General features: G+C 46.6%; 1 protein-coding gene across 2 annotated transcripts; it reads left to right on the top strand.

Annotated features, from left to right (window-relative positions):
* Positions 1-298,256: 298,256 nt before the first annotated feature.
* NR1H3 (nuclear receptor subfamily 1 group H member 3) lies at positions 298,257-906,344 on the top strand. 2 transcript variants are annotated; one of them, XM_069623157.1, is made up of 11 exons: positions 298,257-298,611; positions 413,308-413,543; positions 556,490-556,572; positions 561,721-561,948; positions 620,520-620,786; positions 676,619-676,836; positions 677,714-677,893; positions 741,857-741,956; positions 743,226-743,339; positions 876,844-876,938; positions 905,790-906,344. In XM_069623157.1, exons 3-11 carry the CDS (start codon positions 556,530-556,532, stop codon positions 905,934-905,936), a joined length of 1,392 nt encoding a protein of 463 aa, XP_069479258.1. In that variant the 5' UTR covers positions 298,257-298,611; positions 413,308-413,543; positions 556,490-556,529; the 3' UTR covers positions 905,937-906,344. The 2 variants fall into 2 exon arrangements, with proteins under 2 accessions (XP_069479258.1, XP_069479259.1); XM_069623158.1 differs by lacking the exon at positions 413,308-413,543 and having other exon boundaries at positions 298,518-298,611.
* Positions 906,345-1,153,433: the final 247,089 nt, after the last annotated feature.

The raw sequence follows: 1,153,433 nt of genomic DNA, 5'->3' as shown, positions 1-1,153,433 counted from the left end.
GTGCACAGTTTGATGGAAAAGGCTTGATTAAAGTGGGCTCAATAAGTTCCAATGAGGAGGCGTTTTGGGCACTGAATGGGTGGTGTGGCGGATCAGAAGAAGGACACAGACTCTTATAAGCCATTCCACTTTTAGGTTTATTAAAGAAAAGGAAAAAGGCTTAACTGCCCTATTCTAGAAGTGAACCCTACCTAGCACAACTAGCTAAGGTGCTCATCATCACCCTACCACTATAATAGCAAGTAAAGACAGGAGAATGACTACCTTCTCCTGTTATATGTTTTGCTTCTTGCAAACATTTATTTCAATATGTAATCTTCAGCTAGTCTGTGGTCAGAGTTTTTATTAGTCCATACCGTTCATATATGACTTGGCTTTCCTTCACCCTTCTTCAATGATTATCCTTTTGGGTTCTATTACTTGCTCCCCCTCTGCCTCCTCTTCTTCTCTCATCCCTGACTGTCCTCAGTCCAGGAATGGTGCGCCGCCAATGATCTCTGCCTGAATGCCAGTAAGACAGAGATCCTCCTCACGGCACACCAGCACCTCCCTTTCCCGCCACGCTCTGGCCTGCCTCCCTTGGCCCTTTTCCTTCTCCCACCTGTGAGGTTAAGAACCTCTGGGTCATCTTCGACTCCACACTCTCCTTCTCTCCTCACATTTCCGACATCTCTTAGAAGTCAAACTACCAACTGGACCTCCTCAGAGGTATTCTTTCCTCTCCTTCCCCCCAGAAGCTCAGTGTCTCCAGAGCTCTGGTTCTCGCTAGGCTGGACTACTGTAACAGTCTCTTTTTAAATCCACCCTCCTCTACTCTCCGTCCTCTGCAACTCATCCAGAACAGGACTGCGAGACTTGTGCTTGGCTTCAAGACCAGGGATTGTATCTCTCCAGCACTGAAATATTCCCAGTGGCTGTAAGTATCAAATTCAAGAATCTTTACATTGCCCACAAGGACCTCTCGGTATGGGACCAAAATACCTTCAGCTTTCTCTTCAGAAGTATCTTCCTTCTCAAGCTCTTGGTTCTTCCACCTCCAACTTCCCCAGGGTCAGCCGCTTTTCTAAGCAACGAGTTGGGGCAGATCTCTCTCTTTGGCCGGCGCCTCCCTCTGGAACAACCTCTCTGAAACATGAGCAGAACTATCTCCGGTTCCAGAAGCAGCTCAAAACTTTCCTCTTTGCTTCTGCCTTCTTCCTTCCACTTCTCCTGCTGATCTCCTGTCTGAGAATGCACTGGTTACCTGGCTACCCTTTGAATCACGGACCCAGGTCCTTGCCGTCTCAGCTGCACACCTGCACTGCCCCCTGGTAACCCTGCACTTGAGGGCTGTATCTGCATCCTTACAGTCCCCGTACTTGCACTTGTCCATCATTTTTGTTTGCACTTAACCCCTGCACTGCTACCTGTTGGCCGCACTCTTTTTCCTTTGTCGTTATCCTATGTCTTGCACTTCTCCTCCTCCACTCAATCTCAATGTCACTTGGCTTAGTAAGATCGTTGTCTTCTCCTCCCTGCCCCCCCCCCCCTTGCCTCGTCGCACCTTGAAACACTTGTGTATAGGCGCGCTATAAATAAAATATATATCATATCATATTACTCTCCTCCTAATTCTTTCTACAGAGATGTATTCTTCTCTCTTCCTGAGATGAATTATCACACCGTTTAGAAGTCTTTTCTTCTATTTTACTTTCTCAGGCATTATTCATAAAAGACTGAATATCCCAGTCTTGATTCTTATTCACTTCTTGAGGTTCCACTATTTGGATTTTTTTTATCTTGCCGGAGATGAGTAATTGGTCTCATAATGATTTCCATGCACTTATCTGTGTTTAGGTATTAGTCTCTTTATTCTGACTGGGACCGTTATGATCGGTCTCATAATGATTCTGACTCACTCCTCTTGGTTTAAGTATCACAGTATCTTCATTTTGACTGGGATGAGTATGAGCAATCCCATAACAATTATTATTCAACCTTCTTGGTTCAAGGATCAGTCTCTTCACTTGGACTGGGATGAGCAGTATTAGTCCCGTAACGATTCTTCCTTCCCCACTGGGGCTCCCTTTCTCCTTGTTACCTGGGACTTCTAGGCACAACGTCACAGAGACGTTGTGTGGCTCGGGGTTGATGCTCTGTACTGTCAGGTTTCTCATTTAAGACTTTCTTTCTCATGCCGTTGAGGATGGTCAGATGGTACTTCCCGTACCGTTCTGTTCCATGCTTTTGCCTGCAAGGTTGTTTCAGCGTTGATTTAGGATTCCTGGTCAACCACAAGTCTTTCGTGGTCACCCCCACCATCTTCACCCTCTCTCTGTCTGGGCTCAAGGATGCTGCACATCTGTCTGCTTCCCTGGCTTTCGTCCAGGTAAGAAACTGCACATCAGATTCTTCTTCTCTCTTCCTGGTAAGACTTGTTGATTCTACCTCTCTCTCCCAAGTAAGATGCTGTGCATCTGCTTCTTCCTCTCTCTTCCAAGGAGGACCCAGTGCGTCAGCTTCTTCCTCTCTCTTCCAAGTGGGGGCTGTGCTGCCGCTTCTCTCCCGGTAACTGGCAACAGACCTGTTTTGTAACTCGCATGCTTTTTCATTTGCCAGTCTCCTTCCTCGTTATATGTGACATATGCTTGGGAATTCACCGGCGTACATCCGGGTCTTTCTCTATCCCTCTTGCTTAGCTTCCTCATCCCAATGGAATGGGATATTGCTTTTAAAGCTATATTTATGGCTTCTGAATGGCAATAGGAGGTGCTGGTTTCTTCCTCATACTTGCTTCCACAATAAATGTTCTCAGAGGTATTATTGAGAGGGTTTTTAGGGTGTTCCTATGAAGAGGGTTTTTAGGGTGTTACTTATCAGAACAGGAGTCCTTGTCCCCCAAAGAGGGAGTCTCTCCTGGTGAGGTCCTACTTGCCTCTACCCCTAGGGAGGGTATTGCGGAGCAGGCTCACCTCCCTTGCCTCAAAGGGGGGGTCCCCCTTGGGGATAAGGGACAAATTCCTGCAATTTGTCACAGTGGGCAAATAACCAAACAGCACCTAGAAGCTTTGTGTCCCTCTCATATGCCATGTCTCCCTATCTGTACTCTAATGCAATAGCTACATCTTCAAGGTGGCGCTAGCACAAACTAAAAATGGCAAGGGACGCTGCTAAACAACAACAAAGATGGCAGCATAACTCTGGAGTTCGACCAAAATCCTGATCTAAAATAATTATTCACAGGAATCTTCTCCAGCATGGGGTCTGGCATGGATTCACATGCTCATGAATATTCCCCGTCGTCAGGCTGGGAATCCTCGGTAAAGAAAAAATCAGTATCAGTTTCGTTTCTGATCTGTCTTTCTTAGTAGTAACCAATCACTGGTCTCTGGGTCATACTGCCCCCAGCCAATGACTGCCCTCTCCCTAAGCCCCACCTCTGGTAGCCATCTTCAGATTTTTACCACACGCTCAAGTTTCGGGAGTCCTCGTGTTTAGCTCAAGCTTTTTGCTGCATTTTCACGCTTTTTCATAGAGATTTTCTCATTTTTCGGTTAAATAGAGCCGCAAGCTCCACCGTTTTTACATCCGATCAACGGGGACCCGTTTCGGATTTTTCTACGCCCCTCAAGGGTGAAGTTTTCGTCGAGTTACGCTTCTTGGACGAGTCCAGAAGTTTCTGTGGTCTGCCCCGGACATGGCCCAGGAGAAAGGAAGCTCGACGCCCGGAAAGCTCTTCAGGGTTTGCCCTGGATGCCAGCTGCAGAATGTGTTCAAAGAGGACGAGCATTCGAAGTGCCTCTACTGCCTTCATGAGGACAAAACGCACGTGGAGAAGGACTGTGCGTTTTGCGGGAACATGTCGGAATGGACCATCAAGGATCGACATCTTCGTCTCTCCAACTGGCTGGAAGGAAAGAGCCTGTTGGGTGAGAAGAAGAAGAAAAAGTCTGAGTGGTCTTCTAAGTCCTGTGAGGGTGCCCTGGCGACGGGGGCCCAACAGAAGGCAAAGCACCGCAAGTCTGCTGGCACCAGGAGTGCCGAACAGTCGGGCTCCTCGGCTGCCAGGCAGGGCGCATCCTCTCCAGCACCATGAACCACGAGCCAACGCTCTGGCTCAGGGAAGAGGAAAGCTGAGAACCCGGCAAAGCTTCTGGAGAGGCCCCGGTCGGTCTCGAAGGATCCAGCCGAGGGGGACCGAGGCGGTGATCCTCCCCCCAAGGTGAAGGCCACATGCCCGCAGAAGGTGGTGAAGGCCTTGATTCACCCGGCTAAGGCCTCTATCGAGGAAGTCGCGGGAGCCCTGGCGCAGCCTGGGGAAGCTACACCAGTGGAGGCGACCTCGGGGCCCAGAGTTTCTCTGCCACCGCGGAGGGAAGCCTCTTTCAGGCCCATCGAGAAGACCCCCGTGAAGACCCCAGTGGAAAAAGAGGGGGGAGCCGGTGGGCATTGTGGACACGGACACAGCCTCCGAGGAGGAACTGGTTGAAGTCTTGGAGGGCCTCAACGAGGGTGTCGAAGAGGCCCGGTCCCACGGGAGGGATCCCGACGAAGGGTACGACGAGAGCGACGGCGGCGCTGGTGAGGCTCCTAGTCAGCCGTTGCACCAGTCGCTTCCGGAGCCGCAGGACAACTCGGTGGCCATTTTGTTGGCAATACAATTCCTTATGTTTGGAGATAAGGACGAGATTGCCGCTGCCACCGAGTGAGGAGCTGTAACCAGGCCCGACGGAGGAGCCAGAGCCATCCAGCCCTGCCTTTTTCAGCCCTCGCGGCCTGCTCAACCTTTGCCCACGTCCCCCGTACCTGGGGATGACACGGGAACGGACACGGCCATGACGGGTACGGGTGACGACGGGACAGAGCTCCCATCGCCTCCAGCCCGGGCCTCCCCACCCAACGAGATTGGGTCTTTCCACGCTATGATCGCCAGGGCATCTGAGCTTTTTCAGCTCTGCCCCAAAGAGAAGAAGAAGGAAGGTTTCCTTTACCAACGGCACGAAGCCAAGAGGAAGACAGTCCTCGCCATGCCTCTGTTGGATGACATCTGGGACGAGGGTCTCAACCTTCTCAAGAACCGGTCTACAAAGCCTTCCAAGAGGGATCGTTGCGAGAAGAAGTACCAGGTCCCCGACGCTGCCCCTTTGTGCCTTAGGGCGCAACCGACACCTGACTCGGTCGTCTCAGCGGTGGCCAAGAAGAAAGCGGAGGGGGGCATGGGCCTCAACGTCAACATGCCCGCCGGACGGCGAAGGAAAGAAGCTGGATGCAAAGGGACGACGAGTTATCTCGTCGGCGGCAACAACGATTAAGGCGGCCAACGCCCTCGCGATCGTGGCCCGCTATGACAGGGAGTTACGCCCCCCTGTTGGACTTCCTACCGGACTACAAGAGGGCTGAGGCCCTGGAGATCTTGCAGGAAGGTGAGGTGGCATCGGACCATGCCATAACGGTGGCAACGGACATTGCCGACAGCGGTTTCTGCCAGCTAGGCAACAGCGTTTGCCTCAGACGACGAGGGTGGCTCAAGGTGACGGATTTACACCAGGACGTACAAGCCAAGGTTTTGGACATGCCGTTCGACGGGAACAACCTGTTTGGGTAAACAGTGGATGAGTCCCTCCAAGCCATCAAGGCGGACACAGAGACAGCTAAGTTCTCCAGCAATGAAGGCCGTCCTTTCTGAGCTCCGGAGGCAAGCAGGGTGCCTCCAAGGGATTCGGCGGTGGCTCCTCTACGTACCGCCAAGCGGCCCGCTACTTGTCGCAGGAAGCCTATAGAGGACGAGGCAAGTCCTGATGATCCCGTCGTCGTCGGAGGCCAAGGCGGCAAGGAGTCCTCCAAGCAAGATTGAACCGACCGTGGCGTCGGGCCCCCACCGAACCGCCCTGGTGGGAGGCCGGGTGGGAAAGTTCGTCAGCGTGTGGGAGTCCATCTCCACCGACCGTTGGGTGCTCGACGCCCAGGGGCACGCCCTCGAATTTCTAAAAAAGTGCCCCCGCATTCCTCCCATGGCCAGGAAGGAAAACCACGTCCCTCAACTACTGTTGGAGGTAAGGGCGATGCTCAAGAAAGGTGCCATTGAGCTCGTCCCAAAGAGGCTCCAGGGCTCCGGAGTATACTCAAGGTACTTCCTCGTGAAAAAGAAGACAGGAGGGTGGCGACCCATCCTGGACCTGCGACAACTGAACAAGTACATCAAGGCACAGAAGTTCCGGATGGTTACCCTCCAGCACGTGCTGGGACAGCTGGAGAAGGGCGATTTCCTGTCGTCGTTGGATATGGAAGATGCATACTTTCACATTCCCATTCTAAAAGGAGACCGGAAGTTCCTCAGGTTCGTGGTCCAAGGGCGGCACTACCAGTTCAAGGCCCTCCCGTTCGGATTGAAGTCGGCACCCAGGGTTTTCACCAAGTGCCTCGCTCCAGTGGCGGCGCGGCTGCGCCTGCAGGGGATCCACATCTACCCCTGCCTGGACGATTGGCTCATCCGCGCAAGGACAAGGGAGCTCGCTGTAGAACACACAGCGAAGACCGTCCAGCTGCTCACGGACCTGGGGTTCTCCATCAACTTCCCCAAGTCCCACCTGGTCCCCTCTCAAGTCGCACTGTTTCTGTGAGCCAAGCTCGACACAGTGGCGCGTCTGGCCTCGCCGTCGGAGGAAAGGACAAAGGCCATCCTAGGCAAGGTGCAGCATCTGATGGCCACGGACGTGGCCAGGGTGAGGTCCATCAAGTCCCTCCTCAGGATGATGTCCTCTTACATTTATCTTGTGCGCCTGTGCAGGCTGCGGATGCGCCCTCTACAGGAGTTCCTCGATGCCCGCTGGACTCAAGCGACGGGCAACTTCGAGGACACGATCGAAGTTGGTGGGGCACCCGCGCTCATCTAGCAGCAGGGACAGACTTTCAGACCCCGGCCCACCAGGCGACGGTGACGACGAATGCCACCCTGGAGGGGTGGGGAGCGCACACCGGAGATCTTCATGCGAGAGGCCTTTGGCTCCCGGAGGAGAAGCCGCTCCACATCAACATCCTGGAGCTCTGGGCAGTGTTCTGGGCCCTCGGGTCCTTTCTCCCGTCCCTCAAGGGCAAGGTGGTGAGGATCTTCACCGACAACACCACCACGATGTTCTACATCTGGAAGCAGGGCGGAACCAGATCCTCAGCCCTATCCAAGGAAGCTCAGGATCTGTGGCATTGGGCCGTTGCCCAAGGGATGTTTCTGGTGCCGTTTCATCTGGCAGGGATAAAAAACACCATTGCCGACTCACTCAGCAGAGAGCTGCGCTCGTGCCACGAGTGGGAACTATGCCAGGATCAAGTTGACCGACTCTTTCAGCGATGGGGCAAACCCCAGATCGACCTGTTTGCGATGGCGACAAACTCAAGTGCCAGAGGTTCGCCAGCAGGTTTCCCCAACCGAGGAGCATAGGCGATGCTTTCTTGTTCCCCTGGGATGGCCTGTTCCTATATGCGTTCCCTCCGTTGCCGTTGCTGCTCTGACTCCTCAACCGGCTCAAGAGGTCCCGGTGCAGGATGATCCTCTTCGCACCGGCGTGGCCGATGCAGATCTGGTTCCCGGACCTTCTGGACTTGTCGGCGTCCCTACCGGTCAAGCTGCCGACGGACGCAGATCTTCTTTCCAGAGAAGGAGACGCCATCCTTCATCACAACCCGGAGTCGCTGAACTTGCAGGCCTGGCTCCTACAGCACTAGAGTTTGGAGGGTACAATATCCCGGCTGACTGCAGAGAGGTTCTTGCAAAGGCCAGGGCGTCCTCAACCCTAAAGTGCTATGGACATAAGTGGAAGAGGTTCTCTGTCTGGTGCTATGCACAGAAGATTAACCCTCTGTGGATTACGGCCCCTCAAGTACTGCCGTACCTACTGTCTCTGGCCAAGGCTGGACTAGCTCACGTTTCCATCAAGATACGTCAGGCTGTGATCTCCCGATACACCAGAACTACGGGACGGGCATCCTTGTGGTCTCATCGCCTGGTGAAGGAATTTATGAAGGGACTGTTCCGATTGTTCCCGTCGGTGAAGGCTCCTGCCCCGGTGTGGGAACTCAACGTGGTGCTTTCTATGCTCATGGGGGTGCCATTCGAGCCTCTGCGTTCGGCGCCGTTGAAGTTCCTGTCGTGGAAGACCGCTTTCCTTGTGGCCATCACCTCCACACGACAAGTGGGAGAGATCCAGGCCCTATCCTGCAAGCCTCCATACTTGACTTTTCACGACACGAGGGTGGTGCTGAGGACGCACCCCTCCTTTATGCCCAAGGTGCCGTCGGACTTCCACCTCAATGAGCCCTTGGTGTTACCAGTTTTCTTCCCGTCGCCTTCCTCACCGGCCGAGAGGACTTTGCAGTCGCTGGATGTGGCTAGAGCGCTGAAGTTCTACGTGGACCGCACGAAGAGTTTTCGGAAGACGTCACAGCTGTTTGTGAACTTTGGACCTGTGAACCAAGGGAAGGCTCTCTTGAAGGCTTCCACTTCCAGATGGCTCTCCGGCTGCATCATGCACTGTCACCGTTTGGCAAACCGACCGTTGCCTGGGCATCCGAGAGCCCATTCGACCAGAGCGATCGCTGCTACCACGGCATTCTTGTCTGGTGTGCCCCTGCTGGACATCTGCAGGGCTGCTACGTGGAGGTCGACGCACACCTTCACAAGATTCTACTGCGTTGACCGGGATTCCAGGGAGGAGTCCAGAGTCGGCCAAGCAGTGCTGCGCAACCTGTTCGCCTGAAGCTGGGCCTGGTGGGGAGGTAAGAGTTGCTTAATGTTGAGTTTATGTAATGCTTAATGTTGAGCCTTTTGCCACCTCCCGTGGTTGTGCATGTGTGTACTGCTATGTATTATTATATTCATGAGCATGTGAATCCATGCCAGACTGCTGGAGAAGGAATAAGTTACTTACCTGTAACTGCAAACCTTCCCTCCTACCCCTCTGCGGCTCTTCACTTGGTCATACTGCCACTTTACGTGCTACCAAATTTGAAGATGGCTGCCAGAGGCGGGGCTTAGGGAGAGGGCAGTCATTGGCTGGGGGCAGTATGACCCAGAGACCAGTGATTGGTTACTACAAGGAAAGACAGATGAGAAACGAAACTGATACTGATTTTTTCTTTACCGAGGATTCCCAGCCTGACGACGGGGAATATTCATGAGCATGTGAATCCATGCCGAGGAAGATTACTAATCGGACACGAGTGTATCTTGAGTATCCTTGGGGGGGATCTCCACAGGGTGAAAACAGATTGCCATCTAGCCCAAGGAGGTGCATCAAGCCGTTGCTGACTGTTCCATCCCTCAGCTAATGCCCAGGGACATGTCATTGGAGATCCTCACGACTCTGCACACACTGGTATCAGTGATACAGCAGAGGTTGCCTGATAGGGCTATGTCAGCTACAGCTCACAGTCACAATAGGCCTCCAAGGAGCCTGTCCAAGCAAAAAAGGAAGTCTAAGGACACGTCTGGCCTGAGCCGTCACCCAACACCCCCACCGCTTGCACATCAGGACTTGACCGCTTTAGGTGGGATTCCCCACACACAGGCACAGGTATGGCTACAAACACAACAGCGACTCATTCAGATGAGTCTGATGACTATGTACCAGCATACAGAGAGCCATTGGATGCTGACAAGCCCGCCAGAGCTTCACCGCCACATGAGGTAAACTGCTTTCACACCATGCTGTCAAGGGCCTCTACCCTCTTCAACTTGGTGCCAGAGTAGATGAAGAAAGAGGGGTTCCTCTTACAATGCAGAGTGTCCCGGGGGAAGACCACCATGTCCACCCGTCTGCTGGATTATGTCTGGGAGGAAGGTTTGGCCTTAATGAAGATGCTGAGTACTGTACTTCGCAAGTAGGATAGGCTGGAAAAAGTACAGGGTTCCGGACTCAGCCCACAGGTGCTTGAGGTCGCAGCCTTTTCCTGCCTCTGTGGACTCTGCCGCCGCCAGGAAGAGCTTGGCGAATCCATCATCTTTGGCTAAGGTGTCCCCTGACCAGGAGGGGAAGAAACTGGATATGACAGGCAAACGCATCATTTATGCTGCAGCCTCCACCATCAAGGCCGCTAATGCCCTGGCCATCTGATCCCGCTACGACAGGCTGTTGTATAAACTGGGACCAATTTTGGGCTTCCTGCCAGAGGACAAGAAGGTCGAGGCCTGGCCCTTTTTCCAGGAGGCTAAGGTGGCATCCGAACACACCATCACAGTGGCTTTGGACATTGCGGACACTGGGCTCTGCCAGATGGGCAATGGGGTGTTCCTTAGATGACAGGGATGACTGAAGGACACCAACTTCAGGGCGGATGTCCAGTCCACCGTGGTGGACATGCCCTTTGATAGGCACAACCTTTTCGCCAAGACCGTGGATGAGTCTCTGCAGACGATCAAGACGGACACGGAGACGACACACTCGCTGGTAACATTGCAACGTCGACGGTCGTCGTCCTTTTGATCCTTGAGATGGAAGTTGGGCAGAACCTCCAAGAGGTATAACACCCTGTATCGTCAACCCTCCCGTTCCACGACCCAGGAGGCCTACAGAGGCCGCTTGCAGGCTTCTGGCAGCAGAGGACAGTGTTGTCATCACCCATAGGCCACGGTGCAGACGCCCAAGCAGGTCTGAACCTGCTGTGGCCCCGGGACCCCACTTGCACATCCCAGTGTGAAGCTGACTATTAATTTGTGTCCGCGAGTGGAAGACCAACTTCTAGACTTAAGACGCCAAAACAAATACTTGAAATCCCAGAAGTTCAGGATGGTAACGTTGCAGCATGTGCTCGGCCAACTGGAGGAAGGGGACTTCCTGGCAACACTGGACCTGGAAGACGCCTACTTTCACGTCCCTATCGACAGGAAAAATTGGACGTTCCTGCCGTTCGTTGTCCCGGGGCAGCACTATCAGTTCATGGCTCTGCCCTTCGGCCTGAATCAGCCCCAAGGGTGTTCACAAAGTGCTTGGCTCCGGTGGCGGTGCACCTTTGTCTCCAGGGCATCCACGTCTACCCTTATCTGGACAACAGGCTCATCCACTCTCGTTCTCGCACACTGGCGAACCGGCATTCGGCAGAGACCATTCGTCTACTGACAGATCTCATATTTTCCATCATCTATCCGAAGTCCTGCATGGAGCCATTGCAAAAGGCTGTGTTTCTGGGCACCTGTCTCAACACGATCACCTGCCTGGCGACTCCCTTGGAGGAGAGGGTGACAGCCATCCTGGGGAAGGTACAGCACCTGGCATCAGTGCAATCCACAAAAGTGCAAGCCATCAAGTAACTTTTGGACATGATGTCCTCCTGCATCCATCTCGTCCCTCTTTGCAGGCATCAGATGAGGCCCCTCCAGGAGTTTCTGGATACACAGTGGCTGCAGATCTCAGGCTCTTTGACATACAAGATTATCCTCAATGAATTCCGGCAAGCTCTGCGATGGTGGGGAGTGCTCCCACATCTCACCCAAAGAGCTCCATTTCAGGTCCCACCGTACCAGGAGACCGTCACCATAGATGCCTCTCTGGAGGGGTGGGAAGCCCACAACGGGCAATTGCACACCAGAGGCTTCTTGCTTATGGAGGAAACCTTCCCATCAACGTCCTCGAGCTTTGGGCAGTCTTCTGGGCCCTCGAATCATTCCTGCCACTGCTGAAGGGGAGGTAGTGGGAATTTTTACGGACTACATCACCACCTGCGTTCTACATCTGGAAACAGGGCCGGGCACGCTCCCTGGTACTCTCCCGGAAGCCCAGGCCCTATGTTCCTCGTCCCGTTTCACCGGGCGGCGTTCTTGCCACAAATGGGAACTTCGCCAGGATCTAGTGTCTCTTCTCTTTCATGAGTGGGGCCAACCCCAGATCAAGCTCTTCGCAGCGGCGGCCAACTCCAAGTGCCGGAGATTCGCCAGCAGGATCCTGGGCCTGGGGGATGCTTTCTCGTTAGTGTGGGAGGAACTCTTTGTGTACGCTTTCCCCCTGTCCCCTCTCATGCTACGAGTGATCAACACATTCGGACAGTGTCACTGGAGGATGATACTCGTCGCTCCAGCGTTGCGGCAACAGATCTGGTAACTGGACATGCTCCGTCCATCCGACTGCCTCCACTTTCTGATCTTCTCGCCAGAGAACAGGGGTGATTCTGCACCACGACGGAGCTTCGCTAAGCCTCATGGCCTGGCTCCTGCAACCCTCTGTTCAGGCATTATCCCTGCCGCTGGAATGTAGGAAGATCCCAGCCAAGGCCAGAGCTTCGTCGACGTTGGCATGCTACGGACACAAATGGAAACGCTTTTCAATATGGTGCAGTGCTCAGATGATTACGCCTCTGCTTGTCACAGCCCTGCAGCTTCTTCCGTGCCTGCTTTCGTAGCCCAAGGCTCGCGCCTCTATCAAGGTGCACCTGGCTGGCATATCCCTTTACACCAGGCCGCTGGGTAAGCCATCCCTGTTTTCGCACAGGCTCGTCAAGGAATTTCTCAAAGGCCTCTTCAAGACTTTTCCACCAGTGAAGGCCCCTGCACCAGCTTGGGAGCTCAACGTGGCCTTGATGAAGCTCATGGAGCCCCCATTTGAACCGATGCATCAGACCCCACTGAAGTTTCTGTCATGGAAGACGGCATTCCGCATGGCGATCCCCTCTGCCAGGCAGGTCGGGGAAATCCAGGCCCTCTCAAGCAGCCATAATTGTCCTTCCACGCTACGAGAGTGGTGCTGCGGACCCACCCCACCGTAATGCTGAAGGTTCCGTCAGAATTCCACCTCAATGAGCCTTTGGTGTTTCCAGTCTTCTTCCCAAAACCTTCTACTTCAGCAGAGAGAATGTTGCATTCTCTGGACGTTGCTTCTGCCTTGAGGTTTTATTTGGCACACACATGGGATTTTCGGAAGACTTCACAATTTTTTGTCAGTTCTGGACCTGTGAACCATGGGAAGGCCTTGTCGAAGGCTTCTATCTCCAGGTGGCTCTCCGGCTGCATCATGCACTGTCATCGTCTGGCTAACTGACCTCTTCCAGGCCAGCCAAGAGCCCATTGCACCAGAGTGAGTGCAGAAACTACAGCGTTTCTCTCTGGTGTGCCACTGCTCAACATCTGCAGGGCTGCTACGTGGAGGTCCACACACACCTTCACGAGGTTCTACTGCGTCGAAAGGGATTCCAGGTAGGAGTCCTGGGTCGGCCAGATGGTGCTACGCAACCTGTTCACTTGAGGTTAGTCTGTTCCAGGGGTGAGTGTTTTACTTCTATTGAGCCTTGCCTCTTCCCGTGGTTGTGTGTTTGTACTGCTATGTAATCTTTATTCATGAGCATGTGAATCCATGCCAGACCACATGCTGGAGAAGGAACAAGTTACGTACCTGTAACTCCTGTTCTCCAGCATAAGTCTGGCATGGATTCACATGCGAACCCTCCCTCCTTACCTCTGTGGCTCTTCTTGGTTCATACTGCCACTTTATGTGTTTCCGAAATCTGAAGATGGCCACTAGGGATGGAGCTTAGGGAGACGACTGTCATTGGATGGGTGCAGTATGACAGAATGGACAGTGATTGGTTTAGAGGAGAAAGGCAGTTTCAGGCCAAAGCGAAACTGACGACGGGCAAGTTCATGAGCATGTGAATCCATGCCAGACTCATGCTGGAGAACAGAAGCTACAGGGAAGCCATTTCTTCCTTACTAACAACTTGATTTTGCAAAATGATTTCTGTGTTTGTTTTTCTTGCTAAGCTTCTTCAAACCCTCTGACACTACTAAAGTTTTATTGCGACTATTTACACATTTTACTTGACTTCAGTTGAATTCTCTCCGTTATTCTTACACAAGGAATGTTGTTGTTGCAGTGGTCTAGTCGTTTTAGGCCCTCGACATATTGCCCCAAGTTAATCGCACACGCACAGATACCCAAAACGATGCTAGCGGCGGACTGACCTTCAACGTGACGCCATCCGCACTGAGAGCTACCCAAGAGCCTTGCGAAAAGGCCTCGACTCATTGCGCGCATACACTGAAACTCTTCACACACTACTCCTGATAGCACGTGTAAGGAACTCATGGTGCCAACAGTAAAGACAGACACAAGTGATCACACTTCAAGGGTGTTTATTAAACTGATTTTGCAGGTTCGAAAGAAGCTTAATCTAAACCTAAAGCTACGATGGGAGCAAGGTACAACCATCAAATGAAAATAAGGCACTCCTAGTGGTGTTGTGTCAAATAAAAGGGCCTATAATAAGAAAAATCATGGTGCCGGACTCCTCTGTTGCTGGTTTTCCCCCTCTGGCAGCAACAACTCTTTCACAGTTCAACTAGCCTCTTGCTGTTTTTCATTCAGCACAGTTCGGTTTCTTATGGGCTCTCCCCTCTGCTCAGCGGTTGTGATGAACTGCTTGGCTTTCCTTTTCTTTGGAGTCAAGGTTGGTACCACAGAGAGAGGCGTCTCCCCCCGGCTTGGTTATCAGCGGAGGTGGGTATTGTGTACCATTGGCATCTGCTGGAACACACACTGGCTATTGTTTGCGGACTTACGATTCCTTCTGCAGAGGGTTGACAGGCCTTGGTCAGAAAGGACAAGGTCGCTTCTCTCCTCGTCACCCTCTCAGTATGCACCGTCTTTCTCCTATTGAACTGCTGTGCTGAGTTAGCTCTCACGTCGTGCGGTCTGTCTTGCTCATACTGTGCTCTTGTGCTCCACTTTTTATCCCTGTGGGGAAGGGAAAGGACCGTCAGGTATGTGCGATTCTGGCCAATTGCCTGACTTTGCCTGACCCTTGTATTTTGGACATGCCAGGTAAACGGCTCTGGTGTTAGTCCGTTGTCTTTCGTGTTGTGCGAAAGTGTTCGTGACGGAAAAGGGGTGGCAGTGTTTTTGAATGTCCTACGTGGTATGATGGGGAAAAGGTATTGAAAGAAGCGGGAAACTGCGTCTCATCCATCGGTGTCCCACTCCCCAAGGACCCCCATCCAGGTGATCCTCCCTCACTGGTCCACTCCAAGGAACTGGATCCAGTAGCAAAGGCTTCGTCCTGGCCACCTGGATGACAGATCCCTGGGGACTACCTAGGGAGACACTTTCAGGTTTCTCACACACAGCGCTCCCGCCGATCGAGCGCATTCATTTTGCTCCCCTCTGCTACTGTCGCCCTCAGCCAACAAACACTTCACGGAAAACAAAACAATCCAGTCACTCTTAACAGGTGCAATGATTTATAAATGTTTATACAAGCGTTTGCGTGCTTTAGATGTTTTGAATATGTCAATGCGGTCTAGTTTTCTCAGTTTCTTTCAATATTTAACTATATACTGTGAGACAGGCATGGTATTAAGAGATGACACAGACAAAAGTAGTAACATTCAATATCTAAAATCTGTACTAAGGATCAGGATGGTGTAACACCTAACTTGCCCTATAACTGTGGTGGGAATGTCCCTTCCTAAAGAAAACTAAGGGAAGTATGTGTCTGTAAGTCCAAATCAAAAGTTTGCGTCAAAACCTATACTTGCCTTCACATCTAGAAATAAACATGGTGTGGGGTTCTTCTTAGCCAACGGAATGGAGTTCAAAAGTTAAGTCTCAGCTGTTTTCAGCTGAAGTTCTTTCACAAGTTCAATACGGTTCCAATAGTTGCTTGTTTTACCAATGTTCTGCCAAGTCTTGCGGTTCCCTTCCCCAAGTTCAATCTAGCACAGTTCACACAAAAGAGGCTGTCTTAAGGTTCCCTTGCACAAGACAGCGTTTCTCAGTTATTCATGTTCTCAGGATTCCCTTCCCTAAGATTGCACTGTAGTACTCATATGACTTGCATTTGCATAATGTTCCTTGAAGGAAAATAGTAGGCCCACTTGACCTGCCTGCTAGCTTGCTTTAGCATTCAATTCCCACTTATATGTGGTTCCTTCACAGTGTCTATTGCTTGTCACCATTTATGGCTCCCTGGTCTAGTCACAGTTGTCAGACCACTGAGACCACTCATCACAGGTCACACAAACCAGGAGCCCTGTGCTTCTCTGTGACTTGATTTGCAACGACTGTGAACTTTAGAGTGGGGAACTCCCAGGTCTAGGTGCAGTTGTCAGACCACACGGTCCATCCATCACAAGTCGTGCAACCCTAAGTTCCCCCTTGGCCTTGTTTAACTCCTTCACAGCCTCTTCTGCGTCAGGCTTCAGAGTTTTCACACTTATATTCTCTTTAATTGTTGCAACACTCTTGTACATCAGTCTTTTGCTTTTTCCATAAACTTACAAGTCTTATCCACAGTGGTTTATCAACCTATTTGCTTTTGTTCTGTTCACAGTGCTGCTTTCACCCAGTCTGACATTCCTTGTCAGTTTATTTTCCAATGTTTGTTTGGTATTTCATATGCCTTGGTTTTAATTCAAACAGTACTTTCCATTCCGTTTGACATTCAATATTGCGTATTTTCATTCAAACAGTACTTCTCATTCAGTTCGGTAATCAATATTGCGTAATTTCATTCAAGCAGTGTTTTCTGTTCAGTTCGGTATTCAATATTGCTCATATCTACTCAGTTTTCGTGAACAGCTACTTGCTTGCAGTTCCCTGGAGCGCTCCAGTGCTTCCGTGTCCTCTGACCCTCAGTGGCTCCCGCTCAGCCAGGATGCAGACCGCCTTGACTCCACTTCCTCGCCTGGTACTTCTCTGCAACCGCCATTGATTGGACCGGCGGCGACTTACAGCTGTTCTGGTTTTCAGTTGTTCGGCAGCCCCAGCTGTCCTTCAATGTCACAGGCTCCTGGTCCTGCGCCCACCACCCGACTCGCACGCTCCGGTTCCTGCATGTCATCTGGGATCGTTGCCAGTCTCCCAACCTCCTAGTCTCGTTGCACCAAGGCAGCTCTCTCTCCTCAGCGTTGATTTGGGCTCCCTCTTTTATACACCTGAGCCTTGTTAAGGGGCCTCAGTTGTGTGTTGTTGGCTGGTATTGCCTGACCATAACAAACCCAATTACTGGGACATCAGTAGTGGATGCCTGCATCCCCCTCTCCTTCGTCACAGTACTATAGTGGTGTTTCACATAAGAAGTGTGCATTACTCCTAGTCTCCGCTTCTTCGTCTCAGTATCAGGTAGGAGTGGGTGGGGAAGAATGGGTTGGAATTGTACATGACCCATAAAGGCAGAGGAAGGGTAGGGTAGGTCAGTTTTAGGAAAGGGGGATACCATGTCTCGGCCTCGGGCATTCGCTCCCCAATCCCCATGGACCTTCTACCCAGCCAATCCTCCCTCGCTTGTCTGCCCCAGGGTCCAAAAGCGATGGCCCTTCCCTGGCCATTTGAATAGACGATACCTGGGGAGTGGTTTTGAGAGTACCTTCAGGTTTCTCACAATACACTATTGCAACTCCAAGTCAAGTTTTTTCTTTGCTAGTTCTTTACTCTAAACCTAAACGCTGCACCCCTGCCAGTCTTGTTCATGTCCTTTCTTGTATTTGATTGAAGTCTGCTACTCTGGATTGACTTCTGGTTTTCAAGTAGGGTCCAATTGGTAGAGCCCACAAAACAGGTCCTATTCACTCAAAAGATATGTTATGTTATGCAACGTTATTTTGAAAGGCAGTTTATAATTCTCTACCCATTCCAACCTTCTCTTCCAAGATTCTATTTCAGACGACACCTAATGTGTGCTTCCATCTTGGCTTGGTCTAAAACATATTCCTCCATCTTGATTTGGGGAAATACCTGGATTCTGAAGAACCTAATTTAGGAATAACTACCACACTCTTCTGTGCTAACTTTCCCCAGACATTCCTTAAATGAATGAATGACAACCAAACATCTGTTGACCCCGACACACATTATTGTGACATACTTGGTAAGATTAATTGGAATTATTAAAATTTCACATAAATAGCAGAAAGATAAACATATTATATCAATACACCAATAGGTGCCCGTAAGTATGGTGAGGACGACAGTCCAGGTAGATCATTAGCTCGTACAATCAGAGCAGAAAATAGCAGACAAACCATCGCTGGGATTGCATCACCTGAAGGCAGCTTTGTCCCAGACAATATATCTATGAAGGACTCCTTTAGATATTATTATAGTGCTTTATATTGCAGTAGTGACACACACCCTACAATAGATGTCAGTATCTGTCAAGAATCAAACTCCTAACTATATTAGCTGAAGGAGTATTGGCTGTGGATGCTCTGCACACTATAGAAGAAATCCTTCAACCGATATCTGCCTGGTCTTCTAGAAAAGCAGCTTGTTCAATAAGCTAGTTCCTGAATTTAATAAGGAGTACAAACATCTCCTTGCGCCCTACATTACAAGAATCTGTATATTGCCCCCCTACACTCAGGGAAGCAATAATAATGGTATTGCTCAAACCGAACAAACCACCTGAAAAAGTGGGTTCATACTGCCCACTATCATTAATGTGGATGTCAAGGTTTTCACTAAGATACTCGTTTATGTGAGGGGACAGAAATGAAAGCCGGACACAAATCTGTCATGGTATCAGTCAAAAGACATTTATTATTAAATAGTAGGTTGGAAAAATGCCTCTCTGAACCTGTTCTAAAGAGGAACTTCTCTACCTAAAACCAAAAACTAAGGATCTATGTCAGCATGTCAATAACTGAAAAGCCATCCTTGTGTCCTAAACGTCCTTTCCTGAGCCTCACACTACAAACAAAAACAATACAATGTGCTGTGAAGGCATCATGAACCAAGACACAGACAACAGATTCAAAGTTCAAACAAAAAGACTTTATTAACTCAAATGTCAGGATGGTGTAAGGCCTAACTTGCCTTATACTAAGGTGGGATTTCCTTACCTAAATAAACTAAAGATAGTCGCAGTCAGTAAGTTCAACATAAAAGTCTGTCTGTGTACAATAAATATATGTGTCCTCACAACTAAAGCTAAACAAGGTGTAGGAATGTCAGTAATCAAAGAAACAGTGTTCAGATTAAAGTTCTGAGCTTCTACCAGTGCCTGGCCTGCTCTTGGCACCCCAAGTTCAAGACAGTTCCAACAAAAAGGCCTTGGGGTTCCTTTCCCCAAGTTCAGCAAAGTTCCACACGAAAAGGTATGGGGGTTTCCTTCTCCAAGTTAACTGTTCTTCAGGATTCGACTTCACAGTCTCAGGCTACAAATTCAGTTAAATCAACTTGTTTTGTAGCCTTTTCTCTCCACCACTTGAATAACTTTAGGCCAACCGGCTTCAGCCTCTTGGCTTCTCTTGGTTTCCTCGGTCTAGGCGCAGTTGTCGGACCACACGGTACACCCAACAGATAACCCTTGGCACTTTATAACAGTTCACTCTTTCTCATAGGACTTCCTTGACAACACAGGTTTCCTTTCTGTATCTGTGTTCTGTATCTGTGTTTTTACTTTACTGGCTTCTTGCTTTTATCAACATGTGATACCCACAAACTTTCCTTTGTGGTATTTCTCCAGATTACCCCCTTGCTTCCACACTATTCAACAATGCTTTACTTTTCACTGTTTTCACTTTGTTTGCAAATGCATTTTCTTTAAATTCATCTTGTTCATAAATGCACATCACTTTCCTTTTTATTCATGCAATATTCTCATATTCTTTTCTTTCGGTTTAGCATTCAAACTTAAGTGCTTGTCAACTTGTTTGGTATTCAATAAAGTATATTTGGTCATCCGACCTATTTATCAGTGTTGAAAAACGTATTACTTGCTTGGCAATTTATTCGGTATGAAAAAAGGATGGGCGAACCCTCTTTTTTGGGGGGCCTGACTCGAGAGGGTTAAGAAGTGCAGAGATACGAGGGGGTTGAGTCAAAGGCTTCCCAAGCCAATAGCTTGACAGGAGGTCGCTAAGGCCTTGCAAAAGAGCTAGATTGCTGCTGGCTCAGAACAAAAAATCACAGTGGAGGAACAAAACAATATACATTTATTTAACAGGAAGACGTTTTTGAGTTTTTTTGTGCCATTGTGTGGCATACATGCATACAATAAATCTGCATTATAGTGGATTAGTGTACAGTAGTGACAGTATATTTTATGTGTTGTTAACTCTCACAACACATTAACGATGTCCAACACTTGAGTTTGTGTTTCTGGTTCGGTGATTAGATGACATGAGGCAGTGGCTGATGGAAATGGAGCAGCGCTGCACTGAGGATACCGAACTGTCTTCAGGACTAGGGGGTCGAGTTCAGACTTGGTGAATGAGTAAGGCGTCGTCCTATAGTAAAAGAGGCTATGTTAAAACCAGTGAGAATAAAGCATGTCCACTGATGGTGAGAAGAGCAAGGCGAAGGACCTACCATGTCGACGTTGATAAGCGCCATGGCTGTGGTCTGAGTAAAAGAGCAGCTACAGGAATTTCGGCTGAGGGGGTCAGTCTGCAGATGTCAGAGGCCCCAGTCTAAGTCAAAAGGAAGTCGAAATGACTGGTGAGAATTAATCTGTGCAAAGGCCGTGACTATGCAAAAGACTTAATCAAGCATTGTGTCAAGTGGGCGGCCGAGACTAAGAGTTTGAGGTGAAGAATACTAATGGTTGGTCTCAAAGGTACAAAGTGGGTGAGAGTTATGGGCAAGCCTTGTAGTGATTCAAAAACACACTAAGTTCTAGTCCATTATTTGGTGGTGCTTAAATATGAGGATTAAGATGCACGAAAACAATTAATGTGCAGATTGTATTATTGCCAGTGCAGGGCGCGAGTGATGGAGGGTTCTGGACATCAACAAGGGTAAATATGAATTAAGCGAAGCCATCTGTGATGCGAGGGTTACGTTACAAACAGATGGGCTGGTGCATGCAATACGGGGGAGAGCTGTGGCGGTGCCGTGAAACTTACCCGTGCCGGAGTCAGGAAAACGAGCTGTGTCACTGCTGTCGGTTGCGCTTGACTGGCTGCGCATGTCAGTACTTGAAACGAGGCCGTAGTGACTGCAGGGACTGCGCATGCGTCCGGGGATAGTGTAAGTGGTGGGCGCGGTCGTACTGATCAAAAAGGTAGTCCTAAAACACTGGGACAAGCTGCAGACAGAATCTTTTAAACCAGAAAAACCAAGATTTGCCTTTAAATGTAGCCGTAATCTAAAAGACCGACTTGTACACACATACACAGAAGTGGATGCTCCTAACAGTACTCAAACCACATTGTGGAACCTCCCGCCTGTGATAGGCCATTTTAAATGCGGCAATTGCTCCGTCTGCAACCTCACGGCCAACCTCAAGACCATTGATCTGAAAGGAAACCAGTGGACCTTCAACTCGTTCACCAACTGTAAAACAAAATGGTCCGTATACATCATCAAATGCCCCTGTGACCTCATTTACATAGGCAAATCAAAGAGAGAAATTCAACAACGGATTTGTGAACACCGTTCCTGCGTACTAAACCAAATAGAAGACAAACCACTAGTGGCACACTTCAAGATGATGAATCACACCCACAACGACATCTTCTGGGCAATATTGCAAACAGTAAGCAACCCTTCCCGCGGAGGTAACAGGGACCTTGCCCTTCGCAAACTAGAGCAAAAATGGATTTATCGTCTGGATTCTGTGAGACAGGGTCTTAACATTTCCATCGAATGGAACCTGTTCTTTTAATAAGTGAAGTTATGTCCAATTGCTCCCTTCACTGAGCCACGACCCAGTCACGGTCACCCATGCACCCACATGTCTCCTCTAACAAGTAGAGCACGCCCCCTTCAGCTTCCAGCTGCCCTTTATTCATAGTCCACTCTATTTGACAAACTCAGCATAAGACCCCCCTGTGTACTATTATTTTTCACCCGTGTACACAGATAAGATTCAGCCATTGAGTACTGCTCATACCTGCAACATTTCTTAGGTACTATGGCATAGAGCGCAAAAAGATCACGCTTTTCCAATTTTTGATTCATTAGTTTTTGTCAATTGTTTGTGATCAACTGCAACACATGACTCTTTTTGGAAACCCCGGTTTATCAACTGGGAGTATTACTGTAATGTATTAATGTTCATTATCTGTCTGTACAGAAAAGATACAACAATTGCAAACTGATCACATTTGTAATATCTCATAGGCACTATGTTAAAGAGTGCCCCTATGTTTCTCTGTACTACTCTGTAACACACGACTCCAAATGAAAACCTGCACTGTTGGCATGCAACACTACAAGGACCTAGTGACTCGCATCTTTTCAACTGTATCTCCTTATTGATGTTTCAAGGAGAAATAATGCCTATGTATTTCCAATGGGCGCTATTTTCAGTAATGTTAATTGTCACACATGATCAACAAGCAATGCGCGAACCGATGTACATAGTACGACCGCGCCCACCACTTACACTACCTCCAGACGCATGCACCATCACACATGACCAACAAGACTTGCGTGAACCGACGCACTCAGTACGACCGCGCCCACCACTTACACTATCCCCGGACGCATGCGCAGTCTCTGCAGTCACTACGGCCTCGTTTCAAGTACTGACATGCGCAGCCAGTCAAGCGCAACCGACAGCAGTGACACAGCTCTTTTTCCTGACTCCGGCACGGGTAAGTTTCACGGCACCGCCACAGCTCTCCCCCGTATTGCATGCACCAGCCCATCTGTTTGTAACGTAACCCTCGCATCACAGATGGCTTCGCTTAATTCATATTTACCCTTGTTGATGTCCAGAACCCTCCATCATTCGCGCCCTGCACTGGCAATAATACAGTCTGCACATTAATTGTTTTGTGCATCTTAATCCTCATATTTAAGCACCACCAAATAATGGACTAGAACTTAGTGCGTTTTTGAATCAGTACAAGGCTTGCCCGTAACTCTCACCCACTTTGTACCTTTGAGACCAACCATTAGTATTCTTCACCTCAAACTCTTAGTCTCTGCCGCCCACTTGACACAATGCTTGATTAAGTCTTTTGCATAGTCACGGCCTTTGCACAGATTAATTCTCACCAGTCATTTCGACTTCCTTTTGACTTAGACTGGGGCCTCTGACATCTGCAGACTGAGCCCCTCAGCCGAAATTCCTGTAGCTGCTCTTTTACTCAGACCACAGCCATGGCGCTTATCAACGTCGACATGGTAGGTCCTTCGCCTTGCTCTTCTCACCATCAGTGGACATGCTTTATTCTCACTGGTTTTAACATAGCCTCTTTTACTATAGGACGACGCCTTACTCATTCACCAAGTCTGAACTCGACCCCCTAGTCCTGAAGACAGTTCGGTATCCTCAGTGCAGCGCTGCTCCATTTCCATCAGCCACTGCCTCATGTCATCTAATCACCGAACCAGAAACACAAACTCAAGTGTCGGACATCGTTAATGTGTTGTGAGAGTTAACAACACATAAAATATACTGTCACTACTGTATACTAATCCACTATAATGCAGATTTATTGTATGCATGTATGCCACACAATGGCACAGAAAAACTCAAAAACGTCTTCCTGTTAAATAAATGTATATTGTTTTGTTCCTCCACTGTGATTTTTTGTTCTGAGCCAGCAGCAATCTAGCTCTTTTGCAAGGCCTTAGCGACCTCCTGTCAAGCTATTGGCTTGGGAAGCCTTTGACTCAACCCCCTCGTATCTCTGCAATTTATTCGGTATTCAATAGTTCATTGTTGGTCTCCAGATCCCTTTTCCATGCATTCTTGCGTGATCGGCATTCGCCGTGACCCATACCATGCCCCTGGAGCACCCCGGCTTGAGTGAACCTTCCCTGTCACTCACCGGTTTGCGGCTGCTCCTCCAGGTGCCCTAATTTCGTTCCTGTGCTCCCACTCGCTCTTCTCTTGCTCCCAAGGAGCTCTGCCGAGCAGTGCTCGCTCTCTCCAGTTCTCTCAGGAGCGGTCAGCAGCGTCTCTGTGCTCATCACTTCCATCAGGGAACACTAGACAATGGGCTATGCACAGCTCCAGACCCTCTCGTGGCCCGCAAAGGCCTTGTCGTGTTCCTGGCTTCTCCGCTGTCGTTGTCCTTTTCACCGGCCTATATTCTGCCCGCTCCGACTCGGGTGGCCACGTGCTCCGGCCCAACTGGTTCTCTGCTTTGCTGCTTCTGACTCCCTTTATACACCTGCAATCACTTAACAGGTTGCAGGTGTGAACATGTATTTTCAATTGCTTGACCATAGTTATTAGGACATGCCTGATCCACACAATAGTTCTCAGGCCTCTTCCTCGTCTCAGTACTAGAGTGGTCAAATGACATTTCAGTGTGTACTACTTTTAGTTGCCTCTTCCTCGTCCCAGTACTATAATGGTCTGAATGAGGAAAAACGAGGGGAGATAGTTTGCAACAGCCTATAAAGGCAGGGGGGGTAAGGTTGGTTCTCACCAGAAAAGGTGGGATACTGTGTCTCGCCTGCGGATATCCTCTCCCCAATCCCCAAGGACCCTCCACAAAGGTGTTCCTCCCTCGCTTCACCACCCCCTGGGTCAGGATCCAAAAGCGATGGCCTTTCCCTGGCCTCCTGAGAAGAGGATCCAAGGGGAACATGTATGAGGATACCCTCAGGTTTCTCACAGTGCAAGGAAATGTCTTAAACTTGATATCGGCAAAAAAAATGTTTATACCTGAGGATAAGAATATCTCCAATGAAAATGTTTTCCAAGGTGTAAGTCCTTGGATCCAGAGGGTGGACCCCTTCCCCTGGATTCGTAAGTAGGACGACAATGTTCTCTTTTACTAACAGTTCTATTGTGTCTATCCTTGATCCACAAGATTCCTGTTTAAGCAACAAGTTATTTAACAGTCTTTCTTTAACACACATTTATCCTTGGTTTAGAAAACACTGTCTTTCTTTAAGATCAATTTCTCCTTGGTTTAGAAAACACTGTCTCTCTTTAGCTTTTCTGGAAGCTTTGCAAATTGTCTCACATACTCCCCTGACAGGACCTCTTATATAATTTATTTGCCTGGTTTCTTTCCCTTGCCAGGACTACTCATGCGTTTCAATTGTCTGGTGTCTTGCCTTGCCAGGACTTCTCATCTGTTTCACAGTTTCTCTGCATCACTAATACTGTATGTATTGATCTAAGCTTGGTATTTATGTTGGCGGTAATGTTTGTTTGCCCCACACTTACATTTCATGGATCCATAGCTCGTTGGGGATTGTACTTTGCCTTATCTGCATTCAAACAATCTTCTTGTAGTTTTAACAATGGTATCACATTCAAATTGTCATTGGCGATGTCGCCGGAGCACTCTGGAGACCCCACTAACTTCGGGTAGACTCACCGGTTTTCTCCAGTGTCTCTGGTCCGGTTTGCACTTTTGCAGCGTGCTGCTTTCACCCGCTTCCCACACTGGTGTGTGCGGCTGTCTTTCTGACTTCCTTCACGGCTCTGCGATCACACGCCTGCTTCCCTTCAGGTCCCGGAATGGATAACGCTATCTCGTTGGGTTGCCAAGCGCCCAGGACCTCCCTGGTGGCTCACAGCATCTCCACGGCACCTCTGCCTCTCGCACAGCGTCTCTCCTTCTGACCTGGTGGCCCTCTCTCCTCCGCCAGACCAGTATGTCATTTCCACTTTTGGGAACCTCTGCAAAGGAGCTAACTTCTTCTCCTGCACTTCCACCCTCAATAGTGCCAGGTTTAAATATCCAGCGCACAGGTGATTTGGAAAAACAACTAGACTGCATTATTATTGCTTCCCTTGTACAAACTCCATCATCCTCCTCGTCTCAGTACTTGGATGATTCTGGGAGTTGAAGTTCATAGATGTCATTGGACACATGGTGTTTAAATAGTTCTTCTCAGTGATTTTCAGAGGCAAAAGGTGCTGTGTTGTAGGGTTGTGTGTTTATGTTGTAGGTGGGTGGATAACCAGAAAAATATGAAGAAGAGGTTTCTCTAATTCTTCTTCAACAAGGGGGAACAAGCATCTCACAATAGGCCATTAGGGTCTTGGGTACCAGAGCGTCTTCATCATGGAAAAAGGTCTTGGGTATTAGAGTGTCTTCCTCATGGGAAAGGGGAGATACTGCGTCTCATCCAATGAAGTCATGTCATCTCCCTAGTAGTTGTCTCATCCCATGTGATCCACCCTCCTAAAGCCCCCTCCAGTGTCAGAATCAGGTAGCAGCTTCCGTCCCCTGGCCACATGGGAGGAGGTCACCGCTGGGAAATCCATGATAACTATATTGGATTAATCACACTGCTGGCTACTAGCACACATGGCTCACCTAGAACACCCTGACCAAGCAGGTTTAATTCCTTCTGTATCAACCAGTTTATATTTAAGGCAACCATTTTGCATTATCTCGCAGATCACTCCTCAGGCCAAAGATATTGCTGCCAGCATGGATGCAGAAAAGCAGTAGCAGCAGATGAATTTTTTAACTGGAGGGGTGTAAATATTTATCCCAGATAGGCCACAGTGACCGAGTGTACCGAGGGAGGCCGCACCAATCAAGGGTGGTTCGGCTGGGTTCTCCCCCAACGAATGATTTTTAAATAATGGGTTCAAATTGTGCATTTTAGAGCACACTTTTTAGAAAAATTTGGTCAAAAGCCAGTTTGCGATTGGTTTTGTAGGATAACTCATGAAAAACCCATTAGTTGCAGTTCACCAACAGTGCACAGGAGCTTTTCTCCAACACATTTTCATGATGCCTTTTCCCACAATATGTGCCAGTAAAAAACATTTTCACACTGGCTGTGCCCATAAATTTCCATGCTGACTGCACCATAATACCCTAGTATTCCCCTATAAGAACATACTAATCTTTGCGTCGCGCATAATGGCAGTAATTATGTTATAAGAAAACCTGTCAATGGGCCTCATTACGACCCAGGCGGTAATCTGCCGTCATTACCGCCATGGCGTAATGAGCGTTTACGCCATGGGCCGATGGCGTAAAGAGCGCCACATTAAGACCCATCGCGCACGAGCATTACACCATGGCGGTAATGCAATTAACGCCATGGCGGAAAAGGCCCCTACCGGCATCGTAGGGCGAGCAAGGTGCACTTCCGCCACCGTAAGTAGCGGCCACCGTAATTAGCGGCCACCGTAATTAGCGGTGGCTGCAATTAGCGGTCACTGTAAAAAGCAGAACCGGAAATAGCGTCATTGCGGCGGAACGGGAAACAGCACGTCGGCCATCTTTAAAAACACAATCCATTGCCATCCTACCGAACAACACCAGATCCAACCCTGACACCTGTCCCAACCAATCACCCACCCATCCAACTACCCAAAAATGCCTAAAGTTGTTAAGAAGGCATGTGACTGCCAGCGCCAGGAAAGATTTAGCCGGGAGGAACTCTGCATGCTTGCGGAGACCCTGCAAGACAACGCAGCTGTCGTTTTCTCGCCGGAAATGACCAGGCCAGCGATAGCAAAAAAGAAGGCCATCTGGGCCCTGGTGGCCGAGCGCGTCAGCGCGGTGGGGACCGTATCCCGCACCCCACAGCAGTGCAGGAAGCGCTGGGATGACCTTCGCATACGGGTCAGAGCCGTCATCTCTGCGAACCGCAACCTTGCCCTGGGTACCGGTGGAGGTTCGGAATCCCCACTAAAACTCCAACCGTGGGAGGAGATTTGTGCAACCACGATTGGCATGGAAGGCATTGAAGGCGTCGGAGGGATGGAAAGGGGAGTTCCGACATCAGGCGATGAAGGTAGGTGCCTCAAAAAAGACATGCCATAGTCACTGCAGTCCATTCATGTGTAGCACAAGGTTGCCCTAGAGTGTAAATGCAACACATTAGCTCCACACTGCCCATAGCCACATGCGAGCACCACCCTGTATACACTGCTGGCACCCACATACCTGCATCCACATTCCACACAAAAAGGAGACAACCTGCATGGCCCTGCCTGAAATCTGCCTCATCTACTGACCAGAATCATGTCAATCATTGTCATTCTAAAGTCCGCAGACCCATCAATAACGCCCTCCCTCCTTTGCTCCACCACAGGCACAGATTCACACCCCGAGGACCAGGACACCCCTGCGACGAAGAGAGCCAAGAAGGCCAATAATACCATCCCCGCACCCTCAACCTCAGCTGCAGTGAGGCAGACCCCACAACAAGCAGAATCCACTGCAAGCAAACCGGACGGCCCACCGGCAAGCACCCCTGTAGGCAGCAGGCCAGCAGCAGCAGCTCCACGTGTACCAACATTGCCTGCCACAGAAGGCACCAGGTCTGCGGCCAGCAGCAACATGGGTGAAACAGCTGCAATTGCTGCATGTTCAGACTCTGACATTGAGGAGCACGAAGTCAGAAGCCCCACTGACCTTCTACATTCCCCCTGTTTGTCAAACGCCAGCCCCCATGAGGATCACACACAGGGGCACACAGAGGAAGAGGAGTGGCCTTCTACCCCATGCCCAGTCCTCAGTCCACAGGAGGGGAGCAGCCCCTCCATCACACCACCAGCACTGGGCACGGCCCAGCAGGGGCAGCAGTCCCTCAAGGACATCATAGAACGGCAGCAACAACTGTCCATGATGCTGACTGAGCATGCCGCGGAATGTGTGGGGGCTAGGGCAACCATTGAACAGGCCACGGAGACCCTAAGGGCCGAAGTAGCGCAGAGCACTGCCACCCTGAGGGATGTCATGCAGGCCATGTCTAGGGACATCTGTGGTGAACTTGCCGGGTTGTGTTGTGCGCTCACTGAGCTCACCCACACCCTACAGGACGTGCATGCACGGGGGCAGGCAGGGACATCCTCCGCTGCCAGTTCTGCACAGAGCAGCCCCGTCCGACGTTCCTGACGTAACCTGCGCTCCACAGCCAGGGGTGCCCCGGGGGCCGGGAGAGGGGGCTTGTAACAGCCTGTGGCCACTGTCACAGGCATCTGTTGACACTTACATGGGGTGTGTTGGGGTGTGCAGGGGGGAGGTGGGAGGGGGTGTGTTGGGGTTTGCAGGGGGTAGGTGGGAGGGGGTGTGTTGGGGTGTGCAGGGGGGAGGTGGGAGGGGGTGTGTTGGGGTGTGCAGGGGGGAGGGGGGAGTGGTTGTGTCACGACGTTTTATGATTAAAATACACTTTTTGCTTTCCCGAAATGAAATGTGTGGAAATTTTCATTGCATATGTATGCTTTATTGGTGTACAGTCCACAGTGTGCATGTCCCAGAGACACACACTGCCCCAAGTGCAGTCTCCATGTGATACACACCAGCCGTGTGTGCTAGAAGCAGTGGTCGATGATAGTTTGGCGCATTGCACGCCCCTCCTGTGCATCGCCTCCTCCATGGGGTGCCGCCCCATCTGCACCCTCCTCATCCTCATCGTCAGGTGGTTGCAGTTCTGCGTCAGGGGGCAGGGGCACATTCCGTCTGACGCACATATTGTGTAGCATGACACATGCCATGACGATCTTTGCCACCTTCTCATGGCGGTACAGGAGTGCCCCACCAGACCTGCTGAGGCATCGGAACCGTGCCTTCAATAGGCCGAATGTCTGCTCTATGACCACACGGGTACGTGTATGTGCACGGTTGAAGTCCTCCTCGTGCTGGTTCTGCAAGGGATAGCCTGCATCATCTGTATGTAGGCGAGAATGTATGTGTCAGTCATGTCGTCTGATCAAGAACATGATGTGCCACCATGGCTTGCATCCAACTTTTACTTTGGCTCACTTCTACATGCACTAATTGATTCACGCAATGCAACCAGTATATGCTCATGGCTCCCATGGCCTGTTTTGCATGCCATCACCCAATGTATGCAGAGGAGTTGAGTGCATTGTGAGTGCCCATCCACTGTGTCCGTTCATGCCGTTTGGTTAGTTGGCCTGGCACATGTCCTGTGATGGCAATGCGCACATCATTGCAACATTGCTGTGGGCCTCATCATGACCCCAGCAATGCTGATGTAGACAGGGACATTTTGGGGGCCCTGCTGTCTGTGTAATGGTGTGTTGATGTTTCTGTCCGTCATGTGCCTCCTTCGTGGGCAGTTATGGGGGACAGGCTTATCGGTTGATGGTGTTTGGTGACGTGCATGTAGGTGCTTTTCATTGTTGACAATGTGGTCTGATTTGGTAGAATGCACTTGCAGATGGTTGTGTCATGGTTGGGACACAACCTCATTCACATGGTAGGGCTGCATACATTGGCTATTGGCTTTACTGGTGTTGGGTGGAGTATGGGTTGCTTCAGGGTATCCTCTGTCTCCGTTCTCTCTGCTACTCACAGCCAGGTGGAGTATGCATCATTCCCCCCCCCTTTCAGCCAGGTGGAGTATGCATCATCCCCCCCCCTTTCAGCCAGGTGGAGTATGCATCATTCCCCCCCCCTTTCAGCCAGGTGGAGTATGCATCATCCCCCCCCCTTTCAGCCAGGTGGAGTATGCATCATTCCCCCCCCCTTTCAGCCAGGTGGAGTATGCATCGGTACGTCATTCACCTGCCCACTTCCATGACATTGGACTCACCGAGTAGCCAGGATCTTGGGCCTGCATGTCGCTCCATGTAGCGTGGTATTGTGGAGTTCCTCAGGACCATAGAATCATGGGTTGATCCGGGGAATCGGGTACAACAATGTGTGATGATCTTGTTGGAGTCACAGACCATTTGCACGTTGATTGAGTGGAACTGTTTCCGGTTGCGGTACGGTACCTCCATGGCACGTGGAACCACCAATTCCACATGGGTGCAGTCGATGGCACCAATGCAACCGGGTATGCCGGCTAGTGCATGGAAACCCACTTTGGTGTTTGCAATCTCCTGGGCAGTCCGTGGTAATGAGATGTGGTCGTCTGTGTGCTTGAGGAGGGCATCGAGCACTTGGATGAGTGTTCGGGAGAATAATGGTTGTGAAATGCAATGCAAGTGCCCCACTGTGTGCTGGTAGGTGCCTGTGGCCAGGAAGTGGAGTACAGACACTACCTTTAGTAGGGGTGGGATGGCGGTTGGAGTTTCTATCATGCTGACGATGTCGTTGTGTGTCATGTCTACGATGGCGGTGATGGTGTCCCGGTCCAAACGGTACAGGGTGTGGATCTGCTCAGCAGTGAGGTTGAATGGATTGGCTCTGATGCGTGGGATTGGGGGCTGCCTGCGTGGTGGCACTGGCTGTGCTGGTGGGGCTTGCTGGGCCTGCCTTGCCCTCCTTCTCCTCCTGCGTCTCCTCTGTGCTGCCTGTTGTTGTTGTTGCTGTTGTAGCACTTGCATTGCTATCAGGTCCTCCAGCCCCAACATTGCTAGTCGTATTGGTATCATTGTGGAGTGTGACTGGGTGTGGGAAGGAGTGGGGTGTGCTCTTTTTGTACTTCCTGAGTCTGTATTGCCTTCACCTGTGCTGTTTCTGTGCACCTGTGGCAGCTGCATTCACTTTACATGGCCCTTTACGGTTGGTTCGCGATGGCGTAATTAGCACCATGGCGGTAAGGTACTTAACGGGCTGGGTGATGGAGTAAGGTGCATGTCCGTTTGGGTCGGCATTCGCGTACCTTTCCGCCATGGCGCTAAGTACAGTGTGGGAGGTTGCGTGCGCGCGCCCTTGGCGCAGTTAGCGGCAGCCTTAACTACGATGCCGCTAATGGCATCGTAGTTAACGGTTACGGGTCATGATCGGACCTGGCGGAAAACGATGGCGGTAACCATTTACCGCCATCGTTTTTCACTTAGCGCCAGGGTCGTATTGAGGCCCAATGTGGGGGGCGTGGCTTGGAGCCATGTGAGATATATGTGTTTGCTTGGAGCTCCTGATGATCCGGTGGTGAGAAGCTTCGTATCTGCACTTAAATAAGTTTAAAACGAAAGAAAAGCAAGAACCAGCAACAGTAACCGCAGGGGAGGCTGTGAGCTCGTAGGAGAGCCCGAAAAATCCTTGTGCACTGAGGTACACCGTGCTGTGTTAACGCGGCTGTGAGTGGACAGGAAAAACGATATTGGTGAAGGAGTTTGGAGAGAGAGGAGCTGAGAAACTGTGGAACCGGAGATCGCTCACAGCAAGTTACCAGTATAACAGCTGCTGCCCAGAAACTCCAACCGAAGCAAGTGGTGTGTGCCGGCAGATGAGGGAGCTCGGAAACTGCTACGGGGAATAAAGACAGAAGTGCAACGAACATTGCGCAGAGCTAACAAACAAAGGAAACTGAGGAACAGCAACGAAAAGGGACCGGCAGTGCTTGCAGCACTGTGGAGAACGTGGCAGGACGGTGAAAACATAGTGGTACACCGCATCAAAACCTGCAAGCAAGAAGATACAGCTGGGAAGCGGTTGGCGGCAAGCGGATCACTGTCAGCCGCCAGGAAGGAGAAGGCAAGGCGGTGTCAAAGCATGTGAACTCCCCCTCGGGAGGCAGTCGCGGTGGTGGCGGGCTCTGCGGAGGCTTGACTGGGACTGACAGAGATGTCCAATAGCGTTGGAAAAGGCAGTAAGGAGAAAGGGGGTGGGTGACCCAGCGCTAGAGCTGTGTTGTAATATCAGCTGGGAAGAGGGAACCCCCTGCTGTCCCTGTGGCACAGCGGCAGATATAACAAGAGGCCGCCGGAGCTTGCAACGTTGTCTGCAGGCGAGGACGGAGCTTCTCTCCTGAGGGACACTTGAGGCACAGAGGCTGGGGAGATGAGACTGCGAGCCCCGGACATAGTGTCCACTAACAAGAGGTACTAGTGTGCACTCTAGCGAAAAGCTCCAGAAAAGACAACTCCTGTCAGGGAGAAAGAGTCCCCCACCCCTCCACTACTACTAACAGGGCCTCGGAATTTGGAGTGCAAACCCACAGTCATGGGATTGGATCCCTGTGGATGGTGCCATCATGGGAGTGGCTGGTGAGCTGAGCGCATCTAAAGGCCTCCATTTAAGACGACAGACACTGTCCTGGGAATAACGTGCAATATGGCCACATCAAGGGGGAAGTGCGCCAGAACCCCTGAGAGTGATATGAGGGGCAGTTCAGATTAAAGGTGGCCGACAGGGCTGAAGAGGCAGGGGAGCTGGGTTGGACAAGCCTTGGACTTCCTCCCACTGTCCCGACCTAAAGCACTTGCAAGGGCTATATTGAATGCTAGACACTGGAGGGCGCCACCACCATCCAGAGCCAATATAGTGGCAGGCAATTACAGGACCGGACGGTCCACATTGAAAGTAGCCGAGTGACCAGAGAAGAGTGAGTCGTAGTACCCTGATGCATTTGGTAACACAGCGCACATTGTGGTATTCGCCTGAAAAGTGGAGGGTTGAACAGATGTAGCCTAGCCCAGCGGGCAACGGTGCATCCTGTGACTGGGGCCGCCCTGTAAAGAGTAGCAAAACGGAGAGACCAACTCACCAACCTGAGGTGCACTGGGATAGAGTGGACAAACTCAGTGACCGAGCAAGCAGTGACTGCATCCTATGGGGGAGTCGATAAACGCTGGTGAGACGGAGACAGTAGGGCGCACTGCAACTGGGGCCCCCGCCAGAGCATGCAGGACCTCCTTGGAACAAGCGAGAACAGGGGGCTCCACAGCATCTACGTAGCACAATGACGACCAAGGGCGGTAAATCCAAACACAAGCAGACCACACTGGAAACATTTCCGAAAGAACAACCCCATCATTCAGAAAAAGACAAAGAGACCACAGACAAGGGACAGGCATCGCCACCTGAAAACATGGTGGAAATGGGGCCGCAACAGATCCTGGAGGCAATTGTGGCACTCCAAGCAACTTTAGAGGCCAAGATCGATGCAGTTGCCATAGATGTGGCACTGTTGTGGCAAGACGTCCGACCTATAGCAGAACGCACCAGAAAACTGGAGGAGCAGGTCAGAGAATACAGAGGTGAGGGTGCAAACGACGAAGGACGTTGACATTCTCCAGCGAAAGTCAAATTACTAGAAGATAGGGCTGAGGAAGTGGAAGTTTGGGCACGCAGAAACAACATCAGGATCGTGGGGTTGCCTGAGGGAGTGGAAGGGTCTGACCCCACCACGTACATTGAGAACATGCTGATCCAGGAAATAGGGGTGGAAGAACTCACGCAGGGGTTTATGATGGAGAGAGCACATCGTTCACTCATCAGAAGACCACCGCCAGGTGCCCCCTCGAGGCATGTGATAGCTAAGGTACTAAACTATAAGGACCGTGAAAAAATCCTGGCCTTTTCCAGGGCAGAAGGGGTGATGCAGAGGGCATCTGCGAAGATTTCAGTGTACCCCGATTACATGTTTCAGGTCCAAAAGAGAAGAGCCCAGTACATCACGACTAAGGTGAGGCTCAGGAAGACTGGCCTCAAGTATATGTTGCTCTATCCCACAAAGTTAAAGGTGATATGCAATGGCAAAGTTATTTTCTTTGAGACGCCGATCGAAGTGCAGGACTGGATGGACAGTGCCCAAATTCCAGATATGTTGGACCAGAGCCAGTGTACCTAGGCGAGGAGCGCGGAGCCCTGTACAGCCTGCCATAATAGAACACATAACGTACATATGATGTGTGGAACTGGGCGCAAGCATGTTTATGCTACGTAGTAATTAAAATCCACATGTAACATTGAAGCGATAAGATTAATTAAAAAAGTAACAGGAGCAATACAATGGGCACAGAATCTTGGTAGAGGGAACGCCAATATCAGACTCACTACTCCCTGAGTAGTAGTTTTAGGGCCTCAGTATAGAGCCAGCCAGTAGGGCACCAGGAGCCTGGTCTAGCGGCTAGGCTGAATGGAGCGGAAACGGGGAAGTCCCAGCATGTTTTGCATAGCTGGACAAGTTAAGTCTGGTTTGGAAGGGGGGATGGAAAAGAGAAGCCTGACATACGTGGTCAAACACTGCATCGAACTCCTACTGAGGCGGGCAACATGTTGGTGGCCTCATTGATACCCCGGTCTTGGTAGTATAATGGCTGACAAGGTCAAAATCATGACGTGGAATGTCCGAGGGCTTAATAATTATGTGAAATGTAGAAGAGTGAGCATGTATATCAAGAGGAATCGGGTAGGGATAGCACTATTACAAGAAATGCACATGGATGCACAAAAGCAGCAAAAACTGGCGTGGGGAGGGGTGATGGTGGGCTCCGCTTACTCGACATATGCAAGAGGAGTTTTCATCTGGGTGGACCCTGCTGTCCCATTCAAAGTGTTGACCACAAAGACAGATAATGAGGGCAGGATGGCAATGGTACAGGGTATGTTGGAGAACCAGGAGATATGTATTGTTAACTCCTATGCCACCATCCATGATGCCACAGTGTTTTTTAGATCATTGTATACGAGGTTAGGACCCTACAGGAGGGGGACCCTGATTTGGGGAGGGGATTTTAATTGCACATTGGACCCAACAGTGGATAGATCGGATGAGAAACACAAACGGCCATCTCCCCCGGCCAAGGTACCTGCTGAAGCAATTTCGGCTACGAGATCTATAGAAGGCACAACATGGAGATGGCAGGTAATTTTTTCATTATTCTGCTATGCATAAGGTATACACAAGAATCAACTATGTGTTCGCAAGTGGGGAAAACAAAGCTGAATTCTCGGAGGCAGAATATCCTATCCTATCTATCCTGTCAGACCACTCCCCGCTAGTAGTGAGATGGCGAGTGTCTGCCCTGAGACCACCCATACCCACATGGAAGCTGGGAAGTGATTCATTGCTAGACAAAGCATTTGCTGAGCACATTTGTAAGAGGACAATTGAGCACATTGAAGTGAATGAGGGCAGTGTACAGAAGATGGGCACGGTATGGGAGGCGTACAAGGTGGTTATCAGAGGGGAAATTATAGCAGAGTCAGGGGGTTTACAAAAAGTCATTATCAATGAACTACAGAACATGGAAGAGAAGCTGAAGGTATTGGAAAGGGAGGCAAAGGTAAATGAGGAGCACATAGGAGAAGTAATAGAACTGAAACAGGCATGTCTAAAGCAATGGGATAGATTGGGGAAGTTTAACTATGTGAAATACTTGGAAAGGAGCCATGCTCAAGGGGACAAACCTGGGAGAATGCTAGCCTGGTTGTGCAGGCAGAGCAACACCGGATCCCCTATATGGTCCATCCAGAATGTGGACCGGGAGGTGATAAACACGCAGGTGGGTATTAATGAGGTTTTCTCTGAATACTACAAAGCGCTGTACGCAGAACCCCTAGTAAGCGAGGAAAGGGACCTGCTAGATGTACTTGACCTCATCACCCTGCCATCACTAGATGCACTACAGGCGGAGTCACTGGAGGCACCCATAACATCAGAGGAGGTGGTAGCTACCATTAGGACACTGTCTACGGGTAAAGCACCAGGCACAGATGGACTCCCAGGTGAATTTTATAAGACCTATGGAGATACACTAGCGTCGCTGATTGCGAAGATGTATAATGAGGCATATGCAGACCATATACTCTCCGACAGTCTTAGAGAAGCCCTGATAGTGCCATTACTAAAACCAGATAAGATGAGTACAGATTGCAGATCCTATAGGCCACTGTCACTGTTGAATCAGGACAGCAAGATCCTTACAGCGATCTTGGCAAATAGGCTCTGCAAGGTGATACAGGTGCTGATCCATCCGGATCAGACCGGGTATGTACCGGGGAGGAACATTACAGACAACCTCAGGAGACTGCACCACATGATCTACAATACAGAGGATCACAAGGGCTAAGGCATTTGACTCGGTGCACTGGAATTGGCTGTACGCCACAATGACAAAGATGGGGCTAGGGCCCCAGTACATGAAATGGGTACAGTTGATATATACTGAACCGATGGCCAGAATTTGAACCGGGAGCGTATATTCAGACAAGTGGCAGCTATACAGGGGTACGAGAACGGGCTGCCCATTGTCTCCAATGTTGTATATCATAGCGGCAGAGCCCATGGCGGCGTATCTGAGGCAGGAATATGGAGATGCGGGTATAGAGACGGGAGGGGTGAAGCATGTAGTGTCCATGTATGCGGACAATATGTTGCTATACCTGAGTAATACGGGAGTGAATTTGCCATACATCCTCGAGGTGTAAGATAATTCTAGTGCACTGATGGGAATCAAAATTAATAAAAGTAATTCATGCCTATTCCCACTAGCCGAGATGGCAATGGTGGCAGAGGGGGACTTACCGATCCTACAGTTGCCTTGGAGCAAGAATTCATTCAGGTACTTGGGTATCAACATCCATCGGGACCCGGCACAGGCACATTAACTTAATACAATAAGGGCCAAAAATGGGTTGCTGAAATCCATAGAGTTCTGGAGTAAGTTACCCCTGTCAGTGATGGGCAGAGCAGCGCTGCTGAAGATGGTGATGCTGCCGAGGCTCATGCATTGTTTTTGGAAGGTCCCGTATAACATTCCCAGGAAGTTCTTCAGAGATTTAGAAAAGATATGCAGGGGGATCCTGTGGCGGAGGGGAGGTGGGGAGGAAAAGGATGGCCCTGAGCACACTGCAAAGACCGTACGAACATGGAGGGTTAAAAATACCAAATTTCGAACTATACTTCTTGGCATGCCAGCTACAGCATGTGGTGCAGTGGATGGCCGATGATCCCACGACAGAAACGGCACTGTTACAGCCGGCTATCAAGATGAGCGACCTAAGAGGCCTGCTTTGGATTCCCCCCAGGAAACAAACCAATTATCGTTATCTCGTAGCATTAGGCATCCAAATTTGGAAAAGGGCTTGCGGGATCATGGGACGGGTGGACCCGCTCTCGCCACAGGCACCGATAGCAACAATTCTGGAGGGTAGTCCGGGCAGTATGGTGATGGTGCAGACAAGATGGGAGGAGTGTGGTATAGCTACAGTGGGGGACCTGCGGAATGAATAGAGGCTGATGACGTTTGCGAAGTTGCAAGAAGCCACGGGTATACATGGAGGCAAGTTACTGCTACATAACATGGTGGTGAAGGTACTGCGAGATAGATGGCCGAATAGCAATGACGAGACAATAGAGAGTGAAGACATTGAGACAAACAGAATTGAAATGCAAGGAGAGATGGGAACTGGAATAGGGGAAGAGGTTTGAGGATAACGAGTGGAAAGAGGTGGTGTTGTATCATGAAAAAGTCTCTAGGACTACAATTAATACAATTATGCATTACACAAAGAGCATATTTTACGCCTGCCATTATCGCAACTTTTAAGGGCGTGAAAAGGCAAGAATGCCCACATCTAGGTTGGAAAATGCTGCAATAGTACACACGTTTTGGGAATGCTCGATAGTACAAGTGTTCTGGAGGGATGCAGCACACAAGGCATCCCAAGGTGGCATAGAACTTGATATCCAGACCCCAGAAGCTTGCATGCTGCTCAGCCATAAGAGAAATGCAAAAGATAAACCACTAAATAAAATTAAAGATCTGGTGTACATATTAGCTAAACGTAATATAGCCATGAAGTGGAAAGATGCTAGAGAGCTGAGCGTGACTGGTTGGTGGAGGGAGATATAAAAGTGGGTCTCCGCAGAAACTGGAGCATGGGAAAGAGCCCTGAATGAACAAAAAGCTGAACTGGTAATGGACATTCAACAATTGATATAGTTAACTGTGACTTCGTTTGCATGCAATGGTGAGAAAGAGGCCACACAGACCGCAACAGAGGAAGTAGATGCAGAGTGATTAAAAGCATATACCTGGAAGGGTTATGTACAGGCTGAGCTGGGGGTGTTATAGTAGAATTAGTTAAGATAGAAGACAGATACGATGAAAATGTGCTATATAACATTAAATGTTTTGTTGGTGTTTGTTGTGAAAATGCAATCATAAACATTTTTTTTTTTTTTTAAGAAAACATGTAAAATGGCAGTATCCCCACATACGCACATACTCCAGTTGGCTTTACCATTAAAAATGAAATGCATACCAAAGTATGAAAACGGGTGCGCTAAAATGCCAGTCGAGCTACATAACACTTATCATTTTTGGTTTATCAAAGATGCCCAATACAAAATGGCATACCACAATACAAAATGGCTAGACTAGTTGCATAAAAGTGGCATTTTTGCGCAGCAGGTTTGGACCTGTTTTCATACTTTGGTATGCATAACACTTATCATGCTTGCTTTACCAAATATGCCCAATGCGAAATGTCATACCACATTAGGAAATGACTAGACTGGCTGAATTGACATGCCAGTCCAGCTACATAATAACACTCATCCTTGCTTTATCAAAGATGCCCAATACAAAATGTAATGCCACAGAAAGCAATGTCTAGACTGGCAACAATAAGATAGCAGTCTAGCTACATAATAGCACCTATCATGCTTGCTTTATCAACCATGGTCAGTCAAAAATGCCATGCCTGCTCCTAGGTGCGCCAGCGCCTTGCACTCAGGCATAATCACATTAATGATGAATGTGATTATGTGTGATTGCGAGGCGCTGGGGGGCACAGGAGGAAGATGCATGTCAGGAGCTGGGGTCTTAGGGTAGAGGTATGGCAATTTTTACTCTGCATAGGTGCCAAGTAAAAACTGCCATGCCCGCCTCCTGAGGCCCGAGCGCCTCACAGGCGCACATTGTGTGCGTGCGAGGTGCTGGGGGGCCCAGTCATGGTATTTTTTACTAGCCATCTATCGGGTGCCCATTAATAATTGGCATTCCTTCCCTCATTGCCCTCCAGCGCCTCACATGCACAGATAATCAATTATGTGTACATGCAAGGCGCTGGGGGGCTTAGGGGTCAGGCATGCCTTTGCATGTGAGGTGCTAGGAATGCCTGCAGACTGGACTGGCATTCTTTACTGGGCATACCCAGTAGAAAATGCCATGTCTGCCCCCTTGAGCCCCATGCCTCACACGCACACAATGAATGTGATTGTGTGTATGCGAGGCGCTGGGGGGCACAGGAGTAGGGCATGGTATTTTTTGCTGGACAACTATCATAGTTGCCCAGTAGAAAAAATGACATGCCTGTCTCCTTTGTCCCCAGCTCCTCACACACGGACACACTCAATGTGGTTATGTGTGTATGTCAGGCACTGGGGGTCCAAGGGGCGGCATAGTATTTGTTACTGGAGATCTATCTACCACAGCACCTAACACATGCACACAATCACATGATTGTGTGTATGCGGGGTGCTGGGATGCTCAGGGTGCAGGCATGGTATTTGTGAGAAACCTGACGGTATTCTCCCACCTACTCCCCCCGGATCTTCTATTCAGGAGGCCTGGGAAGGGCGATCACTTTTGGATACCTACCCAGGGGGTGGACAAGCTAGGGAGGATCACCTCAGTGGAGGGTCATGATAGATTGGGAGGAGAATGCCCAAGGGCGAGACATGGTATTCCCTCTCTCCCCATTTCCCATCAGAAACCCCTTCCTCAGCCTTCATTGGATAATCCCATTTCCGACTAATACTGGGAAGAAGAAGAAGAAGAAGAAGCAACGGAGAGAAGTGAGGATTACCTATGAGAAACAGAGGTTAGACTGCCACCTACTACCATTAGGTTGTCCCATTAACAGAGTCCGGCAGGGTCAGGCATTTAACACTCACCACTCACACCTGACTCTACTCGACTCTTTTCAGGACTGATGGACAGGCATGTCCTGTTCATTGGAATATTGGAGTTCAGGCAAACCTATCCCTGACCACACACCTGCAGCCCATTGGTACAACACATGTGTATAAAAGGCTACTGCTGAGAGGGAAGCGATAGCAGCGGTTGGGAGAGCAGAAGGGAGGCTGTGTGGCTGAGTCCAGCAGGACCCCTTATCAGTCCCAGTCCAATTTTTGTCAGAAGGAGAGAGCGAGCTGGGGATACTGTCTGGACCAGAGAAGCCAAGGAGTAGCTGAAGGCTGTAGAACAGCGTGCCGATATGCTGGCCCGTTGTCTGTGAGGGGCTGCAGCATGGCAACGGAGCGTGCTTCCAAGGAGCCAAAATGAGGCTGCCTGCATCCTGCTGGCAGCGTTCAGTGGAAGGCTTGTTCCCATGGGACCGGTGCCGGCCTCAAGGGCATCTGAAGGGCAGGTGCTGAGACCCTGACCTCAACCCCATGTATCCTGAAGGGACTGCCTGTCAACGCGACGCTGCCCGGTGAGTTTCGATTAAGTCAATGAGAGAGAAACTCAGCAGCATGTGTGTGACTGCAGCGGAGCGGGAGAGGCACAAACTGTAAAGCGGCACGGAATGAAAAGCAAGTGACAGATTGCAAAGAGGCACGAAACAGAAAGCTAGTGAAAAGAGTGTAAAGCGACACGAAGTAGGAAAGCGAGAGAAAGTAATCCTTTTGTGAACTTGAAGTCCACGGTTACATGTCTTTATAACAAATCATTTTATAACAAATGCACATATAACGAAAATGATATAGCGACAAAACATAACACATTTTTTTTCCTTTTTTGGGGGGGCCCAAAACCCTGTTTTCCCAGCTAAAAGCCCACCCCAACCATTTGCCCACAAGATATAACCCTTTACCCCACCCCACATACATTTTTGTAATTTTTTTCATTATATCATTTTCGTTATATATTCATTCTTTATGACATTTTCATTATAAAGACTGTATACCAAAGTACACCATTGTTAATAGGAAGGGGGGAATTGTGGGACTTGTAGTGAAGAGCCATATTATATGAAAAAGCCAAAAGGGGTCTGGGACTCACATATATGAGAAAGTTAAAGGGGTCTGGCACCCATGTAATAAAGAAGAAGAAATACTTGAAACACAAGCATTGTCTCTGCCAAAAGGAAGCCAGTAGTGCTTTCCAGGAAAGGCATAAAGGTGAATAGAAGGATGCAAGTGACCAAAAAGTACAGGAAAGGTGCAAAAACCCCAAACCCTGTTTCCTCAGCTAAAAACCCACCCCAACCATTTCCCCACAAGAAATAACCCTTTACCCCACCCCACATACATTTTTGTAATTTTTTTCATTATATAATTTTCGTTATATATTCATTCTTTATGACATTTTCATTATAAAGACTGTATACCAAAGTCCACTGTTGTTAATAGGAAGGTGGGCATTGTGGGACTTGTAGTGAAGAGCCATATTATATGGAAAAGCCAAAGGGGTCTGGGACCCACATATATGAGAAAGTTGAAGGGGTCTGGCACCCACGTAATAAAGAAGAAGAAATACTTGAAACACAAGCATTGCCTCTGCCAAAAGGAAGCGAGTAGTGTTTTCCAGGAAAGGCATAAAGGTGAATAGAAGGGTGCAAGTGACCCAAAAGTAAAGGAAAGGTGCAAGAGCGAAATAAGTGTGCATGAAGCACAATAAGGAAAAGGACAGGTGCAGGGGTGCACAAAAGTAAAGTGAATCATAGGAAGGTGTCAGGGGCACAACAAGGTGATAGAAGAAAAAGACAAAGAAGTTGCCAGTGGGCACAGTGAAGTGAAGGATAACAAAGGGGTGCAGGAAGCACCTGAAACTGAACGGATAGAAGAAAAGCAAGTACAGGAAATACAGAGAGGGGCCAAAGATCAGAGTGGTCATGGTTAGGAGGAGCAAAGGAACCTGGCATTTACGAAAGTCTCTGATTCTAAACCATGAGAAAGTTATTTGAGAAAGGAACTGTATATAGAGGAAAAGGTACATCCTGACAAGTTGAATTTTGTGTTTGAAACTGCAGCAGTCTAAGCTTGGGGAAGGGAACCCTGAGAGGCCTAAGAGAAACTGTGTTGTTAAACTGAATTTGTGTTTGAAAATGATGGGGCCTGAGTTTAGGGAAGGCCTCACCAAACTGAACTTGTGTTTGAAACGGAAGGGGCCTGAACTTGGGGAAGGGAACCCTAAGAGGTCTAAAAGAGGTGAACTTTTATTTGGTGAAACAAGAAGGCATACGCTTGGTGAAGGGAACCCTGAGAGGTCTGGAAGAAACAGTGGTATAGTTTTGTTTGATTTGAAACTTGGAAGGAGTGGAGCTTGGGGAAGGGAATCCCCAGGAACTAAAGACATTGGGAATGATTGAACAGAGTATAGGAACTTTGTGGAGAAGAGCTGATGAACAACTTATTTTTGATTGTGCCAAACATTGATGATACTACCAAGCCAAACCTGGTGAGAAGACCACCTGAAACCAGCCTTGGTATATATTTCTTTTTGAATCACTATTTTTTCTTTAAAGAAACTTCCTGCCAGATTTTCATTAGCAAGTGAAGGCAAGTATAGGTTTAGACACAGACGGATTTTGGTTTTGGACTTTCAGACATCCACTGCCCTTAAAAACATCAGTTGAGGGAACCATCCCTTTAGAGTTAGGGCCAGTTAGATATTACACCAACCCCAGTTTCATAGTAAATAAAGATTCTGAAACTATAACACTTGAGTCTGTGTCTCTCTTGATACTATGCCCATCTCACAACATCTATGATAGATGTCCAGTAAACAAATGCCAGCCCTGTCCCCTTGGCCCCACAGCGCCAGACACACGTACACAATCAAAGTGATTATGTGTGTATACAAGGCATTGGGGGGCATAGAGGGGGAAGGGATGGTATTTGTTACTAGACATTTATCATAAATGTCAAATAAAAAAAGGACCATGCCTGTCCCCTGGGCTCCACAGCGCCTAACACACGCTCAACGTGATTACGTGTGTATGCGAGGAACTTGGGTGACCAGGGGGCAGGCATGGTATTTTCTACTAGACATCTATGATAGATGTCCAGTAAAGAAATGCCATCCCTGTCCTCCACAGTGCCAAACATGCGCACAATAAAAGTGATTATGTTTGTATGCAAGGCGCTGGGGGGGCAGAAGGGCAGGGATGGTATTTTTTACTAGACATCTATCATAGATGTCCAGTAAAAAAAATATCATCTCTGTCCCCTGGGCCGCACAACACCTCGGAAGGAGAAATGATTTTGGCCAGTGGGATGGGGGGTTGTGCAACAAAGGCATTTTTAAAATGCCTTTGTTGTACAAACCTCCTCCTCCTCACTCGCCAAAATCAGCTCCACAGACCAGCACAAACATACACACATTAACACAACATTCACACGGCAAGCGCTCTCTCATTCACACAAGAACCCATCATCATGCACTCACTCATAACACAAGCATACACACATCCATACACATACTTAAATAATAAATGAGCATACAAATACACACATTTACAAAACATACACACAGCAAGCACTCTCTCATTCACACCAACATCCATCAACATCCATCATCATACATACAGAGAGCTCTCTTAACTGAAAAAAACACTTGAGGGGGTGCTCAGTGTTTCACTGGGCTGGCTCCTGCATAATGGGCGAGAGGGGTCCAAGACCCGGTGTATCAACGCCATCTTGCTCATTATGGACGATTTGCCCCTGCGTGCGATTCGGTGTCATAGAATTGTTTTAGTATTGCAGTAATTTTGTATTGGTCCTTATTTTGTTAGATGTATTCAGTTGTTATATATGACCGCCTTTGCTAAAGTTGGCCCTAATGGCTTTCTATATTCAAATATAACACTGGGCAAGGGCATGTTGCAAGGGTGTCCCCTATAACCGTTGCTTTTTGATCTCTTTATCGAGCCATTAGCGGCACACATACGCATGAAACATAGTCACCATGGTCTATGCATCTCCGCCCTCCCGAGATCATATCTTTGTATGCAGACGATACAATATTACATATACGGAATTCTGACACCAATTTTAAACCCATCCTAGATGAGATCCAACTGTTTGCGCAGTAAGTTAATCGGTCTAAGTTGAATTATTTCCATTGACTGATGCTACTCCTCCCCTTAGATTAGCTTATACATACCTAGGTATACTTAGTTGCGCCTAGAAACACTTGTGTACAGGCGCGTTATAAATGAAATATCATATCATACCTAGAACTCTTAAATCTCTTTTTGCAGACAATCTAGCGACCCATCTACTACTTCTTGCTGCCAAATTAGAGGCATCGCTGAAACTCCCCATATCACTACATCACTGTCTATTACTACCAAAACGATAGTTCTCCTACAGCTTCTATGCTATTTTACGAATTTACCAATCTGGCCTGGCAGAACTTTCTTTAACACACCTCGAACAATTGCAACCGGATTCCTATGGGTCTCGGGCACTGCTTGATTGAGATAGGATAAACTTGTGAGACCCTTCAAACAAGGAGGCCCCCGATTTCGAATTATATTATTTGGTTGCACAGGCGCATTTTACTGTGTACTGGTACACCTGAACCCCAAACCTCCGACATGTTTAAACCGAGAGATACAGCGCCATCCCATATAACTTACAGTCCATCATATTCAATGATAAATACAATGACGCCTGTACTTTCTATACTGTTCGAATGACTTTGCATGGGGCAGACCATTTTAGCGTTTAGAAATACATAGGCTGTACAGACACCATATACCTTTGTGGAACTTCTCTGACTTAGCACCATCATTAGACAAGGGTATCCAGACTAGATGGGACAAAGATAAGTTACTTGTACTTAGGGGTATGTTCCCTAAAGGGAAGTTTGTATCAATGGACAAGTTCACTAATAAATTGGGAAACAACCCATATTTTAATTTTGCAATATTTTCACATGAGAGCAACATTCTGGTCAAAATGATAATTTTCTAATGAACATGAAAAGCATCCTTGTGTCGAATTCATTATGGTAAAATTGGGCCATCGTAGACGAGTGTTGGGACTCTATGGCTTGGTCCAACAAAATGTGTACCTTCACAGTCGGATGCGTTGCCAGAGGGAGTAAGATCTTGGTCATGAATTCACCAATGAATCCTGGAGGAGATGCTCCCTTTTAACTAAGGAACTCTCCTTCAATGCCAGGTATCGCCTTATCCAACTTAAAATCCTCAACAGGCTAGATTGCGTGCTAGCTAACACTGCAAAGTTCTCGTCCAGCACCAGCGGGGCTTGCCCCAAATGTCATGGAACACCCAATGATAATTGTGCACATGTTCTGGACATGCCCACATACAGATCTGTTCTGGGTGAATATAGCTAAGGCCTTGGCAGAGATCACAGCCATACCATCCTCATTAGAACCGACCAAACACCTGCTTGGTGATATATTCAAGGTGTCCACTATTAGGCGTAGGTTCTTTAATCTAGCATGTCTGATTGCTAAGAAATGCATTCTATGGTCCTGGAAAACCAGTAAGCCCCCTCCGGCACGCATAGTGGTTAAAATAACTTAACTACACAAGCGATAGTGAGGAGACTTCTATTTCTACTCTATCAACTACCTGTTAACCCAAGGATAAATGGGGAGAATTTCATATTGATTCAAGATAGCATTATGGGAGATACAAACGCTGATATGCAATAACAATTGTTAGAGAAACCATATATTACAATTGTTTATGTGTTACTTTATTTTAAGTTCTGCTTGATATGCATATATAATGCTATACTTATTGTCCGTTTCAGTTATGCTATAAAATTCTTGATCAAGTGCCATGTACTATGCTGATGTTTAAATAAAGTTGATAAAAAAGGGTGGCCACAGCATAAAGGACACCAATAACAGGTGAGCTGTTTTATGTCTTGTGATAACTGCATCCGAATCTAATATGACCCCCCCCAACCCACATCCTCCCCCTACCCTCTCTGTTGGTCAACAAATGAAATCAGAGAGTTTAAAGCAAAGGAGTAGAATTTTGTTGTAGAAACACAGGTGCGCATGTTGTGTAAACATTGACGAACATGAGCGACAAAAGAAGATAAATGTTCTAATAAAACATCTTTGAGAGGCAGTGAAACACATATGGGGGATTATTGTAGGAAATAATCCTAAAAAAATATAATTAAAGAGGATGAACCAAGTTTATGGGAACCATGCCACATTTAGGTGAATACATTTCTGATTAGCTAATAGAACAGATCAATTAAACTCATTCTTCTAATGAATTGTGTCCTCCCATGGATTCCTCATCTTAGATATGTTTGTATACGGATTTGCAATCTCGGGGAAAAAGGTTCAACAGCAGGGAGCACTGTGCAGCATCAGCGTCAATGTCCCTTGACTGTTACCTTTCCCACATCCCGACATGACGTTGATGTTGGTATAAATAGCACACGCCGCACCCTGTTGCCTCACATCTGTTTTTAAGCATGAACAGCCCTCTCTCGCAACGGTTTCACTGGCCTCTGCGATTTGCTTCAACAAATGTTGCCCCAATTTGAAATTTCAGTGACTTTGTGACAATGTCTACCCTGAAAATGGACTTCAAGAGGTGTGCGGACTGTGATTCGAAGATGTCAATCACTGATCTGCACAGGATTGGTCTCTGTTGCCTAGGTGAAAACCACAAAGTCATATGGCCAGTAAGGCCTTGAAAGAGAGAAGATCGAAGCTCGCCGCTAGGTAAGTTAGTTTTAAAATCTACGTTCTCCACCCCATCAAAAAGAAAATCCTCCAAAGGTAAGAGTTCCACCATAGACAAATCTCCGAAAAGGACCAGGAAATGGTCTAGGAGATCCAGATCTAGGAGTGATTGGCATCAATCTTCCTCTTCATCTTCAAAAAGAAGAGTAAAACATGGCGCCATCGTTCTTCATCCTTGGCTTGCTCGCTCAACAGACATCAGGTACATTTCCCCAAGAAGGCCCCTTATTAGGCCAAATGGGAACATTTTTGAGAAATAATGTTGCAGGTATTTTCGAAGGCGGCTCCTCCTGGCCCCTCCAAAGAGCCACAGAAGGCTGTCGAACCCATTGCGTCTTCCAAGACCAGCAGAGAATAGGTTCTGGCTTAGACCCGTATGCCTAAAAGCTTGAGTCGAAAGACCTCTGGGATGTCTACTCGAGTGGCGTCGACTGTCGAGTCAGCATAGAAGCAAAAACATTCAATGGAATCCTATCCAAAAGAGTTGAAGTTTAAGGGACCTTCAACGTCGACCTCGCAGTCAACATTAAAGTATAAACCACAATCGAAGATGGATTTCTTTAAATCATTCTGTTCCATTTTTCAAAAAAGAAGAAGAGGTGCTGTCATTCAGTTAGGGTATGGTATGATATGATATGGCATTTATAACGCATCTATACACAAGTCTTAGAAGGCGCAAAACATTTCGGGGTACTAAATGTCCCAGAAGGAATCACGGCTGAAGACCTAGTATTGTGCCTGAAAGACTCCAGTGGCCTAGATACTTCCCCTGAAATTGAGTTTACACACTATAGGTGCATTTTCATCCAGATACAGCCTATAGGACTGTAATGAACAGTGTCATGGAGTATTTGGGATAGGGTTGCCCTGCGAAGGACATTTCCCAAGATGACCTAACGCACATCTTAGATAAGGGCCCTCCTAAGGAGCATATAACAACAGATGTTATATGTTCTATGTTCCCATGTCATGCCGTTCCACCTAGAACGGAGAATGCTTTGTCTCCTCGTTCCACACGGAACGCAACGGCCATTCTCTCCCTGACTGCCCCAGCCTCCGGGGGCCGTAAAATAAAGCTCCCACTTACTTATTCTGGTGTCGCAGTTTATTACAATTGGCGACGAGCTTCCTCTTCCTCTTGACACCCCGGCCCCCGGAGCTCCACTGCCTGTACTCCAGCCTTCCTCCGGCGACAGTGACGGCCCGGCGGCTCCCCCCCCCTCTTGCCGCCGCCTCCACCGCCCCCCCCAGCCTTGCCATCTGTGGGGAAGGGGCCGTCCGACAGGCCACCCGGCAGGCACCAGGTACCAGATCAACATAAAAGAGGTACAATTTTATAATTACTATCTTACAAATCAACATGTGCTGCCAGCGTCGTAGTGCATTTTTTGAGCACTATCCAATGGCCGTTCGAGGAAAGGACCTCGTAACGTGCCCTGCGTGCGGCCATTTTGTCTGGGCCAGTCTTCGTTCTTCGCTGTCCCCAGCGACCGCCACAAGGCCGCGCACCAGGTTGCAGGGGGCAGAGAACAAAAACAGCTCTGAAGCATATCAGCTGTTCTCAGCCACAGCCATAAGGCCGCGTCACACAGCGCCCACAAAGCTGCAAGGGGCAGAGAACTCTGGGCATAGAACACAAAAAAAAAATGTGAAGCACATAAGCTGTTCTCGGCGACCACAACAAGGCCGCGCACCTCAACGCCCCCTAAACTTCAAGAAGCAGGAATCTCATACACAACGACACAAGCTCCCCTAAAAAAAAATAAAAAAACTCTGAGACTACAAATTGTGCCAACCATCCTCCCAGTGCACACATCACTATCAGCCTACCCAGGAATTTGGCCCTAGAGCACAAACACACCAGCCAACAACGGAGAAGGTTACCAGCCGCTCAGTGATGCCATGACCTAAACCATCGGTGACCATAGCACACATCACATCGCTGCCTCCCCAACTTTTCTCCACTAGCCTCATCATCCTCAACCATGCAGCCCATGAAGGACACCTGGGAAGGAGTCTGACAAAGAACAGGATAAGGAGCAACTACTGGTGGCCCAACATGTGGAAAGAGGCGGAAGAGACAGTAAAAAACTGCAGCGCCTGCGCTTCCAGCGACAAATCGAAAATCTCAAGAAAAACACCACTTCAGCTGACAGAAGCCCCCAAACACGTATGGTCAAAGCTGGCCATAGACATCATGGGCCCTTTTGAAAATCTGGAAGCAGAAAAAATATTCATCATCGTGATCGTGGACTACACTTCCAAATGGACCGAATGGGGTGTGGTAGAAACCAGCACAACCACGAAAAAGGTCATTGACTTCCTAACAGAAATATTCAACAGGGAAGGTGACCCCAGAGACATAGTGTCAGACAACGGGTCCCAGTTCAACTCGTTGGAATTCCGTGAATTCCTTGCAAAGAAATCCATCAACCACATCACCACATCACTCTACCACCCAATGTCCAACGGATTGGTGGAAAGAATGAATAGACTAATAAAAAGTGTCATCCAACTAGCCACAGCCAATGTTATGCCATGGAGAAAAACCCTCAAGGAGGCCCTGCTCGCATATAGAACAACGCCGCATTCTACCACCAACTCAGAACCCTTCACCTTGATGCGAGGAAGAATAGCAACCAACCAACTGAGACCAGCATGGATTTTCTTGGATACTGGCGAAGCAAGAATAAACACAGAACGGAAGGTGGACATGGAACAAATCCACAGAAATATAAAAGAGAAACAAAAGAAGTACAAAAATTACTATGACCAGAAGAATGGAACAAGACAATTGACACTACAGGAAGGTGACTGGGTCTGTGTCAGAGAACCCAAGAAGAAACTCAAGGGCGAATCGAAATTTAGATCCCCACAAAAAGTCACGCGCTGCCACGGAAAGTCCGTCACTTTAGAGGATGGAAAGAGATGGTCCCACGACGATCTCATGAAAATAACGAATGACAACTACAGACCGAGCACTTCTAAAACAACCACATTGGTACCCGGTCAAGAGAAGATGTGAAGAGAACAAGCACCGACACCCACAGACCCAGTACTTCCACAGACTCACATGTTGGCACAAACTGGCACAGCGAACACCGTCCCAACGATGAAGAATCCTCTGCCAGAAGTCTGTGGAGAAGGAATCGCACGATCATCCGGAATTACAAGAATGATTTTGTTTATTACTGATCAGCAACTGTTCACCCCGTCCTACCCTGCACTTTTCCCCCCCTGCCTCTCCTCGTTCCTCCTTCCTTGTTTTTTTTTTTTTCCCCATAGATAAGGAGATGTTATATGTTCTGTGTTCCCATGTCATGCCGTTCCACCTAGAACGGAGAATGCTTTGTCTCCTCGTTCCACACGGAACGCAACGGCCATTCTCTCCCTGACTGCCCCAGCCTCCGGGGGCCGTAAAATAAAGCTCCCACTTACTTATTCTGGTGTTGCAGTTTATTACAGGGGGTAAGACTGACTCAGTATCTGCATGAATGGCTCTCCATTACTTCAGAAGTATGGACACTACACACAGTGGCCCAAGGTTACTGCTTCCCATTTCTGAATGGACCTCCTAACAGTCCCCCGAGAAAAAGTATCTTCGGCATCCAGATCTGTTCTTACAGGAGATTCTCTCCCTGTTGGAGAAAGGTACAGTGGAAAATGTACCTGTAGCAGAACGGAACCAAGTTTTGTACTCCACCTTTTTCCTAATTCCCAGGAAAGACGGTGGCCTGTGACCAATCCTGGACCTGAGGCACTTGAACAAGTTTCACCGGAAAGAGAAATTCAAGATGGTTACATTTTTGCAGATTTTACAGACCCCTCAGCTCCAGGACAGAATGGTGTCACTCGATCTTCAGGATGCTTACTTCCATGTCCATATACATCCCAGACACAGAAAGTACCTGAGGTTTGCCATTGGCAGTTTTCACCATCAATTTCAAGTTCTACCTTTCCGCCCCAAGGGGGTTCCCGAAGTTGATGGTGGTGGTAGCAGTGAATCTAAGGAGGGGAATAGATTCACATCTTCCCCTGCCTAGAAGACTGAGTGATCAGAGCTCTCTCTCCAGAGGAGGCTCTGGAACATCTCAACAGCACCTGCCACTCCCTCCATGAAGTGCACTTCTCCTTCAACTTCAACACGTCCAAGGTGAAACCCTCTGAAATGCTTAAATTTATTGGAGTGTCCTGGACTCTTCCTCACCAAAGGCTTGGCCTCCCGAGCTCAGGGCTTATCGTATCTTGCAGATGGTAATGAGATTTCAAAACACCCAATATCTACCGGCATTCGACTTTTTGAGATTGCTGGGCCTCATAGCTTCCTGCATTTTCCTGGTGCCAGAGGCCCGCCTGAGGATGAGGTAATTCCTGTGTGTCATCAGATTCCAATAGTTACAGTTCTCAGGGAGAATGATGGACCTTCTGCAGGTCCCGAGCAAGGTAGCACAGGATCTCCTGTGGTGGGCCTGCAAGGAGAATGTGATGATAGGTGGAGCACTTTTGGCAACCCTGGCTGAAGATAACTGTAGTCATGGATGCCTCCCTCATGGAATGGGGAGCACACATTAGCTATCTGATGTTGAGCGGGCTTTGATCCCCTGCAGAATCAAGACTACACATATATATGATAGAACTGAGGGTGATCAGACTAGCGCTGATGTCCTTTTTTGCCTTCCATCCGGGGAAAGAACGACAGACAACACAGTGGTCATGCATTACCTCAACAAATGAGGAGGTGTAGCGTCACTACCATTGTGCAAAGAGCCAATGCAGCTCTGGTTTTGGGCTCTACAAAATGGGATATCTCTGTCGGATGTTCATCTAGGCGGGGAAAAGAATACAATAGCGGACACTCTTAGCAGGCAGAGCATGATTTGCCATGAGTGAGAAGTTGCACAGGAAGTCCTTCTGGTGATCTTCTCCTCAAGTCGATCTGTTTGTGTCCAGTATCAACAGGAAGTACGACCTCTTATGCTCCAGGGAATTTCCCAGAGAGAAGCTCTGTGAGATGTGTTCCTAGTGTACTGGGAATTTCCACTCCTGTACGTGTTCCTACCAGTCTCCGTCATCCTTCATGTCATCAGGATGTTGAGAAAGTTCAGGAAATCCATGATCCTGATTGTCCCGGAGTGGACGTGCCCATCTTCCCCAGAGGGTGGATCTACTCTTGCAGGAGCAAGGCCATTTTCTTCAACCAGAACCCTCAAACTTCACACCTTGTTCCTGAGAGGCTAATATATAAAGATTGGGACCTCCCAGAAGATGTTATGGAGGTTTTGCTTTCAACCACAAGACCAGAAACTAAAGCCCCATACTGCTGCTGTTGGAACAAGTTTTGCAGCTCATGTAGAGCTAAAGATATAGGTCCTTTTTCTTTCAATACACCTGCAGTGCTTTCCTTTTTACTGTACCAGACCCATCAGGGACTGCAGGTGGCTACTGTTAAGGGATACTTGGTGGCATTATCTATATTTAAACGCTCACAGCAACAAGGCTCTTATTTTAAGATGTCTATTGTGATAAAATTCTTGAAAGGACTGACCAACACATTCCCTCCGGTCCCTTTTCTGGTTCTATCCTGCGATATGAACTTGGCACTTATATTTTTTATGGGAGTGCCTTTTGAGCCACTTCATTTCTGTCCTCTCAGGTTACTAACGTGGAAAACCATCTTTTTAATGGCCATCATCTCTGCTCGCAGGTTTTGTGAGCTACAAGCCCTATCATGCAAACCACCATTTACAGTATTCTCTAAGGAGAACGTACTTCTGAGGGTTTGTCCTGCCTTTCTTTCCAAGGGGCTGTCTGAATTTCATTTAACACAAAAGATTACTTTGCCAGCTTTTTATGCCCCTCGTTACCCTTCTAAGGATAAAGAGGTTACACAGGCTTAACCCGAAAAAGGGCTCTTATTTGACATGCTTGAAATGGAACAGCAATCGTACAACTACTCATTGGATACGCTGGTTACACATTAGGTCAAACCCATACCAAGTAAACACTATAACGATGGATTATTTCATGCATTTCAAAAAAGACCCAGTTTTGAACGTGGGAGACGCAACTACTACGGCTCTACAAAGAGGTGTACCAGTGCAGGACATTTGCAATCTTATGTTATGTTATGTTGATTTATACCACATACCGCTACCACCTTGGGGCAGTCTCCAGGCGCTCACACGGCTCTGGTAGAAAAGAGGGTGGGGAGGTAGTGAGGATAGGATGAGAGGAAAGGTTAAGAACCAGGAGGAACTGGCATCAATGAGTGTTGTTTGCATGTGGAAGTTGGTACCGGAGGCCCTGTGCGTTGTAACCATAAGGATGAGACTCAGTGCCTCCGGTGTGTCCTAGTGTTTGTGTTGGTGTTGCAGGTTGTGTTGTGTGGGGTTGCAGGTTGTGGTTGTGCGTACTGGTTAGGTAGTGTCCATAAGGGATTCAGAGTCACGGGTGGCCGTAGCTGTGCGACTATGTAGAGTCTTAGTGTGTACTTGCGTGTTGTCATTTTGTGGGCTATGTTGGTGGTTCTCTCTAGATGTGCTTCCAATATATCAGAGTTGGTGGGTGTGAACATATCATTGATTCCAAGTTGTTTGTGTAGTGTGGATAGCCCAAAGTCTGGAGTAAAGGTGTTGGTTATGTCAGAGGAGCAGGAAGGGGGGCAGGATTAGTAGTCCTCTTAGTTTGTTGGAGCTTCTGGTGAAACTATTCAGTTGCTGCCTGGTGGTATGTATCTGCCCAGGTTCTCGGTTGTGGTTCATTGGCCCATCTCGCTTCCACTCTAGTTTGTCTGTGATGTTATTGCTGCTGGTTTTCCTTTGCAGCTGTCATCGTCTGTTGAAAACCAGATTTTGAGTAGTTGCCTGAAGGTGATGTGGTCTTCTGTGGTTCTAGTTTCTTTGGGCATGGTGTTCCAGAGGTTAGCAATTAGACAGGAGAACGCTGTTCTGCCGAATTTCCTTTTATGTTTTGCCTCTGTTCGTAGGTCGTTGCTGGATCTTAGGCCCCTTCTTTGGCAGTACCGACTAATCTTGTCTTGGAGGAATTCAGCTCACTGTCTGTGCAGGGCTTTGTGGGTGATGCAGAGTGCTTTGAATTTAATGCGTTTTTTACTGGTAACCAGTGTAGACTTTTCAGTGCTGGCGTGATGTGGTCTCGTAGCTGCTGTATTTTGCACCCTTTGGACTTTCTTAGTGTGTCTTTCTGGCATTCCTAAGTAGAAGCTGTTTGCGTAGTCAATTCTTGTGATTATCAGGGATATGATAGTAAGGGTTCTGTGAGAGAAGGAGAGGCAGGGGAGTAATCCTCTGAGTAGTCTTAAGAGGAAGAATCATTTGTTGGTGGTTGCGTTGACTTGCAGTTCCAGGGATAGTCAGTTAGTCAGGGATAGTACTCCTAGGTTATTTACTACATCAGTAGTCTCTGGTTGTGTTCCCATGCCAGCTGGCCAGTCCAGTTGTGGGTTCACTCTGTCGAATCCTGCGGGTGAGAGCGTTATTTCTGTTTTTGGTAGGTTCAATTTGGAGGTGTTCATTGTCATCTAGTTGTAAATGTCTGTGAGGCAGTTGTTGAGGTAGTTATTTTTTTTCCTGGGTTCTGATTGTTTCCACGATCAGTTGTGCGTCGTCTGCGTAGGTGTAGGCGGCAAGTCCGTGGGTACAAATTATTTTTATCAGTGGGTACATGTAGATATTAAAAAGCAGAGGAGAGAGGCTGGATCCCTGGGGGACTCTGCAGGTTATATTTGTGGTGTTTGAGGTGAAGGGCGGTTGGTAGGTTCTTTCGGTTCGATTTGTTAGGAATGACGTAAGCCACTTTAGAGCGGATTCCTCTATGCCACATTCAATTAGTCTTATTATTAGTGTTGCGTGGCTGATTGTGTCAGATTCTGCTGATATGTGTCATGCCTGCGCCATGGGCGCATCCATTTACGCTCAATTGTGACCATATGTTTATCATTTATTTACAACAGACTCTTGGATCTATCTATATTTACTTTGGAAACTTTATTTCCCATTTGCAAGACTTTGCTTCTTAATTATTATTTCCAACAAACTACGCATACCATAATGCACCTGGCTACAAGCATTGATTCCTGGCTGTTCCTATTGGTTATCAATGGAACTACACCCCCCAGAAGCCCTAGAGACTTGCCCTGCTTCCACCAGCCCAGGAACAGAAAGGGAGGTGGCCGATTGCCTGCAGGTGTGTTTAGCCAGGTGCAACCAATTAGCCTGCCTCTGTGCTCGGCTAGGCAGTATAAAGGCTGCTGCCTGCAGTGGCTCAGCCTCTTGCATCTGAGAGTCCTTTCTCCACCTTTTGCATCTTCCTACGGATCTTGTATGCTGCTTACCTTCACTCCTGCTTGGACCCTGCCTTGTTGCTTGCTCCACCCTGCTGCCTCCAGCCATAGCCTTCCAGGCTCCCTGCCTCACAGCCCTGCTCCTCTGGGCTCTCCACACTGCAGCTGATCACGCTCTGCTGCCTTCCAGTCTCCGCCCTTGCCCTGCCAGGCTCTCCACATTGCAGCGGATCACGCTCTGCTGCCTTCCAGCCTTCGCCCTTGCCCTGCCGGGCTCTCCACACTGTAGCGGATCACACTCTGCTGCCTTCCAGCCTTCGCCCTTGCCCTGCCAGGCTCTCCACATTACAGCGGATCACGCTCTGCTGTCTTCCAGTCTCCGCCCTTGCCCTGCCGGGCTCTCCACATTACTGCGGATCACGCTCTGCTGCCTTCCAGCCTTCGCCCTTGCCCTGCCGGGCTCTCCACATTACAGCGGATCACGCTCTGCTGTCTTCCAGTCTCCGCCCTTGCCCTGCCGGGCTCTCCACATTACTGCGGATCACGCTCTGCTGCCTTCCAGCCTTCGCCCTTGCCCTGCCAGGCTCTCCACATTGCAGCCGATCACGCTCTGCTGCCTTCCAGCCTCCGCCCTTGCCCTGCCGGGCTCTCCACATTGCAGCCGATCACGCTCTGCTGCCTTCCAGCCTCCGCCCTTGCCCTGCGTACCCTCTACATTGCAGCTGATCACGCTCTGCTGCTTTCCTGCCTCAGCCCTTGTCCTCTGGGCTCCCTGCCCTGCAGCCTGCCTCACTCCGGCTGCCTTCAGCCCTTGTCCTCTGGGGCTCCCTGCTCTGCAGCCTACCTCTCTCTGGCTACCTACAGCCCTTGTCCTCTGGGCCTTCCTACTTTGCAGCTTATCCCGCTTCGCTGCCTACTACCCACCTTTTCCGCTGGGTTCTCGGCCTAGCAGCTCTCTACAGTCCTCTGCTACCTTCTACGTTCATCGGCCCTGTCCCTCAGGGTTCACTCCTTACTGCCCAGCCCTTACGGGATCCTTACCGTGCAGTCTGCTTTACTCTGCTGCCCTAAGACCTTTTCCTCTGGGCGTTCTACCTTACAGTCCTACCCCTGTGGGCTTACTCATTGCTTTCCTGCTCCTCTGAGCTCTCAACCTTGTTCCTTACTGTCCTCTGCTATCCTATCCTGTTACACGACTTTCCTTTCATTTCCTTCTGCTAGTTTGCTATCACCTCATTTACTGGATTTGTCTGTAGTATCTTCTCTTGTACTGTTTGTAGACCCTTTTGTACAGAGCTTGTCTGTTGGTTCCCATCAGTCAACCTCTGCCCCTTCCCTTGTCCTGTTTCTACATTACAGACACCCAGAGCTGCTGTTCCAAGTCATGAGCAAACAGCGTGGGCCTCTGTTATAGCAAACTGTGCAGAAGGCTAGAGTATTTCCAAGGTTCGTGGAATACTCTTTTCCTATATCTGCATACACCCCAAGAGGGTATTCATTCTGTTTCTTTTCCCTTGCTACTCTTGCCTACTCTTCGTTCTCTTTCCTTTCCGCTGTGTGTGTTCTTGTCTGTCCACTTTATTTGGCACAACCACCCAAACCCTTTCTGGGTGTCCTGTGCCACTCTTAATAGAGTGCCATCCCTGACAGAATGCAAGAGCCAAAAATGTCTTGTTCCATAGGCCGGAAAGGCACACACAGAACAAAGATGCTTTCCTTTCGGGTTAAGAAACCTTTGCATAAACCTATGGTTTCCCTAAAGACAGCAAACAAGAACCTTAGTCTAAAGGACAGTCTCGCCTCAGTAAACAAAGATTTACAAGCACGGTACTATACTCACTGGCTAGCTGACCCTTCTTCCATGTACAATTATTATGACATTTGCGACTATGACCCGCAGTCCTTATCTGTTGCAGAGCTACAGCAAGATAATGAATTCTTACAGATCTTGTTAAACCAAACAGTGAAAAACACTCCTGCATCTTCTGACAAGCCTTCTAACACCGCAACAGCCAAGGATATAGCACTCATTGTGGGAGACTCTAAACCAGAATACGCTGTTGCCAGAGTGATATGCGCAAGATCGGCTTGGCAAGCTCCCCAGAATGCTGGAAACCCTTATTTGACAGGACAAGGCAGTCATTATACTGAGGTTTGTGCATCTGGTCCTGGGTACAAAAGACCTATACTAACCATCGGTTGTCTTAATGCTTTCACTGTATCTACTAACCACAATAACCCTAAGGTCAGTCTTCCCATTGCTACAACCGATTTCTCTGCCACACCAGCTTCTGAAGCTTTAGATCAAACTAATGATACTTACCTGCTACAGGAACAACTCCTACGCCTTAAAAGAAAGACCGAAGACCTCTATGATGACTTTGTTTATTTGTATTATAAGAATCTTATGAAGGGACACAAGTCACCAGACCATCTGACACTATGTCCAACACCTGACATCTTATCTTTAGAGATCGACATGATAAGGCCTGGAATTGCCATACAGAAAAGTATACAGACTTATACCAAGCAGATGGAAGACCTAAATTTAGCATATGTATCCCTTCTAAAGACTGACACAGCTCTTTCACCTTCCAGCCACAGAAACGCAGGTTGTTGTACTGACAGAAAAGAATTAACTCCTCCGGTGGGTCAAATCACGCACACAGCCATTACACCACAAAACAAGGGTGGTCTTCTGATTGGAAATCCCTCTGAGTCAAAGGATTTTTCCGCCCTCACCCTTGCCTATTGTCCAGTACTCACACTTACAACCTCTTCTGAAATGACAATGGCAGCTGAAGAGACTGGCGCAGTTCACACCGAGCATGCTGAAGTGGCAAGCGGGGCTTGCCAAAGTGTGGCTGTGCTATCAGACAACACTCTTGAGCAATCAACATCTTCAGTTTCTTCGATACCCCCTGAATCGCCAGTGGTTGTGGTACCCGATCTGCCAGTAGTTGCAACACCTGAACTGTCTGTAGCTGCTACAGCACCCAAACTTCCAACTGCAATCCATGATCTTCCTGCTGCTGTGGTTCCTAAACTCCCTGCCACATTTGAGACTCCTCAAGTCTCTGTTGCAAATCTTGAGGTTGCTATAGCTACTGTGATTCCTGAAGCTACTGCTAATTCTGATGCTCCCGATGCCCAGATTTCTACTTCCTTCGCAGCTGTGCTCGCTGCAGCAGAATCCTCTGCTACACAACCTGATCCCTCAGCACCTTCTCTTCCTGATCCTACATCCGCCATGCTAACTGTTGCAGGGTCAGCGAAGGGTTTTCCTGTTAAGACTACTGCTCCAGTTGTTTCTGCTGGTGTATCTATAGCACTAAGACTGCCAGACTCTACTCTACCAGTCTCAGGTGCGTTCCAGCCCGCTGGCTCTCTCATGACACCCACACACCCAGTTGCTACCGCCTTGATACTCTCTACAGCCATTCAAGACTCTCACCTTGCAACCCGTTTCTGGTGCTTCATGTTTTGCCTTTTTGGAGTAAGACTCTTGTACGGTGTGACAGACATTCTTCCTATAGGTCGGTCTACAGGGAACCTGGAGAGGGGCCTGGAGAGGGGCATACTGTCATGCCTGCGCCATGGGCGCATCCATTTACGCTCAATTTTGACTATATGTTTATCATTTATTTACAACAGACTCTTGGATCTATCTATATTTACTTTGGAAACTTTATTTCCCATTTGCAAGACTTTGCTTCTTAATTATTATTTCCAACAAACTACGCATACCATAATGCACCTGGCTACAAGCATTGATTCCTGGCTGTTCCTATTGGTTATCAATGGAACTACACCCCCCAGAAGCCCTAGAGACTTGCCCTGCTTCCACCAGCCCAGGAACAGAAAGGGAGGTGGCCGATTGCCTGCAGATGTGTTTAGCCAGGTGCAACCAATTAGCCTGCCTCTGTGCTGGGCTAGGCAGTATAAAGGCTGCTGCCTGCAGTGGCTCAGCCTCTTGCATCTGAGAGTCCTTCCTCCACCTTTTGCATCTTCCTACGGATCTTGTATGCTGCTTACCTTCACTCCTGCTTGGACCCTGCCTTGTTGCTTGCTCCACCCTGCTGCCTCCAGCCATAGCCTTCCAGGCTCCATGCCTCACAGCCCTGCTCCTCTGGGCTCTCCACACTGCAGCTGATCAGGCTCTGCTGCCTTCCAGTCTCCGCCCTTGCCCTGCCGGGCTCTCCACATTGCAGCGGATCACGCTCTGCTGCCTTCCAGCCTTCGCCCTTGCCCTGCCGGGCTCTCCACACTGCAGCGGATCACACTCTGCTGCCTTCCAGCCTTCGCCCTTGCCCTGCCGGGCTCTCCACATTACAGCGGATCACGCTCTGCTGTCTTCCAGTCTCCGCCCTTGCCCTGCCGGGCTCTCCACATTACTGCGGATCACGCTCTGCTGCCTTCCAGCCTTCGCCCTTGCCCTGCCAGGCTCTCCACATTACAGCGGATCAAGCTCTGCTGTCTTCCAGTCTCCGCCCTTGCCCTGCCGGGCTCTCCACATTACTGCGGATCACGCTCTGCTGCCTTCCAGCCTTCGCCCTTGCCCTGCCGGGCTCTCCACATTGCAGCCGATCACGCTCTGCTGCCTTCCAGCCTCCGCCCTTGCCCTGCCGGGCTCTCCACATTACAGCCGATCACGCTCTGCTGCCTTCCAGCCTCCGCCCTTGCCCTGCGTACCCTCTACATTGCAGCTGATCACGCTCTGCTGCTTTCCTGCCTCAGCCCTTGTCCTCTGGGCTCCCTGCCCTGCAGCCTGCCTCACTCCGGCTACCTACAGCCCTTGTCCTCTGGGGCTCCCTGCTCTGCAGCTTATCCCGCTTCGCTGCCTACTACCTACCTTTTCCGCTGGGTTCTCGGCCTAGCAGCTCTCTACAGTCCTCTGCTACCTTCTACGTTCATCGGCCCTGTCCCTCAGGGTTCACTCCTTACTGCCCAGCCCTTACGGGATCCTTACCGTGCAGTCTGCTTTACTCTGCTGCCCTAAGCCCTTTTCCTCTGGGCGTTCTACCTTACAGTCCTACCCCTGTGGGCTTACTCATTGCTTTCCTGCTCCTCTGAGCTCTCAACCTTGTTCCTTACTGTCCTCTGCTATCCTATCCTGTTACACGACTTTCCTTTCATTTCCTTCTGCTAGTTTGCTATCACCTCATTTACTGGATTTGTCTGTAGTATCTTCTCTTGTACTGTTTGTAGACCCTTTTGTACAGAGCTTGTCTGTTGGTTCCCATCAGTCAACCTCTGCCCCTTCCCTTGTCCTGTTTCTACATTACAGACACCCAGAGCTGCTGTTCCAAGTCATGAGCAAACAGCGTGGGCCTCTGTTATAGCAAACTGTGCAGAAGGCTAGAGTATTTCCAAGGTTCGTGGAATACTCTTTTCTTATATCTGCATACACCCCAAGAGGGTATTCATTCTGTTTCTTTTCCCTTGCTACTCTTGCCTACTCTTCGTTCTCTTTCCTTTCCGCTGTGTGTGTTCTTGTCTGTCCACTTTATTTGGCACAACCACCCAAACCCTTTCTGGGTGTCCTGTGCCACTCTTAATAGAGTGCCATCCCTGACAATATGTCACATAGTATGAGGGCCGGTTGGGCAGAGTCTGTGTTTATTTTCAGGTCGTCCCATATTCATAGGAGTGCAGATTCTCTTCCTCTCATTGGTGTGAAGCCAACTTATGACCGGTCGAGTATTCCATTTGTTTTGACGTATTTAAGTAGGGTCTTGTATACATGGTTCTCGAGGATCTTTGTCGGGTAGGGCATATTGGATATCGGTCTGTAGTTGCTCAGGGCTTCTGTACCTTCTGATTCCTTTTTTATTAGTGGTTTGATGTATGCTGATTTGAAGGCAGACAATACTATTCCTTTTTTGAGTGATTGATTCATTAGGTTCTGAGAATGAGTTACCAGAGTTCTGTGGTTGAGGATTCCTTTGAAGATGTCAGGGGGTCAGGGGGCCGTTGGCGATCCTGCAAGGTTGGTGTCCTTGATTAGTATGGAAAAGGTTTCTTCTGTGATTGGTTCTATGCAGGTGAGTTTTACACAGTCTGCGTTTCACCCAGTGTCTGTAGTCTAGCAATTGTGGTTGTATTTGCCCGGGCTGTGTTGATGGTCCCCTGGATTGTGTCTATTTTTGATCTCAGGTGGTTTGTGATGTTGTCACAAAGTGCTTGTGTCGGGATGCTGGAATTCTTGCAAGATTTATTTATTTTTTTATCTGATGGTTTTGAAGAGTTCTTTCTGCGGATTGTTTCCTGATTCTATTCTTGCGGCGTAATAGTATGTTTTTTTATTTATTTTTTATTGTTTAATCAAAGATAAGATTTTTACAATAATGTTTGAACGTTCACATTTTTCACCATCTCCTTGTGTTGTACGTTTTGTCATGCACAAGTTTGTTACTGTTTGTACGCGTCTTAATACTTGTGATCATAAGTGGACGTTAAGTAAATTGTTGTCGATATGTTCCAAGATTTTAGCTGTGGTCATTGCCAGGATGTTCGATCACCGCCGATGAGCCTGCACCACCATGTGTCTTCCTCTTGTGAGATGTTGAATCCTGCCATGAGGGGCAGATATTGCTGTCTGATTGCCCTGGTTGCTGGACATACCATCAATAGATGTCGTACTGTTTCCTTTAATGGCGGTATGGTTTCGTGGCAGAATTGACAGTTGGCCGATTGTGCAAGGCCTCTGATATGTAATATTTCATTTGTTTTTAGTAGATTTAGACGCGCGCGTAGAATTAGATTACGAGCTTGTCTGTTCGGAAATTGCTTTATTAGATGTTGCAACTCGTTGAGTTTCAGTGTGTTGCTTGGCAAATGTGAAGTGAGCTTTAAATTGGGTGCAGTATCTATTGTCTTTGCCCAATCTGCGTCTTTGATTTTGCGTAGGACTCTTCATGGATTATGGATGAGTTCTTCTTCATCAGATGAAATTGTGCTGAGCAAGGCTTGATTTTCTCTTTGCCAATCTATCAGCATGTCGGGTTTTCGCTTGTCCATCTCATCCTGCATATTTTGTTGCTGTCTTCCATTCTGCACTTCCTGAACAGCATAATGGTGTTACAGCTCACCGTACATTCTAGGGACTGGAGGCTTAGTTCTCGTCTAATTGCCACTCCTGATGTTGAGTTGGGCAACTTGAGCGCCTGTCGCCAAAACGAGGCTTCCAGTTTGGACCATAATGGCTTGGTAGGCGTTGCTTCAACGCCGTATGTGGCAGCGGGCACAACCTTCATTTTATAGAAGTTGATAGTTGGAATAAGGGAATGTTTGTTTTTGCTTTGAGGACCATTGGTTTGTATAGTTTGAGAAGTCTTTGGTATTTTATTTTGTCTTGTCATTTGTATTGTTCATTTAATTTATTTTCCATTTTGCGGTTTCTTTTTTGAGTTCTTTCAGTTCTTTTGTTAACCATTTTGCTGCCAGTTTTTTGGTGTTGCTTTGAATGTTTTTGCTGGTACCAACTGGTCTAGGGCCTTAGTGATCCACCTGTTGAGTGTGTTTTCTGCAGCGTCTGTGGTTGTTTCAGTGGGTTCTATTCTGCTTGAGGGTCGAGCCTAGAAGGTTTGTTAGGGCTTCTAGGTCTATGTTATTCCAGTTTCTTTTCTTGCTGGCATTGAGTATATCCTTTCCAGTCAGTAGGTGAGTGTTGGATGTGATGTAGAATGTTAGTAGTAGTGGTCGCTGCATACCATCGATGTAGTTGGTGCAGATGCACATAGACCTCTGCATAAAATTGCATCCAGGGGATGTCTGGCATTGTGGGTGGATCCATTTCCTATTTGCTTGAAATGCAAAGTTTCCAGGAGTGCACAGAGTGAGTTTGCTGTGGATTCATTTTCTCTTTTGTAACCAGATGCTGAAGTCGTATGACTGTCGTGGTAAATTGATAAAATGGCGGCCGCATCTGCTAGTTTTGTTGCGAAGGTGCGGTTGTAAAATGGTGGTCTGTAGATCAGGAGGAATACATTACCAGAACATGGGCCTCCCTCCATACATTCTCAAAGCATTATTGCTTAGACACCCTGTCGAACCAGGGCTTTCGGTTTGAAAGATCGGTTTTGCACACTATTATGTGCTAATATAAAACTTCAAAACAATTAGCTTGTCCCAACTGCTATGGGACTCTATCTAAGCCGAGGAATCTGTGGGAGGACTAAATCCATAAGAAGACCAAGTTACTTACCCCAGGTAATGTTCTTTCTGATGGATGTTCCTTGCACAGATTACTCAACGCCCTCCCAGCCTACCCCTCTGATTTAGAGCATTTTATTTTAATTTCTTCTCTCTTTCAACGCTCATTCACCTTACATAACTCCGCAAGATGGCTGAGCGGGAAGAGAGGGAAAACTAGGAACTGGGGTAACTGGGTGCAATGTGTGCTATTTATACTATCATTGCAGCGCCCCCTGCTGTCAACATTTTTTCAGAGACGGCAAAGCGGAATATGAATATATCTAATGTAAGGAATCCGTGGGCGAAACATCTATCAGAAAGAACATTACCAGGGGTAAGACTTAGTTCTATATTTTCTTTCATAACCTTGACTCTAAGCATAACCTTACCTTTAATCATAGCATTAACTTCAACGCACACATGTTAACTTTAAACACAACTTTAAACGTCTAGCCTGGGACAGAGTCACATGAGCTGTGCTGACCTGAACTGCACCCCAGCTATGAAAATCTGTCCAAAACCCATAGCACCACAGTCCCGGTGAAACCCGTCAAAGAACGGAGGATAGCACAGGGCCAGTGCGCTGGTCTTCGAAGCAAGACCGCTCTGAGCAACAATGATTCGAATCCCGGATCCACGCTTAGAAACCAAATTCAGGTTCGATATTTAAATTAACCACTAGTACAATCTGCTTCTGACAAAACCAGGGAACCACACATGATAAAAAGGGCAGCTGGTAACATGACCAGCCCCCCCAACGTCATCCAGGCAACTCAATATGGCAAGGCAGCCTCCTGTTCGAAGATGAATAAAGTAGACGGTGTTCATTCCAACCCATCTGTTGTATTCAACATATGTGGAAGCAAAGTTTCCTGGCAGTCACGAGTTGAGTACCGCTTGCTCTGGGAGCTCACCCCTCACATTGGCTAATATAAAACATACCGGATAAGTTAACTAAGCATGAAGGGTGATATGGTATGATATGATATGGCATTTATAATGCGCCTATACACAAGTGTTTCAAGGCGCGACGAGGCGAGGGAGGGGAACAAAGGAAGGACAGACAACGATCCTACTAGGCCAGGTGTCATTCAGATCGCGCAAGTCTGAGGGAGGGGGGCATGGGACAGTGCAGCACATGAGAACAGTTAACAATAAGTAAGTAACGGCCAGCAAGTGGCAAGTGCAAGGGTAAGTGCAGACATCAGGTGTCATGGCAAGTGCATGGGTAAGTGCAGACATCAGGTGTCACAACAGGTGTCAAGGGCTGTTAGGGGACTGTAGGGATACAGAACAGTCACCAGGTGCAGGGATTGCCAGGCGTGCAGTGCAGGTGTGTGATGCTGGCAGAGGATGGACCTGGGCCCGAGATCAAAGGGTGTCCAGGAAGCCTAGTGCAGTTCCGGTTACAGCCAGGAGGTCAGCAGAAGAGAGGAGGCAAAAAAGCAGAAGCAAAGAGAAAGGTTTTGAGGTGCTTCCGGAACTGGAGATGTTCTTCTCGAGTTTAAGAGAGGCAGGGAGGCTGTTCCAGAGGGAGGCACCAGCTGAAGAAAGAGATCTACCACCAACTCGTTGCTTGGAGAAGCGACTGACTCTGAGGGAGTTGGAGGCGGATGAGCGAAGAGCTCGAGAAGGAAGATATTTAGGAAGAGAGAGTTGCAGGTATTGTGGCCCCAGGCCTCAGAAGGCCTTATGGACGATGCAGAGGGTTTTGAACTTATTCCTCGCAGCAACTGGGAGCCAGTGCAGAGATTTTAGTCCTGGAGAGATACGATCCCTGGGCTTGAGGCCAAGGACAAGTCCTGCAGTCCTGTTCTGGATGAGTTGCAGAGGGCGGAGAGTAGATGCAGGCAGATTTAGAAAGGGGCTGTTGCAATAGTCCAGTTTAGAGAGAAACAGAGCTCTGGAGACAGTGAGCTTCTGGGGAAGTACTAGTGACTTCATAGAAATGTCAGAGATGTGAGGCGAGAAGGAGAGTGTGGAGTCGAAGATGACCCCAAGGTTTTTAGCCTTGTAGGTGGGAGCAGGAAGAGGGCCAAGAGAGACCGGCCAGAGAGCTGCAGGAAAGGAGGGATCAGGTGTGCCGATGAGGAGAATCTCAGTCTTACTGGCATTAAGGCAGAGGTGATTGGCGGCACACCACTCATGGATAGCAGACAGACGGTCAGAGATGAGGGAAGGTGAGAAGGAGGCAGAGGGTAGCCTGAAAATGAGCTGCGTGTCATCCGCATAGCACTGAAAGTTGGGGCAGAGAGCAGCGATGCAGTGAGCAAGGAGTGCCAGGTATTAGTTGAACAGCCAGGGAGAGAGGTTAGACCCCTGGGGGACACCACAGGTAGAGAAAAAGTTAGCAGAGAGGAAGGACCCAAGTTGGACCTGGGAGGGTCGGTCAGAGAGGAAAGAAGTCAGCCATGCCAGAGCCTGACCAGTGATACCCAGGTTATCACAGATACGGTTGAGCAGGATGGCATGGTTGACAGTGTTAAAGGCAGAAGAGAGAGCAAACAGGATGAGGACACAAGGGGTGTTGGAGTCAAGGTTGGAGAGCAGGTCTTCACGGATGTTCAGGAGAGCAGTTTCCGTGCTTCTGGCAGCTCTGAAGCCAGACCGATGGTCATGAAGACAACCAACAGATTCAGTGTGGAGATTAAGCTGGGAAATGGCTAGTTTCTTCAGGAGCTTTCCCAGGAAGGCGGTGGTAGAGATTGGGCGATAGTTAGATGGGCAGGAGGGGTCAGCAGAGGGTTTCTTAAGAAGGGTGAGTCAAAATGCACTGTCAAGGCCGCCAAATCTCAAGGCTCGACCACACGGTAGAAGACTGGTTGGTATTTCTCCTCTCCTGTTCTGCTGTACTGGGCGGGCGGCAAGGAGTTGGTTAGGAATGCTGCACAATGGGACAGAGGCAATAGGAATGAACAGACTGCATGACAGTAACTTAATGATGTAATGCACTGACAGTAGTGCTTCAGCACTGAAACTACACAACTAAGAACTCTGTCAGTCTGCTTCAGAAAAAAGGAATGTGCAATGCCCCATTTCACTCACAGCCGTAAACCAAGGGTGCAAAGAAACCTAAATTTAGGGGAGGGCTAACCCTGCAAATGTTGCAAGAGGCACTAACTTTAGAGACGGTGGGGTAGGGGTAAACATATTTTTGTGGGGGCATCTAACTTCTTTACGCATTCTAATAAGACTATTCTAGTGCAGCGTCAATGTTACACACAGTTAACTTTCTCATTTAAGTCCGAAAGCACCCACTTATGGCTGCTGTGAGAATGAGTGGTCTCCTGTCCCCTCTCTACCCTTCCAATCACTCCCCTGGCATGTAAGAACTAACACCACATCACAATTTCAATTGCCTAAAAATATATGCATATGAATGCGGGTGCTAACTGTGAAATGCTTTACATTAGTAATTTTGGGGTCTTTGTTAACAGCAAGGCCCAGATGCCATTTAACATCTGCCTCCTGTTCTGTTCCGCCACAGCTCTGTAGGTCAGCTAGGTCGAGTCAACATAGCCCAAAATACCAGGATCGTGGGTGGGGTGGTAGGCTGAAGCCCGGTCAGCTCAATGGTGTTGCGGCACTGCTGTGAACAGTGCGTAAGTTGAACATACAAGCATACGTTTCGCAATTAATCAAAAGTAAACTTCCTGATGCTGACTAATCAGTGCACCCTGCTGTGCACACAAGTGTTGGACCCGAGACTGCGTTTTCCGGCCTTAGTAGTACCAAGGAATCAGGCGTCACAGAATCTAAGACGTCCATCACCTGCATCATTCCATGACTTGGAGCGCTGCACCACATGGTGCATACCTGCCTAACCTCTGGGTTTAGCCTGGAGACTCTGGGTTTTTACGCTGTTCTCTGTGTCTCCGGGGAAGAGCGTGGAGTCTCAGGGTTTTGAAACTGAAATGATACCTCTCACACAGGTTGGTTGTGATCATCATTTATTTGTACAATCTTCAGATCTAATGTATGCCCCACCGGCCTTGTCCACAGCTTCTTCCAACTGACTGGGACTCCTACCACATTCCCATTCCATCCTTGCACGTTCTACATTCTATACATACCTATACAGCATTACAAGGATGCTACACATCTCCTTTTTTCCATAAAACAAAACTGTGAAATGGATTAAAACAAAACAGTTAAATGGAACACACAAATGAGAGAACACATACATAAACGTACTGAATTTTAGCAAAAGAAAACAATCTGAGAAACATCTAATGCAGCTGGGTAGCTGTAATATATCACTGACAAAACATAAATGTCAAATGAAACCGATGAGTAAAACAAAACCTGTACCTTAAAATGAACATACCCACCTAGGTAAGAGAATTAAAGTTAAAGTCTGTTACTCAAGGTAATCATTCAAATAGGAAGGTCTCCCACACTTTCTACCTGGAATTTCCCTTCTACTGGAACATTCAATTTTGTCCCTTTTGTGCATCATACAAGGTTGCTTACTCTTTACTGAATCCTTAACCATTTTACTCTCCTGCACATCCCTAAGATTCTTATTGAGCTTACATACCCTATTCATGTTCCACATTCGCCCATCTGACACCTTCACAGGGCTGTGTAATTTCTTGATAACCCTCATGGGCACCGACCATCTCAAACCTCCTTCGACTCTATTATCAGGAAGTTTTATGCGCACCCACTCACCTTCTTTAACTACACATTGTTTAGTTGCTTTCCTCAGATCAAATTTCGATTTGTTGCTTAATTGTCTAACAGTTATCCTCTCCTTGACATTATCCAAATCAATATTCCTCTGACATGTCCTGCCCAACCAACCTGGGCAAACTCTTGTGTTAGGCTTCCTTCCTCTTTACATTTCAAAAGCATAAATACCCATTGTCAGATGATGAGTGCATCTGTACGCTACTTTTGTGTCCTCTGCAGCCTGCTTCCAATCACCACCTTATGATATGATATGATATGGCATTTGTAACGCGCCTATACACAAGTGTTTCAAGGCGCGACGAGGCAGCGAGGGGGGAACAAGGGGAAGACAGACAACGATCCTACTAGGCCAGGTGTCATTCAGACCGCGCAAGTGCAGGGGTAGGGGGAAGGGAAAAAGTGCAAGGGGAAGGGGGAAGGGGGGAAGTGCAGTACAAATAAGTAGAATAGAAATAAAATAATAAATAAATAGGGCCAGCTGGTGGCAAGTGCAAGGTAAGTGCAGACAAGTGCTGGGGGGGGGCTGTAGGGATACAGAGACAGTCCCGCAGTGCAGGGGTTGCCAGGGAGGCAGTGCAAGTGAAGAGTGACTGGGCCAAGGACCGAGGTCGGTGAGAGTGGCCCAGTTGCAGAATCAGTGCAGTTTAGGTGAAGAATTTAGCAGGGGAGAGGGAGAGAGAACGCAGAAGTGAAGAGGAAGGTTTTGAGGTGCTTCCGGAACCGGAGATGGTTCTCCTCAAGTTTCAGGGAGGCAGGAAGGCTGTTCCAGAGGGAGGCCCCTGCTGCGGAGAGAGATCTACCCCCAGCTCGTTGCTTCGAGAAGCGGCTGACCCTGAGGGAGTTGGAGACGGATGAGCGTAGGGCTCGGGAAGGAAGATATTTAGGAAGAGAGAGTTGAAGGTATTTAGGCCCCAGGCCCCAGAAGGCCTTGTGGACAATGCAGAGGGTTTTGAACTTAATCCTCGCAGCCACTGGGAGCCAGTGTAGAGATTTCAGTCCTGGAGAGATACGGTCCCTGGGCTTGAGGCCAAGGACAAGTCTCGCAGTTCTGTTCTGGATGAGTTGCAGAGGGCGGAGAGTGGAGGCAGGCAGATTAAGATAGAGGCTGTTACAGTAGTCCAGCTTCGAGAGAACCAGGGCTCGGGAGACAGTGAGCTTCTGGGGGAAGGAGAGGAAGGGAAGAATCACCTTCCCTTCCTTCTATTCAACTTTTCGACTATCCCATTGGTTTCAGGGTGGTAAATGGAACTAGTCTCATGCTCAATGCCATTGATCATGAGATACTCTTTCATCTCATCTGCTACAAACTGTACTCCATTATCAGTGATAATAGATGTGGGACAACCTTCCCTCCTAAAGATTCCATCCAAGAATGTAATCGCATCCTTGGCACACACATTTCGAACCCACGACAATTCCACTGAATGAAACAGCATGTCAACCAGCACTATACCATATCTATTGGCTCCCTAAGACTTCACTGGACCAACTATGTCCAACCTACTCTTTCCCAGTGAAGAGATGGAATAGACATAAGGGTCATTGGTTCAACTCTGGAAACACACCCTTTGGCCGCTCCTTCACAGACCGCACACTCCGTGATAATCCTTTCTATCTGCATGTCCATCACTGGCGACCAATAGTCCTGTCTAACCAATTGTTTTGTTTCAGTCATTGTTTCAGTCATTCCCTGATGCCCTTTGTGTGCCACTTCAAGGATTTTCTTCCTAACACCTGTTGGAGGCAGTATTTTATCACCCCTTAAAATCAAATCTCCTTTCATGCATAGTTCATCGAAAATATGCTTAAAGGGATCAGGAACCACCCCCTTTCTTATCTCAGAGCCTTTCATACCACACTCCAATCTTTCTTTATCATTGATGACCAAATCAGCCAAAATTGCTTCACACCATTCCTTGTGTGTCACCACTGCCTGCTCTATAATAAAAATGTGTTCATCTTTGTTCTCATCATCTTTCTCATCCTCCACCACATTTGCCAGTCTAGATAAGCAATCTGCTGCCTTATTCCTAACACCAGGTAGGTACTCAATCTCCCAATTAAAATCTAGCTACCCACTTGCGGATCCTGGATGACACCTTATCCAGTCCCTTTGATGTGAGAATTTCTCTCAAGGGTTCATGATCTGATCCAATGACAAACCTTGTTCCCCACAGAAAAGGGTGACATTTCTCTATTGCCCATTTTATGGCTAATAGTTCCTTCTTTATCGTGGAGTAATTTTTTCTCAGACGCTCTCAAACACCCTAGATGCTAATGCAATGGTGTATTCCTCTTTCTCGCCCTTTGTGGCAAGACGGTACCCTGACCATGGTTACTGACATTGGTGGTGACTATGGTACCCCTTCTAGGATCAAAGTTCTTCAATGTGGGTGCCTTTGTGAGAGCAAACTTAATCTCCTGTAATTCCCTTTCACACTGTTCAGATCATTGGCACCCTGCCCCGTTTTTTACTAAATCCCTCATTTGAGTGGATTTACTCAGACCTGGCACAAATTTGGAATAATATTCTGCCATGCCTAAAAAAGATACTATTTTCTCCTTGTCAGAAGGACTGAGAAAATTCACAATGTTGTGCACTAACTCAGCCTACGGCTCAATACCTCGGTCAGATAAAGTGTGCCCCAAATATTGGATAGATGTTTTGCTAAACGTACATTTATCCTTACTCAAGGTCAATCCTGCTTCCATAGAAATATTTAATACTTCCTTTAACATCTCATCATGTTCCTTCTCATATACCAACACATCGTCCTAGAAGCACAAAACACCCTCCATGTCATGAAATAACTGGTAGACAATACGTTGGAAAACAGAGGCAGCTGAAATTAATCCAGATGGCATTTGTTTGCATTGAAATAAAATTTCCAGTGTAATGAATGCTGTCATATTCCCGGAGGATGGATGCAGTAAACTCTGGTAATAATCTTTGCCGCTTTAATGGTACCCAGGATTTCTGAGATGTTGGGTAAGGGATGTCTATCTGGAATCATATAACAATTTATGGACCTTGAATCAATGCACAATCTCAGTTTGCCATTAGGCGTATGTACCACCACCAAAGGAGAAACCCATTGAGCTGCCTCTATTCTTTCAATAACTTCATTCTTCTCTATATTTTTTTTAAACAATTTTTATTGATTTTCACAACAATCAACATTCAACAAACCAGCAGTGTTCATCATAAGTCTGCAACATCTTATACATAACATTTAGGCTCTGCTGTTTACCTTTAGCCCTCTGCCCCAACTCGAGCCTACTCCACTTCACATTTTGCTGTTCCTCCATCCTGGAGCATTTCTGCATCCTCATCCTCAGCAGATTCCTTATCGCTTAAGCCATCCTGGGTGGTCTCATGCAGTGTAGCTACTAGATGTTTCCAGGCCATCAGGGATCCTGCCTCCTCCCCCCACCCCCTGTTGCTCGCTTCTTGCCACACTCTTGTTTCAGCTTCGGTCCATTTCTGGAGGTCCCTCCACCAGGCCTCTACTCTCTGTCTATTGCTTGATTTACATCCCATCGCAATTCTCTGCTTGATAAGTATGTATGCCAGGTCCTTAAGTTTGCTCACACGTTTCAATTGATGCGGTCTAGGGAACCCCCCTACCATGCATGCCCATACTGATTCAACATTTATCTTTATCCCTTTCTCATTTAGCTGGTGGGCCACTTCTCCCCAAAACGTTACAATTTCTGGACATGCCCAAAACATATGTGTCATCCCTGCGTTTACTTCCCCACATTTGGGGCATGTTTGTCGTTCAGCGTTCTTAAATCTAGCTATCCTTTGGGGGGTCATGTATGCCCTGAGGGTTACATATAGCTGTATTTGCTGTAGCCTCGCATTTCTGGACACCTTTTTATGGTACCCTTGGGCCCTTTTTCATAGTCCGTCACTCATAGGCACCCCAACCTCTTCTTCCCATTCTAGTCTTAATTGGGTCACTTCTCTCCCAATTCTGGACATTAAAAGCTCATAGATTCTGGAGATCTCATGCCCTCCATCTGCCATGTCATACATCATTTCTAGACAAACAAGAAATCCAAGAGCTGTAATGCAGTAAATTCTTCAATTATAGTCTGAGTTTCATGCTTAATAGGCTTGGTATCAAAGATATCCACATTTTTTTGCCCTTGAAAACCAAATAGTAATCTAAAGAAGTGAAGGAAGATAAAACTAGTGTTGAAAATAATTACTATTATTTATTAGAAAAAAGACTTGAATTTGTCGGAATTATATTAATTAGAAATTGGTAATAAAAATGCATGTGATGAATTGAAGCACAGAAGTTTAACAATTCATAAAACACAAAAAAAGGTTAAATAATGAATAAATACATTAATTCAGGAAAATATGAATTAACAGAGCTACCAATCAATCTTAGTGAAAAAATACATATAGAGGATTTGGAGCACAGAGATTGAACAATTAATGAAACACAAACAAGATGTACATTAATAAATAAATACATATTTGCAAACGTGTGAATTGACAGGTCTGCCTACGTAAACTCTTCACATTTACTGATGTCAAAAAACGGTCTTGAAATGCTGTTACTTCAAGGAAGTTCAAGTTCCATCAAAGAAAGACCTGATTACGTTTCGGCGGGCCACCTGTGTGGCCGTTGATGTCAAAAAAATCGCCTTCCCTGGGGCAAAGTAAGAGATAATAATCCCTGCAGAGAAGCAGACAAAGTAAAAATGAAAATGCTATAGAGAAATTGTAAAAAAGGGGCTTCCTATACACTTCTATATAGACTCTCTTCAGTTAACAGGGTGAATAAGCATATTCTTAAAGGAGTCAACATGACTACTAATTAGAGTTGTTCAGAAAAAGAACCTTACCCAAATCAATGTGGGGGGGATTTTCTGGACAAGGTTTTCTGATGCAAACCCACTTAGTGTTGATCAGGCGCACAAAAGCCCGCTGAGCGATCAGGGCCAGTACTCATCTGTGAATCAAAATATTTTTGTTTTTATTTGGTCCCAACATTAACTCTTAGAACTACTGCTTGCAATTGATGAGTGAGTAATTAAGGAAAAGGTACAGGCCGGTGCCTACCTGTTTGGCAACGCTGCCGTAATACCCATTAAATGGTGAAGTCCTAAGGTAGTGGGCTCGCCATCAGGAACCAGCTGGGGGCCGTTACTTAACAGTATTCGATCTGGTGGAAGTTAAATATTATGGTATTAATTCTTTAGTTGCACAATCTAGAATATTAAATAATCTAGTATTAGTTATTTGCAATCTAAGGTACCAAAAATTGCCGAAATGAGGGAACAACGTAATATTGCTTACTTGTCCGGAGTATCTTGGTAAGTAAGATCAATCACAATAGATGTCTTCCAGGTATTTTATAGAATGTTAATGGACTTTAGCAAGTTTCATGTCTGGCTTGGAAAACTGCAGGGAAAGAAAATGGAGTCCCTTCAAATTCGTAGCTGGTTGTGGTTGAAAAATTCTATTCACGCATTAGAGAACTGGCGCACGCAAGGGGCGAGAGAGGGTCTATAAGACTTTGTTCTAACATAAAAACTGGTGATTGAGTGCTATGCAGTTAGTGGTTGTACAGAGTGGAACCAGGACACTTACCCTTGGCATTGAATGAAAATGCTACGTGAAGGGTTGCTGTAGCCGGAAAGAACTGGTCGGCTGAAATGCTGTACACAGTATGTCCTCTAGAGTGGATTGTGCAAGCCTGATTGGTTGGAGGCGGCAGACCCACCCTACGAACTTGTATGTACCTCAGAGCTGTGACACTTATTCCATGACGTGGCAGAGCCTGATAGGTCACAGGCGGCACACCCTTCCTTGGGCTAAAAACCACAATTTTAGTGTGCTGTTCAGGGAAGCGCGATGCGTTATAAACCACGTGTTAAAAAGTACGCGAAACGTAATGTGAATTAAAAACTGCACGCTCGCAAAGGGGCTGTTTAATGAGCCTTCATGAGCAAAAGAAATTACGAAAAAATGCCGTGTGAATGTCAGGTAGCATGTACCGGACACGATTGGTCCAAAAATGACACACCCTCCTTTGCGTGTGTCAGCATAGTGCCTAATTGGGGTCGGCCCACAAATGTTAGGCGGCAAACCTAGTGAAAAGCCTTGATGCCTAAAGCCAAATGAATGTTCTAGTGGGCATGCATCAGATGGAATGTGGCCAAGATATTACAGGGTTCATCCAGAACCGTACAATAATAATACCAATCTGAGTAAAGCAATGTAAGAAATGCGGTGATGTGGCAAAAGTATTGCATGAATCATCCAGGAAGTTCAATAATGGTGCCAATCTATATTGAACAATGTTAAAAATGTAGTGGTGCAAGACAACCAAATGTAGTTGCAAATATGGGTGACCATACATTTTTATTATTTGATAGTACTACAATGGTAGAATGAATTCTTCATTTAATCCATGTGTATGGGTTCCAAATCGGAAAATCCAACGGGCTTCTTTCTCCAGTAGACTTTTGGATGTGTTGGTGGAATCCTTTGTTTCCAATATCCACCACAGGATATCGGTTGGTGAAGGTTTCAATACCATGTAATGGTTTACAATGGGTGCCGTAGTTGTTTTGCATCTAATGCGGGAGCAGTGTTCTGATATTCTGATGTGTGCCGCTCTGCTGGTTTTTCCAACATACCTTAATCCGCAAGGACATTCAATGCAATATATCACGTTTTTTGTTTTGCAATTAATAAGATAGGGTAAAGTCCATACCGATCTCCAATTTTGAAATCTTTTATCTTTTTGGTAAAGGTGCATGCTGTGCATGAACCACAGGGGTAATGCCCTTTGGCAGATCGCAGATCCCACAGTCCAGTTTTTGGTAACTGTTTTTGAAAGCTCGAGTGTACCAGTTTGTCTCGAATGTTCGAAGCTCTTTTGAGAGCAAAAAAGGTAAAGGTTCCTCGGGTAGATCTAGTTTAACAATATCCCAGTGTTTGAGAATTATTTTTTTAATTTGAAAAACTTTTGTGCCATGAGTCAAAACACAGGTCATTTTGCTGTCATTTTGCTGTTGTTGAGTTGCTGGATTTTTGTAGTCAATAAAGAATCGCGATCCATGAAGCGTGAGCGTTTACGTGACCAGCTGATTAATTTCTTTGGGTAACCTCTTTCTTTCAATCTAGTATCCAACTCGTCTGCTTTCTCATAGATGTATGTCAGTGCAGTTTCTCCTTATGCGCAAATATTGCCCATAAGGAAGATTATCCCTGAGGTGACGAGGGTTATCACTAGTGTAATGCAGTAATGTATTCCTGGCGCTTGCTTTGCGGTGGAGACAACATTTAAGTCTTCCATCATCATGTTTAATAATAAGGTCCAAAAATACGACGTGATTGTTTGAATGTTCAAGTGTAAATTGAATGTTGGTATCGATCTGGTTCAACCATGTAAGGAAGGCTAGTAGTTCAACTTCCAGTCCTTCCCAAATAAAAATAATGTTGTCTATGTAATGCTTCGAGTTCAAAATGGATTTAAAGAAGGGATTCGATTCACAAAGAATATGTTCTGTCTCAAACTTGGCCATTAATAGAATGACCAGGCTGGGCGCAAAAGCGGCACCCATCGCGGTGCCCTTGGTCTGGAGAAAAAAGGTTCCATTGAACTCAAAATAGTTCTTGCATAGTGCTAATTCCATCAATTCCATAATTAAATGTATTGGTACCCTCTGTTGGCAGTCAAATTCAGTCAGGTATTCCCGCATGCAATCAAGTGCTTGTGCCTAGGGAATGCTCGTATAAAGGGAGGTTATATCCATTGTCACTAGAATTTGTTTTGTCGGATCAATCTTTAGATGTTCAAAAATTTGAATGGTATTCATAGTGTCCCTCAGATAAGTGTATGTTTGAATGCTTAATGGTTTGAGAAAAGTATCAGTACATTTGCAAAGTGGTTCTAACATAGTGCCACAACTCGAGACTATTGGTCTACCGGGCGGGTTGGTTGGATTTTTATGAACCTTGGGTAGCGCATAGAGAGTGGGGGTGTGCCCCTGACTGGTTGTCATGAATTTGCATTCATTACCAGACACCCAATTGCGGTCAAATGCATATTTGACTGTCTGATAAATCTCTGCTTTGATTTCTTTGGTTGGATCCCTTTTCAATTTTTTGTAGCTCAAGGAATCTGCTAACAAGTTGTTTACCATCTCGAAATATTGGGTGTTAGTCATCACGACTATTCCTCCCCCTTATCCGCTGGTTTTATAACTATGGCTGCGTTAGAGGCCAGTTCTTTGAGAGCTTTATTTTCATCGGTAGTAAGATTGTGTTTAGTAAAGTGTCTGGTATTTTTAGTTTTTAGGTTATGCAAGTCCCTAAGGACACTCTTCTCAAATGTCAAAATTTCTTTGGACACCTGGTTGTCCTGTGGAGTAAATGTAGATGGACAACAAAGTCCAGAATCCTGTTCCGGTATTCTATCCGGAGCGTCTTGAAAAAATGATTTCAGTTTCACAGTTCGTAAAAATCTGCAAACGTGCACTTCTGTGGAGAACCAGTCAATCCCCGTAGTTGGGACAAAAGACAGGCCTTTTGATAAAACAGATATCTGTGATGGATTCATGTTCAAATTTGCTAAATTGAAAATGGGAATTTGTGGTGCTGCCTGATTTAACGAGTGCAGCATCTCCTCCTCCAGGGTCTCTGCATTGGTACAAACGGTTGGAACCACAGAGGACCCCATTGTGGTATTCCAAAACCTCCTCTACCTAAAAAAGGGATATTCTGTTGGAAGTTGCCGAATGATTGTTGCTGGTTCTGTATTGACTGATCATCTGATCCACTACTACTTGTGCTTGAAAAGGAAACACCTCTATTTTTGTTGCCCTGTTCACGTTTAGATGCAGATTGTTATTAATTGCTTCCACAAATGCATCTGTTGTATAAGGGAACACTTTTCCCACTTTAAACTTGCGAATATCCTATGCAAGTTTCGTTTTTTTGCCAGTCGTTGTGGCTTTGAATTCCTCCAAGAGTTTGTTGATGAAATCTAATTGATCTTTAGCATCAGAAATGACTGTGCTAGATAGACATTTTTCTTCTTCTAACTAAAGAGTTTTTTAAGTTTCTAAGCAAATTTTTTGAGACGTGGTAATTGTTAATACCATAAAGTCCCGACTGCATTTGATAGCAATTTGGCTAAAGGTAGTTGTATACTGTTTGTCCGACAAAAAGAGGCATGGCTCGTTACATACAATCAGGCCAACAGGAATATTGTTAGATTTTAAATATTCTCGCAAGAAGTGGCCATGTAATTCAGTCTGGAAATTTTTCTTTTTGAGTTTTAATAAGTCTTCACTACCCGTAGAATGAGGTATATTACGATTAGTACCAGCTGGATCAAAAATGGAGGGACCACTCATCACTTCTGAGATTTGTTCCTCAGTGTAACTAAAAGTTTGGTTCTCAGCCATGCTGAGTTTTAAAGAAAGAATACTGGTCGATGGCCCGCACCGACTACGTACACCAGATCAAACAAGAGATGGGGATAGCATCAACAAGTAGTAATTAGAATAAAAAGTATATGCGAAAAGTGGATAACAAATGGACTTAATCCTTCCAAAATTTCGTTATTTACCACTCCTCCAGCAACAAGGTTGCCAATTAAACAAATACAGAATCAGGGGATTGCCACAAATGTGGTACAGCTATGTTGGGGGTCTATAATATACAAACAAGAAATCCAAGAGCTGTAATGCAGTAAATTCTTCAACTATAATCTGAGTTTCATGCTTAATAGGCTTGGTATCAAAGATATCCAAATTATTGTTGCTGTTGTAACGTTTTCATTCAATGCCGCGGGTAAGTGTCCTGGTTCCACTCTGTGCAACCACTAACTATGCAGCAATAAATCGCCATTTTCGCAGCGTTTATGTTAGAACAAAGTCTTATACACCCTCTCTCGCCCCTTGCGTGAGCCAGTTCTCTAATGCGTAAATAGAATTTTTCAACCACAACCAGCTACGAATTTGAAGGGACTCCAATTTCTTTACCTGCAGGTTTCCAAGCCAGACATGAAACTTGCTAAAGTCCATTAACATTCTAGAAGATACCTGGCCGACATCTATTGTGATTGATCTTACTTACCAAGATACTCCTGAAAAGTAAGCAATATTACGTTGTTCCCTCATTTCGGCAATTTTTGGGACCTTAGACTGCGAATAACTAATACTAGATTATTTAATATTCTAGATCGTGCAACTAAAGAATTAATACCAGATTATTTAATTTCCACCAGATCGAATACTGTTAAGTAACAGCCCCCAGCTGGATCCTGATGGCGAGCCCACTACCTTAGGACTTCACCATTTAATGGGTATTACGACAGTGTTGCCAAACAGGTAGGCACTGGCCTGTACCTTTTCCTTAATTACTCACGCATCAATTGCAACCAGTGGTTCTAAGAGTTAGTGTTGGGACCAAATAAAAACAAAAATATTTTGATTCACAGATGAGTACTGGCCCTGATCGCTGACCGGGCTTTTGTGACCCTGATCAACACTGAGTGGGTTTGCGTCAGAAAACCTTGTCCAGAAAATCCCCCCCACATTGATTTGGGAAAGGTTCAACTCTAATTAGTAGTCATGTTGACGCCTTTAAGAATATGTTTATTCACCCTGTTAACCGAAGAGAGTCTATATAGAAGTGTATAGGAAGCCCCTTTTTTTACATTTTCGCCATAGAATTTTCAGTACTTTGTTTGTCTGCTCCCCCGCAGGGATTATTATCTCTTACTTTGTCTCAAGGAAGGCGATTTTTTTACATCAACGGCCTCACAGATGGCCCGCCGAAACGTAATCAGGTCTTTCTTTGATGGAACTTGAACCTCCTTGAAGTAACAGCATTTCAAGACCGTTTTTTGACATCAGTAAATGTGAAGAATTTACGTAGGCAGACCTGTCAATTCACACTTTTGCAGATATGTATTTATTTATTACATCTTGTTTGTGTTTCATTAATTGTTCAAACTCTGTGCTCCAAGCCTGTATATGTATTTTTTCACTAAGATTGGTAGCTCTGTTAATTAATATTTTCCAGAATTAATGTATTTATTCATTATTTTGCATTTTTTCTGTGTTTTATGAATTGTTAAACTTCTGTGCTTCAATTCATCACATGCATTTTTATTACCAATTTCTAATTAATACGATTTCGACAAATTCAAGTCTTTTTACTAAATAAATAATAGTCATTATTTTCAACACTAGTTTTATCTTCCTCCACTTCTTTAGATTACTATTTGGTTTTCAAGGGCAACAAAAATGTGGATATCTTTGATACCAAGCCTATTAAGCAAGACTATAGTTGAAGAATTTACTGCATGACAGCTCTTGGATTTCTTGTTTGTATATTTTATACATAATTTCTATGGCTTCATCAGGTTGTTCTTCTAGTGTTATTTCCGATCATGTCTCCCTGATCCGCCATACCATTCTAGTATAAGTGATGTATTGCCCCACCTGTAGACCTGTTTCCTCCACCAGCACCCCAAATTCCTTTATCTCCCCCTCCTGCCATATGTCTCCCACTGTTGCAATCCCCACTGATTCCCATCGCCTACGAATCACTCTCCTCAATTGATCGTCCCCTTCGGTCAGTACCACTAGCAATACTTGCGGTCGAACATTGGGTCGGGTTCTCCATGACCTGACATGCTTTACGCCATAGCTTCCATTCCAACTCCAATATCCCCGGATGCCTTTTCAACTCTGATTTCGGGAGCCATATCACTTCTTTCAGGAAATACGGGGCGCACTCCACACTCAACAGTCTGGACTGTGACATTGGGTGTTCCGATAACCATTTGGCCACATGTTTCAATTAACATGCTAAGTAATAGATCTCAAAATTCAGCAGCCTTATACCTCCTCTATCATACTTGTTCTGCAACTTGCACAGGGCAATTCTATTCCTAGTTCCATGCCAGAGGAATCCCCTACATATACTCTGAAGTTTGACAAAAAGTCGCTTCGGTGTCATATATGGTTTGTTCACAAAATAGTGTAGTAATCTGGGTAATACAACCATCTTCAACAGCGCTCCTCTTCCCATCATAGCCAAGGGGAGCTTGGTCCAGAACTTCATGCTATTTACTATGCTCGCTATCGCTTTCTCAGTGTTGTGTTTGTATTCTGCTTCCACTGTGTGATAAATGTCCATCCCCAGGTATCTGAATGTGTTGGTCTCCCATGGTATTTGTAAGACTGGCAATTGTTCCTTCGGAACTCCTACATACCTCCCTAGGGGAAATATACACGATTTCTTGGGGTCAACAGCGATGCCCGATAGCGACGCAAATCGCTCCATTATTTCCAGTATGTATTGGAGGTTTTCCTCAGGGTATCTCAAGTACAGCAGCATGTCGTCTGCGTATAACGAAATTAGGTGTGGTCCCCCTTTTGTGTGGATCCCGATTATCTCGTATTGCTGTCTCAGGTATATCGCCAGGGGTACCAGCGCTAGAATATACAGCATCAGCGAACACGGACATCCCTGTCTGGTACCCCTGCGGAGTTGCCACCTCTCTCCATTTTAACTCTGGCTCGCGGTGCGCTGTACAATAATTTCACCCATCTAAGATACCCTGGTCCCATCCCATATTTACTCAGAGCTGCCATCAGCCAGGGCCACTTGACGGAGTCAAAGTCTTTTATTGCATCAAGTGATACAATTGCGATCTCGCTCAGGTCTCCTTTCATGTGCTCCATGACCCGATGGAGCCGTCTAAGGTTGTCTGATATGCTTCTGCATGGGAGATATCCTGTTTGATCGGAATGTATTAAGTTTCCTATGACTCGCCCCATTCTGTTGGCCAAAACCGCAGTAAGTATTTTGCTGTCTTGGTTCAGCATCGACAGCGGTCGGTACGATCTGCACTCCATGCCTGGTTTATTGGGTTTAGGGAGTGGGATAATAATCGTTTCCCTCAAGGATTGTGGTAGCGTTCCTATTTTGAATGCCTCATTCAACATTGCCAGCAGTGGGGGGAGCACCTCATTCTTATACCTTTTGTAGAATTCGCTTGGGAGGGTATCAGCTCCCGGAGTCTTGCCGGTGGGCAATTGCACCACCACCTCTTCCAATTCTTCTATTGTGATTCGGCTTCTAGGCCCTCCCATTCTTCAGCATTTATTTTTGGCAAACCAATGTCCTCCAGCATCTCCACTATCACTGCACTGTCACCCCCTCCCTCATCCCCGTACAATCGCTTATAAAATTCAAGGAACTCTCCGTTGACCCCCTCCTGAGTGTCCACTATGTGCCCACTCTCCCCCACTACTGCGATGATCACTGGTCTGGTAAACTCATTTTTGTACAACCATGCTAGCATTCTCCCCGGTTTGTCTCCACCCGCATGCTGCCTCTCTATATATTTCTTGTAGCTTAGATTACACAACCTCTCCCAGTGTCGTGCATATTCCTGCTGTAGTTGACTTATGGTTTCAGCTGCCTCCTCTGAGTCCCCCCCTTCGCCCATCACGTTCTCCAGTTTTGTCTCTGCTTCCTGTAATTCCTTCAGTATACCTCCTTGTAGCCCTATCGATTTAGCTATTGCTGCTCCTCTCATCACCACCTTAAACGCTTCCCATAGAGTGCCTGCGAATCTACACTCCCAGTGTTGTTTTCAAAGTAATCTATAATTTCTTCTCTCCGATCGTCTCTGAACTCTGTATCTTTTAATGCCTCAGCTCTGAGCCGCCATGTTGGAATCCTAGCCCTCGGAGGCAAATATTGCTACGTTAGAACCAATGGCGAGTGGTCTGATAGGACCCTCGCCTTGTATTCTGTTTGCACTATTTCTGCCATCATTTCCTGTGCTGCAAACATGTAGTCTAGCCTCATGTACATATTCTGTGGGGCCGAGTAATGTGAGTGCTGTCTATCATGGGGGTGGTGTACCCTCCACACATCCTCCAGCCGGAGCTCTGTCAACAGTCTCTTCAGGGCTTTGGCCACAGGGGCAGGTTTATCTAATTTCTTGTCTGATCTGTCTACCCTTGGGTCCAGTGTACAATTAAAGTCCCCTCCCCATATCATCGCCCCCTCAGGTATGGATTGACTTTGTTTTATAGGGTCCTGATATACGCCACTGTGTCCTGATTCAGGGCATATGTATTTATAATAATACATATTTCTCTGTTTTCTACCAGCCCCCGTATTGACACCATCCTCCCATCTGCATCTATTGTGGTCTTTAGCAATTGAAATGGGACATGCAGAGCTACCCAAGTGATCACCCCTCTGGCATAAGCCGAGTACGGCGCACCAATGACAGTCCCCTTCCATTTCTTCTGAATCACCTCCTGTTTCTCTATCGTGAGAAGCATTTCCTGTATTAGGGCAATATCTATTTTCTTCCTTTTTAGGTACATCATCATTTTATTTCTTTTATAATTAACTATTGAGCCCCCTGACATTCCATGTGATTACTTTAAGGTCGCCCATATTTCAACCTTATCCAATTCCTCCATCGTCACTCTCCCTCTTCTGCCTGAGGCGCAGGTGCGCAAGTGTGTGAGCTTGTTTCCCCCTATATAAACTACTCCAAACAAATAACACCCGAACTCCCCCAACACCCTCCCCGCCCCACCCTTCCTTTCCCCAACAGTTGCCCAGCTCCATCCCTGGATCTCAGGCTGAAAGGGGCCCCTAGGGGTCCCTTATGTCTTTGGAAACAAGGCAAGTCACCACACACGATAGATACGCCAAACACGAGGTTGTATTCCCAAAGCTAGGGTTTATTGCAAAGCAAATAGTCTCAGTTGGCCAACTCGGTTTCACGCCCCGCGATGTGCATCTCTAGACCTCGAGGGACGCCAGAGAGTGAATTACGTACATCAGTTACATAAATACAAAATGCACATTATACAATCAGCTGTGACATGTTTAACACCCCCCTTTATTGGGTTTCTTTGAACTCGGTGTGATAATGGACACTTTCGACAATTATGACACCTTCCAATATCTATTCTAGTAACAATGTGCAATTTTGCAAGTGCGGAGGCATCTTTTAGTTGTTGAACAGAACACAGTGCTTCTGTTCTTGGAAGCGAGCTACACACGGGGGAAGAGTCACATTCCAGACCTTACTATCTATGAGGTGCTATTTGTGTCCTGGGAGCCGACACGCTCTACAGGGCTCGGTAAAGGGGGGCCGTAAGAAGAGCACAATTCAAGCCTTTAGCTGCTTTATTCCAACATATTCTACCATATAACGAGACTGGCTGGCAGCTGTGAAATGATTAAATGCCCTGCGGCTCTGCTTCAAGGCTACATTCGGGAGGAAGCCGGGCATTCCTTCCCGACGCTGCCTACGTTGTGTTGCAACAAACTCTTATTAGCCTCGAGGCCCTGCGACCTTGTCCTTTCACGTTCAGACAACAATATTAACAGTCGAGCAGTGTAAGCAGAAAATGTGCTGCGAAGCAATAAGAACAGAAAGCAATGAGCAATTGTTAGAAAACAAAAAGGCGATCCTTGTTACATCAAAATGGCCGTTTATTGGTAAACTCGGAAACCTGTACTTCTATCGTATCGTGCCTGAGACGGTTGGCCCACGGCCACCAGAATATGTTTGCCGCCAATCATGAGAGGTATCCATTTTTCTAGACTGACAAACCCTCCTTTGGCCGAATGCCAAACGTCTCATTCATTTATTGTATCCTCCTCTGATGACGATAAGTCTAAAGCACTTATGTCTGAGTTTTGCATACTACTATAAGCATCATCATCTTCATTAATATCTATAGCCATTAATTCTTTCACTGTTTTCATTTCATTTGTGTCTCTGTCATCCCGGCCATGAGTTGGTTTTCTTCTTGTTATCATATGCATACATCCCTTCGTACATCCCTCAGTTACCTCAGTGCAAACTAACGGTAGGCAGTGTATGCAACAACAGCACGTTATGAATATTCCAAACACCACTACTAATATTGAGATCAACTTCCATCCCCAAGAACGCAATAGTCCCCAAAACCAGGACTCTATTCCCCAGCCCTCTTCTCCAGTAGGAAGTTCGGAGCTTAGGACATGCATTTTCATTATTGCTTCAAAAATCATAGGGGAATAGTCATCTACAAATACACAGCACGCTGATCCCACAATCTTGCAAATTCCCCCACGATCAACCAGGATCACATCGAGAGCCATTCTATTTTGCCATGTCATTAACCTAATACCTTTTTCTTCGAAAGTCATTTTAAATAGTATATCTGTCGTTGTGTTTATGGTATCTTTTAGTATTCTGGACAGCTGCCTTATGTTATAGGAGTTCACTATCTGGGACAAGAATGGAATGAATGATTTTGCTACGTCAGTCGCTCTCAAAACACCTTTGCTACTCCTTTTGGTTCTAGATCTGGATAGTCTGGCCATGTCTGCTGTTTCTAAGAGGAACACTCCTGGGAACAGTAGACCTAGGTAACATGTACCTCCCCAGTTTCTGGGCAACCAAGGATATGCCTTCTCTCATATAAAATAAACTGGATCTCCCACATATACTGGTTCTATTTCCCATTTTAATACCACTGTATTCATGCATCCAGTAAATGTTCCGACTGAATAGGAGCCTTTCTTTTTTAGACAAAAAGGGACAGTTCTCGGGTTATAATTCACTGTGTAAGAAGGGGGAACTGCATCTTTGTTCTCGTCTGTTCTTACACGAAACGTCATCACAGATGTTTTAAGTGGTGGGGACAATCTATCTTGTCTATTTTGTCATGTTATTTTTCGCATACTTTTCCTCGTAGGTTCTGGAGTCATCACTTGTGCTTTATGGAATATGGAACAACCCACAGGCCTCATAATTATTTCCTCAAACTCATTCATGTTTGTTCTGTCTAATTGACCCGTACCACTCTTATTCCATTTCCCATAGAACATTGCACCTAAAGATGCTCAAAGTCAGCCTGTGGCGCTACTGTAGGTGCTGGTGTGCGCCGCGCCAGTGATGCAGATTCGGTCTTTGGTGTGCTGGCAAGTGCTGGTGGGCGCCAAAGGGGTACACGTTTAGTGTCTGCCGGTATTTGCAATGCAGATTTTGTGTCAGCCAACAGTGATGTAGATTCTGTTGGGCAACGTTGGGGCACTCTTTGCCCTTCCCCCTTTTTGGCAATTCTTTCAGGCTTTGTTTCGAGTTTCACTTCTCGCTCGGGCAGATTTGGTGGCAGCTTACTGGCAACAGTTTCTTTCGTTTCTGGGACCGCTGTCTCTTTCCGGTCGTCTGGGTCAGGCAAGTCTTTCAGCGAAGTTGGGATCTTTTTGGCATGGGTGGCATGGATCCACGACTTCCATCCATCCACCCGTATCGCCGTCTACTTTGCCAAGAGTACTTCATAGGGGCCGCTCCACATGGGTGCTAACGATGATTTTCTTTCAAAAATGTTTAGCAGAACCCAGTCGCCTGGCTCCAGCGCGTGCCCCGGACCAGTGTATCTCACTGGTAGAGCCTCCTGCACCTGCTGATGAATCAAACATAATTTCTGCATTAAAAGGCCACAATAAGTACTAAGCACAGGATGTTCTACCTCGCTAAGTCGTTTTGGCTGAGGTGCGCACCAAATATTTGCCGGCCCCCCCATTACGATTTCGTACGGGGAGAGCCCAGTTCTAGCCTGTACAGACATACGCATGCATAATAGTGCTATTGGTAATGCATCCACCCAAATCAACTTGCTTCCTGCACATATCTTGCTTATTTTTGACTTGAGGATCCCGTTGTGCCTCTCCACAAGACCGGCCGAACTCGGATGCCTTGAACTATGAAATCTCTTATCAATCTGAAGACCCGCACATCACCACTGCGCCCACAAAATGTGGACCATTATCTGACCATAGGACACGGGGCAAGCCAAAACGGGAAAAATATTCTTTAAGCATTACTTTTGCTGTGCTTATTGCTGTGCAATCTTTTAAGGGATATGCCTCCACCCACTTGCTGAATGCACAGATCACCACTAAGACATATTTCATGTTTTGGCATCTCTATGAAATCAAAATGGATTACCTCAAAAGGCATAGAGGGCGGGCCAAAACTGCCTATTGAAGTCACTGTTCCCTTACTTACATTGTGTTGTAAACACGTGATGCAGTTCCGCACCAACCTCTCTGCATTATTCTTTATGTTTACACTCTGCCATACTGTAGATAGGTGCTGTATTATCTTTTTCGCACAGATGTGAGTAGGGCTGTGGGCCATTGTGACCATTGCAGTCACATAAGAATTTGGCAACATCCAGTTTCTAGTTCCCTTGTCCACCCAACAACCCTCCAGATCTAACTCAGCAGAGCCCTCTGCCCACCCTTGTATTACATCGGCCATGGCTTCGGCCTGCATTTCTTTGACAGTGACAATTCCATTTTCTATCATACAGGGTACTTCCTCGGTCTGGACTGTCATCATCTTAGTATTTAAATCAGTGGCAGTTTGTTTCGCAATTCTGTCTGCAAACGCGTTTCCCTCTCCTACTTTGCATGTTACCTTTTCATGTGCCTCGCATTTCACTATTGCTAGGCGCTTTGGAAACGTGAGTGCAGATAGTAATCGTACAATCAAAGGGCCATGTTGAATTCTGGTACCATGTGATGTCAAGAAACCTCTCTCGGCCCAAAGTCGACCAAAGTTATGAACCACCCCAAAAGCATACTGACTATCAGTATATATATTCACATTCAAATCTTCAGAAATCTCGCAGGCTCTGGTCAATGCTATTATATCTGCGGCTTGTGCCGAATTGTAGGGGATTCTTTTGCTTTCTACAACGCTCTCTAGGGTAGTGATAGCGTAGGCGGCAGTTGTCGTGCCATCAGATAATTCAAAACAAGAGCCGTCACAAAATAACTCTCCATCTGGCTCTTTCTGTGGGGTTTCACTTAAATCAACTCTCCCCTTCGTTTCTTCCTCAGTGAGCAATCATGGGGGGGGGGGAGGGTGATTTGTTGTCACCATTTTCTTTTATGGGCAGTGGCATTAATTCTGCAGGATTCAAAGCGCTACATCTCATAATTTGGATATGGGGCGCGAACAAGATAATCTCATATCTTGTCAATCTAGCAGAGGTGAGGTGTTGCGTCTGTGTCCTATTTAATAGAACGTCTATGGCATATGGCACCATCAGAATTAAAGTATGCCCCAATACCATCCCTTCCGTTTGTTTCACCGACGCATCAGCCGCCGCAACAGATTGCAAACATCGCAGTAGTGCGCGCGCTAAAGGGTCCAGCGCGGAAGAGAAATAGCTGCACGGCCTATTTCTTCCACCTTGTTCCTGTGTCAAAACCGCCAATGCACATCCTTCACTTTCACACACAAACAGTCTAAAAACCTTTTCATAATTTGGTGTGCCCAAAACTGGAGCAGAACATAATGCAGTTTTCAATTGATCAAACGCTCTCTGACATTCCTCATCCCACTGTAAAGGCATACCCGCATCCTTTCTAGTCAAATTCACCACCGGTTTCACAATTAACGCAAAATTACCGATCCATTGTCGGCAATACAAAGCCATGCCTGTTATGGCTCTGACTCCTTTCTGTGTCTTTGGAATAGGCATACAAGAAATACTTTCTATGCGTTCTGGAGTTAGCCTTCTCCGCTCTTTCGAAAGTAGGTAGCCCAAATAAGCTACCTCCTTTCGATTATATTGAAACTTCTTCAAACTAGCTTCATGGCCATGTGCCGCCAGGTGTGACAGTAGTAATACAGTGCTTTCTTTTACAAATCTCTTCTGTGTCAGCAGCTAACAACAGATCATCTATGTTTTGCAAGAGTACGCAACCCACTGGTAATTCTAGCATGTCTAGCTGTTCTTTTAATGCTCTACTGTAAATACTCAGACTTTCCGTGTACCCTTGCGGAATCCGCGTAAATGTAAATGATCGTCCTCCTAATGTGAACGCGAACAAATATCTACTGTCCTTGTCCACCGGAATGCTAAAGAACGCATTTTTCAGATCAACTACACTAAAGTATGCTGCTGAGACAGGTATCATTGTCAATATTGTAGTGACATCTGGGAGTAAAGGAAATTGTGGATCTACTACTTTGTTTAGCGCGCGCAAATCAATTATGAAACAATATGGTACTTCATTGCCTCCTTTTTTATAAACTGGAAGAATCGGGCTGTTGCATGTACTGCCTGCAATTTCTTTTATCACCCCTAATTTCACCAAATCTGTAACAATACTCTTCAATCCTTTCTCACCTTCAGCCGAAATTCTGTATTGGGGAATTCGCGGTAGTGTAACACTCTCTTTCAAAAGGATCTTTACTGGCTCTATTTTCAAGCATCCTACATCGTTGTCATGCATTGCCCATATACAGGTTGGCACTTTACTTAGCTCTCCTGGTAAAGTTTCAGACATGAATTCTGACACAGGGGCATTTTGTGGCCAAATCGTCAGGAACACCCCGTCTGCCGTGCAATGTATAACGGCACCTAACATTTTCAACAAATTTAATCCCAACAGGTTCTCCCCACAATTTTCTGTTAAAAGGAAAGGACAATGTTCGGTGAATGGTCCTATGGTAACTGGGACTGGTTGGGACACTGAGTCTTTGACTGGTGTACCTGCGAACCCTACGGAAACATTCTGTTGCCCTGACAGTGGTATATCCGGAACTAAGTGATGGTCTATTGAACACTTTTGCGCTCCTGTATCTACAAGGAAGCGGTGCTCCTCATTCCCGACTCTCATTTCTACGTAAGGTCCTCTCTGATTCACGGGAATAGACACTGGTTCCGACCCATGTCCTGGGCTGTCCTATTGGGGAAATAACACATCGTCCGATGTGTAATCATTACTATTACTGTAATACATATTTGGCTGTGTATCGAAAACGTTCCCACTCTTCCCTCTATTTCCCCCACTCTGATTTCCATACTGTTGGTTTTGTTGACCCTGACTCTGGTTAGGAGCACTTTGGTTTTGGGCTTGGTTTTGATTAACTCCATTATTGTGGTGCTGCTGCATACTATTCCTATTTGGTCCATTCGCTCCTTGGTGCCCTCTGTGCTGTCTTCTCTGACCAGACCCATTTCTATTCTGCAGATGTGGACATTGCGCTCGCCAGTGTCCTTCCTCCTTACAGTACGCACACTGATTTGGTCCCAATGGCTCCCCATGCATATTCGAATTACTCCTTCCTTGTGCATTCCCTCTCTCTCTATTATGTCCTGCTACTTGCTGCAGTAGCACCCGTGTCTTCAGATTTACCCTATCCTTCTCTTTTTCTTTCTCCGCAGTCACTCTGTTCTCATAATATTGGGCCATGTGTAATACTTTGCCCACTGTTTTTGCTTGCCATACACTCTCTGATGTCATTATTAGGTTCTGGATTGGACGTTTTAACCCCCTCACATATTTGTCAACAAATAACAACTTTCCCGCTTCCGAGTTCACATCCTGCCCACTGAAGTCTGTAAATACTTCTTCAAACCTATTAAAATAATCTGTAGCTAACTCATCCTTGCCTTGTACACATGCAGTCAATTTATCCCATTGAATTATTTTCTTTGGGACAATTTCTTTTAATTTCTGTACTATGCGTGCTGGTAATGCTACCAGGTTCGCTCCCGGTGTTCCTCCAACCGCTTTATTCCTGTCTTCTATTACCAAATCCGCCCATGTGGTACCAAAGGTCGTTACGTCATCCACCTTTCTTATTTGCTTCCATATGTCTGTTGGCAGAATCACTGGGAATATTAGGTCTATGTCACCCATGGTAAGCACGGATGATTGTAGGCAGGACTCTACTTCCTTGTAAAACCCTGCAGGATTCTATCTTATATCGGGAATCGTCTGCTTTATGTTGTTCACCTCCTGTCTGGAAAAGGGGACATGCACATATTGGGCAGTATAATAGGCTGGTGTTACCTGCGCCGCTACGTTTCCCGTTGCGGGAACCTCTACTTTGGGCACAGGTAGGTAGGTGGGACCTCTCTCATAGGAAATGCCGCACTTACTATCCCTCCCCCTTTTCTCATGTGCAATAATATTCCCAGATCAAGCAATAGGGCTGTTTCTCCTGTCCCTCGCTCTAGTGCTCTCTTATATACTGCCATTATTTCGGGGGGGGGGCTGGCCTTGTCGTTTTTTATATCTTTGTCTAGTAAATGTTCAGCCATCAACTGCAGTGCTTTTCTTTTCATGGGCATGGAATATTCATCAAATATCTCATGTATCTGCATTGTGGGAATACTGGGATCCGACATCCATATGAACGCTTCTCGTATACATACTTTCAATTTGTCGCCCCTCTGTACTGGCGACATTGAATGTCGTTGTTGTATATATGGCTCTACCGCTTCCTTCCTATGTCTCCCGATATCCTTACCCCTGTACCCAGGTGCAGTAAACATTTCAGCATAATCATTATCTAATTCATTTTTAAGTTCAAAAAGTCCATATACATGTTCTCTCACTTCTTCATCCCTCTCTCTACAGCGTGCTAATGCATTCAAATCTAACAATCGCTGCGGTGGTAATTTTCCAATTAACTGTTTCCATATGTCCACCAAATATTCACCCATACATTCCAACACTACCTGTCTTTCATTTCTTCTTCGGAAGTCATACATCGAAGCCAGTTCTGCCGTCCCACCTTCCTTTCTTTGCTGATCGCACTGCGAGTTACCCTCGTGAATCTACTTCATTCTGTTCCGCCTCTCGCCCCTGTGGTTTCTATTTCACCCCCGGGAGGGACAGACGGTACCGAGTCTGTATCTAAGGTGGGAGGTGCAGATGGGACAACAGAAGCGGGGAGTGTCTGATGTGGGCCTGGTTGGCTAATAGGAAGTGTTACGTGTGCGGTCTGTGGCTGTGGGAGGGCTTGAGCTACGGGCGGGGTTTGGGCAATAGTTACTGACGTGTTTGGCCTCGCTTCTGATCTTGGGCCTCGTTTTGTATGGATCAATATGTTTTCTATCAATTCATCTGCTGTTTGCAATTCTCGTTGTGGGTATATTTTTTCTATATTCAACTGGTCACGTCTACCTGACCTCCTTAGACTCTCAGTCCACTCCTCCTCCTCTTTTTCCTCCGCTACTTCACCTTTCCATTTATACCTGCGCGCATGCTTCGCTCTACTTCTAAGTCGGAGCATTTCTTCCCTTCTCCAGTCCTTAACAATATCAAATGCTGCAGGACGCGCTTTCTTTCTTATCAACACCCTTTCCAGGTTATCTATTCTCGCTATCTCAAAACTACCATTAATCAGCCACTGATGGTCTTGTTGCTTTCTGGTTTGCCTATGCCAAGTCTCACAGAATATTATTGCACCCATTCCATACTTCACATACATCTCATATGCTGGCGTTCCCCCAGGTGGTGCAATTTGGCCATCTTCCAAAGACTGTCTACCTCAGCGGAAAAACCCTGCTAGGGTGGACAATACCCCAGGCATGTTTCAACCTTCCCCCTGGTTAATCAACCTTACCTAGGGCGTTTGATTTTGCAAAGTCAACTCTCAACCAATATCAGGATTACTTTGAATCGGGGAATGACTCACCTGATAAATCAATTTGTCCTTCAGGACACAAGTCGTCTGTATACTGACACAACCAATGACGTTGTGTCTGTGTTTCTTGGCTTCTGCCTCGTTTTGGGACCCTCGCCTCCTTGTTCTCTAGCCGGGTACGTCGATCAGGGATCAGATGTGTGAAGATCTGCAAAGGAATCTCTCATCTCTTCTACAGGGCGCCACAAACACCTCTTGATCCCGGCTTGATCGTCCCGTCCGCACCGTTCTCCGCCTTTACTCAATTACAACGTATACGATGGAAAAAGTGGGGGAGGGTCCCTATTTGGGCGCCATCTTGAAAGAGGCCCCTAGGGGTCCCTTACGTCTATGGAAACAAGGCAAGTCACCACACACGAAAGATACGCCAGACATGAGGTTGTATTCCCAAAGCTAGGGTTTATTGCAAAGCAAATAGTCTCAGTTGGCAAACTCGGTCTCACGCCCCGCGATGTGTATCTCTAGACCTCGAGGGACGCCAGAGAGGAATTACGAACATCAGTTACATATATACAAAATGCATAACATACAATCAGCTGTGACATGTTTAACACCCCCCTTTATTGGGTTTCTTTGAACTCGGTGTGATGATGGACACTTTCGACAATTATGACACCTTCAAGTATCTATTCTAGTAACAATATGCAATTTTGCAAGTGCAGAGGCATCTTTTAGTTGTTGAACAGAACAGAGTGCTTCTGTTCTTGGAAGCGAGCTACACACGGGGGAAGAGTCACAGTCCAGACCTTGCTATCTATGAGGTGCTATTCGTGTCCTGGGAGCCGACAAGCTCTACAGGGTTCGGTAAAGGGGGGCCGTAAGAAGAGCATAATTCAAGCCTTTAGCTGCTTTATTCCAACATATTCTACCATATAACGAGACTGGCTGGCAGCTGTGAAATGATTAAATGCCCTGCGGCTCTGCTTCAAGGCTACATTCGAGAGGGAGCCGGGCATTCCTTCCCGGCGCTGCCTACGTTGTTTCAACAAACTCTTATTAGCCTCGCGGCCCTGCGGCCTTGTCCTTTCACGTTCAGACAACAATATTAACAGTCGAGCAGTGTAAGCAGAAAATGTGCTGCGAAGCAATAAGAACAGAAAGCAATGAGCAATTGTTAGAAAACAAAATGGTGATACTTGTTACATCAAAATGGCCATTCATTGGTAAACTCGGAAACCTGTATTTCTATCGTATCGTGCATGAGACGGTTGGCCCACGGCCACCAGAATACGTTTGCCGTCAATCATGAGAGGTATCCATTTTTCTAGACTGACAAGGCGATCACATATTTAGTTCTGTCCCAGGTTGCCGGTACTAGGGACACAGTAGGCGTCCACCACACTATCGGTAGCCTATCTAACCTAACTTCTGGGGTGTGAGAGTGTGACCATTGTACCTCCCGTACATTTGCTACATTACGTTACATGCGCTAAAATTCTTTTATCCAAAACCTAGCCAATTCCAGTCTATGTGCGCTATATTATATTCTAGTCCCAATGTCATAGTCATACAGCACCTCTGCCTCCGGGGCTACCATGTCACTTCTCTGTACCATCTTCCTTCTGTGTCTCTGCCCCTGAGGGGGAGTTCTGCGCATCTAGCCACTACTTCGCATCCTCCGGGGTGTCGAAAAACAAGGCCCTATTCCTGGGGAACACTTTCAGCCTCGCTGGATACATCAGCATATACTTGAGACCTGTCGCTCGTAACCTCTTCTTCACAGTTCTGTAGTTCAAACTCTTTCTTTGCACCATGAGAGTGTAAACTGGGTATGCTGTAATTGTTACGCTCACCTGGACCCCAAAGGGGTGTCGATCGGACCCGGACAGCTGCGGTCTCCTTCAGCGTGATGCATAGTGCAGAGATGACTGTCTGGACTGGCCCGCCTGGTCTTGTCTGCTGGACCCGAAGAAGTATTTTCCTGCAAGTGGAGACAGGGATTAACCACCTGTGGGTTTTAGTGATGGCCTCCCAACTGTTCTCGCTCTCCCCCACTAATCGCCTCGGATATCCTCTTAGTAACCTCACCTTATGTTCGTAAAAGATGAGCTCTCCATCCTGCGTGTCTTGCAGGGGCGCGTAGATACCAGTTACTTCACTGGTTTGAAGGCGTTGGGAGAGTTCTGTTAAGTATTGACTCTGAAGTCCCTGGCGGGATTGGTAAGTATCAAGTTCAAAGAGTTCAATGTGCCCGATGTTCACTCTTGTCCCCTTCCTTCCTTAAGTTGCAACTGAGTTTGTGAGAAGAAGGTCTCGTAGCTGCTGCTGGCGTTCAGGTAAGAGTTTGTGTTACCCAACGCTGTCCGGTAACTATTGCATGCGTTAACATGTTGTTTTTCTCCCTCTTTACAGATGCGGCATATGAAAATGTGGAGAGTTATGGAATAATACCGCCGGTGGTAAATCAGGTAAGTCTATGGTGGTAAGAGGTTGTATTTGTTGATTCCCTTGCCTTGTTTTTTCTTGTGTCCCCTAGGTGCCGGATTACGGCGAAGAAATGATGGAGACAGTGCCGGATCGAAAGATGCAGTGAGAACTGGTGAGTATGGCGCCGTGCTGGAGCTGGCGAAGTGACGCGTGCAGGACTGATGTACTTTCCAGGTCCGGAGATTAAATGGTTCCGGAATTAGGTGAGGAATTTGAAATAAGTTAGTTTTCTAACCTTGTCCTTTTCCTCTTCTTTATTCTAGGAGCTCTGAATTTGAGGCGGGCGTGGCAGAAGACTGGATGCTGGCTGCAGGCACGCGGGCGTGGCAGAAGACTGGATGCTGGCTGCAGGCACGGTGAGCATCACGCTGCTGGATGCAGAATAACGCAAAGCATGTGCTGCTGTTCGGGTGTGGTTTAAATAGCCTCCAAAGTAGTTCCAGGTAAGAAGTTCCCTAGAGCCACGCTCGAGTAAAAAATAGTCCCTGTAACAAAATAGTCCCATCCAGGCCTCATGTAGGCTTGGACTCTTTTGCAGAATGGTCTGGATCAGGTAAGTAAAGTCTATGAGCCTGGCGCCTATGGCGCCAGGACTGATTTCTATGATGAGCCTGGCGCCTAAGGCGCCAGGACTGAACCCAGACAGCCCCTAGCCGGGGCTGCTGAGGTTTAAACAAATGTCTGGATGCCTGCTCCCAGAGCTGAGGGCCTTGGTCCTGATGCCCGGGGGTGGGCATCATGACAGTAATAGGAGCGGATGCCCTGTGTATCGTGCCTTCTTTGCGGGAGAACTCCAGGATCTTCTCCCTATCTCGATAATTCAGGATTTTTGCTATTATCAGCCTCGGGGGGGGCTCTCCATGTGGGGGCTTCCTCGTCAGTGCCCTGTGCGCCCTCTCCACCGCAAATCCCTGGGTGAGTGCCCTCTTTACTATTTCCTGCAATAGCATGGTCTCAATATATTCTGTGGGATTGAGTACTTCTTCTCCTTCAGGGAGCCCCACTATGCGTATATTGTTCCTTCGGGCTCGCCCTTCCGCTCTGTTTTCTCCAAATTACTCACTTGTTGTCGTAGTATGTGGATCTCCGATTTGTGTGACGCAAAGGCAGCTGTATTTGTCGTTGATTCCTTCTCCAGTTTGCCTGTGCGTTCCGCTATTTTCTTCACGTCTTGTCGCAATAGGTTGACATCCTCTTGTACCACTCCTATTTTAAGGTCCAATGATGCTCTGCTTTCGTTCATGGCTGCATCCAGTTTAGTTTCACATGCAATTTTCACATCCGCGATCGCATATAATATTTGTCGATCATCTCGCACTGGTGTTGCTTCCGCTTGCGGATTCCTGTCTTTGTTTCTGATTCCATCAGATGGTTGGGGCATTTTTGTAAATTCTTCCATTGTCTGTTGTTTCCCTTGTTTTGGGTAACTTGGATGCCATCCCGGTGCCACTCAGTATCTGCTCGCCGTTACCCGGGCTAGTTTCTCAGCTTCTCTTTCCTACCCCAGCCCATATGGTGCTTAAGTTTTGTTGGAGACCATTACCATCGCCTACCGGTTGCAGGATGTGTGCTCAAATGATGATGTTGCTGTGGTTGCCCACCTTAAGCCGGGTTACTTCGCTTAAGCTCTGATAGCTATGGCTTATTTGCTTTCCTCTCAGTGTTCCCCAACCTTCTGCGCAGTTATTTGGCACTAGGCCGTGCTCATTGTGTTAGTCTCACATGCTTTGTTGTGGGCATGGCGAGCTCATCCCACCCCAGGGAGATGCCTCAAATATTGTCCCCAGTCCTGTACGTGTTCCGCTGCTTCTTGCCTCCCAGTAGCCTTGTTACTCCTCAGGGTTACCCTTCCATGGGAAGACAGCCGACCTTATAGCGAGTTCCCTGGCTGTACATCTGGCCCAGAGTCTGCCGGGTGCAGGATGCGTGATCAAGTGAGAATACTGCGGTGGTTGCCTCTCATTGCTCCAGGTTGGTTCTCTTGAGCTCAGTTGGCTATGTCTTGTTTGCTAATTTCTGGTGTTTTCCCCACTTTATGTGCAGTTGCTTGGCACTGGGCCACGCTCATTGGGTCAGTTTCACATCCTTTTCCGTGGGTATGGCAAGCTCATCCCGCCCCAAGGGGACTCAACAAATATCGGCCCTAGTCACGTGCGGCTTGCGCTGCTTTCCACTTCAAGCAGCCTTATTGCTCTTTCGGGTTCACCTTCGCATCAGAGTTACCTCTGGCCTCATTGTGTGTTCCTGGCTGTACAGTGAACCGCATGCGTTAGGTATGAAATGCTCCTGCATGTATGAGGCCAGTCCGCGCCTCGGGTCCCGGCTCGCTCCATTCCACCGCAGCCTGATGCAGTCTGTGCACGCTTCCTTCTGCAACTGGGCCCCCCTCCCTCAGCCGCTTCACCTCCAGCTGCCACAATGGATACAATGTATCGAGTACTGTCAGTGCTCCTTCCAGCTTGCATCGAGTGTGCCACAGTCAATCTGTTCATGTCAGCCCCGGAGTGGGAGCCACAATGTATCTTGCCGCAGACAACTTCTCTTTCTCATAGGCGCCGGCTTTTCGTTTCCTTATATTCCGCGAGGATGTTTGATCCTCCTGGCCGCATCCGAATTATGCTCCGTTCCACCATACAGTATGTTTGTTCTCCGCTGCATGCACGGTCTGAGGTAGTGCGTGATCAGGGGTCTGGTGCTGCACAGGTTGCAGGATGACTATGCGAGGTAACCCCCAAGGCTTCTGTATCCGCGGCAAGTCCTTTGTGTGCTAGTCGGCGGCCATCTTCTTTTGTTCGGCCACGGGCATCTCAGCAACTTCTTCTGGGTGCTATCAGTCACTCGCTTTGCAGACCAAGTTCGCCTTGCATCTCCTTGTTCCCAGAGGCTTCCCACGCTCAATCCTATATTCTATTGGCAATTACTTCAGTTTTGCACAGTATTTCTCAGGATAACGATAGGATCAGCAGGACCCCAATGGAAGTCACGTCTTCTCACATGGCTCCTTGGCCATGCCCCTCTTCTCTATAGTTAATAATTCCTCCTTAACTGCATCCCTGATGGGTAATGGAACACTCCTAAGTTTATGCACAACAGGAACAGAGTCTGGTTTTAATCTTATTTTGGGCATAAAACCTTTGAGACTGCCTAACTCATCACAAAACACTGCATGGTGGGCCAATCTGTAATGGCCTTCTACGGCAAAAAACAGTTTCTTCAGCATTAGTATCTAACTTTATCTTGAGCCGTTTCTGATGCTACCAACTTAATAATGGATTACTACCTTTCTTGTACACATACACTGTGCATTTTTCTGACCTGTCTTTGAATTTCAACAACGCCCAAAACCAACCCTCCAAATCTATTCTCTTTCCACCATATTCAAATGGACTTATATTGACTACATTGAGAGATATAGAACTTTGTAACGCCTTTTCAAACAAATGTTTGGGGAGCAAAGTTTACTTCGCCCCTGAATCTATCACCATATCCAGTTTCATTGCTTCAAGAATGATGGAGGCCATGGGCATTTCAGTGTCAGCATCATCATCCTGAACCATAGTAACATCCTCTGAGGTAAAATCAATGAGGCAACTGCAGTCTTCCATATCTTCACATAGTTCATCCAGAAGAGCAATATTCTCACTTTCTGTCCTGCAACATGAGGTAAAATGCCCACGCCTGTTTGCATCTTTTGCACATAGCTTTAATTGTTGGGCATTTGTCACTGTTTGAAAAATGAGAAGGACTATCACAATGAAAACATCTTTCCTTGTCGGATTCATCCTTTCTACCTTTGCTCTTTATATTTCTCCTTTTTCCATTACCCTTCCTAACATTTTGTTTCTTGTTGTCGTATTTCTTTGTCTGGACACTGGTTACTTCCATAACTTGGTCCTCTACTGGTTTCTCGTCATCTCTTTCGATCCTGTTCTCCAACTCCTTGACACATCTGTGGGTATGCTCCACTTCCTTCGCTACCCTTATGACTTCATCAATGGTAGGATTGCTCTTAGCCCATAATGCTTCTCTGACCTTTTCATTGCAACATTCAAGCATGATCACGTAGCCTTTCATTCAATGTGTTACCAAATTTGCATGACGCAGCAAAGCCTCTCAGAGCTGTGATATATTGTTCCACTGACTCATCCTTTACCTGTTTCCTTTTTCCAAAGTGATATCTTTCTAATATAATGCTTGTGCATTCTTGATAGTGTTTGTCCAACATCTTGATGCATTTCTCATATTCTGATAGACCATCAGATTCTTCTTCCGATAGGGAAGGTAGGTTTTCGTATTGCTCTTGGCCATAATTCCCAAGACAGTGTATAAGGAGACATTTCTTCATCTCCCCAGCAAAGTTTACTCCGTGCATAGCTAGAACATAATGGTCGAATCTCTTCTTCCACCTCTTCCAAGGTATGCTTGGTTCTCCTTGTATATCCAGAAAGTTATTTGGAGGTAGTACTCCTTGTTTAGCCATCCTTGGAGTTTGGTGTGTTGAGGTAACACTCGATCTGATAAGATTGATTTTAATTGAAGCGAGAAGCCTTTGTTGGGTATTGAGAAAACAAATACAATTGTAGAGTTGGGTATTTGCAGTACAGTGATACTGTATTGGTTGAGGTGACACTAACTATTTTGATTCAGTGGTTCTGTTTTACTGCTGAACTGTCTGGCACTGGCGTTGTAACCAAAGTTCAGCTGCACTGCCATGACACTGTGCTGGTAGTAGTAGGACTGACTACTGAGTTGTGGTAGAATAGTTTTACTGCTGTGTTGGTTTGTGCAGGAATGGAGTGATTACCTTTTATTCAGCAGATTGCTTATATATCTTTGTGTGTGGATAGCACAAATGTCATTTGCAGAGCTAATTGCATTGCATCATATGCACTTTGGAATCCAGTTGGGGAGCGTTGTAGCGTTTATGGTGATAAATGTTCTTTGACATGTGCATGTTTATTTATGTCTGGCATAACAGTCTCTGCAGTGTTGCTTGGGCTTCTTATATCCTGTGGTTAATTCGCTCTGATAAAGAAACCGTTGGCAATTACTTGCACTAAACGTTCTTTTATGTGTGCTTGTTGGTGTCTGAATGAACAGACTGTGTGGCTTTACTTAAGCTTTAGAATGCACTGTGTTGTTTCCCCGTGCTTTGGATACCGCTGGCTGAATAATTGTTGTAGTTGCCTTGGTAACCCAAAATGGAGTCAAGTAAACCAACGCCGCTAGGTCCTTTCCTCTAGTGTGTTGGTCAAAGGAAGACTTTAGGAACACGTCCTTGTATTTCCTTGAAGTGTGCGGTTGCTAAGTAACAAAGGCACATGCGCAAAGTGACCTTAATCAGATACTCAATGTTCAAAGGCTAGCACTTCCTGTATTTCCTCGAAAAGTGCGGTCGCCAAGCAAATCAAGCGCATACTTTTAAGTGACGTTAATTGGAGGCCCAATGTTCAAAAGCTCGCGCTTGGCTTTGCATTGCCTGTTCCGCTCCCAAAAGTGATATTTCTCCACACGAACGAAAGGGGAAAATGCAATGTGCGCTCTGACCTGTGATGTGATGTTGGCCCGCTCGTCTCGCTCAGCTGACAGTGCACCTTCAGTTCGGTTCGCCATCGCAGTTACTCGATGGGACCACTGTGACACGAAATCCTCGTCGCAAGTGAAATGATACCTCTCACACAGGTTGGTTGTGATGATCATTTATTTGTACAAGCTTCAGATCTAATGTATGCCCCACCTGCCTTGTCCACAGCTTCTTCCTACTGACTGGGACTCCTACCACATTCCCATTCCATTCGTGCACGTTCTACATTCTATACATACCTATACAGCATTACAAGGATGCTACAGAAACCTTTATCCAGGTCTGTGATAGTTTGATCGTCAAAGAGGCTTTCTAAAGTAAAGAAAAGTAAGATGGAATCGCTACCTTGTGGCTATAATAGTAAATCAAATATGCAGAAACGTCCAAGAAATAACCTTTCTTTTAAAATAGAAGAAACACAGACATTTACAGGCCGATTCATGGAATAATTAGCGCGGCGCAAGTGGGCAAAAACGTGCGAATCGCAGTGGAATAGCGAAAATCGCAGTGGAATAGCGAAAATCGCAGTGCAATTGCGAAAATCGCACGAAAAGCAGCGCACGTCGATTCATGGAAGGCCGTGCGCGAGAAAACCAGCGGATGTGCGATAAAAAAGTGCGCGGCGCACGTTGGCGCACAGGCCATCTAACAGCGTGCGCCAGGTCACAGCGAAAATCGCACAGGCCACAGCGAAATTCGCACATAGCGCGGCGCACGCAACAAAAGTAGGCGGAACACGGGCGTAACACTCGGAATGGGGAACAACTTGCCAAAACGTGGGCGTCACGGGGGAAGTACAGGGCACAAGTGCGCGGAACGCCCACACGCTCGCCTACAACACGTATTCATGGAATAGAATAGGGCAAAAAAGCGCACGCTCAAACCAGCGCACAGGCACAAACACGACCGCCACAAGAAAGCAGGCGGTAGCGTCTCTGCGGCTGTAAGAAATGTGCGCCAAAAGGTGCGCCAACAAATAGCACCTATATACTGCCATGATGAATGTCCCATACTGTGGCCCTCCAGGAAAAATGACGTGCAAAGGGGTACCCACAAACACGGACACCCGCTGACAAAAAATACGTGTGCGTGTATACCGGGGTGCACGGGAAGTCTCACACGCGATTTGCAGGGTACGTGCATCACAGGGGTTCGCGTGAAGTTAATCACGCGATCGGGCCTGGGGGAGCGGGCTACGTGTATTTCAGGGGTTCGCGTGAAATTTCTCACGCGATCGGGCCTGGGGGAGCGTGCTACGTGTATTTCAGGGGTTCGCGTGAAGTTTCACACGCGATCGGGCCTGGGGGAGCGGGCTACGTGTATCACAGGGGTTCGCGTGAAGTTCTTCACGCGATCGGGCCTGGGGGAGCGTGCTACGTGTATTTCAGGGGTTCGCGTGAAGTTCCTCATGCGCTCAGGCCTGGGGGAGCGGGCTACGTGTATTACAGGGGTTCGCGTGAAGTTCCTCACGCGATCGGGCCTGGGGGAGCGGGCTACGTGTATTCCAGGGGTGCGCGGGAAGTTCCACACGCGAATAGCCTGGGCGCGTGTATTTGAGGGGTGCGCGGGAAGTTCCACACGCGAATAGCCTGGGCGCGTGTATTTGAGGGGTGCGCGGGAAGTTCCACACGCGAATAGCCTGGGCGCGTGTATTTGAGGGGTGCGCGGGAAGTTCCACACGCGAATAGCCTGGGCGCGTGTATTTCAGGGGTGGGCGGGAAGTTCCACACGCGAATAGCCTGGGCGCGTGTATTTCAGGGGTGCGCGGGAAGTTCCACACGCGAATAGCCTGGGCGCGTGTATTTGAGGGGTGCGCGGGAAGTTCCACACGCGAATAGCCTGGGCGCGTGTATTTGAGGGGTGCGCGGGAAGTTCCACACGCGAATAGCCTGGGCGCGTGTATTTCAGGGGTGCGCGGGAAGTTCCACACGCGAATAGCCTGGGCGCGTGTATTTCAGGGGTGGGCGGGAAGTTCCACACGCGAATAGCCTGGGCGCGTGTATTTCAGGGGTGCGCGGGAAGTTCCACACGCGAATAGCCTGGGCGCGTGTATTTCAGGGGTGCGCGGGAAGTTCCACACGCGAATAGCCTGGGCGCGTGTATTTCAGGGGTGCGCGGGAAGTTCCACACGCGAATAGCCTGGGCGCGTGTATTTCAGGGGTGCGCGGGAAGTCCCACACGCGAATAGCCTGGGCGCGTGTATTTCAGGGGTGCGCGGGAAGTTCCACACGCGAATAGCCTGGGCGCGTGTATTTCAGGGGTGCGCGGGAAGTTCCACACGCGAATAGCCTGGGCGCGTGTATTTCAGGGGTGCGCGGGAAGTTCCACACGCGAATAGCCTGGGCGCGTGTATTTCAGGGGTGCGCGGGAAGTTCCACACGCGAATAGCCTGGGCGCGTGTATTTCAGGGGTGCGCGGGGAGTTCCACACGCGAATAGCCTGGGCGCGTGTATTTCAGGGGTGCGCGGGAAGTTCCACACGCGAATAGCCTGGATGCGTGTATTTCAGGGGTGCGCGGGAAGTTCCACACGCGAATAGCCTGGGCGCGTGTATTTCAGGGGTGCGCGGGAAGTTTTACACGGGATTTCTGCACGGTACGTGTATTTCAGGGGTGCCGGGGAGTCCCACATGTGATTTGACAGTGTGGGTCCTCCCAGGTGTACCCTGTACACCCTCCACGGCCCCTGCAGGCAGCCCACACCACAGGGGACTACCCTGCATCCCTGGTCATGTCCCGCAGGCAGCCCACACAACATGGGCATGCCCCCCAGCAAAGGCACATGTCTCCTTGAACTAATGAACACCAACTCATGTCCCCTTGCACCCCCACCCCCCAGCACTGTGGGGCACCTGCCAGCAGGCCCCCACCCATGTCCAACTCATGTCCCCCACCACCCCCACCCCCCAGCACTGTGGGGCACCTGCCAGCAGGCCCCCACCCATGTCCAACTCATGTCTCCCACCACCCCCACCCCCCAGCCACCAGGGGCACCCTCCACCAGGCCCCCACTCATGTCTCCCACCACCCCCATACCCCAGCAGTGCAGGGGCACCCTCCACCAGGCCCCCACTCATGTCTACCACCACCCCCACCCCCCCAGCCACCAGGGGCAGCCTCCACCAGGCCCCCACTCATGTCTCCCACCACCCCCACACCCCAGCTACCAGGGGCACCCTCCACCAGGCCCCCACTCATGTCTCCCACCACCCCCACACCCCAGCCACCAGGGGCACCCTCCACCAGGCCCCCACTCATGTCTCCCACCACCCCCACACCCCAGCTACCAGGGGCACCCTCCACCAGGCCCCCACTCATGTCTCCCACCACCCCCACACCCCAGCAGTGCAGGGGCACCCTCCACCAGGCCCCCACTCATGTCTCCCTCCACCCCCACCACCCAGCCACCAGGGGCACCCTCCACCAGGCCCCTACTCATGTCTCCCACCACCCCCACACCCCAGCCACCAGGGGCACCCTCCACCAGGCCCCCACTCATGTCACCCACCACCCCCACACCCCAGCAGTGCAGGGGCAGCCTCCACCAGGCCCCCACTCATGTCTCCCACCACCCCCACCCCCCAGCACTGTGGGGCACCTGCCAGCAGGCCCCCACCCATGTCCAACTCATGTCTCCCACCACCCCCACCCCCCAGCCACCAGGGGCACCCTCCACCAGGCCCCCACTCATGTCTCCCACCACCCCCACCCCCCCAGCACTGTGGGGCACCTGCCAGCAGGCCCCCACCCATGTCCAACTCATGTCTCCCACCACCCCCACCCCCCAGCCACCAGGGGCACCCTCCACCAGGCCCCCACTCATGTCTCCCACCACCCCCACACCCCAGCTACCAGGGGCACCCTCCACCAGGCCCCCACTCATGTCTCCCACCACCCCCACACCCCAGCAGTGCAGGGGCACCCTCCACCAGGCCCCCACTCATGTCTCCCACCACCCCCACCCCCCAGCCACCAGGGGCACCCTCCACCAGGCCCCCACTCATGTCTCCCACCACCCCCACACCCCAGCCACCAGGGGCACCCTCCACCAGGCCCCCACTCATGTCACCCACCACCCCCACACCCCAGCAGTGCAGGGGCAGCCTCCACCAGGCCCCCACTCATGTCTCCCACCACCCACACCCCCCAGCACTGTGGGGCACCTGCCAGCAGGCCCCCACCCATGTCCAACTCATGTCTCCCACCACCCCCACCCCCCAGCCACCAGGGGCACCCTCCACCAGGCCCCCACTCATGTCTCCCACCACCCACACCCCCCAGCACTGTGGGGCACCTGCCAGCAGGCCCCCACCCATGTCCAACTCATGTCTCCCACCACCCCCACCCCCCAGCCACCAGGGGCACCCTCCACCAGGCCCCCACTCATGTCTCCCACCACCCCCACCCCCCCCAGCACTGTGGGGCACCTGCCAGCAGGCCCCCACCCATGTCCAACTCATGTCTCCCACCACCCCCACCCCCCAGCCACCAGGGGCACCCTCCACCAGGCCCCCACTCATGTCTCCCACCACCCCCACACCCCAGCCACCAGGGGCACCCTCCACCAGGCCCCCACTCATGTCTCCCACCACCCCCACCCCCCAGCCACCAGGGGCACCCTCCACCAGGCCCCCACTCATGTCTCCCACCACCCCCACCCCCCCAGCCACCAGGGGCACCCTCCACCAGGCCCCCACTCATGTCTCCCACCACCCCCACACCCCAGCCACCAGGGGCACCCTCCACCAGGCCCCCACTCATGTCACCCACTACCCCCACACCCCAGCAGTGCAGGGGCAGCCTCCACCAGGCCCCCACTCATGTCTCCCACCACCCCCACCCCCCAGCACTGTGGGGCACCTGCCAGCAGGCCCCCACCCATGTCCAACTCATGTCTCCCTCCACCCCCACCCCCCAGCCACCAGGGGCACCCTCCACCAGGCCCCCACTCATGTCTCCCAGCACCCCCACCCCCCCAGCACTGTGGGGCACCTGCCAGCAGGCCCCCACCCATGTCCAACTCATGTCTCCCACCACCCCCACCCCCCAGCCACCAGGGGCACCCTCCACCAGGCCCCCACTCATGTCTCCCACCACCCCCACCCCCCCAGCACTGTGGGGCACCTGCCAGCAGGCCCCCACCCATGTCCAATCCATGCCCCCCTGCACCTGGGTCCCAACATTCCCCAATCATGTCCGTAATGCCCATCCTCCCCTGCCAAAAGGCCCAACCAACTATCACACCCACCCACATATCAAAGGCAATTACATGTTACACCCCCAATTTAAATAATGCAATTGAACACATGTCTGTCACACACAATGGCTGCAAGTGAATGACAAAACACCCAACATGACATGCCTGAAAGCAATGAGATGATACGACACATTGAAGAATAAAAAAAATTATGTATTGAACAGCAAGTAGAATGTAAATGAAATAAGAAAAAACACAAAGCAAATCAAACAAAACAAGATGAATGTCCAAGAAAATAATCTGAAAAATAAAAATAAGCCAACGAAGAACCATGAAGAAGATCATCCTGGGTCCATGAGCCCAACCAAATTAATCCTAACTATGACTACTAACTAAAAACTGAACTATATACAAAAAAGTGGTGCATTGTCCAATCGCTACCAAAAAAAATCAAAAAAACAAAGGAAACCTAACCCTAACTATACAACTATATACAAAGGCAGCGGGCTATTCGGACGGCTCACTGGTTGTTGTCATGGGCCAGGGCATCATCGAACTCCTGGTCAATGGCTTGGAGGCGGGCATGTTCCCTGGCCCCGAGGTCCCGCAGGGATAACGCAGTGTCAAGCTCAAACTCCCTGCGAAGACCCTCGAGGCACTCAGCCCGCCTCAGCGCCCTCCGCATGGAGTCCTCCGCCCTGACCATCGTGAGCCGTTCCTCCTCTGCCTGCTGCCGCTCCGCACCTATCCGCTGGCACAACCGCTCCCACACGGAAGCCACTCCCATTCCAGGGTTCTCCTGCCCTCCGGCCGATGCCTGCACCCCTGATGTTGATGGCCCCGAGCCATGATGCCTCCCACGTTGAGCCTGCTGCTGCCTCCGACGCAACTGCCTGTGCCAGCACGACGGCATCCAGGCTGATGGAAACCACCGACGCCGTCGTGCACGTGCCCTGCCCGATGATGCCGTCACATCCTCCATCTGCTGAGGTCCAGTTGCTCTGGTGTCCACCCCTGCTGGATCTCTGACTCCCGACTGTGGCAGGGATGGGATCCCCACCGAGCTGGCTGCATTGGTCGGGGCAGGTCCACAGGGGGCCCTGGTGGCATCTGGGCTGGAAGACGGCAAGGAGAACGACTGGTGGATAGCCTGCACAGAGGAGGAGAGGGCCGCCACATTGGCCAACACATGCAGGAAACCCCCGAACATGGCCGATCCCAATTGGGCCACGTCGGCACGGTGCACTTCGTGATGCCGTGCGTGCTCCTCCCGGGAAGCACGCACGGCATCACGAATCACAGCCGTGCGCATCGCGACCCCAATCAGGACCTTCTCCGCACGGCCAGGGGTTCCCACGTCCGCAGGTGGAGGGGAGTCAGGTGACATGGACATCCCCTCTACCTGCGGACAGGCCTGGGACGGGGCATCCCTGCTGGTGCATGGTGGTGCACTCACAGGGTCAGGGACAGCGACATGCACAGGCCCCTCCACGGTGACCTGTGCTGCCTCCTGCCCCTGGCCCTGGACTGCACCACTTGCACCAGCAGGGATGCCCCCACCAGGCCCCATGTGTGCCCCAGTGGCGGCCTCCTCCTCCTCTGTGCAAACCACCAACCTGGATGGCTCCTCACCGTCTCCCACCGTAGCAGGCCCCTGTGGGGGCTCACCCGCCCCTTCCGCTGCAGCCGTGGGGGCATCCCCGCCGCCTTGCTCCACAGCACCGTCTCCGCCCTCCTCTTCACTAGCCGCTGCGTAGAGGGAGACAAAGAACACAAGCATCAGGGCACTGTACAATGGTCCCCTAGACAGGAAGCAATAGCAGATGAGCACCACTGTCAAAGTACACTTCCATCATGTCCCTCCACAACACATGGGTCAGTCCAGGCAAAACACACACAGTAACAGGCATGGTGCATGCCATGGACATTTCCATGCATGTCCAATGGACTCTTGAAACATTCAATGATATGTAACTCACATGCATCATGGCTCATGCCTATCACATGCACACACTTCACCTCAGTCACATCCATCTGGCCCCAAACACACCAAACACAGCGGATACAAGGGTAATTTGGCTGCTTTACTGAATCTGTGCATTGTCACACACATGTGTCATGCATCCATGGCATGCACAAGTCACAGACACGCAGGTCAGGCAGACAGACATGGCTACCATATATGTACCTGGCATCAGCACCCATCCCTCACCCCCACCCATGTCCAGGTACAGAGACTGGCATGCTCTCATGTTCAAAATCTGCATAGGGCTCCCCATGCGGCATTTCAACACATGCAACAACCATGTGGGTCACACATCACTGGTCGCACATGCATTACCATGATGTCCCTGCACACATACATGCATACATGGCCTATGGCACACATACAGGCAAGTATCATAGAACCAGCACACCGCAACATGCCCTGTCTCACACAGTAATGCATGGACACTTACCGCTCAACTCCAGACGGGCCTCCCTCTCAAGGATCTGGGCGTGGAGCGCTGGGCGTACGCGTTCCAGGACCCTCATCTGGATGGAACTCATGCGGCCCCGGCCCCCCTCCACGAGGCGCCGGGCCTTCACAAGGGTCCTGGACCTCAAGTCCTCCCAGCGCTTCTTGATCTTCAGGACGTCGCGGGTTGCCACCCCCTCCGCGTTGATGGCAACCACACAGTCGGCCCAGATCCTCTGCCGTCCTTCCTTGCTGGCGCGGGACGATCCAAAGAGGGCATCATACTGCCCCAGGACATGCTCCACCAGGACACCAACTTCGGTGACAGTGAAGCTGGTGCCCCTCTGCCCCTCTGGCCTGGGGTTGCCACTGGTGCCAGATGTGGAAGTGCCCGACATGGCAACCCCAGAGGCAGGTGTGGGTGGGCAACTGGGTCCTGGGGCTGGGCTGTGGAGCGATGTAATCCCAGTCGGGAGTCTTCAGTTCCAGCAGGGGTGGACACAGCAACTGGACCCCTGCAGATGGCTGATGTGCAGGCACCAAATGGCAGGGCACGGTGGCAGCAGGCAGGCAGGCAGGCAGCAGCAGATGGCACGTGGGAGGCTGCTCGGGGCACGGGGGGCAGTAACTCGGCCTTCTGGGCAGGAGCGTGGTCTTCCATGTGTTTTCGCGTGGCCAGCTTGATACGGAGTGATTTGGCACGTGAAAATCCTGCACGTCAGCGTGAAATCCGAGGAAAGGCCCTTAGCGCGTAAGCGCGTCAGCACGCATACGCGATTCTATTGGACCAGAGTCCCTAAGCGCGTCTGTGACGTGACCCGCACGGGTGTTCCCCACTCAGCACGTGATGACGGGGCACACGTGGAGATACTGCACGTCAGAGTGTCATCGCGTGTAATTGGACAAAAGTGCGCGTACACGCGATTGGCCTATGTACGTGTATTTAATGGGTGCGCGGGCACTTACACACGCAAGTACGTCAGCGAACCTGTATCCCGTGGTGCGTGTGAATTTCCACACGCTATTGGACTGGGAACTGGATTCCAGGGGTGCGCGGGTCACACGCTGTATCCCGTGGTGCGTGTGAATTTCCACACGCTATTGGACTGGGAACTGGATCCCAGGGGTGCGCGGGTCACACGCTGTATCCCGTGGTGCGTGTGAATTTCCACACGCTATTGGACTGGGAACTGGATTCCAGGGGTGCGCGGGTCACACGCTCGCCTAGAACACGCGCAAAGCATACATTTGCGGACTTTAACAATAACAAGCTCAGACGCCAGGATGAACATACCGTTCCTAGCAGCAGTGGCAGTGGGCTACCAAAGGAGGAGGAGGAGGATAGTCAGGGCCAGAATATTCACACCCAGAACCAGCCTTTTCGGGATGCCTGATGACCAGGTGTATGGGAGGTACAGGTTTCCACCACACATTATACTGGACCTGGTGAGTGAGTGGGAGGATGACCTCACATCACCCACCCTGTGCTCCCAAGCACTCAGCCCCCTGGAGAAGGTCCTCAATGTACTGCACTTCTTAGCCACTGGATCATTTCAGCGGACAAGTGCCATAGTGGGTGGGGTGTCACAGGCCACCCAGTCACGCTGCCTACACCAGGTCTTGAACATCATCACTGCACGGCCATCAGTCCGCAGGCACATATACCTGCCCAGAACCCCTGCAGAAAGGCATGCTGCCGCCCTGGATTTTTACGCTGTGGCACGATTCCCCAAAGTGCTAGGTGCCATCGACTGCACCCATGTGGCTCTACGTCCCCCCAGGGCATCTGAGCACATCTATAGGAACCGCAAGCACTGGCATTCCATCAACGTGCAGGTAGCATGTAATGCCAAGGGAATCATCACCTCAGTATATGCCAACTATCCCGGCTCCACCCACGACAGCTTCATTTACCGAATGTCCACCCTAAGCCGGGACCTAGAAGCTGGGCGGCATGGCGATACATGGCTGCTTGGTGAGTATGTATGCCACTGCACATGCATGCATGTTGGATACTGAGCAAGGTCACAACCCCACCAATGATACCAATCACCACCTCCACAGGGGACAGTGCCTACCCTCTCAGCCCCCACATGATGACGCCAATTCGGAACCCCACCACGCCACCCCAGGTAAGATATAACACAGCCCACATTACAACCAGGGGCATAGTGGAGCGCACATTCGGAGTGCTAAAGTCACGCTTTCGCTCCCTTGACCGTTCTGGCGGGCAGCTGTTATACGCTCCCCCAGTAGTGTGCAGGATCATAGTGGCAGCATGTGTCCTGCACAACGTTGCAACACGCCGGGGCCTGGCCGTGGACATGGTGGTGGCCCCACATCCCCAACTACATGCACAGCCGCTGCGCATGGGAGGGGAAAGGGCACGGGGGGAGGCAGCCCGTACACAGCTAGTGGCTAATTACTTCACATAGAAATCACACCCCTGTGGAGTGCACACTGCCCTGGCACATTCCATCTGACAATCAATGATGACTCAACCTGACACTGATCCTGAATGTCTGGAGAATGAACCGTCAAAACCATATCAGCCTGAGATTGTTCACCTGGAAGTGTCACAATGTGTGCATCCCTACCCACACAGACACGACCAATGCAGTTTTGTGAAGTTACACATTGAAGCAGCTAAAATGAATACCCACTTGCAAAATGCAACAAGAGGACAGTGCCATGTCAGCCAACCCAACCCCAGCACCGCCACATGACACACCGTGCCATGTCATGCTAATTGCAGGTAAACAAAGTAATCCCCACAACATGACATCAGTCTCACTATGTACAGTGGCACTATTAGAAACCTGCAACACCTGAAATGCTCACAGCAATGCCGGACCAACAACATACTTGAGCACGTAGTACCATTAACATGACATCACAAATGTTACATATTAGTAGTCTCACCACCTGGAAATGCCTGCACTCCCACCACTACCAACTGTGCAGTGTTGTCGCCATGTAGAGTTGTAGGTGCACTGCTGCCAACATGGACCCGATCTCCAGACTAGAGGTCCTTGTGTGGACATGAGGAAGGGACCTGCAAATTGGGAGGTAGACACAGAAGAAGAGTTACACATCAATGCAACATGCAGTGTACAACACAACAGCAATATGCACTAGGAATGTATACACAGTATTGACTACAGACTGCCCACACAGCTCATGGGAGTCCAACGTCACTGTGTAATTCACTGTCACTTGGGCACACCCTTTACAAGCCCATGGAAACGGGAAGCAGGAGGGGTGTGTGTGACTCAAACCCAAGCATCTGAACCAAATACATTACAAGCCTGCATGTGCCCAGCCACAATGCAGCGTATGCCCACAGGAACCACGGAAGCCAACAGATCGTCCCAAAAAAATTGGGAATAAAAGAAATCAAAATAAAAATAAAAATAAGAAACAATCAAAAATGGCCATTGATGGGCCCGGGGGGGTTGGGGAGGCCACCCAGGAGGTCCGAGGACAGGATGCACACCAGAACCCACCTGCGTGGATCCTGGGAAGATAAAACACCTCCATGGGCTCATGGCCCACACGGCTACCCTATTGTGGGAGTATCACTGCTGTCGCTATTATCACCCTGTGCAGCTGCATCCGGAGGTGGTTGCACTATGGGAGGCAGCCCACGCAAGGCCCTAGTCTGCTCCTCCATGGCTGCAAGCATGCGGGTGTGGTAGGTCTGGTTCTGGAGGATGAGTGTGCGGAGGTCCCCATGCAACAACTCACGGGATGCCCGGACCTCCGCCCTCGTTGCCTGCATCTCAGCTGAGAGCGTACGGGTGAGACGCTCCAGCTGCTGTTCTGTCCTTTGGTGTGTTGAAGCCTCAAGCTCAACAAGAGTCGTCCTAAGGTGAAGGAGCTCCTGCCTCAGGGCTTCCCTGTGGCCCTGGGACTCAATGGAGATGGCCTCCTGCAGAGTCGCCAGTGCCGCCCGCCTGTCCCTGTTGGACCCCAACATGTCCTCCCTGTGTGACTGGCAGATGGAGTCGGTTGCCTGCTCTAGTCGCTCCATCAGCCTTTCTGAGGGGACAATGGAAGTGGCCACCCTATCCATGGCCTGAGCCATCATCTCGGATGATGCAGCCTGTTGGGTTGCCATACCGTAAATGGATTGCTCCCATGCGGTATTGCCGGGTGGCGTACGGCCACCACGTCGGCGGGCACCACACCTGTCTGGGGCAAGGCGAACTGCGCCTTGCTGTGCCGGCACTGCCTAAGGCTGCAGGACTGCATTCCCCCTCTGATCTGCTGGCCCAGGAACAGGATCAGATGTCGCAGAGTGTGACCCTGCATCCGTAACCACCGAAGGCGTAGCTGCCAACACTGACATCCCCATGGAGGGTTCTGACCCTGGTGCAGGTGGGTGAGACAGAACAGAATCCCTCCCTGGAACACTCACCTGCGACGGCACGTAGGTCTCATCCGAATCAACACCTGAGTACAGCTCGGGGGAGGTGCAGCCAGAGACACCCCTTGAGAGCACGACCTGCAGCACTTGTGGGTTCTCCCCCACCACCACACCACGTCCCTCACTGGTGGTTGGTCTGCCCTCGGACCCCTCCTGGGTCTGCACCATCTCCACAACCCCAGCAGTATCAGGTGCGTCTTCCCCTGCAAAGACATGAAAACAAAGAAATGGAAACAGGCATTAGCACCATGGCACACATTGAGGGCTGAGAAGCAAGAGAACCAGTACTTGATTGACACATGTCCCACATGACTAAAACCCTCCCATGCATGCACCCTCACTGCGTATGAAGTCCAGGCAAATGGCACACACTGATGACACCAAGATGGAAGATTAACACATTTTCTGCATGCTGCCTGGCAGTGGCATCACACATTGGCCTGTGATTGGCAGGTGAAACACACATGCCATCACACAGATGGCATGTACCATTGCTATTGAGTGAAGATGGAGAGGAGGGCAGCACCTATTCATTCAGTCCAGTTCCCGCATGTAATAGCTTTTCTAATTCTAACAGGTCAGATTTTTCACCTGGAGCTGCCAGTCTGAAATGGTCCAATTGCACAGGGACATGTGTGTACAAATGATATCCAGGTAACAACGTCACTCCACTTTACCATACCCATGTCAGACATGTGACTAGTGGACAGCGACATGCCTAGTGAAAGTGGTGGAATGCAAACAAACTGACTGAATGAACAGTGAAAGAGAAGCAAATATGTTGTGGCAAGGTGACACTTCAAGGGCAACTGGCGTGCAGTTGGGCTAGATGTCTACTGTTGGCAGAAGGGATACTGCTATGGCCAAATGCAGCTGCGCAGGAAGGATTGCATGAAGCACATGGCTGACCCATACGACTCAGGCGCACACACTCTCACCTGGCACCCGAACAGAAGCCCTCACACACACACCATGCACATGGATGACACACACATGCATGGGCACTCACCGGACAATGCCTCGTAATCAGCCAGATCTCCCACGCCTTGGATCTGTTCCTCCGTGACGTAGGTCCCAGCGACTGACTCATGTGGAGTGAGTTCCATGTCTACTACTGGAGACCCACCTCCAGTCACTAGAGTTGCGGCATGACTTGAGGCCAGCTTACTCTTTGCCCTGCGCTTTAGGTCATTCCAGCGCTTATAGCAATCATTGGCTGTGCGCCTCACAATTCCAAGGGCACTTACGATGTCCGCAACGGTCTGCCAGTGTGCTTGGCGTTGTGCAGGTGTGGTCTTGGATCCTGCAACAATGACCATCTCGTTGTCATGTCCGGACACATACTCGACAAGTGCATTCAGTTCGTCATCCGTGAAGCTGGGCTTCCTGGACGGGCCGGACTGTGTAGCCGTGTCTGGGGCATCAGCCTGTGCCGGACGAGCACTCTTCCTCTTCCGCTTGGAAGGTGGTGGTGATCCTGAGTGTCCTGCGCCGCTCTGGACACTAGGGGCAGGAGCCCTGGTGGACTCTGTATCAGGAGTGTGGGATTGCACACTCAGCATGGGAGTTGGTGCAGGCATTAGCTCTAGTGTGATGGTGTCAGGGGGAATGTCAGCAGCATGGACTAGGACCGACACTGTCCTGGCTGGGTGTGTGAGGGCTGGGGTGGATGGAGCCGCAGCTGCCCCTGCAGCCTCTCCGCCCTGCCTCCTTGGTGCAGCAGATGACCTTGCTGCCCCAGATCCACGTGGCATGATGGCATCAACGTGCACCAGCGCACGTGTCGTAGCCCTGCTGACCTGGAAGTCAGCCATGGAGTCAGCCAGGTCTGGTGCCACAATGGGCTGGTCCAACAAGGGCTGAGCATGGATGGTGTCAGCCACATCAGCCTCAATGGGAGGGGGGGGGGATTATGGGTGCCCGTGACTGGTCCTCCACACATGGGGGGACAGGCTCACCCTGCAAGTTACGACCACGTCCCCTACCGGATCCACCACGGCCACCACTTGTGGCTCTTCCACCTTTGCCACCCTTACGGAATCCTCGCCTCCCAGCCATGGCACTGATGTTAATGTGCGTATGGGAGTGGATGTAGACTATTGTCCTGGGCAATTGGAGGTCAAAGGGGTTGGGTACCAGATGGTAATTGTACCCTAGTGCTCTAGCAAGGCTGAATGTAACCCCTGGGGAAAGATGACGGGTCACGCAACGCACAGGAGGCCCAAAAAAGGGAGATGACGTGCACGCAACCCCTCCTAGACCACGTGTGCAGAAAGAAAAACCTGCACTACGCTGTGGCACCCAGAAACACAAGAATGAACGTATGCGTGTCACACGCAGCCTAGAATGACCTCTGAAGGGGTAGGCTACACACGGGGCTAGCACAGATGTTAGATACGTGCGTGACTCACCGTCTGCCAGGTAAACGAGCGTGTAAAAGGAGCACGTTTGGTTGGCAACACCCCCGCCAAAAGAAGATTTGTCCGCTGTCTGAGGAGACAGGACAACAGTAGAAGGGAACACTGTTTGAGGGAACAGGCCCAGGTAAACCAGTAAAAGAGAAAAAAGAGCAAAAGCTGTCAGAGGTAACAGGGAATACGAACTAGAAACGCCGTGAAGTAAATCGCGTGTGAAAAGACAAGAAGTACAGAATTCACCCACTCGCTCTCCACGAAAAGCACGTACAAGGAAAACGTGTTCTACACATACCTTTTATACAGGCCCACACGCCCAGCGTCACTTACGCGGCGTGTACGCGCTAGGGCCATTTCCACCTATTACATGCTGTCACTTCTGCGTGTAGGGCCATTTCCACCAATTACACGCTTTGTCACTTCTGCGTGTAGGGCCATTTCCACCAATCACACGCTTTGTCACTTCTGCGTGTAGGGCCATTTCCACCAATCACACGCGATTACACTCTGACGTGCAGTCTTTCCACGTGTGCTCTGTCATCACGTGCTGTGTGGGAAACACCTGTGCGGGTCACGTCACAGACGCGCTTACGCGCTGAGGGCCTTTCCTCAGTTTTCACGCTGACGTGCAGGATTTTCACGTGCAAAATCACTCCGTACCAAGCTGGCCACGCGTACGCACACGGAATACCACGCTCCTGCCCGGAAGGCCGAACTACTGCCCCCCAGAGCCCGAGCACGCTCCCACCTGCTGCTGCCTGACTGCCTGCTGCCCCTGCACTGCTGGGGGGTGGGGGTGATAGGGGACATGAGTGGGGGCCTGGTGGAGGCTGCCCCTGGTGGCTGGGGGGCGGGGGAGGTGGTAGACATGGGTGGGGGCCTGGTGGAGGCTGCCCCTGGTGGCTGGGGGGTGGGGGTGCAGGGGGACATGAGTGGGGGCCTGGTGGAGGCTGCCCCTGCACTGCTGGGGGGTGGGGGTGGGGTGGTAGACATGGGTGGGGGCCTGGTGGAGGCTGCCCCTGGTGGCTGGGGGGTGGAGGTGCAGGGGGACATGAGCAGGTGTGCAGGGTAGTCCCCTGTTTTGTGGGCTGCCTGCAGGGGCCGTGGAGGGTGTACAGGGAACACCTGTGAGGACCCACCCAGCCTAATCGCGTGTGTAACTTCCCACGCACCCCTGTAATACACGTACCCTGCTGAAGTCGCGTGTAAAACTTCCCTCGCACCCCTGAAATGCATGCGCCCAGGCTATTCGCGTGTGGAACTTCCCGCGCACCCCTGAAATACACGCGCCCAGGCTATTCGCGAGTGGGACTTCCCGCGCACCCCTGTAATACACGTAGCACGCTGGGAGACATGAGTGGGGGCCTGGTGGAGGCTGCCCCTGGTGGCTGGGGGGTGGGGGTGCAGGGGGACATGAGTGGGGGCCTGGTGGAGGGTGCCCCTGGTGGCTGGGGGGTGGGGGTGGTGGGAGACATGAGTTGGACATGGGTGGGGGCCTGCTGGCAGGTGCCCCACAGTGCTGGGGTGTGGTGTAGGGGTGGTGGGTGACATGAGTGGGGGCCTGGTGGAGGCTGCCCCTGGTGGCTGGGGGGCGGGGGAGGTGGTAGACATGGGTGGGGGCCTGGTGGAGGCTTCCCCTGGTGGCTGGGGGGTGGGGGTGGGGTGGTAGACATGGGTGGGGGCCTGGTGGAGGCTGCCCCTGGTGGCTGGGGGGTGGGGGTGGTGGTAGACATGGGTGGGGGCCTGGTGGAGGCTGTCCCTGGTGGCTGGGGGGTGGAGGTGCAGGGGGACATGAGCAGGTGTGCAGGGTAGTCCCCTGTTTTGTGGGCTGTCTGCAGGGGCCGTGGAGGGTGTACAGGGAACACCTGTGAGGACCCACCCAGCCTAATCGCGTGTGTAACTTCCCACGCACCCCTGTAATACACGTACCCAGCCAAATCGCGTGTGATAATTCCCGCGCACCCCTGTAATACACGTACCCAGCCAAATCGCGTGTAAAACTTCCCGTGTACCCCTGTAATACACGTACCCAGCCAAATCGCGTGTGATTATTCCCGCGTACCCCTGTAATACACGTGCCCTGGCTAATCGCGTGTAAAACTTCACGCGTACCCCTCTAATACACGTACCCTGGCCAATCGCGTGTTAAACTTCCCGCGTACCCCTGTAATACACGTGCCCTGGCTAATCGCGTGTAAAACTTCACGCGTACCCCTCTAATACACGTACCCTGGCCAATCGCGTGTTAAACTTCCCGGGTACCCCTGTAATACACGTGCCCTGGCTAATCGCGTGTAAAACTTCACGCGTACCCCTCTAATACACGTACCCTGGCCAATCGCGTCTTAAACTTCCCGCGTACCCCTGTAATACACGTACCCTGGCTAATCGCGTGTACAACTTCCCGCGTACCCCTGATACGTACGTTACCCGCTTTGCGTTCCTTGTTTGGCAGCCCTGTAAACTGGTCCAGGGTTAGCGCAGCCCTTTGCGATGATTTAGCGATTTTGATGGCTTTTCCTTGCGCGAGGGCGTTCTTGGGGGCGTTACTGCGCTGCTGCAGGGTCGCTGCGATACTCTGCGCCACGGCTGGTTTGGGAGCCTAAAATCCATGAATACGCTGTGCGCGGAAATCGGTTTTAGCGCACGTGCCTGGCGCAGACAATCGCACGCGGACACTCTGCGCCAGCCGCTTGCGACACTTTTCTGCGAAATTCTATGAATTACCCTCTAAATGGGCTTCATTATGAGTATGCCAATCCGTAAAAAGGTGCTGGTAAGCATGTGTACCGGCACACTTTCCGGACTGGCATATTCCGAGTCTGCTTGTAGGGGCAGTAAACTACCAGCAGGCCTGACCTGCCGGTAGTTCAGGCCCCTATCGGCAGATAATTCATTGACGCACTGGCACCGTTAACAACTATGGGACTTCATGCGAATGGGAACTTACTTTTCCTCTGCTGCCTGTAATATTCCCTAATACTGGGCGGTGGAAACAGTAAACCAAGATTGCTGGTAAGCCGCCGGCCCTACCGGTGGTTTACCGGCAATCTCATAATGAAGCCCATTGTAGATTTCTGTGTTTTGTGTAGTGCACAGGTATCATTGGTATGACTTTGGAGAATATAGAGGATTCTTTTTCCTGTTATAAAACACTCTAACATAATTAATCAAAGCAATGTATAAATCCCAGCTTCAACATAAAGACGCTGGAAGGCCATCTCCGAACGGAATGATGTGTGGCACTGTAAACATGGTAAATGTGGTTTTGAAGGGCACAGTTTCATATGGTGCAGTGTTGTGCACAAAGCCGATCATGCAATCAATATCGTTTAAGGAACTGGAGGAATGAATTTAGTGCAACATAAGCAAATAACTTTCTTTAGGGGAGGCAGCTGTGTGATACATAGATAATAATAGAAATAGGTTTTTAATAAAAATCACATTTGTTGCATTCCATTGTAAAGTACAAACTGCAAATGTTTTTCTAATGGCAGCTTCAGCAGCTGAGTTGACCTTTTGGAAATGTGGGTGGAGCATTGTGCAATTGGGCAGAGTCTTGTGAGGCTATGGGCGGGGCATACATCTCTGATTTTCAAAGGGAGGCAGCGATGACAGGTGTGTCCTTTCGCACTGGTAGAGAGTATAAAAAAGAGGCAAATGCCATAATGAGAACTGTCCCTTCATTATGCCGGAAACATGAACTTTGATGAATCGTACAGTGAATGTTGTGCACAGGGTGTACCAATGACAATGCTATGAGTGACAAAGAACCTACTGCATACAATGCAAGGTTTTGTGTTGCCCAACTAAGGTTGCCACCATTGTTTGTAGCAAAAATCGGACTTGAAGCCCTGCCCACAATTCTAGAAGCCACACTCCCTTGTCACACCCCTTTTATTGATTTGAAATCGGTAGTACAAGAGCAAGGGGAGAGGTTTTTTTCAACGTTCCATATTCGCTCTTTTCAAAAGCAATCTGCATTATTCAAATAAAAAATTATTATGTAAGGCTGAAATGACATTTCACAAAATTATATAACATACATTTCTTGATCATGGAGCAATTAAAAGCTGAGCTGGTTCTAACAAAATTCGAATCAGTGACTGTCAACATGTGAATTAACCAACTTGGCCTGAACATTTTATTATTTTTGAAAACAGCTGTAAAACGTCGTAGAAGATTTATTTTAAGATTTGAATGCTAGTGAATCCTTGGGCAAGCTCAGTGAATTAAGAACCTGCAGCACAGATCTAGATGCAGACTGTACATAAATCATCGCAGCAGGCACATTAACCCACCAAGCAAACATTCAAAAATAAAGTCACCTCGCTAAAAGCTGAGAGTGTTTCTCTGACCATTTTGTAAAGTGCATATTAATAACACAATGGTGTGTTGCAATTTTTGGAGGCATAGACTGACTTGTGCCTGATTTTTTTTCCACGTTCCTCCTAGCCTTTTGCAGAAACGGGCCTGTTTTTTAATATCCCCATTCAATCTTTGATTTTGCAATTGTTAGGCATATCATAGAGCAAGATAATAGACAATTCACTCCTTTACACAACAATGAACTGCAGATCCACAAGTAGCAGGCTTGAAGTTTGATATGGGCATAGAGGCCGTGAATGCTAGTAAGATAGGTCAGTGGTTTGAGCACTCGCTGCTGTAATTGACCTGTGTGTGATCTGCAGGTTTTAGGTTCGAAAGCTGGCAAGGACAACCCAGGTTTTCATCCTCACTTCAGTTGGGGGATATTGAATGTAAATATGTTCTACGTAAAGCGCTTTGGTGAAAGTAAATCATTTTGCTAGATAGCGACAAATACACTGTCAATCTGTGAATAACAATGGTGTAACTCTCACTTGAAGTTGATTAGCTTTATAGATCTGCAGAGAGTGTACTACATTTCAAGAAAGCCTAAAGCATTGAGAAGTAGTCCCAGAAGTGGTCCCATAACATGGCCGACACCTCTGATCCAGCACTGGCTGCTCATTCTACAGCAGCTTGCATTCTGGGACTTATAGTTTAGCTTTTCTTAAATGTACCATCAATCAAATACAAATTGGTATTGGCTTAAAAGCAAACAATGACCACTTGTCAGCTTCTTTCCCTCCACTATCTCCTCACTCTATATGGTGGTTGTGAAGCAGAGATGAATATTAATAAAGATTGATTGCTTTTTTCATTATTGAAAACAGTTGTCCAGCATATTGTCTCACATATCTGTAAATAAAATGTGCAGTTCTGAAAAAGAGTTTTGTTTGCTTTCAAACAACCAGGCAGCTTTCTTTAAATATAAAGTGAACCTTTTCTTTCACAAATGAAACAAATAGCTTGGGAGACCTATTGTCTGGGCTTGCCTTTAAAATGCATATGGTCTATCAAAAATAACAGCGCTACGTTACCGCTTTGCATAGAGACTTGGAGCTTTGCACATGAAAGGGTATCTTAAGGTGAACTTGCCCAATAAGTCAGCATTAGGGCAAATTCAGTGTTAGATTTAGTGCACAACAATAGTTATGATGATCTCAATCCAAAGGGAAACATAATTATCGAATTATTACAAATGTTTGTGTGCACTTATCCCAGGTTTCTCTTGCACACTTAGTATTGAAAGAGCTCAGGCACTATCTGTACAAAATGTCAACACCAATCATAGAAAGTGAATCACATCCCAATGGTAAATGCATGGAGTGACGAATCGCGAGAGATCGCAGCTGCTTTTGTTGGGGGGGGGGCTCCTTTCCACGAGGATGGGGAGGTGAGAATGCTACCTGAGCATTCCCCTGCGGGTGGTACTCAGACGGAGAATGTCATGTTGAGGAAAAATCCCATTAAGAGTAGTGACGATCCTGGGAGAACGCTGTACCCCTTTCACCCTTCCATCTCTGCTTATGAACCTTCCCCTAGAACCGAATTGGGTACCCCCCATGTATGGTTGCTATCCATCCCAAGTAGGGACCACTGGGAAGGAAAAGATCCATAAGGTGCGTGATAACAATACTAGGACAAGCAAGGAAGATCAATCATGTGAACCAAGGCACACGCTCTAGTCTCTCAAGCAGTCCGGTTGGCCAGCAGTCGTTCAAAACGAGTGGGGAAAGAAAACAAAGGCGTCTTCATCTCGGCACGGACCGAGAACTCGGCAGACTACATGCAGAAGGTCAGACCAGAGAAGCAGACAGTGTCGGGGAGAGAAGTGTGTACGTGAGAACCCCGTGAAGCAGGAAGCTTACCGAAGAGAAGGAAATACTGTTGCCGGTAACCGGGGCGCCGCAGGGCAAAGAAACCAATGTAGCACTGCAGGAGCGACTTGCAGGTGATCGGAAAAGGCTCCGGGGAGCCTGAGAAGCCAACGAAGACCCTGGGAGACCTGCAAACAACCAGAGGGCAACAGCCAAGACCCTGCATGTACTAGGATAGCTAAACCCAGGTTTGTGGAGACCCACAGGGTGCAAGAAACATTGAGAAAAGTAAGGACTGACCTACATGAATATTCACCAAGACAAAGTAACATGACAAAGGGGGTATGGGACCCACAATGGGGAAATACGTCCCGAACAGATCTTAAAAGGAATACGAACATTGTATATGAGAGTTAGACACACAGACCTTGGCAGGAAAGTAAACCAAGGCTGTGGGTCGGTGTGAAAGCTGATAAAGCCAGCTATGAAAAAAGTATTGAGTACCCCATTTGGCAGGAGATTGGACCAAGTGGGTACAGAAAGGAGGGTCTGGGACCCGTTGTAAAATAGGAGGAAAATCCAAATCCCTTCCTCCTCGTCACATTACTGGAAAGCCGGGTATGCTCACAAGGGTCTGGGACTCTCAATACAGCTTGGGAAAGGCATCCAGGCTGTTCTTTTTCGTAGCAGTACCTGGAAGCCAGGTCTGCTCACAAGGGACTGGGACCCTAAACACAGCTTGGGGAAAGACATCCAGGTTGTTCTTCTTCATCGCAGTACCTGGAAGCTGGGTCTGCTCACAAGGGTCTGGGACCCTCAACACATCTTGGGAAAGGCACCCAGGCCTTTTCTTCGCCGCAGGACCAGGATGCCAGGTCTGCTCACAATGGTCTGGGACCATCAACACAGCTTGGGAAAGGCATCCAGGCTGTTCTTCCTTGCCACAGTACCTGGAAGCCAGGTCTGCTCACAAGGGTCTGGGACCCTCAACACAGTTTGGGAAAGGCATCCAGGTTGTTTTTCTTCGTTGCAGTAACTGGAAGCTGTGGAACTTCATTTGTTTGCAGCACCTTTTTCTTTTTTTGTTTTTGTTTACTTTACTGGAGAACTACAGAGCAGGGCTGCAGGTGGCCAGCCTAGAGATATTGCCCCTTTTCATCTTATGTTAAGTTTATTTTGTGAGGGATAGGTTACGATTTGGACTCAAGATGGCATACTTTACTTTGGACATTCTGACACAGACAGTTTCATTAGCTACTTTTATTGAGCAGGGAAACTCCTCCTAGAGATAGGGCTAGCTAGAATTTCTCCAAAACCCAATTTATGTTATTAATAAAAGTCTTTTCAATTGAAATACCACTCGTGTCCATATCTTACTCCTACACCCTTACAATAAGCACAAGGGTTCCAGCTGATTTTTGAACATTTATTTAGCTTATCCGGGACTTGTGAAAACTGCACACTGATTAATTAAAGAAAATAGGAGCACAAGTCCAGGCGCTAAACTGGGCTGTGCACATAATGGTGTACAGGCACACTCTTTCCAGGTGCCATGGGCATTCTAGGTATAGGGTAGCATGCAGTGCACACCTCGGGTGTGAAAAGACACTGGATATTAAAAGCGCCTTTCATCTGGGTGCCACTAGCACACCGAGTATTTAAAAGCACTAAAGCACATTTAATCAAAGGGGGTAATTCATGGAATCCAGCGCACAAGTGGCGCACGCGGCTGGCGCACAGTGTGCGCGTGCGACAGTCTGCGCCAGCTGCGTGCGCCAAAGTCTTTTTCCACGCACAGCGTATTCATGGATTTTAACATCCATTACCAGCAGTGGCGCAGAGACCCTGCAGCAGCGCCAGTTACGCCCCCAACCCCTCCCTGTGCACCATGCACAGCGCACAAATCCCGTACACGGCGCACAGGCCAGTGGACCAGCATACAGGCCCCCAACCACGAAAACGCCTGTAAAACTCCCCGCCCACCCCTCCGAATACACGTACACCCCTGCACGGGGAGAATCACACGCGATTGGGCCTGTGCGAGCGGGGTACGTGTATTACTGGGGTGCGCGGGGAGTTCCACACGTGATTGGCCCTGTGCGAGCGGGGTACGTGTATTACTGGGGTATGCGGGGAGTTTCACACGCGATTGGGCCTGTGCGAGCGGGGTACATGTATTACTGGGGTGCATGGGGAGTTCCACACGCGATTGGCCTTGTGTGAGCAGGGTATGTGTATTACTGGGGTGCGCGGGGAGTTTCAGACGTGATTGGGCCTGTGCTAGCAGGGTACGTGTATTACTGGGGTGCGCGGGGAGTTCCACACGCGATTGGCCCTATGCATGCGGGGTACGTGTATTACTGGGGTGCGCGGGGAGATCCACATGCGATTGGGCCTGTGCGAGCGGGGTACGTGTATTTCGGGGGTGCGCGGGAAGTTTCACACGCGATTGGCCCTGTGCGAGCGGGGTACGTGTATTACTGGGGTGCGCGGGGAGTTCCACACGCGATTGGCCCTGTGCGAGCGGGGTATGTGTATTTCGAGGGTGCAGGGGAAGTTTCACACGCGATTGGCCCTGTGCGAGCGGGGTACGTGTATTTCGGGGGTACGCGGAAGAGTCAAATGCGATTGGGCCTGTGCGAGCAGGGTACGTGTATTTCGAGGGTGCAGGGGAAGTTTCACACGCGATTGGCCCTGTGCGAGCGGGGTACGTGTATTACTGGGGTGCGCGGGAAGATTCACATGCGATTGGGCATGTGCGAGCGGGGTACGTGTATTTCGGGGGTGCGTGGGAAGTTTCCCACACAATTTCGCTGTCAGAGCGGGGTACGTGTATCTAGTGGGGTGCGCGGGGAGTCCCACACGTTAATTGGCAGTGTGGGTCCTCCCAGGTGTGTCCTCTACCCCCTCCACGGCCCCTGCAGGCAACCCACACCACAGGGGACTACCCTGCACCCTTGTTCATGTCCCGCAGGCAGCCCATCCACTATGGGCATGCCCCCCAGCCAGTCCACATATCACCTTGCACTAGTGATCACCAACTCATGTCCCCCTGCACCCCCAACCACCCAGCATTGACGGGCACCTGCCAGCAGGCCCCGACTCATGTCCCCCAGCACCCCCACCCACCCAGCATTGACGGGCACCTGCCAGCAGGCCCCGCCTCATGTCCCCCAGCACCCCCACCCACCCAGCATTGATGTGCTCCTGCCAGCAGGCCCGACTCATGTCCCCCAGCACCCCCACTCCCCAGCAGTGAGGGGCACCTGCCAGCAGGCCCTGACTCATGTCCCCCAGCACCCCCACCCACCCAGCATTGACGGGCACCGGCCAGCAGGCCCCGACTCATGTCCCCCAGCAGTGAGGGGCATCTGCCAGTAGGCCCTGACTCATGTCCCCCAGCACCCCCACCCACCCAGCATTGACCGGCACCTGCCAGCAGGCCCCGACTCATGTCCCCCAGCACCCCCACCCACCCAGCATTGACGTGCACCTGCCAGCAGGCCCCGACTCATGTCCCCCAGCCCCCACGTCATGACGATCCTCAATCATGGGCCTTATGGCCACCCACATCACACCCCACGCCACCCCAGTCCAAACACGCAACCAGGTATCACATCCACCCCACAATGTAATCCCTATCACATGACACATCACAAATGGCAAGTATGCACATCAACACAGTTCTGTTACACCCACACAATGCGTGCATGAGATTGAGAAAACACACATCCTGACATGCATGCAACCAAAGAGAGAATACCACACATTGAAGTAGGAAATGAAAATGTATTAAGAACAAAAGCAAGGGAATGAAATGAAACACACAAGAATGGAAATGATGAAGAAAAAGCTGCATGTCCAAAATATAAAAAGAAAATGAGTGAACGCAGAATCGAAATCAATCCAAATGCACATGGGTTCAAAGTGACTGTCCGGCAAAACAAATCCAAAGTGATAAATCAAGACAAAACCATTGATCCATGGGAAAAAAAAAATAAAAATAAAAAGTGAAATCCAGTGTTGAACTATTTACAAAGTACAAATCCAGGGTCCATGAGCCCAACCTTCCTCTGAAAACTAGAAAAAACCCTACCTAATGAAGAACTATATACAAAAATGTGAGGCATTGTCCAAGCGCCCCAAAATAAATAACAGAAAGGAAACCTAACACTATCTAACTATATACAATGGCGGCGGGCAAGTCCTGCGGCTCACTCTGTGATGTCCCGGGCCAGGGCATCATCAAACTCCATGTCGAGGTCTCGCAGGGATGCACTCATGGCCTGTTCAGACTCCCTGCAAGTTGCCTCGAGGCACTCTGCCGCCTCAACGCCCGACGCATGGAGAACTCCGCCCTGACCATGCTGAACCACGCCTCTTCCGCCCGCCACTGCTCTGCATCTATACGCTGGCCCAACCGCAGCCACACGGAAGACACACCCATTCCAGGGTCCTCCTGCCCTCTGGCCGATGCCTGCCCCTCTGATGTCGATAGCCCCGAGCCATCATTGCTCCCACCTAGAGCCTGCTGCTGTTGCTGCTGTCCATGTGCCCTGTCCGATGAAGCCTGCACATCCTCCATCTGCTGGTCTCCAGTTGTTGGGGTGTCCACCCCTGCTGGACCGCCGACTCCCGACTGTGGCAGGGATGGAATCTCCACCAAGCTGGCTGTGTTGGTCAGACCAGGTACACAAGGGGCCCTGTTGGAATCTGGGCCGGAAGACGGCAGGGAGAACGACTGGCACATAGTCTCCACAGAGGAGGAGAGGTCTGCCAGAGTGTGCGACACATGTAGGAACCCACCGACCAAGGCCCCTCCCAACAGTGCCACGTTGCGACACTGCTGTTCGTGATGGCGTGCGTGCTCCGCCCAAGAAGCACACATGTCATCACGAATGTCATCCCTGCTGGTGCATGGTGGTGCAGTCACAGGGTCAATGACAGCGACATGCACAGGCCCCTCCGCGGTGACCTGTGCTGCCTCCTGACCCTGGCCCTGGACTGCACCACTTGCACCAGTGGTACTACCCCCACCAGGCCCCATGTGCGGCTCAGTAGCGGGCTCCTCCTCCTCTGTGGAGACCACCAACCTGGATGTCTCCGCACCATCATCTGCCATTGCAAGCCCCTGTGGGGGCTCACCCGGCCCTTGCGCTACAGCTGTAGTGGCAGACGCGGCACCTGTCCCCTCGCTGCCGGATGATGGCAATTCCTGGGAGGGTGGCTGGGCCTTGCGTCGCGGCCCGGTGGAGGCATCCCCGCTGCTTGGCTCCACAGCACTGTCTCCACCCTCTTCTTCACTTGACGCTGCGTAGAGGGAGACATAGAACACAAGCATCAGGGTACAGTACAATATTCCCCTAGACAGGAAGCAATAAGACATGAGTGGCACTGTCAAATGTCACTTCCATCCTGTCCCTCCACAATACATGGGTGAATGCATGCAACACACATGCACAAACAGGCACGGTGCCTGCAATCAACATCAGCATCCATATACAAGGGCCCCTTTTAACCAGAAAGTTGCCTTCAAACTCACATGCATCATGGCTCACACTGATCCCATGCACACACATCACCGGAGGGTCATGCATCATGGCTTGTACACCACAGACACAGTGGATACAACGGTGACGGCACTGCATGAGTGAATCTACACATCATCACGGACATGTCATTCATCCATGGCGTTTCAAAGTCACACACACACTTCTCAGACACACACACATGTGCACCATACATGTACATGAGAGCAGCACCCATCCCTCACCACCGCTCCATGTCCAAGAACAGAGACTGGCATGCATTCATGTGTGCATTCCGCATACAGCTCCCCATGTTGCATTGGAACACATGCACCATCCATGTGGTTCACACATTACTGGTCTCACATGCATGACCATGATTTCCCTGCACACACACATCCATACATGGCCTATGTCACACATACAGCAAGTATAAGACTACCAGCACACTGCAACATGCCCTGTCTCATACAGCAATGCTTGACCACTTACCGCTCAACTCCAGACGGGACTGCCTCCGAAGGATCTGGGCGTGGAGTGCTGGGCCTACGCGTTCCAGGACCCTCATCTGGATGTTGCTCATGCTGACCCGGCCCCCGTCCGCGAGGCGCCGGGCCTTGTAGAGGGTCCTGGACCTGAAGTCCTCCCAGCGCTTCCGGACGTGCTTGATGTCGCGGGTTGCCACCCCCTCCGCGTTGATGGCAACCACTGCATCCTCCCAGATCCTCTCCCGTCCTTCCTTGTTGGCACGTGATGTTCCAAAGAGGGCATCATAATGCCCCAGGACATGCTCCACCAGGACACCAACTTCATTCTCACTGAAGCTGGTGGCCCTCTGCGTCTATGGCTGGGGGTCGCCAGTGGTCTCAGATGGTGTTTGCCCCGACATGGCGACTCCCGAGGCAGGTGTGGGTGGGCAACTGGGTCCTGGGGCTGGGCTGTGGAGCGATGGTATCCCAGTAGGGAGTCTTCTGTTCCAGCAGGGGTGGACACAGCAACTGGACCCTGCAGATGGCTGACGTGAAAGCACCAAATAGCAGGGCACGTGGGCGGCAGGCAGCAGCAGATGGCTGGTGGGAGCGTGCTCGGGGCGCTTAGGGGCAGGAAAATGGCCTTCTGGGCAGGAGCATGGTCTTCCGTGTGTTTTCGCGTGGCCAGCATAATACGGAGTGATTTGGCACATGAAAAAATTGCATGTCAGCGTGTAATTCGAGGAAAGTCTGTGACGTAGCGTGCACGGGCGTTTCCCTCGTGACGTGTGCATAGTGGTTCAGCGCACGTGTGAAAAATTGCACGTCCGCGTGTGAATGCGTGTAATCCGAGGAAAGGGGCTACGCGCGTAAGTGACGCGACGCGCGCAGGCGTTTCCCTCAGCACGGGTTAAAGGTGAGCGGGGCCAGCAGTTCGCTATCTGTGCCTTTCGTGGAGACCGATGTGTATTGCTACTTCATGTTGTTTCGCAAGCCATCACAACTTCACAGCGGATCAAGGATGTATCTCTTCTTTTGGCGGGGGTATTGACTACGCGTATTTTTCATTATCACGCTAGTCAGACGGTGAGTCGCGCACGCTATTTTTCCCACTGCGGGTGCCCCTGTGTATCGCACCTGTTTTCGAGGTCATAGTAGCCTGCGTGTCCCACGTGTATGCGTTTTTCGTGTTACTGGGTGCCACCGCGTACTGCGGGAGGTTAATTCCACGCACGTAGGCTGCAGGGTTGCGTGCACGGTTTTACTGCAGTTTTGGGGTGTCTGAGCATTGCGTGACCCGTCACTACATCACCGGGGTCATATACAGCCTTGCAGGTGCAGGGGGGCTGTTAACATCTTGCATCCCACCCCCTTCACCCCAATTGCCCAGGACAATTGTGGTGTACACCTCCCATTGGCACTCCTCCATCTGTGCCAGAACTACTCCATCTGTGCCATGGTTGGGAGGCCACCAAAGGTGAGGGGCGCCTCAGCTGGGCGTCCTCCTCGTGGCGGGCGTGGTCAGGGACGTGGCTGGGGTGACCAGGGAGTAGGGGGACTCCAGGGTGACCGCAGAGGGGGAAGAGGCAGGGGTGCGCAACTTGAGCATGATGTGGTGCCATGTGTCGGTGCAGTCATGCCACCAACCCCTGTGGTTCCGGGAGATGCAGCTTCTGCATCTGGCACTGGCGCCCGTGTGACCCGGCAGTCCATTTCATCGACTGCCACAGGCCCAAGGGTAGTGGTAGCTGCAGGTGCAGCTGTGGACACCACCACCCAGGATCAGGGTCTGCCAGCGCAGGCTGCGTTGGCACTTGAAGAGTCCTTGGAAGATTTACAACAGGCCAGGAGGGAAACCGTAGGTGCACGCAGGGCTGCCCTGACCAAGACACGTGTCCCTGGGGCAGTAATGTCATCTGCTGCCCCGAACAGCCGGGTGTTGGCAAGTGCAGGGGCAGATGCAGCCAACAACCCCGGTTGTGAGTCTGCCAACCAGGACAGTTGCGGTCAATGACCCAGCCACAGCGGATGTTGCTGCGCAGGGTCCATTAGAGGGCACCCAGCTGCCACTGACGCAAGTCAGGCCTTTGGTCATCCCTCCACGTGCCACTCCCTTGGCTCAATCCACCGGTGCCACTGGCCATACTGATCAGAGCGGCATTTGCCAGCCAGGGTCTGCGCCACAATCCAAGAGGAGGAATATTGCACCTGTAGCACAGGCTGGGACCCCACACACAGCCACAACCTCCTGCATGTCGAGGAAGAAGCCTTGACATGCTAGTGGGTCCTAATTGTCAGACTACGGCTGCCCACCGTGATACCCACTGGAAGCAAGTTGCGGAATATGTGAGTGCATTCGGCCATGAGGTGCGCACGGCGCAAGAGTGCAAAAAGCGTTGGAATTACCTCAAACGCAGCGCTAAGGCTATGCGTGCCTCAAATTACAACTTGACTCTGGTGACTGGCAGTGGGCCTGCACCTGAGGAGGAAGACCTCACTCCGCATGAGTCATTCGTTGTGGAGTTCATACCATATGAATCAGTCGAAGGAGTGGGAGAGATGCCGGACTTTGATGCCCAGTCCAGTGAGTGTTGCTGCGTGTTTGTTGAGGACATGTGTGTTTTACTTGTGTGATGTGTTGTGCATGACTACCACTACATGTCACGTGTACATGGTTCTGATGTGCAAGTAATGCAATGCTTCCCTGATGCATGGCTGCTCTGCTGGATGGTGGACATGTGGAGCGGACGGGGACTGTCCGCATCACCACTATTGCACCCTACTCACATACTGCTTACCAGGATGCCCCTCGAGTCCATGTTCCAGCTCAATGGCCCTTCTGCATGTAGCGTGGGATGACCTTCCTCTCAGCCCAGGGACTATGTCATAGCATGACTGACGTGCATGTGTCATCTGCCTGCATGCAGGTACTCCATGTAGGCATGCCCCCTTGTCCCTCCACCCCCCGCCCTGCACCCCAATTCCACCTTTGCACTGGTCTGCTTCAATTTTGCCATTGAGTACTTCCCTGTTCATGCGTCCTGTGTACATGCTAACTTCCAGCGGCCAATCTGCCAGACATATGCTGTGTGGTACATCCTTTGTACTTGATGCAGTGTGTCTCACTTGGACTGTGCAGAGGTCAGATGCCCCGCAGGGACATGAGTGACCATTCATGCACCATGTGTATTCCACGCATTCCCCTATGTGTCCTTGACTGGATGATCATTGTAGTACAAGTCCAGGGTGACCTACATTGCATGGCATTTCATCAGCCTTCCCATGTCCACTGTGGCTCAGTCCTGCGTCGCACACATGTTTAGGGTGTGACAGTCTGTGGGTCACAGGTCTCACCCTGTTTACTGGCCAATGACTCTGTCCAACTGGTGTAGTGTCTTCTTCACACATGGGTGTACTCCAGAGGTTTCATCATGTGTCCTGCTTACTGTCCCATCATCATTTGCTGTGTTGTCACTTGACTCACATGATGCAGTTGATGCTAGTCAACATTGTCTGTCAATACACAGTTCTATGGTCAGCCTTTTGATACCATGCTAGGCATCCCTGCATTTGCCCTTGGGGGGGAGGGGTGGTTTGCTTGTAGCCATGCTACCCATTGAATGCACATTGCACATGATGCCTGAAGTTGACCTTGCACTGCCTTCACATTTTCTAACACACATCATGAAGTACTTGTACATGTAGATATTGAGTAAGGTACACATTTGCTGCACTGCATCGACCCACTTCTGTGCAAACTGACACCATTCTACATGCCTAATCACAGAAGCAATGTCAAGTTGACCCAGCCTGCATAGCAGGTTCTATTTTGTGTGTGACATGTCTGCTTGATGTGTGTGATGTCTGTGTGTGTGTGTGTTGTGTGCTTCTAACATGTGTAGTGACCTTTTTTCTCTCTACTTTTCAGATGATGATGCAATGGAGCCAGAGGATGGTGTTGTCATGCCAGGCACAGGGTTGTTATCACTGTAGCAACCCGGCACAAGTGGGGGTCGTGGGGTGGTAGGCCACGAAAACCCACATGTGCTACAGTCCATCTTGTCTCTGGCTGGCAATGAGTCCAGCCCTGATGAACACTCTGACGTCCATGTCGAGTTGGATGTGCATCAGGTCCATATGTCGGGGGTGAGTGATTCTGATGTGGGCACTCCTCTGTCCACTACACCTGCACTGAGGGGTCAGACAGTGTTGGAACCTCCGCCTGTGGTGGATCAGGACACAGGGTCACCCTCCACACCAGTCACTGATGTGCCTGGGCCATCACGTCGACGGGAGCATGTAGTCGTGCAGCCGCGGGTGGTGCCAACACAACGAGGACACCCGGTCCTTGGGTCCCGCAGGGGTCAAGCCCAGCAACGCGGTCGCTGCGCGCAACCGCAGTATACTGAGTGGGAGCAAGACATGACTGCCAATTCTGAACGGCAGTGGGCAGCAATGGAGAATATCGCTGAGAGCATGGAGCATGTGGCCCAATCCGTGCTCCCCCCTGCTAGGCAGGTGCTTCTCCAGCAGCAGGCGGCACGGTCCACGGCCCGCTTGCTCAGGCTAGGCATGGCGGCCTCAGACAGGGCACGCCAGGCTGAAAATGTTGTCTCTGTGTTAAGCAATTGCTGCTCACGCAGAGGCACACATGGAGGCCCTGAGGCAGGAGTATGCTTCCCTCAGATCCACTCTGGGTGTCCTTCTGAGAGGGAGCGGGCAGAGGAGAGGTTTTGCGCAGCTTGAGTGTACCATCTCGGCTGAGCTACATGCTTGCCAGGAGGTGCAGCAGTTGTCCAGCCAGGCCTTGCAGGAGGAACTCCGTGTTACACATGCTACCTTGCAAGAGGAAGCACATGTATGTTTGTTTGTTTCTTTGTTTATTTGGTATAGCGCAAAACCAAACCCAAAGGGTAGCTGAGCGCAGACAATACAAGGATACTTGAGAACTTGGTTACAGGAAAATACAGTTATACAGTTCAAATTAGAAACAAGGTGCATGTACAAGCAGGTGCGAAAATACAGTTAAAGCTAGTAGACCAGAAACCAATTAATCTAGTTACAATCATCGGGGGTCTCTAGAGCAAGTGGTAGTGGGGAGGTCGAGCTGAGGGTCATTGGAACGTATCCAGGTGAGGACTTTCCGCCTGAAGCTAGGGTAGGGTTGGTCCATTCTGAGATCCAGAGGGAGTCTGTTCCACGTTTGCGCAGCTATCACCAGAAAACTGGAGCCGCCAGCTGTACTCTTTTTGTATCTGGGCACCATTAAGGTATAGGCATTGGTCGTTCTAGTGGGACGGTTTGAGATTCTCTTGTTGACTCTGTTTACCTGGTAGGGGGGAGCTATGTTGTTAAGACATTTAGAGGTGAGGGAGAGGGTTTTGAGGGCAATCCTGTCTTTGATTTTTAGCCAATGGATATTTTTTTCTAGAGGTGGAGAAATGAGCTCTATTAGGAATATTTAAAGCTACTCTAATAGTGTTATTTTGGAGAGTTTGGAGTTTATCAAGGATATATTTATTAGATCCTGCATATAGAGCATTACATTAATCCAGCTTGGATATGATGAGTGCATTAGCTAGTGTAATGCAGCTAGTCTCAGTTAGAAATGGTCTACATGCTCGGATCAATTTACAAGTATATGCAGTGGAAGATGCTAGTGAGTTAGTTTGTTTCTTGTTTTCTTGACCGCTGAGTCGACCCCAAGGGTTTTGACTGCAGGCATCACTTTGATGACATTATTGTCGATGTTAAATGAAGCATAGTTCGGGTCAAGTTTTTTGATGGCCAACTCTGAGCCGAGGATCAGTAACTCAGTTTTGTCGTCATTGAGGCAGAGGCCATGAGATGCCATCCATGCCTGAATGAGGAGATATATCTTGTTTACTAAGGCCGTGTCTTCCAAGAAGTTGCCCGAAAGGGGGATAAGGATCTGAGTGTCATCTGCGTAATTAGTGTAGATGACACCCAGTCTGTCCAACTTGTCAAACAAAGGTTTAGTAAAGATGTTGTACATCGTCGGAGATACACATGATCCCTGAGGGACACCGCATGAAACTTGTGTGGGATCAGCGGCTGCTAGGGGGGAGAAGACTCTCATTGTCCGGTTTGCAAGGAAGGATTGTACCCAGGTTATGGCATCACTTGAAAAATGAGTGGCAGAACTGAGGTGATTGCATAAGACTGCGTGATCTACCAAGTCGAAGGCCGCAGATAGGTCAAGGAGGAGTAGCATAGCTGATTTGCTATTGTCCTTCAACTCGTCAATTTGGGTCTTAAGGTCAATCAGGGCTGTTTCAGTACCATGAAGGGGACGGAAGCCAGATTGACGTGAGCCTAGTTAATTGTTAGTTTCTAAGTAGTCCTGAATTTGCAGGTAAGCTACTCTGTCAATGATTTTAAGCAGAAATGGGACGGTGGTGATGGGTCTGTAATTTGTCGGTATTGCGGGGTCAAGTGTTTGTTTTTTTAGCCAGGGAAGCACCCAAGATTGTTTTAGGTTATTAGGCACTAGGTCAGACTTAAAGGATGCATTGATGAGTTTAGAGATGAAGGGGGCTAGGTCTCTAGCTGCATCTTTTAAAATTTGGGCAGGGCAATTATCTCCTTTGCAGTTGGATGGCTTTAGAGATAGTATGATTTTTTTCTGTCTCTAATATAGTTATTTGTCTGAAGCTAAAGGGGGGAGGGGTGTTAGGCTGGTTTAGAGGAAGCAGTGACTGAGGTGTAGGCTCCGTTGGCAGGAGCAGGGAAGCTTTTTTATTGGCAATTTTGGTTTGGAGCAAGCTAATTTTGCCTGCCAGGGCATTTTGTATATTAGTGCACCAGAGCTTTTTTTAGGAATGTTATCAGTCGGGGGTATGGGTGATTCCATTTCTCGGAGGATGGAGAATAGCTCCTTGGTATCTGATTTAGCCTTAGATATTCTATCATTAAAGGTATTCCTTTTAGTGCTTATGATTTCCTTTTTATACTGTTTGGCGAGAGTGGCTAATTTAATTTTGTTCTCCTCAGTGGGTGAGTGTTGCCAAATTGACTGCAGCTTTGTTTTTTGAATTCTGAGGTCTTTCAACTGTGGTGTGAACCAGTTGTTTAGGTGACAAAGTTGTTTGCTTTTACGTATTTTGGTGGGGGCAATCAAGTCAAGTGCCTTAATCATTGCGCTGTTGTAGGCTTCCACAAGCGATGTGGGGTCTGTGATGTTATCTAGATTATCACGGGAGGTTCTGCATGCAGACCTACGTGTGATCGCCACACAGAACCAGGCTCACCCGTCCGGCAGGCTTGCTGCCGACGAGGGGCAAGCTGCGGCTAGGCGTGGTCAGGCTCCTGTTTCCAGGAAGAGCCAGACTGGGACGACAAAGTATCTCCCACATAGGTCGGGCTGTGCAGGCGTTGAGCCCATGGAGGTTTTTGTTTCCTCAACATCATCGCATGTGGGTGTTGAGCAGCACCCTGTACCTCCCCCCTCATGGATGCCTCCCCCCAGGTCGTATGTGACCATTTTTGATTTTTCTTTTAGTTTAGTTAGTTTAGTTTCATTTTGATAGTTAGTTTAATTAGGTAATGTAGGTTTTTCATAGTTAGTGTAATTAGTTAATATAGTTTAAAATTGCTTGTCTATTGTGCTTTCATGTGACGGTGTGGTGCTTTGTGGCTTTTGAAAGCATCCACTGTCTGTTACTGCTGGGCCCTTAAAGCTTGTCTTGTGTATGTGTTTGCAGGTTCGTGTCTTTGAATCACATATGCCACTCCTGCTTCGCTTATCCATGGGCTCTCAAGGATGGTTCAGTGTAACAGCCTATTACACAAGGGCTTTGGACTGTCCTATCTGTGGCATGGCTTCTGCTGTCCAACTTGTGTTAACACCCCTAGTGGGGATGATAGGGGCGTTATTGACCACTGTTCTTCTTTCGCTAGATGGGGGGTTTCATGATTCATGTGTACATTAATTGCTATGCATTGTGTGGAATGTTTCTTATCTTTACTGTACATGTGCTTGTTGCAATTCATGCCGTAGATAGTGTGTTCCACACTTTGCCTGTGAAAGACGCACTGATGGTGTGATTTCTGATGTACGTCTCTGACATGGTCCAGTCATGAAATGCCTGAAGAGAGACACACAGATGATTTTAAAGCATTAATCATGTGTTTCATGCCCTTTCTGCAGGGGGATGAGCCTCCAGACTACCTTTGCCAGCAGACATGGGCCATTGGACGTCTGGAAGCTGGACACATTTGGTGGTGCTGACATGCGCATGTGTGCGCAAGCAGAGGCACAGGGATTGCGCTCATACATCCAAAAACAGCTGACGTGTTTCAAGGGACTCCAGGCAAGGTGAGCAGCACAGGGGGGCCACAACGCAGCAAACCTTTCAACAGGCCAGTTGCACATGCATGTTTAGTAGCAGCACTGACGGTGAACTTGGACAAATATTGGTGTTGAAGCGCACAATACAGCTGAGATGCGTTGGTGGACTAATGGCTAGTTGATGGGAAAGTTGTCTGGGGCACCTGGAGGGGCAGTGGCACATACCCTCTGATCCACCATGGTCCATTGAGGCACTTGTATTAGCCATGTAGCATTCTAAGACATGGAAAGAAGCAGCTCACAGGGACAGACTCGTGTGCAGTGCATTTCATTCCAATGTAGAATTTGACACATGCACTACCTTCTTTATTTCGGTCATGGTGGAACACGACTTGTTCTGAAGTCATACCTTGCTATATGCGTCTGGCTGCTTACCCAGGGAACATTGCATGTTGTGTGAATCGTGACACATTGGTCTTCCATTTGCCACGCACCCACCGGCGCCTGACTTACTGCATTGACTGTGTATGAACCATCACAGGGGTAATGTTACGTATGGGTACCAAGCATCCACACCAGATTGTTTGTTTGTAGAGTAGTTTGTTACTTTGGGGCATATGTGGTGGTGTGTTTGTGTGTTATGGGCATGCACAGATTAGTAACTGTGGCTCTCTTTGCAGCATTGAACTACTCCTGTTACCGGACCTGAGAGTGCGCAGGCAGGAGGCCAGCACTCACCCCAGAGATAAGTTTCTCTTTGTCTTCCATTTGAGTAATTTGTTACTATGTGCATGATGATCAAGTTTGGTGTACTTGTGTATGTGTTAATGTGAGTAGTACTGTTTTGTGCATTTCCGACTTTCCCGTGTCAATCCTACTCCCCTCTTCTGCCCCTCATTCCGGTTATCCAGTATTGCAATGCCTGTCCCAAATGCATATCCCTGACCCTCCTTCCCCACCAGGGTCTCAGAGGCCTGTGTGAGTTTGACCTTGCAGGCACCCAGACCACAGTGGGGGTGGTTGGTTCGTGCCACTCCTGCGCCTGTACACGGGAGCTGTGACAGTACACATCAGTTCGTGGTGCATCATTCTGTGTTATGCACCACACATGGTACACATCATGTTGTGACATTGTTTTACTGTGGTACCTTGGTTGTTACGTCATTGTGGTAGTACTTGGGCTTTGTGACGTACTGCTACTTCAAGTCATCTACTGGAGGCTCTTCTGGTTTGTTTTGCTGCCTGCAGGCTTTTTGCTTGGCTTCTGTGTTGGCCTGCTTTGAGTTCTCTTTGATTTGTTGTTTTTGTAAGTCAAGGTGGCCTCTGAGGGTGCTGGACACTTTTTACACACAAGGTGGGAGATGGTGACAAAGGGGAAGGGTGATCCTGTGGCCATGTGAACTTCAAGGTTGAAGGCTTCATAACACAGGTGCAGTTCTTCAGTGGGTCATGGTGATTTGTGAGGGAGGGGGGGTGTTTTGTTGTTGACAGTTGCCTTGCCCTACAGTGTGATGCGCACCCTGACATTGTAATTGCGGTATCCTATGTACATGATGTATTCTGCTGATCAATGCCTGATCATGTGTTGTGTTTACCTTTCAGGTGTGAGGGAATAGTTGTGGCTTGACATGCTGGGGTGTACACATGGTCAATGTTCACATGTGATGTGTAGAGGAAACTGATGGTCACTTGATTGCACATGCATATTTTGAGTGCATGTCCCTACTGACCCACACACTCGCGCTATGATCCACTACATGTACAACCACCCTTCCATGTCCACATGTACACTCTGTTTGCCTTCTGGTGCCCACTGTGTCCCTGCAGCACATGATCTATGACCAATTGTGGATCCTGTACATGCGTAATTTGCTTTTTGATGTAGTTTGTCGCTTAGATGTGATGCTCAGGGTGTGCGTCACACACAATGGCTCTTCACTATACTGTGCGCTGAGCAGTGTGTTGCAGGAGGTGGACACGGCACACAGAAGCTGCAGTGTTGATTTTGCAATGCACAATGTGCATGTAGACAGGCATTCATTGTTATGTTACAACTACAACTTTTGTAATGCATTTGGGTATGACTTATTTTGCGTGGGACGTTGTTGGTCAGTCATTTCATCTGATTCCATGTCAGGCATCATTGTGTGATGCCACTTTACATTTTTCACATGTCAATGTGTACCTTATTGGTACTGTGTTGGTGTATAGCTATTCATGTCATGTTTCGGTTTGGGTGACATATCAGTGATAGTCATGGCCTGTTTTGCAAGTCTGTGTGATTCACAAGTTGCATTTGTGCCTTTTGGTCACACAGGATTGCTTATGTTTAAGTAGCTAGGGATGCACACAATGTGGCACTTCCATGGCAACATTCTCAGGGTGGTAAGGTTGTGACAGTTGACTGTCTCTTTGTCATCATCGATTGTCACCTGGTATGTGCCAGGCCTGTGTGCACTCCGCAGGGTGGGAGTTTAGGTGAAAAATGTGGCCACAAGCTGGGTCCGGGCTTCCTCGCCACTTGCCCTATCCCCTCCCATGGGCAGCGCCTGTGCCTGTGGTTGGGGTTGTGGGGGCACCACCATGTCCACCGGTATGCCCTGCCGTGTTGCAACATTGTGCAGAACACATGCTGCCACAATGATCCTGCACACTACTGGGGGTGCATAGAGTAGCTGCCCGCCAGAGCGGTCAAGGGAGCGGAAGCGTGACTTGAGCACTCCGAATGTGCACTCCACTATGGCTCTGGTTGCAATATGGGCCGCGTTGTATCTTACCTGGGGTGGTGTGGTGGGGTGGGGTTCTGGATTGGCGTCATCTTGTGGTTTCTCAGAGGGTAGGCACTGTCCCCTGGAGAGGTGATGATGGTTGTGATTATTGGGGTTGGTGTATTTCTGTGTGTGTGACATGCATGCATGTGCACGGGCATTTGTACTCACCTAGGAGCCATGTGTCACCATGCTGCCCAGCTTCCAGGGCCCGGCTCAGGGCAGACATTCTGTATATGAAACTGTCATGGGTGGAGCCAGGGTAGTTTGCATAGATAGAGGTGATGATTCCCTTTGCATCGCATACCACCTGCATGTTGATGGAATGCCAGTGCTTGCGGTTCCGGTAGATGTGCTCAGTGGCCCTAGGTGGATGTAGGGCCACATGGGTGCAATCTATGGCACCAAGCACTTTGGGGAAGTGTGCCACCCTGTAAAATTCCTGGACAACGGCCTGCCTTTCTGCGGGTGTTCGGGGCATGTATATGTGCCTGCGGACTGAGGGGCACGCTGTCATGATTGCCAAGACCTGGTGTAGGCAGCGTGACTGCATGGCCTGTGAGACCCCCCCACTATGGCAGTAGTCCACTGAAGTGACCCAGTGGCCAAAAATGCAGGACATTGAGCACCTTCTCCAAGGGGCTCAATGCTTGGGAGCAGAGGGTGGGGGATGTAAGATCATCTTCCCACTCCCTGACCAGGTCTAGGAAGATACGAGGTGGAAACCTAATCCTGCCGTAGACCTGGTTGTCAGGCATCCCAAAAAGACTTGTCCGGGGTGAAAAAATGCGGGCCCTGGCTATTCTCCTCCTCCTGTGTTGTCCCACGATCAGTGCTGCGACAAATGGGGCATTCATCGTAGCTGTATATACGTGTTTGTTGTTTGCGCGCACTTTTATACTGTGCGAGGGGACGCTTCCGCCTGTCTTCGTGTGGCGGACGCGTTGACGCATATGCGCATCTTTTGCCGTGTGCGGGTTTCCCGTATTCGAATCCATGAATACGGGTTGTTCGCGTGCATGTGGGTGTTCTGTGTAGTTCCCTGCAGTACTTCCCAAGTTACGCCTTCTTTTTCACGCGTTGTCCCCCATTCCGCATGTTAAGCCCCGTGTCCTGCCCCCTTTTTGGTGTGTGCGCAGACGTTGTGAGCTTTCCCTCTGCGCTTCACGCACAGCGTTCGGGATGTTGCAATGACGTGTGCGCCACGCACGGGTTTGGCGCACATTTCGGGAAAAACACGCGCAGGAGCTGCGCTTCATTTTTCACGCTTGTGCCAGCTTGCGCCAAGATTTTCGGCGCACATTTGTTCCATGAATCGGCCCCGAAGTGTCATAAGCATACCAGGAGTAATCTGGGCATGATGGTGCCAAAAACATGCTTGCAATGCTTCTCTTTCAGGTGTTGTAGGCACACAGTTTATTGGATGATATAAATAGAAAATCCCAGAAGTTAAAATTCACTGAGCAGAAATGAAGATTGCAGGGGTGCATCTGTGTATGACTGAACCTTTTATGAAAAACCGTGTGGGACAAACAGGGTGGTTCCATCACAGAAGATTGCTATTATGTGGGAAGCTGCAGAACTTTCATTCTGCCTTTCTTACCTTCACACAGTCATCTTCATACTACTTTCCTTGATACTTTTCCCTGAGAATCTTCTGCTAATCCTTGCTGCACTTTCATCTTCCTTCTCATGCCTGGGGCTTGAATGCTGGCTTTTGTGTTGTTGGTTGTGTGAGGGAAGAGCAGTGTTATATCCTGCATCATGTAGCTAGCTGGGGCTGGCAGGACTGCTAAAAGAGTCTTGTCTAGGCCATCAATGGCAAGTGTGACGGGGTTGGCCGCCACAAATAACCATGCTGACTGTGGAGTAAAAGTTCAAGGGGGTTTATTAAAATAAATTGTCAGAATGATGCTCCTGTTTTCCTTAATTCTCTGGGGCCCATAGGTCGTGGAATGATTGGCGCTAGGGCCGTCCCTCTCCTCTTTTGATTAACCTGGGCCTGGAATTCACCTCCCAGCCCCAGATGTCCCTACCGGGCTGTGAGTCATCTACCGATCGGTAACCCCTATCTATCTCTCTTCGACAATTGGTGTTCTCCCTAAGTTGTTAGATATCTGACTCCCTAGGGAACTTCTAACTTTCCCTCTCCTATTGTTGGTTAGTTGCTGGGAAATAGGGAATGGTGCCTTTTTCACCCAGCGTCAAGTACACTCCTTCCACAACCTCTCACTCCTAGCCCTTAACTAATCTAACATTGTACAGTAATCTCTTCTCACCACGTCACTGTCCCTTTCAATCTCTCACTCCGCTTTTCCACCTCTACCCTTATCTTAATTTCTTTCTCCCTCCTAATCCTTCCTCTAATATCTCCCTCTGTTCTTGCTTCTCCCTCCTTCCTCTCACTCCGCTTCTCAACCTCCTACTATTCCTCTAATCCTAACTCCTGCTCGACTCTGTACCAATAGCTACCCCTATTCTTCCACTTACTGTCACTCTTCCTGCTACTACCTCGAATACTGTTCCCACTCCGCTACTACCACTACCTCTCTCTACCTCCATCCAGATTAGTCAGGGATATGGTGCCCTGCACACCTCTCTCACTATTACAAATCTCTAGGGATATGGTGCCCTGCTCACCTTCTGTACTAGCACCTGTTTAACCCTCAGGGACTCCCAGGGATATGGTGCCCTGATTCTCCTACTAACTCCCACTCTACCACTACTGCTCACACTCCTTTCTCTCCCAAACACTCTACAGACACCCTCCTTAACAATATACTCCTCACTCCAAAACGCTCTCGCCTTCACTGTTCCCTTGGACGTCTTCTGCCTACTCCAGTCCTCACTCAACTAACCCACACTTGCTCATTCACACAAACTTCCTTGAATACCCCAACCCCTCCCAGGATTGGCCACTTACCTCAACCAATAGCTTACCTGGCTCCAGGGGGTGTGACAGAGAAAGGCCAAGGTAGGGCTTAAAAAGGCTAGTAAGCCTCACCCTTTTCCAACAAGGACCCTGCTGGGGTCCCGGGATGCTGGAACAATGAAGAGCTGCAAGCACTTTAAAAATAGTATGGTCCCTGGTGACATAACAGGTCAGGCCTTCATGGGGCCTTTGATTTATTTATTAAGCTTGACATTGCGATTTCGAAAAACGAGCAACATAAGATCAATCAGTAAGCACACAATCCATATACATAGTGTGGTGGGAAGAACTGAAGGGTACAGTCGGAAGCGCAGTTACCAATAACATAGGTAATACTGTAATAATTAAAGTAGGCAAAAAGCTGTGGGGAAACTTTTTAATGGACACTCTTAACAGAGGACCTCAGCGCCCTTGGTATAGATAGTGATTGTCGCATGGATTGTGCAACAACGGAGAAAAATATGATTCCTCTACTCCGTTTTAAAAGCTAAAAATGAAGAAGGTAGTTGCACTTATTCCATCATGCGCCAGTTTCAGTTAAATGAAAAAAAGAAGAGACTCCACTCAATTGGAATGTAATAATTGTGAATTTGTATTATTTGGAACGAGTGCCCTTTGTGATAACACATGTTTCAACGGTCTGCGCCGTCTTTCTCAAATCTGGGCTAATTTTTAATACAAGAATGCAAACAAAAATCAATGTTTAAATTCTACAGAAAAATAGTGACCAGTTGTAGCACAGACAAATTATGTCAAATGTAACACCGACAGAAAAAAGAGAGGGAGGTTTGTTAAGAAGGATCATTCAGGCAAAACAGTGAGTCATTAAGTATCAAAATAAATTAAAAAACATCCATTATTGCATCAAATGTCCACATGAAAACATTTTGAAAATAAACAGAACAGGGTGGAGGACAGGGAGGGGAGAATAGAGACAAGAGAAAAAAAAGGGGGGAAAAAGAGAAAAAAAAAGACATCATGAGTTCAGTTATCTCTTAGCGTTCAGTTGACAAAGTTGTTTATAAAAAATGAGCTAATTATGTCTTACCCAATGGTATTGGTTGTAAATATTGATTGTGGCTTGACAGCATAGCAAAAATGTAAATTCACGGGTTAAATCCCAGCCTGTTAAATAAAATGATATGTATAATATTCTAAAAGTACATTTATTTTTAAGTTTATAGTGGAGCGGCATTTGTAAATGAATTGATACTAAACGTTCGTGAATTGACAGAAGCACTTAGGGGATAACACCCTCTAGTTATAATACATGTGCCGTGAAAAGAGGCTGCCCGATGAGTCCTGATCCCTATCTTATTATCTTATAATGTATCGTGGTCAAATTTGAGCGGGTTCACTTCACATGCGCTACAGATAAAAGCTTGCTTAAATCCGTGTCTCACCCCTGCAGTAAAAAATACGAGCTCTGTACAATTCCGTCCGCGTTCACAGGAAAAGCCAAAATGGTGGCTTTAAGTAGTTGTTTCTGAGGTTGTCTAGGCAACCAAAGAGGTCCTTTTTCTATTTCTAATATGAGCACCATCTTTTGGGCTCCGAAAGAAAACAGTGTCCTCATGGTTGCGTGAGCCCATACATAAGTAAATGTCCAGTATCTACAATTTCGTTCTAGCGGAATTGGATGTTGTGAAAATGAATCTCCCCGGGAGGGGCAAGAAAAACAGTTATGGTTCGCCAACTACTATATGGCTACGGTCAAGAGACAAATACATACATAAATGATGTACGTGATTGAAGTCAGATAATTAAAAGGTTAATAATCGGTTATGTTAATATTAAGTTCTGTATCACATAACAAATAATGTATAAAGATATTTGCCATGTTAACTCCCAAGCCTTCACTCTTATAAATATGTTAATTACCAAAACACTAAATGTTAAGTAGCTATTAATAGCTGAGTAAACCTGGAAACCACCCATTCTTATAATTATTGGTTATGTTCTAAAAGCACATCTGGGTATTTTTTGAGCTGTTCAGTAACATGCAGGGTAAGTAAATTTTATACTGAATTTACAGTTCAATACAGGCACCACATCTTTGACATAACCTAATTTAAGTACTTCATAAAAAGGAGGACATCTCATTATCAGAGTTCAAGCCCCTTTCTACTGTTCGGAAATGGCATATTAGTTTCGCTTCTTCTTGTCTCAGTTTCCTCTCTAGGTCTGCACCTCTTGGTCCAAGTGTAACTCTTTTTAGACCCAAATATGTGATGTCTTTTTTATTGCTAAATTGGTGTTTTTGCCAGTGGGATGCCAATGGTAAATTCACGTTCTGGCTTCCAATGCTGGAGATATGTTCCCTGATTCTGGTTCTCATTTCTCTAATAGTACTTCCAATGTACATCTTTTTACATTCGTTTTGCAATTTATAAAGTCAGTAATTTTGAACTTGGTGCCAAAAGAGTCTTCAAAAATCTCTGTGTTACCCATTGCATATTGGCACATGGTGCATGAGCTACATTTGCGAAAGCCTGCAGGTTTTTGGGGTAACCATGAGGTTGTCACTGTACATTTTTCTTCTGGTAAAAGTGAAGGGCTAAGAATGTTTTTCAGCGTTCTTACTCTTTTAAATGTTACTGAAGGACTTTCTTCAATGTAATTCTGAATATGTGGATCCAATTTTAAAAGTTCCCAATTTTTTTTAAGGATCTTCCTTATTACATCATTGTTGGCACAGAAGGTTGTGATAAATCTAATTCTTTCTGGCTGACTTTGAGTTGGCTTTCTGGAAGTCAGTGTGTTCTCTCTTTTAAGTTTCCTTGCTTGAGCTCTTGCTTCTGTCGGTGTTACATTTGACATAATTTGTCCGTGCTACAACTGGTCACTATTTTTCTGTTGAATTTAAACATTGATTTTTGTTTGCATTCTTGTATTAAAAATTAGCCCTGATTTGAGAAAGACGGCGCAGACCGTTGAAACACGTATCACAAAGGGCACTCGTTCTAAATAATACAAATACACAATTATTACATTCCAATTGAGTGGAGTCTCTTCTTTTTTTCATTTAACTGAAACTGGCGCATGATGGAATAAGTGCAACTACCTTCTTCATGTAATAATTAAAGCTCATAGCTTAACCAGAGTTGGGGACCAGGGACATCCGGTCACTGGAGCCATCATTGCTATCGCTGGACAAGGAGGACAAATAGAGGAGCGTAAAGGGGCCCAAATGTTCCTAAGTCTAGACACTACTTGCTGTAGGCCAGCCCAGTGCTCCTCATTGACCGAGGCCCAGGTGACAGCCCGCAGCCACTGAGTATGAGTGGGGGCTCCAGGGCGAAGCCAAAGCAACAGGATACATCGGGTCGATAGTAGTAAACCAAGTCCAGCCAATTTCCTGGAATTGCAGCAGAGACAGGGGAGTTCGTGAAAGAGGCAGGTCAATGGGGAAGGGGTGACAGTGCAACCCAGGATATAGTGGTACATACCTCCTTCCAGAACGGAGAGAGGCGCGGACAGGACCAAAGCATATTTATATAGTCTGTGTCATCTGTTCCACATCTCGGGCACTTGGGGGGATGATCACTTGACATATGATGTAGCCTAATAGGGTTATAGTGGAATCTATGGAGTATCTTGAATTTAATCAATTTAAATTTAGAATGAAATGAGATTTCATGGGTGTATACTCACATGTGGTCCCAACGTTGATCTGTTATTTCAATCCCCAGCTCCTCACTCCAAGTGTCCCTGAGCTTGACGAATGAGGGGGTAGCCCTACTCTGGAGGAGGTCATACAATCTGGAGATTTTCCCTTTGGGGGCTGTGGTGTTCAAGATTTCCGATAATATTGAGTCATTGGGAGGGATTGCAGGGAAGTCTGGGCATCTGTCCTTGAGAGAGCGGCATAGACCGGCATACCAGAGTCAGTGGGAGGGTCTGCCTCGCAGGTGTTTGGGTAATTCAGGCCATTCAATAAAGGTTCCCAGAGCGAACGCATCTCGAACAGTACCGAGGCCTGTATTGGACCAAAGATGCATTGTTGCCGCGTCCACTCGAGGAGATTCAGGGAGGAAGTTCCAGAGGGGAAAGTCACCATGGAAGGGGTGTGGGGTGTTAGCCTGTTTCCACAGTTTATTGAAAGCTAATATAGTGGATCCCGTGGGGTCAAGGGGTTCAAGTTTGATGTTCTGGGAGAGGAGAACCAGAGAGTGGATATTGCGTCCATCTACGGGCCACCGTTCGAATTTAACATGGGGGAGAGGGTTGTCAGATTCAAACCAGTGTGAAGCAAAGTGGGCCTGGGCAGCTATCCAGTACCTCTCGAAGTTAGGGGCGCCAAACCCACCCTTTGAAGTTGGAGTGGTTAACGTTTCCAGTTTTAGGCGGACCGCACCAGAGTGCCATAAGAAGGTGTTATTGGTTTGGCTCAGTGCTTTAAAGAAATCGCGGCCTGGCCAGAGGGGGACATTCAGGAATTTGTATGAGAGTTGTGGTAGCACTATCATCTTAAGGATAGCAATCCTGCTGGCCAGTGTGATCGGCAGCTTAGCCTAGTCTGTGGATATTCGGAGACGGGTGGATAGATATTTCCCGAAATTAGCTTCGTATAAGGAGGTCTGATGGCGTGTGACTACTATCCCAAGGTATGTAATCTCCGTTTGTGACCAGGTGAATCCCTGGAGATTTGTCGGGTAGGGAGGGGGGGTGGAGTCGGTTAACGGAAACAGTACCGATTTGGTGCAATTTACTTTGAGACCAGATATTTCACCGAAGAGTATGATGTCATCTAAGATTGGGGCTAAATTAGGTTCAGGAGAGCGGATGAACAGGACAGCGTCATCTGCATACAGTGAGATAATCTCTGGGGACCCAGACAGCCCAATGCCTCTATGTGCATGCCGTTGACGAATCCTGTCTGCCAGAGGTTGAATGGCTATAGAAAATATTAATGGTGAAAAGGGACAACCCTGCCTCGTGCCACTGGCTATTCGGAATTGAGTAGAGCACCGGTCCTCGGTACGGACCCTGGCAACAGGAGAGGAATACAAAAGTTTCACCCAGGACCGAAAACAGGGACACGTTACTTTTTCCAAGCACCAGCCACAGGTAATTCCAAGAGACCGAGTCGAATGCTTTTTGCATATCCAAAGTGGCTGCAACTGTCTGTGTACCCAGGTTGATTCGAGTGAGTATGTTGAACAGCGGGCGCAAGTTAAGAGAAGTGGAACGCCCCAGGATGAAGCCCGACTGATCAAGGTGAATAATGAATGACATATATGGTGCCAGCCTAATGGCCAGTACTTTGGCATACATTTTAACATCGCAATTAATAAGGGAAAAGGGCCAGTATGAGGCACATTGTGTGGGGGCTTTGCCCGGTTTAAGTATTACCGAGATTACTGCCTCTCAAAGAGAGGGGGGGAGTTCACCAACTCTACAGGCCTCATCCCATAGGGCTGCCAATTGGGAGACGAGGTGTGTCTTATAGCACTTATATAATTCAATTGGGAGTCCATTCACTCCAGGGCCCTTTCCAGAGGATAGTGCCTCTATGGCCTTGGATATCTCTTCGGGTAAAATCAGGATGTCCAGGGCATCCCCGGTTTCCAGGGAAAGACTAGAGAGCGGGAGACTATCTAGGAATATTGCCATGTCAGTTATGGGGGCATTATTTGTATTGGAGTGAAGTGTTTCGAAAAAGAAGCAGAATTTGTCATTGATATCCTGCGATGAGAGAGCCATGGTACCCTCGGCCCTATCGATAGCCGGGATATGGGGTGCTCGATTTTCTTGGTGGATCAGTCTAGCTAGGACTCGACCAGGGCACTCTCCCTCCCCATATCTGCGGGCAGACTGGGGTAATCGAGGAACTTACGTTTGCGCTCAGCATGGGTACGGAATGTGTCTAATGCTGTGCCTATTTTGGCAAGTGTGATGGACAATTGGGAGGAGGCACATTGGGTTTCAAGTAGGGCGAGTCTGGATTCACTCTCTGCAATGGTCCTCCGAATTGCTTTAAGGTTCCCTGCCTCTTTGGCTATTGCGATACCCCTGATATAAATTTTGAACGTCTCCCAGAGAGTGGCTTGTGATTGGACAAATCCAGTGTTCAGTGAAAAAAAGTCGTCAATACAAGTCCCCAGTTCCGACTCAAATACATTATCTAGTAAAGCATGCAGCTTCAGTTTCCATGAGTCTGTCCCCTTGTCATCTGTGTTCCACTTCAGGGAGACTGTCACTGGGGAATGATCTGACAATGTTCTGGGGAGAATAGACATGTGGGTGACAGTTCTGACAGGTATATCAGAGATGAGCCATCTGTCAATACATGAGTGTGAGTCATGTACTGAGGAATAAAAAGAGAAAGCTCGGGAACCAGGGTGAATTAGTCACCATGCGTCAGTCACATTTAGTTGAGACTGTACCTCAATCATGGTTTTGGCTGCCTTAGAGAGCTGTCGTGCTTTGGAGCCTGATCTGTTGAGGTTAACGTCCAAAATAGTGTTGAAATCCCCACCCTAGAGAACAGGGATGAAGGGAAACCCAGCCAGCTGGGAGGAGAGGTGTATATAGAAGTCGGGATCATTGATGTTAGGACCATATATATTGAGTAGTACAACCTCTCTCCCCAGCAGGGACCCATATAGTATAGTAACTCGTAGCATCCCAAGGGACTTTGTGCCATTCAACATATAGCTGCACTTTGTGCATTTTAGTATGGTTACCCAGCCCCTGAATATTCCAGCTCTTACATACAATACAATCATCCGCCATTGAGACGGTAAAGCAGTGTCAATAGGGAAATGTCCAAGCTGGGGCGTGAATCATAGGGTTCGGACCAGACGTAGGGGGGATACAGTCTGATAACGCCAACCTGGGCACAATTAGGCACTCGGATTCTCAGTCGCGTATCAAGCATTTCTTTAACTAATTGCTGTTCCCAACCCACCCCCTTCACCACCCCTCCCCCAATCAGAGAGGTGACAACCCAATAAACCATTAACCCAACAACTAGAGGCGGCAGCATCACCTGGGGGGCTGTGCATTGGCCAAGAGTGGCTGTAAATCCGAAGTGGGGTGTTAACAAGGCATTGTGCGGTGCACAGTGTACAAACGGTACATAGGGAGCAAAGAGAGTGACGGTTACGCTCACCTGGATTCCACAGTGGCACCGAACGAAACTGGACTGCAACGGTCTCCACCAGCATGACTCGTAGTGAAGTGACGAGCGACTGCACCTGCCCTCTGAGTTTTGTCTGTCTGGCATGAAGGAGGATTTTCCTAGAATAGGACAATGGTGAGTTAGCTAACCAATAGGAGAAGATCTAACTACTGCTTCTGTTTCTGTACCCCTCTTATGTTCCCCTTACTGCGTCTCACCTGATTGTTAAGAAGGATGAGCTCTCCATTATGCGTCTGCATGCAGGGGTGCGTTGAAACTTGGGTACTCGGTTAGCTTCACTGATCCCGTGGCTGAATTCCTGACAATAAGGACTCCAAGGTAAGTCTTATGTCTTGCTTTTAAATTCTAATTGTCTTTAGTTCACTTTTGCACTATTGTCTTCATAGTGTGTTTTTCCCTTTTGCAGAATTGCCGCAGGCAGGTGTCTCTTTCTCCGAGAGAGCGATGTAAATGCCAAGATAAGTTTCCGTATTACGAAGAAAGAATAATGTCTTAAAATGCGTTATTGTTCATTCGCTCTTTTCACCTATTGGTCTCTTTCTTGTCTGCAGGTGCGGCACTTTCAGAAACAAAGCTTGTGTGAGGGTGATTAGCAAGACCGCAAATTAATATAGCTTTGGGTAAGTATCTTGCGGCGCCGGACTGAATGTCTTATAGCGAGAAGTAACTCACTGATTGTCTTTTTTTGTCTTTCACAGATGCGGCTGTTCCGGGCGGTGATTACTCTAGAGTGCCTCGCTGGATCACCTGGATGAACGGAGCATCGGTGAGTAATTCGCTGCGCTATGCTAATTGTTCTTGAAATGTTTCCTTGAATAGCGCGGTCGCTGGTGTTCCTTCCCTTGCAGGTACAAACTCCCGAATGCTTGCGGGGGCGAATCCATGTAAGGTCCACCTGTTCTCTGTTCTTCCTTTGCAGATGCAGAACGAGTAGACAGATCGGGCGTGACTGAAGACTGGACCGGAGCTGCAGGCACGGTGAGCGTTACTCTGCTGGAGTGCAGAATAACGCGAAGCGTGTTCTGTTCTCCAGGCGTGGTTTAAATAGCCTCCCAAAAGTAGTTCCCAGGTAAAGTAGTCCCAGTACCACACCCAATGAAATAGTCCCTTGAATAAAGTAGTCCCTTCAAGCAGCCTCATGGTGGGCTGTACCTAGCTTTACCACTTGGTAATTTGACTTGCCTGAAAAAGGCCATATGAGCCTGGCGCCAATGGCGCCAGGACTGAGTCCAGGAAGCCCTTAGGCAATCTTTTGGGGCCTTATAGGTCCCCATGGGTGCCAGGATTTTGGGTTGACTGGTCTGCTTCAGATGTCTGAGGGCAGGCATCGTGACAATGATACATGCGGAATGGAGCTGGATGCCAGTTGATTCAGTGAGACTTGATTAGTAGATGTATTAATCATCCAGTCCCAGATTTGCACAGGATTTTGTCGAGCAATCTTCAAAAGAGAAAACGGGAGTGTCCGCAGTAGCAGTGTCGGCTGTTGGTTAGCCCGGGAAACGTTTGTCAATGAATTTGGAGGCCTCCGCAGGGATAGTGAAGAAGAAGACACGGTCTGAGTGTTCAATCCTGAGTTTAGCAGGGTATAGCATGGAGTATTTCATGCCCAGGTCGCATAGCCTTTTCTTGGTGGCAATGAAAGTTTTCCGTTCCTGCCTGATAGCCACAGAGAAATCCGGGGAAAGGTGAACTCTGGAGGAGCTGAGAAAAAGTTTGCCTTTGGCTCTCGCCACTCGCAGTAGGGTATCCCTATCACGGTAGTTCAGCACTCTTGCTGTGATGGGGTGGGGAGGATCCCCCGGTTTGGGTTTAGCTGCCAGGGATCAGTGGGCTCGTTCTATGGCGAACTGTGGAGACAATTTCGGGGAATCCAGAAGTGAAAGCAGAATGTGCTCGACATATTCCTCCATGGGGTCGTCAACATTATCTTCTGGAACTTCAATGAGATGTAGGTTATTGCGCCTGGAGCACGATTCCAGGTCTTCCTTTTTCTTGCTGACATCCTGAACCTACCTGGACAGGGGGCCACCTCCGACCGAAGAGCACCAATATCATCCTCCGCTACCCCGACCCTAGATTCCACGTCCGTCACCTGGGTGTCAGTTTTTTCCATACGAGCTTTGATCGAGCATATTGTCCTACTCATGTCATCCAGTTTTGAATGAAGGGCAATGAATCCCTCCCGCATGTAATCCATCATTTTCTGTAATTCAGTGGCCTTGGGGAACACTGACAGGGGTGTCTCCGTCTCTGGTAGGGGTTCATTCGGCTTCGGGGTCACAATTGCATACATGTTGATCGAGATTTGCTTTTTGTTTGATCCTTTGGTCATGTTTGCGCAAACCGCGTGGGGAGCAGAATAGTGTAGCCCCAAGGAGTTGGGGGAGGGAAGTAGGGGCCGTAGTATGCAGCCCAGTATCCAGTGATGGATTTCAAGATTTTACCGAGTAATTCTCAGTTGAATCATGGGGCGCATGGTATCGTGTCTCAGGGTATTTGTGAGGACAGGTAGGTGTGACGCAGAGGCACAGTGATGGTAGCAGGCGGGGCAGCTATACAGAGCAAGCCCAACCCGGGCCTAATCTGAGTGTATGCTGGGGAAATTAGTTGTACCGTGGCCCTTCGATGTGTTCAGATCAGGAAGTTAGGAGTGGGTTCAGCCATAGCTACAGGATGTAAATCAACCATGTCTCTGGTCCTCAGTTCAAAAAACCCTATTGAGCACTATGGGAAGATAGTACACAACAGGCCGAGGGAGAGCCAGTGACTGAGGAAGTGGGGGTTATGAGGCGTATACACCTCAGCCAGAAGCAGTGTCAAAGAGATCCAGTAGACTAAACTGCAATGCAATACTCTTTACGCCGTATCCCGGCAGATCCCGCAAGGTGCTTGTTATCAATACCAGAGAAGAGGGCCGCTTCATTGAGTAGTATTCAGCTGGGGGCTCGGGTCTCAAGAGCCAGTAACTGAGTTTCAGAGGCAACGTTGAGTGAAGCTGGATCCCTTAGAATGCAGAGAGAAGGTGCGGGAGTCGTGTTGTGTCTACATTGCTTCCCGGGGGTCTGTAGTACTATTTAGGGGTTATATTTGCAGTTACACCAATCTGTTGTGTGGCAGTAAATCCCGGGGGGTCCCATACCTTAGGTTCGGATGAGGAAGCAGCACAATGCACCTCCGGGTCGTCATGATGCTGGCTCACGAGCCAGTTACAGCAGTCTGCAGAGTGATGCTGGTGCCGCCTGGGGAGGGCCCGGTCTGCCTGGGAGGGACCAGTCCAAAGAGGAGTCCTCCAAGATTACAGCTCGGGGACTGGAGGGTCAGAACTACAGAGCGTGGACCCCACCGGACACAGGAGTCCTATTCGGGTGCGGTGACCCCGGCAAGAAGTTGTTTGCAGGAGGGGGTCGGCGCAGAGGACACAGTCGGGTGTCGGTGCAGCAGGGGGCTGTGGACACTTCTGCGCTGTTCGCGACCGCACTGAGAGACCCAGGCAAGGTGCACTGCTCGGCGGATGCTCCCTTCCTCACCAGGCCCCAAAGACCCGCCTCTCGCATTGTCAGGGGTCTGCACTCTGTGGAAACGCAGCACGGGGCAACGTTATGGATGCGGGCGGTCTCCCAGAGGTTGTTTTCTCCTCAGCAGTTTCCCTCTGAGCTGTGCCAGCCAGACAGGCCCGGCAGCTAGTCTTCGGGAACCGATTAGAGGAGTTACGAGGTTTAACGCGGCACCAGTAGGGCAGGATGGGCAAAAGTAATTTTCCCCGTTACGGAGCAGCACATTCAAGCGGCCATACTGATTAAGCACAACAGCGCCGCCCGCAGCCTTTAATTTGAATAATTAACGCCTGGTGGGTTAGTGGTAGTGTTTTCTCCTTGTGAGCTCCAGCTGATGCTATCAGCTGGAGCTGCACTCCTTGACTGGTGGTGTGGGTTACCGCAGCACCACTTTGGTGCCATGCTTCCCACTTTGACGTTCCCTGTCGGTAGCCCATGGCAGGGACTCCGCTGCCGCTGCTGCAGTGCTATATGCGGCCTGGAGGCCGCCTTGACTGCAGGTAAGGAGGGGTGGCGAGGGGGACTGCCTGCATTCTGGCATTCTGGCACTTGGTCTGAGCAGGTGTGGGCTCCCCACCCCCTAACAGGGCCACAACGCTGACCATGTCACATACCCCCACCTTTGCTTTGTAGTTGGCTTCTCAGAATTTCTGTCCCTGCTTCGGATCTATTTTGCTAGGCTTCAGTTTTTTAAATAGGGTCTTAGTGTTGCCTTTTGGGACTTGGACTTCCTCTTCTTGGAACTCTGATTTTTCTAAAGAACTGGACCTCTTCTGGATCTAGCAATGCCTTGGGCTACGACTTCAAATAGGTACCTCTGAGTCACCTTCCTTATTTTATTTTTAAATGGGTTTATCATCATGAACAAGCAGCATGTGATTACAACAGTCATCAAGAAAAGAGTAAATGGCATCACATGAGTAAGCATATGACCGAGTGTAAACAGAATAAAAATAAAAATGAAAAAACAAAAACAATAAAAGAAATTAACTCTCCGGGCATGTTAACTACGCTCTAATGCAAAATAATTACAATGGCGGCAGTGCATCGTCCTGGTTTCTGCAGGGTCGGAAAATTGGGTGACAATAGAATTGGCTGGAATCAGGCACATGGGGGAAGGGTGTGTTTCCAAGACTCATAGTAGCCCCCAAGGGTTTTCTCCAAACAATGTAATGATCTAGCCCACACTCCTGTCTCAGCGTCACTCCAGATTTCAAATTCACGGTACCAATGTTTGTATTGTGGGGCCCCCGCTGACTTCCAGGACATGCAATGCGATGTTTAGCAAGAATGCAAGCTAGATCAATAAATCTAATGATATGTCTACATTTGCCGTTCCTGGAGTATGCGCCGAGGAGGCATTCCGTTGAGCCCCAATTGTATCTAATAACACCTGCCACTTTGCAAGCCTGTTTAATGTGAGACCAAAAACCTTGCACTTTTACACATTTCCAAAATATGTGGATTAGATCTGCGTCATTTTGATAACACCAGGGGTAGGGCGAGTGTTTGTGCTTGTTGAATTTAACGACTCTGCTAGGGGTCATGTATGTACAATGGAGCACATTTATTTTAATCAGTATGAAACGAGCATTCTGGGACACATTTTTAGGGAAACTGAGCATCTGTTCCACAATTACAGTTCCCAGGTCAGATTCCCAACGTAACTTCAATTTTGGACCCAGAGGGCTGGGCCAGTTCAGCAAGCTACCATATAATCTGGACACTGGCCTCCAACCGTCCGCTAGGGCATACATTAGTGCCAGTAGCTCGGTCTCTTCGGCTCAACAGGCCACCCGCATCACCTACGTCTAGCCACAACCACCACTTTCATGTACCATAGGAATTGCCCCTTGGGCAGGCCAGTTTGTTGGGCTAGGCTATCCAAGTTACTAAAGCTACCGTTTTCATAGATATCTTCACACGTGGAAATACCCCATTCCTCCCAGCGCCTTGAAACCCTATCATCCCTATTTTTGCACACATCAGCCACTATTGGGACATTGGGCGAGTAGGGACAGGATATTCAAAGTAGCTTTAACGCCCTGGACCATATCTTCCTGCCCAGTTCCACTAGTAGCGGTAAGATGTTCATACAGTTGATCGGGAGCCAAAGCATGTCATTTAGGTGGGCAGGGGCCACCAAGTTTTTGAGTAGCAGCGTTTCAGAAAGGATGTCATCGGATAACCATTTTGCTACAAAGCTTAGCTGGGCTGCCAGGTAATAAGATTCCAACTTGGGTAGTTGCATACCGCCTTCTTTGTAAGGCAAGCATAGTACTGTCAGAGCAAGCTTGTGTCAGGCTGGGCCCCATAGAAACCCTCTAATCAGTGTGTCTAATAGGTGACAAAAGGGGGCTTTGATATAATAATGAACATTTGTGAAGTAATACAGAAATCTAGGGAGGACAATTATTTTGATAATTGCTATTCTACCCATGAGTGAAAGCAGTAATCGGGGCCAAAAGGTCATAGACCCTTCACCACCCCAAGAGTGTTGCGGGTGTGCATGTCTTTTGCTGTATGCATGACTTGAACACCCAAATATTTAAAGGAGCTCACCTCTCACGGGAGCCCTAGGTCTGGTAAGGCGGTTTCACTCACCCCTCGAAGGCCATCCAGAGGAAAGAGACAGAACTTCTTTCTATTAAAGGAAATCCCGGAAAGTGTTGTGAAGTTGTCCAATATGCCCAGAACTATTGGTCGGTTGTGTTGTGGTTCACACAAATAGAGCAAAACATCATCAACATATAGTGGCACAAGGTGTCTAGAAGCACCAACCTTAATGCTCGCATCCAAGTATTCTTGGCGCAGGTAGCCAGGGGCTCCAGAGCAGGTATGTATAGCATGGAAGATAACGGACAACCTTGGTGTGTCCCCCGTTGGATATTCCACACTCTAGATATTTGTCTACCAGACTTCACCCTAGCAGTAGGCGAGGAATACAACAGCGTGACCCAGCGAATAAAGCACTTGCCTATCCCGAAGCTACGCAACACAGCAAAAACCATTCCCAATAGAGGGAATCAAAAGCCGTGATTGCATCTAGTGATGCCACTACACAATACTCCGCACAGGGATTGGTCTTCTTAATAACATGTTTTAGCCTACGGAGGTTCAGGGGTTACCACGGCCTGGGACAAACCCAGTTTGGTAGGTATGTATCAGATCCGTAATGACTTTGTGAAGCCGCCCTGCTAGCCGCTCTGCTAGCACTATGGTAATTATTTTCACATCATAATTTAACATAGTCAGGGGGGCACATATGAGTCACGTCCTTTGGACCCAATGCGGCATTCTGGGCGCTATTACAACAGCACTATTAGCTCTGCAGTAATAGTGTCGAAAACAGGCAGTAAATTGTAAGATTTACCTCCAGCAGTAGTGCAGGGGTAATAGCATTACCGCCACATTTTTACTGCTCTGCCCAACCCGTGATGGGGCCTGTGCAGAAAAACATAAAATAATTGAGGAACCCCTACTACCTGAGTTTTGGTGTATCCCATTCTCACTTGCAGGCAGTATATACCCAGAGTTTCACAAATGAATCCCTCTTCCGTACAGGTAATCGTCTTATTTAGTTTTCGCAACAGATCTCTACCCAGTAAGTTCACTGGCGACTGAGGAGCATACAATAAGGGAGCTTGAACCGACTTATCACCTAAAGCTACTTCTAGTGGTTATGTGAAAGGTATCGAGTGGATAGCCCTGGAGAATCCTTGTATAACCATTACACTAGAAGACAGTGGAAACTCACCCTCTCTCACACAGGAGCGAGTGGCCCTCATGTCTGCTAAAAATTGAAGCATTTGCCCATTCACTGAAAGTTGAACTATTGGTTATTTTTTCAGATCCAGGGGAGTCGCCATTACCGGAAACTGTGGCCTGTCCTATGGCATCTGAGAAAATGGCATACCGCCTCTCATAGAAGGCAATCACTGCTCTCATACTCCCTCAAGTGATCGTGTAGGTAGTGGCCCTGACAATTCTCATTCTGTGTCTAAGTCCTGGAGTATCATAGGGAACCTGCTCCCCTTGACTCATATGTGCTAGTCGAGTAGGACACTCTTAGCAAAATGACCGTCTTTGTGACAATACCAACATTCTGAGGGCGGTCTGGGCATGCCCCTTTCCCACCGATCCATCTGCGGTTGCTGATGTGGTATGACAACATCAAGCATTACAATGTTCCGAAAAACAATATGTTTTCTCCAAAACTAACAGACTTTATAACACAATGTGTACTTTTATCTTATGATACTGTGAGAAAAAGAGGGAGAAATGACAGAGACAAACCTAGGAAAATAAATGAAAACAGTTAGTTGAAACAAATCATTGTATAAGCGGTAACCACAAACACCTCTTGTGATTACTTACAGCATTAATCAACCTTATTCACAGGCTTAGTGAAGCAACCATATTCCACAACCCAAAGTCACAAAAATTATTTTAGCATGTCTTGGTTACTATTGGATAGTTTCAATTTAGCACTCATGCGTTCCCAAATGTGAGCAGAGTGATTCCCTCATTAATGTTGATTGCCGTGCAAAATCTAACTTGCCTTGATTTATGTGGTTAGAATTGGTTGAAGGAGGAACTCTCCACAGGGCTCTCTTAGTCCTAGTGCTAATGCCTGTGTTTTATGTCATGTGCCACTTAGTGAGATTAGTATTTAATGAATTAAACACTGACACAGTGTTCTCATATTCCTTGTTTCAGAGTAGTGAGGCCTAGAGGTGGCCATGTAACAGACTTGAAGCTCTGGAATCACATGAAAATTCAATTGTTTATGTTAACTGTCATTGTTAATGACAATTCAATTCCATCCCTGCACATTAGGGTTTTCATATAATATTTCTATACTGTTTATATTTAATTGGATGCGACATGTCCCAAAAATTATTTCGTCATCTCATCACATTTATTGACTTGCACTACCATGTGTATTTTTACACCTTTTGCCATGCTATGGTGCTTAATTGTGTTATATACAAAGTGTCCCTCTAATCACCCCATCGAAAACTCACCTGAAGAAATCAAGGATGTCCTGTAAGGATTCATCCGCTGTGTCTGGCGTCCCTCGTGTTATCTCTCACAAGCGCCATTTTGTTTTGCTTATTTAAATAAGTATGGGTGATGTCACGCGTATGTAGCATGTGACATCACTTCCTCCCATTGGGAAACATAACATTGTAGTACGGACACAATGCAAATTGCTACAAAATGGGCTCTGCTGCTATCCTTGATATGGATTTAGTGGCCCAGCTCTTAAATAGCATATAAAAACATTCTACATTTTAATGTTCATCCTTTTGATCAACAGTAATATTTTGACCTGAATGAATATTACACGTGTTATGAATGGTCTCAATTACTTGTTGGCCTAAGTTGGAACTCTGGAGCTTCATTATCCTGCTTGACAGTCCTACCGCTCCTTATTGGAGATTGTGAGAAACTTGAGGGCGTCCTCACTTACTTTTCCCCAACATCTTCTGCTGAGGTGGCCAGGGAAGGGCCATCACGCTTGGATCTCGACCCTGGGGGTGGAGATGCGAGGGAGGATAACCCCATTTCCATTCCATAATGAATCCTCAGTCCCAACTGCTCCTTTATGGGATATGGTTACTCTTTTCCCTTTTTTCAGGATAATCCTAGAAATTAACACAAATATATGGGTGAAGAAGAGGATGCCCTCAGACGAGATACTGCATCATCCTTTTACTTGTGAGAACCAACCTCCTCCTCCCCCTGCCTTTATAGAATGTTGTAAATCATTTTCCCTCATTTCCCCTTATTCATACCACTATAATACTGGGGCGAGGAAGAGGCGATGAGGAGTAGTGCACACTAACATGTAATTTCACCACTTTAGTACTGAAACAAGGCCTGCAGACTGGTTTAAGGGTCAGGCATGTCCTGAGAACTCCACTAACTAAGGTAAGGGCATTGGGCCTGAGGACTCACAACTGCAATATGTTTAATGGTTGCAGGTGCAGAAAAGATGGGGCCGACATGAGGAGAGGGGGAGACCAGCCGGAGAGAAGTCGAACCGAACGTTGTGGGCCTGAGGGAAGACACATTTTGTGGAGAAGGAGGCTGCCGAGGAGGGTCCTGCCGGGAAGCCAGGACGCTGGCAAGAACCCATAAGAAACTGTGGCGCTGAGGCCCCGGCAGGCTGTGAGAGGGTCACAGTGATGGGAGCCTCACTGGTCGGGTGCCCTCTGCAGGAGCTACGGGACACAGAAGAAATCCGATTGCTGCAAGCTACCGGTAGCATCCGAGAGATGGGAGTGTAGCTGTCAGCAACTCACAGAAAGAAGACCGGAATGCGAGCGGGGCTCACAAAACAATGAAAACATGTATGTGGAGCATGAGAAGAAAAAAGCAACCGTCTGGAGGAACTGCCAGGGACTGGTCAGTGAAGGGAACACCCGTTCCTGGGCGCTCAAGGGAACTGTTAAAGGGCAAAAGCAGTTGCCGAACGAGCGAAATGAGATGTGCAAGATGAAATGAATCTAAAGTGATGTTGTAATGATCAAAATGAACAAGATGAACTGTGAGTGAAAGAATAAGAATTATGAACTATTGAATACCAAACTAAAGGAAAGCCTTTGATAAGCATATGCATGTAAGGCAAGCTTGTGGGAAGCACACATGATATATAGTCAAAAGAAAAAGAACAAATCTGCGAAATACAATGAACAGCAAGTAATGAATATTACAGAAGTGTGTGAAATCAATGTGGTGAAGGCAAGAGAGCACTACAGAGTGAACTGTATGCAAGAGCACATTGTGGCAAAGTCAGGAAACTGGCAAAGAGGAAAACACATTGTGGCAAAGCCAAAAGGCTGGTGAGGAGAAAGCCAAGTGAATGTGAATCAGAACACAGGTGCAGTGACAGAAGAACCTGTGTTGGCAAGAAAGCCTAGGGTTACCGGTTGCGTGACCTCCAATCGGTGGACTGTGTGGTCTGACAACTGCGCCTAGACCGGGGATACTCTATCTGTGAAAGTCAAGGAAACATACAGAAAGCCAATCCAAGTGTATGAACGAGATTGCTAAAGTGAAGAAGAAGGAACCAATCTCTATGAATTGTCTCGAAACCAGGAGGAGTGTAAAAGTGATCTGAAACTGGTTTTGAATATTGAGAGACTGAAAATGAAAATAAGTGGGCATGCTGATGTCTTGGAGAAGAAAAACCCAAGACTTTGCAAATGTTGGTGGCATCCTAGGAAAGGAAAAACCTAAGACCATTGTGGAATTCTATTGCCTGCTCGGGGAAAGAAACCCTGAGAACCTTGTGGAATTGTATTGTCTTAAACGGGGAAAGGAACCCTGAACTCTTGTTGAAACGTGTTGTCTTCTTGGGGGGAAGGAATCCCTAGACTGTGTGAACCTTGTTGTTGCCTTGGGAAAGGGAAACACAAGACTTTGTGGAACTGTTTTGGACTTGGGGAAGGGAACCCCGAGACTTGTGCAACTGTTTTGAACTTGGTCAAGGGGAGCTGGAATGTAAGCCAAGAGTTGGAAGCACAGAACTTCATTTGGAACACTACTTATTTTATTGCTGACATCCCTACACATTGTTTAGCTTTAGTTGTTAAGGCAAGTATAGATTTTGGACACAGACAGAAGTTGAACTTACTGGTTCGGACCACCCTTAGTTTCTTTAGGTACGGAAAGCCTACCTTAGAATAAGGCAAGTTAGACCTTCAACAATCCTGACATTTAAAGGAATAGTGCGCTCAAAAATATTATTGCCCGAGGGTTCTTTTTAAGCATACGTTGATCGATCGTACAAACATTTCCTATGTACCTTACCGTAGTTTTCCTCTTTTTTTACACTTGGGAAATCAGCCATCTTGTGCTAATCTTATCCGTTGCTGCATCGCCCAAGGTCGACTGCCCTGGCGGCACTAAATCATATCTCCCACCCCTGAGGCTGAGATCACTAGGCGCGTACCGCCCATTTTACAATGCGCTTCAGCTAATGACGTGTATCCATGGAAATGGCAGGACGCCTCTTTCCTCAATAAGTATAACAGACCGCCTCTCATCAGACAACATCAGATTTGCTTTCGAATCGTTTCACTGTCTTTTTTTGAGCATTCTGTGCCTTGTGTCTGTGCTCTGCTCAGCTACCTTCGTTGCTCGTAGCCCGTGCAAACAGATACCCCCATAATGGCAACAATACAGCCCTACCAGTACGAGCCGGAGTATTCCGAGGCGGAATTACTCAAAAGAGAAAGATGCGCAAACGCTGGGGCTTCGGACGACAGTTGGGAGGACGATTGAATAGATCAAGAGCCTGAGCCTAGTCGCATGGATGACGTTTCCACCTGGTGTACCTGCAATCGGTGCGCGGTAATGACAACCGAGGAGGAGAGCTGCTGCTGCAGAGAAAACTCTGGATACTTGTCCTACATATCGGAAGGCGAGACACGGCTGCAATGCGTTACCGAGCTGCATGACTTCAGGGCAGCCTGCCTCACACGGTCCGTGTTGAGGATTATGATGTTGCTTATGCACGAACTTCACGCAACAGTTTGCCTTTGCAGTCCAAGTAACGAGTAAGTGTACCCTAGATGTGATGTAATTTAGGCCACTAACATTTCATGTTTGTCTCCTATATTGTCACTTTGTTCTATCACTGCAAATGATTGTAGTCTTGCAATTCTATTCATCACTCGAAATTTGTAGAAATCAGAGTGCTCTCCTTATGTTTATTTCATGTACAACCATGAAGCAATATTTATATGTGTCCTAAATGTAATGGAAGGCATAGTCATTCAATAGTGTCTAAGTAACATTTGTACTGGCAACAATTCGATTGGATACAAGATTGCATTTTCAACTAAGGTTTAATACACTTATCTTGTTCATTTAAAAACAGTTTGTATCTTTCTCTTTCACAGGTGGGACAGGCTGGTGGCTTTGTGGGATGCTTGGACACCGCGTTCGATGAGTAATACCCACCTGTGTCGTTGGTGCCATTAGAGAAACTTTCCCCAGTGACAGCAGTCAGTACAGGCGTTTTTCCCCGCCTGTGCTGCAACCCGAAGTTTATAATGTGTAGTACATTTGTGCCATGAAAATCAGTAACAAAATAAAACACAACTGAACTTTTATCAATGGTTGTTTCAATTTTTCAGTGAATCAAGTGTGTCTCTCCCTTCAGTGCTGTTCCGGGCCTTGTCTGCACGCCTCATGCCCATCCATCCACCCTCCATTATCAGTGGATGTGCGCTGCCAAAGGGGGCTGGCAGGGGTGGGAACGGCCAAGGTGCCAAACACTATGCACACTTCAAAGGTATCTTACGCCCAGGGGCCATTGTACACATGCCCTCCTCAGACCCAGTGTCTCCAGGCAGGCTCCCCTGAAGCAGACCGCGCCCCTGCTATCCACATAAGACCACACGTTATTAATGTCACTCATTCACATACACACACACGTTTCTATTTTTTTATAACCCACTTGATATTTATCATGAGAACATCTGTGAGCACTGAAAGTCAACTTGTGAACGTGCTACCTGAGAACCTCTGTGACCACTGCGAGTCAGTTCGTCATCGTGCTACCTGTAAACATCTCCCTGTTCTCCTGCTACTAACTACTCTGCTTGCTGAATCTAACTGTTTGTTGGTCAAGGTAAGGGCAGGTCACCTAATTATATCTCCTTGATCTTTACATTTCTATCTATTTTAACTAAACGTACCCAGTAGTCTAATGTTCATTCATCTCATTGCCATTACCATTGACTTGAGATAAATTTGTTATGTTATCGATATAGAGCAATTGTCAACAATGTCAATTGGGATAGAATTGCATCCTTCGCGGACCGTGTCTATAAGAATTGTTTCCTTTGGATGCATGATAGTACATTAAAGGGATGAGTAACATGTTACAATTTGCGTCAAATCGATGAATTGTGTGTGAAAAAGTTATCCTATAATACAGCCGGCTATGCTACACAGGCTTTGCTTCGGTGGCCAAAACATAGATTGCATAGAAAAATGTATGATATAATTCCCTCTTTCTCACACTTTTATGCAAAGTGATTCTCTAATGATGTTGACCTTTTTTTTAACATAATTTCCCACAATGCCTGCATGTACGATTTACGGTTGCCGTTCTAAGACCCATGACAAACCTAAAGGCACTACAATGCATGTACTCCGGAGGAATATAGATCTAATAAGAGAATGGGTCAGATATTGCTGATTTGCGCCGGAAGAGCTTGAAAGTAGAGCCCATGAAGTCTTGGGGGACTCGAGGGGTGATCGATTCCGCATCTGCAGCCTGCACTTTGCCACTAATATGTACGACCAATCGAAGTACACAAAGAAGCATTTACTCAGAATGTCTCGTAAATTGCTTCCAAATGCAATTCCGACTCTATTCATGCACACGCTGCCTCAGGTGAGTCACGGTTCCTGATTTAGCTGTAGGCCTTGGGGTAGTGAACAGGTAACTACATGGACGGATTGGTGTTTTAGGTGTAAATGTTCCTCATCATACTTTTCATATTTACAAGATTGTATTGCTTTATAACTAAACCCCATTTTGCTAAACATCTGTCCTTGGTTTTAGGAGCATCATAGAAAATGATTTATGGGCACAGATAACTATGCTATAGTGCCCTTTCAAATAAGCATAATCTTTTCGTAATCTGTCGCTTTACATGTCAATTTTTAAGATTAAGATTTCTAAATCAAATCAAATTTTCCCTTTACAACTCCATGACTATGCACTGAATATGAAGGAGCAAGATTCTGCATCCATGTCTTGCCTGGAGTCCACAACAACTTCGAACACTTATCAGGTAGTTTTATTTAGCTATTCAGTTTGGAAATGTTTTATCCATGGAATTTGAGATATGATCAAATTTATATATCCTGTCGTTTGTTTACACAATGTTTCATTTATGTTTTTTTATTGATATGTACCATTGTCTGCATCACATAGTGTGTGTTCAGTTTCACTCTTTTCATCCATTCTAAAAGAAGTACTGTGTTACAGGGAGATGCTGGTACTTCGACTACAATTACATCATCCTTCGGAGTTGATCCAGAGACAGAGTTATGCATACTGACAGTTCCCTCGAATTAAAGAAAGTAGGTCCTAGATCTGATACTATTAGACAGTGACATTACTATAAACGAGCAGCTTTTGCAAATAGCTTGAGTGCAACATTTCAATCAGTGTGTTTTGCACAGTCATCTTTGATCGAGTAAACTAGCCATCAATTAGGTGAAATTCAAAATGTATCTTTTGACTAAATGAAGTACGAGGTGTACGAAGGTATCTGTGTAAGCCATGTGTGATATGTAATAATTTGATTTCAAATACAAATGACTTATTTTTAATGAATACTTTTTTCTAGGGATATATACAAGAGAGTATATAGAAGAGGAGGCACGTGGATCAGAATCGGTGGACCAGCTTGCTGGTGCAGTTGTTACAGTAAAGAAGAAGAAGGTTTCACAGAAAAGCAAGAACGCTATGGTAATTTCCAAACAATTTCTTTTTCAAACAGTGTTTTGTGCTGGTGCCTTCATAACATGCTTTTAAAAAAATCTAAAGTGCCATATATTGTATGTTTAATTTACATTGAACATGTTTTTCCAACTTGTCTTCTAGTTGCCCGATGGTGTACGAACTATGCAGACACAGACAGCTACAGAAATTAGAGATGCTGCTTGCCAAACTGATTTCACCATGGAGCAACTATTATTTGAGGCGCAGAGTGTTCAAATGAATAAGCAGACTTGAGATGCTTTTGCCCAATGGCCAGAAAATTAATTGAATGTGACTGGCGAAGCCTGCAAAGTGTTGGTGAACCATTGCTACAATGCGAGTGCTCCACCAGATGAAGATGAAACTGAATGTAATGAAGATGCTTTTGAATTAGTCGCAGACCACTTGACACAATCGACACCCGCCAAAAAAGGGCCACCCAAAAAACTATAGACATTGATGTTTTCTCCGATTCATATTCAAGTACCAGAAGCTGAAATAACAGAGACTGAAGCATCAACACAATTGACTGAGGAACTAGCCAAAGATCTTGACTACAGTTTGTCCAAAGTTGAGTCAGAAACAACATGCATGCAGGATGATAGTTTAATAAAGGAGCCCAAATACATTGTATTCAACAGCTGCTTGATGGAGATTATAATGATGCTGAAATGTGTGCATCCATTGAGAGGGGAAGTATGGGGGAAGCCATTGGTGAATGTGACTTGCATATCACATGGGCGTAACCTCAAAATACAAGCCACCTGTGAAATGCTCCATGCAAAGTTTTCATGGTCCGTTCACCCGATCCTGGGGAAACTGCCAGCTGGGAATCTACTAAGTGCAGATGCTTTACTTTTCAGTGGCTCTAGTTTCAGTTAGTTGTCCAGTTTCTGTCCATTTGTGGGACTCCATTTCCTTTCTAAAACGCAGTACTACAAATATCAACGTCAATCTCTATTCCCTGCTATTAGTGAAGCTTGAAAAATTGAACAAATGTCTATTCAAACCACATTCTCAGAAAAATGGTTCAGGCTAGCTGGCGATGGAGTATGACAGCCCTGGATTTTCAGAAAAGTACTGCACATACCACTTTCAGGACATGGAAACTAAAATAATTGTGAGTTCGGTGGTCGTGCAGCTGTCCGAATGTAAATCCTCAGTGGCCATGGAGAAACTTGGTTTTATAAAATCCCTAGAAGATCTCCAATTGTGGGGAATGCAAATCGACCTCATAGCCACAGACAGACATGTTTCAATAGCCAAGACAATGAGAGAGCAGTTTCCAAATATTCACCATCAATTTGATGTATGGCACGTTGCCAAATCAATCAATAAAAAAATCTCAACTGCAGGAAAAAAAAAGGTTCTGAAAATATTTTACAGTGGTCTCCCAGTCTTTCATCAACTATCTTTGGTTGAACTCCAAAACTTGTGATGGGTCTGTGGAAATTCTATTAGAAAAATGGTAGTCACTAATGCACCACTGTTCCAAAGTTCACTTTTGGACAGAAAACCAACATTTCCACCAATGTGCACATGGCCCTTTGTCACCGGAGCAGGCACGCAAGAAGAAGTGGTTGATTCCATCTTCACCTCCACACAAAGCTCTTGAGAAGATCATGTTTGATAAAACTCTATCAAGAGATCTGAAGGGACTCACAGAATTCTGTCACACAGGAGATTTGAAGGTGTTCCACAATATGTGCCTAAAGTACAGGCCCAAGAGATTGCATTTCGGCATAGACTGGATGCAATATAGGACATTACTAGCGGTATTAGCGCATAACGAGAATGAAGGGCGTGAACAATCAAGGACTGGGGGAAGCTTTGGGATGCTTCTCTACACAATGGCATTTACGGAAAGAAGCAGATAATGGGTGTTCAAGCCAATATACGAGGAAATGGAATTTGATTTTGTGAAAGATCTTATTATGACTGTCTTGGACATACATACTCATGGAATCGTGCACGATTAGGTTCCGAGGACACATACATTGCCACAAAACATTGCAAACGTGCCCTATCCACCAGATACAAATGATTACCATCTGTTTCTTTGATCAACAATGTTTATATAAAGTGTCCAAATAAAGCATCCAATTTGTCTTTTGAAATATATCCTCTTTGTCAATTTTATTTTCGACAAGTACCATTTCTATGAATACCAAACAATGTAACACTGTGCTTTCACACTTCCCAGTTTCGTTGAGCTACTGTGGGACCTTCACTGATCGTGGGAGGGCCAGATGGATAACAGCATGCAAGCAACTTTGGGGTTCTGCGGTTGCCTTACCAAACAGTTGCCCAAATAGCTGAATAACTACTCATCCCACAAAAGGGATGAGACCTAGGCTAGATAAGATACTCGGCATGCAAGAACTACTGACTGTGAGCAAAACAGCCCATCTAAGTGGGTTGTTAGTGAGAAATAGCTACACTCTGACCAATATATTCATGGGGGCATGTGTCGGGGGTCGTTGCTAATGTAAGGAAGGAGTGGGTTGGTTGAGCCCCCAGCCCCCATACACTATATGCGAAAGTGACACCCTGCACTTCCACTTGTGGGGGACGCCTCCTTTGCCCTTCTGCAGCCATGGGGAAGAAGGCCCTGACATAAGCAGAGGTGGGGCTATTGCTAGACACACTTGGATGCCATTTTGTGTACCCTCGACTCCAACTTTGGCCTAGGCCGCATTCTGGCATTTGTGAAGTTTCACCTCCCCCTCAGCAGCGCAGTGCACAGCAAGCACTGACATCCCCCACCTTTTTCCTCCTGCGCCTGTGTCTCCCAAGTTCCCTTTCTCATGGATGCGCCGAGACAAGATGTTGCGAACAAATAATGTATTATTTGAATTCTTCCTCTGAGATCACTGTCCTGTGTGTGTCAGGGCCAAACCATGACTTGTAGTTGTTCATCCATCTCAACAAATGTTCTTCTGCACATCTCACACCCGCTGCTGGAAAATTACTGCTTGTTCAACTATGTGCCCCTCCAAAGCTATTCTTTTCATGTACCAGAAGTGTGACCCTTCCTTGCTGACCACACCAGAGTGCCTCCCAATAAAACAAGACCCCAGTCACAGTATATTCTGTCCTAAACTAACATGTGTCACTCCACCCCCTTTCTAGCTCTGATGTGCCAGACCTGTCAGCTATCAATCCCGACCACTGCAGGTTACCTCAGGGGCAAGTCCCCCAGACCCTTCACCTCGCTAGTGACCCCAAGTTGGATAGTACAAATGCACATGTGTAATTTATAGGCCTCTAATATATACTTAAAAGATATAGTGATGATCATTATTTAATGCATGTCTAGGATAAGTGTGTAGATCAGTGTGGGGAGTGATATGATATGGCATTTGTAATGCGCCTATACACAGGTGTTTCAAGGCGCGAGCACCTTCACTATAGAATGTCTTATCACAGGGGCCGATCTTTGATTTGCAGCTCTCTGAGTCTTACAATTTCAAACGCAATGGGGGTAGGTGTCAGCGTTACCAGAATATATGACCAATACAGAATAGGTATATGCGGGGTGAGGTTGTGGTGGTGCAGGTTTAGATGCATTCAAGGAGAACTGCGGTCATGGGTGCAGGGGATCGCGGCCTGGCAGGAGGGGGTTGCAGCAGGGCTTGCTCGGACATTCTCGTACAAGCACATCTTGTCAGGGCTTGACACTTGCTCCTTGCGAAAAATGCTTACGTGATTTGCCATTCTAATGCCAAGGGCTATTCGCTCCCATTCTGAGTGAAGGTCATTTTTTTTCAATTTTTGCTTGCGAGCTGAGCAAACCCACGCATCGTACACAGCATAAGGTTCAATTGTTTTTCGATCTTGAGAGAAAGGGAGGATTCCGAAAGGAATGAATGACAGGTGTAATACCGTCAAATATGATAAGGTTGACCGTTCGAAAACTGGACAAAGGAACATGTAATTTAATTTAATGAAAATTTGTTGATCTGAACAGAGTCTCTGCGTTACGCTGAGAGAATGGCAATGCCGAATATTATGTACGTTTTACTTTCGACGATTTTATAGCCAACGAGTCAACGTATCATTAGCCCACCGTTATTGCTGGCTTACATTGTACTGGGTTGTTCTTTGTGGCATATTGCAATGAAACGCAAATACAACCTGTGTGTTTACTTTTCTTTTTCCTGGGCACATGGGCAGTCCAGCATCAAGATGCATGTAGTCCACCACTGGGTTCCCCCAGGTTCCACAAATGCCAAATTCCATGCTAATATTTAATTAAAATGGCGTCTATGTGTTCTTCGAATTGTAGCGTCAGCTTCCGCATCCCATTTCGAGCTGAACATACTCCATAGCAGTAAGCTCTGAAGCAAATTGTAGACTACTTTCCACGTTGTTTTCTCTGTGTTCCCATTGTTTCACATCTGTGTTCATCAATACATTTAACACAGGGCCGAATTAATAGGTAAAATGATAAATTGTAATAAAGATCGGCTACTGAGACACATTTCCGTTATGTTTTTCAAACAGCTACATCCTGCCTTTCTGCGATTGTCATCGATTCCAGATACCAACTGACAGGTTTTTTTTAACAGACAGCTACAGATACACTTGAATGGCTGGATCACAATGATGCTTTTTTGGGACGATCGCCACAGGCCGATATGCCCTTACGCGGTACCAGCGATAAGGAGCAACCTGACATCGTTTACGGTGGCCTAGCGCCAAGCTGATGCCCAAGACTTGCGATTCACAGTGTGTCCAATGCGCTTCTTATACCCAAAAGGAACTCGCGTGACTCACGATAAACATGTGTGGATCGACAACAAAGAAAAAAATTACCCATTTGCTTGAATATGGCAATCGCCGGATGTTCCCGGAGCGTTTATTGTGAAATAAAAGTACTTAACAAATTGTACAGTTTTGCTATTTCCTTTAAAAGTATAGTTTTATATTCAAAATTGGGACACGCTGTGTTGTGAGATGATGGCACTCATTACGACCCTGGCGTTGGACCATGGTGCTATTAGCACCATGGTCCATGCCGGTCTCCGGCATGGTGGATGGCGGAATTACTGCCCCCATCACAAGGTTGGCGGGGGCGGTAATTCCCCATTCACCATTTGCCCTTTCCCATTCCCATTTTGCCCCATAGGGCATAATGGGGATGGGGAAGGCGCTAATTACGGCACCGTAAATTACGGTTGCCGTAATTATCGCCAAGGTCCCTTTGCCGCACCCACTTTAACGGCTGGTCTACACCAGCCGTTAAGTACGGGTCCCGCAAAGGGACCTTGTAATCAGGCGGTAATGGTTTAATGGCGGCGCCGCCTTTTACGGCGCGGTTAAACCATTACCGCCTGGGTCGTAATGAGGGCCGATGTGTGTTGATGTTCCGGGTTCTGCGTCAACCTATGTTAACACGTAGGTGATGACTGGGCACGTTTGGCTACGCTCCCCAGTAACTTCATGGAGATAGGCAGAGAATATCACTAGGCTTGATGATGTCAGCCTCAGGGGCGGGGGATATGATTTAGTGCCGCCAGGGCAATCCACCTTGGGCGATGCGGCAACGGATAAGATTAGCACAAGATGGCTGCGCTCTGCTGCCTGATTTCGCATGTGTAAAAAAGAGGAAAACTACGGTAAAGTACATAGGAAATGTTTGTACGATCGATCAACGTATGCTTAAAAACACATGCCCGAACCCTCGGGGGGAAAAAATATTTTTGAGCGCACTATTCCTTTAAGTTAGTAAACGATTTATGTTTGAACTTAGAATATGTTGTCTGTGTCTTGCTTCATGATGCCTTCACAAGATGTAACTAATACATGAACATGGCATAACACAGTACATTATGTTGTCCTACTGTAACTAAAAATAGTTCAGAATTGGCATGATTTACAAATGTTTTTTCTGGAAAATGGCACCAATGTTTTATAATGATGTATTATAGCAAAATCTAAATCCTGTCTTTATTTAAAATGAAGAATCACATATCTGTGATACGTTAATGTGTACTTTACGTCGCTCAAAGTAATCTTTCATTTCCTATACATGTCTATAAGTGTGTTTTAACCACATACGAACTTTATGAACAGGTTGGCAAAACAACAATAGACATTCCCTTTAATCCATACATTGTTTTCAGTGTGCAACATCTATACATCAAAGTTTTATTTATGTATGCAACATAAGCCTCTTACAAGTAGAGCTCTACAATGTTGATACCTTACAATATGGTCTCCTGTTATCTTTTAAGTACAGAAATTGCAGTTAAGACACATTATAATTCCATAAGCATATTGTCTAGTCACAGAGAACATTCCTTTAATACCAACATTGTCATTGGTCTATTCCATCTGTACATCATAATGTTGTTCAGTTCGCCTCGTATAGGAACACATTAATTTTGTGTTCCGTGTTCAAACCATCAATAGTACTCTGTAGTTTTCAAATAGATCTTGCTTCCAATTCTCTAACCAACAGTCTCTGATCCCCAGCCCGTTTGCCATACCTTGCTTTCTGTAAGCCAATACATCTAATTTTGCTTTAGTCTTCCATTTGGTGGTTCTCCAGCCAATGGTTGGCATGGGGTAGTCTTGGGTCAGGGTTGTTCAAACTCTATAAGTGCTATAAGTGTTCCCGATTGTGTATTCTAAGTTGGCGTATTGTATACCATATGTATTTCTTTTGGCAGATGCACACTATTGCATGTATTACGTACAGTTGATAAAGGCTTTAATACATATTCCAATACCTTGTTTACACGCACATCTATCACAATCTGGATGTGCATATCTGCAGAGGCCAATTTGTGAAAATATTGCATTATTCTCAACCAGTCACTACCACTTTCTACTTGTTTGAGCTCTAGTGTAGATGAACTTCGATTTATTCTCAATAAATTGTTTCAGGTCATTATCCATCTCCAAAAGGTGCCAATGTATTTGTACAATTTTGTATAATTTCTGAGTATCTTTAGAAAACTTCATAATAATGTCAATATTGGGCCTCTGTTCCGGTCTCACTTTGGCTACAGATTCCACCATTGTAGACCGATCCATATTTTTTATCTTGTTGTGAGCACGTTGAATGCATGTTTGTGAATACCCCCTAGCACGAAATCTCTCTGTAAGTAAATTACACTCTTGTTCAAATATTAGATTGTCACTACAGTTCCTCCTTGCTCGGTAGAACTCTCTTAAAGGTATGTTGTTAATAGTTGTGCACCTGTGGCAGGTGCTCGCAAATAGTGTTGAGTTAACTTCCGTTGCCTTTCGGAAAGTTCTAGTTTGCCATTTGCAACATATATATGTAGATCTAAGAAATCTATGGCTATATCGTCAATGTGTCCTGTTAATTCAATGCCAAACTTATTGGTGTTCAGGTATCTGACATAATCTTCAGTTAGCTGTTTGGTACTATTCGTCAATGAATCTCCTCCATATAATGTTTGTAAAGTCATTATTGATAAGTGCATATGTTTTTTTAAAGTGTCACATGAACAGGTTCATGAGGGAAGGAGCATATTTTATTTTATAACTTTATCTTTGACGGTTACAGCATACTGATATTTGTGATATAAACAACATCTCAGCTTAAAATGCACTTAGAAGGCGTTTACAAACAATTAGCATTATTTCAACTCCTGTAGCAACCTGGTTTTCCCAAGTGACTGGGGACCATGCTACTATTTGACAAATAGCTATGGAATGGGGCCCATATGTCTTTGGGTCTGCTGAGGGGCTCCACCGTCCTAAAATAGCCCTCTTCGCATTTGTTGACCTATGGCAGATCTTTAATCCATGCCTGTATGGTTGGGGACATTTTTTCGCTTTCCAGTTCCTGAGTATATTACGCTTAGCGACTGCCACCCCACTATGAACAGTCTGCGGGCCCTGATGGGTATCTTTCCAATGTCCCCTAGTAGATATTTTAATGGAGTTAGGTTTATGGGGATAGCCAGTATATTGCTTACTGTGTCAGCCACATCCACCCAAAACTGGTGAATAGGTGGGCAGCTCCAGTACGTATCAAACGAGTTGGCTTCGGACAACACATTTTGGACAACAGGCTGATGTACTATGGCTAAATTTCGCTAGTTTTTGGTGGTAATGTGAAGATGATTTAGGATTTTAAATTGGATCAGTCTTAAGTTTGCATTGAGGGAAACCATACATGTGAGTCGACAATAACGTGCCCATTGTGTATCTTCCAGTGTCACCCCCATGTCTCTCTCCCATTTCGCTTTCATTACATTCTGTGAGGGGGAGTGGGTCTGTCTCAGTCTGTAGCTCGTGGAGATGCCACCCTGCACACCTTCCTGGCCCGTGATAACCGCCAAGAATGGATGAGTCTCGGGCTCAGTGGGGAAGGAGAGCCACCTCTGTCTAAACACCACTTTCATGCAATGATATTGCAAGGTGGTGATGGAACGATGCCCTATTTTATGCTGCAGGAAGGAGCATATTTTACCACAAGTGCCACCCCTTTCGTCTGTAGTTAGTAAACATCATTGAACAAGAAAACATTGTGGTTCAGAGTAAATCTCATAAAGTCTTTTATCATTTCAATGTGTAATAAGTGAGAGGCAGAACATTCCCTGTAGGTATAGTCAATTTTTTAAATTCCAAGTCCATGATCTATAGACATATATAACACCTTAACATCAAGTGTAGCCAGCGAGTATCCTGGCTGCCATTCAATTCCTTGCAAGAACTGCAGGACTTGTGTGCTATCCTTAATATACAATGGTAATGCTAAAACCTATCCTTTAGTAGCATTATCAATGTATTTAGAGAGACCCTCCGTACTCCAACCGATACCACTCATGATTGGGTGTACCTCATGTTGTGTCTCATATACATGCACTTGCATGATCTGAATGACACCTGGCCTAGTAGGATCGTTGTCTGCCCTTCCCCCCTTGCCTCGCCGCGCCTTGAAACACTTGTGTATAGGCGCGTTATAAATGCCATATCATATCATATCATATTCTTTATGGATCTTTGCTAGAACATATATACTCTGCATGGTTGGCTCAGCTACATTGAGAACAGGTTTTTCATCATCAGTAAGAAGCCCCCTTCCATGCCACTTCAGTATAATATCTTGTAGATCTTGATCTACTTTTCTAGTAGGGTTTGATGTAAGTTTCTTATAGTATCCTAGTTACTGAAGGTGGAGTTGACCTATGCTGATGTGATATTCACAATTGAGTATCACCACATTCCCACCCTTGTCAGCTTCTTTTCTGACTATTGTGACACAGCATGGTATCAAAAGAGAGAGACTCAAAAAGGTTTGTTTGAAAACCTTTATTTTCTAAGGTTCCTAGGTTGGTGTAATGCTTGACTGGTCCTAACTCTAAAGGAGGCCCCTAACTCGAATTCCCTTAACGGATGTTTCTAATGACCGTCGTCTATTAGTCTAGAATAAAAGTCTGTCTGTGTCTAAACGTACGTTTGCCCTCACTCTGTACAAAAATGTGTTAGGAAGTCTTTTCAAAACAATAATATAGTGGTTCAACAAAAAGTGGAAACCAAGGTTGGTTTCAGGTGGTCTTCTCACCAGGTGCTGCTTGGTCAATGTCCCACAAATGAGTTCACTCAACAGGGCTGTTCATAAGACCTTCTCCACAGGCCCCTTGCCGTTATTCCAACTACCTTCATTGTCTTTAAGTTCCTTGGGGGTTCCCTTCCCCAAGCTTCAGCTGTTAAAGTTTCAAAACACCATGGAATAATTATAACACAGTTCCTTTCGTAAGCTTCTCAGGGTTCCCTTCCCTACACTTCAATCCTTTCAACAGATCAACAAAAGCGAACAAGTCTCCAACTCGGTTGGGCCTCTTAGGGTTTCATTCCCCAAGCTCAGGCCCTTTCCAACCTTTAAACACAAAGGGGGTCATTATGACCCTGGCGTTAGCCGTGCCGGTAAATACATACAGTCATGAATTTTACGGCGCCCGGGAATGGGCCATTACCAGGGCATTACAGCCTCGGCGGACCCAGTAATTGCCCATTACCGGGCGCTGGAAAATATTACTCTCCAGTCCCATTTGAGTCCCATTGGACTCAATAGGAATGGGGAGGACGGATGCACGGGCACCATTCATGAATGGTGCCGGTGCATCCATCGAGTTCTGTGAGCGGCTGCCGTTCTGTCAGCCAGGTCAGACCTGGCGGGCTGAAAGGTATCTGGTCATTCCATTGAATGGCAAACCATCTAACACCAAACCATCGAATTTTATCCATCGAAATACCATTCCATAGAATGGCCATTTTGTTGCATAAAATTCGATGGATCCATAAAAATTAATGGGGTTAGGGTTGGGCTAGGGTTAGATTAGGGTTAGGGGCGCGTTAGGGTTAGGGTTGGGGCTGGGGTGGGTTAGATTAAGGGTTACATTAGGATTAGGGTTGGGAGTTAATGTTAGTGTTATATTAAGGGTTACATTAGGGTTAGGATTGGGGCTGGGGTAGATTAAGGGTTAGATATGGGTTAAGGTTGGGGCTAGGGTTAGATTGAGGGTTACATTAGGGTTAGGGTTGGGGCTAGGGTTAGATTAAGGGTTATATTAGGGTTGGGGCTGGGGCTATGGTTGGGGCTAGGGCTAGATTAAGGGTTGCATTAGGGTGAGGGTTGTTGCTAGGGTTAGATTAAGGGCTACATTAGGTTTAGGGTTGGGGGGAACCTCCAAAACCCCAATATGTAAAAATAAATTTAAACGTTACGAAATTTCAGCACTGGACAGCTCCATGTAACGTTTTAAACTTACAAAAAAAGCATTGAAATGCTATCTTTTACATGTAAAAGTGCATTTCCATTGAAGCCAGTCCATTTATATTTTCGATGGACTGGTTTAGATGGAAAGGCACTTTTCCATGTTAATGATAGACTGTCGATGCTTTGGCATTTTTTTAGATGCTTTGGTATGTCGTTCCTTTTTTTCGACGGAATGACTATAAACCGAGCTGAAAGGCTACCGCTCGCAGAACTCGTACTTTGCCGGTCCGGAAACAATGCTATCGGCAAGCTTACCGGTACCATTGTTTCCGGACTGGCAAACTTATAATGAGGCCCAAAGTCACTGTTATCAGGATGCTTTCTTTGATAGCCCTCTCAGGGTTCCTTTCCCCAAGCTTTAGGCCTCTTCCAGCTTTCAAATACACAACATAACATGCCACAGTTCTTTCGTGATTTTACAGGGTGCCCTTCCCCAGATTTAGGCCCATTTAATTCAAAACACAAATTCCACTGTATAGGATGTCCCTTTTCCTTATTGGCAACCTTTTCCATATACCGTCCTTTCATGTGGTAGAATCAGAGGCTTTCAAAAACACCAGGCTGTTTGCTTTTCCAAGGCACGAACACTCTGACCCTTTTGCCCCTCTCTTTTTGCTCTTGCTGTTTCTTTTCCTGATACCTTTTTGTTTCTTTTCAGATGCTTCCTGCACCCCTTTACTTTTTCCTTCCTTTCCGTGCACACTTGTACTGTTTACTCTTACTTTTCTTATCGTGCCCCCGGCACTTGTCCTTTATTCTTTCTGTGCTGGCTTGCACCCCCTTTTCTGCTTTTGTCCTATTTTGCCCTTGGAACCTTTACTTACCTCTTCTCATGCTCCTGTCTTTTCCTGTTACGGGCCACTCGCACCCATGTGTTTCTTTCCACTTCTCTCACTTTCTTTTTCAATCAGTCTTTTGCTTGCTTTCCACTTCTATCTGCTTTTCTTACTTTCTGCTTTACTTGTGCTTGCAGCTATGCCTTTGGCCTTCATACTTTCTGCATTTATGCTTTTGCTTTCAGCTATGCTTTCCGCTTTGCTCTCAGCCTTTCCACTTCGCTCTCAGCCTTTCCGTTTTCTGCTTCACTCTAGCCTTCAGCTGCACTTCCTGCTTTAATAATTTCCTTTCTTTGTAATTCTGTGCCGCTTTTACTGTTCGTGCCTTTCTCCTGCTCCGCTCTCTTCCAAACGAACGCTCCAGAGTTTCTCTGACATTCTCCATGAAACCCACTGGGCAGCGTTCAGTTGAGATGAGATGCGGTTCTTCCTGGCAGTGCAGGGCTGTGGTCAGGGTCTCACCACCTGCCCTTCAGGCACACTGGGGGTCAGCACTGGCCCCAAGGGAACGAGCACTCTCCTGGACCTGGCCCACACACCCCGGGCACGCGTCTCTGCACGCTGTCATCCTCCAGCCTGCAGCACCTGCTTCTCTCTGCTCCTAGGCTCCACCAGTACGGACTGCATCCCCAGCTTGCTTTCATATATGTGAAAGACCACACCTTTTATAGTGAACCAATTTGTCAAGTGGAGTCAGGTGTGAGTAGTTACTATTGAGTTCCTGACCCTGCCAGACTTTATTAGTGGGATAACCTGAGTTCTTTGTAGGGTAGGTTTCCCTTACGTTCCCCATGTTATTCCTATGGGTAATCTTTACTGATCTTAGTTGCTTCCTTCTTGTCTCAGTATTTGTTGGAAATGGGGAGGGGGAGATGAGGTGAGATTGTAAACACCACATAAAAGCTAAGGGAGAGTAGGTTAGGGTGTTTTCAGGATTGGGAGAATACCATGTCTCGCCCTTGGGTATCCTCCTCCCAATCCCTGTGACGCTCCACTCAGGTGATCCTCCCTCGCTTGTCCACCTAGAGGGTCGGGATCCAAAAGCGATGGCCCTTTCCTGGCCACCTGAATGGAAGATCCAGAGGGAGTGGGTGGGCGAATACCATCCGGTTTCTATCACTATACTAGCGTTGTTGGAGAGTGATTCTAAAGCTAATTTCTCATAAATAATCAAATCTGGCCACACTTTATTGGAGCTATTGTACTTCTTATCCATCTGTTGGTGAATACCTAGTGCCACAGCGCTATGAAAGGTTTCTAATACACTTTCTGTAGTTGTCTGAGGTGTGAATTTCGATTTGGCTTGTGTATCTCTAGATTTCTTGGGTGCACTCCCAATTCTTCACAGACTTGTTCCTGACTAAAGCTTGTGTCATGTTCGAGAGACATCAGTAGGTGGGTATTTTCAATTTCTGAGATGGTAAATTGACTAAGTGGCCTCAGTGGTTCCTGAGGTACATATGTCCTAACTTTGTGTACAAAACCTTTAAGTTGCAGTTTTCTTACAAACTTAAATAGATCTATTAATCCCTATTGTCGGTGCGGATATGAGTCCTTTATTAAGTACCGACTTTTCAGATAAAATAAGTTGTCTGATAAATTAATCACAAGATTTGTCTCTGTCTCTTTGCCAGCTGCTTCTTGGAACTCGATCTCGTCAATCTTTTTGTCTGATCTTGATCCTCGTTTGACTCTTCTCCCCCCTCCTCTCTTTCCCCTGATAGTATTCTTCGTGTTAAGATACCTTGCTCTAATGGGACATGGAATCTGACATGTTTGGTGATTATTCTTTGATTTCCTCTTCTGTACCTCTGAATCTATTCTAAAAAACCTTTTCTCAGACCAATTACACTTTGTGTAGTTGTGATGGACTGGGCTCCAGATGCCTGAATAGGATCCCCCTCTGAATCAATGTCCAAGCTGCCAGATGAGGCGTTTGGTGTGATCTCTCTTGAAGTGGATTTTCCTCAAATTTGGTTTGAAGAGTGTATACTCGATCATCTCGATAGTCTCAGTCATCTTTGAAATGTTTGCAGGATTTTCTTAATTTTACTTTATCTGGTAGTTTTTCACAGTGTCATACATTTTGGTGATTTATTTCTGTTTGGTGCTTTCTCTTCTACTTCTTAAGTTTGTCAATCTGTATTTGGATTCTACAATGTTCCCTGGTAGCTGGGAGGGGTCAGAAATGTGAGGATGACAACTTTTGTATGATTTTTCAACATAGGTTATTTTTATTAAATCATAAATGTTATCAAACACCTCACTATCCCTACTCTGATAAGGATTTCCCTGACTGTCAAAAATAAAGGAGAACACTCTAACGCAGGCTATCTGGCCCTCACACTTAAACATCAAATACATAAAGAAATATATGGCAGTTCATAGTAACATAAACAATGATATTCACAGTCTCTCTTGGTAACATGGGTGAATTCCCCTTCCCCAGGTTTCAAGGTGAATTCAACTCCAATGTTCAACAAAAAGAAATAAGGAAATCTGAGTTTCTAATACAGCCTCAATTCAGTTCTTGGCTCCTTCAATGTCATAGTAAATTTCTGACAACCAAAGTTGCAACAGCAGAAAAGCTTCTCTTCTTGGTGAAATAAAGATCTTCTGCTTCATCAAAATAGCATCAATGCCATTTCCAGCCACAATGCTTAGCCATAACTTCCAGTTGTCCAAGAAGAAACACCACAGTTCTTTGTTTGGTTAAAGTAAACACAACTTCTGAAAGTAAATAAAACGTCTGCAAATGTTAGTGAAACATAGTTCTTGGTTAACACTTAATACGTCTTTCTCTATACGATTAGAAATAATGGTAGATATCTTTATTGGGATGATTTCACAGCACTTCTACTTCCACTTCAGCTACTTTCAACTCTGAGCAACTTCTACAAGAGTTCCCCATGAGGGTCTACTCCTCTGCCTAGAGCATTCCAACTTCAATTGTGCTACTGAAGTCTCAGATCTACTGACAACCAAATACACAACCACAGATTCAGTGCTTTATGACTTAAACATTGTTCTGGTACTTCTACCCCTTTAGGTAAGCAAGACACACTTCCTCTGAATATTCCTTTTCCAGAGGGGCATCCTCTTTGCCTCTCTTGTCTGTCTGCCACAACAACAACCCAGTATTGCCTTTAGGACACGCCTCTTTCCTATTGACTTTGGCAATGTAGGTTGGATCAACTTCAAAGGTACAATCACAAGTAGCAAGCTTCCCTTCCCCAACCTTGCCTACATCCCTCTGCCTACTGTTAGCCACAATAATTACCCAGAATTTTTGTCGCCACTCTCTTGGCTTCAGGTAATGCTTGTACACTCTTATCTTCAGCAATGCTGATATTCTATTTGGTGCACAGTAACATTCAGACTGTTCTTTGGCTTTGGGAAAGGTTGATTTCAGTCTTAATTGGGGAAATGCCTTGTTCACTCTTGGCTTTGGCAATGCCTGCTCTTTCCGACTTGTAATAACAATGTTTAAACACCTGGCTCCTCTTGTCATTAATTGTTAACTGATTTAATAAAGATTCAGCGGTCAATCTTCCTTTTAGAATCTTGTATTAGGCACATGCCACTTCTTTGTGTTCTTTGCAAGGTTTTAAGTTCAACAATGTAGTTTTGCCATGTTTTCTCTTCACACAAGTGAAAAGGAGAATGCTTGGTCACACGCGAGTGCTACAATTCAAGTGTTCCATCGTCAAATACTTTATCAACTTTGCATCACTTCTAACCATACGCAAGTGAATATTTAGTTGGATACTGTTGCCGGCAGTGTTCGGGCAAAGAATCAGAATGCCTGCTTCAACTCACTGGCTTCAGTGTTCCCTTCTCCATGTGCTGCACACACAACTTCTACGACTTCTGGATTCACTTGGAACCCACACCCTTCCTTGCTGAAGGTGTCTCCGGTCTTGCCACTCAATTAAGGAGCCCCTCTTGCTTCTGAGACTCACGGCTTCACAGCAACATCTCCCCACAGTCTCAGACACACTTCTCTGCAATTAGGTACACATGCAGAAAAAGGACATTTTCCTTCACACCTTCTGCTGCACAACTTCTGCACATCAGAGTCTGGGGTAACAGGACCCTCACAGTACAAGCAAGTGAAATCTGCTGCATCAGAGTTCCGTTGTCCCTTCAGTTCCCCCACGTCTGTCTGGATTGCCAAGACTGTGCCTTCTTCCTTCTGCTTCTGCTGTATTTATTTTATTTTTTTATTTAATTTAATATGGCTGAGAGAAAAACAGCCTTTCAAATATTGTCGGAAATAAAAACATATACTTCGGTGCTTATACATGATACATAAAGAACAAATACAGTACAGGTGATAACTTAAAATCATAAATTAGGCGGATAAAATTATTTTTCAATCTATAATCTTTCCATTCTGTCATATGTGTTCATTATTGATTTTCAATAATAGGTTTTGTCAAACGATATGAGGTATCATGAGATAAAATGTCTTGCTAGAGGCATGAAAAAGTGGCAATTATTCATGCTATTCAGGCACCAAATATATTCACTTATTCAAATGGAAGCTTGAGCAATCATTCGGATACATAGATCAGGTTCATCTAGTTTCTGATTGGGTTTTGTACTCCAGTAAATTCAAAGATTTCAGGAATTTTACTATATTTATCCTAGATCTTTGACACGCAAATAAGAAACTCCACAACATTTCTGAGTTCATAGATCGATGTTCCTGAAAAAGTGAAGACAATATTTGACTCTTAATTCGGACAGCATGGGACCTTCAGTGATAAGGCACCTTAATGTCTCAGATTTAGAGGGGCGAGTGCAGAATCTGCATCTGTTATTTTTGGTAAGTTTTCGATTGTATAGAACATCATTTGTAAACCAAAGATTCAATCTCAATCTCATATACAGGTTCCTATAGTTCAGATCAGGAAAACGTGACCTATAAGCCTCAATGGTGTAAAGTTTTTTGGGTCTAGGTGGCTGTAATATGAATTGATGTAAGGAGGCACATTTATCCATAGTTCTTATCCAATCACTGAGCCACAGTTTTTTCTTAGCTCTATCGGGATCAGATACTAGCATGCTAGGTTCAATCTCCACACTTTGCAAGATTCCCTGAATTTTAGATCTCCAGCATTGTATATTTTTATTCTTTGTCGTTAGCACAAATTTTGATACAGTACTTAAAATGCCATGCAGCGTGTCTGACATCACATACTTTCTGTACAAAGATAGCAGTTTCCATACATAAATTGCATGCATGGAGACCATTCCCAGTACGTATCGATTAATGCATATAGAAGTTGACTGCAGCAGAAATAAGATAGATCTCCAAAAAGCACTCTCTAGCCTTTGCCAATTTAACTCAGATAACCATCTTCTTGTCTCAGCTCCACAAGTGAGAATAGGAGCAACCTTCTGTTTAAAGAAGGTTATGGCAGGGCAGACCGAAAATGTTCTGTATCACGTCGGGATGATCTTAGCTTGAGAGGTTGTGTTTTTTTAGTTTCCGCTGCAAATCAGTATGGTAAGGCTTATCAGAAATCTGATTGCTGATGAGGAGGCCCAGATATTTATGCTCTTGTACTACTTCCAGCTTAATATCTGCCAGGCATGGTTTTTAGCCTTTTTCCTTTTACTCATGCCCTTAATCATGATTTTGCATTTATTCTGATTGATCATCAAGAGATTTGTCATTACATATTTGCTCAATATGAGCAGGAGGGCACGCAGTCCCCCGGGTGTCTTCGCCAGTAGCACAAGGTCGTCGGCAAAGAGCAACCAGAGGATCGCCCGACCCTCCAGCTTAGGGGAATCAGAGATAACACCAGCAAAGTCGTGACGAATATCTGCTATAAAAAAATTAAAAAGTGTGGATACTAACAAGCACCCTTGTTTAAGGCCTCTACAGTTTTTAATTGGTTCCAAGAGATTGCCATTTAAGGATAATCTTATTTGTATCAATGTATCTGAATGAAGTTGGTCAATCTAAAAGATTACAAGTTACGGGGCAAGTTACTTTAGCCAATTTTTGCATGAGGCAGTGTCGGCAAACACAGTCAATTGCAGACTGAAAATCAATAAAGGCCTTTTAAAATGCCTGGTTTTGTTGTTGTTGTTCCTGTCATTTAATTGCATGTAAGGTATGGAGATTAATTGCAGTCCCCAGACCAGGCATGAATCCTGTCTGATTGGGATCTCTTATATTAGAGGAATCAAGCCATCGGTCAAATTCTCTCAGAATAAGTTTGGAGAAATGTTTGCCCAGTACATCTAATAGAGTACTGGCCTATAGTTGGCAGGGTTTGCACGGTCCCCCTTCTTATAGATGGGTATGATGATGGCACTTTTCCAAGAAGATCGAACTTGTTCAAAATGGATGGCCTGTCTGAAAATGGACATTAAAATTAAGGCCCAGGCTGATGGATATTGTTTCTAGCACAGAATTAGACAGACCATCAGGGCCGGGGGCTCCAGAGTTACTCAATTTGGAAATGTGGAAGACAATGTCATCTATATCAAACTGAAGTTGACGTGTGTGAGTTTCTTGGTCTTGGTAATTAATTGGGACAGATGTATTAAAGGTGGGGGCAAATAATGATTTATAGAATCTCCCCCAAACTTCCTCAGGAATGATGTTAATTTGGATAGTTGGATGCGAAGGAGTAAGTGCTTGATTCAGGAGGCCCCATTTAGCAGCCGAATTTTTAGAAGCCAATGAATTCATCATATGTTCGGCATCATGCTGGAAAATTAATGCTTTCCTATCCTTAAGCCAGTTTTGTAAGAGCATTTTAACGCTTTTTGTCAGGATATTTTCATAGGAGAGGGTAAGAAGACGAACCGTCTTTTCTCAGCTCGGAAAGAAGCTTTTCTCTCGGCCACTTCCGGGTCATAACTATGTAACGTGGCTTGCCTTATTTTCTGCCTAGAGGATATTTTAGTTTTTAAAATGTGCATAACCGCAAGGTAAGATTGATCTTCTGAATTGAGGGCAATGCACCATTTAGATAAGTGACTGAGCTTTGTGTCAAAGGCGTGAAGGGAAGCAGGAGTCTAGTGGAATCTATTTTTGCCGTTATTTAGTATCATATCGTGAGCAGCAGAGGAAAGTAAGTTGTTCTGGGGAATATGCCGGCGCCCCGTGATCTCAAGGATATCGTGGTCGCTGGCCTTTTGGGCTTTAACCTGGAATGTGGATATGCATTCAAACATGGTTTTATTAGTAAAGGCATAGTCGATTAATGCTCTTTGGCTGCCTCTGTGCCATCTATTGGCTAGTGGGATGTCACCACATATGCAGCTGTTTAGCATGAACAGTTGGAGTTTCTTCCTGATGGAAATCCATCATAAGGCTAGGGGGGAGAGGGCCTGTGATGTTCTTTTAATGCATTTGATATTATAATCTCCAACCAGAATAGTGCGATTGCAATTGCGGTTAGCAGCTATTAAATCCAGGAGGGATTCTAAATCTGTAATTAATGATTAACGCAATGGAATCAGTGTCAGATTTAAGTTTGACCAATTGAAGAAAAGGATTGGGGCAGGCCCAAGGCTCTAACGTAAGATACACTGTGGTTTTAATGGCAACTAATAGTCCGGCCATAGGCCGTCCACGCAACAGAGTGATGGCTGGTACCAAGGATATAACATGTTGGTCCCATACGGTAGAAGTAGAGAGCCAAACCTCTTGGAGAGCTACAATGTCATATTTCAACAGAGGATTGGATTTTGAAGATGTTAAATGTTTAAATCCTCTTGTATTCCAAGAGCCAAGATTATAAAACTGAGTGCTAACAGATTGCTAGGATGAATTATTAAACTTTCTTGTAATTGTTGCTGGATCACAGTTAGATCTGCTCTGAGTGTTATTTTTTAATATCCTTGATTGGATCTGATTAGTCCCTATTGAATTCCATCTGATTTCGGTCTAAATTAGAAATTTGCTGGGGATCAGGGGTCGATTGATTAATCAAGAGAAAGCCCAAGTCGTACAGTTCAATACAAGTTTGCCATAAGGCGTTTCTCACCAGACCTGACTTCATCCATAATTTGACGACCGATAGGTCATGGTGATGTAAACATTCGACCTGATCAATGTCATTTGATGATATTTCCTCCAGTGCAGAGATGTCGCTGAGTATGTTCATAATAGAATACCTATTTAGGTGATAAATTGGAAAGGGGTGTGCTCGGCATTGAAGGTTGAGTTGGAATAGGTTTGTATTATCAGATAAAGATCTTGGCTGCGGTTTTGCATGATTATCAGAGAGAATAGGAAGGGGTTGGAGAGCTTGTTTTCTTTGCATCAGATGTTCGATCGGGTCTCTCCTATTTCTGAGATCATTATTTCTGGGCAGCAATTTAGCAATTTAGCTTGCTTCGGCTGAGAAAAATGGATTTGTAAAGATTGAGCAATTTTCTCTCGTCTGTCTTCAAGCGTCATGAATTGAGCTGGTTCAAAGCTCAAATGCTCACCTAGAGTAGCTTTTTTTATTTGAGGTATGAGATTGGAGGTCATTATATTACTCGCCACAGGAATGCTGGTGTCTGAGTTATATTTATTTTTTACTATGTTTACGGATTGTTGGTATCTTTGTAATTCGCTCAGGTTAACCATGGCATCAAGGATGGTCATGTTGATCATTCACCTTTTCGGATGAAAATGTCTATACCGCTGCTTTCTTGTATTTCTTTACAATGCCTTGCCTCGACACTGTCTTGGGTAGTGACAGGTTTTGAATAAAAAGTCGTGAGCCACTTGGTTTATCGGCTGCACCAGTTTTAATATCCTTTGTTTTTTTGTTGTTGCAATGGCAGCTTTAATACTGCTTTTATTTTAAAATATGTTATAGGTTGTAGCTGCAACCACAGCAGTCCCTGTGGGGGTCACATGGAGCTTCGCCATAGTTAAGTTGTCCTCTTTCATAAGAACCGGAGTCATAATATTTTTGGTTTTAGCCTTCCTTTTTTTATACAAGGTTTATCAGGTACACAAACAGAATCTGTTGGGTTGTTATCAAGGACAGCTGTCGATTTTGGTATTTTCTCCTTGCTGCATGTAAGGGGTATAGATTCTAGCACATTTTCTTGTTTAGATTTAGGTGAAGGTAATTTATGAGAAGCAACACAGTTTTTCAATGTTATATCAATCGCTCGCTTATGAGCAATAGGAGCATTGCATGTAAGGCCAGAGCAGGTTGAGTCCTGCTGAAGACTTCGGTTAGGGTGGTCATAGATGATGTTATTAGTTTGTCAATTACGAAGATCAAGTAAAATTTTGTATTGTGCATTAAGTTTGGCATCTAGAGTCTCATAATGTTTATTCACGGAGAAAAGTGACATGTTCATTGACCGTAATGATGTATCTAGGTTTGTCGAGTGATTCACGTCAGCTGGGGCCGATCTCGTACTAGGCGATTTGAGCTTGGTGTAGGATGATTGAAAGAAATGGATAGCGTTGAAGAGTTCTGATCTGGAGTTGAAAACATTGCAGGAGATTGTGATAAATCTCTTGTAGGACACTCTAAGGTCTGTGTATCTAAAGTGACATGTTTGCTCTCATGTAAGTCACGAGCCAAGGCCTCCTGAAAGCCGTGTATCAGTCTTTCTTCACTGATTTCGATCATCATAGTATCAGTTGTGGCGCCGCTGGCTCATGCTTGACTGTCATTGCCCAAAGGAGCGTCTGTGCCTATCTGTATGTCAGAACAAGTTATTTGTCCCACAATGACATTTGGTCTATTTTCAGAATATAAGGTGGGAATCAGTAAAGCGCCCGTGAGCACTAAAGAATCGGAAGGCGTATCGGTTAAATCAACGCAGGCTTCCGTTTCATTTTTTGAATGAGATTGCTCAGTGTTGCATCTGACACTAGAAGCAAACAAGCAGCACCCTTCACAGCTGCTGATTTTTAGTCCACCGCACAAACATTTCTGAATGTCATACGTAAGGGGACGAACACGAGCATTCAGAGCCAGAGTTTTAGTGCGCAAGAGATGAATGATGCGAGATGTATATTTCGGTGTAGCGATAGCATTAGTTGTAAGAGCAGCCATTTCTGGCCCTGAAGGCATATTAATTTTCAATGAGTACGGTCTCTGCATACGTACACAGTAATATGAAGACTCTCTGGCTTGTACACAGATGAAAAAATCGAGTCAGCTATATGGCGAAATAAGACACACCCACAATCTGATACAACACAAAATATACAATCAAACAACCTCCGCTGAACTCACTAGAGTATTAATGCTTGGTCCCGATCCCCGTTTCCCGCTGCCAGCCGACAACACGTCCCAAAGCACTTACTCCAAATGCGGGCGTGCCAAATGCACGCGGCCGTTGATTATATTGGATTCTAGGAAGGGGGCAGAGCCAAAGTGAAATATATCTAAAATAAAGGCAAAGATAAAGTATTATAACGTGTTGTATGGTAGTATGGTGCAAGGTGAGTTCATAAGTTTTTAATAGTCTATTAAGGGTCCATACCAATGAATATTGGAATTCTTAAGTAGATGAAGCAGGAAACCCGCTCAAAGCCTCTACCGCCCACAGCACTTCCCAAAGCACTTACTCCAAATGCGCTGCTGTATACCATGCAGCCAGAATTACAGCTCTTCCAATTGCCTGACAATTAGGTGGACTTTTAAGCCTCACTCAGGTTTGGGCTATCACGCTAAATTGCGTGACTACTACTACAACATGCCTCTTCAGCCCTCTTCCTCATGTCAGTACTTATGGGATTATGAGACTTTTAGTGTCTTCCAGCAAAAGTAGACTTTCGAACGTCTTCTGCTTGGGAAACAGCCATTAAGAGTGTGGGGTTATGGGAAAAGTTAAACAGGTGGGTTTCCCAGTCTTCCTGGCCTGTTCTCTTCCCATGTGATCCCCCATGTGATCCATCTGCAGATCACCACCCGCAGAGTCAGGATCAGGAAGCGTCTGTCCTTCCTTGGTCACATGAGAAGGGCACCAAGCGAGGTTTCTAGGGGGAATCATTACTGATTCATCACATGTGTTATTGCCCATTTGAAGGAAAGGGCTTCCAACTCTATAGTGGCATAGTTATTTTCCCGATCAAATAGTGTTCGTTATATAGAGGATGCGATGTTCTATACCATCATGGAGCTGAGATAACACTGCTCCTAAACCAACATGCGATGCAACGGTTTACAAAATATTGGTTGAAATCTGCCACTTCTTGTGTTTGGTCTTAGTATTGGTTTGGGTGGGCTTAGATAGGTCTGTGCAGTTGTTGGAGGGGATAGCCATGATGTAAGGCTGGGGCCAATTTCATGGTTTGGTATGGGTAGTATCCCTAGATTGGAATTTCTAGCAGAGAGGTTGCACGGTGTAGAGAGGTACATGGTGGGGGGTGAGGTGGTAACCATGCTAGTTGGGCCCGCGGGGGGGGGGGCTGAGATGACTAGATGCGTGGATAAGGTGGAGGATGACTCTCAGCAGTACTGAATATATACCCGGTAGGTACATTTTGGTGGAAGGAGGTGAGAACAGTGGACATGTGTCTAGTATCAGTTGGTTCCTGTGTTGTTAGGTTCCTGGGCAGTAGGGCTGGGCAGTAGACTTCCGAATCACAAGGGCGTCAGGAATCACCTTGGATTGCATACATTAGGTGTGGCGGGGCTTCAAATAAGTATGAGAGTCATAAGGTATCTAATGTCACACTGGATTGTATTGACTAAGTGGGGCAGAGATTCACCTAAATTCAAAAATCAGGTAGACAGTTGAAACACACTAAATTGCATTGACTAAGTGGGGCAGAGATTCACCTAAATTCAAAAATCAGGTAGACAGCTGAAACACACCAAATTACATTGACTAAGTGTGGCAGAGATTCACCTAAATTCAGACATCAGGTAGACAGTTGAAACACACTAAATTGCATTGACTAAGTGGGGCAGAGATTCACCTAAATTCAAAAATCAGGTAGACAGCTGAAACACACCAAATTACATTGACTAAGTGGGGCACACTTAGTCAATGTAATTTGGTGTGTTTCAGCTGTCTACCTGATTTTTGAATTTAGGTGAATCTCTGCCCCACTTAGTCAATGCAATTTAGTGTGTTTCAACTGTCTACCTGATTTTTGAATTTAGGTGAATCTCTGCCCCACTTAGTCAATGTAATTTGGTGTGTTTCAGCTGTCTACCTGATTTTTGAATTTAGGTGAATCTCTGCCCCACTTAGTCAATGCAATTTAGTGTGTTTCAACTGTCTACCTGATGTCTGAATTTAGGTGAATCTCTGCCACACTTAGTCAATGCAATTTAGTGTGACATTAGATACCTTATGACTCTCATACTTATTTGAAGCCCCGCCACACCTAATGTATGCAATCCAAGGTGATTCCTGACGCCCTTGTGATTCGGAAGTCTACTGCCCAGCCCTACTGCCCAGGAACCTAACAACACAGGAACCAACTGATACTAGACACATGTCCACTGTTCTCACCTCCTTCCACCAAAATGTACCTACCGGGTATATATTCAGTACTGCTGAGAGTCATCCTCCACCTTATCCACGCATCTAGTCATCTCAGCCCCCCCCCCCGCGGGCCCAACTAGCATGGTTACCACCTCACCCCCCACCATGTACCTCTCTACACCGTGCAACCTCTCTGCTAGAAATTCCAATCTAGGGATACTACCCATACCAAACCATGAAATTGGCCCCAGCCTTACATCATGGCTATCCCCTCCAACAACTGCACAGACCTATCTAAGCCCACCCAAACCAATACTAAGACCAAACACAAGACTCGATCATCAACCCCCACTCATACTACTAGTAAACTTGCCACTACACCTTTAAGAGGTGCTCTAATAAATGCGAGATCTGTAGTAGCCCACGCGACAGACATAGCAGATCTCATCTTCTTAATGGAAGAAGTAGACTTCTTAGCCATCTCTGAGACCTGGCTTCATGCAGCAGCTGGCCCAGCCCTTTCGCTAGCCATCCCTGAGAATTTCCCCATCCTCCGAGCAGACAGAACAGATTCCAGAGGCGGTGGCCTTGCTATAATCGCCAAAACCCACCTCAACCTTAAACCTGACACCACTGATCACTACTCATCATGTGAATTTCTCACAGCCAAACTCCCCACCACTAACTCCCAAACCATCACCATCCACCTACTATACAGACCCCCGGGACCCCTAGGCTCCTTCGAGGAAGACCTCAATTCCATCCTCTCTAACAACCTACAAAATACCTCCCAGTGCCTTCTCTTAGGAGACTTTAACCTTGGCTACAATGACTCTGAAGACACCCAAGCCTCCGCCATTAATAACTCACTGTCAGAACTAGGATTCACCCAAAGAGTGTCTACCCCCACCCATAACAAAGGGAGAACCATTGACTGGATAGCTGACCACAACTGCATGATTTCCATCACTGCCATCACGCCGCAACCTTGGTCAGACCACCACCTCCTCTCCTTCACACTTGGAGCGTCCAGCCCAATCGCTAACAATTCCCTAGCCACATCCATCCCGACTAGAAGCAAGAAAAATATAACTGCGGAAAAACTCATCCCTCTCATTCTACCTACATTGAACCAACTCCCAGCCAACTTAAACCCCAACCATCTTGTTGAAAGCTACAACAATAGCATGCGCCTAGCCTTAGATGCTATTGCACCACTAAAGCTGAGAAAACCCAAGCTGATAAAACATTTGAATACCTGGTTCACGGCCCATCTAAAAGCCCTTAGATTAGAGAAACGCAAAAAGGAACAAATTTGGAGACAAGCTCCCACAGACAGCAACAAGCTGATACTCAACAAAATAGTTCCTACCTACAAAAAAGAAATCCTCCTTGCCAAACAAGAATCTTACAACCTGAGAATACTGCATGTAAAATCCAGCACTAAAGAATTGTTCACCATATTAAAAGAGCTACAGGCACCCATCCCGGCCCCAAACACCTGTAAGAAAGACAAACAATGGTGCACCAGCATCCAAAATTCTCTTTCCAACAAAGTTGCAGGCCTCCAAATCAAAATTAACAACAAGAAAGAGACCTTATCCAACTCCAAACCTAACAACACCCCCACACGCACCGGCCTTCAACACCCTCCCCAAGCCCCCTCACTCGCTTTAGCTTCTCCAAGGTTTCCACGCTAGAAGTGGAAAAAATCATACTCGGCCTCAAACCTTCCAACTGCCAAGGTGACCTATGCCCACCTCAAATCATCAAAGACGCAGCCAGAGACCTATCTCCATTCATTACCAAACTCATCAACGCCTCCTTCTCTTCAGGTACTATCCCCAATAACCTCAAAGAATCCTGGGTCCTCCCCCTACTAAAAAAACCCTCACTCGACCCAGCTGTACCCACTAACTACAGACCCATCACCACCGTCCCCTTCCTACTAGAAATCCTCGACAGGACAGCCTATCTGAAAATTCAAAAATTCCTTGAACAAAACCACCTCCTAGGAGTCCGGCAATCAGGATTTAGACCCCAACACGGCACAGAAACCACACTCATTGACCTCAAGGCCCAAATCGACACTCTGAGAGATAATGGGAAAACTGCCTTATTGCTCCTCTTAGACCTCTTGGCAGCTTTTGATCTTGTTGATCATAAATTCCTATGTAGCCAATTAGACTCGGCTGCCCACTTTCCCCAAGAAGCTATTGGCTGGATCAAATCATTCCTGAGCAAAAGATCCATGCACGTCTTTTCCACCAAGGCTTCCGCTGACCCCATCCCCATCACATGTGGGGTACCTCAGGGGTCATGTGTCTCCCCCACACTGTACAACGTGTTCACTAAGCCCCTATTTGATGATCTCGGTGCTCTGGGTATCACCTTCACTAACTATGCTGATGATACCCAGATCCTCATCCCGCTGACGGGAGATTACAACAAGGATTTGGCCTTGGTGAACAAGGTGTACCTCATCATTCAGGCATGGATGGCCTCCCATAGCCTATGCCTGAATGATGACAAAACCGAACTCATCATCCTGGGATCAGCCACGAACCTAAACAAACTGGACCTCAACTACTCCAGCTTCACCATAGACGGCATCTCCATAAAGGTAGCTAAGGAAATGAAAACCCTCGGCATCTCCCTCGATTCCACCCTCTCCTTCCATAAACAGGTCAGCTCCATGGCCTCCACCACAGCCTACACATGCAAGCTTATACGCTCAGCCAAACCCTTCCACTCCACCCAAAGCTGCATTACTCTAGCCAGAGCCCTCATACTTTCAAAACTGGACTATTGTAACTCCCTCTATGTAGGTGCTAAGAAACAGGTTACCCATAAAATCCAAATCCTACAGAACAATGCTCTCAGAGCAGCGCTTAGCTTCCCTAAAAGAGAACACAACTCGAATATTAGGAGAACTCATAACTGGCTCACCACCTCGGACAAAATCCTGCTTAAGGTAGCCTCCCCCACCCACAAATGCCTTAACATTGCAGCTCCCCGTTATCTAACCGACAGAATAACCGGATACACTCCCAACAGACACACCAGAAATAGCAATGCTAACCTGCTCACTGTTCCCAGATTCAAGCTAACGAAAATGGGCGGTGATAGCTTCCAGGTGAAAGCAGCCCAACACTGGAACACACTACCACCCTCTGTTAGAGCACCACAAACCTACCACCAATTTAGGTGTAACTACATCCAGTGGCTAAAGAACAAAGACCAACAACCAACACCTTTGTAGCTATTGCAAATGTTCTTTTCAATTTGTAACTCTTTTGTAATTGTACTCCACTGCCTCCTTGTAACTGCATCTCCTCACTGCGTCCTTTGTATAAAAATGTAAATAATGTACAGCACTGTAACTAAGTTGAGAATATACTTGTAATGTTTGCGCCCTCATACCTTCTGGTCCGGTGTGCCATATAAATAAATAAACAAACAAACAAACTGCCTCCGTGAAAACCTGGGTATCACTGATCAGGCTCTGGCTTGGCTGACCTCTTTACTCTCAGATCGACCCTCCCAGGTCCAACTTGGGTCCTTCATTTCATCTATCTTCCTCTCTACCTGTGGTGTTCCCCAGGGGTCTAACCTCTCGCCCTGGCTTTTCAACCAATATCTGACAACTCTCGCCCACTGCATTGCCATTTTCTGCTCAAATTTCCAGTGCTTTGCTGACGACATTCAACTCAACTCATTTTCAGGCTGCCCTCTGCCACCTCCTCTCCCTCTCTCATCTCTGATTGCCTAACTGCCATTCAAGATTGGTGTGCCGCCAATGATCTTTGTCTGAATGCCAGCAGGACGGAGATCCTCCTCATCGGCATATCTTCACCATCCTTTCCCCTCACTCTCTGGCCGGCGTCCCTTGGCCCTCCTCCAACCCCCACCTGCGAGGCTAAGAACCTCGGGGTCATCTTTGACTCCACCCTTTCCTTTTATGCCCACATCTCTGAGGTCTCTAAAAAGTCACATTTTTGACTGCACCTCCTCAGAGGTAATCTGCCTTTCCTCTCCTTCCCCCAGAAGCTCATGGTATCTCAAGCTCTGGTTCTCTCTAGCTTGGACTATTGTAACAGCCTCTATCTAAATCTACCTGCCTGTACTCTCCGCCCTCTGCAACTAATCCAGAACAGGACTGTGAGACTTGTCCTTCGCCTCAAGCCCTGGGATCGTATCTCTCCAGCTCTGAAATCTCTCCACTGGCTCCCAGTGGATGCAATGATTAAATTCAAAACCCTCTGCATTGTCCACAAGGCTTTCTGGGGCCTGGGTCCAAAATACCTTCTGCTATCCCTCCACAAATACCTCCCCTCTCAAGCTCTTTGCTCCTCTACCTCCAACTCACTCAGGGTCAGTCGTTTTTCTAAGAAACAAGCTGGGGGCAGATCTCTGTCTTCGGCTGGGGCCTCCCTCTGGAACAGCCTCCCTGCCACTCTAAAACTTAGGAGAACCATCTCTGGTGCTGGAAGCACCTCAAGACCTTCCTCTTTTCTTCTGCCTTCGCTCCCGCTCTCCCCTGCTGATCTGTTCCCCCTTGCACTGTGCACTTGGCCACCCTCTGTCTTTTGGGCCCAGATACCTGCTTATCCTGCCACCCTCCCGCACTGCCTCCGGGCCACCCATTGCACTGGGGTCTGTATCTGTACCCATACAGCCCCTCCTTTTTCTTCCTGCACTTATCAGACCTACCTTGTCTGCTGCCTTAAACCTAGCACTTGCAAATTGCTGGCTGCATTAGCACTGTTTGTTGCCTTTATTATTTATTTATTGTTATTTATATGTTTCTCCTCTGCTTCGCACTTTCTACCTCTCCCCCCTTCCATGCACTTTTCCCCTCCCCCCTCTCCCATGCACTTGCGCGTTCTCAATGTCACTGGGCCTAGTCAGATCGCTGTTTTGTTCTCCCCTGTTCCCCTCCCTTGCCTTGTCGCGCTCTGAAACACTTGTGTACGAGCGTGATAGAAATAAAATATCAATCAATCAATCTCTGGAAAGTAGCATGGGCCCCTATAATCCAAAAGGTAGTACCTTAAATTGAAACAACCCAAGGGGAGTAGAAAAATAAGTATTGGGTTAGTCAGCTGTATTAGCAGGTACTTGCCAATAGCCTTTAGTTAGGTGAATAGTCGAAAGGTACGTGGCATCGCTTAATTTATCAATCAGGTAATCGATTATGGGCATGGGATGGCTATCAAACTGGGATGATATGATATGCCATTCATAATGTGCCTGTGCACAAGTGTTTCGATGCGCGACAAGACAAGGAGGGGGAACAGAGGGAGGACAATACAACGATCTTACTATGCGTTGTGTCATTCAGATCGTGCAAGTGCAGGGAAGGAATGGGGAGAAGTGCCAGAATCTCTAGGAGTTATCTAGTTTGGCAGCTACGACAATTGGGGAGGACCAAGGACTTTGGGATGGTTCAAAAATATCTGCCTTCAACATAGTTTCTACTTCTTCCTGAATGATTTTTTTTTTTAATTGTTTTAATTGGTATACAATTTTTACAAAAAGTTTAAGAAATGTCCTTGTATTCCTTGATGGACAGCAAGAAAGTCCATTGAAGTCATTCTTGTATTTAAACCTTTAGTCTCCGTTATTTGGGAGGATTTTGGTCATGAACTTGACCACTGCTATCACAATGAAGTTTTTTCCCCACACATTAAGGCAGCCCACCAGTCCTCTGTGTCAAACGATGGGAGTTTCAGCAGATGCTGTCCGGATGATTTAGTTTGTTTCTTGGTTAAGCCTGGGCAGTGGAGCAAAAGATGCTTCAAATTTTCAACAATGTCTTCCCCTTTACAGAATAGACATTTATTCAGATCAGTTTTGGTTCGTATTGCATTGATCTCGTTTGTGGGCAAAAGGTTCAGATGTGTAGAATACGAATTCTAAGGGACAGTGTGGTATGTGATACAATTCCGCCTTTAATTATGTTGTTAAAGCTGCCGCAATTGAGCCAGGGAAAGGTTCACTTTTTGCTGTTCTTTGGTACGTGTCGTCTCTCTTCTCTTGTATTCATCAACAGATCCCGCACGTTGCTAGTTATTTGCTATGCGAAAACTGTTTTTTCTGAAAAGAGTTCCTTTCTTCTGCTAGGGCTGGTCAATATTTGCCAGTGTTTGTTGATGCATCGCTTCATTTTTTAGCTTTGAGTGGAGAACTTGGAGACGTACACCACTGTGGGTGCTTCTGGCTTAGGTTTGGTTTGCAAGAGGCTTTCCCTTGATCTCATAGTCACTTTGTCAGTTGCCTTCTGTAAATCTTCCTCTGGATATCCTCTGTCCTGAAGTTTTTTTTGTAGTTTATCCAATTCAGATTTACATTCTTCTGGGTCGCTGATTATTCTTTTTAGTCATAACATCTGTCCATATAGTAGGTTCCTTAAAGTTTTCTGTGGGTGGAAGCTCATTCTGTGCAGTAGGTTGTTCCGATCCATTGGCTTAGTGAATAAAGATGTTGTGATCTGCACATTGAAGACTTTGACGTCAAGATAGTGAATGTCTGGATCCCCTACTTCTGCTGTGAATTGGATTCTCCAATCTATGTTGTTAATGTATATCAAAAAATGCATTAAGGTTTCCTTGGTGCCATGCCATACACCGAAAATGTCGTCTATGAAAATATCAGTCTAAGACAGTTTGCTACATGTAACACTGAGAACACAGTGTACTGCATAAGATGCCCATGCAGCATTTACTATGTGGGCGAAACAGGCAGGATATGTATGAATGAGCATAAATCCTGTGTCAGAAATAAGAATGTGAATTCATCAGTAGCAGGGCACTTTATGGAAAAGAACCACAGTGTGGCACAATTGAATTTCAGGTGGTAGAAGTGATTGAAAGACAAGATCACCAAGAAGACATAAAGAAGAGGAGGCAATAACGAGAGGCATATTGGATTGACCGCTTAGATACAGTTGTGCCAAATGGAATGACTGAGGAGTGGGACCTTAATCGTTTCTTATAATTAGGAGGCATCAGGGATGTCCATTACAAGATGACATACGAGGAAACCGGAGTATTCCTCCTTGGAACACAGTCATAAGAGAACCAGTAAACTAATGAATGGACTTAAGAACCATGGACTATCCAACACTCTTTATATATTTTCCATGTTTAAGTGAGAACAGTATTGCTCCTATTGGTGGACAACAAGGATATCTGATCATAATGAACACAATAATGCGACCAAAGGACATGTTATGTATATACATTGATGTAACAGTCAAAGATTTCACGTTTGAGATGTCAAGTTAACATTTCACATGAACCCTACCGAGCAGATACAAGTCACCAGTAGGAGCCAGTCTAAATCCCCATGATCAATGCTTAGCATAACCACTTTTGATTACCTCTCACCATTTTTTAGTTAACATTTTCAGGTTCACATAATAGATTTCATCCAGGAGGGGTATGTCCCCACATACCACACTGTCCCTTAGAATTCATATAGGATTAATTGTTCCTAGAAGAGTGTGATATATAACATACTTGTAGCAGTATTCAGGAACACATTTCCGAGTGTACGGTATTGCTATGGTTCATGATTTATGGGAGTATGCCAACATATTTTTATACGAGTTCCATATTATTATTGGTTCAGATCAGCATAGTTTTTTTTACAATTGTACGTTAGTACTATAGTGTGAGACACTAGCACCCAAGTGGATCAGAACTTATACCCACGGGATAGAAATTTAAAGTATACAACTACCATCATGATTCCTACACGGAGAGTGACCTTACATTAATCGATATTAAGCGGTAATGGAATACGGTTAGTTATTTTTACTTTAACTGAGTATGACACACACTACATAATCTCAACATAATATGGAAACCCTATGGTTCCCAGTATGACTGACTCGAGATGGACATCCATGTCACATTTGGACAGCCATCTTGTCAGGCACTGCTACCTCACGATCAACTTGACAACGTAATGTAACATATCTAGTAGGCCCCACAATCAGGTTTGACTGCTGCCGCGTGCTCTGCTGTGAAGACTCTTGGAAACACACTAAAGGTAAGTGATCTGTACAATGAGAAGCTTCATGAGCACGAGTACGTTTTGTGAAATGACTTCAGAAGTTGCACTCGATCTTTCTTAACAGAGCGCAAGATCGGAGGCAGCATCGTGAACAACATTCGCTTTGCTTTTCTGCAGGTCAGATCCAATGTACATAATCACCCTGAGTGGATATGTTATCTACAACATGATTATCATGGGGATACAAGGGGGATAACTATATAACATTAACTAAGCAGCCATGATTATTTTAGATTCTCATTACGGGTACACATGTGGTTGCATAATGAATACACACCGGTAATCGGCCCCATCACTGGTACACACAATGCATAAAAATTAGAGTTCACATACAAAGCACGAGGGTGAATGGACCACAGGTTTTTTTCTGTGCGTGCCGTGTATGAATTAACTTGTATCTTTTTGGCTCGGCTAACATACAGTTTAGTCTGCTTGACTTATGTTGCTTTACTTTTCTCTTTTTTTGTTAAATGTGAATGTATGTCCTATGGGTATCCTGTATATATTTGCAAGTTACCAAGAAACCAATCCTGTTGAATTTGTCAATAGATGGAAATCACCTAGATGAAGTGGTACCATTTAAATGCATAGGCATTACAATAAACCAGTCAAGGAGTGAAAAACAATGGATTACTAACCTAGAGGGCAAAATGCAAGCCTTTGCTAGACAAGGGTGTGCTTCACCGCAAATTTGGCAAATGTTCATTTAAGCCAATACTCTCGTTCTACAGACAGAAGGTGTTTCCAGCAATAACATATGGAAGCGAGGCAATGCTTCATGTGCATACTTCAATCTGAACAAGACTGGAAGCCCTATTCTCGCGCAAGATCATGAGACTACCCCCCTCTTTTCCTATGGTCAGAATACGCCATGAACTAGCCATGCAGTCAATTATGTCTATAGTCCAATGTAAACAACTAGACACCTTCCGCAAAATACGAACTGATGAGAAAACATTAACAATGCAAATACTAAGAGATCAGCCAACTACAATGAACAACACTGTCTTAGAAGCATGGAAAAAAGATTTACTACAAATATTGGCAAAAGAAGAAATCTCAGAAGAAATGCTCACACAAAGACCACAGCATGCCAAAAATAAAACTGATGGAAAACGACTGGATAACGACATGCAACTCGAAAGCAATGTATTGCAGGAATTTACAATATCATTCCGACACACGAGCAATTAACGAGCTACCAAAATATCTGACAAGATTCCCAGATGCTGCAATCCTTGCAATTTACATGAAAATGCGACTGAAAACTCTGCTGACTAGAGAGAATCTAGCCATGCCACAGTTAATACCTTCCTCAGAACAACACTGTTGATTCTGTAAAGAACAAGAGACACCGGAAACGCTATACCATATTCTAATGGTTTGTCCCGAACTCTCCCAAAAGAGACTCCTTTTTGGTACCTACTTTAATATATCTGCACAGCATATAGATGCTGAAACACGATGGACAATGATGATGAATGGACAAGAAAACAAGCTCATCTTTACAGTTGTGAAATTTCTGCAGAATGTGTTAGAACTGGAGAATAGAACATAATGCAGAACCTCAGTAGAGATCTGCCATGCCATACACCAGATGAAAACATTGTCAATACAGGCATCTATAATGACAGATAGTATTAGAGAAAGTACTGTGTAACTATTAAAACTTCAAAAACGAAAAGTTGGTTACAAACTATACCATGTTAATAAAATAAAAAAATATATATATTTGCACGTTATTTTTGTGACTTGTGACATACATGTATGCAAATTGTGTGTAGTTCTGGCTTATGATGCAATTTCCATCTACGGTTGTATATACATTTGAAGGGCTCTTTCTCTGAATGACATCTCATGTTAGCTTGACGAATACTAATGTTGGTATTTATACGGACAATGTCAATCAGGCGACAGCTAAAGGCCCTGAGGAAGGACTCTATGTCCGAAATGCATAGGCCAAAGATGTGCATTTGCAGAAAATTGCATTTGCTAAAGAATAAAACCTAATTTTCTCTTTTTTGAAGAACATGTTTTTTCAAGAAATATTACAAACAAGCTTACTATATTTCTAAGACTAACAGAATAAACCCCTGGTGGTTAAGAGGGTGCGCGGCCCACACCAAAGACTAACTAGCCTTGGTCGTTCTTCTGCATGTATACACAGTGCCTCACACAATGGCACGAATTGGTGGGCTGCACCCCACGCACAACCTGAAAAGCAAAACCTTTAACCACAAAGAAGATTGGTACGAACTGGATAAACAAAGAAGCAATGCCCACTCACCCACTCATCATTGAAGGGGAGGTTATTCCCATAGAGCTTTACAGCGGTAAATCAAGAAAGGGTAGTTGTTCATGGGACAGATGATGAGGGAAGAGCAAGGAGAACAGTAATAGCCAGTAAGAAAGGGTATAGACTGACAGATTTGACAGACTTGTTCAGAGATGAATAATCAGACGATGAATTTGTATTTTTCATAAGTCTCACTTATTGGATGAAAATCCCACAGAGAATGCCATTGGTAAAAAATAAACCGTCATTCTTTCAGGAAGACTTAGAGAAGGTGCCAAGCATCTTATGGACCAACAGTCCAGGAGCAGTAAAGATCAAGCTTAAACCAGGAGTAATGTTGCCACATGGAAAACAGTATCACATGTCCAGAGAGGCAGATGAAGGCATATGGGACTCAATGGGAATAGGGACTAACAATTTACCAGTGCCTGACTTCCCGGAAGCCAGAGTCGTAATCCCCCAGTGTTTCCAGCAAGCCAGGCGCCGGTAAATATTGCAAGTCCGGCGGCAGCCCGCCGGACTTGTAATGAGGCCCATTCCCCTCTTTAATAAAGCAGGGAAAATTAGTGCCATCAGAGACCTCATGTAACATGGCAGTGAAGAAATCAACTGGGGGTCGTGGAGATTCTTTCAGGATCTCTGTCCCCTAAATAATATTGTTGAAGCAGAGTTTCCTCTGGTTCCGAACCCCGCTACAATATTATGTAACATCCCAGCTACAGTCAAATACTTTACAGTTATAGATTTAAAGAATGCCTTTTTTTCAATTCCCCTTCATGAAGACTCACAGGATTTGACTTCCTTTTCATACAGAAATCAGTCACTGAAACACTCAAGACTGCCTCAGGGGTACTCCGAGTCCCCATCAATCTTTAATAGAGTCCTTAAGATGGATTTGGGCAATGTACAACTTGAGAGCACGATATTTCAGAATGTAGATGATATATTAGTGGGCAGTGAGATAGAGGAAAGATTCAGGGAAGACTCAGTTCGACTAATGACAATACAAGCAGAGAAGGGATATAAAGTAGACAAAGAAAAGCTGCAATATTGTCAGGAAGAGGTCTTGTACATAGGACAGCTTATCTCTCAAGAATGGAGAAAAGTGACACCCGAAAGAGCAGAAGAAGTCGTGAGACCTCCAAAACCTGAGAGAGTAAAGGAAATACAGCGGTTTCTAGGTCTATGTAATTATTGTAGAGCCTTGGTTTTTGACTACAGTACATATATTTGAGCACTTTTAAAAGGACTTGAGGAAGCACAGAAAAGCAAATGTAAGATAACATGGGCAGATGACATGACTGAATGATTAGAATAACTAAAAAAGGTGATTTGTACAGCCCCAGTGTTAGGAATAACAGACTATAATGAAGAGTTTTACTTATTCTCACATTCAAATGGAGAAGTGATGACAGCAGTACTTACAGAGAAGACGGCATTAGGACATGGACATCAACCATTAGCCTATTGTAGTGGGTTTTTAGACCCAGAAATGAAAGGAAATTATACTTGCGAACAAGCGCTAGCGGCTGCTGCTTTCGCAATTGAGAAGGCTGCCAGTATTACAATGGGCTGCTCAATAACATTATTTGTCGAGAACTCCCTATTTGCCATACTGGAGAAACCTAAAAGTACACTGACTGCACAAAGAGCGTCTGGATACAAAGTGATTATTTCGAAGCCAGCAATCAAAATTGTTAGATGTAGAATAGTGAACTCAGCGACATTTATAGCAGAACCAATAGGAAAGGATGGCTATGTTCACAACTGCACAATGTATACTGAATTCTATTATGACATTCCCCATGTTAGAGAAATGGCTCTTGGAGGGGGAAGAGTTCTTTAAAAAATTACCAAATGACTGGTGAAAGGCATGCTGGGACGGCAGTAGTAAAATTAAAAAATAATGGTGAATTTGAAGTAGTAACGAGTGCGAGAATGCCTTCCTATTGTTCAGTGCAGGCTGCAGAATTAGTGGCGCTCATCGCCACGCTTCAGAGATTTGAAGGTGAGGAAGTGACGTTATATTCAGACTCTGCCTACGTGACAAAAACCATGCCAGCAGGGATGTCACGTTGGAAAAGGAGGGGTCTTCTCTGCGTAGATGGCACTCTAGTGCAACATGCATCCCTACTGAGCAAACTCATTTAAGCACTAAAGCTCCCATCGGCTATTGCCATGGTGAAATATGCAGCCCATACTAAAGGGGCAGACCTGATCTCTCACATAAACGAAGCCGCAGAGGTAGAGGCAAAAAGCAGCATGATGCTGATGCAGGCTAAATGTAATATGTTATCCATTGTACAGTTAATCGAGCTGCAAGGTTGAGCTCAACAAGAAGAGCAGGATCTATGGAGAAGATGGGGTGGTCTTTATCCCCCACTGAGGCTGTATGGAGACAATGGGGGTCATTACGAGATTGGAGGTAAGGGGTTAATGGCACCGGTAAAGGTGCCGTTAACCCGTTACCGCCGCATTACAAGGTCCTCTAGCGGGTCCCGCTATGGGCGGCTGGTTTTACCAGGCGCCCTTAGTGGGAGCCGCTAAAGGACCAGCATGCTAACAGTTAGCATGGTCCCCATTCCCATTGAGCTCTATGGGGGCTCGAATGGAAATGGGAATGGGTTCCCTGAATGGGGAAATACGGGTCCTCCAAGGTTGGAATGGCCTGGTAATTCCCCATTCAGGGAACCCAGATCCGGTATGCGGTAAGGGGGTAGCCATGGCGCCAAGAGCGCCATGGCTACCTCCAACCTCGTAATGACCCCCAATATAGCACTGGAAAGTCAGTTATGCATCTAGCATTGTTGAAGGTGGAGCTGGAGCAGCTTCACTACCCTGCACACACCACCAGAGAGCGAGTCTTGCTGCAACAATCAAAGAAGACTGGTTTACACCAAATTTATTAGAACATGTAGCTCAGTTTATTGTAAATTTCATTGTGTGTCAAATATTTACAGCAGGGCACACTTTGCGAACAGTGAGAGGAGCAATCCCTAGGTCCAATGGTCCATTTCAGCATCTACATATAGATTATGTGGATATGCTACATGTATGTAACAGATATAGGTACATGCTTGTAGTAGTATGTCCCTTTTCAGATGGATCAAGGCAGGTCCATGCACGCAACCCGATGCCACATGCACTGCTAAATTTCCTGTGTGTGTGGTGTTTCCTATATGGGGCGTGTGCGAAGTCCTGTGGTATAATAATGGTCTGCATTTTGTAAACAAATTGTTTGAACAGATAGTTCTTCTATTACGCATAAAATACCTGTTTTCCTCAGCTTAACACCCACAGGCGAATGGTGTCTGTGAGAGGTTAAGCAGGCTCCACAAATAAATAATAGCCAAAATTAAACACTACTCTGAAGAAATGATGGTTAAATTGCCTACCACTTGCTCTATTTGCCATGAGAAACCATGCTGGCTCAGATCACCACCTAACTCCTTGGTGACTGGACGCTACATGAGAGTACCCCTTGCTCCTCCCACTCAAGTAAAAACTGATGCCCACAGTGTAGCAAAAACATTAGGTGATGAGATGCATGATTATTTAAAACGTATGACTGCTAGTGTTTCTTTTATTTCTCAACAGATCAACAATCGAAAGGAAGGGTCCAAGAAGATTGAGGACGACAACCAACCGACTGATTTTATTGACAGACATAGGCAGTCTAGTTTGTACCCAGGGAACCAAGTACTTATTAAATTTTTTGTTTGTACTTGGAACAATCCCGTTTTGAGGGACCATACCTAGTTTAGGATGCCCTCCCACCACTGCTGTAAAATTACAAGGAAGGAGAGCCTGGCTGCACTTGAGCGACGTGAAGCTCTACAAAGGTGAGACCTCGACCCCTCCGGCACCCGATAATAGTGAAGCAAGAGAAGAAGTTCTGCGCATGCTGACCATATCGGCTACCGCGAGCAAGGATAAAGAATCAATGAATTTAAAAAAACACTCTGGAACAAATTGAAATTTCCTAAGACTAATAGGGAACAAATGGACTTGTCTCAGTTGAACTAAAAGTAGACTGAACATTGGAAAATACGACACATAAATTGCACAACACATTCTATGTTGCCTGATACCTTGCACACATTTTTTGCACGCTGTTTTTGTTTACATACTCAGGACATATGCAGCCCTTGCGGGACACAACGTGGATGTTGTTGTATTTTTTGGACATCCTAAAAACAGTTCTATTATTCGCAGAGTTATTATAACTATAATAATCCAGTCTCTGTTATAAAAAGTGCACATTTTGAAAAATAACTAAAGGTGAACACAGTAAATTAAAAATGGGAATTTTCCATTATATAAAGCACACACTGTCAACAAGAAGACCAGCTACTCCAAAAGAGATCATGTAGCATTTGAATAGCATGGAAATACTTCTTACAATTACATTTTGCCTTATGTGTTGTCTTTATTTTACCATGCTCTTCACATTTCGTGAGATATTGTTTTACAATTCAAATGAAATACGTGACAATGAGACGTCCCTTTCTATCCCTGCCATTTTGATATTTCAGAACAAATTCCTCGACCTAAAAGGGATGTTGGGGAAGACAATGAAGGCATAAATTCATATCTTGACAATTCGGTTCATTTAGAGAATAACATGTGGTATCAACACATGAGAGAGATGGGGAGGAGAACGTCAGATGAAAGCCCTTATGTATGTTCCCTTATCCCTTATGCCATGAACGCACCCAGAACATTCATTGCAAGAGAAATACCCACACATGATGCAAAGTATCTCAGCCATCTAGCAGTGTGCACAACAAGAGGGCAATTCGAAGGAAGATCGGCAACCCTACCATGGTGATCGAAGAAATCGTATCCATATGAAGATGCTTACATAAAAACGCCGAAGATGGAGAAAGACATAGGTTAGTTGAGTTGAATGCTCATATATTCATCCCTGACTGGAGAACAAATAAGAATTGGCTGAACAAAAGAGTTTGAATTGTGCAGATCTATGTGAAATGTTCATTCCTATTAGCCAGGAGCACACCTTTGAATTCATTAAAGTGGTATTCTTATTTAGGCAAGTATTAGGGTGTGGGGGAGAAAAAACAACCCTGATACTAGGTTGTGGTACCAATAAGAAAAACAAAAAGGTGTCCCCTGCACACCAAAATGAATAGAAACTTACAACTTTAATTAATAGCCTAGATGGTCTCAAATGTTGAATGGATCACAACACAAAGACATTATTTTACTCTATAGTTTTTATATCCACAATCTCGATTGTTTTTATAGAATGTTTTTGTAAACACAATATATTGTACACAATTGTGTTTTCAACAAAAATATTTTCAACAATACAATGATCAAGATTCTTAAATCAACAATCCATGAATCATGTGCTCGATGTGTGGAATTCTATTCCCTTCCTCGGGAGCTATTCTTATTGTTTACTTGCCTCAGATGCACACTGATCTATAAAACCTAGAAGATAAAGAGTATACCTATTTAGTAAGATAGTCTATGTAAAGCCATTCTTAATATTAACATCATGAATTAATGTCTATCATGTTATTTTTCCTTAATATTCACCTGGTGTCAGTCTGATAATCACAGTCCAAGCTGTGTACTGTTTTCAGAAACACTGAAGCTTTAGGTTGTACTCCATGAGTTAAGCTCTGCCTGATAATTTAAAACCGAAGTATATCAAATATATAAACCTAATGCTGCCTTCTATAACTCCACGTGTCTGTATCATATTCTGTTCTCACCTTCTATGGAGAATTGTAGGTTTGACTGCTGTATCTAAAAGCCTCCTGCAAAGAAGTGTCATGAACCGCTGTTTGCGTCCCTTCTGGACTTCGTGGTCCCTGACCCATAGGGGACTGAATTCAGTAGTCCTCCCAACATGGCCACTGAACGCGGAACGCTGTTTGCCAGTCTCTGCGTTACACACTCTACATTCTACAAAGCAGACACGCCCCGCGGCTCTGCACGTCTCAACGCTACCGCTTGCAGTAGTCGGACGTGTGTTGCCGGAGCTCGTTCAGCGCTTACCTTTGATTCCTGGTTCCCTGAATTCCTGTTCTTCCTTCCTTCCCCTTATCCTTACCTTTGCATATCCTGGATTTCTATCGCATTTGGGTCTCCAAGTGCGAACCTCGTTATTTCCTGGTCTCCGACATCTGAACATATCCAGGAGTTGGGTTACGAACCACACACTGGAATCCGAGGACCCACGCACAGGGTTATATTAATCCCGAACTGTGCGAAAGAAGACATCTACGAAGATCACGAGTAAACAATACAGACAGGTGAGAAGGGGAGAGACTTGTGACAAGAGGATGTCTGCCTCAAAGGATGTTTATCCAGGTGGGTTGATAAATCTGTATGATAATAACAGTATGATCTAGTATCTGCCAGGTCTAAAAGTAGAATATAAAAGTCAAAACATTCCATAATATGTATTAGTGGTATAGTAAAAAACATACCCTTTTGGCGGCACAAAAATTGCTTTGCATATGGATTTTAGTGATGTAGTCTCCATCCCCAATTTGTTTTTTTAGAGATCAGGATGATTTCTATCTCCAAGAGAAACATGTTACTCCAGTGGACCTGTAAGTATAAGTACACATGTGGTGCTTAGTATGGTGCCTGAATAATATTCAGCTACAAAGATATAGTTAGTCTAGCATAATTTCAGCTATGGCTAATTGCTGTATCTTACCTGCACCGTGTGGCAGGATGCATGCGTTTCCTTTGCAGACTGAATAAAGGTCTTTTCAAAATGGCTGTTGTTTATATCATGACATCATCACTTCGTAACGTGATGACATTGTGTTTATTTACCCGCACAGTTTGCGAAAAACTTCAAGGGATAACTAAACTTGCTTATATATTTTGATGGCTGCAAAATATTGGAAAACATCAAAGATGTCAAAAATGGATAATTCAATGCCCAAATTGGGGTAGAACTAGTGATATATCAAAAAATATATATATATTTCATTTGGTAACGAACGCTAACTATTGTACAAGAATCTTAAATGTTCATCCTGTTAAGAAATACAGACTTGATCATAAGATGATTATAGCTGGGTTAGTTTGTTTACTGCCCTTCTATTACAGATAATCGTGTTGTGGCTCATCAAATTGTCATTAGACTGGTTTTGGTCCACATCGTTCTAATAACAATTTATATTTTATAATTCCACCCTGATCTGGAGTGCTGGACTATATCGTAGAGGACAGGAACTATATCGGCTCTAAAGATTATCCAAAGGTGGATATGTAAGATAAATAGACTTCTCCCGGTATAATACTGATGAAAAACTCATGCTTACTTTCTGATATAGTTTAGCTTTCAGCCCACTGTCCCCATAGTCTATTGTTTACACATACCTTTTCTTATGGTCAAAGTACTGTAAATCAACTCTTTGAGACCCCATTTTGTGTGTAATGCTAATTGATTACAACTCTGTGCATCTTAGTACCTGGTGTTGCTAGTGTTCATATGATGTATTGTTTTAGTGTAGTCCCACATTTTCGTCATTTAGAAGGGAAACAAAACAGAACTATAGGAGTTCTTAAATTATTAGTTTGGAGTGAAAAACTAGGTAGCATGACCCCAGACAGGATGCATGAGGACTTCTACTTGGGAGCCTTTCTCCCAATGGAGGAAAATTGAATTAAATAGCACTAAATAAAAGGGGAAATGGGAAAAACATGGTCTCTTCACACGTGGTGTAAGACCAGAAAACAAGGCCTATTCATGAGCTTCTGGCAAAGATAATGATGTACCTTAACTCCCCTTAACGTTCCAGAGAAGAGAAAATCCTGCAAGTTAAAGTACAAAGGAGAAGCCTTGGCTGAAGGCCCGGCTGATGAGAGATGATCGACTAATTGGGCAAGTGGGAAATAGTCTGACGTTGTACCTGGGTTTCGTTTTGCTTACGTGCTGCTAACGAGCCGAGTGTCCAAGGTTGGCAGAGAATGCCAACCAATCAAAGGGCCTATCCAATGGTGAGCATGCATTGGTGTAGAAGCCAATACACTGCTGTTATGCTGCTATAATCTGTATTATATGTAGTTAGAGGGAAGTTCAAGGCATGCCTACCAGATGTGGGGCAGCCAATAATGTTGCTAACACTTATAGGGACAATAAGTAGATATGTTCCCCTCTTACATACCGGCATAGGACGGATTCTCTGCGGAGTACGTGTCACTCGCAGGCTCCCTTGTGGAGCCGATACAGGTTGCCATGGTGCCTGTACACACGCCAGAGGAGCCTGTTTCAGCTGATACGTCTCGTACGTGGAGGACGTGGAAGGAAGCCACGCCCCCATAAGGTTTAAACTTGGCATCTTCCTAGTGGCTCATTGCTGTTAATTAGTGTTGCCCCCGGTTACGTCCGTTATTTCGTGAACTCCTGTTACGAAGTCCTGATTGACCTACTGGTTTCCGACCCACGCTTGTCTCCTGGATCGAATCGTCTACTCCCTTTTGCCTTGTCTAAGTCTGTTAAGGTGCTGACCCGGACCGCCCCTGGACTGCCTGCTCTCTCCCTGGTTACCTTCAGTTACTCCCTGGTCTCGATGCGGAACGATTATCGGTTTGCTTATATCCGTTCTCACTGCCTCATTGCAGTTATCCCGGAACGCCTCCGCTGCGCTACCCCTTGTTTGAGCTTGCTCTAATGTTGCGTGTTTCAAGGTAATTAAAGCTTGCACATTATTGGGAAAATCTATCAGCGCTACTCCAATTTATTGATTTAAGCCATACCTATAGTCCCTGTTGGGAATCTAACTCTTTCTTCTTCCTGTTGGACACGGATGGGACATTTATTGGAATCTAACACTTTCTTCTTCCTGTTGGACACTGATGGGACATTTATTGGAAATACAACAATCTTTTTGAACAAGTATTCAAGTGCATAAATTGACGCTCTCCTGTGCATGCACCAACCCGTCTCTAGTGCGACCCTCGTGCCACCCAGGTTAATTTCCTGTACTAACTTGCCTGTTTGTTATTTTATCCGGTCGTTTCTCCAAACTCGATATCCTTAACTCTTGAGAGTCCCTCATTTCAGGTCGGTTGTTTTGGTTATGGTTATCTACCTATAGGAACAATCTATTAGCTAACACTCATATTGACGGTACTGGGTTATTTTTCTTTGTAGATCCATCAACGGTGAACTCCACCCCTATTCTTGCCTAGGTATTTCCGTCAATTACAGTTGCTTGATTGCATTGCTTCCTCCTCATAGCACTTCTAATCCTCTTTGTATTTCTTTGCAGCGTTGGTTTGGCGGTGCATGATTTCCCCGCTCTTTTATTCAATTGACACCTCTGCCTGTCCAGATCAAAACATCAGAGAGGTACATTGTAGAGAAGAGCCCCTCTTTCTGAGGAAGACTGAGTCTTGAATTCAGGGGAGCCGGAATATTGGAGGCTTAATATTGACGCCTGTATCACTATCGTCTCCAAGGTCACCTAATCCCGATTTCCCGACCTACTTACGGAGCGGTGAGTAACATCCCCTAACCAATCTCTCCATCCGATAGGTTTTATTATTTGCCACATAGGATGACATCATTGCTGACGTAAATCAAGGTATAAAGCCTGTGTGTACCTAAAATGTAACTGAGAGTGTGTGGACTGCAATTCGTCGTTCGCCAGATTTCATTACTTTATTGAGCTGATAATAAAGTAGTAGTTTGACATATTCTTTGACTCTGTCCGGTTATTTGGGTCCAATATTATTTGTTATGGTAATTCCATTCTGCACATAGACATTCCCAAAAAGTGATATTGCACAATATACTCCTTTCACTCTCTGTGGCTCAGGCCTAAACACATCAAGAAAGTGTTGTAACAGGTCCAATAGATTGTGTTTTTGATTTTGTACTGACTCAGGGGAGATTAACTGGTTATTCTCGTTCTCTTTTGACAAGAGACTGGTTAGCATGATAGAGGTGTCTTTCTCTATAGGTTCTTTCCACTCTTTTAGTGAATTGATATGATAGATATGGGTTTTAATTTTCCGATCGGGTTGTGATATTTGTAATTATAGTGTCCCATCAGTTCAAGCACTTCATATGGCCCATGCCATCTAGATAGCATCTTATTAGCAGATGAGGAAAGAAGGACCAACACTCTCTGCCCTATGGAGAAGGATCTCATCAATGCCTTCCTGTCATGACATTCTATCTGTTCCTGAGGTTTAACCATATTAAGGTGAACTATTTTCCTAACTGCTGCCATCTTTTCCTTCAACCTTTGGGTTGTTTGGGATAGTGGAATAGTGGGTCTCTGCCTCTCTTCCCAGGTGTCCGTAACATGTCTAACACATTTCGGGGTTCTCTTCCATACAACAACTCAAAGGGAGATACTCCAGTAGATGACTGGGGAGTTTTTCTAATGGCGAACAGGGCCCAAGTTATCATAACATCCCAGTTCTTCCTGTCTGCCTGCACTAATTTCTTTAGAATGTGTAGATGTCTCTAATGGTCCTACTTTGTCATCCCTGTTTGGGGAAAAGAAACATCAATAACGGGCGTCCATGGATAGGCTGCCAACGTTTCCATGACAACCCCCAGGGTTCCCGGAACAAAACGCAGCACGTACCTGTATGCGAAGGAATACCACGCTGAGCCCTCAAAGCCACCTGAGATCTCAACACAAAATTAGAGTTACAGAGTGAACACCTGTGTTGTAATGGTGTACTGTGCGCACGAGGTGTATTCCTGACAGACTGATGGATTAGTTGAAAGGTTCACCAAAACTTTAAAACACATTATAAAGAAATGAGTTCCCCTTTCCCCCCTTGAGTTCCCCTTTCCAGTTTGTTCACAATTCTTAACTTCGTCAGGCTTTGGGAACATAGCACTTTCCATTATACTGTGTGCTATCCATTCCACAGCTTTCATTTGGTGGTCCTTCTTTCCATTATTTTCCATTAACACTTTAACATCTCCTATATAGTCCAGGTCAATCAACCCTGCCAATACGCTTAGACCATACCTCCAGGCTAGGCCGGACATAGAGGTAAGGCGGACATAAGTACCTTTAGAGGGAATGAGAATCAAATCTGTGGGCATCAAAGCTCTTTCCCCTGGTTGAATCAACTCTCCCCTAATGCTATAGATATCAAACCCAATAGAATGTTCAGTAGCTATAGTGGCGGTAGAAACTCTTTTGCTACGTTTTTCAAACTAGAGGGTTCCCTAATTTATATCACTTGACCCAGATCCCACAGCTAACACCATATGTGAGGGATCAGAAATGCGATGCAGACACATTTTGTATGATTTTTTAACGCACACCATTTTATTAAATCAAAAATGTTATCAAACACCTCACTATACCTACTCTGACAAGGATTTCCCTGCCTATCAAAACTAAAGAAAAACACTCTTAACACAGAATATCTGAACTTCACACGTGAACATCAAATACATAAAGAAATATATGGCAGTTCATAGTAACATCAACAATAATATTCACAGTCTCTCTGTGTAACCTAGGTGAATTCCCCTTTCCCTGGTTTCAAGGCGAATTCAGCTCCAATGTTCAACAAAAAGTGACAAGGAAATCTGAGTTTGTAATACAGTCTTACAATAAGTAACCTAAGGAAGGATAGCCCTATCCCTTCCCACTCCACCAGCCTTACATCAAAGGTGCTCTAATAAACGCTAGATCCATAGTTGCCCATGCTACAGACCTAGCCACCCTAATCAATATTGGAGAACTAGATTTCCTGGCTATATCCGAGACATGGCTCCATGCCGCAGCCGGTCATTCTCTCCTATTGGCCATACCGGACTCATACACTATTGTAAGAGCTGATCGAGCAATGGCAAAAGGAGTCGGCATTGCCTTCATCGCTAAGTTGAGTCTACCGCTCAGAGTAGCCACCTCTCCCATTGTCAAGTCTTGTGAATTACTCACAGTTAAATTATCCACATCCAAATCAAGTACATTAACCATCCACCTAATTTACAGACCTGTTGGTCCCATTGGCTCCTTCGAGGAAGACGTCACGACCATACTCTCAGCCAACACTAAATCGTCCTCAAAAATATTACTGTTAGGTGATTTTAACCTGGGCTACCATGACCCTAACGAGCTATCAGCTAAGGCACTTGCTGATTCTCTCACCAAACTAGGTCTTACGCAAACAGTCAACCAACCTACCCACAAGAAAGGCAGAATACTAGATTGGGTAGCTGGCCTCAATTGCGAGACATCAATCATATCCATTGAACCACAGACTTGGACTGACCACTATCTAGTATCCTTCACTACTTTTACCAAGCGAGTAGTCAGCAAGCCAAACTTGATAGCTCAGCCTCTCCTTACCGGGAACAAACGGAACATTCCTACTGATAATCTTTTGCCTCTCCTGTCCCTACCCTGAACTCTTTGTCTAACTCACTAGACCCAGCTGAACTAGTAGACCTTTATAATACTACTATTACCCAAGCTTTAGACTCCATTGCCCCACTCAAATTGCAGAAAAGCAAACCTAAAGCCCACCTTAACACATGGTTTACCCCCAATTAAAAGCTCTGAGGTCAGAGAAAAGAAAATTGGAAGCCTTGTGGAAAAATTTGCTATCTATAGAAAATAAACACAATGTGAATGAAATGTCTACCAAATACAAAACTGAAATACTACGAACTAAACGTGAAACATATAATGATAGGATTCATAAAGCCAGTTCCAGTACGAAGGAACTCTTTGTGATCCTGAGGGAAATTGAATCTCCTATTCCCCGCCGAAGATTCTTGCCTAAAAGATAAAGTATGGTGCATAAACATCCAAAATGCTCTATCTAACAAAATTGTCACTCTCCAAAACAAAATAACAGTAAAAAGACTTAACCTCTCTAAATCAGACAACTACCAGAGATCTCAAAAACACTCTCTTAATCTGCCCCAGGAATTTAAATTCGCTCATGTTACTACCTTAGAGGTTGAAAAGATCATCACATCGCTTAAACCATCAAGATGCCAGGGCGATATTTGCCCTGCCCAAATAAACAAAAAAGCTGCCAGAGACCTGGCCCCATTTATCACCCAACTAATAAATGCCTCATTTCGTACCTGTAATGTACCCACAAAACTAAAGGATTCGTGGGTTCTGCCACTGCAAAAGAAATCGACATTGGACCCATCTATTCCAACCAACTATAGGCCTATTACTACAGTCCCGTTCCTACTTAAAATAAAAGATAAAGCTGCATACCTACAGATTCAGCAATATCTTGAGACTAATAATCTCCTAGGACTAAGACAATCTGGTTTAAGACCACTTCATGGCATAGAAACTGCCTTGATAGATCTGACAATGCAAATTGACCAACTCAAAGATAACAGGCAATGGGCCTCATTACGACCCAGGCGGTAAGGGGTTTACGGCGGCGTAAACAGCGCCGACCCTTACCGCCTGATTCCGAGGTCCCTTAGCGCCATGGAGGATTTAACACCTGCTTTTAGCAGGTGTTAAAATCCATGGCGCTAAGGGACCTTGTTGTTAATTACTCCACCGTAATTTACGGTGGCGTAATTAACGCCTTCCCCACTCCCATTATGCCCTATGGGGCAAAAATGGGAATGGGGAAGGGTAAATGGGGATTGGGGACTTACCGCCCCGCCAACCTCGGAAGGGGGCGTTAAGTCCGCCAACCACCATGGCGTAAACATAGTTTACGCCATGGTGGTAAAGGTACGACCCAGGCGGTAACTTACCGCCTGGGTCGTAATGAGGCCCAATGTGCCTTACTACTACTACTAGACATATCAGCCGCTTTCAATTTGGTGGACCACAAAATCCTGTGTAAACTCCTGTCTTCTGCGGCTAACTTCTCCCAAGAAGCCTCTGACTAGATCCAATCCTTTCTCAGCAATAGGTCAATGAGAGTCTTTTTCCCATTGGCTGTGGCTGATCCGTCTCCTATTACATGTGGAGTACTCAGGGCTCCTGTGTCTCACCGACCATGTATAATATATTTAAGAAGCCTCTGTTTGACGACCTGGATCATTTGGGTGTCATCTACACTAACTATGCAGATGACACCCAGATACTCCTACCTCTCTCTGGCAACTATGACACTGACCTTGCCCTAGTCAACAAAATGGGCCTCATTACGACCCTGGCGCTAAGTGAAAAACGATGGCGGTAAATGGTTACCGCCATCGTTTTCCACCAGGTCCGATCATGACTTGTGACCGTTAACTACGATGCCATTAGCGGCATCGTAGTTAACGCTGCCGCTAACTGCGCTAAGGGTGCGCGCACGCGACCGCCCACACCGTACTTAGCGCCATGGCGGAAAGGTACGCAAATGCCGACCCAAGCGGACATGCACCTAACGCCATCACCCAGCCCGTTAAGTACCTTACCGCCATGGCGCTAATAACGCCATCGCGAACCAACCGTAAAGGGCCATGTTAAGTGAATGCAGCTGCCACAGGTGCACAGAAACAGCACAGGTGAAGGCAATACAGACTCAGGAAGTACAAAAAGAGCACACCCCACCCCTTCCCACACCCAGTCACACTCCACAATGATACCAATACGACTAGCAATGTTGGGGCTGGAGGACCTGATAGCAATGCATGTGCTACAACAGCAACAACAACAACAGGCAGCACAGAGGAGACGCAGGAGGAGAAGGAGGGCAAGGCAGGCCCAGCAAGCCCCACCAGCACAGCCAGTGCCACCACGCAGGCAGCCCCCAATCCCACGCATCAGAGCCAATCCATTCAACCTCACTGCTGAGCAGATCCACACCCTGTACCGTTTGGACCGGGACACCATCACCGCCATCGTAGACATGACACACAACGACATTGTCAGCATGATAGAAAGTCCAACCGCCATCCCCCCCCTACTGAAGGTAGTGTCTGTACTCCACTTCCTGGCCACAGGCACCTACCAGCACACAGTGGGGCACCTGCATGGCATTTCACAACCATTATTCTCACGAACACTCATCCAAGTGCTCGATGCCCTCCTCAAGCACACAGACGACCACATCTCACCACGGACTGCCCAGGAGATTGCAAACACCAAAGTGGGTTTCCATGCACTAGCCGGCATACCCGGTTGCATTGGTGCCATCCACTGCACCCATGTGGAATTGGTGGTTCCACGTGCCATGGAGGTACCGTACCGCAACCGGAAACAGTTCCACTCAATCAACGTGCAAATGGTCTGTGACTCCAACAAGATCATCACACATTGTTGTGCCCGATTCCCCGGATCAACCCATGATTCTATGGTCCTGAGGAACTCCACAATACCACGCTACATGGAGCGACATGCAGGGCCAAGATCCTGGCTACTCGGTGAGTCCAATGTCATGGAAGTGGGCAGGTGAATGACATACTGATGCATACTCCACCTGGCAGAAAGGGGGGGGGATGATGCATACTCCACCTGACAGAAAGGGGGGGGATGATGCATACTCCACCTGGCAGAAAGGGGGGGGGGGGATGATGCATACTCCACCTGGCAGAAAGGGGGGGGGGGGTGATGCATACTCCACCTGGCAGAAAGGGGGGGGGTGATACATACTCCACCTGGCTGTGAGTAACACAGAGAACGGAGACAGAGGATGGGCACTCACAATGCACACAACCCCTCTGCATACATTGGGTGATGGCATGCAAAACAGGCCATGGGAGCCATGAGCATATACTGGTTGCATTGTGTGAATCAATCAGTGCATGTAGAAGTGAGCCAAAGTAACAGTTGGATGCGAGCTATGGTGGAACATCATGTTCCTGATCAGACGACATGACTGACACATACATTCTCGCCTACATACAGGTGATGCAGGCTATCCCCTGAAGAGGTGGCTCCTTACACCAGTCTGGAACCCGCAGAACCAGCACGAGGAGGACTTCAACCGTGCACATACACGTACTCGTGTGGTCATAGAGCAGACATTCGGCCTATTGAAGGCACGGTTCTGAAGCCTCAGCAGGTCTGGTGGGGCACTCCTGTATGGCCATGAGAAGGTGGCAAAGATCGTCATGGCATGTGTCATGCTACACAATATGTGCGTCAGACGGAATGTGCCCCTGCCCCCTGACGCAGAACTGCAACCACCTGACGATGAGGATGAGAAGGGTGCAGATGGGGCGGCACCCCATGGAGGAGGCGATGCACAGGAGGGGCTTGCAATGCGCCAAAGTATCATCGACCACTGCTTCTAGCACACACGGCTGGTGTTTATCACATGGAGACTGCACTTGGGGCACTGTGTGTCTCTGGGACATGCACACTGTGGACTGTACACCAATAAAGCACACATACGCAATGAAAATGTCCACACATTACTTTTTTTGAAAGAAAAAAGTGTATTGAAACTATGAAATGTCGTGTCACACCCCCTCCCACCTCCCCCCTGCACACCCCAACACAGCCCCTCCCACCTCCCCCTGCACACCCCAACACACCCCCTCCCACCTCCCCCCTGCACACCCCAACACACCCCCTCTAGGTGTCAACAGATGCCTGTGACAGTGGCCACAGGCTGTCACAAGCCCCCTCTCCCGGCCCCCGGGGCACCCCTGGCTGTGGAGCGCAGGTTACGTCCGGAACGTCGCACGGGGCTGCTCTGTGCAGAACTGGCAGTGGAGGATGTCCCAGGCTGCCCCTGTGCATGCACGTCCTGTAGGGTGTGGGTGTGCTCAGTGAGCGCACGACGCAAGGCGGCAAGTTCAGCACAGATGTCCCTGGACATGGCCTGCATGGCATCCCTCAGGGTGGCAGTGCTCTGTGCTACTTCGGCCCTTAGGGTCTCCGTGGCCTGTTCAATGGTAGACCTAGCCCTCACACATTCCGCGGCATGCTCATTCAGCATCGTGGACAGTTGATGCTGCCGTTCTGTGATGTCCTCGAGGGACTGCTGGCCCTGATGGCCCATGGCCAGTGCTGGTGGAGTGATGGAGGGGCTGCTCCCCTCCTGTGGAGTGTGGACAGGGCATGGGGTGGAAGGCCACTCCTCTACCTCTGTGTGTGATCCTCATGGGGGCTGGCGTCTGAGAAACAGGGGGAATGTAGTAGGTCAGTGGGGCTTCTGACCTCGTGCTCCATGTCTGAGTCTGAACATGCAGCTGTTGCAGCTGTCTCACCGATGTTGCTGCTGGCCGCTGACCCCGTGCCTTCTGTGGCAGGCAATGTCGGTGGAGGTGGAGCAGCTGCTGCTGGCCTGCTGCCTACTCGGGTGCTTGCCGGTGGGACGTCCGGTGTGCTTGCAGTGGGACCTGCTTGTAGTGGGGTCTGCCTCACTGCAGCTGAGGTTGAGGGTGCAGGGACGTTATTGATGGCCTTCTTGGCTCTCTTCGGCGCAGGGGTGTTCTGGTCCTCTGGGTGTGAATCTGTGCCTGTGGTGGAGCAAAGGAGGGAGGGCATTATTGATGGGTCTGCGGACTTTGGAATGACAATATTGACATTATTCTGGTCAGTAGATGAGGCAGATTTCAGGCAGTGCCATGCAGGTTGTCTCCTTTCAGTGTGGAATGTGGATGCAGGTATGCAGGTGCCAGCAGTGTATACAGGGTGGTGCTTGCATGTGGCTATGGGCAGTGTTGATATGTGTTGCATTTACACTCTAGGGCAACCTTGTGCTACACATGATTGGACTGCAGTGACTATGGCATGTCTTGTTTGAGGCACCTACCTTCTTCACCTGATGTCGGAGCTCCCCTTTCGATCCCTCTGACGCCTTCAATGGATTCCATGCCAATCGTGGTTGCACAGATCTCCTCCCACAGTTGGAGTTTTAGGGGGGATTCCGACCCTCCACCGGTACCCAGGGCAAGGTTGCGGTTTGCTGAGATGACGGCTCTGACCCGTATGCGTAGGTCATCCCAGCGCTTCCTGCACTGCTGTGGGGTGCGGGGTACGGTCCCCACCGCGCTGACGAGCTCAGCCACCAGGGCCCAGATGGCCTTCTTCTTCCCTATCGCTGTCCTGGCCATTTCCTGGGAGAAAACGACACCTGCGTTGTCTTGCAGGGTCTCCGCAAGCATGCAGAGTTCCTCCCGGCTGAATCTCTCCTGGTGCTGGCGGTCACATGCCTTTTTCACAGATTTAGGCATTTTCGGGTACTTGGATGGGTGGGTGATAGGTTGGGACAGGTGTCAGGGTTGGGTCTGGTGTTGTTCGGTAGGATGGCAATGGATTGTGTTTTTAAAGATGGCCGATGGGCTGTTTCCCGTTCCGGCGCGATGACGCTATTTCCGGTTCTGCTTTTTACGGCCGCCGCAAATTACGGTGGCCGCTACTTACGGTGGCCGCTACTTACGGTGGCGGAAGTGCACCTTGCTCGCTTTACGATGCCGGTAGGGGCCTTTTCCGCCATGGCGTTAATTGCATTACCGCCATGGCGTAATGCTCGTGCGCGATGGGTCGTAATGTGGCGCTCTTTACGCCATCGGCCCACGGCGTAAACGCTCATTACGCCATGGCGGTAATGACGGACGATTAGCGCCTGGGTCGTAATGAGGCCCAATGTATCTAATCATTCAGGCATGGATGGCAGTCCATGGCCTCTGCCTGAATGATGATAAGACGGAGATCCTGATCCTAGGAGCCCTGGCTAACCTCAATAAACTTGGCGATCAATACTCATCATTCAACATTGATGGTATTTTCATCAACGTTGCTAAAGAAACCAAAATGTTAGGATTCTATTTAGATTCTACCCTGAACATGGGCAAACAAGCTGATTCAAGCTTGCAAACCGTATTTATCCACTAAGGGTTGTATCACACTATCGAGAGCTTTAATCCTCTCTAAACTCGATTATTGCAATGCCCTCTATGCAGGAGCCAGCAAACATATCACGAACAAACTCCAAATATTACAAAATAATGCTCTCAGAACAGCACTAAGCATACCGAGGAGAGAACATATTTCGGAGGCTATAAGAAAGCACAAACAGCTTTCCATTAAGGATAGGATTCAATTCAAAATAATTTCCATTACACATAAATGTCTTAACAATGCTGCCCCTCAGTATTTAAGAGAAGAAATTATTTCAAAAACCACATTAAGTCCTACAAGGACTGCTAATTCCTACTGTATCATAGCCCCCAGAATCAACTTGAAAAGGGCTGGCGGTAACAGCTTCCCTGTTCAGGCCACCCAATTCTGTAATGCCCTACCCCTGCATCTGCGAACTGATGAGACCTTCCAAAGCTTTAGGAAAAACACAAAAACTGGTTAGTTATGAATGATTTCTAACCTGCTGTGCCTCATACTATTCTGATGCTATACATGTTGTGTCCTTGTAATGCACTTGTTTCCTAGCATGCAGAACATGATACCATACTTGCCCTGACTCTGTAATGTAACTGATTCTGTTCTGTAGAAATGTTATTGTATTGTTTTATGACCTGCAATGTATTTATGTAGGTAACTGTAACTAATAAAATTATGTGCAATGCGCCCAGATACCCTAGGATGTGGTGCGCTTTATAAATCAATAAACAAACAAACCACAGTTCTTTGATAGGTTAAAGTAAATACATTTTCTGCAAATGTTAGTGAAACACAGTTATTGGTTAACACTTAGTACGTTTTTCTCTATAAGATTAGAAATTACGGTATGTATCTTTGTCAGGATGACTTCAAAGCACTTCAACTTCAACTTCAGCAACTTTCAACTCTGAGCAACTTCTACAAGAGTCTCAGATCTGCTGATAACCAAATACACCACCACAGCTTCAGTGCTTTATGTCTTAAACAGGGTTAAGGTATGACAAGATTCACTTTCTGGTACTTCTACACCTTCAAGTAAGCAAGGCACTCTTCCTCTAAATATTCCATTTCCAGAGGGGCTGCCGCTTGGTCTCTCTTGTCTGTCTGCCACAAAGACAACCCAGAATTGCCATTAGGACACACCTCTTTCCTATTGGCTTTGGCAATGTAGGTTGGATCAACTTAACAAGGAACAATCGCAAGTAGCAAGTATGCCTTCCCCAACCTTGCCTTTATCCCTCTGCCTACTGTTAGCCCCAATAATTACCCAGAATATTTGTTGCCACTCTCTTGGCTTCAGGTAATGCTTGCAAACGCTCATTTTAGGCAATGCTGATGTTCTATTTGGCTCACAGTAACATTCAGACTTTGGCTTTAGAAAACACTGATAACAGTCTTAATTGGGGGAAGTACCTTGTTCACTCTTCGTTTGGGCAATGCTTTCTCTCTGACTTGTAATAATGTTTGAACACTTGGGTTCTCTTGTTATGAATTGCTAACTACTTTAATAAAGATTCAGAGGTCCCTCTTCCTCTTAGAATCTTTTATTAGGCCCACGCGACCTCTTTTTTGTGTTCTTTGCAAGGGTTTCAATGCATCACTTCCACTCATACACACATGATTATTTAGCTGGATACTGTTGTCGGCAGTGTTCATGCAAGGAATCAGAATGCCTGGTTCAACTCACCGACTTCTGTGTTGCTGCATGCTGCACAACTTCTATGACTTCTGGCTTCACTTGGGACCCACACCCTTCCTCGATGAAGGTGTCTCTGGTCCTGGCCACTAAATTAAGGAGCCATTTCGCTCCTGAGACTCACAGATTCACAGCAACTTCTCACCACGGTCTCTGACACAATTCCTGCTGCACGATCTCTGTAATTAGGCTCACATGTGGAAAGGCAATCTTCCTTCACGCCTTCCGCTGCGCAGCTTCTGCACATCAGAGTGTGGGGGAACAGGACCCTCACATGACAAGTAGGTGAAATCTGCTGCATCAGGGTCTTGACGGCCCTTTGGTTCTCCCACTTCTGCCTGGATTGCCAACACCATGCCTTCTTCCTTCTGCTGCATACACTCCAGCCACAGTTTCAGCTCCTTTCGATTGCCTGCACCTGAGCAGGCCTTTTAAGCCTCCCAGCTTCCCTCAGGTGTGGGCTATCAGGCTTAATTGCCTGACATCTACTACAACATTCCTCTTGTAGTTTCTTCCATCAAAATTAGACTTTCTAACTTCTTCTACTTGGCAAACAGCCATTAAGAGTGTGGGGTTACTGGGGAAAGTTAAACAGGGGGGTTTCCCTATCTTCCTGGCCAGTTTTCCTCCCCCATGTCATCCTCCCGCAGAACACCACCCTTGAATCTCAGTCCAAGGTTTCATCTCTAACCTAATCACCATTTCTAAATCTGACTGAACCGGCCCTTTTTATAGTGTGAAAGTACAAAGCTGGAAATCCCTGTCTGATCCCATGCTTGTCCTACTTCAGCTCACCGCCGTTCTTGCACACTGGTTATATAATCTGCTGGGTCGTCTCCTGGATTCATACTACAGCTAAGCAATACCCCTATTCCTGGTTTGTCTGGATATTTAGCCCGAAGCACTGCCCAGATCCGAGTGCGGAACTGATTAAATGCAACACCTTCATAGGTATCATCAGTAATTGTAACTGTGTACAATCCCGCTTGATCCATTAACTGATTTGTTTTTTTCCCCCAATAACCACTGAAAGTAGGCTCTTGATGTCCCCTAACACCAGGGATACACCAGCCATCCTTTTACCAACCCCATCTGATAGTGGTGGCAAGTCCTTTCTTAGATTTTCCCTGTCCATTTGTGGCCATGTGACATATTTCAAAATATTTCCTGAAAGCTGGACAAGCGGAAACTGCATTTTGGCTGGTCCTAGCTTTTCTTTAGCTTCCCTTCCCAGTGGCTCACTGTCTCCAGAGCCCTTGTTCTCTCTAGGCTGGATTACTGCAACAGCCTCTTTCTAAATCTTCCTGCCTCTACTCTCAGCCCTCTGCAACTCATCCAGAACAGGACTGCAAGACTTCTCCTTGGCCTCAAGCCCAGGGATCGTATCTCTCCAGGACTGAAATCTCTGCACTGTCTCCCAGTGGCTGTGAGAATTAAGTTCAAACCCCTATGCATTGTCCACAAGGCCTTCTGGGGAACAGGGCCTCAATACCTTCAACTCTCTCTTCCTAAATATCTTCCTTTTCGAGCCCTTCGTTCATCCGCCTCCCTCAGGGTCAGTCGCTTCTCCAAGCAACAAGTTAGTGGTAGATCGCTCTCTTCAGCTGGGGCCTCCCTCTGGAACAGCCTCCCTGCCTCCCTTCAACTTGAGGAGAACCATCTCCGGTTCCGGAAGCACCTCAAAACCTTTCTCTTTGCTTCTGCTTTTTCTCCTCCTCTCCCCTGCTGACCATCTGGCTGTAACCAGAACTGAGCTGGTTACCTGGACACCCTCTGAATTTAGGCCCAGGTCCCCCCCACCAGTCACACACACTTGCACTGGGGACAGTCTCTTTATCCCTTCAGTCCCCCTACCAGCACTTGACACCTGATGTCAGCACTTACCCTTGCACTTGCCGCCTGCTGGCCATTACTGTTACTTATTATACTGTTACTTATTGTACTTATTGTTACTATCTATTCCCATGTATTGCACTATCCCTTCCCCCCTTCCCTTGCACTTGCGCAATCTGAATGATACCTGGCCTAGTAGGATCGTTGTCTGTCCTTCCTTTGTTCCCACCCCCTTACCTTATCTTACCTTACCTCTTCGCGGCTTGAAACACTTGTGTATAGGCGCGTTATAAATGCCATATCATATCATATATGTTTCCTATATTATTAATGCTACTTTCATATAATCAAAATCCCATTCAAGATCTCCCTTCCCTTCTCAAATGCATAATCTTGCTGTGTACATATATCTATATTGAAAAGACCCTTCTCTGGGCCATGGTATCACTTGGGATTTTAATCCCTCTGTCCATCCCGAGACTGAGCACATGATATTTGATATTTTATTTATTCATGTGCTTGCTGACGTCATTTGGCCATAAGAAAACATCAAAGTGGAGTGTGAATATTGTACATGGCCAGAGGAAAGACATTTAGGCTACCAGTCCAGACCCACGTCTGTGTAATAGAGAAGTGAATTTGCTGTTAGAAGTACTGTTAGTCATGTATATAATATATTTGTTATTAGCAATTTAAGCCACTTTTACTAATTCCTTCATACATTTTGTGTGAAAGAAATGGCCACCAAGAGTGGATGTGAGACTGTTATTTTGTTTTATTTAGACATTTTAACCACTTTTATATGATAAAAACATGTATTTTTGTACTTTAAAGCACAGAAACGTTCTTGCAGGAAAAGTATGTGTTGAATGGCGTGTGACTGTGTAAGACTGATGACAATAGGAGAATGGTCAGAGTCACGATAATCACACGTGTCTCCTATCAGTGTTATATTTTTCTAGATTTTCATCCCGCTTACATCCAGCAGAAAGATTGTCCATAGAAACCCATAGCATCTTTCTCTAATCGTTGCACTGGTGTTACTTCCCCCAAAGTAAAATATGTTTCTAATGGATTGTGCCGTCCCACGTATACCTCAACTTTAATATATCCAAGTCTGCTTGCAGCTTGCTTCCGAATTTCTTTTCATAGGGTCGAGCGTCATGCAGCGTCGAATCATGGCCCTCGATGGCCTGTGTACTGGCCTCGGCCGTGAAGTCGACCCTGGTATATGAAGCACATGCGGCAACGGTTACTTCAGTTCTGTTTTTTCCGCATGCTAGTGTGCTTTGGAGTGACATCCCCTCAGCAAATTTTTGAAAAAATGTATTACTTCAGAAGTCGAATTTTTGTCATCTATTCGACATGTCCACAATACCGAAGACCGGGTTTAAGCGGTGTGCTGACTGCAGGACAAAATTGTCCATCACAGACCCACACTGTGTTTTTCTATGGTGTCTCGGAGTCGGCCACAATGTCAATGATTGTGGCTCGTGCAAGTCCATAACTGTCAAGGCTTTGCAGGAAAGGAAGGGGAAGATTGAGGCAGGTAAGCCCTTCCCCAAATCCCCCTCCAATAACCCATCTAAAAAAAATCTTCCTCTGATTCGAGGGACGTATCCCCAGAGAAAAAGTGCTCTAGGCACCATCCTCCGACAAATAAAGTAAGAAACAAAGCCATAGGTCTTCATTGACTTCTTCCTCCTCTCCCGACAGTGTCCCCTTTCCTAAAAAGTAATTGACTCCCAGGGAATGGGAAGATTTCCACTCAAAAATGCTCAACATTTTTAAGAGTGCGGCGCGTCCGAGTGCCCCTCTCAAGGAGTCAAAGAAAGCTAGCCACCCCTCTGTGTCTCGAGAGACCAGCATGAAGTTGGATGTGTCTCTTCCCACACGCCTAAGAGCCTGGGAAAAGAGGCTCCTCGACACAAGTCAAAGGGTCCTTCTTCAGTGCACAAGATGAAGTCTTCATCTTGCTCCTCAAGGAGAAAAGATTCAGGGGCTTCAACTAAAGTCTCAAGGTTTTTCCCAAAGCTATCGAAGCATTTGAGATACTCACCCGATTTGTCAAGACGTGTAATAAAATGAAAGCCATCAAGGCCCTCAGCGCCTTTGATGCCATCTGCGCATTCAGTGCCTCAAAATCCTGCAAAGAGTTTGACAGATTCGGCAAAAATCATACAAACCTCTTCCTAAATCAAATTTCTTTAGATCTATGGAGATCTATCTTCAAGGAATAGGAAGAGGAGGACCAAGCTCCATTTAGTTATGAATTTGGGATACCAAATGTTCCAGAATAACTCATTTCTCAAGAGTCCAAACTGCAGAATCTTGTTCAGACACTTAAGGAAACTAGTAGCTGGGAGACTTCCCCAGAAACTGATTTTGGAAACCGAGAGATGGCTAGATATTCTGATCCATCTTACAGGTCTGTGACCAATAAGTTCTCAGAACATCATGGATGGTCAAAACCAGCTGCATTAATTGAGAAAGATTATTTGACTGATATATTAGACAGTGGTCCAGTAAAGGAAGCAGTATTACCATTTCACACCGCTTTGAGAGTGAGGGTGATGGAGAATTGTGAAGGCATGACCTCTGAACACGTGTCCCAATAATCATGCACCCCGTCAGGGAATAAGACCAAAAGATATTTTCCAAGGATGACAAAATGTATGTAATATTATATATGCAAGCAAAGCACTCTGCTGCCCGAGAGCGCTCTGACAAAAATTACACGGGCAGCACATTAAAAAGGGTAAACACATCATCAATGACGATATTACATGGGGTACAAAATCATGTCGCCGGTTGGTGGGGAACATATAGCTGGGCCTGCTCCATAGGGGATGCCAGGCACTAATTGGCCGCTGCTTACCAGTCCATCTGGTGCACGTGGGTCAGCTGGGCTCATTTCGGCACTGAAGGTCTAGTCATGCAGATGATACATTCTAACTAAGCTAAGCTAAACAGTGCTGGGGCCTGGGTCAGGAGTATGCTGGCAGTTTAGTGGAGACAGATTGACACAGTGCTGGGGCTTGGTACTGTCACACGCTCTTCGCAGAGCGTATTCCTGACAACCGATAATAAGAATTTGCAACATTGAATGGGCAGGGAACGGATGGATTTCTGTGGCTTGTGCGGAGCTGGCCTGGTGTGGTGATGGCTTGGTCCCTTTGTGTGAGAGACTGGAAATGCAAGTGCTGCAGCCTCACGGAGTGGTGGTTTTTGTGCCTAGTAAAAAATGGTGTCTAGGCCTTGTACACAATGGAGTCTTAGTGCTGAGACGTGGGCAATGTCATTGATCTAATTTTCAATGTTATAGGGCTCTTTACACGTACTGTGGAGGTGGGGGTTTCTCTCCTCTTGGTTTCGATAGAGTTTACTCATGTTGGCTATAGCTAAGGGGGTGGTATAGGACCATTTCCTTCCCAACAATTGGCTGAAGCCAGATTTAATTCCACCAGTTAATAAACGTTTGACAAAGAAATATAGAATGGCTTCCATAGATCCTCCCTTCCTTAACAGGCATTCAATGCCAGAAAGCCTAGTGGTTCAGGCTGCAACAGCATCCTCTAGAGTGTTAGCTTATCCTTCAACTACTGTTGACAGGAACGATAGGAATGTGGATGCTATACAGAAGAGAATGTTTAGTGCAGGCCGTATGGCACTGAAATCTGCCAATACCACTAGTGCCCTGGTGAAAAATACACACACCATTGGGGAGTGGCTGCCCTTACAACAGATCATATTCTGGAAGGCGATGAGAGGGACAGATTCCTAAACCTAATTCAGGATGGAAAAGATGCCATGAGGCAATCATTTGTATTTGTATTTTTTTATTATTTATATCGCGCACCGAACCCTGAGGTAACTGGGCACTGGAAAATCTTAGTTACATACATGGAGAAGAGCAAACACGTGATAACAGTAGGAAGACCGTAGGTTACAGTTGGGGCTAGCATATATACAGTAAAATAACGAGATAACAGTTTAGAAGACCTGGTGGCTACAGATAGGACTGGCAAATTTTACAGGTAGGTCTGACATTTGTACAATAACATAAGAGCAAGTGCATTAGGCAGGTATAGAATTGTGATTAGGTGGTGGTCAGAAAACTGGCCAAGGGTTCTCATGGGAGTGGCCTCTTGGTCAGCCATTTTTAAAATCCAGATTTGAATTTTAGGAAGGAGGGTTCTTGTCTGTATGGAGGGGGACTGGAGTTCCAAAGTTTGGCTGCTTGGACTGGGAAGCTGGCTCCTCCCGCAATTTTTAGGTTGAACCTGGGTACTGTGAGGCAATGAGAAAGGGCAGATCTGGTGGTGCGAGAGGGATGGTGCTTGCAAAATTTGTCAGACAGGTATTTGGGGGCTGTGTTAGCGAGGCACTTGTGAGTGATTACCAATGTACGGAGCGTCGGGAACTGACAGCCAGTTGGCGTCACGTCTAAGTGTTGAGATCTGGCTGGATCTGGGTAGGTTGAGTGCTGCTCTCAAAGTGTTGTTTTGAAGGAACTGAAGCCTGTTTAGATTGAGTTCAGAGGAGCCTAGAAAGAGTGTGTTGCAATAGTCAAATGTTGATAGTGCTAATGCTCTGTCTAATGTTAGGCTAGTGGACAGGTAGGATTTTCAACTGTAGATTTTTTTTTTTTATTTGTATATAGTTCAATGAACCTTTACAAAATAGCACATTATTACAATCAAAAAAAAAAAAAAAATTCAAATAACCAGACAAAATACAAAACATCTCAATAAAACTGATAAAAGTAGAACAAAGCTTTAGCACAATTTTCAAAAGAAAACAACCCAATAACGCACAAATTTAACACTGAAATAACAAAATCCCTTTCTCAATTACTTTCAAAAACTCTACTAAGGCAAAGATTAATGATCTCTCATTTCCCTGCATCAGTCGAGTCCAAAGAGATATCATACAATCTGCGTAGTTCACATTTATGAATCGTAGAAAAAGCTTACTCCGTACATCTCTAAAATATGGGCATTCTAAAATCAAATGTTTTAACGTTTCCTTCTGTTCACTACACCTCAAAAAGCGACACTTCGTGGCGCCTAGATTAGTTCCTGCAATTCCCCAGAATTTTGTTTGTTCGAGAGTATGATATTGATTTAATCTAAATCTCATGTAATACATTCTGGTTTTATTACACGGAAATAACGCTATATAATCACAACAGCCATCTCTTTTGTGTAGGAATTTTGCATATTCCTTATAGGTACTCAAATTTGATATTTCATCTAGAGTTTTACACCAGTCGTACGCAAATAATTTATGTTTAACATAGTTAGGACGTATAAGCAAATCATCACGATCAGTACCCAAATTATTTAAAATTTTAGCCATGGTTTCAAGGTAGCTAGTGAACGAACTGGATGAGCAACCCTTAGTAAATTCAAAAAGATCCTGATATAAAGAATTATCAGGATAATTAAGTATTTTGGAATAGTTTGAGAGAGCCCGCCAGGTAAACCTAGTAGATAAAGAAATCAATCCCAACTCATGTCTAATAACACAGTTCGGGATTGATATGGATAAACATAAAGCTCTCTTCACTAAAGTACCCTGTATGAAATCAAGTTGCTTATGCAAATTACCAACACAAATATCCATAGCATATAAAAGAATAGGCTCAACCTTCAATGTAAGAAACTCTAATAACGGAGTCATTGAAAACTTGCACAACTTATAAAAGATAAATTTCATCTGACTTAAGAGTGGTCTGGCTTTCAGCTTTAGATATTCCACCCATGACTTTATACTATTCGCATTGCTCAAACAATATCCTAAGTAAATGGATTCTTGTAATTCACACAGACGAGTCCCCCCCATATTCCAGTTGAACTTCTTAAGTTTCTTATTTGATTTAAAAATCATTATGCATGTCTTGGATGAATTAGGTTGAAGATTATGTTCATACGCAAAATTTGTGAATGTATTTATCTTAGCTTGAAGACCAGCAGGAGTTAAATCAAAAAAGATAAGGTCATCTGCAAAGGCTAGCCAGTGTATTCTTAGTGAGCATAGCCTTGCTGGTAACGTCAGAGTGGATTCCCAAAGTTTATCTATATCAGAAAGATAAAGGTTGAACAGCAGGGCAGCAAAATTGCAGCCCTGTTTTAAACCAAGATGAAGTTGCACAGGTTCAGTTAGCAAACCACCCTGAGTTAAACGAATTCTACAAGATGTATTGGTATGAAATTTCTTGATCCAATAAATCAAATATTCCGGAATTCCCAACTTACGCATTTTGATCCATAATACATTGCGCACAACAGTGTCAAACGCAGAAGACATGTCAATGGATGCAATGTAAATTGTGCTCAATTCATTATTATTCACTCCGGCAATCAGATGTTTCATTATAGTGGCATTTAGTGTTGTTCCCATTTGACGTCTAAATCCCACTTGGTATTTCGAATAGGTCTTATAAGTTGCTAGATGTTTATCAAGCTCATAGATAACTAAAATAGCGAACACCTTTGCCGCCGCATCTGTTAACGATATCAGTCTATAGTTCTCGGGCAATCTGGGATCACCTTTTTTATACAATGGGATAAGAATGGAAGTAACCCATGAAGACGGGATAGTGCCACTCACTAAAATACTGTCAAACTTAATTTTTAAGATCATACTCCAAAAAATCGGATCGGACCGATATACGCACGATGGGATCCCATCGGGGCCAGGGGCACGAGAATTAGATAATTTTTTGATAGCCCACATAATATCAGCGGTAGTCCATACAAATTTTATGTCAGTGGTTGATAGCTCTACATCATCTTGGTTTTTAACAAAGCGATCTGGTAATTCATATTTTTGCTTAACATAAGTTGTCCAAGTTTCCGCGTTAATTATAGTTCCATTACGGATATCCACCGTATCCCCTTTTTTAAGGGCAGCCCAAATATCGCGGGAATTTCTACTACAAATAGCTTTAATCGTATCACAATTTACTTTGTTATATTGCTCTATGTGTACTCCCTTTACTTTAAATTTGTATTCTAAGACCATACTCTTCTTTTTTAGTGAATAAAGTTTATCAGGAAGTTTCGCTAATTCAAGCTTTCGTATATCGCGGTTTCTAGTTCTTTTCAGTATTTTAATCTTATAATTAAATCTATGTTTGTGATTTGTCACAAAAGAAGCTTGTTTTATTCCAAATTTATTAAGAGCTTTTTTGATACAATCATTGATCATCTGATTTAAATATTCTATAGAGTATAATTCCGGCATTAGAAAATTGACCCCATGTTTTAGATGATTTAATACATTCTCTACTAGTTTCTTGCATAAGGTAGGATTCCATCTAAGAGATATATTTTCTCTTTTAATCTCAATGGCCTGCATACACTGATTAGCATGCCATTGATTCGTAACAATAGAGGTGTGAAGGGTAATGGGAGCATGATCGCTATAAATAATGTCCCCAATTGTAACAGCATCAATGCATGATAGCAACAAATCAGATACACAAAAAAAATCAATCATTGAAGTAGTATTGCCCTTTTCCAAGTATATTTGTTGGAATCCATGTCAAACTTCACAAATGACATACCCCAGTCATCGAAATAATCCCGAAATATAGTTCCTCTCTTAAAGCTATTTGAATTTGCCTGTTTATGGTCTTTATAATACACTGGTGTTCCAATACATTGTGAATTAAAATCACCACCGATAATAGTGTCATATTTGGAGTAAAATGTTGACGCTTGGTCAAAGCAACAATCTATGTCATCAAGTATATCCAATAATTTGTATTTCAAATGATTGCAATATACATTCATGACTAGAATAATCCTTGTGGCAAATTTGTTTAAGTTCAAGAAGACCGCTAGAACATGTATAGATGAATATACCAGAGTTATAGTACAGGCAATGGAATTGTCGACAGAAATTGTTAGCCCACCAAAAGGTCTTCCTTCAACCCCTTTACTGGCAGGAGAACAATATGATCGATAGTCAGGGATAACAAGTGGTTCAATTTTCATTGTTTCTTGGAACATGAAAATGGATGGCAATTTAACAAGAGTGGAAAGCCAAGTCTCAATATTTTTAAAGCCACATGAGTTCCATGACAGTACTGTAAGTACTGTCTTATCCTTTACTTATGAAGTAAATAAGTTAGGACTTGCTGCAAATATCGTTTTTAATAGTGGTTCAATCCACGCCATTTCACTATTGGTGCGAGCAGTCGTTAATAGTTGGGAAATACACATTTTTTGATGTCCTACGCTCGTCGTCGAGTCTCCATTTGTATTTTGCTCAGAGGATACGGATTTTTGGTTATCAAATAAAAATTCTCCTGCCAACTTTTCATCATTGAATGTGAATAACGAGAAACCCATTTCATGTAATTCCCTTCTAAAGGACCAAATAAGTTTCAACAAATGTTCAGAAAATAAATGACATGTCATACGGTAATTATTAGTTGGAGCCAAAGAAATACAATCAATATCACTAGACGCAATTATTCTCAATGATGGAATTGTATATAGAAGATCCAAAAAAAATCTTCTATTAATACGTGCATCACCTAGAATTTCTTGCTTACCTTCCAGGCCCAACATATTAATGCATTTCTTACTATTTACCGTAGTGTGACAGGGCAGATGTCCGGTATTTTTACCTTGTTCAAATTGCAAGTTATCCCCATTAGCATTTGCTAAACCGTTTGACCTTACCATATGTTCATCTAAATTCAACACACTTTTCAAATTGTTTAGGGTTTCGTTATGATGCCTATCTGCAAGTTCAGATGAGTTAAGTTCTCTGCATATGGGGATGCTTACAAGTGATTGACAAGTCAGCTTAGGCTGGGCAATGTTTTCATCACCACATTTTTGCGCTCTTAAAAACTGATTAATTATTTCAAGTGGTGGAATACCAGCTTTTAAAGCATTATGCATAAAATCATGCGCATTCATTACATCAATATTTATACAAGGCAAGATTTGCTTAACTTTTTCATTGATATCGCCACTCATCACAGATGTTCCACCTTTTTGAATATTTATCATAGAATCATATTCTTTCAATACATCGTTATTTATGCCTAGCATTGGTTGATTATCTTTTTCATGCATATCATAAATGGCACTGCTACCATCACCCAAATTCTGATGAGGAAAACTCCCAATATGCAACTGATTAGGAATAGTGGTAAGCTTTCCTCCACCGTTTTGGATAACTGGTACATTACCTATCGTAGTAGTTGGATCAATGACAGGTTTTTTTAAAATTTCAGAGTACAAAGACGGAACCATTTTAGGTGATACAATAGAAGATGATATAATGCCTTTGTTCAATGCAATAGGAGGATTGTGAGATAGTCCAGATCTATTTGAGGTCTGTTTCCTACCTACACTTTTAAAGTAGGTCGGCAGTATTTTTTGAATTGTCTGTACTTCTACTTCATCTTCAATTGTTTTAACGGAATCAATTGGAATATCAGGTATAGTTAGCGAATTTGCACAAGTTGAATGTACTTCAACACTAACCATTTTAACATGATTATTCGAAATTGATGGCAGTGTTGTATCTATTGACTCTTTCTCCTTTCTAATCTTTGCTCCAAGATGTGATTGGCATTCTACAGAAAGCTGTTCCACATCAATCACATCTTCACCACCATTTTCGGAGATCACAGAGATTTCTTTTTTTGATTTTTTCATTTTTTCATTCGCAGATCTCCGTTTTTTTTTGGCACGTTTAACACACCGTTTTTGATTTTTACGAAATCTTCTAGAAGAATAGCCTACATAGTCAATTTCGCTATCGGCAGTACCTGCATTTTGTTTTTGTTCCTCTATGAGTTTAATTAAGGCATATGGGCTATCCGCAGTATTCCCACTTAACTCTGGTAATATATTAGGGGTTGAAGGTTCAAGTTTATTTTTAAGTTCAACTAATGTAGAGCTGATAATACCTAATTCGCATAGGAGCAAGTCAAATCCTTTAGAAGGTTGATTAGCAAAACCTTGTTGGTCGAAAGAGTCAGTGACTTCAGTTTGTGTACTTTGTTCATGACGAATGTTAACTTTGGCCTTGTTGGGATTTTTTACCCCTCTATTGAGCCCTTCCAATGCAAGAATAAATCCTTCCATCCTATTGACTTTGGACATAATCTCACTCATAGAGTATTTTAAATCCCTTAATTCTAAGTGAGTGACATCATGACCTTTGTCCAACAAGTCCAATATCTGTATTATCACTGGGAAAGTGAATGGTTCTTGTTCTTTAGAAGTAGGGGATGAATTAGGTTCACTCCCAATATTTTGTGAATATGGAATATGGAGATCAGGGCTTATAGGAAGTTCCGAGTGAGAGGCATTATCTAAAGCTATAACATTAGCAGGTGACAATGGCAGATGTAAATTTGATGGTAAATATACATCAGAATTATCTGCATTCGTATGCGAATCACGATTTCTAGGTATTAGTGGAGTCAGTAAACCGATGGATAACCTAATGCGGGAGTCCAAATCAGCCAGGATTGCAAGATCTAAATTGCTGTTATGAGGCTGCAATTCATTAGTAGAGCCTGGATACAAGTCAACAGGCTCTTTTGATTCTATGTTCAAGTCAACCGGATGTCTTGTAATATCCATATAAACAATACTTATAGAAGATGCCTCATTATTAATTTGGTCGGTAGGATTAAGAGGAACCGCCATTTCAGAGCACTTTCTACTTCTCAGACCACTGGCCATCATCTATGATAACTAAATAAATGCCCAATAAAATGACTCCCGCTTTTTTATTTATTTATTTATTTTTTAAATTTATTTTTTTTTTATTTTAAGTTCCCAAAATAACTAAAGATTTTTATTAGCAAAATCCTACCTTAGAAAACAGTAGAGGACTCTGCGAGTAAGCACTTGCACCAACACAAAAGGGAAAAAGACCTATACTTAATCCATGCGTATTCAAGAACGCCCACCCGCTCACCCGAACAGCCAAACAGCCTGAAGCACTTCCATGCACTTACGGTGCGCGCGCGGTGCGCGTGCACAGACGTTTTCAAATGGTGCACACCAATCCCGCTGCTCGGGGGCGGAGCTACCTGCACCCCTTTGAATTGTGGCTGTAAGAAAGAGGAGGGTAGTGACTAACGTTGTAGAGACACAAGCGCTACAACAGGAGCACAAACACAAACACTAAACCTAAATCCCAGAAGAAACGCTATAACAAGATTCGAGTAAACTATTTACTTCGGGTAGTCCAAGTAGCAGCACGTTGCGAGACGCTGGAACTTCCTCTTGCCGACGGCTCTCGCTCATGCATGCAGTCACAAGGTCCGAGCTGAGTCCGGCAGGATCCACAGCCAAACAGCCTGAAGCACTTCCATGCACTTACGGTGCGCGCGCGGTGCGCGTGCACAGACGTTTTCAAATGGTGCACACCAATCCCGCTGCTCGGGGGCAGAGCTACCTGCACCCCTTTGAATTGTGGTTCGGGTAGTCCAAGTAGCAGCACGTTGCGAGACGCTGGCACTTCCTCTTGCCGACGGCTCTCGCTCATGCATGCAGTCACAAGGTCCGAGTTGAGTCCGGCAGGATCCACAGCCAAACAGCCTGAAGCACTTCCATGCACTTACGGTAGATTAGCTTATTGGTGTAGGCTGTGGAGGATGCCACAGAGCTGACTTGCTTCTTGAGGGATAGTGTTGAATCAAGATAGACCCCCAGAGTTTTTATTTCTTTGGAGACCTTTATTGTGTTGCCGTCGATACTGAAGGATGTATACCTATGATCAAGCTTATTCAGAGTGCCGACAATTAGGAGCTTGGTCTTATTATTGAGGCATAGGCTATTGGTAGCCATCCATGCCTGGATTTCTAAGTAGACATCGTTCAGTATTTTAGAGTCTTGGTCATAGCAACCAGAGAGTGGGATGAGGACTTGGGTGTCATCTGCGTAATTGGTGTAGACGACGCCCAAGTTGTCCAGTCGTTCGAATAGGAGGTTTGTAAATATGTTGTAGAGCGTGGGTGACACACACGAGCCTTGAGGGACTCCGCAGAGCATGGGGCTCGGGTCTGCTGAGGCTGATGGAGAAAAAACCCTTGTGGTCCGATTTGAGAGAAAGGAGTTGATCCAGTCAGAAGCATTGATGGAAAAGGCTGCAGCCGTGGTGAGGTGGCCGGTTAAGATTTGCTGGTCAACGACGTCGAAGGCTGCTGACAAGTCTAGGAGCAGGAGGATCGCTAGCTTGCCTTTGTCCTTGCCTCGTCTATCTGGATCTTCAGGTCTAGGAGAGCAGTCTTTGTTCCATGTCTTGGTCTGAATCCAGACTGTCTGAGGCCTAATAGGTTGTTTTCTTCTAGGTGCTTCTGAATTTGCAGATATGCGACACGGTCTAGGATTTTTAGAAGGAAGGGAACAGTCTTAATGGGCCTGTAGTTAGTTGGAGTGTTGGAGTCAAGGTTGTTTTTCTTTAGGAGAGGCATAACCCAGGCTTCCTTGAGATTGTTAGGGACTTGGTTGGATTTGAAGGAGGAATTTATCAGAGTGGCGATGAAGGGGGCCAGATCTTTGGCTCCTTCCTTAACGATAGAGGCTGGACAGACATCACTCTGACAGTGGGAGGGTTTCAGCGTTTTGATGATTTCTTCCACTTCCTTCTGCGTTACTTGGGTGAATGCGAAAGGTGTGCATTGTGGATGACTATTCTCAGACGCAGGTTTAAGGCGGTGGCAACTTGAGAGGCTGTTTTTTTTTTAGATTCGATGTTGCTTTGTAGTAGGGTGATTTTGTCAGCTAGTGCTTGTTGGATGTTTGTGCACCAGGCCGCATCCTTGGTACAGTCCTGGGATGGCGGTGCTGGAGATTCGAGCTCCTTAAGGATGCTAAAGAGCTCTTTGGTACTTGATTTGGCATTGTGGATTCCTGTATTGTATGCTTCTTTTTTGTTGGCAAGGATAGCTGCTTTGTAGGTTGCAGCTGCTGAGGTGAATGAGATTTTATTCTGGCTGGTGGGTGATTTGCGCCAAGTGGATTCCGCTGTCCTTTTGCAGTTTCTTAAGATTTTTTATTCAAGTGCAAACCACTTGTTGAGATGGGCAATGGGTTTAGCTTTTCTTAGTTTAAGGGGTGCAGTGGTGTCTAGTGCTGATTTGAGTGTGGCATTATATAGATCGAACATCTTGTTCGAGTCAAAGTCCTTAAACTTGGATGCATCAAGGATATAGTTGATAGGCAGACAAAGACTATTGATTGAGATGTTACGGCAGTTTCTGGAGAGTGAGGGTGGGGCTGAGGTGGCGTTGGGGGGGGATGTTTCCTTGGATGGAAAAAGAGATGTAGTGATGGTCCGACCAGGCCACTGGTTCATTTTGGAGAATCATGACGGAGCAGTTAAGGTCGGACACCCAATCCAAAATTTGACTGTCAAGTCTGGATACGGTTGACTCTGTAAGTAGAACAATGGCTGCCAGTGCAGTATTAAGACGCCTGGCAAGGCTCGGGAGATCAGGGTTTATGCCAGATGTCCATGCACTTTTGCTGGACATGCCCCTCGATGGGACTCAATTGTTTAGTTAAAAAGCTGACAGCTACTTAGAGAAATTGCAAGCTTCAAGAGCAGCAGCTAAATCTCTAGGTGCGGCAATAAGGCAACCTGTATAACCCTCAGGACAAGGGTGTAGAGGGAAGGGCGTCCTTTTCGCTTCTACTTATCTATCTCAAGAGGAAGAGGTCAGTTCTTTCAAAGGGGTCAGAGAAGGCTACCTCATGGAGCCAGAGGCAGAGGGGGTAGAACTCCCCCGCATAACACCCGCTAAATTGTCCTCAGCTGCAACTCGAGCAGCAACATGTCTCCCACACCCACAAATCAGTGGTAGGAGGCAGAATGTATCAACATCTCCAGAGTTGGCGAGGCATAACTTCGGATGCATGGGTGCTACAAACAGTGGCCTACGGTTACTACCTCCCATTCTTAAAGAAACCCCAGGATTGGCCCCCAAGAGTCTGATCTTCATTGGTTCCATATCCGCTCCTCTAACAGGAGATTCTCATCCTGTTGGAGAAAGGTGCAATAGAGCTAGTTCCTGCACCAGAGAGAAACCAGGGTTGGCACTCTCCCTATTGCCTAATCCCCAAGAAGGACAGAGGAGTGCGACCCATCTTAGACTTGAGATGCTTGAACAAGTTCCTCAGGAAGGACAAGTTCAACGATTGGTTTGTGTAATTGGACCTTATGGATGCTTACTTTTATTTGCCCATTGTGAGAAATCAGAAGGTATCTCACCCACTAGTCCCCGGGGATCTGACATCCGGGTGGCCAGGACACGTGCATTTCTTTTGGATCCAGTTCCTGGGGGTGGACCAGTGCCGGAGGATCACCTGGGCGAGGGGTTTAGGGGAGTGGGACACCGGATGGTGAGACGTGGTATCCCCTTCCCTGTAGCACCTTTACCCAATCCTCTCAGGTAGGATACTTAGGAACTCTTCCCCCCACCCCTTTTACAACACAAACACTTTCACACGGGCAGCCCGATATGCAGAGTCAGACTGGGATAAGAAATAGGCCCGGACACTCAAAAAAAAAGTGGCCCGCCCCTCGTCTCAAAAATGTGGCCCTCAAACCATCATCCGTCAATCACGTCAATTCACGACTTTACAGAAAATGCTACTTATGGAGGGTTCATGTGCCTGTTGCATGTTATGTTTTGTGTAAATGCTTGAGAAAGTGATAACATTCCTTTTGTTCTTTTTTTAAAAAAAACATCATCACCACATAGCTTAATACTTATTTTGCAGAACCAGACTCAATGTTTGTCATGTAATGGAAAGCATGGGATGTTCAGACTGCAGCGTGTGGAATGCCCGCATAACCGAACACGCTTCCTGGTCATGGCATTGGCAGGTGCTATATGAATATCACATACAATAATGTAACATTACATAACATAACAAATCAGGTATGTCATTTGTGTTGTCATATACAGTGTCATGACTAGTGCATGGTATTGGCCGCATAATCCTTGCATCGGGATAAGAGTGCCGAGGTGTGGTTAGTTTAAGAACCATAACTGGTGAAAGTTTACAATTCTGTTGCTCTGCACACCACATAAAGGGTCCTTCCACCAAGTGTTTTCACTGAATTGTCGATGTTTTTCATGACATGCTTTATCATGCGTACAATAGCTACTATTGTTCCAGTGGCTATGCTCAGTGCCCACCTTACAATATGCATGTCCCTTAGCTAGGCCCAAGAGCCCCAAAACCTCTCCATGTGGCTACTGGGTATATCTCGTTGTCATGATCAGTGACCAGTTTGCCTCTAGCCATGCACTGGAACAAATAAACCACCTAGTGTGGCCACTGGGTAGGGTCTGTGTCCACAGCAGGAACATAGGCCTGGTGGATCCCCCAGACACCCACACGTCTGCTGCTCTGCCCACTAGGCATTGCCTCGGCCATGTTCAGTAGGCACCATGCCCCAGGCACCCCTAAATCATCCCTGGTGGCCAAGGGGCAGGGCTGAAGTATATTGCCAGTTGTCATTTTGCCTAGGGCATGGACATTCAGCAAAGCCTCATCTCCATGAATGAGTCGCAACGCCAAGTGAAATCTATCGATCTGGCGCAGCCTAATTTCCACCGGTGCGTATCACCCCGCTCAGGCCCAATCTCTTTCGCTGCAACAAAATGTCTGTTCCCATCCAGATAGAATTGGGCGGCCATGCTTTTCCCGCCCCTAACCCACATGGCATGGTGAAACCCTGGACCGGGCTGGATGCAACTTGCGGCCAGCAGCTACAGCGTTGCTTTCTTCCCTTCGCATTCTGGTTATTGTAGTCTTGCAGGGTCGACCGCAAGACTTGTAACTGTGGTTGCGAGGCCCGGATCCGAAATACCCCTGTGCTGCCTACAGTCCACCCAACTTTCACTGCTCGAACCTTGCCAGTGGAGCCCCAAATGCCCCAAAACATGCTGCAGTGGAGTCACACACCCCACCCTACCAGATACAACCTGCAAGCATGAAACAAAAACTATTAAAGCTGCTTGCGATTTATAGATTTATACGGACAGAGTACTATACCTTGACCTGAACCTATGTTGGAGCATCGGCCAAAAAAATAGAGTTGGCGGGCCCAAGTTCTTTAGCAGCAACACACTACAATAAAACTCCAATTTACTATGCGCCCATTGTGAACACCTCAAATCGTCAAACTGCTAGCGTGCAATGCCCCATCATTCAAACTTACTGCAATTAATGCCACCACCAACAACACTGTAAGGGCCCACTGCCAGAACCAATCAACCAACTCACTTTGCTTCTTTCTCAGCTTTGTACTTGACGATCAAGTTTGAAAATCCTTTCTACCCAGCCCCGGTCCTGATCATGTGCGGCTTGCCTCTCAGTCTCTCTGTGACGTGCGTGCCCGTGGCCAGAATCATGGCCAGAGTCAGGGAGGCCCAAGCAAATATCCTCTCTCTCAGAGAGTCACGTGGTGTGAGGTGTCGACCTGGTGGTGGCGGCACAGAGTCTGTGTCGGCGGCTGCAGCTGCATTTTCATTGGCCCGCCTGCTGTTGTATCCCGGCGGCCCCCCAGCCCCAGGCACGAGTTGCTTTCAACTTTGCAGGAAGTAACAACAACAAAGTTAAATGTGAGCCAATGTGCGCTGTGTGTGCTGAGGGCCCAGCTCAGCCCTGCAGGCAGGCAGCCTCCAGCCTGCCCCACAGCCAGGTGTCAACTACTAGTTTTATTATATTAGCACTTTGACTCAGACTCAGACCAAGCCGGGCCCGAGGCCGAGCACCATCGGTGGCCCCTCTGGAGTGAGTGCAGCATGGCCGCAGCATGGCCGCCGGCCTGGCGGCAGCCCCTCTACATTGATGCATGCACCATAATTTATGATGCATCATGATTCATGCATGCAAATCATCTAAGCAAGTTAACAACGTGTGTTACCTTGCTTTGTGAATTATACTGCCCAGCCCCTCCCCCTGCCATTTCTGCCATCCGCCACTGCTGCTGGCGAAGGCAAGCTGCTCAGGCCGCGGGCGACACCAGCGGCACACTGACACTGTTGGGCAGCAGCCAATAGTCATTGATCAATAAACATTTACATTTTCTTAAACGGCCCATTCGGGTTGGAGCACCAGCGGCACTGTCACTGTTTGCCTGCTGCGGCAGGCAGCCATACATTGAGTCAAACAAACAATTTAATAAAAACGGTCCAGGGTTGGCTGATGAAAAACTGGCCCCTGGGTCGATAGGCCAGTCCCACCCTACCGCCATGGGCGAAAACAGACTAACACCCTAGCAGTTTACCTGACGTGCCCCAATCCAATGGTAAGGCGATGTCAGGCAATTACTGAACATCACACACCCTGACTTCCATTTAGCTACCTCACACGGATAAAAGGCGAAGCACGAGAGCACACTTGCGAGGTGAAGCACCCGAGGAAACAGCAGTTTCGAGGCAGCAGTTGAAAAAGAAAGAAGAAAGATAGCAGAACAGGAGGGGATTGCAAGAAGGGAAATTACCTTGGCCTTTGGGACAAGAAACTGTTACTTTCAAGAGCCCTCAAGATTAGAAAGCATAAGACCAGTTAAACAGGCTGAGGAATCCTGCATTGTGTGTCGGAAATACCTGCATCCCTCCTGCATCAATAATCAAGGCAGGAAGAAGCAGTAGCCGAGAGAAGATAGGTCTGTGTTGAGCCAAGGTTGCAAGCAGCAACATTGTATAGCGAGCGCTGGAATGAACATTGTTAAAACACGTGTGATAAAAGACACAAGTAAATTTGAACTGCTGATGAGTGTTTGAACTTTGAAAAACAAGATATGATACCTTTGACAGAGTGGTCCGGCACCGCGTGGGTGCTCAATTGGAGGTCTCTGTAAGGTATCCAGCTAAGAAGTGAAAGTTGAAAGGGTTATATTGGAACAAGAAGAAAGAATTGTGAATTGAACTGGTCCTGTGACAGGCCAAGCAAAATCCCACGCACAGTAGAATGTTTTCGATTTTGATATAGTAAAGAAAGTTTGGAAAATGTGATAAGTTTGGCCCGATCCCGGCAGAGGGAGACCAATTGAAGGTTTTGTGTTAAAGTAGGTCTGAGCCCAGCGGAGGGGGACCCAAGGTGAACACTAAATCACCAGAAAAGTTGTGCATATGAAAATCCTTAGGAGAAAGGAACTTTGAATGTTTGTTTGTCGCATCCAGCCCTCTGAAGTAAGAGACTTTGAATGGTAAAGAGACTTTGGCACAGAAGGTCCTGATGATGAGATTTTTAAGTGAATCTTCGTGCTTGAAAAGCCAGAGTATGTGCTAAGCTTGAGAGTGCCGCCTTGTTCCGTGCTCAACTATCCTGACATATGATTTCTTGAACACTTTTCTTTTGTATAACATTGTTTCCCACACCATTTGTATTTCGAAGTAAGGATTAGCAATAGGTTTATTAGTTTAGGCCCTTTTATTTTGGCAAGACACCACTAGGACTGCGTTATTATTATTTGATGGCCGTAGCTTGCTCCCATCTTTAGATTTGGGATTAGATAGGCATTCTTCAAACCCAGTTGAAGTTCATTAAACACCCTTGAACTGTGATCCCTTGTGTCTGTCGTGACTGTTGATACCATGGCTTCCTTACACCATCCATCAGAAGCACAGAAAGTACCTGAGGTTCGCAGTTCTCATTATCAGTTCTGGGTTCTGCCATTCGGGCTCACCTCTGCCCCGAGGGTCTTCACCAAGCTTATGGCAGTGGTGGCAGCAAGTCTAAGGAGGGTGGGGATTCACATCTATCTCGACCTGGATGACTGGTTGATCAGGGCTTGTTCTCCGGAACAGTCTCAGAGTCACCTTTGTCGAACTTGCCACTTCCTCCACGTGTTGGGCTTTTCCCTGAACTCCAAGAAGTCCAACTTGACACCCTCACAGAAGCTTCAATTTATTGGAGGAGTCCTGGATTCAGCCTCCAGAAAAGCTTTGCCACCCGAGTTAAGGGTTCAACATCTCTCGCAGATGGTCCATACATTACAGATTGCCTAACGCCTCCCGGTCTACGACTTCATAAGGTTGCTCGGCCTCATGGCATCATGCATTTTTCTGGTGCCAGAAGCCCATCTAAGAATGAGGTTCGTTCAGTGAACTCTCAGATCCCAGTGGTCTCAATTCTCCGGCAGAATGACAGGCCTTCTCCAGGCACCGACAAAGGGCACCCAGGATCTCCTCTGGTGGGCCTGCTGAGAGAGATACCATGGCCAGAGATAACAGTTGTGATGGATGCCTCCCTCACAGGATGGGGAGCGCACATGAGGGATCTTTCAGTCAGAGTCAAGACTACATATCAACCTTTTAGAGCTGAGGGCAATCAAATTAGCTCTAATGGCCTTCCTGCCCTCAATACGGGGGAAAGGTGTCATGCTAATGATGGACAATACAGTGGCCAAGCACTACCTCAACAAGAAAGGGGCATAGGATCACTGCCCGTGTGCAGAGAGGCAATGCAGTGGCAATGCAGCTGTGGTTCTGGGCACTGAGAGAAGGCACAGCACGATCTCCCAAGAGCGGGAGTTAACTCAGGAAGTTCTTCTGGAGATCTTTGCCCTTTGGGGAACCCCTCAAGTGGATCGGTTTGCGGCCAGTGTCAACAAGAAATTCAAGCAGTTCTGCTCCAGGGAGTTTCCCCTAAGAGGAGCTCTAGGGGACACGTTTGTGGTGGACTTGGAGTTCCTGTGAGCTATGTATTGAATATTGTAGGCTTTGGAAGCCGGTGTTGACATACGTTCTCTGAAACAGAAAACTGCAAACATATCTTGCTTTAGAACGCCTGAGCTTGCAATTTAAGTGAATGCCTGGATTCGGCTCTTCACTTGTGCTTACAGAGCAAGTTTTAGTATGTTGTATAGCCTAGGAACAGCTGCGAGAGAGTAAGTTGATGCCCTGGCCTGAGTGCAAATTTAGCTAGGGTCAAAGACCTTTTGTAAGACTACACAGGCTGTAATATGTATAAAAGCTCTTATTTGAATGGTGTAGAGCAGACACAGATAGATAATGAGAGGGCAGGTGGCTCCCATGGCAAGATTGTACACCCATGTGGAAATAGCTGCAGCTATATAATAAAAGCTGTATCTCTGAGAGTAAAACAAATTCTGTTCTAGTTGTTTCATTTATTTTCTGCGAACAAGTGGGAATACAAATAAGTATCTTCCCACATTCCCACTGCTGTACGCATTTCCTCCAGTCCCCATCATTCATCACATGATCAAGAGGTTGAGGAAGTTCGGGAAAACCATGATCCTCATTGCTCCGGATTGGGCCAAGAGAATGTGGCTCCCGGACCTTCTGGAAATGGCCATCTGCCCTCCAATTCGTCTTCCCCAGAGAGGACCTGCTCTTGCAAGAGGAAGGCTGCATTCCTGACCCAGAGGTCAGTACTCTCAATCTTCACACCTGATGTCTGATATAAGGATTGGGACCTTCCGGAAGACGTGAGGGAGGTGTTGGCTTCGGCTGTAAGGCCAGCAACTAAATCCCTATACCGCTGCCATTAGAACAAGTTTCGCAGCTGGTGCAGGGAAAAAAAGTTGATCCTTTCACATGCACACTTCCCACTGTTCTTTCTTTTTGCTCCGCTTGACCCATTCAGGGTTACAAGTGGCTACACCAAGGCTATTTAGTGGCACTCTCAATTTAAAGTACCGATTGTCATACAGTTTCTAAATGGACTATCAAATTTGTTTCCACCGACTCCTTTTAATCACACCAACATGGGACTTGAACTTAGTGTTAAAGTGCCTCGTGAGGGCTCCTTTTGAGCCATTACACTCGTGTCCTTTGAGGATTCTAACACTTAAGACTGCCTTCTTGTTAGCTGTCACATCTGCCCGCAGCGTAAGCGAACTGCAGGCCCTATCTTCAAAACCACCCTTAACGTCCTTTTTTAAGGATAAGGTAGTGTTAAGTGTCAGTTCTTCTTTTCTTCAGAAAGCTGTGTCAGAATTTCACTTAAAGGAATGGATAGCCTTACCAACATTTTACACACTGTTTCATCCATCAAAAGAAGAAGGGAGGCTTCACAGGCTAGACCCTGGAAGGGTGCTAAGTTACTACATTTCACAAACAGCTAATGTTCACCAGGATGACCAACTCTTGTAGGTTATGCAGGACAAAGACTAGGTTTGGTGGTAACAAAACAAACCATTTTACAATAGATAGTTATGTGCATTACCGAATGCTACTCGCTACCAGGTAAAGACTCGCCCAAAGGTTTGAGGGCGCTTTCCACTAGAGCAGTGGTGGCTTCTTCGGCTCTGGAAAGGGGTAGTGCCGGTGCAGGACATCTGCAGAGCAGCAACCTGGTCATCCCTCCATACATTCAGCCCATTTAGATTCTACGTCAGGCGAGGAGGCCAAATTCAGCAAAGCTGTTCTTCATAACATTAGCAAATAGAAATTCTTGTCACCCACCACTGAAGACAAACTGCTATGGGAGTGTATCAAAGATGAGGAATACGTAAGAGGGCACAATCCATTCAAAGAACAAGTTACTTACCCGTGGTAATGTTCTTTAGACTGGATGTTTCTCCCACATATTCCTCATCGCCCTCCCATCCAACCCCTCTTGCTTGCCAAAGATTTCCGTGTTTTACACCTTCCTTTCTAGCAACATCGAGTGCGTCACCATCTGTGGGAAGGCATGCAGATCAAAGGAGAAAAAACCTGAACTGAGCTAACCGTCACCACGCATTCTTCATATACCAGTGTTGACATCACGGCCGAGGACAGTACGAAAATCCAATCGAAAGATCGTTACCACAGGTAAGTCATTTGTTCTGTTTCCCCTTCACTCTTCGCTTTTCTACTGCTTTGGCTACTCCTTGTAGGGTTCCAGATGCCCCCTCAAACTCTTCCTCACACAACATTCCTTTTTTTTTTGCTCCTGGTTCGCTGTGCAAGACCTTCCTCATCCACTTCTTCCTCCCCCTCTTTGCTAACGATCCCTTAACCTTCTTTACTAACATTCTCTTTGCCTTCTTCTCCAACCTCCTCTACCTCCATTTGCACTAACTTGGCCATTTTCCACAGGGTCCCCATCAAATTCTTAAATGGTCTCTTTCCCGCACCCATGTTAATAACCGCTCAAAATTATGCTCATTCAGACTCTTCTTTTTTGGTGGGCTTAGAGCAGAGCTCCAATGTCAGCACCCACAGTTCATCCTGTCGTATCTTTCCATGAACATGAGGTCCCATCCAGGACTTGCATTATGTGTGCTCCCCAGGAGAGTGACTGCCAAGCAAAGGGCTTGCATTCCCTATGGTTTTGCTGTGGCTGGAGTTGATATCAGTGATGCAGCGAGCACCTCGATTATTTCCAGAGATGTGTGGTTTGATGGCATTCAACTTCCTTGAGCTACCTGCAAATAATTTCACTTCCTTCTAAAAAAAGGGCATACATGCACGATTAAGGCATGGCTCTGGCCAGCGACACAGAATAAGAAAAAACGAATTTTACTGTTCTACCTATTGCACTTCATGAATGTATCTACTGCTATAAGGAGCAACATTACTAAACCCTTGTACAATATTTAACAATGAAGCAAGAAAGGGAAACAATCATCGTTGCTATTAATTAAAGATTGGATAACATTGCATATCCAAACAAACATTAGGACTACCTCCACATGAAGAATAACACCAGGAAGGCTGTAATGGTAGAATCTATGTCACTGTAAATAGTGACAGGACCAACGAAAATGAGACCTTTACAAATAAAATATGTAATCATACAAATTCATTTAGTGCTAGTCTGTTCCCTCCAATATAACACCCCTGTAGTTAAAATGGCTATAGAAATAATTACCTATCAAACTATTTTATACATTAAAAACCTATATATTGCTAGCTTATCCCCATTCACAGTGTAATAACGCCGCAAAACAGGGGGGTGGATAGGCTTTGAATATTTTCATTTGCTGCTTACAGTACTGCTGGAAATAGCAGGCTGTTATAAATTAACAAGTCTCATCCCAAGCATTGTCTGAAACTGCAAACGCGTATCCGCCGCGTGCAGACCAGGAATATACAAAAGTGGTCATAAAGGACTCACCTGGGCTATGCTGAAGCCTCAGGGCTAGTGCAAGCATTTTTGCCACCCCAGGCGAATTGTCGGATTGGCACCTATCCACCCCCCCCACTCCAGTTCCTAACCGTTCTCAACCAGCTTACACCATGCCTCTGTCCTACACAATGAAAAAACAGCAAACATAGAAGAACAATGTGTCCGGCCACTATCCCCAGGGTTAGGATTGATTTCTGTGTTGGTATACTGCCCCCATGTTGCCAGTCGGCATTCTTGTAAAACAGCAATATAGTCCCTTCTCTTTTTTTTTTTATTTGAATTCAGCTGAGTAAACTCAACTTTTTCAAAAACAATTTTAAATTACATACTGAAAGTCTGCAAGTTTACAAAGTTACAAAAGACAGGATCAAGGAACATATGAAAATTTGTGAGAGGAAAAAAGAAAATATATAAGCCTGGCGAGGGAAAAAGGGCGGCGACATAAACCTGTTTTGACCCTGTTTTGGAGCTGTGAGGAGTGGAGGATCTGCTCTTGATGATAGTACATGACTGAAAGAGCAGACCGAAAAAGCGGCCTGGAACGTGCATCCGGTGTTGCGCTCACCTGGTATCCACGGGGACGCCACCCAGCCAGTTGGTCGTTGGTGCCCTTCCCAATGATTCCCTTGTGTGGTCTCGGTGTCGATGGGATTCCGCCTGGAAATGAAGACTATATTAGGACTGGGCGACCAAGGTAAGTTTTCCCCCACCTCCCTTGTGTTTCCAGCCCCTCCAGGTTCTCTTCTCACCTGGTTGTCGGAATCAGTGTGCTCTCCGTCCTGCTCTCTGGGCAGGGGCGCGTTGTCTTTTGTGGGCGCGGGTGGTCCAGTTACTTCACTGACTTCTGCCCTTCTAGTGTCTTTCAGGTAGGTCTTATTGCGATTGATGGCGTCGTAATTCTTGCATGCCTTTTCTCTGTTCTAAATGTCTCTCTTTTTATCTCCTTAGGAGCGCGGAGTGTCCGCTTGGAGAACTGGATATGCTGGTTCACACCGGGAGATGATGGCGTGCTATAGCGCTATTATTCGGTAAGGAGGTGCTTTGCGTAGCGCAGTAATGTCTTGTCCTCACTGACCTGTGCTTTTCTCTTTTCGTAGGTCGCGGTGAGTTCCCAGTGCAGATGGAGTTCCGGAGCTATGGCGGCCGAAAAGCAACCAACCAGGTAAGTCTTTAAGCGCTTTGTGGTTGTAATATTTCCACTACCTCCTTTAATGATGTCTTTCTCCTTTTCTCAGGTCCTTCGATCCGGGCGGTGAACTCCACCAACAGAGCTGCCCAGGAGCTGCAAGCAGTGAAGGATGATAAATGCAGGTAAGATTCTGCTGCTAACGATGTTCTTGGTTTTTCTGCAGGTCCGGAATTCACCAGGCTCGTGAGAAAGTTGGACACGGTGAGCGTCACGTTGCTAGAAGCGAAGCGTGTTGTCTTGTTCAGGTGTGGTTTAAATAGCCACTGTAAAGTAGTCCAGGTAAAGTAGTCCCTAGGCCACCACACCCAAAACACTAGACCGCGTAGCTTGGTTCTAGAAATCAAGCTATGTGGATGCCTCCATGCTGGCTGAAAGCCTAAATAAAGTCGCTCCTCAAGCAGATGTCTTTCCTTACTGATGAGCCTGGTGCCAAAGGCGCCAGGACTGGCCTCAAGAGGGCCTGAGAAGTGGATGCCAGGCCTTATTAGTGATCCGAGCCCTGATTCCACCTGGCCAATGGGCTTGCCAGTGGGGATCAGGGCTGAGGGTCGTGACAGCCGGCCCCTTACTGAGGAGTTCTACTCTATGGTGCCCCGGTCAGCTGACGGCCCCGATCCACACTCCAGCAATGCTTAGAGGCAGACTCCCAGTGCTTTACCCTCTTACCTCCGCTATACCAGGTAAGCGAGCACATTCTATTTCGTGCACGAACATGCTAATATTCAACACACCTCCTATAACCCAAGACTGTATGCTTGACCTAGAGGGGAATGCTGATGACAGCATGATATTGAACCTGCCCTCGGGAGGGTTGGGATCTGCCTGTACACCCCCAAATCAGCCTCCTGAGCCCGGAGCAAAACAAACTACTAACGAACTCCCTGAAGCTCAGGTACCCAGTAAGTCCACCCCGTTCCACCTGAAAGAGACCTGCTGCCCTCTGAGGGCCTGCCGCCTCACACGGACGAACAGAAAGTGAGCCTGATTCCTGCAAACAAATTGACACTGCAGGTGGAGGTCCATGGTCTCCCACGGACAGTTGATGCCCAGAGACAATATCTCCACCTCGCCTACAGTTCCTTCTGGTGAACTCATTGACCATGTGTACGAAGAGCCAGTGGACTCTATGACATTGCAAGATACATATATAATGGTCCGAGGGATCATAAACAAAACAATTGACAAACTGCTCCTGGATTGATACGAAACTGAATCATCAGACTCGTCTGACTCGGACTCTGAGCATAAAAAGCCTTCAGGAAATAATCTCATTTAAACTTCAAGAGAAACAAGTTCTCCCAACAAAAAAATGATATGTAAACAAGATGGGAAAATCAACAACACTCAGAAAAAGGCGCGTTCTGAAAAGGGCGTGTCGACATTTACCCTGAAAGGAGGAAAAAATATCTTGCAAATCAGTCCTCAATTATTTCAAGAAAAGAGGCCAACCATCGAGAGAGATCTCAGACGCCGAAATACTGGAAGGGCTAGGCGATTCTGCTGCCATATTGGAACCACCAAAATCAGTCAAGGAGCCCTTAAATGAATTTCGGGACCCTATGACATCAACATCTAAAACTACATTAAGCCAAGCTTTTAGATGGCACTATGGCAGTCAGAGGCCACCACCAAAGACAGTGGAATGTCAACCAAGCAACCAAACCGAGTCACCGTTTGCGGATTTTACATCCCTGCAGCAAGAAGACAGGAACTTGGATGAACCCCCCCATTCCTCCAAGTCTTAAATCTATCAATGAGATTGTCTTTCCAGGACCGACTGACACTATATGTAACAACTCTCCTGAACTCACGGGAAGTTATGCCCAGTTATGCCCGGAATCCATGTTGGCCCCCTGATCCAAAGGTGGCTTGTTGGATATTCTCCAAATCTCACCAGGTGAATTTCAAAATGAAAGCAGATTACGGTCACGAGAAATGAGGGAGAATTCAAAAGCTAACGCCTATGAAGCGACTCCAAGAAGAGACCGCACATCTCTCAGCTCTCCCCAAAAGAGAAAACGATCTGACCTTCAAACCCCTAAGTTTACGACTCTCCAGGAAAAAAGCCTGACCTACTAACGATTATGTCCGCAATTACTATCGCAATGGCCCCCTTCTGCAATTGTATGAGGGAATAGCAGAAACTTTGAAGGACCATACAAATATCACTGCTGCAATGACCTCAAAACTTTCTCTTTTGGAAGGCTTTATACTGGCAAAGAACATAGAAGTATCAAACACAAAGAATCAGACAAACAAAATCTCCCGCAAAGACCCTCATCATTCACCCCACAAAATTAACCAAAAAATTGACAACTATGTAGGGGAGAATTGCTGTTCTTAGTAGGGAACTCAAACGAATGAATGTCCAAATGAACCTGTCATCTTAATCCCGGAATGCGGAAAATGGTCTTATTGACCTGACTGTGGGAGCTGGAATTCAAACAATGCAAACAGCAGAAAAGACCGCAGAAACTGCAGATTTACTGCCCTTAGGGCCAGGAAGCAAATCAAATAGTGCAACAAAGAACTAATTTAAGGGAGGAACAACAATAAATGGATGCATATCTCAGAATAACATCTGCGAGATAAGCTCAGAACCAACCACAGATAGACTCCTTTGAGCAGATAGCAAGTTGAAGAAACAGTTGGACGAAGTGGCATCTTTTGGAATATTCTCAAAAAAGGTTCCAACAATCACCGATTTTGTGTGGACTTCCGATTCAAAGTCAAATGCAAGTACAGATAAACATCCACCGGAGAAACCATCAAAAACAAACAATCGGCGAGTGGTGCTGCTGAATATACAAAAACCAAATTCTCTACCCAAGGGACAGCTCAAGGCTTCAACATCTAAGACAAAAAGTGCTCAGCACTCATCAGATAATAAAGCCCTTGACAACTCCCTGGATTTATTGAACATGAGTGTACATCTTGAAGATCACACGGAATTGAATTACACGCAGTCAGAAGGTAGAAAAAGGAAAGCAGTGACGGGATCAAGTGATGATAGAGAGCTACCATCACAGGAAAAAAAGAAAATAACGAAAGACTCTTTGGCTCCGATGTTCCTGACTCCTGAAGAAAAATGAAAAATTCAAACAAATAAAATACTGAAAGAAAGCCACAAGATCGCAGAACTTGCATCTACAACAGTTTCTTCTAACAACTACAGATTCAAAGATAGGAATGAAAATGGAAATAAAAAAAGTCTACTGGAAAAAAGATTCCATCAATATCACTGAATCTCTCAAAAAGTCGAATCACAGGTATGTGGCGCTAGATGACCACAGAGCAAGAAGATCGCCACAACACACAAACCCATTCTCATCAACAAAACACATGAAAGTTTCAGACCGAAACCTTAATCAAACAATGCTGCAGGAGAAAAAGATACGTTTTGAAAAATCCTTCAAAATTCAAAGAGTAGCTAACAAAAGGGATAATCTGATACTAAACAGAAGAACCCAGATGGACATATTCTCAAAAATACCAAATTTAAAACGATTAAGATCAAGTGACTTGAAAATCATGGAGCCAGGAATAGACGGGCGTAATGATTCAGCTTTCTTCATTGAATCCTCGGTAAAAGACTGGATGAGACAAGCAGCGGATGACTTATACGATTGGAGTTACGCACTTGACGACCTGAAGCAGAAGACCCACAAACGATCCTCCGCTCACGGTCACCCGGACAGATCAACTCACAGATCGCATCGACCATCCAAGGAATTATGGCTAGGAGATAGAAGACGCTTGCTTTCTAGCGAATCCAGTTCCCATCTAACTATCAGGAGTAACCCGGAAAGCGAAATGACAAATAGAACACTAAGGAAAATCGCTAATCTGTCGAAAATACAAACTCACGGGGAAAGATCACAACATAAATCCCCTAGAATGGGAGAATCTCAAGGATTCGATGACTTGTTTCCCAGTGATTGCGATTCATCGCATGACCTTAAAGTCCCTGACCGATTTCCAAAGGGCCCAATTCCAACAATGAAAATCACCTTCGACCAAAAATTGACATTGAACGAAACCAAGAGCTCAACCCATCTTGAAGCAAACAGAGGTAAGAGCGTAGAGAAATGGTCTTGGATCGCGCCAGCTCTAAACAACAAAAACGTTTAGCAATAACCAAAACCTACAAGAGCACATCGACCATGCAAACCCTCTAAAGAAAACCCAACGGAAAATCTAATCATCATTTCGTGGAATACTAGAGGCTTTGCCATTGACCAAAGAAAGTGATATAAACCTAGGACAACATGACCTAATAATGCTTCAAGAAACGTGGCTGCTAAACAAACCTTCTCTGGACGGCTTTGAAATCCACTTCACCCCTGCATACAGAGGTACTAAAGACCGCCCAATGTCTTCTGGCCTATTAACAGCCTTCCGTTCGAGCAGCGGATTCCACTTGATTTCAGCACTGACCAACAAATTTCATACATGCATCACTAGTTCTATGGAACTGTCACACTGCAAAGTCAGTAGTAATAAAAAGGAAGATGATTTTTATAAACACTTACTGGAACCCAAATGCAATTACTAATAACGAGTTCCTAAACGACCTGGAAAACGCTATTGAAACAACGTCTGAGAATCACAACATTGATCATATTTTGATTGGCGGTGATTTAAATATAACTTGCGAAGGGGTTGGCGACCAAAAAGCTACTAACCAACAACACACGGATTTATCAAGAAGGGCCCGATTATGGGAGTCACTCATGAAAATCAATGACCTACACAATCTCCATCTGTTGTTTGAAACAACAACGGAAAGGATTCCAACCTGGGAAAGAGAAAACCAAACAGGAAAATTAGATCACATCTACGTCTCGTGCAATCTGCTTGCAGAAATAAAATCTTTCAACGTAGTAAGAACTACCCATAGTGATCATAACATGCTCCAGATGACTTGGACTTCTCCTAAAACACCAACTGAGACAATCCAACATGAACTACAGGCTGACAGTAGTGCAGTGCGCCTCAAGATAACAGAAGCAGGGATTGCACAACTAACCAATCGATATTCTAATATTGGCATGGCCAACAAATCAATAGACTATTGCCCACTCCTCATGGCCTTCAAGAAACCGGATGGAAAATTATCAATTTGGGTAAAATCTGAAACCCACACATATGATCAAGAATTAGTCGTAAAGCGCAGACTGATGCGCAAATTAAAGAGAGAAGCAAAAAAAACATCACCCAGCACAAGGGCGGATGCCATTAAAGCAGAAAAAGTATATAAAGCCTGTGTGAAAAACCACAGAAAGAAAATGTACCAGTCTGATTCTGAAGAGATGCTGAGGGCCATCTGCGGGAGAAAAACAAGCACCTTCTGGACTCTAGTAAAAACTACTACAAGATCATCCAATGAGACACTACAGAACAGCGTGGGAGAAGCAAAGTGGATCAAACACTTCAAACAGCTGTCCCAAGCAAGAAACACCTGTCTCGAGCAAATGCCGGAAGAGCCTCCTGAGCCATGGGTCATTCTGCACAATCCAGACCAAATACTAGCCAAAATAAGAAAATTAAATCACTCCAGAGCCCCAGGCCCTGATGGGGTGACCAACTTCGACCTGAATAAACAGGCGGATGCCTGGTCGATATTCATTTCCAAAGTATTGGCAAAATGTCAGAGGACCAGATAAATCCCACTGTCATGGAAATGCGCAAACATCGTCCCAATATTCAAGAAGGGAGCAAGGGATAATCCGAAGCACTACCGCCCAATCGCACTACTTGACACAATCGGAAAGATCTTTGCCTCTTTCATACTGGATCAATTTCAAACTTGGACCAAAAATAACAAAATCAATTATCCTTTGCAGTCCGGATTTGTCAAAGCTACAGGAACAACAGCAAACATCCTTCTGCTGAGCACACTCAAGAACAAAGTCTTGGAAGGCAAACCAAGAGTATTTATGGGGTTCATAGACCTCGTGCAGGCATTTGACCAGGTCAACCGGTCCAAACTTTGGAACAAACTTATTTCTTGGAAATGCCCACCACAACTATTGGTGCAAATCAGAGCATTATACTCCAAAACAACAATCCAAGTACGCCTCAGCAGAGCGGGTCAATTAACAGAACCTATTGAAACGGCCTAAGGGGTCAAGCAAGGCTGCCCCCCTGGCCCTGGTGTTATATAATGCATATATTGCCGACTACAAGGATAGTGAATCCGCAGTCCCAGCTTTCTCTCCAACTTTTGGAGGTGAACCCCTACCACGATTAATTCACACAGATGACATTATCATCATTGACCAAACTCAAATAGGCCTCCAAAGAAAATTGAACAACTTGGCCTCGTTCATTAAAGCTAACGATTTGGAAATAACGCTAAAACTAAGATAATGTCCTTCGAACTCGTAAAGAAGAAAAATGAAAACCCAAAACAGTTTATTGAAGGGAAAAAGCTAGACACAGTCACCAGTTTCAAATATTTAGGCGTGACCCTCATCTCAAATAGAAGGAATTTACCAATCCAAGATGCCCTCCAAGAAAAACTGAAATCCCTGATCGAACAGACTAAAGCTGTAAATAGGAAATACAGAAGATTTTTCAATACCGGTCCTGAATTTCTATAAGGCCAAGATCATACCAAGCCTGACATATGGCGTAGAAGCAATGCCAAATCTCCCTGAAGCCCTAAGGGATACATTAGAAGGAAAGTTTTGGTGGAGGGTCTTGTCACTTCCACAATCAACACCAATAGCATCGATTCGGAGGGAGTTAAGCCTTCAATCCATCTCATCGATAGTTGCCCGCAACAGAATCATGCTTTATAGGAAGACAATCGACACTGCAAGCCCTCACATATTTGGCCTAATTAACAAAGAACTTCAGGAAAACAGCACTAAGATCATGTCTAGATAGGTCACGAATATCCAAGTGAGACTTGGCCAAATCGGCTGCACAGAGAAGGATCTCCTGAAAAATCCAACTAAAATTTAAAAAAAGCTACTTATTCAGGATTGGGTATTAACACAAGATCAGGCTTACAGAAACAAACTGACAAAGAATATCCCCTTGATAATAAATAAAATCAATCAACCTCCAAATTACATCCAAAAATGTCCCAACAAAAATCTAAGGGAACATTTTATGAGAATAAGATTGAACCTACTAATGACTAAAGAGGTAGTAGCCATAAGGAGCAGACAAAGCGAAAAATCCTGTCGGTTTTGTCAAAACAAGGATTCAATCGAAAACCTTAGACACCTATTACTAAATTGTCAAGCCCTTGAGCAGCAATGAAAGATTTATTTTAGCCATATTCTCTTCGATCTCCATTCCTAAAATGAAAAGGAATGGTGGTCACGCCTTATGAGTGGCGAACGAACCACGGGGCTGATCGCAGTCACCACATTTTTTAAGAGTTTGAAATTAGACATTATGAGATCAGACTGAAAGTTAAGATGAAAGGCTGCACAAAGTATCGGGGGTGGAGGAACTTTTGAACTGATCAGCAGTATTCTCACTTGAAAAACAAAAAAAGAACTACATGGGGCTTAGAGTTACAGAGCCTATCAACTAGTTATGTGTTACATCGTATGCTTACATTGTCATCCCTATTCAACTACCTGCCCCCCTCCTGAGGACCTGACTTTCTTTTAAAGTTTCACCAGACCACAGAAAACGAGAAATTGTCAACTCTTGTAAAAATTGATTTTCAATTAAAATAGGTCCCGATTTTGTGAGATGTCTTTCTCTCCTTAGTTACTTTGGGTATGGTTTTGGTGGGGAGGGGGATGGGTGAGGGGGGGTGAGGTGGGGTCGGATTTGGAGCTTTCTTGTTTTTTTTCCTATTAATGTTCCTGTACGGAGCTTTGTTTGTTGAAAATTATAAATGCTCAATAAAAATTCATGTGAAAAAAAAACAAGTATTAATAATAATAAATAATTAAGAAATCGAATGATTAAATACCACAAAACATAAACAGTGAAAGCTTAAAAACAATACAAATAATTATAAAGAACAAAAGACACCAAAATTACATTACTAACGTAAAAACATTTAAATAAATGAACTTAATAAACCAAGACCTGTGTTACCATTCGACTGAGGGAAGTGTAAAGAATGAATTTAGCCAAAAAGGGCAACAACCACTCCTTAAAATCTATAGTATTCAGCAATAACAATCCTCTAAATCATTATTCAAACTCTGAATCATTGATCCTGTCCAGATTCAATACATTTAAGAAATTAAAAGTTGCAATTCGAATACTTATCACTTTGGTTTCCAAAATTATTGGCCATCGATTTTCAGGAGACATAAGCCGAAAGTAAGCCAAATGCAGATTGAAAGAACTTCTTCGCAAGTCTGTATGACCAGGGCAGTCCACAATAATGTGTTTCATCGTTTATTTTACATTTACATCACCACAAAATCTGCAACAGTTCTCTTTAGAATCAATGAGTCTTCTTCTAGCAAGAATGTCCCGTGTTGAATATAGATTAAAGCAAAGCCTCAGAATCACAGTTCTAAGTTGCAGAGACGGTGCTCGGCACAGATACGCTTCCACTACATTAAGACTTTTCGGATGGAAACCATGGGACTTAAAATCCTTGTATGTGAGGCATTTTGTTCTAGTTTCAATCCAGTCCCACTTGTAAACTTTATCTTTTGCTCTATCCGAATTATTCACCAAGGTGTTAATTGTCACATCAGCCTTAGCCAGCACTTCATGAACACTTGCAGTCCATGTTCGTACAAACACATGGGAAGAGGAATGCATATATTTTGAGAGACATGCTAGAATGGTATCATTTTCAATATTCATTATACATTTCCGATACAAGGCACATAGGCACCACTGATACACAGAGAGCAGAGAAGACCCAGCTCATGATGCAGCCACGGCCCGGGAACACATTGTGGAATACAAATTTTGCCTCCAATTTATTCAGAAAGGATGCTGGTATAATATTTTTGGTCTCTAAACCATATAGTATGGTAGGCATAACTTTCTGCCGCCGATTTGTTACTGCAGGGCAGACGGAAAGTTTGCCAAATTTAAATAGAATGAGCCGTGTTTGCGATATGGCTGTGTCAAGCTTGTGTGCAATGATTTTCAACTGAGAGTCAATATAAGGTTGACCATCAAAAACAAGACCTAAATATAAATAGCTTGGAACAATCTCAACCGTCACATTTTTAATTTTCCAGTCCATTTTCGATCTACGGGTAAGCCTGGGCACGTAAATCACAATTTGTGTCTTTTTTAAATTGACTAGTTCATTCTCGTCCAAATAGGCGCTTAAAACTGAAAGTAAAGTTTGAAGACCTATGGGGGTTTATGAAACCAGAACAAGATCGTCAGCATACCACAGTGCTCTGACAACCAAACCATTTAATTTTGGTGAGTTGGAGCAGGTCGTTGAGAAGGCAAGCATCACATCGTGAATTAAAAAATTAAAGAGGGCAGAAGCAAGGATACATCCCTGCTTCAGCCCTCTGAACGTTGTGTTAGCTGCCGACAACAAGCCTGCCAATGCAAGTCTAATCTTTATACTAGTGTCCGAGTGTACGGCATGAATAATATCACACAAGGTAGCAGGACAACTGGCTTTCAACAATTTCGACATGAGCTTCACTCTCGACACTGAGTCGAAAGCTGAATGCAAGTCGATGAAGGCAAAGTACATTGGCTGTTTAGTAGTTTGTGCATGATCTTTCAAAGCATTCAAGGTTAGAATGTTAACTACCGTCCCAAGTCCCGCTACAAAGCCTGTTTGGTTAGGGTCTCGATGTTCACATGATTCAGTCCACAAAGAAAAATCTCTCAGGACAAGCCTGGTGAATATCTTACCCGGGGCGTCCATTAATGCAATCGGGCGATAGCTATTAGGGGCCCCCGATCGCCTTTTTAAAAAATCGGCACTATCAAGGAAGTACGCCATGAGTCCGGCAACTGTCTAGACAGAAGTATTTGATGGAAAACCATTATTTACAATGCAGGCCCATTTTTTGGCATTTTCCTTAAACATAAAATTAGAGAGAATGTCGGGACCTGCTGCACAAGAGGCTGAGGATTTGCATGCAAGTTCCTCAATCAATTCTGTTGAGCACTCTAACTGCCACCCTGTCACAGACTGTCTTTTGTATCTATATTCTCTGAAGCTTCCATTGGCATATAAATGGGCAAAATGGGCCATCCATTGTGCTTTTCACACTCCATTCAGTTGACTACTTGCTTGCATGTGAATTGATACATTACCAAGCAAGGCCCATAGCTGCGCCGAATTTTTATTCTGGGTCACATTAATAAAAATCTCACTTTCTAATTGAAATAATTGCGCTTTCCTTGCACGTGTCCAATTCCTATATTTACACTTCAAGGCTCTACGGGCTGTGTGACGTTGTGTTTGAGGTAATTTCAATGTGCTGGGCGACGTTGTGTTTGAGGTAATTTCAATATCCTTCTCAATTCTTTCCTGTACGCTATTTTTGTTTGATGTAACAACAAATCAAACCATGAGTAGGAGCGGACCGGTGCATGCCTTTGTCAATGTAGATGTTTTAAAAAAATGACAGCACCTCTACATAGGATCCTTGACTAACTTCCCTATGATAATCCATAATAGCCTTATTAAGAGCCACTAATGAGTAATCGGACCACCTGAAGGGGGTCTTGGCATTGTTAATGATCTATGTTTGCTTGTGCCATTGTGATTTATTCTCCGCAGGCAACTTTATCCCAGAACCAATTTAAGGAAAGAATATGGTGATTTCTAGCTGTCCTTAAAATGATTTCCAATGTTGTGGCTTTTTGGAAAAGGGAGTTAAACATGTAGATTTAATCTATTGTAGATTTCGATGTTCCCCTTTGCCATGTGTGATGTGGAGGAATGTCCCCCCTCAATGCACCATTTGCCATATGTAGGTTGCAATCTTCAACAAATTTAGTCCACCTCTCCTTGTCTTGTGATCGAGAAGATCTGCACACCTCAAGGCTATCCAAATTGATGTCTCCTGCCAAAATTATACCCAATAAATTCGGTGCTTGTATAGCTAATTCCACAGCAGTAGATACACCTCAGTAAAACATATCATCCGAGATGCCCATCGGGTTACGATACACATTGATCACTGCTATGAAGTCACTAGAGTTTGAGACTTTAACCATTTGTATGACGTTATTAGGGGTGGCCCACTTAGTTAACCTCAATCCTTGACTAATTTTGACTGCCACCATAAGACCCGATGTCGGTCGTCCTCTTAGGGCAGCTAAAGCTGGTAACAACAATACCTTGTGATCATCCCACACTGGAGCCACTAACATCCAAGTCTCTTGAAGAATTACAATATCAAATTTATTTATAGGATGATTTGGGCCCCATTGCAAGTGAGAATGACCTCTCGTATTCCAACTAGCCAAAGAGATGTTCTTCGATGGAATTTCTGTTAATGGTTATGCCTCCAAAAGCTGGCCTGTCTCACGGTTCTGTGCCACTGATGGGCTTACAATATGGACAGAAACAGATCTTAGAAGCTAACACCATTTGTTGTGTGATGTCTTTACTCACAGATAGAGTCTTATTATCTTGGATCAAGCGTTCTGGGTCTTGTGCGAGTCCCTTCTCAATTTTCACTCTGGGGGGGTTAAAATGTGTGCTTTGCAGCGCTCCCAATACAAGCTGTTCTTCCTGGAGCCCTTCCAGCGGTTCCTTCCCATAGGATGCACAGATGTGTTATCAATTCATTGCCTTCTAACACTGGTTCCTCCAGATCAGCCATTTGCTGACAAAGAAGGGTTCATAGCTCTTCACTGGGCGTTTAGTGTTTAAGCTCCATGATGGGGGGTTGATCTCGCCATTATCTGCGGCTATTAAATGTATCCTTGTCGCCATTGCAATGTATTGATAACACAAATAATCAAGATGCGAGATCCTCACAAAAATCCACAGTTTTTGGACATATTTATTTCAATCTCAAAAACCAGTGTCTTTTATTATTACAAACATTTGCTAAGCATGAAAGCGATACCGGACAGATTTCAATAAAAACATAGGGAAGTGCAGTTGTGCACCCTCATCGGGATGTAGAGGATGAGTACCCTAGTGACAAGCACATATGAGTGTACGAAGTAGGTGACACAAGTAACTCAGATCGGTGCTACCCGAGGCTGTTCTTCAACCCGGGTGTGGTTTTTGAACAAAAACTGTGTACACAACACGAAATTAGAAACATACAACAAAGGGTATTTTCACAGTTGTGCCACAAATGATCGACACAGTTGTGTTTCGGCCACAATGGCTTAGTGGAAGCTTGTAGTTGTGGTGGCCTTCATCAGGAGAGACTAGTTGAGGAGTCTGTCGGTGGGTAAGATATGTGGGAGGGAGGAGAACTATGAGGATCTCAAAAAGTACATAATGAATTAAGGGTTAGTAAATAACAGCTCATTGGTGCTAGAGAAATACACCAGTGGTGTATTGGAGAGCGCAGTTTACCGTCCGACCGGAGTGAGGCGGTATCCTGTCAAAAAACCTGGGTGAAATCCTAGGTCTGGTGGTGTGAAAAGATACACCAATGGGTCTAGATCGGCCGTGCGGGGGAGACCGGATTCAAACGGCGCTGGGCTTATGATTGGCCATTGATCTAGAGAGAGGGAGACACAACAGTATGCCCCTGTCAGAGCACTATGGTGGCGAGAAGTCCAGTTGGTGAAACAAGACGTGTCAAAAGTGCAACAGTCTTGTAAAGTACAGGAGTGATGGGGCTCTGGAGCCAGCTGGGGCTTGGCTTACCTGATATACATTCTTTTAGTTCTTGCTGGGTTCACAGCGGCGATGGAAATGGCTGCCTGCGTGAATCAGCAGATATGACTGGGGGGTTGGACACGCCCCCCATGTGCTGGGCCAATCCCAGTGAGGGTGTGTGGAGGACTCGTGAAGGTGTCGTGAACACCCTATGATAGGCTTCTTGATGCTGTCACTCAACGGGAGCCATCCCCTGTCTGGGGTGTATGCATCCAGTGTGGAATGGAGTGAAGGAACTACACTGGGATGTATCGTGGGAAAGGTAGTCTCTGGGAGTGCATAGGTGAGAGGTGAGAGAGGCGAGCGAGTCCGCTAGTAAGGGGCTCGTGTGAATCAACATGACCCTGTGTTCACGTGTGGTGGGAGGAAAGTGATGCCACAAGCAATAACTATAAGTTTTCTCTATACATATCCATATATGAGAGAGAAAAACCAGAGCAAACTAAACATGCACGTGTATGATTTTACCACATGTGTATTCACGTACATATTTTGCAGAGAAAGTCAAACAGTGCAACACCACAGATTCTTGCTGGCAATGTGTATGAACCATTCGGGCGCATAAAATCATTTTTGTTTATTGCATATTTTTGAATCTGTGACAACATCTCTAACCTATTGTTGGCACGCAACCAAAGTGGTGTGGTTGGTAAAGGGTCCCACACAAGGGGTACTAGTCATGATTCAAGGGGACTAGTCCCAGAGGTGTTTCCATTCTACTGTAATATTGAGTCCATTCTTTACAGTGTCAAGTCTGTGGACCCATTTCTGCTCCAATCTGGTGAGAGCGGGATTGATATCTCCTCCTCGTTTCTGCGGGTTAGTTGCTGGAGGACGGTCCATGTAAACTGTTCATGTGTGTCCCCTTTTTTGGAAATAGCTCAACCAGAGATTTGTCTTGAACTGAGTTTTTGACGCAGGATCTGTGCTCATTGATCCTTTGTTTCACGGGCCTTATTGTTTTGCCTATGTATATGAGATACATGGGCATCTGATGACCTAGATGACGTACTTGCTCTCGCAGTTCGTGTGACTCCTCATTGTCCATTCAAAGTCTTTGTGGCTGAAGGTTTTGCTGGTCTTGGTGTATCTACAGGCTACGCAGTGGCCGGAGCTGTAATGTCCAGTGACCGGTGGTAGGTTCCAAAGCCACCCTTTGTTCTGTTTTAGCTGGTTCAAGGAAGGTGTGCACCAAGGTGTCCCTGAGGTTTTTATTTTTCTTGAAGGCGAACAGAGGTTTTTTGGAGAGGCTCCCTTCATTCTTGATAAGATGCCAGTGTTTGTTTGGGGAAACGAAAACCGACAAATCGGTCGCTGGCCTCCGGCTCCTGGGGCCTGTGTGCTCAGTCTCCTGGAGTTTCTTGGGTGTTTGAGTCGGCCCCGCCAGCTCCTGGGGCCCAGGGCTCTCAGTCTTAGCCTCTCATCGGCTCGACGGACTGTCACCGTGAACAGAAATGATGCCCTCTGTGTGAGGGTCCTGCAACCGGGGCGTGCTGCCGTTGATGTTGCAGAAGGCCTTGCTACGCTGTCCCGCAGCAACCGGTGCAGCCACAGCCATTGATCAGAGCATGAGGGCCGAGGTACCCGAGCCCCAGAGTCACGAGGGGTAAAGTTGGCGCGTGTGGTGCTCGCTCGGCCTGCTCAGGTGCCAGGACAGCGCTGAGCACCGCCACGCCCATGCCCAGTCGTGACCTGTCCCTGACCCAACCAACCTCGGGGCCTGCCTGCAGGTGCGGCACCGTGGTGCAGCCAGGTGGACACTGTCAGATGCAGCCTCAGATGCGGACGAGAGAGAATACATTTATATCTGTACTTTGGGGGTTAAGCCTTCCCCAGCATTTGCCAATGCCCAAATTGCCGCCCTAAGTTTTGTGCATTATATGCAAGTGCCTTACCTTGCCTAGCAGAGGCATTGCTAGGGGGTGGCTAAGGGGGCTATAGCCCATGGTCTTTTGGTTGTAGCCCGGATAGAATCTCAGGAGCGACAACCAAAAGGCTAGCTAGCCCCCAGTCCTGATAGTTCCAACATTAGCATAGCCCTGGGTCTTTTCCAGACCTAGCAACACCCCTGTTGCCTAGTGATAGCACCGGCCCTGTGAAGCCTGCGCTGGTACACCGCCCATAGTCCTATCTATTCCATGCTGCAAACTTAATACACAGCACGGTCAATCTGTTTGAGTGTTCACCCCACTAATTCTGAGCAAGCATTGTATTGGTCTAACCTGATAAGCACCTGTGTTTTGCTAATTTCACTCTTTGTCACTCGTCTTCTGCCACCCTGTTTAACCTTCAAGGCAGGGTTTATTTGGAATAAGTTAACTGAGCCCGCGCGTAATCTGGCCACTGTTTGTTTCATCCTATGTAGTTCCTTATCTGCTCTGTGTAATATTTCTAAGGTGGTCTCCACATTTTCTCCTTTCCAATCCATCAATGAGGAATCGCTTTTCTTCTGCATTTTTCCCTTCCTTATCTTTATGCTACAAACTTAACCTTTGCCTTTTTTCTGTTGCCCTCTGTCTCCGAATCTGTGTCTGTATCTACACATATATCCCCAGACACAATATTGGGGCATTGCATTTTCTCTATCTCCTTCCCCTGGGGTTCCCAGAGTGGCAGTATTTTATATCCTGTGGCTACCTTTTCAGTGGCAGGATACATAGAACCTGGAGATTTATTTTCCCGTTTCATATGGAGGCAGAGCAGTGGGTTTCACAGTGGCATGCAGTTCAGATACTTGAGCATGGCATTTTGTCTCATCTCAATTTTCCCTCCATAAATTTAAAATATGTAACCTTTTTTGCCTTTTCTTTTCTTGTCATAGTTGCCTGTACTATAGTATACATGTGTTCCAGTACTCGAGGACAAAATGACCCTCCCTCTGACCATGACACAGTATACTTCTTAGTAGCTCGTGCCCACTCTGTACCATTGTAATTTTTTGATCCGTACCTCGCTGGACAAACAATTCCTACGGATCCCTTATTTCATCACCTGAGCAAAAAAAGTGCTAGGTGGGTCCCTTTGCAAATGATACATTCAGCACCCAAGCAAGGACTGCTTGGTGGATTCCTTTACACATTACAAAATTCATCACCTAAGTAAGAACTGCTTGGTGGATCCCTTTAAACAAATTCATTCCCTTTGTGCCTATGCGTCTATCTTTTCAACTATGTGAAAATCCAGGTTTCTCTACCCTGTGCCGCTAACGCACCCCCCTTCCCCCACCCCTGGTATCCTAACCTCTGGGAACACCCAGAACATTAGCAAAGCTCAGTGTCTGGCTTACATCCTCTTATCTGAGCATACACTCTGAGGGCGAGGCACCGGTGGACGGCGTCTGGGAAGCGGAGAAGGACACATAAGGCCAGCAGACTTCTGGGCTCCTACCCTGGCTCACCATATGTTCTGGGATTTAACGGAAAACAAAATATTATGAGTCAGTGGTACGAAGGAAGGTCCCTTATTTATTAACCACGGCCAGGAGTTCAACTTTGCAGGGCTGCAACAAATGTCTTTCTTCAACTTGTAACCTGTACATCTGTACCCTCCATGATGCTTTTACGAGAATAAACAGCCTTACATGAAATATGCTGCTTACGAATCTTCTCTGGGTGCTACATAATATTTGAACACTGGTCAGCCAACACGATTGATAGAAGCATCCCAACTGAAATATAAATACCAGATATGATATTTTTCCATATTGGTGTTGGGCCACACATCCTCTCAACTTTAGTCCAGATTTAATATGTGTACGCCTTTAAACACAATTTAAAGTTACCCTATGTTTACTGTGAACAGTATGCATCATGAAATGTCAGAGAATTGACTGCCAGGCACCAGCCAACAAAAGGTCTAGAAGTTATTATTGCACTGATACTCATTATGCATGCCACCTTCTCATGTAATCTCTGATTAGGAAAATCAATGTATACCATTATTCGTACTTGCAATTATTCTTTTCTTCTCCTCGTATAGACTGTTAAGGTTCTGAATGTTGTACTGATCTGTTACTTGCATCCTAATTATGCTATGTTTTTGTTATACCAATACAAACTTCTAATTGCCAAAAGGCCCAGTGGTGTCCCGAAATAAAGGTAAGTTAAGGGTCATGAAGTCCCTTCTGTGGCACAGCATTTCTCCCACATACCTCAAACAAGAATTGACAATGACAACAGTTTGGGCTTTTGTGAAGGGATGGGAAAGGCACTTGCCTGGAACTGCTGCAGTGGTATTAACTGCCCATTGATGGTAGCAGCTGAAAAATGGTGCAGGTATCTGGGTATCTAATAGCAGTGCCTGACAAATGCCTAATAGTTATACAGAGGCCAACATTGCTGGTTTTGGCAATGCGTGTTTTCAAGAGGCCTTCAGTGAAGGATACTCACAGTGCTTATAGATGAAGTGGCTACCCGATTAAGACATTTTTATTGCACCGGTTGCGTTTTTAGAGCTCCAATTAAACCATTAACTCTCTGAAGACTGCTTTAAAAAAAACACACGCAGGCACTTCTAATGCAAGTTTGATGGTAAGTCTTGAATAAAGCAAGCTCAAAAAGTTCCCATGAGGAGGTGCTTTGGGTGGGAAAGGGCAGGAACTGAGTGGGAATGGCCATAGGGATTAGCATGGTAATGCATTGTATCAAGAAATAACTCTGTGACTCTGCGCCAAATTTCTTTTCCAAAAGTTATCTGATTTTTATTGACTCAAAACATTTTTTAGTTTTGTCAAAACGCCCTCTATAGGGTCAAAAACATAAAGTCAAAAGCGCCCTGTATGACACGTGTTTCGGCTCAATGGAGCCTTTCTCAAATCTGGACTACTCAGGTGTATTGTAAGAATATTCATCACATGATATATCATTGGATAATTGATTCAAAAATTCAAATACAAACAGATTTATGTATAATCACAACATTCCCCCAATAATAGTCCACCCCCAAATTATGTTAAAGATACCAATTTGAAGACAGAGATTAAGGATTGGTAACGGGGAGGATTGTATGGGTTATAAGACAAAACAGGCATTTATGCAAATAGATTATACATAGAACAAGGGAGAGAAAAAGTCGGTAAACAGGGAACCAAACAAACAGAAACAAGAATGATTTGATTCCATCAATTGTACAATGTAGAAACAAAATAAATAAATTATGGATTATACTCATCTTAAAAATCAAAACAAAAATGTATTCAACTCAATGATAATACATAGCTTATGCCGAGCCCATAGAGTAGACATAAAGAAAGGAAATACGCCGCATCGTCAAGGAAACCGCTTTAAAAAGGGATTCCAAGATGGCGACGGCGTTCCCAACAACGCCACCGCGGGTGAATTAGCCGTTAGAAGGTAAGCAACCTCTGCTTTCAGGCAATAAGTTTAAGATTTTGGGCAATATGAAATTAGGAACGTTCAATTACCAAGCATCTGATAATTGTATGGAATTAGATGAGTTTTTTGATCACGGAAAGCGAACGCATGACTCACAACGTTATTCAGAGATTGTGAGAAAAACATACAATTGAGTGTTGGAACGTTACTCAGCCACCTTTCAAGGTTGTAATATAGATGATTATAGATTATAGATTAGTTAAATACATGAATGACTATAGTCAATATCTCAGTAATACTAGGTAGTTTCAGTAAACAATATATATTCAGTAAACAATATATATTTCACTTCTCTCAATTGGAAGAAGTAGATTAAATGTATCTAATTATATGTAATTGGCAATAAAGGAGCATGGGATTAAACCCAATATAATTCCAAACCAGCGCAACACTATCAGTGGATATTTCATGTACCTCAGGGTAAGTCACTATTAGCTTGAATATACCGACAACTCCGAGTAATTGCGACATCATGAGAAAAGTATAATATTTGAAATTCTGAATTAAGAAGTGTAATATCAAAAAGGAATACTAAGGAGTCGCCCTCAAGACCAGCTGTAAACAGCAAAAGCCAAACACATATTTCATACATAGTTTAACCACAGTCTGGCAAATTGGCTGTCCCCGTATCCAGGAGGATTATTAATAATATGGCAATGTATCACAAGAACCGTGAAGAAGAAACAAAAAATGTATTCACGAAAAAGGGAGACATGACACATGCCTTTTCTAAGTTAGGCAAGAGACAGGAGGATTTGCGTACTAAATTCATACGACTTGAAAGAATGTCGAAAAAAGAGATTGATAAGTATTGGGAGATGGTCTCTTTGGAAAACTATGTTGCAAATGATCAAGTCCCACGTGGCCTATGCATCTTAATTTTTCCTAACTTTAATAGTGATGAGGACAAAGACCTAGCGGAAGCATGGGAAGCAAATCTCAGTAACTGTTCAATGAAAATGTTGGATTTACTTATTGAACACTCTACACGAGAACATAAGAGAGCAGTGGAAGGAATAGAACTGATTAAAAAGGAAATTTCAGAGATGAAATCAAGTGAAGCATCGAAACAAAAAAATTATGAAAAAATGTATGATATATTACAGACCTATCAGGATGAAGTTAAAATAAGGAAATTAAGAAAAAGTTATCAAGATGATCAAGATTATAAGGAAGATAGAGTCTATACCTTCCAAGCTAAATATGATACGTATACCAAACCATTATCAAGGAATACATCATCAGCTAGTTCTGATGTAGAATCCGATCCAGACACTCAAGATGTGTTAAATCCCAAAACCAATGGGGATAAAGGTTATTTGAACCAAATTAAAAGGTACAAGAAAGGAAACAGAGGGAACATGCAAAAAATGGTCCGTTTTCAACTACCAGGGGACAATATTACACCGAAAGCAGTACAAGGAGGAGAGGAAGGAGGGGGGGGGACAACAGGAGCCAAGAAGTCACAACAGATGGAAAAAGACATACTCGGGCCAGTTTAAAGGAAGCCAACAAGAACAAGTAGAAGAGGACCTAGTATTAAACCTATCCAAGAGGAAAATTACAGAAGATGAACGGACATTACTTAATGAAGGTCTTTCCTTTGCACTGACTAAGCAACTGCAACCAATCGAGATACATATTGACCTTTATAAATTTGTAAGGAAAATTAAACTAAAAAAGTTCTTTGCCACCCAAGCCCCGGGGCATTATGTACCTAAAGAGAAATCTATTGAAAGAAGTGAACTCTCAGTACAGGATATAGAGGATACATATGTTTTGCGATCCTTAATTGAAGATCAAGACTATGAGATGAGGAACTTACTTTCAGAATTACAAATACAACCGGACAGTTTAACAACAAGTGAACTGAAAAACAAATCTAAATTCGTTCCACAGTTACCAGTAGACAACATAATAGATACTTTTTATCAGGCAGTAACTAAAGAATTTCATCGGATTTCTAAAAATTGCAATAAAAATATGGCAAACTCGTAGTACAATAAAGATAATTTAACACTCGGACAAAAAAGAGAATTAAAAGAATTATCAATGGATACATCGATTGTCATCAAAGAGGCTGATAAAGGGGGAAATATTGTGATCATGAACAGGGAAGATTACTTGAGTATGGCAAACAACCATTTGAATACCCCTGGATGTTATGTCAGTCTCAGCTCAACTGCAAAACAAAATATTGTCACACAAAACAGAGAATCCGTAATAATGTGGCATAGAAGTGGATTGATTTCCGATGATGAAAAAGCATTCCTACTCATTAATGATCCCGTAACACCTACAATGTATTTTTTGCCCCAAATTCACAAATGCTTTGATACAATACCGGAAGGACGCCCGATCCTCAGTGGAATAGGGTGGATTACAGAGAATTTATCAGAATATTTGGATGTAATACTCAAACCAAGGGCCAACTTGTTACCATCTTATTTACAAGATTCCACTTCAGTGATACGTCTATTACAAACATTCAAATGGCAAGATTCTTTTACTCTGGCCACATTGGACGTCAAAGCAGTATATACGTCAATACAGCATAAATGGGCAATTGCAACAATAGACCACACTTTTTGAAACAACTCTGCTTCATTCTTTCAACAAATACAAATGCTAAAAGAAATGTTACAATTAGCATTAGATTCCTGTATATTCACGTTTGATAACAAGACATACCAACAAAAGAAAGGTGTCGCTATGGGGACTAAATTTGCACCCGCATTAGCAAACGTATTTATGGGTATGTTGGAAGAAGACGTAATTTATCAAGACCCAGACTACGGCACCAGAATTAAATTGTGGAAAAGATACATAGATGACATTTTGCTTATTTGGGATGGACCAGAGGATCGATTTTTAGAGTTCACTAATAGACTGAACAAAAATCACTTTGAAATTGAATTCACAGGAGCTTGTGACACTAGAGAAATACATTTCCTAGATCTCACAATAAGTGTGACCCATCATCAGCTTACAAAACGGACATTTAGGAAACCAACAGAGGTTAACTCTTTACTACATGCGACAAGTTGACATAAGAAATCAACCATCATGAACATACTATTGGGTGAATACATACGAGCAAGACGTAATTGTCAAGATGGAAACAGTTTTGAACAGGAATGCAAATTATTGCAAACACGTTTTTTGAATAGAGGATATCCAGGGTCAAGTGTCAAGAAGGCTTATGAAAAAATGAAAACCCTCAAACGAGAGGACACTTTGATGAAGAAAAGCAAACCTACAAATCCAGAACCAGATGAAGTCAGGTTTATTACCCAATTCAATAAAGATTATAAAAAAATTCTGAAAGCTTTGAATAAACATTGGTATCTACTGAAGTTAGACGAACACATAAGAAAATGTGTGGGGGATAAACCGACATTGATCTATAAAAGAGCGAATACTCTCAAATCTTTAATCAGCCCATCCTTACTGCCAGACATTAAAGAATCCAAGACGCATACTTGGCTCACGAAAGAAGACATAGGATTCAGAAAATGTGGATACTGCACCATGTGTAAATTTGCAAGTGAAGCAACATTAGAATTCAAGGATCAGAATGGGAAATCCGTGAAAATCAAGCAAGCAATAAATTGTAGAACTAAGTACGTTGTGTACAGTATTTGCTGTGTTTGCAATAAAATGTATATAGGCAGCACAAAAAGAGAACTTAGAATGAGAATTCGAGAGCATCTGAGTAAAATTGGGAGCCAAGATCCGACCTTGCCATTGGCAGTGCACTGGCAGAACTCACACCAAATGGACGATAAAAAATGATCAAATTTGTTGAACTACAACAAGTCACCATGTCTAAAAGAGGTGGGGATAGACTAAGAGCATTACGACAAGCAGAAGCCAGACTCATTTGTCACTTTGACTCTACAGTAACAGGCCTAAACAAAGACACTGAAATGGCGTCGTTTCTATGAGTGTGCAATATGCATATAGATCTAACAAGATGTTGATGTGAAAATGATGGAATATGATGAATGTACTTGGTCAATTGGGAAGTTAATAAAACTTTAGTACCGTATACAAATCATGTGATGGTAAATGTGCAACAAAACGTATATCTGTTGGTATGACTATGATGTCACCATGGATAATTATTCTAATATCATTTTAAGTTGAGCGGTAGAATGGGGAATATATATTTGAATATCATAACCAGATTGTCTGACCCAGTACCAGATAACAAGTTCTTTGGAGGATTGCAGGGGAAATCGGGAATACATACCATGGTACCCAGTACTCATGTAGTTACAATAATACGGGATATTTCATCTCAAATTATGTACATATACTCATATTCATAATATCATCATTATTTTTAAATATGCACTCGTTTAGGTTAAGTAAACATTTTCTAAATATTAACGCGGTCTTAATTTAGTACTGAAATCTTATTTTAAATAGCAAATTAACTGAAGGGTGGATAAGACGCCTTGTTATTATCGAAACCTCCGTACACCAGATTTTCCAAGATGGCCATCATGGTCCAAACAATTTCACATACTTACGAGGAATTTTTATTTATCCAATCTTATAATGATCACAATCTTTATTAACTGCCGTGACTTGGATTATACTCAGTTTAAAAATCAAAACAAAAATGTATTCAAATCAATGATAATACATAGCTTATGCCGAGCCCATAGAGTAGACATAAAGAAAGGAAATACGCCGCGTCGTCAAGGAAACCCCTTTAAAAAGGGATTCCAAGATGGCGACGGCGTTCCCAACAACGCCGAATTAGCCGTTAGAAGGTAAGCAACCTCTGCTTTCAGGCAATACGTTTAAGATTTTGGGCAATATGAAATTAGGAACGTTATATTACCAAGCATCTGATAATTGTATGGAATTAGATGAGTTTTTTGATCACGGAAAGCGAACGCATGACTCACAACGTTATTCAGAGATTGTGAGATAAACATACAATTGAGTGTTGGAACGTTACTCAGCCAACTTTGCAGGTTGTAATATAGATGTTTATATATTAGTTGAATGCATGAGTGACTATAGTCAATATCTCAGCAATACTAGGTAGTTTCAGTAAACAATATATATTTCACTTCTCTCAATTAGAAGAAGTAGATTAAACTTATCTAATTATATGTAATTGGCAGAAAAGGAGCATGGGATTAAACCCAATATAATTCCAAACCAGCGCAACACTATCAGTGGATATTTCATGTACCTCAGGGTAAGTCACTATTTGGTTGAGTATACAACAGAGACAACTTCAATTGAATAATATCATGCAATCATTGCTAATAATTTTGTATTTTTCTCTATTTTTCTCCAATTCATGTATTTATTTATTTTGTTTCTACATTGTACAATTGATGGAATCAAATCATTCTTGTTTCTGTTTGTTTGGTTCCCTGTTTACCGACTTTTTCTCTCCCTTGTTCTATGTATAATCTATTTGCATAAATGCCTGTTTTGTCTTATGACCCATACAATCCTCCCCGTTACCAATCCTTAATCTCTGTCTTGAAATTGGTATCTTTAACATAATTTGGGGGTGAACTGTTATTGGGGGAATGTTGTGATTATACATAAATCTGTTTGTATTTGAATTTTTGAATCAATTATCCAATGATATATCATGTGATGAATATTCTTAGAATACACCTGAGTAGCCCAGATTTGAGAAAGGCTCCATTGAGCCGAAACACGTGTCATAGAGGGCGCTTTTGACTTTGTTTTTGACCCTATAGAGGGCATTTTGACAAAACTAAAACATTTTTTGAGTCAATAAAAATGAGATAACTTTTGGAAAAGAAATTCTGCGCAGAGTCACGGAGTTATTTCTTGATACAATGCAATTTTACGGTATAGGCTTTATACCGACAACTCCGAGTAATTGCGACATCATGAGAAAAGTATAATATTTGAAATTCTGAATTAAGAAGTGTAATATCAAAAAGGAATACTAAGGAGTCGCCCACAAGACCAGCTGTAAACAGCAAAAGCCAAACACATATTTCATACTTACTTAGCATGGTAATGGCAGTCAATGGGTGGGTTGATAATCAAACACCACCTAGAAGCTTTGTGTCCCCTTCTCATATGCTATTTCTCCCTATATCAATGAAGGCGCTGAGCAAAGTGTTCCTGCTCAGCACCTTAATTGTCCTGGCACAGTGCATTACAATAAGCCATTAGACATTGATGGGGGTGGGGAGGGAGGTACTGGGTCAGTAATGCGAGGCGGATAACTGCTTGTGCTTTTCTTAGTATTAGAGATTTTATTAACAAAAAATGCAAATAAATCCTCACTAAACCGACTTTATCAGGGAGTTCCCTACCTAGTCTAAGGTCCAAAGGGTTTACTACTAACATAAACAAAACGGTCCCTCACGCTAAACAAAAAAGCATTCAAAGTGAAACAAAAACGACATGAACAAATGAATAACCATCAACCAGTGATTTGGATGACCTTCACCTCTCCTGGGTAGATCCCTTCCCCAGGAATATTGAAAGCTATTTGTTCCAAATGTTCAAAAAGAAAAACAGTCTTGAACCAGATCTTGTAAGTTCCAAATGAAATAAAAGTTCACCAAACAAAAACATCCACTGGTAACAGTTCTTCAGCTTTCTGTTGAAAGGTTCCCCTTCCATTTCCAGCCAAGAAAACAGCACCAATGGTAATTCTGGAGTTTCCCTTTCCAAGATTGTTTTACCACAGTTCAAGAAATAAATTAACAACTTCTGCTGCAACAACTATCCATGTACCTCTGCAGTGTCTTTGGTATAATTGTCAGGATGCTTCTTAGGGAGTTGCTTTCCATTTGACAACCACCCTTCTACTACTGATACCCTGGGAACAGGCTCCTTTGTTCCATAGTATGACACTAGTTCAGCTACCTTAAGTGTAACATTCACTGACAGTATTATACATAACCACAGTTGTGGTCATTCTGCTTCAACTTGGTACTTTTTAATTGTTAGGCATTTAAGACAAGAATCTTCGAGTAGGCAATGCACTCTTCTTTCCTATACTGCAAGAAAGGGCAGCCTCTATGCCTCTTCTGTCTTACTGCTGCCAGTATAACCGGCTTCTGCTTCCAGACCGCCTTTCTGTCAACGTCATTAGTCTCAGCATAACAGAATGTTGACTTAATCTTCTTACAAGCACCCAGCTCCCTTCCCCAGCTTCATTCGCACCTTCTTGGTTCCAGTAGTTATCCTGAAGCTGTATTGCCACTCTTCCAGCTTTGGATAACAAGGTCACACTTGCATCAGAGGACACTGGACCTTTAGCAACCTCATAACGTAGGTGGATAGATTTTAATAGGGCTGGTTTCACTAGAAAGGATTTGACTACTGCCTTGGATAATACTTGTTCTCTTCAATTTGACAACTTCTACATTTATGGAATACTTGTTCTGAATGGTACAATATTCAACCTTCAAAAGACATTCAATTGTTGGCACAGTCAACCACTCTTTAAGGAAAATCTTTGGCTTTAAAGAGCTGTAAATAATTGTATTCCCCTTATTAACACAGAGTTATACTCTGTCCCCGGCCAGGAACTACAATTCTTCACACGTGACCACTCTTTGATGTGATAAGTCTTATAACAGTTTGTAAAAGTCAGCTTTAGGGGTTCTGAGTGGTTTACAAAGCGGTCCCCTTTCTAATTAAGACACGCAATCACTCCAGTAACATTATATAGTTCACAATGGAAAAGGAAAGCTTTTCTTTATACGTGAGCACTCTGGCTTGTGTTAGAATTGCACGTGATACATTTCCGTCGTCAGCCAAGCTCTTCACAATGACTAACAGCTTCTACTCGCTCCTACTCTTATGCAAGTAAGTTTAGAGCTTGTACCAGTTACCAGAAAAGCTTTTAAAGTGAACCTGAACGCAGAGCTTCACTCACCAGCTCCAGGAACACTGCGGCTGTGGGCTGCTTCCACTTCCCGGCTTCTTCTCCTCTGCTACCACGTTAGTCACTCTTGGCACCCACACCCCTCTGCAGCACAGGCAGTCTCCTTCTCTCCTCTGTCCCATGGCTTGCTTCTGCACACAGGCCTCGGGTTGCAGCACTACCACGGCTCTGTAATTACAACCTCTAGGCGCACCTGGGAAGACCTTCAATCTCGGCACGTCTCTCTCAGTGCACCCAAAGCAAGACATGGTTTGTGAATACAGGACTCTCTCAGAACTTGCAGGTGAAATCTGCTGTCCCGGCGTCCCTGAGTGAACACACTTCCTTACGAACTGCCAGCCTCGTGCTCTTCTCCTTCTGCTACTACTACCAGCATTTCTGCTCCTGCTCCATCTATCTTCCCCCTCCTGCTGCAGCCTTGTATGCCTCTTACGTGGGGCAATTGATTTCAAGTGCAGGCCCTTAATGTTAATTTCCTGACCTTGACAAAGGCTGCTAGGCCTATTTGCCTGTCCTTTGCTTCTACATTCTTCTTCAGCCCTCTTATTCATTTCAGTCCCCGTGGGATATGTCGCTTATTTGTGGAAAGTTCGTTTTTTCTACTTCTTTAATTTGGCAAAGAGCCATCAAAAGGGAGGGATTATGGGGAAAGTTAAAAAGGGGTTCCTCCCATTCTTCCTGGTCTGATCCTCCCTCAGTACACCACCCCCAGGGTCCGGATCAGAAAGTGCATGCCTTTCCATAGCCACATGAAAGGGGCCCTTCACCAGGGGCCTGGGGAGAATCCCATCAGATTCTTAACCGGGGCTATTAGCAGGGACTTGTGTCTCTTAGGAAATGTAAATGGGGGTGATCAGAAGTGGGAAGGATGCATAATTATGCATGCTTTATGAAATAATGACTACGACTTTAAAACCCCAGGGGGGTTTGTTAGGCTGACATTAATCTGCATGATGCCATTGTGACTTTGGATGCAGGATGGGGAAAATAAAACTAAAGCCAAAATCTTATTGCTCAACATATTTCTATGACGATGTAGATAGTGTATAGTTAGTTGATTATGAAAGGGTAGTTTATTATGTAATCTGTTTTGCTTCCAATCCATTGCTATGAATAAAGTATTATTTAAGCACATGAAATGCAACGCAAAACCTTAATAAATATCTATGTCTAAATATCTATGTCAACTAAACCTGGGAAGATGGGTTCAGTTGCTTAAATTGTCCACACCCTGGTTTCACCAGTTTACCAAAGTGTGTGATCCTGGGCAAATCATTTAATCGCAGCTCTGTAAGTGATTCACTTTATAGCGTGTATTAATATAATAATAAATACTTTATTGTGGTACAATCCAGAAATTGGATTTTACACAACTCATATATTTATACACAACTCAAAACACAGACAAACAAATCATACATATCAACTCAATTAAATTCTATATAGCAAATACATACAATATATACAATCACATAACAGCAACCTAAGTAATAAATAGAATTGCACAGCCATGGGAGTACCCTATAGAGAATAGAGGATAAGAATAGTATAGCACAAACAAACAACAAACAATATGATGGTGTAGCATTATCAATCATTCATCCGTTCTATCATAAGATTCACTTTCCCTAGGGTATCACTTTATTTCTGAAGTGGAAGAGTGGAGAAAGGGCTTTATTTGATTCCATACCCTAAAAAGAGCTAGCTGTAGGCTTAGGGCAACTGAGTTCAGGCATCCATATCAGAAAACGTAATCTTTTATCGCCTCATAATTATGGACCCATTTTTCGTATGCGTTCATATATATCGAACCAAGTTTTGGGAAAGTGTTAAAACGTGCTGAGTAGTTTCAAATACTCGAGTTACCTGACAGATTCTACAGGTCCTGGACTCTTGGGGAATTTTTAACCTTGGCCCAATGATGGTGAGAACCGGTAGCTGGTTCGTTCTCAATTGCAGGAGGAATCGTCTAACTTCAGCCGCTGGGGATAACAGTAGGTACACTTGGGGTCTTAGATATCGATGAGTGACATGGGAGACTGCCTCATAACCTTTAAGTGTAGCTAGGTGATCTGTATTCATACACCAGTCCCACTTATTTAGCTTATCTTGAAAAGCTCTTTTAAATGGTAGATGTTTTAGATTTTCATGAGGCCAGTCAATCTCCACGAACAATGATTCATTCAAATCTTTATATGACCCGCCCTAGGGTGTTTTTCTAGGTCATAGCTTTGTCCTGCTAACTTGAGCAATTTACATCGAGGATTTGCTAAGGCTTTCAGATAGAATGAACCCCGCGCACGCAGTGCCATCCCTCTCAGGGAAATTAGACCCAGTTCCAATCTCAGATATTGTACTGAGCAAGAAGGTCCCAGGCCAAAGACACTGCGCCAATAGTGTCCCTCTAGTGTATTCAACCATGTCAAGTCTTGCATTGCTAAGGCCTCCAAGCCATATAGCACTGCGGGAACAAAGCACTGCTGGTACAGCTTCATAATACCAGCCATACTAAAGCCTGCAGTCCCCTTAGCAAATCTGCAGGCCTGGAGGGTGAGCAGTTTAGCTCTCCTATTTTTGTTTCTAATAATGGCTTCGTAATCTAATAGCGCCATTGAAATCCAGCCCCAGATATGGGTATTGCTCCACCACAGCAATAGTTCCCAGGTTGGTATCGATGCCAGATCGTCTTGGCCCTTTTCTTGCGATAGCCATTATTTTAGTTTTTCCAGGTTTATGACCAATCCCAATTGTGCTGAATAGACCTGAAGTTCATTAAGTAGGTTCTTGATACCAGATAGAGTACGATCAAATAGGATTGGATCATCTGCGTATAACATTCCCGAAATAGGTGTTTCCTTCAATGTCGGTGGGCAATTTGATTTCGATGCCATACTGTCTAGCAGGTCTGCTATATACAGATTATATAGCATGGGTGCTGTTACGCAACCCTGCTTGACTCCTATATTAATACAGATCTCCTCTGATACCGCCCCCTGGTCGTTAAGGCGAACCCTTGTAGTGGTGTTACTCTGCAGCGCTATCAAGATGTTTAATATCCAGCTAGGGCACTCCATTTCTTTTAGCTTAAGCCACAATATGTCCCGCCCCACCAGGTCAAAGGCACTGGTGAAGTCTACAAAGGCAATATAGAGTGTGGCATCCTTACAGCTCATGGTGTTAATAATCAGCTGATCTAGGACCCTGATGTTATGGATAGTGCCTGCCCCTGGCCTAAAGCCTGTTTGTGCGTAGTGCAGGATTTGTCTTTCCGTAACCCAATTTTCAATCTCTTTAAGGACCAAGATGTTAAAGATTTTGATACTAACATCGAGCATAGAGAGTTGGCGATAGTTGGCAGGTAGAGTTCTGTCCCCCTTTTTATAGGCTGGTATTAATACAGACTTCTTCCAAGAGGAAGGAATTTGGCAGGATCTGCAGATCCTAGAATATAATGTAAGTAGTATCTGCGCCCAATTATGTGGGACCTGCTTCAATACCGCATTGGCCAGGCCATTTGGTCCTGGGGCATTTGAAGATTTTAGATTCAAAATCGTCTGTTTTATGCATCTATAACTAAGGGGGAGTGGCTAGCTAAAAACCCCCATACTGCTTTGTGTGTGGGTCGTATACTCTCTACGGAATTTATTAGAGATATATTCAACCCATTTTTCACCCGAAATAGGATTCAGGACCTTCAGCTTCTGTCCCCCCCCCGCCCGTGTCAGTATTTGCCAAATCTTACGGCTATTTTTGCTACATAGGGCTTCAGCAAACTTTTGCCATTGGCTTCTCTTTTGGGACTGGCGGTACCTTTTTAGCCAACTGCGATACTTGCGTTTTATCTCTAATGCCTCAAGATTAAATGTGTCCACCACACTATTGATAGTTTTATGTGCTCCTATTACTCTTAAGGCTCGTCGCATGAGGCGTTTCTGGTCTCTAATGTTTGCATCGAATGTTTGCGTACCACCACTTTTCCAGCTCATACCCGGGGTAGGGTTAGCTTTGAAGAGTGAGTGTGTTAAGTGAGTGATCCAGCTTTCAATTTCCTCTGGGCTCTTGTCCTGCATTAGTTGCTTAATGGTCTTATCACTAGGGAATGTAATGGTAATCATTTTTTCAATGGATCTTTTGGTCCATCTAATCTTGTTGCCCGCTTGGTTAGTTGCCCACTCTCTGCAGGAGTCCACCTTAATGCTATCCCCCCCACCCTCCATACATAATGTGAGGGTACCATGGTTGCTAAAATCATTCAACTTGATATTTAGTTGCATATCATGTGGGAGCATACACTCTGATACGACCATGTAGTCATGGACTGTACGTTTTTTCCCCACTGACCATGAATCTTTCCCTGCTATGTCCCCCCTTACACGACCATTTAGTATAGTCAGGTTCCATTCTCTAAGGATATCGAGCCAGAGTCTCCCTTTGTTATTGCTCTTGGGCTGGGACATATCACATATATTCTACATATCTGTACGTCCCACACCCTTCCAGATCAAGACATTTCGCATTCAAGTCTCCACGGAGTATGGTGGCTGACTTATTATCCCCAGTGCACCAAGCGGTCAACAAAGTATCCAATCTATCCCCAATAGGTTCTGTATTCTGCTCACCCCGGGGATCATAAACATTAATTATCAAAACCTCATTGAAGCCTGCCCAACCACCCAGCGGGTTTATTTGAATCGCCAACACATTTCCTCCAGGGCTGTCTTGGTAGATCATTTTAGGGTTATATGAGGACTTGACACAAGTTAACAGACCCCCATTAGGTCTTCCCCTATCTCCTTTTACTGCCATACACTGAAAGGTGACATAGCCATCAAGTTCTATAGCAAAGGTTACCCAGGATTCTTGCAATACGAATATGTCGGCAGATAATAGGGCATAGCGAGACAATCCCTCGCTTAGCCAGTGGCTATGTCCCCTTGTGTTCCAACTAATAATAGTAGAGGTTCATTCTCTTTTCTTCTGGGCAAGCATTCCTTGTAACCACATCCACCCTTGTTCATCACTAAATTTTTGTGCTGCTTTTGTTGTCGTTGATACAGCAACGCTAGAGGTACAGGCGCAGGAGCATTTTTGGCACTTATCTACCATTGAGGCAGATGGTGTAGGTACGTACGTCTAATTCGTATCCCAAGTATTCCAAAGACGGCCGATTTGCCCTTATCATAGCGGCTGTCTCAGGTAAGCAACAATGAACTGTTGTAACTTTTACTCCCTTTAAGCGCGAAGGTTCAACAAAATCGACCCCACTGGTGTTCAGTATTCTTAGTGATGGTATTTTTGCAAAGAGGGCGAAGAGTGAGCGTCTATTTAATTGAATACCCGTTTTTTCCTCCCTCAATGGGCGCTATGGTCACATTTTTGATATCCAGTTTATCAGGCCTCGAAGGTCCCCCACCACCCAGGCAGGGAGTTTTGGGAGGAATATGTTTGGGGGCCTCAGGTTCCTGCCTGGGTAAGGATACTGAGTTTTGCATAGAAGTGTCTGTTTCAGAACAATTTGACAACTGGGCTTCCGAGTGCTGGCTGGGTTGCCCCGGTTGTTCATCCATTAGCCAGCTGGTTAAAGTGCCCACTGTTTGGGCTGATCTTCTTTTCCTTCTGGCAGCCCGTTTACGTTGTTTTTTAGATAGATTTTTAGCTGGTGGTCGAGGGGTAGAATTTCGTGCGGGGGGATTAGCGGGTTTTCCCTCGCTTCTCTTTGCCTGTCTTCTCTGTTTTCCCAGAGGGTTGGGCTCTGTTTTCCGGCGCACCCTCGCCTGTGAGAGAGGGTCTATATTCCTCTTCGATCGAGGTTTCCTTATCTAAGGATGGTGCTGGAGTTGCCCTGTCCCGTCCTTTTTCTGGGATGGCAGTGGGCGGGATTTCCCTCAGATCAATACAGGGAATATGAGATATTTTAGTAGATGCGCTCAGTAATTTATAGAGCGCAAGGACCACTCTCCCCTGTGCTTTTTGATCTTCGTGAATCGTACCACAGAGTTTTAACAATATTTTGATGGCAAAGTTGAGGGTAGCATTTCCAGTTTGTGATGTATCATGGGTACTGTGGACTGGCTGTGCCTGATCATGTGACGAATTTCTGGATTCAAAGGCCATATTTGGGCTGGCCGATAGTCGCGGTGCCTTTGGGGAAGGTGTAGGGTTCATGTTTGATAGGGAGGGGGGGGTCTGTTTGAGAGGCCGAGGACACGAGGATAGGCTGATCCTCGTCCCCTAAAGAGGTTTTTACAGATTCCTCCAATGTCGGGATCGTAGGCCCTTTTTCCTCAAGGGTATCGGGTATGATGTCGCCCTTTTGGGGTGCCATCGCTTTTCCTCCTGGGGCATTGTTTTCCCCGTTTTCTCCCGTGGGGTTTTTGTCCATATCTACTGAGGTTCCTTTGTTTGACCGTAACCCATATGGTTTCCTCCCCCTTGCAGTTGCCGTTTTATTTCGGCTAATTGCCTTTCCTGGCATCTTCATGTTTTATCTGATTTGTCCAAGCTGAGAAAAGGGGGGAATGTGGGAGGATAAAGGAAGGAGAGGATGGAGGGAGGGGACAGAGAAGAATTGATCAAGTTATAGCTCTTATCTTTTGCTCCACTTGAAGCCACCGAAGGACAGCAGATAAAATGCCGCTCTTGAATAGCGCTGCTACCTAGGGCTATGACAGTATTATTGCCACACTCCTAAAGGGTTGCCAGAATATCCGGCAGTTGACAGCAAGCTGTTGTTTGTACAGGGCTCACAAAACGATAATGCACAGTGGGGAGAATGATTTGGAAGAGACTTGCAGTGTTTAGCTTTTGAAATATAGTACCTGTGCCTTTCCATGTGCAGTCAGCTGAATCGGGGCTTTCTCCTTACTCGCTTCCCTGAGTAGCACGAATATCACACTGCGCTCCTCCAGCGCCGAACAGTCGCTCAACAGTCACTGCACTGGGCTTGACTCCTGACGGGCTTAACGCTGGAAGGGTGGTAGGCTGTGACCTTTAGGGAAGCCCAGAGTCACGTGATCGGATCACGAGGTAAACGAAGCCCCGCCTCCTCCAGGAAGCGTTGGGTCAGCGTTGCCGGCAAGAGCCAGGGAGAGCTCGCAATGCCGGGAAGAAAACGCAGCTCCAGCTGCTGACAAAGGTTTGTTTTCAAGAATGCACAATACACAGTGCGGGCGGCAGGCTCTGACCTTTAGGGAAGCCCAGAGTCACAAGATCGGATCACGAGGTAAATGAAGCCCCGCCTCCTCCAGGAAGCGTTGGGTCAGCGTTGCCGGCAAGAGCCAGGGAGAGCTCGCAATGCTGGGAAGAAAAAGCAGCTCCAGCTGCTGACAAAGGTTCGTTTTCAAGAGTGCATTAATACATCATGCTGTTATATGAAAAAGCCTTATGACTATAGAGTTGATCCATATATAATAATATTGCAATTTGGGTATTTTGCACCACAAAGTTATTTGCCACTTGGCTTAATTATGGCAACGTATTCTAAAATCACTTGCATTGTGCCTCCAAGTATCAAAGACTGATGATGCTCCTTGTAATGTCCTTTTCTGAGATGACACTTAGATTGGTTGAATCCATATGCAAATTTGGAGCTTTATTTATTATTTATGTTTATTGTAATTTGTATAGAGTACCACTCGCCCGTTGGCCTCAGGGTGCACAGAGAAACAGAGACAAAACAGAATGCATGTAGTTTGCCACCACAGAGCCTGGCCAAAGCTTTAATAGATGAGTTTTCTGCATATGTAATGGTCCAGTTTTTCTTATGTTTATGCGTTAAAATGCCATCTGCCACTAACTTTACCAAAAAAGTTAACTGGAGCGGGCAGAGGGGGGTTGGGCACGAATGACACCATATAGAATTGTGCGCCTTCTGTTTGGGTGAAAAGTAGCAGGACTTTTTCGGTGGCTTATGCCCCCTTTCCCCCCAGTATTGCAATGCTGGATACTCCCCTGACTCTAATGCAATAGTTTTGGCTAAAAGTGCAACCTAATAGCCCAAACTAAAAGGGCCCCTGCCTCCGCCTTTTCCCCTACATTCCCAACTGCAATATCCTTTGAAGTGATCCAGCAAAGAATGATCTGAAGCATAATAAGGGTAAAGGTCAGGAGCTCATAGATTCCATGTTGCAAGCCATCGGTATGATTTGAGAGTCTTCCCTAAGATAGTTTGTACCAAGAAAGTGTCATCAAAAATCATCATTTCAATTTCGAGCGTGGTTGATAGTTCCTTGATCCCAATGAGCATATATGCAAAACACATTCTACCCGTATACATAATCTAAGGAAAGCTAAAACAAATCACGGCAATTGCAAAACTTGGCATTTTAAATCCTCAAGTTTCTTTCAATCTTCCTGTTTTACACAAAGGCCTCATGATTCTGCCCCCATTGCATTCCGGGGCACACCTCCCTCCCGCCAAGAATATGGAGGTTGTTTTGTTGTAAAGTTTAAAAAGGCCTTGTTCCATCGGTCGACTGCAGATCTGTGCACCCACTCTCCCCAACCTGCTCTGAGCATCCTCTTGGGCACAATACTTGAACTGACCTGTACAGAGACCACATGATTGGGTTGAAGAGGCCGGCCAAGACCTTCATGCCAGCAAGTTGATGCAGGATGCCCGCACCGCCACTGCACCCAATCCAGGAAGAAGCCTGCCCTCTGCACCCAGCAGCTGATGTTGAAAGTTGGGTTTGCTGGTACATTATCTGCCTCTTGACACAGTCCTGTGCCTTTGACTGCAGCACTGAAATTCTCCCGTAGCATTGTGAATGCTAAGCCCAGCCCCACACACTATCTGCACAGCCCGGCTTCTCAGGAGGAAGAGACATACTGAAGGAAAGTGTGCGCAGAAGGTGAGCAGCCGACATGAACTAGACATACAGCACTCCCTCTTTATTGAACTGTGGTCTTCTCTTCAATTGTTACTAATGTAAGACTTGTTTGATTGGTTTACATGCATAGTCTGAATCAACATGTCATCTAGCACTCCCACTCTTTTGAACTGTGCTTTTTTGTCCAGTTTTTACCAATGCAAAAATTGACTGAACGGTACCTATACACAGTTCGAATTAGTTTTCCACAAACACACTTGTGAACACCAGTCCTCCCAAGTGATACCCTTCACTCGAGTTCAGCGTTCTGTCTTCCCAACTGTTTATGTGGAGCGGGGACCCCATTGTTAGGTCACCCCCAAGGCTCTAGTAGTATCTTGAGCCTACATGTTTTCCATTACATATTGGAAAGATTGAGTGGGTTTCATGGGCTATTATAAAGGTAGGTCCATTTTGACCCCACATTTCTTCTAGTATATTGGACAGTCTGAGTGTGCATTATAAGCTATCACAAATGTAGCACGTTGATTTCTATGTACAGTATTTTATTGAGTAAGACCCAATATGCATTACGGGTCACAACAGATTTAATATGTTTTTTTTATCAATTTACTTATGAAATAAAATTGTGTATTTTACAAATGCTTCTTAAGATTTGGGTCTAATTGTGCTCTTCCCCCGTGCGTGCCATGGAGGACAGTCAAGCAGAAACGTGTTGATTTAAGGTTAATTCCGCCTGACAGGACCATTGTTGTATAAATGTTACAGCCGACAGGAACTGACATAGCTACAGCCCTCCTGTCCTGGTGGACTCCGGGGCTACATTTCAGTCTTTTATTAGTAGGGTATTTATTGAGCACAGAACTAGCTTCAGGAAGCAACTGAGCGCTTTACAATCATAGGTGGAAGAACATGTTGAGGGGAGCTGGGAAACAAGGGAGTGAGGAGCTAACAGGGGAGGGGGAGAGCAGCCAATTGGACAGCAATGGATCTAGAAGCAACCAGGAGAGGAAACGGTGGGGGATCAGATCATCCAGTGTCAGATAGGACGGGGAGTGGAGGGTGTGTGTGGACCTAGGCCTTATGTGTTATCCTTAAGCTGTAGTACATTGCCTCATTCATCCTTGCTCTGTGTATTTACTTGGACACTGAGATATAACTCCACATTGGCACCAAGCCGCAAAAAAAACTCCACCCTCCACTCACTGGCACAATACTTGCCAGCCACCACTGTTCCTCCTGGAACCGTGTGAACCGGGGGTACCACGGAAACAATGTTGGCCACTATTTGAAACACGCTTAGAAGGCATTGGAGATACGGATTTAGCCCCTAAGCTGAAGAAAGCAATGTTTTTGGAATGCCACAGGGTTGAAGGGCAGCAAAGGTTTGCAGGGTGAGAGCTAAACCTCTGCCAGAAGCAGCAGATGAGGACACAGAATACACTGAGGCAGTTAGAGGGCTTGGCACTCATTTTGTGAACAAAGAAAAAAGTTATCTTACACAAAATTAAGTATTACTCAAGAACACTGGCCATGAGCGAATAAGTAAACTGTGTGGTCAAAATGAGAGAACCCACTACTTTGGTAATAGCTTACATGATATAATATCTGCTCCTCGTACACACCTACAACAAGAAGACACAGCAAAGGGTGTATCCGAGAGAAAGCCTTGACACAGGACAGAGCTTTACAAATAGCCAGGTCACTTGAAGGAACACTGTCCAGGAGAAAGGACACAACCGCATTGTTTCACACCTCAGAGATGCAAGCAATAGCACACTTAGCAACCCACGATTTCATGCTGCACGTTATATCATCCTGATGAAGGGTGCAAAAACGAAAGGCAACCACAAATTCCAGACAGTGAAACAACAGTTTCCACGGTGTGGCAGCAAACCTCGCTTAGTCAATGGACGTGTGTGCCTGGCAAGAAAAAGTCTCTGCAGCATGTGGGTCATCCGCCATTTTGCAAAGGTATGCCGACTGACATCCAAGAAAATGGTTGCAACAAAGAAGATATCACAATACTGGCCCTAGGTTCACCCACAAGAAGAGAACAAAGCTGTAGGCCGGATGGATTACTCAGGTTTAACAGTTATTAGGGTAAAGATGTATAAAGAAAGGACTGTGAAAGAGCTCATAGTTGTAAAAAAGGGGCCTACTGTAATTCCAAACATGCCAGTTAGAATTCAAAGGATGCCCGGCCATCAAAGAGGTGCACTTTTCTGGAGACAGACCAGCTAGATATAATTCTTGACTCTAACAGCAAAGACCAGGTACCAAAAGGACCAGGATTTGTTTTAACACTACAGATTGGGGACGTAGAGTTAATCAATGATATGATATAACATGGTAGTTTATTTATATAGCGCCTATACACAATGTGTTTCAAAGCGCTTCAAGGCAAGGAAGGGAACAAGGGAAAATACAATGACATTCTTACAGGCCATGAACAGTAAGGATGTGAAATTAACTATCGTACTCGGCTTAACTGCATTTCAGAAAGTGCAATAAAGAAGAGAGGGGGGAGAGTGAGAAGTAAATGGAAACAGACAGGCGACTACCATAATAGGCCTGGCAACATTTCTGGTAGAGCCAGAGAAAAATTAATGGTGAGGGAGAGGGGTGCAGAAAGGGAGGGGAGGAACAAAACAAGCGACTATTGTACTAGGCCTGACAACATTTCAGATAGTGCTGGAGGGGTGGTGGGGAGGAAAAAACAGTAATGGGAGGGTGGAGGAAACAGAGGAGGTTGCTATCATATTAGGTCCAGGGACAATTCTGATAGAGTAAGTGCATAGAAGGTAAGGGGAGGAGATAGGAAAAGGGAGAAGGGAAAGGAGGAGAGAACAGAGAGTAAGCAGTCAAAAAGAGTGGCAAAGCAAGAGTGGAGAGTGAATACAATTGCAGAAGTCAGTAGTAACACATAATGTTGCAAGCCAGGATAAAGATGAAGATGGGAACAGCATGATTCAGGGCCACCATGAGTACAAGATGCAAAGGAAGTCCAGCACGAGAGTTGAGAAAGAGTGACACACTGTGAATGAATGAAGTCCATAAAAGTCAAATCCAGCATTGGCCACAAGACGGTGATGGTGAAACCAGAATGTATCAGGAGAGACTCCTGCAGAAGTAGGCTGCAAAGGCTTGTTCAGTAGCAAATTTGGAGCAGAACAGAAACAGTCCAAGAGCATTGCCAAACAAATATGAAGTTTGCCCGGTACCAGCAACCGCAAGACAAGCACCAGACGAACTCTTAAAGACACTGCAAGAAGTCCGAACCAATTGAAACCTCTGAAGAGTGGATCCCAGTATTGCTCATAAAAACCCCCAGCTAAACAAACTCCACCAGTGTGTAGATGTACAAAGCCTCAACCAAGAAGTCACCACAGATAATTACGGACAGGCCAGCATTTATTGATGCATCGGGACACCTGCATATTCACAAAAATTATAAGAGAGACACAAACCACAACATAAGGCTTCAATGAGGACTCCAAGTCAATTACATTCCTCTTTCGTTTGGCACATATAGATACACACACATACCGTTTGGACTTTCATCTGCAAGATCTGACTTCCTGCAGATGATGGCCTCGCTGCAATAAACTGATACATGGCGAAGCGTGTTCTGCCCCCAATGATACTATAGATACATCACGAGAGAGGCTGCAAGCAGCAGACATGTGCCTGTGTAAAGGCAAACGCATGTTTCACACAGAATCGGCCGAGAACCTGGATATACCCAATCTGCAGAAGGCATCAACTCAAGCTGAACCTTGACATCCATAGTCGAGCTCCTGTACATGTAACAAAGGATGCATTGAAATCATCCCTAGGACTAAGGAAGTGTTAAGCCTAATGCATACTGGAATTTTCCGGGAAAAAAGAACTTCTTCATTCAATTATAGAAAAGAAGCAGAATTTGATTGGTCGGATATGCAACAAAAGGGCTTCAAGCTATTGAAGTCACACATCCTGAATGCTCCCTGCCTTCTGGCCAAAAGCTGGAAACCAGCATCACGGTGGACACCCATCCCTACATATGAGTTAGAGGTCACTCTCACACAGAAGAGACTCAACCTGGAACACATAGTAGCATTTGCCTCAAAGTCTCGCTCCCAAACCTCAGAGAATTACTCTGATAGAGAAAGAAGTGCTGGCCCACACATGGGCTATAGAATATGTCTGAACAGACATATGGTCAAACAAGTTCAAGTTACTTACCGAATCCGAGCCCCTAGTTCCCTTAGTAAGTCTTGGTGGCACCAATTGATCTACGGCCAGGTTGGCTGCCAAGACTCCACCAAACTCCCAGAGTACATGTTTAATATAGAACGGGTACCTGGCTGGAAAATCAAGCAAGATGACTGCATGCGGAGCATGCTGAAGAAAGCATTGGCTGCAGCAACATTTCTGCAAGATGAATGTGGTGTAGCCCCCTGTCATATGTATGCATTCAAAGTCCACCAGCTACCAAAGAAGATGAGTACAGAGTGTCCACGGCAGCACACTATATAGTGAACAGCTGACCGTAAAAATGACTACTGCCCCCCCTCGCTACAGTCATTTCCACATATAAACCCAGAACTCAAACTATTTTCATGGACAAAGAGGCATTCCTGCCATTTAAGGTCGGAGGATGCCCACCAAAAGATGCATCCACAAGGCTTATTGGTGTACGCAAATGGATGCAGACGTGGTTAGTGACGTGGAATTATGTGGTGAATGTAGGAATATCACCAAGAGGCTGAACCCAAGCCAAGCCTCCCCTGCAGAACGTAGAGACGCCAGAGAAAGCTTGATGGGCTATTGTCTTTGCCTTCAGGAATAGGAACACAAGTACAGCATAGTACTATTGTATTACTTGCTGAGCTCCAATGTCACAAAAACACTCAGAAATGTAATCGAGAGGGAGGGGCTGCCAACACATTTGGTTGCAGACAGTGGCTCCCAACTGGAATCAGGACAGATACAGTGTTTTCTCGAGAAAACAATCATTACTCAGCATAAAGCGGCACTTTATCTGCCCTAAAGGAATGGCCAGGTGGAAAGACTGAATCGCTTCATAAGAGAGTCTGCGACTGGCTCAGGCTCCAGACAGGGACCCATACAGCAGTGTCATGGAAGCTGTAGCAGCTCACAAATTTACACTCAACACCATCACATGGGTTTCCCTGTTCCAAATCTTGTGAGGCTGCAGGGCAAATTCATCATTGATACCATGTTGGTCTGTGCAGGCCAGAATCCATTGCGCAAGTACCCCAGGAGACACAAAAGCATGATACATGTTTCATTGGTGTTCAAAGTTCCCAGGACTTTGAAAATGGGAGCTGGTATAAGAACTGCTGGGAAATGGTGTGAAAGGGGGAAGAAAAGCAATACTGCATACTGAGGTGTCATATTTAAGATCATTTAACAAGACCCAACTCTCGGACAAACCTACACACACTATGGTGGTGATTTGCCACAAAAAGAAGCCAAAAATGGCATTATCTGTATGTATGGGAATGATAAAAAATCAAACCTTCCTGAAAAGCAAAGGAAGGCAATAGATGGGCGACTCATCCATGGGGCTACAGGTAGGGTGTGAGGGAGGGTATTAGGGGAGCTGGAATGATTAGGTGGAGCAGAAGAGGAGGGAGCGCTGGAGGAGCAGCAGGGTTGAGTAGAGAAATCAGCTATTGAGGATATATACTTTGGAGAGTAGGGTCTTCTCAAGTGTAAGATGGAGGGGGCCATCTAACCGGTTCCAAGGCAGGGTGCATAGCAGGAAAAGGTCAATTTCCAATTTATTTTTCTCCCATTTTCTGTTCTTTGTTTCCATTCTGGCGATGCTGAGGTTTCTGGTTGTGGGTTGGGGAGTTTCTCAGACAGGGTATTTGGCGTTTTGGTCGTGACTGCTTTGTAGGTGATGCTGGCTGTCTTGAATATGATGCATGCTTGAAATGATAGCCAGCGAAGCTCCTTGAAAATGAGGTTGTTGAGGTTGTGATGCAGCATGGTCGACAGCTTTCAGAGGGGTCTGGGTGGATTCTGAGATTCCTGTTACCAGGGAATTGCCATATCTCATCAAAAAGTATCTGTTGAATTATATTCGTTGTAGTCACAGTTTCATGCAGTAAAGTGTTTCACTATGGGTTACTTTCCCCACTGTTTGTGTTTACCTTCGCATCCAACGAAAGAGGGGTGCCACACACTCAGGACGAAAGAATACAACATACCTTCTGAAGGGGATTCTACATCACTTATAGTGTTTGTATTTCATTTCACATGCAACTCCTTATGTGTTAAATTTCGTTTATTGCCATGTATGTTATAATTATATAAAAGGAAAAATGATATTGTTTGCACATTGCACGCAGGAGGATTCTGGTGTTTTATCCTTTTTTGCCTCCAAGTGGAGGCACCATCACGTTACAGACGTTTTACACACATGGCAAGTACCTTGTCCCCATTGGTACAGGGCCCACTGGGCCTCTTAATTGGCCCAAGAACCCAGTACGCTCATGTGGGCAGTGTCCTTCTGCCCTAGCCCGTGTTCATGCAGGTTGTTTACTTTACAGTAGTCCCCTTTTCGCCAGAAGTTCCCCATCATACCTGAGGCAATCAGCACCCACCTAGCGCATTATGAAGTAAAGAAACATAAAAGGAAATAGTGGGTTGCACATGTCTCTGGGGTAATATACCCCTTTATGGGACCTCAGGACAAGGAAGAGGGAAGAAGTGGTAATGCTTTGCACCTTTTAAGGACATTTCCAAAATGTTGTGCCACATTTTCAATGACACATTTTGCATTTATTGCATGCTCTACTGTAAATCGAAAATGGCCGAATGGGTCTCCTTAATTATGAAGCAACTGATCATACAGTGATGTGAATGTAATTCATATTCTCTGGAACTGGTCACCATCTTTTCAGGCAAACAAGCATTTGAGCCAGTGACGGCACCACACAATTAGGCCTTCTAGACAGAGGGAGTAGCCATGATTGTGGTATAATGAACCTCCATCAAGTTATTCCCCAAGCTGAAGCCGAGGATTACAAATTGGAACAGGGTCGATATGCCAATCGATCATGGCCATTAAGGCTACTAGCTTATGGAGGTGTGCAACTGAAAAGAAAGTTGAATGATTTTAGGCTTTTATCATAAACCCTCCTGGACTGCTTCATTCGCAGATATAGATTGAGCAATTCTGGTTCTTTTGGAAACATCTTTTAATATTCATTCAATAAAATCTTAATCATCCTTCAATTTGACAAGATGGTATCAACTGGAATATACAGAACGACCACAAACCGATCTGTACATTTTTTAAAATACATTTTAAAATCCAATATAAAGTGCAATGTGCCTAAAATGTGTCACCGTGCTCAGTGCTACCGATTCTAAGGACCTCTACTAGTGCAAATATTGCAATTATTTTAGATCCTGTTAGGGATTTAGTATCTGTTTAATAGCCCAGATGGATTGTAATCCCCAGAGCCAATGCATTACGAAATGCTGTGGTATGCACATTGAAGAAAGAACTGCTGATAAGATAGCTCAGCTAGTTAAGTGCTAACTGCTGGAATGTTTGTATGATCTGCAAGTCAGAGGTTTAAATCATAGCAAGCTCTACACAACCTTTTATCCTTCCTAGGTTGACAAATGAGTATGAATTTTGGTTGCTGGGTAATAATAATTTTATGAGTGTTTTATGTAAAGTGCTTTGGTTAAAGCGCAATGTAAGTAATGGTGTTAGGTTTAGTAATTTACTCACCTTAGGTATCAGGCGAAATCTTAGGGATGAGAGTAGGTCAATCCCTGTTCCTGTCAGACCTCTGAATAAAAATAGAGGGTCTTGCAGGAATGGGGAAAAAACCCAATTGAAGGGAAAAAAACTCGGAGTGGCGTGGTTCCTCTCCGGTCGGATGATTAGTCCAGACCGTCTTCTGACGGACAAGGTGGTGGTTGCTCCGTAGTCCAGTAGAGGAGGAAGATCAGATGTCTACCAGTGATGCGAGGAAGTGAGGGCCAGGATGAAGACAATGGAATTAATACAAGGAAGAAAGGAGGCAACCGCGACTGCCACCAGTTGCAGAGCAATGTGGGCATGGAATTATGCCTAAAAGAAGAAATACATGGAGCGCTGGTCAGCGTGTATTAATAAGGAAAAGGGTTCACTGATGTACGGCAGAGCAGATTATTGGTAGCAAGTTAGCGCATGTGAGCACAGTAGTGAAAGTAATACAGGTTGCAATGAACGGCAGAGCCGCGGAGAACGTTTGCGCATGGAATGCGCTTCCAAAGGCAGAGAGAAGGAAATAGATGAACGGTGCAACCGATGGGCTGTTAGAACTTTCACGCTTAGAAAGAGCAAGCAGCAAGGCAATAATAGAGGGAAAGGAATTGTCAGAGCCGAAGGGTAGCGGGAAAAGGAATGGATGGGTAGAGTAGGAAAGCACAAGAGGTGCAAGGGATAGAAGCCATGAGAGGGCCGGCAAGCGAAATAAAAGCAGGAAAGAGGTTACTGGGTTCGGGAAGGCTGGGTTCACGGTCGCTCAAGTAACAGCTTGCGGAAGTTCCAGGAAGCATGCTATGTAAGTTTCAATGCAGTGAGCAATGGCTTGGCATCATTTTATGTTGCTGCTCCTCCTGCTGGAGGAAGGTGGAATTCCTCTAGACTGATAATGTCCAGTGGAATATATGGTTCTGGGCGGCGGCCATCTTAGAAGAGGTGAATGCTATCAATACAGCCTCCTAGTGTGCCAAAGCTTCCAGGTTCTGCCATTCCTGACAAATGGATTATTATAAATGCCTAAATGTTAGCATCAAACAATCCAAGCACAAGCTATGAATATTGCCATCATTTTAAACTAGTGGAGCTTTAAGTAGGGCTTCTCTGACTCGACTTCTTGCATGCCTGTACAAAAATCATATCCAAGTGTTTCTTTGCTTCCTTAAGATATGTGTGAATCATATTCTATAGGGGCATATCTCAAGCAGAACGAGAAAGGGTAATACATGCATTGGCAGTGACATGATGGTGCCATCACACAGCTTGCTTGGAAAAAAGAATCAGGATGATACCAATATTTGGTTTGTTAATGTGAGCAGAACCTGTAATCTCCTTGCCCCAAATATAACTCCTGGACATGCTACTGTCCTGCCCCTCAACCCACCTGGTAGCCATACAACTCATGATACATACCTACAAGCCCCCTTGGGCACACTTCCTATTGAAAACTGGATACATCAGTTTGGAGTTTTTGGGGTCAAATACAGGAATAAGGCCAGAGATCATGGAGGAAACAGGCCTTCCAAGTTGTCAAGCAAGCTACAGGTGGCAGGGAGGTGATCTGTGTGTGCAAAACAATACATAGAAAAGTGCAAAATGATAGTCACAGTTAGGTTCCTTTTAAAAACACAAGGGACTCTTAGCCAGATTCTTTAGCTCACCATCTTTCACAGAGGAGAAATATCCATAATATATCAGTCTTTGTCCTGCTCTGGGGCAGTCCAGCACCAAAATGATAGGTAATCCTCCTCTGAACAAGAGTACTGACAGCAACCCCAGACACTGTTTCGGCCTGGTTGGGCCTCATCAGTAGGGTGGTGACTGTATCTCTCTAAGAGCAGTGAGCAAGGGGTCCACGTCTGGATAACCCTAGTAACTCAATGTGGGTTACTTTAATTATGCAAACACAAGGGGGGTTCTGGGAGTCCCTTAGCTCACTATCTTTCACTTTTCTTAGAGAGGCACATCTCTTCCTCACTGATGAGGCCCATCCAGGCCAAAACACGTGTCTGGGGTCGCTGTTGGTACTTTTGTTCAGAAGAGAATTGCGTGCCATTTTGGTGCTGGACTGCCCTAGGGCAGGACAAAGACTGATATGTAGTGGAGATTTCTCTTCTGTGAAAGGATGGTGAGCTAAAGACTCTGGTTGAGACTCTAACCCGGGATATAGGCCGGTACAAAGATACTCCCAGGAATCCGCTTGTTTATGCATATTAAGTATCTTTGGGTTTTCACTCCAAGTTACTAAGGTAATCTAGACGTGGAACCCTTGCTCACTGTTCTTCGAGAGGCACAGCTCCACCTCACTGACAAAGCCCAACCAGGCCGAAACATGTGTCTGGGTTGCTGTTGGTACTTTTTGTTTATAAATACTGGGAATTGCCTGGAATTTTGGTGCTGGACTGCCTTAGAGCAGAACAAAGACTGATATGTAGTGGAAATGTCTCTTCTGTGAAAGGATAGTGAGCTTAAAACTCTGGTTGAGACTCTAACACGGGATACAGGCCGGTAGAGAGACACTCCCAGGACCCCCCCCCCCTTGTTTCTGCATATTAAGTAACTTTGGGTTTTCAACCTAAATTACTAGGGTAATCCAAACGTGGAACCCTTGCTCACTGTTCTTAGAGAGGCACAGCTCCACCTCACTGACAATGCCCAAACAGGCCGAAACACGTGTCTGGGGTTGCTGTTGGTACTTTTGTTCAGAAGGGAATTGCCTGGCATTTTGGTGCTGGACTGCCCTAGGGCAGAACAAAGACAGATATGTAGTGGAAATGTCTCTTCTGTGAAAGGATGGTGAGCTAAAGACTCTGGTTGAGACTCTAACCCGGGGATATAGGCCGGTAGAGAGACACTACCAAGACCCACCCTTGTTTGTGCATATTAAGTAGCTTTGGGTTTTCACCCTAAATTACTAGGGTAATCCAGACATGGAAAAAAAAAACACAGGTTTGGCAGAAAAAGTAACAAAACCACAGCGCTTGTATGAATAAACATTAAGAGTGCACATAGGCTGCAGGTGCCTGAGAGGTGTAGGAGTACTGCCAAGTACAACCCACTGCTTCCTTTCACATCACTTTGGCTTTTCCTGCTGTGCTGAAATTACCGCAATTGCGAAGCTGTGAGAGAGTTTTCTGGCACTGTCCTTCAATTTATCTTAGGTCCTATCTCCCATTTACAGCCTCGGATGAAGAGTCAGTTTAGACTCGAAACACGTGTCAGGCTACTTTGCAAATAAATCCATCGGACTTATAACCGCAACTCTCTTCAATTACTTGCAACACATCCCTATATTGCACTCTTGGGCGCAGTGCGACTGGGAATTGCCAGTGCTCTAATTGTTTCCTAATCCAGACATGGAACCCTTGCTCGCTGTTCATAGAGAGCACAGCTCCACCTTACTGACGAGGCCCAACCAGGCCGAAACACATGTCTGGAGTTGCTGATGGTACTTTTGTTGAGAAGGGAATTGCCTGGAATTTTGGTGCTGGACTGCCCTAGAGCAGAACAAAGAGAGATAGGTAGTGGAAATGTCTCTTCTGTGAAAGGATAATGAGCTAAAGACTCTGGTTGAGACTCTAACCCAGGATATAGGCCGGTAGAGAGATACTCCCAGGACCCCCATTGTTTGTGCATATTAAGTATCTTTGGGTTTTCACCCCAAGTTACTAGGGTAATCCAGACGTGGAACCCTTGCTCACTGTTCTTAGAGAGGCACAGCTCCACCTCACTGACAAGGCCCAACCAGGCCGAAACACATGCCTGGAGTTGCTGATGGTACTTTTGTTCAGAAGGGAATTGCCTGGCATTTTGGTGCTGGACTGCCCTAGGGCAGAACAAAGACAGATATGTAGTGAAAATGTCTCTTCTGTGAAAGGATGGTGAGCTTGAGACTCTAACCCGGGATATAGGCCAGTAGAGAGACACTCCCAGGACCCCACCCCTTGTTTGTGCATATTAAGTAGCTTTGGGTTTTCACCCCAAGTGAAAACTCTGGTTGAGACTCTAACCCGGGATATAGGCCGGTAGAGAGATACTCCCAGCACCCCCCCCGCCCCCTTGTTTGTGCAGGTTCCTTTTGAAGCCAGCCTGCCTCCTGCCATGTCCCTGATGGAGGGTGATAAGAGGTGTTAAAGCAAAGGGGGTGAACAGTAGCAGATGGCAGCAAGCTAACACCTACCATTGAATGTATCCCAGCTGAAGCAATGATACATTCAGAGAGAGCTGTTAACAAATGTGGTCTATCAGAAAGTGGGTGAGAGGGAGCCCTGGGGCAGTTTGTCCCCACTGCCCGCTCTCGTGGTGGCCCTTCCTAAATGGAACTCTACATGTACTAGAATGCAAACTGTCCGCCTAGACAATCCCATGGTTTGAGCTGTACTCTCAAGACTTAGAAACATACCAACAAATCTGTGCGAAATTGTCAACTACTTGTAGTCATTCTTTTACACAGACCTGGAGCTGGTTATTGTGCAAAATATCTAGTGGGATTAAATACTAGGGTAGCTGTCCTTAGTCTTTCAGCAGGCACAAGTGCTAGCAAGGGGCATCACTCACATGTCCTGGATGGTGGGTGATTGAGGACAAAAACTAAAGGGTTGTGCGGCAGGTGGAAATCCTCATGCCCTAGACTGGTGTGATCACCCTCCAACTTATTTACAAACTAGGTTGTATATGGAAACCCTCTGCCATAGCACATATTCCTGGTGGAGGATGAGGGAGAGTAAAAGAAAATGTCCTGGCAGAATCCTTATACGACGGTAAAGGAATATGCCAGAGCAAAACCCCCTTGCCCACCCAACACTGTAATACATCATAGGTGACAAAGCAATGAGCAAGTTAAGAAATATTTCAGAATGTGGTGTACACATCATAAATTATCAATATGTCTATTATCTTCGGAGCAAACATTGTAGTTCATACATATATAATATAAAGTGTGTGCATCTTTATATAGCACACATTTAGCAAAATCACTTCTAAGTGATTCCAATTGTTTAAGCCAAATGAAATATGACCCATTTAAGTACCGTGATTTGTCCGGGATTGCATGGATTGGCCGTGTGAGGAGCCAGGTTTTCTTGTTCCACATTTTACAATTTTGCATGTTTCAGACCACACATGCTCTTACTTTATCGTTAGTTTTACGCCAAGAAGCCGTTCCTGGCAAGAAAGCGATTTCTGCAAGTAGATGATTATATGCAGTTCTTTTAACTGTCACTGGGTGGCGTGTCAGCTTAATTTATTCTTTGAATGTAATTGTGATGCTTGGCTCGAGCTGTGGTCTTCTTTCACAAGGGCATTCTAGCCGAGCCAGGCATTTGGCTCTAACTAGGCTTGGGTTGGCCCTGGCTCCCTACCTCTAATGATCTGCAACCGACCAACAGCACAGGACATCCACATGGGGTCCCAAAATACCTCCACAAACCCTACTTTGATCAGCATTTGGTGGCCTCCACAAGGAGCAGATCAGATTCAGGGCTTCGAGCATGTTGGAAATAAAGTGCCCATGGCCAGATTGGGGGTCTTCACAAGGCCTGGGGACAACAGCAAGACCCAGTTGGAGGGACAGGAGGAAGGTGTCCAATCTTGTTCATAATCTATGTACCTTGGGAGAGAGAGAGGGGGGGCTAAGCAAATGTTTCCAACTGCCTTATAAATAAGGCGCTCCGTTTTCCGTGTTTACTGATTTGTACACACAAATACAGATGGAAATCAAGCCGCTTTCTGTCTGTATTTATTCATAAAAACGGTGGTGAAAAAAATGGAAAAACAGGTCTTTCTACTTGGTTTGCCAGGCGGTCAATGAAACGGCATGCCAACGACATTGCAGATGGGTAGGAAGAAGGAGAGTGTAAAAATTGTGTACAAATTATTTTGAATTTCTTAATATTTGCTGACAATATGTACCTCAGGTCAGGAGCACTCACTTGCTGTTATGATAATAATGCAGGGGACATTGATGAGGAATAATTAAGTTCATTTGTGTCGTTTATGTCTGCGTCTGTACTTTAATGCATTTTTTTTCATTCAAATAAATGCAGAAAAATACTGGTTGAAAGCCGTCTTTTTATATGCCAAATAATCAATGTGAATAAATACAGACCAAAATGATGGAAAAATAAATATCATAAAACCGGGAGTCTTACTTATATACCCAACTGATCTTTCATTGGACTTCCAAAGACACCCGCCTATTTGGTTTCATAATTCTTCCCTGTGTCGTAGTACCAGATGGCTAGGATGTGGTTGTGCAATGTGCAGGAAGTGCCCCACTCACCTTATGCAAGGAACCATGGCGTTTTTTGATCCAAGCCTGGCGTCAGAGATTGTGGTGGATGCGAGCCCATTTGGTTTGGGTGCAGTGCTGACGCAACATGATTCAAGTGGCAACGTAAGACCGGTGGCATTTGCAAGCAGAGCCCTGTCTGAGACAGAACAACAGTACTCTCAAATAGAAAGAGAGGCTCTGGCCATCCTTTGGGGTGCTGGCACTTCAGATTATACATTTTGGGGAGATCGGTAACTGTGGTCACTGACCACAAGCCCCTCATACCGATCATGGCTGGATCGTCATCAAGACCACCTGCCCGGATTGAGCGTTGGATGCTTGCCCTGTGGAAGTATGGAGTGTGCTTGGTCTATCGCCCTGGGTCTAATAATTCTGCAGAGTATCTCCCGAGGAATCCAGGGAGGAAAGACAGTTGGCCAGAGACAGGTTAACCCCAGGCAGAGGAGTTTGTATAGTTAGTAGTTGAGTCAGCGACTCCAAACTCCATGTCAGTGCAGGAGTTGGCTCGCTCATCAGGCAATGACGAGTGTTTCCACCTCATCTGTGAAGCATTGCACAAGGGAGAGTGGAAAGGGATCCTTATGAGATTGAATAAACGGACCCAGGAGGCCTGTGTGATTCTCAAACATCTGTGGAGGGTCAGGGACGAACTATCCTTCACCGAGTCGGGATTACTACTGATATGATATGGCACTTGTAACGCGCCTATACACAAGTGTTTCAAGGCGCGACGAGGCGGGGGGGACAAGGGGAGACAGACAACGATCCTACTAGGCCAGGTGTCATTCAGATCGCGCAAGTGCAAGGGTAGAGGGGACTGGGAAAAGTGCAAGGGGAAGGGGAGAGGGGGAAAAGTGCTGTACATGGTTAGTAGAATACAAGATAAATAATAGGGCCAGCTTGTGGCAAGTGCAAGGAAAGTGCAGTACATGGTTAGTAGAATACAAGATAAATAATAGGGCCAGCTGGTGGCAAGTGAAAGGTAAGTGCCGGGAGAAGGGGCTGTAGGATACACAGACAGTCCCGTAGTGCAGGTAGGCAGTGCAGGGAAGAGTGGCTGGGCCAAGGACCGAGATCGGTGAGTGGCCCAGTAGCAGATTCAGTGCAGGTTCAGTGATTTTAGCAGGGGAGAGAGGGAGAGAAAGCAGAGGCAAAGAGGAAGGTTTTGAGGTGCTTCCGGAACCGGAGATGGGTCTCCTCAAGTTTCAGGGAGGCAGGAAGGCTGTTCCAGAGGGAGGCCCCTGCTGCGGAGAGAGATCTACCCCCAGCTCGTTGCTTGGAGAAGCGGCTGACCCTGAGGTAGTTGGAGGTGGATGAGCGAAGAGCTCGAGAAGGAAGATATTTCGGAAGAGAGAGTTGAAGGTATTTTGGCCCAAGGCCCCAGAAGGCCTTGTGGACAATGCAGAGGGTTTTGAACTTAATCCTCGCAGCCACTGGGAGCCAGTGTAGTGATTTCAGTCCTGGAGAGATACGGTCCCTGGGCTTGAGGCCAAGGACAAGTCTCGCAGTCCTGTTCTGGATGAGTTGCAAAGGGTGGAGAGTAGAGGCAGGAAGATTTAGATAGAGGCTGTTACAGTAGTCCAGCTTCGAGAGAACCAGGGCTCTGGAGACAGTGAGCTTCTGGGGGAAGGAGAGGAAAGGAAGGATACCTCTGAGGAGGTGTAGCTGGTAGTGTGACTTCTTAGAGACGTCAGATATGTGAGGAGAGAAAGAGAGTGTGGAGTCGAAGATGACCCCAAGGTTTTTTGCCTTGCAGGTAGGCACAGGAAGAGGGCCAAGGGAGGCCGGCCAGAGAGCTGCAGGGAAGCAGGGAGTGGGTGTGCTGATAAGTAGAATCTCAGTCTTACTGGCATTAAGGCAGAGGTCGTTGGCGGCACACCATTCCTGGATAGCAGAGAGACAGTCAGAGATGAGGGAAGGGGAAGAGGAGGCCGAGGGTAGCCTGAAAATGAGCTGGGTATCATCCGCGTAACACTGAAAGTTGGGACAGAGAGCTGCGATGCGGTGAGCAAGAAGAGCTAGATACTGGTTGAACAGCCAGGGGGAGAGGTTAGATCCCTGGGGGACACCACAGGTAGAGAAAAAGATGTCAGAGAGTAAGGAACCCAGTTGGACCTGGGAGGGTCGATTGGAGAGGAAGGAGGTCAGCCACGCCAGAGCCTGACCAGTGATACCCAGGTTATCATGGAGATGGTTGAGCAGGATGGTGTGGTTGACAGTGTCAAAGGCAGAAGAGAGGTTGAGCAAAATGAGAACACAAGGGGTGTTAGAGTCAAGGTTAGAGAGCAGGTCCTCACAGATGTTCAGGAGAGCAGTTTCCGTGCTTCTGGCAGCTGTGAAGTCAGACTGATGGTCATGAAGACTACCAACAGATTCAGCATGGAGATTAAGCTGGGAGATGGCCAGTTTCTCCAGGAGCTTGCCCAGGAAGGGAGTGATAGAGATTGGGCGATAGTTAGCTGGGCAGGAGGGGTCGGAAGAGGGTTTCTTAAGAAGGGGGTGCACAAGGGAGTGCTTGAGGGGGGATGGGAAGACTCGAGAGGCGAAGGAGTGATTGCAGAAGTCAGCCAGGGCAGGGGCCAGGGAGTCGATGTGGTCCTTGATAGTTTTGGAGGAACAGGAGTGGACCTGTTTTGACGAGACTTTCATAGATCGGACTTGTCTCGAAACCTCGTCAGCAGAAAAAAGGGGAAAGGCAGAGAAGGAGGGAGGAGGGGTGGCTGCAGAAGGGCCAGCGGCAGAGCAGGGAATAGAGGGGGGAGGTGATAGGAAGAGAGTGAGGACAGGATGTCCTGAGTTTTTGAAATTAAGTGAGAGGCCAGTGCCGTGCAGAGGGCCTGGGAGGGGACAGTAGAGGTGCAGACTGCAGCAGGGTTGGCCAGTTCCTTGCAGATTTTAAAGAGTTCGGCCGAATTGTTAGATGCCGCAGAGATGGGGGCTTGGATAAGGGCTCTCTTCTTAGTGAGAACGGAGAGCCGGTATTGCCTTTGGGGCAGGCGGCAGGCCAGTTTGTCAGAGGATGAACATGAAGCACGCCATTTCCTCTCTGCCACCCTGCACTTGCGTTTAAGGGCAGAAAATGGTGGTTCCATCACTCAGGATTCTGAAGGTAATTGAACTAGCGCATCAGGGCCACCAGGATGCTGCCAAAACCAAGGTGCGCCTGAGACTTAAGGTGTGGTTCTCAGACCTGGAAAGCTGTGTTGACGAATTTGTGAAGAGCTGTGTGTGGTGCCAAGCGGTGGCCCCTGTTCAACAAGAACCGTGGATTGAGTCCATGCCAAGAAATTGTTGCCCCTGGGAGACGGTACACATGGATTTCGGGTCCACAGGACGGCACACGCATTTTCGGGTGTTCATGGATCAGTGGACAACATATCTGGAAGTGGAATTTGTGGAGTCCACGTTGTTTGCACACATAGTGCCAATAATGGAGAAGGTATTTGCCTCACATGGTTTCCCGAAGGAACTTTGTTTGGATAATGGATCACCGTTCCAAGGGGACAGTTTCTCACGATTCATGTTGGAGTGTGGAATACACCACAGGAAGATTTCTCCGGTGTGGCCAAGGGCAAAGGGCGAGGCTGAATGGTTTATGCAGACTCTAAAGAAGGTGTTTCACATTACCGATGGCCTGGGCCAATCCCTGAAAAGGGCGCTATACCAGTTCTTGAGGGACTACAAAGAGACTCCCTACTGCTCAACTGGAGTTGCCCGTGTGGAGGCACTGTTCAGGACATGCCCTCATGGGTTTTAGAGATGACATAACCTGCTGAGATTGATGATGAGAGTGGCGGAAGAGAGGAGATCCAGGAATAAAAGCGAGAATATCGATCAGGGTTTGCAGCCTCATCATCTGTCACCTGGAGACAAGGTGTTGGTGAGGAATCGACTCCCTGAAGGAAAGCTTTTGTTGACCTATGAGCCCCGGCCCATGGACGTGGTGTGGGTGAAGTGGTCCATGGTCACTGCGTCCGAAGGCAAGGCGACAGTAACCAGGAAATCGAGCTTGTTTAAAAAAGTATGAGAGTTATCAAGCCGGACCCAGCCTGATGAGTGGGAACGAAGAAGAGGCTGGGGGAGCTGAGGATGAATGGATCCCTCAAAAGCCTGTCGATCCAAGGCAGGCAGAGGATGGAAGGTCAAGATGTGGTGCGGGGGGGCAGGAGGTACCCTCAGCGAGCGATAAGAAGCAGGCCATCCCATTTGAAGGATTATGTGCTAGAAGGTGCCATTTCTAACAGTTCACTTATTATAACATATGTGTTTAAGTGTTCAAATGGGGGGTCGAATTGTTTGGGTGTAATCTGTTCTGTTTGTTGTTATGAAAAAGGAGTAGTATGGTGGTGCCTCTTTAAGAGTGTTAATGTTAAAGGACATTTGTACCGTGCACTATCACCACCGGAGTGGTCCACTGGCGGCTCTGAAAGAGGGAGGGAGGGCAAGTTAGTGGGAGGAGGCTGGAAAAAGCAAGGGTGCAGTGATGTGCTGTTGGCGGCCTCAGCCCAGTGGGTCCGTTGGCTGAGCCTGGGGTGTTTGCGGCCGGTAGTCGTCGTGTACTGTTGTGCGAGTCTATGTGTTTTTTTGTTTTGTTGTTGCGGTGTAGTGAAGTTTGTGCAGTTTGTGCAGTTTGTTGTGCTGTAGATTTGTGGTTGTGTCTGGTTTGGAGTTTGAGAGGTGTAAGCAGAGGACATTGTTAGTGGTTAGTTAGTTAGCATCTCTATCCTGATGTGACAAATTGAGCTTGCGTAATCTCTCCAGATGGGCTGCAGGGCACTCTGTGCCTCTGGTTAGGTCTGGGTCTGTCTTGCATTCCAGGTCCCTTTCACGTCTTGCTGCCACCTCCACTAGCCTCTCTAACCAGCCCACATGTTCCTCCCCCCCACCTACATGGCAAGTGCAACTGCCAGTGTCCACAACTCAGTGTGGTGATTGGTAGTATCTCGACAGTGACGTGATGGAGTGACATAACTATGATGCGTTAATAAATGGGGTGTTACTACATGTTGAAAACGAGGCACCCGCGTAGCCCGGACCAGCTCTCTGTGTCTTCTGTGAGAGTTCCGGGGCTACTGTACTCAGAGGCCTGGGGGAAGGGGTTACAACAAGGAGCAGGTTAATAACCACTTGAATAAAATTGAACAGTGGGGTATACATACTTAAATGAACATTCCGATAGGCGTCAGAGTTAATTAAAAGCTAATGTCAGAAACTCCACACTGTGATTTAAACCAGCTTAAGACTGTAAATAAGAAGCTAGTTCATTAGATGCCAACTTCGCATTCAAGAAGTTGGCAAATAACTAACTGCAATCTCGTGAATCACACTCCTGCCTGCAGTTATATATCTGCTCGTTTAGCATGCCCTTCGGTCCCGCGGTGCCCAACCCTAGAGATCTGGAGGTAAGCCTCTCTACTCTCGCCCCCTGCCCGCCGGCAGCGCTCTGCCTTAATTCCTTGGGTTTGCTACTGCAGTGAGATATCACACGTATCCCTGCCCTTTCTTCATGCCCAGTGTTCTACTTCCTGCTCCCCGTGAGATTCTGAGAGCTGCCTCTCTCTCTCCGAGGAAAGAGCCTGTGCTCCACTCCCCTCCGTCCCTGCAGCTGGACGTCCCCTCACCACTCCCTCCCTCCCTCCCTTCTGCTGGGGGCTGGCTCTGTTTGTGTTGTCAGGAAGGCCATGCTGCCAGGAAGCAGGGTCAGGAGGAGGGCTGATAGGGAGGAGCAGGGACAGTCTGGGCATGTGACTCTGCTGCTCGCGTTACACGCACTAACTTTACAACTCGGGCAACGGAAGGCTGTGAAGGCTGACAGTAAAGACCGGGGCTGTGCAGGTAATGACCGAAGCCGCGGAATCGAAGGGTCAAGGTGAAAAATGCTCACACAAACACGGAGATGGATACGGGGGCTAGAGTAGTTAATAAGTTGTGGTCATAAACAGTGGGGTTCTCGTGCTAAACAGTGGCGCTTTTGGGCCAGACGGTTGTGTATCTATTGGCGAAGGAACAGCCTACAAACTTTAGCTCCGCCTCTTCTGTTTTACCTCGCTCTCCTTTCGCAAGTGCTCCGCTAACCTGGGGTTCTCACCCCCTCCTCTGGGGGTTCCACTACGCTAGGGGGTCTGCACTTCACCCCGCTCCCCCAGAAGTCATTATCGCACCTCCAATAAGCGGCGGGGTTGTACTTCCATTTTTTAGGTTCAAAGCATATGTATTGAACTCTCTCTCTCTCTCTCCATGGGGGAAGGGCGCATAATCTACCAGTGGCTTTATGCTCTACCTTCTTAAGCGATCTGCACTATTCATCCCCCCCAAGTCGTGGGGGGGGGGGCTGCTTTACCGTCCTGTGGCGCCACAAGTGGCCCTAACTATTCCACCTCACAGGGCTCTATTATTATTATACCTCCTCAGGTGCAGGTGGTTTAGAGGACAGACACCTGCTTCATAGTAGGTATGTCTTGCCATTTGGAGAAGGGACTGCATTTAAGGGATCGATGGGTTCTGTTCTCCGCCCAGAGCGTCAGTACTCATCTTAACCAGGCGGGTCTTTGCTCTTCCTGCCCAGTCTGCCCACTCAAAGGATCTGCACTGTGCTCCCTTTCAGGGTCTTCACTGTGTCTTCTTGGATGGTCCTGGCTGTGCGACTGGGCTGTAACCCACGACGGATATTGGATGGACTAGACCTGTGGACAGTGATGATTTTGCAAGGTGTGTTGAGCCCAGAATATAAAGCGTGCACCATCTAGCTGGCAAAGTATTAGGCTCACGAGGCGTCCACAACCCCCCCCCTTCTTCGTCATTGAAGGTTGTGGCATTTTTCCCAACATTCGTCCACTCATTTTGTGACATGTTTCTGTGGTGGGCCTGGTGCCAGAAATGTGGCTTGAGGTTTTTCGGTTCCGGAGGCCGCAAGAGGTGGGGGACATGAATGGAAGCACAAGAACCTCCTCTTTTCCTAACTGGCTCCTGTACCTTGACACAGTGCAGATTTTTCATTCCCACCCTCCATTTCATGAGTCTTTACTGGGGTCCTGAATGGGACTGGATCTTATGATTCGTAGAGGTGTCATTGCCTTTGAGCATAGTATGGAGTTGTATTAGTGAAATGATGTTAGGCATGAACAGTGCTCATGTTTAGGGTGAGGCTCTGGGCACTGTCTACTCACAGTGTGAGATGGGCATGATGTTTGTGTGGCCTGAGTTAAATAAATGTATTGTAATTTAAAGTGGTCGCATATAACGGCCTTCCACTTTTTTGATGCCTAAATGTATGTGGCCCTGTAAGAAAGTGCGATGAAGGGGATTGTTAGTGAGATACACAGAGGGGTACATGCCATGCTTGTGGTGTTGATGCGTGTAGGTCAGTAGTACCTAAATCCTAAGGGCTGGTCTCGTTCTATGAGTTTATCCAGAGGTAAGAGACCAAGATCTGAAAGTTGCAGTGCATAGTCTGTATTTATGTTAAAGGATATTTGTACCGCACACTGTCACCACCGGAGTCTGTAGTCGTCGTGTGCTGTTGTGCAAGTCTATGTGCGGTTTGTTTTGTTGTTGCAGTGTAGTGAAGTTTGTGCGATTTGCTGCGTTTAAGGCTTGTGGTTGTGTTTGGTTCGAGTTTGAGAGGTGTCTGCAGGGGGGTGAAATTGCAGGGGGGTGAAATTGTTAGAGGGTTGGTTATTGATTCATGATTGCACGTTTGGTCCAGGCTTGGCAGGAGAGTCGTATATCAATCATTGAATTACATTTCTATCTAGATGCGACGCAGGCTAGGTTGAGGATTCCAACTAGGTGTGGCACATGCTAACATTCACAATTTTATCTAGATGTGGCCCATGCTAATGATTATTACACCTGTCTAAGGTGACATAGGTGACCCTGACCGTTCTCTATAGGTTAGTTAACATTGGCTTTGCGGACCTACCCATGACATACAAAAAGCTATCCAAATGCCAGGTAGCATAATCTTAATAGCATGTTAGTGTACGGTGCAGTACAACATTTATAGTCCAGCCAGGAATGTTTTTCGGTTGGTTTTCACTAATCTCTTTAGCATGCATGTTGTAATTCTATGGCATTCCACATTATGGAGAGGCAAGGTAGAGTGGCAAGGGCTTTCTATAGTAGAGTGATTGCTCTACCCCCTCACCCATGCCCATGTGGGAAGATGTGATACACATAAAGAATAGAGCTTTATCAGAGCGTAATTACTGTTGATGTGGTAACTGATAACACTGAATTAGTCAGCTGGGCGGTATTTGTTTGTGTAGTGTGTATGGATGGGCCCCTAATCAGCATAACCCAATCAGGCCCACCACTTACGAATTGAGTGCCCAATTGTACGTAAAGCAAGTTTATTGTACACTCATCTGGGGTTGAGCTAGATGATGCTGCAGAGTCTCGCCAAACCACATAAATTGGCACATTATATACATTTTTGCTACAGTTAAAACACTCGCACATATGATAGGATTTCTTTGTATAGGTTTTGTCCAATCTTTCTCCAATTCTTCCTTTCTCATTGGTTATCAATATCTTAACTACCATCTTCAGATCGTATTCATAGCACACCCCTTCGTGGGATTCGTTTGTGGTAGGTCATGAAATGAGCACATGGTTACACGTTCATATACAAACCTAATTCCTTAAAGGCCAGAACTGGCCTGAATCCTCTTAACCCTAAATGTAATTGCACATGGTTCACATGGATACTTCAAATGACATGAGGAAAGCAGAATACATGGTTAATAAATGGGTTCCATTTGAACTGGCGTTGACTAACTCATCCACCCCAACTTTACTGGCATCCCGGAACACTAATTTAAATAACTACCATTTCAGCATGCATTGCACATCCTGAGAATACAATCGAAACCCCTGGGTATCGGTCACTCTGGCCTCGAGCATTACTTCACCCCATGTTAATTGCTTGCCAAAAAAATAGCCGAACCCTTCTGCAAGCTCCTGTACACTAAGAGATTGCATCTGCTTTCGCAATATTGACAGGCCATAAAGACCCTGGCTGGTTTGTTAGCTAGGCTGATCATCTGCAAACATCGTAGTTACGGTGTTACACTACCTCTGGCCTCTGAAACTCTGCAAAATCCATTTCACTTAAAATTCATGTCACAAATCCCTAACTGCCTAGTTTAAGTCAATTTATAAAAAAGCTCACTACATGTAGATTTATAAAGCCCCCTGTGTATTGTGAGACAGACATGGTTTCAAGAGACAACCCAGACAACAAACGTAACAGTTTTCAAAACCTTTATTAAAATATCAGGATGGGTGTAACTGCCAACTTGCCCTAGTAATATGGTGGGGATTGCCCTATGGATCATCAATGTCCATACAAAAGTCTGTCTGTATCAAAACCTATGCTTGCCCTCACATTTAATACCTTAATGTAGTGCAGGGATATTCTAACTCAAAATGAGTAAGTAAAAGTCTGGAGCAGTCCCTAGCTCCCCTTTCCAAGTTCGGGAAACAGTTTCAAAGGACAATGTTCTCAAGATGCTTGGGCTCATATTCCCCAAGCTTCAAGCATTAAGTCTCAACACCATGATCCAACAGAGCTCGGGGCTTTTTCCCCCTCTCCCAGATTTGGTGGTCTGGACTACTGAAAGCGGGGAGAGTAAGGAGGATTGTCCTGCATATTGGGGTTTTGAGGGTACCTAGGGAAGAAACTTCAACCAGAATTTGGGAGATTGCTGCCCTCCTGAGGGAAGTTAGGAGGGAAGTTCCCTGGGGCCGTACACACCTGATTGGATCCCCCCATGGGCCGGGGGAGTGCAGACTCCACAGTGTTTTGCGCCTTGAAACACTTGTGTATAGGCACGTTACAAATGCCATATCATATCATATATCACGTACCCCAAGATGGGTCTGTTGCCCTTATATCTAGGGCTGATGTAAATTGCAGTGTTAGGTGGCACATTTGTGTGGTACCCTACCTGACTACCACCTGCTTGTGATTGATCAGAGGGCCTTCTTTGCCTCTGATTTGGTTGGTTTTGGGAAGGCAGATTTTTAACCCCCCTCCTATTTCTAGGTCCAAAATGGGGGCAACCTTCACCTCCGCCACCTTGGCAGCAGCAGGGGTGTTGGTTGGTTTGGGGTTTTTGGTTGGATTTTTGTTTTCTACAGGATTTTGGACCTCGTAGATCCGGGTAGCTTGCTCTATTACCCAGTCCAGGGTCCTGTCATCATGAAAATCTCTTACCAGCTGTGTCATGATATATTTTGGGAGTGCATGAAAATAGGTATTTATACATTCCCTACTATTCGTGCGCACCCACCTAGTAGTTTGCGCAAATGCGCGCTTTATCTCCTAACAAATTCTCTTGGGGCCTGATCCTCTCCACACTGCAGGTCGCCTTGCAGGCCTCCTGGGGGTTTCTGTGTGTGGGGAAGTGCTTCAAGATGGCAGCCTTGTAGGTGGACCACCTTGAATGGTTCTGGGTTTCCAGCCCAACAAAGAAGCTGGAGTACTCGAGAGAAAATGTACATTTTGCGGATTCTATACAATTCTGATTAGTTTTAATTTCAAAAGATGTCATCATCTGTTCATATAGCTCCAGATGCTCCCAGACAGAATATTTGGCATTTCTGTGGTACAAGGTCATGAAACTTCTAATAGCTTTAATCTGTTTAATAGGGTCTTTCACCAGAGCTCTCTTTTGCTGGTTAGCCTTCTTTTGCCGCTGCACCTGAGTCCATTCGTCCTCAGACTCGAGAGATGCTGCTATTTGAGGTCCCCTCGTTATCCTCTAGGCGCTCCCTAATTCTTTGAGCTTGTGAGTTTCTCCCAGAATGATGGGGCCTAGTCTCATCCTCCCTTTGTTGTTCCTTGGGCTCTCTGGGTCACTCCCCTTGCACTTCCTTTTACGCACAGGAGAGTTATCTTCTGACTACTCCCTGCTTCGCGGGTTGGTGGAGAGCTCCCCCCCTCCACTTCCCTGATTGGGTGGAGGTTTTCAGAATACTCCTTTGGGGCCTCAATTCAGACTCCCTTTTCTCTGCAAAGCGAATTAACTGGTTCCTTTGTAATCTGAACATGTACGCCAGCCCATCAGTCTCTGATGGATGCTAACCTGCTAGCTCAATCATGCTAGGCCTATTTAAGTCTAGCTGCCTCATGGTTTCCGGTTCATGTGAACCTGTGGACATCAAGTCAGCAGTGCCTTGTGCATACGAGGTGGTAAATGGTTTTGAGGCCCTTGGTACAGAGTGCATCACACTGTGATTAAGGGTTGCCCTGCCACTCTCCACCTGTTCGGGGTACCTCAAGTTTTGATTCAACCAAGCAAATTCTTTTTCTAACTTCCCAAGTTTCTTTTTCTCAGCCCCTACCTTTGACATGGTTAACCACACTATCCTTTAAGAGAGACTGAGGATGGTGGGGAAGGTTTCTGAACATGCCTTTCGATGGTTTAGATCCTTCTTAGAGAAACGTCGTCAACAACGTGTCAGATTGGGACATCGTTGTCGTCACTCCTTTTTAACTTATATCTTCGACTGGTCATGGAATTTCTGAGACGCCATGTAATAGGCTTCCAATCTTATGCTGACGACACTCAGATTTTCATCACGTTTGACAAGGACGAACAAAACCTTTACCAAGATTAGTGATTGCCTTCAGGAGATTAGTGAATGGATTGCCTCTAACCAACTGCAACTGAATGAAGACAAGACAGAGTTTATCCTGTTTGGTCCTGAGCACCTCACCACCACTCTAAAGAATCAGCCACTTCCCAAGTTATTGGGAGTAGAACTTAGGTTTTCTAATAAAGTTAAAAACCTTGGCTGCATCTGGCAGGATAACCTGGGCTGTGAAAGCCAAGGTGAAAGCCATTTTTTACTCCCTGAGACTTCTTCGGCAAACTCTACCCTATATCCCAGAGGTAGATCACTCTCTGGTGGTGGGAGCACTCACAAACGCCCCCTTTGACTATTGTAATAGTCAATTGGTAGTCATCCCAAAAAAGCAACTCAGTAGACTGCAGAGGGCACTGAATGCAGCGGTTAGGCTTGTTTGTGGACTAAATAAAACCTCACCTTCACAACGCTCACTTCATTGGCTCTCTGTTGACGATCGCATCAAATTCAAGATAGTGTGTCTGATATTTAATATTTAAGTGTATGAACAATCTAGCACCGGATTGTCTGAAGGAAAAACTTAAACAGTATTTACTGTCCAGATCTCTACGCTCAAGGGACCAAGTGCTGTTAGTTATTCCCTCATCAACATTTGTGTCTAGACGGGATAGAAGATTCTCGGTGTTTGGACCTCGACTCTGGAATAGTTTAGCCAGGGAAATCAGGATTCTGGACTCCCTGTGTCAGTTCCTTAAAGCCTTGAAAACATTTTTGTTTAAATAAAGTTTTTAGCTGTTCCTGGACCATTGTGATGTTTTTTGTTTTTGCTCTCCTGGTTGGATTGTTGGTCTACTTTAATTCTGGATATCCGCCTTTAGCTAAAGTCATCTGCGCCATTATACGGGTTGGTCTGTTTCGAGCGCAATACAAATTCATCAAATCAAATAGTAGGCAAAGGCCTGAGCCTTTTGCTCTGCTATCAGGGATTGACTTGCCTCTATTACCTTCCCTTGGGCTGCTACCTGGTTCTGGGGTCCCCTGTTCTCATCACAGAGGGCCTCATTGTCTTTTTGTGCTTCTTGCATTGCCTGGGAACACTCATTTTTGTTGCAGGAGATGCATCTCCTGTCTCTGCACATTTTTGGCTTGGGTGATCTCTTCTAGAGCACCTTCTACTTGTCTCATGCACCCCAATACATTTTCATATTCAGTTTTTAGGTCAGTCAGTTCACGGAGATCTGACTCTTTTTCCTTTTTTAATGTGTACACTTCCTGGTATAGGGCATCTTTTTCCTGATACAGGGTGCCAACCTGTTCAGTCAGTTCATCTCTTTGTTGTCTTATAGCGCTTAACTTCTGGCGCTCTTGGTCAAAATCTGTTTGGTAAATAACTTTTTCAATTATTAATTTATTATTCTCCTTGTCCAATTTCTCATCAGCCTCATTATATGTTATTTGTTGCTTTAATTTGTGTTGACTCTCTTTCAGGAAATCTACCTTTTCCTGACACTTTTCTTTCAATGTAGCTAATTGGGCCTCTTGTTCTTAGTTGCTTTGTTGCGGTACTGCCAACTTCTCTTTTAACTGTTTGGTATGGTTTTCAAATTCTACCTCAGCATTTTGGCTCTTTTGCAATTTTTCTTCTACCTGTTTTAATTCACTCTGGATTTGGTTTAAGATCTCAGACTGGTTTTGCGCAAGGGTTATACTTTCTTGATATTTTTTCTCCATAATCACCATGTGGAGATATATGTAGGCAGTGAGTCGGACCATTTTACGCTGCTCCTCTTTAATATTCAGAGTCATATACAACTCAGTCAAGGCTTGATGTAACGGGCCACTGTCTTGCCACACATCCATGTTCAAGGAGGTGACCTGTTGCATCATGCTGGATAGCCAGGCTTCCTGCTCCCGCTATGCCCATTCCCCTCTAACAAATAGTTTGTACGGAAGGTGCTGCCTAGCTATATTAATCTCTACGGTGCTCATTATGAAGAGTGTAATTCCTTTATTTATCTATGCAAGAACAAATCTGTACTCTGCTTTTATCTAGTTTAGGGTTAAGTTTACTTTATTTTTACACACAGGCCTGATACCTAGGGTATACGTTTTGGGATGGCGCTTTTACAGTGTAACAGTTTTCTAACCACCAAAGGTATTCCTACCTTCGCTGAGTTAGCCTGCTGTGTTAAACTGTGACAGGTGGAAACACTTCAATCATGGCAGAAGCCCCCAACGTGTAACGGATTTTATGACACGGCACACCCCAGCCAGGGACTTCTTCCACTGACACTGGCACACAATAAAAACGACTTTTAATTTTATTTGAACCCTGGGTTCTTTTTTGAGAAGGCACCCAACCCGTCTCACACCCACCTTAACAAACAACCTGTGTCGCAATGGACCATGAACCAGGCCGGTGTGTAACAATGAAATATTTATTTATTCTTAGAATTCAAATGAAAAATCAGAGTAAGACGAAATTTAGGGCAGCAGCCACCACGGTGTGGCAATACAATAATACAGTTAATTCAACTTTCAATATAAGATACCTACACCTATAATAGAAATGGAAACAAAATCACTTTTCTTCACAATCACAGATGACACATAGGTTATGCACTCACCCTGCAACACTTTCCCCAAACACCTACTGACTAAATTCTGTGTGGATGGAAAGCAGTGGCAAGGAGTCAGAAAGAAGGGGGAAAAATCGGATTTAAGATTAAGCCCACCACTCCAGAATGTGAAAAAAACCTTCAAAATTAGCAAAATAGCATACTCGGATTTCACTTGTTTCTTGTAGATCAGTTTACACTTGCGATAGGATAGCTAGGACAGGAATTCGTGTGGCTGCACTACAGAGACAAGGAAGCTTACAGGCTACTGAGCGGGGCACTAAAGCAACGTGAACACAGGTGAGAACATCAATTTTGGGAGGAAAACAATGCAACGGAAATCACACGCGGCAGAATTGCAATTTCTTATTTAACACAGGCTTTAAAATGACAAACAGCTAAGAAAATGGGCTTAGCAGTCAAAATAGGAAATCGTTTCTTTGGTATGGGAAACAAAGGCACAGATCAGATAGGATACTGAGCGGAAGGGATGACTCTTTATATGATGATAGAATGGGTTTTTCTATAGGAAAAACCATCAGATTGTTTTTTTTAGAAAAGCAAAATACACTGGCAGATTTGGTTTATGTTAACACAATGACAGGTTCTACTGATGCTATGTTTTAATGGCTATATTCTTAAGGAAATACACTGGGCAAGGGGGTACATACCTCCTTATATCAGAATTAATTAATCTCAAGATGATACTTAGGGCTTACACAGATAACTGAAATTATTTTAAAAGGAATGCACTAACAGATATGGACTAACAGGTTCTTCTAGGGAAAGGGTGAACAGAGGATACTGGCAATTTGGGATATCAGTGGGATTTTAATGGGATTGTTATAGAATTTGAATAGGATGCAAGGTAATAGAGCGGGATATGCAGTTTTTTGGTTCTGGGTGATGTGATACAAGATACACTTGAGTTTGGTAATTTGGACAGCCAGCAGGGTCTCTGGACAGCAGGGCCAAGGATCTGGTCACTGGGCTGCAGGGTCAAGAGATCTGGTTACTGGGTTAGCTGGCTCTCCTAGATGGGAACAGCTGGGCAAAGTCTGGTCACTGTGGACAGCGGGATGGGTGAGCTGGGCAAATGGTCTGGCACTGAATTCTCCCAAAGGGGATCAGCGGCCTCTCCTCTTTTCTCCCTGGAATTTTGGGTATGCCTGGATCTGGATAGGTGATTCTGCCAGGATCTAGATGGTCCAGCCTGGATGGACTCAGCTGCATCTGGATCTGGTTTTCAGTTGCTTGTCCCTAGTGTTTCCCTGTCTCCTACTTATATAGGCATAGTGATATCGGAGAATTTTACAATCTGGGCGGAAGTACTATGGACTTGCCCCTCTACCGGGATAGGCCAGGCTACTGGTGTCCGGGCTGATTGGTTCAGAGGAACTGACATCATTTTGTGTGTGTGATTTTATGACTTCCTTTGGCTCCCAAAAGTTACTTCTTACAAGAATAAGTTATGAAGAAACACTTCAAATCCATCCTAGTCACCACCATAAGAAACATATATGCAGATTCCATATTTCACAGGGAATCAGATAGTCCGATCGCCAACTCTGTGTGGTGATGCATCGCTTTTTGGCACAATTTTGCCATTTTTAGGAGAAACCTAACATGTAAATTCTGCAAATGGCTACACGTATGCATACTAGTATTTGGCATATTTCCCCCAAGTTAATGTCTGTGCCATTAATACTTCACACAGAAAAATACATTTTTTTTTCTGTCATTCCAGTTCACCATGGGCTAAAAAGATGCACATAGTCTCTTTCTGTGCGTCTAAAAATCACATGATAACTGTCATAATATCACATTACTGCTTATTCAGGATATTGAGAGAAATGTCTTAAGGAAGTTCTTTAAAGTCCATGTAGGGCATTTGTCACTGTGTGGGCGGTCCTCCCCACCCACACAGCCAAATTGTCTGCTCTTGGCTTCAGCTTACACAAAGGATCTTATGGGAGAGGGTGCTTAAAGGAAATCACACCTTTATGTCAAACACAGGGCTTCACTCCCCTTCTTTGTATTTGATGGCAGTCCTGCCGACCAGTCTGGTAAAGCCAGTAATTATAACACCCTCAGCCCACTAAGAATAGAGCACATGTCCTGGCAGCATCAGTTCACTGGTAGGTGCGAAAAAGTGGGAGGCAAGCTTTCCTGCCAAACTGGTTTGACCGCAATTCCTGGGCCTCAGCCAGGCTGCTTGAAGTCTTTGTGGGGGGAAAAAGCATAATGTACATGGCTTTGCAGATCCCCAGCCCTGAAGTACAATAATATTACTTATGCGAGCAACAGTGAAGTATTTGACATTTAACTTTAAATGACATTTTTTCTGATTTTTAGAAGGGCAACTTCACACGTGTGTTTATTTCAGTTCATTTTGATATTTCCAATGTGGTTTCTGCAGCACACAGTCTTTTGTTAATTAACTTTCTGGAGTGCTTTTACAGATATGGTCAGTTTCTGGACACAAAGAGTGATACTGCCAAGCATTGCTTTGAAATTGACATGAGAAAAAGAAATACAGCATTATTTCTTTCATTTACTGCAGTTTGTGCAAGATAGTTTACAGAAAAAGAAAACACAGCCGTGGAAAACTACATTATTTGCTTTTCAAGTAATTTCCCAGTACATCAGCTGTCCTGGAAATGTTTTGCCTCAATTCTTAGTACTCAGCAGAAGTAAAGCATGACAGGGTGGGTTTCCATGAAGGGCACAACTTTGTGACGTTTTAAATTGAAATCAAGAGCAAACTACCAAGCTGTCTTGGATGCCGTGTGTGTGTGGCTTTAGTATTCAGAAAACAGAACAGCAAATGTGGTGCCATCCTGCATGCAGGTCATTTTCAGATGATTTCAAATGGAGGTAAAACCAGGCAGAGCACTTCTTTCTGTGGCATTCTTGTGTTTAATGCTCGCCATATATGTGTGCGCCATCGAAAGAAAAGCAATGCCTTTTTTCAGCATTATTTCCATGTGGTTTTTAGTTTGAAGGGGATTTCATCAAGGCCTTACATGTACCCCACAACGTTGTATCAAGTAATGTCTGTATACAGGGTTCAGGAGTCCCACCTCAAGGACAGGTGGGAAATTGATGTGGGCCCCTTGGAGCCTGAGGAATGGGTGGAGGCATTGATGTTTTCTCAGGAGATTGGTATGTCCACCAGGCTCCGCCTCATACAGTATAAAACTCTGCATCGGGTCTACCATTCCCGCACCAAGCTGTGTGGGTGGGTATGGGCTGACAATGATTGTTGCTTACGGTGCTGGCTGCCTGGGAGCACGTTTTATCACACCCTATGGGCATGTCATCAGACTCCATTACTGTGGGGGAAATGAATATGTAAGTTGTCAAATGTATTGAATGTGGAAGTCCCGAGGGGCCCGAAATGTGTGTAATTTGGGATTTAGGGGGAGGAGGGGCTTTCTAAGTATGAGAAGAAATTTCTGGCTGTTGCCTTGGGACTTATAAAGAAAGCTATTGCCTGGACCAGCCCTCCGATGGCTCGCTGGTTGGCAGATGGACATATTTGGCCCTGGAAAGATGTGTATGTAATGATAGGGGGTGTCCTGCAAAGTTTATGAAGGTTTGGGGTGAATGGGAGGAGTGGTAAGCGGTTAAGGGGTGTTCACTGGGCAGGTAGTGGTGCCAGAACTGTTGACTGATGTTCTCGCTGGACTTCTGCAGTATGCCCAGCAATTTATTTTCTGTCAGTGTGTCTATACTGCTGTGTCAAGCAATCATGGTTATGTTTGTGTTTTTTTTTTTTTTCTTTCTTGTTTTTTTGATGAAAACAATAAAAAAAAGGTTGCATAAAAAAAGAGCCTAGCAGAGATGGGAGTGGGGAGATCAATAGCACGAGTAGGGAAAGAGAAGATGACTTCTGTTTAAATAGCAAAAGAGGTCGTAGGAGAATTCAAAGGAGGAGTCCAAGGGAGGAGGTGTAGAGAGTGCGAAGTAAGAGGCCCAGGATGTAGCCCCAGGGGACACTGTAACAGGTAGGGAGGTATGATCAGAGGTGACCGTGTTCCATGAGATTGGGAAGAATTGATGTACAAGGTCAGAGCTTACCCAGTGAATGGGGGCTCCTGGATTTCAAGGTCTGCTAGAGTCCCAAGAGAGGAGTTGTCCACTGTGTCAAAGGTGGATGAGAGGTTCAGGAGATTAAGGATGGTGGATAATTTGCAGCTGAGAGCCATGGTCAAAGTTGGAAAAATAGGTGAGGGCAGATTCCATATAATGTGCACTGAGCAATCCAGAGTGGAGAGAGGCATTAGTGTCATCGGTGACCAGGTAGGGGGAGATGCTGTCATTCAAGGCTTTTAGAATAGAGAGGAAAGAGAAGTTGCAGGCTGATAGCTGGCACGATTGTAGGGTCCATCACGGTCTTCTTAAGGATGTGTATGATAGCTACTACCTTTTAAGCAAGCTGCAAATATCACAAGGGAAAGCGAGAGGTTGAAGAGGGTAGAGACGTGGCAGCAGGCTAGAGGTGCACATTCCTTTACTGACTGTATTTGGAATAAATGTGCCAGCAGGGGTACATATGGGGTCTACCGTTCTAAGGCTTTGTGCCAATTCTGAGGGAGCAGTTGGGAGAAAGGAGCATAGAATGGAGGTTATACCGATGGGTGAAGGGAAGAAAGAAACTATGAGAGGGAACAGGAGTGTTTTACATATTTTAGTCATCTTAGATGAGAAGTGTAGGGCAAAGTCGTTGGCAAATAGGAAAAACCAGATTGTGCAAGGGCAAGGAGGAGCCAGCATGGTTGTAGTGTGGAGAAGAGGTTATGTGGTTCTGAACGAGGAGAAGTAACTGAGTTGGTTAAGTCAGATGATTTGGCATGCTGTGGTGAAGGATAGGAGGGCATTCTTGCAGGTGAGGAGAAGAGTGGAGGTGCGTCATTTTTTGTGCCACTTGTGAGGGAGGCATGCCATGTCTGTTTCCAGGAGGCAGATCTGAGGGGTGACAGAGGGTGGTGGGCGAGGTTTGAGGGGGTGAATGCATGAGAAGAATAGTAGTTATCATAGAGAGATCCCACGTCAACAACCAATACGTTTCAACTTGTATTCTTTAACTGGGTACACAAAGCAATTAAGGGTGATCCCTATAATTTTCTCTTAACCTTTAATGTAGTTCCGACTTCTCTAACCAGGTTCCCGGTTCCACCACTGCTTGCTCCTAGATCGGCTGCCAAAAGCCAGGATATCCCTACTGTTGAATTCTCTCCCTTGCCTTAGGGGAGGCTTAACGGCCATAGCCTTATCTACCTGACTCCCTCATGGGTTTCCTGCGGGACCTAGCAGTGGAGACTGGTTGTCCTGGCACCCTTCTCGTGATGGCTGTCTCTGAGCCGTCTTACCCGTCTCCTTTCTTCTCCCCATCCTCCCCTGTCTCTGTCTCACTTTATCCACATGCCGTTGACTTGTTTTACCAGCCTTCCTCTTGCCTCCTGCCTCTATGCATCAACGCCCTTCTGACCTCCCAATTCCCCCACTCCCAACACCACCCCTGCCTCTACTCTTATGTACCCTCTTGCATCTCACTTTCCTTTCTCTCTTAGCCACCTTTTACACTTTCCCTTCAAAACTCGTGTCAGTCTTTCACTCATGTACAATCAAATTGGTACCACCCTCTCACTCCAAAAACCTTACCTTCACTCTCTCAAAGCACTCCAACACTCCTCCACCTGCTACACCCTGCTTGTTATTCTCTTGGACCACCTCCTCCTCTTCCAACCTCACCCAAATACCTTTCACTATCAACTGAATCTGCTGACATTTTATAGCCCTCCCTTTCCTGCTTAGGAGCTCCCGCTCTGTGCTGTGACGAATCAAGGGTATTTGTTCCTTCTTCTCAAGGGGGAGCCTCCCCCTTTGAGGCTAGGGAGGTGAGCCCGCTCTGCAACACTGTCCCGAGAGGTCTGAGCAAATGGGACATCACAGGGAGAGAACCCCCCCACCCCCCTTAGGGCACAAGGACTCCTGTTCCTGTGATGAGCTCCCTAGACCATCCACCATATCAGCATATATGGGACTACCTGCTATGAAGAATATTCTGACATCTGGCTGTTTGGCTGAGGACAATGTTGAAACAAACTGTTTTGTAAAAGGAAAATAACTTGTCTCTTTTAAGTAAAGACACATATTTAACTGGGATGAGTAGAGTGCCAAAGGCGAGAAGAGTGAGAGAGAACTGTAAGCAGGGGAAGCCCCCTGACAGGACGAGAGTGAGAGAGTGAGTGAGAGTGAGGAAACAAAAACACACCATAAGCAGGGGAAGCCCCTCACATCGTGACTACTTAGAGTGGCGAAGTGGAGGAAAGCGGTGGATCCCGCGACTTTCAAGCAAGCACAGGACACTCGTCTTAAACGTGGAGGCCTGGCATTGACAAGGAGGGAGAAGCCGTTGGGAACCCGGGGAGGTAATCCCACATCCGGTGGTGACGTGACCATGACGACTTCGTGGTGGGCAGTACGGCCAGCGAATGCAGAAACGATCCCACAGGTGAGTGTACAAAGCTCCCTAATAACCGCACCTGTACGTGGCAGCCAGCAGAGAGCAGGCCAAGAAAGGGAAGCCATCAATAGTGAGAAACACAAACCCAAAGCAGGAGAAGAGGACCCGAGTGAGAGTGGCGGCCAGGGCATCGTTATGAAACGTAAATAACTCATCCCAGTGAAACAAGCGAGATATTGAATATGAAACTGTTGAACTGGAAGTGTGAGAATATGATAAGGAGAATAACCCTGAGATAGAAAAAATTAAAGACTGGGCGGTACCCCTTGGCTTACACAGTGGAGAAAGCTAGAGAAAAAAAATCAAACAATAACATACGGGAAATCAGAATATCGTTTGCAGGGTTAAAGTAATTGTGGGGAGTTTTCCATATTGGTGATGTCCATGGCCGCGAGAGGAGGGTTGCGAGAATCAAGTGATCAGTGACCATATGTAGAAGTGATGGGAGGACGGGGGCGAGGGGGCGGGCGGGGATAAGTACTGCGGCAGAGGCAAGAGGAACAGATGAGATTAGAGTATGTATGACAGCATAAGTATTTAATGGGTGGGGTCAAGGGCACAAAAGAAAAAGGGGGAGAATGGGGAAGAAAAGAGGGGGATAGTCAAAGGGGAATCAGTATGAAGTGAATAGTACCAGTAGGAGGAAGTGATGCATTGTGGGAAAGCGAGTAACGGGTGTAGTGTGGTGGGTGAGTAGAGTCGATGAGACGGGGAGGAGGGATCACAGAGTGGAGTATAGGCAAAACAGGAGTATGAGTATCCAAACAAAAAGGTACAGAAGGTCCCTACAAACCCAGATGTCTTAATATAGATTTGGTTGGGCCATAGGTGACCAGGGTGCAGGCGATCAATTAACACAAGGCCATAGACCACTAAAATATAGATAAATAAGTGGTCGTTATGGAGAAGTGTACGTAAAGGTGTGAGAGCAGAAAATAACATGAGTGGAGGCACTCGCTCTGAACACGGCCAAACAGAAGCTGGCCTAAACAGGGAAGCACATTGCTGGGACGTCAGATTTTGGAAAACCTGTGAGATGGAATTGATTAGTGGAACTGCCCCAGCCAAAAGCAGCACAACCTTGCCATGTAATGGCGGCGACTGTAGACACGATCAGGCAGGCGCAGGGCACTAAGATTATTGGCTCCGATAGGCCACTAGCTCCTCCCAGGAGCAAGGCAGGGCCAGTCTGAGGGGCCGCTTGATGCACAAGTCATCCCACTGACAGCTGTGTGTTATGCAAAACTGGCCTGCCCTTGCTTTCCAGCAGTTCACAAGAACATATCGGCTTCTCTCTGTTGAAATGTAGTCTCCATACATGTTAGTTCTTGTTCACTGGTTTCTTGCACAGTTTGTGAGGCAGATGGATCTCAATTTCACGTCCAGAATGAACATTTATGGCTCTTTACCAGAGTGAACTTGTTTGCAGAACCCCCTCAGCACCGTGTACACCAATAGATCACTACCCGTTCTTGCTATAAATTGTTATCCTACTGTCCTGACCGGGGCTCCGTCACCCTCTCCCAATGATTTTTTTAACTGTTGGTTCTTCAGTTCTTACCCTGTAGGCTGGCATGCAAGTTTAGTTCAGGGATAGTAACTCTTCCATCTCATGGTCTTTCCTCTATGTCCTCTACCGCCCCCTCATTCGCCCGCTCAGTCATCCCCTGATTCAGCTGTGATTCACAGCTTGAGCCAGGGCAGTCCCAAACTTTAACAGCTTGGTTTTTTAATCCCACCTTTTTTAACATTGTCCGTACTTCAAAGGTCCGGTTTGACATCTCTTGCACAACCTTCGTCTTTCCCTTGCACATTAGTGAAGTACGTGGACCTGCCTAAAACACTGACTAACTACAGGCTCGCTGATATATTATAGTTTATTGAAGACATCATTCCATGCAACCAGTGCTTGAAACTGAAAGAAGTGCAGGTACTCACCATCTTGCTGTAAGTGGGCGGGAGCTCAGCAACGGCAGGGTGGCTCTCGTGCAGCGGGTGCTACCGTCCCCATTGCTATTAATCTCACTCTGGGTCCTGTTCTTTTTGCGCGGTTCTCACTTTCTATCTATGCCTCACTCTTTCTGTCTCGCTCATCAGAACCCTCACTGTGTCCCTTTCTTTTTCTTTCCCGCCTCCAAATGTTGTCACTCTTTGTGTAACGCCTACTTTTCCCCCCAAGCCTGGCCTTTAGGAGCATGGCACAATGAAACATCTCATTTATGGTATATGAAGCAAGGAGTAGATGGGTGGTCACCTGACCAGCTGCTCTACACATTTTCATTCAGAGAAGGTCTTCTAAGTAAGTGTTTTTGCATGCAGCGCTGGCTGAAGTTGAGCAGACGCCCATATTAAAAAGATGCATTGGGTCCCCCTGACTATTCCCAAGATTAGGTCTTATGATACCCACCCCAGATTTACTTCACCCTTGTCTGTGTTGATCCCCTTCTTGCTGACCTTATGGTTACTCTTGCTCATTGTCCTTGAACCAAACAAAAGATAACTTTGTTTTAGTCTACAGAGTTCTTTAGTATTACGCTTCACCTTTTTCTGCTCCTTCTGATCACTGCCTGAGTATTCCTCCCAAGATATCCTGCCAGACTTTCACGATGCTATAACAAGGGGGATGTCCTACCCTCTATGAATCAAAAGGATGCAAACAGTAATTCAAGTGCAGACTAGTTTTTAGACCCTAATGGGTGCCCATACAACTGGGGCAACCATTGTTGGAAACAACATGCTTGCTGCTGATAAACACATATCTCTTAGTCATATGAACATTTCAGCTTTTTATTATTTGGCTGATGCATTTTCTTTTGCAAAATATTTTAAGTTTTTCCATATACACAACAGTACATGATGGCCATTGTAGTGAACAAACACATGGTTATATTAGAAATCCAATGTAACATGTTTACAGATGTCGTAAGATGTAACCCATCCACTTATACATTAACAGACAACTTGTTCATAAGTGAAATGTCCCAAGTGATTGTGATTAGGTACATAAAACACAGGATGAAGTGTTGATGGAGGAGATATTGATTGTAGGTCTCCTATGCCCGGCTAAAGTCTGACCTCATATTTGGTGAGATGCTGCGCTCCTGCACAAGTTCTGAATTCCTAGCGCACAAGCTGAAAATATGCCGAAAACGCCACTCATGTTGAAATCAAGCCCAATGCTGAAAATGTGGCCCATGTTGAAAATCTAGCCTATCCTGTAGATGTCCAAATGCTGAAAATGTTCTTTCTAAAAAATGCTCATGTTCTGAACAACCCCTCAGTTGAAACGGCCCTTGTTATTCTATTTGAAATTCTGCTCTCCGTTTTTTGCCTAAGATTTTGTTTGCCGAGTCCATCCTATCGCTTGACTTTCCTGCATCCTTGCCTGAACTTCCCCTGGTTATTTGTCAGTATAACTTGACCTTTTCTGTCATCAAGCTGAATAGACACCTCCAAATTTCAGTGAAGTATTGTGATGAGCAAGCTGAGTCTATGGAATCCTTTAGTGCCTTGCATAGGAATGCTCATGCCCCAATCTCCCACTCAAGGAGCTGGTCCAACTTCCTGTTAATGTGATTTCCAAAATTCTGTGCCAATTTGTTATGAATTTCAAAGGCCCCTGTAAAAAAACGGCCCCATATTCTCTTTTCTTGATGCCAAAGGCTATCTGCTGAAGTGTCTGCAGAGGATATAAATTGGTTGTATGCTTGCACATGGGCTGATGCCTTGGACATGGGTGTTGAAAGCAGATTGTAGCCATATTTCAGAGTGCATGCACTGGTATAAAGCACTGGTAGGTTTGGTGCTGTCCAGATCTGGCACACACCATTTGTCATGGTCTACTGCTTTATCTAGATTTGTAGAGGCACCAGAGACCAGGGGGAAGTAGTCTGTGTTCCGCTTAGTACTAGTGACTGCTCCACTGATCCGAATCGCCCTATGAAACAGTTCTGCCTTTGTGAACCCTGTCCGTTTGAGGATCCAGGAAGGATCATGACAGTTGCTCCTGTCTAATGGAAACCCATAGTATGAGCCAGTGCTCCAGATAAGATTTTGAAGTGGGAGTAGTTTACTCCCTATTTTTTAAAGTTGGGAGTAAAACATTTTTTAAGAAGTATAAATGTTAGTCCAAATCCCAATGAATTGGAAAACGGGAATGTTTTTGTAATATTTATTTCTTTGCACCTAGTTATTCAGACACATTAAAAAATACAGGTTTACTTCTTCCGATCAGGCAGTAGTAATAATAGTGTCTTCCTGTGGCACTACGTGCAGTACGGATTCAAACATATCCATGGATGTGTGTGGGTAAAAGGGGGAACAAGGGATTTTTTTGTTGGGTGTCTTTTTACTCCCTATTTTTTTCTGGCAGTATTTGCCTATTTCTAGGGAGTAAAAGTGGCTGATACACCCCTTATCTGTAGGGCTGGTATGAACCCATGGTGAGCAGTATGCCCTGCCCTTACATCCTTGTTCAATGAGTTATAAAGCCACAACCTAACAAATATTTATTAACCAGAGTGGCAGCTCATTCCATACAACTTGTTTGCACAGCACTAGATTTGCACACCTGGCAGTGGGCAAAAACCATTGCAAATTGCCAATCGATGCGTAATGACAGCATTAGGTCAGGATTGGTAACAATGATGAGGTCATTGGTGATGTGCTGAAAAATGATGTAATGAAGGCGGGCAGATGTACTCATGGATGCAGCACGTTGGAGGCGGTACATGAGACATGATGTTCAGACAGCACAGTGATACCTCAAGCACTCCTGTTGTAATACTGCCTGACCATACCTCTTAAGGCGCATCGGATTAGCACGCCAGCTTTCTTAGTAGAGCTGCTGCGGTCCAGCATGACGCAGCCGCCAGGAGACGAGGTTGCCTGTGGGAAACTCCATCCTTATGAAAGCATTGCATCTGCTGCACTGCTTTGGCGCGTGAGTAAATGAGGCACTTCCACTTCTGGGCTTCCATCACCGCACTCTAGTTTCAATGGAAGGCATGGTTTTAGTCTGAAACAGGATATGCATTTCCTTTACCACATGCACTGTGAAATAGCTTGTAACCATCAGCATATCCACAAAGACCAGAAAGAGACCTACTCGGGGCCAATCACTTGTGCTTAAAACAGTCGTGCAACTTCTGTTTAGGGAGTGATGCGATCATGGTAGAGGAATAACTGGCAGAGGAGTGTCGGAAATATATGCATTTCATCATTAAAATGAGGCCACACTTATTGTAATAGGGAGATCAAAACATTCACCCATTTTTTTTTTTAATTCAGTGGTTGTTTAAAAGGCATCCATTCACAAAATAATGAGTAATTTTGGAAAGGGGCTGCCTCTGGCTACGCGTGGAAGATCTGTTACACTGGACTGCCTCGGCAGTTGCTATTTGCAGCTTTTTTGACGCAGATTATCCATCGAGAGACCAGAGTGTCAAAGAAGAGGCAAGAAGGATAGAGGCATGGCAGGAGGTCCGCGCAGGGGTCCTCCTGATAGATGGCGCGAGGGAGGACCTGCTTTAATGGCCTGGCTGTGGCTGCACGGAGTCCTGGTGGGATGGGATACAAAGGGTGGATGTGAGAGGAGGCGGGAGCCAGCACAGCTTCACAGCAAAGGCTGTGGGAGCTATTGCGTTATGGTTTATGAAATGCTTTCGGTTTTCACTCACCATGTACTCGAGTACTGGTACTCTCCTTCAGCTTGGAGTACTTCGTATTGGACTGAAATAGGAGTGCCGGCCCTCAGAACTGGCTCGGACTGGTCAATTTAAAGCACTGCATACAACTAAAAAACACTCATCACACTATACCTCAAACATAACCGTATGTAAAATAGGGAATAATGATCACAGAGAATACATAAATGGTCCCTAAATGTAACCATTATCCTCTTGTTTACTCGCCAGCACCCCAGCCTGAATCCTATAGCTTGAGAGCCACAAGCATCACTTACCTCAGTGTCTTCCATTTAGGCTAAATGATCCTTCTTCACCCCTTCCCATTTCCCTTTTCAGCTTCACGGGCCCAGGTCTGGTTACTCCAGTCATAGGCATTGTGCATTTTCTGTACAAACCTTAACTCCAGCACAACACTGCAGTGGCACAGCATGCATTACTATTAAGTTACATTCCAGTAAAACAAGGTGAAAAGGCTGGAACATGCAGATAGACCCAAGAAGAACCCAGCCATAGTCCAGGATGGATCCACCCCCCCCCACAACTGTACATACGCCCACTGAAGCTCCCAGCAGGCATCAGGAACTTCATGCACACTGGTCCCAGGCTTTTCTCCCAGAAAAGCCACGGTTCAAATCCTACCCTCATTAAAGAATGCATGCAGTTTCATTCAGCCTTTCTGCCTAGACAATCGGGCCATCCATGGCTTAGAGACTGAGTGGAAGGCAATGGACTCTTCCTCCTGCTGGGCATTGTTTCAAAACACCCACTTTGACAACCTAATGTCAGACTGCCTGTAAGCCAGACCATCCTTTAGCCAGACACATACTTGCATCATGAAACTTTACAATGGAGGGAAGTAGCCCAGCTGCTACGATCTGGGGAGACTTTTCCTGAGGGCAACCCACCGTGGGCAAAATTACCCTCGTCTCTGTGACATCAATCGGCGCAAAGAAGCCATAGATTTGATGCATTTTGCGCTTTAAAATACAACTTAATAGAACGTGGTGGCTGCAGGTACGCTACATCATCGTGTCATGCCAAGCGAGATACCACATGATGCAGACAGGTCATTTCTGTACCAGGCTCTCAGAGAAACATAGTTGTCCTTCACTTGCCTGCAGGGAGACAAGCTAAGGGCTTTACTCTGTCCATACCAATACATTGGGTGGGGGGCATGAGGATGTTCCTCCACCAACGTAGATACTGGGGCTATCCTTCAATTAGGCAGATTGCAGTTCTGTATCCATCTGGGATGGTGGCGTGGGTTGAATGGGCGCTGTCTGCTACCTAGCTGGGGGCGAGGATGCCAAGGACAGTTCTTAACCTTGGTAAAGGTAGCCGTGTCCTTTATGCTGTTTGAGGGAGGGTGGGGCTCTCACCAGTCACTGAGAATATCTCTGTCCAACGGGGCAATCTCCGTCCGCTAGCTCCACCCCTTTTATAGGGATGGAGGGTATGGTGTTGTCAATGTCGGTTAGTTCCTTGCAAGAACACGACACTCGCTGGCACTGTAGTGCCATCCTCATTCATATGAGGCACCTACATTGCAGTGTTCGCTGGTAGTGAGGCGGAGCCTCAGCTGCACTGTCGGTCGATGTAGGCAAGGGGAAAGGGAAGATATAACGCCATTCTCTTCTTGTTCCAAATGACGAATGTCAAAAAAGTGAAGCCTCTTTGTTCTTGAGCTGCAGGATTCTTGCATGCCTGCCCTGTACTCACTCTGTTGTTCTGTGCAGATGGGTGGTGTCCTTTTCCTTTTCTTGATGTATCTATCGTTTCATCTTGAGCACACTGTCCTTAAGTGGCCAGGGTTGTTTCTAAACAAATAACAAATTGACTCCTGTGGCAGACACTTTAAATGCTCCGCCCCCCAGCACTCTTATTTTGGGACAAATCTTTTCATCTCAGCCTCTTGCCCCATTTGAAGCCCCCGCTCTCTGGGGGCGTCTCTAGAAATCAATATTGGGAGGTAAAGCGAGGCAAAACAAGGGGGCACAAACGGAACTCGGAGGGCACAAACAGGTAAGGGACAACTGGACGAGCTAGTTTAAGTAAACCTATGTTTTACCAAGCTCTTTGCATCTATGAAAAAAGGTGACATTATGCAAGTTCATAGTGGGTTTGAAACAATAAACGACTTGCATAAAGTTAATATGCACCGTGAAAGGATAATTTATATTCAACGGTTGCAAAAAGGAAAAAAAAACACCCAAAGGCATTTGGTGTTATAAGTGTTTTCATGTGTGTTTTTTCGTTTAACATATGTTATAATTATATTTTGCAGTAGCTTAAAATCACTCTTCCCCGTCATCATGCACCTTCATGGTCCAACCCACAGCACCCTGAATTACACCTCATTCAAACATATATATATATATATATTGCAACTTCAACATGACAGTTCAGCGGTCTTCCATAAAGTGCCCACTCTGTGCTTTAAACGGGTAACACAAAATAATGTTCATCTAACCCATTTCCATTATTTGAAGGTTAACAATTATAGTAACATCACGTTTTTATCTTGAGCTTCATGGTGGAGAACCTCCCTCATCAGAGTAGTTTAACAACTACACAATTTAATGGTAATGTAATGTTAATTGGTCTTGTATAGCATATCTCTGAAATTTGGGGTGGCCTTGCGGCATATGGTATTACCATTAAAAAAGGGGGGGTGATCATAAGGAAGAGGCAGGTGCGGAACATGTGGCGTTGATGAGTGTGGGCAGAAGTCGTCATGATTCTATGTTGTTTGTAGCATTGACCCATGGCTAAAATTCGAGATTTAGTAGATCCTAATGCTGGAACACTGGGAGAGTTCCTGGACAGGACGGAGTCTGTGATGGAGCCAACGATGTAGCGGGCTGTGTGAGGAGCTCTGTACTGCTCCAACCAAGTTCCTGTGGTGCTAGGACATACATTGTCTGTGTGTGTTGTGGTCTGTATGTAGTGTAATGGTGCTATTAGAAAGGTGAACGAGTCATTGGGAGAGGGGGTGGTGGTTTGGGGCACCTCAGGAGTTCTACTAGTAGAATTTTAGGGTTTGACTGAAGCAGTAGAGTTCAACTTGTGTTGTTATCCATCAAGATGAGTTGTTATTGTTCTGGGTTCCCTTTCATAATGATTGTGGTGTGGCGTCAAATTCTAATGTCTGATGGGGAGAAAAGGTTTGGAGAGACTAACCCGATTGGGTTCCAATCTTCCAGGTGCTCTTGATTTAAATGTTTTGCAGTCATATTGCAGAAGCCAGTGGGGCTGACCCGTCTCTATTTCGTCCTTAGTTGCAAAGCTGGTGCTCTGATCTTTATTTGAAAACTGAGGTGTAGTGACTAATGTGGTGGTTCATTCCTTGGGAGGTGCAGGACCATGGTTCATCTGAGTGGTTCTCGTGAGTCTTACATTCCCAGCCTGGCATGGCTGGAAGTTCTTCTTGGTCCTGTCTTTAGAGGGGGTCCTGCTAGTTTGTTGTGGTCTAGTGAACAGCCAGGATTTGAGAGATTCTTTGAAGACTTGATGATCATGCTCTTTGCAGAGTCACCTGGGCATTAACATTCCAGTGTTGGGTTGATGGGAAGGAGAATGAAGAACTTCAAGGTACTCTGCTTTGAAGGATGAAAGGCCAAGTTAACCCTGCCAGAATTCAAATGTGTGACTGCTGGCTGCACACAAATGCCAGATGGAAGCGCTTAATTAGTCAGAACTCATGCAGCCAGACCTCCTTAGTTTGAGCAAATCTGCCCACACTACTCGTGCACTGCAGACCCTTTTCTGGCTTCCAATAAATAATGAATCATCATCTTTCAAACTTAGGGCTTGGCTAACTTAGTAAATACTAGGTACAGGGTCCACATACCTCTGGAAACTACAACCTGCTTCAGAATCTGAGATTTGCCTTGAAGCAAAAAGTGGGGTTGGGTTAGCTGAATGAAAATAAATGCCAAAACATTGAAACTATAATAAAGGCGAGATCAGAGAAGGGGAAGGTGTAGGTTTGGGTGTAGCTTACATTTTCTGTACCTATTATCCAAGGTGAAAAATGTGCACTCGCCACTAGCCATTGCTAGTTATAATTGACTCTTGGTGAGTCAGAAATGGTGTGCTATGTGCATGTGTGGGATTTAGTTTTTGAGTGACTTTTTGTGGCTGCCTAGTAGCTTGCAAATTGAAATATTTTGCCCTGTATTCTCTATTAGAGACACTTCCATTCCTGCTGTCTATGCACTCCTTTGCTGAACTACCTCCAACCCCAATAAAATTATGTTGACTATTACAACCTTTTGGATACTGATCCCCCCCCCCCCCACCATTGGTCCGGATCGATGGATACCCACTTTTTTCCCCTCGAGAGGTGACTGAAAATGAGGTGCAGGATGTTATAACTAAATTGAAACCTACTTCCTGCAAAGGAAAGATTTTCCCTGCTGCCCGCTTTCAGGATTTTCAGAGCTCCCTTCTTCCGTTGGTCACTACATTTGTAAATCGCTCCTTTGCAGAAGGTGAAGTTCTAAATGGCATTAAAGAAGCGTGGATCTCACTGTTACTAAAAAAGGAAAATGTGGATGTTCATGATCCCGGGAATTTCCGGCCATTTACAAGTGTTCCGTTTCTTTTAAACATTTTAGACAAACGGCCAACAAACCAATACCAGAGCTATGTGCAGGAGAATACAAGTCTCGATACTTCTCAATCTGGTTTTCGAGTTGGCCATAGTACTGCGACTGCTCTCTTAGATCTGAAGTCTAACATCATTGAGATAATTGATAGAGGTGGGCAGGCTTTCTTGCTTCTTTAAGATCTGTCAGCCGCTTTTGATCTTGTTGATCACACCATCCTGGCCGACATATTAATACAAGTGGGTGGCTGTTCCATTTCTGCAGCCAACTGGTTTACATCCTTCCTTGGCCCCTGTAATGTCTATGTAGCCAAGGATAATGTGCATTCTTCTAAAGAAACATCTACCTGTGGAGTTCCACAGGGATCTTGCCTGTCACCTTTACTCTTTAATGTGTACATAAAACCTCTGTGTGACCTCCTGTCCTCTCTGGGTGTTTGTTTTGCTAGCGACGCAGATGACACTCAGATAGTGATTGTACTCTCAGGTCAGTACAAAAAAGACAGTGAAATGATCAACATAATTTTCAATAACTTTCAATCTTGGATGGCCAGAAACTCTTTAGCATTAAATAATTAAAAAAAACAGAGCTACTAATACTTGGTACACAAATGAAACTTAAAAAGTTGGATTCATCCTACAGTAGTTTCGGATCACGTGAAAACCTTGGGGATCTATTTCGACCCTCACTTCTCCTTTGCAAAACATGTGCAGTACCTCAAATCCTCTTGTTCCAATTATATTCACCTGCTATGGCAACTCTGTCCATTTCTTTCAGAAGCAAATAGAGCTACAATTGCAACCGCCATTGTCAATACTAAACTTGACTACTGTAACAGCTTATTGGTTGGCGTTTCCCAGGAAAGTATTAAAAGTCTTCAAGTCATTCAGAATGGAGCAGTGCGAGCGGTTTGTGGTATTGGCTGACGCACCCACATCTCCAGCGCCCACAGCAAACTGCTCTGGTTCTCAGTTAATCAGCGAATCCGATTCAAAGGCATCATGATTACTCATAACTGTTTAGCAGGGAAGGCACCTCACTGTCACTCAACAAGAGTTTCTAAAATGCCTATATGTCGGACGGACAGGTCAAATAAAGACTACTACAACAACCTCTTGTCCTGCTGAAAAAACTTGGCAATACAAGCTCCAATGCCTGGGGCCCTTCTTGTTGGAACCAATTGCCATCAGCTTTGAAAAGCACCGAGTCTACTGCTCAATTTAAAAAAAAAATTGAAGACACAGCTGTTCGACCTAGAAGTCTCTAATTCTCCAACCTTTCAGTCTTCTACTTAATGACTGACCCCTGCTTGTCTTTGTTTTTCTTTTTGTCTTGTGAGCGCTATGAGGCACAAGGGTGTAAGGCGCTATATAAAAAAGCAAGTAGATAAAGTACTTGCAATGATCCTGCCTATGCAGCTGTAAACTTTAGATTCTGTGAACCGTGCCTCCCATCCCTAGACTAACTTAAAGGTTTTATCTTGCTTTTTATGTGCACATTGATTGTAGTAACATAATTGCCGTAGTATGCTTGCAGGCGGAGGGCAGTGTGAGAGCGATCGACCAGTGTCACCAGATAAATGCTTCCCAATGACACCTCTTTTCCAGCTGCTTTTTAATCCTGGAAATACCCCAACATTCAAGAGCAGTGGTGGGCAATTTGTGACACGTCAGGTGTTTAGGCTTACGATTTCGTTGAACACTTACCATTGTCTGTACTGGATATGGATGATGGGCGTTGTAGGCCAACACGTCTGGAGGGATGCGGGTATCCCACCGCTTTTCCGGAAGACTGGCTATGGGCAAAGGAATGACCTACTGTTGCTTACGTAACTATGCTTCAATAAAATGCATTAACAAAACTTGTGAGTTGTGTCCTGTAACGGCTAAGATCTTCAACCCCTTTCATTCAGGTCCCTTTTTTCCAGTATTCTCGTACAGTAGTTGTAGTTTTTTTTCAGACTACACAGCAGGGTTTGTAAGTGCCAGAATGCAATGTGATGATAAAAACTAGTTTAGCATCTGAGCTGAAATGGGCTAATTTGTGATGTCTTTAATCTTCCCACTGGGTTATACATGTGTGATAGTCACATGCTCTTAGTTGTTGTTTGGTGCAGTCATGAAGTTTGTTGGTATGCATGATGTGCATACAAGCAAGAGGCAGCATACCTTTAACAAGATGACATCACTCAATGTCTACCCACCAATAGTGTTCACAAGCAAAAGACAGTATGTTACAACAGATATCACTCATAGCTCATCTCCAAATATGTGCTAAAAAAGAGTCGACTTAACTGAATAGATATCACCCACAGGTGCCAAGTATAGAGGGATAAGTGGGCAACTGAGCCCTTGGCTCTTTAGCAACGGGAGCAGGAACCTCACTTTGCTCCCATAGGTATTTTTACAGTTACCAGTATCTGACTGCGCATCCTAAATGAGACTGCGCGCAGTCAGTGTGGCTGGAGACAAAACCTTGTTGTCTTTAAATGTGCATGAACTGCACTGTTGGTAATATGTGTCAGTACAATTGGGAACGTTGAAATGCTTGAAAGTAGAGTGATTTGTCCTAAAGCAGAAGGCTACTAAGGGGTCAGTAGCTCAGCGGGCAGAGTGACTATGCTGAGGTGTTGTATGTTTAAAGCAGCTGGCTGTACACCTCCTGGCTTTTGCAATTTCTTCAAAACTGTGTGTTCTAAAAGGCACCATTCAACCAGGGCTGGGGTTGGACTGGTCGTTTGGTCATATTCAGGGCTGGGGTAAGGGAATTTATACCCACTTAGTGAAACTCAACAGTTGGCAGCCATGAACCCACAGTTTAGATTCCTAATAACTTGTGAGCACAACGAAACAATCTATTTTTAGATTGAGCAGTTTGACAAGCTTATACCATCTTTAGAAGTATACCCTGCAATAAAACGGTCAAACGAAGGGTTCCAAAACTGGCAGGGTTTTTGTGGTTTTATTCCCACAAAAAACTGAATACAGATCAAAGAAATCGTGGCAGTCTTTCTACAGCGTGTCAAAGCTGAAGGTCTACTGTGTGGGTGCTGTTGAATATCCCTATGCCTCCGGGAGATGCAAGTCCAATACAAGAATTACAGGCTTTTTTTCTTTGCTGCGGTCACTGTGTCATCCTATCTTACCTTCCATGCTCGCTACCACTGATACTTCCTTCCTCCCTTCCTCCTTAGTTTTGCTTCGCTCAAATAGTAACGGCCCTGTTCGTGGCCAAATCAAGCAACTTTATTGGGGAAAAATTCCTTCGAAGCACAGTTTAAATAGACCTGGTTTGTGTTACGGCGTGCGCTGCCACTGTGTCAGATGGGCGCATCACAGTGTTAATAAAGGGGGGGGGGTCTTCCCGCTTTGCGGGCAGACACTGCCAGTAACCATTAATAAGGCTTGCGTCTTCATTTCGTGGCCCCGGTGTACATCTATAACAACAGGCGACGAGGTGGTCACGAGCTCCAGCATGCTGCGCTGCACTCCCAGCCATGCCCACCTAGTTCGGCGTCCCAACAGCAGATCTTTCCCCGCAGCTGCTGCGCTCCATGGGGGAGGCCTGCGCAATGCGGGCAAGCCCACTGGTGCGGCGGTACTGGATAGCCCGCTGCCTTCCCCTCTTGGGAGGCTCCCACTGCGTACATCATTTAAGAAAAAAAAAGATATATAACAGCTGGTGGCAAGGTGGACATTCTGTGGAGTAGAGGAGGAAGGATCCTCTTCGGGGCTGACTCCCAGACAGCAGTATAGGTGTTGCGAGGTGTATACGCAGTTACCACGCATGCACGAGCGGGACGAGGCTCGCGTATGTGCAGTTGTTAATAAAGACGGTCACCCGGCAGTTGGAGCCGGGGATCCGAGCGGGCCACACGCATCCCGTGTGGTTCCTTGTATGCGTGGGCGCAGCTGCGTATGAATGCCGGTGGGGGCCCTGGCATAGCCCCCACCACTTAACACTGGCGACGAGGACGACTCTTGAGCAGTATATCTCTGCGCTGAAGGCGTCAGAGATGGAACATCTTGCTCCGTGTCGGCACGAACTCGCATGCAGGGCCGGCGGCCATTTTCTTCATACGCGGATTGCAGCGTTTGTGGCCCAGGAGGGTGCTTGTGCACCGACTGTGATCCCCAGTATATATTCGTCAATTTTTGGAACTTTCCACAGCCCTAGCATGCTGCAGGGCTGTGGCATCATTGAAATAGAAGAAGGGAAGAACTGTTGGGGGGCTAAAGACTTTCCCACGCCTGGACCCACTGGGTTGGGTTCCAGAATTATTTATCTGAGGACTGCATCATCTCTTCACCTGTAAAGGCCAACAACCTGTGAGTACTTTACCCTGACACTACCATGGGTGAGGAAGGAGACGAGGAAGGTGTCCCTGCCCCAGTCCCACGCAGGAGGCACAGCACTTTGGCCCCCATGCCTGAATTTGACACCACGGGCCCACCATCCAAACTGGGGCAGAAAATGGTTCCTGTGGGTTAGAAACTAGAAATGTTTTTCAGGGCCTCTGGGGAGGTGGATGATGAAGCGAAAGCTGCCATTATGGTGTACTCTGCAGGGACGGAAGTCCACAGAATCTATGACTCTCTCAACATCCCAGTGGTCACGTACGACGCCATGAAACGGGCCTTTCGAGACCACTTTCTTCCCATGGTGAACGTGGATTTTGACAGATTTGTCAGTTGTGCTGAGAAGCAGCTAGAAGAGGAGTCGCTGGACCAGTTCTGTGCGCGACTGAGACACCTGGCCAGCTCCTGCAGGTGGGTGAATGAGGAGGAGATGGTCCGCAATCAGCTGCTGAAAGGATGCGGTTCGGGGAAACTGAGGAGGCAAGTGCTGAGGGAGCCTGGTTTGACCCTGCAGCAGATTTCGGACACTGGGAGAGCTTACGAACTGGCGGAGGCTAGGGGGGCGAAGATGGATGCAGCCACGCACCCAGGCAAAGGCAAAGAGGCATTTGCCATTGGACGCTCTACTCCTGGGAGGGCGAGATGGTCACCAAAGAGAGGGGATGGCCCTCCGGCGCCTGGCAATGCTCAGTCGTGTCCCTACTGCGGGTATGACCTGCCGCACATGGGGGAGTGCCCAGCAAAGACGAGGGTCTGCGGCCGGTGTGGCACACCAGGACATTATGCGAGAGTGTGCAGGGCATCAACCCCGATAGCAGCCTCGAGAGGACCAGCGAGAATTGGTGGGAGCAATACCCGGAGGGTGAGGGGTGTGTCAGCGGTCGAGCAAGGCTTGCAGGACCTGAACATTGCAGAGGAGGAAGAAAAGGAAGCGGAAATCGTTTTCATTTCAAGCATTGCCAGAGTCCAGAGGAAGCCGACAACCGACGTGCATGGTAGACATCAGAGAGGTTCCCACCCCGGTCCTCATAGATACAGGGGCGTCAGTCTGTGTGCTAGCGACTGAACATTATGAAGCACTCCCATGCCCTCCGGAGTTGACAGAATCCAAGGCGCAGATATATGCCTTCCGGGGAGACGCGCCACTTCCCATCCAAGGAGTGTTCGTAGTGCCAGTATCCCATGAACCGAGCAAGATAAAAGCAAGGTTCTTCATAACAAGCATGAGCCTGCACTCCCTCCTAAGTTGTGCCGCCTCCGAAGCACTAAACCTTGTACACTTCACGTTTGCTGTCTATCGCACGGACCTAGAAAGCCTCTTGAAGCATTTTGACATGATCTTCCAAGGGATAGGGAAACTAGAAGGTGACCCCATACGGCTCCACATTGATGAATCGGTGAGACCAACAGCACTCGAGCACCGCCGCATCCCGTTCCACCTGAGGGCACAGGTGGAGAAGGAGTTACAGACCATGGTCGACCTAGACATTGAGAGGGTGGAAGGCCCAACCCCTTGGGTTTCTCCGATTGTTGTTGCCCCTAAGCCCAAACAGCCAGGTGCAGTCCGCATCTGCATGGACATGAGGTTGCCGAACACGGTGATCAAAAGGGAACGTCGCCTCATGCCCACCCTAGATGACATTGTCGGCGAGCGACAAGGGGCGAGAGTCTTTTCTAAACTGTATTTGAGGTCTGACTATCACCAACTGGAGCTGCACCCTGAGTCAAGATACATTCCCACCTTTACGACTCATGAGGGGCTATACCAGTTAGCTTCGGGGTCTCGTCAGCAGTGGAAGTTTTCCAGAATGCCATCAGGGGTGCCCTGTTGGGGTTCAAAGGGGTAATCAACATGTTTGCAAGGTCGGAAGTTGAGTACCTGAAGCACCTGGAGAGCACCCTGGAAAGACTCCGCGCCCTAGGACTGACCCTGCACAGAAATAAGCGTGAATTTTTGAAAGACCGGATAGAATTCTTCGGGTTCGTGTTCCACGCCGGGGGCATCTCTCCGGACCCGGAGAAGGTGAAGGACATACAGGAGGCCGCCCCACCGGAGTCGCCCGGGCAGATCAGGAGCTTCCTGGGGATGGTCAATTACTGTGGACGATTTATTTGCGACTTGGCCTCCCTATCGGAACCCTTGCGGGCACTGACTAGAAACAATGTGGCCTGGTCCTGGACCGGGAAGGAGCAGAGGGCATTCACGGCCATCAAAAACGCCCTGTCGGGGCAAGAGACTATGGCCTGCTTCAATCCGGACCGGGAGTCGGAGATTGTGGTAGATGCCAGCCCGGTGGATTTGGGTGCGGTCCTCATGTAGGCAGACCCACAGGGGACCATGTGGCCCGTTGCTTACGCCAACAAGGCTCTCACCGAGACGGAGAAGCGATATTCACAAATTGAGCGTGAAGCCTTGGCTATCTTGTGGGGCTGTAAGCATTTTCGGATTTACATCCTGGGAAAGCCCGTAGTGGTGGTGACGGACCACAAGCCCCTGATCCGATCATGTCCGGGGCGTCATCCAAGCCACCGCCTCGTATCGAGAGTTGGATGCTCTCGCTCATGGAGTACGGTGTGAAGTTGCTGTATCGTCCTGGCATGCACAACCCAGTGGACTATCTGTCCCGGCATCCGGGGTCTGGGAGACCCTGAGACTCACCAGAGGTGGTGGACTGTGTGGAGGCGGTGCACCTGGTGGTGGAATCGGTGCTACCTGTCGCCCTGGCGCACCAGGAAATCGCAGATGAATCAAACGCAGATGAGGTATTCCTGAGAATCAAGGAGGCTGTGGCCACCAGGGAGTGGCGCGACATGCTCACGAACAGTGCTAGAAGGGACGATGGTGCATCAAAGGACCTGCAGGCCCTCTGTAGGGCTCGCCAGGAGCTGTCGGTAGCGGAGGATGGTTTGCTGCTGAGAGGGCACCAAATTGTCATCCCACGAGCACTAGTAGGAAAGGTGCTGCAGCTCGCACACCAGGGTCACCAAGGAATGGCGAAGACAACGGCACGCCTCAGGTTGAAAGTATGGTTCCCAGATCTGGAGAGCAGGGTAGACGAGTTTGTGAGGGCATGCATTCCGTGCCAAGCGGCAAGTCGAGTGGAGCGAGGGCCGCCCATCCAGGCCATGGAAAGGAGTGAACGTCCGTGGGGGACGTTGCATGCAGATTTCGTGTCCACGGGCCCGGGGACGTACTTCTTGGCAGTAATAGACCAGTGGTCGCGCTATCCTGAGGTGGAGCTGGTTGAATCCACGGCCAGTGATCACACCATCATGGCCCTGGAGAAGATGTTTGCCACCCATGGCTTCCCCGTGGAGATATGTTCGGACAACGGAGCGCCATTCCAGGGCCAGCAGTTCGCAAGATATTGTGAAGAAAGAGGAATCCAGCATCGGAAGGTCACCCCACTCTGGCCCAGGGCAAATGGAGAGGTGGAACACTTCATGCGGACGCTAAATAAAGTGTTCCGAATATAGCTGGATGGAGGGGAAGACCTCTGGCAAAATCTGGTCGACTTCCTGCGCGAATACCGCACAACCCCGCATCAGTCGACTGGGGTCGCGCCAGCGGAAGCCCTTTTCAAGCAGGCCCCCGGGGGCTGTTGCCCGAAGTAGAAGGCAGCAGACCGGGGGAGATTGATAACAGGGTACAAGCGGAAAGGGCTGCCCAGAACGAGCAGGAGAGTGTCCGGAGGAAGTTACCCGAGAGGGTGATTGCAGTGGGGAACACAGTGCTGGTTCAGAATTGGAGGCCGGAAGGGAAGTTATCTCTACCTTACGAAAAGCAGTTAGGAGTGACCCACGTCAAGGGGTCCATGGTCACTGCAGCCAATGCCCGAGGAACAGTCACGAGTAATGCATCATTCTTCAAGCGAATAGCAGCTACGCCAAACCCGGAGGTGAGCGACCCGCATGGGGCCCGAGTTTGACGATGGATATTCACCAAGGGACGATGGACCGGCAGAGGCCCCAGGGACACCAAAGGCGCCCTCAGAAGAGGCACGCAGGTACCCGAGCCGGGCGGGGCGCAAGCCGCCACAGAAGTTCCAAGACTTCATTATGGACCCTGCCTCGTAACAGGTGGAAGACTGTCAGTCTAAGTTTGAGCTGTTACTGTTGAATGCATTCTGTTATGTGTCTTGTTTGGGGGAAAAGGAGGGATGTTGCGTAGTGTATACGCAGTTACCAAGCATGCGTGAGCGGGATCGAGGCTCGCGCATGCACAGTTGTTAATAAAGACGGTCACCCGGCAGTTGGAGCCGGGGACCCGAGCAGTCCACACGCGTCCCGTGTGGTTCCTTGTATGCGTGGGCATGGCTGCGTATGAATGCCGGTGGGGGCCCTGGCATAGCCCCCACCACTTAACAATAGGGAGGTGGTGGTCCTACACCCCTCTCTGTGCCCCCCAGTGGGACAGACGGTCTGGCTAGGTACCAGTCACACTGGATGGTGCATGCAGTCACTGGTGAGTGCACCAGGCCTCACTGGAGGTGGTGGGTGGTGGTAACACTGCAAACTGCCCTGCCATCAGGGTGCTCGTGCTGCGGGTGAGACATTGGTATCCCTGAAGCTGTCGCCCGAGATCACCTGATCTGCATACTCAGCTAGCAGCCACGGCTGGACTTCCAGGGGTGCTCATGCCTCTGAGGGGGACTCCTGTTGCGTGCCACGACCGTGCCTGCTGAGGACCCTCATTCCAGAGAGTGCACAGAGGCAGAGGAACCCCGCCACCAACCCCGCTGTCGGCATCCAGGAGTGAGGGATGCAGGAGCAGTGGCCCACCGTGAGAGGCCCCCAAGAGCTTCACTGGCTGCCCAAATCCCGAATTTGATGTCACTGGGCACCCCCTATTCTCGCCCCAAGGTGGGACATTTGGGTAGAGAGACTAGGAATGTACTTTGCCACCACCAAGGAGACTGACGACACGGCTTTGAGTGCATGCTCCTCTTCTATGCGAGCAGCGAGGTACACCAAATCCTTAAGAGTCAGAGACCCAGAGACAATTCATACAATGCTGCCAAAGAAACCCTACAGGAGTACTTCTGCCCGTTAGTTAACAGGGATTACGAGCGCTTTCACTTGAGGCAGGCCCACCAATAGCTGTCAGTCTCTGGACGCATACCACGTGCGACTATGCTGGATGACAAGGACATGCCGATTGGTGGATGAAACAGATTAAGTAAAAGCCAAGATTATTCAGCACTGCTCGTCGGCAGCGCTGCACCGACAAATACTAAAGGAACCGGAAGTACCCCTACACATGATACTGGAGCTGGGGAGAACACAGGAACTGTCAGCATCCAGGGCAGCGCAGATGGAGGAAGCGCCGAAAGGGGGCAGACCCTAAATCGTGTATGTTGTGACAACAAGAGGAGTGCATAGGTCCCGCAGAAGGTACGGGAAGCCAAACAAACAGGGCAGCTCGAAGCAGCAAGAGGAATGGCTGAAACATGTGATGCCTGTGTAGGGGCGGCACGTCAGAATCCAGCCTTCCCAACGATGGGAGCTACTTGCGGGCAGTGAGGCAAGGTTAACCACAATGTACGGATGTGCAGAGCCCCATGGCAGACAGTGCAAGCATCCCGCACAACGCCGATGAGGCCCAGTTATCAGCAAGTAGCAGCAGTGGATGAGGTTCCGAGGTCAGGTAGCCCTACCCTGTCAAGGGTGGAGGGGGCCATTGATATAGAAGATGCATATTTCATCTTGGCCATCTGCCTAGATACCACGCGGTCACACAGGAAGCCTTGCTTTTCCAATTCGATCCTGAATAAGGAGATGTCAATTCTAGTTGGCACTGGGGCATCCGTCAATGATGCCCCCGAGTTAGTTCAGAAAGCTGTCGCCTATGGTGGAACATCGCCTTTACCCCTGGATGGGGTCTTTGCTGCCACTGTGTGCCACGAAAAGGACGCAGTCCATACCATGTCCTACGCCACACCTGTAGCTAAGTAAACTCTTCTCAGCTGCTCGACGGCGGAATACTTGGGCCTAGTGCAATTTCCTTTCCAGATATACCGCCAGGACATTGGAGACCTGCTGGGCCCAACCATCCAGCCGTCGCACTGCACCACTGGCGCATACCCCTTCAAGCTGGAAGAAGCAGGTAGAATGGAGGGGGGTCTAGGTGGGTGTCACCCATTGTTGTGGTGGCAAAGCCAAAATGCTCGGTCGAGGTGTGCATCTGCGTTGATATGAGGCTGCCCAGCCTGCACCATCAGAATGGAGAGACACTCCACGCCAACATTGGACGATGTCTTGTCGGATCTGCGGGGTGGCTCAGCTGTTTTCAACTCTGGACCTAAGGCTGGCTATCACCAGATTCCGCTACACGTGGGCTCCAGAGCCATCACGACATACTCATCACACATTGGTTTGTTCAGGTACAAGCGCCTGAGATTCTGGGCAGAGGTGTTCCAGCACACCATAAGTGGTGTGCTGGCAGGGCTCCCAGGCGTCTGCCACGTGAATAACGACATGCTGATTTATCAGAGATACCCCAAAGAAAACATGGCTCGGGTCACAGCAGTGTTGGAGATGCTCTCCGAACAGCGTTTGACATTACACCCGAGGAAATGCAAGTTCATGGAATCCGAAGTAGACTTATTCAGTTTTGTCTTCCATGATGGGGGGGGCTCTCCCCCGATCTGAAGAAAGTAGGAGACCTCAAGTTGGCGCCAGCGGCAACTTTGCCGTCAGAGGTCCGCAGCTATCTGGGGATGGTCAATTTCTGCGAGAGATTCATCCGGAACCTCGCCACCCTTACAGAGCCTTTACACATCCAGACAAAAAAAGACAAGGACAGGCGGTGGGAAACGAGGAGCAGAAGGCATTTGATACTACCAAAGCGGCCCTCACCGCTGACACCACAATGGCCTACTTCGTCCCTGCGAGGGAATCTGAGGGGATGGTTGATGCAAACCCGGCAGGGCTAGGAGCCTTGTTGGTGCAAGTATACAAATCCGGTTAGAGAAATCCGTTGGCTTTCATAAGCAAGGCGCTCGCCCCAACCCAACGCAGCTACTCGTAGATTGGGAGGGAGGCACAAGCAGTCCTGTAGGGGTGCAAGCACTTCCACATCTACATTTACGGGCACCCGGTCACAGTGATCACCGATCACAAGCCCCTTGTTCCGATCCTAGAAGGATAAGCATGCAGACCACTGGTTCAGCTCGAACGCTGGTTCCTTCAATTGCATGGTGTTACGCTAATGTTCAGAGCAGGCAAGGACAACCTTGCGGACTACTTGTCACGCCATCCAAGGATGCAGGCTCTCAAGGACCAAATGGACGTAGATGACACTGAAAACATAATGGCCATGATGACGGAGGCCGCTGTTCCGAAATCCATGTCGATGGCTGACATTGCAAGAGCTACCAGCCTGGACACGGGCATTCAAGAGTTGGTCTAGCAACTGAGGCCGGGGCAGTGGAAAGGGTTCCTAAGCATTACACAGCATTGCATGCCGGAAGCTCAGGCATTCATCTAAGGCCTGTGGAATGTAAGGAGTGAACATATGCTGGTCTCTGAACAAGTACTCCTGCCGGGAACGCAACTGGTGATCCCCATGTCGTTACAGGAGGAGGTGATCAAGCTTGCGCATGCCGCCCGCCAAAGGATGACCAAGACAATCGCATGCCTAGCTGAAAAAGTGTGGTTCCCAGAGCTAGAATGGAAGGTGGAAGATGCCATTGCCACGTGCAAGTGGTGCCAAGCGGCGAGACCGCTGGCCAAGGGCCCGCCCATTGCATCCCTGGTCCGAGCCAACACACTGTGGAGTGCCCTGAGTGTGGATTTTGGTACTGTTCTACATTCAGAGCACTTTCTAGTGGTGTTGGACGAATGCTTGCCGTTTCCAGTGATTCAGTTTGTCGAGTCCCCCGGTGTGAGATCAGTTATCCGGGTGCTGAAATGCGTATTTGCACATTTTGGACTCCCTGACTCAGTGAGGTCGGATAACAGACCCCCTTCCAGAGTGAGGAGCTGGCCACGTTCCAAGCATCGAATGGGATGGTGCATTGTCTGATCACGCCATGTTGCCCCATGCCAACTAGGATGTCGAGAGATTTATGCAGACTCTCAATAAAGCCTTCTACATCGCCCTGGTGAAGGGGCGGCCGCTGGAACACGCCCTCACAGAATTTCTGCTAGCATACCGCCCAACTCCACCATGAGTGTTCCCCATTGGAAGCAGTCTTTGGCCGGAAAGTCAAGTTGACCATCCCAGAACATTGAATCCAAGTCCAGACACAGCACAAGCAATCCAATGCCAAAGAATCAGTGCACCATGGGCTGGTGGAACAACCCCTTTAGATTGGGGACCAAGTGCTGACCCGGAGGAGAAGTCCTATACACAAGCTGTGCCTACCCCACAACCCCGTGCCCTGGAGGATCACGTGCATCAAGGGACAATGGTCACTGTGACTCAAGGAAGAGAGCCACTCACCCGCAACTGCAGCAGGTTTCACGGTATCAGGGAGTCTCTGAGAATTGAGGATGCCATAGATACCGGTCACAGCAACTTCCAAGATCATGGTGACAGGGATGACCCCGCCGATGGAAGAGTTTGACCAGAGTGATGATGGCCAAGAGCCTCGGGGTGCCCGAACCCAAACACCGGGTCCAGCCAGCTATCCCCAGCGTTTCAGTCACCGGCCTCCCGAGAGACGCAGAGACTATGTACTGGTGTGAGCAACAGCGGTCTGCAAGTATCTGACATAGTGTTGCTCCCTAATGATGTTATGTGTTATTGCTCATGTTATGACAGAGGTTGGAGGGGATGTTATTCTGACAAATCAACTTCCGGAGCACCAGTGGTCCAGGGATGAATATCGGTTTCTAAACCATCAATCAACCCCACACCTCTAGTACATGAGAAGGGATCCGAACAGATTGGAATACAAGTGAATTTTAAGACCTCCTTGTCCAATTTTGGTAACATGGACGAAACAGCAGGCTTATCTCTGCAAGGTCGTGGATCATTTTTTAGTTGCAACACAGCGAAAATACTAATTGACCAATGATAAAAGGGACTGTCCAGTCAAGGTTGTATACAAATATCTCCTTTATTACTACAACAGACAGTTCTAGCACACTACAGTTACAACCCACACTGTAAACTAAGTCAGAGGACAGACAGTTTCACAAAGGAAAGCAATGCACTCTGGATACTGACAGGAGGATAGTTGGTAAAGCAATCAGTCCTCATCTTCAAGGTTATTTGGTTTCAATACCAAAGGGGCAAAGGGTCATAACTGTCTCTAGGGGCCTTCAGAGAGGACCAGAGGGGCAGAACCACAATGTACCTGGTGCTGAAGAAGTTCTTGGTGCTCGACAGCATCGAGGCGGTTCCAGGGCACTTCACAGCCCGTGAGACAGAGTTAGCGGTGGGAAACAGCTGCGGGTACCAGGCGGCAGACAGTTCGGCAAGTGAGGCTGGACGGACGTCTGCAGGCTGTCCGGCGTGGCGGCTCGGGCCATGAATCTTTGTCTCTGTGGTGGTTGGCGGATCTGGAATGCTGGTCGAGGCGTCTCAGAAGGCTCTGGTGACTGCATCGTGACAACAGTCAGGGGGGCAGCTGGAAGCAGTTAGAGTACTCGACTATCTCGAAATTGTCCATAAAAAGATGGACACTGGATGATGCTTGTGTGGCACTCCTCCTAGCTTCTTCACAGGGCTTGTGTCCTTTCAAGGCAGACAGCCCAAAGCCCAGGAGGATGTTAGCAGGCAACAGCCTTTTCCTATGTCCAGAGACTCTTTGGCACTTCCCACCTAGGAAGCTTGCTGTCAGAACCTAGCAGGGCACACTGTGTGCTGACTGGGTACCAGTTCTGGAGCTGCTGGACGGGTTCTTTTGAGTCCAGTATCTCCCTCTGTTCCCTGTGAGATGTTTAGGGGAAGGATTGGTTCCCTCTTGGAACTCCTGGCCTTCCTTCACTGGCGGAAGATGTAAGGTAGACTGTACCTTCAGCTCGGGTCCAAATGAGTCCTCCTTACTCCTTTCGAAGTCTTCATATGATTGATCAGTGAAGGGCTCAGCCCTCTTTTAAAGCCAAACTGGGCCCAGGGATTGGTGTAGGCCAAGCCTAACTTAAGTGAGACAATCCTGGTTTCCCATCAACAATCTTCAGTGATGCTTCAGGTCAGAATCAGAGCACTTGGCAACAGACAGGGGAAGGATGATAACGTATACTTTTAAGTCCCACCCTTCTTCCTGTCTGCTGTACATCAGCGTTTCTCCATAATTAACTGAGCCCTATGCAGCGCTTGACCACAACATGGGCTTCCTTTGAAGCAGGGGGTTGCAGGCAGACTTTCGTCTCCTACAATTCATATACTTCCCTGCTCTGAAAGGAGTGGTTCCAGACAGGACATTCACTGCTCTTTCATACCAAGGAGGCGTGTTTGTACCAAGTTGACGCATTGCATTACAAAGAGGTGTTGCCGTCTGGTCTCCATTGTCACTTCCTGCACCCAGGCCTTCCCTGAGGCCTGCTAATTAACATTATTCAGTATTCGCTGCCATCAGCAAGGTTTGACAATTGAGATGCAAATCCATGGGGCCTTGAAATTCTAATCAGGCTGACCACGGCCAAAGGCTTTTGATGTACCCACGGCTGTCAAATGTCGTCAACACATGGCAGGGGAGTACGGCGCTGGTAAACTGTGTCCTCCCAGTGTACATGACTATTTTTCTGCTGTGCAGTGAGCATGGAAAATATGTGCTGGAATGGCCCCACGTATTTTCAGAGGTTGATCACCCATCATTCATTCTTTTAAAAATACAAAAAAGCCCAGGCGAGCGCACTCTTCCCATGCGGATGGTCATATCCCTCACAGTTATGGCACGCACTGCCACCGTATCAGGTGACGGGCACGTCACAGTGTAAATAAAAGCGGAGGCCTTCCTGCCTCGCGGACAGACCCTCCCAGTAATCACTAAGACGGCTTGAGTTTTTATTGTGGGGCCCCAGTGCCCCGGGGTATACATATAACGGTTTGTTCAATTTAAATGTCATCGTTATACAGAAAAAGGAACACTTTGCTAAACATGTTATAATAATTATAAACGTGACCAAACTATAAAAAGGCATATAAATACACATTGCAACACATTTACTGAATTCAAAATCTCCAATTTGTATACGTTAGTATGTTCTATGTTATATAATTCTTAGGGAATACACTTCTATAATGCCCATAGCATTCTTATGTCATGTGATTTATTATTCAATGCATCTCATCTTTAGCTGCTCCCATTAGAGTTTGCGTTGGGACTTTGCTGCTGCTTGACTTCGCCCTTTCCTGTATGGCTTGCGGCTGAGGTGCCTGCCAGCTTTGGCGCTGCATGTTTCTTTTGCTGCCTTGATGAAGCGCCGTGTTTGGGAGCCATGTCTTTGGTTTCGTTGTAAATTGTCACTTTCAAGCCTCCCCTTAATGTGTATGGAGGTGTTTGTGGCATGCCTTTTGAGAAATGCTTTTTGTTTGTGATGTGTGCGTTTACGTTTGCCTTTCAGGGAAGATCTGGTTGCATTGGTCCTGTCTGGCGTCTAGGCTGGAGTGAGCATTGTTAAACCCTTGGACGTTACAAGTCACCTGCCTACTGCTTACGTTTGTTAGCTGCAAATTGTGTGTGTTTCTCTCGACTCGTGCAGTCCCAGGTGTGATGTGGGAAGGCTCGGAGCCGGTTGTACTGTAGCGTAATCTGCTGTAAGTCTTTGTCTCAGGGAAGCTGCTCTGTCCGGTTTTCCGATGCAGCTTCTTTAAAGTAAAGGGAAATATCACTCTGAGAGGAACGCATCTGTAGTGGACGAAATTGCGATCACCCTCATGAGTTTTCTTCTGCAGCTGCTTGAAGTTGTAGGCAGTTTGCACAGTGGATGCTTTTGTTCTGTGGGCAGTAGTTTGAAAGCCTGATGCAGTCGCCAGCCATCTTCTGGCACACCTTGGTAACTTGTGATGCATGGGAGGTCTCATGTTCTCCTGGTTCTCGTCGCTTTTATTACAGATCATGTGCATTTCAACCTGGAGCTCCACCTCCCTTTTCATAGCTGGTCACCTACTTTGTTCTCATGGCCCCGGGTGATGAGTGCACCTCTGCCCTAACTCCTCTGCCACCCATGCCTGCCTCTTGCTTGTAACCCCCTAGGTGTGTTTATTTGTGCAACACTCTGTTGCTTCCCAACTAGATTTGCACTTTACAAATCCTATACGCCCAGCCATACATGAATAATGGATTAGGACGCCTGATTCAGTGGCTATTTTATGCACCACTTTCGGGCAATTCTGCAGGTCCTGCTGGCGGTTTTTTTTTCTCGAGGGGGACACTTTTGGCTAGCAGGGCGCTACCCCTTGGCTGTGTCACTGGCTGTGCTTTGAAGCCAGATCTCTTCACTAATACTAACCTTCATGATCCAGGCTGGCGGTGCATCACACTGCATTAATGTTGGTCCCAATTACAGATGGTGCCCTGCAGTTGAAAGACACCATAGGCAGTCCCCCCCCTTTGCCACACTGATGTGTCAAAAGTAAAGTGCTTAAGCTTGGCTACCAGTCTGGCCAGACAGGAGGTCACTTTCTTCATATCTCCTCTGAGGAGAATGTGGATTAATGGCTTGTGGTTAAAACGGAAGTGCAGCCTCTGCTTAACTGGAAGTGCAAACATGTTTGCTCACACTCCTGTTCAATAGCTGAGTAGCTGTTCTCAGGATCACGCCAGCATTTTGACGTAAATGCTTTCACATCCTCGGATATAGCATCCGATGAAGCACCAGCAGCCAACTGAGGCCAAAGGCCCACCCTAGGCTGGGAATGCTGCTACGAGTTAAGGCTTCTTCCGGAAGCTTTTTTGTAAGGTAGAACCCATTGGACACATCCGATCACCATCCGCTGCAAAACTCCAAATGTAATCAGGAAAACGATGATTAGCTACAGTGTGTGGAAGGAATGGATTCACACTGAAGCACACATTGATGTCCGCATATATTTCTGAAAGTTCAGTCTTTAAATGACAATGGGGAATTAGTGCAAATCTAAGATCCGTGGACGTTGGAGTGACCACTGAATGTTCTCCATTCCACTAATTGCCATTACTCCTGTGTGCCACAAGTAAAGTTGCCGCTTGGTACTTTCATAGCCCAAACCCCAAAGATGTCTGAGCAGGTTTTAAAAATGTGGGTGTGCTACAATATGAGGGTGCATGTGGGCCCACGCCAACGAAAGAGGGGTGAGAGTGTTCCTTCCTTGAGGAACTTAAACGGAGACACCCCCACGTCTCTTGCCAGTGAAGTACATAGCCTGTATGCTAGGGTGACGCTTCGCTACAGCACATATGAGTGGTGGAGGACTCTTGTAGAAGGAGAAAAAATGAAAACGACATTAGCACTCATAAAATTAGTGATTTTAATCCTTAAGAAACCAGAGGAGATCAACAACTTAACCCAGGACTAATAAGATGCTACCAAGCACTGCTACTAAGATACTGTATACCAAACGAAGAATCATGATGAAAGAACGGACATGCTCAGGTTAAAGGTTTCAAATAAGGAAACCACACAATCTGTTTAAATAAAATAAAAAAATAAAAACAACATATGAGCTAATATCAGTGATCAATCAAGCTTTTTGACCACTTGCCAGCTGTTCCATATATGGCACCACCAGCAGTGAAGGTCCACTGAAAACACACTCTTCCATGTTGGGCTATTTGGAGACCTATTAGGGAAGTATTTGCGAACCATTCAGAACATTTTAAAAAGAACTTGGGTGTCGAAAAGACGCTCGTGCAGCTTCCTTCAGGGATGCAATACGTTTTGTGATGTTCAACGGCATAGATATGAAAGATCATAATATTGACATTTTAATGGCTTGGCATGTTTTTATAGAAGGGTTTATGAATTGTAATTGTTTATAATAACAGGTCTTTTTTTAAATGTTATTATGCACCGAGTATTCTTAAAGTGAATCAATTGCACTGTTTTATTTTCGGTATTTGAGTGCAATCCCAATTTTGGGAAGGACCAGGGCAATGTACATCATTGTCCTGGCATACATTAGATGGTTATAGAAGAACAGTCCTTACAAAAAGCACAAATAGCTGTCCTATCTTTAGGAAAGCAGTGAATAGCTAACGTTTCAGCTAGTGAGGGTCCTGTAACAGTACTGAAACCAGGGGGAGGGCTTTAGAGGGTGGTCTTTAAATTGGACATGTGCTGGATGGGCTTGGGTGGGATTATTATACAGGGTGTGGAGAAGGCACGCTTTCAGGAGGATGGTCCTGAATATGGGAGCGAGTTGGGCGATGGTGGGTATTGGGATCCTTGCTCTCTGGCGGTAGACTGAGAATGCTTGTATCCTGTTGTTGTTTCTGCCATTCTGCTGCTCCGGTCTGACAGTCCTGACTTCCACTGATGCACTGACTTTCGGAGATGGTTCTTGTGTATGCCAAGTAGGAGCAAGCAAGCATGATGACTACTTAATATATGATGTAACTGGTTTTGAAGGTGATGTGTTTTTGTAGGCCTGGCCAGTGAATTTTGATGAGTGTGGGCATAAGGTGGCCATCTTTGCAGGGACGTTTGAAGAGCTAGGTTGTAACATTGAGGACACTCCTCATAGGTGTTCAGATGGTAGTAGTTAGGCAAGCCTCGAATTTGAGGCAAAATGTAAGTGACCAGGGTTGCCAACTTGGTAATAATACACTGGCCATGTCCTAGCTTAAAGTGGCAACTTTTTTTAAAATGTCTTTTTTTTTTTAAAGACACTTTTTAAACACCACTAACGTATGAGATTCTTAGTTTTAAAGACTATGCTTGCACTGATCACATTTCCATTTTTATCGTCTCATGATGTTAAATCTGGTGGTAATGATGAGAGGTTATCAGATGTCACCAGCAGTCCTTTAGCATTGTCCTTACTGTTAAAATGCATAACGCTGTTCATAATCGGAAAGTAAACCTGCATGACCATAGCCAGACATTCTAACTGGTTGATAAAAAAGTAAATTGCTAGTAGCCAACAGCAGCAAAGACAAAATGCGTAGTATCTCGGTGCTGAAGTGTGGGATTTCGATGTTGATGATATTACTTCCGATTGCCTTTACTAACCCGAGGTAGTACCCAGCATGTTTGGTATTCATTTTTGGATATCCCTAACTGTCTACATCTGGCTGGTTTTTATGGGCTTTTCCAATTTTGGAAGATAAAGGAGCAGTGATATTAAGAAAAAAATATTTGCCCTCTATCACACTATTTGGCCACGTGGAAAAGCCGGGAGACTATGCACATACAATGATTTGCCAAACAACACAATTTGTAGTAAGTGTTGAAAGATATCCATAGTGAGTAACTGACCTGTGACCTACAGTTAAAGAGAGATTCTCTGCAGAAGCTACCTTGCTGGCAATGGGACCTATGACCTAAGGTTACAGCATGCTATACACACACCAATAAGTGATAGCTGGAAATCTTGAATTAATAATAGGCACTGGAAATTCCACTAGGGACATTTGAATTTCAATGTATTTTCTTCCCTTAACGAAAGGGACCAGCCATAAGAAAATCTGTCATGGCCCTGCTCCCAAATGAAGCAGGTCAGGCGACGTCCTTCTGCACATGAGGACAAAAAGTCTTAAATTGGGCCCAATGAGCAAGCAACACCAGACCTATTTGGGGAAGGAGTATACCCAGATGTGGGTCCCATGCTCGCTCTGCCTAGGAAGTCAAGCAACTACTTGACGTGGGCCCAGCAGGCTAATACCATCGCTGATATTGCTAGGGCTTCCATGCAGAGGGAACATGCCCATCTCAGAAGCCTGGCGGAGCATGTGAGTGGGAGATCTAGCTCCTAAAGGACCTTGTGTTCATCCTATCCCTCCTCCCCTTCTTCGACATCAGCCCCTGCTGCCTCTTCTGGCATCCGTTACCTGTTCTCAGCCCTGGCTCTGGCCCTGTCCCAAACCTGAAATCAGCAATTTCCTGATCCAGCCCTTGGTCTCCCTCCCTCGAGACACTGTTTGCCATTTAGGATGCATAAACTGTGTAATTCCCCACTGAAGTGGGGGAACAAAATCAAGACGAAGCGGACCAAACCAAAGGATTTTATGCTTTGTCATATGTTGATCAGTAGAGGTGGTGAGAAATTGCTGTGCTTTCTCTCTCTAGAAGATAGACCTAAACATATGCAGTGTTTGCTCTGGATATACCAACAGGAGTAGTAAATAGAACAGCCTGCCATGGCAGGACACTGGCCCAGTCATCTTCTTGAAAAAGCCTGGCCAAAAAACATTTTTCAAGGCTAGTAACTACCTTGCAGTGTCATTTACCAATTTGTTTTATTGTTGTCCGTAGTTTGGCAGCTTTTTCTTTCATCCAAAGTTAAACCTATATGCATATTAATACCAAAGTTATGTGCCATTAGCAGTTTGTTTGACTCCCAGGTGCTTAAACAGCATGGAAGAGGAACTATTGTGCGCCGCCGAGTAGTGGTAATTTGTGGTGTTGGGGTTGATGGTGAGGCAATAATGGCAGAGAAAGGGGCTCCCAAAACCATGCCCTGTGATTTTGGCAGACCTGTGCAGCAATGCAAGTGACATCCATAGCACACACGTTCTCGGCCCCAACAGTTTATAGCTTCTAGAAATAGAACTGCCACCAATTTCTCAAACTAGCTATTTATAATTTTCTACTTGCAAGTAGCTACTTGCCAACCTTAAATTCAAGCCTGGTATCTATGCCAGTGAGCATGACATGTTGTTTGTCTAGGTGAGATAGGATGGGGACCTTTATGCTGGATTTGAAGCTGGTGTATAGAAGGAATGGCTTGATTTCCCACAAGAGTGATATTTGGTACCATTACATTTTCTTAGTGGAGTGTCTTTTGTTGGTGAGGCGTTGTCTATGTGACATCTCAGAGATTTGGTTATCTAACATTTACATGCAGCGTCTTCTGATCCTCATCCGCTCCTTCGGCTTCCGATGCTATGCCTATGCTGGGGACACCCAGATCCCGGTCCGCCTAGATCTTGACTAGGCTGACGTGTGGTCACGTCTTAGTCTCTACCTGGCGGCCGTTGGGAATTGGATGAATCAGAATTGGCTAAAGCACAGTGGCAACAAGACGGAGGTTCTTGTGGTTGCCGACCCCCTCTCCTTTACTTTGGACTCCGGCCTTCTGGCCCCCGGCAGTAGGTGCCTTTACGGTACCAGTGACGACTGTCCGGAACCTGAGTGTTATCTTCTCTGTCACACTTTCTATAAGTGCTCAGGTGGTGACGGTCTGCAAAGCTGGACACTAGCATCTGAGGATTCTCAGCAAGGTCCTTCCTCTGCTCCCCCCGGAGTTTCGACCGCCGGTGGTCGCCACTCTGGTATTAAGTTGTATTGACTATTGTAGTGTGCTATATCTTGCTCACCCTAAGAGCCTGATCCATCAGCTTCAGCTATTGCAGAACTTGGCCGCTAAGGTAGCCACGAACATCCTTTATGGGAATCGTATAATGCCGGTTCTTCGCTCCCTGCACTGGCTCCCGGTGGCAAAGCAAATTGAATTCAAGTTTCTTTGCCTGGTGCATCGGGCCTTCCATGGTCTTGGTGCTAGTCACTTCAGGACAAATTTCTCCATTACCGGCCCACTCGTGCTCTTCGCTCCTGCTCTGCCTGCCTGCTCACTGTTAATTCCTCAAGATGCGTTAGGATCGGAGATCGTGCTTTCTCAGTGGCAGCAGCAAAATTATGGAATACGCTGCCTCCTTCTCTAAAATGCAACTTTAACCATTTGGAATTTAGACACCTCTTGAAAACCTTCCTGTTTTAATTAGGATAAGTGGAGGTAAGAAGGAGGAAACTATCGCATTGATACCCCTGGGTGACAGTGCGCTCTACAAATTTTGTTAACATAACATAACATGGTTGTCTTCTGTGGGGAGAAGCCCCTGAGTTCATGGCTGAAAGTTAAGTGGATGTGGAGTTTGGTGGTGTTGGTAAAGAATTAGAAATTCTGTCTTGGTGCAGTTCAGTTTGAGGCAGGCACTGAATACGAGTTATTTCAGACAGTCTCATAAAAGCATCTTGTTTTCTAGGATCAATTAATTTGTTGGTCTCTGACAGGCTTATTAACAGGTTTCTTTGCATGGACATTAGGGAATGCAGGATCTCGGATCATGCGTTGATGCATTTATGGTTAGGTCTGGTGAGTGAGAGCATGAATTTTTATCAGGTGGAGGCTTCAGGTATTTGACGTGATTTGGACGTGGTCTCTGGTCTTGAGCCTTTCATTGATGTCTTCTTTAAGTAGAATGGGGGCTCAGCAGATATCTTGATGGTTTGGGACTGCTTTAAGGCTGTGCTATGAGGAGAGGTGATTAATCAGACATCTTACTCTATGAAGACCGGTTGGCAGAGCTGAAGTTGTTGGAGGTGGAACTTGCTCGCCTACAACGGATGTTATGAGTTGACCAAAAATGTTGCTGACATGTTGAAGATGAATCGGGTACGGGAGAGTTTGAGCAGTAAAATCAATGGACAGGCAGAGAAAGGACTGTTTTTATGTGAGGCAAAAATATTGGGAATGTGATAAGAGCAGTAGGTTATTGGCTAGTAGCTTGAAGGGGATGGTTGAGTGGTCATATGTTCAGGGTGTGGAAGATGTGGATGTTCATGTGGTTGTGAGGAATGCTGACATTTGTGAGAACGGTCCCTCATTATTTTTTTTTAAATTTCTTTTTATTAAAATTGAACATATATAACCAGTCAACTTCACAAATCACATCAACTCCCATGTCCCTCGTCCCCCTTCCCCCTCCCCCAATTGTAGCACCCTAAAAGTCCACTGTTCTCGGTACCTCCTTGTACGTCCTTCAACCAAAAAGGTCCAACAGCTTTAGTCTCTGTGGGCACCATTGTTCCCGAAACTCCCCCCTCAGATAGCCCAATGTCTCACCCCACTCAGCAGCAAAGCTCTCCAGCTTCCCCTCCACTGCGTATGTTACCCATTCCAGTGAAACAATATCCCACATTTTCCTTAACCAGTCCTGCTCCGTGGGGATTGTTGGGCTCTTCCAATTGTGCGTGATTAAGCTCATTGCTACTAGGGTGAATACTGTTATGCTTTACCCCTCCCTATCATACCCCCTTCCCCTCCCGCCCCCCTCATTCCCAACAAAATTTCCCTAGGGTCTTGACTGCCCTCCTGCCCTATGATCTGGGAGAGAGCCCCAGCAACCTCACGCCAGAAGGGTCTGATATGCGGGCAGTCCCACCATATATGAGCGGCCGAGCCCCGTTACCCACAACCCCTCCAACAGTCCCCTGAGATAGCTGGATACATCGCATGTAGCTTGGCCGGGGTATAATGCCAGCCGAAGATATACTTATACCAAGCTTCTTGTAGCTGGGTTGCCTTGACCACTTTGGGGATTGCCTTCCACAATCTTTCCCAATCCTCTTTCCCTCCCCGCCCCCATCCTCTGTTCCCACGTTCTCATATATGGCCATACAATTACCGAGCTTGCGCTTTCAAGAAGCTTATATAGATCCGATATCAGACCGTTGGAGCCATCGTGGGACAGGTGGAATCGTTCAAAAGGTGTCAGGTCCCGTGTGGCAGCCCTCCTCACCTCCACCGACAGCACCCAATGCCTGATTTGAAAATATCTATGCCTCTCCACCTCCCCTACCCCGAATTCCTGCTTACATTCTTTGAAGGTTTTGATCTTACAATTGCTGAACATATCCCTCAGCGTTCTGCATCCGCCGCTCTCCCAAGCCCGAAATGCCCCTTTCTCCAGGCCCGGCGTGAAGTCCCCATTGTTGAAAATGGGCGTGAAAGGGGATGGGAATGACGATATCTTTCGTCTGTCCACTACCCTGTCCCAAGTCGACACCATCCCCTTTGTAATGTCACTCAGATAGACATGTTTCCGCGGTAGCCACAATATTTCAACCAAATGGTGTCGAGCGACTGCCCTGTCCATTCGTACCCAGTGTTTTACATATTCGGCTGCTAACCACTCCCTAAGCACCCGGAGGAGTGCCGCTTCGTGATCACGCCTAAAGTCGGGCACCCCAAGGCCTCCACGTCCCCTTGAAACTGTCAGAAGACGCCATGATAGACGCGTCCGTTTACCTCCCCAAATAAATCCTTTATCCACCAGGTCAGGTTCTTTAAAGAAGCGTGCCGGAACAGACAGCGGGATTGCCTAGAAGACTGTCACTCATTTATGAGTTGCTGTATACTGAGGATAGCTTTCCTTTGAGGTCCGACTTCGTTGAGTTTTCTTTTTGTAATGATTGAGATTTCTGTTATGACTTCTGAGAATAGTACTGCACTGGATGCTCATATTGGGATGGAGGAGATTATGGCGGCGATAGATCAACTAAATGTTAAAAAATCTCTGGGGTTGGATGGTTTGCCAGTGCAGTTCATTTGGGGCTGATTTGGCTCCTTTTTATGTGAATCATATAATCGTTTTGTGCAGGATGGTGTTCTATTTCCTACTATGCAGGAGGCTTGGATTACGTTGATTCCTAAACTGGACAGAGATCATATAAAATGTGGGAACTATCAGCCAATTTTGTTGCTCAATGTAGATAAGTTTGTTTTCTAAGGTTTTGGCGAATAGGTTGCACAAGTCTTATAGGAGGTCTGATTCAAACTTCACAGGTTGGTTTTATGAGGTACAGATTTGGCTATGATAACATCAGGACTATAATTATATAATGGGACTACTGCAAGATGTTATTTCTGATGCAGTCCTATGCAGTTTATGGATGCATTTGATATGGTCAACTGGGAGTCCCTACAGTATACTATGCAGAAAAGGGAATTTGGTGTTCAGTTTCTGAGTGCAGCGAGTTGTCTGCACTCCGCAGTGACGGCAAAGATCTGGGTGAACATTGAACTTTCTGACTCTTTTCCTCTTACGAGGGGTGCAAGACAGGGGTGTCCTCTGTTGCCCTTTTTATTTAACATTGCTCTGGAGCCACTGGCGGCTTATATTCGTCGGGAGCAGGGGATTTGTGGCTTCAATTCTGGTATTAAGGAGATCAAGGTGCTATCTTATGCAGATGATAAGGCTGTGGCTCTCTCTAATCCAAGTGAGTGTAGTGTGTTATTGAGGGTTGCTTTGGAGAGGGTGTGTAGGATTTCGGGTCCTAAGCTCAATTGGGACAAAACAGAGGGATTTTCCACTCTGTGTTATCTTACGATATGTTGATGTGTAGCACGCACCAATACCACCCAAGGGCAGCCTTGAGGCGCTCACGTGGCTCTGCAAGAAAGAGGATGGGGTTGGTTAGTGAGGGAAGAATGATAGGATAGGTTAAGAACCAGGAGAAACTGATGTCTGTGTGTGTTGGCTTGCAGATGGTAGGTTGTGTGCACTGGCTTGTATCCGTACGGGTAATGTCCCATGCCCGGGGTGTTTTCTGTGTGGCTGTTTGTTGTGTTGGGGTGTGTCTGTGTGCTTTATGTGTAGATTGGCATGTGTTAAACGTTGTGCACACTGCTTGTTGTGTCCGTACGGCTAAGGTCCATTGTCCAGGATTATTTGTTGTAAATGTATGTGTGTGTTCAGGTATAGGTTGGCTAGCCCAGTGGGCGTGTATAGTGTTTGGGTGGTGTGTTTGCGGAAGTAGAAGCAGTGTTTTAGAAGAATTTAGCGAGTAGCCAAAGCACTATGTGGCTTATCAACACTTCCTATCTGTTGTGCCAAATGACTAATCTCCATAATTCTATCTAAGTGTGACGCATGGTTAATCTTCACATTTCACTCTAAGTGTGACTTGTGACCTGTCAGGGCAGGGACATTTTGCAACATGGAACTGTAAGTGGTCAGATTCTCATGTAAAGTATTTAGGGGTTTACCTAATTCTGGATTGGAAGAGAATTGCTGAGTAAATTGGTTGAGGAGTTGTTGAGGGATATGAGCAAATGGGGGAAAAAACTGACCTTGGGTATTTGGCCTAAAAACCATGCGATTAAAATGTCCCTTATGATAAAAGCCATCTGTCATTCAGTCGCTCCCCTTGCGATTCCTGAAGAAATTTCTGAGGTCTTTCAAGACTTTATGGGGTGAGAAGAAAAAAACGAAGATCCCGAGATTCATACTGATGCGTAGTGTTCGGTAGGGTGGCTTTGGTTACCCAGACCTTGTTAATTATCGTGAGGGATTTTTATTAAAAAAGGCGGCTCACTACTTGACATCCGAGGGGACCCTGGAGCCACTTTGGATGACGATAAGGAAGGATAGATTCTCTCCTTTGTTGCTGGATAATATTTATTCTATGGGGAAAATGCCATTATAATTGATAGATTACCTTTGACTGATGCTGACTGATGCGACGTGAGAGGCTCCTGCTTCGTGTTTGGCTGACATGATCAGAATTTGTGGTTGCACTGTGGAGACTAGATTTGGCACAATCCACTACTTCAGATTGGGAATGAAACACAGTGTTGGAGAAGCTTTATCTCAAGGGGGGTGCTGAAGATAGGTGATGTGTTGCAGGAGGGGCGGATGGTGCCTCTTGCGGATCTTTGCCAGGTGCATCTGCTATATTCGCATCATCACCCGTATGGTATCCACATTCCTTAATACAATGCCTATGAATCTGTTGTATGTTGAACCCTGGGCTAAGTTGCGACAGACTTGAAAGGGCGAATTTGGGTGTGACATTTCATTTAAGGAATGGGGATGGGTGCAAAAGGCTGTTTTTAGGAGTACATTGTACCTATCAGAAGATTTTAAGATGTCTTTATTGGACAACCATGCAAATGCATAGTTGGAGTTAGTTGGATAATGATGCGTGCTGGGGTTGTGGTAAGGGGCGCACATGTTGTGGGGTTGCCCCAGGGTACGTAGTGTCATGATCTCTGCTTCCAAAAGGTCAGGGTTTTCCCAACTCCCTTGGAAGCAGATCCATAACCCAGGTTCCGAGTGCCAACCAGTCCCAATTGGGACCTTTTGGACCCAGTCCTGGCGCCAGTGGCACCAGGCTCATAAATATGCCCAGTCCCAGCGCTGGAAGCGCCGGGCTCATAATGCTTGGGTGGACTTACCTGCAGCAGACCATGCTGCTTACTTGCCTGCCAGTTGAGCCTCTGATCCCCTTCTGTTTGGAACTACTTTTCCTGTTGGGTGGGGCTGGAGCCACTCCCTAGATTCAGAACACTGGAACTCTTCTGGAAAGCAGGAACTCTTTTCTTACCTAGGCGTGGCTGTGGAAGGAGATACCGAAGCACTACAGGAGGCTATTTAAACCACACCCGGTGGATGAATCTTGCTTTGCGTTATTCTGCAACCTCTGCAGCAGAACGCTCATCGTGTCTTCTGCATCCGGTCCTGGGCCTAAGGAAAAAGGCTTACCATCCTGAATGCAGTCTTCAGCAACACCTATAAAGACAAGAAAGAACAGGTTAGCATTCCGGCATCTGAAAGGCAAAGGCTTACCATCCTGAATCCAGTCTTCAGCAACACCTATAAAGACAAGGAAGAACAGGTTAGCATTCCGGCATCTGAAAGGCAAAGGCTTACCTACTCTTTGTGCGCTCCGGAGGTCTTCACACTGCATTCCGGCATCTGAAAGACAAAAGCTTACCAACTCTTCGCACGCTCCGGAGGCCTTCGGCGCTGCATCCCGCATCTGAAAGACAAAACAAGGTGCGTTTAAGACATTGGGGAACTTTAATACTCACGTGCCATTACTCCTTTCCACATCTAATCCAGTGGGTATTCCGGCACCCTGCAGCCGCTCCGAACTCGTACCTGCAAAATAAAAAGACAGTTAGAGCGCATCGTGAAGCAGGCAACAAGCGCTTACTTACGTGCTTCCAGGCGCTTCTATTCATCACACGGGCTCCATCTTCAACTCACTTCAGCCCGTCATCCGCCATCGCCGGAACCCTGCAAAACAAGAGACATCATTACTAAAGACTTTACAGACATTTGAATGACTCGAAACTTACCGTTCGTGCAGTAAACGACGGACAGCAGGCCTCTGAAGTCAAGAGGCCTGCGCTACCTATCCAGTGAAGAAACTGGTTACAGCACCCTGCCCCGATGCAGATGGAGAGCTCGGCATTCACTTACCTAAGACATCTTACTCTACACGTCAGGCATACAGTGCACAGAGGTCCAGCCAAAAGAGCCAACCGGGTGCTACACATCACCTTTGAAGATACAGTAGTCGCCCAGTCAAGACCGGCGCCTCTGCGAGAATCAGGTGAGTGTTACACGTAGGTTTTGGGAGGGTGTGTTAGACGGGATGGTCACGATTCCATGTAGAGGTTTTCCTAGGACGCCTTTGCAAATTCTTTTGTTGTCTGGAAGAGGGGGTTTCGAGTTTGCTAGACAGTAGGGGCAGTGGATAGGCAAAGCCTTGGTGGTGGCGGAAAAGCAGATTTTGAAGGTGTGGAAAAACAGAAAATAGCCACAGGTGGAGAGTTTGTTGATTTGAATATTTTGTCTGACTTTGAGCGAGTTTTGTTTTTCCATAGGCAGGATCGGGAACTCAGGGCATCTTTTAACAATTTGTATGTGGTTAGTATGCTTTGTATTGTGCTGTGTTTCGGGTGAGTGGTGGGGGGGGCTTGGGTTTGGGGGGGGGGGGGGGGGAGGAGAAAGGTGTGTGTGTGTGTGTGTGTGTGTGTGTGTGTGTGTGTGTGTGTGTGTGTGTGTGTGTGTGTGTGTGTGTGTGTGTGTGTGTGTGTGTGTGTGTGTGTGTGTGTGTGTGTGTGTGTGTGTGTGTGTGTGTGTGTGTGTGTGTGTGTGTGTGTGTGTGTGTGTGTGTGTGTGTGTGTGTGTGTTCGTGTGTGTGTGTTCGTGTGTGTGTGTTCGTGTGTGTGTGTGTGTGTGTGTGTGTGTGTTCGTGTGATACGTTTGGTTATTTTCATTTTTGGGGAGGATATGTTTCGGAGTGGCTTACAGTTTTCTTTTTTCTGTTAGCCTACGTTTTCTCTATACTTTAGGGGATGTTCTATACATTGGCAGGATATTCTGCTACTGCCGGTAGTGTGTTATCCCTGATTGTATTCCATTCGCTTTGCTTTGTTTGGTTTTCTTTATGTGAAAACAGTGTAAAATCTGTAAATAAAGAGGATAAAAAAGTACAAACATATACATTACACAAGACTGCCTAATGATGTTTGTTGAATGAAGCATACAGTTCCACAAATTGTTTCTATATTTTGTCCAATGAAACATCAATTGTCTCTTGTGTGGCTGCAAGAATGATCATTTTTAGAAACCTCTGCAAAACTGGAAGCTAAACGTGCTAAGAAATTGGATATTTTTTTAATTAAAGAATAACATTGAGAGATGAAAGGTGAGAATGCTTAACTGGTAGAAAGAAAGTGATTTGAAAATATTCCCAGCTTAATGTCTGCATTTTGCATTTTTAGGGGCTGTATGTTTTAAACGTGAATAAACCATACATCAACTTAAAAATGTACAAATGTACAGTCATTTTAACTTTAAAACTTAGAAATGTTTTAAAAAAATATTGTAGTTATTTAAAGTATTACAAATAATTTTACTTCTTTCTGACAATCCTGTTGTATTAAGACTATTAATTAAATGTTCCTAAAATTGTTCTACACTTCAGATAAATGATCACCATGCACCACTAAACAAACTGGTCTAACTACCTAAATCAATCTACTCTGTAACAAAATAACAATTAAGAGAGCCCTACTTACTGCCAAACATACGCACCAGTCCATCATAATGCCACCCAATTCTAGCCTCCCACCTCCCCTCCGGAGCCAATCCCTAGCTTCTCCTTTCAACCTGTATCCCATTCATCTGTTCTGAATACCATCCATGCCCTCAAACTGCTAAGGAGATACCTGCCCTGCCAACATCATAAAGCTCTGTGCCCCCAGCCTTTCCTCCATGGTCAGATTTCGTTGACTCCTCATTTAATTCATGTGAAATACCCACTACTATGAAAGCAGCCTGTGTCACCCCCCTACTAAAAACCTCCCGACCCAACAGTACCTCCTAACTACAGGCCCATTACCTCAGTACCTTTCCTGCTCAAAATCCTAGACTGCATTGCTTACTTACAATGGCAGCAATCCCTAGAACAACACTCTCTCCTTGGCGTCAGACAATCTGTTTTCCGACCAATACACAGTACTGAAACGGCCCTTATCGATCGAAAAATGCAACTTGACAGCATTAGAGATTCTGGCAATGCTGCCATCCTACTCTTCCTAGACCTCTCTGCTGGATTCGATCTTGTGGACCACGACCTACTCAGCCAAAACCTTTCCAGAATCTTCCACATCTCACCTGAGGCAATCCGATGGATCAAATCCTTCCCAAGTGACCTCTACCTCCAGAGTCTTTAATGACAAGCACTCAGCCGACCCATCCCTGTCCGTCTTGGTGTCCCACAAGGCTCTTGCCTTTCCACAACCCTCTAAAACACCTACACTAAACCCCTCTTTTCTTTAATATACTTGACACCTTAGGCATCACCTACACCAACTTTGCGGGCAACACGCAAATCCTCCTCCCCCTTTCCGGCAAATACACTAATGACTCTAACACCATCATTCAGTCTTGGATGGCTACCCATAACCTTTACCTCAATGATGAGAAGACTGAGTTACTTTTTGTAGGCTCACACGCTCCCCTCAATGTCCTCGGCCCCTATTACGCCTCCTTCACCATTGACGGCTCTACCATTCCTGTCCTCAGACATGACAAAACTTTGGGGGTCTACCTTGATGCAGAATTAACCATGACGAGGCATGCAAATGCTCTGGCATCTTCAACCTCCCACATCGCCAAACTTATCTCATTGGGCAGACAATTCCTGAGCCCCAACAAGTGCCTCACTCTCTCCAGAACCTTTAACCTGAGCAAACTAGACTACTGTAATGCCCTATTCAAGGGCACATAGGTGTCCAATCTAGCTAAGCTACATCTGCTTCAAAACAAAGCCCTGCGGGTGGCTCCGGGCATCTGCAAATCGGATCATATTTCTGCAACTCCACGAGAAGTCCATTCGCTACCAATAAAAGCATGGATTGACTTCAAAATATTGACTATAGCGCATTATTGCTTCTACAATGAAGCCCCCATATACTTGAACCATTGCATCACAAAGAAACAGCACTGTCACTCACTCCGCTCCCCTGACCAGCTTTAACTAGCTGTTCCACTCTTTAAACTAGCCAGAGCAGGAGGGGTTTGTTCCAGCACCACAGCCCCCTCCCATGGAATTCTTTACCTCTACACTTAAGAAATGAGCCCTCTTACCTAGCATTCAAGCGACTGTTGAAAACCTGGTTATTCATTAAGTATGACTAGCACTTTAAGCAGGAACTGTCCCCTACTTTGCCCGTACTACTTCTTACTAACTCAATGATCTGTAAAGTTTTTACTCTGTTATTACCCTGTACAAACACTGTGATACCTGTGGGTCTGGGCGTTACACATGTTTAAATAGATAAATAACATATGGCTGGCAAAGTGGACAAAGAAAGGAGAGGGTAAGAGCTAAACAATGATGATCACAGTCTCTTTAAATATATTGGACTTTATATGTATCTTTGTAGATATATTAGCTGTACCCTGCTTATCATATGCTGATGGGGCACACACTCCCTGTCTGTCTCTCTGTGTCTTGTTGTCTCTCCCGCAAGACATGAACCATACAAAACAAGACACAGGAGGGTCCAATTTCCACAGTTGTAGAAACGCCAACAGACCATATGGGCCAATCACTTTCATCACACAGACTCCATCAATGTATCCTCAATCACATTAAACGAGGTCCACATTCCTGATGAGCCACTCTGTGTGGCTTCCTCGTGAAGAATCCTGTCATAGCTCGACAGTACCTGTAAAGCCAAAATCTAATCCTCCACCTAGGGTTAATCCTGGTTTACCACACCTTAAACATCAGCTTCTTTGCCACAACTAAAGCCCTAGACAACCAGTGCTTCATACTGTCATTAGGTCCCCTACTTTTGCTAAAGAGAGCACATTTAAAATCCGTACCCAGTCCACAATCACCAGCTAGATACTATGAGGGGGTCAGAAATGAGAGACAGACAGGTTGTTATTTTCTGAAGTAAAGGCATTTTCATTAAATAAAAATCGGTTGGAAAACACCTCTCTAGCCCTATTCTAAAGAGGAACTTCCTTACCTAGAAATTAAAACTAAGGATTCTGTCTGTCAGGATGTCAGTAACTGAAGAGCCATCCTTGTGTCCAAAACAACCTATCCTGACCCTCACACTTCTAAACGAACAACAAAAGGTGCAACAAAATTCCTTTAACTTCTTTGGGTTTTTACCTCCGGGATAGTTTTTCTTGTTTCACAAAAAGGCACACCAAGAACAAAAGGTGTTATGTGTGAGTTATCAGTGTTTGGGTGGTGAAAGACGGGGGCTTGACTTGAATGACAATAGGCTATTAGTAACTCTGGGATCAGAGGGTCTTCCTCATGTGGAAGAGGGGAACATTGTGACTCCTCCAATGAAGTCATGATATCTCCCCGGCAGTTATCTCCTCCAATGTTATCCTCCCTCATAAAACCACCCCCAGGGTCAGGATCTGATAGAGGCTGTCATCTCCTGGCCACATGGGAGGTCATCACCGGTGGGGAATCGGTGATGGTTCTATTGGACTCATCACAAAATGTTCTATCAAACACTCAGATCAGAAATCCTTTACTCGTTCACAGTCCCATTACATGTGGCTTAAGCTAGCTCTTTCCTTCAGAACCCCAACAGTTGTCTTGACTCCAACAAATCTGACCTGCACATCTCTTCAAGTGTCTAATAAAGGCGGCAGAGTACTGTTGTTGCGCAAGGTTAATTCACATCCACCCTGCTCCGGTTCAGAGTGGAACTCCACGTTGCCCACAGTTCATGGAATATCTCATATCCTAAGTCCGTGGGTCGACCTTTCCCAAAGTTTTCACAATTATTCTGATATTTACTGTCCTCTGGTATTAAGGCCAAGAATGTGGAGACCCCTCGAGGCGGGTACTTGTAAATCGTACAAAGATCTTGCTCAGCGCTGAAGTCCTAGGACATCATGGCCAACCACATCAGCAAAACTGATAGTGTGCCTCCCAAATTCGCACATACCAACCCAAAATATGTCCTGCAAATTCTCACGATTGTAGGGTCAAATAGCACATCAATCACTACACCCTTGTTCATCCGTTTCCTCAGATTCAACACCCTATTGCTTGTCTGTAAGGCAGGTTTATACCATATTGAAACTTTCCAGGTTAGCCAAACCATTTACCCATTCTCTGACATGCATGAGCCCAGAATTTCCCTAGAACGAATGACAGCAGGGACATGAAGGCAAGTGGTATCAAAGAACGGGCAGAAGCAAATGAAAGGTTTTACACTTTTATTAGGGGTATCTTGTAGAGGAAAACCTTATTAATTCCGCCAAGGCCAAGAAGGTGCACAAAATAACTTTATCTGTGTTGCGATAGTTGTGCAAAATGAAGGGGTCCGTTTTTGGGGCAAACTCAACATTTATGGTCTATTTGTGGGCGTGGGGTACAAAAGTGTTCACAGTAATGGTTTTGCAGTTTTTGTTTCCTCCCGGTGCTGGTCATTTGTGGTGGTTTAACACAAAACTGATGTTGTCAATAGGTGCAAGTTCATCCAAGCAAAACTTATAAAGAATTCCACATAAACGTTTCTCACAGTTTCTCAGAGTCCCTCCTTCTCAGTCTGTCTTTCTGTGAAGTCTCTGTCTGTAGTGTTCAAGCTTCCTTTACCATGTTCTTGTGCTGCTAGGCGGGGAGGGGGTGCGGAGGCCCCCTTCCCTGGTGTCCAGTCTGATCTGGGCCATGATGGTTGTTCTGCAGTTGGTGCCGCCTTGGCGCCGGCCTAAAACCAAGGACCGGTGCTATAGACTTGTGACCACCCTAGACTATATTTTGGGTTTTTCTTAACACTTTCGCAGCTTCCCACTTTCAGGGTCCTAAGTACAATGCTATCCAACCCAAGCTACCTCTCCACCCTGGCATCTTACCCTGAGCCAGTACATAGCGATCCCTTTCATAGCCTCTCCTTTTTCCTTAAGCTATTCTGAGTGCTGTACTACCTCCTCACTGTTCGGACACTTGCTCATTCTCTATCCTTCCTGCTCACACCCCTTGTACTCGGGTGTCATAAGGATCATGTGGCTCCCTCACTCCCCTTCTCACCAACTTATTTTTCCCACCTGCTTCTGCCTAGCTCTTCTATTCACCTGCCCACCTCCTCCTAAAACACATCTTTATTGAACACCTCAAATGTCTGCTTCTTCGCCACTTCTTGGTTGGCTCCCCTTGCCACCACCTTCTTAGCTTCTCTTACTACCTTCTCTGGCACTCATCTTGTCTTCTCCAACATAGCCTCTCTCACAACACCCTTCTCTGGTACTCCTTTTGTCCCCTCCTCAGCCTCCCACCACCTCCTTCTTAATTCCTCTCACCACCTTCAATAGAACTTCTATCCTCCTCCTTAACCTCCCCCACTTTCTCCTGCTTGGCTCCTCTCACCACCTGCTGCTTAGGTCTGCTTACCTCTTTCTTCTTAGGCTCCTCCATGTCCAGTACCACCTTCACTGCCTAGCCTCCTTAGCTGCTCGTTCCCTAGCGGGACACTCTGTAACCTGGTCCCATATTATAATTATTCTGTATTTACTCCTGTCATTTGTAATGTTGTGCAGGTTTAACCTTCTGTTGCAGCTCTACACTGCCATCTTACAACATTTGCGCTACCCACCGACTCGGACCGTTCTGTAACCCAGTCCCATACTGTATTTATTCTGTAGCTACCCCTGTCACTTGTAATATTTTAACATTGTTGTATGCCTAACCTCTCTGCCTTAGCTCCACAGTGTAACCGATGTGGTTGCTACAAGTCTAATGCGCCCAGTTACCCCAGGGTTTGGTTGCGCCTTACAAATAAATAAACTAAACTAAATAAACTAGCTTCCTGGCTCTTTCTTTTTTTTTATTTGTCCTTGGTTCAAATACAAAAGTAGAACCAAAAAAGCAAAAAATAAATGAAACCTTTTAACAACATATTTCATATAAAAACTTTCATCTCAATTTAACAAATTTCATAATACAGAGCATTTCAGTGCAATGGATGAGACTATTAAAAATCATGCAGAAACATCTTTTAACAAGACTTCCCAACCCGACAAATTTTGGTCTTACTGTAAATTCCAACAGCAAAACCAATGCATTCTGTTTATATTATATAATGGTGATTCCTGTTTCATATATTTGGAGAAAGAAAGTTGAGATTCTGTTTTTTCCCCAATCTAAAAATATAAACTGCCTTTTCAGTTTCAATAAAGCCAGAAAGCCAGAAATAAAACATACAATAATGAATTTCATAATAACAAAGTATCTCATTTGTTGGATTCATGCATTAAAAACATATATCGTACTAAAATTTCTGAAAGCACAGACAAGTATTCAGTTTGTATCATGTATCACAAGTTCTTTTTCTATGTATTTACAAAAGGATACTAGGGCATATGTTAACGGTTTGTTAAAGGTTTGTGGTTACCCTGCATCATTCCTGCCCACAAAAACTGCAGGCAGTCCTCGTAATCTATGTTTACAAATTTCATCAGTAAGATTGTTTCCTTATTCTTAAAATAAGGACAATAAAGAATCAGATGTTTCATGGTCTCATTTGGTTCAGTACAGAACGGAAGAACGACATTTACCACTGTTTGTTATTTCTTTTGTATCATTCCAATATTTTGTCCTTTCTCCTGTGTAATATAAATTAAACTTGAATCATAAGAACACTCTTCTGAAATGATTGCAAGGGAAGAAATTGATATAATCATATCTAGGGGTGCGTTTTTTAGTGTGCCCAAAGTATTCCTTATACATTTTATATTTTGCTATTTGCTCCAGGGTTATGCACCAGTCTTTCTCAAATAACTTTTTCTTAGCATAGCCTGGGCAAAAATGCACATCATCCACCGTAAGATTCACATCATTAAGTATTGCCTGCATATTAGAGTGATATTGAGTAATTGAAGAAGAACGGGTTAGATCAAGACGGTTTTTCATATCAGCATATAGGGAATTAGTAGGCGGAAAGTGTATTCTTGCATAGTTTAACTGTCTCCATTTCATATGTCCAGATAAAGCCACAAGTCCCAGTTGATGCCTTATTACAGAGTTAGGTACAGACATTGGAAAATGCATAGCGGATTTTAGCAAAGTACCTTGCAGGCGATCTAAGATTATATTCAAATAACCTAAACAGATATCAAGTGAGTATAATAATACACTTTCAATCTTCAGTGTCATAAATTCAATCATTAGGACTAACGAAAATGTGCACTATTTTGCATGTATCATTTTCAATTGGGATAGTGGAGGTCTACTCTTACGCTGTAATAAATCGGTCCATGCCTTGATTGAATTTTGTTCTGAAAGATAATAACCCAAATAGATTGTGTTTGAAATGAGAGGTATCGAGATCTTCGTAAGCTGCCATTGGTAACCTCTGTGCTTTTGTTTAGGCCCAAATTTCATAATGGCCGTTTTTGCAGGGTTTGGAAATAAATTATGTGCGCTAGCAAATTCCTGAAAGAGCTGTAATTTTGTTTGGAGCCCTGCTGGGGTAGGATCAAAGATGATATCATCAGCAAATGCAATCCACTTAAGAGGTAGGGTGCCTACCTTCACTGAAAATAGTCAGTTGTTTTCTAGATCAGACAGATACAAGTTGAAAAATGTAGCTGCTAAATTGCATCCTTGGTTTAGACCCAAGTAAGTGCTAATGGGCATAGTAGTTCTCCCTTCAGCTGATATTTTTATTTTATACGAGTTATTGGTGTGCAGTTTGATAAACCAATAAAGCAAGACAAGCGGAATTTCCATGTTTAGCATTTTCCTCCAAAGAAGGTTGCGAACTACATTGTCAAATGCTGATGTCATATCAATTAGGGCAATGTACGCAGGATATGAATTTGTAGGTTTCGCCCCCGCTATTACATGTGCCATAATTGTAGCATTTGCGGAATCCAGTTTGATATTTCGAATATACACCTTTGTTTTCGATGAATTTATCAAGATCATACAAAAGCAGGATCGCAAACAGTTTTGTTTCCATGTCAATTAGCGAGACCGGCCGATAGTTCATTGGAAAAGCAGGGTCCCCTTTTTTAAATATTGGTACTATGTTAGAAGTTAACCAAGAGCAGGCAATAGTTCCCGATCTAGTAATGGACTAAAATTTGGCTTTTAAGATTAACGCCCACAGGTCCGGATCAGTTTTATACAGACATGGGCGAAGTCCATCAGGCCCTGCTGATTTTGAGTAGGTTAATTTAGATATGGGCCATTTGATATCTTCTAATGACCAATCTAATCGACGCAGCTCGCTATAGCGTTAAGCAACTCGCGGTCCATTCCTAAATTTCAGCGGAAGCTGGAATTTGCATGCAATATAATCCCGCCATATATGTTCTGCAATGCAATTTGGAATTGCAAGTGTTACACGATTGGCATCACTTTTAATTGTACGCCAGATGGTTCTCGTATCATGTGACGCTATTGCTCTTATTAATGTACAATTCATTTTGTTATACATCAAGATATAAGCATGTTTGAGATTCTGCTTATATCTGAACAATATTAGTTTGTGTAAGGTTTGATAATTCTCTGCTTTTACAGTTTTATTTCTCAATTGCCTCAACGCTTTATTTTTTTCTTGTTTCAAAAGCTTACAACTAGGGTGAAAGGGATGTAGGTGAGTCTTATTTCGATATTTAGCGCTAAATGTTCTAAGGCAGTTATTGTTACTTCTGAACATAGGCGAGCTATTTCCATTATTGGTTTCCTTTTCTCATATTTCATCCACTCTACCTGCCCTGTAACATATTCAACAAACTGTTTACAAAGGCCGTGGCTCCATCTAATCGAAAGTTGGTGGCGATTTACTTCTGGAAAGCCTAGGGAAGCATCCATCTCGAGTAATCGACATTCAAATTTTAATGAGGTGGATATTTGAGCATGATCTCCATATAATATCTGGCTGATCATTAATGAAGTGGTATGTACTAAAATGTTGTGAGTTACAAATATAAAGTCTATAATTGAGCTATTAGAGCCGCGCTTCCATGTGACTTTTAGCTTCGTGCCATTGGTCTCTACCATATCCATGTCCCAATCTCTCAGGAACTCTCTCCACTGGGCTCCTCTAGTGCGGGACGGCGTGTTGCATTTCATTACCCCTAGTTCAATTTTGTTTCTACAATCAGAATTGAAGTCCCCACCAATTATTATTTCCAAAGCTTGATATTTCGTTTGATAAAGTTTCTAAGCAGTTGTCGATTTCATCAAATATAGCATCAATTCGTGTAATGGCAGGGTTCCAATATAGAGTAATTATGAGTATGGAAGGGTATTTGGTCGTATTTATTGTCAACAGTATACCCAAAAGGCTAACAGACTCCCATACCAGCTTAGCGTGCACTTTTAAGGAGTTATTAACTGCGATCGCTAGTCCTCAGCTGTACATCAACAGAGTCTGGTGAGTATGACAAGTGTGCAGGTGGAGATTCCTTATTTATATCCAAGACTGTATCTTTGTTAGCTTCATAAAAGTGCATATGGGTACTCGGAGATCGAGGTGTTAATGGAATTTTCCTTTTAACTGAGCCAAAGGCGTTAACATATCAATAGAGCGGCCTACCTGCTCATCAAGAGCCGCCATATTCCTCATTGAAATGTTAAACTGTTCCTTGGCACGTAAACAGGCAGCCGGTGATTCCGAGCAACTACTAAATACTTCACCAGGCCTCCTGTCTTCTGGACTCAAAATATTCCTGCGTGTAAAGGATTCTGAGAGTACAGAGACAGAGGTACCGGTAGGTTCTGAGGCATGTATCAGTACTGCATGAGTTGAAAGGCTAGTGTGATTCATAGTGCTTTTAGAAGTACTAGAAACTAGCGCCTCTGACATAGCCGGTTCAACATAAGATGTCCTGCCAGGACATATAAGTGAGTCAATACTTTTAGATGTTAGAGCGGCCGGCGTTAAATCATTACAACGGCCGCTACGCAGCTCACTCTCCATATTCTTGACAACGTGGGCGGCGGTGTATCTAAAGCTAATGAATGTCAGATGCCATTGAATATCGAGGTTTTTAAAAAAGGTAGGTGCAGCTAACACAACGCTCGCTTAGGGCCAGCTGGAATATTTATCTGCTCTTTGTCCGCTATCCATAAAAGGACCAGTAAGCAACAGCTTGATCTCAGGCCACCCTATAAGAATACACTAGTATCCAACAGCTCTGCCCACACCAAAATAGAATTATATTAGTGGCCAGAAAGTAGTTGATAACGCTGCTGACAGCTTGCAAGCCAGCGAACAGCAAACAGCGCTACTTAGAGCGCGTACTTGATGCGCGCACACAGATGAGCACGCCACACTAATTGTGAGGGATTCTGGGTAGAAAGGGGCGGAGCCACCATAGAAGTCCAAAGGTCCAATGAAAGAGAAGTGGTAGTTCCCCCTCCTTTTCCTTCCTTTTTTCCTCCCCCTCTTTCCTTTCCCTTCATTTTTCCCTCCCCTTCTTTCCTTTCCGTTCCCCCTGCTTTTCCCGTTCCTCCTTTCCTTTCCCTATTTACTATGTCTTCTTTTCCTCCTGCCTCTTTTTCCCCCCCTCCCTTCTGAGAATGCCTCCAGATTTGCCCATTTTCCTCTATTGAAAGTCATTTGAAACCAAGGGTATTGTAGGTACACACTACTTCAACACATTCATCATATTATCTTTTAATAACTAGAAAGGCAAACCCTCAGTTCGTGCACTTTTTGTAAAGATGTCACATGGCACCCTATGCACTTTGCCCAACCCCCACACACATTTCTTGAAGGTCCCATCCTAAATAGTTTCTTGATCAAATCCACTGCATGCTTATTCAGCATGGTGCCTTTCAGAGCGTATGTCTTCTGAGAACTCCTAATATCTTCTCCAGCCTACAACTGACCTACTTGGGCCATGACTCTCAAACGCCCACACTACAGGCACGAGGCTGCCCCTCGGGGCACAATGTTTTTGATGCCTCATACGTTTCACACCTTGAAAGCCTACTAGTATGCAGAGCTCTGGGTATGTCTGATCTGCAACCTCAGCATAAAAACACTACAACATTCCCGTTCCTTCTCCTCCAAACTAACAAACCTATCCACACTCTTCCAGATCTGCCTGGGTGCATGTAGACCATGCAAATAGCAGCGGTGTGCAGTACAAATCCTAATAACATAGCAAGCAACTTCAAATGTGAACCCTGCAACAGAGGTTGTCCAGCATCGTCCCTCACTTACGGGGACTGTTGAGTTCTTTTGTATGTTATGTTGTAAATGTAAGTGGGCTAGCCATCATCCACATGAATAGATTAACTGATACTACTTAATTGCTTCCACATCCCACACAAACATGAAAACACAATGAGTCATACCAAAACATGCATAGGATCTATATACAGCCACTCAATCCATCAACCATTGAGGGTGCATCAGCGCTGAAAAACACACACACACACACACACACACACACACACACACACACACACACACACACACACACACACACACACACACACACACACACACACACACACACACACACACACACACACACACACACACACACACACACACACACACACACACACACACACACACACACACACACACACACACACACACACACACACACACACACACACACACACACACACACACACACACACACACACACACACACACACACACACACACACACACACACACACACACACACACACACACACACACACACACACACACACACACACACACACACACACACACACACACACACACACACACACACACACACACACACACACACACACACCACCCCCCCCCCCTGTTGCTATGTGGGTGTTCCCTGCCTATGTAAGTAAGGTGCTCGTCACTCATCAGAAAGTCGTAAAGGAAAGAGTCTGTGTTAGGAAAGATTTCCATTTTGTGGGTAATTTTCCGTCCAGTTGTGTACCCCCCAACTTGTTTCTGATTTTGCACACCATCTGACTTTGCCAGAGGAGCACAGCCTTCTCCTGCACTCCTCTGGGCTTTTCACTCACTTCTTAGGGGGGAACTGACATGCCCTTAAGACAGTCAGTACTGGGAGACTTTGTTTCCCTTAGTCCTTTCCAATGTTGCAACCTTTCTGCAACATGTAACAAGTGTACAATGTACCTTCCAGTACAGGACACTTGGGTCTATTTGTCATTTTCAAAGGCCCTAGATCCTCTCTAAGGATTCTTTTAGGAGATGTGTCACGGACAGGGCTTTTGGCAGCTTATCTTTTCTTGTATTTATAACCCTTTCCTGCCAGGAAAACCGCGATTTACTGTGTTCGGCACAAATAGGTGGCCTGGCTCCAAAATGGCAATGCCACGAGGTTCTTTGTCCTGTCCTTTGGCCATCTTGCCCCTTCCCCAGGTCGAGCCGACCCGGGTCAGTCCTTATTTGGGCATGCATTTTCCCACGAAACACCATGCTTTCGTGGGCTTCTGCATGCCTTGTGTGTGTGCCTCCAGGATGTGGGCTGGAACGTCTGGTTTCTAATACACATCCTGGGTGCCAGAGAGTCTGGAGTGCTGTGAATGCCTGGGACCACCTTGGTCCGTGATTGGTCCACGTATGGTATGCCTGTATGTGAGCAGATCTCCTATTGGGTCCTCTTCGTTTTGGCGCGAAGGAGATTCTGGATAAGAGAAGGCCCCAAACATCCATACCATGTCGATCTCTGGAGTTCTCACTGAACGAAGGATAGGATCCAAGTATCCTGAAACTAAGCAGCCAATTCGAGGAACCGCTGGTGACCCGCTGGAAGGTTTGGCACCCTGAGCCCATTAGAATAGTGGGACCAACTATTCTCTGCACCTTCATCAATACCTGCAAGTAAGCCTTCTCAGAAGTGTCCCTGGGCCAACCAGTGGGCTGACCAGCTTACACAGGACCTTTGCTCTGTCTCCCTGCTGAGGAGGCCCTCGAAACTTGGTACATCGCTAGCTCTGTGTTCACGTCACCATCGCGCCGAATTTCATACACTTGGCGTTCCCAGGTCTGAAGTGAGATGAGTGTGCCAGAACCGGATCATACGCAGTTACCATGTCACCCAGCCGTGGTGACGACCTTTGCAGGTGTGCTGAATTTGTGACCCTCTTGCCCCTGAAGCCTGCTGCAGTGAAACTGGCCTGATCCATCCACCAGGAGTGGAGAAATCGCCACTTTCCCGTTTGGGAATCATCGCTGTATCTTCATTGCTGAAAGCCTCAGAGCCGTCAAATTGCCGCACTTGAACCTGCAACCAAAGTGGACTCAACTGCCGAAGTTTGGTCCAGAGTGCGCCGGGGTCGGTGAGTAAACGCAACTCTAGCCGGTAGCCCCTAGCATCTCCTTTCCACTGCTAGTGCGAACTAGCAAACTATTCCCAGCGCTTGGAATCGATTCTGCCCTCAAGTGGAGGCCCTCCTCGAATAGTGGGAACTTATTCTTCATTGCCTTGCCCACCTTCCTGAGCTCCTACAGCCCCTACAGAAGAACCTACTTTGCCCATTTGAACTACCTTGTGTAAAGCTTGCAAGTACATCTGAGCATTAGGCTCCTCTCATTTTAGGGACTGTACTCCCTTTCAGTTAGATGAGTATTTGATGCAGAAGGGTCTGAAGAATATTTTTCTGCCTGTTTCCTTCCCTGTCTAGGTTGTGGACCCATTGGTGCAATTCATCCATCAGACCCCATTGGTCTTGTATATATTTGGATTGATAGGATTGTGTTGGTTTGATAGTATTGCTGTGATTTTTCTACTGTCTGTTGAAGTTACAAAGGCCTTGTAATAAATGTGTTTTATTTTTGATATATACACCTGCCTGGGAGTAATTTGTAAGTGTCCTTTGCTCTGTGTGCTCATTGAGGTCTTTCAGTCGCCCTCATCCCTCCTGAGATCTAGTCTTGACCGCCATCATAGCTACCTTGATTGGTCTGGCTTGTCCAGAAGGTTACCCTGTTCCAAGAAACTAGGCTGGCCTTCTGAACCTCTGCCCATCAGGTCAACGTTCAGAAATCCATCTCAACAGTCTGCCTTCCTAAAAACTTAATTCTAACTGACCCTACCACTATTCTAACAATATAAAGTCAGGAGAATATCTCTCTTCTCCTGATTGTTTTTTCCCGTAATGTTTTCTGTTGCTCAAACGTCTTGTTAGTACACTAATTTTAAATAGTCTCTTGTCACTTCCTGTACAATTTCTTGTAACTCTTTGACAAGTTCTTTGGGTTTTAGGGATTATTCTCCAGGAGTCCCTTTCAACTGTGTCTTATCCTCTGTTCCCCGCTAATATGGCTTTTTGTACTTTTGTAGCATATACTTTCTAGATTGGGATATACTTTCTTGGCAGTTAATGTTCCCTGTCTCCTGGGGTGGCTTGTTTTTCTTCTTTGGGCTTTGCTTGCCCTTACTTCATAGACTTCTCTTTCTGGTTTGTTGCAGTCTCTGTCTCTTAACGTACTGTTATTTGTATTTTGTCATTTTATTTATTGGTTAGTTATATGTTGCTTATACAACAAGACAGTGTTTCAAAGCGCCACAAGGCAAAAGGGAAGGGAGCAAGGGAACAAATAAACAGTGGAAAAGACTACAAATAAATAATAAAACAAACAGCGGTCCTAATAGGTCTTGTGACATTTGAAGCATGCAAGTACAGAGAAAGAGAAGGCAGGAGGTGGCTGAGGGGGTAAGTGCTAAAAGGGTCCCCTAGTGGGGTGGAGTGCCAGAGGTGCCTTTTGGGGAGGCAACAGGTAAGTGCATTGGGCATAGACATCACAAGCCAAAGAGGGAGGTTAGCGCCCATCAGGTAAGTGCAGGGCTGAGACAAACTACCCAACTGGCAGGTGTAGGCTCAGAGGGTAGTGCAGGGGGGTGGAGCTGGTGGCAGATGGCCAGGACCCCAATTAACTGTTGAGGGACCAGGCCACCAATCTCAGTAGCTCTGGGGATGGTTAGCACAGGAGGGAGAGGGGAGGAGGAGGAGGAGAAGAGAAAGGTTTATGGAACTTGAGGTGAATTGCTTCAAGACGGAGAGAGAGAGAGAGAGAAGGTGACTGTTCCAGAGGAGGGAGCCAGCCGAGGGGCGAGATCTGCCCATAGCTCTCTGCTTGGAGAAGCGTTTGACCAGATTTTGATCCTTGCAGCGACCGGGAGCCAGTGAAGAGATTTTAGGGCTGGAGAGATATGGTCCCCTGGGCTTGAGGCTGTCACGATCCATGCTCCTGACCCCCTCAGGTATAACAGCCCCCTGGCAGCAGTGGGGCGAAAGCCCTTCACACTGGCCCTAAGGGCCTTACAACTCCATCAGAAACATACATGGAGTCAGTCCTGGCACCTCTGGCGCCAGGCTTATTATCAGGAATAAAGCAATACCAGTTTTGGACCTTAATCCAAGATGGAGGCCTAGTACACAGCTCAGTTCTTTAGAACCAAGCCATGCGGTCTAATGTTTTTGGTGTGCCTGGGCCTGGAACTACTTGGCCTGGGCTATTTAAACCACACCCAAACAGCAGAACACGATTTGCGTTATTCTGCACTCCTGCAGCGTAACGCTCACCGTGTCCAGCTCCTGCTAATCTGCTTCTCTAGTGGTCCGATCCTGAAGCCCTAGATCCGGATTCCATTAAAAACCTGGAAGAACAAGAACAGCATTAGCGAGCAAGAACACTTACCTATGAAGTAACCGGTCTTGAATCCATCCTGCGCTTCGCTTACCTCGCCCTTCTCCGGTGTTCGCTAACCTGCAAAGGTAAAGAAACAAGGACAGTATTAATAACAATTCTTACCTGGGCAAGCAGCGAGTCCTGGCACCACTCTGCACTTCTCTTACCTCGCCCATCTCCGGGTTTCACCTCAACCTGCAAGGAAGAACGAACAAGGTCAGCATTAAAAAGCACTTACCTGGGCAAGCAGCGCTTCGATCGTTCATCACTCTGGAACATCACTGCAACCTGTACAAAGAGAAGAGAACACAGGTTAGCAATTAACACCAATAAACAGCGCAGCGCTCTGCACATCAGTAACTCACCGTGGTCTTCGCCATCGGCACGGCAACTCCGAGATCGCAACCATCCCTGTGAAAACAAAAATATACATTGTTAGGGAACAGCGTAGTGGAGCAAGACGCCGAGAAGACAGAGAAAATGGAGGGAAAGAAAGAGACAGAATAAAGACGGAAAATACATTATAACTCACATGGAAGACAGCAAGCAGAGTCAGAGTCACAGCCGGTTTGGACCTGACATAAAGGCATGCGGACCAGTGAACCAACTAGGTCCACGGAACGCCCGCACCAACCACACGCCCCTGCACAGAGATGCAGGACGGAGAGTTCAACGCACAAAAACCTAAGGTGAGCAATAACCCCAATGGAGGGGATTTGGACCAGAGGGAGGTGGGAGTCCACCCATCACAGAACCAGTATCTTAACCCTCCATTCTCCTGTTATAGGCACTACCCAACGTCTGGCACATAACCAAGCAGAGAGGGGTCCGGGATAGCGCTTAGACCTCCCTCCAGTATTGTGTGGCACCCTCATGGATACCAGGTGAGCGTAACAGAGGCCAAGGATAAGTCTTGCACCCCTATTCTGGATTATTTGAAGAGGCCAGAGGGAAGAAAGAGGTAGGTTGAGAAAGAGGTTGTTGCAGTAGTCCAGCCTAGAGAGAACCAGAGCTCTAGAGGAATTGAGCTTTTGGGGGAAGGTGAGGAAAGGGAGAGTGCCTCTAATGAGGTGAAGTTGAAAGTGGGCTTTTTTTTGGCAAGGTCCAAGACATGAGGAATGAAGGATGGAGTGGGTCGAAGATGATCCCAAGGTTTCTAGCTTCAGTGGAAGGAGAAGGAGAAGGAGAGCCCATAGTGTAGGAGGGAATCTTGGAGCAGGTGTCCCAATAGGAAGAATCTCAGTATTATTGGCATTAAGACATATCATTGAAGGTCTGGATAGCAGACAGGCAGTCCGGGATGATAGAGGAGGAAGATGATGAGGAGGAGGAGGAGAGCTTGAAGAAGAGTTGTGTGTTGTCTGCGTAGCACTGGAAATGAGGAGAGAAGGTGGAGATCTGGTGAGCAAGTGGTGCAAGGTAGATTTTGAAAAGCCAGGGCGAGAGGATAGATCTGGGGAACACTGCATGTAGAGAGGGAGTGGTGGTGGCGGAGGAGGAGGAGCCCAGTAGCAACTGGCTGGGGCGGTCAGTGAGGAAGGAGGTAAACCAATCTAGTGCCCAGTCTGAGATACCAAGAGTATCCTGGAGCCGCTTTGAGGATAGAATGGTGACCGTGTCAAAGACGGAAGAAAGGTCCAGGAGAATGAGAACAGTGGGAGAGTTAAGAGTCAGGATTTGCAAGAAGTTCTTCACTGGTGTTCAGGAGAGCAGTTTCCGTGTCCTGGAGGCTCGAAATCTCGATTGATGGTCGTGTATACAACCAACAAGCTCAGTGTGTTGGGTCAGTTGGGAGAATTCCAACTTCTCTAGGAGTTTCCCAAGGAAAGGTGAAGTAGAGATAGGGCGGGAGTTGGCTGGACAGAATTGGTCAGCAGAGGGCTTTTATAGGAGGGGGTGCAGATGGGAGTGCTTGCGAGAGAAGGGGAAAGAGCCAGAAGCTAAGGAGTGGTTGCAGAAGTCAGCAAGAGCCGGTGCAAAGGAGGAGATGTTGTCCTTGAAGGTTCTGGAAGAACAGGGAGACACCTGTTTGGAAGAGACCTTCATGGAGCGGACTAATCTAGAGATCTCATCCGTTATGATAGGTGAGAAGGAGGAGAGAGTAGGTGGGATGGTGGGGAAACCAAGGGAGGCAGGCGAACAGGGAGAGGAGTAAAGGAGGGACAAGAAGAGAGCGATCAGAATATTCTGAGTTTTTGAAGAGAAATGGGTGGCCAGTGCAGTACAGAGGGCCTCAGAAGGAAGAGGTGAAGTAGAGACTGCAGGTGCTTTGGATAGTTCCTTGCAGATTTTGAAGAGCTCAGCCATGTTGTTCGTACCTTCAGAGATATGGGCCTGAATGTGGGCCCGCTTCTTATAGCAGTTGGAGAGACTGTATTGCCTTTGGAGCAGGTGACAGGCCAGTTTGTCCGAGGATGAGCCAGAGGTCTGCCACTTCCGTTCAGCTGTTCTGCACTTGTGTTTCAGAGCTGATAGATAGGAGTCGTACCAGCTGTTAGGCCTGGAGTCAGGATTCAGGCAGATCATCATGACCGGTGCAAGAATGTCAAGAGTGTTAGTAATAGCAAGGTGAAGATTGGCAGGTGCAGAGTCCTTAGGAGAGTCAAAAGGGGGAAGGAGACGGGGTGAAGCTGGAGGCAAACACAGCGACCGACACTAGTTTTAATCAGACGGATGACCGCAAAGGATGCTGGAAGTGCTGGAGGGCTCGGTCAGGGGGCTGAGAGGTCCCAAGTGAGAAGAGAGGAGGGAGCGGTCTGACGAAGAGAGTGGAGTAGTGAGAGGAAGATCCAGGTGGATGAAGGCATCAAAAGTGTGTCTGGCAGAGTGGGTAGGGCTGAAAGGGAGAAAAGCGAGGGAGAGAGAGGTACAGAGATCACAGAAGAGTGTGGAGGCAGGGGCAATGGAGTCAAGGTGGATGAAGTCCCCAAGGAGGAGGAATGTAGAGGAAGAGGTCAGAAGAGAAGAGGTAAAGTCAGCCCATTCCGAGTGGAAGAGAGGGACCGGGCCAGGGGGCCTGTAGATAGTGGCAAGGGTGTGAGAGAGAGTAGGAGAGACACCCAGCTTGCAGACAAGGTTTTCAAAGGAGGAATAGGGCAGAGTGGGTATGATGGAGGCAGTACCCACTCTGGGAAGATCAGGGCTACTCCACCACCAGGTTGGCTGGGACTTAGAGAGTATCTTGTAGCCATCAGACAGAAGGGAGTCAAAAGCAGTGACAGAGCTGGCATTGAACCACATCTCAGTGAGAGCGAGGACGTCGAGATCAGAGTCTTCGAGAAGGAGGCAGATATCAGAAGAGTGTTTGACAGCAGATCGAGCATTAAGAGTGGTTAAGTGTAACCAGGCACCACCTTTGACGGATTCTGGCGAGGGTTACAGAGCGGTGGTAAATCAATCAGAGGTGGTGAAGGAGGGGCAGGGATAGAGGGAGGAGAAGTAGCAGGAGAAAGTAGGAAGTTGATGAGGGCCGGCAGGCAGCGGTCAAAGAGAACAAGATCAGGTTGAGGACCCTGGGTCATGACAGTGCCATTGATAGACGTTAATAATGTACCTAGAGGAAGAGAAGTGCGTCAAGAGTACTTCCCATCTACTGCCACCATTAATGGGTGAGGAGGAAAAAGGGGAGAGGGTAGAAATCGGATGGGAAGTCCATAGGTCTGGAGAGGGGATAGAGAAGAGGATATCGATGATAGTCTGGCTGGAAGTAGCACTAACACTTGTCAGCAATAGGTAGGCCAGGATTAGAGGTCAAGAGGTCTTTTTTAAGTTCTTTTCTTCCAGACTTCAAGTGAGAGAGAGGAGGGATAGGTGATAGAGTAACAGTTAGAATAGATGGGAGAGATTGAGCGTGCCATTGAGGTGGAGGAAAGAGGGAGAGGTTGGAGAGACTGCACAATGCACAGGTAAACTGCCTAGCAGCCAAGGGAGGCAGGCGGATGCACAGATGTAAAGCACACCTAAATTCGAATTTTCAAAGAAGCATTAACCGCAGCACAAAATGGAAGATGATAGATGTAGGCACACTTAAACTATGGGTGATACCAGTGTACCTTTGTTCACACACACATTTCTAAAACACTTATATATTTGTTATAAAACCAGTCTTAAGTGCAATGTGCAATATAAAATGTCTGTGTTAAAGTGCTTCTTATTCTATTCACCTCTCTTAGTGCAAATCTTACATTTAAATCTCAGATCTATTTTATAAATCTGATATCAATAATAAAATAGCCCGAGATGTTAAATTCCACAATCTAGGGAACTTCTTCAGTGGCTTGGTACTTGCTTCTACTAACCTGTGATAGACATTGCTTCCAAAGAAAGTAACCCCATCTCGTAATGAATACTACAATTAGGAACTCCCATGGGCAAATGTAAAACCTGCTTCCAAAAAGCACCTTTAAGGCGAGACCATGAAAACAATGCCAAAGTTAACATAGTTTCTGCCCCATAAGTAAGTACAAGGGCAACTTTTGCTTTATAAAATTTTAACACAGGTAAAAAAGTAACCATATTTAGCATTGATAATAGAGGCTTGTGAGGCCAGATTCACCACTTTTAGCCTCAGTGTTTTACAGGTTTTCAATATTAGACCCGTCAAACACATGGACCCCAAATATGTAAAACAAGAGACCCTTTCCAGGTCGACATTGAGACGCCATTTAAAATTCTCATAGGGTGACTTACTCCCAGGTTTTAATATATAATGTGTAGGTTTTTTTAAATCCAGGAAAATCAGTTATATCAGCATATTTCTCAAATGCAGATAATTGTCGCTGAAGAGCAATAGGGATCCGATCTAGCCAGGTTAAGTCATTGGCATATAAGAGCCAGTTGATTTCAACAGACCCAAATCGAGAAGGAAAAAAACACGCTTTCAGTAACATTTCCCCAATGTTGGAGAAAAAAAGATTGAATAATTCGGGGGCTAAAACACATGCTTGCTTTAGCCCCCTATTAGTTATATGTTAGGCTAGGAGCCACTGCTTATTCAATCTTCATAATGTCTCTTTCAGGTTTAATAGTGCGTTTCTAGGTCACATTAGCGTATTCTGTCTCTCCTTTAGTTCGTTCCACTCTTCACTTCTTAAAATGTGTGGTACTTTCCCCTCTTCTCAGGGTAGTTGTGCACTAATCTTAATACACTTCTTAACATATTTGGTACTTTCCCCTCTTCTCAGGGTATTTGTTCCCCAGTCTTAATGCACTTCTTAACTTATGTCGTACTTTACTTTCTACCTACAGTATTTGTGCCCAACTCTTAATGACCTCTTTTCTAGCTTTAATAATGGTTCTCTTTCTCACATTATTACAGTTGCATTCCATCAAATCTTTATATTCAACTTCTCGTAAATTTCACTGGGACGAGTTTCTCTTGTTGCCTAACGATTCCCCGGTGGCCTCCCGGTTCTCCCATTCGCCCTGTTACCTTGGAATCGATGGGGAGGAAAGGTCTCTGGGGCCTGCACTGGCTCTGGTTCTCTTTGTTGCTCCACTTCTTCGCCTTCTTGTTTCCTCTGGCATCCAGCTCTCGGTCCTCTCTTTGCACTTGGGTAACGCTGCGATTAACCAGAAAGGTTTGCAGACTTCTCAGCACAGTGGTGTCGGCGTCGTTGAAAGGCGCTCTGCCCACAACAAAGTCATTGTGGTCACGCCAGCTTAGGTTCCCGTTTCCTCTGGTTCTCTCCTCTAGGTCTCCAGCATTTTATTCTCTCTAAAACTAGTTCTGAAAGTCACGGTCTCCGCGGCTCTCCTTGACTCCACCTCTCTAAGGTGTTATGCTGTCATAGGGCCTCCCCTGCCTCCGTAGGCGTCTGTTTCGCCTCGCTTCGGTGTGTGCTCCTTTGGTAGTCTCCTCATCTCAGTTAAATGGAGTTCTATGTTTAACGAGACAGATCCTCTTTCTTGTTCATAACCGTACATGTTAATTTCAACTTTAGCCCAGTCTCTGGATTTTATACTGTTCTTCACATCTGATGGTCCCATGTATGTCACCATGGAAAATGACTTTGGGAGTTCCTCACAGGAACGGGAGTCCTTGTCCCCTAAGACAAGTCTTTTCCAGTGAGGTCTCACTTGCCCAGACCCCTAGGGAGGGTCTTGCGAAGCAGGCTCACTTCCCTAGTCTCAAAGGGGGAGAAGGGACAAATTCCCACATGAAAAACACACAAGTAAAACGTCAAGCTTTTGAGCATCGTGAGAGTTGAACAGTACAACCCACCCCTCATTGAAAGCAAATATATACGAAACAAACAATATATATCTATACTACTCACAACAGGAACATCCCCCATCACCCACAACCAACCCCCTCAATATATAGTTCTGGAGATAACAGTCCCAGTACACAATATGCTATTGGAATGTATCCAGCCTGCAAGAAGGTGTGTGTGTGTGTCTTCCACAGAGTGATGTCCTGGGAGAATTGTGGAGGGATTATCTCTAGAAGAGGATGGCAGTTGGAGTATCCTGGAGAAGGATTTCTGCTGATCGTAGAATTACTTATTACTTAAAATTAAACCACAGAAACTGTTACGTGTGTGTTTCCCAAACTTCATAACACATACACAGAATAAGGTCACAGATCAAAGCAAAAAAACTTTGCTTTGACCTGATGTCTCAAGCCATTTTTTATTTTGTGGGTTCTGTCTCGCTCACCTCTCCTCCTATGTATTCATTACCTTTACCACTTTCACCTTTGTGTATTGTTCCTGGGTACGATCCACTCTTAACTGCACACTTCCATGGATCCAACCTTCCCATGCCAGTGTCAAGTGGCAGGTGAAGAAGTAAACCAGCAAGCAAAGGTATAGAGACCACGTTCAGCGGGATAAATATGTGCCCCTCATGTCATAAAATCTTGTTGGCGGCGTCATCGCATAAGAGCACTCTCAGCCCCAGAAAGCATGTCAGCCTTTTTTCCACAGATTAATTTGATCAAACTACTCTATTCAAGCTCACCTTGCTCTACTTGCACTTCTCTGCACTGTGCTACTGTTTTGCTCACTTCAGAGGGCCCCTAGAGTGAAGGGAATCCACGCACCAGGCTTCTTACGTGATTGCGCCAGGTCTTGCATCCCAGTCATCGCCTAGTGTACAAATGGTGTCACCATGCTTCAAATGCCTGCAAGTCCTTTATTCTTGCATAGCGTTCACCACAATCTTAGTGAGCCATGGTCATCTTCGTGAGTATGGCGAGAGCAGCTGGCAGGGTTTCCATCCATGCCAGTGAGTCCCCTCATCTGAAACACTTTATGGTCTCACGCTCCATCCTGTACCACTGGACAAAAGGAAATGTAAGTGCACCATGCAGTCTCTGCCATTATCGCCCACCTCCCAGTGTTGGACAGCTGAACACGGGATAGCTCCCCAGCCTGGGAACTCTTGGCTACAGGGGCATTTGAACCCCCTGACTAAACTGCATCGGATCACATGTTAAACTAACACCTCTCCATTAATTGGGGGAAGAAATTAAAGTATGTTAACATACACGAGCCGTTCATTTTGAAAGCATAAGCATACCAAATACTAATTTTTATTTATTGATGTGTTTTAGTTAATGACAACTTTTCACATTATAAAACAAAACAAAATATCCCTACTACGTTAAATACAAGTACCTAGATTTCAGGTTGTTGCCCTGCGTTGGCATTAGGTAGTTTCATCAAGGCTCTCTGGACACTGCAGTGGTTTCCCTTTTTCATCATTTACTGGGTTTCCTAAAACACAAATATTATTGATCCGTGAATCATTTTGTTATTATGATAGTTTTGGGGCCCTTTCCCTTTCTCAGCACTTGGAGTTCCCTTATCTCTTCTTACATTGCAGAAATCTATCATCCACAGAGGATGCCCTGCCCTCTAGGGAGACCACTTTATCTGAGAACGAAAGCTTTTATCATCACTGATGAAATGTTTGTTTGGTATTGTAAGGGTGCAGAAGTAAGGCTCGGACATAAAGGTCGCATGATATTCGTTATAAACTTTTATTAACCAGGAAAAGGGTTGGGAAAATGGCCTCTCTGTCCCTAAAGCTAGGAGGGGTTTCCCTGCCTCAAAGAAAACAAAAGAGAATGTCAGATAAAGAGTTTCACTGTCATGTACCAAAAACCTACTTCTGACCCTAACACTAATAACTTAAATCTAATGTGCAAGGGTATTCTCTTCCAAACTAAAGTGTAAATGACAGTTCTTGCCAACATAAAAGTTCCCAATTTCTTGGGTGGTCAAAATGACAAAAGAAAAATTTTGCCAATCTATCTTTCCAAGGATTTTGTGGTTTGCTCCTTCCCCTGGATTCCTTCTGGTTTATCCTCTTGGATTAAATTCACTGTGTTCTTAGATTCTCATATGGGTGTGAGCCCCAGACTCATGCTTTGTTATGCCAGCCCGGTGTACTCTCCTGCCAAGCACAGGTTTTCTTCTGATCCATTTCTTTTGCTTTAAGTGATCCAGCCCCTCTTATTCTCAAATTCTCATGTGGGTGTGGGTCCAAAAATGCAAAGCATGGTTGCAATAACTTGGTTTACCTCTCCTGCCAGGTGTATGCCTTGTTTTGTACTGTCTCTGTTTCTCTCAGGGTCCCACTTTGGCTCTCATATGGGTGCAGGTCCCGGACATGGAATACACTGCTTCAGTAGCCTGGTTTACTCTCCTGCCAGACATATGCTTCTTTCTGCAATATCTCTGTTTCTCTCAGGGTCCTTCTATACTTTGGCTCTCATATGGGTGCACATCCCAGACCATCTTATCTTATCTTGTGTTCTGCCGCTGTTCCACGCTTTCTCCCGGACCTCCAGCACCTCTTGATCTGCCCGTGCACCTGTTTCTGTGGTCCATGTCTTCTGAACACCATTGCTTCCTTATGAGGCTCTGGCAGTTTTCAGGTGTTCTCTGTGGTCGGTTGCGTTCGGCCAGTCAATTTGCCTTTGTGTTCCTCTTCCCGTTGACAGTCACTGCAACAACCTCTGCTCCCTTCTTGGAATGGGGTATCACTCTCCAGCGGCTTGTTGGCTTTAGGAGCACTCAGAGGTTTGATTGGGTAGTGAGCAAAGAAGCTCATTTCCTTTGGACTACCTTTTGGTCTCTCGTTCATCTCTGTGCACAGCGTTCTCTGGGAATGGTCGCCTTAATCCCATAAGGTGCTTTCTCTCCCATGTGATCCTCCCCTGGTGCACCACCCCCAGGGGCTTGCTGTACGGTGGACGCAATGCCCTGGCCCCATGGGAAAGGTCTCCCTGTAGGTTAGAAGGGACGATATAAAAACAGGCAGTGATATATCATCCCCAAGAGAGGTTGCTCTGTGGAAATCAACCATTCATCGAGGTTGGGGTGCGCAAGGGTGGGAAAGGGGTGTGACGTGGGTGGTATGTGTCGGGAGGCAGCATATACGAGGGAACAAACACAAAGTGAGGAATTGAGAGCGAGGAAAGTAAATGGTAGGGTGAAGGTGGCAAGATGGGGTGTTGAAGAGCGGACTCCCCCTTGGAAGGGAAAGGCCAGAATAGCATTGTGGGGAAAGCCTGGGAGAGTGTTGTTTCCCCTGCCGCATTGCCTCGCAGAAAGACACAAGGTAGCAAGGGAACAGGCAGTGTGCCAAAGGGCTTGCAGCAAAGGACTTCGTAGTAAACCACTGCATGGGTAGAACATGGATTTGAACAGTCACTCTGGTAAGCATTTCCAAAACCCTCTATTACATGGATTGTGGCTCCTCCCCTCCATCATCATCACCCTTCTGTCTCTTGGCTTGTTGTGAGGCCTGGAGACAGTGTCTGATTAGCAATCTCCCACTCTTTTTCGGGGTTCCCTGCTTGGTAATCCACAGGCATACTTACTAAATGTATGGCTGTAGGAGAAGGAATCATCTCACAACCGTTTGGTTGGTCTCTTTTAACCTAGCCAACCATGTCTGGGGGTTGTGGTCTGAACTTGCATTCGGTTGAGAAATACTTGAGGGTCTCTTCAACCCACTAGATGGCTAAAAGCTCAATGGTGGCATTGCCCTTTTCCCTAGGTTGGAGCTTCTAACTAGTGAAATGTACGAGTTGTTCTGGGAATGGAAGATTTTGCCGCAGCATTTTACGTCAAAGTAGATTTCATGGAGTTTTTTCCAATGCATTTTGCTGAAAATGTATGTGGGTGGTGAGTTTAGGTTAATAACATATGTAGGGGGGATAAAGGGGAAAGGGGCTGGAGAGCTGCGGGGGGGCCTCGAATATATGTGGGTGGTGAGTTTAGGTTAATAACAAATGTAGGGGTGATACAGGGGAAAGGGGTGGGAGACCTTCTGGGGAGGAGGGGGGTCCCTCGCATATATTGTCAGCAAAATCAGCAATTAAAAAAAGAAATTAGATAAAGTCTGCTTCGACAAAAAATCCTCAACAAATTCACATAGAACCGTTGTTACTCTATTCCCAACTTGCTAAAGTACTTTACCCCGCCCCACTTTTTGACGCATCTGTTTGTAGGATGAAAGGATCTGAAAAGTTGTGCATGATCAGGAAGGGGGATGACAAGAGTCTAAACTCTTCATCAGTACTCTTGCTCCACTAGACTTGATTGAATATTTAGCCCTTGAGTTGAGCCATTAGTAGTCAAGAGTTAGCTGTGTAAGAATTAACGTAGCTGAAGAGGCCCAGGAGGCTTGAAGTTCCCTCTTAGATGTATTTTTTGGATACTAAGGATGCTTTCATCTGAGCCTCCTGGGGTTGCACTGACTTTCTCATTGGGAAACACAAGGTATGTTATGGATGACAGGGCTAGGTGGCACTTGCTAGACTAGTTATGAGGCTGGCCTTTGAAGACTTTGGGCTACCAGATATAGGTCTTGCATATGGTCGAACCACATAGCACTATTAACCCCAAACTCTATACAATACTCACGTGAAGGCTTGATTGTGTTGCAAGATCACCTCTGGAAAATAGTGTGATCCCCATGGAAGCCAAAGAGAAACACAGTGAACTAGCAGAAGCACATTGGAGCAACAAACACATTTTTTCTTTGTCTTCATGTACTAGTGGAATCAGCCAAGAGCCTTTAGTTGATCAAGAGTAGAATTGTATTTGGCAGAGCCAATTAATTTCACTTATTTTGTTAATTTGCTGTAGTGAATAGGTTACGAATTGGGACATTTCATTTGCTTTGAGGAAGTCTATACAGTAACAGCAACTTTTATCCTTGTTGGATATGAAGACGATGGATGATGACCAACGTCTTGGAGAGGGTGCAGAGTGCTAGCATTTTCTAGATCTCTTCCTCTACAGTTTTCTGGCAGGCTTTGGGTTGACGATAGGGTTGAAGTTTGACAGATTTGGCTATTGGGTTTCAATGTGGTGTATGAAATCCTGGGTTTACCCTGGTCGATCGTTGGAGAGATGAGAGAGTTGTTACAGATCTTGTTTTCGCTCTGGATTAAGATGTTTTGGGACTAAGTCGGCCCGGGTCGTTCTTGAGTTTGTCTTCTACGACCAGGAGAGGAGCCATTAGAGGTTGGTTCTGCTGGTTTCCAAAACACTCGTAGCCACGTCACATGATATACCTGGCTTTACGGCGGTCATCCATTTGCACTTTGCAGTTGTGGTCACTCAGTACACGTGTGATTTTGTAGAAAACATGTCATTTTGCTTTCTGCTTGTTCTCCGAGACGGGAAGCAGAACCATAACCAGATCTCCCACCTTGAGCCTCCTTAGTTATGCTCCCTGATGATATAGCCTCTCCTGCTTGTCTTGGCTGCCCTAGGGCTTTTGCCAGGCATGGTGGTGGATCATTCATAGTTGCTCCAGAGTTTGTCAGCACAACATCTCTGGTTATAACTTTGGATGTGCTACTTCCCACCTCGTCTTCCTTTTGAATGTCATAAGGCTCTCTCTCCGTAAATCATCTCCAAAGGGGAAAAGTCCAACATGCCACAGGGTTCTCTCCTTTTGGTTAAATTAAATGCTGAGATTGATTTAGGGCAAGGCCAGTTCTTAAAATCTCTTGAATTCACAGCACTGTGGGAGCCAAACAAAAACACTGAGAAAGCGACCTCTGTGCGCAATAGCGTGAGGCCCCCCCTCAGATCAACCAACGTTTATACCTTTTTTGTTCTTATGGGTTTGAATTCAAGAGAATGGAATATTATCTCATGGGGAGGATCGATCCCATGTACGTTGTAGCCGCTAATACAGGCCCAGGTATCTCAAGGTCGAAAGCTCAGACAGATTTAAATAAACACGCAGCACAAATTAGGCTTAGAAACGTGTTCTTACAAGGTTAGCAGAGGAGGAATTGTGCACCATCTAGTTCTGTTGGGGTACTTTATTCACTCATTTGCATGTTGGCTTTTCTGAAATTAGACCCACGACACCGAGATTACACAAACGACACAAAGCACTTTACAGAATTTGGCATTGAAAGCATTTCTAAATAATAGGCTTTCGCAAGGGCCACAGCACTATCCACAACAACTGTATCATTCAGTGCCTCTTGGCAAAGCAAGAGACTTTCATGTGCTTTGTTGATTTTTCCAGGGCTTTCGATACAGCATGTCGTGATAGGCTCTGGCATAAACTCTCTCAGTGGGGCCTAGAACCTGTCCTTCTGCATTTCATTAAGGAACTATACACTGACACCCAGGTTTGCATCCGCCTATCACAGGAGGGGGTCTTGTTCCATGCCATCAGAACCAACATCGGCCTAAAACATGGATGTGCATTAGCACCAACATTCTATGACCTGTACATGTCAGACTTTGACCATGCCATGCAAGGTAGTCGATAATTTCCGCCTAGGATGGGTGGGCTGGCTCTACCTTGGCTAATTTATGTGGATGATACCATCCTGATCGACCGCACACAGATCGGCCTCCAACAAGCAATCAGTGCATTAGGGAACTATGCAAGGGTAAACGACCTGATAATAAATCCATCCAAGACAAAGGTTGTGTTCCTGGGCAGAAGGCCAAAGCAGCGGTGCCCCTTTGCATGGTGGCTCAATGGCACCAAGTTTGTAGACTAGAGGGATACGAATCCTACAAAGGGCTTCTTTAGTGAGTCTGTCACTTGCCCTATCCTGAAGAAATGGATACTAGTTAAATGGTTTGCTTCCAGCTCTGGTGGCAGCAATGTGGAGGCTCTGATTAAGATCTATCGGACAAGTATTGTTCCTGCTCTGACTTGTTGCTTGGATATCCATGCCGAGGTACACGTGGCCTGGTTGGAAAAACTGGAGGGTAATTTGCTAAGGTCTATCCTATCGGTCCCTAAAACCACTCCGGTCGAAGCACTAAGACTAGAATTGGGGGTCCTGTCGCTGAGGGCATTGGCTCCTTAAACAGTGTAAGCTATATTGCGCCCTGCGATTTATGTCCCTTGGACGACCACAAGCTCTTGAGTCTGGTTGCTCGTGGCCTTGGAGAGACCTGCAAAAACCCCTTCCTGGTAGCATTGACTAAAACGACTGAGCTACATTGCGAAAAGATATCTTTCCAGCTTTCTAATCTAGTCGTTTTCCCACATTATCTGACCTTATCGAAGAGGAAAACTTGGGTCTGGGACCGTACAAATTCTCTTAACAAACTTGCAGTGAAGAGGCGGTATACAGTGTTCACACAGCAGGCCTTCAAAATTGACGGCCCATGCACCTACCGCACCCGTCGAGACTTCATTATATATTTACGTTTAAACATTTTACCAATTTAAGAATATATTGGGAGCTGGTTCGGTTCTGGAGAAGCGGTTGTGCCGGCTCTGTGGTAAACAAATTGAACCTAGCCATCACATATTGACCCAATGCACCACTCTCGTCCATATATATTGCAGTGCATATTTGAGCTTGGTCCACAATTGCGATGACTTCCAAGGTGACCAATTCTGGTTGATGCTGTATGGGGCAAATTCCCTGATGATCTCAGAGCAGCCTATTACGTCTGAAAAGAAGTGGTAAGGTGCCTGGTGGCCGCTACACGATGTGCTCTAATCCTGGGTCCCAAAATAAGCTATAGCTAATGTGCTGGGTATAATGTATGTGCTTAAACTTTAAATATGTTTTATTATGTAACTAGTTGAATAGATCTATGATTTTAGTATGTTACTATGTGCTATTGTAAACGTTCTCTTTAATTTGTGGTTAGGTTATTTTGTTTAACCGAAACGCACAGTAAAAAAAAACAACATTTTGTTGGCATAGCAAAATATAACCGTGGAAATCAGTACAAAAACATTTTTGTTTCTCATCTTTTAACTAGCTTTCTCAATGTTAAACGTGCACCATCCAAGATGGTTCCCATTTCAGCCCATGGTGGACCTGGTATCCCAAATCAACAAATCTTCTTATTCAGAAGAACTTTGCAATATGCTTTTACATTCAATTTTTCCCTAATACTCCATAAACCATCTCGAAGAGGAATAAGCTGAACGAGACATGATGGGTCTTCTGAGCAGCAAATAACTCTCAAGACAGCATGTCTTGGAAGTTCCTCGCCTTTTCTGATTTCCTGAGGAAGTTCTTTAGTTTCTGATTACAATGCTCCAGAGAATCTCAAATTTCAACACTTGGTTAGTGTCTGATTACTCAGAGTAAAAAAGGAGAAGTCACACCAAGTGTAAGGAAGCGGGAGTTGAGCCTTAAAGTTGCCAGAATTGCCACTGGTTGTTTAAAAACCATGCCAGCTTTCTAGGTTATTCCCCCTCCTCCAGTAGTTGCCTAGTACCATGAGACCACTGTGGTGGTGAACACACACGTTATAAAACCCAATACAATGCATTTCCTACAGTCATCCTTGTATTGAATGCAATGCGATCAGAGGGAAGGGGGAGGCAGGAAGGGAGGAGAGGATGCTGTGTTTTTCATGGTTAAAACTAGAATGAGAGGACCACCTGTGAGGAAAGCCTCCAAATAATGGACATGCAAACAGATCAAACAGATATGAGATCCGGCAGGTTGAAAGGGGATCAGCACAAAAGGCCAAGAGGATGGGAGGAGGTGCGTCAAAAGAAGAAATCAACAGGAAGGGGGAAAGCGGAGTAACCCCATAGGGATCTGGAAAATAGACACAACAAAATATGGCGGCTAGTCCGTCAGAGGGACAAAAAGAAAGTTGAAGTTAAAGTTACCCTCGGAATACCAGGTAGCTAGTGGCCCGGCAAGGAACCGGGAAAATCAACGCGGTGGTCTGAGGATGGCGCGGGGTTTAGGACTCCCCGTACAGTTAATCCAGAGACATGAGAGGGCAGGGAGCGCAGGGCGGAACGCCCAGGCATCCATAGGGACCCTGGCCCTCCTCAGGATAAAAGTTGAATTTTGGTTTATTGTTGGGGGGGGGGGGAGTTGATTGGTTGGGGGGGAATGGGAGTGGGACTCTCCGGAAGAGGGAAGAGGTCACAACAAACGGGAACGAGAGCTAAAGCAATAGATTAGACGGGATGGGGGTGCTCAGAATCTACTCACAAAACGTAAGGGGGTCGAACTCACCTGTGAAAAGGAGAAAGGTGGAGACCTTGGTGAGAAGGGAAAAGGCGGATATTCTCCTCCTTCAGGAGACACATATTAAATCCGCGGACAGAAAGAAGGTACTCCTCAGAGGATTTACCATCTGGGCACAGGCGAATGCGGGGGGAAAAAGAGCTGGGGTAATGATAGCAGCAAGAGCGGGTCTAGTGGCAAACCTCTTAGATACTCGAGTGGACAAGGAAGGGAGGTACGCCTTTGCAAATGTTTCAATAGATGGTCGTAAGTTTACCCTAGTGGCAATCTACTCCCCGAACACGGGGCAAGATGGATTTCTTAGAGACACCCTGGGGAGACTGGAGGAATTTGCAAAAGGGGAGATAATTCTGGGTGGAGACCTGAACATGGCTTGGCAACCCAATTTGGACAGGAGTGCGGGGGGTTCGCAGGGGTATGGGTCCCCCTCTAAACAACTTAGACAGAGGATGGAACAAATGGCATTGCGGGATGCCTGGAGAGAACTGAAGGGACAGGACAGCGGGTTCACATACTTCTTGCACGTGCATAATACGATGTCAAGGATTGACTATATATGGGTATCAATAGGTCTGGTGGAAAAGATAGAGGGAATGGAAAAGGGCTCGATAGCGCTATCAGATCATGCACCGCTATGGCTGGACATACGGACTCCTAGAAGGGGGGGAGGCCTCTGGAGATGGAGAATGCCTTCCGACATCTTAACGGACCAAGTATTGGGGGAAGAGTTAAAAAGGGGTCAAAATTGAGGAATACTTTGAGTTAAATGACAATGGAGAAGTCCCGCTGGGATCAGTATGGGAGGCCTTCAAGGCAGTAACCAGGGGTAATACCAGGGCGCTAAAAGCCACCAAAGACAAACAACATCAGGAGTGGGAAAGAACACTTGAGAAGAAACTGGAAGAAATACAAAGGGAGCTCATAATACGTCCCACAAGGACCCTCAAGAAGGTAATGAAACATGTTCAGGTACAATTAGAGATGCTCCGCAACAAAAAAGCTGAGAAATCACTCCTCCATTTAAAACAACGGTACTACATCAGGGCCAACAAGGCAGACAAATTCCTTGCGAGACAGCTCAGGGAAAAGCAGAAAACAAAGACGATACTGAATATCAAAGACGCACAAGGAATACCCCACACGAACACTAAAGACATAGGGGAGGTGTTTAAAGCATTCTATCACAAGCGTTATACAACAGAACACCCAAATGAAGAGCTTCAATACAGGTTTTTACATTCCATCCCCATCCCGACTAAAACAGAGGGGGACAGGCTGGCCCTGGAATCAAGGATCACAGAAGAGGAGGTCAGCAAGGCAATAAAGGGCCTCCCAATCTCAAAGGCACCCGGCCCGGACGGCTTCACGGCCCAATTTTATAAAAAATATGCAGATATCCTGGTTCCGGTCCTGACCAGGCTTCTTAACACATTTAAAGACAATGGTAACGCAACTCCCTCCATGAATGAAGCGAAAGTTCTTGTGTTCCACAAACCAGGTAAAGACCCGACTCTCCCGGGCTCATATCGCCCAATTGCCCTAATAAATCTGGATGAAAAAATGTACACGAAGGTACTGGCGACCAGGTTATCACCCCTCCTCACGACCCTAATAAACACTGATCAATCGGGCTTTATCCCCGGTAGGCAAACACACGACAACATAAGAAGAGTAACCCATCTGATAGAAAAAATAGGCATTACTCAAACATCGGCAGTACTACTCTCCTTGGACGCCGAGAAGGCATTTGACCGAGTAGAGTGGTCTATCCTCTTCAAAACGCTGAAGCATATGGGGTTTGGGGAACAGTTTGTTAATATGATAAGGGCTAATTATAACACTCCAGAGATTAGAATTGCCATAAATGGGGAAGTCACAGATAGGGTGCGGATCTCTAGGGGTACGAAGCAGGGCTGCCCCCTCCCGCCTCTGCTCTATGCCATATTCCTGGAACCCATTCTAATCAATATAAGGGAACTCAAGGAGGTGAGAGGTATAGAAATGGCGGGCAGGCAACATAAAGTTATAGCGTATGCTGACGATATGTTGCTAGCACTAGAGGACCCAGGGAACTCATTACCCAGGGCCATGGAGGCACTCGAGGACTTTGGGGGGATCTCAGGCTTGAAGATCAATAGGAAAAAATCAGAGATTATGCTCCTAGCCGGAAGCAAGGAATCATTAGAAACACCGGCGGGCCAGCTCAATCTAAAAACAGTAGAGGAGGGCATCAAATATCTAGGGGTGACACTCACAAACAGGGTGGACAAGATGTATAAGAGTAATTACACCCCTCTACTGGCTAGAGTCAAAAAGGACCTTAAAAGATGGTGCCCACTTAGGGTCTCGTGGTGGGGAAGAATCCAATCTGTTAAAATGAACATACTCCCCAGGGTACTTTACTATTTCCACGCCCTTCCAATTTCAGTCCCCGACCCCTTTTTCAAAGCTCTCACCAAGGCCATCTCACGATTTGTGTGGAACAAGAAACCCCCGAGGGTTGCGAGGGCAGTTCTCACGGCCCCAACTAAGGCAGGTGGAATGTCCCTTCCCCACTTTAAGAAATACTATCAAGCTGCCCAACTATGGGTCCTGAAGGAGTGATTGGGGGAGAATCAACAGACAATCTGGGTAAATAGGGCGGTTGCTAGGACCCCTCTTGAGGACCTACTGTGGAAGAATAAACAACATAGACACCAGAACCTTCGAGTAAGCGAAGTTATGAGAACTACGCTAAATGCCTGGGATGTCCAAACCAGAAAGGGGATCATGACCACCTCACAGGCTCCCTTCACGCCCATTTGTAGGAATCCGCAGTTCCCTCCAGGACAAGAACCCAGCGGCTTTGAGAAGTGGGAAGAAGCAGGATGTAGGAAGATAGGGGAACTGATCCATGACAACGAAATACGATCTTTCAAGGAATGCAAAACAATGTGGAAGTTAACCGAAACTGACAGATACAAATACGAACAGATAAAACATTGGCTGAGTACACCTGAGGTTTATCAGGCGGCTACAAGGGACCTCACACCATTCGAGACGTACTTAATAACCAACCCAGGCGACAAAAAGTTCGTGTCCACACTTTATAGCTTTATATGCACACCAGAAGAGGAAATCAAATGGACTTATATGAGAAGATGGGAAGTCACACTAGGGGAAGAAATTACCAGACAGCAATGGGAGGAACTGTGGGCAGGCGTCCCCAGACTCACCAGGGCTGTCCAAACCAGGGAAATGTGACTGAAAATTATCACCCAATGGCACTACACCCTAGAGAGGCTTGGATCGATGTATCTGGATGCGTCAAACCAATGTTGGAGGGGGTGCCAGGCTGAGGGAACCTGGAGGCACATCTGGTGGGAATGCCAGGGAGTGAAGAGCTTCTGGAAGGAAGTGCAAATGGAAATGACAAAAATATTTCCCGAAGCGGGCCAAATGGGGGAAGGTGTGGCTGTGCGGATTCAAAGACCCCGTTGCCAAGAAACTTCGCAAAGCACAATGGAGGAGCTTCATGGGCCTGGTTATAGCGGCATGGGCAACGATAGCCCAAAATTGGAAAAAACGAGACCCACCACTGACGTACACTTGGCTGCAAAAGGTGTGGTCCCAAATGACCATGGAAAAAATCACGAATCGGCTCCAGGCCCAACATAACTCCTTCACGAGGGAATGGGGAACGGTGTTGGAATACCTGAAATCAGACTACATGGATCAATGGTGCCCACACAACATAATAATTTCGGACATATATAGCATGTAAAGTTCCCGAAAACAGGATCTGATCTCTTCCGGGGGTGGCGGGATGGGGGGTGGGAGGAATGTTGGGGAGTACACATGTGATGATGTATATTGCTAAGTTAAAAAAACAATAAAAATATGTTTAAAAAAAAAAAACTAGAATGAGAGTAGCAGTAACAGAGGAATTGGGCCGGGGAACCGTCCTAATATTTGGAGAACTACGTGTCATTATGTGTGTTCTGCAGCAATATTGTCTTCGCTTTGAGGGAGCTTTGTCCATATGGGGGAAGGTGAGGGGACACGGGTGGGCTTTGCGGTACAGCTTGGGTTGCGACTGACCTTGTAAGGGGCAAGAGGACCAGACTTCAGGGTATACAACTGCGTTTGTTAGTTTCTATATTTTGCAAATTAATAGAGTTTTTGCTTACTGTAACATATCTGAGGTTTCAGCAGCACCATCAACCAAGTGACCAGCATGGCAGTTTCAACATTGCCTTTGTGCTCAAAGAAGACACAGATCACTGGTATGTGAGCACAACCCTTTCGAGGAGGGAACGACAAAACGGTGCATATTGTCGGCAAAAGAAGCCATTTAAAACAATTTATTTCTTTAATTATACTAACACTGTAAACTCGCTCTTTTTAAAATTTTACAATCTTACCCTCAAATGATCACTTCCACTATATATTGTGGCCAAAATAAGATGGTTACACTTGCCTTACTAAGCAAAGTTCATAGTGGAAAACCGAGAATAACCATATACAATATTTTCTGATAGGCCATTTTTCTAAGATGGACAGACTGGTGCACTCTTATTGTACTTTTTCGAGAAAAAAATCCCATATGAGAAGGGGGCAATTGTAGCAAAGATGGTTCTTGCATTCTTTACATACATTGCAAGGGCGTGTAAAGAAAGACCACAGATCTTCATATTTGACCAATATATCAGTGAATATATCAGTGACGTAAGCCAACAACCCTTGTTTCACAAAGTAGATAATGCACACTCAGCTCAGTGCTTATTTCCTTTTTCAGAACAGCCTAATAGTAAAGTGTTTGTAAACATAAACCATGTTGTATTTGGATGTGAGGTGCACTCTGTCACTCTGAGCACTGTCTTTCTTTTTGTTTCCTCTGCCATTGATAGGGAAAAGCACGGACATCCTTAGAAAATTGTATATAAGGGATCCCTCAGCAGTCTTTCTTAGAAATTCTAAGTCCATGGTCTTTCTCCCTCAAGCTGTACTCCGTTTTTAACTCAGTAAACATTTTAATCTCGCACTGTTTACCAGGTGTTAACATTTCTCTATCTTTATAGCTGTGTACAGTGATTGCTTCTGTGCCCTTTTTATGGCTAAACTGGAATTCTATGAACTGAGACAAGTGTGCTCAGTCTCTATCAGCCTGACCCATCTTTCATACATCTCTAGGTTGTTGCCAGAGCTTTTCTTGGTCATTATGAATCTGTTTGACATGAAGTTGTTTCCAGAAAATCAGACCGCTCACCAAAGAAGTGTACCAATCGCTGAAGTGGGTGAAGTTTAGCAGTATGATGTTTTTCGAGTGATAACATGTCTTAAACATTCCTGCCCACAAAACAGTTCTCTAAAATGTAATAAATTCCATATGTCCTATCGCAAGTTACTATGTAATGGCAGGGTTAGGTGAATTACAGTAGCTCTCGCTGTTTCCAGATAAACAAGACAAAGCTAAGTGCTGCACGAAAGAAAAAGAGGGTATCTTATTGAACAGCTTCAATAAGCAGGTGTGCAAGCTTACTCCAGAGGTGTTGATTCCAAAGAAGGTTAGGTGATTGAGTTCATAGTGGTGAATGATAAATGAATGTGCCCAGGAGAGGGTTGTGTAAGGGTAGAACGACTAGACCCCACACCCCCTGTCCCCACTACTGAAGAAGCCTAAACTCGACACAGAATTTGACAAACAACCGACTTGTCACATACATTTACTTCATCAGAAACGTCATTGAAAAAGCAGTTGCTTGAAAAGATCACCAAACACAACCTCCTACAGAGCTATCCATTCGGATTCTGACCAAGGTTTAACACTGAAACTGCCAGCCCCCAGATCATCAACAATGGCATAATGGGCACCCCTGTCAACTGTTTCTACTCGACTTGTCCAATGTCTTCATTACTCTTAACCACAAAGCTCTTCTCAATCTAATTACCATTTGCATGGAGTTCGCCGACACACTTAGATGATGGTTCCTCTCCTACCTCATAGACTAATCCCAACACTACCCAATAACCTGCAGAGGCACCCAAGGATCCACCTAATCCCCAGTGACCTTCAACATATGCATGGGAAAGCTGAGGGAACTCCTTGCTAATCTTGGCATTGAAATACACCAATATGGCAGTGAAACCCAGCTCTACCTAGCGGTCCGTTCTGTCAATGATAACCATGTCACAATTGTACCTGAAACCAAACCCAATGAAGACAGAAGACACTATATTTGTTCAATTCCAGAACAGGCTGAAATCAAATAAAAAATAATTCTTCTCGCAGTCCACATCCGTTGCTAAAGCCCCTAATCTTATCATCAACTCGCTGGGGTACCTGCCGTTGCCCATGTCCTGTTCGAGTGGTGTCTCATGTGCCCTGGAGGATGTTGTTCTTGTCCTCCTGTCAGCCAATCTTGCTTCAGATTGCTCTGGCATCTCATTTGCTGTGGAGGATGTTGCTCTTGTCCGCTGGTCGACAAGTCGTGCTGCTGTTTGTTGTGTTTCAGAAGCTCTTGATATTGACTTTCGCTTTGTATCAGATGGAGCTTTTCCAAGTGATGTTCGTTTTTTGTGCTGCATGTTTCAGTTACTGGCTTCAGCACATTTGAGAAAATGTCCAAGAAAGATTGATTGATTGCGCTCTTTTCTCGTAAATTAAGTTAACTGTAACCTTGCCATTTCCCATATTTGGGATAAAAAAAAAATTGAATTCCCTTTAGAAATGCTTTGATAAACACTTTAGAACTGTATGCAGTAGTAATACATTTCAAAGTCATAACCAACACATTGAACATTTTGCTTCAAACACTTTTCCAATTTTGCAGCCTCCTAGTACCTACTATGGTGAATCAGGGTAAGCATCAGTAAATGAGGGTGTCTACGGAGTACATGTTTTGCATCCAAACATACAATCTTGCCCCAGACAAAAGGGAAATCCATGCAAAATTTGGTAGACGTGGGTTCAACGGTGTGGATTTGTATAGCCGGACAATTGTACACACATACTGCCTTATATGTAAAGACTGCAACATTTTCTTCAAGACACATTGACACGAAAATCCAGACGGCCTTGTGCCAGCCCTCTTTCTTTCCGAGAATCAAGCCTTGCATCCCGATCACAGACTTCAGAACCGTTGTCTAGGCTCTGATCCTTTTCTTCTTATACAGGGTCAACACTCACCTTACGGGGTCCTTACCTCCTCCCTATCCCCATTGAAAAGCTGTCTAGAAAGCCACTGCCCGTCTCATCACAGGACTGAAAATATAAAGCTACATCCGTCTGACAGCTATGCTGGTTATCCATACCAGCCTGCTTCATCAAAACAACCTGCAATCACATACATACTAATACAAGCAATGTTCACTCATACCTAGCTGAAAAACACTCCCTCTGGATGCCTCGGTAGCCCCAGGAGCCACAACATCGCATGAGTAAAATTAAGAGGTGTACGTAAGAAAGAACCTAAAATCAGGCCTTATTTTGCTTGGAACCTGAACTCTTAAATAAGTCGCCAACACACATCAAATTGCGCCTTTTCCTGCACTTTAGGAAGGAGCTGTGGATTCTGCTCATCAAGGGTCATCTCGTTGTCCGTTTCTCTCCTGATAGCACCAGGCATGCATTCAAACAATGTGAACACCAGCCGTAATAGTAATCCATGGTGTGGAGAAGAGGAAGCTTTTTTCAAATACCGCTCAGTGACCCCTCCCAGCCCAGGGATATCCTCATGGCCCTGGAACTTTAGGTATCCATGATGCGGTGGAGGTGTCGTCCTATGTGGAGCAAGATTGTACATGCACCAAATGTGGCTGGAGAACTGGGTGCTGGCTGGAAAAAGTGATTACTGTGGTTAAGATGTTGAGCAGAACAGTAAAGTGCTGGATTACCCATGGTGGATATGATTCACATCGTCTGACGTACTACCACCCTGTGCTTCTTGTGGCAGACGAGTTTTATCACTGCGTCTGAAATGTTGCAATGTACTGATTAGGCACTATGTTCTGCTGTAGATATCAGACTGCAACACTCTCGATTTACAACCAGTACATTCAGTGTAGGCAAGTCAAACAGTGTTCCGCTGGCTACAGGCTTCAGGAACAGGTGAAGTGCGTTGAGTTGATGTTGTGGGTGAATGGATGTACACAGGAGCGTGAGAAAAGATTGGGCAGGAGGACTACCTCTCACTTCTTCGGGCCTCATAATTGAATAAGAGCTCTATCGGGGGTCCCATCCTTTCCTCAGAATTGTGCCAAAACTGAACATCCTTCTCGCATGCCTTTGTCAGATTGAGATCTACTCAAGGGAGTCTGTTCTGAGGCCAACAAACCATGTGGGTGCTTTTTCAAATAATAGTAGGCGTAGTACCATTCTTCTCTATGTAATCACACGTTCTGAGGAAAAATATATCTATGCTTGGGCTAGGCCAACGCTGGGCTGCTTTGCTGTTAGCTGACAAATGCCGAACATAGACAGGCTGTCATCGTCCACCCCAACAGGGACAAGAGATTTGCTGGTGCTTGTAATATTTATGTAAATCGCCCTTTGTTCATGCCCTCCTGCCCTCTTAAGGCTTACAGTTTCTTGCGGTTCATTTCAACGCATTAAATGCTCAGAATTGAACCAAACACAACATTGTTTAAGAGAGACCAGGAGAAATTCACTAAACCCTAAAACATCTGCCCCATGTGATGAGCCCCAATCAAAAGAACGGTTACAATGAGCTGGGCTAGTCTATCCGCACCGTCCGTCACCTATTATGACCTAGTGGTTGTTAGTACCCAAGCCCTGTGTCAACTCCACTCTACCCCAAGAGTCAGGCTGGTGATGTTGTCAGTTATCAGAACTATAGGGGATGATCTCTGATTTGTGGAGTGGGCTTCTGTCTGGTTGCCTATGGTTTAGGTTTAAGGAATTTCCTTTATTTCCTATGTCATTATGACTAGTTGGAGGAATGCCTTTTTGGGATAGGCAAACAGCACAAGAGTGGGTTCTAAGGTCTCGGTGAGTGAGAAGCAGGTAAATGAAGCTCCCTGAGGGACTAGTTGAAAATGACCCAATCTCCCGCGTCCAGTTCCTATTTTAATTATCAATCTTATTAGCACGTCTAGGAAGGTGTTCAGCAAGTTACTCGCAATTGCAGGGAATTTAAGGGAGTATAAACGGGCAAAAAGTGGAGGGTTTAGTTTTTGAGCGAGTCCTTGGGCTTCCAATGAGCCTCTCTACTACCAGCCTAAGATTTGACCTGGGCTTGAGGTCGTTAAGAGCCCTCGCAGATGGAGATTGGATTCTCTCTTCCGTCTAATCATCACTGCTAAGGAACACACACACTTTATGCAGATAGCAAGGCCCACCTGGAACATTCAAAATAAAAAATGCTGTCAATTCTAGAAATAAAGGTTAAGGAATCCCTCGACAGGGCAGATACTGATCTTGAGACACTAATCATCAACCCTTTAAAAGCAAAAAAGGCTCTGGAACTGATGGACTGGATTACAACAACCAAACATTTGAGGCCCTCAACCATCGATAACTCATTCTTGAAAGTTGACAAGAAATTGGGGTCTCTCCCGAGATATCTCGTGACGTTTCCAGACTGTAAAGTTAGGAAAAAATGTCTCTGAATTCGTCTAAGTCTGGTTCACACTGAAGAAAGCCCTAGCCAAAAGGGGAGAATGGGAGGGGTATCGCCTGTAAAAAAAAAAAAAAAAAAAAAAAAAAAAAAAAAAAAAAAGAAAAAAAGAAAATCAGGCAAATCGATCCCTAAAACATTTGTTGATGGAGTGTGAGGGCACTTGGCCGGTAAGATCAGCCCTGTTTATCAGATTTGTGGCTAGAGTAGAGGGAATTCTGTCAGATATGTTCTGGGATAGAGTGATCTTGGGATATGACACAGCATTAACAACCTTTGTGGCACAGATCTTGGAAAGAAGTAATATTATATTCTGAAAATACCGCCTTTATAAGTGCGGGCTGGGATTGGTTTGCCTTTTTCTCATGCTTGAAAGAGGCAAACACATGTCTGCTTTTGTTTGGTTCATGACTCGACAGCCTTGTTTCTTATCTTTTCCTTTTTCCTTTCTTTTTATATGAATTCACAGTTCTAATGCTTCTAAATTTCTACTTTAAATCGCTACTTTTAAATTTTGAATGGGATATGTTAGTTAGCTTGTTATTTTGTCTGTATTTCTTATTTCTCGTTCCTATTTTCTTTTCCTTGTATGACCTTTGTTTCTTTATCTGTTTGTAAAAAGTTGTGTGACCATATACAAATAAAAACGTTTTTTTTTTTAAAAAAGTGACACTTTGTTTTTGTCTTTGCCTTTGTCTTGGATCTTGCCTTTGCCTGCCTTTACCTTTGTGTTTTGCCCACCAAGCCTCTCCTTACACAGCCACTTGGCTCCTGGGAAAAGTGGTGGCCTTGACACTTATACCAGGGCAAGCCCTGCAATGCGCCCCTTTTGCCCTAGTGGTTCCTGTCTTGATTTGGGTAGGAATTCTCTCCCCTACATTGGGTACTTTCAGTTAGGATTTTGCCCACTTACCAGGCTTCTCAAAGGTTTTCACAATTTTAGTTGGGCTGCTGGTCTTGCAGCGATCAACAATATCTGGGTTAGCACCCTAAATTCGTAGTTCTCTGGGTACTCTTTCAAGGGCTACCTATTCCCATCCTATGTGCCCAGATTCTTAGCAGGCTCTTGAGTCTACCTACCCTCTCCCTTCAACCTGCATGTGGCCAAATTGGCTTAGCCATCTCTGGTTCAGTCTACTAGTAACTAGTCTGACTATGTTCCTTGGCCAACAAAGGTTCAACTTCTCTGAATCTTCTTCACGGTCTCCTCTCTCTCCAACACCCTCCCCCCACCCTCCCGTCTCTGGAACACTGCCCAACACCCTCAACAGCAGGTGTGCGCCTTCATTTATAGGTGTGTTCTAAGATTTCTTGTCCCAATGAGTACGTTGATTCGTGGGTACATTTTTCACATTAGTTTCTGAAGCGTCATTGGCCCTTGCTTGTACTGGGAAGGGGAGAAAAGACTCTGCTCATGATCTGTTTCATCAAAGTTACATCATCGCAGTACCTTACAGCAGGCAGGATAGCTCAGCCGCAACCTGCTTGTCTTGGAAATGAGACTGAGAAGCATGGGATTAATATCATTTTTTTTATGTTGTGTATCAGTAGAGGTTATTCCCATGTTAAGGTCTCAGAATGCTAAGCAGTACTGGTGAAGGTTACTGTAATACGTAGGGCAGCAGCAGTGTGGTTATTCGATGAGGGCCCTGCTCACAGATCCTCCTTAAATGACAAACTGTCACAAGTCAAAATGGAAGCTACTGAATGGATATTACCAAAGCATAGTAACTACTTTGCTTCATTCACAAGAATTAAAATGTGTTCTCTTTGGCTGGACATTCCTCTGTAGATAAAGGTTGCATCTCTTTATAATTTTTCAAGGGCATTTACACAGATCCTCCAGTGAATCACATAATGGAAAATCCAAGTAATGTAATTTGTGGGTAAACAATTACAAGCAAACAGAGTACTTAGTTAAAGAGGTTACTGAAAGGGGAAGGATAAAAAGAAAATCTATAATGTGAGTCCATTGCCGAGATACATAGGCTGTGGCTTAATTCCTTGAGTGGGAGAGGAACAGAAGTAAAAGGCCTCTTAAAATTGGCTACCTCCTTAACCGATCATGTGCGTTTCCACAGCAATCCTCTCTGGTGCAAGGTTGAATTTTGAGAATAGCTTCCTAACAATGAGGTTCGCTGGGGATGCCATTCCTTCCATCTGTGAATTTCTTTTAGACATCCACATTTGCACACAGCTACGTTTTGGGTCTCGATCCTTAGTAGTTGGTCTTGGGGCAATGGTAGGGAGAGCAAAGATAAAAAGAGGGAACAATGAACAGGTAAAGCTGATGGAGCAACAGTCAGCTATGTGCACACATCTCAGTAAGTGGTGGTTTGTTAAACTGGACTGCTGTCTGAAGTTTCTCATGGTAAAAAGACATCACAATTCCCACCAGAATGCGTAGGTGGTTGGGGATATAATGCTTGGCCAATGTAGTGGTGGATAGGACTTAAGCTCCTTATTGAAGACTCCAAATTTCGAAGTACAGTTTCACAAATTCTCCACGCTTACCTGTAACTCAAGACCTTATTGGAGGTTATGATTCAACTACATAGCCAATAGAATTGCTAAACTTACCTGACAAAAAATCAAATGATGTTTTAGTGGACTAATTGGAAATCATACGTTGGCATTTTACAGTGCATTACCTTTGAACTTTCCTTAGACGTCTTCATCATGTGATAACCACAGAATGAAATGAGTAACACAAAATGTGTGGGGCATTTGGTTCATATTTAAAAATAAGAATCTACAGTTTAAACTCTTTGGTTGGACGATGAATATGCAGTCCTGTGATGGCCATTTTCTCTTCAGAGAAATATGTTAGAGGCCAGGGTAAGCACAAAATGGTGCTCATTGAAAGAAAAATATGTTTCTGGTGGTTTTGAGAATGATAACTTAAGAAAGCATTGTACCATTTAGCATATTCTTTTTGTTAGTCCAATAAATGGGATCAAAACCTGCAATAATTGGTGTTTTGATATGGGGACTAAAACAGCGTTAAACTTTTCCTTTGATCTTTACCCCAGGAAAAGATGATAATCCCATTTACTCAAACCAGTGATAATCTCATGCAAAACTTCATGTGATGTTTCTATCTCTGCCATTAAATGCATATGCCTCTTTGTTTGGTGTGTAGGTGTTGGAGGGAAGGATTATGATTAGGTCAGCTCTCTGTCTTCATCGCTGAAGCATATTGAGGTGGTCCGGACTAGGAACATAGACCTAGGAGGGTCATTGTACCAGTAACGTAAAACTAAGATCTGGGAATCCAAGAGAATGACTCTGGCATTTTATCTTTAGCCCCCACTGCATATGGCATTATCCGGAGGACCCCACGCTTACTCAGACGTCTAAAACATCTGCTGGAGCCCATGAGTTGGAAGTGATGGGCATAACTGGGAGCAGCGAGATACTCAAACAAAGCACGTGAACAAACAGCTGGCCATTATATCCCAGTAAGGCATTGTGGGAGCTGCATAGTGAGCTAGGTGCTATATCCCTGGAAAGCAAGGTGCAGAGCACGCTGGGCTAGATCTCATCGAAACCACTGAGCGAACTGCATAGCAAGCTGGACTCTCCCTGCTGGGTGCCATCGCTATATTATATCTCTGAAAGGTGCTGTAAGAGGTGAATACTGAGTTGGGAGCTATATCCCTGGAAGACCCAGTGAGAAGTACATAGAAGACTGGCTGCCATTTCACTGGAAGCGAATGAGAGCTGCTTATAGGGGTCGAAATGAAGACTTGATGAACAGGAGCTAAAAGCAGCTCCTTGGTACCCAGCATTGACCAGTGACCAGGAGCTACCACTGGGGAACCAGGAGCCAGTGCCAGAACATTGCGTTCGCAAATCCAGCTTCCACAGAAGATGCAAACATATCAGTGTGCCCATTATTTATTAACAGTTATGCTTTACATGGTTTATACATGTATTTTCATGTTTATTTATAGATTGTCCTAAACACACACAAAGCAAGCTGGGTTATATATCCGTGAGCGCAGAGCATGCTCAGCGCTTTGTCCCATGAAGCATCTTGGTATGGCTGAAGACCTAGCAATTGGGGTGTTCTACCCCTGGAAGTACAGAGTTACAAGTGTGATGGGTGCTATAATCTGCGATGGAGTCCGGGTCTTTACCCCGTCCCAGTGGACTGACTCCCACGGTCAGAACATGGGGGTCTTTAAAGATAGAAAACTATATAGTCTGAAAATCCTCATGCATTTCAATCAGACCAGCTTCCCTGTTCCTGAGAGACAGGACACCCCAGGAGATAGTCAGAAACCCGGAGAGCCACATCCTTAGAACCCCCTCATTCACTTGAAGTCACTCTCCCTCACTCAAATAGGAAACCATGTTTGAGAAATACCCGCACCCCCTTTCCTAATAACCAGCAGGGCTTGCATACACAAAAGAAAACGTACACAATAGAAATCCAAGTTCACGCACATAAACGTCTCTTACTATGAAAAAGCCGCAGCAGACCGGGGAGGGAGAACAGGCTGCCCGCTCGCCAAGCACTCGAACCACATGGTCTGATTGCAAAATGACCACCAAGATTTTTGAAGACATGCCCTCGCAGCTTGGTACTACAAAGCCTTATGGCCAATAATATAGCGGCAGAGAAACACATAACTGCCCCAGTTAACCAGGGAGTTGTTCCTGGAACGGGGCCTATATAAAAGCTTGTTCCCAGAGCATCGGGGAAGAGGGACGTGGGCTTAAAGACGGTTGCAGAGTGAGCTGCAAAAGAAGCAGCAGAGGAACTGGAAGAGGAACCCGGCCTGAGAAAGCACAAAACCCTGGGGGCGCTGCGAAGCATGGGGGCGCTCAGATGCCTGGCGGCCTGGACAGGGGATGATCTGTAGCTTATGAGCATATCACTAAAAAGGGGAATCCCTTATTGGTTTGTGCGATACACCAATGTCACGTTATTTTATGCTAATTAATATTTACACTGAGCCTATCACCACTGTGGTGGTCTGACTGCTCCTGACCTTGTTTGAGACGTGGCATATTGTGACTATGTCCAAAAGATAGTTTTTTTGAAGCCCTCCCGTCTATAAGAATATTTGTAGAAGAACTTTGTTGTTATGTAGTTGTGCTTATCGCCACAAGGGTTAAAGTAAAGGCTGCTGGTGGGCAGTGGGCTACACTGCCTCACTGGGGAGGGGCAGCGTCCCGATTCTGTAGTAGGGGAGAAGGCTGTTGTGCTCCCTTGGTGTCAGCAAGCCTGCATTTTGTTCACTGTTTGAGGGGGAGGGGACAGTGAAGAATTCACCCACAAAGGCAGGCAAGGAATCATGACACCAAAAGAGCAGAATTCTTGACCGTACAGTAAAGGTTTACCCTAGCGATCCACAGGCAGTGGACCGGAGAAGTAGTTGGAGAAGTGGGAGCGAGGTGGCAGCAACCCACCTGACCGGTAGGGCGTCGAGAGAACCTCTGGGTGCCCAGTCTCCTATGCTGCGAGGCGGCCGCAGCGTGTCCAGACCCCACAGGACACCCGAAGAAAGGGGAAGGGGTTGAACACTGGGAAAACCCAGTAACACTGAAAAGCAGCAGAGTCCCGGTCTGTGACCCATTTGAAAGCCAGGAAGACCTGGTAACTCTAGAAAGCAGCAGAGACAAGTCCTGAGCCCCACCTGGACCCCAGGAACGCCCAATTAGCCCAGACAAGCAGCAAAACCACGGTCTGGGACCCACCTGAAGAGCGGGAAGGCCCGATATTATGGAGAAAAAGTAACAGGGTCTCTGGTCCATGCGAATATAGGACACCTAAGAAACTAGAGCAAGCTGAGAAGCAGGGTCTGGGACCCTCGCCCCGGTGCAGACACCACAAACAAATACGCAGGAGCACTTAAGGCTCTACTTTCAGGGAAAGACAGTAGTCAAGTCTGTTTCCCCCACCAGCGGGTCTGGCAGGTTAGTGAACTAGGCCTGCGATATAAAGACGTAGAATAAACTAGGGGGTGGGGGGGATCATCCCCTCTGGTGTGGTGGAAATACTGTGGAAAATCTAGGAGGATGGAGTCACCCGCTTGGGTGCCATTATTCATGTAAAAGGAACCAAGTGGAAGGAGGTATCCCCTTTTTGATTGTTGGAAACTTGAAGAAAACTAGCTGAAGGGAGATGCCTCATTTTGGATAACTTTCAAGGAACTGTGATAACCCTCTGTCTGGAAGGAGGGAGTCATACTTGCGGATTCCGCAGAGACATTTTCTTTAGTTACTTAATAGTGTTGGGGATAGAAGTAGGATTTGACACGCCAGTGGACATTTTTATGTTTGGACATTCGGACAGACCATTATTTTGAGGCAGGAAAACCCCTCTTAGCGTTAGGGATAGATAGGTTTTCCCTTTTCTTCTGGAAATATAGTAAAAGTTTATAGCAAACATTACGTCACCACTGTGTCCGTCTCTTACTTCTGCACCCTTACACAGTGTTTGACTAAAGAGGTTAGTAAATGGAGGGTCCTTTGCCCACATGTCTGTGAATGGTTATTCCTCATCCCAAGGGTCAGTTAATATGTATTAATTACCCCTATGGGTTGAAGAATTGCCCTTGTAACCCCCCAATGGTTAGTAAATGTTTACTCCTAACTACAGGTTTAGTGCATGGTTATATTTAATCAGGGGTTCATGAATGGCTCTTTTAACCCAATGAAGTCAGTAAGTAGTTAACCTTGCACAAGGGGCGCTATATGGTTATCCTTGCCCCATGCGGGGATGGTGGTTTGTTAGCCACGTGACACAGTCAATGGCTATGCTAATCCTTCGGTGAGGTGGGTGACTATTTACTTCCACCCACTTCCCTTCATTACATTGTTTTCCCGTTTACCTTGGAGTAAATGAATAGTTTCTCCTTTCCCCTTGGGTCAGTGAATGATTTCCCCTTGCCCCTGGGGTCAGTGAAGGGTTGTCCTTTTTTGCCATGGGGCCATTCAATAGTTCCCCTTTTCCCTTGGGGTAACTGATTTGCATTTCTTCACTGCAATCAGTGAATGGTTTCCTTCACATGTTGGTGAACAGTTTGACCTTTCCCCAGATTTCTGTGAAAGGTTGGCAAATCAAAACTAAGATTTTGGGGACAGTTTCGCTTTCGTGTTTTCACTTGATTGGGATGTTGCGTGGCTGTTCCTTTTTTTCCAATGTGTTGTGTCGCCCGCTGTTCCTTTTCTTGCTCTGGGGCTGTTTAGGTGATTGGGTTGCTGTGTTGGCTGCTAGTCGCCTTTTTTCACTCCACATATAGCCCGGTAGGATGATGGTGGGTGGTTGTCACTGGTTTTGCCTTCCCCTTGGAGTGCGTTTATAATCCGCCGGTGGCAGCTGATGGGAAGGGGTGTGGTTGCAGCTGCCACTGCACATTATTAGTCACAAAGCCCCTGCGCAGGTTAAAGTCAAGAAGATTGCTCTATCTTCTCCAGAGGTGTCATTGGGGTGGCTTGGTTTTATCCTAGTGAGGTGCAAAGGTTGGTGGTGATATGTGAGTCAGGAACGAGAGTTTGCTTCGCTGCTGGGGTTACTATAGTTCATGTTCGATTCTTGCCCCATTCCCGAACAGAGTACAGCTCAGAGACTGGTCTGCTCGCAAGCAGTCCGATCCTCAAATTCAATTTTTTCTCTTCAGGATTTGCCTTTTATGTGTAGGAAAATATACGCACAGACACTTAAAGTTATGCTCAACAGAAGTCTTATGTACTGCGTTGTACCCATGCCCTTTCAGAGGAAGTTGAGGGGACAGACATTAATGCCTCCCCAAAGCTGGAGTGTGATGGATAGAAAACCACCTTTGGATTAATCATAACCACTAGCAATTTCTCTGGGCGGTCTTCCCTTCTGTCGTTATTCAGCCTTATGTGTCATTACAAAAAATGACCATCTCCAATCTCTTTTTATCAGGCTGCTGTGATGAAATTGTACTTCATCCCAAGGCCTGGAGGGGTCACTGCAGGTCAGAAATATGTGCCAAACAGGGCAGCCTATCTAGAGCCGTGAACTACCTGTAGGCGGTACAGTGTGGGAGCATAAGCAATATCCTCCAAGAATAGGCCCATAAGTGACATGGTCTCAGACTGCAAAGAGGGTTCACTAGCCAATGCCCCATCCAAAGTGCTTGTGTGCACATTCAAGCAAGCACAGACGACCACCAAAGAGCAATGGGCTTTGGCAATTGTGGTGCTACAGCACCCTGAGGGGTCAATCTCATATTAAATCCTATTGGAGACTAAAGATAAGAGCCCCCTGGACCGCAGATGCTAGAGCAGCCTTGCGCATTGGTAAAGCAAATCGGCACCTGCTCTATTTAGGCCCTGTTCAAAGGAGGGGAGCTGTGGTGCATACAAGCAGGCCCCTTCTCGTGAGCGGGGAAGCACAAGCAAACCTACCAAGAGGACCGACACCTGCAGAGAAGTTCACGGGCCGAGATCTTCAAAAGTGCACAGGGCTTAGGGAGCCTAGTCTAGTGCTCGCATCACGTCCATGCAGAGCCGATGAATAGGATGGGCTTCTGCATGACACAAAGATCGCCACCAGATCTATTATTTCTTAAGAGTACCATGAAACAAGCACAAAGGGGAGGAAACGAGAAGTCCTGACCAAACTAACAGCCCAAGACATACCAACATCATGGTGGTTCAGTAAGCAAGTGGAATCAGACAAATAGCCTTTAGGTATGGCTATTATAAAGCCATATGAGCATGTAATTTAGTGGTGCGAGTAGCAAGAATGGTGAGAGCATAACATGAGAGCAGAGGCAGCGTGGAGAAAGCCATGGTGGAGAAAACACCAGGAACATCCAGAGAAATCCCAGGAGGAGGAGGAGGAGAAGTGGCCTTGTACCTTCAAGGCCAGGAGAGCCTTCGAGGAGACCTGCAAACTGTCATGGGGTGGCTAGAGTCAAAGACCAGATTGCTGTGGTGCAAGTTCAGGCACGGTTCCAGGAGGTGGGCCCCCTTGTAGATCCTCAAGGGTTACAATGATTATCTGTGGGGGAGGAGGTTTTAACACGCTTGCTTGTAAAGGGAAGGGTGCCATATCCCTTTGTGGTTACATAGGTCCTATAACTCATGAATAGAAACGGGACACAATAACCGGGATCAGGAAGAAGTCAACCAAGCTCTGTCCTCCTTATGTGGATTACAAATTTCGAGCTTGCCGCTATATCCCTGTGAACTGAAGAGGATCTCCACTAAAGAAACAGCTTGAGTGCTATATCCCTGTGACGCTAAGCTGAGCTAAGAAGGTGGCTGGGTGCTGTATTCCACATCCCTTGCGACCCTTCGGTATCAACATGCTGTAAAAATAAACCACAAATCAAGGCATAAAGGAAACAACAAAATGGGGTATTCAATCTAGATAATGGAACATTTCTAAAATAAATGTAAAACAGTTTTTGTGTAATGGGACAAGATGTGGGGGTATTGGGTACTGCAATCCACTGGAAAGCTGGAACTGCTGCGTGTGCACAAGGAATAGTGGCTATGCCCTTTTGCCACTAAAGTAATACGCTAGAGGAATGCGCTGTGTTGCACAAGTTCCCTGTTGAATTTGAATAGTTGTGATATTTTCTTCTACCTAATTCTTATGAATAGGGTTAATATGGAAGGTCAATTTACTGAGCTCCACAGCAAATATTTCAAGTATGTTTTTTTTCAACATCAGAAGTCGACACGTGTTTTGACCAATGTGGTCTTTATCAAGGCCAAATAACCCTGGACATGATGAGCAGCGAAGACTCATAAACTAGTTCCAAGTGAACTAGGGGTTCTTATACCTTCCTGGTTAGTGCATTCCTTCAATAATGTTACCAGCAGCCTGAAAAGGACTCAAAATGAAGGGGGAAGAAATACTAATTCCGGAGAACCAGGAGAAGGTTTCTAGGCAGTACTAGTAGCATTGGGTCTGAAGATGGATCTTCAGAGAACCGAGAAGGCTCCAAAGTCTACTGAGCGACCTGCAGAGAGGTGCACAGTGAAAACGTTGCCTTCAAAAATGGATACGGGTTAGAGTTGGAGCAAATATGTTGGTTAGAGTTGGTTGTGGAAGTCTGGTTGTGTTGAGGTTTGCTAGTGGTTAGGCTAGAATAAATGTTAAGGTAGGTGTTATGGTACGGCTAGTGCTAACAAAGTAATGGTTTGAGAAAATGTTAAGAAAGGGATAGGGTGATTGGAGCGGGCAGGGGATGTTGCCATAGTATAGGGGTTAGGATAAACCTAGGGATTAGGGTAGAGAAAGCATTAGGATAAGTGTTGGAGTTGTGGTTAGGATAAGAGCAAGGGTTTGGGGTAGGGCAAGGTCTATGGTAGCTGCTGATGGCTTTGGAGTTATGTTCATTTTCGATTCATTTGGTGTTTTGTATCAAGTCGCATACAAATAAAATGCTTTAGTTAGTGTTAGCAAAGGTCCAGTGTAGAATAAGGGTTGTAATTAGAGTTCAGGTAACAGTTAGGAATAAAGTTAGGATGATTATGGCGGTTTTACAGCCTTGTACCTTTGTTTGCAAAAATAGCTTTTTTAGCGGCCTTATTACTGCCAACATGTTCACATTGCTTGTATAGAATGACTACATTTTTTGGGAACTACTTTTCGCTGGCTACGTTTTCACGTGGCTATATTTTACTGGTGGCATTTTCACATAGACCTTCCATAGAAAGAGGAAAATTCCAAGGTTTGAAGGACAATCTCTAAAGAATCATGAGGACTGGATCTGAACTACAAGTGCCTTAGCTGGGCGACACTTAAGGGAGATACTATATACAAGATCTGAACTTTTGTGTTAGCTGGAACCTGAACTTTTGTGTTTCTAGACGAGAGTTTGCCAAGGGGGTTAGTAGACCTGTGAAGAATAGGGTTTAGTATTTGGTTGGCCATTGTTTAGGAACTTTTGTGTTTAGAGTAGGGTGTCCGGAAAAGGACCAAGACTTATTAGGAATGGGGAAAAGACTATTATTTTCCTGGGAACTGGGTTACCCCATCCAACGTTTGTGGTTGGCCCTTCTGGACACTTTTCACAAAAACACCTTTTGTTTGTAAGGGCTTCCTCTAGTTCCTGTAGGGGTTTGATCTTACCATACCTGGAAAGGCTTCTAATAAGTAGGTTAATCACACAAAAGAGTATTTCATCTTTGTCCTTCTTTCTTGACGCCCGCATAAGTCTGGTGAACAGGAAAGCGTAAAAACTATCCTACTCGATGGAAAAAACAAACTGCATGATGGCTCATTATATCACCGTACAAGGGGCCTTGGAACCCTTACAAAGCAGGTGCTGCCGCATCATGCTCCTCTGTGCACGAAGACCAGTTGCCCTAGAGAACATATATGTATATTTATGCCTGTTTACAAAATGGTGCCTGTTTTTAGCAAGGAGGGCCTTTGAGCCACCGTTTGCATAGTCTGGAGCATGCTCTGTAGTAGAGGATGCGAGTCTTTTTAGACAGTAGCTGGTTGCCATTAACGACAGTGCAGTGCATGCTTAGTGCGGGTTGTGTTTTACAGGATTTTATTGTGGAACTTGCCAGTGGTGTTATTTTAAGGCTGCTGTACTGTAGTTTATTTTCCTACGAAACCTACCTGAGACAAACTAGTAAGCATCATTATAAAAACTGCAAAAATATTAAGTCCAAGATCAAAACCCATCCAAATACAAGCTTGAATACACCCCCAAAACGCCACCAAATGTCCAGAGACTCAAAAATAAGCACAACATAATCCAAGATCAAACACCAATGGATCACCACAACATTCCAAAACACACACAACATCCTCAAAGTGGAGACAAAATGCCCATAAATTCCCAAAATTGACTTGCCATAGTGCAAAGACGCAGAAAAACAAAACATCAAAAACCACCAAAATACACTCTGCTAACACAGACCAAAACACCAAGCCACATTGACTATACCATGAATATACGAACAGTGAAAACGAACACAACGCCACCCTGATAACGAGCACAAAAATAACTTGTAACAAACCCCAAATTACAGTTCATGACTCTTGGGTCCAGGCTCGGTTACTCATGAACCCGGACCACTCTTTTGTTGTCACTGCTACATGTACAAACGCAGCCTTCGGGAAAAGGAATAATATTGTGCATGGAGAAAGGATTCCGCTACTCATTGCCAGTTCTGTGTTGCCTGTAAGGGTGGAGGCGAGCTATAATGATAATGGTGTGTTATTTATATAGCGCCTTAATCCAAAGCTCTTTACAGAGCACATATTTACATACAATATCACACAACCGAAATTGGTACTCCTTTATCGACCTCGGAAGGATGAAAGGCTGAGTTGGCCTTGCCGGGATTCGAACCTGCGACCTGCAGATCACGCTCAAATCGCAGCAGCGAGCGCTCATCCATGAGTTCGCCTCCACCCTTACAGGCAACACAGACCTGGCAACGAGCAGAGGAATCCTTTCTCCAATCAAAAGAAAAATACTTATTAAAGATAAAAGAAAGTGACTAAGCACTATTTGGAAGATATCAAGGTACAGGGGCTGCAGAACCAGACATAGGGGACAAGGTGACTCCCACAGGTCCATCCAAGCCCTGTCCATGGCACCAGACTCTCGATTTTTGACACTTTATACCAGCTTCCAATGGGCTTCAATGAAAACTGTGCTTGGCAAAATTTACAAATTATATGAAGGCCATAAGCACCTGCACCACAAACGACCCTGGTGAAAAGGGGAGGGTGCAGATAATTCAAGGCCGTCACTCAATGAAATTGCAACGTCTTAATCTGAGAAAACCTGGCATGTCATTTAACAATATCATCACGCTGGGCAGGCCCCAGGCACCGTCACACATATGGAAACTGTGTTGGCATATCAACCCATCAAATAGGCAGTTACTGATTGCATTGCAACACGATGCATCAACCCACGAGCAAGTCCCAAGAAGAAGCCCAAAACACCATGTGGCCACTCTAGAAGTCTGTTCCCACATGGCAGCACGTGTCCGGCTACAGCCTGCGGGAAAGGCAAACCACATTAAGCAAAAATTTGAAGATCCGTCCTGAAGAAAGTGAGCGAACAGGTGGGATGGAATGGGCAAAAGTACTTCAGACATCCAGTTGCCTGAAGTTACAACAAGAAATGGGATCTTCAACTACCAGAATATCAGTACACTATTGAGTACCCTTCGGTGGACAACCGATCAAGCGTGACTAACATGGACAATTTGTCATTTATGCCCAGTGGGGAGCCACTCCCTTTGAGGCTAGGGAAGTAAGCTTGCTAGGCAAGACCCTCCCTAGAGGTCGAGGCTAGTGGGAGCTCACTGGAAGTAACTCCCCTCTCTGGGACAAGTACTCCCATTCCGCAGTGCAAACCACCTTGTTCACTTTTATGGATATTGGAAATACTTTGGCTTCTCCAGCATGGGGTCTGGCATGGATTCACATGCTCATGAATATTCCCCGTCGTCAGGCTGGGAATCCTCGGTAAAGAAAAAACCAGTATCAGTTTCGTTTCTGATCTGTCTTTCCTAGTAATAACCAATCACTGGTCTCTGCGTCATACTGACCACAGCCAATGACTGCCCTCTACCTAAGCACCGCCTCTGGCAGCCATCTTCAGATTTTTACCGCACGTTCATGTGTTGGGATCCTCGTGCTATTGCTCTCGAGCGTTAGTGCTTTTTTCGCGCTTTTTCACAAAAAAGCCAGCTCAAGAGGTCACGGTGCAGGATGATCCTCGTCGCACCTGCGTGGCCGAGGCAGATATGGTTCCCGGACCTTCTGGACTTGTCAGCGTCCCCGCCGATCAAGCTGCCGGCGGACGCGGATCTACTCTCCAGGGAAGGAGGCGCCATCCTCCACCACGACCCGAAGTCGCTGAACTTGCAGGCCTGGCTCCTGCAGCGCTAGAGTTTGGAGGATACGACATACCGGCCGATTGCAGAGAGGTTCTTGCAAAGGCCAGGGCGTCCTCGACTCTTAAATGCTACGGACACAAATGGAAGAGGTTCTCTGTCTGGTGCCACGCACAGAAGATTAACCCTCTACGGATTACGGCTCCCCAAGTACTGCCGTACCTGCTGACGCTGGCCAAAGCTGGTTTGGCACACGCGTCCATCAAGATTCATCTTGCTGCGATCTCCCGATACACCAGAACCACGGGGCGGACGTCCTTGTGGTCTCATCGTCTGGTGAAAGAGTTCATGAAGGGACTGTTCAGATCGTTCCCGCCGGTGAAGGCTCCGGCCCCGGCGTGGGAGCTCAACGTGGTGCTGACCAAGCTCATGGGACCTCCGTTCGAGCCTCTGCACTCGGCCCCGTTGAAGTTTCTATCGTGGAAAACAGCTTTTCTTGTGGCCATCACCTCCGCACGACGAGTGGGAGAGATCCAGGCCCTTTCCTGCAAGGCCCCGTACTTGACTTTCCACGACACGAGGGTAGTGCTCAGGACGCACCCCTCCTTCATGCCCAAGGTACCGTCGGACTTCCATCTCAACGAACCCTTGGTGTTACCTGTGTTCTTCCCGTCGCCTTCGTCGCCGGCTGAGAGGACTTTGCACTCGCTGGATGTAGCTAGAGCGCTGAAGTTCTACGTGGACCGCACGAAGGGGTTTCGGAAGACGTCACAACTCTTTGTGAACTTTGGACCTGTCAATCAGGGGAAGGCTCTCTCGAAGGCTTCCATCTCCAGATGGCTCTCCGGCTGTATCATGTACTGTCACCGGTTGGCAAACCGACCGCTGCCTGGCCGTCCGAGAGCCCATTCCACCAGAGCGATCGCAGCTACCACGGCGTTCCTATCTGGTGTGCCCCTGCTGGACATATGCAGGGCTGCTACGTGGAGGTCGACGCACACCTTCACGAAATTCTACTGCGTCGACCGGGATTCCAGGGAGGAGTCCAGGGTCGGCCAAGCAGTGCTGCGCAACCTGTTCGCCTGAGGTGAGCCTGGTGAGGAGGTAAGATGCTTAATGTTGAGTTGATGTGATGCTTAATGTTGAGCCTTTGCCACCTCCCGTGGTTGTGCATGTGTGTACTGCTATGTATTCTTTATTCATGAGCATGTGAATCCATGCCAGACCCCATGCTGGAGAAGGAACAAGTTACTTACCTGTAACTGTTGTTCTCCAGCATGGGTCTGGCATGGATTCACATGCGAACCCTCCCGCCTACCCCTCTGCGGCTCTTCACTTGGTCATACTGCCACTTCACGTGCTTCCAAATCTGAAGATGGCTGCCAGAGGCGGTGCTTAGGTAGAGGGCAGTCATTGGCTGTGGTCAGTATGACGCAGAGACCAGTGATTGGTTATTACTAGGAAAGACAGATCAGAAACGAAACTGATACTGGTTTTTTCTTTACCGAGGATTCCCAGCCTGACGACGGGGAATATTCATGAGCATGTGAATCCATGCCAGACCCATGCTGGAGAACAACAGTTACAGGTAAGTAACTTGTTCCTTCTCCTGTAAAGACTATAGTCAGCAAAGATCCTTTTGTCTATATTGGCTTCTGGTAATGCTGAACACCACTTGATTTATTGTTGTTACAATGACATGTATAAAGGGAGAGTGAATTGTGAATGGAGGAGAGGAGACTCCCACGGAAGGAGGCAAACAATCACTACGCAGAGCCAGGCCTCTGTAGCAATGCCGTCCTGGAAGGGTTGAGCCACCTCGAGCCCTAGAGCCAGCGGTGGCGTGTGTGGAGACAACCCCACTTGCTGGAGACTGAACGGTGGGTGCCTTCACTGAGCAAGAGGCTCCGGTCCGGTAACTAGACTTGACGGGAATACCCCTGTCTTCTCTGGTGGCGCGGCCACTGATGAACAGTGGTGAGCCTGTGGCCCTGCTACGGACACTGAGACCAGAGACCGGAGAGGGGCTGGGATTGCCAAGATTTGCCCACAAGCGCCTGTTCTATTGGAAGCAGCACCATCTGGAACACAGCCGCTGTGGAAATGGGGACGCCAGGAAGTCCTGAAACGGTTGGTTTCATTGAGTACTGAAACCGACACAGGTATAGGAAACAATATTATGAACATTGCATACCATGGGTGGAAGAGCCATAAAGAGTGGGAGAAGTTGAGAAAGCTCATGGGCACAAGGCCGCCTGAAAACAGAGTGAAAAAAGATTGAACATTGTATATCAAAACGGGAACAGCCGATCAGGCTAGTGAATATTGCAGTTGTAAAATAAAAGTTGTAAAATAAAGGCATCCACGAGGGGAGTGCAGGGCAATCCCAGCACCCGAATGAGAGCCGTCTTCCCAAGTGATCCTGAAGGGATGGGTACGTTTGAAAATCAGCCTGAGAAGAATATCAGAAGGAACACGTTCATCAAGGGGGATTGTGAAACCCATTACAAAAGATAATTACAATTTCTACTAAAAGACTCTTTGTGAAGAGTGTGAGGGCTCTGAAGATTGTGAGAAATATACTTTTGCACACTAAATAACTTTGAGACTGTGAGCTAATTTACTACCAGTGGGCCAGGCAGAAATCCACACCAGGGCTGTTGTGCTGCTAGCCTCCCCTTTTCCTTTAGTTAGTTATTTTCAAAATTGGTAGGGCCAGTTAGTGAATAGGTTTTGGACAGAAGCCTTTTTACTTTGGACTTGATGTGTGCACCCTTAGTTTTCGGTTTGCTAGGTAGGGACTCCCCTCATAGTGATAGGGCGAGTTTTATTTTTATTCAATTGAGTAAAACCCATTGAACATGTCAATAACTTGTCCGACTCCTTCTGGTTTGCCACACAAGACACCACCAGGTGGCAACAAAAAAGAAATGGATGAGGCACACTGCACCGAAGAGCATGCATGACTGATAATTGAACGCACCCATCTCATTGTGCTATCACTAGGAGATCCACACAGCCACTTAAAAAGGCAAGCGTTTACAGGTGACCATACAAACTCTGCTAACGGGGAGGTGGGAGAACATTCTGGCCTGTGAATTGTCATTGCAATCGTGCACCTCGCAAGACCCTTCTCACCATGAGACATGAGCTGTTATTTTTCATAAAAAGGAAATCCTTTGACGTTAAAACACGACCATGCTGCATCATCCCACACATAGGACGATGAAGAGCACCAAAAAGTTGTTCAGCCAAAGTTAGGTTAAAAAAAAAAAAGGTTCCTTGGTCTCACTGTGTGGTCAAGACTAAAATAATACAGTGCATCGCTTGCCAGATCACCGGGAGGGTAGACAAGCTACCACCCATACTGTCAGCACCACTCCCTGAGAACTGGTGAGGGCCGACTTTTATGCCTTCGTGGATGGACCATACCTACTGGTCCTTCTGGATAAACACTCCAGGAAGCCTGAGTGTGAAGTGGTAACTCCCCTGGCAACCAATGTGGTCTTATCAAATGTTTAAGAACATCCTGGTTGTGCATGCACGTCCCTGGCCAACTGTCAATGGGCCTCCCTGTCAGGGGCAAGATAGGCAAACCTACCTGCATGAATTGGGCCTCAAACACTGTAAAATAACTCCTTGCTGGGCCCAAGCAAATGGAGCAGAACTCTTCATGTAAACCATTGAGAAGACTGTCACATCTTCATCTCAGTGCCTTCCCTGTCCACTCTGAGTGAGTGATGTAAGCGAGAGAATGTTGCTTTGTGGATGGAATGTTTGTGTGTGAATGTAGGTTCTCTCTTAGGCAGTTGGTGCCATCCTGCCTGGGTGGTGGGTGCCAGTGAGGTTCCCCAGGGGGATATAACAAAGACATTCCACATTGTGGTCCAACAAAATGTCGATGCTGAACTGGCGATCTACCAACTGCTCAGAGAATATAGAGAAACACCACACATCTTCAAGGGATGTTCCACAGCATTCATGCTCTTGGGAAGGACCATGGCTGGTACAGTACTCGAGCACGCACTCTGGAGGCTGATAAATCGACGTCTGCAAGACATTGAGCGTAAGATATGCACAACCAACAGATGCGTGAGCAAGATGCTTCATGTTCCCTTCTGCAAGTTGATCATTTCATCATAAAGGATCACCATCCTAGTGGCAAATGTAGTACCTCCTACGAGGCTGATCTATGGAAATTGGTGGCACAGAAAGGCACTGGGGTAACTACTGCTCAGGGGGTGAATGCAGTAACTCTCAACGTCTATTGGTTCAAATGACTGATGGGAAGTTCCAATGCCAAAAGTGAAAGTAAAGATTAGCTGAATTGTCCCCAATCGAGACTCTACTTCGCTGGCTCTCGGGGTGTACGCCCTGTACCGATTCCTGTATTGGACAATTAGGTGTGCCCAGGAAGTGATCCGTCTGCTGTTGGACTGAATCTGCCTGGCCGATACAATCACCGTTATTAGATACGGGTTGCATGACTATACTACTGCTGACGTGAGTGACATTGATGAATGAGAACATATCACTTGCCTCTTGAAGATTGGTCCTAGCTCAAATACCCGAATAATAATAAATAATAATTGTGTTGAGAGGAATGTTATGCCCATGCTCCATTTGTCATGGGCCCGGACCACCCGTGTGTCACTGCTCGTCTGTCAGACGTGTTGAATAAAAGGTGCACAAATGTATTGATGGCAGTCACCCAGGAAAACGCAAGAAGAGGTAGCCTTCATGAACAGGATTGTCATGCAAGCCAAGCCTCGTCATTGCTGGGCCGTGCCCCTGCAGCGTATTCCGCACACACAAGCATCAAAGGAATGACAAGCTCTATAACCCCAAGCAACCACCAAAACACACTAACACGCAACCGCAAACAATCCAATGCTTCACTAAAAGAAATCCCAAAACACCCCTGCCAGTCTGTGCTTCTATGCTGCGAGCCTCAAAGCATAGCCCAACGCTCACAGCTCTTATTTGCGGCAAAATTGGGATTCCAAATATGTTTTCTATTGAAACATGGTGACTTTTTTCCTGGTAGCCAAGTCCTCTTACACATGCACAACCGAGATCCCCTAACAAGAGCTCCTGGATCCCTGTTTTGGAACATTTGTTAAGATTTGAGTGGTTTGCTGACTTGCTGTGACGTTCGCCATATTATGTTGTGACGCAGAAGTTTTGGGTTTGCTTGCCCGGCGGCGAGAGACTCCCATCAATAGAGCAGGAATCAGGGTATGGGTGTGTGCAGTGTAGGTGCCCCGCAGTACCCCCCACCCCCCCCCCCCCCCCCGCGTTCCAGCTCAAAGCGTAAGCGTCCAGAGGACGGTGTCTATGGGGACAGCTGTGCTCGGAATAACAGGAAACGCGCCAGAATTGGTCCCGATCATGTCCGCCTCACGCGCGCTGACCTGTAGTAACCCAGTTCTCTCTCTTCCTTCTCTCCATTGCAGGATCGAGGGCGGGAGCAGCCTTGAGAGCAGTGGCACGCCAGACAGTACGCCGATTGAGACCAGATAAGAGTATAACCGGTGCAGCCTAGAGATCAAGAGAGCTGGGCAGGACGCCAGAGGTGAGCAATGGCGCGAACCGCGTGAAGCTCTAGCAGTGCCTAACCCACCGCGAGAAAGACCACAGCACCTGCAGAGCTAAGACCGCGGCCGAGGGATTCACTAGAGAGAGGCCCAAGGTGAGTGAGGCGACGGGCGAACCAACCATTTAATGCCAAAAGAATGATGAAAGGCGGAAAATGTTTTCTTGTCAGGTCGGTTTACCTAACATCAGAATATTGAACATTGGGACACAACATGTTAGATCCCTTAGCAATAAAATAGTGTGCACAGCGAGACTGACATTTTGCACAACATGACACTGAAATAGTGTGCACATTGAGATCGAAGTATGCGAGACCAAAATGATTGTGAGACAAAAATATTGTACACTGAATGACTGACCTATTGTAACTGGTCTAAAATATTGTACGCTGGGACATCTGAATGTGCAAGCCCGAAGCTCTGCACACTGACACCAAAATGTTTAATTCCACGATATTAACATAGGGAACACTGTGAGACTCAATATTCTATAGTCTACAATTTAGCTGAACTTGGCACAATGATTCGGTCGCAGCGGTTAGTTTTTCAGTGATGGTGTACAAAACTCCAGTCTCATAGTCCACTCTTTCAGGTCCCAGCGAAAGTGGTATTTTGGGCTCCCAATGTATAATACTTTCATTTTGCCTGCATCAAACTTGAAAAAATATTTTACTCCCAAACTGTACCATCTTTCATTCTTGTCGTATTCAATATAGTCACTCTAATAAAATGTAAAAATGTGGCATCGCACAATCCAATAATGTTGTCTTGTATGTGTATAATAATTCTGTTTCATAGTGTTAAATAGTTCCTTCTCACTTCGTACACTTTTTCCGTCTCAACGTTTTGATGTTCACTCTTTTAGTTTCCAATTATTGCACACAGGGAGTTGAAAATTTGGAAGACAAAAATATTAGAATCAGTGAGAGACAACTTTTGTACTGCACATGACTGAAATGTTTTACACAGTAAAGCTACAATAATTCTAACTGTAGGACTAAAATATTGAAAACCTTAAAACCACAATATTGCAGCGTTAAACACTGACATAATGTACACCATAAGACACTACGCATACTGTGAAAGCAAAGTCTTGTTTTCTGCCCCATTGGTAGACCTGCATGAGGAAAGATCCCATTGGGTGCTTCTAGTGGAAGTTGGCGGTCCTCAGGCCTGCTCCATTCGCTAGCCTGCTGTGGACTCTGTAAGGCGACAAAACGGACGATATTCGTCTAAGTACACAATGCATGTATGAGGTAGGTCACCGGGGCATGAGTTCACCAGATGTTTTCGCTTGGTTGCTCCCCTATTACTCCTTGAATGAGGCTTGGATCCAGAGTTGTTGTATGCTATTCCTTAACTTATTCAGTGACATGGCAATACTCCATAGGATAACCAGCTAGTGGTAGTCAGAAAGGAGCCACAGCCCTATCCAGACATAGACCGACTGCTTTGTAGAAATTACATGTTGCTGGTTTTACTGTCTCTAGCTTCAACACTGCTACCATGACATGGGAATAATCCTTAAATCTTGACGTTGCATAATGTTGAAAGGCATACTTTACCCATATGAACCTGCCAAGTTATAACATTTGCAAGTCATGGGAGTCACTATAACAAAACCGTTTCCCTAAACTGGTTCCCTGATGCTCTGTGCCCACAGTTTGAAAGCAAGAGGTGATTTCTAACAGCCCCCTGTTCTTTTGTACTCTTACATGGCCATGAACTTGCCACACAAATGTAAAACATGTTTTAGCCCCTTACAGTTCGTGCCAGTGAAGAATTGTCCTGGAACTCATTGGAAGAAAGTTATGTGGCATGTCAAAGGCAGAGCCCCGGTAGCAAGTGTTGTTAGCCTTCTTATGACAGAGTAGGAGTTCACCGTTGCAGGACATAGGACATGCATCGTTGGACAATGATGTAGGATTGGAATCCCAGAAATCACTTAGCTGGGTTTCACTGTACTCATTCCCCTGTAACCCTGGCAAGAAGAATCTGGTCTCTTGACTGCCTCCTGGGATAGTGATGCCTCCTGCAACCTGTGCAAACATAGTCTATCTCATTGTTAAAGCCTCATGCACATGGAAGGTCTGTGTTGCAGAGCCTGGTCATTGTGTCGATCTTCATGGAGAGGGGACAAGGTTTTGGACAGACTACCCAATAGGTCTTTACCAAGAGACCTCGGGATAGTTGGTTCCCTGTAGCTGAAGGCTATGGACCCAAACTACTGTCTCAGAACACAGGGGGAACAGCACTTTTGCACTACTGTGGAATTCTCCATGTTTTAAACCCTCTACTTTGTACCAAGAAACATTTTGGAAGTCAAAGTCTACAAAAGCCTGATTTACAGTTGAAGAATTCCAAAACACCAGCACAGTCGTGTTTATCAACTTTAAATCAAGAGCGCTTTCTGTTCATCATTGCAAGATTCCTGAACTTGTTTGGTAACTCCATATTTGTTTTCCAAATTTAGGTAGGTTAAATCTTTTGGACTTTGGCTACTTTAACACTTAACTGTATTGAACAGTGATTATTTGTTGCCTGAATTCTGCAGCACCTTTGCCAGAGTTACTTCATGTGCTCAGCATGCACTTCTGAAATGTAATTGAGGTGTACAACTAGTTGTATTCCACTAGCTGTCATTGAAGAGATCATGGCAGCTATTGCTTCTCAGGCATCCCATGCTATTAATCTACCCTGTTCACATGGTATTATTCCTGCGGAGCTGAAGCATTCGCTTGTTATGCCTCTCTTGAAAAAGCCTTCTTTGGATCCCACTGATCCTGCACATTTCCGTCCTACCTCTCTCCTTCCTTTTTTCGGAAACCTCTAGAAGCATTGATGATTTCTCTCCTCCTTTTTTTTCTTGAGGAGTCTTGTTTCTTTGACCCATTTCAGTCAGGTTTTCGCCTGGGTCGTAGCACAGAATGTGCTGGTCTTGGCAATGGACGATCTTACCCGCCTGGTCGATCAGGGGGAGTTGGCGCTCTGATTCTTTTTGATTTATCAGCAGTTTTTGACACAGTTGACCACTCCCTCCTGCTCAGCCGCCTTGCCTTGGCCGGCCTCTCTGGCCCAGTCCTGTCATGGTTTACTTATTTCATGGCTGAGGTGGGCCAAACACTTGCTCTTTCCTCTTTCTATTCTTCATTTTGCCCTCTCTTCTGTGGTGTCCCCCAAGGCTCAGCCTTATCCCCCATGTTATTCAATGTCTGCATCCAGCCTCTTGCCTGGCTCATCCACTCCCGCGGCCTTCGTTGCTACTCATATGCTGATAACACTCAGATCATCTTTCCGGCTTGATGCTTCTCAGCTGGACACAAGTCTCGGTTTAGGGGTTGCTTGGCGGTAGTCACAGGTTTGATGGGCTGGAATTGACTCTAATTGAACAATGTCTTGGATACAGCCGCCGCTGATCAGCAGACACTCGCTACAGCACAGCGGACGTGCGCTTTTTGAACACACTCTCCTGCTCTGACAGCACCACGAAGACAGTGCTTCACGGTATACATCCCAGGATGCACGGGATAACTTCGCTCAGCTTCTAGAACTCTGCTCCGGACATATTGACGGCTTGGCTCCACTCCACTGCACCCTATGACAGGCATCCGGTTCCCAGGAGCGGCCTATCTTCCAGCCAAGGGGCCACCTATTTGCCCTGATGAAGGCGGTTCTTGCAGAATAATGCCTATTCGGCTGATGTATTTGGAGTTGGATACTTACTCCGCCGAAACGTGTACCATATGCAAGGGGGACATTTGCACCAATAAGTACTTTTGGGGTCTATGAACTACCTATTGTCAGGCCTGTACTTGATGCTAAGAATTTGACTACAGTCCCCCGTCACGTTGGCACCTGTAATATGAGATGCTTTAGGCACCTGCAATATGAGATGCTTTATTGAATATAAGCTACCTTCCTTTGAACACAAGTTGATTTCCACATGTGCCATACATGGGTCGTGACGTACACTTAGAATCATTTGTGTACCTCTCCTTTTCGGGCTATGCACTATACTTTAGATTTAGCAAGCACTAAAAAAAGCCCGGACGGTGTATGGTTAGTACTCTATACCTACCCATGCACTGAACCATAGTCTCTTTGATTTCACCATTTATTCATGCTATGCCACATGTTCAGTACTTCGAATTGATCTGTGTACTGAAGCAAAACTGTGATTTTTGATTTCCTTATTTATTTATGTTAAGATTATTTGATTTGGTTACATGTAAATTGTCTATAAATGTTTTCTTTTTCATGTTTGAATGTTTTCAATTTTAATACAAACCACGTTTATTCACAACCATTGTATGTGAGCTTTCTTGTTCAACCCTCTTCTTCTTTCTGGACAATCTCATGGGTAATAAACTTAGAGATTTCACACATTAGTACCAACAATACCAGGATTCCCATTACTATGATATAGTTGTTTCATTCATTGACAAACAGTGGGAAGAGACCTGGCCAGTAGCAGTACTATTTTTCCTGGATTTTACTAATTGAACGGGGCCAAGACAGAAGTGCTGGTGGTTTATTTATTTTTGTATTTGTTGCAGCGCACAACACACCGGTATCTAGGCACTAGTTGCATCAGGGAAAGTGGAAGGGGTGTGCTGGTAAGGATAAGCAAGAAAAGCAGGATGCATAGGTTAATGAGGTTCAACAGAGATGCAGTGACATGGCTCGGAGGAGCTTAGGTGAAGAGACCGGTTTTCAAATTTCTCCTAAAGATCCCATAGGAGGATTCCATTCTCAAGAACCTGGGAAGATTGTTCCAAAGCTTGGCAGTGACAACAGGGAAGCTAGAGCTGCCTGCAGTTTGACGACTGAAGCTGTGCACTTTGAGCAAGTGATTGTTTGAGGATCTTAGTGGGTGAACAGCAGTGTGTTTTGCCACATGCTGCGAAAGGGGTTCTATGTCATTTAATAGCCTGTTTCTTTTCAAGCATTTTTTTGCCACTTTTTTTTTCTCGCAAAAATTAATTGAATTTTGTTTTATTTTTGTTGGGGGGGGGGGTTACCCGCCCAAACTCCCCTTCCCACCTATTTACAATCTAGTCCCCACACCCCAGCTACACCTTATATCCCTTTACCCCCTCCCCATATTTTTTGTGGGGTTTTTGCAGTGAAAGATCGACAGCAAAAAATGCAGAGAGAAAAACGGGCGACGAATCGACGTCGTACCGAGAAAGGTAGGCTGGTGGTGTTTTGGAGAGGCACTTGTGAACGATGGAGAGGATCTTGAAGTTGATTCGCTCTCGGATCATGAGCCAGTGGGTGATTTTAATGGCTTCTGAGACATGGTTGTGTTTAGTAGGGCAGAGGTGCAGCCCGGAGGGCCTTATTTTGGTTTGTCCGTTGTTTTTTTCGGGTTGCGTTCCGAAGGTGCCAGCAAAGAGGGTGTTAAAATAGTACAATTTGGCCCTGGTGGTGGTTGGTTCCCAGTCTCGTTCTTCTTTTATTCCTTCCTTTTGGACCTCCATTTTGTCCTCAGGATCTTGGCCCACTTCCCACTCCTGTAGCTGTGTTGAAAAACTTTGGTTTCAACATCTCTGCATCTTTATTTACTGAGGCACAGTGCTGTCTGTCACACTGACCATGTTCAGTTACAAACCTTGCAGAAAGTTCTGCCCTTCCTTCCTCCTCACCTTTGTGCTCCAGTCGTTGCTGCCCTTGTTTTGAGTCGACTACAGTAATTCTCTTTCTGGCACGACCACTCTTATCTCATTAACCGTCTTCAGCTTCTTCAAAATCTGGGAGCTCGTGTGGCCACGGATACCCCCTACAGTTCTCATATTTCTCCTGTGCTTTGCTCCCTGTATTGGTTGTCACTTCGTATAGTTCACTGTGAATTCTACGGTGCATTCTATGGTCAGGGTGCTTGCAAACTAGTTTTCACTGTACTGCTCCACCCACGCACTGTACTCTCAAGATGCTCTGTTGATCTTAATTCCTCCATTTCGTTTAGCTAGGTTCATTGGTAGTTCCTTCTCTGTTTCTGCAACAAGGCTATGGAACTCTTTACCATTTACCCTTAGAGCCACCGAAAATCATCTTCAGTTTAGTTGTCTGCTAAACACCTACCTGTTTTAGTTCCCTTGTTTCTTTCTTTCTGTCATTCTGTTGGTATCTTTAGCATCAAGTTGCCTTTGGTGTTTGTGCGCTTTACAAGTGTACGTAACATACAATGAGGAGGCTTTGGGCCCCCTTCAGTTAGCTTGATGGTGGTTAGTGTGAGAACTCAACTAGTTTTCGTTAAGCCTTGTGGCGAACCAGAAGAACGAGTAAGACGCACCGAGGGCATTTTCAAATTGTTCTTTATTAAATCAAATAAGAAAAGACCTATCTATCCCTATCACTTAGGTGATTGTCTCTGAAACTACGGGTTCTCAACAGTCATCCAAAGAAACCAAAAATATAGCCTACGTCCCAAACCTAATTCGGTCTGGCCCTACCACTATAGAAAAAGAACCTGAAGACCAGAGCCATATGCTTCTGGTAAAGACTTTCCTTGGCCGAAATCAGTGGGGTTCTTGGTTCCAATGAAGAAAAAAAAAGTTTTATTTAAAGTCATTAAAGAAAGTTCCTTAATCCTCTGTGTACACTCCTTCAGAGATTCTGTAATTCGGTGCATACGTTTTAGTCTTAACATCTTTACCCATAAAGATCCTTCTTGAATCATTTCCCAAATTCCTTGTATTTAATTTATTTGTATACAGTTCTAAAAGAACTTTTACAAAAGTATTATCACAATATTTAAAAACAATTCATTATATAACATTTCATAACATAACCAAATTTACAATATACCCCCAATAGCAGCTCCGTTTAAGTAAGCATTTACGACCACAGTGTAACTTTTCCTCTTCAGAGTTTACAATAATTAAAGGCTAGGAAATCTATGTCAGTATTTTGGTTATACACGTCCATCCGTCAACTGTTAAAATAATAAATAGAAAATGTAAAACTGTTAATACGCTAAATCTTTTCCCTAGCTTAAATGAATCACAAGAAAATAACAATCTGCCACCAAAAACCAGGATTACGTATCGATTGCCAATCGCGTACTTATAACAATCCACAGTCGGTATAGTGCAAAGTGTGTCCGTATTAAGACAATGGTCAGAGAATGTGTCCTCTTTTATCGAATCATAGCAGTGAACCATGTGGCCTAAAATATTCATATATACAGAGCTTAATACTGTGCATCCTGTAAATGGGTTTTTGCCGTCTCTAATACACCAGGTTTTTTACACAGACTGCAACATCTATCTTTAAAGGGGATCTCCAAACGAGCTCCCACAGATACGTATGTCGGTAATTGATTTATGCACATTCTTAATAGAAAGCTTTGAACCGATCGGTTTGGGCATTGCTGCAAGTATCTCTGAGGTTTGAAATAATTATGAGCCACTCTAGATACATACTCGTGGCTTCTAAGAGACTATAAATGAGTATAATTAGTAGACCAATCCCATTGCTTAAGTTTGTTTGAAAATGCGTTTCAAGGTTTGGTAATTTGTCCCTCTAGTAATATCAGGGCACCAGCCAATGGCCTTATATAAGCTACTTGCCAACACATCAAACGGATCTGCGCCTCGATCAGTAGCAGGCATCACACCTGCATCCAGTAGTGCCAGCAGCTGACATTTTTGGCACTAGTTAATTTTGATGTGCAACAAGCCTCTTCTAATAAGCAGCTCACATGAGTGATACTAGCCCCAACTTTAACCTTAAGTATTCAATAGGGGTAGACATACTCGTCCTTAGGTTATGTTTCCAAATGGCTCTTTCAATATGACAGAGCCATTTCCAATCTCTCCTATTCAATGCTTCCAAACCATATAACGCCATCGGGCTGAAGCATTGCTTATAGAGTATAACGATTCCCTCTAATGAGAACCCTGCAGTGTTCTTAGCAAAATTGCATATTAGCTGGGTCATACGAAGGGCCTTGGTTTTCTTAACGGCCACTATACACTCGTAGTGTCATCCGTCGTCACGACCATAGCCGTAATTGGCGGTTGTTTCCGTGTTGGAGCTGGAGACCCAGAGGTAGGGCGTTTTAGTCCTTTCTCTGTCTTCTTGCTACCAGCCTCAGTTACGTGACGCATGGCCGCTGGAAGTATTTTTACTCCCCGCCTCCTGGTAGACGCTGCGTTGCAACCCACTTTGAACACTTCCTGTTTCCGGGTTTCCTCGCTCCGATGCTCTGCTGTCCACCTTTCGGATCTGCCAGAGGGTTTTCCTGTTCTCCTGTGTTCCTGTGTTTTTTCTTCGGAACGCTACTATTTCCTTCCGCTGCTCCGGGCGGTACTCTGGTGTACTTATTTCCGTTTCTCTCTCTTCTGACTGCGGGAATCCTTCCCGTATTCTTTTCCTGTTGGGCTCCTCTGAGCTGGCTTGCTGATTACCTACTTCCTCTTCCTGGAACCAGTGCCATTCTTCTAACTGCCACACGGAGCCTCCGTCTCCCCTGACTCATCTACTCCATGGTTTAGACGGTTGGGCATCTTCTACTTTGCTATCCGCCTCGCTCCATTGCACTCATCAGCGACTATCATGTCATCCGGATTGAAGAGTCTACACTGCTCCGCAGGGTTTTTTCCCTTTTGGGTTTTTCCCTGATTACCGGCTTGGTTCCGGAAAGGGAGTCACAGGACAGCTGTTTATCCAGCGGTCACTGTGGCTTCTCTCCGTGACAAGCACATTCATCATAAGAAGGAAAGAGACTACCTTGTACGACGACGTCTACAAGAGATTGCCAACTCAGACAGCTCAAGTGGGGAGAGTGTGTTTGTGGGGGAGAAAGAGTTTGAAGTGCACCACTCATCACACATAGGCCCTACTGCCGCTCATCTATAAGCCCAAGAAGGGGTACGATACTACGTAGTCCACTTTACCAAGAGTAGTCTGGAAATCAAGCAGCTTCATTTTATTTTAGAGGAGACAGCCGTAATCTTGGTTTTACCCACATTTATGCATATCTCATTGCCTGCAGCATATTTTATCAGTAATTCAAACATTGCTTTGGCTACCGTATAGTTCGTCATTACCAAATCATCAGCATACATCATGCAAGTGACAATGCTGTCACCAACCCCAGGGCAACAACCATGCTTTGTCAAAATACAAATTGGTAAATCCGCTGTAAACAAATTGTATAGCAAGGGGGCCAGTGTACAACCTTGCTTTACCCCCCTGCATATAGAAATTGCCATAGATAATCCACCTTCCTCATTCATTCGTATCCGGGCCTGAGTGTTAATATGTAGCCCTTTTAGCGCATTAATAATCCACTTTGGGCAACCATATGCAAGTAGTTTATTCCACAGCAAATTTCTATTAACTCTGTCGAATGCCGCTTTATAGTCGACAAACATCAGGTATAATGTACATCCACCAGATACCAGTGAAACCCGGTGTGGGAAGGGTGTAGTACCATGAACTCATCTACCCAGGTCTGCAACCCCCTCAAAAGTAGAGTGGAGAAGATTTTCCTTGTAACATCCTTCCTAGTATTAGCACTCCTAAGTACAACACATTTTTTTTGCAAGTTGGCATTAAGGGTGGAACGCTTCCATCTCCTAAGTCAACTATAATACTGCTGCTTAATGGCATACACACGCTTGGACAATACCAAAGTAGCCAAACCAGTATTGCGTATATACGTATTTCCTTCTGCATCGCATGCTTTGCATCTCTGATAACCTCATATACACGTACATATTTATTGCATGTTATGCCTTGTGTTTTGTTACCCACAGAAGTGATTTTGATGGTAAGTGTACTAATCCACTCCTCATCCTCATTACTATTCATGTACCTCAAGACAATAAGGTCATCATCTTGTAAATCAGAGAGCTGTGCAGCCATTTTTTGTAAATGACTTGCAGACCAAGAAATACGATTACCTGCATGATTTACATTAACATCGGTGCACCCACTATCCATTAGCCCCATGTTCTGAAGATCAATACTCAGTGTTATAGGATTATGGGCACTATGTTCCATAGGAATAACCCTTAACTCCTTTGTCACATGGAGACAAGTGTTATTACTGAAGTAATCGTCTAGTGTAGCTTCACACTCATTCCCCCGCCAGGTGTACTTCCCGGGGATATCCTCCAAGGCTCTCCCTTTTAACAAAAAAACAGGTTTCATTGATGAAAAAAATTAACCCATTCCTTACCCTTGCGGTTTCCAAGGCCGTGGGTCATTCTACACTTTTTAGAAACATTAGAGTATGCAGCACAAGAAAGGGTGTCTGTACACTTAGCATTCATGTCACCACCCAGTATAATACTATATTCACCACAATTCTCATCGCCTTATAACAAGAACTTTTCAAGGGCTGTTTGTACATCATCCAATCATTGAGTACTAGGGGGTATGTATATGTTGATCAACAAGATCTTCCACTCTGTCGCACCCACTCTGCCACATTTCGACTGCCAACACATTATCAGCAGCCAGAGTGCCCACCAACTGGCGCAAGCAAAAGCGGTGCACAATTCCAGTTATAAGTCCCCCGAATGGCCTCCCCTTGAGCCCTTTTTTGGCTATGTCAATCTGTTTAGAATCACATGCTGTGCATATAGTCCGACATCCAGTGGTCACCGTGGAGTATTGCATCATGTCTTTGGAGAATCGAAAGGGGACGTCGACATGGGCGTGCCTGTAACACTATCCCTAACGTGACGTGTAGTGTACCCAAAATCACTCGCGTGTCGAGGTCTCTCCGACTGTTTTTTTCCACCCAGCATACTGGTCGCCTTATGCAGAGCTAGTCCAGAGAAATTGCTTTTGTTCTCTTCGACCTTTGGTCGTAATACATATTAAAGTTATTGATATTACCCTACCGTCCCTTCCATCGACGGCTGATCCAGTTCTCTGCCGAAGACAGTCCACAGATCTTCGACGGACGGGGTCTTGTCGGCGCTGCCAACCACGTGGCTGGGCCTTCTGGCCGGCCTACACAGTAGGGAGAGTGGGGTCTGGGTGGACATTTCCCTTTCTGAGAATGCCTTTCCCTTTCCTCTCTCATTGTTCCCTGGGTATATTCGTCACAGTTTATTTCCTCAGCTATGGAGAGGACTCCATTTTGGTTTTGTCCTGTTTGCAGGGCCAAATTCCCTTGGAAAGATAAACATTTTAAGTGTAACCAGTGTTTACCCCTCAATCACGACAAGTCAGTTTGTGCGGCTTGCAAGCTCCTGCACCCGAAAACTTTGAAGGAGCACCGTGTTAAGCGGTGGGCGGCCTACGGAATGTCGCAGGCAGAGTCTGGTTCTCCCGCTTCAAAACCACTGATTGTGACGAGGGGTTGAGTGACGAACTAGCCTCTGATTCTGAGGCAGTGGACCTCTCGGCAGAGCACTCTCGCTCCGCATCGTCTGTCCCCAGCCCCTCTAGGCAAGACCTAGGAAATGCTAAAGGAAATGTACACCGCGGCGACCTAGACGCACATGTTCCCCACACTAAAGACACAACCCCAGGGACCTCTTCGACTAAACAGTCACAGCTGTCCATAGCGCCAACGGGCACACCAAAAGCTTTGGCCTTGCCCGCCAATCGTCATGGTCGGCAGCCATCCACGCAACCGCAGGTGCGCCTTGCGTAAGGGCCTACTAAATCAAATAGTGCTGACCCCAATATCCACCATACCATCGGGACGCATCGGAAGAAGGCATCTATGGCCGAAAAGGCCCCGATTCCGCCAGTAGTCACGTAACCAGAGGCCCATACTTCAGAACTTCCCGATGAGGAAGTAATCACAGAGAGCATCGCCAGGATCATTTCGGCAGATTCTCACAAACAAAGGTCTACGGATTCATCAAAACCAAAGGACAAGCACAAGGATTTGTCGAAACCCAAGGATAGGCTGAAGAATTTACCAGAACCTACGGAAAGGCCTACAGACAAACAAAAGGACTTGCGTCAACTGTCGGAACCCCGAAAAAGACTTTTTGGAAACTCCTGAAGGGATTTCTTCGGCGTTGAAGAGAAAATCTCGATGTTTGCAGATGGAGGATCCACTGGAAGAGCCCTTTCCACTTCTGGACCGCTTTGGTTCATCTGTTTGGACCAGAGAAAAATTTGAAGGATGTATGCACAGACTAGAGATATTTGTGGAACTCTCTGAAAAGTCCACACCCAAGAGGTCTAGGTAGGAAAACCCCCCTTTCCCTGTGGCTAAGCTGCAGAGGGTCTTTGACCCTACTCAAGATGAGGAAGAGGAGCAATACATTTATGACCTCACTGAGGTGGAGACTCAAAATAAAAATCCCTTTGACTCTGAGGAGGTCCATTTAGACCCTACTGAGGGTTGGGGGGTAGACCCAGACTCCTTTGATCCTTGCGCTTGGCAATCGCCTACTCCAACTCTGGAACCTGATTCCTTGTGCCTGTACTCCCCTCCAACTGCCCCCACTAGACAGGCCTCCCCGGTGGATGATCAAATGGCTTTCAATGCCATTCTGAGGAAAGCAGTGGAACACTTCAATATTGCTACTCAGGAAGCCATTCCAGAGGCTGATTTTGTGGAGGACATTTTGAAAGAAAAACCTCCTGCCAGCCAAGCTATTCCTCTACTAAATTCAATTAAAAAGAGGTTGGCCCCTTCTTTATTAACACCTGCATTTACTAGAGCAGTGAATCCGAGGGTAGAGAAGCTTTTTAGTCCCTCCCCCTCTGACCCCTTCTACATCAGAGGTCATTCTACTCCAGATTCATTGGTTGTTACAACTACCATGAAAGGAGCAGGGGTTCCCCTATCCACTGGGGAGGCACCCCCTGACAAGGAATGTAAGAGACTTTATGCTTTGGGGAAAAGGATCACCATGGCAGCAGCTTACTCCACTCGCATCGCCAACAATACTATGTTGTTAGCTAGATATGCTGATGCGCAATGGGCCAAGCTAGAGGAAGGTCTTCAAGAAGTCCCTGAGACACTGCGAGCCTTTCTGCTCTCAACTGTGACAGAGGGCAGGCAAGTTAACCAAAGTATGCTAAAAAATACTTTGGATGCAGCAGAAACGTCCGGAAGGGCTTTGTCTCAAGGTACCCTCCTGAAGCAGCACGCATGGTTAATAAACTCTGGCTTCAAGCTAGAGACACAGGCCTCACTTATAAATAAACCAATGGAGGATACTAATTTATTCGGAAAGGCAGTGGATGAAGCCCTAGAAACTGCAAAAAAGGAGCATGACACACTTAAGACTCTGGATCAGATCACCCAAAGACCTTCACAAAGAAGGGGGAGCGGGAATAGACGTTCCTTTCGTGGGCAACGATTCCCTCAAAATCAATACAGCTCAGGGAATAACTGGTCCCCTCCCCAAGGCACCAGCAGCTACATCACCCCATACCCCACAAGGGGGCAACAACGCGGTAAAGGAAGGGGCCGAAACTCTACCCCTCGAGGCTCCCCAGCCTCAGGCCAGAAATGAACTTCAGTTCCCGGTCCTGAAAGCAAGCGTCCCCAAACAGCACGATCCTCCCCGCAATGAGAGACAATGAAGGACTCTCCCAAAATGGGAATAAGGCCAAGACAGAGTGCGGGTGAGCGTAAATGGGAGTTTATCAATCAGAATTGGGCATGCAAAGAACTCTGCAAACTCCGAGAGCGCTCTGTCTGACAATCGCAAAGACAGGCGTATATATTTACAAAAAACGTCATCAAAACCTACATACTATAGGGGGCACAAGTTCATTGGGATTGGGTGGCGACGACTAACTATAGGTGCTGCTGCGGTGTGGTTGGTCTTGGCTGGAGGACGTCACTGGTCACCCTCGTGGGTTGGGCTGGGCCTGGCAGGTCGGCTTGAGTTCATCCGGGCGGTGTTGGTGTACTGAGGCGGCCTGTGGCAGGGATGAATGCCTTTCCTGACTTGCTTGCCCTCTGCCATGCACCCCGCAGTCATTCAGTCATTTACAGTTCTATTCTCTTTAGTAAATCTTTCAATAGGTTAATGCAACACAGGAGGAATGCACCTTGTGAGGGGTCTGGAGATAATATATCGAGGCCTGGTTACTTGTGATCTGTTGACCGGGACCGTGGGTCGCGGGGCTAAGCTTCGGGGACTGGGGCGGGTGGTACAGGTCTTTCTGTCTTGTTAGAAGTGGTTATGGATGTTTCGCTGTGTGTTGTCAAAGTGTTGGGTGTCCTGATTGCACAGGGCCATAAGTCTGAGACAGTCCGGTGGGTTGTGGGGTTTACGAGGGGGCGCTTGAGTTTAGACAAAGGTTTACTGCTGTGCTGTAAATAATGCAGGTGGCTGGCCGCGGCCTTGGGTGCTGCAGTGGGGTTACAAGTCTTTGAAGCGGCTCCAGTCAGGTCGGGGGAGGCGTGATGGCACAGAGCGGGGCTCTATTCTCATGTCTTGGCAGTCTTCTGAGGGAGGGAGGGGGATACATCGAGACCTTGTACGTTTTCACAAAGGTATCTCCCTCGTGTGTTGCCAAATATAGGTAAAGACATCGCAAACATTTGAATACTTTCTATAATACTTATTTAAAATCACTTCAAAACATGCATTTAACCTTGGCTGGGTGTGTTTCCATTATACCCAGTCCGAGCACCATTTTTGTACATTATATTCTAGCAGCTACAGTGTTTTAGTTACATGCATATATATTTGCAGTAAATGAGGTAGTGGTTAGATCAGTGGAGTACATAGAAAACGACCCGCCCCTGTACGTGACGGTGGTAGCATATGAGGGGCTCAGACATTCACACATGATAAGTGCACTCTTGTGCATTCATGACATGAGTTCACAGTATAGTTGCATCCGCTTTCTCGCGTACTCTAGCAGCGTTAGTTTTAGTTATGGCGCGAAACCATGTGAGGTAGGCTGCCCAGTGATACACGCAACGAACAGATCCCTGGAGCGTCCCTTTATCATTAGCATCCACCTGTAATGGTGCGGGCTCGCTATAGCTTATATCATGGGAGCATATTCTCTCTCATTTTAATACATTCTACAGGCGTGTATATTTTGTGGAAGAAAGAAATAATGCAAGAGGACTTGACATTCGTATATACATATATATGAAAAGACTGTCTGCCATCAGAGGACCATTTTGCTGTTCATTTCACTGTTCAGGCCTGCTGGCTGGGTCATGCTGATAGTGATGGTACACTGCGGGAGGTGAACTGTTACAATGTTAGCGTATTGCGCTAGCTCATGTCCGTCTTGTTCGTGGGAACGTGCTCGCAGCGGATCTGCCAGGGTGCTGCGGCAACAGGGATGTTCTCCAAGGGTGGGGGCCGCGCTACAGTGCGCTGAGCTCACACCATCTTTACCGGGCAGAGAATGGTTTTTGGGCCTAACTAAATTTGTGTTGTGATCAATACATGTGGGCATTCGATACGTGTGGGCAATGTCTCCAGTGGGTGAGCCCTCCACCACCTGGGCCCGGGTGGCATGAGGGAACGCCCAATGGGCCATAGCCCTCACCTGGGGAAGAAACGCAGGCGAGAAGGGTCTCCTGGACCAGTCCTCCCCTACATTTCCCCCCTTTCGTTACTAAAGTAACGAATTCTTTAACTCCTCTATCCTCCTACACTCTGCTTCGTCCATCACCGCCTCATCCCATGCAGGAGTTCCTTTGATAGGCATCCATGCTCTGCACACCCCCCTTAAACTCTCACCCCTCCTGGCGTATTCATCTGGAGTACACGTAAGATATATGCACCCACCATCTCCTTCTAAATCTACCCACACTTCCTCGTACCATTCTAGTATGCGGGGCTCTTTGATGGTGGTGTGCCAAAGCTTGTCTACAATATCCTTGTCATGGTACATGGGCACCAGTTGGTACCTTGGTGTGTTGTCTACCCCTGTTTGTACTTGTGCTTCTTGCACCGTTTTTATTGTACCGTGTGAGTTGCCCATTGTCACCATCATCATTGCACCATTTGGTACTGCTTTAGCACAGACTCGAAGACCCACCTGGCACAGGCAGAAAATCAATAGGAGGAACACCACAGCTGGCATCAAAAATTTCATCGTTGTTCCAAGCCATGAGGGGACCCAGGAGAAGAGGTTATCGAACCATGTACTATCTTCTGCTCCGCCTTCCATCTTCATTTTTTCTCCTAGGTTGTGGACTGCTTCGATCACATGGGACAGGGAGCCGTTTTCTGCGTCTTCAGAAGGTACGAAAGTGCAGCAGGCACTTCCTATTTTTCGGCAAACACCGCCGTCCATCGCCGTCAACAGGTCCAGGACATACCTGTTTTGCATGGTCATCAGTCGCAAGGCTCTTAGTTCGACCTTTATAATGTTGAAACCTTCTTCGGTGTCGTTTGCCAGCTGAATTAATTCCCAGCGTGTTATCTGGAGCCATTTTGCGTTAGCCCTTGCTTGGACACTTGATACGAGCGAGGCAAAGAATGTTTCTGCTGAGCTGAATAATCGATATTTGTCTGGGATCTGGGCCAATAGTTCTGATGATGCCTTTGATATATAGTTTGATGCTCGTCTATTGCGGGTCAGCACCTCTTCCTTGCTTCCAGAAGACAGGACATACATTCGTGGTTCTGCAGTTGGTTGGCCCACACTCTGTTGTGTGCGTTCCTGTGCCCTTTTGCTTCCATCGATGTGGCTTTCTGGTATCACCATTAGAGCTGAGTGCAGAGTGGCCATTGAGCAGCTGCCACTCCACGACGGGGGGAGGTGTAGGTATGCCTGGTTTCCACATACCCAATACGTGTCCATAAGGGCCGCAGTCCCTTTCCTTAGGTCTGGGATAGTGAGGGTTTTGTTGCACTTCTTGTTCGTCCCCATGGACGTTCTCCCCTCTCCTTTGAAACATAGTTCATAGTCTATTTCATTCTGCAACTTGAAAGGCTTTTCGATGGGCGTGACCCAGGTTAGTTTTGAGATGTGTTCTCTCCATACGGGTGTGCATGTTTCTTCTATCCATTGCAATTTCTCCGGTGCCACACCCCTCAGTGCTTCAGCTTTACACATGACTTCTTCATTCTTCCACTTGTTATCAGAAAAAAGTGTTCCTTCGATTGCAAAAAATGGTTCTTTCAGACATACAACCCCTGACGGTTTTGGGTAGCACGTCTTCTCGTTCTGCAGCATTTGAAAAGTCACTTCATGTGCCTGGAAGGTGTTCTTAATTCTGCACAACGTGAGATGAAGGAGACACTGGGCATCTATAATCGGCAACTCTTTGGGTAACAGTACTTTGGGTGTACCTGATGCGTGAGGGATGAGGGAGCAAACATAACAGCTCTCGTTTGTTGTTTGTTTAGCTGTGGCACTCATATCTGCGTACCACTTATTTGTTTGGTGGGGGTGTCGTGGGTCTTCCATCTTATCTAAGCCTAGCCCATAGTACTCATCATACTTCCTCCTTCCTGCTTCCCTCTTCCGTCTATTGTTCTTATTCCTCATATTCTTCCTGATTCCCTGGGCAAGAGACAAAATAGACCCCCCTTTCTCATTCCCGCCCCCCTTCACCCAGTCATCATATAATATTTCGTGTGTTTCTCTCATTCTTTGATTCTCTATGGCCGTGGGGGCAGGTTGGCTGGTGGGGGTATTATACAACCAGGATATGGCAGAGGGATTTCGGTCGTTTAAACTGTGAGCATTGTAATTAGGCATCTCAGGTGGGGACAGTGTGTTGTTTTGTCTTTCACTTTTTGGCTTACCATCGTGTGAGATGACAACATTGGGTGACGTAGTATAGTATCCCCACACAAGTTTAGTTCCATCCCATATCAAAAAATCACCTTCCCTTGTAGTTGCGTTGACACTTGCAGTTGTATTGGTTCCAGTAGTTGCGTTGCTCCCTCCCCCCTCGTTCATCTCGATAGAGATGAACGCTATGAACCAGTATGTAACCAGACCAAATAACAATGTAAAAAACAATACAATGCACGCAGATAGTCCACATTCATACGAAAATATACATTGCACAGTTAACCATTCTCTAATTCTAGTACATTTATCCGTTGCAGGCCGCCCGTTAGATGCCATGGAAGCTCCTGTTTTAAGATATAAAAGTGCATTGAGTGCATACATGTAAACATTTTTGTTGGCACCATCAGTGCCAATATACATGTGACGGGGAATGGAAGCGGGTGGGGATACGGGGAGGGGTATTCACAGACAAGGGTGTATACACGCTCATAGTTTGACATTTCAGTTAATATATGTATATAATATATTCGTACTCAATAAGATCAAAGTTAAAACAAAATTTTCCCCTTTTTTTTTTTTTTATCAGTTGTGCATTTCTTCAAATTCAGTACCAGCACATACACGCACGTTCATATTCAGTCATTCTGCTCAGTTGCAGCGTTTGCTGTTGTCTGTGCCTCCCCATCTACCTCCTCTTGTACGTTGCTATATGCCTTCCGTACATCGGTCAAGTGCACCCAGTACCTCAACCCTTTGACCTTTACCGCCGTAGGCGTGCAAAATATTACTTCATATGGGCCATGGAATCGTGGTGCATTCCACCGACGCACAAAACTTCTGACATATATCCAGTCGCCTGGCATTAGCTGTAGTTGTTGCTCTGGCTCCGTGACAGCGCCTGTTACATTTCCCTCTTCTCTAGTGAAGGGTGGGGACAATTGCTTTGCTATTACGCGCGCTGCCCTTGTCAGTTTCTTTAGATAGTCTGTGAACTCGTCTCCCAATATCGCGGCGCTTCTGTGAGCGTCTGAGTGTTCGCGCAGTGGTGAGTGTGCTGTGTTCATCCGTCTCCCAGTCACGATCTCGTGCGGGGACAAATGGTGGTCTTTGCTTGGCTGGTTTCGCAACTCAAATAGCGCAAGCGGTAGGCAGTAAATCCAATTCTTTTTTAATGAGAAGCATAGTTTTGATAACCTGCCCTTCAACAGTCCGTTCATCTTTTCCACTACGCCATTACTTTGAGGATGATAAATTGAGCATAATTTATGTTTTATTCCCAGCAATGTAGTCACTTCCTTAAACAGCTCATTCACAAAATGAGTGCCATTGTCTGAGCGGATCACGTCACAAATTCCCCAGCGTGGGAATACTTCCCTTACTAGGAACTTGGCGGCGCTCTTGGCATCGGGTCGCGCGCAGGGTCCTGCTTCCACCCACCTTGAAAATGGGCACACGACCACAATCATGTACCGTGCACCATTACACCTTTCCCCCATGTCTGCGTAATCTATGTGTAGTTCCTTGAATGGGCCAATGGGTTTAGGGATTGTTCCCCGGAGAGTGCGTAATGTCATCCCTGAATTGTATATTTGGCATGTTGTACATTCCATTGCCAATCGAGACACATGCTCCTGAAGACAGGGCACGAACCATTCTTCCTGTATTTCTGCTGCGATGTGTTGTTTGGTGTTATGTGCAGGGAAGTGTAGCTGTTGAAATGCAATCTCTAGTAGCTGAATTGGCATTACCACCTTTCCCGAGTTATTTTGCCTCCACAGTAGGTCTGTTCCTGACTTGCTGCACCCTCGCTTTGTCCACAAGAGTTTTTCCTCTGCACTGGCTCCTTCCTGTAATTCTATTATTTGTGGTATGGGCATGATATTGTATCCCTCTGGGGGCTCTTCGTTTGTTTTGTCCCTAAGCATGTACTCACCTGTGTCATTTTTCTGAAAATAGGAAGCCTCCTTGGCGGCCGCGTCCGCTGCCGCGTTCCCTAAAGACACAACATCTGTGTTGGACGTATGTGCTTGGCACTTTACTATTGCTACTGCAGTGGGGTTTTGCAGGGCCTCAATTAACTCTTTTAACAATTCCGCATGCTGTACAGGTGTTCCATCTGCCCTCCTAAAGCCCCTCCGCCCCCATCTTGCTAGTCCTCCATGTACTGTTGTTGTCATGTAAGCTGAGTCTGTGTATATCGTCACTGCACAACCCTTTGCTGCATGTAGTGCTTCTATGAGTGCAATCAGTTCTGCTGCCTGCGCGGAGTAATGTGATGGGAGACGATATTGTACCAGTGTTTCATACTCACCGTCTTCTAACCTCACCACTGCCATGCCAACGTGTTTTTCTCCCGTGTCCGCGTCAATTGATGCGGACCCATCCACAAAGTACACTTCCCCTTCGCTTAGAGCGTTCTCACACACCACTGTCTCCTCCCCGCTTCCTCCTGTGTAGGTTGCGCAATCGTGGTTCTGCATGTCTTCGAGCGTGCACGCTTCTGTAATGAATGTGGCGGGGTTCACTGTCTTGCATCTCACTATATGGATGTTGGCACTGGACAGTATAACCTCGTAGGCGGTCGCCCGCTGTGTGGTCAGTGTGCTTTTTGATCTCTCAAGTATTGCAAATAATGAATGTTCCACAAACAATGTCACAGGGCAACCCATTACTATTGTGGCACTTTTCTCAATCGCGAACGCGGCTGCAGCGAGTGATTGCTCGCACGCGAAATGGCCCTGCATCACGGCATCTAAAGTGCCACTATAGTAAGCCAATGGCTTGTGTCCTAAAGATGTTTTTTGTGTCAGGACTGCTGTCATCAGTGTTTCCTTGCAGTGTGAAAGTAGGTAAAACTCGCTTCCATAATCAGGGTTTGCGAGTACTGGGGCGCTTGAAATCAACTCTTTTAGTGTTTGGAAGGAGGAACTCATCTCTTCTGTCCACTCCATCTTCTTGTTCTCCTGTTGGGCCACCTTTAATGCTTGTAATAAGGGCCTGGTGTATGCCGCATAATCTAATATCCATGCTCGGCAATAATTGCACATTCCCAAAAATTTCTGCATGTCTTTTACTGTTGTGGGTTCTTGTACTGATCTTATGGCTTCTACCCTGTCTGGTATTATTCTTTTCCCATCTCTTGAAATCAGCTGCCCTAGGTACAGGACCTCTGTCAGACAGTACTGTAGCTTTCCCTTGTCCACTTTGTACCCCTTGTTGGCCAGCAAGGTCAACAATGTTACGGAATCTGCTCTGCATGTCTCCTCGTTTCGTGCGCAAACTAGTAAATCGTCTACGTACTGAATAATGGTGCTCTCAACTGATAGGTTTCCTAGGTCTTCATGTAATACACGATTGAAGATGCTCGGGCTCTCGCAGTAACCCTGTGGTAATCTGCAATGCTCATACCTTTTACCCCCCAGTGTGAAGGCGGTAAGGTATCTACTCTCTTCAGCCAGGGGTATAGAGAAAAATGCGTTTTTTAAATCCACTACTGTGAAATGTGATGCCTCTTTCGGGATGCTGCATAGTATTGATGCGGGGTTCGGGACTAGAGGGAACTCTTTCTGAATTACATCATTGAGGGGGCGTAGGTCTTGTATCATCCTCCACGACCCCCCTTTTGCTTTTTTGATCGGATAAATGCAAGTGTTACATGGGGAGTTTGAAGGCACTATTATCCCTTGTGCTAGTAGGGCATTTACTGTCTCTTTTATCCCTTCTTCAGCTTCACGAGACAGAGGATACTGTTTAACTCGTGGCAAAATTTCTCCTTGCTTTAGCTTTATTACCACAGGCTGTACCCCATGTAACAGTCCCACATCATGGGGGCCTGTCGTCCATAAGTTGTTTGGTACGAGCCTCATGTCGTCATCAAAAAACGACGGTGGTGCTCCTACCACTGTCATCAATTGGGCGGGAGTCTCCCTGGCTTGTATTAAAATATCACAGGGCATCGCTATTTCCATCACTATTTCGCCATCCCCTTCTGAGTCTGAGAAGAGATCCTCATCTGTTACTTCTCGCAGGGCGATGTTGGCGTTTGTGCATAGCACTGTGCGCCACTCGCACCCTTCCTCATCCACTCCGATCACTGCTATTCTTTTTGCTGACACTTGCACAGCGTGCAAGTCTAACGATACCACTGATCCTGGTGCTGCGTTGGGGCATACTATGGGGCGGAAGAGGAACTCCGCCGGGATCCTCCAGTCCATGCTTCTCAGCTCGGGAATTATGAGGGCCAGAGTCTTCAGCCCTTTGATAAACATTTCCTCATTTTGTGGCAGTCCTCGTATTTCCTGCGTGGTTGTGTGGGCTTGCACTACCAACATTGCACGCAAGGGGCATATCCCGGGTGTGGAACACACTATCCCTCTCTCGGTAAATGATATGGTCATGTTGAGTTTACTCAGGAGATCCCTCCCTAGCAAGTTAATTGGGGAATGTTCGTAATACAATAAGGGTGCCTTCACCGTCTTACCCCCCACTGTTACATCCAAAGCTTCTGTATAAGGAACTTCAACTACAGCCCCAGAGAACCCCTGCGTCTCTAACGTTCTGTTAGATAACGGGAATCGGCCCTCTCTAATACATGATTTCTCCGCTCCCGAATCAACCATGAATATAAATTGCTTGTCTCCTATCTGCGCCCCTACCAATGGTTCCTCTGCTGCATTGTAGGTGGTGGATAGAACTGGACACACAAGTGTTCTCTGTGGGCTGTCCTATGCGGGGTATCTCGACGCCCCTCCCTAAGTAAAGACATTTCCGGAAACTATCGACATGCCGCTGTAAGGTGCTGGCGCGGGGGCCCCGTTTGCTGTTGTCGCGAAAGGGTTACCTGGCGTGTATTGCATACTGTCATTGTTTTGGGGGTGGTTCTGTGTCCTATACTGGTGTCCTTGTTGCTGGCCCGTGGTACCCTGGCCAGTGTTCCTTAGCTGCTGTTGTCCCATTGGGAGACCGTATGGGCTTCCCGGGTGTGGATGACCATAAGCCTCCCCCTCCTGGAACCCATTGTTTTGTCTACTTCTGCACTCCCTGGAGTAATGTCCCCATCTTCCACAGTTCCAGCAACTCCCTTGGGGGCCCCTGGGACCCTGCCATCCATTTCCTCCCATTCCTCCATACCCCTGTCCGCCTCCTCTCCGGCCCCTGTACCCACCTCGTCCCCCTCGAGGGGTCCACTCTTGCCACTGCGGGCTTCCACCTTGCTCTTGCTCAGTCCACTGCTGCTGCGCTGGTCCTGCCCAATTAGTTGCCACCCTTCCTTTGAGTGCTATCAGCCCCTCCTCCTCTTCATCTCCCTCCCTATTGTGTGGGAGCGCGGCTACTGCTGCTGCAACCTTCACTAACTTTGACTGTACGAGCTTCGCCTCGTCTGCCAATCTTTTCTGCGCCACCTCCTTCTCCCTCTCCTTTATTCGTTTACAATGGTGTACTATTATGCTTTGAATTTCTGGCCATCCTTTTGCTTCAATACCTGCTATCTTGTCAAGCGCCTTCTGCACTTCCTTTGGGAGCCCTCTCTTTATAATAAAATAAAATAAAGATGTCGATTGATACCAGGGCGTGCCCGTTTCTGCTCTCCACATCTCTTGGACCCGGAAAATATAATCCATAGCCTCTTCCCCGTCATTCATTGTACACTGCATCACTGACTGCAAGTCCGGTGTGTCTGGGAATGTTTCGCGTAAGGCATCCCACACCCTGGCACGCACCGTGTTAAATGATGCCCCATCATGGCGGTCACAGTCTAGCGTTACTCCCGGGAAACCGGCCTTAACCCATACCCTTTCAGCCTGGTCACCTACCGCTGATACGAGTAGACTTTTCACATCTCCTATGGCTAGGGGTACCCCGGCAGTATGTTTCTCAAAGGCATATATCCACTTACTTGCCCCTCCTGACAACGGGGGCAATAGCTTTAATAAATTGGCTTTATCCATCTGTGCCCATGGGATATAGTTAGGCCTCCCTCCTCCCCTGTGTATCAACGGGAGCTGTAGCCTTCCTTTTGTCGTTCCGTCCGGACCCGTTTGAGCTGTTGATGTCCCCAGTGATGCCATTTTTCCCACTCTGTTCCTTAGTCGGCCCGTCCACTCATCATCCAGGGTTCTCAGCGAACACGTACCTTCCTCCCCCTCGCTTCCCCCTCCTATTGCCATACTCAACCTGTCACTTTCTTCTACCTCGTCCCTTATATCACACAGCAACTCCTCTCTAATCCCCCCCCGCCTTTCTTCACTTGCACCATCTCCCTCTCCGGGCCCTACTTCTATTATTCGCGTTGGTTCTTCCTCAATTCTGAACAAAATCTCGCCCTTTTTCCACCCCTCTTCAGGCTTTCTATTTTCACCTAGCGCTCTGGACGTACGCCCTGATCTAGTTGCATCTAGTGCTGTCCGTTCACAGATGTCTTTTATCCTCGAGAGCTCATCCTTTGCTATTGTCAGTCTTGATTCTAAATCATCTGTGAGCTTCTCTATATCTACCCTTTGTGCGCCTGCCTGGGCTCGCTCCCTCGTGCTCTCGTATGGCGGAGGTGCCGTGGGCCGGAGGGGTGTGGTATCTCTCGGGGGAGGTATGTAAGTGGGATCACTGTACCCTTCTGCGGGCACAGGCTTCTTTATTATCGGGTACAAACTTATTACCTCTACTGGTGGCGCTACACTTGAGCTTTCTTTGACATCTCTTTGTATTAGCAGTGGATTGTCTGTGGTGGACGGGAGATCAGTATTTAGTACTGGTGTCTTAGGCGGTGGTATCTCTTCAAATAACCTCCAAAGATCTAATATTTCCCTCCTATTTTGCAGCTGCTTTCCTTTGTATTTTAGATAAATGCATGTGGCCACTGTATCCAGGACACTTTTATCAAACGACCCTCCCTCGGGCCAAATCTGAGGTAACCCCTCCCCCTCGGTCACCCATTGGTCATGATATTTTTTAATCCGCTCCACGTATCCCGGGAGATTCTTACAAATGTGTGATAAGGGTGTTTCAGCCCCCATCTCTGTGCCCTCCTAGTGCTGATGTGCCTCGTGTGTTTGCAACTACAATGTAAATGTCGTATCAATATGTTTCTTTATATTTTACTTCACATTCAACGTTGGGTCCCTTTGGGCTCTCTCCCCCTCCCTTTCTGCACAATACAAAACTGGCCGTACACAATATCTATTATGTTCCTTTTGAGGGGCACATACAAGAGCAACCCATCCTTTGGTTTGACAATGTCAGACTGGAAATCAAAAAGGTACTCACTCACTCCGCTATATTGGCGTTATCTGAAGACAAAAAAAACTTTTATCCGACCACACTTATCATGACCATTTAACTATTATGCACTTATAATCGCTCACACATTCACAGCACCAAAATCTCTTCTAGCACATACGAGGTGCACACACCTCTTGGCACCATTCACCATTCAAGCTGCCCTCCCTTTCCTTCCTAGCCGGCTGTCCCTAATCGCCTTATTTGAGTATCTAGATGCGCATATATATATATATAGATATTAACCTGTTTTCCCCTCCTTCTAGTAGGACTTTGTTTCTCTTACTGTCTCCCCAAGTCTGTGCTAATCACAGTTCTTTATTCTCCCCCCTACCCTTAAGAAAAGGAAAAAAGTAATAGCGGTCACTAATGTACTCTCAGTGTCCCCTTTTGCTGAACACTTTTATTTTATACTCCACTTCTTCATATATTCCCAGTACTAGTTAAGATAGCACTATGCGGCGCCGCCTTCCACCCCCTTTCGGAGCTAGGTTCCCGTCACTTTTATCTCTTATTCACCTTTTGATCCTAATGGCCATATGCAAAGAAAAAGCAAGGAAAATTTAAGATGATCTTTAGTAGATCTGCGTACCCCCTCTTCGTTTCCTGTCCTACACTTCACTCCCCGCTCCCCTTAAGATCGCTCGCACTCAGTACTCACGTGCCCGTCTTGAACCGATACTCTCCGAAACTGGGTCCGTCCAGGCAGTGTCGCCGTCAGCTCTACAGTCAGCCCCGGCGAGCGGTACTCAAAGGGGATTTTTCAACCGGGATCCTGTACCCCCTCTCTATTGAGTGCGCACTTCTTAGTGTACCGGTCGCCGTTGGCGGGCAGCCTCCCGGAGCCGGCTCACCGTGCGTATCCCTTTTCGACCGGAGATTCTCGTGCCAAACGGGGACGGTTAGAAGGAGTTTAGGAAGAAATAAAAATCACGCTATCGGGGTCACCACTGAAAGCAAGCGTCCCCAAACAGCACGATCCTCCCCGCAATGAGAGACAATGAAGGACTCTCCCAAAATGGGAATAAGGCCAAGACAGAGTGCGGGTGAGCGTAAATGGGAGTTTATCAATCAGAATTGGGCATGCAAAGAACTCTGCAAACTCCGAGAGCGCTCTGTCTGACAATCGCAAAGACAGGCGTATATTTTTTTTTTTAACTTCTTTTTATTGGTTTTACAACATAAAAGGAATGGGAGAGAACAGACAAAACAGAAACAAAAGTCACCCTCCCATTTTCCTTTCCCCCTTCCTCCCCCCCTCCCCCTCCCCAAAGGCTGCCGCAGTATGTTCGTGGTCCGTTGCCGCCTCGGGGCCGGCGCTGGCCGTTGTCAAGTTCGTAGCGGAGGGGCCGGTCTCCCGGTGGCCTCCCTCCTTTCCCTGGGAGTTTCCCTTGGTCTTGTCTTTGCATGTGTTTGCTGGTCTTTCCCAGTTGGATTTGCACTGTTCAGAGTCCGCGCTGGTCACGACCTCGTCTCTTTCTTCCCGTTAGTTCTCTTCCTCTGAATTATGTAGTGCCTCCCGACGTGGGCGGTTCAATTTCTTCGTTTCCTGAGTCGCCTGGATCGCTATTGTCAGTCGTATCATCCTCGCCTCCGCTGCCAAACAGGTCTTGCACCAGGGAGTTCCATGCTTGTAGTCTGGCTCCGCTGTCGCTCTCTCCCCTTTGTGTAGCTCTCGCCCAGACTGCCGTCTCTGCTATTGCCCATTTTTGTAGGTCGGCCCACCATCCTTCCTTCGAGGGGCCTTCGCTCTTGTTCCATGCCATCGCTATGCGGCGTTTCGCTAGTATTGTCATTAAATCCTTCATTTTTGCCACGTGTGTCATCTGCCGGTGCCCCCTTGGGAACAGGCCCAATAGGTATGTTGCTGGCGTTCTTGCTGGCATCCGTATGTCTGCTGTCAACGCCTTTTCTCTCACCGTGTTCCAGAAGTCTGCTAATTGCGGGCACGACCAGAACATGTGCACCATGTCGGCCTGTTCGTCTCCGCACCGCGGGCAGCTCCGGGTTTGTCCTTCTCCCATCTTTGACATTCTCTTGGGAGTTAGATATGCTCTATGTACTATGTATATCTGCAGTTGTCTGAACCTGGCGTTTCTGGACACCTTTTTTGTGTACATGAGGACTTTGTTCCATTCCTCGTCTTCGAAGGGTTGTTGCAGTTCCTCTTCCCACTTCATCCGTGCTGTTAGTGTCTTTTTGTTGGTGTGTCCCAGTATTTGCTCATAGAGTCTGGACACCGTATGACCTCCTTCGGATATATCATACCATGCCTCTAGTTCCCCTTCGGTGTCCTCAGGCTCTGGCATAGTGCTCCACCTCTTCTTTATTGTCCGAACTAGGCTATTGTGCAGGATGAATTGGCCCCTGTGTACATCTTGTTCGTCCATCAGGGTCTGCAATTCAGCCCACTGTCCGTCACGCCACAGGTCCCCAATTTGGGCCACACCTTTGTCTTCCCATTGTGCCCTGTACGTGGTCAGGCTGGCCACTCGGGTGTCCACCAGCCCCGCCAGTGGGATATGTCTTGAGCAGGGGTCTCGTATGCCCTGTGTCTTCCAGGCTCTTTTCCATAGTGTTCGGCCTAGTTGGGCTATTTTGGGTAGCTCTTTGGCTTGGGCGGCATTGACCCATAATAATTCTCTCAGGTAATACCTCCGGAGTGTTGGCCCAATAATTATTGCATCTATTGAGGTCTCCTCGCCCAGCCATCGCACCACAAATTGGAGTTGTGCTGCCAAATAGTAATATTCAAAATCTGGGAGTTTGATGCCCCCCCACTCATAGCTTCTCTGTAGTGTGCTTAGTGCCACCCTGTTTCGCCCCCCTCCCCATAGGAAGGTTCTCGCCATAGTGTGTAGGCGCTTGAAGAAGGGCCTTGGTATGTTGTATGGGATGTTCGTGAAGTAATATAAGAGTCGGGGTAGGACTGTCATTTTTAGTAGTGCCGCCCGGCCTATCATGCCCAACGGTAGCGTCTGCCAGAATTTCATAGCCTTTTCAATTTTGTCTAAAGCTACTTGTGTGTTACCTGCGTGTGTTTCCATGGTGTCGTGATAGATGTCCACTCCCAGGTATTTGAAGGTGTTCGGGGCCCATGTGATGCCCAGAGGCGGTAATTGATCTGACGGCACTGCGCGTAGGCCTGCCAGGGGAAACAGCAAGGATTTTTCTCTGTTGACCACTATTCCAGATAACCTACCAAACGCGCGCAGCGCCTCTAGTAAGTCCTGCAGGTGGGTGCGTGGGTTCTGTATGTAAAGGAGTATATCGTCTGCGTATATGGATATCTGGTGTGTTTCCCCGTCTATCTCTATGCCCGTGTCTTTGTAATCCGTTCTTAGGAATACTGCGAACGGCTCCAGGGCCAGGATATATAACATTGGGGACAGGGGGCATCCCTGTTTTGTGCCTCGCTCTATGCCCCATTCCCTAGAAACTTGTCTACCCGTCTTGACTCTCGCTCTCGGGTCTTTGTATAGTAGTTCTATCCATCTTGTAAACCCTTGTCCAATCCCATAGTGGGTGAGCGTTCCCAGGAGCCAGTCCCATCCCACCGAATCGAATGCTTTGATTGCATCCAGTGAGGCTACAGCACACTCCCCTCCCTCCTGGTTTGTCCTTTCTATAACATAGTGGAGTCTGCGCAGGTTCCAGGACGTGTTCCGTTCTGGCACGTACCCTGTCTGGTCCGTGTGGATCAGGGTGGGTAGCACTCTTTTCAGGCGGTTGGCTAGTGCCGCCGTCAGGATCTTGGAGTCCTGGTTTATTAGGGAAATCGGTCTGTAGGAACCGCATTCAAGGGGGGGCTTGTCTGGTTTAAGGATCGGGATTATTATAGATTCTGACATACTACTCGGGAGTCTTCCTTTCTCGTATGCTTCTTCTAGTGTTTCTAGCAGTCTCGGGACTATGTCATTTTTATATTGTTTGTAAAATTCCCCCGGGAGCCCATCTGGCCCCGGAGATTTCCCTGTCGGGAGCTGGGCGATTACCTCCGTTAGTTCCTCTACAGTGAGAGGGGCGTCTAATATTTGGGCCTGCTCCTCCGTCAATTGTGGGAGTCTAATTTCCGCGAGGGCTTCCTTCAGGTCCCCCTCCTCTGCCTCCTGGACCCTGGAGTATAAGTCCTCGTAAAACTGCGAGAACACCTTGTTTATTCCCTCTTGGGATCTTATCACCTCTCCCTTTCTGTTCTGAATTTCATTAATTGGCTCCCGCTTAGTCTCCTGCTTGGTTAGCCAGGCCAGGAGTCTGCTAGGCTTGTCCCCCTCAGCATGTAGTTTCTGTATATATTTCCCATAGTCTAGCCGTCCCAATCTTTCCCAGGTCTCCACGCACTGTTGTCGCAGGGTGGTGAGGTTCTCTTGTTCCGCCCCCTTCTCCCCCGCTTGTCTCTCAGCCTTCTCGATTCTCCTTTCTAACTCATCTAGTTGTGCTAGGGTTTCTCGTCTGAGACCTCCCATTTTCCCCATCGCCTCCCCTCTGACTACCACCTTGAAGGCCTCCCAGACCGTTCCTGTGCTTTCCACACTACCCTCATTATGTTCAAAATAATCTTCTATTACGCTTTGGATGTGTTCCTGGAAGCCCGCGTCCAATAATGCCTCTGCCCTCAATCTCCATGTTGGTATAGGGGCTCTCCTGTGTGTGTGCGCCCATGTGATCGTCTGGGGGGCGTGGTCAGATAGGGTTCGCGCGTGTATGTGTGCCTCAGTGAATTCCCCCAGTGTCTCCTTGCCCGTAAACAGGTAGTCTATCCGTGTGAATGTCTTGTGTGGGGCACTATAATGCGTGTATCCCCTCTCTTCCCCATGTACCTTCCTCCAGACGTCCCCGAGCCCGAGCTGGTCTAGTATCTGTTGTAGTGCTCTCGCTGGCGGCGCCGCTCTCTTGTGCTTATTGTCCGACCTGTCCAGCCGGGGGTCCAGTGTGCAATTATGGTCGCCTGCCCAAATCATCGTTGCATTCCTGTACGGGGCCAGCCGGGGCGGGAGCGTCCTGAAGAAGGCTGTAGCGTCGTGGTTAGGGGCATAGGTGTTCACGAGGCATATCTCCCGATTTTCTAGCATCCCATGGACTACCAGGATTCTCCCTTCCGCGTCTTTCTCTTGGTTGGTGAGCTGGAATGGGACGCCCGGGGCGACCCAGGTTATGACTCCTCTAGCGTAGTTGGAGTATGTTGCACTATACATCTGGCCTCCCCATTTTTTCTTTATTTTGGCCTGTTTTTCCGCCGTCAGGTGCGTCTCTTGCAACAGTGCAATGTGGGTCCTTGTTTTGTTCAACCAGGTATAAATCCTTAGCCTCTTGACATATGCGTTCATCCCCCTGACATTCCACGTGACAATTCTTAAGACATCTCGGTCCTTGTGGGGACTAGCGCTTGCGGCCTGTTCTTTCCCATGGGCTCGCTCAGTGTCTTATTCTCTCGGTGTATTCCTGCCGGGGATCTGTGTCCCTTCTTCTGGCTGTTGAGTTTTGAATCGTCCGTTCGTTTTCTCTCTCGGGTCGTTTCTCTCTCTGTTGGCCGCTCTTTGTTGTGGGCGGTCTTGCCTCGTGCTTTCCGCCAGCTTTTTGTTTGTGGGTACTGTCCCCTGAATTTGTTTTCCTTGCCGATTCTTTGTGTGTGACAACTGTTAGTTCCTCTTCCGCTCTCCTCCTTTCTTTGCGGGCTTTGCCTTAACTTCCCAACTGTTATAACTGTTAACCCAAATAACGTCAACAAACGCCCAGCCTCCCCTCCTCTGCTCGGGCTCCACCGCTTTCCAGGTGCCGCTTTTTCCTCCTCGGCCTTGCCTGTCACGGCGTAGTGTCTTGAAACTGACACTATAAACATTGTTTTTACTGGGGCTTCTCTGTGGGTCTTGGCGGTTCCCCTTCCCCGAGTCTTGTGCTCCCTTTGTAAGTCTCTTTACTGTGGGCCTTTCAACTTGGAGGCTGTCGGTTGCTCCTTTTCGTTACTTCCCGGTAGGGCATCTCTACCGTCTTGTTCTTGCTCCTGTAGCGTTGGGTGTACTTGTCGTGCCCGGTTCTAGTCTCTATTTTGCCGGGGGTGGTTTCTGTTTCGCTCGTTCCTCTCTGCCGACTGTGGAATCCCACGCTGGTCCATCCACTCCTGGGCGTCGGTCGTTGTCTCGAAGATCTGTGTTTTTCCGTCATGCAGTATTTTTAGTTTGGCTGGATACAGCAGCATGAATTTCACCCCTGCCGCTCGAAGGCGCTCTTTGGTCTGCCAGAACTGGGCTCTCTGCTTTTGCACAAGTACCGTATAGTCTGGATATATCGTTATCCTGGCCCCGTTCCTTGTGATGTTCCCTCCTTCTCTCGAGAAAGTCAGGATTTTTTCCCTGTCCTTAAAGTTCATAATTTTTGCGATCATTGGTCTTGGTGGTGCTCCTGGGCGCGGTCTTCCAGTCAGCGCCCGGTGTGCCCTTTCTACCACGAAGCCTTGGGATAGGGTCTCTGCTCCCACTTCTTGGATCAGGAGGTTCTCTATGTAGTTCGTGGGGTCCCTTCCTTCCTCCCCCTCTGGCAGCCCCACTATTCGTACGTTGTTGCGCCGGGCCCTGCCTTCTGCGTCTTCAGCTCTGCGTTCTAGTATATTAATTCTTTCCAGTGCTTCCGACATTTGTGTTCGCGAGGCGGACACTTCCACTGAGTTGCTCTGTGCTTGTTGTTCCACTGTTGTCATCCTTTCCGCCAGGTTTCTCCTATCTTGTCTAAGGAGTCCCACATCTACCATCACTGCGTCCAACTTGCCTTCTATCGACGTCTTTAACGCCCCTATGGCTTCCAGTATGCTGCTTTCCACTTGCCTGATCTCTCCTTGCGTGGCGTATGACTCCGGCGTGTCTTTCTCCCCAGCCTCTGGCTGCTGGTCGTCGTTCTTCCGGGTGAATGTCTCCATGACTGTTTGTCTCCCTCTGCCGCTTTTAGGCTTGTCTGGCATGTTAGTACCCACTGCTCTTGGCCTGTAGTTGGGCCCTGTTCAGTCAGGTTTCGTTTGTGCTTCAGTGGGTCCTTGCTCAATTCTCACACTCGCTTCCACTCTTTCCTGCGTGTGTTGCCTTTTTAATAAGCGATTTCTCTCTGTGTCTTTACCCTCGTTGTCCGTTTGCCGTGTCTCTCTCCGGTGTTCTCTTCCCTCTCGCTTTTGGGTGGTTGGAGTCTGTGCCTTGCGTGAGGCGGCTCATCCCCCAGTTTCTGCCTGTGTGGGGGGGGGTCTGTTTGTGCTGGATGGATTTGTGGTTCGTAGTGACTGTTACGTTCTCTCCCCCGCTTGCTGGTTATCTGTGAGGCAGCTGGTTGGGGTGGTGTCCGGGTCTATGTGTAATTCTTTTGCTCTCCTCGTTACGACGGCGGCTACCTTCTTCTCTTATGTCGTCTCTGTTAGGTCTCGGCTCTCCTGACCTGCCCCGCGGTCTGTCTCTTGTTCCCTGGGCCTGGTTCCTGTGTCTCGGCGTTACCTCCCTTCTCGGGATCTCCCGCTGCTTTGCCGGCTCTTCGCTGCTGCTAGTCACCTCTGCGTCGGCAGGGAAGGGCTCTTCTTCGGTCCGATCTGTGGGCCGCTTCCTGTCCGTGGGTCTCAACGCCTTCTTCCTTCCCAGTTTGGTGTCGCGCTGTTTCTGTAGTGCTGTCTCGGGCTTCTCTTCCTGTTGCTGCCGTCGGTGCCTTGTCTCGCTGCCGGTCGGGTGATGCTCCGATCCTGCTTGGGCTGGGCGTTGATCTGCTGTCTCCCTCGGTTCCGCTCCGGACTGGCAGGTAAGGGCTCTTCTTCAGCGATCCGGTCTGTGGGCCGCCTCGTATTCTTCACTGCTTCTCCTAGCGGGTTCCGCTGCTACTACGCACCTCCGCGTTGGCAGGGGAGGGTTCTTCTGGGTCTAGTCCGTGGGCCGCCTCTCGTTCTCCGCTGTCTCTCCTCTCGAGGTCCCTCGTTGCACTGCTGGGTCTCCGTCGTTGCTGCTCACTTCCGTGTCGGCCAGGAGAGGCTCTTCTGTGGTCCGGCCTATGGATCGCTCTTCGTTCTCCGTTTCCTCTCGTTGTGGGATCCCTCGTTGCTCTGCTGCTGCTCACCTCCGCTTCGGCGTGAGGGAATCTGCCTCGGTTCGGTCTGTGGGCCGCTTTCGATCCGTTCTGCCTCGCCTTCCGGGTTCTCCGGTTATTCTGCTGGGCCTCCGCTGCTTCTACACTCCTCCGCGTCAGGGGAGGGCTCTCTTGGTCCGGTCCACGGGTCGTCTCCCAGTCTCCGCCGCCTCGTCTCTCGGGGTCCCACGTCGCTCCGTTGGCTCTCCGCCGTTGACGCTCACCTCCGCTCTTCTGAGGCTCGGTCTATGGGTCGCCCCTCGCTTCCGCTGCCTCACCGCTCAGGTTCTTTCGTTGTTCCGCTAGGCCTCCGCTGCTGCTGCTCTTCTCCGCATCGGCTGGGGAAAGCTGTTCTCCAGCCCCGGTCCGTGGGCCGCTTCCTGTTCTTGAGCCGCGCCGTCTTCACCTTCTCTGGGTCGGTGTCGCGCGGCTATCTCCGCAGTTGGCGTCTCGGATTTCTGCCACTCTGGTGGTACTTCGGTCCTGCCTGCGCTGGATGTTGATCGGCTATCTCGCCCGGTTCTACTCCTTCCCTTCGGCCTTCTTCGTGTGTTGAGACGCGGGTCTCTTTTTCAGCGTTGCGCGCCCGCCATTTTGTTGGTGGTGCCGCGCGTCTCTCCCTCTTCTCGTTTTCGCTCTTCTGGCCTCCGTTTTTCCTCGGGTCTTCTCCCGTGTGTGCCTTGGGTCTTCCGACGCCTTTTCCTGGCGTTTGTTCGGGTTTTTTTTGTCCTAATATACGCCTTTCTCAGGATCTTTGGTCGGATCTGGTGGGAGCCTCTCGGAGTCTGCTCACTCTCGCATGGCCGCCAAGCCACGCCCCCCAAGACAGGCGTATATATTTACAAAAAACGTCATCAAAACCTACATACTATAGGGGGCACAAGTTCATTGGGATTGGGTGGCGACGACTAACTATAGGTGCTGCTGCGGTGTGGTTGGTCTTGGCTGGAGGACGTCACTGGTCACCCTCGTGGGTTGGGCTGGGCCTGGCAGGTCGGCTTGAGTTCATCCGGGCGGTGTTGGTGTACTGAGGCGGCCTGTGGCAGGGATGAATGCCTTTCCTGACTTGCTTGCCCTCTGCCATGCACCCCGCAGTCATTCAGTCATTTACAGTTCTATTCTCTTTAGTAAATCTTTCAATAGGTTAATGCAACACAGGAGGAATGCACCTTGTGAGGGGTCTGGAGATAATATATCGAGGCCTGGTTACTTGTGATCTGTTGACCGGGACCGTGGGTCGCGGGGCTAAGCTTCGGGGACTGGGGCGGGTGGTACAGGTCTTTCTGTCTTGTTAGAAGTGGTTATGGATGTTTCGCTGTGTGTTGTCAAAGTGTTGGGTGTCCTGATTGCACAGGGCCATAAATCTGAGACAGTCCGGTGGGTTGTGGGGTTTACGAGGGGGCGCTTGAGTTTAGACAAAGGTTTACTGCTGTGCTGTAAATAATGCAGGTGGCTGGCCGCGGCCTTGGGTGCTGCAGTGGGGTTACAAGTCTTTGAAGCGGCTCCAGTCAGGTCGGGGGAGGCGTGATGGCACAGAGCGGGGCTCTATTCTCATGTCTTGGCAGTCTTCTGAGGGAGGGAGGGGGATACATCGAGACCTTGTACGTTTTCACAAAGGTATCTCCCTCGTGTGTTGCCAAATATAGGTAAAGACATCGCAAACATTTGAATACTTTCTATAATACTTATTTAAAATCACTTCAAAACATGCATTTAACCTTGGCTGGGTGTGTTTCCATTATACCCAGTCCGAGCACCATTTTTGTACATTATATTCTAGCAGCTACAGTGTTTTAGTTACATGCATATATATTTGCAGTAAATGAGGTAGTGGTTAGATCAGTGGAGTACATAGAAAACGACCCGCCCCTGTACGTGACGGTGGTAGCATATGAGGGGCTCAGACATTCACACATGATAAGTGCACTCTTGTGCATTCATGACATGAGTTCACAGTATAGTTGCATCCGCTTTCTCGCGTACTCTAGCAGCGTTAGTTTTAGTTATGGCGCGAAACCATGTGAGGTAGGCTGCCCAGTGATACACGCAACGAACAGATCCCTGGAGCGTCCCTTTATCATTAGCATCCACCTGTAATGGTGCGGGCTCGCTATAGCTTATATCATGGGAGCATATTCTCTCTCATTTTAATACATTCTACAGGCGTGTATATTTTGTGGAAGAAAGAAATAATGCAAGAGGACTTGACATTCGTATATACATATATATGAAAAGACTGTCTGCCATCAGAGGACCATTTTGCTGTTCATTTCACTGTTCAGGCCTGCTGGCTGGGTCATGCTGATAGTGATGGTACACTGCGGGAGGTGAACTGTTACAATGTTAGCGTATTGCGCTAGCTCATGTCCGTCTTGTTCGTGGGAACGTGCTCGCAGCGGATCTGCCAGGGTGCTGCGGCAACAGGGATGTTCTCCAAGGGTGGGGGCCGCGCTACAGTGCGCTGAGCTCACACCATCTTTACCGGGCAGAGAATGGTTTTTGGGCCTAACTAAATTTGTGTTGTGATCAATACATGTGGGCATTCGATACGTGTGGGCAATGTCTCCAGTGGGTGAGCCCTCCACCACCTGGGCCCGGGTGGCATGAGGGAACGCCCAATGGGCCATAGCCCTCACCTGGGGAAGAAACGCAGGCGAGAAGGGTCTCCTGGACCAGTCCTCCCCTACAGTCCCCCCACATGCATCCACGGTCAGGGGTCGGCTAACATTGTTTTTTCGAGCATGGGAGGGAATAACTTCAGACCAGTGGGTGCTACAGACCGTCGCCCAGGGGTACTGTATAGAATTCAGCCGGACCCCACAGTTCAGACCGCCATGAGCAAGACGCCTGACGTCAGAACATCTGCGAATCCTGCTACAAGAAGTCGAGACCCTGCAGGAAAAGGGCGCTATAGAGGTCGTACCTCTTCTACAGATGAACAAGGATATTTATTCATTGTACTTCCTTGTACCCAAAAAGGATCTCACCATGCGCCCTGTACTAGACCTGCACTCAGCGAACACATTAGTGAGGCCCCAAAAGTTTTGTATGGTCACTGCAAGAGGTAATTCCCCTGCTCACACAGGGGGATTACATGACAACATTGGACATGAAGGATGCATACTTTCATATTTCAGCATTGCCGGTGCACAGAAAATATCTCAGATTCGTGATTCAAGACAAGTGCTGTCAGTTCAAAGTACTACCCTTCAGCATTGCCTCAGCACTGAGGGTATTAACAAACGTACTGGCAGTGGCAGCAGCACACCTGCCCAGGCAATCCTTCCCAGTTTATCCTTACCTTGACGACTGGTTCGTAACGGGGGATTCCTATGAAACATTCCTCTCAAATACACAAAAAACTATAGCTCTTTTATTCAGTCTTGGATTCTCTATCAACGGGAAGAAATACAGCCTAGACCCCAGCCAGGTCAAACAGTTCCTAGAGGCTCTAATTCGAACAAAGGACAACCTTGTCTCCCCTTCAACGAGAGGGTCCAAAACATGCTGTTTCAAATCCCTCAATATGTAGCCAGTCGAGAGGTGACGGTATGCAAAGCTATGTGACTGTTGAGAATTATGGCTTCATGCATTTATTTGGTTCCTCGCGCGCGCTCGCATCCAATGCAGGAGTGGCTCAACACCCAGTGGTGTCAGCCCAGCAGACAATGGGACGATCTAGTGGTTGTCTGCCAGCCCTTGTTCTCGCTACGGTGGTGGTCGAGGGACAAGCTCTTGAAGGAGAAATCCTTCACTACCCCCGCAGTGGAGGCCACTCTAACTACAGACGCATCTCTCACAGGGTGGGGAGCTAATCTGCTTCAACAGACAGCACACAGAGTTTGTTCGTCAGACATAGCATCCAACGACATAAATCTGTTGGAACTATTAGCAGTATTCAAAGCACTGAAAGCTTTCCAGACATGACTGCAGGGAAAGACGGTCCTGATCCTCACAGACAGCACCACTGCCATGTACTATCTGAACAAATAAGGAGGTACTCACTCTTCAGGGCTGACCAAACTGTCCAGGAACATTTGGAAGTGGGCTCTCAAACACAACATGTTCCTGTTGTGACAGCATTTTCCAGGGGAACTCAATCTTCTGGAAGACGTATTCCGCAGAGATTTCCCACTACCCATGGAGTACGAATGGCAGTTACACAAAGACATCATCTCCAACGTTTTCGCAAAATGGGGTTTTCCAGAGATAGACTTGTTCGCAACTCCCAGAACTTTTCCAAGGGGAACAGACTCTGGATAATCTGGTCACGAAAATGTGTTTACGCTCCCCCCCCTCGACTTCCCTACTCAACAAGATAGTGCACAAGATGCATCAGGAACCATTCACAACCATTGGTGGCCCCCATGTGGGCCCGCAAACTCTGGTTCGCTCATCTGATGGAGATGTCACTATCTCCTCCAATGAAACTGCCTTGCCAGTACAACATGTCGCAAGACAAAGGGGAGACACTTCACCCACGCCCGCAGACATTGGACTTGGCGGCCTGGCTCCTGAAGTCATAGAGTTCGGGCACCTGCAGCTCCCTCAGAGATGTATGGTCATACTCAGGGAGGCAAGAAAACCTAACACACGATATTGCTATTCCAGTAAGTAGAAGAGTTTTGTCATCTGGTGCAACTATAAGAGCATCAACCCCATTGACTGCTCTCCTACACATATCGTTTTGTACCTGACTCATTTACTTGACTCCGGACTAGTCTTTAACTCACTTTAAGTTCATATAGCTGCTCTTTCAGCCTACGCTACATCACAACAAAAGGTGTCGTGGTGGAAGATACCAGTTATTAAGGCTTTCATGGAGGGAGTAAAAAGAATTCAGCCTCTCATTTCTAACCCAGCTCCCGGATGGGACCTAAATGTGGTGTTGACTAGAGTTATGGGGTCTCCTTTCAAGGCATGCATAAAGCAAGTCTCAAAGATCTCACCTAGAAAACTGCCTTTTTAATAGCCATTACTTCCATTAGGAGAGTCAGTGAACTACAAGCGCTCTCAATTCTAGAACCCTTTGTAACAGTTCACAAAGATAAGGTGGTTCTGCGCACTCACCCTAGGTTTGCGCCTAAATTAATTTCAAAGTTCCATGTGAACCAATTCATAGAACTACCAATGTTTTTTCAGAACCCCTCAAACACGGGAGAAATAAGCCTGCACACACTGGATGTACGCAGAGCAGTCATGCTTTACATGGAAAGAACTCGACCACTTAGGAAAACAAATCCGTTTTTTGTTTCAGTGGCAGCAGGTAGAGAGGAAGAGCGTGTCTCCAAATCTATTATCTCTAAATGGATTGTCAAATGCATCACACTCTGTTTCTCTCTTGCTAAGAGAGAACTGCCCTTCAAGCCTAGAACACATTCTACTCGGGGCACTGGGGCTTCCATAGCATTCATTGCATCCCTTTGAGTCCATTTGCAAAGCGGCAACCTGAAGTTCTGTACACACCTTTGCAAAACACTATTGCCTAGACACTCATTCTAGGTCTAATTCTCAGGTGGGACAAGCAGCACTAAGACATCTTTTCTTTACTGTTCCTTCTCACATCCCATCTCCAACTCCGGGTACTGCTCGCTAGTCTATGCACAGTATGTGATTCTAAGCAGATTAACAAGCATCGGAAGACATGCATTACTTACCGTAAAAGCATTTCTGATTGTTTCTGCTTAGATTCACATTCGCCCACCCTTCCTCCCCGCTCGGATGAAAGGAACATAGATGGCTTACTACTTTCTCTCTTTTCTGTACTCACGTAAGTCATAGGCTTGCTCACGGCAGAACAAATACAATCAGAGGCGACGCGTGAGGGATTTTGGGTACATTACACGTCACGTTAGGGATAGTGTTACAGGTACGCCCATGTCGACGTCCCCTTTCGATTCTCGAAAGACCAGACGCAATACTCTGCGGTGACCACTGGATATCGGACTATATGCACAGCATGTGAATCTAAGCAGATACAATCAGAAATGCTTTTACGGTAAGTAATGCATGCCATCCCCCAACTTGTAGGGAACGATCAAACCACATTTCCTGTAACATAAAAAAATCAAAACACATCAGGGTAGCCATAGATCCTGACTTACAAGTGGTTTAATAAGTGGCTTAAACCCCTTGTGTTCCAAGTCACAATGTTCATATATCAATATGCTCCTGTATTGCAATAATTAGGAACTGAGGCTTTGGGACATCCACCCCATGTAATCACTTCATACTTAAGAACCAAGTCCTGATTACTTCTGCACAGCGGCTGCGCCCCTCTAAGTGGGGCCTTCCGCAAGAGCCCATCGTTTTTCCTTGGGCCTTTGTTGTAAAATTGATAAAACTGAGTAGGTGCCTTCTTAAAATAACAAACTGTAAGTTTCAGGACCAGTGATGATAATACATTTGCACTTGGCACATAATAATGACACCACAGCGGGGTGGAAAGACCGATCAATGCCCAGTTTGTCCTGCTCCCCCACTTAGGAAGCTTAATTTTCAAGATGTCTTAGAAGAAATAGCAGACAACCAGGGAACAGCCGCCCAAATTCTCAAAAGGGCGGATCTATTTAAAAATGGACTTGTGTCCGAAGTATTAATCTCATCTAGCCGTATCGAGGTTCCCAGTCTAGAATGTACCTCGACACTACTCCCATTAGCCACACAAGGGTCAACCAGCATGTGAACTTTCCCGGTCGGGCCATTACTGGGGGGCACAAAGCCTGCCAAATCTATCCAATTGATGATCAGGAAGTTTCCAACAGTGGGCCTGTGTGATCCGGCAGATACATTGGAGTGTTGCTACTGCAATATACCATCAGCCTCTCTTTAACTTTACTCCCCGTACTCCAGATTGGTGCAGTGGCATCATTAGGCTTCAAGTTCACTGTGTCCTCCTTGTATGCTTTTCTTATGGTTTCTCCTGTAATAAGTTGAATGTTCCAGGTTCTATTCCATTTCCTTTCCCAGTGTCTCTTATAGGGCCCTCCATGCATTTGTGATTCCTTATACTTGACAACACTTGTAGCCCGTGCCAATGTTCACCCTTTGAGTTTCCCGGGCTCCCGTAACCCACATTTAGTTACTTCACTTGTTTCCCGTTGCCTCCCACTTTCCTGGACCATCCTGCTACTTTCTTCAGCGTTGGGCTGGTTCCTGGGGTTTGGTGTTTTGTCGGGGCGTCTTTCCCTGGTTTTGCTCTCCAGTCTCTGTGTCTGTCTCTCAACCTGCCCGCCTCTGCAGTCTCCATGCACACAGGCAGAGAGAAGGACTCGTGCCTCCTGAGGCACTCGGTATCAGAGTTCTTTGTGTGCTCCAAGCCCACCACAGGAACCCTGTGGCAACGCCACCAAGCGGGACGGTCTTCAAGCAGTCCCGGCAGCGGTTGCTCCACTGCTCTTTCCCGGACTTCCGTTGCTCGTCTCTGCTCCTTTGAGAATGTCATGCTGGCCCTGCTGCCCAGCAGCGCTCCACCCCTCCAAGACACTCCTCCCTCAGGCTCTCCTCTGTGTAAGGTTCTCTCTGCCTTTCGTTGGGTTATTCTTCTCTTTAAGTTTGCCTCAGACTTTTAAAGGTGCATTTCGTTTCTCTTTATTAGTTATGTGAAATCCAGCATTGCCCAAAGTCCAGGAGATGGGAATTGTTTTACTGGTTGTTGAAGGTGATACAGCAGTACCTGCAGGCCTATTAATTCCCTTGTAAGCGGATAGTGTTTCTGTTATAGGTAGTTCCTCATGGGAATGAGAGTCCTTGTCCCCAAGAGGAGTTTTACTCCCAGTCAGGTGCCACTTGCCCAGACCCCTAGGGAAGGTCTTGTTTAGCCGGCTCACCTCCATAGGCTCAAAGGTGATGGCTCCAAACTAGGGAGAAGGGACAAATGCTCTAGATTCGTAACAGCCTCTCGTCACTCTCCATCTTGGCTCCCTCTTTGTTCGCATGGGGCCTAATCTAATATCCCCTAAACAGACCAAGCTATTACATATGTTTCACTGAGAGCTTGAATTGCCTATACCCTGACATGAGTTCTTTATGTGGGTCAAAAAATAAAGCTTTGTTGCCTACCAAAAGCATGCTCAAAGGTGTGTCTTTGTGCATTGAACCACTGCCTTCACTTCCCGGTGGTCGGTGCATGACGTGAGGTAGTCTCTCACCTCAACCTCTGTCCCTTTTTGTTCCTCCATTTTTGTTTTTTTGAGAATTAGATTTTATTAGCATTTCAAATATAACAATAACACAACAAACTTTGAATGAGCACTGTTCCGTCATACCCCCCTCCCGCCCCCACCTTAACTCCCAGCTCATAAGCTTAGACCGATGACAGGTTCTCAGAGCAAGAGCCAAAAACTGCGGATCATGGTACCCCCCTTACTACCCTCCCACACCCTCTCCGCTTCCCCACTCTAATCCCTCACTACCCATGCCCACCCCTTATGAAGCCCATACAAACTACCTCTGTTAGGCTTCCTTCCCCAGTGATAGCCTGCCTCCATGAAAATAGTCTTGAGGCCCCAGGCCTGTTGGACCTATGTTCAACTCTCCGGTTATGCTTCACCCATGGTACCCCCACCCATGTCCCTTTTGGAGCCGTTTGATTTAGAAATCCAGGGCCACACACCATCCAACCCCATGGCTTCTCTGCCTGCGGCCCTGGACACCCAACCCCCCCCCCCTCAACCCCACTCTTCAGTGGCCATACTTCCAGAGGAAAAAAAAGGTTACCAATAGGCCCTCAGTGTTAATAATTCAAGACTAGTCCGGCAGATGTGTAAGGAATTCCATATCATATCTGACTCAGACCTTTGCCACCCAATCCCTTTCGGATGTCATCCTCAGACTCTTGCACACCTGAGCGAGGTAGCATCTAGCGGCCACCAACATTACTCTTACCATGTGCTCGTCTCCCCCTTCATCTGCCCCCGCATTACCCAGAAGAGAAGCAATCGCGGAGAGAATTCCCTGTTGATTCCATCAACCCCTTTGATCCATGACACAACTTCCCTCCAGTATGTTTGTACCCTTCCGCAGCCCAACCACATGTGACTATAGTCTCCCTTCGCCCCCTACCCCCCACATTTCCAGAATCCTGGGTGGTATCCTTTGCACATCTTTGCTAATACCACTGGCAGGTAATTCCACCTATGCAAGACTTTTAAGGGCTGGTGCCAATATTTCAGGGAGGTTGTGGAGCATTGTCAATCTCCTTCCCAAAGTTACGTCCCTGGGCTCTGTCATTAATATCCCTTTGTAGAGTTGTGCTATGAGGCCCCTGCAGCCTGTCCTTGGGAGTAGGTGTCTCTCGAAATCCGTCAACCCCCTCCGCAGGTTTTACCTCCATCGACCCGCCAATAGAACTCCCTTCAGCTCTAGATAACGAAATATGGACAGTGTACCTATCTGCAGGCATTCCACTAACCTCTTTATCGTGATGAAGACCCCCTCCCACATTTGACCCGCTCTGCACAACCCTGCATCATACCACAATTGGAACGCTAGTGGCTCTTCAATCCCGTCTCGCAGTGGCGGCATCCAGATGCAACTCTGGGGGAATGGTCATGTGGATAGCCACCTGTTCTCCCCTCCCTCCCACCAGAGAGACCATAGGACTTCCAGGATCGGATGCAAAGCACCCTCCTCGGGATACAAGATTGGGGAACCCAAAGCCATAACGAAAGCGCTCTTCCTGCACCTGGAACGGGAGCCCTCTAATCAATCTCTCTCTCTCTCTCTCTCTCTCTCTTTCTCTCTTTCTCTCTCTCTCTCTCTCTCTCTCTCTCTCTCTTTCTCCCCCCCCCTGACAATCCCCCAGCCAGTAGGGCCACAGGCTTAGCGAGATTCATTTTGAAACCCAATAAGTTTCCCACATTGTTCCAGGCCGTCCATAAGGTGTGGCACCGATTGCTTCGGTTCTGTGATGTACCGTAGGGCGTCATCCGCAAAGAGGCTAATCTTAAGCATATACCTCCCAACCATCACCCCTCAATCCCATCTGCTTTTCATACCCTTCAACAGAAGAGCAACTGTCAGAGCAATCGACCCCCACAGCTCATATATAAGTGTATTCGCAGAAAATCCTAGTGTCCCAAAAATAATATTAGGACACAACTAAAGGTCCGGGAGCCCCGTGAGGCCACCCAGACACTGATGAGTATGGCGAGGAATTCACTGCGAACTGCACACATCACCGCCGCCTGGCCCGGGTCTCCTGACTCGTACTACATGCGCTGAACATTCATCCCTAGCATTCCATCACTGCCACTGTCCTGGGGCTCCAATTGCTTGTCTCGCTACACCACACCTCGCTGCGTCTGTCCGTGTCATAATCAACTTCAATAAGCCACACCTGGCACAGGCGGACAGCAAGCTTTTATTCCAGGGGCAGCTGCGTGCTGTCCGCTCTGCAACCTCTTCCCAGGAAACATGGGAAGTGTAGTCCTGCCTTGGACCGGCACCCTTCTACACTGCCTGATTGCGCCTCTCTGCCCCCATTCCTTATTCCTGACACACGCCTTTCTGTGCCAACAGGGCTCCCCGGCGCTTTCAGTTCCCCACAGAGCCTGGCTTCAACTAAACCCTCCCTTTTCTTCTGTGCCCCCTCCACAATGAGCAGTCCCATGAATGTCGCTTTGGTGGCCTCCCCCACCACAGCCATGTCCACTTCTCCCTTATCGGTTGTAAAGTACGCCCCCATCTCCTTCGCTAGAAAGTGACAAAACATACGTGACTGCCGCCTCTGTGTGCCCTCCATCTCCCATCCCCCCACCAACAACTCATGGTCCGACCATGTTATTACCTCTTCTTTATGCCCCCTTACTCCCTCTGCTCCCATGCCACCAACAGCTCATCTATCCAGGTATAGGATTGGTGTGGGGGGAAATGTGTAACCCTTCTGCCCTGCGTGGGTTCCTGCCACACAACCACCCAATGGTAATCCTGTAGCAGATTCCTCAAGTCAACATTCTCTTTGGTCTCCACCCTCTGCTTATCCCCCTTCACTGACTAAAAGTCCACTAGTTGGTCACCCACTAGGTGGAAGTCACCCCCCAGGACAGTGACCCCCTCTGCCAGAGTCTCCAACATCCTGAATATCCCACGCAGACACTTCACATGTCCTGCATTGGGCGCATACACCGTAGCTAGTGTGAACTGTACACCCTCGTGGAGACCATTTACCCCAGAAAGCAGCCTCCGAACCCCTTGTTAACCTGTGTCATCTCAAGCCGAAACGTTTTTGCCATTATGATGCCTACCCCCTCCTCCTTGCGGTCTTTATGGAAAGCCCAGTATGTCCTACTGATGTCCCTACCCTTAATTGGGGACTCCGTCCCCTGTTTATAGTGGGTCTCCTGCAGAAAGAGAACCGCCAAGCGCTGTTTGTGAAACATGTTGCCAGACAGCGACAGCTTGTTTTGAGAGTTTACCCTCTTAACATTTAACGTGGCTATCCGTAACTCGGCCATACCCCTTTTTCACCTTGCTCTCATTATCCCCTCGGTTGTCGCAGGAGCCATCCCCTCCCTCTCCCTATTCCATAAAGTTGGCTGTATAAGACCCCCCTCATCCCCTCCCTCCACTGCTCTCTCCCCCATCCCGACCCCACCCACACCCCTAACACCCTGTTGAGGCCTATGGACCCACATTTCCTGTACTGTGGCTTTGAAGACCGAACCACCAGGGCAGAGACCCCTACCCTGGCTCTTCTAGCTCCCTCTAACCTCGTGCCTAGGCATTACAGCCTCTTTACCCACGATATGCTGCACCCCCCACCCCTTCTCCCTTCAACAAAACACCCCTGTTAATTTCCCCCTTCCCGTCATGTGAACTGAACCAAGATAGAGTCACACCAGTAGAACAGCCCCTCTCGGAGGCCCCCAGCGGCCAACCTATAGTTCCTCCTTTATTTTGTTCCCCTTTGTTTCATACAGTTCTACCATCCATTCTAGGTTATGTTGTTACTGTTATCGGAGTCACTAGATGGATAGGGACATTCACACCAGAAGGCCACCTCACTCGGGATGCATTCTGAGGAGATGTGGTCCTCCTTAAGCGTTGTTGCTCATGAGCTCTTGTGGCACTCGTTAGTAATCCACCTCTAACTCCTCTGCTTTGCCATAGGACCACATAGACTGTGAACTAGGACTCTTAATGGATTATCTGGTCTGCAGGGGGAAATGGGCCCTCTCATTCTATACACATACCTAGCGCATAGATTTAACCATTGGGAGCTTGATTATCGGGACAGTGCAAATCATGTACATGCCTTAAAAGGTTGCATCGCTACTTAAAGGCGGATTGCCAAATGTTCAGTATTATTGGGCAGCCCAGTTTTATTGAATAGTGAACTTTTCATAGCATCTGCACATTACATTAGTAGTCATTGGTGAATCTATAGCATGATTCCTATGTAAGGTATCCTCACGCAGACGACCGGAGAATGTTCAGTTCTTTGCCATGTGCACTTGTATACATGTTCAGTTAGACATCAGTTGGCATGTATAAATCCCTCAGCTGTATACTTCCATCCCATTATGGAATAGTTCCACATTTCTGAGGATGCTCTCTGATTCAACATATGTGCCATGGCAATAATCATGTGTACATATCTTTGCTAATCTTTATACATCCCAACCATATAAGTAATCTACATGGCTGTTGAAGTAATGCAATATTACCTCTATAAATATGTATGTATTTAGGACGTAGACTACCTTATGAAGATGCATATCTTTATAATAGCAAGAAAAGCTATCTTGGGGGGCACATGGTACTAGATCATATCACTTCTGCACCAGTTCTTCATCTTTATAAGATCAATGGGTCTGAATTGATTACAGCTATCCCACTACTAGTCGGTCCACTTTGACACAAGTAACGGTCGTTGGACAATGAGTCTGTATATTAAAGTACACCATCATGTATGCAATTCTATACATACCCATTAAAGGGCACACATGAGGGTTCCAGAAATTGCACAAGTGACCTAGATGCTACATCTTTTCTCAACCTATAATAGGTTAAAACACCACTGGCAGGTTGTTTGTAATTTCATGGATAAGGTTCTTGGGAAAAGTTATGAACTGCACTCTTATTTCTGAAAAAGAATACATTTGTGTTGGACTACCCAATTATGTTTGCTGTCAGCCGGCAAGATGGCTCCACAAATTCTCTATTTGCTAATAAATTGTATGAGCATCCTCATATGCTAGTTTTAGTATTTTTTATGCATGGCTATGGTGAGTTGGCTGATCTCACTATCCTTTTATGTGGAGGAAGTAAGCCACCCAGGATTGGGCTGGTCTGGCCGCTACCCAAAGTGCCCCCCAGAGGGTGGATGAGGAAGTGTCCCGCCGGCTTGCTCCCCCCCCCAAACCCCCACCAATGTGGTTTTTCATCACTAGCTGTGATACTGAGGTAGTTACAGACTATCAAGACTTTTTTGTCTCTGATCTGCATATTATCATCGATATTATGATTATGTTTATTAATTATTCTGATCATGATGCCGATATCCTATGCCTGTGGGCTTCTTATTAGGGAAAGTGTCCATGGTCAAAGTGGCAATGAGATTTTCATAATTCTCCTTGTATTTCATACACAGTCTGTCTTTTGCTGTCTGGCCTGTGCTAGCTGTAGTCACAGTAATATAGATGTTGCAATTCTGATAGTGATCTATGAGAGACCTGTTATGACTCTTGGTCTGGGAGAGACCTGTTATTAATCCTGAAAAAGATAAGATCTAGGAGAGACCTGTTTGGAATTCTGACAAAGCCACAGGCTAGAAGAGGCCTGATGTTAATCCTGTAAAGCCATGGTCCTGGTGAGATCTTTTACAAATCTTGACACTCGGGTGCTGGGAAAAGCCCACCAGTGATTTTTACAAACCTGAGGAGGAGACTGGAGGAAAGAGAACCGTGAGATCAGCATCCCAGAAGAAGTCTTAAAAACGCAAGGTGAAAACAGAGAGGCCTGAAGGAAAGACCAGATTATAACTGCTAAAATAACCTTCCCAGGGCAACACTTCTGTTTTCTTGTATTAGAATATGGCTGGACTTTGAAGACAATGTTTGTGAGCTTTTGTCTGGTCAAACGCATTTGCGTTCTGTGAGGGGTTAAATGTTGCCATATTATGAAATCCCATGTTTCATCAAATGCCTCACTATCATTACTCCGACGAGGATTTCCCTGCCTATCAAAACTAAAGGTAAACACTTTAACATAGGATATCTGGCCCTCAAACTTAAACATCCAGTACATAAAGAAATATATGGCAATTCACAATAAGATCAACATTGATATTCACAGTCTTTCTTGGCAACCTGGGTGAACTCCCCTTCCCTAGGTTTCAAGGTAAATTCAGTTCCATTGTTCAACAAAAAAACAAGGCATTGTGGGTCTGAAAACTAAGTCTCAATTCAGTAATTGGCTCCTTCAATGTGTCAAAAGACAGTTTGTTGATTAAAGTTCAAACAGAAAAGCTTCTCTTCTTGCTGGAATAATGCCTTTGCACTTCATCAAATAGCATCAGTGTTATTTCCAGCCAGGATGCACTGCCAGAACCTATAAATGTCCAAAATAAAACACAGTTCCTTTTTTATATTCAAAATGGACACATTTTCTTGTAAGGTAAATTAAATGTAGCTTCTAGTAAAGTTAATAAACACAGCTTCTATCTTTGTCAGGATGACTTCTCAGTACTTCTACCTCCACCAAAACCACTCTTATATCAGGTTACCTTCTGCAATATTTCACCATGTGGGTCTACTCGCCTGTCCATTAGCGTTCGACATTCAACTGTGCCTATGAAGCTTCAAATATACTGACAACCAAAGTATTACCACAGCTTCAACAGTCTGCTTCCTTGTGACTTTGAACAACTTTGTATGCAAGATAAGATTCACTTTAGTGCACGTGAACACCTTCAAGTAAGCAAGGCACTCTTCCTCTGAACATTGACTTTCCAGAAGGGCTGCCTCTTTGACACGCTTGTCTGCTGCAACAACAACCACCTACAATTGCCTTTATGGTATACTTCTCTCTTTCTCCTACTGGCTTTGACAATGTAGGTTATATCGGCTTTTAAAGAATATTCACAATTAGCAAACTTCCCTTTTCGCAACCTTGACTTTGCCTCTTCGCACTCTGCCAGCCATGATCATTTACTCAGAAGCCTTGTTACCACTCTCCCTTGGCTTCAGGTAATGCTTGCACACTCTTGGCTTGGACAATGCTGATGTTCTATTAGGCGTATGACAACACTTGCACCATTTCTTGGCTTTGAAAAAGGCTGTTTCACTCTTAATTGGGGAGACACAGTATTTATTCTTGGATTGGGCAATGGTTGCTCTTTACTTGTAAGAGTAAAGTTCAGATGCTTGACTTCTAGTTTTTTTTTTCTCAATAAATTTGTATTGAACATTTTCAAAATACAGAAAAAACCTTTGATTACTGATAAGCACACTTACCCCAATCAAATAATTCAACGTACACCCCCTCTCACCACCCTCCCCCCTCTTGCTAAACAATTACCGAGATCTGAACGGGACTGACGCACTTCTAAAAAACGGGAACAGAAATTAGCAAACATGATTCAAACATTTGCTGACCCAAGAGGGTTTAAAGGAACCAACAGGCTCAAAGGGAGACCCAGAACTTAGGCCCATGAACCACAGGCAAAATGATCGGGTTAGTTAAAATGATGCCTTCAAAGTCTCAGCAACTCACAGTCCTCGTGCAACAGTAACAGAGTCCTATCCTGCAGAAAGGTTGTCATTTTATCATGGGACATTGCATATAGTTTCTCGTAAGTAAATATCAACCACAGTTTAGACAGCCACTCAGATTTGGATGGAGTCAGTTTATTTTTCCAATTTTGCTCCAGCGCTAACCTCCCCGCTCTCAACATCCCCCCTAGTGCCCGCAGGAGGACCCTCGTGTCATCTTCTGATCTCGTAACCCCAAAAAACATCTCAAGGGGGCCGTTTGCCACAGTGATACCCATGATGTCCTTAATCCAACTAAGAAGCTCGGACCAATAGACCTGAACATACGGACACTCCCACCACATATGGAACCACGTACCCCAAGAGCCAGAGCCACATTCCCTCGGACACAGGGGAGAGAGACCCTGATGCATCTTTGACAACCTTGCTGGGGGGAGATGCCACACATGTAGGATCCTGAAATTGTGCTCCAACTCCGCTGTGTAGAGAGAGCCTGAGAAAAGGGTGTCAAATATTCTAGACCCGGTGGAATTGTCTATCACAGACCCTAGCTTCTCATTCCAAAAGTGCTTGAAGCCCTGCCTACCCTGAAGCCAGGCCGTAATCGGGGCCCCATAAATTCTGGAAAGGGACCCATTATGAGATCGAGACTCCATCAGCACTCTCTCAAAGGAGAAAAGTGGGCGTGCCAGGTCGGCAGCACCAGGGAGAGAAGTGAGAATGCCTTTAACCCGTAGATACTCAGATTGACATCGGGCTATCCTCCATAACCTCTACCAAAGAGTCATAGTCCACCAAGGAGCCCTGTCGAAATAAGTGGGCTGCCCTCTCTAAGCCCATATCTGACCATTTCTGAGTGTTACGCAGCCCCTACTACCAGCTCCAGGGGGGCACCCCAAAGTGAAGAAAGGGGGAAGGCCATGAAGAGAGAGCCAGGTTCTCCCCAGAGGGCCTCCATAGCTCCCACAGCACCACCAATGTAGGGTGCAACCTCACTCGGCGTGGAAGCACACCTCCTGGAGCCCACAACCAGCCTCTAACTTTCCGAGGGTGTGTGTGATTATCCTCAATAAACGTCCAATAGGTACGCAGGTCTTCTCTCAAGTGTTCCAGCAAGACTCTAAGCTGGGCAGCCTTATAATACAGGCGGAAGTTAGGCAATCCGAACCCCCCAAAGGGCCTCGGGAGGGTCAAAGTATCGTGGCTAATCCTCGATTTTCTGCCCCTACATACAAACCGATGAATCGCAAAGTGAAGAGACCTAAAAAACGACTCTGGGATTCTAATAGGAAGGGAGGAGAAGAGATAAAAAGGCGGGGAAGAATGTTCATCTTAACGGACACCATCCGACCAAACCATGAGAGGGTCAGGGGAGCCACCTAGCAAGGCCAGCCCCAATTTTGGAGAGAATCGGAGGGTAGTTAGCTTCAAATAGGGAGTTCAGATTTCTCGAGCGCACCACCCTGATACCCTCCACCATAGCCCCCTCTTCAACAACCCGGGAATTCTGCCCCACTGGCATTAAACAAGATTTAGACTGATTAATCTTCAGACCCGAGAAAACTCCAAAGGCTCGGATCAAAGAAAGAAGGTTGGGAAGGGAGACGTCCAGATTAGTGAAGTATGCTAAGATGTCATCTGCAAAAAGAGAAAGCTTGAAATCCAGATCCCCCACTCTTATCCCCGTAATCCCCGGATGTTGCCTAATCGCTATGGCGAGGGGTTCCATTGCAAGAGCATATAATAGGGGAGAGATGGGGCACCACCGCCTAGTCCCCCGAGAAAGAAAGAGCCGATCAGAGATGGTACCGTTCACCAACACCCTAGCTGAGGGCCCATTATTCAGGGCCGCAATCCACCGGCAAAACCTAGTCCACAGCCCCATCTTTTGCAGCACCCTCCCAATGTACGGCCACTCAACCCGGTCAAAAGTTTACCTCGTGTATGAGATCCAAGGTCTTCCTAATATTGTCGGTCCCCTGCCTACCTGGAATAAAGCCCACCTGGTCTCTGTGGACCAGGGAGGGGAGATGCTGGGCTAATCTGTTAGCGAGGAGCTTCGCCAAGATTTTTACATCGGTGTTAAGTAACAAAATGGGGCGGTAAGAATGACATAGGGTGGGGTCTTTCCCTTCCTTAGGAATAACCACAATGAGAGCTGAGAGCATAGACTGAGGCAGGGCCCCCGAACCAAGAGTGGAGTTAAATAATTTAGCCAAAAAGGGAGCAAGAGAAGACCCAAAAGACTTATAGAAGGAAATAGTGAATCCACCGTCCCCCGGCGTGGTCCTTCCTTTCATTGAACTGATCGTATCCACAATTTCCTGAGGCGTGATAGGGTTTTCCAGGGGATCCGCTTGTTTGGGCGAGAGGCAGGGGATCAGAAGGTCAGCCAAGAACGCAACAACCTCAGAGACCTCTCCACAGCTTTCCGAGGCATAGAGATGTTCATAATGGAGACGGAAGAGCTCTGCAATACCAGAATCCTCTTTACACCTACTCCCCCCTCCCCCCACTCCCCCTACACCTGAGTACGCAGTATGTGAACTGTCTTACTATTCCTAAGCCTCCAAGCGAGAATCTTATCTGCTTTCTCTCCCCTCTCCATGAATCTTTGCTTTAGAAACGCTAATTTTTTCTCGGTTTGACCCACCATGAGGGCCGCCAGTTTGGCTTTGAGCTGATGGAGTTCCTCCCATTTGCCCGGGCCAAGTTGGGTCTTAAGCTTGCCCCCTGGCTGAATAGCCTGAATTTTATCTCAGAGTTTCTCCTTCCTGCCCCTCTCCCACTTCCTTCTCGCTCCCATGCCAATGACTACCCCCCTAATCGTGGCCTTAAATGCCTCCCAAACTCTGGCTTCCCCCACCTCCCTGTTATCATTTACCTCGAAAAAGGTTTTAATCTCAGTCAAGAGTTCCTGAGACAAGACCTTATCCTGCAGGAGTAGGTCATTACAAGTCCACCTCATACTCCGCGGATGAGCGGGGAGGATGCCTATCTGAATACGCACCAGGTCATGGTCCGACCAAGGGACCAATTCCACCCCACAGTTGGAAAACCCCTCCTTCAACAAGCTGTCCACCAAAATATAGTCAATACGGGAGAAGGAAGCATGATGTCTCGAGAAGAAGGTAAAAAGAGGTTCACATCCCTCCCTAGAGGCGTGAGAATCAGAGATACCAAAAGCCACGTTTGTACTACGAAACGAAGACAAAATCTTCCTTTGCCCGCTGGAAACCAAACAGGGGCGCTCCGCCTTCCTATCAACGTCGGGATCAAGAACCATATTGAACCCCCCCCCCCCACCACAAGAACCCCTTCCGCGAATTCAATGATTATAGACTTGGTCTCTTCCCAGAACCTATCTTGGGCCTCATTCGGGGCAAAGATGGACACCAACTTCACCTTATTACCCTTAATTTCCCCTTCACCATTACAAAACGGCCCTCTGGGTCCTTTCACGTGTATTGTGGAACGAGATGAACACTCGAAGAAACCACTATTGCCACTCCCCTCTTCTTAGCCCGACACGAAGCATGGAAGACCTCCTGCACACCATTGGCTCTAAGGGCCATCGCCCTACTCCTCACCCAATGAGTTTCCTGAAGGAACAACACCTGGAGCTTCGACCTCTTAAATTCTCGCATCACCAGGGATCTCTTACAGGGAGAATTCAAGACCCGAACATTCAATGAACCCAGGGTCACCGCTTGATCAGAGTCAACCATCGAGGAAACATGTGGTTACACCATTTCTCACCTGAGAGAACTAAAAAACCAAGTTCCCCAGGCCACATTCATAAACCCGCCTTCGAAAAGGATAAATAAACTCCATGCATAGCAGATCCCTACTCGGTAAAAACATAAACCACAAATATAACCCAATGTTTAGAACAATCCCCCAACAACCCCCCCACCCTCCCACCCCGAGCGCCTGGAATACCTGAGACATTATGAATGCCACCAGATCCAGGCCACCAGCGTCAGCCTCCAAAGGATATAGACACCTAACAAACCTGACCCATTATGAGCCCCCCCATGCACCATAACACCACCACCAGGGATACCCCTCCACCCCGTCCCCCCACAGTAACACAAACAATTGACTCAACCCCCTCCCTCACTCCGGCCCAATGATCCCAAAGCCAGGGCAGATGCTCTGATAAACGCTACCTCGCCACAGCCACTCCGCCCCACAGCCAATAGCAGGGAAAAGCACTGAGAAGTTCAGGCCATGGATGTGCCCGGCGAGGCCAGGGACACTTTTTTCGAAATTCCCTGTGGCCTCGCACTCAGCGTCTCTCCGAAGTCCCACTTGGGGCACGTGATTGGGGCAACTCCACATTGTCTATGCCCTGGGCAGACCCCTGCTTGAGATCCCCCATGATCTCACCAGAAACCCTCTGAATGTCGTCTTTGGTGACCAAAGAGTACTTATACACATCCAACTTAAATGTGAGAGCAAAGGGATGGCCCCATCTACACCGCACTCCCTTAGACCGAAGCCATCTAGTTAGTGGAGCACACAGGCGGCGACGTGCAAGGGTAAAGGCCTAGAGGCCCTGACAGATTGCCACATCAGAGTCTTCCCAAGTGACGGGCCCCTTTTTCTTAGCCAAGGATCTTGGACTTCTCTGAAAAATAATGAAATTTCACCAATATAGAACTGGGGCCTCTACCAGGGATACCCGCTCTGTGGGCTCTGTCAATAGTCGGTTCATCAATGTTGCCCTCATCAAACAATTTGCAGATCACTGAGTTAACAATTCTTGGATTGTCCTCCTGAGATTCCCCCTCCCGCTCAAGAAACCCTGACGAACCTCAGATTACTCTGACGCTCCCTATTTTCCACATCATCTAACTTTAGGGAGCATTTCTCCTCCCTTCGCTCCAGCTCTGACAGGCGCATGTCGATCTGAGTTTCCAAAAGGTCCACCAAAGATTGGTTCGCCTCCAGCGCCTGAACCCACTCATCCACAGCGTCCACCTTTTTATCCAAAGAGTCCAGACGTCTGCCTATGTCCGCTCGGAAACCGCAGATTTCCTCCACTAAAGCAGCCATGTTCCTGTTAACCTCCTGGGCGTCTAGAGCCTCGGTTGATGCCCTGGAAGACATGACGGGCAAGCCCTGAACCAGCTGGGGAGAATAACAATACTTTTGGAGGGACTTTGCCCAGCTCATGCAGGGAAGCTCCCAAGGGGGAAGTAGCACCCTCACCAGGGACTCCTCCTCAACTCCTGAGCGACCAAGGGGGGCTCCAGATACCCCCCGCACCAGCAGCCCAAAACCTGGTGCAACAGTCCCCCTCCAAAGGCCAGGGCGCGGGGGGCACTCAATGGAGACCCCCCCAGGCAGGGCAGCTTCACCCCCAAAACAAGCTGTGGACTGGGGAGGGCCCCCCCCTCGGGACCGGCTCACCAACAAAAGAGACCACAGGGTGAAGAGAGCGTCAGGGGGGTGGTCAGCAAAGGAAAAAGCTGGGAGATGGCACGTGGGCCCCCCATGCCCTCCACACCCTCGCAGGCCCAGTCTCTCGCTATACGTGGGGATCCCAACTCAGGAGCGGCAGTGAGGGACCCACCTACCTCCCAACACAGCAATAACTCCGGAGCCACTCAACCCCGCTCTGACCCACTCCTCAGCACTCTCCCACAAGGAAGATACCTGGGGTCCGGTGCTCCTCCTCCCACTGAGGGCTCCGGCATCCTCCTGCACACTACAGCAGTTCCAGGGAATCCGGGCTCCACATCCACCAAATAGGTATAATTGAGCTAAGACCTAAGGTGCCGGTTCACAGTCCACATTATGAAGGCGCAGTAAAAAAAAGTGTCGCATTCTGGAGCCTGGAGGCACCCTCCAAGACACACTGAGAGGGCTCGCAGAACGGCTGCTTCAATAGCCTGGACGGGGGTGTTTCCAAGCCAGCCCGAGAAAATGATGATCACTGGAGACACAAATTTGTTGCTGCGCCAAGCGCCGGCAGCACGGAGCGAGGAGGAAGCAGAACGGGGCTCACTGACGGCTGCCACCACTCCCCCACCAGGTCCACTCTGAGCGGAGCGCCAAGGCCGTCCAGACAGGACCCTGGCACCCCTGCCCCACAAGGACAACAACTCCTTCCCCCTTCCCGGGCAGGTGGCCAGAGCTTACAGCGTCCTTCCACCGGGGGGCATCCCCCACCGCTCCCGATTTTCACCGGGGGACACTGACGACTCCTCCCCGTCGGACCCCCCCACCCGCGGGGGACGCTCCAGCTGCAGGCAGAGATCCGAGTAATGGCACCCCAGAGACAGCTCTCTCATGTGCTCCAGTCCCAGGGAGCAGGGGCACGCAGTCTTCCTCCTACCACAGGGGGTGCTCCGCCCAAAGCCCAAGCGGACACACAGTACCTTCACCCTCCACCAGCTGGGGAGCGGAGGCCTCAGAGCCGGCCCAGTGGTGGGAACCTTCCCGCCCGAGCAGATACACCTCTGGATCCTGGGCTGGCAAACGCCAAAAACGTCCGGAGAAACGCTCCTGCGCAGCTCACCACCTTCTGAGGGGCTTCCCCGGCTCCCGGTCTCACTCCTGGAGGGTTTTTGGGGGGCTCGGGTCCCTTTACTCACAGCCCACGGAGGAGGCAGTAACTGACATGTCAAGCCATACCACGCGCCCCCTCGACTTCTAGTTTTTTAATTGCTTTACTAAAGATTCAGAGGTCACTCTGCCTCTGAGAATCTTTGTAAGGCAGACGCTACCAGTTTGAGTTTTTCACAAAATTAAAGTTCAAAAATAATTAATCGCTTTCTTTCTTACACGAGTGAAAGAAATGAAATTCACTTCAACGTGAGTGCTACATTTCAAGTGGCCTGGTGTTTGGCAGTCAACGGTCACCTTCACTTCACTTTTCTCACACCCGAGTGATTAAGGATACTGTAGCCCGCAGCGTTCGCAAGGAATCGGAAAGTTTAATAAGACTCACCGCCTGCTGTATTCCTTTTCTTCACATTTTGCAGGACTTCTGTGACTTCTGGTTTCTATATGGACCCCACAGCCTTAGGGTTTTTCCGGTCCGGCCAAGTAATTAAGTAACCCTTCTCGCTCCCGAGATCCACGGCTTCAAAACACCTTCTGGCCACGGTCTCCTGCACGCTTCATGCTGCGCAATCTCTGTAATTAGGTTCATATGGGGAAAAGCAGTCTTCCTTCACGCCTTGTGCTGCACAACCATCTGTCAATTACGAGTTTGAGAAGACAGGACTCAGCACAACAGTTGAATTATGCTTGATCAAAGTCCAGGCATCCCTTCGGTTCTTCCACTTCTGCCGGGATTACCAACACTGTGCTTTCTTTCTGCTGTTGCATGCACTCAAGCCACAGCTCCCTCTCCTTTTAATGGCCTGCACCTGAGGGTACCTTTTAAGCCTCCCATCCTCCTTCAGCTGTGGGCTATTAGGATTAATTGCTGGACTACCGCTACAGCATAACTCTTCAGTCCTCTTCCTCATCTCAGTACGTCTGGGATTGTAAGACTTTTAGTCCCTAACAACGAAATTGGGGTTTCTTGATTTTAAGGGTAGATTAATTTCTCTTGAAAGTATTGAAGAACTAATCCTCAGAATTCACTGAAAAAGAGAAAGGCAGTTTATTTAAGGCAACGTTTATAGATTCCTTTTCACTGTACCTTTTAGGAGAATGGGGATTGTTCTCCTAATAGGTCTCAAATTATTTTTCTTTCCTTGAGGTTTTTTCAGGTATTTAATTGGCAGTCTCCTCATCAACCGATTTTAATAAGTGGTTCAACTATATCACGGCGACAGTAGGCCAATACATGTTTTGACAACTTTGCAAGTCTCTCCCCTTTTAAGGATAAATACTGTGTGCACTGTTTACTTCTAGACAATCCCTATTGTACACAGCTCTTCCCATAGAACCTATGTGCAGTTTATCCAGCCCCTACTCATCGTAAAGCAATTAATAAAACTGATTTGTTTTGAACCAACAGAAGCATTGGTCACATGTATCATTGCGCAACCTTAACACAATGGCTTGTGTACAACCATCATTGCTAAAATATAGATTACCTCTACCCAGTCTAACTTTTGCAATTGCGCAGTTGTTTTAATGCCAAACATTAATGGCAGCACAGCAGGATGTACTACTTACTATTTTAGCTGCTTTAGAAATGTGTTAGAAGGGTAGTAGGTTTTATAAGGATGTGGTTTCCATGTAGTTTTTATGAATTGGTAAATTATAGTATTGTTTTATGGATTTACTTTATTTTGCCTAGAATTGATGATCACATTCTTGGCGTATATATGTTAATTCTGTGCTACCCAAAAAATATAAAAAAAAGAGTGACTTTTTAGAAAATAAAACGTTTATTGACGTTTTCCAAATAGACAAATGAACATATAAGATAACATTAAAAGAGAAAAAAACACATGAAAGCAAAAAAGGGCGATTACATCGCAGCACTTCCGTCACAGAGCCAATTGCTTCGATGAGGGTCCTCATATTTCTCAAGCATAAAACCAAAGCTTACTAGGATTGACAACAGGGGTCACGGACAACAACTGTAAGTACCACTACCCCTCCACCGGCCAACCACCCACAGCACTCGGAAAGTAATACGTTTTAAAATGGCATATGATTCCAACCAAGAGGGTTTATCAACCTTGCTCTGCCCTCAGTGAGTCAGAGGGCTCATACAATTTTTGAAGGGCCAGGAAGTAAATTCTAAGGGGACGCCAGATGTCTTTGAGTTATTGGGTTCTCAGGCATAGGCTAGCGTAGTTACATTCAGTTTCCTGACACCACAATGCGTCTTTCCACCATGCGTCCTTCCAGCTCTGTCATTGTTAAAAGGAGTGGCTTTTAAGATGATGAGGAAGTCCATCCAGCTAGATGCAGTGATGCGAAGTGGTTCATTTGGAGAATGTGTATCTTGCTGCAGATTCTATGACATAGAGTTTGGAATTCCATGCTATGACTTGGGGTTCTTTTGGGGTGTGCACGGAGTAGTTAAAAACCATGCGCAAGTGGTTTATGTTTTGATCTAAGCTTTGCATACCACTTCGGGCGATTTTGAAGTATTTGTGAGGTAGAGTGGGGTCAAGGTTAAAATGTTGCCAACTGGTCTAGCTTAGGAATATGGGAAAATCACTGCCCAAATGCAGTTTTGATGCAGGCAGTGATGGAGTTCATATGGAAATGGAATCTGCCTGCTTTTTGCACATGTAAAAAAGGCAGATTACATAGGAATTCACGTTAATGCCTCCTGACATGCATGGACGTTGCTGGAGGCATTTACTATCCATTTTGAAAATGGTATAATTCCAACAGAGAAATCTGTGTCTTCTGGATTTCCGTGTTTCAATTTCAGCATGTGTCCAAACGGATCTAAATTGCATGGAGGCAACCAGATGTATGGGAGTGCACTTATATGCATTCCTATCAATGCGTTTAATGGGGCAATCCAAAATGAGACCTGTAGAGGTTTCTTCGTTTGATATTGTTTAAAGGTTTCTTCAAAGAATCAGTGATAATTTGTGAGGGCTGCACTTTTATTTAGTAGTCACATTTATGTATTTGTTTCGATCAATAATTATTTTATGCACGAAATACAGACCGTGCGATTGACACTTTGAGAAAAAAATACATTTGGAATATAACATTTCTTAGTGAAGCTAAGCATTTTTGTAATTCTATGATTTGTGCATTTTTCTTAGTGTAAAACTGTATCTGTGTAACACTAGAAGCAACATACGGTTATCGAAATAAGGATTTGCTGGGCAGGAGATAAAAGTAGCTCCTTGATATGTTGCATTACCCAGTCATCAGGAGGCACCACAGGGGAACTTGGAACTCGTACATAGCTAGTCACAATTATAACTTTCACAGAAGATGCCTTTTTGTCCAGTACATAGGCCTCAATATGCTTTAAATGTATTCTACACGTGTCCTTATGCAGTGTTCCCAAACACAAACAGTTAATGTCCCATGGTTATTTGTATTTGCCACTAGTTGACCTGGGGGAGTCATAGATAGATCGAGGTAGCTGTTCGTGCCAAGCTAACCGGGTTCTTCTAGGCTACAAGGCAGAGCTAAATAGCTCCCAACCGTTTCCAACCCTGAACATATGGTAAATGTTGGTCTTACACGCTTTGTGCAGTGTGTACCACCTAATTCTGGTGTGCCTCTTGTTCTGGGAGTGACACAGTATTTTACATTGCTTGTTTTTTTTAAATATCTTATCTTTGCTATGCACCAATTTAACCACAGGATAATTGGAAAGACATGTTGAGATTAAAACCAAACATCTGGTATAAGAACATGAAACTCATTTGGCATATTGACTCTTAGATAAATCGCTAATTTATGTTCTCATTAATTTTTTGCTTCTCAGATGGGATGTTTGTATGGAAACTAAAGGGCCACATTTGGGAAAGGGAGCCACTCGTTTTTGTTTCAAGAAACCGTTTTTAGATATGTTTTCAGTCGATCTAAGAGGGTGCTCAGTAACGAGTAAGATTCCTGCACAGTAGTGAATGGACATGTTTTCTCAGTATGCTGCAGACTCTTACTCCGTCTCTAATGCTAATGGGCACACGAACTATATAATAGAGATGTTATTTCTGCCCCTGTGCAAGTTGTACAGAAATTAAGTCTCGTTCACCTATGAAGGCTACCTTTGCAAAACAATATGTTTCTTTGAAGACATTTTAGCTGCTTGCTAAAGTTCTGCAGCTGTTCAAAATTTGTCTAAACACTTATTGACCTTTTTCTTGTTGTTGAGTCTTGAGTTTAGTCTTGTTCAGCCCAATCTGCGTATTTTACAAGAGGAAGGCTAGATTGTTTGTCGACTTACTAGTGATCCAACTGCTGTTGTAACTTGCCTATCCTGAAATTCTTTAGGTCTAATAGATCGAAAAGGCAGGTTTTCAGTCCAGCAGTACAGTTCAATGCTCGTTGAAAACCTAACTATAGAATTGTAACAAGCTCTTGCAGATGCAGATCAGCCTTCAGTTATTTTTCCCTGTACTCTGACTATAGGTTGAAGTGGTAACCCAGTTAATTCTTAGTCATTGTGCAGATGTCAATTTATGTGGGTTAATTTATATGCATTCATAAGCTTAGGAGAAATGCATTAAATATTTATTTTATTTTATTGAATTTGTAAAATTATGTCCTGCCATGGGATTTCTTTATCCCATGGCAGGACATAATATATCAAGATCCCATTTTAACAATTTATTGTATTGTTCATGATTTCCATATGATTTTGAAACCTTGATTCGACAATGAAAATTGGATCAATATTATGTGTACATGCTGTACCTACCTTGGTTTATTATTCCTGCTCCAGTCCTTCACGTTATAATTCTCAAATTATTATCTGACATCATGGCGAAAAAATCAATATAAAGAGAGATAAAGAACATAAGCATACAACATATACAACTGGTTCTGGCAATAATGACGTGGAAAGGATATAGTGCATGGCTAGGTAGTTGTTTCGTTGGATACATGGAATGAAAGGCCTCCAAGTGTCTAGATAATTGTGTATCTCGTTCCCCACCATGACTGTCATTTTATCATAGCTGTCATATACTAGATTTGTGACTACCTTTCCAGGGCAGCTTGCAACTTCTATTTACGAGCTATTTTAATGGGTGCCGCCCCCAGTACATGTGTAATCAGTGTAGAGCTTTTAGCTAAAATCTTATATTGGCCTTCTTGAGTTTCGTCTCCTAAAAGTAATACCAGTGGGTCAAGCAGCAGCTCCATGTCTAGGACCTTTTGATGTGGGAAAGGATTTCTTTCCAAATTGATTGACTCAACCTACTGCTCCACCAGATATGGAATACTGTTCCGGAGCCTGCTGACATCACCAGCAATTGGAAGACTTCATAGGAAACATTTTGTATAGCTGTGTGGGAATGAAATACCACTGCATTCATACTTTGTAGCTGTCTCCTTCACTTGTACACATGCACAGGATTTCGAAGCCCTGGTCGAAATGTTGTACAGAATGTAAGGAAGGCATGGTATCAAAAGTATGACAGATGCAATGAAGCACAGTTCAAGGGTGTTTATTCAACTGCAAAATGGGTGAGATAAACGCCTAATCTAATTCTAAAATGGGAGCAAGCTACGACCATCAAATAATAATACAGTCCTAGTCGAGTCAAATAAAAAGCACCTGTAAGAAAAAAAATATATATTGCCAATCCTTACCGCTATGCTACAAAATCGTGTGGGATAATGTTCACAAAAAGAAAAGTGTTCACAAAATCAAAAGTGAAGATGTTTAGGCGGTTGGCCGCCATTGCGCCATGTTTTTAGCACGGGACAAGGCAGGTCACTCGAGCACAGCACACTCTTGGGCTTCTTCGGCACAAGGTCACAGTTGCTTTTACCAGTGTCGGGGCTTTCTGTGCCCAAGTCTCTTTCGATCAAAGGCTCTTGCTTCAGAGGGCCGATGTACCAGAAACAACAAAGAAAAGTTCATTTCCAAATATTCAAGTCCAGGGATTAACTCTTCGCCCTAGAACGCCCTCCGCTGGGCACAGACTCTTCTTTCACAATTAGCCTCCCTCAGTCGGGTTCAGACCAACTTTATTTCGCACGCATCCTTCAGTCGGGTTCACATTTGCCACAACAATATCTTCTAGGTGAGTTTTACTGTTCACACTGGGTCTGACTTCTGGGCTCAGATCCTCTTTTAGACAATTAGTCCCCCTCAGCCAGGCTCAGACCAATTTCATTTCACAGGTAATCGAAGACTTTCAAATGTGCACGGTATTCAACTTAACCCACTGCAGGGAAACTTCCTTTTCACCATACAATAATCTTTTACACGCTCTGGGGGAGGGTACCAAACGAGACCTTCAAGTGAGCACCCACATGGCACCGGACCACTCTGTATCTGGTACCTATTTTGATTTCATAAAGTTCAATCGCACACAAGTTCTTTGTTGATAAAATGTTGCCGCTTGCAACCTTGAGCATACCACATTCTGGTCTACTATCAGTTTCTCTCGACTATGCTGAACTCATTGGTGTTGCTTTGCTGTCGGAGTGGAGGATAGTGCCACAGTGGCAATCGCTTCTCCCTGCCTTGGCTATCAACGTGGGAGGGCTCCGTGTACCTTTGACACACGCTAAACCGTTCGTCAGCTGTAATTCCTGGTCGTAGGTTTCTTTTCCTTGAGGCTTCTTGAAAGTCCCGATGCTTTCTTGAAAAGGGCAAGGGTAATTCCCTCCTTGTCGTCCTCTCTGGTCTCGCCACCTTTCTCCTCGGTTTAAACTGCCATGCTGGAATAGCTGCGTCCTCGTGTGTTTGGTCTTGCTCCTGCTGAGGTACGGATCCTCTGCCGGACTCCGCCATGCCGTCTCCCTCCTGGCTTCCCAAGAGCAACTGATTTCTCTCTCCTAGCAGGCTCCTTTTAAGCACCTTTGTGATGTTAACAGGCTTGTGTATGGTTAGGGTTGGGCCTGCCCGACTCTGCCTGGCCTTGTTAATGTGATCACATGGCAGTCGTCCATAGGAGTCAATGGCCCAGGGATTCCCATGGGTAATCCTCATTGATTCTGGTTTGTTCTTCCTCGTCTCAGTCATGTCAGCAGGGTAGGAAGGGTGAGGATTATGGAAGTTGTAGTGGTTGGTATAATGGGGTGGAATATTAGTTTGAAAGAGTTCCAAATAGAATGAACCTTTCGGATAATGTTTCTTTGGGTTCTGACTTGGAGTGGGGAATTGAGAATAGTGAGTGGAGTACTTTGTACGGATATGTGTGGGAACGGTTCTGCATCAAGAAGGACTTGGTCGGGATGAGGTTGAGGTAGAATGACAAACTCCTACGAACGTTGAGGGGATTTCAGGTAAGGGCATTGGAAGTGGAGAGGGGGAATACCATGTATTGCCTAATGGTGTTCTCCCCAATGTCTCCAGAGGTCCTCCACCCAGGTGATCCTCCCTCGATTGTTCTCCCCCAGGGTTGGAATCCAACAGCGATGGCCTGCCCCTGGCTACCTGGGTGTTGGATCCACAGGGGTTCAAAGGCCAAACACCCCATGGTTTCTCACACAAGAGACATCATGTATTGAAGTTCTCCCCATTAGGGCATGTAGGAATGAGTTGTCTTATTTCTGTGTGTTAAGAATCTCTTGTAACGCAGAGATTTGGCTGGCTGGGGGATCGCATGTAAAAACATCCTCGAATTGTGTTGTATTCCTTCTTCCAGTCTGCCTGTCTTAACTGGAAGTATGTGAATCTGATTCTGGTAGCAAACATGTCTGTGTGCATTAGTCAAATGTAAGGAGGATACCCTCTTTGTAGATCTGCCCTATTCTTTCTATCTAATCCACCCTCTTTCCATTGTTGAATCTAGTTGGGTGAAGACCGAGGCATGGGGGTCTCTGGGGTGTCCAGGACTGGTGATGGAAATTAAGAGGTTTGAAAATTCTTGATCACAGTATTGGAAGGACACTGTAGTTGAATCACCGATTATCGATTCTGCAGAGAGCCATCACTATCTGCCTAATGGTTAAGCCAACATGCTTATCTCCAATTCTACCCATCGTTTGGGAGCAGGGGATGTTTTCCAGTCAATAGTAAGTGCCAGCTGGGCTGCGAAGATAGCCCTCAATATCTAGAATATCCATACCTCTGCAAGAATCCATTTTCACAAACATTTAGACTTATGTTGGCATATTAAAGGCAGTGTTTTAAAGATGATTTATACAACAGGCTAGCCATTCTCTGTTAGATTCTAGACAAGGCTATATGAATTTAATTTCTTACATTGCTCTTTTTAAAAGATCATTAGGTAATGTTAGCTGTTCTGATGCTGTGCAGTTAACATTTCTTTCTAAACGCCCTGGGGAGAATCTAAAAGTTTTGCACATTTTGTGTGTGCAGTAGTGCATTTTAGTCTTTTAGATTCATCTGGTGGGATCCTGTGTTTCTTTAATGAGATATTCCACAATATTTTCGCTGTTTAAGTAATCATCTATTTGAATGGCAGATTGACACGCTTCCAGGATTTGATAAAGTATCTGAAACATTAAAAATGTTCTTGAGAACTTTGTGTCATAATTGTCATGCCTCAATATCATGGTGAGCTTAACAGCGGCATGGATTGCCAAGACCACCCTTGGTGCTGTGAGAAACCTGAGTGTGTTCTCCCAGTAAAACCTTGAGAATCCCTGGGGGGTGATGTTGCGCGGCATCGAAAATGGCCACGGCCTGAAAGCGCTCCATCAGCGGCTCGGAAATTCTGTCCCACTGGGGGTTAACGGACTTCAGCCACGTTGAAAACTCATCATCCGGCTGAGGAACAACCAGAGATCATTCGGTGCTCTCTGCGGCGAGATCCGACGGTGACTTGCGGTGTGCTGCCCCAAGGTCTGTGGTTGCTGCGGCCGCATAGGGTTGGTTCAGCCCTCCCCCCACCCTGTGGAGATCCGGGCGTCGGAGGATCCTTGGCGGCCCTGCTGGCTGTGGAGCTGCTATCTAGGGACAGGGACATTGACAGCGGTGCCCCTGGCGAACACCGGAGTATCATTGGATTCCAGGTCCTTGTAGCTGCTGGAGCTGCAGAGGATCTGCTGGCGGCCAGGGCTGATGTGTGGGAGCCCGAGGAGTGGTGGTGGTGGTGAGGCGGCAAGGGCTCTGTGGAGGTGAGTTGTGCGCCCCCACCTTACCGGCATATACCATATAGCAGGAGTCGCCGCAAGCCCGGTTCCTGCGCCTGTCCACTCTGCAGCGCATTACAGCGAGGGGCTCTGCGGGCTCCTAACACACCAGGACAAGGATACATGGGACCGTGCAGCGGAGGGGCATTAGTGGCTCGGTTCAGTCCGCGCCGCTGAGAGGAGTGGTGAATGTGTGGGGTAGGTGTGCGGTAATCCCCCTGCCCCCCATCTCTTGTGTGGTGTTTCTCCCCCTGCCCCGCAAAGGTTTTAGCAGAAGTTGGACAATTTATCCCTTGGGCTGATCTGGAAACACAGAAAGCTGGCCGTGTGGACTGGCTGCATCCATTGTGCCTACAGCGCCTTGCTGGAACTGGAGTGGGTCAAGGCCCTGGCTGCTTGGCGGGTCTGTAAAAGGCAAATCCTCACCTCGATACAAGCGCCTCCCTGTCTAGTCCCGCTGGGCTGCTGGCGTGAACTGCAGATCCTATAGGTTGGCTTGGGGCCCTGGGAAGGGGGGGGCCTAAAGGGTCGGAACTCTGCCAGGCCGTCCTCAGTCCAGGTACAATAGCCCTTCACTCTTCGTGGGACTTGGTTCCTTTGCTGTTTGCTTGGAATCCTTTCTCCCTGTGCCCCGTGTCGAGGTGACTGGTGAGCGGGCCATGGCCGACACATTCCACATCCTCCGGAATGGGTAACCAAAAACGACCATCTAAGATGGAACAATTTGCTAGGGCAGACCGGGCTTCATCTAGCCAGGAGGAGGAGTCCAGCAACACCCACATTGACATTTCTGCTTTAAATCAAATCCTGCTGGCCCTAAAGGGAAGTATGGACATTCTCGGGGCAGAAATTGATGCCCTGACCTGTAAGGTGGATGTGTCTGTGATGAGAAATTGTGTGGGAGGATGTCGTAAGCAGAGCAGAGGATTGGGGAGGGTGAGGACAGGATCTCCGTTCTCCAAAGAGAGGTAGCATCCCTGCAGCAGACAGTCAAGAAAGTTACTGCTAAAAACAAAGACCTTGAAGGGAGATCTAGGAGAAATAATATACGGATTACAGGGGTGGCCGAATGCACACACATTGACAATATGGAATTCTTTGTTGAATAGCTCCTCAAAGAAGTTTTGAACAATCCGCCAGTCACTAGTATGTTTATGGTTGAAAGAGCCCATCGCTCATTGGCGGCTAGACCTCCCCCAGGTGCCCCGGAAAGGGCTATCATAGCCCAAATCTTCAACTATAGGGATCGAGACACCCTGCTGCGAGTGGCGAGAGAGAAGAAGAATTTGCAGTGGGGTTCATCGATAATACGATTTTTATTTCCTGATTTTAGTCAATAGGTGCAGGATCAGAGAAAAACTTTTCTAAACATCAAGAACATTTTGAGGAAGAAGGAGATCCGTTACTCGATAATGTACCCAGCCAAACTTAGAGTGGTACAGGATGGCAGGGTATCTTTCTTCACAACCCCTAAATCAGCTGAGAGGTTTGCCATGAACACTCCGGATCCCATGACCCCTTGACTGAGATGAAGCCTATGCACGCACATGGTTGTGTAACGAGACATTGCCAAGCATAGGCAGTGGCTGAACAAGAATTCCTAATGCAACACAGAAACAGATCAATTAGTACTCCCCTTGAGTGGGTATTCAAAAGTGGTATGTACCAATGGTAATGAGCTTCCAAGCTCTAGGAGCCGCAGAAGCCGCCAGCTCCCCCTGTGCCCAGGGGCCACTTAGCCTGGTATTGTTTAATGTTTGAGGGGCATAGGGTGGAGGGTGGGAATACAGGGCCAGTAGGTTGGGTTTTCAGGCAGGGGAGTGGGGTGGGGTTCTGGGTCAATTATGTTAATCTGTTTGTGTTACTTGAATTGGGTAGGAGTGTGGGGGGACTTCAAGTTGCTATATGTGCAGATGAAAATTAAAGAACTGACACATGTACTAACAAAACACGCTTTCTAAACCCCAATGGTCTAATTCCACAACCGGCAGTGTTCTCCCCCAATCAGGGAATAGGTGAAGGACAGCACGGGGGGGATATAACTATACTAACGTGGAATATATGTGGGTTCACAAATAGTAAAAAAACACACCTGATTACAAACTATGGGAGGAACCATCATGCAAATGTGTTGGGCAGAGCACACAACCTCCCTAATTTGTCGGGCTGGGGGATCCACAGGTATGGTTCTTCCTATTCCTCCCATTCCCGGGCGGTGGCCATATACATACACAGAACCCTAGAGTTTAAATTGCATAAAGTGATTTCTGATTCGGAAGGCCGATTTTGTTTTGGTTGCATGAGAAATTTCGGGGTGGCTCATACTTTTTATTAATATATATGGCCTCAACTATGACAGCCCAGAATTCTTTCAAACATGTGCGGACCACCTACACACCTTTACTCATTATGATGTGGTTTGGGCAGGGGATTTCAATGTCGCTCTTATATTGGATCCTCTTCCACACAGAGGACCCCGGGCAGCACAGAAGTGGTGCTCTATAGCGAGGGACTACTCCCGGATTGATTCTTGGAGGCTGCTACACCCCACTGACCGAGAATTCACTTTGAATTCGGGGGTCCATGGCAGTTCCTCCAGGATAGATTACATCCGGATGTCACCAGAGATAACCAGGTCGACCCATACAGCTTGAATCCTCCCTTGTACCCTGTCAGACCACTCCCCAGTAGTGGCTCAATTTAGAAAGCCCCAAGTTCCCATTAGCCGATTTAGATGGAGATTCAGAGCCCGGGCGCTGGAGGATAACGCCTTCAGGGAAGATATCCGCCGAGACATAATAGAATTCTTCATACAAATAGGGATTCTGTAGCAGACCCTAGAGTGGTTTGGGAAACGTTCAAGGTTTATATTCAGGGTTGCTGTATGTCTAGGGAGGGGGGAGTCCTGAAATGTATACGCAGATCTATAGCGACCCTTGAAAAGGAGATCAAGGAATTGGAAACGAAACAAGCTCAGGGCGATATCCAGGAGCTACAGGCTCAGTTAGGGGTGAGGAGGACTGAGTTTCGCACACTAATGGACAGCAAAGAGCGATTCTTGGGGGACCTTATTGCGGAAGCTAGATATGCCGAGGGAGACCGCCCTAGTTGGACCCTAGCCTGGGCGATTAGACAGGAACGGCGACTTGATGCTATACTGGAGGTTGAGACTGAAAACGGGGATAACGTTAGGGACAATGTGTCAGTCAATTAATCTTTCCGGGACTTCTATGAGAAACTGTACTCTACACGGTTGACAGTGGGCCACGATAGTATCACCCAATATCTGTATAGGGTGGCATTGGGGTAGCTGGACCCGGAACAGGGCACATTGTTGAACACCCCCCCCCCCCCTCTGATGAGGACATTCTTAAGGCGATACACTCCCTCCCAAATGGCAAACCTCCAGGCACAGATGGCATCTCTGCTGAGATGTATAAAGGTTATGCCGATCTACTCATCCCGCCACTGCGGAACATGTTTCAACATGCCAGGGTAGCGGGCACTCTTACAGAGACTACCAGGATGGCCCTGGTTACAGTCCTCCTTAAACCTGGCAAGGACCCGAGCAGGTGCTCTTCATGCAGACCTCTATCCCTGATGAACACCGATAATAAGATCCTGGCCAAAATTCTGACAGGCTTTCCTCATATGCCTGCCCTGGTTTTGCCAGATCAGGCTGGATTTATTCCGGGCCGGTCCACCAAAAATAATCTGCTGAGATTATTCTCACTAATGCATAATGTCAATAGTGAAATCCCTATGGCCGTCGCTGCCTTCGACGCAGAGAATGCCTTCAACTCGGTCGAGTGGCCCTTCCTGTTCGAGGTGCTCCGACAAGCAGGTCTAGGTAATACCTTTAGACAGTGGATCCGTCTGTTGTACACGGCCCTTAGGGCATTGGTATACACTAATCAAATGCAGTCAGCAGCAATATTCCCCACTCGAGGAACCAGACAGGGTTGCCCCCTTTCGCCCATCCTCTTTGCTCTAGCGATTGAGCCAGTGGTCTCTGCATTGCGCGAATTTCATTCACACACGGGTATAAGTATACATTTTTGCATGTCCATTGTGTCGTTATGCCGGGATGTCATGTTGATCTACATGAAGCATCCAAGGGTCAATTTACCCCAATTATGAAGGAAATTGCGGACTTCAGGGCCCTTTCTGGTTTACAGATCAACTGGTCCAAGTCAGATACTTCCTCTAACTGCACATGTAACACGGAATGACATCAGAGATGAGTTTGCCTGGTGCCCGCAGGGGATCCGTTATTTAGGGGTTTGCGTATCCACGTCTCCCGTTAAGTTGTATGAAGACAACTGTTTGTCAATTTTTGAAAGTAGGGAACACATGGTGGACACTTGGATGCATCTTCCGATCTCTCATGCGGCCAGAATCTCACTATCCAAGATGGTTATTTTACCTAAATTTTTATACATTTTTAATAATGTGCCAATCTGGCCTGCCACGAGATTCTGGACCCGATTTAGGGGCCTGTTGAACAGATTGATATGGGCAGGGCGGGGCACCCTAGAGTCTCATTGGACACACTATTCCGACCATACTCGCAGGGCGGGTTCGATATCCCGGACCTCCCCCTTTACCATATGGTCGCACAGGCCCAGTACGCTGTTTGGTGGTGGTCCCCCAACTTCGATCTGCCACATACACGTTTAGAGAAGGATATAACTTACCCGGACAGTTTGAGTGGGTTATTGGGGGGAACGCACAAACATGGTGCCAGGTCGGAGGTACAGCCGATAACAGTCACACTTAAAGCATTGGACTGCCTGGTGGATAGGATAGGCCTGGATCGTTGGTACTCACCAGACATGGCTATTTATTATATGTGGTGCATCCCACTCACTCAGGTGGAAACTTTCTGTAAACACTTTATGAAACTGGGCATACATACGATGGGGGACCTGGTGTTGGAGGGTAGATTCATAACTTGGGATGAATTTAAGGAGCGAGGTGAATGGACACCTATAACAATGTTCCTCTACTATAGACTTGGGGAAATGATGCGCACTAAATTGCCAACCTTCCCGGAAGCCCCGCCAATTTCCCCGGTGTTAACCTACACAACTTCTACACAACATAAAAGTGAAATGATCTCTACGTTACATAGAATTGTGTGGGCTAACAGGCATTATTTGACGGAGAAGGAAAGATCCTAAGACCGCCCAAATGGTGATCATGAGACTCAATAGTGAATCTTATAACTTGTGGAGTCCGGTATTTCCTTGTTTAATATGATAGCTGGATTGTTCATTCTGTTTGTCGAGATGGATGTAGAAGGTAGGGCTTGTGATAAAGGGTAGATTGTGTTTTGTTTTTTTTTTTTTTTCGTTTTCTTTTCTTTCTCTCTTAATTATTTCTGTCTGGGAAGTGAATAACTAAATGTACGCAGTGAGATTAATCTGTTTGGAATGTATCCCCCCTCCTTGTCAGTGCTGTCAGTGCTACTCTGTGGGGACCGTTTGCGCAACTTGGGTCAGGGGTGGGAGGTGTTATTGGGAACTAGGTGGTAGTTGGGGGGTTATTGTTAAATGATTATGTTATAAATGTTTACTTAAAATAAAAATAAAGTTTTAAAAATAAAAACCTTGAGAATCCCTTATTCAGGTGGTCAGGACAGTTGTATCCAGTTCCTGGGGGTGGACCAGTGGGGGAGGATCACCTGGATAGGGGAACCCGAGGTTGTGCTCTCGGGAATACCCCAGGTGGGATACAGTATTTTGCCAGAGAAGGGCTGTATTGTATCTGACTCCCTTACTCCTGTTAGATCTCTCTGGCCCAGATCCAACAAACCTTCCGTACATAATCCTCTAAGGTCCCAAACCCGGTTACACCAAGAAAGCATAACTCACAGAATCTTTGTTTCACCAGTCTCCATTTGAATACTCTTCTTTCCGTTCCTCTGAGTATCATTTTCCACATTCCCAACTTGATCAGACAACACAAATCCCCTTTGTTCATGTCACGACACCAGCTATCTCCACTTGCCCTGCAAACCCTACCAATCCCGTCCCCCTGATTGTCATTTGCCCAAATCCCAATTTACTATGACAGAACACTACCGTCCTCACAATGCTCTATGTTCTGTCTTCATCCCGGTCATTCTAGTCTGTTTAACAAACCCTCCAAACCCTACCATTCTGAGAGCACCCCAAACCCAAATACTAAGGATATGATCCCATACAACACCTCTTTCCCTTCCGACTCTGTAGGAGACTCTGACATTCAACCTTTCCCCTTTTCCGACACAATCACTTGCGCACACCACAAACTGACTAATGTTAAGGCTGTGTACCTGACATGTCGCAACCCGAGGGTCAGGCAAAGTCAGGCGATTAACTTGAACCACACACACCTGACGGCCCTTCCTTTTCCTCACAGGGATAAAAGGTGGAGCAAGCAAGCACAGTACGAGCAAGGCAAGCATGGCAGACAGCATAACAAGACGGCTACAACGCAGCATTTCAAGAGAAGGAGAAAGGCGGCAGGAATCGAGAGGGTGGCTTGGAGAGAAGTGACCTTGCCCTTTTCGTCCCAGACCTCCAGAGACTTCGCGGAGGAGAGCCTAAGACCGAGAATAATAGCACAAGTGTCCTGCAGCGGATGTCAAAGGTACATGGGGCAAACCTATGCCAATAAGCAGGGGCGAGGGAAGCTCCTGCGCCCGTGGTACCAGCCTTTACTCCAAAGAGGCAACAGCCAAGCGGTACATCACAGCTGGTGAGTCGAGGGGAGACTCGATGAGAACCGGGGTGTGTTGAATGAGAAGCGCAAAGTGGCAAGTTTGAACCAAGTTTAACACACTTTTAATGAACTGTAAAAAGGTGGGAGGGCAGACCAGCTGCAAAGGGAAAGTGGCACCACGTGGGTGCTAATTCAAGAGAGACTGGTCGAGAGAAACTACAAGTACCAGAAGGCCGTAGGAGGGCCAGCATATCGTAGTGTTCATACAGAGGGTAGAGCAAAATCCCTGTACAATCGAAAGACTTTGATCTACAAGCACTTTGAAAGCAAGGGAAGTGAATCCCACATTAAGAGAAAGCAAGGGACGTGAATCCCACATTGAGAGAAAGCAAGGAACGTGAATCCTGCATTGAGAGAAAGCAAGGGAAGTGAATCCTGTAACACTTGTGAGTAAAGTGAATACGAAGTCAAGAAGGGTCCGCGCCCAGAAGAGGGAGACCCAGGGGTGAACCCATCACCCAGCGAATATTGGGAACAAACTTTAATTTGTTAAAGGAACTTTTGTTTTTGTTAGCTGAACACGCCAGGCCCTCGAAGGCAAGAGACTTTCAAGTGAGAAGAGACTTAGCCCTCGAAATTCCTGCCAGCTGCTGTTGGAACTGTTATCTCGTGCTGGAGAGGCCAGAGTCTGTACTGTGCTCCAAGCGCCCATCTTACCACGTGGTCAAAACGTGGGAAGGGAGACCCAGGCTACCGCATCCTGACATATTATTTTGAGAACATTTCTTCTTTTCTTGAGAAATATCCCACACACTTGTTTGTACTAGTTGTGTGGTTGGCAGTAGGTTTCTTAGTATGGGCCCTTCTTATTTTGACACGATGCCACTAGGACAGCCTTATTTTTCATTTGATGGTCGACGCTTGCTCCCATCTTAGATTTAGGTTTAGAACAGGTGTTTTTACAACCTGCATACAGAATTCATTGTTCAATAAACACCCTTAAACTGTGATCACTTGTGTCAGTCTTACTTGTTGTCACCATGAGTTCCTCACAGGGCCCAAGGTGCTGCTACCAGAATTCCAGTACTAGATATCAGAACCAGCATGGTGACTTGGGACATTGCATCCTGCATGGCTATGTGGAGAGTTGAGACCTTGTTGGCAGGTTGGAGTGTCAGGTCTAGCCTGGCAGTACAGTGCACCAGCGTCCTCTTCAGTTTGCTGTTGTGTTTTTGACTGTAGGCCTGGAAGGTGACTTGTATGTTTCTTTGTAGGGACAGAAGGAGAACCTTGTCTCCTCCATTCATAACGAAATGTCCACCGTGTTGTGTTGTTTCAACCCATTGTAAGAGGGTTTAACCCTGTATGCAATTATTCTTCAAATATACTGCTACATTCAGGATGCCCTTTTCTTCACACATAATTCTGGAGCAATGTATATTTGGCCAGTGACGGGTTGGCCAAACATTGAAACTCATGTGTGTCTCACCTTGGCTCTTGGACTACTCACTATTTTTCTTACTCTTTTCTTGTTCACAGAAACAATCCTCTCTTGAGGTTGTGTTTTTTCACATTTAAATACTACTCTTAGTGGCTACTCTGTTGTCCTCTGTGTTTTTTGCAGAGTGAGCAGGGTGGCTGCAGGGAAGTGTCTGTCTTTCTCTGTCTCGTGGGGAGAATTTGCAAACTGCATCCAGCCCTTAACAAAAACCTACTGTCTGCTAGAAGGAAAATGTGTATCTTATGTTTGTTCCTCGTTTTCTGGATTTATTCTTTTAAGGCTTTGGATGGAACTGGAGAAGATTTGGGCTTTATTGCTATGGGAGTCACCTAAGGACCAACATTATATTTACACATTCCTCAACATGATATCGTACCCCCATGAACCTCATTTTTTTTTTTTTTTTAAATCCCTTTGCCTGTCGCTGGTGCTGGTCACCACCTTGGGTTCCTGTTCCGTGGGTCATAAGTTGGAAGTCACTGGACACTTCAGAGGGCAGCTCTGTAGTTATAGCTTTCAGGCACACACTGCACTGTTGGCAGGAATTGTGTTCATGGACTTGGGTGGATGTTTCCTCTCTGAATGTTGACCGTCCAAGCAGGCAGTTGATGTGGGAGTCTTTCTGTGAGGCCCCTCATTTTGCTCCACCCTTAACATTTTCATTGTGATTCTATAGACTGAGATCAGGGACTATTTTGCAAGGATTGTCCTGTGGAAGGAGTTGACCCATCGGGGATATAAAGTGGCTCTTCATGGTCCTGGTGCCTCTGTAATTGTAGATATCGGATTGAGGGTCTTAAAAAGACTGTCTACCTTTTGCATCTAGTAGCCAGAGCTCCTTTCCGAATATTGGGCCTGCTCAGGACCTTTAAAGAGATGTTCAGGTCACCATGTTGGTTTTGCTTTCTATTCATGCCATGACAAGAATCATTTTCCCTCCCAAGTCAGGAAATCTTTGGATTGCATTCAACATTAATCTCTCAAATTTAGTTCTGTACGTGCCAAAGTTGGCTCCACTCTGTAACTCTTATGTTGTCACAACAATTGACAGCCTATCTGAGTAGTCCTGTAGACTTTCCTTGATTAATTCTGTTGCCCTTACAATAACTGGGACTATTTTTGTTTCTATGTTCCTAATTTCCTAATTTTGAGATGACCTCTGTAGGTATTTAATCAATATGTGCCTTTCCATGTGCAAGACCAGAGAAACCTTTGGAAGCTGCCACCTTCAATATCCTAGCCATCTTTAATCCAACTAGGTCTAGTTTTCTGCCATAATGTGTAATCAACGGGGACTGGAATGCCCCATGTAATTGCAGCCTCCTTAATTTCTGTAATTCTTGCTTGGTCATGGTTCCAAGGTCTAGCTGAGGCTGCTACCATTTTATATTGCTTGCATAGTTTCCAAAGGCTAAGACAAGCGCTTGTGTGGTGCTGGTCATTTACCATGCACCCTGGATATCTAGAAACCTGCCTGGTTGCAAAGCCTTGTTATATCGGATGTACTGGTCCTTTCAATGCATTTAGTTAATCATTGCATGACAGTATTCTGAGCTGCTATTGGTATACTCTCATTTGTGGGGTCTGTTCTCCTGTGCATATCGTGATAAAGTCCCATGTTGTAAGCTCGGTAATGGAGACTGGGGTATACTTGAGGGCTGGGCCGGATCAATTGCTCAATGATACAGCCCCTGGATGAGGTACACCTATGTACCCCATGCCCCCTAGTTTGTCACCAGCATTCGGTTACAGCCTCTTCAGGGAACCTTGGCAACCCATGGCCGTCGGGCTGGTTTGCCTGAGAAGTAGGAAAACATAAGAAGGGTTCTCTGACCCTTAATTGTCAAAATATTATGAGATGGGGCAAATTGAAAAGCGGACGAAATTGACAAATCCACTTCAACAGGGAGTCACCAGAACATTTCTTAACCCTGCATATACCCTTGGTGCTGAATGTATTTCTAAGACTGTACCCAGCAGGGAGAACCCCTGGCTCAAATGAGTCGCTCAACAACCCCAGTGTACCCCTTGCCAAATGATGAAAACCCCACCTTTTCAAATCATGGATCATTCACTGCTCTCACTGAAGGGGGAGCATGTAATGGGCAGGTAGAGCTTGCTAATGACCCAGGAGAATTTGCCACTTGTACGGTACAACAGGGATTTTCTCTTGATGTATAGGGAAAAGACAGACATGTGTAACATTACTTTGGCAATCTGTGCACCTGCTGTAGTGTAGGTACTCATTATGTGCCCCCCAGATGTTTGGACTACAACTCCCATGATCCTTCACTACTGACTATGCTGACTGTGGATGATGAGAATTGAAGTCCAAAATATCTGGAGGGCCACATAATGAGTAGCCATGCATTAGAGTGTGTATCCGTGGAGCACAAACACTAGTTTGGCAGAATAGTTTCACAGGAGATGTTTGGCAGCAGTGGTGAATTGTGCATGGCTGCACAAACCCAGATTGTCAGGGTCCACAAGAACCATCTTGGTGCAAGCAAACTCACATTTGCCCACCGCATGTCAAGAGTGCGAGGAAAGCAGTATAGCAGCTGCTGCACAAATCCGTGTGGATCCAAGTTGGTGGCCCATACAGATGACGTTTCGGGATGCGGAACTGCACAAGGACCCGACCACCATATGATGACAGCAGGGGAGTTTGTAGTTCTCTGGCGAGCGATCCAACCATAGCGCACGCTTTCCATGCACATTCAGCTGAAGCCCATCATACCATTAGTTGTCGTGTGGGTGAGCCTGCCAAAGTATAAAAAGGACCACTAAAGGCCAGGAGGACATCCTAGGCCCCTAAACTTAGAGGGTTGGCCCTTCTGTGGGCCTTTACACTATTACCAAGTATGGGAGATGGTACGACACAAGTTCAATTGCATGGCCCGTTGGACAAATGGATTGGCGCAGTGTGCCCTTTGACAACCAAACAACTGCCTGTAATGGCTCCCACCTGTAAAGGTGCTTTGGACTGCATACATAAGCCTGAGCTAGAAAATACTAAAGCAATCAACTTAAAAACCTGCTTGGTTGGGGGGTGTGGCCAACCGGCAACAGAGATGGCTGCATAGTTGTTGAGCTCTGAGAGCAGAGGTGGCGTTCAAATACCATGTACTTGCCGCTTGTCTTATTTTCTGTGTTTAATTACTACTTATAAGTAGTATCAGCAGTGGAACCAAATTTTCAAATTCTACGTTCGTCCGTAGTCTTCTGCTACACCTTTACATATGTGACGTACACTCTGACACAGCTTTCAACAGTGCCGGTTTATCTCAGTGAAGCCTCATGCTTCACTCGACGATGGAGGTTTGTTTTTCCTTCATGTCATCTGTTCGGTACTGACTTCATGAAGCTTTCCTGACAGCTTTATTTATGCGTGTGACTCTGACAGTGATCCGAGGTCAGTCAACACGGCTGGAATAGGGGCGAGGTCTGCAGCTGCAGCCTCGCGTCATCTGCCTTGTCGATTTCTTCCCGTCAGCAGATCAGCATACGTGAGCTGGATGACCCGCTTGCTGTCGGATACTCTATTTCTGCACTACAAAGTCAGTAACTGCTATTTAGCATTACCAGGAAGATTCTGCCACCTTTTAAACATTTGGGCAGAAAAATAAATTGATGCGCTCCCCACATTTTTGGAACTTTTACATGAACTCTTCCTAATTATCTAATGAAATAGTATAACTTAAAGAATATTGATGACCAACTGTCAAACTATTGAGGTAACTTTCTTCTTAATATAAATGGACAGCACTTTTTGGTAACATGTGTCTTAATCTACATTTAATCCATATCCTACTTTTTTGGTAAATTTGCGACATGGAGCAGCCTGGTATTTTTCAATCTCATTACCAACGGAAGCTTTGTCTGACAAGAATGCCAGTTTGCACATGAGAATTATTTAAACTCTTGGATTCATAATTCTGTACACTCTACAATGAAGTATAACTGCGAAATGGTTGGACATTTTTAGGCATTATTACTTGTCTGCCTGTTCATCAACTGTCACAGCGTTCTTGGATCAATCCACTCTTTCGTTTACAAGATTCAGGCACATTTTGTTTTTGTCATAAGTCCTGGCGCTATCCATCCTCTCCATATCCTTGGTGCCACCAAATCAATTTATGACTGTCTCCTTTGCTTGCCTCCTTTTAACGTGGAAGCTTTCATTCCGCTGCCTGATCTCTCTGTTAAATCATTCCCAGACTACATTACTCCAACTCAATTTATCTTATTGCAGCCTGCTTGCTTCTGACCTTTGATAACGGTATTACAAAATTCCCCAATCTTCTGTATTGGATGTTCCACTGTTTCATTCATCTTCAGTCTCATCGCTAATATCTTATACCTGTCAACATGGCTGATAGCACAAAAGCTACGGCATCACCGGATAACACACCTTCAATGCCTGTATGGAAACATTCTTAGAAGAACTTGCCAATGTTCGGGGCTCTATTTCCACACTGGACTCTCGCTCCTCCTCCATTCAAGAAGAACATAAAGATTTCAAAAACGACATCAAGACATTCTTAGGCAGACTTGATGAAACAGAAGTTAGAATCGGTATCATGGAGAATCGAGTGGAGGGCCTTGAGAACATGCAAGTAAGGCTCATGCAACTGGAAAATTAAGTCACAGAACTAGAAGACAGGAATCGAAGGGATAACTTTTGCTTCTACGGGATCCCTGAAAAAAAGGAGATGACCCTATCCACTTTCTTGTCAATAGGATCCCCTCTGCCCTAGGCATCACATTCTCACCCTCATTGGAATTACAATGTGCTCACAGGATCAGACCTCGTTTTTCCAACAACACCTTGCCAAGACCCTTCATCACTTGCTTCCTACATCATCAGAAAGCTCGTCAAATCCTAATAGTCGCCAGGTAAAATTCCCCCATCCTCTTCCAGAACAATAGAATCTTTATCTCCTCAGACTTCTCCAGGATTACCCAAACTAAAAGGAAAAGATTCCTAGATATGAGACCCCTCTTCAAATCTCCTAATATCAGATATGGTTTGTTGGATCTTGCAAGGATGATTATTACCATTCTGAATGGCCCACTAAAGAATTTACGGATCCAAATGATCTTCATAATTTTCTTCAAGCCTTACAAACATCACTGATGGATACTACCCCCCTGAACCCTATGGTTAACACTTCCAGATCGGATCCTCCACTTTAGTCGCCGAATTTCAAAATACCCAAGAACCAGCACATCAAATATACACCCAAACGGAGAAGATCAACTTCCTCTACCCCATTTGATGTTCCATCCACTTCCACTCATCTGAGGGACAAATCAAGATCTCCCATTAAATCGACTGATCCTTCTCTCTCATCTTTACAAACTTTATTTACTTTAAAACTAGATGATACTTCATTATTTGTCTTATCTAACTTGCAATTTACCACTTATTTAATAATTTGGTTCCATTTCATTGTAGTTCTATGGTCCGTTTTAATGTTCATGATTATTCAGCTCAAATGTTACTATCACCTCTTGCTCTTGCTTCTCTTCGCCTGTGCTTATTCCCTCTCTGTACTCTGGTATCCCATATGATACTCTTGCTCACTTACTTTCCAACTAACCTCATTTTTACCTTTCTGCCATTACTTGTATATCCCTTTTATCCAACCTGGACAGTCATATATGTTCTTCTCTTTTTTGTCGTCTCCCCTTCCTTTTGTTCTTTCCCTTACACTCCATAGTTACCATTATATTTAGTATTTATTATTCCATTGTCGTCTTTGAAATTCTTCAGATCAACTTGTGGCAGTATTTTAATGTTTTATTATTCTCTGCTTCTTATCCTGCTATTACCATTATCTTTCTTATCTCTCCAAATGTCTATTAAATTGACCACATGGAATGTTAAAGGGCTAGCTCACCCTATCAAACGGAGCAAGATTATTTCACAACTTGCTAAGCAAAAACCTGACATTATGTGTATCCAAGAAACACATTGAGTTCAGATAATGAAAACCTTTAGATTAGAGCCCCTTGGATCAGTCATACATTCTTTTATAATCCTTATATAAGAAAAGTAGAGTCTGTATACTAATCAGTAAGCGTATGAATGTTTCTTTAATTGAAGAAGAAAAAGACGCAGAAGGCTGATGGGTCTTTGTGGATGCAGTCATTAATAACTTACCTGTTACCATTGTTAATGTTTATGGCCCCAACACTCCCAATCCCCTTTTTTGGTCCAGGTTTATTACAAGACTGTCACAAAACAGCCCAGACAAACTTATGTTTTGTGTTGACATGAACCAAATTCTTGGCTTTGCCCTTGACCATAAATCCTCCTTGAACTTTATCAATTCCAAATCTCAGAACAGTTTCCTAAACTTATTACAAAGCCTCAATCTAATTGAGTCCTGGCATTTCTGCCATCCAGACACTAAAGATTTTACTTTTTACTCCCCTCCCCATCAATCCTTCTCCAGTTTAGACTATATTTTTGTTAACTCCTCTCTAGCTGTAACCATTTTAAATTCTGATATTGGCCCCATTACAATTTCAAATCATGCACCGGTTTCCCTCACCCTCGAAATGGATACCCATCACTAAACTTTCTCCAACATGGAGATTTAACTTGTTTCTACTTAAGGACAAATCGTATATCGACAAAACTAAAGAATTATTTTTCAATAACTGCCCACAGCATACCTCCTTGAACAATAACTGGGACGCGTTCAAAGCTGCCCTTCGTGGATTTATAATCCAGTTTGTTGCCATTAAAATAAGACAATCTGAACTCTCCCATGACAACTGCTTAGTCTCAGTTAAACAACTTGAACAAATATACAACGCAAACCCGGATCCAATCACCATGAAAGCTCTTATGGCCAAACGTATTGAGTTCAACAAAATTTGCACTGATAGAGCTGCTAACTCCATAATTAGGTCTAGAACGAAACCCCACCGTGGTTCCAACAAAGCTGGTAAAATGCATGCCTCTTACCTAAAAAAGAAAATTCCCTTATTACCCATATCCTTTCTTCTGATGGTAGCAGATTAACGAAACCAAAAGACATACATGATGCTTTTGTAAATTTGTATTCCAATCTCTATGCCTCTGAACCCTCAATTAATAATACTGAAATCTATTCTTTCTTTGAAAAAATAAATAAAAAGCAGAATCCTTCCAATCCGATCGACCTGTCTTCCCTTGATACACCTATCTCCCTTGCTGAAATCAAACAAGCCATACTTGACCTCAAACCCAATAAAGCCCCTGGCCCTGATGGATTCTCCATAGATTTCTATAAAACTTTTATTGATTCCATTGCACCAAACCTTTTAGATTTGAATTTCTACTATGCTGTAATTGGTCAAAGCCCTGGTTCTTTTAGTGGAGCTCTTCTAGTATTGTTCCCCAAGCCTGCTAAAGATCCCACTTTAATTAAAAACTAGACGCATTTCACTTATTTCACTTATCAACTCTGAATCAAAAGATTTCGTGAAAATCCTTGCAAAACGTCTAGAACTACACCTTCTGAAACACCCTGATCAATCTGGTTTTATTAAAAATGGTTACGCTTCATCTAACTCCAGGCTCTTATTTAACACGCTTTTCCATTCTCAAAATACTCATGATTCTTTAGCCCTACTTGCCCTTAACGCTGAGAAAGCTTTCAACCATGTCTTTGTCTTTCTTGTTCCACTCCTTATCTTGGCATGGCCTCCCTACATTATTAATTTAGTCAAAATTCTTTATTCTTCTCCTACCACTTGTATCCTTATCAACAATTCTCTCTCTTCCTCCTTCCAAATGCAAAGAGGTACTCGTCAAGGCTGTCCTCTTTCTCCCTTTCTATTCAGTCTTGCTTTAGAACCCCTTCTTCACAGTATAAGATTGAACACTAAAATCAAAGTTATTTTTATAAATAATATCAAAATTAAATTATCTGCTTATGCAGATGACATCCTATTATACCTCTATTATCCTGCCTCCTCCATCCAACATTCCATTGTTTCTGGATATAAGCTAAATTTTGATGAATCTGAAGTTATGCCGCTCACTCATGCTTGTAACCTCTCCAATACCCCCTTGTCTGGCTTGCCATGGCAACCTGCTTGTATCAAATATTTAGGACTTTTAATTGCTAAAGATATTCACACTACTATCACTTTTAACACTAACCTTCTAATTGAAAAAGTCACAGACATGACTTCTAAATGTTCACCTTTTATTCTTATCCTGGTGGGGACGCCTCAATACTATTAAAATGATGATCACTCCCATCATTCGCTATACATGGTGCACACTACAATTCATGCCCCTTCTTCTTGAATTCTTATGGAATCATAAAGTACAGCGCATTGCCATCAATAAATTAAAACTTCCCAAGTCCTCTGGAGGAATTAAATTCCCTAATTTCTAAGTATATCACAAAGCTTTTGTCCTAAAACAAATAATCATCTTTAAACATTACGAACCTGGCCTTGATAGTGGTCCCCTCTGGATTAATATCGAAGCTAGCCTTATTTTTCCTCTTTCCCTCTCCCACATGACCTCGTTGTGGCCTAATATCACTACTTTCCCAACACTGCATCACTTTAAAATTATCTGGAATAAGCTACCCCCTAATTCTTTTTCTAAAATCAATTCAGATGATCTTTTTCTCTGGTTCAATAAACAAAATTCCACCAAGTCCAATCTCTATTTTCAGATGGTACTCGTCTTGCATTAAATTTATCAAACAACTCTATCATAATTCAGTAGTAATCCCCTTTTCACAAATTTGCTCACAATACAAAATCCCTGTTTAAGATCTCCCCTTTCACACACCGCTTATCAAGTCAATTACTAAATTCATGCCTACTTTCAACCAAAAATCCCCTTCACCCTGTTTGAATTTCTTAATTAGTAATCCCTCTATTAGTGCTGCCAAAATATATATGTTTCTAAGTGACCCACCTTCTCCTAATTCACTCAGTATTAGTATTATCTGACAATGGGAAATTGACGGGGACCTGCAACCTACCCCAGACCACTGGACCAACATTTGGAATATGTGTCATTCAACATCCTTTGCCACAAATGTTACCCAAACCTATTTTTCATTTGTCATTGTGCTTTTCTTAATCCTTTACATATTGCCAAAGCTGTAGACTGCTGGTCTTGTAATGAACCTAATGCAGACTTTGCTCATTTAATTTTCAAATGTAAACCTGTTCAAGCTTATTGGTCAATGATTTGGTCACACTTGCAATCAATCTTTCATTTAACTGAGCCTTGAACGCCCTCCAATCGAATGATTGGTTTATGTTGTTAACCCAGCTATACGCCAGTCTGACTCTACCCCTCTGTTTCCAGGGGTCCCCAACCTTTTGTTCACAATTAGCAAGATTTGCATATCAAATGAAATGGTGAGCAACATCCATTTTTCAACTGAACATGGCGGCGCGCAGTTCAAATTAGAAATGTAATAAACTTATGACTGCTTGAAGAACACTTATAAATTGCAGTACTTAATAGTTGCTAGACCACGTGCAATTCTAGTAAAGGAAATTTGCTAAGCCTTTAACTTCAGTTGACATTAAGTGGTTGCTTACAGAAATTGTTGTGGAATTTGAGTAGTCAGTAGTAAATGTTTAGACACACAGGGTCAAGTTGTTCAAAAATATAGTAGGACTGCATTTAACATTACCAAGGGTTTGAGGTTCTCGAGCAAAATATTTGAAAGAAATTTAGTACAAATGTTTAGACAGTAAAATTGGTCACAAGGGGAACACTGATTTTCAGGTGTTCTTGGTGGTTCTGCCCGGGGATTTCCTGGGATCTTTCGTGGCAAATCGTGCTCTCCTAAGCATACAGGATCAGCAATACTGTTCCACAGTCATTGATTACTGTATTGTGTATTGTTTTTTCTTAAGGAATGTTATGAAATTTTGCATTTCTGTTTAAACATAGAGTGAACACTATACTCTTGAGTTTATTTTCCAGTGGCCAGGGCAGGCACTAGGAAGATGATGTCCGGCAGCCAGAGGGGTGTTTGGCGATGCCTAAGCTCGACAAGGAGGCATTGGAAAAAAGTACTAAATCACAGGAAATTAAGATATTCTTGTAAAACTGCTGAACAGTTTGGAGGCCACAAAGGAAAGTGTTGGTTTGAATCTTTGGTTGAAACTATCTGGGACAGAGCTATCGACAAACAGCATCCCCAAGTTCAGGAGGTCCAGGTTATAGAAAGGGATGACCCATGGTTTGATGTAGAATCTTGAAAAGAATGTTCAACCCTGTTTTAATGAGTGGCGTGTACATGGCCAGTCATATTTATAGTTTCAAAATGGCATATAAAAATTGCCAAAATACTAAAAAATATATGTGGCAACAATGGGAGCTTTCTTCGAAAAACACCAAACTGTTTTATGCTTAATGCAGTTGTCAAGACAGGCATTATGCCATCTCCTTGAGCAAGTAGTCCTTCGGCCACCAGACACCTCTATTATAGGCAAATTACCTCACTGGACATTGCTAGTAAGATATTCTCCAAATGTGTGTTGCTCAGACTGGAGGAGTGGACTCAAAGTAGCAATATCTTGAAGGCCTCCAAAACGGGTCTCAGAGGAGGGCTTAGTACAGTGGAGTGCTGATTCACGCTGAGCACCAACATGGAGAAATATGGTAAGGTTAAGTAATAAGATTATTTTTGTTTTTGTTCAGATTTGGACAAAACATTTGATTTGATTGATAGAAACAGTGTGGCGTAATTTACATTTTATTGGGGTCCCTAATGTTTTATTAAATCTTGTCCAACTGTGATACGCAGACATCTCAGCGTGTGTCCGATATACAAGATCAGGGAATTATACATTGTTTTCCGCACCAGTAAAGGTGAAAAGCACAGATGCTAGTTGGCCCCAATGTATTCCTTTCATGCGTTGATTCTAGTATTTCTCTTAGGAAAGTTAATCGACCCTCTCTGAAGGGTACATTTTATAGCATGCTTCTTTAAACCGAAGCCAAAGCTAATTTGGACTTAAGGCCGGCAGATCTCCAACAAAGCCTGCTAAACACACATGACTAGTTTGGGAACTATAGTTTGAAATTAAATATGATAACAGCAAAAATGACGGTGTTCAGGAAAGGGGTGAAACAATGTAGCTAGTTTTTAAATCAATGTAGAGATGAGGGTGGCAGGCTGATTTTTTTATTTGAGCCTACTCTTTTCATAGAGCGGTGCTTGGGTAAATCTTTTTTAGAAGTCAGCTGAAAGGGCATCATTAAGGATTAAAGGGCTTTTTACATTTTCCTTTCAAGTTTGGGGCATTCTGATTGGACAACTGCCTGGAGTTATACAAGGCAAAGGTCTGTTCCAGGATTTTTATGGCAGCAACATCTAGGATGGTTCCAACTGTCATGTCCTGAAGGGGTTGCAAAATAAATTGCTGTGCCCTGCAGATACACCTTGTATCGCCTAATGAGCTGAATTGGGGATATTCATTTTGAAGGTGTCGGGCCAGTTACAGTTTTCTATCTTCTTAAAAGCACATCTGGGATTTTCTGCTAATCATAAAATGAATTTCGGTGCACATGTGATTGCAGCCTCCCTTGGTAAAGACAAATATTTGTGGTACGGGGGTTGTAAGGCAATGCCTATTTGGATAGGGGGTGGGATATAACTAAATTGGGCACATTAAGTCAACTCAAAATAGTTCTTAAAGCAAGAGCTTATCCGATAGGTAGAGAGACAGATGCCCAAAATATGCATAGGCTGCACTCTTAAGCTTTATCTACAGACATACGTACACATATAAGATGGCATCTGTGAAATAAGATCCCCAGAATGCAGGAGGCTGATGCTAATGGTACGTTTAAATGTACTCACCCCTCAATAAATGACAGTGTACAGGAGGAAGCACAAATGTGTTGTTGTTTCTCTGTTTTGCGTATGTGTGGACACCCATGGCAGGTATATTTTTATATAATTAATAGTAATGATCAGGGTTTTATATATAGCTTGTTTGAATATGTTAAAGTTGCTTTTTCATTTGGTGCTTGTTCTTTGAGAATGTTATGAAATATGATCCATTTTTTAAATGTTAACTTAATGGAGAAATAAGGTTAAATAAATATTGATTGAGTAATACTGGTCATTGCATGGTAGGCTTTAAAGGTCACTTCACTGGGGCTTTGGAGGTTACATCCTACGAATTAATTTGACATGCAATGGCAAATGGTGCATTTTAAAGCTCCTGGTGCCTGTTAAATTGGTGAGGAAGTGGCTACAAATAAAAAATACTTTTCTGAAGAATCTGGAGCCTCTTTTCTCTGCACAAAAGGGATTTTACACAAGACTTAGTGGCAAACATTGGTCAAAACTTTGAGCATTTGATGACCACTTCATAGAGTGGTGTGGTGGTGTTAACTAAGCATTTGGATTAATTGACTTGTTAAGTTACATTTATTAACAGTAACATAATTGTATTTTAATATAGGGCAAATTAATTATGAAAAACGTGGCATGCATTTACTTTATCTGCCCATTCTCCACGTGCCAAATGGGCACAGTATCAAATTATGACTTTTCCACTAGGACACGATGTAATAATAAATATGGGTGACACTAAAATTAATATTTCCAATAAATATAATGCATGCTGGCATCAAACACAAACCTCACATGTACAAAAGCAGTGCATGCAAACTATTTAATAAAGTAACTTTGCATAATCATGCCACTTATTTGCCCATTATGCGCCTACTAGCTGTGCAAAGGAACAGAATATGAACATTTTCTCCAGGACACAAACATGGTTCAATGATTTTACTCATTCGTCAGCTGAGCAAAGTATCTGAAGAAGACAGGGTTTTTTACATTTTTTTAAAAAAATCCATTCTTAATGGGTTTTAAGTCATATTACAACCAACATCATTGAAATATTCTGTAACAATCCCCTAAACAATACACCTCCCCCCATGCCATGCATTTCCAATCATAAGTTCACTCCCGAGTTTGGACAGTTCCATATCCCCAATTCCATTAACCTCATGGATTATCCCTCCCCCTGCATCGCCCTCTCAGCACGGGATCTCCCTCTTCGGCCCTCCTTCCTTTACTCCGTCCTTCTGGCCCGACCGTTCATATTTCTCGAAAAAGAAAAGCCAGCCCATCTCAATATTAACCCTTGATTCCGCCAAGAGATTGGTAAGGTACTCCATGTCGTAAATGGTGCATATCTTAGCCACCCACTCACTCTCTACAAGCATCTTCCACAATTGGGCCAGGCAGCACCTTGCGGCTACACGCATGGTGTGAAACATGTGACCCTGTTCCTTCACACCATCCTCAACTAAGCTTACCCCAAAGAGGACGAGCCATGGGGAGAGGTCCCGCTAAATCCTGTCTATCCCTTTAATCCAAGAGAGGACCTCCTCCCAGTATCCCCTCACTCTGGGGCAGGTCCACCACATATGTATATAGTCACACCTCTCCTGGCGGCATTTCCAGCAGTGTGAGTCATAACCGTCCCTCATTCTCGCTATCATCACCAGAGAGTAATGCCACCTGGGCAAGAGTTTCAGGGCCTGATGTCTGTACTGAAGAGACCGGGTAGACTGGTGCGCCCTCCTACACTTTCTGAGCCACAACTCATCCCCAATACCCTCCCCCAAGTCTCGCTCCCACCTGGTTCTCGAGGACGGGGTTCTCTCAGGGCTGCCAAGTGTATTAGTTTGCACAGCTGTGCTATCCGCCCTTTAGACCCCTTCTGCGTTATTAGGAATTTCTCAAACTCTGTTAGTTCCCTTCTGAGATTCACCCCCCCATCTCGCCTCAGACAAGGATCCTTTTAGTTGCAAAGATCGGAAGGGCGACAGCCCAGTCAGACCCTGGGCCCCCTCCAATTCATCCAAGGACATAAAGGCATCACCCACCCACAGTTGACCTGCCCTGCTGAGCCCCGCCTCATACCATAGCTGAAATAATAGTGGTTCCTCTATCCCGTCTCGTAGTGGAGGCACCCAGATACAACTCTGGGGTGATGGCCATGTTGTAAGCCACCTATTGTCCCCTCCCTCCTTCCAGAACGACCACAGAACCTCCAGGACCGGGTGGCACAGGACTCTTATTTGGAATTCGTGATCTAGGGACCCATAGCCACTCACTCAGTGTAACCGGATCCAGTACCTTGTTGTCCCTTGCCACCCACTGTTTCCCAGGGTCCGGCAAAGTGGTCCACTAAGACTCGCATCTGAGTAGCTTTGTAGTAGGTTACCAAGTCGGGGTACCCCACTCTTCCCCTCCCTGCTGGGTCTGATTAGTGTGTCATAAGCTATTCTGTGTTTCTTCCCTGCCCACAGGAACCGCAGGAGGACCCGCTTTTCAAGTAGGAATGACATGGGAACAACCACCGGGAGCATCTGGAATAGGAATAAGAATTTGGGGAGAACCACCATCTTGATCAGATTCAGCCGCGCCATCCAGGAGAGTCCCAAGACACCCCCCCACCTTTCCTGGTCTCGATTTACCGCTGCCCATAGGGGGAGGAAGTTCGCAGAAAATAGATCCCCCCCAGGTCACGTGTCCACTGAATCCCCAGGTATCAAAACATCACTGTCTGTAGCCTGAATGGAAGCCCAGCTACATTGTTCCTCTCCAACTCCAATAGGTTCCCAATGGTGAACGCCACTGACTTGCCCAAGTTAATCTTAAAACCAGACACCCTCCTGTATTCTTCCAGACTTTGCAGGACGTGGGGAACTGAGCGTGACGGGTCAGAGAGGTAAAGTAATGCATCATCTGCAAAAAGACTCGCTTTGCAACAAATCCCACCTGCCTCTACCCCTCTAATCTCTCTGTTGCCCCTGATCAAGACCGCCCACAGTTCCATTACCAATGCATAGATCAGAGGGGAAAGGGGGAACCCCTGGCATGTACACCGTTGCAGGGGAAAGAGCCCAGATTCGGTCCCATTAACCACTACTCTAGCCATGGGTTCCGAGTACAGGGCCACCAGCCACCCCATCCATCTTGGGCCCATTCCCAGAGAGGCCAAGACCTCCCCCCTGAAGGCCCAACTCTCCTGGTCGAACGCCTTCTCAGCATCAAGGGAGAGCAGAAGCTCCACCTTTACCCGTGTCATCCAGGAGCTCATAACATGGAGAGTTGTGTGCATACTGTCTGCACCCTGCCTATTCAGCACAAAGCCCACCTGGTCCGGGTGAATTAATCGGGGGAGACATGATTTCCAGGAGTGTCGCCATGATTCTGGCGAAGATCTTAGCATCCACATTGAGGAGAGATATAGGCCTATACGAGGCGCATTCAGCTGGGTCCTTCCATTCTTTCAGTATAACAGCTATCAAAGCCTGTAAGAAGGTTGGGGGTATCATATCCCCCTCCCACAATCGAGTAGTACAATTTGGGCAGGGGTTTTGCCAGCAGTAAATAAATAGTACTGCTTATAAAATTCAGCCGTAAAGCCGTCCTCTCATGGGGCCTTCCCATCCCTCAGCCCCTTTAAAGGTTCCAGGACGTCCTGTCCAGTTACTTCCCCTTCCAAGGCTTCTCTTTCCGAACCCGAAAGTATAGAGGGGAGGCTTAAAATCCTCTATCCATGCACCCATTGGCCTGGTACACAAATCCTTATAGTAACTTACAAAACAGTCTGCTATAGCTTTTCCTCCCCCGGAAAGTCCCTGATACCATCAACCTTCCTTTCTGTTCTGCAGCATCTAACCCTATGTGCCAGGAGGGTCCTCACCTTGTTCCCGTTCTCGTAGTACCTCTGACAAGTGCACCTCATTTTCTTGACCACCTCCCTAAGTAGGACTGTGTGCAATTCCTGTCTTTTGTCCCTCATATCTCTGAGTAAGGCCCCTTTGTCGACATCTCCCCGGGTCAGCCGGAGGTGCATTGCCTTCAGCTCTACATGGATCCTATTTTCAATTGGGGCCCTTTCTGGTTTCTTTTGGGACCCCTCTGCTAAAAGTAAACCTCTAAACATAGCCTTTGCTGCCTCCCACACAATCGCCATGATCGTCTCTCCAGTGTCGTTAACCTCAAAATATGCCTTAAGAAAGATATCAATGTATATGTTAACTTCTGAACATAGTTTTGCTCGAGAATGGACGACTCAGATTATGAATATCTTGTCAAATGCAGAAGTTAACATTGAAATTCTTCTCAACATCCCAGATAGAGCACAATGTAAGATCAATCGACTGGATTGAAACGAAAAATGCATGTTTAATGTATAAACACTTTAACTCTGTTTGCTACGGAGAAAAAAAATACAGATCCATGGAACCCTATCTGAGCAGAGCACCGTCATCAGTCCTAAGGCAATCCATATTCAGAATGCGCCTTAACCTTTGGCCAACGCGTGATTTATTGGCCAAACGCAAAATAATCAGCATGTCCCAAAATTTCTGTTGTTTCTGTATGGTTCGATCAGAAAAAAAACGATGGAGCATCTAATAGTGAAATGCACAGCATTAATGAAAGTAAGAGCTACTCACTTTCATAAGCATATGGTGTATTTTAGCAATATGTTGCCAGAATTGAGATGGCCCATAGTTTTGGCCCATAGTTTTGTCAACCCCACTAATGGGTATCCGTATAGCCACCCATCATTTTATCAAAGCTTTAAATTTATGTCAAGTTGATGATGCAAATGATCAAAATAAAAAACTAAATAAACTGTACATGAAAACTGTTTAAGCACTTGAATATAGATGTGAGGCCAACAATTACCCAAAGGGAAGACAAAAAAGATACTCAATAACTGCAGTCACTACACCATCAGATGGATTTAACTACATTGTATATAAAATGTAAATTGTGAACTGTACATTAAATGAGCAGTATTGGCTGGTAGGGTCTGGCGTATAGGGTACCATGTTAAACTTTTCATATGTTAAACTTTTATATGAAATTGAGAATGAAATGTCATGAATTAATGTGCAAGAATTTGTAATTGTGAGTTTTTTATTTGAAACAACAACAATTGAAACATTTGTATAAAAATATTGATAGGTTGATGTATTTCAGCTAAATCAATTTCAGCTAAATAAAAATAAATTGAATAAATATGCACTCATCTCCTTACCCATGAATTCTCGAAACACCTGGTCCCTCAGCAATGTATCATTGCATCTCCATCTGTAGGTCCGCTGAGGCTCAGGTAGCCGCCATGCCACCATCACCAGTTTGTGGTCCGACCACGTGACAGTTTCCACCCTTGGGACACCCACCTCATCCTCCAGTTCCCTCCGGACCAGTAAATGGTCGATCTTCTTGTATGACTGGTGGGGGGCGCGAGAAGAAGGTATAAACCCCCCCCCCCACCCGGTGTTGGCCAAGCCATGTGCCACACGTCCACCCAAAAGTGGTCCTGCAGGAGTTCCCCAAATGCAAGTTTGTCTCTCGTGAGGTCTCTTGGTCTCTGACATTTTGCCGACCACCAGTCCAGGTAGGGGTCCAGTATCAGGTTAAACCCCCCCCCCCCCAGGATCAGTGCCCCCTCCGCCCATTTGTCCATTACTCTGAACACCTGTCATAGGAACCCAAGTTTCCCAACATTAGGGGCGTAGAGGGTGGCCAGCGTGACTCGTGTGCCCTCCAGGGTACCCTTTAAGGCTAGAAACCGCCCTCTGAATCCTCTTCATTTCCATCCCCTCTAGAGCAAATTACTTTCCCAGGAATATCTCCACCCCTTCCTTCCTATAGACTTTATGAGTGGCCCACAAATTCCACGCAATCTCCCTTCCTTTGATTGGTGACTCGGCACCCCTCCAGTAATGTTTCCTGCAGGAAGAGTACCATCAATTTCTGTTAATGAAACACATTGGCTGTGAGGGACCTCTTATTTTGCGAGTTGAGACCCTTCACGTTCAGGTTACCAATCAATGCCTCAGCCATAGCCCTTCCTCACTTGCTTATCTTCATATCTCCTGTGTCCTGCAAGCTTCCCAACATGTGGATTGCATAGCATGTACTGCCCCCCCCAAAAGATCCCCCTCTGACCCCCAAACACCCACCATCTCCCAAACTTGCCGGGGATGATTGATGGACCAGCAGGGGCTCCACCCATACCCTGTGTAGGAACTCTCGCTCTCTAAACACCCCAGGGTAGCAGTCGGCCACGGGTGAAGGACACTCAGTCTTTTTGGTATACGCCTTCCCTGCCTCCTCCATACTTCCATGGTCACCCGTCCATCTCCGGACCATGTGTCCCTCTCCTGCGGGGCCGCTCCCATATCTCGCTTCATAAAGGGATGTGAATAAACCAAACGGTAACAGCAACTGAAGCTCGGGTGGTCGGTTCCCCTTCCACCAGTAAAGCTAGGAGACACTAAAACAGTCCAACATTAAATCTCCCCATGCGTAACTGGACTCCAGAGGGTCCCCTAAAGGTCAAAGGCACAGTAGCGTGGGCATGTCTGATGACCTCGTAGGTCCCCACCTCGCCTCCTCAGGGCGGCTCTCCCGCCCAAGGGGGCGGGGGGTGTTCAGCTTCTGGAACTTAGAGCCTTGCTTCCCCTGCATTGCCTCATGGCCTCTAGGGCCATGAGCGGGGGATGATCCCTGCCCACGTGGCTCCGTCTGGTGACCTTCTCGAATGCCAAGCAGCTCCGCTTTAATTTTTTGGATCTCCTCCTCAGCCACCAGGTGATGCCTTTGCCACTCAAACGCCAATGAAAATGGGTACTCCCACCTGTACCTTACACCCTTTTCCTGCAACCCTTTGGTGAGGGCCCCACACTTCTTACGTCGCAGCAACATATAGGCCAAAAGGTCCTGAAAGATTGTCACTGTAGAGTTTCCATAGTGTATTTTTCTAATCCTCTTCGCTATGTCAAGGACCCTCATTTTGTCACCATAATAGTGCATAAAGGCTAGTACTGTCAGAGCGCTCCTCACACCTTCGCCCGCTCTGTGGACTCGGTCTATCATGAGTTTATTACCATCCTCCGTGCCAGGAGCCAACCTGAAGATGTCTTGCACCTTACCCTCCAAGCCCTCGGGGGTCTCCTTTCCGCCTCGACCAGTCCAAAAATTCGGAGGTTATGCCGCCTCTCACGGTTTTCGATGTCATCCACCTTGAAGCGCAACTCCTCCTCCTGGCGTTCCATCTCCATGAAGCGGGATTCCATCTGCGTCTTAAGGAGCTCTGTGGATGTTTGGTTTGCCTCAACCCCATCCATTCTGTCCTCCAACATGGTCACCTTGGCAGACAGGTCGTCAATCTTTGCCCCATGTCCATTCTCATCCCCCTGATCGCCTCCAGAATTGTCTGTATATCCGATTTGATGAATGACTTGGAGGCGCAGGGTGCGAATTTCCCACTTCCATTGTGGTGTTTACGGCGCAGAAGTGGAACTGCGCGAGGATCTCTTTCCAGCTCATATAGTGACTAGCAACTCCTTGTCATGTGCTACAGTATCCCAAAAGATGGTGCCACCAATCTCCCCTATGTATCCTTCAGATAAGGTACCTAAGCTCCTAGGGCATAGGGTACCACGGCAAGTCCAGGTGGGCCGAGGCAGAAAGGTCCAGAGGAAGTGTTACAACATGAGAAGAGACGTCCTCAAGCAGAACCCAATATGGGGGCAGTATGCAATCCAGCTCCTCAGGGACAATCGACTCGGCCCAGCGGCCCACACCACAAGCTGCCCAGCATCCAATGCGAAAGGGTCGGATCCGGGGCCCTAGAATGTCCTGGTTTTAGGGGAGGGTGGGTCCTTCTATAACCACCCGGGAAGCTGCCTGATCGTCCTCCGATGGCCTTTGCCTATGGTGCCTCCAGGGTGGGAGCACGGGGACTCGGCACAGGGTTCTGATCCTCCCCTGGACCTCTCGGCCTCCTACGTAGGGCCTGCGTCTGCCACTCGCACCCTGTCCAACCAATCTTGAATTGGGTGTGGGGTGCGCACCAGGTCTTTGTGATTGCTTTATGTGTGGGGCTCACACTTGAGAGTGTGGATGCTCTACTTGAGCTGTGAATCGTGGTTGTGATGCTGGAAATTCATCGGAGGGACAGGGCCTCCGTATCCTTGTCCTTTACTGCCTTTTTACCGCGTGTTCTGTCGTGTTTTCCACGCAGGAGTTCGCGTGGGACTCCTGGCGGTGCAGCTCTCTCTCTTTTGGTTTGGTGAACAGACCAGTGGGATACTCTTACGGCACCCATGTGTGGGGTTACAACCCTGTGCCCCTAGTGTATGTTTTTGGGCACCTGTATGTATGGGCTGGTGGCAGCTCCATGCTGACTTTGACAGGTGCGCTGAGTATCCTCCATTTTGGGGATCCCCAGGCCCTGCCATTGGAATCGGTTGATTCCTGATGGAAAACAAGATGGCCCCTGTGGCCTCTTACTTTCTATTACCTATTACCTTGTTTTCCCAAAGTCCTAGGAAGCCCTGACTCTGTCCCTTCCCCCTGACTGGCTGTTGGGTGGAAGTTCCATATATGATGGTGTTGTGAAGTCCAGTCCAGACTGACTGGAGCCTTCCCAGTGACTCTATGGTGTGGGTACGCCCTGTGGGTGGGACCTGGGTGAATGGAGTGTGTAACCAATATGCACTCCTTGTTGTGGCTGTCTGGTTTCTGGTATGAGAGACAAAGATTGAGACAGCCCTACCCGAAACTGGCCTGAATGCAGTGTGCAGTGTTGAATGGCTGGGTACTTGTCCCAATCCCCATTCCTTGTTGTGAGTGTCTGAGAGGGAGGAGGATGACCTGATTGCACTGTGTGCCTGATTGGCTGACTGACTGCATGAATGCCCTTCTGTATGATTGGCTGCTGAGAGTGACCCAGCAGTGTGGATGAGAGACATGATAGTATATCTGGGGACCTCTCACCACTGGAAATTGTTCAGAAGCTGTGTCTACACTTGAAGAGTAACTGGAACTGCTGATCCTCGACGCCCGGGTGGAAGACGAAGACTTGCTGTTGCATTTGCTTCGACCTGATTTGAAAGCTTCCGAATTCGTCAAGGACTGATCTGAGAGAGGACCTGGTAAGGCCCCTCTTCCCGTGCTCCGAGGGACCATCGAACACTCCTAACCTTCGCCGAAGCTCCCTGGAATTCAGACCCTCGAAAGGCTGCTGACCCGAGATGGGACCGCTGAAGGGTACGAAGCAAAGCACCCGGACTTCGCCGCTGTCGAAGTCTATTGCCGTCGACCAGGGTTCGCAGGTTTTTGTAACCGCTGGAGGCCTGTTGAAGTTGTGTTGCCTAGCGGTGGGGACCACTTGACGCCGTGCCGCCGACGACCAGAGTCGCCCGCTCCTTCGCCTAAGAAAATTTTAATCCAAGGACTCCCTTATCCGCAACGTCGACCGCATTGTCCCGCCAGAGAAAGTCGAGGATGAACAACGTGCCGAGGAGAATCCGCTGGTGGGTTTCCCGCCACCTGAAAGCCACAAAGACTTCGTCAACTCGACGCTCTTGTTGGGCCACAGTTCTTCTGAAACTCTTTGCGGTCCCGAACAATCCGTCGCCGAGGTGCCCCGCTTACCTCATCCTCGCAGGACGTCGCTGACGAGCACCGCCTGGATCGACATCGGGGTCTCGGCACCCTTGAGCTTCTCATAGCCGCCGTCGACGACAAGTTCACCATCTTCGATGCCTCTCGACGATCTGTGGCTCCTGCTTTAAAGGGAGTCACTCAAGAAGGATCCTTCGACGCGTCTTCGAAGAACTCTACTCCACCAGGTACATTGGGGGGGGGGGTAAAACCTTAATAGGAGGAAATAAGGCTATTGAACAATATATGGACTGGGCTTGTGCTATATGTCTTTATTTTATAGGTTGCCCAGGTGGGGGGGATCTCCACACAGAACTGTGTCTAGTGGTAGGGGCCAGAAATCTGCCTATTGTTTCAACCATCTTGCGTTCCTTCCTATCTCTGTTGCTGGTTTCCTCGTTATTGATCTGTGACACATTTTAACCGTACAGTTGATGCACTTTAATGAGATTCGATAACATTGGTGGTACCACTTTAGAATTGTATATATTTATCATTATTGATTTCCGAGTACAAAGTGCGTTATTGTGATCGTGTACATACCTTTGAATATTAATTATATAAAGACTGTGTTTTCAGTAATGCAGTGTGTGGACATTCCTTTGTGGGGGTTCGGGGACTCCACTGTACTTAAGAACCAGCCTGCATCACCTCCCGAGAAGCTAGGCCTTGATTGCTATTTCTACCGCTTGAGAATCTTGGCTGGGGTCCTCTGTGCCTCTCGTCTACCATATAGAGAGTTGAAGTACAGGCACCCCCCACCAGTATCTTCACAGTGGTATGGACCGGCTCCACACCAATCCCTCATAGGGCCTCTGCTTTACATCCCTGTATGTGGCTCTGGGTATCGTTTTGGGCTATATCCCTCTGGGTGTTCTACTTTGTCCCAGGTGTGCAGCGCTGTCTGTGCATTTCACAGAGGTCCTGGGCACCCCTCCCTTCCTCCCCTGGTGCCTGCGTGTCATCCGGGTCATCTCCGCCGCAGGCCCTCCTCCCAGCGTTACGTTCCCGGTGAGGCACGCTCCCGTGTCGGCCTCACCGGGGTATCACCTCCGCTGGGAGGGGGCCCTCCAAGAGCCCCCGAGCGGTGTTGCGGGGAGCTGGCATACTCGTTCTTGGCCGGGGTGGGGGTGGCCCTTCCCCGGCAGTTCCCTCTCTTCAGGTCCGCGGCTGGTAGCTAGTTCAAGAACCCGCCCCCTTCATTCCGCGACCGGCTCGAGCCTCGGCAGGCCCCGGAGAGCAGAGGCAAAGTCAGGCCTGTAATAGAATTCCTCTGGGCACTACAACACAGGGTTCACCGCTTCTAAGAATCACGACGCATTCACAAGCCCAAAGAAGGGTTCCGTGAGCGTCGACGAGAAAGTTCAACGCAATTTTGCCTCATTATGTCCAGGGCAGGGGACAGCCATCTTTGCCTACGCCCCCTGGTGGCCTCGAGGACAGGGTTTTAACAATGACGTTGCTATAGTAAGGACATTTACCGAAAAATAATTTGCATGGTGGCAACAAACACAAATCTTGCATGCATAAAAATAAGCCCGCTGGAACAGCAGCAGGCTTATTGTCCAAGATCCTTGCACAGTCCAGGACTCTGTCATGGATATATTGCTACTAAGGTCTCATCTCTTCAGCACCTCCTTCTAGGCCTCCACACCATGGCCCAGAGCAACTGGTTAGCAGCAATGTAGGTTGCCGCGAGCAACATGTTGCTCCCGAGCTACACATTGGGGATGACTGCACTGAAGGATGTGTCACATCACCTACAATCTGTGAGTCCTCTCTAAAAACTGTGACCTTGACACTTAACCTACTACGCCATGTTGACACTTCCACAGTGGAGACTTAGCACAGTACACATTTATAGTACCATAACGCTCTTCCACTCCGAATGCACACCCGACCTCTGAACCCCAACACTCCTCATCCACTTGTTTCTAACCAACACCCCTCTATTCCGCACCCACACCACTCAATTCCTTGCACATATGCATTGACTCTTCACCCACAATAATAGACTCTTCACCCATACTCCTCGTCCTCGTGCACAACCCTCGACTCCTCACCCACATCCTTTGAATTCTCGCCCACATCCTTTGCCAGCGTGGAGTGTTGTTTTCTCTGAGAGATATTTAATGTTTTGTAAATATCGTGCCAAAGGGCAACAAAATAATGTTCGGTCGCATGAACAGCAATATTAATGTACTAAAGTGTGGCTCCCTTGCATATGAAAATGCCACAAGAAAAGGCAACCCAGAATTACTAATTTAGAAGGGGGAAACAAGGAGTGTGTAAGTACTTAACGCAGAACCAGAACTATATGGCTTTTCACATTAAATAATACATATGCTGAATAATGACCAGTAGCACCCACAGTTTAGTTCTTTGTGTGTGCACCTGCTATTGCTTCGGTGAATGGTATAATTTCCTTTGCAAGCCCCCTCTATTGTGCATTTATTACTTATACATTGAAAGATGTGTCACATCCTCGAGGACAACCTTCACCCGCATCAGAATTTATTTTAGGCATTTGGGATATCGATTGACATATGCACACATGAATTCCAAATCAATGGCAATTAAGACATTGTCTTAATTCTTTAAAGGTAACCTGAATACGTATCCAAACACATGAATCGGCTGTAATACTAGATCAAGCTTTACTTTGTGTGCACAACTATATAGGAGACACAAATGTCAAAGTCAAACTGAAATGAATGATATATAGAGAGAGATTTGCAGCACTCTTGAAATTGGGAGCGAGTAATTTTATCACAGAAGGGTAACTCAAGACCTCTTCAAGGAATTGTTCCCCCCAACATTTAGGTCCACACATCCTCCACTCCACTTCTAACCTGACACTGGGCATCTGCTCCCCCGTTTCCTCGTCTGGTTGCTTGTATTCCCTCGCTGCCAAATGGCACACACCCTTCCTCACCCATTGCTAGCTCTCTGCTCCCTTATATTGATCCTTTGTGATCTGCTTTGCTCACCGTGTACTTCCCTCTATGACTTGTAATGTCAGCGCTCAAGAAATACCGAATGATGATGATGATGATAATAATAACAGAACTGTTTCCATTTAATTTACAATAATGCGATGTTTGGTTAGTGCCCCAAAGATTTGGGGCTTTCACTTAATCCAAGTAATTCTCTCTCCCTCTCTCTCCTCTCTCGCCCTCTCCCCCTGCCTCTCTCTCTCCCTCTCCCCCTGCTCTCTCTCTCTCCCCCTCCCTCTCATACGGTAGATAGTTTTCTGCTATGTGGGCGAGTCACCTGCTATATGTGGGTACATGTGATAACGTAATCACGTACTACTCTCTACGTGGATTTCTGCAATTCACTGAAGGGACTTTTTAAATACGGGAACACCGGGCTAATCGCCAATCAAAACAGCCACTTCGGAATTGAAACTAGTCCAAACTGCTAATTTCCGAAAATATGTCTTGCCTGGGTATTGCAGCTAATCAAAACGCTTTAGGGTACATTTTGGTGGATTAATAAGAATCTCATTTCTATGTTTCTCTCGGTTCTCCCTCTCTGCATCTTAATCTACTTTGCCACATCAACCATTCCAGCATCTAAGGTGATATATTGAGGGCCATTGTATTTCCCGGTGCGGGAAAAATGCCAGTAACACTGTCACCAAGAGCTGGAGGTAAATCGGGCCCCCACTGGCAAAAAACTCCCAGAATTACCTGCACCGGTATTACCAGTGCCAGTAATTCATGTAATTCCTCCCCATGGAGTCCTATGGGACTCATAGCAATAGGGAATTACTGGCATTCCTGCTTGCTGTAATATCCTGGCAATACCGAGATATCAGGCGGCGGGAATACTAATTCTGTTTGCCAGTATCCTGCCGAATTTAACTGCGGGATAAGGGCAAACCCTTAATGACCCACCCCAAAGTGTGGAATTTGAATGCATAGCATCCCTCAAATCTATTTAAGGAACACATCTTAATAAGATTTGTATGTCTAATGCAAATTGTGTTTATGTACAGACCTATAAACCACACAGGTTCTGAAACTGTGTGCGCTTCACTCGACTACTAAACAGATTACTGCGTTAACTGCAAATAATACTACACTGTTCTACTCTGGGGTGCAAGTTTTTCCTATGTAAATATGATTTACATTTCTGAGCAGTTTAGGTATGAATATAAATGTGAGCAAGTTATATATAGAGACCACTTTAAAATACAATATTTGTATGATTAGAAAGTACTGTAAAAAAGGAATAACAATTGTAAGATTTTGTTTTTGTTGTTCTTTACGTTTTCTTTTTACCATTTAGGCTCTCTTGGTGGCCTTTATTTCTTGTTTCTTCAACTGTACTTGCTCATTACAACAATTGCCTGTAATATAACCTAATGTCATTGAAACATTTGATTAATTATGGGATATTCGGGGTCCTTGATTAAGTGTCTGATGAGACGAGACATGTGATGGCTCCGACATTTCTATATTTAATAATACCAAGGATGATGCATCTCTGAGAAAGAAAAGGTAACGCCTCCATATGTTGGATCGGACTAAATGTTTAGGTAGTCTTGAGGCCGCAGAAGAGACCCTCCCATATGAGTACCCTTACCTGTATGATTTCGGATTGGACTACTGGCATACTGTCAACTCCTCCAGGAATTCACAGAGCTAGTCTCTTACCTATCTTACTGATCCCCCCTCTAAAGGAGCTACGTGGCACGCAAATCTGCTTTACTGCCCACTGAATTCCTATGCTTTTGCTTTACTTTATAACATTTATAACGTGCAACTAGTGACCCGTAGGCTTAAGGGTGCACATTCAGAGGACAAACCAACATATAGGACAAAAATATATCATCAGCCTAGAACAACAGAGGCTAGAAAGCGCAAGTGAAAGATAAAGGGTACTAGGAGAATAGGAATGTTTTTCGTTTTTTCCTAAAAAATATCTGTTGATTTTGTGTCTTTTAGGTCAAGCAGAAGGGCATTCCATGCCCTAGGAGCAGCTTTAACAAAGGCCCCTTTCATAGATTTACCAGTGTTAAAGATGGGTATGTTAAATAGATATGAGTTGTTGGATCTGCGAAGTCTGACAGATTTCTCAGAGAGCAATTCCTTCAAGTAGATTGGCATCAGTCCTGTGTGACATTTGTGAATGATCAAAAGCATCCGATACCTAATTCTGTATTCCACTGGGAGCCAGCGCAAACTACTTCTGACCTCCAAAACGTGAGCTCTCCAATTGAGGAATTTAACAGCGCTATTTTGGATAACCTGTAGACGGTTACATTCAGATGTCGAGATGCCAGTCAGGAGGCTACAGCAATAATCAATCTTCAATCCAATGATGGCCCTAGCAATAGTCTCTGCATTAATCTGAGTGCTATATAGCCAGAGATGGACTAACAATTGTATGTAGTAGGCCTATGATGAGACCAAACTACTAACATGTGCCCTCGTATTCAAGTGCTGATCAAGTACAATGCCTAGAGTTTTCACTTTCTTTTTAGTGGAGATGTTACAACCTGTGATTGAAAAACAATCGTAAGTGGGTCGTAGCTTCTTTTCTCCAGCATGGGGTCTGGCATGGATTCACATGCTCATGAATATTCCCCGTCGTCAGGCTGGGAATCCTCGGTAAAGAAAAAAACAGTATCAGTTTCGTTTCTGATCTGTCTTTCGTAGTAACAACCAATCACTGGTCTCTGCGTCATACTGACCACAGCCAATGACTGCCCTCTACCTAAGCACCGCCTCTGGCAGCCATCTTCAGATTTTTACCGCACGTTCATGTGTTGGGATCCTCGTGCTATTGCTCTCGAGCGTTAGTGCTATTTTTTCACGTTTTTTCTCAAAAACTTCGTTGTTTCGGTCAAAAGAGCCTCAAGCTCCACCGACTCTCCATCCGATCAACGGGGACCCGTGTCGGATTCGTCTGCGCCCCTCAAGGGTGAAGATTTCGTCGAGCTACGCTTTTGGAGGGCTCCAGAAGTTTCTCAGGCCCGGACATAGCCCAGGAGAAGGGAAGCTCGACGCCCGGAAAGCTGTTCAGGATCTGCCCTGGATGCCAGCTGCAGAACGTCTTTAAGGAGGACGAACACTCCTGTTGTCTCTACTGCTTACATGAGGACAAGACGCACGTGGAGAAGGACTGTGTGTTTTGTGGCAATATGTCGGAACAGACCATGAAGGACCGCCACCAACGTCTCGCCAACTGGCTGGAAGGGAAGAGCCCGTCAGGCGAGAAGAAGAGGAAGAAATCCGAGCGGTCTTCTAAGACCTTTGAGGACGCCCCGGTGACGGGGGTCCAACATAAGGCCAAGCACCGCGAGTCCGCTGGCACCGGGAGCGCCGAACGGTCGGGCTCTACGGGCGCCAGGCAGGGCGCACCCTCCCCGGCACCTTCAGCGTCCTGGAGCTCCGTGCAGTGTTCTGGGCCCTCAGGTCCTTCCTTCCGTCCCTCAAGGGCAAGGTGGTGAGGATCTTCACCGACAACACCACCACCATGTTTTACATCAAGAAACAGGGCGGAACCAGGTCCCCAGCACTGTCCAAGGAGGCGCAGGACCTGTGGCATTGGGCAGTCGCCCAAAGGATGTTTCTGGCGCCGTTTCATCTGGCAGGGATAAAAAACACCATCGCCGACTCACTCAGCAGGGAGCTGCGCTCGTGCCACGAGTGGGAACTACGGCAGGATCTAGTGGATCGCCTCTTCCGACGGTGGGGCACACCCCAGATCGACCTGTTCGCGACGGCGACGAACTCCAAGTGCCGGAGGTTCGCCAGCAGGTTTCCCCAGGCGAGGAGCATGGGCGATGCTTTCTCGTTCCCCTGGGAGGGCCTGTTCCTCTACGCGTTCCCTCCTTTGCCACTGCTAATCCGGCTCGTCAACCAGCTCAAGAGGTCACGGTGCAGGATGATCCTCGTCGCACCTGCGTGGCCGAGGCAGATATGGTTCCCGAACCTTCTGGACTTGTCAGCGTCCCCGCCAATCAAGCTGCTGGTGGACGCGGATCTACTCTCCAGGGAAGGAGGCGCCATCATCCACCACGACCCGAAATCGCTGAACTTGCAGGCCTGGCTCCTGCAGCGCTAGAGTTTGGAGGATACGACATACCGGCCGACTGCAGAGAGGTTCTTGCAAAGGCCAGGGCGTCCTCGACTCTTAAATGCTACGGACACAAATGGAAGAGGTTCTCTGTCTGGTGCCACGCACAGGAGATTAACCCTCTACGGATTACGGCTCCCCAGGTACTGCCGTACCTGCTGACGCTGGCCAAAGCTGGACTGGCACACGCGTCCATCAAGATTCATCTTGCTGCGATCTCCCGTTACACCAGAACCACGGGCCGGACGTCCCTGTGGTCTCATCGTCTGGTGAAAGAGTTCATGAAGGGACTGTTCAGATCGTTCCCGCCGGTGAAGGCGCCGGTCCCGGCGTGGGAGCTCAACGTGGTGCTGACCAAGCTCATGGGACCTCCGTTCGAGCCTCTGCACTCGGCCCCGTTGAAGTTTCTGTCGTGGAAAACAGCGTTTCTTGTGGCCATCACCTCCGCACGACGGGTGGGAGAGATCCAGGCCCTTTCCTGCAAGGCCCCGTACTTGACTTTTCACGACACGAGGGTAGTGCTCAGGACGCACCCCTCCTTCATGCCCGTCGGACTTCCATCTCAACGAACCCTTGGTGTTGCCTGTGTTCTTCCCGTCGCCTTCGTCGCCGGCTGAGAGGACTTTGCACTCGCTGGATGTGGCTAGAGCGCTGAAGTTCTACGTGGACCGCACGAAGTGTTTTCGGAAGACGTCACAACTCTTTGTGAACTTTGGACCTGTCAATCAGGGGAAGGCTCTCTCGAAGGCTTCCATTTCCAGATGGCTCTCCGGCTGTATCATGTACTGTCATCGGTTGGCAAACCGACCGCTGCCTGGCCGTCCGAGAGCCCATTCCACCAGAGCGATCGCAGCTACCACGGCGTTCCTTTCTGGTGTGCCCCTGCTGGACATATGCAGGGCTGCTACGTGGAGGTCGACGCACACCTTCACGAAATTCTACTGCGTCGATCGGGATTCCAGGGAGGAGTCCAGGGTCGGCCAAGCAGTGAGGTGAGCCTGGTGAGGAGGTAAGATGCTTAATGTTGAGTTTGATGTAATGCTTAATGTTGAGCCTTTGCCACCTCCCGTGGTTGTGCATGTGTGTACTGCTATGTATTCTTTATTCATGAGCATGTGAATCCATGCCAGACCCCATGCTGGAGAAGGAACAAGTTACTTACCTTTAACTGTTGTTCTCCAGCATGGGTCTGGCATGGATTCACATGCGAACCATCCCGCCTATCCCTCTGCGGCTCTTCACTTGGTCATACTGCCACTTCACGTGCTTCCAAATCTGAAGATGGCTGCCAGAGGTGGTGCTTAGGTAGAGGGCAGTCATTGGCTGTGGTCAGTATGACGCAGAGACCAGTGATTGGTTGTTACTACGAAAGACAGATCAGAAACGAAACTGATACTGTTTTTTTCTTTACCGAGGATTCCCAGCCTGACGACGGGGAATATTCATGAGCATGTGAATCCATGCCAGACCCATGCTGGAGAACAACAGTTACAGGTAAGTAACTTGTTCCTTATTTTATTCTGAGAAGCAATCACCATACGTTCTGTTTTTTTCTTTATTAAAAGCCAGGCCATTCTGCATAATCCAGGTTTGTATGAGGTCATAAACCTTGGTTAAGGAAATGTCATCCTCTGAGTGCAGTCCTGTCAGGGGGATGACACATTGCATATCATCTGCGTAGCTTCTAAATACGACGCCATTCTGCTCCAAAAGATCAAAAAAGGGAACCATGATTCCAAGATGGCTGCCGACACTAGGTAGACGTGTGTCGACGGCGCTCCAAGAAGCCTCAAGCCTGGAAAGCATGCCCACCACCCCTTCTAGGCTCCTGAGTGGCAAGGAATAGGAAATCGTATGCCCGATCGTGAAACCGAGCAACTGGAAGCCCGAGAGCAGAGCGCGGACCGCCACTCGCCCACAGGCAGCAAGTGGAGTCTGGGGAGCCAGCGAGCAAGCCCCGGGAGCCAAGAGCTGCCGGCGCGAAGGCCGTGGTCTTGTAGGAGATCTCCAGCGAAGCACAGGGTAGCCGGAAAGCCCCCCCCCCCTCACTCCCCCACCACAAGCAACAAAACAGGGAGGGCATGGAGATTGGGAGCACAGCCGAGTCGCTGCTGGCTCCAAAACATCGAGGCGGGGGACCGCCACGGGCCCCCAGTTCCCTGGAGCGGCATCAGCCCGGGAGGGCGTACGGACACGGAGCTCATGTTGGCAGTGGAGGACTCGCGCATTTGTGTGGCGGGGCCCGCACCCCAGAGGTCACCCGGCACCGGAGCAGAGACCCGGACGAGGAGGACGATACAGCGCATTAGGTGGCGCGCAGAGGTCCACAGATTTTGGCAAACTGCAGACAGGCTCCAGCGGAGGTCCACAGATTTTGGCAAACTGCAGACAGGCTCCACCGGACAGGATTGGACACACGACAGGGAGGACAAGGCTCTCCCTCTCGCGTTGCATCAGAGTGAGTGGGGGGGAGGCGAAGAGAGGGCCCCTCAAAAGGAATCGGCCTCCGTCTCCCAGCCCGGGCTCCATAGACGCCATTCCAGGAAGGAGAATTCGGCCTCGCAGTCAAAGCGTCCCCGGTTGGGAGGCACAGGGAAGATCCTGAGGCGATTTCTGCCCGCATAAGGACCCAACAACAGAGTGCACAAACAAGGTGACTGAAGTAAATGGCGAAGGGGCCAAGGAGGTGGGTGAGTGGGGGCCCTGCATCAGGGGCAAGGAGCGAACAATTATCCCTCCAGTAACAGGATCTTCGGGGCACAGCCTTCAAAAGATAATGTTCATATTTCATCGGGGGGAGACCGCCAACGGATTTGGGGTGGCTGAGAGAGGTCTTGGATCCCCGTAGGCTACATTTGGGCCACATCATCAGGACATAGATGGACAATGCAACAAATGAGGCCCCGCTCTAAGAAGAGCTGAGGGGGACAGGGAGCGTACCCGAACACATATCGTGATAGACGAAGCGTGCCCCTTCGCTGGGAGTGGACCCCCTGTACCCCCATTCCCTCCGCTATGAACAGTGACCCCGAATAGAGAACCTACCGGCTCAAAAGAGGCCGTGCTGTAAAGTGGAAGGAAGAGCCACAGATATTCTCAGTTGTCGTGAAAGTCGGTAAGCGGGAAGGGGAGCACGCTTAAAGAAGATGGGCCCTGAGCAGAACCGAGCAGCTATACCAGAATAGGGTCACGGTCGCCAGATCCACGGGCAAGAAAAGGTGATCCCCCTTGAAGAGAGAGAAGAGAAGATCGAGGGGTCAAGTAGACAGTTGCCTCGCCATAGCTGCAACGGGGCTCAATCATCATGCCTACAGTAGGGCCTTATGAGCATGGCTGCCAAAAACAAGAACAGGTCTAACAAGAGCAGGATTTCACAGGCTGAAGCCTCGGGCCCTCTCATATCGATATGGGCAAATAAAGATACTCCAGAGAAGAGAAGAGGTCAGCAAGAAGGAGCCTCAGAACAAGGCCAATCTGATCAGGCCTACACAGGGAAATGCTATCCCTGCAAACCTTGCTGGCAAGGACATTTCAGGACCAAATTCAACTGATAAGGTTGGTTTTAAATCCGGCGCTGTCCGACATAAAGCAGAAAATAGGCCAATTGGGGGAGAGAACAGATTTGATGGAAAGAGGCCTACAGAAAGTGAGTAAAGCGGCAACGGAGAACAGCAAATCGATTGACAGATTGGACACAGCAATACAGAACCTTGAGATCAGAATGGAAGATGTGGAAAATAGATCCAGACGGATCAACATTGGGCTAAAGCTTCTGCCGGAGACAATCCTGGATAGAGACATGCAAGAGACAATCCAGGAAATATTCACAGATCTGTTGGGGGAGGATACACCGGATAAGATCGAGCTGAATAGAGTGCATAGAGTGGGCCGCCTCAGCAAATACCGGAACGTACAACCAAGAGATGTCCTAGCAGTCTTTACGAGGTATGCACAAAAAGAGGCTGTGCTCAGAGCAGCAAGACCTGGGGAGCCGATAACTTATAAAGGTCAGAGAATCGAGCTCTACCAGGACCTCGCCAGCAGCACCCTACTCAAAAGGAGACAGATGGGCCCAATATTGGCAAAGCTCCAGGAGCAAGGAGTCCGAAGGGGCGAATCTTCTACAAATTGATCTAGATCAGGATCAGGGGATGGCCAGTCCAAAGAAAACACCTGACCCAGGAAATGGACCTAGGCTCAGACCATGGGAATGGGCAGTTGCAGGGGAAGGGAAAAGAAGGCCAGCCCTACGGGGCCCAGCTGGTAGAGGAGGAGAGAGGGGCTCTGCTGCCGATGAAGAGGTTGAGACTGGTGCGGACTAACGCAGAGTGAGTACATAAAAAAGGGGGTGGTGGACAGAAAGGTTGACAACGAGGGGAGGGGAGTGCTAGAGCAAACATCATGGATCGACAAAGGCATGGAAGCCTGAGAGAGGGGGTAGGGGGAAGGCCTGGGGAAGAGGCCCTCAGAGGGAAGGGTGGAGAGGATAGGGGAGCAGGGGTAGGGGGATCAGGGTTAAGCCACACAGTGATAATTCCGTATGGGGAATGGGAAAACCGGAGCGAAAACCTGAGAGAAAGGCAGGAGGGAAGGAACCAGTGGTATCACGGAGCGGGAGACCACTAGTCCTCGTCATTCAAGTGGGTCACGCATAATGTTAGGGGACTCAATTCCCCATTAAAGAGGAAGAAGCTCGAGCTCTTCACGAAAAGAATTAGACCAGACTTTTTGGGCCTGCAAGAGACGCATTTACTTCATAGGGATCAGCAAAGACTCAAATTAAGGAGATATGACCAAATATTTCATGCATCAGGGGCAACGAAATCGGGAGGGGTGGCCCTGGCTATTGGCAATACAGCTAACTTCAGGGTTGAAGAGACGATAAGAGACAAAGAGGGCAGATACCTAATGGTGAGAGGCTCAGTTGGAGATGAAATCTACACGATAGTCGGAATTTATGCTCCAAACTCAGGACAGGAAGCATTCCTTCAGTACCTCCTGGGGAAAAATGGGGAACATTCAAAGGGCCAAATAATTCTAATGGGCATTTGAATATTGCGTGGGATGGAGCAAGGGACAGGTCAGGCAACAAAAACAGGGGGGGGGGTGTAGTAGCCTAAATAGACCTGCAGGAAAGCATGTCCGCTATGGGCCTAGGGGACGTTTGAAGGGAAGTAAAAGGGAGTCTGGAGGGATTTACCTTCTTCTCGGAAGTCCATGGGACACAGTCAAGAATAGATTTCTGGGTCTCAGCGAACCTGGTGGGGAGGGTTAAAGAAGTAGAGGTGGGCCCCATGGGAATAGCAGACCACAAGATAATCATAATGCAGCTCGAACTGGGATATAAGAGATGGGGGGAGTCTGGGGCTGGAAATGCCCTGAGTATTTGTTGAGGGACCCTGTCATTATGGGAGAGATAGAGAGTAAGATAAGAGAATACTTTGAAAGCAATAAAAGGGGAGAAAAGGGGGAGGACATCTGATGGGATGCATTCAAAGCTACAGTGAGGGGTGAAATTATGGCAGCCAAAGCACAAAAACATAAACAGATGCTAGCCCTGGAGATCCAGCTGGAGGCAGAGGTGGAGGAGGCAGGGAAAAGAGTAGCAGAAGCACCCAACAGACGCAACTATAGGGACTATAGAAGAGCAGTGGGCCAAATGGGCCTGCTACGGACTAAAAAAGCAGAAGGGTTCCTACTATCCATATGACAAAAATACTATGCTAAGACCAATAAGATCGGCACCCTACTGGCGCGCCTTCTTCGGGGAGCAGAGTTGAGGAATACAATCACTGCCTTCAAAACGGAGGGGGGAGACAGGGTCACTCGACTTGAAGATCTTCAAGAAACCATGACTAAATACTATGAATCATTATATAGGTCACAAAACCCCCAGGCGCAAATCCAGGAGAAGTTCCTGGAAAGGATTAAGCTACCCGTTATAAGCAGGGATGCTCAGGATATCATAAATCAAGAGATAACGGAGGATGAAGTGAGGGGTGTCATTGGGAAGTTGCCCTTGGGCAAAGCTCCAGGCCCCAATGGCTATTCGGCCACATTTTACCAACGGTGTGCCGGGATATTGTTGCCGCACTTAACCCACCTTAACACCTTTAAAGTTAGTGGCCGAATAGCTCCTTCTATGAAAGAAACTAAAAACTACCCGATTTTGAAACCGGGTAAAAACCCCCTGGAAAGATCCTCCTATAAACCGATAGTCCTCATCAGCGTTGATGCTTAAATCTACACAAAAATTTTGGCTAATAGATTGGAGGGGCTTCTTCCGGCCCTGATTCATCAGGACCAATCGGGTTTTATTAAAGGAAGGCAAACAGCAGATAATATAAGGCGGGTGGTGCATTTGCTGGAAAAAGTGAGGAAAACGAACACTCCCGTGGCCCTTGTCTCGCTAGACACTGAAAAAGCGTTCGACCGGGTGGAGTGGTCGTTCCTCTTTAGGGTCATGGAGGGAATGGGGCTTGGAGGGGCCTACTTGCAAATGGTCAAAGCTATCTACGACGGGCCACAGGCAAGGGTGGTAGTTAATGGAGCGGCATCCAGACTGTTTCAGTTAGAAAGGGGTACAAAGCAGGGCTGTCCCTTGTCGCCCTTACTGTATGCAATATTCTTGGAACCATTACTCCAAGCTATACGGGAGTCAAGGGAACACAGGGAATTCCGTTTGGAGGGAGCCAGCACAAGGTGGCAGACTTTGCTGATGACATGTTGCTTACCCTCACCAATCCATCTCATTCTGGCAAGGCCAGTAGAATACTGCTTGAAAATGTTGGGGAGACATCGGAGCTAAGCATTAATATGAGCAAATCTGAGCTATTGGACCTAACTTTGGGGAAAGAGGAGAGGGAGGAGCTCAAAATGACATCACCGTTTGCATGGCGCCCCGGTGGGATTGTTTACTTGGGAGTGAAGATAACTCCAGCGCTCCCAGGGTGGTACGCGGCCAACTACCCCGCCTCTATTGAGAAACATTAAGAAGGTTCGGGAGAATAGCAGCTACAAAAGTGGTCATATTGCCGCGTCTTCTGTATTTGTTCCAAGCTATCCCCCAGGCGGTCCCGGAGAGCTTCTTTAAGGAGCTTTGAAATATAACAAACACATTTATTTGGGAAGGTAAGAAAGCAAGGGTTAGTAGGCATCAACTCAAAGCCCAGTGGAAAGAGGGCGGACTGGCCCTCCCTAACTTTAGACAATACTATGAGGCAGCTCAGTTGAGTTATCAGAGAGTGGCTTCAACAAGGGGAAGAGAAGCACTGGGGGAAAATGGACAGGGCAGTAACTAAGCACGATTTAGGAGAGGTCCTTTGGCTCCCTAAACAACATCGTCTGAAACACATGTACATGAGCTCCATCAATAGATTGGTCGTGGACATTTGGGATAGGCTGGTCCGGTTAAGAGGCATCACTACCTTTCCGTGCCCGTTCACACCAATAGTCAATAACAGGGACTTTACACCTGGGTTGGAGAGGGGAGCTTTTAATAAATGGCAGGACGGGGGGTGTAGGAAGATGTGGGACATGTTTATTGGGAAAGAAATCGGCTCCTTCCCAGAGTGTAAAAGGGATTTTGCCCTGGGGGAGGAGGAGAGAATGTGGTACTACCAACTGCGTTATTGTCTGGTGCACCCAGAAAATAAAGAGGCGGCTACCAGAGAACCAACTACGTTCGAAAAGTTTTTAATGACCAATGATGGCTCAAAAGGGATGATCTCACAGCTATATAAGGTTCTGGATGAGGCCACCCCGAGGCAAAGCTGGTCTTTTATGGAAAAATGGGAAAGAATTCTTGCAAGAGGAATGGAGAAGAGGGAATGGGTGAGATTATGGAAGAACATTCTGAAACTAGCAAGAGCATCCCAAACCCAGGAGGCATGGTACAAAATAATATACCGGTGGCACTATACCCCAGCCCGCTTACACAGACTATACCCTGGGACATCGAATGACTGTTGGAGAGGGTGCGGGGCGGAGTGAACAGCGGAGCATATCTGGTGGAGATGCCCAGAAATAGTGCCCTTTTGGGAGGAAATCCGACAAGCCCAAAACCAGGCCTTTGGACCAGGGAAAAGTAGACCCCCGGAACTGACTGTTGGGCATTATGCACGGCGATACAGCAAGGGAATCGAGAGCCAGAGAAAGAGCGCAGGTGATGCTCACCATAGCAGGAATGACATCGATTGCTCAGAACCGGAAAAGCTCGACTGTACCAACATTTCAGGACGGGCTGCGGAAAATATGGGAAATAGTTGCGATGAAATGGGCAACATATGCTATGAACAATGCACTGCAGAGCTTTGCAAGTGAATGGGGGGAAATTATGGCCTTTCTCAGGGATGACTTCAGGATCGGATGGCGTCCGCAGCGCTTTAGGCTATTGGATCTGCAGTGACTGTTCAGGGTTAGATCGTGCCATAAAGCGCCAAGGAACACTGGGAAGTGGCTTTTTCCCTTTTTTGTTTTTTTCTCTTCTCTTATTTGGGGGTGGTGGAAAGGGGTAAATGTTGGAGGAGTTCATGTTTGAAAAAATTCAATCAATTTTTTTAAAAAATTAAAAAAAGGACCCATGAAGATATTATAAAAAGGAGACGCACAAGCACCCTGGCCAACATCATAAGCTAAAGTTATAGGCAACGCCTCTGCCTCTCCACTGTATACTCTACACTGGCCATCTCCAAGAAACTAAGAGATCCACAGTGCAGCGCCATCAGAGAAGGTAGCCACGTCCTTCAACCTGGTGATCAGAATGGAATGATCAACCAGGTCAAAGGCTGCAGACAAATCTAGCAGCATAAGGAGAGAGGCCTGTCCTCTATCCATAGTCAAGTAACCTAGATTTCAATTCCAGAAGCGCTGTTTCTGTCCCGTGACCCTGTCTAACACTAGACTGATATTGATTAAGGATCAGATGCTTATTGAAGTGGGCCGAGATTTTAACATAGGCCACACGGTCCAGAATTTTAAGGAGGAAAGGTGTTTGTGATGGGCCGATAGTTTAAGGCCGTTTTAGGACATAGTCCTGGTTGCTTCAGAATAGAAGTTATCCAAGCCTTTTTTATCCCCATCGGGACATGATTTTCTAAGAAGGATGTGTTCACAAATGTGCATAGCGCATGAGTTAATGTAGGGGAGCAAGATTTTATTATCATAGCTGAACATGGATCACCCTTACATCTTGTGGTCTTAAGATGTTCAATAATAATGGCCAATTCATATACTGAGATTGGGGATAAGTTGAATTGGTGCAAATAGAGCTTCTCTACAGACGTCTCTGCTTCATATGCTCTCATTGGCGTAATGACTTTTTAAAGATAATATCTTTCTTAATTTTTTCCAATTTGTCCATCATGGTCTCCTGGATAGAAGTACACCAGGCCGCATCCTTATACAGAATGTCATTATTCTCTTCATGTGGGGTTTCCTGTCCTCTTGAATTTTAAAGAGTTCCTTAACTTCGGATTCAGAATTCGCTATCCAAAGTCGTTACAGCGTGATCCTTTATCTCTTTTTTTTGGATTTCCTGTTTATTCACCAGTATTTGTCCTACAAGTCCGTCTGTGCACTGTACATGTTTTGCAGCATGGGTTGTCCTATGAGCTGGAGATTGCTTTTTTTAAAACAGATAATTCCACAACATGCAAGGACTGCCAGCGCCACCATCTGTCCACTTTCCAACTACTTTGGCGACATACATCCTATGAGGTCCAGCTTTATCTTTTCTCATTCATCACTTTTCCTGCACCATTTTCCAAACTTTATAAACCGTTTTGTTCCACTTACTTTACTTGTAAAACTGCACTCTGTTTGCATTACCCTTTATGTGAAAAGATGCTTTTTTAAATGAAGAATGCTATCTATTATGCTGCCTCCTCCTGATCCTAGATGGAACTACTTAGTCTTCGCTCATATGCTAGGCTTCCTTTGTCCTGAGTCTTTCATCCAGTCCATGATTGTGATCTCTTATGCCAGTACACACGTTCATATTCTTGATCTCCCTCCTTATGATACTTGACATCCACCATCTGGTTGCCTGTTTTAAGACTGACTTCAATCTGCCACTATATTTATGTCCAGAAAGGGGCACAATACTGCAGATGAGGCCTCTAGAATTAGACAGTACTGGAAATGAGGCCGCAATAATTCAACCCAATGCTGCGGATGCAGTCGCATGAACTGCACACAATACTCCAGGTGAGGCCTGCAGAAATTAACGCAATACACCTGATGTGTGTGTCAGAACTGGATGCAATACTGCAAATAAGGTCCCTGCAATTGGCAGAGTACTGCAGATGGGGGCTTCTTATTTTGGCATGAACATAGTCTATGCATTTGCACATCATCTCAAGCATCTTATTGTTGTCTTTTCTGAGTTTGCTTCTGTGTATCGCTCCTGTGGATTAGTTTGGGCTGGCACAACTGTGTTTGTTATTCAGTTTGTCATGCTGTGACATATTTGCCAATATTTGGCGGTGCGTTGAACACCTCTATAACCTAAGAAGGAAATGATTCAACATGAAGTGTGCCTCATAGGTCTGTTGGAGTCTTCGTGCCTAGAAGAAATCCATTTCCGAAAAGGATCTGCTTTCTGTGACTGAGAAATGTAGCGTTCCATAAAGCTATATAGGATCCCAATCCAGATTCTAATTTGAGATTTAATTGATTTAGTTGAGAATAAGATGGTCTGGGACTCTGAAAGTTAAGGAAACAAACCAGGAAGAGTTGTATACTTGGCATGGAAGTGAACCAAACGGATACAACGCTACAGTGTGAGTTTGGGACTAGAACCCAAAGAAGAAGTGGAGCATAAGAGGGTCTGGCACCCTAATTGTGAAAGAAACCAACCAGGAAGAGTTGTTTGCTTGGCAGGGAAGTGAACCAGGCAAACACATAGTTACACTGCGAGTCTGGGACCGCAACCATATCAGAATCTAAAGTATAAAGTGACTGAGAATAAAAGCGGTCTGGGACCCTCTGGGAGAAAGGGAGTCTGTGAGAGGACACTTGCTTGGCAGGAGAGCGAACCAAGCCATTTGGAATATTGCAACTCTGGGACCCGCACCCACATGAGATTGTGAATAAGAGGGCCAAGAACCCAGGAACTGATAAATTGAATCCTACGCTTGGTAGTGGAGTGTGCCAAGTTAGGATAAAGAACTGTGAACCCAAGAAGTATATCCGTGTGAATGGCCCAGTGACTTTTTTTCCTAAGGGGATAAAAGAGCTCAGTAGCCCTTAAGGATTGAACATCAGGTAAGAAAAAATCTAGGGGAAAGGAGCACAACCTAACATTGTTTATTTTCCATCACTTTTTATTACCAGAGAGACTGTGAACTTTTCTTTTGGTTGAAGCTACCACTAACCCTTTTACTTTTGGAAGAGACCGTCCGTGCACACTTCCTTTAGGTTATTAGTGTCCGAAACAGAGGTAGGTTTTGAGACACGACAGTGACAGCCCTTTTAGTGTTGGACTTCCTGACAATTTCACTTGTTTTCTTAGGGATAGAGAGGCAACCCTTTCTTGATTAATAAGAGTCTACATCCAAAAATATGCCACCTTTGTGTCCAAGCCTTACATCTGTACCCTTACAGTGCTTGAATCCATAGTTGAAAATATCAGCAATTAATACCAGTCTTCCTAATGGTTTGTGAAGTGCATCTTAGCTGCTGTATAGATACATGTGAATATTATATTCTATTTTGCCGGCCACCACCCACTGTGGCAATGTATACCGTCCTAGTAGGCTCCTACCCCCTCCCTCATCCAACATATTTCCCCAGAAAAGATAGTGACCTGGAAAATACAACCTCCCCTCCCAGGGGGAGAGTGTTAGAGGTGGGTGAGCATCGTAATGGACTGGTTTGGTGGCAGAGGGGCCGGAAGCTGATGAAAAGGACAGGGCAGGGCCGGAAGTGGCACGGTACGACCTACATTAAATAGCAAATCCTCTTTCTTTGTGTGCTGGTATGGTTTTTTTGGTTACCCACCACCCCATACTTCATATTGAAAAAGGAAATTCCAAGCCATGAGCGCATCTCACAGAAATAAAGACGGGCCATGAATCCACAACGTTGGCTCTCCAAGTTCCTTGTAGTAGAACAGTCATTATTTTTGACTTTTTCCTCATTACAATCATAATTCAAATTTTTGGTGTGTTAATACATTGAGTGAGTTAGTATCCTGACAATGTGTCTATTGTGCCTCAGATCCTGACAAAATGTGTCAGTGTAATGCCATCTCTATGGCTGAAAGGTTTCGCCTGCTGGTCTTTGTCAAGGCAAGTTGTATATACTAGTTCCGTGGCTTGGTTCCATACATCGGAATTATATTTGTTCTATTTCTGCTCGCGTTTAGTTAAACGGACAGCAGTTTCAACGGTTACAGGAGGGGCGAGGCAGGCAAGTCAAACGAGACGATAGCCATGCATGAGAGTAAATCATAAGCAAATCATACGAGTGGGAAAAAAGAAAGAAAATTGTAAAGGTTGAAAAGAAAATCAAAACAAGTGTCAGTACATGCAATTATCAGCTTGGTTCATAAAGTCCACGACCGTATACAGAAAAGGATAAGAACAGGAATTTGTCTCCAGGTTGAATCACAGTTGTCATGAAACTGAAATTCATGATATAAGAATATGTAAAGTTGATTTGCTTTGCTATCCCCGCTTGTGAATAAGGTATGCAATTAGCCGCAAAACTACTCAATTACATTTTTGACGAGCATTATGTTACGTTTTGTTATCTTACTTTGCATTTATATAGCGCCTTATGTACCATTGGTATGGTCTGAAGGTGCTGGTAGGTTGAACGCCCTTGGGAACCGGAGTTCAAGTTATTAGAGGGAGTAGAGAGAGTGAAAGGTGCGTGTGAGCACCGGATATGTGTGCAGCTGGTGCGGTATTTGTGTAATAGCTGCTTCTTAGTGGTAGGTGTGGTGGTTGAGAGATCAGGAGTATGTGTTCGTTCTGGCAGGATTTATCCAGATCGAATGTGGCTGCGTTAGGCCTGAGGAGAACGACTGGCTGGGGGGTGTGGTACCAATAGTGTAGAGTATGCGGCAGATGTTGGTATGAGAACAGTTATACCGAATGGTGTCATAGTATCTCTGTGTTCTAGTTGAGTGGTGGTGTAGAGAAGAGAGTAAGCGTTGTGATGTGATATAATGGGTGACATGCTCTTTCAAACATTCCATGCACTCCAAACCATTCCATGTAAGTCACGCATTCCACGCACTCCAGTCTGCCCCACGCACTCCAGTCTGCCCCACGCACTCCAGTCTGCCCCACGCACTCCAGTCTGCCCCACGCACTCCAGTCTGCCCCACGCACTCCAGTCTGCCCCACGCACTCCAGTCTGCCCCACGCACTCCAGTCTGCCCCACGCACTCCAGTCTGCCCCACGCACTCCAGTCCGTTCCACGCCCTCAATCCGTTTCATGTATTTGAATCTGTTCCATGTACTCCGATCCGTTCCGTGTATTGTAAGTTGTTTTATGCACTGCATCCATGTATTTCACCCGTACCATCTACATACTTTATCCGTTCCATCAACATATTTCACACGTTCCATCCACATACGTCACCCGTTCCATCGACATGCGTCATCCATCCACATACGTCACCCATTCCATCCACATACGTCACTTGTTCCATCCACATTATGGTATGGGTACAACCGTGTCATCTGTTTTGAGCATTACGTTGGTTTCTCCTTCACTTCAACATTGTCTAGCATCTGCTTTCGGATTCACTTCTCCTATTTAATGACCTGTTGTTGATAAAAGTTCGTGATCACTAACATTTCATTTATGCCCCATATTATGCTGCTAAATAAAAATGTTTGTAATTAGGCACCTCAATAGTCCAATTGCTTTATTTAATCCAAGCGCGTCCTATTTTACAAAATATAGGATTCGCCAAATTTCGTTCTAAAAAAGGATTAATGACTTAATTAGCTTCTAGGGAGCTGAAGGTCATATGATTGGTTGTAGCTAGTACTCTTCTCAATTGATTAAATTAATAGTTTGTTTGTGCCTCGGTGGTAATAGTAACTATCCTATTTGTGCAGAATATGTTTCTGGCATGTTGTGGGGACCACTTAAACTGTGATACTATTTGTGCTGTTATCAGGGCTCAGTTATCTTCTAAAACAGTTTATAAAACGAATTTATGATCCTATTCAAAATACTCAAAATAGCTGCATGCTGGTGTTCGTCCCAAAACTCTTTAATTCTGTACTAATACTAATTGGACACAGCCCATATGTGTTCATCTTGGGCCTATACCTCTAAATATGGCCTTAATAACAGTGGACCAATTCAGTGTGCATGTACACGTGGCAAATGGCATACTTGAAACGGTTTGACGTCTGTTTTTGTATGTGATATTTCTGCAGGGTCGTCGCAGAGATGATAGTGCGTCCATTGGTGAAATCACGGTCAGATAGTGCGTCCATTGGTGAAATCACGGTCACTGAACACAAGATGACTGGTACCCACTAGCTTAGTAGTGTAACAGAGCTCTGGGGTACAAGATGTCCGGGAGGCTTGCGGGCACGGGGGTTAGCCGGGGGTTCTGGAAGACCTTCCAAGTCCCGAAACTGCAATGGATTCTCTAATTAAAAGAATAGCGTGGTAAAGAGATCTTGGAACAAGTTCCGAATAGAGAGATGACAACGGGGGTCACAAGTCCCTGAAAAATCCAAACTAATAAAATTGAGAGAGCGGGTCCCGAATACAGAGAAAGCCGAAAGGTGGTCATGAAAATCTTAGCTTCTCTTTTGGGGGATAAGGTGGGAGTGGGTTTGCGGGCAATGCCTGTGGGTGGGTGTGTTAGATTTAATGTAAAGTAGTCTTGCAGGAGCACCACATAAGTCAATTTATGAGAGCTGAAGGGTCGATATGTGTGCTGTCGCTGCTACGTCGTTGCACTTTATCTTTTCTTTCTTCCTATCTGGCATAGTATTCTTGCTCTGATTCTTTCCACACTGCTGTTGTCTTGTTCTTTCCGGTGCAGTTCTGTGTTTGTGGCTCTTCCTTCTTGAAAGTAAAAGATGACATTTGCCTTCTGTTTTGCTTTGCTGATAGAGCAGTTTTTTTCCGATCCTCCACTTTTGGCAGAACTTTGTTTTCCGGTCCTATATTTATTTTTTGGGCGATTTTTGTCTGAAATGTGAGGCATTTACTGTGTCCAAATGTTTCTCAATTCGGATAATTGCAGGAAATGGGGTGCTCAAAACAACACAAAAAACGAAATTTCAGCCGGGAAAACGCCCATAATGGGCAAGTTCACTTCCTAAGCTCAAATGGCAAAGCGGATGGACTCGACTCAAAATGCACCAATTTCTGGGCAAAGCAAATTTCAACCGTTTCACCCACCAGGATATACATATGTGTGCCTCTTGCCTTGGTGGTGCAGTCCATATTGAAGCCCTGCTAATAGGTTATGCCTTGTACTGCTTGCTGTATGTTGGTGGCTGAATCGGGTGTGGTCATAAGTGGAACCCCAAGGTCTTTAGGAAGATGTAAGACACACAATTGGTTCTCCTTTTTAAAACAGAGCGCCACTCCCCAAGATTCCCCCAAGGAGCTTGTCTTATGGATGTGGAAAACTAGGTATTGGCATCAGAAACTGCGCAGTTGAGTGTCCTGCTTATAATTCACCCAGCTGCGCAGGAGTCCACCATGTTTGCATTAGGAGGGGACATGAACCACGATGTGCAGCAATCACATTAAGGTTAGGGAGGTTGTGTGAAGGAAACTAGGACTGCCAGGAAACGACGAACAAGGCTGCACAAAGGACACGCCAGATTGGAAGAACGCATTGCAAAGGTAGCGCTAACCGAGAGGTTGTGGGCTCATAAAGGCACATGCATTGGGAGGTAAAGTCTAGCTTGCATCATTCACCAGTCGGGAAAAGGAAGGCTCGATGGTTAACTCTTCAGAGGCAGATTATGAGCTTTCAGACTAATGAAGTTGTTTGTGTCTGGTTAGGTACCATGTGTGTTTGTTTCTTGCATAGGATTTCAGTAATTGTTTTGTTTTTTAAAAAATATTTTTATTTACATGTTTATTAAGCTTATATACAGAACATAGACAAAACATACATCAAAAGTCACAATAAAAGGAAACAAGCCTAAAACTAAGTTGATCACCTTTAGAGTGCCCAACACATTCCTAATATAGAGGTTTCTTTCAGGAAACAATCCAGCATTAAAAACCAATTCTCCTGGAGGAGAAAATAAAACATAACTTACAGTTCCAAAAATCTTCCCCAAATCTGTTCAGATAAGTTTATTTTCTTATCCCTGTGAAGAATAATGTTCTCGATTCTCGGCACGTTTCAGATCAGCCAACCATTCTAACACATGTTGTATTTCCTCACGTTTCCACTTCCTCAGAATAATGCTTTTTGCAGAGTTTGCCACCCTGAAAAACCAGCAACGTTGTGGGTATGAGAGATCTTCCACCAGGTCTTCCTTACCCAGAATTATACCTGCCTAATCATAGTCTTCTTTCTGCATAAGAACCTTATTCATTCTTGATGTGACCTCCCTCCCTCCTGCTTTTTAATTTGCAGCAATCCCAAATCATATGTTCAAAGGTTCCCCTTACATGCTTACACCTCCAACAGGCCTCCGAATCAAGTAGCCCTCTTGCAAAGAATTTTTGCGGCGTCCAAAATGCTCTAGTTAGTGTTTTGATTTGGCAACTCCTTTCACCCAGATTCAAAGAGGTAAGAGCCACATTTGTGCACAAATTCCTCCAACTGTTCTCAGTCATCTCCGATCCTAGTGTATCCGACCATTTGTCCAATTAGTCTTTATTTGGCTCCCTGTACTGTTCCAAACTCTTGTCCACCTTAGAGGCTAGGTGACCTTCTGATTTGTAATCTCTTAACCAGATATGCCACCGATTGCTGTCCTCTGGAACCTTGTTCATCAGAGCTTTCTTCAGCCTTCTATATTCCCCCAGTGAGCAATATGAGAGCTTTTTCTAAAGTTAATTGCTTAAAGCGGATCCATTTTTTGTCCTCAACTAGATCTTCCAGCCACTGTATACCACCCAGCAGCCAGTTTGGCCAGAGTAGAGATTTCCCATCCAGTTTTATGTCTAGATTCAACCAGATTAAAATAATACTGTTGCCAACCACATCCTTTCTGCTTTTCCTCAGAAGATCTTTCCAGCAAGCCCTTATGAATGCAGTTAGTAGAAAAGATTTACAACCTGCCCCATACACTAACGTTAGAATTGCTCTACGGGATAATGGAGACAATCTACTCGCGTCAGCCTGTATCCATACATCCGAGGAGTTTTCTATGAAAGGAACTCAATGTCGAGCACCAAATGCCAGATTATAGTTTTCAAAATCCGGAACACCCACACCACCTCTTCCCTGGGACAGTTGTAGTTTCCATAGTTTTAAACCTGCCTGCTTACCATCCCACAGGAAGGTTTGGATCAAGCTCTCAATTCTCTTTATGAAGCTCATTTTGATCTGCATGGGGAGCATGCTTAGTACAAAATTATTAGTGGGTTGATGTCATTTTAATTGCATGCACTCTCCCCCCAGAGGATCAATCTCGGCTCATTCCATCTTTTTAATTCTGGCTCTAAGTTTTGGGTAATGTATGATAGATTGACCGCCATCATTTTAGTCACATCATTAGTCAGCCAGACACCAAGATATCGCAGCTTGTCGGGACACCAATTGAAGCCGTAGGCTCTCAATTTCAAGTCTGAACAGGTGTTTGATGCTGGCAATGCTTTGGATTTCGTCCAATGGATCTTGTACCCCGAGATCCTGTGAAAGATGTCAATTTGGTCAATTAGCGCCGGAAAAGAAGACTTGATGTTTTGAAGGACCAGTAGCATATCATCGGCATAAAGCCAAACTTTCTGACAGGCATCACCATAATGTACTCCTTCAATTGCCCTGTCGTCTCCTATTTTGACAGCTAGGAGTTCCATTGCGATGACAAATAATATGGGCGAGAAAGGACAGCCTTGTCTTGTGCCCCTCTTAAGTTAAAATTCATCTGATTTTTCTTTATTTATTTATATAGTTATAACGCGCCGCAGCTCGCAAGCATCAGGGCGCGACAAACACGAAGGAGAAGAGATCACGGGACTACATAAAATAAAGAAGAGATGGACTCAATATGAGTCCGAAGCTGAGTATGTAACAACTTACCGATACAAGGCCATTTGTGTTTACGCTAGCTGTTGAACACGAATATAAGAGCCTGATCCATTCAATCATATTTTTCCCAAAACCAAAGTCTTCCAATGCTGCCAAAAGGTACTCCCACTCTATCCGGTCGAAGGCCTTCTCTGCATCCAACGAGAACACCACCACCACCACCACCACAACCACCACCACCTCCTTCAGATGTTCCCTGATTTTGTACAAAGTCAACAATAATCTCATATTCTCTGAGGCATGTCTCCATTTTACAAAGCCTGTTTGACTATGATCTATAATGTCAGGTAACAAGTTCTCCATTCTCAAAGCTAAGGCTTTTGCAAAGATTTTATTGTCTGTGTTTATCATGCTTATTGGTCTATAGCTGCTAGTTTTTGTTGAAGATTTACCCTCCGCCATACATTTCTTCAAGCCTCCCTTTTCAACTTGTTTTCATTGCTCATAATTCCCCCACTCCCACCCAGCTGTGAATCTAGGGTAACATTGAAATCTCCCCCCAAATTTCTTTCATTCACATTTTGCAAAAACGGTGCCAGAGTAACTAAAAACCCACATCCCCACATTGGCAGCATAGATATTACAAATACAGTATGTAACATTTAGATTTTTCAAATGAACACATACAATTATACCCACCTTATCCATTTCACATCTCATTTCTGAAATTGGTAGATTCTTCCTAATCAAGGTACATACACCTCTTGAGCGAGATGTGAAAGCAGAGCAAAACACATTACCAACCCATTCTCGTTTCCACTTTTCTGCTTCTGCCTCCAATAAATGTTTCCTGAAACAGGGCTACATCCGCCCCAACTCATCGAGTCTATTCAAAATCATTTTCCTCTTATTCACACAGTTCGCTCCATTAACATTGCAGGAAATGACCTGCACACTCTTCTTATAAGAAGTTGCCATGAATGCACTGTTAAGCAATCCTCCCCCTCCGCCCACCCCCCCACGGTGATGAAACCTAGGAACTCATAACGCCCCTCAATAAGAACGAAAAAACAAACCAACAGCACAAAAATCTTCTTGGATTTGTCCAACCCAAACCACTGGAACCTCCCTTCCACAATCACGAAGAGAGAAACACTACCCCACTCCCTCCCTTATTTCCCCATCAAATCAAATACCTATTTAACATAATACCATGCATAAACCCGTCTTTTATCCCAAATACTCTTCAGTTTTCAATTAACTCAAATTCAATCCTCACTACCAAATTCACCCCCAGAGTCGCCCCAACGAGTGCTGAGTAGGCAAGATGGCAAGCCGTCCCCTCACAAAGTTAAAATTCTACCAAATGTATTCCCAATATACGATGAAACTTGAATAAATCCTTGTTCAGTAAATGGCACCACCCCCGTGCATCAGTGTGCGAAATATCGTTAATCAGGGCATGGGAGAGGCAGACAAATAATATCTACATACGCGTCAAACACCTCCAACCAAACCAAAATACCATCTGGCTGTGACTATGCACTGTAAGCCTGGCACAAAAATCAAACCCGAAACACATAACAGCCCATCCCGAAATGGCAACCTCTCCATCATAGCCTGTCCTGAAGTCCAGCAAAACCCATTTAACCTCACTACCCTTTCCCGTCCCATGATTAGGCATGCCAACCTCACAGTCAATAGTTAGTAATTGTTAAACTGCTGCTCAAGGCTCTACATGATACCTAGGGCTTGATTCACAGAGCGCTTTCCTATGGGATTGCACCATTATAAAATGCTTCTGTGAACCGGCCCATAGAGACTTCTCCCAGCTGCTATTGTTGCTGTCGTAACTCGGGGGTTTCTTTCTGAGTTATTGGGATTTCTGGTGTGGTACTGGAGAGGGGGAGAATAGAGGCTTTACAAGCTTAAAAACTATACCGTAATTTCCTGCAGGTCAGAAGGCAGGTAGGTCACAGAATGAAATCACCTAAGTCTTCCCACGTACCACTGACTCACCATTTGGTAGCTCAAGATGTGAATCTTACAGGAGGTGCTGTAGTATAAAGGGTCCAGTGTGACACAATACAAATACACTACAAAATAAAAAAGTCCATGTCCAAAAAAAGGCAATACAAAATATGGTCCATTCAGTGATGGTCCTACTAATGGCGAAGAAAGGCAATTGTATCCGAGGCAGCATTGCCCATAGCAGGTTGGCCAATCGGGTATTGCACGACTTTAATGTAAGATTGTATGGTATGAGGAAAAACCTCTGCAATCTTTCATCGTCAGTTCAGTGCAACAAGGCAGTAGCTTGGAGATTGGCTTAGATGGGATCCAACTGGCTAGTGGCAAAGGTTGCTCCACTGTTAAGGTTGTATACATTTTTGTAAGGTTCCCCTTTCCATACAAGAATATTGTCCCTTCTTGAGTTGGGGTTTTTCCCTCTCAAAGTATAATAATATTTTATCTTACAGGGTTGATGCCTTCTTGCTTAGCATAGATGAGATTAGAATTGGCACGCTCATGTTTGTGAGCGATTGAGTGTTGGCCAACCTTACCCCAATGGGCTACAGCGAAAAATATATCGTTCAGTTTCTTGTGCTAAACTTAGTCAGTTAGAGACTAGTTTGGATTTAGTTATACTAAATCCAAAACATCGACATTTAAGAATTTTTATTTGTAAATTGAAGAGAACCATTTTGAGGAGGTGCAGTGATGTGTAAATATGTTACTATTCTTTACCTCCAAATTGAGGTGGTCCGCTCATATAAATTCCTAACTCGCCAAAGCAGTGGAGTCAATTCTGCGTTTGCATGGAAATTACTCATTTGGAACCTTATGCAGTGATGGTGCAGTGGCGTGTTCAGACTCTTTTGACTGGGGTGGCCCAAGTGGGGTACTGACTTATGCAGGGGTGGCATGAAGTATGAGCACGCACATACACGCGCGCAGCCAGCCAGATTCCAGGGGTAGCATGTGACACCCCAGGCCACTCCCTGGACATGCGTTTGCGGTGGTGCTCTCCTATTTTTTATAAACTGTACCTAAATGGAGGCACCAATGCAATGGATCGACTTAAGTTGGAAAGATGTTCGGGCATAGAGCTTTTTGACTCTCAAAAATACTCTTGTCTGTGTCCGCTAACAGTAAGGGTTTGTGCCTTTTATGAATGTCGTCTAAAACGCTCCTTTTCTAATGACGTAAACGTAGGGAGAGGGAATGCTATGCCCTTAGTAATATGGTCAAAGGAGACATGTTCAAATGCACTTAGAACCTGAAACTGCATACTGCACCTGGACCTGAAACTGCGTTATTAATAGTGTGGGCTATGGTGTAAATTGGAGAAGGACTAGAGATGCCTAGAAAGGTTTATTAGCGAACTGAATAACCTAAAGTTGTGTGATTGCTTAGTAAGGGAATCCTCTTCTTTGCCATTGCTGCCTATTGTGTAGTCTGGTCAAACCTAGACCTGCCTATTATGGCACGCTTTATGCCAGCACCAACACACTGACACTTGCAAGAACTGCACAACAGCAACCAAGGGCAGAGTAGGCTGACAAACCGTTGTGTGCATGCGATGATGGGGATCCTGCGCCGAACCCTCACCGATCACTGAAAGCCCTAGTAGAAATGCTGGACTGTAAGAGAGAAGTGGAGGAAAGCCTACAGGACGGATCCCAGGATGAGGAACAGCAAGGAAAAAAGATGGGAAGCGCAGCCTCACCAAAAGATCTGAAAGAGAACGTGAGATATCATATGGGGAAAAGGTAACTCAGCGCAGCTGACTGATGCATTGGGCAGGTGACCTTGCGGATGTCATGTTAATGTACCTCTGTCCTCATTATCACTTCATCACATGATGGGCTCCTTTACTCTCCTGGCTCCCCTTCATTGGAACTCGCTACCCTCAATCATCAAGACCACAACTACTACCCAGTCAAGACCGCCTCCAAGCTACATCTCCTTTCCATCGAGGGACCCCCACTGCTGTCCTGTCAAATCATACCTCCACACTGGTCCTCAGCCCCCCACTCACCTTTTCATAATTGTATATATTTCTGTAATGTTCCATGGTTTAATAATTGCTTGCTGTATCAATACTATGCTGCCTGTCTACCCTTAACCTATTACATGTTGTGTCCATTCCCTCACAATCTGCAATACCTGCTATTGGTTTATGTTAATATAATGTACCTTTTAATCTCTGTATTGCCCCATTGTAAATTGCTTCTGATTGAAACACCACGTCTTCTATCAGATAAATGAACATAGAAATTATATATTTTCTCGTCGTAATTCACTCGTAAGGTCCAACCTTTGACCCAGCCGCAGTGACTTCGCAATTCGTGACACCACAGTAAAGGTCACCTAGCCCAAACAGATTAAGGGGAAGGAGGTGAACGGATTGGGGTTAGGGGAGCATGGGTATGCCCATGGTCTTCCAAGAGTCCCTGATCTCTAGATATAAATATGCTCTTAACCTCCGACCTGTCTGCCCTGAACACCCGAACCGTCTGAATGACTGGGTGATGAGCACTGTACAGTCCTTTTCCACAAGTGTGCAGAAAGAAAGCCCTTCGGGTGTCCCTGTCAGTTCTTTTATTGTTCCACTATCAATGTATGATTACTAGTGCCAGAATGCAAAGTGATGGGATCGTAAAAGTCATCCCTAGCTGAGCGCCTCACACATGAGGTGAGACATCTTGAGATCTATGTTGTGGGATTGTTCTGGTTTTTGTCATGCCATAAAGTCATCCGCTCCTAGTCATTATTTGATATAGGCATGCAACTTGTTGGACATTCCATTCAAACAATGCATAGACTCCCTCACCACCCATGCAGCTAATCAGATGTCATGGAAATGGACTGGATGGAACTTTTTTGAAATAATTTTCAAGCGACTGTAATGGAGTGTCCAGCTGGCGGCTTGGTAGGCTGGAGACACATAGGCCCCCTCTGCACTGTTAATGAAGCAAGCATTCATTGCTGTGTCTGCCATCCTCAATAAAACGTGCTCAAGAATAGCACCGGGACAGTGAATAAATGCAGTGCCATTACTCATCTCATCACTAAAAACTAATCTACAGTGTAGCATGCGCCACTGCAACATAGTTCTAAGATCCTCGGTTCCACCACCAAACAGAAAAAAGCGTGTAGTGCAGCAAACATTGCATTTCAAACCTGCCACTGGTTGCACTCGGCCTACTCTTATTTCTTGAAGGATGCCTCCTTCTTTTCCCCCACTTTCCTTTACGCTGTTCAGTGCCCTATTTTCTTCTGTCTCACCGCAGCCCTCTGCCACCTTTCTTATGGCTCTCTTCCCCATCTTTATTCTGAGGTGGCACAGCACATACCAAGACCAGTGCTGCAACCCGTATTGAGGCTGGCCAGTTGGTATCTCGACAAATCTGTGGCATTATGGCCACTTTTACTACCTAAATATTCCCCTAATAATTAGGGAGTAAAAATACTCCTCAGTAGAAAGCAAAGGGTACGTAGTAGCTCCCCTCCACCCCCCTTTTCACCGGCATAGATTCATACATGTGTTTGGACCAGTAGCACCACCCGAGCAGTGCCTTATGAAAGAGCTATAACACTGTTACTCCCTGATCTGGAGTGGAAGGTAAAAATGCATCTTATAGTTTGCATGAAATACTAGTTGAACAAGTATGCATTACAAAATGGTATCCATTGCATGGGTAAAATATACATTTTACTCAGCTGAAAAACACCCCCATTGGGAATGGGAATTACTTTGTTACTCCCTAACAATGATTTAACCCCTTACTTCAAAAAATAAAGATTGCCATACTCCCACTTCAAATCCTATCTGGATCGCTGAATCTGCCTCTGGGTTACTTACCCCTGTGTGAGCGAGTGCCTTTGTGACTTGCGGCAGCCTCCAGGCTTCGAGCATTGTCTGGATCTTCATAAGATCCAGACAATGCCATGCTCACATGGCTTGGGACGCATCTGGAATGGTAATTCACCTTGCGCTCTTATATGTTGAATCAGCAGACTGGGTATGGCGCCATGGCCGATTGTGCATGCTGCTCCCACAGCGGTCCTATGTGCAAAAAGGGCTAAACCGCCCCTCCTCCTGGGGCTCCTTTGACATCAGGTGTTCAAGTTAGCGTTAATAGCTGATGTGAGGCGCTGAGCCAGCCATAATGGCCAGCTTGCCCAAAGTAATGGCATACCTCTCAAATCACAAGCTTTTGGCTGGTGGCACCCGCCATGCAATCGTTCCTGTCACCCGCCAAGCTCTTCACTTCAATGGTTTCTCACCCGCTCAGAATTCATTTCTCTTTTTTCAACCACCCAGGAGACTAAAAGGTTGTGAGGTTTGGTAAGAGACCAGAGCAAAGCAAGGGCTTTCAATGTGGCCTTGGGAACATTACCTGCTGGTCAGTCCTCTGTGGCAGTCATCAATACTATTAGCACCCTACATCACTTTGGGGGTGCCAAAACTGTTTTAAAAAAAAATTCCTTTATTGAAATGAGGCACACAACCCAGCGTCCTTTTAAGAAATGAAAGCAATGTTGACTAAAGATAGCTGCCATGGAAACGCAACGAAGGGCACTCGGAATCAAGCCCCCTTTCAGGGGTGACTGCTGCAGCGGCGAGTGAAGGTTGGAGTTGACAGCAAGGGGCACACAGGGAATCAGCCTTCAGATCCATCAGAAGATGGGCCTTGAGGCCAGTTTCAGCCTGCTACCCGAGCAAGCTAATTGGCGGCAAGCTAGCTACTAATTGAAGTTAACGGTCACATTACAGTTCTCAAAATTCCCTACTTAATGAAAGGACAAGACCTCAAATATACTATACGCATTCTGCACTAATTTATGCCATTCAAAGACAGGTGTGTGTTTGACCAGCATTTCCAGGACACTTCTTGCAACTTTTGAAAGGATGAGACGTCTAGAAGCAGCGCTGGTCATTGGGACGGCTCTCGCCGGATCTGAGATCTGGCACCACATGTGTAGCCGGATCTTGGAATCCGTCCAGAGTCAACCCCCAAACCCACGCTCTGTGCTGGGTTACTTAAAAAATACATTTTTAAAGAGAGCGCCCGCGACGGCTGGGTGCGGAGCAGCTCCTTGCCGAGCCTGCAATCTAATCTGCCATGTACTCTTTGTGATATCATATATGATATGATATGGCATTTTTAACGCGCCTATACACAAGTGTTTCAAGGCGCGACGAGGCAGGGAGGGGGGAACAAGGGGAAGACAGACAACGATCCTACTAGGCCAGGTGTCATTCAGACCACGCAAGTGCAGGGGTAGGGGGAAGGGAAAAAGTGCAAGGGGAAGGGGGAGGGGGGGAGTGCAATACAAATAAGTAGAATAGAAATAAAATAATAAATAAATAGGGCCAGCTGGTGGCAAGTGAAAGGTAAGTGCAGACAAGTGCTGGGGGGGGGGGGGCTGTAGGGATACAGAGACAGTCCCGCAGTGCAGGGGTTGCCAGGGAGGCAGTGCAAGTGAAGAGTGACTGGGCCCAGGACCGAGGTCGGTGAGAGTGGCCCAGTTGCAGAATCAGTGCAGTTTAGGTGAAGAATTTAGCAGGGGGAGAGGGAGAGAGAAAGCAGAAGTGAAGAGGAAGGTTTTGAGGTGCTTCCGGAACCGGAGATGGTTCTCCTCAAGTTTCAGGGAGGCAGGAAGGCTGTTCCAGAGGGAGGCCCCTGCCGCGGAGAGAGATCTACCCCCAGCTCGTTGCTTCGAGAAGCGGCTGACCCTGAGGGAGTTGGAGACCGATGAGCGTAGGGCTCGTGAAGGAAGATATTTAGGAAGAGAGTTTTGAAGGTATTTAGGCCCCAGGCCCCAGAAGGCCTTGTGGAAAATGCAGAGGGTTTTGAACTTTATCCTCGCAGCCACTGGGAGCCAGTGTAGAGATTTTAGTCCTGGAGAGATACGGTCCCTGGGCTTGAGGCCAAGGACAAGTCTCGCAGTTCTGTTCTGGATGAGTTGCAGAGGGCGGAGAGGTGGAGGCAGGCAGATTAAGATAGAGGCTGTTACAGTAGTCCAGCTTTGAGAGAACCAGGGCACGGGAGACAGTGAGCTTCTGGGGGAAGGAGAGGAAGGGAAGAATACCTCTGAGGGGGTGCAGCTGGTAATGTGACTTCTTAGAGACGTCAGATATATGAGGAGAGAAGGAGAGTGTGGAGTCGAAGATGACCCCGAGGTTTTTTGCCTTGCAGGTAGGAGCAGGAAGAGGGCCAGGAGAGGCCGGCCAGAGAGCACAGTACTCTGCTCGCGCAGGGCAGATTAGATCACTGAGCCCACCAAGCGGGCTGCGCACACTTAACATAGAATTTTTGTTATTTTGTACTCTCCCCTCGAGTGATTTAATTTTCATTGTGCACCCGTTTCTTTTGTCTCGCTGGTGTTTATTCTTAGTTGGTTATACTTATTTGTATAACCAACTAAGAACAAACACCAGAGAGACGCACAGAGCCAGCACACATTCAAATCTGACCTCTACAATATAAAGCACATCAGATACGTTATATATTATGTGATGTGCTGCATTTTTTAGAGGCCAGATTTTAATGTGTGCTGACTCCGGTGACCCTGTGGAATTTGTCTGGTTTAGGTGCGTGCACGGAGTAAAAGTGGGGTTTGTGAGTGATGCTGTGGGCAAATGTTATGTGTCTGCATACTGGCTGCCAGGGTTGGACTGGGGCACAAATCACGGCTCCAATGCAAAAGTGGCCCACAGTTCATTCCTTTTGTGCCCGAATAATTGATATTACTGTTTTAAACTATTATTTTGGACATTTCCTTTGATCGGAGGTCAACTGCCAGCTCCGCCCCCTGTAAGCCCTGCCTCCTCAGACACCACCCCCCACCCCAAAATCCACCCCCACCCCGGCCCTTGTGGGATTCCCCACCAACTTTTTTCCATTTCCACTAGAAGCCTCGTGATACCACCCTCCCTGGTGCAGAGGGGGGACAAGGGGGGGGGGGAGAAGGGCAAAATGCCTGATGTGATACTGTGATTAGCTGTTGGCTTCGTTTTGCCCACCTGAGGGGATTGGGTGCAGTGGACGGCCTTACAGCTAGGATTGCCGCCCCATTAAAAACAAGTACATATTCTGTAAATCACAGCTTTCCCGGGCAGGGGTTTCATATGAAACGAATACCTCGGAGCGAATTAAAAATGCATATTTATAGATTTCTAAGCCCATTTTGTTTTCTGCTTACTGACCAAATACTATATCTCTCAATTCCCCCTCATTTACAGGCTGTCAGCCACTTTGGTGTCATTTTCACACTCAACCATTCCCATACCTTCCATGGCATCACCCCTTCCAGCATACCCTCATCAACCTCTAACAAGCAGTGGCAATGCCAACCGTTTGGGCTTTTGTATATGCATGGGAAAGGCCCCTGCCAGTTAGTGCCCTGGTGGTATTAAATGGCCATTGATGGTAGCAGGTGCAGAATGCTGCAAGTACCTGGGCATCTATAAGCAGTGCTTGGCAAATGCCTTATACATATACACAAGCCAATACTGTTGGCTTTGCCAATACTTGTTTAACTGGAAGTCAGTGAAGGACAGGCATAGGGCTTATAAATCGAGTGGCTGAAGGCAGACCTGGTTAAGACATTTTAATTGCACAAGTAGTGCCTTTACAACTCCAATTAAGTCATAAACTCTCAGAGGACTGCTTTGAAAAAACACTGGCAGGCACTTTGAGTGCACAGTTTGATGGTAAGGCTTAATAAAAGCAACCTCAGCCAGTTTTCATGGAGGTGTTAGGGGCAGCGACTTGCCGGGAATGGCCATAGGCATTAGCATGACTATGGGCAGTCCATGGGTGGGCAAATAAACAAACGCCACCTACAAGCTTTGTGTCACTCATATGCCATGTCTCCCCATCTGTACTCTAATGCAATCGTTTTTGTCGTATATGTGGCTAAAGTGCCACCTAATAGCCCAAACTAAAAAGAGTTTATCTACTTTGACCCCAATGGGATGTCAACAGAAGCAAGTGATTTCACCCTGCATATATGTCATTTATGTATGGGGTGTATGAAGTGTGATCCTAGCTGGGAAGCAAAGCAGCACTGTACACGGGGGACATGCCTGGGGGGTTGCAAGTAGAGGTGTGGGGGTAGCAGAGGGGTTATTTCCTGTAGGATTTCCTCCTGTTGCAGTTAGTTTTTTTTGTCCAGCTTAGAGATGTTGTGGCTTCTGCGGGTGCACCGACCTCTGTAGATAGTTGTTTTCTCGGCCAGACAGTGTGAAGTTTTGTTTGCGACTGCTTTGTACTTTATGCAAACTGTCTTGAACATGCTTCATTCTTGAAAGGGTAGCCAGTGCAAGCACCGATTTAGAAGTGTGCCACTGACTGCAGACAGGCCTCAAAAAGGGGAATTTCATAATATTTTCCCTTTGATTGAATCCTGCACCAAACCCCCCTGTGTCTGGGACAAAACCTCCTTCACCCAGCATGTGCCTCTTGCTGTACGATTTGACAGTGGGAGAGAGGAGTGAAGGAGGAGTGGATCCCATTTTGTATTGAGGGGCAGAGGGAGGATCTTTACATGACAATGTGGCTTCTGCACTAAAGGCAAACCCCTCTCCTGGCTGCCTTTTCTAAGTTCTGGGGGGCTGGTGGGGCTACACAGTCAATCAAACCAGAACAGGTGGTAACCCTACTCACTGCACTTCCTTACTTGTGGTCTGGTAACTCTACTGTTGGCCAGAAGTGGTGAAGCCTCTTCTGTTAGGTCAGAAAGTCCCTTAGACCAATGTGAGATCTCCTGTCAATTTCATGTGTCCTGATCTATTTTTTGTCCACGATGAGTCTTTATGCAAAACCTAATTGGAGGCTGCAATAGTATATTCATGCGCTAACTTGTTGGCCTCTAAGGCTATATCCTGGTAGGGGTACTCCCAAAGTGTCTCTGTATGAGTTGAAGCCCCTGGAACGTTTTCTCTGTAGCTGGAATTGAAGACTTCACTGAGGAACCTTCTGGAATTCTGCACTCCCCATTGTTCTTCAAGGTGAAGATCTGTGACGACGCAACGACCAGAGGCAGCCATCTTTGGCAGTCCCTGTGATTCATGCAATGGGCACAGCACAATCATTCATTTGAGTGCACTGTGTGCTGCCATGAAGATGGTGGTCATATGCATCGCTGTCCCAGTGGTAGAAGCTGCTGCCCTTATAACAATAAGGAAAGAGTATATTAGTCCCCTAATGAAGGTCTAGACATTAGGTAGAGAGAAATGTACAGGGATGTAGCCAGCATTCTGTATTGCCTAAATAAGATGAAACAGTTTCAACCACACGTGAAGGAGTAAAAAACAATACGAACTGTGTTTAAGTAACTTTCTAGTGAGCTAAAAGAAATAGCAATGTTGTGTTCTACTTTGTTATACGTAACGGGTATTCACAAATATTACACAATTATTGAAAGAATGTTCTCATGGTCACAATTGGTAGTGACAAATATATATATAAAGGAGAGGTGGGTATTTTTTAAGATTATGGAATGCTTGAGACCCAATGGGTTTTAATAATTCTGTGTTACAATACTGTATTGTGAAATGCGGATGTCACTGATTTTGTGTTGCACAGAAATAGGAAAGAATTCATGTTTTTCTGTTAATAATACAATGTTTTTGATGACGCGAAAGGTACAGGACGTTGGACTAAATGCACAGAAAGTAAAAGAGGTAAGTTTATTGTTCAAGGATATACGTAATCATGTACGTTCATAGCAAACTTTAATTATTGTTTTGTGTTTCTCATTGCAACCCATCTCCCCCTGACAATTGAGCCTGGCCTAATTACCACTGGAAGTCATTTTAGCGCCGCTCGCCAGGGGACTTGTGCAGGGTGTGGATTCGGCATTGCAGAGCCCGTGGCTCCCTTCTCTGGGTGGGGTCCAGCCTCACGGCGCCTGTCTGCCTATCTCTCGGCAGTTTCTCTTCCTCATGCAGTGCACAGTAATACTGGGACAAAGGTCCCACGAGACATCTGACGCAGCATAAACTATTTTCTTGGCGACTCGTCTTCGGTTTTTTGTTGTTAAAAGCAGAAACTTGTAAGGAAGCAGTGAGAAAATGGGGGTTGCATATTTACGGCATGTGACAAGTGCTGAGGTCGGGTGCAACGAGAACATCGATCTGCTAGGTCAGAAGTTATATCTCGCTCACTGGGGAAGGTCAGATAACGGGACACTGGCTGCGCGCGCAGTGTGTCGCGTGAAAACCACTCTGGGTGTATGTGCCATGTACTTTTAGATTATTTGTTTTAACGCAGTGTGAAGATTCATATTTTAAGAACCACGTATTATTGATTAAGCAAGTTCATCACTTAAATGCACAAGGACACGTTGTTGCTGTGTAAACGCTAACTGCAGGACCCTCTACTCTGCAGGCTAGCTCATTGCCCATGCTTCACAGCGGCCGGGTCCTTCGAAAGCTCCCTCTGTAGAGCTCAACAGCACATGCCTTGCAGTACACACACGCACGCGCGCACTGGCAAACACACACGGTTCGTGATGAAGGGCTTTTTAAAGGACTGCGGCTCAGCATATCTCCTGCTGATCACACCAGTTTAGAGATAAACGACCCTTCAAAAGGCTCCACGTTAGAATGTCTTACAGCTCAGATCTGGTTGGGGATCAAGGTCGCTTAAAAGATTTCCCTGTCATAATATTGGGGAGCAAAATAGTGTTCCATTTAAAAGCAACCTCACAATATCTAACGTCAAAAAACTACATTTTTAGTGACTGATTGGAGCTGATGTACGGATTTCTAAACCTAATTGATGTTATTGTGTTTCCATGTCAAATATCTACTTATCACTCTTGCCCGATGTTTTCCCCCCAAACTGGCTTAATTGGTACAGCACTAATACGAGGTATGTTGTCCTGAAGGTATGGACAGATTTAGAGAATGGGTTCCTGATATGATATGATATGATATGATTGGGTATTAAGCGCGTTAGAAATAACCTGAGGTTTCTAAGCGCGGACCCGGGGATCGAACCTATTTTTGCTCGGTGTCGTCTTGCTTCCAAGGCGAGCACGTTGCCACTGAGCTATCCTACCGAGACCTAAATTAATAATATGCATGTATGACCTGGAGCGTTGAGACTCTCTGCTCACTACCGCAGTTCAATTAGGGTAGACGGCCATCGAAATGATAGGGCACACTGCGGTCTTCTCTGATGATGGCATACCCACCAGATAGTTGGGGTGGACTTCAAGAACATTCTTGCATGATTTAGACTGACATGCTGTGGGGCCAACGTGTACTATGCAGTCAACTCCGTCCTTTAGGATTTACAGTCCCTTTATTCCGTTATGGAGTTGGGTTGGGATTATTCATCACTTCTTGAGGTGGTTGGGAAGCAAGTGGAGTGGTTGTGGGACTTGGTGTTGGATAACATCCGAGACACTGCCTCAGCTGCTTCAGTATTTGGAAGATGGTTCCTGTGGGTCATTGATTGGAAGGAGGAGAGATCTCAGTGAGCATGTTTTTTTAACTGTCTTTTTACGGTAAATGGCTCTTTGAAGGCCAGGTTGATTGTGTCGTGGTGAGGGCCTACAAATGTCCCAACCGGGTCGTTACTTTTTAGCAGAAGTCTTTCGTTCTCATGCCTCTTTGCATGAGTCAGTCTATAGGAGTCCTTTTCATCAGGTCAGCGAACAAGAAGCAAGGATTTTTCAATAATTCTGTAAGACTCACAAATCGATCCAAGAGAGAAGACTTGACTCCGGATCCAGGTTCTACTTTGAAATAATGCCACTGTGCTGGCTCAAGCCAGAACATCGGGGACCAGGTTCTTTTCATTTCTGTTTCTGGAGGTGAAGCTATTGAGGCAGTGGCAGCCTCTGTTCGATCTGAAAAGGCAGAATTCATTTTCTCAAATTGCTTGATTCAAGATGGAGTCACTTTAACATCTCATTCCATTTATCTACAAGGTTATGTCCTCTGCTACCTGGATAAAGAAGATGCTTCGATCCAAATTCCCATATGGGTGGCACAGCATAGGTCCCTTCAATTTTCATTTCAGCCCTACGTTTTGTGTTTCCATTCCTCTATTTGAACTCAACGCCATTACTAGGGTATTCATGAAAGTGTTAGCCCCTTTTGATGCATCTGAATTATGTCTGAGGCATCGTATGTTGCACAGACCTGGATGACCAGTTGATCATTGTGCCTTGTTTAAGAAGATGGAACAGGATGCTCGGGTTGTGGTAAACATTCTTCATGTGTTTGGTCTGCTCCTAAATTTGTAGAAGGAATCCCTTATTCATTTTAGGATTTACAGTTAATTGGCGCCTGTTTTAGGCCAGATTTAGGTCTGGTGTCCCTCCCAGAAGCAAAGATGTTGCATCTTCAGTCAAGTTAACTTCTTTTGCTATAAACTCCCCGAGCTCCTGAAAAGTTGTGGCTCAGGCCATAGGGGCATATGACAGCTTGCCTGTTTGTCCCTCCAGGGGATTGCCTGCACCGACGACGTCCAAGGGTAGTGCACATCACCAGGCTTTAAATCTCATTCCTCCAGCCAATGGACACAATTCCTCAGATCAGCAATGCACTTGTATGCATTGGTGGTTGGTTTGGGACAATCTGGTAAAAGGTTGTTCTAGCACTAACCACCCTCCCCTCCTGTGTTGGCAACAGATCCAAGCAGTTGGTAAGGGAAACTGCCATTGCTTCCTCCAGTGCTCAGATCAGACATCCGAGGGGCAGCATTTCTCCAAATGAAGTTAAAAAAAAAAAAGTGATATGCACTGCCATCTTGTGTTTTGCTATTGTTCTTCATCTCAAGCAGACCTGGAGGGTGAGGGGTGCCTTGTCTCAATAAATAAATTCTTAGCAGTCGCTCTGAGCACTTGAAAGAAGGATAATTTGTTATTGCTGTTAGTAGGTCACATCCTGCGGGACATAGAACACGAATGTGAAACCCATTCTCACTGGCTGGCTGTTTTAAGAATTTGTCATTGCTTTGGTTCTCTAGCACTTGATCTTTTTGCTTCCCAATACAATGGCAAAGATCCCAGGCTCTGCCCCTGGTTGATGGGTCCTTCAGCAGGAGGGTAGATGCATCTTCTTCCCTTCTGTGGCCCAAGGGGATCTTGTTTGCCTTTCTTCATTTTCACCCATTACGGCCCTGCTCTTTAAAATCGAGAAGGGCAATCGTTGTCTCTTTTTGAGTTACAAAGCTCCGTTTTCTTGTGCTCAGGTGGATGGCAGGAGAGCAGGAGTGGATCCTTCCCAAGATTCCTGGTTCTTTAAATTTCCCATATCTCCTGGACTCAAGTTCGAGTCCTCTTCCCCTATCCGTTTGGATGTTGGAAGGAGGAGTCTCTAGTGCCAAGGTTTAACCATATATTTGGCATCGAAAGTCGAGCAATCCGTCAGGCCTTTAACACTGCGTGCCTATGCTAGAAAGTGGTCCGCCTTTCAGTCATGGTGTCAAAGTTCTGTCGTCTTTCAATTGTGTGCTGTTTGATTCTTAAAAAGTCTTTGTATTGATACTGCATGTGAGAAACATTTCCAAGATTAAGCAATATTGGTCCCTGTCACTTCATAGGTTTGAATTTGCCCATCCCCTAGTTAATGAGATTCTAGAAGCCTTGGACTTACCACAAGTTGTGTAAGCTTTTTTTTAACACCCTCACCTTTCAAAATAAGGCTGATTTTCTTAACTTGCAAACCACTATTTTTGGTGGCAATAACTTCAGCTCACTGTCAGAGCACTGCTGTTATTCCTGCTCACATATTTTCTGAATAGGCTTATTTTCAGGACTACGCCTTACTTATAGTGCTCTTAGATTTTCATGGGAACCTATAGATTGTCTCTCCTGCTGTATTCCCTTCCTCTTCTTCTGTGGAGGAGTGCCTTTATCTACCTCGAGGTACGCCCTTGAGCAGATGGCTATAATCTGCATTCTTTGAGGCTTACTCCTGGTCCCACATTCCTCTTTCCGTTCTGCACGGTAGGTCTGCAAGGAGTGCAACCATGCCACTGGCAGGGGCAAAGGGAATCCCTCTGCAGCATGTTTGTAGAGCAGCTACATGGGCCTCTTGTCACGGGTTTATTTGTCATTATTTTAGCCAGACTACGAGCTATTCAGATATAATTTTAAAGGATTACTTGATTTCTGTCCCCTCTCTCCCTTTGAAGTTTGCAGCACTCCACACATCGGGTTGTATTTTTGTAAGCAGTACTTGAGCAAATGTTTATACAATGTCCCTTGATAGTTATTTATAGGAATGTGATGGGTACTTGGGGTACGGTGAGAATTCACTTTTTGTGAGGTAATAGCCATGACTCTAGTACAGAGCACACCACGGCTATCATAGCAGCGTTCGTGTGCCCTTTTCCGTGAAACTGAAGGACCAGCCAATTTAGCTAAGGGTCCGGCTGGCCGTGAAAAACAAAAACGAGGCCAAGTTAATTTTCATTGCATTGATATCTTTGCACCTCACCTTATTACGAATTAAGGGGCATATCTCCAAATAATTGATAACAAGCATTAGCATACTTGAATGCATTGGATACAAAAAGGCGCAAAACCTACAAGGGAAATGGGAATTAGCCCGTGTGTTATGACTAAACATGACCACAATCTACTGAACTGTACTTCACCTATGTGGTACAATAAACCAGGCAAAGTTCTAACAGAACGAAAAAGATCCCAAAACAACTAGACAAGCAGTCAATTACCCTCCTGAGGAACCAATACAAAACCATTGGAGAAACGCGTGTCGAGGGAATTAGGAAACAAGTACTCTAAAAGGACATTTCGAGGGGATTGGGTCCTCCGATGTATTCCATATCTATGACAGGTAATGTCCACAGCTGTGCTGCTTTGGAAAATCTTTGGCGTCTGTGTCCTGCGTCGATGACGTCGATGCGCCGTCCCCGAGGACCTCCTCCAACGGCCGACGTCACCCGATGTGATAAGTGGGACGCACGACGCCCATAGCCTCAGTTCCGTTTTTTCCGCGAACGTGTTCGCTTCGTGAATCTCGGTACGCCTCGACTCGTTGGAGTTTGCTGTTTTCGATTCTCGGTTCGTGGAACCTGTTTGGTTTTTTGTGAAGACCTGTTCGTGGCGATGTCTACTTCGTCTTCAACCCCGCGTCCGGGCTTCAAGAAATGCGGGGACTGTGGGTCCAAGATGTCGGTCACAGACTCGCACAATGTCTGCCTCTGGTGCCTCGGAGAGGCCCACGATACGGACGACTGTGTCGACTGCCAGTCGCTCACGGCAAAGTCCTTGCGGGAACGCAAGAAGAAGCTGTCGGTAGGCCGGGTGTCTAAGCCCTGGAAGTCGAGGTCTGTGGGGCTTTCGACGGATGACTCGAGGGGCGACTCTCTTCGTCATCGTCGGAAGTCCAGTGGGTCTCCTTCCAGGAGTCGGTCTCGCCACTCCTCCGCCTCTTCGAGGCATTCCCGGAAGCGCCGGCATAGGTCGCCTTCCCCGTCCTCTTCCGAGGACTCCGCCCATTGGCGGGTCGCTTATCCCTCCATGCAAGCGACACCGGAGGAAATGGCTTCCTTCGGGAAGCAGATGCTAGCGATTCTTGAATCACAGGGCACCGGTCCGTCCGCGCCTCCGAGTGGGGTCGGTCGGCCCCGGTCGAGAGACACCGCTCGTACGCCTTCGGGCTCGGGTGGTCAGCACGGCTCGCGGAAGAGGTCCCGCTCGGACAAGGGTAGCCGTTCTCGCCATGCCCGTTCCAGGTCCCGGTCCTCGACGCGCTGGAGACCGCATGATCCTGTGCCGTCTTTGAAGAAGACGTCGACTGCTGTGGCGCCGAGGTCGTCGACGATTTCTCTCGAGGCTCCGCCTCCGAGGGGGTCGTCGACACCGTCGGCGCCTAGGTCGTCGAGGGACATGCTCGGAGCTCCGGCTTCGAGGCCTGTGTCGACACCGCTGATGCTGGCGGCACTGCAGCTGACATCGACACCGATTCGCTCGACGTCGACGCCTTTTCTGTCGACGACGCCGCCGACTTGTTCGGCGCCCTCGACGCCTTTGGAGGCGGTGGTGGAGGGGCCCCGTGGCACAGGGTTTGCCCCTAGAAAGGCTCTGGCTAAGGTCAGGCACTGCTTTGGTCCCCAGAGGTCTTCCTCTCCCCGCCTGGAGTACATTTCAGAGGGTGATGAAGGCTCTGATGACGGCTTGGTTCCGTTTACGGTTCCAGATGAGCTTATCTCGGGCCATAGCCAATTTGATGACCTGAGGCAGTCACTGCATGATGCCAGTGGACTGGACACCTCTCCGGAGGTGGAGTTTTGTAGGCCGGAGCCTGGCACTCATGCTGATTCTTCATATCGGTGCCTTATGTCTCGGGTCACCGAGTACTTAGGTTGGTCAGCTCCCCCAGGGGAGTTCGTTCGGGATGATCTCACGGACATCCTTGATCTCAGTCCACCCAATGACCCGGTTTTGCCGTTTCATATGGCTCTGCAGAGAAGGATGGCGGCGGCTTGGACTGCTCTGGAGAGTCTCCTGGCAGTGGGCAAGTCTTTGTCGCGAAAATACCATCCAGCCAGTAGCGACCCCTGCTACTTGTCCAGGCACTCCACTCCGGAGAGTTTGGTGCAGGCGGCTATGGCCCCGGCAAAGCAGGCATCGTATCCTACCATCCCTCCGGATAGGGACGACAAACGTTTTGACGGCTGGGCGAAGAAAGTGTTTAATTCGGGGGGTATGGCGCTTCAGGCGGCCAACTTCATATGTACTTTGTCTCGTTTCACACACACTCTGTGGAACTGTGTTGCATTAGCGGCTGAACATATTCCCGAAGGGGTCGAACAGGATGGTTTCCTTGCTATGGTTCAGGATGGCAAGAATGCCATGTGTGAGGCCGTTCAGTCGGGTTTGGACGTGGCAGATTGTGTCAGCCAGTCCATGGCGGCGAGCACCGTAATGTGCAGGTTTGCATGGTTGCGGAAGTCTGGGTTCGCTCCTGATGTGCAGTCCCGGCTCCTTAACATGCCCTTTGACAGTGAACACCTTTTTGGCAGCAAGGCTGACGAGAGCCTTGAGAGGTTGCAGACCTCCAAAGCTGCAGTGAAGTCGTTGGGCGCTACAGTTCGCCAACCTCCGCCTTTTCGTCCTAGGGGACAGCAATGGAGGGGAGGTTCCTTTTGCTATTACTCGTCCTTCAGTAAAGCGAGGGGAGCTAGCAGTCAAAGAGGCCATCGTAAGAGTGCCAGAGGTGAAAACAAAGGTACTCGAGGTGCCAAGGCCGCTCGGGCAGTTGCCTCTTTGCCCTCAGGCAACGCCGCATCCGCTACCACTCAGTCATGAGGCCAGGTCCCATGGTTCGCCGGTTGGGGGAAGGCTGGCGCAGCATCTTGTAGAGTGGCAAGCCATTACTTTGGATGTGTGGGTTCTGGAGATCATAACCCACGGCTACTGTCTTCCTTTTCGGCAGAGGCCTCAAGACAATCCACCAGGGAACCTCTCTTTGAAGTGTTCGGATCTGCTCCTTGCGCAGGAAATTCAAGCCCTGCTGGAGAAAGGCGCCATAGAACTGGTGCCTGTAGCGGAGAGGAACAAGGGATGGTATTCCCCTTATTTTTTGATCTCGAAGAAATACGGGGGATTGAGACCCATCATGGACTTGCGCGGTTTGAACAAACTCCTCAGGAAGGACAAGTTCAAGATGGTGACTCTTTCTCAAGTCCTCCAGGCCCTTCAACTTCAGGACTGGTTGGTGTCTCTCGACCTCAAGCATGCTTACTTCCATGTGCCGATCCATCCCAAGCACAAGAAGTACCTGAGGTTCGCGGTTGGCGACTCGCACTTTCAGTTTCGGGTCCTGCCGTTCGGATTGACCTCCGCCCCGAGGGTTTTCACCAAGCTCATGGTGGTGGTGGCAGCGCATCTCAGGAAAGGGGGGATTCACGTCTACCCCTACCTGGACGATTGGTTGATCAGGGGGAGCTCTCCCGAGCAAGTCCTGGATCATCTGTCCGTCACCTGCCACTCCCTTCACAGGCTGTGCTTCTCCCTCAATTTAAAGAAGTCCCATTTGACACCAACGCAGCGGCTCCAGTACATCGGAGCAGTGCTTGACACGTCCCTGGGGCAGTGTTTTCCTCCTCAGGTGAGGGCTCTTCACATTCAGTAGATGGTGAACAAGTTTCAATTTGCCCAGGATCTCCCAGCGTCCGAGTTCTTGAGACTGCTCGGCCTCATGCCATCCTGCATTCTTCTGGTGCCAGAGGCTTGTCTGCGGATGAAATCTTTGCAGTGGGCACTCAAGCTCAAGTGGTCTCAGTCCTCCAGCAGGCTGTCGGACCCTGTTCAGGTGCCGCCCTCGGTAGCCCGGGACCTTCTGTGGTGGTCCGTCGAGGGCAATCTGATGAAGGGGGCCCCATTTTGGCTGCCCTGGCCGGAGGTGACGATCGTTACGGACGCATCCCTCAAAGGATGCGGTGCTCATGCCAACGAGTTGACAGTCAGCGTTCGTTGGTCTCCGTCGGAGTCCAGACTCCATATCAATCTGTTGGAGCTGAGGGCCGTCAGGCTAGCCCTGAAGGCTTTTCTGCCGACTGTGCGTGGAAAGAGTGTCCTGATTCTAACGGACAACACGGTGGCCATGCACTACCTCAACAAAAAAGGGGGGGCAGGGTCACTTCCACTGTGCAGAGAGGCGATGCAGCTCGAGTTCTGGGCCATCCAGCAGGAAGTTTCAATCTCGGCAGTTCATCTGGCCGAAGACGAAAACGAGACGGCGGACGCTCTGAGCAGGCAGAGCACGATCTCTCACGAGTGGCAGCGGGCTCCGGAGATTCTCCTGGAGATCTTCGCCCTTTGGGGGACCCCTCAAGTGGATCTCTTCGCCTCCAGTGTCAACCGGAAGTGCGAAAGGTTTTGCTTGCGGGAATTTCCTCCAAAAGGAGCCTTAGGAGTTTGTGGTGGAGTGGTCATTCCCACTGCTGTACGCGTTTCCTCCAGTCCCCGTCATCCCGCAAGTGCTGCAGAGGTTACGGAGGTCGGTTCCCGGATGATCCTCATTGCCCCGGCGTGGGCCCGGAGGACGTGGTACCCGGACCTTCTAGACTTGTCCCTCTGCCCTCCACGTCGTCTTCCCTACCAAGACGATCTGCTCTCACGGGAGGGGGGGGTCAGGTTCTCCATCCAGAGGTCAGATCCCTCAATCTTCACGCTTGGCTTCTGAAAGGTTGAGGTATAAGGATTGGGACCTCCCTGAAGACGTGATGGAGGTGTTGCTCTCGGCCAGGCGGCCGCCAACTAAGTCTCTGTACCGTTGCCGTTGGAGAAAGTTCTGCGACTGGTGCAGAGTTCAGAATGTGGATCCTTTTGAATGTGACATTCCCATGGTTCTGTCTTTTTTCTGCTTTCTTTGGCCCACAGGGGCTTGCAAGTGGGGACCATTAAAGGTTACCTGGCGGCGCTGTCCATATTTAAGCGCTCATCTGAAGAGTGTTCCTATTTTAAAATTCCTTTAATTTCACAGTTTTTGAAAGGGCTCACTAATGTGTTCCCTCCGTCACCTGTTCTGGTGCCAGGTTGGGATTTGAACCTTGTTCTTAAGTTTCTTATGGGTGCTCCGTTTTAGCCGTTACATTCTTGCCCTTTGAGGCTGTTAACTCTGAAAACTGTATTTTTGTTTGTGGTTACTTCCGCTCGCAGAGTGAGTGAGTTACAGGCACTTTCATTTAAGCCACCCTTCACTGTGTTTCATAAGGACAGGATTGTCCTTAGAGTTCGTCCTTCTTTTCTTCCGAAGGTGGTTTCGGAATTTCATTTGAGCCAGAAGGTTGTTCTTCTGGCATTCTATCCTCCTCTGCATCCTGGTAAGGAAGAGGAGAGGCTCCATAGGCTTGATCCTAGGAGAGCTTTAAGCTTTTATATTTCGCGCATGTCCCGGGTCAGAGTGGACGATCAACTTTTCATTGCTTACGCTGGAAAGCGTTTGGGACAAGCTGTGACGAAACAGACTTTGTCTCGTTGGATTATTTTAGCTATCTCCGAGTGTTACCACTTGGCGGGTAAGGATCCTCCGGCTGGCTTGCGGGCCCATTCTACCAGGGGAGTGGCTGCGTCTACTGCCCTGCAGAGGGGAGTTCCTATTCGTCACATCTGTGATGCAGCCACCTGGGCTTCAGTACATACTTTTGTACGTCACTACGCCCTCGATTCCATCAGAGGGCAAGATCTGGCCTTTGGCAAGGCAGTTCTCTATTCCGCAATTTGATTGGGCATGCTAAATTTGTATTCTAAATTCTTTCCCACCTCCTTGCTTGGTACTGCTTTGGGAGTCTGTCATAGATATGGAATACGTCGGAGGACCCAATCCCCTCGAAGAACAAGTTACTTTCTTACCTGGTAACGTTCTTTCGATGGGATGGTCCGACGTCGTATTCCATATCGCTCCCTCCCTGCCTTCCCCACTGCAGAATTTCTTTTGCGATTGCAGCTTGCGTTCCGCAAGGCCTTGTGTGTCTGACTGGCAGAAAACTGGTGGCACACGTTCTGGGGAAAAAACTATAACTGAGGCTATGGGCGTCGTGCGTCCTACTTATCACATCGGGTGACGTCGGCCATCGGAGGAGGTCCTCGGGGACGGCGCATCGACGTCATCGACGCAGGACGCACACGCCAAAGATTTTCTGAAGCAGCACAGCTGTGGACATTACCTGTCATAGATATGGAATACGTCGTCGGACCATCCCATCGAAAGAACATTACCAGGTAAGAAAGTAACTTGTTCTTCGAAGAAGCAATACTAAGGACCCCAATCTTGTGGGTACAAGCAACACCAAGGACCTTTTTTGTGAAGCAACACGAAGGATCCCAATTTTGGTTCAAGTTACCAAAGCAAATTTAACCAAGAGGACACATATGATATGAGGACCTTCCTGTGAAGCAACATCAAGGACTCTCATTTGGACTCAAAGTATTAATGAATATTCAATCGAAACAATGATTGAGAAAACACTTTTTGCTTTTCAAAATTAATGAATACTCAACTAAAGAGTGATTATTGTGCAAAACGTATACATCAATAAAAATCAATTTATACACATATTGTACATCTGCATGTTATTCAAAAACCTTTGGAATCTGTAGGCGCAACACAAAAGGTAATATATTCATCTTCACTCTGACTAATATTACTCTTCATCTCATTCCTTAAAGTGCTCCCTCCCGATCATGTGACTCTTAAATTCGCTATGCCTTTTTAGTTTTGGTTTGGACAGGATAAACTGGGAGGGGGGTCCTTTCAAAGTGGAAAGTTGCACTAAAATGGTATCCTCTTAAACCTATTATTTTAAAGAGGATAGGATGTATTAAAAAAATGTGATGGGTCTGTCGTAGGTTGCAGACATCCTTCACTAAGTAAGCCATGTGACAAGGAAGAATAAGACATTTCCTGCATCTTGGACCTAATAAGTGATAATATTTATCTGAATTTTGTGCCTTTCTCTTTGCAGGAGTAAGTCCTGTCTCTAGTTCTTGTATTTCTTGTACCTTGCTCAGGTTGAGCTCTGAACTGCTGTTGGCCTCTCTGGAGTAGGGAGCTCTTACTCCTCTTTTGTATTCTGAGTATTTACTGAGGTTAAACATTGCTATCTGTTGATCTCCTGTTGAAAGAGTAACTCTCTCCTCTGTCTCTTCCCTTAACAGGCATGAGGGCCCATCCTGTGTGACTGGGGCTGCGCGGAAAATGTCCACACTCTCTGTCACTAATGTCAGCCATTTTGGACAAGGTGAGAAAATGTTGACCCGGGCAGGTTCATACAGTACAAATGTGAAAGCTCCATCCACAGCATGATGCTGCAGGGGGCAAGGAGCAGAGGCAAAGCCCCAATGTGAGACCTCTCAGGGATGGATATGGGAGATGCAAATTGGAAGGCTGGAAGGCAGTGCGTTGGTAGCTGGCGAGCAAAAGGAATGGTTATCCTATTGCGTTCTTCGATAAGTTCTTATCATAGCACTCTAATACACTCTTTTTTTGTTGTAATTAGGTGAGTGGCAGATACCAAATCCATCTGTTCGACAGGTCGTACCCGATATTTCTATTTTACGGGGGTCTGTGATGTATCGGGGTACTCATCATGTAAAAAACATAAAGAATCACAGACCTCCTCCTACTCCTGCATATCAACTGATTTTCAATACCGAGTTCTCACCCAGAAGTTAGTAACACATGAACTTATTAGTGACCAAAGCTACATTTTTTGATGATTTTGAACAGGAAAACATATTTTATTCTTTACTATTTTTTTAGTGCGTGTTTATCACAAAATCTTTTCTTTTTCTTATTTATATAAAACACATAAAACATGTGTCATATGATACAATCACATTAGACACATATATTTCTACATACATAAAATCTGGGTTTATAAACAAAACAAAACAACTAATTACAGTGAATCAGAGGGTGCTGACTCCTTTGATTTCCAGATGTAACTATTTTAACACTTCTTACATCAAATAGCTCAAAATGAAATGTCAGAGTGAAAAACACTTTCTTTGTTATCTATGGATGGTGCTTGCTACGGTTACAGGTCATTTGGTTGAAAATAAATGGTTGACAGGACAAATGGTCGACACAATTTGGTCGAAAGACAAATGGTCGAATTTTTTTTTTTTTTTTGTAGTTTCACTTTTTTTTTGGGGCGGGGTCCCCCTTTTTTTGCTAAAAAACCCTTTTTTTTCCTAAACGAAAACCTGCATAATATATATATAAATTAAAAAAAAATTCGACCATTTGTCTTTCGACCAAATTGCGTCGACCATTTGTCTGTCTACCAAATGACTGGACAGCGCTTGCTACCCATCACCTCTAGGGTTTTAATTAGCAATAGATGTAATTGCAAGGGTAATGTCGACGTGCGTTTCGGCCCACATGGTAGAGATAGACTGCATCCAACCTTGGTCTTCTCTTTATTAGTACCGGGCCTTCATCAGGACAAGAATAAATGGCCTTTTGGGATCTTTAGTCTTCTAAACCCAGTAGTGCTTCTAGTCTACAACATTACAAACAAAAATAAAATAAATTAGATAAAAGAAGGGGTCTAAGGTTGGTCAATACAGCTCTTATTCAATCGAGCATGTGTGGGCGATAACTTGATAGAGGTCCACTCACCTTATTATGGTGGAAAAAGCAGGGACAGGATACTTCATTTACACGTCATGCAAAATGATCTGTGAGGAAGGGTCCTGTTGGGTCAAATCACAAACAGTCCTACTTATACCCTTAGGTTCTTGTATATTTGTCCAAGGGGTTAGCAAATCAAATATGAATGAAAAGTTATAATCATGGAGAATGATGTTCATACCTTCTCTGGGGGAGGCTAGTGTTTACGTAGTGCGAGTCTACTCCATGTTGCGGTATTGCTGCATGCTGTGCGCAATTTGTATTGGCACAGGTGGCCAAGGTGGAGTATTACTTAAATCTGCCTGGTCCTGCAAAAAGCAAAGGCCATCGTTGTTTTTTGCAATATCGCAATGACTATACATACTTTTGGCATTATTTCGAATGGTGCCAAGGTAAGTATGGAATGCAGAATGAGGGGAAGAAAACCTTTTATTTTGCTTGTGCAGTAACTTCACATATACGTCCATCCTCATGGTGGGCTGATATTAGTACATAAGTGCCAGAGCTCGTAAGGGCCCTGTTTCTATTCATAATTCCGCACTGTACCATTCTCGCTCATAGTCGGACTTCACCTCTCACAACTTCAATGTTCCGTCCGGCCAGTTGCTGCTACGGAACGCGGACGCGAAGCTCGGTCCAAGTGTTCTTTGAAATCGAGCACAGATTATTCTCGTAGCTTTAGGAGTTTCAGCTGTGTTTTCTATAAGAACCCGCCGCGGACGCCAAAGCATTGTCACCGCGGCTCGATTACTACAGTTAAATTAGTTCTTTCCCATATCATATTACGGCGGAAGTGTCAGTTCGTTGATTATTATTTTAATGTCCTCTTTTTAGCTTCATGAATAGGACCACTCAGATAGAGACTGCGAATTAGCTCCCGAACATTAAAATAATCAACGAACGGACCCTTCCGCGTAATATGATATTGGAAAGAACTAATTTAACTGTAGTAATCGATCCGCATGAAGTTTTTCTTTCCCTTTGAATAGTAATGTGGGTTTGAACATTATGTGGTAGTCCTTCGTTTGTCTCACGGTCCACAATATTCGATCAGCTGAAACAGCGGACATTTGAAAGTAAGGTTTGAGCTGCGGTGGCAATGCTTTCGTGTCCGCGGTGGGTTCTTAGAGCACACGGCTGAAACTCCTAAAGCTACGAGAATAATCTGTGCTCGTTTTCAGAACACTTGGACCGATTATCGCATTTGCGTTCCGTAGCAGCAACCGGCCGGACAGAACATTGAAGTTGTGAGAGGTGAGCTCCGCCTATGAGCGAGAATGGTACTGTGCAAGATTATGAATAGAGACGGGGCCCTTACGAGCTCTGGCACTTATGTACTAATATCATTCCACCATGAGGATGGACTTATATGTGAAGTTACTGCACAAGCAAAATAAAAGGCTTTCTTCCCCTCATTCTGTATTCCATACTTACCTCGGCACCATTCAAAATAATGCCAAAAGAATGTATAGTCATTGCGATATTGCAAAAAAAAACTATGGTCTTTGTTTTTGCAGGACCGGGCAGATTTAAGAAATACACCACCTCGGCCGCCTGTGCCAGTACAAATTGCGCACTGCATACCGCAACACCGCAACATTGAGTAGACCTCTCACACTACGAAAACACTAGCCCCCCAGAGAAGGTATGAATATCATTCTCTGTGATTATAACTTTTCATTCATATCTTATTTGCCAACCCCTTGGTCAAATATACAAGAACCTAAGGGAATAAGTAGGACTGTTTGTGATTTGACCCAACAGGACCCTTTGTCACAGAACATTCTTCGTGACGTGTAAATGAAGTATTCTGTCCCTGCTTTGTCCACCATAATAAGGTGAGTGGACCTCCACCAAGTTATCGCCCACACATGCTCGATTGAATAAGGGCTGTATTGACCAACCGTAGACCCCTATTTTATATAATTTATTTTTGTTTTTAATGTTGTAGACTAGAAGCACTACTGGGTTTAGAAGACTTAAGATCCCAAAAGACCATTTATTCTTGTCCTGATGAAGGCTCGGTACTAAAGACCAAGGTTGGATGCGGTCTATCTCTACCAAATGGGCCAAAACGCACTGCGTCGACATTACCCTTACAATTACATCAATTGCTAATTAAAACCCTAGAGGTGATGGGTAGCAAGCACCGTCCATAGATAACAAAGTGTTTTTCACTCTGACATTTCATTTTGAGCTATTTGATGTAATAAGTGATGAAATAGTTGCCTCTGGAAATCAAAGGAGTCAGCACCCTCTTATTCACTGTAACTGGTTGATTTGTTTTGTTATATAAACCCAGATTTCATGTATGTAGAAGTATGTGTCTAACGTGATTGAATCGTATGACACATGTTTTATGTGTTTTTATATAAATAAGAAAAAGAAAAGATTTTGTGATAAACAGGCACTAAAAATGAGTAAAGAATAAAACATGTTTTACTGTTCAAAATCATAAAAAATGGAGGTTTGGTCACTAAGAAGTTCATGTGTTACTAACTTCTGGGTGAGAACTTGGTATTGAAAATCAGTTGATATGCAGGAGTAGGAGGGAGATACCAAATCCAGAAATGGATTATGTTGATGGCCGACGCTTGCTGTTGTAGCAGTACATATATCTCTAGTTCATTGGTTTGTTCAGTGGTAGTATATTTGGTTCAGTGGTTGGGTATGTTTGGAGGAGTCGTTGGGTGCTGGTTCTTGGTTAAGCAGTGAGCAGAGTTTGGCTCAGTTAATGGTGACTTCAGGAGCTCTGTCCTTGGCTCGGTGAATGGTTGGTTGACTGGTTAGACACTTGTTTAAATGGCTAGGTTAATAAGTAGTTGGGTTAGTGTTTGGATGCTTGACTCGGTGAGTTGTTGCATAATAATTGGCCTATTCAGTCACTTTTTCGGTTGGTGTGGTTGTCTGTCTTATTTAGCAGTTTGCTGTGATTATGTATTCTAATTGACATTTGGTTAGGTGCTAATTAGATGATGGTAAAGCAATTGGTTGCCTGGTTCATTGGCTGGGTGGGAGGATGGATGCTTTGATGTGTTTTACAGTAAGTAGATGGATCACTGGTTAGGTAGTTGGTTGGATGTTGGTTTCAATGAGGGCATCATGTGAGTGGTAACGTTTTGGATTTGTGAAAAGTTGAGGGGTTGGCCAAGTGAAGGAGTAAGTTAGTGTTTGTGAATATTTCTCAGTCTCCAGGTTTTTGCTGGGGAATGATTTGAGGTTTGGAGGGGTTCTTAGAGTGGCCACCACTTGTTTAGTAGTTTGCAGTTTATTAGGTGTTTTATTATCCCTCTGCCTCTTGCCCCCACCCACATCCCTTCTTGCTGATTAACATGTGTCTTACTCCCCCTTTCCCCTCATATCTCCTTTGCAGCTTCATTTACCCCCACAGACCTCACTCTTTTCCTCTCCCTAATAATACCTCACTCACATCTGATACCTCAATCCCTCCCATTGTCGCATACATTGCTTGCCCCATCATGCTGCATTGCTTTCATTCTTGCCTGACATACCATCTCTGCGTACTTGGCTCGCACAGTTGTCCCACTGTCTGTAACCTTCATCTTCTCATGCCTCCTTCCTCTGACTCATCCTACTCAACTCCACCCCTTCATGTTTTCATCATTCTTAAAACCTTCCACAAGATCGACAATCTCTCCCCTTTCACAGTCGACTTTTTCTAGCGTCTAGTTTTTTGTTATTGCCCTTGTGTGTGTTGCTTCTTGAATTCAGTGTCTTCTCTTTTTTCTAGGCAGTAGCCATCACTTCCTGCCCACTGCACAGCCCCTGCAGGACACGAGTACCCAGGACCCTGACAATGACTATTGCCTGCTCCGGGATGTTCCATCACCGGCATGTGAGGGCCCTAGCAGCGTGCTCTCAATTGCCCTACCAGTTGAGGATCACAGGAGAACAGCAGAGAATATGTCTGAGAAGGATGACGACTCAGCAGTCTCGCTGTACAGCCCAGAACCTGCTGGTAACCAAGCTTTGTGTACTAGTGAATTGTGCCTGGTGCAACTTTCAAACTGCATGAATCCATCTTCACTGCGCACTATGATGCCAGCTCAGTATTTGTGGCCCCCAGCTGTTTTCTCTCTGGCAGCTGCTCTAGCTGATTGGAAAATACTCAGTGTGCTTTGTTTTTTAATCAATGCTAGGAGTGCCGTTTGGAACAGAAATAACGAACGTAGGAAATAAAACAGATGATGGAGCAGTCCCTGGGTAGAGTGTTTTCAGAAAAGATATCTTATTGAGAGTTAATCGGGACAAAGACTAGGGTACAGAAAAATAAGATCAGCAATGCAGGCCTAGTGCCATGGCATAATCTAATATACATAACTACATTTGGTACATCCATGTGGGGACCTAGTAAGGAGGGATAGCCTGGGGCCCAGTTGGGGGCTGAGAGGGAGGTGCCATTTCATTGGCTAAGTGGAGCTTAAGTGTGGTCATGAGCCGTTGCACACATGGGCTGGCCTTGATGTCCGTGGCAAGAGCATTGCAGTGGATGGGGGGGCAAGTAAGGAAAAGGGGTGGAAGTGGGAGGAGGTGCAGGGGGAGTGAGGGACAGAGGCTGAAAAGGGAGGAGGAACATAGAGTTGGAGTGGAAGAGTACAAACATGTGGTCAGCAAGGTGAAATGGGGCAAGGCGATCAATAGAAAGGTTTTGTAGAAAAGGAGGAGGAAGTTGGAGAGAGTGATTCTGCATGGAGAGCTTTATAACATGGTGATGGAATGTAGAGATCGGGGGTTGTGGTAGGTTGTAGAGGATGCATCTTGATTACTTTGTTTGATGGGAGAGAAAGAGTAGATGGGAAGACCAAGAAAGTAGGTTCAATCAGTTATCAAGGTTTCCTAGCACAAGTGTAGAGATGTAAAGTTTTGGCTGATTGGTTATGAGGGGGCAGAGATGAGGGGGCAGAGGTTTCTAATATTAAGAAGGTTAACTCTTGCAGCCATGGTAGTAATTAGCTTCTGGAGGTTCAGGTTGCTGTCACAAACACCCCAAAGTTGCAAACCTTGGGTGAAGGCATGAGGATGAAAACAGGGAAGGTCCTAGGCATTGGGATTGTAGGATTGGCATTGGAGGTGTGAGGAGTTTAGCATTAGGCAGTATAATGGTTGCTAGTGACAAAGGCAGCTTCTTTGAGTTTTCAGTCGGTTTCTCCAGGCATTTAAAAGCACAATTGATGAACATATATATGCAATAAATACCCACTAGGACAGCAAATATCAATACACCATGTATTATGGAGGTTCCTAGTAAGCCAATATAACTAATAAACCCGGACCAAAGGAGCCACCCTGTCTGTGTTCTCTGTGTACTATGGCCCCAGCTTTTCTGATGCGGGAAATTGATGTTGAGATTTTCACCCTAATTTGGGATATAAATGTACTGCATTCGGAACCCGTAACAGCTTGAACATCAATTTTAAAGGCCAGGATAGTGTCTAGGGACCTTCTGTTTTGCATTACCAGGGCGCGTATATAGCCCACTGCTCTGGATCAATGAAAGAGACATTGGGCCTCATTGCGAGTTTGGAGGTAGCCATGCCGCTTTTAGTGGCATGGCAACCCTCAAACTGGGTTCCGGGTCCAGAAAATAGGGAATTACAGGGCCATGCCAACTTTGGCAAGCCCGGTAATTCCCATTCGCGGGACCGGGACCCGGTACATCCCCATTCGAGCCCCCATAGGGCTCAATGGGAATGGGGAGGATGCTAACAATGGGCCGTTAACGACGGGCCCGTTGTTAGCATCCTGGTCTGCTAACGGGTCCCGCTCTGCACGTCTGGTCTGACCAGGCGTGAAGAGTGGGACCTACTAGCAGACCTTGTAATGGGACGTCCCGGAATGAACGGTGCCGGCCCATTACCGGCACCATTCATTCCGCGGCCGCACTCATTGTAATGAGGCCCATTGTAATGATATTTGCCACTTTCTCCAGCAATGGTGACAATTTTAGGATCTCATCACGATTCAGTTTTACACCTACTTCTGGAATTATGTATCCCCTGATATAAATGAAACTCTCCCAACCAGACTGTTTAATTTCTTGCAGGAGGTAACAATTTAGAGGAATACCTTCTAACGGGAAGAATATATCCCATACAAAAACTTCCATTCCAAACCATACATAACCAGCCATAAGCAGTGGTCCTACAAACAAAACAAATACACGTGAAATAGCATAATCAGAGTTTACAAGTAAAAACCTTTTGTCAAAAGAAAAAGTAACATTGTTTTTTAAATTATTTTTCAACTGACGGTTACATGTTTACAACACCAATATTCATTACAATATCATGTATAAGAGACAGTATATGGCAAGCGATACCTTGTGTGTCATTGCATATATGGATATATAATGCTTATTTATCCCTCCTCCTCACTCTCTTCGTCACTTCTATCTGCCAAGTAACTCTGTAAAGGTGCCTATATGTCCTTAGGCCTGCAAGAAGATGAGATGCTCATTACAAAGCTTTCTTCACATTCATACGTGTAGATCAAGTCTCTGAGCCACATTTGGATGGTCAGGATCTCCTTTGCCTTCCAGTATTGTGAGAATGTTCCGTTTGGCAACTGCCCCGGCCACAGAAAAAAGTTGTTGCGTTTTAATCGGGACTTTCCCTATATCATCTAGTAGATATTTCAATGGGGTAACTGGTATCTGTATGTCTAGTATGTCCATAGGTTTAGCCGCTACTTTATCCCAAAATTCTGTAATTGGATGGCATTCCCAAAACATATGAATTGTGTCTGCCTCTGGGGCTCTGCATTTGGGGAGTAATAGTTCTGATCTGTCTGACCATATTTAGCCAGTCTACTTGGTGTTATATGTAAGTGGTTTAGAAGTTTGAACTGTATTAGCCTGAAGTTGCCACACAGAGAGATAGTCTTGGGGAACTGGCAATATCTCGCCCATTGTGTGTCCTCTATGGTAATGACAGGTCTTTCTCCCATTTGGACTTCATTGTGTTCTGAGTAGGAGCATGTAGTTGGGCCGCATTGTACAGTGTGGATATGCCACCCCTGAATTCATTTAGTTGCATAATAGTGGAAAGAAATGGATGTATGGTAGGGGCAGCTGGGAAGGACTCCTGTTTGTTCCTACAGGCCGCCTTTAAGCGCTGATATTGTAATGCTGTGGTAAGGTTGGTTCCTATCTTCTCCTGTGCCTCTACTAAAGTTACAAATCTCCCATCCGTGAACAGGTTCCTCACTCGCATCTCCATTCCCGGGTCCTACCTCTTTTGCAAGGTCGTGTCCAATGAGGATGACCGATCTGGATGATGCCATAAGGGGGTGTGTGGCCAATATGGATCAGCACATCCCACTTTCTTGAACAGCGCCATCCATGCTCGCATCGTGCTGGAGACCGGGTCTACCCCCTCCTTGCTTTATTTATATTTGCCGAATATCAAGGACTGCATGTTCATGGGAGCTGCTGCAAATTTTTCTGCTTGGATGTGTGCATATTGTTCTGAGTTAGGGAACCAATATTTCGCAAAGTGCGCTTGCGCCGCATGGTAGTACAATAGGAAGTCCGGGGCGGCTAAGCCACCTGTGTCGAAGCGTTTGCATATTTTGTGCCAACTAATCCTAACCATTCCCCCACCCTATATGAAAGTGGAGGCGAGTTTTTGGAGTTGATCCAAAAAGGGTTGCTCAGGCCAGATCGGGAAATTACAAAAAAGGTATAACAGTTTGCTGTACAGTGAGATCGGCAGTTTATTCCAGACCCCCAGTTTGGGCTCGGAGTATCAAGAAGGGTGCATAGTTCAGGTCATATAGGGTCTGTTTGTCTGTGGCCATTATAATGTCTAGGTATCAGGCCGAACTTGGGCACCATTGGAACAGCGCTGTGGCTTCCGATTCTGCCGTTCCGGGCATAAGTGGGATGATCTCGGACGTGGAGTGCTTGATTTTCTTCCTCAGAACTTCGCAAATGTGTGGATTTACTACATTATTGGAGGGATATTTCGTTGGGGGTCTCTTAGTTATAACATGGTCTCGTCAGCGTATAAAGAAATAAGCTATGGGGGACCCTTAATGCGAATACCCTGCCATGAATGTTTGTGTCGCAGGCACGCTGCCATACCCTCGATGGTTAGAGCAAATATAAGAGGAGACACAGGGCAGCCCTGGCAAGTACCTCTGTGTAGTGCAAACTGAAGGGGATATTGTTTTGTTTGTTTCCGCTCTTGGATCCCTGTAAAGTACCTGGATGAATCTCAGAAAACCTGGCTCAAAACCCAGCCTACGTAAGATGTCATTCATATATTCCCAAGAGACAGAGTCAAAAGTCTTTTCAGCATCGAGGACTACAGCGATAGATCTAGCTTTTGGGTCCAGTTGCGAGCTTATGGCGAAGAATATGTGCATGTTTAGGGCTGTGGAGCGTGTGGGGACAAAACCAGATTGATCAGGATGTACCAGGGTGTTCATATGTGGCAGTAGACGGTTAGCAATCAATTTGGCAAATATTTTAGTGTCCCGAGTTGATTAGGGATAGCGGGCGGTATGAGGCTGGGTCGTGTGGTGGTTTTTGCAGTTTCAGGAGTACAGATTTCAGAGCTTCCCTCATTGTGCCTGGAAGCACGCCTACAGCTAGGGATTCCTCCCACACTTCAAGTAAAGTAGGGGCTATCTCTGCGTTGAATATTTTATACTAGTCTGTCGGGACCTGAATCTTTACCTGCCGTTAAGTCTTTGATTGCTTGCATTATTTCTTCCGCTGTAAGGGGGAGATCAAACTATTCCCTTCCTTCCCTTTCCAGTCGGGGCAATGGGAATGAAGCGAGGTATTGGTCGATCTCTTCTGGTGTGACTTGGTCAATGTTTGCATGTAGCATGGAATAAAAATTCCTAAATATCTCATTATCTTTTGTGGTCCAGTGTGTACTGCCCCCTTGGGCCCGCATACCCCCGTTATAAGATTGGTGTCATGCTCAGCCTTAATTAGGTTTGCCATTAATTTAGCTGCCTGGTTTCCTTCTCCTTATCTTCGTACTCGAGTGGGGAGTATGGTATACTTCCTTACGTTCTGCCAGGGCTCTACATTTCGAGAGTTGGGTTTGCAGTGGTCTAAGAGTTTCAGTACCGGGGTAAGTGTGTATGCCAAATGAAGAGATTTTAAGGTGTCATCTGTGTGATCTAGTTCCCTCCTTAGTTTGTGCATTACTCCCACTGATGATATCAAGTGTCCCCCCAGCCAAACTTTGAATGACTCCCAAATGGGGTCCAGTGTTCTCACCTAACCGTTGTTTTGTTGGAAGAATTCAGTTATTTCATTCCTCAATGGCTCTATCATTGATTCATCTTTTTAATATCGCCGGGGACATGCGCCAGCTTCTCATTTGTCGGTTGCAAGTGGAGAAGGACTGGCGAGTGGTCCGACAGTGTGTGCGGTAGTATGTGGCATTCATGTGTTTGTGGGCCTAGTTCGGGAGAGCATAGCCAGTAATCAGTCCTCGATCTAGAGTTATGTATATGGGAATGGAAAGTGTATTCGTCTTGTGTTGGGTGGGGGTTTCCCGCCATATATCTATGAGGGGGAGAGTGGACATGTAGAAGTCTGGAGAGCCTAGGTTCGGGCCGTAAATATTCACTAGGATCTATTCTTGGTTGTCAACCACTCCCCATCGGATTACATATCTTCCCTCCTCATCTATTTTGGACCGACGATGAACAAGGGTCATGACCCCCCTAGATTACGACAAGTAGTTGGTCCCAACCCAAATCAGGCCCCATTTCGGGCAAAATTGGCCGTCACCTTCTGAGTTGCGTGAGTTTCTTATAGCAGGAGGACATCTACTTTGTCTATGAACATATGCAAGAATCTTCCTGCATTTGATGGGGTTAGCCAATCCCCTAATGTTCCACGCTAGGAGTCTGAGTGATTGGCCTCGCCCGGGTATGGGCATTACTTGGCTCTCAGACTCACCAGTTCTGGTTCAGTGTTCCTGTAAACTCTCCCATCGAACATGCATCCGTCAGCTTTTTTATTTAAACCAACTTACTCCCCCATATAACCGTTACACAACATACAGGGCAACCGGCCCTCTCCCTCCCTTTTATGCCACCCTCCCCATCCCCCCCAACTGGACGGTGTATACCCAACTTTGTAATGCAAAACCTACAACTTTGGGTGGTAGCGTTCCTCCAGATCTAACCCTGGCCATCCCGGCCGCGATAGGGAGCCGATGTTGAGTTTCCGTGCGGTTTGAGCGGAATTTGGGGAGCTGGGTTTATGCCAGCCATCCAGTCTTCTCACGAGGCGTCTTGAAGGCGAGGGTTATTGGACTTCGTAGTTGGAGGTGCCGGAATGTTGTGTTCTATGTAGGACATAGCCTCCTCCAGTGTTTCAAAAAAGTGGGCTGTCCCATGTTGCAGGCAGAGTTTTGCGGGGAATAACATAGCATATGGGATAGATCTGACCTTTAGAGCCTTCTTCACCTGGTCGAATGTAAGTCTTGCCGCCTGAACTCCACTCGAGAAACCGGGGTATATGTTTATCCGCATTGAGTCGAATGTCGGTGTTCCCTTCTCCCGGGCCAGGCGCAGGATCAAATCTCTGTCTCTGTAGTTTAGGAGCCGCGCTATGACTGGGCGCGGTGAGGCCCCTGGCTTAGGCAGAGGGGCTAGCGATCTGTGAGCGCTTTCTACCAGGAACTGCTGGGAAAATTCGGCATCTGGGAATAACCTACGTAGTGTCTCTTCCATGAAGATTTCCATTGGCTTGTTGAAGGTTTTTTCTGCCAGCCCCACCAAACGGATATTATTTCTGCAGGATCTGGATTCCAAATGGTTGCACTTGGATTGGGGTCCTTTCACATATCTTTTAATGTTTTGGATCTCCTTGCTGTGTGTCTCGGAGGTGTTCTCCAGAGTACCGACTCTCGCCTCCGTAACCCTGGAGTTCACCTTCTGCATGTCCGCTCTGAGTGAGGCAATGTTGTTGCCTATCTCGTCCAGTCTGTTGTTCACAGTAGCAAACCCAGCCTGCATCGCTGCCATATATGGGTCTATTGGATTCTCTGCTTGCCTTAGGTTGGGTGCCGGTGTAGAACTCGAAGCGTCCGTGCCTTCTTCGGCAGCGGAATTGCTTCTAAACGCATCCATGGGGCCTGTCTTGGTGCCCTTTGCCCCACGTGGCATTCCTGTGGTCAAGGAGTGGAATAATTTAGTTGCGTCCTTTCTGTGGTTTACAAATGTGGTTGCTGCTGTGTGCTCTTTCGGTATATATTTGTATGCGGCCTTCTTAGGCTTCCGGTATTCAGGAGGGATCTGATAAGTGCGGTACTTCCAATCTCGTGTGTGTTCAGGCGGTGCAGGTCTCCAGCGGGTTGAGCATTTGTTTTTGTGGCTCTGCGTGCTCCCTCGGCTCAATTTTGTGTTATTTGGCAGTAGCGAGCAGTGAGCCCGCATATGCCGTGTGTAGGTGTTGGGGGGAGATCAGAGAACTCTGTGTTTGCAGCCCTCTGCTTCTCTCTTACTGCTGTGATGCGTGTGCGTGAGTTTTCTGGGCAGACCCGCAGGGATCCTTTCTTTCACGTGCAGGCTCTGCTGTGATGTCGGGAGGCTCTGCTGTGATGTCGGGATGCGGTCTCCGTGCCGTCTTGACTCTCACGCTGCATACGTGTCGTAGAGCCTAGTATGTATCCTTGAAGCCTCCAGTCAGGGTTTGGGCTGTCTGTCCGAGCTCCTTCTCCGAATCAGGTAACTTGTATGGGGCATCAGCAGATGGGCGTGCAGCTTACGCCACTATGGCGGCTTCGCAGTTTCTCCCTGTGTATCTCTCTGGGTGATCCAGTCAGTGTGGGCTGTGGTCATGTTAGCTGCTTTTTCGTTAGGGTCACGTTTATTCTGCTTGTGTGACAGTGTGATTACCCTGTGTTCTGTCTGCCCTCAGCTGTGCCGACTGTGTCACTTTCTCCTCTGTAACTCGCATGCCCGTCCCTCACACTGTAAGTGGGTTTCTGCGGGTTCTGTTGTAAATGTTGGTGGGGTCGGTGTGGCCTCGGGCTGCCGGCAGGCTCCAATCAGGTGGTTCGGGTGCACTGTCTCCCCGACCAGTGCAGGTCATGGGGCTTGATGTCAAGTGTTTCACGGGGCTGGCCGAGGCGCGTTCTTGCTCGTAATCTTTCCCTCGAAGTCTCAGGATTTCACAGTCGTCTGCCACAGGTGCTCCGGTGTATTTTTCTGCGTTCTGCTGCCCAAAAGGACGCTCAGGACCGCAGGATGGGCTTTAAAGGATTTATTTCATGGCACAGCTCTGAACCTAAACAGCCATCTTAGATGGCATCCAATAGCACCCATCCCCCCCCGAAAAAGTTACATTGTTAATAACCACACTACTGCTAGTGGATAAGAGGGCGCGCCCATGAACAGAGAACCCCGGTTAGTGTAGCAAAGAAGGCCTAGTGCAGGAGAGGATATTGCAGCAAGTTTCTTCTGAAGCTTTTCTAAAGGGGAAAGTTCGGAGGGCTTGAAAACCCCATCTGTAAATAATGGCTGGAGCACAGCTCATGACGTTTGATTGCAGAAACTAGTAAGATCGCTGCAGCCATCACCCCAGTTACAAGGAACCAGAGCTACAGCAACACCTGAAGTTAGGTAGGGTGACCAGAAGTCCCGGTTTTCCCGGGACAGTCCTGGGAAATCGCCCGGGGTCCTGGGAGTTTTTTAATTTTATAAATCCCGGTATTGGAAGGGTTGATGGCTACAGTCCCGGTTTTTGCCAGGATCTGATTTCGAAAATCCCGAAATCTGGCCTGACGCGACTCTTCCTCCCCCTTCCACTTTCCCCGGCCGCTCTCCTCAAATGTGCCAGTGAGCAAGCACCCCCCCCCCCCCCCCGGCAACAGGCCAGCGACATAGAAGTAGGACAACATTTGTATTTTGGTTTACTTTAGTCCTACTTCTATGTCTATGGCATGTCAAAGTTTTATTTTATTTTATCTGGTCACCCTAAGTTAGGACACGTGGGTGACCGACACATACGCAGCAATCAGCATTTGGACTGCAGGCCTAGTGCCATGTAGCATTTAGGAAGGTTTTTTTACTTTCAATTTAAGGGTGGGAATAAGGGCCTTGCATCTTTGTGGCAGGAAAAAATTGAAGGCTTCGATGGTTAAATAAGACAGCAAGAGAAAACAAAATGTTTGCTCACAGTTGTCAATATATTCTTTTGGCTGAAAAATGTCTTGATTTCTTGATGTTGAATGTCAGATACAGATCAAAATGCAGTTAGTTCTAACATGTTTTCAAAGAGATGATCTAATAAATATAGAACCCGCAACAGGACCTTGGTCTCCCCGTTGATTTCAATATTTGCCTATAGGAGTCAGAGTTCTGGTGGTTTCCCAGGTTTGGGGATCACCACTATAGATGCCTTCCTGCGGTCAGTGGGGAGTTGCCCTTTCTTTTCACTTTGTAAGAACATGCGGTGCATGTGACCTATAACTGGTTCTCTCAATCGTATCCAGGTTTCCACAGGAAAGCCGTTCGGTCCCAGGGTTTTGCCGGATTGGAGCTGGGGCAGTGCAGCTGCCACCTCCCCCTCTGTAAGTTCGGCCTCAAGTTCACATGTCTATTGTTCCGAAAGTCGGGGGATCGTGATTGAGTCGAGAAAGTGCAAGCCCCCCCCCCTCCCTGTTTCCACTGCTATTGCATTGGGGGAGTAGAGGTCTTTGTAAATGCCTCTGCGATCGATCTCTGAGTCCTCCGTCGCTAACTCTCTGCCAGTCTCCTGTATGGCCTGTACATACCCCTTGTTCCGGTCTCACCTTTCCAGCCAGGCTAACGTTTTCCCGGCTTTGTGGCCCGTTTCGTGTATCTGGCTATGTACTGTCCTGTGGGCTGTCCTCGCGTTGTCCTTGAGTTGTCTAATGCCACATTCTGGGACTGCTCTCTTGAATGATTCTTTTTAATCGGCACTTTCTGACAGTGAGACTGCCCTACCTGCCAAAGCTGTCTGCTTAGCCCCTGCTGGAGCATAAGGATAACCCTGAACCGATGATGAAGCTGCGGGTCTAGCCTCACGGTCGCTGCATACATGTAGAGAGGCGGATGCAGAGGAGCTGGCTGGTGCCCCCTTTCCAGTATGGACTGGATCATAGATGGTCCAGCTGCTCCTGCTGGAGGCTGGATATGCCAGCAGTTGTATGCATTGGCCCAAGCCGAATGCCCCAGACACTTTACTGGTGTCTGGGTTGTGAGAAGTACTTGCAGAGGCCCATGAAAATGCACTGGTAGTGCTTGCTTAATCTGATGCACTTGCAGGTGAATCCAAGTTGGAGAGAATGGTAGGTTCTGAGAACTTATTCTGGCAGTATTTCTTTGCCCTGCAAATAGAAAGATCTGAGAGCTTTCATATGGGATTTACAATAGTTCAGTACATTATCATCTTCTGTGTTGAATAATTTTTATTAATAAAAAATTAGATCTGGAAATAGAAATATTGAGATAGCAATTCAATTGTACAAATACATTTCATATAAGAATAACTTTGAAATGACCATAATAAATATTGAGTTAATTCATAGTAAGTGACTTATCAAGTAAGATATTCAGGATCATTTCTGAAAATAAGACAAATGGGGGAGACCAACAAAGACACTAGGAAAGAAAGAGGGGAGGGTTGCCTGATGCAAATAACAATTATAATGTTGAACTATTACTCAAATATGTCTTTACTTTCCCTCTGTGCTGCTAGTACCTTTTTCATTTTGCTTTCCTTAAGCGGCTTTCTTAAGATTCCTCATGCCTTCGGCTCCATGCCGCTTTATAAACTTTCTCTCGCTTTTCCGTGTTGTGCCGCTTTACAAACTGTCTTTATCCGGCTCTGCTCCAATCAACCCAAACACCCACAAGTTTCTCTCTCACTGACATGAAACTCACCGGGCAGCATTGTGTTGATGAGCGGTTTATCTAAATACACAGAGTTGAGGTCAAGGTCTCACCACCTGCCCCTCTAAAACCCTTAGGACCGTTACCAGTCCCAGGGAACAAGCATTTCTCCGGACACCAACAACCGAATGCAGGATGCCTCGCTCCGGCTCCTTGGAGGCACGGCTACCTAGCCATGCTGCAGCCTCTCAACACCGGGCCAGCGTCTCTGCACGCCGTTCTCCTCCACGCTTTAGGTCCTGCTGCTCTCTGCTCCTTTGCCTCTCTCGCCAATGTGAAAAACCACACCTTTTATTGTTGAACAAACAGGAGTCTGGTGTGAGTTGTCATTATCAAATGCCTGACCCTGCTTGACTCTATGGATGTATGTGATTTGACTCTGGTCAATTTCACTGCAAATACAATTTTGCTTCAGCCTAATCCAACAAAAGTTTGATTCCCCCAATACACCCCCCCCCCACTTACCATTTCCTTCTCCGCTTCCTTCTGACCCTGCAGCTTCAGTTCCGTCCCTCTAACGCAGCTCGGATCTGACGACACATGGTACGGTTTTCTCTTTTTTTTTACTCTGTCCCCGCCTCCAGTCCTCAGGAAGCGGGGGACACCCACCCCTCTCCCCACAAGGCAATCACTACTGAACATGGGGAGCGGGGGACACCCCAGCAACCCCGCTCCCGAATATGGCCATATTTACCATACAAACAATTAAATTCAAACAAATTGGGTAATATCGACTCTATTACCGGTGTTCTCTCTATAGTAGGTTTCCCTTACTTTCCCCATGTTGTTTCTATGGGTAATCTTTACTGATCCTAGTTGCATTCTTCTTGTCTCAGTATTTGCTGGAAATGGGGAGGAGGAGATGGGGTGAGATTGGAAAGACCCCATGAAGGCTGAGGGAGAGTAGGTTGGGGTATAATTGGGGAATAGGGGAATACCATTTCTTGCCCTTGGGTATCCTCCTCCCAATCCCTCGTGACCCTCCACTCTGGTGATCCTCCCTCACTTGTCCACCTCTAGGTTCGGGATCCAAAAGCGATGACCCTTCCCTGGCCACCTGAATGGAGAATACCGAAGGTCGGAGAATACCGTCAGGTTTCTCACACTTGTTTTTCTTCTCATTCACTTGTAGTCTTGGATTTATTTTAGAAAAGATATCTCACGGGCAACGTGTTTGTCTTGGAATCAAGATATTCCTAGCATCAAGGGTTGGATACCCAGTCCCACGCTTAGTGGCTGAAGTCTGGCCTGAAGTGCATTATTTAAAAAAACAATTGTATTCATTTTTTTCAAAACAAACGTACAAGCTCTTGAATACAAAGAAATAAACAGGACAGGATAAAGAGTGTCCCTTGTACTGTTAGCATGTATGCAATAATAATATCATTCAATGAAGGAATTGTTTGCTTTAACATGAAAAGCATGACACCCTTCTCTATGTAGGCTACCACTAGTTCATGCTCTTTTAGGCAGTCTTAAATGGAGACATGTCTTGGAATAACTGGCTCCATTTTGTGGAAAGACATTCCTCCAACCGAAGCAGTAACCCTCTGGGCGACAGGCCTTCCTCCAGATTACCCCCATACATAAATACATACATATATATATAGGAGTGGATTGTGGGGTTTGACAAACGGTGGACCAGTAGGCGCTGGTTGGATTAGATAGTCCGGTGTTCGCTAGTTAAGCCACTTTGTCAGGTAATGGATGAGTCAGATTTGTTGGGTGTTAAACAAGTGATTTGTTTTATTTCCTTAGTTAAACAGCACTAATGAAATACAATCTTAAACGTAGAGGTGCCAGTTTTAACATATTGACACATTACACAGCCGACGCGCGTTTCAACCTTAGTCTTTTTCAAGGCCAAGTTATTTCCTGAGCTTCAAAAACGTGGGCTGGTCCTGCCCAACAGACGACCGTCGCCTTCGCTACTCCGTGCACCTTTCTTCCTAACCGGACCAGAACGGCTATCCAGCCACCTGGCACCCTTAATTAGGCAGGACCAGCCCACGTTTTTGAAGCTCAGGAAATAACTCAATTGAATTGAATGAGAAATCGGTGTACAGACAAAAAAGGCACGATAGAGGCGAGGGTAACTGTTGGCAGAGTCAAAAGCCACAAAGTGAACAGCACAACTGACGACCACATGGTACACAAGTCGATTGAAAGGAAGAGGAGGGATGAGTTGCCCCACCATGATAACAAGAAATCCACAGAGGGCAACCGTCCAGGAAAACTAGAAAGATGGCCAAAAGGCCCTGGAGAACAAATAAGAATCACAATAGCCCGAAGCCCGCGGAGATCCTCCAGAGACGAGAAAGGTATTGAAGAAAGGAGCTCGACCACACAGCAAAACCGGATGTGGGTATCAAAAACGCGACAATACACAAATAAAACCTAGCAATTAGTGGACAGAAAGCCCTTGTTGAGCCAATTGGTGAAGTCGACCCACCTGACAATGGGCTCTTGGAACACACAAGGGTTTTCCCACTTGACGGCAAGATCTGACGTTAACCTGGGATCATTCGATATCCTGTGTTTACAGGAAACATGGCTGATGGCGAAGCCATACCTCGACGGATACACTCTGACCTTTACCCCGGCAGAGAAGGGAAGCGCAGGAAGACCAAGGGTGGGGCTTCTGATGGCAGTAAGATCGGAAAGTGGCTTGGAGCTTCTGGCCGAATGGCCAGATTAGGGTGGCAACTCGACAGTGGAGAAATGGGAAAAAAGAACCCGCAAAAAAAAAACAATTCTAGTTATTAACACATACTGGAACCCAGCAGAGATCGCCACTGATCAATATCTGGAGTGCATCGACAACCTTCTGGAAGATGAGAATGAAATCCAACAACTTAACCACATAATAATAAATGGAGATCTAAACTGCACGATGGAGGATGGTGCTATCCACACTAGCATGAGATCTGCAGCTGACGGGGATAGAGCCAAAAGATGTGAAAACCTGATGGAAAAATGGGATTTGCATAACCTTCATTGGCTACGATCCAAAAAGAACAAGGAGATCCCCATGTGGCAAAGATGCGACCAAAAAGGGACCATTGACCACACAATCGTATCGAGGGACCTGTTGAGTTTGGTCAAGTCTTTCAACGTGGTCAAAACAGACAACCGCGACCATAACATCTTAAAAACGACCTGGTATTCACACAGACCTGCACAAGAACTAATGATACAAGGACTGGAAACTGGCCCGAGAGGCAACCGCCTAAGGCTAACGGCGGAAAGTATTAGCGAAATGACCAAGACTTACAAAAACATCACCAAGAACTTTAAAGACAAGTCAATCGAATCGACTACTGGTGACTATGTGCCGCAATTGGAAACTTATTGCAGAACAAAGCGACAAGGGGGCATAACGCAAACAGCCCACAAACATAGCTATAATAAAGACTTGGTTGCGCAAAGAGCATCCTTGAGAAAAATCCAACGAATGGCAAAAAATAACAACTCAATTAAGTTGCAAAACAGATACTATCAAGCCCAACGTCAGTATAAAAATAGGGTGAGACACCACCGTCCATGTCTTCTTCAACAGGACGCAGAACAAATGCTGCGAACACTCACGAAAAAAAGCAGCAAAGAATTCTGGTCGCTGATTCACTCGAAAACATGTCGCGCCTTGAAACACTTGTGTATAGGCGCGTTACAAATACCATATCATATCATATCATAATATGAAGACTAAATAACAGAACAACGAGAGTGAAGAGCAATGGGTGGATTTCTTAGAGACACTGTATAAAAACCAGGAGGGCCAGACATCCAAAGCCCCTGGCCATCAAGTGACAATGTCGGAAATCCCATGTGACCCTGTATCAATTACATCAAAAATTAACAAACTAAAAACTCTAGAGCGCCAGGGCCGGACGGCATCTCTAATATAGACCTGAAGGTAAACGTTGACACCTGGGCCCCCTTCATTGGTCAGATCTTTCAGAACATCAGTAACAAGGTGCCCCCCTCCTGGAAGACTTCAAATGTGGTCCCGATTTTTAAAAAAGGAGCTAAAGAAGATCCAAGAAACTACCGCCCCATAGCGCTCCTGGATGTCATCAGGAAGGTCTTGGGATCATGCGCTTTGGATGGCCTTAACACCTGGCTAAAAGAATCCAACTACATGGACCGATTTCAGACGGGGTTTGTCAGAAATATCGGCACTACAGCGAACATTCTTCTACTATGCTCTCTTAAAGCAAAATTCCAACAAGGAGCACCGCGAATATTCATGGCCTTCGTAGACCTCTTGCAGGCTTTTGATCGAGTGAATCGAGAACACCTATGGGCTAAAATAACTCGCAGGAACTGCCAGGACAAAATCCTAGCTCCAATCAGGGCCCTGTACGAGGACACAACTATGAGAGTCTGCCTGAATGGTGAAGGTGCCCTATCAAAGGAAATCCGTACTGCCCGTGGAGTAAAGCAGGGCTGTCCGCTAGCCCCAGCCCTGTATAAAGCATACATAGCAGATCTGGAAGAGGAGTTGGTTACAACCAGGTGCTTCCCACCATCGCTAGGAGGAGCGAAAAATACAGAGACTCCTATATGCGGATGATATCATCCTGCTAGACCAGACAGCGGTGGGGCACCAAAGACAGTTGGGTAGTTTGCTCACATATTTGGAAAACAACCACTTCAAACTAAACAAGAGCAAAATTAAGATCATGGCCTTCAAAACAACAATGCGAACAGCAGGCAAAGAGAAATGGAGTGTGGAGGATGAGAAAATCGAAATTGTGAAGAGCTTTAAATACCTGGGAGTGACGTTAAGCAACAGCCGCACAGAAAAGCCAATGCAGGAGTCACTACTAGCAAAAACAAAGACCTTGTCATGTCAAGCAAGGATGATTGACAGGAAGTTTGGAAAGTTTTCCCTGATCCCGGTGCTGTCTTTCTTTAAAGCCAAGGTCATACCGTGCATAACGTATGGGGCAGAAGCCATGCCACAAATCCCGAGTCAGTTCTGGGACAGATTGGAAGGGCAATTTTGGAAGAAGGTGCTGGGGCTTCCAATGTCAGTTCCAATCTGCCATATCAGACAATAACTATGCCTGCCTTCTCTGAAGGGGACTGTAGCAAGAAACACCTTGATGCTCTTTAGAAAAGTGATCACCAACTCTTCAGTGCCTGTCTTTGAGATACTGAATAAGGAATTAACCAGTGGAAAAAAGAAAATCCTAGCAACATGGGCGGAACACTGTGTAAACCTGCTTGAATAGGTGGCCCTGATGAGAGCCACCCTAATGCAAAACCCAACGAAGGTAGTGAAAAAACTGGTCGAACTGGATTGGATTCGAACTCGGGGTAACGCTACTTCGTACAAAACAATCAAAAACGTACTCACAGTCCCAAAAAAAAAATCAATGAGGTGAGAGGTTATTTTAAAAAATTCTGGATAAGTACCTGCGCAATACCTTTCTCAGAATCGGACTCAACCTTCTAAAGACTAACGAGATCTTGTGAAGAATAGGCGAGTCCCTCTTGGACACTTGCCGATACTGTAATACCCAGCAGGTGGAATCAATCCGACACCTTATGTTGATGTGTAAGGGTACCCAAGAAGCAAGAGAAATCTACTTAATGAAATTCCTGGGCAGCTCAACTCCAGTTCATGACGATGACTGGTGGACTCGCCTGATGGGAGGAGAGAAAATGTAATGGACAGTGGCGCTGACCCAATTTTTCAAACAGATCGGCCTCGTACAGGAGCACAAAACAAGTGCACGAGATAAAAGGACAGTCACGGACGCTGAGATCAATAGAACTTCACACACTTAAAATCTCAAGTAGTAAACCAAGAGGTACAAACTCAATTTGGATGGATGAACTTTTTGTAAAAATGTTAAAATTGTATTACAATTAAATCAAATAAAAAATCATTAAAAAATACACACACACACACTTACACACACACACACACACTTACACAGACACACACTTACACACACACACACACACTTACACTCCCCCCCCCCCCCCGATCTGAGGGAAAAGAAAGCAAACAAAAAACGATTAGCTACCAGCACTTGGTACTTTCCTATTCTAGCTCTTCCCAAATCTCACCACACCTACCTGGAGTAATACACGATGAATCAAGAATATCTATAGGCTTGTGTTCTGAGAAGCAGCAGAGTCCATCCAGAAATGAGGAAAAGAATAACAAATTAGTTTAGAGGGACCTAACACGAATGGCATGAGGGCTCAATGCCAAATGAGAATGTAAGCTGAGGACAATTCCAGTACACAAAAACGAGTAATCAAAGGACAGTTCAAAGAACCCATTCAATGTCGAGGAATAAAATAGGCAGTTTTGCATTGCAATTTGCTATGTAACTCTGTGGGTTTGCTCATTTCTTTGACACTCGTTTAGCGCAGCTGGCGAGTTAAATAACCGGTTCCAAAGAAAACTCAGTTTACCATGTACGCTTCTCTTGCACTTAGCCCCCCACACCCCCCTTCTTCCTTGTTTCACAGAATTCAATGGGAATGAGAGTGCAGCAGTATCTCATCCAATCTTAATGGTGCCAAGGACCTGTGTAGGAGTCCTAGCCAGGCAAAGCTTTGTTTTTCAAATAATTGCAAATCAGCAGTAATTGGGATGATACCTTTTATTAAGATAAGATCCAAAGGTTTTCTTTCCCTAGGTCTGGTCTTCTGCCGGCGACACAAATATTAGATTATGGTTACTGAGTTGATGTCAAGTACTAGTAACAAATGATCTTTGTAAAGAATGCCACGTCTCCCTGGAGTCGGTGGCGGGAAAGATTGAGCCACTTTAATGCATAAAATGAAAGAAGAGACTCCTGGAGACTTGCGCCAAATTATAGCAACTTAGACTCTTTAATTATCCATTAAAGACTGCCCGTAACGATGACACGTGTTTCGGCTTGTTCAAGCCTTTCTCAAATCAGGGCATGGTAAAAAACAAATAACTGTGAATAATGCATATGCATATTTTGCAGATACAATACGTACATATGAGAAAAAAGGAAAACATATATGGTCGTCACATATAAATATTGTGCCAAAGAAAAATCAAAAATCAGCAGAAAGTTAGGTTGGGGTTGTGGGGAGGATTGTTAGGGGTGAGGAGAGAGCGTGGAGAGAAAAACATAAGACATCAGTTCGGTATGTCCCCGGTTTCTGTGTGCTATTCTGATACCTCAGTTTGTATTAGAACACTGTTTGGAACCAAATGGTATTTATTGTACTTAACATCCATGACTGGCTGTGGGTGTGAATTCATAAATTTTGGTGCAGGGTTCGATCCCCGTGCGGCTAGAATTGAAAATGTAAAGATGTATGCTTTAGTGGATCTATACATAATAGTAACCTGGAAAATCTAATATCTAGCCACATTATATCTCTATTCGTTCCCATGTTATGCCAAGGGGCATCTGCCTGCCATATAGTCCTAGTACTTAAGTGCATTATCAGTGTTAGTTTCATTTTATGAGCATTGAATTAGAAGTGTTGCACTAAAAGAACACCGGGTTGGTGCTTTGAATACTAGATCCTTCATTAAGTTATGCGCATCTACCCAAATATCCATGCTACCGAAGAATGCTCCAATAGTGATAGCAGTCTTCAGGGCTTTTCAACATAGGTTAAAAAAGCCTCATTCGCATTTATTCCCTCTTAAATATTGCTAAACCAAGCATGTTGTAAATGCTGCACTTGTGCACTTTATTATTGAAACACAACTCCGAGAAGGCACACACGGTACATTCCGTTCAGTATGTTTCGGGTGAACTTCTTACAAGCAAGAAATATATTTGTGCATGTACTTTCAGAATACTAATGGATTCCATGAATGGTGTCTTACCGTATTACCAGGGATAGATCCCTAGGCCACGTTGTACTCGATTCAGCGAAATGGCGGCACATTGTTCCCTAATTGTAAACGTTGCCGTGTCAACCTGGCGCGTTTGTCCACGTTGTCATGGCAACGTCACGCTTGCTTGGCAGCGTTCTTTCTGTATAGGAATGGCGCCCGCCATGTTAGAAAGTCAAGCGTTCGCTCTTTACAATGACTAATATTTCAAAATACTTATACTGTGTGTTTTGTGTTGGCTAATGCGGTCCTCGTCTCCTTTTAACTATTTGAATGTACTGATAATTATCCCTACGATAATTTTACCTGTTATAGATCTCGATCAAATTTAAGATTTGAGGCTATTAAAGATAGGTGGCTGGTTACTGGTGTTACTAACCTAAATAAAGTGTCTGAGGTTCCAAATTGTGTAATAATAATGTTAATGATCCACAAAATGAGACTGGGGTTCCATATTGTGTATATTCTTTTAGTTAGCTTTCCTAGAGCATCTGTGCTAGATTATTGCACATTGGATTACACCATACTACTTGTCCCTAAGTGGCAGCAGATGTAATGAAACACACCCTATTGGTGCACCATGTTTGTTGGTATGCTTGATGCATTGTATTAGATATATACAAGCTTCTATTGTTCCTGTCATGTCAAACATTGTTAACTATGGAATGTAAATAAATGGTGAATACTTAGACAAAGCCTGATCAGGCGGGAAGTAAGTTCATGATTTAGTACTAATTGTTAAGTGTCCTAGAATGGTGTTCCTTAGAGGAGGGAAACCATTTCATTGTCAGAGTTCAATCCCATTACTGTTGTGCTTCCGCTTGTCTGAGGAGTTTAACTCTGTCTGCCCCTCTTTTGCCTAGGTTCACATGTTGTAAACCTGATAGTGGATTTGTCCCCCATCTGATTCATTTTTTGCCAGTGGTTTGACAATGGGAATTGTGGATCTTGGCTGCCAATTTTGGCCAGGTGTTCTTGAATACTTGTTCGTAGCTCCCTCTTCGTGCTGCCGATATATAGTTTGTTGTAAACGCAGATGATGCCATATATGACAAATTTAGTCCTGCAGTTAATACCTTGTTTAATCTTAATAGTCCTGCCAGTCTAGTCTTGAAATGCTTCAGTTTTGTCATGCGCATATCTGCGCATGGTGCAGGTGCCGCATTTTCTGAAACCAGCTGGCTTGATGAGGAGCCATGTATTGTCCATATTGGTCTTCATATCTGGTAGTAATGATGGGCTCATTTTAGCTCGTAATGTTTCTGCCCGTTTGAAAATGATTGTTGGTTTCTCTGAAACGTACTGTTTGATATGGTCATCTAGTTGCAATATATGCCAATATTTGGTAAGTATTCTCCTGAGAATGTAGTGATTATTACTGTATTTCGTGATAAAGCTGATTTGTTGTCTCGAAGTTTCTTTCTTGTTGCTGGTGCATAATGTTTGTTTTCTGTCCATCTTGTTGACCTTTTTTAAATGCAGTTATAGTACTATTGGAAGGATATCCCCTTTGCTGAAAATGTTGTTCTAGAAGCTGGCATTCCCGTTCAAATCTTTCTTGTTTCATGCAGTATCTTCTTGCTCTGACATACTTTCCATATGGTATGTTTTCAATGATAGGCCTGAAGTGACAACTGCTTGAGTGCAGTGTAGAATTGACCTCTGTGACCTTCCTATATGTCCAGGTTTCCAATTGAGTTCCATTAACGTGTATGGTCAAATCTAGGAAGTTGATCTGATTATTATCATTAGTGGCCGTAAATTCGATTCCAAAGTCATTGATATTAATTCTCTCCGTAAATGTTTGTTGTTCCAATGTTCCTTCCCATATGACAAAGACATCATCTATGTACCGCGTCCATAATTTGATCCTGGTCGCATAGTCTTGTTCTTTGTAGACTACCTTGTCTTCAAAAAGTCCCATAAATTGGTTGGCTAGGGCTAGGGCGTATCTTGTGTCCATGGCCACACCTTTTACCTGTTGGTAATAAGAGTTATTAAAAGTAAAGATACTCTAGTCCAATGTCAATTGCAACATTTTTTTGATCATAGTAATTTGTTGGTAAAGAGAAGCCGAGTCATTCCTAAAAGTATAGTCAATTGTAGAGATAGCCCATTTATGGGTGATTGACGTGTACAGGGCCCTTACGTCAAGAGTTGCCAAGATGCAATTGTCTTGCCATGTCCAGGTTTGTAGTTTGTTAATGATGCTGGTTGAATCTTTCAAATATGAAGGAAGAAGGCTCGCTCTTAGTTTGAGTATGCTGTCTTGATATTCTGAGATGTGTTCCGTTGCCCATCAGATTCCACTTAAGATAGGACGGCCTTCTGGTATTTATGTGAACTTTTTGTGAATCTTGGGTAGAAAATATATTGTCCAAATCACGGGTTCCTTCATTTTGAAGTATTCCTGTTCTTGGTCTGTGATAAGTTCTCTTTTGTGCCATGTACTGATTGCTTCTTCCAATTGTTGAACAATTACTGAGGTTGGGTTATTGTTCAATATTTTGTAACATCCTGGAGTAGATAAATGGTTGTATCCCATTTTGAGATAATCTTCTCGGTCCCAAATAACAATAAGATTACCTAGGCAAAAGAGAGGGAGACAGAGTTAAACTCCTCAGCCAAGCAGAAGTAAGACTTATGTTATCTCAACACAACAGTAATGGGATTGAACTCTGACAATGAAATGGTTTCCCTCCTCTAAGGAACACCATTCTAGGACACTTAACAATTAGTACTAAATCATGAGTTTACTTCCCGCCTGATCGGGCATTGTCTAAGTATTCGCCATTTATTTACATTCCATAGTTAACAATGTTTGACATGGCAGGAACAATAGAAGCTTGTATATATCTAATACAATGTATCGAGCATAACAACAAACATGGTGCACCAATAGGGTATGTTTCATTACATCTGCTGCCACTTAGGGACACATAGTATGGTGTAATCCAATGTGCAATAATCTAGCACAGATGCGCTAGGAAAGCTAATTAAAGAATGTACACAATTCGGACCCCAGTCTCGTTGTGTGGATCATTAACATTATTAATACACAATTTGGAACATCAGACACTTTATTTGGGTTAGTAACACTAGTGACCAGCCAGCTATCTTTAATAGCCTCAAATCTTAAATTTGATCGAGATCTACAACAGGTAAAATTATCGTAGGGATAATTATCAGTACATTCAAATAGTTAAAAGGAGACAAGGACCGCATTAGCCAAAACACAGCATACACCAATGTATAAGTATTTTGAAATATTAGTCATTGTAAAGAGCGAACGCTTGACTTTCTAACATGGCGGCCGCCATTCCTATACAGAAAGAACGCTGCCAAGCAAACGTGACGTCATGACAACGTGCCTGGAATCCATTGGTATTCTGAAAGTACATCCAGTACCTGTGCTGTAGCAAAATTAATGATTCATGCAAAAGCAGTATTTACAATATGCTCGGGTAAACACCATACAAGAGCAATCTTTTTTTTTTTTTATAACTCTGTTTATTGAGTTTGAACAACACAACATAAAGAAACGAACATAAATGAGACATGAATCATCGGCATACATAGGATGAAGGCAACCTGGCAATAATAACAGCTAGCATGGGCCCACGGGGTCGAGGACCGTAAGACATCAATAGAACAAAGCAGGCAATCCATGTTAACAGTGCTACTGATGTACCCCCACCCGCAGGTCTCAGTGAGCATCTAGCCATTTACCCCATATTTTTTCAAATTTGCGGGGGCAGACCTGTGCGTTGTAGATCCGGCGCTCTGAGGCTGCGCACCTGTCCAACTCGTTACGCCAACGGTTCAGGCTCAGTGGGTCGGCAGATCCCCAGTTGGCCGCAATAAGTCTTTTTGCCTGCCCCCAACGCAATTGCCAAAAACATTTTCTCATATTTAGACAGGTCTACTTCACCCCCGATGCCTAAGAGTACCATCTTGGGATCCCTAGGGATTGGCGTCGCCAGAGCGGCTGAGATTGTGTTAACACAGTCCACCCAGAAGGCCTGTATCACCTGACAGTCCCATATCATATGATAGAAGGTGGCGGGTTCATTTTTGCATCGAACACATGTCCTGTCTTCTATTCCACCCCATCTGGCCATTACAGCGCGTGAGTGGTATGAGCGATGGAGGATCCTCCGCTGTATTAGTCTAAGCTTGGATTCTATACCAATTTCTCTGGGGGACATCAATGCCTCCACCCAATCTTCAGGTTCCAGGGGACCTACATCCCTTTCCCACTTTGCCTTGAGCCCGTCGAGCTATGCAGCCCCGAACGAGTTAAGGGCCTGATAGAGAGTGGAGGTGACCTTGGAAGAGATGCGCTGCGGGAGAATATTGGTCTCAATGGGAGAGCAGGGGGGGTATGATCATCGTGTCAGGGAATTGGGTGCGGATGGCGTGGGACAGTTACGCATGCCGAAACCGGTCCATGGGTGCCAGGTCGAATTGTTCTCGCATAGTCTCAAAACCCAGGAGGCGACCCCCTTGTATCGCATGTGCTAGTGTGTGTATTCCTTTTTTGCTTGCCAGTGACCAAAGGAGCCCATTTTCACTATTTCAGGGAGGAGCGCATTGTGCCATATGGGTTGTGTCAGTGTTGGCTGTCCTTTCCAGCCGATTAGTTTGTGTGCGTCCCGCCAGGCGCGACGGATGTGGTGGGTCATTTTGGGCAGCGCCGGGAGTTGATTGTGGGTGGCGTAGAGGATTTGCAGCGGTGTTAACGTGGCCATGGTCTCCAGTTCGATACGGGTGTGTGGTAGTATGGGGTCCGCGTGCATCCAGTCATTCACTACTCCTATCTGTGTGGCCAGGTGATAGGTGCGTATGCAGGGTAAACCGATGCCTCCCTCCCATACCGATCTCTGGAGCGTGTCAAGGGCGATCCTGGATTGTTTCCCACCCCATAGAAGTGTGCGCAGGTTATTGTCAATGAGTGCAAAGGTTTCACGGGGGATGGGGAGTGGGGCATTCTGGAGGACGTACACCAGTCTGGGGAGGGTCATCATTTTGAATAGCGCGGCTCGGCCCATTAGCGATAGGGGAAGTGATTGCCAATGGGGGGTGTCTCTGTTGAACCGCTCAATTACTGGTTGTAAATTAAGTCGGAGGAACCCATCGAGCGTCGGGTCAAGCCGTATACCCAGGTATTTAAATTCCCTGATAGAGACATGGTATGGGCAGGTCTCTGGGATCGCAGACTCACCACCCTGAATCGGGAAGAAGATGGTCTTGGCATCATTAACCTTTAGGCCCGCAAAGTACTGATATTCCCTGAGAATGAGGGAGACAGCCGGGCACGAGATGCTCGGGTTACTGAGGTATAGGAGCAGGTCATCCGCATAGAGCGAAAGGCGGTCTTCACCCCCTCCCGGCCAAACGAAACCGGTCCAGTTGGTGTTAGCTCGAAGCTCAATCGCTAGCGGTTCGATGGCCAGGAGGAAGAGGAGTGGGGATAGTGGATATCCCTGTCTCGTGCCCCTACCCAAGGGAAATTATTTGGAGGACCTGCCATTCACCCTCACCGTGGCCTCCGGGGATGCATATAGTAGTTTTACCCATGATATAAATGTCTGCCCCAGGTTCATCCTAGCCATGATCTCCCACAAGGCATCCCACCCCACAGAGTCAAATGTCTTCTCGAAGTCCACCGCCAGGAGGGCGAGTGGGGCTGGTATTTCCTTTGCCCTGGACAGCGCCAATTGGACTCTGCGTAAGTTCATTCGAGTTGATTTATTGGGCATGAAACCACATTGGTCTGGGTTGGCGAGGGTCTCAATCACCTGCAGTAGTCGGTTAGCGAGGGTTCTGGCGAGGACCTTTGCTTCGCCATTGATCAGGGATATCGGACGATAGGAGGCGCATTCCTCTGGGGGTTTCCCAGGCTTGTGCATGACTACTATGCATGCCTTCCTGAGGTCTGGGGGGGAGTGCTCCTAGTTCTCTGCTGCGTAGGAACATGTGATGCATGTGGGTAGGTAGCATGCCACCGAGGCATTTCCATGTCTCTGTCGGGAACCCGTTGGGGCCTGGAGTTTTCCCCGGTGGGAGCTGTGCCAGCGCCTCTTGCACCTCGGTGTCGGTGATGTCAGCATTCAGGAGATCTGATTGGTGCTGTGGGAGTATCGGGATCTCGATTTGGTCGAGGTAGAGTGAGGGTTCAACTGCCGGGTTCCCGGTGGGTGGGGTATAGAGATTTTTGTAGTAGGCGGCGAATGCCTCGACAATATCAGAGTCTTCTGTCAAGAGAGTTCCTTCCGGAGTTCTGATGGCCCTTACGTGTCCCCTGCTTTGTTCCCGTCTCTCCAACCGGGCCAGAGTCTTGTTAGCTTTGTCGCCCCGTTCATATATTTGGCACCGGACTAATTGATAAGCAGTTCGTGCATTGTCTAGAGATAAGTTACTGAGGGCCTCTTGCGTCGTGAGCATCTCCTCCTTTGCTTCTAGGGTGCTGTGTATTAGGATTTGTCGTTCACACTGCAAGACGCGTGCTTCCGCTTCTCTGACCTTCTGGACTTGACGTTGTTGGTAGGCGGAAACCGCAGAGATAGCCTCCCCCCGGAGGACTGTCTTGTACGCCTCCCAGATCGAGATCGGGCAATCCACAGAGCCCTCATTGAGTTCGAAATATTCCGTTGTCTTCTTTTCCAGCTCCTCAGCAATTTCAGGAAGACGGAGATGGTATGCGTTTAGGCACCAATTACGATCCGGGCGGCGGCAGGAGTTTTTAACGGTTAGAAGGAGCGGGGAGTGGTCCGAAATTCCTCTAGCGAGGAATTTGGCGTTGAGAAGCCTGTGGGTTATGTTGCGGGGGATGAAGGCATAATCAATCCTGGAGAACGATTTGTGGACACCCGAATAGAAGGAGAAACCTGCCTCGTCTCCATGAAGTGAGCGCCATGTGTCCGCCAATCCCAAGGCCTCGGCGAACGCGGCGAGCGGTGTGGAGGTGGGGCGTGTTCCAGATCTCCTATGGGTTCTATCGACTGCGATGTCCATGACTTCATTAAAGTCCCCCCCAAGCACCCACGTATCAGCCTCATCTTCCAGGAGCAAGCTCTGTAGTTCAGAGAGTAGTTCTTTCATCAACGTGGGGGGGGGGGGGGCATAGATTGCTGCCAGGCCCCACTTCTCGTCCCAGATGTCAGCCGGCAACAGTACATAGCAGCCCCGGGGGTCTGTCCTGATCTTCCTAACCCGGAGAGGGACTCTCTTGTGAACGAGTATCATCGTGCCCCTAGCACCTTTCGTGAATCCAGCATGGTAAGTATTCGAGTAGTTGGATCTTTTGAAAAGGTTGGTGTTTGTGCCTATCAAGTGTGTTTCATTTAAGAGGGCAATGTCTGGCGAGTGTCGGTTTAGGTACTGGAGCACCAGTCTCCGCTTTATGCTGGAGCCGAGGCCGTTGACGTTCCAGGACAGTATTGTTACTTTGTTGGAGTTCATCCTGTCTGCGTGAGTCCTCTTGTTGGGGCGTCTGGGAGGATTAGTGACAGTTGCACTTTTTCCGGGGGCATATGTCGGTTTCCTCTCAGGGGAGACATCCAGGGGTTGCATCGCATTGAAGTGCCTGATGACTGGCAGACAATTGTGTCCACGGTCCTGGCCAAAGACAGTGTTTGTTTACCTTGTCTGCACTCGTCGGTTTTCAGCCTTCTTGTCTCGTGATTCTGTTTCCTTGGGTCCCCAAAACTCAACCCACTCTGTACTTCCCCCCCCTCCCAACTGGGAGCACCTGTCGCCCAAACATTAAACTTATAACTTGGTGAACTTAAACTTCCTCGGAATGACCCGAGCTAGGGTGGTAACTTCTGTGGGGTCACCTGTACTGCGCTTGAAACTGCGTTGCCTAGACAGTGGCGGCCGCAATGGTGTAATTTCCGTGGTGTCTCGTGGCGAGTTCAGTTCTGTGATGCCCAGACCTCATCCGTTCCCTGTGATATTTCTGGTGGGGCGCTGTGGCGATTCGGTTTCCGGGTCTATCTGAGTGGGGGGTGGCGAGCTCTGCTCGGGCCCGGGTTTGCGAGCGGACGGTCCAGAGGGCGAGCGTCGGGCCGCAGGCCCATTGAGGATCTGTGTTTCGAGCCAATCCCATGCTTCCTTGGGGTTGTGGAATAGGTGGGTTGTGCCCTCGTGATGGACCTTGAGCATCGCCGGGAAGAAGAGAGCGAACTTAATTGATAAGGAGTGAAGTTTCTTCTTGACAGAGTCAAACGACTGGCAGGCCTTTTGGACCTCTTTGGTATTGTCCGGGTAAAACCCCACTTTATAGCCGTTGTATGTGATTGGGCCGGAGGCCCGTGCCATCTGCAGGATAGCGTCTCGGTCCCGATAGTTGAGGAGGAGTGCAATTATAGTTCTGGGTGGGGTCCCTGGGGCAGGTCGCCCGGTGGGTACCCTATGTGCTCTTTCGATAGAGAAAAATTTCGACAGTTTCTTGGGGGCGAAGATGTGAGTCAGCCAGTCTTCTAGGAAAAGTTCGACACAGGGGCCTTCCTCTTTCTCCGGGATCCCAAGAATCCTGAGGTTATTGCGACGTGCCCTGCCCTCACTGTCTTCGGCTCGGTATTCCAGTTGGTTGACTTTTTGGGCAATTATGGCAAGTTGTTCCAACTGGCGGCCGTTATCTTCTGTGTCCGACACTCTGTGTTCCGCTTCTCCGACCCTGGATGATGGGTTGCGGAGATCTTGGCGTAGGAGAGATACTTCTGTGGAGACTCCGCCTATTTTGAGTTCCAGCGATGTTCTCGAGTCCCCAATTGCCTTCATTAAGTCATTCAAGGAGAGTTGGGGGTCCTGAGTTTCTTCCCTGTTGCCTGCTTCTGCCAGGTTTTGTGTCTCCTGGCGAGAGGGGGCCTCCACTGTGTAAAGGTCCATTTTACTCTGCAGGGTCTGCCGCTTGGCCTTGTCCTTGCCCATGGCCGAGTCGGTAATTTGTGTGAGGATTTAGGCCCGGGTGGATCGTGTGGATGCCAAGGTCGTCGTGGAGACCAAGGTGGGGTGGGCTTGTCGGGCGTCTATCTTTCGCCACTCTGTCTCTGTTCCTGTCTATGGGTATGGGTCTCTCCTCGAGAGCCGCCAGGCGTGTGGGGAGGAGGGGTGCAGCGTGGGCGGGACTCGGCCCCGTGGTAGTGGTGCTCCGTGGGGATCGTTCTGCCGCGTGTCCCCCCTGGTTGCGGTCGCTGCGCCACAGGGGAGAAGAGAGTCTGGGGGCCGACCTTGGACAGGGGGTGGCTCAGTTGCTTATGAGGAGAGGTGCCTCCCACCGCCGCGCTTCCAGTTCGGCTCCCCTGCGCGTAAGCCACGTGGGGAGAGCCGTATTACTGTTCCGTGCCTATCCCCAGTGTATATAGTGGCCTTCGCGGCCCCGTGGGCTGTGCTGCTGTCCATTTGTATAAGGGGCTGTGGAGGGGGGAGATATGGCGAGTCCCCCACCTCACACACACGCGTACCTTGTTGTTGCTGGGTCTGTTTGCGACCTATCATCCACCAGCAGGGGAGCGCAGCACACGGTACTCCCTGTCGTGCTCCAGCTCAACCCCGAGCATTGCTGTCTCACTGATGGGGTGGGGGGCAGATCTCCAGGGGGGAAGGCAGATAATGTGGGCCCGGGCCTCCGACGAATATGCAGGTTGGCGCCCGAGTTCGTGGAGGGGGTATGGTGTGTTGTTTCACCCGCCCCCTTTCATTGCTTCATGACTCTGCTTACTTGGAGCGCTATCAGGGCCGAGAAGGGTTTCGTTACGGATGGCCTCGGTTGCGGTTGCCTCGAGTCTCGCCTTCTGCAGATGTTTCCGGGGTCAGGCAGGTGCAGGGGACCGCAGTTGGTTCTCCAGCTGTGTCGGCGGGTCTCTGCCGGGTCTAGCAGTCAGCCCGGCAGCGCGTTTGCAGCTCGTCTTCTCTTTCAGGATCTCCAGCGGTCGCCGTGCCATGGAGAGGGGAGGGGTGGGCGGTCGCTCCACACGCACCCCAATGGCCGCGGGTCGCCCGCCTGCCGGTTTCGGGCCGATCCTCGTGTCCCCTGCTCCGATTCTCCTCGGGCATGCGGCGACTGCTTCCCTGCTATGTCCGCAACCACTTATGTGCCGCTGGGGTGCTTTTATTCAGCGAAAGAGGGATATTTATCAGGATATATGTAGCGGCCGCCGGGAGCCGGTGTGATTAGCTCCGCATACGCCGCGCGCATGCGCAGTCCCAAGAGCAATCTTTAACGCAAATATATTTCTTGCTTGTAAGAAGTTCACCCGAAACATATACTGAACGGAATGTACCGTGTGTGCCTTCTCGGAGGTATGTTTAAATAATAATGTGCACAAGTACAGCATTTACAACATGCTTGGCTTAGCAATATTTAAAAGGGAATAAATGCAAATGAGGCTTTTTTAACCTATCTTGAAAAGCCCTGAAGACTATCACTATCGAAGTGGTCTTCGATAGCATTGATATTTGGGTAGATGCGCATAACTTAACAAAGGATCTAGGGTTCAAAGCACAAACCCGGTTTTCTTTTAGTGCAACACTTCTAATTTAATGCTCATAAAATGAGACTAACATTGATAATACGCTTAAGTACTAGTACTATATGGCAGGCAGATGCACCTTGGCATAACATGGGAACTAATAGAGATATAATGTGGCTAGATATTAGATTTTCCAGGTTACTATTATGTATAGATCCACTAAAGCATATATCTTTACATTTTCAATTCTAGCCGCACGGGGATCGAACCCTGCACTAAAATTTATGAATTTACACTCACAGCCAATCATGGATGGTAAGCACAATACAATTTGGTTATAGACAGTATTCTAATACAAACCGAGGTATCAGAATAGTACACAGAAACCGGGGATATACCGAACTGATGATGTCTTACGTTTTTCTCTCCTCACCCCTAACAATCCTCCCCACAACCCCAACCTAACTTTCTGTCGATTTTTGATTTTTCTTTGGCACAATATTTATATTTGACTGATGACCATATATGTTTTCCTTTTTTCTCATATGTATGTATTGTATCTGCAAAATATGCATATGCATTATTCACTGTTATTGGTTTTTTACCATGCCCTGATTTGAGAAAGGCGTGAACAAGCCGAAACACGTGTCATCATTACGTGCAGTCTTGATGGATAATTAAAAGGGTCTACGTTGCTATTATTTGGCGCGAGTCTCCAGGAGTCTTGTCTTCCCTTTATTAAGATAACTATATTCTATTTTGTAAGGACCAGTAAGTGGTCATTTTTTTGTTACAGAGAATCCTGTAATTCCATTACTAACAACGCATGTTGTCATATCACGCATAATTATTTGTAAACTAATGCATTGTTTCCATGTTTTTCAGTAAAGTTCAGTTTAGGTTAGTGTATCTATATCTCATTTTGAACTATATTCAATTGTGTAGCGGATGGTGCATCATACTTGACGAGCACGAGAGAGCACTTTTGAAAACGTACATTGTCACAAAGCCCAATGGAACCTGGTTCTGTGGCCAGCTGGCTACATATATCTTTGCTGCAGCTGCTAAATTCCCTGACGTTTTAGCTCATCAGTCTGCTACCCTGAAAGTTACAGATGTCTGCAAACCTTATTTTTCCACCTTGTTTGTCTCCCTAGTCTCTACCCTTATCTTTCCTCTTACATAATTGTTTTCGCAAACTCACATCAGTAGTTCCATCCAGTCTGTGCATCACAGACCTACTGCAAAAACATGCACCATTCCTAGTCTCCAGATCCCCATCAGCCCTTTGATTATGACTGTATAATATATTGGCACCTGGGGAGAGGCGCTGGCCAATTGGGAGTCCTGCAACGCAGTAAGAGTCTGCCAGTCCTCATGCATTCCATTTCAGCCCTCTGCGCCCGATCCCCAGCAGTCATCTTGGTGACAGTGCCCCCGGTCGAGTCTCCACTGGAGTCCCTCACCTCGACCTCTATCTTGTGAGCCCCAGCCCACACCGCCTTCCCCAATTTCCCACATACCACCTGGATTGCCACCGGACCCTGGAAAAAGTGACTTCCAAACACAGACTTATTTGTGGTTTGTAATTTGCTTGTAAGGGTAGCGGGCATATGTGAATCTCGCAAAGCCTGTCCATAAAAATGAAAAACAGTACCAGCACATTGGGTGCTAATAGCGATAAATACCACTTTTGGATGCCGCTTGGGCTGGATGGCTGTTAATGGTCCTGCCTGCCCCTGAAAGCGCCATTTATCACTATATTCATCTGAGGAAATCGGTTGTATGAATAAAAGGTAAGGGCCATCTTATCCATTTGACCATCTTAAGTTGCCAAATGTATTGCGTGCTGCAACGACAGATAAAAGCTTGTCCAGGACCCGCAGCCTTGTGGAAGAGGGGGTGGCCACGCCCACTTCCAGACCTCAAGGGCCACAGTCTCTGAAAGCAGAATATGACTTCTCTGGTGGTTCTCTCCCACACATACCAGGAACTCCAGTATCGTGTCAGATGTGTGGGAGTTGCACGAAACCAAACTTTCGCCAATATATGCAGAGCCCCATGGCTGATGCGAAATTTGCATTGGACACCCCCTATCTCAACACCACGGCAAGCCACAGTGGCAGCAATCTCAAAGGAATATCTGCTGGGCCCTAGTCAAGAGAACGATGAGGACATAGAAGAAATACTGTAGTTTCAGCCATCTGCCAAGGCAGGAAGGGCAAGCGACATGAACCACGGTATTCAGTTGACATACTTCTGAAATGAATCCGTCTCCCCATCGATGCGGGGGCATCCGTGAATATTACGACGCTGGGGCATCCGCTCAGTTCTGCATGCTCAACCCTGATTAGCCAGGTCACAATTTTACATTTTTACCTGTGGCAAGATCTCGTCCAATCCCCCCCAGAGGAGGCATTTCACATGAGAGTGGCCCATGATAGCAACTCAGCCCCATCCGTGTACATCTCCCTCAGGTCATGGAGACATTACTGAGTTGTGATACAGCCAAGGGGCTGAGACTGCTACTTTGTGTTCAGAGTGTATCAGGAGGACATTGATGCACTCCTGCATGACCATGGTGACCCGTTTGAAAGAATAGAGTGCCTCAAGAATTGGAAAGTAAGGCTCCACACAGACCTGGAACTGTAGCTGGTTCCACAACTCTGAGGTCCCCCAGAAGATCAGGTGATGATACTAATCGACACCTAGAGTATTCCGGTGATCCGATGACGGGGAGGGACCTCATTCACCCCTGGACCTCTCATCCCAGAGTAAAGGAAGACCTGGACAGGGAAATTGATCCACAGCAGGGGACGACAGGTTCACAAAATGGGTGGGAATGTCAGTCAGGTACCTGATGAGAGAACTGATGGGCCCCTCTCAAGCAGAGACTTTACATTGTGCCAATAAGAAGTTTGTTGGCTTGAAAGTGTGTTGTTGGTTAAGAACCATGTTGTGATGTGAGACACCTCGGTGCAGGACACCCAAATTAGCCCTCCTTCCCTTATCTTGCATTTCCCTCCATAGTAAGCCAGTGGTGTCCTTTCACTGGTGAGACACTTTCTAACTCCCCCGCCACCCTTGTAACTGCACATGGGGACGAGGGTGCTCTTACTCCAGGCAGTAGGCTCTGACACTAACAATGACATGGATAAACCGGAGCATGATGCTGTTTCTTCCTTGTCTGCACTTTTCCTCCCTGCCTGCCAGTGGTGCAGTGGTTTGTGCTGGCCTGCAACAACCACAGGACACCTGGGTCCGCCCAGCTTTTTACAGCGTCCTGGTCCTGGAATTTGCTGTTAGGGGTGCACCAGCAACCCGAGGGCCCAGATGGGAACTGTGGATGGAGAGGCTGAATGTGTTCTCTGTGGTCACCTGCAAACGAATCATGGCACTAAGCGATCCGTGCTCCTCATAATCTATGTTTGAGTATAGGTCTTCAAGATGCTTCCCTATGGAGAGAGCTCTTATGACTCAGTTAAAGGTGCTCTGAGGATGTGTTTTGGTTCTTTGGTGAATGATATGTTAGAGCTATTCCAGGCCAGCCAGGGCAAGTCTAAATTTCTTAATGCATCCCACACCTGCCAGCTTCAGAAAAATCGGTTGAAATGTCAGACCGGTACCACTGGCGAGAGAACAGATGGGTCCCTCTCAAGAAGAGATCATATCCTGGGCCAATAGGTCATTTGTCATTTGTAAGGTTAATTGTCGTAGGCTAAGAGAAATGTGATGTGAAACATCCCAGTGCGGGACGTCCTTCATCACAGGAACTGGTGGCACGTTCAATCAATGACGAGGCACTCCATAAGGAGAGCGTTTGCTTTATTTGGATGTTCACTGGGATCCCCCAAGCTCCGGGGATCACATCAGTGTTAACTAAGTTTGATTAAAAAAAAAAGTGGAAATCGAATTATTTTAATTAGTCAGGCTGGAGGGGGCTTCTTCAAGGGTGAGGGCCCTGTCTAAGGTTCTTCTGTTGCCCTCCCATAAAGACATCTCCCCAATTTCCATGGTGGGCTGCGACTCCGGTGCTCTCTTCTTTGCTAAAATTTGTATCATAATGCACTGCTTCTGAAATGTGCTAAACCTGATGACCCCGTGGGACATACCTATTTAGGCAGTTTTCGTTTTCCTCTCCCGCTTACTCCTACTACGGCTTATTGCTGGATGCATTCATGTGAATCTACAGACAGTTCATGATGCAGAGCTAGTAGGCCATCCCATAGGAGAGATAGAAGTGTAATATAAATGACTTCAAGAGCTTCTTATCCATGATCCTTGAAAAAATTGACGAAGCAGCCAATCAGTATCCAGAATGTGTAATTATTCTGTGTGGAGACCTGAACCTGAAATTACTTGGAGCAGAAGGTGAAATCATTGGCAAACGATTACTGGATAAAAATGCACTTCAATGGGTACAACATTTTGAAGATTGAAATTTGCACCTCCTTAATGGCCAGACTGAAGGTGATATACTGGGCCACCATACCTGGACTAATTTGAGAATAAAAGGACACCTAGATTACATGTTTATCTCCAGAGATCTACTGGACCTTGTCATGGAATTTCGACTAAAAAAGATGACTAGTGATCATGGCGTATTGGAACTGTTGTGCACGTGTCCGCAAATGAATAAACACCAATACATGGGAAATGCAATTGAAGTGAGACAAGGGCGAAATAAATTCAGAATTAAAGCCAGAGACATTGAAAACATTACAGACCTCTTGGACAGTACAGACGACATGGTGACACATAGTGTGGAATATACAGGATTATTATTAAACTTTAAACAAACCATCAAAAGGTTTGAAAAAACATCATTCAAGCTGACTCACTTACACAACCAATTGGTTGAGCAAGCTAAAAAGACATTGCCCTCAGACCTAAGAAAGATTAGAAAGAGTAAAGACCCAGATATGTTGAAGAATTTGAGAAAAAGAAAACAACATGATAGAAATTGGTTTAAGGCGACAACATCTATGCAAGCTCAACATGATGCCGAAACCATAATGAAGACTATTGTCAAACAAAATACCAGGTACTTATGGGAACAATTAAATAATAATGGAAAGTTCCAGTAGAGTCTATTAACCTCTCAGGTGTATCAGAGCATCAATGGATAACGCATTACACACATATGTTGCCCCTGTGTCCACAGAGAATTTCAATGTGGAATTATCATCTAACACATGGTGATTTACTTGGAAAATTGATGACATTCTAAGGATGATTAGTAAACTGAATACATCAAACACAGCAGGCCCGGAAGGCTTAACTAATTGCATGTTAATGTAGAATCTTAAAAGAATCATACAACCGAGGCAAATACCATCTTCCTGGTCCAATGCAATAATAGTACCCATATTAAGAAAAGGGGGAACGTGGAAATCCAGAAAATTACAGACCGATAGCTTTATCAAATGTGTTGAGTAAGATCTTCTGCTCATTCCTTCTGCAAGAATTGACAACATGGGCTGAAAAGAATGATCGATTTGTATGATCAGCAAACAGGGTTCATCAAAGGGGTCGACACAGCCCTCAATTTGTTTAAACATCTTCAAATTGAATGCCTTAAAAAAAAACGTCCTTGCCTTCATCGATTTTGAACAGGCGTTCGATAGTGTAGATGGGACGAGACTATAATATAAATTGAAAGCTTGGAATTGCCCAACAGACCTACTTGATGACCTTATGGCATTGTATTCAAGTTAGGACAAACAATCGGGGCAAATTATCATCCCAACTCATAGGGGATTGAAACAAGGATGCCTGCTTGCCTCGATCCTATTTAATCTCTACCTATCGGACTTTCCAGAATCACTGAGCTTAGTCTCTGGTTTTGGTTTTCCTCCTAAAATAGCTGAATGCCACATGTCATGGATCCTTTATGCTGATGCCATGGTCATTATTGACCAGACCCAGATTGGGCTACAGAGGAGGCTAAATGCCTTACTGGAATACACTATTATTAACAATCTAAGGATCAGTGTGGAAAAAAACATGCATTCTCGAACTTGGATCGAAACAAGGCAGAAGTATAAGATCCACAAACATATTCAAATGGAAAATTGGAGACCATCAATTTAGCCAAATAAATTCCATTGTATATCTGGGTGTGTTCTTCAACTGCAGTTTGTATGAAAAACAATGGATGGAGGTGTTACACCAGGAAGTCAAAAAGTTAGCGTTCCAAACCATCATAATTATTAAGAAGTATTGCAAATGCACATTAATTCCTGCAATAGTCTTCTACAAGCAGAAGGTGGTCCCGATTGTAACCTATGGGCCCGAAACCCTGCTTAAAGTAAATTGGAATTCGTGGACCCTACTTGAGGGACTCTTCTGGAAAAAAGGTTCTATCCTTACGCAGGGGGACACTAATGAAAGGTGTCCCCCTGCGTAAGGAACGCAGGTTTTAACTAGATTTTTCAGGATGGCATTATATTGCATTCTGGGACTTAGAGTTTAACATTCAGGATGTGAAAATTGAAGCCACAGTGATATTCTTTTGGCTTAACATGGTGCTATAAGGATTTACATGTTGTCATGTGGCTTTATTATGCAAGTTGTGTTTTTTTGTAAGTAAACCCTAAGTTTTGGATACAGCCAGGGTACCACTAGTTTTTTACACTTCACCCACTGCCCCATACTGGCATCCTGGCCTTTTGAATTCCCCATTTTACCTGATACTCGCCCTATTTAACGGCCTCAAGAAGGAAACTGGATCTTTAAGGATACTGTAGGTGTTCTAAAGATGCGAGGGATCAAGAATGGTCCCGATAAAATTGCATAGATTGCAAAGAACCATATTGAGAAAATATTCAAATATTTCACATCACTGCCACATGGTGGCGGAAGAACACAAGAATTTGAGTATGAACTATGTTTCTTTGTTCCTACGCCTACGGAGAATACAAATGTCTCAGCAACCAGTACTTTATACACAGACCGATTTTCTCAGCAGGCATTGCTTACCACACAAGCTGCTGATCTCTCGATAGAACTAGCTGTATGTACACAGACTGGCCTTGTCTCAGTAGGCATTGGTTCAAACACAGACTGTCGAGGGCGCAGCAGACATTGCACCCACATCCCTCTTCCTCGTCACAGCACTTACTCTATGAAGGTGCTCCATCTGCTGACAGGACCCTTTCCAAAACATTCTTTTTTATTTAGCTTCTCCTTTTTGTCGCCTTGGGTATAAAGCACCCGATCTTTCCCCTGATCCTCTTGTTTTGCCGGACAGTGAACCCTGGAGAGGTCAACTGGGCTGGTCTCCTGTTTGCCTGGCGTTTTGATCCTCCTGCTGGGTACTGTTGGTTTAAAAGTTGTTTTTTGATTTCCGGCTGTTTTCACTGATGGGTCTGGACTTGAGGAGGGGAGAACAGCCCCAGGCCTGGTAAGAATTGAGCACCCGAGGAGTTTCGGCTGGGCTAAGCGCCTGGGGTGCCTAGGCCCGTGGGTGGGTGCAGATGACCCTCCCTTGTCCTGCAAAACGTGCTGGGAGCGCGCAACGGAAGTTAAGAAGCCGACGGTTACTGGGGCCTACGCTTTGACCAGGACATAAGGAAGGAGCGCTGCAGTGGGATATGTGGAATGCAAAGGCCTCTCCAATGAGCCTTGAGGTCATAGCGAGTAGGAAAGAATAGGATTGCGGCCACTGTGGTATTCTCTCTGTCTCATGTACATTGCTACTATTCTGGGTATGGGGTATGGTGGTTCACCACTCTCAGGTTTGCAACCGACAAGCCCTCTTGCATGTCTGCTTGGATTCCCAATCTTTTGATGTCAGTACAGGTCTGGGCACTGCTGCCTGTTGTGGCATTGGCAGCATGAGCACTGACCATGCCATAGGGGTTAAGCGTCATTTTGGGCCGTGAATCTTCCCACAGCACAGTGGACAGGCTGCCGGTACTGCTGGGATAACCCATTCTCCTGCCCCCACCCCAAATTGAAGGAGCGTTGCATGGGGATATGTGGATTGCAGACACCCCTCTCCCCCAATAGCATTGAGGTCACAGTAGTAGAGGGATGAGTAGAACTGCAGCCACTGTTTTTCTGTATGTCTCATATATGTTGCCACAATTCTGTGCATGGGGTTTGGCAGTTTCCTAATCTCAGGGTTTCAACTGACAAGGCCTCTTGCAGGTCTGTGCTTCCCAGTTTCTTCATGTGGGTACAGATCTGTGTGCTGCACCCTGTCGCGTTGGTGGCAGGCAAATGTAGGGGGTGAGTGATATTTTGGCTGTGAATCCTCCAACAACAGATTGGGCTGTCTGCAAGTACTTCTGGGAAAACCCTGCATTTGGGAGGGGCTTTTGGTTCTGCCTCAATGAAATGGTCTGGCAAGCTGATGCTTTCCTCTGTCTCACCTTCACTCTTCTGTTGTTTTACATGTAGTTCTTTACAGCTGGTCCTGGCTTGAGCTGGATAATACTATAAATCTAGTGGAGGCTTTCTCCAGTGCACCATGCAGGAGGAATGTGGTTCCTCGCAACAGGGCGAGACTATTTGTCTGTGTGCTGTCAGGACTGCCTGTCCTTCTGAATACATTATTTTTCCACTGGTTACTATAGTACCCATCTAAGCCGGCAGTCATTGGTGAATCAAGCTGTCTCCCTGGCAGCCCAACAGTTTGAATCAAGTTCAGGTGTGGGGTATCCAAGCCTGTTTTTTTGTAACCTTTTCCTTTTTCTTCTTAGTGAAATATGATTGACCATAAACTGATGTCAGTTTCAGATCTTGTTTTCTGTGAAAAACATTTGTACAATGACATTGGAGTTGGAGAGCCGTTTTCATGTAAGCCATTATTTGGCTACTGGTTTGTTGGAACCTGCATAGAACTATGTTTAGAGCATTGGGCAATGAGCCCTGCCGATGGGAGTTAACATGCTTTTGCAGGGAATTGGAATTTTGCATCCTACTTCTTTAAATTCAAAGAATAATTTAAAAAAGAAAAAGTTCATATGACATTTTCTATGCTAAATATTATGTACCTGCCTTTCATGCAAGGTATGCAGAGCCATCATAGCTACAAGGCCACAGTTCTTCTGGAAGTGGGAGGGACTGTAGGGCTTTGGCTAATGAATGGCATTATCTCCTTGCAAAGACAAAGGGTACAGAGGTTACTGGTCTGTGAGCATTTTGACTGGTGGCACAGTGCCACGAGGGTGGCAGGAGAGTCCCCTTGTGTGGGCTATTGTACCTCGATGTTGTGTCTTGACTGTCGTGTAGTCAGAAGAGTCCTCTGTCCACAAGTGCCGCACAGAGAGAATCTAAATCACTCTCTGTACAACCTTTGAAGCCACAGGTGGGAGATGATCTTCCGGAACCGTGGATCTCTGGGAACCCCGAACAACTGTAAAGAAGGCACCGGTTAAGTAACAAGCCTAAGACAGCAATAACAAACCAGACAACAAGGAAGTGGAACGGTCTCACCAATAAGTGGCCGTGGAGTATCTGCTACACCTATAGAGGAGGTTCCGGGACCCAGCAAGGCTGTTTCGTTTTGCAGGGCAATAGGTGTCACTGAGCTGCGTGTGCCGGGCCCACCTGTTGTCAGAATTCCGACAAAGAAGCTGAGCAGAACGTAGTTCCAAAGGATTAAGGAAGTAGAATGTCCAGAAGGCAGTCCGTGCATCGTAACAAGAAATCCAATGAAGCAAGAACCAGAAGCCAGGGGAATTCCAATAGCAGTCCGTAGAGTAATCCGAGGTCAGTGTCCAAGTAATCCGAAGGAATAAGTGTAGCGCCAAACAGGTGTCCAAATAAACAGCTGTGAAGCACCAAAGTTTTGCGATGCGGCAGTTTAAATACCGGTGCTGCCTATTACCTTCCGGTCACATGAGTCGTAATCGCATCACATGAGCGTAACTTAGAAACACGTGAACGGGAGATGCTGGTCATGTGACGCGGAAGAAGCCGGTCTCGCAATTGCCAAGGAACACGCCAATGGAACAGGCGTCACCGCGAGTAGGCAGCATGTTGAACCATGCGCGGTGGCACATGGGAACTCGGGGAAAGCGCAAGTGAGTCCCGGAACCGGGCAAGAGGACGGGATGGGGTGGAGGTGTGAGAACGGGCACGGGGAACACTAGGAACACTGAGGAGTGAGGGTGAGTGTGTGACACTTAATCCCTGGGGTCACAGGGCTTGAAACTCTGATTCTGAGCCATGTGCCTGGCCAAGAGTGTAGATTTTGGTCCCAAAATCACCACAGTGGGTGTTTATTGTTAGAACTTGCTTAGTGAAGGCTGAGGGTGCAGATTTTGGATCGTGTTATCCCTTTTTCCCCCAGACCTTGGTTTTGTGGTTTGGGCACACTGCAGGAGATGCGCACTAACTGGTTTAGGTGTTGGTTTCCCGCTTTCATGGTTTCTCAGATAACAAAGGGGTGGGGGGGGGAGTACGGGCTTTTTTCAGTCCCCCCTCCTCAGCCTCAGCGAGAAAGAAGGCATCACACGCTCCTTCAGGTCCACGTGTCTCTGGTGGGGGGCAGGCTTGCTCTCCATGCACATTTCTGGCACCAGAATTTCGCGGACCCCTGTATCCTCTCCGTAGTATCCACGGTGTACCACCTTCCCATCCCAGCCTCTCCTCCCTCCTCCCCTCCACTCCCACAGGTTGGGACAGCAACTCTTTTGGTGGAGATCCGGTCGCTTGTAGAGAGCCAGGCAGTGGAGGAAGTTCCAGCCTCCCAGCGAGGCTTTGGCTTCTACTCCAGGATTTTTGCCATTCAGAAGAAGAACCAGGCGGTCCTGAGAGTTGTGCTGGACCTTTCTACCCTCAACCTCTCCTTACCCCTGCAAAAATTCAAGATGGTTACGCCAGCTTTTATAGCGGAGACATTGGACAAGGGAGACTGGATGTGCTCCCTGGACCTGAAGGACACGTACCTACATGTCCCGATTTGGCAGCTCCATTGTTCTTCCCTATGATTCAGGATCATGGGCTACCATTTCCAATACAAAGTCCTCTCGTTTGGCCTCAACTTGGCCCCCAGGGTCTTTACCAGACACATGAATGCCGTAGCGGCCTTCCTCAGAGCGCAGGTCCTCCACATCTACCCATACCTCGATGACTAGCTCGTCAGGGCTACATCTATGGAAGCGGTTCACCACTCTTCCTATGCCTTTATGAACACACTGCACGACCTGGGCTTCTCGCTCAACCTCAAGAAGTCACAGCTGCTCCCTACGCAGACTCCGACATTCCTGGGACGTATTTGGGACACATGCTCCGAGAGGGTTTTCCCTTCGGAAGACAAGATCTCGGCCATCAAGAGGGCCACTGCCCACTTCCTCAGCAAAGAGGTGACCTTGGCATGGTGGTACCAACATCTCCTGGGTCTACTAGCGGCGGTTCTTTTAGCCGTGCCACACACAAGACTAAGGATGAGAAGAATTCAGCTGCACTTCATGCCCTCATGGGGTCAGGAGTGGGGCTCAGAATCCGAGATGATCCACATTCCTCCATCTCTCCACCAGGACCTAACTTGGTGGTCCATGGACAGCAACCTACGGATGGGGCATGGGCAAGCTCTTCCGGCCGCCCTCTCCGCAGGCTACTGTCACCACAGACTCCTTTCTCGAAGGGCTGGGGAGCCACCCTGGATGATCTCTCGGTCCACGGGACCTGGACTCGACAGGATCAGGAATACCACATCAATTGGTTGGAGCTGAACGCCATCTGGCTAGCGCTCAGAGCATTCCTACCACTTCTCAAGGGCAAGGTTGTCCTCATCAAGACAGACAACTCGACCAGCATGTACTACGTTAACAAGCAGGGAGGCACCAGATCCCCGCCTCTGTGCAGACTGGCAATCAGCATGTGGGAATGGGCCTTGGAAAACAAAATTTTCCTCTCGGCAGTCCACCTCCTGGGGGAATCCAACCTAGAGGCAGACAGGCTCATCAGGCTGGGAGTGGACAATTACGAGTGGCAGCTAAACAACCTCGTTGTGCAGGAGATTTTCAACAATTGGGCTCACCCCCAAGTGGTTCTCTTTGCCACCTGGTACAACAAGAAGTGCCCCCAGTTCGCATCCTGGCAGGGTCAGGGCCCCGGCTCTCTGGCCGATGCATTTCACCTCCAGTGGACCGGCATGAAGGCCTACGCCTTTCCTCCCACTCCCCTGATCCACGGGGTAATTTGCAAGATCAAGGAGTCGCACCGACTCCTCATCATTCCGATTGCTCCATGGTGGCCGGCCAGACCATGGTTTTCGGAGCTCCTCAGCCTCTCGGAAGTGCCCCTGATACACCTCCTGATGGGCCCAGCACATCTTCTGGCACAGCAGGGGGGGCAGGATCATCCACCCAGAGCCAGGGAAAATAGCCCTCACTGCGTGGTAACTGAGCAGGTAATGCTTCGGCACCTTAGCCTCTCACAGGCCAATCTGGAAATCATACAGGGCGCCAGGGGCAAAGCCACCAGGGCCCAGTACAAGAGCAAATGGACAAGGTTCTGCCACTGGGCAGACGCCAAGGGAATTGACCCCTTGGCCTGTAATTTGGACGACGTGCTCTCCTTTTCGGCACACCTCGCTCATTCGGGCGTAGACACCTGCTGTACATACCTTGCACCCATTGGGGCTTACAGGAACTCAGAGGAAGGCGTCTTTTCCTCCTCCAACCCTATCGTCAAGAAACACCTGACTGGTCTCCCTAGGCTCTACCGCCCCGTCAAGAGACAGCACCCTGTGTGGGACCTTAATATAGTCATGGGCGCACAAGCCATTCGAGCCAATGGCATCCGTGGACATTAGGCGGGTCACCATCAAGACGGCCTTACTAGTCGGTCTTACCTCAGCTCTCAGAGTCAGCGAGATTCAGACGCTGGTCGCCTCTGAACCATATACCACCTTTCGCAGGGACAAGGTAGTCATGCGGACACACCCGGCATTTCTGCCCAAGGTTCCATCTGCATTTCACTTGAACGAGGAAATAGTCCTTCCTACATTCTTTCCCGATCCTAAGGACGAAGCACAGAGAGTGCTGCACTGCCTGGCTGTCAGGCGTGCCCTAAAATTCTACTTGGACAGGACCAAGGGCTTCCGCAAGTCGGACGCCCTGTTTGTCACTTTCGGCGGCTCAAGGCCAGGCTATCAGGCCTCTAAGGCTCCCATATCCCGCTGGATGGTCTCTGCCATGAAAGAAGTGTATGAGGGCCAGCACAAGCCGCTCCCGGCCAACATGCATGCCCACGCAGTCAGGGCCAAGTTAACGGCCATCGCATTCCAGCGCCATGTCCCTTGGCAAGTCATAAGCAGGGCGGCCACTTGGGCCTCTCCCTCGGCTTTCTGCAAGCATTACTGTTAGGATGCCAGCTCAAGATCTGATGCGGCTTTCGGACAGGTGGTTCTCAGGAACCTATTTGCTTAAGGAGGTCCTCCTCTCCACCCTGGGGCTGCAATCAGTTGTAATCGCCCATACAGTATGAAGGAAAGGCGACGGGGCGTAAGAGTAATTATAAGTTACTCACCGTAGTGACTAACATACTCTTAGTCCATAGTCCCCTTTCCTCCATACCTCCCACCAATCTCCTCCCTAATAATACTGGTGTTGTTAGGCAATGTTAAATCTATTGTCGACGCGTCAATGGGGACTGAGGTGTGGCGCCGGAGGGCGGAGTCAAGGCAGCGCATGCTCCCTGGGCCATGCCCCTGGCACCTCTAAATTTAAAGTGGAAGGTTTTTCTGGTAAAAAAGGTTCTGTCTCCCATACAGTATGGAGGAAAGGGGACTACGGACTAAGAGTACGTTAGTCACTACGGTGAGTAACTTATAATTTTTCTGGTATTTGTTTCCATTTATATTGCTACTGTGTGCGCTCTAGTGTGCATCACCGGATATCCTCAATACATTGCATGCAATCCAACTCTCGTAGGATTAATTGTCTAGCCTACTTTGTTACAAAACACTCCACAAGTTCCTAGTGAGTAGCCATAATTACGGGCTTACCGTTTTATTTGCGACGTTCCTTCCCAACGATGAATACCCTGTATGTTGAAATCCCTCACGCTCGTTGCTAAGCGAAACTTGTTTTTTACCTTGTCTGCAATGCATGCTGCGTGATTGCATAGCCACATCGAGACAGTGGCGGTCCAGTAGACAATTGTCCAGTAGACAATGAAAACCGCCATCTTAGAATGGAATCTACGAATGTAAAGGGGAGAAGAGGTCTATCCTCTTTTATGCTTTGTGTGCTCTCACACAGATTTTTTCTTCCGATGTAATGTTTTAACCTAAATTACGGTAATGCATCATCATTCATTTCTTGAAATGAAGAACTCTTCCTATTTCAAAAAATCTTATTCTGAAATAGAGTGCTTTTTTTGGGCTCCAAGGGGAGGCCTCTTTGTATATTGTCAACATAAATTACTTTAAACCTATTTCTTTGAATAAATTGGCTATCCCCATTTTTCACATAGTTTAGCAACGACATGATTTCACTCACCAATCTTTTGCTTTCTTTTGAGCGTACAATCCGTTTTCATATCTACTGCGGCTATAGTATAACTTACTCTATAGTCCTTCTTAAAACATTATGTGTTGACATATGGTTCCCCATCGCAATCTTACTTCTTGCTGTATTTATCTCATTTTATTGTGTGGGTATGCGACTATGCCACTATTGCTACACTAGAGTAACAAAGGTTTGCCAACAGATCTCCTTGTTCAGGCCCTTCTCATGGGTATTGGGGCGGAAGATCCATTGTTCTCTTTTTAGGAGCATTGCTCCCAAATCCCCTCCCCGTTTGGGTACTTTGACTTTTTCAAAAATAATCCCAGCCAAATCGTTCTCAGTATATTTCGTTTTGATATAATGTTCGACTAGGGGTGCCATGAGTGTTTTAGTTCTAATATTTGAACGATGCTCACATATTCTTATTTTAATAGGTCTTGTTCATCCCTACATAGCGTTATGGCCTGCGCCGCCTCTCGGTGATGCAGTTAAGGTGCGCACTGCTAAGGTTTAGGGGAAATGTAGTGCTAGCAGTCTTTCGTATCGGATCCCACTTTTCCCACCCCCCACAAAAAGGTATTCTCTCCGTTATTAAATTAAATGGTTAAAATGGTTCTATGAATCTACAATTATAATTATAAACGATGCAGGCAGCCAGAGGAAGCGAAACAGATAAGAAAACAAAGGATTCTCTTCTTCAGTTTGGCAAAGTACTGGACACCTTTCTCTTTAAAGGATTCTTTCAGTTCTCTGTTCGTGTGCTGTAGTATAGTCGCATATTCATTTATCTGATGACATCTGCGCCTAGATGCGGTTATTCATGCCAAACAACATGCATATGCGCATGCAAACAAAACAAATTAAGTCGTGGCTAAAATAACACTGCAGTATAGAGAGGAGGTAAAACATGCACAAACACTATAACAACCCAACCAGACAACATGTGAATCATTATATTAGCATGCTGAGCAAAAAGAATTAAGTTAAACATAGATGGATTGGCGGCCCGGAAATGCTGCTGTCATGCTCCCCCCACTGACTCTGCCAACGGGCCTGCATGTGTTCAGAGCACATGCTCTTCCCAAAAACGGATAAATAATTCAGAGGAGTGTAGAGGTTAAATATGCTCATCTTCGTGCAGGGCTGGCCTTAAGGGCAGCGGCACCCAGGGCGAATTGGCGCCCTCGCCCAACGCGCCCCCCTGGTTAACAGGGGGCGGGGCCAGGAGGGGGCCACTTTTTTTTTTTAACCTCCTCGCTTTGGCGAGGAGGTTAATAGGGCGCGTTAGCACCCCATTGCCATTGAATGAGCCCGCCGCCGAGGGTTCATTCAATGGCAATGTGGCGCCTGCCACGCCTTCTGCCACCACGCCAACTCGGGGGAGTCCTTGAAAGACTCCCCAGAGCTGGCGTGGTGAGGGGCTAATGGTGCCTTTTCTTGTGAAAAGTGCCCGTGGCAGAGGGGCGCATTTAAATGCACCCCCCCTCCCGCGGGCACATTTTGCAGTAAAAGGCCACCTGCTGCGCCTCCTCCCACAACGCCAGCTCTGGGGAGCCCTTGAAAGACTCCTCCGAGCTGGTGTGGCGGGGGCAAAAGGCCCCCTGGAGGGTCTTGGGGGCTGCTCCGGGTCACCGGGCAGCCCCATACTCAGGTCGGGGGCACCCGACGGGACACACTGGTGCGGCCCTCATGCCGCAGACTCATGGGTGGGGGAAACCCCACCCGCTCCAGAGCTCCACACGTGGCCGGGGGCACCCGGCTCACCGCGGCCCCGGCTCTGGGGGCACCCATCCCGGGGGTCGCCTCCCCAACCCGCCTCACAGGGTTAGGGGGACCCACAGGGACGGCGTTGCCCGGCAGGGGCACCGTCCTCCAGCTGGGCCCCGTCCTTGGGCCCAGCTACTATGGTGCAGCACCAGCATGGTGCTGACAAAGGAACGACACCGGAGCCTCAAGATGGAGTGACTGACGAGCCGGAAGCGTCTCGCTTCTTTTATTATGTTGGTCACGTGGCTACTGCCACGTGACCCATTACAACATCTTGGGAGCTACCATGCTCCCAGGAGGGGTCATCATGCAACACCACTCCATTTTTTAATAACAACAAAACGAACTTACAACACTACACACTACTGCTCCTAGAACCACTCTACTACCACACCCTTTATTAACCTGGGTGAGTGGATGTATTATAATAAAACACCAACTCCTGGCATCACATTATATTTCCCCCGGCGGGTCATTTCGAGCACGGAGTCTTCCTGGGGGCATCGATGACGGTGTCCCCCTTCCACCACCTTGAAGATGCGTGATGCCAGGTTGATCCTTCCCGGGTGTTCACTTCGGGCGGCCGCACCATCGTCACGCTGAGAGAGACCGGCAAAGCCGCACCTGGGTAGGCCCAGGCGCCACCTCGGCCAAGTCCATAGTCCAGGTGCTCCTGTGATGGCATCAAGGCACCCTGGCGGCAGGCCCCTTGATGCACCTCCTCTCCTTCGTGGGGCAGATGACAGGAAACAGAGGCAGGGTGCCCTCGCTGCCTGGCTGGGTGGAGCACCCCACACTGGCACAAGTTGCCATCCCTCCCTTTTCCCCCAGGGGCTAGGTCCCTGTAGTCTTCCTGTGAGGCAGTGTGACCTTGTGCCCCCATTTGTTGGTTTCTCCTTCTCTTCCTGGCCCAGCTGGAGTTGGGCCCACCTTTGTTCTGCGACTTGCAGGTGGGGGAGGGGCAGGCACCTCACCCCTTCATTGCGGCCACAGCCGCTTCACGTCCTCTTGGGAGGGCACCCATCTCCTCCCCATTGCGGGCCGCAAACCCGCGCTGTTCATGTTGCCAGGGGCCACCGAGCAGGGGAGGGGCAGGCAGCTCGCCTCCCCTTTTTTTTTTTTTTCCTCCAGACCGGAGCACCTCTCCTTCACCTGCGGGCCCAGATGATGATGGGCCCGCCTCCCATTGGGGCCGCCTCAGCTGTTTGGCGGCCCCTGCACCACTTCTGGACGGTGGCCGATGCCGCTCTTTTGTTGGGGCCGCCCCAGCTGTTTCAGTGGCCCCTCCTTTCACTCTTCCTCCTCTGCGGCGGATGCCGCCAGCACGTGTTGCGGCGAGGTCGCAGGGGAGGGGCAGCTCACCTCATTGTGTGGCCGCGGCCACCACATCTGCTCTGCCCGCTCCTCAGAGCGAGTGCTTAATTGTCCTTGCGGGCCCAGGTGGTGTTGGGCCCGCCTCACTTCTTTTCTTGCGGCGTCCATCGCCGCAATCTATGGGTGGGGGAGGGGCGGCTCAGCTCTCCATCGTGGGAGACGCCACGCCCTTTCTTCTGGGGTGGGGGCCGCAGATCCCCCCCCTTCCATCGCGGGCGACAACCCGCATCCTCCTCCAGGCAGTGGGGGAGGGGCAGCAGCCCGCGCGGCCAGCCACCCCACAGATTCTCCCCCCCCCCCCCCCCCCCCACTGGGCGGGCAGCTCCTTTGCGGGCCCAGTTGAAGTTGGGCCTGCATCACTTCCTCACGCGGCTATGTTAGCCACTCCTCCCCTTCTTTTAGCAGCCGACGCCGCGTGGACTCTCACTCCCTACAGGGAGTGGGGGGCGGCTTCCTCCTGCTGTTGGGGTGGTGGCCGGGCAGACTCCCCACCTCGTGCGGCCGACGCCTCCATTGTTATGTTTATTGCGGCCGAAAACCGCGTGCAGGCCCCCCCTCGTCAGATGGGTGGGTGTGCAGCCCACGCGGCCACCGCCGCTCAGTGACACCTCCTTCGCGGGCAATAGCCCACCTCACGTCATCCCAGGGGCACCAGGCAGCCTGCATTGGGACACACAGGGCCCGGGCCACCCCCAGCATTTCCTCTCCATGCGGCCACCGCCGCGTTGCACACAGGGCTCCAGCCCTCGTCGCCATTGTTAGGGGCTGCTCCGGGTCACCGGGCAGCCCCATACTCAGGTCAGGGAGCACCCGACAAGACACACTGGTGTGGCCCTCATGCCGCAGACTCATGGGTGGGGGTCACCCCACCCGCTCCGGACCACCGGAGCTCCACACGTGGCCGGGGGCACCCAGCTCACCGCGGCCCCGGCTCTGGGGGCGCCCAGGCCGGGGTCGCCTCCCCAACCCACCTCACAGGGTTAGGGGGACCCACAGGGACGGCGTTGCCCGGCAGGGGCACCGTCCTCCAGCTGGGCCCCGTCCTTGGGCCCAGCTACTACGGTGCAGCACCAGCATGGTGCTGACAAAGTAACGACACCGGAGCCTCAAGATGGAGTGACTGACGAGCCAGAAGCGGCTCGCTTCTTTTATTATGTTGGTCACGTGGCTACTGCCACGTGACCCATTACAACATCCTGGGAGCTACCATGCTCCCAGGAGGGGTCACCATGCAACAGGGGGCGTAGCGCCCCGGGCGGTCGCCCGGCTCCCCCCCCCCCCCCCCCCCCAAGGCCGGCTCTGTCTTCATGGGAGCTGCTGTTTCAGCTGTACCTTGAGCCTCCTCTGCCTTCATCAAGGATTCTGCCAGCACCATCGCTGACCATCGCTGCGCGATACAGTTCACATCCAAGCCCACACCTCCAAACATCCACTGCTGCACGAGCAACAAAAAAAAATGACTCTGATGGCCATAATCCTGCCTTTTATGCCCTCCAACAGGGTAGATTAAAACGCAAATCCTGGATTAAACCAGTGTACAAAATACCAGGCACACACCAGGGACAATGGGGGCCACAGCAAGAAACCTGATCTGGCCAATAATAGCATTCCTTCTATCTGCCATAGAGATTACTCCGAGCAGACAGTGTTTATTTTTGTTTCTGATGATAGCGAGCGATTGTGAAAAGGATATTTTTGGCCCCTGCAAAACAATGGAGAGGTTGATCTGGGTCTGAGACATGATCCCGCTTCTAACGGCTTCTGGTCAGTCTGTTCACAGCATCCTACCCTTTCTGCAGCCTTGCAGAATGGTATTTAGGGATAACACAAAAGGGGCTAATAGAGTAATCCAGCTTAGACATTGTGAAAGCTTCCACTACTAGATTTATTTCAAGGTGACACTTTTTGAGCCTGAGCCTATTTTTGATTGTGACCTGATAATAAAGTCCTTTACCAAGAAAAATGTCAAGTCCCATAGTGACACTGTGAACCATTTAGTCAGTAATTGAAAGCTGTGAGGGTCACACTTTTTCCTCCGGATGCAGTAGTAGGCACTTCCTGCTGTGCCGTTTTTGAGGTCTCTGGCATGTTTCCCGTTTCATCAGGGGGCTTTCCAAAGTGCCATCTTTGTGGAGTCCCATTCATTGATGTTCGTTTCTCCGGCTGAAGTGCGGCATCCTGTTCTGGCTTCTGTAGGGCTAATGGGGGAGCGGATTGGTGTCTCATTCTCTAGGTCCCTCTACCGCTGCCAGGATTTTTGTGTCAGATGGCTCTTGCAGGGCCTGACCTGTGAGTAGTTTTTTCTTTAAAAACTCCTCCAAAATGTCGGAGGAGAGTAATTGGTGACATGCTTGATGCCCTGGTTGGGCGGTTGCCACTTTCCTATACGGGGCCTTCGCTCATGAGAATTGACGTGTTATCAGCTTTTGAGTTTTTCAGCTGCTCGGTTTTGGAGGTTAACAAATTTGTGACCCCCTTGTCTTTGAGGCTTCTTTCTGTTTTTGCTGCCTTCTTTTGATTTCCAACTGTCGCTGCCGGTGAGTGGTGTGTCTCCTTTAATTTTGGAAGATGTAGTTGCTCTCGGGCTAGTTGGAGTACGAGCTGGTGCATTCTCCTCAGGGTACATTTGGGCAGAGCCAGTCTCCAGGGGTATAGGGCCTGGATTGGGGTTCCCACTCGCTTGAGTGTTCTCACTCTCCTCATTACCAGCAGTTAAATAATCCCCTTGTTCACTGGTCGGGCTCGTCGGATCTTCTCTGTGTGGCGTGGGGTGATCGACAATCGAGGCTGTTACAGCGTTCTGTCCATACATCGTGCTGCGCCTCTGTGCAAACTTGAGGCAGGCTCATCTGTCGAGTCTACTCCAGCAACATCACCGGGTCTGATCGGGGTAATAAAGTTGAAGGCAGCAGGCGCTCCTTCGACGGTGGGTTGTGCATTGCAATCCGCCATCGGGACCATGCTTTCTATTAACTGCTCGGTGATCTCCCCGTTCTGCAATTCCTGTGATGACTAATCGTCCGACATCTCGACCATTAGAACCTCTGAGATGAACAGACGGGGGTGCAGAGGTGACCCTATGTTTGTATCCTTCGGGACTGGGGTTGGAGTGTTTAGTGTGACCCAAAGGAGTGTGACGGCTTCTTTTGATTAAGAGAGTCTTACCAACTGGAGTTGCAGGGTGGTGAGTGTCCTCCGTCGCCAGGTCTATCACAGAGTATGTCGTGGCATTGTGCTTCTTCCGACCCCAGTCCTTGTCTTGAAGGCGGTTTTGCATGTGCCGCAAGAATCTTCCCTCTTCTTCGGCCGCGAGGCCCCGCCACGCAGCCATCGCTGCCATAGACTGCAGCGACTACTCAACTCTGCTTCGATGCTGGGGCCGCTCCACGGAATGTTGTAGTACTTGGGTGAAACCTCCCACACAGCAGTAGACGGTGCCGAAAGACTACGCACTCAGTCTGGCGAACAGCAGGTACTGCAGAGACTGCACACAACTCTGCTTCGACTTCGTAATAGTGACACTTTCTCCTGTAAGAACAGTGGAAAAGGCTCTATCAGTCAGGGCTGGATACGTTTGTTCCGAGTGCCAATATACTAATTTGCTTTTTTTGTCTCAGTTGAAACTACCCACCTGCCCTTCCCTAGCTTCCTCTCTGAGATCAAGTCAAGCTGCTGATGCGTGAAATTGAGGAGGTTCTGGACATGAAGCCTTAGATAAATGTAGTGAATGTGCTCCATAAGGATATGAACCACACCCATCCCATGAGTCACAATGAGACGTATCAGTGGGGACATATACATGTGCAATAACCTTGATGAGAGCAGGGAACTGTGCGAGGAACCACAACCCAAGGTTATTTGGAGGATGTAAATGGACCTAAAACCACAAAGTCGTCTTTAACAGGGTGAAAAATAAAAAGGAACGATCTACTCTATTGATGACCGCGGAGTGATACAAGATGACCAGCATAAAAACTCTCCCAGCATCCATGAGGCCTTAAATGGCATCCAAAAACCTGAATTGCAGAGTTTTTGTCCATCCAGGCCTCAAAATGTGCACATGCCACTAGCCATGGGCTAGTGAATACTGATTCTCGTGAGTGAGAAATGGTGCTTTGTGTGTATGTGGAGAACTGAGGAGGCAAGTGACTTTATAGGACTGGCTAGTAGTTTGCTACTTGCAATTTATATCAAACATTATGAAGCCTGATTGGTGGGGAGGGGTAGCAAATGAAAGCACTCTAGAAGAGCAGGTAGCCGATTTTCCAAAAACCATTACTAAGCTGAAACAAAAAAGTTACTGAGTGATAATGTCCTTGCAGTAGGGGTCTAGGGTAACAAGTCTTTCATTAACGGATGTTAAAGGAGGTTAAAATATGATCTTAATCAAGTAGCAGAACACTGCAGTACACTGGTTTATATCCCCCCTCTGGCACCCGATCACTAGGCGACTTGGTTCACTTGATCCTGTATAGAAGTGAGACCAACAAGTCAAGAGTGGATTTCTCCAATCCGAAGCGTTGGAGCAGCAGAAAATTGTTTGGTTTAACAGCATTTAAGAGGATTGGGTTAATTAAGAAAAACAAATGCTGCTAGCTACTTAATCCCCTCAATGTTTTTCTCTCAAAATATGGCAACATTTTACAAGTTCTGAAAAGTACCCTATCTAAGGATAGCTACAGCTGGAATGAGTGGGCTCTCAATCTGCAGATAAGAGAACTTTAAAAAGAAAATACTGATCTTTTCTTGTCAGAATTTCCTTGTCAACAATGCTGTCTGCTGCTTATATTTAACTTGTTCAGCAGGGATGTGATTTTACCTCCCTTTCTTCCATTTCTATCCAGTGATTTAGTTTGTCCTTTTTGGCCAGTGGCTTTCTGCAGTAAACGACGGGGCCCAATGTTTCATTTTCTTTCTTGTGTGGGTCATGGTTTGGTCCTCATTGGATGTGGTCTGGTCTTCACGTTAAGTGTGGTGTATGGTCTGGTTCACACACTGGGTTGTTGCATGTTCTGGTATTCACACTCGATGACTGAAGGGTAAGGGTCTATCTAGTCCTCCCTGATGCTAAATACTCACACCGCGGGTGATGCAGACTCTGTTCATCTCATTGTGTGTTGTACTGGTCATAGTCCTTAAAGGAATGAGTCAATTTCTGGACGTTGAACTGGGTGCAGTGCAGGGGGATTCTCAGTCTGGTGCAAATATTGCCTGTAGTTTGTACTTATGTATACTTATTTGAAAAACAGGGATGTCAATTTTGATCATTACCAAGAATAACATCTTTCTCCAGCATGGGGTCTGGCATGGATTCACATGCTCATGAATATTCCCCGTCGTCAGGCTGGCAATCCTCGGTAAAGAAAAAATCAGTATCAGTTTTGTTTCTGATCTGTCTTTCTTAGTAGTAACCAATCACTGATCTCTGGGTCATACTGCCCTCTCCCTAAGCCCTGGCTCGGCAGCCATCCTCAAATTTGTACTGCACGCTCAAGTGTTTGGAGTCCTCGTGTTTAGCTCTAGAGTTTTTTGCTTCGTTTTCACGCTTTTTTCAGGAGATTACTCATTTTTTCGATTTAATCGAGCCTCAAGCTCCACCGCTTCTACTTCCGATAACGGGGACCCATTTCGGAATTCTTCTACGCCCCTCAAGGGTGAAGTTTTCGTCGAGTTTACACTTCTTGGAGGATTCTGGAAGATCTGCGGCTTACCTCAACGGACATGGCCCAGGACAAGGGGAGCTTGACGCCCGGATCCAAGCTGTTCAGGAACTGCCCTGGATGCGGATTATATAACGTTTTCAAGGAGGACGAGCATTTGCGATGCCTCTACTGCCTCCATGGGGACAAGACGCACTTGGAGAAGGACTGTGCGTTCTGCAAGAACCTTTCGAAACGGACCAAACAAGATCATCGTTCCCACCTCGCCACCTGGCTGGAGAAAGGCACAGCAAGTGAGAAGGCGAAGAAGAAGGCTGAGCGGGCTTCTAAGTCCTTTGAGGGCGCCCCGGTGACGGGGGCCCAACAGAAGGCCAAGCACCGCGAGTCCGCAGGCTCTGGGAGCGCCGAAAGGTCGGGCTCTTCGGTTGCCAAGCAGGGCGCTACTTCCCCGGCACGTTCGGCCTCAACGAGAGGTTCAGAAACCTCAACGAGAGGTTCGAGAAGGTTCCATCCCAGGGGACGGTCCCTGCTGACGTGATCGAAGATAGCGACGACGAACAGGGCCCAATGGAGCGGCCATCCCGTCCGTCGCAGCCATTGCCCGAGCCCCAGGAGCTCGGCGGCCATTTTGTTGGCAATCCAATCCTTATGTACCGAGATAAGGACGAGATTACCACGCACCCCGACGGAGGAGCCAGAACCAGGCCCGTCGGGAAGCCCTCCGAACAAGCAGAAGAGAGTCCACCCCGCTCCGCCCTTCGTGCCTGCAAGACCGGTGGACCCCTCATCCCCCTCGCCGGGAGAGGATACGGTGACTGATATGGCGACGGGAACGGACGATGACGGTGGCGATGACAAAGCAGACATCCCGTCGTCACCGCGGGCGTCCCCAGCCGACGAGGTGGACTCTTTCCACGCCATGATAACCAGGGCATCCAAGCTCTTCCAGCTCTGCCCTGAAGAACAGAAAAAGGAGGGGTTTCTGTACCAACGACGAGAGGCTAAGAGGAAGACGGCCCTCGCGGTGCCTTTACTCGACGACATCTAGGACGAGGGGCTTGCGGTCCTCAACCCTGCCACGACACCCGCCAAGAGGGACAGGTACGAGAAGAAGTACCGAGTCCCCGATGCCTCCCCCCTGTGCCTCAGGGCCCAGCCCACGCCGGACTCGGTCGTCTCGGCAGCAGCTAAGAAGAAGGCAGCGGGCACGGCGGCTTCAACTTTCACTTCCCCGCCGGACAGCGAGGGCAAGAAGTTGGACTCTATGGGACGGCGAGTCATCTCGTCATCGGCGGCGGCGACGATTAAGGCGGCCAATGCCTTAGCGATCGTGGCCCGCTACGACAGGGAGCTCTGGTTCAAAATAGCTCCCCTGCTAGATTTCCTGCCTGATGACAAAAGGGCGGAGGCCCTAGAAATTCTGCAGGCGGGCAAGAAGGCATCGGATCACGCCATAACGGTGGCAACGGACATCGCTGATACTGGATTTCGCCAACTAGGCAACGGCGTTTGCCTCTGACAGCGGGGATGGCTCAAGGCGACAGACTTTTGCCAGGACGTCCAGACCAGGGTGTTGGACATGCCGTTCGACGGCAACAACCTCTTTGGTAAGGCAGTGGATGAGTCTCTACAGGCCATCAAGACCGACTCGGAGACGGCCCGGGCCCTTGGGGTGCTTCAGCAGCGACGGCCCTTTCGGAGCCCCGGAGGCAGACAGGGTGCCTCCAAAGGATCCAGTGGTGGCTCCTCCGCTTACCGCCAGGCGGCCCGCTCCTCTTCCCAGGAGGCCTACAGAGGTTGCGGCAAGCAAGGGGGATCCCGCCGTCGTCGTCAAGGAGGCCAAGGCGGCAAGGCCTCCTCCAAACAAGACTGACAAGACTGACCCGACAAGTGTCGACAAGACTGACCCGGCCGTGTCGTCGGGCCCCCACCGAAGCACCCCGGTGGGAGGCCGGCTGACAAAGTTAGTCAGCGTGTGGGAGTCCATCTCCACCGACCATTGGGTGCTGGACACCCTGGCCAACGGGCACTCGCTGGAATTCCAAAAGAAGTGCCCTCGCATTCCTCCCGTGGCCAGGAAGGAGAATCACGTCCCTCAACTGCTGTTGGAAGTAAAGGCGATGCTCAAAAAAGGTGCCATCGAGCTTGTTCCTAGGAGGCTCCGGGGGTCGGGAGTGTACTCATGGTACTTTCTCGTCAGAAAGATGACCGGCGGTTGGCGCCCCATCCTGGACTTGCGTTGGTTAAACAAATATATCAAGGCGCAGAAATCCAGGATAGTCACCCTCCAGCACGTGCTGGGACAGCTGGAGGAAGGCTACTTCCTATCGTCGTTGGACCTTGAGGATGCTTACTTCCACATCCCCATTCTAAAAAGGCATAGGAAGTTCCTCAGGTTCGTGGTTCAGGGACGCCACTACCAATTCAGAGCCCTACCATTCGGATTAAAGTCGGCACCCAGGGTTTTCACCAAGTGCCTGGCACCAGTGGCGGCGCGGTAGCGCCTGCAGGGGATCCACATCTAGCCCTACATGGACGACTGGCTAATCCTGGCAAGGTCAAGGGAACTCGCTGTAGATCATACGGCGAGGACCGTCCGGTTGCTCACAGAGCTGGGGTTTGCCATCAACTACCCCAAATCCCACCTGGTTCCTTCGCAAGTAGCTCTGTTTTTGGGGGCGAAGCGCGATACTGTGGAGCAATTGGCCTCCCCTTCAGAGGAGAGGACCAAGACCATCCTGTGCAAGGTGCGGCGCCTGTTAGCCACGGACATGGCCAGGGTGAGGTCTATCAAGTCCCTTCTCGGGATGATGTCCTCATGCATCTACCTTGTGCCCCTGTGCAGACTTCGGATGCGTCTGCTACAGGAGTTCCTCAACGCCTGCTGGTTTCAGGCGAGGGGTTGCTTCGAGGACAGGATCCCCCTCGACGAGGAGTTAAGTCGGGCGATACTATGGTGGGGCACCCGGGCTCACCTCACGACGGGCACAGACTTTCAAACCCTGGCGTTTCAAGAGACGGTGACTACGGATGCCTCTCTGGAGGGTTGGGGGGCGCACACCTGAGATCTCCATGCAAGAGACCTTTGGCTCCTGGAGGCGAGGTCTCTTCACATCAACATCTTGGAGCTCCGAGCAGTGTTCTGGGTGCTCAAGTCGTTCCTCCCGTCCCGCAAGGACAAAGTGGTGAAGATCTTCACAGACAACACCACCACGATGTTCTACATACGGAAGCAGGGGGGCACCAGATCCCCAGCCCTATCCAAGGAGGCCCAGGATCTGTGGCACTGGGCCGTCGCCCAGGGGATGTTTCTGGTTTCCTTCCACCTGGCAGGAATAAAAAACACCATTGCCGACTCACTCAGCAGGGAGCTGCGCTCGTGCCACGAGTGGGAATTGCACCAGGATCAAGTGGATCGACTCTTCCAACGATGGGGCAAACCCCAGATCGACCTGTTCGCAACGGCGATGAACTCCCAAGTGCCAGAGGTTCGCCAGCAGGTTCTGTACGCGTTCCCTCTGTTGCCGTTGCTGCTCCGCCTCATCAATCAGCTCAAGAAGTCTAGGTGCAGGATGATCCTCGTCGCACCGGCGTGGCCGAGGCAGATCTTGTTCCCGGACCTTCTGGACTTGTCAACGTCCCCGCCAGTCAGGCTGCCGGCAGACGCGGATCTCCTCTCCAGAGAAGGAGGCGCCATTCTCCATCACGACCCACAGTCGCTGAAGTTGCAGGCCTGGCTCCTGCAGCAGTAGAGTTTGGAGGGTACGATATCCCGGCTGATTGCAGAGAGGTTCTTGCAAAGGCCAGGGCGTCCTCAACTCTCAAGGGTTACGGTCATAAATGGAAGAGGTTCTCTGTCTGGTGCCGTGCACAGAAGATTAACCCTCTGCGGATTACGGCCCCTCAAGTGCTGCCGTACCTACTGTCGCTGGTCTGGCTCACGCCTCCATAAAAATACATCTGGCTGCCATCTCCCGATATACCAGGACTACGGGAAGGGCGTCCTTGTGGTCTCATCGCCTGGTGAAGGAATTTATGAAGGGACTATTCAGATCATTCCCGCCGGTGAAGGCTCCTGCCCCGGCGTGGGAGCTTAATGTGGTGCTGACCAGGCTCATGGGACCCCCATTCGAGCCTCTGCATTCGGCGCCTTTGAAGTTCCTGTCATGGAAGACAGCGTTCCTCGTGGCCATCACCTCTGCACGACGAGTGGGAGAGATTCAGGCTCTATCTTGCAAGCCTCCATACTTGACTTTTCATGACATGAGGGTGGTGCTAAGGACGCACCCCTCCTTCATGCCCAAGGTGCCGTCGGACTTCCACCTCAACAAGCCCTTGATGTTACCAGTTTTCTTCCCGTCGCCTTCGACGCCGGCCGAGAGGACTTTGCACTCGCTGGATGTAGCTAGAGCGCTGAAGTTCTACGTGGACCGCACGAAGAGTTTTCGGAAGACGTCCCAACTGTTTGTGAACTTTGGGTCTGTGAATCAAGGGAAGGCTCTATCGAAGACTTCCATATACAGATGGCTCTCCGGCTGCATCATGCATTGTCACCGGTTGGCAAACCGACCGCTGCCCGGCCGTCCGAGAGCCCATTCGACCAGACCGATCACTGCTACCACGGCGTTCCTGTCTGGTGTGCCCCTGTTGGACATCAGCAGGGCTGCTACGTGGTGGTCGACGCACACCTTCACAAGATTCTACTGCGTAGATCGGGACTCCAGGGAGGAGTCCAGGGTCGGCCAAGCAGTGCTGCGCAACCTGTTCGCTTAAGGTGAGCCTGGTGAGGAGGTAAGAGATGCTTAATGTTGAGTTGTTGTATTGCTTAATGTTGAGCCTGTTGCCACCACCTCACGTGGTTGTGCATGTGTATACTGCTATGTATTCTTTTATTCATGAGCATGTGAATCCATGCCAGACCCCATGCTGGAGAAGGAACAAGTTACTTACCTGTAACTGTTGTTCTCCAGCATGGGTCTGGCATGGATTCATATGCGAACCCTCCCGCCTACCCCTCTGTGGCTCTTCACTTGGTCATACTGCCACTTAGCGTGCTACCAAATCTGAGGATGGCTGCCGGAGGCAGGGCTTAGGGAGAGGGCAGTCATTGGCTAGGGGCAGTATGACCCAGAGATCAGTGATTGGTTACTACTAAGAAAGACAGATCAGAAACAAAACTGATACTGATTTTTTCTTTACCGAGGATTCCCAGCCTGACGACGGGGAATATTCATGAGCATTGAATCCATGCCAGACCCATGCTGGAGAACAACAGTTACAGGTAAGTAACTTGTTCCTTACAGACTGGTAGAGGCATTCTACGAAAGAACGCTAATACATTAGCACAAAGGTGAGAACAACTGATAAGTCAGTTTTTGGGAATGTGAAAAAAGTGGGACATACATTAGGGCCAAAACAAAATAACAAACCGGTAACTTACAAAGGTACTGTCAACCTAAGGGGGGAAATCATTTTAACTACAGAGGAATACTATACAAATATACAGTCTGGTCCTGTGTTGTACATTGTGTGGTGCAGGGTCTATTTCACATATTATAGGTGATTAAGGATAGTTGAATGATACCAAATCTAGTCCCTGCTGGGATGGCGCTCTAATCCTCGCAGTCGCTATGGTGCCAACTCTGACCTGATGGGGGTGATGCAGGCTCTGGTCCTCAGCCTACGTGTGGCGTAGTCTAGTACTAGGACTGCGTGTAGTGCAAGGTTTGGTCATTAAATTGTGGGTGATGCCAGCTCGGGTTGGGTTCTGCAAGCACTCGTCCTCGCTAGGGTGGTGCAGGGTCTGGTCCATGGGCTGGGTGTGGTTCAGCTTCTGGTCCTCACGCAAACGGTGATGCAGGTTCCAGTCTCCTCATATTGAGTGTTATGTAGGTTATGGTACTCACTCTGGGTGTGGTATGGGGTCTTATCCTGTGAATGCTACACCTTCTTTATCATTGAATTTGTTCAGAGATCATATAACTGAGTCCCTCTTTTCTCTTCCCTCCCCTGCCCTGCCGGTTCTGCAGAAGGCCTGCCCATGAAGAGGAAGAAGGGCCCGGCCCCCAAGATGCTGGGGAACGAGTTGTGCAGTGTGTGCGGGGACAAGGCATCTGGCTTCCACTACAACGTACTGAGCTGCGAGGGCTGTAAGGGCTTCTTCCGCCGCAGCGTCATCAAGACCACACAGTACACATGCAAGAACAGTGGCACATGCCAGATTGACATGTACATGCGCCGCAAGTGCCAGGAGTGCCGGCTGCGCAAGTGCCGTGAGGCAGGCATGAGGGAGCAGTGTGAGTATTCGGGGAGTGGAGCACTGTGAATACACAGGGCATCAGCAGTATGACTACACAGGGCAATAAGCAGGTTCAGCGCACATAGCATGGTAGCATTGTGCATACATCGATCAAAGCAGTCGCACTGCACAAAGTAGTGTCAATGGGTGCGGTACACATGGTGTCAAGAGGTGCAAGTGCACAGGGCTAAGGAGCAATATGTGTGCACAGGTCAGAGATGAACAAGAGATATGAGCACAATGTGTACATAGGGCACTGAGAAGGGGTTGTAAAAGAACAAGGCCCAAAACAGTTCAAAGGAATGACTATACTTGTAAGCAAACAGGTGATGCATAAGTGTATTGGTGACTTATATTGTGCTTTGCAAAAAAATCAAGGACATGACCACGTTGGCGTGGTTACAATTCAGATGCAGTATCAATGAATGAGGCCCATGTATCTCTGATGCTACACTGGGAGGGTAAACCAGAGACGAAGTCCCTGGCATGTGAACAGTGACTAGGGTGCAGGGGATGGAGCAGTGGGTAGTGTCTGCCCTTTCATCTTTCTTTAGTCTCCTCTACTCTTGAAACATAGTTGATGAGTCACTAGTGTCTAGTTGTCTCAAGCTGGTACTGCAACCATTTCTGAAAGCAGAGGTTGTTCAGGGCACACACTTGTTGAAAGATGCCATTGGTCATAGGAGCAGAATGTCTGAGATGCATTATTGGAGAACCCCAAATTGACCTTTGGTTTATAAACTGGAGATTCCCCTTTGCCCACTAACTACCTCCCCACTTGTTCCAATGGAAACCTATATAGTACTTCCTGTGGGCAAAGAAGGCAGTGCGCAGACGCATGGATACTTTTTTCCATGCCACCAGTTTGACGTCCACAATGGCCAGGGGCTCTAACGAGTTATGAGGAAAGCAGAGACCACAAAATTCCAATTCTAGTGCGGATGAGACATCCTAATTGGAGGAAACAATATAAGACCACTGTGTTTTTCAGCACATGATTATTCAAAGAAAAACATTTTCTCCTAAAGTTCATGTAGCCCCGGAATTTGGATAGCTACAACCTGCATGGATCTATGAGGATTGTTTTATTTTTATTTTTATTTTTTTTTATTTTGCTGAGTTAAATTTTGCTGAGTTAAATTTTGCCATTTATTTAACCGCAAAAGTCATGGGAAATGCCCCGTATTCTCCCTCATCACCTCCCCTTCCCCTTTCTACATACCCAAACCCACAATCTATCTTTTTGCAATAAATAATTACACAAAATGGTCAGTGAGCAAAAGTGCGGAATACCACCTGACTAACGTCACTTGAATACCTGTGTGATCCAGATGGAAAACAAGGAAAAGAACATGATGCAATGCATAGTCCTGTGAATCGACCTTTTCCTTCAGCGCTGAGTGACAAATGCTACTGCTTGCTCTTATTTCAGCTTTTTGTGGAACTTTGTGGGCCAGCCTGGGTGATGCGCAGGTTTTCCTTAACAATGTCTGAATAATCCTTAGTCATCTCTTCAGGAACCAGGGAGCCATGGGTAAAGGATAAGGGATGGAAACCACACGCCTCTGTTTAAACAGCTGTCACCCCTGTTAGGGAGCCGACCTGGCCCCTTCTTGGTCAGTGGCAATAGGTCTGACAAGCAGAGGTAGTTGAGCAAGACCAGTAAAGCTAGAATCGTGGAGGAATGAGTCCTCTGTCTTTGTGGGTAGCGCATTTGCCATCGGGCTGGGAGCGGGTAAAGCCTGGCATTGAATGCTGTCCTACAGAAGCAGAAAGGCATTGTGTTATCAGGTTGTTCTGAAGTCCTCTGGTGAGGTGTTCGGGAAGACCAACTTGTAGTGCGTGTGCGGGGTTTCCACCAAGTTAAACCGAACACTCGCAATGCCAACGTAACAGAGAAGCCTATCGCTGCTCTTCGGAGGGGAGAGCGCCGCTATAAAGTACAGATCGCATTTACATCAGAAAAGAAATATTTCCCCACACAACATAAATACTGAAAATGTATTTTATATAAAAGTTGTGCATAGAGAATTATCTACAGAGAGGGAAGTATCAAGTCTTATGTATATAGAACAGTAACAGTGCTCCAGATGGACACACCAAGGCACTTTGAAACAAATATAAAACAGTTGCAACGGATATTACACTGTTAGCTGCTAGTCAGTTTTTAAAATGGAGATATGATTGAAAAAAACACACATCATCTAAAATAAACAATAAGTAGATACAACTTAGCTCAAGCTCCCAAACAGTCCCACTTAGTCACCTAACCAATTGGTAATCAAAATAATACATGTAAGTGATAATTTAGTATCTTTTCGGCAGTTTCAAAGAGTTAAGAATGGTTTGTCAATAGGGATCAACGGGATCAAATTGTCCACTCAGTTATTATGCCAATGACGGTAAGAAATATCGTTGCCAGGAGCAAAGAACACAGCAACCACCAAGCTAGTCAACCGTGTTGGAGGGGACGGGTCATCATAGCATGAGAGATTCTCACAGGTCTTCCTACCATGGCCTTCGAAGCAGAGCTGGATGGGAGAAAACTAGCTGTGGGAGCGGGATTGGGTCAGTGGGGGTGGGAGGTTATATTCACAAGGGATATGTTCCAGGAAATCTAGCCTAAGCAAAAAAAAGTAAAATCAATGTAGTCACAGGGTTGTTACCTGTGCATTTGGGGTAAGATGGATTCACCCCACCCCACCTACAAGACACATGGCGGACACCCACCTCCAGTGCCTGGGGAAAGGAGTGTGCTAAAGTATGGGCGAAGAGGTGACTGGGTGAAAGGAGATTGCGCATAGTAGTCTGCAAGGGACCTGGAACAAGCACAGTTGGACACACACCACCAGCGGGCGGTGGACAGAGAGCAAGTCTGTTGAGCGATGAGAAGCCAGACCTGTAAGGTCCAGTTCAATAAAGCGATCCACGACCTCAAGAGGACCCCACCCGAAGAGATACAGGCCACGGTTTGATTACCACAGGCCTGAAAACCGATGGCTACAGTGGTGTGCCAAAGGCCCACTGAAGAAAATGGTTGTGCTTAGGGGGGGGTGAGAGGGGCCTTGAAGACGGACTGCTCACACAGCTCAGAGACCCTTAAGATGGGAACCAGCAAACAAGATAGGGTCAGAAGACTGCTCAGGTTAATGGATGATGCAGAGACTCTCGAGGAATTGCGAGTGCAGAGGTTAATTAAGGTGTAAGGATTGGGTCTAGCTAGGTGCTGATTCTAGTCTCCAGTCCTGATGGCAGAGGTAGCAACAGGATCCACGGCAATGGCAGACTTCCTTGAGCAACCCACAATGAGAAGGACATGACGGCAGCTGCAAAGCAGTGCAGCGGGCACTTTTTAAAGCATGCAACAGGTGATTCTGGTGAAGACAAAGGACTTAGCACAGGCAGCAGGATCACTCCCATGACGAGGAGCCAATGCATGGGCGTATGAGCTTAGGTACAGCGCGAGTTCTCATTCAGGCTGAGAGGATCTCCGTCCAAGAGCTCTGTGGAGCTAAGTGGGAGGGTGAAGGATGGTGATCAGACTGTGCCCGGCAATTCAATGGGGAGAATCACCTGCAGGTGGTTTCATCTGGTAGATAAGAGAGAGAATGTCACATTTAGGTGGCTATGGTGACAACAGAACAGCTTCTAGTAGAGTCCTCAGCATCCCTCTTGGTTTTCTCTGCTTCCCCTGGGTCTGGTCCAGTAGTTTATTTTTTAATTTTTTTATTTAGTTGAATTTAATCAACCTTTAAAAACAACATATTTTTCAAACAAACAACAAAAAGCAACATATATAAAAGATCCACAATAATACAGAGTGATGAGATAGAACAATCTTTTGCTTCTTTTAAAACCGTTTTAAGAAAGAAAAGCGACAAGGACAGACAATATGAAATTCATTTTGTGAGTAATTAAACAAATATAATAATAGTAAAATCAAAGAAAATGAATCCCATAATGTAGCACTAAATGAAACATTAAAATAGCAATTTAACGTGTTGAACTATCTTCAAAACAAAGCAAACAGTGGATTTTTGTTCTCAGCATAGAGTGATCATGATCGTTTTTAGAGTCTGGGCTATGAAATATTGAATTACTCAACACCCTCAGCTATGCGATATTCTAATAGGTTCAAATCATGAAGAAAACGAATTACATTAATTCTAAGTGAGGTGTTTTTACCTTCAAGTATCATTTGCCATAATGAATTCGGAGACAATTCAGTGTGTTCTTTAAGGGCCGGTTTGAGGAACTGTATTTGCTTCATTACAAGAGATATACATTCAGTGAGCAAATGTTTAAATGTTTCTTTTTGATTAATCTTTTGACAATGTCTACAGTCACCATTAGCCATTGTCAACAGTTTCCGTCTCACCAATACTTCACGTGTTGGACAAAGGTTGAACCTCAACCTAGAAAATTCCATTCTGTGTAATACTGATGGTGATCTAATCAGATACGGTTCGATTGTGCCCTATTTTTTATGTGACTGAAAATAATTTTTGAAGTCACATAATATTGTGCACTGTTTTCAAGTTCTGATCCAATCACCATTAAACATCTTACTTTTTGCTTTCATAGGATTTTCATTTAGAGTTTGTAAAGAAACATCAGCCTCTGCTAACGCATTAATGGCAATTTGATGCCATTTAGATATATGCGGTTCCTTGCTCGTGAACATGTGGGTGGACAAAGTACCTATTAGCATCAAAGTGTCCATAGTCCTTATACATTTTCGAAACAAACTAGCAATGAGCCACAGGTGTCGAGTGTATAAAGAAATCAGGGCGAACTCATGTCTAATCCAAGAAATTGGAACACAATTTGGAAGTCCTAAACAGCGTCTCCAGTAAAGGCTCTCCAGTCTGGACCAACACATTTCTGGCATTAGACCCTGGGTTTTAGATCCATAAAGGAGAATCGGGGTGACCTTTTGACAATAGTAAATTACGACTGGTGTAATTGAAAACTTCCCCAGCCCTGCTTGGATAATCTAGATTTGCGAAAGCATCTGGTTCAATTTACCATTAATGGTGTGCCAATGTGATTGGGTTCTGACATTAGAGATAGTCACACCTAAATAGGTGTATTGATTAACCATTTCAATTTCAGATTTATTGATATGCCAATGAAATGATTTTGTCAGATTTTTCTGTTTGGTTCCAAAAATGATCATTTTAATTTTGGATAAATTGATAGACAACAGATTTTTCTGGGTGTACAATGCTACTCCATCAAATAAGTTTTGGAGACCAGAGGGAGTTTTAGAGAGCAAAACAAGGTCATCCGCATAAAGTAGGGCTGGAGTCGATTTGAAGGCACGCTTAGGAGGATCTCCCACTATTTGAATGAAGCTAGCACCAATGTCTGCGAGAAAAAAATTAAAGATTGATGAAGCCAAAACACATCCCTGTTTCAGCCCCCTATAGGTTTTGATCGGGGAAGTCAAGGCACCTTCACAGGTCAATCTGATCTGGACTGTTGTCTGAGTGTGTAAGGCATGAATTAACGAAATCGGGTATAAAGGGCAGCCAGCTAGCTTCAGTTTGTGTAAAAGAATTTCACGTGAGACCTATTCAAAAGCGGCTCTTAGGTCAATAAATGCTAGATAGAGTGGTTGTTGATTCATAGAATGAACATTTAGTATGGTTGTTAAAGAAAAAAGGTTGATGGAGGTTCCTAAACCCTGTATAAACTCTGTCTGGCAAGGGTCACGTTTAAGGTGCTTTAGCGTTCATAAATTAAAGGCTCGCAGAACAAAATGGGCAAACAATTTCCCAGGAGCAGGCAATCGGTCTGTAGTTTGAAGGATCAGACCGATCACCCTTCTTGAAAATTGGTACAATTATCGATTGGCACCAAGACTGTGGAATGGTGTATGTTCCGAGTATTTGGGCAAAGATATGATGTAATATCATGGCCCATTCAAACGGATGTTGCTTAAAAGTGTAGTTGGAGAGGCCATCATGGTCAGGGGCTCTTGAAGAGCTAGATTTCTGTATGTAGAATAGGATGTCCTCCTCCAGTATTTCCATTTGATCGAAGAGTGTGGATGGTGGGCTAGAAAAAGGTTGAGGCGCTTCCGGCAAAGCATACAAGGTCTTATAGTGTTCAATCCATACACATTCCAACACACCATTTATATGCAGAGGGACCTGTGAGTCATGATTAGCAAGATAGATTTTTAGAGGTGATGGCAGATAGCATTGCTTCACCATCATGCTGTAGTTGAGTGAACTTGTAACATTTCAACCTGTTCTTGTATCTGCATTTAAGAGTTTTTAATGTGGCAACTCTAGTGGCAAGAGGTAAATGGGCAGCACAGCGTTTTTGCCAATTTACCCACTTCTTTTGATCTTGTATTTCTCGATCAAAAGTATGTTTATGAATGTTATGTGAATGAGTTGACCCCACCCTTAGTACGAAATAAAGAAAGGTGTGATGGGTAGGGTTCATGATGTAAATTCGTAATTTCATTATCAATAATAAGCTGCCCGAATAATTCTAACGATTTATGCGTCCAGCGCAATCTTATTCGTGCATTGTTAGCCACCACCAGGGTCTTGTAGATATCTTCCCTGCACGAAGGGATGATATAGGAGGGCTTCCACAGGACAGACAAGAGTTCATGATCACTGGAGTTACGTTTAATTACTTCAAAATTGGAGATTTCTGAAAAGGTGCATGTATTGACCAGTACAAAATCTATAGTCGAGATTGTAGAACCTCTATGCCAGGTGTAGTGAGGGGGAATATCACCATCACAAGCACCATTCAACATAATGAGGTTGCAATATTTCATTAACGTTTCCCATTTAAAGTAAGCTGGTGAAGATTGCTTTTAGAGCTAGACAAACAATCTATATTAAAGTCACCGACTATGAATAAATAGGTAATATATGCATCTTGCATAATGATGTCAAGTAGAATTTCTAGATCAGAGAAAAAGATTGAATCTATTATTGCAGCAGGATTCCGATAAAGATTTATAAAGGCAATAACTCCCCCTGAAAATGTAATTCTAACTAATTGTAAATAATGGTTTGGTGCAAGCCAGGGACTAATTTGAAAACCCAATCCACATTTCACAGCAATCATTAATCCTGATGAAGGGCGGCCCGTCACTCCAGGTTTAGCTGGATTCAAATTAACATCATACCCATTTCATAGAGGCCTCTGTAACAACCATATTTCTTGAAAAGCAATTATCGTATGACTCAATAAGCTAGTATCCATTGCATTCATCAAATGGGAATACCCACGTGTATTCCAACTAGCAATTCGATATTCAGTAGTTTGTGATTGCAGTGGTGGTTATTTCTGGTGATGCCAAACTTGCGAATTAATTCCATGCTTTAGAGTGGACTGAGATTGAGCTTGTGAGTGCAAAAAAGGTTTAGAAGAGGAATACAACCTCAGCTTTTTAGTCATTGGAGTAGTAAAAACTGGGGCCATGCTGGACGGTTCTTCTAAATAAATCGGATTAAGAGCCAAAAGGAAGCCGATCGCAAAGCGCTTCATTTTAGCTTGCCATAAGGTGTTGCGAATCAGTGCAGAAGCTACCCAGATGCGAACCGCAGACCAATCTTGGTCATCTAAAAATTCGACCTGTAATGTATCTTGTGTAGATATACCACTTAACAAGTCAACCTCATTCAATATCGCTAATACACTCGATCTTGATAAGTCATAGGATGGAAACAGAGCAGCTCGACATTTAAGAATGAAGCGATGATGTTTATTAAATGGTAAAGCATGTCTAGATTTAGAAGGAGCGCATGCATCATTTGTGATTCATTCTTGTTGTTCTTTTCAATGTTATCTGTTGGATGAAAGCGGTCATTGTCTCTATGTGGGGGCATAAGTCGAAATTCAGAGGAATTTAAACAAGGGGCTGATGGCCTTATAACGGATGGTGCACAGGTTTGATTTGCTGAGGATTTAAATTTTAAGAACTCTTCCATTGAATGTCTAATCTCCGCTCGCACATCCGCCAATATGGCCTCAGTTTGGGACATTGTAATTACAGAAGTTTCATTAGAAGATGCCAACGCTTGTGAAGCAGAAGGATCGGGACATGCAGTTGATGGCATTACAGCTGGCATGACAACAGGCAGAAGCGTTGGCTGGTTTATCAATGTTTTAATTTTTAGATATTCATCCATTGATTTTTTGATCTCAGCCCGCTAGTCAGCTAATATAATATCGGCTTGTGACTGGGTGACTTCAGATACTGTTTTGGGGATCACTCCCGCAGATTTTTCTTGCAAGGCAGATTTAGAGGAAGGTAATATATTCAGAATAGGTGAGGAATCAGATGTCAAATCAGTGATTAATATGGTTTGAACTGGGGCAGAGTCTGAATCTGATGATTCTTCAGATTGAGTTGTGATAGCTTGGAGTAAATCATTTAAGGGTTCATGGTCTTCAATGCAGGACCACATTTTATGGAATTACATCTTGTTGACTTCAAGGTCTTTTTACGTTTTGCTTTGCTCACTTTGTTCATGTTACGATTGGACATTTGAATGCGTCGTATCCGTTTGGCGCATTGTTTGATGTTTGTACTTAAATTGGGCAGATTTTATATGGTAGAAAGGAGAGTTGTGGAATCAACATGTGAGTGAGCATTGAATATGTTAAACATTACCGGTGCAACTTCAGCAGTTATGGGTTTGAGTGCCTGAATGAAAAGGTCATCAGTTGCCGTGAATGGAGCCTCCAGTATGGGCACTTCTACTGCTTCAACAGGGCGAATAACTTGCGCAAATGACGGTAGAGATAAGATATTGGATTCTAACCGTCGTGTAACCACAGGCGTTTGATCTGGGTTTACAAGAAAGCAACTGGAATCTACCTCGAATGGAGAAAGAGGACAATCATCTGTTTGTGTGCTTCGTGATGTCCTTTTATTAAGAGAGGACACAAGTTTGTGTAACTGCGCCGACTGCTGTTGTGTTCTATTGTCCAGAGTTTCAAACAATTTAAGCATAAAATTAACTGAGGAGTTAATTGCCGCAAGAGCAACTTCTGTTAGCGTGTTTGTGGTAGCCAAAGCAGGCGCAGCAAATAAGAGCAAAGCAGGAATGTTTGATGGTCTTCGCGGGGTGGGATGCAGGAACGAGGCTGACAGAACAATAGAATTATCATGTTCTGCGTCAAATTAACTAGGTGAGTGATATAGACTATCATTGTGAGTCTTTGAAGTTCCAGAATTTACAGGAGAGATGCACACTGAATCCACATGATGCGATTTGTTTAATAAAGGATCAGGAAGAGACACAACAATTGGGCCAATAGTATTGCTTGCATGCAGATTTTGTATAGGAGTCGGTGTATTCCCCCTGGATTGGGGAGATTGAATATTAGGGTCCTTGTCAGAAATGACGATTGATGGCAATTCATGACCAATGTTGTTTGTCTCTACAGATAGTTCAGTGGGTTTAAGCAAATCAAGAGCTGGCGGATCAGAATCTTTTATAATCTGAGAATCGGTAATTGAAATATTGAAAACATTTGTGGAAGGACAAGTTAAATCTACACACGGGATCACCGGGGTATCAGGTGCATTAGTTACATTGGGCTCACCTTCAGTGCCATGGGCAGAGTCCAGGCATATTGCATAGAAGTCGCGAATATCAGCGGAAGCCATTTTCTTCCCAGGAACAAGCATGGGATGACCACTTAATTTGCTCTTCAAAGCAATTGTGGGTGAGGGTTTGGGTGTCGAAGGTGTTAGTTGAAAGGAGGCACTTGATACTGCTATAATGGCTGTTTTGAGTGTATACATTCAAATTTATGGATTTGTGTACAGTAAAAAGTAAATCAAAAGTAAAATAAAATGCCACAACCGCACGCTGACACGCTTAACAGCGTAACAGCAGACTTTCTGAAGCGGACTTCGTGAAGCGCGCACTCGAGAAGCGCAACGTTCACGATATTGTAGAGAATGCTGGGAAAATGGGTGAAGTTAACTCTGAAGAACTCCAAAGTCCAGGGAGCAGCGCTCTTGATAGTGTTCCCAGCGTAACAGCAGACTTTCTGAAGCGGACTTCGTGAAGCGGGTCTAGTCCAGTAGTTCAGCTGCAGAATGGCTCGGGTTCCCCCAAAATATACACATAGAATCATCCACCATGCATACATTTGCTGGCCATCCAATCATGGATAGCCAGTCGATCTCCATTCAGATCAAGCACACTCTCACACATGTGGATTAAGTTGTTTAGGAGACCTTTATTTAGTTCATCCCAGATCCCATTCAGTCAGAGGCACTTTGTTCAGAGCACTGCAAAGGTGAATGACTTTATATGGAAAAATAAAGCTTACAGCCAACAAGGCCAGAGATTCTCTACATGCTCAACACTACCCGTACCATGTACCATTTTGGCTTTTGCAAAAAACACTTCCTTGTGGTAGCAAATGGTGACAGAACAGTGGCACAATGGAAACAATAAAACACTTCCACTAGCCTGCACAGAACACGCACAGAGTCTGGGTGAGGCTACTCACTCGGAGGCAAGGAAAGGGGGGGGGGTAATAAAGTGGCACCTGCCTTTGTAGCTCTAATGACTACCAGTTCAGCACATTTGAAAATAATTCATTATAGTGGAAAGGGACTTTTAAGATCCTTGTGACACAGAAAGAAAAGGAAAGTTAGCAAAAATATTGGGGGCTTGACAAAATGAATCAAAAAGAGAATCTCTTCCCGATTGCATAGGGTAACAAGTGAGGGTCCATTCAAGATGTGACATTCTTCAAGTTGAAGAGGTCCACTATTGGCAAATTTAGCCAAAGCCCATACCTAGGCCCCATTAGCACCTTGTACGGTACCAGTTTTGGGTCTTACCGACGCCACAATGATTGTTGGAGCCTGTCGGATTCACATTCTTTATACATGTCGCCTTTTATTGGTTATGTTGGACCTTTCAAATGAGTTTGTTATTACATTTAAAAATCAGGCAATGTGTTACGTCAGAAAGACATTTTTGGCTCTCATTTTGCCAACTCTGTTAGCCCCCCCCTCTTTAAGGTCTGGCTGAAAGTTGCAATTGCACTTTGCTGGTCTGCCCCATGTAGCTGTTTTGGGTAGGAGGCCAAAGGTGATACAAAAGAAGCCCATTTGTCCCAGGGTGAGTCACCTCACGTTGAAAGTGTGTTATACTTTTGATTTCGCTGCACCGACCTTTTTACAATTCTTTTTTTGTTGTTGTACATCTGTTTATTGGTACATATACTTGACAAACAGACAAGCGTCTGGGAAGCGATCAAAGTACCGGATTACCAATAAGCAATAACAAGCAAAGAAAAACAAAAACTGCATCCAATGTTATATAACATACAGATTTCCTATAGAGGTGACACATGTGGTTAGAGCTGCAGCTCAGATATATAGGTGCGTGAGGGAGCCATCTTCCCAGTTCGAGTACCAGCTAGACAATGTTTCAGTTCCAAGTAGACGTGTAGTGCTCCCCTTGTAGTTCTAGTATCTGTGTAAGAGAGCATCGAGGTGCCCACGGGGCTCTATCGTCAGATGGGCTGAACATTGCCAGGATGAGTGCATTCCAGGCGGTTATGTTCTCAGTGGATTCAAGGATTCCCTTCTTAATGGCCCTGTACCAAGTCACAATTTCAGCTGGGCTCCATGTCTTAAGGTTGCTGCGCCAGAGCTGATATTGCGGACCCCCCTTTAGCTTCATGACATAGCTATTCTTCTTTTGGCTAGGACACAGGATAAGTCCATGAATTTGACCACATGTCTTTTCTTCTCTGGTCTGGGGTATACTCCCAGCAAACATTCCATCTGGGACCACTGATAGCCGCCAACTACAGCCCCTGTGCATGCCACCTCTATCTGATGCCAAAAGGCGCGTTTGTTTGGGCAATACCATATCATGTTTGATATCTGCATCATCGTTTCCACACGACAGGCAGTTGGAGGACAGCCTAGCGTCTATTTTGGCTACACTGCTGGGCTTCATATTCGTCCTGTGCAACAAGTTTAGCTGGAGAAGGAGAAACGTAGCATTGCATGAGACCTTTTTGGCAAAACATAAAGCATTATCCCATTGACCATCACTCAATACCTGACCCAAATCAGTTTCCCACTGAGTTTGCAGCATAATGCTTCTCTCATACGCCACATTCAACAAGCCCCCATACAACCTGGAAACAGGTCTCCAGCCATCCTCCAGTTCATATAGCAGGGACAACAATTTAGCAGGTTCAGATTCCCCTGACCAGTCAGGTCATCTGTGTTTCACAATCATAACAAGCTTCATATACCTCAAGAATTGGCCTTTTGGGAGCCCTTCCATCAATACCAAGTCATGAAAGCCCTAAACATTCCATCCTTGAACATTTACCCACCTTATGGTGAGCCCTGCCTCATCCCATCTCCTGACCACTGCAAGGTTGCCAACCTCCAAACAAGCATCAACCAACATGGGGACGTACAGCAATTATGCATTCCACAGCTTAAGCACTTCCACCAGCCTTCCCCACACAATATGTCCAAGGGCGATCATAAGTGACTCCTGCCCCAAGCAGCAACCCTTAACCCACAGGGATTTCTTAAGTACCACAGGGTGTGCCAGGTCTTTCAGCAACCAGGATTCCATTGTCCGCTTGTCCGACAACCAACAGTCCACATACTGAAGGTGGGCAGCTAAATAGTAAAGCTCAAGCCATGGGAGCTGTGCGCCCCCATCTTTGTAGGGCATGCAAAGGGTGTCCAGAGCTATTTTACGCCTACCCTATCCTCAGAGGAAGTCCTTAATCATAGAGTTTAAGTGTTAAAAAAACCAGCTGTGACAAAGCAGCGGACATTAGCAAAGAAATATAACCGGCGTGGTGGTACAACCATCTTCACCAGTGCTATCCAGCCCATCAGCGACAAAGGCAATCTAATCCAAAACTTCATAGAGCATTTCATCCCATCTACTACCTGTACCGTGTTTTTGGCATGCATGCTTTCTGGTGTGTGCGATCTGAACGCCCTGGTACCTGAACGTGTGCACCTCCCGAAGCAACCCCAGGTGCGTTAAGTCCCAAGTATCATAGTGATGTAGTCCGGCTAGGACTCCTTGTTAATAGGAGCCACGTGACCGCTCGGCATTGGGGGCTGCGGACTCATCACCCATGAGGCAGACACCTAAGCAAGTAGAAGTTGTTCGGAGAAGTGGGAAGTCTTTCTAATAAGGGAAAAGTAACAATAGTTATGTTAACAAGCAGAAGTACCCGCTTGTAGGGAAAGCATCTCTTTTCCCCCATTATTAGAAATAACTTGTGGCCGAGGAACCACTCCAAAGCTAGGAGAATAGCAGCTTACCTAAACAGCCACAAAATACATATTCTCTTTTTTCGAGAGACAAGCGCAACCTGGCGGAAGAGGGGAAACTATAGCTTTGCGAAGTCATGGGCACCAGTAAATTAGTAAGCACTGCAGTGCGATTGGTGAACTCATATGGCCCCAATCTTGATGATCCGGAATTCTATGTGCACATTGCAAATATACTGGCGACATACCCGCTGACACCCATCATATGGGGGGCCATGAATACTATATTGTATTAACAACCCGATGAAACGAGCAGAGCGCATAGACTGCTGACAAAAGCGGCATGCTGCAGCCTAAACCAAATGGATATGTTGGAACTATGTGATGTGTGGTGGACATTGCATCCTGGTATATGTGAATACTCCTACTATTCCACAGTATGATATGTTCTCTACGATCTGCTTGTTTCTGGTTTCACAGTGCCTACCAGGGAAGTCAGTAAGTGCCGATATACTCCCCCGCAATGCTCTGACCACTCCCCTGTAGCACTACTGCCGGAATGAGGGGGGAGGCATAGGACGGTGCATCGTGGGGTTTCAAGTCCGCTCTGTTAGACCTAGTGTACCGGGTTGGCTTCAAGGAGGATATTTGTGCATTTATCTGGAACAATGACAATGGCACAGTGACAGATGGCATATGGCAAACTTTCAAAGTTTACATTAGAGGAATGGCCATGTCCAAGGAGTTTATTGTGCTTAGAACCATCCGGAGGGACATAGAACAAAGTGAATGCAAACTCAGTGACTTGAAAACTAGCTATGCGACATCACCGCGCTGCGCCTGCTTAGGGACATACAGTCAAAACTGGAGCAGTTTAGAGAGCATGCTAATAGGGAAGTGAAATATTTTTCTAAAGCAACAACAGCTCGGAAATATTGAGAGGAAGAAAGAGTAGGGAGTTATCATGGCTGGAGCAGGTAGAGAAGGACCCAGTACAAATAACCGGCATAAAGGACGATGAGGTGCTTCGGCACACAGAGCGGGACATTAACAGTGTTTTCTCAAAATACTATGAAGCCCTATATTTTAATGGCGTAGCAAAAGGGAAAGAGGATATGTATGCTCTGTTGGATGATATTCCAATATCCAGGCTTTCAGAAAATGTCAGAGCGCAAATTAATACCCCATTCACCACTGAAGAAATGATGCGTGTCATAAAGAGCTCCTAAAGAGTAAAGCCCTGGGCCCAGATGGGCTCACTGCAGAATTCTGCATGCAGTATGTGGCTATTATGGCCCCCAAATTGTTCAAGGTATGGTAGGAATCCCTGGAAATCGGAAAACTCCCAGAGACACTCTGTGAAGCTGCCATTATAGTACTCCTTAAACCAGGAAAGCCAAACGAGGAGTGTGGATCATACCGTCCACTGTCACTGATTAATGTAGACCCCCAAAATACACACGAAAGTTACAGCAAATAGACTACTGCTCTTGATGTCATTTCTTATCTCCCATGATCAAGCAGGCTTCATACCCAGCAGATTCACGTCCCTGAACATCAGATGTCTATTTAATATCATGGCCCGCATTTCACCAAAGGCCGAAGCAGTGGCAGTAACGCTCGATGCACAGAAGGCTTTTGACATGGTGTCTTGGAAATGCTTATTTACATTGTTAAATGTCGACTGGGCAAGCAAATAGTACAATATGTTAAACTACTGTATGCAAACCTGGTTGCCCTATTAATGCAGTAACATCCAAACCATTTGAGCTGGGTAGAGGGACGTGCTAAGGCTGCCCCTTATCACCCATGCTATTTGCCTTGGTGATGGAGCCTATGCAGACTTAATCAGTGAACGGCATAAAGAGCGTGGAATCTGAATAACGGGTTATCCTGGAATCATCTCATATGCAGATGATGTCTTGTTATATACTGGAGATCCCCAGGTCAATCTTGACCCCATAATGGAAGATATTACTAGCTTTGCAACGTTTTCTGGATTTACTGTGAACTACACAAAGTTTGAAATCTTTCCCCTAATAGACAAAACTGCACAACCGCAGGGTGTGTTCCCTCTGAAATGTGCACCTGATAGAATTAAGTATTTGGGGATAGTAATATTCAGGCTTAGAGACACTGACAACCTCAGCACACATAAAACATATGTGGTTACAAAATTGAACAAATCATCACTTACACTGCTATCACTGGCAGGACGGCTAGCCCTGATAAAAATGATACCGCTGGCCAAGCTACTGTACCTTGTGATGAGTCAGGAATGAAACTCGGACACAAGTTAGCCATGTTTTTAGTTAAAGACTTTTATTGAAAATAAAAGGGTTGGAAAAGGCCTCTCTGACCCCACTCTAAGAGGAATTCCCCTACCTAAAACCAAAACTAAGGATTGTCTGTGTCAGGATGTCAAAATCAAAACTGTCCTTGTGCCCAAAAGTTCTATTCTGACGCTCACACTATAAACTAGAAGGTGAAAAGGTAAATGTCTTTAACCTTATGTGCTTGGGAAGAGTTTGTAAAGGAAGAATAAATAGTTCCAACACAAATGTTCTTCAATGATAAAGGTTCCTTGTTCCAGAGGGGGGTTCCCTTCCTGTGGATTCCTCTTTAATACAAACAATTCTTCACCCAAAAGTTCCTTGTGTCTATCTTGGTCCACAATAGCACTGTCACTTATAAAGCTGTTTAGCCTTGTAATTCTGTTCCTTTCAGAATTCCTGATTTTCCTTTCTGCCAGGATTGTGTTACTTCTTATCTGTCAAGACAGTTCTAATATTCCTTCTTATAAATTCTTGTATGCACACACTTGCAAATGCCTGGTATACTGTCCTGCCAAGGCTTCTTGTATTCACACAATGTTTATCTCCACTTCCGCAGTTGTACATTGCCTTTGTTGCATGATATATCCTCTCGATATATTATTTGATTCGGGTTCCCCATGTATTTGCATTCCATACATTCACATACTGATAGGGATCTTGTTTGCTCACTTTGTTTCACAATGAGTCTCTTTGCTTTCTATCTTTCTTCTGTTCTGTTTACTATTATTTGTGATTGGTGCAGTCGCCGGTACGCCCCAGGGTCCCCACTATCCTTGGGTTAACTCACCGGCTCTTGTTGGCGTTCTCGGGCTCATTCACCGTCAACCGCCTGCTTCATGACCGCTTTCTCTTTGTTCTGCAGTCTTCCGCAGCTTCGCTTCAGGCTCTGGTTGGTGAGGTACTGATTTTCTGTGGTCAGTGTGAGAAACCTGGAGGTGTCTCACTCGCTAGTCCCCGGGGATCTGTCATCCAGGTGGCCAGGACGCGGCCATCGCTATTGGATCCAGTTCCTGGCGGTGGACCAGTGTGGGACGATCACCTGGGTGAGGGGTCTTCGGGGAGTGAAAGTGGGACACCGAAGGGTGAGATGCAGTACTCCCTTATGTCAACTTTTCCCCATCCTACCCCGTAGGATATATATAAACACAACCCCCTCCCATTTCTTGACACAAACACTTTCCCACAAATTGATTATCATGAAAGACGACTGACTAAGACCAGAGACGTATACTTGACATTTCCCAAAACAAGGGTCAGGCAATTGCCAAGAATTCCCTTTCCACATAGGGATAAAAGGCGGAGCACGAAAGCACACTCTGAGCAAGGCCAAATGCATGAGGAAGCAGTTTTTCCAGAAAGGCAGTTCAGAGGAGAAAGGTGGCAAGACCTGAAAGGATGACAAGGAGGGAATTCCCCTTTTCAACCCAGACCCGCGAAGCCTCCGAGAAGGGAATCTTAAGACCGAGAATTGCAGTTGGTGAATGGTGCGAAGGATGTCAGTGGTACATGGAACCCTCCAGCCCCGACAGCCAGGGCGGGGAGAAGCGGTTGCCATTGTGGTACCGTCCTTGACTCCAGAGACAGGAGACACCAACAGAGTTCGGCACAGCCAGTGAGTCGGAAAGAGCTAATAGATCGGACTGTGTTGGCTCAAGGTTTTGAAGAGCAACATTGTATGAAGAAAGAAGAATAAAGCACAAAGGTCCTCTGTAAGCAAAATAGGCATCAGAGTGGTCCGGTGCCACATGGGTGCTCAATTGAAGGACTCTGACTGATGCCCTGAACCTGAACAAGGAGAATGTGTTGAACTGAGAAACCAAAGTGGTCCTATGAGGGTCAAGCCCCACCCCTTGTACAGTCGAAAGTCTTTGACACGTTGTGGTAAAGCTAAGTGAACTACATTGTGGCGACAGATGTGAACCTGACTGAGGGATGTCCACAGTAAGTGGTTGGTCGTAGCCCGACTGAGGGAGACTAGCGTTGAGAGAAGGATCTGAGCCTGGCTGAGGGGGATCCAAGGGTGAAGAGTAATCACCCAACATGAAGAAAAATAGAAGGAACTTTTGTTTTGTTGTTTATGATTAATCAGGTCCTCTGAAGCAAGAGACTTTGCATGAAAGAAACTTGGACAGAGAAGGTCCTGATATTGAGAAAAGAAACTGTAACCTCATGCTGGAGAAGCCCAAGAGTGTGCTTTGCTCAAGAGTCCTTCCTTGTCCCATGCTACAAATGTGGGGAGGGGAGAACCCGGCCATAACATCCTGACTTATCATTCTGTGAACACTTCTTTCTTTTCTTGTGAACATTATCCCACACTATTTTGGAGCATAGCAGTAAGAATTGGCAATAGGTTTTCTTAGTATAGGACTGTATTATTATTGTGATGATCATAGCTTGCTCCCATCTTAGATTTAGGTTTAGATTAGGTGTTTGTCACCCATTTTACAGTTTAATAAACACCCATGAACTGTGATCACTTGTGTCTGTCTTACTTTGACACCAAGCCTTCCTTACATCGGCATATGTCTTTCACCAGCTCTTGCCGTTTCTGCAGTGCCTCCCGTTCTCGCAGCGTCTCTTTTCTTCCTGTCTAGTGTTAAGCGGCCGGCTCCACCACACGTGTCTGCGCCTTTCAGATCCTCAAGCCTCACGGAGAGATGAAACGTTCTCTCGCCAGCAGCAGCAGTCTCTAAAACTTTGCTTTCGTTCTTTAAATTTCCCGGGCACAGGTTTTTTTTTTAAAAACAGCTAGAGGACTCACTGGTTTGTGGATTCTTCTGTTCTGCACTGCTCTTTCCCTCTTCCTCGTCCCAGTATTTGGGTGATTCTGGGAAAAGAAGTCCATTGTTGATGGCTGGTTTAAAAGGCTTGGATGATCACTTTCAATAGTTCTACATGGTAAATTAGTTCCGGATGAAAGATAATTAGAACTGGCGAAGGAGGTCTTGTAATTTCCACAAAGTAGACCAGAGTTGGAATTTTGGTTAATATGATTTGGGGTGGAAGGTTTTCCCCATTCTCCCTAGGGTGAGGTGTAGACCTATAGCAAAAGGCCGTGAGGGTATTGGGTATGAGAGGATTATCTTTAAAGGCAAATGGGACATTCCATGTCTCAGCCAATGAAGCCATGACATCTCCCCAGACGTTGTCTCCTCCCATGTGATCCTCCCTCATATAGCTGTCCCAGGGTCAGGATCAGGTAGTGGCTGCTGTCATCTGGTCCCATGGGAGGAGGTCTCCTTCTGGAGATCAGTGATGACTCCATTGGATTCATCACAGCCTGTTCACAAAGGTACCGCTGTGGCCATGCAAAAGATACTTCAATGGGTTACACAAAATCATGTCCCAGTTTCTGTGGCACGCAGGAGCAGTCAGGAAGAAAATTGAAAGAAATGGCCCAACCATACCATAAAGGGGGATTTGTAAACCCATATTTGGAAATCTACTGGCTTGCCGCCCAGGGGCAGTTCGCAGCCTATTGGTATGGGCGTGAAGGGGCTCCACCACATATTAAACTAGAAAGGGTGGCAGAGGCCTCAGATTTTAAAACTCTAGTGTTGGATCCTCGGTACAAGGGCGAGTGTTTATATCACCCAGTGCAGACCACTGATAGTGTGGAGGACCATATTCCTGAGAACAGGTGCAAAGTGCCCATATTACAATTGGTTGCCACTGTGGAAATTCCCATATCTCTCTCGCACCTGTGACGCTGCACTCCGTACCCATTGGATAAAGCTAGGGTATTGCACATTGGGGGACTTGTTTCTGAGTGGGCAATTTGTAACGCTACACACCTGGAAGGAAGTTCATAGAGGCACGTCCACAGAAGTATTGCAACTCTAGAGGCTGAGGGACGCGGTATAAAAATGGTGGGAATGCTACCCGATAGAGCCTCCAGAAAACAAACGGTTAGTCACTCTTACAGCTGCTGAAGGATACTTGCCTTCTTGTACAAACTGATTGTTGATAAGGCCCCGGTAATAGTAGCCAGGCCCAGGGAAATATGGGCGGTGGAGTTAGGCGCAGAGATCTCAGACATACTGTGGGAGAAAATGTGCTCACTTACCAAGACTGTGTCAATGAATGCGAGACTGAAGTTGATCCAATTTAAGATTTTAAATATGTTACACTACGCCATGTACATTAAAGAGAATGTACCCTTCTCCAGCATGGGGTCTGACATGGATTCACATGCTCATGAATATTCCCCGTCGTCAGGCTGGGAATCCTCGGTAAAGAAAAATCAGTTTCGTTTCTGGTCTGTCTTTCGTAGTAGTAACCAATCACTGATCTCTGCGTCATACTGACCACAGCCAATGACTGCCATCTCCCTAAGCCCCGCCTCTGGCAGCCATCTTCAGATTTTTACCGCGCGTTCAAGTGTTGGGATCCTCGTGCTATTGCTCTCGAGCTTTAGTGCTTTTTTCGCGCTTTTTCTTAGGAAAATGTTCTCTTTTTTCGGTCAAAAGAGCCTCAAGCTCCACCGTTTCTTTATCCGATCAACGGGGACCCGTATCGGATTCTTCTACGCCCCTCAAGGGTGAAGATTTCGCCGAGCCACGCTTTTGGAGGACTCCAGAAGTTTCTCAGGCCCATCTCGATCATGGCCCAGGAGAAGGGAAGCTCGACGGCCAGGAAAGCTGTTCAGGGTCTGCCCTGGATGCCAGCTTCAGAATGTCTTTAAGGAGGACGAACACTCCCTCTGCCTCTACTGCCTGCATGAGGACAAAACCCACGTGGAGAAGGACTGTGCGTTTTGCGGCAATATGTCGGAGCGGACCATGAAGGACCGCCATCTGCATCTCGCCAACTGGCTGGAAGGGAAGAGCCCGTCAGGCGATAAGAAGAAGAAGTCCGAGCGGTCTTCTAAGACCTTTGAGAGCGCCCTGGCGACGGGGGTCCAACAGAAGGCCAAGCACCGCGAGTCCGCTGGCACCGGGGGCGCCGAACGGTCGGGCTCTACTGGCGCATCCTCCCCGGCGCCATCAACCACAAGCCAACGCTCTGGCTCGGGTAAGAGGAAGGCCGAGCACCTGGCGAAGCTCCTGGAGAGACCCCGGTCGAGCTCAAAGGCCCCATCGGAGGGGGAGCGAGGCGGTGACCCTCCCCCCAAGAAGAAGGCGGTGAGCGCACCTAAGGTGGTGAAAGCCTTAATCCATCCGGTCAAGGCCTCTATCGAGACAGTCGCGGCGGCCCTGGCTCAGCCTGTGGAGGCTACACCAGTGGTGGCGACCTCGGGGCCCAGAGTCTCCCTGCCACCGCGGAGGGAGTCCTCTTTCATGCCCATCGACAGGACCCCCGTGAAACCTCCGACGGAGAAGAAAAAGGGGGGGCAGGAGGTCATCGTGGATTCGGCCTCAACCTCTGAGGAGGAGCTGATCGAAGTCTTAAGCCACGATGTTGGTGTGGAAGAAGACCAGCTCCTGACTGCCCGTCGGACTCCCCTCAACCAGTGCCGCAAGACAACTCGGCGGCCATTTTGTTGGCTATACAGTCCTTATGCTCGGAGATAAGGACGAGATTGCCGTTACCACCAACGGAGGAACCTCTCCCGACGGGGGACCCGGAGCCATGCCCTTCTGGGAGCCCTCCTCCTAAGAAAAGAAGGATTCATCCTCCACCTCCTTTTCAACCATCCCGCACTGCTCAGCCCTCTTCCCCATCCATGACCCGTGGGGATGATATGGGGACTGACACAGCCGCGACGGGCACAGACGACGAGGTTTACGACGAGGATGTCCCATCGTCACCTCCTCCCCGTGCTTCCCCGCCCGACGAGATTGGATCGTTTCATGCCATGATCACCAGGGCATCCAAGCTTTTCCAGCTCTGCCCGGAAGAGAAGAAAAAGGAAGGTTTCCTTTATCAACGGCGCGAGACTAAGAGGAAGACGGTCCTCGCTGTACCTCTACTGGACGATATCTGGGATGAGGGTCTCTCCCTCCTCAAGAACCCATCCACAACGCCTGCGAGAAGGGACCGGTACGAGAAGAAGTACCGGGTCCCGGACGCGGCCCCTTGTGCCTTCGGGCACAGCCGACCTCGGACTCTGTCGTCTCCGCGGCGGCCAGGAAGAAAGCGGGGGGGCCTCGGCCTCAACGTCAACATCCCCGCCGGACGGCGAGGGAAAGAAATTGGACACGATGGGACGCAGAGTCATCTCATCGGCAGCGACGACGATTAAGGCTGCCAAGGCCTTGGCTATCGTAGCCCGTTACGACAGGGAGTTGTGGTACAAAATCGCCCCCCTGCTGGACTTCTTACCAGACGACAAGAGGGCGGAGGCCCTAGAGATCTTGCAGGAAGGAGAAGTGGCGTCGGACCACGCCATTATGATAGCGACGGACATCGCTGACACTGGATTTCGCCAGTTGGGCAACGGCGTGTGCCTTAGACGGCGTGGATGGCTGAAGGCAACTGACCTCCGTCAGGACGTGCAGACCAGAGTCTTGGACATGTCGTTCGACGGGAACAACCTGTTTGGGAAAACAGTGGACGATTCCCTACAAGCCATCAAGACGGACACGGAGACGGCCTGGGCTCTTGGTGTTCTCCAGCATCGACGGCTGCCCTTTCGGAGCGGCAGAGGCAAGCAGGGTGCCTCCAAAGGTTCCGGCGGCGGATTTTCCACTAATCGTCAAGCAGCCCGTTCGTCGTCGCAAGAAGCCTACATGGGACGAGGCAAGTCGGGCGGACCCCGCCGTCGTCGCCAAGGAGGGCAAGGCGGCAAAGCCTCGTCGAAGCAGGACTGAACCGGCCGTGGGGTCGGGCCCCCACCGAAGCACCCCGGTGGGAGGCCGGCTGGCGAACTTCGTCAGCGTGTGGGAGTCCATCTCCACCGACCGTTGGGTGCTGGACGCCCTGGCCCAGGGTCACGCGCTCAAGTTTCTAAAGAAGTGCCCGCGCGTCCCCCCGTGGCCAGGAAGGAACATCACGTCCCTCAACTTCTCTTGGAGGTAAAGGCGATGCTCAAAGGCACCATCGAGCTCGTCCCAAAGAGGCTTCGGGGCTCCGGAGTTTACTCAAGATACTTCCTCGTGAAGAAGAAGACGGGAGGATGGCGTCCCATCCTGGACCTACGACGACTGAACAAATTCATCAAGGCACAGAAGTTCCAGATGGTCACCCTCCAGCACGTCCTGGGTCACCTGGAGGAGGGCGATTTCCTGTCGTCGTTGGATTTGGAGGATGCCTATTTCCATATCCCCATCCTAAAGGGACACCGAAAGTTTCTCAGATTCGTGGTCCAAGGGCGTCACTTCCAGTTCAGAGCCCTTCCCTTCGGATTGAGTTCGGCACCCAGGGTGTTCACCAAGTGCCTCGCACCGGTGGCAGCGCGGCTGCGCCTGGAGGGGATCCACGTCTACCCCTACCTGGACGACTGGCTCATCCATGCAAAGACAAAGGAGCTCGCCGCGGAGCACGCGTCGAGGACCGTCCAACTACTCACGGACCTGGGATTCTCCATAAACTACGCCAAGTCCCACCTGGTGCCCGCGCAGGACGCACTGTTTCTGGGAGCGAAACTCGACACAGTGGCGTTTCTGGCCTCTCCATCAGAGGAAATGACGAGGGCCATCTTGGGCAAGGTGCAGCATATGCTGGTTACGGACGCGGCCAGGGTGAGATCCATCAAATCCCTCCTCGGAATGATGTGTTCCTGCATTTATCTCATCCGCCTGTGCAGGCTTCGGAGGCGCCCGTTGCAGGAGTTCCTGGACGCTCGCTGGATTCAGACGACGGGCAGCTTCGAGGACAAGATCACACTCGACGAGAGCTTCCGACGAGCGATCCGGTGGTGGGGCACCCGCGCGCATCTGACGGCGGGCATGGACTTCCAGACCCTGAGCCACCAGAAGACAGTGACCACGGATGCCTCCCTGGAAGGGTGGGGAGCGCACACCGAAAATCTGCACGCGAGAGGCCTTTGGCTGCCGACGGAGAAGTCCCTCCATATCAACGTCCTGGAACTCTGGGCAGTGTTTTGGGCCCTCAGGTCCTTTCTTCCGTCCCTCAAGGGCAAGGTGGTGAGGATCTTCACCGACAACACCACCACCATGTTCTACATCAGGAAGCAGGGCGGTACCAGATCCCCAGCCCTGTCCAAGGAGGCTCAGGATCTGTGGCATTGGGCTGTCACCCAAGGGATGTTTCTGGTGCCGTTTCATCTGGCAGGGATAAAAAACACCATCGCCGACTCGTTCAGCAGAGTGGCTGCGCTTGTGCCACGAGTGGGAACTACGACAGGATCTAGTGGACCGCCTCTTCCGACGGTGGGGCACACCCCAGATCGATCTGTTCGCGACGGTGACGAACTCCAAGTGCCGGAGGTTCGCCAGCAGGTTTCCCCAGCCGAGGAGCATGGGCGATGCTTTCTTGTTCCCTTGGGAGGGCCTGTTCCTATATGCGTTCCCTCCATTGCCGCTGCTGATCCGGCTCATCAACCAGCTCAAGAGGTCACGGTGCAGGATGATCCTCGTCGCACCTGCGTGGCCGAGGCAGATATGGTTCCCGGACCTTCTGGACTTGTCGGTGTCCCCGTCAATCAAGCTGCCAGTGGACGCGGATCTTCTCTCCAGGGAAGGAGGCGCCATCCTCCATCACGACCCGAAGTCGCTGAACTTGCAGACCTGGCTCCTGCAGCGTTAGAGTTTGGAGGTTACGACATACCGGCCGACTGCAGAGAGGTTCTTGCAAAGGCCAGGGCGTCCTCAACTCTTAAATGCTACAGACACAAATGGAAGAGGTTCTCTGTCTGGTGCCACGCACAGAAGATTAACCCTCTACGGATTACGACTCCTCAAGTACTGCCGTACCTGCTGACGCTGGCCAAGGCTGGACTGGCGCACGCTTCCATCAAGATTCATCTTGCTGCGATCTCCCGATACACCAGAACCACGGGACGGACGTCTTTGTGGTCTCATCGTCTGGTGAAAGAATTCATGAAGGGACTGTTCAGATCGTTCCCGCCGGTGAAGGCCCCGGCGTGGGAGCTCAACGTGGTGCTGACCAAGCTCATGGGACCTCCGTTCGAGCCTCTGCACTCAGCTCCGTTGAAGTTCTTGTCGTGGAAAACTGTATTTCTTGTGGCCATCACCTCCGCACGACGGGTGGGAGAGATCCAGGCCCTTTCCTGCAAGCCCCCGTACTTGACTTTTCACAACACGAGGGTAGTGCTCAGGACGCACCCCTCCTTTATCCCCAAGGTGCCGTCTGACTTCCACCTCAACGAACCCTTGGTGTTGCCTATTTTCTTCCCGTCGCCTTCGCCGCCAGCTGAAAGGACTTTGCACTCGCTGGATGTGGCTAGAGCGCTGAAGTTCTACGTGGACCGCACGAAGAGTTTTCGGAAGACGTCACAACTTTTTGTGAACTTTGGACCTGTCAATCAGGGGAAGGCTCTCTCGAAGGCTTCCATTTCCAGATGGCTCTCCGGCTATATCATGTACTGTCATCGGTTGGCAAACCGACCGCTGCCTGGCTGTCCAAGAGCCCATTCCACCAGAGCGATCACAGCTACCACGGCGTTCCTATCTGGTGTGCCCTTGCTGGACATCTGCAGGGCTGCTACGTGGAGGTCGACGCACACCTTCATGAAATTCTACTGCGTCGATCGGGATTCCAGGGAGGAGTCCAGGGTCGGCCAAGCAGTGCTGTGCAACCTGTTCGCCTAAGGTGAGCCTGCTGAGGAGGTAAGAATTGCTTAATGTTGAGTTTTGGATGTAATGCTTAATATTGAGCCTTTGCCACCTCCCGTGGTTGTGCATGTGTGTACTGCTATGTATTCTTTTATTCATGAGCATGTGAATCCATGCCAGACCCCATGCTGGTGAAGGAACAAGTTACTTACCTGTAACTGTTGTTCTCCAGCATGGGTCTGGCATGGATTCACATGCAAACCCTCCCGCCTACCCCTCTGCGGCTCTTCACTTGGTCATACTGCCACTTCACGTGCTACCAAATCTGAAGATGGCTGCCAGAGGCGGGGCTTAGGGAGATGGCAGTCATTGGCTGTGGTCAGTATGACGCAGAGATCAGTGATTGGTTACTACTACGAAAGACAGATCAGAAACGAAACTGATACTGATTTTTCTTTACCGAGGATTCCCAGCCTGACGGGGAATATTCATGAGCATGTGAATCCATGCCAGACCCATGCTGGAGAACAACAGTTACAGGTAAGTAACTTGTTCCTTACCATGATGGTCCTGCGATGTAAGCACAAAAATGTTGGATATCTACAAATGTGCCCTGTCCTAGGTTCTTAGACTTTTGTAGTCAGGTCTATTTAATACTATCTAAAGTGGTGGCTATACAGCTGGATAGGAGACCCATAAGTGGCGTCTGTGGGGTCTTCAAAGAGGTCCTGAAAAAGCGCAAGTGATATTTCCTAAATAGATGGTGTGTACTGACTAAGAGATGCATCCTGAAGAAATGGAAAGACCAAAACCCCCCACGAGCGGGGGTAGCTGAAAGAACTGACATGGGTAAATGACTGTTAGGAAACATACATAATAACGCAACCTGTGACATCAAGACCAAGAGACATACGATGCGAGTTCTGTTTATTCATATTAGATAACCAGCCCAGTGGAAAATGTGGCATGATAAGACTGTAACTATGATACAATGCTGTACGTAATAGGCCTGTAGCAGGAGATAATTTTGTAATGATCCAATGCTCAGTTTGTTATTCAATGATTACACCTGCCAAGCATAAATAAATATTAAAGAAAAAAGCTAGCTGCACTTGACTGCACCATACGTCAGTGATCAGGTTGGGGCTGGATTGCAGGATCAGAGTTTTGTTCTTTTAAGAATTTAAGCAAAAATTTTGAGGAGTTTTCCGTTTGCCAGATCTTCTCTTCCAAGTGAGTCTTCTTGACCTTAAAAATGACATTTCTCTAATTGGCTTGTTAGAAACTCATGCTCCAACAATTCGACTGATTAGGATTTCTCCTCAACTTAATTTCAGCACGTCATACATCAAGTTTCATAGAAGCAAGTTCATCTGTAAACCAGATTTTCCCAACATTTTTGCCTCTATTTACTTTAAGGGTGCAGCCTTATCAATATTCTGAATTCTGGTGGAATTATAAGAATCAACTATCCTCACTGTATCCGAAAGGTTTAATAAATCAATGAGTTACTCAAAGCTTTCAAAAATCAGCATTGATATAGTTGCATTCAATTACCACTTATATCTAAAGTGAATTACTAGCTTTTAGTCCAGTATATTGGTGGCCTCTTTCTCCCTGATCATTAGCAAAACGACTCCCAAAGAGTTTTTAAGGCCTTCCTTCTTTGTGTGTTTTACTTGTGAAATTGTTTGTCTGGTCATGTGTGCCTACAAGGTATCTCTCAAAAATTCCAAACTGGATCAGTTGTGGGTGCCCCTGCTGTCGGCGCTGAAAACCGGACTGTTTTCTTTGCCATTCCAAAGTGCTTGTTCTATCATTTGAATTCTTTGGCTGGACCTCAGAAGCTGGCCTTTCACATGGAACCCTCCTGTGTGCAGTACTCCTCTTCTCTGTCCTTACCAGAGGATGGATGGTCTGTCCTCCAAGGGCCGGTATTCTGGTATATTGCTGCTGCTGTTGTCCTATGATCCACCATGATGAGGGTCCTCTCCTGTGACTCTGCTAATCTCGTCTGTGTCACTGGTACTATCCTCATGTGCCAAAGGACTTTATGTGCAGTCATTGGATCAGGAAGCAGAATTGATACCACCAGAAAACCTGACTTCTCAACTGTGAACAGCACCCTCGAATTGCAGGCTCTTTCTTCAGGACTCAACAGCATTTTCCACATTCTTGGGATCTTTGGGTCATAAAGTTGTTTCTGTGGCTTTTTTCAGAACCTTAGGGAATCCTTGTGCAGTCCTTCCTGGCTACTGCTACCACTTCTTATGTTTGCTTCTAAGCTTGTGGGTCACCTGTACAATCTTTTGTCTCTGGGCCTTTGCTCATTGAACGTGGGTCTGTTTCTCATCTGCTGTTCCTTGCCAGCCAAAGCGTTTTTGTCCTGTTCATTCGTTTTGATAAACTTCAAACCTTCTGCAAGTATCTAAATATTTTACATACCTAGTCGTCCCTTCACCCCAGAGGGGAACCATACCCTTTGAGGCCAGGGAGGCGAGCCTGCTAAGCAAGACCCTCCCTAGGGGGGTCTGGGAAAGTGGGACTTAACTGGGAGTTTTTCCTGTCTAGGGAACTAGGACTCCCATTCCTATGAGGAACTCCCTATGAAGAATACATTCTCTGCATATCTGGGAATCCAAAGGACTGATGTTACTTCTATCTTGGATTCAAATGCCTGTGACATTACTTCACTCTTTGACTTCAGGTAATGCTGGATTCCCCCTGAACCCAACAGTCTGAGGAACGGCACACCCCTTTTGTTATTGGTAATGAACATAAAAAGACCTTGACTGGAGGAGAGAGACTGCTAGGCAGAGCCGAGCCTCTGATAAGAAGACAACCTGGAGCAGCGGAGTCACACTAGATTGTGGAGCCGGCGATAGTGCAAAGAGCGGGCAGATTGTCAGCAATATGCCAAAAGACTTGTGTCCCAAGCGGCATCAAAGCCACAAATAAGATGTAGCTGGTGGAGAAATGGTCTCACCCGGTGGCGTGACCACACCAGAGCTGTGGTGGGCCTGGGCCCAGTTAACCGATGCTGAGACCAGACCGCTGCGGAGGGTTCGGATCACCGACCTCCAAATGAGAAGTTACTGCCGAGTTGGACAGGAAAAGGGATGCGGACGCATTCTGGGAAGTTAACACCATAAAGAGGGGTGAGCGGCTGTGTCCCAGAGTGTTGAAGAAGCCAAAAGGGTTACGGGAGCTGAGAAACTCGAACGCTGAATACAGGAAAATTCCCAACTGAGGCACCACTGCTTTTACTATCTCGGAGGGCTTTGGGGAGCCCTAAAGAATTAAGTGACATTGATATTCAAGGCTGAGGAAGCCTAAACGGTTACGTGAGTCTGAGAAACCAGAACGTTGGACACTGGCAGAGACCCAATCAAGGCCTTGCTGAAGTAAGTTTAAGGGCAAGAGGGCTTCGGGGAGCTCTAGAAATACAAAGAATATGGAAAAAGACTGAGACCAGTTAGAGCCTGCAGGGTTCCAGTGCATAAACTCTAAATAAGAACACTATCAAATAGAAGAGCAAAAATGGTGGAATTGTTCTAAGAAAATCATTTTTCCCTTTAAAGAACGGATGCGTGTGAAGACTTACGATTTTCCCTGAAAAACCTGCAAAGAGGCTGGAGAACTGCATTTTAATTTTGTTGGACTTCGACCATTTGAAAAACCCTTCTTTGGGAGGAAACTCAAGTCATTTTGCCACGCAAAGCCAGAATGGAGAGGCTATTGCTCTGGTTTGTTTTTGCCACTTTTTTTCTTTAAGTGCTAGGGACAGATAGTAAGTAGGTTTTGGACGGAGGACACTATTAAATTGGACATTTGACAAGCACCCTTAGTTTAGTTTGCTAGGTAGGGAATTATCCTCATAGTAATGGGGCTAGATGGACATTTTTCTTTTTATTTAAATAAAACCTTTTGAACATGCTGAATCCTAGGCCGACTCCTCCTTTTTCACCCCAGAGCCCTCACATACGTGTGTTTTTGAGCCCCCCTCCTCCTATACAGTCATCCAGCCTGTTCCAATATTCCTGGTGTTAGGCACCATCTTTAAATTGTATTTTTGACACAGTCTGATTCATTCATGGAAACTGACACTGAAGAAAGAAACATCAACAACTCTCAAGCCTACTGATGAAGGGCAGAGACTGTGGGAACGACTTTTGGCTTTGGGAGTCCTCACATTTCCTTTCTACATACAAAAGGGAAGGGAAAGACGCCAACATTTTTCTGAGCCTTTCTTTTTTAAAATCCTAATGTGCTTATATACTGAGCCAAATCTCCAACGTAGTTGCATCAGAGTGCCTAGTCCATGGAGTAGCATACTGTGCCCCTGCCAGGGCTACCCAGATCATAGTCTGCTGCATGAAAGAAAATGAGCGAGGGGAGGGTAAGAGGGTGAGAAAGTGGGAAGTAGCTGCTACAAACACAGGGAGAAAGAGATGCAGTGTGAGAAGAATGGTTTTGTTAGCATGGGTGTGTGAACCATGGTTTTATATCATGGAGAAGTCTCCTTTTAGTTTTTTTTTTTTTTGTTCAAAGGTATTTATTATATTTTTTGGTTTTTGAAGTTGTTTTTATTAAAGAAAGAATACTGTCCTCTGTCAAAATCTATGCTAACCAATCCTCCCCTAGCACTATGAAAAGAAAGAAAGAGCAAAAGAGAAATTAAGCATTGGCTTTGTATAGGGTTCTCCGCCTGGGGTAAGTTAGTGGTGGCTGGTTTTCTGACCCCCACAAGAGTTTCTCAAGGTCTCTTCAGCCCTTGGCTTTGTAGAATAGTTCCAAAACAAAGTCTCGGTTTTTCCATCAGATCAAAACCAATGTCCTTGTCAGGTAGTCCGAACAGTTTCTAATTAATCCTGTCTCCTGAGATGTATCCTCCTGACCTGGATAGGTATGTATTCTCGCCAACAGCAAAGTTCGCTCTTTGTCCCTCCTGGGTTGTTCACCTTCTTAGCCCGCTGTAGGCTATGGGCTTCTTCAGCCCTTCTTGGTTTCTCCCTTCTCTCTCTCCCTCGTGGGATAGTTGGCTGTCCAGACTGGGGGTGGGCTATGGGCATGTTCAGCCTGCCTGTTTGTCACTTCCCACAACCCCACCTGGGTTACTCTGATTCTCAGCTCGGCATAGAATGCGGCCCTGCTTAACTTGTTGCTTCTTTCACCCTCTCCTTGGGTATTCGTAATCGCAGCCCTGTGTGGGCTACAGGGTTTCCCAATCCTGTTTTGCTGCTTCCATTTCTCACCCCCTCATGGAGTATTTGACTTCTCAGCCCCCTCCTGGAGTATTTGACTTCTCAGCCCAGCGTAGGTTTAAGGCTTTCTCAGCTCATTTGATTGCCTGATCTTGACCCCCCTCCGCCCACATGTTTTCATATCTTCTTCCAGCTAGTCTACTAGATTGTACAGTTTGTACTTCAGGTTTTGCCAATACCTATGTATTCTTTCTCTCTGCCTGTACTAGGCATCTCTATTCCTTTGAGTTAACATGTAATCTCTCAGTTCTGAATGATTTTTTTTGTCGCCCCTTTTTGAGTTCTTGCCGTTTCCACCCCTGCTTGGAGTGGACTGTCTGTGCCTGCTGCCTGTCGAGAGGTTCTTTTTTCCACCTTGCATTGGGAATCCTGCTTCTTGCACTCTGCTTTGGTGTTCGATTTCCCACACCCTGTCTGGAGATCTCCTGTCTCTTAGCTGCCTTAGGGTGTCCCCTCTCATCCACACTTTGTGCTGTTTCACCTTTCCGTCAACCTTGGGGTATCTTGAGTCCTGCCCCGCTTGGGTTATTGCTAGGCATTTCCACCCGCTTCCAGTGCTGCAGCGTGTTCCTTACTCTGTGCCGCACTGCTCATCGGACGAAGTGGGCCTCTTAGGACGGCATGGAACTGTGCCTCCGGCTTTGCTCCAATCCTCTTCACCCGTTTGCTTGCGTCCATTCCTCCTGTTGAGTCACAACAGGACTTTGGTGTTGGTGAATGCAGATGCCCGTTGACCACTTCTAGGATGGTCAACTCGTCTCCTTTTTCGTTCAGCGGGTCCAAGCTCCTCTGTCTCAGGCCTTTGTTATGGCAGCCGCGTTCTGCTGGCTATCTCCACTCTCCACGCTGACTGCATGGTGCTGCTTACTGACTCTACCTCATAGGGGGAGACTCTCTCCCCTGCGTTACTCCGCAGGTATGCTTCTCGCTCACTTTGGATTTGGCTTCTTCCGTGTCTCTGTGTCGGTCTCACAGGATCTTTATCTTTCTGCCTGAAATGTGATGAGACAATCCATTGACCCTGTGCTTCATACAAGGATGACAACAATAAAAGGTCAGAAACCACACCCACCAGTTTTAAAAGGCCCTGTACATGATTACCCTGCTCAATTCCCATATAACCAACAAGCATTGGGGACGTGGAAGTGAAGGGAGGTAAGACAGAATCCTGACTTGGGAATTCCTTTTCCCCCAAAGGGGGAGATGGGTTATCCTCTGTGGGATCCTGCATGCCCTGACCCCTAGGGAGGGTATTGCATAGCCGGCTCATCTCCATAGTCCCAAAAGGGGTGGATCTCCCCTTGGAGAGAAGGGCATATTCCCTGGATTTGTCACATAAGGCATACATTTTATTCAGACACAGTAAAGGCTGATTGACCAATCACAATCTGCCTTTCCGGGGCGCAATTGTGCCTTCACCGTCAGCTGCGGGTGAAAAAAAAAAAAAGTAAACTAAAATGGCCACCACCATTTACATTTAAAAGGGACTATGTCCCTTTTCCAGATGCCGCAGGCCATTTTGGAACTGTTTTTCAGGGCCTGCGTCATCCGAAAAAGGCCATAGTTCCTTTTCTATTTATGGCGGCATGAATGAAGGCTGAATCTATGCCAAAGCAGTGCGTGCAAGGAGTAGTATTTTACACCATATGTAAACCGTGGCTATGTTTTTCTTAGCACATAGAATTGACCTGCTCTCAGCCAATCGTAATGTTTAGAATACAATCAACAACTACTAGTATTAACTGCATTCTGAATATTCGAGGGGATTGGGTCCTCCGACGTATTCCATATCTATGACAGATAATGTCCACAGCTGTGCTGCTTTGGAAAATCTTTGGCGTCTGCGTCGATGCGCCGTCCCCGAGGACGACCTCCGACGGCCAACGTCACCCGATGTGATAAGTAGGGCGCACGACACCCATAGCCTCAGTTCCGTTTTTTCCGCGAACATGTTTGCTCCGTGAATCTCGGTACACCTCGACTTGTTGGAGTTTTCCGTTTTCAATTCTCGCTTCGTGAACCTGTTCGGTTGTTTGTGAAGACCTGTTTGGGGCGATGTCTACTTCGTCTTCAACCCCGCGTCCGGGCTTCAAGAAATGCGGGGACTGTGGGTCCAAGATGTCGGTCACAGACTCGCACGACACCTGCCTCCGGTGCCTCGGGGAGGCCCACGATACGGACGACTGTGTCGACTGCCAGTCGCTCACGGCAAAGGCCTTGCGGGAACGCAAGAAGAAGCTGTCGTTAGGCCGGGTGTCTAAACCCCGGAAGTCGAGGTCTGCGGGGCTTTCGACGGATGACTCGAGGGGTGACTCTCCGCATCATCGTTGGAAGTCCAGTGGGTCTCCTTCCAGGAGTCGGTCTCGCCACTCCTCCGCCTCTTCGAGGCATTCCCGGAAGCGCCGGCATTGGTCGCCTTCCCCGTCCTCTTCCGAGGACTCCGCCCATCGGCGGGTCGCTTATGCCTCGATGCAAGCGACACCGGAGGAATGGGCTTCCTTGGGGAAGCAGATGCTAGCGATTCTTGAATCGCAGGGCACCGGTCCGTCCGCGCCTCCGAGTGGGGTCAGTCGACACCGGTCGAGAGACGCTGCTCGTACGCCTTCGGGCTAAGGTGGTCGGCACGGCTCTCGGGAGAGGTCCCCCTCGGACAAGGGTAGCCGTTCTCGCCATGCCCGTTCCAGGTCCCGGTCCTCGACGCGCTCGAGACCGCATGATCCTGTGCCGTCTTTGAAGAAGACGTCGACGCCTGTGGCGCCAAGGTCGTTGACGATTTCTCTCGAGGCTCTGCCTCTGAGGGGGTCGTCGGCACCTAGGTCGTCGAGAGACACGCTCGGAGCTCCGGCTTCGAGGCCTGTGTCGACGCCGTCGATGCTGGCAGCGCTGCAGCTGACGTCGATGCCTTTCGAGGCGGTGGTGTCGGAGGGGCCCCGTGGCACAGGGTTAGCCCCTAGAAAGGCTCTGGCTAAGGTCAGGCACTGCTTTGGTCCCCAGAGGTCTTCCTCTCCCCGCCTGGAGTACATTTCAGAGGGTGATGAAGGCTCTGATGGCAGCTTGGTTCCGGTTACGGTTCCAGATGAGCTTATCTCGGGCCATAGCCAGTTGGATGACCTGAGGCAGTCACTGCATGATGCCAGTGGACTGGACACCTCTCCGGAGGTGGAGTTTTGTAGGCCGGAGCCTGCCACTCATGCCGATTCTTCATATCGGCGCCTTATGTCTCGGGTCACCGAGTACTTGGGTTGGTCAGCTCCCCCAGGGGAGTTCTTTCGGGATGATCTCACGGACATCCTTGATCTTGGTCCCCCTACTGACCCGGTTTTGCCGTTTCATATGGCTCTGCAGAGAAGGGTGGCGGCGGCTTGGACTGCTCCGGAGAGTCTCCCGGCAGTGGGCAAGGCTTTGTCGCGAAAATACTGTCCAGCCAGTAGCGACCCCTGCTACTTGTCCAGGTACCCCACTCCGGAGAGTTTGGTGGTGCAGGCGGCTACGGCCCCGGCAAAGCAGGCGTCGTATCCTACCATCCCTCCGGATAGGGACGACAAACGTTTTGACGGCTGGGCGAAGAAAGTGTTTTCTTCAGGGGTTATGGCGCTTCAGGCGGCCACCTCCATATGTGCCTTGTCTCGTTTCACACACACTCTGTGGAACTGTGTTTAATTAGCGGCTGAACATATTCCCGAAGGGGACGGTTTCCTTGCTATGGTTCAGGATGGCAAGGTTGCCATGTGTGAGGCCGTTCAGTCAGGTTTGGACATGGCAGATTGTGTCAGCCGGCCCATGGCGGCGAGCACCATAATGTGCAGGTTTGCGTGGTTGCGGAAGTCTGGGTTCACTCCTGATGTGCAGTCCCGGCTCCTCAACATGCCCTTTGACGGTGAACACCTTTTTGGCAGACGAAAGCCTAGAGAGGTTGCAGTCCTCCAAAGCTGCAGCGAAGTCGTTGGGTGCTGCAGTTCGCCAACCTCTGCCTTTTCGTCCTAGGGGACAGCAATGGAGGGGAGGTTCCTTTCGCTATTACTCCTTCAGTAAAGCGAGGGGAGCTAGCAGTCAAAGAGGCTGTCGTAATAGTGCCAGAGGTGGAAACAAAGGTACTCGAGGTGCTAAGGCCGCTCGGGCAGTTGCCTCTTTGCCCTCAGGCAACGCTGCAGCCGCTACCACTCAGTCATGAGGCCAGGTCCCATGGTTCGCCGGTTGGGGGAAGGCTGGCGCAGCATCTTGTAGAGTGGCAAGCCATTACTTCGGATGTGTGGGTTCTGGAGATCATAACCCACGGCTACTGTCTTCCTTTTCGGCAGAGGCCTCATGACAATCCACCAGGGAACCTCTCTTTGAAGAGTCCGGATCCGCTCCTTACGCAGGAAATTCAAGTCCTGCTGGAGAAAGGCGCCATAGAACTGGTGTCTGTAGCAGAGAGGAACAAGGGATGGTATTCCCCTTATTTTTTTATTTCGAAGAAAGACGGGGGATTGAGACCCATCATGGACTTGCGCGGTTTGAACAAACTCCTCAGGAAGGACAAGTTCAAGATGGTGACTCTTTCTCAAGTCCTCCAAGCCCTTCAACTTCAGGACTGGTTGGTGTCTCTCGACCTCAAGGATGCTTACTTCCATGTGCCGATTCATCCCAGGCACAAGAAGTACCTGAGGTTTGTGGTTGGCGACTCGCACTTTCAGTTTCGGGTCCTGCCGTTCGGATTGACCTCCGCCCGAGGGTTTTCACCAAGCTCATGGTGGTGGTGGCAGCGCATCTCAGGAAAGGGGGGATTCACCTCTTCCCCTACCTGGACAATTGGTTGATCAGGGGGAGCTCTCCCAAGCAAGTCCTGGATCATCTGTCTGTCACCTGCCACTCCCTTCACAGGCTGGGCTTCTCCCTCAATTTAAAAAAGTCCCATTTGACACTGACGCAGCGGCTCCAGTACATCGGAGCAGTGCTCGACACATCCCTGGGGCAGTGTTTTTCTCCCCAGGTGAGGGCTCTTCACATTCAGCAGATGATGAACAAGTTTCAATTTGCCCAGGTTCTCCCAGCGTCTGAGTTCTTGAGACTGCTCGGCCTCATGGCATCCTGCATTCTGCTGGTGCCAGAGGCTCGTCTGTGGATGAGATCTTTGCAGTGGGCACTCAAGCTCCAGTGGTCTCAGTCCTCCGGCAGGCTGTCGGACCCTGTTCAGGTGCCGCCCTCGGTCGCCCAGGACCTTCTGTGGTGGGCCGTCGAAGGCAATCTGATGAAGGGGGCCCCAATTTGGATGATCGTGACGGACGCATCCCTCACGGGATGGGGAGCTCATGCCAACGAGTTGACAGTCAGCGGTCGTTGGTCTCTGTCGGAGTCCAGACTCCATATAAATCTGTTGGAGCTGAGGGCCGTCAGGCTAGCCCTGAAGGCTTTTCTGCCGACTGTGCGTGGAAAGAGTGTCCTGATTCTAACAGACAACACGGTGGCCATGCACTACCTCAACAAAAAGGGGGAGGGGCAGGGTCACTTTCGCTGTGCAGGGAGGCGTTGCAGCTCGAGTTCTGGGCCATCCAGCAGGAAGTTTCGATCTTGGCTGTTCATCTGGCCGGAGACAACGAGACGGTGGACGCTCTGAGCAGGCAGAGCACGATCTCTCACGAGTGGGAGCTGGCTCAGGAGATTCTCCTGGAGATCTTCGCCCTTTGGGGGACCCCTCAAGTGGATCTCTTCGCCTCCAGTGTCAACCGGAAGTGCGAAAGAATTTGCTTGCGGGAATTTCCTCCAAAGGGAGCCTTGGGAGACGCGTTCGTGGTGGAGTGGTCATTCCCACTGCTGTACGCGTTTCCTCCAGTCCCCGTCATCCCGCAAGTACTGCAGAGGTTACAGAGGTTCGGTTCCCGGATGATCCTCATTGCTCCGGCGTGGGCCCGGAGGACGTGGTACCCGGACCTTCTCGACTTGTCCATCTGCCCTCCACGTCGTCTTCCCTACCGAGACGATCTGCTCTCACGGGATGGGGGGTCGGGTTCTCCATCCAGAGGTCAGATCCCTCAATCTTCACGCTTGGCTTCTGAAAGGTTGAGGTATAAGGATTGAGACCTCCCTGAAGACGTGATGGAGGTGTTGCTCTCGGCCAGGCGGCCGGCACCAAAGTCTCTGTACCGTTGCCGTTGGAGAAATTCTGCGACTGGTGCAGAGTTAAGAATGTGGATCCTTTTGAATGTGACATTTCCATGGTTCTGTCTTTTTTGCTTTCTTTGGCCGACAGGGGCTTGCAAGTGGGGACCATTAAAGGTTACCTGGCGGCGCTGTCCATATTTAAGCGCTCGTCTGAAGAGTGTTCCTATTTTAAGATTCCTTTAATTTCGCAGTTTTTGAAAGGGCTCACTAACGTGTTCCCTCTGTCACCTTTTCTGGGGCCCGGTTGGGATTTGAACCTTGTTCTTAAGTTTCTTATGGGTGCTCCGTTTGAGCCTTTAGATTCTTGCCCTTTGAGGCTGTTAACTCAGAAAACTGTGTTTTTGGTTGCGGTTCCTTCCGCTCGCAGAGTGAGTGAGTTGCAGGCACTTTCAGTTAAGCCACCCTTTCATAAAGACAGGGTTGTCTTTAGAGTTCGCCCTTCTTTTCTTCCGAAGGTGGTTTCGGAATTTCATTTGAGCCAGAAGGTTCTTCCGGTGTTCTATCTTCCTCCACATCCTGGTAAGGAAGAGGAGAGGCACCATAGGCTTGATCCTTGGAGAGCGTTGAGCTTTTATATTTCGCGCATGTCCTGCGTCAGAGTGGACGATCAACTTTTCATTGGTAACGCTGGAAAGCGTTTGGGACAAGCTGTGATGAAACAGACTTCGTCTCGTTGGATTATTTTAGCTATCTCAGAGTGTTACCGCTTGGCGGGTAAGGATCCTCCGGCTGGCTTGCGGGCCCATTCTACCAGGGGAGTGGCTGCGTCTACTGCCCTGCAGAGGAGAGTTCCTATTCGTCACATCTGTGATGCAGCCACCTGGGCTTCAGTACATACTTTTGTACGTCACTACTCCCTCGATTCCATCAGAGGGCAGGATCTGGCCTTTGGCAAGGCAGTCCTCTATTCCGCAATTTGATTGGGCATGCTAAATTTGTGTTCTAAATTCTTTCCCACCTCCTTGCTTGGTACTGCTTTGGGAGTCTGTCATAGATATGGAATACGTCGGAGGACCCAATCCCCTCAAAGAATAAAGTTACTTTCTTACCTGGTAACGTTCGTTCGATGGGATGGTCCGACGACGTATTCCATATCGCTCCCTCCCTGCCTTCCCCGCTGCAGAATTTCTTTTGCGATTGCAGCTTGCGTTCCGCAAGGCATTGTGTGTCTGACTGGCAGAAAACTGGTGGCACACGTTCTGGGAAAAAACTATAACTGAGGCTATGGGCGTCGTGCGTCCTACTTATCACATCGGGTGACGTCAGCCGTCGGAGGAGGTCCTCAGGGACTGCGCATCGACGCAGGACGCAGACGCCAAAGATTTTCCAAAGCAGCACAGCTGTGGACATTATCTGTCATAGATATGGAATATGTCGTCGGACCATCCCATCGAAAGAACGTTACCAAGTAAGAAAGTAACTTGTTCTTCTGTCTTCAAAACCAGGCAGAGAAGCAAAAATTTAATGTCTTGCCAATGCTTTTTTCAGTAAGACAGACTTATTCAACAGTACCTTTTTGTTTGCTGAAGATTCCTATTTGACATACCAAAGAGAAATCTGAACTTTACTTTAACATGTTCCCTAATGAATGCTCATATTAAAACCAATTAAATTTTTGCAAAGTTTGCAATTAAATTGCTTAAATTATTAACACAACCTTGATATTTAAATATTACAAGAGAAAGTGCATTTAACTTACTCAGTTTGTCTATTTACTTTACTCACTGTTAACACAACATGTTTTACTTTGCTAACAAAACTTCAAACATGTACTGCTTCCCCCTCAATGTGGTAGTTGTCTCATAGACCTCGGGAGGGGTCATTATCACCCGATAATGACCCCTCCCTCAGTATATAAGGCTATAATAATGCACACCATTAAATTAAGGCAGTTGGTTGTTCTGGACCATGAAAAGTTAATGCTAATGTATTCAATTGTTGAATTGTTGAAAAATTACAATGTACAGTAACATTTATGAGGACATTTTTTTATAAAATCCAAAGCTTGTGGAATTGGTACCTCACAAAATCAAATCAAGAAAGGTCTAACTAATGCAAGGAAGATCGATAGGGTTATTAACTTTTTCACATGAGCCCAAAATGCTTTAGAAATAGTAAATGTTTGGGATTTACCAAATGGGAGGGTAAAAGAGCCCCCCTGAGTGTCACCAAGCATGCACAAATTAGCCATGGGAACCGCTTTGCTGCTATGGAGTACATTTGAAATTTACTAATAAAAGAACTCATAAAAATGAGAGAGACAAAACGAAAGAGGAATTATTAATCAGAGATATGTTTACTCAATAAGGAACTTAGCATCTCTCCTGATGAATCACGAGCATAAGACGAGGCAAAAAAACTATCAGTTTGTGAATCAATGTTTGGAAAAAAGGATATTGCATGCTACTAATGCAAAAAATAAATATTACTTAAAGTGAACTTGCAGGTGTGACGGATATATTATTTTGCCTGAAGCACATTCCACCTAAGTGTTTTCCAAAAAGAAAATGCGCAAAATAGTAATCTGCGTACTTTCCGTTTAAAGTACCACAGTTATTAACTATTGAGATCATTAAATAAAACAAAGTCATCAATTGTCTGTCTAAAGCTATTGATTCAAAAAGAATTTCAGGAAGCAAATGTTTGACAGATCAAATGTTTTTTTTTTAAAAAACACTTTATTAAGTTTGCAATGAACAACAACTACCAATAAAGTAAACAATGTCTCACAGTAAAGCGTCACAACTTAATTTACAGAACTATATAAGCATCATACATCTTCAATCTGTCATAATAGCTTTATTCTGCGAAACATAACAGCAAACTGACAAATATACACAGAACAACACAAGAGACTACACAAGTGGGGCGAAGAAAAAAAAATACATAATATACCCTGCAATGTTTAGGGTGGTAGTGGATGGTCACCTGCACTCCTTCACTGAAAGTAATTTGGATGAATCCTTCTTGTCAGACCTAGATCTGGACCCAATGTAGGGGACTTCGAATTTGGACACTACTGGAAGAAGAAAGGAAGATCCGACTTATTTTAGATGACAGATTTTTTTTTTTTTTTTTACTTTGTTTTGTTTACATTAGTCCTTATAATATACTTTTGATTTCTATGGAAGAAAATGGCTGCCACCTGTATTCCGTTACTGATAACGAAATTGGAATGTTTTCGACTTGAAAAGTACACAGAAATTGCTTTCAGCCTGCTATAGTGCTGAATATGGAGAAAAGTACAAATGTTTTTAAACTTCTATTTTGGGCCTAGACAAGTTACTTAAAACAAAATAAATGCTAAGTAATCATTCGAGCAAACATTAAACAAGGATATTGCATAAAGAAGGGCACTATCTAATATGATCCAGACATGCCGCCAGAGACATCTTCTGAACCTGTTGCAGGTGTGCAAAGTGTTAAGACTGCCCACTCATGGGAGGTCTAACGATCCGAAGAGAGAACAATAACTGCAGAGCTGGAAAGCCCAAAGGCAAGTGAGTTAATACGACAGGGTGTGGCGCAGATGAGGAGACAGGATTTATAAATTGTTAAGATACGAATTATCAGGAGGGGTACTTCAGGGTATTGTTTGGCATTCAGTTGATACTCTTATAAATTGGCTGCTATTTTGTGTTATGTTAATATTCATTAAGCCGCATGCTCATGCAACAGTGCACACCTGTTTATGCATTGTGAGCCGCATACATTCATATAACACAGAGGCGGCCAGCCTCTCAACCCCATATTTTCTTCTTGGTTGGGATTACCAGAGGCACACGCTGTTCTTAAGCTGCGGCTTCCATTGTTTCTTACAAGTTAGTCCCGTTTGGGGGTGTTTTCAATAGGCACTAATTCGAGTTAGTTTCACCTGTTGGTGATGAGACCTTTTTGGTTTATTCCCGACATGGATTCACATGCTCATGAATATTCCCCGTCGTCAGGCTGGGAATCCTCAGTAAAGAAAAAATCGGTTTGTGTTGTTTCTGAACTGTCTTTCTCCTAATAACAAATCACTGGTCTCTGGGTCATACTGCCGCCAGCCAATGACTGCCCTCTACCTAAGCCCCTCCTCTGGAAGCCATCTTCAGATTTTTAAAAGAGCTTAATCTCATTTTTTCGGGCAATCGAGCCTCAAGCTCCACCGTTTCTACTTCCGATCAACGGGGACCCGTTTTGGAATTTTCTACGCCCCTCAAAGGCGAAGTTTTCGTTGAGTTTCACTTCTTGGTGGATTCCGGAAGATCTTTGAGGCCTACCCCGCGTGGACATGGCCCAGGACAAAGGAAACACGGCGCCCGGATCCAAGATGTTCAGGAGCTGCCCTGGATGCAGATTGCAGAATGTCTTCAAGGAGGTTGAGCATTCCAGATGCCTCTATTGCCTTCACGAAAAAAAAAATCACGTGGAGAAGGACTGTGCATTTTGCAAAAACCTGTTGGAACGGACTATGAAGGATCGGCGTATCCGCCTCACCAACTGGCTGGAAAGGAAGAGCCCAGAGGTAGGTGAGAAGTAGTAGTCAGAGCGGTCTTCTAAGACCTTTGAGGGCGCTCTGGCGACGGGGGCCCAACAAAAGGCAAAGCACTGCGAGTCCGCGGGCAACGGGAGCGCCGATCGGTCGGGCTTCTCGGTTGCCAGGCAGGGCGCACTTTCACCGATGCCATCAACCACGAGCCAATGCTCTGTCTGGGGAAGAGGAAATTGGAGAACCCGGGTATGCTTCGGGAGAAGTCCCGGTCGATTCCGACGGAGACAGCCGAGGGGGAGCGAGGCGGTGACCCTCTCCCCAAGGTGAAGGCCTCAAGCGCGCCCGAAGTCGTGAAAGCCCTGATTCACCCGGCTAAGGCTTCTATCGCGGGAGTCGTGGCTGCCCCGGGGAAGCCTGGGGAAGCTACCCCAGTGGAGGCGACCTCGGGGCCCAGAGTTTCCCTGCCACCACGGAGGGAATCCTCTTTTCAACCCATCGATAAGACCCCCGTGAGAACCCTGGTGGAAAAAGAGGTGGGGCGGTGGCCATCACGGACAGGGATACAGCCTCTTAAGAGGAGCTGGCTAGAGTCGTGAAGATCCTGGACAAGAGGTTCGAGGAGGTCCGTTCCCACGGGAGGGATCGACGAGGCAGACGAGCAAAGCGACGGTGGTGCCGACGAGGTTCCCATGGAGGCGGAGGATTACACTCCCCAACCGTCGCGCCCGTCGCAGCCGGTACCTGGGCCACAGGACAACTCAGGAGCAATCTTGATGGCGATCCAGGTCTTGTTTACAGAGATAAGGACAAGGTTGCCCTTACCCCCAGCGGACTACCCAGCGGAGCCTGGACCATCAGGAAGCCCTCCAAGCAAGCGGAGGAGAACTCATCCCCCACCGCCCGTCCAGCCTGCGTGGCCCTCACAGCCTGCATCTCCTTTCCCGGATCCGAGGGATGACACGGGAACAGAGACGGCCACGACGGGGACGGATGACGACGGGTTGGGCCTTCCATCACCACCCCCTCGGACCTCCCGGCCCGATGAAATTGGCTCCTTCCATGTCATGATCGCCAGGGTATCCGAGCTCTTCCAGCTCTGCCTCGAAGAACAGAAGAAGGAAGGTTTCCTCTATCAAAGGCGTGAGGCTAAGAGGAAGACGGTCCTCTCGGTCCCGTTACTTGACGACATCTGGGACGAGGGGCTGGCGCTCCTGAAGAACCAGTCCACGACCCCTGCCAAGAGAGACTGGTATGAGAAGAAGTACTGGGTCCCGGATCCTGCCCCCATGTGCCTTAGGACACAGCCAACATCGGATTCTGTCGTCTCAGCGGCGGCCAAGAAGAAAGTGGCGTGGGCGACGGCTTCAACTTCGACCTCGCCGCCGGATGGCGAAGGGAAGAAATTGGATGCCATGGGACGACGGGTCATCTTGTCGGCAGCGATGACGATTAAAGCGGCCAACGCCATCGCGATTGTGGCCCGCTACGACAGGGAGCTGTGGTTTAATATCGCTCCTCTGCTGGACTTCCCCCCAGACGACAAAAGGGCTGAGGCCCTGGAGATCCTGCAGGAAGGCGAGGTGGCATCGGCCCACGCCATTACGGTGGCCACGGACATTGCTGACACCAGCTTCCGCCAGATGGGCAACAGTGTTTGTCTTCGCCGGCGTGGTTGGCTCAAGGCACCCGATTTCCGCCAGGATGTGCAAACCAGCGTTTTGGGCATGCCTTTCGATGGGAACAACCTGTTTGGGAAGACAGTGGACGAGTCACTGCAGGCCATCAAGGCCGACATGGAAATGGCGCGGGCCTTGGGAGTTTTGCAGCAAAGACGGCCGCCCTTTCGGAACTCCGGAGGCAAGCAAGGTGGCTCCAAAGGATTCGGCGGCGGCTCCTTGACATACCGCCATGTGGCCCGCTCCTCATCGCAGGAGGCCTACAGAGGACGCAACAATTCAGCAGTATCTCGTCATTGAGGCCAAAGGCCACTACCAAGCAGGACTGAACTGGCTGTAGCGTCGGGCCCCCACCTGAGCACCCCAGTGGGAGGCAGGCTGGCGAAGTTCATCAGCGTGTGGGAGTCCATCTCCACCAACCGATGGGTGCTGGATGCCCTGACCCGCGGGCACACTCTCGAGGTTCTAAAGCAGTGCCCCCGCATTCCACCCGTGGCCAGGAAGGAAAACCACGTCCCTCAACTGCTGCTGGAAGTAAGGGCGATGCTGAAGAAAGGAGCCATGGAGCCCGTTCCAAAGAGGCTCCGGAGTAAACTCACGATACTTCCTCGTAAGAAAGAAGACCGGCGGCTGGCGACCCATCCTGGACCCTGGTCGTTTAACCAAGTACATCACGTCCCAGAAGTTCCGGATGGTCACTCTCCAGCATGTGCTGGGGCATCTGGAGGATGGCGACTTCCTATCGTCGCTGGACTTGGAGGATGCCTACTTCCACATACCCATTCTAAAAGGAAATCAAAAGTTTCTCAGATTCGTAGTCAAAGGACGGCACTACCAGTTCAAGGCCCTCCCCTTCATATTGAAGTCGGCGCCCAGGGTATTCACCAAGTGCCTTGCACCAGTGGCGGCTCGGCTGCGCCTGCAGGGGATCCACGTCTACCCCTACCTGGACGATTGGTTCATCCGAGCAAGGACAAGAGATCTCGCCGTCGAACACACAGCGAAGACCGTCCAGCTGCTCACGTATCTGGGATTTTCTATCAACTTCGCAAAATCCCACTTGGTCCCGTTGCAAGTCGCACTGTTCCTGGGAGCCAGGCTCGACACAGTGGCACGATTGGGATCTCCGTCGGAGGGACGGACGAAGGCCATCCTGGGCAAGGTGCAACGGCTGTCGAACATGGACGTGGCCAGGGTGAAGTCCATCAAGTTCCTTCTCGGCATGATGTCCTCGTGCATCTACCTTGTGTGCCTGTGCAGGCTGCGGATGCAGCCACTGCAAGAGTTCCTCGACGTCCGTTGGATGCGAGCGGCGGGCAGCTTTGAAGACAGGATCTCACTCAACGAGACCTTCCGCCAAGTGATCTGGTGGTGGGGCACCCGCGCACCTCTCGCGGCGTGTATGGACCTCCAAACCCTGCACATCAGGAGACGGTGACAACGGATGCCTCCCTGGAGGGATGGGGAGCGCACACCGGAGATCTCCACGCAAGAGGCCTTTGGCTCCCGGAGGAGAGGTCACTACACATCAACGTCCTAGAGCCCCGAGCAGTGTTCTGGGCCCTCAGGTCGTTCCTTCCGTCCCTCAAGGGTAAGGTGGTGAGGATCTTCACCGACAACACCACCACGATGTTCTACATCCGGAAGCAGGTAGGCACCAGATCCCCAGCCCTATCCAAGGAGGCCCAGGATCTGTGGCACTGGGCCACTTTTTTCAGGTTTGTGCAATAGATGCCCTCAATCCAGTCTTGTATGAGTGTGCGGGATGGGTTTGCATGATAGTTTGAGATTAGTGATACTTGTTAGTGATCCAAGAAAATGCTTGTTCCCCAGCTTTCCAGCTCACCCCCCCATCGCGCTTCTCCCATGTGACCACTGGGCTTGGTGCAGAGTTTGAGTTGCATATTTGTGGGTTTTGTTTGCGAAGACGGGGTTCATTGTTTAAAATATAGATATGAAAGACTTTGGGGGAGTAAGGTGGGAATACACAGTTTTTAATCCAGCTTTAGTAAGGTTGGTGAATCCAACAATAGGAAAGAAATAGAAGCTAGCCCCATATGATACATTAATAGTTTATGGTCATGCTTTGTCCGATTCTGACATAATCATTTTGTCTAACACGCATTCCTTTAACTCAGGCTATGCTGCTGGTCCACCCTATAAGAAAAGCAAGAAACTCCTTCATCCACACTACTACTTGCACCTTCACACTACCCCTATTACTCCATGCCACTTTCTATTCCATCACCCTCCTTTCACTCACACTCTACACTCCCTTGATTTGATTGCTTTATTGAGCATTTGTTTTGCACCTATACAACAAAAATAGTGTTTGCAGGCGCCACAAGGCTAAGAGGGGAGGAGACGGGAGTAACATAATTTTGGCAAAAGAAACAGTAAATGTACATTCGTGGTCCTACTAGGTCTAGTGGCGTTCGGATGTGCAAGGGAAGTGAAGGAAATGCAGAAGAGGGGCAGGGAGGGAGCAAGGAATGGGCAACTGCTGGTGAGGACCCGGAAGGTAAGTACTGAGGTGTGCCAGGGGGGTAGGCTGCTGTCTACATGCTAGGGCGGAGTTAATTGGGGGCCCACAGGGGCAGTGCTGGGGTTCGGGGGAGGGGGTGCTGGTGTCAACAGGGCAAAGGCCTGGTACCTGTGAGATTCATGAAGGTCCACATTGCCAGTCTCAGCGACAATGGGGTGTTTAGCAGGGAAGAGAATGAGAGAAAAAGGTGGTGAAAAGCAGAGTTTTGAGACATTTCTGGAACTTGAGGCGGGCCGGCTGAAGTCTGAGAGGGTGCGGGAGGCGGTTACAAACAGAGGCACCAGCCAAAGAGCGAGACCTGCTACCCACTCTCTGCTTTGAGAAGCATTCGACAAGCAGGGAGTTGGAGTTAGAGGAATGGAGGGCTTTGGCAGGGAGTTATTTAGAGAGATAAAGTTGGAGATAGCATGGTCCCAGGCCCCAGAAAGCATTGTGAATGATGCAGAGGGTCTTGAGGGACTTGACACAGGGAGCCAGTGGGAGATCTTCGGGCAGGAGAGATATGGTCTCTGCACTTGAACAATCTTTCATCCACTTTGCATGCACACTCCCCTCTCAGTACCACTTTCTCTCACCAACTAATGACTCACATTTTCTTCAGTTCACCTCCATACTTCAGTCCACATCCTTCTTCCTGCTGGTCTCTTGGTCTGGTCCCTCCTCTGACGTCACATAACAACCCACACTTTCCCGTTTCCTGTGCCCCTCTTCCACCTCCTTTTCCAATTGGATCACTGGCCCTGACCAAATTGGCCCCATCTTCCTCGCATGAAAGGTGTTAAAAACACTGGAATTTAGAAATAGTGGGTTACCCCACGCCCCCTTTCAAAACCTGGTGTCACTGTGCTGCAACACTGGCATTCTCTGGTGTAGTGTCTCCAAATAATCCCCACAGTAAGTGGTATTTCACCATGTGAACGCCGTTGTTGCCTCTCCAAGACATTATTTGTTGATATTCATTCCAACCTTCAAGGACCGTTCTTATCAGACTCCAATGGGATAGTGCGTGGGATGGTAGAATAATATTGCCAGGAAAATGAACATTTCATTGTATGTAGTATAAGGTTGTAGAAGTATGTGATGGGCCAAGAGGGAGCATGGTTTTAGATATAAGCATTTATTATGTAGATCACAACAAAAGTGACTATCCCTGTCTCTATGAGAGGTTTCCCTGCCTCGCCTAAAACTAAGGAAGTGTCAGAATGTCCTTCAAATAATATTCAGTCCTTGTCAAAACCATACTTCTATCCCTTACACATAAACCTAAGAATGCTAAATAAAGTAGTCTTCCACCAGGAGAGTACATCCCTTGTCCTGGTACTCGGTGGGTTGAATTTCCAAGAGAAAGCCTCCCTTCTCCTGGTACAGATCACAACCCAAATGATATTCAACCAGGAGAATGTCGCCCTCCTCCTGGTCCACTTAGATTGTTCGTCATGAAAAATAACAAGTGTTTTTAACCAGAAGAATGACTCCCTTCCCCTCGTATCCAAAGGTTCACAACAAAAAGGTCTTCGACCAGGAGAATGCCTCCCTTCTCCTAGTACACTTAGAATGTTCTCAGAGTTCTCTTAACAAAAGTCACACCAAGGGTGAATCACTCCCTTCCCCCGACGCTCTGTTAACTTCTGTATTGTATCTGCTTACATTCTCTTGGCCAGGAGCATGCCTCCCTTCTCCTGGTATATATGGCTTGGTCACAGTGTCCACACGCTTTAGAGCAGGGGAATGACTCCCTTCCCTTGGTTCTCTGGGCACAAACCTTGCAACCTTCTTAGTTCCTGCCACCTCGACAGTCACCTGGCCTCTTCTCCCAGGTTCCTACAGAGTCCCAACTCTTTCTATGGGCCTCATTCCGAGTTGGGTGCAAAGGGATTACCGGCACCGGTAAGGACACCGGTGCCGGTAAACCCTTTACGCCCAATTCTGAGTTCCCTTAGTGGGTCCCTCCTTTAATGCCTGGTCTGACCAGGCTTTGTGGACGGGACCCGTTACGGGACTTTGGAGCCAATAACGGTACCGCAATTTGCGGTACCGTTATTTGCTCCTTCCCCATTCCCATTCAGCCCTATGGGGGCTGAAATGGGAATGGGGAATGGTTTTGTCAATGGGGACTTACCGGTCCCTCCAAGCTCGGAATGGACCGGTAAATCCCCGTTGCACCAAGCCGGAGGCGGTACCGGTATGGGAGGCAGCCATGGAGCTAATTACTCCATGGCTACCACCACACTAGGAATGAGGCCTTATGTGTTTTAGTAACTTCCCTCTGGTCACCGAATTGAGGAAAGTGTTCTCTATACTGTATTGCACTTTCCTTAGGGTCTCCGATCCTTATCCAGTATTCAGTAGTCTTCTAATGGTCACTGGGTTGAGGACATTCTCCTTTGCTGCTTCTTTCAACTATATTAGGGTCCCATACCCCTCTCTGGTGGTCAGTGGTGTCGCTGTCTCCACTGAGACGAGGAAGTATTCTTCGGATACACACTCTATTCGTTGGAGGGTCCCAGACCCCTTCTGGCCTAGTGTGAGAAACCTGAGGGTGTTCCCACATCTACTCCCCTTGGATCCTCAAATCAGGTGGCATGGGAAAGGCCATCGCTTTTGGATCCTGCCCCTGTGGGGTGGACTTGCGAGTGAGGATCACCTGCATGGAGGGTCCTTGGGGATTGGCGATGGGATGCCCTTGGGTATGACATGATATTCCACATCCTTCTTTCAGAAGGGATCCCCTATCCCAGACGTGGTTATGGGATTTCTTTCACTGTGTTCCCTTGTCTTTCTGAAGGGCGGGAGATATCCCAGATGATTTATACAGAGGGGGAGAAAGATTAGGGATGTGGTGCCTTGAGACAGAACACAGGATCCCCCTTATGCTTGTGATAATCAGCCTAACCCTCCCCAACCTTGTTGGGTCATTATAAGGTTGTTCCCCTTTATTCCCCTCTTGGGATACTTGACAGTACTGAGACGAAGAAGAAACAAATGAGAGTTATGAACAATACACACTTCCCCTTCTAGTTCTGAGATGAGGAAGAAGCACCAGAGAGAAATAGACACCACTTACTCTCACCACTTTGGTACTGGGAGGAAGAAGATGCAGAAAGGTCATGCATGTCCTTGTAATGAGAACCAGGCAATGTTAATTAATGGCATATGCCTGCAGACCATTACAGGACCACAGGTGTATAAGAGGTGGAAGGCTGCAGCATTAGGAGAAAGCGGGGAAGAGGAAGACACAGCAGAATGAACCGTGCGGGAGCCAGAGAAGCGGAGATGCCGACCTAGACCCTGGGAGTCCTGTTGGTGTGGCGGTGCAGGACCAAGATCCCACAGAAGAGAAGGCGGGCAGCAGGCGCTGTGGAGGAGTGGAGGCAGAGCTGCGCATAAGAGCTGGAATGTGCTGAAAGAAGCGCCCCGGCGAACAGGCTTTCCCGCTTAGTGGGAGAAGCTGTTAAGATGAGCTGCAGAGTCCGGGTAAGTGTCGGGGACACTTGAATCACCTGGGTGTTCCAAAGGACTCTGAACGCAGTAGCGTCCAAGGAAACAAATAAAGTTGCCTTTACCTAATTCCCCAATTGAATGAAAGCAGCAGCGTTGCCTTCATTGAATACCGAATTGAAAGAAACAAGCAAAGTTGCCTTTATGGAATACTGAATTAAATGAAACACCCAAAGTTGCATTTATTGAATAGCGAATTGGATGAAACAAGCAAAGCAACACTTATGGAATACCGAATTGAATTAACTAAGCAAAGATGTATTTATTGAATACTGAATGCAATGAAATAAGCTAAACATGCACTTGTTGAAGTGATAGAAAAGAACAAACCTGATAAATATTGAACAATTAACTGAAAGCAAATAGAAAGCAAAGTTGAATAGAAGACTGAGTGCAAAATTGGAGTCCAGGTTGAGAAACCACTGGTAAGTTAAAGTTGTGAAGATGCATTTGAGAAACGACTTGTTTGGCTGAATATTGAACTACTCCAGGAGAAATAAAAGTTCCTGGTTGCGTGACGTGTAATGGGTGGACCGTGTGGTCTTAAACTGCACCAAGACCAGTGAACCAATATATGCCAACAAGGAAGTTTGTTGTTGTGGGAAAAGGAAAACAACCACTGGTGCATAACAGACTTGGGGACGGGAGCCGTGAGTTGTAAAGAATTGCTGAAATACTGTTTAAAGACAATGCTTCAAGATATTTCTTTTGTGTCATCTTTTTGATATTGAACTTGGGGAAGGAAACCCTGAGACGTGATGCACTGAACTATATTGAGCTTGCAGAAGGGCATCCTGACCTTTACAAAAGTGTGGAACTTTATTACTTCAAGTCCAAAAGAAGATAAATTGAACTTTGTAATTAACTTATTGACATTTGGGGAAAAGAAGCTGAAGAGTAAACCCGATCTGGAAATAGCTCATAACTTGACTTTTGGAGAACTGTTTAGTTTATGGTTGACAGCCATACACATTGTTTTGTGTTAGTTGTGAGGGCAAGTATAGGTTTTGGACACAGACCTTTCTGTTGAACCTACTGCCACAGACTTTCCTTAGTTTCGTTAGGTAGGGAAATCCCACCTTAGCATAGGGCAAGATAGCCTTAATAAAAGCCTGTTAGACATGGAATCTGTTGTCTGTGTCTCCTTCCATGATGCCAATGTCGCACCAGTTTCAGGCCCTACCACGTTGATGGCTGAAAGCTGAGACCCCTCTTTTCTTTTGTCCACGCTGGTCTGCCCGTGCTTCCTATTACCTGTTGGGAGATGTCTGCATGGTGCTAGTTCTTCCAGGGACGGACGTCGGTCTCTTCCTGGCTTCCCGTGGTCTTTTGTGGCTTGTGTGGTTTCGCAGCAGTACGCTTCCTGCAGTTTCGATGCCGTTGTTGGACCGCATGGTCCACCCCCTCCAGGAGGTCATGCCACTGCCTCGCCTTCTTCCACCGGTCATTGGATCTGCTGCTGTCAGAACCACTAGAGATGCTCTCCGCTTGTTGCATGCTTCCTCCAGCCTCTGGTCTTCGTCACTTCTGTAGTTCTCCATGTAGCAGCTTTATTGCCTCTTGCTGCTCCGGGGCTGGCTTGATACGGCGGGGCTCGTCCCAGGTGGGCTTGACAGATTTTTCAGTCTTTTTTGATATACTTTGGTGCCAGTTCCTCCCTGGTGTAAAGTTCTTTGTTTCTTTTAGCATTTGCATCTTTATGCCTCCTCCGGGCCACCTCGTATCAGTACTTGGCTGGACAGTAGTTTTCACATCTTCTGTGATCTTCCTCCTCCTAGTCGTTTCTATCTGGACTGTACTGAAGGTATTACAATAGTACATATGTTTATCCTCAAGAAAGGGGTTTTTGATGGAAGGAGAGGGGGGGGCAGAGAATGATGGGTGTGACCTCAACTGAGTGCCTGTTCAGTAGGTGGTCTTACTTGCCCCCAGGTGGGGAGTTCCATCCCATGAGCTCCTCCCGTATTAAACCATACCTATGAGGACTAATGGGTAGCAGCCTCATCTCCCTAGCCTCATGGGAAGGGGCTCCCCCTGGGGAAAAATGAGGACACAGTGAATCGTCACAGTAGTCATCTATCATTCAGTGGCAACAGCCGCTGTTTGAACATGTGCGTTACAAGTACATGTGTTATGTTATAATATAGTCACAGTATTTTGGATTTAATTGATTTGCCATAATACTTGCCACATTACTTACACACACTCAGTACATGTGCCACAGAAACAAATAAAAACACATATTCTTAAACCTTTTTTAACCTCACACCCGCCACTAAAAGGGGCATAAACGCGACTAAATGACTGCATCACACTGCAAAATGAACAGTTACTTCTGTGTTAATCATTTTGCAGCAGTGTTTGTGATAGATTCACATGCAACCCACACAGCCTGAAGTCGGCTGAACCAGAAAAGAAGAAACGTAAAGACGGTCCAGTTAGCTGTACAAATGAATGCCTAGAAAACTGATTAGAGTCCCTATAATCATTGGCACCGAGTTAAAGCACAAATTGGATTTCTTTTTAAAAAGAAAAAAATGTATCACTTGTTTTGAATTAATGTTAAAGATTTTTACAAGGAAGAAGAGTTTGTTGCTGATTATTTGTCGCAGGCCTCTATTTTTTTCATAGTGTGCTGTAAAGTTGTTGCCGAGGCAATAGCCCATCTTGTTTTTTCTCCTGCAATCAGGAGTGCCCACCAAACGTCCTCTTCACGGAGCCTAGACTCCGAGAGCAACAAGTTCAGCTAAGCAGACTTCAAAGGTATTGTACCCAGACATATCGCTAGCAAATGTCAGACACTCTCCGGTTGAATCTGGTCAATGCATAGTCTACACTTGTTAGATTTTGAAATATATCTTTTCCCAAATTTCATTGGTTGGAAGGAGGTTTAGTCAAGCTCTTAGAAAGGTACTCCTCAAAGTCTTCAAGAAGCCCATTTGGAATGGGTCCACACAGGGAGAAGCCCTTCCCCATGCTTGGAATCTTGTGAGTAGTAGTGAGCCAAAGACCTTCCCAATGATGTCTAGTAGGGCAATCAGCGGTAATTTTTCGGGTCTTCTCTCTTGCCTCTTTTGAAGGTGGGTCCCACCACCGCAGAAGTCCATGATTATGGGATGCACTTCAAGTCCTTGCCTCTTTTAAACACCTCACTGATGAAATGTGTCCACTCCTCCGGATGGTTTCTAAGATCTATGTTTGTCAGTCCATCTGATAATTTTTAAGCCACGCCTTATATTTCTTTGTCTGCTTGAGTAGGATGTTTCTTGCGTGCTGAGTTGTTTTTTGACACCATTCTTTTGATTTGTCGTAGCCTTGGTCTTTTATCAATCAGTGTTTTGTCGAAATTGTATTTTTTCACTTGTGATGATTTGTTTGATGTTCTTTGTCTGACCTTACATACTGCTAATAGTGGTTGGTAGTTTATTGTTGTGGCGGGTTTCCCGTCTTCAGGGTTTCCTCCTTGTCTGTTGTAATTTTCCATTAGTTCTGTTATGTTACTAGCAGTAAGTCGTAGACGATTTCGTTGGTTTCGATTTTTTCCTTGAAAGTTGTTTTTTGTGGGACCTAAGAGACCCATGACATAGCCAGGAGGTTGTGGTCACTTGCTTTTGTTCTTACCTTAAATGCGGAGATCCGGGGTAGCAGGGCTCGCGAGACAAAAATGTAATCTATTGTGGCAGGCGAATTGTCTCTTTCCCAAATGGGGGTATAAGATTTCACATCCATTTGGTTGGCGGCGTTGTAAAAGTGTCTGGAGTCCATTAGCTCTTACCATAGGTCTCCTCTGCGGGGGACCTTGTCCTTTCCTCTGCGTCATTGTGAGTGGATTTGTTACACGTCGCGTTTTATATCGCTGCAAATGACTGTGTGCGCTACTTGGTATTCCACGTATATTTTGTCAATTGTTTGAGCCAGCTGTATGGAAAATGTTCTGTTTGTGATTGAGGGTTCCAATATGTGTTGATAATCGCTATCGGTGTATTCACTTTTTTCTTTAACATTGGGTTTAAATGTTCCCAGTTAGCTAGTATTGATAGATGGCAATGCGGTTGCCGAAAGCTTTTTAAAAATGTTAATCCCTGATCCATCCAAATTGGATTTCAAGATCCCACCCAAGCTCCCCTCCTTCAATAGGTCCTTCGGGTTCCACGTTGGCAAGCACCTCTCTGTCAAGACACGCATAGCTAAAAAAACTAGACAGCTTAGTATCAGCTCTCCCTCCTGCGGAAAGTGAAGCCTCCCTTAGGCCAGCTTTAGATCCACCGTTCAAGCACTGGTCCTGTCCCACCTGAATGGGGGCAATACCCTCCTTGAAGGCCTCATGTCGTCATTCCCTTTTGCTCCTGTGAAGTGTACAACACGCGGCCGCCCGCCTCATCAAGGGTCTCAGCAGATACAACCACATCACCCTGCCCCTCATCGACCTTCACCGACTCCCACTGCACGTACACAAATCACCTTCCAGTCTTGCTGCATCATCTATAAGGTAGTCGGCCTCAAGTCATCCAGCTACCTCGCTGAGAAACTCAGCATCTCTGGCAGACAGCACACCGACAGAAGCCAAGACACATGCAGACTTGAAACCACCACTGCAAAAAGCAAAGGACCAGAAAACAAGTCTTCTCTGCCTACGCCCCAAGACTATGGAACCTCCTCCCAATCAGCATTAGACTCGCCCCCACGCTCCTATAATTCAGAAAATAACTCAAGATCCACCTCTTCAAAGAGTCTCTCCTCCTCAACACCTAGGCCATCACGTCCCCCTGCCCCGCCACACCTGACTCGCTAGATGCTGTCCACCACTCTCCTCCCCGCCACCCTGTACAGCTGTACCCCATTGTGCCACTCTGTATTCTTCCCCGCTGTATATCTGTTCTGTTACCTCTGTAAAGCTCAGTTGCTTCTCGAAGCTAGGTCCGTGCTCAATAAATACCATAATAATAATAGAAGCACACTTTGACAGACAATGCATGTATATTACAACGAATAAAAAGGAGGACATGGGGAAAAACATGGAGGACAAAGACGGGACCAGCGTCACAATGATGACCACAGGAGACATATGGCAGATGATTAAAAAGTCCATCTGAACATTCATACTCTCATTCATACACGAGGGCTAAGCTAAGAACAGCATTGCCACCTACGCATGCACATATCCAGATTCATTGCACAGCATTACCTACTATTAGCCGTCAGGAGGGTCAACAGTCGATGGATATCAAGGAGACACCTTCCACAAGGGCAAAGTCAGCCGCATTTGATTTTATTAATAATACACCGCAGTGGGAGTTCTACAGGACTGCCATACAGCACTCGAATAATATATGCATACTATTGTCTTGATTTATATAGAAGATCCGAGGCACCGGGACATAAGCAGTTCCTGAAGAGGTGTTTAGAAATTCTTCAATGTCCAGCCCAAATCACTTGGAAAGAGCTGTCTGCAACAGTTAGTAAAGCAGCTTAGCTTAAATTCAGATACATGCCTCAGAATGTAAATGTTACTTCCTTGCAGATGTATATGTTCTAGAAATTCACAGGCATCCCTTCACGCTGCCGATGACATGCAAGCAATCTTGTTTGGGCAGAATTTCCTTTTTGAGGATCTGTCATCCTAACTTCCTGCATGTTTAATTTTTCGCTGGCTTCCATGCCTTACCAATGCAATCTTTTTACTGGAGTGCTACTCTTACGTCTGGCTGCGAGGACAGTGTTGCATTTTAGAGATCCCATTTTGGCACCCTGCTGGCCCTGTGGTGCTGAAAGGGTGTTTTGGAGTAGGCCGGTGGCACTTCTGGTCAGAGGCGTAGCCAGGATTGTCTAAGCTCGGGGCCCAAACTCGTCATTTTCCTCCTGTTCTTGGGCCAAATTCTATGCATCCGATGGCACCAGTACTTGTCTCTGGTCCTCGGTTCATGATCTGTTCCATGATCCTGTTGGGAGTTGTTTTCTGGGTCTAGTAGAAGTGCGGTTTGGAGTTAACCCACCCACCTTGAATCCTATCGTCTTGGGTGGGATTGTGTTTTCTGTTCAAAGACCGCCCCCTGGTATGCTGGTTTTCTAACCCTGAGCTGGTACTCTTCTTGGGGAAGAATCCCCTCTGGTGTCTCTTATAGCTGGTCGCTCCTTCTGCTGTACCTGTGACGTAAAAGGAAAACGTACCTTCTTTTTCCCTTTAACCACGGCAAGACCTGGATTTTTTAAAGTACCTGGGATGTACTATACATTGAAATCAAGCTCTGTAGTTTACTCTAGTATACGAGGTAAAAGACTAGTGATTATATTTGTACTCCTTTTCAAAGGCAGACTGTGGTATATTCCACCCCAGTACTGTAACTCTCGTTTTACTGGGCCTGCTTACTATCGTTATAATCCTTTTTATCCTCCTTTTAGGATTTGCATAGACTTAGTACTATTAATAGGCTCTCATATCTTGTGACCTGGAGTGAACTGTAAACCATGCCTAATCCCTTTTTGTTTTCTTCGATACTACTGCACTGTGATGTGTGTTCCTAAGTCTTTATTTTACTGCGCTTGTAATCCTAATGCAATGCTAATGCATGTATATATATTTTTACAATACATTAGGCATAGTGTATTTTATTATGCGATTCATTGTGCTTTGATACTAGCCATCCCTGCCAAAGAATGAAAACTGCTCTGTTGCGTGACCATTTGAGCTATTTTTGCTCTTACTTGGTAGGCACCTTGTTTTCCATTTAGAACATGTTTTTTCATAGCCCTCACTAGAGGATTGTGGAAAACCTCGAATAGATCTGATGGTCCACATAGGCAGTTAATAGCTCTGTAGTGGTGTGTGCATTAGGGCCCAGTAGTACACTACACATGGTTTAGTGTAGTGAATTTCCCCCAAGGGGACTCTTCATATCTCCACCACCTACCCCCATGTGCTGTTGATTTCCAAATCTTATTCTGCCAGTGCGCTACTCATATCCAGGTCCTTTGCCCACAGGTGTGCTGTCTGAGGAGCAGATCCAGCGGAAGAAGCTGAAAAAGCAGCCTTTACAGGCAGAAGAGCCCCCACACACAGTCGTGCTGCAGGACAGCTTCCCAGACAACCCCATGGAGGTCCGCAGACTGACACCTGACCAACTCCTCATGATCGAGAAGCTAGTAGCAGCCCAGCACCAGTGCAACCAGCGATCTTTCATGGACAGACTGAAAGTGACGGTGTGTAGTGGGTGATAGGTGAAGGGGTGTGGAGTGTAATCTGCGCTTGATAGTAAACCTGATCATCGTAATGGCAAAATTGTAACCGACTGTTGCAATATTGATGCCCAATCTGAAAATGGCCATGCTGAGGCTGAAAATGCTGGTGTGTACAGGGTTAGAGGTGGGGCTGCGGGGCCCAGGGCATTAGTGCAATTAACGCTCATTCACAAATAGGCTGAAAGCTATGGAATGTAAAGGGTGTCAATGGGAGAAGCCTGGGCTAGCACACAACTGCAAAGAACAGTAATTCATGGTTTTGCTAAAAATGGTGGTATGTTTGGAGTGATAGGTGGGGCCGCAGGCACCAGTCCAATCAGCACTTGTTCATAGACCACGTGATAGTAATGGCAAGCATGGAATGAGAGAAGGGGCAGAGAATGGGCATCAATAGTGTACACAACAGTATTTCATGCCCAACCTGAGAGGTGATGTTATTTACAGATTTAGAGACTCAATGCAACCAAGAGTCACTCATGGACAGGCTTAAAGTAACAATATATACAAGGTAATGTGAGAAGAGGCGGAGCTTTGGGGACTGGTCTGCATATCCTACTCCATTGCTTGAATGGGGAGATGGACTAGTTACAGTATGGATGTTGCTACTGAGCACTGGGCAGGAACGCAGCACTTAATAATGACTGGTTTTCCGACATGAGTGGCCAATTAGTTCTTTCAGTGGGGTAAATGTACCTACTATTTACATTACCATGTAAAACTCTAGAAGCGAGCACCATTTAACAAGTTATGTTATTATTATAGTTGCAGGTATTTGTTTATTTTTTGCTGTCTATTAAATTTTCCTTAATTGTCGTCTTCCATCCCTTTTTACCCAAAGCCCTGGCCACAGACATTGGACCCCCTAAACCGGGATGCACGGCAGCAGCGATTTGCTCATTTCACCGAACTCGCCATCATTTCTGTACAGGAAATTGTGGACTTTGCAAAACAGCTGCCGGGTTTTCTTGAGCTGACTAGGGAGGATCAGATCGCGCTGCTCAAAACGTCCACAATCGAGGTAAGGACAAACCTGCCCAGTAGGCCCAGGAATCCTTTACAGTAAAGGTAAGGACATCCTCTCTTAGGGCATTTCCTCCATTAAGGTATGATCTGATATGATAGGTTATTTATAACGCGCTTAACACCCAGAGGTTTCTAAGTGCGGACCTGGGGATTGAACCTGTGTTGCACTGTGTCATCTTGCTTCCAAGGCGAGCATGTTGCCGCTGAGCTATCCTCCCGAGGTAAGGGCAAATAGGCCCATCACAACAATCAAGTTTCAACAAACCCCCCTATCGGGCCCAGTCCATATTCGCTTTTGAGGTAGAGGGCAACTGACGTACCAGAACAAGTAATGCTACTTAAAACACAACATATGGGGATCGATTTGAGAGGGTTCTGATATTTATAACCTTGTGATGTTGCCAGGAACCTCAACATTATCATGGATTCAGCAGTTGCAACTCCTTCAAGTATTGAATAAGGAAGCTCAAATCAGACAAGAGATGACGTTTGCCACTGCTTTTGGAGAAAAGAGCAGGGTCGAAAATCATTAAGTTGTATACCAAATAAAACATTATTTTTGTGATTTTATAAAAAAATGTTATTATGTTTTCCATGGCGTTTGATGTAGTACTGAGATTTACTGACCACTCTAGACAATTTTCATATTGTTTTGGTTTCTTCATTTTCATTTCATTCAGCAGTGGATGGGCTAATACTAGGTTGCCCTTTACTTGAGTAGCCAATAAAAAGATCCAATAACAAGCAGTGATCAAGGGCAAGGGGATACAACAATTCATGATGGGTTATCTCTTGTTATTTTGTCTCTATACAACTGGAGTACACCGTCCTCCCCTTCATAGACTCAAGCTTGCCATTCTATACGAGTCAACAGTTATCAGCAAATTCTGGGATTACCAAACTCCATGTAATCCTCAGGGCATCCCTTAGCAACTCTCTTGCATTGTGTTTTGAGGATTTGAGTGTAGGCGTTTCTTGCTAAATACTCAGCACCCAGACGCTTACCCTCTTTGGTGCACAAACGCACCAGGCCACCAAAGTGAGTTGCTTGACGTCTAGGCTCTGGTTAAGCTTGCTCTCCTAAGCATACTCTTGTGGCAATAGCGGAATGGGCTGGGACCATTTTAGTCTGTACCGCAAACGCGCTTACTCTCGGGGGTGCACATACATGGTGGAGCTCAGCCACTAAGGTGTACCTCCAGACCTTTGGGGGCAACTTAAAATTCCTAATGACCCAGGAAAAAGAGTCAGTCGATTGGTCCCTGTATGGACTTTCCCAACAGCTGGGGCAATCGTTTCTGAATGCAGTAAGTTTTCAGCTGTCTGGAGGCTACATCCAATGGCCTTAAAGCTATTTCCACATTGCAAACTTTGTATCTTCTTTTCTGGTTCTTCCTACGCTCATGGTATCTTGTTTCAGGGCCTCTTGTGAGTGAGGGTTTTTCCAGCCAGGGAGGTGTAAGGAACTCATGGTGGCAACAGTAAAGACAGACACAAGTGATCACAGTTCAAGGGTGTGTATAAAACTGCATAGCAAGTTGGAAAAACACCTAATCTAAACCTGAATCTAAGATGGGAGCAAGCTTCGACTATCAAACAAAAGATAAGGCAGTCCTAGTGGCCTCTTGTCAAATAGAAGGTTCTATACTAAGAAAAACCTATTGCCAGTCCTTACGCTAAATACAAAAGAGTGTGGGATCATGTTCACAAGAAAGAAGGAAGTGTATACAAATAATAAGTCAGGATGCTGTTACCAATGTTCTCCCTTCCCCACGTTTTCAGCACGGGACAAGGTAGGATTCTGGAGCACAGCACACGCTCAAGCCTTTCCAGCACTAGCCAACATTTCAGCTCTCAGCTATCAGGGGCTTCAATGCTTAAGTCTCTTTTTCTACAAAAAAGTCTCTTGTCTGCATGGACCTGATTTATCCAAAATAATAAACAAAGTGTTCCTTTTTTTACATGCTTGTTGGGTGATGACGTCTCATCCCTGGATCCCCCTCTTCTGGGCTCAGATTCAGAAAAAGTTCCCTTCTGCTTGTATTTAGAGGGACGATGTTTCACTCCTGGGTCCCCCTTTTCGGGGCTCAGACCCTTCTTGAATGTCAGCCTCCCTCCATCGGGTTTACGATGGCTTGATGATGGTTTTTTCACACCTGGTTTCCCCTCTTCCGGGCTCAGCCCTTCTCGAATATCAACCTCCCTCTGTTGGGTTCACCCTGGCTTGTATTCAAAAGATTTCTCTGTTAAATTCACGTGTCGGTGTGGTGATAGCTTCTCACCCCTGGATCCCTTCTTCTGGACTCAGACCCTTCTCGAATGCTTGCCTTTCCTCCATCAGTTTTACTACAGCCTTTTATTGATGGGTGATGGCTTTTGAGAGAAACCTAAAGGTGTCTCCCTAACTAGTCCCCGGGGATCTGTCATCCTGATGGCCAAGACCGGCCATCGCTATTGAATCCAGTTCCTGGGGGTGGACCAGTGAGGGAGGATCACCTGGATTGGGGGTGCTTGGGGAGTGGGAGTGGGACACAGGTGCGACGCAGTATTTCCCTTCTTTCAACACCTTTTCCCCATTCTACTATGTAGGATATTCCAAAACACTGCCCCCCCCCCTTTCCAACACGAACACTTTCGCACAACACGAAGGACAATGGACTAACACCAGGGCTGTTTACCCGACATGTCCCCATACAAGGGTAAGGCAAAGTCAGGCAATTTACCAGAATTACTCGCACCTGACGGCCCTTTCCCTTCCCCACAGGGATAAAAGGTGTAGCGCGACAACACACTGCGAGAAAGGCAGACCGCACGACGTGAGAGCTAACTCAGTACGGCAGTTCAAGAGGAGAAAGACGGCGCAAGCCGAGAGGATGCCAAGGGGAGATGTGACCTTGCACTTTCCAACAGACCTGTTAAACCTGAAGAGAAGTAATCGTAAGACCGCAAATAGTAGCCACCATGTGTTGCAGCAGATGTCAACGGTGCCCGGGCACCTCCTCTGCGCTGTCTTTGTCCTCCTCTTGAACTGTCGTGCTGAGTGAGTTCTCTCGTAGTGCCGTCTGCCTTGCCCATATTGTGCTCTCGTGCTCCACCTTTTATCCCTGTGGGGAAGGGAAAGGGCTGTCTGATGTGTGCGGTTCTGGTCAATTGCCTGACTTTGCCTGACCCTTGGGTTGGGACATGTCAGGAGACGGCTCTGGTGTTTGTCTGTCGATTTTCAAGGTGTGCAAAATTGTTCATGTCAGGAAAGGGGGGCTTGTCATAGAAAATTATATTCTTCATCCTACGTGTTTTGGTAACTCCTGAACTGTGAGATTGTTAGGGTTTGTGAAACAAATGGGAATGACCGGGATTATTATCATGAAATTAACAGGGGGGATTGTGGGAACGGTAATGTTTTGTCTGAGCAGATTGGGAGTGCTGGATCCTAAGGGATTTGTTATATACAGAGGGTTTGTTGGATTTGGGCGAGAGAGATGTGATGAGAGGAAGGGTGGCAGATGCGGTACCGCCTACAAAAGCCTCAGGGTCTCAGTCTTCCTCACCTTCTTCTTCGGTATAATACCACATCTCACCTGGGGCATTTCCCCAAGCACAACTCGGAGATCCCCTACCCAGGTGATCCTCCCTCGCTCTTCCACCCCCAGGATTGGGATCTGAGAGCGCCAGCGCTCCCCTGGCCACCCGAATAAGGGATTCTGGAGGTCTACTTGGGAAAATACCCTCAAGTTTCTCACAGAGGTTTGCCACTTAACTCGATCAAAAATATTCAATTCCCCTTTCCTTGGTTCACTCTTTTGGGCTTTGGCATACTCCTCTTGTTTTCCCCATTCTTTTCCTTCTGATCCCACACTCTTCTCTGCTGCTGTGTAGTGGTTGGTCCCCTTTCTATTTAACCACTTTCAACTGCTCTGAATTTAGGCTTTTGTCTTCTTGCTTTAGACTGTTCCTCTGGCTACCTTCTCGTGTGGCTGCCCTCTGCATGTGCTTTTATTCTTTTTGGGCAATCCCTTCCCACTTCTCCCACCTTTTTTCTTTCCTTCTTCACCTCCCATTGATTACTCTTTCCTTCTGGCATCTTCTGCACAACAACCACTTTTCCTTTCATTCTGTTCCTCTTCTGTCTTGGCTCCTAGCTCCCTCTCCACTTCCTTGTCGCTATGTTGCTCTCCTCTTCGTTCATGATCCTCTTTTCACGCTCTCACTTCATGTACCACCCACCTTAGCATCTTGCAAGACTCCTTTTTTCTCCTTCTACTTTCCTACTGTCAGTACCTTATGGATATCTGCGAGGATTGCCTTTTCCGCCCCACACCTAAGAATCCTAAGGAGAACCGTAAAGATGGGAGGAAAACTCATCAACAACTAGGTCCCCAAGGCTGTGGAAGGGGACAAAGGGCAGGTTAGAACCTGTGTCCAATGGACAATCGCAATGAGGAACACAAAAATACACACCTACCTAGGCCAGAGTTGGTGAAGGTGATACACCTAGTTGGAAAAGTTATCCCTCCCCTGCTTTGAGTCCATAGGTTATGAAACCGCATGACTGAATGAGACGTGACCCAAAATAACACAAGCAGAAGGGACTTGGCCCACCGGCACACAGGTGTGATTATGGGACAGTATTCTAATGACACAAGGGGCTCATCACGAGTTAGCCGGTACACAGGAAAAGGTGGCAGTAATAACGGTTAGCACCACTTTGACTGTACCAGCGAATTACGAGTCGCCGGTAACACCATTAAGATAACACGGTTGCCAGTAAACCTGCCGCCGGTCACTCCTGCAAGAGTATTACCATCAACACTATATCCGACGATGGTACAACTAGAGACGGAATTACCAGCAAAACGTTATTACCGGCATATCGTGAGTCCGAAATTTAGCAGTAATGGCAAAAGCACAGCAGAGAAACCTCCACCTGGAGGTAAATGCATACAGATGAGTGAAAACAGTACACATGTGCGCCCAGGTGCATCCAATGCATTCACGCAGAGTACATAAGGGCCTCAACCACCCCAAACACGCTTCCAAACACAACCATGCTGCCACTGGCCTGTATGAGGGTGAACATGCAGCTGGTCCAATTGAACGTTGGCCTGCAGGCGCAGGTGGTGTGAGGGCATCTTGGGAGTAAGACACAGGCAACTGATTCAAAGTAAACACTTTTATTAATTTAAACGTCAGGATGGAAAAGCCCATCTTTCCCTACACTATGGTGGCATTTCCCAACCAAACCAAAACTAAGGAAAGTCAAAGGGCACAAGTTCAATTTAGGAATCTGCTGTGTCAAAAACCAATACATGCCCTCACAACTATTCTTATACAACGTGTAGGGATGTCAGCAACCGACAAAATAGTGTTCAGCATAACGTTTGGAGCTTGGTTCAGCTCACAGCTTTCTTTCAGCTCTCTTCCCCAAGTATGAAGCGGTTCTAACAAAAGTCTTAGGATTGCCTTGAGTTCCAAATTAATATTGGATTGACCAATACTTTGGGTTCCCTTCCCCAAGTTCCAAAACACAATTCAAAATACAAAATATCCTGAGGCCCTGTCCTCAAGACAATAAGCAGTTCCAACCTCAGTGAGCCCTTCCCCAAGACACAATTTCAATGATGTATTAATATGATGGTTTTTCCCAATTGTCTTAATGTTCTGTGCCACAATTGTACCCTCTGCATATAGCTAGTCTTTGCACCACAACAAGTTTTGGTTGAATATGGCACTTCAGTTAAATTCTCCTTTTAAAGTTCACTTCCCAAAGTTCCATTCACTTTGGGTACTAATGAACATTGGGTTCGCTGGCCTGGTTAACATTACATTCACTTTATAGTTCGTTATTCATTGGTGTCTTTTCATTAACACTTAATTGTTCTGTAAAATAATATATATTAAAGTTGCTTGGAGTGCAAGTTTCATTCACATTAGGAATTGGCACACAGAGTATTTAGTTATATGGAAAAAGCTACATTTCTCTTACCTATTCTATCTATATATATATTTGTGAAAGTGTGTTTGTATGTTCGGGGTTGGCTCCATCCCCATAACAGTTGGTGGGCTGACATTTTGGCCCAAGGTCGCATACCAGTCTAGGGTGTACTGGCAATAGTGAAACCTGCACTGGGGTGGAGCGAGGTCCGGCCCTGTGCTATTAGTATGGGCGATGCCAGGAGATTGATGATTTTTCAAAAATAGGAAGTTATGACACAATAGAACATCCACAAGGCTATAGCAGACCCCACTTGCATGTCAGCTACAGACGCCGGGGGTATGGCTAGTCGTCTTCATATAAGTGGTACTTTGTGAGTGGCGGAGTGAGGCACAAGTGTTGCACTTTGTTGAACCCACATGTTTGTGAAAGCAGAGTCTTTTTCCTGCTGTTTGCTGGGCTGGGAGGAGCAAACAGTTAAAATCCCTGCTCACTCGCGGAGTGATGCAGAGTGAGGCAGGAGTGTTGTGCTGTGTTTCGCTGGGTTCGCGGGAGGGAGGACATAATCTATGGATGTCTGGAAACCAACTCTTTGAACTTGCCTCTCAACCGATGACCGCCCCCTATCAACTGAAGGAAAGAGGTGAAAGCAAGTGATTGGCTTGTGGTCCACTTGGAGGAGGTACTTCAACTCTGAAAGCTGTCTGCAGGCACCTCCGATGAGACAACACTGTTAATCCACGTCTCTGCTTCCTAAGGTGAGTTGAATGCAGGCGTTCATTGAACTCTTGAAAGCTTACGTCTGACGCTTTGTACTGTGACATAAATCCTGGCAGATCCTGACCCCAACTCCCTTTCCACCCCATCCCTCTTGTATCCTTGCTTCAGCTACCTCTGCGATGCCTGGCAAAGTACAAGGTCGCTCTAAAGCCCGGGCAAGCTGCTCTAATAAACTGTATGGTTTACACTCAGAAAAACCTGTAATCAATTTAACTGCTGCAGCGGGTGAGCAAGCAGGCGTTAAGCAAAGAAGCTGCTTAGCTTCTGCTATAGGGGCAATGGACAGTTGCAGAGGTACAAATGAGGTATATTTTCCTGTGAAAACGAAAGGCCCCGTCCAGCATGTATGAACATCCACAGTCACAGATGCTATCGGCACATCACAGGGCAGTACGAGTACTTCTACCCACAATGTTGACAATGACTCACTCCTGAGAATGTGCTATGCACTACAGGGTAGTACCCTGCATGCCCGTATGGTACCTGAAAACCAAACAATGGTTTTATTGGCTGCGTGTGTGGACGAGGAAGGATCCCAAGAGCCTTTAGCGAAGGCTATAGATGGGAGGGTTGAGGCTGCTCCGTCTACTACCGCCGCTCAACAGAGTGTCAGCCAGTCCTAATTTGCACCATGACACAGAAAATGAACCTACACTATCTGATCTTACTGACAACTACAGCACGTATGAGACTTCTGACTGTGTATCTAGTAGTGGAGTGCTGCAATTTGCTGTAAAGATACTGTTGAAACTCTGTGGGTCAATACATGAGGATTTTAAAAAGCAGGGAGCTTCCATCTCTCAATTATAAGAGATGATAATTGTGCTAATATTTAGTGTTGCCGATGCCTCCCTTCTGATTGACCTGATCAACATATCGCCACCTCTACAACCTCTCGACGACATCCAGATCAACAACACTGATCCCTAAAACAACAATGAGTTAGAAATGAATTCTCCCATAAACTATCCTTTGAGGAAACAATGAAAGCTGGCCAAAAGGCTCCAGCCAAGGGGCGACAAGTCTACAAAGTTCTGACCTCCCCAGTCAGTATCCCCTGAAAAACAGCCTCTCAAGTCAACAATCAGATCGGACTCTAACATGAAATCCATGAAAGAGCAGAGACGAGCAGTACGCCCTAAGAGGAGGTCCGCTCAGACTGTTGGAACTTTAACCAGCTGGCTAGAAAGGGAGGATCATCCTAAACAAATTATTTCTATTGAACAGCAAGTACCCTCAAGCAGCGGAATCAATGATCTTACCGGGAATAATAATCCACCTAATGAAGACTTAACCACTAACACCACACTACTCCAGGAAGCAGATCAACAACTGATTGCAAGCAGTGTGAAAACGGGGGAAATGGATCCCAAAGTCCTCACAATTAGCCCGGCACGTGAAGTTAAGGGGTCCCGAAATGTAAACCGCTCTGCCCTTATGGTGGTATTCAATAAAGTACTGGCATTGAGGATCCTAAACTCGGGAGACTTTGCCTTCATAGAACCCCTTTGCCTTCAACCAGGGAAGGTAACAAAGATTCACTGTTGTCTACCCAAGGCAGACTCATTAATGCGCCAACATCAGGCCTCCCTTATCCATCTGGGATTTGTGTGGGATATAGAGACAACAAAGGCAGAGGTGTCTACATGCTGTACCCAATGTAAAAGATTGCAACCTGCCAGCAAAGCCTCTAACACAAACATTATGCCAGATGCTGGAGTAAAATTTGATGATGCTCAGGTGCTTCAACCACTGGCTATACACGGGCGGTTCTCGAGACTTACTAACAGGACATGAAATATGTACGCTACAAGAGTCATGGGTTACATTCAATATTGAGGTTGACAGATAAGTCATATTGCAAACGGAGGCTATCAAGGGGAGTGTGGGTGGCCGAGCAGGCGATTTGTTGATAGGTGTAAGAAATTATCTCAAACCCAAATTGATATTTTTCAGGGCTGCCTGTTGGTAACATCCTGGCAGTAGAGGTGTTTGGTAACAGTGGTGGACTGGAACAGCAGGGTATGTTAATTGTGAACATCTATGACCCACCTGGCACTAGTACCACTGAAGTTATGTTTGATCATCTGGAACATATTTTGTCACAATGGGGGGATTCAGCAGCTACTAATCCTATCATTCTTCGTGGTGACTTGAATGCGAGATATGTCGCCCGGGCTGCTGGTGCAGTGTACAAATATGTGGCTGAGTACGGTAATATGTCGCACCAAAACAAACACCAAGGGTAGGCAGTGGCTCGGCTATCTCCATGAATGGAGCATGTCCTTATTAAATGGACGGACAACGGGGGATTGCTCCGAGGGACCAACCTGGTGCGTAGGTGTAAAAAAGGCCACATTGGATTACTTTGCTAGTAACAACTGTTTGTGGGAACGGGTAATCTCACTGAAGACGGCCTTTAACAAATTCAGTGACCACACAATGCTTACCCTGGTTTTTGATGTGAATAGCAGCGATACAGAGGCTCACATGTGTGGTGATCTGAAGAATGTGTGGTGGAAACCACATTAGTTGGAATCAGATTAAAATAACAAAACTATGCGCCACCGCCTTCTCCCAGGGGCAATTTGATTGGAGTAGTCTCAAAGGCAAAAACGCCAATGAAATCGAAGAATGGCTCTATCAATTGGCACACACTGCAGGGGCCTTCCATAGAAAACCTATATTAACCAGCAAAACCAGGTTAAGTAAACCATTCGATATAATGTCCCCCCGTTGCTGGTGCAGCGCGCAATCACAATCATAAAAAGAGAATACCGAACCTGGTTAATACACCATCAGCTATTTATCTTGAAGCCCGAATGGCAGCAATTTGTCCAAGCTTTAAAGTTACGAGACACAGGTGAAATATGGAAGATCCTGGTCACAGCTTGGGGGGTAAAGTTAAATAAGATCATAAATCCGGTATCTGGATCTGAATGGAGTAGTTACATCACTTCTACATGTTTTGACCCTGCAGCCCCTTCAAGGTCTGCCAGTTCAGATGTGTCCTGGCCACTGCCGATGAGTAGGAAGATTCTGGCGGCTGCCATCATTAATCTTAAGACATCAAGAGTCCCCAGAAAATTGGTCACAGGTGCTGCTCATACTGTTTTCCCCCCCCAGAGTATCTAGAGAAAGCTGCATACCGTCTTCATGGCAGCAGTCTGTCCTCATACCCGTTTACAAGAAAGGGGAGTGGTCAAATGTTAACAACTACAGACTGCTCTCCATGTTGGACGTTACAGGTAGAATCTTTGCAACTTTGGTATTAAGAGAGCTACAGGGCTGGGTGGACGCTAACAACATACTCCACCCAGCTCAGACTGGCTACCTGCCTGTATCAGGTACTACCCATAACAGCAGAGCCCTCGATTTCCTGATACAGACTACTCACAGTAAGACGGATACCACACTGTATGTCATATTTGTGGATTTCAGAAGTGCTTTTGACCAGGTGAATAGGGATACACTTTGGTTTAAGCTTAGGAAAATGGGATGTCCCAATTGGCTTGTACATATTCTGATCCTTCTTCATAGTGATAATAGGGCAAGAGTGATGCTGGACAACGTAGGAATGGTCACAATACCTATAACCCAAAACAGAGGAGTCAAACAAGGGTGGTTAGTGGCTCCCCTGCTGTTAAATATGTATCTAGCTGACCTCCTTTTTCACCTGTTTGGTAAAGCAAACTGTCCACTAAAATAGGTGTACAACCCATGGTGGGTATGTTGCATGCGGACGATCTGGTCCTGTTTTACCACACTTATACCGGCATTAAGAACATGCTAAATTAACTTGCAGTTTATGCCCAGCAACATGACCAGACCATACATTTGGAAAAGACTATCATGATGTTGTTATCAAGAAAAAAGGTCAATTGGACAAGTATGAACACCGTGCTTGGAACAATCGATTATAGCCACATAATTAACATCAAAAGTAGAAAGCTAAGCAATTGACCCACCAGGCTTGTAAGTTTGCAAAAAGCCATACTGGATACGCTATAACCGGTATTATCCTACTGTATAGGCAGTGCTTGGTACCTGCAGTACTATATGGCATTGAGGCCCTTGACTGCAGGACTGCTCTTGGTTGAATAAACTAGAGGATTCCTTTTCGCACAGTTTGGGCCCCTCGTGCTCTATACAATATATATAAAAAATACCGGAGAGGTGGGCATCACAATGTTTACTCACTTCTATTCAATGTGTACATCTCTCAGTTAGTTTCCAATAATTTTTACCTGGAGTTGCCAGTTTAAACTGGTCCTATAGCACAAGGACCTCCATAAACCACAAACAAAAGAAAACAAGGCAACTTTGCCTTATTATAATTGGCGCTTCTCAGTTGGCCCCTAAAGAGGGCTTCAAGTTCCCAAAGTATTTATATCCAATGTTCTAATAAAATCAAAGCATCAGTTAGATCCATTCAGTTTTTGCCAGGAATGTTTTATTCACATCCCTGTTTTTCTAATTAGATTTATTCTGAATGTGATCTGTTGGGCGATCATATTTTGCCATCAATATACATTTAGCCAATGCATTTCGGTGAAAACCTTCATCAGGGCTGTTTATAGGCTCTTGATTACATCATCAAGCTACGCATAGTCATACATTTGTCAATACAAGTTAATTAAATGGTTTGTATACAATACATAAACAAATTCACACATACCATTTTGTTTGTCCCACAAGTATTCAATTGGTACGCCAGACAAAATAAATGAAAAACAGAAATTATCATTTAGTATCAGCGTTACAAAACTCTATGTACACAGTTTAAGGACAGAAGAGTGTCCCACCTGATCACTTTCAATGCGCTCTCTCTGTCAAATCTGGTAAGCCCCAAAGGCTTTTATTTTGCAACCCTCACGGCTCCAGCCACGTGTGTTGCAGATGCATGGTGAAACACATATGTCAATCGTGTCTCTGTGAAAGAAACAGGCTATTAGACAGCCGTTTTAACATGTCTTTAGTGATTGTATGAATCAAAGCGGCAAATGTTCTCTGACGTTTACCTTCAGTTCCTGCATTGTACTGCCTTCTGCAGAGAGACATGCACGCGCATGTCTCTTAGTTCTATTTAAACGTTGCCTTGGAGATGGAGTCGAGGCGCCGAGGTCTGACAGGTATGCCAGAGCACGTACGCCTCGTGCCCCACCTCCGGGTGATTACCCTGGGGCTGGGATGTCTCCATGACAACTCCTGAAACGCTATGTGTAGCCAAGCTGTCAGCGACGTTCTCGTGTGATTGACATTAGTTTCGGACTGTTACTGTGAATGCATGTGCATTGTAGCGTGATTGCATGTTATAAGTGTAATAGGTGTTGTATAATTTGTGCTGTTCTAAATTTCTCATTATTGCGGATAACTAGGTATCACTACCTCTACTGGCTAATGATTACAGGTTATGTACAAAGCTAACTATCATTAGCTTACTATGTGTTGTATTTTTGTTCTTCATTTGCGGGTTTCAAACGATAGGTCTTAATTAAAACAGGCACAAGTGTAAATGTACAAAAATAGAACTGTAGCGTTTACAATAAAACGTCATGTAGGTTTTTTTGTCTGAAAGGACAAGCAGAAAACCTTCACCCAAACAATGTTTTAGACAATCTAGCACATGGTGTTAGTTAAATTAGAAATAAATGTCATTCCAAGTGTCAAATTAGGTCAGTTTCATCTGTCGATGTCTGGGCTCCAGACCTGGTTGGCCATTATGATGGCTGCTGTGGGAGTTCATACGCAATCATGAATGTTTGATTACAAAAAACACATGAAGTTAATCTCCTCGTTCATTCCTTTAGGAATCGGGGAACTCAAACGATCTATCCAGAAAGTTTCTTGTTGATCCATTGTTTTCTGAAAGTTTTCATGTGGATCTCTCTTTTCCACTATTTCTAGGATAGCGAATCGAATCTGTGCCAAGTTGTTTTTTGTCATGCCAATGTCTTGCCACAGCCGAAGTTTTGTTGTTGTTACATATACAGGATCTGTGTTCGTTCCATCTTGTCTTAGACGTTCTTACAGTTTGTCCGACATAATGCAAGCCACAGGGACATTTTATGGTATATATCACGTTTTGGGAGTCACATGTTCCAAAGATTTTTAGTTTTATATTTTCTCCTGTATACGGATGTTTCAAAGAATCACCTTTCATGATGTAGCCGCAATTGCTACAATTTAGGCAAGGAAAAGTACCTATTCTCTTGGTGGCTTTCTTATTTTGTGCTGGTCTGGTCTTTACAAGTTTATCTTTCAAATTATGACTCCGTTGATAAGCGAATGTTGGGACCTCTTTGAATAAATGTTCTACACGTTGGTCGCAGGTGACTGTGTTCCATTGTTTTTTAATGATAGTTTTAATGCGGTTACTCTGTCTTGAGTACTTGGATATGAATACTAGGGGGGTTCATCTTCCTTCTTGGTTTTAGTTCTCAATAGATCTTCCCTTTTCTGAGTTGCTATGCGTATTTCTGCTGCTGTCACTTCTTCTTTCATGTATCCACGGTCCAGAAATTTCTTACCCATGTCTTTGACTTCTTTTTCGTACTCTACAGGGTCACTCACTAGTCTTTTTACACGAAGCATCTGGCTGTGTGGTAAATTTTTGATGAGACTTGGTTGGTGAAAGGTTAGTCGTTGGAGTAGATTATTCCTATCTGTAGGCTTTTGAAAGATGGTGGTCTGGTATCCTGTGTCGGTTATTCTGATTTGTACATCCAGAAAGTGTATACTTTCACAAAAGTATTCATGTGTAAACTGTATTCTCGTGTCCTTACTGTTTAGGTAATGAAAGAATTCAAGTAGTTCTTGTTCACTGCTTTGCCATACCCCAAAGATATCATCGATGTATCTTATCCAGATACCCAGATGTTGTTGCCACCGTTGGTTAAGTAAAACATTTTCGGTTTCAAATTTGTGCATGAATGAGTTTGCATACGAAGGGGCCATGGTGGCCCCCATAGCTGTGCCAGCCACATGTAAGTAGTAATTATCTTTGTATCTAAAGTATGAATTGTTGCTGATGAATTCCAGCAGTGCCATTAAGAATTCTTTTTGAGCTCTTATCTCCTCTGCCTTCAGAAGTATCCATTCCACTGCTTCGTTACCCAGATCGTGTGGGATTGACGTATACAAACTCTTAACTTCATTTGTAAAGCAAATGTTTTGGGAGTCAAATAGTATTGAATTCAGGTGTTGCAAAAAGTGTGTAGAGTCTCGGATGTATGTACTTGTTTTTTTAATCAAAGTTTGTAGGAAGTAGTCCACATATTTACCAGGAGGTTCTAGGATGCTGTTTATCCCTGCAACAATTGGTCTGCCTGGCGGTTTGACTGAGTCTTTGTGTACATTTGAGAGAGTATAAAAGTGTGGTACCCGTGGGTAAGAATTCGTCAAGAATTTTTTCGTGTGATGGTTTATCCACTCAAGTTCCTCTGCTTTATCTAGAAGGATCCCCAGATTTTCTTTCATTTCTGCTTTTGGGTCATTTTCTAATGGTGCATATGTATTGATGTCTCTCAGTCGTCTTTCGCATTCTTCATCATAGTCCACCGTGTTCAACAAAACTATACCGCCACCTTTATCTGCAGCTCTTATTGTGATGTTTGGATCACCATATAAATCTTGGATTAATTTTAACTTGTGTGGTTTCATATTGCGTCCAGTTTTAGATTTAAAATGCATTTTTTTCAAAGTCTCTCGTTACCTGTTTTGAAAAATGTCTACTGATGGGACACTAATAGGAGGGATAAAGGTGCTCTTGCTCCTGAATTCCTTCAATCCTCCATCATGGTGTCTGGCATGGATTCACATGCTCATGAATATTCCCCGTCGTCAGGCTGGGAATCCTCGGTAAAGAAAAAATCAGTATCAGTTTCGTTTCTGATCTGTCTTTCTTAGTAGTAACCAATCACTGATCTCTGGGTCATACTGCCCCCAGCCAATGACTGCCCTCATCCTAAGCCCCGCCTCTGGCAGCCATCCTCAGATTTTTACCGCACGCTCAAGTGTTGAGAGTCCTCGTGTTTAGCTCTCGCGTTTTTTACTGCATTTTCATGCTTTTTCAGGAGATTTTCTCATTTTTTCGGTTCAATCGAGCCTCAAGCTCCACCGTTTCTACTTCCGATAACGGGGACCCGTTTCGGAATTCTTCTATGCCCCTCAAGGGTGAAGTTTTCGTCGGGTTTATACTCCTTGGAGGATTCCGGAAGATCTGCGGCCTACCTCAACGGACATGGCCCAGAACGGACATGGCCCAGGACAAGGGAAGCTCAACGCCCGGATCCAAGCTCTTCAGGTGCTGAACTGGATGCGGATTACAGAACGAAGGGGGGCAAGGGGGGAGCAAGCATACTATTCAGCAGACAGTTAATCCCCTTTCTCATCTGCAGAAGGATATTCCTACGGGCCAGACAAGCAAGATTTGGGGGTCCTGTTCAATCGGTGGTCCGAATTCTGCGCATCACGCTTGAAGAGGCCACAGCAACCCAGACCAGACCAGCACCTCCGTGGGAGCCAGGTGAGCGTTACTCCTCTCTAGGGTCCGGCGAGGGGGATTCGGGGTCCACCGGTCTCGCAGGCACGAAGGGCGGAGTGGGGTGGACTCTCCTCCGCTTGTTCGGAGGGCTTCCCGACGGGCCTGGTTCTGGATCGTCCGTCGGGGTCTGTGGTAATCTCGTCCTTATCTCGGTGCATAAGGATTGGATTGCCAACAAAATGGCCGCCGATCTATCCTGGGGCTCGGGCAATGGCTGCAATGGACGGGATGGCCGTTCCACTGGGCCCTGTTCGTCGTCGTTCTCTTCGATCACGTCAGCAGGGACCGTCCCCTGGGATCGAACCTTCTCAAACCTCTCGTTGAGGCCCAAGGACCTCTCGTTGAGGCCTATGGACCTTTCGTTGAGGCCCTTCTCGGTTTCCACCAGTTCCTCCTAAGAGGCTGATTCCGAGTCTGTAATGTCCACCGCCCCCCCCCTCTTTTTCAGCCAGGGGCTTCACAGGGGTCTTAGCGATGGGCTGGAAAGAGGAATCCCTCCGCGGTGGCAGGGATACTCTGGGCCCAGCAGGCGTTTCCACAGGCGTAGTCTCAGCCGGCTTCGCCAGGGTCGCAGCGACCACTTCGATAGAGGCCTTTGCCGGGTGGATCAAAGCCCTCACCACCTTAGGTGCGTCCTGGACCTTCGCCTTGGGGGGGAGGGTCAGCGCCTCGCTCCCCCTTCGAGGTTGACCGGGTCCGCTCCAGAGGCCTACCCGGGTTCTCGGACATCCTCTTCCCCGAACCAGAACGCTGGCTCATGGTCGAACGTGCCGGGGAAAAAAGGAGGCTCACACTTGAACTTTTGCATCTTCATACTTACGGCGTATCGCTCAGAAAAGTCAAGTGGTTGTGCCAGCGCCATTCTGAAAACCAGTGAAGTAACTGGACGAATGCGCGCCCCTGCACCAGAAGCAGGATGGAGAGTTCATCCTTCCAAACCATAAGGTGAGCTCAAACCGGGGGTTTTGGAGGAAGTCAGAGAAGTGTGAGCCTTTTATGTTGTTTTTTCTGTCCTTTATTTCAGGTGCAGAACAAAGGCGATGCGTTGAGGGATTAAATTGCCGGTGGTAAAATCAGGTGAGTTAGTGATGAGGGCGACCCCTCTAAATGTCTTTATAATTTCCCAGTAATGTCTTTTGTCCTTTCCCCATAGGGGCCGGGGTGCGGTACCTGCCAAAGATGCGGCGCCGACCCGAGATGTGGAATGGTTCACCAAGAAAAGCCGGTAAGTAATATGGCTGAAAATTCGGCTTTCCTCTCGTGTTCCCTTGCTCACCTTTTGTCTCTTCTTCTCTCCCCTAGGTGCAGAGATGTGGCGACCGGTGCTGAGAGCCGCAATGGAGCCGGGCGGCGTCTCGAGAACAGGTGAGTGAAGCGCGGCGCTGCAGCGATCAACGCGGTTCTTTTAAATGGAAGTCTTCTTTCAGGAATGCTGGCGTGAAGATTCCGGATGCAGGTAAGAAGGTTGAATAAGTTCTTGGTTTTCACCTTTCTCTTCTCTTATTCCCTTACAGGTGTTCCAGGTTCGAGGCGGGCGTGGCTGGAGTCCAGGTGCAGGAGCAGACACGGTGAGCGTTCAGCTACTGGGATGCAGAACAACTCGAAGCACGTGTGGCTGTCCGGGCGTGGCTTAAATTGCTTTGGAAGACGTTCCAGGTGAGTATTCTTCCACAGCCCCACTCAAGTAACAAAATAGTTCCTTCAGAAAAATAGTCCCTCCTAAGCCTCATTTGGCTTGGTTCTTCATGCAGCATGGTCTGCATCAGGTCAGTGTGCAGCATGGTCTGCTTCAGGTAAGTGCACCAAACACTTCACCTTATGAGCCTGGCGCCTATGGCGCCAGGACTGATGTCCAACATGAGCCTGGCGCCAACGGCGCCAGGACAGAGTCCAAAGAGCCCCTATAAAGGGCCGCTGGGCTTTTACCCGGGGGCGTGATGCCTGCTCCCGGGGGTGCTGGGCCTGGCGCTCCGGGGGTAGGCATCATGACAGCACTTCCCCCCCCTCCCCCCCCCAAGGCCCCTCCCAAGGTCGTTCCCCAGGAGGTTTTGGTTTGTTCGGGAAATTCCGATGGAACCTTTTTGCTAGCCTAGGTGCATGTACGTGGTCGCTGGGTTCCCAAGATCTTTCCTGAGGCCCGTACCCCTTCCAATCAATTAGATAGAAAAGTTTTGATTTTGAGATCTTAGAGTCCAAAATGTTCTTCACCTCGAATTCAGGCTCCCCATCTATCTGGATTGGTTCTGGTGGCTTTATTAATCTGGTTCCTGGTTGCACTGGTTTCAAAAGCGACACATGAAAAACGGGGTGAATCCGCATGTTAGCTGGTAGATCTAGCTTGACTGCCACTGGGTTAATTATAGCTTTGATCGAGTAAGGGCCTAAATACCTTGGATCAAAAGTCCGAGGTCCCTTGAGCGATAAGTGTTTGGTAGCCAACCATACTTGATCCCCTATTTGGTATGGAGGCGCCTCCTTTCGATGCAGATCCGCATTCCTTTTGTATTTCCCTTTCGCATGTTGTAAGTGTGCAGTAGCATCCTTGAAGGCTTGAGTAATCGTAGAATGCAAATGGTCCACTGCGGGCATTTCGAGGCTCAAAGGTGAGTCCAAGCCTGAAGTACGAGGGTGATGTCCATATAGGGTATAAAAGGGGCTCTGACCAGTTCCAGAGTGTATCGAGTTATTGTATGCATATTCAGCCACCCATAAAATATCCTTCCAGTTACCCTCCGATTGGTGCAACATACATCGTAGATATTGTTCAAGGGTCTGGTTCGTTCTCTCCGTCTGACCATCGGTCTGTGGGTGGTGGCTGGTTGAGAGTCTTACGTCGATTTGTGCCAGTTGACAACACTTTTTCCAAAAATGAGAAATAAACTGGCTTCACCGATCGGAGATTAGTATGGACGGGAATCCATGCAGACGGATTATATTTTCGAGGAATTCCTTGGCAAGAACAAAAGCTGAAGGTAATCCTTTCAACGGAATAAAATGGGCCATCTTGGAAAATAAATCCACCACAACCAGAATAGTATTGTATCCATTACAAGAGGGCAGCTCCGTGATAAAATCCAGGACAGAGTCCAAAGAGCCCCTATAAAGGGCCGCTGGGCTTTTACCCGGGGGCGTGATGCCTGCTCCCGGGGGTGCTGGGCCTGGCCTGGTGCTCCGGGGGTAGGCATCATGACAAGAGGATACGGCGACGGATACAGCAGGGACGGACGATGACGGCGGCGATGACACAGCAGACATCCCGTCGTCACCAAACCCCCCCCCCCCCCCGCGGGCGTCTCCAGCCGACGAAATTGACTCTTTCCTCGGCATGATAACCAGGGCATCTGAGCTTTTTCAGCTCTGCCCTTAAGAACAGAAAAAGGAGGGGGTTTCTGTACCAACGACGAGAGGCCAAGAGGAAGACAGTCCTTGCGGTGCCTTTACTCGACGACATCTGGGAGGAGGGGCTTGCTGTCCTCAAGAACCGAGTCCCCAATGCCGCCCCCTTATGCCTCAGAGCCCAGCCCACGCCGGACTCTGTCGTCTCGGCAGCGGCTAAGAAGAAGGCAGCGGGTGCGGCGGCTTCAACTTCCACCTCCCCGCTGGACAACGAGGGCAAGAAGTTGGACTCTATGGGACGACGAGTCATCTCGTCGGCGGCGACGACGATTAAGGCGGCCAATGCCTTAGCGATCGTGGCCCGCTACGTCAGGGAGCTCTGGTTCAAGATAGCTCCCCTGCTAGACTTCCTGCCTGATGACAAAAGGGCGTATGCCCTAGAAATTCTGCAGGAAGGCGAGGTGGCGTTGGATCATGCCATAACGGTGGCAACGGACATTGCCGATACCGGATTTTGCCAACTGGGCAACAGAGTTTGCCTCCGACGACGAGGATGGCTCAAGGCGACAGACTTTCGCCAAGACGTCCAGACCAGGGTGTTGGACAACCTTTTTGGTAAGGCGGTGGATGAGTCCCTACAGGCCATCAAGACCGACTCTGAGACGGCCCAGGCCCCGGGGGTGCTTCAAAAGCGGCGGCCCTTTCGGAGCTCTGGAGGCAGACAGGGTGCCTCCAAAGGATCCAGCGGTGGCTCCTCTTCTCAGGAGGCCTACAAAGGTCGCGGCAAGCAAGGGGGTTCCCATCGCCAAGGAGGCCAAGGCGGCAAGGCCGCCTCCAAGCAAGACTGACCCGGCCGGGTTGTCGGGCCCCCACCAAAGAACCCCGGTGGGAGGCCGGCTGACTAAGTTCGTCAGCGTGTGGGAGTCCATCTCCACCGACCGTTGGGTGTTGGACACCCTGGCCAACGGGCACTCGCTGGAACTCCAAAGAAGTGCCCTTGCATTCCTCCCGTGGCCAGGAAGGAGAATCGCGTCCCTCAACTACTGTCGGAGGTAAAGGCGATGCTCAAGAAAGGTGCCATCAAGCTCGTTCCCAGAGGGCTCCGGGGCTCCGGAGTGTACTCAAGGTACTTCCTCGTCAAGAAGAAGACATCCTGGACCTGCGTCGCTTAAACAAGTACATCAAGGTGCAGAAATTCAGGATGGTCACCCTCCAGCACGTGCTGGGACAGCTGGAGGAAGGCGATTTCCTATCGTCTTTGGACCTGGAGGATGCTTACTTCCACATCCCTATTCTAAAAAGGCACAGGAAGTTCCTCAGGTTCGTGGTTCAGGGACGCCACTACCAGTTCAGGGTCCTACAGTTCGGATTAAAGTCGGCACCCAGGGTTTTCACCAAGTGCCTGGCACCAGTGGCGGCGCGGCTGTGTCTGCAGGGGTTCCATGTTTACCCCTACCTGGACGATTGGCTAATCCGGGCAAGGACAAGGGAACTCGCCGTCGAACACACAGCGAGGACCGTCCGGTTGCTCACGGAGCTGGGGTTCGCCATCAACTACCCCAAATCCCACCTGATTCCATCGCAGATAGCACTGTTTCTGGGAGCGAAGCTCGATACAGTGGGGCAATTGGCCTCCCCTTAAGTGGAGAGGACCAAGACCATCCTGGGCATGGTGCGGCGCCTGCTAGCCACGGACGTGGCCAGGGTGAGGTCCATCAAGACCCTCCTCGGGATGATGTCCTCATGCATCTACCTTGTACCCCTTTGCAGACTTCGGATGCGTCCACTACAGGAGTTTCTCGACGCCCGCTGGCTCCAAGCGAGGGGCTGTTTCGAGGGCAGGATCCCTCTCGACGAGGAGTTCCGTCAGGCGATCTTTGGTGGGGCATCCGTGCTCACCTCACGACAGGCACGGAATTTCAAATCCCAGATTTTCAGGAGACGGTGACAACAGACGCTTCTCTGGAGGGTTGAGGGGCCCACACAGGAGACCTCCACGCAAGAGGCCTTTGGCTCCCGGAGGAGAGGTCTCTCCACATCAACATTCTGGAGCTCCGAGCAGTGTTCTGGGCTGTCAAGTCGTTCCTTCCGTCCCTCAAGGGCAAAGTGGTGAGGATCTTCACCACCACGATGTTCTATATACGGAAGCAAGAAGGCACCAGATCCCCAGCCCTATCCAACGAGGCCCAGGATCTGTGGCACTGGGCGTCGCCCAGGGGATGTTTCTGGTTCCCTTCCACCCAGCAGGATTAAAAAACACCATTGCGGACTCACTCAGCAGGGAGCTGCGCTCGTGCCACGAGTGGGAACTGCACCAGGACCAAGTGGATCGACTCTTCCAACGATGGGGCAAACCCCAGATCGACCTGTTCACGATGGTGACAAACTCCAAGTGCCAGAGATTCGCCAGCAGGTTCCCACAGCCGAGGAGCATGGGCGATGCTTTCTCGTTCCCTTGGGACGGCCTGTTTCTATACGCGTTCCCTCCGTTGCCGTTGCTGCTCTGCCTCATCAACCAGCTCAATAAGTTCAGGTGCAGGATGATCCTCGTCGCACCGGCGTGGCCGAGGCAGATCTGGTTCCCGGACCTTCTGGACTTGTCAATGTCCCCACCAGTCAAGCTGCCGGCGGACGCGGATCTTCTCTCCAGAGAAGGAGGCGCCATTCTCCATCACGACCCACAGTCGCTGAACTTGCAGGCCTGGCTCCTGCAGCACTAGAGTTTGGAGGGTACGATATCCCGGCTGATTGCAGAGAGGTTCTTGCAAAGGCCAGAGCGTCCTCGACTCTCAAGTGTTACGGTCATAAGTGGAAGAGGTTCTCTGTCTATTGCCGTGCACAGAAGATTAACCCTCTGCAGATTACGGCCCCTCAAGTGCTGCCGTACCTACTGTCGCTGGCCAAAGCTGGACTGGCTCACACCTCCATAAAAATACATCTGGCTGCCATTTCCCGATACACCAGGACTACGGGACGGGCGTCCTTGTGGTCTCATCGCCTGGTAAAGGAATTCATGAAGGGACTATTCCGATCATTCCCGCCGGTGAAGGCCCCTGCCCCGGCGTGGGAGCTTAATGTGGTACTGACCAGGCTCATGGGAGCCCCATTCGAGCATATATATTCAGTGCCTTTGAAGTTCCTATCATGGAAGAGAGCATTCCTCGCGGCCATCACCTCTGCACGACGAGTGGGAGAGATTCAGGCCCGATCTTGCAAGCCTCCATACTTGACTTCTCATGACACAAGGGTAGTGCTGAGGACGCACCCCTCCATGCCCAAGGTGCCGTCGGACTTCCACCTCAACGAGCCCTTGGTGTTACCAGTTTTCTTCCCGTCGCCTTCGACACCGGCCGAGAGGACTTTGCACTCACTGGATGTAGCTAGAGCGCTGAAGTTCTACGTCGACCGCGCAAAGAGTTTTCGGAAGACGTCACAACTGTTCGTGAACTTTGGGTCTGTGAATCAAGGGAAGGCTCTCTCGAAGACTTCCATTTCCAGATGGCTCTCCGGCTGCATCATGCATTGTCACTGGTTGGCAAACCGACCGCTGCCCGGCCGTCTGAGAGCCCATTCGACCAGAGCGATCGCTGCTACCATGGCATTCCTGTCTGGTGTGCCCCTGCTGGACATCTGCAGGGCTGCTACGTGGAGGTCGACGCACACCTTCACAAGATTCTACTGCGTCGATCGGGACTCCAGGGAGGAGTCCAGGGTCGACCAAGCAGTGCTGCGCAACGTGTTCGCTTAAGGTGAGCCTGGTGAGGAGGTAAGAGATGCTTAATGTTGAGCCTGTTGCCACCTCCCGTGGTTGTGCATGTGTATACTGCTATGTATTCTTTTATTCATGAGCATGTGAATCCATGCCAGACCCCATGCTGGGGAAGGAACAAGTTACTTATCTGTAACTGTTGTTCTCCTGCATGGGTCTGGCATGGATTCACATGCAAACCCTCCCACCTACCCCTCTGCGGCTCTTCACTTGGTCATGCTGCCACTTGGCGTGCTACCAAATCTGAGGATGGCTGCCAGAGGCGGGGCTTAGGGAGAGGGCAGTCATTGGCTGGGGGCAGTATGACCCAGAGATCAGTGATTGGTTACTACTAAGAAAGACAGATCAGAAACAAAACTGATACTGATTTTTTTCTTTACCGAGGATTCCCAGCCTGACGACGGGGAATATTCATGAGCATGTGAATCCATGCCAGACCCATGCTGGAGAACAACAGTTACAGGTAAGTAACTTGTTCCTTCTTCTTCTTTTTTGTTCCCTGTTTCCTCATTTTCTAGTTTGCTAAAAAGCACTTTTAGCTTCATTTTTCTGATTAGTTTGTATAGTTCAATTTTGGACTCAAATAAGGTGCTGTCATACGTAGGCACAAAGCTTAAGCCTTTTTGTAGTGTCTGCAGTTCTTGAGTCGTCAATATCCTTGCTGATAGATTTATCACAATGTTTTCTTTTGTTGTAACCTTGTGTTCGGTTTCCCTCTTTGTCTTTCTCTTCCCCCTTCTTATTCGCCTCTGCCTTTCTCTAAAAAAGCTGTTCTTCCTCTTGTCGAAGCTTCTGAGGGCCTTGTATATCCTGAAGCTGTTGGTAGATTCTCTTCTTCTACGTTAGTAGACTCTCTTTCAGTGTCTGTTCCTGAGCTGGACATCTCACTGGTATTTGTAGGTTTTGGTTTTCTTATTGGAGGGCCATATTTATCCATCCAAGTATAAACTTCATCCTTCAAATAGTCATATGTATCCCTTTTGAATTTTCGGATCTTTTTGGTTTCAAGCTCTCCCTTGTAGTCTGCTAGCTTACTGTTAATCTCTTCCAGGATTATGTCAACTTCTTCTCTGTTTAGTGTTGCCACAAGTTCTTTTTCTATTTCTTGAATTTCGTTATTAAGGTCGGCCAAATTGTTGGCTAACTCCTTGTATGGTGAGTAGTATGAGGGCCAGGGAACACTTATTTAATATTCCTCTAGGGATCCTTTGGCTTTTATGCTATCTCCCTAACGTGATGGCATGTCATTTGCGATTTATTTCTTTGCGTACAAGATATTCCAATGGTTTTATCTGTTGATTAGGATCTTGTGTTTTTGTATTGCTTGTCCCAAATCCGCTGTCTTTAATAAGCCCGAGAATTGATTCTGCTTCTTCTGTTGTGAAGCCCAACGTATCTGCTCTTTTGCTTGTTTAAGCTTCAATTTCTATAAATTACATTCTTTCTTCCGTCTTGTTGTACTTGAAGTTCAAGATCAGTGTGCCTCCACCTCAATTGTGCTGAGGAAAAAACTAGAAAAAATACCGGATAGGTGGGCACCACAATGTTTACTCACTTCTATTCAATGTGTACATCTGTCAGTTAGTTTCCAATAATTTTGACCTGGAGCTGCCAGTTTAAACTGGTCCTATAGCACAAGGACCTCCATAAACCACAAACAAAAGAAAACAAGGCAACTTTGCCTTATTATAACTGGCGCTTCTCAGTTGGCCCCTAGAGAGGGGTGCAAGTTCCCAAAGTATTTATATCCAATATTCTAAAAAAATCAAAGCATCAGTTAGATCCGTGCAGTTTTAGCCAGGAATGTTTTTATTCACATCCCTGTTTTTCTAATTAGATTTATTCTGAATGTGATCTCTTGGGCGATCATATTTTGCCATCAATATACATTTAGCCAATGCATTTTGGTGAAAACCTTCATCAGGGCTTTATGTAGGCTCTTGAGAACATCATCAAGCTACGCATAGTCATACATTTGTCAATACAAGTTAATTAAATGGTTTGTATACAATACATAAACAAATTCACACATACCATTTTGTTTGTCCCACGAGTATTCAATTGGTACACCAGAAAAAATAAATGAAAAACAGAAATTATCATTTAGTATCAGCGTTAAAAAGCTCTATGTACACAGTTTAAGGACAGAAGAGTGACCTGCCTGATCACTTTCAATGCGCTCTCTGTCAAATCTGGTAAACCCCAAAGGCTTTTATTTTGCAACCCTCACGGCTCCAGCCACGTGTGTTGCAGATGCGTGGTGAAACGCATATGTCAATCATGTCTCTGTGAAAGAAACAGGCTATTAGACAGCCGTTCTAACATGTCTTTACTGATTGTATGAATCAAAGCGGCGAATGTTCTCCGACGTTTACCTTCAGTTCCTGCGTTGTTCTGCCTTCTGCAGAGAGACATGCACGCGCATGTCTCTTAGTTCTATTTAAACGTTGCCTTGGAGACGGAGTCGAGGCCCCACAGGTATGCCAGAGCATGTACGCCTCGCGCCCCACCCCCGGGTGATTACCCTGGGGCGGGGATGTCTCCATGACAACTCCTGAAACGCTGTGTGATTGACATTAGTTTCGGAATGTTACTGTGAATGCGTGTGCATTGTAGCGTGATTGCATGTTATAAGTGTAAGAGGTGTTGTATAATTTATGCTGTTCTAAATTTCTCTTTATTGCGGATAACTAGGTATCGCTACCTCTACTGGCTAATGCTACTGGCTAATGCTTACAGGTTATGTAAGCATTAGAGAGGAACTGTTTTTTCTTTTGTTGACCTTCATAGGAAGTATGTGGTCCCCGAGTTATAGATCACTCAATGGTTATTCGAAAATCAAATGAAATGTTCATAGAAGAAATTTTAAAAACAAGGAACTTCATCCATAGTACAAAGTTGTATGGTCTAGTTCACGGGGTATCCCTGGTTGGTTTCTGGGATATCCTTGGTTAAAACCTTCTTCTATTAATATTTCATTTCGATTTTCGAATAACCTTCGAATGATCTATAACTCGGGGACCACACACTTCCTATGAAGGTCAATAAAAGAAAACACAGTTCCTCTCTGAAACGTGGCCCCAAGTTCTTTTGAAACAACACAACTAACTCCGAAATGGGCGGCAGTCCCATAAACCCCACGCCTAAGGACAGAAGTCCCCATATACTATGAGGAAACTTCTGTGACAATTGTCTTTTGAGATCACCCATTAAATGGTACCAGAATAAGGATCAGCCTCCACACTGAAAAGGTGGATCCCAATAAGTGTTCAGTAGTGTTAAAAACATTGTTTAAAATAACACTTCGGAAAAACTTTGAAGTATAATTCATTGCCTCCCTGAATGTGATCCAGAAGGGTTGGTTTGGTCATCATTTGAAAAAGGGGGGTACCATGTCTCTCCAAAGGGCATCCCACTCCCCACAGACACTCCACCCAGGTGATCCCCCTCCACTCCCCCCTCGCTTGTCCACCCCCAGGTTCCGGATCCAAGAGCGATGGACCTTTTCTGGCTAGTTGCGCAGAGGATCCACGGGGAATAGGAGTGAGAACACCCCCAGGTTTCTCACAGAGGAACCTCAGAGGGAGCATACAGCAGAGAAGAGGAAGAGGAAGAGGAGGAGGAGGTGGATGGCGAGGAGGAGACGCCAAGCAAGGAGAACACCCACTTCGGATCGGGGCCTCATCCTGGACCCGAACAGTCAGTCAGATACTCACCCTGTATCATCTCAACAGGGAGACTATTGCCGATCCGCTGAACCCTAATCCAAGGAAACTTTGGAAACAAAATCAACATCAGCACAGCCATGCCTCCACTGGTGTCGGTCCTGGCCTTCCAGGCAATATTCCAGCATAATATGGGCAGAGTGCATGACATCTCGCAGCCAGCCTTTTCCAATGTGCTTGGTCAAGTGCAGGAAGCCCTCCTGCGCCATGGGTTCATCGCATTCCCCACCACCCCGGCACAGGAGAATGCCACGAAGGCTAGATTCTATGCCGTAGCACACATGTCCAATGTACTGGCGGCCCTGGATTGCACCAATATGGAGTTGGTAGCACCCCAGGCATCGGAGGAGGCATACCGCAAGCAGTACCACTCCCTCAATGTCCATGCAACGTGACCCCCACCTTCACCATCACGCACTGATGTGCCTGCTTCCCAGGACCTAACCATGATGCCATGGTCCTGCGGAACAGGCTGCCGGGGTGCATGGAGAGGCACAGAGGCCAATGGGCCTGGATATTGAGTGCAAGTTCCATAACACTGCAACTCACAGGGCTACGACATGGCGCATGATGCTGCAGACAATGGCCAAGTAATATATCACCATCAGGCCTGCCACACCAACAGGACTACATGTACCAATGCAACATCACTTATCCTTAAACATATTTGGGCACCAAACTGGGGGGCTGGCCCACCTAGGTGTGCACACGGCATGTACAGGAGGCCCCCCCCCCCATAGTCGGCAAAAGAGTAAAGAGATGTCAGCAACATTACAAATTACCAAGGTGACCGTCCATGCAATGGAAAAAGACAGTACAATGATACACATGGAAAGTAGATGCACTGTCTGCCTCTCTGAACAGCCTGGACCTCCCTAGACATACTTTGGGTGGTGAACCACTGGGTAGGGGGCCCATAGACACCAATTGAGTTCCAGGGGAGTGAGGGGGGGGTCCGCCATGTTAATGTACTGAGACCACTGCCATACATGGAATTACATGGTGCTAAAATGCAACTAAGGGCCATGACACTGGCAGATGGCATGTACAGAGGCTACCGTGGACTTTTGACCCATCATAGACTCCACAAAGACGACCAGCACATGACACCCAGAAACACTATGGGCTCCCATCAGAGAACATGCATGGGAGCAGTGCACAGGCCCGAACCACCCACCGTGGGTTGCTGCCCTGTCAAGCACAGACCCTAAAAGACATAAGTGTTGGCTGTGAGCCGTGAGCAAGATGTACCATATCAGTCCTAAGACACTCCCTGAGTGGCCACAAGAGGTTGAGTACAGATGGGCACATGTGCACACCAGGGTGTGTGTTGAGCACCCCTTTGGCCTACTGAAGGTGCGCTTCCACTGCCTGCACCGCTCCGGAGGTGCGCTTATGTGCAGGCGGGAAAAGGTGGGACAGATAGTACTTGCATGTGCTATGTTGCACAATATATGTATACAGCGCAACATTCCCCTGCCCACGGATGAGGACATGCCACCCACAGAGAAGGACTACTCGGTGCCTGTGGGTGGCACGCACTGAGTGGGTCGAGGCCAGTGGAGGCGAGCCTGGGTCGCCAGGAACTGATTGAAAGGTTCTTCTGAGCACCATCTCACAAGACTTCCCTTCTCACATTATACACTTCCACACAATAAAGAATGTCCTAGCATTGATTCAAGTTGAGCAAATTTGTATGTGTAGAGGGGAATTGACCTTCCCTAAAACAGCATCACCCCACCCCAAAACTCCTCCCCAAGTACAACCCCAATACACCCTTGCAGTATCCAACAGTCATTTCCTGCCCCTCTTTGGCATGGGAGCCTTCTCTTGCTTTTTGCCAGTGAGGTGGTGCTGTGAGCATAGCCTTGGGGTGCTGAGTAGGGAGCTCTCTGTGGGGGTTACAGAGGTGGAGGGATATGACCACTGGGCCTGGATGAACTGCATGGTCAGCTAGATGGCCTAGTTGAGTGGCTCGGCAGAGGCCGAGGAGGACTCTGTATACTCCCGCACTCTTTCCTGGTGAGACCATGATGGCGGTGGCATTCCCACGTGACCGGGTTATCTTGCGGGTACACCCCTGCAGGCCCTCAAGCATGGCCTGCATTTCATGCAGCTTTTGGCCCGCAAGTGCCTCTATGGATACCTGGTGTTGCTCAGCCTCACACGTACTGCTGCCATGTTGGTCACAGGCAGAGATGGAGGGCTGCGTGGGCTTTGTGGTGGCTCCGAGGTGAAACATGGCGACACATCAGCCATGTCATTCTTCCTCATCAGTGGTAGATAAAGTGGCTTTGCTGCACGTGATGGAGGTGAGGGCATGTTTGAGCCCTGCCTGTGCACCACTGCTGCTTCGGTGTGTGCCTCGACAGGTGGTGGCTGTGGCATGGCAGCAGTGGTTGCGGTGACAGCGGACTCACCTGCCTGGCTGGTTTAGGGTTCACTGTGCATCACCGTTGGAATATTGGTAGATGGTGTTTCCACTCTGGTCTCGGGTGGCGGTGGAGGATGTGTTTGTGGTGGTTGCCTTGTAGCCCTGCTCTGCTGCCTGCTACCACTGGCAAGGGGTCTAGCCTGTGCAGGGGTGGTGGCAGCTGATGTGCCTGCAGTGGATGGTTCTGCCTCTTCACTGGCAATGGCCTGTGTACCTATTGGAAATAGAATTACATGTTATTAGTCATCGTGTGCGAGCTTGCAGGACACTCATACGACATTTGTGTGTGTTCCGGGGACGCACTCTTTTCATGTTTGGAATGGGTGGTATTGGTGCAGTGGGTGATGCCACTTCCACATGGTGGTAGTACCTGCTGTGAGAAACCTGAAGGGGTCTCACCCGCTAGTCCCCGGGTATCTGTCATCCAGATGACCAGGATACGGCCATCGCTTTTGGATCCAGTTCCTGGGGGTGGACAAGTGTCCCCGGGGATCTGTCATCCAGATGGTCAGGACACGGCCATCGCTTTTGGATCCAGTTCCTGGGGGTGGACTAGTGCGGGAGGATCACCTGGATGAGGGGTCTTTGGTGAGTGAAAGTGGGACACCGGATGGCAAGACGCGGTATCCCCTTCCCTGTAACACCTTTACCCCATCCTACCGGGTAGGATACATAGGGACTCAACCCACTCTCCCCCACCAGTCCGTTTTCCAACACAAACACTTTTTCACGGACTGCACACTGTGAGGGAAAACGGACTAACATCTGAACTGTATACCTGACATGTCCCACTACAATGGTCAGGCAATTACTGATCATACACACAACTGACATCCATCACACTTTCCCACACAGATATAAGTTGGAGCACGAAAGCACATTCGAAAGCAAGGCAAAACACACAAGGAAGAAGCCGTTCCAAGATGGCAGTTTAATACAAGGCGGAAGACGGCAAGACCGAATAGGATTGCAAGGAGCGAAGTACCCTTGACCTTTTCACCGAAAGACTGCATCTTTTACGAGCCTTTGAGAATAGGAGACTTAAAACCTGCAATTAAAGCTAAAGAATCCTGCATTGTGTGTTGGAAGGAGGTACCCGGGGCTCTCTCGCGTTGATAGCCGAGGCAAGGAGAAGCGTTTGCCGCTGTGGTACTGTCCTTGGCTCCTACAACAAAGTAGCCACAGTGAAGTCATCACAGCCGGTGCGATGGGGAGATTGTCACACTCACCTGTGTCTCTGCAGGAGCGATGGACGAGCCTCCCTTGACCCCGAGTCTTCACTTCCCCTGTTACACCCGGAGGAATACCTGTCAAATACAAGGTGTACACTCAGACCTGAATTCACCCGATTCCTCTGGGCCCTTCCCATCTCTTTACTGTGTGCTGTGAAGTCCCCCTATGGGCTTACCTTGATCTTAAGTAGGGTGTGCATTGCATCCTGCATTTGCAGGGGCGCGATTCACTCATGTGATTGGTGCCAATGTCTGTAGGCTGAGTTCGGATGCCAAACGCTGTTTTATGCCTTCATAGCGAGGCCGAGAGTTCAAGGCGGCAGTTTGTTCACTGGCTAGAAAGTCCTTCCCACAAGTAAACGTTGCGCGGAGAATGTTGAGTGTCCAAAATTGTCTGTATTGTCTTTGTTTGCCAGTATTTTTGTGGGTGCGTAGCGCTACGTGTAGAAGCTACTTGCTGGTAGGTTTGCGCAGCGCCTTCAATTCGAGCGCACCTGGAAATGTCTCTCCCTTTCCCTTGCAGGAGAAATTATGTGATATTAGCGCCTCGAGTCTGGGTTCAGCGCTACTGGAGACTTGGTGGTTCGGTAAGTTTGCACGGAGGCTTTTGGTAAGTATGCACCGCATAGAGAGAGAGAGCGCAGTGAAATAAGTGTCTGCGTTATTGGAGCGAGCGCAATGAATAATGTCTCTTCTTTCTTACAGGGGTTTGTGCGCTCGTGCAACTAACCTGGATTCCAGCATCGCGGGAAGATTCGGTGAGTATGTGCAGCGTTACTGATGTGCACGTGTTAACGCTGTTCTTCTTTGTTCTTACAGGTGCCGGTGTAGAAGTCGACTCTTGACTGGAGATAGCTGCGGCGTGGAGTAAGAACCAGGTAAGCTGAAGCTGAATGATCCAGAGCGGGTAAGCAGAAGCAGGATGATCCGCAGCAGGTAAGCAGAAGCAGGATGATCCGGAGCAGGTAAGCAGATGCTGGCTGATCCAGAGCACGGCAAGTGTGTTGCAGATACAGCTCACAGTAAGCAACACGTAGCACTGGAAGAATCTTGGATGTGGGTTATATAGCCAGCCACACCCAAACACTAGAGAGCTCATGAGTTATCATGCACTTCCTGTTTGGCAACAGGAATTGGTAACCAGGAAGTCACTACAAACACTAGGAAGGAATGAAAGGAGGGATTTGTTATTGGTTCTTTGTGTGCCTATGCCAGGCCTGCCAAGCCTCCACCCAGCTTTCCCCAACTACCTGCCTGATACCCATGACAGTCTTCCCCCTCAAGACCCCTCCCAATGGTGTGTGTTAGGGCTTTGGTTTCTCAGGATGGTTCCGATGGAATTTGCACACCAATCGGGGGCATACACGTGCGTGCTGGGTTCCCATGATCTTTCCTGGGGTCCGTACCCCTTCCAGTCAATGAAATAATACAGGGTCTTTCGTACTTGTTTGGAATCTAATTAATATGTTCTTTACTTCATATTCTGGTGATTCTTCACCCACTTGTTTGGGTGCAGGAGGTGTGGAAGTTCGGGTTCCTGGGTGTGCTGGTTTTAATAGTGACACGTGAAATACGGGATGTATACGCATATGTTGAGGTAACGCCAGTCTCATGGCTGCTGGATTAATTACTTTTTCTATTGTATACGGCCCGATGTATCTAGGCTGAAATTTCTTGGGACTCTTTAAAGCAATGTGTCTAGTTGCCAGCCAGACCGACTCTCCCACTTGATAATCTTGGGCTTTTCGTCGATGGCGACCAGCGTTTTTCTGTGTTTCTTTGGCTTGCTGTAGGTTCCTGCTGGCTTCTCTGGCTGCTTTCATGATGCTGGCATGTAGATTCTTTACTGCAGGCATTTCAATCTTTTCTGGCGGATCGTAGACCGACGTTCTGGGGTTTCGACCATATATAGTAAAGAAGGGTGTTGCTTGGGTTGATGAATGTGTTGAGTTGTTGTAGGCATACTCTGCCATCCATAGAATTTGTGTCCAGCTTTGGCTTTTTTGGTGTAATAGTCAAATACTGTTCCATGGTCTGGTTTGTGCGCTCGGTTTGGCCGTCCGTTTGAGGGTGGTGACTAGAAGACAGATAGACTTCTACTCTTGCCAAGGCACAACATTTTTTCCTAAAACGAGATACAAATTGGCTGCCTCTGTCAGAAACGATTATGGTAGGGAATCCATGTAACTTGACGATTTGGTCTAGAAAAACCTGCGCCAGGGTCTGAGCTGAGGGAATACCCTTTAGAGCTATGAAATGGCCCATTTTGGAGTAGAGGTCCACTACTACGAGGATGGTATTATAACCTGAGTTAGGAGGTAGATCAGTGACGAAGTCCATTGATACTGTGTGCCAGGGCGCTGGCGGAATGGTGATTGGCTGAAGGAGGCCGGCTGGTTTTTGCCTGGATGATTGTATTGTGCACACACCTCACATGTGCCTATGTAGGTGGCAATATCTTCTCGCAAAGTTGGCCACCAATAAGATTTGGTTTTGGCGATACCCAGATGGGCTTCTAACAGTGAGCCGTGGTAGTCTGATATGATTGCTTGTTGCAGATCTTTAGTTGGAACATAGAGGCGTTTTTGGTAGTATGTTAGTTTGTCTTGAATGGTGAACTGATCTCCCTTCATGTCTCAAGCCAGTAGGTCTTCTTCAAACATATTTTCTTTTGTTGTTTCCTGCAGAGTATTTAACGGAGATGGGCTGATGCAGAGGCCGAGAATTGTATGGCTGGGTATGATCTCCACCGGGTTAGGGGCATTGTAGACTTCCTCTCCTGTGCCAATGCGGAATAACGCATCCGCTTTCCCGTTCTTGACTGCGGGGCGGTAGGTGATTACAAAGTCGTATTACATTAAGGATAGGGCCCAACGGAGCTGCCCAGAAGACTGAGCTTTTGCTGATTGTAAGTGTTGCAAGTTCTGATGATCTGTTATTATTGAGATGGTGTGTTTTGCTCCTAGTAAGTAATGTCGCCATTCACACAGTGCGCTTTTGATTGCTAGGAGTTCTTTCTCAGAAATTGCATAGTTTAATTTTGCTGGGGAAAATTTCCTTGACCAAAAGGCAATGGGGTGAAAGCATCTGGTTTCAGGATTTTGTTGAGAATACGGCCCTCATGGCAATGCTTGAAGCGTCCGTTTCCACGATGTACGGTAAATCGGGCTGTGGGTGTTGCAGAATTGGGGCTTAGGTGAATTTTTCCTTGAGAGCTCGGAAAGCTTCTTCCGCTGCTGGTGCCCATTCGAACTTTGAGTGTTTGCGCAGCAAGGATGTTATTGGATGTACAATATGTGAGAATCCTGGTATGAAGCGAAGCGTCGATAAAAGTTTGCAAACCCTAGGAAACTCTGTACTCCCTTTACAGATGTGGGTGAGGACCAAGTGAGGATTGCCTCCACTTTTCTATTGTCCATCTTGATCCCCTGCAGTGTCAGTACATATCCCAGAAACTCCACCTCAGTGACGTGGAAGGAGCATTTTTCTAGCTTTGCGTACAGTTGTTTTTCACGCAGTTTACGGAGTACAGCTCGCACGTGGGTTACGTGCTCTTGGGGGAGTGGTAGAATAGATCAGAATGTCATCAATGTAGATGACTGCGCAGACATAGAGGAGTTCCCGTAACACATCATTCATAAAATGCTGGAACGCAGCCGGGTCATTGCAAAGCCCAAAGGGCATGACCTGGTATTCGTACATGCCATAGCGGATACGCAGCGCAGCCTTCCACTCATCCCCTTTCTTCATGCGTGCCAGGTGATATGCACCGCGTAAGTCTAGCTTGGTGAAAATCTTCGCTTGTCTCACCTGGTCTATGAGTACTGGTATCAGAGGTAACGAGCACTTATTTTTTATGGTGACTTGATTTAAGGCCCGGTAATCAATACATGTTCTCAAGTCCCCCTCTTTCTTCGGTACGAAGAAGAGTGGGGAGGCGGCTGGTGACTTAGATGGTCTAATGAAGCCATTGGCCAGGTATTGATCCAAGTAGGTCCGTAGATGAGTGTTTTCTTCCTCGGTTAATGCATAAATGTGACTGCACGGTACTTGTGCCCCTGGTTGCAGGTCCATCTGGCAGTCGTAAACTCGATGTGGTGGTAGTGTATTAGCTTGCTCCTTCGCGAACACATCCTGGAACTCCTGGTATTCCTCTGGTGAAGTGCCCACCAAGCCTAAACCTGCTATCTTTTCCTGTGAAGCTAACAATGGGCTTCCTTTGATCCCTTTGATGTCGTAACAAGAGGCGCATTCCGTGGAAAAGAGTAAGGTTCAAGCTCGCCAATCTATCTTTTGGTTGTGCGTCTCTAGCCACGGTATCCCAAGAATCAGCTGGAATTGGGGTGCAGCGATAAGGTCGAATCTAATACTTTCTCTGTGGCCATCTTGGCAGATTAAGGTGATGGTGGAAGTACACTGTGTTACTGGTCCCGAAAGGAGTTGTGTGCCATCCACAGCTGTCACGCTTTCTACGGTGTCCTTACGGTGGAATGCTAATCCCAAGGTCTTTCCGGTGTTTATGTCCAGGTAGTTCCCTATAGCCCCACTGTATATGAAAGCCTTGAGGGCATGCATTCGGGTGGGCTGTGAAGGGTCTACCAAAACCACAGGAATACTGAAATATGAGATCTGAGTGCTCCGTTCCTGGCTTGACAGACCGATCTCTACATCTGCGGGGCATTGGAGTTTTCCGCTACCGCACCTGTGTCTTCCCCTATGTTATCAAGTACCCCCATTGTCTTCCGTGGGTGTTTAATCGTGCAGTTCTGGAGGAAGTGACCAGATTGGCCGCAATATAAGCAAAGTTTTTCCTGACGCCTCCGTTCTCTCTCCGCCTTGGTGAGTGGTCCTCTGAGAACACCCAATTGCAAGGACTCTGAGTGTATTTCTGAGGCCTGTCGATGGGACGCTTCCTTTGGTCGGACATACACTGGTCTATGCTCTGATCTGGTTCGGTCAGCCTTGCGATCCTGTAACCGGTGGTCTCGTTGCATAGTTAGGTCGATGTATTCACTGCAATCTTCGGGAGGATTAACTACTTGCGCCAAGACATCTTTTAATTCTCCTCTCAGCCCTATATAAAATAATGTTATTAATTTCTCCTCTGGCCAACCTGATTCGGCTATTAAGCGACTGAATGTGGCGACATATGAGATTAGATCCTGACCACCCTGTCGCAGAGATTGTAGCTCATCATCCAGGGCCTGACCTCGAGTCCGATGGGCAAATAGTTTTTCCAGTTCACGCTGAAAACCTGGGTAATTTCTCAGTAAAGGGTCGTCCCTAAGCACTAGCGGGACAGACCAGCGCGCCGCATGCCCTCCTAAATAGGAGAGGACAAAAGCTACTTTAGCTTGGTCGTTCAGAAAGGTGTGTGGTTTGCATATGAAATGTAGCCGGCATTGATTCATGAACGCTCCAAATTTCTTGGGATCCCCAGAGAAGCATTCCTGGGGTGCTAAAGGGATATTGCCTGGAAGCAATACCTGAACGGGTGTGGCTACAGGTGCCACGGTAGGCTGCCCCTGTGCAACTCCTCCTGGTAGGGGTGGTAGACCAGCTTGGGTCTGTAGGAGCTGTCTTGCGAAATCGTCTGTTTTGTCCCTGTTGACTATCAGTTCGCGCCTTAAGGCATTTGTCTCTGAGCGGGCTGCATGCACCTCGGCCCGTAGTTCACCTAACAATAGGGAAAGCTAGTCTACCTCAGAGGTTTCCGTCGCTCGGGCAGAGGTATTGAGGATGGCTTCGTGTTCTGTCACACTCACCTGTGTCTTTGCAGGAGCGATGGACAAGCCTCCATTCACCCCAGAGTCTTCACTTCCCCTGTTTCACTCAGAGGAATACCTGTTAAATATAAGGTGTACACTCAGACCTGAATTCACCCGATTCCCCTGGGCCCTTCCCTTTACTGTGTGCTGTGATGACCCCCTATGGGCTTACCTTGATCTTTAGTAGGGTGTGCACTCCTTCCTGCATTTGCAGGGGGGCGATTCACTCATGTGATTGGTGGCAATGTCTGTAGGCTGAGTTCAGATGTCAAACGCTTTTTTATGCCTTCAGAGCGAAGCCGAGAGTTCAAGGCGCCAGTTTCTTCACTGGCTAGAAAGTCCTTCCCACAAGTGAACGTTGTGTGGAGAATGTTGAGTGTCCAAAATTGTCCGTATTGTCTTTGTTTGCCGGTATTTTTGTGGGTGAGTAGCGCTGCTTGTAGAAGCTAGCTGCTGGTAGATTTGCGCAGAGCCTTCAACTCGAGCGCGCCTGGTAATGTCTCTCCCTTTCCCTTGCAAGAGAAATTATGTGGTATTAGCGCCTCGAGTCTGGGTTCAGCGCTACTGGAGACTTGGTAGTTAGGTAAGTTTGCAGGGAGGCTTTTGGTAAGTATGCACCGCGTCGAGAGAGGGAGCGTAGTGAAATGTGTCCGTTATTGGAGCGAGCGCAATGAATAATGTCTCTTCTTTCTTACAGGGGTTTGTGTGCTCGTGCAACGAACTTGTATTCCAGCGTCGCTGGAAGATTCAGGGAGTATGCACAGCGTTACTGATGTGCACGTGTTAATGCTATTCTTCATTGTTCTTACAGGTGCCGGTGTAGAAGTCCCCTCTTGACTGGAGATAGCTGCGGCGTGGAGTAAGAACCAGGTAAACTGAAGCTGAATGATCCAGAGCGGGTAAGCAGAAGCAGGATGATCCGTAGCAGGTAAGCAGAAGCAGGATGATCCGGAGCAGGTAAGCAGAAGCAGGATGATCCGGAGCAGGTAAGCAGAAACAGGATGATCCGGAGCAGGTAAGCAGATGCTGTCTGATCCAGAGCACGGCAGGTGTGTTGCTGATACAGCTCACAGTAAGCAACACGAAGCACTGGAAGAATCTTGGGTGTGGCTTATATAGCCAGCCACACCCAAACACTAGAGAGCTCATGAGTTATCATGCACTTCCTGTTTGGCAACAGGAAGTGGTAACCAGGAAGTAACTACAAACACTAGGAAGTTATGAAAGGAGGGATTTGTTATGCATTCTTTGTGTGCCTTTGCCAGGCCTGCCAGGCCTCCACCCAGCTTGCCCCAACTACCTTCCTGATACCCATGACAAGATTAATACCAGATCGGTCTGTATGGAAACCAATGTTGCAAGCAGCAACATTGTATAAAGAAGATTTTTAAGACTGCAAATGAGTGAATTAACTTAAAAACTAAGATATGATACCGTAGACCGAGTGATCTGGTATCACGTGGGTGCTCATTCGAAAGTCTCTGGTAGGTATCCAACCGAAAGGGTGTGAATGTTAAAAGCAAGAGGATTGTGACATCGAAGTGGTCCTGCAACCGGTCAAGCCAAACCCTCTGCACATTCGAAAGTCTTCGATACTTAATGTAAAATTGACATTGGTCTGAGCTTGGCTGAGGGAGACTAATTGTCTTGAAGGGATCTGAGCCCGGCAGAGGGGGATCCGGGGTGAACTGTGAGTCACCCGAAAGAGAAGAACTTACAAACATTGTTTGATAAAGTGAAAGGTGAAAGACGGGCTTGGGCCTGGCAGAGGGATGCCTGTGCAGAACTTTATGCTAAAAGGATCTGAGCCCAGCTGAGGGGGATCCGGGGTGGATAGTGACTCACCCGATGTGAATACGTATGAAAATCTGAAAGAGGAACCGAACTTGTTTATTTGGTTGCATCATCCCCTTTGAGTGAAGAGACTTTAGGAAGCAAGGAGGCTTACACTCCGAAGGCCCAATGCTGATATATGAACTGTAACCTTGTGCTAAAGAAGCCAGAGACTGTGCTATGCTCGCGTGAACTGCCTTGTCCCGTGCTGAAAACGCAGGGAATGGAGGCCATCGCCCTGAAAATCTGACATATCATTTATTTTGAACACTTCTTCCTTTTGAATAACATTGTCTCCAACATTATTTGTATTTAGAAGTAAGGATTTTGTAGTGTATGCACTTTTATTTTGACAAGACACCAGTAGGACTGCGTCATTATTATTTGATGGTCGTAGCTTGCTCCCATTTGTAGATTTCGGTGTAGGTAGACGTTTATCAGGCCCTTTTTGAAGTTCAATGAACACCCTTGAACTGTGGTCGCTTGTGTCTGTCTTACTGTTGATGCTAGGCCTCCAGATAAGGAGGGTATCAGGCCTTTTTACGCATGAAAATCTTGCAAATACGACAGCTTTATTATTTTCCTGGGTACATTTTTGCACACAGGTTTAGAGCAAAGGGCAGTGCAAAGGTCAGGTTACTTGATAGAAACTAGGAGCCTTCTTTTGATTTTTATCTACATGCATGTAATTGCAAGCCACCTCAGAGAAATACATTCTGTTTAAGAAGCCTTTCAAAAAAAGAAACTGCACACTGTTATAAAAGGACTGATTTCTTTCCATTCAGCTTTAGAAGCACTGTGCATAATTTCCTTGAATTTTAGGATTGTATAATTAATAAGAACGACAACTAAGTTGCAGAGAATTCATATTTTGTAACAAATTAATGCTTTTTTCCAGTGAAAGCAAACCAGTATTGCACAATTGCATTTTCAGAGTTCTGGTGCTGTGTGCATAATCATGCGGAGGCAGATCATTTTTACACTGATAATTTAATTGACACTATAATTATAAGTGTGTAACATGATGACTATACACAGTCTAGTGATTACATCCATTCAACCTTGCAGTCAATGGAGTACATTACTATAAATGGTCAGTGACAGCAGAGTCTTTGCTCAAGGGTGAGTGATTGTCATTACACCAATCACAGGTGTTCTAGCCTCTCAAATCTTCAAAGGCAAACAAATGAAAGTTACATTTGTAATTGAAATAGAAACTCAGCAAAACCTGTACCTCTGATAATCCAGATAGGTATTTAACTTCATGTAGTGCTTCATAAACGGTTCATCCAACATCTAGGTACTGTGATTATTATACCTCAGTCGATACTCAGTTAACTGACCTCTGAAGGATGTTAGCCAATAAGATAGCTCAGCCGGTTGAGCACTCATTGCTGCAATCTGTGCATGATCTGTAGGTTGCAGGCTCGAATACCGGCAAGTCCAACTCAGCCTTTCATCCTTTCGTGGTCAATAAAGGAGTACCGACTTTGGTTTGGTGATAATTTTCATAAATATGTTCTATGTACAGCGCTTGGCCAAAAGCGCTATATGAATAACCATTTGACCATTAGATCAGATGTAGAATTTAGCATGGAGTCATTGCCTCTCTGCACTGTTGTATCATAACATTGGCATACCATTAGGTAGTAATAGCTCCAGAAAATGAGGACTCATCAAATGACAATTCTGCTATCGAACCTCAAAACACACAATACAATTCGTGTTTGGTTTACTATGTAATTGGCTAGGTTTTTGTGATTTCAACATTTAAATACATACATGAGATCAAATGGCCAGACCTTAGAGAAATAATGAAAGGTGTATTCTGTCACAATGCAGAAAGCTGCCATATGGTAATGATTTCCATACAGTTTGTGCATGCGTCTGCTGAATGTCGCATACATTTTACTCTCTTGCAAAGGAGAAAAGTCATTTTTACTCTCTTAAAATCATATTTACTCTCAAAGTTTAAAAACCGGGAGTAAAATACTCCCACCTAAAAATCTTATCTGGAGCACTGGTTGATGCCATGCCTTCCTTACACTGCTGAGGATGTACAATGTGCATTCATGTGCTCTCGATCTGTTGGTCTGCCAAGGTGGCATGTTTTCGTGTGTGTGGTATTACTTGGCGATATGGACGTACATGGCATGCATGGGGGGTTCTCCTGTGTCCCTGAATTGGTATGCACATGTCACCTACATGTCCCTGCATCCCCTGGCATATTTATGTCCTCACTACGCATTTGCTGTGATGGCCATGTGGGCCTGCATTTGCCCATGGTGTATGTCTCTACTTAGGTACACTTGCTCATGGCCACAGCATTTACATGGACATGCGGTTAGACGGTGGGACTATTTAAAGGTCAGTCACCTGTATCAATGTGGGACCCAGCTCCGGCTTCAGCAATGCCTATCCCCTCGATGCCCTTCATGTGGAGGATGGAGATGGCAGTCTCCTGCCATGACATTAGTGTGAAGGGTTCTGCCAAAACACCTCCCGTTGCAGCACTCTCCCTCCTATGTCTGACTATTAGGCTGCGCACCCTCACCTTTAAATCATTCCACTGTTGGTGGCAGTCCACGTGGCAGTGCTGGGGACAGGGTTACAGTGCTCACTGCTGACACCCTTGCAGTGATCTCACCCTATATCTTCCTCTGTGCAGAAGTCTTCTGCTGTCTGCACCCAAATAGATCCTCATCCTCCGCGACAGCAGCCGCGAGTGCTGTGAGCTCTGCTTCAGTGTACTTTGGCTTACACTGGTGCATTTCGGGGGAGGCGGGCCTTCTTTTGTTGTGCCATGCTATTGCCACAAGTTTTGGGAATGGATGGTAACTGGATGTGGTGGATTAGGAATGGATTGTCTTTTATTTTTTAGATGGCCGCGGTAGCACTTCCCATTCTCGCCGCGGCGTTATTTCCGCATCCGGTAATGCTAGCAAAGGCAATATTAGTTGATATGGCACTGGTATCAGTGATAACTGCTTAAATGGCGGTGTTACTGGCAATCTTGTCTTTCTGCCAGTAATACCGGTAAGGCAGTATTACCGTTACCAGCGAGGTAGAGCATGTACCCATGCAAGGTTGTAAAGTGGCAGTCATTCTGCTGGTCACAGTTAACACTGCCTTACTGGTATTACCACCATTTTACCAGCTAAGTTGTTGTGAGCCCCACAGTAGAAGAATCAAGTATTTCCCAGGTCAGCTTTAGGTACACTTCCAGAATCAGTCCATGGCACATCGGGGTCATAGGAGTGAGCTGGTATAGCAGTAAGAGGTACTGGTTCCAGATGGCAGTGCCTGCAGTACCCAACGTGGTCTTGGCGCGGTAGAAGGGGAAAAAGGAAAAGGTGTACAAAAATAATAATGCTAATTTCCAGCATCAAATATGAGCCCATGGGCTAAAGTGTTTGGCACACATAGTCAACATACAGGCAGGTACTAGGAGGATTCAGGTAACAAGGATAACTCAAAATTACAGAGTAAGAGTTTGGGTGGAGGTGGGGAAGAACCCAGGATGCAAGGCCCAGAACAATAACAGAAACAAAGTCTGACTTTTGTTGCATGTGTGCAGCTTTCACAGCACGCAACCACACCCTGACCATGGGAGGACCCGCCCCCGCTGGGCTGGCATCTGGATACCTGCTCACTTTTCCCTCCACTTCCATCTGTATGTTTTCTTTCCTGTCTCTTTTTGAGTATCCCCTTTTCGTCAAGTCCCCCATCTTTCCATTTGTAACACCTCTTTACTCTTTGTGGCTTTCTATTTCTCTGTTACTTCTCCAGCAAGGAGTCTGGCATGGAGTTACATGCTCATGAACATTCCCTGCCGTCAGGCTGGGAATCCTCTGTAGAATAAAAACCAGTTTCACTTTAGCTTTATAACTATATTTCTCCTCTAAGCCAATCACTGTCCTCAGGTCATTCTGACCCCATCTAATGACAGTCCTCTCCCTAAGCTCCACCCCTGGTGGCCATCTTCAGATTTTTACCAGACGCTTCAGTGTTTGGAGTCCTCTTGTTGCTCTCCAAGCTATTTTTTTCAAATATCGAGAGTTTTTCGCCAGGGTTTGAGTACATTTTGACCAATTTTTGTGTCGTTGTTCGACCGGAGAATGTCTACCGGCAGCAGGGACATGCTGTTGGTGACGATCATACTACTTTGCGGAACTTCAGCGAGTTTCGAGAAGGCCCAAGCTTTGGGCCTACTTCGCGGCTTTTCACCATGACCGAAGAAAAGAACTGTGTGGATTGAGGAATGTGTATGTAGAAGATCGACTCCACAAATGTCTTTATTGCCTGCATCCGGACCATAATGAGGAGGGATGTGAGATTTGCCGCAGACAGAGATATACCGCTACAGCAGGCTGGCAGCCTGGTTGAAATCGGGTACGGCCTCTGACTCTGCTTCAGGGCATGGTCATGCTTCTCCCACGACTGGCCAGTCCCAAGAACAAACTCCCTCAGAAAAGAGGCTGAGGTCCTTTGAGTATGCCCCGCTCCCGGGGGTCCAAAAGAAGGCCAGACTACACAATGTTGATCCCGCTGCTTTTCCGCATCTGCGGGTCCCAGCACGGGTAGGACGAGGTCGCTGTCACCAACTACTTCTATGGCGATGGAGGAGAAAGTCTTTGACTCTGTCTAAACTCTGCTTACCATCAGCAGATAAGGCACCGAAGGAAAGATCAAAAGGTGGCCCTTTGCTGCCCCCATCGGCGACGCCATCATCATCAGCGCAAAGATTATTATTTGGACCACGAAGGTGGTCAGGAACCTGTCTCGGTGGGGCAGGGGGAACTCTAGGAAGGAAGCCCAGTTCACTGCCTCGCCAAAAAAGGTGCATCAGTCCTGAACCACTAGCACGTGTTCCTTTCATGCCTCAGCTGAGTGACTTGTCCCTGGACATGCTGACAACGCTGCACACGCTGGTCTCGGAAATCCATCAGAGACTGCCTCTCACTCTGGTCCCTGCACCGCCTAGGAACCCTCCAAGACCGCAGCCTGGGAGCCCACCCCCGCGCAAGGCAAAGGACCTACCAGGCCCAAGGCATCACCTGACACCACCGCCTCCACGTCAGAATTCGACTTCGACCTTGGGACCCAGCAATGCACAGAGACACAGGCACGGATACTGCAGCTCTGGCTACGGACACCGAAGAGGAAGTTGACTTTGTACCGGGACCTATGGTGTCCAGTCAACTGGTCGACAACAAACTGGTCGACTGCAATTTGGTCGACACCATTTGGTCGAATGCCAAATGGTCGAATTTTTTTTTTTTATATATATATATATGTGTTTTGTGGGTTTTCGTGTGGGGAAAAAAAAAAAGAAAAAAAAGGGGATTAGGGGGGGGCCCCCCCAAAAAAAACCAAAAAATGGGTAAAAAAAAAAGAATTCGACCATTTGGCATTCGACCAAATGGTGTGGACCATTTGACTGGTAACCGGGACCTATGGTATACACTGCGCCCTATTTTGGACTTACCTGACAATTCTAAAGATGAAGCTTTGGTGCTTTTCCAGGAAGGGAACGTGGCCTCCGACCACGCCATTACAGTGGCAGTGGACATCGCAGACAAAGGATTCCGGCAAATGGGCAACAGAGTGTCCTTTCGGCGGCAGGGACGGCTCAAAGCCACCAACTTCAGACCAGATGTTCAGTCCAAAGTGTTGGATATATCATTTGGTGGGGAGAACCTGTTCGGCAAGACCGTCAATGAGTCTCTGCAAGTGATCAAATTGGACACGGAGACGGCATGTTCACTGGGTACCCTGCAGCAACGTTGGTCGTCCTTTCGTTCCTCGAGAGGAAAGTACGGCAGGTCCTCGAAGGGATATAACACCCCTTATCGTCAACCTTCCCATTCCAAGAGGCAGGAAGCGTCAGAGGTCGCTCACAGGCATATGTTAGCGGAGGACTGCATCAGTGCCGCCCGCAGAGCAGGGCCCGAACACAAACTGGCTTGAACCGGACGTGGACTCGGGCCCCCACTTGTGCACCCAAGTGGGAGGCCGGCTGGCGTGGTTCATCAGTGCGTGGAAGAACATCACCACCGACAGATGGATGCTGGCTACTCTCAGACAGGGGCACACCTTGGAGTTCCGAGGCAGGTGTCCTCATATTCCACCTGTGGCTCGACAAGAACAACACGTGCCACAGCTGCTGCGGAGGTGAACAGCATGTTAAAAAAGGGGCGAAGAGGGCGATAGAGCCCGTCCCTCAGTGCCTCCAGGGCTACTTAGTGTATTCCACATACTTTCTGGTCCGAAAAAAGACAGGAGGGTGGAGCCCAATTGTGGACCGAGACGCCTCAACAAGTACTTAAAGTTCCAGAAATTCAGGATGGTCACGTTGCAGCACATGCTTGGCCAGCTGGCACGGGATGATTTCCTGGTGTGTCTGGATCTGGAGGATGCCTACTTTCACATCCTCATCCACCGGAAACACTGCGAATTCCTGCGGGTCGTGGTACTGGGACACTATCAGTTCAAGGCACTCTCCTTCGGCCTGTAGTTGGCCCCTAGGGTCTTTACGAAGTGCTTGGCTCCAATGGTGGCGCGCCTTTGTCTCAAGGGCATCCACATCTACCCTTATCTGGAAAATTGGCTTGTCCGATCCCGCGTGTTGATGAGCAAAGAAACGACAAGGACCGTCCGTTGGCTGACGGACCTGGGATTTTTTATAAATTATCCAAAGTCCTCCTTGGAGCCATGGCAGAATACTTTGTTTCTGGGAGCCCGACTCAACACCGTAACGTGTCTGGCGTCACCCTCGGAAGAGAGGGTGGTAGCCATCATAGGGAAAGTACATCGCCTGTTGGTGCGGTTGGCTACGCTGAGAGCCATCAAGTCGCTGCTGGGCATTATTTCCTCCTGCATCACCCTCATCTGCATTTGCAGACTGCAGAAGAGACCTCTTCAGGAGTTTCTGGATGCAAAGTGGTTGCAGGTCTCAAGATCCTGAATGGACAAGATCGCCATCAATGAGGATTGCCGACAGGCGATACAGTGGTGGAGCGTGCACTCTCACCTCTCAGTAGGGGCTCAGTTCCAAGCCCCACTGTACCAGGAGACAGTCACCACAGATGCTTCCCTGAAAGGATAGGGAGCCCACACAGGGCAGTTGCCCGGCAGAGGCCTCTGGTTGCCAGAAGGGAATTACTCTTCAGATCAATGCCCAGGAGTCTCAGGAGGTCTTCTGGGCCCTCCAATCTTTCCTGCCATTGCTGAAGGGCAAGGTGGTGAGGATCTTCACAGACAACACCACCAACATGTCCCACATCCGGAAACTGGGCGGTACACACTCTCTGGCTCTCTTCAAGGAGGCCCAGCAGCTGTGGCGCTGGTCCTTTGTCAGGACATGTTTCTCGTTCCTTTCCACCTGTCGCGAAGGTGGAGCGATTCTGTACCACAACCAAGTGTCGCTGAACCTCAGGGCCTGGCTCCTGCAGCCCTAGAATGTGGACATTATGTTTTGCCAACGGAATGTAAGGACATGCTGCCCAAAACCAGAGCCTAGAGCCATAAATCGGAGCGATTCTCTGTATGCTACCTGGCGCAAAGGATCACTGCCCTGCATGTTGCGGCCCCCAGCTCCTGCCATACCCGCTTTCCTTGGCCAAGGCTGGACTGGCTCACGGCTCTATCAAGGTGCACTTGACTGCCATATCCCGTTACTCTAGGACACCGTGTAGGCCTTCCCTGTAGTCTTACAGACTCGTCAAGGAGTTCATCACAGGCCCCTTCGGGACTTTCCTGCCGGTGAAGGCTCTGGCTTCAGCTTGGGAACTCAATGTGGTGTTAACTAAACTCATGGCGGCACCCTTTGAACCAATGCATCAGGTTCCCCTGAAGCTCCTCTCGTGGAAGATGACTTTCCTCACGGGGATCACCTATGCCAGGCGGGTCGGGGAGATCCAGGCCCTGTCCTGCAAACAGCCGTACTTATCCTTCCAAAGTCAGAGACAAGTGATCACAGTTCAAGGGTGTTCAACTGTAAAATGGGTGATAAAAACGCCTAATTTAAATCTAAAGCTATGATGGGACCAATCTACACCATCAAAGAATAATATAGTCTTGGTAGTGTCTAGTCAAATATAAAGGTCCTATACTAAAAAAAACGTATTGCCAATCCTTACTGCTATGCTATAGAATAGTGAGGGAAAATGTTCACAAGAAAAGAAAGATTATTAGTCAGGATGTTATGGCCGGGGTCTCCCTTCCCCATGTTTTTAGCATGGGACAAGGTCAAACTCTTGAGCACAGCACACTCCTGGGCTTCTGGCACAATCTTACAGTTCCTTTTCTCTATATCGGGGCCTTCTGTGCCCAAGTCTCTTCTCATGCAAAGTCTCTTGCTTCAGAGGGGCCTGATATTCCAAAACCAACGAAACAAAAAGCAGATCCTTCTGGAAACCTTCATGTCGGGCGGTTACTCTTCAACCTAGGGTCCTCCTCAGCTGGGCTCCGATCCTTCTTTCAGAGTTAGCCTCTCAAAGCACTTTCCAGCTGAAACAGAGGCATCTGATCGGTGATCACATCTCGCTGGGTCACTGTTATTCTATGGCAAGTGCGTGCTTTCACAATATTACAGTTCGTACAGCGTTCCCCTCAGCCGGGTGCAAACGCCAGTTTCACAATTCCCTCAGTCGGGTTCACACTTTCCACAGTTCACAAATTTTGCGTGTCAAGGGTATTCGATTGTACATAGGGTTTGGCTTGATCCTTGTATGACCACCTTGACACCTTACGCCAGCCTGCTCTATGGCCTCTTGGCACTTGTAGTTACACTATTTACCTGTTCAATACTATCCTTGTTCGGGAGAGGGGTACCAGCCAGAGACTTTCAAATGAGTGCCCACGTGGCACTGGACCACTCTATCTCTGGTACCAAGTTTGTTCACAAAAAACATCTGTTTGTTATTCTTTTTAATGTTGCCACTGCAGCCTTCGGTCTAACACAGTCTGGCCCACTATCAGGTTCTTCTGACTCACCGGCTAGGCTGTACTCGTTGGCGTTTCCTCTGCCGGTGGAGTCCAGGACGGTACCGCGATGCCACGTTGCCCCGCCCTGGCATTCGGCGTGGGAGGGTCCCATGTACCGCTGACATCCGTCACACCACTCGCCAGCTACGATTCCCGGTTTTATGTTTCTTTCATCGGAGGATGCGCGGCTCTGGGTTGAAAAGGGCAACTCCCTCCTTGACATCCTTTCAGGTCTCACCACTTTTCTCCTCTGCTTGAAATGCCGTCCTGAAATAGCTGCTTCCTCGTGCATTCGGCCTTGCTCTGTGTGGGCTCTTGTGCTCTGCTTTTTATCCCATTGGGGAAGGGAAAGGGCAGTCAGGTGTGTGTAGTTGTCGGCAATTGCCCCACTCTGCCTGACCCTTGTGTTGGGACATGTCGGGTAAATGGCTCTGGTATCAGTCCTTTGTCACTCATGGTGTGAGAAGGTGTTTGTGTCAGAAAGGGGGTGGGGGTGGAGATTCAAATTATCCTACTGCGGAGGATGAGGAAAAGGTGTCATAAGGGAGGGGATACCGCTTTTCACCCTTCGGTGTCCCACTTCCAAAAAATAAAAACCTCCAGATGATCCTCCTGCACTGCTCTGCCCCCAGAAACCAGAAACTGGATCCAATAGCGATGGCCGTGTCCTGGCAGCCTGGATGACAGATCCCTGGGGACGAGCGGGTGAGGCACCTTCAGGTTTCTCACGTGCACACCCCACCTTTATGCCCGAAAGTTCTGTTGGACGTTCCACCTCAATAAACCTTTGGTGTTGCCTGTATTCTTCCTGAATCCGTTGTTGCCAAGGCATTGCATTTGCTGGACGTTGCTCATGCCTGAAGTGTTATGGGGCACGCATGTAACATTTTCGGAAGACTTCTCAGTTGTTCATTTATTTTGGACCTGTGAATCACGGAAAGGCCTTGTCAAAGGTTTCCATCTCTGGCTGGTTCTCGGGCGTCCTCATGCAAAGTGTTTCTAGGCGCAACAAGACAAGAGGGGGGAAACAAAGGGAGGACAATATAGCCATCTTACTAGACCTTCATGGCTGATGGAAGGGGGGAGGAAAGGGGGGAAGTGCAGTTAACTCACAAGTGCAGCCAGCGGCCGGCTCATAAGTGCAGAGAAAAGGAGCTGTAGGGTTGCAGACACAGACCCTTAATTGCTAGGGAGCCGGGAGGCAGTGCGAGGGCAACTGGACATGCAGGAGTTCAGAGGGTGACCAGGAGACCAGTGCACGGAACAGTCAGGAGCATCAGCAAGGGAGAGGAAGAGAGAAAGCGGAAGCGAAAAGGAAGGTCTTGAGTTGCTTCCAGAAACAATGTTGGTTCTGCTAGAGTTTGAGAGAGGCAGGGAGGCCCCAGCCGAGGAGATGGATCTGCCCCCCAAACACTCTCTGCTTAGAGAAGCGTCTGACCCTCAAGAGAGTTGGAGGTGGATGAGCGGAGAGCTCGAGAAGGAAGATATTTTGGAAGAGAAAGTTGGAGATGGAGCGGTCCCAGGCCCCAGGAAACCTTGTGGATGATGCAGAGGGTCTTGAAGTTGATCCTTGCAGTCATAGGGAGCCAGTGAAGAGATTTCAGAGCTGGGGAGATACAATCCCTGGGCTTGAGGCCAAGGACATGTCTTGCAGTCCTGTTCTGGATAAGTTGTAAAGTTTGAAGAATAGAGGCAGGAAGATTTAGAAAGAGGTTGCAGTAGTCCAGCTCTGGAGGCAGTGAGCTTTTGGAGGAAAGTGAGAAAAGGAAGAATACCTCTGCGAAGGCGCAGCTGATAGTTTGACTTCTTAAAAACGTCAGAGATGTGAGGAGGGGGTGGAGTCGAAGATGACACTAAGGTGCTTAGCCTCACAGGAAAGAGCAGGAAGAGGGCCCAAAGTGATTGGCCAGGGTGAGAGAGGAAAGCATTGAGCGGGTGTCCCAATGAGGAGGATCACATTCTTACTGGCATTAAGGCAGAGATCATTGGCGGCGCACCATTCCTGAATTGTGGCCAGATAATCTGGTATGAGAGAAGAAGCAGAGGTGGCTGAGGGGAGCCAGAAAGAGAGCCGAATGTCATCTGCATAACATTGAAAATTAGAGCAGAAAGCGATGCAGTGGGCAAGAGGTGCTAGGTAGTGGTTGGAGAGCCAGGGAGAGAGGTTACACCTCTGGGGAACACCACAAGTAGAGAGAGAGATAGAAGAGAGGAAAGATCCCAGTTGGACCTGACAGGGCCGGTCGGTGAGAAAGGAGGTCAACCAGGCCAGGGTCTGATCAGTAATACCAAAGTTGTTGCAGAGGCGATTGAGCAGGATGGCATGGTTGACCGTGTCAAAAGCAGAGGATAGATCAAGGAGAATGAGAACAGAAGGGAGATTAGAGTCAAGATTGGCGAGCAAGTCGTCACGGTATTCAGGAGAGCAGTTTCTGTGCTTCTGGCAGCTCTGAAGCCAGACTAGTGGACATGGAGGCAACCAACAGATTCAGTATGTAGGTTAAGCTGGGAGATGGCCATCTTTTCCAATAGTTTGCCCAGGAAAGGAGTGATGGAGACCTGGCGATAGTTAGCCGGAGAGGAAGGATCGCCCGAGGGCTTCTTTAGAAAGAGGTACACAAGAGAGTGCCTAAGGGGGGAGGGGAAAGTTCCAGTGGCAAAGGAGTGATTGCAGAAATCGGCCAAGGCTGGAGCTAGGGTGTTGATGTGGTCCTTGATGGTTCTGGATGAGCAGGGGAGTACCTGCTTTGTCTAGACTTGTCTAGAAACATCATCAGGGGTGAACAGGAGAAAGGAGGAGGAGAGACAGCATCAGATGGGCCAGGAGCGGTAGAGGAGGATGAGGAGGAGGAGGAAGAGGAAGAGGAGGTAGGGAAAGAGGGGTCAGACAGGATGTCCTGAATTTTATTTTAGTAGTGAAATGAGAGGCCAAGGCCGTGCAGAGGGCCTGTGAGGGAACAAGAGAGGTAGAGACTGCAGCAGGATTGGCCAGCTCCTTGAATATTTTGAAAGGTTTGGCCGAGTATTTAGATGCCGCAGAGATGCAGGCTTGGATGTAGGCTCACTTCTTAGAGAGGACAGAGTCTGTACTGCCTTTGGAGCAGGTGGCAGGCCATTTTGTTAGGGGGTGCGCTCAATGCCCGCCACTTCCTCTCTGGCACCCTACACTTGCGTTTAAGGGTGGCGAGGTCGGAATTGTACCAAGAGTTGCACTGTGATTTGGGCTTCAAGCGGATCCTCATGACAGGGGCAAGGACATACAGTGTGTTAGAGATAGAGAAATGAAGGTTAGAGGGGGCTGTGTTACGGCGTGAATCAGCCAAAGGGGCAGGAGGAGGAAAGTAGCGGTGAAAGCCTCAACTGACGCACGCTTCATGGGTCAGATGACAGAGAAGGTAGGTGGCAGTGCTGGAGTCTGCTTGACCTGCGGGGAAGAGAGGGAGGGAGAGAGAAAGAGAGAGAGAGAGATAGGAAAAAGTGATCACTCCAAGAGAAGAGGAGTGGTGAGAGGGTTAGAAAGGGAATATTTGAGGAGATCAGAACTTCCAGGTGCAAGGAGCGAGGAGGAGAGGTCGGCCCACTCGGAGAGGAAGAGGGCGGCTTGGCCAGGTGGCCTGTAGATAGTGGCCACAGTGAGAGAGAGGCCAGGAGAGATAGAGAGCCTGCAGACCAGGCATTCAAAGGAGGGGTAGTGCTGCATTGGAATGATAGAAGCAGTGATACACTCTGGGGATTCCAGGAAGGAGTCCCTGGTCGGCCAAGCGGTGCTACGCAACCTGTTGAGATGTGTCTGTTCCAGGGGTGAGTGTTTTATTGCTTCTGTTGTTCTGTTGAGCCGTGCCACCTCCCATGGGTGTGTAAACGTTATTCATGAGCATGTGAATTCATGCTGGAGAAGGTTTAAGTTACTTAGCTGTAACTCTTGTTTTCCAGCATGGGTATGTCACGGATTCACATGCAAACCTTCCCTCCTTCCCCCTCTGTGGCTTGTCTTGGTTCATACTGCAACTTTACATGCTTACCAAATCTGAAGATGGCCACCAGGGGTAGAGTTTAGGGAGAGTACTGTCATTGGATGGGGGCAGTTTGACCCAGAGGACAGTGATTGGTTTAGAGGAGAAATACAGTTTTAAAAGTAAAGTCAAACTTTTTTTCTTTTACCAAGGATTCCCAACCTGACGATAGGAAATATTCATGAACATGTGAATTCATGCCAGACCCATGCTGGAGAACAGGAGTTGCAGGTAAGTAACTTAAACCTTTTCCCCTGTCCCTCGAGTACTTCTCTTATTCTCTGTATCTTTTACCTTCTCTTTTACTTTTCTGCTCTCGCCCCTGTACTTCTCATCTTCACTCCCTCTGGATTTCACTTTCTTTGTTATTATTCGGATCTTTTACAGGGACTTCTCTTTTCTCCCCGAGTTCCACCTTCTCGATTATCATTCCACTCTTGCGGGTACTTTCTCTTTTCTCGCTGGCATTCACCTTCTCTGTTATTCTTTCACCCTCTCATGGGTTCTTCTCTTTTGCACTTTTGCTCCCACGTATGCCTCCTATTCACTGTTGCTCTATTTTCCAGTGCCTCCATTTCACTCTTTCCACCTCTTCTTCTCTAAATCTTCTCCTTCACACCTTTTGTCTAATCTTTTGTGCTTCTCCTTTTCTCTGCACTTCTTCCACCACCATGCGCTGCGCATGTTGCTCCTTTCTCTCAGCCTGCTCCTATTCGCCATGCCATCCCTATTCCTTTGGACCTACGTTTTATAGGCCGCCTCTTTCCTGGTCCTCTATCGTAATTATAGAGCATACGTGCTTGCCACGGATCTGCAATTGTTACTTGCCCACCACCCTGCACATTGCATTGCCTAATTCAGGGGTGTGAGACACCAGAAGGTGTCTCACCCGCTAGTCCCCGGGGATCTGTCATCCAGGTGGCCAGGACACTGCCATCGCTTTTAAATCCAGTTCCTGGCGGTGGACCAGTGCTGGAGGATCACCTGGGTGAGTGGTCTTCGGGGAGTAGAAGTGGGACATTGGATGGTGAGACGCTGTGTTCCTTTCCCTGTAACGCCTTTACCCCATCCTACCAGGTAGGATACTTAGGAACTCAGCCCCGACCCCCCTTTTCTAACATGAACACTTTATTGTGGACAGCTCACTGTGAGAGAAAACGGACTAACACCCGAGCCGTATACCTGACATGTCCCAATACAATGGTCAGGTAGGGTCAGGCAATTACTGATCATTACACACACCTGACTTCATCACACTTCCCCACACACGGATAAAAGACGGAGCACGAAAGCACACTCTGAGCGAGGGAAAGCGCATGAGGAAGCAGCAGTTCCAAGATGGCAAGACCGAAGAGGATTGCAAGGAGGGAAGTGCCCTTGACCTTTACAACGAAAGACTGTTACTTTCACAAACCTTCGAGAATAGGAAACGTAAGACCCAGAGTCGAGGCTGAAGAATCATACATTGTGTGTCGGAGGTATCTGGGGCTCTCCTGTGTCGATAGTCAAGGCGGGGAGAATCATTTGCCGCTGTGGTACTGTCCTTGGCTCCTACACCACAGCAACGCCAGTGAAGTCTGCACAGCCGGTGAGTTGGGGAGACTGATAACAGACCGGTCTGTGTAGAAGCCAACGTTGCAAGCGGCAACATTGTATAGTGAATACTGAAGAGAACAGTGTATGAAGCGTATGTAGCTAGCAATGCAAACATAATTGAAAAGCAGATGAGTGATTGTACTTTGAAGCCAAGATACAATACCGTAGACAGTGGTCCGGTACCACGTGGGTGCTCATTCAAAAGTCTCTGTTAGGTATCCAGCTGAAGGGTGGCAAATGTGGAAAGTGATAAAGAATTGTGAAATCGAAGTCGTCCTGCAACACGTCAAGCAAAATCCCATGCACATTCAAATGTTTTCGATAATTGATGAAAAGGTGTAAGAAGTTGATCTGAGTCCGGTTCAGGAGGATCTGGGATTTGAGCCCTGCTGAGGGGGGATCCGGAGTGAACAGAGACACTCGGGATTAAAATCATTGTGATAAGAGAAGAATCTGAGCCCAAATAAGGGGGGTCCAAGGTGAAGAACATTCAGTTGAGAGGATCTGAGCCTGGCTGAGGGTAATCCGAAGGGAATAGTCTAAGAAATTGAGTACTTGTGAAAATCTGAAAGAGGAAAAGAACATATTGTTTATTTGACGTATCAGGCCCTCTCGATGAAGAGACTTTGAAAGACAGAGGCTGGTCACAGAATGCCCTGTTGCTAATGATTGAACTGTATCCTAGTGCTAGAGAAGCCAGAGAGTGTAGTGCACTGCCTTATCCCATGCTGTAAACTAGGGGAAGGGTGGCCAACAGCCTGAACATCCTGACATATAGCTTTGTGAACTCTTCTTTCTTTTTCGTAACGTAGTTTCCCACACTATTTGTATTTAGAGGTAAACATTGGCAATAGGTTTATTAGTATAGGCCCTTTTATTTTGACAAGACACCACCAGGACTGCATTATTATTATTATGTGATGGTCGTAGCTTGCTCCCATCTGTAGATTTAGTATTAGATAGGTATTTTTCAAACCCTTCTTAAGTTCAATAAACACCCTTAAACTGTGGTCACTTGTGTCTGTATTACTGTTGATAACATGCCTTCCTTACAAGGTTTACCATGTTGCAGCTAGGCAGCCCTTTTAAGTGACACTGTCTTACTTCTGGTTAGCATCACAGGGAATCGCTACCTGTTCTGCCTGTGCTGCTGCAAGTCTCTTCTGCACCAAACCTTCTCGACTAGAATGCCAGCAAAGGAAACACTTGACCTAGCCTGTTACATTATGCCGAACTTCTTCAGGATGCCTCATTTTTGCACCCTAATCTGCATTCCTCACTGGCTCTACCGTGCAAACAACTCTGCCACATGGCGATGGGCACTCCCTTGTCCCTTAAATCCATCAGCTTAGGACCACTTCAGGCTACCAAATTTATTTCTCCGCTTTGTTTTGCTGTCACATACCTCAGAGGACATAATAAAGAATTGTCCATGGCAGTAGTGCCCATCCATGTTTTAATAAAAGGACAGACTGGATTGGTGTAATCTGTTACTTGCACTCAAGCACAAGCAGAAGTATGTTTCTAATCGAGACGTTTTCACTGGGGTGGCAAGATACATTTCCTAACAGAACCATGTCGGGGTTGGGGCCACTTTCAGAAGTTCCTGCTGATGCTCTGGATGGTGAACTCAGTGTTTGGACAGCCATAATAACATTCCAAAACATAAAAATATGCGTGGAGAAGAATTCACTTTGTGTGAATTTCAAATTATGAAGGGATAAACAAGATTAAATCTCTGAAATGACCAAAGACTGTTACCTTGAAGATCATCGGTGGGAAGGTGATGTTCAATTAGATTTCAGATAAGCCTCCAGATCTAGCCCTGAACCTTCTTTGCTCCTCTGACACCATCATCCTTCTAATGAGACAAAAGATTGAGGCTGACGAGGAAAGGAATGCGCCGAGATTCACCATTAAAATCCTGATTGATTCTAACGTAAGGTTGGTCTCAGAAGACATCTTTACTGTCAACATATTGTTCCGCTTCAAAGATCAATTGGTGCCAAATTTAGTCTTGGAAGATTTTACACTTTTGCAGGCAGAGGGAGTTGCATTCAAATAAAAACCAGTTTATCTATGACAGCATGATGGGCAAACTTGCAGACAGTGTTTTATTTTTTATTTTATTTATTTTTTTTAAATTTAAGTTTATTGACATTTTCAAAGTTATGTAGGAGCACATTTCCAAAACAATGTTCAGAGAATGTACTGATCAAACAAACCATATCTGTGTGCAACATGTCCATCCCCAAGATAAACATTTGTGGAAACAACATGTACTTTAATCAAAAAATAACTTTCCCCTTTCTCACCCCTCCCGCCTAAAATATTCCATTCCTGTCTAAGAGCAACCGTTAACTTATATATATATAGTCCAGGAATAGAGAGTAGATCCTTGTTCGGCCTTCATTATGACACATCTAGTCTGTACACTGACATTAGTTATATGAAGTATGGGGTCCTTTGGATCATGTTATTTGTTTTCCGCAGCATAACAGGGTAGGGTATTCTCCCCAGGAAGGGGGTGTGTAGTTTTCCGAATGCAGAACACAGTCTACTGGGTGGTCCCTGGCATATACTTGCTTACAAAGTCTCCCCACAATATATCGCATTGGGTCGATTTTCCATGCAGGGTTCCAGTTATCTTTTCCATGATGCATATGTTTGATGCAACATTCACCCCTTCACTTTTGCTCAGGGTTTCCTCAGACTTCCATTTAGTGACTGAGGCAGCACAGGCTGCTAATCATAAGTGGGGCTGCTAGTCCCTTGATTTTCTCTCTTTCATCTTCCCCTTGCTCAAACCCAAACAGGACTGAAAAGGGATCTGCAGTCCTTGTGATTCCGTCGAGATCCTTGATCCATCCAAGACTCACTCCACTAGATCTTAATTCTGGGGCAGTTCCACCACATGTGCCAATAGTCCGCTATTTCCCCACACTTACGCCAACACAATGGGCTTAGTGACAAACATTCTGGAAAGTCTGAGGGGGTCATATTGCCATCTGTGCAATAATGTTATTGCATGGAGCTTGTATTGGCAGACTATAAGGTTTGGGGTGCCGCCCTGCACATCTCCACATCTCCGCCCACATGCTTGGGTCTATCTCTTCCCCAAAGTCCCTCTCCCATCTGTTCCTTAGTTGCGATGTAGAGCCCCCTCCCGCCTCGACTAGCTCTCTATACATAGCGGATATTAAGCCCTTCATTTCTGTTCTGGAGTTTCTCGAAGGGGTTGAGTTCTCCATCGACTTAGTTTTTCCATTCGACCCTTGTCATAACTCCCTTGATCTATAAGAAGTGGAAGACAGGGAGGGGGTCCAGCCCTAAATTCTCACCTAGTTCAACAATCGTAATGAAGGACACCCATTTCCAGAGTTGACCTGCTCTTTCCAGACCTGCTTTGAACCAAGTCTGAAATCTGTCTAGATTTGGGATATTTTATCTGATCCCAGGGGCCCATATATGACTCAGGGGGGACGGCCATGGGTTATACCCACCATTTCTCTTCTTGCCCTCCATATCTCCCAGATGGTTCCCAATATTGGATGGTCTCTTAGTCTCTGCACTAAATTTAGTTCTCGGGACCCATAGCCACTCTGAGACCATCGCCGGTGGTAGGTAGTGATTGTCCATTGTCACCCATTGGGGTTCTTTACTATTCCATAGGTGGGGGATCAGAATTCGGAGTTGAGCTGCTACATAATATTTTTTCAAGTCTGGTAGTCCCATCCCTCCATTATCTTTAGGTAATATCAAGGTGTCATAAGCTACCCTTGGTCTCTTGCCATCCCACAAGAACTTCACTGAGGCCCTTTTGGCTTCTTCAAAAAGGTGTTTGGTATCCTTATGGGGAGCATTTGTAAGGGATAAAGGAAGCAAGGGAGACATGCCATTTTTATCGCATTAAGTCTCCCCATCCATGATATTGTAAGTTTCCTCCATTTGGTTAAGTCTGCCTGGAATTTTTGAAGGAGAGGCGGGAAATTAGCCTCGTAAAGTTTAGTTATGTCTCTTGTGACCTGTATGCCTAGGTATTTAAACTTGACGTTTTCAAGGATAAGACCTAAAGGGGAGAGTCTATCTACGTCTGCTGGTGTGGTTTCATGCAGGGGAAACAGGATTGATTTGGCCTCATTGATTTTAAAACCTGAGAGGGTGCCATACTCTAACTGGATCGCTCTGGGGATCGAAGATATAGGGTTTGAGACATGCAATAGCAAGTCGTCTGCATATAGGGCGACTTTATACTCCGTGGACCCCAGTTTGAGTCCTTCGACCTGAGGGTTTTCTCTTAGTTTCTGGGCTAGGGGCTCTACAGAGAGGGCAAAGAGAATTGCTGAGAGAGTGGCATCCCAGTCTCATTCCTCTACCTAATTCAAACTAGCTAGTTTATTTGCCGTTGACGAGGACAGAGGCCTTGGGTGATGTGTACAATCCCTGGATCCCTCCTCTAAGTTTCGTACCTATTCCCACTTTGCGGAGGACTGCCTTCAGGAAGCCCCATTCCACCTTATCAAAGGCTTTCTCTGCATCCACTGAGAGGAGAACTGGGTCGTTTTTCATGGTTTGAGACTCGTTAATTAAGTGTAGGGTCTTTCTCATAGTGTCAGCACCTTGTCTGCCAAGTATAAAGCCGACCTGGTCCGGATGTATTAGACGTGGCATATATATCTCTAGTCGGGCAACAAGGATTCTGGTATATATTTTGGCATCTATGTTCAATAGGGACATCGGACGGTACGACCCGCATTGTTTAGGGTCACGGCCTTCTTTGGGGAGACCAGAGCCAGAACAAAAGATTTCGGGGCTCTTCCAGTGTCCAGGATCTCGTTAAATAGTTCTACCATAAAAGGAATAAGGGGGGAGAGGAAGGCTTTATAGAACCACCGCGGAGAAGCCATCTTCACCAGGATATTTGCCCAATGACAGGCTTTTGACCGCATTTTGGATGACTTCTTCTGATATCGGACCTTCTAATGGCTGGCGTTCTGCATATTTTATTTGCAGAATTTTCATAGAGGATAGATACTGATCAGTGTCTGACTCTTCAAGGTGGGTTTCAGATCTATACAGGGTCTCGTAAAAGTTGGTAAAGGCCTCAGGAATGTCTGTGTTAGAAATGATGGGGTGGGTGTCTTGATTCTGTATTTCCAGGACCTTCCGCTGTGTCTGTTGTGCATGTAACCTGGTTGCTAAGAGAGAATCCGCCCCATCCCCTTCCTTATAGAACTTCTGTCTCAAAAGTTGTAGTTTACGGGCTATCATTCCGTGTTCTAGAAGGTGAAGCCCTTCCCTCTTTTTCTTTGCCTCCACCATGTTATCTGCTTTCGTCGTCCCTCGCCTCCCTATCCAGGTGATAGATTGCCTTCCTAAGTTTATTTTCGATCAGGTGTCTTTCTCTTTTCTTCCTAGCACTCTCTCTGATCAGGACTCCCTGGAAGGTCGCCTTTCCAGCTTCCCATACCACTAGTTTGGACACTTCCCCTGTGTTATTTGTCTCTATATATTCAATAATTTCAGTTTCCATCTCTGTTTTAAAGCTTGGGTCTTTCCAGAGCGATTCATTACACCGCCCCGTCCAGCCTTTCCTGGGAAATTTCTCCCAGCCATGTCATGATCCGACCAGGTGATTGTTATGATATCGGACCTTTTTCGTGGCATTGCATATTTCACCTGTTAAGTATATGTAATCAATCCTAGTAAAGGTGTTGTGGGGGGTGGAGTAGAAGGTATACCCTTGCTCATTTGGGTGGAGATACCGCCATACGTCTCTAAGATCATATATATCAAACATGTAACTTCCCTGCGCCTGTTACGCTCACCTGGTCTCCACAGGGGCGCCGAACGGGACTGGCAGATCTGTTGTTAAATGGTTTCACGTGTCTCCTCTGTATCCGCGCCGTCACGAAGGTGCGCTTAAATGGTTAAATGAAACGTTACCCAACTGTTAGATGGAAGACCCACACCCGCCCCCCGTGGTCTTCTGAAACCCCCTCTGCTATGTCTCACCTTCGTTTCAAGAATGGCAGGCTTTCCATCCTGCAACAGTATGCAGGGGTGCGTAGAGTTATAGGATCCAGTTACTTCACTGATCCTGTCGAGTCTCAGATAACATGGATTCAATGGGTAAGTCTTAACCATCTATATGGTTCGCCAAAGAGTTCAAATTGCACAAGTTTCACTTTGTTGTCCTTCCCTTGTAGGTTTTCCTTTGTTGCGAAAGTACATAGAACACAGAGTTGTTGTTCCAAGAAAAGGTAAGTTTACACAAGCGTTCTGTGATAAGTCTTTATATGCGCTATTGCTCTTCTGTGCGACTGACCTGCTGCTCTTGTATTGCAGGTGCTGGACCTCGGACCGTGTGGTGAAGACTAGCGGGATCGCTAGTAGGAGCGGCCTTCAGGTGAGTATGACGCTGCAATGAGTTGACTGTTCAAAGTGGCTTTTCCCCAAAATGCGCTAACCTGATGTTTCTTCTTGCATCCGACAGGTGCAGCGACTCCGGAGCGGTGGGCGAAAGATGGGAGCGGTCGAGAGATGGAGGTTCGTTGGTTCGCCGGAAAGAGCAGCTCTCAGGTAGGTATGAACGATGCGCTGATTAGCGTTGTGGAATCTTGACCAACGCGGCTAACCTGATGTCTTTTCCTTCCTTTGCAGGTTGCTCGAGAAGAAAGTGGACTGGTGTTGTAGCAGACTGGCCTGAAGGTAACAGATGGAGTGAGTGCAACGCTGCAGGAGTGCAGAATAACGTGAAGCGTGTTCTGTACTAAAGGCGTGGTTTATATAGCCTTCAGAAAGTAGTCCCCAGGTAAAGTAGTCCCAGCAACCACACCCAAGCAAATAGTTCACTAGGCAAGTAGTCCCTTCAGCCTGCCTCATATTGGTCCACACGTGCTTCACTTAGTTTGAAACTTGCCATGTTGGTGATGGCAGCATGAGCCTGGCGCCAACGGTGCCAGGACCAAGTCCAGGAGGCCCCCGAGAGAGTCTTTGGGGCCTTAAAGGCCCTTATGGAAGTCAAAGTCTTGGGCAGGTTGGTCTGCACCTGATGTGTGGGGGTATGGACCGTGACAGCGCCCTCCTTCAGTGGGATCCCTCGCATTCCCATCCGCCCATAAGTCCCCACCCAAGAGGACTTGTCCGTTTGCTTCTAGCATAACTTTAGGAACTGTCTTCGTCAGGTATTTTGCCTGGCCCGTGTTGGGGGCATAAATGGTTGCAAGGGTGATGTTTACCTTTCCCACAGTGCCTGCGATGAGCAAGGCCCGCCCTTCAATGTCCCCCCATATCTTGGAGCTCACAAAGCCTGGTTGTTTACGGATGAGTATCCCCACTCCTCCCCTTCACAGAGGTCCGGACCGCCAGAATTCTAATCCTGCACGTGCCCCCAGAATTTTCTGTTCCTCTCCCTTGGCATATTTTGTTTTTTGCAGAAAGAGAATGTCCAATTGTCCCACGATTTACTAGGGATCTCTTTGTCGGAGAGTAAAGGTCCTTGACGTTTAATGTCCCCACCCTGTGGAGGTCTCCCAGCCTTTGGTCTATGTTAACTGCCATTTGTTTTCGTACCTTTTGGAGGACCCTTCATCATCAGTTGACGCCTCGTCAGGGCATCTGTGTACCATATGTGTGTCTATGTAAGTGTCAGTGTAAGGTCCCTTCTCGGCCGACCCCTCTCCCTCCATCCCCCCTCTCTTCTCTCCCTCCCTCCTCCATCCTCCATTTCTTGGTGATGGTGTTCGATCTGGATCAGTTGGAAAAGTGGATCCAGCGTCGAACAACCAGTGGGGTCCATTACCTCACGGTCCTTATTTAATAATCTCAATTCAATTTGAGCCCCATTTCCGTCCCCTCTTCTCAACTCCCAAAACCAAATATCAAATCTCTGAAAGGATATGTGATGACCCAAGCGACTTTGCTGCTTATCATCGGTAGGTTGACCGCTCTCCTTTCAGGGAGGGCTACCCAATTTGAGCGTCTACTTATTCCATTCACACTTGAAGCGGTCTGACACATTCAGGTCTCCTTCCTCCATCTGTCCTTGCCGCTTGGTGTCCGATGTGTAGATTACGTTTTAGCGGACCATCTCCTTCACTTATCGCAATCCGGTGTGGCATTGCCTCGTCTGTATTTCCTAGATCACTTGACTCTTTTCCTTTGTGGTCCTTGGAGTTCCTAGCATCTGGTACTCTGTCCTGCTTCTTCACGTTCTCCTCTTTCTGGACGCGTTTCCAGTAGCTTAGCGTTACAGTCACGAATCTCTCTCTCCGATTTTAGTCATATTTTCTTTCCTTCATGTTCAAATGATGGGGAGAAGGGGTAACCCCATCTGTATCAAATTCCTCGTTCCTTGAGCCATTTTGTGAGAGGGCCGCACATTTGCCTCAATGCCAAGGTCAGTGTCGATAGATCCTGAAAGATGATGATATACGCCCCCTGAGGGTGAGCTGGCCCCCGTTTCTGGCTTTCTCAAGAATCCTCGCTTTATCCTGATACCTGTGGAACTTCGCTAGGACGGATCTTGGGCCACCTGTAGGTCCACCAGCCCTATGTACCCACTCAGTTTTGGGTTTGTCAATGTCTTCAACTGCAACCAATATTTTGATGATATTATGGATTGTTTTCTTGTGGTGCCCTTCCATCTCACCTTCGTGTTCAGGGATGCCAAAAAAGCAAAGGTTGTTTCTTCTCTCTCGATTTTTCAAGTCATCCATTTTTAGTCGGAATTCCTCCTCCCTTTGTTCAATCTCTCTTATTCGGGAGCCCATCTGGGTTTCAAGGGTATCTATGGGGGCTTGGTTGCTTTCGACTCTTTCAAGTCTCTCCTTGATCTTATCCATCCGCTGTGTTCTCTATCTTGCCCCCTATGTTGGCTCCCATCGTCTTTATCTCATTCAGGAGGGCAGCAATATCTCCCTTTGTCGCCGTAGCCTCTGACGTGGATGTTTCCATGGTCACTTTATCCATATCGTCTGTAACTTGGGATGGTTGGGAGTACCTGTAGGTGAATTTGGCTAGTTTTCCCCTAATGTTCATATAGGGTCTACTGTGGCGGAGGAGTAACTCGCCCCGTTAGTCGGGGCCAACCCTCCGTTTCGGAGTTAGTCTCTGGCGACTTTAGTGTGATTCCAGGAGTACGTCGTCTCCCTGCTGCTCTGAGGGTGGAAGGCCAATCTACCATGTGTGGGGACCTCCGACTTGCTTTGCGCTGTCTTTAGTGCATGAGTCGTGCAGGATGACTGTTTTTCTTCCTTTTTTTTTTGGTATTTTGTTATATGTTCACACACTGCGCCGGTTCAAGTACCTTCAAATTGATTCCAGGAGAGGAGATCTCCTACAGTTGCACAGATACTAGGAAGTGGGAGTCTCTTGAGTTCAAAGGGGGTTTTACGAGTTCAGCATGGGTAGGGAGGGACGTCCAGCGTATTGAGGTAGTCTGCCGGTTTCCAAGGCCAGGTCACTGCGTGGTCTCGTGGGTTTTGAGAATGCGCCACTTCACCTCACCTCTGTATGTGGGCAGTTATTGGAGGACCGTCAGAGTAGCGCTCCACGCACAGCGTATTATAATGCGAGCTCCTGTACTTTTTTTATTCCCTCCCCACTCTGTTACAGTGGAGGCGGTTGTCTGGGTGCTTTTTGTCTCCTCTTTTTTTTCCCCTTCTTTCCCTTGAGGGTGGCAGGGGTGTCCGTGTGATGAGGGGTTAGCGGTTCCTCAATTGCTTGTGTTTTTTAAGTAGACCACGTGCGGTCCTTCTGTGTTGTGGAAGGTAGTCAAGGAGTCCATGTTTCGGGACCAGTGAGTCACCTTCACTGACCGTTATGATACAGTGTGCCCGGGGCCATGTCGGGTATTAAGCCATGAAGTTGGGAGGGTCTTTCTGTGTGGCACACTATGGAGTCCACCGATCTAAGTTCGTGGGGGGTTGGGATCTCTGTCCATTCTTCCCCTTCCCCCTCTTGGCCGGTGTTGTATGGTCCACTGTGCTTGTCCGAGAGCCCTTATTTGGGGCAGCCCACGTGTTGGTTCCCGTAATAGGGCTGTGTGATTCTTCACTATTAGCAATGCTTGTATTGGTACTCCAGGTCAGTTCTCCCCCGGTGGCAGCCTTGACAGAAGCCCTTCGGGGTGCTTGTTGGCAAGAAGGGGGCCAGTGGATTGCACTCACCGTGTTGTATTGTGCTACGTTGCGGCTGATTCGCACTGCCGCCCGCAGTCCGGCGTGCTCTCAATACGTTCGGCACAGCACAGCGTAGTGTTCTGTCCCCAGCACTGCGAGGCCGCCCCGGTGGGGTGGGGTGGGGTGGGGTGGGGAGGGCCTTCTCAGGTGGCGGGAACGGTCGGCCGCCCACCTTCACTGTCTTTCGGGCACTTTGGACTTCCGTGCGTGCCAGTTGAAGGGGTTCTGTGGATGCGTTGGGGCACAGTCTTCAGTTCACCGGGGGTGCCTCCAGTGGTGTTACCTTGATTTTGTCACCACTGCACCCGACGGGGAAGATGATTCAGCGGTGGGGGTCGGGTCTCATGTAGCTGCTGAGGATAGTTGTCACACAGCAGGCCGCTTCACAGGGTCACTGAGAGACGTGACCAGTGCTAGTTTTCGTTTCACTTTCGAGGGAATACACCCTCTGGCGTCGTCACCTTTCTTTGGTTATTTGAGTCCCTTCCCATGTCCGATTTTCTCCGGGATTTTTTCTGTGGGAGGGATGGGCCCCTCACACGTCTGCGCAATTTTCTTCAGAGGGGGGGGGGGGCGGTCCAGAAACAGGGGCTCAGGCCATTTTACAGACCACTGGGCTGGAGATCACACGGAGGGAAAACTCATTCATGCGCCCCCAGGTGGCCAGTGCAGACAGTGTTTTTGTATACATCCCAGGAGGTGAGGTGGGTGACAGTCCTGTGTAATATGACTTTACAGCTAAAGTGGGCGCTAGGTCAGTGTGTGGCACTGGGTGGTGGTATACTGTTCTTATATCCTTGCAGATGACATTATATTTATTATACTGTTCACACATCTTTGCAGGTGGTGTGTGACTGTATGCTGTATTGTAGATCACTATACTTGGGGTTGGGCACTGGGTGACAGAACTATTTTATAAACCCTGCTTCTGGGCCTCACAGTATACTGAAATATAACTCACTAAAAAAAGGCTAAGTACTGAATGGAACTGCGCTGCTTTATACATGCATTTAGGAGTTGCAAGTGACAGTAAAATGTCATTTAAATCACATGCAGATCAGGTGGGTTATTGAGTCCCTGTACACACTTCCTTGATTTCTACAGAAAGAGAGAATTGGGTTTGGCAATCTGTTTCCTTGACCAAATGAGAATGGTGACTGCTCCCATGCTAGAATGGTGCTTCATTGGCTGAATGGGATTGGTAATTTCACCCTTGCTAGAAGAACAGCTTTTTTAACTGGTTGGGAGTTGACTTTTCTCTTGCTAGACTAGCAGCTATTTTAATTTGATGGGATTGCTAACCAATCCCATCTATTTTAATAATTCCAATCCCATTTTAATAATATAGTCCTGAATCCCAACCAGTTGCAAAAGCAGTTATTTCTAGAATGGCATCTTTCATAACTGGATATAATTGGTAATCGTCCTGTTGGTACAGATGCTTGCATGTCAGGATGGGTTTGGTTGATAGGGCGCTTGATGGAATGGATCTCCATGACCATCCCCTTAACAGACTAGTATTCAGTGACTCTTCTCTTCACGGGTGATCAATCTCCTGGTGTGAAATGTTTGATGACTACTCTGTTGTCAGATTTTATGAACATTTCCTTAGCAGGCTAGGTTTATTTTAGCACTCTATTGCTCTAGGATTTGATGACTGCTTCCTTAGTTGCAGGCAGCCCCCCGCACCCCCCCGGCAGGATGGGATTGACTTACTGCTCCTGTGTGTGATTATGATTGGTTGACTGCTCCCTTGGAAGGATGACTTTAGGTTACTGCTCCCATGGGATACACTTAGATGACCTGTGTGGCTTTGGTTTCAGGTGATGTTGCTGGAGACGTCTCGACGATATAACCCAGAGATTGAGAGTGTGACTTTCCTAAAAGACCTGAGCTACAATCGAGAGGATTTCGCCAAAGCAGGTGAATCTCAAGACCATGAACTAGAACACTAACTTGCGAGGTCCAGTAAAACATGGGGGTCACTATACACTAGGTCCACTCATTCTAATGGGCCATATATCTGAGTGAGATGATTAGATGTTGGAGGCAAGGGCCCAGCTACCAAGGGTTGATCAAGTGTCAGTGGCGCATTGCTGAGGGGGACAAAGGGAAATGTATCCCTCCTGAGAGAGGGCAGAAACGGTTGCCATACTGAGGGGGAAGGTGGTCAGGGGATTTAATGCATAGGCAACAAAGCACTCCCTTCTAAAATGACATCTGGTTATATGAAGGATTTTCTGCTAAATGAGAGAGAAAGAGGACAGGGACTCATGCTTCAGGGTCAGAACATTTACAATGCAGAATCAAGTGATGGGCTTGCAGGGTGTCTAGTGAAGAAAGGGAGTGGGTGCTCTGATGGCTCTACCAAAGGTGGGTTGAAATGTGATGCAGAATGTTCTCCTCCGATAGGTGTCAAGGTTGAGGCATCACGCCACACTTCTCTCCTTTTTGCACAAGGATGGACAATTCCTGTCTTAATCCACTCTGGCAGCCCTGGCATAAGCAAGGTGGAATTTAGAGTGGCACTGGGGGCAGACCCCTAGCCCGAGGGGGGAATAAATTCACAAAACAACCTCCAAAAACAGGAGGAGTCATTTTGCATCTTCGTTCCTGCTAGGTTGGTACTAAAAGTTAATTGATGCAAGTGAGAGTTAAAGCTCTCAGGGGATACTCGTTGACCGGTCATGGGATCTATGCATAGCTGAAGGAAATGGGCAGAACCTTTGCATAGAAAAAGGAAGCCAACATGAAAGTGCATTAAAAGCAGAGCAGGGGAGCATAGCAACGAGAAATGTATAGAAAATGTGTCTGTGACTGACACTTGTTGAAAAATGGCACATACAACCAACCCACTGAACAGCAAATAATCGGCAATGACCAGTTATGCACCCTCTCTTTATACATTACCTTGTTTTACTTTGGCTACACCTAACAGACTTATTATACCAAGAAGGAAGTTTGTTTTGTAATGAAAGTCAGGAAGGAGTACACAAAGGGTGAGGGGAAGGGCAAGTACCAGCAGTAACAGATCAGGAAAGGTTGGAGGTAGGAAAGGGGAGGTAAGTAAGCAGGTGCACCCTGGACTGCTACTAGAGGGAACAGAACCATTGATGTAGCTACCATGCATCTCTTCTCACTTTACACTACTGCTCTTCAATCATCCTCTTTTTTTCTCTTTAATTTCTCCAGGTCTTCAGTTTGAGTTCATAAACCCCATCTTTGAGTTCTCCAGGGGAATGACGGATCTGCAGTTGGATGACGCAGAATTTGCACTTTTAATTGCCATAAATATATTTTCAGCAGGTAACATTGGAAGGTGGTGAACAGAGAGTGTGCGTATAGAGTTGGATGTGTGGATGGGTAACTGGGATTGTGCAAGGAGAGCTTGGAGTGTGCCAAAGCGGCACAGGGATTGCATAAAGTACTGTATATTTACATGTGGTACTGCAGGTGTGCACAGAGATGCTGCACATGTATACAAGGGAGATGGGAGTGTGGGCACCAAAGAGAAGTGTCCTTTGGAAACCAGAAGTGTGCACACCGGGTAGAGATAGGATAGTACCAACCAAGCTGAACTGGTGCTATAATGGGGGGGTCAGGGAGAGCATTGTGAATATTGGGCTTGCTGGGTTGTCCAAACATTGCAGGTAGGTTTCACAGCAGGAGCAACAGAGAGCATGCAGACCATAGAGATGCAGTGCACATACCAGTGACAGCTGATAGTGTGCGTACTGTAGCACCGTTGTGTTATATTTGTATCAAGCCTCGTGCCATAGGTAATGGCTTTGAAGCACTGTAGGAAGCAAAGGCCCTTCAGCAGGCGGAGGTCTGTTAGACGAAAGAGAAGACCAGTGCAATACATGCAGGAGAAATTGTAGTTTAGGCACTGTACTGAGAGCAGAGATGTCTAGTGTAGAGACAATAGAAACTGAAGAGTGGATAGAGAAGCCAGAGAAATTATTGAAGATGATAGAAACTTTGTGACGGCTCGGCCAAATTATTTGTGGAACTCTGCAGCATACTATGGGGCACATGGCAATAAGAGGACTGTAGCAGGATTGAACAGTGTATAAACACCTAGGGAAACTGTTTACAGTTCAGGTTGCTGTTTGTCCTTACAGGCATGTGTATTGAAGAGGCTATGTGACATCTTGACCGAATTTTTCTTGCGACTCTGCTGTATGCTACGGGGCGCAGTCTCTTCCCATGTGGCCAGGGAAGTGCAGCCGCTACCTGCTCCCAACCCTGGGGGTGACTGCCCGAGGGAGACCCATATAGGGGAGACAACCCTCATGGGCTTGCTGGATGGAGCGTGGTATCTCTACCAATCAAGGGACCCTGGACACCCTACAACTCTGAGAACAGCTCCTGTCCTAATAGGCTCATACATTGTACTTCTCTTACCATTCCCCTAATAAGTACTGGGATGAGGGAGAATAGGAGCCACCTAAATGAAGATCCCTTTCCCAGTTCTGTGACAAGAGAGATCCCCAAAGACTCAGAAGAGAGTTATAAGATCAATACTGTGACGAGGGTGAGGTCTGGAGGAATGATTATCACTCTGAATAAAAACCACTGTTAGCAGCCTAGTCTTTCCCCCCAAGCCTATTGGACAGAGCCAGTATAAAAGCAAGTACAGACTCAGGAAGTGTCAGAGAGGCCCTGCATAGAGGACCTGGTTGCATGATGCATTTGTTGGAGAAGAAGGGGCCTTGGACTGCTGTGCCACAAGGGAGAAGGGGTAATCCTTGCACCCTAACACCTTGTGGAAAACTAGCAGCTGCTGGGGGAACCTTGGGAACCACTGGACCCCAGCAGTGTGCCAGACAGAAGCTGGAGGCTCCATCACTGGGGAAATGCAACTGAAAGTGAGAAGTTTAAATCCGCTACCACTACAGCTGAAAGAGGTGAAGGAGAAGGAGAACAGAATCGGGAAGGAAAAGTGTCAGAACCGGGAGACGCATAAAGCTGGAGAGATGCTGGTTAGCATGCTGCAACACAGCATGCTGGGCAGAGCAGTGCTGGAGAAAATCCTGCCAGCTCATAGACCTGTGTACTCTGGGTGGACACAGGCTACAGGCACAGTAGGCCCTCTCATATTTAGTTGGAATGTGACAGCCAGGAGTGCCCAATGTCTTCAGGAAATGCAGGTGCAACCTTCCCCCTGCTGTGGCCAGCCTATTCATTAACAAAGACTCCATGGATCTGCTCTACTCTTTTGTTAGGCCCTGCAGCTGGTGGCAGTGATTAACATACCAGTAGAGGGTTCTTCAAACGGCTCACATGGGGCCTGGCTGCAGAGGTTAACAAAGGAGACCGGAAACCCAACAACCTTTCATATGTAACTATGCCAATCTGAAGCCAGCTCCCGCCCCCAGTATCAATGACAATGAGCTATCATGTCTGGGACTGTTGTTTACAGAAGACCACCCCGCTACTGGGATCCCATTCATAAGGTACGAGAATGTGGTTCGCAGGAGTCGGAGATTCTGGTCTCGCCACATCTTGAAGGGAGACCTACCGCTTTAACAGGGAATACACAGGGAGAACTATTAACCAGAGAGACTCTTTGAAAACAGACAGGAAGATGGGTGGGACTTGGTCACTAGGGAGTGAGCCCAGAGCTCTTTCTGCTGAAAGAAGGATTTTGCCATTTTAGTTCCCGGGCACACCTTGTACCTGTTTTCACTCCCTTTACCTTTCCTGTTGCAAAGCACTCATGGTATTACCTCACACATACAGGAGATTTTTGGTAGGGACCCCAGGAATGGTTCATTAAGGTAGGCTTAGCCTACACCAATCACTTTGACCAACTTGTCTTTAGAAAAGGCCCTCTTTTGGCAGATCATCTGTAGACTTCACAAAAATTAAGAAAGAAGAACTCATCTTTGGACCCTGGCTGAAGGTACAGTCTGCCTTACATCTTCCGCCAGTGGAGGAAGGCCAGGATACCCAAAGAGGGAAGCAAGATCCCTCCCCTGAACGTCTCTGAGGGAACAGAGGAATAAAAGAACTCCGAAGACCCTCCATCCACTCCAGAACCGGTACCTAGCCAGCACGCAGCAAGCTTCCTGGTGAGGGTGTTCTAGAAGGACTCTGAACCTGCAACCAAGCCCAAGGCAGCTGCCTGCAACACACTCCCGAGCTTTGGGCCGTCCACCTTTAAAGGACGACACAGGCCCACTGAAAAATCTGGGAGAAATGCCTCAACTAGCATCTACCGCAGTTCGCCTTAAAAGACATTTTTGAGCCAGCCGAGTGCCTCGATCTGCAACAGACTGCAACACTGACAGTTGTCAAGCCGCCGTCGCTTAAAGACATCCAAGACATCTTGGCCAGTGCTTCAGAACTGCTGATCAGCACTGAGACCATTCCTGACCCAGAGTCGCCGTGTAGGCCAGCCTGCAGCCGTTCGTCCAGCTTCGCTCACCAAACTGTAGTGCCACCTGAAACCTGCAGTGACTCTTGTCTCAAACTCTGTCACAGAAGCCTGCAAAGCGCCCTGAAGATGACTCCACCCTGTCGAGCACCAGGGTAGATTGTGTTCCTGTCCCCTTGGTACTGCCCACAAGCCCCCTAAAGACATTGGAGCACCCATTGCTACCTTTAATTGTATTTTCGTTGCGTTGCAACTAACCAACGATCCACAACCTTTCAGAGATGAGCCTGCAGTTCCATCCACTTTACCAAAATTGGAAAAGGAGGTTTATAATTTGCTTGTTCCAATCTGTTCAGATCCCTTCTGGTGTATTGGAGGTGTGGTGGTACAAACCTATATTCACCCCTGGACCACTGGTACCCCGGAAGTTGAGGAATCAAAGTGGAGGAATGATGATCACTCCTAATGGGAACCTCTGTCAGCAGTCTAGTCTTTCCGCAAAATCTATTGGCCAGAGCCAGTATAAAAGCAAGGAAAGACCCAGGAAGTGTGAGAGGGGCCCTCCCTGGAGGACCTGGTTGCAGGATTTGTTTGTTGCAAAAGAAGGGTCCTTGGATCTCTGTTCCAGAGGAGAGAAGGGGTAACCCTTGCACACCAACACCTTACAGAGAACTAGGGACCGCTTGGGAAAACCCAGGGAGCTGCTGTGGACCCCAAAAAGGGGGTAAACCCCTGGGCACCAGCAGTGTGCCTGAGAGAGGCTGGAGGCGCTCTAACTGGGGAAATGCAGCTGAAAGCTGGAAATTTAAATCAGCTACCACTATAGCTGAAGAAGGCGAAGGAGAACAGAAACGGAAGGAAAAGTGCTGGAGCCGGGTGATGCTGCAAGCTAGAGACACGCCGGTCAGCACGCTATAACCCAGCAGACCCGGGGAGAGCGGTGCTGGAGAAAATTCTGCTGGCATGAGGGAAAGCGAATGGCAAACGTCCTGCCGCCAGAAAGTGAGTGGCAGAAGGAGCTGTGTACCACAGAAAGAGACACAGCAAAGGAACAGCAACTGACATACCTTTACGCTAGACCGTCAATCCGAAAGGAGAGAGAACGGAGAACTGTGAGTGATCACTAAAGCATATAGCAAGCCCGGGGAAGGAGACATGGTTACAAGGTTGCTTGAGGGTGAATGCCAATACACACCAATATCAAAAGAGACAGTAAGTGAGGCCTGCAAAGCATTGAAAGGGACTTTGCAATGGACCGCTGGTCCCGTATGTAAGAAAAGAAAACCAAGTAATGGAAAGTACAGGAAACTAATCTAACTGCATCAAATTGATATTGGGCAAATGTTACAAGAAGAAAGAAATCTACATAGAGGTCCTGGCAGGAGAGTTTATCAGGCTAAGTCAAGTATTTGAAAGAGACTGCAAGTCAAAAGCTTGGGGAAATGCATATCAGACCTGGCAGGATAATTACGAGGGATGTTACCAAGTGTGAGAGTGAAATAGACAAGGAAAAGCCCTGGCAGGAGAGTATACCAGGCAAAGTTAACTTTATTAAGTGAAAGTGAAAAAAATAAAGAAAGCACCTTGGGACCGTGAAGTAAATATTGAGGATGAAAGAGGCCTGGCAGGGGGGTATACCAAGCATGCTGCGGGTCTGGGACTCGCCTTTGAGTTACATCCTTTCTTTTTGGTATAGGGAATCATAAGGAAGACGCATGCTCTTAAGATTCAGATTTATTTGAACTGTTTCCAAAGAACCTGCACTACTCTTGTGTTGTGAAAAGAAACCTGGGAAAGGGAGTAATTCCCAGGAAGTGAACAGTTTATCCTGTGGAAGAAAACCAAGGGAAAGAGAGTTGTCCCCTAGTTCTGTGAACTTTGTTCATTTGGAACCTTTTGTTGGACTTTACCATACTTTTGAACTTGAACATTTGTGCACTTACCAGGCCAGAGACAATACCCTTAGCACCTTATAGTTACTTTTGAAGTGTGAGGGCTGGGATAGGATTACAGACACCAGACATTTCATTTTGGATACCTTGTCACTGGACAGACCCTTCTTTTTGATTGAGTTAGGGAAATGCCTGATAGCGCAGGGACAGTCGTGCATTTGTTCAACCCTCTTAATTATTTAAATAAAAGTCTATTGCAGTCACTAGGAGTTCTCTGTGTACGAGTCGCATTCCATGTTCATCACACCACCAAGATGCCCATGCCCACCACACCTGCTTTTAGGTCATCCTCTCTCTCAGATCGCCATAGGGTATCCAGTAATATGGCCGCCAAAAAATGGCAGCTTTGACAAACAATGGTGGCAAAAAGGCTGTGGTGTGACCCAGTAAAAGTGTTTACATTATACCACACAAGGGGAGCAAGGGTTGCGTGGTGTTCCCCGCACCCCTTGTGCAGTATAATGGGTCCGGGGGTTTCAGGGGAGTCCCCTACATCCATTACATGGATTGCGGGGGCCACACCACAGCCTTTTTGCCGCAATTTTATTTTTAAACCCCATTTGCGCTGCAACTTTATTGTATTGAACCTCTCGTTAAGGAGCCCAGGAAGTTAAACATACCTGTTATAGAATATTCCTAATGTGCCCATCACCACCAAAGTCATCCCACAGCGCCTGAACCCCATCTGAAAAATTATGCGTTGTGACCCCAAACTGGTGTATCGAAATGTTATGTAGTTGATGTTATTAAGATGAAATAGGGCACTAGTTCTGAAATAATAAGTGAAGGCAACTGGGAAATCAAATGACTAGTGAATGGGGACACAAGTTAAAACATGTCATTGTGAATAGGAAACAGGTTTCAAAGACTAACTTATGAGGTGCTAGTTGTGGAAGACCATGTTAGATTGGAACTAGGTTCCAACATTGATGCTGGGTAGGAAACTGGTTTTGGACGGAAATGGAGGATAATGTTTGAGTTAGGGCATACATTACAGTTAGACCATGGAGGATTAAATACTTACTGTGTGGGAGTGACAGGCAGGTGCTGGGTCCTGGGTCCTGGGGCAAGAAGGTATAAAGATTAAAGTGTATGCAACTAAGGTTTTAAGTGACGGCCATGGTGGGATCTATGCATAACACTGTTTAGTGACGAATCAACATTTGAACCTTAATGATGGCATTTGAATAAGAACCATGCATTTAGCAGCATGAACCTTATAGTTCTCCTACCTAGTGAGTGACCCAAGGATAGAATGCACAGCATGGATATTTTGGAAACCCAAGGGCAAAATAAACTAAGGAGTCTAGTGTCAGGCTAAAGCAAGAGCACGACTTTATGCTAAAACTGTTCAGTTTAGTCTTTGCTCCTTTAGCCACTTCAGTCTTTTTAACCAACAATGCTTTGCATGAAAAAAGGCAGGGTCATTGATTACCTGGTAATATGAGCATCAGCGAACTGACAGTGTACACACTAGATGCCACTCACAATATTGGGGTACAGATAGGACTCTATTAGGACTCTCAAACTTAGGCGTGTTTTCCTGTTTGAATTGAATTGTGAAAGCATTTAAAATTGCACTGTGATATCTAGGCCTTTTTCCACTCTATTAGGACTCTCAAACTTAGGTGGGTCTTTTTTTCTCCTGTCTCTTAAAATTGCATTGTCCTAGTCTTTCAATCTGAGTGTCTGTCGTCTTGTCCAATTGTTCAACTTATCTCGCCTCGTCTGCTTGCACCCTGCCTTGTGTCCTTCCCTAGCATTCTCCCCTTCCCTCTCCCTTCCTCTTCTATCCTCTCCCTACCCCTCTATGGTGCTCTCTGTCTCTCCTATTTTCTCTAACTGCTTCTCTATCGACTATCCTGCTCTCCTCACTAAATCTAGTAGGAAGAAGTTTAAAAAGGACATCCTGGTCTCCAACCCAGGCCTCCCTATCGCTGACCCCTATACCAGTGCCTCCTCCAGCCAAACTTTCACCGACATCCTCTTTGTCGCTCCCTCACCAGACCTATGGACCTTTCATATGGTCTCTGTGCACTCTCCTTTCTCGTCTTCTCCCATTAATGGCGGCACCCGGTGGGAGGTCCTCCACTCCTCTAAGGTCTTCATTAATGTTTATGCGAATGGCACCATCTTTGTCCAAGGCCCTCAGGCCAAACTTCTCCTCTTCGATAGACGCTTCCCACGCTTCATCAATTTCCTTTCTTCTCCTGCTGTCCCCCCTGCCCCCTCCATGGCTTCCTCGCCTTCCCCTACTGCCTCCTCCTTGGCTACCCTGCCCTCTCCTTCCCTTTCTGCCCTCCCCCCTCGGGCTGCTTCTACACCTCTGCAGGGCGTACCTGTGATATGTACCCCTCCCCGGAAGTCTTTCAAAGACGGCAACTTTCTCCATATTGCCACTCTCAACTCCCGCTCAGCTGTCAAACACTCCTCTGACATCTGCCGCCTTCTGGAGGAACTTGACCTCGATGTCCTCGGTCTCACCTAGACATGGTTCAAGGCCAGCTCTGTCACAAGCTTTGACACTCTCCTCCCTGATGGCTACAAGATCCTCTCTGCGCCCAGGTCCCACCGTTCCGGAGGGGGTGTAGCCCTGATCTTCCCTGAGTGGATTCCTGCCTCTGTCATTCATACACAGGCCTACTCCTCTTTCGAATGCCTTGTCTGCAGGCTCTCTCTCTCTCCTAACCATTCCCTTACTATGGCTATCTATCGGCCACCTGGTCAGATCTCCTCCTTCCTCTCTGAATGGCTGTACCTCTTATCTTCCCTCCTTGTCCTAACCACTCAACTCCTCCTTCTTGGAGACTTCAACATCCACCTGGATGCTTCCTGTCCTTCCTCTGGACTCTTTCGCGACCTTTGCGACTCTCTCACTCTCTATTCTCCCCTCTGGCCCGACTCATTCTGCAGGGCGTACTCTAGATGTTCTGATCTCCTCAGACCTTCCCCTTTCTATCCCTCTCACGACTCCTCTCTCCCGGAGTGATCACTTTCTCCTTTCCTCCCAGCTCACTCTCTCTACCCCACAGGCCAAGCCAACTCTATCACTGCCACCCACCTTATCAGTCATCCGGCCCATGAAGCGGGTGTCTGTTGAGGGTCATTCGCCATCACTTTCTCCCCCCTGCTCCCCACCCTGACTCACACCCTAACACAGCCCTTTCCATGCTCCACTCTGCTATATCTGACACTCTCGATGTTCTTGCCCCTGTCATGCGGATCCGCCTGAAGCCCAAAGCCAAGTGCAACTCCTGGTACCACTCCGACCTCGTCACCCTTAAACGCAAGTGCAGGGTAGCTGAGAGGAAATGGCGTGCTTCGTGTACATCATCTGACAAACTGCCCGCAGCCTGCTCCAAAGGCAATACCAGCTCTCTGTCTGCACTAAGAAGAGAGCCCACATCCCAGGCTGCGCCTCTGCGGCATCCAACAACTCGGCTGAACTCTAAAATCTGCAAGGAACTGGCCAATCCTGCCACAGTCTCTACCTCTCCTGTCCCTTCCCAGGCCCTCTGCACGGCACTGGTTTCTCATTTCATCTCTAAAAGTCAGGACATTCTGTCCTCTCTCTCCTCCCCCCTACTCCCTGCTCTTCCTCTGGCCCTTCTTCCGCATCCTCTCCTCCCTCCTTCTCAGCCTTTCCCCTGTGCTCACCTAATGAGGTTTCTAGACAAGTCTGATCTATAAAAGTCTCGTCAAAACAGGTTCACCCCTGTTCCTCCAAAACCATCAAGGACCACATTGACTCCCTTGCTCCGGCTGATTTCTGAAACCACTCTTTCACCACTGGAGTCTTCCCTGCCCCCCCTAAAACACTCCCTTGTGCACACTCTTCTTAAGAAACCCTCTGCCGACCCATCCTGCCTGGCTAACTATCGCCCAGTCTCCATTACTCCTTTCCTGGGCAAGCTCTTGGAAAAGCTGGCCGTCTCCCAGCTTCACACTGAATCTGTTGGTTGTCTCCATGATCATCAGTCTGGCTTCAGAGCTGCCAGAAGCACGGAAACTGCTCCCCTGAACATTCGTGAAGACCTGCTCTCCAACCTTGATTCCAACACCCCCCGCGTCCTCATCTTACTTGATCTCTCTTCTGCCTTCGACACGGTCAACCATGTCATCCTGCTTAACCATCTCCACGATAACCTGGGGATCACTGGTCAGACTCTGGCGTGGCTGACTTCTTTTCTCTCTGATCGACTCTCCCAGGTTCAACTTGGGTCCTTCCTCTCCTCTATCTCTACCTGTGGTGTTCCGCAGGGGTCTCTTCCTGGCTGTTCAACCAATACCTGGCACTTCTTGCCCACCACATTGCGGCGCTGTGCCCCAACTTCCAGTGCTATGCAGATGACACTCGGCTCATCTTCAGGCTACCCTCAGCCACCACTTCTCCCTCTCTCATCTCTGAGTGTTTGTCCACCACCCAGGAGTGGTGTGCCGCCAGTGATGCCTTAATGCCAGTAAGATTGCACCAGGATCGCTGGGCCTTCTCAGTGAGAACAGGAGCCAATAGGATTCGTCTAAATCTAGATCCTACTGAGTTGGGCCATATTTTTGTTGAGTTTCCAGCTGTCTGAATCCCTGGAATATAACCATCTTTTAACCCAATATCAAGAATGCAGAAACCATACGGGAAACAGCCTATTTATACCGAAGCACAAATTTGACCTCCAGGTGCAACAACGGAAACGCCTCCTACGTTGGCAGTTAAGAACGGCCCGCAAACAATTGCCTACTGCTGCCATTGGTCTTGTAAGAAAATTCAAACAAGGCTATAAGAACTGGTTTAAATCTCACAAGTGCATTATGATGCAGAGCTTATGCTATCAAAAATGAAGAGCTCTAACTATGCTGACTACTGGAGATTGATAAATGACAACCTTGCTCCACAACATGCTCTTCAGGCAAACCTGGTCTCTGAGTCTGAGTGGGTATCCTTCTATGCCAACCTCTTCAGTAAAACCAATGAGGTAGATGTATGGATCCCTCGAGTGCTGTCACATTGGGACCTTGTATTCGATCACGAGGATATCCTTAGAGTCATCAAGAATTTGAATAACTCAAGAGCTCCCGGTCCAGATGGCTTAACTAACTTTACGCTCAAACTTCAGCCAGAAGTATGGACCACCTTTTGCGAGCTGCTGTTCAACAGGATTGTCAAATGCTGCGAGACCCCCACATCTTGGAAATCTGCAGTGATCATATCCATTTTCAAAAAAGGCGACCGTCGCAACCCAAAGAACTGTAGACCAATTGCACTTCTCGATGTGCTGGGCAAGGTCTACGCCACTCTTCTACAACAAAAAATGACGGACTGGTCCACATATTGTAATCAGGTGGACCCCAGACAAACTGGCTTCGTCAAAGGGTTGGCCTGCGGCGTTAATCTTCTAATACTGAACTTACTGAAAATGGAAGCACTGCGATCAAACTCTAAAATCTATCTCGCACTGGTTGACTTGTCCCAGGCGTTTGATAGTATAAATAGAGACTTGCTATGGTCTAAACTGACCAAATGGAACTGTCCTGAAAGTCTGCTGGCCGCTATCCACGAACTCCACATGAACACGACCGTTAGAGTTCGTTTGGACCAAAAGGGTAACCTATCTTCACCTATTGACACCTCTCGAGGTGTCAAGCAAGGTTGCCCTCTTGCGGCAACTATATTTAACCTGTTCATATCTGATATCAAAGATGTTTTCAATCGACTACACACTTTCCCACCTAAACTTCACGGCTCACATGTGGACTACTTAGTCTATGCAGATGACATCATTCTGTTGGACTCAACTCCCATAGGTCTACAGCGGAAACTCGTTGCCGTGGAAAAATACCTAACAGACAACGGGTTGGTTATCAACAGAGGGAAATGTGAAGCCATCGTCTTTGAAAGACTGCAAGGTTTCAAACCAAATGGGCAGAAATTTAAATGGTACATGAATAAAGAACCCATTGGGCGAGTACTTAACACCAGATATTTGGGAATGCAATTAAGCGCGAGTAGAAATGACGCACCTTGGGTGGACGCAGCCAAGAAAAAATGCCGACAACTGGCGTGCCAAGCAGTCCTGATTAATAAAAAATTTGGGACATTCTCTCTAAGGCCAACAGTAACCTTTTTTCAGCAGAAGGTGGTACCCTCACTGATCTACGCCGGTGAAAATGCTTTTGGTTGTGGGCCTGAAGTGTGGAACTCTTTGGAAAGCATTTTTTGGTCCAGGGTTCTCCATCTGCCCAAAGGTACCTCCACTGTTTGCGTCAGATATGAGCTTGGTTATATATCTATGCAAGCGAGAGTTGCTTGGAATCTTTTAAGTGTCTTTAGGAAACTAAATTCAAGCAACCTAATCCCTCAGATGGAGATCCTTCACAGTCTAGAACTCGCTAAAGCCCCCTCAATCTTATTCCAATGGAATAAGTTATGCCATGACGTGCTTAGTTCCTATGATATCACAAAGCAATTGTTGCTGGAGAATCCTGATGCTGCAAAACTAAAGCTTTGGAGAAATGATTGGATCTACACCTGTACCCAAAGAGCTGCTTCTAAGTCCATGCTTGAAGTGCCGGCCGAGGCAAGAGCCTATGGCTGGGTCCCGCCCTATCTGTCGTGCTTCCCGGACCAGTGGTCTCGTGCCTCCTACTTGCAGTTTAGGCTGAATGCCATGCCAACCAAGGAACGCCTTTGTTACTGGTCTCAATCTACGGACCTGGACCTTATGTGCCGGTTCTGCTCCACCAACAAGGAAACACTTAAACATTTGATCTTAGCATGTCCCGAGTTGGAGAGCGAAAGAAACAACATCTTTAGCCCAATAACAACGAACTTTCAGTTCCTAACTCGAGATGATTGGTGGAGAGCCCTGTTTGATGGGTCAAACAGAGTGGTGTTGTACGCGCTAGTTTCTTTCCTTCAAGTTGCAAAAGACCGCTTATATGCTGTCCCGGTGGAGCTGAACGCTGGGACGTCCTGAGGTCTGTACTGGAGGCTGCGATTAACAGTAAAAGTCAGGGGTAATAACGGATGACTTGTGAGCCCTCATTGAATTGGAATGTATGTTAATCCTTCTCTTTTTAAAGGTTTGTAATAAAACTCTCTGGCCAGCCTCTCTTGGCCCCCTTCCTGCTCCCACGTGTGAGACTAAAAACCTTGGGGTCATCTTTGACTCCACACTCTCCTTCTCTCCTCACATCTCCAACGTCTCTAAGAAGTCACACTACCAGCTGCACCTCCTTAGAGGTATTCTTACTTTCCTCTCCTTCCCCCAGAAGCTCACTGTCTCCAGAGCTCTGGTTCTCTCTAGGCTGGACTATTGCAACAGTCTCTTTCTAAACCTGCCTGCTTCTACTCTGGGTCCTCTGCAACTCATCCAAAACAGGACTGCGAGACTTGTCCTTCGCCTCAATCCCAGAGATCGTATCTCTCCAGGACTGAAATATCTGCACTGGCTCCCAGTGACTGCGAGGATTAAGTTCAAACCCTCTGCTTTGTCCACAAGGCCTTCTGGGGCCTGGGGCCTCAAAACCTTCAACTCTCTCTTCCTAAATATCTTCCTTCTCGAGCTCTTTGCTCCTCCGCCTCCAACTCCCTCAGGGTCAGTCGCTTCATCAAGCAACGAGTTGGTGGTAGATCTCTTTCTTCGGCTGGGGCCTCCCTCTGGAACAGCCGCCCTGCCCCGCGGAACTTGAGGAGAACCATCTCCAGTTCCGGAAGCACCTCAAAACTTTCTCTTTGCTTCTGCTTTTTCTCCTCCTCTCCCCTGCTGATTTATTGGCTGAAACTGTACTGGTTACCTGGCCACCCTCTGATCTTGGGCCTAGGCCCCCTCCCCCACCAGTCGCACACCTGCACTGCCTTCCTGGCAACCCCTGCACTTGGGGACTGTTTTCTGTATCCCTACAGTCCCACTATCTGCACTTGACACCTGATGCCTGCACTTAACCTCTACCCTTGCACTTGCCACCTACTGGCCATATTTTACTATTGTTATTGATTCTATTATCCCATGTACTGCACTGTCCCCTCCCCCTTGCCCCCCTACCTTGCACCTGCGCGATCTGAATGACACCTGGCCTAGTAGGATCGTTGTCCATCTTCCCTCTGTTCCCCCTCCCTTGCCTCGTTGCACCTTGAAACACTTGTGTATAGGCACGTTATAAATGGCTTATTTTTTTTTATTATTTTTTTTTTCATTTAGTTTATACAAACTTTTTGAAAATGTCAGAATAAAAAAGACCAAGCAACTTGTCACCTTTTACCTACATTCTAGCCTTTAAAATTACTCAGTTATTCATCTACATCCTTACAGGTACTTCACTTGTCCTGTAACATATTCTTCTACTCATTGTTAGGACAGACTATGACTCTAGTGTCATTTACGTGGATCATCGCGGTTCCATTCTACAACGCTATTCAAATATATGGACTTGTCTCTAGTTTGATTTGAATTTGCTCCAAATATCGCATCATGCCAAACATCAGCATTTTGCTTTCCCCAATATACGGTTGTTTCCACCATTCTTCGGAGTTGTACGTCTGGAATGCGCTCATCACCTTCCCCAAACAGTTCTCACGTTGAACTCCCAAGTTCCGAACAAGACAACACCAGGTGTTTTAAATTTTCGTCATCCTTTGCACAGAATCTGCATTTTACATTGCTTTCTGGGATCATCTGACGATGTCTTAAAATTTCTTTGGTTTCAAAGATATTCAAACGGAACTTTAAGAACAGCCCTCTTAAGCATTTACAAGGTGATAACATCAGATATTTTGGGAGTGTATTGTGTTTTTTGGCTTCAGATGGAATATTTTGCATGGATTTATGGATTGATCTTCTCTCTTCGATTTTGATCCAATCGAGGTCAAGCAATTTTCTTTTCACTGAGTTTGGATTGTACCATAGGGTTCGCTCGTCTGTTCCTATTTGGGTTAGGATCCCTTTACATTGTTGTTTCCATTCATTTAGCGCCGGTTTCTTTTGTGTCCTCTCTTCCGCCAACATTTTAAGAGGTGGCAAATTTGCCTCTTCATATATTTTTCTGAACAGTGCTAATTTATTCCATGTGATTCTCATATTAAGAGAGGAGATCTCTACTTCGTACAGGACACAGGCGGTCGGTGTACTTGGGGAATCCGAAGCACTTTTTTCCAGAAGAAGCCTTCGCAACGTGGCCATATTTTGTGGTCGCACCCAAACATGTTCTCTGCTCCACAGGTTAGAATTGGAGAGACTTTGCTCTGGTAAAATTTTCTTACTGGCTCCCATGAACATTTTCCACATTTGTTTTGGATTATGATGCCTTGCGAAGTCAGTTGTTTGCAGCTGTTTAAAAGTTTTCTGGACATCGGCTCGTCATTGATACTGGAACTGATGATTGTTCCCAGGTACCTTGTATGTGGAACTTTGTTCAACTTTTTCTCCCCAATCGACGACCCTTGTCTGGATTTTCTTCCTCTTTTGTTTTCAAGAACCAGGATTTCTGATTTTGCTGCGTTATCTCCAATCCCAGATCTTCCAGGAAGGTTTAGTGCTGTCAGTTTTCGCTGGAGGCCAATTTGTTACGCCTCGGCAGGCCCGCAGGAAGGTTATTGCCCTCCGTAAAGGTATGCGTTATATTGCAAACCCATTCTACGCCCACTGACAACTGCCCTGGAAAATAGTGGCTTCGGCTCACTCCGCAGCACTCTGCGACAAGTTGGACCACAATTCCCAGCTTTCCGCCTCCCGCTGTCAGCTCAGAGGCGATGATGCGTGAGCCTCGGTTTCGTCCGGTTCCGCCTTCTCCTTCCCGATTTAAACCTCGGAACCGGGCGAAACGCTGCTTCTGATTAAAGTTGCATCCCGGTATTTAGAAGTTCCGTCTTCAATCCTACTTTAATTACCAGTGTACCAGACCCGTTTCCTCTTTCACGGACTGCTTTTGCCTGCCGCTTTTGGAAAACCACTTACCCGTGTACCAGACCTGTTTCCTCATTCACGGACTACTTGTGCCTGCCGAATTTGGAACCTTGTGATCACGGCATCGGTAAGACTCTTCTTTTCACCACTGGCTAACAAGCCCATCTCCTGTACTCATTGTACCTTGCCGCTGAACTATATCACCGGCAACACTCCAACTCAATTGTGACCTTTATTGTTGCTGTTACCATCCTCTTTACACAATCAGACTTCCATTGGACATTCTTCAGTAGTGCACAGGGACGCCTTGCAGATAGTGCACCTACCCGACTCTAGTGCGGCCCTGGTTCCGCCCGGGTTCAGTTTCCCTAACTAACCTTCCCATTTGTTATTTTGCACTTCCGTTTTCATGAACTCTTTGGATATTACAGACTCAACAGCACATCAGTGGTAAAGGTTTTCTTTTGTATGATTATCCATTCTCCTTAGTTAATTGACAACTATAGTCAGGATAGGTTACATTCTCCTCTCTTACTTGTAGGTGGTTCCGGTTGCCTTGAAACAAGGAGAGGGCATAGTTCAGGTACTACTAGAAAGAAGTATCGAGGGAAAGGGATCTTTCTTAAATTTCCAATTGCTCACCTCTTGTTTTTTCCTTTACAGCTGGGTTCTTGGCGGCGTGTCCTCCCCGCCCTTTTGAGCGATCAGTCCCTCTGTCTGGTCCTACCCAGCAGAGAGTCATATCGTTAAAATGGTCTTGTGCCCTCACAGAGAGGAGGCTAGGTTGGAGGCCCCGACCTAGCTCTTCAATCAATAGTTCAGTCCTGTGCCTTCCGGCCACCGATTTAGTATACTTCCCGTCCAGTGAGTAACACAATTGGTGTACGATCTAAGATCACCATGTCATCAGCGTACATGATATGATTTATCTGGGTTCCGTTTATCAGCAGTGGAAAAGACACAACACTTTCTAGGGCCGTCCCAACTTCTGATATATAGAAGTTAAATAGGGTTGCCCCTAAGGGGCACCCTTGTTTCACGCCTCTCTTTGTTGAAATGGGGTTCGATAGGTTTCCTTCGCTATCCATACGCTCTTGTATGAATGTCTCTGAATATAGCTCTTTAATGGCTTGGATAAGGCTCATGCTACACCACCTCTCCATCAGGTTGTTCCAGAGTGTTTATCTATCCACCCCATCAAATGCATTCGCCATGTTGATAAAGGCAAGGTATATTTTTTGGCCAGATCTAATAGCGTCAATTTTTAGTAGGTTCAAAATTAACAAATTAACGCCACAGCCTACACCTTTCACGAACCCAGACTGGCGGTCATCATAGATCTTCTCTTTTCAAATCCTTGTGGTCAGTTGCGCAAGCACTTGCGATGCAAACACTTTTCCCACAACATCAAGTAGGGCTATTGGCCGATAATTTGCAGGGTCTGTGCGGATTCCTGTCTTGAAGATGGGTACGATGATTCCAGACTTCCATGTCAATGGAATCCGTCCTTATTTTATTATTAATCGAAACAAGAAGTCACAGAAGTCTGCCCACTCTTCAATATTCTCTTTTAGGTCCGCATTTGACAAACTGTCAGGCCCTGCAGCACGTGAGGCATTGCATTTTATGATCGTTGTGCAAATGTCATCTTTGTCTATTGCAATTTCCCACGGCTGGTTCCATTGAAAGTTTGTGGTACTCGTGGTTTTTCTTTTTTGAAATAACTTTGTATAGTGCCTTTCCCACTCATTTTCATTTACCAAATTTGCTATTATCCCCTTTTCGGAGTTCATTGTTTCATTTATTATAGCCCAAAAGCCCTGGAGTTTCTTTTGTTTAGGGCCATCAGCATTTGCTCGGCATCCCCTTGCACCATTACTGCTCTATGCTGTTTGTACCAATTATTATATAGGTTCTTTGCTTTTTTTATCTGACTCTTGTAATCACCCAATTTTGTCGCGCCAATTCTTCTTACGGTCTTCCTTAACTCTTTCTTCTCGCAATTTCAAGGTCGTATTGGTGTTTTTTGTATCCAACTCTATTCAGGGAGGTCTTCTTATTGATTTTATACATCTCTAGAAATTGCTGGTATTCAATCGGGTTACTTCGACCCAACTCCTGAGACTGGTGCATAGACTCTGTTACTGCCACTATTTCGGCATTCTTTAAACGTAATCTATTCCGACCTGAAACCACCGATATAGCTTGACTCCATTGCTTCAGCTTTACTGGTTTATTTGTTCTTCCATTCCATTGACACGATCTTATGGTCACTTTTGTTTGACTTGTTCACGTTCGATGAAACGATTTCTGGCACTACTCTGTTCGAAACAAAGATATAATCTAGTATGGATTTTTGCCCACCTCTTTCCCAGGTTGGTTTCGCAGGTATATCTCCTCTAGTTGTTACGTTCAGCAATACCAGATTCCTGTGTGCCATTTCGTCCAACCAACAGTCGGTCTTGTATCTTTCTTTAAAATTCGTGGGCGCCTTTACATGGTCGATTTCTATTAATTTCATGTTAAAGTCTCCACACACAATCAACAGGGCCTCCGGTTCATCAATTAGAATGTTGTCTGTTGCATCTAGGAAGTCGTCTTCACATTTTTGGTGTGTTTTTGATGTTGTATTCCAGTAAACATTTAGGAGATGAATAGCTTGCTTCTTCTTCTCTGTCTGGTTAACTGGTTCAACACCAACCATCTGTAGAAAAGGCGATAAGTTTAGTACTGAATTGATTCTCATACCAGAGTTTCTTGTAATGAGAACTAATTGACCTGACATTGGACGGCCTTTATTCTGTCTAATGGCTGGATTTATGGCGACTTCGAAGCCCTCAACATATGGTATATCAGTGAGCCACGTTTCTTGGAGACATATCACATCGGCCTTTACTAAGATTTCAGGTGTTGAGTTCAGAAGGTGAGAGAAGCCTCTCATGTTCCAAGAGGCTAATATCATCTTTGTCGATTGCTCATGGCATTAACTCATCGTCGGACCATTTAAAGATTTTGCCAGCCAAGCCCATTTACTTCTCCCATCCTCAAGGGCATTCCGCTCCTCGTTCATTGGAGCCGTTGACAATGTCACCTGGCGATTCTCGACTGTTATTTTGATTTCTTTCAGTCTTGTCTCAAACCTTGAGCAGGGCATTTCCTCATCACCTTCTTTCGATTGTGCTTCATCACTCCTCTGAGCCTCTGCTCTTATACAAGCAGGTGCCGGGGTGTTAAGCACGTGCCGGTTTCTTTTTCCTCTTGTACGTTTTCCTCAGTTAATTTCTCAAGCGCTTCACCCACCAAAGCGTTATCCACTTCATAAACTAGGTAGCCCATATCCCACAGCTGCCTCTCACACATCATGACCAGTTCCACAACCTTCTTGTCCATGATGTGTAACAGTACGAATTTCTGATTCGCATCTGTTATGATTTCCACACGATCAATTCGTGCACTTTTTATTGACCTTAGAACAGGAATTTTTTGGAATAGCTGCAGTATGGAGTACCTGTTTAGAGGAGTGTTACTTTTTCTAGTTTTGATCCTTTCCACCAATAATCTAAAAGGCTGAAGTCTTGCCGACGTGGTGGGATTGGTATTTTCGGCATGGAGCTGATGCCGATTAGGTTTCTCTGGCTTTTCGCTCAGCTCCCTCGTTGCATTTGTTAAAGAGCACTGCATCCCTTTTAGGTTCTCGGAATTTTCCTTCTGCTTCGGTGAGGGATCATTTGGTTTCTTCAGTGGTTCAACCGAGCTCTTCGTCCCAATGTTGGCTTTCTGCATACTTATCGCGCGTTTCTCTTCTAATGTATAGTAAATTTGTGCTTCTTGCGCTTTCATTTTCTTTTATAGCTTTGGTTTTTCTTGGTGTTATTGGCCAAGAGAAAACTCTTTTGCTTATCGGTTGAACCTCACTCACTTTCTTAGGTTCATTACAAGGCGACCGTGTACCCGATGAATCTCTAGGGACCTCAACTCGACCATTCGCCTCATCCCTTGCTTGCTCTACCTCACTTGGATTTTCAGTCTCCAAATCTTCTTCGACAGGTGAGCTGTACGTTGACAGGTTCAGAAGTTCCTCAGCCTCAGCGTCCTCATCTTCTATCACCGGAGGTCTACTCTGGCTCTTTGACTTTTTATTTGTTCCTGGGTGAGAGACATTGGCTTCATCTTGAGGTTCAGAAGTTTTGTTTTCAGCTCACATCTCACCATTGTCGCTGTTTTGTTTACTCTTTGTTGATTTTTGCTCTGAGTTATTTACTGTGATGTTCAATGCTTTAATGTTTCTAAAGAAATTCGCAGAGCTTCGCGGATTTTGGTTCTTTTGTATTTTTTGGTTTTTCGACTTTTTTTTACTTTTACTCTGTTTCTGTTCAGCAGTCTTTCCTTTAAGATTCCCGCTATCACCTTGGGCTTTCGGATTTTCAAATATATCGAACCATTCCGTTTCGTTCTTTTTTGGTGACGATGCTTTAGAGCAACTCTTCCCATTCATTGAGCTGATCTCCTTGCTTAATTCAGCCTAGGTCAGGTCGATTGTCAGAGGATTCTCTCCTTTTTCTTTCTCCATTTCCTTTTGGGAGGTATCTTGTAAATCGACTTTTGCTGGTTTCGTCGTACAAGTGGTAGCCGTATGAACGTCTATATCCTTAGAGCTACCATTTTCATTGAACCCTATCTCAGGGATATCATTTTCCACAGTGCTGATTATAAGTTCCTTTTCATAACAGCAATTTTGGTTTGAGATCGCCTTTTTGTTTTTTGTAGTTTTCTCTAGCTGTTGTTTGATGCTGGGTAAACTCACGCTGTTATCAATGATTTCCAGATCTGTCATCGTCAGTTGTTGAATGGGTTTTAGCAGGTTGATGTTTAGTGACCACGACATACTTGCCTTCACGTTCCTTTTGTAACAGGGTCAGAGCCTGTCTCGTGACTTCAGCCAAGAGTCTCTTATCTTCCGCTGAGTTTTTTAGAGACTCTTTTAAAGCTGTTAGGGAAATTCCGTTGCCTCTTCTTGACATCACGACCTGTGCTGTCATTTCCGTCAGGTCGGCCTCTAATTTTATAATTTTCGAGTTGAGTAGTGCTAGTAACGTGGTTTGATCACGACAGTTCTCATTTAAGTTCTCGTATAGCTTCATTAGAGGCACCACAGCTATCGTCGTTGCTGACATCAGAATCGGACTTAGTTTAGAGATGACCGACTCCAGCAGGGTAGAGCTGATTTGACAGTTTTTCAAAGCACTAGCATTTATGGGTTCCTCCAACTGCTGACTCACTTTTTGCCCAGACGTTGTCATCTCGTCACTCTCAGGCTCAAAGTTGAATGCTTCCTTGTGGGTTCGCTCGCTCTTATGGGCAGCGTTGTTTCCTCCACAACTATCCTTCCTTTAAAACATTTGTTCGAACCCTCAGTTTCAGTGTCCGAGCTTCTGTTTCGTCTACTCCTCTTTTGCGAGACTATGATTTCGTCATTTCTTGTCTCAAAGGGGGGTGTATTGTCTTCAAGACTCAGTACTTCACGAATGTTCCTATCTTTAGTCAATAGCCACTCTGCTTGTGGTATTATTCCCCCACATACGCTTGATTGTGAGGTTCTTCGAGGTTGCAATATTTTATGGTTCATCTCTGCGAGGTCTTTCAGTAGTTTGTCCGCAATCCCCAAATAGTCTCTTTGAGTTGTCAAATTGGGCAAGTTTTGTTCATCAGATCTTTCTTTCCAGACTTCAGGACTCCCCCAAACCTCCTTTGTAACTCTTGCTGGCCCAACATGGATTTCGTTCTCCAGCATTGATGGAGGAGTGGGGCATGGCTCCTCAGTCAGCCTCGAAATTGGTGGTTGTAGAGTTGAACTCGTTAGTTCTAAAATGTTGTGTTCCGGCTTGTACATGACTGCCACTCTTGACCAAGCCAGTAGTTTTAGTGAGGGTCCAGATTTAATTAGTTTCTCTGTACTTGGGGCTTTCTGTAAAGGTGACGATTTGTTGTTACAATTGTCCTTCCTTGAACTTATCACTTGTACTGTTTGGATCCACCCTGACGATGGTTGCTCATCAACACGGCTGTCCTGGCTGCACTGTACGGCCAGTATCTGTAGAGTTGTTTGTTTTTCACTAGAATTAACATTAGTTTTGGGGCCTGTCGCGGCAGGGGGGTCGGATGAGCCCCACTTGGGGGTTTCACCCTCACTCATTGATACTGAGGGTAATCTTGGACTGGGTTTGAGCTGAGAAGGGGGTATCATCAAGGGGGGGCTCACCGCCGGTGTATGGTGTATCATTACTTTACAATTTTCCAACTCTGTACCGGCCTCCGCCCTCAGCGCCTCACCCAGTGTCTCCTTCACCGTCCGATCCTTAGCTTGTCTTATCTGTGAGCATGATCGTGTTTGCTGTTTATGGGAGGCAGACTCGATCACCCCTTTTGCTCCCCTCCTCTTACTCCTCCAGCTCGACATCTCCTCCGCCCCCTCACCTTCCACTTCAACACTCTCACTATCGCTCTGACAATCGCTCTGACTCGTGCTGTCACTTTCGGCACAATCCTCTCGATCCTCGATCACCGCACTGTTTGTTACCTCAGCAGTCCTTTCCCCCCGCCTGACAGTCCGGGCACCTTCAGGCGCCGACATCACAGGGAGGGGTCGCGGTGACAGGTCCGCGCATCTTGATTCCCCATGCGCGTTCCTTCCGTGAGCGGCTTGCAAGCTTGCGCCAGTCACGTTTCCAGAGACACCCTTGGCTTGCGCACGGGTGTTCGCCGTTGCACCCTTCCGCATTCTTAAGCACTTAAGGACTTCCACAGTCTATTCGAGTCTATTGAGGTAAGCGTGCACACGCGTACAGGGATGCTCTTACCCGATTCCACCGCCGGGGCGGCCCAGTGGAGTGGCACTCGTTCACTCGCCGATTCTTTCGTTTCCTTTCCATCAGCGTCCCACGGTCCTCCACGCTCCTCCACGGACCACCAGGGAACACAGAAAACACTCAGTACGCTCCGCTCCGCTCCGCTTGGAGTAGTGGTGGTTTTTATGAAAAACTCCTCCTCTTCCTGCAATGGCAATGATAAACAGACTTGCCAGGACCCAGAACACAGGAAACACTCAGTACACTCTGCTACGCTCCACTTGGAGTAGTGGTGGTTTTTATGAAAAACTTCTCTTCCTGCAATGGCAATGATAAACAGACTTGCCAGGACCCCGATCACAGGAAACACTCAGTACACTCCGCATTCCGCTAAATGCCTTATAATATATCATATCATAGATCTTAGGAAGGCAAGTTGGAGGTTGTTTCGATGGAGATGTACCTGGTTCATGGTCCTGCAAACCCTCGGGTGTATGTTATTTGAGGAAGAGGTCAGCACTGCTTCACCGGGATCCAAAAGCCACATCATAGTGGAACCTCCCCGAAAGATGCACAGAAGCCACTTTAATATGCCCAGTTAGCTTGGGTTTTCTGTTGGTTAAGCCAGAGAAGTGCTGGCTTCTACCACGTTACTGCCCTCCTATCGGCATAAAGTGTTCTTTTTTCTAGAGACATGAACACACATTATACTGGCTGATCCTCTGTTGTCATTTACTCAACACCTTGGCTTCTTCCGAGGTCTGTGCTGTATAGTTGCAGTCCACACACAAAGATTGGCCTTTTTCAGCATTCAGGCTTCTGCTTGTGTTTGCTCTGAAGAAGCAAAGCCTGGGCTAGTTTGCATTATCGTGCTAGTAAAAATAACTATTGTTCCCTTCGTCAACAAAATGTATGAAAAAGCAGTGCATGAGGATTCAAGATACCTGCATGGGCTTTAAGAAGCTATTCCATACAAGTAGCATCACACACTCCACTTCCCTGCAATCAGAGCCAATGCTCGAGAGGATTGAGGTGGCGAGTAGAGACCATAAACAGGGACAGTACACAATTCTGGCTGCCCCTATTAGACCTACCCTCTGTACCTAGAACAGGGTGGTGTGCCACCTGTCTACGAAAAGGATACAATTGGAGAGGTCAGCTCATTTACCCTTTGCTCGCAGTATGGGTAAAGTGTAGGTACCTATTCTGGCTGTTCAGCCCTGCAATGAAGTTGGTCAGTGATTGATGATATCCTTATGATTTATAAGGGAGATCACTAATGTATCGAGCCCACCGCCCGATTTGCTGTTCAAATGGGTTGTTCTCCGCTTAGAGCACATCTCTTTCAAATTTTGCTACATACAAGTTTGCTAGTGATTGAGTGAATGTGGCAACCATTGCCGTCCCAGATATTTGTTTGTAGAACTGATGCATGCAGCTAGTCATTCTTGGCTAATGTAACCTCAGCTAGTTGCATAATGAACTGGACCAGTATTTCTACAGACCGAGTTTCGTCAGCTAGAACATTTTCTACAACCCTTAATGTTTCCATTTGTGGAATCTGTGTATGTAAGGATTCTAGGTCCCTAGTAGCAAGGACATTTTCAGTCGGGTCAAATTCTCTGTCCATAATCAGTTTGAGTACTGCAGTAGTGTCCTTCAAATAAGACCTCATTTTGACACTTCTGGTTGGAGGAACACATCCATAAATTGTGATAGCAGTTCCAAAATGGATCCAATGCCAGATACAATTGGGCATCCAGGCGGTGGTGTCATCCCCTTGTGCACCTTTGGTAACGCATACAAGGCCGTAATCCTTGGGGCACAAGGACTCTGCCCCCTTAGAGCTAATGAAGCCTTCATAGAGGGCTTCCACTCTTATTAGTGTGATCATATTGCGTATGGGGTCGAAGGTAATTTTGCGGATCATCCAATAATCAGGCAACCATTGCGTCATAGTCTTTTGTGTCCATAATCAAGATTGCTCTGCCTTTATCGGCCAGCTTAAATGTGATATATTTTGCCAGCAATTGGGTGTAATCTCAAAGCCAATCCTTGCACTCCAAACCTCCCGCAGCTTGACATTACCTTGATAGTTTGACACAATCACTTTATATATTCTACTTGCAAGACCACCATCATTTTCTTTAGGTTTAGCAAGAAAGATATTAAAATCCAGAGTATTCGACCAATCAACATCACCTACTGACCTCTTCAGACGCCTAAAAACAGAATCTGAAAAGCTCCCAAAGTCCCACCTTTCTCTCATCTCATTCGCTGTCAGCCAATGGCCATCCTTACCGAGATCTCCAATCTGTTTAATGCCACTAAGATACAGATCAGGCCAAAAAATGGTTTTGGTATTGTCTCTGATCTTAGGGTTCAGCCAAATTGAAGCCCGTTGACATTTAAAAGCATCTTTGCCTAAAGGTACCAACAACTCACTCCAAGCAGTGCGTAAAAATGTCTTCACAATTGATCTACCACCAGGATCTTTTGTATTTGTAGTTGACAAAGCCTCCGGACCAAGCGGACCAAAGGCATTTGATTCTGCAACCGCCCAGATGTCCGGAACTTCACTCAAAAAATGAATGCATGATTGCGATGAAAAGGCCAAATGATCTGCCTTAAAATTCAGAACACCCAGCCCTCCTTGATCAACTGGAAGCTGCAATTCCAAATACTAAGCCTCGGGGGTTTCCTATCCCATATAAATTCCTGCATCAAACGGTCCAGATCTTTCCAATAATGATTTTTAATTTTCAAAGGTTGCATACTGGTTATAAAATTAACTATGGGAGTCAAATTCATTTTTAGGGCGTTAACCTTACCCCACAGTGACAGATTAAGAAGTGACCACCTTTCTAGATCCATTTTGCAATCTTTACTGATAGCACACCTGTTCACATCAACCATACTAGAAACTGAGGGAGTCAGCCAAACGCCCAGATAACGCAATCTCGCATCACACCATTGAAATCCTTATCCTGTGACTAGTGTTTTATCACACCTGTGAGAAAGAGGCAAGACCTCCGATTTTGACCAATTAACCTTATAACCAGATGATTTGTGAAAACCAGATAGAATCTGCATCAGGCATGGGAGAGATTCATCTAAATTGTGTAGAACTAACGTGATCGTTAGCATAAAACCAGGTTTTCTGCATAATACCCCAACAGCTCACTCCAAACAATCCAGGGTCATTTTTGAGAGAAATAGCCAAAGGTTCAATCGCTAATATAAACAAAAGCAGAGAGAACGGACACCCCTGACGAGTGCCCCGCTCCAGACCGAAGGGTTCTGACTTGACGCCATTTGTTTTTACATCTGCCGTTGGGTTGGTATATAGTAGCTCGATCATTGAGATAACCTGTTCACCAAGATTCATTTCCCTCAAAATGGAATATAAATAGTCCCAGTTCACTCTATCAAACGCTCTTTCAGCGTCAAGGGGAGGGACTGCATCACAATCAACGTCATTAGCTTTTTCCATATTATGTAATAGTTTCCGAATATTGCTAGACGTGCGTCTGTTTTTCATAAAGCCAGATTGTTCCTCATCAATTAATTTAGGAAGAATCTTTTCTAATCTGAAAGCCAAAATCTTAGCTAAAATGTTGTTATCTGTGTTGATGAGGCTGATAGAGCGATAATTTGATGGATGATTGCTGTCCTTTCCATTTTTCAAAAAAACGAAGATAGAAGCATGACATGTACTCTTAAGTAGTGCCTTATCCATTTTACTAGCGATATACATATCTTTTAAAAGCTCAAGGGCCGAATTTGGAAGGATTTTTATAAAATTCACAAGGAAGCCCATCTGGACCCGGGGATTTACCTACATTCAGTTTGGAAATTGCAGTTTTCTACTCGTCAATCGTTGGCTCTGTATCAAGAAGCCTACTCTCAGCATCTGGAATCTTAGGACTCAAAGATTCCCAAAGAAGTCCCTCCCTTTTCCTGTAATGCCTACCTCATTGCAATATAAATCCATGTAGAAGTCCTGAAAAACCAAATGTATCCGTTTTGGATCAAAAGTAATCTTACCTTCCGAATCAATGATAGAAGCTATAGCAGATTTCAATCTGTATGCAAGCCATTTATTGCATTTCTCACCCTTTTCGTAATATGTACACTGAGAGTAGAACAAACTACGCTCTGCCCTTTGTGACAAGATATCATCCATATCTCTTTTAAGTTTCTTTAAAATCATCAATTTTGCATAGTTAGATGGATCAAGCATCAAGTCCCTAGATATTTCACAAATTTTCAGATCAAGTTCCAGTCTGATTTGTCATCCTTTTTCCGTTTACTACTGATAATCCCAGATAAATACCATGCATGCAAAATTTGAAAGCCTCCCATGCAGTCCTTAAACTGACCTCACCTGTACGATTCTCCTCAACAAAAAAATTTGCTTCAGAAACTATTCTGACGATTATTTCATCATCCATCAAAATTGAAGTATTGAGTTTCCATGAAAAAGATCTGCAACATTGAAATTTTAATTTCAGGTGCATTGTTACTGGAGCTTGATCGCTCACCAGAATATTCCCAATTTCACAAGAAACAAAGCTTTCCGTCACAGCGCCACCGGTCAAAAGCATGTCTAATCTCGAGTACACACCATGTGCACCCGAGAAGAAACTATACTCGCGCTTGTCTGGATGTACAGGGCACCAATCATCTTTTAAGTTGTGTTCACTTAAAAATGAAATAAGTGCTTGATGATGGGAATCACTCTGACTCGCCCTTCTAGCATGGATTCTATCAATTATTGGATCAACAATAGTATTGAAATACCCCCTAAGAAGGATATTAGGCGAGTTCAAATCCTGAAGAGTCTGGGCTACCATTCTGAATAATGAGCCATTTTCTACTGTGGGCGCGTACACATTGCAAAGAGTCATTTGCTCCTGCTGAATCTCAACTAACAGAGCAATCATTATTCCCTCCTTGTCAGCACATTCTTTCAAAACTTTAATAGGCATTGTGTGATGTAACCTTTTTCACTAGCTGGCAGGACACGTGCATACTCAAATCTCCCCATGATCAGGTGCAACTAACCCCACTTGGTTAAACAGACAAGCGTTCACAGATGGACACGCACAGGATCTAACCCGGTTATTACAGCAAGTACAGACGGAAAAATTATATATGTTCCAAGTACTCAGCCCTGGTTTGAGAAAGGCACTGAAGGTGTGCCAAAACACGTGTTACCACAGAAAGGCTCTTTACTGAAAAGTGATCTATCAAAATACAAACAATATTTGTGGAAATAAATAACATTTTTGGATTAAACTATTTTGACGTAGATTGGCGCATTTGTAACAAGGAGAGTTTGCATTGAATACTAACCCCACTTGGTAACACCATTCTGGTTGGACCTTAATCTATAACACGAATCTCAATGTATTTGTTTCAATAATATCCAACAGCACACTTTTATGTTCCCAGTAAAACCAAGCCATAGGTCTTCCTCCTCCATCATTTCAGAATTATGTCTTGTATCCATTCTCTTGTGTCCTGAAGTGGGGTATCTCGTTTTGTCATGAATTTCATAATACCCTGCTTGCTGGAACCTAACATCCAATCCAAGATAATTGAAATGTTTGCTGGGAGACGTGGCAGGTTTTTGCAGCAGAGTGCTGTACCCAATGCAATGCTGTGGAGTGAGAAATCCATATCTGTGCTTAGAGCAAGAGAAAAACACTACACTGAGCGCTTGACATGTGTACTATTGGTCAGCAATGTAGAGTATCTAGGAAACAATTATTACCGTTGTGGGAATGAGCAGCAATAGATATTAACAATATCTTCCCTACACTGTTTTATCACTGAAGCATTTACCCTTTCAATATAGTGCCTCCTTATACTCGTTGTTTACCAGTTATGTATATTTCTTCTCGTGTAGAGGTAATATATTAGTTTTAAAAATACTTTAATCCAACAATAAATATTTCCCAATATTAAAAAAGTAGTTGAATTTAATCCACAATGTGTACAGCTATCTATAAAACGAGTCGTAGTAAAACTTAAAATGATACTTACAGAAGTACTGTCAGGATTGGTGAGCCAGTGGCAGGTTGTGTTATACTAAACCATGTAAGCCCATTAAATGGAAAAGGCTAAAGAAAAACTCTGTCAGCAGTCCATGGATTCCAAGAGCAGTTCCCTAAAAACAACAAAGCAATCTAAAGCTATGGATTCAAAAATGCAGGTAAAGCATTTTAAATACACCCGTTTGGATCCTTTTCTCCCATCAAAATGCTATGATGAGTCAATTTATCCTGGCAAAACAAATGAAGGTCTTATTGTGTTATGCCCAAACTCATATCAAAATGAACTCATCTCACCAGCACAAAAGACAGTTGAAGGGCTAACTGACAAAAACACATCATGGTATCTCTTAACCATAGAAAAGAAAAATATGTTGCACAATTATTTCAGCCCTCAATATATTGGAAATGGCAAATAATTATAATTAGAAAAAAAGTTCAGATTATTAGGCCCATAAACAGATATACCTGTGCATGCACATGAAATCTGCTTCTCTTACCCAACCAGTTCAGCATATCGTTCAGCTGTGCCTCCAAAATATTGAAGGAAGCATAACAATGTGAATTTGGAAAAATGGGCAAAGTGCCAATTTTTAGCAAATAGGCAGATTTACTCTGCCATGGTAGATGGATCCAAATAACTACATGCTTCTGCTCAGGCAGTCCTGCTTTGTGGTTTAGCCATGTCTCCCAGCTCTGCCACTCGTGGCTTCTTATCAGGAACATTGCGTCTGTCTACCACTTAGCTCTATGGTTCTCCTCTCCTCCCGCCCACTAGTAGATCCCTGCAACGTTCCAGCACCATCGGGTAAGAAGCCAGCCAATTAATCTAACCCACCCAGACTCAATCACTCACCTTGCGCAACCCACATGGGTACCCTAAACTCCAACATTGTCCACTTATCCATACAAAGCTATATCCAGGCACCCAATTATTGTACTGCTCCTGATCCAGTACCTATTACTGCCCTTGTGCCTACCACCAGCCCAACTGCCATCCCAAATGCCACATCTATTGACTGTTCTGTTACTGCCCCTGATGATTGCATTGCTCTTGCTCCAGCACTCAATACTGACTCTGCGCCCACTATTAGCACAAATGCTGCATCCTACGTCAATTGTACCTTACTGCCCACTCAAAATGTAGTCATTGCGACAATGACTAACGCCAGTAACGTCCTCAACATAAAACTATCCTAGACTCTCTGCTCCTAAGAACATCTCCTTAATAGGACAACACTCACCCATTACCTCTGCCAATGACCTCAATCTAGCTCTCATCCATGCTCGATTCCTGCCCGCACATGCACTAGACATGATATGATATTTATAACGCGCTTAATACCCAGAGGTTTCTAAGCGCGGACCCGGGGATCGAACCTGTCTGGTGCTCCGTGTTGTCTTGCTTTCAAGGCGAGCGTGTTGCCGCTGAGCTATCCTCCCGAGACCATCCACAACCTCCTCACTAAAAGCAATTTATATGCCTTGGCTATCACTGAAATCTGGGTACACGCAGCTTCGGACCCTTTGCTAGCGCTCGCCCTCCCCATGGGCTACACCGTATAGAGATGTGATAGATCTAGCTCTAGAGGCGGTGGCGTGGCCTTTATTGCAAAGGACCACCACACCATTAGACTAACACTGGCCGGGCTCATAAACCACTCTGACACACTCTCTCTCAAATGGACCACCTCCCCCACTAACCCTATCTCAATTCTCCTAGTCTACTGCCCACCAGGCCCTCTACTCTCCTTTGAAGGGGATTTACTCCTCATCCTGAGTGCCAATCTAAGCCTACATCCCAAATGATCCTTCGAGGCGACCTAAATTTTGGCCTCAATGACCCCAAGGTTTTACCAGCCACATCATTGGCCATAGCTCTCGTCTCCCTTGGGTTCAACCAATGTATCAGCAATCCCACCCACAACAAGGGTTGTACCCTGGATTGGCTAGCAGACATGAACTGTCACACAACCATTAAAGCTAACTCATCTTGCCAATGGCCTGACCACCATATCATTACCTACTCACTCCCAGCAGGCCCACTGCCCAAACCCTTTATCAACCCCATCCGGTCCACTTCTGTCCGTAGTGCACGCAAACTCACAAAGGAAAACATCATCCTGTTCCTCAACATCCTCAATCCGGACAACCTAGAAACCACAGACCCAGTGTTTTTGTGCAACACTACTCCACCTCTCTCACTAATGCCATCAACACCATTGCTCCTCTAGCTGCTAGCTACAAAAAAAGCAAAACCAGTTGTACACATTAATGCCTGTTACACTCAAGAGCTCGCCACTCTTAGAATTCAGAAAGGGCTTGCTGCGTCGAATTGGAAAAACTCCCCATCTGAGTCATCCAAACTTGCCTTCTCCAGCCTCACAAACCAGTACAAAAAGGCCATTTTACTCGCCAAGGCCACCAACCTCAACACCAGGTTTGCTAACGCTGGTTCAGACTCCAAGGAACTGTTCACGGTCCTCAAAGAACTGGAAACACCAATCCTCCAAATCCCCACGATGAATACAAACTCTGACTGGTGCAATACCATTCAGAACGCTCTACTAACCAAAATGGACACACTGAAACTAAACATCCAGGCAATAAAACAAACATTAGGCAACAATTCCTGCCCATACACTCACGATCGGCCTACCTGCCTGATGCCCCACTGTTCCACTTCAATAAGATCACCATACAGCAAACCACCAGTATCCTTCAAAGCCTAAAGCCTCTAGATGCAAAGGGGATATCTGTCCAGCTTCATTAATTAAAGACTGTGCCCCTGAACTAGCACCCTTCATAACAGCATACATCAATGCCTCTTTCAACATGGGCATAGTACCCTCTTGCTTCAAAGCAGCGTGGGTCCTCCCCGTACTAAAAAAACCTCCACTTGACGCCACCATCGCCAACAACTACCACCTAATCACCACTGTAAATTTCCTCCTAAAAATCCTAGATAGAGCAGCCTATCTACAAATTCAATGCCACTTAGAAACCAATGAAATCCTAGGTACCCATCAACGTGGCTTCTGTCTGGGCCACAGCATAGAGTCTGCCCTCTTGGACCTGAAGATTCAACTTGACGCCCACCAAGACAATGGGAAGTTGGCCATGCTTCTCCTCCTCGATTTGTCTGCAGCCTTTGATCTAGTTGAACACGGCATGTCGCCACCTGACCTCATCGGCTGCCTTCTCCCAGGAAGCTGCCGCCTGGATCTCATCCTTCCTCGAAGGTAGAGTAATGAGTTTTCGCAGACCATGCCTGTGCCACTCCATCCACAGTCAGTTGCGCGGTCCCACAGGGATCCTGTGTCTCGCCTACGCTTTACAGCATTTTCACATAGCCCCTCTTTGACCACCTAGATTCGCTCGGCATAGCCTACGCCAACTACGCCGACGACGGGCAGATTCTTCTCCCCCTCACAGGTTCATACCACACAGATTCATCCACCCTCAGCACCACCTGTGCCACGATTCAAGCCTGAATGGCTACCCATGGCCTCTGTTTCAGTGACCTTCAATATTGATGGATCTTTGATACATGTCTCCTCTCCGGTAAAAACACTAGGCATCTACCTCGGTGCCACACTTTCCATGACCCGACATGTAAATGCCCTCTCCTCAGCAGCAGCTTACTCAACCAAACTGCTCAATGCAGCTAGGCCCTTTCTTATTATCGCCCCGGCAGTGATGGCAGCGAGGCTCGACTTCTGCAATGTCCTCTTCGCCGGCACATCCACCCACAACCTAAAAAGGCTCCACACCATTCAGAACAATGCCTTACTTGCTGCCCTCAACATCCCCCGTTCTGAAAACATCTCCGCGGCCCGTAGAACTGCCCACTGGCTAGCCATCAAGGACCAAATTCTATTCAAGACCCACTCAATCACCCACAAGTACATCTCCAACACAGCCCCGCCATACCTAGTACAGAACCTTAACAAAGCACACTCCACCAGACCTACCATAGCCCAACACTCCCACAAGCTGACCCAACCGAAGTTCAAACGAGCCAAAGCTGGAGGGTCCAGTTTTCCAGTTCTGGCTGCCAAACACTGGAACTCACTCCCACCTGCCCTCAGAGCAGAAGAATCATCCTGGGTCTTCCGCAAAACCCTAAGAACTTGGATATTCACACAAATCCACCCAAAAGTCCTTTACTGCAGCCTGCTGGCATTTTATAATGTATATAAGTTGCCCTGGCTTAATCTAGGAATTCAACCCTAGCGATTTGCAACTGTTACCATGCATGTAACTTCATCCTCTGTATTTATGCCTACGCCTTAACCCTATAGCCTCACAACTGTTGACCTATAATGCCTGTAATGTTCTCGTCTGCACCTATACCTTTGCCCAACTTGGGCCCATGTAACTGGTAAAAGCGCCCTGATGCCCACAGGTTTGTGTGTGCTCTACAAATGGAAAAAAATAAAAATTAAAATAAATAAATTTCCCATGGACTACAAGAATTAACAGTGCAGACATCAATCATGGTCTGTAATCTCCATCTCCTCCACAAAGCGTTAATCTTCCTTTTTCACAAAATTAAGCCAGACCACCATCAAAAATTGAGAAGTGTCTGGGTGGTCTGTTTTTCATAGACTTGCATGGATTTTGCAGAAAGGACCGTGCACATGTCAATTAGATGAAAATCTAAAGGGTCTTGCTACAATAGCAATTTAGCCAGCCCTCAAGAAAAAAAAAGTTATCTAATTGATCTCTCCAAGTTTTACATGAAGCAAATCAGGTTACTTTCCGTTTGGCATTGGGCAAGATATTTTCCAATAGGATAGCACTGTCTTTCTGAGCATGAACGTACCAACTAAGTCACATTGCAAAAAAAGCTTTCTCATGCATTGTCCAAATGTTAACTTACAAAATAAATGGCTGATTCTCAAAAATGAGATTAACCTTGATTTTGTGTAATGGGGAATTTCAGCTAACTGTGTAAGGAAGCCATGGTATCACAAATAAGACAGACACAATAACATATAGTTCAAGGGGATTTATAGAACTTTGCATGGGTTGGAAAAACACCCATCTAACCTACCTTCCAAAGATGGGAGCAAGCCACAACCATCAACATAAACAAAACGCTGTCCTCGTCGTGTCGTGTCAAAATAAAGATGGCCTAGCGAATACATCTATTGCCAACCCCTACTTCTAAATAACAAAAGGGAGTGGGAAAATTACGTGTATAACAAAATGGTGTATAGCAAAATGAAATGTCCAAAGGGTTCTGGTAGTTCAGGACTGCTGAACGGGAGTATTCTCTTCCCCATGTTACATCACGGGACAAGGTGTAACACATGTAAGGCTTAGAGCACACTTGATTCTCTGGGCCCCAGAAAACAGTCTTTTCCACGTGGTAGGGCCTTTTGGATCAATGTTTCTCACTTTCTCTTGTTAAGACTCTCATTTGCTTTCTCAGCATAAGATTTTCATTAGTTGTATCACAATGTGTGGGTTTGCTCCCCTTAGCTTTCTCTTGGCATCCCTCCATCGGGTTCACACTTGCCGATCAGCTATATCACAATGCAGGATTAATTCCCCATAGTTTTCTTTTGGCATCCCTCCGTCAGATTCAAATTTGCTCATCAACTTGGCATCCCTCTGTAGGGTTCACATTTGCCTATCAATTTGGTATCTCTCCGTCAGGTCCACGTTTGCCTATACAAGATATTTCACTTAGTTTGACTTTGCAGTTGCTCACTGGATTTGTTACTTGTCAAAGACTTTCGATTGTACAAGGACTTTGCTTACACTTTGATTGGACCACATTGACTGTCTCTCGCATGCAAGGACTCCTCCTAGGGCCTTTTGGGATTTGTAGTTGTTTTCAATTATCTTCCAATTTTACCAATTTGATTTTGGGTGTGTAGCCTTTCGATAAAGTAATTCCCAATTACCGGACCACTCCGTTATTACAATCACAATGTTTCAGGCTTCTCTCGCAGCTTCCCATTACACGCGCAGCCTCTGCATTTCTCACTCTGGTTACAATATATTTTCACTCGTGGCTTCACGGAACCCAGCGTGCCTTTGAAACACTATTGTTTCTTTCACTTGTTAACGCAAACCAGTTTCTCAGTTGACTCACGGTGTCGTCCAATACAGTTTATCAAGAGTTCCTTTGAAGTCAAGGCTATCGACACGGTTTCCCGTTCAAAGTATGCAGCAACCTTCACTCTGAAGCTGGTAGGACCACAGCCTTTTCCTCGCCTCTTGGCCACTCCTGCTCTGCTTACAGGGTTGCTTTAGTTCCACGGGATCAGTTCTCCTGGTGCTCTGCATACAGTTCTGTTTGCCTTTCTTGCCTGGCTCGCCTTGCTCCCAGTGTGCTTTTGTGCTCCTCCTTTTATCCCTATGGGGAAGAGAAATTGAAGTCAGGTGTGTATTGTCAAGGTGTGGTTGCCTGACTCTGCCTGATTTCATTAGTGGGACAGGCACGCTGGAAAAGTCAAAGGTATTTCTTTTAGAATGTCTCTGGATTTTGTATCTGGGCCGTGGAATTTATAGGGGGGGATTGTGGGAACTAGAGTTTTATAAAAGCAGACTGGGAGGTCACAAAAGAATAGTCGGAGGGACGGGGAGAACAATGACTGGGATGGTGGGTGTTATAGTATTCCTGAGTAGAGTACGGAACTCTTGGTGGCAACAGTAAAGACAGACACAAGTGATAACAGTTCAAGGGTGTTTATTAAACTGTATGAATGGATGAGAAAAATGCCTAATCTAAAGCTAAAATGGGAGCAAACTGCAACCATCAAATAAGTCCTAGTGGCATCTTGTCAAATAAAAATGACCTATACTAATAAAACCTATTGCCAATACTTACCACTAAATTGCACAAAGAGTGTGGGATAATGTTCACAAGAAAAGAAAGAAGTGTTCACAAAATAAGTCAGGATGGTATGGCTGGGGTCTCCCTCCCCAACGTTTTCAGCAAAGGACATCTGAGCACAGCATGCTGCTGGGCCTCTCCAGCACGAAGTCACTATTCCATTCAACGATACCAGGACCTTCAGGGGCCAAGTCTCTTGTCCACATAGTCTCTCGTCTTAGAAGGCCTGCTGGACCAAAATAAACAAACAAAAGTTCCTTCAGTGATCCTGCACCGTGGACGATTGCTTTTCGCCCCATGGATCTTCCTCCTCCGGGCTCGTATCCTTCTTGCAACTTGCGCCCTCTCCGCCGGGTTCAATAGGGATTTCACTCTTAATGCAATCTTCTCGAGTGTATCAGATCTCACCCCGATTTGCAGACAAATTTCACAGTTCCCTTTGTTTTATCACCTTCAGGATTTACTTACTTCGCTTTTCCCTAGGCTTCCCTCCGTTGGGTTCACTTAACCACCGTTAACACAGTTCATGAGTTTCTAAACACAGTTCATGTTTTACTTCATATTTTCAGAAAACATGGTTCCTTTTCCCTAGCTTTCTTTCAGCAATGGGTCAGAGACTTTCGATTGTACAGAGGATTTTACGTAACCATTGTAGAACCACTTTGACCCTCACGCCGCCCTCTCCTAGGGCCTTCTGGTACTTGTAGTTTCACCACAAAACAAAGGGGCCAGCCAGAGTCCTTCGAATGAGCACTCCTGCGGCACCTGACCACTCTGCAGCTGGCCCTTCTCTCGGTTTTCTCAAAAGTTCAAAACACAAGTTCTTTGTTCACCTATTATGCTGCCACATGCAACCTTGGGCTCAACACAGTTCGGTTTGCTATCAGCTTTCTCCGACTCACCGGCTGTGCTGCTCTGTTTCGTCTCTGGAGTCAAGGACGGTACCACAGTAGCCAGCGTGCCTCCCCACCTGTTTTATCCGTGTGGTAATTCCTTTATCGGAGGCTTTGCGGTTCTGAGTTGAAAAGAACAACTCCCTCCTTGTTGTCCTTTCAGGTCTCGCCGCATTTCTCTTCCTCTTGAACTGTCGAGTCTGGAATAGCTGTCCCCTCGTGCGTTCGGCTTTGCTTGTTGTGTGCTCTCGTGCTCTGCATTTTATCCCTATGGGGAAGATAAAGGGCAGTCAGGTGTGTGTTTGTAGTTCTGGTCAACTGCCTGACTCAGCCTGACCCTTGTGTTGGGACATGAAGGACGCGAAGCATGCGTGCATCAGCTTTTGGAGCCGGAGGACGACGCCTCACATGGTTGTCATGGTTACAAATAAATACCAGAAACAGCTGCACGTTCCAGCGACTTCCATTCAGTTTGGAGACGGCGCGACTCTATGATGCAGGTAAGCAAATGCAGCCCAAAGAGGTCTAGAATACCATCAATCCAAATCCATATGCCTAAAACTATGATATATATGTATTCATAGGTTACCGATCCTGCATCCAGGAACAAATTAAAATATTAGTTGCAAACGTAACAGCAAAGACAGTGGAATGAGGTACGAATTGGTTAACCCTCATTTAAAGAAAGTAAAAGAATGTACCACACTGATGTAATTGTTGAATAAGTACTGACTATGATTTTTCTGTATTTTATGTGTTTTGTTGTGATATCTTGCGGACATGAAAATCTTTACCAAACAATGGTATGTATTATAATTGTTTTTGACTTATGAATACATTATTTACAGTTTGCACAGCCCTGAAGATGGTGTTTTACACCGAAATGCATCGGCTAAATGCAATATTTTGACCACTTATTTCTTCCTGAGAAATTACTTTTGTGTTACTACAAAATTGGAATGTGAATTAAACATTACCTATAATCTCAAAACTTGATTTGGTGTAATCTCTAATGAGAAGGACATCACATTTGAACACATTAAATCCAAAAGCAACAAATGGAAAAAAAGAGAGAAAAAATATGAACAATACTTACCGGGATAATAACTTTATATGAACTATTGTAAACTCATAACGAATTAGCAAACTGAAGCGTCAGTAATTATGAGGTGGAACCACCTTGTTTTCTTCTGGTCTGCAATACATACAGTAAACACCTGTGTGGCTGATTGGATGGACCCTATACAGGTGCCGCCTTTATCCATATGGGATGGCAGTTTATTGGTCCTAGCCCAGTCCGTCTGTCTTCCATCACGTGGGCGCTGCAGGGATCATCATCTCATGTCGAAGGTCAGGCAACAAAATAATTATACTCCTACTATACAGCTTGTTTATCAATCATACCATGCACTTGGCAGACCTCAAAACAGACACACAGGAGGGTCCAGGGCACTCTAACCTTCACCCGCATATTTCATTCACTCCCTCTGCACCATCCAGCTCCAAGGTCTCTGCCCTAGTTTTGAACTATAATGTAGCCCTCCCAGCACCTCGCAATACAAATCACACAATTGTTGCTGCAACAATGCTTCCTGTCCATCCTCTTTGAACATTTCAGGACTTGTTACTTTGTGGTTGATGGTTAAAGGGCACCTGGTGCCATGGAATTAGGGGATCTTAGGGTTTAGTCAGTGATATGGGCTACAACTCGTGGTCACTCTGGAATGGACCGGGTTTTGCTTTGGCCAAAGTGAGATAACATGCACACCAGGCGCCGGGATCTGATCACGGCCTTGTAGGGCACATTCCTCTTGGGTGCAAGACACATCTTTGCAATACTTTCAAGATCAATGAACAAACAGTGTTGCAGGAGGGGGGTGCTAACTGTCCTCATGGGAGCTGGGGCATGACTGGAGTTTTCTGCTGCGCCTCGAATTTGGGCCTACTGCGTGTAATGCCGCCTTTACCGCACAAGCCCTCTCTTCTACCTAGGAATACTAATCTACATCAAATAGCCTGCACTTTGAGCCATACCATATGGATATACTATAACTGATGATGTTAGCATAGGGTCCTGCTGGATGGGAAAGCGTCCCTCTCACTGACCCCGCCTTGCCCGGTTCAGTACCGTGCCTCGAATGCATCTCAGCTTTAAAGCGCATTGGGGTGGTGGACCTGCCCCCTTCCCAACACACCTGAAGTGAATACTTGTGAAAATCTAAAGAGAAAAAGAACTTTGCTCGAGTAAACTGCCTTGTCACGTGCTGAAAACATGGGGAATGGAGGCCAACGGCCTGAACATCCTGACATATTATTTTGTGAACATTTCTTTCTTTTTCGTAACACTATTTGTAGTTATCGGTATGGATTGGCAGTAGGTTTATTAGTATAGGCCCTTTTTTTTTTTTTTTTTTTACAAGACACCACTAGGACTGTGGTTTTATTAATTGATGGTCGTAGCTTGCTCCCATCTCTATATTCAGGATTAGATAAGTGTTTTTCAAACCCTTTTTGAAGTTCAATAAACGCCCTTGAACTGTGGTCACTTGTGTCTGTCTTACTGTTGATACCATGTCTTTCTTACACCGCCGACAATTCGTTAGCCAAGGCCTCCTACTATCTGAACACCATAGCAGAAGCCGTCAACACAAGCGAAGCCCTCTTCAAAGCAGTCAAGCACTGCGTCAACCCGCTAACAGCCCATGCAATACCAATGTCATCGGAAAATCCACTGACATCAACACCTTCTCAGACAAAATCAGCACGATTCGCCCAGCACGTAGACACCAGCTCTGCATCCACCGACCCACCTCACGTCCCTCCTCGTGAAATCTCCACACCATGGATAACATTCAAGACACTTTCGACAGAGGACCTGGTTGTAACCCTGGCCGTCCTCAAAGCCACATCGTATACAGATGATATCCTCCCAGGATTCATCCTCAAGACCCTCCCTGCAGAAGCTCTCCTTCCATACCTGGGATCATCAACAGCTTTGTAACTCAAGGCACCTTCCCATTAACCCTATAAACAGGACAAATCCTCCCTCTATGGAAAAAAAAAACACTCTGGATCCCGACAACCTAGGTAACTATCACCTCATCACCCATCTTCTTTTTCTAGGTGAGATCATTGGGAAAGCGGTAGCCGCACAACTGCAGCAACACATCGACACCAACAATCTCCCCCAAACCTACCAGTCGACGATGCCATCAACATCCTTGATGGCAGCCACCTCTGCCTCCTGGTTCTACTCGACCTCTCGGCCGCTTTCGACACAGTAGACCACCAGGCACTTACGGACACCTTACATCGCACATGGGGATCAGCAACCTTGTCCTCCGCTGGTTCAAGGCCTATCTCGCCAGCAGTTTGTTCAGATGGACTCGCCAATGCTACCCGTCACCTGTGGAGTCCTGCAGGATTCCATCCTCTCCCCAGTGATCTTCAATCTATTCATGGATTCACTGTGGGCCCTCCTAGCCACACACAATATCCACATCCACCAACATGGCATCGACACACAGTTATAACTCAAGATCGGCTCCATCAAGGACATCCATAGGCTCAAAATCAGCCTCTTGCTGATCCAGTCTTGGATGTCCAGTGCATACTTGAAGCTCAAACCCTACAAGACCTAATTCCTACTGCTCACCAACAACACTGAACACCCAGACATACAGACCTGGCTATCAACCATTCACACCTGAGCTCACCTCCTGCACCAAATGCCTCGGTTTCCGCATCACCAAACACCTCTCCTTCAAGACACATATAGCTAAGAAAACTCGGACAGCTTGGTATCGGCTCTCCCTCCAGTGTAATGACAAGCCCTTCCTCCCTCAAGACATCTTTAGATCACAGTTCAAGGACTGGTCCTATCCCACCTGGATGGGGTCAATGCATTCCTTGAAGGCCTCCTGTCCTCCTCCCTTGTGCCCCTGAGAAGTGTCCTACACGCTGCTGCATGCCTCATCAAGGGTCTACGCAGATATGACCACATCACCATGGCCTTCATCGACCTTCACTGGCTCCCACTACATGCATGAATCACCTTCAAGTCTTGCTGCATCATCTATAAGGCAGTCGCCCTGAAGTTACCCAGCTACCTTGCGGAGAAACTCGGCATCTGAGGCGGACAGCACTCCACCAAAAGCCAGGACACGTGCAGACTTGATATCTGCCGCTGCAAAAAGGAAAAGACCAGAAAACAAGCCTTCTCTGTCTACTCCCCAAGACTATGGAACTTCCTCCCCGTCAGCCTCAGACTCGCTCCTACAATTCAGAAAAGAACTCAAGACCCACTTCTGCAAGGAATCACTCTGCCTCAACACCTAGGCCATCACATCCCTCCTAGTGCCATCTGACTCGCATTACGCTGCGCTCACGTCTCCTCCCCGCCACCCGGTACAGCTGTACCCCTCCTTGGTGCCCCTATGTATCCCAACCCCGCTGTTTATCTGTTATGTTGTTACCATTGAAGCGCGTTCCATTATGCATCGATACTGTTGTACACTTCTGTAAAGCGCTCTGTTATGTATCTGTATTTTTTTAGACCTCTGTTAAGCGCTCTGGTACTTATTGAAGCCAGGTCCGCGCTCAATAAATACCTTAATTTTATCCTTTAATGTGTCTTTATTATTATCATAAAATCCATTATATACAGTTTACCAAACATGCACCCTACCATTGACAATTTGCGAATTCAACAATATAAAAACTAGTTCCTCATAAATTCGATCACTCATTTAGACTTATTAAGTTAGCAGTGAGTGCATGAATATCTCCTAACAAAAAAAGAAAATCAATCAATGCTATTGACAATGATAGTTTTTCTCCCAACATTTGCTACTTCCACACGTTATCCCCCAAAACTGCACCAATCGAGTGGGCGCATTTTCCAAAATGCTAAATATGACTATGTACCAAGCTATGGTGCCTAAGGGTTTCCAATTGCTCAATTGTACATAGCTTGTATGTTCTTTTTTCAGGGACAATCCCTATCCGGAGGTCTTACACTTCTAACCATCTTTGGAATGCTCTTGAAGGGGACTAAAGAACATAGGGTAGTGGTGCACAAAAAGCAACAGAGGTATATTGAAATTCTCTATACATTTTTAAGTTATGGATACATTCCCAGTTCTCAAACCGATCCCATTCCATTAACTTCTTTTTTATACTTAATTTTTCTAATTCTTACTTGGGATCGATCCATGCCTCAAGTAAGATCTGATCAAAAAATGTCATTCAGGCGTGCAAATGCATTTGAGCAGAAGTGCAGGGGAAGGGGATGGAAGGGGGAGCAGAGGAGTGGACAAGTGCTGGACGAGAGGCCCGGAGGGAAGTGCTAAGGGGTGCCAAGGAGGAGAACCTCAGGCTAAGTGCTAGTACCGGCGGCTCTCAAGGGTGGTACTTGGAGCCACCAAGCAGGGGCCAGCAGGACAGTGCAGTGGAGGGGGTGGGTGCTGGTATTGACTGGGAGGAAGGACCTGGGATCCAGTGAGATTCATGAGGATCAGGCCACCTGTCATATCGAAAGTGGGTTGATTAGCAGGGAACGGAAAGACGTAGCGAAGAGCAGAGTTTTGAGCTGTTTCCAGAACTTAAGGAGGTCCAGCTCAAATCTGAGACGGGCAGGGAGGCTGTTCCAAAGGGAGGGACCAGCCAAGGAGAGAGATCAGCCCCCCACTCTCTGCTTGGAGAAGCGTTTGACAGTCAGAGAGTTGGAATTAGAGGGGTGTAGATCTCTAGCAGGGGATATTTAAGGAGGTAAATTGGAGATAGCATGGTCCCAGGCCACAGAAGGCCTTGTGGATGATGTAGAGGATCTTGAATTTGATCCTTGTATCCAACGGGAGCCAGTGGAGAGATTTTAGGGCTGGAGAGATACAGTTCCTGGGCTTGAGGCCAAGGATAAGTCTTGCAGCCCTATTCTGGATTAGCTGGAGGGGGCGATGGCAGGAAAGAGGGAGATTGGGAAAGAGGCTGTTGCAGTAGCCCAGCCTGGAGAGGACCAGAGCTATGGAGACATTGAGCTTCTGGGGGAAGGTGAGAAAAGGAAGACTGCCTCTGAGGAGGTGGAGCTTGAAGTGGGACTTCTTGGTAAGGTCCATGGTGTGAGGGGTGAAGGAGAGAGCGGAGTCGAAGATGACCTCAAGGTTTTTGGCGTCACAGGATGTTGGGGGTAGAGGGCCCAAAATGGGTGGACAAGGGTAGGAGGAAAAGAGGGCACAGGTGTCCCGATAAGGGGGATCCTTGTCTTATGGCATTGAGACGGAGATCATTCGCCACACACCATGCCTGAGTGGCAGACATACAGTCTGGGATGAGAGAGCAGGAAGAGGGTGAAGTATAGGGAAGTTTGAAGGAAAACTGTCTGTCATCAGCATAACAGTGGAAATTAGGAGAGAAGTTGGAGATCAGGTGAGCAAGAGGGGCAAGACGGATATTGAAGAGCCATGTCGATAGGATAGAGCCCTGGGGACGCCACAGGTAGTGTGGTGGTGGTGGAGGAGAAAGAGCCCAGTTGTGGGAGTGCCTGGTCAGTGATGCCAAGGGTGTCGGAGTCGTTTTATGAGGATGGAATGGTTGACCGTGTCAAAGGCAGAAGAGAGATCAAGGAGAGTTGCAGTCATGATTTCCGAGCATGGTTTAACATGTGTTCAGGAGAGCAGTTTCTGTCCCTCTGGATACCTGGAATACAGATTGATGGTCATGAAGGCAACAAACAAGATCAGTGTGGAGGGTCAGTTGGGAGAGGACCAACATTTCCAAGGGTTTAGCCAAGAAGGGGATAATAGAGATGGGGTGATAGTTAGCCGGGCAGGAGAGGTCCGCAGACAGCTTTTTTTAAGAGAGGGTACACAAGGGAGTGCTTGAGGGATAGAGTTAAAGAGCCAGTGCGAAGTAGTGATTACAGAAGTCGGCAAGAGCCAGGCAATAGAGGAGATGTTGTCCTTAATGGTTCTGGAGCAGCAGGGGAGCACCTGTTTGGAGGAGGCCTTCATAGAGCGGACCACTTTAGAGACTGTATTCGGTGCTATGGCCAGGAGGGAGGAGAGTGAGGGGGGTGGAAGGAGGGAGGCAGGGGATCAGACATGGGAGAGGAGATGGGGTGGAGGAGAGTGAGGACAGGATGTCCGCAGTTTTGGATGTGAAGTGGGAGGCCAAGGCAGTGCAGAGAGCCTGGGAAGGAAGAAGACTGAAAGTGGTTTGGCGAGTTCCTTGCAGATTTTGAAAAGTTCGAACATGTTGTTAGTGGCTCCAAAGATGCAGGCTTGGATGTGGGCCCACTTCTTGGAGCACCTAGAGAAGCGATATTGCCTTTGGAGCAGGCGGCAGGCCAGTTTGTCATGGTATGCAGTGATTTTAACAAATCGAAAACAAAGAATGAAATGTTGGCAAATCGAAAAACAACAAAAAAAAACAAATAAAAGAAAGATATATATATATATATGTGGGGGGTGGGGTAAGGGGTTTAATCTGGTGGGGAGGGGGTTTTAAACAAAGGGAAATGGGGAGATTGGGGTGACAGCCAAAAAAGAAACAAAAAAAAAATCAATATTTTTCATTGTTTAGGATTAGTTAGAAATGCATTCTTCATTTTTTCGTTCGTTAAAGTCTGTCATAGGATAAGCCCAAGGACTGCCACTTCCGTTCTGCAACTCTGCACTTGCATTTCAGAGATGCTAGATCAGATCAGAATTAGACCTTCTGTTGTTCTTGATAGCAGGTTTTAGGCAGATCCTCATGGCAGGGACAAGGGAGGGTCAGGGGCGTGGTTGGGAGGGGATGAAGTTGGGGGCAAAAGTAGCAACTGATACTCGCTTCATCATTCGACTTGACTGAGAAGGAGGCTGGCAGCGCAGGGGGTGCCTCGGATAGAGGGCCAAGGGGCCCCAGGTGGGAGGAAAGGAGAGAGTGGTCAGACCAGGAGCAGGGTGGTGACCAGATTAGAGATCGGGATGTCACCAGAGATGAGGGCATCAAGAGTGTGGCCGGCAGAGTGAGTCGGGCCAGAAGGAAGAATAGTGGGAGAGGGAGTCGCAGAGGATCCGGAACTGAGAGGTGGATGATTCAAGAGAGTTGAGGTGGATGTTAAAACCAAAAAAGTTGAAACCAAAAAAGTGATGGGTGGAAGGTTTTGAATCAATCTGAACCACTTTCATTGCTCTGGGCAAACTTCCACACCACAGTTTTTTACTCCGTCTGCGCCATTGCAAAAGGGGTCCAGCCGTATGGAAATCAGTCAGGTACTGCCACCAATGGGAGCAGCCCTGCCCAAACTGCTAGGCCAGGTCCCCCCTGCACGGAAGCACAAGCAAACCCAGACATGTTTCGGCCTTGTTGGGCCTCCCCAATGAGGTGCAGCTTGGTTTCCTTTGCCGCAGCGAGCAAGGGACCCACATCTTGGCATACTCTCTCTCACATAGGGAGACAAACTGAAACCAAAAAGGTGATGGGTCGAACGTTTTGAATCAATCTGAACCACTGGCATTGCTCTGGGCAACCTGCCACACTACTGTTTTTTAACTCATCTGCGCCATTGCAGAAGGGGTCCAGCCATATGCAAATTGGTCAGGTACTGCTACCAATCTGTTGGGTCTTGTGATGAATTGAGGCGATTCGCCCCTTCTCCCCAATGGGAAGCCTGCCCTGTGAGGCTAGGGAGGTGAGCCCGCTCCGCAACATCCTCTTTAGGGGTCAGGCAAGTGGAAGACTCCACCCCCCCCCTTCCCTTGGGGACAAAGACACCCATTACCCTGATAAACTCCCTTAAGCCCTCAAAGTGATAGCCTATATGGATTTGTCTAAAATAACATTATCAATTCCAGTGAACTTAAGCTATCCGCAACAGAAAACTAATACTGTCCCTTTAAATCAGACCCTCGAATGGACTTTGCTGAGGATGCTGAAAAGGGATGACATGACAAAGAGTGAGAGACAGCGAGAGAGGCCGAGAAGCCGGAAAGCAGAGAGAACCTTGGGAAGCCCTATGTGCGTAGCAGAGTGCAACGAGGCGGAGCTCTTGCAGAATGCAGAGCCTGTGTAAGTCAGTCTAGCTTCAACACAGATCCAAAGAGGTTCGGAGACCGGCATATGAGAGCGGAAGAAAACCCAACGCAATTGAAGAGAGAGTTTGGTGGTGGCATGACCACACGGCAACAGTGGTGGGTAGACCACCAGCAGAACAGCGCCAATACTACTGAGAAAACCATTGCCGACCCAAGATGCAGAGCAAGTTCGATTCGGAAGACGAAGCACTTGAGCCAGACGGCCTGACAAGTGAGCCGTGGAGCCAAGAAGAAGCAGAACGCGAGTCCAATACCTTACCGGTACCAGTGAGGTTATCCCTCGGAATAGGAGGTAGTACAGGAAACTGAATTACCAAACAGTTAAGAGGGGCTCATAATAACTCGAACATAACTCATCCCAGTGCTATACAGAAAAGTATTGGAAATAAACCAACAAGTGAGAGTCGGTTTCATGAAAGACAGAGTTACACGAAAGTGCGAGAGGTATAGAGTTGACAACTCGTTGCTTTGGGAAAGGAGAAAACTCATGCCAGGTCCTGAAGATGAGAAGGAGAATATAATGGAGAAAAGTATTGGAAATAAGTAGAGGAATTAGAATCATGTTCATGGAAAGCAAAGCTACATGAAATACCCAAAGTGGGAGAGAAGTAGAGTTGAAAACCTATTGCTCAGGTGTCGAAGATGAAAGAGAATATCATTAATTAAGACATTTGGGAATTAAACACCCAGAAGACCAGAAAGACATAGCTCATACATTAAACAGCAGGAGAGGCTAGAAGAGGCTAGAACCTGACAAGAATGGCAGAAGGAACTTAAACAAAAGTAAGATGGTTGCCACAAAAGTAGAGAGGAAGACTCAGTCCCCTACAAGAGTTACATAATTTACTCCAGAGGATAACAAAAGACTGTGTGTATGTTTTATTGAGTGGAACAAAGGAACATAGAATGCCCTGTGAGAGCACAGCAACCAGGAGAAGGCAGCCAATGGCCTGTCCTTAGTTGGTTACGTTAGTGGTAGGGTCAGATGGGTTCGTTTTGGACAGTGGACAGACTTTTTTTTGGACAGTCATCTTGACTGACAAGCACCTTAATTAGAAAAATAGGTAGGGAATACCCCATAAATATATGGCCAATTAGGCCTTATTTTACTTTAGAATAAAAATCATGCGTAAAATGTCTTCACAGCCTCTGTGTCCTTCTGATACTCCACAGTCTGCACTTCAGGCATTGCCATATTGCTATATATAGGCCAGTGTGAGCCTGTTGGTTGGCATTAGTCTGCTTTATTGGCCTTGTCCATGATCAAGTCCCCTGCCTGATACTTTGGGTTGTCAGTGGGGTTGGTATGAGGCCTGTAGCCTGCTAGACGATGCAGAGCCACGGGTGGTGCACAGAGAATCCCCTGGCCTCCCAAGTGAGTTTGTAGGGGCTCATCACAGCGAGTGATCTGCCCCTGTACCTTCAATGATGGGCTCTTTCTTGGATAGATCCTATAAAATGACAGTATTCATTTGGTGTAATTTTACCCAATGATGCCCCGGGAAAGTGTAGCAGGACACCCATTGCCAGAGGTAGCTCCTGGGAGGTTGGTGAGTACTCTGGCCAGAATGCCTTTCACTTCGCTGGGGAGGGTGAAGGTGCCAGGTATTGCCCACAAAGATAGAGGTTTCAGGAGCCTTGGAACTTCAGAAGCACATACCCAGGTCTGAGTTCTGCAATTAAAACACACACCTGCAACCTTGACATAATGAAAAACAAAAAGGCGATGGCTGATAATGAAACGTAACCTCTGGCGTTGCTCTGGGCAACCCTTCAGATAATCATTTTTCAGCCTGCCATTCTATTACAGAAGAGGAAAGACCATATGCAAATCAGGCTTGGTCCTACTCCAAAAAGGTCTGTTAAGCCCTAACTGCTAAGTCACATCCCTTCTGCTCGAAACCACAGCAACCGCAGACATGTTTCAGGATCATTGGCCTTTATCAGTGAGGTGTAGCGTGGGTCTGTAGGCATGGCAAACTCGGCACCCACGTCTGGGCATGCATGTTCCACTCAGGGTGACCTCAGCAAAACTACAAGGTGATGGCTGAAAGGTTTTGAATGAATCATAAACTCTGGCATTGCTCTGGGTTACCTTATAAACCATTGATTTCAGCTTGTCGTGACATTAAAGAATGAGAGAGACCATATGCAAATCAAACTTGGTCCCACTGCAAAAGGGGCACTATAGCTCCCAACCTGGTGCTAAAGAATATTTCGTTTTCTAAGCTGCATACATGGAAGAAGAACACTCTGTTGCGCATGGAGCTCAGAGCCCCTCTCCCACTCCAGTTTCCTGTAGAAGACAAGTGAAAGTATGTTCCAAAATTGCAGCTTAGTGCTATCTGGCTCAGACCCAGGGCCCATATGGTAAGGGGTGAGACTCCAAAGGCGTCTAGAAAGCCAGGAATGATTATATTTTGCCCATAAACCAGCATGCCTGACAAAAGGAGGTGGGCTTGGCCACCACTGGTTCTTTGCTAGTATTGTGGGTGTTTGGAGTCAGAGTAGAAGGGTTACTAAATATTGCTGGCAGGAGATCCATGTTGTTGCCCTGCGGGCCATTTTTGGCAATACACTGAATATTTTGTTAACAGTGGGCAGATCACTGGAGGCAATAGCAGGAGAAAGTTGACTTGGAGCAGGAGGAATAGGGCTGGAGAAAAAAGGACCGGGGCAGTAAGAGTACGAAGGGAAGATGGAAAGTAAAGAGGAGGTCAGAAGTAACTTGAAGATAAAGACCAAGTAGGATGAGGAAAGGAGTGAGGAAGAGAAGAGGAAGAACTTTCAAAAGGGTTTGGCGACTAGAGGCAGTGTTAAAGGAAGAACAGAATATCATAAGGAGGCTGGAGAAGAGAGAACGTAGGAGGCTATTTGGTGGACGTTGGAATTTTCATTATGAGGAGCAAGCAGTATATTCTGGAGGCGGTTGGGAAAGATCAAAGGCGAAATGGCGAGCCATAAGGAAGATACTGGGAAGAACATTTGGAGTTAGGAATCTACACTGGGGTGGTGGTTGGAGGAGAAACAATGTGGGGGGAGAATATTGAGAAGGAGAGGCAGCATAGTGGAGGCTGGAGGAGGTAAAGAGAAGGAGCAGGCATGCTTAAAGTCTGGAAGTTGAGAGGTAGAGGAGCAAGCATGTGGAAGAGCGTTCAGGACATAATGGGGAAGGTGAAGGAGGAGAGCAACGGAGAGGACCAGAGTCAGAGTGGTCTCTTTAGGCACAAGATGTCATGACCCAAGAATCACTTCAAAGAGTCTGTACTTTAAGCTGCTAATCCTCCTTAGACCCCTCCAAATCTCCTCCAGTAAATCGGGGATGCAAAACAAAGTAAGCTTGCGGTTAGAGTTCTTTGCATGATCCCTGAAATGAGAGGAAAAGCCAGTAACCTTCTTTTGTAGAACCGAACATTAACATAAATGTAAATAAAGATGGTATTACCCAGGAGAGAGCTACCAGCCATGTGACTGTGCTGGCACACACTCCAATTTGCCTTATAAATGTAATGCGGAGCTCATGGAATCTAAAGTTGAAAGGTGAATGAGTCTCCCTGCTTTGCAAGATACATTTGGGGTGGAAAAGACGCCACAGCCATGCAGGGAAATCCCTGCTTATATGGCCTGAAAATTGAGGAAAGATGCTAACAATATGGTTAGTGGATGGAAACTGCTTACAAGAGAACAGATCAAGATATACAGGGGTAGAGGTTGCGTAAGCAGCAGGTAAATTGGAATTCATAGTGGGACACTGAATGAGGAGGGCCAGCTATGGGGAGTAGCAAGAAACGGAGATGGAGAGGCCAGCTAAAGTGAGTAGCACAGGGAAAAGTACAGAGGTGTGAGTGCTAATAGAAAAGGTGAGGAAGCCGTGACCCAAAGCAGAAATCAAGGAACTAAAACCCAATAGCTTGTCATCAGCAGCAACCACAAGGGAAACTAAACTTTGCGAAGAATCAAAGTCTTTATTTCAAGGATCTCCTAACATTACACTAGAAGTCCCTCAATTACTTTGTTTCATTTGCTGATGCCACCTGCCATCTTTTAATGGTGTTAGCACTACGTCTCAACCTGATTTTCCATAAAGGCCACAATCACCCAGGCCCAGTCATCTTTCCTGGAAACCAGATGCAATACTGTTGAGACTCGCCGAGGAGGTAGACGAGAACAGGATGTTGGGGTCCAAATTCAGGACCTTGAAATAGGGAGGGAGAGAACAGCAAACAGTCTGTAGACCAGTACACATGGCCAGCCGCCTGGTGGAAGATTTGGTGCTCAGCTTGGCATTATCCAGCCCTACATTCCACAGCTACCCCCATTCCAATATGAAAACACCAGAAGGGCCCAAGACCCAGGCATGGTGTCTCTTTGGAGGCCAGGTCGAGAAGTATAGGAAAGGATCAACAAAGCCAGGATCCAAGAAAGAAGTGAAAATACATTCAAATCCACCTAGACTGTGAGTGAATGAACATTTAAATACATCCTGGGAAAGGATCCCTAGAGTGAGAACCACAAACTGAAATTTTCTTTGATAGACATTGACTAGTGTTGAACCCAGGGAGACCTTATGAACTCAGATACGTTGCTGCTGGAATCCTAAAGAGTAGCCATCCTGATTTCTATTACATTTTCCCTATGTTTTTCCAATCTTTAGTGCTGACCAGTCCAACTTGGCTATACAGGGAAGCCCCCTGGTTCTGGGATCCTATTGTCATTCAGGCATGGAGAAAGCATTCCCTTAATTATCGCTAATAGTTACTTCAAGTGAGCGCTAGTGAACTCGGAAGTGGTTGTGGGGAATTCTATATTTTTATTTGACCGCAGATTTTTTCTTACCAGAATAATTTGTTACTTCTACTCTTAATTTCCATGTTTGTGTGACATTGATCCCACTCGGCTTATTGACAGTTGGTATCAGAGTTGTAATCCATTGGCCCTCCCTTGGTTAGGCCTACCCGCTGCTGGACCTCTCTAGACTGTCTCTCTGGATCATACCCTGGATTTGAGTTTGGAGATGAAGGCTGATTCCCCAGTCCATGGGCACCATAGTTTCTCATTATCCCTAGAACCATCCCTGGGTATATAAAAGCAGTGAATTTTTGTGGAAACAATCCCCTATACTGGGAGTGCGCATGCCTGATCTATATTGGATATGGAGTACAAAGTAATTAAAAAGGGCTGCAGCAGTGTGGTAAGTTAGGTGTTCTTCCACTATCACTTATAATAAATGCATAGACTAGGAGGTACTGACCTCACTGACTGCGCTCAAACAAACTGCTGAGACATTATTGCACTGTGCTGGAAATTGATAGATGTTTGTTTTATTCAGTGATTAAGATCAAAAAGAAAAAAGGTAAAAAGAAAACACAAATAGATTTAATCCTTTTTGGAAATCAAACATATATATCTTTAGAAACACATTTAAGGTTTTGGTACCACATATAATTCAAACATAAGTCAAGGGAGTAGTTCCTATCACACCTGTATACAACAGTATTAATTCATACTTCGTATAATTTGTGAATAAGAGTCATTATTTCTAGCAACGACACGCCAACACGTGTTTCAACCTTACAAGGTCATCCTCGGGGCACAAAAAGCTTAATGAGACCTACAATTGCACTTAGAATTACAAATTGTGTATGTGTTACTTTCTGTCAGATCCTGTGTCGGAAGAAGAGAGGAACAAACACAAGAAAGGGGAGAAAAAGCAAACAAGTCAAATGGATAAGGTCATTGGAATCAATGTAACAAAGCTGTAGGTTCACATTATAGAAAGGTATACTCCTTTTCAAAATTTAAACTGCACAGTGATATACACCATAGAGAATAACTTGACTACTCTTGCTTCTTCTGAATCAAATATTTGGATTGGGTTGTTCACATCTACTAAGGTTATTAGTACGTTTTTCACTCTGAGCTCAACATCATTTTGGTTTCTGCAAGGGTAAAAGAAACATGATTACCTCTATTTTGGTAGTTAGAAAATATGGTTTTGCTTGTATTAGCATGATATTGGTCTGAAAAACTTCCGCACCCACTGGATTTTTCCTTTTCCTGGGTAGACTATGGACTGTCGCTTGTGAGCTGCAGTGGTGTAAACAAAAATAATTGGGAGAAAAGTGTGTGGGTGCTAAAATCTATCATGAATGGAAATGCTATTTAGAAAGCCAAGAGTAATCTATTGCTGCTCTTAAAGTTTCATAATGTTAAGTTACCTGTAACAGGCTGACCGATCTATTCAAATTGAACCCAAAGCCATTAATATTCAACGAGTGGTGCGAGTTTCCTCATGTTAGTTTCGCCGAAATCTAGAATGTAGAAAGAAGGTGGCATGATTCCCAGTACTGCTCGTATCCACATGTAATTAGTCTGCGCTGTTTGTATACATTGTTTAAAGGTTTAAAGAGAGCTGAGATCGATTCTGTGTAAGTATAGAGCTTACCGGCAGGGTCCTTGTAGTTAACGTACAATAGCGAACGCCATCGGGTACCGCAGAAGCAACGGCTGAGTGAGCCGGTTGCTATGACAACCGTGGTTGACTTCTGGTCAGGTGATGCGTCACGGGTTGCTACGCAGCCTTTAGCGTTACCGGAAACGTACCAGACATGGTGAGCGGATTGGAATCATGTAGATTATTGCCTCGAAAAGGTTAAACAGGGTATATTCCTAATCTTAAATCAATGTATCTGAAGATGTACGAATCAGTTACCATCATTACAGTTTTGGACGTGAGACTTGTCTGGTCGCACATCACATGGTCTTGGTTACCATGGTGATTAGAGAATATGTGCTAGTATACTTTAGAGTACTGGTGTCGCCACATGAAGTATATACATGTCATAGGAATATGTTAGAACGTTTTAAAAAAGGTGCTAAATGTAATACGGCCCGGTTCCTAAAATAGGTTTAGGTCCTTATGCATATTTGGCAGATATTTAGAAAAGTGGCTAAGAATAACTAGTAGTTATCGGCATACCCTTGCCCAAAAACAAAAATGTTGTCTCTGGGTGAGAACAACAAAACTTGGATTCAAAAATACAATGTTTTTAGGTATATACAATAAGCAAATCTATGTCATTGTTTGAAAAGAGTACTGCGTACTGGTGTCGCCACATAAGATCTTTACATGTCATGGGAATGCGTTAGAACGTTTTGATAAAGCTAGTTAAGTGCAGGTGCTAAATGTAATACGGCCCGGTTCCTAAAGTAGGTTTAGGGCCTTATGAATATTTGGCATATATTTAGAAAAGTGACTAAAAATAACTGATATTAATAGGCATGCCCTTGCCCAAAAACAAAGATGTTGTCTCTGGGTGAAAACATCAAAACTTGGATTCTAAGATACAATGTTTTTTGGTATATACAATAAGCAAATCTATGTCATTGTTTGAATAAGGAGTCGCACCTAATTCCTTCAAGATTCACATACAAATGTCTGTAAGTGGTAATGTGGGGGCATTGTGTTAGACTGGCCCCATTAGAGAAGTGACATTAGGTTATTCAAGCATTCAAGATAGGGATAAATGCAAGGTGATTATAAAAATATATTGAGCTCATGTTCCTGGTTCAATCCAAGGGAAAGACCACGCAATTTGCATATCATTTGTGCTTCTTGTTGACATAGCATCAACTCCCTGTCACCACCTCTCGGATGTGGTTTAATCTGTTGAAGTCCAATGAATCTAATGTCTTTGTAGTTGTCCATTTGATGATGCTTCTGCCAATGGGAGGCAAGTGGTAGTCTGATATCTTGACTGCTGAGGTTGTTGAAGTGTTCACGAATTTGAATTTGCACTTCACGAATGGTGCTCCCAATGTATATTTTCTTACATACGCACTGTATACCGTAAATGACAAATTTAGAGCGGCAGTTAATAAAGTCTTTGATTTTAACTTGTAACCCTCCATGACATTTGAATACCTTTGTAGGTGATAACGCATACTTGCAAAAATTGCATGAACCACATTTATGGAAGCCTTCTGGCTTAGTGCTTTACCACATTTATGGAAGCCTTCTGGCTTAGTGCTTGAAGATAGCCAGTTATCCTCAGATTTGAGAAAAAAGGGACTGGGGAGGTTTCTCAGAGTAGTAGCTTTGGTAAAGCTAATGTTTGGTCGTTCTGTAATATAAGCAGTCAGGTCTGGATCTAGAAGTAGTGTGTGCCAATGCTTTTGTAGTATATGATACAAGAATTTACAGTCTTGTGAATACTTTGTAATGAAATTAACTTGTGCAGGGTAGGTGGCTCGATCCAATTTGGTCTTCTCTACAAGTAAATTGGGTCTTTCGACCATTTTCAAGGATTCAGTGGTTTGCCTGATTAGGGGCATTGGGTACCCTCTTTCCTGAAATCTGTTACCAATTAACTTACATTCTGTTTGGAAGATGTCGTCATTTTTTTTTTTAAACAAATCTTTATTAACATTTCAACACACAATACAAACCAAACAAGCAGTGCAAGAAAGAGAGATAATCATATATATTTGTTACCTCCAGGCCCACTGCTCCTCCCAATGCCCCCCCCCACCCCCCCCCGCAGTCTGCTCCCCTATTATTCTGCCTCTGCTTCCTGCGTTAGGGGATCCTCATCTTCTGTACACATTGAGTCCTGGCCACTGGACTCCTCATACGTAGGCCCAAAAAGTTCTGTTATCAATTGCCTCCAACTCGCCAGAGTGCCCGCCTCTTCCTCCTCCCCTCCCCTGCCCGCTTCCTGCCACACCACAGTCTCTTCCTCTGCCCATTGCTGCAGATCTTTCCACCACAGGTCTAGTTTGGGTTTGTAACACGCCTTCCACCCCATAGCAATTCTTCTTTTCGCCAAGACATACGCCAGGTCCTTCAGCTTGCTCACGTGCTGAAGTTTACGTGGCCTGGGGATCCCTCCTATAAGGTAAGCCCACGCTATGTCCACCCCCATTTTAATCCCTTTGCTATCCATCTTTTGTGCGATTTCCGCCCAGAACTGCTCTATTATCAGACACAACCAGAAAATGTGCGTCATTCCCACATATTCTTCATTACACTTCGGGCATGCTTGGCGCCCCGCTTTCCTGAATTTGGCTATCCTCTGGCATGTCTTATACGCCCTGTGGGTTACATATAATTGTATTTGTTTCAATCTGACGTTCCTCGACATTTTTTTGTGGTACCCTTGAGCTTGTTTCCACATCCCGTCACTCATCTGGGTCCCCACCTCTTCCTCCCAGTCCAGCCCGAGTTGCGTCACCTCTTTACCCACTTTAGTCATTATCATCTCATATAGCCTAGATGTTTTGTGCCCTCCTTCCGCTATACCATATATCATATCTATAGTGGTGTCCGGCTACTCTGCCAGCGCGATCTCTGACCAGGTCTCTCTAATTCGCCGTACCATCCCATGATATTCAATGTACTGGCCCACATGCAGCCCCATATCTTCCACCAGTTCTTCAAAGTGCTGTATATTCCCCTCCTGCCATACATGCCCCATTATTGATACTCCAACCGTTTCCCAGTATCTTCTAATGACCTGTCTCAACTGCCTGTCCTTACCCACCACGACAGTCAATGGGATCTGCGGGGAGCACGGGGCCGGGTTCGCCATTAACTGACAGGCCTTCCGCCATATCTCCCATCCGAGCTTCATTATCCCCGGGCGTTGCCCCATTTCCTGCTTGAGTAACCAAATCACTTTCTTTAGAAAAAATGGGGCACTATCCCTTTGGAACAGCCTGAGTTCCGACGTCGGCAGAGAGCCATTTAGCTACAAATTGCAGTTGGCTGGCAGTATAGTATGCCTCAAAGTTCGGAAGTTTAATGCCCCCCTTCTCATATGGATTTTGTAGGTAGCTTCCATAGGGCCACTCTGTGCCTCGTACCGTGCCGTAGGAATTCCAGACACTGTCCCACCTAGCAAAAAAACCTTCTAGATATCAAGTATGGAATATTCACAAAGCAGCGCAACAACCTGGCCAGCACTACCATCTTAAGCATTGCCCCCCGTCCCATCATTGCCAGGGGGAGCTTTACCCAAAACTTCATGCTTTTCTCTATTTTCTTAACCACTATCTCTGTGTTATGTTCATCTTCTGCTTCTACCGTATGGTATGTATTTATTCCCAGATATCTAAAGGTATTAACCTCCCACGGTACCTGCAGGATCGGTAGCTGTTCTGCGGGGACCCCCTGTACCTGCCTAATCGGAACACACAGGACTTTCCCGGGTTCACCGCTATGCCAGAGAGCCCCGCAAATCGTTCCATCACCTCCAGTATATATTGGAGGTTCTCCTCGGGTAGCGTAGGTACAACAACATATTGTCTGCGTACAAGGAGATTAAATGCGGCTCCCCTCCCAGGGGGATACCTATCACGTCATACTGCTGCCTCAGGTATATAGCCAAGGGCTCTAGTGCCAGAATATACAGCATAGGGGACCACGGGCATCCCTGCCTGGTGCCCCTACTTAGTTGCCACCTTTGCGATATAACAGACCCTGTTTTGACCCTGGCCAGAGGTGCACTATATATGAGCTTGGCCCACTGAAGGTATCCCAGTCCTATGCCATAGCCGCTCAGCGTCGCGAGCAGCCAGGGCCATATGACCGAGTCAAACGCCTTTATCGCGTCCAGCAATACTACCACCATCTCCTCTTCATCTTTCTTAGTGTACTCAATAATTCGGTGAAGACGCCTCAGATTATGTGATATGTTCCTGTTGGGGACATACCCTGTCTGATCAGGGTGTATTAGCTTGTCTATGACCCTCTTCAATCTGTTTGCCAGGACTGCCGTTAATATTTTGCTATCCTGATTTAGCATTGAAAGGGCCCTATACAAGCCGCAGTCGCTTCCTGCCTTATTAGGTTTAAGGAGTGGTATTATAACTACTTCTCTCAGGGACTCGGGCAGTTTTCCAATCTCGTACGCTTCGTTCAACATCTCTAAAAGACCTCTTTTCCATATGTTTTATAAAATTCTCCTGACATCTCGTCATTTCCCCGGGTCTTACTAGTAGGTAATTGCCCCACCACCTCCTCCAGTTCCTCCAGGGTAATCAGGGGGTCTAGTTCTTCCCTTTCTTCTGCACTAATCTGCGGCAAACCAATATCTTCCAATGTTTCCCTCATTTTCTTGCTATTGCTTACCGCTTGGTCTTCATACAGCTTCCTATAATATTCCACAAATTCCTGATTAACCTCTTCCTGGGTGTCTGCCACGCTCCCATCCCCCTCTCGATCGTTCTGATGGTGGGTCTGGGGGTCTCGTTTTTATATAACCATGTTAGCACTCTCCCAGGTTTATCACCCCCCGCGTGTTGTCTCTCAATGTACTTCCTATAGTTTAGGTTGCACAGTCTCTCCCAACATCTCGCATATTTTTGTTGCAACCCAAGCACTACCTCTGCGTCTTCTGTGTTATTCCCTCCCCTCTTCGCTACTTTTTCTATCTACGCTTCCATCGCCTGTAGTTCAGTTACGATCCCACATTGCAACCCTTTAGACTTCGCTATGGCTATACCCCTCACCACCACTTTGAACGATTCCCAGAGCGTGCCCGCCGACTGGACGCTGCCCTTATTTATTTCAAAAAAGCTAATTATTTCCTCCCTCATATCCTCTCTATACACATTATCTTTCAGAGCATCTGCCCTTAAGCGCGATGTTGGAATTCTTGCTCTCTGGGGCCTGAATTGCCATACTATCATCATCGGCGAGTGGTCTGAAAGGACTCTCGCCTTATACTCTGCTTGCGTTATTTCTGCAGTCTGTTCCTGTGTGACAAACACATAGTCTAGTCTGGTAGATAGGCTATGCGGGGCTGCATGGTGTGAATATTGTCTCTCATTTGGGTGGAGGGTTCTCCATACATCATCCAGGCCAAACTCCGCTAACAGCGTTTGCAATGCTCTAGCCGCAGGGGTGGGCCTATCTTGTTTAGTATCAGATCTATCAATTTTCGGGTGCAAGGCACAATTAAAGTCTCCCCCCAAATCACTGTGCCCCCATAGTCCCACCTAGTTTACCATATAAGGACCTGAAGTATGCCGCCGTGTCTTGGTTTGGGGCATAAGTGTTCACTATGCATATCTCCCTATTTTCCACTAGCCCTTTCATTATCACCATTCTCCCGTCCGGCTCAGCAGTGTGTTGCAATAGCTGGAACGGGACATGCAGCACCACCCAAATGATGACACCCCTCGCATAAGCTGAATACGCTGCCCCCACAACCGCCCCCTTCCATTTCTTGCGCACCATTACTCGCTTTACCGGTGTTAGGTGTGTCTCCTGCAGCAAGGCTATGTCAATTTTCTGCCTACGCTGGTGCATCATCCTCTTATTCCTTTTCAGATAACTGTCGAGTCCCCTAACATTCCAGGTGACTACTTTAAGGTCTCCCATGGCTCATATCTTTTCCAGGTGCGTAGGCTCTCACCCCAACCATGTCCCAAACTGCCCCCCCAACTGATCCCAACTCCAAAACACTTCAACAACTCCATCTCTCCCACCACCCCCCTTAACCCCTGCTCAAACTTTCACTGCACTCCCCTTTACCCCCCCCCCCACCCATCCCCAGCTGTTGCCCAGCTCCATCCCTGGATCTCAGGCACCCCCGCATCTAGCCCCTTTCCGGCCTAGGCCGTACTAGCAGCACAACAGGGAGTCGTCACCCTAGTAGTGACCTAACTATTCTACTACACGGGGGTAAGCCATCTTCAACATATAGCTCCTACTAATCATCCTGAGTGCCATCTTCGCTGCCCATCTAGCATGTTACTTTCAACTGATATTAAAGTCAAACATGTCCAAATGTCTTTAGTATTAACTTAATTCCCCGCATCGCTATACCATATCACAGTTCAATTACTCTTTACCGGCAGCCTACTCCCCTCCCACCATATGCGGCATTGCAATCACTTATCGTATTCTTGCTGAGCCTGCTCCTCATCTCGATTCGGACAGCCATGCGCGTCCAGCCACGTTGCCGTCTCCTGCGGGGTGTTGAAAAACAGCACCTTATTCTTGTGGACAATTTTGAGCCTCGCCGGGTACAGGAGCATATATTTGTATCCATCAGCACGTAGTCTTCTTTTAACCGCCACGTAGCAATATCGCTGTCTCTACACCAGCATGGTGTAGTCCGGATATGCTGAGATGGTCGATGATCCTCTCACTATTGTCCCTCCTTTTCGAAAGAATTCTAGTATCTTCTCGCGGTCTTTGTAATTTAAGATTTTAGCTATTATGTCCCTAGGAGGAGCCCCGGGTTGCGGCCTTCTCATCAGTGCTCTGTGGGCTTGCTCGACTGCAAACCCCTGTGACAGTTCACCAGCTCTTATCTCCTGCAGCAACATGTTCTCCACGTATGTCGTAGGGTCCTGCCCCTCTTCCCCCTCCGGCAGTCCGACCACCCTGATGTTGTTGCGCCTCGCCCGGTCTTCAGCCTCCTCTGCTCGGCTCTCCAGGTTAGCCACCTGCTGTTTCAGTATATTGACCTCTTTGGCGTTGTTCGCTCCAGTATCCGTGTTGACCTTCACCGCGCTTTCCAGTATGCTCATCCTCTCCGCAAGGGCCCTCACATCCTGCCTCAGCAAGTTCACTTCGATCCCCACAGCATCTATTTTAATCTCAAGTGCTGTTCTCATGTCCGCCATCGTTGTACTCCACTTGGAATTCAAATCTGCTATGGCTGTTAGAATAGCGCTGTCTTTGTTGGGCCCTTGCAAAATGTCCATCGTGGGCTGTTTGCTCCTGGCTTTTCCGCCCTTCCCGATCATTGTTCCACAATGTTCCTGCCCCAAGGCCTTTTCTCGTCGGGGGTGGCTGTTGCAGCTTGCCAACCCTTCCTCGCCCGTGAGGCCAGCTCCAGTGTACCACAGTGGTAGTCTCACCAAGACTAATCTCTGTGTTGGGGTTATTGCAGCCTTGGTATGTCACACAGGCCTTTGTCCACGACTACTGCCACCTCTGCTGCGGCCATTGCTTCTCGCCTTGTCCGCTGTTCAGTCTGTGGTATGCTTATCGCTCCAATGTACCCTGGTGTGTTACCCACTGGCCCCGTCTGCCCGATGGCCAGGGTGTGTGCCCCAGAGTCACTTGCCCAGCAATTTGCCCCGCCTCAGCATCCCAGGGGAAGGGGGGCCTTGTATCGCTCTGCTCTTTGTGTTAGGTATTGGCAGTCTCACCGGGAACGTTCATAGCCTGTGTTTGCCTCTCTTAGCTTAGGCCGGTGGGCTGTATAAGTGTTCTGTGGCCAGGATGCGTGTCCCAGGGTCATTTGCCCAACAATTTGCCCCTCCTCAGCATCCCAGGGAAAGGGGGCAGTGCATCACTCAGCTCTCCGTATAGGGTGTTGGCGTTCTTTGCCAATCTCACCAGGAACGTTTTTAGCCTATGCTTGCCCCTCTCAGCTTAGGCCAGTGGATGGTATCAGTGTTCTGTGACAACTCCGGTCTCACATATGCTTCCAGCCGCTTTGATGCTACTTAGTTGGCCCCCCTCGGGCTCCTCTCGCTCGCCGCGGCTTATACCCGCCGTGACCAGCTGTATGTCCTGTGGTGTCCGCACCCGGGCCGCCAACCTCAGCACGCCGCTATTTTAGTGGGTGTATCAGTGTTTCCGTCTGCCCCCCTTGCGCGGACACAAGCTTCTCCCTCTTCTCCTCTTCTCACTCGCAGGAGCATTCCTGCATCCCGGGTGCCCAATGAAGTCCGGGCTGCAGTTCTCCCCATGCGCGCACGCACACCTGCAGTGTCTCCGTGCCGGCAGTCCCCGCACGACTCGGGGCTCACGCCTCCCGTCTTCCCACTTATTCCGGGCAATGCAGAGGCATATACGCTGTGCACACACGGCGCACATCTTTTGTCAACAATTGACTGCCGCTTCTCTGCGAGCTTCTCATTTTCGCTGTGTCCGCACACGTCCTCTCGGGTCCCTACGTCCCGGCCTCGCCGCCATCTTGCCTTTGTTATCCCAATCGTTGCCAGCCGCGAGCCCGCAACTAAGTTGCAAATCCGACGAAAGTTTAGGTCTGTCAGCCTGCGAACACTCGCATGTTGTTCGGGGCGCCTTCATGCACCCCTGCTGGTACTTTGTTGTCCGATGTAGCTGGCAGGCGGCTCGCGCTCTCCAGGATCTGCTGATGGATCACGGAGCTTGGTGAAGATGCAGCCTACTCCATGGCTGCCAGGCCACGCCCCCCGGAATATGTCATCTTCACTGCAGTTCCTTCTTGATCTAAGGAATTCGCCTCTTGGTATATTGTGAATGACACTCCGTCTATGGCTGCTAGTTGCATGTCGAATAGAATTCACTGCAGTGGCCTTCCTGTAAGTGCGAGTTTAAATTGTATTGGAAATGATATTGATTTGTAGATCCAAAAACATTATTTCATCTGCATCTGTGTCCCGTGAATTTGATTTCAAATGTATTATTGTTCAAATAAAGCATGAATGCATCAAAATGTTCTCTGCTGCCTGCCCAGATAGCCAAAACATCATCAATATACCTTCTCCAGGTATTTAATATGAAAGGGTTATTGTTGAGAATATATTTGTCTTCAAAGAAAGCCATGAAAAGGTTTGCCAATGCTGGCGCATATTTTGCCCCCATGGCTATGCCTTTAATTTGGGAGTAGTAGTCCCCATTGAAAATGAACTGGTTATGTGTTAAAGTAAAATCCAAAAAGTTTTTGAGCATTTGTACATGAGCATGATGTGAAGCTGGAAAGGTTCTGAAACTAAAATCAATTGTTTCCAAAGCCAGATAATGTGGTATTGACGTGTATAATGCTGTCACATCTAGAGTGACCAGCAAATAAATTGGTTTCCAAATAACATCTTTCAAAATGTGCAAAGTATGCGTAGTATCTTTTAGATATGCTGGTATTGCAGGTATTAAATGTTTATTACTGCTATCTATATAATCTGCTAAGGCTTCCGTGGCCCCTCCTTGCCCACTTATTATTGGTCGTATAGTTGGAAGCTTAAGGAAAGGCTTATGTACCTTGGGCAAGAAATAGATAATCGGCATTAATGGTTTGTGAACAGTTAGGAAAGCTTTTTCCTCATCAGATAGTAACCTCAGATTGTACCAATGTTGTAGCCTGAGTTGGAGGTCCTGCAGTGTTTGGGCTGTGGGGTTAGTGATTAGTTTCTTGTAACAGCCAGGGGTTGACAAGTGATCTTCCGCCATTTACTCCACTGAAGAAGGCTCACTCAGCCGATGCTTCTGCGGTGGCCGACGGCGTTCGCCATTGTGCGTTCAACTACAAGGACCTTGCCGGTAAGCTCCATACTTACACAGAATCGATCTCAGCTCTCTTTAAACCTTTAAACAATGTATACGAACAGTGCAGGCTAATTACATATGGATACGACCAGTATTGGGAATCATCCCACCTCCTTTCTACATTCTAGATTTCAGCGAAACTAACATGAGGAAACTTGCACCACTCGTTGAATATTAATGGCTTTGGGTTCAATTTGAACAGATCGGTCAGCCTGTTACAGGTAACTTAAAATTATGAAACTTTAAGAGCAGCAATAGATTATTCTTGCCTTTGTAAATACCTTTTCCATTCATGATTGATTTTAGCACCCACACACTTTTCTCCCAATTATTTTTGTTTACCCCACTGCAGCTCACAAGCGACAGTCCATAGTCTACCCAGGAAAAGGAAAAATCCAGTGGGTGCTGAAGTTTTTCAGACCAATATCATGCTCTAATACAAGCAAAACCATATTTTGTAACTACCAAAATAGAGGTAATCATGTTTCTTTTACCCTTGCAGAAACCAAAATGATGTTGTGCTCTGAGTGAAAAACTTACTAATAACCTTAGTAGATGTGAACAACCCAATCCAAATATTTGATTCAGAAGAAGCAAGAGTAGTCAAGTTATTCCCTATGGTGTACATCACTGTGTAGTTTAAATTCTGAAAAGGAGTATACCTTTCTATAATGTGAACCTACAGCTTTGTTACATTGATTCCAATGACCTTATCCATTTGACTTTGGTTTTTGCTTTTTCTCCCCTTTCTTGTGTTTGTTCCTCTCTTGTTCCGAAACAGGATCTGACAGAAAGTAACACATACACAATTTGTAATTCTAAGTGCAATTGTAGGTCTCATTAAGCTTTTTACGCCCTGAGGATGACCTTGTAAGGTTGAAACACGTGTTGGTGTGTCGTTGCTAGAAATAATGACTCTTATTCACAAATTATACGAAGTATGAATTAATACTGTTGTTTACAGGTGTGATAGGAACTACTCCCTTGACTTATGTTTGAATTATATGTGGTGCCAAAACCTTAAATGTGTTTCTAACTATATATATGTTTGATTTCTAAAAAGGAATAAATCTATTTGTGTGTTCTTATTACCTTTTTTCTTTTTGATCTTAATCACTGAATAAAACAAACTTCTCCAGCATGGGGTCTGGCATGGATTCACATGCTCATGAATATTCCCCGTCGTCAGGCTGGGAATCCTCGGTAAAGAAAAAATAAGTTTCAGTTTCATTTCTGAACTATCTTTCTCCTAATAACCAATCACTGGTCTCTGGGTCACACTTCCCCCAGCCAATGACTGCCCTCTACCTAAGCCCCTCCTCTGGCAGCCATCTTCAGATTTTTACCGCACATTCAAGTGTTGGGAGTTCTCGTGCTATAGCTCTCGAGCTTTTACTGCTTTTGCGATTTTTCAAAGAGTTTAATCTAATTTTTTCAGTCAATCGAGCCTCAAGCTCCACCGTTTCTACTTCTGATCAACGGGGACCGGTTTCAGAATTTTCTACGCCCCTCAAGGGCGAAGTTTTCATCGAGTTTCACTTCTTGGTGGATTCCGGAAGATCTTTGAGGCCTACCCCGCGTGGACATGGCCCAGGACAAAGGAAACATGATGACCTGGATCCAAGCTGTTCAGAAGCTGCCCTGGATGCGGATTGCAGAATGTCTTCAAGGAGGATGAGCATTCCAGATGCCTCTACTGCCGTCACGAAGACAAAATGCACGTGAAGGACTGCGTTTTGCAAGAACATGTCGGAACTGACTATGAAGGATCGGCGTATCTGCCTCACCAACTGGCTGGAAGGGAAGAGCCCAGCGGTAGGTGAGAAGAAGAAGTCGTCCGAGCAGTCTTCTAAGACCTTTGAGGGCGCTCCGGCGATGGGAGCCCAACAAAAGGCAAAGCACAGCGAGTCCGCGGGCACCAGGAGCACCGATCGGTCAGGCTCCTCGGTTGCCAGGCAGGGCGCACTTTCACCGACGCCATCGACCACGAGCCAACGCTCTGGCTCGGGGAAGAGGGAATCAGAGAACCCGGGTAACCTTCGGGAGAAGTCTCGGTCGATCCCGACAGAGACAGCCGAGGGGGAGCGAGGCAGTGACCCCCCCCCCCCCCCCCAGGTGAAGGCCTCAAGCGCGCCCAAAGTCGTGAAGGCCCTGATTCACCCGGCTAAGGCCTCTATCAAGGGAGTCGTGGCTGCCCTGGCAAAGCCTGTGGAAGCTACCCCAGTGGAGGTGACCTTGGGCCCAGAGTTTCCCTGCCACCGCAGGGGAATCCTCTTTTCAACCCATCGCTAAGACCCCCATGAGAACCCCGGTGGAAAAAGAGGGGGGGGTGGCCATCACGGACATGGATACAGCCACTGAAGAGGTGCTGGCTAGAGTCGTGAAGATCCTGGACAACAGGTTCTAGGAGGTCCGTTCCCATGGAAGGGATCCCGACGAGGCGGACGAGGAAAGCGACGCTGGTGCTGAGGAGGTTCCCGTGGAGGTGGAGGATTCCACTCCCCAACTGTCGCGCCCCTCGCAGCCGGTAGCTGGGCCACAGGACAACTCGGGAGCAATCTTGATGGTGACCCAGGCCTTGTGTACAGAGATAAGGACAAGGTTGCCCTTACCCCCAGCGGACGACCCAGCGGAGCCTGGACCGTCAGGAAGCCCTGCAAGCAAGTGGAGGAGAACTCATCCCCCACCGCCCTTCCAGCCTGCGCGACCTTCACAGCCTTCATCTCCTTCCCCAGATCCAAGGGATGACACGGGAACAGAGATGGCCACGACAGGGATGGATGACGGTGGTGACGACGGGTTGGGCCTTCCATCACCACCCCCTCGGGCCTCCCCGCCTGACGAAATTGGCTCCTTCCACGCCATGATCGCCAGGGCATCAGAGCTCTTCCAGCTCTGCCCCGAAGAACAGAAGAAGGAAGGTTCCTCTATCAACGGCATGAGGCTAAGAGGAAGATGGTCCTCTCGGTCCCGTTACTTGACGACATCTGGGACGAGGGGCTGGCACCCCTGAAGAACCCGTCCACTACCCCTGCCAAGAGAGACTGGTACGAGAAGAAGTACCGGGTCCCGGATTTCACCCCATGTGCCTTAGGGCACACCCGACCCCGGATTCGGACGTCTCGGCGGCGGCCATGAAGAAAGCGGCGGGGTCGACGGCTTCAACTTCGACCTCCCCGCCGGACAATGAAGGGAAGAAATTGGATACCATGGGACGACGGGTCATCTCGGCGGCGACGATTATTAAAGCGGCCAACGCTCTCGCAATTGTGGCCTGCTGCGACAGGGAGCTGTGGATTAAGATCGCTCCTCTGCTGGACTTCCTCCCGGACGACAAAAGGGCTGAGGCCCTGGAGATCCTGCAGGAAGGCGAGGTGGCATCGGACCACGCCATAACGGTGGCCACGGCCATTGCTGACACCGGCTTCCGCCAGATGGGCAACAGTGTTTGCCTTTGTCGGTGTGTTTGGCTCAAGGCAACCGATTTCTGCCAGGACGTGCAAACCAGAGTTTTGGACATGCCTTTCGACGGGAACAACCTGTTTGGCAAGACAGTGGATGAGTCACTGCAGGCCATAAAGGCCGACGCGGAGACAGCACGGGCCTTTGGAGTTTTGCAGCAACGACGGCCGCCCAGGAATTCCAGAGGCAAGCAAGGTGCCTCCAAAGGATTCGGTGGTGGCTCCTTGACATACCGCCAGTCGGCCCGCTCCTCGTCGCAGGAGGCCTACAGAGGGCGCGGCAAGTCGGGAGGATCTCGTCGTTGTCAAGGAGGCCAGGGCGGCAAAGCCGCTACCAAGCAGGACTGAACCGGCCATAGCGTCGGGCCCTCACCTGAGCACCCCGGTAGGAAGCCGGCTGGCAAAGTTCGTCAGTGTGTGGGAGTCCATCTCCACCGACCGATGGGTGCTGGATGCCCTGGCCCGCGGGTACACTCTCGAGTTTCTAAAGAAGTGCACCCGCATTCCACCCGTGGCCAGGAAGGAAAACCACGTCCCTCAACTGCTGCTGGAAGTAAGGGCGATGCTGAAGAAAGGAGCCATCAAGCTCGTCCCAAAGAGGCTCCAGGGCTCCGGAGTATGCTCACGATACTTCCTCGTAACAAAGAAGACCGGCGGCTGGCGACCCATCCTGGACCTTCGTCGTTTAAACAAGTAAATCAAGTCCCAGAAGTTCCGGATGGTCACTCTCCAGCACGTGCTGGGGCAGCTGGAGAAGGGCGACTTCCTATAGTCGCTGGACTTGGAGGATGCCTACTTCCACATCCCCATTCTAAAAGGACAAGTTCCTCAGAATCGTAGTCCAAGGACGGCACTACCCGTTCAAGGCCCTCCCCTTGAGATTGAAGTCGGCGCCCAGAGTATTCACCAAGTGCCTAGCACTAGTGGCGGCGCGGCTGTGCCTGCAGGGGATCCACGTCTACCCCTACCTGGATGATTGGCTCATCCGAGCAAGCACAAGAGAACTCGCTGTTGAACCCACAGCGAAGACCGGCCAGCTGCTCACGGATCTGGGATTTTCCATCCACTTCGCGAAATCCCACTTAGTCGCGTCGCAATTTGCACTGTTCCTGGGAGCCAGGCTCGACACAGTGGCGCAATTGGCCTCCATCGGAGGAAAGGACAAAGGCCATCCTGGGCAAGGTGCAACGGCTGTTGACCATGGTCCCTTCTCGGCATGATGTCCTTGTGCATCTACCTCGTGCGCCTGTGCAGGCTGCGGATGCGTCCACTGCAAGAGTTCCTCGACGCCCGTTGGATGCAAGCGGCGGGCAGCTTCGAAGACAGGATCTCGCTCAACGAGGCCTTCCGCAAAGCGATCCGGTGGTGGGGCACCCGCGCGCATGTCGCGCCGGGTATGGCCTTCCAGACCCCTGCACATCAGGAGACGGTGACAACGGATGCCTCCTTGGAGGGATGGGGAGCGCACACTGGAGATCTCCACGCAAGAGGCCTTTGGATCCTGGAGGAGAGATCACTACACATCAACGTCCTGGAGCTCCAACCCGTGTTCTGGAACCTCAGGTCGTTCCTTCAGTTCCCTCAAGGGCAAGGTGGTGAGGATCTTCACCGACAACACCACCACAATGTTCTACATCCAGAAGCAGGGAGGCACCAGATCCCCAGCCCTATCCAAGGAGGCCCAGGATCTGTGGCACTCGTCGCCCAAGGGATGTTTCTGGTACCCTTCCACCTGGCAGGAATAAAGAACACCATCGCCGACTCACTCCGCAGGGAGCTACGGTCGTGCCACGAGTGGGAACTGCGACAGGATCAAGTGGATATGCTATTCCAATGATGGGGAAATCCCCATTGCGACGGCGCTGAACGCCAAGTGCCGGAGGTTCGCCAGCAGGTTTCCTCAGCCGGGGAGCATGGGCGATGCCTTCTCATTCCCCTGGGACGGCCTGTTCCTCTATGCGTTCCCGCCGTTGCTGCTGCGACTCATCACCAACTCAGACAGTCCCGGTGCAGGATGATCCTCGTCGCACTGGCGTGGCCGAGACAGATCTGGTTCCCGGACCTTCTGGACTTGTCGGCGTCCCCACCAGTCAAACTGCCGACGGATGCGGATCTCCTCTCCAGAGAAGGAGGCGCCATCCTCCACCACGACCCGGGGTCGCTGAACTTGCAGGCCTGGGTTCTGCAGCACTAGAGTTTGGAGGGTACGATATCCCGGCGGACTGCAAGGAGATGCTTGCAAAGGCCAGGGCATTCTCAACTCTCAAGTGCTACGGACACAAATGGAAGAGGTTCTCTGTCTGGTGCCGTGCACAGAAGATTAACCCTCTGCAGATTACGGCCCCTCAAGTGTTGCCGAACTTGCTATTGCTGGCCAGGGCGGGGCTGGCCCATGCCTCCATCAAGATCCATCTGGCGGCTATCTCCCGCTGCACCAGAACTCTGGGGCGCTCATCCCTGTGGTCCCATCGCCTGGTGAAGGAGTTCATGAAGGGACTGTTCCGATCCTTCCCGCTGGTGAAGCCTCCGGCCCCGACGTAGGAGCTCAACGTGGTGCTGACATGGCTCATGGGGCCGCCATTCGAGCCTCTGCATTCGGCACCGTTGAAGTTCCTGTCGTGGAAAACAGTGTTTCTTGTGGCCATCTCCTCCGCATTATGGACGAGTGGGAGAGATCCAGGCCCTCTCCTGCAAGCCCCCATACCTGACTTTCCACGAGACGAGGGTGGTGCTGAGGACGCACCCCTCCTTCATGCCCAAGGTGCTGTCAGACTTCCATCTCAACGAGGCCTTGGTGTTACCTGTTTTCTTCCTGTCGCCTTCGTCGCCGGCCGAGAGGACTTGGCACTCGCTGGATGTAGGTAGAGCGCTGAAATTCTACGTGGACCGCACGAAGAGTTTTCGGAAGACATCACAGCTGTTTGTGAACTTTGGACCTGTGAACCAAGGGAAGGCCCTCTCAAAGGCTTCCATTTCCCGATGGCTCTCCGGCTGCATCATGCACCGTCACCGGTTGGCAAACCGGCTGTTGCCTGGCCGTCCGAGAGCCCATTCGACCAGAGCGATCGTTGCTACCACGGCGTTCCTATCTGGTGTGCCCCTGCTGGACATCTGCAGGGCTGCTACGTGGAGTTCGACGCACACCTTCATGAGATTCTACTGCGTCGACCGGGATTACAGGGAGGAGTCCAGAGTCGGCCAGGCAGTGCTGCGCAACCTGTTCGCCTGAAGGTGGGCCTGGTGAGGAGGTAAGAGATGCTTAATTTTGAGTTGATGAAATGCTTAATGTTGAGCCTTGGCAGCTTCCGTGCTTGTGCATGTGTGTACTGCTATGTATTCTTGTATTTATGAGCATGTGAATCCATGCCAAACCCCATGCTGGAGAAGGAACAAGTTATTTACCTGTAACTGTTGTTCTCCAGCATGGGTCTGGCATGGATTCACATGCGAACCCTCCCTCTTACCCCTCTGTGGCTCTTCACTTGGTCCTACTGCCACTTAACGTGCTACCAAATCCGAAGATGGCTGCCAGAGGAGGGGCTTAGGTAGAGGGCAGTCATTGACTGGGGGCAGTATGACCCAGAAACCAGTGATTGGTTATTAGGAGAAAGACAGTTCAGAAACGAAACTGAAACTGATTTTTTCTTTACCAAGGATTCCCAGCCTGACGACGGGGAATATTCATGAGCATGTGAATCCATGCCAGACCCATGCTGGAGAACAACAGTTACAGGTAAGTAACTTGTTCCATCTATCAATTACCAGCACAGTGGAATAATGTATCAGCAGTTTGAGCGCAGACAGTGAGGTCAGTACCTCCTAGTCTATATAAAAGCGGTGTCTGGCAAATGCTTATCTTAGTTATACCTATGCATAAGCCAAAGTGTTGGCTTTGCCACTCCTTGTTTTTAAGAGGACTTCTGTGAAGGGCACACATACTGCTTTTAAATCAAGTGGCTGAGGGCACATTTGGATGGGATACTTTTATTACGCCAGTACCTCCTTTACAGCTCCAAATAAGCCATTAGCTCTGAGAAGACTGCTTTGAAATACTACTGTCAGGCACCTTGAGAACCAAGTGTGATGTTACTGCTTGATAAAGCTCTCTAAGGAATCCCAGGACGACGTGCTTTGGTCAGGAAGTGGGTGTGAATAGTCATGGGGATTAGCGTGGCCATGGGAAGTCAGTGGGTGGGTAAATAAATAAACAACACATAAAAGTAGTGTCTCCCCTCATAGCCCATATCCCTCCTAGCTAAAACCCAGTGCAATAGTATTGGCTTATAGGTGCAATTTAGAGCCACCTAGAAGCCAGAACTAAAAAGGGTAGACCCTCAAAGCAGGGAGGACTTTGATTGCAGCAAAGACTTGCCGTACGGACCCTCGTAAAAGGACTGAGACTGAGCCCTGACCCCCCACTGAAGTAGACTCCGTTTGCCATATGGACAATCCACCCACATGTCTGCCAGGACAAACCTCAAGGGTACTTTGAGCTACTGTCCCAACTAGTGAAACGTTGGCTGCCGGAACAATCCCCACAAGTCTTTAGAGATGACCAGACTGAGGTAGAAATAGTGGAGAACTGTTACTGACACTGTGAACACTGAAGCAATCTTCCACCATGCTGAAGAATCAGACTCCACTGAAGAAGGCTCTGCAGAAGCAGATGAGTGAGAGTGAAAAATACCATGAGGGCAACTCTCACTGGAAAACATTCTGGGCATGTTGAAAACTGGAAAAGTGGTGCTACTGAGTACCCAAAGTCTTCTTTCAGAATTATGAATGACTTGCGGAAGCCACCAAATGGAATAAGAAGAGCTGGGTCCTATATATTGCACAGCTTTTTACAGAGCCGTACAGGCCGATGGACAGGCTCTCTTTTTTTCAAACTTTATTGTGCACTTTTCCAGCTTATTCCCACTAACCCACCCCCTCTCCTCCCCTTTTCAGAGCCGCCAGAGGACCACTTCGGTGGTGATAGTGCACGGTACAAATGTCCTTTAACATTAACATATGCCACACTTAGAAGGAATCTCAGAAATGTGATTGTTACCATATGCCACACTTAGAAGGAATCTCAGAAATGTGATTGTTGGCATATGCCCCAATTAGATGGAATCTCTAATAGCCTCCTGTGAAAATTGTATTTAGAAGCGTACCCAGTAACCACCCATGGAAAGTTGTATTTAGAAGTGTGCCCAATACCCCCTCTGTGAAAAGTTGAATCTAGAAGTGCCCAATAGCTTCTAGGTGGAAGCTGAATTTTGAAGTGCATTTCGAAGTTGAATTTAGAAGTATGCCCAATTGCCTCTCTGTGAAAGTTGAATTTAGAAGTTGAATTTAGAAGTGTGCCCAATAGCCTCTCTGTGAAAAGTTGAATCTAGAAGTGCCCAATAGCTTCTAGGTGGAAGCTGAATTTTGAAGTGCATTTCGAAGTTGAATTTAGAAGTATGCCCAATTGCCTCTCTGTGAAAGTTGAATTTAGAAGTGTGCCCAATAGCCTCTCTGTGAAAAGTTGAATTTAGAAGTGTACCCAATAATCTCTCTGTGAAAAGTGCATTCAGAAATGTGCCCAAGAGCTTCTCTGTGAAAGTTGAACTTAGAAGTGCATTTCGAAGTTGAATTTAGCAGTGTGCCCAATAGCCTCTCTGTGGAAAGTGCATTTAGAAGTGTGCCCAATAGCCTCTCTGTGAAAAGTGCATTTAGAAGTATGCCCAATAGCCTCTCGGTGTGGAGGGGATGAGTGCGTAGAGGGGGTGAATGCATAGTGCGTGTGAATGCATAGTGCGTGTGAGGACATAAAACGGACGAGTGCGTAGAGCGGGTGAGTGAGGAAAACAGATGAATGCATGTTGCGTGACGTACATAGTATGGTTTGGAATGCAGGGAACTTTTGAAAGAGCATATAACCCAACATATCTCAACACCACGCTTACTCTCTTCTTTACACCACCACTCAACTAGAACACAGAGATACTATGACACCATTCGGTATAATTGTTCTCATACCAACATCCGCCGCTCACTCCACATCATTCTAAGTAAACACTGCTGGTTACACACCCCCAGCCAGGCGTTCTCCACAGGCCTAACACAGCCACATTCGGTCTGGATAAACCCTGCCAGAACGATCACATACTACTGATCTCTCAACCACCACACCTACCGCTAAAAAGCAGCTATCACATGAATCCCGCACCAGCTGCACACATATCTGGTGCTCACATGCACCTTGACTCTTTCTACTCTCTCTACTGACCTGAACTTCGGTTCCCAAGGGCGTTCAACCTACCAGCGCCTTCAGACCATACCAATGGTATATAAGGCGCTATATAAATGCAAAATAACATAACATTTGTTTTGCTTTTTTAAACTTGAGCACATTTTACCACATCTTCATTACATTTTTGTACAATTGCCTATGTAATTTATAAAATACTTGTTCAAATGTATTTAAAAAGCGGAGAACAAAGTCCAATCTGTTAAAAGATTAAATGGGAAAAAAAAGACTGAAGCAGTAAAAAGAACTACTATTCTGACTCTTGAATTCTGGTCCCCCAAGGATCAAGTTCAAAACATCCAATCAGTGGGTTCATCCTTGTTGGGCCAAATGTATTCAGAATGATTAGACAGTGACCAGAATAACTTGTAGCCAGATTGAGGTCAGGGAATTCATTTGCCCTCAATTTGATATATGCATTCCTTCCATATATGGGAGGCTGTGACAGTGATCATCAAGGATTCTGCAGCAACACTGGTGCTCCAAAATTGGTCCACTTCAATATGATCAATGAGGCTCACCAAATCTTTATAATTCTTCCAATATAAGGGCTTCAAGGCCAGGCAGGCAGTTCGTAGATGACGGCCTGTTTCCGGTTGGAGGAAGCATAGACAACGTGTGCACAACTCCAAGGGTGTACCCTGTCAAAACTCCACAGTACTCCTTAGTAGGCAGTATATTTAATCAAACATATAATGTAAAGTGTTTCAGGTCCTTAGAGCAATATATTTTCAGATATGCACTGGGGGTATCTGGTATAAAGGCCTGCTGGGGATATTCGCTGTATCTCTTTTATTTTTTAGAGGGATAATCGATGTTTTTTATCCTGTCGCATTGCTTTGTCTGTTTATTTTTAGGATGGATTCCAAATCAGGTGAGTTGTAAGATAACCACATGGGGAGATGTGACTTTTCTAGGTGGGAGGCTGCACATTGCCGCAATTCCTCTACAAATCTGGTATTGGTCTGGCCGGCCTTTACTTTCCCAATTAGTTTCAACAAGTTGTTAGTGTTGACATATGATGATGTAAGTTTACAGTGGAGATTTGAGATGTCAAATAGATTTTATTGAGGCTAAGCCATAGTCCAATCTCAAGACCTCGACAGGGACTGAGGGTGGAACATTAATGATGGAATGTAGAATTTTGCCCTCAATCTTATCCAGCCATTCTACCTGTTTTAATGGAAGAGCTGCTAGGCTGTATAGCAGGCAAGTTATTATACAAACTCGGTAGATCTCTAGCATTCCTTCTGTGTTGTGACCACATTGCCTATTTGTATAATGCTTTATAGCCAGCCACTTTCTTTCTGTAGATTTTAGGCTTCAGTATGTTGCAATAGGATTGATTCGATGGTTTGCGTTTTATATGGAACCCCAAGTAATGAAATTCGTAAACGATATCAAGTTTGTTGTTATTGAACAGCCATTTAAAAAGTGTATTTTTTGGTAGTTTTCCAGCCAGGCACATTTTTGTTTTTGGTATATTTATTACCTTATGATTATCTCTGGCATATTGAGCCAATGCATCCAAGGAGTGCTGCAGGCCAATAGGGGTGTGGGCAAATATGATGGTATTGTCTGCATATGTCCTGCTCAAAACAACCTCCCCATTAATTTTTGGAGGGAAGTTGTGCGCTGACCTAAGAGCATTGTCCATATCAGCAGCATATAACTTGTAAAGGGAGGGTGTGGGGGGGGGGCAATACACATCCTTGCCTTAATCCTCAGTCCTCAGATTCTTGCTGAGGTTTCCCTTCTGATTCAGACGGATTACAACTGTAGTGTTCGTATGCAGCATCTTGATGAGATCTAGAAGTTGGTTGTCTATGCCCCATTTCCTGAGCTTGTCTCAGAGCAGAGAGCGATCAACCAGATCAAAGGCCTTTTCTGAAGTCCCCAAAGCAACAGAATAGATTTTGCTTTTGGCTGTCCGAAGCCTCGGCCATAAAGAAGTGTATGGCACAGATACTATTGCAGGTGCTGTATGTCTTCCTGAATTCAGTCTGGAACGGTTGTAAGATCCCTCTTTGATACCTTGAGAGATAGCATCTTGGACCGACTTGGCTGTGATTGAGAATATCAATGTCAACAGTTACAGGAGGGGCAAATACTACAGCACGAGACTCTGAATGATGGTATTCTTATTTTGTATTTAACAGTGGCTCAAGAAGCTGAACACAGACGAGGTAAAGGAAAAACTAATTATGGAACTATGACAGGATTTTGGCAGATAGCATCCGTATGCGCTCAATCCTTTAAATGATAATGTATCGGTGATCCGTTTTACATACTGTACAGCATTAGTTAGATTGAGGAGGAAACAATTCACCTTTACTTCATGTGTACTGTATAGGGATTGCTGTCATAAAATCCTGAACCTCGTGCTGTAGTAAACAAAATTGGTAGCATTTGTATTTATGAACCTTTCATAAAAATTGTTTAATTTCTATTGATGTGTAGAGGGTCACAGGGCGGGGGGGTCCAAGTGCACCCGGTCGGTGGAGACTGGGGTAAGTGCAGAGAGCCATTCTCTAGGGTTATTCTAAGAGCAGTGAGGGTGGGTGGGAGTAGGGCCATGAGTCAAGTGTGAGAGAGGACTGGAGGGGTGCCCGAGACCAGTGAGACTCTGAGCAACACCAGACGGCCAGTCAGCAAGCTGTAAGGAAGAGGAGGGAGAGATGGAGAGAGCAGAGGGCTAGGTTAACAGGGTAGAGGCAGAGCGAAGGGAGAGGAGAAGAGGAAGGTCTTGAGGAGTTTCCAGAAGTTAAGAAAGTCAGGCTCAAGACGGAGGGCGGCAGGGAGGCTATTCCAAACGTAGGCACCTGCTGAGGGTAAGGATCTCCCTCCAAATCTCTGCTTGGAGATCCGGCTCACTCGCAAAAGGTTGGAAGTAGATGAACGGAGGGCCCATGAGGGACAGTATTAAGATATGCAGCGTTGCAGGTAGGTAGGTACCAGGCCCCAGAAAGCCTTGTGGACAATGCAGAGGGTCTTGAACTTGATCCTTGCAGCTACGGTGAGCCATTGCAGCAATTTCTGTGCCAGAGAGATGCGGTCCCTGGGTTTCAGGCCAAGGATAAGTCTTGCGGTTCTGTTCTGGATGAGTTGCAGAGGGCGTAGGGCTGAAGAAGGGAGGTTGAGGAAGAGGCTGTTGCAGTAATCCAGCCTAGAGAGAACCAAGGCTCTGGAGACAGTGAGTCGCTGGGGGAAAGTGAGAAAAGGAAGAGTACCTCTGAGGTGGTGTAGCTGATAGTTCAATTTATTTGGAGATGTCAGAGATGTGTGAGGAGAAGGAGAGAGTGGAGTCGAAGATGACCCAAAGGTTTTTTGCCTCACAGGTGGGTGCAGGCGCAGGGCCAAGGGAGGCCGGCCAGAGCAAAAGTGGGAAGGTGGGAGCAGGGGGCCCAATGACAACGATCTCAGTCTTACTGGCTTTGAGGCAGAGGTCATTTGCAGCACACCATGAATGAATAGCGGACAGTCAGATATGAGTGAGGAGGAGGAAGCGGCTGAAGGGAGCCTGCCATCGGCGTAACACTTGATGGGCATGGAAGCAGCCAATGGATTCAGTGTGGAGGGTCAGCTGAGTGAGAGCCAACTTCTCGGGGAGTTTGCCCAAGAAGGGAGTGATGGAGAAAGGGCGGTAGTTTTCCGGAATGGAGGGGTCGACAGAGGGTTTCTTGAGTAGAGGGTGCACAGTGGAGTGCTTAAGGGCAGTTGGGAAAACTCCAGTGGAAGAGGAGGAATTGCAAAGATCAGCCTAGGCTGGGGCGAGGGTGTCCATATTGTCCTTAATGGTTTTTGAGTGGCAGGGGTCCACCTGTATGGATGAGGCCTTCATAGACCGGACTTGTCTGGTGACCTAATCGGGTGTGATGGGTGAGCGAGAGGAGAGGGAAAGAGGAAGGGAGGCCAAGGGAGGTTCCGGTGTTGGTGTATGCTGTGGGGTAGAAGAGAGGGAGGACAGGATGTCTTGGGTTTTTGTGAAGAAGTGTGCAGCCAGGGCTGAACAAAGGTCCTGGGTAGGTGTGACAGAAGAAGAGGCTGCTGCAGGATTGGCCAGTTCCTTGCAGACTTTGAAGAGCTTGGCCGTATTGTTTGATGCCGTAGAGATGCAGGTTTGAATATAGACTCTTTTCCTGGAGCGGATGCAAAGTCGACATTGCCTCTGAAGGAGGCTGCAGGCCAGTTTGTCAGATGGTCCGCCCGATGAGTTCCATTTCTGTTCAGCTGCCGTACACTTGCGTTTAAGGGCAGCCAGGTTGGAGTCATACCAAGACTGGCACTTTTTGGAAGGCTTTAGTTGGAGATAGAGAGGTTGAGGTTAGCAAGGGTTTTGTCAGAGTGGGAGTCAGCTGTCTGCGCTTAGAAACCTCTGGATATTAAGCGCGTTATAAATAACCTATCATATCATACTGTGTTATGGTAGTGTTGTTGCTTTGTTTGTGTGTCCGGTGTGCTGTTCTGTGGTGCTATGCGAACGTCTGAGAGGTGTATCCAATATCTCAACCCCTCTGCTTTCACTGAAAGAGGGGTGGAAACACCACTTCATGGGGTCCATGGAACCTGGGTGTGTTCAATTTCCGGACAAAACCTCTTACGTATATCCACTCCCCGGGCAACAAGGGTTGTGTTGGGGTGGTGTCAGTCACTGAGGTCATTGTTGTTTCCTTGTCTTCAATGTGGGGTGGTGTGATCTGCTTTGAAATACATCTGATTGCGTGTTTAAATTGTGTCCGATATTGTTTGAACTCTTCCCCCAGGATTGTGGCAGCTCTGTGAGCATCTGCTGCTCTCCTCACTAGCCACAATGGTTGTTTGCATGCATCAGCCAGTCACAATTTCATGGGGGGTGGGAGGGGCAGGTGGTGGTCCTTACTGGGTTGTGTGCGCAACTGGAACAGTGCCAGGGGTAGGCAATACACCCAATTCTTTTTGAGGGTGTTGCAAAATTTGGACATCCTACTCTTAAGTAGTCTGTTTATTTTCTCAACCACCCAGTTCGCTTGTTGGTGGTAAATGGAGCACATTTTGTGTTTGATCCCCAATGGGGTGGTGATCTACTTGAATAAGTAATTGAAAAAATGAGTGCCATTGTCTGATTGTAGGACTTCACACAGACCCCATCAGCGGAAAACCTCTCTGACAAGGAATTTTAAGCAACACTTGGCGTTTGGGTGGGCACAGGGGCCAGCTTCGATCCACAGTGAGAATGGACACATCACCACAATCAGATATCATGCCCCATTTCACCTCTCTCCCATGTCTGCGTAGTCAATGTGCATCTCACGGAAAGGGCCCACAAGGTGGGTTAATGTACCCCTAAGAGCCTGCAGTGTCATCCCTTTGCTGAACACTTGACACGTTGTGCATTGGACCACCATCTGTGTTGGCTAGTCCTGTAAATTTGGAATTAACCAGTCTTCCTGAAGGTCAGCAGCAATGTGGTGTTTAGAACTATGAGATGGAAAATCTAACTGTTCAAATGCTGTGTAGAACAACTTGACAGGCATCAACACTTTTCCTGTTGTCTCCAAAGGAGATCTGTGGGTAATTGGATGCACCCACGTTTAAGCCACAGATCCTATTCTTCTGTAGGCGCTCTGTGCTGCAATTCAATCATTTGCGCTATAGGGAGGGCTGTGTATGCATCTGCGGTTTAGGGCGCTGTTGGTGATACCAAAACATATTCTGCTACCATGGGTAGGGGGAGATATGCTGCTTTCTTGGCTGCCACATTTCCCAAAGATATTTCGTCTGTGTTTTGGGTGTGGGCTATGCATTTGACGACCGCTACCCCAGAAGGCTTTGCGAGGGGTGAAATCAATGTGTTCAGCAGATCTGCGTGTTGTACTGGGGAACAATCCGCCCTTCGGACCCCCTTCTCCATCGGTACAGGCCTGCATTCACCGTTGTGGTGATGTATGCAGAGTCTGAATAAAATGTAACACAACACTCTTTTGAAGCACTTGGGGCCTCTATGAGGGCTACAAGCTGTGCTGCCTGTGCAGAATAATGCCTGGGTAATCTTTTCATTTGGTGTGTTTCGTGTTCTCCCTCCTCCAGTCGCACCAGTGCTGCCCCAACATGTTTTTCACCTGTGTCCTGGTCAATAAATGCTGACCCATCAACAAAAAATATTTCTCCCTCTGCTAAGGCACTGTCTTTAGCTTAGGGAATGTCATCACCTTCCCATGTGACACAGTCGTGCTGTTGCATGTCCTCAGCAGTGCATGGCTCTGTAAAGCATGTGGCAGGATTTACTGTTCTGCATCGCACCACATGGATATAGGGACTGGGCAAGATAACTTTGTATGCAGATTTCCCCTGTGTGGTTAATATGGATTTTGGTCGTTCTAGTATTGCAAACAGTGAGTGCTCAACATATAATGTTACTGAGCACCCCATCACAATTGTAGAACTTTTTTCAGTGGCGAAGGCTGCAGCAGCGGGAGCTTGTTCTCAAGGTAACTGTCCCTGCATGACAGAATCCAGTGTCCCAATAGACATGCTCCCAAGGTCGCAATGCTTCAAGAGACCCATGCTTTGGAAACTGTCAACGATGCATTTGCTAAAACCTGGGGCCCACAATGTGGATATACTAGTTTCTCGTCTCAGTCTCGCAGGGTTCTTACATTAATACATCATTCTGTACTGTTCCCGGAGACCAAACGTAGCATTGACCCCCTGGGCCGTTATGTTATTATGTGGGGCTCTCCGGCTGGGGTTGAGGTGATGCTTATAAATTCATATGGTCCAAATGTGGGTGACCCCCAATTCTATGGTCATTTCTTAGACCTTATACTCTGCAATCCCCCCTCCCACATTATATGGGGAGGCGACTTCAACCTAATTCTTGATTATGTCAGGGGCATCTCCAGGGGCACACAAAGAGTACTATCCGCTGCGGGTCGAATGGTACTGAATCTGATGGATCATTTGGACCTGGTGGATCCATGGCAAGATCGCAGTCCGCCAGTATACATTCTACTCTACAGTCCACGATGCCCATTCCAGGATAGACCTGTGGCTGATATCCTCTTCACTTAAGTCACGGGTGGTTGATGCAAACATACTCCCCCGCGTGCTCTCCGACCATTCCCCCATTACATTGACCGTTGAATGGTCCACCTCGCCTCCACCATGTTTTCTTTGGCACATGCCTCCTTCTTGCCTAGCTGACCCGATCCTCCTTGAGCGATTGCATACTTCGACAATTGATTTTTTCCAAAGGAATGTATCGTCAGTTCGACTGCATAGCACAGTGTGGGAGACTTATAAGGTCTGGGTGAGGTACAAGATCATATCCTCGGCTGCTTGGGCGCTGCGGGAAACCAGAGAGAGCCTTGGTGCGATAGAGGCTGAGCTTCAAAAGCTGGAGTGTGATTATGGTAACACTTGGAACCGCGCCCTACTGGGCTGTATACAGGATAACCTCCTAAAATTTAGGGAACTTGCTGATGGAGAGGTTAAGTTACTGTATCACCCGTTAAGGGCGAGAAGTTACTAGGAAGCGGATCGTCCAAGCCGCCATCTGGCATGTGCAGTTAATAGGGAGTCTAGAACAACACATTACAGCAATTCTTGATGCATCGCGCTGCATATTAAATTCCCCAGAGGGGGTCAGCTCTGAATTTTATAGATACTATAAAACTCTATATTCTAACTCAGATGGCTGCTCGCTGGGGAACTTGAATCCTATTTAGATACAGTTCCGCTCAAGAAGCTCTCTGACGAGGCCTGCCTTGCAATCAACAAGCCTTTCACTACTGAAGAAATTGTTGAATCCATAAAATCTCTCCCATCAGGGAAGGCACCTGGCCCCGATGGGTTAGGGATTGAATTGTACAATGAACTGAGCTCCACTCTAGCCCCCAATTTACTTCGGGTGTGTGAGGAGTTGCTACAGTTTGGATCCCTCCCCCCTCGATGTCGGAGGCACTGATTACAGTATTATTGAAACCCAATAGGCCCACCTCAGACATGGGTTCCTACAGGCCTCTGTCTTTGATTAATTCGGACACGAAAATCCTCGCCAAATTACTGGCAGGCAGGCTTCTCCCGCACATGGCTAACTTGGTCCATCCCGACCAATTAGGGTTGATCCCTGGGCAGACAACTGCTTTTAATTTACGGAGGCTCTTTGGGATCGTTGCACAGCTTAATCTAGAGCCACAGGCCGTGCCAGCCTCTTTAGATGCCGAGAAGGCTTTTGCCTCAGTCTCCTGGCAAGTTCTGTTCTCTTTGCTTCGACATATGGGCCTAGGTGAATTTTTCATTCATTGCGTTCGTCTTTTATACACTTCCCTGTGTGCAAGGGTCAGAACCGGGGCCACGGTATCCCCCACGTTTTTGCTTGAGTGTGGTACTCGTCAGGGATGCCCTCTGTCCCCATTACTTTTTGCCCTCACCATAGAGCCCCTTGCCTAATGCATTTGCATTGGACATTTACACTGTGGCCTTTGGATGAGGGGGCCCCACACACACAATCTCATTGTATGCAGATGACTCATTACTTTATGTAAAAAACCTGTCTGTTAACCTAGCCCCATTATTAAATGAGGTCCATAGATTTGCTGTATTTTCTGGGTACTGAATCAATGAGGCCAAATCGGAGCTGTACCCTCTGAACGAGGCCACAATCCCCCTGGTAGATCTCTGTGGCTTTAAATGGGTGAAGCACAAGTTGAAATATTTGGGAATAGTGGCCAAGTGACAACGCCACACTTTGTCAGAAAACCGCGGGAAGTATATGCACACTCTTGTAGATAAACTAAAACTAGGGGCCAGGCTCCCACTTTCACTATAAGGTAGGTTATCCCTATTAAAGATGATCGTAGTCCTAAAACGACTATATTACTTTGTCAACATCCCGGTCTGGCCAGGGCGGGTATTGTTTGATAAGCTCTGCTCATCGACGGTGGAGTTTACGTGGGGCGCTGATACTCTGCGAATGAAATGGGAGGCCATGACCAGGCCATACGATCCGGCGGGACTTCAGGCTCCTGACTTTGAGCTGTATTATGAGGTTGCGCAGGTGCACTTCGCTTGCCATTGGTACACTCTGCATGCCCGCCCTTTGCACACTGGCCTCCAGAGATACAGTGCATCCCCATCCGACTTGCGCACAATTATTCTAGCCAATCGTCACCCGGACACTTGCACGTTTGACCCGGTCGGCACCACTGTCAACACATGGTCTGGACTCTTTAAGAGGTTACAGGTCTCCGAGCCCTATACAGGCTCTATCCTGCTTTGGTGCTGCCCGGGGCTCCCCCAACATATCATAAATCTATCCGTGAGGCGTGGGATCCGTCAGGTGAAATGACTCTACACAGTCTTTACCCCAATGGCACATTTGTTACTTTACCAACTTTGGCCGACAAACTTGGGTCCGGTCAGGACGCTACAATAATACAGGGTTAGAGCTGCGGCCAGGGCGAGGTGGTCATCGTTCCCCAAGGAGCCTGATGTCTGCGAGCTCCTTTCGTTGGTCGTGACAACTGGGTATGCCAGAGGGTTACTCTCCACTCTATACAGGAAATGTCAGGACACATACTCGCCACACAGTAAAGCTAGGATTGGCTGGAAGGAGAGTCTGAGAACAGGTTGCACTACACACCTGCGAAGATATCCAGAGTTGCCCCCTCTGTCAACGATGAGAGTATGAAGTGCAACACCATTGTTGCTGATGCGCTGCACATGTATTGGGCCTATCCCCTGATCGTCAGGTTCTGGTCAGAAGTCGCAGATATACTTAATGAATGTACTGGCGTACCCCCTGTTTTGGCTTTTTCCCAAATATTTGTTTGGTGACATTGTCAAGGTCTCGATCAAAAAAAGGCGATTGTTTAACATTGGTTATCTGCTTGCCAAAAAATGTATACTCCTTAAGTGGAAATCCAAAACTGCTCCGTCTATTACTATGTGGTTGCGTGAAATGACCTAGGTCAATGAATGTGAAGAGTCATATCTATCCCTGATTACACCACGTTGCAGGCCAAAACATATTTGGGGACCATTTAGCGAATACTTACTAAAGCAGAAAGACATCATAGACTGAAATGGCCAGCCATACGAGTTTGACTGCAGAAGCTCCTGGATGATAATTTCTATGTACTCCTAATGCACGCTTCACATTAACAATGTAACCTGTTATATATTGTATCTCTGGATCTATTGCCTTGACTGTGAGAAAAATAAAGTTTAAAAAAAAAAAGAATCCAGTGTCCCACTGTAATAAGCTAAAGGCTTGTGTCCCATAGAACCTTTCTGTTTTGGCACCGCTGTCATGAGGCTGCCGTTTGAATGAGAAAATAGGGAGAATTCCGGTATGTGTAGTCTCGGGTCGCTAGAACTGGAGCTGTTGATATTACAGCTTGTAGATCATTAAAGCCAGTTATCATTTCTGCTATCCACTGAATTGTCGTTCCCTCTTTCTGTGCTTCCTTGAGGCATTGCAGGAGTGGCCTTGTGTATGTTGCATAGTCTAAAATCCAGGCCCTGCAGTAGTTACAGAGCCCCAGGAACCTTTGCATATCTTACACGGTCATTAGTTTGGGAGTGGCATGCACCGCAGCAACTCTATCTGGTTTTATTCTCTTGCCGTCTTTGGAAATGATCTGCCCCAAGTAGAGCACCTCTTGTAAACAGTACTGGAGCTTTTTCTTATCCACCTTGTACCCTTTCTGTGCCAGTAGCAAGGCAATGGAGTCCTTTCAACAGTTCTGCTCGCTATCGCTGCAGACCAGTAGGTCTACGTATTGAATGATCATGCTGGGCACCTGAATGTTACCAAGATGTCATGCAGAATTCTATTGAAGATACTGGGGCTTTCACAGTACCCCTGAGCCAAGCTACTGTGTTCGTAGCGCTTTCCTCCCAGGGTGAATGCTGTGAAATACTGTGATTCTGGGCCAAGGGACACTGAGAAGAATGCATTTTTCAAGTCCAGCACGGTTTTAATTGGTGGCCTGTTTGGGGATGCTGCACAGGGTGGATGCCTGGTTAGGGACAAGAGGAAACTCTTTCTGTACAATGTCATTAAGGGGGTGTAAGTCCTGGATCATCCTCCAACTGCCCCCTGTTGCTTTTTTTGTCTTATAGGTAGCTGTGTTGCATGTTGAGGTGGAAGGCCCTCTAATCTCTTGCTGTCATAAGGCCTGCAATGTTTCCTGAATTCCCTCCTATGCTTCTCTGGACAGGGGATACTGCTTGACCCTCGGGAGTACTCCACCTGGTTTAAGTGTTATCTTTACTGGTGTTACTTCATTTAACATCCCAGCATTGTGGGGTTTGCAGTCCACAAGTGTGATGGTATGTATTGCAGATCACTCTCGCAGAAAGTGGGCGGCCCACTAACAATGGCCATGAGGGGACTTTGTACTTTTTGGTACTGCACCATTATGTCACAAGGTATACACATTTCAAGCACTATTTAAACAGGTCTTCGTCTGTAAGTTCTCGCAGAGGTACATTGGGGTCAATGCACAGCACTGTGCACCTTTGGCACCCAAGGGGGCCAGTTCCCAATAGTACAATCCTCATGGCGGACACTTGCAAACCCTCTAGGTCTAATGACAAGATAGTACCAGCAACCACTTCTGGGAGTGCTACAGGTCGGAAAATGAAATCTGCAGGTACCGGTACCCTCCATTCCTTCTGAGTAATCAGTGGCACTGCTCAGGTGAGCACTCTGATTACATAAAAAAACATGTGTGAGATCACAGGTATCCCCTTTACTACCATCTCATTAGCCACAGCTTGTATCACTAGTTTTGCCCGGAGGGAGCACATGCCACGGGTGGCGCAGACGATTCCTTTGTGAATTATAATGTCATTTTACAGTTTGCTAAACAGGTCCTTCCCATTAGGTTGACAGGGGAGCTTTCAAAGTAGAGGAGGGGCGCTCGTACAACCTTCCCTCCTATCTTGACTTCTAAATCTTCTGTGTATGGAACCGTAACTACAGCCCCAGAGAATCCCTGCATGTCAAGAGTTTTTCCTGATAGCAGGAAGTCACCTTCACTTATGCATGACTTTTCCGCCCCAAGTCTACCATGAAGATGAATTGCTTATTTCCTATCTCTGCCCCACCAGCGCTTTCTCTTCTGGGTGCAAGGTCATCGATAGTAATGGACACGCAAGTGCTCTCTGTGGGCTGTCCTAGTCAGTATAGGTGTTTGTTCCTGGTATTCAGAAGGGGTTTCCTCCTACCACTTTGGCCCCCTGATACGGTGCGGCTGCTCTGTTGGGTGCCTTGGTGAAAGGGTGTTTGTTTCACTCGGCCTGTGGGTTGGGGCGGGACTGGTGCTGTTGCATGGCCTTCTGCTGTGGCGGTGGGTGGTACGGGCCGGGTGTTTGTGGAGGTAACTGAGTGTATGCCTGGTGTATCTCGTATGGGATCATTTATGACCCCTGAATTGTCCCTTGTGGGCTCCCTGGGTGGGGGCATCCATAGGCTTGTTGATTGTAACCGTAGTTCACTTGCTGTCTGCTGCAACATTCTCTGGATAAGTGACCCCACCTCCTGCAGAACCAGCACTGCCCTTGCCCACCACCCTTTGGTCCCTGTCTACCGAATCCCCACCTCTCTGCCCTCGGAACCCACCTCGTCCTTGTTGCTGCCCTCCATGCCACTGGGGCCCTGAAAAGTATTGGTTTCCTCCCCAATGCCCTTGTCCGTTGTCTGCCCACTGTTAGGCAGAATCCTGTGCAGTTCCCTTGGGGAACACTGCAAAAAGCAGTAAACCCAATTGGTAGCAGTCTGCACCACCCAGATTTACCTGGTAGCTGTGGCTGAGCAGTCAGACCTCTCTCAAGAAGAGTATGGCAGTATATAGAGTATACACACTAGGGCTAAAAACACAGTAGAGCAAACAAACACTGACCAGAGCTTTGTATAAAAAGTATATAATTATTTATTTAAAACACACATTAGGCAATATACTAGCACTCCAAATCAAAAGCAAGTTAAAACACAGTCAGGTAAAGTATACACACCTCCCTTGATAACTATCAGGCAAGTCAGAGTTAAAACCTCACGATTTGATAAACAGATGTGAGCGTATAACCTGATGGCACTCCAATAGTTCAGTTAAAGGGAGAGAAAAAGACAGAGCATAGAAATAAAACAGGTCCCAACACTTAGGAGTTCTAGCAAGAGAATAAAGGCAGTATATACTGTACAGCCAAAGTTCATAGGCCAGGCCCACTTTAAATGGAGCAAAGTGAAATGTGCCCAGGATCACACGGTTTAAAATGCACTAAAAGTCTTTGCAGAATGTTCAAAAGAGGTTGGGGCAATTCAAGAAGGTAAAGTTAAAAGGTCTGGGGCCAACCCAGTTGGAAAGCCAATGATTTAAGGGTCACCTTGGGCAAACCGAAGAAAGGGAGGCCAGGCAGGACACAGTACCTTAAAGGGAGCGGGAGCTCCAGCGGTGGCAGTTGTTCCTGGCCATGGTTGCAGTTCATTGTTTCGACCAGGGGAAGAGAGGATCTCGTCGAGGAGGAAACGTGGAGTCGTTGCACTGCACAGGGATGAACCCAGCCGCGGAGTTCATCGATAAAAGGTGCGTTCCTTTTATTCGCGGTCAAAGTGGTGAAGCTTGGCTATCCGGCCACCGGGGTGCTTGGCACGGGCGATTCAACCAAGAGACGTCTTTGGAAGGCGAAAACGGCGAGGCCCTGCTTTTTTGCAGAAAAACCCCCATTCAACAGCCTAGCTGTCACTCAAACATGCTAAGTGGTGAGCCAGGCGGCTCACCACTGGCCCAATCAGAACAGAGTGCGACTTGAGTTGCTAAGGCAACGCAGTCCGGGGTGCCAATTCCCCTCCCCACCCATCCTGTGGAACCCAGACAGCGTGGCACCATTTGTTAGGGGGCTTCTGTGGAGAAGCCCGCCAAAAAGTGGAACAAAGGGCTCGACCTTGGTCAGAGTTACAGATGGACACGAACGCCATTTTAGAAAAGAGTTCTGGCAAAAAGACCCAACCGTGAATTTAATATTAAATAAATCAATCGGCAGTATCTTTAACATTGCACCAAAAAGTGGTGTGTTTAATATCAATGGGAAAATCCCATAGAGAATATTGCGGTGGAATATTTCTCGTGGTAACCACTGGCATCAGCCAGAAACTCGACAAGGGGGGACTGGACAGTGCCCCCCTTGAAAACACACCCAGGGGCAATATAATTAACACCTTCCAGTACTTCCACAATATGATGGTTTGTACTGGTTCTGTTCACAATTTAAGACTAGTAAAGTCAATGGTGACTTTACATGCCCTGGGAGACAGTAGTCAGTCCCAGGGTATGGAGTCTATGTTTGGGGGTCCCTATGACACCCCTGTGTTACTGCACTGGGGTGCTGTGTAACACATACACAAAAAACAGATGAAACCCTATGGAATAAAAGACCCCATAGCCCAAAATCACACAAATAGTCAGAGACATATCTCAAATCATGCCTAAGAGTGGGAGTAAAAGAGTCTCACTTTAGCAGGAGAAAAAAACAAACCCGAAAAATCCAGCAAAGCTGCTGGGGGACTTGCTAGGTTTGGGAAATTAGCCTTCTAAGGGAATTCTCCCTAATACCCATACTGCTGCCATCCTTGCTTGTGTGGCAATGGAGGCACACCCTTCCTCTCCCATCTGTTCCGGGGGCGGCACTGCTGATACTGTTGCTACGTTCACCAGTTCATTCTGTACTAGTTTTGCTTCTTCCACTTGCCTTCTCTGAATGGTTTATTTTTCACATTTTTTTGATCCTTTTACAATGGTGCACTATGATGCTTTGAATCTCAGGCCAACCCTTTGCTTCCACCCCTGCTATCTTTTCAAGCGCCTTCTGTACTTCCTTAGGGAGCCCCCTCTTAACAATGAAATCAAACAAAGATGTGGATTGGTCCCACGCTGCCTGTTTCTGCTCTTCACATCTCTTGAACCCTAAGAATGTACTGCGCAGCGTCTTCCTCGTCCCCCATGGTGCACTGCATGATTGATTGTAAATCAAGATTGTCCGGGAAGGTCCTGCGCAGTGCATCCCAAACGCACGCCCTGATATTGTTGAACGATGCCCCACCGTGGGCGTCGTTGCTTAGTGTTACTCCCGAGTACCCAGCTTTCAGCCACACTGTTTCCGCCTGATCTCCCACCGCTGTTACTAACAATACTCTCGCATCCTGTCCCCTTTTCTCTATACTGTATGAGCGTCCCTCGCGAGGGACGGGAGACGGAACCTTTTTCACCAGAAAAATATTGTTTCCCTTTAAATTTATAGGCGTGCTGGGGCACGACCCTGGGAGCATGCGCTCGCCCTACTCCACTCACTGGCGCCACTCCTCAGTCCCATTTTCTGCATCGATGGGAACGGGCCGTTTTCACCAGCGCTCCTGGGTTTGGCTTCTTACTTGGTCCTCCGACGCCACGCTCCTCCCCGGTGGACGTCGACTTCAACAGGCTTCAGAAGGTGTCCAGCCTGCGAGGGGCTCTTCCCCACAACATACCCCCACGCCTTTTGCCTCGGCTGCCTTGGCCTCGACCAAGGCTGGGAAGGTTGCTCCGCGTGTGATTCCTTGACACTTACGGCACTGAAAAACAGACTGGCTAGGTGGAGGGAGCTCTTCCAGACGTCGCCTCTTATGTACCTCAAGGACTTTGTCAAACTTTGTTTGAGGTCAAAGAAAAGGCCTCTATTCTTCGAAGAAGCGCCCGACCGGCAGGGGCCCATTGGGCTCTAGTACCAGCGACGTACCAAGGCTAGTCCAGCTACCGGCCTTACGGCTGAGGGGTCTCCTAATCCTTCCGGTATCAGTGCTGAGGGACTGCAAGGTTCTTATATACCAGGGTTACTCCCGAGGGGCAACGCCCTAGTACTGGCATCATGTCCGAGGGGGTGCCTTCCAGGCCCCGGCCTGAGGTGCGGGATAGACCTTACCCTCGAACACCAAGTGTCTTGGACAGGGCTGGTTCCAGCAAGCCAGGCACCATGACTCCGGCACGTGGCACGCAGCTCGACAAAATGGCCACCGCCCCAGACAAAATGGTCGCTCGTCCGATACCTTCTCTAGCAGAGCGGGTCGAAGGAGTTACAAGGTGAGACTGTGGTCAACCAGGTATGTGGCCTACAGCTTAACCATCAGCAGCAGAGGGCAGGTTCCCTCTGCATCCCAGACAGAGTGTGCGCTGGCCGAAGCAGCCCGTGGCCACTCAGTCAGTATCTCCTGCCACCTCCTCAGCCTCCGAAGACAGGTTTTTAGAAAGGTTTCTGGCGCTGATGCGCACACCCCAGATGGCGTCTATCCTTCGGGATGCTATCGGGGACATGCACCCTCAGGCCACCCCAGCGGTACCTTTAGTCATTCCTCCAATGGCTCCGGTACCTCAGGCCCCAGTGCTGCCCGCGCTTCCTTTGCCGGCTCCTGCCCTGGTCCTCATGCCTCCGGCAATACAGGCGGTTCCACAGGCTTTGGTTCTCACACCGCAGCCCGCAGCACCCCTTGACCAGTTCTGCCAGAATTGCCATTGTCGGGGAGGGCATTATACAAACTCCTTGCAGCCCTGGCGGATTATCTGGGCCTTCCTCATCCCGAAGTTGAGCAGCCCGAAGAGGGGTTCCTGGCAGAAGTCCTCACACTAAGGCCCCCCTCTAAGATGGGGCCCGAATGCTGAAGGACCTTGTTGCTCTGCCCAAGAAGGGGTGGCTCAAGCCGCACTTGGCCCAACCTGTCAATCGGCACCTCGACGCCAAGTACAGGCAGCTAGAGGGGGATACACTCTTGCTTTCGGCTCATCCACAGCCGCACTCCTCAGTGATCCCTGCAGCGTCACTCTATTCTAAGCCTCAGTCATCCTCGCCCACCTCATCCTCAGTGCTGCTAGGAAAGGAGGAGAAGATCTTGGAGGCGTACGGGAAAAAGCTGTACTCTCCTCCCTGCACCTGCGTTAGGCCAACGCCAATGCCATGCTGGCAGCTGCTAACCAAAGGCTCTGGCATAAAATCGCAGACTTCCTCCCGGAACTCCCACCCCAAAGCCAGACTCGCTTCAAAGCAGGACTAGGAGAAGCCAGGCTGATAGCGTCCAACATCATGGATTCCTCAGTTGCCCATATCGATACCTCTGGCCGGGCCATCTGCATCGCCACGGACATGAGACGGATGGCCTGGCTCCGGGCTACTAAGTTCAACCCAGAGGTCGAGGAACACATAATGGACCTTCCATTCGAGAGTAGTGACCTCTTCCACTCCTCCATGAATGACGAATTAGATAAAAAGAACAGCTCACAGACTGCTAAGTCTTTATCTATTCTTACGAAGGCCACGCCCAAGGTGTACACCCAGTCCAATCCACACTACGACAAGGGGCAGGTGTCTGGAGGGTTCTGGGTCTTCCAGGAACAGAGGTCCAGACAACCTGACCGTTCCCCGAGTCAGCATCGGAAAAAACAACGAAAGGAGGGGGCAAGGAGTGTTTCCAATCCCCCTCCTCCTCAGCAGCCTCAAAGGGTAAAAAGGTATGACATACCCCTCCGGGTCCACGTGTCTCCGGTGGGGGACAGGCTTGCCTCTCATGTGCAATTTTGGCACCAAAACTTTCCGGACCCCTGGATCCTATCTGTAGTCTCCAAAGGGTACCGCCTACCGGTCGCTCCCTTTCCTGCCTGCTCCCCTCCTCGCCCACAGATTGGGAAAGCAACTCTGTTGGCAGAAGTCGCTCTTAGAGAGCCAGGCAGTGGAAGAAGTCCCAACCTCCCAGAGAGGATTGGGTTTCTATTCCAGGATTTTCACCATACAGAAGAAAAACCACGCTGGCCTGAGAATTGTGTTGGACCTTTCCACCCTCAATCTCTCCCTACCTCTACAAAAATTCAAGATGGTTGCGCCAGCTCTCATTGAGGAGACACTGAACAGGGAAGATTGTAATGATATGCTAGGGGGGCATGGCTTGGGCAGCCAGTGGAGTAGGACGTGCTTCCTGAGCAGCTCCGGAGGATCCGACAAATGATCTGTGAAAACTACCTACAAAAACGCTCTATTGGGTCCAGGGCTGACAGCACATGCATGGGAACGTGTGCTCTGCACACTGTATAAAGATCGAGTGAATCGAGTGTGGAATTCTGGAGGAATCGCTCGGCGGAGACGGCTGCTGCTTGATACATTGTTACACAAAATGGCCGACAAAAAAGGAAACGAAACTGAAGCACCGGGAGCGGCCGAAAAGAGCTGGCAGCCGTGGGGAAAGAATGATGGCGAGCGGAGGCGAAGCGGAACCCCTGCGGCAGTAAGCCGTGTGCTTGCAATTGTCACGTCGGCCTGTGATGCGGGCCATACCGCCGGCGGGCCGACCCGGAAGGCAAGTGCCCAGGGGCAGCGGGGGTGTGAGGTGAGGGGCTGGCACACAGCGCTGTGCAGTCCCTGTTCGCACGCAGCGGGAGCCCAGGCAGTGCACTGCTAAATGTGCGAGCAGAGCAATCCCGTGAGGAATCAGACTGGGAGCACCGGGACACAGCATTGGAGCGAGGTGCGCGCCCACGTAATACGAGGCAGAGCGAACCCTGCGCAGCGCCGCTGGAACAGATAGGCCGCGCTACGATAGTCATATGAAGTGCTCGCTCGGCACTGACTAATAAGCAGAAAGCCGCGGTAAGAGGCGGCGGATGGTGCACGGCGGCTGCTTGAAGAGTACTACAGTGGCTGATAAGGGTGGAGAGGACACCCGGCAGTAATGTCCACTGGAAAACTCAGGGGACAAACACTAAACTGGTCTTATTGAAGGGCTATTGTGCTCCTGGCAGCAGAGAACAATATAATAAAGGGAGCTGTTAGTACTATGGAGGGCTACAAGAGGTAGTTGTCCCCTGAGAAGCCAAGGAGTGAACAGTGGACGCCGCCACATAGAAGCATGACGTAGTGGGTGAGCTCAAGTGGATGGGAACGCAGACAGTGATGCGCAGACTACGTGGAGCCTGGAAGCTAGGTGGTCACATCAATGGAAAGCGGGGTCTCTAGGACACGTTGAGACACTCTGAAACATGGGAGGGCACAACCCATTCTGAGTAAGGGCTCAGCAGACATAAGCTAACGCCGGGTCTCCTCTGGGATAATCGCCCCACGGTTGGGGAGGCACACAGACGCTGAATCGATACAGAGAAGCAGGACTGACGCACTCGGTTCGCACAACCTCGGGCGTATAACGGAGGCCACAGGATGATGGTGCGAGGGGCTGTGAGCAGGAAGAAGAATAAGCAATCCACAATGGATATTTTCATCAAAACGCAACAATCTCCTGCGGCCATCGCGCGCAAAGGCTCGATAGCACCAGCGGAGGGCACTACAGTGACTGAAAACCATCAGATATTAGCGGCCATCACGGAGCTGAAGACTCATGGGGGATAGCAATGTCAGACCTGCGCACTTCCCTGGAGGCTAAAATAGACACAGTAGGCCTAGATGTCACCCTGCTGAGGCAAGATGTCAGGGGGCTGGCAGAACGAACGAGCAGCCTGGAAAGTGCGGTGAAAACCAACACGGACACCAGCACCAACAACGCAAAGGAGATCCATGTACTTAAACAACAGGTAGCTAACCTGGAGTCTCGGGCTGAGGAAGCGGAAGGGAGAGCATGAAGGAACAATATCTGTGTGGTAGGCTTGCCGGAGGGAGAGGAAGGACAGGATCCGACATACTACATTGAGAACCTACTCTTAAAAGGAATAGGGGCTGGAAAACTCTTGCAGGGATTTGCAGTGGAGCGCGCACACAGAGCCCTTATGAGGAAGCCGAGGCCAGGGGCCCCTCCCCGGGCGATAATCGCCAAAATATTGAACTATAACGATCACGAGAAGATACTGGCGTACTTCCGAAAAGGTGGAACAATCGAAAGGGCTTCAAGCACCATCACGGCGTATCCGGACTACACAATGTTGGTCCAGAGGCAACGGTACAGCTATATGGCAATCAAAAGAAGGCTACGCGCGGCTGGGATAAAATATATGCTTCTGTAAACCGCGAAATTGAAGGTGGTATAGAAGAGCAAAATGTATTTTGTGGATACTCCGGAAGAAGCAACGACGTGGCTGGATCTGCAGGGCTACCCGGAACGAGACACGGAGGAGGCTCAAGAAGAACACGATAAGTGAATGGGAAACTGTAGGCATATTGTTAAGGCGTAGAGTGAGCACCCTAGGGGTGCCTAGATGAAGATTAAGATTAATGGGTGCGGCTAAATCAGGCTGATATTTTGATAGGATACCGCTGACTGTAACGAACTTGAAGGACTGGAATATAGTAGCGTGTATGTATACGCAAATTGTGTAGCAATGTGTAGTTAACCTGAAGTGAAATAGGAGCGGCAGGGCGAAAGCACCCTACCCCCCGAATTATAGTTGTAGTAGTAGTAGGTTAGCCACTAGGGCGGCCTCACCCTGCGGAGCTTCGAGTACAGGCGAGAGCCAGAAAGAGCTAGATGCGGGGGAGCCTGAGATCCAGGGATGGAGCTGGGCAACAGTTGAGGGGAGTGATGTTGGGGAAGGGACGGGAGGCGGGAGGGAGGGAGGGGGAACGGGAAGTTTGGGGTGTTTTTGGTTAAGGGGAATTTAAAATGGGAAACAAGCCTATACAGATTGGATTGGAATTTAGAGTTAGACTGCACCTGTGGGAGGAAGAACGGAACTTGTTTAGGCCATGGGGGACCTTAAAATACTTACATGGAACGTACGGGGGCTCAACAGTTACTTAAAGAGGAACAAAGTTATGTTGTACCTGCGCAGGCAGAAAATAGATATTGCATTGCTGCAGGAAACCCACCTTACATGAGAGAATGGACATGATTGCTGGGAAGTGGAAAGGAGTGCTGGTGGGCTCATCGTCCTCTGCTTATGCGAGGGGAGTGCTTATTTGGGTGGGGCCACATGTCCCTTTTCAGCGATTACAAGTGGTTGCTGAGACAGACGGGAGGATGGTTATACTGAGGGGACTGGTGGAGAATAGGGAGATGAGCATTGTCAATACGTATGCCCTGAACCAGAACACAGCGGCGTACATTAGAACATTGTGTGCTAATCTGAGCGCATGTGTAGGAAGCGCAATGATCTGGGGAGGGGACTTCAACTGCGTACTGAACCCGAGGGTAGACAGATCGGATGGGAAGATGGATAGACCGGCCCCTGCAGCCAAAGCGTTACAGAAATACCACAGGGTTTGAACTAGTAGACCAAATACAAAGGTGACGGAGTACACAAGTAGTTTGAGCTCGGTTTACAGTTCCCAAGCTTATTTTCTTTTATTCAAGCAAATATGCTGTATCAAAAAATATATTAAACAATTCATATAACTCTATGGCCCATGCTCTTAATTCATTCGTTCACATTTATACTTTCCTCATCAATCTCTCATTCTACACTTCATACTTTGAAAAAATGGTCTGTATATAAAAAACAGTAAAAACATCTGTTATCTCTAAATATGTTTACAATTCATTGTGAAAACATCCCCACCAATTTGGGGTATCACACAAGTCTGTGTTCTGTTATTCCCACAGTTCTCGCGTCGACACGTGTTTCAGTTGCTCTCAGCGAGCATCATCATTAATACTCTCTCTGTACGGCAACCTTCTTCAGGACAAAACAACCCATTTTTCAGGCACATATATTGACATGGGCCACCACCAATACATAAAACACTACATGAGTATTGTGTATCCCCGTCACTCCTTTTCAAGTTATTTGATTGCATATTAATATGATATGCTCTATAACTGATTGATGAGGAAAGTATAAATGTGAACAAATGAATTAAGAGCATGGGCCATAGAGTTATATGAATTGTTTAATATATTTTTTGATACAGCATATTTTCTTGAATAAAAGAAAATAAGCTTGGGAACTGTAAACCGAGCTCAAACTACTTGTGTACTCCGTCATCTTTGTATTTGGTCTACTAGTTCAAACCCTGTGGTATTTCTGTTAGATTGACCTGTAGAACTAGGGACGTTAAAACAGGTACCCCTTCTCTTTAATGCCAAAGCGTTACAGACATTGCTGAGTGACTTTGGTTTGGAGGATGCATGGAGAGTGAGGCACCCCCAGGAAAGGCAATACTCACATTATTCTGCCCCACAGCAGTTAACCACAAGGCTGGATTATGTCTTCACATCACTTGAAATGATAGCGGAGATTACACAAATAGAGTACAAAGCCAGGGACCTTTCGGACCACTCGCCCCTGATTCTCGAATGGCAATACTGCCCCCCGAGAGCGAGGATCCCGACATGGCGCCTACGAGCGGAAGTGGTCAGAGACCCCTTTTTTAGGGTGGACTTGAGGGAGGAGATTGTAAATTATTTTGAAACAAATACTGGGAGTGTGGATTCGGCAGGAACACTATGGGAGGCCTTTAAAGTTGTCATGAGGGGGGTAGCCATAGCAAAATCCAAAGGTCTACAAGGTGGGATTTTAGCTGAACTACAGGAGACTGAGGAAAAACTTGAAGAGGCTTTAAGGGCGAGGATGATACAGCAGAGAAGCTAGAATTGACACTCAGGCTACAGCAAAAATGTGCAGAATATTGGGATAGATTGTGTAACCTCAATTATAAAAAATACGTAGAGAGACAGCATGCAGGAGGTGATAAACCGGGGAGACTTTTGGCGTGGTTATATAAGAGTGAGACCCCCAGAGTCACAATCAGGACTATAGAGAGAGAAGACGGTAGCGTAGAGGACACCCAGGAGGGAGTTAATCAAGTGTTTGTGGATTATTATAAGGTATTATACGGAGACGACGGGGAGAGTAGTCGCGCTATGATGGAAGAAACGATGGAGGACATGGGGTTGCCCAAGATAAGCGAGGAGGAGAGAGAGGAACTAGATGCCCCAATTACCTTAGAAGAATTAGGGGAGGTGGTGAAGCAGCGGCCTACTAGTAAAACCCCAGGGACAGATGGACTCCCAAGTGAGTTTTACAAAGTATACATGGAAGAGGTCCTCCCCCCCACTGTTAGAGATGTTAAACGAAGCGTTCGAGACGGGAAGCTTACCAGAGTCACTGAGAGAGGCCGTCATAATACCGCTCCCCAAACCTAATAAACCTGGTCACAGCTGCGGCTCCTATAGACCCTTGTCGATGTTGAATCAAGACAGCAAGATATTGACCGCTGTCTTAGCAAATAGACTGAAGAAGGTTATTGGCAGACTAATACACCCGGATCAAACGGGCTATGTCCCAAATAGAAATATTACTAATAACCATAGGCGACTCCAAAGAATTATTGAGTGTGGCAGTGAAAGGGATGATGAAATGGCAATTGTCTTTGGATGCAATTAAGGCCTTTGATTCAGTTAAATGGCCATGGCTGCTTGCGGCCCTGAAGTGCTACGGTTAGGGCCTGGATATGTAAGGTGGGCGAAAATATTATATAGCGAACCACTGGCTAGAGTTAAGACAGGATCTGTGATATCGGAAGGTGGCAGCTCAGCAGGGGTACTAGACTGGGATGCCCGTGGTCTCCAATGCCCTACATACTGGCCCTGGAACATCTAGCAATGTATTTGAGGCAGCAATATGACACCATAGGCATTGAGGTGGAAGGGGAGCGGCATCTGATCTCCCTATACGCAGATGACATGCTACGGTACTTGCGATTCCCAGAAGAAAATCTCCAGTCATCCTAGAAGTGTTGGAGAGATATGCTGTGTTGTCCGGTATAGCAGTGAACCCCCAGAAGTCCAGCATGTTCCCATTAGGGGGGTACATGGGGATTCCATCGGAGCGACTACCTGTATTGCAAGTACGATGGGTGGTTAGCACATTTCGGTACCTGGGGATAGATATATACCACACCGTGGAAGAGGAGCATAGGTGCAACACAGAAGTAGCCATTAAAAAAAATTTGAAGGTGCATGCAATTTTGGGCAAAGCTACCCTTGGCAACGATGGGGCGGGGAGCATTGCTAAAGATGGTGGTTCTGCCAAGGCTCCTACACTACTTTGGGAATATACCGTACCTGATTCCTAAGAAGTTCTTCACCAAACTGAATAGCATGTGTAGGGATTTTTTGTGGCATGGCACGCGAAATAGAGTGGCATCATGGAAGCTACAGAACTTCCATGACAAAGGAGGGATAAAACTGCCCAACTATGAGGTGTACTACGTGGCAAGCCAGTTACAATATGTCGCCAAATGACTCTGACGAAGAGACCTCGGAATTTAGGCTGTTCGGCGTGATTGTGCACCATTTTATTTGAAAGAGATGATGTGGGTACCCAGGGCGGAAATGGTGGGGCGCCCTAAAATGATGCTACTGGGGTGGAAGATGTGGCGCAGGGCATGCCAGATGATGGAGCACCCGTCCCCATGCTCTCCGCAGATACCACTGGTTGCATTAACGGGGGCAGATGTGCAGCTACGAATGATACTCAGGAACCACTGGGAACCGGCTGGGGTGGCAACAATGGGTGACATTTGGCAGGAGGGCTCTAGTATTACTTTTGAGGGGCTGCGGGAAGAAAGTGGGTTGCACGAGGGCCAGTACATTACATATTATAGAATGGTACAGAGGATTAAGAGAACATGGCCTGAAACTGTGTTGGAGGAGGAATCAGATGCCACCACAGATATGATATACGACATAGCTGAAGGGGGCCATGAGATTTCCAGATTGTATGAAATGCTGATGTCTAAAGTTGGGAAGGAGGTCACGCAGTTGAGACTAGATTGGGAAATGGAAGTTGGAGCCCCGATGGAAGACAGGATGTGGGAACGGGCGCAGGGGTATCATAAGAAGGTGTCTAGAAATGCAAGACTGAAACAGATTCAACTGTACATAACGCATAGGGCATATAAGACGCCTTGGAGGATATCGAGGTTTGAGAATGCAGGACGGCAAGCATGCCCCAAGTGTGATGAGGAGAACGCGGGCATGGTGCATATGTTCTGGTCATGCCCGATCATAGACACTTCTGGAGGGAAATGAAAGGGAAACTGGAAAAAAAGGGGGTCAAGATTGTAGTGGATACAGTGTGGGCCTGTCTGCTGGGGGGGTTACCAAGATCACAGAAGCTCAAGCATGTGAATAAACTGAGGGATCTGGCATATGTGCTTGCAAAAAGGAGAATTGCCATGGGATGGAAGACATGCCACGTGCCAAATGTGGAGGTGTGGTGGAGAGATTTGCAAAAATGGGCGGAAGCGGAAACCATGGTATGGCAAGAAGCGATTAGCACAGGGGGGGAGGAGGAGACTGAGTCCTTGATGGCCTGAAAATCATTGATAGCCGAACTGTTTGGGTCAATAGGTGACCCGGCGGAGCCTGTAGAAGAGGAGACCGTACCACAGGTTGCGGAAACAGAATGTTTAAAGCAGTAGACTCATAAAGGGGGGTGGGATAAGGGAAGTAGTGGCTAGAAGGTACAATGAAACTGTTGAAACATGCACTGCTTGTTTGGTTGTGTTTATAAATTAATAAAATGTTTAAAAAAAAAATGATATGCCGGACGACAGATTTGCCTGAACAGAAGTCTTGTCTTTATTAAAAAAAAAATAATAATAATCTTGCTAAAGGAATAGTCAAATCCTCAGAAAAAGTCCTTTTTTCTTCTGCATGTTTAAGAAACAAAAATAAAGAACTCAAAATCTCTTCTGGGTACTTCCGCACAAGGGTGAACTCTGATTTTTCTTCCTCCTAATCCTTGTAAGCCCAGCAGGGTTCAGGTGCTTTCTCCTTGGAATTCTCTAGTCTCTGTAAAGGGTTGCAAAAGAACACATTAGTCCTTTGTTGCTTTCTGGCTTAAATAGGGGCTGGTGACCGATTAGCCAATAAGGTTCAAGCACACAAGAAAAGTTATAAATGTTTCCCCAAACCCCGCCCCTTTCTTTGCTTGATTCAGTCCACAGCAATGCCTTGCGGCTTGTGTGTGAGGGACCCGGCGTCCCCTTGCTCTATTGTATGCTCTGTAGGTAGGTTGTTTTGACACCGTACAGTGTTTTGTATTCTTAATGAACGTAACATGCGCTGTGAGGCGTTATTCACGAGTTCCGCATGTGCAGAAATCAACCCCTCCAGGTAGTGAGCCCCGTGGTCTCAGTCTACTGGAACAGAGCTTTCCCAGCCCGCTACTCCATGTCTTTGTATAACGCCTATGCCTGCTTGCATCCCGGGTGGGGAAGTGGTTGTGTTGATTTCTCGTGCTTCGGGTTCTCGTCTCGAGGCAGCAGCTGCTTTTGACTTCAGTGTTCCTTTTTCCTATGTCTGAGTGACGGCTTAGTGAGGCTGCGGGGCTTCATCCCATGTCGGAACTGTGCCTGGGTTAACTAGCGGCCCCCTTTCTTCTTGCCATCCAAGTCGGTCCGCTTCCACACTGGTCGAAGTGTCGGTCCATACCGGCAGTGCTGTTCCCTCTGGTTTCTCCCCCACAAGGTTGTCCCATGGATCAGGATGACCCCAACACTTACCCTTGGGTGAATCTTGCTCTCCCTCTTGTTCACCACATGAATATCCCTTACAGATGCGTATCTACACGTCCCGATTTGGCAGCCCCATAGGTCCTTTCTGCGCTTCAGGATCTTGGGCTTCCATTTCCAGTACAAGGTTCTACCCTTCGGCCTCAACGCAGCCCCCAGGGTATTCACCAGACTGATGAATGCAGTGGCAGCTCTCCTTAGGGCCCAGGGCCACTACATCTACCCATACCTGGATGACTGGCTCGACCGGGTCTCATTTTCGGAGCCAGTTCTTTCCCACTCTTCCACGCTTAAGAACACACTCCACGACCTGGGGTTTACTATCAATCTCAGGAAGTCTCATCTGCAACCCACACAGAAGCTGCCTTCCTGTGCCTCATCTGGGATACCAGCTCCGTGTGGGGGTGTTTCCTTCATAGGACAAGATCACGTCCATCAAGAGAGCTACTACACCCTTCCTCTCCAAGACTTTGACCTCAGCCTGGTGGTACCAACACCTACTGGGCATTTTGGCGGCAGTCCTTCTGGCCATCCCCCACACGAGACTCAGGATGAGGAGACTGCAGCTGCACTTCGCAGCTTCCTGGAATCAGGAGAAGGGCTCACTATCTGAGCCTGTGGACATTCCCACGTCCCTTCGCCCGGACCTCCTCTGGTGGTGCTCGGACTTCAACCAGGGGCAGACCGTTCCGGCAACCTCTCCCTCGGGTCACTGTCACAACGGACTCCTCCCTGGAAGGCTGGGGAGCCACTGTGGACAACCACAGTGTCCATGGAGTCTGGACCCTGCAGGAACAGGAGTCCCACATCGAATGGCTAGAGTTGAAGGCCATATGCCTGGCACTCAAAGCCTTCCTCCCTTTCATAGAGGGCAAGACGGTACTTATCCAGATGGACAGCTCCAACAGCATGTACTATGTGAACAAGCAGTAGAGTACCAGATCTCCTCCACTGTGCAACCTTGCTATCAGCATGTGGGAATGGGCCCTGAAGAAAAACATCTACCTCATTTCTGTCCACCTCCCGGGAGCATCCAACCTGGAGGTGGCCAGGCTGAGCAGGCTGGGGCGGACAATTAAGAGTGGCAATGGAACAACCTGGTACTGGAGGAAATCGTCCTCAGATGGACGCATCCCCAAGTGGATCTGTTTGCCTCCCAAGACAACAAGAAATACCAGTAGTTCACCTCCTGGCAGGGCCCCTGCTCCCTGGGTGATGCATTCCACCTACAGTGAAAATACATGTGGGCCTATGCCTTCCCGCCCACGCCCCTGGTCCACAGGGGGATCTGCAGGGTAAAGCAATTGTGCCAACTCAGCGTCATTTTGATTGCTCCAGGGTGGCCCGCAAGACCATGCTTCTCTGAGCTGCTCAGCCTATCAGAAAGGCCTCCCATTCACCTACTGCTGGGCCCAGCTCCGCTCCTGACAGAGCAGAAGGGGCAGTGTTCTCCACCCTCCGCCTCACAAACTAGCCCTCGCAGTGTGGTTCCTGAGCAAGTCACTCTGAAACACTTGAGCCTGTCCCAGGCTAACCAGCACATCATACAGGGCGCCAGAAGAAAACCTACCAGGAGCTATACAAGAGCAAATGGTCTAGATTCTGTCACTAGGCCAGCTCTAAAGCGATCGACCCGCTCAAGTGCTGTTTGGATCATGTTGTCTCCTTTTCGACACACCTCACACACTCCAGAGTGTAGGTCGACACATGCTGCACCTACAAGGGAGCCCTAGGTGCCTACAGAAATTCAGAGGAGGGTCTCTTTTCCTCCTCTAACCCTGTGATCAAGCGGCACCTGGCAGGCCTCCACAGAGACTATCCGCCCGTGATGAGGCCTCACCCAATCTGGGACCTCAATGTGGTATTAGGCCAACAGTCCGTACGAGCCAATGGCATCTGCTGACATCAGATTGGTTACCATAAAACAGCTTTGCTCGTGGGCCTCACCTCAGCTCGCAGGGTCAGCGAGATCCAGGCACTCGTGGCATCGGAGCCCTACACCACTTTTCACAAGGATAAGGTGGTCCTCCGAACACACCCTGCTTTCCTACCCAAGGTGCCATCCGCCTTCCACCTTAACAAGGAGATTGTTCTACCTACTCTCTTCTCCGATCCCAAGGATGAACCTCAGAGAGTCTTGCATCGCCTCAAAATCAGACGCGCTCTGAAGTATTACTTTGACAGGACCAAAGCTTTCTGCAAGTCGGATGCCCTTTTCGTTACCTCCTTGAGGGCAAGGCCAGGTTATCAGGCTTCAAAGGCCTCCATCTCTAGGTGGATGGTCGCAGCCATCAAGGAGGCCTATGATGGGCAACACAGGCCGGTTCTGGACAATCTGTATGCCCATGCTATCAGGGCCAAGAGCACGGCTATCACCGGCTATCACCATGGCAGGTCATCAGTAGGGCGGCCACCTGGGCCACCCTCTCGGCCTTTCGCAAGCACTACTGTTTGGAGGTCGCCTCTCGATCAGATGTGGCTTTTGGTCAGACGGTTCTGAGAAACCTGTTCGCTTAAGGATGGTCTCCTCTCCACCCTGGGGCTACACTCAGTTGTAATCGCCCATACAGTATGGAGGAAAGGGGACGAGATGTAATAGTAATTAATAGTTACTCACCGTACTCTTAGTCTATAGTCCACTTTCCTCCATATGTTCCACCACCCTCCCCCATAATAATACTGGTGTCATTAGGCAATGTTGCATATTGTCGATGCGTCAATGGGGACTGAGGAGTGGCGCCGGTGGGCGGAGTCAGGTGAGCGCATGCTCCCAGGGCTGCGCCCCCGCGTGCCTCTGAATTTAAAGGGAAAGAAGATTTTTCTGGTGAGAAAGATTCTGTCTCCCATCCCTCGCAAGGGACGCCCATACAGTATGGAGGAAAGGGGACTATGGACTAAGAGTACGTTAGTCACTACGGTGAGTAACTATTAATTTTTTTGATGTCTCCTATAGCTAGGGGCACCCCTGCAGTGTTTTTTTTCAAGAGCATAAATCCATTTTCCCGCCCCTGTAGTGAGTTGCAGGAGGGCCTTGAGGAGATTGTTTTTGTCCATTTGCGCCAAGGGAACATAATGAGGGCGTCCTGCGCCTTTATGTATTAAGGGCATTTGTAATTTTGTTTTCCCTTTCCCAGTTTTTACAACACTTCCCTTTTTCCTTGCCAATGCTATTCTTCCAAACTACTCTTAGCCTCCCATCCCACAGGCTTTCTACTCTCGACGTGTCTGTCGGTGCTGGCTCAGTATTCACAAAATCAATCCAGCACTCCACGTCTCCTCTCCGGGACCCCACATTCTCATACACTAGGCTATCCGTCGCCCCCTCCCGCTCTACATGTACAGCTCTTATGGGCAGACTGTCAATCCTGAACAGGAAGTCACTGGATTTCCACTCATCCCCAGGTGGTATGGGAGGTGGTGTCCCTGGGGGCAACATCGGAACTTCTATCGCTCTTGCTGTCTCACAAGCTGTTTGTAATCTAGCCAATTCTGTATGTGTAGTGGCCATTGCCACTGGCGCTCGTCCCATATGAGTAGACACTGCTGGTGGTGCAATGTATGGTGGGGGCGTGGCCGTACATAGGTTAGCTAAAATCATTCCTCCGGACACATAGGTCGGATTAGTATACCCTTCTGCCAGTCTTGTTGCTAATGGGTAAATCCCCTTCTTCTTCTCCCGTCTTCTCACTTTCTCCTGTACTGCTTACTTTCCCATTGGCTGGTGTTGTCCTGTCCTTTTCTGGGGCCTCAGTTTCCTCAAACATTCTCCAGAGGTCTAATATCCCTCGCTATTCTGTAGTGGTCTCCCCTTATACTTTGCAGTCAGGTAGGTGGACATATGGTCTAAGGAACACCTATCAAAGGAACCCCCTATGGCCAGGAGTGGAGCATTCCTTCTCCCTTAATTTCAGTTACCCATTGATTGTGGTATTTATTGATCTTGTCACAGTATTGGGGTAAGGCCTTACATATGTGGTATAGGGGTGTATCTGTCCCCATGCTGATGCTTAGTCTGTGTCGTGTTTGAAATGTCTTTGCACACGTCCTCCCCACTTAAGGTCAAAAGTGCAATCTGCTCTTCCCCCCTCACCTTCTAGAACATATATAAATTCTTGTCATACCTATGCAGTCAAAATATTTGTAACAAAAACAAACAGTTATTTCACTTCTTTCCCCCCTAGAGCACCATCTTTCACTCTCGTATTATTCCTCTTACACACACACCCTACACACCCCTCCTGGGCATCCTCTACACTTAGAAAAAAGTACAATAAGAAAACAAATTAAAATAATAAGCTAAAACAACCACCACTGCTTTTCCAGAGCTCTCTAATTATACAGAGCTCCTAATTTTTCTCTTATCTTTATCGCCCACCTTCTTCCTCCCCTCTTTCGGGAATGCTCCTGTATCCCTTTTCCTTTATCTTTAATGTGACTTAATCAGTAAAAAATGCATTGAAAAAAATGGTCAGCCCACACTTTTGCTTTCATCCATTGCGTGTATACTCATGTGTTCACGTTCTTCCAACAGTCTCCATTCATAGGGATCCACAACAGGCCTGGGCCTCTCCCTGGGGCTGTACCACGCTTCGAGCAGGCTGGACTTCCGCAAAGTTGGCACCCTCAAGGGCCACTGCTGTGTATGATTATAAGGGACTGGTCTACGTAGGTGGGCACAGCCCTTCCTGAGAGGCCGCCTGGATACCTTTGCAAGTACGGGTGCTATGGGTTCCCATCATAGGGGTCACCAAATGAAGGCAAATCCCTCTATGCGCACACTCCGGAGTAAAAACAACCCGCTATGGAAATAGGCCCAGAGATAGCGTTGCAAGGATAACGAGGTTTAATTGTACAGAATACAAAAAATCAGCAAAGGACTCTGCTGCTTGGGAGCGCTCTGACTCTTACAGTTACAAACATGGGCATAAGAACCCAGGCAGTGTCATCTATAGGGTACACAGTCGATGCCACTGATTGGTAGCACCCTCCACATGGGCCTGCTCCATAGGGGATGCCAGGCAGTAATTGGTTGGTTTTTCTCCCGCCGATCAGGATCGTGGGTCAGTTGGGCTCATCCTCGCAGTGGAGGTTGGGTCACACATTAAGCATTGTTTCTATCTAAGCGAAACATGAAAAGCCTGAATATTAATTCATTGTGGCAGGCACCTGGGCGGCACAGGAAGTGGTGCCAAGGAAGACGGAGGATAAAATACAGTCATGCTGACCAGCACATTCAGGGTTTCATTAATAACGCAGTTCCCGCACTCAAGGTCCACATCCTGGGGTTTGATCTTTCATTTATCCCTTTAGTGCCTCGTGTTACATGGGGTATGTGTTGTTGCCTAGAAGAAATATAGCCCTGCATGCTTAGATCTCCTGCAGACACTTGATGAGGGTTGGGACCTAGGGGTCGCATGCATGTCAAGGAATGCAAAGCTATGGGGGTTGAGGCAGTGGGGTGAGGCTGGCTCTGCCCTGGCTGGGTCGGGGTGAGAGGCTTCCTGGCAGGTTAGTGGAGATAAATGGACGCAGCGCGGAACCCAGTGTTGTCTCACACACTTGCAGGTCGCATTCCGGTGAAAGATACTGAATATTCACAACACTGAAGGAATATTCACTGAATAACGCTGAAGGGACGAGAGGGAAGTGGACTTCCGTGGGAACAGGGAACAGGGCTTTAACGGAGCCAGAATGTTATGCAGAAGTTAGGCTTTGTGAACGAGGAACGTGAGCTGAGCGAGCCTACAGCATATCCTTTCTGGGCCTAATACAAAATGGAGTTAAGGGCTATGAGCGTTTCTAGTGCCATGCACCTACTTCTAAGCGCTGCAGGGCTGCTATATAGTGCCTGATGGGGTGGATTGCTCCCCTCTTGTATGTTGTATCACTTCATATGGTGTTCGTCATATTTGGAAGCACCTAGAGGGTGGGATAGGCCCATTTCCATCCCAATATTACCTTGGCCTCTATCGCAAACGTCCCGCTGGACGCCATTTGCAAAGCAGCTACATGGCACTCTCTCCATACTTTTACTCAGCACTTCTGCATTGACACACATTATAAAGCTGATTCACAGGTGGGACAAGCGGTGCTAAAACATCTGTTTGCTGCTGTACCTTCTCACAACCCACTACATTTTCCAGACACTGCTCACTATTCTATGCATAGCATGTGATCTAAGCAGATTCCACACGCCACAGAAGGGATACATTACTCATTGTAATCGTATTGCTCATGATTGCATCTGCTTAGATTCACATGCACCCATCCTTCCTCCCCTGTGGAGTAGAAGGGGCATAGATGTTTCTTTGGCTTAATCTGCAATCATCTGCTTTATTATACCTGTACTTGCACTACACTTCATACTACCTTATGCCAGAAACAAAACAATCTGAGGTAACTCGACGCGTGCAGGTCCATGGGTACAGTAGACGTCATACTAGGGATAGTATTACTGGCACGCCCTGTCGACGTCCCTTTTCGAGTTTTGGAAACAAATCCTGTAATACTCTGCAGCTACCACTCGATGTCGGCCTATGCATAGCATGTGAATCTAAGCACATATAAGCATCAGAAATACGATTATGGTGAGTAATGTACAGCGTCGGATCGGCCCTTTGGCCTTTCAGCGTCCCTGGGGAGTGAGGGCTGGTTTCTGGCCATGCCTGGGCCGGTTTGGAGAAAGAAACAAATTAAAGGAAAAATGAAAAAGAAAAAACCTTTTTTTTTCCAACAAAAAAAAAGGTTTCCCCCAAAAAGCCTTTCATCCTTCTTAGGTCGATAAATGAGTACCAACAAAGGTTGGGTGATATTGTATGCATATTTGTTCTATAAAAAAGGGCTTAAGCGTAAGTGTTATACAATAACATATTATCATTTGGCCTTGGACGTCTACTTGGAGTCACAGTAATTTAGTGTACTTAGGAACAATGCTGTTTGATGCCACTTCCTGTTTTGTCTAGGGGTGAAAGGTTGTGTTTCATTGCTTCCCGGGATGTCACTTTGGGTTGGGGTCAAATGTCATCACTTCTGTTGTCATCAGAGGTCAAGGGTCGTCGGCAATGGGTGGGCCATTTTTTGAGGCGAGGGGGGGACCACTTTTGTTTTGGGTGACCGGCCTATTTGTTGTCCCAGTCCGACCCTGGTAATGTATCCCATATAAAAGAGACATTTGTGGATATGTGTGTGTGTGTCGGTTCGAAATTTTCAGCAGACTTCCCAACATGCTACAAACTTGAATTTGGCATGTCGGTAGGTTCTATGGTGTAGACAATGTAAAAAGTAAAAAAATATAAATGTTTCTAATTTTTGCGGTCTGCAATGTGTGTGACTGTTCGAAATGTTCAACATACTTCCCAACACGCTACCAACCTGAACTTTAGCTTCTGGGTAGGTGCCATGGTGTAGACAATGTAAAAAGTATAAAATATGCATTTGTCTAATTATTTTTTATTAAGCTTTTTTTTAAGCAGTCTGCAATGCTTTGTGTGTGTGTGTGTGTGTGTGTGTGTGTCTGTTTGAAATGTTCAGTATACTTCCCAAAATGCTACGAACCTGAAATTTGACATGTGGGTAGGTGCCATGGTGTGGACAATGTAAAAAGAATCAAATGTACCTTTTTCTGATTTATTTATTTTTTAAGCAGTCTGCAATGCCTTCCTCTGCCATATGGCTCTTTGCACTGTAGTTCTGCCGTAGTTCTATGTTCATTTTTCCTAAAGTTCAGCAGTTCTTGAAAATATCAGCAGTTCATTGTTCCTAAACTTTCCACACTATCAGCTTTCTAGCTGACATTAGCGGCACTCACTTTTGAAGTCATGTGGGTGTGTGATATACCAGAAGGTGTCTCACGCACTAGTTCCCTGAGATCTGTCATCCAGGTTTCCACGACATGGCTATCGCTTTTAGATCCAGTTTCTGGTGTTGGACCACTGCGCGATGATCACCTGGGTGAGGGGTCTTCGGGGTGTGGGACTCCGGATGGTGAAACACGGTATCCCCTTCCTTGTAACACCTTTATCCCATCCTAGGATATGGAGCCACCCCCCACCCTCTTTTACAACACAAACACTTTCTCACTGACAACCCGCTCTAAGGGAAAAAGACTACAACCCGAGCTATATACCTGACGTGTCCCAAGCCAATGGTCAGGCAATTACTGACCATCACTCACACCTGACTTCCATTACACTTCCCAAGAGGGATAAAAGGGGGAGTACGAGAGCACACTCTGAGCAAGGCAAAGCACACAAGGAAACAGCTCCAAGATGGCAGTTTAACAAGATGAGAAAGACAGTGAAACAGAAGGGGATTCTATGGAGGGAAGTTCTCTTGACCCTTTTGACAAGGAACTGTTACTTTTGTGAGCCCTCGAGAGTGGAAAATATAAGACATGGGAAACAGGCTGAAGAATCCTGTATTGTGTGTCAGAGATACCTGGAGCCCTCCCGCGTCAAGAAACAAGGCGTTGAGAAGTATCGGTCTCTGTGGTTCTGCCCTTGGCTCCAACAACAAAGATGCTTCAGTGAAAACAACACAGCCGGTGAGTTGGGGAGTCCCATACGAGACCGGTCTGTGTTAAAGCCAAGGTTGCATACAGCAACATTATATGGCGAGCGCTGGAACAAACCTTGTCAAAATGCGTGTGATAAAAGACCCAAGCGAAGTTAAACATCTGAGTGATCGAACTTTCAAGCCAGCTACAATACCTTTGACGTAGTAGTCCACAACACCACTTAGTTGCTCAATCGAAGGTCTCTGCTGTAAAAGCATATTTCGCATAATACCACTTGATAATGAACATCGGCTTAAGCGCATTCGCATCGTACTGTACATCGCATTTAAATGAACTTGCAAAAAGTTGTCTACGCCGCCATCTTAAAGTTATCCGCCATTTTGAATAACTCCTGCTTTCTGCTCCATGCTAGAAATTGTGTTTTTGGCTTCAGCAGAGCAAAATGCACTTTGTACTATGTCAATGTAGATGAGCATGGTGAAGCTGCTAAGATGGAATTGTTTGTCCTGCACTAAAAAACCTTGGAGCTAAACAAGAGCCGTATTTGAACTGTAATCTAGAGACCATCTGTATCAATAGTGTCTTCTCCGTTCAAACAGCAAAACAGAATGTTGAATAACTGAATGTGCTTTTGCAGAAATCTGTGTTTTCGCTCCTTGAAACTAAGCTGACTTTAAACTTAAGAACAAACGGTAGACAAATATGAGTAAATGAAACAAGGACTGTTACCATTGTGTTTTATATGCAGAAAAACATGTCTAGTGTTTGAGGAAAACATTGAACAATGTATAGTTGTTTGAATCTGTATTAGTTATGTGAACTGGCCACGAACCCTAGTGAATGGATAACAAGAAGATGGGCTGGACGATGTGTCCGGGATTGTGAGAGAAATGTATAAATATGCATGCTTTGTAATGTCCGGCACACTCTTATCTCACAGTGTCCGCTACCACACATTGCGAGGTGTTGAGAGGCCAGACAGCTGTTGTGCAAAATAAAAGTGTACTTATACCATTGTACTCGTGCCTGGCGTATTTCTATTAAGTGGTATTAAGCCTCGATATTTCCTTAACCTTTCACTGCAAGGTATCCATCTGAGGAGTTACGAAAGTAGATTAATTTGATGTTAGCCCAGGGGAGGGAGATCATTTGTAAGCGAACAAATAAATGTGAATCGAAGAGGGCCTGCGACGGGTCAAGCAAATACCTGCGCACAGTCGAACGTCTTCGATTTTAATGGAATAGGGAACATTTTGGAAAATACATGAATCTGGTCCGAGCCCGGCAGAAGGGAGACTAATTGAAGATTTTGTCTTAAAGTGGGTCTGAGCCCGGCAGAGGGGGACCTGGGGTGAATCGAAAATCACCCAAGAAGTTTTACATGAGAATCCTAAGGAGAAAGGAACTTTTGAATGTTTGTCATATCAGGCCCTCTGAAGTTAAGAGACTTTGAATGGCAAAGAGACTTGGTACAGAAGGTCCTGATACTGAGATTTGAACTGCATCCTCGTGCTAGAGAAGCCAGAGACTGTGCTAATCTCGAGTGTGCGGCCTTGTCCCCTGCTTAAAATGTAGGGAATGGGAAGCCAACGGCTTGAATTTCCTGACATATCATTTCTTGAACACTTTCTTTTGCATAACATTGTTTCTCACACTATTTGTATGTAGAAGTAAGTATTGGCAATAGGTGGATTAGTATAGGCCCTTTTATTTTGACAAGACACCACTAGGACTGTTATTATTATTTGATGGTCATAGCTTGCTCCCAATGTTGGATTTAGGATTAGGTAAGCGTTTTTCAAACCCAATTGAAGTTCAATAAACACCCATGAACTGTGGTCACTTGTGTCTGTCTTACTGTTTGATGCCATGCCTTCCTTACAGGTGACAGAAAACTGTACTTTTGTAGTAATGCGGGTGACAGGAAACGGTATATGTCTCTTCAATAGTGTCCACAATGATGTCCGTCACATCGTGGCAATACTTTCATGATAATTACAGAAACTTAATTTCCCATGGAAGTTGCTGAATATATGCCATCTCAAAGGTACAAAGCTAATACGCCTCAGCCCCACACGTAAGGCAGTTATGTTGAGGTCTCTTCTGCCTCGACTGTAGGTCGGGACACCAATAGTGTTGCTGCGCAATCTCACCGCTCCAACTCAAAGTAACTGGAACCGATTTATGGGATTCATGCTTTTTTCATGGTCCTTGATGTGGCTTGCTCCAGAGTTGGAAACAAAGAAAATTTGTTTACATTAGCTCCTACAGGAAAGTATAGCAATGTTGTCTACAAAGAAGCATTGGTTTAGTTCAATAAATAAACTTCAAACTAGGACTGAAGTAGGAACTAACCTGCAAAGTAGGGTACACCTACTAGTATTTGATAAACAATCCTACTGATCAAATATTGACATAATGGCCTTACTGTGCCCTCATCCATGTCAACCACAATTATCCAGTTGTTACCTAACCCTATATGTTTTGTGCCGTAGAGTTCACTCAACAAGCTTTCGTTTCGGGATTTACAACCATGCCGCTAGAATCCTAGCCAGCACCTCACAGTTGGCTCAATAACACTTTGAGCAGGAGAGCACACACAATTCTCTCTAAATTTCTTCCACGAGTGATAACCTTGCATGTTCATAAAATTCAAATATTTTGCACCATCACTGCATTTTTAGCAGCTCCTGTGCCATAAACAAATAACCAGCAAACATTACATGCGATTAATACACACAATAGTACCTTTATTGTTATTAGAAAGGTCATTGCAAATGCTTACCACCATTACTTGTGGTGTTGCAGCATCAAATGCATACATGCCAACATTCCAAAGCGGCTGAGAGGGAGATTTCTACAGCGGAATCGGCAGATAACAATTTCTCCATAGGAATGCATTGGGGAAATAATTATTTTAAGCAGAGCGTAAAAAATAGCAGTATTTTTCACTAGAAAATCGGGAGTCTCCCGCCTAAATCGGGAGGGTTGGCATGTATGCAAATGTGGCGATAGGTTTCTTAACACGTCCTTCCCTAAGAACAAATACATCTCTGCGTAGTATTTTTTCTGCCCATATTAATTGGGTGTAGACCTTGGTGCTGTTTAACAAACTACAGTTACCTGTATTTATTGTGAAAAAGTGGCGTGGGTTAACACACAGCAGCTCAAAGCTATTTCCAAATAGCACTACGCTGTTTGTGGCATTCAGACAAGTGTGGCGTTAGTGTTCCAATCATTATGTCTGCAACGATAAGAATAGTTGGTCCTCAGTCACTGCGATGTCCACTATTGCACAGTTATATATCTATTCATTAACCGACCAATCGCACAACACCTACAGTATAACTTACTCACTCTCTACCAACGTAGATTCATCTTGTTCACGCTCTGTTTTACATTGATCATAGAGCGATACACGGACGCTAAGTCATGTGATGATTTATCACGTGAAGCAGCGTGTCATTGTGTATGTGCTTTTCAACTATAACACAACCTGGTGGCCATCTTAGTGTGGTTTTGTGTTCAAATCGGACCACTTTGTGCATACATAACTTTACAATTAGTGCCACAGAACTAATCTCAGCATAACAAAGTGCACTCCTCATGCACGTTGTGTAACCTTGAATCAGAGAGTCACCAAGGGGTATTGACTTGAGTTACAACTAATTTGCAGTCATTCATCTTAACTATTGCCAACCATCCTATTCAGAGGCAAATTTATGGGAGAGAAATACCAAACACACTACAACCATTCAAAGTCATATATTATCAGATATTTCACTGAAGGTGTGTGTATCTCTGGATCAGTAATGTGCTTATGTTATGCCATTGAACACACTGTTAACCCTGTTTCATGACTGTTAGTTAAACAAATTAATCGTTGTTCTTGCTCAGTTTTTTTTATCGTGACTTTTGTTGTAACGGACAGCAATTTTCAGTAAAGCAGTCCATCTTAATTCCTCAAATTTATGTTCTGCTGTCACAAAATGTCCCACTAGGGGAGCTTTTCAGATTGGTTTTCGTATGCAACTTTTATGTCTGCAAATGCAAGTTTTTATTTTACGTTCAGTCTTCCCTATGTATAGTTTTTGCCAGGGACACCATATTGTGTAAAAAAACATAGTTGTTAATTATGTTGATTTATACCGCGCAGCGCTACCACCCAAGGGCAGTCTCCAGACGCTCACGTGGCTCTGCAAGAGAGGGGGGGGCTGGGAGTGTTAGTGAGGATAGGATAGGTTCAGAACCAGTAGGAACTGGTGTGTATTAACATTGTTTTGCATGTGGAAGTTGGTTTGGGAGGCCCCGTGTGTTGTAACCATATGGGTAGGATTCAGTGCCTTGGATGTGTGCTAGTGTTTGTGTTGGTGTGCGTGTCGTGTGATGTTGGGGTGGGTTGTGGTTGTGCGCACTGGTTGGTTGTATCCATAAGGGTCCAGTGTTGTGGATGTTTGTTGGAGTAGGACTATTTATTGAGTTGGTGTGTGATTATGTAGTTGTCAGATTTATGGACTCTGTGCTTCCAGAATCTCAGAGAGATTGTAGGATGTGAACATTAGGTCGATTCTTAGTGTGTTTATGTGTAGTGTTGCTAGGCCGTAGTCTATTGTAGTGGCATTGGTTATTGTTGCATTACAATTAGTGAGCGTTTTCTGTTGTCACGGTCTTGTTAAGCCTATGTCCATTTCCTGCATACTTCTAGTCTGTGGACTACTGCACCCTCCGCATGGGGTGTGTCCAGTACGTCTGGTCATCCCCCATTGTTTTTTAATATTCACTTGATTGGCTGGTGGGTCATTTGTGACATTTTTGCCTCTTCTGTAGGCACATCTTAGTTGGTTAATTGGACATTTTTCTTCCTGATAAAATATGCCAATTATTTTTGGTAATTATGTTTATCTGATTCAGTGAGGGATTGAATGTGCTCACAAACATGATGTCATTATTTTTGGTTTTCCTCCTGTACTCTAACAATGCTTCTTGATTATTAGAAGCTCTTTTGTATGATCTGATTATCTCTAGTGTGTCTCGGATGGAAACTTGAGAACAATAATATGGAATTCTTCTCGGTTCCCTTATGGAATGGTTTAACTTTCAGTGTCTTTTCCACAGGATCGGCAAAAATGGTTAAGTCCAAAAAATGAATTTCAGAATTGTCATGGCTAGCCGTGAATTTCAAAAACTGATTGTGATTATTGAACCATTAAAAAATAATTTAAAGCGGTGCACATCTCCATTCTAGATTAAAAGAACATCAAGATAATGTTTGCACAATTTCACATGCTCTTTGAATGGATTAGCTTCAGACAGAATGTGACTTCTTTCTAGACCCTCTACATGCTGTACCATGGATCTGATGGAAAAATCTATTATTGAACATGAAATAATTTTCGGTTGATGACATTTCAGTACACCATAATATGAAAGAATTGTGGGTCTTACCTCTCTGCTGCTTGATATACAATAATTCTTCAACGCGCGCACCAGGCGAAGTACCTGAAGTACCTCTTTGCCTCTCACGCTGCTCTGGACGCTTTGGGCCTGTGCACCATTTACTGTTACTAAACGTGTGTAAACAGGCGTTATACAGCTTTATTTGCTGAGGCCCCTCCCCCTTGGCCAGCAAGCAGTTAAAATCACCAGCCTGTGCGCGCGCACCAGGCAAAGTACCTGAAGTACCTCTTTGCCTCTCACGCTGCTCTGGACTCTTTGGACCTGTGCACCATTTACTGTTACTGAACGGTATTCATAAAGACAACTATACGGCTGGAGACTTGATTTCCCCTTTGTATCTGTAATTACTTACAGCACTGTTTCTTTCCCTTTTTAGTGTGTAAACAGCCGTTATACGGCTTTATTTGCTGAGGCCCCGCCCTGTTGGCCAGCAGGCAGTTAAAATCACCAGCCCGCACGCGCACCAAGCGAAGTACCTGAAGTAACGCTTTGTCTCTTTGTCGCAGGGGTGCGGCATTGAGGTGCTTCGGGTGCCTGCGTCTCGTGCTTCGGGTGTGTTGCAGCCACTTGCTCGTCCCCATTTGGCTCGAGGGGGAGACATGTAGGGGTTGTCACAGGTTTCCCCTCTATTCACCTGTCTGTTGTTTGTTGGAGTTCTTCGATGGAGTCTTCTTTCACACAGTTCGGGTCTTTTATAACCATGTGCGTGGGTCCTCGGGTTCCAGCGTGCGTTCAGCGTCCCGTCTCCTGGAAGGTTCAGATGTCCGGGAAAAGTCCAGGAAACGACGAAGAGTGCACTCGGGGAACAAGTGCACGGGGATCCGGGATGCAATAGAGGACAAAAAAGAGGAGGAATGAAGGAGAAGGAATTTAGGGGGACCGGGAACCAGGAATCAAAGGATATAGCAAAAGCGAACTACGGCAGCACACGTCTAGCCACGGCAAGCGGTAGCGTTGAGATGTGCAGGGCTGTGGGGGCATGTCCGCTTTATAGAATGTAGTGCGTACGGTGCAGAAACTGGTAAACAGTGTTCCGCATTCAGCTGCCATGTTGGGAGTACTGCTGAGTTCAAGCCCCTGTGGGTCAGGGACCAGGAAGTACAGAAAGGACGCGTCTGATGGTTCATGACAGCATGCCTCCTCCGAAGGCCTGTTCCTCCGGGTTTGCCCGGGTGAATAAGGTGGAATTTCTGAAGTAGCCAGGGGGCATTTAGGTTTGAGACTGGTTCCCAGGTGCGTTCACTGGGTGGGTACCCTTTCCACTCAACCAGATACTGTAGCTGACCACGTCTGTACCTGGAGTCACATATTCTGGACACTTCGTATTCTAGCTGGTCATCGACAACCACAGGGGTAGATCTTGGAACAGTCCGGGAGGTCTGGACGTATGGTTTCATTAGAGACGTGTGAAACACTGGGTGGATCCTCTTCCAGGAGTCTGGTAGTTTGAGTCGGAAGGCCACTGGGTTAATGATTTCCTTTGTGGAAAAGGAGCCATAGTATCAAGGAGCCAACTTATTAGGTTGTAAGTGTCGAGGCAGTAGTTTCGAGGATAGCCAGACCTTATTACCCACTGCATAGGAAGGTCCTGGTCTTCTTTTGGAGTCCGCATAGTGCTTGGTGTTAGTTCGGGTACTTTCGAGGTGTTCTTTGGCTTCCTTGTGTACGTTGATGAGGGTTTCAATCCAGGAGTCGACTGTAGGAACTGGTGTAGGATGTGGGAGAATGGATGGTAGAACCGAAGGGTGGAATCCTTGGCTGCAGAAGAAAGGGCTGGTCTTGACAGCCGAGTGATCCGAATTGTTGTAGGCGAATTCAGCCACAGGTATTAAGAGTGACCAATCGTCCTCGACCTTGGTGGTGAAACAACAAAGATACTGCTCCAGGGTTTGGTTCACACGTTCAGTAGCCCCGTTGGTCTGTGGATGATAACCCGAGGAGAGAGCACGTTGGATTCCTAGTATACGGCAATAGTGTTTCCAGAATTGAGAGATGTATTGAGGTCCTCTGTCTGATATGATCTTGGAAGGGAGTCCATGAAGTCGGAATATGTGTTCCAGGAAGATTCCAGCGAGTTCTGAGGAAGATGGCAGTTTATACAAGAGTGTAAAATGAGCCATGTGAGTGAATAAATCAATGGTAACCATGATATTTGTGTATCCCCTGGAAGGTGATAGTTCCACAATAAAGTCTGTAGCGATGAATTGCCAGGGTCTTGTTGGTAGTGTTGGTTGGAGTAGGAGACCCGCCGGCCTCTTGTTATCATGCTTGTTTTGGTTGGAAACTGCACAGGCTTGGATGTTCTGCTGGACGTCAACTTTCATTTTTGGCCACCAAAACTGTCTTTGTATTAAACAGAGAGTGTTGGTAATGCCACAATGTCCTGAATGAAGGGCATCATGACAGAGGCTTGTAATCAATCCTTTGTCGCAGTCTCTGTGGGAATGACCAGGCCATTATTCTTGAACAAATACCCGTCCTTTGTTTTAAGATTCCATCAATCCTCCCAGTAAATTCCTTCTAGATCTCAGAGGACTGGGTGTGAATCCGAATGTCTTCCAGGAGAGTGATTGCTTGGGCTACAAAAATTGTATGGGGAAACATCTTTGGGAAGGATCGATCTTCAAGAGTTTCGTAGTCGGGACGTCAGGATAAGGCATCAGCAATTATGTTGTGTGTTCCAGGAACATGATGGATTTGGAACTGGTACTGGGCAAAGAAGAAGGCCCAACGGGCTTGACGACTATTCCTACATTCCATGGATTGTAGAACTTGAAGATTCCGATGATCCGTACAGACCTGAACAGGATGTTTTGCTCCCAGGAGTAGATGACGCCACTCTGTGAAGGCTTGACGGATGGCTAACAGTTCCTTTTCCAGAACAGAATAATGGGTCTCGCTAGGAGTTAGGGTTTGCGAGAGATAAGTGATGGGGTGTCCTAACTTGTCCTCAAATTCCTGCTTTAGGACTGCTCCAATGGCGTAGTTGGAGGCATCCGTCTCCACTAGGAAAGGTCGATCTATGTCAGGTTGAGCCAGGATGGGGGCTTGTGTAAACTCTGACTTCAATCGTTGGAACGCCTCGTCTTGGGCTGATGTCCAGAGGAAGGGAGTATCCTTCTTCAACAATGTAATGATCGGTTGAACTATCTCCGAAAAGGAAGGTATGAATTTCCGGTAGAAGTTGGCAAGCTCCAGGAAGGATTGAATCTGTTTCACAGTAGTTGGAACAGGCCAGGATAGTATGGAATTTACTTTTGAGTGGTCCATTTCAATTCCTTCTGGACTAAGGACAAATCCGAGATAGTGAACAGTAGAGACATGAAAAAGGCATTTCTCTGTTTTAGCCAGGAGCTTATGTTCACGTAGCCGCTGTAAGACTGCCTTAACATGCTCTTCATGCTTAAGATGGTCCTTGGAGCATATCAGTATATCGTCCAGGTAAACTATGACGAAGAGGAACAGCATATCGGAGAACACCCGGTCCATAAAACGTTGGAAGACCGCTGGGGCATTGGCGAGTCCGAAGGGCATAACCAGGTATTCAAAGTGACCAAAGGGTATTCTAAAGCTGTTTTCGATTTGTCACCTTCCTTTATACGGATCAGATGGTAGGCACCTCTGAGATCCAATTTCGTAAAGACTACAGCTCCTCTCACCGCTTCCAGGATATCCAAGATTAAGGGCAATGGGTAGCGGTCCTTGAGGGTGCATTGATTAAGACCACGATAATGCTCCTTAGTATCTTTCTTGGGAACGAAAAACAACGAAGCTCCCGCCGGGGATTTGGATGGTCGTATGGTGCCATTTTCTAGGTTGGTATCCAAGTATTCTCGGAGGGCCCTTTTCTCTGGTTCTGATAGGATGAACATCCTTCCAAAGGGTATCACTGCTGAGGGTTCAGTATCAATAGCGCAGTCTTCAGGTCTGTGAGGGGGTAGGGCTTGAACTATGGCAGTTGAAAACACATCAGTGTAATCCTGATAGGCCCTGGGGACCTGGATAATATTTGAGACCGTGAATGGGCCTTGCTGGTCTGTCAGCGTACCTTCAGAGGATCGTGACGAGGAATCCAGGGATAGACAGTGAGACATACAATGTTCGGAGCCAAGAAACAAGGATCCTGCTGCCCAGTTGATGTATGGGTTGTATTTCTGTAACCAGGGCATACCCAGTACCATTGGATAATGGGCAGATTTTATGATGTCAAATTTGATCATTTCTTGATGATGGTTTATCGAGAGCTGGATCTCTTTGGTTTAGTCCTCTCTGAAATAGGGTAAAGCAGGCCTCCGAGGACCAATCTGCTTCCTTGGCCAGTTGCTTAAAGCGTGTTATATAGGTGAGCATATCCTGGGACCCTTGTTGGAAATCCAATAGACATTCTTGGGCACTGTAAACATGTTCTGGGCGGTCAAACATTGTCTTTAGAGCCCGTCATAATCATCTAGAAGGGCATCTCCAGAATTAACTAAGGGCGAAGCCCAGGTTAATGCATTCCCAGAGAGATGCGAAATCATAAAGCCCACCTTTGCCCTGGGGGTGGAAAAGTAGTAGGGCTTAAAGGAAAAGTGCACTAAACATGAATCAAGGAAGCCACGAAGATTCTTTGATGAGCCATCATATTTATCCACTACTCCGCCCAGCAATACACTTTCCTTGGTCGCGGAATCACGTGACAGGACTAGTTGTTTTAATGCGGCATTCTCGGCTTTGAGATTCTGAACTTCTGTGGTTAACTCTTGCATGCCGCGCATGAGGTCTTTAACTGCAGCCTCCATGTCCGTATCTGTATCAGTTTGTTGGCGTCTCAATCTGCCACAGGTTTCCCCCTTCTCACCTGTCTGTTGTTTGGTGGAGTTCTTCGATTGAGTCTTCTTTCACACAGTTTGGGTCTTGTATAACCCTGGGCGTGGGTCCTCGGATTCCAGCGTGCGTTCAGCGTCCCATCTCCTGGAACGTTCAAATGTCTGGGAAAAGTCCAGGAAACGGCAAAGAGTGCACTCGGGGAACGAGTGCACAGGGATCCGGGATGCAATAGAGGACAAAAAAGAGGAGGAATGAAGGATAAGGAATTTAGGGGGACCGGGAACCAGGAATCAAAGGATATACCAAAAGCGAACTACAGCAGCACACGTCTAGCCATGGCAAGCGGTAGTGTTGAGACGCGCAGGGCCGTGTCCGCTTTATAGAACGTAGTGCATACGGCGCGGAAACTGGTAAACAGTGTTCCGCGTTCGGCGGCCATGTTAGGAGTACTGCTGAGTGCAAGCCCCTATGAGTCAGGGACCAGGAAGTCCAGAAAGGACGCATCCGATGGTTCATGACAGGGGTCCAGTGGGCGTACACGTGCAGCCAGTCCTCTGTCTTCTACTCCGGCAGCATGCGTAGCCCAGAAATCGCTGAAATCAGCTGGTAAAGTCTTCAAGAACTCAGACATTCGCGCCTTCTGTAAAGATATCACGGGGAGGTGCCTGGAAAGCATCAAACCAGTGACAAACATGCAACTTTCAAAAGTGGCGGCGGACTCTTCCAAGATCACCACTGTAAAAACATTGGAAACAAAGGCTCCTATGGACGCTAAATGTGACCTCTCAAAACGGGTGGAGATTCGTAAGTTGCCCTCTTCTCTTACATCTGTTGGGGGCAATATGGGTGAGTTTTATCCTTCCATTGATGTAAAAATGACATCCAATAACTCCTCTTTAAGCGATATTATGCTAAAAGCTCTCCCTCCCACTGCCAAAGTAATTATAACTAAGGAATTGGCAGAAATGTTTATACAGGATGTACCAGTAATTGATCTTGATGATGAAGGGTCTGGGTTTTCTGGGCACACTTTCTGATAACTTGTCAGCATCACCTGTTCTCTTCGAAACACCTGAAGTCAATTACACTTTTTCTGCAATAAGTGTATCTTTTATGCATCCTACTCCAAGTAGTCCTACATCTCCGTTAAGTAAAAGGAGTCTAGTACAATCAGGCTCACAAAATGAGCGGTTACTTGATGCGACATTGCAAGCCATGAATTTTGCTATACAAACATTAGGGAAATTGTTTGAGACACTTGACAATAAATTAGGAAAACAGGCTGTTTTGTTAGAGCGCATCCATACCTGGAAAAATACTATTGGGATGGCAATTGGCGCCAAATTACACACGCCATGCACAGCGAGTATAAAAAAGACATCTATGTTATCAGTTGCTGTGCAAACGTCTGTAATAACACAGAAAGTAGACTCTGTTATTCCCCATATTGATGGGATTATTGTTGAAACCTTACCAAATGTGGGAGCTTTGTCCTGCATTGCACCTTCCAGCACCTCTGAAGCTCGTCTGGCCGCCCTCACATCTACAAAAAAAAAGTGTATACCATATTCACCCCTGGTAGTGTGAAAACAAATAAAAACACTCCCAGTAGCAGGTTACCTAAGAATCAGAGTGCATCTAAAATAATGTTTAACTCGCGTTCCAAGCAATTTTTTAAGGCACTTGCGCTTCCTAAAAAAAGCATGTTAGCCGCATCACAGTCAATAAAGAAAAAATATAAACAACAGATGCACGCTAAAGCTATTGAGTGTAATTCTCTTGCCCAGACTACAGAGTATGCCCCTTTGGATGCATTGGTAAATGAAGTGAACCAACATAATGCTTTAAACCAAAAGAAATCAAGCGGGGGGAGTCTATCAGGGTCCTCCAACACTTCCACAACTATTCTGATAGCTAGGAGAAATCAAGAAGCCCTTGAGGCACACAGACACGAAATAAGAACGGCAGTTGATGCCTATATGTCTGGCCATCGCTTGCAATTACCACTTAGGCCAGGTGATGTGCCTACGACACTGGCATCTGCAGCCAGCAGATTTCGGGCGCAGGATGCAAGGTCGGAATTACATTAAAATTGTGTAACAAATATGGAATCTCCACAAAATAGAGTGGGTGGAACACAAATTAATACGTCTCAAGTTCCACCTCCTTCAATACCTACTTCCTTGCCAGTAGGAGTTGACAGAGACTCAATGGAAGGCTCGCACAAGAAAACAGATTCTTGAGATCCTCAATTTCAAGGCTTGGACATGGCATCTGAAATGATGGGTTTAGTAGAAACTGCTTTAAGAAAAATACAGGCGAAAACAAAAATTGATTTACCAAGAGATAATGACAACAACCACCAGATCCCCATGGTTGCTATGCCAAAGCCAGAGGGGGAAAAAAAAGACAGGCAGCTTATTCCCTAATTTTGGTTTATAGACCAGTACTTTGTAAACAATATGACCTTAACAGAAGATCTGTTATGGCTGTATTCTCCGAAGTTGTGCAACTGGAGGACATCAACTCTGTTGACATCGAGTATGTGGAGTTTGAGGGACGATAATCTCAATATTGTGAGATTGTGGCTGAACTCCCGGGTTGTGCAAAATCTTATTTGGTGAAAAAAAGCCCATCTTTATGATCTGGATTTTGATCTAATAGCAGAGTCACATACCAGTTAGATTGTCTGATATTTCCGAAGCATATCCAGCCAAACAAATAGGGGGAACATCTAACTGGGAAGGAAATGTGGCAAAGTCAAAACTCAGCAAATGCCAGTGCAAATGCTCCCAGGAACAACTCTAACTAGATCATGTGCACATGCAGGACCTGATTTCCTTGTTGAGCTGGAATACCACAGGTTTTACTCACCTCCTCAACAATGACCCAAATCAGATTGGAGTGTTTGACTTAATTCTATTGCAAGAGACCTGGCTCATAGATCCCCCGGTCTGGAAAGGTTTTGATATTCATCTTAATCCTGCTTATAGGCCGTCCTCTGGCAGACCATCCTCTGGTTTATTAACTGCTATAAAAATCCGAAAGGGAATGTCATCTGAACTATGGGCCTGTCCAAATAATCACATGCTTTTGGTAAAGGTAACGGTTGAGGGAACTGGGTATGCTGTATATATATTGGAATTCGGTTGCTATAGGGGATAATGTGTTTTTTGAGGATTTAACAACATTACTTGATTTGGTTGCCCTAGACAACACAGTCTCTTATTTAATACTAGCTGGAGATCTGAATATCCGTGCATTGAGCAAAAATAACTTATCCATTGGGAGAAGAGCATATAGATGGAATATGTTTATTAAATCTCGTAATTTACATATGTTAAACGGTCTGTTTAAAGAAGATATTCCCCCAAGGGCAACCTGGCATAATGGTCAAATGGAATCAATCATTGATTATATTTATGTGAGTAACACCTTGCTGTATGTGGTTAAGAGTTTTGTGATCCTTGACGCTAATCAGAGTGATCACAATATCTTAGCAATGACATGGTGGCATAGAGACCTAAAATAAAGTTGATGATAATGTACACCGAGAAGGGTGTTTACTTGTGAATTCTGGGATCAACAGACTCCAATGGTCGTTGGATGCTTTACAACAGTTTAACCAATACCTGGCAAACTCTATTAACCAAAACTCTACTAATGTGAGCAATATGGGTATTCAGTACAGTAATACAATGTAACTGTTTCAGAACGCAAGATCAAATATGCGAACTAAATCCAAACATCAGCATAGTTTTGATCAGGTGATGAAATTAAGGAAAGCTTTGCATCGTGCTGAATTGAGGCAAGTTTTTAGGCATCCTCCTGATATCAGGGTCTTACTTGTAAGAAAAATCAAAACGAAGTATTCAAACTGGTTTAAAAGTCATCGTGCACAGTTGTATTAAAATGATGGCGCTGTTATGTTGAGTACGTTGGCAACAAAGAACACTGCCAAAATGTGCAATATTATCAACTTTGCTACAGGGTCCTCGCAAATTGCTTTACAATCTAATGCGGTCACTAAACAATCTTGGAAACAGTACTTTTCTGACTTCTAATCAGTTCCCCAGGGTTCCAAAGGTTTTGACATTTCAGAACTGGATGGCCATTTTCATCTTGGTTTTGATTATGAAGACATATTATTAATCAAAACAGCATCCAATTCCAAAGCCGCTGGCCCAGATGGTCTCTCAAATTATACCTTAAAACTGCATCCCGAATTGTGAGCATCTATATTACACACCATATTCTTAGCAATCAATGCAGCGCAAGCTTTGCAAAAACATGGACACACTCCATTACAGTACCAATATTCAAGAAGGTTGATCAGCAAGCTCCTAGTAGCTATCGACCGATCTCCCTTCTTGATATACCAGGGAAAATCTTTGGTAGATTGCTTTTAAAGAAATTCAATTTATGGACTATGCAAGAACAACTAAGAGATAGTCATCAATCCGGCTTTGTATCTGGGTTAGGGACAATACCAAATATATTATGTTTAAATTTGATTAAAATGCAATACGCGTTCGATTCTATTGATCGCGCATTACTCTGTAAGAAACTCAAAAGGTATAATTGTCCTAAGTCTCTACTTACTCTATTGATGCTACTGCATTCGGAGACAACAATGCATGTGCGCCTAACCTTTGAGGGCATCCTCTCTGTATCTATCGCGACCAAGAGAGGATTGAAACAAGGGTGCCCGTTAGCCTCAAGCTTATTTAACTTCTTTATATTTGATATGGGAGAGATTTTCACTAACATCTGCTGTGACCCCCCAAATTTGGGAAATAATAAAATCAGATATCTACTTTATGCAAATGATTTGGTTCTGCTGTCCCAAACGCCATATGGTCTACAACAAATATTACACAAGCTGGAACAGTATACTGCAGTTAATTACTTGAAAATAAATCCAACTAAATCACAAATTTTAGTGTGCAACAACACTCTCAAGCGCAGGAAAGAGAGTTACGCTTGGACACTTCAGGGCAAGGCACTTGGAGTGGTGGAACAATACAAATATCTAGGTTTCATCTTCACAAATTCCACCACCCCGAAAGTAGAGAACTGGGAACTGCAATGTAAACTACAAGCTCTCACTTCTCAGACCAAGATTCTTGCCTCTAGATTTGGCAAATTTTCATTTAAGCACATACTATCTTTTCATCAAATGAAGGTAGTGCCAATACTCCTATTGAGGCCGAAAGTCCATGAAATCAAAAATACTGGGACAAAATAGAGTCTAAATTTTGGAGGCAAGTGTTACAATTACCTAATTTTACCCTGCTTCCAATGATAAGTTTGGAGTTGGGCTCATTATCCCTGCACTCGCAGGCTATGTGGAAAATGTGTGTTGCGGAAGTGTCTGTTGGGCCTTAATGCACCTAATATTAAGTACAGTAGCACAGTATTTGCTCTCAACGTCAACTGGATTCCCCAGAAAGTAGTTTTCACTATTATTTAATGCTATGGCTGATGCTGCTGTAAGCATTGAGATGTTGGTGTCCAATTCAGAACTAGCAAAAAAAAAAGATCTTTGAAAGTGATTGGATAAGGAATTTAGCAGCTTGTCAAACATATAGGGATTTTGATGCCTCAGTATTTGGGCCGAAAAGACATAGAGTGATGGCTGAATACGTAATTAAATGTCCCTCGCCTCATATACAATGGCAATATATGAGGTTTCGATTTAATTTATGGCACACCCGAGAGGTTCTACAGAGGAGAAATGTAATTATGCCAAACCAAAATATTTGTCGATATTGTTTAAACAAACATCAAAAAGAATCTCTTCAACATCTAATAGTTGTATGCCCTGGATTAAGTTTGCTTTGTATGAAACTATTTCAAAATGTCTTCATATTGTACTCCGATTTGGATGAGAGCGTAATTTGGAGATTAATTTTTACAAGCCCAAGATTGGGCGTAAAGGTTGCGATTGTACATTTTCTTGAAGCAACTGTCCCAGACTTTGATTCCACATAATTTCACAAAAGGTAAGAAACCAAATGGCAAAGGGAACAATCTGCAATCGGGGAATTGAGAGTGTGAAATATAGTGAGAGACATTTCTCTGTGACTGTAATGAAGAGATTGAGTTACTCTAAATGATATTTATATTTATTCAACACTGCACTTATTTGAATTACTTTAATGATCAATTATTGATGTTTATTATATATTATTTTACTTTGTGGTTTAGTTTTGTTGTTTAGCTGTGTTAACCTTGCCCATGTGATAATTTGTTGAGATAATGTATATTGTATACTAATATTTTAATCGTGTACATGTTATTCTTGTTTTATTGTTGTTTTATGTTGAAATGTTAAAGATTTGAAAAGTTGTTTTTAACAACTAACCAAATAAAAAAATTTTAAAAAAATAATTGTTGAACCATGTTGAGGGTTGCATCGTGTAGAATTTTGGTGTATAGCGACAATGCATCAAGTGCCACTAATAATTCTTTCCATCCATCAAATGGAGGTCCCTCAGTCATTTTAATTACTTCTGTAGTATCTCGAATGCATGATGGCATTTCTAATATGAACGGATTCAAAAATACATCAGTGAATTTCACCAATGGTTCCAAAATAGAACCCGTCCCTGACACTATGAGTTGTGCAGGAGGATAGACCAGAGTTTTATGGATCTTGGGAAGTACATAAAATGTTAGTATACTCTGACTCATTATCCCCCAAAAAAGCTGCCTCTTGTTTTGATATCCATTGCCTTTGGTATGACTTTTCTACTTTCATGGTAATCAGTTTTTTCAACCTCTCAGTTGGGTCATTAGATATTTCTTCATAAAATGACACATCACCAAGTTGACGATTACGTTCTTTGATGTATTATTCCCTGTTTAGGCACGACTATGGCGCTGCCTTTGTCTGTTCTTCTGAGGACAATCTCTTTGTTGGTTTTTAATGACTGAATTGCCTGACGTTCCCATCTTGAGATATTTCGAAAATCCTTTGTCTTCATTTTGTTCTCTAGTTCAATTAATTCTTGCATGACACTGCTCCCGAAGACAACTGCTTCTAGAGTATTGCTGTATCTTGCTCGCCAAGAGTGCACAGAGTCATTTATCAGCAGTGCATTGCAGAGCAGAGTAAATACTTTGAACGCAGGTAGGCAGAAGCAATGAATTACACCCACAAACGCAGTTAGAAGATTAGTAGCTCTTATACGGCTATTTATTCATAGTTAAGCATACATAAAGTAATAGGTGATAACAAAGAAATAAATTGCAGAAAAGATAGTAAGCTAACAAGAATACATCACCATGGGTGCAGCTTTATCCCTCTTCTCGCCAGAAGCGGCTGGAAGACCCTGGAAACAGCCTGGCAAAGAGCACAACAACCCACAGGTTCGGCGCGAAGCGTCCTTCCTCCGACTGAGGCCTTTGCTTTTCCACCTGACCTTTCCAGAACCCCGCATTATATGCCCTCCTAAAAGGGGTGGCAATTTCTCAAACCTTCTGGCATTAGCGCTTGCGCGTTGATGAGCAACCGATGGTCTCCAGCCGGGTCGACCGACGGTAACCCCAAAAAGCAGAGTGCTTCCCTCTCACAGAGCACCACAGAGAACCAATCCATAACTCATCTTCAACCTTGGCACGGGCATAACAAACCTTATCTTGTACCAGCCGGCACCTGCGGATTCAAGCCTTTCCGAGCACCGTGTCCTTGGATGAGCCATGCAGATCAACATAACCAGCGAATAACGTTGAAAACATGTTTTTCAGTGAAATACTGCTAACCAAGCTGATATTCTGTGTACAAATGCAGCTTCCACTGAGGCATGGAATAAATATCCATTATGGCTCTGAATGCCCCCAGAATGCACGGCGCACCAGCGCCATATTTTAGCTCAAGCATCACAGGCTCACGGAAGGATGACAAAATGCAGAAGGCTTACAAAAGCCGCTTATATTTTTGGGACAGTTAAATGTGTTATTCATACAATACTGTTTAGATGTATTTTGCATATAAACTGCTGTAATTCAGTTCTTATTCTAAAACTGTCAAATGGTGTAGCCAAAACTGAAGCCTTTCGCCCATATTGAGATCTCATCTTCAGATGGGGAATATGTCGACAAATGAATCGGTAAGCTGTTCTGCTCCCGGTTTATCAAGGCTCTTACTCCCCATCTGTTTGTCCTGTGTTGTGGTTTGGGTTGAGCCTCTGCCTCTTGTTCCTCAATTTCTTTATGCTCATTTTATATTACTGTACCTGCCTCTAGATTGTCCTCAACTTGTTGGATTGTATTCCTTATGTGAAGCATCCTCAACAGTGCTTTCTTCACTAGAACTCTGGGAACTATACAAGGTGTTCCCAAATCTAACTCTTCGCTCTTTTTTTAAACCGATCATTGTTCACACTATGGTCATAATCTTCTTCAATTCAGTCCTGATCAAATGGTCTTTTTTACTGAAGTAACTCATCCCAATTACCCACATCTGTGAGTTGGGAACTATGGTCCATCTGTTGTAAAAAAAAAAAAAAGTGAAGCTCTAGCAAGAAGTTCAGTTACATATCTAGCCTCCTAGGTCTTCACTTTATCTGCTGCCATAGTGTATAATCGCTGAATTCTAGCTCAAACACCACCTACTCGTTTTATGACCTAGAGATATACCACTATGTACATAAATGGGTTATAGCTAAATTTGTCCCACGACCGATAGCCACATTAGGAGACGCTCTCTACTATGGGGGACACCTGGGTTAAGAGAAGAGGATCATCCCTCATAGACATTACAACAAACTAAATGAATAGACCCTCTATCAAAAATGTTTATAGCAGGTGAGTATTTGTTGAAATAATCACCATGGAGTCATAATGTCTTAAGCATGTCCAACTGTCATTTACAATGTCATATTTAATAAATGATCCTAATGATCAAATATTGACATAAAGGCCTTACTGTGGCCTCATTCATTTCACCCACAATCTTGTGGTTGTTACCTAACCCTACATGTTTCGTTCCATAGAGTTCACTCAACAAGATTTCAGAACTTCTTCAGGGGATTTACAGCAATGTTGCTACATTCCTAGCCGGCACCTCACAGATTGACACAGATTGACTCAATGACACGTTGAGCAGGTGGCCAAACATAATTCTCAGTGTTTCTTTCCAATTTCTTCCACCTGTGATTAGTTTGCATGTTCATAAAGTTCAAATAGTGTGCAACATGACTGCATTTTTGACAACTCCTGTGCCATAAACCAATAAACAGCAAACATTACATGCTGTTCATACACACAATAGTACAGTATTTCTTATTAGAAAGGTAATTGCAAATGCTTACATTTGCTGACCACAGCCAATTAGACAGGAGCCCCTTCCTACACCCTTGGTGACCATCTTCAGATTTTGTACTGCACTTTAAGTTTTGGGAGTCCTTGAGTTCTTCTCTGATACAACTTTGCTGTATTATGTCTAATTTAGTATGTTTCTTCCAAATCACTGAAACTGCACTGAATCTGCAACTGGGCCACTCACCGATCTCGGTCCTTGGCCCAGCCACTCTTCCCTGCACTGCCTCCCAGGCAACCCCGGCACTGCGGGACTGTCTCTGTATCCCTACAGCCCCTCCTCCCAGCACTTGTCTGCACTTACCTTGCACTTGCCACCAGCGGGCCCTTATTATTTATCTTGTATTCTACTAACCCTGTACTGCACTTTGCCCTCTCCCTTTCCCCCTGCACTTTTCCCTTCCCCTCTACCCTTGCGCGATCTGAATGACACCTGGCCTAGTAGGATCGCTGTCTGTCTCCCCTTGTCCCCCCCGCCTCGTCGCGCCTTGAAACACTTGTGTATAAGCGCGTTACAAATATCATATCATATCTAATATTTCAGAGTTGTTTCTGCTTCACTCTTCGCCTATGACAGTGAGTTTTCGGGCCATCCCATAGCCTCTGAAGATCCCATGTTCAGTCTGAGGCCTTCAGCTCCATGGAGATTCCAGACACAAGAAGGGAGAGCCTGTTCAAGGCCTGCTCGACATGTAAAGTCAAGAACATTTTCATCGAGGATCTTCACCAACAGTGTCTGTACTCTCTTTACCCGGACAATGACTTGGCCAACTGCACCATCTGCCAGTCGTTTGCATCCAGCACACTCGAGGACCGCCACCGGAGGTTAGTGCTGTGGCTGGAAGAGGGTGCTGGGGCCTCTGACTCCTCTTCAGTCCGTAGTTATGCCTCTGCGAACTCCCTCTTCAAATAGGTCGAGTACCCACAAGGCTAAAAACGGACATGGACCACATGCACAGGCTACACCCTCATCGATGATGTTGATGTCCCCATGGTCGCCTCATTCACAACTTCAGCGCCTAAGACACAGTTGTTGACTACTTTGTCATCCAAACAATCCTCGGAGAAACAACGCTTGTCCACAACTGCAGTCCATCGGTCCACACCTTCGTTGATGACCCATATTCTACCTAGATCCTCGTTGACTACCAAGTCAACTCCTTCTGACCCTACCACCACATCCTCAACAACCAAGTCTTTACGTCAAAGACTAAGTCTACTACCATTACTACACCATCACTTAGCACATCTGCAGCATCAACGACACCTATCCAACGGCCATTGGTCTCCATGTACCCGAAGAGAATAACTGCGGACAAGGAGCACACTACCTTGCAGGCCAAAGCGTGCCCAGCCATTGTTTTCTCTGGCTCCTTATATACCACCTGCAGCCTCTTGTCCAGCCATTACTCCTCCAGAGCAATTACTACAACAGCGTGCGGTTTCAGACATGGAGGTTGAGTCCTAAAAAAGTTATTAGAGAGGAGACTGTGCCTCCTTTGGTGAGCATGCCGCCACCAGCCCCACGAACACAATGCCTTCCCATGACAAGAGGCCCTCAGGGGACTTCTGCTCCAAGGTTCAACCCCCACTGTTCCTACACAGGTTCCTCCACCGTCTGGTCACAGAGATATGTCAATGGACATACTCTTCACACTGCAGACATTAGTTTATGAACTCCATCAACAACTTCCTACAACACGGTTTCCCTCTCCAGTGCAACATGGCAGGTTCCCAGCAAGGAAAGGTTAAATGCCGCCACCTTCTGTACCAGTACCGCTGTTAACCAACTGTAACTCTTACAGATACGAATACGACAGACACCGACGACTACCCCTCCAATGTTTCTCCAGGCATACACTCTACAGATGAGTGCAAGTTGATACTGATCCAGCAGACCTAATGCCAAAAGATTCGCCCCCAGACAAAATTTGCTCCTTTCATGCCCTCATGTCACAAGTGGCAAAACTTTTTGACCTTCTGCCTGAAGAGCAGAAAAAGGAGGGATTTCCAGAAAATGAATGTGGCTATTCCAGTATTGGAGGATATTTGGCAAGACGGGCTTCTAGTAATGAGAAACCCACTCTCCATGCTTCCCAAAAAGGACAGCTATGATTAAAAAAATATAAAGTTCCAGAGTTAGCACCCAAATGCCTGAGCACACAACCTTGTCCCGACACAGTTGTCTCTGCAGCTGCCCGCAAGCGTTCTGTGAATTCCTTTTCTCCCTGCATGTTGCCTCCAGAAAAAAGGACAAGCAGCTGGACACCTTCAGTAAGAGGGTCATATCTACAGCCGTGATGACCATGAAGGGTGCCTCACTTGTGATTGTGAGCTTTGGTTCGAGATCTGAACAATACTAGACTTCCTCCCAGATGAAAAGCCGGATGAAGCACTTACGCTATTACATAATGAGGCGACATAAGACCACGCCATTTCTATCACCGTGGATATAGTGGATACTGGATTCTGCAAAATGGGTAATGGAGCAGTCCTGTGACGTCAATGATGGTTAAAAGCCACCAATTTCATACCAGAAGTCCATTCAAATGTGGTCGACATGCCGTTTGCTGGCACTCATGTCTTTGATCGTACTGACCTCTTTGGAAACAATAGATGAAACTCAACCTTCCATCAAGGCTGACACCGAGAGGGCACCTTCGCTGGGCACTCTATAACAGCGCTGCCAGTCCTTTCGTTTTAGTAAAATGAGATTCTCAAGGACTTGGAGGGACTACAGATCCTCTTACCGCCCACAAACATCTCAGACTGGCGCTGCCCACGAGGGCTATAAGGGTAGATATCAGCCCTACAGAGGAAACCGCAACAACACAGAGCCTCTTCCAGAAGTCGGGTATCAAGGAAACCCTGACCAGGTCAAGGCCCGTCCTCGCTGCTTCTGTGGGGAGGGCAGCTAGCCGACTTTGTCGAATAGTGGAATAACATTGCTGACAAATGGGTAAATATGATATCCATAATTCAGCAGGGCCATACCCTAGAGTTTATTGGGGAATGCCCCTCCATTCCTCCAGCCCGAAGCCGGAAAAACACAAATCCTTGCTGCTCCAAGAAGTTCAGTCCCTCTTAGGAAAAGGGGCGATCGAACCTGTGCCACTGCACCTCTGAGGCATCAGAGGATGCTTCAGATACTCTCTGGCAAGGAAAAAGTCAGGGGGATGAATCGCAAGTTCCTGAAGTCCCCAAGGTTCTGCATGGTAACACTGCAACACGTCCTGGGCCAACCGGTAGAAGGGGATTTCCTCTCCTCTCTTGACCCAGAGGATGATCGCATCCCCATCCACGAGGACCACATGCACTTCCTTTGTTTTCATGTCCAAGGAAGAAACTATCAGTTCAAACATTTGCCATTCAGCCTAAAGTCTGCACCGAGAGTCTTCATAAAATGCTTCTAGATATGGTTGTGGCTCAGCTCCCTACTTGAGGCGTCTGTTTACCCATATCTGGATGACTGGTTGGTGCGTGCGCCATCTCTGCCTCTAGTTTCGCAACACATCGCAGATTCCATAAAGTGTTAAACATCTCTAGGGTTCTCAGTAAACTTTTCATAGTTGTGCTTGAAACCTATTCAGAACTCTCTGTTCCTAGGTTCCAGCCTCAGCACCATTGCTTGTGTCGCCACTTCTTCAGAGTAGAGAGTGAAAACAGTGCTGAACAAAGGCAGGCAACTTTCCAGTCTCCAGATTGCATTGGTCCAGTCACTCAAATCCCTCTTGGGAATGTCATCTTGCATCCTCTTAATCCTGCGTGCAGGTTCCAGATAAGGCCTCTCTGAGGGTGCTAATCCCTTTCAACCTACCAGACATCCACAATACTATAGCGGACTCGTTCAGCCGAGAACTCGGGTCCTACACAAATGGAAAATTCACCTGAGCCAAGTTATTTATCTCTTCTCCGAGTGGGGATGTCAGAAATCGATGTGTTTGCTACAGCAACCAACACGAAATGCACCATGTTCACAAGCCGGTTTCACCAACGGGGAAGCCTGGGGTACACATTATCTTTCCAGTGGAATGGCCTATTCCTTTTTCCCTTTTCCCCCAATCCCACTGCTTCCCAGAGTTCTCAGTACATTCTAACGGACCAGCTGCCAAATGAGTCTAGTCGCCCCAGTCTGGCTGTGGCAATTGTGGTACTCGGATCTGCTGCACCTCTCAGTGACACCCCATATCATGTTTCCTTCTCTACCCGACCTGCTCTACAGGGAGGGCGAATCAGTGCTGCATCACGACACTGCATCACTCAGCTTGACGGCATGGCTCCTGCAGTCCTAGAATTTGATGGCTTGCCGAGACCCACAGAAGGCAAGAGGATTCTAGCCAGGGCAAGAGCAGCATCTACACTGTCCTACTACAACAGCAAATGGAAACACTTTACCATCTGGAGTGCAACTCGGCACCTACCTCCATTGCACATTAAAGCCGCTCAAGTCTTGCCATACCTTCTGTCTTTAGCAGAATTCCGCCTTTCAAAATCGTCCATTGGGGTGCATTTGGTGGCCATTTCATGCTATACGTGCACCACATGCCAGCTGTCTCTGTGGTCTCGAAAACTGGTAAAAGAGTTCCTTAAGGGCCGGTTTCATACTTTTTCCCCAGTTTGAGCCCCAGCTCCAATTTGGAAACTGGGCGTTGTCCTCTCAAAACCTATGGGCCCTTCTTTAGAGCCTCTACACAGAGCTTCTCTGAAATTTCTCTTGTGGAAGACAGCGTTTCTAGGTGCCATCACCTCATCCAGAAAAGTCGGCAAACTGCAAGCTCTCTCCTGCAAACTTACCTACCTAGGGTTTCATAAGTCTACGGTGGTTTTACGGACAAATCCTTCTTTCATGCCAAAGGTCCATTTGGCATTCCACAAGAATGAACCTGTGATTCTGCCACTGTTCTTTTGCTCTTCTTCCTCACTGGCGGAGCAATCTCTACACCAGCATGATGTCTCCCGAGCCCTCATATTCTGCGTGGCTCTCACTAAGGAGTTCCAGAAATCTTTGCAACTATTTGTTGCAATTGGACCTGTCTCCAAGGGCAACGCCCATCCAAAGCCTTTCATTGCAAGATGGCTGTCTGCCTGTTTCTGACTACCATCGTCTGGTAAACGGGCCCCTTCCAGGAAGACCTAGAGTACACTTGACAAGATCCATGGCATCTACTATGGCTTTCCTCTCCGGTGTCGCCCTTCTCGAGATCTGCAAAGCAGCTACGTGGAGGTCACTCTACACATTCACTAGGTTTTTCTGCGTAGATGGGGTTTCCAGGGAAGAGTCCTGAGTCGGTCAGGCAGTGCTTTGCAACCTGTTCGCATGATGTAAGTGTTCCAGAGGTGAGTTGCTTACTTCCGTTGAGCTTGACTCTGCCCATTTGTTCTGGTTGTGTATACTGTGGTAAGTCAGAAGGAAGAGGCAGACCAATTTTAGGCATTTTACACTTTTTTATTTAAATTATAAGATCAAATGCCTTACTATCGTAAACCTATGGGGTTCCCTACGTAACCAAACTAAGGAGCTTGTCGTCTGTATTAAAGTCCAAAAGTAAAGTCCAACTCTATGCTATTCTGTCCCTAACACTATGCAGAAACAACAAAAAGCCTCCTTTCTCCTGGAAAGGCCTCTTCAGTTTCTGAGCAACACAAGTCTAGGTGAAGGACTCTTCTCCTAGATGTTTTTCCTTGGTTTTAATATGCAATTCTCAGATATTGTTGAGCTTGATGTATTTCCTGTAGGTGACTTTTCCCAGTCTCTCTTTCCCCTGCTTACTTTCCTGTTAGCCCTTTCCTCTTTAGGAATTCTGGGCAAAGGTCTCTTCAGGTTTTCTGAAAGTGTTTATTTTCCTAGCTCCAATTTAGAGAATGAATCCCTCTTCGTATTCTCCTTACTCTTAATATTACTCTGTATCGTCAACTCTTTGTGTATCAGGAAATGATACCTCTTCTTCATGCTCACTGTCTTCTGTTGTGCCTTTCTTACTCTCAAGCCATTCTCTAGGATGGGTAGGCAGAGTCCTAGAGTATTTGTTACTCTTCTTAACTTCAGGCCAAGTACTGCGACGGGTATGATAGCAGCACTCTCGATTGCCGAGATCTCTCCCGGGTGTCACGCCATCCCAGTTACCATGTTTCACGGGGGTTGGAGTGGCCGGGCCTGTTCTCAGGAGCGGGACGTCACATGACATCCAGATGACCTGCTTTCTCCTCCGTAAGCGTTCTGCTATTTCCCATGGCTCAGCAGCTTCCACGTTTCAATGTTCCTGGAGCAGTTGTCGGACCCACTAGTTCATCCTTCGAGGGTCACGTCACGGTTCTTGCCTGCTGCTTCCTCATGGGGGTCTTCCACTCTGCTCGTCAAACTCGGTCTCAAGGTTTCTGGCCAGCAGCACCTTCTTCCTTGCTCCCGCCAGAGGCTTGTGTGGTCTTGCAGTCCAGTCACGACTTGACTTGTTTGAAGCTCACGGGAGTCTTTCCTGTCTGACGCTAAGAAGTTCTTCCTCAGTTTCTATTACAGGTTTATTACAGGTACCTCCTCTGTCTGATGAATGTTCTGCATTCTCAGTTCACTCTTCTTCATCACAGTATTGGGAATAATCATCATTACTCATCCACCACTCCTCTTCTTCATAGTATTCATGATGAGTTGTTTTTCAAGAGGGAACTGGAATTCTGTATGACAGTAACACACAGTGATCTAACTTGGTGGTGTTGGAGAAAGGGGTTTTTGGGAGTTCCCTGTCCCTTATGGGGAGTCTCTCCTTGTGAGGTCCTGCTTACTGCCACCCCTAGGGTGATTATTGTGAAACAGACTCACTTCCCTATCCTCACAAGGAAAGGCCCCTCCGCCACTGGGGAAAAGCGACCGAATCCCGTGATTCGGCACAATATCTATTGCTGTATAATCTTATTCAAGAGCATGTGAATCCATGAAAGATGAAATGCTGGAGAAGGAATACGTTACTTACCTGTAACTCCTGTTCTCCAGCATTGGTATCTTTCATGGATTCACATGCTCCTGAATAAGATTCCTGCATACCCCTTTCTAGCTCTTCTTGGCTCATACTGGCACACCAATTGCGCTGCCAAATATGAAGATGGCCACCAGGGGTGGAGCTAAGTGGGTCCTGTTTAATTGGCTGTGGTCGTTATGACCCCAAAGTGACTGTGATAGAGCGCTAAAGTGGCATGACATTTAAAAGTTTAAAGGTACACTGCTATAATATTACTGAGGATTCCCAGCTTGACGACGAGGAATATTCAAGAGTATGTAAATCCTGTTCTCCAGTGCTGGAGAACAGGAGTTACAGATACATAACTTATTCCTTCTCTGGGGTCCACAGAAGTGCGATGTCCATCTAGCACCTACAGTACTTGTCTCTGAGTATTTTCTGTATCCCCATGGTTTGGCGTTTATATGGCATTTCCTGGACCTCTGTTGCATAAACTCAGACTACACAGATTGTTTTACAAATACTTATTCAGTCTTTTGGTTATATGTCCGGCTGTATGTGTGATATCTGCACTCCTGTGGACAATGAACACAGCAACTAGACCTCATAGGGTGAAAGGGTATTGCAAGGAGGTATTGTCTCGGGAGGATAGCTTAGAGGCAACGCGCTCGCCTTGGAAGCAAGACGCTGCGGAGCAACACAGGTTTGATCCCTAGTCTGTGCTGAGAAACCTCTGGGTATTAAGCGGATTATAAATAATCTATTCTAATTGTTAAAAAAGGTGGTCCTTGGAAGTTCTCCAGAGAATTTAGAATTGAAGGGAGCAGGAAAGATTTTAGCAGATTAGGGGTGCATTACGGCAAATAATTTGGGGGATAAATGTGAGGTGAGGGGGATGGGAAGGGTATCCTGAGGCAGTCAGGATCAAGTGGGTATGGCAACAAAGGGCAACACATATGTGGAAACCTGAGGTGATTAGAATGCACTGAGGATGGGGGCCAGATGAGGAGTGCTCTTTAAAATCTATGTTTTGGATGGAGACTCTGAGAGGCTGCTGCAATATGGGGGGGACTGACAGGGTTCATGGTGGATTGAGGGTAGATAGCAGTTGTGGGAGTGCTGAGAATAGGAGTGGAATTCCATAGTGGATGGAGAGAGAGAAAGAGAAATAGAGAGAGAGAGAGAGAGCGCGAGAGAGAGAAAGGGGTAGAGGGATAGAAGGGAAGAGATAGTGTGTGTCGGTGGGTGTATGTGGGTATGTGTGTGAGAGAAAGTAGAAAGAGCCTGACTGGTTTCTTAAGATTATTTTTGATTGACTTCCTTCCAGATCGGCCAAATGTTCAAGACCAGAGGCTTGTGGAACGGCTTCAGCAGACCTACGTTGAGGCATTAAGCTGCTACATCTGCATCCATCGACCAAAGGTGAGTACTGACGGATGGAAGTACCAACCTATGTTGTGTGACTAAATGGGAGTGACCAGCAACTCAACACCAAGGATCAATTTGGAGTAGCCAGCACCAATCCGCTGTACAATTGTGACTCTCGCTTATTGACCAATAGTAGGTTTCCACCCATGAGAAGCCAACACACCATTGGCAAGTTTCCAGGTTCAACCCACAGGTCAACTGTGAGCCTTCAGTACCAACCCTCAATTTGACCCAAAAACCAACACATCGGCCAATGATGAGTCTCCAACCCCACAGCATCAATCCATGGAATGACATTTAGACCGTAGCCCCAACCCTCAAGTCAAACATTAATCTCAATCTTCAAACCAGCCATCCCAACCGCAGCCAGATGTGCGTCTGCAGGCAAAACCCACAGACCAGTTGAGAGCATCCACGCTCACCCAATCCACCCTCACCCAACTGGCAAACTATGAGCCAGTCTTTGCACCAGCGTGAGTCTTAAACTTTGACATGGCAACAAGACTAAAACATCAGTCAGCTGGTCAACAGGCAATCCAATTTACAAAATCACATTTCGTCTCTAATTTCGTGGAGATGATTTTTGGAGCTGTATGACTTTTCAATGTATTCATTTTAGAGAAGTGACCAGAACTAGGTGGCCATTGGAGAAATATTTGTCTATATAATTCATAACACTAACTCAATTTGTTGGCATTATGTCTAAAAACTCACATCCTTAAAGAAGAAGAGACAATAGAATTATTGGAATATCTGTCCAGAGACAAGTTTTCTATACAATCCCAACAAAATGACACCATCTATTCAAGATAATACATATAACAAACAAAAGGCATACATTACGAAAAGTTGACTATGCAGAAAGAGGCTTTACAAGCTGTTAAGATGGATTTTCAGAGCCATCCCAGTGGACAGATTGTGTGGCCCTCCTATTCTGGTGAACAAGGAAAGAAACCTATGTCGCATGGCACAGATGGCACAACAATCATTCCAAGCCACAGAGATGGTTCAAGGGTTTTTATTGACTTCTTTGTGGGGCCTAGGGCCGTCCCTCTCTCGCATCTTGTTTTGACCCTCCCACCTTACCCGGGCGTCCATGGTCCAGGGTTTGTAGATATTGAATATTATCTCCCAGTGTCTAATTTCTGTCATCTCCTGATAGTGGGGACCTAAAGGCCATGTGATCTTTTCTATCTATGGCTCCCTCAGGGACTTTCTAGCTATCCCTACTCTATCCATTTGTTAGTGTTCTAATGAGATTTAGGGATTTAGGGATTGTGAAAAGTTGTAACAAATGGCACAATAAGGATATTCAAGTTCATGCTTTTTAATTAAGATGATTGGATGGTTGGGGTTTATTATAGTATGTTTGTCTTCCCTAGGTTAGTCCCAGGCAGCCTTTTACTTTCTTCACCTCCTCCTTCTTGTCACCACCTCTTTCTCCTAGGCCAGGGTCGTTAGCCTTTGATTCTCTGCCTTCTTTGGACGCTTCCTCCTTTTCTCTGTTCAGGGCCTCACTCTTTCTTTTTTTTTTCAGGGCCTCTGCCCTTTCCTGCCTTGCCCTTCCCTGGTAAGAACCTCTTTATTCACCTTCTCTGTCTTCCAGCATTGCCTTCACCTCATTCAGGGCCTTCATCCTCACGTTCTGTCTTTCGCTCATAAAAGTCCTTGGCCTTTTCTTCCTCTGCCCTTTTCTTGATTAGGGCTGTCACCAGGTTTCTATTCATCTACCTTTTGGTCTCCTTTTCTGTATTACTGGTCTCTGGATTTTAGTCTCCTCCTGTCTCCAGGTTTTCCAATCATTCTTTGCTATCAGGTCTTACAATCAGCCCCTGTTCTCCAGGATTGAAAGTCACTACTCCACTGCAGGTCTTAAAATCTGGCCAGGAATCACCCCCTAATCTCTGGCTCTAAGTCTGGTCTTCCACTCCAGCCCAGCAACCTTTCTCTCTACTCAAGCAATCTTCCTCTTTCTCTTTAATGCTACAAACTGCTTTCTATGTATCAAAAAACTCCCTTCGACTTTTGTCATGGAAGCTGGTCCTTATATAGTGCTTGGATGCTGATTGGCCAGAGTGGTCACATCCCCGCTCTGGGCATGCTCCAAGACAGGGCTGCTTTGTAGTCCTGAGTTCATTGGGGATGTCTTTAAACATAGGGAAGCAGCCATCTTCGATCCCAATTCACTCTGTTTGTTGCTGGCTGGGAAAGTGCTGCTAGTTTGCTACTCTGTCTCAAGCTGGGAAATGTTTCTGAATTTCTTTTTGGTGTCCTTGTGTGTCAAACAGTTCAGGCAAGTGTGTACAACTAGTTTTGCCAGAGGGCCGAATGTACCTTACAAGCTGTCTACGGGGGGGCTGGATTGTTCATTTGGGGGAGCTGGGAGGGTCATGTGACGAATTTGAATACCCCCACCCACCCCAGGCTTTTTTAGTGAGCATGTGGGGCAACAAACAGGCATTTTTAGTTGTACTTCTTGTCTGTATTGCTATTTGTGCTTTCAATTCTGCATCACATTTATTAACCAAAAGGGTTTTTCTAGTGCTTATTAACATACTTCATGCCGCTGGTGTTAGTACACATTATTACCAAGTCAGAAGAAAGAGTGATTTAACCCTGTGCTTGGACTTGTTATTCAGAGTTTGAGAAAAAAAAATCATCCCATTACCCTTAGCAGCAACAACCTAACTGAGAGCTAGCTGTCCTGCAAGTGAACAAGAGCTGTGCAGATGTGGCTGACTAATGATCTGCCCACATTAATGACTAAACGAGGAAGCTTTGCCTCTGGATTTAGGAAGAGAATGAAGCTTCCAACCCTTTGCATGCCCAATGTCAACATTGCTTTGTCACCAGGCAATGAATTAATGTTCTCTTTCCAATACTTTGCTCTGAAGCAGCATGCAAAGGTGGTGTGCATAGGCCATGGATGCAAAATATAACTGATATCGTTTTTCTATACTGCTTATTACCATGCTTTACAGCACTTGTGTTGGTAAAATTGTGCACTAAACCCAGAAGAAAAACAAAGATATTACTGACCTTGAATATTTCATCTGCAGTGTGAGCACACACACACTCCCTGGCACCCCAGAAGCATGTACAAGACACAACAAGCCAGTTGTACCACATGTGAACAAGAGCTGTGTTGACCACAGGCCTGAGAGGGAAGGGGTGATGATGAGGCTTGCAACTGTTACAATTGAAAAGGACCCCAAATATTGGGGGGCCCTCTATGACTTGGCCAAAAGCATTTTAAAGTGATCACTGGCTGCTTTTCTTTGCTCTGTTGTGCAGAGGAGAATAAAGCTGTTTGGTGATACTCTGCATCTATGAATCCCCTCTCTCCATTGCTTTAGCTAGATCAGATGTTTGCCCATAGAATGAAGTCCTAAGGTGGGGCTGGTGGTATGCACATATTCTATAAGGAGGCTTCAGTGCTATAAAAAAACAAATGACTGTCACTTTAAACGTGCATTTGCTGTCAAAAGACATACCTCTCCAGAAGGTATCCAATAATCACGGACACCTTTTACCCTGCTGTCAGCTCTTTGGGGTGAAACAGTGAGTATAGTTGGAGGTTGGCTATTTTGGGATTGTGTGTGGAGCTTTGCTCGGGGGATTCAGGGGGTTACCGGCCTCCATCTTCCTTGAGACTTGTGTAGAGTACTATGCGATTTGAACATAAAAACAACTTTCCGACCCCTAGTTATTGCGCTTGCGGCCAGCAATGAAGATCACAGTATTTATTTACGATTCGTAAATATGCAAAAGGTACCAGCACAGTGAACTTAAATCTCACATAAATATCCAGATCCTTTGGCACAGTTTCAAAAATACTATTAAAGTTTAAAAATTGGTAAAAATGAATCCATCTGTTAAGAATGCTATAAAAATGTATTAGTAAAAGTTCTATCCACCATCTAGCACCTTGACTTGGCCAGGACTAACTACTAATGGTCCCTTTCCTGCTTCAGTCTCTTGACAGAAAGAAAAACTCCTACAAGTAACTTCAGTGGCAATATTTGTTCCAGAGTTCTCCCCACCAGTATCCCTTGTGAAGAGGGTTGAACAATAGCTGCCTCTCTTTATAGTACCTTGGTTTGTGCCAATGTTGGTTACAGGTTCCCCCAAGCTGGTGTCCCAAATAAAGGAGGATTGCGCCTAGATTGCCTTTTCACTGCTTTTTGATCGCCCTTTGGCTATTGTCAATGTGGTTTACAGGTCTTCCCCAATTGGTATCCCATAAAGGGGAAGTTGCGCCCTTTTCGCCTCTTTGCTACTTCTTCATTCTCGCCTCTTGGCATTGCGGGTTACAGTTGCCCTGGTTGCCTTTCTACTACTTCTTTACGGTCTCTTGGCTGTGGATAATACTAGTTACAGTTTTCCCCAGGTTGGTATCCCTTAGAAAGGGGAATTTTGCCTGTTCCGACTTTTTAATTGTTTGCTATTCAATATTGTTATCTAGTGCCAAATCTCCTGCTCAGTGCGTCCCAGGGTCACCTCTAATGGGAGGCCAACTCACTGGTTTTCTCCGTCATCTCTGTTTTCCTCTCGGCCGCTGCATTCTGCCTCCTTTGGTGACAGCTCTCGCGTAAATTTAGCGGCCTCTACTTCAGTTCTGGTCCGAAGCTCTGCCAGCTGTGTAGGGCTTCTGCATTCTCTCGCCCTCTGAAGCAGCCCCTGTTGTGTTGGGAGCACGTATTCCAACCGGCTGGGCTTCTTCTTCCACCACCGTCCACAATGCTGCTTCCTGCTGCGCGCCCTCTGCAATGCTGCCCGCTTCTTCGCTCTGCATCCGGCTGGCATTCTTCATTCTGCTTCTCTGACAATCTCAGGGCTTTGGATTGCTTCTGCTACTACTTCCACGTCTCTTCTCAGCTGCAGGTCATTGTGGGATTTAAATGTCCCTCTCAAGTGCCTTGCTTGATAACGACTAGACTGCAAATTTTGTTCAATGACATTTCTGATCCTCATTAACTCCTGGTCCTTCTTCCTCGTCCCAGTATCACAGACATTATGGACCTTGAAGTATTTGTATTTATTTTAATTTATATAACGGTTTAATCCAAGGCACTTTACACGAGGAACAAGAAAATACAACAAGCAATACATGACATTAAATCTAAACCAGAAAACAGTACAAGGAACAATTTACATTATTTATGAGGTTCAGTGCAAATGGAGAGTCCATAGTGGTATTAATCCTTTGACGTTTAGTTAGTTGTGAGTGTTTGGGGAGCTAATATCTGTTACAGTCAGGGTTTGTTATAGAAAAGGTTTTGACTTAACATTGGTGTGTGGACCTCTACCCAAAGCAGAATCATGGCAATTCGGGGACGTTAGATGTACTTCCTGAACCCCCAAGGTACACATTTTAATCTGATCAGAGGAATTTTCATAGCATGTTCTTTGGGTAGTTTAATTGGAGGGACTTGTACAATGACAGCACACCATTAAGTATTTTGGAATGATAGGGTTTTCATCCTCATAAGAGGACGAATACCGTGTCTCTCCCAAGGGAGTCATCACTTCCCCCTGACAGCCATATCCTCCCATGTGATCCTCCCTCATGATACCACCCCCACCCCATGGTCAGGATCCTGTAGCGGCTGCCTTCCCTGGCCACATGGGAGGAGACTTTATGCTGGGGTTCCGTGATGAGCCGCAGGATTCATCACATTATCTGCTCTCACACCCTGACCAAACACAAAAAAACGATCCCATCAGCCTGGAGAACTGACCCAGCAGAGCAGAGTACCGTAACTATGGCGACGTTACTTGTTGAGGATGGGGAAAAAGCATAACCAAATTCCCAATAATCTTACTAGGGAGCAGCAGGCTGACCTCCAGGGGTTACTAGCACAATACACTGAGGTCTTTTCAGAGGAACCAGGAATAATTAGGAATTTCTTCCATTAGATTACCTCCTGGACAACCGGTCAAACTGAAGCCCTATCAGATCCCCTATATTAAAAGACGAATCATAGCAGAAGAGATAGAAAAGATACAAAAGCAAGGGGGAATTGAACCTTCAGAAAGCCTCTAGTCTTCCCCTATCTTTCTTGTAGCAACACCTGACAGCTCATGGAGATTCTGTGTAGATTTTCGTAGACTTAACCCTATCTCGGTTTTCAACAGTTATCCTATGCCAAAAATTGATGAGTTGATAGAACGCCTAGAGAATGCCCAGTTTATTAACACCTTGGACTTGAAAAAAGGTTATTGGCTAGTCCCCCTAAACCCCCTAAACCCAGCAAGTAGAGAAATTACCGGCTTTAGCACTCCTCATGGTCAGTACCAGTTTATAGTTCTCACCTTTGGCCTACATGGAGCCCCAGCTACATTTCACAGCCTAATGGATAGAGTAGTACACCCTTACTTGTCCTTTGTAGCAGCCTATTTAGATGACATGGTGATCCATAGCTCAAGCTGGCAAGTACACCTGCGCCACCTATACGAGGTCACGAGGGCCTTGAAAAGGGCAGGACTTATGTCAAACCCAAATAAATGTCATCAGGCCCAAAGTGCTGTGAAATATATAGGGCGTTTTGTCCACAATGTGTTAATTCAGCCCTAAATACAAAAAGTAAGTGCAGTGGACCCAACAACAACCCCTAGGAGCACTTTAGAGCATTCCTAGGGCTAGCCGGCTACTACTGTCGGTTTATCCCAAAGGTTTCCACATTTTCTGAAAGTTTTACAGACCAATAAAAAAAACCTGCAACCAAAACAAACTTGTCTGGACTCTGGGAGAGAGGAGAAGTGGGAACCACAATAGGCCGGATGCCCTAAAGAAAACCCTTTGTGATTAACATATTCTTAAAATGACGGACTTCAATAATGAGTTTATACTTTAGATAGATGCATCCAAGGAAGGATTAGAAGCTGTTCTGAACCAGTTGCATCAAAAATGCCTGGTATTGTGTAGCAGTTTGAAACGATTTCCCCGGGAACAAAATGATGCCACTGTGAAGTTAGAAGCCCTGGCCATCAAACTGGCCATGACCAATATACCATACTGTCTTACTGGTAGGAATTTCCGGCTCATTTATTATTTGTTTGCTTGTTAGATGCTTATACAATAAGAATATAATGTTTCAAAGCTCCCACAGGGCAGGGAGGGAGGGAAAGAGGTGGGGTGGGAAATACATTACAACACAATATTAAGAGCAGAGGGAGAGCGACAAACCTACTAAGCCTTGTGAGTATTCAGAACGTGCAAATGCAGAGAAGATGATGGAAGAGGGGTAAGCGCTGGGGAGTCGGAGCTCGTGGGTGACCCATCGACAAAGTGCTAGGAATGTTGAATGCAACACAGCCTAGGGCCGCGGGCCAAGGACACCAATTCAGCATCTGTGGGATTAGCAGAGGAGGGGAGGGGGGAAGGAGGTGGAAAAGAGGAAAGTCTTAAAGAGCTTCCGTAATTTGAGAAGATCCTGCTCCAGGGGAGGCTATTCCAAAGGAGGAAGCCGGCAGAGGAAAGTGAGCGGCCCCCTATTAGCAAAAGGTGTTGCACTCAAAGAGTTGGTGCCAGAGGAGCAAAGTGGTCTAGAGGGAGAGTACTTAGTGAGATAAAGTTGAAGATAGTGTGGTCCCCTGGTTCAGACAGCCTTGTGGATGATGCAGAGGGATTTGAATTTAATCCATGCAGCAACCGGGAGCCAGGGAAGACTTATTAGTGCAGGAGAGATGCGGTCCCTGGGCTTAAGGCTAAGGATAAGTCTTGCTACCCTATTCTGGATAAGCTGAAGGGGTCGCAGAGTGGAAGAAGGAAGATTCAGGAGGAGGTTGTTACAGTAGTTAAGGCTAGAGAGAACCAGGGCTTGGGTCACATTGAGCCTCTGTGGGAAAGTGAGAAAATGTATAATTCCTTTGAGAGAAGGACGAACTGATAGTTGATGATTCCATTTCTGGCTTCAGATGAAGGCGCAGGGGGAGAGCCCAAGGAGGGAGACCAGAGAGGAGAAGGAGGAAGCAGGGGGGAAGGATCTCAGTTTTAGAGGCGTTGAGTCAGAGATCATTGGAGGCGTACCAGGACTGGATGGCAGATAGGCAGTCAGGGATGATGGAGGGTGCAAGAGGGTCAGCATGCAGTCTGAAGAAGAGCTGTGTCTGACCTGTGTAAGACTGGAAGTTGGAGTAGAAGGAGCTGATGAGGCGTGCAAGGAGAGCAAGGTAGATGTTAAAGAGCCAGGGGGAGAGAATAGAGCCCTGACGGACACCACAGTGGAGACGAAAGTAGGAGAGGAGAAGGGGCCCAGGATGACTTGGGAAGAGCGGTTAGTGAGGAAAAAGGACAGCCAATCCAGTCCCGTTACGAGATACCAAGTGTATCGTGGAGCCTTTGTATGAGGATGGAATGGTTAACTGTGTCAAATGTAGAGGAGAGATCGAGAAGGATAAGGACAGCTGGGGAGTTGGACTCCAAAGATGCAAGCAGTTCTTCACAGGTGTTCAGAAGAGTAGATTCCATGCCTCTGTATGCTCGAAATCCAGATTGATGGTCGTGAAGGCCATGAAGAAGTTCAGTGTAGGAGTTAAGTTGTGGCAAGGCTAGCTTCTCAAGTAACTTCCCCAGGAAGGGGGTGATGTAAATAGGGTGATAGCTGGCAGGGCAGGTAGGATCAGAGGAAGGTTTTTTCAGGAGTGGCTGGACAAGGGAGTGTCTAGGGAGAGTGGGGGAGATCCAGTGATGAGAATGATTGTAAAAATGAGCAAGAGCAGGGACAAGAGAGCCAATGTTATCCTTGATGGTCCCGGATGAGCAAGTGGAGACCTGTTTAGAAGAGACCTTCATGGAGCGGACAACTCTGGTAACTTCCTCAGGTGTGACAGGGGAAAAGGAGGAAGGAGAGGGGCAGGGGAGGTGTGAGATGGGTTGTGAGGGAGTGTAGAAAGGGTGGTCAGAATGTCCAGAGTTTTGGTGGCAAAATGGGAGGCCAGTACATTGCAGAGGGCCTGGGAAGGAGAAGGTGAGGAGGAGACTGCAGAGGGGTTGGGTAGTTCCCTGTAGATTTGAAAACTTCAGCCGAGTTATTCGAGGCGCCAGAGACCCATCCCTGAATGTGGGCTCTTTTCTTTGCACAGATGGTGAGTCGGTATTGCCTTTGGAGCAGGCGGCAGGTCAGCTTGTCGGAAGATGAGCCCGATCCTGATAATCACAGATCCCTCTCCTCTAACCTGGATGTTTGTAATTCCTGGCCAAACTCCTGGAGAAGTTGGCTATCTCTCAGTTGACCCACCACACTCAATCTATTGGTTGCTTCCATGACCATCAGTCTGGCTTTAGAGTATCCAGAGGCACGGAAGCTGCTCTTCTGAAAACCTTTGAAGACCTGCTCTCAAATCCTGACACTAACGCTCCCTCTGTCCTCATTCTCCTTGACCTCTTCTCTGCGTTTGTGACGGTTAACCACAACATTGTGATCGCACGTCTCTGTGACTCCCAGGGAATCACAGGTACGGCTCTGGCATGGTTAACCTCCTTTCTCTCTGACTGCCCATCCCAGGTGGAACTCAGAGTCTTTCTATTGATTATAGCTCTCTCAACTTATTGCGTTCCCCAGGGATCTAACTTATCCCTCTAGTTCTTCAACGTTTATATGGCTGCTCTGGCACGTGCACTTGCCACTTTCAACTCTAACTTCCAATGTTAGGCGGATGACACGCAACAATCTTTCAGGCTACCCTCAGCCGGCTCCTCCTCCTTGCTCATATGTGACTGTCTGTCCGCCATTCAGTCATGGTGTGCTGCAAACAACCTCTGCCTCAACGCCAGTAAGACTGAGATCATTCGCATTGGGACTCCTACTCCCGCTTTCCCACTTCACTCGGGCCCGCCTCCCTGGCCCTGCGCCCGCAGCCACCTGTGAGGCAAGAAACCTCGGGGACGTTTTTGACTCCACTCTTTCCTTCCTCTCTCACATTTCGGACATCTCTAAAGTCTTAACTATCAGCTACACCTCCTCAGTGGTACTCTACCTTTTCTCACTTTCCGCCAGTGGCTCACTGTCTCTAGAGCCCTGGTTCTCTCTAGACTAGACTATTGCAACAGCCTCTTTCTCGATCTCCCCTCTTCTGCCCTGTGCCCTCTGCAACTCATCCAGAACAGAACTCTCTCTTTCCGGCACTAAAATCCCTTCACTGGCTCCCTGTGGCTGCAAGGATCAAGTTCAAGACCCTCTGCATTGCTCACAAGGCTTTCTGGGGCCTGGGACCTATCTACCAGCAACGCTGCTTACCTAAATACTGCGAGTAAGCCGGTTCTCCAAGCAAAGATCAAATTCCAGAAACTCCTCAAGGCCGCCTTCTCTTCTTCCTTCTCTTTCCCTCTACCCTGCTAACCTAGTTTTCTGCTCTTACCCTCTCTCCCTCCTCTTCCTTAAAGCTTGCTGACTGGCTGCCTGGTGTACCTCAGAGTCTCACATGTCCCTCGCACCCTCGCCAGTCCTCTCTCGCACTTGCTTACGGGCCCTACCCCCCACCCACACTCACAGCACTTGAGAATAACCCAAGAGAGTGGCTCTCTCTGCACTTACCCCAGTCTCCACCGACCGGGTGCACTCGGACCGCCCCATCCCTATGACCCTCTGTGCACTTGCATGATCCATATGCACCGTGCCTGAAGTTAGTCTGTCTGTTCTCCCTTGTCATCACCCTTTAATCGCACTGGTAAAACTGCAGAATCGCCATCAGGCCTATTTGCTGTATCTCTAACTGTTAAATGTATTTTACGCACGTACTCTGCCTGTACATACTATTATCGTCTCAGAATTTCAAGGGCTCTGAGCGACTGTTGTTTTTTCCCCATGTTCCCACCCTCCTTGAGTGCTTTGAAACACTGGCTGTGTGTAGACACTTTATAAATAAACAAAACCAATAGACCAGCTAGAGGAGGGCCTAAATCAAACAGGTGGTATGTGATGAATCCAGGGGGATTACCACCTCTCCCAAGGGGGAGCCACACCCTTTGGAACTAGGGAGGCCCACAATGCATAACACCCCCTAGGGGGAGAGAGTATGCGGGATCCCTCTGGAGGTGCCTCCACCATTGGTGTCAGGGAGACCCTAGAGAGTGGTGTATAAGTCACCAACTCCGCCCCTCTCACCTCAGACATTAAAACCTTTGAGGTATGTAGGGTCTGGGGTGTATGATAATCCTATAACCTCTTTAATAATGGCTGGCTCTGCTTCTGACGCATGTTGTGCCCAATCTCCCGGAGATGCGAGTATACCAGCCCCCTAGATGTGCGTCATTTAACAGACCAATCAGGAGAGAGTCTGCAAAGTCAGCAGAGTTCAGCTGCACTGAAGCACCCAGGGGGAGGGGGGGTTTGGTGAGAGAGAGAGAGAAAATTAATATGAATCATACTCAGTCATGTCATCCCGGCCTGCGGTGTGCACTAAGAGAATGCAGGCAGATACCACGGATGAGCAACCTTAAAAGTCCATAGCAACCACTGGAACAAAGTACCTCGGAGGGCCAGTGCAAAGCCCCACCAAGAAACCGCCTACCACTCCTCGTCCTGAGCAAACAGGAGAGAAGAGTTGCTGATGGCCAACATTGAGTCCAGTTAACAAGTTGCGCAACACGCTATGCGGCATGAGGAGTCCCAGGCAGACCCCACACCCCTCCCGAGGAGTACTGATCAAAGCAAGCAGGTGGATCCATTGGCATGGGAGGTGTGCAGCAAAGTGGACAAGAGAAAGTAGAGGCCCGGAGTGGGGAGAGAATGAAGATGCCCCAGAAAGGGGGGAGAGAATGAGGCATAACCTAGAGTGGGGAGAGTAGAAAGCAGCACCAAAGTGGGGAGTGAGAAAAATGAGAGCCCGAGAGTGGTGAAGGAAGGAAGAAATCCCAGAGTGGGAAAGGGACAGAGAAGACCCCAAACTCCTGCAGAACGAAAGATGAAAGTCTCCCAGATGGTAGAAGGGCTGAGAGTAATCTAGATTCGGAAGAGAAGCAAAGTGGCCTGGCTGGAGTCATTGACCGACACTCCACCATGACACAAACTGTATCCTTGGAACTGTAAACATAGGCAAGGGTCTATGGTAAAGAGACCCAGGGTTGGGGCAGACGCCAGCAGCCTGCCCTTTCAATGGGTAGTTCCCAAAAGTATGCCTTTGTTGTTTTCTTATTTCCTTTTGAGAAGAAGGGGAAGAAGCTAGGTTAGAGAAGGATTCCGGGCCAAGGACTTAATTTATGTTTAGACATCCTGACGAGCATCCTTTTACTTGTTTCTGTTATAGAGTAGGGCTTGTACTTATAGGTTCAGGGAAACATTAGTCCGTTTTACCTAGTGGTAATAATAAAGAAACAGAAAATTGTGACTTGTCCGTCTCCTGATTGACACCCCACATTTCCCAGTAGAACTCTACCTGGGACTTGCCACTGGAATACTGACTACACATCCATTTACAGCTAAGGTAACAGACAATACTGGGAACATTTGAGGGTGGGCCTAAGAGGAGCTCTGCCAACCTCTTCTTGGCTTACCAATGTTAACTCCACCACAGTTCCACTTGTCCCAGTGCCCCGATAGCTGTGGGATCTCCCCCATCCATCAGTACACTATCCTTAAAATAACACTTAGTATTATCCGGTATGGCAGCATTCTCTTCAGCAACGTGTTGCTACAAGGATCCAAATGACACTAAAATAACACCAGCTCTTACACCTTGGGGTATAGAGTCTGGGGAGAAGAATGCTGCTGTGAGTGTACTTCCCTCCTCATAAGGGAAGGCCATATTCACAGAGTCGACCCCCAAGGTCTTACCCTTACATCCCCTTTCACATGATCACTTGCTCAATAAATGACACAAGATCCTGTGGCTCTGTAAAAGTAGGGAATCTTATGATGACATTTCTCTTGTTTGGGATTTGGAGTTCCACTACTATTATCATATTCTCCATGTGGCTTTCCCACTTATGCTTTTTGTTTTTGTGGGCCTTATGACATCCAGTGTTTTCAGAACCACCCTCTTTCCGTTTATGCCTTTTCACCTCCTCAGACTTAGGAGGAGCTGTTTAGTCCTTATGGGACACCCTATAGAAAACCCATAGGTCAGCAGCAATAGCGAGTTTCTCATGATTCTGCTAAATGTTGCGTAAGCTCTCTTTAACATGAAGCAAAATTGTTCTCAAGAACGACAAAATTCATCGTTCCAGCCAAAGTGGTTACTTTATGGCCTTCAACCCTCCAAAATAGGTTTTTGAGGGAGTCATTCACATAAGTGACACAAGTATTCGGCAGGAGTCTTTCCAAACTTCAAGGGCAGGACACGTTTGTTTGTTGCAATCTTCTGTACTAACATCCCTCAACTCCATAATGGCACTGTACCCACGTTGAGAAAGCCTGCTGAGAAGCCAAGCAATCTGATCAGTCTCAACAACTTCTTGCACTCACAAGCAAATTCAATAGCGGTTCACCATTCTATGATGTCATTCTTTTCATTTTATACACCAAGCAGATCCTTGGGAAACCTACAATGGGAGGAGGACACAGAGCCACTCCCAGGCCCTCAGAAGGAGTTTCAACTCCCAGTCCGTAATGCAAGCTCTAGCTGAAAAACCCTGTCCTTCTCTTTCTCTACTTTCTCGTACTCCAATCGTAGCCAATTTGTACTGCAAAACTAATTCTTTGATCCTACGTTTTTCTTTTCTCAGTATTGACAGTTGTACTAGTTGCATTAGAGAGAAGTATCACTTGCACTATTTTCATTAGTAACATTGACAAGCCCACAATCACTGGGTTTGGAGCTAGCATCAAAATAAGTAGACATGGGCAAAGCACTTTTCCTAAATATCCGGTGTTCTAGGATTCTCTGCGCCTACTAATTTTTAGTACCATAAGTAGGTAAACGTTTTTCACAATACATTTTCATAAGAAAATCTACTTTGTGAATGGAGAATGTTTCAGTAGCAGCAATATTACCTTACAAGCCTAAGCTTTTTAAAGGTAAGAGTTCTGCTTAACGAGCACTATACGGTCACTCCAGTGAGACTTTACTGGTACCAATCACCTTATCCTCACGGCTGAGCACCAATTGTTAAGATGGATTTTCAGAAACAGCGTTGGGAACAGATTCTGAGGTGAGACAAGAGGATAAGATCAGGAGGCAAGAGGATAAGATCAGGAGGCAAGCGGATAAGATCAGGAGGGAACCAGAGGGTGGAGAGCAATAACACGAGGAGGGTGGGGAGAGAAGGAGAGAGAGAGAGAGAGGGAAATACGGACAGAGAAAGTGTGTGAAGGGTTGTTAGGAAAGCTTTTTTATTTTCGCTGCTTTACTCTCATAAACTTCTATGGGACATGCTTGCTTTTTGCTTTGTTTTGACTCTTGGCCCAATTTAAAAAAATAAAATAATCAAAGCCTTTTGCTTTATTTACCCTGTCGTTTGACTCATTCTTATGGGGAAATGATCATTCCATAAGACTATCAGTACTGAGACTGAGGCCCTCATAACGAGTTTGCCGTTACTCGGAAACTTGCCTTTCGATTACCGGTGCCCGATATCCCGGTGTTACTGGGATATTATGGGTGCCGACAACGGGGGTAAGTTCCCATTTCATGGAATGCCGGTAGTAATGGTGCTGGTGATGGGGGCAATTCTTTGCTGGTAGGGGCCTGAACTCTTGGTAGGTCAGGCCTGCCGGTAGTTCACTGTTCCTACTGGCATCCTTGTAGTGTGCCTATTTGGGAAAATGGCGGATTCAGTATTACCGACATTATTCTCGGAGCGGCACACTCATAATGGCGAATTTCTTGTATTGTTGAAATTGCACACATCACCCTAAAGTAAAGTGTGGTTAGGATACTTGGTATCCTTACAACTTTTTCTTTATTGGCTTTTTGGTTACATTTCCAATGTGCCTAGTATGGGCTGGTGGCAGTTGATATTTTTCAACTGTTTTTTATATTTTTATACTTTTTACTCGTGTACCTTTGCATTTACTGCAAATAGCTACTAACGTAGGATAGCACCATAAGATGTCCATGCTACAAGATTTTTTTTGTCCTTTGGCCATATTGTTCTTTGGCCTTCTTCCTGCCCTTTCAGTTCCGGAATTGCCATCTATGGCAAGCCCTTTCTCAGGGGGGGAACCTTTGTTTGTGTGTGGAAAGTGGTGGTCTCTGTTTGGATGGGTGTGGGGGCTGGGACTGTTTGGTCCCAGAAGGACTGTGGGGTGGGAGGCACAACAAACACAGTCACATTTTATGCAGAGTAAATGAGTGCCAGGCTCTTTCTTATATATTTTGGTTGTAGGTTAGTTCAGCTTCAGGTGCAGCTGGGTAAAGCTTGAGCAGGCGCCTCTGCCGTATCCCCTTGGAAACACATACCTCACAAGTTCTTGATGTGTACTGGCGTTGAGCCGCCCGTCAACTAGACGCGCTGCTCGATTCTGCGCTGTTAATGGTTTCCATGGGAGCGGCGCACACGTGCGCCGCGACAATGGTCGCCATCTTGGTGTTGGACTGTGCTGGAGATAGCACACTCGTATCATCAGGTGTTCCATGTTGATAATGTGGAAGCCACATTATCGTTCAGCCCCATGAAATTGGGGAGCCATTGTGTGCTGAGATATAATCGATGCCCAAATCATACTTGTTACTTCATTTTAGTTGTGTCTGTGGTTGCCATGGGCGCGACGCGGCCATGGCATACATGATATGTATGCGGCTATTGTTTACGTGGGGGGAAATCTCCCCAGCCGGCTGGCCAGAGTGTACAGAATACTGTTCAAAGGATTGTATGCCAGTGTGGGGAATCCGCTAAAAGAGGTGATCCCAAGGGTTTCAAAAAATAAATCTCGCTCCTGACAATGGGAGTATCCACTATCCGTCACCCATTATACGTGACAAGAGGACTATAGGAGTTGTAGATTGAAATACAAATGCGGGAGGCAGGGCACCACCGCAGTCCAGGACTGCGTGGTGCCCCACCTCTCGCCAATGATAAGAGGCCCACTGAGGTTGGACAAGGGGCAGATTGAGAAGGAATTACCACGTCACTGCCAGTCAAAGTGTGGCATTGTTGGTTGGAGTCCTAGACAGTTAATACTTCTCTCCTGTATTTCTACTGACTCAGTAAATATGAAAGCTCAGTCTCTCTAATCAATACAATAAACAGTATATACAGAGAAAGCAAATTCATCCACGGTATGTCAATATCTCGGTGCCTGGCAAGTTTACATTCTAGTGGACCAATGCTCATTGTTGTGACTTACTCAAGTCATGCACAGATTTTCATTTCAAAACATATGGAGTATGGACAGTCTAAATACCTTATTCAATTTATGTATAGATATTGCGAGATAAGCCATAGATTCTCCTTTAACGCACGTAATATGTGCGCTTTGACTTATTTACATAATCGAACGGTGCTATGGAGTATGGACAGCCTAAATACCTTATTCAATTTATGTGTAGATATTGCAAGTGATTTCCAAGGCTCACCATAGTGCCCATGATTTCTTTCACTTTTTAGTTCTTAACTTTGGGAGTAACCGTCCTGTACCACACCAATACCCGGGGTAGGAGCTTGTCTTCTGACCGGGTCAGTAGGGATACCAGCATATCCAATATTCTATTGCCATATGCTCTTGAAAGGCAAGTCTATGTGGATGGTTGTTGAGTAATGTTAATTTTGTGTTTACAATGCAGGTAGAAGCCAGTGTCTTCTATTGCTCCAAATATAAGGTTAGTGTTCATTCACAGGAACCCAAGCTTTTGCTTCACTAGTGAACTACGTAGACCTAATTAGCTTATTTTCATCTTTTTAGGAGACACATTAAGGAATTGGCCAAAACATATCATGAAACTTAACACGTCCTGCCCTGAAGATGGAATCATTGAAATCCGAAACGCGTTGGCACTCATGATTTTATAGGAGTGTTTAGGATGACTGATTGAGCAGAAGGAATTTCACTGCTCATGTGCAAATACACATATCTATCTATTGGATTATATACTTTTCCGTTGATATCTTGAATAGGAATTAAATTCTTTGGTTTATTTGAGCAATCTATCAGCTCAGATATGACACTGTTTTCAAATGTATTGATGTATGTTTATTTTGAATTATTTTTTGCCCTTCACACTGACGTCTATCGGTGTGCTATAAAAGAACATTCTGCTTACCTGTTCGACCTGTCTTTTCCGTCTTGTGGTTCCTGACTGTGCTAAATCAGGATGCCAGGTTCATTTATGCACGGATGTGCACTACCAGATTAATATAAGGAGGGTTACGATTGAAATTTACATAATTGGAAATATTTATTGCATTGATCAGTTGGGATAGCTGTCTCTCTTGAAGAGGCCCCTGATCTCACCAGGTCACGAAGGATTTGGGTATTATATCCCATCTAGAGTGCAGCACAGGGTTACCGGCTGGCAACATCCGGTGTGTGTTTTGTGTACTGTCTGGTCCCAGCTCACATCCGACCCACAGAGTTTCTTTTACTGGGCAGAATGTTTGGGCAGTGGCTGTCCATGATTGGACCTGAATATCATACTTGTGTCCTTAGCCCCTCTGTAATGAGCCGGCACAAAGAGATTATAATCCATTGAGGGATATTGATATACAACAATTTTAAATCCTATGACAACAAAATATCGCTGGAAGGGTCAAAAGTCCGTCCCTCCATCAACTTGAGCCCCTTCATATCCAATTAAAAAAAAAAACAGAGCAACACAAAGGGCCATAGAAGTCTGTCTAGCATTGCTGGGCTGCTCACACAATTACAAGAAGTCATCTATGATTCTGTCTCAGCGAATGGTATTTCTAGGCCCAGACATGGCCATCACAACACTGTCTGCTGACAGGGACCGCACAAGACCATCTAAGGTTTTAGCTTTGTTTAGCTGTATTACGGTTGTAGTTATTTTTACAGTATTAGTCGCCAAATGCACCTGTATGGTAACCATTTGGGTGCAAAGAATTTTTGTGGGAATTCCTGTCCCCCGTCCCCTATTTTGTTTCCTGGATATTCTTTGTCTGTGTGGACCCTGATTGGCTGGCCGCCAAACCTTTTATGCTTTGTGCCTGTGGGTTCGTGGACTGCATGTGTTCATCACTGGGAAATGCTTTGCATTCCTCAGATATGTTTAGAAGTCACATGTAAGCTCTGCTGGCAAGATTAACGACTCCTTATGCTGCTGGACATGCTCTACTTACGGGCCCTGTCCTGATGTCGACGTCTCCTGCCTCTCCCTTACTGGAAGAAACGTCTTGCTGGCTATTCTGCTGTTTTGATCTATACTGAATTACTGGATCCTCCATATCTGCTTGTCGTGGTACTTCCTAGGTAGTGCTGCAGCTTTTGGGATAACCACCCTTTGTCCTCCCCAGAGCCGCCTGCGTCACTTGATGGGTCCTCCTCGCCTGCTACATTGCTGCTTTCTTGCTACTGTGTCCTCCTCGACATGGGTTTTGTACACGGGTTACTGCTTCCTCATAGGCCTCGTGGACCTGGCTTGGGTACCACTGGGGACCTTTCTTCTCTTAACCCTAAATCTCAAGCAATGGCTGCACAAGCCAATAGAGAACCTAAAACCTTCCTGTGCACCCGCCATTCCTGGTGCGTTTCTACTGCATCCAGCTCTGTGAGTAGGTGCCCCGGGATCCTTATACACCGACCAGCTGTTGCTCCTATTCTCCAGGGTCTCCATAGACTGCAGTTGAATTATTCATGTGATTGGGGGTCACACACTGCAGCCATCCTCCTCCAGGCCTCTCATTTTGGAACTCTTTTTTTTGGGTCTCTCTAAGACTTCCCAGCTGGATGGTCACTGCTTCTCGCTGTAAGTACTGTTCTCATAACTTTCAACTATAAGCATGTGGAATGTATTGGGTTGAGGTCTTTCTCAAAACTCCGGCAAAGTGACAGTTTTGAGTCTTTCTGAAAACTCCGGCAAAGTGACTGCTTTTTGCTTGTTACAGCAAGTGGCGTTTTTGCCTGGTCCCTCTGGGGGCTCTGGAGTTTTCTGGAAACTCATTATATTTTAGTCGCTGCATTTTACTCTCAATGAATTACCTGTGATAGCTAATTTGTATTTGTGTGCTGCTCCGTAATACTAGTAACTTTTGAGTGCAACTTGGGTCTTCCATTGACACAGTATTGTACTTGCTTTAATTACTTATTTGATTTGGGACTATTATGGCCTTCCCAACTGTTTTAACCATCTTTCCTCTCTCCTTTTAGAAACTGTACAGTGTTTAGTAGTGCAACGTTGGTGACCCTCTTGCTCACCAGGTTCTAAAGGGATTTTGGATTCTTTCAATTCATTACTGTTCGTTTTATATACATTCTGTGTTGGTTTGTGTGGTCTACCTATAGTACTTCTAAACCTATGCAATCCATAGTAAATAACAGTATGTCCAGTATGGGCCTAACTAGCTTGGTATTAGCCGACTTCATTGCTAAGACTAAAACCAGACTGCTCGGCTACATTTCCATTGAGTGAGTTATGGACTAACTTGGTGGACACCCTAGGTCTCTTTATACCCCTCACCAGAGGGCTGCAAAAAACTCCTTAGCAGTCACAAAGTAAGAAACTAAACTGTCCACTGTATACAGTTCCCCACCTGTAATACTGCATATCCTTTTTTTTGCACAGGAAACTGATAAAAATATGTTTTGATGACTATATTGGGTGAGGTGGGAATTCCCTTACTGAATGTTCTGAAATATTTAGTGTACCTTTTTGCAACCCTGATCCATACCACGTTGCTCCCATCACATTCAGCAGAAGGAGAGTTAGGTGGACTTAAGGGAAGCCTTATTAGCTAGCTGTGGACTGGTTCTTCCCCTTACTTAAAACAGGGTCAGAGAAAAATCATTCTAACAGTATTTAAACCCCATTTTCCATGATGGTCTCTTGGTTTTACTGTTATTAACGCTCATGAGTCAAACCTAGGTTACTACATGGCTCGTTCCAGTAGAGGTAAGTTGGCAGCAGCAGTATCTATGTGGATGCTCCACTGGCTGAGACCTGTAAGCCTGCGACTTGGAAATCCATCCATACTTGTTTTGCAAACATGGTGCTTGGACTATGATGCTTGTGCTGATAACAGGGTGGCTCATCACCAGTTGCTAAAGTTCCTGATGTGGGGATTGAACATATAATTAGCACTTAAAATAAAGGTTCTATCAAACATGCATGTACATATTCAGTAAAATTACTACAGTGGAGCTCCATCTCACTAAGCCTTGAGGCTTGGAATACATCTTGTAATTAGGTCCCATGTTTAGGGTTAGTGAATGAGACTGGGGAGACCACGGGGGTTGGGTGCACCCCGCATTATGGGATGTAGGGCCAGAGGAGGAAAAGGGAGGGCCCTCAGTTTTCGTAGCCCATCTCTAACCTGTAGTGTTCACACTGACCTTTCTCCTCTATCCAATCACCCACCATCTTTTCGAGGAAACCCATGTGGAAATTCCCTACCAGTCCAAAACTCTACTACTCCTCATAGACTGCAAGAGTCATAGTAGCCCTTTTCAGAATGGGTTCCTGGAGCACAACCTCCTCCTATTGAACATCAGAGACACGAGTGGGGATAAAGGGACTGGCGAGAGAATCAGCCTTTCATATTTCGAAAACCTTCTGTTTCCAATAAAGAAGAAAATAAATGACCCAGTACAGCAGCAGTGGGTCTCTGACATCTCCAACCAATGGCTACTTAACAGAGGTTTTATTTGACAAGAACCACCATACACTTCCCTCTGATAGATTGCGAGTTTCCAGGGAGACAGCTTGTGGAACAGGAGCGGTGCCAAAACCACCAACTGGCAGCCTCAGAAGGGGAAACCTAACAAGAGCGGTTACTGGAGCAGTGTAAGAGGCAAGATGGTGAATGCTCCTCTTGTCACTTTGCGCCACAGAGCTGTCCCAGGAAATGGCATGCAACCCCTTGCAAAGACCATTGAAATTCATACAGCCCATCCCTGCGCTCAGTAGTCGCTGCATCACAGCTCAGTCCAGTTTGCCAACTCCTGTCTGCCTTACTGTATAAGCCGGCCCCGGCCAAAGCTGGTGCAAAACAGTGGCGTTAGGAAGGAGTAGGAGTAGGAAAGGCATTGATAGCAATCCGGAGGGAAGTGAAGGCAGAACTGCGAAGAGGAGGTATGAAGGTGAACCTGAAAGGAAGTAGAGGAGAATAGAGACTTGATGAGGAGCAAGTGGAAGCAAATTGAAAAGGAGCAGAGAGACCTGGAGAGAGGAGTAGAGTAGAGGAAGGTGAAGAGCGCAGAGACCTGGAGAGGGGAGTGGAGTGTGGAGGAGGCGGGGAAGGGCAGAAAGACTTGCAGAGGGGGTGTAGATCTGGGTAAGGAGGATGGCGTGAAAAGGACAAGAAGGAAGAGGCAAAAGAAATAAGACATATCACGAAAGGAAAAACAGCCAAGTTACCAGAGGTCTCAAGAAAGGAGGAGTCAGTGACTTGAGCGGGAAAACTAAGGGCAAAGGGGGACAAGGAAGTAGAATAGTTCAGGAGGGTGAGAGAGAAAATATGGGTAACCTGCAGAGGAGGCACTCGACACACCCAGTGCGGACTATGATTGTGAGAGTCGATAGTCAGTGTTACAGGGCCAAACCCACAGCTCCTCTGGGCGAGTGAGATCTGGAAAAACAAGGCCCCGGGTGTGCCAACATCTGAAGCAAGCCCTGGAATCTAGCAGGTGTAAGGGTCCACCTAAAACCTCTAGATCCTCCCCAAGACATTAACCGTGGAAAGCATCAACCAAGCTAAGAAGTAGTACTGGGGACATGGCCAAAACCCCATTGACTGAGTGACTTCCATTTAATTACCCAGTGGCAGAACCCAAGAGAAGTGAGGGGTGGACTGCGATCCTGAAGCAAACTGGAATTGATTTCTTTGAAATCCCCTAATTCACTTATATTTTTATTTATACTTTATTGTGATACAATCCAAAAATTGGATTTTACACAACTCATAAGTAAGTATATACATCCCAAAGCAAAGACATATATACATCTCAAAATACAGACAGAACATAGACAGTGCATAAATAAGACTAGACAAGTCAACTCACTCATATAAAATAAGATATAAAAATATAAAAATATAAGAAAATACAAATACCTCACATGGCAACCACGTAGTGGGGTTTTGATAAGTTAAAATAGGTGAGTTACTCTACCGGGTGAGCACCTGTAGTTATTAGGAATTCCCCAGTCCAATACAGTAGTGTATAGAAGAGACCATTCAGTATCACTTTAAAAAACTAAAGTGTTGAGATTTTCACTGAAGTAAAGGCTTCACATGGTTCCATACCCTGAAGAGAGCTAGCTGAAGGCCTAAAGTGGCTGGATTCAGACATCCATACCAAAAGGACTCATCTTTTATTGCCTCATGGTTATGGACCCATTTTTCATATGAGTTCATATATAACGGACCCAATTTTGGGCAAAGTGTTAGTACGTGCCGAGCAGATTCTAGTGCTCCTATTTTCTTACATATTCTACATGTTCTAGATTCACGGGGGATTTTTAGCCTTGGACCAATTATAGTAAGCACCGGGAGCTGGTTTGTTCTTAATTGTAGCAAGAAGCGTCTAACATCAGGTGCCGGGGTGAGCAGGAGATACACCTGGGGTCTAAGATATCTATGGGTGACATGAAGTACTGCCTCATACCCTTTTAAGGTAGCTAAGTACTCCACATTCAAGCACCAGTCCCACTTATTCAATTTATCTTGGAAAGCTCTTTTCTGATGTATAAACGGTAAATGTTTTAGCTTTTCGTAGGGCCAGTCAATCTCCGTAAATAGTGATTCATTCAGTTGTTTATAAGACCCACCGCTAGGGTGTTTTTCCAGGTCAAAGCTTTGCCCTGCCAGTTTGAGCAATTTACAATGTGGGTTGGCTAAGGCTTTTTAGTAGAAGGAACCTCTCGCGCGCAGTGCCATCCCTCTCAAAGAGACAAGACCCAGTTCCAAAGATACTGTACTGAGCAAGACGGTCCCAGGCCAAAGACAGAGCGCCAGTAGTGTCCCTCTAGAATGTTTAGCCACATCAAGTCTTGAATTGCTAAGGCCTCCAGGCCATATAGTACAGCAGGGACAAAGCATTGCATATACAACTTCATGATACCCGCCATACTGAAGCCAGCAGTCCCCTTAGCAAATCTACATGCCTGGAGGGTAAGCAATTTAGCTCGTCTTTTTTTGTTTCTGATAATGGCTTCATAGTCTGATAGGGCCATAAAATCCAACCCCAGATATGGGTATTGCTTCACCACTGCAATAATTCCCAAATTAGTATCAATGCCAGATCGTCTTGGCCCTTTTCTTGCAATAGCCATTATTTTTGTTTTTTCCAAGTTTATAACAAGGCCCAATTTAGCAGAATATTTCTGTAATTCATTAAGTAGAGACTTAATACCGGTTAATGTCCGGTCAAATAAAATTAGATCATCTGCGTATAGCATTCCCGTAAGTGGGGTATCCTTCAATTTAGGAGGGCAGTTTGATTTTAATGCCATATGTACCAGCAGATCTGCTACATATAAATTATATAGCATAGGAGCCGTTACGCATCCCTGCTTTACTCCTATGTTGGTACAAATCTCTTTGGATACCTCGCCCCGGTCGTTAAGGCGGACCGTTGTAATGGTATTACTGTGTAAGGCTATCAGGATATCTACGATCCAATGTGGGCATTCCATATCTTTTAGCTTGAACCACAGGGTATCCCGATCCACCAGATCGAAAGCACTTGTAAAATCTACAAAGGCAATGAAGAGTGTGGCATCCTTACAGCTCATGGTGTTATTTATTAGCATGTCTAGGACCCTGATGTTATGGGTAGTGCCTGCTCCGGGTCTAAAGCCAGTTTGGGCATAATGCAAAATCTGTCTTTCAGAAACCCAATTTTCAATCTCTTTAAGCACCAGCGTATTAAAGATTTTACTGCTCACATCCAGCATTGAAAGTAGGCGATAATTGGCCGGTAAGGTGCACTCCCCCTTTTTATATATAGGTATTAATATAGATTTGTTCCAAGAAGAAGGAATTTGTCTAAATCTACAGATCCTAGAATATAATGTGAGTAGTATCTGTGCCCAATTATGTGGGTCCTGCTTCAATACCGCATTGGCCAGACCATTTGGGCCGGGAGCATTGGATCATTTTAAATTCAGTATAGCCTGTTTTATATGGCTATAGCTCAGGGGGAGGGGCCAAGTTAGTGCCCCCATAGTGCTTTGTGAATTGATCGTATTCTCTCTGAAGAATTTGTGTGAGATATAATCTACCCATTTTTCTCCCTGAATGGGGTTTAAGACCTTCAATTTCTGTTCTCCCCCCGCCTTTGCCAATATTTGCCAGATCTTGCGACTATTTTTACTGCAAAGAGCTTCAGCAAATTTTTGCCATTTACTTCTTTTTTGAGTCTGGCGGTACCTTTTTAGCCAGTTGTGATAGTTACGTTTTATCTTTAAGGTCTCTGAAGTAAATATATCCACCTCAGAGGTAGAAGTTTTGTGTGTTCTTAAGGATCTTAAGGCTCTTCGCATAAGGCGTTTCTGGTCTCTGATATTAGCATCAAATGGTCGAGTACCCCCACTCTTCCAACTTATCATCGGGGTAGGGTTAGCTTTAAAGAGTGAGTGTGTTAGGTGGGTAATCCAAAATTCAATTTCCTCAGGACTCTTACCCCACATTAATTGCTTGATGGTCTTATCACTAGGGAAGGAGATAGTGGTCATTTTTTCAATATATCTGTGTGTCCATCTAATCTTGTTACCCACAAGGTTAGAAGCCAAGTCTTTACAAGAATCCACCTTTATACTATCCCCTCCACCCTCTAGGACCAATGTGAGGGATCCATGATCGCTAAAATCGTTCAACATAATGTCTAAATGCATGACATATGAGAGGATACACTCCGATACGGCCACATAATCCAGAACAGAGCTCTTTTCCCCCGCAGACCAGGTGTCTTTCCCAGGTATATCTCCCCTAGTACGGCCATTTAGAATGGTCAAGTTCCATTCTCTAATAATGTCCAACCAGAGGCTTCCTTTGTTATTACTCTTCGTTAGGGGCATATCACATGTATTCTGGACATAGCGGTAATTCCCACACCCTTCCAAGTCGAGGCATTTTGCGTTCAGATCTCCACAAAGTATCACTGCTGGCTTATTATCCCCTGTGTACCAAGCAGACAATATAGTATCCAATTTATCTCCTATGGCTTCTGTGTTCTGCTCTATAGATATTAATTATCAGGACCTTATTACAACCTGCCCAACCACCCGGCGGGTTTATTTCAATCGCCATGGAATTTCCTCCTGGGCTGTCCTGGTGAATCAATTTCGGATTGTATGTAGTCTTAACACCAATTAGGAGACCTCCTTTCGGTCTACCCCTGTCTCCCCTTACTGCCATACATTGAAATATAATATAGCCATCAAACGCCAAGTCGAAAGTTACCCAAGTTTCTTGCAGTAGGAATATGTCCGCAGCTAAGAGGATATTACAGGAGGCTCCCTCATTTATCCAGTGTCTAAATCCCCTCGTATTCCAACTGATGATGGTAAAGGTTCATGCCCTTTTCTTCTGGTCAAACATTAGTTGTAGCCATTCCCACCCTTGTTCATCACTGAGTCTTTGCGCAGCCTTTGATGTTGTTGGTCCAGCTGCACCAGGGGTACAAGCGCAAGAGCATTTCAGACACTTTTCCTCCATCGGAACAGTAGGTATGGGTACGTCTAATTTGTATCCCAGATATTCTAGAGACGACCAGTTTGCCCTTATCATGGCAGCTGTCTCTGGTAAGCAGCAATGAATTGTGGTTAATTTTACTCCCTTTTGAAGTGAGGGTTCAACAAAGCTGACATCGCTATTGTTTAGTATCCTCAGCGATGGAATTTTTGAGAGAAGAGCAAAGAGTGCAGATCTGTTTAATTGAGTGCCCATTTTTTCGCCCTCAATGGGCGCTATAGTAACTTTTTTAATGTCCAATTTTTCGTTACTCAAGGGCTCCCTGTTCTCCACACAAGGAGTTTTGGTAGGAATGTGTTGGGGAAAGGGAGGGGTCGGTACGTCAGCCTCAGTTGCCTGCCTGGGAATAGATACAGGGTTTTGTAGCCCTTCTCCTAGTTCAGAGCAATTTGGCGTCTTGGCTTCCAAATGCTGGTTAGATTGTCCCAGTTGTTCCTCCATTAACCAGCTGGTTAGTGTGCCCACTGTTTGGGCCGATCTCCGTTTCCTTCTGGCCACCCGTTTACGTTGTTTTTTAGATAGATTTTTAACTGGAGGCCGCGGGGTAGAGTTTCGGGGCGGGGGGGAATTTTGGGTTTTTTCCTCAGCTTTCTTAGCCTGTCTTCTCTGTTTTCTAGAGGGCTGTGTTCTATTTTCCACCACCCGCTCCCCTGTAAGAGGAGGTCCATGTTCCTCCTCCATCGTGGTTTCTTTGTCTAGTGCTGGTCTTGGGATTGTCTTTCCCTGACCTTTTGGAGATAAAACAGTGGGTGGTAGTTCCCGAAAGTCAATGCAGGGGATGGTTGGTAGTTTGATAGAGTCTCTCAGCAGTTTATAGAGAACCAGGACCACTCTCCCCTGGGCTTTTTGATCTTCATGAATCCTACCACAGAGTTTTAGCAATATTTTGATGGCGAAATTAAGTGTTGAGTTCTGAGATTGTGATGTTTCGTGAGTGCTATAATCTGGTGGAGCAAGGTCATGTACAGAATTTCCAGAGTCAAAGGCCATATTTGGACTAGCCGATAAACGTGGCTCCATTGATGAGGGTATAAGGGTGATAGTTGGTGAGGGGGAAGACAAAGGAGGGTCTGTTTGCGAGGCAGAGGATACAAGGATGGGGTGTTCTTCATCCCCCAGCGATGGGGTTTTAGCCAAGTTCTCCAAAGTCGGCAACATAGTTCCTCTTGGCTCCGGGGTGTCAGGTATAAAATCTCTAAGGGCAGGGGACCCTCCGGCTTTTTCCTCCATTTGTTTCCCCTCTTGTGTACCCACTCGCTCCTGAAGGGCATAGCACAACTGTAGTAGGGAGTCATTATCAAGATCCAGTGGTAGGTAACTACCTTCTCCCTCTATATGAGGCGTATTTCCTTTTTTTGGGCCAATCGCATGACTTTCCTCCTGTGGTTTACTGTGAAAGTATGCATCCAGGGGGCCCTTTAGTGGGACCGCCTCTTTGTCTCCTGCAGCGTTCCTATCTCCATTTTCCGCCAAAGGAGTTTTACTCAAGTCCGCTGTAGATCCTTTATTAGATCGTAGGCCATAGGGTTTCCTCCCCCTTGCCATTTTATTTCGATTTGTTGCCTTGCCCGGCATTCTCTTAGCCAAGGTGGATCTAGTTACAACTCCTTTCCTAGCTCAGTTCGAGACCAAGGGAGGGGATAGATAAGAAGCCGCTTTTTTGAGCAGCACCACTACCTTGGGCTAAGGCAGTTTATTGCCACACTCCAGGGAGGTTTGCCTAAAATAGCGAGCGGATTGCAGTGATAGTATAGGCAATAAGAAGGTTAGGGAAAGTTTAGGGCTTTTAGCTTTCCCAAAGTGCCTTGGCCTTTTGGCACTAAGGCAATGCCTAGTTCTAATCAGTCACCTTCTCCTTCCTCACTCACCCGTTTTATGAAGGCAAATTTTCCAATAATCATATAAAAATAGTATAGGCTGGTTACCTGTACGTGCACCGTGGTGTTTGAATCCGCACTTGCTGTTTTGGCTTGATTTAGAGTCCTGGAGGGATCAAAGAGGGGAATACCTCCGCAGTCTCCCTCAGTGCACCACCAGTGCCTAACAGCTGCACAACAGCCAGTGCCCTTTACCCCTGTCGGGCTTAACGCCGCAAGGGTTGCTGTCTCTCCTTGAAATACGGCGTTTGGGTCACGTGATCAGTCACGTGTCAGTCCTCGCAGTCGCCGCCTCCTCCAGGAAGCGGGTCCCAGCAAGAGCAGGAGCCCTCCTCGCTCACTTGCTCGCAATGCCGGTGAGGATTGATAAGAGTTTAAAAAAGACGCCGCTACTCCGAGATGCACACTACTCCGCTCGGGCGGCTGTCTCTCCTTGAAATACGGCGTTTGGGTCACGTGATCAGTCACGTGTCAGTCCTCGCAGTCGCCGCCTCCTCCAGGAAGCGGGTCCCAGCAAGAGCAGGAGCCCTCCTCGCTCACTTGCTCGCAATGCCGGTGAGGATTGATAAGAGTTTAAAAAAGACGCCGCTACTCCGAGATGCACACTACTCCGCTCGGGCGGCTGTCTCTCCTTGAAATACGGCGTTTGGGTCACGTGATCAGTCACGTGTCAGTCCTCGCAGTCGCCGCCTCCTCCAGGAAGCGGGTCCCAGCAAGAGCAGGAGCCCTCCTCGCTCACTTGCTCGCAATGCCGGTGAGGATTGATAAGAGTTTAAAAAAGACGCCGCTACTCCGAGATGCACACATAATATAATTCACTTATATAGTGCAACCTGAACCCTGGGCTTGTTAGTTTGTACCCATTGTTTTGTCTCCCGAGTTATCTACTGACTCCTCGGCCGTGATAATCCCTGTTTGGGTTTGGAAATGTGTAATGTTTTTTCGTTTAAATAGGAAACTTATGAATCTGGTGAGGATACCAACACTGGAGAACTATTATTACAGATAAGTAACTTTCTGTTGTGTGTGGAGTGGTGCTCTCTGCAGTATTGAGAATGGCTTGCCACCACTGTGTGTGATTCCCATTGAGTTCAGTGCTCTCTTGCCCCTGTAGGTATTAGGGTTGTCACGTTCTAGTGTAGGCTACACCCAACACCGTCTATCCCGTGTTGTCACATATTTCTGGTTATCTCTGTAACAAGCTCCTACTCTTCTTTGCAGGACCCCTTGATGTTTCCGCGGATGCTGATGAAGCTGGTCAGTCTACGAACACTGAGCAATGTCCATTCAGAGCAGGTCTTTGCCCTTCGACTGCAGGACAAGAAGTTGCCACCGCTGCTGTCGGAGATCTGGGATGTTCAGGAATGATGCTTATGGTCCTCAGAACTATGATGACCCCCGGGATCTGCTCCAGGGGGCTACTGTGCACTAACCTGCTGAAGAGATTTTCCCATGACCTGCCTGTACTCTTCCTGCCCCAACAAGGGACACGTGCAACGGCAAAGCATGGATGGCAAATTAATGCACCAATCGGCTTCTAGGCACTTAACCATGGCACAGAGAAACAGTAACTCACATAATATCCCAGTTTGAAATAGTGATTTCAACTCTGGTTGAAAACCAGCACCTAAACCACTATTCCGCATCCCTGCATTTTGTGCACTTCAGGACCTCTGTTCTGCCATAGCTTCACACTTTACATATTTTGTATGGGCCTGTAGATTCTCAGGTTTCCTCTGCCTCTTACACTTTTTATGTTAAAATCTCTCTCCTTGATATTGAGTTGTCTCCTTTGTCATGTTTTTGGCCACCTTGCAGGGCAGCCCCTGTATTGCATCCCGTCCTGTACACCCTAAATATATTGGCCTATCATCGAAACCAAGCAGGTATCCAAGTCCAGTCTTCAAGTAATAAATCAGCTTCATGTTTTCAGGTAAGGCACACAAGGTGCATTGAATGTCATGAGTTTTTACATATGTGGCGTTTACCCTGAAAACATGATCTCAAGTACTGGATACCTGACCCAAGAAGCTCATGCAGCTTCCACTGCTGGATGGCCTTGCAATAGCTGTTTTCACACATCCTCTGGACATGTGGTCAGAATATCCTGTTTTACGGTTAGAGTGGCTATAATGTTCAGCTTGCTGTAATCGGCTGGAAACACAGGGTATTGTTATCAGTCACTGTGCTTACCTTTCGCGTTTCACGCCCCATAATTAAAAGGCATGCAGAATGCTATGCATTTAGTCAGGGATTCTGCAACGCTGTCCCACCCATCCCATATCCTGTCCCTGGCTCTAGATCCTGTACATCTCGGGCCAGATTTACAAAACATCTGTGCACGCCTGGTACATAAAATGTGCAGGTGTGCCTAGCGTGGTGCATGTAAAGATTGCCATTTGCAATAGCTTGATTCTCAAAGAATTGTGGAAGTGACTTCACCCACACCAGACCCATTCTGAATGCATTGCTTATAGTGATTGGTCTAATAAGTCCAGTCAGTGTAATGCATTGTTTTGGTTGTAGTGTCCTGATCAGGTGACATTGGGAGGCAGCTGGATGACGCAGGGAGCAGGGTGGGCAGAAGGGCAGGAGTCCAGTTAATGTGTGTATTCAGAAGAATACATGCAGCCTGGTGTCCGCGCCTCCAATTGCATGTACGGCGCCGTGCAGGAAGAGGCTATACTTGTGTAAGGCACACGACATTGGTGACGAAGGGGAGAGGTGGTGTACCCGCCGGTACGAGCACCTGTAGTGTAGTGCTATGCTTGCGCCAGAGAAGGCATGTGAAAGAACGTGTCGGAGCCCTGCCGATGCATACAACAGCATCCGAAGGCTGCGCGTGTATGCGCAGAGATTACCGACTGCCTGCGGTACGGCGGGCACCGACATATTCGCAAAGAGCGTTGCTGCGTTTGATCCACCGCGGATGTCAATGTTTTCCTAAGCTTTACATACACAAATGCCGTGGAGGCCAGAAACGTTCCCTGCTCGTTCCATTTGACAAATGCTGTGAAGGTAAGGAAAGACCAATCTGTTCTTCATTTTCAGTCTGAGACTCACAACCTGCATTATTCCTACACAAAAGGGAATGAAATCGGGAGTGCACTGGGTCACATTTGGACTTTGCAGCCTGCAAACTGACCACAAGAACTACTATACAAGCCCACAAGCCTTGCAGCCTTCACAGCACTATCGGGCCCAGGCAATCCCAAGGCCTGGGGTGTTGTGGCAGAATAGTAACTACATGCAAGCAAGTCCGGACACCAGTGGCTATCTGGTGACAATCACCAGACTACGTATGCACCCGACCAGTTTGCAATACCGGCAACACAGACAGCCACACCGCATGGGGGGGGGGGGCCTACCATCTAGACGACTGCTAGATAATCTGGTCATGCAGTTACCCGCCCATTTCAATATAATGGAGACCATCACACTGGGGCTTGGATTGAAGAGGTTGATCAGAGACTTTGATGTCTACATAAGAGCCACAGGCCCATTAGATGACGAAAAGAAGCACATCCTGATATCCTGATGTCCTTGGCGATGGGGCCGAAAGTGAGGGACATCGTGGACGAATTCCCAGCTAATGCCACAGACTCCTAGACAGGTCTCAGAGACGCAATCACTGAATATTTTACCCTACACACCAATGTGGACTATGAGCGCCACGTGTTCCACACCACGAAGCAGAACAAGGGTGAGTCTATAGATGCTTTTGTGATGCGACTGCACATACGGATGAAGCACTTTAACAACTACTGTAATGAAGAAGCCCTGAGATCGCAAATCATTGCAGGGTGTGAATCCCCTGTGTTCCAGAAGCACCTCCTGCAAAAGCAGCGGTCGCTCGATGAAATCCTGAAGCGTCTGACAGGTAGAAGCCATGGGTAACATCAAGGTATCGGCTCTGGCATTTGAAACTGTTCACAAGATGACCACATTCTTGTCATATCAACAATACAGTGACCCTTTCTGCTGCAGATGCCTATATGAGTTTCCACATGTGTGCCCTTCCCTAGGTCAGCAATGTACAGCATGTAGTGGAGAGAACTGATTCAAAGCAGTGTACCGTATGTCTGGTAAGGCGCACAAGTGGGGATGTCCAGGCCGAAAGACAGATCAACGACACTCCACATGGCGATGCCTACACCGTATGAACCACCACACCAACGCCACAATGACAGAGGGGAAGGAAGCCGAGTGCCTGAAAAAATGATACTTTAGTAGCATACTCGTTGCTTCTCCAGTTCATGGCACCAGCGAAGGCCCAAGCGATGCGTGAGATGCCTAATGGAACAATCTGGCTCAGCCAGCAGCTCTAGCTGTTCCTCGACCGAAGAAGCCAGGAGGAAACAAAGACCCAGCGAACCGGCTCGGGAAGAACCGAAGAATAAAGGGTACTCGTATGCCTTGGGAAACCCTACAGCCAAAGACCATAGACCCATTTTGCTACTTCAGATACAAGGACTGTCAACAGAATTCCTAGTGGAGACACGGGCAAACTTGAATGTCGATAGCGAAGAAATATATGGCTGACTCCTGAGAGCCCAGAGACTAAAAACTGCAGAGGTAAATGTATATCCCTACGAATCTAGAACACCCCTACCCGGCAAAGAGTATTTTTTAGCTGAATGCTTATACAAGGGGAAGTCCAGGATGCTGCCTATAAATGTGCTGGAGGCTGCTGCAGAAAGTGGATGCATCCTACCTTTCAGGTCTGCCCTCGACATGGGCCTGATCCACATACTATAGCACCTCATGGCGCACAAATAAGTTGATGCCTCCAAGAAAATGGAACAGTTGTTTCCCAAGCTATTCAAGGGACTCGGCAAGTCAAGGAATAGACAAATAAATCTACATATTAACCCCGAGGTGCGTCCCATAACTTAACACTACAGGGGCATCCCCATAAACATCTGACAGGTGGAGGAAAAATTGCATTAGCTGCTTGAACAAGTTAATTGACCGCCCACCCCCGTGGGTCTCAACCATATTTTCGGTGCCCACAAAAGGGTCTGATGACATCAGGATTTGCGTTGGCATGCGCAGGCAGAAAGAAGCAATCATGAGGGGGAGACGCAAAGCCCCAACAATTACAGACATGATCCACCTGTTGAATGGTGCGTAAATCTTCTCAAAGCTGGACCGCAACAAAGGGTTTCACCAGTTAGAGCTGAGTGAAGAGTCCAGATATATAACAATGTTCATCACACATTTAGGGTTGTATAGATACAAGAGATTAAGTTTTGGTGTGTCCTCCGCTGCAATCTGAAATGTCTAGTGTCATTAAACGCATCCCTAACTATCTGAACTATAGTTATGACGTATTGGCATTTGGAAAATATGTCGTGATGCATACCCCCGGGCATCCAGACCACGTTCATCAGCCCCGGGAGCAGGCATCATGTTGCCTTGAGAAAACCCAGCAACCCCTGTTAGGGGCTGTCTGGGTTCAGTCCTGGCGCCTATGGCGCCAGGCTCATATGGGACATCAGTCCTGGCGCCATAGGCACACACTTACCTGATGCAGACCATGCTGCAAGAAGATCCAAACTCATGTGAGGCCTAGAAGGGACTACTTTACCTTAGGGACTATTTTGTTACTCGGGTGTGGTCGGGGAGGAATACCTACCTGGGACGACTTTGGAGGCTATTTAAACCACGCCGAAGAGCAGCACACGCTTCATGTTGTTCTGCATCCAGCAGCGTAACGTTCACTGTGCCAGCAGCAGCATCCAGCCTTCTGCCACATCCGCCTCGAACCTGGAGCACCTAGAAAGAAGGAAAGAAGCAAAGGTTAGAACAAGAGTATTACCTGATTTCTTACCTGATTCCGGATTCATCGCATCTTCAAACCAGAGGAAAGACTTTGTTTTAAACGTGTTTCATCGCAGCAGCAGCGCCGCGCCATACCGTTCCACGCAGCATTTCTTCGATCCGGCGCTGTCTCCATCTTTACATCGCTGAATCCCGGCACCTAAGGGGGAACAAGAAACAACAAGGTGAGCAGAGGGAACAGACAGAGACAATCTCTTTAGCCGCCATATGCTTACCTGATTTTACCGCTGGAGGTATTATTCATCAGCACGCCACATCTTCTTATGCCGCACCTGTAAGAAAAGGAGAAAGCAGCAAGTTTAACCCTTGGCATTATTTACCGGACAGTGTTGGGTAACACAGACTTTTACCGGAGCGCTTTCAGCAGTCAATCTTCTTATTGGGTCAAAGTTGCAAGATAAAAGAGGAATTGGGCAGGAGTGAATTCAAGACATTTTGAACTCTTACAAACTATATACTTACGGCTCTTCGCCAGGACCTTTTGGAGTCAGGATTCGTCTACAACTCTTCCAATATTTTCAGGCCAGTGAAGTAACTGGTCATCAACGCGCCCCTGCGTGCTTCGCAGGATGGAGGGCTCATCCTTCAAGAATATAAGGTGAGATTGCTGAGAGGGCACATAAGTGATTAGTGGGGAGGACAGTGGGAGAGCTATCACTTGAATCCACAAGTGGCTAAATCCATCTCTCCACTTGTAGGGGAATATTTCTATGGGTCAAGCAGACAAGATTAGGAGGGCAGATCCAGTAAGTCATCGCTGCACTACGGATCACGTGGGTGGAGGCCGCAGCAGTCCGGGTCCGACCGACGCCCCTGTGGGAGCCTAGTGAGCGTAACAAAATATCAGGACCAGCACGATAACACTTTGGCATGGGTGTGTATGGCATTAGAGGCAGCGAATCTCAAGTTAAACAAGGAAAAGTGTGAGTTTCGGAAAGGAACGTTCCGAATTTTCAGACATATGTTCTCGGCGCAAGGAATGATGCCAGCCTCAGAGAAGGTGGCGCCACTCCCCAACGCCGAACGACCCACCAATGTATCTGATCTACGCTCGTTCTGGGGCTTGCTAGCTACTGTACAAGATTCATACAAAACTTTGCATCAGTGAGTGAACCTCTCTGCATGCTTACCAAGCCTCGGGTGCTTTTCATATGGCCCGAGGCATGCCAAGAAGCTTTTCAAACCATCCGGCTGCACATCTCATTGGCAGAGAGCATGGCATACTTTAGCACGGCTCAGAAAACTGAGTTCACAGTTGACGCCTGTCCTGTGGGTTTGGGGGCTATCCTGGCTCAAGTGGACCCGGAGTCTCCAGACAAATGCACATTGTTTTGTATGCTAGTAGGCGCCTATCCCACACTGAACAGGCATACTCACAGTCCGAGAAGGAGGGGCTGGCGGTTGTGTGGGCCAGTGAACACTTTCACTTATTTTTATACGGGAAACAATTTACATTTGTGACGGACCATCAAGCCATCATGTTTATATTTGGAAATCCACACACCAAGATGCCTCCTCAAATTGCAAGATGGGGTCTTCGACTCTAGGGCTATCAATTTTGTGGTATACACAGACACGGCAAGGAAGAAAACCCAGCAGACTTTCTGTCCCGTCACCCAATAACATTGGCAGAGATGAGCTTCACGATTGCGGACCAAGACATCCACTACATGGTCCAAGCGGCCGCCCCGGAAGGGGTCGAAGTCACGCAGATTGCTCAGGATCCAGAAAATGACCCAGCCATCAAATCATCCTACGATGTCTACGGTCAGGAAGGTGGAAGCAGGCCAAACAAATGGGAGAAAGTACCTCCCCTGATACCCAAGGAGACATTCAGGGATTACGCCTGGTAAAAGAAGAATTAATGTGGGCTGAAGGCCTCCTTTTGAAGGGAACTAAAATAGTAATACCTAGAAATCTGAGGAGGAGGAGGAGGCTAGAACTGACACATGAGGGGCACACGGGCCTAGTGTCTACAAAAAGACTTCTGCACCTGAAGATTTGGTTCCCTCAGTTGGATGGTCAACTGGAAGCACAGCACTGCACAAAGTTTGAACTACATGTACCATTCTCAACCTGCACACCAGACCTGAGCCTTTACAAATGACGGAGCTGTCTGAACAGGCATGGGACGTCGTGGCCATTGATTTCTTTGGACCCATTGCAGGTGGCGAACACATACTTGTGGCTATGGAAGAGTACTCTCACTATCCTGAAATACAGATGGTGGCTTCCACAGTGGCCTATCACACCATCCCAGCCCTGCATTGGATGTTTATGGTGTATGTGGTAACACTAGTGGGCAAATCTGATCCCCCGTTCACGGGGCAGGACTTCAAGACATTTGCCGAGTATATGGGTTTCAGACATAAAAGGATTACTCTGCTGTGGCCCCAAGCAAATGGGACAGTAGAACGCTTCATGAATGTCAAAAAGACTGCCCAGATTGCCCATTAACGGGAGAACCCATGGAGAAGATACTCTATCAACTCTTGAGAGACTACAGAAGTACTCCCCATAGCACCACTCTCTCTCTCTCTCTCACTCTCTCTCTCTCTCTCTCTCTCTCTCTCTCTCTCTCAATACATGCGTGTGTGATGCGCACAAACAGTTGCATACAAAACATGCACACTGCATCACCTTGATTGTCAAAAATGCATCTGTAGACCTGGGAGAAAATGGCTGTGGCAGGTGGTCTTGAAAGCGCATCCAGATTCTAATCGTTCCCCTGCACCTACAATGCCTTATCGGATGTGCAGGGGAAAGCGCCATGCTTCCAGCAGCATTGCTTTTACATGAATAGAAAAGCATGAGCGTTTCTATAAATGTTTCCATTTCGATCTTCCATAAGGAGCTTGGAATTGTAGCATGCCCTACAGAAGTACAGCCTCTCCAGCGTGGTCCAATTCATGCAAACTGAGGCGCGGACACCCGGCTGCATTTTAGCACAATTATTTTCTGCATATACATATTAAATAAACTCCTCCCCTTCTGCCCATCCCGTGCCATCCGGCTCCCTCCCATACCACCTGATCATGCATGTGATCAGGACACTACAACCTCCCCCTTATTAAGCATGAAGTTAACCTTTACTCCATCTCTTCAATCAGTCTCTTTGGTTTATTTCTGGCTCGCTGGGGCTGTCCAGTGGGGGCCTCTAGAGCTCTATCCGGACTGGACTGTTCAGGAGGTCTCCAAAACTCACCAGCAAACTCTTTTCCATCGCCATCATAGTGTTCTTCCGATTCCCTTGTTTCTGTATCCTCTCTCCATGGTGGAGGTGTGTGGGGTGGTACGGTACTCTCATAGGAATTTGTAAAGGGCTCTCTACAGACTTGGCCCTTAAGCAATGCGACAGACCTTGTTCACGGTCCTCATCGTGCGTTCCGCTTCACCATTCACCCTGGGCAACAGCGGTGTGATCTATTGGTGGTGGGCCCCGTATTCCTCCATCTTGTAGGCAAAACTCTCCCCTTGGAAGGGCGGACCATTGTCAGAGCATTGTACCTGAGGCAGTCTGTGGGTGGCCAAGATCTTCTTGACTTCTACAGCAATGTCCTCAAAAGCCACTGACTCCACAAACTCTACCTCTGGGTATCTAGACCACTCATCCATGATTACAAGAAAATGAGTGTCCCGGCCTGTGAACCCGAAGTCAGCGTGGACCACTTCCCATGGCTTGGTGCCTCTCTGCATGGTCTCTATGACGGGTTCCCTCTGAGCTGGGGACGCTGCCTGGCACCACACACAGGCCGCCACAAACTCCTCAACCCTCTTCTCCAGGTCCGGGAACCACACCTTCTGGCGCAGGCGGGCCTTAGTCTTGGCAGTGCCCTGATGTCCTTGGTGTGCCAGCTCAATAACCTTTGAGATCTTTACTTGCGGGATCACAATCCGGTCACCCCTGAGCAGCAGTCCGGCCTCGGAGAATGCCTGCTCATCCCCGACACTCCATAACTGTTCCAACGCCGCCTTCGCTTCCTGGGTCCTCGGCGCCAATGTGTCCACGACAGACCTCCACGAGCCTTGTTGCAGGGCCTCTTTCTGGATGATGAAGCACTCGTCCTCCGCTGCCAGTTCACCGATCGGCACTGAGTTGGGTGTGGCCACCAGCCGGGCATGCTCATCAGCTTCCTCAGCACTGATGTTCTGCTGCCCCTCTCGTTCCCCTCTCGAGTGTCTCGATGGGTAGTCAGCCGCATTGTTGTTGCCGGGCCTGTACACAAAGGATACACCATATTCCAGCAGGGCCAGCATCCACCAGTCGATCCCGGCTGGCGGCTTTGAGGACGACCCTGCCAATATGGGCAACAGGGGCTTGTGATCGGTGACCACCTTCACTGGCCTCCCCTGGACATACAGCCGGAAGTGACGACAGCCCCACAGGACCGGCAAGGCCTCTCTCTCGATCGCAGAGTACCTCTGCTCTGTCTCTGTTGGGGCCTTGCTGGCATACGCAACCGGCCAGACCTCTGAGTTGTCATCGAACTGAGTGAGCACTGCACCCATTCCAAACAGGCCTGCTCTAGCTTTCCCCACTGCCATGTGACGTCTTTCTTGGTCAGGGCTCACAGTGGCTCCGATCGGGACGCAAGGTTCTTGATGAACCGGCCGCAATATGTGATCATTCCTAGAAAACTTTGAACTCTGGATATGTTCTCCGGAGGACGTGCCTCCATAATGTCCTTCACCTTCCTAGGGTCTGGTGACACACACCTTTCTTTGAAGACAAACTAGAAGAATTACATTTTCGTTTTCAGGAACTCGCACTTGTCCCTGTGTAGTGTCAGACCAAGAGCTTGGAGCCGCTCAAAGGTCTTTGCCAGTCTGCCCAGATGTTCCGCCTCCGACTGTGCGAACACCAAGATGTCATCACTAATGTTCAGTACCCCGTCCAGATCAGCAAGGGCACCGCAGATGATATTGTGGAAGACCTCAGCTGCCGATGACACTCCAAAACTCAGACGTTTGTAGCGATGGCGGCAACGGTGTGTGGTAAATGTTGTGATATACCGTGATTCGGGATGCAGCACCAGCTGATGGTATCCAGCTCTCAAGTCCAGTTTTGAGAAGAACCTGGCTCCTTGCAGTTCGGGGATGATGTCATCTATGGTGGGGGTCAGATGGTGTCTTTTAATGGCTCTGTTTGGAAGCCTCATGTCCACACATATCTGCACAGTCTCTCGTTGATTCGGCTTCCGGGCAATGGCAATAGGAGAGACCTATGGTGTCAGGCCTTCCACCTTCTCAATGATGTCCAAGGTGACGAGATTGTCCAACTCTTTGTCAACCAAGTCCCGCAGATGAAACAGGACTTGGCGATGCTTCAGCGCAATCGGTGCAAAGGACTTGTTGATGTGGAGCCACACCAGGTCACCTGTCATGTGTCCAATGCCCTCAAACAGACGGCTGTACTTCGCCAGTAGCTCCTGCACATCCTCCATGTACACAGAGTAGGCGAAGCTGACAATGCCCAGCACCTCCGCCGCCACACAGCTCAGCAAGGTGTTACTGCTGACAGTCGTCAGGTAGAAACTGGCTCTGATCGATGCTTCACCATGTCCCACACTGGCCACGAACGCCCCATCCAGCGGGATGGGTTGTGCCCCACCGAATGTAAGGATGCAAGCTTTGGGAGTCAATAGCTTTGGCGGGCGTTCCATGGCATCATAGTGTTCCCGTGCCATGACATTGACCGAGGCCCCTGTGTTGACCAGCACCGAAACAGATGACCCATTCACCTTAACCAGGCACTGTGGCTGCCTCCTGGTCTTGGATCGCAGTACGTCCACGCTGGATGCGGAAAACTCATTCGCCTCTTCCTCGTCATCATCCTCCAGAGGGTCACCTTCTTCCCCTTGATCAACTTGGGCAACGTAGGGCGGGCGTTGTTGCCGGAAGAATCCCACCCTAACAGGCCCCCTTGGGACTACGACGGGTAACTGAGCCCTGAACATTCGAGCGTAATGGTCTGATGCCCCACAGCGGCCACATGATTTCCCCTGCGCAGGGCACTCCGTGGGGTGCGGGAGGTCATATCCGCACTTCATGCATGAGTCCATTGTTCTAGTCTCACGGTGATTACCACCTGGACGTCTAGCGCCTCTGCCGCCCTGGCCACGGCCCACTGCACACACATCTTCCGACTTCCCTGGGCACACTTCCACCCCCATTCTGGACGCTCTCACCTCCGACATTTCCTGACACCATCCTAGCTCCAAGATGCGAGTCAGTGGGATCCCTGGCTCATGAAGCACCTGCCTGCATAACTTGCCTGACGCGCAGTTGGTTACGGATCATTGTATGGATTCTCCTACGCACGCGGCAGAGGCAGCCGGCGCAGCCTGCCATTGAAAGTGTCCAAGGTCTCATCCTTCTGCCGATTGGGGCCCATGACAAAGCTTCATAGTCAGTGTTCGCCAGAAGCAAGAAATATTCCTGCAGAGCCCCCTTCGCTGCATCATATGAGATATTGGGAGGTTGCAAAGACTGGAACACCTCATGCACCACAGGCCCAGCAGAATATAGCCGTGTCGCCACCTTGCTGTCATCATTGGTCTCCTTTGTAGCTCTAAAGTACATATCCAGCCGGTCAATCCACATCTTCCAGCGTAGCCCCTGACTGGACGGAGCGCCCAAGATATCATATTCAGGCATTGATTGGAGTGCCCCTTGTTGTCTCAACCCAAGTGGTGCCATGAGCACCGAAGCCTGGGGCACCGAAGGTACCGTCACTGCTTGATCAGCCTGCATAATTTCGAGCGCACAGGCACCCCACCCAAGTTAGAAGGGGCCACAACTCACCACCCAGCACACAGAGGATGGGTGTGATGATGTTAGTCAGGCAAAGTGGTGTGGCACACACAGGATGAGTGTGACAATGAGAATGAGCCCCTGCTCCTGTGATCTTCATATAACTCCTTCCACCACCATGCCAACAGCAGGCCTGTGCATCCGGCTATGCACCCCAGAAAACGTCCAAAGATGAAAATTGGGGCACGAAGCATGTACTTTTTCCGCAAGGTGGGCAGATGTTGCTGCCAAGGGACCACCTAGCCACTCCATTGGCTCCAAAAACTGGGCAGGGTGTGCCCAGGGGAACAGACAAAGGAAATTGCAGACCTCCCCCAGCTCCTCACCTCATTCTCAACGTAAAAACTGAAGAGAATTACTTCAAAAGCACAGCGTGTGCATTATCAGCTGTTCTGCTAATAAAATGTTGAAAACTTCAGCCCAGACGGCGCACAGGCACTCTAATAAAGAGCCAAGACCATCCTGAGCGTGTGTTTCAAAATGGCGGCCAAACCGTGTGGCTCTTCCCCTCTCTGTGGCATTTAGAACAGTGAAATTAAGATCAAAGCATCAAAACAAAGAAAATAATATCACTGCCTTCACTGCAGTGCATGGGTTAACAATCGCCTGCTTCTTCGCCACTGTTGTAACTCTCCGCTCACGGAGTACCGTGAGCCCCTCCCCCTGCTGACAAATGCACACGGACACACTTGTTGCTGTGTCGAGCTCCCCGGTTGCACTGCCGTGGCCGGAAGCGCCCACTTTATTTATAGTGCACGCAGCGGATTGCCCTTGAAGGGGCAGCACCACAGTACTTGGAAGGCAAGTCAACCAACGGTTGCTATTTAAATATGGAACTTGGAGCCTTTTTCAGGGCGGAGAAGTGGAAGTAGGAAATGGGAGTATAGTGAGTCAGCTTGGCTAAGAGAAATGGGGGCCCTGTCCATAGAAAGCGCAATGAGTTATTCTCAACGGGTTAAATTGTCTACGCTGGTGTTCATGGAGCAAACAGAGACAGCAGAAAGCAAGCGCAGTGTGTGCAGATTGCTGAGTCTGAGTGCATGAGGTGGCGTTTTGGAGGGTCTGCAGAAGAATGATAAGAAACGTGGAGGAACCAGGAAGCAGGGCGTTCCTGACCGTGCTAACGTTGGTCCGATCTGAGGGCGGATTTTGCTGAGAGCCTTCAAAGGGACGTAGTAGGTATTTGCCAGAGCAGTCACTTACAGCCCATGGATGAAGGACAAAAGGAGGAGTTCCAGAATCCAGATGGTTTTGCCTCCCAGGCATCATGTGCTTAGCTCCCTCACCCAGGAATGCAATGTTAATCTTCCGCCCCCTGATGCACTTGTGATCACCTCTTTACTGACAGTCAAGATGCTGCTGCTCTGTTTTAGTTTTCTTCTGGGTCAGTGGGCTGTGTGTGAAGTGTCACATGTCTTGGAATCGTAAGGTAAAAGGAACTGTTTGGCTGCACTGTTTTTGTTCCCATGGTGCACAACGCCTATCTTTTCGGCTGGTGTGCATGCAATGGTCATCGTGTCATCTGTTCTCCAGTTACCGAGTGGTATACACTGTGCGCATTGCACAACAAAATTGCTATGATGAGTGCTGGTCACACTATATTATATACTGCTTGTTACCTATTCTATGGTGCACAGTGGATACAATGTACATTTTAAACTACTAGACCGCTCTAGCGAGCAAAGAACATAATATATATTGCATGTCATTACATAGCTGTGCACATTACACCAGTGGATAGCTCTGGTGAGCAGTTGGCACAATGTGTATTGTACTTCGCCAGATAGCCAACATAGACACTGGGCACACTATTTACCCTTGCAGAGACTCGGCACAATTGTATGGTACTCCCCTTTTACCATGGCTACTGGTGTGTAATTGATATTGGCTCACTGTTCGCTATAGCTAACCAGTGGTACAATAAGCACGATTTCCTAAATGTTCACCCTAACTATTGATTAGTATAATGTATATATTTTGCCAATTTACCACCATAACCATCTAGCCATCTGTTTATAATAGCTTCCTAGTGGTGTACAATACGTAATACTTCCACTGTCCAGCTGCCTTGTGATTTATTGTAAAGCATGTGCCCACTGTTCACCAGAGCTATCTAATGAGGGTATGTGCACATTGGTTTCAGTTTTGGCACACATCGTTCCACATTGATTGAAACATTTGAACCATTTAGCCAGGCCCACAATTAACAGTAATTTTATGTTGTGCTCTCTACATCAGGGATTTGGAACCTTTGACTCTCCAGACGTGTAGGACTACAAATCCCATCAGCTCAAGCAAGTATAGAGAACAGTAAGGGGTCATAATCCAACACATCTGGTGATCCGCAGATTGACATCCCGTACTATGCATCAATTCCCACTCCGCCTTCGTTTCTCGCATGCCTCTACTCTTCAGGTCCTCCTTTCATCTCTCCCCCTCGTTGCCCACAGCAGTGTCATCGTTCATTACATTTCATGTTGGCCAGTCTGCGCAGTTTCACCTTTTTCACTTACCTGCTACTCCTCTGTTCACATCCTTCCCTCCTCTGACTCTGTTTATGTTTGCTCTTTATTTTATGTTTCTCTCTCATCAGATCCTGTAACCTTGCTGTCTCCAGCATTGGATCTTCCATGAATGCACATGCTTTTAGATTCAGTTTACAATAGCAGAGACCATATAGAACAAGCGTTGTCAATCTGAACAGTGTGGGCGTTTTGTAGGTATGGAAAGATGCTTGCCAGGCACTGCTATAGTCATATTGCTGGTAGCAGGTGCAAAATGGTGCAAGTACCTGGGCATATAATAACAGTGCCTGGCATATGCCCAATTCTTGTACACAACCCAAAACTGTTGGCTTTGCCAATGCTTGTTTTTGACAGGACTTTAGCAAGGGTCATCCAAGGTGCTTATAAATCAAGTGGCTGAAGGCAGACCTGGTTTAGGCATTTTTATGTTATTTTATGTTTATTGTGTTTATATAGCGCTTTACACCAAAGCACTTTACATTATAACAACAAGGATACAATAAAAACAGTCGAAGCAATTACAAAATATGAATCAAACCAGTAATACAGTAAGTAGAACAATTTGCCAGTGAAGATAAATGAGGGAGGAGGGGGTGGAGAAGGGGAAGGAAGTGGGAAACAGGAAGAGGAATAGGCTGAGGATGAGAGAGGAGGAGAGGGGGCTTAAGATGAACGGAGCAGGGAGAGAGAGGTAAGAAGAGGAGGGTAAAAGGGAGGAGAGGGGAAGGTGGAAGGAGGGGATAGGAGTGTCGGGGAGGGGAGTGGAGAAGAAGAGAATTCAAGGAGAAACGAAAGGAGGAATAGGTGGGGATGGAACGGATAGAGAGAGGAAGGGAGTTCCAGCGGAGGGGGGCAAGGAGCTGGAAGGAGCGAAAACGAGTGGAGGTACATGGGGACGGGGGAACAGAGAGAAGGAAGAGATTGGCAGATCGGAGAGAGCGGGAGGGAGTGTAGAATGAAATGAGAGGAGAGATATGGGGGAGCAAGATCGTGAAGAGATTTAAAGACAAGACAGAGGAAATGGAATTTAAGTTGGGAATGAAAGGATAGCCAGCCAAGATGAGAGAGCGAGGAGGAGATGGAGTTGTGAGGAGAGAGAAGACAGAGAATACGAATGGCAGAGTGGTAGATGGATTTAAGGGGGGGCAAGATGGGAAGCAGGGAGTCCAAAGAGGAGAGAAGAGCAGTAGAAAAGATGAGAGAAGATGAGGGAGGAGATTAAAAGTTTAGTGGCATGGAAGGTGAGAGAGGAGCGGACTTTACGAATATTGAAAAGGTGGTAGCGACATGCGCGGGAAGTAAGAGAAATATGGTGGGTGAAGGAGAGGGAGGAGTCAAAGGAAATGCCTAGATAACGATCAGGGGCAGAATAGAGGGGGGGAAATGAATAAAAGGAGGGGGAGAAGGAGGAGGAAGAGTGTTGGAGGGGAAGAATAACACTTCAATCTTGTCTGTGTTAGGAGGGAGAAAGTGGGATGACATCCAGTTTTTAATGGCAGCAAGACAAGAAGAGAGATTAAGATGGAGGTCAGGAGTGGAGGAAGAAAATGAGAGGAAAAACTGGGTGTCATCGGCGTAGAAGTGGTGAGAAATACTGAAAGAAGAGATGATAGGGGCAAGAAGGAAGGTGTAAAGAGAGAATAGAAAGGGGCCAAGGACAGTGCCTTGGGGGTCACCATAGGCCAAGGGAAGAGTAGAGGAGGTACGACTGCCCCAGGAGACGGTAAAAGAGAGGTGGGAAAGGTAGGAGGAGAGCCAGTTGAGGACAGAGCCTTTGAAACCAAAAGAGGAAAGAGTGTTGAGAAGTAAGGGGTGATCAACGGTGTCAAAGGCAGCAGAGAGATCAAGGAGGATGAGGACTGAGGATTGCTTAGAGTAGCGAGCAGTGAGAAGGGAGTTGAGAACCTGAGTGAGAGCAGTCTCAGAGGAGTGTTTAGGGCGAAAGCCAGATTGAAAGGGGGGAAGGAGAGAAAAGTTAGCGACAAAAGCAGAGAGCTGAGAATAGACTATGCGTTCAAGTACTTTAGGAAGAAAAAGTATTACACCAGTAGCATGTTTACAGCTCCAATTCAGTCATTAACTCTCAGAAGACTCTCTGAAAAAACACTGGCAGGCACTTTAAGTGCAAAATGCTTGATTAAAGCAAGCTGCTGAAAAAGGTCCCAAGAGGTGGTGTTTTGGGCGGGGAGAGGTAGGCACTTCGTGCGACTGGCCATAGGGATTAGCATGATCATGCACAGTCAATGGGTGGGCAAATAACCAAACAGCACCTTCAAGCTTTATGTCCCTCCTCATAGGCCATTTCTCCCCATCTGTACTGTAATGCCATAGTTTCGGCTTTATGGGTGGCTGCGCCTCCTAATAGCCCAAACTAAAAAGCTGCAGTCCCTTCTGCAGCCCATCTATCACCTTTTGGTCCATTTGATATTAGTCAATTTATTTAAAATGTTTTTATTGTGTATTTAGTTATAAATCTTTTACACACATCCATATAAATACACATTGAGATGCATATTAAAAATATACTGTACAAATAATCATGAACAAAGATAAAATACAGGTTCATTAGAACTGCACTAGATACACATTCATCCTAAATTCACAAATAGAGAGGTACACTGTATAACACACATAAAACATGCAACAATAATAACACTATTAAATTCTCCAACATAAAATATACAAATCCAATTAATAAAACAAGAATTCATTATTTGTACAAACAACTAATTAATAATAATACTAATCCATCGAGAAAGAAAATCTGAGCAAACAGACTGCATCAAATATCGTAGCATCCAACAGATTATTCAAGAGCTGCTAATAATTTGACATCCTCTTCAAATTTCCGCAAGTGTTTGTTCACATTCTTCCAAACCTGAGTGATGGCAATGATAAGCCCTAGCCAGCAAGGCATCTCAGCCAAAAGTGTTCTCCAGAGATGATTTCAAGATTAGCCACACGCTTGGAAAAATACATTTCGTACACCGATCTCATCATTGGACAGCTAGTCAAAACATGTCTAGCTGATTCGATGGAATCAACATCGAGACATATCTTACACTTCCTCTTCTCAACCGGAATACCAACCCAGGCCCCCTTGATATCAGGAATAGCCAGTCAATAAAAAAAGAAAATAGTCAATGAGACACATGCCCAAGTTCTTCCTGTGGAGAATATGTTAGTTGTGCTGTGAGGAGTCCCCACCTTCTTCTGAAGTATTTTAACATATACAAGCATTGTTTCTGCAGCAAAACCTCCACATTTGTGTGTCATCATCAAAACAGTTAGGACGTTACTATGGTGGCGTTTTTGAACAGGGTTGTTTGCCCTTAGGGTATTGGGAAGACTGCCTTATTCCTAGCTACTCTCTTGACACTGTAAGACTTATATTTAGCTTTCCTGTACCCTTCATTTTCACTGGTCATGGCTGAAAAGGATTTGGGAAGGAAAATAAAAATGTCATGATTTAAAGCATGCACTTCCTGTGACTTTAAGAATGTGTATGAGGGTGATCGGCATGTAGACTGCATATATTACCTATACCTTCAACGTATTGTGCAAGATTTGGAAATCTTTAAGGGGTTCAATTCGAAAATACTAAAAGGATAGGCACAGAAGGCTTGTCTGTTGGCTACCTGACCCTACCTTTAAGGCAGAATCCTTTCAAATTAAAAAGCAGGCATCTAGACTGGCACAAGATGTCCAGATCAGAGGGGAGGTCTTCAAAAGAGGATAAAAGAGCAAAAGATGATTACTTGACCCAGGCCCCCATAGTTGAGCCCTCCCTCAAGGCACAACAACAGCCATCCGAGAACTCTTGGCTGCCTGTTCAATGAGAAAGGTACACAAACCGTCTTCAACAGATTCGAAAATGAAAGAATACCTTACATCAAAGTCTTCAAAAATCTCATCAGTGGGCATACGTCAACCAACCTCTTTTCTGCAACACAGTCATCCACAAGGAGCATATCCAAACCTGTGGGCACGGGATGCTCTGCCAATGAACAAATTGTCTACAAAGAGGGGTGTGACAGCATCTGTGAAGTAGCAGCCTACAAGCCCGTCGGCAGTCCATCTATCGATACATACTCAAACTCAGATGTCAACTCTTGTCAGTGAACTCATTGACAGGCTTGTTGATCGCAGGCAGTTTCCTCAACATCAGTACAGCTCTTACACATCTATCAATTAGTTTGTTCACTGGAGAAAAATGGCGACAGCTGAAGTTATTTCTCTTCAAATGCCTTGAATCCCCATGTACTTGGCATCCATTCCCTACATGCGCACTCAGAGGTTTGCTTTATGGAGGAGCTTTGAAGAATACATGTCTTTTGTGGCCGGATGTCAATACATTTCGCCAGCCTCAGGAGTTCCTGGATTTCATTTCGAGGAAGCAATGACAATCAAGTAAGCAGGCATACATTTTTTTAAGGGTCCATAAACAGTTTGTGAAACCAGAGTGTTCTCCAAAGAGCTCACACGCCCCAGTAGTGGGTCTTCACTTATGGTGCCTACTGTAATACTATGAAAGCTTACTCTCACAAGCCAGTCCAGGGCTTGCCAAATGTGTTTTTTGAGACCAGTTTCACTAAGAGAAATGCTCTTGTGTGCCAAATTGGCCCAATATCTGGAAGGATCACAAAAGGCCCGCCAGACCAAACTTACTGGAAGAGGTTTTATTGAACTCTCTTCCGCCAGTGGCCTTTGGTACATCAGTTACAAGAATTGTTACATTGAATCATAAAATGCCAGAAAAGGACAGAAACAGAGACTTAAATCAAAGTATGTGTGGGAACAATAATCCTTGATCTTTTATGTCATTACGCTCTTTGCATAAAGTACTGAATAGTTTAAGGTACGTCAGGTATGCAGCAACTAGCTGGGTTAGCAGTGGAAGAATTGATTAGTATACACTTCAAATATGAAAGTGTTAAAGTTTCATTGGCCAAAAAACGCTCCGGCATAGTACAAGTGTTTGGTACTCTAGGCCCAAACGGATCATAAACGGATCATAGCAGTTATGCAGAATCAACCACAACTTGCAGGTTAGATTCGGATGTCGCCTTGGCCAAATTGTCACAGATGCTCAGGAAATGAGCAAGATTGCTTTTCCCACATCCCACAATAATACAGTCTTTGTAGGGGGCACCATTCGTCAACCTGTGTCCTGTCAAGAGTTGTTAAATCGTGCAGTCTTTTAGAACCATGGCCCACTTTCGAATGTAGCCAAGATAAGACTTTGTTCCATAGGGCTTCTCTTGGTCCTTTCCTTGTTGGTTTCTCCACATTAGTGATAATATTTCTCCTGTCCTGAGCTAATTCACTATCCACCACCCATAGCATTAGCACTTTTCTTAGTCTGAGGTTGATTAGCGTAGAGGCTCTTTGCTTTGGAGTAACCGAACTTGCTAGGCTTGATGTGGACTGGATATGTCCACTTGAATGGCTGGGTGGGATTGGAACAGATGCTAACCTGTGAGAAAAGATTGAAGATGCCTGCCCACTCTGCCCCATATCTCCTTTTTTACCTCCCGTCTCATTTTTACTTCGGACTGCACATAGGGTAGTTTGGCTCTTTTTGTCCTCCGTTCTCTGTGGCACCTGAATAAGTCCCTATTTGACAGACTCAACCAGTGAACAAACTTTGTTAAATTGTCAAACTGATTGAGTTTTGTTATAATGTTCATTCTTAAAGATTGCCAGTCTGTATTGTTTGTTCGATTCAATTTCAGATCCTGTCTTCGCCCTCATTGGTATGGCTGGGTGTAGGTTGGTCATATGTGACTGCGATAGAACGCTTCCAACCCCTGTTCTATGTGGTGGTAGTACAATATTTTCTGTTATTAGTATTAGTATAGCTATTGTAATTACTCATCCCGCCGTCCCTGCTGGCAAGACGTTCCCAGTTGTGGATATGATGCCAGCCAGATCTACTGTGACTCCTACCAATGATGCCCCTTTTTGCTCTGCAGGGCTCGAGTTCGTCTCACCCTAGCCCTCAAGCTTCATGTTCGCTTTCCTAGAGGGCTTAATATACATTCCAGTTTCAGTAAATGAGGATAGTCTGGTCGTTGAGTACTGCTGGCATGGACAGATGTCAGGGACTGGGAGGAGGAGGGTGTTGGGAAATAGGTCGCAGGTTCTTATCTCTTGTTCCATATTACAACATCCAGAGTGACTCTCGTAGACTCTCCCACTCCCCAGTTTTCAGATCACTTGGTCTCGGCCTCCTTTTGCCCTTCTCACCAGAACTCCAGCGAGCCGGCTCACACTTGTAGAGATACTAACAGGAGAAGGGATGGGGGAGGGGGTAGACTCTGATCGAAGATTTGTAGGTCTTGAGGGAATTTCCTGTGAACGAGTGTCCCAGTGAGCTTCATCTAAAGCAGAGGCTTGGGTTTAGTCACTTTGGCTTCTGAGAATGCTCCCAGAGATGATTCGATATTGGTCATCTTCCCCATAGTACCACTTGCTCTGTGCTGGCTGTTGAGCAAGCAAAATAGGCAGATTGGGCAGAGATGACCCTCAATTGATTGAACCTCGTGGGAGGCATCCTTGTGAGAGGTGCAGCAATAAAAAGGGTTTTGCAACAGGGCAGGTGCAGAGATAATGGCCAGAAATGTAAGGCATAAAGGTAGGAAAGTGGGCATGCGGTCTAATAGTCAGCGGGCCCATCACCGACTTCCCTATGTCATACTCAACTGTGTGACTACAACCAGTGAAATAGGTCATAACACCTGTGCTGTGACTTCTGCCTAAAAGTATTCCATACCTTCACTGCAGCCCCCAGTCAGTTCCTTTCAGCACGCAAACATTCCGTCCACTTCTCACAGGGTGCCTCAGCACCTCGGCATCCAAAGCAGGAAGCAGTCAACGACCCCTCCCCCCACGAGATGGAACGCCAAGAGTAGAAACGAGGGGCGAGGAGCCGATGACTAAGTTCGCCGCGCTCACACTCAGCAGGCAGGTTTGACTGGCAAGCTGCACTGCGTGACTGCTTCAGCAGCACTGCAGTGCACACAGTGCAGCCACTTCCCTTACTGGAGCCTGCTGCAAGGTATCCAGTGGACCTAATTTAGGGAATCCTTATGTTATTAAAGCTTTCTCAATAAAACACCTTTCCATAGTTTGTGAAAGACCGAGCTACTGATCTCCCAATAACCAGCTTTCTGCAAAGTGCCTTATGGGCAAAAAAGGAAAGTCCAGGTAAAGGCAAAAAGTATAGAAATTCTGTGCCACAGGAGCTGGGCATTATACCACCATGGCAGAGTTTATGGACACTGTTGTCTCCAGTTCATCCAGTGATATACTGGTGCAGAAAAGGATTATTCTGTGGCCCAGGTCGCATGGTACTCGTTCCCACAACTGGAAATTGATCAGCCTGCGGGTGTTTTGGGGTACCTGGACTACATGTCCGTTTCCCCTCAATGTCATCTGCTTGATGATTTGGAACCACGCTTTCTGCACTGCCTCCCACTTGGATGATCCCTGGCATGTTCTCTGGTCCCGGTATCCAGACTGTTCCCACCACCTAACTTTTATCCATTTCCATAATCCGTATAGATGCAGTATCTGACATGTGTGCCATTTAAATAATCCTAGGTGCCCCTGCCCTCGATTCTTATGTTGCACTGAGTTGTCTGACACCAGGGATCCGTTGTAATCTCTACTTGTGCTCTGTGAGGTCACTGTGCTACGGGCATAGGAAGAATCCATGACTTCAGACATTGTGACGCAATTGCAGACAGGCCTTATTGCTCAGTGTCCGCACCACTGGTAGTGCGGTACTCGACTTCACCACAGGCACCAATTTGCATAGGTGCAAGCAAGGCTCCCCAGTGCAGCAACCAGAGTGTTTTCTCTCCCAGGCTGTGGGTGCCTGGCAGCTCCCTGCCTCCCACAGCCTGGCTCACTCCACTACCTCAGAATTCTCTGGATCTGGCATAGAGTCACTGTTCGGTTCTTAGTGCCTGATAGGTTTAATTCAGGGAGGTCTCCACATGGTGCAGAAGCTGCAGCTTCTAATCCCTGCTTTGTATGGTGAGTGGTAATAAGTCATATGGGCAGGGACTGGGAGAGAACTGTGCTGGTAAAAGGTCCACTGTTGAAGATTATTTAGAGTTTTTCAGAGTCTGCTCAGTGACCTAATGGTCTGGATGAGCCTTCATTTCTGGGTGGGCCCTACCACAAAGAAGGGTGTTTGAACTATGGGCCTCCCTTCATCAGCATGCAGAAGGGTGGCTATTTTGCTTCTGAAGATTGTTCTAAAAATGGCCTTGTACATTTGAACCAGTCGTGTGAAAACTGCTTGATTCCGACCACCCTAAGGCATTGTCCATTGTAGTTTGGGTGATGGGCAGTCCCCAAAAGAGGAATAATCATTTAATGTTCCACTTTGTCTCCCATTGGACAAGGAAGCCAAGTTCCCATGGGGAAGAAACATCACTATCCTTCTCTGCGCTTATCTCAGGCGATCACAGACATCATACTGGCTGGTTACAATCAGAAGATAGCAGCACACATAGTAGAGATCCCAAGCAGATCACCTCAGCCCTAAAGTGTGTCCTGTTCCCTTTCCTTCATACTTATGGGACGTTCCCCTGATAGGGAACAGAAGTAGGCCATTTGGTGCAAAATGCCCTTACACATGACCTTCATTGTGCATGCTCCTGTTCTAAGTGCCAGATCAGCTTTGAGTTATCTGGATATGGGGTCCATGAGGTTGGCTTTGGGGGAGCGAACACGCAAACAGGTATGGCTAAATTTCTATTTCAAGTACCAGAAAAGAACGTGCTTTGCCTTCCCCTGGATGGGAAAGAGGTGTATGTCACCGTTACAAATGATGACCTGGCCAAATGCAAGGTGATGGTGTGTGCTAATGGATGGTTATCTTGACTAAACCTTTCCCAGTTCGCCACATTTGCTGTTAAAACCAACAGATCCAGATATTTATAGGGTTTTCGCAGCTTTCCAGTTCTAAGACCAGATACAAGATGTCGTCCAGTGCTTCGAGCAGAAAGAATCGCCTACAAAGGGCAACTTGAACTCTACTGCCTGCCTCTAAGCAAAAGAAGCAGAACTGGTTTGCCCATCAGACATCATTCTTAATGGGTGGCAGAGCTTATACCTGTAACCACACACATGTGGGAGGATTGCACATGTCCACAAGTCTCTTTGTAGCTGGGCAAGTATTCAGGATCCTGCTTCCCTCTGTTACCCCTTCCTCCACACCATATGCTCGCCCAGTCTACATGGACTTGCTGACAAAGAGGCCCCTTTAGTGGAGGGCCTTAAAGCTAGTACCCGAGATCATGCAGGGGTTGTACTGCTGCTTTTGTGCAAAGTGCAAGACGACTGAGTGCCAATGCACTGTCATTGTTCTCAAGCCTTGTTCTGCCCAAAGAATAGTTCAAGCTGATGATGCTTTGCAGGGATTTTCAGTACTCCAAATGGAGACGTTCTCTGTCTGGTGATCTCTAAGATACCTAGTTTCTTATGTCTGTACATCTCATCAAGCACAGTGCTTGGTCGCCAAAAGACATCATGATGCTGACTGCGGATTTGAGAGAAGAGGTGAAGATGAAAATCCTGCTTGAGTTCAACGAAAACGAGGGACAGTCAATAAAGATTGATTAGACGAACAACATTTATCCCATCCCATGAGGAGCCCAATGGACACGGCAAAGGTCCTGGAAGTTCATCCATTCATGAACAGGGTACTAATAAAGCTTGGACAGGGGGCCCCTGAGGTCAGCACAGCCGCAATATTCTGAATGACCCGTAATCGAAAGGGTAAGAAAATTAGGTATTCCCATGTAAAGGGAATTGCCATGGTCAAGTCTGACTGAAACCAAGGCAGAGACCGCCAAGGCCCTCAGTGCACTGGCATACCTTCCATCTGATGGTGATTATTGTCGAATCATTGAACATTGCTGCCTATTTCACTGTTCGGACAGATAAGCAGTCATTTTCCACCTGTCATTCAACAGCACAGGAACTTAATATCATTAAGGCTGTGGTCGCATATATCTAGATTGTCCTTGTAGACCCGTGCAATTTTGCCAGCCAGCCCACGAATTCTGTATTATGAAGGTGGATAACTCTTGATTCCTGGACTTTGACTTGTTCCCTTCCCCCTTAGCACGCTAATGTAGCTGTTGTGTGGTGCTTCACGAAAAACCCAAATGAGTTAATAGGTGGCAATCATGACAGATCCCACTGAGTTCAAACGTGGCACTAAGCTGGACTTCCTAGGGATCCAAGACCTATTGTGATTTGAGGGCAAGTGGTCCCACATCAACAAACTGGAGCCAATGTCCATCCTTTTGGCCTTGAAAGCTTGTCTTGTGTGAGTCAGTGAAGTGAGGGTGCTGCTCTTTACAGGTAACATTAACACCATCTATCATATCATTCTCTGCAGCTTTCTCTTCTCGTAAATTCAGGATTTGCCATTAAGTTCTTGTTGAAAAAATAATCGCCTTTCTTGGATCCTGGATGATATCCTTTGATTTGTTTCCTGCAGGGGGTGGTTAGATATCTATATAGACTCTCGCTGCCCATGTTTGGCCGCTATTGTGAGCTTTGGTTAAGGAGTACTTGAAGTTTCTACAGGTGTGTCCTCCAATTTGGAGACCAGGCCCATTTAGGATGTGAATTTGGTTTAACCTGTTCTAGTGCTTGCACCTTTTAAACCCATGACAGCCTGTTACATTCAACACTTGTGTCAAAACTCTACAGCGGCACTTGCTGGCTTGGCTCTCTGTCATTTTGGAATGTTCTAAACATGAGGCTATTTCTCCATAAATGGCCATTTCCAATCTACCTCTCAACACCCTCTACAAAGCAGCCCCTTGCGCTGCTATGCATACCTTATGCAAGTGCAATGCCATGGCTATGGATTGAAAGGCCAGTTTAGTTAAGTCTTAAGTTAAAAAAAAAATGTTTTGGTTTGTCCCTTAGGCATTCGTCGCACTAACCGCCTTTTTTCTTCCTCGCTGGTCGCTAATATATCAGAATGGTATTAGGCATTCACAATATCCTGGAGGAAAGAGGATAGGAATTAAAATTAACTGTGGTGCCTCTTGTACTAGTGTTCCCGAGGCCTGGCCACCGAACCATCAAGCCCGGCCGGTGTATGTGTAAAGGCCAGAGTGGAAATAAAAAATAAGGGCGAGGAAAGTGAGACGGTGTGTAAGTAGGGCATAGAACTGGCAGAGCCACACATCCACTGGGGACTGCAAAGCCACCATTTGCAGGCTCACAATGGACTCGCTGATATCCCAGAGGTCGTCTAAAAAAGGTAACGACTTCAAGTACAATACTGTACAGTAAACAACGCCTCTCACCTATTTATCATCATCAGTTCTCTCGCCACGCCTTTCTAATTGCCCCTCTGCAATGATTGTTACTCGTTTTACCTGTATGTTGATGTCGCCAGCAGTACCTGCTTTCACCTAGTGTGTTTCTGTTTGTGTGTGTTCCCGCTTCATCTCTGTCCTCCGCAGGGTCTGCTCACCTTGCTTCTGTTTCTCGGCAGTTTCTGTCCTGCTTTGTCCCTCGATCACTGCCTCAGAAGTTTCTGCAGCGATCTCTTCTTCTGCGCCCCTGCCCTCTGCAGTCCCTGCCCCCCCCCCCCTCCGATCCTCAGAAGTCCCTGCTTCTCCCTTTCCCCCTCAGCAAGTCCTGTTCTGCTGGCATTGCTGGAAATGTAAATAATTTACTGTAAGTTCCCACCAAATAGAAGACGGTTTATGTTGCTTGCAAAGTATAACACGGACACACATCTTTTCAACCTAAAAAGATGTATAATATTGCTCCCCAGTGCGATCCTAACAATTGATTTCACGAGCGCCCTGATCACACTTGTGGGTAAGTGTTTCACCCATGGTCCTAATGATTTAGGTTCAAATCCCGGCGTCGCACCGTTAAAGCATTCGGAACACAGTAAACCAAGTGAAACCCACTGAACCGGTTGAAAGGTGCACATGTTTTTTCGAGGGCCGGGTAGACCTGTTTTGCCGGATCGGGAACATCAGTCCCAATGCCAGCACTGCCTGTTAGCACCACTCTGCCCCAAGCACTTCCTGTTCCTTTCTAACCCAGGCAGTCCCTGCTCACTCTTAGTACAGCTCTCCTTCAGACCGGAGGTTCTGAGGCACCTGCACACCCACCTTAAAGAAGTGGCAGTACAAATGCAATTGAGAGTGGAACTGGGTACCCGCCGCTTCATGCCCAACTACATAACCCGTGCATCGGTCCATTTTGGACCCATTACATAGCAATAACTCATTCCTCTTTTCCCCCCAAAAAGTGTAACATGAGTCTTGCTTTGTTTTTTTTGGCATAAAAAGGCTGCAGATTTATTTTCCACAATATCATAAAAACACACTGCACACATTAGTGGAAATAATTCATAAGATGCAGCGACTGCTCCGTGTCCAAAAGCCTGCTTCCCCCTTTCCTTCCAAAAGTCCATCATAGGCCCAACTCTCCCAACCCTTTGCGCCTGAGCCTCACCTGCCCATGCAGGTGTTCGTGGGCAGGGAGAGTGCCGTTTCCTTAGGGGAAGCTGAGCCCTTGTTCCCCCAGACGCCCCTGCCGTTTAGGCTCCCAAAGGGCGCTGGTCTGGGAAGAGCGAAGACCCTTCCAGCTTTCTCCTGGCTCATCCAGAGTCTGTCTCTTGTGTTTGGTTGCCCAAACACCGCTACTCTGCCTGTCGTCCTGCAACGTCGACGATCAGGCCTCCTTGCTTGTCCTGTTTGTAGGGTGGGTGGGTGGAAAAACGAAGTCCTCTGTTGGCAGGCGGGTGTCCCACTGTCAAGGCTGGATGCTGCCTGCAGTGGGAAGCCTGCCTGCTATAAAGGGGGCTAGCCCCGCCCTCTTCCATTGTAGACCTTTGCAGGCTTTTTCCCCTTTTTGCCGCGCTGTTTCCTTTTCGCGGGCTTTCCCCCACTTTTGCCGCGCTTTGACGGGTACCTCCCCTCCATCCTGAGGAGGGGAAGGGGACTTAGGAGGAGGACACCGCCCGGGTTATCGGGGTGCCTCCTCCATTTTTGGATTCTCTGTCATCACTGTCATGTCAAGCCAGTGTTTTATCCTTTCACTCTTTGTGCAGTACAACATGTTTGGTCATTCCCAATTCTCACAAGCCCGGGCCTTCCCATTGGCTGGGTGGATTTACACAACTCTGCACATTACATACTTCCCATTCCCGGGCGCTTTATAGTATATTTGGCAGCTCAACAACTTCAAACCAAGGCTGAAGCCTTCACTTTCATTGTGGCAACTCAAAAGGATGGTATTCGTCCAAACTCACTAAAAAGGGTCCCTTCTCCAGAACGAATGATCTGATGCTGCAGCACCTTCACTGGGCAGAGTAAACTAATCCTGCCAGGCCCATAGAGACACAGCACAGTCTGGTACACACTGAATCTAAATGCTCTCCTCTGCTATGACTGGGAGGCTTACTTGGAACTGAAGTCCCTTGAATGGAAAACAGTCCACGCACAAGATATTGAGTTTTTGGTTGTTCTTAGTAAAGGATCTATTGCATTGTTGGTGAATAGCAAATGAAAATATAGAAACGTGGACCAGCAAGTAAACATCTCGCTCTCTCTCGCTCTCTCTATATATGTATATCTAAATATATATATATTTTTTTTTAAATTGAGTTCATCAGGAAGTGCGGATGGTACAGACTAGGCTATCTCCTTCCATAAAGGTTTTATCTCTCTCAGCAATCCATATGGTGGAGTCTGCCATACCTGTTTCTTTTTGAGTTTGCTTTCAGGGACTCTGCCTTAACCCAAGACTGATTTTTCAACAAGATAATAGACGGGGCAACTTTGGGCTTTAACACTAAGGTGGCACGAAGTGGTAATATATTCACTCTAAAAACATGAACTATGGCTCCCTTGAATGACTGGAAGAGTGCCATAAAGTCACATCACCCTTGGCAGAATGAGCTGTTGGACAGGCCCTAAACATGTTATTTCATGGCAGGTATGGGTGGGCTGGCCAACTTGTTGATTCAAGTTTGTCTGTCAGGGTTCAAGTTATCTTAGTGAATGGCGCAAACCAAGCTGGCACATTTGGAAGAGGCTTTTCTGTAGGAACTTTGGTATGAATAGGGCCTGTCATTAGGCAGTCCTTGCTACCTCATTCTTTCAAGCTTGTCTAGGGTGGTACAAGGTATGACGGGAAGATGGGAAGGCTTGAGCATTACCTCGATGCGTGAATGCTAAGGGCTTGGATTGACTTCTCCATTGAACGACTCGTTTAGTAATTTGAGGCATGCATGGGCAGGGCTTGTCTTTGGTTTGAACTGAAGGACTGAGCGACAGAGGGGCTGTGGGGGTAGGCACAGCTGCATTGACTTTCACTCTCTAGGTGTCTTCTTTTCTTCATGGCCTGCAATGCTGACTTGTATATAGCTGGGTTAGTCACCCAGCATTGGCATGGTCTTCTGTAAGACTGGCTGCTAAGAGGACTTATAGCTGTTAAATCACACATCACTGAAAATATGAGAAGTCATATTTGGAAGTTGCACAGTTTTCTGCCAGGATCACTTTATACAAGCTTTAGTGATGTCACTGGGCACACGCAGTGGTAAAGCTGCTCAGGTTTCTTCCCTAAGCATGTTTTTAGTTTGAGCTACTAGGTGGCGCTTAAGCGTCACCTATAAGCTGAAACTATTCCATTGGAGTACAGGTGAGTGGGAGATGACATGTGAGGAGGGAAACACAGCCTGTGGGTGTTGATTGGGTATTAACTCCCCACCCATTTAAGGCCCATGGCCATGCTAATCCCTATGGCCATTCCCACCCAATACCTCCCCATCCCGCCTTAAACACATTCTACTGGGATCTCTTTGAGTGTGCGCTATCAATCATTTGCCTGCCAGTGTTTTTTCCAAGTAGTCTGCTGAGAGTTAATCGCTTTGTTGCAGTTTTAAATGGCTACTAGTGTAATACAGATGCCTTAACCAAGTGTGCCTACATCCACTTGATTCATATCTCTTCCATGCACTGAAATCCTATTAAAACAAGCAAAAACAAAGCCACAAGTTTTAGTTTGAGGTTTTGGATAAGCATTTGCCACATAATTACATAATATGTCCAGGTAATCGCCCCACCAGCTGTTGCGATCGTCTGACCAGTATCCAATATATCAGTGCCTAGCAAATGCCTATCCCAGGCCTACCCAAATGCCCAAACTGTTGGCTTTGCCAATGCTCGTTTTAAGTTGAGTTTCCACGCGTGATGCTGCCCCTGCTGTTAATGTGCAGGTTGAAACTATTCCCAGAGGTTTGCTCTAGGCCTCTTGTTTGGTACAGGTTGACGTGTGCTGCCCCTTCCATTCTTGTGGATTTGGCTTGTACTCGCCCCATTCCTGCAGGTCTGAATCTATGATGTCTACTCTGTTCGCAGTGATATCCTCTGTGTGATCTCCTTTGCTGCATGTTGGCCCTGTGGTGACTCTACAGTTTCTTCAGGTTGAACCGGTTCTGCTCCTCCATTCCCAACCTTTAGGTCTCCCCTCTCCTTTCATGCTGGTTGACCTGTGCTGCCCCTTCTGTTCCGCAAGGTTGGCCATATACTGCTGTAGCCATCGCCAGACGTTTCCCTTGTTCCATGTGCTTTGCTGTGGGCTGACACTGTCTGTTACTGAAGCTTACTTTATATTCAGCTTCTCACAGCCGCACATGCCTACCCAATATAGCCATCAACCGCATACAAACCCCTCTTATAGCCCTCCCACCTGCAAAGGATTCCATGACACTGAATGTTGAGCATAACTTCTTATCTAGGTCGTTCCCTCCTAAACGAGCTTTCCTGCCCTCCCAGGATACCTCACAACCCTGGATCATGCTGTGCTGCAGCAGTCATTACCGTTGGTATCACAATGCCCTATACCTGCAAACCTTTCTCACTAACCATAGAGAAGTGTGACTCCCTCATTGGCAAAAGTTGACCACTGCAAAACACATTTGGCAGTTAAGAAGTTCGAACGTCTTTTGGAGATTTCCAGTTGCATGCATATTTTTTATGAAACTTTTTCAGTTGATCCAGTGGCAGAAAAACGTACTGGGCTTGCTATGGGGCATCAACATATCCTACTTTGCATGAAAAAAACCCGCTAATTCCCAGGTTATTTAACCCCAACACACACTTGCTGAATTGTATTAAGCCACTGCTGATCTAAAATATTCCACTGTATTGTTGCAGGGTCTACCAATGAAATTGCCAGGATCACCTTAAAAACATGTCAGAGCCGTCGGCTCTCTAAAGCACATGGGAGGCTATGATTGTTTGTCTGGGAAGAGGGCATTCCGTCAATGGCTCCCAGTTAGTGAACAGATTGTGTTCAAAATGGCTGTTCTAGTTTCCAAATACCTGCACTCTATGGCCCCCCTGGCTATCGAACCTGAGAAGATAAGTCATATGCTCCAGCTCCACCTCTGAGGTCCCAATCGTCATCCAGATTGGAGACACTGAAGCTTTGGCTGACCACCAAGAGGGTAGATAGCAGGAACACACATCTCCTTTGACGATGCCATCCACCATTGGGTTCATAAAGGCAAGCCCTAAAATTCCTTCTCTTGTCTCAACAAGCAATGGTTGCTGGCTCTTTAGGTTCCTATAAATGCTTGCCTGCAGCAGCAATTTCTGCGGCAGGACGCGGACATCCAGCGTTTTCAAATGTAAGGAGTTAAGCCAATTGTGGGCCACCACATTGACTATTGTGGGGACCTTTATTATATAGAAGTGTTGACTCACTCTCCAAATCCCTTATCCCTTCTCCCTGTCCTATACCCAATGCGCGATCCAGCCTAACCCTTATCTCCTGTCTTGTTTTGCCTGAACATACGGCCCTCTCCTGACCATTGCTGAAGCCCCCACACAACACCTCTGCTTTTGCCATATGAGGTTTTTTTCACTAAAAAAGATTTCTGAATGACATTTATAATATATTGAAAGTAAAAAAGATTTTAATTAATTTTTTATGAAATAAAAGCACTTTTTATGAATACATCATGCTTGTTTGTTTCTAAGCCATTTTCTTTACAACCTATTGCCACAATGTACTTTTTTTTACAAATGTACACCCACGGTTTTGGATATGTTCTATAAGCTGCTTCTTTGAAATGACTTGCTTTATACAGATCAAATTCTTTGAAATAGCTGTTGGGGTTTGTATAGGGTGGCCTATAGTGGGTTTGTGGAATGTGTCTGTGGGGCTTAAATTGTGCTTGTGCTTGTGCAGGCTCATGGAGAGCGATATTGTGCTGTGTGTGATGCGTCTGGTGCCATGAAGGGGCAGAGGGGATTTATGAAATCAGATCAGATTCTGTGTGTGATGCATTTGGTTCTCTCGCCTGCATGAGATTTGCTTCTGTTTGGTGCGTTGCTGTAATGGTATTTGATTCTGTGTGGTGCAATGCTGTCTGCTTATGCAATGCTATTTAAGTTTGCTTGGTACCATATTGTGGGCCCATGAAATCAGATCCGATTCTGCACGGTGAACTACTGTGGTGTCACGGGGTGGGATTTCATTGTGATTGGCGCCTTGGTGTGGATTTATGGTAAAGGACTTGATTCTGTTCGGGAGCAATGCACAGAAATGTGTCTCTGCATGGTATCCTAGAGTGAGCCCCCAGAATGTGATTTTATTCTTCATACTGCTGGAGTGCTTTCATGGAGTGGGATATGTTTTACCATTTGATATTTGTATAGTGTCTTATTTCCAATGGTATGGCTTCAAACTGCTGTTGGGTGAATGGCCCTTCTGCAGACCATAGTCAGAATGGACATGAAATAAAACGAGTACTGCAATGTATGCAAATAGCATTGGTAAGGTAAAACGGCTGTTCAATGATCATGTATTAACAGAGATGACTAGTATCATTTATTGTGATGAGTCTTTAGATGTGGTTTGCTATCAGTGACTGTGACACCTGTACCAAATTCTTCATGGGATTAAACCCTATTCTATGGGGTGCAGTGCTAAAGGAGGGACAGACGAGAATATAAATTATTCTGTCAACCCCAAGGGCAACTGCCTACAGTTGAGTTCTCTGCAATAGTTTACATGCAGAATTCATGCACAATAATTTAATATGCAATATGATTCTGTGTAGGGGCTATATGTGGGCTCATGGGCAGGGGGTGTTCAGCCAGTCGTCGGATTAAGAGCGCCCAGTTTGGTCTGAAGGGGTGGATTTGGCGCAGCACAGTCATCAAAGGGCCTCCTGCCATGCTATCAATTACAATGTCATTCGCTGCTTCTCCTTTCCGCTGTGATGTATAGCCCTATTGACCGAGCATGGATCGCCAGCAGGCAGCAATGAGGGGAACATGGATTCGAGGGGAAGGTTATCTTCTGTCACCCTCTCATATGTAACGTTACAAATCCTCAGGAAAAGTGCTATAGTTGGGATTGGTAACTGCAATGGGCTATGTGCATTTTAAAGCCAAGTTCACACACACAGTGCACAGAAGCGTAGTGGTTAATTTGTGAAAGAAAATATGAAGTTAATACTTTTAATACTGTACAAACCGCCTATTTATTTAACAACCAAAATAGCAGATTTTGTTCACATAATACAAAAGAGCATGCTGCCTGCCCATTTCAGATCATGGAAAAAGTAACTGACCTTTGTTGATAGACCAACCCGCTGTTGGGTATACATTCATTGTTTTATGAAGTCCCAGCGTCACATGCAAATCGGATATCTTTTTCTTGCGTTCTGTCACGGTGAGCTCTGGGATGCACTTCTCACACCTAACATGGCGCATTGAAGGTCTCTGGTTTGGAAGGTCTCTGGTTTTGAAGGTCTCTGGTTTAGGTCCACGGAGCGCTGGAGACATTGTCACGTACAATGCATTATAAATCAAATCCAATAAATATATATGTGAACTTGCTGGGCACGCTATAATTTTCCTTGTGATTTGCACCTTGACGTGCAAATACCAGACTCCGCAGTTTGTCCAATGTCACTTGTGAACAGTCCATTCGGGCAAGATTTTCTGTTTTCTTTGCAGTTTGGTACCTATAGATTTGGCCGTAACACCATAAAGTACAGGTACAAGAATGCAAAGAAACAAACAGGACATGGACATGTGGTGTGGGGAATATATTTCCCTATTCCAGACCCATCATACAGGTAGTGGTGGGAAAGTAACTGCAAGTCTGAGAATGGAAGCTGCTGTTCACTGAGCAGTCAGGAATGGGTGTAAGTGGAAGACATGTCATGGGGTTCCCCTCTGTTGTAGCTCTCTGTATGTCCAATGTCTAGTGTTATACTCCACCCGTCCCGGCTTCCTGACTCACATCACAATGCATATCTGTGACCTGTAGATCTGCATTTATGTTGGGAAAATTAAATTTCACTATTGTGCAAGGTCGCAAAATGTCATGAGCTAAAAAAAAAAAACAGGACCATCAGAAAATCTCATATCTGCCATTTAACAATTCACTCGTTTTTTTAGTCAGTCATAATACTTTATAACAACGCAAGATTAATATAAATACGATAAAACCGATCATAAAACAAGAATAATACAAAGATTTAGTAATGTAATTCATGTGTATCTGTTACAACCAGAACCACAATCTCATTGCATGATATTAAACCCATACATCAGAATTGAACAAAATCAGTTTTGACTTTGAAGCACCATATGCTACGACATACCTTAAAGTATGTATTGGTAAACTTAAAACCCCTATTCGGGGTCAGTCGCAGAGTCTTGGAGTCTCTTGTGCTATCTGCTACCTTGCTGCTGTGTGGATTTAGGAAAGTCCTCTTTCTGTGCCTCCTAACAGACACCTTTAAAACCTACAAACAACCGCGGAGCGGCCGCGGAGTCGGCCGCAGAGTCTTGGAGTATTAGAGCTCTTGGGGCGTTGAGGGAGGGCTCTGACCTCTGTGGGCCGCATTTACAACCTAGCGAGTGACTCTGCGGCCGACTAGCTCTGAGTACCCATTGAAGTACGAATTGAAAACACCTGAGCTGACACCCTACAAAACAACATGGCCAAATTACCAGGTCCTCTAGGACCACGGACACGCCACAGAGGGAAAATTGATACGTCGCTGTTTACTTTAACCCAGCACTCTTCCCTACAACCAACCATCGATGAGATGTATGCAAAATCATCACAAAAGTCAATGCAGCAGCAGAAAAAAAACGCTGTGATTCAGGATCCAAAGGTAAGCCATAGTGTTGCACTGAATCCATGTGATCTAGAGTTGATGCGAGATGGAACTGACGAACCACACACACACCAACCGAGACACTCAAACCAAGTGAAGATGAACATGAGCGCTCCTCGAGAAAGCTGTTTGCCGAAACGCATTATCTGAAAAACACTGATTGATGAGATAAAAAGCTTACCAATGCTGCCGCGGCAGTGGGGCTCGGATGTGGGTGTGGAGACGAATCCCTTGCTGCCGAACGTAGAGCTGAGTAGCCTTGGGCGAGACCATCTCAAGGGAGGTGTAGGGGAGCTGGTTGATGTGCCCCGCGCTCGCCCAGGATCTCCTGCGGCACCCTTACAGTTGGATGCAATGTTGGAGCATGCAGGACAGGCGCCGTCGACGGGTCTTCTCCCAAGCCTGGAGACGTGTGCACTGCAGAGACATCTGCGGTCACAATGCAGCTGAAAGCACTAACGAACACCGGAGTGAAGGAAATTGATGTGCTCCATGTGTGCACAGGAGCACCAGTGGTTCCTTCCCTGCCGGGCCCTGCCGGGGGACTCGATGGCCGGATCCTGGCAATGGGTGTCTCCCCCGGGCCCAGGGACGGATGGACTGATGACACCCCCGCGGTCCTCGTCCCTCCAAGTATGCCGACAAATGTGGAGGCAGGGAAAAATAAGCAGCGGGAAACATTGGAATCGACTATAAGGAAAGCAATTATGGCAACAAAAGTAATGCCGCCCTTGAAATGCTCTGACACCACGTTGCAGAGAGAGAAAGTTAAGATTGCACCTGATGCCAGCACGAAACAGGAACAACGTGAAATGATATCTGCATGGGCACAAACCACTGGCCCGACCTGGGGCCGGGGGAACAACATCACAGGACTGGACCCCCTAACAACGCAAAATACTTTTGTAAAAGAGAACACAATGAATGAAAAAACGATTCAAAGAAAAGAAAAAGCCCAAAGAGTGAAAGTGTTATGGCTACAATTAAAGAATAAAAAAATCAGAAAGGAGTCTGGATATAACCACCAACCGACAATACCACTGATAAAACGCTTATCTCTGGACACGCCTGAAATAAACTATATAATGGCCCCCCATGAAACAACAAGTGAAGAACTAAAAAAAGTCTGCATTTGAAAAATAAAATACCATGCTTTACTTCAACACCAATAATAACAAATACTGAACACAACAACTTTTTTTTTTTTAGAACAAAGATTTCAAACCGACAACTCAAGATAAAAGTGACAAGTCAGAAAGTAATGAAGAACTGTCGCCGAATACCAGGAACATCATCAATCAAACCGAAACAAACAAGAGAAGATCAGTGGTGAATATTTAGAAAAAACAAACTTTCCACAAATTCCCACTACAATGTTGGATTTGCAAAATCTCTTCATTGCTACAACACAAGCCTTGATTATAAAACTGCATGAGGCAAATGTGGAAGCTATAAAAGATCAAGCCACCCTTATTGTGCTCATGCACACAAAACAAATGTATATTGAAAACTTTATAATACAAGTTCAACAATGATTAGAAGTGGAAGCAGAGATGAGTCGGATGTGGCAAACTAGATTAGCCGACATAGCCAGTTCTGACTGTGCAGGTAGGACACAAATATCAACGGCGATGCTGGAAATAATGAGAGAGATATCAAAACCAACGGCAAAGGCCAACAAACAGGCTGTGGCCCCCGATAGGTCGCTACACCTAGAGCAAATGCCGAGACAGGAGAAAACTGAAAAGAATAGTGGCGATGGAGAGGAAAACTGTACAATGATAGAAAAGGACAAAAAACAGAACACAACACGAATAAGACCAACAAAATTACAATATCTTCAATCATACAAAAGAGAGTGAAAATACAAAAACCCAGAAAGGACAAAAATGTAAAATCAAAAAGACGACAAACAGGCTTGCATGCTTTCCTAAGAAACCTATCCATGCCACAGAAACAGAAATCTGACACCCAACAGAAAGCTACGAAACCAATGCGGAGACCTGAAATTGCAACAAATGTCCAGGAACCTACTAGGTCAGCTGACCTTCAGATAGAGCTACAACAACCTGTGCAAGAAAATGAACCACAGCACGTAGTAGATCTGCTAGATCTTTCAACATATACTGATGTCGACGACATGACTAATCATTCAAAGAAAACAGATATAAATGATCTCTCAATGATCACACTGGACCGATACCCCAATGAGAAATTAGCAAACGCAATAAACTGTGATCTCTTTTGCGAAGAGGTATCGGATGATGATCTACAATACTCAAGGAATGTTACAATTACAACAAACCAATCAAGAGGAACAACGCGAACTGATGAAACATCACATTCTCAAAGCATAGAAAATAAGACACAGTATCTGACAATCAGTGATAAAGAATAAATGGCATATTCTCACCTAATCCCTCACGTGTTTGTAGACTTTAGAAAAAATAAAGGACAACATGTTCTATCTTTGACACAACAAAAAAGAACAAAGGACCGGTTGATATTAAACAGAGCAAATATACTTTGTCTATTCAAAGTTATACCAGAACTGAAAGGTACAAACACAGCGGATCTAATACTTGTGATATTTGTGGACAAACAATTACTTGATGACGTGGATATAATTTTCTTTGAAAAAGAAAAAATTAACCTGGTCCATAAAATGCATAAACAACTTGCATACTTAGGCTTCCATTGTAGAATTTGACAACTACAAGTTCCCACAAAGAATGGGATGACACAGATATACACACACCAAAGAAAAGAAACTAAAACGTTCCAGACAAGTACGGAAGAATGGCGAAACACAAAAATACAAGCAAATAATGGTCAGGAAAAAAACCACGAAAATCCAACTAAAAATTACAAAAAGGAAAATATTGCAAACTATCCAATAAGACAGTGATGACTGATGAATCAGAAAATGACACACAGTACCCAGCGTTACATATATAACAACCACCGGAAGGGAACAACACAGATTGGACTCTACTCTCATGGAACACATGAGGCCATGGTCATCTTTTTGCAGAAGCCGTGTCGGAGATAATGGAAGCAAACATAATCTCTTTACAAGAAACGTGGTTAACAGTCTAACCAATATGTGATGGCTTTCTTGTATACATGAATCTGGCCATAAACAAAACAGAGGAAGACCTGCAGCAGGACTATTGACCCTGATAAAACTCGACACAACATGGACCCCAATTATCTCGGCAAATATAAACCCATGGATACAATATACACTCTTACAGAGATCGGATATCATGAAAACCCCTAGTCAACTGACTAGTGAACCATTTGTTAGAATCTTCAATGTATATTCGAATTCAATAGCTATAAAAGAGATAAGATTTATGGATTCCTTACTTACAGAAATAGACAATATAACAAATAAGTATCGAGACATAGAAATCATCATTTGTGGGGATTTAAATATACATATATTTGATAAGCAAGGAACTCCCCTGAACAAAGGTAAACTAATTGGAAGCGCACAGACATGGATAAAAGAAATGAATTTAAGAAATTTGACATACGCCGGAAGATCTCAAGATGCAAAGCAACAAATGATTCCAACATGGATCAGTGGAAACTCAAAGGCGATATTAGACTACATCTATGTGTCCTCTGGAATACAAAAAGCAAAACTACAAATAGACACAATTACAACAACAAAGAGCGACCATCAAATTCTATCTATTACATGGTCTAGACAAGGTCAGCTACGACAAAACAAACCACAATTGACAATGGAACTCAATGCACAAGGGACCAGATTACGGATAAAGCCAGCGCAAATGGACCAGATTGCCGAAACAGTTAAAAAAGTTTCTGAAAAAAAAATTACCAATGGCTATTAGATCTGTATTGGATACGTATTGGAAAAAAATAACTACCTTGTCAAAACAAATAGACACGCATTCGCACTACTATAGCTGTGAAATCAAACTAGGAAAAAAGCTCTAAGAAAACTCTGTAGAGATCTAACGAAAAATAACACTGAAGAAAATCGTGCTAAAAAAGACTCGAAAAACAAAAATACTGCAACTGGTTAAAGAGTACCAGAAGCCAGCTGAACCAAATGCATTCAGAGAAAATGTTGAGTGCTCTGAAAAGTCAAAATACGCGACAATTGTGGAAGTTGCTGAATCCAACATATAGTAACCAACCCTACTTACATTTCAGGAAAAATTTTATAAAACATATCACTGCTACGGATCCTTAGTCTCCCAACACCCTCAGCGGACTTGCCCCCTTCCCTAGTGACTTGGTCATCCTACAGCAACAGCAGGCTACTGTACTAATTTTGACTTTTGCATTAATTTCTGAAGACCTTGCGCATCGTGATCCACTCGGGAGCCTAGTATCCTGCAAAGGGCCCCACGTGGCACATTTATCCTCTGCACAGTGTCTACTGATTATTTATTTCATTGGTTATTCTTTCTTGGTCTTATTTTGTACATTGTATATATCCTGTATTCATGTAAAAAACTGCATATCTTGCTATTATGTACATTTTTGTAACCTGTGTATACGCAACTTTGTAAGTCTTGCATCTCCATATAACTGCGCCCTTTTACTCACGAGTCTGGTGCGCTTAACAAATGAATAAACAAACAAACAAACATCTCCTCATCCACAATGTTAGAGGAAAACTGGAAATCACATTTCTCTCACTTATACGCTAAAAGATCTGAAACGCTAAGGGAAGGGAAGGAACAACAGAAAGAAACAACAGAAAGATGGAAAGTCCAATGGCAAATGTGCTAAAGATAATCATGAATTTGAATAGCTCATGAGCCCCTGGGCACGAAGGGCTAACAAATGAAAGCATTAAACAAGCCCCAAAAGCATGGACAGAAATGATGATACAACTACTCAAGCTAATCAACCAACAGAATCAAATTCCAACTACATGGAACCATGCCACAGTGATTCCAATATTTAAACAAGGCGACACTGAAAGTCTGGCGAATTATAGTCAGATAGCCTTGTTAGATCAATTAGGTAAAATTTTTGGATCAATTCTGCTGGAAAATCTATGCGACTGGGCTACAAAAACAAATTGCTTTGCCACGAGACAGACCGGATTCGTAAGAAATGTGGGAACAAATATAAATTTGATTCTAATAAATCTTGTCAAAAGAGTTGCAAATTTACAAAAGACGATGGTATGGGCTGCTTTCGTGGACCTGCACCTAGCCTTTGATGTTGTGAATCGTCAGCTGCTATGGGCAAAACTCAAAAAATGGCAAGGTCCATCTAACATACTTGAACCCATCAAATTACTATACTCAAACACAAAAATCAGAGTAAGACTAACAAAACAAGGAATATACACAAACTACATAGAGACTTGGAATGGCCTCAAACAGGGATGCGTGTAGATAAGATCAAAAAAATTGAATCCTCCAAAAATAAACTCTACAGCGCTCCCACTCATGCTGTATGCAGACGATATCGTCCTTCTCGATAAAACTCCTCGAGGCCTTCAAAAGAGTCTTAACTTGATGGGAAGCTGTATGGACACAAACAAATTAAAAATCAACATAACTAAAACCAAAATGATGGCGCTGACAAAGAAAGTCTTGAGAAAGGCAAAGACACAGAGTATCTAGGCATGATAATAAATCAATCGACTGATGAAAAAGTATGCGAAAATCAAGTCGTCCAAAAAATTCACTCATTAGCACGACAAGGGAAAATGTTACATGGAAAGTATGGAAAGTTCACTTTTACACCAATTGTAGCTTTCTATAGAAGGAAAGTGGTTCCATGCATCTCCTATGGAATGGAATCAATGATAAAAATTGAATCCAATGATATGGGCAAAAATGGAGGCGATCTTCTGGCAGAAGATAATGATGTTGCCGGCTTCTTTTCACATATTGAGAATTTGTTTTGAAGTGGCGATACAATCCCTGGGATCCATAATAACGTGGAAATAATTAGACCTATATCGAAAAATCATCAACGAAGATAAGATTCCAGCGTTTGAGATTTTAGAAACAAAATCTAATGCGATATGCACAAAAGCACTAACTGAATGGAAAAACCAACTCAAGGAAATATTGGAAAAAGAGAACATAACTGAGGAAATGTTAACTAATCACCCAGAACATGCAAAATGAAGAATCATGCAGAATGATTGAATACATACTTTGAGAGACGAGACTAAATATAAAGAAAATTTAACATGTAACTATGATGTTCGTGCAGTAAACAAACTTCCGAACTATCTTCTACTTTTCCCAGACAAAAAAAATAAGAACACTCTATATGAGACTTCGATTGAATATATTACCCACAAGAGCAAGACTTGTCCGAACAAAACTTGAGGCATCACCAAAATGTTGTTGCTCCTGTAAGAATAGTAAAAACATAGAGACGATTTTCCACATTATAATGGAGTGCCCAGAATTACAACAGGAGAGACTTTTGTGTAGAAACTTCTTCACGAACAAGGAAATAAATACAGACACTGAAACTAGATGGGCACAGATTCTTTTAGGACAGGATTACAAGCTGATATATACAATCATACAATTCTGGATCAGAATTATGATAATGGACTCATTCGAGACAAAGGAAAATGCAAAAGCTTAAGCTGTGCTTGTAACTGAAATAATAAAAGAGATAAAATGAAAAGTTTAAACTGTAACATTTTAATAATAAAAAATAAAACTATTTATACTCTACATCTCTTTGCCCTGGACAACATGAGTTCGCTAAACCCATGTTAAGCATTAAGGGTTGTTAGCAAGCTACCTGGTTCATTACATTTTGTTTTCAGAAAATGTGTTCAGGACAGATGACACAAGTGACCATTTTTTATTTTATTTCATTAAAAAAACGTTTTTCATTATTTGACATCAGTCTTCTTTTCCAATGTTACACTAACCAGAGGAATTCGCAATTACACCCATTCACTCGTCATGCAGGGTTCTGTTTTTCTTGTTCATCCAAATTAAATTCCATTATCTTTAATCAGAATTGGGTAACTCTAAAAATGAATTTCTCGTCACCTCCCATCATAAGGAGTGGACATCTTTCGTCAGGAGATAGTGCCAAGCTTGTCTCTGGTAGCATTGAGGCAAATATTTGTCTGAAGTCTTTCCAAATGACCATTAGTTTGTCAACATTACTGGCTTTCCAAACGTTCTTACTCCGATATTACTTTTGAAGTAGATTACTATTATATGGTAAAACAATCCAAGTAATACCACTCTCCCACATAGCTAGTAGGAAAAGTCATCATAGTAACATCCCTAAGGTTTCTGACTAAGACATGCCTCTGGCAGTAGTTTGGACACCCCCCCCCCCCCCCGACCCCCTAGTGGACTGGGGTCTACCCTCTTTGTTTCTCCACAAGCAAAGAGAATTGTATCAAGTAAATGGCAGTTGGAGGTACGTACGCATTTTGCAGGAGCTTTAGTGACGGAATGTGGGCTCATTAGAAACCGGTCCCAAGTTGTTTTTCTCTCTGCATGTCTTAAAAGGTGGTATGATTTCTTGACAGGATAACTGTTTCATTGGCTGCAGAACTATGAAACACCATGTCTGCCCTCCCAAAATTTGTATCTGTGACTTGGAAAAAACAGACACACATACTCTCTCACTCTCGCTGCAGAAGGTCATCACGCCAGCGAACTATATTGCCATTGCCTTGCATCTTAAGGTAAATGCTGTTCTATGTATATGAACATGCCACACTACTCAATTACTAGGTGATGCAGAATAGTTTTTTCCACCAAGTTTGTGAACTGCTCAAATAGTAAATTGTGATAAATCAGTGTATTTTGATGTTTTTAAAGTATTTCTCCAGCATTGGTTCTTTCATAGATTCCCATGTTGTTTGAACATTCCCCATCACCAGGATGGGAATCCTTGGTAACAGTAAAGTAGTTTACATTTAAATGTTAAAACTGCTGTCACTTAAGGTCTCTATTGGAGTCATTTTGGGTCATATTGCCCCACAGCCAATTGACAGGTCTCCCTTAGCTCCAAGCCCGCAGAAGTATCTTCAGATTTTTGAGCACACGTTCATTGTTGGGAGTCCTCAAAAAATCTCTCCATTCTTCAACGATTTATCGTGTTTTTCTTTGTTTTTCAACAGTTTTTTCATATCGCCAGAAACCTCCGACGCCCGTTGGTGGAGTTGTGCCAGCTTCTCGGCACCTCTGGAGGTACCGTTTTGGTTTCCTTCTGTTGAGGCCTTGGACCTGTCCGTGCAGTTATGGCTGACACAAGGAGGAAGAGCCTTTTCAAGTCCTGTGCTACCTGTCATTGGAAGAACGTTTATGTGGAGGATCTTCACGACGACTGTCTCTATACTGACCATGAGATTGGCGACTGTTCTATCTGCCATTCATTCTCCGACAAGATGCTTCAAGACCATCACTGAAGATTGGTGACTTGGCTAGATGATAGTATTAGAGCCTCTGATGCGGCCTCTGTCTGTAGCCATTCTCCCTCAGACAGAGCAGACCCCTGTAACGCACATCCTCATCCAAGAGGTCAAGATCCCACGATGACTCGGTCTGTGGGAAAAGTGCTATTTAGGCTCATACGACCAAAGCTATGGCTGCCACCTCACCCACGATCCCACTGGTGATGACCTAGTTAGCTAAGAGTGTTCATAGTCATCTGCTACAAAACACCCAACAACCACTATTAAGGCAGCTAATCCTATGGCTATCCTGTCCCGCTATGACCGAACTAGGATTTAAGATGGGCCTGGAATTGGATTCTGCAGGTCTACACTCTTCTTCCAAGAAGCACTTGTCGACACTTCCTTCTGGCCTGTTGACGACTTCTCCTACGACCTCGTTGATGACTCAGAAGCACATCAAGTCGTCTGTTCCATCGGAGGCCACTTCATCAACCACCCCATCAATGGTGCACCGAATTCCTTTGAAGTCTTTGACCACTATGACCACCTTGTCCATGACAAAGGTGCACTCCTCACTGTCTATGGCTATGCAAGTCATCTCTCAAGCTGGGGAATCTGCCTCTGAGCTTTCAGCATTACCAAGCTCTAAACATAGCCTTCCGATAGTTATGCTGGCCCAGTATGTTTCTCCTGCCATTCCTGGACCAACTAATTTTTTGAGCAGGAAGGTGTATTTTCTGATGACGCCCACAGATAGGTACTACCATCTACTTAAGATGGGGCTTCAGCAATTAATGCACCCCAGGGGCAATTTCCTACTGGGCTATCTCCAAAGCTGGCTTGCACTCAACCAGACCTTTGTGACCTGTCTATGGATATTATCTCCACACTACAGACTTTGCTCTCGAAGTTGCAGAATAGACTTTCTGCTCCATCTTTACTGTCACACCTGGAGCTTCCTCCCGGCCTTTTGCCTGCTGCTCCACCTCCTGCGGTGTGCCCCTCATGCGCCCGCACACCAGCTCTTCCTCCTCCTGCAACCCTCACAGATACTGAGTCGGAGGATGACTTCTTTAAAGGTGATGTGTCCACTCATACTGATATCTCGGACAAGTTTGATAATATCCTACCAGGTGATGATGAACCGGAGGACCCTCCGCTCAGAGATTCTCCCAAGTTGTTTGATCTCGTCCCAAATGAACAAAAGAATGTAGGCTTCCTATACCAGCAGAGGGAGCAGAAGACGGTCTCTTGACCAGGAGAAATCCCTTTTCTACCCCTCCTAAAAAGGACATGTTTGAAAAGAAATACAAGGCTCTTGATTCAGCGCCTAAGTGTCTACAGACACAGCCCAGTCTGGACTCAGTGGTATCAGCACTGGTCCAGAAGAGGTGCACTAATCTTCCTTCTCCGTGTCCCCTTCCCGACAAGGAGGGCTAACAGCTAGACTCCTTCAGAAAACACATCATCTCCACTGTCACAACCACTATTAAGGCAGCTAATCCTATGGCTATCCTGTCCCGCTATGACCAAACTAGGATTTAAGATGGGCCTGGAATTGGATTCACCTTCATAGATCGGAGGCCACTTCGGACCACGCAATTTCTACAGCAGTCGATATTGCTGACACTGGATTCAGACAGCAGATGGGGTAAAGCGCTGTTAAGGCTGACTCAAGGCCACTCATTTATGTCCACAGGTGCAATCGAAGGTGGTGGACATGCCCTTTGATGGGGAGAAACTGTTCAGCAAGAAGTGGATGGCAAGCTTCAAGCCATCAAGGCGGGACCGGACACCGCCTGCTCCCTTGGCATACTTGAAAAGCAGCGTCAGTTCTTTTAGTCTGGGAAGACACGTTTCTCAAGTACATCCCATGGCTACAGGCCTTTACACCGGTTCAAGTCCTACCAGTCGAACATCTGCACTGTATTGGAAAGCTACAAGGGCAAGTCCCAGACATATAGATGGAATCAGCGTGGCTGTGGCTCCTCGCACCCCAGGGCCAATCCTCTGAACAGGCATGACCAGGCTCCAACATGTTCCCGCCCCCCACTTTCACAGCCCAGTGGGAGGGCCTCTCTCCAAGTTCACCGAACAGTGGCGTTCCATCACCAGAGTCAAATGGGTGTTGTCGCTAATTCAGCAGGGGCACGCTCTGGAGTTCATCGAACGCCCACCCTCTCTTCCTCCCTTGTCAAAGGTCGAGATGCCCTTGCCATTACTACTGGGAGAGGTTCTGTCCCTCCTCTCCAAGGGGGCAATGGAACATGTCCCCATTTAACAAAATGACCAAGTGGTGTACTCAAGATACTTTCTCGTCAAGAAAATATCCAGCAGCTGGAGACCCATTCTCGATCTGCGCCTCCTCAACAAATTGCTGCAGGCTCAAACATTCAAGATGGTTGTTGGTCCTTACCCAGCTGCAGGAAGGGAGTTACCTTTCGTCTTTAGACCTGGAAGACATGCACTTTCACATCCCGATCCCTCTGTCACCGAAAGTTCCTTAGGTTCACCGCTGCAGGACAACCCTTCCAGTTCAAGTTCTTGCCCTTGGCACCTGCTCCGAGGGTGTTTACAAAATGCCTAGCCCCGGTGGTGGCTCATCTATGTTGTTCAGGGGTTCACGTCTACCCGTACCTCGACGACTAGCTGGTTCGGGCAGTGTCTCTTCCTCTGGCTTTTCAGCATACAGAGTCTCACCTGATGACTCTGGGTCCGACGCCGAGTGGGTGGTTCTCTTTGTGTTTTGTTTTTCTCGAGGCGTGTCCCTGAGTTTGCCTTCGAAGAGATAAGGTGATCCCCACCCGCTGCCATTCTCTCCCCCAAGATGTTCCGGATAGGAGAAAGCGGTGGTCAGGAAGGGAACCACCCCCAGCAGAGGTAAAAGGCAGGACAACCCTCTTAGGCATATTAGTAAGCATTGCTTGAAAACTGCAGCCAACTGGAGGTAAGGTAATCCTGGGTGTACGTAGTCTTGGTTCTAGAGATGAGACAAGGTCTGACAAAGGACCATGCTAAGAGAGGAGCGCAGAAGGATCAGAAGATAGGCAACAGTAAAGGAAGAGGAAGCAGCTGCGTAACATAGGAATGCAGAGGGCTCGGAAGGCTGCAAGGCAGTCGCAATAGTATGGCAAGCACCAGAGCTTCTAGGGGCAGAAGGCAACAAAGGAAGGTTAACAGAAGGAGGAATAAAGAGCCACAGAGGAACAGCTAACAGTGTCTTACCCGGGAATTCAACAAGGAAGAATACGTGTTGCAACTCAAGTTGCTCAGGCTCCGGTCTGAATACATACAGCTGAACGCGGCCGCCATCTTGGAGAAAACACTGGACCGTTGAACACATTCTTTGGATAGCGTGATGGAATAGCCGGCATCCATGCTTCCATCGGCTCCATAACGACCATCGGTCGGTTGTGACACAGAGTCCACAATCCATTGCTTAAAATCACTGGGGTTCTCTGTCAACGATGCCCAATCTTGCTTGACCCCTTCGCAACATGCTCTGTTCTTGGGAGCTCAACTGGACAAGCTGTCAGGTATCACTATACTATCGGAGGACAGATTGAAGACCACCCTGGCAAAGGTTCTACAGCTTTTGCAGAAAACGTTGGCATCGGTCTGCAACTTGAAGTCCCTGCTGGGCATGATGTCATCATGCATTCCTCTAATCCAGCATTGCAGGCTCTGGATGAGGCCTCTTCTGCAGTTGTTAAACGCGCAATGGAAACAAATCTCCAGCACGTAGGAAGACGAGATTTGTTTGATGCGTCCCTTCATGCCCCGCTCCAATCTCACAATAGGAGCACTCTTTCCTCTGCCAGACCATCGGGTCACAGTCACAGCAGACGCATCTCTGCAAGGCTGGGGTGTCCACACAAACCATCTCCATGGCAGGGGTCTCAGGTCCCAAGAGAAAAAGGAGTTGCACATCAATGTCCTGGAATTGTGTGCTGTGTTCTGGGGCCTCATGTCTTTTCTTCCCAGACTGCAGGGCCAAGTCGTCCAGGTGTTTACAGACAAGACTACCACAATGTTTTACATCCACAAACAGGGAGGCACCTGGTCCTCTGCTCTGATGACGAAAGCTCAGTCCCTGTGGTCTTAGGCTCTGGCTGATCTCTTCCTCATTCCATTTAACCTGCCAGGGATACACAACATAGTGGCAGATCCCCTCAGCAGGGAATTGTGGTCCTGCCAATGCTGGGAACTTCTGGACAACCAGGTTTGATGCGTCTTCCGCAGATGGGGAACTTCAGATGTTGACCTCTTGGTTAACAAGGCAAACGCAAAAGGCATGTCTTTTGGCAGCAGATTCCATCACGCAGGGCGCCTAGGGGACGCCTTCATGTTCCCTTGGGAAGGGACGTTACTGTATGCGTTTTCTCCAATACCTCTCGTCCCTCGAGTGATCAACGTGTTAAGACAACATTGGTGTAAACTGATCTTGGTCACCCCATCTTGGCTGAGGCAATTCTGGTTCTCCGATCTTCACACCCTCACGTCAGCAATAACCATCAGGCTACCTCTTCTAGTGAACCTTCTGTCCAGAGATCAAGGAGCAGTGCTACACCACGACATGGCCTCCTTCAGTCTGATGGCCTGGTCCCTGCTTTCTTAGAATTTGGAAGTATATCTTTACTACAGGACTGTCAAGATGTTCTAGCCAAAGCACAAGCATCATCCACGGTTTCCTGCTATATGAGCAAGTTAAGACGTTTCTCCATTTGATGTTCCGGTCATGGCCTCGACCCCTTCTGTGAGCAAGCTGAGGACGTCTTGCCATACCTTCTTTCTTTGGCATGGGCCAGTCTTGCCAATTCTTCTATCAAGGTACACTCTGCTGCCATTTCGCGATTTACACATTCCCCTGGGGCGACTTCTCTGTGGTAACACAGACTCATCAAGAAATTCCTCGAGGGACTATTCTGCTCTTTCCCTCTGGCTCGAGCACCTGCTCAGCTTGGGAGTTGAATGTGGTCCTCTCCGAACTCATGGGGCCACCTTTCGAGCCTATGCACAAAGCCTCTCTAAAATTCTTGTCCTGGAAGAATGCTTGGGGATTGCCGTCACCACCTCAAAGGCGTATGGGGAAATTCATGCTCTCTCATCCAAGCAGCCCTACTTGACTTTCCATAAATCTTAGGCGGTTCTTCCCACAAACCAAACGAGCATGCCGAAGGTTCCATCTTCATTCCACTTAAACAGATCAGTAGTATTGCCTGTCTTTTTTGGCTGCCCCTCTTCTCCAGTGGAATTCTACTTACACTTCTTGGATTTGGTGCAAACCCTGAAATTCTACGTTTCTTGCGCTGAAGGTTTTGGCAAGTCTTAACTGTTTGTTGCTTTTGGTCCCGCTGACATGGACAATGCTCTTTCAAAGGTATGTATTGCACAGCGGCTGTCCTCCTGAATTTCATACTGTCATCGGCTGGCTAACATGCGTCTTCCTGGTAGCCCTTTGGCCCACTTTACATTGGCTGTTGCTGCTACAATGGCTTTCTTCTCCAGGGTCCCCCTGCTCGGTATTTGCATGGCTGCCACTTGGAGATCTGTACATATCATCACACGGTTTTACTGCAACAACGGGGATTCCACAGATGAGACCAGGGTCAGTCAGGCAATGATATGCAACTTATTTGGGTGGGGCAGTATTTTCTCTAAGGTGAGAGTTTCCTTCAGGTGAGCATTACCTCTGTCCATTGTGGGTATTCTGTGTACTGCGTCATAATCTATTCAAACAGCATGTGCATCTAGGAAAGATCCAATACTGGAGAAGGAATAAGTTACTTACCTGTAACTCCTGTTCGTCAGCATTGATATCTTTCATAGATTCACTTGTTACCCTCCTGCCTGCCCCACTTATGGCACTTCGTGGCTTGTATTGCCACATTCTTGTGCGCTTGCCAAAATCTGAAGATGGACTCCAGGGGTTGAGCTAAGGGAGACCTGTCAATTGGCTGTGGTGCAATATGACCCAAAATTACTCTATTAGAGCACTAAAGTAACTAAATGTAAACTGCCTTAATGTTAGCTAGGATTCCCAGCCTGACAACAGAGAATATTTAAACAGCATGTGAATCTATGAAAGATACCAATGCTGAGAACAGGAGTTACAGGTAAGTAACTTATTTCATATACTTACTCACACACAGTTGTTTCCCATCCTTCCATTGTAATTTGGAGAACCAATACTTTTTGAATACCTTTACTTTGTTGGATTGCACTTTCAAAGTGAATCATACTTTGTATTGTCAAATAAGTCGGTGGTGTTTACCATGTGATTTGGTGCTAGTGGATAGTGTAGCTTCTATAAGACAATTGAGATATCACTGTACGTTGATGTAAAACTAAAGCTGTGATGAGAGGAGAGGTAGTCTACTGACTGAATTACAAACTGAAACCAGGACATTTTTGCTAAAACTCCCCTTTTCCACATAACCAAAGTATATGATTCTAGGCAAATCTATTTACCTCACTATGCCTTAGTTTTCTTTAGCTGACAAAGTTGTCACCTTTAAGTGATTCATGTAGGTGTGCACTAGAAGAGACTCAATCATGAATGGGTTAATAGACTGCAGTGTTTTAATGCATATAATAATATTGAACAGTCATATGGTGCATGCTGAGGTTGCTCTACTTGTGGCAAAATCTGTGCACCATGGTTCTCTAATAGATTAAGTGAAATAAGCATTACACCATTGTTTGTTAGGTGGGAGAAGGATGGTGAGGCGGGGGAGAGTGCAAACAAATAATTTTGTGTAGGAGGCTTAAAAGGATGTGATTATGACAGAGATGCATCCATCAAGCATATATATTACAATAAAAGATCTGAAGGCACAGCAGACACAGTAAAGTATACTTTTCATTTTAAAGTACACAATGTGCTGATCCCCAACTTGGCATGCTCTGCATTAAGTCTGGTACACCACATAGCTTGTTGGAAAAAAAAACTCAGAACTACACCTCTACCCAATATTAGTGACTAAGCTATGCCCTTGTTTGTGTTGCTCTAGTATTGAAGTACTGATGGCTTATCCTACACTGAAGGAAATGTCTTTTTGGGGCGGTCGCATGTCTCTCACTGGAACTTCACACCTTCAATTCTGTGTCTTCATAATTGATTGTCCTTCCCTTGTGAGGTCATAATACTGTACAATGGGTGCCAACTTCCAGATTTTGACGGTGCAATTTTATTCTTTTCACCCAGCCAGAAGTGACATCACAGGAAGAGGCATCACAACAAATCCTCCACCTTCCTACCCCCTCCCCCAAACGAATCAGGATACTGATAGGAGTGGAGGAGGCAGCGCACGTGCCTGGGCTTCAAAATCATCCTTTACTTCTTAACAACAGACATGCTCTCTGGTCATCTGACCTGCGATGTCAAGATGGGAGGTCATGCAATGCCAGAAATGCTGTAAGAGATTAGCCCTGTAAGAGCCGTCACAAGAGGCGAACAGTGAGGAAAAACTGTCCCAGGCCTCGCTTTAGCAGGGGCTTTGTAGGGAGCCCTACTGTCACCCCCTTGCGGCCATAGTGCATTTGTTAACAGCTACCTCTAATGTGAGGATAGGTCAAAGGTAGGTTTAACTTTCTGGTGGCATCAGGCTAGTGTCTAGTCCCTCAACCATTAAAACCTGTTATCACCCTCTAGCAGTGACATGGCAGGGTGCAGGTTGGCTACAAATGGAGCATGGCTGCGGCTCCCGTTGTGCCTCTTTCTCTATGCTATGCAAAAAGAGATCTTCCACCTGGAGACTCTGAAGCTTGCTTGACCGACCAGAACGGCATGCATCCTGCATGATCATGGGCCCTTTTCCTGTCTTTGACCCTAACCCCTCCCCACCCCAACTGCGACTGCCTTATCCAGTTTTCAGGAGGAAGCCTGCTCGGGGGGATTTATTTTGTTAGGTATTCCTAATGTGCTTCATGGTCCCCAGATGGGCTGGTGAGGGGGGTGAGGGGAGGGAGAGCAGTGATGTGTTTTATAGTTATATTTGGAGTTACAGAGGCGCACTTAAAGTAAACAATGTATAGATTGGTATCATCTTGATTTTTGTTCCCAGCAAGCTGCGAGAAGGCCCCATCATCTCGCTGCTAATGCCTTCAAAATCCATCTCATTCAGCTTCAGACATGCCGGTATAAAATAGTATTCACAAATATCTCAAGGAAGCAAAGAGACACTTGAATATTATTTTTGTATAGGCATGCAAGGAGTTGAATAAGAGTCACAGAAGTCACACCTGAAGTGACACTAATTTAAGACTATTGCATTATTCTGCACCTCTGCTTGGATTTATTGATGCTAACATGTAGGCACTTAAAACAACCCATTACTTATACATTACTTTCGCTAAAGCACTCTACATGAAACGCTCATAGAAAATGATTACCCAGCAACTGAAATGAATACTCTTTTGTCGACCTTAGAAAGATGAAAGGTTGAGTAGACCTGGCTAGGATATAAACCGAGACCTGCAGATCATACATAGATTCCAGCACTAAGCTACCCCGTTAAATATGCATGGTGTTATAATTCTTATTAATATAACACTTACTATTACAGTGCTTAGAAGTAGGAGGGATATGTCATGATAAAAGTAGTGTTTTGTTTTAGAAAGGAGTGGAGGGGAAGGTAGATATCCTAATAAACGCTTCTTTTTAACTGTGAAGTTGATTAAACAGCATACTATGGCCCTCATTACGACCCTGGCGGTAACGGTCATTACCGGCATGGCGCAATTAACGTGTCCGTGCTGGCCAGATACCGCTAAAAGCGGCATATTACGACATCTCGGGCACGAGCATTGCGCCATGCCGGTAATGTAATCACCGCCATGCCGGTAAAGTCCTAAAAACGCCACTTACCGGCATCGTATGCCGTGCAAATACCACGTCTGCCACCCTAGCTATCGATATTAGCGGTTACCGCTAATAGCGGTGACCGCAAATAGCGGTGACCGCAAATAAGCGGATCCGGAAGTTGCGTCACGGCACAGGAACGGGAGAGAGCACGGCGGCCATCTTTAAAAACACAATCCATTGCCATCCTCTTCAACCAGTGGACACCTGAACCCCACAACCTCTACAAACCTTCTCCTACACCCATCAATCATCAGAATGCCTAAAGTTCTGAAAAAAAACGGAGATCGGCTGCGGCAGGAGCACTTTTCTAGGGAGGAGCTAAATATGTTGGCTGAAACCCTACAAGAGGATGCCGATGTAGTATTCTCAACAGAGATGAACAGACCGGCGATCATGAGGAAGAAGGCCATATGGGCCATGGTAGCCCAGAGGGTCAGTGCAGTTGGCACAACACCCCGAAATGCAAGATAGTGCAGAAAAAGGTGGGACGATCTACGTCACCGCGTCAGGAGTATACTGTCAGCGAATAGAAATCTGGGCATGGCGACTGGCGGAGGAGCTGATTCGCCCATCAAAATGCAGCCGTCGGAGGAGATATGTGCCGCAACCATAGGCACAGAGAGCATAGAGGGGGTCGGAGATATGGAGAGAGGAGCCCCGACATCAGGCGACACAGGTAGATGCCTTAAATCCAGCCACGCAAAACTCACTCAAGACCAGATTTTTGGGGAGTGCAATGATGCCTAACAGGGTCAACACGACACATTAGCACAAGACTGCCTACAGGCAGTGCTGACCTCGACCTTGTACACATGCATTATGCACACCCTTTCTGTAGCCACCCACATGCCTCTACCACCTAAGAGGGAGACAACCTGCATGTCACTGCCTCCAATGTGCACCATCTAGTAATCAAAATGAATGCAGCTATCTCAATGCCTGCTCAATGTCCGCAGACCCATCACTAACCCTTTCCCTCCTTTGGTCTACCACAGGCTCTCATTCGGACAGTGCCGACAAATACACTGGCACTACACCTGCCAAGAAGGCCAGGTCTGAAGACCCAAAACACTGTCCCTCCACCTCTGGTTCAAAAATCAAACCCCCACAGCAGCCAAAATCCACAAGCACATCACAGTCCACGGCAATGATGTGCAGCAAGTCAGGCACTACGGCACCACCAACGACAACCATCTGCCCAGTAGTGTCTACTGAAGGCACTGGGTCTGCAGGAAGCAGCACGATTGGGGAGACTGCTGCCACAGCTGCCAGTTCAGACAATGAAGAAGGGGATGTTGATGTTGTTGTGGGTCCCCCCATTCCCCCCTTCATTCCCCCTACCTGTCCCCATGCAGCCAGCATGACGATGGCACACAGGAGCAATCTACTGATGACTCATGGCCGGCCACTCCATGCCCAGTGGCAGATGTCCAGGAGGGGAGCAGCTCAATGGGCATGCCAGTAGCAGCATCCACAGGCCAAAAAACACAGAACCCGATGCATGAAATCATCACGCGGCAAGAACAACTGGCCTCCCTCTTGACACAGCATGTGGCAGATTGCGCCAGCGCAAGGGGGGAAATGCGTGATTGTGCAGAAACTGTAAAGGCAGCCATAGAACCCACCTCCAAGGATATGTGTGCTGAATTACTGGGTGTGTTCACTTAAATTTTCTATTTCAATACACTTTTTGGTTATGCACAAATCACATGTGTGGACATTGTTCATTGCATACGTGTGCTTTATTGTTGAACAGTCCACAGTGTGCATGTCCCAGACACACCCAGTGCCCCAGGTGCCATCACCATGTGACAAGCCCTGTCCATGTGTGCTAGAAGCATTGGTTAATCAGAGTCTGACGCATGGCACGTCCCTCCTGTGCATCGCTTCCTCCCAGAGGTACTGCACCATCCCCACCCTCCTCATCCTCTTCGTCAGGTGGTTGCAGTTCAGCGTCAGGGGGCAGGGGCACATTCCTTCTGATGCACATATTGTGTAGCATTACGCATGCCATGACGATCTTTGCAACCTTCTCATGACGGTACAGGAGTGCCCCACCAGACCTGCTGAGGCACCGAAACCGTGCCTTCAAGAGGCCAAATGTCTGCTCAATCACCACACGGGTTCGTGTATGTGCACGATTATAGTCCTCCTCGTGCCGGTTTTGTGGGTTTCGGACTGGGGTAAGGAGCCATCTCTTCAAGGGATAGCCTGCATCACCTGTATGTGGGCAACAATGTACGTGTTCGTCATGACATCAGATTTTACCTCATCAAGTGACACCATGGCATGCATTTCTCTCTTACTTTGAACCCCATTTCAATGCCTGAATGGAGTCACACGATGTGACTGCTATATGTGTATTCCTCTTATAGACTGTTTTGCATGCCATCAACTAGTGTGCGCAGGGGGGTCCAGTACCTTGTGAGTGCCCATGCACTGTGGTAGTCCACAATGGTTGTTTTGGTGATCTGGCAGATGTCCAGTGATATCAATGCTTTCATCCTGGCACCATTGCTGTCAGCCTCATGATGATATCTCTGAGCAATTCAGTAGGTGTTATGCTATTTAGGTGGGCCTCTGTGTCAGTGTAGTGGTGTATTGATGTTTTTTACCGTCAAATGACTCCTTTTTATGCAGTGATGGGGGACAGGCCTTTCAGTATATGGTGTTTGGTGCTGTGTATTGGCTGAAGTCATTGCATGTAGCTGCATTTCGTTGAGGGTGGATGCGGTCTGATTTGGTATAGTGGACATGCAGATGGCTGTGGAATGGTTGGGACACAGCTTCATTCACATGGTAGGGTTGCTTACATCTCGCATTATGTGGTCAGGTGTGAGCTCAAGTCTGGCCTGCTTTGGGGTATGATCTTGCACCATTCCCTCTGGTACTCACAGCCAGGTAGAGTATGCATATCTCCCCCCCCCCAATATCAGCCAGGTAGAGTATGCATCTCCCCCCCCCCCCCCAATATCAGCCAGGTAGAGTATGCATCTCTTCCCCCCCCAATATCAGCCAGGTAGAGTATGCATCTCTTACCCCCCCCCCCCCATATCAGCCAGGTAGAGTATGCATCTGTACCTCAATCACCTACACACTTCACATTACCATGGCCATGACATGCGACTCACCGAGTAGCCAGGATCTCTGCCCTGCATGTCGCTCCATGTAGCGTGGTATTGTGGAGTTCCGCAGGACCATTGAATCATGGGTTGATCCTGGGAATCGGGCACAAATGTGTGATGATCCTGTTCGAGTCACATACCATTTGCACGTTGATTGAGTGGTATAGCTTACGGTTGCGGTACGCTAGCTCAATGGCATGTGGGACCACCAATTCCACATGGGTGCAGTCGATGGCACCAATGCAACCAGGTATGCCGGCTAGTGCATGGAAACCAACTTTGGTGTTTGGGATCTCCTGGGCAGACCGTGGTAAAGTAATGTGGTCGTCTGTGTGCTTGAGGAGGGCATCAAGCACTTGGTTCAGCGTACGTAAGAATAATGGTTGTGAAATGCCATGCAAGTGCTCCACTGTGTGCTGATAGGTGCCTGTGGCAAGGAAGTGGATCACGGACACTACCTTCAGTAGGGGGGGGTGGCGGTGCGTGTTTCAATAATGCTAACAATGTCATCGTGTATCATGTCCACGATGGTGGTGATGGTGTCCCGGTCCAAACGGTACAGGGTGTGGATCTGCTCAGCGGTGAGGTTGAATGGACTGGCTCTGATGCGTGGGATTGGGGGCTGCTGCGTGATGGCACTGGCTGTGCTGGTGGGGCTTGCTGGCCCTGCCTTGCCCTCCTTCCCCTCCTGCGTCTCCTCTGTGCTGCCTGTTGTGCTTGTTGTTGTTTTATCACTTCCATTGCAATCATGTCCTCCAGCCCCAACATTGCTAGTCCTATTGGGATAATTGTGAAGTGTGACTGGGTGTGCGAAGGGGTGGGGTGTGCTCCTTTTGTACTTGGCCAGTCTGTATTGCCTCCACCTGTGCTGATTATGTGCACCTGTATCACTTTGGAATACTGCACATGGCCGTTTACGGTTGGTTCGCGATGGCGATATTAGCACCATGGCGGTATGGTACTTTACGGCCTTCACAAGGGCGTTAAGAGCATGTCCGCTTGACTCGTACTCATCCCCATTTTGCTCCATGCCGGTATTTACGGCGTGGGAGGTCGTGTGCCCGCGCCCTTGGCGCAGTTAGCGGCACCGTTGATTACGGTGCCGCTGATAGCACTATCTCGGTTCATAATCGTCCCTAGCGGTAAGGGATGCCAGTAATCCTTTACCGGCATCGTTTTTCACTTACCGCCAGGGTTGTAATGAGGGCCTATGTCGCAATTGGAAAGCTCAGCAAGTTAAAAGCTCAACTCTGAACTTGGAAAGGGCAGGCTGGCAGGTGTCATTTTTACGGATGGCTGAATCAGACCTTCATCCTTCTGAAGTGATAAATGAAGTACTAATAATATTTTTGCAGTAGTACCTCATTTGACAGTTTGTAGAAGCAGGATGAGTCAGCCATGAAGCTCTATACCTAATAATAGTATATAATACAAACTATTATACCTGGATAGAGGAATATTTAGGAGACCGTGACATCAAAACGTGGAGTATTTATACACAAAATTATAGCCCTCAGAAACATAAAACAATCAAGTTGACCTTCAATAAGATGCTCTAAGTCTTGAGCATCCAATCTACCTGGCCTATATAGACAACCACTACTCTCCAGTTGTACCTTTGCGGATATAGCATATGAGAGAAAGCCCAAAATACATGTGAAATAAGAAAGGCACCTGGCAGGTGGTATTGTGATGGAAATGTCATAGTGCAGCTCACATTGACAGCAATGTTCACAGATTTCATCTGACTCGAGTGTACAAGACTGGTGCAAGATGGCATATTTTCGGTGACCATGATATGATCTTTGTGAAACTGTCAGGGTGTTCAGTCTTCAGATTTACCCTACACGTTTTTTAATTATTAGTGCAATGGACCAACAGCAAGATTTTAGCTCAGCCCAGCTGCATCCTGAGGGCCTCATCAAGATATCAAAGCCCTCCAAACAAACTCATAGGGAGAGTCTCCTATTGTTGGTGCTGCTGGCTGGCACAGTGTAAAAAATAGCAAAGGGGTCCCCACCCATTTTTTTACCCCACGTTTCACCAAACCCTATGACAGCCCTAGCTCGGAGGATGAGCCCCACGTCAACCACAGGAAGGCTTTGGTGGTCCACACACATCACAAGGACGCCAACTCTACACCTTTAGACCGGCCATGCCCAAATACAAAAGGCAAAGGAAGCAGTGGGCTGAAAAATCCATGCCAATCCCTCTTAAGCAAATATAATGACACAGGTAATGTGCAATAGATATCTGGGAGTTTCAACGAAATATTGGTTTGCTGCATGCTGGTCACAACTGCAGCATTGTGATGCTAGTACAATGGCAAAGGCTTTTGGGTACATTAAATGCTTTCGAAAGTTCTTCGTTTCTATTCACAGAGCACTGCAAGCTCTGTGGATATTTTAAAAACAGATAGTTGTTATTCTTTTTTTATATATATCTTTATAATATGATTAATTTATAATAACTTTTCACATAAAATATTATAAAACTATTTAAAACATATTTATTGACATATATACAGCCATCCCAAACTTCTCGTTAGATATGAACATACAATAAAACAAAAAATCCAGATATCTACACTATATATATATATATATATATAACATCTCCAAAAACCCTACTAATACATTCCACGCAAATTCCTGCAATAATCGATTAAGATTATACATACTGACAAAAAATGTATTACTGATTCACACATTAAGATTTTTAGCCATTATCTGCCAGATCCTAAAAAGTGCCAATTGCAATGAGTTGCTTTTAGAGTTGAGGCAATAATGGCAAAAGTCACTACTTTTTATTGTATCCTATTCATGCACAAATATTCCCAATAAGCACATGTACATTGACAAAAGGTCCTCACTTTCCGTATTAACGTGGTTAGCAGGTTCTATTATATACTCCAGTTTACAAATTCAACAGTATATCTTGGCCGCTGGGAGTTTAAGCTGAGGGCCATCAATTGCTAAAACAAGGAGTTGATTAATACATAATAACAACAGACACCTTTGTACTGCCCGAGACGGGCACAAGAGTAAATAGGGCTGAGCAGTCTTATGTCTATGCACAACATTCAGTATATCCTTATAATTTTTCTGTGTTGCTAAATGTTCATAGTTGCAATTCCAATCCCATTTTTCTAGTTTTGTTTCAAATAGTTTCTTAGGTGAAAAGAAATTACAATCCCAATCAGGGTGCCATCCCATTGTTTCAAATATCTTTTCAACAGAATCCTTGAAACCATCCATTGCTTTTTGCTTCATAACCATCCCTATCTGAGACAACAAGGAACATTTAGGATTGGACATAGAAACATGATCCCCTGCCTCTCAAGTGCCAGGCCTCATAGGGATATCAGAGCAAACTCCAATCTCAATATTTCCATAGGAACTGCTTGAGGAAGGCCCACATTATTTTCCTCCAAAATGTACCTTAAAGCACCTGGAGCCAGTGATGATCCTTCAATGTCAGTGCATCAATGTCATATAATATTGTCATGCAGAAACATTGCTTGTATAACGTAATGATCCCATCCAGGCTATAGCCCGCCGTTTGTTTTTGAAAACCTGTTAATCAGTATGGTAAGTCGAGTAGCTTTCCTGCTTTTAGAGGTAATCAGTTTGTCATAACTTTAACAGGGCTAATCTCAATGCCTAGGTGTATATAGGTTTCAACATAGCCTATTTGGCCTTCAGACAGAACTAAATTTAGTCTGAATGAGGGCCTGCTGATACTGCATTATTTTGGTTTTCAATACACAAAGAAGTTCAGGCAATAATTCCTTGCTTTTGTTTCTTTTTTTTAAGCGATCAGTATTAGCTAAGTTTGCCCTCCAAGTGGGGTGACTATCCCTAGCCAGAGTGGGTGCGCTGCCTATGTAGGGTTAGGGGACAGACAGGTGGAATTGGCCCCGACTAATTACAGACCAGAGTTTCAGAAGAAGTGATCACCATTGACGTGGTGGGTAGATGATCCATCCCCACAAGGGCATTTCTACAAAAAAGAGGTATTCATCTAATGGGTTGTGACAATGCTCACCCTCCCTTCTCTTTCCTGTTCTATAGGTATCCAGCCAGGGTAAAGGTGCAGAAGTCTGCTTTTGTGAATCTCCATTGTGACTCGTGGCACATGAATCTTAAATGTTTTTGAGTCCTGAAGAAAGTGGAAAAGAAGGGATTGATAATCCACTGAAACCGGTCAACTATATATCTACGGAATGTCTGTACGCTAACCAGACATCCTAGTGAAATTGCTTATGTGTTTGTAAACCCCACAAGTGAGCAGATAAATAGAGTGTAATACATTGGATTGTACTCCCTTCTGTGCTCCTTGTTCCGGCATCTCTGGATTTTAGATTAGTGTAGGATCCATTACCTACCCATTTCATTGCATTATTCTGAGATTCTGGTCTCCCAGCTCCTCCTGTCTGTCCCCGAACCTTTGATAGGTGGCGCACCAGGTCTGGCCAGGGCTAGTCACCCCACAAGGGACTTCTAGTGGTGGTTGGAGGGCAAGCATAGCTAATAGCTAAATCTGGTAGCTTAAGCAAAAGCAAGGCGTAATTGACCTGGACTTCTTTGTGTGTTCACCTTACGGGTCATTGGTACAGGGCAAGTGGTCCACTTGGTCCTATTTTGGATTTTGTGTTATTTTAGTTTTGTCCATGTTGATAACCAAAAAATTGTCTTTAGCATATGTCCATAGTTCTTTTACTGACCTGGAAATACCTGGTAAAGTATAGTTGAGAATGACTATTTCATCAGCGTACGACAAGCAGACGACATGCAACAAACCTATCCTAGGGGAGCAATTCGCAATCTTTCTTAATCATGCCAGCAGATCTGCTAAATATAAATTGAATAACTTGAGGACAACAGACGTCCCTGTTTGAACCCATTACTACTAGGAATTAGGAGCGTGATAGCCGACCTGGCATTCAATCTCACTTGCAACTGAGTATCTTCATACGGCAGTGTCGGCATCCGCAATAAACCCTCAGGACAGCTAAACATCTCCAGCTTTTGCCACAATGTATCTCTATAAACAGTGTTGAAAGCCGCTCGAAAATCTATAAAGACAGCATATAATGCAGGACTATTCTTTCTCTTAGCTTTCTCTATCAAAAAAATCAATCAACCTTAGATTATGTGTAATCACGGAGCCCGCCCTAAAACACGCCTGATATTTATCTAGCAATTGAGCAGCCTAAGCCCAATTTCGTAGCTCATTCAACAGAAACGTAGCAAACATTTTCCGAGTGATATCTAACATGGACAGTAACCTGGAGTTAGAAGGTAATGTGAGAGGTCAGAAATGAGAGCCAGACACAAGGTTGTCATGTTTTTGTCAAAGATCTATATTAAAAGATAAAGGGTTGGAAAAATACTTCTCTGACTCTATGCTAAAGTGGAGTTTCCCTACCCATAAACCAAAAGAACGAAGCATCTGTCTGTGTCAGGATGTCAATAACTGAAAAGCCGTCCTTGTGTCCAAAACATCCTATCCTGACCCTGACACTACGCACAAAACAATAAAAGTGTGTAAGGAAAATATCTTCAATTTGAAACTGGCAAAAAGTGTTCACAACTGAAGTAAGAATAGTTCCAACAAAAATGTCATCCAAGGTGGAAGCCCTTGGTTCCAAAGGGTGGATCCCTTCCCCTGAATTCTTAAATAGAGTGAAAATAGTCTCTTTTACTTTTTTATGTTTGTTTATGCTTATGGATTTGTAATGCACTCCCGGTACCCTAAGGCTTAAGGGTGCAAACAGAAAGACAGACAGGACAGGAAACAAGACAAATCATAAGATTAAAGGAGCTGATGAGATAACCACAAATATTATACAATAGGCAGAAGAGACTAATGGAATAATAGAGTCTTCCGTTTTTTCTTTAAAACTTCTGTGGATTCGAAAGTTCTAATATCTGGTGGCAAGGAATTCCAGGCTTCCGGGGTTGCAAAAATAAATGCTCCATTGCGAGTTTTAGCTAACTTGCATCGGGTAATATTTAGGATGTTCGTGTTATTATATCTTAATGATCTGATGTTTTGTTTCTTTTCAATTGCTTCCATTAGATATGATAGCATTTGGCCTTTGAGGCACTTATGGGTGATGAGAATCATCCTAAAGTGCACTCTTGCCTGCACAGGCAACCAATGTAGGCTCCGTCTTGCATCTGAAATCTGGTCTCTGCGACAAAGTCCTTTCACTGCTCTCACCACCCCATTCTGAATGACGTTGAGCCGGTGGAGGTCAGTTTGCGCAATGCCTACAAGGAGGCTGCAACCGTAGTCTTATTTAGAGCCAATAATGGCTCTGGCTAGGGTCTCTGCATTCTTCTCAGATATAAGTGGTCGAAGATGCCGTAACAGCTTGATAACATTTTATGAGGATGAGATAGGGCTGTTAACCTGAGCCTTCATGGTCAGAGTTTTGTCAAGACAGATGCCTAAGGTCTTAACTTTTGTCTTGACCTCAATTATACAGTTATCTATACTAAACTCTTTGTATAATGGGCCAAGTTAGGTCAACCTTATGTCAGCGCCAACCATCAGAAGCTCAGTTTTTGAGCAGTTCAATGCCATGCCATTCATAACCATCCATCTTTGAATTGCTTGATATACCCTATTGATGTTTAATTCATCTTCCTTATGTGAGCCTTTGATAGAGATGACACATTGTGTGTCATCTGCGTAATTAACAAAGAAGATCCCTTCTTGTTCCAACATGTGAAAAAACGGAATCATAAAGATATAAAAACGGGGATACACACGCTCCTTGTGGGACTCCGAATAGCAAGGGAGTGGGTTTGGCTTCTGCGGACTCGCTTGCTACTCTCCCATCTCCGGTTCCGGAAGCACCTCAAGACCTTGCTCTTTTCTTCTGCCTTTGCTCCCCCTCTCCTCTGCTGATCTGTTCTCTCTTGGCACTGTGCACCTGGCCACTCTATGTCCTCCGGGCCCAGGTACCTGCTCACCCTGCCACCCTCCTGCACTGCCTCTGGGGCACCCCTTGCACTGTGCTCTGCATCTGTACCCATACAGCCCCCCCTTTTTCTTCATGCACTTATCAGACCTCCCCTGTCTGCTGCCTTAAACCTAGCACTTGCAAATTGCTGGCTGCGCTGCCACTGTTTGTTGCCTTTATTATTTATTTATTGTTATTTATCTGTTTCTCCTCTGCTTCGCACTTTCCACTTCTCCCCCTTCCATGCACTTTTCCCCTCCCCCTCTCCCATGCACATGCGCGTTCTCAATGTCACTGGGCCTAGTAAGATCGCTGTTGTGTTCTCCCCTGTTCTGCTCCCTTGCCTTGTCGCGCTCTGAAACACTTGTGTATGAGCGCGATAGAAATAAAATATCAAAATCAATCTGTCTTCTGTTCAAGAATAAATTAACCCATTGAGTGGCTTGGGCTTAAAAATTGTCACGATCCATGCCCCTGACCCCCTCAGGCATAACAGTCCCCTGGCAGCAGTGGGGCTAAAGCCCTTCACACTGGCCCCAAGGGCCTTAAAACTCCATCAGAAACATACATGGAGTCAGTCCTGGCGCCTTTGGCGCCAGGCTCATTATCAGGAATAAAGCAATACCAGTTTTGGGCCTTAATCCAACATGGAGGCCTATTACACAGCTCAGTTCTTTAGAACCAAGCCATGCTGTCTAGTGTTTTGGGTGTGGCTGGGCCTGGAACTACTTGGCCTGGAACTACTTTACCTGGGCTATGTAAACCACACCCAAACAGCAGAACACGCTTCACGTTATTCTGCACTCCAGCAGCGTAACGCTCACCGTGTCCAGCTCCTGCTCATCTGCATCTCCGGCGGCCCGATCCTGAAGCCCTAGATCTAGATTCCATTAACAACCTGGAAGAACAAAAACAGCATTAGCGAGCAAGAACACTTACCTGTGAAGTAACCGGTCTTGAATCCATCCTGCGCTTCGCTTACCTCGCCAATCTCCGGAGTTCGCCGCAACCTGCAAAGGTAAAGAAACAAGGACAGCATTAATAACAATTCTTACCTGGGCAAGCAGCGAGTCCTGGCAGCACCCTGCGCTTCTCTTACCTCACCCATCTCCGGGTTTCACCGCAACCTGCAAGGGAGAAGGAACAAGGTCAGCATTAACAAAGCACTTACCTGGAAAAAGCAGCGCTTAAATCTCTCATCACTCCGGAACATCACTGCAACCTATACAAAGAAGGGAAGAGAACACAGGATAGCAATTAACACCAATAAACAGCGCAGCGCTCCAGGCGCATCAATAACTCACTGTGGTCTTCCCCATCGGCACGCCAACTCCAAGATCATAACCATCCCTGTGAAAACAAAAAGAGACATTGTTAGGGAACAGCGTAGTGGAGCAAGACGCAGAGAAGACAGAGGGAAAGAAAGAGACAGAATAAAGACGGAAAAGACATTATAACTCACCTGGAAGACAGCAAGCAGAGTCAGTCACAGCTGGTCTGGATCCGACATAAAGGCACACGAGCCAGTGAAGCAACTAGGTCCACGGAACTCCCGCACCAACCACGCGCCCCTGCACAGAGACGCAGGACAGAGAGTTAAACGCACAAAAAACTAAGATGAGCAATAACATCAAGGGAGGGTATTTGGACCAGAGGGAGGTGGGAGTCCACCCATCACAGAACCAGTATCCTAACCCTCCATTCTCCTGTTATAAGCGCTACTCAACGTCTGGCACATAACCAAGCGAAGAGGGGTCAGGGATAGCGCTTAGACCTCCATCCAGTATCGTGTGTCACCCCCGTGGATGCCAGGTGAGCGTAACAGCTTTAACCTGGTGGACAAGATGGCATGATCCACCAAGTCAAACACTGCAGAAAGATCTAGGATCATCAATAGGGCTATTTGGCCTCCATCCATTATATGGAGCAGCTTTTATTTTAAGGATACCAAGGCAGTCTCGGTCCCATGGGCCTGCCAAAAAACTGACTGAATTTGTGAACAATCTGGGAGTTAATGAGGTGCTGTGAGACGCCACTCGGTCCAGTATCTTCAACAGGAAAGGAGTATTGGTAATCGGTCTATAATTGGTAGGAGTCATGGGGCAGAGATTTGGCTTTTTCAATAACGGAGTAATCCAGGCATTTTTGATATTGTTCGGTACACGGTTCTGCTCAAAAGAGGCATTCACGAATTTTGTGATGGCCGTTATAAGTAAGGGGGAACATTCACTGCAGAACAGGGGTCAACCCTGCAGCTTGTAGTTTTAAGCTGTGCAATTATTTCTGATAATTCTACCTCTGAGATAAGTGAGAAATTAAAGGTCTGAGGCTTATTGTCCTTAGTGGGTGACAAAGAGAAAAGGACTTCAGGGTTCTTTATGTTCATGAGCAGTTTTTTTTCTTCAATGGAGATTTTTATCTTATCTAATTTGCTACACAGGTCATCCTGAATGCTTGTACACCATATTTCGTCTTTTAGGATGGAGTATTGGATGGGGCCCTTAGGATGTTCATGCTCTTTTAATATTTTAAAGAGCTCTTTACTATTAGAAGTTGCACTAGCTATTGTGAGATTCAGAGAATCTTTTTTTAGCTTGAATGGTTGCTAATTTATAAATCTTGGCTGCCTCTTCATAAGCATCCAGGCTGCGGCTGTCTCTACTCTGCCACCAGGCATAAAAAGTTTGATTTTATTTGACTTAAATTCTCCCAGGGTATCATTAGGGTCTCCTAGGGTCCTTTGTTTCCTGCTTTGTTTCTGGTAGTTCCTGTTTAGGCAACCCATTCTCTAACTGTCTTTATTTAATGCAACTTCCTCCTTGATTTGGAGAACACTGTCTTTCTTTAATATCAGTCTTTCCTTGGTTCAAACAACAAACACCAATCTTTTCTTGGTTTAGACAACCCAGTGCGTCTTTAACGTTTCTGGAGGCTTGCAAAGAATTGCCTGGTTTACTCTCCTGCCAGGTTCCTTTATGCAATGCCCACTGCCTGGTGTACTCGCCTGCCAGGATTTCACTTTATGGATTTTGTTTGCCTGGTATACTCCCCTGCCAGGTCTCTTTATATATCTTCATTGCTTGGTAGCTTGCTTGCTAGGACTTCTCATGCGTGTTACAGTTTCTCAGTGTTACCGATACTGTATGTATTGTTCTTAGTTTCATATATAAGTTTGTGGTAAGGTTTGCCCCACATTTGCCCTTTAGGTATTCATAGGTCCTGATAGATGGAGCATTTTCAAATGGGATTGCACCATTGTAAAACGCTTGTGTGAATCAAGCCCATAGTTCATTGGGGTTGTGCCTTTTCTGCATTCAAACAATTCTTCAATGGTATTAGGTTCATATTGCTGTTGCTTTGTTTGATGGAACGCCCCTTGGGTCCCCCCTGGCTACGGGTAGACTCACCGGCTGTCTCCAGCATCTCCGATTCGCGCTGCTGCAGCATGCTACTGTCACCCGCTTTACAAACTGGAGGGGACAGACATTCTGCCAGCCTCCCTCAGATTTGCGGTACCACGCCTGCTTTCCTTCAGGTCCCGGAATGGAGAACGCCACCTTCTTGAATCGCTGAATGTCCAGGACCTCTCTTGCGGCTCCCAGCGTCTTCATAGCACTTTTGTGTCTGGTACAGCGTCTCTCCCTCTAACGTGGCAGCCTCCTCTGCTCTGCCACACCGGTTTGTGATCTTCGCGTTGTTGAGCTTTGGGACAGGAGCAAACGTTTTCTCCTGCACTGCCTCTCCAACAAGTGCGCTCACCAGGTTTAAATGTTCCGTGCACAGTGGCTTTGGCAAAACTAGAGTGCACGTTGGGTTTCAGGTTCTTGGTATCTAGTTCAAGCTCCTGCATCTTGCTTTGTCTCAGTAGATGGGGAATTCTCGGAGTTGAAGTCCATAGGTGTTAGTTGATATATGGTATCTGAATAACTCTTCTTATTGATTTTACATAAAGGTACTTTGGAGGAAAAAGGTGTTGTGTTGACACTGTTGGCCTCATCACGAGTTGGGTGATATCCCGGCGCTAATTACGCCGGGATACCGCTAAATGCAATTTGCATTACTGCAACTTGGTCCGGCACAATTTGCACGGATCCCGAGTTGCGGGGGCAGTAAATCCCCATTATGGACCCAATGGGGTTGGGGCGCTATTACCGCTAGCAGTAATAGCGCAGAAAATTGTCATTTTTGCCTACAGCAAAAAGCTGGAGGTAAAAATGCCATTTTCCACCTAGATCATGATTTGGCCAGCCCTTAAATGCAGTGGTAATACAGTTACTGCCGCATTTAAGGACTCGGGCCAAACTCATGATGAGGCCCTGTGTGTGTTTGTGTTCTAGTTAGGCACTTAACAAGAAAAATACGAAGAAGAGGTTTATTTACTTCTTCTACAAGGGGGAACAAACAATTGGCAATATGCCATTAGGGTCTTTGTTATTAGAAGGCCTCCCTCATGGAAAAGGTTCTTGGGTAATAGAGGGTCTTCCTCATGGGGAAATGGAGAGATACAGCGCCTTGTGCAATGAAGTCATGACATCTCCCTGGTAGTAGTCTCCTCCCAAGTGATTCTCCCTCATGAAGCTACCCTCAGGGTCTGGATAAGGAAGCGGCTGCTGTCCCCTGGCCACATGGGAAGAGGTCACCTCCAGGGAATCTGTGATGAGTCCATTGGATTCTTCACAGTAAGGCGCACGTTCATTTTTTTTAAACGGGTAACAATATGGATTGCCTCAAGGACACAGGAATGTCTCCCTCTGCACACATTTTCCAAAACAGAATTTCCAAAATTCTAGCCCATGTCACTGGATCTCTCTTAAGGACCACATTGGCTAGGCCATAAGCACCTGGGGCCCTTGATCCTTTTAACCTTTATTTCTATACAGTCTGTTGATTGGTAGGTCAATTTTAGCACCTCTTTTAATTAGTTTTCCAATATATTCATGCCGCTGAGCCTCGTTAATAGGGTTCATCACCTTCTTATCTGTGCCTAACATTTGCCACATACCTCTTGACTCACCCCTTTTTATGACAGTAATCATCTTTTGCCATTGTGCGTTTGTACGGGAATCGCTCTACCATGTAACCCAATTGCGGTATTTGTTCTTTATTTTCCTGATCGTTATGGCCACCGTAGAGGAATCGGGGATTTTGTTTTTTTAACATACCCACTATGTCTACCCATAGCACGTGTCATGACTTCAGTCGGGCAGCGTTTCTTTTCTCTATGGAGACGCCATTAACTGTTCCACCACGTCTGACGGCCGTCTGAGAGCACCGCTCTAGTGTTTTTCCAAGATGGCCGCCAGCGTTTCTTACAGCTGGCTCACTGTGGCGTTCCTCGCGTTGCACCTTCACTGTGTTCTCCCGACTCGAAGGTAACGCTTGGTGTATCCCTCCTACGTGTGTTCCCTCCTGTGATGCTTCCCGTGTCCCGTCCTCCTTTGGTTTCTCTTTGGCTGTTCGCTCCGGTACAGCTCGTACTGGTCTCTCTCTCCCTCTCTCTCCGTTCCCTCTCCTCTCTGCCCTTCAGCTTGTCTCCCCTCGCCCATGCTTCTACACTCATATAAGCCTGGGCGCTAGTTGTTCCATACTACCTGGAGCTATTTGTGAGCCATTCGGACTACTACAGGTCACTTACCACAGCTGTTCTCCGATCCCTTCTATTGTACTGTTCTACGCTGAAGGATCGTTCGCCTGGACTTCTCATTGCCACTGACTCTTTCATCAGAACAATTGCTGCAGGGTTTTTTCTGCCCTTTTGGGCTTTTTCCCTGTTCAGGTGCCGGCTCCCGGGAGTCCCCGCTGTTCGTGTTCCCTAGTTACCCGACAGTGTGGCATCCCAGGGAGCTCGCCCCTACTTACGGCAAAAGAAGGAAGCAAGGAAGACTGATAAAGCACAGACCCGAAGACATTCTGGAAGAAGGCCGGAACTACAGGAAAGGTCCACAGTCGATTCAGGTGAGGAGGAAGGAGGGGATAGTTCAACCAACCCTGATATTCATGACAGAGTGCAACGCCTAAGGACCCCCATGGCTTCTCTCGAGCAGTACCAAGAATTGGTGGCAGCCATAAAGGGACTTAACGTAGAAGTGCAATCACTCCGGTCCGAAAATCACTCTCTGCGACAACAGGTAGCAGCTCGTGAGGATGCCCGTGGAGATCTACCTCCCCTTCCTTTACCTTGCGGGAAATTCGACGGAGATCCAAAAACATTGAAGGCATTTCTGGACGCCTGTCAGTTATATTTCACCTTCCGCCCTCGTACTTATGAGACCACCAGGGCCAAGGTGGATTTCCTAGTGTCTAATTTAACGGGAAGTGCCTTGGCATGGGCTTCACCGTTGGTGTTACAGGCTGATCCAGCTACTGCTAATTACGATCAGTTTGTGCAACTCCTAAAGTCTCGCTTTGACCGACCCGAGGTACAGTATGCCTCTTATGAAGCAATCCTCGATATCAGACAGGGTACGCACGACGTACATACTTATGTTACCTCCTTCATGCAGCTTGCCACAAATGCCGGATGGCCTGATTCTGCTCAACAGACTTTGTTTCGTCGCGGCTTGCATGAAGAGATAAAGGATGAACTGGCACGTATTGCACGACCTCAGACGTTTCAGGAACTAGTGTCCCTCGCTCTCCAGATTGAGTATAGGTTGAGAGAAAGAAGACAAGAAAGGAAACGTCCACGACCGTCTCCCTCAACCTTCTCCCCAAACCCTTCTAGGGAACATCCAACCTCATCCGCTGGGGAAGAACCGATGCAAATAGGCACCACCCGAGGACCTTTAACAGCCGAAGAGAAGAAGAGAAGAAGGGAGCTAGGCCTCTGCATGTATTGCGGTTCTAGCAAACATCTGCTCCGTAACTGCCCTGAGGTTCCTCCACGCCACCAGGGAAACGATTCACCCCGAACCTAAACAGGGATAGGTCCGGGGGTGTTGGGATGAATCCCTGTACCAACACTTTGACTCCTCTTCCCCGTGAAGACAATCGTCTTATGGTATTTCAGGTTATACTGTCCCGGGACTCCTCTACCTTCTGGGAAGCCTTAGCCATGTTGGATTGTGGGGCAGCAGGGAATTTCATCGATGTATCCTGGGCTCAAGAGAATGGTGTGCCCATCGTCCCAAAGAATCTACCCATTCCGGTGGAAGGGGTGGATGGCCAGCCTCTGTCCTCAGGACCTGTTACTCAAGAGACTCTGCCACTTCGGGTCAAATTGTTTCAACATCAGGAGGAAATGGCATTCGATCTCATTAAAGCAGCGCATTTCCCGGTGATCCTCGGGATCCCGTGGCTGCGTAAACATAACCCAAAGATCGATTGGTCAAACAATACTATCCAGTTTCAGTCGCATCTTTGTCTTAATGAATGTCTAAACAATAAATACCCCCTAGACTCCCTGCAGAAGAGTGAATCCGTGCTGACAGCTTCACTCCATCAAGTACCGGAACACTATCAGGAGTATGCTGAGGTCTTCATGGACAAACAACCTCACTCCCTTCCTCCTCACAGAAGAGAAGACTGCACTATTGAGATCCTATCAGATGCGTCTGTTCCTTTTGGAAGGATGTTTCCCCTATCTTTACCCGAGCGGAAGGCTCTTAAGGAATACCTAGACTGCAATCTACAGAATGGGCTCATCCAGGAGTCCAAATCACCCGCTGGAGCATCGCTATTCTTCATCCCGAAGAAGGGATCATCGGAACTCCGTCCTTGTATCGACTACCGGGGCCTAAATCGCCTTACTGTTAAAGACCGTTACCCTATGCCGCTAATCAAAGAGATAATAGAAGCTGTCCAAGGTGCGTCTGTCTTCACAAAATTGGATCTCAGGGGTGCGTACCCCCTGCTCCGTATAAGACAGAGTGATGAATGGAAGACGGCATTTCGAACCCCACTAGGGCATTTCGAATATCGAGTTATGCCTTTCGGTTTGGTAAACGCCCCTGCTATATTCCAGCGCTTTATGGATAAATTGTTTGCCGACCTCCTATTCTCTTCAGTGGTGGTATACTTGGATGATATCCTCATCTACTCTTCCTCTGTTCCTGAACATAGAAGACAGGTCCGACAAGTGCTGAAACGTCTACGGGAAAACAAGCTACTGGTAAAGCCTGAAAAGTGTGTCTTCGAGGCCTGTTCGGTGTCTTATTTGGGTTTTATCCTCTCCCATGAGGGCATTCGTATGGATCCCTGTAAGATACAAGCAATCACCCATTGGTCCGCTCCAAGAAACGTTAAGGAAGTACAATGTTTCCTCGGTCTGGCCAATTTCTATCGCCAATTTATTTCAGGCTTCTCCAATATGGTTCTTCCTATCACATCACTCTTGAAGAAGGGCGTTATCTTCACTTGGACACAAGAAGCGGATTCAGCTTTCCAAACCTTAAAGGAGGCATTCACCTTGGCTCCCGTATTGGTACAACCGGATCAACTTTTCCCCTTCATTGTAGAGACGGATGCCTCAGGTGGAGCCATAGGAGCTGCTCTCTTGCAAAAGGGCAAGGACGGTCTTGAACATCCTGTGGCTTATTATTCAAAGACTCTGTCACCCAGTGAAAGGAATTATTCTGTCATCGAGAGGGAATTAATGGCTATCAAACATGCCTGTGAAGAATGGCGTCATCTTCTTCAGGGAGCCATGCATAAGTTTACAGTCCGTACCGACCACAGTAACCTTCGTATACTTCAACAGATGGAATGTCGCAATGCTAGACATGCCCGTTGGGCATATTTTTTCTCTCAGTTTCACTTTGTGATTACCTATCTACCAGGCAAACAGAATATCTTAGCTGATGCCCTGTCACGCAATCAGGGGTCGGACTATGAGGCAGGTTCTAGCCACGAATTATTGTTAGCGGGCAAAGAGGTACGGACTGTGGCAAATACTTTTTTACGCGAAGTCCAGTGCGAACAACACAGTGCACCGATGAAGACAGAAGCAGCCTCCAAATTGGAAGAAAGAGAGGGAATCCTTTTCAAGGGTCAAGCCTTGTACCTGCCCAACAAGAAACACCAAAGGCTGGCCCTTTCATGGTGTCATGATTCGCCCATGGCTGGTCATAAGGGCATTCGAGCCACCAAGGAGTTGGTGTCCAGGCTATTTTGGTGGCCAGGTTGGAACCGAGACGTACATTCTTATGTATCTACCTGTGCCATCTGTGCTTCCAATAAGTATCATTCAACCAAACCCCTAGGTCTTCTGCAACAGGAACCTGCTCCCAAACAACCATGGACCCACGTTTATACAGACTTTATTGTGGACCTGCCTAATTCTGAAGGGAACACTGTCATCATGGTGACTGTGGATTCTCTAAGCAAATTGGCTCACTTCACTCCCTTGAAAGGATTACCTACAGCCCCTGAAACAGCCAAAACCTTTCTGAAAGAAATAGTGCGGCTTCATGGCCTTCCTGAGACCGTGGTGTCCGATCGAGGTCCTCAATTCACTTCCCAGTTTTGGGGTGCCCTCTGTAAACAACTGGGGATTCAACAAGCCCTTTCATCTGGGTTCCATCCACAAAGCAACGGACAGACGGAAAGGCTCAATCACACGCTGGAACAATATCTTCGATGTTTCTGTGGCAGAAAGCAAGAGGACTGGAATGTCTTTCTCCCTATGGCTGAGTTCACCTATAACAATACTAACATTCAGCCACTAATATGTCTCCTTTTTTTTGCACATTTGGTTACCATCCGAAACATCTGCCATTGGCAGACATCCAACCCTCAAAATCACCCACTCTTGACCACCTCCTGAAGGAACTCAAAGACACCCATGCGCTAGCCAGTGAAACCTTGGACGCTAGCCGTCATATTTATAAATTATGGGCTGACAAGAAGAGGAAGGCTGCACCTTCTTGGTCGGAAGGTGATAAGGTTTGGTTATCCACTAAATTTCTACCTCGCTGGACGCACATAGGGAAATTTGCACCAAGATATATCGGACCCTTTCAAATCAAGAAGAAGGTAAACCCTGTTGCATTTCGCCTTCAGCTACCCCCCTCCCTTAAACAGGTGCATCCCGTGTTCCATACCTCCCTTTTGAAGCCATACCTTCCGGATCCATATAAGAGACGATCCAAGAGGCATTCTGCTGATGTGCAGTCTGGACCAGCTGAATATGAGGTTTCACATCTGGTGGATTCCCGCTACCATCACGGTAGTCTACAATATTTGGTTCACTGGAAGGGTTATCCCATCGAAGAACGGACATGGGAGCCCGTGAGACACATTCACGCCCCTCGACTCGTTAGAAAGTTTCACAGACTGCATCCGGGCAAGCCTGGGGGCCCCCCATGTAGAAGGGGGCATACTGTCATGACTTCAGTCGGGCGGCGTTTCTTTTCTCTATGGAGACGCCATTAACTGTTCCACCACGTCTGACGGCCGTCTGAGAGCACCGCTCTAGTGTTTTTCCAAGATGGCCGCCGGCGTTTCTTACGGCCGGCTCACTGTGGCGTTCCTCGCGCTGCACCTTCACTGTGTTCTCCCGACTCGAAGGTAACGCTTGGTGTATCCCTCCTACGTGTGTTCCCTCCTGTGATGCTTCCCGTGTCCCGTCCTCCTTTGGTTTCTCTTTGGCTGTTCGCTCCGGTACAGCTCGTACTGGTCTCTCTCTCCCTCTCTCTCCGTTCCCTCTCCTCTCTGCCCTTCAGCTTGTCTTCCCTCGCCCATGCTTCTACACTCATATAAGCCTGGGCGCTAGTTGTTCCATACTACCTGGAGCTATTTGTGAGCCATTCGGACTACTACAGGTGCACTTACCACAGCTGTTCTTCGATCCCTTCTATTGTACTGTTCTACGCTGAAGGATCGTTCGCCTGGACTTCTCATTGCCACTGACTCTTTCATCAGAACAATTGCTGCAGGGTTTTTTCTGCCCTTTTGGGCTTTTTCCCTATTCAGGTGCCGGCTCCCGGGAGTCCCCGCTGTTTGTATTCCCTAGTTACCCGACAGTGTGGCATCCCAGGGAGCTCGCCCCTACTTACGGCAAAAGAAGGAAGCAAGGAAGACTGATAAAGCACAGACCCGAAGACGTTCTGGAAGAAGGCCGGAACTACAGGAAAGGTCCACAGTAGATTCAGGTGAGGAGGAAGGAGGGGATAGTTCAACCAACCCTGATATTCATGACAGCACGTTTGGTGTCCCTTATCTACTTATCAGATAGTCTGATATTTTCCAAACAAATATTTGTCATTAACAAGGGAGCTCCGGGGGAGGCCCTCTCGGAGGATGCATGGTCAAGGATATTCAAAATAGCGTTCCACAGGAAATTTACATCAGATATGGAGCATAATTTTAAGATCCTGCAGGGGTGGCATAGGGACCCATTGAAACTGTCAAAGATGTTCCCAGGGGTGTCACCCAGATGTCCAAGGGGATGTGGCCAGGTGGGATCGAGGGACCACATGCGGTGGTACTGCCCACAAGTCCTGAAGTTTTGAGAGAATGTAAGGGGTTGGATTGCGGAGGTTACTGAAGAATTACTCCCACAAAATCCGCTGACGATGCTGTTGGTCCCCCCCTCCCCCACCGGAGGAAGCGGACATACACAGGTACCCGAGAATGTGGGAAACAATGTTGAGGGCGGGTAGAGTGGCCCTGGCGCAGAAATGGAAGAGCCCGGTGACCCCTTCCAAGGACGATTGGCAGAAAAAATTAAAGAACATGTTCCTCATGGACAAATTAACCGCAATGGTTAACAAGCATTCTAGTACATTCCAAACTAATTGGTACGGTGTGCGACAGTCATCGGGATGGGAGGTTCATTGATACCAAGGGGATGCTCCTGTACAAAAGGGGTGGGAAGGGGAATGTGAGGTAACTAAAGTAAAGAGGGCAACCTACTGCCCGGGGTAGAGCAGATGCAACAAAGCCAATGAAGATGCTCATAAACAATTCAGCTCCCAAGCACCGGGAAAAAAAGGACTCGTGGAAGCCCCCACGGTTGAAGTTCTGAATGGAAAATCTAATTGGGGGCAGGGATGGAGTTGGGGCGGGGGGATGGGGTGGAATGGGTTGGGCTCAAGTGTCAGACGAATATGCCAAGATTGTATCTGTAATGGGCCCGATTGTTGTAATATGAAAATGTTAATAAAACCAAAGTTTTTAAAAAAAACAAGGGAGCTCCAGCAGGCGCCATCAGTATGTCCAATGTGCTGCTCATTTGTAATCAAACTTCCAGTTTGCATGCTGCTTATTGCAATGATCACTGTCATTTTGCATAAATTATGCATGCCAAATGTATGTAAAATGCAGATAATCAATGTAAAAGAAAACCTATTTGTTTAGCGTCAAACATTTTAAAAACGGCCATTTGAGGAAAAACGAAAAAACGAGCACATGTAATACGTTCCATCGACATGTAGAATGTCCACCTTCATATAATGTGCAAAATGTATTGGTGCACTTCCAGCCAAAAACAAGAATTGCCTTGGTTTATTAATAGTCTTGTGGGAGATCAATCCTACGCGCTAGCACTGGCAGCGGCTCTTAAATGTAAAGGCCTGAGCTGAAAGGAAAACACAAGAGTTCAGGGTGGGGTCAGTCAGTCACATCTGCAGCCGGGCCCGGGACACACCCAGAGTGAGCAGCAGGCAGATAAACACAAAAGGCCTGAGTGGGGACAGATGGTCCTTTGATGAGACAGAGGTGGCAAAGGAAGAGAGTCGGTGAGCAGCCGGTAGTAGTATTAGAATTGTTTTATTCTTACTGGTAAGCCATTATCAAGGTGCTGGACACAACATCGCATAAAAACAATATATAACAATACAATATCATACTATAAATACATAAAAGCAGAATTAACATAACAATTATAAGAGCAGTGCGCCCCAGATACAGCTTTCCCACTAGGCTTCAAGGGACATCAAAAGCCAAACAATGCCGTTTGTGTCTGTACTTGAATGCCTGCAATCTCGTAGCAATTGGTAGGTGATTCTATAGACCACACCTGCTGCCATAACGGATAGTGATCTACAGGTGTGAGAAACATGGTCACATTATTTCATACCACAAATCACGCATGCTACACAGTTTTGCACAGCCTTAAGTTTATAAATTAGTTTATTAGGTATGGTAAGGTAGATGGATAAACAATATTGGACTCGAGATAGAACCACTGCATGAGCTTAAGCTTTTAGGGATTCCTGGTCCCACAAGTTGGTACATCTGTCGATGGCATATCAATGACAATGTAAACTTTTGGACTCCACGTCTACTGACCCAAGAAGTCCAACTGATTGCCAAATATGACACCTACATTCCTGGCTGACACAACAGAGGCAAGGGGTGCTCCAAGACATGTATGCCACGAAAAAGGGAAAGGGGAAGTAATGGGAAGACAAAACAATACCATTTCTGCTTGGTCCCTGTTTAGCTGTGAGTAGTTGTCTTGCATCCAGCGTTGTACCATACCCAAACATTCCTCCACTGCTCTGCCTTCATTAGAATTACCATCGAGGTCCACCAAAATGAGGGTATTGCCAGCATGTAGTTGGCATGCAAGGCCCCTCTTTTCTATCAATTGTAGCAACTTATACATATGTAGATTGAAGAGGAGATGGGACAAAGCTGAGCCCTGCTGGACCGCTCAAAATACCTGACAACTGGCAGCGATATAAAACTCTGTTTGTACTCTCTGCTTCCTATCATTTAAATAGGAACTCAGCGGTTAGGATGGACTGATGAAGACGTGATCGTTGCAAGCTATGCGGCCGATTGTCTGAAATCCTAAGCAAATCCTGTGGATGTGGGCGCCGAGACCAGATACCAGTGTCAGAGTTGCCAAAGTAATCGAGGAACATGCAATGGGCCCAGGAGCAGAACCCAGCCTCAGTCATCAGTCTGTTTTCTTCTGGGCGGCAGGGCCAGCTGCCACCTTACCTTTGGGGCAACATCAGCAATGCCCATCTGAGGACGGGAGTGACACTGGAGGGCTGTGGTCGCCTCCGGTGAGGATTCTTTGACAGTATTACAAAACAATGTGAAGGGCTTGGTAATGATTACGAGAACCCTGGAATAAAGGGCTGAAAACACGAAAGGGAGCTGCCGATGATGCAATGTCCGCATGCTGGGTGTGGCGGAGGAGGAAGAAGGGCACTGCATGGAATTGTTCCTGGACACCCTCCAGATTAGGGGACTCTCAGTTATTCACCAACCAGCAAGTGCATCAAGGTCCCGGGATACGGCCACCTCCAGGGGCCCAACCTAGGGTGATAGTGGTGATTATTTCAGAGACCGAGAGGCAGTACTTCAGGAAGCCTGCAAATGTGGTCACTTCAAATCAGGCTCGGCCAACATCCTAATTTTTCCAGATTTCACTTAGGAGGTCCAGAAACAGATGATCCTTTGATGCTGTGAGAAGAAGATTGAGGGAAGAAAATGTTAACTACATAATGCTCTTCCCAGCCAAACTGAGTGTTAGCTGAAGGAAAGTCCCTAATTTTAATGTCCGCGAAGGAAGCCAGGGAATGGCTAGAGGATACATCCCCAAAGCAAGGAAGACATGCAGTTCTGCACACCAGATCGGAGATTGGATGGTAAATCTGCAACCATCCCAGGGGAGGGTGTGCAGAGGGGGAACAATGGAATCATAGACTCAGGTTAGGGCATTTGAACCCACACAGTGGACACAAAGAATACAAATAGGATGACCAAATAAATAAAGGGGGCTCGAGGGCTCTGCAACGTGAATGTCAGGGACGGGATCCCATATAATCCTGATTTAAGAGGTTTGAGACCAGGGCTTTTAGGATCTTGTGGACACTTATTGCAGGCATGTATTCACAGGTCTTAGGATCTAGTTGCGTTTGTGGGGATTGGTGAAAGGTATGTTGCTTTGGAAGGGCTGAGGGGAGGTAGGAGAGAGGTTTGAAATAGGGGTGGTCGTTTTGCTATGTGTCGATAGGTGGGGATGTAGTGAATATGGGGGCCCACGGGCGGGTGGGATTTCCCTCAGCTAAACATAAGCATGTCACACACTTAGCATGGCACCGGGTAAGATACGACTAGTGACGTGGAATGTTAGGGGACTCAGCAACAGAGAGAAATGGATGAGAGTGGGGAATTTCCTATAAAGTGACAGAATACAAGTTGCATTAAATGCACTTTTTGAAAGTGAATTTGGAAGACATGCGAGGCAAATGGTGTGGGGGAGCGGTATTTGGGTGCACCTGTCAAGGGCTTGAGAGCAGATAAGTGCCCACAAAGCTGAGGGGAGAAAAGTGCACAAGAGACAGGAGTCCTACAGACAAGAAGGGATAGGCAATAACTACAGACGGGCAACAAAGGCAGTGAACAGGAAGAGGCTGGGAGTACAAGTAAGACAAACACGTTAGGTTCCCACTTCGAGTGTACGCAGAATGGGGGAAGAGTTTTCCACTGGGTAAGGGGAAACACTAGTCTTCTGAGCTGGTTACTATTTCAGGGCCCCACTCTGAATGCTTAGGAAAAGGAGCAGCAGGAGTTGGGTGTCTGGACCCTTAGGCACGAACAAGGAAATAATACTCATTCGATTGAAGCTTGTATGGCTCCAGCAGGAACTGAACAGTGGCTGCCTCCTGAAACAGGAACCAGCACACCGTTAATAAAATGGCAGAAGGTACAATATTGAAATGCGACAAAGGAAAGGAGCAGAGATTGCCTGCTGGGAATCCCAACAACCAAAATGTACAAAGTAATTACACAAGCACAAGTGAGGACAAGGATCATGACAGAAATATCCAGGGAAAGAACGGGAAGTCAAAGTGAGCAGGGTTCAAGACAGAGAACGGAAGGGAAGAGGATAAGCAAGAAGACCAGAATCTTAGCTCATGGGTACAGGAAACTGGAACCGCAGACTGGAAACTAAAGACCGGAATCAAGGAACTGTGGACTGAACTATAAAATGGGAACAAGAGCCCTCAGGCACGAAACTCTGGACTAGGATAACAAGGACTGGACTGCAGAATAATGACAAGGTGCTGTAACTCTTGTGACAAATCCCAAGATGTCACCACTTCTCCCGGAGGAGGAGCCCCTTCCCATGAGGTCAGGGTGGTGAGGCCGCTACCTGATTGTCCCCCAGAGGGTGGCACTCGGTCGGGGGGATCTCATGGGAAGGCACCTCCCCTTTGGGGACAAGGGAGAACATCTCAGGGGAACATGGTATACACACCCTCCATCGATACCCTACACAATCCCTAGACCCCCTCTGCTAACACAATCTCCCAGGGTCAGGATAGACCCATGTACTTCTGTAACATCTGTGAAATTAAAGATACTGGGACGAAGAAGATTCTTAAGAGTCCTAGGGATTTGCCTGGCCAAGGTACTGAGACATGGTGGCCCTTAGGAGGAATAAAGAGACAGCTCCCACTGCAGGTGTGGACATTATGCCAGGATGGAGCTTACCAAAAATAAACAACACTGAAGAAGGACTTGCTATCTTCTTCTTAGCCTGTGACAAAGCCGGGAGTTTCAAATCGTGTGCAAGATACAAGACCCGGGCAGAGCAAAGGACAGAGGCAAGGAGTCATAGAAGTTGGAAGGAGGTCGCACAGGAAGCAACTTCCCCACCAGCCATGAAGAGCCATAGGATGGCAGGGCCGTAAGAAGCAGCAGGCAGAGAGGCAAACGGCAGACCACAACAGCCGGCAAGGGAAAAGGAATGTTGCTGCTGCCGTGCAGACGTCCAGTCCCAGGAAGGACCGGCGAGCAACCCAGCCTCAGCAACAGGTACAGGGATGATCAGGAGACCCAGTCGGGACACGGCGCAGGCGGCAAGAAAGGTCTGCATCAGATGAACACTTCCTCGGCCCAGTGGCGTCCCAAAAACCACTGACCAGCAGAGAAGGGTCTGGGACTCACATTGAGAAGTGAGGCATCTCCCTTGCACCAGTACTTGGCGGGAGAGTGAACCAAGGTAGCTGAGCCTAAGAAGAAGACAAGTACGGGTCGGGGACCCACACCGAGAAGTGAGGCATCTCTTCTGCATCAGTATTTCGCGGGTGAGTGAGCCAACAGTGCTGAGTCACGGAGTGAGAGAAGCAGGGGTCTGGGATCCAAACCAGGAAGTGAGGTATCCTCTTCAGGGTCCCACTTGGCAGGAGAGTGAAGTAGGTGGGTCAAACCGAACAGAAAGAGAAGGCAGAGTTGGGGACCCGAATATCTGAATATCGCATGGGTCATCTTCCTCATGGCAATACTTGGTAAAGAGAGATACCAACTAAGCCCAATAAATGAAGATACATTGAGAACTGTGCAATTGGGAGACAAGTGACCAGGTTAAGGGAGTCATCCCCCCTGGTGATTTGGAACTGTGATAGCAAGTGAAAAGATACCAAGTGAAGGGAGGCATTCACCTAGAAAACAAATTGGTGCAAATTATAGAGACAAGATACCAGGAGAAGAATCATTCTCCCGGTAACCAAAACCAGAGAAAGGGAGTCATTTCTCCTGGTTGTGCTGAACTTTGCCTTTTGTGTTGTGACCTGGGAAAAGTAGTCATTCCCCTTATCTGCCAAGGAGAACTGTTTTGAACTGTGCCGTGTGTGTTTTGACTCGGGAATGGAGACATCCCCCTGGTATTGTGAAAACTCTAAGAACAAGATACCTGGAGAAGGGAGGCATTCTACAAAAACCCAATAGTAAAGAAACAACTTTGGGCAATGAGGAATGTTGATGTTTGAGTTGGAACTTAAACTTAGAACTGTTTTGTGCCTTGGAAAACGATTGAGACCTGCGGAAAGGAGTAATTCCCTCAGGTAAAGATTTGTCCTTACAGTTTGAACTGTGGTCTGTTGTCCAGAAGGAAAGCCATTCTTCTGGACCAAGAAGATCCAGTACCTCTTTGGTTTAGTAGTTAGTGTAAAGGACAGAAGCAGGGTTTTGACACAGGACTATGTTCTATTGATTTGCACTGACATTCTGGCAGAGCCATTAGTTTTTAGTTGAGGCAGGGCCACCCCTCTTAGAGTTAGGGTAAGTTAGGTTTTCTCTTTATTTTCTGGCATAATGAAAGTGTATGCCAACAATCATGCCAACTGTGTGTCAGTCTCCTCCTTCAGCACCCTTAAACCCTGGTCTGGAATAACAAGGGCAGTACTGCAGACAGATAACTAGGAAACGCAGGTTTGGAATCTAGGAAGCTAAAGCGAGGAAACGCGCACTATGGGCACAAAGCAAGGAACCGCAGGCATGGAACAAGAGGCTCATTAGCAGCACCTGGAGCACCACACCTGAAGGTAATCTGCCTCCTCCCTTTCTGGTCCTGGGAAAGTGAAAGCAGCACTGATCCCTAAGGCTTCTGGCAATTGGAGTTCTAAAACTACTGCCTAGGAGTAGCCAAGGAATGAGAACTGCCACAAGGTACATTATGGGATATGTAGTTTGAGAAATAAATAATGAAGTATTAAAGTCATGCAAACAGAAAGTAAAGACAAAAATATGACTAGATATTGTCTGGGAGGATTATGGTGATGAATGAGTTCCAAATAGTCCGCAATGGGTGCCAATTGGTGCTCCAGTGGCACAGTCGTGACACCAGCTATTCTTCTTACACAGGAGGGGTCCTAACCTGCAAAGTAAAAGGGGTCCCCACAAACATCGATAAGACAATAGGTGACTTAGAAGGTATGACATTGGTATTGGTCGGCAGCCTGAACAGGAAAAGAATATATTTAATATATTCTTACGCACCCAACAAAGTTAATAAAGTTTATTTCCAGACCAGGGTGGAACTGGCAAAGGGATACAGGAATGACCTCCTTTTCTGGGGGGAGACTTTGATGCTTTTTGGACCCACATTTAGACAGGTCAGCAGGCACAGGCCGCTACAAGCAGCAGTCGTCTGCCACTTTAAAAAGGACAGTGACCAATCTGGTATTTGTTGAATAATGGAGGGAAAGCCGAGGGAATAAAAAAGTTACTGATTTTACTCTCACCCTCAAGGGTCCTTCTCCCGAAAAAATTACATTTTAGTAGGGAGAGAACACTTCATCCAGTTTACTGATGCCGAATATCTGGGTAGGACGCATTTGGATCAATCTCCTCTTGTGACCACCATGACATGGGCGAAAGGGAAACCACCCATTTCATCCTGGAAGTATGAGAGCTGAAAGCTTATTAGTTGTAGCTTTCAGGAACATAATCAAGGATGCAATTTCCTTCTTTTTCGAGAAAAAAAAAGGTAGAATCAAAAGGAGATGTGGAGCTGATCTGGTAACAATAAGGGGATCTTTAGAGTGAATACCTTGAGGTGCACAAGGCTTTACATAAATCAGTACAAGAATCGAAAACGGGTTATAAAATTAGATAGAGAGCTGTGAAGGGGGACCCCCTGCAGAGAGGAGTTTTCAAGGAAACGAAGTACCACCAGAATTTCAGGAGGTGTTACAGACGTACGAATATAGCCAGCACACTATTTGAGTACATGGCGAGGGGGATAAGGCAGGCAGGCTTTTAGCATGGCTAGACAAGAAGCACCTAGGTTGGTGCTTACACACTTTTATGACAAGTTGAGAACCGCAGTATCTTTGCAACAAGGGATAAATTCAGTGTTTCAGGAAAATGATGAGTCTCTTTACTCACACGCAAATATATAACAGGGAAGCCTCTGACCTGCTGGAAATTGCCCGGCTACCCAGAGACTCCAGAAACACATTGGACGTACCTATTGAGGAGTGAGAAATTCTGCAAGATATACATTTGTTGCAGAAGGGTAGGTCCCCTACTGCAGCAGCAGTAGCAGTACTGGAGCTGGAGGTCCTGCATGCAGGCCTACAACCCGAAGAGGCAGGGAGGCAGAGGATGCGGCAGAGGCGCTGGAGGAGAAGGAAAACAACAATGGCCAGCAGGTTGCAACCTGCAGGCATTCACCCATACCACGCATAAGTGCCACACCCTTCAACCTGAGCCAAACCCAGATCCACACCCTGTACCGGACAGACAGGGACACCATCACATCCATAGTGGACCTGATCCATGATGACCTTGTTAGCCTCCTACAGATCCATACTGCCATACCCCCCTTGCTCAAGGTAGTGTCTGTGCTACACTTCCTTGCCACGGGCACCTACCAACACACTGTGGGTGAACTGCATGGGCTTTCACAACCCTGTTTTTCGCATGTCCTGTTTCAGGTTATTGATGGACTCCTGCGGCGTGGCAGATCACATAGGCCTACCCAGAATAGCTGACCAGGTCAATGCCACAAAAATAGCATTCCATGCCCTTTCAGGCATGCCCAATGTAATTGGTGCATTGGACTGCACACATGGTGAGCTGGTGGCCAGGCATACAATTGAGGCAGTGTACAGGAACCGAAAATTATAGCACTCACTCAATGTGCAGATGGTGTGTGATGCCCGCCACCTCATCACCCACTGCTGTGCTAGATTCCTGGGTTCAACTCACGATTCCATGGTGCTGCGGAACTCCACGCTGCCAGTGTACATGGCACCTCCCAGCGGAGAGCGTACCTGGCTGTTGGGTGAGTCTTTTTACCAAAGCATGTGCACTGTTGAATGGGGGGGGCATGATACACAATAGCGTACCTGGCTGTTGGGTGAGTGAATTTACCAAAGCATGTGCACTGTTGAATGGGGGAGGGGGCATGATACACCATAGCGTACCTGGCTGTTGACGGAGTCTATTTACCAAAGCATGTGCACTGTTGAATGGAGGGATGTCCAACACCAATCTGCAGTGCATGTGTGCAATGCAATGTCCGACACAGAAACAGCATGACTGAGTTGAAGGCCTTGCCTGGCGTGTGTCAAATGGACAAACAGATCATGAGCATGCATTTCAACATCAAATCTGTACTGCAACATCAAATGCACTGCATGTACCAGAATGCAACACACCAATGTCCCAAAAACACACACAGCATAATCCACACGACCTGCAGCACAGACTGATCATTCTAATGCATCACAACACCCCACCTCCAAACTACTAGCGTACCGCACACCAAGAAGTTAGGTCCCCTAACTGTTTCTTCAAGTGCACATACACATATGCATGTGAAATGACCCACAGAAAATTAGCTAGACAGATCTATGGATGTGTGATATGCCCATCATAGCACTATTGAATTTGAACTCAACAAGAACACACGCCAGTCTCATTTGTGTGTGTCGTTCGTGAAAGGGTCAGAGGTCAAGGTGGGTATGAATAGGCCATGGGAAAGTGACTGCAAACCACACATCCACCACGCATATTGACAAGGCGTATTGGCTGGTTGGCAATCATTGGGCGGTCTTCGCCTTCTCCATCCATTCTATTCCTCGTATGGTAACCCTCTGTGAATATATCCACATCCATCATTTTACAAGATTCATTGATGCTGTGCAACCACTCCCATGCAGCACACTATGTACATCAAAATGCAAGAACTCTTTCAGGAATGTACTGAATCCCAATTTAATAATGAACTTTGTTGTAACGCATTTAAACGTTCTTACCTGTGTGAGCTTTGCCTACCAGGTCTGCGGCCGCCGGCAGGGTCTGCTGTGTTGGGCACACCGGCTGGGTCGGGGCACATACTATCATGCAGGCCCAGAAACATGCCATCTGATAATGGCACCGGCACACTTAAATCCGGACAAGCCACATTCGCTTTTTGAACTTGTCATTACATTGACATTGATGACTGGACACATAAATCCCTAAGATCACCCTGATTCCAAAAAATGTCCATACAATGCATGGACATCCTTTCCCACTGACAATGAGCATGTTAACATGCTCAACTATGACATATGCTATGTCTTCAGCAATTTGCATGTGAAATTTTGCATTATTCAGTAAACACTAAACAGACTATTCTAACATGATACAGGCACAACAATGACCTTTTCCCCTTTCTGTCGCTCACGTGCACGTGATGCTAGATACCCATTGATGCCATGGCTGATGACCCCAGTGAGGCAACCACAGAACCAGCAGGGATAGAACCGTGCTCACATCAGGACTTGTACGCTTGAGCAGACATTTGGCCTTTTAAGGGCAAGGTTCCGCTACCTGAGAAGATCAGGGGCGGTACTTAGGTACAGCCCTGTGAAGGTGGGCAAGATAGTCCTGACCTGTGCCATGTTGAACAACATGTGTATCAGGCGCAACATCCCACTACCCCAAGACATGGACATGCACCCACCAAAGGCGGAGGAGGATGACAGTGATGATGAACTACCATTGGCACAGCGCAGGGATGCCATGGATGCCCGTGAAGCACGCAATGCACTTATTCACCATTATTTTTTATCACTTCACACACACATCTGGCACAGGCCTGCTATCCCACTGAGCACTGCACAGTAAATAAATCACTCACTTGCACTAAAAAAGCAATGTCAAGACATGATTTCAATGCAACACCAAGTGTAATGTGTAAAATGGAATGATTAACAAATGTGGATCGAAAACAACAACTGCCAAAGCTATGCCTCCCCCTCCCCAACTATCCCTCCGACTGCCCATCCCACCTATACCCTCCCCACTCCCCATCCCCAACTATCCCTCCCCATTCCCCATCCCCAACTCTCTCCACAACTCCTGTCATGTTGGGGAAGTAGTACTCGCACAAGTCACATACAGGGGACATGTCTATTCTGGGTCTATTTGCTTCCCCTACTTGTGTCTGAGATGCGACTGTGCGCAGAGCTGGACAGCCGCATTGAACGCTGACTTGGGCTGCTGGCACGGAACTAGCAGGCGTTGAACTGGTAGATGGTCTGTGGGCCTGTTCCATGGGCCGTCTGTCTAGGAATGCCTGTAGGAACATAGCCATTGTCTCTGGTATTGAGGACATCACACTGTTGCCCTCCTGTACCCTCCTGGACATCTGTACAATGGCATTCGTTCAATGGCCAAGTACACAAGCATTTCGACGCCCACTAGCATGGACAATCACGCGCATCAACTGCACCTCCTGGAGGTGCTGCTGCACTAGGCCGGTCAGGCCATCCTGGTGTTCCTCCATGTGCCGGAGTCTGCCATCCATTTCACGCACACTGGCGAAGGGTGGGCGTTGTGGGCACATTGGTTCCATGGGGCTGAATGCCAATGGCTCATATGTGCTGTGGTCGGTGGTATCCCCTGTGTCCACTCCGCCGTCGTCTGCTATGTCCTCTGCACTGGACAGATGTGCACCCTCATGTGGCTGCACTGATGGAGGTGGTACAGCAGCAGCCGGTGCTGCCTGGATGGGTGCAGCTGGGGTGACTGGTGCTGCCTGGATGGGTGCAGCTGGGTTGACCGGTGCTGCCTCAAGGGGTACAGCTGGGGGTGACCGGTGCTGCCTCAACAGGAGAAGCTGGGGTGGCAGTGGCAGTCTTGCCTTTTGAGGCTGTGGTGTCCTCGGTGGAGGTGGTGGTGGTCCGTGGTGTCCTGAGGCGTTGACGGCTAGTGCCCCTTGAGGTGCTTAGTTGGGCCTCTTCATTGTCAGATGATGTGCCTGAGGGAGTCAGAAAGGCAGGTTGTCAGTGAACAGTGTGGATTGATGAGGCAGAGATACATACATTATGTTGGTTGTGGCTGTGCTGTGTCGGGACATGGCAGGGTACATGGCCTGGTGCACACATGCCTGTGTCATGCGCACTGGGTGGGAGAATGTGTGATGTTCGTACATGGTAGAGTAGCGCGCTGGGGATACTGTTGTGGTGTACTGCCAATTGCTGGGTACGGTATTAGGGGTGGGCCCTTCATGCTGTGGAATTTTGGGGTGGGGAGGGGTGTGGTATGGGTGGGGTCAGCATGTGCCTGCTGCCTGTAGCAGTTACAGGGTAAGTTGAGCATGTATGCTCATGGGATGGGCTGGCTGGTATGAGGGGGTTCCATGTTGCATTTGTTTGTGACGGTGGTAATTATTAAGTGGAGATGGGGCATAGCACTGTTGTGAATTTGTGCCATGGGAAGCATGGCAGGCACAATTGCATTGAGCTGTGGCAGGGTGATGTGGGTCTGTGTGGAAGCAGAAGTATGTTCTGTTGGCAGTACAGGGTGCCTGTGCTGTGTTCTAATGTGTATTAGTGGTATCCCCTTCAATGGCCTTGAGGTGCAGCACACTGCTGCATGTCTCCTCCCAGGGCAGCGGGCGTATAGAGGATGTGCTCCCACTACCTGTGGCCATGTCTGTCTGCGCTGGGCCGAGAGGAGGTTGCGTACCCTCAATCTTAGGTCATCCCACTGTTTGTGGCTGTCTTGCACTGTGCAGGGGGTTGTGCTGACTGCAGAGACCTTCTGGGCCACCTCCTCCCAGATGCTCTTCTTACGCAGCTGGGCCTGCCTATTCTGGACTTTGGAGAAAGCTATGCAGCATGCTGGACAATTGTGTCCTCTAGCATATTCAATTCAGCCTCACTGAAGCGTGGCTTCCGCTTTCGGGTCTCACAAACTCTTGATGTCCTGGTCGCACTGGAGTTTGTGTGGTCCGGAGGGGTGGATGTTGCCCGTGCTTTCAGTATTGCAATGGATTGTGTTTTTATGATGGCTGCCGGCTGATTTCCTGTTCCGGCGATCACTTTGTTTCCAGTCACAGTATTTGTAGGACTGCTGTTACCAGTGCAGGTGGCTCCGGGACCGTGTTACCAGATTCTGAGGCACCGGCACCGAGGACTACAGTGCTGGCATTTTTGTGGGGTTTTGATGGTGTTTCCATGATGCCGGTACCACCATTTACGGCATGCCAGAATGCGCATGCACAACAACAAGTAATCATCCTGTGATTCCGACATCGGTATGCCGGAAACTAGGATTACTTACCGGAATGCTGGTAATGAGGCCCATATAATCATTATTTGCAGCAAACGACTGTCAGGACTGGCATGCCGAAATCCACAGGAGCTGATGCTGATCCCACAGAGCCTCACAAGGAGTTCCCTGCTCAACTCTATTGTATATAGCTGAGATGAAAACTCCAAGAAAGGGAAAGGGGTACTGGATAAAACAACAAACGAGAAACTGCAGACTCTCAACCTTCTGTCCGTCCTCGAAATCTGTAGTAAAAAACAAATGTACCTGGTTACATATCCACAGTGTGACTCCTACCTTCTTGGTAATGTTACTACAATGTTAAGCTCTTACCTGCTGAGCCTCCACCAATTGATTAGAGGCAAGATTTTCACTAGGTTTACCTTGCTAGTGAGTAACCCATGTGTTATTAGTTAATCTGTTCAAGAAGTAATGAGTTCAATAGTTCGACTCCTTCAACACAACCTCTAATGAATAGATTCAGTACTGCAATAGTGCTTTACTTCAGACTAAGGTTGTAGTGCTTAAAAATCCAAGGGACTGGAGTTATGTCCTCTGCTGAAATAGTCTTGGCTATCAGAAGACAGTCTCTCTCCCCTCTCTTGTGTTAGCACTTGTGATTTCTTTCTTTTTATCAACCTAGAGATAAGAAAATTCAGATTTTCAACACATTCGTTACAGAAAGTCATAATTCTATTAAAGACACAGAGGCAAAGGATTATGCTTTCTCTTCAACTTTACTGTTCAGCAGCAAAGAAAACAAATACCATTGAACATGAACACAAAACTAATAAAAACTACAATAACCAAGTTTTTCTGAGTTTTTGTAGTCCATTTCAATTGGTCTTCGAACTGACCAGGTGATAAGTCTCTAACCAATAAACAAAGTCAGTGTATAAAACCTCCTGTCCTCTTTCCATTCCTCCTCTTTCTTTGTCCTTGTGAGGTTGTGTCCTGTACTACTTTGAAATTCTGTCCATTCCAGTTGCATCCTAGATCAAATTCCAGATTGCTTGTTGTCTGTTGCTGTCCCTAAAGAAAAACAATCAGAGAGGTGACTATAAACCGAAATCAAGGGTGGGACAATCGTATATCAGCTATACAGTCTATAATATGCCCAATTAAGCATTAACAACAAAATTACATATAATATACATCCTGTATGTCTCCATAAACATAATCAATGTCAAACATACATGAATTACAATACATTACATTTTACGATTGATCGGGTGGGATAATCCTTCGCCTCCGTGTCTTTAATAGAATTATGACTTTCTGTAACGAATGTGTTGAAAATCTGAATTCTATGTCAAGACCGGAGGCTCGGATTATGCTTGTTGAAAGCTTACTCACCACTAACGATGTCGTACTTTCCATAGGTTTAAAATAGAAAGTTTTAAAAGTCGATTCATTCGATCAATCTGCAGATCTCATAATGTCCTCTACTCTGGCTCCTATGTTATACGCTTTAGTAGCCATCGCTCCTCTAGTTGAATGAGCGCCATATCTCTCGATATCGATACCCGCTTGTACCATCACCCATCTAAGCCATCTGGCTATGGTAGCCTGTCTAACTGCTTCAAATGGTTTACAAATTGCTATTAATAATTGTGACACCCCCGGGGGCCTAACTTCCCTCGTCATATTTTCATATGCTGTTAAGCATCTGACTGAGCATAATTTTGGTTGGTTTGGAAAAGCCTCATAGGAAATAGATCTCAACCCCATTTTGGTCCTCCTAGTTATGAGAAAAGTCACTCCGTTCGCAGATATACTTTTCCTGTTAATCTCCAGTGCTCTAACATCAGAAGATCTCTTATATGCTAAAAGACATAAGAGCATGGCTAACTTGCCTGAAATTGCTTTACGTGTCAAATCCTGATTATCTGGCCATGATAAAAATAGTCTCAAAACCTTGTCTACATCCCATAACTGATTATATTTCTCGCTAGGGGGTCTGAGCATCTTTACCCCTCTCAGGAGTCTACAGATTAATGGATGTTCCCCAATCGCTAAGACTTCAACTCTAGGGTGCCCTGCAGATATCCCACACCTGGCTGTGTTGATAGTTTTGTACGCCTTTCCTTGAGCTGCCATCTGGGCTAAAAAATTAGCTACATGTACTACATCCGTTCCATCGGGATGGATATTCCTTTCCAAACACCAGCTACTCCATCTGACCCATGCTGATCTATAAGCTTTGTGTGTCCCTGGGGCCCATGATTCGCTAACGATGTTTTCAGCTTCATCCGATAGTCCTGGCCTAACCCAAGATCTCCTGAAATCGCCCACGCTAAGGGATTGAGTCCTCCTGACCCCACCAGTGGACGACTGAGGCCTCTGGGATCTCCAATGATGAATTCTGTGTTGGGTAAAGCCACTGGGTTCTGATGAGTCAATTCCAGTAGGCTGGGAAATCACACCTGCCCTTTCCAGTCCGGCGTAACTAGGATTAGGGATGCTCCCTGTCGTCTCACCTGAGCTAGCGTCCTCGTTATCATGGAGAACGGAGGAAATGCATAGTTCTTCTGTTGACCCCAGGATTGCAGGAATGCATCCGTCGCCTCTGCTTCTGGGTCCAGTCTCCAGCTGAAAAACCGGGGTAATTGCCTGTTTAGTCTCGATGCAAATAGGTCGATCTGGCATGGACCCCATCGAGACATCAGTTTCTGAAACACCACCTCGTCCAGCTTCCAATCGCTGGCGTCTTTGAGGTATCTGGAGTTCCAATCGGCCACTTCGTTCTGCTGGCCCGGCAGATATTCCGCCGTCACTGAGACTCTTCTCTCCAGACAGAGTTCCCAGAAGTCCTTTGCCAGTTCTGCTAGTAACCTGGATCTTGTCCCTCCCAGTCTGTTGATGTACCTGACTGCCGAGACATTGTCCATTTTTAGCAGAACGCAACATTGAACCCTCTCCTGGGTCCAGCATTTCACTGCAAAGGACCCTGCCAGTAATTCCAGGCAGTTGATGTGGAGACTCGTCTCTTGATCCGACCACCTGCCCCCTGTCAACAGGTTTCCGCATCGGGCTCCCCAGCCCCATCTGCTGGCGTCTGATTCGATGATCAGGCCCAGGGATGAACCAAATATCGCTCTCCCGTTCCATGCATCCATATGAATGAGCCACCATTCTAACTCTTCCTTCACTTCTTGTAAAATAGTCACCTTTGATTCGTATGAAGCGCCCTTCCTGAGGTGATATATCTTCAACCTCTGGAGTGCCCTGTAATGTAGCGGTCCTGGGAAAATCGCTTGGATTGATGCCGCTAGGCGCCCCACTAATCTCGCAATGTCCCTCAACAAGAGTTCTCCCTTCGCTAGTGTGTGTCTCAGTTGTTTCTTGATATCGTTCACCTTGTAAATGGGTAGACTGAGCGTTCCCTGAATTGATTCCATTATGAAACCCAGGAATTCCATTGTCTGCATTGGTACTAAACTGGATTTCTCCCAATTTATTATAAAACCCAGACTTTCTATCAAATCTATTGTTATCTGTACTTGTTCTATCAATGTCTCCTTCTCTTGGCACATCAGACATATATCGTCTAGATATATTATGAGTCTTATCCCTTGAGCTCTGAGGTGTGATACAACTGGCTTCATCATCTTGGTGAAACACCATGGTGTCGATGCCAGGCCAAAGGGTAGGCATCGAAACTCCCATGTCGCTTCCCCCCAGATGAATCTCAGAAATCTGCAGTGTTCCTCTGCTATGGGAATAGTCAGGTATGCATCTTTCAGATCTATCCTGGCTAGCCAGTCTCCCTGAATTAGTGTATCTCTTAATAGGTGTATCCCTTCCATTTTGAAGTGTCTGTACACCACGTAACCGTTTAGGCCTCTCAGATTTATGATTGGTCTTGTCTTGTGTTTCCCTTTTACTAAGAACATATTGCTTATGTAGCCTCCTGTCTGACCTGATGCGGGTCGTATAGCTCTTTTGCTTTCCAGCCCTCCCCATTCTCTTTCCAGTAAGATCTTGTCTTCCCTGTTCATTACCATCCCTCTTGGTGGTTTCTCCTGATGTGGTGTATCTAGAAAATCTAACTAAAAACCTTGAGCGGTTTGTATCACCCAGGAATCCCCCGATATGTTCAACCAATTTCTTAGAAATTGAGCCGTCCTCCCACCTACTACTGGGGTATTTAGACGTGGGGATGTTATTCTCACCTGAGTTATTCTGCTGACGTTCCCCTCGCCAGTTTCTCCCTCTTCCTCTACCTCTCAAGAGAAAGAAAGGTGTCTGTCTGCGTTCCTCTTGTTCTCTCCAATGAGCTCTGTCCTGATAGGATTGATTGTATTGGAACCGGCCAGCCGAACGACCCCTGCCTCTGCTGGCCCTTTCAAAAATTTGCCTCCCGAACACTCTCTTGAGCGAGGCTTGAGCCGTGTCCAAGGCTGCGTAGGAGTTGACAAATTTGGTTAACTCCTTGATAAAGGAGTCCCCAAACAGTTTTCCTTTTGCCGATGAGGCAGATTCCGAGGAGGCCAGCTCACTTAATTTGGGGTCGATCTTCACCAACAAAGATCTCCTCCTTTCCATGGTAACAGCATGATTGGCATTCCCCAACATGCATATCGCCCTCTGGGCCCACCCGATTAGAATTGACCGGTCTATTGGCTCTTCTCTGACTTTGGCTTCCTCTCCCATCTGGAGAATCTTTGTGAGGGGTCCCGTCATATCTAGCATCTTGTCCTGGCATGATCGCCAGGATCTGTCCAACCCCTTCCCCACATCTTTTGTGTATTTACCCATGAAGGTTATCATCTTCTCGTATATGGTGGGTGTATCCGCAGCACCCTCTGGGAGGTGAGGTCTGGGGCATTCTGCCCTCATCTTGCTCCTAGCTTCTTTGGATAGTGGTGCTCTCAGGCGTTTCTTTAAATATGCCGCTATTCTTTTGGGCGGTTCCCATTCAGATGATCTGGGATGAATCAGTGCTTCTGGATCGAAATCATCATCCTCTGCACCATCCTCTTCTGTTTCCTCATTCTTCCTTTTCTTCGGCGCTTTGTGGCCTTCACCTTCTGAAGAGGATATAGATAGAGCTTCCTCCTCTTTGGAGTATTCCTCCTCCCAGTCGTCCTCCCCCTCATCTGAGGTGTTTGAGGACCCTTCACATCCCCTGCTAGGCCCCGCTTTTCCTTTTCTCTTCCTTTTACCACCCTTCTTTTTCGGTGGTGTGCCCGGGGGGGTGTGGGCTTCTTCCGCCCTGCAGGCTGCTTTACTGCCCCCTTTTGACTTTTTCTGTGCCTTAAGGCCCTTGATTTCCTCCAGGCCCTGCGAGAATCTGAGCCAGTCCTTCATCAGCGCTATTTGCTGAGGTTCATGTCCCAGTGAAGCCCCCAGGGCTTTATGGAGGACATCCGTCATTTCCGAGTGGCTCCTCTTTTGGCTAATGCTAGCCTTCCCCTCATCACTGGAGGAGCTTGTGGTTCGCAGCCTCTGGGGATACAAGTTGCTGAATATAATATATATATATCAGGGTTTTTGGATTTTATAACCTCTCTGTAAAGAGATTCAATATATATATGAAGTCTGTATCTATGTAGTATAGATCACCTGGTTCGTGATTATATATATATATATATATATATATATATATATATATATATATAATTCTAATTGACAGTTTTTACTTGAGCCTGTGCCCGTATTATCGTGCGGTACCTGAGATGGCCTGCAGGGGCGCTGTCGAGTTCCTGACAGGACGCTACGCTCCAAAAGAAACGATGTGTTCTTGAGGCGGAATGTAAAGTTCTTGTAATAATGGATCTTTCGATCGTAAGAATCAGTCTGCGCAACGTTCGTATCACTCGCTCCGTACTCGAGAAACCTGAATGCCTAAATGGGAGAGAGAGCGCCGGAACTACGCGGTCCCGTCGTGCTCTCTCTTCCATGTCGCAGTGCCCTCTGCGTCGGATCTGAGAAGCTGCGGCCGCCGGTGCACCAGCCCCGTCGCGGCCGCAACTCCCGAGAGCCGACTAATTTGACGCGGATATGTTCCGCCTGATCAAGCGCATACGTGTCGTGTTCCCAAAATATTATCTTAAGCTCGTATAAACACTCTCACTCACACATATAATAGAATGAAAAAGTACTTAACTCGCTGCCGAGCAGCAAAGAAAGAGGAGGAATGGAAAGAGGACAGGAGGTTTTATACACTGAGGACTTTGCTTATTGGTTACAGACTTATCACTTGGTCAGTTCGAAGACCAATTGAAATGGACTACAAAAACTCAGAGAAACTTGGTTATTGTAGTTTTTATTAGTTTTGTATTCATGTTCAATGGTATTTGTTTTCTTTGCTGCTGAACAGTAAAGTTGAAGAGAAAGCATAATCCGAGCCTCCGGTCTTGACATAGAATTGCTGAATGCATTGTAACATGTGTCTCCTTTAAGAACGGTAGTCCTCTTTTTACTTCTATGCTTTTTATTGTGTCATTAGCATTGCGGTTTTTGCTGGTGTTGAGCCTCTCAGGAAGTGACCATGCCGCCTCCACATTTGCTACGTTGATGTACTGAAGAGCGCGCGCATTACATATGTAGACCGCGCAAAGTTAGTTGACCCACGCGCATGAAGGCACCCACTGTAGCGCATTGAGTAATACATTGAATACGCGCCTCCTTCCCGCGCTGGAAATCACACGACGGACTCACGCATACGATGGTCCTTATTACCAACGTGCCCCTTTTTACACGCGCATTAGAGTTATTTCAGGCTCGTGCTCAATCTCAGATGTTTTACTGCATCCTTTACCCACGCACTTTAAAACTGAACAAGCTCGCGCTCAACCATGGGAGATTCACTGCGTCATTAAACACACGCGCATTTAAACCGAAACGAGCTTGCGCTCAGCACAGATGATTACAAAATAATGCTATGCCACTACACCAAAGAGATGACTCTCTAGCGGAAGTTAATGAAGATTAAGTTTACTTCCAGTTTAAAGTCTCAACTGAATTAAAGTCACAACCTTCTGCAAAGTCTCACGCTATGCACAGCATTGTCTTCCTTTCTGTATCAGTGTACAGTCTTTAACACTTTGCACCTTACTTATTCCTTCACTTCAAGTTATTTACATGAAAATATTCTATTTACAGTTGAGTTCTATAATACATTCACTTAATGAAACATTCTTCTTAGTTGGCTCTTATCAATGAAATTATACAGTTCTTCCTTACTTTAAACTTCAAATCGACTGCTGCTTAATTATTTTATGATTTCTCTAATTTATGGAATTCAAAATGAAACGCTCCCCGCTGCAGTCTTCAAGGTAGCAATGCCGACAGCTTCTGCTGACGCTTTACTTCTGAGATGTTTTCTCTGGGCTCTAGATTGGGCCTAAGATTAAGGAAAACTATAACATACTACCAGTCTCTGAGTTTCTAGGGATGAAAGGCAGTTATAGAACCCTGCACACCAGCCAAGTACCCAGGCCATTGTCCTCCCAGCCAATCATAGAATCCCAGCATTCCTCCAAATTAATTTAGGAAACCTACAATACTTAATCTTAAAGTAACAGCCTCCAATCCTATGGACCACTACAAGCCTATTCGACCACTAGCCCTGACAACGACTCCCCCCCCCCCACTGGGGAACATCAGAAACATTTTACTAGAATGGGGTCCATTGATGATACCTTGGATAGGAAGGATTAATGTGCAATGATGGAAGTTGCAAGACTTGTAATGACTATGCCAAGAAATAGGGGTGATATGGGAGAACCGGACATCCAGGCATATTACTTGGCGGCAAAGACCAAGGTAATTAGGAACTGGTTAAAAGATGACAGGCAAAAGGTGTGGAGACAAATGGACAAAGTCGTAGTGGGACGTCATCTTGAGGGAGTGCTTTGGAAACCTAAGAGGGACAGACCACAGAATTTCTACCGCAGTATGATTGGATCTCTTGTGGGGGACTTGTGGGACGAATTGGTAATCAGAGATGAATTTACCACCTTTCCATTACAATTTACCCCCATATTCCACAATCCCCAATTTTCTTCAGGAATGGCAGGGTCAAGTTTCAGTAAATGGGAAAAGAGCAGATCTCTTAAGATACACAATATGTTCGACGGGGGAACTAGACTACTGGAGCAGGGGGAGAGATTCTGATACACACAACTGAGACATTGGTTGTTGAATCCATCAATTAAGGAGGCAGCAATAAGATCCCTAACACCCTTTGAAAAACTACTACTATCAGACTCTGGGGACAAACATATTGTGGAGACAATCTATAAGTACATCAAACAAAATGAGGAGGCGGGGTTTAGACGCTACATGAGGCAATGGGAAGAATCAGTGGGACAACCGATTGACGAGGCAGTGTGGGTTCATCTATGGGATATTATCCACAAGCTTGTGAGGTCAGTCCAACTACAGGAGATATGGGTAATGTTTCAGTGACACCTTACCCTGGTGAGGCCCAATAAGTTCCTCCTGAAGGTGTCCAAGGAACGTTGGAGGGAGTACAGCGCTGAGGGGTCGTGGAGTCATATCTGGTGGGAGTGTCCGCAGACCCAACGGTTTTTGGAAAAGATCATGGAGGCCATTGAGGAAATTGTGGGGATCAAAGGAAGAGGTAATATAGGCCTCGCAATCTTGGGTCTAGGAGGAATACTTGAAGAGCTACCCTCGAAAGCACCACGCAAGGTGTATGTGATCTTAATGATGGCAGGGGCATTGGTGAATTTTCAGAAGTGGAAATCAAAGGAGCCGCCTACTGAGCATGAATGGGTGGGAAAGGTATGGCACTTTGTGGCTCTAGAATGGGTATCCTACTCCGTACCAGGGAATCACCAGGGATTTGTAGCGAACTGGGACTTGGTAATGAAATTCTTACAGAAGGACTCCAGAGGGTATGGTGCTCTATAATGGGGAGAAGAGAAATCTAACGGCAGGAATGGAATGAAATCTCTATGGGAAGTTGGATGATATATCCAGTGTGGAGAAAGGTGGCACACATTGGACAGGGATTGGGACGAAAGGGGCTAAGGGGCTAGGGCGTATCCAGGGAAGGGGGAGTTGTAAAAATGTTAATAAAAATGCCAATACAAACCTATGTGAAAAAGTACTATTAACACTTCTTCCACTCACACGAGTGAAACTGCCTGCCTGGAACAGGCAAGCAGTCTCGGAGCATCACAGAGTCACTTTCACGCTATAAACTCACCAGTTAAGTTGCACGCTTCCGTTACATCAGTAATTGCTGGGCCAATGTTAACTGTGTAGCCGTAGACACGATTTTTTATTGTCTGTATCCTGTCCTGTCCTGCCCTGCCCTGCCCTGCCACGGCTCTGTGGGTCAGACATGTCAAGTCAACATAACCCAAACCTCCAGGTCTCCTTCAGGGCCCACCGTGCAGAGCGAAAGCGAAACCAAAGATACAGCTGCAGGGCTGCTAGTGTGCTCACTGGGCACTCCACCTAATTTTTCTAACTGACCTTTACCTGTCACTCATGGTACCCTCCAGAGCTTTCAAGTGGAGGACATATTGATGATTATAGTGTCTGGGACACCCCTTCACGGGAAGCTCCTTAAGAAGGGCCTGCCACTTACTTTTTAGCATGTTTATTTTTTGTTAGCGGTGCCTTTTCTACGGTGTAAATGTTTAGGTTATTGGAATGTGATTGGATGTGTCAGACTGAAGCCACACACCACTCTAGTTACCTCTAAATATGGCCCTTCTCACTAGACCATAAAAGTGAATGGATGAATGAATCTTGGCCTATGTATATATATTTATATATATGTATGATATCTGTTGTTTGACGTGCAAAACACAGGGTTTGCTTTTATGTAGCTATTCAGCATCCTTAGCACCATGCATAACAAGAAGCTGGAAGTTTGTCTCAAGCAATAACTTTAAGCGGGTGACCTTATTACAAAATGTCTTTTATTACGTGTCTAAGTTCCAATAGTAATGTGGTGTAAGCCTGAGGAGGTTTTTAGGGTTGTATTACTTTGCATTCTAGAACTTGTAGTTGTCCCTCTAGGATGTTTAAAATAAAGTTGCATAACACTCTTTGTGTTTAACATGCTTCCGTGGGCATGTATATGTTAGCAGGTTGCTTTACTATGCAAAATGTCATCTCGAAAGCCAAAACCTAAATATGTATCCCAACTAAAGCTCAGTAGGTATGTATGTGGTCAGGTGCCTAAAATGCCCAGCAAGTTAGAATCCCAGATTCACTTCTTATAAAAGGGTTTGTACCTGGGCAAATACATTAATTTCACTATGCCTTGTCTGAAAAATTTGGGATGCTCGCAAAGCCTCCAAACATTTGTACATCACAATACTGGTGTCAAAATGTGGCAAAATCAGTCTGTGGTAGATAAGCATCTTAGACTGACAATCAAATCGAAACTTAAAGAGTTAAGAGAAAACCATCATACGTAGATTTTAGATGCAATCCCTGAGTGAGAAGTGTCAGCTCGTCATGCTCCCAAGGCCCAGGCCCAGGATAAAGAGGAAGTTACACAGATAGTTAAAGGGGCGAAGAGAACGTGACTGGAGTGGGGGCGTGGGTGAGGAGAAAGACAAATGAAAAGATACATGCATAGAAACAGGCTCACATAGTGGAACAAATAGAGAACAGCACAAATTGAGTTGGACACACATAGTGTGGCTCTAGTGGAAATGGGGCGGATAACCCCGGCAGGTTGCTGGCCCACAAGCAATTTTGGGACCCTGCATGGGCTTAGCCTCAGCGCACTTAAAGCTTAGATTGCCGAGTACCTGCACTTCAGGCGCCTCCCTGCCTCCTCTCCTCCCCCCTCCTTTACAGATTCCCAAATGGAAGTTTAATCTAGTAATACACAGGGACTGCCTGAGGTCAGTCCTGCAAGCATTACTGGTCGGCCAGTGGGCCCATCTGCTATTTTCCCTTGAAAGGTCTGAGCTCTCCATGCTCTACTCCATAATAAGAACATGGTGCTCCACCAAACTCAGTTCCCCTACTTCCCCAAATTGTGCACGTATGTATGTCTATACTAGTAGTGCATTCCACGGGGCTTTGGGACAGTGCAAACAATTCGCCAGTTACCCCCTTTGTACAACATTAGTGTTGGGCGCATGCTCCGTAAACTAATGTATACAAGTTCTCATCATCACCCACCTAGGGGTTGGGAGCGCATTTAATTCTTTATTTATTGTATTGGTTTAAACAAACATGTACAAAACAATCAATAAAACAAGAAAACTTTAAATTGACATACAGCAAATATAAACCATATTATCCAAAGTGTACACGCATTTTACTAACGACCACATTCGTAGAAAGCATTCGTAGAAAGCAAAGAAGGAGAAGAAGGAGAAAACTAAAACTAAATCAGCTTTAACACATACTAAAACTCAACTTGAAATAAAATGCATACATACTTAAGTTCATTGACATTAAAACTTGGATTCAAAAGCTAAACAAAGTGAAGTAAAAGCACACAAAATGTAATCAAATACCTCAAATTGGTCATAGCTGCCAGCAACAACTTCCCAAGCTGCAAGCTGGAATCACTACTTTTTAAAAAGTTTACATTCGTTTTCTGAAAATCTCAATACTGCCAGATTCAGAGACACTGATTTACTGTGAAGGATCGGCCACCACAATTGATCCAGGCAAATCCGATTAGGATTGGGTGCAAATTTCAAGAAAATGAGCTCAACTTTGAACTCTCAAAGCGGGACAAGTCAATAGCAAATGGCGGAGTGTTTCCTTAGCATCCATAAGTCTACAAAAACGACAATTTGAGGAAGCCACGACCCCTCTTATAGCAAGGATTTCATTTGTAGGCAGCACGTTTACCCTAAACCGAAATTATTACACAACATCTTGTTCAGGAATCTGTTCAGTTACGCTTCAATAGTGCCCAATATCTTCTATGATGAAATAACCTGAGAGTATAAACCCGAAATCAAGACAGTATCATTCGTTCTAGCCCAATCTTGGTTTTGGTTCAATTTATTTTACTCTCATTGGATTATACAGAAGGGTTTCAAGAGATGTTCCCAATTTGGATAATATCATAAATCATTCCACACGCATATTGTAAGCAAAACCGTCAGTTAGAGATCCATTTCTGACTCCCTTATTTAATAGTGAATACAGGGAGTTCTCTGCACCAACATACAATTTTCTAAACAATAACAGCCTCCTCCATTCCACCAAACTCTGCAAAGATTGTAGACATAATTCATAGCGAATGACAGCAAAAGTCACACATTTGGAGATAAATCAGGGATTCATATCTATTCAGTTCCTGTATGATCCAGGCAGGAAAGAACTCCAAACCATAGCATAACCGTGGTATGGCCTTAGATAGATAACATTGCACGGCTGGTAACAAAGAAAATGTACCATATTTATTGTTAATTGTTTTGACTTGGCCAATCAGTTCCATTGTTTTACCTTTCAAATGATTCCTAAAAATGCACTTCAGGGGAGACGATGTGATCGGAAATCCCAGATAGACCATGTCTGTTTTCAATGACAGTTTTAATACATTAAGGAACCAAGTGAATTTGGAATGACTTTTTCATTTACTCAGCGTTAGAATAACAGTCTTTGATGGGTTAACACCCAGATGATTATTTATAAATTGATTAAAGCCCACAATTAATCTTTGTAGGCGGATGGGTGTGTGGTGCAACAAAATAAAATCATCTGCATAGGCTGCCCAGCAGATTTGATTACCCATAAAAGTTGGTGGAACAAAAGAAACCATATAAAGAGAGTCACCCACATCTGAAACATACAGATTAAACAAACAAGGTACCAGTATACAACCATGGCGCAGGCCATTGGTAGTTGCAAGTGCCTTAGATAATTGACCCCCGCCTTGTTCAGTCTAACCTGCAATTTGGACCCCTCATGCAGATGTATCAGTAAGCTCAACACGCCATGAGGTAGACCCAACCTATCTAATTGTAGCCACAGAATATTTCTGTCTACCTGGTCGAAAGCCAGCGACCGATCCATCGAAGCTACATAATGTGGGAGGGTGTTCTCCTTCCATGCCATTTGTTATAGAGAGGACAATAGTAGTCCATCACAGTCAGCGCCCATGTTTTTCCTGAATTGCAATTGTTGGGATGAGAGGATGTTATTGTTGCTACACCAGTCTTCAAAGGACCCAGCACTAATGATGCATACATTTTTGAGTCAGCATCCAGGATCTGACCTAACGCCTTTTTTATATATTACAATAGGAAAGGACATCCTCAAATAAAAGCCACAAGATTTTAGACCAAAGAATCGAATCATTTTTCAGCGTTACATTCGCAAGTTGGTTAGGCCCATAGCTCTAGATACATTGGCCTTTTTATTAACCTAGTGAGGTGCTCAATAGAGAACTTCAGATCCCATCTATGAATCAGAATGGCTTCCAGTTGATTCGGGAACATCCCCCCTAAACCATACAACTCTGAAAAATTGTTACACCAAACGTCTTTGGAGATGGGATTTGTTTGGGCCGCAAGTTGACTAGATTCAAGAGCATTTACTCAATTGCCAGAATTTACGAGAATTAAAAATGTTCAGGGCCTCCCCATCCCGTTGATACATAAGAGCTCGATGAACTTTGACAACGTTTTTTAGTGACTGTTTGGTGAGCAGAATGTCCCTCTGGATGTTAGCCTGACCACTGGACATCTTACCCAGGTGTGAGTCCACCTAATGGTGGACATTTTCCATTCCAGCAACAGAGGGTCATAGTTATGTATGTGCAGCTTGACCCTTGTAGACCGATTCGTGCCGCTGGGCAAATTCCCCATCACAGATTGCAGATATATACCAAACGTTTTATGTGTATAGGGTGTCAGTTTGTCAGCCAGATCGGTATGGTCAAAATTCCTTCCGCAATACCACATTCAGCTTCGCTATATTCCCATCATGCACCAAAGCTGAGTAAGAGTATTATTTACCATCACAGAAACCAGACAAACAGGCTTGGGATTTTGAGCTTCTCATTCTTTCAATGACATCTCCAACATCTCATGGTCACTGCAACTTGTCAGAGATACCTTAAAATCAACAACCAAGTCCATTTGGCAATATGTAATCTATGTAATCTATAGTTGATCATAACCATTGGACCATGTTGGAGCAAGCTCAAACTTCTTGCGAACAGGCCCCAATTCGCAAGAAAGCCATGCCAAAGCTGTCCTTGATGTCACTTTCTGCTCGAATCTAAAAGGAATCCCCTGGGTTTAGAGGGTCGGGGGAGGTGGAATTAGGCACTGTATTAAAGACCCCAGCTATAATCACTTGGCCCCAGGAGTCTCAACATCTCAGTCTTCCAGCACGATATTAACTGCTTTTAGAATGGTTTCTAGCTTGTCCCTAGGATTTCAATATGTTGTCATGCCAAGCCCATGGAAGTGCTGGCAGCGTTGGAAGTTCCATCATGGGGCTATTACGTAGATTCATGCATCAGCTGTGAGCGGTCTAGTCTTCAGGCAAGATGGCTGCCGCAGTCATATCTATGGGCCGCGTCAGAGGTACGACGTGTTGTGTCCATCTCTTGGATCCCACTGCTGTTAGCCCTCTAGCAGTTTCCTCTCTGAGTTCCGCCTTCGTTTCTGTCAGCAGTCATTCCTGGGTTTGCCGGTTCTCCCTGTCTCTGTCTTCCTTCCTAGCCTCTCGGCTTGTCTCTCCTCCATGTTCGGCGGTATTAGTTCTCAGTTTCTGTTGCTTCCCGCTCTGTTGCAGTCCCGCATCTACACGGTTACTGTGTTCTTTTTCCGGCTTATTCAGCTACCTTCGATCTCTGTATTTCTCACAGCCCTTTTTTCTCTGGGGTTCTAACTATCCTACTTCTGTCCCTGTCTCGCTCTCTTGCGTTCTCTCCGCACCCTTGTGCTTCCCTTCACTCTTACCTGTAACTTAGCCTACTGTCCTCACTAGGCTTCCACTCTCTGCATTTCAACCACGCGCTCGTGGGGGTTTTCACTTCCTTCGCTGTTCCGGCAGTCTTCTGTCCGGACGGCAGCTTTTTGTTTACCTTGTTCCAAGCTGGACCAGCCTTCCTCTGCAGCATACTCACCGCTCTTCGAATCGAGTTCTGTTGACTCTTCCAAGAGAGCGGTGCACTTCAAGTTCTGTTTCTATCCCCCAGCAGGGAGCACCCTCCAAGAAGGAGCAGACTCTTCTGTGTTTATCACCAGTGCGCCATTTGGGCACAACAAAGACTTGTTTATCACTGTTGTGCCGCGTGGGCATATCTAAGGACTCAGTATTCGTTAGAACACCTTCAGAAATCCTGGAAGAACCCTTTCAGCTAAGTAACATACCCTTCAGAAACATCTGCTCAACGGGAGTTCCACTGTAACATCCCATACAGGGTTTTTTGAACCAGGAGGCTTTTTCCCTATTTTAGGGGGCTTGCTCCTCGGAGTTCCCTTTGGCTTGGATTTGTCATCAGGCCAAGGTGGCCTCTGGGGGAGCTCGCCCCTACCTCCACGATACAAAGGAAAAGAAGGTCAAGGAACCCAAAAAGCCTCAATGAAAAAGGAGGTCAGAGACTCACAACAGCTCAACTGAAGACCAAGGTGAGGAGGAGACTTGGTAGGGTTCACCTGTGCATGACATATATGTTCACCAATAAAATGCAACTACAATATGGAGAAGAATCCACTCCAATGGTAACTGCCAGGGTGTCCTTTGTGACGTTACAGCTCTCGATCACCCTTAAGCCCTCCCCATTGCGGATACCAATTAGGAGACCCCTAACTGGGTGCCCCCTTATCCCTTGGGAGGCTAACTCAACCCGTATGTCAAACCCATCCAAAGAGGGAGCAGCCACCAACCGGGTTTCTTGTGAAAATATGATCGCAAAAGTACACATATGGTAACACAGATTGGAATTTTTGCATAATTATGGGAACCCTCTGGTATTCCATGAGATCACAGAAAAGGTCTTAACTATGCTAAAGGTGATCCTTTAGCCCTTTCAACTCCAAAATGAAATCGCTTAAGGTCATAGCTAACCATTGCCAATTTGTGCTGCCCTTTTGAGCCATTTCCTCTTCCAGGACGGAAGCCCCAGTTACCAGGATTAGAGGCTGGGCTGTGACATTCTCATTACTTGCCACAGCCTGACCTCCAATTCCCAGGGAAGGGCCTCCATTCTTCTGTGGATCATGCGAGCTATCACAATATATCATATAAATATCAAAAGGTAGAAGGTCATAAAACAGCTTGTGAACATGTCGAATCTCATTTAATAAGGCCCTGTACACAAACCGCAAGGGTATGACCAGTCTCACATGGTCAAACCTCTGAAAATGTCCTTTGTATTGATAGGTTTCAATTTATTGAATTTCATTAATTAGAGCAAGAACTCTTAGCTTATTCAAATAATCTGGCCCCCTTATTCAAACCTGTAATAAAATAGTAAGCTTCGGTCATCGGGAAACACAGGAGCTCTCCACAAAACATCATGTACTCACCAACCCAGGTTTAAGTTCCCCCTGGCTTGCCAAAGATCCCTGTACAGAAGACTTCATAGATTGTGGCTGAGGTTGAGATCTTTCTGGCAGTGGGTCGCCCACCTCCCTAACAAGGGCCCTTGAGAAGAGACTGTGCACAGGGGCGTAGGAGACACATAAAATCCGGGGGGGAACAGGGGACATCTTGGGGACTTTGCTTTATTTATTTATTTATTTATTGTGTTTTAGTCAAAGAACTCGACTTTTCACAAAATTAGAATTAAAATAGCAGTACGTATTAAATTACAAATATCACTGTATAAAACAAGAGAAAAGAAGAAAAGAAAACAGAAGAAAATTAAAGGACGCAGCAGCAAAGAACATGTCTTTGTATGTTGCATTTCTGGATTTTTCATTTGACTGTGAGCTCATGGTAAGAGAGAGGAAATAACAATTACTTCCAGTGGGCCACAGCTAGGGCGCCAGCTCGTTAAGAGGCAGATCACCTGTAATTGGACTCCTGCCAATTAAAGGAGTTGAAGCCTTTTCTACCAACTGCAAGTTGCTACATTTTCGTGTGGGGCAAGGGGACGTGTGTGTCTCTTGGAATGGAAGGATGGGGGTTTCAAAGAAAGAGGAAATCTTGTTTGTACCTCTGAGTAAGTCCTGTAATGGGAGTAGAGGGACCAGGTGTGTGATGTTGCTGCTTTGACTTTCCCCGGGGGGCGGGGGGGGCTGAGAGGGTACAGCAAACAAGGAGGATGAGCGATCGCAAGCCCACCCCCTTATAAGCACTCCCCAGGTCCGCGGCCGGATATGTCGGACACGGGGAATGCCTAGTAGGTGGGGTGTATGTGGACCCAGGGGGGTGGCCAGAGGGGCAGCCCGCTATGTGGACTGCCCCTCTAGCGCCCCTGCGAGGGCCGGGCCAGCCTCTCACGATGAGTCTGGTCCCTCTTATTCCATCTCATGCTGGCTTCAGACCCTAGCCTTTCTTTGCCTTTGTTATTCTGAATGCAGAGCTGGACTCTGTTCCTTTCTCGTTTAACATTTGCTGCAAAGCCTGATCTATTTGATTCTCTCATATGTTGCTAGGACGGCAGAGCATGGGTCCCCTGCCCTGTTACATTATTCAAAGAGCCCCTCTGGCCTTTCTTTTTCTCTCACTGCTTGCTTGCTTAATACATACCTCCTTGCCTGAACACTCAACATATTCTTCCTAACACAGCAATGGCAGCTGCAGTCTGTCTTAACTTCTATTAGTTCCGTGTCTTGAATTGGCCTCTTATTTCCGCTTTTCTGTCTGCAGGGGAAAGGCATTTGCCAGTCACTGCCATGAACTTTCTACCATGTCATAAGAGGGCAACAGCTAGCCAATATTGGAAGAACATGGGCATATTATGCCAGAGGCTGGCAACTGCCTTCCTAATGCCTACACAAGAGACACAACTCATGCCTTTGTTTCTAACAGTAATTCAGTGGATGAAGAAACGCGAGAACACACATATTGGTTACAAATGAAGGGGATGATGTCACACTTGATTAAGACATTTTGATCACGCCAGGAGCTAATTTCCAGCTGCAATTAAGCGATTACCTTTTAGATTTCTGGCTTTAAATAACGTTAGTATCACCTGGAAAGCACAGAGGTTGCTCAACAGGGTTCCTGGAGCATGAGGGGTACCCTACTCGTGGGCATGCATGATTGGAGGGCATTCATGCCCTGGTTTGGAGCCTGGCCCCTACAGCCATGATGGGGTGAGGGGCATATTGCATTTGGTTGTACTTACTCTTTGAGGGGGGGCAGCCATTGCCTCCTGCTTTAGCCCACTAACAGCTCTGCTTTGTAACTTTATCACACATACCTGTGAGGTGGCATGTAACTCAATGCTACTAATGTTATCAGCCTTAGAAGTCTGGAATCCCTTGCCACATCAACTAGGGTAGAGGCTTGCCACCCGAGACTTACCCATGTCTGAGTCGGCATCTGTTGCCCTGTGGGGAAGACACACACAGAAAGAGCAGGGCACAGTGCCCTTGTGGGTTTTTCACACTTCTTCCGTGGGGTGGGCACAATTAACTCCACAGAGAAAGTGGCTCATGCTGGGCAACATTCTGCCACTTTGACAATGTCACCCAAAGAGCGAAATTGGCCATTTGAAATACCTCTGTCGACTGCTTAACGCGAGATGGCAATTAAGGGCATTTGCCAACGCACTCAAGAAGCACAGGACACGCTCTTACCGGCGACATGCCATGCTCACTCATTCTGATTACGAATTGCCATTTATCTGGGGTCATGTTGAATGTATTTATTTATTTATTACATGTGTAGCATCACGCAAAAAAAAACCAAGCATCAAGGAGCAAAGTAAACTGCATGGAGTGGACCATTTCCATAGGCGCACGTTTTTACTTTTCTGCCACAAAATGGAAGATTTTAGCATAAAAGGCAAGTGAAATCACATTGCTTTTCCACTTTGGAAGAGTGTAAATACCTCGCACAATTAGCGATTGCTGGCGGAATTGACAATGGCTTCCTCTGTACTCCGCCCACTTTTACCAGGTTTCATTTCCAAGCAGATCCCAGAGGAATCCCTTCCCTTATTTCCAGCATGAGAATCCAAGCTGGCAGCAAGGCCACATTTGTCTGGTGGAGTGGGAAATACAGGGGGTCCTGGTGTGTCCACTCAGCTCCCGAACTCCACCCAGAAAATGTACGAAAATCTGGCCAATTAGAAAAAGTGACAGTAATAGTGTTTTCCACCACTTTTTCTGAACCAATTGACCTGGAAAATGCTGTGTTGCATCGGAAGCTGAATGCATTCACTCTGCCTATTATCCCACCGGAAGCTTAAGCCAGGTGCTGAACATAGGTGTTACATATTCCTTTGCACAATCTGCATTTGGAGCATTAACTAACTGAGCTACCTTACACATGATATCTCCTCTGGGGCTTTACTGTCTTAAACCCTTAACTGCCATGGGTATTCCCCCCAGTGCCAAGGCCTTTTTTGGTGATTTTGGTATGTTGCCATTCAATCCCTTGTAACTTCTTTGTTACATGAGATATCTCGGCCAAAGTTGGCCCCTTTTTTCCCCCACATGTAGGCAGCCATAACCCCACCCAGGAATCCTAGTTTGCTGTAGGGGGGTGAGAGAAAATAACCAAAATGGAGAACATTTGTTTTTTTTCTTCAGAAAATGCCAATAAAATGTACAAAGAAGCCTGTGGTGTTTTCCTTGTAAGAGCTAGGAACAAATGGTTTGCTGTGCTGGATTCGCCATTTTCCAGGCTTTCAAGAACAGATTGAGTGGAAACCAAAATAACATATTTTGATACATACATTTCTGAAAAGTAGACAATATTCCAAGTTTAGGAAGGGGTGATTTGCGAAGGTCAGGCAACAACTATGTAGGGAAAGATTTCATAGTTTGGGGGGAAATCGGGAAAATGACAGGAAAAAAAACACAATTTCCGCACATTTCACACTGGTCACCCACCGAAACACACAGCCAACAACACTGAACGTACCTTCCCGTGTTCCCATAGGTTTCCCGACGAAAACGGTACCTCGCGTGTGGGTGCACCTACCTGGGTGCAAAGGAAAAAGCCCAAAACACTGGTAACCCCAAGTCTTTTTGCACAGCAGATTTTCAGGAATTTTGCTCATGTGGACAACCTACAGATTTGGGCCAAGGGTGTCGAAGCCACGAAGGAAATCAGGGACCCCCATACATTTCCGAAAAGAAGACACCCGTGGGAATCCAAAGAGGTCTGACTTGTACGAATCGCCCCATCATTTATGACCCACAATCCCTGACAAAGTCTGAAATTTGGTGGAGAAAACACAAATTTCACTTTGTCTGGGATTGTGGGTAATACATTCTGGGGTGATTTGCGCAAGTTAGACCTCTGTGGATTTCCACGGGTGTCTTCTTTTCGGAAATGCATGGGGTACCCTGTTTTCCTTCGTGGCTTCGATACCCCAGGCCCAAATCTGTAGGTTGTCTCCCCAAACCCTTTGGGGGTTACCAGTGGTTTAGCCTTTTCCCTTTGCGCCCAGGTAGGTGCACCCACACATGTGAGGTACCGTTTATGTCGGGACACCTGTGGGAATGCAGGAAGGACATGTGGTGTTAGCTGCGTGTTTCGGTGGGAAGCAAGAGGGAAATTTCTGAAAATTGCAGACTTTGCCGGTGATTGTGGGTAATATATTCTGGGGCAATTCACGCAGGTCAGACATCTGTGGATTTCCACGGGTGTCCTCTTTTTGGAAATGCATGGGGTTCCCTGTTTTCCTTGATGGCTTCCACACTCTAGTCCCAAATCTGTATGTTGTCCACAAGAGCAAAATCTGCTCTGCCGAAACACTTGTTGTTACCAGTGGGTTAGCCTTTTCCATTTGCGCCCAGGTAGGTGCACCCACACATGTGAGGTACTGTTTTCGTCGGGACATCTGTCGGAACGCAGGATGGTAGGACATGTGTTGTTGGCAGCGTGTTTCAGTGGGTGGCCAGAGTGAAATGTCTGAGAATCGTGGTTTTTTCCACCAAATTTCAGAGACATTTCCCTCTGCGCACCCTCCGAAACACGCCGCCAACAACAAATGTCCTACCTTCCCAGGTTCCCACAGGTGTCCTGACAAAAACGGTACCTCTCATGAGTGGATGCACCTACCTTGGCGCAAAGGGAAAAGGCTAACCCACTGATAACCCCAAGCCTTTTGGCAAAGAAGATTTTGCTCATCTGGACAATCTACAGATTTGGGCCTAGGGTGTCGAAGCCACCAAGAAAAACAGAGAACCCCATGCATTTCCGAAAAGAAGACACCCTTGGGCACCCCCCTTTCCACTTAAAACATCCATGGTGGTTTAGTGACCCCCACACCCACCCAAAACAAGTTATTATTATTTTTTTTATTTTTGTTTTTGTTTTGCCTCTTTCCTAGGGCAGATTGTGCTAGCAATCTGCCCCCAGGGAGTGCTACATTAGATGCCCCCCATCCATTTGGGGTGGGGGGAAGGGTCACCTCCTTTCCACTAAAAACATCCATGGCAGTTCAGTGGCCCCCCACACCCACCCAAAACAAGTTATATACTTTTTTATGTTTGTTTTGCCCCTTTCCTAGGGGCAGATGGGCACATGTGTGTGGCCATCTGCCCCTGCGGGGGGCCAAAACGTACTGCCCCAGGCTTCGGGGGTGGCTCTGCCAATATTTGCAGTGGCCTCTCCCCTCAGCCCAAATGGATGGGGGCATCTCATGTACCCCCTCCTAGGGGCAGGAATCTGCCCCAGGGAGGGCTACATAAGGTGCCCCTTCCACTTAGGGTGGGAGGAGAGGGCCATCCCCCTTTCAAACACCAATAATCCTGATGGTCTAGCGGGCCCCCCACCCAAAACAAGTTATAATACATATATTTTTGTTTTGCCCTTCCCTAGGGGCAGATGGGCACATGTGTGTGACCATCTGCCCCAGGGGGGGTGGCAAAATGTACTGCCCCAAGCTTGGGGGGTGGGGTGGCTCTGGCAATATTTGCAGTGGCCTCTCCCCTCACCCCAAACGGATGGGGGCATCTCATGTACCCCCTCCTAGGGGCAGGAATCTGCCCCAGGGAGGGCTACATAAGGTGCCCCCATCCACCTAGGGTGGGGGAGGGCCACCCCCTTTCAAACACAAAAAGTCCTGGTGGTCTAGTGCCCCCGGCCCGACCCAAAACAAGTTTTAATATATATATTTTTGTTTTGCCCTTCCTTAGGGGCAGATGGGCATATGTGTGTGGCCATCTGCCCCCGGGGGGGTCAAAACATACTGCCCCAGGTTTGGGAGGGGTGGCTCTGCCAATATTTGCAGTGGCCTCTCCCCCCACCCCAAATGGATGGAGGGCATCTCATGTACCCCTTTCTAGGGGCAGAAATCTGCCCCCAGGGAGGGCTACATAAAGTGCCCTCCATCCACTTAGGTGGGGGGAGAGAGGGCCACCCCCTTTGCATAAATCCCTGGGGGCTAGTGGTCCCACCCACCCCACCCAAAACTACGTTTTAAAAAAAGATCTTTTTTTTTGTTAGCCCTCCTTCCCTGGGGGCAGATGATCACCCATCTGCCCCCAGGGTATTGCCCCCCATGCTTTGGGGGACAGGGGGGAGAGGGCAGCTTACATAGTAAGCAGCCCCTCCCCCCACTTCAAAAACAGATCCCTGCAGGACACACCAAACACATATTCTGGGGGGGATACATGATATTACATCCCCCCCACTTAAAATTGTGGGGGGATTTGTCCCCCCTGCCCCCCCATGTCCTACGCCCATGACTGTGCAATGATAGGGGATTCTCTGGTTCCTGGGACAAAACTCGAAGGGCCGAATCTACTAGTTCCCCCTCTCCGCTCCTAACCATACCCGGGTCAGCCCAGGCCGACCTCCCCACTAACCCTTTCCATTCCTTGATTGATCCAACTTTAGAGTCATGAGACTCCATGGGCCCTCATTCCCCTGTAGTTCCCAAAGCGGTTGGGTCTACCGTTACAGCCTTCTCCAAAACCCTGGTGGACAGGTCTCCAAGGCTGTTCCCAGAAGCTTTGTAGGTCAAGACCTCCTTCATGGCCACACCTGGCCCGAGAGTATTGGTGGAAGCATCTACCCTAGCCCCCCTTTCCCCAATGGTAGTTGCTTTGTATGCCTACTCACAGGCGAGTTTGAGTCTTCACTCATAACGGGGGAGTCTCCCTCGACTGCAAATCTTTCAACCTTACAGATGGGTTCAGGAGCATATTAAAGAGATGGTAAAATGTTTCTACCTCCAAAACCTTAGAGACACCCTTTTCACCTTCATCGTAACTCAATACCCTTTTATGTGTCAATACAGGCCCTAGCACCCCCTCCTCTACCAGTTGTAAGGTGGCTAAAGGCCCCTCCCCCTCTGCCATTGTGACATCTGACTCACACTCCCAAGGGGGAACCATCGTATCCCCTGTCCCTCCTACCCTCACAGGGATTGCATCAGTCGGCTGGGCATCGATCTCATCTGACCTGCCCAAACCACAAACAGAATTCCTGGTAGAATATCTGGAGGGTTTAAATTGGGCTGAAGCAATTTCCTTTTTTTTTTACTCCTACAGTTATTTCTAGTAGTCAGAGAGGGTTGGGGGGGCCTGAGACTCCTTCCTGTTTGGGACAACTCAACCACCTATTACTCCCAAAGCAGAATTCAGGGAGGACAAAATCTTTTCATCATGAATATCTTCCTTGTCTGACGAGACAAAGGTAGTCGGCAATCCCATATCCTGACCTCCACTGGCCTCAACCAGAGCAGACAACTTATTGCCCACCCCTGCCCCTGTCTCACCAAGGTATAAATCAGTACAGCCAGTTGGTCCGAAATTCTTCGAAGATAGCTGGTATGGTCTTTTAACTCACAACAGATACTCTCCTGTATACTAGAATGCAGAGGAGAACTAACCCCTACCGCTGAGCCCCTGGTGGAAGGCGTTTGGGTCGAGGACAGGCTGGATTCGAACTCCCTCTCTCCCCCATACTGATGTTCAGACAGCGCTAATAGGGACACTTCCCCCGAGGCAAAAGTGGGAGGAGTGTTCAAAAGGAGATGTTAGTAGAATTAGTTGCTGCCAAAACCTGATTAAAGGCCTCCTGTCTGAGGATTTGATTGATTATTTCCTGGGGCAGAGTATCAAAATCCTCGTACTTCAATAGCAATGGAGAGACTGCCAATGTCTCACAAGCGATCTGCCCCAGGGCCTGAGCCTCAGTACTTGGTGGCAGCACCTGCCCCCTATCCGGAGATGAATCATTCTTCACCGGAGAGGGCGGTAGAGGCAGGGCCAAAGCGCGGGACATGCTGTCTCATCTGGCAATAAAAATGTCCTCCTTGGACAATGAACCCTGCTCCTTCTTTCTCATCCTTCCCCACCAATACAGGGGATAAAGACCCTGGAGGCAAGCTTAAAATATCTCACTTAAGTATCCCAATAGCACAAATATAGCATGGGATACGCTAAAACAGATCACCAAGTTCACAAGTCGGTCCTTCAGCTGCAAGCCCACAGACCGCACTCGCAGTGCACTCACAGGTGCGCACGACCTGGGCCCTTTATTGCTGTTGGCGGTTGTAGTGGGTGGGGCTTAGTTCCATGGATCAAAACAAGCAATTCTCTACAAATAAAGAAGGAAATTGCAGCTGTAAAATGTTATGTCCCAGGCAGTCTCAATTGTAGTTGAATAGGAGGTTCAGCTTGTACCATAAGTACCTTCCACTTCATGCGGCTTCACAAGACCTAACGTCCTCACAGGGCTGGCAGCTTAACCACACTGAATAGGAAGTCCCGTTAACTGGATGAAGTGGGGGCAGACCCCCCCTCACTTAAACCAAGAGTAGTAATACTTGGTGAGGTGATTACTGCCTCCAAATGTGCAAAACCCTGAAATCATAGTGCTTAAAAGCACAAGCACTTCTTACTGTGGTATGTTTATAAGGTCAGAATGGTTTTAAATGATGAAAGGCTAATAAATAGTACATGATAAATATATGCACAAAGAAAGCTAGGCTTGAAACAGACCAGGTGTCAAGATATGACCAAAAATAAGGTAATCCACCATTTTGTGACGGGCCATCCCCTTTCAGAGAGCAAGCACCTTTAAAGAGAGATTCTGTGTATTTAATTGTCATGCTTCGTCCCTGGAAGCGTTGCCATCAGTGGAGGCTGGGAGGTATTGTGCGCTCTAACCGGCTGCAGCGGTCTAGTTTACCCCTTAGATGGCCGCTGCATGTTTATAGGCAGTAACTTCCGGATATGCTTTGCGTTGTATCTGTCTAAGGACCCTCGCTGCTTGTGCGTCTTGTCCGTGCTAGCGCTATTTGCATCTGCTCGCTTGCTTATTGTTACTCTGTTTTCTTCTGTTCTTTTCTCTTCTTTGTTTCCTTCAGCTCGCTGCCTCTGTCCTGTTGCATTTGGTTCCTACCCTTCTCAGCTGTACTCTTTTACTTTCGTTTCGTGACTGTGCCGGCTCTGCGATACTTCCGGGTTCTGTCTATCTGCTACCTGATTTCTATCTACATTTATTTTACCTTCTGGTAGTGGACCGTTTCTATCTACTCTTTTCCACTTTCATCTCTCTATCTAGGCCTCTTTTTCATTATTGCCTGTGTTATACTTACTCCTGACCTTCGTTTTCTGTCACCTTTTTCTTCTGCGATACTCCTCAAGTTTTGTAGTGTATCGCCTTCTTCCTGTTGGATTCTTCTATCCTTTATTCTTTCTTCACGGTGCCTTTCCTTTGTGAACTACTCAGAGCCCTCATTCTTATCTTACCTTTTTGCTGTCTTCATTCCGTGTTCGATATCTTGTTTTTCCAACACCTACGACAAGATTCCTAACGGAGAGATTGACACGACCGCATTCTCTTCTATCAATAGATTAAGGACCAGTCCCTGGCCATTGTGTTTTAGGGGTGTACTGTGGAAGAGCTCTCCTGTGAAAAAGGGAAGACACCTTTCCCTCCTGGTACTTAAGGATTCCAGCATCAAAAGCATTAACTATGCCGTCAATCCAGAGCGGTTATCCTACCAGGGTTTTTTCTGCCACATCGGCTTTTTACCTGGACATTTTTGGGGGCTTGCTCCTCGGGGTCCCCCTTGCTCCTGCCTTCCTGCAGGTCAAGGTGGCCTCCGAGGGAGCTCGCCCTTATTTGCTCGAGAAAAAGGAAAGAAGGACGAAACAAACTAAAAGGAATCGAAAGAAGAAGGTATTGGAGATCTTAAAAGAAGAATCAGGTGAGGAGAGGGAAAGGGGAGGTACCACAGACTTTGACAGTACACAACGCCCAACGATTTCCATGTCTTCCCTGGAACAGTACCAGGAGTTGGCTAATGCCATTCAGGGGCTTCGTTTGGAGGTACAGACTCTTAAGGATCAGAACGCTGCTCTGAGTCAACAAGGAGCCCTTCGAGAAGACACCCGAGGCAATCTCCCCTCTCTTTCATTTCCCTATGGGAAGTATGATGGTAACCCAAACAACTTAGAGAATTCCTGGATGCCTGCCAAGTATACTTTTCCTTTTGCCCTAAGACCTACGAAACAGACAGATCCAAGGTTGCCTTTGAGGTAGCTAACTTAATTGGAAATGCACTTGCTTGGGCAACCTCTTTGGTCACTAACTCAGACCCTTCAACACTATCTGCAGTTCGTGCAAAATTTCAAATGCCATTTTGATCGGCCTGAGGTGCAAGTGTTCATCATTTGAAGCAATGGTGGACATCAGACAAGGGACACAGGATGTTCAGACTTATGTTTCTTAATTCCAACATTATGCTGCACAATCAGGATGGCCCGATTCAGCACAACAGACTCTGTTTCGCAGAGGACTGCATGAAGAAATCAAGGATGAGTTGGCCAGAATGCCCAGACCCAACACTTTTCAGGAATTAGCCACATCATCACTCCAGATCTAATATCGATGTAACGAAAGGAAGAAGGAAAGAAGAAGAGGAAGGTATTATTGCCCGTTACCTACCTTCTCACCCAACCCAAGATATTGTGGTCCTCAAATGAGGGGCTACTAGAGGACCGCTGTCCTTTGATGAAAGAAGAAGAAGAAGGGAGAAAGGACTGTGTGCCTATTGTGGCTCTGCAAAACATCAACTGGGTTCCTGACCGGAGGTTCTACTTAAGCGCCAGGGAAATGCTCAACTCCGTACCTGTGTACCAAACCCTGTGACCACACCAGATCACTAGAAGAGGAAGAAGACAATCGTCTTATGGTGTTTTCGATACAGTTGAAGGTTTCTTCCCAACAAAGTCTCAAGACGCATGCCATGCTGGACTGTGGGGCGGCCAGAAACTTCATTGACATCACTTGGGCCAAGAAGAACATGATTTCACTCAGAGAGGAGAAGAGGTAGATGGTACACCTTTATCTTCCGGTCCCATTGTTATGGACACTCTTCCTATCCAGGTAACGTTGGGCAGTCACACAAGCAATTAACATTGGACATAATCAGAGCTGCACACTTCCCAGTCATATTGGGAATACCATGGTTGAGACGACATAATCCTAAAATACATTGGAAGGCCAATACTCTTCGCTTTGCCTCCACCTACTGCTCTCAATCCTGCTTCACTACTCCAGAGACATGCGCCCAGACAAGTGAACAGATTACACTTACCAAGTTATCAGTGTCTTTGATACCAAGACAATATCAAGAATTTCAGGAGGTTTTTGAGGACAGACTCCCTCGATTACTACCGCCCCACAGACCAGAAGACTCCGGTATCGAGCTCCAAGAAGGTCCAATTACGTTCGGACGGATGTTTCCTCTCTCCGTTCCGGAGAAACAGGCAGTCATGGAGTATCTGGATGCATCTTACAGAATGGTCTGATTCAAGAGTCCAAGTCCCCAGGAGGGGCGTCTTTGTTCTTCATTTCCAAGAAGGGGTCATCTGAATTAAGACCTTGTATTGATTATAGGGGTCTTAATTATTTGACCATTAGAGCCCGATACCCGATGCCTCTCATCTGGGACATACTTGAAGCGGTACATGGAGCTCGATTCTTCACCAAGCTGGACCTTTGTGAAGCCTACCACTTGCTGCGAATCAAGAAGGGCGATGAATGGAAGACCGCCGTTTCAAACGCCATTGGGTCTCTACGAATATAGGGTCATGCCATTCAGGCTGGTAAATGCCCCTGCCATCTTCCAAAGGTTTGTAGACCAGATTTTCGTTGATCTACTGTTTTTGTCCATGGTAGTATACCTGGACGATATCTTGATATTCTCCGCTACACTGGAAGAGCATCGCCAACATGTGAGAGAGGTGTTACGCAGACTTTAAGCCAACCAATTATATGCCAAACCAGAGAAATGTACATTTGAGGCTTCTCAGGTTTCTTACTTAGGGTTTATATTAACCTCTGAAGGTGTACAAATGGATCCGGACAAAGTAAGGGCCATTTTGGAATGTAAAAAACCCACCACAGTGAAATAGGTACAGAAGTTCTTAGGACTGGCACATTTTTATAGGCGATACATCTCAAATTTTTCTGATATCATCTTGCATATAACCTCCTTACTCAAAAAGGGTGTTCCGTTCTCATTTTCCACTGCAGCACAAGAAGCCTTCCAGAAGTTGAAGAGGTTATTCACCATGGCCTGCATATTAATACAGCCTGATTAAACACAACCTTTCATTTTGGAGGCAGATGCATTAGGAGGCGCACTTGGGGAAGTGTTGATTCAAGAGAAGGACGGAACAGAACATCCAATCGCTTACTATTCTCACACTTGAACCACCAGCGAAAGGAACTATTCAGTTCTAGAAAGAGAACGTTTAGCCATTCGCCAAGCTTGCAAGGAATGACAGCATCTACTCCAAGGTGCCACTCATCCGTTCTTTGTCAGAACTGACCATCGCAATTTGAAGGTGCTTCATCAGATGGCGTGCAAGAATTCTCACCATGCTCGGTGGGCGTACTATTTCTCACAATTTGATTTAAATATCACCTATGTTCCCGGTTCCATAAATGTGGTGGCAGACTCATTATCCAGGAGTCTAGGGGATTGGCCAGGCAAATATAGTGAAAACGAACCTCTTTTACCCAATCCAAGGTTTTTGGATGCTGTGTTTCCATTTCTTAAGGATATAAGAGAAGCCACCAAGAGAATGAAGAAGAATGGTTTTCCCAAGGATTTGACTCCACTTGAGAACGGTTTGATGGCACATAAGGGAGCACTCTTTTTGCCGTCTCCTGCATTACAGCACAGGCACTCCAATGGTGTCACGACAATCCCATGTCTGGACACAAGGGACAAAACGCAACAGTGAAATTGCTCTTTAGGCAATTCTGGTGGCCTACCATGCAAAAGGATGCCAAGTTGTATGTCAAGTCATGTCCCATCTATGCCTCGAGTAAGGTGTCCAGACAGAGACCACTGGGTCTACTTCAACAGAATGATTTACCATGTAGACCCTGGGAACAGATATCAATGGATTTTATTGTGGATTTACCGGTTTCCAATCACCATACGGCCATAATGGTGACAGTGGATACCTACAGTAAATTGGCACACTTTTCTGCATTAACTGGGGTTCCCTCGGCACCAGAGACGGCTAGAATTTTTTGCAGGGAGGTGGTTCGTTTGCATGGTATACCACAGTCTATAACATCGGACCGAGGGGTACAGTTCACTTCCAAATTCTGGGCTTCTCTCAGCGAACAGATGGGCATCCACAGGGCTCTCTCGTTGGGGTATCACCCCTAGTCTAATGGACAGACAGAGTGATTAAACACTACTCTGGAGCCATATCTTCACTGTTTTTGTAATGTGGAGCAGAGCGACTGGACTACATACCTTCCCATGGCAGAATTTGCTTATAACAATGCTACACATACAGCCATAGACATGAGTCCATTTTTCTGCACCTATGGCTTCAATCCCCAACATTTGCCATGGGGTGGATTCAATCCTACCAACTCACCTTCAGTGAACAACCTGTTAACCTCTCTCAGACAGGTCCACAAGGATGCCCTGGCCTCCCTTGAGGACAGTCGCTGATCTTACAAAAGACAAGCAGATAAATACTGTAGACATAATCCGGACTGGAAGGCTGGAACTTTGGTTTGGTTATATACCAAATCTTTGCCTCGTTGGGTTCGTAGGGGTACGTTTTCTCTCAGATACATTGGACCTTTCTCGCTGATATCCAAGATCAACACAGTGGCCTTCAAATTGAAACTGCCTCCTTCCCTTAAGATTACTTCTAACCTCTCCCAGATATCTTCTGACCTCTTTCCTTTTACATCAACCACCTCCTTTCTCTACTTAAGGTCTTCTCTCAAATCATCCTTCTCCCCCTATGTTCTCCAGTCACCTCCTGTTGCCCCCTTTTCTCTCCAAAGTCCTTCCACCACCTCTTACAAAACAACCCAACTTGCTTCCAACTCCTGCTGCAACCTCTTTCTCCAAACACCCACACCACTGTGCTTTGTAGCAGGATTTTTATGCTCTGTGGGTCCCTCACATTTTTGGATATCAGGTTTTGGTGGCTGCACATTTGACCGAGAATGATGTACCCCATAGTCTTTTGGCCTGGTTTCTGCATTCAGATCATGTGGGTGTGATTGTGTTGGATTCACTGTGGGGCCGACAGACTGCATCTTGAAAAAAATGATCTGCCATCTTGGATTCCCTGTTTACGCCTGCCCACATATGCACATCACTAGTCGCCAGCCACAGTGGAGCCCCCTCTTTTGTGGCCCACTGGGGATATGGTATGAACTTCAGTGATTTCATGACTTTTTATGTGGAAGCAAGACTTGGTAGGGGCGAGTATAAGCACTACTGTGCAAGATCGTGGTATTTTAGTAATGTCTTTAAAGGGTCATTGCTATCTTTAGCCTGCATGTAAAGGACCCCAGCCCAATGATGTAGACCATTGTGATGGGGGTCCCATCACAAATAACCATGCTGACTCTTATAAAAAAAAGTTCAAGGGTGTTTATTGGAAATCTTAATGGTCCGAATGGTTGCTTCTGTTCTTGATTCTTTGGGGTCTGAGGGACTGGGGATGATTGGTGCTAGGGCCGTCCCTTTCCTCTCTCAACTTCCCCGGGCCTGGGAACCACCTCCCAGACGTCCCTATGGGGCTGTTAGTTACTACATATCGGTAACACCTATCTGTCTTTCTTCTAAATATGACTATAGGTGTTCTCCCTAGGACGCTGGCCAGTTGTCTCCATAGGGAACTTCTAACTTTCCCTCTCCTGTTGTTGGTTACTCTCTCCAGCAATAGGGAATGATGCGTTCTTTCACCCAGCATCACACACACTTCTTTCACAACCTCTCACACTTCACCCTTTCCTATACCGATCCATTTATCTATTTTCCTGCCACCACATTACTGTCCCTCCAATCTCCCACTCCACCTTTCAACCTCCACCCTTCGATCTTACTTCCTTTCCCACTCCTAGTCTTTACTGATGCTTGTACTTCCAACTATCCCTCTACCTTGGTTCTTTACAACTTCTATCTCACTTAATGCCAACAGCCACTCCTACTCACTGTCGCTCTTCTGACTCTAATACTGTTCCGATTTTGCTAGTACTACCTCTATGTTACCACTGTCTTCCTCTCACCGGACTGTAGAGGTGCAGACATATACATTTACAGGAGATCCTACAAGCCTACCTGTCCTGTATTGGAGGCATGAGACCGTGCCCTGTCTAACACCAGCTGTTCTACCAATATTGCAGCGAGTATTTGGAAGACGGTATCCATTGAGACAACCCTATCGAATGCACCCTTGAGATGATGACAGCCTGCAGCAGGAACTCCCTGAAGGAATATGAGAAAGATCTAAGAAAATAGACTGATGACATCATAACAAAGTGTGCACAAAGTCCTGAAATACTGAATGAAGACAATGTACGCATCTTGAAGGAAAAATGGCGAAGTAAAGACTCGAGTGAATCTTAAAAGTGTAAAAGAAGAACATTACATTGTAAGAAGATGCTGTAGAAATCAGAAGTATAATGAATGTACATATGCTGAAATGCAAGATAGATCAAGTTATCATATAGGCTAGCTACAAGTAGTGAATTGATTGCAGGCGGAGCCGCCATTGTACAGAAGCTGCACATTGGTATCATGAAATAAATAAGCAAAAGAACCATGGAGAGACAATGAAAGACTGTCGCAGTAGACTAACAGGTTGTTGGAGCTGCATTGAGAGCTGTCTGGCCTGAAGTCAAGAACCGAGAAGTCGAGGTCAGCTATCTACGCTAAAGAGGACCATGTTTGCAGAGGAGGAATCCTCTCACGTTAAGGTGCAGGAAAGAAAACCGAGGATGCCAAGTCTTGAATCATTAAAACATTTAAAAGCTTGCAAAATGAACAAAATTGTGGTCTCTTGTCACGCGACTCGAGGCTGAAAATAGGGCTAGAACGTGGAGTTCCAGACATGATAGCAAGTGCCCTCACTCCCATTGCATTCCTAGGACCAGAATACTCTGCAAGGCCAAATACAAAGAGAGTTTCATGGCAGGAATGTCATGGGCTAAATGGGTGGTAGGGCAACATCATGTCCTATCTACTTGCACCGGGGTCTTGGCTTATGTGCTGCTAATTGAATCGAATGTTCCAGACATGGCACAAGCATGCCAAACCAATTGTATTAGTTCATATAATGAAGGGCCTTATAGCTTGGGAAACCAATGAAACACTGTGTAACTTCTTAAATGACACGTATGAAGAGTTAGGCATAAGTTGTCCACTTGATATTTGACAGCCAAAAAAAAACTTTGCTCCTATATGATTGTGTATCTAGATGTGTGCCTGAACCAATCCCAACCCTTGATAGGGATTTCCCTTTTGCCACGTAGGATGATGTCATTCTAATGTATAAAAGAAGTATATAAGTGTATTTTTTGTGGAAATCACTGAGAAAATGAGCATACGTCCGTTGACGTTCGTTGTAAACTCCCTGTTTAAGATCATTGCTAATTGTAAACTCTATTTTAGATAATTGCTAATAAAACAGCAACTTGCCATCTTCTTGTGTTTGTCTGGTTATTTGGACTCAGAATTATTCTGTTTGTTCCCATCCTGTAACAGATGCATGTTCCCAAAGGGCCATAAACTCATGTGGTAGCGGTGCGGATGGTTTCGACTAGTTTGACTTCAGAGTTTCAGACGACCGGGCATCCTCTGCCATTAGCTGGAAGCTCATGGAGTTTCCTGTGGAGAGCGGCTGATAGAAATATACTTGCAAGAAGAACTGAGATGGTGGGCAGGTCCCTCTTTGAAGAAATTCCTGCTCTGTTTCCACGGGTGCTCTGCGGACGGAAGGCAAAGTGGTCGGATTGGATGAGGAGTCGATACCAAAGGCCTCGAGTTGATTAAACGGATATAAGTAGACTAAGGGAAATGGCAATATAAAGGGGCAGGGTTGTGATATTTTATGACAAATAAGTGGGTAACAGGAATTTTGTGTGGATAAATGAACGCCTAGGTAATCCTATTTCAAGGGAGATAGAAGAAGACGTCTCAAATTCCAGTCGGGATATTAAGAGAGAGAATACACACGGTCAGGACCATGTAAGGTGACGTCTTAAACCCTGTACAGGATAATATAATTGGAGGTGTAGACGAATACCTCTTACTATAACTATGATAGGGAATAGAGAAGGGGATCACAAGGGGTTGTTAATGTGTATTATGTTATTATTTTGTATTATTGTTTGATGCATGAAGTTCTGAAAAGTGATAAATTGCGAAATTTGTAATTGAAGTTGATTTGAGTTAAGTGTAGTAAATGATTGGCACCAGTCAGAAGACAGATAGGTTGTTGAGACAAAAGAGGATTAAGCAGCGATTGATGGTGCTTGCTCATATTTATTGTTTTTGAGATTAAAAGAGTTAAGCAATATCCTTTGAGATAAATAGAGATATAGTCAATCTAAAGAAGGTAACAATCTGGTAACTATTGACAGTTAATTGTGACTTGTCATTATGGAGGACATTCTTCTCATGCACTTATGTAAAACACTACCACGACATGCGCTGAAGCTCAAACAGTATAGTGCAGAATGGGTAAAGGGCACAGCTGGTAAGATATGCATGCCATGGCCACAAGGGGGATCATTGTCAAAGGTAGTATTGCAACACATGACCCCATATGTGCACGCTGCGTACACATAAAAGAAATAAGAGAAAAGACTGGCAGTTTTAGAATTATGGAAAATGTATCAAGAGGAGAAAGAGGACCTGCCACGAGAGGAGTGGATGCTTAATAAGCATAAAGGGGAGGGCATTGAGCCCTCTGCTCCTCTTACTCCGCCTGAAACTAAGAAAGTAGTAGTAGAGGAGACAGGACTTTATCCTTTGAAAGAATTAAAAGCAGTGGCGGGGTATAGTAATCCGACATATGCACACCATGCTCATAGTAGTGACGACAGTCCAGAAGAGAACAAAAAGAAGGAAGACGTGTGTAAGTTTACACGAGATAAAGAGGAACGAGGCAAGAGATGGAATAAATCAACAGATATAGACAGGGAAATCAAGAGATAGAAAGGAGAGAAGGATAGGGCCAACGTGGTAAAGCTTGTACAGAACAAATGGATTGCAGGACAGATATTGCTCAACTTATATGGGAAAAGCATTGAGGAAGATAAAGACGAGCAAGAAAAGAAGGATAGGGAATGCGAGAAGCAGTTTAGGGAGAATGAGCAAGAAAGGACAAGCAGGGAATAAATGGAAAAGATATATAGAGAAGAACAAGAGAAAGACGAAGAGTGGGCAGAAGAACAAAGGAAGTACGAAAGTCGGAAGAAAGAAATAGAAGAAAGGGATAGGAAAAAAGAAAGAGAGGAAGATGAGGCACAACAAGTGAAGGAAGAAAGATTACAGAAAAGAAGAAACAAGAAGGGAAGCATGAAAGCAAGTATAAGAGAGGGCAAGAAGGGATGCGAGAGAGCGAAGGGAAGTGGGAGAAGCAATAAAGCAGAACAGAAGGCAGCGAGATCTTGACGCCAGTCTCATTCTTAAAAAATGAATAAGACCAAGCGATGAAACACAAGGGCGATGGGAAACGATAAGAGAAATGCTCCCAATAAAAGAAGTGACTCAAGTAATACCTAAAGTAGCACAAGAAGAGGAAAGATATGATGCAGAAGGTATTGGAGAGAGGATCGCTAAAATATATCAGCAAATAAGGCAGAACAGCGAGTATGGGACACAAGGGAACAGTAGACGATCCCTGACACCAACAACATGGGATAAGAAGGAAACATGTCCATGTTGAACAAAGAGCATTGTCTTTGAGTAGACTAGTTTTAGATAGGGAAGGGGAGGATGATAGTCACACCAGTTGGGGTGTAGCAATGTCAGACGAAGAAAGGGAGTCAGGTCGTGAGACAGAAGGGGAGGGTGCATGCGTCCCTTGGGAAGTCAAAATATGGACAAAGAGGTAGATCTGGAACACTCTAAGGAAAGAACGCCAGATCATATACCATATCCCGAACTTTCCTGAAGACGATCAAATACTGTGGAGGGAGAATCTCCTCCTTATGTGAGTAGGTTAAGGTCGTTACCAGCACAAAGGCGAATAGGAACGATTACCCCTGTATTGAATAAATGAATAATGGAATCCAGTTATGGGAGGGGTGCTAGGGAAAGGGGAGCAAGACCACAGTATATTCTATGGCCTCAGGTGGATAAGGATAACTTAATATGCAAGTTACCTTGTTTGACTTCGCTGGCTGGAAAATGGATCTATGAATAATGGCAAATGGCAGGAGTAAATATGTTGCCCATAGGGGATATAAAAGATCTGTTGGTAGCTATTCTTGGAGAGAGAGCTGTCAACATCTGGAAATGAGCAGGATATGCAAGTGTGACAGCACAAAACCCGGCACATTATGAAGCGTCATTTAATAATTGTAGAGCAGATGTTTGGGGGGCTCTCAGGGTACAGTATCCCAATACATCAGATATGGGTGCAATTTTGACACGTAAAATAAAAGATGAAGACCCTATTGCTTATATTCAGGATATTCAAAAGAGATGGCAGCTTGAGACGCGTGAGCCTTGGGAAAAAACATTGGCATTGTTCTATCATATTTTGTGTCAGGGATTGCCAGAACAAGTACAGAGACAAATGAAAAAACAAATAGGAATGGAAGCAAAGCCATTCGTGCCCCTGTTAGTGTTTCCGTGTGTTTTTCCTCCTGTTGGCCCGCCCCAATACCCATTGGCTGATTCCATTGCGAGGTCCTAGTCCGGGGCTCGTACCCTCATCACGCCATTTCCACTCTGTGGGCACTGAGGTGAGGACCCCTTAACATCTGCTGGGCTCATTTCTTTCTGTGTCTCCTTTTTGCCGTGCCTCCCTTGTTGTTCGTACCTTCCCTTGTTGTCCCTGTTAGTGTTTCTATGTGTTTTTCATGCTGTTGACCTGCCCCCAATACCCATTGGCTGCTGGTCCCTACTTTTTCTGGCATCCAGGGAAGCCCCTGCCCGTTGCAGCCCTCTCTGAGGCGAAGGACCTCAAGGCAAAAGGCAGCCCCTGAGGCAGCTCTTGATGGTGTCTGCTGGTGTCTGCCGGGGAAGCAAGAACCCTGCTGCTGTCAACCTGCTGCGACAAATCAGGAAAGTCGAATCTGGGTGTTTTGCATTGCTGCTGTGTTTGAAAACCAGGCCTTTTCCACTTTTTAGGAAAGTCGAATCTGGGTGTTCTGCATTGCTGCTGTGTTTGAAAACTAGGCCTCTCTCCCTTGTGATTCACTTTTTCTCCTCCTGTGTCTTCCATAACCAAAGTCCCACGTGAACTTAATTGCCTGTTGTCTATTGTTTCTTCTGAATTGTCACTCTCTGTCTGCTTGATCCCCTCCTCCTTGGGTCCCAACCCTAGTGTCCCCCCCACTCTTCTCACCACCCTTCCACCCACCCTCTCTCTTGCATCCTCTATGGTGCTCTATGTCTCACCTATCTTTTCCAACTGCTTTTCTATTTGCTATCCTGTCCTTCACACTAAGTCAAAGGAGGAAGAAGTTCAAAAGGGATATCCTGGTCTCCAACCCATGCCTCCTAATCGCTGATACCTACACCAGCGTTTCCTCCAGACAGACCCTCACCAACATCCTCTTTGTCGTTCCCGTTACAGTTCTATGGACCCTCCATATGGTCTCTGTGCTCTCTCCTTTTTCCTCGTCATCCATTAATGGTGGCACCCGGTGGGAGGCCCTCCTAGCCCCCTTCCACTCCTCCAAGACCATCATAAATGTTAACTAAAGGGCACATGCTTGGTCCCAGGCCCTCAAGCCAACCTCCTCCTTTTTGATAGAGCTTCCTGTGCCTTATCAACTTCCTTTCTTCTGCTGTCCCTTCTCCGGCTCCTCTGCCTCCTCCATCCTCTGCCTCCCATTCAGCACCCTCTACTCCTTCTCTGGCCGCCCTGTTGCCTCCGCCTTTCGCCACCCCCCTGGCATCCTCCTCCTCCTTGCCTACTGTGCCCTCTCCTCATTCCTCCTCTGCTCATTCCCGGGCTCTTTCTACACTTCCTCAGGGCGTACCCCACCACGTAAGGCCTTCAAAGATGGCAACCTGCTCCACACTGCCAATCTCAACTCTCGCTCAGCTGTCAAACACTCCTCTGACATCTGCCGTCTCCTTGAAAAACTCGACCTGGATGTTCTCGGTCTGACCGAGACGTGGTTCACGGCCAAATCCTTCACGAGTTTTGACACTCTCCTCCCTGATGGCTACAAGATCCTCTCTGCACCCATATCCAACTGTCCCAGTGGGGGTGTAGCATTGATCTTCCCGGAGTGGTTCCCTGCCTCTATCATTCCTATGCTGGACTACCCTTCTTTTGAATGCCTGGTCAGCAAGCTCTCTCTCTCTCTCTCCTGGCCTCACTCTCACTGTCGCCACTATCTATCTGCCGCCTGGCCAGGTAACCTCCTTCCTCTCTGAGTGGGTGGACCTCGCCTCCCCTCTCCTTCCCTCTACCTCTGAACGTTTCCTACTCTGAGACCTCAACATCCACCTGGATGCTTCATGTCCTTCTTCTGGACTCTTTTGCAACCTCTTTGACTCTCTTTCTGTCTCTCTCTTCACCCCTCTGGCCCGACTCACTCAGCAGGGCACATCTTGGATGTTCTAATCTCCTCAGACCGCCCCCTCTCGAACCCTCTCACCACTCCTCTCTCCTGGATTGATCACTTTCTACTTTCCTCTCGTCTCTCTCTCTCTACCCCTCAGGCCAAGCCTACTCCAGCTCTGCCACCCACCTTCTCGGTCATATGACCCATGAAGCGTTTGTCAGCTGAGGCCTTTGCCACCACTTTCCCTCCCACCTCTGCACCTCTTGCTGACTCACCCTGACACAGCCCCCTCTAACCTTCACTGCTCTATCTCTGACACTCTTGATGTACTTTCCCGTCATGAGGATCCGCCTGAAACCCAAATCCAAGTGCAACGACTCATAACTTGTCACCCTTAAACACAAGTGTAGGGTCACTGAGAGGAAGTGGAGGGCTACAGGTTCACCCTCTGACAAACTGGCCTGCCGCCTTCTCCAAAGGCAATACAGACTATCTGTCCTTGCCAAAAAGAGAGCGCACATCCAAGCCCGAGTCTCTGCAGTATCAAATAACTCGGCTGAACTCTTTAAAATTTGCAAGGGGCTGGCCAATCCTGCTGCAGTCTCTACTTCTTCTGTCCCCTCCCAGGCCCTCTGCACGGCCTTGGCTTCTCATTTCATCACTAAAACTCAGGACATCCTGTCCACCCTCTCCTCCTCTCCATTCTCCTCCTCCTCTCCAGGCCCTCCTGCGGCTGCCTCTCATCCTTCTTTCCCCTCCTTTCCTTTGTTCAACCCTGACAACGTTTCTAGACAAGTCTGATCTATGAAAGCCTAGTCAAAACAGGTTCTTCCCTGTTCTTCCAAAACCCTCAAGGACCACATTGACACCCTCGCTCCAGCCTTGACGGATTTCTGCAATCACTCTTTCGCCACTGGAACCTTCCCTTCCCCTCTGAAGCACTCCCTTGTGCACCCCCTTCTTAAGAAACCTTCTGCTGATCCCTCCTGTCCGGCTAACTACCGCCCAATCTCCATTACTCCTTTCCTCGGCAAACTCCTGCAAAGGCTGGTTATCTTCCAGCTTAACCTTCACACGGAATCTATTGGTTGTCTTCATGACCATCAGTCTGGCTTCAGAGCTGCCAAAATCACGGAAACTGCTCTCCTAAACATCCCTAAAGACTTGCTCTCAAACCTCGATTCTAACCTTCCTTCTGTCCTCATTCTCCTCGATCTGTCCTCTGCTTTCGATACGGTCAACCATGCCATCCTGCTCAACCGGCTCCGTGATAACCTGGGTATCACTGTTCAGGCCCTGGCATGGCTGACCTCCTTTCTCACTGATCGACCCTCGCAGGTCCAACATAGGTCCTTCCTCTGCTCTATCTCTCTCTCTACCTGTGGTGTTCCCCAGGGGTCTAATATCTCTTCCTGGCTGTTCAACCAATAACTGGCACCTCTTTCCCAATGTACAGCCTCCCTCAGTTCCAACTTCCAGTGCAATGCGGATGACACTCAGCTCTCCTTCAGGCTGCCCTCAGCCGCCTCTACCCCTTCTCTCATTCCAGAATGTCTTTCTGCAATCCAGGAGTGGTGTGACACCAATGATCTCTGCCTTAATGCCGGTAAGGCTGAGATCCTCCTCATCGGAACACCAGCTTCCTCCTTTCGTCTCACTCTCTGGCCGCATTCCCTGGGCCCTCTTCCCTCTCCTACCTGTGAAGCTAAGAACCGCGGGGTCATCTTCGACTCCACACTCTCGTTCTCTCCTCACAATTCAGACTTCTCCAGAAGCCAAAGTTCCAGCTGCACCTCCTCAGAGGTATTCTTCCCTTCTTCACTTCCCCCAGAAGCTCACTGTCTCCATAGCTCTGGTTCTCTCTAGGCTGGACGGTGTCCAGTCAACTCGTCGAAAAAAAACTGGTCGACTGCAATTTGGTCGACGCAATTTGGTCGAAAACCATTTCGTCGAATTTTTTTTTTTATTTATATATGTATTTTTTGGGTTTTCGTTTAGTTAAAAAAGGGGTTTTTAGAGAAAAAAAGGGGGTTGGGGGGGACCCCCCCAAAAAAAAAAAAAAAAAAAAGGGTTAAAATAGAAAAAAAAAAATTTCGACGAAATGGTTTTCGACCAATTTGCTTCGACCATTTGTCTGGTCGACCAATTTTTTTCGACAAATTGACTGGCAACCGGCTGGACTACTGCAACAGCTTCTATCTAAATCTTCCTGCCTCTACTCTCTGTCCTCTTCAACTCATTCAGAACAGAACTGTGAGACGTGTCCTTGGCCCCAAGCCCAGGGACAACTCATCCAGAACAGAACTGTGAGACTTGTCTTTGGCCCCAAGCCCAGGGATCGTATCTCTCCAGCTCTGAAATCCCTTCACTGGCTCACAGTGGTGGCAAGGATCAAGTTCAAGACCCTTTGCATTGTCCACAAGGCTTTCTGGGGCCAGGACCACACTACCTCCAACTCCCTCATAAATATCTGCCTTCTCGAGGTCTCCGCTCTTCCACCTAAAACTCCCTCAGGGTCAGGTGCTTCTCTAAGCAAAGAGTCGGGGGCAGATCCCTTTCTTAGGCTGGGGCCTCCCTCTGGAACAGCCTCCCTGCCTCTTTGAAACTTGAGCAACCATCTCCAGTTCCGGAAGCAACTCAAGACCTGTTTCTCTTTGCTTCTTCCTTCTATCTTCCTCTCCCCTGCTGATCACCTGCCTGATCCATCCATGCACTGGTCACCTAGTCACCATCTGAAGACGGGCCCAGGTCCCTGCCTGTCCATCTGCAATCCTGCACTTCCCCCTGGCTCCCCTGCACCTGTGGTCTGAATCTGTAACCCTACAGTCCCCTCCCTTGCACTTATTGCCACCTGCTGGCTGCACTAATGAATGAATACTCGCACTTGCCACCCGCTGGCTATACTCTAGCTATACTCTTGTTTTTTCTCCTTTGTCCCGCAATTCTCCTTCCTCCCCCTACTCCCCTGCACTTCTCCCCTCCCCCCTTTCTCTGCTCTTGCATGATCTGAATGACACAAGGCCAAGTAAGATGGTTGTTTTGACTCCTTTTTTGTTTCCGCCTCCTTGTCTTGGTGCACCCAGAAACACTTGTGTACAGGCACGTTATAAATGCCACATCGTATCATATCATGGGCTGAGATACAGCTCACTATTGTGCATCATAGAATAGAAGAATAGAAAGAAAGATGAGAACAGGAAGATTGAGGAAGCTAAGTTAGTTCAGAAGAAATTGTTCAAATTTGCTATACAAGGGGCAATGCTGACAAGTGGTGAGGGAGTAGGAATGCAAGAAGCAACGTGTGCATCGCAGGTGAATAATGTACACCCAGTGGATCAATATGGTTATGTGTTTTGGCCACAAGGTAGAGGTGGAGGATTTAGAGGAAGTTGAGGTCAATTTCAGAATACCCAAGGTGGATTTCAGAATGCCCAGGGTGGAAGTCAGAACACTCGGAGAGGATCTAATGGTGGGTTTGCCAGAGGGCCACCCCCAGTAAATTGGAATTGTTGGATGTCAGGACATATTGCACGTATGTGTAGAAGCCAAGGAAGTATGCAACAAAATGGACAAAATTCATGAGGGGGGACAGATCATCCACCACAATACAGCAAACAGACACAAGAGGGTTGGGCCCAGGATCACACATCCTATCAGACACAGGCGCTGCAGGCACAGCAGCAGGGATCACTGCAAGTGCACCCACCACAAGGGCAATGACATGATATGCATTTGTAACACGCCTATACACAATCGCAACAAGCACCTATGCAGAAACAACAGAATGTGAACACAGGGAAAATACTAACACCTAGGATAGGGGGTGTCACTGTGGTAGGAGGAACCCTTTTACAGGAAAAGGGATTAATTTGTACTCTCAATAGGACAGCTCAAAGGGTGACTTGATTTGTTCAGTACTATCAGTAACACCAGACCCCCAAGAGGAACCAAGGGTTGATGTGACAATAGGAGGCAAACATTTTTCTTTTCTTGAAAACACTGGGGCGACTCGCTCTTGTATAAGGGAGGGGAAATACCCAATGTCAGGTGTTGCCATGAATGCTCAAGGGTTCTCTGGAGCTAAGAATTTAGTTCCTTTTACTGATGAATTACCTGTTTCTATTGGGTTATATGGTATGTCTGTCCCCTTGTTATTGTCATGATCTCTGCTTCCAAAAGATCAGGACTTGCCCGACTCCCTTGGAAGCAGACCCATAACCCCGGTTCCGAGTGCCAGCCAGTCCCAATTGGGACCTTTTGGACCCTGTCCTGGCGCCAGTGGCACCAGGCTCATAAAGATGCCCAGTCCCAGCGCTGGAAGCGCCGGGCTCATAATGCTTGGGTGGACTTACCTGCAGCAGACCATGCTGCTTACTTACCTGCCAGTTGAACCCCTGATCCTCTTCTGTTTGGGACTACTTTTCCTGTTGGGTGGGGCAGGAGCCACTCCCTAGGTTCAGAACACTGGAACTCTTCTGGAAAGCAGGAACTCTTTTCTTACCTAGGCGTGGCTGTGGAAGGAGACACCTAAGCACTACAGGAGGCTATTTAAACCACACCCGATGGATGAATCTTGCTTTGCGTTATTCTGCATTCTCTGCAGCAGAACGCTCATCGTGTCTTCTGCTTCTGATCCTGGGCCTAAGGGAACAAAGGCTTACCATCCTGGAATCCAGTCTTCAGCAGCACCTGTAAAGACAAAGAAAGAACAGGTTAGCACTACGGTCTTCAGTGGCAGCGCATCTCTTACCTGGTCCATCGGCTGTCACCAACGCCTCGCGCTGCATTCCGGCATCTGAAAGACAAAGGCTTACCTACTCTTCGCATGCTCCGGAGGTCTTCGCACTGCATTCCGGCATCTGAAAGACAAAAGCTTACCAGCTCTTCGCACGCTCCGGAGGCCTTCGGCGCTGCATCCCGCATCTGAAAGACAAAAGAAGGTGCGTTTAAAGACATTGGGCAACTTTATTACTCACGTGCCATTACTCCTTCCCACGCCGAATCCAGTGCGTATTCCAGCACCCTTCAGCTTCTCTAAAGCTCCGAACTTGTACCTGCAAGATAAAAGGGACAGTTAGTGCGCATCGTGAAGCAGGCTACAAGCGCTTACTTACGTGCTTCCAGGCGCTTCTATTCCTCACGCGGTTCGATCCTCAACTCTCATCAGCCCGCCATCTGCCTTCGCCGGAACCCTGCAAAACAAGAGATATCATTACAAAAGACTTTTAAGACATTTGAAGTGCCCAGAACTTACCGTTCGTGCAGTTAACGACGGACAGCAGTCCTCTGAGGTCAAGAGGCCTGCACCCTTATCCAGTGAAGAAACTGCTTACGGCACCCTGCCCCGAGGCAGATGGAGAGCTCGGCGTTCACTTACTTAAGGTGAGGGTGTTAACCTTTGGGGTTCTACAGGAGAATAGAAAGGGAAGAGGAGAGAGGCACCCAATAACCCCAGTTCATTAATCCCATATTTTCTATCTGCAGACATCTTACTCTTCGAGTCAGACATACAGTGCACAGAGGTCCAGCCCAAAGAGCCAACCGTGTGTTACACATCACCTTTGAAGATACGGCATTCACCCAGTCAAGACCGGCGCCTCTGCGGGAATCAGGTGAGCGTTACAGTTATACTTGCAACAAATGCCAGTTAACATTCTGGGCAGAGATCTGATGACGAAACTTTAACATGACGATTTCATTCAATGATCAAGGAATAGTGTGCTGCACTCCAGGAATACACTTTTCAAATGTAGGAGAGTTTATACTATCATTTACAGGACAAGTGGCTCTACGAAGAATTCTGGTAGATCCGGAATTCTCCATGTATGGTGTGAGCATTTTATTAACATGGCTACCTGGATTAGTAGGGAAAATTGTGAGGATACCTGATGAATTTCTGTTTAGGCCACAAGTACCTATGGATAAGGAAGAAAGGAAGACTATTCCTATAGAATTGGAAGCAGCTATAGTAAGAAGGGAAATATCAATGCTTGAATGAGTAGATGACGAAGGCAGAGCATGGAGATCAGTGATAGCTCTTGAAGAGGGCTACAGATTGTCTGACATAACAGATGAAGATATGTTCAGAGATGAACGCATTACATATTGGATAAAGATTGAGAAAAGGGAAGTCCCACAGCAAATGGCACTGGTGCGTCAAAGACCAGTGTTCTATCAGGAAGACATAGAAAAGGTGCCAAGTGTCCTGTGGACTACGGGCCCATAAGACGTTGGCTTATTAAAGGGAATAGGGGAGGTTCAAATACAACTCAAGCTAGGAGCAATTTTACCTTGAGCAAAACAGTATCACATGGCTCGAGAAGCTGATGAAGGCATATTTAAGACTATTTCACCTTTGATGAATCAGGGAATCCTAGTGCCAACGGAATCCTTGTGCAATACTGCAGTGTATCCGATTAAAAAATCTAAAGGGGGGGTCATGGAGATTTATTCAGGACTTGCGCCCTCTTAATCAGATTGTAGAAGCAGAGTTACCATTAGTTCCAAATCCTGTGACAATATTGTGTAGCATCCCATATGAAGCCAAATAGTTCACGGTTATGGATTTGAAAAATGCATTTTTCTCAATCCCGTTGCACAAAGACTCACAAGATCTTACTTCATTTATGTTCAGACAAAAGAAACTAAAACATACTTGTTTACCTCAGGGGTACTGTGAATACCCGTTGATTTGTAATAGGGTCCTACAGATGGATTTAGGCAATATTGAATCCAAGAGCGCAGTAATTCAGCACATAGTTGACATATTGTTTTGTAGAGAAACAGAGAATGAATGTAGACAGGACTCTGTTCAGTTAATGACTATATTGGCAGAGAAGGGATACAAAGTAGATCAGGAGAAATTACAGTATTGCCAGGAAGAGCTGTTATACACAGGCCAGTTAATTTCACATGAAGGAAACAAAGTGACACCTGAGAGAGCTGAGGCTATCATGAAAACACAGAAGCCAAATACAGTGAGATAAATGCAGCAATTTTTTGGGCTTATGCAATAATTGCAGGGCTTAGGTGTTTGAATACAGTACGTACACAAAACCCCTTTTGCAAGCACTTATGAAAGCACAAGTTGGTAAGACAAAGTTAGAATGGACTGCACAAAATGGAGGAAGGATTCAAGGAATTAAAAAGAGCAATTTGTACAGCTCCAGTTTTGGGAAATGCAAATTATAGTGAAGAATTGTATTTGTTTTCACACACCAATTGATCAGTAATGACAGCAGTACTTAAACAAAGAACAACACTAGGGTATAAACCTTTGGCGTATTACAGTGGGATTTTAGATCCAGTTATGAGATGACATTTTCCATGCGAACAATCTTTGGCTGCTGCTACATTTGCGATTGAGAAGTCCACAAATATTACCATGGGGTGTGCAATGATGCTGCCTTATTTGCCATCTTGGAGAAACCCAAAGGTACATTGACATCACCAAGAGCTTCAGCATACCAAGTGATGATTTCTAATCCAGCGATTAAAATAGTGAGAGGTAAAATAGTGAACCCAGCAACGTTTGTAGCTGAACCAATAGAAGAAGGTGATCAGGTACACGATTGCACTAACTATGTTGAATTTTATGATGATATACCCTGTGCAAAAGAAAATGCTTTAGCGAGGGGGGGGGTCCTTTTTATTGATAGTTCGTAAAAAATGTACCAAACTAGTGGAGAGAGGCAATCAGGATCCACAGTTGTAAAATGCAGATTAAACTGTAAATTTGAGGTAGTGGTGAGTGCAAGACTAGCGGCTCATTTTTCAGTACAGGCAGCAGAATTGGTAGCACTTATTGTTGCGCTCGAGCAACATGAAGATCAGGAAGTGACGGTGTACAGTGACTCTGCCTATGTGACGTCAACCATGCACGCAGGGCTGTCCCATTGAAAAAAACAGGGGTTATCTCTGCACAGAAGGCAATCCAGTGCAACATGCGTCTTTATTGGACAGGCTCATTAAGGCACTACAACTCCCAGTAGCTGATTCAGTCGTAAAATGTGCAGCGCATATTAAACAAACAGACTTTATCCCTTGCAGAAACAAACCGCAGATTCAGAGATTTCTAGTGTCGAAACAGAAAATGTCAAGGTGGTTTTTACTTGAAGCATGTTAGTAAGAGAGGGGTTCAATATGCTGTCAATTACGCAACTAATAGAGATACAGGGCTGCGCCCCACAAGAAGAGCAGGAGCTATGGAGACGTAATGGGTGTTCTTTATCCCCCATGGAAGCACTATGGAGGCAGGAAAGCACTGGAAAACCAGTGATGCCAGCAGCATTACATAAAGTCGCCCTTGAACAGCTGCATTAATTACCCTGCACCTATAACCCGAGAAAGTCTTGGTGCCCCTTTCAGCATTTGCATATCGACTATGCAATTATAGGTATATATTAGTGGTGGTGTGTCCCTTTTCTCGATGGAATCGAAGCTGGTGCTTGTACTCATGATATGATATGATATGGCATTTATAACACGCCTATACACAAGTGTTTCAAGGTGCGATGAGGCAAGGGAGGGGGAACAGAGGGAAGACAGACAACAATCCTACTAGGCCAGATATCATTCAGATCGTACAAGTGCATGGGAAGGGGAGTGAGGGGAAGTGCATGGGGGAAGGGGGAGAGGACAGTGCAGTACAAGGGATAAAAAATAAATAAAAAAACAGTAAGTAAAAGTACGGCCAGCCGGTGGCAAGTGCAGGGTAAGTGGAGACAACAGGTGTCACGTACTGGTAGTGGGACAGTAGGGATACAGAAAACAGCCCCAAGTGCAGGGGTTGCCAGGAAGGCAGTGCAGGAGTGCGGCTGGTGGGGGAGGGGACCTGGGCCCGAGATCAGAAGTTCGCCAGGTAACCAGTGCAATTTCAGTATCAGCCAGGAAGTCAGCAAGGGAGAGGAGGAGAAAAAGCAGAAGCAAAGAGAAAGGTTTTGAGGTGCTTCCGGAACCAAAGATGATTCTCCTCAAGTTTCAGGGGGGTAGGGAGGCTGTTCCAGAGGGAGGCCACAGCCGAAGAAAGAGATCTACCGCCAACTCATTGCTTGGAGAAGCGAATGACCCTGAGGGTTTTTGAGTCAGAAGAGCGAAGAGCTCGAGAAGGAAGGTATTTAGGAAGAAAGAGTTGAAGGTATTGAGGCCCCAGAAGGCCTTGTGGACGATGCAGAGGGTTTTAAACTTAATCCTCTCAGCCACTGGGAGCCAGTGCAGAGATTTCAGTCCTAGAGAGATACGATCCCTGGGCTCGAGGTCAAGGACAAGTCTTGCAGTCCTGTTCTGGATAAGCTGCAGAGGGTGGAGAATAGAAGCAGGCAGATTTAGAAAATTTAGATTTAGAAAGAGGCTGTTGCAATAGTCCAGCCTAGAGAGAACCAGAGCTCTGGAGACTGTGAGCTTCTGGGGAAGGAGAGGAAAGGAAGAATACCTCTGAGGAGGTGCAGATGGTAGTGTGACTTCTTAGAGATGTCAGAGATGTGAGGAGACAAGGAGAGTGTAGAGTCAAAGATGACCCCAAGGTTTTTAGCCATGCAGGTGGGAGCAGGAAGAGGCCAGCCAGAGAGCTACAGGAAAGGAGGGAGAGGGAGTGCCGATGAGGAGAATCTCAGTCTTACTTGCATTAAGGCAGAGGTCATTGGTGGCACACCACTCTAGCAGAGAGACAGTCAGAGATGAGGGAGGAAGAGGAGGAGGCCGAGGGTAGCCTGAAGATGAGCTGGGTGTCATCCGAATAGCACTGAAAGTTGGGGCAGAGGGCAGGGATGGGGTGGGCCAGGAGTGCCAGGTATTGGTTAAACAGCCAGGGAGAGAGGTTAGACCCCTGGGGGACACCACAGGTAGAGAAGAAGATAGCGGAGAGGAAGGACCCAAGTTGGGTCTGGGAGGGTCGGTTGGAGAGGAAAGAAGTCAGCCACGCCAGAGCATGACCAGTGATACCCAGGTTATCACTGAGACAGTTGAGCAGGATGGCATGGTTGACAGTGTCAAAGGCAGAAGAGAGATCAAGCAGGATGAGGATGCAAGGAGTGTTAGAGTCAAGGTTGGAGATCAGGTCTTCACGGATGTTCAGGAGAGCAGTTTCCGTGCTTCTAGCAGCTCTGAAGCCAGACTGATGGACATGAAGACAACCCATAGATTCAGTGTGGAAGTTAAGCTGGGAGATGGCCAGTTTCTCCAGGAGCTTGCCCAGGAAGGGAGTGATGGAGATTGGGCGATAGTTGGCCGAGCAGGAGGGGTTAGCAGAGGGTTTCCTAAGAAGAGGGTGCACAAGGGAGTGCTTCAGGGGGGATGGGAAGACTCCAGTGGTGAAGGAGTGATTGCAGAAATCAGCCAGGGCAGCCAGGGCAGGAGCCAGGGTGTCGATGTGGTCCTTGATAGTTTTGGAGGAACAGTGGTGAACCTGTTTCGACAAGACTTTCATTGATCAGACTTGTCTAAGAACCTCATCTGCGCAGAACAGGGGAAAGGCAGAGAAGGAGGGAGGCGAGGTGGCTGCAGAAAGGTCAGAGGAAGAGCAGGGAGTGGGGGGAGGGAAGGGATAGGAGGAGAGAGAGGACAGGATGTCCTGAGGTTTAGAGATGAAGTGAGAAGCCAGTGCCGTACAGAGGGCCGGGGAGGGGACAGGAGAGGTAGAGACTGCGGCAGGCTTGGCCAGTTCCTTGCAGATTTTAAAGAGTTTGGCCGAATTGTCAGATGCCGCAGAGACGCAGGCTTGGATATGCACTCTCTTCTTGCTTAGGACAGAGAGCCGGTATTGCCTTTGCAGCAGGCGGCAGGCCAGTTTGTCAGAGGATGTACATGAAGCACGCCATTTCCTCTCAGCCACCCTACACTGGTGTTTTAGGGTGACGAGGTCAGAGTTTTACCTGGAGTTGCACTTGGCTTTGGGCTTCAGGTGGATTTTCATGACAGGGGCAAGGATATCAAGAGTATCGGATATAGCAGAGTGGAGCATGGTGAGGATGAGAGTCAGCCAAAGGGGGGGGGGAGTGAAAAGGTGGCGGCGAAAGCCTCAGCTGGCACGCGCTTCATGGGTCGGATAACCAAGAAGGTGGGTGGCAGTGATGGAAGTGGCTTGGCCTGAGGGGTAGGGAGGGTGAGGTGGGAGGAGAGGAGAAAGTGATCACTCCAGGAAAGAGGAGTGGTGAGAGGGACAGAGAGGGGAAGTTCTGAGAAGATCCGAACATCAAGAGTGTGCCCTGCAGAATGAGTCGGGCCAGAGGGGAGAATAGTGAGTGAGAGAGAGTCGCAGAGGGTACAGAAGAGTCCAGAGGGAGGACAGGAAGCATCCAGGTGGATGTTGAAGTCTCCAAGAAGGAGGAGTTCAGAAGTCGAGGCCAGGAGTGAGGAGAAGAGGTCCGCCCACTCAGAGAGGAAGAATGAAATCTGACCAGGTGGCAGATAGATAGTAGCCACAGTGAGTGAATGGCTAGGGGAGACAGATAGCCTGCAGACGAGGCATTCAAAAGAGGAGTAGGCCTGCTTAGGGGTGACAAAGGCAGGACTCCACTCGGGGAAGATCATGGCTACACCACCACCAGAGCAGTTGGCCCTGGGAGCGGAGAGGATCTTGTAGCCTTCAGGTAGGAGTGTATCAAAGCTCATGACACAGCTGGCCATGAACCATGTTTTGGTGAGACCGAGGACATCAAGATCAAGTTCTTCCAGAAGGTGGCAGATATCAGAGGAGTGTTTGACAACAGAGCGAGAGTTTAGAGTGGCAATATGGAGAAGGTTGCCATCCCGAAGGACTCCCGGGGAGGGGTACAGATCAGAGATACACCCTGCAGAGGTGTAGAAAGAGCCCAAGAGGGGGCAGAGAGGGAAGGGGAAGGCAAGGAAGCCAAGGAGGAGGCAGAAGAGGGAGGTAAGGTAGTCAAGGAAAGGGGAGAGGGGACAGCAGGAGAAGAAAGGAAGTTGATGAGGCATCCTGATGCCACCTGTGCAGCTAAGTTCCTAGTGCGCAAAGTGTTTCCAAGATGGGGTGTGTGCAAAGTATTAAGGTCTGACAACGGGCCACATTTTGTCAATGAGCTATTTGAACAAATAGCGCTTCTATTGAGTATAAAGCATACGTTTTCTTCTGCTTATCATCACCCATAAGCAAATGGGATATGTGAGTGGCTCAACAACCTCCGCAAGGAGAGAATAGCAAAGATCAGATTAACTTTGAAAAAGGGATGGCTGTATTGCCTACACCTAGCCTACGCCACATGAGGACGCCCCTTACGCCCCCATCTAGAGTCCAAAGTGATGCCCAGAGTGTAGCGCAAACTCTAGGTGATGAAATGCACGATTACTAGACATATATGACTATCAGTGTTTCTTTAATTTCAGATCAAGTCAAGCATCGGAGGCAGGGGTTGAGGAACACGGAAGAGGACGACCCAGTAACTGATCCAAGTGAATTATTGCTGCCGCCAAAGTTGTATGTTGGAGATCAAGTGCTTATTGGAAAATTTCACTTGTAAATGTCATGAGCCAAGATTTAACGGCCATTTCACGTAGAGGAAGGTTCACCTACTGCAGTTAGGGTATCTGGAATACTGCAGTTAGGGTATCTGGAAGAAGAGCTTGGTTACATTTGGGCGATGTAAAGATCTACAAAGGCGAGACCCTCCCTCTAGCACCCGCTGACTGGGAAGCAAGACAAGAAGAAGAATTGCCACATGTGCAGACTCGATCGATGACTAAGAAGAAGGACAATAAAACAGTATGTGCTTAAAACATTTCTTTTGGACTGGAATTTATTGGACACTGCTTAAAATAGTAGCAGGAAGTGCATGTACCTGAAGAGAATTCCAGGGCTTAAATTTACTTTTTAGCAATTCTTTGAAAAAAGTAAAATCACATTGACACCATGCCCAAGCGCCAATTCTTGTTAAAAATTGGAAGAAATTCCCAATACCCAGATTCATTTTTGGAAAAATATCTATTTTCATAAACACATGCCACCAGCTGATAATGACACGAATAGGCTTATGGTTGCTGTTTTCGAGTTTATACTTCAGTCATACCCTACCCTCATTAGGAAAGATGTTGATAGTCTTACTTTTCTTCATGATCCGAAGAACAGCCTAGTTATAGAAGGCTTTTGATAAAAATATTCAAGGAGCTTGTGCAACTGTGATTTGAGTATACCAATGTATTAAAAATTATTCGGGAAGAAGAAAATGCAGTTGCAGGAAGACTAGCTGTTCAACGAGTAATGGCATGGCACACAAAATGTTTTTCTAGACTCTTATGCCTGATATACATATGGATGTTCTTTCTTTTCTTCTTTCTGTATCTTACATTTCAAAGTCTTTATTATTCTAATGGTTTAATTAGAAACACGACACCTGTGATGTTTCCCAGCATAAGTACAAATGATGATAATTTCTTTGACCTATTTGGGCATGTCAAACAACATAAGAGGGATGCAGAAGAAGACAGCCAAGGGATAATTGATCATTCAGATCACTTGGGGAATAATATGTGGTACCAACATATGAAAAGTGTGAGAGAAAGAGCATCTGATGAGAGCTATTATGTCTGCTCTCTCATCCCCTATGCCATGAGTACAGTGAGAAGATTTCAAAAAGAGATGCCAGTGCATGATGCAATAGGCCTCATCCATCTGATGCAATGTGCCTCATCCATCTAGCAGCATGCACTACCAGAGGACAGTTCCAAGGGAGCTGGGCAACCCTGCAATGGTTATCAAGACAGACATTCCCGTACCGGGACCATTATATCAAGACAAAGCAAATGGAAAAGGGGCCTGGATGGACAGACAAGAGCATCGTGCATCCTTCTATGGGACAAGACAAAGTAGTAATTGAAGAGATGAAGAGGATGAACTGCTCTGACAAAATTGAAATAGCTGGAGTTCCTGGATGCTGGGAGCGCTCACCGCTTTTGATCTATGGACGAGCGATCACGACAAAAAGATGGGAAGATGGTTTGATGTACTGTGCAGCTCATCTACTAAAGAAGGACCCAGTGCAAGAGGTGCAGAAAGTGAATGATGAGTGCTTAATGTCATAGACCAAGAACTCTAAACTGCTGACATGGGTGAATGATGAAGCAGGGACCAGTGGCTGTAGTCCCATTGATTAATGCGACAATGTGCTTTCGAAGCAGGGGTAAAGTCTAGGTTGGAGAGAATAAACGATGCGAGAACATAATTGATATCCCAGGATTGAGGAGTGGGACGACTGTCCTAATGGATCGATATTGGATTTGTGGATCCAGAGCATATATGAAGTTGCCCAAGAACTGGGGAAGAGTGTGCTCCATTGTACTCATCCATGTTCCAGCCTTGGTGATTCCCCAGAGTGACCTGAAAATCGAGGGATTTCCAAAAGTGGATGAGCACTTGAGAAAAAGAAGGTCACTTGCACTCCGGTGGATGAAGAGAGAGAATTATTGCTCATCGAAATCAATAAAGGCGTATGAAGACATTCCTGATGAACACACGTTGTTCAGCAAGAATGCTATGATATTGGCATCTATATTCCTGCCTGAACTGTTGCAGGCATTCAGCGCCACTATAAAAGGATTTAACGCCATTAAGGAAGAGTTGAGGGCCATAAGGCTAATGACCCTCCAGAACAGGTATGTGCTTGACATAACTACAGCAATGCAAGGAGGTGTTTGTGCCAAGGCGCCAAGGTCAGGTTTTCTTGTTGTACTTTCACACCATCTCATGACAGTGAGGGGACTCTGGCGGATGCCATAACCATGTTCACAGAACTGCACACGAAAAACGGAGGAGGAGACAGAGGCTATTGGAGATGATGATTGGTTCTCCTTTCTGTTTGCATGGATTCCCGACTGAACGGAAAATATGTTCATGTTCCTTGGAACAATATTGGTGATGATAATGTTCGGATTCTGTGTTATGAGAATAATAATTGGACAATGCCAGAAAACGGCAAAGAAAGCAGTAGGAATGAAAATCATGATTGATGTGAAAGATGAAACAGAAGACAACACGCAGACTGAAAGTGCCATTAGAGACTGCATGAAATCAAGCATTGTGGCACCTGAAGGAAAAAAAATTCCTGTATCCAAGAGATCATAAGAATTATGTGTCACATTGGGTCTTCTGTACCCCACGTGGAGAATGCAATTACAAGACCTGGAGTGTGGAGGAACATATAAAAAATTCGGGCACCCTGAGAGGGTGATGAAGATATGGATACTCAAGAAACCTTTTTTCAAGAGAAGATTCAAATAAGCAGGAAAACTGGAGAAGATGGTCGAGGACTCAACCAGAGGGGGGGAATACAGAGGAGCAGACATATACATCTGCAGGAGATCGTACCCCCTACCTCCCCTGTTTTGGAGACATGAGACTGTGCCCTGTCTAACACCAGCTGTTGTACCAATACCGCAGTGAGTATTTGGAAGACAGTGTCCATTGAGACAACCCTATCGAATGTTTCCTCAAGTTGATGACAGCCTACAGGAGGAACTCCTGAAAGAATATGAGAAAGAGCTAAGAAAAATTGACTGATGAAATCATAAGAAAGTGTGCACAAAGTCCTGAATTACTGAATGAAGACAATGTACACATCCTGGAGGAAAAATGGGGAAGCAAAGACTCGAGAGAATCTTAAAAGTGTAAAAGAATATTACACGGTAAGAAGATGCTGCAGAAATCAGAAGTATAATGAATGTCCATATGCTGAAACGCAAGATAGATCAAGTCATCGTATAGGCTACCTACAAGTAGTGCATAGAATGTAGGCGGAGCCACCATTGTACAGAAGCTGGATTAATGAAATAAATAAGCAAAAGAACCATGGCGAGAAAATGAGAGACTGTGTTGCAGTATAATAACAGGTTGTTGGAGCTGCGCTGAGAGGCTGTCTGCCCGGAAGTCAAGAACCGAGAAGTGGAGGTCAGCTATCTACGCTGAAGAGGACCATGTTTGCAGAGGATCAATCCTCTCACATTAAGGCAAAAGAAAGAACACAGAGGATGCCAAGTCTTGAATCATTAAAACATTTAAAAGCTTGCAAAATGAACACAATCATTGTCTCTTGTCACATGAGTCGAGGCTGAAAATAGGGATTGAACGTGGAGTTCCAGACACGATAGCGAGTGCCCTCACTCCCGTTGCATTCCTAGGACAAGAATACACTGCAAGGCCAAATACAAACAGAATTTCATGGCAGAAGGCATGCTTGATGAGAGATGGTGGGCTAATTGGGTGGTAGGGCAACGTCATGTCCTATCTACTTGCACTTGGGTCTTGGCTTACATGCTGCTAATTGAACCGAATGTTCCAGACATGGAACGAGCGTGCCAAACCAATTGTATTAGTCCATGTAACGAAGTACCTTATAGCTTGGGAAACCAATGAAACACTGTGTAACTGATTCTTCTTAAATGAAACGTCTGAAGGGGTAGGCATAAGTGTCCACCTGATATTTGACAGCCAATAACAAACCTAGCTCCTATATGATTGCATATCTACATGTGTCCTTTAACCAATCCCAACCCTTGATAGGTTTTTCACTACTGCCACGTAAAATGACATCATTCTGACGTATAAAGAAGTATATAAGTGTATTTTTTGTAGAAATCACTGAGAGAATGAGCGTACGTCCATTGACATTCCTTGTAAACTCCCTGTTTTAAATAATTGCTGTTAAAACAGCAACTTGCCATCTTCTTGTGTTGTCCGGTTATTTGGACTCAGAATTATTCTGTTGTGATCCTATCCTGTAACAGATGCACGTTACCAAAGGTCCATAAACTCAGGGCCTCCAGGGATATCGCGCCCTGCTCACCTAATAAGGCCTCTTTTCCTGAATGATGTGTAGATTTCTGGAGATTTTGCTACACTGCTTTTTCACATGGCCGATGTTAGGCTGCTGGGTGTGTGCTATGAAGAAGTGTGAGCTGCTCCTGCGTGGTGGCTTCGCTCTGCTGCCTCCCACTGCAGTTTTCACTTGTTGAAATACGGGTGGAATGCTTCACAGTCTGGATTGAAACTTTGGTTGTTTTTAGAACAGGTCTTCTCTGAAGATTTCGTTCTTGGCCCACCATGGTTCGCTTCCTTCCCTCTTCTCACCAGTTCTGAGAACATTGATCTCCTCTGGGTCTGGTCTGCCCAATTCTAGGTGTGGTAGGAGTTTGCACTGGGTTTCTGAAAACCATAACCTCTTCAACCCACGGTAATGGGCACCTTCACATACTAGCTGGTCGATGACTTGTCCTGCTTGAATGCGGTAGGTTAGATTTCCCAGGATGAAGAGTGGGATCTTGACTTCACTGATGTAAGTTCTCTAAACAATCCCGATTCCTACATCCAAAGAATGCTGGTGTGCCAAACTGGATCCCGGTGTAATCCTCCCATAGATTCATTCAGGGACTTCTACCTTCAAACCGGTCCATACAAACACCTTCCTCTGCGGTTTGCCTATCACGTCCTCATTGCTATATAAGTCATAACCGACAGCAGACAATGATGTCCTGGTGGGTAGCCTCACAGTTCTGGTAAAGCGTGTTAACTTCTGCATCTTCACAGGAGTGGTCGTTCCTCTTGGATACACATAGGCGATCTCTGTTTCAGAACCTGGTCTATCCCATGATGACACCATATATGACGGGGTGTCCCGTCACAAATAACTACGCTGGCTCTTATGAAAAGTCCAAGGGTCTTTTTTGGAAATCTTAATGGTCAGAATGGTTGCTTCTGTTCTTGATTCTTTGGGGTCTAAGGGACTGGGCATGATTTGCGCTAGGGGCGTCCCTTTCCTCTCTCAACTTCCCCGGGCATGGGACCTACCTGCCAGCCCCAGACATCCCTACCAGGCTGTTAGTCACTACCAATCGGTAACACCCATCTGTCTTTCTTCTAACTATGACTATAGGTGTTTTCCGTAAAACGTTGGCTACCTGTCTCCCTAGGAAACTTCTACCTTTCCCTCTAATATTGTTGGTTAGTCTCTCCGGGAATAGGGAATGGTGCCTTCTTTCACCCAGCGTAACACACATTCCTTTTACAACCTCTCACAATTGACCCTTTCCTGTACTGATCCCTTAATCTATTCTCCTCCCACCATGTTACTGTCCCTCCAATATCCCACTCCACCTTTCAACCTCCACCCTTCGATCTTACTTCCTTTCCCACTCCTATTCTTTACTGCCGTTTGTACTTCTAACTATCCCTCTAGCTTGGTTCCTTTTTCCTCCTTCCTCTCACTCTTCTCTCCCCGCCCCATGTTATTCCTCAATTTACAATTTCTATCTCACTTAATGCCAACAGCCACTCGTACTCACAGTCACTCTTCCCACTCTACTACTGTTCCTATTCTGCTACTACCTCTCTATTACCACTATCTTCCTCTCACCGGACCTCCAGGGATATCGGGCCCTGCTCACCTCTCTCGCTAGCCCCTGGTCAGACCCCAGGAACACCCAGGGATGTGGTGCCCTGCACCCCTCTGCTACCCACTAACACATATCTCCTTCACTCACTACTCTCACCACCTCCTTTACTTTCTTCCAGGTATTGCCACTACCAATGCTACTACCCCAGTCCATCACTACTCTCACTCGACCTCTAATATTCACACTCTCCTTCTCTCATACACAAAAACTCCATAGAGCCCCTCCTCACCCAACTAACCCACACCTACAAACTCACACACACCTCCTTAAATACCCCACCCCCTCCCACGATTGGCCACTCACCCTGTCCAATCACTTACCTGGCGCAAGGGGGAGTGGCAGAGGGAGTGTTTAGGGACGCTTCAAAAAGGGTTTATAAGCCCCACCCCTTTTTCTGGAAGCATCTCCGGCAAGGAAAGTGGAAACGTTTCTGAGGACCTGGAGTCCCAGTTCCATATGACCTTCCAATGGGCCTTTTCAATCTTAATATCTCTGGTGAGCTAGTTGGAGTCTCATTAATAAGTCCTCTTTTCCTGAATGGCGTGTAGATTTCTGGAGACTTTGCTACATTGCTTTCTCGCGTGGCCGGTGTTAGGCTGCTGGGTGTGTGCTGTGAAGATGTGTGAGCTGCTGCTGCGTGGTGGCTTCTCTCTGCCGCCACCCGCTGCGGTTTTCCTCCATCAGTATTCGCTATCATCATAGGTAAGGTGGGGATGGGAGGGGGTCTGTGCACACTCGTGCGAGCATCAAGGTATGTTTGGGGTGGAATCCCTCCCTTTACTGACACCTCCTGCAAGCAGGCCTTGTCACACCATTTATGGATGGAAATATCTCTGGCGATATTCCACCAAAAATATATTACATTTCTTTAAAATCACCAATTTTGACCTTGACCACAACAAATGTTAACTTGTCCCCATAATGGTTTCCACAAGTTTTCTCCTGTACAGCAGGGGTGTGTGAATATGGGCATCTCTGATACCCACCATCTCTCCACTATGATGAAGTCCCCTGCTTTACCTTGGGGAATTAATAGGGAGGTGGTTCAAAGGGGGCTGGGGCTGTCCTAAGGTCATGGATGCTGGACCTGAATGTGATGTACAGGGGTTCCCCGGTCCATGCCAACTGGTTCCCTGAACTAAGGCAGGGGCCAGTCACGAGAGCACTCGCATACACTCCAACTCCACCCATGGAAAGATTAGGAAACGACCCTTGAGGAGATCTCTATTAATCTTATAGAGACCCCTAATGAGTGATTGCATGCAACAAGTCAGACCCAAACACCCAGTGTAGGCCCTTCAAAGAAGAAAAATGTCAGAATTGGTTTCCCCCATGCCACTGCTGGAGGACACATTCATGAAAATGGGCCAGATCAATGCAGACCAATGGGGTCCCACGGATAGAAAGCCATGCTTTTTTTTTTTAAACTCTTTTTTATTAGTGGTCACAGAAAGGCACATGTCACCATTGCACAGTTCATCTCAGATACAACAGGAGATCATTGATCAAAACATTCTTACAAGACAAATTATGGTGACAAGTCATCATCAGTAATCACATTGCACAGGTAGACTCTAAACGGGCCCCAAATGTCTTTAGGTCTGCATGTCGCAGGTTGGGTCAAAACAAACTGTTCCTCTGATTCATTGACATGTGTCAATTCTTGTAGGAATTGGTTCATGCTGGGTGGCGTAGCACTTTTCCATTTCTGTAGAATATATTTTTTGGCAACAGCGCAAGAAATGTTGAACAGTCTTAAAATTTTTTCCAAATGCTTGCCTATGTCGCCAAACAGGTATTTCTGGGGGGTCAAATCGGGGGGAACCTGAGTAATTTCTTCCAACAATTCTGCCACGGCCCTCCAGAAACCCTCCACCAACGGACAATCCCAGTACATATGAAAGGAACGGGCCTGAGGAGCATTGCATTTAGGACAGGCATCTGAGGTATATGGTGCAAATTTATGTATCCTGGTCGGCGTGTAGTGTAACCTATTTAGAATTTTGAATTGGATCAACCTCAGACCGGAGTTAAGCGAGACCTTCTTAGTTAGTGAACAATATCTAGCCCATCTCTCTTCTTCAATGGGAACCTGTAAGTCTGCCTCCCATTGCTCCTTAATCTGATTCAATGTGGGGTTGTGGGCTTGAACTGCAGCATATAGCCTAGAAATTCCCAGGCCATTCTTGGCTGTCACTAGCTGTATACATGGATGAGGTGCGGGTTCATCCGGGAAGAGAGGCCACCTTTTCTGAAATGCATATCTCATACGATAATATTGCAGCGTTTTCAGTGGTCCGTCGCCCAGTGCCCTCAGCAACAGATCCAGGCCCAAAAAAGTACCATTAACAAACATGTCACCAAGTTTCATTTCGCAGTTAGGGTCCCAGGATTCCTGTATGCTCATGTCATGTGTGGGAGGTATACCCGGAAAGTTCCACAGAGGTATCTCGGGGTTATAGGGGGCCTCTAGTCTCAGTCTTTTGTATGTAGCTTCCCATGCCCTGACTGTGCAGCTAACCGGATTGTAATCACATGTGTCTTTGTAGTGTGGATCAAAAATGAATGATTGTATGTTTGTGGGATGTGTAGTGTATTCCTCTATCCATGCATGGGGTGTACTGTCCGCATCTTTGTACCAGTATTTCGCAAATTGCGCTTGGGCCACATAGTAGTAAAGCTCAAAATCAGGGGCTGATATACCTCCCGAAGAATAGGGTTCTGTCATTTTCTCCCAACCTATCCTCGCTGTCTTACCGTTCCACAGAAATGTTACCGCCATGGATCTGAGTTTGGCGAAGAAGGCTCTGCCAGGCCATATAGGGATGTTGACAAACAGGTACAGAAGTTTAGGCAGGATTACCATTTTAAGAATAGCGACTCGACCGGCTAAAGAAATTGGGAGCCGCCCCCACATCTGGAGTTTAGTGGTTAAGGTTTGCAGGGCACCTTCGTGGTTATCCGTGTATAGTGTGAGCTTATTCCTGGAGACCAGAATTCCCAGGTATCTAATATGGTCTTCAGACCATCTGAGCCCATCTGTCACTGCGGGGCATCTACTGGTCGTTGTAAGCGGAAATATTTCCAATTTAGCCTTATTTATCGTGTACCCAGAGTAACTTGCAAATTCCTGTACCTCTGCCATAATGGGTGCCATGTTTATTTCAGGTTCCCTGACATATAGTAACATGTCGTCCGCATAGAGCGAGATTAGCTGGGTGGATCCCTTCATTTTAATCCCTCTATCCGCATGTCTAAGACGGACCGCAGCGGCCATTGGCTCAATGGTTAATGCGAACAGCAGGGGTGAAAACGGGCAACCCTGTCTAGTTCACCCTCCCCATTAGGAACATCTTGGAAATGGCTTTATTTGTCAGGACACAAGCTCCAGGCTCTGTGTATAGTAGCCTCACATATCTTCTGAAGTTGGACCCCACCCCAAACGCCTCCAGGACCACAAGGAGATAGATCCACGAGACCGAAGGAAATGCTTTTTCAGCATCAAGGGAAATGGCCACTGCGCTCCTCGCGGGGTCTATTTGCGCCATTATACCAAAAAGTCTTCAGAGGTTCAAGGCTGTGGATCTCGTGGGAATAAACCCGTTCTGATCAGGATGGACTAGGATGGGGACTACCGGCAGAAGCCGATTCGCCAGGACCTTTGCAAATATTTTGGCATCGGTATTTATAAGCGACAGGGGCCTGTAGGACGATACATCCTGTCGTGGTCGCCTAGGCTTAGGGAGTACAGTTATTATAGCCTCTCTCATAGTTGGGGGTAACCTGCTGCACTCAAGTGCTTCCTCCCATACATGCATCAGTATCGGAACAAGTTCCTCGTGAAATTCTTTGCAGAATACCGCCCCCAACCCGTCTGACCCTGGTGCCCTGCCTATAGCTAATGCTTTGACTGCTTCAGTGATCTCTTCCGCAGTCACCGGTTGATCCATTGCTAGGCGTTCCTCATCGGGGAGTTTAGGGAGGGAGAGAGCCTCAAGATATATCTTAATTTCTGCAAGTGTTTTCTTGTCTTTATTTGAATATAAATTCCCCATTAATGTCTTCATCCCTAAGCAGTACCCTACCCTGTGCCGTGCGTATACTTGTGATCTGAGTAGGTTGTTTATCATGCTTAAGTAGATTGGAAAGCGTTCTGCCAGCCTTGTTATCCTCCCCGTATCTGCGCGCGTGTATAGGGCTGCCACGTATCGGACCTCCCTTATGGCCAGTTTATCAAAGTCTTGAAGGTGCTTGTGTCTATCGGCTAATAATGCCTTATCTTGCGTGTTTGTGTATGTTTTCTCCAATGCATCTAGTTTGCTTTCGATAGATGACAACTTGGTTCTCACAGCCTTCAGCATACCCGTAGCTTTGGACATCAACACGGATTCCCAAACCGTTGAGTATTTGTCAACAGGTCCCACATTATTAGATAGAAGCTCTGCAATCTCGACATGGAGTGTTTCTACTATCCCCGGGTCTCCCAAAATTCCACCTGGCATTCTCCACCTCCTGGCGGGACTCGGGGCATTCCGGAACATTAGTTCCAATAGCACTGGGGAATAGTCTGACAATGTTCGAGGAAGGATTTCACACTGCCGCCGTCAAAGACCTAGAGACAAAGCCCGGGAGGATAGCTCAGATAGCTCAGTGGCAACATGCGCGCCTTGGATGCAAGGCGACACGAAGCAACACAGGTTCGATCCGCGGGTCTGCGCTTAGAAACCTCTGGGTGTCTAAGCGCGTTACAAATAACGCAACTAAGACAAAAAAAAAGAAACAATTATGCTATTAAAAAAAATATATATCAATTCCTGTAACAGCGCCTCGATGCCCGTGGGCTGTGTGAGCACTTTAAAAATGCTAAAAATAAATAAATAAATAAGTAAATAAAAAGCAATAATCGATTCTGGACTCGGAGTCATGTACCGAGGAATAAAACGTGTATCTCCTGCTACCAGGATGAGTCTCACGCCATGCATCCACCAGGACAAGCTGTGTCAAAACATGTCTCAGATTTAGTACTGCCCTGCTCGGGGTTCTAACAATCTTCGAGGATCTGTCAAGAACCGGGTCCAGGGCTAAATTAAAGTCTCCCCCCATAGCACATTTGGAACATTGAGTGACACAATTATCTGATATATATGCATGTAAAAAGCAGGGTCATCGATGTTGGGCCTGTGTTGACCAGGAGTAGCTGTTGGGCAGCCACCTCCCCCCAGACCATGACATCTCTGCCCAGCAGATCAACCTTGTGGTCTCCCACCCTGAACCCAAGGCCTGGATGAATAAGGGTGACGACCCCTCTGGACTGGGATTCTTGTAGCATTAGGATTTGGGAATTATGCCTGGCAATATAATTGCGAATTTTCTTGACCTTCATTTGATTGTTTAATCCCCGTACATTCCATGTCAACAGTTTGACCTTAAACCCATTACCGGGGCTCTGAGATGGAACATTGGACATTGTCACACTTAACGGGTTTACAGTATTCGTGCAATATAATCGGTGCCAGACTCAATGCAACCACAATTTTACTTTTCAACCAACAAGTTACCTCCAACAACTTTCCACCTGAACATAGCTCGATATAGTGGCACCAATCCCCAACCACGTGTCACAGTAAATCAATACTAGAGCTGAAATTACCAATCCCCTCCCCCTGTCGAACCCACCCACCCTCCTCATCTCCCTCAACTTGACGATGTGCCCACCCAAACTTAGGGAGTATTCCACGGGTAGCCATGTTGCTCCACATGGCCGCCTATGAGGTCCAACAATTCCACTGACCAAATTGCCTGGTATCGTTTAATCATTAACTTATCTTGGCTCCAGCCCCAGGAAGCAACCCTTCCTGGGGCTGGAGCCAAGACTTTCTAAGGGTTTGACTCTTAAGTATTTCTTAGTCTGCAGGTCTGGGTCTATTATTTTGTGCCGGCCTGCCCCCTCTGGGAGGAAGGGGTATGGAAGTCTCAATGTATTGCACAGCTTCGGCTGGGGTCTCAAAGAAGTGAGCTCTTCCTGAATGTTGAATCCTCATTTTGGCCAGGAACATCAAAGCATATGGGTTTTGGCGTTCTCTTAAGAGCCTCTTAACTGGCTCGTAGGATCTTCTTCTTGCCTGGACCCCCAAGGAGAAATCTGGATAAATGTGTATGTGACTTTCCTCATATTGGAGGGTGCCCGCCTCTCTTGCCTTTAATAGGATTGTGTCTCTGTCCCTGTAGTTGAGGAGTCGTGCAATTATAGTGTGCGGTGGTGCGCCTGGTTTAGGTGCTGGTGCTGCACGCTTCACCCCGTGTTGTGTTGCAGGATCTGCTAGGGGCTCTCTGGAGCTCAGCGGCCGTGGGTCTCCACACACCGGGGCTGCACTGGAGCGTGCGCCGGATCGTCCGGGCTCACTGTCTGTGTCCGGCCAACCTCAGAGACGGTAGCGCATCACCGGGAGGGTGTTGGGCTCGGGCTGAAGTTCAGGCTCCTCCCATCTGGGGCCTCGCTCCCTCAGCCGCGCCAGCGGCTCTCGAGTAGACCTCCCTGGAGCTCGCTGTTGGATCTCTTTTTGCGTGTGTCAGCCAATCTGTATGGAGTGGTATCTCTGGCGTTTCTGGCTACAGAGCCACAGGAGTTCGCCCGTCCCACCACGGGTAGATGGGCTATCTACCATAACTGTTGGGGCTCAGCAGGCAATGCTGTAACGGATGGTATGGCGCAAGATTTCTCAGTGGAGCGGGAGCTCTGAAATCAGGCGGCCATTTCTATTGTGCGCAACAGCGCCCCCCCTACAAAGCTATGCTTAACAAATGAAGAGAAGGGAAGAATAAAACTGATTTGTGTTGTCCATGTAAGGGATAGAACAAACAATGCTCTTTCGCTTCCAGTAGTGTCTTGGGGATTACAACATTGCAATTTCCGATAGCGAAAACTTCCCATGTGAAACAAACAGCTTTCCTGCTTACCAAAGTTTTCTCTGGCTTTTAATTCACATACTTTGAAAACAGAGAGACTCCAATTAACACAGACCTTGTCAGCAGGGTGTCAGAGAAGGAAAGGGACCCCACCCACCGGTAAGGTAGCTGTAGAACCCAAGATTGGGCGGCCCTTAATGTAATCTCAGTCCAGCGCCCCTTTTAGCTCATTTGACCATAGACATATATCCCTATCAGAGAACAGACCTGCCTGCACTGAACAGTGACACCACCCAAAGGGAGGAGATACCTAACCATAAAAACACACAGCTCAGTCTGTCATTGTGTGGTGTTTGACAAGGACCTGGTGAAAGGAGTTTGGAGAAGATTGACAAGAAAAGGTGTTATTGAGAGCTGGGAGGAGATTTTTTGAGGTTGAAGGGAGAGAGTTTTACTGTGGAGTTTGGTGGGAGAAAGTTACTAGAGGTTTGTATTGAAGAGGTTGGGGGCTGAAATTTACTATCCCGTGAGCGTTGTATTGAGGATGTTGGAGGGAGAAAGTTACCATCTGCAGAGAGTGAAATTGCTACGGTTGGAGGGAGAGTGGAGAGTATAGACGAGGAGAAGGGGGGAACCATTACCATCTGTTACTGCAGGATGGAGAAAAGCTACAGGAGAGATAAAGCTGCAAGAGCCAAGGAGGTTGGAGGAGAACAGGTCCCCGAATGCCCAAAGAGAGGTTACAGTGGGCTGGATCTTTCCTGGGCAGACTGCACAGGCAGTGAGGAGATATGAGATGATGCAATCTCACAGAGGGACAGGGAGGATATGACTGTTGTAGCAAGGAGGGGAAATGACCCAGGACAGGGAGCAGGTCAGATGATATTGAACTCCTCACCCCATCCCTGAAACCCTTAGAAAGTACCTGTGCTTGAGAAGATCTACCGGTGTCTACAGCTACTCATGGTGAACCTAAGAATGTGCGAGGCTGCTGCCTTGTTGGACTCGAAAGGCCCCTGTTACAGATTTGGTAGAAGAGAGTCTGGGAACCCCAAAAACCTGCAGCATGAAGACAAAAGCTTGAGTAATCGATTGGATCCTGGAGTGAGGCCAGGATGGGGCAAACCAGATTACTTTGTAAGAGACCTTTGTCTTTGCTTCCAAGTTTATTATTTTTCATACTCATGTTTTGCTTTTTCTTTTGGCACCATTTGGAGAAATAATTTCTTTGTCACCCTTTGGTGTTTCATCATCTGACAACTGACTGGTCTTCATAGTTCGGGTACAAGGTTGTGAACATCCATGAGATCATTGACACTCGAGAAATGAAGCCTGTCTTTAGTTAACCATTTGAATCACCCTGAGAGTTATTCTCTTTACCCTCCCCTACCGGAATCACCTTATCATTTATTTAATACAATCTTTGTATTATTTATTGCAAGACAACATTCCTTGGATCAGGTTCATACTCTGCATATTCTGTGTCGCCAACTATCCCATTTAAAATGGCAAAGGCTCAGAAATGGCATTCTTGTGCATGTAACAAAATGTACAATAGTGATAGGAAGCACTATTATAAATTGTTCATTTCCACCATGATGTTGGGGGATGGAAAAAAATAAGAAGCTGTAGCAAGTGGTATTACTGTCATACACTGAGTCTCGCCTTTGCTTGGTACCTGTTCATCGAGAGCCACTCAAAGGGAGTGGAGCAGTCCATCTTCTGGCTTCCAGGATGCATAGAGCAGAATAAGCAAGGTACCGCCGCCAGCCACGGGGCGCCATCCCAATGGGTACTCACAGGGCATTCAGAAACCGACTCCCTGCACCACACAAGCGCTCCCCATTGATTAACATGGCACAGCACAATGTGCCGTACAGGGGGAGCCACTGCAGTAGATGGTAGGCCAAAGGAATGTAGTCCCTCGCAGGCGGGTGATCAATAAAGGTTTCAGGATGCTGGCTGGCCCGGAGACCGAGGCAGGAGCATCAACAATTAGACAGAGGCCAGCAAAAGAACAGGAAGAAGACAACATCCATATGGAAGAACCAGGTAGGAAGGTAAGAAGAGGACCAGGTGGGCTAACTGGGCAAGCATCAGGCAAGCAGGGTGGGGAAGGACCAGGCAGGCTGGAAGGTCAGCAGGCAGAAGGAACTGGCATGAGGAAAGAAGCAGGGACAGCGAGAGTGAAGTGGGACAGAACAATACTGAATGTGTTAAGACTTATCAGGTTTCTGTGCGGGTGGGTGGGAGAGTTTAGATACCAGCGCAGAGGTGGACTGGCCTACAGGGAACTCTGGAGATTTCCCAGTGGGCCTCTGTATCTTGGGTCTCTTTTGTGTGGTTACCTATTTTATTTCTTTATGGGAAAGAGGATGGGCTTGCTCACACTGCTTAATATAGGGCCACTTTGAAAAACATCTCCAGGGCCTCTTTTGGTTCCCAGTCCAGCCATGTCCCCACAATATGAAAAAAAGGCTCTCCCTGCCTCTGGAGCATTGTCCTGGCATGCAGAACGCCAATCATAAGGTGCACGCGTGTAAGTGTGGCACCAGGCCTGCGTGTATGCGCACAGCCATCTCAATGGGGGTGACCAAGGTTTGGAGGCCTCCCTTGCCTCCCCTCCTGCGACACAGCCTGCATGCCTGCCCGGAATTCCTTGCCACAGCCCCTGGAGGGTGAAATGCCACCGGCGTATAGCTTCCAGGTATGTGTGTGTTTTAGGGACAGCAATGGGCACTGCATGGAGTCTGCCACTGTTACCACTGTACCTGTGGTCAAGTCTGGATTGGGCGGATTTTCAGCAGTAGCGCCTGGCAATAGAGTTTATTACCAGTTAACCAGCACTATTCCTCGTTGAAAATCCGCTCTACTCCTAATGAGGCCCTATGGAGTCACAGCCAGTATTCAAATGATCTTCATACTGCCAGGTGTGAATGTATTATGAAGCAGACACAGACAAAAATGATTAATGTTTAACAAGAGACTTTTATTAACTTAAAAGAGGGATTGGAAAAAGGCCCAACTTGCCCTATTCTAAGGTGGGAATTCCCTACCCAAATAAAACCAAGGATAGTCTGTGTCAGGAAGTCCAAATGAAATGTCTGTCGGTGTCAAAAACCTATACTTGCCCTCACAGCTAACCGTATACAATGTGTAGGGATGTCAGCATCAACATGAATAGTGTTCAAAACAAAGTTCAGAGCTTCTTCAAGCTCTTTGCTTGTAGTCAGCTTCCCCTTGCCCAAGTTCAAAACAGTTCACAAAGACTTGGGATTCCCTTCCCCAAGAGTTCAAATCTTCCAGCTTTTCAAAACAACACAAGCTCCAATCTTCCAACTTTTCATAACAGCTCAAGTTCCTTGGGAACCATCCCAGCTCCGGTTTCTCACTGGTTCACATAGGCATTCTTGTTTCTTGACTTCAACATCACATAAGTGGTTGTTACAAAACCCAAGCTTCCTTTGCTTTCATTGGCTGTTTCCAGGGGCCCTCGGTCTAGGTGCAGTTGTCAGACCACATGGTCCACCCTCTACAGGTCACGCAACCGACACCCCTTATTTGTCCCCTCTCATTTGCTCCTTTTGTGCATGATGCCACTGCTCAGCAGCATGTAGGGTGTGGTGTAGTAGCCCCTCTGGCATAATGAAAGAGTTCAACAAATAAAACACGGTTCACAAAGCACTTGCTCCTCTTGGCCCGTGACAAATCTTGTAGTATTTCTCCTTATAAAACGTGTTTTCCTCTGGCCCTTGGCAACACTTGTTATCAAGCTTCTTCCAATAACACAGGGGATTAACTTTATTCGCTGGACACTTGTCAATTCTGTTCCTGCTCTTCTTTGTGCCCTCTTGGTACGTGGTAATGCTTGTTTATTCCACATACACAATTCCTTTATAGAGTTAGATTCAAATATATTGGTTTCATTTCGATTGCTACTCAAAAGTACCTGCTTTCACTTTAATTTGTTCCTATGGCTCTTGCCAATGCCTGTTCTCGCAAACCATGCAGATTTAAATGGCTTTTGCAAATGCAGGTTTCCTTTGACTTTACTGTATAACCCACCACTTAATACCAACAACACTTCTACAACACTTTCAATAAAGGTCACTGCACCTTCTTGACTTTGACAATGCCCGTGCAATGTTCGTTTCCCTTCTTTCACACGTCTCTGCTTTGCCTTGCTGGACACCTCAATTGATTCAGCAATGACTTGCTACTTTATTTCAGCTCGGGTATGGCATTCTCGGGATCAAATTGCTTTAACAATGGTTTAGCTGCAGTTACAAATGTATCTTTAAATACTGTTCGCGTTTGTGGAGAGCCCCGGGGATTCTAACATTTCTGAAACTCACTGGTGCTTCAATCCAGCTCCACAGTAGAAGCAACCTCCTCAGTTGCAGGCTGCCTTCAGCGTCTCACTCCCTGCTACTTCCACTGCCACAGAAAGGCTTCGGACTGCCCCTCAGACACTTCGGTGTTCTCCCAACACCCGGAGGTAACAAGCAGTTAATTAGGGTTGCGGGAGAACGGCCCAACTAGGCACTGCCTCTCGCTGCAAGACGGGTGCAGAAAGAAGCTCCTGCTTCAATGCCACTCACAAGACCAGACCCCAGCCTCACAGTGTCCTCGAGTCTCACTGCACTCAGCTACACGTCACTGCTCCCAGTTTAGGTGTCCCCAGCCCCTCCCCCCCTCCCCCCTCTGTTTGGGTAGACCATTGACTTCAATTGCCTGATTATGACTGCTCCATCTATATACTTCCATAGCCCTCTTCTTCGTCTGAGTACCAGAGTGGTGTTTGGGAAGGTCTGCCTTAATAAGGGAAGTGGGTATAACTCTGTGTTGTTTCCTCCTCATCCTGGCACCTGACTGATGTGTGTTTGTATTACGCAAATGAGGATGTGTCCCCATAGTTGGTCTCTTCCTCGTCCCAGTGTTGAAGTTATTTTTCTGGGGGACATTTTGCGGAGAAGACAAGGAAAAGTGCTGTAGTAGCCTACAAAGGCTTAGAGGGATTGAGGGTGCATTCTCAAAGGGGAAAGACGAGATACCATGTTACACCCTCTATCTCTCTATCCAAATCACTTCCCTCTAGGTATTCCTCCCTAGCATATCCATCCCCAGGGTCAGGATCCAGAAGCAACGGCCCTTCCCTGGCCACCTTGGAGGAGAATATCTGGGGAAAAGAAGTCAGAACGCCCTCAAGTTTCTCACACAACCATAACCCATTTAATCTTTAAAAGCGGTTTATCTGTATGTGTGTAGAGCAGCAGCAGGTAGCAGTAGTTTATCCCTCACTATGTTTTTATTGTCCCTTGCATATTAAAATCCTAAAGTGTTTCTTTTCTGTTTTTACCAGCTGATCTCACAATCAAAGCTGCAGGGCCAAGACATAGAAAATGTCCATAGAAGAAGCAAGGTAAATGTGGCAGAGAGTTGCCGTAGGGCGGAAAATGTGTTGCAAATAACTGCACTGCAGATCATCGGAGGTAGATTGCAGAGAAAGTGATCTAGACTTATGGCGCTGAGAACAACCAATTTCACCTGGGTCCAGAAAGACCCAGACCATGCAAAATTACTTAGGGGAAGAAGACTGTAGAATCAGTGCAGACCATGAGCAACTTCAGGCATGGTGTCAGACATGAGAGAAATGTAAAAGCAAGCACAAGCTTGCAAACAATGTTACATTAGTAAAACCAGATCTCAAACAACTTTGAAGATGGAGACTGAAGATAGAGAAGTGGAAAGCAAGCTAAATCCCACAAACAGGGATCTAGTCAGAAAAACCTCAGCAAGGTGAGAGCGAAGGAGAAAAGCCATTTCCAGAGCATATCTGGAAATATGGAGTCTGAGAAATGCTGAGCAGTTCTTCAGGTAGAAAAATATATATAATATCACTTCCTACAAATCGTGGGGAGCAGAGAGTGACAAAGCCAGGGTCAGTTCTTACATTACGCCAAAAACACTGTTAAGCTTTTAAAGAAAGCTACCACTATCTATCATTGACCAAAGGTTTCACAAAGGGACCTCTGAGACCAGTTCACATGACCCATTATGCTAATATAAGAGTTCCATGTCCATAGTTCTGACTACTCAAAATTAGGATTATTTCATGCATTTAAAAACAATGTTGGCTCTAACTCCATAATGATCTGACTTACAGCCAAAAGAAAACATTTTTATAACCTTGAAATTCTTCTCTACAGAATGGGTCTAAACATATCTGTAGATTTATTTATAATTGATAAAATTATAAATATTAATAACTACGTCATTTTTTATCACACAGATTCACACCTCATGTCCCTGAATTCATGCAGGGTTTTGGAGTCTACAAATATGTATAGCATCGATGTGTCGTGTTGCTAAGAGGAGACTTGGAACAAATATTATTTAGAGTTCAAAATTGTTCAAAACACCCCCTGTTTAGAAATGTAATCAATTCATACAATTATGGGGTGTATTCTGTAGACTTGTCAACCTTCGAAGCAATGCAATTGAAGGACTTGACCAATCAAAAAGTGTTAGCTCACCATGGCATAGTGTGAAAATAGTACACCTTATATAAGCAGAAACATAAAGGGAATTGTGAGAGGAGCTCTAGGATTGGGAAGGCTGCAGAAAAAGGAACACTTTTCCCAAATGGATGAGTGCTAAGCTTGGATACCATCTGGAGGTGAGTGGGCCTTATCCATGAGGAAGACTAAAGGAGATTTTACCTGAGGCAGACCTGCTTTCCTAGAGGCGGGAGAACGAGACCAGAAGGGGCACAGCTGACTGATATTATTTGAAATCTCTGCAGGTCCATGCTGGCTCTGTGATTTTAAAGAAGTATCCAAACCTAAAGATGAAAATACCACAATTTAATTAAAGATAGGTCTAGAATAATTTCTCTGCTAAATCCCAGGAGTGGGTGGACAGGAGAGAGGGGATGCCAGTAGTGGAAACTGATTCCAAATAGAGGTTTTTAACATCCACCACCCACGCTATTGAAAAACTTCAGTTCCGGCAGAAACTGAGATGAACCCAAAAGGTAGAGGTAGCCCACCCCGCACACTCCTCTCAAAGCTAACAAAGAAAGACATTATTTAAGCCGTGAGCCCTCCTGCTCTTGACACAGCAAGACTATCATTAGGGCAACACAGACAACAATGGCCACCTGCTATGAAAACAAGCTGCCTGAGCAGCTGGTCTCCCTGTTTTCGTTGGCTACAAAGGATGAAAGATACTTCTCCTTTCTGGTGCCTCCACTAAGGAACACCATCCTTTTTTCTCAGCGAAAGACAAATAACTTATTTGCGTTTAGCTGTTCCTTCAAAACATTTTTTTTTGTTGCTCTCCAAAAAATCCAATGTTGCCACCCAAATTCTTCCACCCGGGCACCAATGAACCCTTTCATGCGGCTGCACACTTTACAAAGCGACCACATATACATACCAGGAGAGCAACACAGCAATCCAACGAAGACTAAGCACAGCGCAACATTCTTTGCCCTCATAGAGGCAGTCCGACGCATCTTTTTCTTTTTTGAAACAATGACATTTTAAGCGGTATGTCCTCAGAAAAAAGCAACAAGTATTTTTTTTAAAAAGTTTGTTGACCCTGAAAAAGACTGGTCATTGGACTGATGGAGAGACCTTTTTCTCTAATGTAATTGGTAAATGCTTCAGTGATACATTTAAGGTGAAACATTGTTTCAAGTAGCATCCAGTCTGACACACAAGGGTCTGTCAACCATACAACAGAAATGAAAAATGCTCACAAAGTCCTTGATGTTTACACAATTTCTTTCTGTTTCGGAGGTGCTGCTGAGCAGTTCAATCATTAAGCTGTGGTATTCATGAGCTGTGATTGCAAGTTCACCAAGAGTCCTAAATACAAGATGTAATATGCAAACGTTATGTACATTAGCGATTCAAGCTAATGTTACTGAGACCTGTTTTGCAAACCTGCCGACACCACGAGAAAGAACGGTCTATAACTATCAAACTGACCGCAGGCATCAGAAGGGGACACCAGGAATCATTGCTGAAAATGGCGTTGCTAGTAACTGCCGAGACAGCTATGTGTTGTGCATGGTTTGCAAGATCATGCAACATTATTTCCTAATTTGTCAGATTGCATAAAGATCTGGCTTTCTGTGAAAACAGCAAACTGCCAACTGCATTTCTTCGGACAGGCATGGGGTTGCTCGTTCAGTAAGTAATACATGGCTTGCTTTCGCAGCGGTCTCTGGCTGTTATCTTGGCGATTTGTGATGCTGTGGATCTGGGGGACTTGGTATCGCATGGAAATGTTGGGGGCTCAGTACCTCGTGACAATACACATGGTGCCGTGACTCTGATTGAGGAAGTGGCTAGGCAGTTATAATGTAAACTGCCTCCAAAATACATGTAAAGATTATTTTAAATCAAGAGCGTTAACGGAGGAGAAGATGCATGGAATGAGAAAAGGGATTGTTGCATACTGCCCAGACATAATGTATAGGGTGTGTCCGAAACAGTAAAGAAAAGATCGTGTTCCCAAATGTCACAGAGTGAAATAAATCCACTCAGAGTAAAACCGCTCACATTTGAAAATACAAAATGTATGCTGCTGTGTAAACAAATGAAGGGTGAATTTATGAATATTGAGGTTTAGGAGCACTTAAGAATCAAGTCTTGAAGCACAAGGAGAACAATTATATTTGCTCATGATTTACATTGGAATGACGCATAGTTTAGTTGGCGTAAAGTGCAAACATTTGAAATGTGATATTTTCGGAAGAAAAAAAAAGAGGGAGTTTACCACTAAATAAATTAACAACATGCATCTAAGGTGCTGTTTTAGAAGTGCAAGTTACTTTATAGGGTAGGATAGGGCAAATGCTTCAGTATACATCCACGCAATTCATACTGGCTGTCCCTATTGAACTAAGAACTATAACACTGTGGAATGTATTAGGTGTAAAAACAACGAAGCAGCAGGTGTTTGAGGAACAATAAATGAAGACTGCACTGACACTTTATTTTCTTGTTTTGGAGCTTTTATATCACCTGGCAAAAGCTAAGTGGAGACACATTTAGAAAGTGTGCACACAGACTGAAAACTAGGAAGCAAAGTGTGCACACAGACTGACAACTAGGAAGCAACTAAGTGAAATATCAAAACAGTAATATGGAAAATATGCGGCTTTTTGGCACATGTTTGCATTCATGGTATGCAACACACATGTCTTAGTATAACAACAGTTACCACTCTAAGAAGATATTGTAAGATTTAAGTTACATTGCTTCTCTGCCCAGGGAAGCATTTTATTTGCCTAAGTCCTGAAATAACATGTCCCGATGTGCCATGTTCATAGGTTTTCATAACCGCTAATGTCTTCTGCATCAGTGGCATGCATTGCAGTACAGTATGGCTCATATTGGGACCTTATTTTCAGCCTGTGTCACATATGTCATGAATTGTATGCTCTGTTCTGCATTTTGACAGTATGCTTTAGTCCATTACTTTTGATCATATCATCAGCCTATCTGGTGTGTTAGTGAAGTGATTCAATCTCACAATCCCGAGATCACCTTGAACATAAACCCAATTATCAATGCATTGCATTATTCTTGAAAGCAGTATTGTGGTAAAGTCATATCCCTCTATAGGGAACATTTGTTTCATTTTGGAGAGTAATAATGACGTCCAAACTAACACATTGCAGGGAACTGTGTGCTTTCTGTGTTATTACAGACAAGGAAGTCCTCGGATTTGATTAATATAAAACATTGTTTTTTTATTGTTTATAGTTTACAAAGAAACCTTTACAACATTAAACATCAATTTGGACATATACATATAAAAACAGAATCATGTGATTAGATTAGCATAATACATTTCAACACCAAGAATAAAAGCCTCAATAATCACACATTTAATCAGATTATTAAACCTAAACAGAACACAGCAATCTACCATCTAAAAGGCTTATAGTCATACTAAAATCAGAGCAGCAATGTCATACAGTAAATCAGATCTGATAAAACAGGACACCTACCAACATATAGTGTATCTTAGATATTCTCAAAATACAATACTGTCCCCATCACCAATAGTAAGTTTACTATTCAACGTCCCTAATCTGCAGGGATACCACACAACTACCAGCAGACATACCTAATCATGATACAAAACAGATCGCTTTCAAGAGATATATACATAAGATCTAATAACATCTCAATGGCAGCATATTTTAACAGCCCAAGCAATCATTCTTTTTATATGGTCTTACACATTTTCCGAGCAAAAAAGCAAGACCTGTCTATTTTTCCTGATCCTGGACCATAGAAAGATTTAAAGATTTAATAAAGTATGCTACAGCCAGACCTTCTGAGATATTCTGAATAGTAATACATCTGGATCAAATATAATTGACATCATCCCTTGTCCCCCACTTTACAAACTTCTCCAGATAGGTCAATCTCCTTGTCTGACGCGCTGGACAATACATTAGCAAAGGCTCCATTGTTTCTGTTTCTCCTGTTTTCACACAATATCGCTCACCAGAGGTTCACCACATCTACCACCTTCCTTCTGTAGAAGACCTCTCTCGTTGGCAGGCTATTCCAATGTAATTTAAGCAGTAGATTGCGGTAATATCAGTTTGGGAATTGGGTCAGTAAAAATGAGGCAGACCCACACTGTTTATGGTCCCACTGCAAATGACTTAGTGACGGATAGTTGTGACATTTCTCAGTTGTTATGATCCAGTCCCTTTCATATAGCAGTAGTTTAACTTTGTCAAGATTTGTTATCAGGGTAGGCATATCCATACCCAGATCCAACAGCAATTTATCATAAATATCCCGGAATGTACTCAGATATTTGCAGGGAGGATTCCTCATCGTACCAATGGGAATAAGCCTGCCCAGGTCTACATAAGACCTGGGCAGGCAGGTGTGTTTTTTAGAGACATAATCATATTTCTAAACCATGTCATCATTTGCCATTCAACCCGGACCTGCAGCGAGACCAGACCAAGCTTAAACCTGATTGCCGCCATTGGAATATTATGGGGTACCCTTAGGGTTTCCTTCACAACCTGCCCTCCAGAGTTTCCCAGAAATTTAACAGTTCCTTATAATGGAGCTCCATCCCGTATATAGGCGGATTCCTGCATAGCCCTCATTACCAGCCCATTCAGATTCGTCGTGTGTCCCACTGTAAATCCTGTCTGAAGTTTATTAAGACAATGGGCCTCATTACGAGGTTGGAGATTGCCATGGCGCCAGCAGCGCCATGGCTGCCTCCAAAATCGTACGGACTCCAGTCTGGTGGATGGAGGAATTACCTGTCCATTCCGAGGTCGGAGGGACCGGTAATTCCCCATTCACCAGAGCCATTTGCCATTCCCATTTGAGCCCCCATAGGGTTCAATGGGAAGGGGGAAGGCGGCAATAATGGTACCGCAAATTGCAGTACCGTTATTGACCCCGGTATCCCTTTGCGGGTCCCGTCCTTAACGCCTGATAAAACCAGGCGTTAAGGAAGGACCCACAAAGGGAACTCATAGTAAGGCGGTAAGGGATTACCGGCACTGGTGGCCTTACCGGTGCCAGTAATCCCTTACCGCCCACCTCGTAATGAGGCCCAATGAGAGCTGGCCATCCATTCATTTACATGTACTAACAAAATAGATGCAAACATCTTACAGTCCGCGACTATTAGCGATATCGGACGATAATTTCTGACTTGGTCTCTTTCCCCTCGTTTAAAAATGGGTACTACATAAGCTGTCTGCCAACTACCTGGTATAGCACCATCTTTAGCCATACTCTTATAGAGAGCCATAAGGACCTTCGCCCAGGCTGCCGGGTTCCCTTTGAAGGTGTTATTGGTCAACCCGTTCGGTCCCGCCGCACTCGAGTTGTTTGCATTTTTAATTAACTTCAATACTTCCTCGTAATTAACGCTCAGATCCCAGCATACCGTATCTTTAACATTCAGTTCTCCTTGTTTCTCTAGTTCTGTTGGTGTCGGGGCCCATGCAGGTCTGAAAAGAAGCTAACCCATTGGGCTTCCGAAACTGCATTCACCTGGTCGACTATAGCTGGGAGCTCCTGATAGTTAATTAATTCCCAGAAGGCCCTAAGAACTCTTTTCACAAGGGTAATCAGCATCAGTTCTGCATCCTTTTGCATCATACTCGCCTTTCTGGATCAACAATATTTCTTAAATTTCTGTTTGGCCTTTTTGGTTCTAACGTTTTTCTCTGATTGGTCATATCCCAAATAACATAGTGATCTTAGTATCTGGTTTAAATTAGTTTTCTCTTTAGCCAGACTTTTATCAAAGATATGTCTGTGTTTGGTTGCCGATACACTGAACCTCAGATACGGCGAGGCTCCGTTAAACAAATCCCTCAAGAAGTTGTTAAATTCCGCCGGGGTGAACACATGAAGTTTCCAATCCATAGTGGTTTCATTTATTATTTTATGAATTTCCCCATCAAGGGCCTCTATATTTCTTGTGGTCCATCTTACCCTTTTCCTTGTCCAACAGTTCTCAGATTGGTCAGATTTCCTTTGGTGGACTTGTTAATGGTCAGAAGAAATTCTACTCTAAGTGTACTATGGTCACTCCACGAATTGGGGACAATCTTAGCCCCAGAGTTGAGCTTAAACAACCAGGCGATCCACAAAGATGTATTCTATTGTCGACAAACTCGCACCTCGTTGCCAGGTAGGTTTAGATGGTTTTACCACGTCGAGTTCTCAGTTTAGGCATGTAAGACCTATAGACTCCAACGTTAGATTCTGCATTTTACCCCACTTTATTTTATCCCCTCCTCTACTTCCACATGTTATTTCATCACCTAGATCGTAATAGGGGTCATTGTGTGCAATTCTACAGTCTGGGTTAAGATCTCCTGCCGGGATCATTCTACCCTTAGGGGAGGTGCAGTACCATTCTCACGCTAATCTTGTAATACAATCAAGAAAGATCTTCAGATTAGCCATTCCATTGTGCCAGTAGACATTAATTAGGAGGACTTCCACTGAGCCATCCAACGAATAGGTCCTAACCGCAAGAATACCCAAAGGGAGGTTTGGGATTACTTTCACCAATAAACCAAGGGTACCCTTTATCGCAATCATAAGGCCCACCGACGGTCTACCTCCCTTATTCTGTTTCGCTAGTTGAGAATAAACCTCATAACTATCCAAAGCGAGGTTGGCTGAGTGCCACGTCTCTTGTAGAAAAATGACACTATTTTCTTTCAGCATATCGATGGTGGCAGGGTTTGTAAGTAAATGTAGGTGCCCCCTAGTGTTCCAAGACAGGAGTGTCAGAGTAACCTCTTCTTTATTTCTTAGATATATAGCACTTGATTGTATTAGGTTGGATATATAATTTCCACAAGACGGAGATAATTTGGGCTCAGTCTTGGGCCCAAATGACGTCCGAACTAACACATTGCAGGAAACTGTGTACTTTCTGTGTTCATACAGACAAGGAAGTCCTCGGATTTGATGATTATAAAAATGTTTCTATTTACAGTATTTATTTGAATTTTGAGGCACCAACGGCTAAGCTGTTGAGACTTTTGTCATCATCTGTACTCTTTAATTCCTACGCATGTGGAAAACCTCTCAGCCGTTGGAATTAATGGGGAAATCACAGCTCCCATTTAATCCAATTGGCAGAGGGACTCCTCTTATGAGGAGGCAGTTTAATTGGAGGGAGATGGATGAAGGAGCTGCTGTGTGCCCTGAACCTGAGGTAGAGGTAGGTAAGAGGCATATGGGGCGATGTGGTCAGGGAGGCACATAAACGTTAGTGTTTTACCATAATTGCATTAAGTAGATATAGTAAAAACACTTTGTTCACTGTTATGTTATGATGATTTATACCGCGCATCTCTGACATTTGCATGGTCTCCAGGCTCTCACGTGGCTCTGTAAGAAATGTGGGTTGGGTTGGTTAGTGATGGAAGAGGGATAAAATAGAAGTTGTGCTCTTCTGTTGATGCTTGTTGGAGGACCAGGAGAAACTGGTATGTGTGCGTGTCAGCTTTCGGGGTGTGCTCTGATGTGTGTGCTCTGGGCTTGTTGTGTCCGGAGGGGGTAGCATCCTGTGTCTGGGTTGTTTGTTGTTTGCAACTGTTTGAGGGAAAAGACACTCCAGGTTAGCGTGGAAACATCTAGAGGTGCTGCATACCGCGCTTACTCACCGCATTTCTTCTTCATAACCGGCACCCACGCTGAAAACGTCGCCGCACCTAAAAGACACAGAAAAAGAACTCAGTTCAATACAAATACGAAATGGTCGCATCGCGCATCGCGCTCTCACTCACCTTCAGCTTTACTCATCTCAGCAGCACGTCGCCATCCCTGGACGCCGGCCAACATCTAAGGAAGGAAAGCAACGAAGTTAGAGAACTGTTCAAAAGACTCATTATACTTACCTGTTGGACTCTTGCCAGTGAAGTAACTAGGCAGCAACGAGCCCGCATCAATCAACGCGCCCCTGCGCTGAAAGCAGGTCAGAGAGCACACTTTCCAAGAAAGCAAGGTGAGCTGTGGATCAAAGGGAAGAGTTGGACCCCAGGGAAGAAGGGGTTCAAGCACACAGAGACAATAGGGAGTTAAACTCTACCAATCCTGTGTTTCAGGCCCAGTCTCCAGTCGAGTAGACTCCAGGGAAGGGTTCAAGGTCGTAAGAGGTCAGAACAGGCTGAGTGACGTCCCTGTGGATACCAGGTGAGCGTTACATATAGGTACTCTTTGTGAAATGATACCACATTTTTAAATGGTGGTATCACTATCTCAGAACGAGCTCTAATTTGACAAAGACTACTTAAATAAAGGCCAAATAACCAGTAAGTAAATTTTAGATCTATTTACTATGTCTATGCTCAATGTGTTGGCTTGCAAACCCATGTTTTTGAGACTTCACTTTTGAACCAAAGTATTTCTACTATGTCTATGCTTAATGTAAGATATTACAAATTCTAACAAAGGAAATGGCTGGCATGATGGAGCAAAGTCATCATAGGTGTGCCCTTTCACTGATAAATACAGGCATGTCGGGGCAAAGCAAAGCCCTGGCAGGTGTTTCCTTGCAGGAACAAACAGTGGGCCTCATTCCATGTGTGGTGGTCTGGAAACTAGGGTGCTGGTAAGCACCGGGAAGTCAGGCGGCAGATTCAGTGTTTCTGAGTCGGTGGCAACCCACCGGTGTGGGTTACAGCCAACCTCAGAATGAGGGCCATTGTCATTTTGCGGTAAAGCCATTGCAGGTGTGTCCTTACCGGGGCAAATGCTGGCACTTTAGGACACATCCATCACAGTTGTCTCCTAAAGGGGCAAATACTGGCATTTACGGCAAAGCCATTACAGCTGTGTTCCTACAGGGGTAATTGTTGGCAATATTTGGGGCAAAGGATTCAAAGCTGCGTTTGTACAGGGCGAAACATGCTGGCAATATTTCATCAAAGACATCACAGGTATGCCCTTAAAGGGGAACATTCGGGCACTCCTGTGCAAAAATAGCACAGGTGTGTACCTATATTGTCAAATGCTGCCATTTTGGGTCAAAGACATCACAGGTGTTTCCTTACAGCTGTAAGTGCTGGCATTTTTGGGCAAAGCCATCACAGTTATGTTCTTTTTCGGGGCAAATGTTAGCAATATTTGGGCATAACCATCACAGGTGTGTACTTACAGGTTCAAATACTGGCAATATTCGGGCAAAGCCACCATGAGTGTTTTCTTATAGTGACAATACTGGCAATGTTATATTTTTTTGTCCCTACTGCTTATCTACAAAATGTTCTAACTAGCAGCCGCCTATCTGTATGTTTGAAATGTGCATGCATATCCCTGCTCTCAGTTACTTGTTTCCATTATTCTTCATATTTTTGTGGTGGCATACCCGCTGATGCAAGACATAGTACATTACCAATGATCAGTAATATTTGTATGTTTGTATTTATTTGAAGAAGGTCTTGTCAATTTCAATCAGAAATAACTTACAATAGCATATTAACAGATTCCAGAGGTATTCCCAGCAAGAGTGCCTTCACAATACCACAAAGATGAGGACAATTGGTGAGCCAGTTTGTGAGGGTGTGAACAAAGTGTGGCCCAGGATCAGGGACCGAACAAAACAGGTGACTTAGAAAGTTGACATTAACTTAGTGCATGTTAGATTGGATTGACTTATTAGGATTTGTGCCATATGTAAGGATTAACTGTGTACGGTTTAATTTTAAACTATGAACACAATTAACTTAGTGCAGTACAATGGATTGTGCTCTTTCAGTTCAAGAAAAGGGAGTACTTTTGGAAAAATTAGATTTTTTGACGTCACAGAAAATATTTGACCGGGGTGGCTCGTCCATACAGGGTGATTCGGCATCCACATACCACTCATTATGGATGAACTGAGCCAGCCGAATGAAAACACTGAGCGCTCCCCCAGCACAAGCTGAGGGAGCACTCCTGGGCTGGCATTAACTGAACTGTCAAAGGGAAACATAGCTTCCCTTTGACATTTCAGTAGTACTCCAGTGCGCATGTCCAATGAGACACGCAAGGCCGTTGGAGTTTTGCTTCCCCAGTTTTGCATAGTCCATTGGGAATGCAGGCTGAGGTAATGCATGGCTGTATGTGTGAGGGAGCTCTCCTGTGCCTCCCCGCACATACAGAGTCTGAGGGGCGGCGTGATGGCGTTCCGGCTCCTCTGCTCAAATGACATTTAATTTACACCCCTCCAATTAAAACATTCACCAGCCACCACTGCATTTGATGATGTCCTCTACTTTTCAGGAATGAATAAAGTACATCGGTCTTGTGAGGTGTGGCATGAACATCGTGTACCTTCTGGAGACCCTTCAGCACTAGCCTCTATGTGTCCAAAAGCCCATTGCCTATTTTGAACACTGTGGTGAACCAGCAAATTGATTAAAGAAGAACCCGGGTATTGTGCAGCACATGAGGGCCTTGCATGAACAAGTGACAAAGAACATCTCAGAGAGGTTTAACCTTAGTGCAAAGGGAGACCAATTCCACTTGCCCTGTTGTTCGAGAAGTGTGTGCTCATCCGCCTCCCTCTTTGCACCAGAATTAAATAAGTTTATAAAGGGTGCGGCTGTGGTGATAAAAGAATGCAGTACAAGAGTGCCATCCTTTCTACCGGGCAATGCAATGAGAGGGGCATGTTGCCAGATTAAGATAAAACATTCAGTCCAGAAAGGAACTAAATTGGTGAACTGCCATCCCTGTGGGTGTTTGGCTTATAGACTGGAAGAAGGATGGAACACGAAGAAAATGCTGTGTACATATCTCGGGTCCCAGGCCTCCGCAGCAATATGAAAAAAAAAGAGAATACGTGCTCCAGCACTCAGCCTCGTGAGTCATCCCTTGTACAATACACATGATGCATGGAACCAGGGTAATGCCATAACTCTTTTAACTGGGGATTTGGTTATAGCAATATCCACAAGGAGAACACGCGGGTGGAGATCAGGGTATGTGTGAAACAATTAAGTTTCCGTATTTTAATAGGGATTTTTCTGTTCAGATTCGAGATAATGCAGAAAGCATAGATGCTTTCAGGCACAAATGCCTCTTTTTGGCATGGAAATTGAAAGCTGGAATATACCATGAGACACTTCATCGAGAAAAACTCCACGCAAATTGCTTTGACAGAGACCCCGGGATGCATGGCTTTCCACCCATAAGAGCTTTCTGTCACGTGTGGATAATGCCATCGATTTACAGTCGTGCAAGCGACTCCTCTCTGCCGATTGGGAGATGGAATGCAGTGTTTATGAGATGATGCAAACCATAGACAATAAATGGTCCACTCTCATGCTCAACCGGGATGTTCAGTGTTTGTTGCTGGGGATATTGCATTGTGTGGCACTTTGTGCATGGGCAACTGTGCCTCGAGAATTGATTACGTTATGGTTAATGAGGAGCTATTCCCTCTTTGTGTAAACTTTCGAATTATGGACACGAGCCTGAGTAACTACAAGATGTTAACTGCTTGCTTCTCTCTACCCATCAAGCAGTGCATAAATGACGGTCCAACCAGAGGGTTACTGAATTTTTCAGGGAACCGAATTAAATAGACACAGGGGAATAACACGAAATGTAATTCGATCGTCATGAATGCTCTGGATGATGCAAGAGAGTGCCTAGCTTCACCATATGCGTGTTGCACCTTTCTCAAAGATACCCCTTGCATTCCTCAGGCTTATTTGCTGTGTGGTGTGATGAATTCTGCGGAGTCATCATTGATTCTCAGCCGAAAGTCTCCTCCCATGTTGCCAGGGGAAGGCAGACTCTACCTGATCCTAACCCTGGGGGTGGTATTATGAAGGAGGATCACATGGGAGGAGAAGGCTGTCAAGGCAATGTGGTGACTGTGTCAGGAGAGACACTGTATTCATCTTCTTTTGAGGATGAGGTTTCCCTAATGCCTGAATATTTAATAGTATGTTGTCACACTAGGGCCTCCCCTCCCAGACTTAACCATGGTGTCAAGCATGAGAACCCTTTTTGTAAACATGAAAATGATGTATATAAGGGACAGGGAGTTAATAAAACTACTTTTAGTAGCTATTATTCTACATTATGTTTGGATTATAAACTTAAGAGAAACCCATTACTTCCTTTACAATCTTCCCATGAAAAAACATGCTATAAATCACTCAAACAGAGTAGGATTAAATGATCTTAAAACAACTAAGAACATTATGGACTTCAAGTCCCATAATGCTCTTGGTTCTGAGACGAGGAAAAGGGGTCCTGATTTACCAAACTGTAATGATAATGAACGGTCTAGTGGTTGTAATGAACCCCACCTGAGCGGGACCTTTAAACATTTAAAGGCCAGGCCTTTCAGGTGCAGGCCAAGCAGAAGCAGCTTGAGGAAGCAGAAGTGGGAGCCGCAGCTGTACTGAAAGCGGAATGCTGTGCAGAGAATGTGGCAGAGCTTGGGGTTCCTGGAAGATGCAGAGGATGCACAGCAGGAAGCTGTATTGAGGCCCGCTGTCCCGAGGAAGAGAGAAGCTCTCTGTGTCCTGCATCTCGGCTCGTTGTGAGGTTTTCACCACAACGTGTGTGGAGCGGTGAAATCTCCATTGACAAACAGCGCGAGCAGCGGAAGGCTGACCGGAGCTATCAAATGCCAGGGTGTCCTGACGAATGAAGAAAAAGCAGCGAGCCAGAAGGACACACCAGGTTATACCAGTGAGTTGGCTTGATAAAGGTGACCCCGCAGCGCTCTGAAGTAGACTGATGTGTAGAAATGTACCTTTTTAATACTGAACCTTTAAAATCAAAGCCAAAATGGGGCAATAATCAAGCAAAGTAAATGCAATTTCCCAAAAGTAGATGTCGAATAGGAGACTAGTGTAACCCGCATTACCAATGCCATAAATGGGCAATAACAAAACAAAGGGGATACAGCTTTCCTTAGGAGGAATATCCAACAAGGGGACATTATAACCTTGAAGTGAAGGATTTCCAGGAGTCACGGTAAAATACTGGTAAGTATTTATTTCCATAAACTGAAGGCCTTTCTGGTGATGTATCTGGCAACAGGGAGGGTTGTTTCCATATATATATATATATATATATATATATATATATTACTGTGGGACCCTATAGAGGTTCCATGTCTCCAGGGAGACCTGTGGGAAACAAGAAGATGTCTCACCCACTAGTCCCCGGGGATCTGTCATCCAGGTGGCCAGGACACAGCCATCGCTTTTGGATCCAGCTCATGGGGGAAGACCAGTGCAGGTGGATCACCTGGGTGAGGGGTCTTCAAGGAATGGGAGTGGGATACAGGATGGTGAGAAGCAGTATCCCCTTCTCTATAACACCTTTAGCCCATCCTACCCGGTAGGATATTTAGGAACTCTACCCCACCCCCCTTTTACAATACAAACACTTTCTCAGTGACAGCCCGCTCTAAGGGAAAACAGACTAACACCCGAGCTGTGTACCTGCCATGTCCAAATACTATGGTCAGGCGAGGTCAGGCAATTATCGACAATCACTCACACCTGACTTCCATTACATTTCCCCACACGGATAAAAGGCGGAGCACAAGAGCACACACTGAGCGTGGCAAAACACAAGCGAAAACAGATAGTTCCAAGATGGCAGTTTAACAAGAGAAGAAAGATGGCAAAACAGAAGGGGGTCGCAAGGAGGGAGGTACCCTTGACCTTTTCTACAAGGAACCGTTGCTTTCATGAGTGCTCAAGATTGGAAAGCATAAGACCAGGAAAACAGGCTGAAGAATCCTGCATTGTGTGCTGGAGATGCCCAGTGCCCTGCCACGCCAATAATCAAGGCGGGGAGAATCAGCAGCCACTGTGGTACTGTCCTTGGCTCCAAGAACAAAGCTGCTTCAGTGAAAACAACACAGCTGGTGAGTTGGGGAGACCGATACATGACCAGGCTGTGTTGAAGCCAAGGTTGCAAGCAGCAACATTGTATGGCGAGCTCTAGAACGTACATTGTTAAAAGGTATGTGATAAGATACACAAGTGAAGTTAAACTGGTGATGAGTGATTGAACTTTAAAAGCAAGCTACAATACCTTTGACAGAGTGGTCCGGCACCGCATGGGTGCTCAATCGAAGGTCTCTGTAAGGTATCCAGCTGAGGAGTAACGAAAGTAGATACATTTGATCCGAGCCGGGTGGAGGGAGATCATTTGAAAGTGAACAATTAAATGTGAATCGAAGTGGTCCTGCGACAGGTCAAGCAAAATTCTGCGCACATTCGAAAGTCTTCAATTTTGATGAAATAGAGAATGTTTGGAAAAATACACAAATCTGGCCTGAGCCCGGCAGAGAGAGATCAAATGAAGATTTTGTGTTAAAGTGAGTCTGAGCCCAGCAGAGGGCCATCTGGAGTGAACAGTGAATCACCTAAGAAGGTTTTTGTATAAAAGGAGGTCTGAGCCCGGCAGAGGGGCACCCGGGGTGAATCGAAAATCACCCAAGAAGTTGTATATGAGAATCCTGAGGAGAAAGGAACTTTTGAATGTTTGTTTGTCATATCAGGTCCTCTGAAGTAAGAGACTTTGAATGGCAAAGAGACTTTAGTACAGAAGGCCCTGATACTGAGATTTAAACTGCATCCTCGTGCTAGAGAAGCCAGAGATTGTGCTAAGCTCGAGTGTGCCGCCTTGTCCCATGCTGAACATGTGGGGAAGGGAAGCCAATGACTTGAATATCCTGACATATCATTTCCTGAACACTTTTCTTTTGCAAAACATTGATTCCCACACTATTTGTATTTAGAGGTAATGATTGACAATAGGTTTATCAGTATGGACCCCTTTATTTTGACTAGACACCACTAGGACTGCGTTATTATTATTTGATGGCCGTAGCTTGCTCTCATCTTTAGATTTAGGATTAGATAGGCGTTTTTCAATCCCAGTTGAAGTTCAATAAACACCCTTGAACTGTGATCACTTGTGTCTGTTTTACTGTGTGATACCAAGCCTTCCTTACCTATGGTGTCAAAGGTGGGATTTGATTCGATTGATACCAATTGAGAATCCATGCTAATAATTGTTGTACCACCAGAAGGGGAAAATAGAATCGTTGAGCTCCTTGACTCTGACAGTGATTCCTCTCTTAAAGAGGTTTTGTTCTCCCAGCTACACGTCCCAACTGGTCAACAAGATTTGTTTTTTAAAACCCAGTTGTTATTAGATACTCTTCCACTGTGCCATTATAACATCCAACAGTCAAATAGAATAATCTTAAAAATACGACTAGCGCACACCTTCATTAGACCCAGCGCCCTGAATTCCCCTTGTCCTGAACCTTTTTTCTCCTTGGCAATGTGATGCAACTGTATGTCCTGTGACTTTGTAACAAACGATGAAAGCAAAAGCTTATATTTCATGTTGGCATTGATTGTGATAATTCACTTGCTCATCCGTGAATGGCTAAAAGGACATTCATCCAAATAACAATGGCTTGGAATGTATATCTATTCTTTCCTGATCATCAGCTGTTCTCTGTTTATACTCGCGTTTTCTTTGTTCTTCCGCCTTTTCCTGTTTTCTGACCTGTTCATCATGATATAACTGCTTTCGTTTCTGCCTATCCTTTTTTCTCACCCCTTCTTCTCTTAATCGTCCTTCCTTTTTCTTATCTTTTCTTTCTGATTCGTCTCGTTCTCCCCTTTGTCTCATGTCCCCAATGCCTTTGCCATCGAGTTTCAATAAAATCTGACCTCCCATCCATTCGTTCTGTGCGAGTGCCATCTCATCAGTTCTATCTTCATCTCCTTTCCATCTCTTTACCTCTCTTCCCGTACCTAGAGATGTACTTGCGTGTGCTTGATCGCCTTTTTCCTTTTTGCGTCTCTACTTGTCCCTCGGGACTTTGGAGGCAATATTGCTTTCCCAGTCTTTCTCTGGGCTTCCGTCACTACTTTGCATAGGTGACTCATATTACGGGTTGCTATATCCCGTTGCTGCTTTAAGTTCCCTCAGTGGGTACAATCCTTCATCTTTACTAGCTCCGTTTTCTATTTCAGACGGGGTGGGTGGCGCAGAAGGCTCTTCAGCCCCTCTTTGCGTATATTCAGTATCCAATCTAACAGCGGCTCCTCCTCTCTTTCTTCCTGGTACATCTTCCAAAGTTCTAAACTAGCCAGGCGATTGTCTAACTTTTTGCCAGTGTATGTGGCATGTAAATATGTCGTCATGTGCTGCAGGACCGTTTTGGATAGCGATCCGCCATGGGGCCATGGCATAAACATTTTGTCTGCGGTCCCTTTAACCCATTCCACACTATACTGTTTAAGCTTAGGAGCGTGTTTCGGCAACTGTTTGCACAAGTGTATTAACGGAGTAATGTCTTCCATGCTTGACTCGTTTACCCCTTATTCATAGAACACTTGCTTTTTTTCCACTTCACACTTTATTAAAATTGCGTCTCAACAACCAACAATATGAGCGAGCACCAATCGTCGCAAGCTCTAATCCTGTTACTTCAACAATATTTTTTACTTTAATCTTGCTAAGAAAACAACCTTCAATCCATGTCATGCAATAATATCCTTCTAGAATCATGCAATTTTCATACCTTTTTTCACATAAAAACTGTCTTCGACTATGACGTCACAATTTTACTCAAACATATAAAACAAACAGACAAACTCTGGCCGGCCACATAAATCTTATGCCGTCTGCTCTCTCAGGCGCATCTTACCCCTAATGTCTGTTCCGACATGGAACTTAAGCCTATCTCTTTACGATTGTCTTTAATCAATCCGGTCATCCTATTTACAGAACTTTAGATAAGGGCTTCTGCTAGCATTCTTTAAAAATCTAGGAACTGGGTGTATACTCTTATCGCGGCCACACTCACAATAACTCTTTGCATTGCTCGGCCAAACTCTAGTCAATATCTTTCCCCTTATATATACATTACATTCTTATTCTGACGTTATATTTTATCCCGCCTCCCTTTGTTACCTTCCGTTACTTGTTTTCTAAGCTTGCATGCTTTGCCAAAACATTCAGTCTTTTTTACTCACCATTTGCATTTCTTTCATCTACGGACGCTCGGGATCACCGCCTTCGTTACCACCTCTCTGTGCCGCTCGTCCGATCCGCTACTCGTACATGTGGGATTTTGGGAGAAAGCAAGGGACCCGTCACACCTATCCTGCAGGATTTTTCAATTAATCCACTATCTACGGGGAGCTTCTCGTTCTATCAGCCGGATGGCAAAGGACGCGTGATATTGCAGAAGACCCGAAGTTACTTAGGTCGACGGTCGATGGGTATCTTTATCTAATCTAACCATCTAACTCTGCTACCAAGTGAACTGGATTATCTCCAAACAGCCCTTTAAGATGAGTAGCAATACCCTCGAGATAGATGGGGATGCAGATTCATACTTATGCATCAAATAATGAAGACAACTCAATAGTTTGGCAAAGTGAGTCCATTTAATGACAAGTTCATAATGCGGGGAGTACAACGAACATCAACAATCGCTCGATCTTCTCGCTCTCTTTACTTTTAGAAAAAACTCAATATAGCCAAAACTCATCATTGCTGACGTACAACCTGCGCACGTACTAACGTCATTCTACGTGGCAACTTAAAAACCTAACATGCAACGTGATTGGTTATAGGAAGGTAACTTAATATAGATACTATATACTAGATACTATATCTGTATATGATAACGCGGAGAGGGGATTGGATAATCAATGTCAGGTGGGGCAACTAAGCCCTCCCTTCAAAATGGCCACTATGAACGTCACTAAAAGTACGACGTCCCATTGGCTCTACTAACTATAGGATCCTATATCACATGGTCCAGTATGATTGGGTTGGCATCAACCCCACTCATACTTTTTCACCTACGTCAAGCAGCATGCAGAAAGAACATCCAGGTGCAGAGAAGCTCGTCTGCACCCCAGCTTCCCACCAATTATGCTACAATCAATCATCACCTCAGTAGTCATGTGTCAATGACTTCTTTGTAGTTTGGCCTTGAGTCTGCTCTGTGCTCTGAGAACTTTTAAGGAGTATGGGCATGGCAGGGATCCATGCGTAGATGTGAAAGTCTCACTCTTCCAGCCTGCCTTTGTCACGTGACTGGACACTGTGAAATCAGCTTTTCTCTGTGTCTTTTTGTATATTTGATTTAATTCTACCAGTTCTCTCCCGTCTGTGGCTTATCTTGAACTTTCTGAATGGGATCCTCTGTTCTCTTCTCACCTTAATTGTATCTAATGTCGGCTTACTCCAGCCAGGTAAGACCTTGGCTTCTTGGCATGGTCATCCTTAGCTGAGTTCTGCTCTGTCTCGATTCTTGATTTCTTGCTGCAACACACTTCATTTGAGGCCTTTTGTAACCTTTGTTCAATTCTGCTCATATACGTAGTGGACTTGCATTCATACATAAAGTGCTTCTTGAGGTATATACTTGTAAACGGTGGCACTTGCCGCAAACTATTGACTATTTAGCATAAGCTAGGTTCACGATTTCTGTGCCTCTGCTAGTCGCTTGCATCTGTAGACATTTAAACTAACTAAATATCTTCATCATGTATGTGGCATAAGTTTCTTCATCTTGAGCCCACGATGTTACTTATCCATGGTATCTTCTCCATATTTCGTCTCTTGTCAGTATTCTCAGGTCATTATATCTTCTATATGTGCGTCAGTCTGATTTCTTATGACGTCACCATTCATCTTACTTCATTATCCACTTTGCTTCTTCGGGTATTTTATTCAAACAACCAACATATTGTTTCGAATGTATGTATGGCTTTTTTAATGGATACCTTACTGTCCAGGTTTTCTTGGGTGTCGGTATATTAATAGGTGCTGTTACACTGATAGGTACTGGCAGAGCCCATGTGCTGCTCTCTGCTGATTTAACTGTTCTTCATACGTCACATACTTTGGTGTGACCTCGATAGGCAATGGGAGGGGGGCAACTGGAGTGGGGCGATACTTGACACTTCCTCTTCAAGTTCCTTTACTATTTTCAATGACTTTCACTTGCATGCTCAGCGTGACGCAGAATTTGCTGTTAGGCCCCCAGCAACCCATTCCGTCTCCCTGGGCTCACCGGGTGTCTTTGGTGGTGCTTGCATCCCCTCTTTGTCTTCTCGTCGGGATCTGCTGACTAGGCGTATGATCTGTCAGTTGGTCCGTCTTCACTCTGTTTTCTCTCACTCCATGCAGCTCCTGCTGCTCCTGGTCACCAGGCTGCTTTCGGTTTTGATTCCCCTGACACGCTTGTTTGGGCCTCTGGGTTGCGAATGGCGTACTTGTCAGCATTCAAACTGATTGCCGACAGCTTCAGACTCTGTCACACTTTCTCGATGCTATCAGCCATGGTAGTTTTAAACTTCCTGGCATTTGTCAAAAGTTTCCAAAAACTATAATGCAGCATTGGCTTACTGCTTCTATGCATCTTCATTGATCCATCTTTGTTCTTCATCTCAGTACATAAATGGGGGGGGGGGGAACAAGGCACCTTGCTGTGAAAACCTGGGGTTTCTTCCTCTATGTCATAGTAAGCCATACAAGTATGGGTGTCATATGGAATTGAGGTTGCCAGGCTATTTTGCTCTATGGTTTGCCTACCTCTCTGGAGTTGGTCTTCCCCAATGTGGTCCTCCCGCAGATAGACACCCCCAGGGTCAGAGTCAGGTAGCTTCTGCCTTTCCCTGGCCACATAAGAGAAGCTTGCCTCCACAGAATCAGTGGCAATATCGCTAGATTCGTCACAGAGAACTACACACATGTGAAATCCATGCACACATATTGTGGTAGATCAGGACCCATGGAATGACAATGTGGTTTTCAAAGGTTTCTTCATTGTTAAGTCACCAGAAACCTAAGCAGTCGCTATCACATAAGGTGCTTGGATCTATTCTAAAAAGAGAAAAGTAAAAAGTGCGCTTGGCGGGATGTTTGTTACAAATTATAAAGCCCTATGCCTGGAATCCTATGCTATCTGCGTTCTGTCCCTACCACTTAGAAAAGAATCACATAAACTCAAAATACAGCTGGGCTTGGGCCTTAAGCAAGTGTCTAGTGGTTGGCTACTGATCCCCAGTGTTGTGTGTCCTTTTTTAAAAGAGGCTCCTCGCCCCTGTGTAAAGGCAAAGCAAGAAGCTTGACTGAGTTTGCGATCTTTTCTCTCCTGTATTGTCTTGCGCCCTGGCTTGAGGCTGGGGCCTGGCTTATTTCACCCTGTGTTTTTGTTCTCCAGTCTCTCACCCTACATTGTGGGTTTGTTTCTTTTACCTATCCTTGGGGTCTCTTCTTCCCATTGTTGGGCCGGTCCTCTTCTTTCCCGATACCCTGGAGCCACTGCTGTTGTGTTGGTGGGTGCTTGACGGGAGAGTCAGGGACATCTGCTGCCACAGTGCATTTTTGTTGGTCCCCTCCAGGAGTCGTGTACCGGGCAGAGCTTGCCCCTTTCTCCATCGGGCCTCCCTCGTGGCTCTTGGTTTGGTGTCTCTTTGCGCTAGTTCTCTGGCTGTCTCAGTCCCTCGTTGCACCTTCGAGTCCAGCCTCTCTGCCTCCTGGACTGGAAGGTTTGTCTGTATTATGCTGGCTCAGTCATGGCTCTCCTTGCCATGCCTGGTGTACGCACCTCGTCTGACAACACCACCGAGGAGGAAGATCCTGTCCTTCTTGGTTTCCGCAGGCTTCTCTCTCTTGCTTCAATGTGGTTTGCTTCTTTATCTTTCTCTGTGCAAGGGGATGGGTTGCTCCAACCTCTTCTCGCTCCAAGTCTGTATGCTTCACATGGATGGTCAGAAACCACATCAGTCAGTCCAAAAGGAAGTGTCAAGTCATCACACAAATTCAAACCCATGTAGCCAATAAAAGTATTGGGACTTTGAGAATAGGGAGCATCAGTGACATCCTGTTACTTTATACAGATTTCTACTGCACCCTCTTGGAAGCCACAGAGTAATGGTCATCCCCACCAGGACGAGAGGACATATCCTTCCCATGAATATTAAAGAACAAGGGGAACCCTCCTCTCCTGGCCGAGATGACTTGTCTGATGCGTTTCTTCAGCATATGGGCAATAAGGACTATGGTCTTCCCAATTAGGAGTTTTTTTCATAACCAGTTTACATGGGTCGCCCAGGCTCTCTCTTGAATGATCTGGAAATAAGAAGGGAATCCTTCTCTGTGTCCTGAACCAGGAAAGTATGATCTCACAACACCCTGGACTGGTGTAGCTTAACTCCCCAACGCCCCAACCATAGAACAATATGGGCTTGTGGATTTTCAAATAGAGGTCCTAAAGAAGGAAAACAATTTAAGTTAAGGCAAATGCAAAAGAGCTAAATACCGAATAGCATGAAACGAAGTATAGACAGACCGAAAAATCAACCTTGGGGGTCAGTTGGGAGACGCGGCTCTACTGTGTCTCTGTTATTTGTATCGAGGTCTGTTAGTTGTTCTGATGTCACCCCAATATTGGAGAGGGCTTGAGCCCATACTCCCTAGCTGCTGATGCATCTCCCTGAAGCTGCCTGCACCCCATCGACGACTGATCCCCACATATTCTGAAGACTTCCAAGGCATTCTGAGCAGCCCCCTACCTTTACCAGTGTTTGCAGCGTGATTTTGTCGAATACCAGCGCCTGACCACAAAATGGCTGGCACGATGCAGCCTGAAAACGAGGCTGCTTCTTGCTGCTAAGCAACCGGGAGCCTCTTCAGCCTATCCCAGCGACCAACAGACAGAAGCCGGCCTGCGGAGGAAGGCCGAGGAGCAAGGCTTCCTGTACCTCCACCACGAGCACACCCCCCAACACCCACAACACAAAAATCCACTACCCACCTGAAGACACCACCGCTAAAAGGTGCACTACTCAATGTAAGATCATTAAGAGCACATGCTATCGACATACATGATCTCATCCTCGAATTCAACCTTGACTTCCTAGTCTTAACGGAAACCTGGCTACACTACGCTTCAGGCCCACTACTCACCATCGCCATACCACCTGACTACACAATTCTCAGAGCTGACTGGCAAGAGACCCCAGGTGGTGGAGTAGCCATCATCTCAAAATTCTCACTCCAGTTTAGAGAATGCAATACCGAAACCATACCAGGGTACGAACTCCTAGCGCTCAAAATAGCAACTGACCCAAAAACCACCATCAACTTCCTAATAGTCTACAGAGCCCCCAGCTCTACCAGTAGTCCAGACACAGAACTTCCTCTCCTAATTTTCCCTGCTCTTAAACCCAATACCAAATTCTTTCTCCTAGGAGACTTTAATTTAGGGTTCAATGACTCGTCCGACCTCAAGGCCACCGCCTTCCACAATGCATTCCTAGAAATGCAATTCTCCCAAATCGTTAACGCCCCAACCCACTCAAAAGGTCGAATCCTAGACTGGATCCTCACACTGAATACCACAATTCTATTACAAGGGATCCTAGATATCTCCTGGACAGATCACCTCCTTATCAGATTCAATATTGTCATATCCAAAGTACCCACACCACCCATTACACCATCTGCTCCGGCACTAACAAGAAACACCTATAGAAACTCACTAGTGACAATCTGCCTCCTGTGCTAGACAAATTACTCTATGCTCACCCCATAGACGATGCCAACCCTGCCGACATCTCGATACACTATCACAGCTGCCTTAAAACAGCCATTGATGACATAGCACCACTCAAAATTAAGCGCCCCAAGCTTAAACGTAGCAACACATGGTTCAATGAGGACCTCATCGAACTTAGAAGAAAAGAAAGTGCACTTCAACACTTCTATAGGAAAATGCCACCAACGAATCCAAAAAACAACTTGAGCACATTTCTAAAACCTATAAAACGGAAGTATTTACCCAGAAAGCCAACTCCCTCAACCTACGCATTACTAACGCCACCTCCAGCAATAAAAGCTATTCTCCATCATCAGAGAATTAGAAACCACAATACCCCCTCCCCACCTAGTCAATGTAAACAAGGAATGGTGCACCACCATTCAGGATGCACTAGCATCTAAGATAAACACCCTCCAAAATAAAGTAGAGTCACACAGAAAAATCCTGTCTCCCACCACTGAACCATTATTACCAACATTGATACACGCCACTTCCAACTCTCCCGAATTTCAGTTCAAATCAGTGAACACTGATTCTGTGCTCAAAACCATAGCCTCACTCTAACCATCCAATTGCAAAGATGACAGTTTCCCGGCCAAACTAGTTAAGGACTGTGCACCCATACTAACACCCATCATCACCAACTTAGTTAACGCGTCTTTTAAATCTAATACTGTCCCAACCAATATCAAAGAAGCCTGGGTCACCCTACTCCTTAATAAACCCACACTAGACCCTACTACGCCCACCAACTACAGACCCATCACCACAGTGCCCTTCCTCCTCAAAATAATAGACAAAATTGCAAACACAGAAGTCCAATCCCACCTCGAAAACAACCAACTACTAAGGGAAAGACAATCAGGTTTCCGCCCTAGACATAGCACAGAGACTGCTCTGGACATAAAAAAAACAGATGGATGCCATTAGGGACTCAGGTAAACTATGCATCCTACTACTCTGAGACCTATCAGCGGCCTTTGACTTAGTAGACTATAATAAACTCTGTCTTATGCTTGCCAACAACTTTCACTTCTCTAAAGAGGCCACTGCTTGGATCAAGTCTTTCCTCGCAGACCGCACTTCGAGAGTAGCAATAGGGGATGTTGCTGCAGACCCAATCACAGTTCCATTGGGAGTCCCCCAAGGCTCTTGCCTCTCCCCGACACTCTATAATGCATACACAAAATTAATATATACCAACTTTGCAGACGACACACAGATACTCATTCCCATCTCTGGCAATCGCAAACAGGACACCATCACCATAAACAAAATGCACTCAATCATCCAAAATTGGTTGGCGACAAATAGCCTCTGCATCAATAGAGAAAAAACAGAGATACTGATAGTAGGATCCCCAGACTGACTAAGCAAATTACACCCTCACTACACAGCCATAGTCATTGACGGCACACCAATCAATATTTCTAAACAAGTCAAAAACCTAGGGGTCTAATTAGACTCTAGCCTTACTATGTGCAAACACATTAGTGCTCTCTCCTCATCCACGGCATACACAGCCAAACTCATCTCCCTAAGCAGACCTCTTCTCACACCGCACACCTGCACCACGTTAGCCACAGCCCTCATACTATCAAAAATCGACTACTGCAACATACTACTACTAGGGACCTAACAAAAAACCAAAACAAAATGCAACTAATTCAGAACAAAGCCCTCCTTGCAGCACTAGGTATAAAAAAGAGAGATCATATTTCCCATCATAGGAGAGAAGCCCACTGGTTGCCCGTACAAGCTAGGATCTTAGACAAAACCGTCAATATATCACAGAAATGTGTCACAGGCACAGCTCCAAGCTACCTCAACCAATGCCTAACCAGCAAAACTTCATCCAGAACACTCAGATCCAACACAGACACACTCCTTTGCACCCCCTTCTTCAAAAATGTGAGAACAGGTAGCTACAGTTTCCCAGTAGCAGCCCCCAGAATTTGGAACTCACTTCCACCCGCCATCTCCAATTAGCCGTCCTTCCCCAAATTCAAGAAATACCTCAAAACCTGGCTCTTCAACAAATTCTAAAAAGCCTCAAAATCTATAGCACAAAATCCAAAACTGAAAGTATATACTTGCTGTAAGAATGTAAATGTATACACTGTAAGTACTACTAAGCCTTGTTTTAACTCTGTAACCATATGTAAATGACTCTGCAACTCTATGTATATGACATGTATAACTCATTAAGAACTAAAACTGTATGTTTACAAATATGCCAATATGCACCAACTACGTACCAAGCTATCCTGTAAACAATTAAGTACCAAGTATTCTTGAAACCTACGCCGTGATACCCGAGGGTTTGGGCGTATAACCAAATGAAATAAATAAAAATAAATAAAATCTGACGTGGCACATAATGCTGGTTGTGTCGGCCATGTTGGAATGGACTGAAAAGATGATGGCAGAAGCCTTTGCCAGATACAACCCTGTAATAGATGGGTCTGGGGCAGGGGTTGGAAATACCTAACAGCATATCCCCCTCTAGGTTGTCTCTCTGGGATCAGCCGGGGTTCCTCACCCGGTTTTCCTGGGTTTTTCCTATGGAATATAAGACGAAGCCTTGGAGCATGAAGGTTCTTCACCCAGGACCTCTCCTCAGGTCCATTCTCTTCCAGTCTATCAAATACTCGATCCGATTTCAAGGCCAACAGAAAGGTTAAATCAAACCATAGGTGACTACTTACATTTTTATTCATCCAAATTTTCTGCAGACTGTGTTTCATTATGTGAAGAGCCCAGAATGAGACGTGGACACAGAGTTTATAGACTTTTATTAAAATGAAAAGGGGTTGGAAAGCCCTCAATATCTCTAATCTAGGAGGTATTTTCCCTATCTCAACAGAAACTAAGGGTTTGTCCAGTGTCAAGATGTCCAAAGTAAATGTACGTCCTGTGTCCAAAATCCTCTCCTCACCTCACACTCTAAAACTAACTCTAAGGTGCTAAGGGGGATGTTCAAATGAGATCAAGGTCTCATCTCCTGCCCCTCAGAGACCTAGGTTTGCCTGCCTGGCCCAGGGGAGGAATTCTGCTATGGTACCGCCAAGCAAGCCCAGCTGCCCCTGGTCTTGCCTGTTGGATGTACAGTACCCTCTGTACACTGCAGTCTCCTCTCAAGTAACAGGGCAAGTGTTTGGGTGTGTCCCAAGGTCTCTGCAGCTCGTTAGGTCTTTCTCCTGCTTCCCGGCACCTTCCAGCATCCACAACTCGCTCAAAAAGTGCTTTTGGTTTCCACCTTTTTTACTTCCTGGTCGGAGCAATTACGTTTAGGTGTGCATAGTTGTAAAATGAGGTCTGACTTTGCCTGGTCTCATTACTGGGACAGTCTGCTGTTAATAGGAAAGAGTCTTTCTTCTGTCTCTGAGCATGTTTTTGTCAGTAATCTTCATCCCCCCAATCCCTCTCCTCCTCGTCTCAGTGTTTGGGGGGGGGGGAGTGGGGGAGCTGGGAAGTTAGTAAATCCTGTATAGGAAGATGGTGAAGCGGTCATAAAGGAAAGGGGATACAGCATTTTGCCATCAGGTGCCCCTATCCCACTCCCAGAGGATCCCACACCCAGGTGATCCTCCCGCACTGGTCCACCCCCAGGAACTGGATCCCTGGGCACTAGCACGTGAGACACCTTCTGGTTTCTCAGACCTGATAAAGAAAAAAAAACTTTCACCACTCCCATGGGGTTGTTTCATTTTAAAGTCTTGCTTTTTGGGCGGCATGGCGCTCCTGCAACATTCCAGAGACTTATGGATACAATCTTACAACTAGACACAGAATTTTGCAGAGCCTATATAGATGACATCGTGACAGACAGCAGGGCATGGAAAGATCATTTGCACCACCTCTATACAATCATGAGAGTGTTAAGAAAGGCAATGGCACTGTCTAACCATAAGAGAAGAGAAGAGCTGTTCTTGATACCCCAAATCCAAAAACATAAAAAGATCTAAGGGCCTTTTTGGGGCTTATTGGGTACTACCCCAGGTTTATTCCAAATGTTTCCAATAAAACATCTCAACTGACAGATACATTGAAAAATGCTGAGCCCCAAAAGATCAGATGGGAGGAAGAGGATGAAATCTGTTATATAACCTTTAAACAAGCCCTATGCCAATGCCCCATTTTGAGAGCCACAGATTTCTCCAAAGAATTTATACTCCAGACTGATGCTTCCTTAATGGGATTGGGAGCTGTTCTGTCGCAAAACTATGATGGTTTCTAGCATCCAATTCTATACATCAGCAGAAAGTTTTTCCCAGAGAGAAAAACTATTCAGTCAACGAGCTGGCAATCAAATTGGCTGTGATTCATCTGAAGTATTATCTTCTGGGTCTCAAGTTGCGCCTAATAACATTCCACTCTGCTTTAGCTTGGATCATTCAGAGGAAGGAATCCAACCCTCGGGTAATACAGTGGCTCCTGGATCTTCACGGTGGCTCCTGGACCTTCACAGTTCAGCACCGGAAAGGACGAGAGCAAGATAACATAGTCTTCCTCTCCCAGTTTCCCTGTGAAACACCCCAGTCCAACCAGCATTGAGGAAGGGTATGTGAGAAACCTGAGGGTATTCTCACTTCTAAACCCACTGGATCCTCTTCTCAGGTGGCCAGTGAAAGGGGGTGGAGAAGCGAAAGAGGATCACCTGGGTGGAGGGTCCTCAGAGATTGGGAGTGAGGTACCCACAGGTGAGACATGGTATCCCCTTTCCCTGTTATTGACCAACCTAAGCCTCCTCCAACCTTTATGAGCTACTGCAAGACCATTCCCCTCATTTCCCCACATTTAACATTTAAAAGTACTGGGATGAGGAAGAGGAGACCAAGAGTAATAAACACTACAGCTACATTTTACCACTCTGGTACTGGGACGAAGAAGATGCCTGCTGAGAGCTGTGAGAGTCAGGAATTTTCCTGTAATCATAGTCAGGCAAACCTAGGTAAGGGTCCACATCGGCAACCTGTTAACTGGTTGCAGGTGCATAAAATGAGGGTCTGAGAACAGTATGGGGAGAGCCACGGGGAACCTTGCGTGGGAAAGACCAGCAGAGGTCCCTTGATGTATGGAGGCAGCCATGGTGGGACTGAAGCAGGAGCCAGGACGCTGTCAATTACCCCAGGGAACTTGTGGGAGCCCAAGACGAGTGGGCCATATTGCTGCCACAGGTGTGGGAGCTTCCGGGGCACAGCCCGGGCAGCAGGAGCTGCGGGTGAACCAGGGAGAGAGAGGACGTTGTCCGCGCCTGGAAAGAAATCTCTCCAATTACTGGCGTGCAGAGAAAAGTGCACGGCATGGGAGCAGGGCTCGCGACAGATGGTCCGCCGGCCTCGCAATCAAGAAGGAAGCTGCCAGGGCCATCGTAGGGAGATACAGAAGAGCCAGTGAGTGTCAGGGAGAACACTTGGGCATCGGGGTGCTCCAAGCAGACTGTAACTAAGCAACAGTCCTTGAAAGCAAGTTCAGCGAATATATACTGAATGCCGAATAGAACAGAAATTTAAGATTAAGCGTTATTTTTATTTTGTATTTATTTATTGAACATTTGTATGGTGCCTATACAGCAGAAAGTATTTCCAGGTGCCACGAGGCAAAGGGGAAGGGGTCCTACTAGGCCTTGTGACATCAGGATCATGCAAGTGCAGTAAACAGGAAGTGCAGGGGGGGCAGGTCAGGGCAAAGAGGAAGGTCAGGGGAGGGGGAGGGAAGATGCAGGAGGGAGGGGCCCTGGGGCTAGGTAAGTGCTGGAAGTAAGCCCAGAGGGCAAGTGTGCGGGGTACGGGGTAAGTGCCAACTAGTGCGAGGCGAGTGGTGGACCAGACACAGCAGTCTAATCAGGTAGGGGTGCCCGGAGGCAAGTGCTGGAAGGGGGTAGTGAGGGCAATTGGTCAAGGGAGGGCCTGGCCCCAGTATGACTCAGAAGGGATCAAACAGCCAGTCGCAGCAGCAGGGGGGAATTAACAAGGAAGTAGGAGAGAGAAGGAGGAGAAAAGGAAGGTCTTGCGAAACTTCTGGAATTTAAGGAGATCCAGCTCACGTCTGAGAGGGGCGGAGAGGCCATTTCACAGGGAGGCGCCTGCCAAAGAAAGCAATCTACCCTCCACTCTCTGCTTGGAGAAACGTCTGACCTGCAGAGAGTTATAGCTAGAGGGCCGAAGAACTCTGATAGAGAGGTATCTAGGGTATTTAGGTATTTAGGTACGAATGCATCATACATATTTAACTGAATGGAGACTTTTAATTAAGCATTACACAGGTATTGTACATACCGAACTGAATGAAAATTTCAAACTAAGCATAACGCATGCATTTTGAATACCTAACTGGAAGAAATTGTGAAACTAAGCGCACAGCCAATATTGAAGGACAGTCAAAGTGTCCATATGAAAATAAACTACAGGAAAAGGTACAAGTGTGAAAGAGTGCCACAAAAAGGTAGGGTATGTGCAAACCCATACAGAGTGAACTTTTATGAATGAATGCAGTGCGGCAAGGTGGAAGACTAGCAAGAGGTGTGTGACATGTGATGGTAGAACCAAGAGGGGGATAAGGAGAAGCAAGAGAAGTATAAACGCACACATAAAGCCAAAAGGAGACTTGTCACACAGGGGCAGGAGCTGAAGAACCTGTGTGGCCCCATAACTGAGGGATCCTGGTTGCGCGACCTGTGATGGGTGGACCGTTTGGTCTGACAACTGCGCCTAGACCAGTGAGCCCTCAATGGTAGAAATGGTTGTGTTACACTTTTGAAAACACTGAAGCAAGTCTACGTGGTGAAGCTAAAGTCATGGGGAAAGAAACCCTGAGACTTAAGGAACTGCATGCCTTGTCTTGAGAACAGAGTCTCAAGACCTTTTGTGTTTGAACTGTACTGCTTGGAACTTGGGGAAGGGAACCTTGAAGATTGTTTAGAACTGTATCATTTTAAACTGGAGAAAGATAACCTTGAGGCTTTTGTGGAACTTTTTTGCATTTGGGGAAAGAGCTGTGAGCTGGAAGAAGCTCAGAACTTTGAGTTAAGCACTATTCCTTTTGTTTGTAACATCCCTACACATTGGTTTACGTTAGTTGTCCTCTGACATCTGTCACCTCGTGGAAGACCTTGACGTCCTTGCTCTCACCGAGAGGTGGTTCAAGGCCAGCTCTGTCACTGCTTTTGACACTCTTCTCCCTAAGGGCTACAAGATCTTGTCCATTCCCATGCCCTCCCGATCTGGTGGTGGAGTGGCTCCGATCTTCCCTGAGTGGATTCCTGCCTCCATCATCCCCACTCAAACCTACTCATCCTTTGAAAGCTTAGTCTGCAGGCTTTCTGTCTCAACTACCTTCTGTCTTACTCTCGCTACCATCTACAGGCCCCCTGACCTGTCCTCCTCTCTTCTTGCCTCCTCCCCCAAACTTATCTTCCTTGGAGACTTTAACATCCATCTCGACTCGCCAGATGTGGCTACTGTTCCCTTTCGCGACCTCTGCAACAGTCTTTCTTTCACTATCCTTCCCTCTGGCCCAACACACTCTCCCACACACACCTTGGATGCTCTCATCTCAACAGACATCCCTTTCTCCAACCCTCCTACCAACCCTCTCTCCTGGTCTGACCACTCACTCCTCTCTTCCCACCTCGACCTCCCCTGTCCCATGATGATGCCTCTGCCCACACTGCCAGTCTCCTTCTCTGTCATTCGACCGATGAAGTGTGTGTCAGTCGCTGCATTTGCCTCTTCCTTCATCCCTCCTCCTCCCCCTTCATTGGACTCTCCTTCTGACTCTGTTCAAGCCTACCTCCATCACTCTAACTCTAACACCCTGGACCTCCTTGCCTCCGTCATGTGGATCTGCATGAAGATACCTTCAAATGCAACTCTTGGTATGATTTTGACTTAGCAGCTTTGAAACGCAAGTGCAAAGCTGTAGAGTGGAAGTGGCAGGCATCTAGCTCATCCTCTGACAAACTGGCCTGCTGCCTACTCCAAAAGCAATATCGCCACACTATCTGCTCCAAGAAGAGGGCTCACGTCCAAGCCTGCATCTCTGGAGCCACCATTAACATGGCTGCACTATTTAAAATCTGCAAGGAACTTGCCAATCCTACTGCAGTCTCCTCCTCTCCTCCTCCCTCCCAGGGCCTCAGGTCTGCACTGGCCGCTCACTTCTCCTCCAAAACTCTGTGCTCACTGTCATCTGCTGCCCCCCGCCTTCTCTCGCCGCCTTTGGACCACCTCCCCCCCATACTCTCCTCCTTCTCTCCCACTGCACCAGATGAGATCTCTAGAGTTGTCCGCTCTATGAAAGTCTCCTCGAAACAGGTGCTCCCTTGCTCATCCAGAACAATCAAGGACAACATCACCTTTCTTGCCCCAGCCTTGGCTGACCTCTGCAACCACTCATTTGCCACTGGCTCCTTCCTTCAACCCCTTAAGCACTCTCTTGTGCACCCTCTCCTAAAAAAGCCATCTGCTGACCCCTCTAGCCCAGCTAACTATCGCCCTATTTCTATCACCCCTATTTTAGGCAAACTCATGGTGAAGCTGGTCATCCTCCAACTGACCAACCACACCTAAGTGGCTGGTTGCCTCCATGACCACCAGTCTAGTTTCAGGGCAGCCAGAGGCACTAAACTGCTCTCCTGAACACCCGTGAAGACCTACTCTCAAAACTGGACTCAAACACTCCCTCTGTTCTGATCCTCCTCGAACTTTCTTCTTTCTTTGACACAGTCAACCACTCTATCCTCATAAATCATCTCCATTAATCCCTAGGCATCATGTACAGGGCACTGGCATGGCTTACCTCCTTCCTTTCAAACAGACCATCCCAAGTGCAAATGGGTTATTTGCTCTCCTCCTCCTCACTCTCTACCTGTAGCTCTATCTTATTGCCATGGCTCTTCAATATCTACCTGGACACCCTGGCTCACCTGATTTCCACCTTCTTCACTCATTTCCAGTGGTTTACAGATGACACACAGCTCTCTTTCAAGCTGCCCTCTACCTCCTCCGCCTCCTCCTTCATACCTGACTGCCTGACTGCTATTTAGGCATGGTGCTCCGCCAATGATCTCTGCCTTAATGCCAGTAAGACAGAGATACTTCTCATTGGGACGCCTGCTTCTTGTTTCCCCTCTACTCTTTGACCAGACCTCCTGGGTCCCCTCCGCTCACCCACGTGTGAGGCAAATAACCTTGGGATCATCTTTGACTCTTCTCTCTCCTTCTCTTCACACATCACAGACCTTTCCAAGAAGTCAACTTTCAGCTGCACCTCCTTAGGGGCATTCTACCTTTCCTCACCTTCCCCCAGAAGCTACACTTCTACAGGGCCCTGGTTCTCTCTAGGCTAGACTTCTGCAACAGCCTCTTCCTCAATTTGCCTCTTTCATCCTTTTGCCTCATTCAACGAATCCAGAATAGGGCTGCAAGACTTATCCTTGGCCTCAAGCCCAGGGAGCGCATCTCTCCAGTCCTAAAATCTCTCCACTGGCTCCTATAGACTGCAAGGATCATATTCAAGACCCTTTGCATCATTCACAAGGCTGTCAGGGGCCAGGGCTCTCTCTACATCCAGCTTTCCCTCCCTAAGTAAAGCCTGTACAGATTATTTGGGTCCTCTGTCTCGAACTCTCTGCAGGTGTCATGATTCCTGCCCCTCATGTCCCCAGCCTTCTAAGATGTCAGGCTGGAGCCAGGCCACGATCACCTACATGGCCCTCAAGGACCTCTCCATCCCTCCAAAGACCCACTTGGAGCCAGACTTGGCGCTTATGGCACCAGATTCACTCACTTCCATAGGATAACATTGGGGATTGGACTTGTAGTGCATTGATGGGGACAAGATGGATGCCCCCACATATTTTGGTTCCCAGAAATGCATGTGAGGTCTAGTCTTTTGGGTGTGGTTCAGACCAGAGGAACCTGGGATACCCAGAGACTATTTAAGCCACACCCAGGCTGAGAAACATGCTTTGCGTTTTCTGCACCTGCAGCGTGACACTCACCGTGTTCGGATCAGTCTCCAGTAGGCCTGCATCTTTCTTCCGCGCTCAGCTCCTGCAAGAACAAGAACACCGTTAGGACCAGCCTTACCTTGCAGTGCTTCTGCCCATCAGTCATCGCTCCTTCTGTTCTGCGGGCATCTTCGGCGGTGTCATTCCCTTCCCGGCACGCTGCTTCCGAAGGAAAAGGGAAAAGAACAGAAAAAAGGCATTAGTAAGCATTCTGCAAATCTTTGCTTATTTTTAAATACTGTACGAGCTTCAAACGCTTACCTGAATCGCAGCCGCTCTGGGGGAACTCTGTTTCTGGAACTTCTCATCCATCTGCAAGAGGGAAAAGACACTCCAGGATAGCGTGGACACATCGAGAGGCGCTGCATACCGCGCTTACCCACCGCATTTGTTCTTCATAACAAGCATCCACGCTGAAAACATCGCGGAACCTAAAAGTCACAGAAAAATAACGCAGTTCAATGCAAATACGAAAGGGGTGCATCGCGCATCGCGCTCTCACTCACCTTCAGCGCTACTCATCTCAGCAGCACACCGCCATCCCCGGATGCTGGCCATCATCTAAGGAAGGAAAGGAACGAAGTTAGAGAACTGTTCAAAAGACTCATTTTACTTACCTTTCGGACTCTTGCCAGTGAAGTAACTAGGCAGCAACGAGCCGCATCAATCAACGCACCCCTGCGCTGAAGGCAGGACGGAGAGCACACTATCCAAGAAAAGAAGGTCAGCTGTGGATCAAAGGGAAGGGTTGGACCCCGGGGAAGAAGGGGTTCAAGCACACAGAGACAATAGGGAGTTAAACTCTACCAATCCTGTGTTTCAGGCCCAGTCTCCAGTCGAATAGCCTCCAGGGAAGGGTTTGAGGTCGTAAGAGGTCAGAACAGGCTGGGTGACGTCCCCGTGGATACCAGGTGAGCATTACAGAACGCAAAGCCTCACATCAAAATCCACCTGGGCGTCATGGAAACGTCAGAAACCGACCAGTTAGCCCACATGTTTGGGCAGCTACGTTCCGAAGTACATGCAGCCAGGCAGGAGACCAACACCCTGAGGAGAGAGCTGATAGTAGCCAAAGAACGCACTGATGATTTAAGCCGGCAACTTCTCCATTCACAAGCAGGGCATGCACCATTGCCGGGAAGCGTGCCCTCGATGCCAGCGCCATCAGCCAATCCTGTTCAGATAACCCTTCCTGAGGCAGTTCCCTTGGCCCCGCCCGAACGATTTACTGGGGATCCCAAGAGGTTTGCAACGTTCATGAACCAGTTGCGCCTGCACTTCCTTTGTAGGCCAGTAGCCTTTCCGAGTGACCAATCACGGGGCGCTTTTGTGCTATCCTACCTGAGTGGTAGAGCCGCGGACTGGTCTGTACCCTTTGTGGCTCAAGACGATCCTTTGCTTCATGACTTCAGGAGCTTTGAGCAGGAGATGGAAAAGCTGTTCGCCCATCGTACTCATGGGCAGGCATTAGACAACAAGCTTCTGTCCCTACGCCAAGGGAATCAAGACCTATTAACATACATAGCCATGTTCAATAGACTCGTAGTTGAAGCAGAATGGCCAGTGGAGAAGAGAACCACGTTATTTCATCGGGGGTTGCAGGGGGAGCTCAAGGATGTTCTCTCACATGTAGTGAACCCCCCGAAAGACTGCTCAGAATTCATTGACCTTGTTGTTCAACTGGATCATAGGTTGCAGGACCAAAGAGCAGATCGAACCAGACCGGACCCTCGCCCTATGTATGTGCGTTCAAAGGACAATACTGCCCGATCAACTGAAGGTTCAGGAGAACCAATGCAAATCGGGAGGGGGGTCAGATCCCCCTTGACTAAAGCGGAAAGGGAGAAAAGGAGACAGCAGCAGTTATGTCTGTACTGCGGAAGGTCAGGTCATTTCCTTAAAGAGTGCCCTGTGAAGCCACCGAGGAGGACAGTAGGGGCCACGGACAAGGAAGATACCATCAAGGAATCGGAAAACTCCCCAGCCCGGCAAGTGTAGGGGTCCACTCGTCGAGCGGAGAAAGTGAACTACAGACCTCCCATTTTGTACTATCTGTGGTCTTGATCAATCACCAACAACCATCTTGGATGCACGCAGTAAGAGCATACATAGACAGTGGAGCCATTGGGAATTACATCGGCCAGGATCTTGCGGCAAAGATGGGGCTTCCGTTACGCCCTAAATCAACCACCGACACTGTTACCACAGTCGACGACACGGAAATAGCTTCTGGTCCAGTATCCCAATGCACTGCAGCTTTAACCCTTCTGTGCCAGGATGGACACCAAGAATCTATCGTTTTCGACCTCATTAAGGCACCACAGTTCCGGTTGATTTTGGGAATGCTATGGTTGGTAGCTCACAATCCTCGAATCGATTGGCGAGCAAAAGAATTGGCCTTTCCCGAGACTTGCGCCCACACATGTTATCGCCAAGAGAAACAACCAATAGACACCAGAACCTCCATGCTTGCGACTGTGGCAATCAGCACCCTACCAAGTGAATACTAGGACTTTCAAGATGTCTTTCAGAAAGAACAGGCTAATACCCTGCCATCGCATAGACCATACGATTGCCAAATCGACCTGATACCCGGTGCACAAATCTCTTGTGGGCGAATTTACGTACTCACGGAAACAGAAAGCCAGCACCTGAAGGCCTATCTTGACCAATACCTGGCCAACGGGTTCATCCGTCCCACAAAGTCTCCAGCAGCCAGTCCTCTATTCTTCGTACCGAAAAAGGAGGGGTGACTTGAGAACGTGCATCGACTATCACGCACTGAACCAGATTACCGTAAAAAATCGCTACGCCCTGCCACTGATCCCTGAATTGCTTGATCAAGTCAAAGATGCCCAAATCTACACAAAACTAGACCTGAGGGGGGCATAACACCTTGTTCGCGTAAAACAGGGGGACGAATGGAAAACCGCTTTTTGCACCAAATAAGGCTTGTACGAATATCCACTAATGCCCTATGGCCTTTGCAACGCGCCTGCTGCATTTCAATACTTCATGAACGATGTCCTACGGGAATTGATTGATGTCTGTGCTCTAGTGTACATCGACGATATCCTAGTATATTCCGCATCAAAGCAGGACCACGTTAAACATGTCCGATCCGTATTGGAGAAACTCCGTCAACACCAGCTCTACACCAAGCTCAAAAAGTGCTCATTCCAAGTCTCCGAGGTGGAATTCCTGGGCTTTATTCTCAGCCCGAATGGAATCCGAATGGATGTACATAAGGTAGATGCTATCCTGAACTGGCCATCCCCTAATTCATTCAAGGGGGTTCAAAGTATGCTGGGTTTTGCAAACTTCTACCGCCGGTTCATCCCAGGATTTTCGCAAATCGTGCATCCCATCACGTCATTACTAAGGAAAAGCAACAAAAAGTTCCAGTGGACAACAGAAGCTGAGGAGGCTTTCCAGGAACTCAAAGCAAGATTCACATCTGCCCCAATCTTACGCCACCCTCGCCCTGATCTCCCATACCTGTTGGAAACGGACGCCTCAAGCATGGCTATGGGAGCCATCTTCTCACAAAAGAACCCTGAACCGGGCCAGTTACACCTTGTTTCCTTCTGGTCGCGTAAATTCACACCCCCTGAACTCAATTACGCTATCACAGACAAAGAACTCCTGGCCATTAAGTCAGCCTTTAAGGCATGGCGACACTACCTCTTGGGCGCCAGACACACAATCACCGTAATAACTGACCACCGGAACCTCCAGTACCTAAAAACGGTAAAGGCCCAATCCTCCCGACAACTACGTTGGGCTCTTTTTTTTGCTGAATATGACTACGTGATTACATTTTGACCAGGGGTGAAAAACGGGAAGGGCGATGCCCTTTCCCGTATGGGGGTGGAAGAGCAAGGGTATCAGACCCCTGACCAATAGCAATCATCCCGAGTGACAAGCTCCTAGGAATCACAGCAACCATAACTCAGAAAGAATTACATGAAGAAATCCAAAACCTGAGGAGTCCGGAGCAATTACAAGCTGTTGGGTGTCCTGACCCACGTTTGGACTATTATGCTGCAACACTTGGTGCTGTGGGCTTAGGAAACCCAAGAGAGCGGAAAAGCCCACATTTGCGCCAGAATCCTGGAGAACCGTGCAGTTTTGCGCACAGCAAAATGGTCCTCTGACCTGCCACCCATCAGTGCTAAGGAATATGGTGCTGTTCAAAATCTGTTGTTATTAATGTAAAAAATGGGTGAAATACTGGTGCTCACCACTACCAGAAAGCAGCGTTTTAAAACCACCAGACACTTGTGTAAAACTGTACAAATGAACCAAACCAGGCCAAAGAAAGACTTACTAAGAGGTGGATACAATGTAAAACTATATTCTGAAATGACTTGAAGGAAGTAATTGTCTAATGTATGTATTGAAAATAGCTGGGGATGTCAGCAGCTTAAGTGAATTTGGGTTTAAAGCCCCTAAAATCGAAATGTTTAGAATAAATGAGGGACCTACTTTTGAGTGTTACATAGGTTGCAATTGTTTAAATGTCCTAGTTTTGAACTTAGAATCAGTGTTCTAGCTGCATGTGTAAAAATTGCAAGTTTGGTTTGAATGTAGAAAACCGGGAACCAAAGTGACATTTAGCTGAAGCCTGGCTTAAAGAGATTGAATTCTGCCTGACAACTACCCCCGACAGGAGTTGAAACTTGATCAGCAGCTGTGTTCCCAGGCCTGGTTGCATTCTGCTGCCCCTGCCAAAAGGAGATGACACCTCTCTGATTGAATTAGGGGAGTGGCACCTGGGGACTGCAGGAAACGGAACAAAGCACTGTCTTGGGCTCAGGCAAATGTTATATTGCGGGAGGTCGTAAAATAGCTTCCTCTTGGGAGAAGTGGGAGGAGAAGTGCCTCTGTGAGCAAGCTGAGCTTGGGGGAAGTGGATAAACCAGAAAGTCCACCATGTGCTTTGGAAATCCACACCCCTTTGGGGCCAGAGCATATTTTTAAAAAGATGGATAATTCATAGTGCTGACTTGTAAAAATTATATAAATAATATCATCATTCTTGTGATTTTTCTGTGCACATTTTAAGAGGTGTCAGGACTCTGTGGTATGTTCTGGGGAGTAGTAGCGGAATATAAGGTTGTTACTCCAAATGTATGCATGTTAAAAATCTGACACTTTATCATCTGAAACCCATATCCCTTGTGCACATTTCTGTAAAATCTGGAAAAGTTTAGAGGCCGTTATCTGGATGAAAAGAGCAGAATTCTGTCAAAAGTGGACACAACATCTTACAAAGACAGGGATCGGATGGTTTGGTGCTACAGAAAATATGTTAACTGGACATATAATATTAGAAAAATGGTACATAGATAAATGGGTATTTGGATCAGAAATAGATTTGTGTGCAAGTTGACAAGGGGAGGATCCTCTGACCATAAACCTACCTCATCACTCTGACTCACTGTTCCCTTCTCAAATCAGGTCAAAGAGAAATCCTTGACCTATCAAATCGTGAGTGGGTTGGGCAAAGAAAGCTAGCATCCACACCCATTTTCAAAAGACATAAAAAGAGCCACTGGAAGCCAGACAGAGTCATTCACTTTCCACTTTCTTGCAGGACGCTTTGCCGGGAGACTCCAGACTTCAAACCCATCAATCTCCAGAGACCAGTGATCCAGAGAGACCAGAGATCCAGAGAGACCAGATCGCTGTGCAGTGCTGAGAGCTGACCCAGATCGCTATGAGCAGAACCAGAGAACCAGTACCCAGTGGTGAGAGAACCGCAGCCAATCCTGACCCGATCCGTGACGAAGTCGCAGTCATGTCCAAAATATAGTGTGAGTACTCAGCCAGAACTGTGCAAAACCAATCTCTTAGTTTAAAATAATCTAATTCAAACTATTTTAACCTATTGAGAACTGCATCATAGAAATCATGTCCCTCCTGTTGATTCAAAGCTGCAAAACTGTCATCTGTCATTCTTGAACCGTTTGTGATAGAAGCGAGATTTTTAGAGACTTTTATCTTAAAGCTGAGATTCTAAGCTTTCCAACAAACTCTTAACCGACTTGCTACTCCTTATAGTTCCTCCGTAATTGCGCTCGACGCACGTGACTAAATTGCAGCGATTTGACATTTTGCTTCATTCCAGCCATGTGTAAAAACATTTGTCTTTTGCTTCCATTATGGAATTCCGTTTTCAACCTGGTGTAGTTATCACCCACCCTGAATCTCTTATAGAGAATTAAAATCATTTTTAGCATATTTTTCCCTTCTTTGCATACCACCTTTAAAGTACTTTGCCAGTGTTTAAAATCATCCCTGTTTCTCTAAGCTTGCTAGGGGGGAACTGAATTTGTATTGTACTGCGATTGTATTCCTGAAGACTGTGTGTGTTACTTCCATCTCCTTACATTGCATAGGGGGGAGTGAATTGTCAGAGAAAAAGTGATTCTATTATCTTTTGCTGAAATCATATCAAGTTTATCCCTGTGTTGCTTCTTTTCCACCTTGCATTTCCTTGTACCATATAAAGCATTCTCAGCTACCTTATCCTCTATACTACCCTAAGTAATTAAACCAGTGTGCTAGTATAACATCATCCATTGTTGATCACTGTCATATGTCTAAGTGTGATATCAAATATTAATTTATTATAAGTGTGATATAGATCTATTATTTAATTTTTCAAATAAACCTTTTCGATTTGCAAAACAAACCTACTTCTTGGCTCAGTGAGGTCAGGGGGATTCTCAGAGAGGGGCGTGATACAAGGGTTCATCATCCAGATTATAACTTGTCATACAAATATATAAATAAGGGCTTCCCTTGAGCAATCCCAGACAAGGCACTGACTTAGTGGGAATGCTTGATTGGAGTCATTAACAAAGCGTGGAGTGCACAAGGAGAACATTACATGATAAAAGATCAGTTGCCCTATTTCAGGAATCGTTTATTCTTACCAAACCAAGAACTACGAGAACAAGTCATGTCCGGTTATCATGATTCCTTGATCGAGGGCCACCCCGGAATCGCTAAAACCCTAGCCAAGGTAAAACGAAATTATTGGTGGCCCACGTGGCGTAAAAACATTATCCAATTCATCCTATCTTGTGGAGTGTGTGCTCAAAACAAGTCATCCAAGCAGAAACCGGCTGGGCTATTACAACCATTGGAAATCCCACCAGCAACCTGGCACACGTTGTCTCTCGATTTTATTATTGACTTACCACCCAGTCAAGGGTTTAACACTATTCTTGTGGTCGTGGACCTATTTTCAAAAATGGCACATTTCCTTCCTCAAAAGGGGGTCCCAAATGCTTCCACTCTGGCAAAGGTATTTCTTGAAGGCATCGTACGGCTCCATGGGTTCCCTTCAGTTTTGGTCTCAGGCCGAGGTACTCAATTCGTATCTAACTTCTGGAGAAAATGCCGCTCTATGGCCCAGATCGACATCCGGCTATCCACCAGTCACCATCCCCAAACGGATGGTCAAACTGAGAGGACAAATCAGATGCTCGAGCAGTGTCTGCGTTGCATGTTACACCAAGCTGAAGGAAGCTGGTTCGACCTATTATAGATAGCTGAATATGCTTATATAATTCCCTACACACCAGCACTGGGCAGACACCCTTTTATAACATGTATGGCAGGCACCCACATACTTCTGAGTTGGACGTTCCTACAACCCTGGAAATGCCAGCAGTCAAAACCTTGCACACAACCATTTGTCAAACTTTTAAAAGGGCAGCTGAACACCTACTTCAAGCTAAGAATCGCCAAAAGAAGTGTGCTGATCAACACCGAGCAAAAGCCCCCAACTACCAAGTGGGAGACAAAGTCTGGCTGGCGTCTAAACACGTGTCCATTAAAGGAGCCCGAACTTTCCATCCAAGATACCTGGATCCATTCACCGTCACCTCTGTGATAAATCCTTTGGCGGTCAGACTAGCTTTGCCGTCAAACATGCAAATTCATCCTGTGTTCCACGTGTCTCTCCTTAAACCTGTTCAACCTGGGACCCGGGTAGCAACGCCACCGCAGCCAGTAGTAGTCGCCGGGGAGCCAGAATTCGAAGTCAAGGAAATCCTAGATTCAAAGTACGTCAGATCCAAATTATACTACTTAGTAGACTGGAAGGGGTATGGTCCACAAGACAGGACATGAGAGCCTTGTGAGTACATCCATGCACCTCGCTTGCTTAGACGATTTCATCAAAACCATCCAACCAAACCAGGACCAGACAGAAGAGCCACCTTGAGAGAGGCCTTGGGGGGGGGGAGTGCTGTCATGATTCCTGCCCCTCATGTCCCCAGCCCTCCAAGATGTCAGGCTGGAGCCAGGCCACAATCACCTACATGGCCCTCAAGGGCCTCTCCATCCCTCCAAAGACCCACTTGGAGTCAGACTTGGCGCTTGTGGCACCAGACTCACTCACTCCCATAGGATAACATTGGGGATTGGACTTGCAGTGCATTGATGGGGACAAGATGAATGCCCCCACATATTTCGGTTCCCAGAACTGCATGTGCGGTCTAGTCTTTTGGGTGTGGTTCAGCCCAGAGGCACCTGGGATACCCAGAGACTATTTAAGCCACACCCAGTCTGAGAAACATGCTTTGCGTTTTCTACACCTGCAGCATGACACTCACCGTGTTCGGATCGGTCTCCAGTAGGCCTGCATCTTTCTTCCGCACTCAGCTCCTGCAAGAACAAGAACACTGTTAGGACCAGCCTTACCTTGCAGCGCTTCTGCCCATCAGTCATCGCTCCTTCTGTTCTGCGGGCATCTTCGGCGGTGTCATTCCCATCCCGGCACGCCGCTTCCTAAGGAAAGGGGAAAAGAACAGAAAAAAGGCATTAGTGAGCATTCTGCAAATCTTCGCTTATTTTTAAATACTGTACGAGCTTCAAACGCTTACCTGAATCCCAGCCGCTCTGGGGGAACGCTGTCTCCGGAACTTCTCATCCATCTGCAAGAGGGAAAAGAAACCCCAGGTTAGCTTGGAAACATCTAGAGGCGCTGCATACCGCGCTTACCCACCGCATTTGTTCTTCATAACCGGCATCCACGCTGAAAACGTAGCAAATCCTAAAAGACACAGAAAAAGAACTCAGTTCAATGCAAATACGAAAGGGGTGCATTGCGCTCTCACTCACCTTCAGCGCTACTCATCTCAGCAGCACACCGCCATCCCCGGACGTCGGCCATCATCTAAGGAAGGAAAGGAACGAAGTTAGAGAACTGTTCAAAAGACTCATTATACTTACCTGTTGGACTCTTGCCAGTGAAGTAACTAGGCAGCAACGAGCCTGCATCAATCAACACGCCCCTGCGCTGAAGGCAGGACGGAGAGCACACTATCCAAGAAAACAAGGTGAGCTGTGGATCAAAGGGAAGGGTTGGACCCCGGGGAAGAAGCACACAGAGACAATAGGGAGTTAAACTCTACCAAGCCTGTGTTTCAGGCCCAGTCTCCAGTTGAATAGCCTCCAGGGAAGGGTTTGAGGTCGTAAGAGGTCAGAACAGGCTGAGTGACGTCCCCGTGGATACCAGGTGAGCGTTATAGCAGGTCAAAGATTTCTCCAAGCAGAGAGTGGAAGGTAGATCCCTTTCCTCGGCTGGCTCCTCCCTCTGGAACACCCTCCACGCCCTCTCAGACTTGAGCCAGATCGTTTTATGTTCCGGAAACCTCTCGAGACTTTCCTTTTCTCCTATTCCTCCCCTCTCCCCCATCCTAAACCCTATGCTGCTGTGACCTGGGCCTGGTCACTTCAGAGTCATACAGGGGCCAGACCACCGCCTGCTAATCCCCCCAGCATCCCTTGCCAGCACTTGCCGTCTGGCTCCCTTTCCCAGACCTGCCCACCTGATCCTTCCTGTCCACCGCACTCATCCTCCCTTCCCCACTATACCCCCTGGCACTTGCTGCTTTGGCCCGCCCAGCACCTGCCTGCCCCCTCCCTCGGGGGCACCCCACACCTGCACTTCTCCCTCCCCCTCTGCACTTGCCACCTTGTTCATACAGTTGCATGGTTGGATTGTCACAAGGCCAATATAACCGTTTTCGTATTTCTACTTTGTGGATTCCCATGTCCCTCCCACCCCATCTTGTCTTATGGCGCCTGGTGACATTTGTGTATAGGCGCCATACAAATGTCCAGTAAATAAATTGTGAGGGCAAGAATAGGTTTGTGAGGGCAAGAATAGGCAACACAGGCAGACTTTTAAGTTGAACTCTTTGACTCAGACTTTCCTTAGTTTCATTCAGGTAGGAAAGTCCCACCTTAGCATAGGGCAAGGTACCTCTACCATCCTGGCATGTAGTCTAAAGATGTGTCGAATTAATGTTCACGAAAGTAGTGGGGCTGTGGGTAATGGGTATACATGGAAGGGGAATGAAATTACCCATTTTAGTGAATGAATCTATCAGAGTCCAGCTCACAGTTCTGCTGCCTATCATGGGAAGTTCGGGGATGAAGTTCATAGTACATGTGTCCCAAGGACCCTTCTGGAACAGGTAATGGATGGAGCAGTCTTAGTGGTTTTCCCCATGGTGTTTTTGAACAAGCACATTTACTGTATCCTTTAACGTAATCCTTCACGTCCTTCCTCAATGTCTTCCACCGCCGTACATATCTCTCTTGTTTTGGGATTGTTTTATAAACATCAAAATGTCCAGCTCCAGGGAGATCATGGCACCATTGTAGTGCTAGAAGCTGGTTTTTTCTTTTTTTTTTGTTGGAATCCACAATTGTCCCCTGAATAGCAATCCTTCCCTTTCGGAAAGTGAAGGATTTTCTTCCAGAATTTAATCACATTTCTTGGGTGTATGCAACTTTAGTAAGGTCCACTCCCATGTAGAAATAGAAGAGGTGATACTCATGAATACCTTTTTGAAGGGTATGAGCAGAATACAATCAGGTTTTTCAGGGATCTTGGAAAACATACTGGACAGGGCATCTGCCTTGGTTTTCAATCATCCTGGTTTGTATGGGACGATAAGGTCAAACCTGGAGAAAAATTGGACGTCTATTTTGTCTCTGGTTGACAGCTATTGCTGTTTTAAGAAACTCTAAATTGCGATCATCAGTTATTACGGTAATGGTGTATCTAGCCCCTTTCAGCTGATGATGCCAGGTTATTTAGACTTCTTTTATTAAGAAGAGCTCCTTCTCAAAAATGCTGTCGTTTCTTTCAGCTATGGTGAGGGTTTGAGAACGGTACGCCATGGGATGAGTCATAGACATTTTAGGATCTAGCTGTAGGAATAAAGATCTCAAAGCTTGGTCTGATGTATCTGCGTCAATGATTTAAGGCTGTGATGGATCGGGATGTCGTAATATGGGAGCAATTATAGATCTCCTTCATTAGTTGGAACGCAGATTGCATAGCCGTATTCCAGAAGTACATTTTTTATTTTTCAAGAAGGATCGTCAATGGTGTAAGAATTCTTGAATACTCAGGTATGAACCTTCTATAAAAGTTGGCGAATCCAAGAAAACGCTGCGACTCCTTAAAGTTCTTTGGTGTTGGCCACTTTAGAAGGGATTCAATTTTCTGTGGATCCCTCTCTTCCCCTTGCAGGGACAAGATATAGCCCAAGTATGAAATCCTGGACTGGTGGAAAACACAATTTGATGTTTTCTTAGAAGATTCGCAACACTTCCTTAACATGACCGACATGTTCTTGATATGTGGTGAAATAAACTAGTATGTTGTCTAAATATAGAACTAGATATACATCCAAGATATGTCTAAAGACGTCATTTAGTAAGTGTTGGAAGGATGCTGGGGCATTGCATAATTATAATATATATTATATAATTATAGATATAATCACATATTCGTAATGCCCAAACTTTGTCCTGAACTCCGTCTTCCACTCATACCTTGCATACATCCTCACTAAATTGTGGGCTCATTTCAAGTCTAATTTGGTGTTTACACTACAATCTCTGGCCTGGCCAGTGAGCACTTGTATCAGCGGCAAGGAACATCTATTCTTGACTGTAATGGTGTTAAATTGCCTATAGTCCACACAAGACCTGAGTTTGCCCTAGTTCTTTTTAGGAATAAAGAATATGGGGGCCCCGGCAGGGGAGGCGGAATGCCGGGTGATACCTCTGTGTAGATTGTCGTCCACATATTCTTTTAAAATTACGTTTTCTTTTTCGGCTAATGCATAGGTCCTTCCGTAAGGAATACTGGTTCCCGGCACAAGGTCTATCAAACAATCATACGACCTGTGAGATGGGAGCTTATCTGCCTTACCGGGTCAAATACTGAGGTGTACTCTTGATATTCTATCGGAATTAAGTTTGAGCTAGTTTTGTACAGCACAGATGAGCAGGTTGTGGGGCAACAAGAACTGGCAGCACTGGATACATGACTTCCTGGATGATGCATACTTGTTCACAAAAAGGGGAAACCAATATAAGTGTCGTGGTTTTCCAATTTATGTGGGGATTGTGTTGTTCTAACCAGGGGATTCCTAGGATTATTTGAAAATGCAGCACGGATATGGCATCAAAGCATATCATTTCCTGTTGAACTGCTTGGTATCTCATTCTGAGTGCGCAGAGATGGGAATTGAGGTTAATCTGGATCGGACAACCGACGTAATAGACTCAGGCATCTTTTTAAACACAAGGTTAATGTCATTGTTTTGTGCATACTCTATATCTGGGGTGCACAACATATGGCCTGAGGGGCATATGCAACTCGCGATATTGTGCTTTGCACCCCCCTGTGTGTAGGACTTTCATAATGCGGCCCACTTCAAGCAATGGAAAAAAATCAGACTGCACTTCATTAAGAAAGTCTTTCTATCCTGATTGCTGGCATAGGCGTCCCTATCGGCTGCTTTGTCCCACTAATGGATGGCCTGTCCCCCTCTGGCAAAAAACTCTTTAGAGGAGCCTTAAAGGTGCTCCTTCGCCAAGCCTTCATTCACGCGTTTGCAGGGTTTATTTGCTAAGCCTGTGTTCGTTCTTGTGGCCTGAAAGGGACACGAAAGGAATCAATGGGCCATGAATATCACTGGGTTGGGGGCCATCACGGTTAAAAGCAGGCTATGGGAAAGCTGGGCACACTGTTGTTTTCCAAAGGTGCCGCTTACACTTGCCTAGAAATAAACAAGACATTTCCAAACTGAAACATGCTTCTTAAACTTACATTAACTAGTTTCTTTAAAATATGCTGTTTTTTGTCGGACTGCCATACAAATACCCAGTGATTTTTGTGCCCCTTCCTTTGTGTTTTTTCACAGGATATATTTCTTAAGCTGTTATATGCTTGTCGAACGGCTTAATGACAAATACATGTTTTTAGTAGGCTGACAGCAGTTATTAGGAAATTAAACTGTGGGTTCATGGGTGCCAACTTTTGGATTTTCACAATGGGGGCAGAAATTCCCTCATCCTAAATATAAGCAAGCTACCAGTCCAACCCATCCCCTGGCCGAAGTTATTTGATAGTACTTTTATAGTACTTTTTATAAGGAATTGCAAAAAGTCATAAGATTTGAGCCAGTTTTAAATATATATATGACATCAGTCACTCAACCTGCTGAGCTACCCTGTTAGCCTTCTACGGTAGGGTATGTCTATGGGTCCCTTAATGTGTTCAAAATCACTGTATTACCAACATTACAGTTCGTGGCCATTACTTCAAAGCCAACAGTATTTCATCATCAGCCACACTGACCCCTGTGCATATATCCCATGATGGTGTACCAGTTGTGGCTTATTCATAATGGGCAAGGTTGCGATGACCCACGGGAACCCTCGCTCACTATGGAGGAACCAGCCCAGTGTAAACATTGAGTAGTCACTCAACTGCTTTATGCAGCTGAGGGAGCGCTCCTTGGCTGGCTTGAACTGTCAAAGGAAAACACGGTTTCCTTTTGACAGTTCTGTTTTTCAGTCTTGCATATGGAGTGGTGACTTTCTCCTATCCTCCCACCTCACCCTCCCTACCCCACAGGCAAAGCCACCCTCATCACTGCCACCCACCTTCTCGGTCATCTGACCCATGAAGCGCGTGTCAGTTGAGGCTTTCGCTGCCACCTTCGCACCCCCCCTCTCCCTTCGGCTGACTCCCACCCTGACACTGCCCTCTCCATGCTCCACTCTGCTATATCTGATACTCTTGATATCCTTGCCCCTGTCATGAGAATCTGCCTGAAGCCCAAAGCCAAATGTAACTCCTGGTATGACTCGGAGCTCGTCACCCTTAAAGGCAAGTGCAGGGTGGCAGAGAGGAAATGACGTGCTTCATGTTCATCCTCTGACAAACTGGCTTGCCGCCTGCTCCAAAGGGAATACCGTCTCTCCGTTCTCTCCAAGAAGAGAGCCCTTATCCAAGCCCGCATCTCTGCGGCATCTAACAACTCGGCCGAACTCTTTAAAATCTGCAAGGAGCTTGCCAACCCTGCTGCAGTCTCTACCTCTCCTGTCCCCTCCCAGGCCCTCTGCTCTGCACTGGCCTCTCACTTCATCTCTAAAACTCAGGACATCCTGTCCTCACTCTCCTCCTATCACCTCCCTCCCTCTCTTCCTGGCTCTTCCTCTGGCTCTTCTACAGCCACCCCTCCTCCCTCCTTCTCTGCCTGTCCCCTTTTTTCTGCTGACGAGGTTTCCAGACAAGTCCGATCTATGAAAGTCTCGTCTAAACAGGTTCACCCCTGTTCCTCCAAAACTATCAAGGACCACATCGACTCCCTGGCTCCTGCCCTGGCTGACTTTTGCAACCACTCCTTCACCTCTGGAGTCTTCCCATCCCCCCTTAAGCACTCCCTTGTGCACCCTCTTCTTAAGAAACCCTCTTCTGACCCCTCCTGCCCGGCTACCTATCGCCCAATCTCCATCACTCCCTTCCTGGGCAAGCTCCTAGAGAAACTGGCCATCTCCCAGCTTAACCTCCATGCTGAATCTGTTGGCAGTCTTCATGACCATCAATCTGGCTTCAGAGCTGCCAGAAGCACGGAAACTGCTCTCCTGAACATCCGTGAGGACCTACTCTTGAACCTTGACTCCAACACTCTGTGTGTTCTCATTCTGCTCGATCTCTCTTCTGCCTTTGACACTGTCAACCATGCCATCCTGCTCAACCGTCTCCGTGATAACCTGGGTATCACTGGTCAGGCTCTGGTGTGGCTGACCTCTTTCCTCTCCAATCGACCCTCCCAGGTCCAACTGGGGTCCTTCCTCTCTGACATCTTTTTCTCCACCTGTGGTGTCCCCCAGGGATCAAATCTCTCCCCCTGACTGTTCAACCAGTACCTGGCACTCCTTGCCCACCGCATCGCCGCTCTCTGCCCCAACTTTCAGTGCTAGGCGGACGATACCCAGCTCATTTTCAGGCTACCCTCGGCCTCCTCCTCTCCTTCCCTCATCTCTGACTGTCTGTCTGCTGTCCAGGAATGGTGTGCCGCCAATGACCTCTGCCTTAATGCCAGTAAGACTGAGATTCTACTCATCGGCACACCCACTCCCTCCTTCCCTGCAGCTCTCTGGCTGGCCTCTCTTGGCCCTCTTCCTGCTCCTACCTGCACGGCAAAAAACCTCGGGGTTATCTTTGACTCCACACTCTCCTTCTCTCCTCATATATCTGAGGTCTCTAAGAAGTCACACTACCAGCTGCACCTCCTCAGAGGTATTCTTCCCTTCCTCTCCTTTCCCCAGAAGCTCACTGTCTCACGAGCCCTGGTTCTCTCAAAGCTTGACTACTGTAACAGCCTCTATCTTAATCTGCCTGCCTCCACTCTCCGCCCTCTGCAACTCATCCAGAACAGAATTGCCTCAAGCCCAGGGACCGTATCTCTCCAGGACTGAAGTCTCTACACTGGCTCCCAGTGGCTGCGAGGATAAAGTTCAAAACCCTCTGCATTGCCGACAAGGCCTTCTGGGGCCTGGGGCCTAAATACCTTCAACTCTCTCTTCCTAAATATCTTCCTTCCCGAGCCCTTCGCTCATCCGTCTCCAACTCACTCAGGGTCAGCCGCTTCTCGAAGCAACGAGCTGGGGGTAGATCTCTCTCCGCGGCAGGGGCCTCCCTCTGGAACAGCCTTCCTGCCTCCCTGAAATTTGAGGAGAACCATCTACGGTTCCAGAAGCACCTCAAAACCTTCCTCTTTGCTTCTGCTTTCTCTCTCCCTCTTCCCTGCTAATTCTTCGCTGAATCTGCACCGAATCTGCAACTGGGCCACTCTCGCCGACCTCGGTCCTGGGCCCAGCCACTCTCCACACGCACTGCCTCCCTGGCAACCCCTGCACTGCGGGACTGTCTCTGTATCCCTACAGCCCCCGTTCCCAGCACTTGTCTGCACTTACCTTGCACTTGCCACCAGCTGGCCCTTATTTATTTTATTCTACTTACTTGTACTGCACTTCCCCCTCCCCTCCCCTTGCACTTTCTCCCTTCCCCCTACCCCTGCACTTGCGCGATCTGAATGACACCTGGCCTAGTAGGATCGTTGTCTGTCTTCCCCTGTTCCCCCCTCCCTGCCTCGTCGCGCCTTGAAACACTTGAAACCCTTGTGTATAGGCGCGTTACAAATGCCATATCATATCATATATCATATCATATCATATCCTATAAGCCATGCATAGCTGGGGGCGTTTTCATTCCCAACCTTAGATGGCCCATTGGGGATGCTGGCTGAGGAACTGCATATTTGTATGTGCGAGGCACTCCTGCACCTCCTCGCACATACGAATGAAGCGGGGCACTTCATCATCAGCGCCCCGGCTCTTGCATACATGTGCACAAACCAGGAAGCGCTCTTGGCTTCCTGGTTCCTGGTCGTGCTTTGCGGGAGCTGGAGCACTGGGAGGAAACATAAGGTACGTTAATTTATATATATGTATGTCTGTGTGTATGCTTGTGTTTTAAAAATGTCTTGGGGGGAGGGAGGGGTTGGGAGGAAACCATTACCAACACCTCTTGATTGGTCAGGCTTCCTCGCTATGCTCCATCACACAGGCATATTTAGGGGAAATATTTAAGCCCCTCCAATTACAAAAATTCACCAGCTGCCACTGGGATGTACAGCCAGAAACTGAAAAGTGTAAACAATTCTACAGGAGCAAAGTGAGATTCCTGCAACCATTGTTAAAGAACCAAAGGAGCAGTTGCCTCCTTTCCTGCTGTGTGTTATTTCATCTGTTAAAATGACTGTCCTTGACTTTAATTTGAAACTGAGGTAAGAGTGATATCTCTTCTGTTAAACAGACTCTTTTTGACTGGCTATTATTTAAAGCTGAGCTGGAAGTGATGTCTCTACTGCCCAATACCACCTCTAACTACGCATTATTTGAAGCTGTTAAAGCTGTGCTGGGAGTGACGTCTGCTTGGGTTAAAAGAATTGTAAGGAAGGCATGGTATCAACAGTAAGACAGACACAAGTGACCACAGTTCAAGGGTGTTTATTGAACTTCAACAAGGGTGTGGTAAATGCCTATCTAATCCTAAATCTACAGATGGGAGCAAGCTACAACCATCAAATAATAATAATGCAGTCCTAGTGGAGTCTCATCAAAATAAAAGGGCCTATACTAAAAAAAAAAACGATTGCCAATCCTTACCACTAAATACAAATAGTGTGGGGTAGTGTTCATGAATGAGAAAGAAGTGTTCACAAAATTATATATCAGGATGTTTTGCAGGGACGTCATTTCACCAAAATGCCTGGGGTAGCGGAAGTGATATCACACGACCATTGACCCCCTGATGACATCACAGGAAGTGACGTCATTTGACCCAACCCCAAAGTGATTTTGCAGGAAGCGATGGAACTTGACCTTCCACCCGTTGACAAAAGAGGAAGTGGCATCACATAGCATTGTACACTATGAAAAATATGGTTATGATACCACTGGATCGTCATATGTATCGTTAAGATCAGTGTGTATAGGCCCATATTACCAAATTACTGTGAATGCAAGCAGACGTCCATGACCAAATGATAATGATGTGTTATTATATGGCACTTACAATTAAGCACTGTACATAGAAGAAATATACACCCAATATCACCCAACCTGTGTTGGTACCCATTTATCAACCTCAGAAGGATGAAAGGCTGAGTTGAGGCGTTTAAGAACAGACAAAATCAGTGACTCACCCCCTGAAGTGTGCCTGAAATAAACCTTCAATGAGTCTAGCAATTATTGTATAGAATTCCAGAAAGACACATTTTTTGGCATTCCTATTCTTTCTTATTTAGCATCAGTGCTGAAAGTGTTAGACTTGTGGCAATCCTGTTCTTATTTTTCTTCCTTTTTTTAAGGGGCCTGAACAAGAAGCTAGCCACTCCAGAATTAAAGAGCCACATGGTGCTGGCCACAGCCCAGGAGCATGCATTACACACAAAAAAAAAATATTTTTTATTTTTATTAGAGGTCGCAAGGGAGACCACAGAGGTTACACTTGCGACCTCTGACGACCCCCACATGACTTCCCTGATGTTTCGGCCATTGATCTCCCTTCCCCAAATTTCAGCACTGTACAAGGGGGTTCACTCGAGCAAAGCAAAGCACTGTGGCTTCTACGGCACGAGGATACAGTTCCATTGCCAGCATCAGGGCCTTCTGTGCCCAAGTCTCTGTGTTTTGTTTTAGTACATCAGGCCCTCTGAATAAAGATACTTTGATAAATACAAATACAAAGTTCCTTTTCTCTTATAAATACTTAATTCAGGTGATTCACCCTGGATTCCCCTCAGCTGGGCTCAGATCCCTTTTATATCACGGTCGTTATTGTGGATCCCCCTCTTCCAGGGTCATATCCCCCTTTTTACAATGTTCAGTGAATATTCTTTCTCGGGTTCACCCTGAATCCCCCTCAGCCGGGCTCAGATCCTTCCTATTACACAATTAGTCTCCCTCAGCCGGGCTCGGACCAATTTCATTTTGCGTTAAACTATCGAAGACTTTCAAATGTGCACAGGGCTTAGCTTGACCTGTTGCAGGACCACTTTGATCTCAAAAATCCCTTTTCACAGTTGCCAACCAGTTGGATACCTAACAGAGACCTTCGAATGAAAAGCCACTGTACCACTTTGTTAACGGTATCTTTCTTGGCCTCCAAAGTTCAGTCACTCCTCTGGTTTTCAATAATATTTGCATCACTCGTCACATTCGTTTCACACATTGGTCCTCATTACAAGCATGCCGGTCCGGAAACAACGGTGCTTGTAAGCTTAACGGCACCATTGTTTCCAGACCGGCATACTACAGGTCTGCTTGCCGGAGCCGCCGTGCCCGGCAGGTCTGACTCTGCCAGGCACAGCGGCAATGGCAAGCAAACCATCACGGAAGCACCGGCACCAGTGCTTCGGTGTTCCCCATTCCCATGGGGTCCAATGGGACTCTATGGGAATGGGGAATTAGAATTTACTGGTGCCTGACATTCCGGACCGCTGTGGTTGTAATCCCCCATTGTTACCGGAAAGTCAGGTGCCGGTAAATATTTACGGGTCCGGCGGCAACCTGCCGGTAATACAGGCACGGTTAGCGCCGGACCCACAATGAGGCCCATTGTTTTCCTTAGATTTCTTCATACATTGTTGCCGCTTGCAAGCTTGGTTCTAACACAGGCTGGTCTGGTATCAGTCTCTCCGACTCTCCGGCTGTGCTGTCTTCCCTGGCGCTGCTTTGTTGTAGGAGCCAAGGATAGGTCCACAGCGGCAACCGCTCCTCCCCGCCTTGGTTTTGGACGCGGGAGAGCTCCCTCATTCCAAGGTTCACGAAAGTACCGGTCTGAAAAGGACAAGGGCAATTCCCTGCTTGCAACCCATTCGGGTCTTGCCGTCTTTCTCCTCGTATTAAATTGCCATCTTGGAACTGCTGCTTCCTCGTGTGCTTTGCCTTGCTCAGAGTGTGCTTTCGTTCTCCACCTTTTATCCATGTGGGGAAGTGTGATGGAAGTCAGGTGTGTGTGTAATGATCAGTAATTGCCTGACCTTGCCTCACCATTGTATTGGGACATGTCAGGTATACGGCTCTGTTGTTAGTCCATTTTCGCTCACGTTGAGCTGTCTGTGAGAAAGTGTTTGTGTCGGGAAAGGGGAGGGCAGGTTGAGTTCCTAAGTATCCTACCTGGTAGGATGGGGAAAAGGTGTTACAGGGAAGGGGATATTGCATCTCACCATCCGGTGTCCCAGTCCCACTACCCGAAGACCCTTCATCCAGGTGATCCTCCTGCACTGGTCCACCCCCAGGAACTGGATCCAAAAGCGATGGCCATTTCCTGGCCACCTGGATGACAGATCCCTGGGGACTAGCGGATGAGACACCTACTGGTTTCTCACAGAATGCATTCTCTTGCTGAGTGCATAGGGCATTTCTACAACTGTTGAACATGAGTTGACTTTTTAGGCTGTATATTAATGTATGCTTAAACCAGTTTGGCCTGTTGACCCCTATTTGATGTGTCATCACTCACCCCACATTGTAGTATTTGTGCCCCCCGATTTACCCCCTCTAATACTGATTTCTATTGAGGCCACTGATTGCTGGTGTCGTGAATCAATATCCCTGTAGACTATGACTACCTTCGTCCCCAAGCACCAGTCAGAGAGAGATAAAAAGCACTCGCTGACTGGTTATTGGGGCCACAGGTGGCTGGAACTGAAGTGCTCGTGCCCCAGGTAGCTGTATGGAAAAACAGTAATTAAGTGACAAGCACAAGACTATCAAACACCTGGATAGGTCAGGATTTAAGGAAGACCTAATAGATTGAGGCTCCACCCCGAGATGACAAAGGTACCAGGAGTTATGAGTGCCGTATCCAGTAGTTGCAGGGCAGCAGCAGAGGCCCCAAGGGTATAAAGGCAGGTGAAACAGAATATACCCAGGCAGGAGCGGAGGTCAAACAATGCCTGAAAAGGTAGCCCAAGCGATCTGAGAGTGCTCGTAATCACTTGCAATGTAGCCGAGTCGTTGTGACAAAAGGGGCGTGCAGGCAGTCCTTAGAACGTTAGCAGAGATCCAAAAGCGAGTTGATCAGATGGAGCCGGGTCGTCGTAGCCGAGGGGTGAGACAAGGAAGATCCAAAAGCATAGGCAAGGTCCTGGTTGCAACAAAGTAACAAAACATGGAGGAGCGTAGCAGTCTGTCAGAACAGCTGATAAGCAAGGAAGGGTAGGATCAGGCTTCCTTTATTGTGTGGCAAAGCGATCACGTGATCGGGACAACAAGCGATCACGTGACCAGAGCCGCGTCACCTGACCAGCTCGTCGTAGCAGCTGATCGGGTCGATGCGCACTGGGCGCCTCCCTCAGTTTCCAAGGCAACCGAGCCTTCCAACGTGGCCACGGCCACCACGAACAGCAGGAATGGCATGACGGTACCCCTTCAGTCAAAGGGAGAAAGCAGAGACTTCTACTGACATGCCGCTGCTGGACTGGCACAGGGGAGACAGAGGTAGGCATGTATGTGGTGCCTGGTGTATCTGGGGTGCCCTGTGTGGTTACATGCATGACATAATCCCCCCTCATGGAGCCACAACCTCGTGGGCTGGACGGGTTGTCCCTGTGAAATCGAGATACTGGGAGCGGGGCATGGACATTGGCAGAGGGTTCCCAAGATCTCTCCTCAGGGCCAAAACCAACCCAGTCAACTAGATAGTACAGGCGACCCCTAGTGAGCCGGGAACCCAAGATGCAATTGACCTCGTAGTCATCCGGAGAACCATGCAAGACAGGGGAAGGAGGCAACACCGCCCGAGTGGAGGGAGAGCAAGGCTTTAGAAGAGAGGTATGAAACACGGGGTGGATTGCCAGCTAACAGGCAAGGACAGCCGATAGGCAACGGTATTGATCACCCTGGTAACTCTATAAGGAGCCACAAAACGAGGAAGCAGTTTCCGACACCCAGGGATATGCAAATGCCTAGTGGACAACCACACCTTGTCGCCCACAATGTATGAAGGGGCAGGGATACGATGCCTGTCTGCAGCACAACACATACAGGATTGGGCCTCCCAGAGATGAGTAAGTGCTTGATCCTGGATAGAGGACAAATCCCTGAGACAAGCATTGGCGGCGGGGGTGTTAGACGTGGAGAGTTCGAGAAAGGGCAGGGTGCGAGGATGCTGACCTTTACAAAACAAAAAAAGGGGAGTAAAAAAACCAAATCTAGATAGTCCTAGTGCACTCCCAATACATTCAGTGACTTTCAATCTTTAGATTTTCTATATGTACTGTAATGGGGCGCGGGGGAGACAAAACAACCCTGGCACTGGGTTGTGGTACTAAGATACAATACAACAGATGTCCACAACCTTGTGGATCTCTCCCGTCCCCTGCACACCCAATGTTTATCGTAAATACAGCCAAAAAGTAATATGTTTTTTGTAGGTTCAAACCTTATTATAAGCGTAAATTTAAAAAAATAGTGTCAAAAAATCTTATGATGTATTTCATCAAACAATTTATAGTAAAAAGAATATTCTTTTACAATCTTCATTACTATTCAAACAAAGTGCATTTCGAAATTGGTATTAGATTTTGACTTATGTTTTGTTTCAACATAGTATGGATAAACAAATACAAATCATTAATATCAGATAGTTTTTCATTCCTTTCAATAATACTTCTTATTGAACATCCAATATTAGATTATGTGTCTCTACGCGTTTCGGGGTATTCTATCCCCTTCTTCAGGAGTTGTCTATCCTTTTTCATGTGCAGTTATCCCATCTACAACAAATAAGTAAATAGAGTATTGTCACTCATCTATTACATTTACATTTTCTTGTTTATATCTGTCATTCATTTTCATCTCATAATTACCTGTGTTCTTTCTTATAGCAACCGTTTCTGGTATGCTAGTGAAATCGGCCTGTAAAGTTAAAACAATAAATATAAGGATGAACCTACTATTATTTACACTTCCAGAAAGGTTCTTGTGATAAAAAACCCATATGTGGATAATGAGAGTCATGGTGTAGTACCAATGGTTCAAGTGTTACCTGTTCGCTGTCCTCAGCAGATGCACCAATGGGTGCTCAGATGCCTCTCTCCTACGTCAGTATTCTTCAATCAATGTTCTAAAGAGAAGATTTTTGTTCAGATCAACCGGTACCATAATCCGATGATATATGTCCTTTGTCCCAGTAAGGGGTATTCAAATTGTCCTCCCAGTTAAGTGGGTTAACTTTTCACCCGATGGTGAATCTGTAGAGAATTAATATGGAATTACTTCTTCATTAAGTTTAGAACTCATGCTCCAGTCTATTAAGTCTTCAATGGTTCAGTGCATATGGCTCTGAATTCCCCATAGTTTTAGGGCGTTTTAATGCTTACCTCAGTTCGTTCTTCTAATCTTGCTAAACTGCCACGGTAGAAGAGATCCGCAAAATGCCCGCTTTGTTTATGTAAGCGTCATGGTGATGACGCGTATGCGTGGTGACATCACGCGACAGCGTGATGACGTCACGCTCGTATAATCTAAACAAGTATCAACAAGTAGATATTCATATGTGTCACCAGCTTATAGAGGTGATAGTGACTATGGATGTCTAGATCATGATGATTCACTGTCAATATGATCTGAATTGAAAGTGTATTCCATGTCAAAAACTGCAAATAATCTTGCCGTTTACCAGCACGAAAAATAGAAGATTCCACTAAGCGTTAGGTGGTATATGTTAATGTACATTAGTCTTAAATTCTCTAATGTCCAACTATATACTCATCTCCTGATTCCTAAAATCTTTTTGTACTATGCAGTACCCTGATCTCGTACCTTCATAGTTCATATATTTGATATGTAGGTAATTATAGGATGAAAAGGTGTGCTCACATTCTGATTTCTCAACGTTTTTTATACATTACATATTGCATCCCTCTTACAGCTCCATTCAATACTGTGCTTAGTTGTTCCGTGTGATTGTCCTAATCCTTCAGTTTCTGATGTATGTCTGAAAAAGATTCATCAACAACATTCACAACAATATTCACAAAAATACTCCCAAGTTGTAGTCTTCGTTCATGCCCCTAGGGGCTAAGCTACTCGGCCTGTCTACCCAATAGATTTCTCTCTGGTTCAACCTTTTGGTATGATTCCCTCCCCTTGTTGCTTTTTTGACTACTTCTAGGACTATTACCTTCAATTGAGCTACACTGTGTTTCTTCTCGTCGAAATGACGTGCCACTGGTGACCTTATGTTTTTGATTCTGATGTTACTTTTATGTTCATGCCATCTTTCTTTGACTTTTCTGTTTGTCCTACATAAAAGATGCCACAAGGCCAACTCAATCCATAGATCACCGACTTAGTGTCACATGTGGCATAGTCTCTTAGCTTGATTTTAGTTCCATTATATGGATGTCTCACATGTGTACCTCTCATTATGTTATTACAATGACCACAGTTCAAACATGCAAACGTCCCTGACTTTCTTGGTTTCAAAGTGGATTGTTTCTCCGTGGGTGGTCTTTCAGCTTTAACTAATGTGTCCTTGAAATTGCGTCCCCTTTTGTAGGCTATAATTGGGGGCTTGGGGAACAGTCTCTTCAACTGTGGATCCATTCCAATTATTCTCCAATTTTTCTTGATCATCCTTGTGATATGATGACTTTGTCCTGAGTATCGTAACGCATAAATAAAGGGAAATCCTTCTGGTTTCTCTTTCGGAATTAGTAGTTCAGTTTGTGATATTATTTCCGTTTTCTCTCTAGCTACCTCAATAATGTTTGCTGGGTAGCCTCTTTTCTTGTATTTGACGGTCATAGCCAGGTTGGCTTCTTCCAATGAGGTTGGAGAAGATATGATCCATTTCAAACAAAGGAATTGGCTGTATGGTAGGTTGTTACGTAAATGTTCAGGATGGTGACTCAAGAAATGTAGAGAATTGTTGACATCCGTTTTCTTGTGGTATATATTCGTTGTTATACCTGTTGCTCCAATGTCCAATTCCACATCTAGGAAATGTAGTCTGGGTGTGCCCACCTCCATAGTGAATTTAATTCTGTCGTGTATGGAGTTTAGATATTCCAAAAACTCTTCCACCTCACTTTTTGTTCCCCTCCAGATCACAAAGATGTCGTCTATGAATCTTTTCCATATAATCAGGTGTGTTTTCCATCGTGGCTCAGGTAATATGAGGGTCATTTCTAGGTAGTACTTGAATAGATTGGCATACGCTGGGGCCATAGATGACCCCATGGAGGTTCCTGCCGCTTGTAAGTAAAATTGGTTTCCATGTCTGAAATAGTTATTAACTAGAATAATTTTACTCAACTCCAATATGAGTACTTTATTCGCTTTACAGTCATCAGTATTCATTAATGTCCATAAAAAAAAAGCATATTACTTTTTGGTTGTATTTACAATAAACATTGGGTGTGCAGGGGACGGGAGAGATCCACAAGGTTGTGGACATCTGTTGTATTATATGAAAAAAGGGGAGTAACCAATAGTGGAATGGGGGGCGTTATTGTACGCAAACTCAGCAATATGCAATTCTTGGTGCCAAGAGTGTTGGTATCGAAGGGACAGACAGCGCAGGTATTGCTCCAATGTCTGGTTGACAAGTTCCGTTTGTCCATCGGATTCAGGGTGATAGGAGGATGAAAACTTAGCATCAATGCCTGTAAGTTTAGTGAGGGAGCACCAGAAATGAGAGGTGAATTGGGAACCCTTATCAGAGACAAGAACAGTAGGTAGACCAAAAAGACAAAAGACAGAGCGGAAAAACAGACCAGCCATAACTGGGGCAGAAGGCACGCCGGTGCAGGGGATGAACCGTGCCATTTTGGTGAATGAATCTACCACAACCCATATAGTGTCGTATCGGTGTATTCTTGGAAGATCGGTCACAAAATCCATCGAGACAGTATGCCATGCACGGAGTGGAAGGGGTAGTGGCTGAAGCAAACCTAGGGGTTTCCCTTTGCGGTTCTTACACTGGGCACATATGGCACAGCTATTGATGTAGTCGCACACGTCTTTGCGCATAGTAGGCCACCAGCACCAACGCTGAAGCAATGCGAAGGTGCGTTTTTGACCGAGGTGTCCGTTGATCGGGGCGTCGTGCGACCATTCCAAGGCACGGATGCGTGTGTCCTGAGTAGGTAGGTAGAGCTTGTTTTGTGAAAATGGCAAACCAAAATGGAGCACTAGGTTCCAATCATGCACGGATTGAGGGTTGTGTGATACCCAATGTCTAATGGAAGTAAGCATGCATTCTGGAGGTGTACATAAACAGATGACGTGTTTCCTACCCAAAATAGCTTCAGGGAATACCGGGAGACACTCACCCCCGGGAAGCCGCGACAGGGCGTCAGCTTTACCATGGATGATACCGGGGCAATGGCGAATAATGAAATCATAGGCAGCGAAGAACAGGTGCCAACGGACCTGTCGGCTGTTGACACATTTCGTGGTCGCAAGATCCTGCAAATTGCGGTGGTCTGTGTATAACGTGATTTGATGTTTAGCCCCTAAGAGGTGATGACGCCAGACTTGGGACACGTCTTTGACAGCCAGCAGTTACTTTTCTGTAACAGTGTAATGTGACTCCGTAGAGGTGAATTCACGGGAATGGAAAGCTACCGGATGCAGGAGTCCCGTGGCAGGACAGGTTTGGGACAAGACTGCACCTAGAGCATAGGAGGAGGCGTCTGCTTCCACGATGAACGGGTGCTCATCGTTAGGGTGTTGTAGTATAGGTGCCGTGTTAAATTTCGTTTTTAGGGCTATGAATGCCTCCTGGAGTGTGGGGGTCCATATATAGGGATTCTGTGGACTAGTGAGCGCCGTCAGAGGTGCAACGATGGCCAAGAACCACGGAATAAACCGCAGATAAAAATTGGCGAACCCGAGGAAAGACTGTAGTGCTTTTAGTGTAGTCGGGACAGGCCAGTCAAGAACAGCATTGACTTTTGAAGTGTGCATGGACAGACCACTGTGAGTAATGCGAAAGCCCAAAAAGTCCACCTTAGTGGCATGAAACAGACACTTTTCAGGCTTTGCATATAGAGCGTGGGCTTGAAGTCGGGCAAGGACCTCCTGGACATGCACTATGTGCTCCTGTAGAGAAGGGGAGAACACTAGTATGTCATCTAAATAGACAACAACAAAGGCTTTAAGGATGTTGTGGAATACATTGTCCATGAACCTCTGAAAGGTAGCGGGGGTGTTGCACAAGCCGAACGGCATGACTGTATATTCGTACAGTCCATGCCGAGTGCAGAATGCGGTTTTCCACTCATCACCCTTTCTCACACGGACTAGATTATAAGCACCTCGGAGATCTAGTTTTGTAAAAACCGTGGCATGTGTCAACCGATCCAGAAGTGGGTTGATGAGTGGAATAGGTTACCTATTTTTAATAGTCACTTGGTTTAGTCGCCTATAGTCTACACAGGGACGGTGCCCGATCTGGAGGGAGTGTTGGATGTACTCCTTCAGGGTCTGATCTTCTGAGGGGACAAGGAGTATATTCTTCCGGTCGGGATAACAGCCCCAGGGACTAGATCCATAGGACAATCATAGGGACGATGGGGTGGGAGATGTTCTGCACACCCTTTGTCAAAAACCTCTATGAAATCATGGCATTCTGAGGAAATGTTCGTAGTGATGGCACCCATGTGTTTTGGAGTTAGGTTCATAGACTGGTTCTCATCCAGTGTCAGGTGTGCTAGAGCACCCAGAGCTTTGGATGGTGAGGAAACAACATCAGAGGATACAAGACAGTGCTCCTGGCAATGGGAGGATTCAAAGAACACATGACCACGAGACCAGTCAATCGAGGGATTGTGGATGCGTAGCCAGGGGATGCCTAGTATCATACCGAATTGGGTGGTTGTAATGAGATCAAAAGACAGTGTTTCCTGATGCGTATCGTGGATGACTAGCGTTAGTGGGGCTGTCTGCTGCATGATGGGTCCTGAAGCTAGTGTAGGACCATCAACTGCATGTACAGGTTCTGGTCTGGGTTTATTCTGTTGGGGTAGATGTTAGGAAAGATTTCGTAATTGTAGGTAATTTTCCTTCCATGTGGCAACCCCTAAACTTTTTGCTGTTGTTTTTCACCTTGTTCTCGGCTTTGCCAGAGAAGTGCAGCCTTATGCCGCACTCCTCTGGGCTTTCGCTCCTTTCTTACGGGGAAACTGACATGCCCTTAAGACTGTCAGTACCGGGGAACGCTGTTTCCCGTAGTTTCTTTTATCATGTTGCGGCTTTCGTGCAACATGACACAAGAGGGCACTGTAAGCTAAGTTACAGCTCTCTTTGGTCTCTAGCCTTCTACAGGCCCTAGATACTCGTTTAGGATTGTATCTGATCGGTGCAAGTGATTCAGGGACGGGAATGGTGGCAGCGATCGTTTCTTGTGTTTTGAGCTCCTTTTGGCGTTCTAAGCGCGTTTCTCGCGCTTAACCCAAAATGGTGGCCTGGCTCCCAAAATGGCCAGACCACGAGGCTCCTTTGTCCTGTCCGCTGACCGTCTTGCTCCCTTCACCTTCCCCAGGTCGAGCCGACCCGGGGCCTTCCTTATTTGGGCATGTACTTTCCCGCGAAACACGGATGCTTTCGCGGGCTTCTACATGTCTTGTGTGTGCCTCCAGGATGTGGGCTGGGATGTCTGGTCTCAATACACATCCTGGGTGCCAGAGAGTCTAGGGTGGTGTGAATGCCTGGGACCACCGTGGTCCGTGATTGGTCCACGAATGGTGTGAGTGTTGATGAGCGGATCTCCCATTGGGTCCCCTCCGTTTTGGCGCGAAGGGAACCGTGGATAAGAGGGGGCTGGAAACACCACTACCATGTCAATCTCCTGAGTTCTCACGAATGAAGGAATACAGGAGCCAAGTATCCTGCAACCAAGAGGCTGGACCGAGGAATCGCTGGTGACCCGCTGAAGGACTTCTCCTCTGCACTGCTGTCGCCTTGTGAAACCCTTTTCACCTTTGATCGAACCAGAAGGCCTGTACTGGTACTTCGACCCTTGGAATAGCGGGAACAGCTATTCTCGGCATCTTCACCATCTCCTGCCAGTAAGCCTTCGGAAGCGTCTCTGGGCCATCCAGCTGACTGACCAGCTTACACGGGAGTCTTGCTCTGTAACCGCCGCCAGGTTGTGTAGTATTTCGAGTCCTTGTCACTCTCACACGCTTCGTACACTTGGCGTTCCCAGGTCTGAAGTGAGTAGTGTACATTTGGCTCAGATACACACGGCCGCTCCGTTGCCCTGCTGTGGTAACAAACTGTGCGGGTGTCTTCGATTGGGACGTCTTTTTACTCAACACGACGACGAGGCGTTCCCTGCTCTTCTGAACCTGCCAGCTGCTGAAACTGACGCGGAGAAGCCTGGGTCTGCTTGCATCGGGGACCGGTGAGTAGCATAGCTAGGATATGGTCGCCCTCCTGCAGGAGCCCATTGCTTTTCCCCGCTGTGTCAAACAGCACCCTTTTCCGTGCTCGCGCTCTGCTTCTGCCCACTGTGGAGGCTGCACTTGAGTCGCGGAACTTGTTCTTCTTCTTTTGTGCACTAAACTGAACTGCCTGATTTCCCTCGAAGAGCTTCTCCTTTTGCCCGTTGGCACCAGCGCGTGCAGGTACTTTTGAGCACAAGGCTCCACTCTTCGCAGGGCTCGGACTTCCATCTAGTTAGGTGCCTCTGAAGGCGAACTGGGTCTAAGCATTATTGCGCACTGCCTGTTTTCCCTCCCTTTTAGGTGGACTACACATTTCGTGCATATAACGCTTGAGACTTGTTGTATTTGTATATATATTGTGTTGATATGGTATGTGTTGGTTTACTATCGCTATATTGTGATTTTCTCGCTACGGTCATTGTTTTAAAGGCCTTGAAATAAATGTGTATATATTTTTAATATAACAACTGTTTGGAGTAGTTTGTAAGTGTTCTTGCTTTGTGTGCTCATTGCGGGCTTTCAGTCACCCTCACCCCTCTTGAGACCTAGTCTTGACCGCCGCGATCGCTACCTTGATTGGTCTGGCTCGTCCAGAGGTTACCCTGTTCCAAGTAATTAGGTTGGCCTTCTGAACTTCTGCGCCACCAGGACAGAGTTCAGAAATCCGTCTTAACAAATTGGTGTACAGCGGTGGGATACGACTGAAGGTATCCAGTGTTGCGCACGAACTAAGGCATTTCAGGTTATTCCAACCAGGACACGTAGTGAATTGTTGTAGTATAACTTTAAAAAGGCCATAGTCCTATCTAACAGTATGGAAACAAATACCTTGTTAACTTTAAATGCTTCCAAATCAGAAACATTGAAAAAGATGTGCAGTAAAACAAGATGGTCCAAAGGCCTATGTGAACGACCAGCGCAACTGCACAAGAGTTAGAAGTTTAAAAAGGCAGCGTTCAACATGAGAGTGTGAGGGAACCCGGACCAAGGACCCTCGATAAGAAGTAAATTAGATATAAGCAGTGAACTGCGCCAATTGACAATAATACAATAATAATTGAATTATGTTTTTAATTCCATTCCACAGCCTGACACGTGTTTCGAGCAAAGCTCTTTTTCAAAGGCTGTACATAGTAACAATTATACAACCAGTAACCCATTCATTAGTGATATACATCATGTCAATTGGGCAAACATCAAGGGGTAGCAAGGGAGATGGCCAGAAGAAATCAGGACATCATGGCATTAAATTAAAAGGAACATAGTATAATATAAGTCATTTTACATACAACATTTACCGTTTAAGCAGATGATCCATCCGGTTACAAACCCAAAAAAAGAAGAAAAAGAAACATAACATAATAAGATAATAAGAGATTAGGTGTGTGCGGTGGAAAATCAACCATAGATAACATAATTTGTAAATCAACTCAAGGACGACTGACTAGATAATTACCGTTGAACCTTGTCCAAAGGAAACTATACGGCAAAAAAGATAAATTAACAAGGATTATCTAATGTCATGTGCATTCAAACGCCAACAAATATCCCACAGTAGATATAAAATTTAGGTATAATTACCTTAATATTACTTGCGGTTGCAATAACCATTAATTAATTACTGCAAAAAGTCCACAGCCAAAAAGGAAAAGTTGCGCGTAGATAACACCAACCAACCAATTCAGGACGAGTCACGTATCCATTACCAATATTAAATTGGACAATTACCAAAAGAAAAAGAGAGGAAACCGGCTCTTAGTTAAATAAAATTAATTAATTACAACATAGGGATCATATCGAAAGAGCACAAAAGTTTCTTACCAGCCTTCCGGCAACAACAATGTACAAAGAGAGAGTGCGCGCGCGCAATGCATCTCGTAGTAGTTAAAAAAAGAAATAGATCGCATAGGCAGCAACAGCACAAGGCATACCGCGGCGGCCATGTTAGGTGAGGGAAAGAGCCGGTTATTGATTAGATCAATAAGGCCAAGTTATGTATAAAGCACACAATCTATCGGTGCTATACACCTGAACATCATAATTTAGTCGAAAATAAAGTTAAAGGTGAGCAATACATAGAGCGCACTTGTTAAGCTGATGATGAAAAGATTAGTCTTGGTAATGTATAAGAATATGTTATCACAGGTTGTGTATTCAGCCGCACACATCCATTAATACATCAAGAAAATATACAAACAATTAGGTATTCAGAAACGAAATTAAATAATATGAAGCACGGTAGTTCAGGTGTAGCTACCTAAGTATCAATGACACCAAACCAACTCTAAATATAAAATTAAATCATAAGAACACATGAAATTCATGATCGGAATTAAGTCCAAAATTTACTAATCTGTGTTTACAAATAAGTCTAGCCTCTAATTGTCTAAGTCTAAGTTCCATATTGCCCCCTCTTTTTAATGGACGTATTTGAGACAGCCCAATAAATTTCAAAGCCTTGAAGTCATCGAGTTGATGTAAAGTCTGCCAATGTAATGCCAGTGGATATTTGGCATCCTGTTTGTGCAAAGAAGCCAAATGCTCCCGAATACGCATTTTGAGTGGCCTAATAGTGCTCCCGACATAAAATAAGCCACAGACACATATAATGCAATACACCACAAATTTTGTGTTACAATTAATGAATGAATTGATAACATGTTTACCTGTTGTACCAAAATCAAATGCCTCAGATTCAAATACATGTGAACACATGTTGCAACTCCCACATTTGTGAAACCCATTCGCACGACCCAGTTCTAACCATGTTCTAACAGTAGGTGCCGGTGCCATGAAAGAGGGGCATAGAAGATTTTTAAGAGTAGGAGCTCTACTAAAAACTATCGATGGATTAGGTTCCAATAATTTGGTGAGATCCTTGTCTAAATGGAGTAAGTGCCAATGACGTTTTAGTATAGCATACACCTCATTACTATCACTGGTGTATCTAGTGATCAGCCTAATTTTATTAAAGCGCGTATTAGCTGAGTTCGTTCTAGTTTTAGGTTTAAGTAAATCAGCCCTCTTCATACTGGACACTTCGCGTTCAACCTTGGCGTTTGAATGCACATGACATTAGATAATCCTTGTTAATTGAAAAAGATGTGTGCGGAGAGAGGTGTTTCCTCTCAAGGCACGAAATTGGAAATGATCCAAAGAATCGTGGTGTGGCAAGAAGCGCAGCTTGACGCTATAACTTCTGAGGACAGTGCGGAAGGAGGTGGGGCTGCTCTCACTGGTAGAACCGACGGTTCTGCCGCTGCACTGATCCATCGCGACCACGAGGACAGGGAGGACGAGATGTCTAATGTTTCCTCTGCCAGTGCTGATGGGGAGGCTATGCTTGAATTCAAGAATTCAAGAAGCAAGAGCTGCGGTTTAGGCAGCAGGAGCTTGAATTCAGCATAGCCAGCATAGCCAAACTAAAAATCGAACAGGCAGAAAAACAAAAAGACAGGGATCACCAGTTGGAACTGGCCAAGCTTCAGGTTGCAAATGGGTCCAAGGGTCCTGGACATGGGTCTGGGGCCTCCTCTCATCCACGGTTTCCGAAAGATCTGCTCAGTGTGTATGAGGAAAGGAATGACATTATGGACTGGCTGAATGCGTTTGAGTATGCATGCGAAGTTCAACAAGTTGACAATGCTGATAAGATTGCCTGGTTACTCAGCAGACTGCCCCATTCTGGCTGTAGTGCCATTATGGAAATGTCGAAGGCTGAGCGAGCTGATTTCGCAATGTTAAAGCAAACTCTCATTTTAAAGTTTGGGAAGACTCCGGCCCAATATTTGAAACGTTTCAGAGAGTATAAGAAAAAAGAAGGTGGTACTTGGGTATCTTATGTCACTGAGTCCTTGAAAAACTTAACTGGCTGGGTCGAAGGTTATAAGGTTTCTACCTTCGAAGGCATGATAAATCTTGTCATGCTGGAACACATTTTTGCATCTTCTTCCCCGGAGCTTAAGCAGCATTTGGCCGATTCGAAGGAGATAGATCCTAAGAAGCTGGCCATTGCAGCCGACTTATGGGTGTCACATCGAGTGTCCCATAAGGACAAAACTCATCCTGGTAAGCAGGAGGAAGGGAAAAAGTCCAAAGATAAGGAGGGTGGAGAATCTGATAAATCTTCTTCTCATAAGGGCCACAAAAAGAAAAATAAGGGTAAGACACAAGAGAACTCACAGGGTAGTGGAGGTCAGCCTCCGAAACAGAACTCTGGTTACAATAAGCCTCCATAAGTAAACAGACCCAATGGATCTTGTTTTGCTTGTGGAGCAACTGACCACGTGAAGGGGGATCCCCGGTGTAAGGTTAGACCTTTGGGGGTCCACTCCGCTAATCTGGCCTTCTCCTCCTACGAGGAAGAAGAGATTACAGGAGCATCCTTCTCCTCATACTCATTTCCCAGCGGGATAGAGGCTGAGGTAGTTTTAGTGTCCCTGGGTTCCTGGGAGCCTAAAGTCGCAGAGGCTTATGCTAGGATTCCAGATAATACCAAGCCCTACTTTAAAGACAGTGTGCTGATCAATGGAGTAGATACTCCAGCTCTTAGGGATAGTGGGTGCAGTCGCACTGTAGTGGATTCTACCTTGGTAGACTCAGAGGAAGTTGCCAGAGCTACTCTGATGCCCACTAAGTTGGCTGACGGCCCACTCCGTATGTTCCCAGTAATACCTGTAAATCTTACTTTAAATGGTACAGCAGTCAGGATTCCAGTGAGCATTCAGAGAAACGTCCTGGGAAAGGTCTTGTTAGGTAATGATCTCAGAGCTTTAGGGCTCGTAGGAGACACTGCCGAAAGACCCTACACACGGTCTCAAGCACGGGCAGCATTGGCCAAGACCAATACGCTGCCCCAGCCGAAGGGGAAACCCAAGGCGAAAGGAGTCGACAAGTCAAGACGAGGGAAAGAGAATATTCCCCCGAGCTCGCCTACCACTGCGGTGGAGGAAGTTGGTCAATCGCCCGGGCCTGACGAGGAGGTGGCGATGCCTGAAGTATTTGACCCCAACGATCATCCTGAACTAAAAGACTTGTTAGTTGAAGGAGGTCCTGATAGGGACGAATTCAGTAAAGGCCAACGTGAGTGCCCATCTCTGGAAGGCCTAAGGAGACAGGCCTGCTCCCAGCTTGAGGGTGACCCTCCTGGGACGCATAGGATTTATTGGGAAGGTGGACTCCTGTATAGTGAGCCCACAGAGTCTACAGAAGGAGACCATAGGAGGTTGGTGGTTCCCCTTGCTGTTAGGCCCTTCCTCCTGCAGTTGGCGCATGAAGTGCCCCTTGCTGGTCACCTTGGTATGAAGAGGACCAAGCAAAGGTTATCCATGCACTTCTACTGGCCCAAGATGGAGGTGCAAGTAGAAAGTCACTGCAGGAGTTGTGCCTCCTGCCAGTTGTCTGGTAAGGTTGGCGCGACAATCCAAGCTCCGTTGGTACCGCTCCCAGTTGTGGGGGTACCATTTGAAAGGGTAGGGATCGACATCGTTGGTCCCCTTGACCCGCAAACATCCTCGGGCAATAGGTTTATCCTGGTGCTGGTCGACCATGCAACCAGGTATCCTGAGGCCATCCCATTGAAAACTGTAACTGCCAAGTCAGTTGCAAAAGCTTTACTTGGCATATTTACTAGGGTTGGCTTCCCTAAAGAAGTTGTGTCGGATCGTGGCAGCAACTTTATGTCGAAGTATATGCAGGCTATGTGGAAAGAATGTGGGGTCACCTACAAGTTCTCTTCTGCATACCACCCCCAGACCAATGGTCTGGTGGAACGTTTCAACAGAACGTTAAAGAGCATGATTGGGGCTCTGGAGGAACCTCAGAGAAGAAAATGGGATCTTCTTTTACCATGCTTACTGTTTGCTTACCGAGAGGTACCACAGGAGGGTGTTGGCTTCAGCCCCTTCGAACTTCTGTTCGGTCATCCCGTACGGGGACCCTTAGCCATCGTCAAAGAGGGATGGGAGATGCCCACTCCCCCTGTTACTACCAACGTAGTTGATTATGTGCTAGGGCTCAGAAAACGGATGGTACTTCTGATGGGCTTGGCTAGTGATAAATTGAAGGCAGGACAAGCACTGGTGAAACATTGGTACGACCAGAAAGCTTCCCTCATCAACTTTACACCTGGTCAGCAAGTCCTGATCATGAATCCCATAAGGCCTCGAGCTTTACAGGACAAATGGTCAGGCCCTTACACAGTGGTGGAGCCCCTGGGTGAGGTTAACTATTTAGTGGACCTTGGAAGGCCTGGACAGGCTCCAAAAGTGTTTCACGTGAATAGGCTGAAGGCTTTCGTCCCAAGAGTCGAAATCGCAGCACTGCTACTGGCTTCAGATGTTGAGGAAGAGGAGTCTGAACCTCTCCCCGACCTGTTCCAAAGCGGTCCTTCAGATAGCTCCTTTGAGGCAGGCCTGGACTGGCCCACCGGGACACCGGGAGTTTCCCCGGTAGGCCTCGAGGTGTAGGGCCTCTTTTCTTGGTGGAGGGATACATAATCAAAGGGAAATCATGACATAATCCCATGCATCCAGCCAGGCTGGGCTGGGTGGAGTTTGCGCGGCGTGCTGCCTGGATGACCTTTCTGCCCGTGGCTTGTGCGTCTGCAAATGATGGGAGTCATCGGCCAGGCACATCACTGAAACTGCACGTTCCTAGTGTGCTGCTCGCATGCGCATGTGCGGCCCAACGCATGCCAGTTACAGTTTTGGTGACTCGACGATGAGGCAGGCTGTGGGCCTGCACCATCTGCATTGACTGTTTGGCACTGGCTCAGGGCAGCAGGTCTCGTTCCTTTCACAGAAAGGTAAGGCGGCATGAGTACCAACTTAAGTCTATCACAGCGCTGCAAAATGCTGTTTATGAGAGCGACTGCAGGCACGTAATGAGAAATTCGTCCTTGTTCCTTTCCATCCCGACAGTATATAAATGTGACTGGCATTGGGGTCTGAAATGGTTCATAATCATAAGGTCAAGTGAGGAGTTAGGCGCCGCTGCACTGGGAAGCGCTATACGTATGTGCGTATGTAGAATACGTTAGTATAGCGCAAACCTAGCTAGAAAACAGAAGAGCGATACAGAAGGGCGAACGCTAATAAGGGGGTAGCAACGTGCTTGGCACTGAGATTTGGATGAACATTGTGGGCACTGCAGGAAACATAACGTGCACACTGCACGTGCATGCGGAGGACGACTTCCGATGCATTGATATGGGATTTGATTTAAACACGGAAACATGGTTCGTAATATGGATCTCTCTTGTTGTTCCCCTCCCAACTTTGCTTTTTAAAAGTTTCCAGAAAAAGCACATCTCTGTGAAATAATTTGCCACTGCAATGCGTACATGGTATGCTTTAAGCACATTTATGGCACAATGATGCATTAGCCATCGGTAGGCGCGATTGCACGGGAGAGGAGGAAGAATAAGTCAAGATTAGCTGTTGTCAACTGTCACCTCTACACTGGCTCACATGGGCTTTCTTTCGGATTCTTAGTGTGCGGTTGAAGGTCATTGTGCAGTGACTTGGTATCTATGTATTGGGCATAACCACAGCAATATGCAGAAAGCTTCACAAGGTTTGAAATTTGGCGGCCCGGAAATTGGTTTTGGCCAGTGGTCAGTGGCCAGTGGTCGAAGTGCATGAAAAGAAGTAGTGGAACTATGTTCCCTACTGGCCTGCACCACTCGCCACGAACCCCATCTCCATGGCCCCTCCTACTCACAATACAAACCCCCAAACAAATGTGCCCGCTGTTTAAGGAATGTTCAGTACAGTGCACTGAAGTGCATATTTCAACTGTTTCCTACACTTTTATTTTAAAATGAAACTTCCAGAACAGTTTCTTTCTAAAATAAAAGTATAAGAACAGGAAAACTTAATTTAAAAAAGTAGAGGAGCACTGCTCCCAACGGCTCCCGCTCACTTCGACCACTGGAATTGGCTAAAGTGCCACATAGAAGCTGAAACTATTGCATTAGAGTATAGCTAGGAAGAAATAGCACGAGGTGGGACACAAAGCTTGTAGGTGTTTAGTTATTTATTTAGCTATTGACTGTCCATGGCTATGATAAGCCCTACGGCCATTTCCACCTGCTTTCAGCCCCTCTCCAACCAAAACACATCCTCCTGTGATCTCTTTGAGCTAGTTTTATCAAGCCTTACCATCAAACTGTGAGCTCAAAGTGCCTGCCAGTGTTTTCTCAAAGCAGTCTTCTGAGAGTTAATGACTTAATTGGAACTGCAAAAGCACTACCGGTGTAATAAAAATGTCAACCAGGTCTGCCTTCAGCCACTCGATTTATAAGCACTATACATGTCCTTCACTGAAGTCCTGTTCAAAACAAGCATTGACAAAGCCAACTGTTTAAGCTTGTGCATCAATATTAGGCATTCACCAGGCACTGCTGTTATATGCCCAGGTACACTCACCACTTTCCACCTGCTACAATCCAGTTAGTACGACTACAGCAGTGCCTGACAAATTCCTCTCCCACCATGCCTACACAAAAGCCAACACTGTTGGCATTGCCAGTGCTCATTTAATAGTGCCTTTTATCTGTATCCCCTTCCTAGCATGAGAATAGGATGAAATGGATTAGGGATGCATGTTGTCTGGGTACCTTTAAACTAGATGAATTAATTTTTCTCATCTGCAAAATGTGGAATGTCCCTGGTCCCTCTATCATCTACTTTGAAAGGTCATGAATTTATTTAAGACATGACTTTTCAATCCATATATGTTTAAAACATGCTTCAAATGCACTCTTTCGACTAATTCTAGTCAACATTTTCTTGGGGGAAACTCAAATCCCCTCATAGAAGGAGGGTTGAGCTCCCGTCATGTGCACGCTCGTTCAGTGAACTATGGGGCCACTTTGAAAAATATTCCAGGGCCACTTTTGGTTCCCAGTCCGGCTCTGCTTTGAGGGTGTCCGAGTGGCCCCTCACCTGACTTCTGATCAGCAGGCTGAGGTGAAAAGTTTGCTTAGGCAGTTTTCCCCCCTATTTTCACAGCCGCCTGGTTTGACACCTTGGTGCAAACATAACATTGACACAGGAGACAGTGTACCTACCAAAAGTAGGGGATACAGGATGTCAGACAAAGTACGGTCTTATATTAAGACCGAGGTCAACAAGATGTTAGACCTTGGGGTGATTGAACCCTCTAGTAGTCCTTGGTCCAGCCCTGTGGTTTTGGTTCCAAAGGCAGGCACTTCTGAATTGAGGTTCTGCGTGGATTACAGGGCTCTGAATGCTGTCACCAAGACAGATGCACACCCCTTGCCTCGAACAGATGAGCTGGTGGATACTTTGGGTGCCTCCAAGTACCTCAGCACGTTTGACCTCACTGCTGGCTATTGGCAAATAGCTTTAGCAGAACATGCCAAGGAGAAGACAGCATTTTCTACTCCAGACGGCCTTTACCAATTCCGGGTAATGCCGTTCAATTTGAAGAATGCACCTGCCACTTTCCAGAGGCTTGTGAATCATGTGTTGAATGGGTTGGACGAATTCTGTCTTGCATATCTGGACGATATAGCAGTTTTCAGTGCCACCTGGGAAGACCATGTGAAACACCTCGGGATTGTGCTCCAGGCTCTTCAGAAAGCACACCTGACCATAAAGGCTAGTAAATGCCAGATTGGACAAGGCTCAGTGGTTTACCTTGGACATGAAGTAGGTGGAGGGAGGATACAGCCTCTTCCCAGTAAAGTACAAGCAGTACAAGACTGGCCTACCCCCACTACGCAAACCCAAGTGAGAGCCTTCTTAGGACTCACGGGGTATTACCGCAATTTTGTGGCAGACTATGGCACCATAGCTGCCCCTCTGACTGCCCTCACAACTCCGAAGAAACCCAAGAAGGTAACTTAGACCGACGAGTGTGAGAAGGCCTTCAATGGCTTAAAAGACTCCTTGTGCCAGGCCCCTGTCCTCAGGGCCCCTGATTATCAAAGACCTTTTATCGTGCAGACGGACGCCTCTGACACTGGGATAGGAGCTGTACTATCACAAGTAGATGAGAAGGGTAAGGAACACCCTATTGGATTTATTAGCCGCCAGCTTAAGGACAGAGAGCCCAGATGGTCCACGGTAGAGAAAGAATGTTTTTCTATTGTGTGGGCCCTAAGGAAGCTGAGGCCCTACCTCTATGGGACCCACTTCACTGTGCAAACTGACCATAAGCCCTTAAAGTGGCTAATGACATGAAGGGGGAGAATCCAAAGTTGCTTAGGTGGTCCATAAGTCTACAAGGCTTCGACTTCACTATTGAGCATAGGCCAGATGTCCAACATAGCAATGCTGATGGGTTGTCCAGAATGTTTAACCGACCTGAACAAGAGACTCATCCAGGGGTGGATTAGTTCCCCCTGTACATAGTCTGGGAGGGGCGAGTGTTAGGAAAGATTTCGTAATTGTAGGTAATTTTCCTTCCATGTGGCAACCCCTAAACTTTTTGCTGTTGTTTTTCACTTTGTTCTCGACTTTGCCAGAGAAGTGCAGCCTTCTGCCGCACTCCTCTGGGCTTTCGCTCCTTTCTTACGGGGAAACTGACATGCCCTTAAGACTGTCAGTACCGGGGAACGCTGTTTCCCGTAGTTTCTTTTATCATGTTGCGGCTTTCGTGCAACATGACACAAGAGGGCACTGTAAGCTAAGTTACAGCTCTCTTGGGTCTCTAGCCTTCTACAGGCCCTAGATACTCATTTAGGATTGTATCTGATCGGTGCAAGTGATTCAGGGACGGGAATGGTGGCAGCGATCGTTTCTTGTGTTTTGAGCTCCTTTTGGCGTTCTAAGCGCGTTTCTCGCGCTTAACCCAAAATGGTGGCCTGGCTCCCAAAATGGCCAGACCACGAGGCTCCTTTGTCCTGTCCGCTGACCGTCTTGCTCCCTTCACCTTCCCCAGGTCGAGCCGACCCAGGGCCTTCCTTATTTGGGCATGTACTTTCCCGCGAAACACGGATGCTTTCACGGGCTTCTACATGTCTTGTGTGTGCCTCCAGGATGTGGGCTGGGATGTCTGGTCCCAATACACATCCTGGGTGCCAGAGAGTCTAGGGTGGTGTGAATGCCTGGGACCACCGTGGTCCGTGATTGGTCCACGAATGGTGTGAGTGTTGATGAGCGGATCTCCCATTGGGTCCCCTCCGTTTTGGCGCAAAGGGAACCGTGGATAAGAGGGGGCTGGAAACACCACTACCATGTCGATCTCCTGAGTTCTCACGAACGAAGGAATACAGGAGCCAAGTATCCTGCAACCAAGAGGCTGGACCGAGGAATCGCTGGTGACCCGCTGAAGGACTTCTCCTCTGCACTGCTATCGCCTTGTGAAACCCTTTTCACCTTTGATCGAACCAGAAGGCCTGTACTGGTACTTCGACCCTTGGAATAGCGGGAACAGCTATTCTCGGCATCTTCACCATCTCCTGCCAGTAAGCCTTCGGAAGCGTCTCTGGGCCATCCAGCTGACTGACCAGCTTACACGGGAGTCTTGCTCTGTAACCGCCGCCAGGTTGTGTAGTATTTCGAGTCCTTGTCACTCTCACACGCTTCGTACACTTGGCGTTCCCAGGTCTGAAGTGAGTAGTGTACATTTGGCTCAGATACACACGGCCGCTCCGTTGCCCTGCTGTGGTAACAAACTGTGCGGGTTTCTTCGATTGGGACGTCTTTTTACTCAACACGACGACGAGGCGTTCCCTGCTCTTCTGAACCTGCCAGCTGCTGAAACTGACGCGGAGAAGCCTGGGTCTGCTTGCATCGGGGACCGGTGAGTAGCATAGCTAGGATCTGGTCGCCCTCCTGCAGGAGCCCATTGCTTTTCCCCGCTGTGTCAAACAGCACCCTTTTCCGTACTCGCGCTCTGCTTCTGCCCACTGTGGAGGCTGCGCTTGAGTCGTGGAACTTGTTCTTCTTCTTTTGTGCACTAAACTGAACTGCCTGATTTCCCTCGAAGAGCTTCTCCTTTTGCCCGTTGGCACCAGCGCGTGCAGGTACTTTTGAGCACAAGGCTCCACTCTTCGCAGGGCTCGGACTTCCATCTAGTTAGGTGCCTCGGAAGGCGAACTGGGTCTAAGCATTATTGCGCACTGCCTGTTTTCCCTCCCTTTTAGGTGGACTACAAATTTCGTGCATATAACGCTTGAGACTTGTTGTATTTGTATATATATTGTGTTGATATGGTATGTGTTGGTTTACTATCGCTATATTGTGATTTTCTCGCTACGGTCATTGTTTTAAAGGCCTTGAAATAAATGTGTATATATTTTTAATATAACAACTGTTTGGAGTAGTTTGTAAGTGTTCTTGCTTTGTGTGCTCATTGCGGGCTTTCAGTCACCCTCACCCCTCTTGAGACCTAGTCTTGACCGCCGCGATCGCTACCTTGATTGGTCTGGCTCGTCCAGAGGTTACCCTGTTCCAAGTAATTAGGTTGGCCTTCTGAACTTCTGCGCCACCAGGACAGAGTTCAGAAATCCGTCTTAACAGTAGATTTAATGACCCCGCCAATGCAATGTGTACGTAGTTACCTGTGGCCCCGGAGTCGATTACCAACTGTACAGAATGTTGTGCACCATCTGAGGATAGTAGAAGAGCACAGACCACAATCGGATTCATGGGAGAAGAGGGAAACATCGAGGGTGTCTGGTGTAGGCCCGTCCGTACCCCCGGATTCAGGGACGAGCCTTCGGAAAACCCTGTGGCTTGGGTCTGGGGCATCTTGGACATTCCTTGACGTAGTGTCCATTTAACCCACGGTAAAAACATGCATTGGTAGACCCACATCGTTCCCTTTCTGCGGCTGTGATTGGACTCCGAACCCCCCCTAACTGCATGGGTTCACTGGGGGCATCATTAGACATTGTGGCGGGAGACAAGGACAACCCAGGACCCCGCCCAACCTCTGTTCTTCGCTCAGCTTGCCGGGCGTCTACCTGGAGGGCTAGATCCACTAGTTCAGGGTACTGAGCGGGCAGAGAGGGCACGACGGCCTGTGCGTCTTTCATGGGGTTGTTTAGTCCCCGATAGAAGACCACAGCCTTCTTGCTTTCAGGACAGGATGTTTCAACAGATAATTGATTGAAACGAGTAATGTATTTGATCAGAGGAGTTTTCCCTTGAACTAGATCTAATAGTTCCAAATCCCTGGTTTGTGCCTTGTGATGGGTATCAAACACACGGGTCATTTCGGCCACCAATAAATCAAAGTCATAAAGAACCGGACTGTTGTTTTCCAGTAGCGGGTTGGCCCATGTGGCAGTGATACCACCTAGATGTGAGAGCGTAAAGGCAGCTTTGATGGTGGAATCTGGAAACGCCTGAGGGCGACACAGGAAATTAAGTTTACACTGGTTGATAAAAGTACGGAACTTCCTAGGGTCGCCTTGGAATTTCTCGGGAGATGTCAGAAGGAATGGGGTGGGCACATAAACAGGAGCCTGTAGGTTGGAGCCACTGGACGGGCCGGGTGGAGGTGGTGTAGCCCCAAATTCTGGGTCTGTGGGGAGAGCATGTCGTTCGCTTTGTATAGCGTCCAAGCGTTGGTGTATGGCTGCTGTAGCGGTGGACATGTCTGCTCGCAGAACCGTAATGGCCTGAACCAATGCGGCTACCGGGTCTCCAGCAGCGGCATCCATAGTCTAGGTGAATGGCTTATCAGTCTGTCGTGAATCGGTATCCCCATAGATTATGAATACTTCCGTCCCCAAGCACTAGTCAGAGAGAGATAAAAAGCACTCGCTAACCGGTTATTGGGGCCACAGGTGGCTGGAACAGAAGTGCTGGAGCCCCAGGTAGCTGTAAGGAAAAACAGTGATTAAGTGACAAGCACAATACTATCAAACACCTGGATAGGTCAGGATTTAAGGAACACCTACCTAAGGAGTAGCTGAGGAAGGACTTTAACTGCCTGGGGTTCCCAATAGATGGAGGCTCCACCCCGAGATGACGAAGGTATCCGGATTTATGAGTGCCATATCCAGCAGTTGCAGGGCACCAGCAGAGGCCCCAAGGGTATAAAGGCTGGTGAAACAGAATATACCCAGGAAGGAGCAGAGGTCATAAAATGCCTAAAAAGGTATCCCAAGCAATCTGAGCGAGTTTGTAATCACTTGCAATGTAGCTGAATCGTCATAACAAAAGGGGCGTGCAGGCAGTCCTTAGAACGTTAGCAGAGATCCAAAAGCGAGTTGATCAGATGCAGCCGGGACGTCGTAACAAAAGGGGCGTGCAGGTAGTCCTTAGAACATTAGCAGAGATACAAAAGCGAGTTGATTAGATGCAGCCGGGTCGTCGTAGCCGAGTGGTGAGACAAGGAAGATCCAAAAGCGTAGGCAAGGTCCTGGTTGCAACAAAGTAACAAAACATGGAGGCGCGTAGCAGTCTGTCAGAACAGCTGATAAGCAAGGAAGGGTAGGATCAGGCTTCCTTTATTGTGTGGCAAAGCAATCACGTGATCGGGACAACAAGCGATCACGTGACCGGAGCCGCGTCACCTGACCAGCTCGTCGTAGCAGCTGATCGGGTCGATGCGCACTGAGCGCCTCCCCTAATTTCCAAGGAAACCGAGCCTTCCAACGCGGCCACAGCCACCACGAACACTGGGAATGGCATGACGGTACCCCTTCAGTCAAAGGGAGAAAGCAGCGACTTCTGACATGCCTCTGCTGGACTGGCACAGGAGAGACAGGGGTAGGCGTTATGTGGTGCCTGGTGTATCTGGGGTGCCTGGTGTGGTTACAGACATGACAGCTGGCCCTCTATAGGCACAGCGTATGCTCTATATGGCAGATGTTTAATGATTCACGTAGTGCGTGTGCTCAGCCAATAGAGGACCAGCAATGTGAAAACCACAGCTGGGATTGGGTAAACGGGCTCTTCCTGGGAGGATAGCTCAGGGGCAACATGTTGTCTTGAAAGCAAGACAATGCATAGCAACACAAGTTTGAATCCTGGTCTTGCGCTTAGAAATTTCTGATATTAAGCGCATTATAAAAGAACAATTATTCCCGACTTACTGTTGATGGAACGGAAGACCCTCACATGTATCGCCTTGCCCCCGTGGCCTGCCTTGCCCCCATGGCAAGCATTGTCCTGTGGCCTGCTTTCCTTGTCTGCGCCCACCTGCCCATCGTCACCAGCCTTTGGCTCCCAAGATAAGTTTGTGGCTGAAACTGGAGGGTTTGGGGTGGGGAGAGGAGCTCAAGCTGTGCTGCACAGTGCTCCCGTGCTCACATCTATTTGAGAATTACAGGAGGCGGGAGGGAGGCGTTTGGTTGTAAATTAAAATAGTTCGCTACAGAGTGCTACAGTGTATGGCCAAGTCAAAGTGCTAGATGTTGGATAATACTTTACTAATCCATTTTTATAGAATTCTTAACAGATGGATTCATTTTTACCAATGTTTAAACTTTAATAGTATTTTCGAAACTATGCAAAAGGATCTGCATATTTATATGCGATTTAAGTTCACTGTGCTGGTACCTTTTGCATATTTGCAAATCATAAATAAATACTGTGATCTTCATCAATGGCCGCAAGCGCAATAACTAGGGGTGAGAAAGTTGTTTTTATGTTTAAATCTCATATTACTTTACACAAGTCTCAAGGAACATTCACACAATCCCAAAATATCCAATCTCCAACTATACTCGCTGTTTCACCCCAAAGAACTAAAAGCAGGGTAAAAGGTATCTGTTTATTGGATACTTTCTGGAGAGGTCTGTCTTTGGCCAGCAAATGCATGCTTAAAGTCACACAGTCATTTGTTTGTGAACACTCAAGCCTCCTTAGAGAATATGTGCATACCACCAGCCCCACCTTAGGACTTAATTCTGTGGCAAAAATCTGATCTAGATAAAGCAATGGAGGGAGGTGGTTAATAGCTTCAGAGTATTACCAAACAGCGTTATTCTCCCCTGTACGTCAGAGCAAAGAAAAGCAGCCAGGGGTCAGCCAAGTCATAGAGGGCCCCCAATATCTAGGGCTTCATTTTAATTGCAAGAGTTGGAAGGCCCAAATACAGAGGCTCATCATCACCCCTTCCCTTTCAGGCTTGCAGTCTACACAGCTCCTGTTCATATGTGACAACTGGCTTGCTATGTCGTGCGCATGCTGCTGGGGTGCCAGGGCGTGTCTGTGCTCACACTGTGGATGAAATATTCAAGCTCAGTAACAACTCAGTTTTTCTTCTGGGTTTAGTACAACACTTTACCAACACCAGTGCTGTAAAGCATGGTAATAAGCAGTCTAGAAAACAAACTATATCCGTTACATTTATTATCCATGGCTTGTGCACACTACCTTTGTATGCTGCATGAGCAAAGTATTGGTAAGAGAACATGAATTCATTGCCTGGTGACAAAGCAATGTTGACAGTGGGTATTAAAGTCTTTTATGTCAGTACTTCTGAATGCAGAGGTGTTTAGTGGTGGTGTGTGGAGGATGGAAATTTAAAGGTTTTTCTTAAGTTTTTTTAAAAATATGTGGTGGTCTCCTATGCTGCCGGTGGGCTCCCAGTCTGCCCATACAGCAATTCTGTCAAGTTCAAAGGGTTGGAGGCTGCATTTTCTTCTAAGATCCAGAGGCAAAGCTTCCTCATATAGTCATTAAGGTAGGCAGATCCCTCATCAGCCACATCTGTCTATGCACATCTGTCTATACATCATCTATGATACCCAAGGGTCTGGGCGAGTAACAAATGTAATAAAAAAAAAAATAATAAAATCAATCTGCACTGCTCCTTTTCACCTGCAGGACAGCTGGCTCTCTTTTAGGTTGGTGCTGCTGAGGGCATGGGATGATTTTGTTCTCACACTATGGATAACATGTTCAAGTCCAGGGTCAAATCAGTTTTTCTTCTGGCTTGGTAATAATGTGTACTAACACCAGCGCTGTAAAGTATGTTAATAACCACTCTAAAAACAGTTTAGGTTAATATATGTGATGCAGAATTGAAAGCACAAATAGCAATAAAGACAAGAAGTACAACTCAAAATGCCTGTTTGTTCCCCCACATGCTCACTAAAAATGCCTGGGGGGGGGGGGGGGGTCGTAAATTCACCAAATGCCCCTCCCAGCTACCCCACTCAAACAATCCAGACCACTTTAGACAGCATGTTAGGTACATTCAGCCCTCTGGGAAAAAATCTAGTTGTGCACCCCTGCTCTAGATCAATGCAGCTGACTGTTGCATCACTGTCAAGGAGGACTTTAACCTATCTCCAATGTTTCCCCTGACTATATAAATCCAGAGTGATATAAAAAAAACATGGAGAGCTTGGGATGGTAACAGAAACATTGATTTAAGGTGAACTTCCTTCCTGCTGCTCGTTAATGTCTTCCCCTCACTTAACGAGCTAGTTCATTTCTCCCTACATGAAGAGGTTTCTTTTTGCAGAATCGTGCCCAGTAGAAGCATAAATTGGACTTTCCCCTTCATTCTCTTTCTTCAGTGGAGGCAGGACCTCACATACTTCCTAATTGCATGGACTCTGGATCATTATTACGTGGGGGATTTCATGTCTCATTCGGAGGAAGGAACCTGCGGCACTCAATGGCCCTTTTCTCTCCTTTCCTTTCTCCCATTCTCTGATCTAGTCTTACCATTAGTGCTATTTAATCAGACAAGGTTTCTGGAGGTGCAAAAACTTAGCTTATAGCATCCTTCAGTTCTTCTTTGAGCTCCCTATAGAACAAGGTGAGCTGTACATCTTCAGTGCATAATGTTTGGGCTGCAAGATTCCTATATAAAGCTCAGTAGGTCTTTATTTCCCATTTGAATGTCCACAAGCTCATTACGTACGGTTTCTGTCACGTACTGTTTGTCAGCCATACCTTAGAAACAACCATCCCATTGTTCATAGTTCATGAGTATTGGATTATTGCTGTCAACTAGAGGGGTGGGCCAAGGTAAGGCAGTCTTATCTAGATTTAACAGCATGAATTAAACTTTTGCTTGGCCTGAAGTGTACAAAGAAGGGCGTTTTAGGAAATGTATCTTACATTATGTACTGAAGGCAGTGAATTCTCTACACTGTATTTGGCAGGCATGTGAGGGGAAAGAATATTGGGACCTAACCCTGGTACTTGTAATGTAGCCACGGTTGGCACTGCTCTACCATCCGAGCAAGGAACTGTAGGACTGGAACGGCGTACTGAGGCCCCGCTCTACCTTGGAGTGCAGTCATGACTTAAAATAAAACCACATTCTCTTGTCTAGAAGTGGCTAATTCAGCCTGAAGCTTCTGGTAGGCCTCTGCTAATTTGTTAACCATATCCTCCATGGCTTGGAAGTAAAACAGCAGGTCTGGCAATTTGTTATGTTGTGCGGCTTTCTACAGAACCCTCTTGGAAGTCACAGAGTAATGGTTGCCCCCACTAGGAAGAGAGGGCAGCCCCGTCCCGTGGCTCCCTCCTCTCCTGGCCGAGACAACTTATCTGATGTGTCTCTTCAGCCTATTCCCAGATAAAACGACTCAGGTGTTGTAGTAAGGGATACAAATGAGATATCCTGAGATATGGGCAATAAGGAATACAGTCTTTCCAATTAGGAGTTTTTATCATAACCAGTTTACCTGGGTCGCCCAGTCTCTCTCTCGAACCATCTGGAAATAAGGAGGGAATCCTTCTCTGGTTCCTGCAACGAGAAGGTAGGACCTCACCATGATAAGGAGGGGTGTTGCTTGGTATAGGCCGATTTGACTGGAAAAAAATGGTCGCAATGACCAAAAGCTCTACAAATGCTACCACCAAAGGTTCGAACACCAAAAGTTCGAACCCTTGGTGGTAGCATTGTAAAAAAAAAAACAGGGGCTGCAGGTTTGTCCTCCGCATCGTCCCGCTCACTACACTTAATGGTATAGTGAGCGGGGGCTGCGGTGGACACCCCTGCAGCCTTCCGTTTACAAAAAGAAAAAAGAAAAGAAAAGGACCCTGCAGCGCCGGTTCCCGATCACGGAAGTGAAAGGGAACTGGCGCTGCAGGAACCCAGCGTGAAGATGAAGTTAAGTGGGGTTTGTTTATGTTGGGGGTGTGGGTGGGGGTGTGCTGAGCGTGTGGGTGGGGGGGTGTTATGGGCGTGTTGTGTGTGTGGGTGTGAGTATGTATGTGTGTTCGCATGAGAAAGGTGCAAACTTTTGGTAGTTCACACCTTTCACATGCGAACGTTTCGGCCGCGGTAGTTTCTACCGTGGCCAAATCACTTAGATTTGTGTTGCTTAACTCCCCAACCCCCAACCATTAGAACAATATGGGCTGGTGGGTTTTCAAATAGTGGTTATAATGAAGGAAACAAATTAAGTTAGTGCAAAAGGGCTAATAGCATGACACGACGTGTAGACAGAGTGCAAATCAACCTTTGTGGTCACTTGCGAGACACAGTTCCTACTGCATCTCTGTTATTTGTATAAAGGTCCATTAGTTGCTCTGACGTCACACGTTATTGTGCCTCTGACTTGGCACGTAACACTGGTTGCATCGGTCTTCTTGCAATGGGCTAGAAAGAGGGCGGTGCAGGCAGCATATCGCCAGTATGTATTTCACGTCCATCGAGGTTGACTAATGCGATCTGGAAATAGATGGGTCTGGGGAAGGGGTGGGAAATACTTAACACATCCGTATCTGGATATCTCCTATTACCAGAGAGGGGGTCTCCCCTAGTGTTAAGATGGATTTCTAAACTCTGACCTGGTGGCCAGAAATTTAGGAGACCATCCTAGTTTAGTGGAACTGGGGAATCATCTGAACAAACCAGACCAATCTATGGAAGCTTGGCAGGCGGTCAAGACTAAGTCTCACGAGGGAGTGAGAGTGACCGGAAGCCCACAATGAGCACACACAGTAAAACTCCACAGATTACTCTTAGACAGATGTATCAAAAATACATTTATTATAGGCCCTATAATTAAAACACAATTAAACCACAGTTAGGAAGAAACAATACCACACATGTTCATATTGTCTTTTTTCTCATACATTCTTTATTGAAGTTTTAACATGAACAAAATAACAGTGCAATGCAACCATTAATAAGCAGAACAGGAACTGTGTAGGGAAAACTAATAACGCCCACATTCTTTAACAGTACTTACAATAAAACAAAACAAAAAAAACAAAGGGGTGGGGTTAAGTTGATATTCTATCTAACATATATACAGTCATGTGAATAGCCTAAGGCTGATGATTGGGGGAGAAAGTAACCACGACCTGTAACAGCAAAGTGGTTAAATCAACACAGATATCAGTTAAGGCAGTCCTTCATCAACAGTCCCTAACTTATGTAGTCCAGCCCTACGAAGAGAGGAGCCTAGCCATCAAAGTACAGTTGCTCAGGAAGGGGCTTGAGGCGATGAAGAATAAGTCCTATTCCTAGAAGAGGGTCTAACCTTGCAGATACATCGACTTCCGGAGTTTGGGAATAGCTAGGCAGTGCAGGCTATCGCAGCCAAGGTCAGTATTTTAGGAGGGACACTTGTGCGTAAAAGTTAATGGATGTGCCAAGGGGCCACCGGTAAGTTAGGAAAGTACTCACAGTCCGGACCAAACTTTGGCAGTCTAGTCCACTTTGCCTGTTGGTGTTAATCCAGCAGGTTCAGGACGCTCCAGCTCTCAGTGTCTACGGTGCAGGACGATCGTCTGTGATGGGACGTCTGCTTTTTTTCAGGACTTGAAGGAAGAAGAAGGTTTGTTCTGGTGCGGCTCATCTCAGGACATGGTATGCAAGAGCTGCAGGCACTTACAGCGATGGTCAACACAGCGGGGCGACGCAGGAACCACTAATGCGCGTGGCGTGGCACACTCTTGTAAATTGCGACCCAGACCAGCTAGCACAATGTTTTGGCGGGAGAGGGCCCACGACCACAAGCTAGCGATTCCCAGAGTCTCAAGTCTAAACTTGGGATGGCGGTGTTCCCGTGCGATGACCTGGGTTTGAGCTGGTTAGTACACTAGATGGCTCAGGAAAACTTCTGAAGAGGCTCTCTGCGAGTGTAAGTAGGAGAAGCGGAGAGTAGTTGTTCCCACTACTCCAAAGGGGCAAGGTGCCCTTGCAGGCCTTCTCGGTACGATGAAGAACCAGGGGTCCAACGGGACAACAGCAGGGTCAGGGTGCCAAACCTTCCAAGCACGTCAGCGGCGGTTCCTCCAGTCTGCTTTATTCTTAAGGATACTTGGCCCCTTGTGAAGTTTGTCTGAACCTCTCAGTAGATCGACCTGTGATGGATGCAGAGCCCCTTCTCTTATCCAAGATTCTGTTTGGGCTCAAATCTCAGATAGCCAATGGAAGATCTGCTCTCTTGTATGCATGCAGAAATGGGCCAATCATGGCCCACAGTGGTTTCAGTCAGTCAGGCCTACCAGACATACTGACATCAGTAGTGTGGATAGAGACCAGACAGTCCCAACCCTCTTCCTGGGCACTAGCACACGTGACATGCAGGAGCCCGTGAAAGTTGTGGTTTTCGCAGGAGGCTGCATGCCCAGATAAGTAATCCCCGGGTCAACCTGGGGGAAGGCAAAGGGACAAAATGTCAAAAGAACAGAACAAAAGACTTGGTCGCACGGCCATTTTCGGCGCTGGCCACAGTCTTGGGCCAAATGCAGTAAATGGGGTATGGTCCATAAAAACAAAGTAAAAATACTTTAAACATAACAGGTGGCTAGGGCCATAAAACAACAGGACCCCTATGTGCTGTACTGTAAGGTAGTTGGCACTGTGAGAAACCTGAAGGTGTCTCCCTAGCTTGTCCCCAGGAATCTGTCATCCAGGTGGCCAGGACACGGCCATCGCTATTGGATCCAGTTCCTGGAAGTGGACCAGTGAGGGACGATCACCTGGATAGGGGAGCCCTTGGGGAGTGGGAGACCAATGGGCAAAACACAGTATCCTCCTTCTTTCAACACCTGTTCTCTATCCTACCACATAGGACATTCCAAAATACTGCCCCCACCCCCATTTTTCCACACAAACACTTTCGCACAACACGAAAGACAATGGACTAACACCAGGGCCGTTTACCTGGCGTGTCCCAATACCCAGGGCTCAAGTCGAGGGACTCAGTCCCCCCCCCAGCTAAAATTAGAAACATTGACTGTCCTCTTTGAATTTATGAATTAAAGCCGACCTTGGGATCAAACCACAGTCATCATGTTTGTAGGCCAGACACTTCACCACTGCACTATATAACCTGAAGAAAAATAGCAAACACCTAAAGGTGAAATGTCCAATTTCGGTACTGCAAGTTCCAGGGAAAACATTTGTATTGGTCCCTGGAGTTTAAAACATGCACACCTTTTAACATTTTCAAAAACACTATTAGAAGAAAATATCCCCTCTTGGTTTTGTGTATGTGTTGATTTTATGAAAGGCAAATGCCATGCGTCCTGTGCAATTTGCTTGGTTATGCAAAGCCAATTTAATTAAATGTGCCTATTTCACCTTGATATGCTAATTTCTGGCAACATCATATTCCATTTGTTGATGAATCCCCCTCTTGAATTTTTAGGACTTGACCCCTGCCAATACCAGGATCAGGCAAAGTACGGCAATAGAACAGAATCACGCACACCTGATGGCCCTTTCCCTTCCCCACAGGGATAATAGGTGGAGCACAAGAGCACGATACGAGCAAGGCAGTCCGCACGATGTAAGAGCTAACTCGGCACAGCAGTTCCTGAGGAGGAGAAAAACGGCGCAGAACGAGGTGGTGACAAGGAGAGAAGTCACATTGCCCTTTCTGAGCCAGGCCTGTAAAACCTCAGAAAAAAGAAACATAAGACCGCGAACAGAGGCCAGCGTGTGTTGCAGCAGATGTCTATGGTACGCAAGACCTTCTTCCGCTGATAACCAAGGAAGGACATCGGTCTTGGTGGTACCAATCTTGACTCAAGGTTAAAGAAAGGCAAGGGGTTCATCACAGCCGGTGAGTCGAGGGGAGAATCGATAAGAAACCAAACTGTGTTGAACGAAAAAAAGCCAATGGCTATTTTAAACTTTGAGAAGCTAAAGAGGGGGAAAACCAGCAACAGAGGAGGCTGGCACCACATGGGTGCTCAGGCAGGAAACTCTGGGTGATTACCCAATGGTAGAAAGATAACCGTAACCATAAGCCTTTGGAAAGAAGCAAAAAGAGGTCAAAGTGGCCATACAGGGGTCTTGTAAAATCCTCTGTACCGTCAAAAGTCCTTGACCGGAAGATGATTGTGAAAGCTAAGGGAAGTGAATCCTGCATGGTGAAAAGTTAATACATGACTGTGTATCGGAAAAGTCGGCGAGAGTGAAGCCGGCAGAGGGCAACCGACAACAAAGGGCAAAGTTTGAAAGCCTGTTTAAAAAGACATTGTGAAAGCAACAAGTATTACAAGACAAGGGGAAGGGAAGTGACCCCCCTTGTCATTTGGGATCCAAGCCCAGCCGAGAGAAATCCAGGGGTGGAAAACTATCACCCAAAGTTCACTGAGAAGGGAACTGTCTTGTGAATTTGTTGAATACAATTACTGAGGGGTTTGCGCCTAGAAGAGGGGCACTAAGGGGTGAAGCTGTCACCCAAAGTATACGTGAAGCTGAACTTTGTGTTTGTTGGTTGTGGAATGTATCAGGCCCTCGAGGGAAAGAGACTTTTATTGAAAAGAGACTTTAACATCGAAGAACCTGATAGCTAGAACTGAACTGTCGGCTTGTGCTGAGAAAGCTCGAGTGTGTGCTGTGCTGCAAAGTCCCACCTTGTCCCGTGCTAGAAACGTGGGGAAGGGAGAACTCAAGGCAATCACATCCTGATTTATTATTTGAACATTGTTTCCTTTATTTTGATACCCTATCCCACACTCTTTCTGTAATTAGTTGTAAGGAATTGGCAGTAGGTTTTTCTTAGTATAGGCCCTTTTATTTTGACACAGCGCCACTAGGACTGCCTTATTTTTCATTTGATGGTTGACGCTTGCTCCCATCTTTGATTTAGGTTTAGGTTAGGTATTTTTCCACCCTGCATTTATAGTTCAATACACACCCTTGAACTGTGATCACTTGTGTCTGTCTTTACTGTTGCAACCATGAGTTTCTTACATATGGTGTAAGCCGTGGGATGTGACTCAATTCAACCTAATTGGGGAACCCTACAATTTCAATTTCAAAAACATAGTCAGAGAGCCTCTAACCCTTCCATCGCCACCAAGGAATCAATAGGGTTTGACATTTGTAGCAGTAGGGAAGCTACCATCCCCCCTGGGAAGAGAGAAATGATTCCTACAGACTTGGTTTTGGTACCCCCTCCGGAGTGTTACTTTCGATTAGCCCAAAAATCGGGATAGACATCTTAGCAGGCGTTATTGATCCCAACTTTAGGGGAGATGTGAAGGTTCTCTTACAAAACTATGGTGAGATCCCATTTGAGGTATGTCGGGAGATCAAAGTGCCCAGGGGATTTTGGAAAGAGCTCTATTTCCTCAGTTTAAAGAAAGTGAACCAGACAAAACAGAAAGAGGTAACTTAGGCTTTAGGGAAGCCGATGAGTCAATTGACATCGAAGAAAGGAAGGGAGAGGAACCCACCATCTATACAGACTTGGCCTTCGCCCAGCAAAATGAGCCAGTTGTCGCTGAAGCATTTTTACAAGCAATACCAGAAGAAGAAGGTTTAGAGAAAGGGAGTCCATTTTTCTTTATAAAACAAGAACTGCTTTATAGAAAATAAACCTGCCGAGGGGGTATGGTAAAAACACAATTGGTAATACCCAAAAGCCATCGAAAGGTTGTACTGGTGTTGGGAAAGAACTAGGGTCCTCCCGCACCCCAAATTGCTTTAGAATTAGGCAAGACCTCTTTTAGGCGCTATAGGCACTGGGAAGGTTCTCTCATGCAGATATAATCACATACACAGACATGGGCAGGCACTGAAGAAGGACATGGGCAGAAACTGAAGAAGGCAGTTATTGTTTAAATATAAGGCGCAATTACCTCTTAGCTGAATACATTTGTAAATGTCAGATCCTATGCATTTGTAAAAATCTTAACATGGTAGATGCAAACTCTCTCTCGGAAACAAAACAATGTGGCATGTGCTAAAAAGGGACTACAGGCATTGCCGTGTTGTTCGCTAGCTAGCACTGGCAGAGCACACTTGACTCACCAGCTGTTTACTGTCCGTCAAGAGTCTATGCAAGCTAAGAATAGGGGATTTTACATGCTCGGTGCACAAAATGAAATGGGGAATACCATGAATATTAAGGGTGGGGGAAGCTGCAGCGCTCAGATAACATGAGTAGAATGAGTAATATATGGACAGAATAAATGTAACGCTCACCTGATTCCCGGAGAGGCGCCGGTCTTGACTGGGCGTATACCGTATCTTCAAAGGTGATGTGTAACACACGGCTGGCTCTTTGGGCTGGACCTCTGTGCACTGTATGTCTGACTCGAAGGGTAAGATGTCTGCAGATAGAAAATATGGGATTAAGGAACTGGGTTATTGAATGTCTCTCTCTTCTTCCCTTTCTCTTCTCCTGTAGAACCCCAAAGGTTAACGCTCTCACCTTAGGTAAGTGAACGCCGTGCTCTCCATCTGACTCGGGGCAGGGTGCTGTAACCAGTTTCTTCACTGGATAAGGGGAGCAGGCCTCTTGACTTCAGAGGACTGCTGTCCGTCGTTTACTGCACGAACGGTAAGTTTCGAGTAATTCTAATGTCTTTAAAGTCTTTAGTAATGATGTTTCTTGTTTTGCAGGGTTCCGGCGATGGCGGATGATGGGCTGAAGTGAGTTGAAGATGGAGCCCGTGTGATGAATAGAAGCGCCTGGAAGCACGTAAGTAACCGCTTGTTGCCTGCTTCACGATGCGCTCTAACTGTCTTTTTATTTTGCAGGTACAAGTTCGGAGCGGCTGCAGGGTGCCGGAATACCCACTGGGTTAGATGTGGAAAGGAGTAATGGCACGTGAGTATTAAAGTTCCCCAATGTCTTTAAACGCACCTTGTTTTGTCTCTCAGATGCGGGATGCAGCGCCGAAGGCCTCCGGAGCGTGCGAAGAGTTGGTAAGCTTTTGTCTTTCAGATGCCGGAATGCAGTGTGAAGACCTCCGGAGCGCACGAAGAGTAGGTAAGCCTTTGTCTTTCAGATGCCGGAATGCAGCGCGAGGCGTTGGTGACAGCCGATGGACCAGGTAAGTGAAGAGCTGTCACTGAAGACTGTAATGCTAACCTGTTCTTTCTTGTCTTTATAGGTGTTGCTGAAGACTGGATTCAGGATGGTAAGCCTTTTTCCTTAGGCCCAGGATCAGATGCAGAAGACACGATGAGCGTTCTGCTGCAGAGGATGCAGAATAACGCAAAGCAAGATTCATCCATCGGGTGTGGTTTAAATAGCCTCCTGTAGTGCTTAGGTGTCTCCTTCCACAGCCACGCCTAGGTAAGAAAAGAGTTCCTGCTTTCCAGAAGAGTTCCAGTGTTCTGAATCTAGGGAGTGGCTCCTGCCCCACCCAACAGGAAAAGTAGTTCCAAACAGAAGAGGATCAGAGGCTCAACTGGCAGGCAAGTAAGCAGCATGGTCTGCTGCAGGTAAGTCCACCCAAGCATTATGAGCCCGGCGCTTCCAGCGCTGGGACTGGGCATATTTATGAGCCTGGTGCCACTGGCGCCAGGACTGGGTCCAAAAGGTCCCAATTGGGACTGGTTGGCACTCGGAACCTGGGTTATGGATCTGCTTCCAAGGGAGTTGGGAAAACCCTGACCTTTTGGAAGCAGAGATCATGACAGTACCCCCCCTCAAGGCCCCTCCCAAACCGGGCTTCTCTGGGGGTTTTGGCTTGTCAGGAAATGTTCGGTGAAATCTTTTGATTAGGCGAGGAGCGTGGACATATTCAGCAGGTTCCCAGGATCTCTCTTGGGGGCCGTAGCCTTTCCAGTCAATTAGGTAAAATAGTTTAGATTTGGAGATCTTGGAGTCCAGAATGCTTTTGACTTCAAACTCGAGTTCTCCATCAACTAGGATAGGTTTTGGAGATTTAGTTAGTCGGGTTTGAGGTTGCACGGGTTTTAATAGAGAGACGTGGAAGACCGGATGTATCTTCATGTGCGGGGGCAAGTCCAACTTGACCGCTACTGGGTTTACTATGGTAGTGATGGAATAGGGACCAAGGTATCTTGGGTTGAATGTGCGTGGCCCTTTTAGAGGTAGATATTTGGTGGATAACCAGACTTGATCCCCTACTTGATATTGAGGGGCTTCCTTCCGATGTTGATCTGCTCCTTTCTTGTATTGTTCTTTAGCCCTTTGAAGGTGAGAAACAGCTTCCTTAAAGGCTTGGGTGATTGTAGAATGCAGGTAGTCTACTGCTGGTGTTTCAAGATCTTGGAGGGGATCCAACTCCGAGGTTCGAGGGTGACTGCCGTACAAAAGAAAAAACAGGGTTTTCCCAGTTCCCGAATGGACAGAGTTATTGTAGGCATATTCGGCTATCCAAAGGATGTCTTTCCAAGTTTTTTCAGTTTGTTGCAGCATGCAGCGTAAATACTGTTCCAGAGTTTGATTGGTCCTCTCGGTTTGTCCGTCGGTCTGAGGGTGGTGACTGGTCGATAGTCTCACATCAATTTGAGCCGACCGACAGCAACTTCGCCAAAAATGAGAAATAAATTGACTACCTCGATCCGAAATTAGAACCGAAGGAAAACCGTGCAGTTGGACGATGTTTTCGAGAAATTCTCGGGCCAGAGTTGCTGCTGTTGGCAAGCCTTTGAGCGGAATGAAATGCGCCATCTTGGAGAATAAGTCCACGATTACTAGAATCGTATTGTATCCGGAGCATGGAGGTAGATCGGTGATGAAGTCCATAGAAAGCGTATGCCAAGGGCGAGGTGGGATGTCAATAGGGCGTAAGAGGCCTGCTGGTCTTTCCTTTTGACTCTTGTTTTGGGCGCATACTCCACAGGACATTATAAAGTCTCTGATATCTTTTTTCCAAGACGGCCACCAGAAGTAGCGCTTGATCTTTTCTGAGGTCTTGGCCATACCGGGATGTCCTTCCTTTAAAGAATCGTGATAACAAGAGATTACTTTTTTCTGTAAATCTGTGCTGGGTAGGTATAATCGTTCTTGGAAATACAATAAGTTGTCCTTTACTGCAAAGTCCTTTCCCTGCAGATGCCAATTCTGTATGTCTGCTGGAGTTACAAGTTGCCTGGCTTTATCCTTAACTTCCTCTATGGATTCTGTGGCGATTACACCCAGAATTCTTTGTTCGGGAATGATTGGTACAGGTTTAGGGTTGATCAAGTGTTCTTCCACTCTCATCCGAGAAAGGGCATCAGCTTTACCGTTCTTTGTACCAGGTCGATAGGTAATTATGAAGTCAAACTCGGCAAAGAATAATGCCCAACGGAGTTGTCTAGAGGATTGGGCTTTTGCGGTTTTCAAATATTGCAGGTTTCGGTGATCCGTAATCACAGTAACGGTGTGTCGGGCCCCCAGCAGATAATGCCGCCAAGCCTTAAAGGCAGACTTGATAGCCAGAAGTTCCTTGTCAGTAATCGTGTAATTGATTTCAGGAGGCGAGAATTTGCGGGACCAAAATGCCACGGGATGCAACTGCTTGGTTACCGGGTCCTTTTGTGATAGAACTGCCCCCATGGCAAGGCTTGAAGCATCAGTTTCCACGATGTAGGGGAGTTCGGGGCGAGGGTGTTTTAAGATTGGTGCAGAGATAAATTTAGTCTTCAAATCCTGGAAAGCTTGTTCCGCCTCGGTAGACCATTCAAAACGTTTGTTTTTCTTTAACAAGGCAGTGATGGGCTGGACTATTCGAGAGAATTCGGGGATAAACCTGCGGTAAAAGTTAGCGAAGCCTAACATGCTTTGCACACCTTTTACGGAGGATGGTGATGGCCATTTGAGAACTGCATCGACCTTCTTTGAATCCATACGCACTCCGCCAGGTGATAATATGAATCCCAAGAATTCAACTTCAGTCACGTTGAAAACACATTTTTCCAACTTAGCGAAAAGTTTGTGTTGACGCAATCTTTCGAGGACCATTTTCACGTGTTTCCGATGTTCAGATTCCGATGAAGAATAAACGAGGATGTCGTCAATGTAAACAACAACACACACATCTATGAGCTCTCTGAGGACATCGTTCATAAAATATTGAAAGGCGGCCGGGGCATTGCAAAGTCCGAAGGGCATGACCTGATATTCAAATAGCCCATACTTGGTGCGGAAGGCCGTCTTCCATTCATCGCCCTCTTTTACTCGTACCAAGTGGTAAGCTCCTCTAAGATCCAGCTTTGTATATATGCATACTTTTCTGACTTGGTCCAGGAGTTCAGGGATCAAAGGTAACGGATATCTATTCTTAACGGTGATCTGGTTCAGGGAGCGATAATCTATACAAGTTCTAAGGTCTCCTTCCTTTTTTGGAACGAAGAACAAAGCTGAAGAAGCAGGGGACTTGGAAGGACGAATAAACCCATTTGCCAG

This window comes from Ambystoma mexicanum, chromosome 11 (assembly GCF_040938575.1).
Source record: "Ambystoma mexicanum isolate Mex_15411 chromosome 11, UKY_AmexF1_1, whole genome shotgun sequence".
Classification (NCBI taxonomy): domain Eukaryota; kingdom Metazoa; phylum Chordata; class Amphibia; order Caudata; family Ambystomatidae; genus Ambystoma; species Ambystoma mexicanum.
Note: the sequence above shows the minus strand (reverse complement) of the source record. Positions and strands in the feature narration are given on the sequence as shown.

What these genes read in the sequence shown, in the direction of transcription:
- NR1H3 (XM_069623157.1), top strand. Translation starts at nt 556,530, where the DNA reads ATGTCCACACTCTCTGTCACTAATGTCAGCCATTTTGGACAAG. An exon ending in TGTCAGCCATTTTGGACAAG is followed by an intron (nt 556,573 to 561,720) that starts GTGAGAAAATGT and finishes TCTTTTTTCTAG; the next exon opens with GCAGTAGCCATCACTTCCTG. An exon ending in CATAAATATATTTTCAGCAG is followed by an intron (nt 743,340 to 876,843) that starts GTAACATTGGAA and finishes ACTTCCTTCCAG; the next exon opens with ATCGGCCAAATGTTCAAGAC.